This window comes from Lutra lutra, chromosome 4 (genome assembly GCF_902655055.1).
Source record: "Lutra lutra chromosome 4, mLutLut1.2, whole genome shotgun sequence".
NCBI lineage: Eukaryota > Metazoa > Chordata > Mammalia > Carnivora > Mustelidae > Lutra > Lutra lutra.
The window spans coordinates 70,950,193-72,103,625 of record NC_062281.1 but is presented as its reverse complement, the minus strand read 5'-3'; the positions used below and the strand labels follow the sequence as shown (position 1 = coordinate 72,103,625).

At 38.6% G+C, this 1,153,433-nt stretch overlaps 5 protein-coding genes, 1 long non-coding RNA gene, 1 other non-coding gene and 2 pseudogenes across 7 annotated transcripts; 3 read left to right on the top strand and 6 right to left on the bottom strand.

The window, feature by feature from the left end:
* Nucleotides 1-45,095: 45,095 nt before the first annotated feature.
* LOC125097278 (glycoprotein-N-acetylgalactosamine 3-beta-galactosyltransferase 1-like) lies at nt 45,096-45,933 on the bottom strand (annotated as a pseudogene).
* A 143,753-nt stretch (nt 45,934-189,686) lies between these two features.
* LOC125099188 (40S ribosomal protein S24-like) lies at nt 189,687-190,231 on the top strand. The gene has a single exon (XM_047728575.1). It carries the CDS (start codon nt 189,724-189,726, stop codon nt 190,114-190,116), a length of 393 nt encoding a protein of 130 aa, XP_047584531.1. The 5' UTR covers nt 189,687-189,723; the 3' UTR covers nt 190,117-190,231.
* A 209,000-nt stretch (nt 190,232-399,231) lies between these two features.
* NKAIN3 (sodium/potassium transporting ATPase interacting 3) lies at nt 399,232-1,052,571 on the top strand. Its single transcript, XM_047724881.1, has 8 exons — nt 399,232-399,281; nt 399,494-400,766; nt 755,835-755,972; nt 765,155-765,235; nt 894,321-894,518; nt 1,011,816-1,011,876; nt 1,038,868-1,038,937; nt 1,048,239-1,052,571. The coding sequence occupies exons 1-8, from the start codon at nt 399,232-399,234 to the stop codon at nt 1,048,246-1,048,248; spliced, it is 1,881 nt and encodes a 626-aa protein (XP_047580837.1). The 3' UTR covers nt 1,048,249-1,052,571.
* LOC125098648 (60S ribosomal protein L23a-like) lies at nt 433,073-433,534 on the bottom strand (annotated as a pseudogene).
* Nucleotides 516,560-516,663, top strand: LOC125099509 (U6 spliceosomal RNA). The gene has a single exon (XR_007127230.1). It is a non-coding gene; the product is annotated as a U6 spliceosomal RNA (small nuclear RNA).
* Nucleotides 713,065-714,601, bottom strand: LOC125098647 (splicing factor 3B subunit 4-like). Its single transcript, XM_047727662.1, is given in 2 exon segments — nt 713,065-713,840; nt 713,843-714,601. Coding segments are annotated over 2 exon segments (1,272 nt in total). The 5' UTR covers nt 714,573-714,601; the 3' UTR covers nt 713,065-713,298.
* A 15,624-nt stretch (nt 1,052,572-1,068,195) lies between the features above and the next one.
* On the bottom strand, nt 1,068,196-1,078,771 carry LOC125099233 (uncharacterized). Its single transcript, XR_007127061.1, has 3 exons — nt 1,078,268-1,078,771; nt 1,070,564-1,070,632; nt 1,068,196-1,068,416 (listed from the first exon to the last, which is right to left on the bottom strand). It is a non-coding gene; the product is annotated as an uncharacterized LOC125099233 (long non-coding RNA).
* Nucleotides 1,078,772-1,084,209: 5,438 nt separating this feature from the next.
* On the bottom strand, nt 1,084,210-1,105,377 carry GGH (gamma-glutamyl hydrolase). The gene is made up of 9 exons (XM_047726524.1): nt 1,105,189-1,105,377; nt 1,101,578-1,101,692; nt 1,096,905-1,096,955; nt 1,093,834-1,093,918; nt 1,091,892-1,092,033; nt 1,089,572-1,089,678; nt 1,089,398-1,089,488; nt 1,086,309-1,086,446; nt 1,084,210-1,084,644 (listed from the first exon to the last, which is right to left on the bottom strand). The coding sequence occupies exons 1-9, from the start codon at nt 1,105,289-1,105,291 to the stop codon at nt 1,084,523-1,084,525; spliced, it is 954 nt and encodes a 317-aa protein (XP_047582480.1). The 5' UTR covers nt 1,105,292-1,105,377; the 3' UTR covers nt 1,084,210-1,084,522.
* Nucleotides 1,105,378-1,121,621: 16,244 nt separating this feature from the next.
* TTPA (alpha tocopherol transfer protein) lies at nt 1,121,622-1,140,406 on the bottom strand. The gene is made up of 5 exons (XM_047726525.1): nt 1,140,000-1,140,406; nt 1,133,912-1,134,065; nt 1,128,656-1,128,849; nt 1,126,241-1,126,351; nt 1,121,622-1,123,865 (listed from the first exon to the last, which is right to left on the bottom strand). The coding sequence occupies exons 1-5, from the start codon at nt 1,140,201-1,140,203 to the stop codon at nt 1,123,692-1,123,694; spliced, it is 837 nt and encodes a 278-aa protein (XP_047582481.1). The 5' UTR covers nt 1,140,204-1,140,406; the 3' UTR covers nt 1,121,622-1,123,691.
* Nucleotides 1,140,407-1,153,433: the final 13,027 nt, after the last annotated feature.

The window sequence follows — 1,153,433 nt, the reverse complement described above, 5'->3', positions numbered from 1 at the left end:
TGTTTGTGAGGGAGTAGGGGCTACATGGTAACTCTCTGTACTTTCTGCTTAATTTTATTTATTTATTTATTTTTGCTGAATTTTCTTATGAACCTAAAAATCCTCTAAAAATAATTTTTAAAAAAATGACCCAATTACATGTCTTGTACAAAAATTTCATAATAATGTAGGAATATAGGTAGTCTGAAAGTAAAAAGAAGGAAAATGATGTATTATGGAAAAATTAATAAAAGATAATGAGGAGTAGCTATATTAGTATCATATAAACTAGACTCCAGAGCAAAGAAAATTATCAGATAGGGGCATTCTTTAATAAAAGGGTCAATCCAGCAAGAAAACACAGTAATTCTAAATGTGCATGCAACAAACAAAACAAGTGAAGAATATAAATGAAAAAAGGGCTGATTCTTTGAAAACACCAATAAAATTGAATATACTCTAGCAAATTGAAGTAGAAAAAAAGAGAAGACACAATTTACCAATATCAGAAATGAAACATGAAATACCACTATACATCTTGTAGACATCAAAAGGGTAATAAGAGAATACTGCAAACAAGTCTACACACATAAATTTGATAACTTAGACAAAATGTACCCATTCGTTGAAAAACAAAAGCTGTCCAAATTCACTTATTATGAAATAGATATAGCTCAGAAATAATTGAGGAAATTGAATTCTTAATTTAAAAAGTTTCCAAGAAGAGACCTTCAGGCTCAGATGACTTCACTAGAGAATTCCAATAATGCTTAAGGAATTTAGTGCATTGTTATACAGTCTTTCCCAGTAAATAGAAGAGGGAACACTTGGCACTTCATTATATAAAGCTAATAATACTTTGACACTAAAACCAGACTGAGACAGTATTTTTTTTTAAAGGTTGTATTTATTTATTTGACAGACAGAGATTACAAGTAAGCAGAGAGGCAGGCAGAGAGAGAGAGAGAAGGAAGCAGGCTCCCCGCTGAGCAGAGAGCCCGATGTGGGGCTCAATCCCAGGACCCTGGGATCATGACCTGAGCCGAAGGCAGAGGCTTTAACCCACTGAGCCACCCAGGTGCCCCCAGACTGAGACAGTATTAAAAAAAAAAAAACCCTACAGATTAATATCACCAAGTATATATGCAAAAATCCTTAAGAAAACATTAGCAAAATGAACTCAAGTAATAGATAGAAAAACTATACACCATGAACAAGTGGGGATCATTCCAAAGATGTAATCCTTGTCTAATTTTCAAAATCATTTAACATAATCCACCATATTTATAGACTAAGAAGAAAAATAACATGACCTATTCATCAATACAGAAAAAATATCTGAAAAAAAATTCAACACCTATTCATGATTTAAAAAAGTACTGTCAGGGGTGCCTGGGTGGCTCAGTGGGTTAAAGCCTCTGCCTTCGGCTCAGGTCATGATCCCAGGGTCCTGGGATCGAGCCCAACATCGGGCTCTCTGCTCGGCGTGGAGCCTGCATTCCCGCTCTCTCTATCTGCCTTTCTGCCTACTTATGATCTCTGTCAAATAAATAAATAAAATATTTAAGAAAAAAACTGTCAGAAAAAAGAGGAATAAAGGAAAACATTCTCATCTTGGTAGAGAGCAACTACAAAATACCTACAGCTAACATAATATATAACAGTGAAAACCTCTGTGGTTTCTTTCTAAGATCAAGGATTAATACATGATGGCTACTCTTAACCACTCTTATTTAACAAAGTTCTGGAAGATCCAGACAGTACAAGATGAGAAAAGATCAGAGATGAAGAAATAAAACCATCCATATCTGCAGATGGTATGAAGGTCTATGTAAAAAAAAAAAAATCACCAGGCAACTACATAAAAATTCTCAGAAATTACAGGCAACTTTAGTAAGATCAAGGAGACAAAACAAACATTCAAAAATTAATTGTATTGTACATACTAGCAATAAACACATAGATATTGAAATTAAATATAGACTTCATTTATAACTACTCCCAAAAATTAAAGACTCAAGTGAAATCTAAGGACTCATGTAAAGGACATTAAAAAACACAGATGAAGGAAATCAGAGAAGACTTAAATATATAGTGTGTCTCTCCAAATTGATACAGATGTTCATTGCAATTCCTACCACAATCTCAGCAAGAATTTTTTTTTTATATACAGGCAAAATCATTTTAAAATTTATATGGAAATACATGGGTCTTAAAACAGCTAAAACAATCTTGAGAAAGAATATAGTAGGAGGAATCATTCTACCCAATTTCAAGTTACATAGCTACAATAACCACGAGTGTGGTTTTGGCAGAAGGATAGACCCACAGATCAGTGGAACCAAGTAAATCACATGGACACATAGATCAATAGAACAAAGTAAAGAATCCAGAAATAGACACATACTAATATACCCAACAGATTTGTGACTACTGTGCAAAAGCAATTACATTCAGACAGGAGAGTTTTTCAACAAATTGTTCTGGAATATTTGGATTTTCATGGGCAAAAACAAAAACAAGAAGAGCAATAAATTTCAAATTATATTTCAGATCAATGGAAAAATTAACTTAAATAAATCACAGATATTAATACATAAATACATTGTTTCAAACTATAAAACTTTTAGACAAAAACCTTAAGAGAAAAATTTTAGGATCTAGGCAAAGAGTTCTTGGACTTGACATGAGAAGCATAATACATAAAATAAAAAATTAGTAAGATAGAATTCATGAAAAGTAAGAAGTTTTGATCTAAAAATACCCTTTCAGAGGATGGAAAGACAAGCTACATCCTGGGAGAAAACATTTGCAAACCATATATCTCACAAAGGGTTAATATCTAGGTTATAGAGAGAACTCTAAAAATTCAAAAGTAAAATCAAAACAAACAATCCTACTAGAAAAGAGGCAGAATGACTTAAGAAACATTTCACAAAATAGATGTAAAAATGGCAGATATGCATGGAAAGACATTCAATGTCCTTAATCATTAAGGAAGTATAAACTAAAACCACAATGAGATGTTAATAAACATCTATCAGAATAATTAAAATGAGAGTGACAATGCCATATGTTACTGAGGATGCAGAGAAACTGATTAGTTATGTAGTGTTGGCAACAAGGTAAAATAGTATGGTTACTCTAATAAAGCTTTTGACTATTTCTTAAAAAACCAAACATGGAGCTACCACCATATTGACTCAGCTATTTATCCCAGCATTTATATATCCTGAGCCTTTATCCTAGAGAAGGAAAAACTTATGAATACAAAAAAGCCCATACACAAATGTTTTTAGGAGCTTTATTTGGAATATCCCAAACTGGACACAACCCAGGAGTCCTTCATCTGGTGAATGGTTCAACAAACTGATTCGTATGGAATATTACTCAGCAATAAAAAGGAATGAACTACCAGTACCTGAATAACCTACACCTAGATGAATCTCCAGAGAATTATGCTGAGTGAAAAAGCATTCCTGAGTGGTTCTATAATGTAGGTTCCATTTATATAACATTCCTTTTTATTAATATTTTTAATAACCATAAAAATTTACCTATTTAGAGTGTACTATTCAATGGTTGTAGTATATTCACAGACTTGTGCAAATATCACCAAAATATGAGTTCAGAATATGTTCATGACTCCAAAAAGAAATCCCGGACCCATTAAGCAGTTATTCTAATTCTCGTCCTGGAACCATGAAACTGCTTTCTGCCTTTATGGATTTACTTCTCCCAGACATGTCATATCAACTGAATCATGTAATAGATGGTCTTTTGTGAATAGCTTCTGGTTTCAAGGTTCATCCATATTGTAACATGTATCAACACTCTATTTTTGTTGAATACTATTATATCATAGGAATATTCTCCCTTTTGTTTATCCCTGTATCAACTGATGGAAATTTGGTTTATTTCCACTTTTGGGCTACTATGAATAAGTGCTATGAACATTTGTGTGTAAGTTTTTGTGTGGTTGTATGTTTTTGTTTCTCTTCGGTATCTGACAAGGACTGGAATTGCTTGTTCATATGGTAACTATATATTTCACTTTTTGAGGAAGTGCCCAACAGTTTTTCAAAGTGGCTGCATTGTTTCATAGTATCACCAATGATGAGTTAGGGTTCTAATGTCTTTATGCTCTCACTAAAACTTGTTATCTTTTTATTATAGCCACCCTAGTGGATGTGAAATGGTATCCCATTGTGACTTTAATATGGATTTAAGTAATGGCTAATGATGTTGAGTATTGTTTCATGTGCTTAGTGGCCATTTGTAAATCTTACTTAGAGAAATGTCCATCAGAAACTTTGCCATTTTAATTGGGTTTCTTTTTATTATTGAGTTTTTACATTATGGATACAAGCATCATATCAGATATATGATTTGTAAATATATTTTCCCTATTTTGTGGATTGTTTTTTCACTTTCTTTATGGTACAATTTGGAGTGCAAAGTTTTTTAATTTTGACGAAATTCAACTCATCAATTTTTTCCTTTGTTGATTGTGCTTTTGATCTCATAGCCAACCAATCAGGTCAGCTAAGTGTAAGAGAAGGGTTCAACTTTATCATTTACTTATTATTTATCCATTGTATGTGGATATCTAGTTTTTTAGGGTCTTTTGTTGAAAATGCTGTTTTTTCTCCATTAATTATCTCAGCACTCTTGTCAAAAATGATATATCATATGTGAAATGACAGAATTATTGAGATGGAGAAGAGATTAGTGGTTGCTAGGGGTTTAGGAGATGGTGGAGACGGGGGGGGGAAATTTGAGATATTTTTATAAGATTATAAAGCATGTAACTGAATATGAACATAATGTAAGATACAGGCCAAAAGAGAAAAAATAATAAAGGAAGAATATGCTGAAGTTAGGCTTATTTTTTTTCTGTTAGGAAGAGAAATTACAGAGGAAAAATTGTAATCTAAAGTATTCTTTATTCAATAATTACACTGTGCTTTCCAAAGAGAAAATGGTCAACAAGTTTTAGGAAGAGAAAAATATTGCATGATATGTCTAGGGAGATTGGCCTGGAATCAGTATCGGAGCAGGGGAATATCTGTTCTGCCCTAGAGTGACACAAACTTGACATAGTGAGCTAATGATGGGGAAGAAAATTTATGATCAGGATCTTAAAGTCTCAGCAGTAGCAAACAGCAAATGACCAGAAGGGAGAAGGGCATGTTGGTGGCCGCTAGTCCATAGATGACAAAAGACATCAACAAATTCCATCCTATTCCTTCCACTTCCAACCTGAGGTCTTGGCATCAAGGAAATCCATATAACACAGTCACCATTCTGGAGAAGTTGATGGGGGAAAGACCTTAATTTAAGATTAAGCTTTAAACAGCCCACAGAATGAGTTCTCTAAAATGCAAATTATGTTGCTGTAGAAATGTCAGAAAAAATGCTTTTGTAGTATACATGAGTTTGTAGACTGAGATTTTATCTGCATTAAAATTTTAATATAACACTAAGAATCAGAATTATAATTTAAGAGCACATGGTTCTTCTTTTAATTCAAAGGATATTCACAGGTGCCTGGAAAGCTCAGTCAATTCAGCATCTGACTCTTGATTTTTCACTCAGGTCATGACCTCAAGGTCATGAGATGGAGCCCTATATCAGGCTCTGTGCTGGGCATGGAGCCTGCTTGGGATTCTCTCTCCCTCTCTCTGCCCCTCCACCCTCCCTGCTCATGCTCTCTCTTTCTCTCTCCCAATCTCTCTCTCTCAAAAAAAAAAAAAAAAAAGACTATTCAAAAGAATATCTGAAAATCTTTCTCTAATGTATATTTGATCTTCAGACATCTTATTTTTTTTAACCCCTACAGACAGATTGGCATGATTATGATTAAAACACAAAGGAGTTATAAAACTTCTCTAAACTTTTCCAGACCTTCACATTTAGTTTGAGACAAAATCATTTCTAGTTGTTTTACTGGACCTCAAGTTTTGGTAAACATAGTTACTGTCACATTTTACATACTTAAAAAACACTTTAAGTGAAGAAAATTTATTTAGAATTTATAAGCATTTTTTCTCACTAAAATTTAGTTCATCGAACTGATAATTACTCTCCTGTAAGCTTATAATATGAAAATATTATTAAGTTTTTAGACACAGAGGCAATAAGAGATACAAATATAATCATTACATATATATAGTTTTTATATTTATATTATATATATTTATATTACATATATAATTGGGGTTTGTGGTTTTTTTTTTGGTATGGAAGCTTTGAATCACTGTATTATACACCAAAACCAATATTACACCATATGTTAATAAACTGGAATTTCAATAAAAACTAAAAAAAATTATATTTTCATTCAAATTATCATTATGTTTAACTTCATCAACTTTCAGTATTGAGGAAATGGATACTCCTATCATAAAAGTTTACACGATGAGAGTATATTCACAATGGGAAGTCATTTTTGCCTCTCTCCTAGTTTTGGATATGAGACATTTTTTAGAATCTTAAAACATTCCCTTTTTTCCTAAAAAGAGGAAAGAAAAGAAGGGCAACAGCCAACTCCTTCCACAAGTGACCTAGGTAAGGTCTTGACAACTCTATGGAGTCAGTTTCTGTTCAGGGCAGGTACTTTCTTTGAAGTGTTGATCTTCTCCCTATCCTCTTACGTCTTGTCACTGCCAAATTTGCCCCTTACGTTCACGGATGACTGAAAAACACTTCTCAGAAATGGCCTCATATTCAACATCTCTTCATCCTGGCCCCTCAATTCCACTCTTCTGGCTGCTTCACGGCATCCCTCCAGCTCTGGCAGATCTATCTGTTTTCAGCTATCTGGTTGGACACTGCAGTATCTGATATTTCTCCCTACCCAGTCCCGGGGGTCAGCGTGGCTTCAGAGCCCATGGTCCTCATCCTGGGACTTCCAGCGTGTCTTCCTCTCCCTGTTTCCTCAAGCCACACTTTAGTTTCTCTGGTCCTAGCTCCAGTCTTGCATCCCTTGCCAGTACTGAGATGGAATTTTGACACTTTTATTAAATATGTTTTAATTAAATATAAACTTATATTTTAAACATGTTTTAATTAAATATAAACTTATATTTTGTTAAATATAAGTTTAAGCAAGTATTCCTATCCTATGATGATATGATAATCTCAATTATTTTCTAAATTTCTCATCTCTGAATGAATAGAAAAAAAAAAAACCCAAAGCATATACCATTTGGGCCAACTAATTGTAAGATACTTTTTGAATAAATAGTTGAATTACTTTGCAGTTACACTAATAATTCTTGTTAACATGTCAGAAATGAGTGGACTATAAAGTACTTAGTCCAGTTATGTAGATGATTTAATAAACAAACTAGATCACCAGTGTACTAATCCAACCAGCTATTTGGTGATCAGTTATTATGGGGCCAATGGATAGAGCTCAGGAGATACTGCTAAAAATTTTCTTAAAAGATGATGTCAAGTGTTACGTGACTTTACTCAACTTATACTATTCATCATGTTCCCATTGTATAAAACACTGCACTGTAAGTGAGCGGACATGGATTCTACCCTCACTGGTTTATAGTCCATTTAGAGCTGGCAGGCCAGCTGCCAGTTCTTATCAATAAAGTTTTACTGGAACGTAGCTACTGCTATTAAATTACATACTGTCTATGATTGCTCTCATGCTCCAATGACAGAGTTGAATAGTTGTGACACAGACTACATGACCTACACAGTCAGAAATATTTACAGAGATACCTCACCTTTAGTAAAAGTTTGCTGACTTCTGGTCTACAATAATGTCACAGATATAATAACAATATCACATGTAAATCATTAAAGGAATTGAGAAGAATGTAAGAGGCATTCAGGCATTAAGAAAGATGCCTATTCTAGGGGCGCCTGGGTGGCTCAATGGGTTAAGCCTCTGCCTTTGGCTCAGGACACGATCTCAGGGTCCTGGGATCGGGCCCCGCATCAGGCTTTCTGCTCTCTCTCTGCCTGCCACTCTGCCTACTTGTGATCTCTCTCTCTATCAAATAAACAAACAAAATCTTAAAAAAAAAAGAAATGCCTATTCTAGATTAGACACTTAACAAATATATGTATATATTTATTTATATATATATATTATTTACATATATGTTATTTACATATATGTTCAATATATAAAATATATTGAAGCTGTCATTTTATTTGAACCTTGCAATATTTGAATTTGGGAAAGAGATTTATACTGGACATCCAGTCAAGTGGAACAATGCAAATGAAATTTCAAAATGTCTTCCTCTGTGGTCCCTCTACATCCTACTTACCTGTAGTTAGTTACTCCCTGTATTCCATCCAGTAAGACTTCTTGCTCTTCTCCTTAACACTTCTACTCTGTTGCCTGGCTCACATGCATTGATTCTATCATATGCCTCTTCTCATTCTTTTTCTCATTGTTCATCCGTGGAATCCTACCCATCCTTCAAGACTCACATAATGTATTATCCCGTTCCTATAAAGCCTCCTTTCTTTGTCCTCATTTTTGGAAGCATGTCCTCTGACATTTGTCTTCTCTAAACTTTATCCACACTTTTCTTGTGACATTCACACCCATATGCTATTCTTAGATACATACAATAGACTGCGTCACTGTTAAGTTTTTAGGGGGCAAAATTTATGGTTTACTTGTTTTAGTTCTTCTCAATAGTAACAGCTTATCAGTAAGAATGTAATAAATGATAACTGCTACCTGGCCTCCTCCCTGTTTAAACCCTCTGCAGAACATTTATTATTATCTAGTATTTTCTTATTGATTGTTTTGGTAAAGGGCTGTGTCTCACCATCAAAATGTGGACTTGATTTGAGTAGGGACATTGTCTTCTTCCTTGTCATGTCCCACTGGCTAATACATCCTAAATGCTCGATCAAAATGTTAAGTGAATTGATGATTGAGTGAATAAATGAAATCCTAAGTAGATTCAGGAAGTATTGATAGTGACTTCATACACTAAAGAATTTTGTTTGGAGTCTATTTATTTATTTTTGATATTTAATGTTTAGTAATAACTTTAATAAATAAGATTCCCACATTATCTGAGCTAGCATTCTTTTATAGTTACAGTTTTCTGAATAATTATATGGGAAATAATATGCAAATCTGAAGCCATTAATTCTTCAAATATAAATGTCAATTTATCTGTAGAAAGGTATAGCATTCTTCAAGATTAATTATTATAAAATATGGGCATTTTTAAAAAGATTTTATTTATTTATTTGACAGAGAGAGATCACAAGTAGACGGAGAGGCAGGCAGAGAGAGAGAGAGAGAGAGAGGGAAGCAGGCTCCCTGCTGAGCAGAGAGCCCAATGCGGGACTCGATCCCAGGACCCTGAGATCATGACCTGAGCCGAAGGCAGCGGCTTAACCCACTGAGCCACCCAGGCGCCCCTAAAATATGGGCATTTTTAAAGGTTTTGTACTGATGCTGAAGTTCAGGAGATTGGAAAACTCAGTAATTATCTACTAATGCTTCCTACTGCCTTATAAATTCTAACAGGGTAATTACTAATATGCTCTATTACTATTCTCAAGGATACATGATGGACAAGAAATTTCTAGGCAATTATTCTTCTCTGGTCTGGTTTGAAGGTACTAGGCAGATAAAGGGACCATTTAATCATTCAAGAAAAGCACCCATTTACTGAAAAGCCCTGATAGACTTTTATCATGAGCCTGGAAATTTAAAAAAGGCACTCTAGGTGGAGAAAAGCAACTATTGTACACTATTGACATAGCTGCAGAGATGATAAAGGGAAGAGATTTCTGGTAAGTCATTTATTATAAAAGCTCAGGAAAAACAGAAGTTTCTACTTAAAATATTCTCTTTATTGCTTGCTCATTTTCTTTGACTTGCTAAACTCACATTTAAATCATACCCATATGTTCTCAGTTTAAACTACAACCATATTTCTAATCTCACCCATTTCCCAGCTCGGAAAATGACTCCACATCACTTTCAGTGCCTCCTTTTATGTTCATGTGTGATAGAGAGTACGCACACTTAGTGTGTGTGTTGAGCAGAAAAAGCTTAAAATAGCAAGGCACAGTTCACACTTTCCATTGGCAAGTGGAATGATGGAGCGCTCAGACTCTGATCTCAGACAGACTCGGGCTTGAATCCTGGCTCAGACAACACTAAATTGCTTGAACAATTTATTCCAATCCTAGTCATCTGTAATTGGGGGCAACAATAGTAGCAATTTCATTTTTTTAAAAAATTTATTTATTTATTTATTTAACAGAGAGAGAGAGTGAGAGAGAGAGAGGGAGAGCAAGCAGAGGGAGCAGCAGAGAGAGAGGGAGAAACGGGTCCCCCGCTGAGCAGAGAGCCTGATGCAGGACTCCATCCAAGGACCCTGAGATCATGACCTGAGCTGAAGGCAGATGCTTAGCTGACTGAGCCAGCCAGGTGCCCCAATAGCACCAATTTTAAAGGGCTGTGGAGGGATGGAATAAGGTAATGCACTGAGGTGCCAAAAACAACTCGTGTACCTTGCAGTATGCTGAGCATTTTTAATGTACTGTCTCACTTAATTCTCAGAACAGCCTTAGAAAATCAGTAGTATACCCCACTGTCAGATAAGGAAATGGAGGCACAGATTATTGACTGAGACGTAGTAAGATCTCAATAAATATAATTTTTGTTGGTATATATGAAGGACTTTTATGTATTACTTGATTAAAAATATGCTAACATGGAGTCAACCAATATCACATTAACTGTTGAACTAGGCTGAACATTGTACATGAATTTCTTGTACATGAATTTCTTCTTTTTTTAATATTTTATTTATTTATTTGACAGAAAGACATAGTGAGAGAAGAAACACAGCAAGGGGAGTGGGAGAGGGAGAAGGAGGCTTCCCACTAAGCAGGGAGCCGGATGTGGGGCTCGATCCTGGGACTCTGGAATCATGACGTGAGCCGAAGGCAGACATTTAATGACTGAGCCACCCAGGCGCTCCTGTACATGAATTTCTAAATGAATCCTCCCATCTTCTGTCTGCAATACTGAATTATGCCCATTCCACCAATGAGAAAATTAAGGTTTAGAGAGGTTAAGTTATATGTCTGAGGTACTAGAGTTAGAAGGAAAAAAGGCTAAGATACAAACGCAGCAGCCTGATTTCAAAGACTGCAGAAGTAATCTGTGTTACTGGTGTTACTCCACCAGCTCCAACCCTTCACCCGCTATCCAGGTCATTAAAGAAGTAAAGTGCAATGGCTTTGACAAAGAGGTAGGTTGTGGAATAATAAGAAGAAGAGCATCTAGAGCAACTTTAATGCAATTTAGCACACATATTAATCTAATTACACTAGGCCAAGTACTTGGGGAATACAAAGTGATATGATATTTAATTGACTCTAAGATGCCACCACTTGTAATATGGATCATTACTTTATTTTCAGTTATGGAACAAGTGCCCGGGGTGGGGGATGAGTAATAGGAGACCCTACCTTAAGTTGAGACAAAGGCTATACACTCGGTATAAGAGTTAACAAGAAATAAACGTACCTGAGTGGCTCAGTCAGTCAAGTGTCAGGCTCTTGATTTTAGCTCAGGTCATGATCTCAGGGTGGTGAGATCAAGCCCTCCATCAGACTCTGCACTCAGCAGGGAGTCGGCTTGAGGATTCTCTCCCTCCTTTTCCCACTGCCCCTCCCTGCAACACGCTGCATGCACTCTCTCTCAAATAAATAAATCTTTTTTAAAAAAAGAAACTGCCTTACTTACCTTTAGAGGTAGAGAGAGAGAATGAGAGAGTGTGTGTGAGTCGGGGGAGAGTCAGAGGGAGACAGAGCAGGAGAGAATTCCTGCTGAGCGTGGAGCCCAGTGTGGAGCTTGATCTCATGACCTGACCTGAAATGGAGAGTCAGAGGCTTAACCGATTGAGCCACCAAGTCTTCCCTAAATAAATAAATAGTTTTGTTTTTTTTTTTTTTTAAAGGTTTAAACAAGAAATAAACCTGACAGGAAGAAAAGCGCAAGGGAAATTGCATGTTTCAATCTTGCCATCGCGTGAGGGAAGGAAAAAAATCTCCCCTGAAAAATGTGAAGCTGGTCGTCACTCATCTTTGTGGTCTAAATATACAACCCAAATTTAATCTGAAGTGGTTTCAGATCGGTAGTTTCTGGCAGAAGCAAATTCAAATACTCTCCATGAGAACACGGGCCATTCAAACCTATGATGATCCAAATTGCCATTGATTGTAAAATGCATTCTGATTTCAGAGGTGCTAAAATGTGCAAATGCATCTTGGAAGAGATGAGAGAGGATGTGAACTGCACTTCCTGCTTTAAAAGCATTTAGAGACATCTAATCTCATTATGATTAACAAGATAAAACACAAGCAACAATACAAGTTAGTATATTAAAGTGCAAAATGAGTGTTGCAGATGTGTAGGAAAATGAGAACTCAAACTTGACAAACTTCTGGGAAGAACAGTAAGGTGGGAAGTTTTCATGGGAAGGTGGGATTCAATCTGGACCTTAATACCTGGGTTGGGTTTTGCCGGTGGGGGGGGGGAGGAGGAGAGACATAAGAAATACGGTGTGCGTCATATTAAATTAGACTATCCTTCGACTGTAGGAAATGAGGAGTGGAGTCTGGTGGAGTGGAGAGCCTGTATTGAGCAGGGAAGTTTAGAAAGATATTATAGAAGATGTTACAGAAGACTGTTAAGAGAAGGCCAAGACAAAGAATTAGGAATGGAAATGACATTCATTTATTCTGTTAGCCACCTAATCAAACAGTGGCCCAACCAACAAGCATTAAGTGGCTGCTACATGCCAGGCACTGTGTTGGGGATTAAGTATAAAATGATAAATAATAGAGTGTCCCATCTTGTAAGTTATAATTATTTAGCAGAATAGTCAAGTAGACAATTGGGATTATACCACAGTATGTCCTATCATATTAGCTGCAATTTATTGAGCAAATATTATTCCCCAAGTACCATCTAGGGAATGTATATGTTACATACCCTAAATTAAAAGCAAACATATACTTATTTTAGAGATAAGAAAACTGAGGCTCGGAGAGATGGAGATTTCTGTATACCCCTTCCTCATACCTAATTAAAAATGGATTCTATTACTTATGATATACTCTCAATTACACAAATTATGTAAAGCCACAATCATAAAATATGAAAACTTTGGAGAATAATTTTGCAATTTCTTTATTATATCTCAGTATTAAGAAAAATACACTGAGTGATGATGTTCTAATTCCATTAATATACCTCAACTCTATATAAACTCTGGGGTTTACATGCATTGTTCCAATTCAGCACAACTCTGAGGGGTCATCTTCTCTGTAGGATAAATGAATTTATTTCAGCTTCTCCCTGTAGGCAGAGTAATGCTTCCCTCCCTCCCCCAAAGATATCCACAACCTAATCTCCTGAACCTGTGAATATATGAGTTTCAATAGAAGAGAGGAATTAAGGTTGCACATAGAATTAAGGTTGCTAATCAGCTGACTTCAAGATAGGGAGATGACCCTGCAAGATCTGTGTGAAACTAACGCAATTTCAAGGACCCTAGATGTAGAAGAGGAAAACAGGAGGCCAGAGTGATGCAGTGTGAGAAAGATTCTATAGGCTACGCCTGGATTCGAAGATGGACGAAGAAGACAGGAACCAAGGAATGCAAGTGGTTTCCAGAGGCTGGGAAAAGGCAAAAAAATGGATTCTCCCCTAGAGCTTCTAGAGGAATGCTCAGCCTATCCTGGAAGCCATTTTTATTTTAGCCCAGTGAGACATGTGTCAGACTTCTGTGGAACTGTGAGATAATAAATTTGTGTTGTTTAAAGCTACACAGTTTGTGGTTATTTGTTACATTCTCCTGATCAATTCTGCTCCCTTTCCTCCCTCAGGGGTATTGATTCTGAAAGCATTTTCTAATCAACTTCTTGCAGCCAATCCTTTCTCTAAGTCTTGTTCCCATGGGACCTCTGACACTAACAAGTAAAATTTTTTCCCCATTTTTTCTACTTGAAGTATAGATTCATGTTCATCTAATCACTGTTGGCGTTGCTGAGACTATTACCTCAACTCAAAGGCACAAAAAAGAACTGTTTTATTTTCAGTTTTGCAACTTGGATAGACTCGGTCAGTCTAGGAGGGACCATGGTCAATGGTGTGGCCAAATTCTGTGAGTTTGGTGAACCAAAGACTTCTTCAGTGATGTCAGGCAAGCTGCATAGTCTTGGGGTCACATGTGGGAAAATCCCTAAAGAAGAGTCTAGGAACCCAGTGCAGAAAACTGGTAAGCGGAAGACTAAGAACCAAAGAGCCTAGTCAGTAAATTTCCTGTGTGAAAGGACTGAGGCAACTAATAAATGTTAGGTCCCTATTTCTATCCCCATGTGGATTTCTGAGAAATTCCCCTACTGCTTGGGAATTTTCTTTAGAGTGTATTTTCCAGAGAGCAACAGGAAAAAGTATCTTTTGTTTGTGGGTACTTTAAAGCAAATAAAGCTATTATAGAAGGCAAAAGGAAAAAGTGTCAAATTGCCTACTTTCTAACTTAAAAACAAAACTGAAATAACAAGACCCTAAAGGGAAAACAAAATGTGCTCGGCATTACCACCTGTCAGCGCAACGTATGGTGTACAGTGGAAGTGGGGATAAAAGCTACCATTAGTGTCATTGAGTCTGCACTGGGACCTGTGAGACATAGGAAATGCATTAGCATATAATGTGCTCATCTGAGCGCTTTTCTGAAGATGGCATGAGGCTTTTCACATTAGTCTGCATTTGAGGCTCACAGCCTTCTGAACAGAATTCACCAGATACCAAATGGACTATGGTGCAGACCTAACTTCATCCATGTTGTGAATTCAACTCAAGGCTGGAATTATCCCATCCCCTGAAGGAGGGATAGTGGCTATGACACTTGTACAAAGAGATCCAGAAAAGGCAACTTCTTCATTTCTTTCTTTAATGCTGTCAATTTCTTTTAAGCATGCTTTACCTGCTTTTCACAAATTTTGATATGCTGTGTTTTAATTGTCACCCACTTAAAAATGTTTCCCAATGTGCCTTCTGATTTCTTCTTTGACCCATGGATTATTCGAGAGGATATTGTTTGATCTTCAAATATTTGGGATTTTTCTGAAATCCTATTATTACTAATTCCTAGTTTATTTCTGTTTCCTTCAGAAAACCTACTTTGTATGATTTCTTTCTTCTTAAACTTACTGAGACCACTTTGAGTGTCCAGAACGGTCTCTAAGTGAATATTCCCTATTGAAGAGAATGTGTGTGGGTGGAGAGTTTTTCTATAAAGTCAATTAGCCGTAGGTTGGGTTTGTAATCATATTATTCAGCTATTCTTTATCCTTCCTGATTTCCTCTTGACTTGCTCTATTAATTGTAGAGAAAGTGATATTGAAACTTCCAAGTATAACTGTGTATAGGTCTATTTAATTTCCGAGTTTTTATTTCACGTGTTTTAAAGCACTATTATTGGTGGCATACATATTTAAGAATGTTACATGCTCCTGATGAGTTCATCTCTTTGATATTAGGAAATATACCATCTTTTAACCTAGTAATATTCCTTGTTCTGTAATCAGCTTTGTGTTATATTAATTAATGGCACTCCAGCCATTAAACCATTACTGTTAGTGCATATTGTTATGGTTGGTTTTATACCATCTTGCTATTTTTTCTTTCTTTTTTTTGTTGTTCTTTTGTCCTCTGTTCCTGCCATCTTATAATTTAATTGAATATTTTTATGATTTTTTTTATCTTTACAGTTGGCCTCTTTGTTTTGTTTTTAGTGATTGTTCTAAGATTGACAAAATACATTTTTAATTGTCATAGTCTATCTTCAAACAATAATAAACTACTTTATTATACTACTCCACAGTCTACTTCCATTTACCTTTCTCAACCTTTGTACTATTGTTGTCAATTACCTTACTTCTACATTTCACTCATAAATCCTACAAAAAAACACAATTTTTGCTTTAAACAGTTTTCTATCTTATAAAGAAATTCTATAAGTAAGAAAGATAAGGTGAAATATGTCTTTTATATTTATCCAAATAATTTCTATTCCTGTTGTGTCTCATGACTTTCTGTAGACACCTGTATGACATTTTCTTTCTTCCTGCCACACATTTCTTAACAGTTCTGGTGGTAAAAGTCCAATGTGATGAATTTTCTAAGCTTTTGCATATCTTAAAAGTCTTACTGGCTTTTATTATTTTTAAAGATATTTTCATTCTTTGTGTCTTTGTAGGTAATCTTTTTTTCCCCCAATATTTTTTAAAGATATGCTATGTTATCTTTTTGGCTTGCATAGTTCCTGATTAAAAACCTGTAGAAAAGAAAAGAAAAAAAGAAACCTGTACTCATCCTTATGTCTTTATACATATCATGTTTTTCCTATGGCTGGTCTAGAATTATTTTCTCTTTATCACTGATTTCAGCAATTTGATTATAACTTGGTTTGGTTTTCTTTATTTTTATTCTACTTGTTTTTCTTTCATTGTTTTATTTTGGTTATTAATGCATTTCTTGGGTCGGTAGGTTTATAGTCTTCATCAAAATTGTTTACATTTTCAGCTCTTATCACTTCAAATATTTTTCTGAACATACTCCTACCCTCAACTTTTTCTCTCCTTCTTGAACAATCTAATTACATACATATCTGATTATTTGATATTGTACCACAGGCCTTTTTTTTTTTTCAGTATTTACTCTCTATTTGCTTCATTTTAGATAATTCCTATTGCTATGTCTTTATGTTCACTGATCCTTTCTTCAGCTGTGTCTAATATGCTGAAAAAATATTATATTTTCATCTGTAGAGGTTTTATTTTAGTCTTTTAATAAAAGTTTTAAAAAAGATTTCTTTTCTCATATTGTTCATGTTTCCTTCTCTTTTCTAAAACATATGTGGAACATATTTTTAATAGCTATTTTAACGTCCTTGTTTAATTCCATCACCTTGGTCACTCCTGGGTCTATTTGTATTGATTGCTTTTACTGGTTATGGATCATATTTCTCTGCTTCTTTGTAGGTCAGGAAACTTTTAATTGAATGCTGTACATTGTGAACTTGCTATATTGTTGCATGCTGGATTTTGTTGTGTTCCCTTAAAAAGCATTGGATCTTGTTCTCGCAGGCAGTTATTTGTAATAGGTTTGGTCCTTTGAAGGGTGCTTTTAGGCTTTGCTAAGGCAGATCCAGAGTTGTCTTTAGTTTAGAGCTAATTTAGCCCCACTGCTAGTATACTTCTCATCTGAGGATGCTGTGAAAAATACCTCACTTTAGTTAGTAGGAAAACAACTATTTACAGTCTTGCATGAGCTCTGACAATTGTTCACACTATTGCTTTGTGTTGGTTCTTTGCTCAGGCTCATATGCAAACCAAAGCCTCTATGGGACCTCTCTCTACAGATCTCTGGATCTCTCTCTCTGTCTGGGTTTGTGTCTCTCTCTTTCTTTCCATAGCTCCCTCTTTTCTCATACACAGCCCTGAAACTTCTATTTGCCTTAGGCTTTCTGATATGTGATCTCTGTCTCTTAAGTCATTGAGAATGCTGGCCTCTGCCTGGTTACATAGCTCTGCTCTGCAGCCTGGGACCTGTTTCTAGGAAGTAAATTTGGGGGAAATCTTTAATGTTTATCTCATTTTTTCACTTATCTCAGGGATCACAGTCCTGTACTTCTACACCATAACCATTAATTCATATGCAGTTAAGTATCATAGATATTTGAACCCTTTTAAAATTACCCTATTTTAAGATCATAGTGTATCTTGTTTTTTTTATTATATACTATGCAACACACAGACTTGCTCATTACAGGCATGGAAGAAATACTTACTATAACAAATGAACACTTTTCCATAAAAATGATACAGTAAATTAAGAATTTTAATTTTCTTCAGCTATCAAGACTTTGACACATTAATAGTTTTAGAAGTGGTGGGAGAACACAAAGCTCATCTTAATATGTCCTCCCAGGTAATACTCGTTGAAAGGGCACTGATGTTAGAATCACAACACATAATCATGATAGGCTAGTTGAAGTCTATATCTATCAACTAATTAGATATTGACCTTGAGCAATTTGCACTGACTTCTTTGAGTTTAAGTGTCCTTTACTTTAAAATGAGAATCATGCTACTTGCTTCGTTTATGCTTAAAAATAATCACATAGGTCAAATGCCTAGCACTGAACCAACAGTGGACACTCAATTAATTACTTCTCCCTTAATGAATTAAAAAGAAAGTGAAAGTTACATGGTACATAAAAGAGAAAATAAGATTCTGCTAGTTTGATTGACTTTGATACATAATAGGCCAAGATATACAAACTTATTTCATGTAGATGAGTTCTTCATTGGAAAGGTTTGATTGAAGATAGTTGTCTAAAGAAAGAATGAGGCATTCAGAAAAAAGGATGTTGATCAGTCACAAAGTGGAGAGTCACTGGCATACATGAGTAGTGCCCACCAGAGCCTTGTTCTAAAGAGAAGGTGTTCTGGAAAGAAGGGCCACATGGTGGCCCTAAGTCTATGTTGAGGAGATGCAGGCATCTGACTTTAATAGTCTGATGGTACTAAACATCTAAATTATAAAACTAATCACCTTGTTCTAGTTCCCCGTATATGAGATAATATTTTAATAATAATTTGGCTCTTCCATGTAGCTTACTTATAGGGGGAGACTGTATTGCTCAGAGTATGCAAGTGTTTGGCCCTTATGGTTAGTAATCTATTTTTTGCTTAAATAAATTGTATTTTTCAGGAATACATCAATGTTGTATGAGCTCAGTCAGCGAGGATCAGTGGATCAGTATCTATTGTTACAATTGCTCTGTGGCACACACAAGGTCAAAATTCTGAGACTGTAAGGGAAAATGGCTAGAACAAATTCAATGCCAGACAATCTCTCCAGATAATGTCCAATTTTGAGAATTTAATTTGTTCTACTTAATATTTTATGTCTATGAGTAGAGAAAAATAGATATTTACCTATTAATCAAGTTCCATAAAGTGAAGTAGAGTTGAGGAGATAGTTTGGAAGTATTATGGTACTACTGAGAGGAAGTGAGAAGTAAAGAGAGGAGAGAATTTGCTAAAATTCAATCTGTACCCTGAGGTAACTTTATCAGTTACCTTTATCAGTCGATAAAACACTAAGTCCATTTGTTTTGTATTTCACACTGTACAAAATAAGATATTCACATTCCATGAAGGACATCCCTAAAAGTGTTGCTTAGCAAGGATGACAAAAGGGAAGAGAAAGGTTTCGGCGGAGCAATTCATGGCTCTGAATATGATGCTTTTGATACTGACTAAAATTAAAATGCCTGGGATATATTAAAAACAGATCTTTGTCAGATTTAATCTCTGCAAATATCCTCTATATAAAGCACACTCTTGTTGATGTACATCACAAGCCCTGGTGCAAAATGGTGAAGATATACATTACATGAAACATCCAGACATCACTCATATTCCCTTACAATAGCAACATAAAGGAGGATGACTGGACACTTGTTGGCCAGCTGCCTGTGAAGTTTCCTTTTCTTCCTGACCCTTTTCAACAGCTCCCAGTTTTCTTTTGGGGGGGGGGATTCATGTGCTTCTGGGGAAGCTATATCTACCCACCACCATTGCTATAGGGGTGGAACAAATGATGGAGAATTAATGAAGCAGTACATTTATCTCATTACTCCCACTACAGTGATTAATTCAGGGGTGGATGTGTGATTGAATTCAATTAAATTGAAGTGAATGTACAAAGTTTTGTTTAGAACTGTGAGACATGGGCACATGACTGTCATCCAAATGATGCAGGGTACCTAGGAGATGTGAGGCCTAGGAGCAAAGCAGCCAATTTTAACACCACCAACAAAGAGAAAGGAAGAACCAAGAGAATTAGGAAGACAGACACAAAGTCCCTATGACATCATAGTCCTAAAGATGAATCTGTGTCTAATGATGGATTTATATTTGTACATCTCAGTTATATAAGCTAATACATTCTCATTTATTGATTAGGTCAGGTGAACTGAATTTGTTTGTTTGCAACATAAAGTTTCCATGTGAATACAGGAACATATTGTACTTTTTTTTTTTAAAGATTTTATTTATTTATTTGATAGAGATCACAAGTAGTCAGAGAGGCAGGCAGAGAGAGAGAGGAGGAAGCAGGTTCCCTGCTGAGCAGAGAGCCCGATGTGGGGCTCAATCCCAGTACCCTGAGACCATGACCTGAGCCAAAAGGAGAGGCTTTAATCCACTGAGCCACCCAGGCACCCCAACATATTGTACTTAATAGGACATTATTATGACTGGATACTTATTTTCTCTAATTTTTAAATAAAAAACAGAGTTATATACAAATTTATAAACCCACATCAATTTTATCTTTTTAGGAAAGATTCTAACAGTGTGAACAATCTTCTAATAACCCAAGTGCTTACTTATCTGTGCCATCAAATCGATTTAATCTTGGCACTAAAATTTCAGTTTCACAGTTTAATCTTAAACCACTGTGAAGAGCACCTGAAAGTAATAACAGAATGTTCTTGGGCACAAATAGATTTCTTAAACGTACAAAGTTGAGAGATAAGCTCTCAAAAAAAAAAATTGAAAGAAAGAAAGAAAGAAAGAAAAAAAGAAAGAAAGAAAAAGGGAAACTCAAAAACTCAATTCATCAAGGAAAATAGGATGAGAGAAAGCCTAACAGCATTTCGTCTCACAATCAAATTGGTTGTGCCCTCTCACTTCCCACATAGATCTAACATTTCAAATCTTTAAGAATGAAGGTAGCACACTGAAACATTTCATGTAAGGATGGAAGTGTTCATGAAAACATGATTGCATCCTAAGATGCTACGTGAACTTTCTTATTCTATCACACCACTTATGCCACACTTTCATTTTTCATAAATTTAATTATGAATGTTCAACTTTGGAGGACTGGGTCAAATACACACCCTTAGAATTTTGGTTATTTCCTGTTCTGTAAGATTTAGAATCATGGTATCAGTATTAGGGATTTATTTATTTATTTGTTTATTTTTGTCACAACAGAAACTCATTCTAACCTGAGCAAAAGGTATTTGTAAAAAAGGATATTACAGTCAGTGTGTGTGTGTGTGGGTGTGTGTGTGTGTGTGTGTGAATAATCCCAGGTGTGAAATCTCACAGAACTGATGCAAGGCTAAGCCTGGAAGCAGGAAACAGCAAAGAGAATAACAAAGGGACACATATATGCATACAACTGGAAACAGGCAGCACCGTAACCATCTCTAAACATCTCTAAACAGCTCTTAACAGCTTGGGCAGGAATCCTGTCCCCCTACAAGAGGGATGAAATACCGTCAACCTTCCCTCTTTTTTGGTCAAGATGCAAGTTCCCAGGAGACATGGATCATATGGTCAAATGGAAGCAACGTGCAAGGAAAAAGAGGTTCTGGTCTCTTTGGCTTGTGCTTCTGCAATGAGAAGTGAACCCCTGGAGTTCCTCTCCCCAGAAGAAATTGGGGTACTACTAGGAAGAGGCCTGGGCTCTATTCAGATAAACTGTTGCAACTGGCAACGGCAGGATCCCCAGAACAGGGATCCAAAGGGATTCTTAGCTCCTCAGATAGCCAGGATACTAAAGGAGTAAACCGCATGATTGCTGGCATTTTGTTTTGTCACTTTAAGCTGGTCAGAAAATTGACATATTTCTAGAAATATACATCTTAAAGGTAAAATGCTACTTCTCTGGTAGGACAATTTTGAGGAGGGAATTACATAGAGATCATGCTGTGTGACTTTTTGAAATGTAGTATGAGGAAAAGCTTGAGATTGTAAGCCTACAAGCTATGCTCTGCCTCCTATGCTCTGCCTCCTAAGGAGACTGGTCCCTTTTAAGTCCCATGCCAGCCATAAAGAGCACTCTACTGAAGAGAAAGGGCTGGTTTCTCAAATCCACCTTTAAGGAGAAAAGAGCAGATGAAGTCAGTTAATTCATGAAAATGTCTTTACAAGTATCACTCTTTTCTGAAAGACCTGCACTAGGTGGTGTGACTTTGTAAAGGCAAAAATCCTATTATTTCTCTTGGTTAGAGAAAACAGGTACTAATGTAGGACTTTCAGAAAAGCAGAGCAGCCCAACATGAACCTTCAAACTTTCAGAAAGTGGAGGACAGGGGTCACTTTACAGAAGGTTTCATGGGAATGCTCTAACTTTCATAGGATGGCAAGGGTGGGCAGTGAGGGAAGGGGGCTGTCATGGAAATGGTACACTGTGAAAGAAAATAAAGTGGTGTATTTATTCCAAGTCTTTGTCCTCTAAGTTTCTAGTAAGCAATGTGCTTTATTTTTCTTGTCTATAGAATCTGCCATGATGAACCTGATTTCCAAGTGCCTTGCCTTTGCTGTATTGGATTGTATAAAGCTAGTGGAAGGCGTGTTCATCCTTAGACTAAAGCCTGTGAACAAAAGCTTTGCAGTTTGCTTCAATCGTAGCTAAGCAACACGGAAGAGGTGGTAGGATGAGGAAAGGGAAAAATGCATCATTGTTCTTTAACTCCCAGGCTCTGTCCTTAACGCTCAGAAGAATAGTCACAGAAGAGTAATCCCACTTTCCTATGACACAGCCCTTTGTAAATGTAATACACTAGTGCAATATCTAAATACTCAGTGTGTCTGACGGTTCCATCCATCACAATACCATCCTCATCACGTCACTGCCGCAGAGGAATGGATGCAAGATGACAGTTATTCAACCAGGCAAATAGAATGCACCAGAGAAAATATATAATGTTAAATCACTTAAGCCCTTTAGCTTTGCAATATGTATCTCTTCCCCCATTCTTTTGTTGCCTGTGTGTAAAAGCCAGCATGATTACACACTTGGCACAAATTCATAAACAAAACTCATTTCCCTAAAATAGAAAAACATAAACTCAGAAAAGGCCATAGCTACATTAAAATTTATTCCAATTCTGTTATGACCTATGCAAGATTAGTCAAAGATTAAGGTTAAAAAAAAAAGTGTCACCTCTTTACTTTGTCCTTTTTTAATATTGCTGTTGAGAAATACAGTCTAAAATTTATAGTCAAGTAGAGTATAAAAGTAAAAATTATAGCATTTACTCTATTTTTTTCTTTTATGCAATAATTCCAGAAAAAATTGACTATGTTTTTATGTACATTTAAATGTTTATAGAGTCACTTCAAAATAAGTATAAACAATATGGATATATAGAGCTATATATCTATAATTAATAAATAAAATAAACTGAAAGACCCAGTTTTCTCCTCTTCTTTTCCTATGTTTGTTTTTAAATACATTGCCATGCATATATCAATATTTAAGATTATCAGGTATTGACTCAGCAATAAATCTAATTTTTCATCCAGATAGCTTAGTGCAGACTATTATACAAATATATGTAATCTCAAACCAATACATTTTTATTTAGCATACCATCAGGGAAGACAGCTTGAGTGGTGTAATGGAAATAATACCAGGCATAAAGTGAGAAGACAGCTCTGGTCTCAAAGTCTTCTCTTATGGCTCATGAAACTAGTCCATATCTAAGTTTCAAAATAAAATTTATTCTGTTGCACATTTTGATATGCACTTTTATTTTAATAACATTAAAGTGTACACTATCAAAAATCATTAAGGCTGCTATTTCATCTGAGGTACTGGGGATATTCCAGTGAACAAGACAAAGACCATGGCCTCTGGGAGCTTAAGTTCTAACGGGGGAGTGAACGTCAACAAGAAAACAAGTGATATTATTTGTGATAGATAAGTGCAATCAAGAAAAATAAAGCAACATAAGGGGAGAGAGAATGCCATTTTATTCATGGTCATTCGTGATCAGAGGAGGCCTCCTCAGACAAGAGGGAGTTTGAAGGAAAACGACAGTAAGATGTGGGGGAAGAACATTTCAAGCCCAAGCAGGGAAATACTAGAAGTTATTTCTGTCCTGGAACAACACAGTAATTTAACAAGACTCGTGTGTGTCTGTGAACTACACAAACCAAAACCATTGAACTCGAACTATGTGCATTCCCAACTCAATTTCTAACAGACTAGCATTTCTTCTTACGTTACCTGACACAGGAAGACTGACGGAGGGGAAGTACGAAGGCAGACAGACAGGACTGCGGAGCCTCAGTGGGTCTCATTTTGGCATGAGCTAAGTGACCCCGAATCTAAGGGCTGATGGACGGACCCCTCAGGACTCACAAATGACCCTGGCAGGTGAACTTTCCTGGTTGGAGCCAGAAAGAGGCCTGCTCAGCAGTGGGGTGCTGGGCCCCCCAAGAGCATGCCCTGACTGAGTGAATACAGCGGAAGATACATCAAGTAGGCTGAGGAGGGACACAGGCCGACTCTACAGTTAAGACTGGATCTATTTTGTCTCCACAGAGATCAGCCAGAAGATAACCAGAACCAAAGAGCCGGTGCAGGGGGACCAGCCCAAGACCTCATGTTGGGGCCAGGACCCCTTTCCCCATCCCGACATCAGGAGGATAGGAAGCTGTCACTCCCGGGAGGCCAGCCACCATGTGGGGAAGGTGCAAGGGAGAGTGGGGAGGAGCAGGTGTGTTCGGAGTGAACCACATCCACAGGCTTTTTACCCAATAGATGTGATCTAGACTGAAACTAAATGGGGACTCATCACCTACATCTCCCCGACCTTCTTGGCCCAGCCCTGGGAAGCAGAGGTTGGTAAGCAGGCGTAGGTCAGCCAGAGAAAATAAAAAGGTGCTATTTTGTTTGTTTTTATGAATTCAGTGTGTTAAACTGTGACCTGTCAACTTGGAGGTCCAGGGCTGTGAGAAGGGCAGCGTCATCCAGAAACCAAGGGGTGCCCTGTGGCTCAGACAGAAAAGGGCATCCCGGTCCTCAGCTTTCATGGTTGCCCAAGGAGAGTGGAGCCTGATTGGGAAGGGTGGGGAGACAGAAAACAGTCAAAGGTCCAGGCGTAGCATGAGCTTGTTGACCCAGGGAGTACAGCTGACGGGCCTGGAGGAGGGTATCTGTGCTTTGAATCTGCTTTCAATGCACTGAATAAAGCAAGCGTGCTTGTGTTAGGATTCTACATTGGGGAGCACCAACTCTCCCAAACTGCCTGGGCTGAGTATTTTGAAATCCCTAAAAAGGCAGTGAGATTCAATTATGTACTTGACACCATGCCCTACAGTACTGTTTGTAGAGGTTATTCCATTGGAGGAACGGAAGGGGAAAAGGTAACAAAAGGAAAGTCTCTTGATGCCCAGAGGGTTAGAACATAAAAATTTCCCAAGACAGCAATGATTAAATGGGCTCCTGGTTGTTGTTGGGAAGCCTTCCTTGTTCCCACAGCATTCCATTCTTGGCCGGATTGAGGAACGTGGATCTGAAGGATGTGAGGGAAGATGTAAGGAAAGGGGGTTCTCCATTGTTTGCCAAAGGCTCTACCATTTAACCTTCCCTCATAAAATCCCCATAGCCAGAACTGGGTTAAGACTCCAACTCTTTCATCCTTAAATGCCCTCCATACTTTTCCTTTGTGAGTTACTGAGTTAAATGTTTAGTCTAGAAGATCTGATAGGTTATTCTCCATTATCAGCTTTGTTATCTCAGTGGAGAGTACAAAACGAAGGCTGCATTAAGGTCACGATCTCTGTATTTTTCCAATTCATCATCTTTCTGGATGCGATCAAGTAACTGTCTTCATTTTCTTTAGAAAGATTTTTTAAAATGTGAACTCTCATTTTTAAATGTATAATTCAGGTGTGGCTCTCTCCTCACTATTTATAGACTTAATTATGGATTGTAAAACTAATTATAATCTCTGTGGTGTTTCCTTGTGAAATTGCTCCAGATATCCTACATTAATCTTCACTACATCTTTGTGAGGCGTGGTCATAAAAATCTATTAAAATTCCTCTAATAGAAAGAAGAGAAGGGAAGTGGTTTGCCCAAGGTCACTTGCCAAATCAGTGCTGGGACCCGGCATAAAGCCCAGGTCCCATGATTCCTGCCCTCGTGTTGGGGCATAAAGCGCAGGAAACCTTGTTGTCCCCAAACCATGACACTGACTCAGGCCTGGCTCTAGTTCAGCTAAGACGTTCCCCCAAGGTGTCTGGCTGGCCAGAGAGGGTGCAAGGCCGAATCTTTTTGGACCCTTACACCAGAAAGCAGCACAGACTAGCGGGATTACGGAATGACAAAGAAGCAGTCTGCCATCTCTATCCAGTGCGACAAACCATGCTGGGGGCACATCAGTCTCATAAACCCTTCACCATCACAGTGACAGCAAAAACAGAAGTGCAATGTTCCAGGCAGACACATTAATCTATTAAAAAATTGAGAGTTTAATACATGCAGGACTCTGAGGTATTTCTCATGTCGCATTCCGTTTAATCCTTCCAAAGCATCACAGGATACATGTAATTATCCTGACACCAGGCCCGTGTCCTCTGTTCAGGATCTGAGCCCAAGTCTCAGGGCGTCCTCCACTGTCAGAGCAGAAGGCGGGTCCTTACGGAGTGGGTCGGTGATGCTCCTGGGGACGGGAGAGACAAACTGGGGTAGGTCTCTCAGAAGCCGGCTCACTAGGGACCAGGAGAAGGAGGGGAATGTGTGTTCCTCATGTTACCTCCTGGCGTGGTGCTAATTTAACTTTGTGACCCTAGCAAATTTTGGGACCAGTGTGAAAGTGAGATTGCACAGAGATATAAACGATATTTAAACAAAATAGATGCCGGAGGAATGAAATAATGATAACTATCTTTATGGGGGAGGGATACATGGAGAAATGTCTCTATGATAGGTATCTTATCTTTTATCTTTATCTTATCTTTCAGGGTATCACTGCTCTTTTTCCAAGACAATGAACAGTCCCTGCTTTGCAGACAGATTGCTGCCTATACATGCAGTATATTCGGACATTTAAAAATATGCCCATCCAAGCTGGGACTGGTTGGAATGAAAGTGTGGTCAGTAGGGATAAGGAACAGAAATGAGTGGGTGATATGTCACTTTCTGAAGTCTAGAAGGAACATTTCACCTGCCAATGGTTGCACAGTGAGTGTATCAGCCATTTCTATACAACAAGCTACCCTCAAACAAATTTTTAATTATTTATTTAGCTTATAATCTGTGAGGCAGCAAATGGGTCTGGGATCAGCTGAGTGGGTCTTCTGCTGGTCGATGAGCCAGGATCTCTCACACATGTGTCTTCGGTAGCTGTCAGAGAGGTGGTTCAGACTCCAAGTATTTATGGGATTATTTAGCTGGTACAAAGGTGGTGATTGGATCACATCTTTCGGATCACCCTCAGCCAGCCAGCCTGGACTTCTTCACATGGTTCCAAAAGCAGCAAGTGAGGAATTCCTAATGCCCTTGCACTTTTCAATTTTCTGTTTATATCATGTTTACTTCTAATTAATTAGCCAAAGCAAGTCACAAGGCCAGTCTAGACTCATGGAGGTGGAAGTAGATTTAAACTTTGGCAGGAGCTACAAAGCATCAGGGATGGTTCTGCAGTTACCTGTGGCTGCAGTAACTCATGCTGTTCTCACCTGCAACATATGTTCTTCATCTCAGATCCCTAAGAAGTCTTATCTGGTTAGGGCATCAGATTTGATGTCCAAGGTCTCAGCATCTTTTCTAATATGTGTCCCTTATATCCAGAAACAAAAGGAGATAAGATATATGCTCCTGCCACACACACTCCCTACACCCATGCCATATAGACAGACCGTACCATATCATACCGTGTCATGCCAGATAAATATGACATACCATAACAGAGTCTACCAATAAAAAAAAGTGACCGTTTCATAAGAATTCTGAAATGCTGTAGGACAAACGCACCAGAAGCAGAGGGCGCTCCTTAATTAGAGCTTGGTTATGCTCCCTCTGAATACTTTGCAGCCCAGCTCCTTGACCGTGACCTGGCAATGACTGCCTGACCCATTGTTCTTTTTTGGGCTTTCGGTTCCTTCTCTGAAAAGTCTTTTCCTTTTCATGAAAAAAGTGGCCCATTTTGCAGGTGAGCAGCTATTTCAACCTGCTTTCTGCTGATGCAGCTTTGGGAGTCTAGAAGCATTTTTGCAATTTGAACAATCTCAGTCTCTGTAAATTAAAGCTAGTGCTCGTTTGCTTGAATAAAACCCTTAAAACATGTTTTTCAGTTTTCTTAGAAGCTTTTTTATGTAGTTGAAAGGTGTTTCTAGGTATTATCCTAAATCTTTTATATAGATCTTAACAATTTTTCTTAGAGCCACACTCTTGATTTGATCTTGACCATTAAGATCGAATTTTTTACTGTATAGTAAAGCAGAATGTAAGTTACTGTCTCACTCAACAGGTCCTGAGCCTTGGAAATTCCCTCTAAATTCTGCTTTAAAACTAAATAATTTTAAAAAGATTATATCTATTTATTTGGCACAGAGAGAAAGAGTACTCACACCCACAAGCAGGGGGAGAACCAGAGGTAGAGAGAGAAGCAAGCTCTCTGTCCAGCAGGGGCCTGATATTGGGCTCGATCCCAGGACCCTGGGATCATGACCTGATCCAAAGGCAGATGCTGAACTGACTGAGCCACCCAGGTGCCCTGAAACTAAATAATTCTATTAGAAATCCTCTAAAAACTACATCTTTAACTCCTCTCCCTCTTTCCACACTTGATCACAAAAGAAATTTCTGACACTTCTGAGATTCTTTCTGGTGATCTCCTTAGCAAATATAAAAGTTCATTGGGTACCTCCTCTTTCCCAGGTCGTGACAGGTGTTACTTTTGTCAAATGTACTCGTCTATATAATGCAGGTCACTGTCTTTCCAAATTTGCAAACAATGTTTGTGCCTGCTGCCTCGTCTCAAAGCCAGGGTCACATCTTCTAACTTTTACTTTCGGCAGCTCCCCTCATCTAGCTCCCAATTCCATCATCAGTTATGTTGTACAGTATGAAACCCTCCCCCACCCAAACTCAGTTGCTTAACACAATCACCATTTATTTGACTTGTAGTCTTGTGGATTGGCACTGTGGATTCACTCTGGGTCTGAATGAAACTGAGCCAGGGACCTCTGTGTTACCTGGCCGGGCAGGAGAAATGGGAGTATGGAGGGGCCATGTGGTTTTCATCATACAGTGGGCAAGCTCAGGCTTTCCTGCACAGTGGAGATGGTCGGGGTCCCCAGCACAGTCTTGAGAAAGCTCTAAGACAAAAAAATGAAGGTTTTGCTTTTGTCACTTTTGCTACTGTTTTACTGTCCTATGAAAGTCACAGGCCAGTCTAGATTTAAGGGGTCATGGAGGAAGCTCTTCTCTATCATTTGTCATTTCTTCCCTTTACCCATGAGTTGCTCTTTTTCTTTTCTCTTTCCACTTCACTCTTTTGTTAGTCATATTCTCCTAAGAAATGGTGTTCTTTTTTGTTTTGTTTGAAAACTTTCTTATTTGAATACATCCTTATTTTGCTCTGGCTTGATTCATAGTTTGGCTTGGTGTATAGTTTAAATAAGAAATATTTTTCCTGCTAATGTTTGAAGTGTCCCTTCATTGTCCTCTATCTTTCAGGGTGACTGTTGAGAAATGTGATGAGACTTCCTTCTATATAAAAAGTATAGTAATCTGGGGTGCCTGGGTGGCTCAGTGGGTTAAGCCTCTGCCATTGGCTCAGGTCATGATCCCGGGGTCCTGGGATTGAGCCTCTCACCGGGCTCTCAGCTCAGCGGGGAGCCTCCTTCCCTTCCTCTCTCTCTGCCTGCCTTTCTGCATACTTGTGATATCTCTCAGTCTGTAAAATAAGTAAATTCTTAAAAAAAGAGTACAATAATCCTATCTTTTTCAATGTGTTATGTGGAACCACATAAGAAGGTAACATGTATAAAGTGGTTGGCAGAGGTCCGGCAGATAGGAACAGTGCAATACTCTAACTTCACCCTCGTTTACCGGCATAATTAAAAACAAGGAATAAGGACCTGGCATGTCTAAGGCCACTTCTCATTATGCCCCATAACTACCTTCTTCAAAATGTCCTCAGAAATATTTTGCAAATTAACTGACAGAGAAGGAAGAAAGATGGTTTTGGAGCTTTCTATTTGTTCTGTCATTTTTGGAAGGGTTTTTTTTTTTTTTTTCCTTGCCCTTCTAAGAAGGCTTTATCAGTTATTAGCATTACACGGCTTTGGCATCTGTCTGGCAGTGCCGCAGACTAAGCTGCTCGATCAAAAGTGAGAGGAGATCTTTGGATCATATGCCAACTAAGCTATGCTGACTTCTGGTAAGGAACAACTTAGATGATTATTGTTATCACTGAAAGCCCAAACTTCCATCCCAGAGGTGATCCCATTCGAAAAGAGGGGCGGTGGGGGAGCTGCCATTATTGAACTGCCATGAATCTGAACACAGTGATGAAATATTCATTCCAAACCTTCCAGAAGGAAGATGGTTGTCTGTCACTGCTAATTAGTGCTGAATTCTGGAGGATTAGGGAAGCTGATCCAATATGAGATTTTAAAAATCCTTACCCGTTTTCATCCCTTACTTCTTTTCCCTCGGTTACTCAGATGATAAAAAGGTGTTTAAAAATGACATAGCATGTTTTTATCATGCTAATGTGAATATGAAATGCGAATAAAAATTAAATCATGAGTTATAAATTAAAGAAAAATAAAAACACTAAAATTGTTCTGAAAACTCCACTTTTCCCTGAGGAAATGAAGCTTGCAAATGTGTTCCTTTTTCTTTTAAGAAAATACTTTTTACCAATGCAGATGGGAAATCAGAAAATATATTCAAATGCATTTTGATTTTCAGCATATACATCTTATTGTTTACTGCAGGTAGTGCAGATATAGCTTACTGCAGGTAAGAGTTTGAAGAAGAATGTAAAGTCTCAGTTAAGATCTTGCAGAAATAAAAAGCAGAAGGAGATAGGGCAAAGAATGATTCATCTAAAGTTTTAGTCAGTCATCACTGTTACTCATGCTCCACCAGTTTTTCATGATCTAAATCCACTATGACTCAATTTGTTAAAACTGTAGGACCAGGACTGACAATGGATTCCCTCTTGACCTGGTCCATGTAACAAAATGATAAGCACTCAGATCATACTTCCAAGAGCTAAATTAAAACTTGATATTGGGGGGTGCCTGGGTGGCTCAGTGGGTTAAGCCTCTGCCTTTGGCTCAGGTCGTGATCTCAGGATCCTGGGATCGAGCCCCGCATCAGGCTCTCTGCTCAGCAGGGAGCCTGCTTCCCTTCCTCTCTCTCTCTCTGCCTGCCTCTCTGCCTGCTTGTGATCTCTGTCTGTCAATTAAATAAATAAAAATCTTAAAAAAAAAACTCGATATTGGGGCGCCTGGGTGGCTCAGTCAGTTAAGCATTTGCCTCTGGCTCAGGTCATGATCCCGGGGTCCTGGGATCAAGTCCCGCATTGGGCTCCTTGCTGAGCCCGCTTCTCACTCACCCTCTGCTTGATGCTCCCTTATTCTCTCTCTTGCTCTCTCTCTCTCAGGTACATCAATAAATAAGGTCTTAAAAAAAAAGAAGGATACTCAATATCTACTTGCCACATGCCAGTATTTCAGAACATTTCTTTCCATTTAATTGCCTTGTAGCCTTATTAATGAATTGAAGTCCACAGAATCATTCTCCAACTTCAAAAAATTTACAATGCTTTACGGAAGACTGACAGATAAACTGAAACACACAAATGCCTACGGCTACTTTCAATAAAAGGCTGGCTACTACACATGCTATAACAGAAGTATAAATATACTGTAGTTGTAGGGTTATCTAATACCTCTGCATACTAAGGCTCAGACGTTTGGCGAATTACGAAATTATTAAGCTGTATAAGGGCGCAGCAACTCAGGCAGTGGCTGGAGGCACAAAGACCAATTAGGACGCTGTTCCTTTATTCTAGGCCAGAGGTCACGAGCACCTGAATCTGGGAATGCAACTTGAATGAGAAAGGAGCAGATATGAGAATTATTATGACAGAAAACTGGGGTTCCAGTAACTGATTTGTTACCATTGTAAGAAAAAAAATGAAGGAAAGAATCATAAAGTGGATCTAAACATTTCTACATCTAGTCTTGAGAGTGATCAGACTTTGGAAATTTGACCAAAATAGAATCTTTTCAGCCCTGAGAGGGACACCATATTCTGTGAAAACCGCAGACTGAGTGATCCTGTAGGCCAAGCATCTCAAGTGAACCCATATTCCACAGAAGTCCAGTCCTAATCCCACAATGGGATTAGGTACTTTGGAGAATACACCTTAAAATCAAATCTATTCATTATCGTGGATTGCCTGCAATCTTTTAGAACTGAGGGGTCTTCTCTGTTCTGGCAGCACTCCTGACCCCAGGGGAGGTCCAGAGCCATAGGTTCGAGGATGCCAAACAGCTGCATTTGTCAATTTCACTTTCTTTCAAGTTGTCATTTTCGCTTTATTTGTCAATTTATTTATTATTTGTCAATTTCGCTTTATTTCAATTTCTGCCTAGGATTGTCCTTCTTAGTCCTTTGGCAAGTATTGAAACAGCTTTCTAAGGCTTGTGGAAAGCGGATGAAGAAGTGGTCAGAATCATCCTGACTTCTCCAGTGCTGCTGCACTGAAATCATCCTCACCAAGACCAGTGGTTTCTATCATGAAATCCAATGGACGCTTCTCGGTCTCTGTAGCAGTCAGGAGTGACAAAAAGGATGAAAACAGAGTTCTAACTGACCTCAGCAAAGAAAGGAAATTCACTGGTTCATAAAACTTGAAAGTCCCAGGCCTCCAGCTCTTTACCAGTTGTTCCAATGAAATTCCTGGCATGGAGTCCAATTGGCCTGGTGGGCTCAGGGAGGTCACCTGATTGGTTGGATCTGGGAACCAGTTGGGTGGGGCTCACTCTATCCAAACTATATGAACCAAGAGTGGGGGGGCGGGCGTGGTTTTCACAGGAAAACTAAAGCGTATCACCAGAAGCAGAAGGAAGGCGTGCCTCTCCAGGTCAGTGATTATTGTGTATGACTAGACAGAAAGAAACCTTAGACACACTCTTCTTTTGCTCTCTGATATTCCTTTTTCCACTCCAACTTCCCAGTTTTCCTCACAGGATGTATCAGACCCACTTTCACTTTGTCCTTTCAAAACTTAATTCTGTACTTCAGAAAGTTTTTCTTCCTCTCAGTGATTTGCCTGGATTCCTAGCTATAGAGGCTCCACTGAGACTCACATCATTTCAACATTTGCAAAAGCCCAGCCCCTGCCAACAGGGCCACAACACCTGACTGTCATCTGTCTGGGACCCCCTGAGGGCTGGGCTTTGGCAAAGCCCCATTGTGCCCATTTGGAGAAGGAACTAGAAGTTCCAGCACTGAGACTTGAGAAAAACAGACCCACAAAGACTTTTGTTTCCTCAGTGGCTGCCTGGAAAGGCTGGTTCTAGTACAACTAAGAAGTGCCAGGAAGTTAATGCACAGGGAGGGTAAGTGATTTGTAAGAGGCAAGAAATGAGAAGGAAGGAGAAGTCTGCCTGACAGAATATTTCAAAGGCAACGTTTACACAGGGTCTCTCTCTTGAGACTGCGTGACCGAATGCCAGGCTGTGTTTTCTTGTGAGGCTGTGACCACCTAGGTAATGCACCCTGTGTATTTGCTTTCCTGCCTTTCCAACCTCATTCCTATTTTTGTCTTATTCTTACTGCCCTGCCATAGTGCCCCCACACCCCTCCAGTGAAGTGTTAGTGAGTCCCTTGCTTTGGCTTTGCTTCTTATCGAACCTGGGCTAAGACACGGGACTGTCTTTCTCCTCAGGTTTCCTCCTAGACCACTTGTCTTCTTACAACACACATTCTTCTGGAGAGACACTGCCCACTTCCGAGGTTTCTGTGATATATATTTTTTAATTAAATATTTGTTTAATTATTTATCAATTAAATAATTTAATTACCTAATTAAATTAAATAATTATTTATTGAGATGCTCATAAATTAAATTAAATATATAATATTTTCAAATATATTTATATATTTATATTATGTATATTTAGGTATATTTATTTCTGTGATATATCTGGGTATATATCTATGATATATATAATATATATCCTATATAACATTATACATATATACATACACATATGTTATATGTATAAAATGATACACTATAATCTGCAATCTGATGACCCCCAGACCTCCACCTCTATCCTGGACTCCTCTCCTGAGCTCCAGTCTCACGGACCCAGCTTCTACTGGGAAGAGAAGAAGGTCTCTCCTGGGAGGCCTCACAGGAATCTCCGACTAACATGCCTTAAACTTACCCATGTGCCAAATCCACACTGCTCTTCCCTTGACATTTCCTCTTTTTGTTTTTGACATGTCTTTTCCTAGTAAATGGCACCACCATGCTTGCCTAAATCAGACACCTGGAACCACCTTGACCCCTCACTATCTCTCATTCCTCCTGTCCACATCGTCTCTCACCAGGTCTTGATAATTCTATCTTCTCATCAACATTATCCCACCTTCCCTGCTGTAACCTCTCTAAGCCATCATCCAGTCTCTAACTGCGGTCCTCCAGCGCATTCTTTAGAGAACGGTCCCTGTGAAACACAAATCTCAAAGGCTCTTTGTTGTCCTTTTGCAAATATTCTTTGATGTTATGAAGTCTGATTTTTATGCCCTACCTTCTACCTATATGTTCAGGTTCATTTCTTGCCTCTCAACAATCCAGGTGATCTAGGCTCCAAGCCTACTGAACTTTTATTTCTTTGGGGGCGCATGATTTTTCTCACCTCTGAGTCTTCTCATAAGCTATATTCTCTGCTTGTCTCTCTTTACCTTGCTAATTTCTACTCATCCTTTGGGTTCCAACCTAGTTATCCCTTCCTCCAGGGAGTCCTCCTGGAGGACTCTCTACTCCTTCCCGAACTTCGGGCTGGGGTTCCTGCTATGGCTGTCGTTGTACCTGTACCTGTGTTTCCACTGTACTTAGCCAGAGAGGGTTGTTTAGATATCTTCCTTTCTGTATAGAGGGAGGGCCTCTGCCTACCTTAGCCATAACTGCTTTACCACAAACCTGGCACAGTGATAGGCTTAAAAATATGTCTGATGTTTAAGCACATTTGTGAATGTTTTTGTCTTCTGATTTTGTCAACTCTAGACTATCCAGTTTCCTTTCCCAAGAATTTCAGAAAACTAGCATGAATCATCGTGCTTTTGCAGATTCTTTTAACAGCTTTCATTACAGAATTACATGAGGTAGAATTATAATGACTTTTAAGACATCAAGCTTTTAGCTAGATTATAACATCAATATTAAAAGATATCACCAGATTGTTACTCCATGTTTCAAAGTTCATTTGCTTTCTGTTTTACCATTCTGGTTTTGTTGAAACATAGATCTTAAAATCTGTAGTCTTTAAAAATTGATTTCAGTGCAAGTGATTCATTCACCTTTATTGTCTACCAGAACCTGTCCCTTGTGCTCAGAGAGCCCAGGACACAAGTCACATTATTATACACTTATTTTATAGTGCAGATATTTTACTCGTGTTTTTTTTTTTTTTCTTGGACTTTTTATTTTGTGATTGGCTTAGCCTAATAAACCCTTAAAAGTTTTTTTTTTTCCCCTTGTAGTGCTTGTTTATTTTAGCATGGTAATTATTTTATGCAGTGGTTTAAACCTGTTACTTAGAAGTGGCCAAAAGGCACATAAAAACATTTCCAAAAAATACTTTTTCACTTAAAATAAGCAAGTCACCAGACTCTTTTTAAAACATTTATGACACTATTTATGATGCTGTTAACATACGTGTTTTAAAAATTCCAATGCATAAATATTCTCTGTGCCATATAACACAATGTTTAGCATTAAGACTAATTTTTTTTTTAATTTTTTTTATTAACATCTAATGTATTATTAGCCCCAGGGGTACAGATCTGTGAATCGCCAGGTTTACACACTTCACAGCACTCACCATAGAACATACCTTCCCCAATGTCCATAACCCAACCACCCTCCCCCCCCCCCCCCCCCCCCCGGCAACCCTCAGTTTGTTTTGTGAGATTAAGAGTCTCTTAATGGTTTGTCTCCCTCCCAATCCCATCTTGTTTCATTTATTCTTTTTCTACCCCACAGACCGCCCACATTGCCTCTCAACCTTCTCAAATCAGGGAGATCATATGATAATTGTCTTTCCCTGATTGACTTATTTCACTCAGCATAATACCCTCTAGTTCCATCCATGTCATTGAAAATGGCAAGATTTCATTTCTTTTGATGGCTGCATGGTATTCCGTTGTGTGTGTGTGTGTGTGTGTGTATATATATATATATATATATATATATATATATATATATATATCACATCTTCTTTATCCATTCATCTGTTGATGGCATCTAGGTTCTTTCCATAGTTTGGCTATTGTGGACATTGCTGCTATAAACATTTGGTTCACATGCCCCTTTGGATCACTACATTTGTATCTTTAGGCTAAATACTCAGTAGTGCAATTGCTGGGTCGTAGGGTAGCTATTTTCAACTTTTTGAGGAACCTCCATGCTGTTTTCCAGAGTGGTTGCATCAGCTTGCATTCCCACCAACAGTGCAGGAGGGTTCCCCTTTCTCTGCATCCTCACCAGCATCTGTCATTTCCTGACTTGTTAATTTTAGCCATTCTGACTGGTGTGAGGTGGTATCTCATTGTGGTTTTGATTTGTATTTCCCTGATGCCGAGTGATGTTGAGCACTTTTTCATGTGTCTGTTGGCCATCTGGATGTCTTCTTTGCAGAAATGTCTGTTCATGTCCTCTGCCCATTGATTGGATTACTTTGTGTTCTTTGGGTGTTGAGTTTGACAAGTTCTTTATAGATTTTGGATACTAGCCCTTTATTCGATATGTCACTTGTGAATATCTTCTCCCATTCTGTCAGTTGTCTTTTGCTTTTGTTGACTGTTTCCTCTGCTGTGCAAAAGCTTTTGATCTTGATGAAATCCCAATAGTTCATTTTTGCCCTTGTTTCCCTTGCCTTTGGTGATGTTTCTAGGAAGAAGTTACTGCGGCTGAGGTTGAAGAGGTTGCTGCCTGTGCTCTCCTCAAGGATTTTGCTGGATTCCTTTCTCACATTGAGGTCTTTCATCCATTTTGAGTCTATTTTTGTGTGTGGTATAAGGAAATGGTCTGGTTTCATTCTTCTGCATGTGGTTGTCCAATTTTTCCAACACCATTGTTGAAGAGACTTTTTTCCATTGGACATTCTTTCCTGCTTTGTCGAAGATTAGTTGACCATAAAGTTGAGGGTCTATTTCTGGGCTCTCTATTCTGTTCCATTGATCTATGTGTCTGTTTTTGTGCCAGTCCCATACTGTCTTGATGATGACAGCTTTGTAATAGAGCTTGAAGTCTGGAATGGTGATACCACCAACTTTGGCTTTCTTTTCCAACATTCCTCTGGCTATTCAAGGTCTTTTCTGGTTCCATATAAATTTTAGGATTATTTGTTCCATTTCTTTGAAAAAAAAAATGGATGGAATTTTGATAGGGATTGCATTAAGTGTGTAGATTGCTTTCGGTAGCAGAGACATTTTCACAATATCTGTTCTTCCAATTCATGAGCTTGGAATGTTTTTCCAATTCTTTATGTCTTCCTGAATTTCTTTCATGAGTACTTTATAGTTTTCTGAGTACAGATTCTTTGCCTTTTTGGTTAGATTTATTCCTAGGTATCTTGGTTTTGGGAGCAATTATAAATGGGATCCACTCTTTAAAACTTCTCTTTCTTCTGTCTTGTTGTTGGTGTATAGAAATGCAACTGATTTCTGTGCATTGATTGTATATCCTGACACTTTACTGAATTCCTGTACGAGTTCTAGCAGTTTTGAGTCTTTTGGATTTTCCACATAAAGTATCATATCATCTGCAAAAAGTGAGAGTTTGACTTCTTCTTTGCCGATTTGGATGCATTTAATTTCTTTTTGTTGTCTGAAAGCTGAGGCTAGGACTTCTAGTACTATGTTGAATAGTAGTGATGATAGTGGACATCCCTGCCGTGTTCCTGACCTTAGTGGAAAAGTTCTCAGTTTTTCTCCATTGAGAATGATATTTGCTGTGGGTTTTTCATAGATGGCTTTGATGATATAAGACTAATTTCTAATAACATATTCAGTTCATATAAATTATTAATTTTCGGGGTCCTAAAATGTTCTTTAAACTTATCTAACATAAAATGAAGTAGAAGTAGTGATAAGGGAGTCAAAACAGAGAACAATTCAGCTCTCTAACTGGTTTTGGATTGGAATTCCCTAAAGAGAAGTTGTAAAATTTCTTATACATCTGTGCTGAAGTTTCTAATTCAATTTTGTATGTAAACATGACTCATTTTTTTAGTTTTAATTTTTTAAAGATTTTATTTATTTATTTCAGAAATAGAAAGAGTACGCGCACAAGAGGGGAGGGGCACAGAGAGAGGGAGAAGCAGGCTTCTAGCCTAGAAGTAAGCTGGACATGGGGCTTGATTTCAGGACCCTAGAATCAGGGCCTGAGCCAAAGGCCGATGTTTAATCGACTGAGCCACCCAGGCGCCCCGGAACTCCATTTTTTTTTTTTAATTAGTCTAAGCTACATTTGGCGAAAACTAAGCTGTAGCTTCCTCCCACCCCCCAACAACACTAGGTTCCTCAAGTCTATTTCTAAAGGCCTACTCAAAAATAAAGTGGGAAACAAGGCAGGAGGAAACAACCTAAATAGCTTTTACCTTTATTTTTTAATGAGTGTATATGTCAAATTGGTTTATAATGCTAGTTTTAGGGGTTAGCAGGAATTACTCTTAAGACATCTTCCCCCTCTCCTTTCTATCTCTTGAGAAACCTACAGTTTGTCATTAAAAAGTTACAAGTGAGGGACGCAAACTCTAATCTCACTAGCAACAGCACCCAGATTAACCTTGTGTATCACAGCCACATTAAGAATAGTAAAAAACAGAAGTTAATTACGAAGGAAATAAAGGTCTGTGAACAAAGAAATTTAAATTGTCAAAGAAGGAAATAGTCTAACGAACCAGAAACTTAAATGAAGAAGAAAAGCTAGCCATGAAAAAAAATCTAATAAATCAAATTAGGGATTCTACCATTTATAATAGTGCCTACGCTTGGCACGAATAAATTTTGGTCAGCTCAAGGAAAATAAAAAAATAATACTCAAATGATCATGAAATAACCACTTTGGAAAGTTAATGCTGACCTAATTACCATATTTAAAAAATATTAAATATTGGTTACTTATTTTTTAACATTATTGTAGCTACCAAATCTTCTTTGGAATTTAGGGTACTTGATAGTAAATTATTTGAAGTCTGGGATGAAAACTACTTCTTTTTTTTTTTTAAAGATTTTATTTATTTATTTGACAGACAGATATCACAAGTAGGCAGAGAGGCAGGCAGAGAGAGAGAGAGAGAGGGAGACAGGCTCCCTGCTGAGCAGACAGCCCGACGCGGGGCTTGACGTGGGGCTCAAATCTAGGACCCCGAGACCATGACCTGAGCCGAATGCAGAGGCTTTAACCCACTGAGCCACCCAGGCACCCCTGAAAACTACTTTTTAATCCATGTTCTTCCCACTAGAACCTACAAGCCTATTGTTATTAAGAACATAAGACAGCAAAAGCCTTTTTTTGTTGAGACCACACTAAAATCATTTATCCTTATGAGAAAGATTTTCTGTTTCTAAAAGATGATGAATAAAACATCATTACGAGGAAATCTGGTTTTATACGCTCCATTGGTCTTAGATATGTTTTTGCTTTATCAGGTTGTATACGAAGTCAACTGATTCTTGAAAGTGATGAAAGTTTCAACTGGTAATACGAATTAGCAGGGAAAAAAATTCTACATTTCTAAAACAGGATTTTGCTATTTTGGGGAAATAGAATTAAGAACAAAAACTTCTCCCAATCCAAAAACTGTTCTCCATTAAAGTAGCAGGGACAGAAAACAGTTGTTATTGAATAAGCATTAAGCCAGAATGTGATGATTAAAGGCAATTTACGAAGGGACTGTAGAGAAAGAAAGAAATCTCATCCTTTTGTAAAGCCAAGCAGATATAATCCCTCATGTTCTCAAGAGAAACCATAAGTCGTCCTCAAGTTAGAGGAGTTGGTATCACCGCTTATTAGATATAGTTCATCCTAAAATCACCTGATAATTCCAGTGACCGTATCTGTCTATTGATTGGTTTTAGACAAAGGAAAATAAACTTCTTCTATCTTTACTACAAGAAGTTGTTTTGTAACTGGGAGCCAGGAGCTCATCCAAATTAGACTCCTATCCTCACAGAAACTGGGAGAGAGGGGTATAAGCTTTCTTGATGATTACATTTCAAAAGAGATGGCTTGCAGGTCCTAGAGAAAGACACTCCTGGGTCACAGTGCTTGCAACAGGCTTATTCAGCTTCTAAAAAGATTTATACGTATTTCAAAGGCACAGAGAAAGAACTTTTAATTACAAGTTTTCTAAGATAAGTGCTCTAATAAAAAAGAGGGGAGAGAAATCTCTTCCATTATTTTCAACAGGGAAAATTAAGCACCCCCGCCTTTTTTAGACATTATAGCTACCTCAATTTAGTTGTTTTTTTTTTTTTTAACTAACTGTGGACATTTTTAGATGAAAGTCATTTATATATTATTTCAATGAATATGTACTTAGTACTTAAGGGGAAAAAAACCCTTCTTGTCTCAAATATAGAATTACCTCATATCAAGAAATACAGATTTTACTGAGGGCTTTAGTGCTAGTAACTCTGGTGTTAGTATCAACATACTGACTGACAGTGCGAGGAAAATTGAGGAGCTAAAGAATTTTGCTAAAATGAGTGTTCTCTCTTTTTAAAGATTTTATTTATTTATTTATCAGAGAGAAAGAGAACGCACATGAGAATAAACAGGGGGAGTGGCAGGCAGAAGGAGAAGCAGGTTCCTCATCAAGCAAGGAACCCCATGCAGAACTGGATCACAGAACCCTGGGATCATGACCTGAGCCCAAGGGACCCGCTTAACCAACTGAGCCACCCAAGAGTCCCATTCAATATAGTGTTATCTTGGACTACACTGACTTAAAAACATGACTTGTCTAAATCTTTGAAAAATACCTGACTTATTGGTCAGAAATTCTCAATGTGTTCCAAGGATTGTTTGTTGGAGAATTGCCTAAGGCAGTGGTTCTCAGATGTTAACATGAGTAAGCCCCACCTGAAGGGATTGCTAAAATCCTGGTTGGGATTGCTAAAGGGATTGCTAAAATCCTACCAGTTTTCCTCTGTTAGGTCTGGCATGGAGCCCAAAGATTTCCATTTATAACAAGTGTCCAAGTGCTGCTGCTGCTGCTGCTGCTGGTTGGAACCACACTTTGAGAACTGAAGTAGGGTATGTGGTAAGTATACATACTCCTGGGGCCCATGCTAGCACCAGATCTTCTGGAATTGGGTTCTTGACATCTTCATTTGAACAAGCACCTCAGTAAGAGTTCACAAATCACAGTGTGAGAACCACTGTGACAATTTGTTAGGTTAATTTAACTATCATTGACCAACAAATCAGCCACATGTCATCTGTGAGGCTGCAAATGATACTAAATGACTAACCCCATGCTTGGCATGGTGAAAAGAACACACGAGACTTTGCATATGAACCCTAATCTGCTACCCACCATCTTTGTGACACAGAGAATGTTTCCCAAATTATTATAAGAAATGTAAGAAATAATGTCTTTAGTATTTGATTTGATCAAAGTAGGCTTTTCATTTATTTGAATGACATAGTCATACTTCAATACAACAGAATAATAATTAAAACTTATATTGATTAACCACCTACTCTGGGCTGGGTCGTGTTCTAGGAGCCTTACATATATTAGCTTGTTTACTCCTAATACATATCTTGTGAAGTGTGTGGCATTATCACCTCTGATTTATAGAGGAGGAAACAGGAGCACAGAGAGCCCAAGCAAGTTGCTCAAGGCTATTCATCATGTTAATTTCTTGTGTGTAAATTTTGAGGTTTCTTATTTACCAGAAACGATGTACACCTACAGTATAAAAAAGTACAAATAAATTGATGTCCACATTAATGTAAAGAGTTGTTCACAAAAATGGATCTGAATTCCTTCAAATTCTGGTCGATGCTACCATTGCAAAAATAAACTTAATGGGTAAATAGCAGTGAATGTTTTGATGATAGTACTCTGATTTGTCACTAAAATGAACATCCTTTCTCAATTCCAGCCAAAGTGGTCATGATTTTCATAAGTTTTTGCAAATAAATATAAATCACTCAGTTATTTGAGATTAGCAACAAGATTTTAAACATATAAGAATTTGACATCTATAACTTTGAAGATAATGTTTTAGGAAGTCTAAATTATCCTGTTACAATGTATTTGGATACTATTGGTAAGTCCAAAGAGGATTCAACGTTTAATTTTTTTTCCAGATCGCTTCTCAGCCTTTTGGCTAAGACCAAGTGTAATTTTTTTTCCAGAAACTTTAAACAGAGGATCTCAAATTCAGAATGAAACATTTATGAATGTATTTTGAAAGACGATTTTGAATGAGTATCTCCTTAGTTATTATCCACTGGCAAAAGTTAACATTCAGAAATAGTAAAAATCAGCAAACTTCAGTCTACTGTTCATAAATTATTTGGTCTTTTAATTTCTGACTTTTTTTTTTTTTTTTGAGAAAGAAAGTGCACAAGAAGGGTGCAAGGAAGAGGGAGAGAGAGAATCTTAAGCAGGTTCCACACCTGGTGCAGGGCTCGATCTCATGACCCTGAAACCATGAGCTGGTCCCTTAATTGACTAAGCCACTCAGGCATCCCTAATTTCTGATTTTTAAGAGTTTATTTAAGCACTCAAAATTTTCTAATATTTTAAATTTTTTTTAATCAAAATTCTGCATTCAGACTATTTTGTCAGTATAACTGGTGGCCACAACAGGTACTAAAAAGGAAGGATTTAAAACCGCTTTATGTAAGTCCTGAAAGACACAAATAAGTTTTCAGCTGTCAACACGATAATGATAAAAACAACCACAACTATGTAGTTGGAAAGAATTCTGATTAATCAGTTATAAAGGTGACTTAGGAATCTCTGAGAGTGGTACTAATATAAGTGACACCGATCTAAGAAAAGCATTAAAATGATACCCATATAAGAAATAGCATTTCATCTACTATTTATCAGCTACTCAAAGCTAAAAATGGGTACATTTGTGACAGGAAATTTAAAAGGCATGCTTATAGAGTGCTGTTAATATTTAAGTAAATAAATATTAATAGTGGAGAATGAAACTCAAGAAGTGGTAAACAAATTTATTTTTTTAAAACATTTATTTATTTATTTGAGAGAGAGAGAGAGAGTGAGGGAGATCACAGAGGGAGAGGGAGAAGCAGACCTACTGCTGAGCAGAGAGCCCAAGGCAGGACTTGATTCCAAGACCCTGGGATCATGACCTGAGCCAAAGGCAGATGCTTAACTGACTGAGCCACCCAGGCACCCTAAGAAGTGGCAAATATATTTAGCAAAGAGACCATGAAGACTAAGTGAACATTATTCATTCTAGTAAAAGACTAACTACTAATTAGAGCCAAATATAAAACACAATCAAGACCCATAATTTCAAAATGTGATTTCTTTAGTGTATTTTAGGACAAGCAGAATTCTTACTCTACCTTTTTTTTTTTTTTTTCTGGAAGAAATACCACTAATTATAAATAGTCACAACAAAATTTTTATTAGAAATGATGTGGGTAGGGGTGAGTTCAGTTCATTTATATAATATTGCAATTCAAACACACATCTTGAGTTTAAAAACATGTTGACTGTTGGGGTCTGTTATCGAAGGAACAAGACTGAGACAAAGTGAAAGTTATGCAAAGCCTTATTCTATTCCAAGCATTAGAAGTCAGACTGACTGGCTAGGGCTGCCTGCAAAGAGAGCGACCCCGTCCCGATCTCACAGGCTGGTTTTATAGGGCATAACTGCAGACCTAAGGTACGTGGCTTCTATTGTTAAGGCGTTTACTCCCGGAATCGATACCCGGAACCGATACCAGGATCTACTGGGGCGTTTATTCCTGGAATGAAGTCCGTGGATGTAAACAACAATATGGCTACCTAGTGAATATGGAGTCGCTCTGGCTAAGCAGGCCCTAATAGTTAAACAGATTTTAACATTAAATCGGCCCTAACACTGACCATCAATGCTTCCTTCTAGAGCTTTCATTAAGACAGATCTATTTATTATCATGGATGTTTTACTTAACATGGTGAACTGTAGGTTTAGTAATTTAACTGCTTTCTCCCCCCCCCTTTTAAAAAGATTTTATTTATTTATTTGAGAGCACAAGCAAGGGGAGAGGCAGAGGGAGAGGGAGAAGGAGGCTCCCTATTGAGCAGGAAGCCCGACGCAGGGTTCGATCCCAAGACCCTGGGATCACAGCCTGAGCTGAAGGCAGATGCCCAACCAACTGAGCCAACCAGGCACCCCCTAGCTACTTTATTTTCTTAGTGCCACTAAACATCTGGTCAGAAACAGGCAACAATATCTCTCATCCTGACCACTGTTTTAAAATACAACATATAAGAGTACTGTACCAAAACCATATTTTAAAACACTCTACCGCTCCTGCTAAAGCTTCAGTTTGCAGCCATTTTTATGGAAAAGTTCTAGTATCGAATACTCACTTAGAAAGAATCGCTCACTGGGACCCTAGTGTTGCCTTCAAAGATGCAGAGGTCTTTTTTCAGTATTACATTACACACCTTTGTTCTTTCATGGGTTTCTTTCGAAGGTTTTCCTCAGTTTGCTTCTGCACCTTTATTTTGTTTGTTTTGCTCATTTCCTTTAGTAGATTCTCAGGTAAGGTAAGTTGATAGCCATATAAATAATCATATGGATGAAAATGATCAACCACGTACTTAACACAGGCATAGCTATACCTTTCCATAGTGAGAAGAAATTGCAAAATCAGAACAGCAACTGGAATCCTCTATAGGAGGGACTAAGTTACATTTCCAAAGAGGTCTGCCCAGAGAAGCTTACATTAGATGGTGGGTTTTTTTTTGGGGGGGGGGGGGGTTGGCAAAAAGGGATAAAAAGCTTCTTTTCTAGTGGGATTTCTGGAATTCCCTTCTTCTATGTTTAGTATTTCCATGCATCTCCTCAGGGCTAAGACTTCAGAGGTGGAAATGTGTATTGATGTGCATTTAAACCACATGAACAAATCTCAAGGGGTCTTTGCTCAGCGCATACCTGCCTCCATTCACAGTAGCCCTGCTTCACATCACACTTGCATCTTCTCCCATGTAGATGGTTCTTCAGGATCATAGGTTATAAACAGCCATCTCAAGTCACCCAGTATGACATATATATCATCATCTGCTTTCATGAACCAGTCAGCATATTCTAGACAATGATCATGGACATACTGGAGGGCTTTAATTTTCTTCCGGTGCAATTGGTCTCTGCCTACTTTGATGCTTAATTCTTTAGTAGAAAAGCCTTTATTTTCTTCTGGGTTCACAAATCATGCTTTATTACAACAATGGGTCCTTGTAGCTCTGATATATTTGGCCACTTGTAGGATTTGAGGTCCTGTTGTAACCCAGCAAAGAATTTTCACCTGATATAAGGTTCCAGGTCCAGTGAACTGTGTTTCCATGTTTCTGATAACTAGTATCTGCTGTCAATGTCATCTGTCTTTCTAGATGATTCTGGCTGGTATCATCTGGATTTCTTACATGAGGGTAATTCTTCAGAATGTTAGGCTGGATATCACCCTCTTCTTCCAGCAAAATACTAAATAACTGAGAACCTAAGAAAAATAGGATTGCTGATCCAGAGAGTAAAGTTAAGTAATGCAGCCAAGAATTTGAGGCCATTTTCATTAGCATATTTTTTACTTACTAGGATGGTGAGACCAGTCCAGTTGGCAGAGACAGCCCAATGTGCTCCCATGCATGTGCTTTACTCTCCAGCATTATTTTTAATAAGCTGTTTGTATGTGTACATGTATGTGGGATTCTGTGTTACCTTATGTGAGCATATACATCGTTTCCATTACATTTATTGCTCTGTAACAACTGTGAAAGCTGTCAAATTTATCACTTTGAATCAAAGTTGCTCGTGGCAATTTTCAGGGTTATTAAATTTATTATAGGCTCATATCATAAATGAGAATTTTAGAAATCTCCAAAAATTCTTCCCAAAATCAACTTCAAAACAAAGATAGGTCTGTTAGGAATGGACTTCTAATGACTTTTAACAAACACTAAAATATGTAAATTGAGTTTCTTTTTCAGTTTTATGTTCAGAAAAAGGTATTATAGGCTTAATAAGGATATTTTATTTTGAAGCATTCTCTCTTCTAAATTGATTTGTTTTGTATTATGTCTCTGAAAAATCATTTCTAGATCTTCAGTTATTTAAATGTTGGGGTTGAGTTGATTACAGGGGTAGAAGAAGGGTGATAAATTTAAGGACCTTTCTTGTAAGGAATATTAAACATAGAGTCCCTCTCTGGGTGTTAGTTTAATCCATCTAATGAGACAATGCAAAAAAGGTCACATTTTTCAGAGGTAATAAAAGTAAGCATGGTCTGCCTGCATACACAACCAGAGCACTGACTGCAGACAACCGTATAAACAATTAATTATGCAAAGAAGTGAATCTGCCTGCAGTTATTAATCAACTGTTCTGCACCTAGCAGTGTGCTAGACGGCACATGATGCAGAGTGATGGCCTTCCAGATACATGCTAATTTCTCGGGAATTATTTTGGGAAATAAAATAACAAAAGCTATTCAAGTTAAAGGCAATTGGTATTTAAAAATCAATGTGCAGTCATTATTTGGTTTTCAGTCATAACCCCAAATCACTGCTCTACACTTGTCCTTTCCACTGACTTGAGGAGGTCACTTAAATTTACAAAGGGCCCTAAATCACAAACATAACTGTCTAGTAACTTTGGGATGGGTGGACGAAACTCAGATAGACAGAAAGACAAACTGAGTTATGTTCTTCTGGTTGTCTAAGAATATCACTTTGAAGGATTTGGCTGCTTTAAGTACTTCCTTAAAAACAAAACAAACAACACAACAACACCAACAATAAACCAGCTTTCCTCCTTAAAGAGAATGTTGTGCTTTAGCTTCCTTTTTAAACATTAGGATATAAAAATCTGACATTTGGATCAGCTTCAGGATTCCAAGAGGAAAGAGATGGCATGCTCAAATTAGGTATTTCAAAAAGCCTTTTATTTACAAAGAAAAGAAAAGAATTACCAGGGTAGAGGCAGCATATATGGAACCACAGGGGACAGAGCAGGAACCCAGTAGCAGCTGACGTGTCACCAGTCCCGGATCTGAGAGGCGGAATCACAGATGCTAACAGAAAGGAAGCAATGCAAGCATGTCTTGCAGAGATGAGAAGCAGGATCCATTTGTGGCTGTCATTTCTCCTTCCTCCTGCAGATGCTTTAAACATTTTAAAGTTGTCCTTCTTAGTTTTTTACCAGTAGATGAACTGGCATTTGAGGAGCTGAAAAGAGGATAAAGAAACAATCACTTCTTCCAGGATTTTACCACCGCTACTGTTCTCTCCAAGGCCCCTACTGATCTGACACTCAATCCAATGGACAACTATCTGCTCTTGTAGTTATCATGGAACTCTCAGTTATAAATGATAAAAATCTAGCTAAAATTGGCTTAAGAAAAAGGATAATTTGGATCATGTAATTGAAAAGTCTCAGTTCATAGCTTTTCCCCAATTGTTGTGAAATGACCTGGATGGTTGGCAAGCCATTCCTGTGAGCACAGAGATAACTGTCTGATGGTATGTGCCTGGGTCATGTTCTAACTCTGCGTCTATTAGGGGAATTTACTCCATATAGAGCACAAGAGCCAAAAGTAGAGGAAGCATGGCTCCCCACAGCAAAGCTAGAATGTTGTTGCCTGAAGAAGGGACAATCCATTAAAATCCATTACAGTTTTTACCTTGCTTGTCTTACTTGTGAGAAGTATTTGGCATAGATGGCCCCTCTATGAAATACTTCCTCCCTGCCTTCTTTGAGATTATTTAACTTTTTGACCACCATGGGCCATTTCTACCAGTACTCTCCGTAGTTCATATACTTGTGCCAAGATTTGTTTAGACCCACCTCTCTCCTTAGTCATGGCAGCCTACCCTGATCTCAGCCTAAATAAGCCCAGTGGTGGCTCATATTCCAACATTTCTAAACTCTTGGCTTCCACTGCCATTGCTTTGTCACCTTTTCCACCTTCTGGTCTTTGCTTCCAGTGAGGACAAGGGTCTGACCTCTGCAGATCCTGTATAGTGCCTACCAGGGGGATGCTGCAGCAGCTCCAGCACCAACTTGAACTTTGCCCTTTCTTACCCTGAAACAAAACCCCTTTCATGGGCTTCATATGACTTTTCTGAAGAAGTCTGGCATGAACAGGCATGTGATTATTTTATCTTGTGAGGCTGTGGCTAGGTGGGCAATGCATCACCTTTTACTTGCTTTCCCTCTTTCCTAGACTTACTTGTGTTTTTATCCATACTGTACTTGTCTAGGCATGGTACCCTAAAGAAAGTATCAGCACACAGCTTTGTCTCAACATTTACCTCTCAGAGAAACTGGCATAAGATACAAGACTCTTTCTTTGCCTGTCATGCAAATTTGATATTTACTGGGGGTACTTCCCAGGTCCTCTCCATTCCTCACAACCCACATTCTGCCTGGGGAGACCTCATCTGCTCTCATGATTGGAATCCCCCTGGACTCCTATGTCTCCATCCTAGGCTTTGCTCCTGAGTTCCAGAACCAGATCCAAGCAAACATCACTACTCAGATGCTCTGCGGGTATTCAAACACAATATGCCCATATGTCCAAAAGTTAAGTAATAGAATCTTGCACTTATTACTACAAATTGCTTGTGCTTTGACATTTCATATCTTGCAAATGATATCTTCAAGTAGCCAGGTGCCTAAGTTAGAAATCAGAATCATTGCTGACTCTATTCATCCCATGCTGTACAGCCTGTCTCTCCCCAGGCTTTGGCACTTCCATCACTTAAGGGCACCTTGGTCACATCCATCTTCATTTCATCTTCACTGTCACAGCATGTCCAAGCCATTCCCCCATTTCTCCTACAGCTCTCCAGCCCATTCTTTAGAGAGTGACCCTTGTAAAATACATCTCAAAGGCTTTCTTTTGTTCTTAAATTTTCCTTAGTATTATGTAGTCTGGATCTATTGTATTACTCCTGCATATCTTTCCGGCTACTTTTTCTGTCCTTATGAAATCTAGGCTTCGGCTCTACTGATTTTTTTTCCTCACGGTCCCATGATCTTTCTCACCTCCAAGTCTTTACATATTTATTTTCCTTGCTTGAAATGGCCTTCCCTCTCCTCTTCACTTTGTTGACTTCTACTCATACTTCAGTTATCAGTCTACATATTACTTTCTTCAGGAAGCCCTCCTGGATCTTTTCCATTAGTTCATGAGAACTGTTCTTGCTGTAGATTCCATGGTCCCCTGTGTATCTGCTCTCATTGCACTAGAGAATTTAATCAGAAAGGTTCACTGTCCTTCTCCTTTGTATATAGGGATGGGGCCTATATCTACCTTGTCCATAATTGCTTCCCTCAAAAAGTGTCATGGTGACTAACACACAGTAATTGCTTAAATATATACTGGAAAAAATAAAAAAAGAAAACCAACACAAAAACCTCACTTAAAATCATTTTTCTGATAGCAGGTTTCCAAAATTTCAGAAAACAAATGGGGATAGTCTTGCCTTTTTAGATTATTTTAGAAGTTCTCCTTAAGAAATGAAAGGAGATGGCATTTTAATGACTTTGAAGACACTGAACTCTAAGGTAAAATGGACTATCACTCATTCTAAGAAATAACACCACTAAGATGTGGATGCAATTCCTATTACATAATCCAAAGTTTCTCTGACTTCTGTTTTGAATGTTGGATTTGACAAAATATAGAGTGTAATGCTTATCATTTTAAAAAAGTTTTTAAGAATGGGTTTCACAGCAAGTGATTGTTGAAGGACTTGGGGTGGATTGCCTGCCAGGACATGGACTGTCACCCATACAGATGTTCCCATGACACACACTGCATCCTTACACACTTAGTGTCTCTCACTGTTAACAATCCATTGCTTGTCCACAATAGCCAAACTATGGAAAGAACCTAGATGTCCATTAACAGATGAATAGATAAAGAAGAGGTGGTATGTATATACAATGGAATACTATGCAGCCATCAAAAGAAATGAAATCTTGTCGATGTGGATGGGAACTAGAGGGTATTATGCTAAGCAAAATAAGTCAATCAGAGAAAACAAATTATCATATGATCTCCCTGATATGAAGAATTTGAGAGGTAATGTGGGTGTCTTGGTGGGTAGGGAAGGAAAAAATGAGAAACAAGATGGGATCAGGAGGGAGACAAAACATAAGAGACTCTTAATGTCACAAAACAAACTAAGGGTTACTGGGGGTAGGGGGTTAGGGAGAGGGTGGTTGGGTTATGAACATTGGGGAACGTATGCACTATGATTAGTGCTGTGAAGTGTGTAAACCTGGTGATTCACAGACCTGTACCCCTGGGGCTAATAATACATCATATGTTAATAAAAAATAAAAAAGTTAATTAAAAATGCAAAAAAAACCCCACTATGCCCACGAGGGGTGGGGGGACAATCCATTGCTGTGGTTGATATGGTCCTCTTTGGGTTTTTAATGTCATGATTGAAGTTGAGTAGGTTTGATCTATTATTGTTCTTCTAAAAAAGTTTTTGAGTGTCATTATTTTTGGTTAGCTTGTTTTTGTGCTGTTTTGCTACTTTATGTGGAGTCATGCATTGTTTCCATCTTACGTATTCCTGTATTTACAGTTTATCATCACTCAAATAGAAATTAATGATAGTGATTTGTAGGGTAATGAAATGAACTTTGGGTTCATAAAGAATGAGAACTTAGAAAATGTGGTAAGTTTCCAAAGATATCAAAATTAATAAAATCTACAAATGTTGAACATAATACAGTGCTGCATACATATAATAGTGTAGCTTTAAGCTATAAACACCGGAAATATATAAATTCACCTGCATGATGGGGGACGGGATGACACAGGGAAGGGTCTGCCCAGACAGGGACTTCCACTTTTCAATTCTAGGTCTAGAGCAAGCTCTATAAACTCAGCAAGGACTTCTTAATATCTAAGCATAGTATCTTCTAGAATCGCTTTCTCTTTAGTATTTAAATGCCTCAGTTGGCAATTTTGGAAGCGAATGGAAAAAACAGAGGGCAAGCACCATAAGACAGATACAAAACCTTATCCTGTGCACTGTTTTGCAGTTTTAAATGTAAATAGTTGTCTCATATATTATGAAGAGAATTGGTTTAAGTCTCTGAAAATCATTTCTAAGCTCTATTTTACTTGTACCTCTAAATTAAGCCAGGCTGCAGAAATTAAACTGTCTAGGAGATATATGACCAAAAAAGTCTTGTCAGCCAACAATTTCTACATTTACTTTCCTTACAGGATGAGAAAATAACTTTGAATTTTAGGTCATTTCATCCAGGCTCTGTACAAAGAATTATTCAAAGTAGTATCTTCTTCAATCTCAAGATTAACTCTATCTTCTAGAATGGCTCAAATGTGGCACCTTCCATGAAACTGCCCCATCTTTTCCTCCCCAGGCAGATCTAGCTCCATAGAGCTGCTCGCATGGCCCTTGGAAATGCCTAAGACAGCTCTCTCTCCCATTTGGACTTGGAGTAATTCAAGTGTAGAGGTTAGTATTTTGTTTCACATTGTAGCCCTGGGTCAAGCACAATACCAGTCTTTTTATAGCTAATCAGTAAATATATGCTGAGTGGTAGATGACAACTAAAGAGGCCTCTTGTAGAGACTATTAGAAAACCAGGGGCTGTGATTGTCGGGATGCTATATTAACACATATTTTAAAATATAACCTACTGTTAAGCCATGGTTCCATTATTTTATTCATTTTGTGGGTAGTTTTGATTATCTGAAATATGTCTAAGAGATACAATGATATATCCCAAAAGATCCTTCAATTCATTTCAAAGTAATAATTTTGAAGAGTTAATTATAAAACAAGGCAAAGTTTTGGAGAATAGTAACATCTTGGGGAAGTATATTTTGGGGGAAATAATGTCATTTTTTGTGTATATATAAGTGGATTTTGGATTAGATGGGAAATGTGATTTTTGAAGTGTTTTGGTTCGAAACTGTCGCATGTAAAATCTGAGTTAAAGATCATTCACATCACAAAATTAGTCCAAAGTCTCCAAAATGGAAATATAGAGTGAGAATCCCAGCAGATCCCTAGCTGTCCAAACTAAAGCAGACACTACACCAGTAATGCACTTCACATAAACCCCAGAGTGGATCTACTTAAGAAGACCTTTGAGTTTCCAGAGAATCAGACTCTTACTATAACTTGCATATTTAGCAAATACTTAAAATCAGTATATTCTTTTATCTTCAATTTGGGAAGGTATTTGAAAAATTGGGATCTAAAAGTATCTGCGTGTGTATGTGTGCACATTCGTGTATATGTGTGGACAATACTGTCGCCTCTTTATTACTTTAAGCATAGTCATGCTCTTTCATATGTAAATAAGATCCCATTCAGAAAAACGAGTTTTCATTTTACTACCACATTCTACTCAAAAATTAGTATGATTTTGTTATATTTATTAAATGTAGGTGAATAAACTGTATCATTTACATATTACTGAATAGATTTAGGCTTTATTTCCCTCTCCCTAAAAAATGTACAAAAAGTGAAGTAATAATTTTGAGAAAATGCAGGATTTGGGTTGAGTTCTTGCTAAGTATGAAGTAAAAATCATCCTCAAAAAATAGCTGCTTTTCTGTTGAGTTATCCTGGATCTTATGATTCCTAACTTTGAGATAAAAAATGAAGAGGGGGTGAAGAGGTATTTGTAGTAGTTACCCAATCTCTATTTTTATACTGATAAGCTTCCCCTTGTCCAATTAGCATTGAGAATGGTCAAGATTCTGCTGTGATTTGACTTAGGAGGGTATATCATTATCGAAGTAATGTGGATCCTTTCTATCAGTAGTATTGGTCACACAATCCCTCTCTGGATGTTAATTTAATCTATTTAGGGAGAAATTCTTTAAAAATCAGATTTTTAAGATAGTAACGCTGTGAATAGCAAGCTGCACATATAACTACACAGCTGTATGCAGATGACTGTGTGTATAATTAGGGAAACAAGTCATCTGCCTGATGTCTAACACTGTGCTAGGTGTTCTAAACAGTGCAGAACAAAGACCTTTAAAATTTATATTGATTTCTGGGAAATGATTTTAAATAAACATTATAAAATCATTCAGAAAAAAGGCAGGATCAATATTTAAAATCGATGCGTAGCCATTACTTTGTTTTCAGTAATTACTAACATGGCTACTTCATACTTGTTCTTTTTAATGCCCTGACAATTAGGTAAATGTCTGATTGACTTAATCTTTCAAAGGCTCTCAGAGCCATAAACCCAAATGTTTAGTAACTGGGATAGTGTCAGATAGACAGATGCCTGTCTGGGAATGTCATTTGGAAGGATTTGACTGTTGAATGGCCCACTTTCCAAACAGAGAAACACAAATCATTTTTAAGTCCTACCTGAAGAGTGTTACTGATCAGTGTTCCCTAATAAAGGTAATGATATAAAACTTTGCCATTTGTATCAGTCAAGTTCATAAGAGGAAATAGCACACTGAAATTAGAGTATGTTAAAGAAGTGTCACTGACAAAGGAAATAATTAAAAAGATAGGGGGAAAGTGAGGGAACCACATAGGTTAGTGCAGAGTATGGAATAGTAGTGAAAATGTTGCTGTTGCTGTGTCTGAAAGAATGAGGGATTATTGACATGTGGAAGGAGAAAGTTCTTTCATAAATGTCAGACTGAGCATAGTAGTGACCTTTGGGGAATACTCAGTTAGCCTGACATGAACTCATAGGATCTAGGCAGAATAATCCTTGTCCTCACTCTTTCTCCTCTTTATCAACTGTTGACTCCCCATTGGCCAAATAAGACTAAGAACAAGTGAGATCTTTTGTGTCTTTTAAATTTGGGCTAGACATGAATGGATGGACCAGGCATGGATAAGGGAGTGGAAGGGCAAATGGAGGATAGTCAGCACAATGTTAAAACAAATTGTTCTTTTATGTCACTAGGATTAGTCCTTTAGAACAAAAACACACCTAGTGACTTCACAGCTTTTATGACAGGAAGAGTTCTTTCTTAATAGAGGGGAGGCTATGTTATGAATGTTTGAAGCCCTGAATGGGAAAATTCCCATAGGTGGGTGTTAAACTATAAAGGCAAGTGACCTAACAAGGAAGACAATGGGTCTTATTGGTGGAGCAGGTTTATAGGATCCCTTTCATCCACTGTTCTCTGGACAGCCCATGGGAAGCTAATAAGGCCCAACATCAGACTCTACGAGGGAGACCCAGCCCTCCAGCAATGTGGCTCTTAAGCTCTATGACTGTGGCAGCACCATTGTGACCCCAGCACAGTTAGGAACTGGGTCTAAGCCTTGCTGCTGAGTTAGTATGATTTGGTCTTGTGGTGTAACATGCTGCCTCAGTATTCTACAAAGCTTAATTGCAGTGAGGGTTAGGATATGACACAACTTCCTAGGAGACCAGCCGCAGACAATTGGCCTTAGCTCTGTGGGTAAGGTTTTGTGTAGTAACTTCCCAGCTGATCAGGACACTCTTCTGCTTCTACCAGATTGAGGGTTCTTTAAGCAGTGCTGGAGTTCTGTGGAGGTTTTAAGTACGAGGACTCAGACAACGCTGAGTCACAGGTTCTGATCTCAGGACTGATTCTAATGAGATGAGCTTGGCCAAGTTCTTTCCTCTTTCTGGATTTAACTTTTCTCAAAATAGTAGTTGGGAATGATCAGGTGGGTGCTGGATCAGGTTATTGACAATGATTCCTTCTGATCTAATATCCTGCAGTTGTACCCTCTGTAATTGTTATCAGTGTCTATTCCTCATCTCTAGAACATAAAAGAAAGTTCTTAAAATTATGACCTGAAAAAATTTTTGAAGATAACCTGTCTCTGTTTGATACTTTGTGAATGTTAGATAGTGAGTACTGGGAGAATTTTGAATGTACCCATAACATTATAGGAAATGTATGCCGCCTTTTGGGTTTACCAGCAAAGATTTGTGTTTAGGATTGGCTTCCCTATGAATTACTTTAAAAAACACCAGGACATTGAAAATCAGCTCCAAAGATCAGCTAAGGTAAATAGGAGGGATATACATGTTTAGAAAAGGCTCAATTCTAGTTGACCTGCACTTAGCAGGTGATGAAGTGATTTGCTTAACACCTCTGTGTTTAAAGAGAATAAGACAGAAAGAAACCAAAAGACAAAATGGAATAAAAAAATAATAATAAAAAATTTAAAAAAAATTTAAAAAAAATTTTAAAAAATTCTTTAAATATTTTTGAAGTTGTAAATCTCATAGTAAATATATTTTGATTCTTCTAAATAATAATAACTAGTTTCTATATCAAGAGATGAAATATTCTTGTCCCTGAGGGATTGTCTTTTGCATGAACACTCTTTATAATTTTCTGAATTTCTGGAATTTTAATAATGAACTTGAATTATTTTTATTTTAAAAAGTTCCCATTTTCCTCAGTGATGCATGGTTGCATGCTAGTGTGGCTTAAGGTCCCATACCTATCCTTACCCATAAACACTGGACCTCTTCTGACCACTAACTATAAGGACCTGCTCTGTGGCAGCTGGCCATTTTCTCATATGGGTTTAAAAGCATAGAGGGGATTTATGTGTCATAAAATTAAGTGGAATTAAGTGGAGAATAACTCCTTCAAAAGAAGGCTCTGAAAAAAATTTGTGAGATTTGTGGCACAGGGGAAGGTTATACCTAAAGGTTTTTTTGTTTCTCTGTTTTTTTTTTTTTTTTTAAATTATTAGTCCTTCTAAGTACTTCCGTGAAGGTAATTCTGTGACTTTCTTATTTTGAAGTGATCTCTTCCTGGATTTGCACTATATTCTATCCTGGAAACATTTCCCTGTGCTTGGGAACTTAGTGCCAAGATTAGCCTTTAATTGACACTGATGCAATTTTCCTGAATGCCTGCTGTCCTCGGACTGGCTTACCTATGACAAGCCTAAAAGAACAAACATGGTATAAAGCATCTGCGGGCTTCTGAGAGCATTGTTGTCATTGCAACTAGTATTTCATGGTTCATTTCTTAGCCTCAAAGACCCATCCATGGGAAGAAGGCAGCTTCTTCTAAGCAAAGTTCCGCCGGCCTGACAATTACTTCGATCACCTTCCTGTTTTGTAGGTCAGTATTTACCCAGCAGAAATGTAGCAGACTGCGTAACTTTATGAACACTAGTCAAAAAAAATCCATTAAGTATTTCAAGTATTCTCTAAAACCATTAGCATAATTGCATAATCATATTTGGAGATTTCTTTCATCTAGAAAATAAAGCTGTTTTCAATTCCTACGGAAAAGTCTATGACTTTTTCTACCATGTTCTTGGGAGCTAGAAAAATTTGGAGGACCGTGTTGTAACATTCAAAAGAAGTAAATGGTTTAGACCAAGACTGATGGACAGAAAACATATATAAGTTGGACCTGCCTCAGGGATCTTCAGAAGGGACCCACTGGATTCCTTTGTTGGCACAAGTCAGCATACAAAAGAATACAAAAGCAGCCAGAAGAAAATCACAGCATCTTGCCTTAACCAAATCTAATTCCCTACTTCCCTTGCACCCATAGTTCCTTCCTTCTCTCTTTTGAATACATCTCTGTGCCTGAGTCCAATCCCTCAACTTGTTCGTTAGACTTCATCATCTCTAGTTCACTCAAGATCATCTCTGTAATTATCGCCTTCTAAAAATCATATTTTTTTCCGAAATGGATCATTCTCATTGACACTCTTTCTATATCTATATTTCAATAAACAAAACCAAAAATCCAGTGCTCCCTTGAATGTTTCCCTTTCCTCAGTTACTACTTCATTTTTCTACTTACCTGGGTAACGAAACCGGGAATATGGTCTCCAAATCCTTCTCTTCCATTCCTCCTTCTATACAGTGTTAGGGAGCACCACTCCTCACCTGACCATGACAGGGTTCTTGTTGAAGACAACAGAGATTTCTGTTCTGTCAAAACCAGCAGTCAATCCTCCCTCCTTATGTTATTACAGTTCTCAGTAGCATTTGGCCTGGTTCACTATACCTCTCATTCTTAGAACACTCTTCTCTCTCTATAACATCACTCTCCCGGCTTTTCTCATGCTTCACTGTCTCACATTCTTTCACATCTTTTGGTGGCTTCCCTCTCTCTGATCAGCCTTTGCTGATCAGGGCCAGCCATGTTCTCTTTCTCTTTTCTCTCTATCCTCAGGTCATAGGTGATCTCATTCAGTCCCCCGGCTTTAAATACTATCTTAAGTGGGTAAAGAAGATGTGGTATATATACACAATGGAATACTATGCAGCCATCCAAAGAAAGGAAACCTTGCCATTTGCGATGACGTGGATGGAACTAGAGGGTATCATGCTTAGCGAAATAAGTCAATCAGAGAAAGACTATCATATGATCTATGATCTCCCTGATATGATCTATCATATGATATCCCTGATATGAGGGAGAGGAGATGCAACATGGGGAGTTATGGGGGTAGGAGAAGAGTAAGAAGAGTAAATGAAACAAGATGGAATTGGGAGGGAGACAAACCATAAGTGACTCTTAATCTCACAAAACAAACTAAGGGTTGCTGGGAGGAGGGGTTTGGGAGAAGGGGGGTGGGGTTATGGACATTGGGGAGGGTATGTGCTATGGTGAGTGCTGTGAAGTGTGTAAACCTGGCGATTCACAGACCTGTACCCCTGGGGATAAAAATATATTATATGTTTATAAAAAATAAAAAATAAAAAAAAATAGGAAGTGTGGAAGTCTGAGTGTTTTTCCTGTCTCTGAAGGTGACAGAATAGTGCAGAGGTTTTAGCTGACAGCACACGGATGCAAACAAAGTATAACATCTCCAGGGCCAGTTCTAAGGATGGCTAGCTATAGTATGGGACTCTTCCATGCTACAGGGACAAGAGGGTTAGAATCACCTAAGTGTGTGGCCCCTGAATGGCTCAGTCAGTTAAACAGCCAACTCTTGATTTTGGTTCAGTTCATGACCTCAGGGTCAAGAGTTTGAGCCTGCTCTGAGGCCAGTGCCTAACCCTGTGTGGGCTCTGTGCTCAGCAGGGAGTCTGCTTGAGATTCTTTCTCTCCCCTTTGTCCCTCCCCATGCTCATGTTCTCTCTTCCTCTCTCTCAAATAAATGAATAATTTTTTTTTAAACCCACTTAAGCATCAAGAGATTTCCAAGGAGAAGGAAAAGTGAGGAAGAAAGAAGTGGTCTTTGAGAGGAATGTGGGGATAAGAGGACATCCAAGATCCTTCATATAAATTTATGGCAATCTGAATCATTGGTGATTGATTGTCTCTATTGGGAAAGTGGTTTTACTTTAGGTAAACTGTCCAGACAGCATTTGATTGTGGAGTGAGGTAGAATCAATAGCATTTGATAAGCAGCCTGCTATTGAACAATTAGAAGTGGGACACCTCTTTTCTTTTTTTCCCAAAGATTGGTCCATCGATCGATTGACTATTTATTTTATTTGAGAGAGAGAGAGAGAAAGAGCATGTGTGTGAGCATGAGTGAGGGGTAGGGCAGATGGGGAGGGTAGGGGAGAGGGAGAGAGAGAGAATCTCAAGCAGACTCCATGCTGAGTGGAGAGCCCAATGCGGGGCTCAATGTCATGATCCTGAGATCATGAGCTGAAACAAAGAGTTGGTCACTCAACAGACTGAGCCACCCAGGCACCCTGGGCCACCTTTCGTAATAATTATTTACCTGGGGATTGGCTTGAGGAAAAAAAAAAATGTATCAGAAACATTAGTAAGTGTTGCTGCATTCGGCAATCAGAGCCTGGTCCTACACCAGTCTAGAGCCCTGCTTTATCTATTAAATCTGCAACCATAAGGGTTAGCCATGTGCATTCACCTGTAGATCAGAAGATCCTCTCAGGCAACTTAGAGGATATGATATCCCCTTTGCACCCAAGACAAAATGGACACATGGATGATACATTTCACAGCCTATCTCATCTCTGTCTGACTCTGTGTCTCATTTCAACTTACCTTTCCCTTACCTCTGGCGCCAGGAATGCAGGTGTGGAAGACCTATATAACCATGGATTCATAGGGAGAATGAAGGGCAAAAGTGCTTTTCAAAATCACTTATTTTAAAAAGCACTTTTATGGGCGCCTGGGTGGCTCAGTGGGTTAAGCCGCTGCCTTTGGCTCAGGTCATGATCTCAGGGTCCTGGGATCGAGTCTTGCATCGGGCTCTCTGCTCAGCAGGGAGCCTGCTTCCCTCTCTCTCTCTCTCTCTCTCTCTCTGCCTGCCTCTCCATCTACTTGTGATCTCTCTGTCAAATAAATAAATAAAATCTTTAAAAAAAAAAAAGATTTCCTTGGTTTAAAAAAAAAAAGCACTTTTATGGGGCACCTGGGTGGCTCAGTGGGTTAAAGCCTCTGCCTTTGGCCCGGGTTGTGATCCCAGGGTCCTGGGATCGAGCCCCACCTCGGGCTCTCTGCTCAGCGGGGAGCCTGCTTCCCTTCCTCTCTCTCTGCCTGCCTCTTTGCCTACTTGTGATCTCTGTCTGTCAAATAAATAAATAAAATCTAAAAAAAACCCCCCACTTTTATGTTTATATATATTTTAAAATATGCATATTTCACCCTGTAGAAAACTGACCCTTTCACTATGCATTCTTGCTCTTTACCTCTTCTTTTTGTTTATTACTATCATGTTTGAGACATTAAGACCTTGATCCCAGGCCCCAGAGTGACTGCCCCAACCCCTGAATTTTCACCTTTGGAACATCTCTTTCTGTCCTATTATGTGCAATGTCATGCACCTTGATCCTCTAGAATGCATTCATCATGGACTCTCAGGAATTACAGATTTCTCTCCTTTGTAGAAACAGAAAGACCTAGAAGTCCATCTAGGATCAAACACAAGAATCCAAAGAACAAGAAGAGTGGACACAGAGGATTCCTTTTGATGGACCACTAAATGCAATTCTGAAGAGCACTTTCTGTGAGGCCTGCTACTTGTCCATGTCTTTATTTCCTTTCTAGGCAGTGAACTCTGGCTTTCATGTCCATCGCTCATTCCACGGCGACCTTAACAGTATCTTCCTACTGGAGTTTTCCTGTGGGGTAGGATATAAGTAGAAGCCACCTCATCCAGCAGGGTTGGCTGAGATAAGAAGCTCATTGCATGCATATCCTACTGCCAGAGATACCCCACATCTCTCTCTAAAGCTTGCTTGTCATATGTAGCAAAGAGGTGACAATTACAAGGAAACTTCGAGCAGTCTCAGAGGTGCTCTTCAAAGACTCCTACTCATGAAAGAGGAAATATACTTGTTTTATGTCTAGTTTTGTCTTCATTAAAATAGTCTTCATTAGAATAAGAGACTTTAAACAATACTTTCCCAACAAAGTACTGAAATTCATTTAATTAAAAAAAAACTTGATTTCTGTTGATGTGTATATGAAATAGAAAATTCTGAATTTTAAAATAAAAATAGAAAGAATACAGTTCATTACAAATAATCACATTTTCTTTAAAAAGTGTAAAAGCATAGTTTTATGTTTCTCTAATGCAGCAACGAGATTTGGTAACAGTTGTGCCATTTACCAACAATAGATACCATCATCATCCTCTACGAATTTAAAATTTACATCCTACGTTCTCTCTTGCCATCCTTTGCAGCAGAATTTATATGATGGCATAGTTTCCTCTCATTTAGGAAATCAATGCACTGAATGACGTACAAATAACTTATTTCTCTAGCTCTTGTCAGCCACACTTCTACAAGTGCAATCCAGTGTATGAGGAAGGCCCTGGAGAAAGGAGATAAAGCATTCAATCAGTGTCAATGAAGTCACAGAAGGACACTGACCAAAATGTGGTCACATGGGCAATTATGATTTACATAGACTCAAATTAGCCTTAAATTTGCATATCCTCCATTTGTATTGAGTATTTACATATATTCAATTTACATATACTTAAATTTAGTCCTAAAGAGAGGGTTTTATATTCAAGCTAAGACTTTTCTTGGAACTGCTAAGGACATGACTTTTCAAGATTTCTGAGAGATTTATACTTTAAAAGTTGGTGTTTACTAGCATATTTCATCTTTTTTTACAAAAAAAAGATTTTATTTATTTATTTGAGAGAGAGGGAGAGGGAGAAGCAGAGGTAGAGGGAGAAGGAGATGCACTGCTGCGCAGACAGCCCAATGTGGAGCTCAATCCCAGGTTCCTGAGATTATAACCTGAGTAGAAGGCAGAGGCTTACCCAACTTGGCCGCCCAGGTACCCCTACATATTTTATCTTTTGAGGGCAGAAAGGTATTTCCTCTAGAACTACTTGGCAGGGAAGGAGAGAATGATAGGATGAGTATGTGGTTGCATATGTGTGTTTGTGTGTCAGTGTGTGCATGTGAATTCTTGTGTGGCTTTAGATGTAAAGTTATTTGACTCTGGAGTCCGTAATAGAAACACAGAACATACACACATACACACACATAAAACCCAAAAAGTAATTAATGACATAGAGAATCAGAAGAAGAGGAAAGTGTATCTTTAGAAATCGTTTCATTTTTAATTTCTAAAATATTATCTAATAAGAGCAATGTTCAGTGTGTAATAAACTTCCTCCTTCAAATAATGCCCATGGCAACCATGTGAGATTTGAGCTCATTTTTACAGAAGCAGAGACTGAAGCAGAGTGAGGTTAGGTGGCTTGCTTAGGCGGCCAGCTGTTCGGGCCCAGAGTGACGGTCTGCTGCATTGTAGCTCTGCACATATCATCTGAGAATCCTGTGGGATTAAATCCTATACGGCTCTATCCCTGTAGCAGCTGTACGGTTCTATCCCTGTAGCAGACGGGCATTCAACCTCCAGTCCTTGGCCTCTCCCAGCAGAATGAGCTAGAGATGGAACACTTCCCCTCAGGTAGGAAAAACCTGACAGGGGTGTGTTTTAATTAAGTTTCAGTAAAATTTCCATTCCAATAAAAGTGTGAATTTATTCTCTTTCATAATCCTTCAGGGCCATTTATATCCTATCTTCTAATTAAAGATGTTGTACCAAAATTGTATTAGTGGATACTTTGCTCTTCAAACTCCATTTCAATCTAAGAATATATTTTCAAACCTACAGAACTTAAAAGAGTAAAGCACCTTAAAATTCATGTTGATATACTCAAAAGGAAGCTTGGTATTTTCACTTAAGACCTTGGCTCAGTGTTTCACAATGTATTATGGAGGGAACACTAGTGTTTCCTGAGTCCATTTCTAATAGGAATTCCTAATTAGGAAAAAAATAGGCTAACACTATATTATACTATACACACATACATATGTACAAACATATGCATATATAAAATGCAAAAACTATAAAATTTTATATTTTAAATAATTTACATAAATAATTTTTTTCAGAAAAAGGGTATTGTGTCTGTGAAAGAAACATTACCTGAAAGATGTTCTGATAAAGAAAGATCAATTTCCTGGGCATGAACTATAAGCAGCCTTTCTAGCATGTTCTATGAGTGATGCTGTGCTCATCCTTTCAGTGTTCTATGCTTCCATATCCATGATTATATAACCATGTTAGACATATGACATATAATTTAAGGTGTGACTGAGACTTTATTTGATGTCTTCTCTGTGACAGCCATTTGCTTTGTCCCAGGATTATAAAGACAAATAGGATATTTAATCTGTCTGTAGAGGCTTGGCAACTGGTCAGAGACAGGAGCTAATCTATGCTAGACCATAGCATCCCCCGAGTTGACATACAGACACAGGAAAAGCGATGCTTGAATGGAATTTGGAAGGTTGAGACATTAAGCATGGAAGATGGAAGACGTGCAGGCTGGTGCCAAAGAGGCTACCATTCTCCTCTGAAAAGACTTTCAGACTTCTATTTCGGGACTTACATTATGCTTACTCCATATCTTTAAGGAAAAAACATATGATAAAGCTATATGATTTCACGGATTAGTCTCAACTGTCAAATGTTTAAAAAGAATTTAAGAATACTTTTCTGCTTGCAATACATTTTAATAGATTCATATATTTCTTATTTTTATGGACCAAAATGGTCTAAATGGTTGCCAATTGCCATTCCAAAACCACGCTGGGCTTTTACCTAATATAACATGAGTATGCTAGCAATGCATAACCTGAAATCTGTAATGGAGAGCCCTGCACGGCAGAATAAAAATGACAGCTGAGACATTGTAGAGCTGAATCTGTCATTCTTCAAAATAGTGTTTTGAGAGTAGACCAAAAGCCCCCAGCCAATTTATTTTCATGTTGTATTTCTGTCTCATCTGTCCCCTTATCTGGGTGCATAAACCATCTTGTACAGTACAAGGTCAATTCTGATGATTTGTTTTAAAGAAACACTTGTGTCTTTTTGCAGTAGTGAAAAAAAAAATCCCAAGCAGAATCAGGGTAATGGTCTAATATCAATTTTTACTCACAAGACACTTCACTGTTTGACTTCTATCATCAAATCTACCATTTTATATTTTACCCTTGAAAATTGCGATCAAAGATAAGTCAGCAATTTATTAAACAGTCTTCATTCTTTTTCTTTTTGAGGAAAAAATAGTGGAAAAGAATTATTGAAACAAATCATCAGAGTTGACAGTAAACTCTAAGACAGAAGAAGCTATACGTGTCACTTTTTAGATATCTTTTTTTTTTAAAGATTTTATTTATTTATCTGACAGACAGAGATCACAAGCAGGCAGAGAGGCAGGCAGAGAGAGAGGAGGAAGCAGGCTCCCCGCTGAGCAGAGAGCCCGATGCGGGACTCGATCCCAGGACCCTGGGATCATGACCTGAGCCGAAGGCAGCGGCTTAACCCACTGAGCCACCCAGGCGCCCCAATATCTTTTATTGTTAAATAAAAAGGATGTATTGCCTTGTTTTCCTATGAAAAGCAAAATTTCAGCTTTTATTTTAATGATAACTATTGGCACATGCGATTTCAGTGTAAGAACTACACTTCAGAACCTTGGCAGACACGCTTTAAACTGCCTGCAAAACATCGAAGAATTTAATAAATTAATATGAACACATACACAGAAAATTTATTTTCTTACCAATCACAGAGAAATGACCAAACATAGCCTGTACCCACAAGTGCATTTGAATTATGGTATCTCTGTCCCATAAATGCCCTTTGAGGAGCCACCATCCTTTAGGACATCTGAGGCTAATAATTTTTACTTTTTTTAACTTTTTTAAAATTCAAGAAAAAATAATTTTTGTTCTAGCTCTAACACCAGTCAAAAAGAAATTAAGGGGCACCTGGGTGGTTCAGTGGGTTAAAGCCTCTGCCTTCAGCTCAGGTCATGATCTCAGGGTTTTGGGATTGAGCCTCGCATTGGGCTCTCTGCTTGGCAGGAAGCCTGCTTCCTCCTCTCTCTCTGCTTGCCTCTCTGCCTAATTGTGATCTCTGTCTGTCAAGTAAATAAATAAAATCTTTAAAAAAAAAAGAAATTAAAAGAGCACATACTAAAAAAAAAAAAAGCATGGAGAGAAACTTACTCTATTTCTCAATTGTACCAGTTTCCTAATGTAGCAAAATGCAACAAACTGGATGGTTTAAAACAGAGAACAGTCTCACAGTTCTGGAGGCTGGAAAGTCTCTGCTCAAGATGTCTGCAGAATTACACTCCCCTGAAACCCATAGGGAAAAAAACTTTTTTGCTTCTTTCTGGCTTCTGGAGAAGACCAGCAAGCTTTGGTGTTCCTTAGCTCATAACTGCAGCACTCCCAACTCTGCCTCTGTCTTTTCAGGGTTCTCTTCGCTGTGTGTCAGTGTGTCTTCTCAAGAGGACACTAGTCATGGGCCAACTGTGTGGCTCAGTCAGTTAAGCATCTACCTTTGGTTCAGGTCGTGATCTCAGGATTCTGGGATGGAGCCCCTCATCAGGCTTCCTGCTCAGCGGGGAGTCTACTTCTCCCTTTGTGCTCTTCCTGCCTGTCTCTCTCTCTCTCTCTCTCTCAAATAAATAGGTGAAATCTTAAAAAAAAAAAAAGTACACCAGTCATATTAGATTAAGGGCCCACCTTACTTCAGTTTAACATCATCTTAACTAATTATGTCTGCAAGGATCCTATTTTCACATCAAGTCACATTTGCGTACTTGGGGTTAGGACTTCAATATATCTTTTGAGGAAGACGATGCAACCCATAACATCCACTGACCTTTTTCTTCTTTAAAATGTTTTCCTAAAATTTTTGTATCAAAATAGTTTTAGATAATCACAAACTTTCAACAATAGTACAGACATTTCTCACATACCCCCACCTAGCTCCTACTAATGTAAACATCTTTCATAACCCTGATATAGCTATCAAAACTAAAACTAAAAACTTAACGTTGGTAAAACTCTATTAACTAAGCTAGGGATATTTATTTGTATTTCACTGCTTTTCCCACTGATACCTGATTTAAATATTTTTAAAAATATTTTTGTTGTTCCAGGATCCAGTCTAGGATATCAAGTTTCATTTATTAAACTTAGTTGCAGCTCCAATCTATGAAAATGTTTTGGTCTTTACTTGATTTTTATGAACTTGGCATAGAGACTTTTGAGGAATACTGGCTATTTTTTAGAATGTCCTTCATTTGGGCTTTTCTGATGTTTCTTCATAATTACACTAGGATTATGAATTTTGAGGAATGATATCAGAGTGGCAAAGTGCCCTGCTCATCACATCATATCAGGGGGACATATGATACCAACATGGGCTTATTCTTAGTGATACCACCTTGGATGATTTGGTTAAGGTGCTATATGACAGATTTCTTCACAGTAATGTTGTCATTTCCCCCTTTCTGTGCTCTATTTTTGGGAAGCAAATCCTATGTTTAGTCCACACTGAAAGGGAGGAAAACAAAGGTTTATCTCCCAGAGGGAAGAGGAATGTCAAGAATTTGTGGACATAGGTTAAAGCCAACACAGTAATTAGAGAATAGTTAGGGGTAGATACTTTGAGGTTGTGTAGATAACTTACTTCTCCTCAAATTTTTGTCCATTAATTTTATCCAACCTCAGTGAAGCTTGCCCACAGCAATTATGACTGTGCCATCCAAAGGTGATTTTCTACTTTGTGCATACCATATTCTTTTGAAAAGCAACTTAAAAAAAAATTCTGGCACAGGATTAAAGTAATTACACTTATTGGGATGGTTTAGGACTAAATAAGATGTATTCATAGTGTTTCTTTGAAAGAGCATCGGTTCTAAGAAATAACGGCCCATCACCATGCTTTCTCCGGGAAAAGCCAGTGCATTAACGCACTGAGTCATGCAAAGGTGCTTAATGGCTCCAAGAGGAGGCACATCACCTCGCGGACAGGGCTCATTTGCATACACATGTTTAATCCCAGCAGGGGTGTGCTTTCAGGGGTCTCCCAGAGCAGAAATATAGACATTCTCAGGTAAAAGCAGTTCCTCATAAACTTTATAACCTCATTCCAAACTCCGGTTGTCAGTTAACAGCTTTCAGGATGACATCTTAAATCAGGAAAATGTCACACGTGTACAGTAACTGGCCTAATCTTTTCTGTAAATTGTTGCCTGTGGTTTTCAAAAACATAGTAAATTGCTGGCAACTGACAGTGTGTCTCCTTGCATGGCTAACTTCACTCCTGCACAGCTAATAAATCAGTTTTAAATTATTCATCAGATCACCTAGTGTCTAGGCTTTGATTGACAGCCATTGATTTGAGGGACCTGTAATTCTGTTATGCTGAGGCAAAATTTGCCACCTGATTGTTTCCATTCTCTTCAAATGCAAAATTAAAACTATAAGCAGAAAGATGGCAATGTAGGAAGATCCTGAACTAACTTCCTCCCAAGGACACGCCAAATCTACAGTGACATATAGATTATTTCTTCCTGAAAAGGTTCTGAAATCTAGAGTGACTGTTCTGCACAACAAATAAAAGTACCACATCAAGTCTGGTGTAGTAACACACAATAGGGTGGAAGCTCACCAGATAGTTGTTTCTGCCAGAGGAGTGAGGAATGGTGCCCCACAATGGGCACCCTGGTTCCTGAAAACTGCACTAGAGAGGTGAACCCCCAGAACATCTGGCTTGGAAAACCAATGGGGCTGACATCAGGGGTCCCAAAGTGCTCCAGGAAACCAGGAGTCCCTTCTTGGAGGGCTTGTGTGCAATCACACTCACCACTAGACCCGGTGAAAAAAACCAGCAGTTTGGAAAATGTTTAGACTATATGTGAGGGAAGACTCAATTGCTGATCTGGAGATATTGGCTGGAGGTGGGGGGCATTAAGGTGCTCCCCAGAGGGAGAGGGGTTGGCAGATGTCATTGTTGCACACTCACATAGCTTGCTAGCACAGGTGGGTAAGCTTGGTCCTGGCACCCTCCATCCCCTTGCTGGAATGAGTGCGGGGAAAGTGCTCAGGGCACTTGTTGAGGCAGAAGAATGTCAGTGGTTGTGGTGCTCGTCTGGCTGATGAGCCAAATAGCTGTGGCATTCTTCCACTCCCAGCCCGAAGGCAGTGCATGTGAACAGACAAGGCACTCTCATACTACACTGCAGAAGCCATGGGTACATGTAGTCAAGACATTTTCCTACTGCCCTCCTGAGGACAGTGAGTAGCCCACCCCCTATACTCTCCAGTAGTCTTGCTAAAGCCAGAAGGTAAATACACATAAAGAGTACTCCTTCATTGCCTGGCTGTGGTGGACAAGAGAGATGGTCTTCTAGAGTTTTGTGGGGCTTTAACAACTGGAAAGATAGTACCTGGCAGGCCACCACTGCCAGGGCACTGCAAAGATATAAATTTACTTAGCCTGGAGCTTCAGCCTAAGGGGACATGCTTCAGGTTTCCCACACATGTAGAGGCTCAGGAGGTGCTCCCAGGAAACATAAGCAGGGAGACCCCATCCCTGACTTCACTATAGCTCAATGAAACTTCCCATAAAGGACCTTGTGCATTTATCTGGAGCCCTGATTTTTGCAACTGTCAAAAGTTGGGGACTTTTGGGGACACCTTCAGGCCTCCTGGTCTGGAGGTCAGCAGGGTTTACAACTGGAAGCCCATGACACTGTATATATTTGAATCCTTTCAAAGCTGCTGCTTGAGGGTCTGGCTTCCAATCAGCCTGAAATCAGGTGCTAATGAGATTCCTCCCTTAGGATCACTGACAGGTCTTGGCGCACCCTCCACAAACCAACATATAAAAAAATAGATCCTGTAGTTTGGACAATCAATAAAAGTTCATTAGACAACCAAGAGCCAGGGCAAGGTTGAATTAATCACCTACACACTGATACTCTTTCAAGACTAAGAGAGGAAGCTCTTTTGCCTCACACATAGAAAAAACACAGAGTCAAGCCAAATGAAGAAAGAGAGAAATACATTTGAAAAAAAAAAGAACAAGACAAAACCTCAGAAAAACAACTTAATGATATGGACAGAAGTAATTTACATGATAAAGAATTCAAAGTAATAGTCATAAAGATGCTAACTGAATGTGGTAGAATGGATTAACACAGAGAGATACCTAACAAGGAGATAGACCACATAAGAAAGTACTAAACAGAAGCTACAGAACTAAAGAATACAATAACTGACCTAAAAAATATGTAGAGGGGTTCAACTAAAGACCAGATGATAGCAGAGTGGATCAGGCACTGGGAGACAGGGCACTGGAACTCATCCAGACAGAACACTGAAAGGTGGCTGGGTTATGGACATTGGGGAGTGTATGTGCTATGGTGAGTGCTGTGAATTGTGGAAGACAGATGATTCACAAACCTGTACCCCTGAAGCAAGTAATACATTATATGTTAATTAAATGTTTTTAAATGATAAAAAATGAAGATAACCAAGGGACCTCTAGAACAACATCAACTATAACAATGTTGGCGTGATAGGGGTCCCAGAAGGAGAAGAGAGAGAAAAGGGGGGGAGGAGGGGAGAGCAATTATTTGAAGAAATAATTGCTGAAAACTTCCCTAATTTAGGGAAGGAAACAGACACCTAGGCCTGGGAAGCCCAGAGAGTTTCAAATAAGATGAAACCAAATAAAAGAACCACATCAAGACACATATAATGTCAAAAGTTAAAGAGAGAATCTTAAAAGCAGCAAGAGAAAAGCAAGTAATTACATACAAAGAAAATTCATATGGCTATCAGTAGATTTCTCAGCAGAAACTTTGCAAGCTAGGTGGGAATGGCATGACATAATCAAAAAGCTGAAAGGAAAAAAATCTTGCCTTAAGAATATTCTTCCCAGGGCGCCTGGGTGGCTCAGTGGGTTAAAGCCTCTGCCTTCCGCTCAGGTCATGATCCCAGGGTCCTGGGATCGAGCCCCACATTGGGCTCTCTGCTCAGCAGGGAGCCTGCTTCCCTTCCTCTCTCTCTGCTTATTTCTCTGCCTACTTGTGATCTCTGTCAAATGAATAAATAAAATATATAAAAAAAAAGAGAATATTCTTCCCAGCAAGTTTGTCATTCAGATTTGAAGAAGATAAGCAAAAGAGTTACCCAGACAGGCAAAAACTAACACTTTCGCATTTTGTTATTGTTACTGCTGCTGTTGCTGCTGTTGTTGCTGTTGCTATTTATTGTCTACATTTCCTATTATATAGAAAATTTCATGCGGATAGAAGCTGACCATCTAGACCATCTAGTATATTCTTATGTCCCTGTTGCCATGTTTATAATCTCTAAATTAAAATTTGTGTGTATTTGTTTTGTTAGATTGGGTTGTATACTACAGAAAAGCTCTTAAAACAATGGCTTAAGAGATATTTTCTCATATAAAAGAAATCCAATATTAGAGATGATATAATAGCTTCACAAAGATATAAGATCCTAGGCTGTCCTTCTATCTTTCCATTCTATTATCCTAATCAATAACTTATCTTCTCAAGGTTATCTTATGGTCCAAGCTGTTCAGGCTCCAGCCAATCTCTTTCCCCATCTTTCCCTGTATAATTGGTTTGATTTCCTCATCATTCTGCGTGACCAGCATTCTCAGCCTTGCTCTTTTGGAGTAAAGGATCTGGGCATCCAGTGACTGCCATACCAGAAAATCACACATCAAATGCACAGCTACTCTACTGCTTCTCTTGTTCAAGGCCACTCCAAAGCCTTTACTCAAAATTTCATGTATCAATAATAAACCTTCTCTGCGTGAAGAGAAATTTTTTAGACCTGCTTAAAAGAAAAATGTGATTTATGTCAAGTGAGTTGCAGAGGCAAATTTGTATAGCTAATTCAATGACTTTTTTTCCTTTATAATTTCCCAGAAGGTAGGGCTGCATAATCATACTGTAAGCTCTATGCCTGCTAAGCTCTTTGACTAAATGTTTATCAGTTATATAATCTGTGGTAGTACTCTTTGTTATTGTACAAAACTACTTGAAGGCATAAATTGCTATTCTGTTAAGGAAAACAAGAAGAGACATGCAAATAAACATGCTTATCAGGCTCTCTTCTATAATCTTTGGAACCACTGTGAATGTCACCCAAAGTTCTTCATTTGAATTTTCCTCTTAATTGGAGTTTCTCAACCATGAGATTGTATCCATTAAAACACGAATTAACATCACAGCAAGAGAATCGACTATCTTAATGTCATTTACTAGTGTTCTGTTTGTTCTACACACTGTTACTGTAGAATGACCTTATGTTCAATTTGCTCCATCATGACTTCCACCCATACTGCTTGAATTTCCTTTAAAAAAGCAGAGCAACATGTTGTATTAGACTGTTATTAAAGCTGCTTTTTCTGGAGCACAATATTGTTTTCATTAACCCCTCTCAGCCACAGTCCATTCTCAGTGGTGTATTTTTGACAAACTGTCGCCTAGTTCTCATATATTGAAACAACTAAAGATTTATTGAGAAAGAAATGTTGCTTTCACTGATGAAGTAACTGATGTGGACATATCTGGAGATCATCACAAGAGCAGAGCCCCAGTAATATCAGGAAAGCTGAGTGAAAGCAGGATCCCTTCCCAACCTCCCTCCAGTTTTAGTCTGGCTGAGTAAGATGAGCACCACTGCTCTATTCTGTCCCCTGCCCAGGTGGCAGAGTCTGGGGAAGGAAGTGTGGGGAGGGGAGGAAACCTCAAGCCACAAGCCACGCATGTGGTTTTTTTGGTCAGGGGAGGAGACATGAGAGCTTGTTTTAACAATGAAAGTTTTAACAGGTAAAGTTGATGCAGAATCTATGCCTGGAGCATTAAGGAACTGGAAAGGGGGATTTGACACAGAAGCATTAGGGAGGGAGTTAGTGAGGATAATATAACCATTTCATGCTTATATAGTCCTGAACTGACACTATAAAACAGTTACACAAATAAAACATTTACTTCTTTTTTAAGATTTGTTTTATTTATTTGAGAGAGAGAGAGAGAGTGCACACACTGGTATGAGAGGCAGAGGGAGAGAGAATCTCAAGCAGAATCCACAAAGAGTGCAGAGTCCAATATGGGGCTTGATCTCACAACCCTAAGATCCTGACCTGAGCTGAAAACAAGTCAGCTGCTCAACCAATTGTGGATTCAAGTGCCCCCAACCCTTTATTTCTATTTAAAATTTGTTCATTCTCAGATCTTAATTTGGAGAGAGACTAGTATAAACTAAAAATGGCAGAGACAATATACTGTGGTGTATTCAATTGTATTTGCACAGACCTGTTCAATACAGTGATGCTAACATACAGCAATAAATGCTGCTACTATGTATAGAAAATTAACCCAACTGCTTGAAAAGGGAAAACAGCAACCTGCTTGCAACCACTAAAGGGGGTCATATTATTCATTGACAGCAATTCATGCAACCTAGGCTACAGTGATTACTTGGAAGTTTGGACTGATTCTACTTGCCATTAGACTGTATATCCTGGCAGTAAATTTCTTGGTTGTCTCCTGAGAAAACATTCCTCAAGATCTTTGTATTTGCATTTAATATAATGCTAAGATACAATACAGATTTCAACTTGCATATATCTTTTCTTTATATGTTACAAAGGAAAAAATAGATCACCACATCAGGGAATGTTAGAACTTTATTTTTCAGAAATTATATTCACTTAGAACAATAAGGTCTTTGGAATAAGGAGTTTAACTATGTACGTTTAAGCTGATTTCTCCTATTTTCTTTAACGTAATTGCATCCCTTGATTTTGCTTGCATGTTATCCCCATCACCACCCTTCTGTCACTCCTCTCTCCCATCTATGTTTGAGAATAAAAACAGAAAAGCACGATATATACAATAGTTTATCAGACTTACAAAAAAGCTCTGGTAACCAAGAAGTGTTTATGTATTAAAAAATGCCCACTTGATACTAATTAGAATATTAAGGAAGACATGATTCTTGTAGATCCAGAGAAGGCATAGATTTTGCTTCATTTACAGAATTGTTTTGATAAATGCTTCTGGATCACTTTCTAGAGTAATTATTCTTGAATGCAGGTGTTAATAGTTTCTAGACTTTCACAAATATCATATTTCAAGATTTCTTTTCACAGTTCCTAGGTAGAAAGAAATCACTCAAAGGGAAAGCCAAGACTAAGTAGTAGTAAAGTATATCTATTTTATTAATTTAAAATAAATTAATTGTAATAAATTGATTAAATAAATTTTAATTGAATAAAAATAAAATATGCCAAGCACAGTTGCCTAAGTTTAGTCAACTGAAAATAAATAAGACTTGATGAGGCATAAACATATTTAGAAATTTTATTAAATATAATAGATGAATTGGAGGATGCCAGAATTTGGGTTCCCTATGTTTATAGAACTCTTACTTGGTTCTTTAAAAATATTTCCAGTTTAAAATATCATGCCCTCTGAATCGGCAAAGAAGAAGTCAAACTCTCACTTTTTGCAGGTGATATGATACTTTATGTGGAAAACCCAAAAGACTCCTCTCCAAAACTGCTAGAACTCATACAGGAATTCAGTAAAGTGTCAGGATATAAAATCAATGCACAGAAATCAGTTGCATTTCTATACACCAACAGGTTTCCCTAGTTTAGAAACTAGGTTTCCCTAGTTTAAAGACAGAAGAAAGAGAAGTTTTAAAGAGCGAATCCCATTTATAATTGCTCCCCAAACCATAAGATACTTAGGAACAAATCTAGACCAAATCTAGACCTTAGAACAAATCTAACCAAAAAGGCAAAGAATCTGTACTCAGAAAACTATAAAGTACTCATGAAAGAAATGAGGAAGATAAAAAGAAATGGAAAACCCTTCCATGCTCATGAAATATTGTGAAAATGTCTATGCTACCTAAAGCAATCTACACATTTAATCCAATCCCTATCAAAATACCATCCATTTTTTTCAAAGAGATGGAACAAATAATCCTAAAATTTATATGGAATCAGAAAAGACCCTGAATAGCCAGAGGAACATTGAAAAAGAAAGCCAAAGTCGGTGGCATCACAATTCCGGACTTCAAGCTCTATTACAAAGCTGTCATCATCAAGACAGTATGGGACTGGCACAAAAACAGACACATAGATCAATGGAACAGAATAGAGAGCCCAGAAATAGACCCTCAACTCTATGGTCAAATAATCTTCAACAAAGCAGGAAAGAATGTCCAATGGAAAAAAGACCCAACAAATGGTGTTGGGAAAATTGGACAGCCACATGCAGAAAAATGAAACGGGACCATTTCCTTACACCACCGCACACAAATAGACTCCAAATGGATGAAATGCCTCAGTGTGAGACAGGAATCCATCAAAATCCTTGAGGAGAACACAGGAAGTAATCTCTTTGACCCCAGCTGCAGTAACCTTCTAGAAACATCGCCAAAGGCAAGGGAAGCAAGGGCAAAAATGAACTATTGGGACTTCATCAAGATCAAAAGCTTTTGGATAGCAAGGGAAACAGTTAACAAAACCAAAAGACAACTGACAGAATGGTAGAAGATATTCACAAATGACATATCAGATAAAGGGCTAGTATCCAAAATCTATAAAGAACTTGTCAAACTCAACACCCAAAGAACAAATAATCCAATCAAGAAATGGGCAGAGGACATGTGCAGACATTTCTGCAAAGAGGACATCCAGATGACCAACAGACACATGAAAAAGTGCTCCACATCACTCGGCATCAGGGAAGTACAAATCAAAACCACAATGAGATACCACCTCACACCAGTCAGAATGGCTAAAATTAACAAGTCAGGAAATGACAGATGCTAGTGAGGATGTGGAGAAAGGGGAACCCTCTTACACCATTGGTGGGAATGCAAGCTGGTGCAGCCACTCTGGAAGACAGCATGGAGGTTCCTCAAAAAGTTGAAAATAGAGCTACCCTATGACCCAGCAATGGCACTACTGGGTATTTACCTTAAAAATACAAATGTAGTGATCCAAAGGGGCATGTGCACCCAAATGTTTATAGCAGCAATGTCCACAATAGCCAAACTATGGAAAGAACCTAGATGTCAATCAACAGATGAATGGATAAAGAAGATGTGTATACATACACATATATACAATGGAATACTATGCAGCCATCAAAAGAAATGGAATTTTGCCATTTGCAATGACGTGGATGGAACTAGAGGGTATTACACTAAGTGAAGTAAGTCAATCAGAGAAAGACAATTATCTTATGATCTCTCTGATATGAGGAATTTGAGAGGCAGGGCAGGGGGTTTGGGGGACAGGAAAAGGAAAAAAAAAGAAACAAGATGGGATCAGGAGGGGGTCAAACCATAAAAGACTTAATCTCACAAAACAAACTGAGGGTTACTGGGGGGTGGGGAGTGATAGGGAGAGAGTGGTGGGGTTATGGACATTGGGGAGGGTATGTGCTACAGTGAGTGCTGTGAAATGTGTAAACCTGATGATTCACAGACCTGTACTCCTGGGGCTAATAATAACTTATATGTTAATAAAAATAATTTTTAAAAAATAAAAATAAATATCATGCCCAACAGAAAAATGAACCAAACCCTGAAATTTAGAAAGAAATTGAATCTTAAATTGGTATATTGAAACCAATCACATTTAAAGTAATTATTGATACAAATAAACTAATACTATCCTGTTTGTAACTGCTTTCTATTCATTGCATTTGTTATTTGTTCCTTTTTCTCTCATTTCTGCCTTTCATGGTTTTTATATATATTTTTTTTATTTTAAAAGATTTTATTTATTTATTTATTTATTTGGGGTGGGGGAGAGAACAAGCAGGGGAAGGGGCAAAAGGAGAGGGAGAAACAGACTTCCTGCTGAGCAGGGAGCTGGATGGGGGGCTTGATCCTAGGACCCTGGAATCATGACCTGAGACTGAAGGCAGATGCTTAGCTGACTGGGCCTTCCAGGCACCCCTGCCTTTCATGGTTTTAATGGAGTATTTTTTATGATTCCATTTTATCTTCTCTAAGCGTATCAATTAGACTTACCTTTAAATTGTTATTGGTTTCCCTAGTTTAAAAATATACATTTTTTTTTTAAATTGTATTTATTTTTTAAGAGAGAGATGGAGAAAGAGACAGAGTACAAGAGCAGGGAAGGGTTGGGGGAGAAGGAAAGAGAAGCAGACTTCCCTTTGAGCAATGAGCTTGACACCAGTCTCCATTCCAGGACCCTGAGATCATGACCTGAGTTGAAATCAAGAGTCAGACGCTTAACTGACTGAGTCACCCAGGTGCACCTAAAATATACATTTTTAACTAAGTCCATCTTCAAATACCACTATACCTTAACATGTGGCACAGCTACTATATAACAGAATATTCCCAATTTCTCCCTCCTATCCCTTGTGGAAATGTTGATATTTATTTTACTTTTCCATATACCAATTACGTTGTTACTGCTTTAAATAGTTATATATCTTGGGATGCCTGGGTGGCTCAGTTGGTTAAGCCGCTGCCTTCGGCTCAGGTCATGATCCCGGGGTCCTGGGATCGAGTCCTGCTTCGGGCTCCTTGCCAGTGGGGAGCCTGCTTTTCTCTCTGCCTCTGCCTGCCGCTCTGCCTGCTTGTGTTCTCCTGAGCTCGCGCTCTCTCTCTCTCTCTCCCTCTCTCTCTCTGACAAATAAATAAATAAATAAAATCTAAAAAAAAAATAAAGTTATATATCAATTAAGAAGAAGAAAAATAAGAGGTTTTTTTTTTAAACCTTCATTTATTCTTTCTCTTTATGTAATCCCTTCTTTTCTTTATGTAAATCCAAGTTTCTGATCTATGTAATTTCCTCCCACCTGGAGAACTTTTAACATTTCTTGGAGGGTGGGTCTATTATCAATGCTTTCTCTGATTTTTTTCTTTATATGAGAAAGTATTTGTCTATTATTTTCCAAAGCAATTTTTCTGCATATAGTATGCAAGGTTGAAAAAAAGGGGGGGGGAATTCAAAGTTGGTGCTTTCTCCTTTAACACTTTATATATTTCACTCCATTCTCTTTTGCTTGCATGCTTTCTGATGAGAAATCTTTATTTTCTACAGATAACACTTTTTTTTTCTCCTTTTCCTGGCTTTTATCAAGGTCAACTTTAATTTTCTGCAGTCTGAATAGTAATATGACTAAATATTTGTGTGCAGTCTTTTTGTTTTTTCTTTTAAAATTTATCCCATTGGTATCATCTGAGTTCCCTGGGTCTGTGGTTTGGTGTCTATCTTTAATTTGGGAACTTTTTGGCCATTACTACTTCAAATATTTCTTCGGTTCCATTTTCTCCTCCACTTCTGATCTCCCAATTACATGTATGTATGTATGCCTTGGGATATTGTCTCACAGTTCTTGGATGTTCGATTTTTTAAAAAAATATTATTTCCTTTTCTCTTTGCATTTCAGTGTAGGAAGTTTCTATTGACCTATCTCCATATTCCTGGATCCATTTCTCAGCTATTTCAAGTTTCCTGATAAACTCTTTAAAGGCATTCTTCATTTCTGCTACAGAATTTCTTTAGCATTTCCTTTTCATTCTTTCTTTGAGTTTCTATCTTTCCATCTACTTTACCCATCTGTTCTTGTATGCGTTTACTATTATAGCCCTTAACATATTAACCATGGATTTTTAATTTTATTTTTTACAAGATTTATTTATTTATTTATTTGAGAGAGAGAGAGAGTGGAGGAGGGAAGGGGAAGTGGGAGAGAGAGAGAATCTCAAGTAGGATCCCTGCTGAGCTCAGGGCCTGATTTGGAGTTGGATCCCAGGACCCCGAGATCATGACCTGAGCCGAAATCAAGAGTCAGCTGCTCAACTGACTGAGCTACACAGGCATCCCAGACCATGGTGATTTTAAATTCTCTGTTTGATGGTCCCCACATGTATGTTACACCTGAATCCGCTTCTGATGATTGCCGTGTCTCTTCAGAGAGAAACAAGAAAAGAAAAACTTTTCTTGTCTGTTGCATGCCTTGTACCTTTTTTTTTTCTTAAGCTAGACACCTCATTATCAGATAAATAGGAATTGAGGTAAACAGAACTTTCATTGGAGAATTCCTATCAGTCTGGTAGGATTAAGGCATGTTAAACATTTGTTGAAGTTATAGTATCCAGAGGCTTTGAATTCCTTTACTGTCTTGTCTCCTCTCTTGACTTTGACCCCCTCTTTGTAATCCATCTCTGAGAGTTTGTGTCTTGCAGTTTTTTTTTTTTTAAAGATTTTATTTATTTATTTGACAGAGAGAAATCACAAGTAAGCAGAGAGGCAGGCAGAGAGAGAGGAGGAAGCAGGCTCCCTGCTGAGCAGAAAGCCCGATGTGGGGCTCGAACCCAGGACCTGGGATCATGACCTGAGCCGAAGGCAGCGGCTTAACCCACTGAGCCACCCAGGCGCCCCTCTTTTTTTTTTTTTTAAAGATTTTATTTATTTATTTAAGAGAGAGAGAGAGAGAGAGAGAGGTCACAGGTAGGCAGAGAGGCAGGCAGAGAGAGAGGGGGAAGCAGGCTCCCCACTGAGCAGAGAGCCCAAAGCGGGCCTCAATTCCAGGACCCTGAGATCATCACCCGAGCCAAAGGCAAAGGCTTAACCCACTGAGCCACCCAGGCGCCCTGTGGTCTTGCAGTTCTTTGAGCTGTAATCCTATTATTATACTAGAAAGCTACTGATTGGTGGTAAGGTGTTGGGGAGGGGAAGTGTTTATAATATTTCAATTAAACCTAAGTTGTTCAGTGAGACTGTCCCAGGACTGTGAGCTCACAGTATCTCTTCTATTTTGTTGCTACACCTCCTCCCCCAAACGTCCTTCTATTGCCTCCCCCCTTCCCTGGTTCCCAATGTCTTGCCTCGAAGCCCTGACCTCTTCTGAGTGTTTTCTTCCTTCTTTGCTAAGACTAGAAGTCTGGAGGGGGTAGAGTCAGGAGGAATCCTCTTCCCCAAGCTGGAATAAGGCACTGACGAAGTCCTTTCTTCCAGGGTGGACTTCCTTATTGAAAGCGCTCTGGGGGGCGCCTGGGTGGCTCAGTGGGTTAAAGCCTCTGCCTTCGGCTCAGGTCATGATCCCAGAGTCCTGGGATCGAGCCCCTAATCAGGCACTCTGCTCGGCAGGGGGCCTTCTTCCTCCTCTCTCTGCCTGCCTCTCTGCCTACTTGTGATCTCTGTCTGTCAAATAAATAAATAAAATCTTAAAAAAAAAAAAAAAAGAAAGAAAGAAAGAAAGAAAGAAAGAAAGAAAGAAAGAAAGACAGCACTCTGGGCCCGTTCCACAGTGGCTCTTCTTCCTCACTCTTACCCTCCAAGGAAGCCCTAGGAGGCCATTCTCAAATCTTCACATGAGAATCCAGTGGGTTTCCCAGACGAAAAGGCCTTGGAAGTGTGGGAGTCCCCTAAAACTGTGGCTCCACCATGTAAGTGTTCCTATGAGTTTATGATGCCAGAAGTTTCTGCTCCAAGAAGGCAGATCTTAGTTCTCTCCCTGAATGTGCCTGAAACCTCTGTTTTCTGATAAGTCCAATAAAAATCTTGATTTACAGTTTGTCCAGCTTTTCTTGTACATTTGGAAGTGAACTGCAAGGACTTCCCAACCTATTCTTAACTATTTAGATGACCCAATTTTTTTCAAACCTCCAGAGTCAGGAGCCTGTGTCGTTTTTACAGCGTATGGTCTTTTAAAATAAGTTGAACAGGGAAAACCTTCCCTTTGAAGGCAAAATGAGAGATACAATACCTAACTTAATCAAATTGGGAACTACACATTAAAAAAAAAACTAAGTGACAAAAAGCACAGGGAATATAAATTAAATTTTGTGACTATGATGAGCCTCTGAGAATAATGACTGTAATTATGGACAGGCACTGCCTACAATTCACAATCCTAATAATGGGTAGAGTACAAAATAACTTAAAGAAATAAATATAATAAAACAAATATAATATTCTTTTTTATTTTTAAATTTTTAAACAAATATAATATTCTTTATAATTTTACATCACTTAAAATTCATTTGTCATCATGATGGCTAGGGAACAATTATAGAATCCATGTGCCTACATAATGAAATTAAAGAAAAGCAAGAATTCGTGAACTTTTCTGATAAAGTAAAATAAATGAGCGACTATTGTATTTAATGCAGTGATAGTTTTCCAAGGAAATTATCATTTTTAGTCATCCAAGCTATAATTAAGTTCTCAGGGGCACAGTTTCTTTATCTGAATCTAAAAGTGGTTGGTGAACCTCAAGATTTCTATCTATGGGTAACCAGTTAAGCTAAAGATAACCAATGCTCTCTAGTAATTAAGGTATTTTCTTACACGAAGAGTCATCAATAAAAACTAATTTGTGATATCAACAGATTTGCAGCTTGCTGGGTTTGATTTCTTACATTATAGAAATTTGTATTAATTTATTCATCCTAATCCTATTCATCAAAATTCCATGGCCTCTTTTAGTTAATATTTTTCACCATATAATCCACAGAAAGCATATTTTCCACTTTTATAAAATTGACCAAAAAAAAAACCCCACAAAAAACAAACCAACCCCCAAAACCCAGCTTTACTTACTTAAGTCCAAATATCTGTTTTTATTTTATTTATTTTTTAAAATATTTTATTTATTTGACAGAGACACAGCAAGAGAGGGAACACAAGCAGGGGGGCTGGGAGAGGGAGAAGCAGGCATCCCGCCGAGCAATCCCAGGACCCTGGATCATGATCTGAGCCGAAGGCAGCCACTTAATAACTGAGCCAACCAGGTGCCCCCAAATATCTGTTTTTAGAACTTGCTTTCTATCTGGACTATGGTAATGCTGTCATTGACTATCTCCAGTCCTGATAGTTTATTAATATAATGTATTTTGATATCATGGGTGGCTTCATAAAATTTGCATAATGGTATAACAGGAGAATCCTCAGGAAACAGTAATCAAGGGAGCATTCAGGATAAAGTCATAGTTTCAGGACAGCAAAGGACTTTAAAAATTAATGTAATTTTACTGGCAAGTACTGAAAAGAGAACTTTGAAGTTGAAAGGTCTTAGTGGACCTTATAAACAGCATACTTTGCTGAGGGCTCCCTGTTTCTTTCTTTCCAGAAGATTCAAACTTAGTGATATTTTGACTATTGATGTTTTGTATATATACCCTTCATCCCTACATTTTTCTTATTTCTTTTTTTATTTTTAGTCTTGTGTACAGTGTGAACTTTTCTTTGAGGCACTTGGAATGGTTTTGTCTTTGTTTATTATTTTTTAAAAAATATTTTATTTATTTGACAGAGATTGAGAATGAGAGAGAGAGAGAGTGTGTGTGAGGAGGGGAGGGTCAGAGAGAGAAGCAGACTCCCTACTGAGCAGGGAGCCTGATATGGGGCTCAATTCCAGGACTCCAGGTTCATGACCTGAGCAGAAGGCAGTTGCCTTAACTGAGCCACCCAGGCACCCATAGAATGTTTTTATTATCTATTTTGATTTGGACATAGGTAGTCTTTCTAAAGTAAGTTTTTCATGCTGTTTATTGGAATTTATCATCTATTAGCTTGAAAAAACACACTTAAAATTACAGCACACAATATTGTTAATGTAGCAATTGATATAATATGATAAAGAAATGCTGATTTAAACAATAAATAATGATGTTGTAAATATGTAAATATAATAAAACTTCAAAACAGCAGTCCATGTTTTGTTTTTTTTCATGCTGAAGTAGGAATTGCCTCCCAGATATCCTCATGCACCTTTTTTTTTTTTTTAAAGATCTTATTTATTTGAGAGAGAGACAGTGCAAGCACAAGGGGAATGGGGGTGAGGAGGGGCAGAGGGAGAGGGAGAAGCAGACTCCTCACTGAGCAGAGAGCCCAACATGCGACTCCATCCCAGGACCTGAGATCATGACCTGAGCTGAAGGCAGAGGCTTCACCGACTGAGCCACTTAGGTGCCCCTGTTCATACACATTTTTCAGTGAATTCCTACCAGCATGACCATGGCTCCAAATAGGTAAGTGATACATTGTTTTACACCTTCTTGTTATTAAAGCAGGAAAAGGAATTGAATAAGAATGTCAATACCACAATATGCATGGCAAATTGCTGTCACAGTTTGTATAAATTATGAAAAGTATGCATATTACATAAGATGACATCTTTGCATCTTTAGGTAGAACATTTACTTAGGAACAACTGGATATTTCACTGTGGCGATTCATATTTCTAATTCTTGATCAGATAGCAGAGAGTAGCCCAGATACACCCCCTTATGTCAGTCTATCTAGCACAAACGTCAGTAGAGCACAGGATTTTCATGATGCCTGTAGAAGCAGTAATGGATTCTCATGCAAATATGAGAGCAGCTTGTGTTGAATTTTTATTTAAGTGATTTAAATATTTTCTTGTATACAACATAATTTGTCACTGTAAATAAGAACCTAAATGGTATAATTAAATGAAACACCGTATCTATTTTCCAAATTCCCCATTTCCAATTATAGTTGTTAAATGTCTGCTTTTGTTCTAAGTCACTCCCGAAGCTTTCTAGGTACCATGAAGTGCCTCTGCTGGGCCACGTGGTGTACAGTTTAGCGAATCTGCCTCAACCAGCACAGATTCTTACAGAACTGTCTAACAAAGACTCCAGCGGGAACTTTTTCCAGTAAAGAGCATTTGATTCAGTGAAGCAGCAAGAAACCCCCAGAGGAGTTCCTCTAGAACCCCTGAGAGAGGTGGTTTCTGTTAATCCTACATTATAATCACTGTACAGTTAGAACCTGTCACTACTTCTCATATCAATGAATGTATTAGTGAACCATACAGTGATTTCCCACCCTAAGTTCAATATCTCTAAGCTACTATTTCCCTTTAATAATGTGTTATTATGTAATAATTGCCTAGTTGTCTTCTATTACATGCAGATTAGAAAATAATTTCAGAATTTATGAATAAAATGATTATGTCTATTAAGTTTTGTTTTGTATTTCAACACATTTTGCATCTTGTAATTTGAATTTATGTACTTCTATGCAACATAGATTTGGGATTGATCATCAAATTAGACTAGAGAAGGTGTGTTCTACAGAAGTGGTAACATATAACCTATTTCTCTACTGTTGCTAAATTCTTCAGTATCACCCCATTTCCTGAGATGTTTTCCTTCTTCCACCCATTTCTGTTCTGTCAGAACTACACACATAGGACTGCTGTGCATAGCAGACACTTACTGGAGACTTGTGATAAAAAAGTAAATGAGGGGCACCTGGATGGCTCAGTGGTTGAGTGTCTGCCTTTGGCTTAGGTCTTGGTCCTGGGGTCCTGGGATCGAGCCCCGCATTGGGTCCCCTGCTCCGCGGGAAGCCTGCTTCTCCCTCTCCCACTCCCCCTGCTTTTGTTCCCTTTCTTCCTTTGTCTTTCTGTCAAATAAACAAATAAAATCTTTAAAATAAAAAAAAAAACCTTTTAAAAAAAAAGTAAATGGAAGGACACATTGTGAGTAAGAATTTGACTTAAGCAATAGATTCAGTGAGCCTTGACCATCTCCTTCACAGGAAGTTTATCACTGGTCATTTTTTCCTTCAAGAGCTCCCACGTGTCACCATTGTATTTGCTCCCTCCTCCCGACCCCTCCCTGCGCCATTTGGTTCTCTCCCTACCATCCTACAACTCCCCTCTGTTTTCTCAGGTACCGCCACACAGATTTCCAACATTTCAACAACCCAAATATCTGATCTTGCTCCATTCTGCAGAACCACGGGTCCACAGTGGGAAAGTGTCTCCAGTTGGAAAGCCAGGTGGATCTATCTTATGTATCACATTGTGTATTTTTCTTCTTTTGAAATTCAAATTCCTGAGGGGCCTGATGTTCAATGTCTGAAAACAGTTATTTTGTATTTTTTTCCCCAGTTGTGCTGTTATTTTCATCAAAAGGACAATTCCAGAACCGTTAACATCTCATAGCCAGAAGTGTCCAATTATACTTTAAGTTTTTCAATTATGGTGATCATATTGTAGGTAAAATTTATATACTTTCTTCTATTTGACATAATGCAAACATTATTATAAACTCCAAATGTTTTTAAACATTTTGTAATAACCAAGTAGATAAATAATTTTTTTAACTATTTCACTATTTTTCACCAGTTACGTTGCTTCCAAATTTACTACTATAATGATTTCTTACCTCTGCTACTTTGGTAGTAACAAAACAGGATTTTTTAAAATTTCAATTCTTTGAAATTTATTCAAAAAAATTTAGTACACTTATCTTGATATAGATATCAGGTATACAATATAGTGTATACCTGAAACTAACTATATTGGAATTAAATTTTTAAATAAAGAAAATATTTTTGCCATCTGGGTGGCTCAGTGGGTTAAGCCGCTGCCTTCGGCTCAGGTCATGATCTCAGGGTCCTGGGATCGAGTTCCGCATCGGGCTCTCTGCTTGACAGGGAGCCTGCTTCCCTCTCTCTCTCTCTCTCTCCGCCTGCCTGCCTCTCTGTCTACTTGTGATCTCTCTCTGTCAAATAAATAATAAATAAAATCTTTAAAAAAAAAAAAAGAAAATATTTTTATGGGCCAGGATATAGTTTATCTTGGTATATATGCTATGCACACTTGCAAAAAATATGTATTCTTCAACTGTTGCATGCATTGCTTTATAAGTATCAATGAGGATAGTTGGATAATATCACTCAGATCATCTGTGTCTTTAGTGATTTGTGTGTGTGTGTGTGTCTAATTCTATCAATTGCTGAAAGACATGTGTTATAATTTTTTAAAAAGATTTTATTTATTTATTTAACAAGACAGAGATCACAAGTAGGCAGAGAGACTGGCAGAGAGAGGGGGAAGCAGGCTCCCTGCTGAGCAGAGAGCCTGATGTGGGGCTCTATCCCAGGACCCTGGGATAGTGACCTGAGCCGAAGGCAGAGGCTTTAACCCACTGAGCCACCCAGGCGCCCCTGAAAGATATGTGTTATAATTTTTAACAATATTTGTAGAATTGTCTCTCCTGTCAATCTTTGCTACATGATTTTAAAGCTCTGTTATCAGGTGAAAATAGATTCCTGAATGTTTTGTGTTCCTGACTGTTATCAGTATTCAGTTTCCATGTTAAAGCCAGTAATTCTTTTGCCCTAAGTCTATGTTGTCTGATACTGACATAACTGATATCAATATAATTGATTTGCTTTCTAATACATACCGTCGGTAATGCAGGGCTGGGAGTTTTGTTGCTTATGTATATGGCTGAACATCTTCTATATACTAAACAAACAGTTCATTTTTTAATATCTGCTAATTGTGTATTTTTAACATTTTACCTTTAGGTAATACAAGGTTTTGTTTGGTTTTGCTTAACTCCTCTGGAGTTTAATTTTGCAAACAATTGTATGAACAATATTTACTTAGCAGTCTTCCCATTGGTTTGTCATACTTTTTCAATGATATAATAACTGTTTTAGGGCCTTTTCCTAAGATGTATATTTGGTTTCGTTGATTTGTTATATATTATGCCATCAGTACTATGTTAATTTAGTTTTGTAAGAACTTTAATATATCATAGGTTTTACCAGTGTATCTCTTCTACCAAACTCTCTGTTTTCTATTTTCTTACCCAAATAATCTTTACAATAATGTTACCAATAATATTCTAAAAATACATAGAAATTTATGTGCTCTAATAGGTCTCATTCCACATGTTCTTTGTGGGATGTGATGTTGACACTCCTTACAAGAGCTGAATTCTGTGTTCCTTCCTCCTACGTGTGGAGATGCTGGGCCTACGTGGAAGTGACACTATATGACACCTGAGGCCAAGTTTAGAAGCCAATAGAACTTCTTCCTAGTTCTCTGTTTCTGTCTCTCAGCAGACGTACCTTGGAATCTCTAAGCCCACAATTTCAGAGATCACATGGTGAGACAATATAGAGAATGGAGGAGATGCCCAAGGTACCTCAGCTGTTGGTCTTCTCAGCCCACGTGGCACATGTAGAAGTCACAAGTGATCCTAGGCCCAGTGCTCCAAGCCCTGCTAGCCGCACCCCATAGAACAAAGACAAACTATTCCTACTAAGCCTTGTTAAGGATGCAGATTGAAAGGGAAATAAGTATTTTTATTTTAAGCAACTAAGCCTTGTTGTTTTTTTAATGTACCCATAATACCTCAAACAATATGTGGATATTTTATGTTCATCATATCTAACTTCTACAGTAATTAAGAAATGAATGACAGAAAGTTGTTTCATAGAACTCCAGGAAAGGATTTGAGCGACTTTGTCAAATACCCATGAGGGATCGCACAACATGAGAACTAAGCCAAAGTCACAAACACTTGATGTTAACTCAATAGCCACCCCCCTTTTCCTTTCTTACAAGAGTACTTTGATTTTTCAGATATCAGCCCTCTGCTATGTGCCCTTATCCAACATAAAATGCATCCCCCTGATGAACCTCTGCGGATTCAGGGCACGAGCCTGTTTTTTGTCTTGTTTTGTTTTGTTTTTATATTAATCGTGTTTATTTTATTCCTCTTGTCTGGCTTAGGAATGTGCATATGATCCAAATCTAGCCAATGAAACATAATAAATTTGTGTAGGGAGTATTTTAGGGAAGTCTCCTTAGCTCTTAAAGAGTGAAGGGTAATTGACCAAGAAGGCAACAGAAGAGACTCCTCAGCTCCCCTCTTTTCATGGACACATGGAACGCACAGCTACACATGGAGCCATTCCCTAGAAGCAGCCTAATTGTCAGCTGATAGATGAATGGATAAATAAAGTATAATACACACACACACACACACACACACACACACACACTGGACTATTATTCACCACTAAAAACAAGGAAACTCTGTCACTTCTGACAGAAGATGATGAAAGAGATGAAACTGGAAGGTGTTATGCTAAGTGAAGTAAACCAGACAAATACTGCATAGTATCACTTATATGTAGAATCTTTAAAAAGAAGCGGGGGGGGGGAGAAAAAAAGGAAGAAAAGAAGAGAAAAAAGAAAAGAGGATGAGAGGGAGGTAGGAAGGAAGAAAGAAGTTGAAGTCATAGAAAACAGTGGAAGAGTGGTTGCCAGGCTAGGAGTGGGGGAAATCAGGAGAGGTTGACCTAGAAAGTACAAACTTTCAGTTATATGATGAATAAGGTCTGGGGCACTTGGGTAGCTCAGTCTGTTGAGTGACTGACTCTTGGTTTCAGCTCTTATCATGGTCTTCAGGTTGTGGGACTGAGCCCCACGACAGGCTCTGTGCTCAGTGGGGAGTCTGCTTGAATTTCCCTCTCCCTCTCCTTCCTCTCTACCCCTCCCCACACTCACACTCTGTCTCTCCAATAAATAAATAAATAAATAAATAAATAAATAAAGTCTAAGGATCTAAAGTATAATATGGTGACTATAGTCGATAATATATGCTGTATAACTGAAATTTTCTGAGATAAATGTTCTCACCAAAAGAAATAAATAAAAGCAAGTGAGGTGATAGAATCCTTTCACAATGTATATGTATATTTATATCAGAGTATCATGTTGCATAATTTAAATATTTTACAGTTTCATCTGTCAATGTTACCTCAGTGAAGCTGGGAAAACTAGAGAAAGGAAAGTTCATCATTTTTTTCTGCTACTTGACACCAATATGGGGGAAGATATGATGGCTGGAGCTACTCAGCCACTTTGAGATAATGAGGAAAAGGGCCAGTTAAGAGTGACAGAGCAGGAAGACAGAAAGAATCTGTGACCTTAATAACATTTATTGTATCTCTGAATTGAACAATCTTAAAACCACCAGCTTCCAGACTCCTTATTAAACAAAATGATAAATTACACAGTTTGAGCAAATAAATTCATTTGGGATTTTCTGTTATTCACTGTTAAAAGCATCTTAACTGATAGTAGTAGGTTACATCATGTTTACCCCAAGTCCATAGTATACCAACCTGTTTAGTCTTAGGATGAAGAGCAAGTTCAAAGTACCCTTGAAGGGGGCTCCTGGTTGGCTCAGTGGGTTAAGCTTCTGCCTTTGGCTCAGGTCATCATCCCAGGGTCCAGGGATCGAGCCCCATATCAGGCTTTCTGCTCAGCAGGGGACCTGCTTCTCTCTTTCCCTCTTCCTTCCACTCTTCCTGCTTGTGCTCTCTCTCTCTTTCAAATAAATAAATAAAATCTCTTTAAAAAACCCAAAACCAAAAACAAAGTACCCTTGAATTTCTAGTGTCCATTCCAATGCCCAACACACAGTAGGTCAATAGTTGGCAGGATGATTACTTCACTCTACCTCCTTCTCCACTTCAAGGTGATCTCCTAGCATCTATTAATGTGCCTACAATGCAGTATAGCACGTTGGTAAAAAATATGGTCTTGAGTATCAGGCAGACATGCATTTGAATCTTATTTTTTATCTTTTCTAGCAGGAACACTTGATATGTGGATTACTTTTTGATTTTTTTTTTTTTTTTTTTTTTTTTACTCTCAGTAAAGGTGTACCCAGACTCAAACAATTCTGATTTCAAGGGAACGTACTATTCACAAAACAGGAAGTCTAGCAGTAAGATAATTGGTTAGTTCAGTAGCTCAGTGAACCTGTTCTTTTCTGTTGTTTCCACTCTTGTCTTCAGCAGAGCTTTCCTTGTGGTCGGCATTAGGTACTCAGGATACATTAGTGAAACAGACATAAAACCCTTGCTCTTGGGGGAACTGGGTAGCTCAGATATTAAGTGTTTGCCTTTGGTCCGGATCATGATTCCAGAGTCAAGCCCCATGTTGGGCTCCCTGCTCAGCATAGAGTCTGCTTCTCCCTCTCCCTCTGCCTCTCCCCCTGCTTGTGCTCTCCCTCTCTCTCTCTCAAATGAGTAAATAAAATCTCAAAAAAAGAGAACATCAACAACAACAAAAACCCCCAAAGACCCCTGCTCTTGTGGAACTTGCACTGTTGCCAAGGGAGTGGAGCTATAAATAATAATATATTGCTAACATATATAAACAAGGATTATAATAATACATAAATATATAAAACATTGAATATAATAACAAGAAATTGTATAGTACGCTAAAAAATTAGGATTTCTATAGAAAAAAACAGAGCAGGGTAAGAGGAACTGGTATTGAGGTATTGGGTGGGGGTTGGCTTGAGGCCTTGACTTCATTCATCCTGTAGTATCAAGATGCTGATAGATCTGGGTCTTACAACCTCCTAACACCCAAATCCCAGAAGTTAGAACATTTGCTTTCATTTGTTTGTTTGCGTTAAAAAATGAGAAATTTTTCCCACAAGTGATACAGCAAAAGTAACCTTAATAGTTCTTTTGGAGATACGTGTTCAAGCTCACTTCTCAGTCAGTCCCAAGGGGAATGGACGGAACGTGCTGGAATGAGACTGCTCAGTTTTTAGTCCCTGGAGACAGAGAAAAGACATCTTTAGGTGTTTTCATTCTTGAAAAAACAAAACAAAACAAAACAAAAAACTGATGTTCTTTGGCAAGGAATAAGTTTGTGGGCACAATGAAGAGTGTCGTTTGGGTATTTAACCAAATGTGCCCTCCTCAGAAAATTACTCTTTACACTAAAGGCTTCATATCCTTTTCTTCAAGACAGAGATAATGACAGCATCAATTTAACTGGGTTGCTGAAAGAATCAAAGGAGATGATGTATAGAAAGTGCTTAGTAAAGACCCAACATATTTTGATCATTTAATAAATGGTAATCGTGCTCATCCTTACTGTTATTATTAACAGCCATCACACTCATGCAGTACTTTCAGATGTACATTCATTACCATGCATCACTATGAAAGGGGAAACTGTGGAACAAAGTGGCATGTTAAGTACATATAATGGTCCTTTGTGATAGAATCTCAGATCTGCACATTAACCTCACAGTTGTAACGCTATTAATTAAATTCTGTTCCTTAATATGTAAATAGCTTTTTGGAATACATTCACAGCTAGATTCTCCTGGTGTCTCTATTGCTCCCTTTAGGAGTGCTTTGGGCATCTTTGGAAGTCTCCAAGGCTGTTTTTCATGCTACACTTTAAGATCAACAAGGGCACAATTAAGTTATTGCTGCTTCCTTGGAAATTACATGATGTGGATCATTTTCCTTCCAAGTAATAGCTACAGCATGTAAATATGAAATCACATTTCCTCTGGCACATTTAAGATACAAAGAAATATAGTGAAAATTCTGTATTTTCCAAGGAAATTAGCTTGACTTTGTAGTGACATCTTGATGATTACTAAAATTACCGGCTAATTTTCCTATTATTTGTTTTTTCTCAGAGGTGTGGAATTTTTACCTTAGTGATTCTAGACAGTTTTCAATGTGTCAGATTCTTAAAGCATTCAGCATATGTACAATTATGCCTAAAAAAGTTATACACAGAAATAGACCAATATGAAGACATTCTAAGATTTAGCTTATGTTAATCATGAACTTTGATCAAAAACCTTCTAATAAGCAATGATAAGAGGGATGGGGGACATTTACTGATTGTCTACTCTGTACACATTATTTTACATTTATGTTTTTTATTTTAGTCTTACAGCAACCCTTCAAGGTAAATATTATACTCTTTATTCTATGAGGGACTTCAACCCAAGAATCTAAGTAAGATGCCAACTTACATATAGTAAATCGGGCAGACGGGCTTTATCTCCAGGTCTCGACAACCAGATTTGGGTCTACTACAACACACTACCATCCACACAGTTTTATTCCAAATATGATACATTTTAGCAAATACAGGTTTCTGACTAGGTACTTGCTTTCTTTTTGTTATGTACAATGTTTGTGATCTTTTTATATAGTGGCTTGTTGGTCAGTATTTTGACTCTTTAAGAGAGAATCTTTCAAAGTGGCAACAATAGAACCTATCTTTGTTTTGTGACTTGACACCATTACCCGTAACAGCTTTCTTTTCCATGAAATGCTTCACCTGTACATTCACCTACAAATCCAGTGAGGGTCAATGACATAAGTTTTCCTTTTCAAGTAATTCCAATTACATAATTTACACGATTGCTCTGAACGTGGCTGGAAAAGCATTTTGTCAAGAACTGTTAAAAGCTAAACGGAGGCACATTAAAATTTTCAACAGTTTAGTCGAGCATACATTGATTAGAGTCAGGCAGTGACAAACAGAAAGAAACATTTAGGAATGATTCACTGACAAGAACTAGGGAAGAGGGGCGCCTGGGTGGCTCAGTGGGCTAAAGCCTCTGCCTTCGGCTCAGGTCATGATCCCAGAGTCCTGGGATCGAGCCCCACATTGGGCAGAGAGCCTGCTTCCTCCTCTCTCTCTGCCTGCCTGTGATCTCTGTCTGTCAAATAAATAAATAAAATCTTTAAAAAAAAAAAAGAACTAGGGAAGAGACTTTTATAGAACCAACAAGGGAGAAGAACAAGAAAATTATTTGATTGGCTATAGCTTAAGCAGTTGCTTTACTCGGGAAAGTCCAGTTGGCTATGTATGATTGGTTGTTCTTAAGTTTTATTTTCTCAGATTCAAGTGCATTGACTCTGGCTTAGGTTCTGGTTTACTCAGGCATTAGAGCCTGAGGCATTACCAAGGCATTAGAGCCGCCTCAGTCTAATGGCCTTCCCGTTGCATTACGTTAACCCAACACACTTCTAAATGACACACAGGTCAAGCAATCTGAAGAAAAATTAAAAGATATTTTGAACAAAATTAAAAATAAAACATGGAAATTTGTGGGATATAGCATAAGCAGTAGTGCTTACGACATTTATAGCACTGGATGCATACATGGGAAAAGAGGAAAGATCTAAAACCAGTAATCAAATCTTCTCCACCTGAGGAGGCCAGAGAAAGAAGAGCAAACAAAACTCAAAGCAAGGGACGCCTGGGTGGCTCAGTTGGTTAAGCAGCTGCCTTCGGCTCAGGTCATGATTCCAGTGTCCTGGGATCGAGTCCCGCATCGGGCTCCTTGCTCAGCAGGAGCCTGCTTCTCCCTCTGCCTCTGCCTGCCATTCTGTCTGCCTGTGCTTGCTCTCTCTCCCTCTCTCTCTGACAAGTAAATAAAATCTTTAAAAAAAAAAAAAATTTAAAAAAACTCAAAGCAAGTAGAAGAAAGGAAGTAAGAATTTTAAGAATACAACATGAATCAACAAAATTGAAAATAAGGAAACAATAGAGAAAAATCAATGAAACCAAAAGCTGGTACATTGAAAAGATCCATACAATTGATCAATCTCTTGTCAGTTTTAAAAAGAAAAAAGAGAGAGGACACAAATTATCTGCTATTATCTTGTCATCCTTGTTAGGCTTTCAGACTTCCTCATCTGTCACTACCACCTCCTCCAAGTGAGCCCACAATCCAGCTTCTGCCTCCCTAATTTGGATAATTAACTACTAAATAGAGAGTAGAGGCTCTATATTTTGTATTCTTTTTTACTACCCCAGCACTAGCACAGTATAGTAGGTCCCTAATTGAATAAATGAAAACCACCTAGTTATTGATTCCATGTGGCAGAAGAAAGCCTGTAAAATCTTCCTGCCCTGACCCCTTCTGCCTAGGGAAGGAGGAGGAAGGAGAGGGGGGGAGAAGAAGGAACAGCGAAAGAATATTTGGTCATGTAGGAGGGCAAGGAAAGAGGATGGTGGGTTACATTTTACACTTTATCCCACTGACAAATCTTGCCAGCTATCTTTTCTGACCACAATATTGGGCAAATAATAAATTATTGGTAAGGAACAATATAGTTTAGGAAATAATGTGAAAGATGGACGGTGGTGGAGGGGAGATAAGAGCTGAGGCCAAACAGCAAATCATAGCTGATGAAAGAAATGACAGAAGGAAAAATCAGACCAGGAGTTGTGTAACAATTGTGAAGGGCTGGTGTTTAGAGGGCGAAAGCAAAAGGACTTGAAAACAATACTATCATGTGCATTCTCTAATAGAAGCAACTGGCCATCTGGCATTTAGTGACAGAGCAGAGTACCTGTATCATAAAATAAGAAGCCACTGAAAAATAAAGTACTCTATGTTCCTAGTAACAGACTACAAGGGTCATAATTCAATAATAGTTAGATATTCTGAAAGGCATCATCACACTGGCAACCCCAACACCAAGGGACACATCTTCAGGAGACTGTGCAGAAGACTGCAAAGGATAGCTTTGGCAGAATTAAAAATAATGCAGAATTTTCTCGCCCCAGGAAATAAAACAGCTGATATCAAAGTCCCCAGTGTGTCCCATGGCAGGAATTTTATGCACAGAGACTATTCTGTAGTCCCAGTTATCTTCACCAATGTGATTTAATATAAAATAAGGTCTATTTTGAGTTTTAGAGCTGAAAACTGTTACTTTTGGAGAATGATTTGTGGTTTTATTTTTTAGAAAGATGAGGATAAATTTAAATCAGAACTGAACACAGGCATGCTTTGGGGAGAAAAAATATTCTATAAAACTATGACCTGCAGAGCAAAATACTCAGTAATTCTGAGTATTATATGTTTAAATAATTACATTGAGAATTTTATTCACATTTACCTATAGCACTAGCTTTTTTGCACATTTCTTTTTTTCTTGCACAAGTAATCTTAAATATCATCTTTAGAGAATGTGAAATGAAGTGTAGTAATACTTGATTAGACTGTGGCTCATAGTATATAGTCTTTATCTGGCTCTAGGGTATGTACCATTCATGTTTGAAAGAATATGGAGTTTTTGTGTTTTCTTTTTTTTCCCCAAAAGTCAATGATTTGCAGAAATGTTCTATAATATACAGGATGCCATTTATTATTGATGTGTCAGAAATAAATTCACTATATGTACTTATAATTTACTAAATCAATTATAATTTGAATTACCTTACTGTTTTCAATCTTCAAACAAAAATGATATTAAATGAGTTTCAGGGTTTTTCCATTTATTATTTATATTCTGATCAACACTGTGTTCTTTTCCTTATTACAAGGCCAAAAATCCAACCCCTGATTCTGATCAGATTCCATTCTAGCCTTTGAGACTTCTAGCTCAACCGCAGACACCATGGAACAAAGGCAAATTTTGACTTTAGATATGTTGTCAGACAAAGTATCAATTTATGCTTGGTGATCTATTGTTTTGTTCTCACTGCAGAATATTCAACATGGGAAAGCCATTGCTATCCTCCTTGCAGACAATCTTTTCTTAACATAATTTAATATTTGAGTTCTAGATTAATAATTCTACAGTAACATGTCAAAGCAAATGAGCAATTATTTCATTCACCCTCTCGTAACAATTTGGTAGTGTTTCAATGAAAAGATATGATAAAAATAAGACATTTCCAACCATTATGTGTTAAGAATTATACTGACTGTTTCTAAGCTAACCCATACAGCAACCGATGTGGGAAACAAAGGCAGAAGAAAAATTATTAAATTTCCTTACAACCTACAGCCATCAGTAAGTCCTTGAAACAGGCAGAATGACATTCCTCTAGGGACTCAACTGCCTCAATGTTAGGTATTAATACGTTGCTAAGGGCAAAAGGCAATCCTAGTCTGAACTGTCCCCCTTCACGATCCTGTAAGTCTACTTTAACATATAAAAATTCCTTTGGAAAATTCCTTTATCTCTAAACGCCCCAAGATACATGTTGGCAATCATCCGCCAAGCATATGGCCCACTGATAGACATCTGAAGGGTCTCATGACTAAGGTTTTATTAGACAGTAATAAATGACCTTTTTCCAACAATAGCTAGCCCTTTCAAGGACCTGGAAACCTTGCTTCCAAATTCCTTAAAGACTTACGCTATCCCTAACCCCTTCCCAACTTGAAAGTATATAATGGGCCACTCCTCATGACCCAGGTGCAGCTCTTCCTGCACACAGGTCTTGTCCTCGTGCCTTAATAAAACCACCTTTTTGCACCAAAGATGGCTCAAGAATTCTTTTTCAGCCACTGGCTTCAAAACTTAATGTCTTTCCTACATCAGCAACTACTATATGTAGAAAATTACCAATGATAGAAACCAGTGGGGGAAAAAAAAAAAGTCAGGAAAGCAAAGCTATCCCCCAGGGTCTTCCAGAGACTTGCTATTCACCTGCCAACCTTCCTTCCCACCCCCACCCTTGAAAGTAGGCAGGCGATGGTTGCCTTGACAAGGAGAATGGGACAGATTTGGTGTTTTGGGAACTCTGGGCTAGTTCATCTGTTGCATGACTTTCACCGAGCTCCTCAATCTTTAGATGTTCTTCCTTAGACTAATCCACAGTGCTGTGAACAAGTCCAGGACACTCAGTGAAGCTTCTTATAGGAATTCTGATTGACAGCAACACCAGCTAAGGTCTCAGCCAGTAGCCTGCTAACTGCCAGACCTGTGTGTGAGGGAGCCATCAGGTGCCCTGTTTTCTAGCCTTTGAGACTTCTAGCTGAGAGCGCAGACATCATGGAGCAGAGGCAAGCCATCCCCACAGGCCCTGACTGAATGTCTTACAGCCAAATTTGTGAGCATAATAAATGGTTGCTTAAGACACTAAAATCCACAATCATAATAAATGGAACAGCTAGTGAGATCTGCCTTTTAAATTTCATATAATAATAGATATTTATTACTAATTTCATATACTATTTTATGCAATTTTCCTCAGAATATGCCAAGGATCATGTGAAAATTATGATTTCAAGTATAAAATAGATATTGAAGCTATATGGAGAAATACATGCTTAGGTTTTTGTCCATATTAGCAAAATTGGGAAAGACTTATGGTTTAAATTTACTACTGTGCTTGATAAAATAATGGGCTTATTATACCTTCTGAACAATAACTGCAGGCTTACAACAGCAGAGGTAATGCTATGCGGAGGAAATTATTTTACATTATTGTCTCCCTATGTGCAAATACACACTTTTTTTTTTCCTCAAAAGAATGGTAATTTTGATGAGAACTAACCACTTATTAAAAACAAACCTTGCAGGTGCCTAGGTGGCTCAGTGGGTTAAGCCTCTGCCTTTGGCTCAGGTCATGACCTCAGGGTCCTGGGATCGAGTCTTGCATTGGGCTCTCTGCTTGGCAGGGAGCATGTTTCCTCCTCTCTCTGTCTGCCTTCTTCTCTGCCTACTTGTGATCTCTGTCTGTCAAATAAATAAATAAAATCTTAAAAAAAAAAAGAAAATTTCTCTTAAATAAAGCTCTTTAGAAATAATCAAATTAAAATTACATAACCATGAGAGTGTTCAGGAATGTATTAGTCCATTTTCATTACCTATGTAATATTGTTAAGCAGTTATGAAATATGCTAAAATGCATTCATCTAACTTATGATGATGTGACTGAATTGTATCAAGTTCAAAAATTATCAACATCATTATTATGTATAAATGAGTTTTACATTCTATGTCTATAATTTTTATAATCCCATCTGCCATATTAGGATACTATCTGACATACTTCAGTCCTTTTCCTTTGAGATTTACAGTGATGATATAATAATTCCAAAAAGTGAACCAATGATTCGCTATGCTAATGGCACTAGAAGCAACAGATTAGCAGGGAAAATGGAAGTATATTGATAGGTATGCACAGCAGGTGTTTGGACTGAATAGCTTTAATCTCCTTTGACATAAAGAAATGTCCTTCACCCAGTAAGCTGAATTTATCCTGGTTAAGATTCACCTTCAGCAAGCTGTGGAGAAGATAAAAGAGCAAATGCCTAAAGACAACCACACCAGAACCACATGCATTTCACGGGTATCTCCCGATTAGTAAGTGACTTGTCACCATCTCCTGTATCCACATATTGAAAGATGTACAAAAATGACCAAAAAGCAAATGATCAGTGTAATGTAAATAAAAGGAGAGCCTTTTGATTTTCTATTTGTCTCTGCTTGTGACTCTAATTAGTTGCCAAGAACAGTCTCTGAAAAAGCAGCCAATTGCTTCTCGATCCATGTGTGCAATGAAGGTACAAAAATGAGTGCTGTGCTCAGAGAGAGAGGGAGAGAGACAGAGAGAGAAAGATCCCCGAAGAGCAGCTGCAGGCAATATAGTCTGAAAAGCAACGTTATTTTAAAGCTGTCATGTAGGACAAAATATTCAAGGTAAAATTTTCAAACAGATAAAAACACAATTTCCTATTCTGTCAGAAAATGCATGGGTAACATTCCATTCTGTGATACCAGACAATCAGTACATAATGAAAGAGACTAAATAATGACACCTATTGGGGACCTATATTCTTTACTGAGGAAGACTATTATCCATCATCTATCTATCTATTATCCATCGATCTATTCCATGAGTACCTCAAAAATAAACTTGAGGTGGCTTGAAATAAATGCACAAATGAAAGGTCACCTAAAATAATTCATGCACAATAAGAGATAAAACAATAGGAAATGAAATGAGCAAATCATACCAAGAAGCAGACCAGTTGAAGAAAACTTATAATACATGCTATCAAACCTATTAAAAGTAGATTTGGGTGCCATACTAGTGGAAGAAAACTACTACTAACAAAAAGAAAGCAAGCAAACAACTTTTTAAATCATTTGGCCATTTAGTCATGTAATTTTCCAGCAAAGGTATGTCTACATTTCTTGTCTAAAGGCATCATTTTATTACATTATATATATATATATATAATAAAATTATATATATATAATGTAACCATTTTATTACATATATAAAATTTTATTATATATATAACGTAATAAAATGATATATATGTATCTATGTTATAAAATGATATAGATACATATACATATATATATCCATCCCTACTGCTCTGTTAGCTCTGAAAAAGTTTCCAATATATATTGAAAATATTTTTGTCAATTGGTTTCAATAAAAAATGGGGCTAATCAGTAACCTTACTATCAAAACTAACAATTTTTATCAATTAATTACACAGTATTAGTGAATAACGATTTCTTGTTCTATAAATTTCATAGCAAGAAATATTTACAATAAACATATATTTCCAAACTGACACAATATCACCAGAAAAATAGAGTATAATAAGATCATAGACTTAAATAAAATTTTGCAAATTTAAAACACTTACATGTATATATAATATTTATACCTATCTATTTATGTGTAAATCATAATCACCACTGAAAGGAAGAAGAATTTCTAAACCCTCCAAAGGGTCTGAGATACAAACATTCTTCTAACTTTGAAATAGACTTATTTTCTGGGTCTTGCATTTTCTTGTGCTACAGACTAAGGTGAATAGTTGAAACTCAGGAAAAAAGCCAAAGTTTGAAAAAAAGAAGTTGAAGCTTATGATATAAATTTTGTGGTTATAAATGCTAGAAGAAAAGTAAAACATTTATGTTATTGTAAACCCATTTTCCAAAATCATGCGTATATTTACTCCATGTGTAGACAGAAAAATCACTTTTCCTGAAATCCAACTTAGTGAAACTTGGAAGCTAACACAGAAATACCAAGGCTGTTGTAATTGTATTGCTACTTGCTTAGGAAAAAAAATAATATCTAGATTACATCATATAAATTAAAACTACTAACTAGTAACTTCAGGTGTTTTATTTCTTGATTCCTTGATATGCAGTTTTATTTGGGTCCACAGAAGAGAAATAAAGGTCAGAGTTCAGCATTTGAAATATGCTGGTTCTGTCCCTTGGACTCTGCAATATATATTCATGCTTGATTAGATTACAGAACCAGTTCAGAATAAGTTTGATGGAGTTTTATAGTTTTGAAATGAACTTAAAATCATCTGGATGCATTTGGAGGACAAAACAGATTTCATGATTTATAGGTTATTAATAAGATACCATTATTTTAACCATTATATTGGCTGATGATTTTCAAAGATACCTCCTAAATTAGAAGGTGTGGGAAACAGGCACTTTTTCTTTATACGCAGATTATGAGAAAATGAACAGTGAAGACCTTTCTCAATCTTAAAAATGCTAATCGGGCTGTCCAGGTCAAATGGAAAGTATTCGTACCTATCCTTCCATGACAGTTCCTAAAATTTAGAGAAGGAATGGAAATGATATACTTGATAGCAATGAAGAGAATGATAGGGGTGTTCATTTGCAGATGAGAAACTTCACCACGTAACTGGAAAACAGAGAGCAGGCAGAAGTGGGCTCTCAGATGACAACTGACCAGAAAAAATGTGAAGAGTCCCAGATTCAAAACACCAAGCAATACAGAGAGTGGTCATGAAAAGCCTGGCTGAAAACTGGAGAAATTCTCAGTTGTGAATAAGACGTTTCCCCACACCTCACCTTGCATGCAGAATCTAGCAGCCAGTCTACCTTTATCTACTTCCGCTATTTATCTATGTCTCTGCCTCTGTCTCTCTTTTAAATACACACACACACACACACACACACACACACACGCACGCACTCACTCACGGATGCACATGGGCACACATGTACTGTTCTCTGAAGAAACTGAATGAACTGCGTGGTAAGAACTATAGTGGATACTGTGGGTGGTGAAAACTAGAAAACTCTCCATGTTCAAATGTTTCAGTTCCCCCCACACACACACTAGGTACCAAATTCTTGCACACTCAGCTCCAAGCCAAGTGTGCCAAGTGACACAGTCTGCCCATATGAACTATGTTCCCAGTCTGTTTCTTAGGCGCCACATTATGTAGTGATGAACAAATAATGAAGGCTCACTTATAAATAGAGAAAAGCCTGGAACTCAGCAGAATAAGACCAAGTGCATGAGAGAAAGCTAGATCCAGAGAAAGCAAAGAAGTCATGGAAAATCTCTTTTAATAGGGTGTCTGTACCTTCACAGAAAGCTAGAAAGCTTTCAGGCTCATAAGAATAACAGAGTGGTAAGAAAAATAGAGAATTAGAGAAGATAAAGGACTCGGGCACTAGAAATATGATGAAATAAACATTTTAGACATTTGGGAGTTAATACTGTGGGAATTTTCCTGAACACAAATGGACAAGAATTAAAATTTTAAGATAACTGATGAAAAACATAAAACAAAAAATCTATTTTCTGCTAATAAAATGATTGGTTTAGGACATTTAGAATCAAGCTACAGAAAAAGCATGAAAAACTTCATTAGAGTTGTGATTGGAATGTAAGCATAAGCATATCCAATAATATCTAAGTGTATTACTAAGTGTATTACACAAAAGCCATGAGTTGCGGAAAGTTCTGTCATGTACCATGTGTGGCAAAAGGAGAGTGTTTTTTTAACCTCTTTTTACAATGTCAGGCATTTTTTTCATTTGGCATGACAGCAAAAATCACTATCCTAACTGGACACCAGTTTATTTGCCATAACACCAATCATTAAACATATCTCTATCCATTTTCAATTTTTTGTTCTTAATAATAAGAGATTCAATTTAGTAAGAGCTTATCATGTGGGGCGCCTGGGTGGCTCAGTGGGTTAGGCCACTGCCTTCGGCTCAGGTCATGATCTCAGGGTTCTGGGATCGAGTCCCGCGTCGGGCTCTCTGCTCAGCAGGGAGCCTGCTTCCCTCTCTCTCTCTCTCTCTCTGCTTGCTTCTCTGTCTACTTGTGATCTCTCTCTGTCAAATAAATAAATAAAATATTTTTAAAAAGAGCTTATTATGTTCCAGACACTGTACAAAAGGTTTTACACTGTTATATTAGTTTCAGGTATGCAATATAGTAATTCACCGATTCAGTACATTACTCAGAACTCATAAGTGTGCTTTTAATCCCCTTCACCTATTTCACCCCCGCACCCTGCACCCCCCACTGATCTCCCCTCTGGTAACCATCAGTTTGTTCTCTATGTTTAAGAGTTAGTTGTTTGTTTTTCACTTTTCTTTGTTTTGTTTCTTAAGTTCTGCATAAGAGTGAAATCATATGTTATTTGTCTTTCTCTGACTCATTTCACTTAGCATTATACCTTCTAGATCCATTGTGTTGTTGCAAATGGCAAGATGCCATTCTTTTTATGGCTGAGTAATATTCCATTGTATAAATATGTCACTTGTTTATCCATTCAGCTACTGATGGGACACTTGGGTTGCTTCTATATCTGGCTATTGTAAATAATGCTGCAATAAATATAAGTATGCATATACTTTTTCCAGTTATTGTTTTTGTATTCTTTGAGCAAATATCCACTAGTGGAATTATTGAATCAATGGTAATTCCTTACCAATTTGGATGTCATTTATGTATTTTTCTTGTCTGATTGCTGTGGCTAAGACCTCCAGCAATGCTGAATAAGAGTAGTGAGTGGACACTCTTGTCTTATTTCTGATCTTATTTCTGATCTTATATCTCTGCTTTTCTCCATTGAGTATGATGTTTGCTGTGGGTTTTTCATGTATGGCCTTTATTATACTGAGGTGTTCCTCTAAACCTAATTTGTTGAGTTGTTTTTTTTTTTAAATCATGAATGGAAGTTGTGCTTTGTCAAATCTTTTTTTCTATATATACTGAAATGATCATATGGCTTTTGTCCTTTCTTTCATTAATGTGATGTGTCATAGCAACTGACTTGTGAATATTGGACCACCCTTGCATCCCAGGTATAAATCTCACTTGATTGTGGTGAATAATTTTTTTAGTGCATTGTTGGATCTGGTATGTTAATATTTCATTGAGGATTTTTGCATCTATGTACAGCAGAGCTTTTGGCCTGTAGTTCTGTATCTTTGTAGTGTGTTTATCTGGTTTTGGTACCAGGGTAATGCTGGCCTAAAAGAGTGAATTTGGAAGCTCTCCTTCTATTTTTTGGAACTTTTTGAGAAGAATAGATATTAATTCTTTAAGTGTTTGGTAGAATTCACCTGTGAAGCAATCTGATCCTGGACTTTTGTTTGTTGGGAGTTTTTTTTATTTTTGATCCACTTTTATTGCTGATAATCAGTCTGTTCAAATTTTTTTCTTCCTTCCTGATTTAATTTTGGGAACTTACAGGTTTCTATTAATTGAACCATTTCTTCTAGGTTGTCTAATTTGTTTGCCTAACTTTTTACATTATTCTCTTATAATCCCTTGTTTCTGTGGTATTGGATCTATTCTGGAGAATGTGTCATGTTTACTTGAAAAGAAAATGCATTGTGCTGTTTTAGGATGGAATGTTCTGAACGTATCTGTCCTATCCATTTGGTTCAATGTATCTTTCACAGCCACTCTTGTTGATTTTCGGTTTGGTGATACAGCCATTGATGTAAGTGGGGTTTTAAAATCCCCTATTATTGTTGTATTACTGTCAGTTATCTTCTTTCTGTTTATTATTAGCTGCTTCATGTATTTGGCTATTCCCAGGTTGGGTGCGTAAATATTTATAATTGTTTTATCTTCTTGTTGGATGGTTACCTTTATGATTATCTGGTATCCTCCTTTTCTCTTGTTGTAGTCTTTGTTTTAAAGTCTATTTTGTTCAATGTAAGGATTATCATCTTGGCTTTCTTTTCATTTCCATTTTCATAAATGTTTTTCCATTCCTTCAATTTCAATGTGCATGTATCATCTGAAATGAATCTCTTATAGGCAGCATATAGATGGGTCTTGATTTTTTTATCCATTCTATTACCTTATGTCCTTTGATTGGAGTGTTTAGTCCACTTACATTCAAAATAATTATTGATAGGTATATGGTTATTGCCATTTTGTTGTTTGTTTTATAGTTGTTTATGTAGTTCTTTTCTTTCCTTTCTCTTCTTGCTTTCCTCCCTCATGGTTTGCTGGCCCTCTTTAGTGATATACTTGGATTCCTTTCTCTTTATTTTTTGCATATCTATTACCAGTTTTTGATTTGTGATTACCATTAGGTTTATATACGACATCTTATGTGTATAGCAGTTTACATTAAGTTGATGGTCACTTAAGTTTGAACCCATTCTAAAAGCACTAAATTTTTACTCCTTTCACACTCACATTTTAGGTATATGGCACCATACTTTACATCTTTTTATTTTGTGAATCCCTTGATTGATTTTTATAAATATACTTGATTTTACTCTTTTGTGCTTCCTACTTTTCCTACCCTCACTATGATCTTTCCTTTCCACTAAGTCAGTCCCCTTTAACAATTTTTGTGAGGCTGATTTAGTGATGAATTCCTTTAAACTTTTTTTCTTTTCTTTTCTTTTTTTTTTTTTTTTTGATCTGGGAAACTCTTTATCTCTCCTTGTCTTCTGAATGATAGCTTTGCTAGATAGAGTATTCTTGATTGAACATTTTTTTTTCCCTTTCAGCACATTGAATATATCAAGCCACTCCCTTCTGGTCTGCAAAGTTTCTCTGGAAAAATCAGCTGACAGTGTCATTAAGTTTCCCTTTTATGGAACTGTTTTCTTTTCTCTTGCTGCTTTAAAAGTTCTCTCTTTATCACTACTTTTTGCCATTTAAGTATAGTATGTCTTGATATGAACCTCCTTGGGTTAATTTTGTTGGGCACTCTCTGTGCCTCCTGAATGGATCTGGATATCTGTTTCCTTTCCCAGATTCGGGAATTTTTCAGTTACTATTTCTTTAAATATATCTTCTGTCCCCTTTGCCTGCTCCTTCTGTGATCCCTATAATGCAAATGTTATTACATTTTTTGGTCACTGAGTTCCCTTAATCTATTCTCATTTCTTACTATTCTTTTTCCTTTCTGCTGTTCAGCTTGGTTGCTTTCCATTACTCTGTCTTCTAGGTTACTTTGCTCCTCGATTCTACTATTTATTCCTTCTAGTGTATTTTTAGTTTCAGTTATTGAGTTCTTTATCTCTGATTGCTTCTTTTTTATGTTTTCTGTCCCATTGTTGAGGGTCTCACTGAGGTCCTCCACTTTTTCTCAAGTCCTGTGAATATCTTTATTACCACTACTTTAAATTCTCTATGGGGCATATTACTTACCTCTGTTTCATTGAGCTCTCTTGCTGTGATTTTGTCTTATTCTTTCACTGGAACATCTTCCTCTGTTTCCACATTTTCTAACTCTCTGTTTCTATGTGTTAGGAAAGTCAACTATGTCCTCTTGCTTTTGAAAGTAGTTGCTTTATGAAGAAGTCCTGTAGTGGCCTGCAGTGCACTGTCCCCTCTTCATCAGATCCTGGTGCTTCAGCAGTGTCTCTTATGCATGTTGCACGTACCCTACTATTGTGACTGAGTCATGTTTGCCTTCAGTCCAGTCATCTGTCATGGTTTTCTTTGCCTATTGTGGGAAGGGTTTGGTCCCAGCATTAGTGGGCCTGTCTGGGCCTGCCTTGGTCAGTCTAGGCATTTGCCAGAGATGTAGTAGCACTGAACTGCAGGGGCACCCTCCCTGTATTATTCCTTGAAAAGCTTTTGTTTTGGTGGAATGGGCCTGAAGTCAAGCCAGAAATCTACCCCCAGCCTACTACTGGGGCCACAGTTGAACAGTGGTTTTCTTCCACTCTCCCTTGGGCTGGATCCACTTTAAGGTAGTGCTGATCCCTGCTGTGGCTGCTTTCATACTCCCATGCTTGCAGTGCCACTTTGGATCCTGCTCCTGCTAAGACTGGGATAAAGAGAATGTGTCCACAGAAGAATGTCATGGTAGAGTTCACAGTTAACAAGCTAGGTGGAGTGTTCATGCTCTGCTGGTGTTCACAGGTGTCCATGTATCTAGAAAGCAGGGTAGAGGAGGGAAATGCCACCTGCCACTCTTTAATTCTTGGAAAAGTCTCCCGAAGATCCCTGGCCCTCCAGCACAAGTTATCTGAGGTTAGTAAACAAATCTCCCTCCCATATACCCCAGGTGTTTTGTTTTGTTTTTTAAACTGCTGCTTCTGTGTTGTATCTCAACGGGGCTATTTGTTGTGCTATCTCTTTAAAGGGAAAGGACTCTGTTTCCTATCACCCTCTGGCTCTCCCAGAAGCTAGGGTCTGATTTTTAAAGTTCCAGAGGTTAAAAAAATAAGTAAAAAAAGTTCCAGGTGTTAAGCCTCACTAGTTGTAAGAACTCAAGAATTTAAGTCTCTCTGTTTTTCAAAGCTCAGTGTTATAGAGATTTGTCTTCCTAATGTGGTGGGGTGCCTAATGTGGGGTCTGCTCCTCTCCTCTCTCCAGACCTGTGACATCCTTCCTGCCCATGGACAGTTCCAGAGATCAGTTTGGCTCCCAACTATGTCTCTGCCTTTGTACGTACTTTGATGTGTCCTCTTTCTACATTTAGCTGTGGAGAGTTTGTTTTGCCAGTCTTTGGGTCTTCTTCTATATTATTTACTCTGATGTGGGTGTTATCTTGGTGTATCCATGGAATGAGGTGAGCCTAGAATCCTTCTATTCTGCTATCTTCTCTGGAAGTCCCTACCTATCCATTTTCAATACCTCCAGAGATGGACCTACTTTGGTATGTAATGCCCAAGGTACACACACACACACACACACGCACATGCACACTCCTAAAAGTAATCTTTTTATTGGTCTCTGTATTGCCTAAAATGCCTAATATACTTTGCACATCTATGCGTAACAAACATCTGTTAAATTCAGTTTTATTTAGATAGATACTGAAAAAAATTCCAGATAACAGAGCATGTTCCTGGACACTAACCTATGATGAATCTATGGAATGCTCTTTGTCCAAAACAAAACTGGGTAAGAGTATTCTTTTTAAAGAACTGTGTATCTTACTTTTGGAAATTCAACTTTATTGTAAATAAAGTAAACAGTCTTTTATTCCTATCCTTCCTGTTGGCTAGAGGCAGAAACAATAAAATCACTGTAACATGAGGATCAATATAGGCCCACCCACAGCTGTACTGGCAGTCATGAATCAAACAGAAATTTAAGCATATTGTGTAAACTGATGCTGTTTTCTCAATAACTCTACTTAATAGGTTAGGAAATCAGGTACAAAATTACTTTATAATCACTGTACTATGAAGCATATATTCTTTCTTTAAAATGGAATTTAAAAGCTTTAATGGGAATTCACATTAGTTAAATTGATAATTTCCCAGAGAATTTCAAATAATAGTCCTGGGTTATTAATATAGCACATCTTTCAACCTGGTTCATCCTTACAGCCCACAGATCTACCACCACCGCCACTGCCACCACTACTGCTTGCTGTTTCTTTATGTGCTCTAAAATTTCCTAATACTCCATCATTCCCCCAAAGATTTTCTTTGTTTGGAGTTGATTCCTAACTTCTGTGCATAGTCAGGGTATGGAACAATTTATCATCTCTTATATTTCAAGTTATGCTTCTCTGAATATTGGTTATGATCTGAAAATTAATAGATACAATGGCCCTTATATCACAGATTTCATAGAGCTTTGCTACCAGTAGTGCTAGTGACTTGGAGAATCTGAGGTGGGTCCAACTCTGGAGAACATTCTATGTCAAGGGTCTACATGGATTTCTTTAGGTATAGAGATATGATGGGTTGTTTAGAATTCTTTTCATATACTAAAGTGGTAGTATTAAGTTTTTCACAGTTTTTATGACTTTATCTTTTTTTTTTGCTTTAATTATGAAAGTTATATCTCTAAAATAGGAACCCAATATTGAGTGGAACCAAATGAAGTAGATAAAGGGCAAAATAATTTAAAATATTACTTATTTTTCCTATTCTTTTATTACAGTTCTAGTGGCCTAAATGACCTTTAATTAGTACCTATGTAGTGCTTATGAATGAGAAGGGACTATGAATATATGGATAGGGCAATTTTTAAAAAAATATTAAATATAATTGTACAAATTGTTCTTCAAAATAGCATTACTGGGTGAGTAATTATCTTGGAATATTTGAGAGAGTTTCCTGTAAATTTGCTTTACAATTTAAGTCCATATACATTAAGGGAGTTTAATGAGCACAACCTGTTCTTGGAATTTAGTCATTGACTCATAATAGATGTGTGAATTACATGATCCTGACAATTTTGGAACCTGGAAAAAAGTTACATAAAGTGCTGCAATTTTTCTCTCTATGGAAATAGGGATTGGAAATAATATATTAAAGCACTTTTCACGTGATATTATAAACTTCATTGTGAATGGACAAATTCATGGAAGCTGAAGTGCTGAAAGAGTACCCCTGAATGGCATCTGTGCACTACAAACACCCTCAGAAAGCTTCTTCACTGCGATGCCATGCACTGACTCAGCATTCAACTGGCACAGTGACAATGAAATCATAGGAAACCAGTAACAACTACTTCACCAACTTCTCACTGTATATAGGAGGAAGACGAAGTATTCAAGAAATGCTCTAATACCTGAAATAATAGCAATACTATGGGTAAGAAATCATTTAACATGTAAAATTTTCCACATCTGCTAATCTCAAATAATGATGCTAATAAACGTATGGTTATTTCTACTGAATATATGAGAACAGAAACAATTGCCAATTAGCAACAGAGCTAAGAATATTAATTTCATTTTTAATATATTTTATTTCTATCATACCACCCTGAAATCAGGCAGCAAAAAGCTCTTTGTTTAATGAGAGTGATTTCCAAAGTAAGTTTTACTACCAGAGATGGAAATAACACAGGCAGCACAATGGAGCTTTTCCCATTCTATCCTCTCCTCTTCCTAGTCTTAACCTTTAGCAGTTAGTAGGGGCAGTACAAATCTCCCTACCCTTTAGAAGAGTAATATGGCACTTAAAAAAAAAAAAACCACCAAAAAAAAAAAAAAATAGAAAACCAACTTATTATCTGTAAGGCTGGACAACTAACAACTCTGAGTTTCAGTTTCATTGTCTAGAATATGTAATGTTAACTGTTTCCTTACAGGTAGTTATTAGCACTTGAATGCTTGTAAAACTTAGATGCTAGTCAGTAAGTGAAAGATGTTATTTGCTGCCTGCTCAACCTAGAGATCCCTCTTGGATGGCACTGGTGAGCCATCATATGACCATAATCCTCATATGACCATAATTCAAGGGGAAAACTCAGAAAACACCTTTCCTCAGTAGGCACACACCAGCCCCTGCAAAATTTATACACCCCCCCTTCCTCACTGAACCCCAAAAATCTATTTCTGAGTTAACATTATTATCTTTTCCAGCTGCAACTGCCATCAATCCTGTACTGAGCCAACCAGTACTTCTTCAGCAAACCTACCTGCACCTAAGTTACTTTTACTGACAGGAGACATTGTTTCCTGAAAATTGCATTTGATATAAAACTATTCCGTAAAACTTACAATGTATCAATATTAGCATTTGACATAAATAAATATAGAACTGACTCCATAAAATATAAAATTCTAACAATAGGATTTAGATGAAAGGAAAGATAAGTGTTTTTAGCATGTCATGTCTCCTAGTATTACACTTTTTAAAATGTCAATATTGTAAGTCCTTACCCTTTGCCTAGAGAAAATTGCTTTCATGCCAGCAATGAAGAGAAGCACTTCTGATATGTCAAGTGATTTTTAATGATCAATAACAATACTTAGCACTTATGTAGAAGTTTTCATCTTCAAACCACTTTACTGGCATTAAACAAATTCAAGACATTATTTTACTCACAAGAAAATCCATGGAATAGATTTCAGATTCAAAAATAAGAATGGTATAGGCATATATTTCACACAAATCACATGATGATAGATCATTTTAGGAAGTTAATGAATATTATGTCAGTTGTAAACTTTATTATTTGTAAAAGTAACATTTTTTTTAATGTCGAGCATGTGAGAATACAAGGAAGTGTCAGGAAGAAAATAAAATCACATGAATTATTCCCAATATCATGATACATAAATAGATATTAATGTTAATACAGTTTTTTCTCATTTCTAAATGTAAATGTATTGCATGTTTATGACATGTAGACTTATTTTCATAGTGTGCATATGCTTTGTAAATGTGATCAGAATGAGTATCTAGTTTGTTGCCCTCATTTTTCACTAATTTGTATGAATATTTTTTAAAAACTCAAAAATGAGTCTTCATTCTCATATACATTAAAATTGTATGAATGCACCAAAATTTACTTTGTTATTTTCTCTTAGACATCTAGGTAGCTTTCCTTTCATTTTTGCTTAATAGTAATAGATATCTTTTCACACATTTTCCTGCCTTATTTATTGATGATTTAGGATTATAAATATATCTGTTAAGATGTCATCTCTCCTGCTCCCTTTCCAGCCCTCCCCACCCATATTTAGGTTAAGTTTTAGGAACTGCTGGGTCATAGCTGCAGTACATTAGTACAGGCGCATAATTCTGAAAAGATGGTTTGGTGGCCAACATTAAAGAGTACTGTGGATGTAGTAGAGAGTTTGGGAGTTATAGATCCAGGGAAAAAATGGCTAAGGTCTTTAAATAAGGCAGTGTCACGATCAGACTTGTGCTTTAGGAAAAAAAAATCACTCTTCACAGCAGTTTTGAAGAGTTTTGTTTTTGTTTTGTTCTGATGGAAGGGATTTTGCACTGGAAATAGAACATGCTGGCAACTACTGTAATCATCCATGAAAGAAGAGGGAATGGCTATACACAGTATCAAATAAAGAAGCAATTGATAGACATCCTCTTCCTTTAAGGACGCTTGAAGCCACATGTGAATCATCAACTTTGATAATGCCTCAAAGCTAGTAGTTTTGAGCTTCTTCATCTTGCTCAGTAATCGTCCTGCTCTTCCCCTGCTTTCAATATGCATGTAAAGAAGGTAAATCCATTTTAGTCTTTTAGTAAGTCAAATATAGAGATTAAATATTTGCAAATGGACATGAAATATCATATCAAAAAACGTAATTTGTAGAGTTAGGATTTAGGATTTTGGATTATTCATAGTTCAAGATTTTTTTTTTAAAGATTTTATTTATTTATTTGACAGAGAGAGATCACAAGTAGACGGAGAGGAAGGCAGAGAGAGAGAGAGAGGGAAGCAGGCTTCTTGCTGAGCAGAGAGCCCGATGTGGGACTCGATCCCAGGACCCTGAGATCATGACCTGAGCCGAAGGCAGCGAGCGGCTTAACCCACTGAGCCACCCAGGCGCCCCCATGGTTCAAGATTTTTTAAACCAATTCTCCTCCAATGTTACAATTCCCTTAATTCAATATACAGAAGTTTAAACTCAGGTGATTGAATTATAGGAAATCAGTTTCCCTAAGTCAGTAAACTCTTAAAATAATTTAGTTGAGACCATTCTTACTTTAAGTCACATTTTAAAAAGTCATGCATTTTACCAATAGCTACTTTGGAAAAGGAAGGGCTCAGTGTTAGTTTTCTTTTTTTTTTTTAATTTAATTTAATTTAATTTTTTCAGTGTTCCAAGATTCATTGTTTATGCACCACATCCAGTGCTCCATGCAATACATGCCCTCCTTAATACCCACCTACCAGGCTCACCTAACCTCTCAACTCCCTCCCCTCCAAAACCTTCTGTTTCTCAGAGTCCACACTCTCTCATGGTTTGTCTTCCTCTCTGACTTCCCTCAATTCACTTTTCCCTTCCTTCTCCTAATGTTCTCCATGTTATTCCTTATGCTCCACATGTGAATCCACATGATAATTGACTCTCTCTGATTGACTGATTTCACTCAGCATAATCTCCTCCAGTCCCGTACAGGTTGATACAAAAGTTGAGCATTCATCCTTTCTGATGGAGGCATAATATTCCATTGTAAATATGGACCATAATCTCCTTTATCTATTCATCTGTTGAAGGGCATCTTGGCTCTTTCCACAGTTTGGTGATTGTGGCCATTGCTGCTATGAACATTGGGGTACAGATGGCCCTTCTTTTCACTACATCTGTATCTTTGGGGTAAATGCCCAGTAGTGCAATTGCAGGGTCATAGCGAAGCTCTATTTTTAATTTCTTAAGGAATCTCCACACTGTTTTCCAAAGTGGCTGCACCAACTTGCATTCCCACCAACAGGGTAAGAGGGTTCCCCTTTCTCCACATCCTCTCCAACACTTGTTGTTTACTGTCTTGTTAATTTTGGCCATTCTAATCTCAATGTGGTTTTGATTTGAATCTCCCTGATGGCTAATGATGATGAACATTTTTTCTTGTGTCTGTTAGCCATTTATATATCTTCTTTGGAGAAGTATCTATTCATGTTTCCTACCCATTTTTTGACATGATTATCTGTTTTTTGAGTGTTGAGTTTGAGGAGTTCTTTAGAGATCTCGAATATCATCCCTTTGTCTGTAATGTCATTTGCGAATATCTTCTCCCATTTCGTGGGTTGCCTCTTTCCAGAAGCTTTTGATCTTGATGAAATCCCAAAAGTTCATCTTCACTTTTGTTTCCTTTGCCTTTGGAGACATATCTTGAAAGAAGTTGCTTTGGCCAATGTCTAAGAGTTTACTGCCTATGTTCACCTCTAGGATTTTGATAGATTCCTGCCTCATGTTGAGGTCTTTTTCCATTTTGAGTTTATCTTTGTGTATGGTTTAAGAGAATGGTCGAGTTTCATTCTTCTATACATAGCTGTCCAATTTTCCCAGCACCATTTATTGAAGAGACTCTCTTTTTTCCACTGTATATTTTTTCCTGCTTTGTCAAAGATTATTTGACCACAGATTTGAGGGTCCATATCTGGGCTCTCTACTCTGTTCCACTGGTCTACGTGTCTGTTTTTGTGTCTGTACCATGCTGTCTTGGTGATCACAGCTTTGTAGTAAAGCTTGAAATCAGGCAACATGATGCCCCCAGTTTTGTTTTTCTTTTTCAACATTTCCTTAGCAATTCGGGGTCTCTTCTGGTTCCATACAAATTTTAGGATTGTTTTTTCCAGCAATTAGAAAATTGCTGGTGGGGGCACCTGGGTGGCTCAGTGGGTTAAGCCTCTGCCTTCAGCTCAGATCATGATCTCAGGGTCCTGGGATCGAGTCCTGCATCAGGCTCTCTGCTCAGCAGGGAGCCTGCTTTCCCCTCTCTCTGCCTGCCTCTCTGCCTACTTGTGATCTCCCTCTCTGTGTCAAATAAATAAATAAAATCTTTAAAAAAAAGAAAAAAGAAAAAGGAAAGAGAACTGCTGGTGGAATTTTGATCAGGATGGCATTAAAAGTACTAGAAGTCCTAGCAACAGCAATCAGACAACAAAAAGAAATAAAAGGTATTCAAATTGGAAAAGAAGTCAGACTCTCTCTTTGCACATGACATGATACTTTATGTGGAAAACCCAAAAGACTCCACCCCCAAACTACTAGAACTCATACAGCAATTCAATAATGTGGCTGGATACAAAATCAATGCACAGAAATCAGTTGCTTTTTTTTTTTCCCAAAGATTTTATTTATTTATTTGGCAGAGAGAGAGGGAGAGAGAGCACAAGGAAGCAGAGCAGCAGGCAGAGGGAGAGAGGGAAGCAGGCTCTCCACTGACCAGAGAGCCCGATGCAGGACTCAATCCCAGGACCCTGAGATCATGACCTGAGCCGAAGGCAGAGGCTTAACCCACTGAGCCACCCAAGCATCCCAATCAGTTGCTTTTTTATACACTAAAAGTGAAATAACTATAGAAAGGGAAATTAGAGAATCAATTCCATTTACTATAGCACCAAGAACCATGAGATACCTGAGAATAAACCTAACTAAAGAGGTAAAGGATCTGTAATCCAGGAACTACTGAATGATCATGAAAGAAATTGAAGAAGACACAAAAAGATGGAAAAGCATTCCATGCTCATGGATTGGAAGAATAAACATTGTTGATGTTAGTTTCCTAAAGTATTTAAAGAATTAAAATTATTAATATAAATATGAAACACATTATGCCATATTTGAATAAGGCATATTGGCCTTAATTGGCAATAATTGGTGTGTCTTCATACATAACAAGGTGTTAATATTCCAGGCAAGAATCTCACAAGACATGTTCCAAAGGAAATAAGTTACTTGCTTGGAGATGCCTTTAACACAATGATGACTGGTAAGATGCTTCTATTAGTTTGTTTCTGCAATTGTATGATTAATATGGTAACCTAAGCTTCATAAGTATGTATGATACTTTTCCATATATTCTAAAATTCTACATAACATTTATACTGAAAGACATCATTCATCCTTTGTCTTTACTCAATCATCACCATTGGTATTTTACAATCTGTAGCTCCAAAGTGACGCTCATTGACTAAGAAGCACAGTTGCAATTGTGTCAAATTTTATCTAACCCTACACCTGTCAACCAGGAATCCACTTTTCTTTCTGTTTTCAGAGTCCCTTTCAACAGCTGTGTTGCTGCATTTTAGAGCACTTGACAGAGGGCTGGGGTGGGATTATAAGGGGAAAATACTGTCATCCTGAAAGCAATTTTATGGCCAGAACTATTGCATCAGTTTTGCTCTTGTTTTGCTGTTGTTTTTGTTAAGAGTAAAGATCTAGCTAGCAACTGAAGTGCACATGGTATAAACAGCAACAGCTGAGATCCAGCATAGTAGCAATATGTTGGAGAGGAAGGGGAGCTGGCATGAAGGTTAGACTGGATATAATGTAGTGAGAATGGACTCACCACTTAGTCATAGAATGGCAACCACTACAACAAAAATGGGTATAACTTTCACATTGAACTTAGACTTACTTTCAGCTGTGTAGCTCAACTAAGAGGAATCCCAAAAAGTAAGATGAGTTTCAAAGTTTCTCATTATGGCAGATACCCAAGAAACAAAGTTTTAAGCTGTTCAGAAAGATATCATATCTGTGTTGTCAACAGCTAAAAATATAATGACTAGTTCTTTGACAATGATGACCTAGATACACATGTACTATAATAATTATTTTTATTTGAGATAAACTTCACATAACATAAAACCTCATCATGTTAATAATTTTAAAGCATATAATACAGTGGTTTTTAGTATCTTCTCAATGCCATGCAATCATTACACTATCCAGTTTGAAACTTTTTCATCACCCCGAAAGGAATCCTCATACCATTAAGTAGTCATTCTCTACTCCTCCCTTCCCCAGCCCCTGGAAACCACTAACTGGTTTGCCTCTTCTAGAGGCAAATCTTGTAAACAAAATCATATAAAATGTAGCCTTTTGCACCTGGTTTCTTTCACTTAGCATGATTTCAAGCTTCATCCATGTTACATAGCAGGTATCAGTACTTCATTCCTTTGTACAGCCAAATGATATTCCATTGTATGGATACACTTTATTTTCTTTATTCATCAATTAGTTGATGAGCAGTTTGGTTTGTCTCCACTTCTCCCCTATTACAAATAACACTGATAGGAACATTCTTGCACAGGTTTTTGTGTGGACATATCATTTCACTTCTCTTGGATACATATATAGCAGTGGAATTGCTGGACCTGTGGTAACTCCATCTTTAACTGTTTGAGGAACAGCCAAATTGCTTTTTACAGACACAACCATTTTATAAGCCAATTAACACCACATAAAGGTCTAATATTCTCAAATCTTGTCAAAACTTGTATTTAAACCTCCCCCCCTTTATTAGAGCCATGCTAGTGGATATAAAGTAGGTTCTCTTTGTGGCTTTGATTTACCTTTCCCTAATGACTAATGATGTTTAGTCATCATTGCATTTCCCTAATGACTAGTGATGTTTAGTCTTTCAAAGTGCTTTTCAGGCATTTGTTTATCTTCTTTTGAGAAATGTCTATTCAAATCCTTTGCCCATTTTTATTGGAATTGTTTGTTTCTTCTTGAGATTTTTTTTTAAACTGTGGTAAAATATATATAACAATTTACTCTTTTGACCATTTTAAAGTGGTTAAAATTCAATTCAATGGCATTAAGTATATTCAGAATGTTGTGTCATCACTACCATCTAGTTCCAGAACTTTTTCATGATCTCAAATGGAAATCCATACTCCTTATTCTACCCTTTCCCTATTTCTGGAATCACAAATCTACTTCTTTGTTTCTTGGATTTGCCTATTCTGGACATTACATATAAATGGAATAATAAAATATGTGGTATTTAATGTGTGGCTTCTTTTACTTAGCATAATGTTTTCAAGGTTCATCCGTGTCATAGCATGTATTAGTATTTCATTCGTTATTATGACTGTATAGTATTTCATTTATAGATATACCATATTTGGCTTATCCATTCATCCCTTGATAAACATGTACATTATTTCTACCCTTTGGCTGTTGTGAACAGTACTACCATGAACATTTGTGTACAGTTGTTTGTTTGAATACCTGTTTTCAATTCTTTTGGGTATATACTTAGGAGTGACATTAGTGGGTCATATGGTCATACTATCTTTAAATTGATGAGGAACTGTTTTCCACAGTAACTGCATCTTTTTGTTAAGTTTTAAGACTTATTTATATGTTCTGAATACTAGAACCTTGTTAAACACATAATTTGCAAGTATTTTCTCCCATTCTGTGGGTTGTATCTTTACTTCCTTGATAGTATGCTGTGATGTGCAAAATAATTTTGATGAAGTCTAATATATCTATTTTGTTGTGGTGGTGACAGTGTTGTGGTTGTAGTTGCTTCTGCTTTTGGTAACATATGCAAAAAATCATTTCCTTTTCCAACGTTATGAAGATTTATATCTACATTTCCTTCTAAGAGTTTCATATTTTTAGTTCTTAAAATTGGTCATTGTTCAATATTTAATTAATATTTTTGCATAGTGAGGTAGGCGTCTTTTTTTTTTTTTTTTTTTTTTTTTTTTTGCAGGTGGCTATCCATTAATCCCAGAATCCTTTGTTGAAAAGACTATCTTTCCCCATTAATGGTCTTGGCATCTTAGTCAAATACTATTTGGCTGTAGATGTCTGGCTTTCTCAATTCTCAATTGCATTCTATTGGTTTATTTATATGTCTATCCTTAAGCCAGTACTTTTGGTTTGGTTTGGTTTTTGAAATAAAAAAGTACAATAAAAAATTTTGTTCTTTTTCAAGATTGTTTTTTGCTATTTGGAATCCCATCCAATTCAATGTGATTTTGAGGATTGGCTTTTCAATTTCCTCCTCAAAACTGGCTGTTGGGTATTTATAGGGATTTCACTAAATTGTAGATTAGTTTGAGGAGTATTGCCATTTAACAACATTAAATCTTCTGATTCATGACTATAAGATCTTTCTAATTATCTGACTTTTTAAATTATTTCAATAATGTTTTTTAGTTTTCAGTGTATAAGTCATACACTTCTTCAGTTAAATTTATTCCTAAGTATTTTCTTCTTTTTGACATTATTGTAGATGGAACCAGTTTCTTCATTTTTTGTTGCTTGTATACAACAATGGAACTAATTTTCATATATTAATTTATATCTTGCAATTTTGCTGAACATGCTCATTAGCATGCTATTAGCTTCAAGAGTGTGTTTGTGAGTACTTCAGGGTTTTTTTTTTTTTTAATTTTTTTTAATTTTAATTTTCAGGGTTTTTTGTATATAAAATCAAGCCATCCATAAATAGGAAATATTTCACTTCTTCCTTCCCAATTTTGATGCCTTTTAACTATTTTTCATATCTAATTACCCTAGTTACAATTTCTAGTTCAGCGTTGGATAGGTACGATGAAAGTTGACACTTATTTTTTTTCCTGACTTCAGGGGGAAAACTTTCATTCAGTCTTTCATTATTGATTTTTCATAGATATCCTTTATTGGGTTGAAGAAGTCCCCTTCCATTCCTGGTTTATTGGGTATATATATATATATATATATATATATATATATATATATATTTTTTTTTTAATCATAAAAGGCTATTGAATTTTATCAAATGTTTTCTCTGCATGTGTTGAGACGATCATTTTTTTTTTTTTCTCTTCACTCTATTCACATTGAGTGATGTTGGAAAAAACCTTGTATTGCTGGTATAATTTCTCTTGATCATTGTGTAACATTTTTTTTTTCAATATATGGATAGACTCAGTTTGTAAGTATATGCTGAAGAATTTTACATCCATCTTTGTAGGGGATACTGTAATTTTCATTTCATTTCATTTCATCTGTAATTTTCATTTATTGTGCTGTTTGGATTTGATTTGCTCAATGTAAGGCTGGCCTCAGAAAGAATGAAAAAGTGTTCTTTCTATTTTGTGGAAGTGTTTGAAAATGATTAACATTAATTAATCTTTAAATTTTTGCTAGGAGATTTCTGGAAAGATAGCAGAGTAGGATGATGCTAAACTCACTTCATCCCATGGACACAGCTAGGTAACAGCCACTTGAGTGTAATTAACCCAGAAAACAGCCTGAAGACTGGAAGAACAGACTTTCCACAGTTAACCCTAGAGAGGAAGCCACACTGAAATGGGTAGGAGGTTAGAGATATGAGTCAGGAACCAAACTCCAGCTGAGACTAACCATAAATGGAAAGGGCAACATAAGCATAGAGAAGGGAGAGGAGCATACCTCACATTAGTTAACCCAGACACAGGGGACCTCTGCTGGGAAGATGGGTCCCTGCAACATTTAGATTTGAAAACTAGTGGGGCTTAACTTCAAAGTGCTCAAAGGAAAAAAAAAAATCCGCAATCAAGAATACTCTATCCAGGGGTGCCTGGGTGGCTCAGTGGTTAAGCCTCTGCCTTCACCTCAGGTCATAATCTCAGAGTTCTGGGATAGGGCCCCACATTGGACTCTCTGCTCATCAGGGAACCTGCTTTCCCCTCTCTCTCTGCCTGCTTCTATCTACTTGTGATCTTTCTCTCTCTGTCAAATAAATAAATAAAATCTATAAAAAAAAAAAAAAAAGAATACTCTAACCAGCAAGGCTATCATTCAGAATACTAAGAGAGATAAAGAGTTTCCCAGACAAACAAAAGTTAAAGAATGTATCACCACTGAACCAACCATACAAGAAATGACAAAGGGGTTCTTTTGAGTGGAAAAAAGGGTCATAACCAGGAATAAGAAAATTATGAAAGGAAAAAGTTTCACAGGTGACTACAAATATAATAACAGATTAATCGCTTATAAAACCAGTGTGGGGGTTAAAGCACAAAAGCAGTAAAATCAGTTATATCTACACATTATCAATCAAGGGATTCACAAAATAAAAAGATGTAAAGTATGACATCATATACACAAACCATGGGGGGCAGAGTAAAAATTTTGTACTTTTAGAATGGATTCAAACTTAAGGGACCATCAACTTAATACAATATGTTTTATATGAGCCTAATGGTCATCACAAATCAAAAACCTGTAATAAATACAAAAAGAAATAAAAAGAAAGGAATCCAAGCATATTACTAAAGAAGTCATCGAACCATAAGGAAAAAGAAAGAGAAGAAAAAACAGAGAAGAACCACAATAACAACTGTAAAACACTTAATAAAATGGCAGTAAGTAACTATCAATAATTACCTTGAGGGGCACCTGTGTGGTTCAGTCAGTTAAGTGCCTGCCTTTGGCTCAGTTCATGATTCCAGGGTCTTGGGATCAAGCCCTGCTTCAGGAAAGGATAAAAACCATATGACCAACTCAACAGATTCAAGAAAACATATGACAAAGAGAAACTTCTGTTCATGATAAAAACTCAACAAAGTAGATATAGAGAGAACATACCTCAACATAATAAAGGCCATATATGAAATACCTACAACTACCATCTTAATTCAAAGGTTAAAAACTGAGAGCTTTTCCTCTAACATCAGGAACAAGACAAGGATGTCCACTCTTACCACTTTTATTTAATCTGGTACTGGAAGTCCTAGCCACAGCAATAAGACAAGGAAAAAAAAAAAGGCATCCTAATTGGTAAGGAAGACATAAAACTCACCATTTGCAGTTACTGTATATAGAAAACCCTAAAGACTACACCAAAAAAGTACTAGAACTGATATATGAAATCAGAAAGTCATAGGATATAAAATTAATATACAGAAATCTTTTGCATTTCTATACATTGATAATTAAGTAGTAGAAAGAGAAATTTTTAAAAAATTCCATTTACAATTACACCAAAAAGAATAAAGCACTTAGGAAGAAACTTCACCAAGGAGGTGAAAGATCTGTAGTCTCAAAACTATAAAACATTGATTAAATAAACTGAAGATGACACAAACAAATGGAAAGATATTCCATGCTTGTGGACTGGAACAATACCAATATTGTTGAAGTGTCCATACTACCAAAAGCAGTCTATAGATTTAAAACAATCCCTGTGTAAACACCAACAACAGTTTTTACAGACCTAACTGAAATAATCCTAAAATTTGTATGGAACCACAAAATACTTTGAATAGCCAAACCAGTCTTAAAAGGAAAAGAACAAAACTGGAGGTACCACACCCAAGATTTCAAGATATACTATAAAGCTGTAGTAATCAAAACATGGTGCTGGCACAAAAACGGAAACATAGATCTGTACAGAATAGAGAGCTCAGGAATGAATCCACACTTGTATGGTTAATTAATCTTCCACAAAGGAAGCAAGAATATACAATGGGAAAAGGTGTCTTCAACAAATAGTTCAGGGAACACTGGACAGCTACATGCAAAGGAATGAAAATGGACTGCTTTCTTACATCATACACAAAAATAAACTCAAAGTGGATTAAGCACCTGAAATCACAAACCCTAGAAGAAAAAAGTCGGTAGTTTCTTAACATAGGCCACTGAAACCATTTTAAAGGGGGACCTGGGTGGCTCAGTTGGTTAAGCGTCTGACTTTCCATCTCAGTTCAGGTCTTCATCTCCAGGGTTGTGAGTTCAAGCCCCACAGAAAGAAAGAAATATTCTTCTAGGTATGTCTGCTGAGGCAAGGGAAACAAAAGCAAAATTGAACTACTGTGACTAAAAAATTAATATCCAAAATATGTACAGAATTTATAGAACTCAAAATCAAAAAAACTCCAAATAATGCAATTTAAAAATGGGCAGAGTACATGAATAGACATTTTTCCAGAGAAGGCATGGAGAGGGACAAGAGACAAATGAAAAGGGGCTCAACATCACTAATCATCAGAAAAATGCAAATTAAAACTATGAGACATCATCTTATACCTGAAAGAATGGCTAAAATCAAAAACCCAAGAAATAGCAAGTGTTGATGACAATGTGGAGGAAAAGGAACCCTCATGCCCTGCTGGTGGGAATGCAAATTGGTGCAACTACTGTGGAAAATAGTATGGACGTTCTTCAGAAAATTAAAAATAGAATTATCATAGGAATAATTAATTCTATTACTGGGTATGTATGTAAAGAAAATGAAAAAAACTGATTCAAAAGGATATATTCACCACTATGTTTATTGCAGCAGTATTTATAATATCCAAAATAGGGAAGCAATCCAAGTGTCCCTCCATAGATGAATGAATGAAGAAAGTGTGGCATATATACTCTGTAATATTACTCTGCTATAAAAAAGAATGAAGTCTTGCCATTCACAGCAACAGGCTCTAATGCTAAGTGAAATATATCAGACAGAGGAAGCCAAGTACCATATGATTTCACTCGTATGTGGAATTTAAGAAACAAAACGAACAAAGAGAAAAAGAGACAAACAAAATATACAGACTCTTAAATGCAGAGAATCAACTAGTAGTTGCCAGGGAGGTGAATGGAGAGATTGGGAAAACAGATACAGGGGATTAAGAGTGTATTTATCTTGATAAGCAATGAGAAATAGATAGAACAGTTCAATCATTATATTGCACGCTGAAGCTAATATAACACTGTAGGTTAATTTTACCCAAATAAAAATATAAGAAAAAGAGAAAAAGAAAAGTGCTAAAAATAAAACATAATGCTAGAAATACCATTTGGCCCTGGGATTTTCTTTGTGGGAAGATTTTAAATTACTTGTTACAGTGTATTCAGATTTATTAACTCTTTTTTGAGACTGTTTTGGTAGTTGGTGGTTTTTTTAAAGCTATTTGTCTATTTCAACTATGTTATCTAAGTTGTACAGTTGTTTATAGCTTCTTTTATACTTCCCTTATACTCTTCATGTGTTGTTATTACCACAAATTATATCTTTATACAAAGTATGGTCATGAACATAAGTTAACAAGTAATGCTTTTTGCAATTGTCATTTAAATTAGATAGGAAAATAAAACTGTTACAAACAAAAACACAATACTGCCTTTTATATTTATCTGTGTAGTTATCTTTACTGGAGTTCATTACGACCTTTCATTTCAGCCTGACGGACTCCATTTATCATTTCTTGAAGAGTGAGTCTGCTTTCACTCTTCTCTCCATATTTTTATATGGAAATATCTTAATTTCTCTCACTTTTGAAGGACATTTTAGCAACATAGAGGATTCCTGGTTTATAATTTTATAATTTTTTAATAATTTTTTTTCTAGCACTCTGAATATATCATCCCACTATCTTTTGGCTTCTATAATTGCTGATGAAAAACCAACTGTTAATCTTATTGAACATCCTTTGCATGTGATGAGATGTTTCTCTTTTGCTGGTTTCAACATTCTTTGATCTTGGCTTTTGATAGTTGATGATGTGTCATGGTCTCTACCTCTTTGAGCTTATCTTGCTTGGAGTTCATTGAAATTATTTCATTGAAATATAAACTTTTTTTCATCAAAATTGGTAAATTTTCAGACATTATTTCCTCAAATAGTCCTTCCTCTGTCTTTTCTGGGACTCTTATTGTGCTTATGTTGGCATAGCTGGTGGTGTCTCACAGGTTTCTTAGGCTTGGTTAATTTTTCTTTATTTTTTTTTTCTTTATGCTCTTCAAGTTGAATAAGTTCAATTAACCTATTTTCAAGTTCACTATTTTTTCTGCCAGTTCAAATCTGTTGTTGTGCAACCCAGTGAATTTCTCATTTCAGTTTCTGCATTTTTTAACTTCAGAATTTCTCTGGTTAATTTTTATCATTTCAATCTCTGTTAATATTCTCTATTTGCTGAAACATTGTTTTCTTATTTTGCTTTAGTCCTTTAAATCTAAAATGATCTTTTGCTCTTCAAACATATTTAAAAGCGCTATCTAGGGCCTTTGTTGAGTAAATCCAATATCTGTGCTTCCTCAGTAATAATTTCTATTGTTTGTGATTCTTCCAGTGCATGGACCATAATATCTTATTTCTTCATGTGCTGGTGAGTTTGTAGAAATATGGACATTTTTACATTGTAATATGGCAACTCTGCAAGTCAGAAATCTCCTCTGCCCCTGTTCCTCAGGGTTTGTTGTTGCTCGTTGTAGTTACTATTTGTTTGGTGCCTTTTCTTAATTAATTCCATAAAATCTGCTGTTTTTATTGTGTGTGACCACTGATATCTCCATTCCATTACCTTAGTGGTAAGCTAATGGTAGGATAGGGATTTTCTTAAATGCTTGGAACCAGGAAGAATTCCTAGTCTTTGTCAATGGGTTCTGCTTTTGTTAGGGTATGCTACTAACACTCAGTCAAGAAGTTTACACTCTCTCCTTCACTTCCTGCTTGCCCAGTGTTGCAGGGTCAGCTAGAGGTGAAAACTTAGGGACTTCTCAGGTCTTTCATGATCATATGCACAATGCTGGGTATGCTGTGGATTTTAGATTCTCTTAATATATAAGGGCTTTTCAAAGAACCAATTCCTCAAGGTATCTCATTTCTTAGCCTTCCCACTCAGGATTTTGGTTGGTCTATTGTTTGCACAGCAATTACCCACTGTTTCAGAGAGCAGCTATAAACCTTTTCCCTGTAAATGTTTTTAAGAAATGCCCCTGGACAGCAGCAGAGCAAAGGAAAGTTTCAGTCAGATAAGATAAAGACAAGCCTTCTCACTGTGTCTTATACGGAGCCTCTAGGAAGATGAAGTAACAATAATTTGCAAATCAGATTTGTTCTTTTCTTTATGGTACTAGTACAATAAATTCAGGTTTTTAATTTCAAGGCTTCAACTGAACTGGGGAGTAAGAGATGGGTTTATAGTAACTTAAAGTACTCACTATTCTTACCAGGCTAACTGGGTTGTTGCAAGCTTCTCATTATTTTCCATAGTTCTGAAAGTTGATTCTGATAGTTCTTGCTGGTTTTTTCATGGTTTTCATGGAGGGAAGGGTTTAGAAGTTCTTTACTCAATCATTTTTGCTGATGCATTCTTGCGTTATTATTTTTAACTGTGACTAAGATAATTAAAATAAACATTCATGTAAATAAATGAGAAATAGGAAGTAGAAAAAATGAAACATCACAACTGATCATAAATTGTAAATGTTGCCCAAGTTTACATCTGGGCAACATCTGATACTAACAAGGTTCTTGTTCTGTGTTTTCCAAACTGTATGTGTTTTGCAGTACAATGTATGACATGACATGTGCATAAGTTAAAATTGCACCTTAAGTAAATATGTTGTATCCTAATCAAAGCATAACAAATCTGGTGTAAAGTCCTCAACTATGTTTATATTACCAACATACTTATTGGCACATATTAAGGATTCTCAGAATATGCAGCTCTAGGGAAATTTGACCTAAAAATTATTTTTTTTCTACCTAATTAAATCAAAGTGATAATTAAGTATTTCCAGAGAGGGTTTATCAAACTCAATAAGAAAAATAATAAAAATGTTCTTGGTGAGATATATCTCTGATAGCAAGATAATTTTTCAAACTTTTGAGGATAACTTTTTTTTTCTGTCTGACTTCAAAACCCAAAATATTTTCTTAAAATTACAAGGTAGTTTTAAGGTAGTGTTCATTGTTTTTTTGTGTGTGTGTGATGATTGAATGCTGTTTCCTGTGAATCAAGTTATAAATACATTTCAAAAGCTTAAAAAACAATTCTTCAAGGGAAAAAACCAGCTTTTGGTCCTTTCTGACATATGTGGACAGGATCAAAATTTTATAAGAAATAGTCTACCATATTCTAATAACAAATTTTGAAACCAATTCTTTTATTGATTTTCTTAAAGATTTTTATTATTTATTTATTTGAGAGTGTGTGTGTGTGTGTGTGTGTGTGTGTGTGTGTGTGTATGCATGGAAAGAGGGGCAGTATTCGAAGGAGAGGGACAAGCAGAATCCTTGCTAAGCACAAAACCTCCATCCTAAGACCTGAGTTCACAACCTGAGCCAAAACCAAGATCTGTTGCTCCACTGATTGAGCCACCCAGGTGGCCGCCTTTTACTGATTTTTAAAAATGTTTAAGACATCTTTATTTTTCTTTTTAGTAGTAATTACCAAGGCACAGATTATCGTATGTGCAAAATTATTCAATTGTATTAAATAGTTCAAAGTAAATATTTTCAAACCTGCAGGGCTGTCACCAATAATTTTACCTTTTCATAAACCTTCTCACCTTACTTCAAATATATTGCCAGAGATCTAATTTGGTTTCTTAATCCCCTGTTGCTTAGCATCCTCAGACATTTGAGATATATATAAATGCACCCTTTATGACCTAGTAACTGAAATGTATCTCAGATTCAGTACATTCAGTTGCTTAAAAAAATGTAACCATAAAACTTTGGCATAAAGTAGATCTTAAACAAATGTGATGTAAATTAAACACATATGAACTGAACTAAAGCAAAGTTAGAAACCAAGCCTAGAGTCTTCCACACTTGTTGTTTCTTCCCCATGCCAATCCCTTGCACTCATATTTCCCAGAGAGCTATGAAGAACATCAGTTAGCTACATTTGAGGTCGATTAAATAGACTTCTTTTCATAACTCTGTTCATTTATAAACCTTCTGTACACTAACAATTCACTACTCATTACCTCCACTCTACTTGGGTCAGAGTTCACCTAGAACTCACAGTAAAGTTAAGGATAAACTTAACAGCATTGTGCTGCAGAGAGAGGTGGAGGGCAGTAGGCTATCATCAGGACCACCCTGGGAGGTGAACAATTCCCTAAAGATGTTCTAGATCATCAGAGACAGTGAGTTGAGCTTCATTATTTTCAGATTCTGTATTTGTGTATTTTCCTACTTGCTAAATTTTATTTATAACTCCAAAATCAATACTTGATTTGATTTTGTCATATATGGACAGAGTGGGAAGAAAATTGAGTTACCTACCATGCACATATAGTAAACAAGTGTCCTTTCAGCAGTCTATGTACTGAGACATTTTTCACATTTTTGTGATTTTTATGGGTGATTTTCTGTTTAAAATAGCCCTCAAGGGGCACCTGGGTGGCTCAGTGGGTTAAGCCTCTGTCTTCGGCTCAGGTCATGATCTCAGGGTCCTGGGATGGAGCCTCACATCGGGCTCTCTGCTCAGCAGGGAGCCTGCTTCCTCCCCTCTCTCTCTCTACCTGCTTCTCTGCCTACTTGTGGTCTCTTGTCTGTCAAATAAATAAATAAAATCTTAAAAAAAAAAAAGCCCTCAGGGGCACCTGGGTGGCTCAGTAGGTTAAGCCTCTGCCTTCGGCCAGGGTTATGATCTCAGGGTCCTGGGATCGAGCCCCACATCGGGCTCTCTGCTCGGCAGGAAGCCTGCTTCCCCCCTCTCTCTGCCTGCCTTTCTGCCTACTTGTGATCTCTCTCTCTGTCAAATAAATAAAATATTTTTTTTTAAAAAGCCCTCAAACACAGTTCTATTGACTATACTTAACAATATGAAAGAAATGTACATTATTTTCTTTGTTCTTATTAAATTTTTAAAATATCTTTCTCATCCATATTTTCTCTTTTCCCCATCTTTCCTACAAAGCAGATCTTGCTCTAAGATTCTCTAAAATATCTTAGAGTATACACATTTTTTTAATTTATAAAAGCTGATCCAATGTGTCAAGTCTTTTTATTTGTATTAAACATATAATACTTTAATTGTCTCCAAAATTTAGATAAATAGACCCTTTTCCAGAGAAATGGAGTGTATGAAAATAATTTTTACTCCCTATCTGTTAAAATACTTTAAAGTAAATTGAAATATTTTAGAGACTCATTATCTCATTGTAACTAGAGAAAACTCCATTTTCAGTAATGTTCTAGGGACTAATCTAGTCACTCCCAGAGGTTTAAGGACTGAGAAACATCATTATTTTCCTAATGGCTTAGAAAAACAATGGGCTTAGAAATCTTCATAGTAGTGAAGAGTTAAGTCTTTCAATAATTAATACAAATTAAAGAGACAAAAGATGTTAGAATAATATAAATCAAGTGTTTTCGTGGATGAAAGAAGAAGTTGAAATTAAAATTTATCCATTTTTTCTACATTTTGCAAATGAAAGGAGGGAAGTGGAGAGGAAAATATAAGAGCTCCTCTAAAAGACCAAGTTCTGATAAGAAGCAGCAAAACAGAGCAAAAAGAGAAATACATACCAGCAAAGAACTAGGGGATGAAGACATCAGCCAAGGGGCAATCAACATGGACATCAAATATTGTTGTAAGATTTTAAAATATTTATTGCTTTCATTTATTATTTCACTCATTTATTCAGTAAATAATTTCAGAGTACCTATTTAATTTCCAGGGTTATTCAAGGGATTAGAGGAAGAGTGATGAGCAAAAGGAGACTTGCCCTTTGCTCTTATGAAGTGTGCATCTTTAAAATTAACAGAAAGGGGCACAACACAGGGGTGCAAATATATGTATATGTATATATAATTCCTCAAATATTTGAATAAAATAAATAAAATAAAAATAAAAATAAATTCTAGCATATTTGCTTATAAGTACAGATTACATAAGATAGGTGAGAGAAAGACAGATGGACATTAGGAGATGAAGATTCTAGAATCTGAGAAAGGAATATAAAGTCTAAGAGTAAGAGTTGATCCTCTGCCAGCACAGTGTTTATAGTCAAACTATTTCAATAAATACCCATGATGTCAAGTACCCAAGGAGAACTTGTTTAATGAAACTATAAAACATCAATAATTGCTAATATCTGAAAACAACAGTATTCTTTTTATTAAAGATTTATTGATTTATTTGAGAGAGTGAGAGCACAGGTGTTGGGGAAGGGGCAGAGCAAGAGAATCTCAAGCAGACTCCCCGATGAGTGCAGGGCCTACTGGAGGCTCTATCCCACAACCCATGAACCCGTGAGACATGACCTGAGCTGAAATCATGAGTTGGATGCTCAACTGAGTGACCCAGGTGCCCAAAACAATAATATTCCTAATAAATGTTACCAAATATTTGGTAAATAGGGATGCCTGGGTGGCTCATCTCTTGAGCATTGGGCTCCCTTCTCAGCAGGGAGTCTGCTTTTCCCTCTGCCTGCTCAGGCTCTCTCTCTCTCTCTTCCTTTCTCTGACAAATAAATAAATAAAATAAAAAAAAATAAATGTTACCAAATATTTAAATTTCAGAAAAATATAAAATATGCTATACATATTAAAATACTGAGTATAATTTCCAGATTACACATTATGGCTTAATTTAAACTACCTGCTTCCTTTGTGAAGTCTTGAGTAGTAAGTCACCTTTTGGTCTGTGCAGAAATGGAATTTTGTTCCACTTGATCCAGGTTGTAGAAACTTGCTTCTTGCTAAGAAGACAGGAGGTTGTAGGAAATGGACTAGTTCTACTCTAATGAACACTAGTCATGATTTAAAAAAAAAATAAGTTTTCTTACATATTTAAACAAATTAAATATTCAAAAATACATCTTTTAAAAGTGTTTTAAAAAACACTTTTACTACTTGAGCTGAGGTTTGCTAGTATTTTCTTTTTTTTTAATTTTTATTTTTTATTAACATATAATGTATTATTAGCCCCAGGGGTACAGGTCTGTGAATCTCTAGGTTTACACACTTCACAGCACTCACCATAGCACATACCCTCCCCAATGTCCATAACCCCACCACCCTCTCCCTACCCCCCTCTCCCTGGCAACCCTCAGTTTGTTTTGTGAGATTAAGAGTCTCTTATGATTTGTCTCCCCCCAAGGTCACATCTTGTTTCATTTACTCTTCTCCTACCCCCCAAACCCCCCATGTTGCTTCTCAACTTCCTCATATCAGGGAAATCATTTGATATGTCGTCTTTCTCCACCTGACTTATTTAACTAAGCATAATATCCTCTAGTTCCATCCACGTCGTCGCAAATGGCAAGATTTCATTTCCTTTGGTGGCTGCATATATTCCATTGTATATATATACCACTTCTTCTTTATCCATTCATCTGTTGATGGACATCTAGGTTTTTTCCATAGTTTGGCTATTGTGGACATTGCTGCTATAAACATTTGGGTGCACGTGCCCCTTCGGATCACTACATTTATATCTTTAGGGTAAATACCCAGTAGTGCCGTTGCTAGGTCATAGGGTAGCTCTATTTTCAACTTTTTGAGGAACCTCCATACTGTTTTCCAGAGTGGTTGCACCAGCTTGCATTCTTACCTTTCTCCACATCCTTGCCAGCATCTGTCATTTCCTGACTTGTTAATTTTAGCCATTCTGACTGGTGTGAAGTGGTATCTCATTGTGGTTTTGATTTGTATTTCCCTGATGCCAAGTGATGTGAAGCACTTTTTCATGTGTTTGTTGGCCATCTGGATGTCTTCTTTGCAGAAATGTCTGTTCATGTCTTCTGCCCATTTCTTGATTGGATTATTTGTTCTTTGGGTGTTGAGTTTGCTAAGTTCTTTATAGATTTTGGATGCTAGCCCTTTATCTGAGATGTCATTTGCAAATATCTTCTCCCATTCTGTGAGTTGTCTTTTGGTTTTGTTAACTATTTCCTTTGCTGTGCAAAAGCTTTTGATCTTGATGAAATCCCAATAGTTCATTTTTCCCTTTCTTCCCTTGCCTTTGGCGATGTTTCTAGGAAGACGTTGCTGCAGCTGAGGTCGAAGAGGTTGCTGCCTGTGTTCTCCTCAAGGATTTTGATGGATTCCTTTCTCACATTGAGGTCCTTCATCCATTTTGAGTCTATTTTCATGTGTGGTGTAAGGAAATGGTCCAGTTTCATTTTTCTGCATGTGGCTGTCCAATTTTCCCAACACCATTTGTTGAAGAGACTGTCTTTTTTCCATTGGACATTCTTTGTCCATTTATTTCCATTGGACATTCTTTGTTTATTTGTTCCATTTCTTTGAAAAAACTGGATGGTATTTTGATAGGGATTGGATTAAATGAGTAGATTGCTTTAGGTAGTATAGACATTTTCACAATATTTGTTCTTCCAATCCATGAGCATGGAACATTTTTCCATTTCTTTGTGTCTTCCTCAATTTCTTTCATGAGTACTTTATAGTTTTCTGAGTACAGATTCTTTGCCTCTTTGGTTAGGTTTATTCCTAGGTATCTTATGGTTTTGGGTGCAATTTTAAATGGGATTGACTCCTTAATTTCTCTTTTCTGTCTTGTTGTTGCTGCATAGAAATGCAACTGATTTCTGTGCATGGATTTTGTATCCTGACACTTTACTGAATTCCTGTACAAGTTCTAGCAGATGTGGAGTGGAGTCTTTTGGGTTTTCCACATATAGTATCATATCATTTGCAAAGAGTGAGAGTTTGACTTCTTTCCTGATTTGGATGCCTTTAATTTCTTTTTGTTGTCTGATTGCTGAGGCTAGGACTTCTAGTACTATCTTGAATAGAGTGGTGATAATGGATATCCCTGCCGTGCTCCTGACCTTAGCAGAAAAGCTCTCAGTTTTTCTCCATTGAGAATGATATTTGCGGTGGGTTTTTCATAGATGGCTTTGATGATATTGAGGTATGGACCCTCTGTCCCTACACTTTGCTGAGTTTTTATCAGAAAGGGATGCTGTACTTTGTCAAATGCTTTTTCAGCATCTATTGAGAGTATCATACGGTTCTTGTTCTTTCTTTTATTAATGTATCATATCACATTGATTGATTTGTGGATGTTGAACCAACCTTGCAGCCCTGGAATAAATCTCACTTGGTCGTGGTGAATAATCCTTTTTTTTTCTTTTTTTTTTTTAAAAAGATTTTATTTATTTATTTGACAGACAGAGATCACAAGTAGGCTGAGAGGCAGGCAGAGAGAGAGAGGAGGAAGCAGGCTCCCCACTGAGCAGAGAGCCCAATGCGGGGCTCGATCCCAGGACCCTGGGATTATGACCTGAGCTGAAGGCAGAGGCTTTAACCCACTGAGCCACCCAGGCGCCCCGTGAATAATCCTTTTAATGTAGTGTTGGATCCTATTGGCTAATATTTGGGTGAGAATTTTTGCATCTGTGTTCATCAAGGATATTGGTCTATAATTCTCTTTTTTGTTGAGATCCTTGTCTGGTTTTAGGATCAAGGTAATGCTGGCCTCATAAAATGATTTTGGAAGTTTTCCTTCCATTTCTATTTTTTGGAACAGGAGAATAGGAATTAATTTTCTTTAAATGCTTGGTAGAATTACTCTGGGAAGCCATCTGGCCCTGGGCTCTTGTTTGTTGGGAGATTTTTGATGACTGCTTTAATTTACTTACTGGTTATGGATCTGTTCGGGTTTTCTATTTCTTGCTGGTTCAGTTGTGGTAGTTTATATGTCCTTAGGAATGCATCCATTTCTTCCAGATTGTCAAATTTGCTGGCATATAGTTGCTCATAATATGTTATTATAATTGTTTGTATTTCTTTGGTGTTGGTTGTGATCTCTCCTCTTTCATTCATGATTTTATTTATTTGGGTATTTTCTCTTTTCTTTTTGGTAAGTATGGCCAGGGGTTTATCAATCTTATTATTTCTTTCAAAGAACCAGCTCCTAGTTTTGTTGATTTGCTCTATTGTTTTTTGTTTTTTGGTTTTTGGCTTTTTTTTTTAAAGATTTTATTTATTTATTTGACACAGAGAGATCACAAGTAGACAGAGAGGCAGGCAGGCAGAGAGAGAGAGAGGGAAGCAGGCTCCCTGCCAAGCAGAGAGCCCGATGCGGGACTCGATCCCAGGACCCTGGGATCATGACCTGAGCTGAAGGCAGTGGCTTAACCCACTGAGTCACCCAGGCGCCCCTGTTTTTTGGCTTCTGTTTCATTGATTTCTGCTCTGATCTTTATTATTTACTTCTTCTGCTGAGTTTAGGCTTTCTTTGTTGTTCTTTCTCCAGTTCCTTTAAGTGTAGGGTTTTAAGTTGTGTATTTGAGACCTTTCTTGTTTCTTGAGAAAGGCTTGTACCCCTATATATTTTCCTCTCAGGACTGCCTTTGCTGTGTCCCACAAATTTTGAACGTTGTGTTTTCATTATCATTTGTTTCCATGATTTTTTTTTCAATTCTTCTTTAACTTCCTGGTTGACCCATTCATTCTTTAGAAGGATGCTCTTTAGTTTCCATGTATTTGGATTCTTTCCAAATTTCCTCTTGTGATTGAGTTCTAGCTTCAGAGCATTGTGGTCTGAAATTATGCAGGGAATGAACCCAATCTTTTGATACTGGCTGAGACCTGATTTGTGACCCAGGATATGATCTATTCTGAAGAATGTTCCATGTGCACTAGAGAAGAATGTGTATTCTATTGCTTTGGGATGGAATGTTCTGTATATATCTGTGATGTCCATCTGGTCCAGTGTGTCATTGTTGATCTTTTGCTTGGATGATCTGCCCATTACAGTGAGGGTAGTGTTAAAGTCCCCTACTATTATTGTATGATTGTCGGTGTGTTTCTTTGATTTTGTTATTAATTGGTTTATGTAGTTAGCTGCTCCCATGTTAGGGGCATAGATATTTAAAATTGTTAGATATTCTTGTTGGACAGACCCTTGGAGTATGATATAGTGCCCTTCCTCATCTCTTATTATAGTCTTTAGCTTAAAATCTAATTGATCGATATAAGAATTGCCACCCCAGCTTTCTTTTGATGTCCATTAGCATGGTAAATAGTTTTCCACTACCTCACTTTAAATCTGGAGGTGTCTTTGGGTCTAAAATGAGTTTCTTGTAGACAGCATATTGATGGGTTTTGTTTTTTTTATCCATTCTGATATCCTGTGTCTTTTGATTGGGGCATTTAGCCCATTTACATTCAGGGTAACTATTGAGAGATATGAATTTAGTGCCATTGTATTGCCTGTAAGGTGACTGTTACTGTATATTGTCTCTGTTCCTTTCTGATCTACTAATTTTAGGCTCTCTCTTTGCTTAGAGGACCGCTTTCAATATTTCCTGTAGAGCTGGTTTGGTATTTGCAAATTCTTTCAGTTTTTGTTTGTCCTGGAAGCTTTTTATCTCTCTTTCTATTTTCAATGATAGCCTAGCTGGATATAGTATCCTTGGCTGCATGTTTTTCTTGTTTAGTGCTCTGAATATATCATGCCAGCTCTTTCTGGCCTGCCAGGTCTCTGTGGATAAGTCTGCTGCTGATCTAATATTTTTACCATTGTATCTTACAGACTTCTTTTCCCGGGCTGCTTTCAGGATTTTCTCTTTGTTGCTAAGACTTGTAAATTTTACTATTAGATGATGGGGTGTGGACCTATTCTTATTGATTTTGAGGGGAGTTCTCTGTGCCTCCTGGATTTTGATGCTTGTTCCCTTTGCCATATTAGGGAAATTCTCTACAATAATTCCCTCCAATATACCTTCTGCTCCTCTCTCTCTTTCTTCTTCTTCTGGAATCCCAATTATTCTAATGTTGTTTCATCTTATGGTATCATTTATCTCTTGAATTCTCTCCTCATGGTCCAGTAGTTGTTTATCTCTTTGCTCAGCTTCTTTATTCTCTGTCATTTGGTCTTCTATATCACTAATTCTCTCTTCTGCCTCATTTATCCTAGAGTAAGAGCCTCCATTTTTGACTGCGCTTCATTAATAGCTTTTTTGATTTCAACTTAGTTAGATTTTAGGTCTTTTATTTCTCCAGAAAGGGCTTTTATTTCTCCAGACAGAATTTCTCTAATATCTTCCATGCCTTTTTCGAGCCCAGCTAGCACCTTGAGAATCATTCTGAGCTCTAGATCTGACATATGACCAATGTCCATATTGATTAGGTCCCCTGGCCTTCGGTACTGCCTCTTGTTCTTTTTTTTGTGGTGAGTTTTTCTGCCGTGTCATTTTATCCAGATAATACATAAAGGAGTGAATAAAATACTAAAAGGGTGGCAAAGACCCCAGTAAAATGTACTTTAACTAAATCACAGAGACCCCAAATCGTGAGGGGAAGAAAGTGGGGAAAAAGAAGTTCAGGAAAAAAAAAAAAAGAAAAAGAGAAAAAAAAATAAAGAAAAATATAAGAAAGAAAAAATATATATATTAGACTGGTGAATAAAACAGATTCACCCACTTAATTTTGGGAGAATTTTGGTCTCTTGAAGAAACTACCTCCCAAAATTTTAAAGAATGAAAAACACATATAAGGTTAAACACGATGAAGGGATGGAATATGACTATAAAGATGAAAAAATTTTTTTTAATTTCTAAAAAAGAATTGATAAGATAAGTTGGTTGGGAGTATAAAGAAAAAGAAAGTGGAGAGAATTTGCTCAGGCTGGAGACTAGAACAAAGCCCTGTGCTAGATTTAGGGTATATTTTGATCTATTAGAAGAAGTTGTATCCCAAATTTTTTTAGAAGAAAAAACCCTATGTGTATACAAAAAATAAAGTTAGGTATGATGAAGGATAAAATGTGACTATAATAATGAAAGTTCAAAAAGTTTTTTTTTTAAAGGTATTGTTAAGATAAACTAGTTAAAAAATGTTAAAAGAGGAAAAGGTAAAAGTTTAAAAAAATTTAGCAGAAGAAAAACATAAAATAAATTAATTAACTTTGCAAGACTAAAGAATCATGGGGAGAAAGCCATGAATTCCATTCTTTGCTTTCTCCTCCTCCGGAATTCCGCTGTTCTCCTTGGTAAGTGAACTTGGTCATGGCTGGATTTCTTGCTGATCTTCTTGGGGAAGGGCCTGTTGTAATGATTCTCAAATGTCTTTGCCCGAGGCGGAATTGCACTGCTCTTACCAGGGGCCAGGCTAAGTAATGTGCTTGGGTTCACTTTCGGGAGCTTTTGTGTCCTGAACGCTTTCCTTAGAGTTCCGGAGGATGGGAATGAAAATTGTGGCCTCCCAATCTCTGGCCCTGAGAGCTCAGGGTCCCACTCCTCAGAGTGCCCTCAGAGAAAAGTGCTCAATCACTCCCATCTCCCTGGCCTCCGGCTGCGCTCCGACCCCACCCAGTCTGTGACCAAGAACTCTGTCTCTGGCACACAGCCCTGCCTGGAGTCTCCGAATCCTGCAGATCCCTGAGTTCTTCCAGGGGAGTCTCCCCGGGTCTTGTGGGGTCCCCACATACAGATCAATGCCCTGTGCCACGGATCACAATAAGGTAACCCTGAGTTGAGAGTTCACTCCTCGGCTCCGTCTCTGTAGTTGGCTTCCCTGCTCTAATACCTGTGAGCTCTGTGACACTCAGACACTCCCGATCCTTCTGTGACCCCGTGGGACCTGAGGACATGCTGTCCCCACGTGGGCTTCACCCCTATTTAGCCTCTGGAGCGATGTCCCTCAGTGGAGCAGACTTTCAAAAGTTCTGATTTTCTGCTCTGTTGCTCTGCCACTTGCTGGGAGCTGGCCCCTCCCTCTGTGGTCTATCTTCCCTTTGCTTTGGATTCACTTCTCCCGCTGGTCCTACCTTTCAGAAAGTGGTCAATTTTCTGTTTCTAGAATTGCTGCTCTTCTTCTCTTCAATCTCCTGTTGGATTTGTAGGTGTTCGGAATGGTTTGATAAGCTATCTAGCTGATCTCCTGCTACCTGATGTTGTCTCAGCCTGCAACTTCTCTGCCATTTTGACTCTTTGCCAATATTTTCTATATAATAATAGCAATTCTGTAAAAATGAATGTCTGTTGAATTTACTTCATATTTTTTATTAAAAAATGTGAATGTGTAAGAAATAATTGTGCATTTTCTTTCTTTCTTTCTTTTTTTTTTTTTTTTAAGATTTTGTTTATCCATTTGCCAGAAAGAGAGAGAGAGGGAAAGGGAGTGAGTACAAGCAGGGGGAGCAGCAGGCAGAGGGAGGAGCAGGTTCCCCACTGAGCAAGGATCCTCATATGGGACTTGATTCCAGGACCCTAGAATCATGACCTGACCTGACAGCAGACACTTAACTGACTGAGTCACCCAGGGATCCCCTACATTTAATTTTCATTCTTATTTTCTAGTCACCAGTCCAACTTACTGAATGATTAGTTATTCAATCCCCACCAAAAAATCTGTAGAAATTCTTATTTACTGGGCTTCTTCATATTTAAGTGTGTTCTAGCTTATTCACCAAGTTCTACTGATTCCATCTCTCAGGTTTATCTTGAGTCTACCCACTTCTTTCCATCACTATAGCCACCATCCTGAAAGAATCACTTGCATTTCTCCTGTGGACTGTTGCAAAGCCTTTAAACTGGTTTTCTCACATTCTACCCTCTCTTTGCTTACATTCTCCACAAAGCAAGATGAGAAATAACATTAATATTCTACTTCATTACATCACTTCTATACTTAAAAATTTTAAATGTCCACTTACTTGTTTTAGTGTAAAGTTTAAAATCCTTAACATGAGTTTTAGACCACATTGAACTCTCTCTAGTCTCCTGATTCCTGGGTATTCACACATACTGTCCTCCTCTTGAATGCTCTTCTTTCCTTTTTCCCATTGTTACATTATTCTGTGGTCTCAAATCAAAAAGAGTATTTATGACACACCTTACTGATTCTTTCTTGAAAGCTAAATTATTTTGTGCATCGTCTGTTTAGAGTGTGCAAAGCCACAACAGAACATCACTTCCATCCTAACAACCAGGAAAAAGCTATAATTTACAAAATCATAAATTTTCTTGAGTCCATCAGAGAGCTGAGGTAGCAATGTTGTCAAGTGAAATGAATGCCAAATAGAAACAATCAATCTAAGGGGAGACAGAAAACAAACTGTTTCACCTTTGGCTGAATACGAAAAGGAGGTAGTTCCAAAAAAAAAAATAATAATAATAATAAGAAGAAGAAATTAGCTAAAATTTGTATTAACTTAAAAAAATCTTTTCCATAGGTCTCCACTGAGTGCTTATGTAAAAAATTGAGGGCTGGGCAAAAGACCAGTGGGTTAAGCATGCAAGCTGTGATTCGTTATCTCCGGAATGACAGACTTCCTGCACAACTGTCTAATAAAAAGCAAAAGACTTGCCTTGAGGTAAGTCTTCCTCAGATTGGGAGGGAACCAAAGACTAGGCTGGGAGAACAGAAGCAAAAGTTTTCCTCTTTGGGGAGGTGGATGAGGAATATTCTTGTATCCGGGTTCCTGCACAGCTATAAAGCAGAGGTCTGATGCCACTGAAGGAGGCTCAGGAAATGCTTAAGATCCATCATAAAGTTAGCTACTTTGGTGAAGGAGGTAAAGGGATGCTTAGAAAACCACACTCCAAAGTCCACAGGGCCTGCTTGAGTCTGAGATAGAGCCACAGGACCAAAGACCTATCCCATCTTACCCCTACTATGATCCTGGCACCAGATAATGAGCCGCAGCAGAGTACTTCCAGGGAAGGAGCAAAAGCACAGAGAAGCCCCCAGTATAGCACAGTTACTCAAGGCCAGCTGAAAACTGAGGTAAGAATAGGGACAATAAAAAATACCTTCAAGCACTCCAAGCCCTACACTAAGCCCAGAATGATAATAATCCATCACTGGAAGAACTTCAAGCTTGTGATGCACTGGAGATAAGCAACAACAAGGGAACTAAAACACCACTCAACTTTGAGTTAGATTGTCTCAACTGCTCACACTAATGGCACAGAAGAGGAATGCCCAGTTTCAGGTGTAAGCATTATCTACCTAATTCTCGGGTTTTTACTCATGATGTCTATATTTCAATAAACATTATAAGACATACAAAGAAGCAAAGAAAATAATCTATTGTTAGGAAATAATGCAATCAAAAGACTCAGACTCAGAAATATATGAGGTATCATAATTATCTGACAGGGACTTTAGAATAAACGTAGTTTATATATTGAAAGACTCAGTGGATCTAATTTATGAACAGATTAGGAATTTTACAGAGAGGTGGAAATACTAGAAACAGCCATGTTAGTTCCTCCAAGTATGTGTTACCATAGTGTTGTACTTCCCTGATATGATACTTATCACAATGTGCTATTTTTACAAAACAGTTCAATTGCCTGTAATTGGCAAGAAAAGGAAATTTAACTATTTTACTAATCCTTGTATTCCCATGTACATCCTTGTAGTTCCTACTATGAAGCTTGGCCCATACAGTAAGTGATTTATAGATATTTGTGAGAATGAATGATTGACTATGAAAGTGATACACTTAATAACTTTCATACTGTATTTTGTCAATTTAGTTTAGATTCAAATATATCCTCCACAAAATCTGACTTATCCCTATAATACATTTAACTTCAAAAATGTATGTGAAGGCAAAAGATAACTGTTTCAATATTTTTAAAGAATTATTTTGGGTATAAATAAAGAAAAAATAAAACAAAAGATACATTACAAGATTATGAGATTAGAGGGCGCCTGGGTGGCTCAGTGAGTTAAAGCCACTGCCTTTGGCTCATGTCATGATCTCAGAGTCCTGGGATCGAGCCCCGCATCAGGCTCTTTGCTCAGCGGGGAGCCTGCTTCCCGTCTTCTCTCTCTCTGCCTGCCTCTCTGCCTGCTTGTGATCTCTGTCAAATAAATAAAATCTTTAAAAAAAAAAAAGATTATGAGATCAGAAAACAAAGTTATAGAATACATAAGACTTGATAGTTTTACCTAGACTATAACATTTCCATGCCCGCCCCCCATCCCCATCCAGGATTTATAGCATCTAAAAACTATAATGACCTCTGAGGGACAGTGGTGCAAATACCTATATGTCTGCAAGACCTGCTTCAGATAGACATATACACCAAAGACATAGATATATACGTAAAAGCTAGATGGCAGCCACACCAAAATGCCTAGGTTGACATATCTAGCCTGCTTTTTTGCTAAAAAGTTGGTCTTTAAAACCCAGAAGTGATTCTCAGGTTAATGGGTTCCAGGGGAGATCGCTCAGTAATTGACAAGGAAGGGGAAAGCATTATGCCCCTGGATCACTGGTTCCAAATACTTTGCTCTTCTCATTGTGGGTTGTAGCCTAGCAACAGAAGTGTCACTTGGGAGCTTGTTAGAATTGCAAAAGTCTGGACGCCACCTCAGATCTACTGAATGGGAATCTCTGCATTTTAACCCTCAGTAACCTTCTGAGGGTTACAGAAGGGAAGGGGGAGGGGATGGCGGGATAGAGTAACCAGGTGATGTGTATTAAGGGAGGGACCTGTGGTGATGAGTACTGTGTGTTATATGCAACTAACGAATCACCGAACACTACATCAAAAACTAATGATGTACTATATGTTGACTAATTGAACATAGTAACAAAAAATTAAAAAAAGAAAAAGAAAATAATCTTCCCGTGAGAAAATAGAGTGAATATTAGTGTTAGGGTGAGAGAAATTGATGGGGAGGGGAATATAGAAATACCCCTTAGCTACTAGAAATATTTAACTTTTTTTTTTTTTTTTAGTTCTGAATAACTACCCTATACTTAGAGTAGCATAGATCAAAAGTGAAAATAATACCTACAGGTTGCTCTCCTTTGAATTAATCAACTACAAATGGGCATGTTCAGTAAGCATTTAGGATAAGCAGGATGAAAGACTTAAAGACTAAGGGAAGCACAGTCTTGACAAACTAAATTTATCATAACTGAATTGCTTTAATTTAGTACATCAATTACATAAGCATTTCCATGTCTTTCAGATACTCTAGTTATAATGCTAAAAGTAATTAATAAGTATATTTTTCATTATGTTTACTCTCCCCTAATTGTCCACTATAATAATAGTTTTATATAATATGATTATAGTTACAGTTCATATAAGATCATACAGACCTTCAGTATTAATTTCATTTTCTGATAAGCCAGAATATTTGAAAAATAATGAAATGTAAAAATATGAATTTAAACATCACCCCAAATAATAATTATTAACAAAAAAAGAAAATCTGTGTTTTAACAGGATGTCAGGTGCTTTGTGTATATATATATTAAAATTGGAAAAGCAACCTCTCATTTCCATTTCATGACACCCTGCGTGCCAATTAATGAAGCGATTCATGACTTACTCTGCAGCCTGAAGCCCAAGAGAGCTGATGCCACATCAGGATTTTGTTCGCTGGTAATTGGTGTAGCAATTTATTCCATTTTTTGTCATCATAGAGCTTGTGCTCAGGGACAATTTCAAGAATCACTCATGGATGTGGGACACCTGGGTGGCTCAGTTGGTTAAGCGTCTACCTTCAGCTCAGGTTCATGATCCCAGAGTCCTGGGAACAAGTCCCACATCTGGCTCCTTCCTCAGCAGAAGCCTGCTTCTCCCTCTGCCCGCCGCTCCCCCTCCTTGTACTATCACTCTCTCTCTCTCTATCTCTCAATCTCTCTCTCTGGTAATAAATAAATAAAATCTTTTTTAAAAAAAAAATCACTCATGGGAATTCTTCAAATATTTTAAAACAAAGTCAAACATCAGAACATTTCTAGTCACTAACATCAAGAAATACAGATTTGTATGACCAGACACCAGTGTCTGAGTTCTTCTTGACCACATACAGTCTACAGGCTTGACCAGCAATAACTTAGGAGGTAAGAAAAGAAGGCACTAACAGTCCACTGAAGCTATCGCAAGTTGAAATGTCATTTTCACTAAATGTGAATGATATTTTTCTTTGAACAAATACTCTTAGTTTAATTGGAATTTTGATTTTGGGAAACTCATGAAGGAGAAGTGTGTGTGTGTAAATATTTACATATACACACATACATAAAACATTATATATATATTATATATATTATATGCTAGAAAGATGGGAATAGCTAAATCCTTTAATAACTAATCAAAAGGTAGAAATGAAGGTCTTAAAATGGAGACCCCTCTAGAGACAGAAATGAAAATACCATGCTACTAATGTTTGAAAATCCAGGCATCCTGGCAGCTCAGATAAAGCGCAGATCACAAGGGACACCAGCAAGTCATTCAAAATGTATTTGACTGTAGCAACTGCCAGGGCCATTTTTGGGCACAGCTGTAACTCATGAACAACCTCCCCTTTGTCTGCCTCCCTCCAGGGAGTCCTTCAATCCATCATGAGATCTTATATACCAGTGATGAAAAAAGGGGAGTCTGTAACATAGGCTCAGCTGCCCCAGGCCTCTACAAACCCACTTTCTCCCTGGCATCACACACCAGATAATAGAATATTCATTGTTCACATAAAACCATATGCTGCACTGGCACAAACCCCGTCGTTCAATATTTACAGCTGTGCCAGCCCCGTGATACTCTTCTGTCAGAATCCTGGGGATAGAATGCAAGCATACAGAAAGCTCTAAACATCTGAAATGCTATTTTCCTCTTCCTCTTTCCCAACATGCTTAAAATTTACACTCAAATGAAAGGAAAATGACAAATAGTTCAACTCACAACTCGGAGAATTCTGGTGTTCAGTGGTGACTGACTTGGAATTATGTAAGCAGATGAAAAACACAATGGGTGGCCACATGGGTTCGCTGATCAGAAACAAACCAAGCACAAAAGTAATTGACAGAGAACCCAGCCCAACACTGCTTTGGTTGCTGCTCCTGAGTTCAGACGTTGAGTTCAATTGTAAAACTGACTTTGGTTTTTGGAGGCAGCCAGTGTTCTGTGTGAGACTTTTCTAGCCCACCTGCTCAGACAGTGATGGCCAGGAAAACCCAGGGTTGTTAGTAGACTTAAAACAAATAAACAAACGAACAAACAAACCCTCTTGAATTTTTATTTCTGAGTTATAAAGTCTCACAACGAAGCTATTAACAACGGGGGTTTGGCCAACAAAGGTCCTGGAAGCAATGCATACGGGGGAATGTATTTTTCATACGTTGTTTACATTCTTAGACAACTAGTGGGTTTATGTTAGGGGCTTAATAAAATATGGATCCTGGATTAAATCCAATTCACTGGCTATTTTTGCAAATACTGGTTTCATTGAGCACATGTACACCCATTCATTTATACATCATTATAGCTGATTTGAGCTGTAATGCAGAGTTGAGTACTTGCAACATATTGATGTGTTTGCAAATTAAACTCTACGAAAGTTTTAAACTTTAGTTAAAGATAGCAATTGAAAGCAAGGATTTGTCTGAATTCCTACTTGAAACCCCACTAAGCAGAAACCGATGTAACACGTGCAAGAAAACTGATCAAAGCAGGGAGTGGAAAAACACATGTAACCTGATTTGCACTGCAGAACCTCAGAAGTAGTAGTGCTCTCTGGAATCTCTGGGGGGTGTGGTGAAGCACCAAGGTAGATGTAAAGAATGTTGGAAAAACTTCTGATAAGCACTGTCAAAGGATCTGAAGCAAAGGAGTAAAGGAACATTTGCACATTGCTAATGGGAGGGTACATCAATACAACTACTTTGCAAAACAATTAGTCAACAGCTAGTAGGGGTGAAGACATATATTTTATGATTCAGAAATTCCATTCCTAAGTATATAACCACGAGGAATTGTAAAATAGGCACACCTAAAGACATGAACAGATGCTGTTTGTACAGAAAAATATGAATACAACTGAAATGCCTATCAAGAGTGAAATGGATAAATACACGGGATATTATTCAGAATTCACTAGTTATACATATAGGTTATGAAAATAATGTTGATTAGAGTTCCATGTTGTTGTTGCATGTTTTAAAAGATTTTATTTATTTATTTGAAAGAGAGCGAAAGTGAGAGAGATCACAGAGGGAGAGGGAGAAGCAGACTCTCAGCTGAGCAGAGAGCCTGATGTGGCGATCCATCCCAGGGCCACCAGATCATGACCTGAGACAAAGGCAGACGCTTAACTGACCGAGCCACCCAGGAGCCCTTAAAGAGTTCCATGTTTAAAAAACAAGCGGATATTTAATGTGGCCTGGATATGTACATAGTAAAAACATGATGTGGAAACATATGAAACTGCCAGTTGGTAGGTAAAAATGGTTAATTATCAGAAATTTCATAATTGTTTCTTCTGGAGAGGAACAATTAGGACTAAATGTGGGCAAAGGACTGCTATTTGTCATTAGCATTGTTAAAGTGGTTAATTTCGAAGATACAAAAGTGTCCTTTTTTGATAAAAATTCTAGGAATCAATTAACTACAATAAACTCTTGGAGTATATTATTGCTCCTCACAGGGTAAACCTGATTCAATATTCACAAATTGAGTCAGGATAGTTCAAACCACTGTGAGAACGATTTGCCAAAGACTTGATGGCAAAGACAGTGGAATTAGTGTGTAGAGTATTTCAGATTTTAAAATAAGGAGAATTGGAACATCTATTAAATGCCTCCTCTGTCACTGGCACTGCTAGGGAAGGGGGGCAAAAATCCCCATTCTAATGGTGGTTATAGTGTGTAATATTTCAGATAGAATAAAGTATAATATGGGAGGAAGTGATGCTATCTTATATTTCATTGACCTCTTAAATGCATTTGAACAAGTTCTTTTTCTTCTCCTTCCTGTCCTCCTTCTTCTTTTCCTTTTTATTCTTGGAATAAATTCTAAAAACTGGAAAACTTAGAATTTCACCATATAAAAAAGTTAGTATAGAAGAATATTAATGACATAGGATAGAGAAATCATCATTAACTTTATTTTTATTTATTTTTATTTTTTATTTTCTTTTTTTAAGATTTTATTTTTAAGTAATCATTCATTAACTTTAAATAAATGCCCAGGGTTGAAATCACATTCATTGCTATAAATTATTTGAAATTAGTTCGTAGCAGAGAAACCTACTTATCACACCATAAGGCAGAAATCCAACAAGAATCACTTTTATGGCTGAAGTTAATGTGAATTTTATGACAATAACATTCATTCTGAAACTGCTTCTTTGTTGAACATCCATTCTATTTTGGAGAAAAAATAATAAGGGAAAGAGAAAAATATGCAACCTATCCCACAGCAAGGACAATTGTTGCAAAGTATGTGTTTACAGGTTGGTCAGAACTATTGTTTTCTGAAGCTCCTCAAGGCTGATTTCATTCCCCTCTTCCCAGTGCTCAGACATCTGCTTTCTGTCACGGGTAGCAGCTCCTGGCAGACTTGGTCTGGGGAGGTTGGGCTGTAATCAGAGCTGCTATTACTACAAGGCGTGGCACAGAGATGACACAGATTTGCCCTTGAACTCAGACTCTCTGAGGTTATGTCAAGAAGTGAAGAACATACACTGTTCTGCATAAGGTTCTGAAAAGTCCATTGTTGACCAGAATCTGATCAATATGGCTTAGAAAATCTAAGTCGATTTTAAAAGTCACTTGCTTAAAAAAAAAAAAAAAAAAAGTCACTTGCTGCATTTGTACTTGAAGAAGCTCTTGTATCTTCTGTTAGAACTTAACTTCTCAGATTCCTGAAGAACTCATAACAGCCTCTGTGGAACTGCGCATGAAGTTCAAAGGAATTTCTGACTGAAGGCTGTTATAGCAAAGATATAAATATAAAAAGGCACGAGGCAATTAGGGCATTACTAAACATAATGAGATTCAATTAGGTAGAAGTTGTGGGGAGTAAGAAAGTAAAATTAAGAATCTTTCTGAGAAGGTTGGAGAATTTGTTTCTGATTAGATTCATTCTTTGATTTGTGGCACGGCACAAGTTCTGGACAAAATACTAAGCTAAGGCTCAATTTGTATTCTCTTACTCGTAATAGTGACAGCAAAGAGGGGTTTAGAATATCTTTATACCCCTAATATTCTCCAACAATAATCCCAGCTGCCTCACATATAGAAAAAAAATACAATAGCTATGTAGATATATAAATATAATTTATATTATTTCAAACAGTTCCATATTTATTTATATATATACATACTTGTATGTAAATAATATTCCATAAGGTATAAGTAAATTATCTTTGGAAAACTTTGCTAGTATACCGTAAATAAAAACAGTACATTTATTTAAAAAGTCACTCAGCATCTCCTTCCAAACATATTCTTCCTAAGCTTCACCCACACAGAAACTGCACAGGGGCCCCTTCTTAAATGTCAACTAAGTTACAAAGGTACTTCTTCCTAAGTACTAGGATGTATTAGTATTTTTCCATCATTGGAAATGTGCCTTTACCCAGAATTCATACTAAAGAAAAGTCAGTGGTCGAAGCCTTTCTCTCTTCTGCATTACTATTGTATTTACCATAAAAATCCAACACTACATAATGCAGTGCCATGTCTGTCAGTAATTTTATGTCTCACTTTTGGTTCTTTCCCTCTGAATGTAGCATAGGGGAAATAGAGGTGCTTGGTGATGCCGAGTGTAATGAAGAGATCAATTCATTTTGGTATGAGAGCATGGGTGGTATCAGAAGTTAGGCTGAGAGGATCTTGGTTTGCATTTTAGGTAATAAAGGCTGCTGAACTGAGGCCCAGTGCCACTGTGGCTAACATCAATTTGAAGAGAACTCAAGCAAGTTGCTTGACTGAATGAAATTCAGCCATCTCCTTTGCCAATTCAGGTGACAAAAAGAAGTGAGAAGTGCCTCAAGAGAGGTTGATATGTTGTTCTGGAGTGAGCCTTACAGTCACAGAAGCCTTTTCTGGATACATGTTTTTCCAGTCCTTCTTAGGACTGTGTCTGGAGCTCCTTAGAAGCCAGAACACTAGGGAGAAAATCCAGGGAAAATGTGTCTTACTACTCTTATATCCAAAAAATATAGCTAAAGTGAATAATGTAAGTTTTCTTTTACTAGGTTCTCTATCATTGCAACATGGAGATAGCTATTTGAAAGAAGGGATTGTGTATTATCCATCAATTTTAAGTCAGTGCATAGCAGGTATCTTGCATATAGTATTTAATAAATGTTATTGGATGTTATACATACTTTTCCAAAATCAGGAGAGAAAGCATTGAGGGCTATACTTCCCTACTTGGGCTAATGGCCTATCATTATAAGAGCCCTTGAGACCTAATTTTTGAAAGGAATAAAACCAAATTTTGTAATTTTTTCCCAAATTTTAATTTTAAATGAGTCTTATCTTCAGAAATTACTACAAAATTACTTAAGATCAGTGAGTTTTTTCTTTTGTTATTGAAGTGTAGTTGATCTAACAATATTATATTAGTATTATATTACGTATACAACATAGTGATTCAACACTTACATTATGAAGTGATCACCATAATAAACCTAGCTACTATTTGTCCCCATATACAGTTGTTATATATTATTAGCTGTATTCCCTCTGCTGTACATAGCATCCCTGTGTCTTATTTATTTTATACGTGGAAGTTTGTACCTTTTAATCCCCTTCCCCTAAGTCACCCAACCCTACCTCAACCCTCTTCTCTTGGGAAAACAACTGGTTGTTCTTTGTATCTATGTCTATTTTTTTCATTTGTTTTGTTTTTTAGATTTGACATAGAAAAATCATACAGCATCTGTCTTTCTCAATCTGACTTATCTCAATTAGCATGAAACCCTCTGACACAGATGGCCAGATTTCATTCTTTTTCATGGCTGAATATTATTCCATTGTCTCTATACACACATCTTCTTTATCCATTTATTCATCCATGGACACTTAGGTTGCTTCCCTATCTTGGCCATTACAAATACTGCTGTAATGATCATAGGGGTACATACAACTTTTCAAATTAGTGTGTTCACTAAAACACTTGGTTTTTAAATTCTAGACAATAGTTCCCATTAACTTTAATCTTTAACTTAGAAAGTTTAAGTGTTAAGAAGAAAAAGGTAAATACACCACATGTACTTCAAAGTTTTTGTGGCTTTCATTCAGTGCTTACCTCTCAGTTCTATCAATTCTTGATGCAACAGAGAAATTACTGAGTAATTATTTAAATGTCAAGAATGACTCCATGAGGGGGGTCTCCTTCACTATTTTATGCATAATCCTACTTAAAAGCAAAGTGTTCAAGCAAAAGAATTTGAAATCCAATGAGCAGGTACATATGCAGTGCATGTGGCTGTTCTACCTAACTCTGTTTCACAAGTGGCTGTTTACAAACACTTCCTTTGGAACTGTCCATGTTACTTTTAGATAATTAGAAAATGCACGAAGAGAGAAAAACAACTGGGGTGTTATTAAAAATTAATAGCTATTAAAACCTATATTAAAAGAAAAGAAGTATGTCAAATAATAACTTAACCTTCCACCTTAGGAACTGGAAACAGAAGAGCAAACTTATCCGAGAAGATGCAGATGAAGGAAATAATAAAGATTAGAGTATAAACAGACCTAAAAAGAATAGAAAATTAATATCATTAACAAAACCAAAAGTAGTTCTTTGAAAAATAAGGGGCCACCAGAATGTGAGGAGTATTCCCTTTCTTATTCCTGACTTCAAAATTTGAGTCTTTTCTCTTTTTTCTTTGCCAGTTTTGCTAATGGTTTGTCAATTTTGTTTTCACATTGAAACACAGATGTTTTTGATATTTTAGAAAATCATTATATTCCCAAATAAGTGAACCTGACCTAGGAGATCTGATGATGTTGCCTAGAACAATGATCTCAAACCATCTATGGTTTTTAAATTTTTTTCTCCAATTTGTTGTGGATCAGCACATCTGTAAAATACAATAAAAATAAATTACAGTAAATCCAATGCCTAGACTTCTTCAAGGATGGTTTCTGCCAAATTGTTTTTTTTTTTTTTTTTTCTTGTGAATTGACCATACTTTCCTGTGTCTTGTATGCCTTTGTGAGTTTTTGGTGAAAACCTGACATTTTGAATATATAATGTGGTAACTCTGTAAATAAGAGTCTCTCCACTCCCCAAGGTTTTTTGATTGTTGAGAGCTAAAGTTAAGTTGTTTAGTAACTTTCTCAAACTATTTTTTGCAAAGACTGTATTCCTAGTCATATGTGTCACCAAAGTCTCTGTTCTGTTATCTCAGTCATCAGCAACCACCCAGAGAGCTGGCAGAGAGATTTCCTTAATGCCTGGAGCCAAGACGGTTTGGTGCTGGGACACTTCTTCAACACTAAACCAGGCTACTTACAACTCTGCCTATGCTTTATACCTCTCGCTCACATAGAGCCCACAGATTAGCAGAAGGTGCAAGCCTATCACCCTCTCATGCATTTTCTGAGCATACCTATGGTCCTGGGAATGTACACTGCATTCTGGCTTCATCGGTACACATAGTAACTCTTCAAAGCCCTTTTTCCTCCAAGAATCCTCCTCCCAAGACCCCTTCTCAGGCTTTGGAGTCTGTCTGCAGCTTGCCCCATCTGCTATTGCTTGCTCCAGGTAGAAGCAGACAGTATATGTCTTTAGATGCTTTTGACAAATGGCACCACTGCCAGAAAGCTGTTCCAGCCCTGAAGGAGTCAAAAGAAAGTTGAGCCTCTGTGCCAATCCCTCAGGTAAATATCAGACATATCAAAATTCACAATTGCAGTTTTTTGAGAACAAGGTTTATATTGCCCCCTTAGCACCACCAAGTCTCCCTAGTAATGTGGGCCACTGTCCAGATAGGCACTACTGAGCTGGAGAATGAAGCATGGTAGTTAAGCAAAAAACTACAATGCTTTCACATTGAAATTTATTTTTCCCTCATTAAGCACTTGCTTCATTGCAGTAGCTTTTGTTTAGATTGTTTAGATTGCAGGGTTCCAAAAAAGTTGATTATTATCAGTTTTTGCCAGCTTAAGGGTTGTTCCAATTGAAGTACTAATTATTTTAGCTTCCAGCTTTTTCATTTTCCATGATATCACAGTATCACAGGTCAATTCAATGGATGGAGAATAGATATTTCAATAAGTGATGTGAAAAATGGGTTTTCTACATGAAAAAGAATGGAGCTGGACCCTTATCTCATACCATATAGCTCAAAATTAAAGACCTAATGTAATGGCTAAAACTGTAAAATCTGAGAAGAAAATATAGGAATACATTTTTGTGACCTTGGATTTGGCAATGGATTCTTAGATAGGACATGAAAAGCACAAGCAACAAGAGAAAGTAGATAAATGTGGCTTCATAAAAATGAAACACATTGTGTTTAAATAGATACTATCACAAAAGAGAAAGACAACTCACATAATGGGAGAAGATATTTGCAAATAATATATCTGATGAGGGAGTGCAGAATATGCAAAGAACTCTTACAACTTAGTAATAAAAAAGACAAATAACATAATTAAAAAAAAATAAGGAATCTGAATAAACAGTTCTCCAAAGGAAAACCATAAATGGCCAACAAGCACATAAAAGATGCTCAACATTATGAGTCATTAGGGGAATGCAAATCAAAACTATAATGAGATACCATGTCACACCTACTAAGATGACTAAAGTCAAACAAAAAATTGCAAATGTTGGCAGGAATGTGGGGAAACTGGAACCTTCATAGACTGCTGGTGGAATGTATAATGACAGAGCCACTTTGGAAAACAGTCTGGAAGTTCCTCGAAAAGCTAAACATACAGTTACTATTTCCCCCACCAATTCTACTCTTAGGTAGCTACCCAAGAGAACTGAAAGCATATGTCCACAAAGAAATTTGTACACAAATGATTTTAGTGTCCTTTTACAACAGCAGCCAAAAAAATGAAAACATTCTAAATTTCTATCAATGATGAATGGATAAACAAAATGTGGTGTTTTACACAATGGAATATTATTTGACTATAAAGAAGAATGATATACTGATACATAGTGAAACACGGAGAACTTGAAAATATTATGTTAGGTAAAACAAGCCAGTCACAAAGACTACATATTACATTTTTCCATTTATATGAAATACCTAGAACAGGCAAATCTATAGAGACAGAAAACAGATAAGTTGTTGCCAAGCCCGGGTGAGATGAGGAGTCTGGGGGATAAAAGAGAAAGTGTATAGGTCTTCATTTTGGGGTGAGAAAGGTATTCAAAAATTAATTGTGGTGATGGTTGCCCAATCCTCTGCATACAGTAAAAATCATTGAATTCTATACTTAAAAAGTGCAAATTATATACAATGTGAATTATATTTCAATAGTTACTACAAAACATAGATTATAAACCACTGAATAAATTAAGAAATCATGAGTCCATATTGATGTAAATGAGAGATGGATAAATTGACATTTTGATGAAGAATGGGACATTTCATAATCTCAAAGTACCTCCAAAGCATCAATTCAGAAATCTCATCCTTAAGATTCTGTTCCTTTTAAACCACTCCCAAATACCAAAACCCCTATCAGTCAGATCAGTCAAGGTTTTTTAGAGAAATAGAACCAAAAGGATTAGATATATATATGAGACAAAATATATATTTCACTTAATAATGAAGCAGTAATTTTTACTATGTTATATTAAAAGATTTATTACAAAGAGTAGGCCCATATAATTTTGCGGGCTTGCAAGTCCAAATTATATAGGGCAGACAAACAGGCTGGAAACTCAGGTAGAAGTGTGCCTTTGAGGCAGGTATTTTTCCTCAGTTTCTGCTCTTAAGGCCTTTCTACTGACTGAATGGATCTCAACTTCATTATCTTGGGCAATCTCCTTTAACTGAAATCAACTGATGACAGATGTTAACTATACCTTCACAGCAACACCTAAATTAGTATTTTATTAAATAATTGGGTATTATAGCCTAGCCAAGTTGACACAGAAAACTCTCTTTACAAAAGGCTTATTATTAAATACAGATAAAGAAAAAAATACATGTAGATAAAGGGAGTAACCTCACAGTGGATTCTGGCAGATATCACCTCAACAAAGTAATCAAGATGAACATCATCAGTAGTGGTACACATAGAAAATGTGTGCCAACTGATGGAATACAAAGAGAAAAATGCTTCATGTCAATTTTGTGATATTCCTGTTAAAGAAGAATAAACTGTAAGTAATCAGGAAAAAATCAGTAAAACTCCAATTGAGGGAGATTCCACAAACTAAGTGTCCTTTATCTTCTTAAGCATCAACATCATGAAAGTAAAGTAATGTGTCTGACTCTCCAGTGTGACTTGACAAGTCTATGTCTACATCTCTGGCAAATAGAGGAAACACTGGTAGACTAGGTAGACTGTAAGGAATCTTACTCTTTCAGGACAACAATTCAGATTTCTATGTGGAAAGGAGACATAGGTGATTGGATTGGCAGTTATTTCTTTATTTGAGTTATTTCTTTATTTCTTTATTTGAGTTATTGGCAGTTATTTCTCCTGCAAGTGTTAGGGTTGGAGCAGGGGCAGAAGAAGATGGAGAGAGAGAATCTTAAGCAGGCTCCACCTCCATACAGGAGCCTCTGTGGGGCTGAGAGTGGGATGCTGAACTGACTGAACCACCCAGGTGCCCTGGTGGCTGGCAGTTAGAATTTGACTCTTAAAAGGTGGGGAATTCCTTCAGTCAAAAGTCATTATGTAGTGACTTCTCTGGGCCATCAACAATACTCGTTGAAGTTAAGGTTTTCCATTCCCATGTAGCACAAATGTTACTCATTGATGGTTCTATAATTCTTAATTTCATATCCTGTTCTGTTGATTGTGACATACTCATCAGCTATAAGATGTACTTTACTTCTTTATTAAAGCTTTAATCTTGAAATCTTGAAACTCTAGTAGACCAAGTCAAGATTATATCTTAATAACATCATTATCATTTATGTTTCCATGTACTCTTTTCCCAAGTCTCAAAGGAAATGGTGTAGAATTACATTTGACGTGCAATGGGTTGATTACTCTGTGTATATCCCATAGTAGAAGTGTACTGCATATAAATGTCATCTTCCATGTATATTGCTATAGAGAAAATGTAGGGAACTGACTTTACAAAAGATCAATTTACCTAAAGGATCTTGAAACCAGCTATTCATTCAGGTTAAGTTGAATGATAAACAAGATTAAATTATTAATAGAAAAGATAGGAGCCAAACAAACATTAAGACAAAAGCTTTTGCAATGATTTATATGCCAAGTGGCTATGGGAAAACTATCCCATTTTAAAAGCTTCTGATATAAATAACTCACACTAATTCCAGTGCCTTTTGCACTCTCAAGTAGACCAAGAAACTGGTATATAAAACAAGAGAAAGAGATGTTTGCCCATGGAATGCCTTCACAAGTTTATCAGAAGGAGGGACTCCTTCTGAGGATACCCTTTCTTCTAGTTATGAAACTGCCTCTCCCCTGAATCCTCTTCTACCTCCTCTTATTCAATTATTTTGTAATTTCAATTTCTGAAAGGTTGCAATTCACCATTAAGTATGCCTCTCTGAGTAAGCATTTGAAAAAAACTGTAATCATCTCTAATTAGGAGGTTCTGTGTCAGGATTCTTGGTACACAACTCCCCATTAAAGCTAATCTGAGGACAGTTGATGGCTTCAAGCAGGAATAATAAAATTGTTGGTGACTTTTAAAAAATGCATTTGGGTTTATTTACCCTTCATTGGTTGCTCTCCCTTCCAAAATCCTGAAAGGAGCCTTTACAAAGAATAAGGAGAGCAATAAATAATTGTGTGTGGGTTCTTTTTCATAGACCCTTCAGTCAGAGTTAATCCTGAAGTGCAATTAGTACATCTTTAATATGATAATATATATCACTAAATAAGAGCAGGTGTGAAACCTGAATAAATTGCACTTTCTGTTGAGGCTTATACTTATTCTCAAATGTCAAGATGCATTCAGTGTGAGCCGAGTAACTACACTTCAAATGAATTGGACAGAGAGCTCTTAAAAATAGTTTGAATATAAGAGAGTTTAAATATCACACTTGTTCTGATTAAAACCTTTGAAAAGAAAAGAAAACAAACTTGAAGAGTTCTGGATAACTACATAAAGTATGGAAACATGATTAATTAAGGAATGCCATTAAAAATTGTTAATGTCGGGACGCTTGAGTGGCTCAGTTGGTTAAGCAGCTGCCTTTGGCTCAGGTCATGATCCCAGCGTGCTGGGATCGAGTCCCGCATCGGGCTCCTTGCTCGGCGGGGAGCCTGCTTCTCCCTCTGCCTCTGCGTGACATTCTGTCTGCCTGTGCTTGCTCTCTCTCCCTCTCTCTCTCTGACAAATAAATAAATAAAATCTTAAAAAAAAAAATTGTTAATGTCAGGGGCTCCTGGGTGGCTCAGTGGGTTAAAGCCTCTGCCTTCTGCTCAGGTCATGATCCCAGGATCCTGGGATAGAGCTCTGCATTGGGCTCTCTGCTCAGCAGGGAGCCTGCTTCCTCCTCTCTCTCTGCCTGCCTCTCTGCCTACTTGTGATCTCTGTCTGTCAAATAAATAAATAAAATCTTTTTAAAAAATTGTTAATATCAGGGTGTCTGGATGGTTCATTCGGTCAAGTATCTGCCTTCAGCTCAGGTCATGATTCTGGAGTCCTGGGATCAACTCCTGCACCGGGCTCCTTGCTTGGTGTGGAGTTGACTTCTCCCTTTCCCCCTGCCCTTCCCCCTGCTTGCGCTCTCTCTGTCTTTCTCTCTCTGTTTCAATTAATTAAAAGCAAACTTTAAAAAGTTTTTATATCAGTGGGATAAAGTTAATGGTCAACTAAAGGCAAACGATATTTTTCTTATATTCCTGTTTTATGATCATCAGTATGGAGTCAATTATCACTGACAATTTCTCTTCATGAATGAATGTTCATTTGTCAAACTGATCTCAAAATGAATCTAATTAGTAATTCATAATTAGACCAGTGGCAGCATAAATCATAAGAGAAAACCTTGGAGATGCCACTGGGAATATTTATAAATCAGGAAAATAGCCTGTTGTCTTTTTAAAATAAATATATCCTTAATCTAACATCATCCCCCACCCTTTTTTTTTTTTTTACTATAACATCAATTCTTAATTACCCGAAATCATTCAGTGGTAAACCGACTAGAATTTTATTTGGATGGATGCACTCTTATAAATTCTAGTTATTTTTTCCAACTATTTCTATTTTGCATATATATGCAAAGGCACTGTTAAAGATTAGTGAGTTTTCAATATTGCTAATATAAAATGTTTTGTCTTTATATGGGTATGTAATACAAAGCTTACCCCCCCCCAAAAAAAAATCCATGAACTTAAAAGATTGAAATAGACCTTTAAGACTCTATCATCAATCTTGATTATCAAAGCTACATATGAAAAATTTGTTAAAGTTACTATAACACTTCATGAACCATAAAAAGCCAGCCAGATTTCTATTTAATCTTCCAGTCTAAAGGGTTTGATACAGTTTCAGCTTTTAACTTAGTACTATTGGTATCCAATTCAAGATCTCTACATTGGTTTTGTGTCATTCCACCTATGACAATACAGCTAAACATACACAAAGCGTTAAACAGACAGACCGCTTATTGGTACTTAATGCCTTCCCCTTTTCCAACATTTAGAGTCCCAATGTCCTTGAGACTATATAATGTTCTGGCAGAGTTAGGATCTGTCACCCTCAAAATTTGTTTGGATGTCAAAATTAATGATGTCTCTCTCTCTCTCTCTCATGCACACACACATGCACACACAATGGTATGAAAAGGTTTATTAGCTACATAAGGGGGAGAGCAAGGCAGGCTTCCCAAACTGATCCAAAAATGGCTTGAGAGAACAGGAGTTGTTATTTTGGTTAGTGAGGGGGGCTGTGTGAAGATTTTTGTATGTGGGAAAGCAGGGACTTAGGTTGTATGATTGTCCCATATGTGCTTAAGGAGGGAACGTTTGAGCTTTCTTAACTTTCCCAGATGTGGTGCACAAAATAAAAGGGGAGGGGTGAAGTTTAAAAGCAGTTATCAGTGGAACAAAGTAGAGAGCCCAGATATGGACCCTCAACTCTATGGTCAAATAATCTTCAACAAAGCAGGAAAAAAATATACAGTGGAAAAAAGACAGTCTCTTCAGTAAATGGTGCTGGCAAAATTGGACAGCTATATGTAGAAGAATGAAACTCGACCATTCTCTTAAACCATATGCAAAGATAAACTTGAAATGGATAAAAGACCTCAACGTGAAGCAGGAATCTATTAAAATCCTAGAGGAGAACATAGGTACTGTAACCTCTTCGACACTGGCCACAGCAACTTCTTTTAAGAAATGTCTCCAAAGGCAAAGGAAACAAAAGTGAAGATGAACTTTTGGAATTTCATCAAGATCGAAAGCTTCTACACAGAAAGGAAACAGTCAACAAAACAAAAAGGCAACCCACAGAATGGGAGAAGATATTTGCAAATGACACTACAGACAAAGGGCTGATATCCAAGATCTATAAAGAACTCCTCAAACTCACACACATGTCAGAAAGTGGGCAGAAGACATGAACAGACACTTCTCCAAAGAAGACATACAAATGGCTAACAGACACATGAAAAAATGTTCAACATCATTAGCCACCGGGGAAATTCAAATCAAAACCTCATTGAGATACCACCTTATACAAGTTAGAATGGCCAAAATTAGCAAGACAGGAAACAACAAGTATTGAAAAGGATGTGGAGGAAGGTGAACCCTTTTACACAGTTGGTAGGAATGCAATTTGGTGCAGCCACTTTGGAAAACAGTGTGGAGATTCCTTAAGAAATTAAAGCAAGAGCTACCCTATGACCCTGCAATTGCACTACTGGGCATCTATCCCAAAGATACAGATGTAGTGGAAAGAAGGGCCATCTGTACCCCAATGTTTATAGCAGCAATGGCCACAGTCACCAAACTGTGGAAAGAACCAAGATGCCCTTCAATGGATGAATGGATAAAGAAGATATGGTCCATATTTACAATGGAATATTATGCCTCCATCAGAAAGGATGAATACCCAACTTTTGCATCAACATGGATGGGACTGGAAGAGATTATGCTGAGTGAAATAAGTCAAGCAGAGAGTCAATCATCCTGTGGTTTCACTTACTTGTGGAACATAAGGAATAACACAGAGGACATTGGGAGATGGAGAGAAGAAATGAGTTGGGGAAATCGGAGGGGAAGACAAACCATGAGAGACTATGGACTCTGAGAAACAAACTGAGGGTTTTGGAAGGGGTGGGGTGTTCTGTGAGCCTGGGAGGCTCCTGTCGCATGGAGCACTGGGTGTGGTGCATAAACAACAAATTTGGAACACTGAAAAAAAAAGTTAAATTAGATTTTAAAAAACCCCACCAAGCTAATAAAATCAAAGTCCAAATTTCTTTAATTAATTAATTAAAAAAATAAAAGCAGTTATCAATCAAACAAAAAACTTAGGAATTGGTCCTTTATTACCTGTAGAAACTGTAGCATTTCCTCTATGATATCTTGGCAACTCTAGTGGGTCCCACTTTGGGCACTCCTATGGTGTGGTCATTTCTATTCTTTCTCTGCATGAACAAGTCTTTCCCCATGCAGATCTCTGCTGGATAACAAAAGATAGTAGTTAGTTATTTAACTATTCTATATTAGGGAGTTAACTGTTCCTTTTCCTCTGAACCACTTTACTATGTTTTATGGATGAGTTGAATTAATAAGAACTACTGTGAAAGACAAGATATTGAGGCAGTGTGTCAGGTAAGCAAAAAACAAACAAACAAACAAACAATTTGGGGAGGCTCCTGGCTGATTCAGTCAGTAGAGCATTCAACTCTTGATCTCAGGGTCATGAGTTCAAGCCCCACATTGGGCATGGAGCCTACTTAAAAAAAAATTTAAAAAGAAAGAATTTTGGTTCAAGCAGTAGCAGTTGCCCTATCTCCTACCAATATTTAAATAAATACTTATTTCATATATGCATATGATGAGGCATCTTAGCTCCTTGGGACCATGATATGCCTTGTAAATTATTTATCCTACTCAATTTCACCTCTATGCTGTCTTTCTGTAAATCTTGATTCCCTATGGACAACACAATGACTCCTCTAATTTCTATCTTGAGTTAATTAGTTTTGCCTGTTCTTGAATTTCACATAAATAGAATCACATAGTGTAAATTCTATGTTGGGATTTTTTCATCCAACATATTATTTTGGAAATTTATCCTTGTTTCAGCATGTACCCTGTTTGGGCTTCTCAACTATTACTAATTTCTTGCCCCTTCAGGTTCCCAATGCAGGCTACTTGGAAGCCCAATCTTCAGGTAACAGCTAGAAATGACAGGACATTAAATACACAGTCTAGCCCTATCAGGGATAAATACAGAACTTGGTATTTTTATGTTCTTCCTCTGTGCTGAGCCAAAGGGTACAACTGCTGGGACTATTTTTGTACCCAAGTAAAATTGCCTCTTTGTTTTGTATGGTCCTGTGGGACATATGCACCCAGAGCTAGATGATTTAGGTGCCAGTTGCTCAGATGGCTCAGGTGGTGGGAATGCTAGAAGTGTGGACAAATTCCTTCCAGGGAGAAGCCAGAGACTTCACTTATTTTTAAAGTGAGCCAGAGGGAGAAGGTGTGGAAAGTGCCCACTGGCTCTTTTGGGCTCCAGACAGGATCATAGGTAGATCTACAATGCAGGCCAGTTATGAGCTAGCTGTACCCTCAGACTGGGAAAGTATGCAGTCACCAGCTTTATTGAGATATAATTTACCTATCATCCATTTAAAACATATAGGTCAGAGGTTTTTAGTATATTCTCAGAGTTGTATAACCATCATCACAATTTTACAACATTTTTAACACCTCAGAAAGAAACCTTGTATCTTTTAGCTATTACCTCCATCCTCCCAACCTCCCCACTAATCTACCTTTTGTCTCTGTAGATTTGCCTAGTCTGAACATTTCACGTAAGTAAATCACAAAATGTGTATTGACTGGTTTCTTTTACCAGGCATAATGTTTTCAGGGTTCATCCATATAAGCAAATAATGCTCCACTGTATGAATATACTACATTTTATCTGTTAATCAGTTGATAGACATTTGGATTGTTCTACTTTTTGGCTATCATGAATGATGCTGCTATAAATATTCATGGGTAAGTTTTTATGTGGGTATTTGTTTAATTGCTCCTAAGTATATTCCTAGGAGTGGAATTTCTGGTTCCTATTTAAGTCTATTTTTGCAATCTGAAAAATGTCAGACTGTTTTTCAAAGTAGCTGCACCATTTTATATTCTGACCAACAGTTTATGATAGTTCTAATTTCTCCATGTTCTCAACAAAATGTGTAAGTATTTTTAATAGATATTCTAATGGTTGTGATGTTGTATCTCATTGTAATTTTCATTTGCATTTGTAAGAGTTCTTTATATACTCAGGATACAAACCCCTCATCAGAGATGTGATTTGAGGTATTTTCTCCTATATTGTTCATTGGCTTTTCACTTTCTTGTTAGTATCCTTTGAAGCACAAATGTCTTAAATTTTGATGAAATATGTTATCTATTTTTTCTTTTGTTGTTCTTTCTTTGATATTATATCTCAGGCTGTATTGCCAAATCTGAGGTCACACAGATTTAATCCTACCTTTTCTCCTCAGAGTTTTAGAGTTTTATCTATTATATTTAGGCATTTAACCCATTTTAAGTTAATTTTTTTGTATATGTTTTGAGATAAAGGTCAAAATTTATTATTTTGTGTGTGTATATACACTTGTCTCAGCACCATTTGTTGAAAAATTCATTAATTATTATCACATATAATGATAAAGAGACATGATCACTAACATTTTATGGAATTTTGCATCTATGTTCTTGAAAAATACAGTAAATAGTTTTCTTGTCATGTCACAATGCTTTGATATCAGAAATGCTACCATCCTAAAACGAGGAGGAGTTTTTCTATTTTTTTTTTTTTTGAAAGGTTTTAATGTAATGAGTATTACTTCTTCTTTCTTGGGAATATTCACCAAGAAAAAATCCAGTTGGGGCTCCTGGGTGGTTCAGTCAGTTGAGCATCAAACTCTTGATTTTAGCTCAGGTCATGATCTTGGGTTCATGAGAACAAGCCCCACATTGGGCTCAGCACTCAGTGCTGAGTCTACTTTAGATTCTCTTGCTCTCCCTCTTCTAGCTGGAGGGAGAGCAAGCACTCACTCTCTCTCCAAATAAATAAAATCTTAAAAAAAATATAAGAAACTTCTCAAGTTTATAAATCTATGTGAAGATATTTATAATTATGAATTCATTATTTAATAGATACTTGACCATTCATGTGTTTCTATTTCTAATCATTGAGCTTTAATATTTTATATCTTTCTAAAATTTGTTTATTTCATTTAAGTCACTGAATTCAATGGAATAAAATTTGGTTCATAATATTTCTTATCTTTTTGATATTTAGGTTCTGTGGTGGGGGCCTATCTTTTTTTCCTGGTGTTAATAATTTTTTTGAAAGATTTTATTTATTTATTTGACAGAGGGAGAGAGATCACAAGTAGGCAGAGAGGCAGGCAGAGAGAGAGGGGGAAGCAGGCTCCCTGCTGAGCAGAGAGCCTGATTTGGGGGCTCGATCCCAGGACCCTGAGATCATGACCTGAGCTGAAGGCAGAGGCTTTAACCCACTGAGCCGCCCAGGCGCCCCTGGTGTTAATAATTTTTATCTTCTTTCTGGGTGACCTACAGGTAGGTGGATGGGGAGGATGCATGAAATAGGTGAAGGGGATTAAAAGTACACTGATCTTGATAAGCACTGAGTAATATATGGAATTATTGAATCACTATATTGCCCACCTAAAGCTAATATAATACAGTATGTTAACTATACTGGAAAAAAAATAAAACAAACTGTGAAATAATAAATTTGTGTTGATTTAAGATGCAAAAAAAAAAAAAAGGACTAATATGAGAAGCAATGACTTCATGGCCAATGCATGTTTAAAGGATTTTTGTTTTACTTCCTTTTCTATGACACGTGGAGGTTTTGAGACCAGATTAAGGTAAACAGCTAGGGTAGTCATCTACTTAAGCTCCTACTGAGGTCCAAAATTGAAATCTCTCTTTTCTGACAGAACTTTATTAAGCACACAATTGTAGCAATCTCATTTACATGGTTGGTTTTGTACATAGCACAGTTTCAGAGCTCTTTAAAGTACCTCCAACAGGACAATGCTTCTCACATCCAAACATTCATCTCTAAAATTAGACGTGTTACCATCTGTTAAATTACAAAAGTCTGGGGAGGGAAGATCTGTAATGAATTAGACCACTGGTTGCATACACCCGTACCAGGACTGAATGCAGAGATCTTTCCTGAGAGCAGGTTTGTGCAGGATAATGAAGCAATAAGGAAGTGGATGGGTGAAAGGCCTACATGGGGCAAAAGCAAGTCTGGATAAAGGGAAATAAAAGATCTTAGATAAGAGTAGGTTTAGAAACCTCATCTACAGTACAGTTTTCCTAGACCTGTCTGTGTCAGAAAAACTCAAGGTATTTCTGCTTAGAATGAAAGATGAATATATTATCTGTGGTGGGCAGAGTAACGGCTACCTGAAGATGTTCAAGTGCTCATCCCCACAACCTAAGAGTATGCTATGTTATATGACAAAGCGGAACTAAGGTTGGCAATCAGCCAACTTCAAGATGGGAGTACTATCTTTGATTACACATTTGGGCCCACACAAGGCTCCTCTGGAGCGGAAGACAAAAATGAAAAGAGAAGGTCAGAGTGATGTGATGCGATAAGGACTCAAACCCTTATGGCTGGCTTTGAAAATGATGGGAAGCCATAAACCGAGGAATGTGGATGCCCTTTAGAAGATGGAAAAGGCAAAAGAAAAGATTATCCTTAGAGCCTCCAGAAGGAGCACACCCCTACTGGTTTATTGGTTTTAGTGCAATGAGACACCTATTGGACTTCTAATGTCCAGATCTATTAGATAGTTAATCTGTGTGTTTCAGCTACTAATTTTGTGATAATGTGTTATAGCAGTAATAGAAAGTGAATACACTACCCAAAGTAGTTTAAAGTACAGTTGAACTGCTATTTCTCTACATTTAAATTGTTGGTTATTATTGAAATGACTGTAAACTCATGTTTGCTCTTATTTTAATAATGAACTCTTTAAAATACACAAAATGAAATAATCTGTTTTTGAGACTATTTTAATCCAGTAACTTGTTGAACTTCACTATTGTCTCTAGGATCTGCTGTTGAATACCTGCATTGTATGTGTGTGTAAAATTTAAATATAATTCTATCTGTTAAAGTATTTAATGTTTTTATTTTACTTATCTTGTTCATTTTATCCTAATCATGTATTTCAATTCCAAGTCTTCTCTCATGTGGAAGCTGACCACAATGCATACTTAAGGGATGATTTTATTCAGGCTGTTGAAGTAGGAAAAATATTCATTAATGCAGAATGTCTCAAAGAAGGAGAAAACTTGGGGTCTTGTGAAGGCAACTAAAGAAGGCCATCAGAAAGTGAGTCATATGGGGGTCACAATCTGGGGTGGAGGTGGGTTTTATCACTGAATAAGAAAAGGTGGTTCTTTGTGGTTTAGTTATTTTCAGGAACATAAAGGGATAGAGAGATTTCTTAACCATTTCTGTTTTCTGGGGATAGAGGGCTCAGAAATGTTCAGTATTTCACACTAAAAATAGAATATCTCAGAGAACAGGGTTTGGTAGCATTGTCCATAAATAATTAGCAGAGAGAAGCGAACAAAACAATTAATTAATGTGTTAGAGTAAGAGAAGCACAAATAATAATCACTAATGCTACCAGACCTATTTAATTTTACCTTCATTTATTCAATAAAAATATTTGTGTACAAATAAAAAATCACCCTTATTTTCACAATGAATTAAAACTTACCAGTGTATCAATACTAAGCATTAATTAAATTAATTAAAAATTTGTTACATCTCTACTTAGTGCGTAGGCATGTAAGATACACAGACATTTGCTCTCCAAGAGCTCATACATTAATGCATGTACAATGCAAAACAATTTAATCCGTGAATACAGGCCCACCTATGAGACAAAATGGAATGTAAGTTATTTCCGTAATTGAATAAACCTGGCTCTACCCTTCCTCACTGTGCAAATAAATTGTTTGAGAAATCTGTGGAGCAAAATATGTGCACCTTTAGCTATGTTCTAATAGAGAAAAGACAGTATCTTAAAAAACACAAAACAGAGAAATTCAGATGAATGTATACCATGTCTTCTGGCCACAAGTGCACAAAAGATAATTCACTTTAAATGTAAACGTTCTTGTTTCCTCTCTCTGTTTAAGTTTGATGCTATGCTGGCTGATATGATAGAATGTAATTTTGTACAAGTGTGAAAGAAATCTATGTTACAGTTGGTTGCAATAAATTAGTTTTTTTTTTCTCTTAGAGAGGTATGATGCATCTATTTATCATAATGCCTTATAAGTATTTATAGCAGGTTAAATAGCAGTGCTTTTGTCCATGTGTACCAATGCTTTGACAAGGAAGTTATTTTCCCCCATTAATTGCCTTGGAAAGGAGATATACCATCCAAATCAGTTTCCCTTAAGAATCTGTATTTTTCCATAATGGTTTTCACGATGTCAGTTGGAACCAATGCTGTGATGAAGTCATTTTCATAATGATATTTTACACACCTTGCTGCCACAACTTTTTAAACATTTACTTACGTCTGAAAAATTGTTGGTAATGTACTCTGTGTTCAGAGAACGTGAAAATGAAAATGATAGTAAAGAGAAGTTTTTTCTGATAAGAAAGATAGAATAAAGATACAACCAAGAATTCACCTAAACTTAAACATGTTACAAAAACAGACTCCACACATGAGAGCCACATTTGAAATTGATGCAGCAGCTCAAATATAAAAATTATGATTGAACTAATATAATATATAATTAGAACAATAATTAAGACTGGCTGTTCACTGCAAAGTAAAGCAGGTTTTCTTGTAGAAACTACCTTGGCATACTCTTGAAGTTTAGCATCTTAGGTCCACAGTATGGCTGAAAGTGCTTTCCAGACACAACATCTTAACAAGTGTAATAGTGGAATTTCAGATTAGTGGAGGAGACTGAGAAGATTAAAAAGTACAATTAAGTAATAAATAGTATTTTTACAAGCTATTTTTTGTTTTTTAAATTCTAATTCCAAGTATAGTTAACATACAGTGTTATATTAGTTTCAGGTGTACAACAGAGCAATTCAACAATTCTGTGTATCACCCAGTACTCATCATGACAAGTGCACTGTGTAATGCCCATCACCTATTTCACCCCTCCCCAACTCCTCTCCCTCTGGCAACCATCAATTTGTTCTCTATAGCTAAGAATCTGATTCTTGGTTTGTCCCTCTCTATTTTTTTTCCTTTGCTCATTTGTTTCCTTTCTTAAATTCCACATGTGAATGAAATCATATGGCATTTGTTTTTCTCTGACCGACTTGTTTTACTTAGCCTTCTACTCTACAGCTCCATCCATATTGTTGTAAATGGCAAAATTTCATTTTTCTTTATAGCTGAATAATATTCCATTGTATAGATGTAGATACAGATACAGATACAGGTATAGATATAGAGAGATATACACCACATCTTCTTTTCCACCCATCTACTGATGGACACTTGGGCTGTTTCCACAGTTTGGCCATTGTAAATAATGCAGCTATAAACATTGGGATTAATGTATCCCCTCAAATCAGTGTTTTTATATTTTTGGGGTAAATACCCAGTGGTGGAATTACTAGATAAACTGTTCTCTTTTTAACTTTTTGAAGAAACTCCACACTCTTTTCTAGAATCATTTGTTCCAGAATGGCTACACCAGTTTGCATTCCCACCAGCAGTGCAAGAGGGTTCCTTTCTCTCCACATGCACACCAACACCTGCTGTTTCTTATGTTTTTGATTTTAGCCATTCTGACAGCTGTGAGGGGGTATCTCATTGTAGTTTTGATTTGCATTTCCCCGATGTTGAGTGATGTTGAGTATTCTTCATGTGTCTGTTGGCCCTCTGGATGTCTTCTTTGGAGAAATATCTGTTCATGTCTTCTGCTCATTTTTAATTGAATCAGATGTTTTGGGGGGGGTTGAGTTGTATAAGTTCGTTATATACTTTGGATATCAACCCTTTATCAGATACATCATTTGCAAATATCTTCTCCCATTCAGAAGGTTGCCTTTTAGTTTTGTTGATTATTTCTTTCACTGTGCAGATTTTTATTTTGATGTAGTCCCAATAGTTAATTTTTGCTTCTATTTCTCTTGCCTCATGAGACACATCTAGAAAAATGTTGCCATGGCCAATGTTAAAAATATTACTGTCTGTACTATCTTTTAGGATTTTATGGTTTTGGGTCTCACATTTAGGTCTTCAATCCATTTTGAGTTCATTTTTGTGTATGGTGTAAGAAAATGGTCTGGTTTCATTCTTTTGTATGTAGCTTACCAAAGTTCCCAACACCATTTGTTCAAGAGATTAATTGTCCATATAACTGTAGGTTTATTTCTGGGTTTTCTATTTTGTTCTATTGATCTGTGTCTGTTTTTGTGCTGGTACCATAATGTTTTCATTACTACAGCTTTGTGATAGAGCTTGAAATCTGGAACTGTGATACCTCAACTTTGTTTTGCTTTTCCAAAATTGCTTTGCTGTTCAAGGTCTTTCAAGGTTCCATATAAATTTTAGGATTATTCTAGTTCTGTGAAAAATGGTACTTTGATAGGGATCCCATTCAATCTGTAGATTGCTTTGGATAGTATGGCCTTTTTTTAGCAATATTCATTTTTCTAACCCCCGAGCATAGTATGTCTTTCTATTTCTTTCTGTCATCTCCAATCCCTTTCATTAATGTTTTCAGTGTATCGGTCTTTCATCTTTGGTTAGGTTTATTCCTAGGTATCTTATTATTTTTGGTGCAATTATAAATGGGATTGTTTTCCTAATTTCCCCTTCTCTCCTTCATTATTGGTGTATGGAAACAACAGATTTCTGCACATTGATTTTGTATCCTGTGGCTTTTCTGAATTCATTTATCAGTTCTATTAGTTTTTTGGTGGAGTCTTTTGGGTTTTCTCTATATAGTATCATGTCTTCTTCAAATAGTGAAAGTTTTAATTCTTCCTTACCAATTTGGATGCCTTTTATTTCTTTTTGTCATCTGATTGCTGTGGCTAGGAACTCTAGTACTATGCTGAATAACAGTGGTTGAGAATTGATATCCTTGTCTTACTCCTGACCTTAAGGGGAAAGCTCTCAGTTTTTCCCCACTGAGAGTGGGGGAATGTTCACTGTGAGTTTTTCATATATACTTTTACTATGTTGAGGTATGTTCCCTTGAAAACTACTTTGTTGAGGGCTTTATTCATGAATGGATGTTGAACTTTGTCAAATGCTTTTACTGTGTCTACTGAAATGACCATATGGTTTTTACCCTTTTCTTTATTGATGTGATATATCATGTTGATTGATTTGTGAATACTGAACTACCCTTGCATCCCAGGAATAAGTTCTACTTCGTTGTGGTGAATGATTTTTTAAAAAAAATGTATTGTTGAATTCAGTTTGCTAGTGTTTTGTTGAGGACTTTTGCATCTATGTTTATCAGAGATACTGGTCTATAGTTTTCTTTTCTTTCTTTCTTTCTTTCTTTCTTTCTTTCTTTCTTTCTTTCTTTCTTCTTTTTTTTTGTGGTGCCTTTATCTGGTTTTGATATCAGGGTGATTCTGGCCACATACAATGAATTTGGAAGTTTTCCTTCTGTTTTTTGGAACAATTTGAGAAGAATAAGTGTAAATTCTTCTTTAAAGTTTTGGTAGTATTCACCTGTGAAGTCATCTGTTCCTGTACTTCTGTTTGTTGGGAGTTTTTTGATTACTGATTTGAGCTTCTTGCTGATAATCAGTCTATTCCAATTTTCTATTTTTCCTTCCTTCGGTTTGGTAGGTTGTGTTTCTAGGAATTTACCCATTTTTTTCTAGGTTGTCTAATTATTGACATACAGTTTTTCAAAATATTCTCTTACAATTGTTCATATTAATGTGGTATTGGTATTTTTCCTCTTTCAGTTGTGATTTTGTTTATTTGAGTCTTTTTTTTTTTAATGACTCTGGCTAGAAGTATATCAATTTTGTTGATCTTTTGAATTAAAATCTCCTGATTTCATTGATCTGTTTTATCATTTTTTTAAAGTTTCTATATCATTTATTTCTGTTCTAATCTTTATTATTTCCTTACTTCTGCTGGCTTTAGGTTTTGGTTACTGTTCTTTTCCTAGCTTATTTAGGTGTAAGTTACATTGTTTGAGATTTTTCTTGCTTCTTAAGATAGGCCTATATTGCTATAAACTTCCCTCTTAGAACAGCTTTTGCTGCACCCAAATGGTTCTGGACCATTGTTTTAGGCCATTTGTTTCCATATATATATATATGGAAACATATCTATATATCTATATATCTCACATGATTTGTTGGTTGACCTATTCCTTGTTTAGTAGCATGTTATTCAACCTCCATGTATTTGTGGTCTTTCTACATTTTTGTTCTTGTGGTTGATTTCTGGTTTCATAGCATTATGGTCAGAAATTATGCCTGGTATGAATTCTGTCTTCTTGAATTTGCTGAGGCTTATTTTGTGGTCTAATATGTGATCTATTCTGGAGAATGTTCCATGTGCACTTGAAAAGAATCTGTATTCTACTGCTTTAGGATGGAATGTTCTGAATCCATCTGGTCCAGTGAGTCATTTAAAGTTACTATTTGTTGATTTTCTGTTTGGATGATCTGTCAAAGGATGTAAGTGAGGTGTAAAAGTCCCCTACTATTATTGTATTACTATCAGTTAGTTCTTTATGTTTGTTAACTGTTTTATGTATTTGGGTGCTCCCATGTTGGGTGCATAAACATTTATAATTGTTTATTCTTCTTGTTGGATTGTCCCCTTTATTATTGTCATACACTGTCTTTCTTTGTCTCTTTTCACAGTCTCTGTTTTAAAGATTTGTTTCTACTTTATTTGAGAAGGAGAGAGAGAGAGTGGGGAGGGGGTGTAGAGGGAGAGGAAGAGAATCCTCAAGCATACTCGCCACTGAGCACAGAGACCAACTCAGGGCTCAATCCCAGGACCCCAAGATCATGACCTGAGCCGAAGTTAAGAGTCTGATGCTCCAATGACTGAACCCCCAAGACACCCCTACAGTCTCGTTTTTAAAGTCTATTTTGTCTGAGTGTTGCTACTCCAGGTTTCCCTTGACATCAATTTGCACCATAAATGTCTTCCATTTCCTTTCAGTCTGAGGAATCTTTAAGTCTGAAATGAGTCTCCAGTAGGCAGCATAGAGATGGGTCTTGTTTTTGTTGTTGTTGTTGTTTTTTTATTTTTTTATCCACTCTGTCACTCTATGTCTTTTAATTGGAACACTTAGCTCATTTACATTCAAAGTAATTATTTTTAGATATGTATTTATTGTCATTTTGCTCTTTGTTTTGTGGTTGTTTTTGTAGCTTTTCTCTAACCCTTTCTTATCTTTCTTTCCTGGTTTGCTGGTTTTCTTTAGTGATATACTTGGATTCCTTTTTCTTTGTTATTTGCATATCTATTACTGATTTTTTATTTGTAGTGACCATTAAGCTTATATATAACATTTTCTGCATATAGCAGTCTATATTAAATTGGTCACTTAAGTTCAAATCCATCCTTTACCCCTATCCCCCCACATTTTAGGTATATGGTGTCATACTTAGTATACTTTATTATGTAAATTCCTTTATTTTTTTACAGGAATAAACTTATTTTTACTGCTTTCGTGTTTCCTACTTTACATACTCTCTCTTATGGTTTTTACATTCCACTCATAGAGTTCCCTTTAATATTCCTTGCAGGACTGATTTAGTGGTCATGAACTCCTTTAGTTTTTATTTGTCTGAGCAACTCTTTATCTCTCCTATTCTGAATGAAAGCCTTGCTGGATAGAGTATTCTTGGTTGTAGATTCTTCCCTTTCAGCACTTTGAATATATCATGCCATTCACTTCTGGCTTGCAAGTTTTCTGCTGATAGCCTTATGGGGTTTCCCTTGTATGTAACTGTCTTCTTTTCTGTTGTTGCTCTTCATATTTTTTTTCTTTATCACTACTTTTTCACATTCTGATTAGTATGTGTCTTGGTGCAGACCTCCTTTGGTTAAGTTTGGTGGGTGCTCTCTGTGTCTCCTGGATCTAGATATCTGTTTCTTTATCCAGATTAGGAAAGTTTTCAGCTATTCTTCAAATACATTTTCTGCCCTTCTTTCTCAAAGGTGGTGATATTTAAATGTGGGGATGGTAAAGGAACCTAAGTGGAAGTTAGGTTTCCACATTCCACTTTAAGTGGCAGAATACTGATATTAGTAGAATGTAACAAGTCACATATGTGTATCATAATATCCAATGCAAACAATAAAAAATTATGCAAAGAGACACTCAAAATATAAATAAGCCAAGATGGAATTCTAAAAATATTTCAAATAATCTTTAGGACAAGAAGAAAAAATAAATAGAGCAATAAGAACCAAAGGAACATAACAGAACATATAATGAAATGACAGACTAAGCTCAAACATATCAGTAATTATTTTAAATAAGAATGACCTATATATATATAAAAAGAATGATCTATACATACATCTATATACACAGACTTAGACTGACAGATGGATTAAAAAAAAACACAACCTGACTACATGTTTACAAGAAACTCATTTCAAATTCTGCAGGCTAAGTAAGTTGAAAGTAAAGGATAGAAAATGACATGCCATGCAAATATTATGTACTAAAATATAATGCATGTTAATTATACATGCATTATATATTATATATGACATTCATTATGATATATATATGATTTCCATATATTATGGTACATATGGTATATATGTATATGTATATATAAGCTATTAAAAGACTGAATGAGAAAGAGAGTGAAGGAGCCATATTAGTGTGCATCCCTGAATCAGGGTCAAAAGTTCACTTTTGTATAATGCTACAGAATTCAGCAAGCATATCCAAAAAAACTCTCACTGGGTCCTCCAAATATATCTAACTGGGCCTCTTAAGTTTACAGGCATGTCTAACTGGTCCTTTCCCAAACAAGATACCTAGGGAATGTCACTGGCTGGTATTTCAGGTGCCATGGACACTTTAGGAGCTTGGTCAGAGTTTGACATGTGCAGCAAAAGGAAACTCCACAGGGCTGGGGGTGAGATTGGGCAAGAAAGAAAATGGTACCCAAAGCAAGCTGGTAACATAGGAAGAAGCTAAAACGAGCAAATATGATTCTGAAAACTTGACCTGGAAAGACTGAGACCAAGGGTGGATTTCTTCTATGAGATGTTGGTAGAGAAACCCAAAGGCAGATGAAAAGCTATTAAGAGTTCAGTTGGAAGGGCCAAGAGGATTCCCATTTTGCCAAAAAATGAAATAAAGTGACTTTCCTAAAATCAAATCATAGTTGGTGGAGTCAGAATTGGAATTTAGGGCTTCTGACTCAAGTGCATGTTCTTTAATATCATATGACTTCTCTGAAGAGAGGCTTCTTAGGGAATAGGACATTTGAGGAATTATTCCCTGGAAGTAATGACATATCATTTTCCTTTAGTAAGCCTGATTAACAAAATTGTAATTTAGCTATGTTTCTCAACAGATCCTGTCTTGCATATGTGAAGATGTCTTTTTAGTACTTTTTTGCCATGGAGGTGAACCTTGGCATTTTACAGGCAGCGATACATGAGCTGGAAGAATCCCTTCACTTTACTAACACTCCACCTCCCACCTCTTTCATGGATCCTCCTGCAAGTTATACCCTTTGTGATATTTGCAATGGGCAGTCTAATACAGGCATCATGACTTTTTAAAATTCTATCAAGCTTTTAATATGCAGACTAATTTGTTTTAACTGTGGCTGTAACATGTAAACAAGAGATAGTTGAAGAAAGAAAGAATAGTATTAATATTGTGTCCTTCATCTAATTAGTGGGCAATTCCCCTTCTACTAAAAAGCAAACAAAAAAGAAATCTATTGTTAAGCTTACTATTCCCACCTAGTGGAGTATAATTTTAATATTACTATTAATTATTTTATAACTTAATTTAATTATTTAAAACATTAATAGTTATTATAAATATTATAATATTTATATTACTATTATTAGATCAGAAAAAGATCTAGTATGCTGTATTCTTTAGAACAATAAAGGATGTCTTAGTATGGGCATTAGCTCCAAAGATGGCATGTATGACTATACTAGTGTTATCGGATCACCAGTGTCAATTATTTCTACCTGATTTCAGATTCCATGTGACTGATTTCAGATTCCATGTGACTTCCATTGGCAAGAATATAAAGGTGACAAGGGAAAAAAAGAATAGAAAATACTTCTTTTATTTATGTATTCAGCATTTATTGAATTCTTGCTGTGTGCACAGAACTAAACAGTTGCTGAGGCAGTGCCTGTGTGGGTTTTAAATAAGTCCCAGTGAGTAACTCTTAATCTAGAAGAAGCATGTTATGTTTTGTTCACATTCAAGACTCAAATCAAGAATCTTCACGCATCTGGATTTTTTATCTACAGCATCCAAGATTCTTAAAATTTTGTAAAATGAAGCAAGTAGACTCAGAAGCAATATGTCTTCTACTCAGATGCTTTGGCAAACAATGGAAAATCATTCACACAGTGCAAAATTATCATTATTCAGGAAATCACATAAGGAGCTTATTCACAACTAAACACATCTTACTGTAAGAATGAAAATCAGTTGTTATAAGAACTAACCACTGTTTGTAGATGTTATTATTATTGTTCCACTTTGCTTCAATCAAAGAAATAGACTAGTTTCAATCCATAATCTATTACACATTAGGTGAGGAGATGTAGAAAACTAGAAAGAAAGTGGGGGGAAGGTAATGAAGATAATCTCTAAGAAGGACATTCAGACATTCAGGGGAGAAACCTACCAAAACACACCAGCTTACTCTTTTCTGATTCCAAAGACCAACACTGAAAGTCAGAGAAAAATGCACATGTTCTAAATTAAAGATACACACACAATTACAAATTTAAGGCAAAGTAAGACATATTTGTTCCAAGAGGTGGGTGCAGACTTATTTTATCGAGTTTACATATTTGAATAGTTAATTAGTAGTCATAGTCACTAATACATACAATACTTTGAGAAATGCCTATAATAAAAGCTGTCAGTTAAGGATTACTTAGTGCTTAAACATAAGCTAAATGGATAGACCCAATTTGACTAATGTGCAAAGACACTGTTGTCAATAGTTTGGCTATACACTTAATGAAAACAGTGATGAACTAAGATGCTAATGCTTCTGAATATTACATAAAATATAGTGATGCAAACAGCTTTTTTAACAGTGATATGGATCTTTGCTTCCATATTTTTGTGCAGAGAATTGCTGAGGCTCCTATTCATTTTTTTTTTCAATGACCCCGTTATAAGGTTCAAAATAATCTCTCTCAAACATTAGTATTGAGAGAAATTTTACTTCTTATGAAGAATAGTGTTTTTTTTTTTTCTCAGAAAATTTGGGGTATCTAAGTTGCTGCTTTAAATTCTCTATGAACTATGCATTTGTATCCCCAGGATCTAGCATGGTGCAAGACTTAAGGAAGACTTTCAAAATGTATTTATGAAATGAATAATTGCATTTTATTGAGCTAGAAGTTTAGAGCTTTTAATTTTGTTATAGTCCCAAAAGTTTATTTTTTATTTATTTGGTTTCCCTTGCCTGAAGAGACCTATCTAGAAAAATTTGCAAAGGCCCATGTCAAAGAGATTACTTTATGTTTTGTTATGTTTATGTTTTCTTTGAGGATTTTTAATGGTTTCATGTCTCACATTTAGGTCTTTAACCATTTCTGAGTTTATTTTTATACACGGTGTTAAGAAAGTAATCTAGTTTCATTCTTTTGCATATAGCTGTCTAGTTTTCCCAGCAACATTTGTGAGGAGACTGCCTTTTGCCCATTGTATGTTCTTGCCTAATTTGTCATAGATTAATTGACCATATAAACATGCATTCATTTCTGGGCTCTCTAATCTGTTTCATTGACCAATGTGCTTATTTTCCTGCCAGTCCCATACTGTTTTGATTACTACAGCATTGTAGTTTATCTTGAAATCTAGAATTGTGATACCTCCAGCTTTGTTCTTCTTTCTCAAGATTGCTTTGGCTATTTGGGGTGTTTTGTGAGTCCATATAAATTTTAGAATTCTTGTTTCTTGAGGTAGTCCTGTATTGCTATAAACTTCCCTCTTAGAACTGCTTTTGTTGCAGACAGAGAAAGAAAAAGACATATTATTTTACTTACAGTGGAATCTAAAAAATAAAACAAAGCAAACAAACATTCTTAAATACAGAGAACATACTGGCAGTTGACAAAGGGGGGATGGGTGAAATAGATAAAGAGGATTAAGAGGTACAAAATTCCAGTTATAAAATAAGTAATTCATGAAGATGAAAAGTACATCATAAGGAATATTGTCAATAATACTGTAATAATGTTATATGGTGAATATAGTTATCATGGTGAGCACTGGGTAATACACAGAATTGTTGAATCAATATGTTGTACACCTGAAATTAATATAGCATTATATATTAATTATAGTTCAATAAAAAAAAAGAAGTTCAGAGCATGTTTGGCAATAATCACAGCAATTATACTGGGCCATAGTGTTGGCGTAGTTCTTTTTCTTAGTCCTGAGTTTCTACTTTTCTTTGTTTTACTATTATTGTATTACTATTATTTTTACTATTTATTGCATTGCCATTTTTGCTTCCAATGGACTCAGACTGTAGTAAATATACTCAAGCCTAACAATATAAGAGAAAAAGGAAAAAATAAAGCATTTAACAGAGATATAAGCAACATGTTAAATGAATCCTGAGGAGGGAGCAGTTGTGTCTAATTTATTACAGTTATGTCACAATTATTACACAAGTGTTACAGTTATGACACAATTATTAGTTGTGTCTAATTCCACACAAGCAGTTGTGTGGAATTTATTGAGGGAAGAGAGACCTTGCAAGGGAGGAAATGCACTGAGCATGCTTTATTGAGCTTTTTTGGAGGTCAGTTAGTTAACCTATCTGGCTAGAGGGGAAAGTTTATGAAGAATGACAGTAGGAAATGAAACAAGAAAGATAACTAAAAATCAGACTAAGAAGGACGATGAATAGTAATATAAGATTTTTGGTCATTATACTTCAGACAATTAGGAGCCATTGAAGCAATCTGAGGGAAAAATGTAAAGGCATTATTGCTGTTCCTTAGGAAAAAAATGTCAATGACAGTATGAAGGAAGGAAAATAATGTCAATGACAGTATGAAGGAAGGAAAATAATGTCAATGACAGTATGAAGGATGATTGGGAGCAATGAGAGACTAAATGCAAAAGAAACAATTGGTAACTTTTGCAATAACCTGAGTTGTGGATAATAAGAACCAAGGCAGAGAAAGACAAGTATACATATATAAGACAAAATGAAAAAAATACAGTCAACATAACTTGACTACCAATAGAATACGAAGATAGAATAAGAAGAAACTGCTATAGTGTTACAATGATGCTACTAAGGGATACAGGGTTCCAGTGAGAGAAAGAGGCATTGAAGAGGGGATAGTAACAGAATACTCCTACATACTGAGTGCCACCTTATTTCAGGCAGTGAGTTACATATCCTCACAGTAATGCAGAGTAGAGTGCTTTCCCCCCAAATTATAGCTGTATTTACCATTTAAGTGTCTTATCCATAGGCACACAGAAGATAAGCGATCAGGGCAAAATTTTAAGCCAGATTTGTCTCAGTCTGAAGGCAATGTTCCTTATTGCCCAATTTCATTCTGAACATGTTGAGTGTAGGGATAAATTAACAAAAATCCCTGTCTAGAAAGGGGTTGCAAATATGAAGTGCCGTGTCTAAGAGAAGAAACAGGCTGGAAATACAGAGATAGAATCATTTGAAGGGAGGTGAAAATTGCAACTCTGGTGGCCCCAGTTTCAGCTGGGAGAGCATGTAAGAGATCAAGATATAACCTTGAAAAAGTTACACCGAAAAGATAGATGAAGGGAGAGAGATCATAGAGAAGGCTGATAACTCATAGAACAAGAATGAGGAGATTACAAAGAAGCCAAGAAGTAGCAATGTGCAGAAGGAAGGAAGGAGTGGTCAGCAATGTCAACTACTGCAGAAAGTTACCTTAGTGTCAGATCTGGGAAGAGGAACTTGGATTTTGCAAGTAGGGATTTATTGGAGACTCCAAAAGAGCAGCATCATTCAGGTACCAGAGACTGTTAAGCTCAAAAACAAGTCTTCAAGAGTACTGGGTGATGAAGATGTAGTAAAGACTGAAGACTTTTTATTTGTGATTTTTGTCAGTGATCAAAGAACAGATAGAAAAGAAACACATCATGGAATTTTTTCATTGTGGATTGTTTGGGTTTTTGTTTTCCTTTTTTAGTCAGTATGATGAAGACTTATTGAAATGTCAGAAGGCAGTGGTGAGAAAGATATAAAAAACAAAAAGAGGAAGTGAGGGAAGATATATTACCCTGTGTACTGACTATATGACCCCTGACATGGCAGCCTTCGGGTAGACCTGCATGGCCACCAAACAATGAACTCTACAAGTTGGAACATTAACTCTCTTCAACTTAGATGTCATATTTAATTAAGTTTTTCTAGCATGTAAAATGCATCCACTGTGAAAAATGGTGTATGTCAGACGTGACTTACCATTCAGCATATTTATACCATGAAGAAATAGTAAAGATATTTCCTGAAGCAGATGACTATATTATACACACATGTAACAGCACTTACTTTAGCCAACAAAGAGTTGAAACCAGCAGCTTCTGTTTGCCAGAGAAATCTTGGTATTTCACCTTCTAAGTAAGCAATCATAAAATATATCTCCAGCATTCAAAAAAGAATTAAGGACCATGACAATAAGACTATTTGTAAGGACCACAGGCTTTTGGTCTAGTTGATGGCACACAGTACACACAGTACCATTAACACACATTTTTGCATAACAGGCAGATTTAACAGAGAGTAGAATATAGTTTGACTCTAAAAGAAGAGCTACAATGATAACTTTGCAATCAGCAGCTTTGAAATCATGAGAAATGAGAACAGAAAAATACATGAATAAACAAAGTTAGTAATTGGGGGAGGGATTGAAAAACAAATAAAAGATAGCAAAACAAACAAGGCATCTCTAAGGAGAAGCCCCAAAGGAACAAACCTTTTTTTTTTTCTTTATAATTCACTTATTTATGAGGAGTGCAGGGAGAAGGAGGAGAAGAGGGAGAGAAAGCAAATCTCCAAGCAGACTCCCTATTGAACACAGAGCCTGACATGGGGCTCTATCCCAGGACCCTGAGATCATGACCTGAGCTGAATCCAAAAGTCAGATGTTCAACCAACTGAGCCACCCAGGTGTCCCAGAACAAAACCATTTTTGCATCCTAGATAAAAGCAAACGATTCTTAGGAATGGCAATGCTATTTCTTATGGTATATATTTCACTTCATAAGAAAATGGAAACCATTTCCCAAAGTGACTGAACTATTTTGTGATCCCACTGGCAATAAAAGAGATCCCATCGACAATATGATTCATTCTGAACACTCACTAGACCTAATATATTTAGGATTTAAAAATGTAGCCATTCTAGTATGCATTAAGTGTATTCAATATTTTGTTCTGGTTTGAGAACTGACATACATCACTGTATAAGTTTTAGGTATAGGTCATGATGGTTTGATTTACATTTATTGTGAAATTATTAGCACAAAAGGTCTAGCTAACTTCTATCTTCTGAAATAGATACAATAAAAAAAAAAAGAAAAAAATCCCCTTGTGACGAGAACTCTTAGGATTTACTCTCCTAACAACATTTTTATATATCAAATAACACTGTTAGCTATATTGAACACGCTGTACATTACATCTTAAGTACTGTTTATCTTATAGCTAGGTGCTTGCACCTTTTGACCGACTTTCTTCAATTCTTCCTGCTCCTACACTGCACCTCTGGTAACCATACATTTGATCCCCTTTTCTGTGAATTCTTGTTTTTTGATTCCACATATAAGTGAGATCATACAGTATTTGTCTTTCTGACTTATTTAATTTAGCATAATGCCTTCAAGTTCCATCCATGTTGTCACAAATAGGATTTTCTCATTTTTTATGGGGGAGTAATATTTCATTATATATACCAAAACACACACACACACACACACACACACACACACACCTACCTCACATCTTTATCCATTCATCCATCAGTGGACACTTAGAATGTCTCCATGTTTTGACGATTGTAAATAATACTGCTATGAACATGGGGGTGATGGGGTGCAGATGTATTTTCTATTTGGTGTTTTTCTTTGGATATATTTACAGAAATGGCATTGCTGGATCATTCGGTAGTTCTAGTTTTAATTTTTTGAGGATCCTCCATACTGTTTTTCAGAATGGCTGTGTCAACTTACAAGCCACCAAAAGTGTATAAGGGTTCCCTTTTCTTCACATCCCAGCACTTATCTCTTGTCTTTTTAATGATAGCCATTCTAATAGGCATGAATGATATTCATTGTAGTTTCAATTTGCAGTTCCCTAATATTAAAACTGACCTTTCATTTGGTCTGTTGGCCTTTTAAATATAATCTTCGGAGAAATGTCTAATCAGGTCCTTTGCCCATTTTTTAGTTGGGTTATTTGGTGTTCTGTGGTAAAAAATAAAGAGTTGTAAGAGTTCTTTATATTAACTTGGATATTAACCCCTTATTATATATAGTTTGCAAATATTTTTTCTGTAGGATGTCTTTTCACTTAATGTTTTCTATTGCTCTTTAGATGCTTTTTAGTTTGATGTAGTTCCACTTGTTTATTTTTATTCCATTGCTTGCCCTTTATATGTCATATACAACAGATCATTATCAAGACCCATGTCAAGAAGCTTTATTCTTGTTTTCTTCTAGGAGTTTTATGGTTTTAGACCTTACATATAAGTCTTTAGTCCATTCTGTGTTAATCTGTGTGAATGGTGTATGGTATGGGTCCAGTTTTATTCTTCTACATGTGAATATCCCATTATCACAGCACAATTTTCTTGAAGAAACTGTCTTTCCTCCATTTGGTATTCTTGGATCCCTTGTCAAGTTTATTTGACTGTATGTGTTTGGGTTTATTTCTGGGCTATCAATTCTGTTCCACTGTTGTTTTTATGCCAGTACCATGCCATTTTGATGATTATAGCTTTAGAGTATAGCTAGAAATCAGGAAGTGGGGCACCTCTTGCTTTATTCTTCTCTTTCTCAAGATATCTTTGGGTATTCATGGTCTTTTGTGGTTTCATAAAAATTTGAGGAGTATTTTTTCTACTTCTGTAAAAATGCCATTGGAATTTTGATAGGAATTGCAATGTATCTATAGATGGTCTTTAGTAGTACTGACATATTAACAGTTTATGAAGATGAACGCATGAACACAGGATAGCTTCCCACTTATTTATGTCTTAGATGATTTCTTTAATCAGTGTTTTGTAGTTTTCAGCAAAGAGATCTTTCACTTCCTTAAATTTACTACTATTTGTTTTGATGCTATTCTAAATGGGATAAATTTTTTTTTCACAAATTTTGCTGTCAGTATATAGAAATGCTATTGATTTTTTAATGTAAATTTTGTATTGCAAAAACTGTAGCTTCACTGAATTCACTGATTAGAAATAGAGATGATTTTACTTCTTCCCTTCCCATTTTGATCTTTTATTTCTTTTTCTTGCCTCATTGCTCTAGCCAGAACTTCCAGTACCATAATGAATAGGAGTGGTGAGAGTGGGCAGCTTTTCTTGTTCCTGATCTGAAAGCAAAAGCTTCTTTCACTGTCGAGTATGATGTTAGCAGTGGGCTTGTCTTATGTGGACTTTATTATGTTAAGGGACATTCCTTCTTTGCCTAATTTGTTAAAAGTTTTTATTACGGATATATGTTAAGTTTTGTCAAATGCTTTTTCTGTATCTACTGAGATGATTGTATGCTTCTTGTTTCCATTTTCTTAATGAGATCACATTGATTGATTTGTATATGTTGAAACATCCTTGCAGCCCAGGTACAAATCCCATTTCATCATAGTGAATGATACTTTTGATATATTGCTGAATTTGGTTTGTCAGTATTTTACTGAGAATTTTACATTTATATTCATCAGGGATATTTGCCTGTAATTTTATTTTCTAACAGTGTTCTTTTCTGATTTTGGTATCAGGATATGCTAGTCTCATAAAACAAGGGCCCTCCTCTTCAATTTTTTGAAGCAGTTTGAAAAGAATTGGTATTAATTCTTTAAATGTTTGGTAAAACTCACTAGTAAGATCATCTGCTTCTGAGCTGTTCTTTATTGGAGGATATTTTTTTTTATTACTGATTCAATCTCATTACTAGTAATTGGTCTGTTCAGACTTCCTATTTCTCCTTTATCAGTCTTGCTAAGTTATGTTTCTAAGAATTTTCCCATTTTTCTAGGTTGTTTAATTTGTTGGCTATATGCCAGCAGTTGCTTACAGTGGTCTCTTAGGATCCTTTGAATTTCTATGTAATCAATTGTAATGTCTCTTTTTACATTTATAATTTTTTTTATATGGGTCCTTTCTCTTTTCTCCTTGGTTAGCCTAGCTAAGAGTTTGATAATTTTTTCAAAGAACTAAGTCTTAGTTTGGTTAATCTTTTCTATTATTTTCCTGTTCTTTATTTCATTTATTTCTGCTCTAATCTTTATTATTTCCTTTCTTCTGCTAACTTTAGACTCAGTTGACATTTTTTCTAGTTCCTAAAGGTGTAGAATTATATTGTTTATTTGGGATCCTTCTTGATTCTTAATGTAGATGCTTATTGCTACGAACTTCTCCCTTAGAACTGCTTTTGCTGGGGCCCCTGGGTGGCTCAGTGGGTTAAAGCCTCCACCTTCGGTTCAGGTTATGATCCCAGGGTTCTGGGATCAAGCCCCACATCGGGCTCTCTGCTCAGCAGGGAGCCTGCTTCCTCCTCTCTCTCTGCCTGCCTCTCTACCTACTTGTGATCTCTGCCTATCAAATAAATAAAATCTTTAAAAAAAAAAAAAAAGAACTGCTTTTGCTGGATTGCATTATTTCTGGAAACTTGCGTTTTCATTTCCATTTGTCTCAAGAAACCATCTTTATTTCTTTTTAAATTTCTTCTTTGATCCACTGTTTGTTCAGAAGAGTGTTGCTTAATTTTCAGGTGTTTATGAATTTTCCAGTTTTCCTCTTGTCATTCATTTCTAGTTTCTTGCCATTGTGGTCAGAGAAGATTCTTGGTATGATTTCAATCTTCTCGAATTTGCCAAGGCTTGTTTCATAGTCCAACTTTTCGTTTATCCTAGAAAATGTTCCAAGTGTGCTTGAGAAGAATGTATATTCTGCTGTTGATGGATAGAATGCTCTGTGTATGACTGATAGGTCCATTTGTCTACAGTGTTGTTCAAACCCACTGTCTCTCTCTTTTTTTAAAAGATTTTATTTATTTATTTATTTATTTATTTATTTATTTATTTATTTATTTGAGAGAGACAGAGAGAGTATGAGTAGGCAGTCGGGGCAGAAGCGGACTTCCCACTGAGCAGGGAGCCCAATGCAGGGCTCCGTCTCAGGACCCCAGTATCATAACCTGAGTTGAAGGCTGGTGCTTCACCAACTGAGCCACCCAGGCATCCCCGACCCCCACCCCGCCGTCCCTTTATTGATTCTCTATCTGGATGATCTATTTATTGTTGAAAGTATGGTATTAAAGTTCCCAAATATTATTGTATTATAGTTTACTTCTCTTTTTCAATCTGTTAGCTTTTGCTATATTTAGGTGTTCTAATGCTGGATGCATAAATATTTTTTTTTAAGATTTTATTTATTTCTTTGACAGACAGAGATCACAAGTAGGCAGAGAGGCAGGCAGAGAGAGAGGAAGGGAAGCAGGCTCCCTGCTGAGCAGAGAGCCCGATGCGGGACTCGATCCCAGGACCCTGAGATCATGACCTGAGCCGAAGGCAGCGGCTTAACCCACTGAGCCACCCAGGCACCCCTGGATGCATAAATATTTATAATTGTTATATCTTCTTGATGTATATACTCTTTTATCATTATATAATGACCTTCTTTGTCTCCTTTTTGCCATTTTTAGATTTTTAAAAATATCTTATTTATTTATTTTGAGAGAGACAGCATGTGAGCATGAGTGACGGGGAAGTGTAGAGAGAGAAAGAGAAGCAGTCTCTCCACTGACCAGGGAGCCTGATTGATGTAGGCTTGATCCCAGGACCCTGGGATTGTGACCTAAGCTGAAGACAGACACTTAACCAACTGAGCCACCAAGGCACCCTACCACTTTTAGCTTAAAGACTATTTAGTGTGATAAAAGTATAGCTATCCTTTTTTGTTGTTACCGTTTGTTTGAAATGTCTTTTTCCATCCCTTCCCTCTCAGTCTACATGTCTTTAGGTCTAACGTGAGTCTCTTATAGGAAGCATATTGTTGGATTTTGTTTTGTTTGTTTGTTTTTAGAGGGGAGGGACAAGGAGAGAGAAACTTAAACAGGTTCCATGCCCAGTACAGAGACTGATGTGGGGCTCAATCTCACAACCCTGAGATTATGACCTGAGCTGAAATCAAGAGTCATATGCTTAACTGACTGAGCCACCAGGCACCACTATTTGTTTTAATCGCTTAGCCATTCTATGTCTTATAATTGGAGAATTTAATCCACTCACATTTAAAGCAATTACTGATAGGCAAGGATTTACTCTTGCATTTTGTTATTGTTTTCTGGTTGTTTTGTAGATCTACTGTTCCTTGTTTCTTATCCTGTTGCCTTTCTCATGTGTTTTCATGTCTTTTGGTATTACTAAGCTTTGAAAGGGAACCTAACCAGGCAATGTACTGATTTCCAACTGTCAGAAACGCAGAGGCTTGAAATTACCTTACACAGTAGGGCTTATTTTCTTGTATTTTTGCCATTTTATGAGAAAAATATGCCAGCTAGCCTGATAATCCCAGGGCCAGCGTGAGAGACGTGAAAATGATCCATTGCAGTGATTGCAGCCTGAAGTTCAGTTCCTGCTGACTCACTAACTTAGGAGGTGAAAACCAATGCTTATTGTTCTAAGCCACTGAAGTTTTTTTTTTTTTTTTTTTTTGGTCAGAGAGAGAGAGAGAGAGAGCACAGGCAGACAGAGTGGCAGGCAGAGGCAGAGGGAGAAGCAGGCTCCCCACAGAACAAGGAGCCCAATGTGAGACTCGATCCCAGGATGCTGGGATCATGACCTGAGCCGAAGGCAGCTGCTTAACCAACTGAGCCACCCAGGCGTCCCAACCACTGAAGTTTTGAGGTTATTTTTTATGTAGCAGTAACTGACAGATTTCATACTTGTACATGACAAAGAATAGATTGATTAAGATAACTAAACAAGGCATTTAGGGGAAGGAATATAAACAATTCAAAGAGTGTTGATGCCCTGTGTGTGTGGGGGGGGGGCGGTGTTGGAGAGTCTGTAATGAGACAAGGGCAGAGCAACTGAATATACTAATTTGAAAAGTTTATATTTCGTTGGAGGAATTGTTGGGGTCGATTCCACGTTAAAACCTGTTAAACCCCTAGGGCCTGCCTGGGCCTACTTAGCCAAAGTGACTCCATGTTGCCTAGGTAGACATTTTGTTGTTTAATAAATGCCTCAGCAGTTACTGATACCAGTTCCGGGTAACCATTGCTAAAACACATACCTAAAACAAGGCCATTTTGTTGTTTAATAAACACCTCAGCAGTTATTAGTATCGGTTCCGGGTGACCCTTACTAAAACACACAGGTAGAAGACATCCAATCAGCCAAAGCCACATACGTAGAGGTCTGCGGTTGTGCCCTATAAAACTAGCCTGTAAGACCAAAGGGGGGTCGCTCTCTTCGGAGGAGGCCATGGCCGGTCAGTCTAACTTCTAATGCTTGGCATAGAATAAGGCTTTGCATAACTTTCACTTTGTCTCAGACTCATTCCTTTGCTAACAGACCCGACAGAATCTGTAGGGGAAAAGAATGAAATAATAGAAACATTGTTATGAAATAACTGAAACATTGTGTTTAAAGTGAAGTTGAGTAAGATAAGGACAGAAACTACAGGATGCATAAATAAAAAAAAATTAAGGAACATTATAATACTCAAGAAGAAAGACTATAACTCACTATCTTTCTTTGGCAAAGCCCAGAGATCCTACATTATGGCATGTATTTCATCCATTATTCTAAAAATGATCCTGTCTAAATGTTACTCTCATTCCATACATACATTTTAATAGCACAGTAAATTTCTGGCACCATTCTAAAAACCAAATAAAAGTAACCAAGCAACAATATATTAAAAAGTATTAGCCATTTATAATGTTAACAACCAAATGCTTCAAGCAGTGTATGCCAAAGTGTTACCAAGGTTAATGCTAAGCCTTTTGTAGATAATAAGGCCAAGCTGGCTGAGAACCTAAAGAGAAGAGAAGTCCAAAACAGTAAAGTTAAGTCCTGAGTCCACTGTGGAAGACAGCTAGACATTAGCTCAAATTTGAATTTATCTCTTGGGTATTTTGATAGGAATGGTATTTGTCCTGGGTGAGGTATTTAGGATCCTCTACAAATTAGAATAAGCCTCTTATAATAGGAAGACAATTCCTGGAGACAAGACTTTCCACTGAAAATTCTTACCTTCAAGATCCTGTGTAGATCCAGACTAGCAGGATTAGCAGAAAGGATTTTTTTTTTCCCTGATAGCAAGAGTCTAGTATTCTAGTTAGGCTTCTTGAAGGACTGGAGACACATCTTTGCAATCTCTGTGAGTTTCCTGAATAGAAAATTACGAGGAGTATACTCATGGTAACTGCCTAAGTACCGTGCATTCCATTGGGCATAATTTTAAAAGGATTGTTTCAGTTCGCTTTATTTCTCAAACAGAAAATAAATATAATCAGCCTTTTCACTATTACTAGTCTACACTGAAAACAGAATTCCTATGTGTGTTGATTCACTCTTTAAAAATAGTGACTTTTTCTTCTCAAATTATCATATTAATAATTAAAAATAATTGTGTACATTAATATATATCTATTCTACTACTGTATATATTATATATCATAATAGATGTACATATAAATGCTATACTATGTATATAGTATAGTAGATATATATAAATATCTTATATTGACATAATTCAATATGTGAAATGGCTATTAGACACCTATCACACAAACCAGTATATATGTATAAATAGTATAAATAGATATACTATTTATACATATATACTGGTTTGTTACATATAGATACAGATACAGTTTAAATACAGATACACTTTACTATATTTAGATACAGATATAGTTTATCTGTATCATATATGCTATACTAATTTAGCATTTTATAGAAATATATACACAACCATGAACACACACACATATAGTAGTTTTCTGTGATGGCAGTCAAACAGATTTTCATATTTTGAATCATTTCAAGGTCAGGAAGAAATAGGAGTACATTCATGTCTTTGAGCTGTAAATTAGAAGAAAAAGACTACTTGGATTACTAACAACTTAGATGGCTACGTTATGATTAGGAAAATGTCTTTTTTTTTTGGTAAGACTTTGAACTTCAATGCCTTCTTAATTGTGAATCTCATTAAGTGTTCAGAAGTGACATTATTTTTTAAAGCTCATGTCCATTAAGCAGGGTATAGCCATTCCATTATAGTTAGGAAGATACTAGGAAATGCTGTCTTAGAAGAGAGGCTGGTAAATTAGAGGCCAATGAACAAAAATAAAACACTTCTGGCTAGGAAACTAATTACATAAAACAATGTGGAAAAATGAAGCTTTTATTTCTAGAAAGAGGAGGAACTAAAGTTAGTCTAATCTACTCTAATTATATTCCAACATATTCTGACTCTGTTTCTGGTAGTCTTTCAGAACATTTGCCATATTTCTTTCACATAGTTGCAACTTATCCATCCTATGAGCTCAATCATAGTAACAAATTGAATAAATACATGCACAAATGAATTAATGAATAATCCTAGCTTTGACCATAGAATCCTGGAGAGGCTTTCTGCCGAATTTATTGCAGACATTTTATGTATTAACCAGAATCAGTGGATAAGATGACAGTGAATGGCACTCTTTCCCATGCAGTTCTGGCTCTTTTTGTAGGAGCACTGTCAGTCTCTTGTGACCTCTTAGGTACACCGTGGCCATACCTTTATACTCTGTGCTCTCACCTGTATTTAGAGAGAGACAGAAAAGGACTTCATTGTAGCTATTAATCCTGGTATTCCTTATCCCCCACCAACCTGCTTATGCTACATTAGGCATGTCAGCTATTTTTCATCCTGATTAGAACACAATTGCTGGTCTAGCTTAAAATAACTTATCTCATCAGGTATAGTTTCATGATTTTTCTCCCTTGCCATTTACGTTTACATTTATAAACACTAAGCATATTATTAAAAGCTGTTAAATTAATAGGACATGATAATCTTAACAAAAGCATATAAGTATATGTTATAACCTACACATAGAGGCCACCCAAACCTTTCTACCCAATTGCTGGGCTCCAGATTCCCATGTAGGCTGTTTCCGAGGTCCAGGTCCTGGCTGTCAGTGCTGTGGAGTGAGTACTAGGCTGGAAGTCAACAGAGCTGGGTCCGATCGCTGATGAGAAGCATAGCAGTGACCTTGGACAAGTTACCTAACCTTGCTGAATTTCAGTTACCTGATACATAAACTGGGACTCATGTCATAGAATTGCTGAGAGCATTAAATAAGATAACATGTGCAAATGATTTAAGACAATACAGAATACATCATTAGTAGATGCAATTAAAATAGTATGGGTGAGTTGAACCTTTCCCTACTTTCATCTTTTCATTTAAAATGGACAAATTAGACTGAAAGATAAATTTAGGTCCTTGTATTACTACAAGCCTACAAATTCAATATACTTCCTAGTGGGCTGCTCCAAGCGTAGAAACAGTTTCTACTTTTATGTTCTTACCAAGGACAGTGTTGCCTGAATGAATTTCCTACCGTACAAAAAAATACAACAAAAAATGTTGATTGTTCACTATCAAGATATGTGCCTGTGAGATCCTCATAACCCTTGGAGCCAAATCTTATGAATCAGCAGTATGTCTTATGAAGACAGCAGTATTTTTAATAGGCAGCTCATATCCTGCTATCCCTCATTTTTCTTAATCTCAACTATACATTTCCTCTCTTTTTTGCAGGAATCATGCCCATGTCAGTGTTGTTTAAAATAACCACTCTCTACTGCTTATATCATAGCAATTGCCTTCTGTCATTTAATCTATTTTTAATTATTAATTCAACAAACATTTAATGAAGACACCCTTATCTTAGACATAAGTGGGCACAAGAGAGTGAAAAAGCAAAATCCCAGGGCAGTATCAAGCAAACAATTTTAGCTACAGCTGTAATAGCTGGAGGGGATTCTGTATGAAGAGAAACATAAAGTAAGATACAATAAGGGATTTCTGAGTGATAGAAAAAAGATGTTTTTCTTTTCCCTCCAAAATTGCTACCAAAAAATTCACTGGAAGTATGCTCTGATACTAAAGTGCCACTTCAAAAGGGATGACTACAAATTAGTAGAGGGTTGTATTTGGGATATTTCCCAAGATTTATGAAATACCCAATCAGAATATTTGCAAATTTACAGCAGTATAATCATAGTTGGTATGTGTTTATGTACTCGCCACGTGACCAAGCTCAGCTGGTGCCACGGCAGCAGAGGTGAGCTGTCGAGCTGAGCCCTGATCTAACTGCCAGTCTACAGAATTGTATTATGTTGCAAAACCGGGAGCTAAGCACCCATCCTGCGACCACAGGAGGAGGCCCCTGAACAAGATGAGTCTACACCCTATGAATATGGAAATAAAATAGAGACTTTGGTCCTTAGTGACATAACGAAGTAAGTGGAATTACCTAATTGTCAGGGTACTGACAGTTAGATAAATTGGCTCCCATTGTCCCCCCTACATTGGCATTATTTTATTCATCTTTCAAAATCACAGGAGACTGAATCCAATCAGTTTGCCTTAGGCCACATGTTCTTGCCTTGGCTCAGGGAAGGCAGGCCATCTCAACTGACACTACCACCACATTGCATTATTGTCTTTTTTGTCTTTCCTCAAAAAGAACATGGCAATGGGACTGCTTTAACAGAAGATAGGAGAATAGATGCTTAAGAGTCACAAAACCAAGTGTTTACTACATGAAAAGTCTGTTTTTCCCCCCAAACATATACCTTTATATAAACTAAGCATTCTGCATAACTTTATTAATTGAATTTGAATTAAATCAAAATAACATTTTTTAAAAGATTTATTTTTAGTGGGGGAGGGGCAAAGGGAGAAAAAATCCTCCCCTAGTGGGGAAGTCCAACACGGGACTCCATCCCAGGAGCCTGACATCATGACCTGAGCTGAAATTAAGTCAACCGCTCAACCAAGTGAGCCACTCAGGGACCCTCAAAATTACATTTTTTTAATCTTTTTTTTTTTTAAGATATTGTTTATTTATTTGACAGAGAGAGAATGTCAGTGAGGGAGGGAATACAAGCAGGGGGAGTGGGATAGGGAGAAACAGACTTCCGCTGAGCAAGGAGCCTGATGTGGGGCTCAATCCCAGAGCCCTGGGATCATGACCTGAGCCTTAGGCAGATGCTTAATGACTGAGCCATCCAGATGCCTCTCGAAATTACATTTTTATAGAAGGATTTTAGGTATGCCAAATAGTATACCCTGAAAATTACTTAAGTTCTATCTAGATTTTTTTTTAACATACATGATTATCCTTATATACATCTCATAAAATTCCACCATCCAAGTTAGAGGGTCTTTTTTTCTTAAGATTTTATTTGTTTGACAGAGAAAGACACAGCAAGAGAGGGAACAGAAGCAGTGGGAGTGAGAGAGGGAGAAGCAGGCTTCCCACTAGGCAGAGAGCCCAATGCAGGGTTCGATCCCAGGGCCCTGGGATCATGACCTGAGCCAAAGGCAGATGCTTAGCAACCAAGCCACCCAGGTGCCCCCAGAGGGTGTTTTTGAATGACATCTGTAATACTGTCACAAATACATTCCATTTAAAGTAAGTCCACAATATATCCTGTTAAAAACATATAAAAGCAAAACTTTCATTTTTAAAGTAGATCGTGTAAGAATAAAAGGGAGGTGAGGTTTCCTTCCTTCCATTATTTCCAATACACTTTCCTAATAGTAGATAGTAACTGAAAAGTAATGAGAGATACAAACAATGATGAAGTCAACATGGTCAGGGATTAGGTCAATAGATTTATAATAAGTTTTTCTACCAACTTGAAGAACTTAATCCAAAATATTATTCCTTGGACATTTAATGTATCTCCTTTCCTTGTAGCAAAATAGACAGGGAATGTTGACTGATGGTAATAGGAAATGATAAACTCTGCTACAGAAACTTAGTGATCTGTTTCCAAGTTTCCTTGGAACCCTGCATCAAAGACAAATGATGTATTTTATGGTGACTAACATAACAATAAAAATTTAAAAAGAAAAAAAAAAGACTAAGTACAATCAATGAGGAGAGGGACAGGGCACTGGGAACATCCAGTCCCAAGGGATTAACAATCAGCTGTATTTACAGACTGCTTACTGTAGGTTAAGCACTGTATGGGCATTATTCCTTTTGATTCTCACAGCCTCCCATGAGTTGAATGTTACGATCCCCAGTTTACTTAAAAAGATGTTGAGACCCAGCAAGCACAGACAGCTCCCAGTAATTCACCAAAGCAGGATTCCTATGCAGGTCCATCTTACTTCGAACCCTTCTTCTTTCCACAACAACGTGCCACCCCTACCACTATGACTTGATGGGAAGACTGAGACTTCCGTTAGCTTCTCAGATCTCCTCATAAATACTTACGAATTTCTATTATCTGTTGATTAAGCTCAGCATCATGTAACTTAACTGCTGATTGCTGCTTATTTGTATCCTTTTCCACTGCAGTCCCCCTCGTGGCAGCTCCTCAAAGAGGTTTCCATCAGGTAATCTTAACCCTTTATCTCACTCTGTTTCCATCACGGCTTTCTCTACAAAGAAGACAGATGTTTACAATTTTACTATAATTACCATTATTATTATATCAAGTCTTAAAACAATTCTGAGGTAACCTGGAAAAGGTTGATTATTCCTAATTTACTGAAGATAAGACAATCTGATGGTGTAGATATCCAGCATCCCTGAGTTAGAAAACAATGTCGTTGCTACTTGACCCTGTATCTGCTCTTGCTGCCACCCCCTGATCGAGGTCACTGCATTAATCATTCAGTCAAGGCACTGGGCAATATTCACAAAGGAGCAATGCTAAAGCTTCAATTTGCAGTTTGCCTCAAACCAAACTCTGGCCAAGTTTACATTATGTGAATTATGTCCCTAAGTTTATCGATTGCTTTTTGCTATTTATTTTGTGAAAAGAACATGATTAAAATATGATACCACCTTACAACACTTCAAAGAAAACTAAGTGCTTCATTTTTATTTTTCCTTCTTGCTATTCCTTACAATCTATCTGTACTGAGGTTTCAATTTTTTGTCTCTATTTTCCAGACAGTAAAAACAGGGCAAAGTGTGCCTACAGTTACAAAAACCATTATAGACGATGAGAGTTTTCATCTAGCTCATTGCTCCTGCTCTTATCTCTCCTAATGCAATATATAAGAGATGACGTTGACATGTTGCCAAAATCTAAAGACTTTTAATATCCAAAATATTTGAAAATATATTTTTAAGTGAGTAGTTACACATGGATACCCATATTAACTCTAGCCTCAGATATGTATGTTTGAAAACCCAAAAGAGCAGAAATACGATGGAAGGTAAAATCCTACAAAAAGAGAATAATAGCTAAATTTCACCACTGAGCATGTGCCAGGCATTTTGATAAGTACTTCATATGATATTTATCTTATTAATCATCCCTTGCTATGGCCTGTATGTTTATGTCTCCTACCCCCCAAATTTACATGTTAGAATTCTAACACCCAATGTGAAAGTGTTAGAAGGTGGGGCCTTTGAGACCCAGAGTGGTTGGTCATGAGGGTAGAGTCCTCATGTATGGAGTGAATGCTCTTATAAAAGAGATCTGATGAAGCTCCCTAAGCCTTTCTACTACTTAAGTGTAGAATGAGGAGTTTATAACTGGAAGAGGGCCCTCACTCAAGCATTCTGGCACTCTGATGGCAGACATCCAGTCTCCAGTACCATGAGAAATAAATCTGTGTATAAGCCACTCAAGCTGTGGTATTTTGTTATAGCAGTCCAAATGGACTAAGACATTACCCAAACTTTAGAAGGTTGCTTTATAGAAAAAGGATCTGAGACTGTAAGAGGTTAAAATAGCTTTGCTGATAAGTGGCAAAGCCACAGTTTAAACAAAGGACTTAAATGGACTCTAGGGCCAATGTTCTTGGTCTACTAGCCCTACCACCTCTTTGATAAATGCTGCCTTACATCTACTTCTATAAAAGCTCAAGTTCCAGGGACACCTGGGTGGCTTAGTCAGTTAAGTGTCTGCTTTCGGCTCAGATCATGATCCCAGAGTCCTGGGATTGAGTTCCTGCATCAGGCTCCTTGCTCAGCAAGGAGCCCACTTCTCCCACTGCCTGCTACCCTCCCTACTTGTTTACTCTCTCTCTCTCTCTCTGACAAATAAATAAAATCTTAAAAAAAAAAAAAAGCTCAAGTTCGACAAAGATTCTATATTGTTTGGTACCTATTGTTTTTGCATCGCTACTAATAATAGTCCTTCTAGATATTCTTGTGTTTTTTTTAATCTATTCAATTTCTTCCATGTCAAGATAGCTCTATATTCAAAGAACTTCTCCTAAAATCTTCCCATGAAATTTCGAAAAACAGAACTCCCAGCAGATAGCATTCTTAAATCATTAACACACATATTCCTTCACTTGTAACCAACTACTGACTTACTGTGCCACACTCAGATAAACACTAGGGATATAAAGATGAGCAAGAAGGAATCTCTACTCTTAAATAACTTGATATCTGGTAAGAATGTGCCGGAGAGTAGACAATTACATAAAATGAGAAACAAGTGTTATAATGTAAACATACAAACAGGCTACAAGAGATTGGAAGGCAAGTGTTAGAGAAAAATAATGCTTGAGGGAATCTAAAAAGGCTTCTTTGCTAGGTGTCATTTGAGCTTATCCTTGAAGGATGAAGAAAAATTAAGCAGAATAATGAAGGAATAACTCAAGGCATCTACAAAAGTATGTGTTCTGAACTGTAGATGCTCTCTGTATATTACTAAGATGAAGAAAACATACATGATGAAGAAAAGACACATTTGGATTAGAGATGATATCTTTGGACTCTGGACCAGATGGTGAACTTACACAAGGATAGGTTATTTTCAAATAATGACATCATTTTATGACTTCCAGGTAAAATGTTTTACATTCTATAAAGTTCCAATTTAAAGATGCAATGTTTATTTATAGAAATGAAAATAATCAAAAAACACTGCATACAATAAAATGGACAAATAAATCCTACAGTGATCCAGTTGTGCTCCTCAAAATGTTATGTTACAAAAGTGAATTTCTCACATTTATTAATATTACTAAGACCCCCTCAAGAGATGTACTGTTATTGATATTTTTTTAAATGGTCATTTTCTAGGTTTATTCCCCAATTCTATCCTTATGGGTAGTCTGTAGCTGGTGATCAAGAACTATATATGAGGTAAGTGTAACTTTCACAGAGAGTGATGTGCTACATGTATCAAGAGAGTGTGACTGGCTTACAAAACATATGGTAATATAAGTTTAAGAAAGGTACACACAGTAATGGCTTTAGAATATGCCACATTTCCCAAGCTCTTTGTAAATTAGTGAGTTCTAAATGTATTTGTTTGTCATCACATCTGAAAATGCAGATATTCCATCGTCTTGAGAAAAAGTCAACTTTAATGAGGCTAGCAGCAAAACCTTAAAGTAATAGTGTAGCCATTAAAGCCATGTGGAAATTTTTACCATGATTTTCCATATCTGCACATTATATTTAATTGCAACAGAAAATATTGTAGCCTCTAAAAGTACGGACTTTAAAAAAAAAAGATTTTATTTATTTACTTGAGAGATAGAGAGAGAGCGAGAGAGCACAAGTGAGGTGAGGGACAGAGAGAGAAGCAGACTCCCTGCTGAGCAGGGACCCTGGCACAGGACTCCATCACCAGAACTCTGGGATCGTGACCTGAGCTGAAGGCAGACACTTAACTAATTGAGCCACCCAGGTGCTCCAAGTACATACCTTTTTTAAAAGATGAATTTACCGTCTCTTTTTCTCTCCGGTGCTTGAAGCTCGGGAGCCATCATGAACGACACAGTAACTATCCGGACCAGGAAGTTCATGACCAACCGACTACTTCAGCGCAAACAAATGGTTATTGATGTCCTTCATCCTGGAAAGGCAACAGTACCTAAGACAGAAATTCGGGAAAAACTAGCCAAAATGTACAAGACCACACCAGATGTCATATTTGTATTTGGATTCAGAACCCATTTTGGTGGTGGCAAGACAACTGGCTTTGGCATGATTTATGATTCCTTGGATTATGCAAAGAAAAATGAACCCAAACATAGACTTGCAAGACATGGTCTGTATGAGAAGAAAAAGACCTCAAGAAAACAGCGAAAAGAACGCAAGAACAGAATGAAGAAAATCAGGGGGACTGCGAAAGCCAGTGTTGGTGCTGGCAAAAAGTGAGCTGGAGATTGGACAACAGAAGGAGTAAAGATGCTGCAGTGGCTTTATCTGCGGTGATTGTGCAGATTTTTCATGAGAGGATTAATAAACTAAGAATGTTAAAAAAAAAAAAAAAGATGAATTTACCTTACAGAAATGCTTCTTTTTTTTTTTTTTAAAGATTTTATTTATTTATTTGACAGAGAGAGATCACAAGCAGGCAGAGAGGCAGGCAGAGAGACAGGAGGAAGCAGGCTCCTTGCTGAGCAGAGAGCCCGATGCGGGACTCGATCCCAGGACTCCGAGATCATGACCTGAGCCGAAGGCAGCGGCTTAACCCACTGAGCCACCCAGGCGCCCCAACAGAAATGCTTCTTAAAGAAATTAACAGGACCACTGTACATCAGATGTTGCCTCCGTGTGTGACACTTCATGAGGCCTTTTTCCAACTTGCCTTCCCTAAGTGGCCCGTTGCTGTCCCCTCATACCCTGAACTGGCCACCATAGTTCTGAGTTTGTGCTGTTTAAAAAATGAAGCACAGGTCCTTTCAATTCCTTAGCACATTCTGTGTCACCTTGGAAACTAAATGTGTGTATCAGAAATCCCACTCTCCAATCTCAGGCTCATCAAATGCTATAGCCCTGCCCCAATTACAGCATCCACTGCCAAGTGCTTGTCTGAAATGTAGTTGAGTCCTCAGTGTAATGAGGATAATTATTACCTTTTAAGATATTTTAAATGGTTAAGCTCTTACTGTAATTAATTACAAAGAATTTTCTTATCGGGCAGGGCCAGGGAATGGGGTATCCTGGTTAATGGCTCAACTGAAAAAAAAGAGAAAATACAAGATCTTAGTGCTCCGGAGATTCAGTCTGGGCCTGTATGAGATGATTGGATTTTGCCAGAGTGCTCTCCCTCAGCCTGAAGACCATGACATTTCACCATCAGATATCTAAATAGCAGCAAAAGAATTTTTAGAATTGTTACCAACCCCAGTTTAAATGATCTCCCACATTCTTTCCCTCTTCTAATTTATAGGTTTTCCTTGGAGAAAAGATGTGGGATTGAATTTGTTGCCAGTCACCATTTACTGAGCTTAAGACAATGTGAAGGAGTAACAGGAACAGCAGCAGAACTACCATGGGGAGATTAACGACGTCTTTTTCACTTTTCCATTCAAGTGGCATAGGAAGGTTTCTGTCTGTGTATTTGTCAAGCTGTACTAAAGTATATTGCTTTTTCTCATTGGTTTAGGTCAAGGATTCCATGTCAAAAATCAAACCAAAGTGATCAAAATGCCCCATTCTGGTTAGCAGTGCAAGAGGTCAATCTTGTTTCTGAATTTCATTTGCACAATATTTCAAGTTTCCTTGCTACCCTGTTCCAAATATATAATATATTGTTTGAGCACCATTGTTTTTAAAGTATTATGAAAGTTTTTTAAAATGTAGTTGAAAAAACACTGTGACCCTAGCAAAGATTACAATGAACTGCCCTCCTTACCTGACTGTGTCACTGAGCATAGTGCCCACTTGGGGGGGCCTGCTTTCTTCTGGAAGCTGTTGTATGTCCATTTCTTGAAACTTTTCCCATAACCTCCACTACAGCATTCACTCTCACCTACTTGTCTGCTGCCTGGCTTTTTCAATCTCCTTTGCTCATTTTCTTCATCTTGCCTCTTAAATATCGTTGTCCCTAGGATGTTGTCCTTAGCTCTTTTTTTGTCTCTGTTCTGCTCTCTCCTTATGTGACATACCCCTTTCATATAGCTTAAATTATGCACCAAAACGTTTTCAAATCTAATTTGATCTCCATTTCTGGCGTCTCCCCTTAGCACTGTCCCAAATGCAATCATGCACTTTAGCTAAATAGCATGGAACGCGGAGTTCTTGTCACACTCCTCAACCCTGCCGCTCCACTTATATACCATAAAGCAATTAATGCATTGTAAGTACCCGGTCATTTAAGTTGAAAACATCCCCATATACTTCAAAACTGATTTGTGACCATGTCTTCTCAGATATTGTCCAGAATGATTTTGAACCCATTCCCTCTCTAACTTTCCCATGATCATGAGGCTTTGGTTTCTCCACCCTGAGTTCATGCTAAAAGCTAAAAGCTAAAGCATAAACTAATCTCCCTGACTCCTATATGTTCTCTTTCCTATGCATCCTGAATACTGATACCAGGATAATTTTTATGATATAAGGTATTATTTTGTCTGTCCTCTGAGATATTGCTTCTCCACTTTCACTGAACAATGACCAATATGAAAAGTCCTAAAAAATCTGAGCCTAAAATACACATCTAATCTTTATTTCTCCTACAGTAAAAACAAATTATAAGAACCTAACCCACTGATATTAAATCTTTTCTATAGAATCCATGCAGCTTCCCAAAGCCTCCTAAAAAATAAACTTTAAAATATTATGGTTTAGGGGAGCCTGGGTGGCTCAGTTGGTTAAGCTTCTGCCTTTAGCTGAGGTCATGATCCAGGGTCCTGGGATAGAGCCCTGCGTCGGGCTCTCTGCTCAACAGAGAGTCTGCTTCTCCCTCTCCCACTGCCTGCCCCTCTGCCTACTTGTGCTCTCTCTCACTCTGTCAAATAAATAAATAAAATCTTAAAAAAAAATAAAATTTATGGTTTGGAGTTAACTCTTGAGTCCTATCACCATTACTAATACCCTTCTCTAGAATCTTTGTCACCAAACTTTGTGATGACAAAACAAGCAATAAGGAGATCTGGGCTGTATACACTCCATCAACAAAGGATCCAAGCCAGAAATGGTCAGGACCTTGCTCACCTCCTCTTGGAATTTTATATCCAATGAAAATATTCTTCAGAGTTGGTGAAATAAAGACATTTTCAGATGAACAAAACCTGAGATAACTGAAAGCCCACACATCTGCCATGCAAAAAATGCTTAAAGAATACCTTTAGGCTGAAGAGAAATGTCTACGGAGATCTATATCTAAAGGAAAGAATGAGGGCCAGCAAAAAGGGGGAGAAAAAAAAAGTTTGCTAAATATGAAAGACCTGTTTTTAAGGTCCTAATTTTCCTTATTTTTTTAAATAATTTATTTAAAAGATTACTGGAAAGCAATATCAGCAAGATGGCAGAATAGGAAGTCCCAACCTTCATTCACTGTCCCTACCCCCCAACCATGGAATTGCCAATTTAACAACCATTCCTGGATGAAAACAGCTTTATCAGGGATCAGGAAGCCAGGTGAGAGATTACAGCACCCTGGTGGAACAAAGAAAGGAGAAGAGCTAAATTGGAAAGGGTGAAAGTCTGGCACAGTGCAAGAGAGAGAGCGCCCCCTGCCCCAGCCAGAGAATTCTCCCCTGCCTTACATGCAGGGACAACAGCTCCTTTTCACTGCAGAGTAGAATTCCTTGGTTTCAATGTGTGATTGTTTAACTATTCACCCTTCGAAGGATATCAGGGCTTCTTCCTGTTTTGGCCTATTATCAATAAGCTGCTATGAACACTGACACATGGATTTTCGTGTGGACATTTTTTTTTTTTGTTTTCATTCCTATGAAATAAATGCCCAAGTGCATATTCTAGGTCATATAACAATTGCATGTTAATTTTATAAGAAAGAGCCAAGCATTTTCCAGGTGGCTATACTATTTTACATTCCTACCAGCAATGTATGACTGATGGAGTTTCTCTGCATCCTTGTAAGCGGTGTTGTCACTATTTTTTATTTTAGCCATTCTGATAGGTGTACAGAGATACTTCATTGTGGTTTTAATTTTCTTTTTCCTAATGGCTAATTATATTGAGCAACTTTTCATGTGCTTAGTCTCAATATAGGTGTATGTTTCAGTGAAGAGTCTGTTCATGTCACTTGCCCATTTCATAACTGGATTGCTTGGGATTTTTTACCGTCAGGTTTGAGAAGTTCTTATGTATTCTGGATATCAGTCCTTTATCAGATAGATAGCTTTCAAATATTTTCCCTGAGTCTGTAGCTTGTCTTCTCATCCTTCTCAGAGGGTATTTTGCAAAGCAAAAGATTTTAAATTGGATGAGGCCCAGGCTATTAATTTTTCCCATTAGGATCATACTTTTTGTGTCAAATCTCAGAGCTCCTTGCTTCTCATAGATTAGTAAGACTTTCTATGTTCCTCCTCCTAAAAATTGTTTAGTTTTATGTTTTACATTTAAGTCCATTATCTATTTCAAGTCATTTTTGTTTAAGGTGAGACATTTAGATTGAGTTTCCTTCCCCCCCCCCACTAGATTTTATAATTGTTCTAGCTTTTGAACCCTTCTGACAAACCAATTGTGTGGGTCTGTTTCAGGGTTCTCTATCAAGCACTATCTTAGCATATTTATTGAGCAATTGCTCTCTTAAGCAATATGTTTGTACTCCACCAATACATACTGTCTAGATTACTGTAATATCTGTTAAAACTTAATGTAAGATAGAATGATTCCTTCTATTTTATTCCTCTTAGTCAAGACTGTTTTAACTATTCTAAGGCCTGTGACTTTCCATAACAATTGTAGAATAAGCTTGCCTATGTCCCCAAAGAACGTACTATCTGATAGAAATTGCACTAAATCTATCCATCAGTTTAGAGAGGCCTGACATGCTTACTCTGTGAGTCTTCCAATACATGAACACAATATGCATCTCCATCTATTTCATCACGCTTTCGTAATTGTCCACATATGGATCCTGCACAAGTTTTATTAGATTTATACCCAAACATTTGATTTTGGGGATAGCAACTGTAAATGATGATATGTTTTGAACTTTAACATGTTTGTTTTAAATATATAAAAATGTATTTAATTTGGTGTATTGCTATTATATACCGTGACCTGGTTAAAATTACTTGTTAATTCTATAATTGTTTTATTTCTTTAATCTTTGAGATGTTCCATACAGAAAACCACGTCTGAATCAAATCTGAAAAGAGAGGGAGTTTTATTTCTTCCTTTCTAATCTCTATGCCTTTTCTTTTTCTTGTCTTATTTGCAATGGCCTGAATTTCCACTACTATGTGGGGTAAGAATGATGAGAGTGGGGTCCTTGCCTTGTTCCACTATGCACTGAATTGTTTCCTTCCCCCAGTTCATATGTTGAAGCCTTTACCCCCAATGGGATTGTATCTGGAGATAGGGTCTTCGGGAGTAATTAAGGTTAAAGGACATCATAAGGATGGGGCTCTGATCTGACAGGATTGTGGCCTTATAAGAGAAAGATCGCTGTTCACCTTCTGTCTCTCTCTGCCATGAAAAATGAGAAAGTGCCCAACTGCAAGCCATGAAGGAAGCTCTTGCCAGAAGCCAAACATGCTGGAATTCCAATCTCAGACTTACAAGCTCCAGAACAACAAGAAAACAAATTTCTGTTGTTTAAGCCACCCAGTTTATGGTATTTTGTTATGGCAACATGTGTTAAGACAGGTTATCAATCTTAGGAGGAAATATTCATTCTTCCACCATTGAGTATGAATTTAACTGTTTGTTTTTGGTAGATGATCTTTATCAAGGTGTGGAGATTCCAATCTATTTCTAGTTTGTGAGAGGTTTGTTTTGTTTTTCATCATGAATGCGTCTTAGATTTTGTGAAAGGCTTCTGTGTCAACTGGTATGATTACAAAAGTTTTTTTCTTCATTCTGTTCATATGATTGATTTTCAAATATCGAACTAGCCTGGTACACCTGGAGTAAGTTCCATTTGGTCATGCTGTATAATTCTTTCCATACACTGTCAGAATCAGCTTACTGATACTTTGGTGAAATTTTTTGTGCTTTATTTCATGAAATATATTGGTCTCTAGTTTCTGTTTTCTTATATCTTTTTCTTATTTGATATCAGGTTAATACTGGCCTTGTAAATGAATTGGAAATTATTCTCTCTCCCTTCTTTTTAAGATCACGAAAAATTGGTGTTCTCTTTTAAATGTTTGGAAAAATTATCTACTGCAGTCATCCAGGCCTGGACATTTTTAGGTGTTACATTTTCCTTTCAATTCTGTCTGTTCTGATAGATTATGCGCAAATACCATCATGCAGATACCTACCCCTTTAATTATATTATTCGTTGAAAAGAAATAGGAAAATATTAGCTTATTTTTTCCAAGCATCTTAATGTCCTCTCTTTATAATTTTTCTATTTATTTATTTACTTATTTACAGTTTGACTGAGATATTATCACATACTATACAATTTACCCATTTAAAAGTGTCCAAGTCAATGATTTTTAGTATTCCTAGAGCTGTGTAACCATTTTGACCATCAATTTTAGAACATTTTCATCACCTCAGAGAAAGTCCCATACTCTTTAGTTATCACTGTCCTAGTCGCCACTTCCTCTCTTAGCTTTAAGTACGTGCTATTTTGCACCTAAAATATTTTATTCTGGGGCGCCTGGGTGGCTCAGTGGGTTGAGGCCTCTGCCTTCGGCTCAGGTCATTGTCCCAGGGTCTTGGGATCAAGCCCTGAATCGGGCTGTCTGCTCAGTGGGGAGCCTGCTCCTCCCCGCCATACCCCGCCTGCCTCTCTGCCTACTTGTAATCTCTGTCTGTCAAATAAATAAGTAAAATCTTTAAAAAAAATTTTATTCTGCATGAAATCATGTAGTATGTCTTTGAACTAGCTTTTTTTCACTTAGCATGTTTTTAGGGTTCATCTGTGTTGCAGTGTGTATCAGGTCTTCATTCTTTTTTATGGTCAAATAGGATACCATTGTATGGATATACTGTAATTTTTTATCCAGTTGTCTATTGATGGACATTTGGATTGTTTCCATATTTTGGCTAAAATGAGTAACGCAGATAGAAATATTTCTATACAAGGTTTTGTGTGCACATGTTCTAATTTCTCTTGGGTATATACTTAGTGGAATCATTTGATCAAATGGTAACTCTATGTTTAATCTTTTGAGAAATAGTAAAAGTATTTTCTTAAGTGGCTGCACCACTTTCTATTTCCACCAGCAATGAATGAGGGTTCAAATTCCTCCACAGCCTTGTCGACATTTGTTATTATTTGAATATTTGAATATATGATTCTAGCTATCCAGGTAAGTGTGAAGCAGTATCTCAATGTGGCTTATATTTCCCTGAAGACTAATGATGTTGACAGTCTTTTTGTTGCTTGTTGGCCATTTTTATATCTCTCTTGGAGAAAAGTCTATTCTGCGGTCTCCCCGCCACCCCCCCCCCCCCCCCGCTTAGTGTCATTTATTACCCTGGTTTTAAATGGTCTTGATTTCACTTATTACCTCTAATGTAATTTCATTTTTGCATAGCTTCTCCCCTCCCCTGCCAAAACTCATAAAATGTACACATATTTTGTGAGCTATTCCTTCCCTAATCTTGTTTCCTGTATGGAAATTTCCCTTGAAGGTCATAGGAGAATCTCAGATAAAATAAGATGTTATGTCCACAAAATCCAGATTATTCTCTATCTTTTGTCATACTATATTATACATAAACCACAGTGAAACATAGACTCTCTCTCACTCTTTTAGGATTTTATTTATTTATTTGTCAGAGAGAAAGAGAAAGAACAAGCATGGGGAGCCGCAGGCAGAGGGAGAAGCAGGCTCCCCACTGAGTGAGCCTGATCCAGGACTCGATCCCAGGACCCTGGGATCATGACCTGAGCTGAAGGCAGATGCTTAACCAACTGAGCCACCCAGGCACCCCTGGACTCTCTTTACCATTTCTTCTTGTCTGTGTTCATATTCTTTCAGTGTGGTGTAGTACATAATGCTGTTATTTTATAGTTTTTCTTTTTAGGCCTCTTTATTAAAATTTTTAAAAAATCATCTTTTTCTTTTTACCTCATGAATGCTAGTTCATTCCCCTAGAATGAATTCATATTAGGCAAACAAAACTTTGGTAGTTGTTGAATTTCTGATTTACTAAAGAGGTATTCTCCTTTCCCTGTTCCCATATGCCATTTCTCTTATTCTCCAATTTCTGGGCTACCTTCAATATGTTTTATAATTTCCCTCCTCTATGTACATTATATCAGCGTCACAACTATTCTCCATGCTTCCTGCACTGCATTCATTCATTTTTAATTCCCCTATTTTTTTTTTTCTGCTTCTCTGTGGTGATTCCTGGAATCTGCAAGAAACAACTTCAAGCACCCTCCTGCAGGGCTACATATGAAGCCTACATCCTTGTATATACATAATGCTGCTTCTAAAAACCAAAATACAAGAGTGCTGAGGGTGAAAATAAAAGGCTTAAAGTATTGACAACGGAGAGAATAAAATGGAACAACCACTACTAAGAGAGTTATTTAACATGGAACCAGGAAGACTTTAAGGATGTGGGGCTTGTGCATACCTGTCTCAAATTCTCAGAGATTTTTGCTGAGCTCAGCTAAAAACCAAGCCATCTACTTATGTTATAATGAACATAAATGAACTTTCTGCTGAACATAAGCCCTAGCAACCAGTCACACTTAGATTAATGTAAATGTGGATAAGGCAGCACCAATCACCCTTTCTTTAAAACAGCTTATGTAAATCACCCCTTTTCTCTTTAAAACTAACTTCTTTTGTCTCTCCAGAACCCATTTTTTATTTCAGTCAAGTCTGTATCCCCCGGATTGCAATCCCTAAGACCCCAAGTAAACACACATATATTATTTTGCAGCTTGCAGTTTTGCCTTTAATTGTTTGATAGTACCATCCATGTGGAAATTGTTTCCTTGGCTCATGGGCAGTATGTGAGCAACAGAGCCCTCGGAGAGCAAGAAATCAGTCCGAGTGCTAGTAGAAGGACCTGACCTGCAGTTCCTCACCTTCAGAAGCCATGAACAGAAAAGCAGTACATGATGGAGTGGGGCAAAATGGAGAGCTCAGGGACTATCAATCAGGGCCTAACTTATGGGAATTGTGAACATGCCAGCCTGTGCCGCCTGTGCTGTATTGCCTCTGCAGGGGCCAACATAAAGAAAGCCCACAGCTCTCCACTCATACCATTCACCAGATCAGCATTTCTCACTGCCAGGAGTGCATGGTTATGCTGTTGATGCTGTCCTAGTCAGAGCACGCTTGTTATGCCCGAGTTTTTGCATCCAAGAGACCACCAAGGAGCCAAGCACCGATGCAATCACACGAGAGTTTATTTGACAAGCTTAAGCTTGGGCCAAGTATACCCGGCACAGCAGAGTAGGGCCTTGGACCCCGAACCAGATTACAGTCAGAGTTTTTAAAGGCAGAGCAAGGGTGGACTTGGCGGTGGGTGAGGACAAAGGGGATTAGGGATGATGTAAGTCTCCAAGAATTTTTGGAAGCAAGGTCTCCAGGACCTTGACAGGGCTAGCTATTGTTGGGAGAAAGGTTATTTATTACCAATAATAAAAATCTTCTCATGAGACCCTTCAGATGTATATCAGTGGGCCATATACTTGGGAATGATTCTCAAAACTATCTTGGGGGTTTAGAGATAAAGGAGTTGTTAAAGTAGACTCACAGGATCCTGATCGGACCTGTTGGGGTAGGGGATTGGTCAGGCTAGGATTGTCCTTAGCAAAACCTCAAGGTGAGGGCAGTTGAGTCCCCAAGGGAGAGCCACTCTGTTTCAAGGGCTTGTCAGTAGGTAAGGAATTTTAATGATTTTCTTCTGCCTCTGTTTCCCACATCAGCTAAACTTGAGGTGGGATGGCCTTAATTTTCTCGGCCTCCACACCCTGAAGATATGTTTGTGATGGTGCGTGTATGTGAATGCATGTGTATATGGGTGTGGGGGCGCATGTAGCTCTCCTCCCATCCTTGCCCTCATTCCAGGCCTGGCAAGGAGTTTATGCTCTTACCTGACTCAACTCCTGTGTACTTCCCCACATGATTGATACTCTAACATTTTACCTAGCTGTTCCTTCCCCACCTCTATGCAGGAACATTTCGGCCACTGAGTTTTCCCTCTGCCCAGGAGATCTGTAACAGTTTCCTCTGATCATTCCTGGACCTTTTCTATGTTGTCCTCAATCAAGGCTGCCTCTGAATTTGCAGTCAAACCACATATCTTTCCATCCTAAAGTTACATTATATTCCCTTGTCTCTCCTTTCCACCTTGATAGCTGTATCAATTTAGTTTAAAGTCCCCATGACCCCTTTAGAATGACAGAGAAGAGCTATATATTATTTATGAAAGAGGTGAAAGGAGACAGGGACAAAGAGGAAAGTAACACATAAATTACCAAAAAGAAAAAAATGGGTGATGTGAAGGATATACCTTTTTTTTTTTTTTTTAGAGCTACTGGATACATACACCTACTATACAAATGTGCACACTCATACCAATGTTTAAACAATAAAAACACAGGAGTCATTCACTTCGTCCACCCCATAAGTCTTCAAATGTGCAGACTTCTCTGTTTTAAGTCCTATCTAAAAGAAAAAGTTACTCTCTTGATACTTCCCTATGTTTTTATAAATCGATTTCTGGTGGTCCAATAGTCCCATAAAATAAGTATCATTGTACTGGTTCTAAAAATTTAAGCCTTTTCATTTGATCCTGGTACAGAGTAGCAAAATGCTTTAGACTGGTGCTAGTGCAAGTCTAACTAACAATTTTATAACTAAACTATACCAATAATGATAACAAATGTTTATGGAGTGCTTATCACCTGCCAGGAACACTTCTGAGCACTTTACTTATTTTGTTTTATTTAAATCTCATCTCAGCCTTGTAAGGATGTAGTCTTCAGTTGAGTATATTAAGGCACAGAGAGTTTGAGCAATTTGTCCAAGCTTTTCAGTAAGACACAGGCAGAACATGATTTGTCTACAGGGAATCAAGCCATAGAGCTATTAGTCTCTATCACACCTTTCTGCAACTCCTTAATAAGATGTACTACTCTGTAGCATACCATTTTGTATTCAAATTGACCTGAGTTTACCTAGACAAACATACAACATTAGGGGGCACCACACACATAAATACAATGTAAATTGTGTGCCTTGGAGAGAAGGGCAGCAATAAGGCCTTCAGCAACATGAAATTTCCATGGGATTGTTCTCATCTTCATAATACTTCTGAACTTCTTTAAAAAAAAAAAAAAAGACTTTATTTATTTATTTGACAGAGAGAGAGAGAGATCACAAGTAGGCAGAGAGGCAGGCAGAGGGAGAGGAGGAAACAGGCTCCCTGCTGAGCAGAGAGCCCTATGCCAGGTTCGATCCCAGGACCCTGAGATCATGACCTGAGCCAAAGGCAGAGGCTTAACCCACTGAGCCACCCAGGTGCCCCGACTTCTGAACTTCTAAAGTCGAGTTAACAGGTCAAAAGAAAACGAAGTTTGATTAGAAGAGAAGTACTAGGGGTACCTGGGTGGCTCAGTTAGTTAAGCAACTGCCTTTGGCTCTGGTCATGATCCCAGGGTCCTGGGATCGAGCCCCGCAATCTAGCTTTCTTCTCATCAGGGAGTCTGCTTCTCCCCCTCCCTCTCTCCCTGTTCCTGCTTGCGCTCTCTCTCTCTCTCTCTCTAATAAATAAGTAAAATCTTAAAAATTCTTAAAAAAGAAAAAAAGAAGAGAAGTATTGGTGTAATGTTTCTCCAACTCCAGTCAAACATGCAGATTTCTGGGTCCACCTTCCAGTGTTTAGTGTCAGTGGGAAGGCTAACTAGGATTTACAGTAGTACTGACACAGGCAATGCGCTGAAGATACAGGAAATGCTATGGTTTGACAGGGAGGTGACAGGAAAGGAGTGCCGTAAGCAGCAGTTGTATTGTTATCTCTGGCATTATTTCCCCCTTGCCTATTCCATCATTATAAAGCTTAAGCATGTGTTCCATTTTCAACCCTTGCTCTCCCATATTCACTTCATCCCTATCAACTTGGCTGTCAACCAGCCTTCATAATTTTATGCTTGGGTGGGTTCCATGGTATATTGTTACCGTGACCCTTATGGGTTGGCCCACATCACAGAACTGGGCCGTGGTATTAGTCCCTGCTCTTAGGCGGCATGCATTCAGACTGTTCATCAACTACTACTTTGCGGCCATGACTTGAATTCCATCCTGCGTGGTAGCCTGTCTAGTAGCTTACATGGCTGTTTACCACTCCCCTCCTTCCTATCTATTGCAGGAGACCTCTTTGACCAAGACAGTTCCTGCTGATTCTCTTGCTTTTATGCTTTGCCCATTATATCAGGCTCACTATCCCTTCTGGACACCAATTTTCCCCCTGATTGCTGTGCCTTGATGTCATTTTTCTAGAAGATGGCTGTCCTCTAGAGCTAGTAACTCAACCACCCAATGTGCCTAGAAAACACTCAAATAACATGGAGAAAGTAAAATATGATTTTATTTTAGATCCCAATTTGTCTTATTTTTTTCTAAGGAAAACTGAGCCAAACTACCTTTCGATAGATGCAGAATCCAAGGAAGTATTATTAAAGGACTTGGGGGGAATTAGGTTTTAAAGACACTGCCTTTTAGAAAAGGTTTTCTGACTCCAGAGAGAAAGACAGCTTTTAGAACAATAGGATTGTTTTCTTACTTTTCTATGAAAAATAAAAGCATATTCCAAAGAGAAGATAAGATGACATGATTTTTATTCTTAATAAGCTGATAAGGCTGACTGAGGATATAACACTGAACTTGTTTGAAAATAAGAGGTGACAAGTGACAAGTACAGATGCTACATATCACAGGATTTCAAAGGAGTTGGGAAAAAAAAACAACCCACAACAATAGAGGCAAGTCCTGAAAGGGCTCAGAAAAGAAAGAAAAGTTGAGTTAAGCTGTGAAGGATGAAAATAATTGGAAAAAAGAATCCCAAGATGTCCTATTTAAATGTCATTTGACGTACATATAGGAAACTCGGGAGGGAAATGATGAGAGAAATTTACTTGCAAAGTTAAAAAACCACTGAGATTCTTGAGTGCCGGTATAAATATAAAAATAATAAACTTTATTTTACTGTCAAAGGGCAATAAGAAAGTTTTTTCAATACATTCTTCAAATCTGACCTCTTTGAAGATAGGCAGTAACAATAAGAATAAATGTTGTGCCACAGACCTTCCTTAGAGAAGTCCTCTTCAGGTTTTATAAAGCTGTTTCCTTCAGTGAAAAATCCAGTTTTTTGTGTTCCTTTTATTCAGCTAAAAGAATGATGATGATGCCACCATCAGGAATGTGGAACATATGGTTTTCCATTTTCTATCAGAAAACTCAAAATCTAAATGGTATAGAAATTGTAAATGCTGAGCAGAAGACATTTAAGCAACTTGCTGTACTTCAATATGTAATTACAAATCCTCCCTGCGGTCTTCTCAGATATTCAGACCTGCCAGGAACTAATTAGCTGCTGTGGCTATGGGAAGATATGGCAACACCATTCCATATCTGAATGGCTGCAAGGTACTTAATTTGAACAACAGAAGAATTAGAGGGTAGCAGTTAGCAAGTGTATCAGCAGACGGAGCATGCTGCCCAAATGGCTCTTTATTCAATTTCAAAAATGAATTGCCTGAAGATTTATTTTGGGATTTTTTTTTTCCACCCTTAAGAAAGACTTACACTGCAAATACCAACAAGGGAAGCCATCACTCTGTGGTGTTGCCCTGGAGAAGCCAGTATGAGTTTCTAGTCAGCAGCAACATGTGAATGAGGATTAATGGTTGAGGACACCAGGGTCTCAACAGCCAGCCTTCCACGAAGCCTGTGTAACTGAGGCAAATGACAATACCAGCCCACCTGGAAAAAACTATCCTTGAATATTTGGGAAATATATTCTCAATCTATTACCGATTAAGTACCCACACCACTAGTTATTGGTTTTGAACACCACCCTGGCTGGTCTCAGAAGAAGCAATTCACTTTTTAAGTTTTTCTTGAATCCCTTTGCTATTATCAAGAGTTCTCCAGAGAAGCGGAGCCAACAAAGAAGATTTATATCTACATCCCTATCCATATCAAGAGAGACAGACACAGGAGAGAGAGACAGACAGACACACACACATACACATACACAGAAACATAGAAAGAGACAGATAAAAAGAGATTTATTTTAAGGAACTGGATCATGCAATTGCAGGGCCTAATAAGTCCAAAATCTGTAAGACTAGCAGGCTGGAGACTCAGGGAAGAGCTGATGTTGCAGCTTGAGTCTGAAAGCCATCTGGAGGCAGAATTCCCTTTTCCAGCCTTTTTCTATTCAGGCTGTCAACTGATTGGATGAGGTCCACTTATAATATGAAGAGTATTATTAATATTATTATTATTTATAGCTAAGTTCTTTCAAGTGAGGCAATTAGATGTGTACATGTAATACATCCCTTCATCTGACTCTAAAGCACTGTGGTTACATTTGGATTTTCTTTTTTAAAGAGTATCCTAAAATTATTCATTAGAATGTAAGATTATTTTCTAAATTATGAAAAATTTCAAGAAAACAATAAAACAAGGGAAACAATAAAATAAACAGACACCTGTATAACCATCACTAAGACTAGACAGATGTTTTCAATTTTTTGTTTGTTATTGGTTAGTTTTATTTTATTTTTTTTAAAGATTTTATTTATTTACTTGACAGAGAGAGATCACAAGTAGGCAGAGGCAGGCAGAGAGAGAGAGAGGGAAGCAGGCTCCCTGCTGAGCAGAAAGCTCGATGCGGGACTCTATCCCAGGACCCTGAGATCATGACCTGAGCCGAAGGCAGTGGCCTAACCCACTAAGCCACCCAGGTGCCCCTGTTATTGGTTAGTTTTAAAGAAGAAATGGTAAAGACACTGCTAAGCCTTACCTCTGCCCCCCTCAATCTCCTTCCACTCCCCAAAGTAACTACCATCCTGAAGCTAGAATAAGTCATTTGCATGTACTTTTGTGCCTCTCTCCAATAAAACTTGTATCCATTAAGAGTGCAGTGTTACAAAAATTTATATCAATTTTATCCTACCATGCCCATTCTTTTGCAACTTTTTTTTCTTTTTTTTTTTCTTGGTGTCCACTCTAGAGAAACTTGTGTACAGTATATGCATAAGAATTTTAAAAATTAAATGGAATAATACTATGGGGGTGCCTGGGTGGCTCCATTAGTTAAGCAACCAACTCTTGATTTCAGCTCAGGTCATGATCTTGGGATTGTAAGATTGGGCCCCATGTCAGACATAGCACTGAGCACAAGTCTGCTTGTCCCTCTCTCCCTCAGCTCCTCCTCACACTGCTTCTCTCTCTAAAATGAATAAATAAATTTTTAAAAATCTTTTAAAAAATGAACACTATCTACCAGCTAAAGTAATTGTATAAGATACAGAATTTAGAATTTTTTTTAGAAAAATTTAAAACAATAGAACAATGTAAACTGATTTCTTTAAAACTTCTATTTTTAAAAAGATTACTTCTTTGATAATATAAAATACGGAATAACTTCATTTAAAAAAACTTGGTGCTATCACTACTTTATCACACAATACTTCTCTATATATGTAAATCCTTTAGTTCATGTGTTGAATTCTGTATTAAAGTCAGCTGAAGGATGCAGGATTTCAATATTGTGATAAAACAACATGTAAGCAAAACCTCATCCAGCAAAAACAGGAGAATAACTTTTCAATTTCCAAAAACAGTCCCCCATAGGCTATAGTTGTCAACAATAGATCAGTGATGCTTTTAAGAAACTCAGTCTCGGGGCGCCTGGGTGGCTCAGTTGGTTAAGCGGCTGCCTTCAGCTCAGATCATGATCCCAGGGTCCTGGGATCAAGCCCTGCATTGGGCTCTCTGCTCAGTGGGGAGCCTGCTTCTCCCTCTCCCTCTGCCTGCTGCTCTGCCAACTTGTGCTCTCTCTCCATCTCTCTAATAAATAAAAAAAGAAGAAAAAAAAAAGAAAGTCTCTCTCAGCATCTTGATTGATATGCCAACTTAGTTCTGCAAAAGCTTTAGATAACTCACTGTGTACATTTCCAAATTGGCAGCTCCAACTGTTACAACATCTAAACTGCCGTAAGTAGACAACAGTACATTATTTTTACTATTACTTTCAGACTTTTAAAGCTATAGTGGTATGAGAATAATGTATGTGCACAAATTGCTGTTGTCAGAAGGTATGAAATCAATAAAATAGTATTGTACAGTATTTCAATAGAGCGGATGTCTGGTAAAATAATGGTAGCTTGAAATCTGTTAGTAAATAAATGTTCTGTAAAACCATGCAAGAGAAAGCAAGTGTGTAGGAGTGTAAGTAGTACGCCCTCCAGTTCAGGGGATGAGGCTTAGCAGACATTCTCAGACTTGCCAGCAGGGTCCAGGTAGGTCTCACTGAGTATAATGCTCTTCCATAATAGAACTCCTCTCAACAGCAATTACAGTGTTATTTGTATAATTATACGATTAAGGCTTTTCTCGCCTATCAGACACAGGTGAATGAGGTCAGGAACTATGTTCAAACTTTCCAAGACATCATAAAAAGGAATCAAGGTGAATAAATTTACCAAAATAATTCAAACCAATGATGTCAATGAATATGCATAACAGATCAGATGATTTTTCTTTATTTGCAAAGAGTCTATTGCTGCATAATAAGAAATTCTGCAAATGGTGAGATAACTTAAAAGGGTTACTGACAACCATAATCTTGTCCAGAAATGGCCCATGCATAGCACACCTCCTGTGACATCCCAGTACTGAAACTTTGGCAGACTTCACCCAGAAATCTGGGGATTCTGCCCAGGTGAGCCCATAGATGGCTTTAAGACATCTCATCCCAGTGCAGTGGCCTCATCCAACCACTCAGGTTTGGCACATGAGAGAGGACCTACTTGTCATCTAAATCAACCACTCTGTTTAAACAAGAAAAGCTAGGCCTTAAGCAAAACCTCTTTCCCCCTAAATCTGAGCCAGCTCTCTAACCTCTTCCAGTTAGTATATGACATTTTTAAAAAATGATCTTCATTTTGATTTCTATGTTTATTCTATTAATTTCATTCTAAGAAGCTATCTCAAATAGTAAGCAAAATGTCAGTGTATAATAACGTACAAATATAAGAATTTTTCTGAAGTCACATAACTAGGTCTAAGCCAATACTCTAGTCAAATAGTAGTTGTACTTGTGAAAAACACATCTCAATGGGAGAAACATAACATTTGAGGATCTTCACTGTCTTTTATTGATGCCAAGTACAGATACTGAAAATGAACACCTAAGTACATGCTACTTTCTATAGAGATCTGGACATTTCCAAATCACTTTTGCCAAACTCTTGTTAATTTAAAGCAATAAAAATAGGTAATTAATATATAAAGGCTGATTTTACCTTCCTGGTTGAATTCAGATCAAATCTGTTACAGAAAAATTATACTTTTATATCAGGTACTTAATTCATATACTGGTTCAATAGGAGTTGCAACTTTGTAGTATTTCAGCATTTTAAAAATGCCTAAGGCATTTATAGTGGATATATCTGTTTTGCCATAACATTTTTCACATGACTATGATTTGTTGTGAAATTCTTGGTTATAACTGCTTCAAATTATATTCCCATGAGAAAATATGATCTATTTGTGATATATATATATATATATATATATATATATATATATATATGGTGTGTGTGTGTGTGTGTGTGTGTTAGTATACAGGACTGCTGCTCCAATCTTTGACCTGTGTGGGGCTTGGTGATAGGGAAGTAAGAACAAGCCCTCTGGGTACAGGGAAGAAAGCAAGGGCAAATGTCCCAGCAAAGGGGAGTTTGGCATCTTTGGGAATAAATAATTTTGCAGTGGCTTCAGTGGATTTAGAAAAGGTGGTACAGTCAAAGAACTATGGAAGATTGTCTAGGCCAAGGTTACAAATTTAGATTTTAATTCAAATCCATTACAAAGCCATGGTTGAGTTTTAAGTAGTGAAGTGACATGACCTAACTTACCTTTTAAAATGATTTTATTCCTTTTAACTTTGAATTATTGTTATTTTGGTAAATGACTTCTTTGCAAACTGGCCAGTAAGTATCTCAAGGTCAGGAACAGGTTTCAGGTAATCTCTTACTCTTCCACTCATAACTGCTTATGGTGGTTGATTTTAGATGTCAACTTGACTGGGCCAAGAGGGCCCAGATATTTGGCTGAACAGTATTTCTGGGTATGCCTCTGAGGGTGTTCTGGATGAGATTTTCATTTGATTCTGTGAACTGAGTAAAACAGATTGCTCCCCAGTGTGTTTGGACCTCATCCAATCCATGTGTAGCCTGAATAGACTAAAAGAATAAGTAAGGAAGAATTCTTTCTCTTTGTGTTTGACCTGCAACATTGGTTTGCTCTTGCTTTTGGACTTAAACTAGGACTGGAGCTCATACCATCCATTCTGCTGAGTATGGATTTCTCATTCTCCGTAACTGCATGAGCCAATTCTTTATAATGAACTTATATATTATATACACATAAAATATATAATTATGTAATCTATAATTACATACATATTTCATACATTTAAAATATATAACATCACATATTATATATTATAAATTATAAAATAAATATATATTAATATTGGTTTGTATTGATCCATTAATTATATTATCTTTTGTATAACATATTACACATTATAATTAAGAACTCTATATATGAATTATTGTACAATATTATATATTATTGCATTATATAATTACATATTATTATATCATACATAATATATTGATAATTATAATATATTATGTATGATATTATAATATGTAATTATATAATGCAATAATATATAATATTGTACAATAATTCATATATAGAGTTCTTAATTATAATATATTATAAATCCCCTATTGTTTTTGCTTCTCTGGAGAACCCTAAAACACTATTCAGAATTATGACCAAGAGTAAACAATTATAGAATGTACGAAAGAACAAAGAATGAGTGGATTACTGGATAAATAACTGAATATAAGAACAAAATTTTAATATGAATAGGATTAAAAATGCATATTGGACCAATTCTGATCACCTCTAAAAACTGAATGGAAATGAATAGATGTTTACATTAGTGGGCACTTAAGATTTATTGTTGGAGATGTAATTAGTCCCTGAAATTATCCTTCTCCAGAGGTTTATTTTCTATTCCTTGCATTAATTTTCTTGTTTTACTTAAGTAATCTCTAGCTGATTAGCATGCATTTAAATAGCTAGGATAATTTGTTAAATTACATCTTTATAGAGTTTAAATTATTATAATTATATATTATAACAAACAATTATAAAATAAATATGATATTATAAGAGTAACAATAGGTAGGATAGTGGCAATTCAATAAAATATTATAAACTTGGAATATTAATGTTATTGACTTGAACTCAAATATTATCAAAAATAAAAGCTGCAGAATAATAACTTCTTACTTTAGTCTGAATCTACTGTATTTTGTCTACCTAAATGCTTTCCAAATGGGTACAATTTAATTAAAAAGGTTTTTTAAAAGCCAAAATTCTCTTTAGATGATGAAATCAGTGTATTAAAATATTCTCATGCTTTTCAAAAAATATGAATGACAGCCTCAGATATTTTTCCAAAGTCTGATTTTCACTGTGCTATAGTCAGAATAGATAACTCAAAATATATCTCTGTTACCAGGTGGCAAGAATTAATCTGTACATTTAGGCATGTAAACTGTTGTCAAATGCATTTTCCAATGGTTGCCACATCTCATGTGCTCTTCTGCATGTGGCCTGGCCACCCCCCATCAAGAGGGGGAATCTATTCCTCTCTCCTCTTGAATCTGGTTGGGTCTGTGACTGCTTGGACCAAAAGAAAATGGAGAAAGTTCTGCTGTGCATCAGACAAGCACTGACCTTTCCTTGTTTGGCAACTTCTGCCTTCTATCTTCTGGAATGTTCAACCTTAGAATTTATTCTCTTATTTAGAGTTATTTCCTCCATAGTATACTTACGATTGCCTTACAGACGACATATTTAATCAAATACATATTTATTTAATATTTGGCTGCCTCCAAAAGAATGCAAGCTGCTTTTCACTGTCAAATCTCTGGTACATGACAAGTTTTCAATAAATATTTGTTGAATCAATAAAATAATGCCTGGAAGGAAAAAAAAAAAAAAAAACCCACCTGGCCTGAAATCATGCCTAGTCTGAAGGACCAGAATCAGTGGAAGCTTCAGGCCCAGACAGAATGCCTGATTTCCTGTAGTTGAGACCAATGAAGATAGATGAGAATAAGACTCTAAGAAACCAACGACATTTTCAAGACTAGAGTCACTAGAGCCCAATTTCCTTTCCGTTTACATTTAATAGTGAGAAGGAGTTAAGCCCAAGAAGAAGGGAATTTTTTTTTTTCTGTTCAGCCTGATATGCATGAAATCCTGACAGACATAGGCAGTGGTATGTTAATTAGGGGAAGGAATTGGTGAGTTTCAACAAAAATGCAAACTTAAATATGCTTCTAACTTAGTAAGTTCACCAACATTAAGGTAATAAGCTCTACTTTTTAACAAGGATACAACATAAAAATATTTCGTATATACAAGAGAAAAACAAGCTTCCATTTTGGGTGACAGAGTAATCAGGATCAGAACCACCTTTCCTACCGTAAACAACTATCAAACTCTGCTAAATAGATGAAGCAGCTATTTTTAGCATTGGACAACAGGAAGCACAGGACTATGATTCATAAAGAAGAAAACATGAGATAAGCATTACATAGACTCTACTCTCTGCCTGGGAGTGCTGTGTAGATCCCAGTGTAAGAAGATGGAGAATGGAGAAAAATGACCCAAACAACATGGTAAGACAGAGATGTGAGTTTATGAAATGTAGGTGAGGAGGAAGGAGTTCTATCTTTTTGATGACCTATCCTGGGAGTCACTGGTATCATTTCTACCACAGTCAGAGGCCCACTCAGATTCTAGGGAAGGGAACCTAGGACCCATCTCTTGATGGGAGAAATGTTAATGGCACGTTAGTGCAAGAGCTTGTAAAATGGAGAAGCTAATTGTAGCCATTCAATTTGCCCTAATAGTAGTAATTGCCAAGAAATGGACTAAGCATTTTGTCTCAGATCTGATTCTCCAGGAAATTTTACATAAAAATCAAGGAACACTTAGGAAGTATTTGCTGTATCTGGGACACTGATTTCCCCTTTAGAATTCATGGACTTCACTGACAGAGGCAGAAAATAAGAGAAGGGATAGAACTTCTCTTCCATAGTCCAGGGTGCCCTATGTGAGTAGGGCCAACAGTGCACACTCCACTGTGGGAGAGGCTGCAGGTCTTCATCCACATTGACAAGTGTTAGTCTTCACTCTCCTCTCATTCTAACAGCTACAAAAATTAGACTCATATGTTTCAAGATGGAACTGAATGTAGCCAATGTTGCTGCTAACCCCAGTAACCACTTTAGCTGGTCTTTCCTTATTTTATACTCATTCATTACTGTGATCTTCTTCTTCCTTCCCCCCCCCTCAGTCATGAAGTTAGCTTTACTTTATTCAACAGGATTAAACTTCCTTCTGTGTATCTTTGCCTTTGGACATAATCAAGATTCTTTGCTTGCACTGGGATTGTCATTTGTTCTCTTTAATCATTATACTTAACCTTCAATGGCAGTTTCCTTTAAAAATTACACATGAGGGACGCCTGGGTGGCTCAGTTGGTTAAGCAGCTGCCTTTGGCTCAGGTCATGATCCCAGCGTCCTGGGATCGAGTCCCACATCGGGCTCCTTGCTTGGCAGGGAGCCTGCTTCTCCCTCTGCCTCTGCCTGCCACTCTGTCTGCCTGTGCTCACTCTCGCTTCTCTCTATGACAAATAAATAAATAAAATCTTTAAAAAAAAAAAAGAAAAATTACACATGAAAAAGTGCTTCACATCACTCGGCATCAGGGAAATACAAATCAAAACCACAATGAGATATCACCTCACACCAGTCAGAATGGCTAAAATTAACAAGTCACGAAATGACAGATGCTGGCGTGGATGCGGAGAAAGGGGAACCCTCCTACACTGTTGGTGGGAATGCAGGCTGGTGCAACCACTCTGGAAAACAGCATGGAGGTTCCTCAAAATGTTGAAAATAGAGCTACTTTATGACCCAGCAATTGCACTACTGGGTATTTACCCTAAAGATACAAACGTAGTGATCCGAAGGGGCACATGTACCTGAATGTTTATAGCAGCAATGTCCACAATAGCCAAACTATGGAAAGAACCTAGATGTCCATCAACAGATGAATAGATAAAGAAGAAGTGGTATATATATACAATGGAATACTATGCAGCCATCAAAAGAAATGAAATCTTGCCATTTGCGACGACATGGATGGAACTAGAGGGTATCATGCTTAGCGAAATAAGTCAATTGGAGAAAGACAACTATCATATGATCTCCCTGATATGAGGAAGTGGAGATGCAACATGGGGGGTTTGGGGGGTAGGAAAAGAATAAGTGAAACAAGATGGGATCAGGAGGGAGACAAACCATAAGAGACTCTCAATGTCACAAAACAAACTGAGGGACCGGGGGGGGGTTCAGGAGAGGGTGGTGGGGTAATGGACATTGGGGAGGGTATGTGCTATAATGAGTGCTGTGAAGTGTGTAAACCTAGTGATTCATAGACCTGTACCCCTGGGGCTAATAATACATTAATACATTAGTACAAACAATAATACATGTTTATGAAATAAATGGGGCGAATGATGAAATAGAGAATGAAAAGAAATTAAACTACCAGCATATAGTTTTACATTCTAAAAAAAAATTATACTTAATCTTCAAAAAGTTGTATTTCTCATGTCCTTGGAGAAAAGATGTGTGAAAGAGAAAGTGCCAACATTACTTAAGTCACAACAGTGCTTTATTAATTCATTTGTGCACACCTTCCAATATAATTTACATTTTCCTAGATATAGGCTAGAAATATTTACATGTCATATACATATGTCATATTACATGTAATATACATATGTCAGCCCATATCACTCCTAATGTGTGCATTTCTAATGCTAAACTTGAGAATACCTTAATTGTTTTAGTAATATCATCAGTCTGTCTGAATGTTATGTGTGTGTGTGTATATATATATATATATATATATATATATATACATATATATATTTTTTAGCAAATAGATTTTTTTCAGCAAACAGACTTCTTCAATTTGTATTATATTCCATGAGTTTCCAGAAAAATACAACTTTTGCTGTGATTGGCACAAATTTTGATTTAGCTGTACTTTATAAGGAATGTATTAATACTCGAAGTAGTGATCTATGGACTAAATCCAGCCCACTTCCTGTTTTCTGTCAATAAAGCTTTATTAGAGAAACCACAAGCATTTGTTTATGTATTGTCTATGGTTGCTTTTGTCCTACAAATGGCAGAGATAAGTGGTGGAGTCAGAAACCATAGTGCCACAAAACCTAAAACATTTACTCTTTCTGGCCCTTTACCAAAAACATTTACAAGTCCTTACTTTAGGACAAAGAAAATCAAACTCAAAAATCAAAGTCAAAATATTCATAAATTCTCATCCTCAATAGCAATACCTCTGGTGAAATGTAGGTACGTCAAGAGGGTTCCCAAACCCTTAAGAAGTTCTCAAACAAAAAGTACTTTAAATTTAAGCCAGCACACATTTTTCAGGTATGTCGTAGTAATGGAAATGAGTATGGGGTCTTGGAATGCAGAATAAGTTTGTCCCTAACTAAAATAGCACTTTCTGGTGATTTAATGAGGTTATCCAGGCAATTTATCTTTATCATATCATTTTTCCTACGCCCCTGCTAATCTGCATATTAGTCTTTTATAAGTAGCAAAAGCAATCTAGGGCTTTCAATGCCCATCAATACCATCACTGGCTCAAATTAATCATAATCACAGTGACAAAAACAAAGAAACAAAAGAACTTTCTTCAAATTGAGGACACTGATACTTTATTACTTTGATTACTCTGATTCATTAAGAAAGTGACTTTATAGACTGAATGAAATTTTTAGAGTACAAATTACTACATTATCCTAATTTCATTTCATAACTTCAGTTTTTGATTTGAAAGACCATGACATTCTATAAGAGCTACCAGATTATACTGGAGGACCAAGAAGGGTGAGACAAACTCTATGTGAAGTACCAAAAAATATAGATCACCAAAGAAGGATATAATTGCTACATGAAAATCATATGTAGCCACAAAACTCACCAGAAATCCAAATGTAAGGAATATTGAAATTAATATTATTTTTGTGTCTTAGAGATCCTGTTTTAAGAGACTCTGATATTCATTCATTTCCTTTTTAAGATGCACTCAGCCAAATCATGTCAGTGCATTATTGACATGTGGCAGTCCCAGCATGGAAGGACTGCATAAACAGTGATGATAACTTTATTTGTGGTCCATGTAGAAAATGAATAACCATGGGCTGCCTGGGTGGCTCAGTGGGTTAAGCCTCTGCCTTCAGCTCAGGTCATGATCTCAGGGTCCTGGGATTGAGCCCCACATCAGGCTCTCTGCTCAGCAGGGAGCCTGTTTCCCCCTCTCTCTCTGCCTGCATCTCTGCCTACTTGTGATGTCTCTCTCTGTTAAGTAAAGAAATAAAAAAATCTTAAAAAAAAATAAAGAAAATGTATAACCTTAATATGGCTCATTGGACATTTGTATAAACACAAGTTTAGTTCTTTCTGACAACACAGTAAGACACAACATTGGCAAGAATTGAATGGGCTTAGAGGTGGGGGGTAACATGAAGGTAATTTTCTTCCTTAAACTATAAATGTATTTTCTAGGTGTTTTTAATACTTAAAAATTACTCCTGCAGAGAACATAATAGGCTACTGCAAATCATTTACACGCGACCTGAGGGATGCAAAATAAAAGGAACTTTAATAGGTATCAAAGTTTATTGTTACTTTTACGATATAACTAAATGTACATAAGAAAGCAGCACTGTAAGCTATAGCTAACATAAATGGGCAATTCTGACCTAAAAGCCATAGCATAGGGCTGTATGCGCAAAATAGATCATTCTGACGGTCTTAAGTGCTCCATGGGCTTTAAATATTTTATACCTTTCCTATTTGTTAATGTTTCCAGTCAAACACAGTTATAAATTGGAATACAGCAGGTTGACTGGGGCAGTGATTCAGGAAATCAGGCATGTATTTAATGGATGATAGATAAAGTTAAGTTTAATTTCTAAACTTTGTTTTCATGCACCTATTTCTCAAACATTACTTCTTAAAAATTTGAATACTTTTATTATTTCATTCAAAAGAAACCTATCCTCATTGTAGAAATTCAAAGATGACAGAAAAATATGAAATATATAAAGTAGAAAATGCACCATCCCTGTGACTATCTACCTCCTCTTTCAGCCAGACAACCAATTGTTAATTGTTTTTACATGCATATACTAATATAAACATAAATATATATACTATGTGAGGAAATGCATACATACATAACTGTTTTTTTTTAATAACAAACATTTTTTGGAGCAGGCTTAGGTTCACAGCAAAACTGAGCAGAAAGTAGAAAGACTTCCCATATATGAATAGCTTCTCCCATTATCAATAATCCCCACCACAGTGATACATTTGTGGCAATTAATGGATCTACACTGACACATAAACCAGAAGTCCATATTTTACATTAGGCTTCATTTTTGGTGTTACATATTCTATGGATTTGGACAAACATATAATGACATTTATCCACTAAAGTAGTGTCATACAGAATGGTTACACTGCCTAAAACACTCTCTCTGTTCTGCCTGTGCCTCCCTCCCTCCTAGCCCCTGGTAACCACAATTTTTTTTCACTGTCGCCACAGTTTTGCCTTTCCAGAATGTAATATAGTTGGATATACAGTATGTAGCTTTTCCAGATTGGCTTCTTTCCCTTTGTAATGCACATTTAAATTTCCTTCCTGTCTTTTCACCCAGTTTCTTCTGATGCTATCCACTTATATAACCATAGTTGAATTATCAGAACTAAGAAATTAACATTGATATGATACTATTAACTAAACCATAGGCATTATTCACATTTAATCAATTTTCCTCCAATGTTCTTCTTTTCTGCTCCTGAATCCAATCCAGGATCCTAGAATACATTAAACTGTTCTGTTTTCTTAGTCTCTCCCAATTGTCTAAGTTCCTCATTCTTTCCTTCTTTCATGACCCTGACACTTCTTATGGGAATGGTCACATGTTTTATAGAATTTCTCTCAATTTAGATTTCTCTAATATTTTCTCATAATTAGACTGAGGGTTTTATATTTTGGCAAGAATACCATAGAAATAATGTTTGCCCTTCTTGGTACAGATGTTGCCATACTTACTACTAGTTGTCTTAACCTCAGTCACTTGAATAAAGAGGTGTATGCTAAGTTTCTCCACTATAAAATGACTATTTTTCCCTTTACAACAAACATCTTGGGAATTTATTTTAAGGCAATGCTAATATCCTATCTTTTAAATTCATTTTATTTCTTTTCAGTGTTCCAGAATTCATTGTTTATGCACCACACCCAGTGCTCCATGCAGTATGTGCCCTCCATAATACCCACCACCAGGCTCACCCAACCCCCTCCCCTCCAAAACCCTCAGTTCGTTTCTCAGAGTCCACAGTCTTTCATAGTTTGTCTGCCCCTCCTAATTCCCCCAATTCACTTCTCCTCTCCATCTTCCAATGTCCTCCACGTTATTTCTTATGCTCCACAAGTAAGTGAAACAATATGATAACTGACTCTCTGCTTGACTCATTTCACTCAGCATAATCTCTTCCAGTCCTATCCATGTTGACACAAAAGTTGAATATTCATCCTTTCTGAAGGAGGCATAATACTCCATTGCATATATGAACCATATCTTCTTTATCCATTCATCCCCTGAAGGACATCTTGGTTCTTTCCACAGTTTGGCAACTGTGGCCATTGCTGCTATGAACATTGGGGTACAGATGGCCCGTCTATTCACTACATCTGTATCTCTGGGGTAAATATCCAGTAGTGCAATTGCAGGGTAATAGGGAAGCTCTATTTTTATTTCTTAAGGAATCTCCACACTGTTTTCCAAAGTGGCTGCACCAACTTGCATTCCCACCAACAGTGGAAGAGGCTTCCCCTTTCTCCACATCCTCTCCAACACACGTTGTTTCCTGCCTTGTTAATCTTTGCCATTCTAACTGGTATAAGGTGGTATCTCAATGTGGTTTTGATTTGAATTTCCCTGATGGCCAATGATGTTGAACATTTTTTCATGTGTCTGTTAGCCATTTGTATGTCTTCTTTGGAGAAGTGTCTGTTCATGTCTTCTGCCCATTTTTTGACCTGATTATCTGTTTTGTGTGTGTTGAGTTTGAGGAGTTCTTTATAGATCCTGGATATCGGCCCTTTGTCTGTAGTGTCATTTGTGAATATCTTCTCCCATTCCATGGGTTGCCTCTTTGTTTTGTTTAATGTTTCCTTTGCTGTGCAGAAGCATTTGATCTTGAAGTCCCAAAAGTTTCCTTCGTCTTTGGAGATACATCTTGAAAGAAGTTGCTGTGGCTGATGTCAAGAGGTTGCTGCCTTTGTTCTCTAGGATTTTGATAGATTCCTGTCTCACATTTATTTTTTTTTAAGTTTTTTTTTAAGATTTTATTTATTTATTTGTCAGAGAGAGAGGAGCGAGAGTGAGCACAGGCAGATAGAGTGGCAGGCAGAGGCAGAGGGAGAAGCAAGCTCCCTGCCAAGCAAGGAGCCCGATGTGGGACTCAATCCCAGGATACCAGGATCATGACCCGAGCTGAAGGCAGCTGCCCAACCAACTGAGCCACCCAGGCGTCCCCCTGTCTCACATTTAGATCTTTTATCTATTTCAAGTTTATCTTTGTGTATGGTGTAAGAGAATGGTCGAGTTTCATTCTTCTGTATATAGTTATCCAATTATCCCAGCACCTTTTATTGAAGAGACTTTTTTTTCCACTGTATATTTTTCCCTGCTGTGTTGAAAATTATTTGACCATAGAGTTGAGGGTGCATATCTGGGCTCTCTACTCTGTTCAACTGGTCTATGTGTCTGTTTTTGTGCCAGTACCATGTTGTCTTGATGATCACAGCTTTGTAGTAAAGCTTGAAATCAGGCAACGTGATCCCCCCAGTTTTGTTTTTCTTTTTCAACATTTCCTTAGCAATTCAGGGTCTCTTCTGGTTCCATACAAATTTTAGGATTGTTTGTTCCAGCTCTTTGAAAAATGCTGGTGGAATTTTTATTGGGATGGCATTGAAAGTATAGACGGCTCTAGGCAGTGTAGACATTTTAACAATGTTTATTCTTCCTATCCATGAGCATGGAATGGTCTTCCATCTTATTGTGTCTTCTTCAATTTCTTTCATGAGTGTTCTGTAGTTCTTCGAGTACAGATCCTTTACCTCTTTGGTTAGGTTTATTCTCAGGTGTCTTATGGTTCTTGGTGCTATAGTAAATTGAATTGATTCTCTAATTTCCCTTTCTACTTTTTCATTGTTAGTGTATAAGAAAGCAACTGATTTCTGTACATTGATTTTGTATCCTGCCACATTACCGAATTGCTGTATGAGTTCTAGTAGTTAGGGGATGAAGTCTTTTGGGTTTTCCATATAAAGTATCATGTCATCTGTGAAAAGAGAGTTTGACTTCTTCATTGCCAATTTGAATACCTTTTATTTCTTTTTGTTGTCTGATTACTATTGCTAGGACTTCTGGTACTATGTTGAACAAGAGTGGCAAGAGTGGGCATCCTTTTTTCCTGTAAAATTTTCACCCAAGAATTTCAGCATCCATTTGTGGAGCTTGCCTGTAAACATTATTTCTGTAGTGTTTCCTTCATTTTGTATCTTGTATTTTGTAATTTTATATTTTGCTCATTTCTTCCAAAATTATTATTAATTAGAATTCTTAAGTAAAAAACAAAACAAAACAAAAAAACCTGTCCCTTCTCTGCCCTTCATCCACCCACCCATCCGTGTGTGTGTGTGTGTGTGTATACATATATATGGACTCATGGATATTTATTTGATTCTATGGGTTATAATCCATTACTATGGTTACTTATTTTATTGATCAGTTTCTCCAGCTTTGGTCAATGCTGGGTCCTTCTAGTAGGCTTCTATGTACTTTTGGCTTGTCTCTGTGCTATAAGTACTTTTTTATTCTTTGGCATCTTAAGATGTTCTAGGCCCGTCTTTTATTTTTCCCTGCCCCAGTCCTGGAATCAACCAGGTCTCTAAGGAGCCCATGTTTCTTTGATTGGAAAACAGTATTTAGAAATCAAGATCTAGACAATAATATACTCATTCAACAGGCATTGCTTATAGGTCCTCTCAGTGAACAAAGCAAGGAAACATATGCGGGTATAGTAATCTTCATGTGCATGTGCAAACACACAGGCATATATGCATGTATGTGTGCATGTACATATATACACACTTATACACATATGCATACAGAAATATGTGTATGTGTATATATTTGAATCAGAGGTATCAATATTACCTCACAATTATGTGTGTGTGTGTATAGCCATGAGTTAATATTGATACCTCTGATTTAAATCAAATATTGCAAAGTTCTTTCTAGATTCCTTTTCTTTACCTTAATTCGAACTACTTTGTTAGTAAGAAATCTGGCTCTTCTTATCTGCTATATATATTCACTTATCTGTTTCATGCTAGTAAACACATTAAGTACTTACAGAGCTAACACATACACTTGCAAGAAACAGATATGCTAATTAGAATACAGTATTTCTGTACAGATTTTGTTGCTGTGGTTGTTGTTATTGTTGCTTTTTTTTTTTTTTTTGCTTTAGCCTTACAGAGGTCCATTAAAATACTGTCTTCCAAAGTTCAGTAGGTTAGTTCTCTTCTTTTCCATACTGTTCAATGTAATTGCAATATTTGTAATATATGTGAATTAAATTGTTACCATTTGTGTTTCATTTTGGACTCCTTCATATGCTACTTGATTTAATTAATTAATCTATTTATTTAGTTACATATTGATGTTTGGAGGTATGTGAAACATTACTATGTTTCTAATTTTTTAATTTTTTTTATTTTTTTCAGCATAACAGTATTCATTATTTTTGCACCACACCCAGTGCTCCATGCAATCCGTGCCCTCTACAATACCCACCACCTGGTGCCCCCAACCTCCCACCCCCCACCCCTTCAAAATTCTCAGATCGTTTTTCAGAGTCCATAGTCTCTCATGGTTCACCTCCCCTTCCAATTTCCCTCAACTCCCTTCTCCTCTCCATCTCCCCTTGTCCTCCATGCTATTTGTTATGCTCCACAAATAAGTGAAACCATATGATAATTGACTCTCTCTGCTTGACTTATTTCACTCAGCATAATCTCTTCCAGTCTCGTCCATGTTGCTACAAAACTTGGGGATTCATCCTTTCTTTTTTTTTTTTTTTTTTACAGCTTTATAAACATATATTTTTATCCCCAGGGGTACAGGTCTGCGAATCGCCAGGTTTACACACTTCACAACACTCACCATAGCACATACCCTCCCCGATATCCATAACCCCACCCCCTCTCCCAACCCCCTCCCCCCATCACATTACTATGTTTCTAATGGTCAAACTATTAAAAAACAAAACTCGTTCTGAAAAGGATCACTCCCTTTTCATTTCTACCTATCCATTTTTATTCTCCTTTTCTTTCCCATCCAACCCCTTAGGCAACCAAATTCTCTTTAGTTTCTGCTTTATCCAGCATTTCCTTGAACAAATGACCAGATATATGAATATTTTCTTATATATCCCTTTCTCTTACATGAAGGGTAATATACCCTGTTTTAGTCAGCTACTTTCTCTCCACAACCCTGATTTTATACCCATAATTCTGCCTTTTCCACAATGTTATGTTCCATATAAATGGAAGCATATAACATGTAGCCTTTTAGGGCTGACTTTTTTCACTTAGCAAAAATCATTTGAGACTAATCAATATTGTTGCATGAATCAACAGTTTACCTTTTTTATTGCTAAAGTGTTCCAATGAATAAGTATACTACATTTATCCATTCATCTGTTGAAAAACATAGGGTTGTTTCCATTTTTTACTGACTACAAATAAAGATGCTATATAAATATTGGGGTAAAGGCTTTTGCGTGAACTGAAATTTTCACATCACTTGGGTAAGTAACTAGGAATAGGTATGCTGGATTATAATGTAAATTGTATGTTGAATTTTTTTTTCAAAAATTGCCAAAGGATCTTCCAAAATGGCTGTACTCTTTTGTATTTCTACCAGCAATGACTGAGAAAACTGACATCTAACTGAGTCTTCCAATCCATGAAAGTGGACTATCTTTCCATTCATTTAGATATTTAAATGTTTTCATCAATGTTTTACAGTTTTGAGCTTAGAGATCCTGCATTATTTTGTCATAATTATATGCAAGTACTTCTTACTTACATATATCTTGGTACTAGTTTAAAAAGTATTTAAAGTATTTAAAGTATTTTTAAAGTATTTAAAGCATTAAAAATTAGTTTAAAAAGTAAATTGTATTAAGTAAAATTTATTAAGTAAAATTCCATTTTTTATAGTTGAATACAGGAACAAGATTGACTTGTTTTTTTTTCTTGACATAGAAAACACTGAAGGTATTTAACGTATACAACTTGATGCATTTGGAGGTAAGTATACCCATTATACTATCACCATAATCAAAATCATAAATTTACCTATTAATTCTAAGTTTCCATCTGCTTCCCTTTATGGACTATTATTTAGTTCAATTTATTTAAACAAAACAAAACAAAAACAGTTCTCCCATTTCCCCCACCCCCATTCCCTTACTTTGGCAACCACTACTGATCTGTTCTCTGTATGTATATGCATATATATATATATATATATATACACACACATATAATGTATATTCATAATATATATCTATTAGATTCCACATGGAAGAGAGATCATACAGTAGTTGTATTTCTCTGATTCCTCTATTTGACTTATTTCACCTAGGATAATGCCCTCAAGGTCCTATGGCTGAATATATATATCTCAACTTCCTTATTCATTCATCCATCAGTGGATACTTGGGTTATTTCCATACCTAGGCTGTTGTAAATAACACTGCAGTGAACTTAAGGGCACATATAACTTTTCAAATTAGTGTTTTTCTTTTTGTCTGATACATACCCAGAAGTGGATTTGCTGGATCATAGGGTAATTCTATTTAATTTTTTTAGAAACCTCCATACTGTTGTCCATTGTGGTTACACCAATTTACATTCCCACCAACATCACACAAGGGTTCCCTTTTCTCTATATCCTCACCAACATGTGTTACTTCTAGTGTTTCTGATCATGGTCATTCTAACAGATATGACGTGATTACCTCATTGTGGTTTGGATTTGCAGTTCCCTGATTACTATTGTTGAGCATCTTTTCATGTACCTTATTTAGAAAAATGTCTATTCAGATATTCTGTGCATTTTATTTAGTCAAAATGTTCATTCAGATATTCTGCCCATTTTTTAGTCAAAGTGTTTGAGGTTCTTATGCTATTAACAGTTGTTCTTAATTTTGTATTTGAGTTCCTAATGATATATATGACTTGCAAAAATGTTCTCCCATTCAGTAGACTGCGATTTCATTTTATTGATAGTTTTCTTTTCTGTGCAAAAGCTTTTTAGTTTGATGTAGTCCAACTTACTTATTTTTCTTTTATTGCCCTTACTTTTGGTGTCAGAGTAAAAAAATCACCACCAAGACTTAGGTCAAAGAACTTACCACTTACGTTTTCTAGGAGTTTTATGGTTAAAGGTCTAATGTTCAAGTCTTTAATCCACTTTGAGTTAATTTTTGAGTATGGTATAAGACACTGTGCTTCTTGGATGTATATATTGTTTCTTCTTCAAATGGAGAAAATTTTCAGCTATTATTTCCTAGACAGTTTTCCTGTTCCTTTCTCTCTCTTCTCTTTTTGGGACACATATTGTGTCCCACTCACATGCTTAATGGTTTCCAACAAGTCTCCAAAGCTCTGTTTATTTTCATGAACATTTCCCTTTCTGTTCTTCAGATTGGATAGTCTCTATTCATCTGTCTTCAAGTTTAGTGTTTATGCTCACTCATATCTGCTACTGAGCTATTCTACTATATTTTTTGTTTCAATCATTTTACAATTTTATAGCTGCAATGTTGGAAGAGAATTTTCCAAGTTTTTCATTCTGATATTTCAGAAATACTGCTTCTGTGAATTCTTTAAAAATTTCTCAGTAGCACTGTCTTTCAACAGTTTGGTTTGTCAAGGCATGATTTTCTTTATATTTATTTTGCTTAGGTTTTCCTGAGTAGGCATGTTAATGTCCTTCATCAATTTTGTAAAATTCTTGGCCATTATATTTTTAGATAATTCTTCTGTCCTATTTTCTAGATCCTCTTCTTCTGGGACTTAAATTTCAAGTGTGATAGATCACATGATATTGTATCATGTATCTCTATCATTCTGCTATTATTTTTTGCAATCATTTGGTTTTATATTTCTTTGGTTTTTGCTTTTGTTTTGGGGTTTTTTTCCCAAAGATTTTATTTATTTGAGAGAGAGTGAGAGCTTAAGTAGGGAGGAGGGGCTGAGAGAGAGGGAGATACAGACTCCTCTCTGAGTCTGGATCCTGACACAGGGCTCTATCCCAGGATCCTGAGATAATTACCTAAGTCAAAGACAGATGCTTAACCAACTGAGCCACTCAGGACCCTCCTGCTTTTGCTTTTATAACATCTTTCAATAATTTCCCTTCAAGTGTACTGTGTTTTTTTTGTTTTTTCTTTTTGCTGTTCAATGTACTGGTCAATGTACTATTAAGTCACTGAATAAATTTTCTACCTCAAATACTGTCTTATTCTGTAAATTTTCTGCTGAAAATTTCATTAATTTTATACTGTTAGTACAATATTTTTAAGTTTCTTAACATACTTTAAAGTGGTTATTTCACTTTTTTTTTCTGTTAAAACAAATCCTTGGTTGTGCTATGGTTCTATTCTTTATAACAATTTTTTCTTTCATTTTTGGTCATACTTTCCTGAATTTGTGTTTTTTGTTTGTTTTTGCACGTCATGCTGTCTTATCACATGTTGAACCTTCTGCATTTAAAAAAAATAGTAGGTAGGAAAACAATGATATCTAATTTCAAAACAGAGGACATTGAAGTTCCTATGGAACTGGATCTGATATGGATTGAGGCTTTTTTCATTTAGTTCACTCCTGGTTTCAAATGCTTTGAGGGTAAGATCAAGAATCCACATTTCAGAAGGAATTGGGGTCTATGGACTATGAACTCTCAAGGTCTTTTTATGCTTTACATGCATCTTTTGGGGATGCTGGTGTGTTCAACAATACCCTCTCCAGCATCATACACTTCAGGAAACTGTTACCTGACTTTTTGTTTTGGCCTCAGCATGTAGCATATTTCCATATATTTGGAGCCCTTTGGGGAAAGAATTATGGACAGCTGAAGAAATATTTTGCTTCTGGGGATTTTTGAAATAGAACTCATCTTGTCATCCTGCATGCTTCTTTAGAAGTTTGGGTAGTTTCTTCTTACATATGGATTGCCCCTTGTCTATAGAAGATTTTATCTCTTGTTCACTCTGCCCTAGGCATAAAAGTAAGCAGTTTCTCTTTTTCTAGGAAGTTTTTATTTTTCTCAAGTTTAGTTATTTTAAGATTCTTTGTATCATCACATTTAAAAAAAAACCCTGAAAATCTTTAAAAAAATGACTTTTAAAAAATCATCCAAATTCTTTGGTTGTTATAGTGAAAGCTATAGCTTCCTGGAGTCTTTAAATACTAACCAGAAGTAGAAGTTTAACCCCAGTTCCTTTGCTAGGAATAAACAAAGAAAAAAGGAAATATGCCATTTAGAGGAAAATGGGGGAGGGCAGCAATGGGGGAAATACACATGTTCTATTCAATCTGATAAACTGAAATCCATATACAGTTAACCCCTGAACAATATAGTCAAAAATCCATGTATAACTTCTGACTGCCCCAAAACTTAACTACCAATAGCCTACTATTGATGGGAAACCCTACCAAAAACATACACAGTTGATTAACACATATTTTGTATATTACATATCATGTACTGTATTCTTATAATAATGTAAGCTAAAGGAAAGTTATTAAGAAAACCATAAGAAAGAGAAAATATATTTACAGTATTGTACTGTATTTACTTTAAAAATTCACTTTTAAGTGGACCTGCCCAGCTCAAACCCATGTTGCTTAAGTGTCAACTATACATACACACACACACACCAGATTATATTATATATCAGATCACATATATGATATATATATCAGTCAACTAAATATATATCAAATAAAATACATACTATATATATGTATTTCTACATAGATATATATATGTTTCAGATTAAATACAAAGATATTATTGGAACAGAAGTATTTTCAGTATAGTAAAGGAAAAAATCTTTCCTCAATACAGGTAGGTATATTACCAAATACCAACAATAAATACAAATTGTTTTTTCATTGATTGCACCTCATTTTCAGTGGCAATGGTTGTTCTATGCAAATACACTGAGGAAACTATGCCAAGAAAATATCTGATAACATCTGTCTGAAAATGTTCAGAGCACTCAACACTTGAATCTATGTGGGAAAGAACAAGTGTAAATGTTTTTAAATTATACTGAATGTGTATGGAGACTGCGAAATCTGACTCAGCAGGTATAACGTGAGGGAGATACAGTCTGAGTATGGAATAGTCTTCTCTGAAGGGTGAATGCTGCATGCAAAGACCTTTGAGGGAAGTATATTTGTTTGCCCTACACTGGTGGTTGTTTTTTGGTTTGGACTTTTTATTTTGCACTCAAATGCTGCTAAGTTTGGTCTTTCTATGAACTGAAGAAATGGACTGAAAGGAGTCAGAATAATATTAAAAGAGAAGTTGGAGCTGCACAGTAATTATCCTAACAGGCCTCTAACATGTACCATCTCTGTTATTACCAGGTTTATGAATAGTATACTGCACATAAATGAGCCTTCCTTATGGAAAGAGAATATATTTTGAAAAACAGTCGAACCTGGATATATATCCAAGTATATTCTTCGCCAACTGGGTGACTTTTGACCAGATGCACATTAAAGGAGATCACCCTTTTAAAACTTAAAACCTTTCCAGAGCTTCTTAATGAGATTACTTAACATATTCTACAAGACTGTACCATCCTCTAGTCTAAGTTAGGCTACACGACAGTTTAACTTTTATAGCATAACCACATTGGTCTTCTTTCACTTTCACCCATAGCTCAGCACTCCTCTAGCTTATAAGTTATATATTATATATGTTACACACATATATATACATATAATATAAATAAATTTAACTGTATGTTGTCTACAAGGACCTCACTTAACTATAAATATTCAATTAGTTTCAAAGCAAAGGGATGGAAAAAGATATACTGGGATAACATGAATCTAAAGGAAGACTAAATAGTTACATTAATTTCAGACAAGTAAGACTTTGAAAGCAAGAATTTTCAGAGATAAAGAGTGGTATTATATAATGTTACTATATCAGTTCTCCAGGAAGGTATAATCATCTTAAATGTATATGTACCCAACAGCAGACTGTCAAAATACAAGAGGCAAAAATTGACAGAACTGCAGGCGGATAGACAATTCCACTATTCCACTTGGAGATTTCAGTACCACATTTTCAGCATTGATAGATACGACAGACAGGAAAGACTTAAGGATATAATTGACTTGAACAACACTATCAATCAATGGTATCTAACTGACATTTATACACTACTGCCTCGAAGAGCAGAATAAACATTTTTCTCAAGCTTGCATGAAACATTTATCAACATAGACCTCATTCTAGACCATAAAAAATACTTTACACGTATTAAAAAATAGAAGTCATACAAAATGTGTTTCAGACCACAATGGAATTAAACCAGAAATCAGTAACAGAAAGATAGCTAGAATAGCTCCAAATATCTAGAAATTAAGCAACATAGCTAGACACAAGTCAAAGAAGTTTCAAGAGAAATTTAAAAATATTTTGAGCTAATGAAAATACAACTTGTTAAAATTTGTGTAATACATTGAAAGCAGTGTTTTGAGGGAATTTTATAGCATTGAATGAATTTGTTAGAAAAGAAGGAAGTGCTTAAGTCAATAATTTATATTTCTGTCTTAGGAAACTGGAGAGATTAATTTATGTCTAAAGCAAACAGAAGAAAAGACATATTAAAAATCAGACCAGAAATCAATGAAAATGAAAATAGGAAAACAAGAGAAAAATCATAAACCTCAAAGCTGGTTCTCTGAAAATAGACACATACAATTATTAAGTCTCTATCTAGATTACCAAGAAAAAAAAAGAATACACAAATAACCAATACCAAAAGTTTTATAAAAGGGTTTATCACTCTGAATCCCATGGATATGGAAAGAAAAAAGAAATACCATAAGGAATTCTATGTCCACAAACTTGATAACTTAGATGAAATGGACCAATTGCTTAGAAAACACAAACTGCCAACACTTACACAAGGAGAAATGGATGATCTGAACAGATTTATCTATGGTAAAGAAATGGAAGCATTAGTTTAACATCTTCAAAAAAAGAAAGCACCAAACCCACATAGTTTTAATAGTGAATTCTACTAAATATTTAAGGAAAAATTAATACCAATTCTTCACACTCTCAACCAGAAAACAGAAACAAAGTGGACACATCCTAATTCAAGCTTTCCAGCATTACTTTAATGTTAACCAAGATATTATGAGAAAGAAAAACTGCATCAAGAATACAGATGTATCAGATGTATCTTGATACAGAATACAAACTGTATCAAGAATACAGATGTAAAGGGGCGCCTGGGTGGCTCAGTGGGTTAAGCCGCTGCCTTCGGCTCAGGTCATGATCCCAGGTCCTGGGTTCAAGCCCCACATCGGGCTTTCTGCTCAGCAGGGAGCCTGCTTCCTCCTCTCTCTCTGCCTGCCTCTCTGCCTACTTGTGATTTCTCTCTGTCAAATAAATAAATAAAATCTTTAAAAAAAAAAAGAATACAGATGTAAAGATGTAAAAATCTTCAAGAAAATATTATCAAATTATATCCAACAGTGTATGAAAAAACTACGTATTATAACCAATTGGAATTTATTCCAGTTATGTGAGAGTGATTCAACATTTAAAAATTAATCAATGGAATCTCCCTATCAATAGTCTCAAGATGAAAAATGATATGACTATATCATTTGACACAGAAAAAAGATATGACAAAATTGAACACCCTTTTATGATAAAAGGTCTCAGAAGACTAGCATTAGAGGGGAACTTCCTTAGTTTGATAAACAGTATCTCAAAAAGCTACAGATAACATCACACTTAGTGGTGAGGAATTGAACATTTTCCCCTGTGTTCATAGACAAAACAAACATGTTCTCTCATCACTTCTAGTCAATGTTTTACTGGAATTCCAAACTACTGCAATAATTCAAGACAGGAAAAGAAGAAAGTATTTGGACTGGGAAAGAAGGAATAAAACTGTCTTTGCCCATTGATGACATGACCCTTCATGTATAAAATCCCAAATAATCAACAAAATAAAATTTCTAGCTCTAATAACAGGTATAGCAATATTATTCCTTCAAAAATGTTTGGCTTTTCTCCATTTTGGGAACTCAAATTAAACATGTTAGACTGCTTTACATTTTCCCACAAGTTATAGAGGTGTTACTTGATTTTTATAGTTGTTTTTCTCTCTGTGCTTACCTATCATCTAATTTTTGCTATGTCTTAAAGTTTATTGAATAAAGTTTTCAAAAATATCTGATAACATGTCAAACCTATAAAAAATTTTTAATCTTCCACATTGTATTCTTCTTGTCTAGAAATAATATTTGGCTCATTTTTATGAATTCTTCTCTCTTGACTTTAGGTTTACATTTTCTTTAAATTCTTATTTATTTATTTTAGAGAGAGAGAATGAATGCGTGTGTGCATGAGTAGGGGCAGGGCAGAGGGAGAGAATCTTCAAGCTGACTCCCAGATGAGCACAGAGCCCAATATGGTGCTTGATCCCATGACCCATGAGATCATAACCTGAGTCAAAAACAAGAGTCAGAACCTCAACCAACTGAACCACCTAGGTGCCCCTACATTTTTTAAAAATTCTTAATTATGTTTGTAATTGCTCCATTAGAGTCCCTGACTGATTCCATCATGTCCATCATATTTGCTTCTTTCTATAGTCTAATTTTTCTTCTGGTTGTGGCTAAGACTGTCCTGATTTTTCATATTCTAGTAAATTTTAATTGGGTGCCAGCCATTTTGTTTGTTGTATTTTTGTCTAGAGTGTTTTAGTGTAGTGTCTGCTCTTAAGAGTTTAAAAAATGGTGAAGTTTGTCTTGATAAGTAAGTTATTTGTGGAGCAGCTTGATCCTTTTGAGGCTTATTTTAAAAACTTTTTAGGGTGGGCCCACACTAAGTTTACTATAAGTATAAATCTGCCTTATTTCTGAGAGGTGATTACCCAGATTTCTCTACTGAATACCCTGATTGTTCAGTGAGGCATCTCCACTATGGCAGGTTGTAACTTGAACATTTTAAAGCGCTGGGTGAGGGACGCCTGGGTGGCTCAGTTGGTTGGACGACTGCCTTCGGCTCAGGTCATGATTCCGGAGTTCCGGAATCGAGTCCCGCATCGGGCTCCCAGCTCCACAGGGAGTCTGCTTCTCTCTCTGACCTTCTCCTCGCTCATGGTCTCTCTCACTGTCTCTCTTCCAAATAAATAAATAAAATCTTTAAATAAATAAATAAATAAATAAAGCGCTGGGTGATCTCTGGGAATTGTTTATCTTATAACAAAGAGTATATCTTTGCTTGACTTCAGGGTATTTATCCTATACATGAACAAATTATGTTCAGCAATAAACTCAAGTGGCACTCTCTGCAGATTTCTGGTGCTCTTTTTCTGCACACATCTCTTCACTTCCTTACTCTGTTTTTAAATTTTTGGCTACTACAGCCTCATTAAAATGCAATATCTGTCTCCTAAATTCAGCAAATTCTACAAGTTCTGCTCTTATATTGTGATTCTGAAAGTACCTCCATGAAAAACCTCAGGATGACTTATAAGCTTCTTTGTTTAATTTTCTCAGGATCATAATCCTGTAGTAGCTGTTGTCCAATGTGTAAAATCACCTGTTTCATAGATTGTGTCCAATTGTTTTTCTAGTTGTTTACGCCAGGAGGCAAAATTTAACACTGGTTACTCCAACATGGTTTACTGTGATATTGGAGCTTTGTAGGCTTATTCTCCTTGTTACAATCAGAAAAGCCATCTCCTGAGTCTTTTTGCCTTCTGGCTAGATATTAAACTCGTGCAAATATAAAAAGGTTCCATGAAATTATAAACTGTTATTCTACTTGGGGTTGTACCATTCTGCTATGAGTTGTGAGTGGTCTCTTGCACATCTCTGAGTGAGGGAGATTTAATTTCCCAGTTCAATATGTACTAAGTCATCAGACAAGACTTAGGGCATAGAGTAATGCTTAGTACTGACCCTTGATCAGGTATAAAGACAATGTGGAGATGAGTGCTGAGCAACTCTACAAATCATTGTAGTTTTCTAGATAGCAATATTAAGGAACACAAATACTCATTTCTTGGATTCATTGCTGCATGCTCATGTTGACACATAATTACTCTTTGGTGACATAAAATCCATATTCAAATCACGTGGTCCAGGATAAGTGGTAATTTTTAAAGTGCAATACCTTTCACTTAGGCTATTCCCCATGAAAAGATCAGAGACAACATGACAAAGTATAATGTATAATATTACAAGGCATAGAAAAGCATGTTAATGTACCATGTTTTCTCAGGTAACTGAAGCATATACCCTTGATTTATACCAATGTCACAAAGACCCTTTCTTCTTACACAGTAGTTTACTAAAATAATTCTGTAACAACAAGTAATTAAAAAATACTCCCAAATTTCTTGTTTAAGAACCTCAAAATGATTGAAGAGGGCTAGGCTGAGTTATTCCTCTACTAGGAAGGGAAGGCTGAGTGGAAATTCAATAGTATGTACAGAGGGACAGTTATCCCTCTAGAATTTGTGATGATTTCAGACTGGCAAAAAAAAAAATTATAATGACTCTGTTTCCCCTGAGAATCTTTGAAAGGTCAGAGACCTGTAGTGTGCATTCCCATGGATTACTTTGATGATCTGGCCATTTCCCAGGAGAAATAATATAATAATATAAGGGTTAAATAAAGAGAAATGACTAAACTAGAGAACATTATTTTTTTGATACCTTCCATTTGTTTTTTTCTTAAAATTTTTTTCAGTGTTCCAAGATTCATTGTTTATGCACCACACCCAATGCTCCAAGCAATACGTGCCCTCCTTAACACCCACCACCAGGCTCACCCAACCCTCCTCCCCTCCAAAACCCTCAGTTTGTTTCTCAGAGTCCACAGGTTTGTCTTCCCCTCAATTTCCCCCAACTCATTTCTCCTCTCCATCTCCCCATGTCCTCCATGCTATTTGTTATGCTCCACAAGTAAGTGAAACCATATGATAATTGACTCTCTCTGCTTGACTTATTTCACTCAGCATAATCTCTTCCAGTCCCATCCATGTTGATACAAAAGTTGGGTATTCATCCTTTCTGATGGAGGCATAATACTCTATAGTGTACATGGATCACATCTTCCTTATCCATTCGTGTATTGAAGGGCATCATGGTTCTTTCCACAGTTTGGCGACCGTGGCCATTGCTGCTATGAACATTGGGGTACAGATGGTCCTTCTTTTCACTATATCTGCATCATTGGGGTAAATACCCAATAGTGCAATTGCAGGGTCATAGAGTAGCTCTATTTTAAATTTCTTAAGGAATCTCCATACTGTTTTCCAAAGTGGCTGCACCAACTTGCATTCCCACCAACAGTGGAAGAGGCTTCCCCTTTCTCCACATCCTCTCCAACACATGTTGTTTCCTGTCTTGCTAATTTTGGCCATTCTAACTGGTGTAAGGTGGTATCTCAATGTGGTTTTAATTTGAATCTCCCTGATGGCTCGTGATGTTGAACATTTTTTCATGTGTTTGATAGCCATTTGTATGTCTTCATTGGAGAAGTGTCTGCTCATGTTTTCTGCCCATTTTTGGACATGATTTTGTATGTGTTGAGTTTGAGAAGTTCTTTATGGATCCTGGACATCAGCCTTTTGTCTGTACTATCATTTATGAATATCTTCTCCCATTCTGTGGGTTTCTTCTTTGTTTTGTTGACTATTTCCTTTGCTGTGCAGAAGCTTTGATCTTGATGAAGTCCCTAAGTTCATTTTTGCTTTTGTTTCCTTTGCCTTTGGAGACATATCTTGAAAGCAGTTGCTGTGGCTGATATCAAAGAGGTTACTGCCTATGTTCTCCTCTAGGATTCTGATGGATTCCTGTCTCACATTGAGGTCTTTTATCCATTTCGAGTTTATCTTTGTGTACAGTGTAAGAGAATGGTCGAGTTTCATTCTTCCACATAGCTGTCCAATTTGCCCAGCACCATTTATTGAAGAGACAGTCTTTTTTCCACTGTATATTTTTTCCTGCTTTGTCAAAGATTATTTGACGATAGAGTTAAGGGTCCATATCTGGACTCTCTGTTCCACTGGTCTATGTGTCTGTTTTTATTCCAGTACCATGCTGTCTTGGTGATCACAGCTTTGTAGTAAAGCTTGAAATCAGACAACGTGATGCCACCAGTTTTGTTTTTCTTTTTCAACATTTCCTTAGCAATTTGGGGTCTCTTCTGCTTCCATACAAATTTTAGGATTATTTGATCCAGGTTTTTGAAAAATACCGGTGGAATTTTGATCAGAATGGCATTAAAAGTATAGATGGCTCTAGGCAGTATGGACAAATTAACAATGTTTATTCTTCCGATCCAAGAGCATGGAATGGTCTTCCATCTTTTCGTGTCTTCTTCGATTTCTTTCATGAGTGTTCTGTAGTTCCTTGAGTACAGATCCTTTACCTCTTTGGTTAGATTTATTCCCAGGTGTCTTATGGCTCTTGGTGCTATAGTAAATGGAATCATTTCTCTAATTTCCCTTTGTGTGTTTTGTTAGTGTATAAGAAAGCCACTGATTTCTGTACATCAACTTTGTATCCTGCCACATTACTGAATTGCTGTATGAGTTCTAGTAGTTTGGGGGTGGAGTCTTTTGGGTTTTCCATATAAAGTATCATGTCATCTGAGAGAGAGTTTGACTTCTTCATTGCCAATTTGGATACCTTTTATTTCCCTTTGTTGTCTGATTGCTGTTGCTAGGACTTCTAATACTATGTTGAACAAGAGTGGTGAGAGTGGGCATCCTTGTTGTGTTCCTGATCTCAACAGGAAGGCTGTGAGCTTTTTCCTATTGAGCATGATATTTGCTCTGGGTTTTTCATAGATAGATTTTATAAAGTTCAGGAATGTTCCTTCCAGCCCTATACTTTGAAGCATCTTAATCAGGAACAGATGCTGGATTTTGTCAAATGCTTTTTCTGCATCAATTGAGAGGACCATGTGTTTTTTTTCTCTCTTCTCTTATTGATTTGTTCTATCACATTGATTGATTTGCAAATGTTGAACCATCCTTGTAACCCAGGGATGAATCCCACCTGGTCATGGAGGATAATCTTTTTAATGTGCTGTTGGATCCTATTTGCTAGGATCTTGTTGAGAATCTTAGCATCCATATTCATCAGTGATATTGGTCTGAAATTCTCCTTTCTGGTGGGGTCTTTGCCTGGTTTGGGGATCAGGGTAATGCTGGCTTCATAAAAAGAGTGTGGAAGTTTTCCTTCTGCTTCAATTTTTTGACACAGCTTCAGGAGAATAGGTGTTATTTCTTCTTTGAAAATTTGTTAGAATTCCCCAGGTAATCCATCAAGTCCTGGGCTCTTGTTTTTTGGGAGGTTTTTGATCACTGCTTCAATCTTGTTACTAGATATCGGTCTATTCAGGTTGTCAATTTCTTCCTGGTTCAATTTTGGAAGTTTATAGTTTTCCAGGAATGTATCCATTTCATCTAGGTTGCTTAACTTATTGGCATGTAACTGGTGATAATAATTTTTGATTATTGTTTCTATTTTCTTGGTGTTAGTTGTGATCTCTCCCTTTTCATTCTTAATTTTATTAATTTGGGCCTCCTCTCTTTTCTTTTGGATTAGTTTGGCCAATGATTTATTGATCTTATTGATTCTTTCAAAAACCAGCTTCTAGTTTCATTGATGCGTTCTATTGTATCTCTAGTTTCTATCTCATTGATCTCTGCTCTAATATTGATTATTTCCCTTCTTGTGTGTGGAGTTGGCTTAATTTGTTGTTGATTCTCCAGTTCTTTAAGGTGTAGAGACAGCTGGTATATTCTGGATTTTTCAATTTTTTTTTGAGGGAGGCTTGGATGGCTATATATTTCCTTCTTAGGATCGCCTTTGCTGTATCCCATAGGTTTTGGGCTGAAGTGTCTTCATTCTCATTGGTTTCCATGAATTGTTTAAGTTCTTCTTTGATCTCCTGGTTGATCCAAGCATTCTTAAGCAAGGTGGTCTTTATTATTATTATTATTATTTTAATCATTTTTTTAAATTTTCAACATAACACTATTCATTGTTTTTTGCACCACACCCAGTGCTCCATGCAATCTCTGCCCTCTCTAATACCCACCACCTAGTTCCCCCAACCTCCCACCCCCCCACCTCTTCAAACCCTTCAGATTGGTGGTCTTTAGCTTCCAGGTGTTTGAGTTTGAATTACTTCCAAACTTTTCCTTGTGGTTGAGCTCCAGTTTCAAAGCACTGTGATCTGAGAATATGCAGGGAATAATCTCAATCTTTTGGTATTGGTTGAGCCCTGATTTGTGACCCAGTTATGTGGTCTATTCTGGAGAAGGTTCCATGTGCACTCGAGAAGAATGAGTATTCTGTTGTTTTAGGGTGGAATATTCTATATATATCTATAAGGTCCATTTGGTCCAATGTGTCATTCAATGCTCTTGTTTATTGGTTTTCTGCTTGGATGATCTGTCTATTACTGAGAGTGGCATGTTAAGATCTCCTACTATTAATGTATTCATATCAATACGACTCTTTATCTTGATTAATAGTTTTCTTATGTAATTGGCTGCTCCCATATTGGGGGCATAAATATTTACAATTGTTAGGTCTTCTTGGTGGATAGTCCCTTTAAGAATTATGTAGTGTCCTTTTGTATCTCTGACTATAGTCTTTAGTTTAAAATCTAATTTATATGATATGAGAATCTCTACCCCAGCCTTCTTTTGAGGCCCACTGGCATGAAAGATGCTTCTCCATCCCTTCACTTTCACTCTGGGTGTATCCTTAGGTTCAAAATGGGTCTCTTGTAGACAACATATGGATGGGTCCTGTCGTTTTATCCAATCTGCAACCCTGTGTTGTTTTATGGGCGCATTTAGGCCATTCATATTGAGAGTGATTATTGAGAGATACGTTTTTATTGACATCGTGTTACCATGAAGTATTTGTTTTTATAAATTGTCTCCATATATTTCTGTTCAATGATATTCTTGGGATTTTTCCTCTTTTATAGAACCCCCCTTAATATTTCCTGCAGTGTTGGCTTCATGGTCACATACTCTTTTTTTTTTTTTTTTTTTTGTCTTCATGGAAAGGATGATGTTTTTTTTTTTTTGTTTTGTTTTTTTGTTTTTTTTTTAATTTTTTATTTTTTCAGCATAACAGTATTCATTATTTTTGCACCACACCCAGTGCTCCATGCAATCCGTGCCCTCTACAATACCCACCACCTGGTGCCCCCAACCTCCCACCCCCCACCCCTTAACAAAATTCTCAGATCGTTTTTCAGAGTCCATAGTCTCTCATGGTTCACCTCCCCTTCCAATTTCCCTCAAATAAGTGAAACCATATGATAATTGACTCTTTCTGCTTGACTTATTTCACTCAGCATAATCTCTTCCAGTCCCGTCCATGTTGCTACAAAACTTGGGTATTCATCCTTTCTTTCTTCTTCTTCTTTTTTTTTTTTTTTTTTTTACAGCTTTATAAACATATATTTTTATCCCCAGGGGTACAGGTCTGCGAATCGCCAGGTTTACACACTTCACAGCACTCACCATAGCACATACCCTCCCCAATATCCATAACCCCACCCCCTCTCCCAACCCCCTCCCCCCATCAACCCTCAGTTTGTTTTGTGAGATTAAGAGTCACTTATGGTTTGTCTCCCTCCCAATCCCATCTTGTTTCATTTACTCTTCTCCTACCCCCTCGACCCCCCATGTTGCATCTCCTCTCCCTCATATCAGGGAGATCATATGATAGTTGTCTTTCTCCGATTGACTTATTTCGCTAAGCATGATACCCTCTAGTTCCATCCACGTCGTCGCAAATGGCAAGATTTCATTTCTTTTGATGGCTGCATAGTATTCCATTGTGTATATATAACACATCTTCTTTATCCATTCGTCTGTAGATGGACATCTAGGTTCTTTCCATAGTTTGGCTATTGTAGACATTGCTGCTATAAACATTCGGGTGCATGTGCCCCTTCGGATCACTATGTTTGTATCTTTAGGGTAAATACCCAGCAGTGCAATTGCAGGGTCATAGGGTAGTTCTATTTTCAACCTTTTGAGGAACCTCCATGCTGTTTTCCAAAGTGGTTGCACCAGCTTGCATTCCCACCAACAGTGTAGGAGGGTTCCCCTTTCTCCGCATCCTCGCCAGCATCTGTCATTTCCTGACTTGTTAATTTTAGCCATTCTGACTGGTGTGAGGTGATATCTCATGGTGGTTTTGATTTGTATTTCCCTGATGCCGAGTGATATGGAGCACTTTTTCATGTGTCTGTTGGCCATCTGGATGTCTTCTTTGCAGAAATGTCTGTTCATGTCCTCTGCCCATTTCTTGATTGGATTATTTGTTCTTTGGGTGTTGAGTTTGCTAAGTTCTTTATAGATTTTGGACACTAGCCCTTTATCCGATATGTCATTTGCAAATATCTTCTCCCATTCTGTCAGTTGTCTTTTGGTTTTGTTCACTGTTTCCTTTGCTGTGCAAAAGCTTTTGATCTTGATAAAATCCCAAAAGTTCATTTTTGCCCTTGCTTCCCTTGCCTTTGGTGATGTTCCTAGGAAGATGTTGCTGCGGCTGACGTCGAAGAGGTTGCTGCCTGTGTTCTCCTCGAGGATTTTGATGGATTCCTTTCTCACATTGAGATCCTTCATCCATTTTGAGTCTATTTTCGTGTGTGGTGTAAGGAAATGATCCAATTTCATTTTTCTGCATGTGGCTGTCCAATTTTCCCAACACCATTTATTGAAGAGGCTGTCTTTGTTCCATTGGACATTCTTTCCTGCTTTGTCGAAGATGAGTTGACCATAGAGTTGAGGGTCCATTTCTGGGCTCTCTATTCTGTTCCATTGATCTATGTGTCTGTTTTTGTGCCAGTACCATGCTGTCTTGATGATGACAGCTTTGTAATAGAGCTTGAAGTCCGGAATTGTGATGCCACCAACTTTGGCTTTCTTTTTCAATATTCCTTTGGCTATTCGAGGCCTTTTCTGGTTCCATATAAATTTTAGGATTATTTGTTCCATTTCTTTGAAAAAAAATGGATGGTACTTTGATAGGAATTGCATTAAATGTGTAGATTGCTTTAGGTAGCATAGACATTTTCACAATATTTATTCTTCCAATCCAGGAGCATGGAACATTTTTCCATTTCTTTGTGTCTTCCTCAATTTCTTTCATGAGTACTTTATAGTTTTCTGAGTATAGATTCTTAGTCTCTTTGGTTAGGTTTATTCCTAGGTATCTTATAGTTTTGGGTGCAATTGTAAATGGGATGGACTCCTTAATTTCTCTTTCTTCTGTCTTGTTGTTGGTGTAGAGAAATGCAACTGATTTCTGAGCATTGATTTTATATCCTGACACTTTACTGAATTCCTGTACAAGTTCTAGCAGTTTTGGAGTGGAGTCTTTTGGGTTTTCCACATAGAGTATCATATCATCTGCGAAGAGTGATAGTTTGACTTCTTCTTTGCCGATTTGGATGCCTTTAATTTCCTTTTGTTGTCTGATTGCTGAGGCTAGGACTTCTAGTACTATGTTGAATAGCAGTGGTGATAACGGACATCCCTGCCGTGTTCCTGACCTTAGCGGAAAAGCTTTCAGTTTTTCTCCATTGAGAATGATATTTGCGGTGGGTTTTTCATAGATGGCTTTGATAATATTGAGGTATGTGCCGTCTATCCCTACACTTTGAAGAGTTTTGATCAGGAAGGGATGCTGTACTTTGTCAAATGCTTTTTCAGCATCTATGGAGAGTATCATATGGTTCTTGTTCTTTCTTTTATTAATGTGTTGTATCACATTGATTGATTTGCGGATGTTGAACCAGCCTTGCAGCCCTGGAATAAATCCCACTTGGTCGTGGTGAATAATCCTTTTAATGTACTGTTGAATCCTATTGGCTAGTATTTTGGCGAGAATTTTTGCATCTGTGTTCATCAAGGATATTGGTCTGTAGTTCTCTTTTTTGTTGGGATCCTTGTCTGGTTTTGGGATCAAGGTGATGCTGGCCTCATAAAATGAGTTTGGAAGTTTTCCTTCTATTGCTATTTTTTGGAACAGTTTCAGGAGAATAGGAATTAGTTCTTCTTTAAATGTTTGGTAGAATTCCCCCGGGAAGCCGTCTGGCCCTGGGCTTTTGTTTGTTTGGAGATTTTTGATGACTGTTTCAATCTCCTTACTGGTTATGGGTCTGTTGAGGCTTTCTATTTCTTCCTGGTTCAGTTGTGGTAGTTTATATGTCTCTAGGAATGCATCCATTTCTTCCAGATTGTCAAATTTGTTGGCGTAGAGTTGCTCATAGTATGTTCTTATAATTGTCTGTATTTCTTTGGTGTTCGTTGTGATCTCTCCTCTTTCATTCATGATTTTATTTATTTGGGTCCTTTCTCTTTTCTTTTTGATAAGTCTGGCCAGGGGTTTATCAATCTTATTAATTCTTTCAAAGAACAAGCTCCTACTTTCGTTGATTTGTTCTATTGTTTTTTTAGTTTCTATTTCATTGATTTCTGCTCTGATCTTTATGATTTCTCTTCTCCTGCTGGGTTAGGGTTTCTTTCTTGTTCTTTCTCCAGCTCCTTTAGGTGTAGGGTTAGGTTGTGTACCTGAGACCTTTCTTGTTTCTTGAGAAAGGCTTGTACCGCTATATATTTTCCTCTCAGGACTGCCTTTGTTGTGTCCCACAGATTCTGAACTGTTGTGTTTTCATTATCATTTGTTTCCATAAATTTTTTCAATTCTTCTTTGATTTCCTGGTTGACCCATTCATTCTTTAGAAGGATGCTGTTTAGTCTCCATGTATTTGGGTTCTTTCCAAATTTCCTCTTGTTATTGAGTTCTAGCTTTAAAGCATTGTGGTCTGAAAATATGCAGGGAACGATCCCAATCTTTTGATACCGGTTGAGACTTGATTTAGGACCAAGAATGTGATCTATTCTGGAGAATGTTCCATGTGCACTAGAGAAGAATGTGTATTCTGTTGCTTTGGGATGAAATGTTCTGAATATATCTGTGATGTCCATCTGGTCCAGTGTGTCATTTAAGGCCTTGATTTCCTTGTTGATCTTTTGCTTGGATGATCTGTCCATTTCAGTGAGGGGAGTGTTAAAATCCCCTACTATTATTGTATTCTTGTCGATGTGTTTCTTTGATTTTGTTATTAATTGGTTATATAGTTGGCTGCTCCCACGTTAGGGGCATAGATATTTAAAATTGTTAGATCTTCTTGTTGGACAGTTCCTTTGAGTATGATATAGTGTCCTTCCTCATCTCTTATTATAGTCTTTGGCTTCAAATCTAATTGATCTGATATAAGGATTGCCACTCCTGCTTTCTTCTGATGTCCATTAGCATGGTAAATTCTTTTCCACCCCCTCACTTTAAACCCGGAGGTGTCTTCGGGTTTAAGATGAGTTTCTTGTAGGCAACATATAGATGGTTTTTGTTTTTTGATCCATTCTGATACCCTGTGTCTTTTGATTGGGGCATTTAGCCCGTTAACATTCAGGGTAAGTATTGAGAGATATGAATTTAGTGCCATTGTATTGCCTGTAAGGTGACTGTTATTGTATATTGTCTCTGTTTCTTTCTGATCTACTACTTTTAGGGTCTCTCTTTGCTTAGAGGACCCCTTTCAATATTTCCTGTAGAGCTGGTTTGGTATTTGCAAATTCTTTCAGTTTTTGTTTGTCCTGGAAGCTTTTAATCTCTCCGTCTATTTTCAATGATAGCCTAGCTGGATATAGTATTCTTGGCTGCATGTTTTTCTCATTTAGTACTCTGAATATATCATGCCAGCTCTTTCTGTCCTGCCAGGTCTCTGTGGATAAGTCTGCTGCCAATCTAATATTTTTACCATTGTACGTTACAGACTTCTTTTCCCTGGCTGCTTTCAGGATCTTTTCTTTGTCACTAAGACTTGTCAATTTTACTATTAGGTGACGGGGTGTGGACCTATTCTTATTGATTTTGAGGGGGGTTCTCTGAACCTCCTGGATTTTGATGCTTGTTCCCTTTGCCATATTGGGGAAATTCTCTCCAATAATTCTCTCCAATATACCTTCTGCTCCCCTCTCTGTTTCCTCTTCTTCTGGAATCCCAATTATTCTAATGTTGTTTCGTCTTATGGTGTCACTTATCTCTCGAATTCTCCCCTCGTGGTCCAGTAGCTGTTTGTCCCTCTTTTGCTCAGCTTCTTTATTCTCAGTGATTTGGTCTTCTATATCGCTCATTCTTTCTTCTGCCTCATTTATCCTAGCAGTGAGAGCCTCCATTTTTGATTGCACCTCATTAATAGCTTTTTTGATTTCAACTTGGTTAGATTTTAGTTCTTTTATTTCTCCAGAAAGGGCTTTTATATCTCCTGAGCGGGTTGCTTTAATATCTTCCATGCCTTTTTCAAGCCCGGCTAGAACCTTGAGAATCATCATTCTGAACTCTATATCTGACATATTACCAATGTCTGTATTGATTAGGTCCCTAGCCTTTGGTATTGCCTCTTGTTCTTTTTTTTGTTGTGAATTTTTCCACCTTGTCATTTTGTCCAGATAAGAGTTTATGAAGGAGCAAGTAAAATACTAAAAGGGTGGCAACAACCCCAGGAAAATATGCTTTAGCCAAATCAGAAGAGATCCCGAATTGTGAGGGGGGAGAAAGGGGATAAAAAGGGGTTCAGAAAGAAAGAAAAAAAAAAACTATTAAACTATTAAACTATTAAAACTATTAAAGACTATTAAACTATTAGAAAAACTATTAAAAAACTATTAAAAACTATTAAAAAACTATTAAAACTATTAAACTATTAAACTATTAATCTATTAAAAAAAAGAAAGCCGATAAAGAAAAAATATAAAAAGAGGAAAAATAAAATATATATTAGATAAACTATTTAAAAAACGTTAAAAAAAGAAAACGGTAAAAGTTAAAAAAATTTAGCAGAAGAAGAGAAAAAGAAAAAAAAATTGAAAAAGAAAAAAAAATTAAATTAACTGCAAGGCTAAAAAATCATGGGGAGAAAGCCATTAGTTCCGTGCTTTGCTTTCTTCTCCTCTGGAATTCCGCCGCTCTCCTTGGTAGGTGAACTTGGTCCTGGCTGGGTTTCCCGTTGATCTTCTGGGGGAGGGGCCTGTTGTAGTGATTCTCAAGCGTCTTTGCCCCAGGCGGAGTTGCACCGCCCTTACCCGGGGCCGGGCTGAGTAATCTGCTCGGGTTTGCTGGGTTTGCTTTCGGGAGCTTTTGTTCCCTGAGCGCTTTCCGTAGAGTCCAGAGGACGGGAATAAAGATGGCGGCCTCCCGGTCTCTGGCCCGGAGGAGCCGAGAGCCCGGGGCCCCACTCCTCAGTGCGCCCTCAGAGAACACGCCCAATGACTCCCGCCACCCTGGCCTCCGGCCGCGCTCCGAGCTGACCGAGCCTGCGACCGGTCCAAGGCAACCCCAAGCTGAGAGTCACTCCTCGGCTCTGTCTCTGCAGCCGGCTTCCCCGTTCTAATACAGGTAAGTTCTGCGACACTCAGACACCCCCGATCCTTCTGAGACCCTGCGGGAGCTGAGGCCGCGCTGACCCCGCCTGGGCTTCACCCCAGTTAAGCCTCTGGAGCGATGTCCCTCAGCGGAACAGACTTTTAAAAGTCCCGATTTTGTGCTCCGTTGCTCCGCCGCTCGCCGGGAGCCGGCCCCTCCCCCCGCGGTCTATCTTCCCGTCGCTTTGGATTCACTTCTCCGCCAGTCCTACCTTGCAGAAAGTGGTTGATTTTCTGTTTCTGGAATTGCTGTTCTTCTTCTCTTCAATCTCCCGTTGGATTTGTAGGTGTTTGCAATCTTTAGATAAGCTATTTAGCTGATCTCCCGCTACCCGAAGTAGTCTCAGCCTGCTACTTCTCCGCCATCTTGACTCCTCCTCCCACATACTCTTTTTTAAACCTTGCCAGTCTTGGAAGCTCTTTATCTCTCCATCCATTTTGAATGTCAGTCTTGCTGGATAAAGTATTCTTGGCTGCATGTCCTTTTCATTTAGTGAACTGAATACATCTTCCCAGTCCTTTCTGGCTTGCCAGGTTTCTATGGACAGGTCTGACATTATTCTGATGGGCTTTCCTCTGTACGTAAGGAATTTCTTTGTCCTAGCTGCTTTCAAGAGCTCCTGTCTACAATTATGATTCATCATTTTCACTATCAGGTGTCTTCAGGTCTTTCTAGATTCTGTGATCTTGGGGGCAAACCCGTCTGCCTCTAGTACACGAACACTGGTTCCTTTCGCCAGATTGGGAAAATTTTCATGGAGAATTTGTTCAACTATATCTTCTAGTCTTTAATTCTCCTCCCCTTCAGGTATTCCAATAATTCTAATGTTGGAATGTTTCATGGCGTCATTTCCCTAATTCTGTTTTTGTGGCTTCTAAGCTGTTCGTTCATGCTTCCTCCTGATCCTTTCTATCTGTTTGTCCTCTAGATCACTAATTCTACCTTCTGCCTCAGTTACCCTAGCTTTTAGAGAATTTAGATTAGATTGGAACTCACTGAGAACATTGTGAACATCATCGCTGGTGGCTTTCACTTCTGTCCTAATCAATTCCATTTTGTCATCCATGGCATTCTCCAACCTAGCTATTGCCTGGATAATTGTTAGCCTGAATTCCCTTTCTGACATATTGTCTATGTCCATATCCAATAGCTCTGATGCAGAAGGCCCCGTCTCTGAATTTTTCTTCTGTTGGGCATTCCTCCTCTTAGTCGTTTTGGTGAGAGATAGCTGAATGGATGTGTAGCTGAATGTATCGACTGTGGTGCAGGCAAGGTGCACCCTGGAATGCTTCTGAGCAATCAAGAGTCCCCACCCAAAAGAAAGAAAAAAGAAAAAAAAAAAAAAAAAGAAGAGAGAGAGACAGGAAAAAAAAAAAAGAAAAAAAGAAAGATAAAAGAGAAGGCACAGCCCAAATGGGCCCCAAGGTAAGATTTATGAAATATACAAACAAAAACAGACAAACAAAAAGACCAACAAAAGTAGATGATAAGAGAAAAATAAATAAATAAAAACAAATGAAAAGAACCTCGTCAAAAAGAACCCCAAGTATAAGATTTAGATACTACCAGGACAAAAACAAATACACAGAAACACTGGCAGAAGAAAAAGATAGGAGAGTGTTTATTAATTCTCAGTGTGGCAAAGGAAGATTATTTTGATTCTTCCTGGATGTATCTTGATATCTTTGTTAAAGGACTCAACTTTCCTAAGATAAAGGGGTATTAAAAACTAGTTTACCTGTAGGGGTAGCATTGACTGGGAAAGGGGATTACCTTGAAGCTTAACTCTATATGAATATTTAAAAAAAGGATAAACTAAACTAAAATTAAATTAAATTAAAAAAATTAAAAATAGAAAAGCAAAAGAAAAACACAGGTATATGTATCAAAATGTTCAGGTAAAAAGTTATTATGGAATTTGATGTATTGGACATCTGACTGTGATGGTAAATAGGTTAAAAAATTATATATATATATATATATATATATATATATATATATATATACAAAATGAACCAGAATAGTGGGAATGAATTAAAAATAAAAGTTGTATCTATGAAGTACTGGTGGTTGTCCTCTTATCTTTGTTGTTGTTGTTGTTGTTTTGGTTGGTTTCCCAGGGGAGGGGACTGCTGCATTTGTTTTCAGGCAATATTCCTAGAGTTAAGTCCTCCTGCCCCCATCAAGGGGGTGGGCTCTGAGGAAACCAGTTTTTCAGGCTTTTGTTCTCTGGAGGTTTTTTTGTTTGTTCATTTGTTTTCTCTCCCCTTGGCGGCTTTTGATGTTTTTTGGCGGTTTAGAGGAAAGAAACTGCTTCCAGACCTCCCTCTCAGAGAGAAGCCTCAGTCTGTTCCCCTCTGGGTGCTCCAGAGCACATAAATTCCCCCTCGGCCGTTGGCAGAGCTCGTTCCCAGTCACAGTCTCTGGGGTCACAGGAACTCCCGCTTGTACCCAAAACCACGATAGCCGCGGCTGTCTGGGCAGCTCCAGATCACCAGAGAGGTCCCACACAGGGATAGCACCCTGAGATTTTCCCGCTCGCCCGGGCTGGGAGTGCTCAGACTCTCTGGGTCCGAGAGAGTGCCCGCTGGCGCTTGCACGCACCTCTCTGGGGGGTGGGGGGGGCATGTCTCAGATTCTGGTAGCGCAGCGCGTGTGGAGAGTGCAAAAGGCTGTGGTTCTGCCGGCTGGCGGCTGGCTAGGCTCCCTCACCCTCACAGGAGCCGCCACCCAGACGCTCTCAGGTGGGCCGGAGACTCAGGGACCAAAACCTGGCTTCTTCGCCACACTCCTTCTGGCTCAGCACCAGCAGTGACTGTCCTGGGTCAGGGGACTTAAGCCCCTGTCCCTAACCGCCCCGATTCCCACAATTCCCCCCCCCCCCCACGATCCTTTGCTCTTTTTGAGTAGTTGAGCTTTCAACCAGACTCCAAGTTAATGCTGGTCCCCAGTTGCGGGGCACTCTCGTACTGGGGTATTACTTTCCAATGGGTTGCTTCTGGTGGCTCCCTCCCCCTTTTGTTTATCTTCCGATTCAGTCTGATATTCCCACTCTGCTGTACCTGCCCACTGGCATCTTCTGCCCCCGTAGAGATCCAGAAGTGTAATTCTAATCTCAGGCAGATTTCATGGGTGATCAGAGTTCTTAGGTAGGTAATCAGCTCACTTTAGGGTACAGGTTGAAACGGCACCTCCTCCTACTTCCCTGCCATCTTGTCTACCCTCATCTACACAACCCTAAGTTTACAGCAGCATTATTTATAATAGGCAAATTATGGAAGCAGCCCAAGTATCCATCAAGAGGTGAATGGATAAAAATATGGTATATACTTATATATACTTATATATACTCAGCCATAAAAAATACTGAAATCTTGCCAACTGCAATGACATGGATGGGACTAGACAGTATAATGCTAAGCAAAATAAGTCAGTCAGAGGTAGACAAATAACCATATGATTTCACTCATATGCTGAATTTAAGGAACAAAAAAAAAAAGAGAGAGAGAGAGAGAGAAACCAGGAAACAGACTTTTAACTATAGAGAAAGAACTGATGGTTACAAGAAGGGATGTGGGTTGGTGGATGGATGAAATAGGTGAGGGGATTAAGGAGTGCACTTGTCATGATGAACACTGGATAATGTATGGAAGTGCTGAATCATTACATTGTATACCTGAAACTAGTATAACACTGTATGTTAACTATACTGGAATTAAAATTAAAAATATAAAAAATGTTTTTATTGCTTTTTTTCATCTTGCATAGATTATCTATCATACATCAAATTACTATATTAACAACATTTTATTTATATTTCATTAGATACATATAGTCCTTAGCACAAGTTAATTAACTTTCCTTTTTTATAAACCTCTATCAATTGTTCTCAGAGGATTTCAAAAGAAAATTAAGCTTTCTCTAAGGCATTTTCACAGTCTTATTACTACTGATTGCTAATAAGAGAGTAGAAAGTAATTCACTTTTTTCAGGTAATTAGAATACTTTTGAGAAGTCTTTGTTATTTTTTAGTATGATAAGATCAATTACTATAGCAACTGTGCTTTTCAGACACAAGCTGGCATTAGAACAAACACAGGATGTCATTTGTTTCATTTTGTTATATTTAGATCTGTCAATAGGCTTATGTACATAGAATTAGGAGTGTTTCCTCACCATCCACATTTCAGAATTCACAAATTCAAATTCAATAGTGGTTAATATAAGTTTTATACCTCAATAAATTCAGCACAAATCAGTTAAGCCTGAGCTCCAGGCATGTAAAAGAATATAGCTTCCAGAGAAAAAGAAGTGTTACAAATATTTTTATTCTGAATTACAAACAAGTTGCACTTAGCTGTAGGAGAGAACTTTGTAATACATTTATATTAATTCATGATCCTGTCTCTAATGAGCATTCTAAATGACTGAATAAAAATTCAGCACATTTAGAAGAAATTTTTATAATAAAGAACCACAAGAACATTTAAAGAAAGTCAAATGCCCCTGTAGCTGTTTCCAAACCAAATAAAGAACAGACTTTTTAATTCCCCATTTTTCTTTTTTTTAACCTGGCAGTCCCCATAGTTAATTGCAACCATTCATTCATTCATTCATTCATTTAACAGACTCTAAATAGACAACAAAGTAGTCTGCCTCACCATGGGAATTTTTTTTCTTTTTTTAAAGTGTTTTATTTATTTGATAAAGAGAGATGTAGCGAGAGAGGGAACACAAGTAGGGGGAGTGGGAGAGGGAGAAGCAGGCTTCCTGCTGAGCAGGGAGCCCAATGTGGGTCTCAATGCCAGGACCCTGGGATCATGACCTGAGTTGAAAGCAGACACTTAATGACTGAGCCAACCAGGAGCTCCCTTTTCTTCCTTTTTAAATTTTTTATTTTATTTGTCTTATTTATTTCAATTTAAATTCAATGAGCCAATATATAAAGTACATCATTAGTTTTTGACGTAGTGCTCAATTATTCATTAATTGCATACAACACCAAGTGCTCATCACATCATGTGTCCTTCTTAATGCCCATCCACCCAACTCTCTTTCCATAATCCTCAGTTTGTTTCCTGAAGTCACGAGCCTCTCATGGTTTGTCTCCCTCTCCGATTTCTTCCCATTCAGTCTTCTCCCCTTTCCCCTATGATCCTCAGCTCTATTTCTTATATTCCACATATGAATGAAACCATATGATAATTGTCTTTCTCTGATTGACTTATTTCACTTAGCATAATACCCTCCAGTTTCATCCATGTCAATGTAAATGGTAGGTATTCATCCTTTCTGATGTCTGAGAATATCCCATTGTATGTATGAACCACATCTTTATCCTTCCATTTGTTGAAGGACTCTCAGGCTCCTTCCATAGTTTGGCTATCGTGGACATTGCTGCTATGAACATTGGGATGCAGGTTCCCCTTCTTTCCAGTACATCTGTATGTTTGGGATAAAAAAACAGTTGTGCCATTGCTGGGTCTTAGGGTAGCTCTATTTTTAACTTCTTGAGGAACCTTCAATACTGTTTCCAGAGTGGTTGTACTAGCTTGCATTCCCACCAACAGTGTAAGAGCGTTCCCCTTTCTCCACATCCTTGCCAACATTTGTTGTTCCCTGTCTGGTAAATTTTAGCCATTCTAACAGGTGTAAGGTGGTATCTCATTGTGATTTTGATTTGTATTTCTCTGATGGCAAGTGATGTGGAGCATTTTTTCATGTGTCTGTTAGCCACTTGTAGGTCTTCTTTGGAGAAGTGTCTGTTCATGTCTTCTGCCCATTTTCTGACTGGATTATTTGGTTTTGGGGCATTGAGTTTGAGAAGTTCTTTACAGATCTTGGATACCAGTCCTCTATCTGTTATTCATTTGCAAATATCTTCTCCAATTCCATAGGTTGCCTTTTAGTTTTGGTAACTGTTTTGTTTGCCATGCAAAAGCTTTTTATTCTGATGAAGTCCCAATAGTCCATCTTGCTTTTATTTCCCTTGCTTTTAGAGACCTGTCCTGAAAGAAGTTGCTGTGGCTGAGGTCAAAGGGGTTACTGCCTGTGTTCTCTAGGATTTTGATGGATTCCTGTCTCACATTTCGGTCTTTCACCCATTTTGAGTTTATCTTTGTGTATGGTGTAGGAGAATGGTCCAGTCTCATTCTTCTGGATGCAGCTGTCCAATTTTCCCAGCAGGATTTATTGAAGAGACTCTCTTTTGATTAAGAAAGTAACACATGTTGGAGGGAACCTCTACCCCAGACTTTAAAATCTAGGCATAGGAAGCATATGTGTGTTTTTCAATCTGAAGAAAAGTGTTGCAAACTGCTAGAGAACTACTCTTCACAAAGTCAATATTCTGGCATATGCTGTTACAATGGGTACATCATGCTACTTCACACCTTCATGCTTTTTTGCCCAACTGCTCCTTCACTTGGCAGGCCTTTGTCAATCTCTGCATCACATCATATATGCCTGGTAAGCACACTCATTGCTCAAGATTGAGTTCAAGCTTACCTCATTTACTAAGTTCTCGCTGAACATTCCCTAATCTCTGTCAAATTGGCAATTCTATCGTTTAAGGGTTTTTTGGTTGGCATAGTAAGGGCATGGCATATGTCTCTGATTAGTCAAATAAATTCATATACTTTTTATTTACATAAATACACACATCAGAAATGTAAATTCCCATTCATCAGCACTCTTTTCTGTAGCTACTTTACATAATGGTGAAGAGTGGATGTTCTGGGTTGGATCAGATTTGTTCAAATTTCAGCTTCATTATTTACTAGTTGCAGAACACACAAGTTAAAATTTATTTAACTTTGCTGTGCCTGTGTTCCCATTTAGAAGCTGGGGATAACAGCAGCTATGTTCAAGGCAACTGTAAACATTAAATTAAATATGTATAAAGCAATGTAAGTATTTATGCATTAGGCTATCCAGTAAAGAAATTCTGCATATCCATATCCACAGGAAAATTCAGAAAAGACAAGACACCAATGGAGTGTCCTTTGAGTGAGAACTCTCCCAGTTGCTCCAGAAAATGAACTCAGCTTAAGAACAGGGGGCAATGTTACCCAAATAGGCTACTTTTCTAAAGAACAAAGCCATGGAGCATCAGATTCTTTCCTGGCACCAATGCAGCACAACACAATCATGTTTAATTAAGTAAGTGGTGTTTGGGAGGGCACCAGGAAACAGACCCTTTCATACACACATTGGTGCATGAGTTTAAGTTAGTACAAAAAGTTTAAATGATGGTTTGTTTACAGTATTTGTCAACATCCTTGAAGATTTGCATATACTTTAGCAAGTAATTGCACTTTCAGAAATATATCCTGATAAAATCATCAGTCATGCATGCAAATACATATGAAAGAATACTAGAGCTTCATATGTATTAAAAAGTAAATAAAACTATACAGTGTCCAGTAATAAAGTTAATATTTAAATTTTCCAACAACAGGGTTATTTTATTTCCATAAAATAAAATATTATGCAATCAATAAAATTACATTGTGGGATATGTACCATAAAGAATGTTCATAAAATATCATACTGTAGTCATAGTTTGTACTTATCTTATACACATGAGGCAGAAAAGAATGAAAGATTTGTCTATATGTCTAATCATAAATTTATACACACCCATACAAATATATACACACACATGTGCAGCATGTGCGCATACAACTCAAAGGGGTCTGAACAGATCTGTACCAAAAAACACTACCGACAATGATTATCAGTAGGTAGTGTCGTTATGCTTACCTGTATTTTCTAAATTTTCTACCATCAATTTTTATGATTTTGTGGAAAAAAAAAATTAATGTTCGGAATTCGACCTGTGCTTCCTTTCTCTTTGGTAATGCTATTTAAGTCAGGATCCTAATACTTTTTAAAAGGTTCTCACCATTTATTCCTCAATTTTTATTAGCAGTGTGATCCTGGCAGTGCCAGGGAAGGAACTGAAACTTCCAGAGGAACTTCCTTTGTAGAAGGAACTTCCTTTGTGAACAGGAGTAAGAATTCTGAGTTAATCTTATAAGAATAGTTACCTCTTCTCTTGGAAATATTAACTAGCTAGCTGGGTGCCAGGTGAGTCTCCATAGGCACAAACAAATTAATAATGGCTTGCCTGGGACCAAGAGAGCTGGGAGAAAAGGTCCAGTTTGGAAGAAAGTTGATGTTGGCTGCCTGGTTGCTTTGGATTATAACCTCTAACTCTGTAGTAAGTTTGTTGGCCTATAAACAGTGAGGATGCCTAAGCAAGCTAAATGTTTTAGCTTGTTTTAATGCTTTTGTTCACAGTCAAAAGTGAATCATTGAAAAGAATATTTAACGCTGAGTAAAAATTAAAGAGAATAACAGCATTTTTTCTAGTAGGAACAAGAGGGCAACTCTCTACTCTAAAAAGTCTTACATCTACAAAACTCTTCAGGTAAATAAGAGCCAACATAGTCATCTGATGAAGTGATAAAATCTGCCCTTTGATTTTTATGCGATAATGTCTAATCTCTACAGGACAAAAAAAGGTCACTGCACAAAATAATGCCACAGCAAATTTTTATTAAAGACTACACAGTAAATCATAGCAATTATATAATACAAATGATGAATATAGTATTAACTATCATTTATTGCTTATCTACTTGTGTCAGATGTTTTATATGATATCCATTCATCCATCCTACAGTATATATTGAACATTTACTGAGGGGATGTCATTAACAATACAGAAATGACTTCTGCTCTCATAAACAGACTAATGAAGGGTAGAGGCATTAAACAATCATCACCATTAGTCAATTTCCATTGTGGTCAAAACCATAAAGGATAAGTCAAATGATAGGGGAAGACTTTGCTGAAGAAGTGATATTAAAACCGTGAGCTATAAGATGGGGACAGAGAGACATTCTAGGTAAAGAATGTAGTATGTGGTATACTGAAAGTCAGGTATTATCTCCATTTTACAGAGAATAACAGAGAAACTTGGGGATTTAAGTAACCACCATAATGTGGTTTAATTTAAGTCCCATAATGGGCAAACAAAAGAGCCAAAATTTGGACCCAGATCTACCTGACATCAAAATCCATCTTCTTTTTTTTTTTTTTAAAGATTTTATTTATTTATTTATTTGACAGACAGAGATCACAAGTAGGCAGAGAGGCAGGCAGAGAGAGAGGGGGAAGGAAGCAGGCTCCCTGCTGAGCAGAGAGCCTGATGCGGGCCTGGATCCCAGGACCCTGGAATCATGACCTGAGCTGAAGGCAGAGGCTTTAACCCACTGAGCCACCCAGGCGCCCCCAAAATCCATCTTCTGAAATTTTTTATAATAATTGGCTTGATTTCATCTGAAAAAGATTCCCAAAATTCTAATTTTCAGTTTGTTTACGCAGTTTCTGCTCAAGTACTTTTTTTTTTTTTTTAATGTATGGGGTTTTGCTTTTCTTTCTCTACTTTTGATTATGTGAAAATCTGGATGATTGTAATGCTTATTAATATTTAGTGGATTAATCAAAAATACACCTTGGAGTACCAGTCTAGGGTAATCATATCATCAGATACAATGAGCATTTCAAAGGATTTAAAGAGACTCTAAAGTTTAGAGCCTATTTTCAATACCTAGGCACATATATCTCCTATATTATTAAGATATATAAGCCAGGGGTGCCTGGGTGGCTCAGTGGTTAAGCCTCTGCCTTCAGCTCAGGTCATGTTCTCAGGGCCCTGGGATCGAGCCCCACACTGGGTTCTTTGCTCAGCAGGGAGCCTGCATCCCCCTCTTTTTCTGCCTGCCTCTCTGCCTACTTGTGATCTCTCCGTCAAATAAACAAATAAAATCTTTAAAAAAAAAATAAAGAGGGCGCCTGGGTGGCTCAGTGGATTAAGCTGCTGCCTTCGGCTCCGGTCATGATCTCAGGGTGCTGGGATCGAGTCCCGCATCGGGCTCTCTGCTCAGCGGAGTGCCTGCTTCCCTCTCTCTCTCTCTCTCTGCCTGCCTCTCCATCTACTTGTGATCTCTCTCTGTCAAATAAATAAATAAAATCTTTAAAAAAATAAAATAAAAAAATAAAGATATGTAAGGCAAATAATCTTATGTGGACAATGTGAAAGTTTTATTCAGATACCATTTTTTAGTAAAAAGTTTCATCACATTGGTTATTGATAAAACATTAAAATGTGACTAAAAAATTCATTTCAATATATTTTGCATCAAAGAAAGACTCCATAAGCCATAAACAAGGCTTATTAATAAACATAGCATCAGATCATATGTTTTTGGTTGTAATTTCACTGTGGTCTATTCATCTTCACAAGTATTACTACAACTATCTAATACTAATAAGATGGCATTATAACTCATCATCTGAAAATTTCTCTCAAAATACAAAAGAGGCACATTACTTTTTGGAAAATTGGCAGATCATGTATGAGATTTTCATGAGAACTCACTTTCATCACCCCAGTACATGACTCTTGTTTAGTACAATATTAGACTGAAGGCTGTCATTCGATACCTCTGGCCACCTTCTGTTGTGTAGAGTATATATTAGAAAATACAAATTTTGACAAAAATAAATAAAGCCCTGGGACTTGACTACTAACATTATACTTTTATAGAAAAATACTCATTAGGTAGTAGAAGTTCTAGCTTTGGGCCCAATTCTATACTGGGAGTTGACATTTTTAGAATCATCCACTGAGAATTGAATCTGCAAAGAAAAATATTAAACTCTACTTGTACACAAAGCCTGTTCTTTGATTACAGTGTTCAATTTTTTTTTAAATTTTTTTTTTTTTTAGATTTTATTTATTTATTTGACAGGGAGAGATCACAAGCAGGCAGAGGGGCAGGCAGAGAGAGAGGAGGAAGCAGGCTCCCCGCCAAGCAGAGAGCCCGATGCGGGGCTCGATTCCAGGACCCCGAGATCATGACCTGAGCCGAAGGCAGGGGCTCAACCCACTGAGCCACGGGCGCCCCCAGTGTTCAGTTTTTTAAGCACTCGGAGAAACAGCATTCTTGTTTCTACTATTCCTATTGTCCATTCCTTTGCATTCCTTCCTCTCCATTGTGCTAGCGAAGTCTTTACATCTCAACATTTTTAAAGGCAGACCATGTCTGAGTCCAGGTTTTAGTCATACAATCATGTAAACTTTCAAATGCACTCACTAATACTCACCAATTTACTAATTCCTGGTAAGTGCACTCACATCAATCATTTTGGCCTGATCCTCTGTTATATTCTCTTTTGTCTAATACCCTGAAATCAACTCCAGGATATCTTTCTCTATGTTTTTGCAATGCTTCTGTTGTATTATCTGTTTTTTCCTGATTTAGATTTTGTACATGTCTCCTGGCATGCTGACACAGAGACAAACACCAGCCCAGTATGACCTTCTCATTAGTCATCAGGTCCAGAATATAGGTACACTCCAAGAGCTTGAACTAGCCAAAAAGAATCAACTCTCATCTCTGAGGTCTGAATTTTGGCTTGGTGTGGCTCATTTTCCATGATTCTAAATTTTAATAGTTCCAACTTCCCCCCAAATTACCTTTCCCTGTGAGAATATACACTTCCTATATATAGGTATAAGTATATAATATACCTAACAGGAGATGTACTACCATGATATCTTAATGTATTCTTTTCATATTGTTATCTAGTTTACAGTTCTGTGTGCTAAGCTAACAACCCTCTATATTAAAGTCTCTGTTAAAATAACTGCTGCAGGGGCGCCTGGGTGGCTCAGTGGGTTAAAGCCTCTGCCTTCGGCTCAGGTCATGATCCCAGGGTCCTGGGATCGAGCCCCACATCGGGCTGTCTGCTCAGCGGGGAGCCTGCTTCCCCCTCTCTCTCTGCCTGCCTTTCTGCCTACTTGTGATTTCTGACTGTCAAATAAATAAATAAAATCTTTAAGAAAAAAAAAAACTGCTGCAATCTCTATCTTCTGAGCAGACAGACCGATATAGAAATTTTTTTCAGGAATGGCCCCAGGAAATGTCCCTCAAAATGGGATTTAAGAATTGGCTTGCTCATTTCTCAGAACTTGAATACAATCCCATGTTCCTGGGATGGGATAAGATGCTACAGAAGTACGACTAATCACATGTGGTTAATGTTAATGAAGTGCCTTCTCAAGCAAGTATCTTGAGGTTTCTGCACTGAATCTTATCACAGTAATGCTGACTAAAAAAAAGGTAACATGGGATTCATGTCAGGCTGGTTAATGTCTTAACAACTGATTCTCAAAAAAAAAAAAAAAAAGGCCAACTTCTTTGGTGAAAATATTCCCACCTGGCCAGTATCAAGTTGTAAATGTGATGCTACTGAACATGGAGTTGGAAAGAGAGGCACACATCATCTTCTGCCAGCTGGTATAAGCCAGCTCTGATCTGCGGCTGCATGGGATTGTTTTTTTCTGACTGCAGTGGAATTCTTAAAAAAACAATTACAGACTCAAGTCTGTAAATTCTTGGGTCAAGTTACGATCAGAGAATTAAAGAACTTCTATAGCAGTCTTTAAAGAATCTAATTTATGAAGCCACAGGGAAATTTTTTTCTGAAAAACTAAGACTTTTGTTGTGAAGGCTGCAGACCTATAAGATAAGCTGGATTCACAGTTTTTTCAAAATTTTTACGTGAAAGTGAGGACTATCACTGGGAAAATGTGGGATACCCTGAGGCTTAAAACAGGGATATCTGTGTAGGCTAGTTGAAGCTGAGGCCCCCAGGTCACATTAACACTTCCTTGCAAGTAAGAACAACCTGTCCTCCTATTTCTGAGAAAATCAGTCTCCCCTTGTTAGAATATCTTGCCTTAAATAAAATAATCATGAATATTATCACCATGGGCCCTTTGCCTTCCTCTATCATGGTTCTTGGAACATGGCGGTGCTTTAACTGAAGTAGTTGATTTTTTTCCTTAGGAGAAAGAACACTTTATACACTGATTCTTAAAGCATGTTTTTAGGGACAGTAGCATCTGCATCACCAGAAAACTTAGAAGAAATGCAAATTATTGGGTCCCACCCTGGGCCTACTGAATCAGTTTCCTACAGAAATTCAGGATGTACTCAGCAATTTGTTTAAGAAGCTCTCTAGGAAATTCTGATTCATGCTTAATTTTCAAAATCACTGTTTAAATTCTGCGTTGAGCAATTTACAACTTCATTTCCTAGATTGGGGGGAGAAAAACTTTAGCATCAATTAAATTATGTTTTTAAAAAGTTATACAAGCTCTTCTAAGATTTCACATACACATTTCACATATTATAGGCAAATGCAATCTTTAGTGAAGGGTATTATTCTCCCTTTTATTTTATAAAAATATATGTATATGAAATTTATATATTTGACATATTAAGTCAGTAAGTACTTATGGGATACCTTATATGTACCCACTCAAGTGCTAGGCACTAAGGGACAGAAGAAGAATAAATATATTTTCCTGAAAAAGACATCAAAATGACATTCCATTTATCATTTGTGGTGATTAAGATAAATATTCTTTAATTTTACTCTAGCAAGCTCCATTGATTAAAGATCTCACAATCTTATTAAGGAAATGAGGCTTATAAAGTAGAAACAGTTAGTAATTAGTACAAAATAGTTTCTAGTCAAGTGACATCTTGTATAGTATAAATCATGAATGCTTCATCTGTTAGAGTAGAGGAATTATTGTGAGTTAAAAGACTGGGAAGTCTTCATTGGAAACACTTGAAATGAGGCTTAAATATAAGCAAAATTTCTAGAAAGAATAGGATGGAGGGTTTAAGCTACAGAAGAGCACATTAAGTATAATGGCAAGAAGGGGGAAATGAGCATATGTGCAAGGCAACAAGATGAATGTTTAGAGTAGTTGAAAATATAATTTAATCAAATGAGAGCTTAGTTATATTGGATATTAATACAATGTAGACATAGTTATATTAGTAATTTAACCTCTTTTAACACTACGTAACCCATGACTTATGGAGGATTTGAAAATGTGACCTGAAATGAATGGATGTAAGCTAATTTGCCTGAGGTTGGTGAAGGGCAATAAAGACTAGGCAGGAAAATGGAACAAGACAAGAGAAAATACTGGAATCATAGTGGAGAAATGTACCATTTGATCTTTGATTTGACCAACAAGAGATAAATCTAAAACATGAGACTAGCTTTAGGAAAGGAAACGTGTGACTGCTGAGACCACACAAAATGTATCAATGCATTATCATCTCATACATTTTTGTCATTCCATCAATGAGTAGGCCAAACTTCTTTGCTCAGTTTTCCCCCTTATTCACCCTTCTGAATTTTATACTGCAAACTGAAATGAGAAGGGGATCACAGAAGAAAAGACATGAGTAGAATTGAACTAGGAAAGGAATTTTGGGGATGGTGGAAATAAGCCATAAGGCATAAGGGATTTAAATGAAAAAGGAAAGCAAGAAAACTAAGTACTGCCATGGCCTATGTATACCATCCACTGCATGTGCAAAATACAAAGAATACTTGAGTTATTTTGCAGTTGCTTACACTTACTGTAAGTGGTCTGTGTGTTCTTTGCTCTGAGATTGGACCACATGACTCATGTCAGGTTAGTTATAGCGAGCATCAAGTTTATATAGTATATATGGTACAAAAAAATGGATCTTTTAAGTACAACATGAGTTAAAAGACTAATCGGTGTTACCCTTCAGCTTGTTCATACCTCTAATGTCTGAAGGAGATCTACACTCTTCATGACTTCCAATGAGCCACCTACTGCTTCCCAATCACTGCCCTAGAACTGTCTCAATGCTGGGAAGGGAGAGGGAATGGAGATAGGCACAAATGTCCTTGAACCATGTGAAACAAGCCTAGAATAGCCTTTAGATAAACCCCCTATTGTGAGTCATGTCATCCTGACAGGGACCCTGAAATAATCACTGTAACTTCAATCATGACTTATGTTACTATTATTTTTAGGAAGTACATTTGTGGTTCTCTGAGAAGAGAAAAATATTTTTCTTTTTGGAATCATCCACACGTTACCAGTAGTTTTCTGAGTAGATAATTATAACAATAACAACACTAACAATGTTTATTGAGTACTTACTATGTGGCAGGAGCTATTCTAAGTGCTTTACAGGTTTTATATGTAAACCAATCCTCATGAGACGGGTTCTACTATTCTCACCACTAATCCCAGCTAGTGAATGGTAACAGTAGGATTTACCATCAGGCCATCTACCACAGATTCTTTGTTGTAAATGTTGAAATAAATTTTAATTTGTCAGTGATACATCTAAAAAGATTCTTCACAAAATAGCTGCAAATAAGCCATCCTGAAAAGATGTTCTTAATCTTTTCCTGGAAAGTTTTAAGAATAGAAATATTATTACTTCCCATGATTAAGTATAGCCTAATAGTTGCACAATTATTATAAATGAAATTTCATTTTATGTATCAAATCCAGTGTTTCTCAACCAGGAAAGATTTCATTCCCTGGGAACATGAGGCAATGTCTGGAGACAACGTTTGTTGTCAAAATCAAGGGTTGCTGCTAGCATCTAGTGGGTTGAGACCAGGGACAATATCCACAAAAAAGAATTATCTAGATCAAAATGTCAATAGTGCTGAGGTTTAGAAATCATGAATGTAATCTAAAACTGTTCTCTTTGCATTATTGTTAAAATAAGGGAATTAATTTCAGTAAGTACTTACTAATCTCTTTCACCTTCTACATTTAGATTACATGCTTTCAGGACTCCATTTGCCAAGTTACAACCAGAATCATGACCTTTATCACTAAATTGTGGGTCAAGCCATCATTTCTGCTTCCATTCTTTTTGTTCCTACGTTTCATTAGCAGCAGTATAACTTCTCTAAAGCCTATAAGACAATGACTCTCTGCTCCATATCTACCAGTAATTTCCTTTATGGTATAAAATCAAACCCGGTGTGCCTGGGTGACTCAGTTGGTTGAGTGTCTGCCTTCAGCTCAGGTCATGATCTCAGTGTCAAGGGACTGAGCCCTGTATCAGGCTCCCTGCTAGGTGGGAAGTGTGCTTGTCCCTCTCCCTCTGCCCTTATCTTTGCTTGTGCTCACTCTTTCTCTCAAATAAATAAATAAAATCTTAAAAAAAAATCAAACCCAAACTGAAAACTATGACATGCGATATGCCACAGGATTTGGCTGTTACCTAAGCTAAGCTCTTATTACCTATCCAAGATGCCTAATTGTCACTATTTTCCAGGCACTGGTCTTTTCACTGTCCCATGAATACACCAAGTTCAACCCCATTTCAGGGCTCTGTACTTGGATTTCCTCTGCTATTTATCATTTTCTGAAATGATCTTCTGTCTTTATGTCTCAGTGCTCCATATTAATTATAAAAGTGTAAGCTTCATGAGGAAAGCACTTTGTCTTACAAAGTCTATTACATTCCTCATGTCTAGAACAATGTCTGACATGTAATAGTCCATTAACAAATATTTGTTGAATAATGAATGGATTACTGAAAGAATGAATAAAATCTAAAGGCTAGAGATTGCTTAATACTACGGATTCAACAAGGTAAACACTATCTATCCCCCAGTCTTCAAAAATGGTCACTTTCTACTCAAGGATGTAAAATATAAAATGACACTCAAAGAACAGGAATGAATTATCCAGGTGGAGAGCAAGGAAAAGAGCTTTTGGTGTGAATGGACTATAAAACACTGAGTCTCAGTGTTAAGAGGTAGTTGAGCCGATGGTAGGGGCAATATGGTTGTGCTGGACAGGTACAGAAGAACCAGAACTGAGGCTAGATGGTAGAAAGGCACATCACAAAGACCTTATAGATATTAAGAATACGGACTTTATCCTGAGTGACTGGAGGCCAATGGAAGGGTTTTAAATCAGGAGGCAATGCTATCATTTTACATAGTGATCAAAGCCTGGAACCTGAATTAATCAAGGCTGCAACTAAACCACATCTGCATAAGGGGTAGAGAGTTGATGATGAATGGAGGGTTCCTGCTAACGTTTATAACCCAACATTCAGGATTGAATTTAATTTCGTCATTCACCAAGTGAATGACAAAATAAATGGCTTGGTGCCAGTTAAATCCTGAATCAAATGACACTTTTCTACCATATATTAAACATTTCACAAACTGCAGAAGACTTATTTTTGACTAGTGAAATCACTTCAGTTGTGAACCCTTCCAGAATTTTCCATTTTTAATAAATTGATTTAATTTTTCTCTTCTATTCATGTGCAGATCTGCTAAATTATGTTTTGCAAAAAGTAAAGTGGTCAGATTCAATCAGACCATTCATTCATACCAGCCAGGGCTCTCAGTAATTACTTTTTATCTGAGATAATTTTAATTTGCCTTCCATTTACATAATATAATCATTTTGTATCACTCTACCTAGAGCTCAGAAGGAATATTTTAGAATATCAATACTGTGTTTATTTCATTCTTTCATTTGTTTAACAATATTTATGTATATCCTTACTATGTGCAGGGTGAACTTACTGTAGTCATATCATGATTATTTGTGAAGCACAAATATAAACAGTAATTCGGATGTCTATGAAAAAATAATCCAGATAATTTAGGACCAGTGTGATTTTTGGGGGAGTATATATAAATTAGATTGGATTACCTTCACAAAAATATTAATAAATAATTTTATTTCAGTTTGTAATTTGTAAACCAAAATTAATGAAAAATAATTTATGTGTGAGTATGTTTTAAAAAATAGCTTAGTGTGGTGCATAAACAATAAATTCTGTTATGCTGAAAAGAAATTTTAAAAAAAATGGCTTAGATTGAGTCCAGGAGTTTCTGTAGGTGTAATTGTTTTAATTAGAAAACAAATCTTACTTACTATTGTATTCTCTTTATCTAGCAGTGTTTGACACAGTGTAAATGCAAAATATATTTTTGTTTAATGGAACAGAGTAGAAATAACTATCTTTTTTCCCTCCTACAAATCATTTGGTTGTTAAATTTGACTGATGGGCAATTTATTTAAATGTCTATGAAATCTCATATTGAAAACTGACTCCACATTAATTATGTTCTCACTCTAGTTAGCAACATTTGATACTTACAAAATCAAGGTTATTATCATTTTCCCCCTTTCATGTGTATGCTATTCAATCGCTTTTATCACATGGACACCTGTGATTCCCTAAAGATGAGCTTTTGTTTGTACATAAATAATTTATATTCACATTTTCTCCAACTATCAATTTTAACTGATGTTGAAATATGGACAATTTAAGGCATATCATTATTAATATTGAAGTAACATGAAACTAAGACAGGAGTTTGTTTTGCATTAATGAAGCCCTTATGCAAACTATTTTCTTATTGTCAATTAGCAGGGTAGAAATGTAAATACCAATCTCCAAGGATTCATGAACTTGAATACATGGCAACATCAGGCTTTTAATAGCTGATTTTAAAAAAAAAACCTTTGCTGAAACTATATACTTAATGAAGTTTTAAACCCTGAAGTAAAATTTAAATTTTAGATTAAGCAGATGTGAGAAATAAATCAGTCAAATGAAAAGAGAACAAAATAAATACATCCAGTCAATGTATTTCAGTGGCTTCCTTATCTATTGTAGAATAAATCACAAATCTTAGACTTATACTACCTAACCCCTGTCCTCTCTGACTGCATCTCTTTGTTTTCCCTTTACTAAGGGCACTTCAACCACAATGGCCTTCATCTTTTTTTTTTCAGTTGTATTAAGTTATAATTGACAAATAGTAAGCATATACACTTAGAACATTCAACTTGATATTTCAGTATATGTGTACTGAATATGTGAAATAATCACCATATCAAACTAATGAACATATCCATCAATACACTGTTAGCATTTTCCCTTCCTTCCCTCCTTTCTCCCTACCTCCCTTTCATTCATTTGTTAGTTCCTTCCTTCCTTCCTTCCTTCCTTCCTTCCTTCCTTCCTGTGGCAAGAACACTTACCTCTTTCTGTTCTTCTAACATATGAAGCTCATTTAGCCATAGGCTTCTCTTGCTTGGTGAGTAACTCCTTCAGATCAGCCCCTGATATCCCACTAGTAATTAGAACAGTTAAATCAATACTATATTTTAATTTAAAAACCCAAACCAAACCAAATAATCTGATTTAAGAAAAAACATGGAATATCTGGATTTAGACAAATGAAGGTTTAAGTCTATACAGACACTTTTGGACTAAAACGATCCTTAAGCCTTCTTAGTTTCAACTTCCTCATTGTACAATCTAGTAATAATAATCTTGGCTTCACAGGCATATTATATTAAAGGCATATTATTGAGGTTTTAACATGTAGTAAGCACTCAATTAGTGGCAGCTAGTAATAAAGAGGAACAAAAAGACAAGTGTGGTTTTACACACACACACACACACACACACACACACACACACACACACTTTCAATATAAGCATTCCTTAGCTCCCTTTACATTATTCTCTGTCCACTTATAATTTTAGTCTGTCATTTTCCTATACTAGTCAAAATGGAGGCTGCAGGAAATTTAGCTTGTTTCTACTAAGTTTGTACATCTCATTTTTAATAAATCTGTACAACTGCTGCACATTATTTGTGTAAATATATATGCTAATTAACATGACAGTCCATGTTTGACTAACAATGCTTGCATTCTAAACGCACAGGGTGCAGCCAAACTGGGTTCAGGGTAATTTTGTTCAGCTGAAACTGCCACCAGCATCTGGCTTCCTCGGGCTCTTCATTCAGGGGCCACAGTGAGAGGATTTTGGAGGCAAAATGAAGAGAATCTGCATATGAGCCTTTTGTTCAGGTAGGACAGGTCTGAGTATTTCAGTGATCTCACCCAGAGGGGGTATCATGACACCTCCAAGATACTTGTAATCAAATCTCCTAAATATAGCTCTTCAAATGATAAAGTAAATTCTAACAATGGCTCATGCAGGTACTTTTTTTTTCTTACAATGGGCATCAGTAATGTTTTCACCAACAGCACAAAGATTGCAAGTATGTCATTCATCAAGAAAATTAATCAAATATATTTAAGCTGGGTAACATTTTGAAATTTAACTGATTTTTACTGCTATTTTGAGTAATTCCTCTTCCCTTATGGACTTGCCACAATCAAAATTAAATCTTAAATTGAGACTTACTATCTAAGAGGAGCAGAAAGTATAAAATAAAACATGAAAATTTGATTTTCGACCTATAAAATAGGCCTTAGAAGCCACATTAGATCATATTTAAAACTCAACTTTAAAAGCTTAAAATTAGGCTTTTCTTGGGAGAAACATTTCTGAAACCCCGAAATGGTGACGGCATAAAGAAATAAGAACACACATTTAAGAAGAATGCATGGTGATATAAGAACAAATGCTTCTGCAGCAAAGATGAAGCCTCAGGGAAGGATAAATTGGATTAATAAAAGCAAGGATTAGTGCTTCTTTCCCCCTTCTGTGGGTAAATCTCCAAGGGGGTAGATGTGAGAAAGAAAGAGCCCTTAGATATGTTTCTATATATAGCCCTTAAATATATATAGAGAGAGAGATAGGCCTTCGATGCTTCGATGTACAAGGGCAGTCTAAAAATAGGAAGTCTGAAGACTTAGTGGAATGGTGAAGGAGCAGAGAAAAATGGTGGCCAGGCAGAAGGAGCATATGCCACTCTCCTCAATCCTCTGGATCCACAGAACATGAAGGAAGAGTCTAGGAATGTCTTCCATGACTCTACAGAGATTTAGGTATGGCACTGACCTAGTAAATGGTCTTCAGAAGTAGATCCAACAGAGAAAAGATCAGCACACGCAAAGTGTTCCTTTGTGCAGTGGTTCTCAAAGTGGGGTCCCTAGATCAACAGAATCAGCTCATTCTACCCTCAGACATAATGAATCAGAAACTCTGCGAGCAACGGTGGAAGTCTGTATTCTAACAAGCCCTCCAAGAGATTAGCAACAGTGGAAGTCTGTATTCTAACAAGCCCTCTAAGAGATTTTGGAGTGGTTTGACAACCACTGCTAGTGGATGCCTCCAGAAAATAGAGGATTGCCAGGAACTGTGCGGCAGGAACCAAGTCAGGAGGCAGGGTGGATGGGCAGAACTTTAGATTTGGTTGAGTTTAAAAGTGAATTATCTGTGAAATTACTAAATTTGAAAAAGATCAATCTGTGATTGATTGGATTCAGTTTTCTGCATCAGGAAAAACAGGGACTTAGATCTCTTAATAAAAAGACTTAAAATTTTGTATTTCTTGTATACCTTATGGGTGACATTGGAAATCCATGCATGCTACACATACAATGTCTTTATCCCAAGATTTTAAATTCTTTATTACTGTCTGTACGGAAAGTATATAAGTAAGATATCCATGTATGTGTGTGTGTATATATATATATATATGTATATACATATATATATATATCATAGATATTATATAAACTGTGTATAATATATACATAATATATATGAGTTCTATACATTACAAATATATTTGAATTTTTTACCATTGTCTATATAAATACCTATATACAGGTAATATCTCTCTATATATGTTACATATGTGTGTAATATCTCTCTAGGTAGTATCTATTAATCCTTCCCTCCTTCCCTCTCTTCCTTTCTTCCTTTCCATTCCCAAGTCTCTAAACATCTTTAAAAGTTACATAAGCCTGTTATGGGAATAATAAATAGTAACTGACTTGTCTAATTCATTGTCACTTGTGTGTGTGTATGGTTATGTCTATGGGTATGTGAGTATGTTCATGCATGTGCTTTCTTGAATACACAAAGATTTTGTATCTAGCACTTTGTCTAATTACTGTGGCATACTTTAGTTCGGGAGAGCACAGCCACAGGTCATTTACAATGTTCTGTAATCATTAATTTTTGTACACACTTTTGAAGAGTAGCAGAATATGCCACCCCAAATATGCCCTTGGGGCATAAAAATATATTGAGGTGTTTGAAAGATAGCAAACAAAAAACAAACAAACAACAACAAAAAAGATAGCAAACAGAGAAGCAGCTCTGAAAACAAAGAAGTTACACTTCTGTAACATTAGAAAGGGGAGCCTGAACCAGGAAGAAATCTACTACCAGAGATATATTTTTTACTTGAGAAAATCATGTACATAGCAGAGCAGCCACCTACCCCAACTTCAGAAACCCCAAACTCCTATCCCTTTTCTTAGCTCAGGATGGTATATATCCTCAAAAGTCTCAATTCTCTGGGTACCTTTTGAGTTTCATATCTTTGTGGGACTCTCATATAAACAAACATGCATAATTAATTTTTTTTCCTCCTGTCAATTTGTCTTTTATAACAGGTGTTGGGGGGGCACTCAGCCAAGAACCTAGAAATATAGAGACAAGGGTTTTTTTTCCTCTCCTACACTTTCTTTACAAAATCCCATGATGCACACAAGAACTGGAAAACATTAATTCCATGACTATTATTAAAATAGTAAAATGGCATTAGGAAGGAAATTTTTTCATAGCCAAAAATAATACACACACACACAGAGGGAAGGAGGGAGAGTGAGCAAGCTACTGATAAGGGAGGGAGGGAGGAAGGGAGCAAGGAAGGAGATCCCAAATTCAAATACCTCACATTGAGGTAAACAATTTTCTTTATATTTCATCTGTGGAATATTGAATTGTATTTCAGATATTTTGGTCCCTCAAAAAACAGTGACAGCACATTACTGGGTTGTCCTTTATTTGCCAATACTGTTTATCCTACACTTTCCCTAAGCACAACCTCTGTGAAAAGGCATATAGGATTGCATTTCTATCCTGTCTGTTCACTGAGTCTTTCATGCTGATAGATCAGTGCCTCTGCACTTACTGTCAGGGCGAAGATGTGTGCACCGTGTATCCTCTGGTATTGCATTTCAAGAAACCATGGTGCTGAATAGAAAATCAATTTTCATGTTTCAAGTCCTGTTATTTATTAGTGTTACTGTTGAAGAAGGTGGTTATAAAATTTTTATTTAATTCTAATCAGCATCCTTTAAAGAATACAACCACACATAAATTATAATGGTTGAAAAAGGAAAGACAATAAAAAAAAAATTCTGTTTCTTCATTCACCCTGACAAACAGAGGTAGAACTTGGTGGCTAATCTCCTTAGGGTTTTTTATTTGTTTGTTTGTTTTCCACTCCTTTATGACCAATTAATTCTTTTGCATACTGGACTCTCATTTAATGGTTCAATAAATATAATATATTTGTGTTTTTTGTTGCATTAATGTAGGTAAAATAACTTTTTGAAGTTAATATACTCACAAGCTCCCAGAACAACTCAAAAATCTCACATTTTCACTAATACTATTAATAAAATTACATTGTAAACTCCCTCTGTAAACTTGTAGTCTAACCCCAAAATGAGGTTTAACCCACTGAATGAATCTCCTGATAACAGATACAGTTTTCTTTTCTTTTTTTTTTTTTTTTTTTTTTTAAAGATTTTATTTATTTATTTGTCAGGGACAGAGGGAGTGAGAGCGAGCGAGCACAGGCAGACAGAGAGGCAGGCAGAGGCAGAGGGAGAAGCAGGTTCCTTGCCCAGCAAGGAGCCCGATGTGGGACTCGATCCCAGGACGCTGGGATCATGACCTGAGCCGAAGGCAGCCGCTTAACCAACTGAGCCACCCAGGCGTCCCCAGTTTTATTTTCTTTACAAGAGTACAAACTTTCCATTATAAGATGAATAGGTCTGAGGATTAAAAGTATAAGATGATGGGGCGCCTGGGTGGCTCAGTGGGTTAAAGCCTCTGCCTTCGGCTCAGGTCGTGATCCCGGAGTCCTAGGATCGAGCCCCGCGTCGGGCTCTCTGCTCGGCAGGGAGCCTGCTTCCTCCTCTCTCTCTGCCTGCCTCTGCCTACTTGTGATCTCTCTCTCTGTCAAATAAATAAAATGTTTAAAAAAAATTTTAAAAAAAAGTATAAGATGATGATTATAATTAGTAACAATTATCATATAACTGATAAGTAGAGATGCTATTGCTAAGAAAGTAGAATTTAAAATGACACATAGGCTCATGTTCAATGTCACTTAACTCTGGATTAGAGAGTATGTCGTATTTTATACCCTCCATTCTAAAGCAGGGAAGATATATCAAAGTTAGTATTTTTCTCTTTTTAAGAAATTATTTTTCTACTTCTATTTAGAAATACTATTTTCACATGTATTTTTATTTCTTGTCCATAGGATTTTATAATTTTTCCTTTTATTCCATGCTCAAACTTTTCTCATTATATTCAAATAAATTTTCTTCACACTTAAAGTCCTTCTTCCTATGATTATTTCTATGTTCTCATTTTCACCTATTCCCAATTCCAGGTATCTTTTTAATTTTATCTTGTCTCTGGAATTCCTACCTTATTTCACAGCCTGGATTATATCCTTAGTTCCATCATCAAGTTAGTGATTTCATTTAACTCCTTTTTTTAAGGATGGTATAAATGAACCATCCCTTTGTCTACTAGTATCTTCAACACTCAGAAGGTACAGAACATCCAACTTGGCTTCCCCCCAAAAAACCCAGGGAAGTCATCAAGATGCCATCAGTGGCATTCTGAGAGGCGGGAACTATTATTCTCCTCATCTACCCCCCCCCCCCCAAAGTGAAAAGGTATATGAAACCAGGCAGATAACTATTGCTCTCAGAATGTTTATCCTTACATGGGATAAAAAAGCAAATACTCTTCTCAGACTAAACTGAATATCCAATTTATTCATAGAAAAAGCATTTGAAAAAGAACAGTAGTGGTGGGTATAATGGAGGGCACGTATTGCATGGAGCACTGGTTGTGGTGCATAAACAATGAATTCTGGAACACTAAAAAGAAATACAATATTTTTAAAAAAGAACACGAATTCTCTAAGATAGTGCATTACATTGTTTTAAATAATCCCCAAGGGGGTCTGAAAATTTAACTGGATTCCTTTCAGTTATGAAATTATATCAGGAAGCAACTTAATAAACAAGATATTTTGCTCTTTGGAAGAGCAAAGACATTGAATAATTTTCCTTTGTAACTCACATGCCTCTATCTATTTAAGGAATGCCAATACAGAACAGCATTTGTAATTTCCCTGTTTACAGAATTGTCTATTCATTAAATTTTAAGCAAAGGAATGGGTTAACTATTCAGCAATATTGAGACCTTCCTGAATCCTAAAATGAATAATGCCTTAAAGCATGATTTCTTTATTTCGTATGGCAGATTATCCAAATTAAGATGTGTTTGAGAGTAACTTGGAAAGGTTATGGGAAACCATTGCCATGCTTTTCTCGTATTCTATTTCAACTTATAAAGTAAATTAGTCCCAGATAGAGGACACTTTCATCTCTTCCAGAGAAACATCTCTTTCCCTAGCTGGGACCCTCTCAGAGAACAGGTCAGCCACTCTGCAGCTTCTCCAGCCATACGGAAGGGCGTAAATTCAATTTAGGAATGTCTTCAGAGGCCTACTGAAGCCTTTTTCCTGGCTTTATCAAGGAGCCCTGTACTTTGTGGTTTTGGGATATTACTATGGCCCATTAATAAAACTGGGAAGCTGACTTATCATTTGGCCACAAAATTCTTTGCTTGTAAGTGACTAGACCATGTAAAGGTCAGGGTGATATGGCAGATAAAAGCTCCTGTAATTTAGGTACAAACAGAGCAGGGTTGAATTCTCAGTTCAGAGACTACCTGTGAGAAACTGAGAAGTTTAAGTCCACTGAGGCCTCGTTTCTAAGTTAGGATAATTTTACCGTAATGCTCGTTTGAAAATTACAGATAAATGTAAAGTGCCTAGAATAATGTCTTATAAACAATATATACAGAATTTGATAAGAGCAGATTAGGTGTGAATAAAAATTAGTCTTCTTAATGGCTTGTGATAATTTACCACATTCATGATTTACCATATTCATTAGGACTTAAAAGGGAAGAGGCATTATAAGCAAAAATTTACTTGGAAAAAGAAAATAAAATTTCGAAATCATGAAATAAATCCTGGCTCCAAATGAAATCTCCAATTATTAAAGACGGAAATAATCTAAATGTCTAAAAATCAAAATTACAGGTTTTGTACGTCAAAGCTAAAAAGATAAAAAGTAATGTGAAAAGGCACTTGCAATGTTTCAATGTAACTCAGAGGCAAAAGCTTTTGCATTCAGTTTCAAAAAGTATAGCAAACAGACATGACATTTTTTTCTAGTACCAAACCACTACAAAAAGTCTATACAGCTCTGGGCAACCTGGGTGGCTCAGTTAAGTTGAATTCTTGATTTCCGCGGGTCATGAGCTCAGAGTCCTGGAATGGAGCCAGGCGTTAGGCTCTGGGCTCAGCTAGGAGTCTCCTCCAGATTCTACCTCCAACTTCCTCTGCCCCTCCCCCATGCCCCACACCATCCCCCACCCTGCTTGTGCTCTTTCTCTCTCTCTCTAAAATAACTAAATAAATCTTTTTAAAAAGTCTATATAACTTGGGGCACTTGGATGGCTCAGTGGGTTAAAGCCTCTGCCTTCCCCTCAGGTCATGATCCCAGGGTCCTGGGATGAAGCCCCACATGTGGCTCTCCGCTCACGGGGGGGGGGGGGGGGGGGGGGCTGCTTCCTCCTCTCTGCCTTCCTCTCTGCCTACTTGTGATCTCTGTCAAATAAATAAATAAAATCTTTAAAAAAAGAGTACATTTTTAAAAAGTCTATATAACTTATAGAAGATACACAGGAATAATGAATTAATTTTTCAGAATTCCGTGCTCACAGGTTATAATTTCTTCTATTAAATAATAGGGTACAAGAGTTAAATATACCAATGACGAACAGTGTAGCCTTTAAGAGGTTGTTTTTTTTTTTTTTTAAGAGGGTTTTTGAAAAGTGATTTTCGTTTCTATAAAGGAAATCATTAATTTCACCAGCTATTTCCCTAGGCAACGGAAAGCTTAAGTTGCGCAATTATTTAACTCATGCAAACTATTAAAAGTACTCCCAACTGGCTCAGGCTCACCTGGAATTCCAGGCGACCTCGGTAAGCCAGCAAGTGCACTTGCCGAGGACCCCGGGGCCTAGACAGCCAGTCTCCCCCTCCGAAACCCTCTCAGCACGACGAGTGTACCCAACATGGACCCACGTGAGCCGACCCATGTGAACCCACCCCCGGCTAAGTTCTTCTCGCGATGTTGGAGACGGTCCTCGAGAAGATGTGACTGCCACGTGACCACTGGTTGCCAGTAGAGCAAGCACAGTTTCCTCCCCCTCATCCCTCGCCCTGAAACCACCCAACATCAGGACCCGCTCTGGGAGGCAACGTTGAGTGAGCAAAGTGTTGTTAAGACAGGCTGGACTGTACATGCTTGTTATATGATAAGCCTGTGGAAACCTCTAAAAACAAGACTTAGGCCAGCAGGCAGGCATGGAGATCTGGACCTGTTGCCGTGCAAGACAAGTCTTGTAAATTCCTTTGCTTGTGAAACCTGGCACGTACCAATCTGAAGTGACCTGCCTCTTTCTTGAGGCTCTCCTTGCCCTCCGTGTACTGAGTTTGAATGTCACCTTGGGAATCTCCAAGGCTGCAAATCAGCATGTTTTGTTGTATTTGATGTTGTATACACATTTGGATATTTGTTACATTGTTGTCCCATTTCAAGCAGAGAGACTTGGAGCTTGAAGAGGTTAACTCACCTGCCAGAAGTGAAGGATTGATGTATCAGGGCTAGAATACAGATCCAGATCAGTCTGTCCCCTGAGCACCCACTCTTGGTCCCTGGAACAGGTGCTCTTTCCATCCCTGAGGACCTTGGGTACCTTGAACACTGCCTTCCACTCCAACAGAATGACTGGCCTCAACTTCTTGATGAAAGATTGCACAGCAGGTTTGGATGAAGATATTTGAAGAGAAAGTTCACATTGCTGATTTGGTGAGTTTACTTTTTGGAAAATAGCCTTTACTGATATTTTTCTCTGTAAGTGCTTGTTTAGTTGCATCCTACAAATTTTGAAATGTTGTATTTTCATTTTCAATTAAAAATATTTTACAGTTTTCTTGGGACACCTGGGTGGCTCAGTTGGTTGGACGACTGCCTTCAGCTCAGGTCATGATTCCGGAGTTCCGGGATCAAGTCCCGCATCGGGCTCCCAGCTCCATGGGGAGTCTGCTTCTCCCTCTGACCTTCTCGCTCATGCTCTCTCTCACTGTCTCTCTCTCTCAAATAAATAAATAAAATCTTAAAAAAAAAATTTACAGTTTTCTCTTCTGAGCGCACATTCAATTGCTCAAGAGGTCTGTTCTGAAAATCCTTAACTTCATTAGATTGTCTTGTGAAAATGGGTGAGCTGTGTAAGTGTGGCTCTGTTTCTGGAAACTATAATGTTTCATTGACCTATTCTTTATCTTTATGCTGGTGCCACATATTCTTGTTTATTTTATGTTTATAGTACACTTGAAGTCTGATAATGTAGTCGTCTACCATTTTTGTTTCTAAAGAAAAAAGTTATTTAGAATATTCTAGGTTGTTTGCATCTCCTTATAAATTTTAAACTCAGTTAATCAGCTCTTAGCAGAAGGAGGATGTGTAGGAGGAGAAAGTAAAAGAAAAGAAGCCAAAGACTTCCTAGGATTTTATTGAATTTATATAGCAATTTGGAGAAAACTGACATAGTAATGCTGTCTTTTAATCCACAAATATGATCTCTTTCACTATATTTAGGTCTTCTTTAATTTCCCATAGCAGTATTTTGTATTTTCCAATATATAGACTTATATGATTTCTGTTAAATTTTTATTTTTGTGCTGTGCTGATGTTTTTGTGAATCATTTTTCTTAAATTTCGTTTTCTAAAACTTTGCTACTAACAAAGATTCTTTCCTTGACCAAATGCTACTCAGCCTCCCCTGAACTTTTCAACTAGGCCTTCACATTCAGACTTCTGTGTTCATGTCTACATTGTCCAGTTTTAGTAGAAATCCTGCTAAGATAGTTTAGCTACAATTACCCATCTTTCCTTTCTGATCTCCCTGGATACCTGCTCAAGTTCCTCATCCTCTGCCATACCCCAGGTGACTTCTGGTCTCCTGGCTTGCCTTCTGCAACAACCCGTGAAGTCACTATAGCCAAAATACCCCCTAACCCATGTGCTTCTTAGTAATTTTCCATCTGCTGACCCCCAACTCTCCTTGGCTATAAATTCCCACTAGCTTATGCTGTACATAGAGTTAAGTCCATTCTCTGTTCCCCTGTAAGGCCCTATTGCAATGGTCCCTGCACCTGTCACATGGCCTCCCTTGAATAAAGTCTTTTACAGTGCTTTAACAAGTGTTGCTGAATAACTTTTTCTTTAACAGTTAGAATGAATATTTTTAACTTAATACTGCTAGTATTTAAAAATATAGTTAATTTACATATATATATGGAATTTATTTCTGATATTCTGTTAAAGGTCCATGTGCCCATGTTCATGAGGGATATTTATCTGTAATTTTCTTACTTTGAAATTTCTTTCTCAGGTTTGGTTATTAGGGATAAGCTAGCCTCATTAAATGACTAGAGGAGGGTTCCCTCCTTTTTTCCTTCTGAAGGAGTTTGTCTGCAGTTTGTGTCATTTCTTTTTTAAGTGTTTGATAGAAATTACTGGCAAAAGCCTCTAAGCCTGGAGTTTTCATAGTGAGTATGGTTTGATCATGATTTCATTTTATCATGTATGTGAATATATTCATATTATTTTTATCTCATCATGTGTCTTATTTGGTTTTATTTTTAAATGAATTTGTCCATTTCATCAAACTTATTGTATTTGCTGGGATAAAATTTATATATAGCATATATGCAGCCTATAATTCATAGTCACTATTTTGTGTAGGATTAGCCTGATGGGAGCAAATACTGGAAACCATTATTGATTTGATTTGATTATGGTAATCATACATGAGTGCCTACATTTTAAGGAATTAAAAATGTAAATAATAACTGTCAAAAATGCTAAAAATATATCTTTTTTGATTACCTGAGAAGGAAATCATTGTATTCATTCTCTTTGGAATTCTAAATCCTTTAAAAACTAGTTACCTACCAGAACAAGAACCATATGATACTCTCCATAGATGCTGAAAAAGCATTTGACAAAGTACAGCATCCCTTCCTGATCAAAACTCTTCAAAGTGTAGGGATAGAGGGCACATACCTCAATATTATCAAAGCCATCTATGAAAAACCCACCGCAAATATCATTCTCAATGGAGAAAAACTGAAAGCTTTTCCGCTAAGGTCAAGAACAGGGCAGGGATGTCCGTTATCACCACTGCTATTCAACATAGTACTAGAAGTCCTAACCTCAGCAATCAGACAACAAAAGGAAATTAAAGGCATCCAAATTGGCAAAGAAGAAGTCAAACTATCACTCTTTGCAGTTGATATGATACTATATGTGGAAAACCCAAAAGACTCCACTCCAAAACTGCTAGGACTTGTACAGGAATTCAGTAAAGTGTCAGGATATAAAATCAATGCACAGAAATCAGTTGCATTTCTCTACACCAACAACAAGACAGAAGAAAGAGAAATTAAGGAGTCCATCCCATTTACAATTGCACCCAAAACTATAAGATACCTAGGAATAAACCTAACCAAAGAGACTAAGAATCTATACTCAGGAAAACTATAAAGTACTCATGAAAGAAATTGAGGAAGACACAAAGAAATGGAAAAATGTTCCATGCTCCTGGATTGGAAGAATAAATATTGTGAAAATGTCTATGCTACCTAAAGCAATCTACACATTTAATGCAATTCCTATCAAAGTACCATCCATTTTTTTTCAAAGAAATGGAACAAATAATCCTAAAATTTATATGGAACCAGAAAAGGCCTCGAATAGCCAAAGGAATATTGAAAAAGAAAGCCAAAGTTGGTGGCATCACAATTCCGGACTTCAAGCTCTATTACAAAGCTGTCATCATCAAGACAGCATGGTACTGGCACAAAAACAGACACATAGATCAATGGAACAGAATAGAGAGCCCAGAAATAGACCCTCAACTCTATGGTCAACTCATCTTCGACAAAGCAGGAAAGAATGTCCAATGGAAAAAAGACAGCGTCTTCAACAAATGGTGTTGGGAAAATTGGACAGCCACATGCAGAAAAATGAAATTGGATCATTTCCTTACACCACACACGAAAATAGACTCAAAATGGATGAAGGATCTCAATGTGAGAAAGGAATCCATCAAATCCTTGAGGAGAACACAGGCAGCAACCTCTTCGACCTCAGCCGCAGCAACATCTTCCTAGGAACATCGCCAAAGGCAAGGGAAGCAAGGGCAAAAATGAACTATTGGGATTTTATCAAGATCAAAAGCTTTTGCACAGCAAAGGAAACAGTGAACAAAACCAAAAGACAACTGACAGAATGGGAGAAGATATTTGCAAATGACATATCAGATAAAGGGCTAGTGTCCAAAATCTATAAAGAACTTAGCAAACTCAACACCCAAAGAACAAATAATCCAATCAAGAAATGGGCAGAGGACATGAACAGACATTTCTGCAAAGAAGACATCCAGATGGCCAACAGACACATGAAAAAGTGCTCCACATCAGTCGGCATCAGGGAAATACAAATCAAAACCACCATGAGATAATACCTCACACCAGTCAGAATGGCTAAAATTAACAAGTCAGGAAATGACAGATGCTGGCGAGGATGCGGAAAAAGGGGAACCCTCCTACACTGTTGCTGGGAATGCAAGCTGGTGCAACCACTCTGGAAAACAGCATGGAGGTTCCTCAAAATGTTGAAAATAGAACTACCCTATGACCCAGCAATTGCACTGCTGAGTATTTACCTTAAAGATACAAACGTAGTGATCCGAAGGGGCACGTGCACCCGAATGTTTTTAGCAGCAATGTCTACAGTAGCCAAACTATGGAAAGAACCTAGATGTCCATCAACAGATGAATGGATAAAGAAGATGTGGTATATATACACAATGGAATACTATGCAGCCATCAAAAGAAATGAAATCTTGCCATTTGCAACGACGTGGATGGAACTAGAGGGTACCATGCTTAGTGAAATAAGTCAATCAGAGAAAGACAACTATCATATGATCTCCCTGATATGAGGGAGAGGAGATGCAACATGGGGGGTTAAGGGGGTAGGAGAAGAGTAAATGAAACAAGATGGGATTGGGAGGGAGACAAACCATAAGTGACTCTTAATCTCACAAAACAAACTGAGGGTTGATGGGGGGAGGGGGGTTGGGAGAGGCGGGGTGGGATTATGGACATTGGGGAGGGTATGTGCTATGGTGAGTGTTGTGAAGTGTGTAAACCTGGCGATTCACAGCCGTGTACCCCTGGGGATAAAAATATATTATATGTTTATAAAAAATAAAATAAAAAAAAAGGATTCATTGTAAAAAAGAATACACACACACACACACACGTATGTATGTATGTATGTACGTATAAAGGAATAAAATCAACATAATTCCACACTTAAAAAAAAAACTAGTTACCTGATGGAATATAAATTAACATGTAATGTTTTTGCTCTCATAATTAGTTATATAAAAGTTTAGATATCCTATTGTGTACTGCAAATAGATATTTTCAAAGTTCTATTCCTTTTTCATTTTCAAACAACAAAAACAGGTCCATACAGTAAATGTTTAATTTTAGCTATAGTGCTTCTCTTTATATTTACTTTTTTTCCACAAATGTGTTTTATTATTATCTACATTGTTTCTATCTTTGTTGCTTTGCTTATGCTGGTGCTTATGTTTACAATTTCATGTCCCCATTTTCATCCTTCTTTGCATGTGTGAATCCTGCTTGTCAGAAGTCCTAATCAAAGATATTTTTTTCCATGCAGACTTGTCTGATAATCTTCAGTCACAGTGATTTCTCACTTCTCAACCTCTGCAGACTTATTTATTACCCACCCTGTGGCCAAATCACTTTCCATCCTGTCTTTAAATTTTACCTGTATATGCCTCAGTTCCTCACACTAGAAAGATTTGTATCTATGATATTGTAATTTATAATAAAAAAAATACTTATTTGGTGTTTGCCCCTGTTTCTGGCACAGAGCTCATAGCGATATCCTAGGTAATGAGAGGGTCTAAGTGATATGTCTTTTGTTATATTAATGAGAAGAGTTTTGGAAAATCCCAGGCAGCCGAAGGATGGAGGCTGTTTGTCCATGAAGCCAATCCTGTCACTAAAGAGTTGGAACTTTCAGTCCCATCCTATACCTCCAGGGTAGGGAGATGGTCTGGAGATTGAGTTAAATCATTAGTGGCCAGTGATTTAATTAAGTATGCCTATTAGTGAAACTTGCCCAAAAACCCAAAAAGGGAGTGTCCAGAGAGTTTCCATGTTGGTAAACTCATTCAGAATTGGGGAAAGTGGGTTGCTTAGAAAGGTCACAGAAGCTCCACATGCTTTTTCCATCTATAGCCCTATGCATCTCTTCCACTGACTCTTTTTTTTTTAACATTTTTAAATTTATTTTCAGCATAACAGTATTCATTGTTTTTGTACCACACCCAGTGCTCCATGCAATCCGTGCCCTCTCTAATACCCACCACCTGGTTCCCCCAACCTCCCACCCCCCCACCTCTTCAAACCCTTCAGATTGTTTTTCAGAGTCCATAGTCTCTCATTGTTCACCTCCCCTTCCAATTTCCCCCAACTCCCTTCTCCTAACTCCCCATGTCCTCCATGCTATTTGTTATGCTCCACAAATAAGTGAAACCATATGATAATTGACTCTCTCTGCTTGACTTATTTCACTCAGCATAATCTCTTCCAGTCCCGTCCATGTTGCTACAAAAGTTGGGTATTCATCATTTCTGATGGAGGCATAATACTCCATAGTGTATATGGACCACATCTTCCTTATCCATTCGTCCTTTGAAGGGCATCTTGGTTCTTTCCACAGTTTGGTGACCGTGGCCATTGCTGCTATAAACATTGGGGTACAGATGGCCCTTCTTTTCACCACATCTGTATCTTTGGGGTAAATACCCAGTAGTGCAATTGCAGGGTCATAGAGAAGCTCTATTTTTAATTTCTTGAGGAATCTCCACACTGTTCTCCAAAGAGGCTGCACCAACTTGCATTCCCACCAACAGTGTAAGAGGGTTCCCCTTTCTCCACATCCCCTCCAACACATGTTGTTTCCTGTCTTGCTAATTTTGGCCATTCTAACTGGTGTAAGGTGATATCTCAATGTGGTTTTAATTTGAATCTCCCTGATGGCTAGTGATGATGAACATTTTTTCATGTGTCTGATAGCCATTTGTATGTCTTCATTGGAGAAGTGTCTGTTCATATCTTCTGCCCATTTTTTGATATGATTATCTGTTTTGTGTGTGTTGAGTTTGAGGAGTTCTTTATAGATCCTGGATATCAATCTTTCGACAACCTAAATAGACCGATACCTAGTAACGAGATTGAAGCAGTGATCAAAAACCTCCCAAAAAACAAGAGCCCAGGACCTGACGGATTCCCTGGAGAATTCTACCAAACTTTCAAAGAAGAAATAACACCTATTCTCCTGAAGCTGTGTCAAAAAAATTGAAGCAGAAAGAAAACTTCCAGACTCTTTCTATGAAGCCAGCATTACCCTGATCCCCAAACCAGGCAAAGACGCTACCAAAAAGGAGGATTTCAGACCAATATCACTGATGAATATGGATGCTAAGATTCTCAACAAGATCCTAGCAAACAGGATCCAACAGCACATTAAAAAGATTATCCACCATGACCAGGTGGGATTCATTCCTGGGCTACAAGGATGGTTCAACATTCGCAAATCAATCAATGTGATAGAAAAAATTAATAAGAAAAGAGAGAAGAACCACATGGTCCTCTCAACTGATGCAGAAAAAGCATTTGACAAAATCCAGCATCCATTCCTGATTAAAATGCTTCAAACTATAGGGATAGAGGGAACATTCCTGAACTTCATAAAATCTATCTGTGAAAAACCCAGAGCAAATATCATCCTCAATGGGAAAAAGCTTGCAGTCTTCCCGTTGAGATCAGGAACATGACAAGGATGCCCACACTCACCACTCTTGTTCAACATAGTATTAGAAGTCCTAGCAACAGCAATCAGACAACAAAGAGAAATAAAAGGTATCCAAATTGGCAATGAAGAAGTCAAACTCTCTCTCTTTGCAGATGACATGATTCTTTATATGGAAAACCCAAAAGACTCCACCCCCAAACTACTAGAACTCATACAGCAATTCAGTAACATGGCAGGATACAAAGTCAATGTACAGAAATCAGTGGCTTTCTTATACACTAACAATGGAAATACGGAAAGGGAAATTAGAGAAATGATTCCATTTACTATAGCACCAAGAACCATAAGATACCTGGGAATAAACCTAACCAAAGAGGTAAAGGATCTGTACTCAAGGAACTACAGAACGCTCATGAAAGAAATTGAAGAAGACACAAAAAGATGGAAGACCATTCCATGCTCTTGGATCGGAAGAATAAACATTGTTAAAATGTCTATACTGCCTAGAGCAATCTATACTTTTAATGCCATTCCAATCAAAATTCCACCGGTATTCTTCAAAGAGCTGGAGCAAATAATCCAAAAATTTGTATGGAACCAGAAGAGACCCCGAATTGCTAAGGAAATGTTGAAAAACAAAAATAAAACTGGGGGCATCACGTTACCTGATTTCAAGCTTTACTACAAAGCTGTGATCACCAAGACAGCATGGTACTGGCATAAAAACAGACACATAGACCAGTGGAACAGAGTAGAGAGCCCAGATATGGACCCTCAACTCTATGGTCAGTTAATCTTCAACAAAACAGGAAAAAATATACAGTGGAAAAAAGACAGTCTCTTCAATAAATGGTGCTGGGAAAACTAGGCAGCTATATGTAGAAGAATGAAACTCGACCATTCTCTTACACCGTACACAAAGATAAACTCAAAATGGATAAAAGACCTCAGCATGAGACAGGAATCCATCAGAATCCTAGAGGAGAACATAGGCAGTAATCTCTTCGATATCAGCCACAGCAACTTCTTTCAATATATGTCTCCAAAGGCAAAGGAAACAAAAGTCAAAATAAGCTTTTGGGACTTCATCAAAATCAAAAGCTTCTGCACAGCAAAGGAAACAGTCAAGAAAACAAAGAGGCAACCCATGGAATGGGAGAAGATATTTGCAAATGACAGTACAGACAAAAGATTGATATCCAGGATCTTCCACTGACTCTTCCTGAGTTATATCCTTTTATAATAAACTGGCAATCTAGCAAATAAAATATTTCTCTGAGTTCTGTGAGCCCCTCTAGCAAATTAATCAAATCCAAGGAGGTGGTTGTTGAAACCTCCAAGATCTATAGCCCATTGGTGAGGAATACAGATGACAGCCTGGACTTGTCACTGGTATCTGAAGAAGGAATGAGTTTAGAAGGGCACTGTTGTGGCATGGAACCCTTGAGCCTGTGAAGTCTGATATTGTCTCCAGGTCAATAGTGTCAGCATTGAGTTGAATTATAGGACACCAAGCTTGTGCCCAGAGCATCTCTTGATGGTGTGGGAAGACCCCTCCTCCCACCTACACATAGATCAGATTTGGTGACCAGAACTTTTAGTATCCTGTTTAATTTCAACTGTATTCCAGCCCATTTGTGCAAATTCTGAAGTTAGTGTGTAAGAGTTGAAAGAAATGACTACTTTTACTTTTAGGTATATTTGGATTTGGGATTGGGATGTTTTGATGGTTGCTTTGGGTTTATTTAATCACACTTTTTTTTAAAGGCCTGGGTTCATTTGTAGTTTATTAATTCAAAATTTATTATATAAACAAATATCATAGTATTCCACTGTCTTACATGAGGACAATGATTTATTGACAAATACAATATTTAAAATAATAATGCTTTGTACTTAGAAAAGATAATTCACATTTCTTGTATTGAGTAGTTGTATTTCCCCCTCTGTCTCTCTTTTACACATACACACACACACACACACACACACACACACAAATACAGTATGGTTTTTAATGTTCCATGTTTCATAAGACTCTATTCTATTTTGATTCTTCACTCCAGTAAAGGATTTCAGTGAATTCCATATGAAATAAATGCCACTCCTTTTGATCCTATTGTTCCATCTTCATTATAACCAATCATGATGTCAGGGATGTTTTCTATTACCCCCTCCTTCATACCCCCCTCCCAAAAACAAACCTAAAATAATTACAAATCATTTACCAGGAAATATCCCCTGATCACTTTAAATTTTATTTCTAAAGAAGTAATAAGTAGATTATAATAGCAGAAAGAGGAAAGATACAGTAAATTGCTGAAGATCACTAGGAGAAAATTGTAAATATTACAAAATAATACTATTTTTATGTTATTTCTGAAGACATTGCTTAGGTGCTAAAATGAATTCTAAAATCCCCTGAATTTAATTTTTAATAATGTTCCATCACACTATTCCTGTGTAAAAAAAAATGTACTAATAAATGCAAACAACTCTCTTTTGTGTGATAAAGGGAAAAGAAAAGAAATACAAAATCATACAACTTTTTATTTTTATTTTTTCAAAATCATACAATTTTTTAAAGATTTTATTTATTTATTTCAGAGTGAGAGAACAACAGAAAGAGCAGAAGCAGAGGAGGGACAGAAGGAGAGGGCGAATCAGTCTCCCCAGGAGCAGGGAGCCCAGTCAGGGGCTGGACCCCCCAGTCAGGGGCTGACCCGTAAGCAGACATTTAACTGACTGAACCACCCAGGTACCCCCTAAAATTACACAGAATTTTTTGTTAAAGAAATTCTTTTGTTTTTAAATTAGTGCCACAAAGTATATTCAAAGTATCTATATAACTCAGGATGTTTTCTCCTTTCCTCTATGGGGAGGGAAATCAGCTCCATACTTGCCTGAGTAGATGACTCTCAATTCACTTAACACTTTTTCAGTGCAACCTGTTATACACCAAGATATACTACCTTTTTCTCAAAGTTAAGCATTCCATGGCAAAAAAAAAAAAAAAAAAAAAAAAAAAAAAAAAAATTGTCAAAAAAAGAATGTTTAGAGTTTTAATAAAGCTAGAGTACTTCTTTGGACAACTGTCAGTTTAAGATATTGTTTCTCAAATTTCATTCCTTATATACTCTCTTCCTGAATTTATCCATACGCCCAACCACAGTGGGGGGTATGTGTGATTTTAGCTGTCTCTGTCTCTGTTGGTTGGATGAACACAGCACAGCTTCCTTTAGCCATCCTCTAATTAATAATAACAATAAAATTGGGTATTAGATACTAGTTATAAATACGTGAAGTATAAAATAAATAAGTTTTAAAAGTCTCTTTCTGATATGATTTAAAATTAGCTGAGGTCTCCACAATGGTCTGTTTACCACATTCGAAGAAACATTGACCACAGTGACAATATGGCTAGTTCCTCCCTCCCCTCCCACATCCTGAATGGAACTGACCGTTTGTGCCAAGTACCTTCTTTGGCTTCACGACTCCAGGTTTAACACAGGACTCACATCTCTTTCTGGTCTTAATTATTTCCGCCTACGTACCTTACCCAGCCATTCCCTGAAATTGCTACCGAAGTCAGACACATATTATATTTTATTTATTTTTCAAACCTTTTTAAAAATGCCATTTCCCTTCTTCTCTCTCCCTTCTATAGTGAAGTCCCTGATCCTTATTTCATACGCCTTTTGGGAGAGACCGCCCATTGTCTGAGATAGACACTTCTCTGACATTTGGAAACACTGTGCTTCCCTTATCCTATTCTAACCTTTTAGTAGTTAATCTGTTGCTGCCCTTTCCCCTTCGATTACTAAACTTTATTCACACATTACACCAACATGCTGAGAAAGCCCGCTGCCTATAAAAAAGTTTAGATTGTTTGGAAAATACCAGGTGGCTATTAGTGCTTCACACAGTCTGGAAAAATCTGATTTCCTCACCTACTATTTGAATAGATCCTGCCTTGCATAAATTTGACAGTTTTGTATAAATAATGCCAACATTTTCTTCTATTAAACATTGAATTACAGTCTTTTTTTTTTTTAAAGATTTTATTTATTTATTTGACAGAGAGAGATCACAAGTAGGCAGAGAAGCAGGCAGAGAGAGCGAGAGAGGGAAGCAGGCTTCCTGCTGAGCAGAGAGCCCGATGCGGGACTCGATCCCAGGACCCTGAGATCATGACCTGAGCCGAAGGCAGCGGCTTAACCCACTGAGCCACCCAGGCGCCCTGAATTACAGTCTTGATGCTGTTACATTATTCAACTATTTCAGGGGTAAAAAATATAGTTTAAAAAATTGGTGTCAGGGACGCCTGGGTGGCTCAGTTGGTTAAGCCGCTGCCTTGGGCTCAGGTCATGATCCCAGTGTCCTGGGATCGAGTCCCACATCAGGCCCCTTGTTCTGTGGGGAGCCTGCTTCTCCCTCTGCCTCTGCCTGCCACTCTGTCTGCCTGTGCTCGCTCTCTGTCTCTCTCTCTCTGACAAATAAATAAATAAAATCTTTAAAAAAAAAAAAAATTGGTGTCAGAGCTCAGGGTAAAAGCTCCATTATATTTGAAGCAGCCAAGAAGGTCTTCTCAGAAGAATGGGAGTGGAGTTGAGATGACTGACAGACAAAGGCGGAGGAAAATGCAAGAGGTCAGGGAGGACAAGATGCTCAAGAGGAGTAGTAAGGAATCCTTTGTGTTGCAAGCTTCAGATACTGGAGATAAATCTGCACATTAGACCAAAGATGTTTTATAGAGATTCTTTCACTCCATACTAGGAATCTGAAGGAGTGGGCGTGATGCAGGATATAACCATCTTAGTAGTAAATTATACAACTATTGGGAAAGCTGGGCCTTATTCAGATGAAAAAGAGTGCAAAGAGAAGATAAATTGAACTCCCAGTTTAAAGGTATTCTGTCATGAGTCATCATATATTTATTGAGCATTTATACACAGAAAGCATTGGCTGGTTTCAAGGGCAAACAGAAAACTAAGGTGACCCAGACACAGATTCAATCTTTTTTCAGGTTTACTGCTTTTAAGTGAATTAAGCCATATACACAAATAAATATAATTCATGAGAGAAAGTATTAAATGCCATGAAAGAAATAGAGTGAAAGTATTTTCGGAGTGCAAAGGATGACAACATTCCTTCCTGATAAGGAAAGTAAGGAAGGCATGAAAGAAAAGAATGACATTTCATCTAAAGACTTAAATTTAGGAAAGCATAACCACACTCAGTCAAGGAGAGTGAATTTCAGCTGTGGCAAAAGGAACATGAGTAAATGCAAAGATTTTGGAAAGCTTAGTGTCTGTTTGAAGAAGAACAGATAATTCAGTTTGAAAACTATGTCAGTTCCGCAAAGGATGCTCGCTTCAAGGGCACATTGACCGGTTGGATGCTATTTATTCAAGTAATTGTTAATGAGTAAACAGTTCTTTTTTTAAAGCTCTAGTCATCCTTTTATTCATATTTCACTGAGGTCAATTTTACAAGTGAGGTAAAAAGTGGAGGTCAAAGGAATAAAGAGTCAAAGTCAGCTAGTATCATCGTTGAATTTAGTGTCTCTCTCTCTGTCTCACACACACAGTCCTTACAATCCCCTCCTTATATTTCCAGCCTCTGTCAGAGTTGACAGTCGTGCTGAGATGGGAAAACTTGAGCTTTCGTTGCATGTTTAATTGAAAGGACGCTGCCTTCTGTCCCTTGCTGCTCTTGGCTTTCAATCCATCTCAGGCAACTCTGAATGGGAGTCCCCCTCAGCCACCTGCTCTTGCAGCTCTCTGTCCATAAGTATGACTACATGTGCTATCAGGCAGTGGTTCTCTATTGCTTTTACTGTATTTCTCAGGAAGATACTATAAAGAAAGCATTTTCTCGGTATGCCTGAGTGGCTCAGTTGGTTAAGCGGCTGCCTTTGGCTCAGGTCATGATCCCAGCGTCCTGGGATCAAGTCCTACATCGGGCTCCTTGCTTGGTGGGGAGCCTGCTTCTCCCTCTGCCTCTGCCTGCCACTCTGTCTGCCTGTGCTCGCTCGCTCGCTCTCTCTCTCTGATAAATAAAATAAATAAATAAATAAATAAATAATAAAATTTTAAAAAGAAAGCATTTTTTCCTTCTCCTGCTCTCTTCATAGGTATATAACTAGTACTAAAATTTAATGAGGGTGTTAAAATTCTTAGAATCAATGTTTATGTAATTCCTTGTTGCAAATCATACTTATTAGCACATCACTTGGAAGTTGGGCTAAAATAAATTCCTGGGTCCCAAACCCCTCCAGTCTATAATACTTTCTACTTAGTTATCAAGAATAAAAAGGAAATACACGCAAATACCTTGGGGGTTAGCATTCTAAGGTGTGTATTAAGAGAGTGTGTTGTCAGCAAGATGGCCAAATAAGAGGTCCATCGCTCTTATTTCCCCCTCAACAGCAATACTTTGGTATCCATCCATGGACAAAAGTGCTTTGTAGGAGTTTTTGGATCCAAGTAGGGGATTGTGAAACCCTGGTGCAGTCCAAGACTTAGGAGAGCCATTTTGAGAAGGCATGCCCATACCCAGGTAGCTGACTCACTAATCGTGGTCCAACGATAGACACAGAAACAGTGTTATCCCCTTGAGGACTTGGCCACACCCCATCTGGCTTTATTTCTTATCACCAGCACCATAGCCATGGGACTCAGGAAGAGTTTCACCCATCTCTGCATGGGGTAATAGGCATACAGACCTTAATCCCAGCTGTGGCCCCTGAATGGCCTATCAATGGCCCCAGCCCTCTCAGTAATAGTTGAGGAGCCCCAGAAGAACACAGATTTAGTCAGTCACACAAAGAGCCTTTAGGAAGTCCAGGAGACTGGCAGAGAAGTTCCAGCACAGCATTAGAGGAAAAATATCTGAGATTGGATGCTTCAGAGAGGGTAAGAGGAACAGTGTGACTTTCCTTGCACCACCTCTCCCTCAAGGCAGCACAGCTCCCATGCAGAGAGAGCCCTTCTCAAATCTTTTGTTTTGCAGGGAAAAGTGTGAGCATGTGAGTGCCCACCTTCCCCGGCCATGCAGGGTGATGCCAAACAGGCCATTCTTGTCGAGGCACAGAATGGAATGTATCAAAGGGACTTGTCTTCCACTAATTAGTTTTTGGCCTCCACTGGGAGGCCTACCCATGAACTTCTGGGGATGCCTCACGTGTGAATTCTCCCAGCTGGCCCAGGGGCATCCCCGGCCTTCTGTGTGCCTCCCCACACAGACCCCTGTCACATGACAAACTCCCTGTGCATGTTCCCAGTGATAGCAAGAGCTTTTGCAGATGGTTAGTGAGCATGTGCAAAATCCTGGCCTGAATCTGCAGGCCTGGGGGAGAAAGAAAACAAAGCAAAACTTGAGCACACAACACTGCCCTACAGAAAGCAAAAAGAAGGTTGTCAGCACCTGGTCTGGCTTTGCAGGGTAGAGAAAAGGCATGAATGTTTAAGAATTCTGCCACTAGAGGAAGTGAAAAGTATGGGGCAAACATATGCACAGAAGATCTGAGAAAGTCTCAGGATCTCTAGTAGGGCTGTTGGAATTTCTCTCCAACAGTCAGATGGTAAAGACTAGAGAAGGTGACTTCTCTGTTTTCCATAGTGTGAAGAATTTAAGGAACACACAAAATCAAAGAAGTATGAAGGAACACAATAATTTACTAGTAATTGAATCCAAACACGTAGTGATGTGCAATTACAAAATGAAAAGGCATTCTGTGGAATGGGAGAAAATATTTGCACACCTTCTATCTGATAAGAGGTTAATATCCAAAATATATGAGAAACTTATACAACTCAAAAGCAAAAAAGCAAATAATCTGATTTAAAATATGGGCAGATGGGGCGCCTGGGTGGCTCAGTGGGTTAAGCCGCTGCCTTCAGCTCAGGTCATGATCCCAGGTCCTGGGTTCGAGCCCCACATCGGGCTTTCTGCTCAGCAGGGAGCCTGCTTCCTCCTCTCTCTCTGTCTGCCTCTCTGCCTACTTGTGATTTCTCTCCGTCAAATAAATAAATAAAATCTTTAAAAAAAAATAAAATGAAAGATGGGCAGAGGGGCGCCTGGGTGCCTCAGTGAGTTAAGTGTCTACCTTCGGCTCAGGTCATGATCTCGGGGTCCTGGGATCCAGCCTTGCATTAGGCTCCCTGCTCATCAGGGAGCCTGCTTCCCCCACTCCGCCTGCAGCTTTGCCTACTTGTGATCTCGTTCTCTGTCAAATAAATAAAAAGAATCTTTAAAAAAAAATAAAAGATGGGCAGAAGACTGAAGAGACATTTTCTCCAAAGAAGACCTACAAATAACCAATAAATACATGAAAAGATGCCCAACATCACTAATAATCAGGAAAGTGCATATCAAAACCATAATAAGATATCACCTTACACCTTTTAGAATGGCTGTCATCAAAAGGACAAGAGATTACAAGTGTTGGCATGGATGTGGAGAGAAGCAAACCCTTGCATACTGTTGGTGGGAATGTAAATTGGTGTAGTCACTATGGAAAACAGTATAGAGGCTCCTCCAAAAATTAAAGATAGAACTACCATATGGTCCAGCATTTCCATTGCTGGATATTCATCCAAAGAAAATGAAAACAGTCTCTCAAGGAGAGACCTACATCCCCATGTTCATTGCAGCATGATTTATAATAATCAAGAGTTGGAAACAAGCTAAATGTCTGTTTATGGCTGAATGGATAAGGGAGATGTGTTATATACATGAAGTGAATCTGCACACATCATTTGACCTGCTCTTTGCCAAATATTGACATTTGGGATGAAGGTGGTTCAGCAGTTTTGCTAAACTAAGGACTGTGAGTTCCAATACAACTCTAGAAGTAATTACCAAAACAGCTATAATCATCGGATAGTCAAGAAGGACCTCTTCATGTAATCACCAAAGAAACTGGAGATCCTCTTGGGCCTCATGGAGAACCAGAGGACTGAATGCATTGGGCATAGCTGCTGTCAGTAAGCTGACAGTTCTCAGAGGATAATCAGTAAATTCCAACTTCTAAAAAAAAAAAAAAAAAAAAAAAGGTCATTTCATCATCAAATGTTAGCAATGTTGCAGTTGAATAAAAGCAGTGAAAATGAAAACAAAGGTGGAAACAGAGTCCTTAGAAACAATACAATGAGTAAAAGCTGTACAAAAAAGTTGGAAATGTCCAAATTGGTCACTCTGGGTAACATCAATCTGTAGTCCTTGCTACACTGGGTACATTAGCATAGACTCCTGGAAATTTGTATTGAGTTGATACTGGATGGGGAGTTCCCAATGGGCAGTGGCAGTATTGCCCCCAAATTATGTGTGGAATTCTCAATACATGCAATTTACACAACCGTCTAACATTGTTTTCTTAATGCTCTGAAAATTCTTCCTCTGAGTTCTGCTTTTTCCAGTTCTCCCAGTTGGAGAACGAGTGATCCATGTTCACTTTCTTGATGGAAGACCAGTGGTTAGGGCTTCTGCTGCCACTCAAGTGACACCATGAGCTTGTCTCAACTGAAGGAACAGAGGAGTGGCAAAAGCACGCAACCTGACAGGGCAGCACTGCTCTCCCCATTACGTTAAATATCACATGACGGTGTATAGCCTGTTTATACTTCTCAAGTAGTTCCTGGGAAGCAGCTTCTACTGAAGTGAATGCTTTCATTTTGTTCTGCAGGCCCTGGAGTTCTGAGCTGACTTTGCACCAGCTGGATTTTTTTGTTTTGTTTATTAGGGATCTGAAGGATATGATGAAAGATGGGATTGTGAAATATTTTGATAAAAGGAGCCTGGATGATATTTTGATGAAAAAGGATGTGCTGGCTAAAAATACATTTTAGAAAGACTAAGATAGTTGTTAAAAGGCTGACTTGGCATTAGAGCGAACTGGATTAGGGTCCCGGCTCTACCGTAGCTTGCTATGGGAGTGTGCTAGAACAACCTTAAACAGGCTTCCAATTAATCATCCCAAAAGAGGGTTAATGATATTCCACAGGCTCACTGTGAGAACTGAAAAGGGTGATGGACTTAAAATTCACTATAATGCCTGACGCACAGTCTGCACCCAGTGGCAGTTGTTATGGTCATTGTTCTTTTGTAGAATAAGGCTGAGAGGGCTTTCAGTTTTCTTAGGTTAATCATGACCTTTGTATGTGATGTTAGCACAGAATCCACCCTAGGGTAAATCCCTGGACACAAAACCAGATCCCACCTGTAGAGAGGCCCAGGCAACTTGTAGATAATACTGTGAAATGGATTATCAGTAATTATGGGGGCTGGGAGGTATTTTAGAGAATGTTCCAGGCAAGCTGAGAAAATTGTTTCAACAAAGCAATCGATCGATGTTAATTGATGCATTTGGTTTTGTGACTTATACATACTCTGAACTCTTGATGGTTACTATGATAGCAATTATTGAATAATTTGTATCCACTTCTCCAAATCTTATAACTATATTGTAAGGCAGATATTATTAACCACATTTCAAACATTAAGACACAGAAGACCAAAATGATTAGGGAACATACTCAAGATCAGGAGCCAAATTGGCAGAGCCCAGATCTAACTCTAACGTGCAGCTCATTTTGTTCTCCCTCAGCCTTGGATTCCTAGCAGATCCTAAATACCATACTTGGATGGGAGCTTCAGTGTTTGGCAGGCACTCTCATGGCTATTTGCTGCATTTGGTGGGGGGATGCACTGCCATTCAGTGCTGCCTCCCTGAGATCGGTTCTCAACGGCTGTATCAGTGATTACAGACTGCAACAGCACTTACTCTGGCTTGGCTCTGGGAGTGGGGCTTAGGGACAAATGCCCCAAAGTGGGTCAGTTTTAGCAGAAGAAATTGTTTGTCTCACACTTCTGGAGGCTAGAAGGCTGACCTCTTTGTCAGTAGGACCATATTCCCTCTGAAACCTACTGGGGAACCCTTCCTTGCATCTTCTAGCTCCTAGTGGTTTGCTGGCAACTTTGGCTTTCCTTGGCTGTCAGGTACAGCATTCCAATCACTCACTGCCTTTATTGTCACAAAGCATCCTCATGTGTGTCTGTCTTTACATGTTCATCTTTTTATAAGAACATCAGTCATATTGGATTAGAACCTATGCTGCTCAAGTATGACCTCATTTTAACTTACTTTAATTACATCTGCAATGATCCTGTTTCTAAATAAAGTCACATTCTGTAGTACAGAGGGTTAGGGATGTTAACACTTTTTTTAGGGGACACAATTCAGCTCAACAGAGAGATACTCGCTTCTCTTATTTCTCTTTTCCATACTTCCTAAAGCATGGCTTTATCTACAGTCATGACCACCCTGGCTTAGAACTTGATTAGAAATGCTGTCTTCATAGAATAAAATAGAATTCCAAGAGTCAGGAAAATATGCTGTTGATCCTTATGGGATATCCCTGTTGGCTTCTTTCTAAGCATCATTACATATATTAATAATAGGATGGGAAATAAATAAAAATTAAGTGTGCCTGATACACTTAGGCAGAGTGGAATTTAAGCCACACCCCTTCTGTGTCTTTCCTTCAGCATTGCCATGAAGATGTGGTTTCTTTATAGTTAGATCGTTGCCACATTCATTTTTACTAGGAAAGTTCCCAGCCTTTATGATTCCTCAGTAGAGCCAGTCTTTGAGACTGCATGGAAATGTTAGGAGTTGGGTTAGAACCTGCATCAAAATGTCACTTTATGATCAAACATTTAGGAGAGAGCCCACAGCCTAGAGGGAATGCAGATGGGCAGAGAAGAGCAGATGGAATGAACGAGTGGCCGCAGTGGCCACCTGCAAAGCCACGCTGCCACAGGCATAGCAGCCTGCTGTGCAGCCGTAGACACTGTAACAGGGACAGGCATCAAGCCGGAATTAACCTGGACCACAGCTGCTGTGAGAGCAGTTCACTGGGATGATTCTGGGACTCAGACCCCAAGCAGAAAACAATCATTCCCACTAAAAAGAGCTTGGGATAATTGATAATGCCACACTGTCTTGAAAATTAGTGGAAGTAGAAAGATACTATCCAGAAATTTTTTTTAAAGGAGCTCTCTGATTGCATCTTTTAAAGATGGCAAACAGAATCAAGCCAACAGAGGAGGTCGTTCATAGGATACTAAGTTAAGATGATAAAAATCAACATGCAGGGTTTCCCTTAATGTCATTTCTGAGTACTCGCAGATGGAAAGGAAAAAGAATGAATTCTGCACATTTTTGGAAAAGCCCTAAGGGGGATTAGAGAAGAGGATGAACTTTATGTTCAAAGTAATGCTGTACAATGTTAGTCCAATTATTATTAATAACTAACTTCTTGCAAAAGTCCCACATTAAAATATTCTCACATATAGGTATTATCTGAACCCCCTTCCTGAAAATGTGGGAATCCTGGACACTATTTATTGCAGAAATTTAGTCAGGTTCAAGGAGAAGTGGGCACATGTGAAGAAGGGGTTCAGTCTTGCCCGGACCAAACTCTGAAGAACCCTGGGTGTTGTTGGTTCACAACCCTCGGAGCCTCCCTGGTATAATCTGGAATTGGCCCCTATACTCAGAGGGCAGGGAGAGACCAAAGAAAGAGGCAGGCCACCCCAGGTTGGGAGGTGGCGATTTTAATAAGCAGAGAGAACTTAACAAGTGGAGCCTGTCTTGGGCAGTAGCAAGATAAATGGATCCCCACACCTGCCATTCAAATCTTTTAAAAGTTTATGAAGATGCCCTGAATTTAGCTACATATATCATGTAGGTGTTTTCAGCACCACACATCACCTTCTCAAGGCCGTGTTCTTGAAGCACTCTGGGAGCAGGAGAGGCAAGCAGAATCACATGGGTCAGTTGGCAGTCATGCCTTTTTAATGACATCTTCCAACAGGTGTCAGGCTCCTGGGGAAGAATTTCAAATGAACATCAGGCAGACCATCCAACCAATTTATTTATCAAAGGGAGCAAGGTAGAGAGGGAGGTCCAAGTATGAGACAAAAAGTACAGCATCAGGAAAGTGGGTGAGAGCAAGTATATTCTGAAACCAGGATGTTCAAAGATGCTGTAGGAATGTCCCAAACCAGGGAAAGGATCTTTTATAGAAGATTCTTGGGTGGATCTCTGGCAGAGGAGCAGGAGAAGACACAGAGTAAATCTGGACTGGGAGCTCATTTCTTTGTCATTTGTTATGTTACTTAGATGGTCCCAATTCTACCTTCTTTGGTTTTTCTGACCTACAATTAACCCTACAAGCATGGCATCATAAGTGAAATAGAGGAAACAGAGACAGCAGCACTCCTTTTTGAGTGGCAGTGACTGGCTGGTGTCATCTACTCAACTATGAACCACAAGGGCTTATCACAGTAAAATGTCATAGCATTACGAACATCATGTCTTTGTGCAGGTAGAAACAGCTTGAGGAAATGTGTGGTCATTTGACACCAAAGTAACCTATGTGGATTTTATTTTCCAATGTATATATACAGTAACTTTTTGTTTCTACAACACTGAATTTTAAAAAACTTAAAGACTTTTGGGCTTGTTTTGTGAATCCTTGCAATATTTTCCTGAGGCAGATGGAGAACAAACACTTTCAACACAGGTGTTTAGATGATCCATTGTACTAAATTATATAATTACAATTATAATTATATTGAGAAGCACCCAGTATGTCTTTTTTTGTTGTTGTTGTTCCACGCATGCACTCCCATATCTTGCTCTGCTATCAGGATTGTCCTACGTGGGTGCCCATCTTCTATGAAACAGTGACTGCATTTTCCACAGCCTTTCAGGACATCTGCCAGTGCTACCCAAACAAATCCAGTATAATTAGTGAGTTCTAATGTAAATGTTTAATGGAGGCATGGGATTCTTGTCTGATTACTTTGCTGCTGCAGAGAAACAGGACCTAATTTAACATTAAGCCTGTAATTAGCAAATAGAGCTCTTTTGCTAGGGTAAACTAAATCCCCTGCATTTTGACAATAACTTGCATTCAAAATTTAAATTTAAATAACCTAGATAATCATAGCCCTAATTTGAGCAAACTAACCTGGTCAATTTCATTTTAGTTGCTTTCAAAAGGTAAATCCAAATCCCTAATTTCTTGAGTGGATTTTACTAGGAGCTATTACTTTGTTTGCTTTTAAATTTTTTTAGTCCCATGGAAATCTTCTACTCCTTCCATAACTCTTCTTTTTCTTTTTCTTTTTTTTTTTTCCCCAGTGCTACAGGTACATGTCTGTGTATTCAAAGCTTATGGATTTTATAGTTCATATTAAAACAGCTCAGATATAAATGGTATAAAAAGTCTTAATACACATCTTTGGTTCCCTTTACCAAGAGAAAAAGGTGTCCAGTGGTTCCATGTTTTATGTTCCAAAAGGGGCAGTAGTTTGAGCCATTCTGAATTCTCAGTGTCTCAGGGCACTTGGCCGTGGCTGTTGCTGAACATCAGTGTCTGTTTAGGACCAGGGCAGCTGATTTTCCTGTATATTTAGTGACATAGATTAGGATGTGAAGAGAGGATGTCATTTTTTTCTGCAGTTATTGGTAATGGCAAGATCCTAGGTGTGGTTGTGAAAATGTCTGAGGAGAATGGGTGGATGAGACCATGTTGGAGAAGTGATCTAGTGACTGAGAGGCTAGAGTATGAGGAGAATTAGCTACATGTATGCTGACATTGTCAAGAATAAAAACAGTAGAAAGTCTCTTTCATAAAAGGAGCTAAGAACAAAAATCAATAGAAATGAATAGAAATAATAAAGAAAAAAGGTTATAAAGAGAATTATCTGATACATGAGACTGAAAGCCTGAGGGGTCTTTAGAAGGAAGTGAAAATAGTTTGAAAATAGCAAGGAAGAACAAGTTAGTCACCTGCCCCACCTTCCAGCACAACACACAAGGTAAGAGAGGGCGAAGAGGAAGTAAAGTCCTTGGGGGAGAGCCAGGTTTTATAACATCAAGAACATGGAAAGGAGGATTTAAAGAAGGGGCTAAGCATGTGGAGAGATTTGCTGATAATGGAAGGTGAGGTCTAGAGGGCATGGTGGAAAGGATTCAGAAGTTAGAAGTGGGAAAAAGGTTCAGATAAAGGGATCTGATACAGGTGTAGAAGCTCTAGGGGCATCACCGTGTTTAGACCCAGCATGCTCGTGATGCCTGCTGAGGGATAAGGAAATGCTCTTGGAGCATGTGTGCTTTGATCGCACCCTCAGTGATGAAACAGATTTTGGAGAAGACTGCTGTTACAGCAAATGAGTAGGCCAAATTTTTCTTCTGATGTTGAAGACATAACTAGGTGTGACTCAGTTCCAGTGCCCTGGTCTATTCCATATACTCTCCATATAGCATTGCCTTCCTTCGTTCTCCAAAATATGGGACTTCCTCGAATTCTGCAATGGTCTCTATCTCAAATATATTATTGGGAGTACAAAGGAGCTAAGAAATATTCAAGTTTAATCTTCATTTTACAAATGAGAAAATTGAGACCGAAAAGGATTAAGTACTTGGAGAATATTTTGCTGAAAGTTAATAGGTCAGAATTATAATTCATATATCTGAATTCTTAAACTTTCAGTTAGTTTTTTTTTATTGGATTTTGGGGGTTTGTGTGTTTTTTTTTCTTACTTTTAGTAAGTTTTGAAGTGCCATCTGTTGGCTTCTAAATTATAATTGCTTTAATCACTTTTAAAAAAACAGTTTTGAGTCAGAAAATACACAGATTATTTAATTCACAAACTGAAAATTTCAATGTGGTAGTGTTTTGATAATAACATAGAATGTATCCATATTTCAAACATTTTTTTTACAAAATACCTAATACAGTTGAATGAACAATATTAACTTGTGACCAAGGTGATGTTTTGGGCGACCTAAAGGCTGAATAAAGAGTGTAAAATTGGAGTTAATCTAGGAACTGTATGTGACAATAGTCTTCTGAGTTCTCTCCTTCAGTCTCCCTGACAATAAGGAACAAGAAAAAACCAGCATTTCTGCATTGGAGACTGTATCTCTTCAGTCAGTAGGTTTTGAGCTTCCTTTATGAAGGGTTTTTCTCGGGGTGACATTGGACACTAATCTATATTTTTTAAGTGACAAACATAAAGCCCTTGACTGGTATGTTATTACACACCTGAGACATCAGGGTGATTGCATTGCTTAAATTCACCATTTGTTGTGGTTTCCTTGTTGCAAAAATTCCATTTCTTTTTGATAGGATATAATGCCTGAAATATTATTTTATACTCGTCTTTCTGTTTTGTTTTATTTTTTTTAAGTGGACAGAATTCTAACATAGAAAGCAAAGAGTATAATTTAGAAAAGGATAAAAGGAATGTAAAGAATTAGGTGGAATAACATGTATATTACATTGTTACTCTGTGATTTTCCTTATTCTATAATGAAAGACAAAGGATTATTTAGGTTGAATTTTATCCCCCCATACACAACTTTCAAGGTAGAGCAGTATACACATTCAGTCCAACTTAACTTTATAGATGATTGAAGGTCTGAATATACTGGTTTCCTACATTACCACATCCCCTGGACCTCCTAGGTGATATTAAGCAGGTTAATGTCAAGATATGAGTTAAAAAATAAAAGATATCTAATTCATCAGATTATGGCACATTAAACCTTCAGCATTAAAATATAATTTTTCTGGGGCACCTGGGTGGCTCAGTGGGTTAGAGCCTCTGCCTTCGGCTCAGGTTATGATCCCGGGGTCCTGGGATCGAGCCCCACATCGGGCCCTCTGCTCGGCGGAGAGGCTGGTTCCCTTTCTCTCTCTCTCTCTCTCCCTCTGACTGCCTCTCTGCCTACTTGTGGTCTCTGTCTGTCAAATAAATAAATAAATAAATAAATAATCTTTTAAAAATATATATATAATTTTTCTGTAAGTGTTGATTTTCTGTAAAAGATTTCAGTTTCTAGAGAAGCAGCTTTCAGGCTGTCTTTGGTATTCTAAATCAGTTGCTTGATAACTTCATATTGTAGTTGAAAAATGCAGGGCGCCTGGGTGGCTCAGTGGGTTAAGCCGCTGCCTTCAGCTCAGGTCATGATCTCAGGGTCCTGGGATCGAGTCCCGCATCGGGCTCTCTGCTCAGCAGGGAGCTTGCTTCCCCCTCTCTCTCTCTGCCTGCCTCTCCATCTACTTGTGATCTCTCTCTGTCAAATAAATAAATAAAATCTTTAAAAAAAAAAAAAAAGAAAAATGCGGTACGATAGAAAATCTCCATTTCTGTGTTCTGCTTCTCCTGCCTTTATATTTCCTATTCTCTGTACGTTTAATGGGGGGAAAAGAAAAATTAAATGTAAACAACTTATGTATTAACTGCCAGCATTTGCTTTGCATTCTTTTTTTTTTTTTTAAGATTTTATTTATTTATTTGTCAGAGAGACAGGCACAGTGAGAGAGGGAACACAAGCAGGGGGAGTGGGAGAAGGAGAAGCAGGCTTCCTGTGGACAAGCAGCCTGATGTGGGGCTCGATCCCAGGACGCTGGGACCATGACCTGAGCTGAAGGCAGACGCCTGACGACTGAGCCACCCAGGTGCCCCTGCCTTGCATTCTGATACAGTATTTTTTCACCCTATGGAGATATCCTTGTTACTATTACAAATACTGGCGAAAATACTGTTCCATTGGGAACAATCATCCAAACTATTTTACCCTTGTTTCAAAAGAAGGTGTAATGTGACATATCAAACATTGTGTTTTTGACAGCTCAGGAGAGCACTACTTGCTCCATGGAAATCACTGTCACTTAGATACTGAGTTTCTTGGCTCAAGCTGAACATATTTTCAGAGGCATCAGAGTAATTCAAGAAAAGAAGGCAGGGGAAAGGCTCTGACACTTAATCTATGCTTAAAAGACGTAAATAACAGGGTCATTACACAGAAAGTTAAAAACTACATAAATTAATCAGAACTTTGGAAGCATATTATGAATCCTAGATGAGAGAAAAATATTAGTAGCTAAACCATTTCAAATTTCGGAGACATGAGATTCCAGTGTCACTTCATATTTTTCCTACATGTTCCTTACAGCAATATTTGCTGTTTCATTCTCCTGCAGATGAATTGGTCATGTGTCTCCAAGGGACTGGGCAATCTGCTTATCTGGGGTTTTCTTCACATGACCTGCATTAAAATTATTTAATTATAACACGGACTGTATTTCCTTTCTGAATTGCAGCCAGTTTGTATGTAGAAGTATAATTGATCTTGTAACATTGGGATAAAACAGAATTTTAAGGAAAAGTTTAAACTTACTATATTTGCTTAAAAATTTAGCATGAAATTAAGGATGAGAAACATTAAATTAAAGTTAAGAAAGGACTCTCCATATAACTCTAATTTCCTTGAATATTTCTCTTTATAGTTTCATTGCCTCATATCTTTTATGTTTGATAAACAAAATTGAGAAAAATAAACCACCCATCTCTCCCCTTTCTCAAAACTCTTTATATTTTTCATTCCAACATAGAAGTTTTTTGTTTTGAGTTAAGGCAAAAATGCATCAGACATTCAGACAATAAAATGCCTAAGAAGAACTAGAGAAGATGTACAAGATTTTTTTTTTAATAATCTTGGGTGATATCAAAGAGTTATCAAGTTTATGGAGAATTAAGGGACTAATATCTAGGGAAACAAAAAATACCCAAGAGGTGATCTGGCTATTAAGAGGGACCAACTTTCTCCTAGATCCTGGATGTCTTAAGAAGGTGAAGAAATCTTGAATTGATTCACAGACTCATAGAGCAAAAATTGGAGTTCAAGGTCTGTAAAGGTGCTTGTTAAGTGCCTAGAGCTCTGAAAATCACCCTACAAGAAAAGCTAAACTGGAAACAGATCAACCTCCTTAAAGATTTAAACTAGATGAATATCATCTTACTTCCTGATTGGATTGAGATTACATGACATCTCTTTTGTTTTTAGGCTCCTGTCAGAAGTCAGTGCAAATTTTCTCTAGAGAGAGATAATGTCATTATAGGTGCCAGTGACCTTTACAACTATTCATATTTAATATCCACCGATAAGAAAAAAAAAATACATAAGTAGTAAATAGCATGGCAAAGAGGTGCCTGGGTGGCTCAGTTGGTTAAGTGTCTGCCTTCAGCTCCGGTAATGATCTAAGGGTCCTGAGATTGAGCTTTGTGTTGGGCTTCCTGCTCAGTGGAGAATCTGTTTCTCCCTCTCCCTCTGCCTGCTGTTACCCCACTCCCTCTACTTGTGCTCTCTCTCTCTCTCTCCAGTGTCAAGTAAATAAATAAAATCTTAAAAAAAAGAGAGAGAAAAGAAAAGAAAACATGACCAAAAACCAAGAGAAATGATAAAAACTGAAGCTATCAAGAAATTCCTATAATAGAGTTACTGAGTAAGTATTATTTCTGTTTATGTTGAAATACCTGTGATTGGCATGCACAGGGAAATGAAACAGCAGATTGAGAATTTAGCTGAATAACTATAAAAAGTACAAAACAAATTCTACAATGATAACATACAGTAACTGAAAATAGAAACTTAATCAATGAATGTAAAGCAAATTAGACATGGCCATAAAGAGAATTAGTAAACTGAATATTACAATCAGAATAACATCTGATAACATAGCCAGTAAATGCGTGAAGCAAGAATTCATATTAAAAAATAAACTAGGGGCACCTGGGTGGCTCAGTGGGTTAAAGCCTCTGCCTTCGGCTCAGTTCATGATCTCAGGGTCCTGGGATGGAGCCCCGCATCGGGCTCTCTGCTCAGCAGGGAGCCTGCTTCTCCTCTGTCTCTGCCTGCTGCTCTGCCTACTTATGATCTCTCTCTCTGTGTGTCAAATAAATAAATAAAATCTTTTAAAAAAATAAAAATAAACTAGGCATGGGGTGCCTGGGTGGCTCAGTGGGTTAAGCCTCTACCTTCGGCTTGGGTCATGATCTCAGGGTCCTGGGATCGAGCCCCACATCAGGCTCTCTGCTCAGCAGGGAGCCTGCTTCCCCCTGCCTCGCTGCCTACTTGTGATCTCTCTCTCTCTCTCTCTGTCAGATAAATAAATAGAAAAATCTTAATAGTCCTATAGCTATTTTTTCCACAAGGAAAATTCCATAGCCAAAATACAACAATGAAAAAATTCTACCAATTTTGAGGCAAGAAATAACACTTTTTTCACATAAACTCTTCTACATATAAAAAAAGGGGAACATGTTGGGGCGCCTGGGTGGCTCAGTGGGTTAAGCCTCTGCCTTCGGCTCAGGTCATGATCTCAGGGTCCTGGGATCGAACCCTGCATCCGGCTCTCTGCTCAGCAGGGAGCCTGCTTCCTCCTCTCTCTCTGCCTGCCTCTCTGCCTACTTGTGATCTCTCTCTGTCAGATAAATAAATAAAATCTTTAAAAAAAAAAAGGGGGAACATGTTAAAACAAATTTTCTAAGTCCAAATTCTTTGAAACCAAAATTTGTCAAGGGCATTACTAAAGATTATAAGCCTATATATCTTGTGATTTAAATGTAAATATTCTAAGTAAAAATCTAGGAAACAGCATCCAGCAATATTTATGAAACTTAATGAATCTTAAATAAGTTGGACTTATTTCAGGAATTTAAAGTTAGTTTAACATTAGAAATCCCATGCCATGTTTTTATAGAATATAAAGAATATAACAATAATTATGAGCAATCCAGTACTTACAGAAAAACACTTTTTTACATCATAGATTTCATTTTGTTTTATTTTATTTTTATTATGTTATATTAGTCACCATATAATGCATCATTAGTTTTTGATATAGTATTCCATGATTCATTGGTTGTGTATAACACCCAGTGCTCCATGTAATCCGTACCCTTCTTAATACCCATCACCAGGCTAACCCATCCCCTCACCCACCCCCAGCTCCCCCTGAAACTCTCAGTTTGTTTCCCAGAGTCCATAGTCTCTCATGGTTAATCTCTCCCTCTGATTCCCCCCTTCATTTTTCACTTCCTTCTTCTAATGCCCTCCATTCTTTCCTTAAGTTCCACAAATTAGTGAAACCATATGATAATCGTCTTTCTCTGCTTGACTTGCTTCACTTAGCATAATCTCTTCCAGTTCCATCCATGTTGAGGCAAATGGTAGGTATTCATCCTTTCTGATGGCTGAGTAATATTCCATTGTATATATGGACCACATCTTCTTTATCCATTCATCTGTTGAAGGGCATCTTGGCTCCTTCCGCAGTTTGGCTATTGTGGACATTGCTGTTATGAACATTGGGCATGCATGTGGCTGTTCTTTTCACTACATCTGTATCTTTGTGGCAAATACCCAGTAGTGCAATTCCTGGGTCATAGGGTAGACTTATTTTTAACTTTTTCTTTTTTTAAGATTTTATTTATTTATTTGACAGAGAGGAAGAGCACAAGCAAGGGGAACAGCAGGCAGAGGAGAGGGAGAAGCAGGCGCCCCACTGAGCAGGGAGCACAATGTGGGGCTCAATCCCAGGACCCTGGGATCATGACCTGAGCCGAAGGCAAATGCTTAACCATCTGAGTCACCCAGGCGCCCCTATTTTTAACTTTTTGATGAGCCTCCACAGTTTTCCAAAGTGGCTGTACCAATTTGCATTCCTACCAACAGCGTAAGAGGGTTCCACTTTCTCCACAACCTCTTCAACATTTGTTGTTTCCTGCCTTGTCAATTTTTACCATTCTAACTGGTGTAAGATGTAAATGTGGTTTTGATTTGAATTTTCCCGATGGCTAATGATGTTGAATATTTTTTCATGTGTCTATTAGTCATTTGTATGTCTTCTTTGGAGAAATGTCTGTTCATGCCTTCTGCCCGTTTTTTGGCTTATTTGTTTTTTGGGTGTTGAGTTTGAGAAGTTTTTTATAGATCTTGGATACCAGCCCTTTATCTGTAGTGTCATTTGCGAACATCTTCTCACTTCCCTGGGTTGCCTCTGTTTTGTTGACTGTTTCCTTTGCTGTGCAGAGGATTTCTTTCTTGATGAAGTCCAAAAGTTCATTTTTGCTTTTTTTCCCCTTGCCTTTGGAGACATGTCTTGAAAGAAGTTGCTATAGCTGATGTCAGAGAGGTTACTACCTATTTTCTTTTTGATGGATTCCTGTCTCACATTGAGGTCATTTATCCATTTAGAGTTTATCTTTGTGTACAGTGGAAGTGAATGGTCGAGTTTCATTCTTCTGTATATAGCTGTCCAATTTTCCCAGCACAATTTACTGAAGAGACTGTCTTTTTTCCATTGAATACTTTTCCCTGCTTTGTCAAAGATAGACATCTTTGTCAAAGATAGAGTTGAGGGTCCATATCTGGACTCTTAATTCTGTTCCATTTATCCACGTGTCTGTTTTTGTGTCAGTACCATGCTATTTTGGTGATCACAGCTTTGTAATATAGCTTGAAATCAGGCAACATGATGCCCCAAGCTTTGTTTTTCTTTTTCAACAGTTCCTTGGTGATTTAGGGTCTATTCTGGTTCCATACAAATTTTAGGATTGTTTGTTCCAGCACTTTGAAAAATGCCATTGGTATTTTGATTGGGATGGCATTGAAAGTATAGATTGCTTTGGGCAGCATAGACATTTTAACAATATTAATTCTTCTGATCCATGAGCATGGAATGCTTTTCCACCTTTTTGTGCCTTCTTCAATTTCTTTCATAAGTGTTCTGTAGTTGTTAGAGTATGGATCCTTTGCCTCTTTAGTTAGGTTTATTCCAAGGTATCTTACAGCTTTTGGTGCTATTGTAAATAGCACTTCTAGTTTTGTTGCTCTGCTCTACTCTATTTCTGGTTTCTAATTTATTGATCTCTTCTCTAATCTTAATTATTTCTCTTCTTGTGCATGGCTTAGGCTTTATTTTTTCTTTCTCTGTTTCTCTGGGGTATAAAGTTAGTTTGTGTATTCAGGATTTTTCCATTTTTTTTTGAGTGAGGCTTGATTGGCTATGAATTTCCGCCTTAGGACTGCCCTTTAGTATCCCATAGGGTTTGGACATATGTGTTTTCATTCTCCTTGATTTCCATGAATTGTTTAAGTTCTTTGATTTCCTGGTTGACCCAAACATTCTTAAGCAGGATGGTCTTTAGCTTCTAATTATTTGAATTTCTTCCAAATTTTTTCTTGTGACTGAGTTCCAGTTTCAAAGAATTATGGTATGAGAATATTCAGGGAATAATCTCAATCTTTTGATATCAGTGAGCCCTGATTTGTGACCCAGTATGTGGTCTATCTGGAGAAAGTTCCATGTGCATTTAAGAAGAATGAGTATTCTGTTGTTTTAGGTTGGAATGTTCTTATATATCTGTGAGGTCTATCTGGTCCAGTGTGTCTTTCAAAATTCTTGTTTCTTTCTTGGTTTTCTGCTTAGATGATCTGCCTATTGCTGAGAGTGAAGTGTTGAGATCTCCTACTATTAACGTATTATTACCAATATGTCTCTTTATTTTGGTTAACAGTTGGCTTATGTAATTGGCTGCTCCCATGGTAAGGGCATAGATATTTAAAATTGTTACATCCTCTTGTTGGGTAGACCCTTTAAGAATGATATAATGTCCTTCTGTATCTCTAACTACAGTCTTTAGCTTAAAATCTAATTAGTCTGATATGAGAATTGCTACCCCAGCTCTTTTTTAAGGTCCATTCGCATATAAAATGGTTCTCCACCCCTTCACTTTCAGTCTGGATCTATCTTTAGTTTCAATGAGACCCTTGTAGACAGCATATAGATGGGTCATGTCTTTTTATCTAATCTACAATCCTGTGCTGTTTCATGGGAGCATTTAGGCCATTCATGTTAAGAGTGATTATTAAAAGATATGATTTTGTCATCGTGTTGCCTGTGAAGGCCTTGTTTCTGTAGATTGTATCTATAAATTTCTGGTCTATATCACTCTTAGCATCTTTCTTCTTTTACATTTCTTGCAGGGCTGGCTTAGTGGTCATGTATTCCTTCAGTTTCTGCTGGTATTGGAAGCTCCTTTTCTCTCCATCCATTCTGAATGACAGCCTTGCTGGATAAATTATTCTTGGCTGCATGTTCTTCTCATTTACTACCCTGAATATGTCTTGCCAGCCCGTTCTGGCTTGCCAGGTCTCTGTGGACAGGTCTACATTGTTCTGATGTTCCTCCCTCTGTACATAAAAAATCTCTTCCCCCTCGCCACTTTCAAGATTGTTTCCTTGGATCTAAGATTTGCAGATTGTACAATTATATGTCATGATGTCAGTCTGTTCTCATTGATCTTGGGAGGGGTGCTCTCTGCCTCTTGGATGTAAATGCTTGTTTCCTTCCCCAGATAGGGAAGTTCTCAGCTACAGTTTGCTCAAATATATCTTCTAGACCTCTCTTTCTCTCCACCCCCTCAGGGATTCCAATAATTCCAATATTGGAACGTTTCATTGAGTCACTAATCTCTCTCAGTTTGATCCCTTGGGCTTTAATTTGTTTTTCCCTTGCCATCTCGATGTCCTTCTTTTCTCTCATTTTATCCACTATCTCACTAATTTGTTCTTTGCCTCATTTACCCTAGTAGTCAGAGTATCCAGTTTAGACTGCATTTCATTCATAGCATTTTTAAGTTTGGCCTTATTAGAACTCATCTCTGCCCTTAGGGATTCTATATTGTTGCTAATATTTTTCTCAAGCCTAGATATCATCTTCATAATAATAATAATTGTTGCTCTGAAGTCTGTCTTGGACATCTTGGTTATATCCATATCCATATCCATATCCATATCCATTAGTTCTGTGGCAGAGGCCACAGTCTCTGAATCTTTCCTTTGTTAAAGGTCCCTCCTCTTAGTCATTCTGTTGAGGGGTAGTTGAGGGAATGTACAGAGTCCAAAGTATTGACCACAACCAAACGAGATGCACCTGTTTTATAGGGACCTTAAGGTTGTCAGCCTCTTGTTCTTCCAGCCTGTCTTCTGGGAGAGGGGCCTGCTACACTGTTACTCAGGCAACCCTGTTTGGGCAGAGTTGCCCTGCCCCTTGTTTGGGGGGTGGTGATGGGCTCAGTAAAAACCAGTGTTTTGCAGCTTTTGATCTCTGCAGGCTTTCCCTGGCAGCTTTCCGTGTCTCTTCCTAGAGTCAGAGTGGAAATGACCATATCCAAACATTTGTCTCAGAACAGAGAGATCACAGTGTGCTCTTCATTGAGCTCTCCAGGCCACAGTGTCTCTCTTTCTGTCTGTGCTGCTAAGAACTGCAGCATTCTCGGTTGTGTGCCCCAAGGCAGCACTCCCAGCCCTCGCTCCCAAGGTCAGACACATCTCTGCCCTTTGTGCCTCTAAAACTGCAAACCACTGCTGGTTTGCATGCGTACCCCCATAGCTCCAGGTTTCAGTCTGGGAGCTGCCCTAAAGTCCTTTCCCCACAGCTACCAGTCTGCAAGTCTATGCCTGGTCACCCATATGGGAGGCTTTGCCTTCCTGGTGCAAGATCACAGAGGCTCCCTTCCCCTTCCATTATCTTCTGATATCTGCCCACAAAATCACAGCTCCCCACTTCATACCTTGAGACCAGCTGCTGAAGATATTCTGTCTGTATAGATCCAGTTATATCTTCTTACATCTCAGGCTGACTTTGTGGGTGTTTGGAATGGTCTGGTAGATATCCAGCTCAATTCAGGGGACCGGTTGAAATAGGGTCCCCTAATCCTCTGCCATCGTTTTTCCTCTCCCTGGAAAAACACTTTTGATAAAATTCATCATTGATTTATAATAATTTAAAAAAAGGCTTTATCCCTGTAGGAATAGAAGGAAACTGCCTTAATCTAATAAGAACAAGTACCTAATCTGAGAATAATCTGTTAATTAGTTGCTGTGAGTATTGTAAATAATGATATGCATAATTATTTTAGATGCCAGCCAAGAACATATTTATTAATGAAATATTGAACACTCTACTAAGATTAGGAATGAGATAAGGATGTCTACTATTACCATTTCTGTTCCACAGAGTACAAATTGTCATAATCAATGCACGAATGCAAGAAAAACATATAAAATACATGAAAATTGGAAAAGTAGAAATATCACTCACAGTATTTAAAGATGGATTTAATTATATATTAAATTATTAACAATAAATTATAAATTATATATTAAGATAATTTACACAATCACACCAAAAAGAGTAAAATACTGAGGAATAAACTTGACAAAGGATATGAAAGACCTGTACTCTGAAAACTATAAAATATGATGAAAGAATTTGAAGATGACCCAAACAAATGGAGAGATAGTCCATGTCCATGGACTGAAAGAATTAACATTGTTAATATGTCCATAATAATTACCCAAATTGCATTACAAGTTCAATGCAATCCCTATCAAAATACGATAACATTTTTCACCAAACTAGAATACATAATCCTAAAATTTGTATGGAACCACAGGAGGCACTGAATAACCAAGCCAATCCTGAGAAAGAACAAAGCTAGAGGTATTACAATTTCAGGTTTCAAGATATATTACAATGCTATCATGAACAAAATAGTATGGTACCAGCACAAAAACATACATATAGATTGAAGGAAATTGATAGAAGCCAAGAAATAAACCCACATCTGTATGTTAAATTAGACAATGACAAAGAAGACAAGGATATACAATGGGAAAAAGATAGTCTCTTTAATAAATGGTGCTGGGAAAACTGGACAGGTGCATGCAAAAGAATGAAATTGGGCCACTGTCTTGTACCATACACAAAAATAAAACTCAGGGGGTGCTTGTGTTGTTCACTTGGTTAAGGGTCCAACTCTTAATTTCAGCTCAAAGTCATGATCTCAGAGTGGTGAGATTGAGCTCTGTGTTGAGCTCCATGTTGGGCATGGATCCTGCTTAATATTCTATCTCTCTCCCTCTGCCGCCCACTGCTCACATTCTCTCTCTCTAAAAAAAACGAAACAAAACAAACCTTCAAAATGGACAAAAGACCTAAATGTGAGACCTGAAACCATAAAACTACTGGAAGAAAACATATGCAGTAATCTCCTTGACATCAGCCTTAGCAACATATTTATGGATATATCTCCTCAGGCAAGAGAAACAAAAGCAAAAATAATCTGTTGAGACTACACGAAAATAAAAAGCTTTTGCACAGTGAAGGAAACTATCAACAAAATGAAAAGATAACCTACTAAATGGGAGAAGATATTTACAAATGATATATTTGATATGGGGTTAGTGACCAAAATATGTAAAAACTTACACAGCCTGACACCCAAAATCCCAAATAATCCATTAAAATAGGCAGTGAACCCAAATAGAGATTCTCCAAAGAAGACATCCCGGTGGCCAACAGATAAATGAAAAGATGCTCAACATCACTAGTTATTAGGGAAATGCAAATCAAAACTACCATGAAACATCACTGCACACCAATCAGAATGGCTATACATCACATAGAAAAGAAAAATAACAAGTGTTGGCCAGGATGTGGAGGAAAGGGAATGCTCATGCACTTTTGTTGGGAATGTAAATTGGTGCAGCCACTGTGGAAAACAGTATGGAGTTTCTCAAAAATTAAAAATAGAAATATCATACGATCCAGTAATTCCACTGCTGGGTCTTTTACCCAAAGAAAATAAAAACACAATTCAAAAAGGTATATGCATGCCTATGTTTATTGCAGCATTATTTACAATAGTCAAGATGTTGAAACAACAGAGAGTCCATCGATAGAAGAATAGATAAAGAAGATGTCTACATACATACAATGGCCTATTATTCCACCATTAAAAAAAAAAAATGAAACCTTGCCACTTGCAGCAACATGGATGGACCTAGAGGGCATAATACTCAGTGAAATAAGTCAGAGAAAGACAAATACTATATGGTTGCATTTAATTTGTGGAATCTAAAAAAAATAACCAACCGTACAAACAAACAAAAAAAGCAGAAACAGACATGTAAATACAGAGAACAAACTAATGATTGCCAGAAAGGAGGAGTGTGATGGGATGTGCAAAATGGGTAAAGGGGACTGGGTGGGAGGTACAAGCTTACAGTTCTGGATGAAAGGTATAGCATAGGGAATATAGGCAATGGTGTTATAACAGAGTTACATGCTTACAGATGGTAACTACACTGTGTTGAGCATAGCATAATATATAAAGTTGTAGAATCACTATGTTGTGCACCTAAAACTCATGCAATATTGTATGTTAACTATACCTCGATAAAAAAGAGAGATATAATTTATATATCTCTACAGATAACTTGTATGAATTAATTTCTAAGTTAGGTAATATTGCCAAATAAAATATCAATGTACAAAAATTATTTGCATTTCAACATGTTATCAATAAAGTGTTTAAAAATGAAATAAATTTATCATTTATAATTGCAAAACCATCAAATATTCTATCTAAAAATTCATGTGAAAAAAACAGGATCCATATACACTTCTGCATATAGAAATGAATTTGGGGTGGGTACAGCTGTGAAACATGAAATAAACAAAAACTTTTTCAAAGATAATAGCATGAGGAACAACAGGAATGCTCATTCATTACTAGTGGGACTACAAAGTGGTATGTTTACTTAGGAAGACAGTTTGACAGTCTTTTACAAAGTTAACACAGTCTTACCATATGATCCAGCAAACATGCTCCTTGGTATTTGCCCAATTGATTTGAAAAGCCAACCCCATACAAAAACCTTCATGTAAATGTTTACTGCAGCTTTATTGGTAATCTCTCCAAAATGGAAGCAACCAAGATGTCCTTTAAAAGCTGAATGGATAAAATGTGATTCATCACAATATTATTCAGAGATATAGAGAAATGAGCTAAAAGGTCACAAAGACAGATGGCAAAATATCAAAGGCATATTACTAAGTGAAAGAAACCAGTTATGTAACATTCTAGAGAAGATAAAACTATAAAGACATAGATCAAACATAGTGGATTTTTAGGGGAATAACGTGATTCTTTGTGATAATATAATTGTGAATGCAGTATATTATGCATTTGTCAAAACTCTTAGAACTGTGTAGCACAAAAAATAACCTTAATGGATGCAAAATTTTAATTATCATTTAGGAGTTTGGGATATTCCAGAAAGAAATGCAGCCTGTGACAAGGAGGTCTAACTGTATTACAAACAGAACAACTGGAAGAATCTCCCCGAAGGGATTGGGGGGGAGGTGATAAGCTGAGTATTGTTAGAAATGAGCAGCATCTATGAGACTAAATATATAAGGAACTACACAGAAGTACTGTATTCTAATCGGTAAAGTTGTTTCCCATGGGATCATGTGTTACCAATTCTGACAGTGCTATACATGTATACCAGAATGGAACAATTAAGTAAATGTGTGACAGATAGTGGGAGCCAGATTCCTCACTGTTGGAGTGGGAGATTATAATAAAGTGAAAAGAAGGGCCTAAAAATACCCATGGTGGCATCAAATGAATTCATGTTTAGCTTAATGTAGGTACAGATGGTTGTATATAGAAATATTTATAGATCTGTTTAAATACACAGGTTATAGATCATGTATATTTTCTGCTTTTTGGATAAAAGGGCCTAAAAGAAATGACATCCCTATTACAACTTGCATACATAGCATCCACATTTTGGTTTCTAATGCTATTCTCTAAAAAAAGAACCAAGGCTCCTTGAAGAAATGGCTGATTCTAAGACTGGGACAGAGAATACACAAGATGAGCCTGGAGCATTTGTAGTGCCAGAAAATAAGAAGTAGCTTAAAAAACAAACCAAAAAACCCAAACCATATTGATAGAAATATCAAAGGAACACAAGGGGAACACTGACAGAGCTCCCAGTGACCAAAGCTGAAACAGTTTGAGCAACAAAATGAATGAATAATACTGGATTATTCAGAAATATAATAAGATAAATATCACATGTTTATACATATATAAATAAAAGATTGAATAAATTAATAAATGCAGAAGAGATAAATCTCTCATGCAGAAGAATTCCAAATAATTTAAATAAATACTCTCTACTTCAGGAGGGGAAGCATAACTCTCACTCTGTAGGTATGTGTTGCACGTAGTGATTTTCTTCCAAAATGTATGGTAACGGGGCTAAAACCTTATGGCGGAGAAACCTGGCAAACACTAACTTCAGCCAGGTGATTAAAACCAGTGTCGACAAGTCATTAATCATATTGGTAGTGTGTGTGCTTATTATGATGTAATGATAACAGCTCTTAACCTCTGTGATCCTCCTCCAAGTACCTATAGTCCCAGCTTAATCATGAGAGAAAACATCAGACAAATTCCAGTAAAAAGGTATTCTACAAAATACCTGGCCTATACTCAGCAGAACTGCCAAGGCCATTAAAAACAAGGAAAGTCAAGGGGTGCCTGGGTGGCTCTAGTTGGTTGAATGTCTGCCTTTATTTCAGGTCATGATCCCAGGGTCCTGGGGAGCCTGCTTCTCCCTCTGCCTGTTACTTCATTTGCTTTGTGTGCTCTCTGTCTCTTTCTTTGTCAAATAAATAAAATCTTTAAAAACAAAAACAAAACCAAGGAAAGTCAGGAAACTGTCACAGCCAAAGAGAGAGGACAGCTAAATTTAATGTGGAATCCTAGATGAGATCCTGGAACAGAAAAAGGACATTAGGGGAAAATCTAAGGAAATCTAAATAAACTATGATCTTTAAGTTAATAATAATGCATCAACACTAGTTCATTAATTATAACACATTTATTGGGGTGCCTGGGTGGCTCAGTGGGTTAAAGCCTCTGCCTTCAGCTCAGGTCATGATTCCAGGGTCCTCGATCGAGCCCCATATCGGGCTCTCTGCTCAGCAGGGAGCCTGCTTCCTCCTCTCTCTCTGCTTGCTTCTCTGCCTACTTGTGATCTCCCTCTGTCAAATAAATAAATAAAATCTTTAAAAAAATTCAAACCATAAGTGACTCTTAATCTCACAAAACAAACTGAGGGTTGATGGGGGGAGGGGGTTGGGAGAGGGCGTGGGGTTATGGATATTGGGGAGGGTATGTGCTATGGTTGTGAAGTGTGTAAACCTGGCGATTCGCAGACCTGTACCCCTGGGGATAAAAATATATGTTTATAAAGCTGTAAAAAAAAAAAAGAAAGAAAGAAAGAAAGAAAGGATGAATACCCAAGTTTTGTAGCAACATGGACGGGACTGGAAGAGATTATGCTGAGTGAAATAAGTCAAGCAGAGAGAGTCAATTATCATATGGTTTCACTTATTTGTGGAGCATAACAAATAGCATGGAGGACAAGGGGAGATGGAGAGGGGAGTTGAGGGAAATTGGAAGGGGAGGTGAACCATGAGAGACTATGGACTCTGAAAAACGATCTGGGAATTTTGAAGGGGTGGGGGGTGGGAGGTTGGGGGCACCAGGTGGTGGGTATTGTGGAGGGCACAGATTGCATGGAGCACTGGGTGTGGTGCAAAAATAATGAATACTGTTATGCTGAAAAAATAAAAAAATTTAATAATAAAAAAAAATCTTTAAAAAAATTATAACACATTTATTATAATAATGTAAAATGTTAATAATAGCAGAAACTGAGGGTGGGTATATGGAAACTCTGTACTAGCTTCTTCATTTTTCTGTAAATCTAAAACTTGAAAAAAAATAAGTTCTCTTAATAACTAAAGTTAAATTAAAAATGTGATGAACATTTAATAACAAATTAGATATAAATGAATAGAAAATCAAAAGAGATCAGAAAATATCATCCAGAATAAGAGAAAGGAGACAAAAAAGAGATAAAATAGAAAAGAGGTTAAGAAGCTAACAGAAGAGAGTGAGTTCCAGACATGAGTTCCTAAAGGAGAGAAAAGAAGGAATGGTGCAGGGCAATATTTCAAAAGGTAATAGCTTACCATGTTCCAGAACTGATGAAAGATCTCAGTCTTCACATTCAAAATCCCAATGAACCCAAGCAGGTTAAATAAGAAGAAACACATACCAAGAATCATCACAGTGAAACTGTAGAAAAATCAAAGAAAAAAAAATCACAGTAGCAGCCTTTCGGTTGACAAGTGACTTCTCTAAAGCAAAAATGACAGCTAGATGAATGTCTCTGGTGTCCTAAAAGAGAATGACTAGTAACCTTGAATTAATGTCCAGAGAAGTTATCTTTCAAGAATCAAAGTAAAATGAGCACTTTTTTTCAGATAATCAAAACCCCCAGGTGCCTGCTACTTTAAGCCTGTTCATTTTTGCATCAAACTGTATAATTAAATGAGGATGTGAAATTACCACCCTTAAATCTTTTAAGTTTGTGATGATTCCCCTAGTCCCTGCTATTTTCCCTAACAAGGTAGAGTACTGAGATTTATGATGTGCTGCTCAATAGGAAGAACGGTGTCCAGGGATTTGGCCCTATATAATCATTGGTTTTAGTCGATGGCATCAATGTAGGGATGTTGCCAGCTTCTAAAGCTGTCTACTCAAGATATTACACTCAGGAAATGTTAAAAATAACCATGAAATGGGATTGGAGTTTAGTTTTTCCAGGAGGCTAATGTGAAAACGTCACTGTTTTTCTATAGCTCATAAACCCCAAATAAGACTCGGGGTTTGAAACAGTGTTTGGGGTTCCCAGCAGTTGGCTCAGAGACAGTGCCTGAAAGCATTTGAAAGATCTGGTATTTTCATTACACTAAGGAAGTACCCTGGTAAGTGGCTTTCGGACCCTCTGATTATGGTTAGGAAAAATCTCACTAGGGCATACATAATGGATATATTTCAGGGTTCATTTTGAAGTCCACCTTGCTTTCCTTTATTAAAGAAGCTCTTGCCTGTGAACTATTTCAGGATTGAGGAATGAGGGAAGATTGAACCCATTTGTTGCAATGGCTCATGACAACCTTTTGTTCCCCAGACCTGAATTTTTATTTTCATTTTTTATTTTCTTCCAGGACACTATGTTCAATTGACCATGACAATACTGTGAATCAAAATGTGTTTACTGTGCCTGTCCTACTGCTTCTTATGATAACCATGCTTGCCTCATACAGTCCTGTGGCTTTTTTGTCACCCTGGGGTCTGGAACATCTCTTATTCTCCATAGCAGAACAGTGCAATCTCCCCAAGTCTTGCTATAAATAGGAATTCGATTTTGGATAAGCACAGGTGGTGATTTAATTAATTAATCTAGCCATTTTATTCCGTGGAGTGTTACATTCCTTTCTGGGTTTATGGATAGGAATTGTCACCGCCACCTGCCTTATTTTGCCTGGAACCAATTCCAGCCTTTGCTTGTTACTTGTAATGTTGCTACCCTGGGTTAATTAGGGTTTTTGGATGCAAGCAACAGAAACCCATATTAAAAAACGAAGGAGTTGATTGGAGAAGCTCACTGAATGGTTAGGTTGCTAGGCGCCATATTGGGAAAGCAGACAGGAATCAAGGATCTCTGAAGTGGGGGGACAGGTGGAGGTGAAAGGGATAGCCGTTAAGGGGGGCGGTGGGAATCTGAGTCACCATAGTTCATGATCTGTAAATTAGTAGTCCCTCAAAAATTATTATCTTTATCATGTTTTTTGCTTCTTTAATCCTGGCAAACTTCTAAACACAGCAGAAATTCAAATGTATGTAGCATATTCCATTGTAATTGCTCTATCAAAAATTCACAAAAGTGTTATTGCAAGTCTATTTTGACATTTCTGAAATCACTTTTTTATTCAGCTATTTCCATCAATACACTAAGAGACAAGAGAACGAATAGTTAAGACAATGAGAATTGTGTTATATCAAAACCAGTAACAACTATGCTACCTCTAAGCATGCCCTTCTTTAATCAGCTTATAAATATCTACCCTCCCCCCCAAAAAATAGTCTTAAGGTAAGAAATTGAGTAGTAATTAGAACAGTAGCTACTCAGATTTCTGGTGAAAAATCAACTTGGTAAGTTTTATCAAAAGTATCCAAGAACATGCTGTGGCAATTTCCAGGTTTAAGAAGTAAATGTGCTTATTAGATTGGTAATAGGATGCAAAGTTGAATTATCCAGGATCTAAAACCAAGTAATTCCCATTAGGAAGGCTTTTATAAACTGAATTCAAGAACAAAAGAAGTAGAAAAATTCACAAATAAGACCAAAAAATGCAGATTTAGGATATTGAAACAAGTATAACAGGAGCACTTGGGTGGCTCAGTCATTAATCGTCTGCCTTCTGCTGAGGTCCTGGTCCCCGAATCCTGGAATCAAGCCCTGCATTGGGCTCCCTGCTCAGTGGGAAAGCTGCTTCCCCTCTCCACTCCCCCTGCTTGTGTTCCTGCTCTCGCTATCTCTGTCAAATAAATAAATGAAATCTTAAAAAAAAAAAAAAAGAAACAAGTATAGCATATAAGAGCTAAGGAGACCAAAAGAACTGGATGTTCCAGATCTTCAGAAAAATAAGAAACAATTCACATTTCTCCTTTTCTTTATTTGCTAAGAATATATTACTTGGATAAATTAAAGTTAATCCCTGGCTGCTAATGTCATTTGGGGAGACACCCCGTTCAAAGCTTCTGGGGGCTTCTGCTATAACAAGAGAGTTCCCTCTACCAGGGAACAGAGAGAAACATTTGGATTGGTTGAACTATTTGGAGCTGTATCTAGAAATATCTTGTAAATGGAAGGATAATTACCAAAATTGTCTCTGTTGTTTAGAGAAACATCAGACAATTCTAAACTCAGACTAGATTAGTGAAGAATAAATTCTTTCTCTGGCCCTTTCTGCTGTGGCTTTTGAGTAACTTGAACTTGCTTGCCAACTTCAGGGCAGGCAAGGAGTGAACGCATGTCTTAGCCATAGTTGTGCTCAGGGACTGGTGACCACAGGGATTAAAAGTCAGAGATTGTCTTCCCGAAGTGGTAAAATAGATTCATGGTCAATGGAGTGGGTGCAAAGACTGAAGTGCAGCTCCATGAACTAATTCAGACTAATTCTTTCATCCTCAAAACAATCAGACTCAGGTTTCCCTTTTATCAAATGAAGATGTTCATCTCTGAGCTCATTCTGGATTGATGTTCCCGTGCTCTGTATTTACTCATTAAGGAAGAATTATTTTATAATGAAAAAAATTACTGTTATGTACTTCTTTTAAACAATTTTGTCTTGGTCCAGTACTGTCAGACTGCATGCTTATTTGCTGCTAACACTAGGGGTCAGGCTAAGAATAGTCGTTTTTTATGCTATTATGATCTCTGTCAGATAGTATAAGTACCTTGGATATTTCGATTTTTTTAGTTATGTATTCTGAATTTCTATTATATATTGCCAGATTACTCATGCATGTTTTTAAGAATAAAAATAAAGTTTTCCCTAAAAACTAAAAAAGTAAGGAAATAAAAATACACTTTCAGAGTTTTTAATGCCAGTATTACAAACGAAAGTCTAACAGGCATTTTGAAAGTAAATCTTACAACCGTATGCAGAGTTAGCAATCTCCATTACCTCTACCGAAATACACCACTGTTATGTGCATTTTCCTAACCTTCCCTACTTCTTCCTCCTTTTCTTTTCTCTCCCCTGTGGAATTATACATACTATGACAAAAGCAAGAGTTTGCCACAAACTCAAAATAATCTTGAAAGTCAAATAAATGCAGTCATAAAGATGGGATATTAATAGGATCCACTTTAAAGTTATTTTCCAATGGATTTTTACCATCATTTTAACATCTTTACAAATCTAGTTATTTATGTTTGTTAACTGATTAAGAGTATAGGGGTTCCATATACACAAGCGGTCTCTCACACAAATGCACACAGAAATACACACAGTATGATTTTGCATAGAATTGGTAAGTTATTCCCCCTTCCATCAGTAATTCACAGCAGAGCAGGGAAAGATATAAAGGTGTGCGTACAGCTCAAAAGAATTCAGAAAACATTTACGGCTTCATGGGCTATAAAAGTAGAACTTTTCTCAAAGACAATATAAACTGCATTCCTTGATCGAACCTACAGGGGAAATGAAAAAAAAACATCTTCTGTGTGCATCCCCCTCATTCATTTATCACTTATGTGCCAAGGTAGTAGCAACTGTCTTTCTTTTTAACCAGTATGAGATAGTGCTAGTGGATCTTTAAGACGTTTGTACCCACTGGAAGAAGAGATTCTTCAAGAAATTATTCTTTTTCTTTCTCCGATTGACTTATTTCGCTAAGCATGATACCCTCTAGTTCCATCCACATCGTTGCAAATGGCAAGATTTCATTTCTTTTGATGGCTGCATAGTATTCCATTGTGTATATATACCACATCTTCTTTATCCATTCGTCTGTTGATGGACATCTAGGTTCTTTCCATAGTTTGGCTATTGTAGACATTGCTGCTATAAACATTCGGGTGCACGTGCCCCTTCGGATCACTACGTTTGTATCTTTAGGGTAAATACCCAGCAGTGCAATTGCAGGGTCATAGGGTAGTTCTATTTTCAACATTTTGAGGAACCTCCATGCTGTTTTCCAGAGTGGTTGCACCAGCTTGCATTCCCACCAACAGTGTAGGAGGGTTCCCCTTTCTCCGCATCCTCGCCAGCATCTGTCATTTCCTGACTTGTTCATTTTAGCCATTCTGACTGGTGTGAGGTGATATCTCATGGTGGTTTTGATTTGTATTTCCCTGATGCCGAGTGATGTGGAGCACTTTTTCATGTGTCTGTTGGCCATCTGGATGTCTTCTTTGCAGAAATGTCTGTTCATGTCCTCTGCCCATTTCTTGATTGGATTATTTGTTCTTTGGGTGTTGAGTTTGCTAAGTTCTTTATAGATTTTGGACACTAGCCCTTTATCTGATATGTCATTTGCAAATATCTTCTCCCATTCTGTCAGTTGTCTTTTGGTTTTTTTAACTGTTTCCTTTGCTGTGCAAAAGCTTTTGATCTTGATAAAATCCCAAAAGTTCATTTTTGCCCTTGCTTCCCTTGCCTTTGGTGATGTTCCTAGGAAGATGTTGCTGCGGCTGAGGTCGAAGAGGTTGCTGCCTGTGTTCTCCTCGAGGATTTTGATGGATTCCTTTCTCACATTGAGATCCTTCATCCATTTTGAGTCTATTTTCGTGTGTGGTGTAAGGAAATGATCCAATTTCATTTTTCTGCATGTGGTCTCCCTGATATGAGGGAGAGGAGATGCAACATGGGGGGTTGAGGGGGTAGGAGAAGAGTAAATGAAACAAGATGGGATTGGGAGGGAGACAAACCATAAGTGACTCTTAATCTCACAAAACAAACTGAGGGTTGATGGGGGGAGGGGGTTGGGAGAGGGGGGTGGGGTTATGGATATTGGGGAGGGTATGTGCTATGGTGAGTGTTGTGAAGTGTGTAAACCTGGCGATTTGCAGACCTGTACCCCTGGGGATAAAAATATATGTTTATAAAGCTGTAAAAAAAAAAAAAAAAGAAAAAAAAAAAAAAGAAAAGAAAGGATGAATACCCAAGTTTTGTAGCAACATGGACGGGACTGGAAGAGATTATGCTGAGTGAAATAAGTCAAGCAGAGAGAGTCAATTATCATATGGTTTCACTTATTTGTGGAGCATAACAAATAGCATGGAGGACAAGGGGAGATGGAGAGGAGAAGGGAGTTGAGGGAAATTGGAAGGGGAGGTGAACCATGAGAGACTATGGACTCTGAAAAACGATCTGAGAATTTTGAAGGGGTGGGGGGTGGGAGGTTGGGGGCACCAGGTGGTGGGTATTGTAGAGGGCACGGATTGCATGGAGCACTGGGTGTGGTGCAAAAATAATGAATACTGTTATGCTGAAAAAATAAAAAAAATTTAATAAATAAATAAATAAATAAAATAAAAAATTAAAAAAAAAAAAAAAGAAATTATTCTTTTTTCAAAGAACCAATGTAATCAGCCATCTCCATGTGACAGTTTTTGCCCGAAGAACAGTTTGTTAAGAAGTTAAGACACTGTGCAGCAGACAGGGAAGATCTTCCTAAGCGAGGTCCTTGCACTTGAGGCAAATACACGGAGCTCAAGGAAGAGGAGCCGTTTCCCCTGTCAGTCACTTCAAGCGTGCCCTGACCCAGGGTGCTTCCTTAACTGCTTTTTGTGCTCTCGGAAAGCTGAGGGCCGGGCAAGCTTTGGCAGCCAGAATGTTTGGATCAATTGACCTTTTATGTCTTTTATTGTTTCCGCTGCCCTTTAAATTCCCCATCAATGCTCTGTTTTCTCCAGAGCATCTTTTCAGACCTAGAGAGGTAGGGTATCTCTCTGTGGACAGAAAATGCTGACACCTCACAGATGAAGCTTGGCAGGTGAAGGGCTAAGAACAGAGCAGACGTTCCCTCCCTCTTTCTAATGTTGCTGGTGAAATAGAGAACACCTCTTCATTCACCTGAAGTTTTTGGCAGAAGTCCTCTGCCTTCTCTCCCAGTGGTGAGGTTAGAATAGGAATGGATTTTTTTTTTTTTTAAGTTGAGTGCATTTCTTAGAACTGTTGCCACCTTTATTCACTGACCACACAGTAGCTGGGTGAGACGCTTTTCTGTTGTTCTGGTCCTCTTGACCCTGCGAAGCTACTCTCCTGGGCTTTCTACACCGTCCATGCTTATGCTCTCTCTAAACCTGAACAGTGTGGACCATTGAACCCTGAGGATGGAGAACTTCTTTGTACCCTGACACAGTCAGCCAGAGGGAAAAGCAGATACCAGACAAAACAGTGGATATTTTTCTGTATATTTCACACTTGAATAACAGCATTAGTTTGGTGAAACATTGGAAAATACCAGATCAGCCTGTTGACATTAACATTTTTTAGTTTACACAAATGCAAGGCAAAGAAATTTCAATTTAGCCTTTGTCTGTCCTCCAGCTGATTATGACCTAGAATGTCCCCACTGATACAGATAAGAAAATATTCAAATGCTTTAGCATTACTAAGGATGTCTGGAATTATGTGAATGTGATGTGCATATTCTTTACATGTATAGATCTTAATTGCTTGGTTCTCTTTATATATACATTATGTGTTCATTAAACATCTTGGGAATTATTCATAATAAGTAAATGTACTAGAGTGACTTCTAATTTAAGAAGGTCTTGCTGTGGATCTGTTTGGTAAAGTAAATAATCCTTGCCTAATTATTTATCCCATATATTTATATTAGTATTTGGGGTTTGATACATTTAAATAACATGAGTTACATAAATACATGGAGTATTTTGTGTTCATAAGAGATGAGTAAAAATGTAAAGGCACAATTGGTATCATGAAGATATATTACTGATGTACAGCATTGCAGCATGGCATTACTTTATTAATAAAATCAAAAGCTTTCTTTTAATAGCTGAATTAAAGCCCGCCTATGTTTACTGATATACTGTAAGACAACTCGTATTTTATAATTTTTCTTATAATTTTATAATTTTTTATAATTTTATAATTTTTATACATTTATACAATTATGTATTTAATTATACAATTGTTCTATGTGTCATGTCATTTCTTGCTGCATTGATTGTGTTTACATCACATTTTTATATTTCATTTGCTATTTAGACTAGTTGATATTTTTTCTAGTAATTACCTTGTACTTAAGCCTTTCTAATGCTCTTAGTACCCTGATTTCTTTTATAAACATTATTATTTGTTGATTTTTAGTAGTATCTTTTGGCTTTGCCTATTGCCTATACAAAAATCACTGAGCTTATTACATGTTCCTCTTTTGCTCTCCTTTCTTCCATTATTTTAGTTACATTATTTTTACTTTGTGAGAGCACAAATACTTATTTGCCATTCTTTCAATTTCCTGCATACCTTAGCCTCAATTTTAGTTCTACACTACAGTAGAATAAATGCTTATCACAATTCCTTTTGCTGAAGATTTTGCATTATCTCTTGGTTGGCTCATTCTCTGGAAGATTCTTCAAGAGCTTGAGATTAAAGTATAACCTGGGTTTCTGGACATGTAAAGCCATTTTTCTATAGCCTTGATAATTAAATGACAGGTTTTCTGAGTATAAAATCTTTGATTCACTTTCTTTTCATGGAAAAATGCTATTCTTTTTTTTTTTTTTGCTTTTTATGTTGCTTTTAAGAAATCCATTGTCAGTCTAATTCTCTTGTCCTTTTAAATTATTGATCATTTTGCCTGTACGTCAAAAGGATTTGCCTGTAAGTCCTAAAGATTTTTTTAAATCATTAAAGTCTTATGGATTTTTTAACATATATCTTGGAGTTGACCATTGTTAAGGTCCAATCTGGCCAGCTCTCTCGCCTTTAAAAGTATCGTATGTCAAAACATACCTTACCACAGCGAATGAGTGCAAATAATTCAAAGGATGATTACTCAGGCAAATGCAAAGTGAGGGGAGTCCCTGGGCTAGGACCTTTTGATGTCTAGGCCTAGAGAGAGACAAAAGGTCTTGGTTCTATGTGTATATGACAGGAACCCACCAGGGAATTTTGAATAATTTTGAATAATGCACACAGAAATACATACAATATGCCAAGGGTGGACTGACTTCTAGCAGTAGCCCTAGTGTGGGGGTAGGCAGATGAGGAGGTAGAGCAGCTGTGATTCTGGATGAGGTATCTGCAGGGGTTGAGGTATCAACCCCAGTGTCACTTTGCTGTGAGTGACTTACCGCCTCCAGCTTTATTTCTCCAGAGGCATTTCAAGAAAGGGTCTCAGGTACCTACTGGGTGTTTTCCATAGTTAGAAAGAGTTTTCATTTTATTTCCAGGAATTTTTATATTAAGGAATTAAATATGTGTTCTGTTTTATTATTTTGTTTTTCAATGTCAGAGACTCCATATTATATGATTTTTTAATATTTGTCTATTTTGCATTTTGCATTTTAACCATTTTGCTTCTCACCCTTTTGACTTCTTAGTTTTACTCATTTTTATTCCTCTGATTATTTTCCTACCTTTCTCCAAAGTCCCTTATTAAATATTTGTTAAAGTCTTTTCTCCCTGGGGTACCTCATATAATTTAGACATCAATGCTATTATAATTTTCTTTTCCTCCCCCACTCCCTCCTCCCCTTCTTCACCTTCTCTTCTCCCATCCCTTTTTCTCCCCCCACCTCTTCCTTCTTTTCCTCCACTTCTTCTCTGAGTCCAATCAGCTTTTATTTTATTTCTTTCTTAATATATACTTTTCTTATTTTGGCTATAGGTTCACAAATGCTTGTCTGAGGTTATATAATTCAGTTTGCAATATTATGTAAGAGTTTTCTTCTGCTTTGTGATTGGTTTCCTAAGAAAGAACTTTCATTGGGTGAAACATTTGATTCCCTCTGTTTTCCTCCTGCAGTAGCAGTATATAGGTATGACAGTTGAAGTCTGTGCCCTTAGCGGACAGGATGCCAGTGGAATGGGTTGCAAAATTCCTGTTTCACGAGTGGGAAATTCTTGGGTTTTTTAGTGTATTTGGTTCGTGTGAGAAGAGCTTGTATGCCCTTGATTTTGTTTTTTTGTTCTTTTTTCTAGCAGGATCCCAATATTCCCCCTTTGCTTCTTTTTTTCTTCCTCCGCCTTTCAGTACACAAAGGAGGCCACTCCCTTTCTGGTACCCTCATCCCTCAAAAACAGTGTTTCTCAGTCTCCTCACTTTGAGCCCCACACACTATTATGTCCCTTCTCTGCTGTCAGTGCTCTGATTTATCAGAAATATTTTCCAGGGGACTCCTGGGTGGCTCAGTTAGTTAAGCATCTGCCTTCAGCTCAAGTCATGATCCCAGGGTCCTGGATCAAGCCTAGTGTAGGGCTCCCCACCCAGCAGGGAGCCTGCTTCTCCCTCTCCCTCTGCTGCTCCCCCTGCTTCTGCTCGCACTCTCTCTCCCTCTCTCAAATAAATAAATAATCTTAAAAAAAGAAATATTTAAATTTTTTTCAGTTATTTCACACTGATAAAGTGGACTTTATCTTTCGGAGGGGATCTTAGATCAATCACAGACGTTTCTCCTCCAATTTTCTCCTCCTCAGCAGCTTTCACAGGCCTTCCTCCCAGCACCCTCCTTGTCTCTGCCTGCAAAGCTTGAACGATGGCTCTGCTGAAAATTGGCATTTACTTACAGGTCACTGGAAGTTTGTGGTGTTCTCTGAATTCAAGTTATGCCATTTTCCTGGTTTTATTTGTAATATTGAGTGAGAGATAATACAAAGGAGTAGCCAGTGGGGAGAATGTAGTGTCACAAAGGCAAGGGATACAAATTTCTCAAGAACAGTGGAGTAGTCTATGTGGCAAGTGCTACAACAAGGTTGATTAAGCTGAAGATTAAAAACAAAACATTGGTTTAGGGTCATCGGTGGCCTTAAAAAGAGTCTCACTATTGAGCAGTGGGTACAAAAGACAGAGAAAACAACAGGAGAAAATGGATACAGTCCATACAGCAAGTACAGAACACTTAGTTGAGAAGATTAATTATAAAAGGTCATGTAATGTGTGGTAACTGAAAGCACTGGAGGGTCAAAGTTTTTGCTTGTTTGTTTCGACTTTTAATTTAAGCATATACTTCCAAAAGCTACATGTATCTTAAATATACTTGATGAATTTTCAGTAACTCAGCAGCCTGTAGACCAAAGAATAGAATGTTACCACCTTCCTACATGCCCCAGCATTCCAAGCTGTCATTAATTACCCTCAAGAGATCAATCTCTATACTAATGTCTGACACTAGTGTTGGCAACTCTTTCGTGTCTTTCTTTGCAGTGCACTGTATTTGTGAGAATTACTTACTTTGTTGTAGGTTTTTCATTCTCATTCATTGATGTTTAATGTTCTACTTTATTGAATATACCACAATTTATTTATTTATTAATATGTTGAAGGGAATCTGGGCATTTACATGTGTTGAACTATTATGAATAAAGCTGCTAGTACTAGTCATAATTTTCTAGACTATAGCGATGTATTTTCTAGTATATGACTTTTGGTGAACACATGATGAATTTATCTAGAAATGGAATTGCTGGGTCATAGAAGACATACATATTATTATAGCCAAACAATTCTACAAATTGCTTTTTCTTAAAGCATTGTATAAGAGTTCCAGATGTTGAATAATTTTGCCAACATGTAGTTGCCATTTTAAAATTTCATTTTATCAATTGTGCTATGGTTTTAATTTGCATTTCACTGAACACCAGTGAAGTCATATGTTTATTGGCCCATTGCACATTGTCTTTGAGAAGTGTCATTTCTAGCCTTTCGCTCATTTTTCTCTTTAACTCTCTTTTCCTCACTGATTTGTAGATATCCTTTTTACATTCTGAGTATGAGGGATTCACTGATGTATACAAATCTATTTAGGATATGGGAAATTTTAAGTATATTTGTGTATTGATGGCAATAATTTAGCACCTCAAAATACAGAAGTAAAATTGCAGGAGAGAAACCCTTGCGTAGGCAGTAGGTGATAGGACCGTCTAGTAGGAGGGATTGGCCATTGTGCCTATCTTGTATTTAACTTACACCTTTGTTTAGAGTTAAATGTTTCTATTATACTATTGTAGATGTGATATTTTAATTCGATAAAATTGTATCCATGTATTGGAATACCTTTACCTTCTAAATAAGGAGAATCTTTATTTAAAAAAATAATAAAGGAAAGGCTTTTGCATGTATATAGAAAGGTCAAGTATTTTCTGCTGTGCTCACTGGCTTTCTCTTATGAGAACATATGCCACTGTGCCATGGCATTAAGTCTTAGAATATTATCATTGAATCATTTAACATTTTCTTTTTTGCTGTTCTTCTTTAAGCTAGTCCTTCAAAAAATATTCATTGTATCTGATTATATTGTTGTCTTCTTTTAAAATTTCAGTGGTTTTATGGAATATTCTGAAGGATATTTTCAATTACTCACTTGAAATTTTCTTTTTTTCTTACATTTTATTTTTGTCTTTATTTTAGCAAGTTTTTAATTCTTTGGAATTTTAAATATCTCTCTTTTACCTCATTTATTTATATTAGTCTCTATGATTTCTTTCATATTTTTACTTTTGCTAATTTTTAAGCTTTTTAAATTTAACTATATATAGAAATATTGTAAGAGCAGGTATTTAAGTAATTCATGCCCTAGCTTGAACAGTTTTGTTCCTTCATTTGGTTTTCAATGGATCTTTAGCCCTTTCCAACACTTTTTGTAACAAAATGTGTAATCTAAAATCCATAGTCTCTGCTTGCACAGTTATGGGTCATAAGACAAGTTTTATAATAGGTGGCCATTGAAAAGAAGAAAGAAGTTGGCTGATAATTAATTCTATTCAAGGAAGGTGCCTCCATTCTCGATTAATTTAATCAAATCATAAGCCTTTGTGAGGTTTAGGTGATTTCTTTTACACTTCTGTATACTAAGGAGAGGTTGATTAGGGCCAAGGTTCTTCATTATATCATCTCAGAATAAAGACAGTTTCTTCTCTGTGGGATCACCTAACAAACAAAAACCAATCTCCAGAAAAAGCAGCATGACCTTGTTTGATATTTCAGAGCAAAAAGAGACTTCCTCTCTTACTTTAGCTCTAGCTGTCCGGACTAACTTTTAGTACTTACGCTTATGATTTTAGAAAGCATCGTTTTTTAACAAGACATCTGTCTCTGAAAAGTTAGCTGGAAAGCATGCAAGAGATAGGTCTCAGTGGCCTTTCGTTGATAACCAAACACATTATCATCTCATTCTGAGTCCTTCTCTGAGGAAAATAGCTTTCCCTCAGTCGGTTCTGCCCCACTTCCTCCCTCACTCTGGGATATTTTCCATCTGCCTTGTGCTATAATCATCCCTCCAAATGTCCTCTGTCCTATAGGATTATAGACCCGTAGTTATCTTCATTGTTCATTATCAGTTACCCAAATGTGAAAGTTTATATGGTAATTCTCCTTAGCTGACTTCTCAGTTTGCCATGCACCTCCGCATAAAATGTACTCTAGAAGCTAGAGGACTTTTCTACCAATAGAATTGGTGAAACTTGAGGTGTCTTAACCTGCATTAGTCCTGCCATATCCAGTGAGCAAATATGTCTTTTGAGCCATGGTTGCATACCTTTCTAAATTTCTGTAAAGCAAGTGATAGCCTATTTTTATACTGGAAAAACTCCCAGACAATACTTCCCAGTGGCTAACATTACAATTATAATAATTCAGGTCTTTTATTTTTCCTCTTTGACTCCAATATTTTTCTTCTTCTTCTAGATGCTTAGATTTAAAAATACAAATTCTCTTTCTCCAAAACTTTTGGCTCTTTCCTCTCTGGCTATAAAGGAAAAAAAAAATACAGTAGAGATGAGAGACCTGGCCATCTTAATTCTAATTAATGAAAGTGGAAGGAAGGTGGCAGATTATCATTGCCCTCACAGGCAAACATTTTATTTTTTTCCCATTTTGTTGTTGATACTTCATAGCTAAAGATAGCATGCCTTATCATTTATAGCTCTCCTACCAAAATTATCTAGTGTCTTGCTTTTACAAAGAATGCTTCTGTCGGTGGTATCATCTATATCCTGACAACTGGCATAATTATTTCCCATGATCAGAATACCATACTTGGTAATGACATTATTAAAAAATTATGATTGGTCAATCGAGACTTGGAAGGTTGATTTCCCGTGGGCTGCTGATTCCCTGATACCTTGTGACTCCAAGGGAAATACACCTGACCAAATAGACCAATGAGTCAAAGAAAGAAGTCATCACTCGAAATCTAAAACAGTAAGGTGAATTTGTTGCTTATTGGACAAAAAAAAATTGCACTTGCAGGATACGATCTCTCTGAATAAAGCAAATGCTGATCTCATATATGTTTGAAGAAGCATGAGTTTCAGGATCAGTGATGTACAAAAGCAAGACCTATTAGGGATTCACTGATCTTTAGCTGTGGACAGTTGGTTATTAGACTGTGGCTGCTGCTGCTACTTTCAGAATATGGGGCTGTCACAAAATGTCTGGCATCCAGATGTATGATTACTGATTTACAGTTTTCATTGATCAATTGAGATTGTTTAATGCCAGATCTGGGAGTTACTTGTTACTATGACCAAAAAACAATCAATCTTTTCCTAGGGAAATGAAAATGTTTTATTTTTCATGAGATATTTTTACACACTGATTTGTACTAGAGTTATAGGTGCCCTGTTTCATCTACTTGACTATATTTTAGCTCCTTGAGGGACCTTGTCTTATAAAATGATATCCCCAAAGCACCCTGCATAGCACCTTACAAAAGCAAGTCCTCTGTGTTGAGAGATGCTACATGACCAGCCTCTGTAGGAACTTAGCCATAGTACTATCAGACAAGAAGCAGAGAATCCTTTTCATGGCTTCAAAGAAACATGAATGTGTAAATAAACAAAAAACTCAGGCAGAGGTTGCTATAGTCACATCAGACATCAAATCCCCTAGGATACAGAAAAGAGAAGGAAAGCTGGGATAGAAACCAAAGCAAAACTAGAAGGCACAGTTCTATAGGACCTTCTTTGCCTTTCTGGCTCCTCAAACCTGTATTCCTCTATGAACTCACCTGCAAGTCCAAGTCTGGCCTAGCTTCTCAGCCAATAAGATCCTCCTCATTTTTCCCTGCTCCACCTTTCCCCAGCTCAACAGCAACTCAACATAATTAAGCCCAGTTTTAATAATAGATCAAAAAGCTAATAGAGATGTGATCTTTTGCAGAACATAGGGCTCTCTTTTTGTCTCCACAAGCCGTGCAGTGTTGAGCACTGTGTCCTCGTGCTGGTAGCCCTGAGTCTCGCACACTTGGCCCACCCACTGATGCTAATTTAAAAGATTAGGCATCGTTCAGGGCTCCAGACCCACCTGTGTGTCCAGAGACTCATCTTAAAAGTTTCTGTACTCTAGTTTACTCTAGCTTACTTTGACTTCCAAAAACAGGGCTGGAATTGTTGAGGCCCCTTGAATATCTGAGAATGCCTGGTTGTCTGCTCTGAGACAAGCCTCTAAGAGCAACTCAGCAACTGCCGGATCCTCAACTCAAGGAAGACCGACCCTAGGGAGTCCTATGTCTCCTCTCATCATGCTGCGTATTTGTCAGCATTCTTTTCATCCTGAACTCAAACACTCACAAGATGTAACTGACATTTAAATATTTAAAAGGTTGGCTGATGAGAAGAGGATACAAAAGCAGTTTTGGGTATTAAGAGGCATTGCTATAACAACACAGTTTATAGTGCTGTGCAACCGTGTGAACTCCGCTATTAGAAACATCTGCTATAAATTGAATAGCAAGTAAGATAAGAGGCAAAGTAACACAATCCATGCCTAATATCAGATTGAAAACCAATGGAAAAAAGGTTTGGTAGATGTTAAGTATTTATACTCAATATGAAATATATAAAGATGATGATATTATTATGTGGTTTTAGAATATGGTATAAGATGGGGGTATAAACTGTCCCTGTGGCTCACTCACACTTTGTGGCAGGTAATGAGTAATGAAAAAAAAAAAAAAAGTGAATTGGAGCAATAAAACATCACCAGTGATATACTGTTGCCCCCTGGGATCCCTCAGGAATTCTAAGCAGTAGGAGCACACCAGAAAGGCAGGAGTCTAGCATCTTTCTAGGGCTTACCCTGATGAATATCTCTTAGATAAACAAAAGAATGAATGAATGGATGAGATCCCAAGACTTGCTTCTTTGGGGCCTGAAAGAAGAAGACATGGCAAACTGTGAGCATAATGCAGAAGAGTTTAGTATGAAGGAAGTTGTGCAAGTGGAAAAGAAATTAATAGGGAAAGGTTACTTTGAGTAGATTAATAAAGCTAAGATCAGTAAAAAGTAGAGAGAGATAGAGTCACTTCAGTTCCATAGTTTATAAATGAAATACAGATGTTTGGGAAAGATGGATGTGGGTCTTTGGCCTAAAGGTGGGGAGTTTTACAGAGCAAAGGAAGAATGTGGTCAAACAATGATTTGTGCATATAAACACATTACTAAGACTCAGAATTTTCTGGTTTGCTCTGTAGTGGCTCTTTTTAACCCATAGCTTTATGCAGGGACAAAGCCCAAAGGAAAGCCATCATGCTTGAGATGGAAGACAAGCACAGAAATGATAAAGATTTGGCTGTAGAATTGAAGAGCGAGAAATGAGTGCGTGCAAAAAAAGCTACAGTGATAGTCGTGAGAGGGCATGATGAGACAGGCTGTCTGATTCATTAATGGTAGGAGAAGAAATTTTTAATATTGTTCTGCAAAATTAATTTGTAGACGGAACCACATATTAATTTGGCCTTGTAATTCCATTTCTCAGTATCAACTCTAAACATTTAGAAGAGAATTGAAGTAGAAGTAATAAGACATGCGGTGTAAAAATAATTATCCTAATTAATACTAAGTTTAAAAATAAAGGTAAATTAAAGATGTTAGATCTATTGGACAGACTGTTCTACTTCTACAGTTATGTTTTTGAAATAATTTTACTGATGTCGTTCAATGGCTATGAAATGAAGCCAAGAGAAAATATGAGTGTACTATATTGTTTATGTATATAATATATAAGCATATTCACAGAAATATATACATCTAAAAAATAAAACCAAGGAGGGACGCCTGCGTGTCTCAGTTGGTTAAGCGCCTGCCTTCAACTCAGGTCATGATCCCAGGGTCCTTGCTTGGCAGGGAGCCTGCTTCTCCCCTCTGCCTGTTGCTCTCTCTGTGTGTGCTCTCCCTCTCTGACAAATAAATAAATAAAATCTTAAAAAACTAGATAATATACAAAAATGTTAGTATTGCTTATTTCTGTAGGGATAAACTTTATTTTCTTCCTTTTCCTTATTATTTCCTGAATTGTCTACAATAAGTTTAACCTATGTATTATAACTTAAGGAGATGAAGCAATAGGATTGAGTGATGGCCTGAAGGAAGAAGGGAATAAACAGATATATCCTATGATTGGTCCTTCCAAAACTGGACTGACTAAATTTCTCTCTCTAATGATGAAACTGTTTCTAGGCTCTGACATGACTGTTCATTATTAGAGACCACAATAAAAAGTTAAAAATTTCAGTATATCCCCCAAGCCCCTAGGCAATTTTTTAGCAACCCTAGAAATTGCATAACTAACCCAGATGGGAAGATGACTAACATAAGATCATCACTTAAAATAATAGAATAACTTATTATACAAAAGCAATAGCTGATGATAGTACTTTTAAATATGATTTGAGTAGGACAGACAAGAGGAAAGGAGTAACATGCATGCAGTTTCTGATTCAGGCCAAGTACTTTACATGATTCATAAGTCCATTTCTTTGGTAACAGACAAACGTCTCTTACCCAAACCAGAATGTGGACTCTGAAAATTAGTAGAAACGGGGGCGCCTGTGTGGCTCAGTCGTTAAGCATCTGCCTTCAGCTCAGGTCATGATCCCATGGGATTGATCCCCACATGGGCTCCCTGATTAGCGGGAAGCCTGCTTCTCCCTCTCCCATTCCCCCATTTGTGTTCCCTCTCTCGCTATGTCTCTCTTTGTCAAATAAATAAAATCTTTTTTTAAAAAAATGAAAATTAGTAGAAACAGTTAGGCCATGGAGTCCCCCAGTTATCTTTACTCTGCATAGCTAAAAGACACTTAATTTGATAACCATTTGTATCCCCTAATTTGCACAAGAAATAAAAATGAGTCTTACTTACAATTGGGGTTCAGATACACAGTGACAACGTACAGCTATGTCTGGTAAGGAGGCTGAGCTTTCAAGGTCATCTGGGTGAGAAAGCAGATGGGCAGTAAGAGGTTGTGGAGTAAACCTCCAAGGGCTTATAGAAACCTTCATTCATTGAAGATTGGCCGGACCTATGAAAGTGAGCATAAAGTGTGGAAATGTTTGTGTCACAGGTTAGTACTCCAGAGAGCCCCCACTGCAGAAGAGGCATTAAACATTGAAATGGATAGGATAATTCATCTGGTACATGTCAGGCAGCCTATGTTATCAGCCATCCCAGTACCTAAACAGTGAACTCCAGAATGGAGTAGCCATTTCAGCAGAAGATGGAGAACATAAATGTGGCAAGATACAGTGTTCTTCTTACCAAGGCAGATCTAGCTGCTGCCATTACTGAAACATAACTCAGTAGGAGTATAATAGTCCAGTCTATGAATCTAACACCATTTATTTAACTTACCTCTATTTTTGAATCAATTAAAATATTTTTGTACCATGTGTTTCTTATCTTTAGAATTGTAATTACAAAGTTAAATGGTATTAATATTTGGCTGATTCTGCAAGGTAATTTTGCTGAGAAGATTTTTTTTTAAGATTTTATGTATTTATTTGACAGATTGAGATCACAAGTAGGCAGAGTCAGGCAGAAAGAGAAGAGGAAGCAGGCTCCCCACTGTGCAGAGAGCCCGATGCAGGGCTCGATCCCAGGATCCTGAGATCATGACCTGAACCGAAGGCAGAGGCTTTAACCCACTGAGCCACCCAGAACCCCCTGAAAATATTTTTTTAAAAGATTTTGTTTATATATTTACTTGGAGAGCACATGTGCGCATGAACAGAAGGGGGCGCAGAGGGAGAGGGAGAGAGAGAATCTCAAGCAGACTCCACAGTGAGCACAGAGCCCTACTGGGGGCCTGATCTCACAACCCCAAGATCATGACCAGAGCTGAAATCAAAAGTCGGCTGTTTAACCTACAGAGCCAACCAGGTGTCCCAGTTTTGCTGAAAATTTTAAATAATTTTCTCTACCAGTGTTAATGGATGGGAGAGCCCCTATCTCGCGGTACCTTCTCCTGACCTTTATCACTATAGTTTTTAATCAACATACATTCACTTTCTTGTTCCCCAACTCTTTAGCCAAATCCTTATAATTTCCATGCTTATTTTCCATTTTAAGCATTACAACTTCTCTTCTAGATACCAGTACCAGGTTAAAGTATACTCTGTAAAGAAAGAAAACCAGCAACTTGCTAGCAGGTTGATTATACCTGACATCCTCTACATTTTAAAGGACAATTTTTCATTGTGATCAGATTGATCCCTATTCTAGGCCTGGTTTTGTCTTTCTTGCCTGCAGTATGTCAGTCAGGACCATTATCAGAAGGATTCCTAGAGTATCTGATTGCAAACATGGCACTTCATGTAACACTGCCGTAGCAAAGGATACATAGCAGTAGGCACGTGATTACGGTATCCTCTGGTTCCATATATACTGCACCATGAAGTGTTTGTTTGAGGTAGTGTAATGTTCCCTTGACGTTGCTAGCTTGGGAATGACATCCTGTGCTATGCTCTTTGCCAGTGTGTGTGAACCCTGCACATGGTGTATTATCCACATGTAAAATACATGGGTTCAAAAATCAAAATGGAGGGGCGCCTGGGGTGGCTCAGTGGGTTAAGCCTCTGCCTTCGGCTCAGGTTGTGATCTCAGGGTCATGGGATTGAGCTCTCATTGGGCTCTCTGCTCGGTGGGGAGCCGCTTCCCCCTCTCTCTCTGCCTACTTGTGATCTCTCTCTCTGTCAAATAAATAAATAAAATCTTTTTAAAAAATTATAAAAACCAAAGTGGAATGGTAGGAGTGGCTCAGTCACCATCCATTTCTGTGACTGACTTGGTGAATTTTTGGTACAGTTCTAGGGTCTGCAGCTCTGGAGATCTCAGGTAGCAGAAGACGGCACGATGAAGGTCCCAGTGAAGGTCTTGCTAAACATTAAAGCTATGGCAGCGGACAATCATGGTGTACTTCAGTAAGTCACTTCATCCAATCTTTGCCTCTGAGAAATCTGAGGTAAGAAAAGATGAAACTTTCATTCATGGAGTGGGTCTTTCAGGTAGTTGCTGGTGGAAAGATAGTAGTTCTGACATAGTTCTCATTCCTTGCACAAAATGTATGTGTATCAGAAATACCAGCAAGTAAAAGCTTTCAGAATGAGTGACAGTGGCATGGAAGAAAATTCTAGGGACAATAGTTCCACACTCTCAACTCCTAGAACTTAGTACTATGGAGAGAGCGTCCTAGAAATTGTTAATCGTATATGTCCAAGGATAGTCTTGAAGTGGAAACCCAAAAATTGATTTGCTCTACATACATGCAAAGCAGGCTCAAGAGCCCAAACACTGGAATTCATTGTTTTATGAACTCGTTAAAGAAATACTGCATTATCCACACTGTTGATGACAAAGAATGATATTATATGGGAAAAAAACATGGAAATAGAAGACTACGAGTAACAAAATTACTTAGTACAACTGTGCATTGAATGTGAAGATGTTTTAGTGCACTATAAAATTTTGCTCCACTTACTTTCTTTAATGTATTCACAGATGGACTCAATGATAAAAATCCATATGTTTTTAAATAGAAAAGAGGTTTTTTTCAGAAGTATAAAATAAAAATTACAAGTGATAAGAAACATTTTATTTTGTGCACCTTGTGGCTTATTTCCTTTCTCAGTAGTATATCAAATAATGATAAAATTAAATAATGATATAACTTACAATCAGTTGCATTATGTATTTAATGAAATAAAAAATAACTGCCTCAGTTAGCATTTTATTCCTCTATAAGTATCAGAAAGCCTGTCCAACAGTGGAGTAAATAAGAATGTTTATTATGTCCTTAACAAGAGATCTCACAGCTGATTTGGAAACTCAACAATGTCATCAGTAACCCAGATCTTTCTTTCCTTTTTCTGTCATCCTGAGTGTGTTGGGTTTTCATTTTCATGCCAGTTGCTTCATTGTTGCAAGATGTCTTCTGTGTTTTTAGACATCGCATCTATTTTCAAGGTAGCAAGAAGAGAAAAGAGGCAATTTAGGAAACCTCTTCTTAAAGGAAACAAATGATCTTACCTATCTAACTAGTGGAGATTTTCTTATGTCTCCTTGAAGAAAACTGTTTGATAAACCAGTTTATCTAAACCACAGTGGTAAGAGAGTCTGGGAAAGTGAGTATGGAGAGGAACTATCATTTAAGAAAGCAAGATTTTTTTTAAAAAGTGTGTATATTATTGAACAATGCAAATAACCATACTTGGTTGGAAAGCAGGGCAAGGTTGGATTGCAAACATGGGGGAAGAGTCCTTTGGATTGAGTGATACAGGACACAAGCAATTTATAGAAAGAGGAGGATTGGGTGAAAACAAGAGAGCAGGAGTGAGAATAAGGAGAGTTCTGGCTCTGGGATTCAATCAGCAGCATCCATCATAAAGTCATGGACAAACTGTGTCCAACTTGTTCAGTATCCCACCCTTTCAACAGGAATTATATTGGAACTTCAGGCAGCAACATTTTCATGGAGTTACTGACGTCTCATCTACTATTACTGGTTCTAATCTCAAGTGGGTCTCTGATTTTCTTAGTTGGAGTGACTTGACACTTACTTGCAATTCCTCTAAGAGGTAGACTCTAGTATGTTTTGGGTTCTAAAAGCTCGGCCAAGAAGCTAGGGATCAGGATATAATCATTCTGTCTTCAAATTGCATGGAGATCTTGGTAAAATGGTTTCTAGCAACTGGCTTTTTGCTTTATTCTTTTGTCCTTGTATGGTACTTAAGTCTATTCAGGAACTAAGTTCTTACCTCTTAAACTTAGGAAGCTCCTTGACTAGGTTCCAAAATATAGTCAGTCGACCCTCTCCAAATGCTGGAAATCATTATTTTCTTTCCTGCATTAGAATTATTTCAGTTCCTTGTCTGATCCTTTCCGCCGTGCAGTAAATCCCTTGAATGCAAGGACAGCATCTCCTTTCTATCCTTAACAGAACTTCTCACTGAATGTACATAGGCAGGGGATAAATCTTGTTAAATGAATGGATATAATGAATTAAGTAGAATTTTCATCAAGTATCAGAAAACCTCTGAGAGAAGTCAAAGTCTCAGGAGAAAGGCCAATTGCTCTGTAGGATCTGAACTCTCAAAGACCTACCTAATTCATTCCTCAAATTCATCTAGAACCATGGCCTCTTCAAAGTTCTTACAATGATAGACACAATCATACATTATACACACCAACATTAATTACTCATATGGCCTGCCAGAGATCTATCAGTCATCAGCTATTTGCTTATGTGGATTATAAACCTATAAATAATCCTCTTTGTCTTGCGGTCATTGTGCCCTCTCACTAAGGGTCTATCCTCCTTTTCAATCCTCAAAGCTTCTTTCTTTCCTTCAATTAATGCTTCCACTGATACAAATGCAAGCTTTGCACAGTTAAGGCTTCCACTGAGACAAATACAATCTTTCCATTCAGATATCCTCAGTTCCTCCCAAGTCAGTTTCTTAAGGGGCTGCACCAGCTATCTCCTGCTGCAAAACTAAATTACCTCAGAATATAGTAGCTTGAAACAAAGCATTTCATTTTGTCTCATGATTTTGTACATCAGAATTTGGGCAGTGTTAGCTGGTTGGTTCTTTTCTGTATAACTTTGACCATCATCTTTCAGTGGAATTCAGCTGGACTGTTCTAGAAAGTCCACTGGCTTTACTCACATGCCTGCCAATTGAAGGGGCATATCCGGAGAGCTGACCTCAGCTGGGCTCTTCACCTTCCCCATGTAGTCTTAGATCTTCCTGTGGTATCTCCAACTGGGAATCAGATTTTATAATGATAGCTCAGAGATTTAAGATAGCAAGACAGAAACGTACAGTCCCTAAAGTCTAGGCCTGCAACTGGCATAGTATCATTCCAACCCATCACACTGTAATGCTCCAAGGATCTTGTCCAGTATAGATTCAATGGAGGGGAAATAGATCCAACCTCTCAAAAGGGAAATTTTAAGTAACACAGACATGGTTTCTTTGCTATCATCTTTCCTACAGCCACAAGTTATTTACATTTCTTCTCCTTGCAGAATTCATTCACCTCCAGCAAGATGCCCAAAGTTTTGTCCCATTATGGTATCATCTCAAAGTCCATAACCTAGTTATCTAAAATCAGGAGCAGGTTTGGATGAAGTTCCTTGAGAATGGTTCCTGGAATATGGTTCCTCTTGCTCTGAAGGCTATGAGCTAAAGAGACAAGTAATCTGTTTCCTACACACTCAGTATACAACGTGAGACAGTTACAGCAACCACAACAGACACCTGCCTTCGAAATGGGGAAAAATAAGAGGCACAGAGCTGATTCGTAGTGACTCTGAATCTGGCTAGGTGCACGTTTCCAGTTCCGGATGCCTGGGAAATATCCTCAATGATATTTGGATCCACCCTTTGTGAATTTGAGTCATCCTTCCTTTCCCATAAGAAATGCACCAGGTGCACTCTATGTACTCTTCTCAGGCTGCTTCCTTTCCATAGACTGTTAGGAGACCAAGAACAGAATTTTTCTTTTTCATTTCATACTGTTTTAATTCAGTCTTTCAGCTAATACAAATCTCTTAACATTCTGTAGGTGTCTGATCTATCAGATTATTTTTCCCTCTGTTAGGTAAAAGCCATACTTACATTACTTCCCAAGATGGCCACTTACCTGTCTTGGGCAACTGGTGAGGATCTTGGAAACAACAACAACAACAACAACAACAATAACAAAATCACTTAACATTCTTAAAAATACTATTGCCCAACAAAACAATCTGTGAAGAATACCCTTATATCTAAACGAAGGGTCGTACAACCTTGTCCTGACTTCAACCTTGCCCAGAAACTGAGTCTTACTGACTTTGGTTTGAATTTTGCTTTAAGAGCAATTCCTACTTTGAGAGTCTTTTGCTGGCTAGAAAAACTTTCCTGGGAACTCTATATCTTCTCTAAATTCTTCTCAAAAGCAGAATAATGCCCACTTCTTTTTTTATGTTTTGTAATAGACTATTTTATCATAGCTGGCATAGTCAACGTTTCAGCATTCTGTCTAGAAATCCACTTAGCTAGATCAATGAGTTCAATAGGTACATTTTTTTTTATTTCATTTCTGCAGGTCATAGGTGTTGCCAAATGTCCTGGCATAACCAAAGTTTCCTTTTCCTCAGTTCCAATAATGTGCTCCTCAGTCTCTCTCAAGTATTCATGAACCTCCCAAGGCTCTTCCAACTTTCACTTCTAGCCTCCTTGAGGCCATTCTAGGTTCTTTCTGCCAGGTCCCAAAGTCACCGGTTTTAGATGTCTGTATGGCAGCACCTCACTCCTGGCAACAAATATGGTTCCAGTTACCTATTTCTCTGGAATAAAGTACCCAAACTTAGTGGTTTTAAACGGCAATCATTGACTGATACCCCCCAACTTTCTGAATCAGCAGTTTAGGCAAGGCTCACCTGAGTGATTCTTTTCCTCTGGGGAGCATCCGTTGGGATCAACCAGTGATATTCAGCTAGTAGGGAGGCTTATCTGAAGAGTCCAAGTCACCTCACTCACTTGTCTGGCACCTTGGAGGGGATGTTGGGAACTTTGGGCTTCCTTGAGCTTCTCTTCCTCTTCATGTAGTCTCAGAGCCTCTCCACATGGTTTTTATAGCAGAGTAGTCAGATTTCTTAATGTGATGGCTTAGGAATCTAAGGTAAAGACATAAATGGCCAGTCTTCCTAAGGGATTGACTCCGAACTGGCATAGCATTACTCTCACTGTATTCTATTGGTCAAACGGTTACAGACAAGCCCAGATTCAAAAGAAGAGGAAATAGAGCCTACTTTTTGATGGAAGGAATGTTATTTACAGCCCTGGTCTTACTCTTCCCTCAATGTTTATTTTCATAACCTAATGTCATGCTATGAGTCAGACATATGAAAGCCTTTGGAAAACAACCTGGTACCCCAAGGTTCCGGCAGCATCAGCACCAACTTCAGAAGTTTGCACATCCAGTGGACAAGCATTTTTATTTATAAAAACAGTTTCGGGGGGAGGAGTCAAGATGGCAGAGAAGTAGCAGGCTGAGACTACTTCAGGTAGCGGGAGATAAGCTAGATAGCTTATCTAAAGATTACAAACACCTACAAATCCAACGGGAGATCGAAGAGAAGAAGAACAGCAACTCTAGAAACAGAAAATCAACCACTTTCTGCAAGGTAGGACTGGCGGAGAAGTGAATCCAAAGCGACGGGAAGATAGACCGCAAGGGGAGGGGCCGGCTCCCGGCGAGTGGCGGAGCAACGGAGCACAAAATCGGGACTTTTTAAAAGTCTGTTCCGCTGAGGGACATCGCTCCAGAGGCTTAACCGGGGTGAAGCCCACGCGGGGTCAGCGTGGCCTCAGGTCCCGCAGGGTCACAGAAGGATCGGGGGTGTCTGAGTGTCGCAGAGCTCACAGGTATTAGAACGGGGAAGCCGGCTACAGAGAGCCGAGGAGTGACTCTCAGCTCGGGGTTACCTTGAACCAGTCGCAGGCTCGGTCAGCTCTGAGCGCGGCTGGAGGCCAGGGTGGTGGGAGTCATTGGGCGCTGTTCTCTGGGGGCGCACTGAGGAGTGGAGCCCCGGGCTCTCGGCTCCTCCAGGCCGGAGACCGGGAGGCCGCCATCTTCATTCCCGCCTTCTGGAACTCTATGGAAAGCGCTCAGGGAACAAAAGCTCCCGAAAGCAAACGCAAGCGGATTACTCAGCCCGGCCCCGGGTAAGGGCGGTGCAACTCTGCCTGGGGCAAAGACGCTTGAGAATCACTACAACAGGCCCCTCCCCCAGAAGATCAGCAAGAAACCCAGCCAGAACCAAGTTCACCTACCAAGGAGTGTAGTTTCAATACCAAGGAGAGCGGCAGAATTCCAGAGGAGGAGAAAGCAAAGCAGGGAACTCATGGCTTTCTCCCCATGATTCTTTAGCCTTGCAGTTAAATTAATTTTTTTTTCTTTTCTTTTTCAATTTTTTTTTCTTCTTCTGCTAAATTTTTTTAACTTTTACCCTTTTCTTTTTTAACATTTTTTAACTAGTTTAACTAATATATATATTTTTTTTCCTTTTTATACTTTTTCTTTATTGGTTTTCTTTTTTTAATTTTTTTTTCTTTCTTTCTGAACCTCTTTTTATCCCCTTTCTCCCCCCCCCCACACGATTTGGGATCTCTTCTGATTTGGCTAAAGCATATTTTCCTGGGGTTGTTGCCACCCTTTTAGTATTTTACTTGCTCCTTCATATACTCTTATCTGGACAAAATGACAAGGCGGAAAAATTCACTACAAAAAAAAGAACAAGAGGCAGTACCAAAGGCTAGGGACCTAATCAATACAGACATTAGTAATATGTCTGATCCAGAGTTCAGAATGACGATTCTCAAGGTTCTAGCCGGGCTCGAAAAAGGCATGGAAGATATTAGAGAAACCCTCTCGGGAGATATAAAAGCCCTTTCTGGAGAAATAAAAGAACTAAAATTTAACCAAGTTGAAATAAAAAAAGCTATTAATGAGGTGCAAACAAAAATGGAGGCTCTGACGGCTAGGATAAATGAGGCAGAAGAAAGAATTAGCGATATAGAAGACCAAATGACAGAGAATAAAGAAGCTGAGCAAAAGAGGGACAAACAGCTACTGGATCACGAGGGGAGAATTCGAGAGATAAGTGACACCATAAGACGAAACAACATTAGAATAATTGGGATTCCAGAAGAAGAGGAAACGGAGAGGGGAGCAGAAGGTATATTGGAGAGAATTATTGGAGAGAATTTCCCCAATATGGCAAAGGGAACAAGAATCAAAATCCAGGAGGTTCAGAAAACCCCCCTCAAGATCAATAAGAATAGGTCCACACCCCGTCACCTAATAGTAAAATTGACAAGTCTTAGTGACAAAGAGAAGATCCTGAAAGCAGCCAGGGAAAAGAAGTCTGTAATGTACAATGGTAAAAATATTAGATTGGCAGCAGACTTATCCACAGAGACCTGGCAGGCCAGAAAGAGCTGGCATGATATATTCAGAGTACTAAACGAGAAAAACATGCAGCCAAGAATACTATATCCAGCTAGGCTATCATTGAAAATAGAAGGAGAGATTAAAAGCTTCCAGGACAAACAAAAACTGAAAGAATTTGCAAATACCAAACCAGCTCTACAGGAAATATTGAAAGGGGTCCTCTAAGCAAAGAGGGACCCTAAAAGAAGTAGATCAGAAAGAAACAGAGACAATATACAATAACAGTCACCTTACAGGCAATACAATGGCACTAAATTCATATCTCTCAGTAGTTACCCTGAATGTTAATGGGCTAAATGCCCCAATCAAAAGACACAGGGTATCAGAATGGATAAAAAAACAAAACCCATCTATATGTTGCCTACAAGAAACTCATCTTAAACCCGAAGACACCTCTAGATTTAAAGTGAGGGGGTGGAAAAGAATCTACCATGCTAATGGACATCAGAAGAAAGCACGAGTGGCGATCCTTATATCAGATCAATTAGATTTTAAGCCAAAGACTACAATAAGAGATGAGGAAGGACACTAGATCATACTCAAAGGAACTATCCAACAAGAAGATCTAACAATTTTAAATATCTATGCCCCTAACGTGGGAGCAGCCAACTATATAAACCAATTAATAACAAAATCAAAGAAACATATCGACAATAATACAATAATAGTAGGGGACTTTAACACTCCCCTCACTGAAATGGACAGATCATCCAAGCAAAAGATCAACAAGGAAATAAAGGCCTTAAATGACACACTGGACCAGATGGACATCACAGATATATTCAGAACTTTTCATCCCAAAGCAACAGAATACACATTCTTCTCTAGTGCACATGGAACATTCTTCAGAATAGATCATATCCTGGGTCACAAATCAGGTCTCAGCCAGTATCAAAAGATTGGGTTCATTCCCTGCATATTTTCAGACCACAATGCTCTGAAGCTAGAACTCAATCACAAGAGGAAATTTGGAAAGAACCCAAATACATGGAGACTAAACAGCATCCTTCTAAAGAATGAATGGGTCAACCAGGAAATTAAAGAAGAATTGAAAAAATTCATGGAAAAAAATGAAAATGAAAACACAACGGTTCAAAATCTGTGGGACACAACAAAGGCAGTCCTGAGAGGAAAATATATAGCGGTACAAGCCTTTCTCAAGAAACAAGAAAGGTCTCAGTTACACAACCTAACCCTACACCTAAAGGAGCTGGAGAAAGAACAAGAAAGAAACCCTAAACCCAGCAGGAGAAGAGAAATCATAAAGATCAGAGCAGAAATCAATGAAATAGAAACCAAAAAAACAATAGAACAAATCAACGAAACTAGGAGCTGGTTCTTTGAAAGAATTAATAAGATTGATAAACCCCTGGCCAGACTTATCAAAAAAAAAAAAAAAAAGAGAGAGGACCCAAATAAATAAAATCATGAATGAAAGAGGAGAGATCACAACGAACACCAAAGAAATACAGACAATTATAAGAACATACTATGAGCAACTCTATGCCAACAAATTTGACAATCTGGAAGAAATGGATGCATTCCTAGAGGCATATAAACTACCACAACTGAACCAGGAAGAAATAGAAAGCCTCAACAGACCCATAAGCAGTAAGGAGATTGAAACAGTCATCAAAAATCTCCAAACAAACAAAAGCCCAGGGCCAGATGGCTTCCCGGGGGAATTCTACCAAACATTTAAAGAAGAACTAATTCCTATTCTCCTGAAACTGTTCCAAAAAATAGAAATGGAAGGAAAACTTCCAAACTCATTTTATGAGGCCAGCATCACCTTGATCCCAAAACCAGACAAGGATCCCATCAAAAAAGAGAACTACAGACCAATATCCTTGATGAACACAGATGCAAAAATTCTTGCCAAAATACTAGCCAATAGGATTCAACAGTATATTAAAAGGATTATTCACCACGACCAAGTGGGATTTAGTCCGGGGTTGCAAGGCTGGTTCAACATCCGCAAATCAATCAATGTGATACAACACATTAATAAAAGAAAGAACAAGAACCATATGATACTCTCCATAGATGCTGAAAAAGCATTTGACAAAGTACAGCATCCCTTCCTGATCAAAACTCTTCAAAGTGTAGGGATAGACGGCACATACCTCAATATTATCAAAGCCATCTATGAAAAACCCACCACAAATATCATTCTCAATGGAGAAAAACTGAAAGCTTTTCCGCTAAGGTCAGGAACACGACAGGGATGTCCGTTATCACCACTGCTATTCAACGTAGTACTAGAAGTCCTAGCCTCAGCAATCAGACAACAAAAGGAAATTAAAGGCATCCAAATTGGCAAAGAAGAAGTCAAACTATCACTCTTTGCAGATGCTATGATACTATATGTGGAAAACCCAAAAGACTCCACTCCAAAACTGCTAGGACTTTTACAGGAATTCAGTAAAGTGTCAGGATATAAAATCAATGCACAGAAATCAGTTGCATTTCTCTATACCAACAACAAGACAGAAGAAAGAGAAATTAAGGAGTCCATCCCATTTACAATTGCACCCAAAACTATAAGATACCTAGGAATAAACCTAACCAAAGAGACTAAGAATCTATACACAGAAAACTATAAAGTACTCATGAAAGAAATTGAGGAAGACACAAAGAAATGGAAAAATGTTCCATGCTCCTGGATTGGAAGAATAAATATTGTGAAAATGTCTATGCTACCTAAAGCAATCTACACATATAATGCAATTCCTATCAAAGTACCATCCATTTTTTTCAAAGAAATGGAACAAATAATCCTCAAATTTATATGGAACCAGAAAAGGCCTTGAATAGCCAAAGGAATATTGAAAAAGATAGCCAAAGTTGGTGGCATCACAATTCCGGACTTCAAGATCTATTACAAAGCTGTCATCATCAAGACAGCATGGTACTGGCACAAAAACAGACACATAGATCAATGGAACAGAATAGAGAGCCCAGAAATAGACCCTCAACTCTATGGTCAACTCATCTTCGACAAAACAGGAAAGAATGTCCAATGGAAAAAAGACAGCCTCTTCAATAAATGGTGTTGGGAAAATTGGACAGCCACATGCAGAAAAATGAAATTGGATCATTTCCTTACACCACACACGAAAATAGACTCAAAATGGATGAAGGATCTCAATGTGAGAAAGGAATCCATCAAAATCCTTGAGGAGAACACAGGCAGCAACCTCTTCGACCTCAGCCGCAGCAACTTCTTCCTAGGAACATCACCAAAGGCAAGGGAAGCAAGGGCAAAAATGAACTTTTGGGATTTTATCAAGATCAAAAGCTTTTGCACAGCAAAGGAAACAGTGAACAAAACCAAAAGACAACTGACAGAATGGGAGAAGATATTTGCAAATGACATATCAGATAAAGGGCTAGTGTCCAAAATCTATAAAGAACTTAGCAAACTCAACACCCAAAGAACAAATAATCCAATCAAGAAATGGGCAGAGGACATGAACAGACATTTCTGCAAAGAAGACATCCAGATGGCCAACAGACACATGAAAAAGTGCTCCACATCACTCGGCATCAGGGAAATACAAATCAAAACCACCATGAGATATCACCTCACACCAGTCAGAATGGCTAAAATGAACAAGTCAGGAAATGACAGATGCTGGCGAGGATGCGGAGAAAGGGGAACCCTCCTACACTGTTGGTGGGAATGCAAGCTGGTGCAACCACTCTGGAAAACAGCATGGAGGTTCCTCAAAATGTTGAAAATAGAACTACCCTATGACCCAGCAATTGCACTGCTGGGTATTTACCCTAAAGATACAAACGTAGTGATCCGAAGGGGCACGTGCACCCGAATGTTTTTAGCAGCAATGTCTACAATAGCCAAACTATGGAAAGAACCTAGATGTCCATCAACAGACGAATGGATAAAGAAGATGTGGTATATATACACAATGGAATACTATGCAGCCATCAAAAGAAATGAAATCTTGCCGTTTGCGACGAAGTGGATGGAACTAGAGGGTATCATCCTTAGCGAAATAAGTCAATCGGAGAAAGACAACTATCATATGATCTCCCTGATATGAGGGAGAGGAGATGCAACATGGGGGGTTAAGGGGGTAGGAGAAGAGTGAATGAAACAAGATGGAATTGGGAGGGAGACAAACCATAAGTGACTCTTAATCTCACAAAACAAACTGAGGGTTGATGGGGGGAGGGGGGTTGGGAGGGGGGTGGGGTTATGGATATTGGGGAGGGTATGTGCTATGGTGAGTGCTATGAAGTGTGTAAACCTGGTGATTCACAGACCTGTACCCCTGTGGATAAAAATATATGTTTATAAAAAATAAAATTAATTAAAAAAAATAAATAAACCACAATTGTTTAAGTTAAAAAAAAAACAAACCAGTTTCATACTGACTCACCTTCCTCTGTCTTCCTCTAGGATCACTCTCCTTCATTTCTTATACATAACATCCATTTCCTTCTTTGCCACTTCCATTTTCTCCCAGGTAACTGAAGAAAGTCTCTCCAACTGTTTCTCCCTCTTTCCTCTCTGTTGTGTCCTTTCTCTTTTATCTATATGCTAAACAAAATATTTTGCTTAGTTCTCTTCAAGGTGTCCTCATTTCTTTTAACCTGTCCTCCATCCTCATCCCGTCTCAGGACCTTTCCCTTTTCTCTCTCAAATTCCCTCTGAATTTGTACTTGGCCAGCCCTCCCTGCCTAAAACACATGGCACATTTGAAACAGTGTTCTATTATGATTCTCCTGTCGGTGTGTGTCTTCTAGTGTATTGTAAGGTGTACAAAGACAAGGGCCTCATCTTTTTTATCACTACTCTATGCCAGCAGCCAGAACAGTGCCTGGAACACATTTGGTGCTCAGAAATTATTTGTTCAGTAAATAAATAAAAATGATACCATCAAAATTAAATGAAAATTATCAATAATGTTATACCCATCCACAGGGGAAAAAAAAGTAGAAAGTGTTAAAATGAAATGACAAAGTTACTCACTGTCAAACCAAGGAGCAAAGCCAATGAAAATGCAGTACATTCTTTGCAGCGTTTCTACATAAATGCCTTCTACCTCTTGCAATTCCACTGTTCAAGATGAAAAAACGCAACACAAAAAACCTACTTCCAATCCATTCATTCATTTATTGTTAAGGTTAAAGCAGCGTTATATTCATTTTTTAGGCTAAATAACTTCTTGGAGGCTCAGCAGGCAAGTAAATCAACATTGTTCAACAATAAAATTCATTCTCATTTCCCAAAGCCTCAGATTTTGGAGTACAGCCATGCTACATGGAATACTGCCTAAACAATCTATGAGAATGAAAGAATAAAAAGGCTAGATGCCATTTAAAAATAGCATGGTACAACCTCATTTACATCTTCAGGTTCATGTATAATATGAATGGAGGGACATTTTAGAAGGTTCCTAACCCTTCTCTTGTTTACTGAATATAGGCAGTAAATGAAGGTCGCATGTTTTGGAAGACTATCTCCATTCTCACTGCATGAGTTTTATTTTATTTTTTTATTTAAATTCAATTAGCCAACATATCGTACATCATTAGTTTCAGATGTAGAGTTCAATAATTCATCAGTTGGATATAACACCCAGTGCTCATCACATCACAACTGCATGAGTTTTAAATGCTACATTAAAAACTGGTATATTTCCCCCTCCAGAGTGTAGTATCAGTGCCACATTTGCAATCAGTGAAACTTGGTAAATATCTTCTAAGGCAGGCGGATTGGTTTAGTACACCATAAATGCTCATCACTGCCTCTAGAATATTTTATGTTTGCTTTCTTCACATACTGATAAGATATAATTTTTTTCAACACAGATCATTGATTTTAAAGCAAATGAATCATAGAATGCCAGCCCTGTAAAGGACCTTGAGAAGTCATCTCTCCCATATTCTTGCCTTCATATGAGTTCACCCTAGCCCACTGTGGGTAATGTTCATTGATTCCAGTTTTGAACACCTTTGTAGGAAGAGGGTCCTTCAATTTTCTATAGCACATTTCAGTGTTTAATAACCCATAAGGCTCTCAGGAAATTCCTCCTTATATCCATCCTAAATTACCAACAGCATGTGGATTCAGAGTTCAGTCTTAAGTAACTGGAATAAATTACCTATGCTATGGAAACAGACAACCACTCTGAATTTGAGAAAGTGTTGTCTGTGTGAAATAAACTGAAAATATTACTTCTCAGGGATGGAGTAAGTGATTTTCAATCAAGAGCCTTCAACTCCACAAAGTGCTTGTGCTGCGGCAGCCTGGATGATTGTCATCAAATGGTCTTGGCGAAGCCCTTCAGGGCACTTGTGAGCAGCCTGAGCACCAGGGCCAACACGGAAAGCAAAATATGAGCCATGACAAGGAGTCAGACAAATTGTGGTCAAGCTGTACGGGTGATGAGTTATGCATACAGGCAGGCATTCCATGCTGATCTCAGCAAACACACTATGTCTGAGTGGACAAGGACAGGCTGAGCCAAGGCTCCAAAGGGGGGGACATCACCAACAGAGACTCTCTTCTTAGGAATTTTTTTTCTCATAAGGCTGCATTACTGTGATTACACAACTTAAGTATTCTCAGGTGAAGTTCTTCCTTTTTGCTTTCCCTCTAAATTCTTTTTTTCTTCATGTTTGACCTTGGCATTTTTGATAAATTCATTTTGATAAATTCTGATGGTGAAAAGTCAAGAGTTTACGTTAACAGTATATGCTATGGATTGAAGAAGATGCTGGTTAAAAAAATAAGCTACTAGAGTTGGCAGGTCATGGAGCAGAGCCCTTATTAGTGGTGTAGCTTTGAGTAAACTATTTAACCTTTTTAAAGCTAAGTTTCTTCAACAGTAAAATAGAGATAACTATATCTAGATCATGAGTTTGCACAAGGATTAAGTGATATATTTCATGAGAAAAGCTTAGTCCTTTTAGCTGTTATCTTGCTAGTTAATGTGTGCAAGCATGAACAGTTTACTGTTGAACACAGTTTAGTGTTGACTAAAGTAACCTCATTTATTTTTAATTCACTAAGCAAACTTGCCTATTATGTACATAAGTATAAAATTCTGGTTCAGACCCTTTGGTGGAATCAAGAATAAATTAGAGAAGGTTCTCAATATCAATCATAAGAAGAGATATGAGACTACCTAGCACAATGTGGGTACTCAATAAATATCTGTCAATTAATATTTATCTCAAAAAATGAAAAAAAAATCACTATAATGCAATATAGAGAGAGATTGGTACCAAAAAATGTAGAGATAAATGTCATGTAGTTGGGGGGGAGGAGGGAGTAGAAAATTCCAGATGTTTATATCAGAAAAGTGTTATGAAGAGGAATATTTAAGGTTTATGTGGTCTTTTGGACTAAGGTATTATTTGTCCCATTTGTCTTCTGAACATCACACATTATTAGCACTTCTCAATATCTTGTTTTTCTGGTTTAGCTGTGCACTTAAAAGGAGATTGACACGAAGTCTTCCTATGTTTAAACATCTCTACAGATCAGTAATGGAATCAGCAATCTCTAGTAAGGAATGTTTCACTCCTCAATTCAAGAATACTTTTTTCATCCATGCTCAAGACTGTGTTCCCCCCCTTCTGGTTCTCCATCTGGTTCCCCCTCTTCTCTGTCTGAAGCCTCTCCCATCTCTTGATTTATTTAGTGCAGCTCAAGTCTCAAGCACTGAATGACTAAAATTCCTTAACCTTCATCTTCATTACATTCTTTCACACATCAGCTCTACTGCTTAAAAACTAGTTCGTGAGATTTCTGTTTTCAGTCATTGTGCAAGGAGCTTAGATGTTGCTGCTCCATTCTAAAAACAAGAAAAACCCTGAAGAACTCTTCTTAGAATAAGAAAAGATGTGAGGCCACAGGGCAAATACTAGACAAAATGGACAAGTTTTTTGAAAGATGCAATCTGCCAAAACTCACACAAGAAGAAACAATCTGGAAGGACTATATCTAGTAAAGAAATTGAGTCAATAATCAGTAATCTTCCAAAACAGAAAGCATCAGTTTCAGATGGATCCACTGATGAATTGTACCAAACAGCTAAGATAAAAATTATCCAGTTGCCATCCCAAAGGGAAGAAAATGGAAGGAATAAAGAAGTCACTATTTCCAAGCAATTTTGAGATTCAATTTTGAGATGAAAACTTCCATAAGTTTCTAGGCCTGAGAATAATCCTCTACACCTCCTGGCTCCATCTACTTAGCCCATGGCTCCACCCTCTAGGAATGAGTTTCTACTCTATGGTCCTCCTTATGCCCTCTGAGTCATTCCTCCTTTTTCCCCCCGCTAAGATTTTATTTATTTGTCAGAGAGAGAGAGAGAGAGAGAACACAAGCAGAGAGAGCAGCAGGCAGAGGGAGAAGCAGGCTTCCCACTGAGCAAGGAGCCTTATGTAGGACTTGATCCCAGGACCCTGGGATCATGCCCTGAGCCAAAGACAGATGCTTAAGTGACTGAGCCACCCAGGCATCCCTCATTCTTCCTTTTTAATGAAGAGGAGCGTATTTATAGCTGAGTAAGTTATACCAGCCTGGTTCCTATTTATGGAATCCAAAAGCATTTTTTAATTTCATCCTCTCTGTCCCTTTCAATCCAATCTGGCAATGTTTCTGCTGATATAACAGTTGCACAAACCTTGTGGGTTTCCCACATATGTCACAGGTATTCACTCCACTAGACAAAGGCTCATTCAAAGGTCTTTTCTGAATAATTTCATCTCTATTCCTGGCTTCTGCTGATATGACTGAGAGGATCCATGATTCATATGCATTATCTCTTAAAATAATTTTTCATGTGACTGAATGCTTTGACCTTTTGATTCTTCCCAGGTACTGGCAAAAGGTTGTCTAGCACATCCCAGGCTTTCTCTCCAGAGCTTTGTTTTCTGACAGTGAATCTCCTAATGTTAGCATCTTTAACAATCTGGTTAAGTGAGAATTTCCCAAATTACCAAATCCAGACTCCTTTTTGCTTACTAGTTCTTCCCTCAGTTTACCTCTTTCCTCCCTAACTTGACTACAATCAACATGAAAAAACGAGGCCCTATCTTCAAAACTTTGCTCAGATAAATATCCACATTTATCACCTAGAAGTTCTGCTTTGCTCATAAGTGTATGAAACAATTAAGCTAAGATTTCTGCTACTGTATTAGAAGGATCTCCTTTCCTCCAGTTTCCAGTAACATGTTCCTCATGGCCTCTGAGTTCTCACCATCAGCCCCTTTAATTTCCATATTTCTACCAAAATTCTGTTTCTGATGATTTAGGTATTATAGCAGCACCCCACTGCTGTTACCAAAATATGTACTAGTTCCTTTTTGCTGTTGTAACAAATTACTATGAACACAGTGTCTTAAAACAAATCACATTTGTCTTATATTTTTGAAGGTCAGAGGAATAAAATTAGTTTTACTGGGCTAACATGTTATCTGTCAGAGCTAATTCCTTCTGGAGGCTTTGGGGAAAATCAGTTCCTTGCTTTCTCCAGTTTCTAGAGGCTGGGGTATTCCTAGACTCTCAGTGACTTATTCCACTTTCTGGTTCCTTAATCACATTGCCTTATGATTGCTAAATCAGTCAAATATTAACACATATGCTTTTTTTTATTAATCATTTTTTAATTTATTTTCAACATAACCGTATTCATTGTTTTTGTACCACACCCAGTGCTCCATGCAATCCGTGCCCTCTCTAATACCCACCACCTGGTTTCCCCTACCTCCCACCCACCCACACTTCTTAAAACCCTTCAGATTGTTTTTCAGAGTCCATAGTCTCTCATTGTTCACCTCCCCTTCCAATTTCCCCCAACTCCCTTCTCCTAACTCCCCGTGTCCTCCATGCTATTTGTTATGCTCCACAAATAAGTGAAACCATATGATAATTGACTCTCTCTGCTTGACTTATTTCACTCAGCATAATCTCTTCCAGTCCCGTCCATGTTGCTACAAAAGTTGGGTATTCATCATTTCTGATGGAGGCATTATACTCCATAGTGTATATGGACCACATCTTCCTTATCCATTCGTCCTTTGAAGGGCATCTTGGTTCTTTCCACAGTTTGGTGATCGTGGCCATTGCTGCTATAAACATTGGGGTACAGATGGCCCTTCTTTTCACTACATCTGTATCTTTGGGGTAAATACCCAGTAGTGCAATTGCAGGGTCATAGAGAAGCTCTATTTTTAATTTCTTGAGGAATCTCCACACTATTCTCCAAAGAGGCTGCACCAACTTGCATTCCCACCAACAGTGTAAGAGGGTTCCCCTTTTTCCACATCCCCTCCAACACATGTTGTTTCCTGTCTTGCTAATTTTGGCCATTCTAACTGGTGTAAGGTGATATCTCAATGTGGTTTTAATTTGAATCTCCCTGATGGCTAGTGATGATGAACATTTTTTCATGTGTCTGATAGCCATTTGTATGTCTTCATTGGAGAAGTGTCTGTTCATATCTTCTGCCCATTTTTTGATATGATTATCTGTTTTGTGTGTGTATGCTTTTTTCTTGATTTCTCTTTGCTGGGGAACCTGATCAAAAGCAACCATTGTTACTGAAAAAGCCAGTGAAGAAATCAAAAGAGAAGAAAAATAATTTAATTACTCTTTCTTGTATGCCTCATGGTTATTCTTTTCTGAAAGTTCAGGTGGTTAAAAAAGTGATGTTAAGAAGACCCACACTCCTAACAAAGTCAGGTTAACAAAGATAATAAATTTTGCTACTGACTTTGCATGTTATCCTGAAATGCATTTGGTTATCTGAGATTTTGGCTTAAAATGTAGATATGGAAAAACCTCTGTAAGGAATGTTCCATGACCTTAATCCTTTTTAACATAAAAAAAAAATTACTGTATCAGAATCTTTATTCCATGAACTTGGATCGTTCTTGCTTGTCATTTAAATACCATGACCTTGACAATATTTCTTTCAAATGGTATATTAGGAATAGGCATTAGGAAATTGGAGAGAAAATTGAAGACTGTTTGTCAGCAAATTGTGACATAAGCTAATAAACACTGCTAAACTTGTGGCTGGTGGAGAAGCCAGGGGAAGGGCTACGTACTGATTTGGTGGAGTGTACACCATTTGGGGTTCTGATAAAGATTATAATAGTTTGTATAATGGTCACAGTGTTGGATGTGTGAAGGAATAAGACTAGAAATGTCCAAAGAGGAGAAGTCAAAATCTGAAGAAGTGATAATAATAAATGGAGCTCTTTTTTTTTTGTGCATGAGATGAACTATTTCAGTATTTTCAAGGTGCGGTGGGAGAATTTAGGCATGGGAAGTTTAGAGATGGAAGAGCAAAAACGAGTAACAGGTTACACACATTTCTGTACTGTCAGGGAGCAAGAATTCTTGTCCTCTTCAAGGATCCTTCTAGCTGAATGAAGAATCAAATTAACGTGAGACAGATTAACAGGAGAAAAATTTATTAGAGTATATATGGGGCATCTGAACAGGCATGGAAATTGCAAAGACAGGCAAAATGAGGTATATATGTCATATGGAAATAAAGAGAAGGAATTAGGGGCCTGGGACTTCAGATGAAAGGAATGCAATTCACGGGGCAGTAAGAAGTAGAGCGGATGTTTGGTAATTAGATGTTCGCCCTGCCATATATATAGGTCACTCAGATAAAATTTATCTCTGCTAATAATCCTTCTTCTGGGAAGGTCCTCAATTTTCGTTCTTCTGTGTAGTTATGGAAGGGGCAAAAGTTTCTCTTGAGCTGGTAGGGTCTCGATGACCTTCAGCTCAGAATCATCTTTATGCAGCAGTAGTCCATCTTGGGGTTGTCTGCCTTTGGCCCCTACTGTACTAACAGACATGCATTATAGATGAATTTTAGAAGGAAGAAGTGGAGAAGGAGCGTAGGACAATGAGGAGGAGGATAAAGGAAAGGTGAAGAAGGAAGAGAAGGACACCAGCAGTAATAGCAATGACAAGAAAGGTCTCCTAACCCGTCGAGTTGCTTTGATCGCATGGCTCTGGAGAAACTGAACCGGGAGCAGACTCTTAAAGCTGCACCGGGGCTTGCACATGGAACAACTCCACAGAACCTGTGACAAGGGCTCCTCCTGGAAGCAGGTGTCCTTCTAGTCATGGTCAGCACTCAAATCTTAATCTCTGCTCAGCACTGTACTAGGCGGTTTATATCTATTAAATCGTTTAATAGTTATAGCAATATTATGAGATAGGAGCAATTATTATCCTTATTTAACCAATGAGGAAAATGAAGAACCAAGAGATTAAGGAATTTGCTTAAACTAGTCAGTTCCAGAGCTGGGATTTGAACTAAGGCCATCATGTTCCAGTCATATTCACATGCTCTTAACTACTCTGTTGCACTGCCTCTCACACTAAATTAGAAGAGGGAGCATATTGTAATGGAAGTTTTAATTAGTATCCACTCAACCCCTTGACCTCTGGCCACCTGGGCAGGGTGAGGACAGATCAATGCATCTCATTTAGAAGCATGATCAACAGTGCTGATCAAATTCAGTGAGAACAACCACAGGAATCTAAGAGCCACAGTCTGATAAAAAAAAATGGTAATGGCTTGTATTTGCTTAGCAATATGTATCATCTCATTTAATTTCCACAAACATGCTGGCATCAGATGGGAACTATTATACTTATTTTACAGATGAAAAATAAAAATAAGCTTCAGTGAGGGTGGAATTTGCTCAGAGACATTATTTCCAAAAAAGCAAAGAACAATAGGTTTTCATCAAATCATGTTCTCTTTCAATTGTGTCATGCTGAAAAATTATTATCTGTTGAAAAAAATTATCAGTGAGCATATATGGAATTTTCTATATCAGAGGTAGGTATAAAGAATATAATTATGAAAGCCACTGATGAGAGGTCATAGAAGACATTCTTTCCCAGGGTCACCCCTTCCTGCATGCCCTCTCGGGGACTGGCTGTCCTTGTTGGAACAGTAGAAACTTAGGATTGCAAGTGATTTTATTGGCTTTCTGCTCTCCTAAACCTCTGACCAATAAAAGTTAAAAGTAGAAAATGTCTATGCTACCTAAAGCAATCTACACATTTAATGCAATCCCTACCAAAATCCTATCCATTTTTTTCAAAGAAATGGAACAAGTAATCCTAAAATTTATATGGAACCAGAAAAGACCTTGAATAGCCAAAGGAATATTGAAGAAGAAAGCCAAAATTGGTGGCATCACAATTGTGGACTTCAAGCTCTATTACAAAGCTGTCATCATCAAGACAGTATGGGACTGGCACAAAAACAGACACATAGATCAATGGAACAGAATAGAGAGCCCAGAAATAGACCCTCAACTCTATGGTCAACTCATCTTCGACAAAACAGGAAAGAATGTCCAATGGAAAAAAGACAGCCTCTTCAACAAATGGTGTTGGGAAAATTGGACAGCCACATGCAGAAAAATGAAATTGGATCATTTCCTTACACCACACACGAAAATAGACTCAAAATGGATGAAGGACCTCAATGTGAGACAGGAATCCATCAAAATCCTCGAGGAGAACACAGGCAGCAACCTCTTCGACCTCAGCCGCAGCAACTTCTTCCTAGGAACATCACCAAAGGCAAGGGAAGCAAGGGCAAAAATGAACTATTGGGATTTCATCAAGATCAAAAGTTTTTGCACAGCAAAGGAAATAATTAACAAAACCAAAAGACAACTGACAGAATGGGAGAAGATATTTGCAATCGACATATCAGATAAAGGGCTAGTATCCAAAATCTATAAAGAGCTTAGGAAACTCAACACCCAAAGAACAAATAATCCAACCAAGAAATGGGCAGAAGACATGAACAGACATTTCTGCAAAGAAGACATCCAGATGGCCAACAGACACATGAAAAAGTGCTCCACATCACTTGGCATCAGGGAAATACAAATCAAAACCATAATGAGATATCACCTCACACCAGTCAGAATGGCTAAAATTAACAAGTCAGGAAATGACAGATGCTGGCGAGGATGTGGAGAAAGGGGAACCCTCCTACACTGTTGGTGGGAATGCAAGCTGGTGCAACCACTCTGGAAAACAGCCTGGAGGTTCCTCAAAAAAGTTGAAAATAGAGCTACCCTATGACCCAGCAATTGCACTACTGGGTATTTACCCTAAAGATACAAATGTAGGGATCCAAAGGGGCACATGCACCCGAATGTTTATAGCAGCAGTGTCCACAATAGCCAAACTATGGAAAGAACCTAGATGTCCATCAACAGATGAATGGATAAAGAAGATGTGGTATATATATATACACTGGATTACTATGCAGCCATCAAAAAAAAAAAAATGAAACCTTGCCATTTGCAACAACGTGGATGGAACCAGAGGGTATTATGCTTAGTGAAATAAGTCAATTGGAGAAAGACAACTTTCATATGATCTCCCTGATATGAGGAAGTGGAGATGCAATGTGGGGCATTTGGGGAGTAGGAAAAGAATAAATGGAACAAGATGGGATTGGGAGGGAGACAAACCATAAGAAACTCTTAATCTCACAAAACAAACTGAGGGTTGCTGGGGGGAGCGGTGTCGGGAGAGGGTGGTGGGGTTATGGACATTGGGGAGGGTATGTAGTATGGTGAGTGCTGTGAAGTGTGTAAACCTGGCAATTACAGACCTGTACCCCTGGGGCTAAAAATACATTATATGTTTATTAAAAAATTTAAAAATTAAAAAAAAAAAGTAAAAAGTAGAGGGAAGTGGGACTCAGTTCCCTCGATCTCTCCTCATTCTGTCAAAATCCTCTGGCTCTACTGAAAGAAATTCACTATCACTATTCATTTTAGGACTGATATTCAAAATTTTGTAACAGTTGGTATGGTTCAGGCCTCCACCAACCATGCAGAGGTTGGCTGTGGGGTCAAAGTTACTCCTTCAGCTGGGCCACAGTAGGTGCAGAGAAAGCTCCAGGGATCCAAAAGATGGGTAGGTCATTGAATGGCTTAGGATAATGGTCACTTACTCACTAGAAAAAAATATTTCAATATTTTAACACCAGTATCGGCCTACCAGTATGAACTAGCTAAATATTAACACTTGTTGCATTCCTTGAGAGCAGAATCTATGTTCTGTTTTTCATTAAACACCACAGGTCCAAAAGCCTTGATCTACAATTGTGAAAAAAAAAAAAAGTAAATTGTCCCTATTCCTCATTTGGCTATAAAACCTTGTCTATCTTGTAAGAGACCATTTATAAACTTCATGATTCCCAAATGAATAGTCCTGATTCCCACTGCTGACACATTCATGTGTGTGATTATAGGATACAGCTCAGGGTTACCCTGTGAGTATTTTTTTTTTTAATGGAAGATGCATGCACTGTTTCACTTTCTTAAAATATGCAAAATTCTGCATTCAGAAGCACATCTGGTCCCAAGGGTTTGGTTTGAATCAAGGGCTATGTGCAAATATCATCTAACATAGTATATGTTCTGGGATAGAGAGGCTTTGAACGCCAAATTCTACACTGTTGAATGTACATGGCTTTTATTTTTATTTTTTTTTCTTAAAGATTTTATTTATTTGAGAGAGAGAGAGAGCATAAAAGGGGCGAGGGGCAGAGGGAGAAGCCAGCTCCCTGATGAGCAGAGAGCCTGATGTGAGACTTGATCCTGGGACTCCAGGATCATGACCTGAGCCGAAGGCAGTTGCTTAACCAACTGAGCCACCCAGGTGCCCTGTACATGGCTTTTAAAATCTTGCTTTTATGAGAAAAAAAGTGGTAAAGAGAGTGAGAAAAACCAGTTTCTGCTCAGACGTAGTTTACCTAAAGTCAGAGTCAATATTAATGGGATTTACATCACTTCATTGTTTTCTCCATCAAGGACAGGATTAATCATTCACATATGGACCATTTTCAAACACAGATCCTAGTTAAGAGGCCCAGTGACTAATTCTGCACGTACATAATTTCTTGTGGTCATATGTAGAACCCCACATACAGAGAATATTCACGACCCTTTAAATTAGTTATAATGTTAAAAAGCAAGATCAATGTCAATTCAGGGAACAGGGCACTTCACTTTGCCCAGAAATGTTTCCAGTGTTCAAAAATACTCTTAGAATACATTGTGAATCGTCAAATTGCCTTTTATATGCTTAAAGTGATTTAAGATGTATAAGGTCTTAGCCTTTAAAGCTACCAGAAATTGTCTCACTGGAATAATGTGAAAGAAGTATCATTGAAGATTAAAAAGAGAAAGGTAAGAAATCCTAGTGTTTTAAAACAGAGTCACGTGAAATTTCTGCAAGGTGAATTATCCTGAACCCACTGGAAATCAAGTTTTATCAATGAAGCATTCTTATGGAATCACATTCACTATAACTTGGACAGAAAATGAAAGGAATCCCAGAATAACATGATGATGGAAGGTGACGGAGGTTTTGAAATCTAAAGAGATTGATGGCAGAATGGGGGTGGGGGGGTGGATATTCACCATGGTCAGAAAGGGAAGGTGGGAGTGGGGTAGAGAGAGTCAACAGCCTAAAAGGCTTGGAAATTCTGGGCAGTGAGAGAGTAGAGCTGAAGTGCTGTCTTGAAACATGTGAAGAATGAATTCACAGGCAAGACACAGGAAGCAAGCAAATCCACTGCAAGACCATTGCAATACAATAGGGCTAAAGAAACTGAACCAGAGGAGTGATAGTGAGGGTTCAAAGGCAGAGGAAATAAAGATATATTTCATTTCTCATGTTGCCCTTCTATTTCAGATGTCAGAATCACGCTAATGGGTTGGTGACTTGGGGCTGATGGGCTGGAGGCTGATCGACTTTGCCTCTTTTAGCATATTTCTACATACATAGAGAGGGGAAACCCTGAAGATTAATAAATATCTACAAGGCAGTGGTTAGAAATGTTTTGTGCATGCTTCATGAGCAACTGAAGACACACAGCAGTCCTTGCACAATTGCCATAATCTGATGTATTTCTCCATTGTTCTCTGTCATGGTTGTAGAGAAAAGAGCGAAGAATGATGTGCAGGCCTGCCCTTGGTGAGGTCCGACTGCAGAAGCACTGATGTTCCTTTTTTAATCAAAGCATCATTATTCTTCTTGATAAACTCCGAGAGTAATGGAAACTACATGGAAGAAAGGAGACTACAATTATATGAGATCCCTTTTTGCTGGGCTGAAAACAAGTGGAAGATAACATTTCATAGAAATCACTTGCATTATACCATAATCCATCAGGTTATTAAACATTTCTTTGAGGATAAAATTCTAAGGTTATTAATCTATATAAAACCAAGTTCTTTAGCCTTGAGGAAAGCTGAGAAAATTTCCCTTGGGAACTTCTACTCTTCTCTAAGCCTGAAGAAAAGAACCAATTCAGATTTTTATTAATAAACGTTTAAATAATATAATGCATATTGTTTTTTAAATGAAACGCCTCTTCAATTAGATTTCTTTATGTATTTGATCTGCTGGGAAGCATTTGTTAGAGCTTTTGAGATATGGATAATTTAATGAAATATCAAGAACTGGATAAATACATGTTTACCTGTCATCTTATAATTCCCTTACTGTCTGCTACGATATATTGATATTGGGAGATGTTGCTCCATTGCATTTTGTAACGAATCTTATAGACACCTTAATATAGCTAAGTTGTTTACTATTATTGATGATATAAAAATAAAAACTATTTCTTGATGTATATTTTATGAAAAATGAGGTTGCGTATTTGAGTGTTGAGTGAGTTTTGCTCCGAGTAGTGTGGGAATTAGCTTGTTCTGTCACTTTGGGCACCTCACAGCTAGGCCTCAGGTTTTCTATCAGTAAAATTAAGAACAAATAAGAGTGATTCTGCCCTCAAGGTATACAGTATATATTCTGGGCACGTTTTTTCATCATAATTAAAATATCAGTAATAACACCTATTGTGAGGAATACTTAGAAGCCCATTTGTGATATATTATAGGTAATTAATAAATACGTTTTAATGAATATTCTTTCATTCATTTTTTCTGGGGCTTACTCCCAGTACAACTGCTTGTGTACTATTTTTTCAATCCCCCTGGGCAGACACAATTAAAAAAACCTAAAAACAGAGATATCTTTTCCAATTGAAAAATTTAGCATCACAAATATGAATACTTTCTAATATACTAACAAGTGATTCTGGAAATGCCAGTATATTTTTTTGGTTAGGTTCCTTTCAGAGTCTCCATTAGCATTTCTTTAGAGCGTTCTGATTTAATGATAAAAATGTAAACTTGGAGCACCTGGCTGGCTCAGTTAACATTTTCTTTAGGCTCAGGTCATGATCTCGGGATCCTGGGACCCAGCCCCCCTGCATCAGGCTCCCTGCTCACAGGGAGTCTGCTTCTCCCTTTCCCTCTGCCCCCACCTCCCACTCATGATCTTTCCCTCTCCCTCTCTCTAAAATAAATAAATAAAAATATAAACTCAAGATTTTACTCTCAACATTGAATCATGAACTTCTGAGCACTGGGAAACACGGTCAGAGAAGCTTATCCAGGGAAGAAATAATTCAGCGATGTACTTCAGAAGATGATATTTACACGTACTTTTTGTTACAGTGCCTTTACTCATTTGGAAGTGATGGCGTATAAATCAGTTATTGAAATGTCTCTTTAATAGCTACTCTTAATCTTTTGAGATGAAAGAAATTCATCAGGTAGGTATTTGTGAACAGATCTGCGCTATCCTTATTTCAGTTTCAAGTTAGAGGAAATCACCGATTTGTTGAACCTTTTCCTGATACGCCTTCTTAACTCAAATCTTTATCCCCACTGGGATTTCTTTGAAAAATACAGAGAGTAACTTCAGCCTGCCTACCCATTCTTATTCCTTCAGTGTTTCTTGAGCTATATCGGTTGTCTTATATCAGCTGTCCGTATCTAAAAGACATTCACTTACCCTTACGTATTTGAGAATTCCACTCCATGATTCTAGAAGCAAATTGGATTTTTCAGAACTTAAACATCTTTGTTGGGTCCCTGAATCTTACAGGTCTTTGGCTTTTTCAAGCAATGCTATACTACTTTGTATATAAGACTGCCTTTAGTTTGGGTGAGTACTAATTCTACTCAACATGTATATAATGAACATCTTCTGTAAATCCAGTATTGTGTTAGACTCTGTATAAGACTGCAAAAAGAAGAAAAAACCATCTCCTCACAACTCTGAGTCCGGGGTGTATTCCCTCTGCAGTTTTCTTTCACTTTACCTGAGTTCAAAGATGTCCTGTATCTGCATCTTCTTCCATGCCCCAGTTCTCAAGCCAAATTTCACATTCTGCAGCTAGAGTATCAACAACTACGCAAAAAACCTAAGCATATCATTAAACAGTGTTCCTCAAATGTCCGATTCAGTAATCTGATCTGCATGGCTGGGTGCCCACACAGTGCACCAAATATAGATGACTACAAATCAGAGCAAGAACTGGGGCAGAGTGGGTGGCTCAGTGGGTTAAGCGTCTGCCTTGGGCTCAGGTCATGATCCCAGGGTCCTGGGATTGAGTCCCGCTCTGCGCTCCCTGCTCAGCAGAATGCCTCCTTCGCTCTCTCCCTCTGCTGCTCCCCCTGCTTGTGTGCTCACTTGATCTGTCAAATAAATAAAGAAAATCTTAAAAAAAAAAAAAAAAAACTGGAGCAGAAGTGACTTCTTTCCAGGCTAACTAATTTCAGTTGGGTAATTAGCCTTGGTCTGCCTGGTAAATTACTAAGTAAATAAATTATCTAGTATCATGATTCCCCTCACTTTTACCCTTGTACACACCATTGTATCTCCTTGATAAGCTCTCATTCTCCATCTTCCTTTCAGTTTGGACTGTTTGTTTGTTTTGTTTTGTTTTTTCCATTGTCCCAATCGAATGCAAGTAACTTTTGCCTGAGTGCAACCATCAGTCTGTCTGACCTGTTTCGTTGAGTTGAGTCACAGAAATTATTATTTTATCTTGTTCCTGGGATTGGAGCTTCTCTTCCCAATGGTCCCTGGAATCAGTGTCTATGAATACTGCACACTGAGCCATGTGCTGGGTCTCAGTGGCTTTGGAGTTTCCTTTAACATGGGGAGGAAAAAAATTCAAAGCTGAAATCAAATCTACCAACCAGAGCCAACTCCTGCAACGGTGGTGTGAGGTTGTGAGTTTCTTACCTTTCAAGCACCTTCCTTTACAAATCAGTCTGCACTCCCAACAAATGTCACCTTTTAATAACATCATTATTCTTCCAGTCACCCAAACTTCAAACTGCAAAGTCATCTTTGGCTCCTCTTATTCTTTCTTGTCCTGTATCCACTTATTTTCCCAAGATCTAATTTGCTATGCTTGTCATTTCCACTGCATAATGACTGTGTCGCTTCCTTCACCTTACATGTCATATATCATTCTCTTCATTGTTCATCTAAACTCCACGTTTTCTGCTCCAACCCGTCGTGCATACAGCCAATCTTTATTAGTATTACGTTAATAATATTAATTTACTGTTCAAAAGTTTCCAGTCATTTCTTTTATCCGCACAGAAGAGTGACCTGGTTTCAGAAATTGTGACCTTGCTGAGTATGTCCTCACTCTACCTTATTTCTCACTTACTCACATTGTAGCTTCTTATCCCAGTCAAGCTGGCCTGCTTACTGTCCCCAGAACATAACATCCTCATGAGTCTTCACTCACTGTTTTATTAGGATCTCTGCATGAAATGGATGGAAGATTTAACTTGGATGATTTGAAAGATTTTAATAGAATAGTACTTACAACAGAAGTATGAACAGAGGTAAGGAACTCTCTTACCTCTGTAAGGTAATTCCCTCGGGCTAGTATCAGTGGGAATTGTGACCAGGGCTAGATCAAAAAGGATCAGAGGCAGAAGTATTGCTGTAAATTGCAAAGGGAGATTCATGTTGCTAGGATGACCAGAAGAGTTTTTGTGATGGGTGGAAGATCACAGGCAGCCTGAGGCAGTCCCACAGGGAAGGAGCCAGGAGAATCAGTACCCTAACGTTGCCTTCCTTCCTCCTTTGGTCTCCTGATGGGAGCTTCCCGTAGCTATGCCCACCAAAAGACTGATGGAAAAGGAACATGTTGATGTCTCCTAAAAAGGTCAGCCTGCTGGCACACAGAGAGGAGTGAAGGCATAAGAAGAATTTTGTAGCAAAAAACAGGAGATATCCAGCATATTTATTTTATTTTCCTTGAATGTGTTTTAACCTTTACTCTATACCTTCCTGCTCCCTATCCACTTAATTTTTTTTTTTAATTTCTATACAATGAATATACTCTTACTGGTGCACAGTTTTATGAGTCTTCACGAGTGCATAGAATTGTGCGGCACTATGGCAATCAGGATACAGAACATTCTGTTATCCCCTTGACCTGCTCATGTAGTCACCCCTTCTTCCATTCCCCCAGGCTGGTCACCAATGACATACTCTCTTCTTCTGTAATTGTATCTATCCCAGACCATAAATACATATATAGATTTTTAAGTCTGGCTTCTTTTACCTATCAGATCATATTGGAGATTCATCCCTATGATGTATGTCAATTGTTCATTTGTTTTGAATCACTGAAAAGTATTTCATTGTATTATATTATAATTCATTATATAATTTCATTATATTTCATTATATTAATGTGCCACATTTAAAATAAGCCATCCACCAGTTGAAGGACATGAGAGGTGTTTCCACTTTGGGATGATTATAAATAAGTGGTTATAAACTTTCATACAGGTGTGAATCTCACCTGGGAGTGCTATTGCTGGGTCATATGTCAGTGATGTTTTACTAAACAAAGTAACTGTGGCCTTTTGTGGTTGCACCGAGTAATGTTTGGTTTTTGCTTGCTTCATTCTCACTATAGTGCTTGCTGTTGGCATTTTGTTTGTTTTGTTTTGTTTTTTTGGTCATTCTAGCATCTGTAGAGTAGTATCTCATGATTTAGATTTCCAATTCGTGATGACTAATAATATCGAGACTCTTTTCAAGTGTTAGTTGATATTCACATCTATCTTTTTTGGCTCTGTCCAAAATTTTTGTTCATTTTATTTTATTGGACTGCCTGTTTTCTTTTTATATTGATAGTCATTCATATCTTATTATTTTGAAAGTCATTTATATATTTGATAGTCATTTATATATTTGATAGTCATTTATTTTGATAATCATTTATATATTTGATAGTCATTTATATATCATATATTATTTTTATAGTCATATATTTCTTATTATTTTGATAGTCATTTATATATTTCTTTTAGAAATAATTAAAACTATACAAAAGAGAATCTGTAAAATCAACTAAAACAGTATTCAGAGACAAATTCATGACTCTTAGTACAAACAATAAAAATGTGAAGGGGTTGCTGGCGAGGATGCGGAGAAAGGGGAACCCTCCTACACTGTTGGTGGGAATGCAAGCTGTTGCAACCACTCTGGAAAACAGCATGGAGGTTCCTCAAAATGTTGAAAATAGAACTACCCTATGACCCTGCAATTGCACTGCTGGGTATTTACCCTAAAGATACAAACGTAGTGATCCGAAGGGGCACGTGCACCCGAATGTTTATAGCAGCAATGTCTACAATAGCCAAACTATGGAAAGAACCTAGATGTCCATCTACAGACGAATGGATAAAGAAGATGTGGTATATATACACAATGGAATACTATGCAGCCATCAAAAGAAGTGAAATCTTGCCATTTGCGACGACGTGGATGGAATTAGAGGGTATCATGCTTAGCGAAATAAGTCAATCAGAGAAAGACAACTATCATATGATCTCCCTGATATGAGGGAGAGGAGATGCAACTGGGGGGTTGAGGGGGTAGGAGAAGAGTAAATGAAACAAGATGGGATTGGGAGGGAGACAAACCATAAGTGACTCTTAATCTCACAAAACAAACTGAGGGTTGATGGGGGAGGGGGTTGGGAGAGGGGGGTGGGGTTATGGATATTGGGGAGGGTATGTACTATGGTGAGTAGTGTAGTAGTAGTAGTAGTAGTAGTATGCTGTGAAGTGTGTAAACCTGGTGATTCGCAGACCTGTACCCCTGGGGATAAAAATATATGTTTATAAAGCTGTAAAAAAAAAAAAAAAAAAAAAAAGAAAAAGAAAAAAGAAAAAAGAAAAAAGAAAGGATGAATACCCAAGTTTTGTAGCAACATGGACGGGACTGGAAGAGATTATGCTGAGTGAAATAAGTCAAGCAGAGAGAGTAAATTATCATATGGTTTCACTTATTTGTGGAGCATAACAAATAGCATGGAAGACAAGGGGAGATGGAGAGGAGAAGGGAGTTGAGGGAAATTGGAAGGGGAGGTGAACCATGAGAGACTATGGACTCTGAAAAACGATCTGAGAATTTTGAAGGGGTGGGGGGTGGGAGGTTGGGGGCACCAGGTGGTGGGTATTGTAGAGGGCACGGATTGCATGGAGCACTGGGTGTGGTGCAAAAATAATGAATACTGTTATGCTGAAAAAATAAAAAATTAAAAAAAAAAATGTGAAGGGTTGGAGCATACATCACATATAGTGCTTCCAAATGTTTCTTCTAGTCTGAAGCTTATCTTTTCGTTGTCTTAAAAGTGGCTTGGAAGGGGCGCCTGGGTGGCTCAGTGGGTTAAGCCGCTGCCTTCGGCTCAGGTCATGATCCCAGGTCCTGGGTTCAAGCCCCACATCGGGCTTTCTGCTCAGCAGGGAGCCTGCTTCCTCCTCTCTCTCTGCCTGCCTCTCTGCCTACTTGTGATTTCTCTCTGTCAAATAAATAAATAAAATCTTAAAAAAAAAAAAAAGTGGCTTGGAAGGAGCAGGAGAGCAAAAGTTTATAATACTGAAATAAAAAAGGGAATTAACCATAAAATAGAGGATTTTTTAAATCATAAGACACATGTTTTATAATACTATTTGTATATGTTTGAAAAACAAAATGAAACACTTGGTCTTATTGAAAAAATACAATTCACCAAATTTGACCTCAGAACAGTCACCAAAGAAGAAGTAGAAGAGGTAGCCAATAATTGCAGAAAAAACACTGGACCCAGATGGTTTTGAGAGGGAATTCTGACAAACTTTTAAAGATGAGATAATAAGATGCATTTTATAAGATGCTACTTAAGCTATTTGAAAGTATAGAAAAAGAAGAAAATATTCCAGTTTTATTTTATGATTTCCTACAACATAATGCAGGGGAAACAGGTGGAGGGCTGGTGGGAGGATACAGATGGAACAATACCTATCTTGAGTGGACAACCATGCAGGTTAGGTGGTGAGTACATGAAGGGCAGTTGTGCTCTTCTCTGTAAATTTGAATTGCCTGAAATGCTGCATAAGTGTGGTTTTTAGTAAATGCATAATTTTGCGGTGACTATATAAAACATTTCTGAATTAAAAGTAAAAAAAAATCACAGCGATAAATAATAATAATAATAATAAATAACAGGGCAAAAAATCAGAATCCCATCAATAATAAGAGATTTGAGCAAAATATTGGCAAGCTGAGACAAGTAAGTAATTGGAACAAAACTTAATAAATAAGGATACATAAGTTCTAATATATAAAGATAGGCCAAATCTAAATGTTTCTTTGAAAAAGAATATTGCAGGGGCACTTGGGTGGCTCAGTTGGTTAAGCATCTGCCTTCAGCTCAGGTCATGGTCCCAGAATCCTAGGATCCAGCCTCACATTGGGCTCCCTGATCACCAGGGAGTCTGCTTGTCCCTCTGCCTCTCCCCTCCTGGCTTATGGTGTCTCTCCCTCTCTCTCTCACTGTCTTTGTCTCAAATAAATAAATAAAATCTTTAAAAAAAAAAGTAATACAAATAATATTCTCTGACCATGATACATTAAACTAGAAGTTTTTAATTTTTAAAGAGGGTGGGAATTCTTTATAACCAGAATTCTAAAACTTCCTTATAAATATCTCTTGAGTCAAAAGAAAAAGCAAATTAAAATGGAAGAATTTCTTTTAGAAATAATTAAAACTGTACAAAAGAGAATCTGTAAAATCAACTAAAACAGTGTTAAGAGACAAATTCATGGTACTTGGTACGAATAATAAAAATCTGAAGGGTTGGGGCATCTGGGTGGCTCAGTTGTTTAAGTTTCCAACTCTTGATTTCAGCTCAGGTCATGATCTCAGGTCGTAGAACTGAGCCCCACATTGAGCTTCCCACTCAACACAGAGTCTTGTTCAGATTCTCTCTCTCCCTTTCCCTTGGCCCCTCCCCCTGGTAGTGTGGCTTGCTCTCTCTTTCTCTCTCTCTCTCCCTCTCTCTCAAATAAATAGATAAATCTTTTTTTAAAAAGCGTAGAAGAGGGGCCTGGTTGCTCAGTCAATTAGGCATCTGCCTTTGGCTCAGGTCATGATCCCAGAGTCCTGGAATTAAGGCCCACATCTGACTCCCTGCTCAGCAAGGGTCTGCTTGTGTCCCTCCCTCGACCCCTCCCCCTATACCTTCTCTCTTTCTCTCCTTCCTCTCTCAAATAAATAAAATCTTTAAAAAAAAAAATGAAGGGGAATTCACTTCATAAAGCAAGAAATAACAAAATAAATACAAAGAAAGCAGCAAGAATATAGTAAGAAAGATAAAGGGGAAATTAATAAATTGGAAAACAAGAACATGTAATATACATAAATACACAAGCTGGTGTTTTGAACTAATCACCCTAATAGACAAATCACTAGCTAAGTGTAATCAAGAAAAAAAATGAAAGAAACATGAAAACACAAAATAAAATTGGCAAGAAAGGTACCTTTTGAAATTATAGGCATGTTAAATTCATAAGAGAAGACTACACAATTCATTATAAATCTGTTTGAAAACATAGATTAAAAAGCTAAATTTCTGGGAAAACAAAATTGACAAAACCAAACCCAGGAAGAACAGAAATTTTGAATTTCAGCGTCCTTAGAAGAAGTGAAGAACTATATCCAAGTTTGCACCCCCAAAAGGACCTCACTCATGTTTTCACAGGGACTTCTTGCAAACCTTCAAAAAACAAATAATGCTATTGCTGTTAAGCTATTCCAGGGTTTATGAAATAACAAAAACTTCCAAATTGATTTCATGAAGGGAATGCATAGTGATCCCCAAATCTGACAATGATTGCAACAACAATTGCACAAACAACCAAATCACAGATCAATCACATAGATATTGATGAAATTTATAAAAAATCATTAGCAAATAGAATCCAACAGTACCATAAAAAAGATGCATCATGACTAAGTGGGGTTTATTCCAGGAAAATGAAGACAAATCAACATCAGCATCTTTTTTTTAGACAAGATTTTATTTATTTAGTGAGAGAGAGCAAGAGCGTGTAAGTGGGGAAGAGGGGCAGAGGGAGAGGGAGAGAATCTCCAGCAGATTCCATGCAGAACATAGAGCCAGGTGTGGGACTAGTCTCACCACCCTGAGGTCATGATCTGAGCCAAAATCAAGAGTCAGTCACTTAACCACCTGAGCTACCCAGGAGACCCTCAATGTTAGCATCTTAGTTATGAAAATATCTTTCATAAAGGGACGCCTGGGTGGCTCAGTTGGTTAAGCGGCTGCCTTCGGCTCAGGTCATGATCCCAGCGTCCTGGGATCGAGTCCCACATTGGGCTCCTTGCTCAGCGGGGAGCCTGCTTCTCCCTCTGCCTCTGCCTGCCACTCTGTCTGCCTGTGCTCATGCTCGCTCCCTCTCTCTCTCTCTCTTAAAAAAAAAAAAAAAAAAAAAAGAAAAGAAAAGAAAATATCTTTCATAAAAAAAAAAAGAAAAGAAAATATCTTTCATGTTCTCACTAAAATCATGAACAAGGCAGGAGTCACTAAAATACCCATTACTGTTAATTATTATTTTGGAAGAATAAGCCAATCCTTCAGACAAGATAAAAAATTTTGGCATAACAATTAAAAGAGAGGAAAAAATTATTTTGATATGTAGATTTTATCATAATATAGCTTGGAAATCAAAGGCAATCAATGAAAAAATTAGTACAAACAACAGGAGAATCAGTAATTCTCAGGTTATAAACTTAAAGTACACAAAAAAAAAAATCAATGGCCCTTTTATAGATCAAACTAAAACAGGAAGTATGTTAGAAAAGAAAATTACCAGTTACTGTATTCAAAATTATAGAAGGTCTGCCCATTTGATTGAACCCATTTTTTTCTGCTTTTTAGTGGCATTTTAGATTTTTCCTCATTTAGTCTTTGCATGTATATTGTCAAAAATATTTTTGAATATTTGGTGTTGCTGTTACAATAATAATTCAATCAAAAGATGTCAGTATTTCCCAAGTTAATGTATAAATTTCATGTGATAACACATTCCAACAAGTTTAATTTTATTTTCTTGGTCTGGATCCATACAAACTAATTCTAAAATTCGTAATATTTTAAAATAAATAAAGGAGAACCTTCTGGAAAACCCTGAAAAATTAGAATAATTGAGCTGCAAGAGACCAACCACTTAAAAACATGAAACCTCTATAATTATATAGTATACCTATATGTTATATAGGTATACTATATATTATATAGTATACCTCATAAACAGATTGATATAACAATAAAACAGAATGGAATCTAAAAACAACTAAAATGTGGAAAATATGTGCAATCTCAGGTACTGAGAAAAAGATGGAATTTTTAATTATTAGTTTGGAGCCATTTACAGCAAGGTAATTTAAAAAGCATACCTTACACAACTCACTTCAATGAACTAAAAATGACTGAAATTTAAATGTATAAATTAAATCACGAAAGTATAAGGGGTAAGTGAGTGAATTATTTTATAATAAGGGAGTGAAGAATTTTCCTTTCCAACTAAGATTCAAATAAGGGGAAATGATTAAATAAGATGTGTACAATTTCATTTTAAACTTTCATGCTAGAATGATAAACCACAACTTTATAAGAAGACACATGAGAAAATACTTGCAACTAATACCATAGATAGAGATGCAAATTCTGTAATGTGTTCATAGGTCTAAAGAGTCAGAAAAAGAGATGACTTCTAAAATGGCAGGGTGAGTACCTCCACAGATCCTTGCCCCTGCAATACAACCATAACTCGTGAATATTAGTTTAAATGATGCTCCCAACATGCATATAAAGTCCCTGGAAACTGTGTTAAAGGTGTATAAAAAATGAAGAAATATATTTTTTAAAAATCTAATAAATCTGGTTTAGAACAGTCTTTGTCACTTGACAATGACCTACTTCCTTCTTTCCTACCCAGCTCTGCAAGAAGGACACTCCACTCCTCAGGCAAACGTGGTTAAGAAAATAGGGCTCCCAGGAAACAGTCAACAAAACCAAAAGTCAACCCACAGAATGGGAGGAGATATTTGCAAATGACATATCAGATAAAGGGCTAGTATCCACAATCAATTAAGAACTTACCAAAGTCAACACCTAAAGAACAAATAATTCAATCAAGAAATGGGTTGGGGTGCCTGGGTGGCTCAGTGGGTTAAAGCCTCTGCCTTCAGCTCAGGTCATGATCTCAGGGTCCTGGGATCGAGCCCCACATCGGGCTCTCTGCTCAGCAGGGAGTCTGCTTCCCTCTCTCTCTCTCTGCCTGCCTCTCTGCCTACTTGTGATCTCTCTCTCTCTGTCAAATAAATAAAATCTTAAAAAAAAAAAAGAAAAGAAATGGGCAGAAGACATGAACAGGCATGTCTGCAAAGAAGACAAGCAAAAGGCCAACAGACACATGAGAAAGTGCTCAACATCACTCAGCATCAAGGAAACAAAAATCAAAACCACAATGAGATACCACCTCACATCAGTCACAATAGCTAAAATTAACAAGTCAGGGAAGACAGATTTTGGCATGGATTCAGAGAAAGGGGAACCCTCCTACACTGTTGGTGGGAATGCAAGCTGGTGCAGCCACTCTGGAAAACAGCATGAAGGTTTCTCAAAAAGTTGAAAATAGAGCTATCCTATGACCCAGCAATTGCACTACTGGGTATTTACCCTAAAGATACAAACGTAGTGATCCGAATGGGCACATGCACCCAAATGTTTATAGCAGCAATGTCCACAATAGCCAAACTATGGAAAGAACTTAGATGTCCATCAACAGAACAGATGAATGGATAAAGAAGATGTGGTATAGACACACACACACACACACACACACACACACACACACACACACACACACAGGAATACTATGCAGACATCCAAAAAGGAAATCTTGCCATTTGCAAAGATGTAGATGGAACTAGAGGGTATTATGCTAAGTGGAAATAAGCCAATCAGAGAAAGACAATTATATAATCTCTCTGATATGAGGGATTTGAGAGGCAGGGCGCTGGGTGTGGGGAGAAGGGAGGGAAAAAATGAAACAAGATGGGACCAAGGAGGGAGACAAAGCATAAGAGACTCTTAATCTCAGGAAACAAACTGAGGGTTGCTGGGGCAGAGTGGGGGGTGAGAGGGATGGGGTAGCTGGATTATGGACATTGGGGAGGGTATGTGCTATGGTAAGTGCTGTGAATTGAGTAAGACTGATGATTCACAGGCCTGTACTCCTGAAGCAAATAATATATTATATGTTCATAAAATTTAAAAAAAAGAGAGAGGAAAAAAAGAAAATAGGGCTCCCTTTCCTCCCAGTTCCTAGTCAAGGGCAGTGGTATCTTCTGGGGGAGGAACAGGCTGCTAGGATTTCTTACTATCTTCTCAGCTCCATGTTGCCTAGGCTAAATTCCAAGTATGCTTTGGGGGTTGGGGCTTTCCTTGACCTGGACCCACTGAGAGAGCAAAGTCTCTGCTCTAGGCCTGGCAGGTCCTAATCCCCTTCCCCCTAGATCTCTCATATGTGGAGGTTCAAAGCTGAAAAAGGCCAGCTGAGATGACCTAAGTCTGCTACCTCTACCTGACATCCTGCTCATGAATCAGGAGTGTCCCAGCTCAAGAGGGGCTCAGAGATTTGGCTCAGAGACAGAGAGAGAGTCATGTCAGGGCTCCATGGCTTTCCCAAAAGAAACAGATTTTATCTGGAGCTGAGTGTTGGGGTGTTTGAGTCTATTTAGGGCTGAGTGTGGGGTGTTAGAGCCCAAGGTTCTTTCAAAAACAATGCAGCCATTTCTGGAAAGCTAGTAAGAAGACGCTGGTAGCTGCACTACAACAGCAAGCTAAATTGAAGGCCAGCTACCTCACCCGAGACAACCAGAGAAAGAGACAGAAGGGAAAAAAAATGTCCTCTGGGGATGAGAACAGAATTCAAATACTGGCCTCAAGAAAGAAAGAAAGAAAGAAAGAAAGAAAGAAAGAAAGAAAGAAAGAAAGAAAGAAAGAACGAACGGAAGGAAAAGAGAAAAAGAAAAAGAGAAGAGAAGGAAAAAAAAAATCCCTCGCAGAGGCTAGCAGACCTTAGAGAAATGTATGCCTCAAGGCATTACTGAAAACAAAAGAGCAATTGATCAGCTATTAGTGCATCCAACAGCCACAGGCGATACAATCAGAGGTGCACAGCTTAACAGAGAGATCAGAGAAAGAGACAAAGAGAACCCTGCTCAGATGGCGCCCTGGAGGGACTGCCCCTGTCCTTGGGCTGCACCCTCTGAGAGGGGATGCCAGGTGCTTTCCTTGTCCGCTGGCCAGTATTTCCTGGCAGCAGGTGACAATCCTGAAGAAGAGACCGAGAGGTCCTGCCTTCCCTGGCCTCGGCATCACAGCACTGCTGGAGCACAGCCAATAAGCACCTTCTGATAGGGTCTGTGATCAAAGGAAGGAGACTGATACAAAGCGAAGGTCAAGCAAAGCTTTATTTCCAAGCATCAAGAATCAAACCAATTGGTCGGGCCGCCTCTTACAGAGAGAGCGACCCCTCCCAGCCTCACAGACTATCTTTTATAGAGCAAAGGCCAGGTGGTTGAGCCTGGCCACACACAGGTGTTAAACAAGACTGCAACACACAGAGAAAGCTACACAGTCATGCTTGGTCACACACGGGTGGCCAAATTGAATTACAATTCACCCTATAGTAGCTATTTGAACTAACCTATCACCTTGGTCAGAATTGGCGCCCAAAAGGTGCCTAAAAGGCGGGGCCCACATTCTTTAGGGAGATAGTGATTGGATGTCTCCACCTGGCCTGACTCATCCTTGCATTCGGGCTCTGTTATCTTCGCCTGACCTGACCCGCCCTTGTATTTGGGCTCTGTTATCAGGGACTGGTCGACCATACTTTACTGGTTTCCCGGACTTGCTTTTAAGTAAGTTCCTTGGGGTGGGGGGGGCAGGGTCAGTTTAAGTTTTACTGCATAAACAACAAAATCACTGTTTAACCGAGATGGAATCCCTCTGGCCAAATAGGCCCTTACAGTACTGGCAGCCTTTTTTGATATGGGAGAAAATAAATCCCAGCTGGACTGTAAACCAGACCTCACGCCTGCAACTTGCTGCTGTCCGTACATGGGGAGGAAGGATACAAGGCTCAGGGTTTTGTTTCTCCAGACCTCCTAGGACTCCGTTGGTAAGTCGTATGCGGGTAGAGGGGAGGGGTAGGAGTGTAGTTTGCTTAAGAGTCTGGGTACCTGGGGGTGCCTGGGTGGCTCAGTGGGTTAAAGCCTCTGTCTTGGACTCGGGTCATGATCTCGGGGTCCTGGGATCGAGTCCTGCATTGCGCTCTCTGCTCAGTGGGGAGCCTGCTCCCCTGCCCCTCTCTCTGCCTGCCTCTCTGCCTGCTTGTGATCTCTGTCTGTCAAATAATAAATAAAACCTAAAAAAAAATAATTAAAGACAAGGACATTTAGGTCTCAGTGCTTTACTTTAAACTTACTTTATATTAGTGTAATTTACTTTATGTTAGTGTAATTCTCTTCTATACTTTTTAATTTTCCTTAGGTTTATATATGTTGAGAAAATTGTTAGTCTTTTGGGAATGTAACTATGACCAGAATTTCAGGAATTACGTCTATGTGAAAAGGTAACTTAAGATCATTTAATTAATGGATTCATTTTAGCCACATTTCAAAGGAAACTTGGTAATATATAAAAAAAGAAAGTTCTTGTACACACCTTCTGCATTAAGCACTCTAAATGAGAAGTTATTCAACTCAGTAGCTTCATAAAGGAATACCTTAATTTCAGATTACTGTGGGCACACAATAAGATGTCGGTTCTCCTCCCTGCTCCTGTCAGTCTACTCCTAGTCTGTACCTCCTCTTTTGTCTATTCAAAATTAGTAAGGAATAGTAAATATTCTTTTCTTGTCTTCAGCAGTGATTTTCGAGTTCTCCATGACCTCCGTTGGCCTGTGGAGTGCAACAAAAACATTCCTCACTCTCAAAAGCTTGAAGCCATTGAAAGAACTCATTGATGGCATGTGCTTCTAGAAAATTGCAAGAAATAGCATATAGGGAGAAAAAAAAAAAAAAAAGAACTTCTTGGATGGCACATCAGTCCAGCTTGAATTCTAAACAGCCGCAGGAAAAATGTCCCTGAACTCAGGACCCATTAAACTCCACTGTAAAAAATTTTTGTCCACCCTAACAATGAAATGTCACTTTTCATCCCTTTTCCTCTATTTAGAAAAATAAGAGCCATATCCCATATCTCAAAGGCATGGCTGTGGAATATACAAGATTTCAGTAAATAATTCGGGACTGGAAACTGCTAAGTGCTAAGTGTTATTTTAACTGCAGCGCTGGAGAGCATCTGTCAAGCATTCCTCCGTGTTGTGCTTAGGTCTGGGAGATCGGTGAAGGCTAGTCGTCCCATTTAGCTTCTTCATGACTCATTGATCTAAGCTTTTAGACACTGCTTGAACTTCATGTTTCTTAGAAAGTGGTTAGAGCTAGTCGCAGACGGCTCACTGGGGACACCTTGGAGTGCCCCAAAGCAATGTTAATGATAGCTCGAACTGGATATGTAAGGGAATCGGAAAGGTAAAAAATTATAGGCCTATAGGGTATATTTCCTTCCAACGTTTCCAATTTTGCTCTCGGGTAGACTTTTTCTAAAAATATGTTATCTGAGTGACTTAAAAATTCCAGTAGCAATAACTCGTCTGGCTGTGACTGTGGGTTTTCAGCATCTCCACCAAGTTTTATGGTGAAGATTCTGCAGAGCAGTAGAAATCTGAAATCTGGCACCTACCCCAGACTCATACTGCTCCTGGGCTCTAAATAATAAATATTCCTTATCCAATATTCCATCCAGCTACCCTTCCAGCAGGCATGAGCACATTTGTTATCAGTAGAAAACCTGAAGATTCTAGAGCCATTTTGTGTGTTTTCGTTTGGTTTCCTCTGAAAGCAGAGCTTGAGAAGGGGTTATAGGCCAGGTAATTTGTCCGAGAGGTGATCTCAGGAAGCATGAGTGAGGAAGGGAGAGAGACAGAAAGACACAGAAGGAGGAAAACGATGTAAGTGTGCATTATTGTTTCCACTGCCAACGGCAACCTGGCAGTTTGTTCAGAACCTCTGTGAAATGAGCAGACTACTTTCTAGAAATGTCCTCCTGAAAGTCAAGAGGCTGAAGCCGTTATTCACTGGCACTCATCTCCCATTGGTTGAAGGTCGCTTCCAAGGGTATTTGCTTCAGGCTATGCCTACAAGCAGACCAAGCAAGTTCCATTGGCATCTCAGAGAGCCCTGGAGGGTTGATGCAGGCCATGCTCCTATGAGGTACAGCAAGGTGAGTCAGAGTCCTCACGCCTCTGTCCACTGCAGGTGCAGCTGGAGATGAAATGCGCCAGTGGCATCTGCTACAGTCCGACCTCCTGCACTGTTCACACTGTAGCATGTCCCTTACTACGTCCACTTGGCCAGTACATTTTCAAGGTGGAGACTGGTTACAGTTTCTAACAGAAAGCTTGATGTGGGCAGATATACTAGAAGAAGCTACTGCCCTCACTACTGCAGCTGGTGTCAAGTCCAAGGTTGGAACTTATCATCTCTCTCTGCAGCCACGCCTTCTGGATTTCCCGCCCCCTCAGCCAACACTGCTGCAGAGCTCAGTTGCTCACCTGGTAGGGAGATACAGACCTTCATCCCAGAGGAATCCACATTTTTGATGGCTTTGCCCCCCCCCCTTTTTTGGCAATGGTTGTTACAATTATCCAGTAATCATCAAACATAGAAGGGCCCCAGGCGATCCCCAAGTTGGAGCCATACTCCCCCTTGAGCTTCTGATAGTAACCAGAAACAATTACACTAAAAACAGAATACCTTTTTTCCTGCTGAAGTAAGGAGTCTAAAATTATGAATCAGAGCTCCAGTTTCAGGGGAAATCGGCCCTCACTGTTCGTTGGTGGAATATTTGTTGTTGCTTCTCCCCACCTCCCTCCGCTCCGGACCTCTAATCCAGGGGGTTCTTAGATCTGGAGAGCACCTGTCCTGCAGCTGTGTTGCTGCACATGATGGGGAGTGAGGACATCTACTTGTACCTTTGCTTGATGCAGATGTCTGAGAGTCCCCACCCCAGGCTTCAGGGTGCCATTATTTCCTATGAGGGCCCCATGAAGTACCTCTTGAGATTATACATTCAGCCTCCATTGAGCTCTGAGCCCTAAAAATGAATTCTGGGATGCATTTTTGGTACATTTTGCTCTATGGCTGCAGGAGATAGTTCAAAATGTTGCCATGAGCCCTAGCTGTCACAGCCCCAGGCTGAGAGCTGACTAACCTGCTTCTAGATTCTCTCTTCTGTTCAAGCCTTCTAACCTAAGGCAATTAGCAAAAGTGAGGCAAATCCATAGTCTTCATATTTCTCATTGTCTCATATGGTTCAGGTGCTGGAGCCATGGTGTCACGTGATGCTTGCCTGTGCCCACCCCTCATCCCGGTCACCTCACATATGCTTTAATAATCATGATGCGGTCACTCCAGGGATGACGGTCCCCATCTCATCAGAAATGGGGTGATGATCTGTCGTTGACAAGATCCCGTCCTCAGTATGTTCAAGAATCACTTCCTGTACCTGTCTTAGCTTAAGTTACGTTACCCTAATAGGAGAGCCTGTGACAAGGATTAGAGCCCAGCTGTGTGGGTTTTTTGTTTTGTTTTGTTTTTTTGTTTCTTTTTTCAGAGGTGATCGCAGGGGAATGAGGAAGCAGGGAAACTGAAACAAGAAAAGATGAAAAGCCAATACAAGAACACATTATGGAGAAGGCTACTGTGATCAGCAGTAGCTCAGTGTTGCCGTGACTGCTAGAAAGCAGAGAGAATGCCTCTAGAACTGTCCAGGGTCTCCCTTCACCTGATGGAGCCGATATGTTTTCTGTCCTTCTAGGCTGCAAGTATGCACAGACTGAAACGTGATCCTGCTGAGCCGGATGAGAACGAAGGAGAGAATGGCAAAAGGTGCAGGGTGCTCGGTCTGTTGAGCTGGCAGCACAGAAGCAGGCTGAGCTTCCCAGGAACTGGCCACCACCGTCAAAACCGAATGAAGCTGCTGTGAAGGGAGCCCCCGTCGCTTCACTCCCTGAGGTATTCCGGGGAGGAGTAATCCCATCACCCAACCTAATACCCTCCCAATGGTGAACCTCATCCTGGGGACCGCTCTGCCCATACCACGCCAGCATGGGGGGGGGGGGGGCTGCGTTATTCTTGTGTGGAGAGCAGCCCAATATTCCCAGCGTGTTATGCACTCCTGCGGACTGCCCTGCAGAGGACACAAGCTGCATGTACAAAGGGCTCACAGGTCTTCTTGCAAATTGTGCAAAAAGCATCCTAGGGAGCAGAGCCTCATTTCCCACCACTCCTCACATCGCATGTCAGGGTCTGACGACACTGACCTTGAAATCCCTCCCCAAAGACAGGAGGCTGGGGGGTGGTGGTTAGCACACTTGAGGGTGATAGACCGACTGGTTTTAGATCCTGCCCCTAAGCCATGGTACATTCTTTGTCAAGTTAAATGAACTGCCTGTGCTTTTGCTTCCTCAACCTGAACCAGGGGAAATTACCTCTTCCAGAGGCTTATCTGAAGGATTACATTTTGGTTTTATGTGTTTATGTACACACGGTACGTGATGTGTTTTGTACATGGCCTGGTGCATAGTAAATGGCCTGAAAACATTCCCTGTGGACAGCAGCTTTGGCCTGCTGGGTCTGCCCGGTCTTCCTCATCTTCCCCCTATGCACCTCTCCCATGCATCCTTCACAGCCTTCCCTCTGATGTGTCCTATGATGGCCTTAGTCAGGGTTAGTCACTACACGGCGCTAACAACATTCACAGACACCTGTCATCATACATGAGACGTTGCCAGATGCCTTGTGAAACACAAATGTCTTCTGCATCCCCCCCACCCACCTGTATCATGCTAGTAACCCTATTATAAAAGAAAATCATTTAAATCTTATTGACAACACCTTACCATTAGAAGACCCAGGCTATACTTGTCCATCTCTCAGCAAACATTCTAGTAAACCAGTCTGGTCGCTTCCATAGGTAGAATCTGCAGTTTGTAGAATCAAAGTCTGATGGCCCCCTCTGGTTTGTAGATGGCATGCTTGTGCTGGCTTGGGTCCTCAAAGAACCAGTTTCCCCGGGGCAGGATTAGACATGCATGTGACTTACCCAGGAAATGTCAGGAAGGAGGGTGGGGGGAGGGAATAGGTGCAGGAGAAAAGAGCCTTTAGGGGTGGTGCCTTGTGAAAAAAGAAGGGACTGGAAGGGCTGGTTGGGTGGGAAGGGCCTCAGACCATCACGCAGTTCTGAGATATCTCACCACATTGATAGGAGGTCCCCAAGCAAATATGGCCTGTCAGAGGACTCCCACATGAGGCAAGGTGGCCTGCTGTCATGGCCCTGCCCTTCTCCAGCACTGATGGGAGCAGGAGGGGTAAACAGGGCCTCAGCATCCATACTGAGCCCTCAGCAGTGTAGCAGCTGGAGGTTCTCAGGAGGCTTTCTAGAAGGGACCTTTTCCACGGTTGTCACAAGCCTCTCTCTTTCCAAAGCAGTACTCTCCCATTTTGCATCTTTGAGCACACATTATTCCTGGCTCGAAGTCTCTCAACAGCTTAGAGTAACATTTGTCGAGCCCAGCAGACTGGGACTCATTCCGAGCAAAGTGTTGTAGGCCTACACATCTAGACCCCATGCGAAGTCCCAGATGATCTGAGCAGAGCGTAATCTGCAAGGACGTTTTGAGTCAGGCAGGAAGAGATGATCGCTCTGATACTCAGCACTCATTATTTCTCCCATGAATGACATTTGGCCCAACTTGTCGTTCAGGCTTGCCGGGCCCCAGATGTGTAGAATTTTAAATGAATAGTTAGCTAAGTTTGGGGTGTACTGAATGTTGATCTCTTCTGAGCAGTTGATTGCAGATGTTTTTGCTGCATCACTGGGCTTTGGCTTCTAACCAAGTCCAGGCATCTCAGGCAATGCCTTTGACAGATCTGGAGCTTTCTTTCTCATTCAGTGAATCATTCCTTCATTTTTCCACCCCCCGCACATTTCTTGTTAAGAGATGTTCACGTTAGCCGCGGTTGGCAGGTTGAGTGGAGAGCCTCAGATGCTCTTTTAATGGAGAGCTTTGTCTCTGTCCTGTGCTTTATCAAACAGCTTCACTAGCACTATAATGAGTTTGCCAAGCTCATCTTTTGTCTCTATTGATGAGCATTTGGCTGCATTTTTTTTTTTTCCAGGAGGGAATCTTTCTCTATCTACGGATCAATTTGGACTTGACGTTGAAAGCTAAGACTTCCTTCTATTTCTGAGCAGTTTTGTGGATAACCACCTTCTACAGTCTGTCAGTTCCAATGCTATTTAGTATCTTTCCTAATTTAGTGTTAAGAGCATTGCGGAAAATATAAACAACCTGGCACTTCTGAGACTTGACACTTCAGTATTAGTCAGTTGCAATTCATCTGTTTGTTTGTTTGTTTCTTTTTGATAACCAGGGACACAGAGAGGCTTTATCTTGTCAACACCCTCTACCATAGCAAATTGAACGCCATGAGTTTTCTCTTTTAGGTGGAGTGACATAGTTAACTAATTTTCTGTTTGGGGGTTGAGGATGCACGAGAGACTCTTGATTTTATCTCCCCAAAGAGATCTGTGAGTGGCAGCTTCGATCTGTTGAGGAGATCATGCTCTCAGGGTCTGAGAATCTCTGTGGGTAACTCTACTGCTTCCTAAGTGATGAGGTCCAGGTAGAAGAATGTCCTCTGGAGGAGGCAGCTGGAGACTCTGAGATGAAGTCACTGGTTAAAACCCGTTCAACGCTGAAAAGAATACTTCCTCCTCTGACCACCATCTCCCTTCTTACTACAATCATTATTTAAGGATGTAAGTGCTTCACAAACAGCAGCTCATTGTTTTTCAAATCAATTTGTGAGGTAGGAAAGGAAATGGAAGCTTAAAGGCATAATCTTTATCAGGTCTGAGATGGTGATTTAAAGCGAAGCCCTTCTACTTGCATGAAAGTAGTTTGATCATTCTACATAATGTTTAGTGTCACCTTTCTTTTTCTACATCTTCTTATTTTTAATTAGGTTCCAACTGTGGCGTCCCAAGTCAAGGAATAGTGTATCACTGACAAAAATACATGGATAATAAGTCAAGCGTTACAGACGGTCTTCATTGTGTGTACACTTTTCTTCTGCTGGCTCTTTCATTCTCTTTATTTACGGCAAGAGAAAAGAGCTTTTTGTCTTTTTCCTTCGGATACATTTTATACGCGTTGTATTGCATGTTCTGCCTTGTTCTCCTAGGGACAATGCCTGCTGCTTTGGCTCTTTGTTTCTTGCCTTCCATCAGCGTGGCCACTTAGCACACTGTTTCAGGATGGGAAACACAAAGGCAGTGTTCTCCTCTCCTTGACCTTGAGGTCTGATATTTAAGGGGTCTTCTTGCACTGTGTCCCCACATGACAATGAGAACACTATGACTGCCTGGGACCCACTCGCTGTCCAATTCCATTAAGTGAAAATTTATAGAGAATAGTTCATGGAGTTATAGGGACACACGCTTTATGATTATTATTATTGATTGAATAGGTTTCAGTCCCTTTCTAAACCTGGTATCCAGGGTGCACGGTGAGGATGGAGAAGGTACCTGTGACCTTGGACACAGCTGTTTGCTTTCCTATCATTTGTCCCTGAAGTCTAAGTGGTAGGAAGTCTGTTCTAACTCTTTTATAGACACTGAAGTGGATTTTAATTTTTCATGGTGGTTTTACTTCCTTAAAAGTTACAGTTTTTAGGACTAATCCTCTTTAGATTATGCTCTCCAGGCCCTAGAATTTAAACTGGAGTCAAGTTCGAATGGTATACACCAAATTCAGGTACGGGCCCAGGCAAACAGCTTCAGGGAAAGCATTTTCAGGCTGGAGGTTTTTATAAAAACATTCCAGAAGAAGAGAAGAAATTATCAGAATTTATTTCTGGCCCTTTATTGTTTTACTCTCCTTTCCAGTTTGATATAGAGTGACTTTTTTTTTTTTCTTTAGATCAAAAACGAAGATTGCAGTACTTTGGGGAAGATAATCGTTCTATGATATAATCCCTTTCAATAGTTGAATACACTGAATTGTAACAATCCAGAAATAATAACTGACGTCCCACAGTATCCCCAAAGAGGAAACTTAGTGTGATTGGGTTCCCCTACCGGACACATTTCATGTCAGATAAGGAGAATATCTGTGTGCCAGAGGCCACGTCTGGTCTGTCAGCAGGGGTTTCAGGGAGGGTTGGAAGTGCCTGCCCATGGAATGGTCATCCTGGACAGTGACTGCTTTGGAAGCCATTGACCTAGCTAACGGTTGTGGGGAGGAGGAGGTCCCGGCACTGGGTGACCTGTGTTAGAGAAAAAAAAAGTTCTGGGGGATAGAAAAGAGCCTCAGGGATGGACTGGTGAAAAGCTCACCGAGAACCCAAAATGGCGAAAACCTCTATGGGCTCCATTGTCTTTGCTGCGGGCGGTCTGATACCTGACACCCCACTGCGATTTTAGGATGAAGTCAACCCAATTCACAGGGTTCCATATGTTAGCACTTTTGCCAGTGGTCCTAGGGGGAGAAAAAAAGGAGCTGTGAATCCCACAAGATGAAGAGAGAGCCTCACCTCTCTAATGCCCCATCTCTCTACCGTATAATGCACCGGAATCTCAGCACAGCTGATAAATCATCTTCCCTACCTCACGACCTTGCACCCCTCTACCCCTGCTATTGTCATTACATGGAGATGGAGAATAAGTTAAAGAACACCAGGAGGTTTCACCCTGGGCAAGAAAGGAAAGATGGGCAGTAGTGCAGAGAAGTTGGCTGTGACCTTGAAAGTAAAGAGAGCCCATGACTTCTCCTGCTTCCAGCCTTACAGAAGCCTTTCCAGCAGGATGTGTATACTGAATATTTTATTTTGGGTGCTTCTGGATATTCTGTATATATTTTTTTAAATTTTTTTATTTTTTCAGCATAACAGTATTCATTATTTTTGCACCACACCCAGTGCTCCATGCAATCCGTGCCCTCTACAATACCCACCACCTTGGATATTCTGTATATTTTAAGATGTTGCAGCATCTTAAAAACCTTTTTTGGCTGGGGAGAAACCACACCTCCTAAAGCCAGGAGCATCTAGACCAAGCATGCCTTTTATATGCAAACTAACCAACCCAGAGCCCCACCTCCTCTCTCTGGTTGGTGCCCCCGAGAGGCAACAGGCCTCTGCCCAGTTCACACCAGGACCAGGTCGTGGGAAATTAGTGACCACCCCTTAAACCTAAGGAACCTACCAGAAATCATTCAAACAGCTAATCCTAACAGTCAATCCTAAAGCGTTTACCCACTCCCTGCTTGCCTTTCCCCTGGAACTCCCAATAAAGGGCCTAACCTTAGCTTCCGCTGGTCCTGCACTCAGCCTCCTCACCACCCTGCATCTTCCCCACATGGTCCGCATCCCATGTCTACACCCGTGAGTATAAAACCTTAGTTTTCCCAAATCTTTCCTGTGTCTCCCATGTCCGGCCACACCTGGATGGGTGATCATCACATGTTTTAAGTGTGCTCTGAACTGTTGAGAAATATCCGTAGACCTCAATGACAAGGGTTACAAAAGTGGCTTTTCTTTTAATAAGAGAATTTCTCAACTATCCTTTTCACTTTATTGGACTCAGAAACCAGGCACTGTGCTTGGCCTGGGGGGATACAAGGATAGAGATGTTATGGATGGATCCCCAGAAGATCACAGAGTCTATGGGAAAAGATACATAGAAACAAATAGTTGGATATTTAGTGCTGAATGAGAGGTAGACAGCTTGGGGGACAAGGCCAGAAGGGAGGAGTTGCCTCCCTCTGCGTATAGGAGAAGATTGTCTGGGAAGAAGGATCCTTGTTTAGATCCTTGTTTATATACATAGTCAAGTCACCATATATATATATATTTGACTTTTTAAAAAACATTTTATTTATGTATTTGTCAGAGAGAGAGAGAGAGGAGCAGAAGCAGAGAAAGCTACTGGCAGAACAGGCAGAGCAGGCAGAGGGAGAAGCAGGCGTCCCACGGAGCAGGAAGCCAGATGTGGGATTGGATTCCAGGACGCTGGGATCCTGACCTAACCCAAGGCAGACGTTTAATCCACTGAGCCACCCAGGTGTCCCTGTACTCGACTTTTTTAAGCAGTTGTATTGACAGATGTCCAAGTTAAGAGGCTGTATGTATGAATTTCCAGGAAAAGTCAAGCATTGTGAGGAAGTTCCTTGAAGAAACAAGTTCTCAGGCTAAAGGTTTCAGGACTGATGGTGCTTGGCTAGTAAAACTAGATGCAGAATAAAGCACTTTTAAAATGCTGTATTCTCACTGGACATAAGCTTAAGAAATGTCCGATTTTTTGTTACAGAATAATTTCTTTTGATTTTACTCTACTCCTGTAGAAAATACTCAACTTAATAAAGAAAAAAAAATAATTATTATCCTCATCTCTACACAATAATTTTTTTCACTTTGTATTATATATTCTGACTAATGTTTGTATAGTTAAAAAGAGAGAAGAAGAAGAAGAAGAAGAAGAAGAAGAAGAAGAAGAAGAAGAAGAAGAAGAAGAAGAAGAAGAAGAAAGAAAGGAAGGAAGGAATTGCCAGTTCTATTACACGGCAAACTGTGAGCAAAGACCCCCTCAATCATTGAGTCCCTAGTAGTGTCGAAGGCATCTATTCTTAATCTTGCAATTTTTAGAACATGTAATACATACAGAGTAGGAGACTGTTTTCTTATTACGTAACTCATAAAAGCGACTCTTACTGCTTTTTGGTCCCCTTACACACACAAAGAGTAAGGAAATAAGGCTTTTCTCACGCTGTCTCCTAAGAAAGTGCTTTGTGAGCTGTGAGGGCTGGGGTGGGGAGCCCATGGCTGCTTTAGCCAAACTCATGTTGCAAAGAACACAGGATGTGTGTGCCATCTGGATGGGGAGATGGTGCACAGCCTGGCTAAACAACTCCTTCATTTAATTCTTTCCTTTTCATCTGTCGGTAACACAATAAGGGAAATTAAAATCAGTGATCGATTGTGTTGGAGTACATTATCATCAGGACTGAATCCGCAAACAGTGCACCCAAATGAGAAGCTGTTTAATCACATTCTTTTTTTCCATGTATCTAACTCGGTGTACCAGTTATTTATTTAACAGTTGTTTTATTCAAAAGAGGAAAAGAAATTCATTTATTCCATTTGAGTGTTTCTCCTGTGTTAATATGTTCTATTTTCCTTGATGAATTTATTCTTAGGAAAATATACAAAAATTTTTATTTATTGAAGGGAAATCATTAGCATTTAACCCCTTTGATACTACTATTTCAGTTTTCCCCTTTAATTATTTGTTATTACTTTATTTATTTTAGTTCATAGAGATTGTGGGTATGAATTCTGACATTTCAATAGGAAAATTAATTTTCTTCATTAGAAATGGCATAGGGGCGCTAGTCCTTTTACTGAATCAGACTATCTTAGTACATTAGCTTTCATTGGGGAATTAGTTTGATACCCCAAAAATAGAGGGGGGAAAACAATCCAAAACCCTTTAATGATCAGATTTCCTCCCAAGATAATGCCCTAGAAAAATTGGCTGATCTGTTGCCTAATATTTGGTTAATTACTCATGTGCTCACAAAGACATTTCATATTTCTAAATGGGTTATGGTACCGAGAGTGACTAAAAGAAGCTGGTGTTATACAGTGGTTAACTTAAAAAATGCAAGACGAATCTGGACAAAAGTTTGAGATTGTTTTAAAAGAATGTTCTTCTCTCCCCCCTTTTAAAGTATTCTACTTGATAATTGGAACAGTATTCATGTACTTAACTAACAAATATATAGAGAGATCAATTTTAGAGAAGGGAGCACCCAACTTCAGTGTTTGTAGTCTCTTAAAAGTGGATTGCGGTTGTCCATGGTAGGTATTTTTGATGATGATGATGATGCAGCATTTCTCAGAATTCACACAACTGTCATGTTTCCAACCATCTGCCTAACCCCTTTGTTCAAAAAGAAGGTCCTGGGATAAGAAGCAGCATTGTGGCTTTGGGTTAGGACTCAAGTATCTTACACTATCCTGAGTCATAGAAGAGACTTATAAATGTTACATTTGTAAAATAATGTTTTCTAATTGGGTACTGTTGTTTTATAACAACTTCATTGTTTTTGTTTTTTTGTTTTACTTCAATTTTATGTATAAAAAATCTGTTGAGGGACGCCTAGGTGGCTCTGTCATCTGGGCATCTGTCTTCTGCTCAGGACATGCTCCTGGGGTCCTGGGATGGAATCCCACATAGGATTCCCAGCTTAGTAGGGAGCCTGCTTCTCCCTATTCCTACTGCTCCCCCTGCTTGTGCTCTCTAGAAAATACTGATTATGTTTCAACCTTCAACATGATAGCATTGATTGTTTTGTTATAGATAAACATATCAGGATAAAAAAGTTTTCTTCTATTCCTACTTTTGTGCGGAGCTTTTACTATACATGGATATTGGATTTCTCATGTATTTTTTCTTGCATCTTCTGAGATGATCCTATGGTTTCTCTCCTTCAATCTGTTAATGTGGTAAGTAACATTAAAAGACTTTCTGTTGTTAAAGTATTCCTGCATCACTGGATATAAGCAATGCCATTATTCTGTATTACTGAGATAGATAGATATCCATCCATCCATTCATTCCTCCACACATGTGCCCGAGCATACACACCAGTCAACTAGTTTTGTCACAGCTTCAGGAGAATTTTGCATCTATATTCTTAAGGAAGTTGGCATAGCATTTCTGTGTCATCTGCCTAGGGGAAAACAGACTGAAAACCACACGCTAGAGGGACTTGACTCTCTTTCTGCTCCCGGTGTCTGAAGCTATCTCCACTGGTGGCTCCAGGCATAATAAGGCTGCAGTGGCAACCGTTCCGGAAGTACTAACAGCATTGCTTTCAGCAGCAGCGCTGCAGGGTCCCCCACAGAGGAGGCTACAGGGGCAGCAATGGGAATAATTTAGGAAGTAATAACAGTATTCGCTGCAGCTGGAGCCCCTGATGTGCGAGTCCTCATGATGGCAGCGCCGACGACAGCAGTAATGGCCACTCCCAGAAGTGTAACTTTCCTAGGCTTTTGCTTAAGGAGCTGGACTTGGACTTCCGAAGCCTTGAGGCACCTGCTACTGACCTCGGGACGACATTATCACTCTTCCAAATGAGAAGAATTAGAAATTTCTTGTCGTTACAAATTTTTGAACAACCTGACCTTTTCATCCGTTGCCCCAGATAGCCTTGTATCTGGATTTCTCGATGAAATGTGATAAATAGGACTCATTTGTTAGCCTGCACAGTGTTTAAATTCTTATTTAATTGTTACCGTTGAAAAATTGGGAGAGATCACATAAAAATACAGTTTTCAGCCTTCTTTTGACAGTTCTCAAGAGAGGGCAGTGCTGATCCAGCTCCCTGCAACGCAGCAATTGGGTGATGCTGAGCAATGGCTGCCCTTTAAATATGGCTGCCCTCCCCAGTTCACCAGTTTCCCCACCCAGACTGCTTCCACATCACACCTCCCTCCAGTCCTGTGCACATTTTTATTTGCCACACCACTGTAAATGGTTAACAGGCATAGCAGAACTCCAGGAATATTATTTATTTTCTTCGCTTACAAAGCAAGATGTATTTTATACGTGACGTAAATTGACTTAAACTTGAGTTATAACATTGAGAGCCACCTGTAGCTGTTAAATAACAAGTAATTAGATTAATCACATCAATGTCATTTTAAAATTAATCCGTAAAGCAGGGTTTTTGTTGTAGTCGTTGGTGTTTTCTGTTTTGTTTTGTTTGCTCTTTGTCTTAAGCCTAAGTAAAAAAAAAAAAATGACATTATTTGTGCCAGATTCCTAACTCTTTTTGGCTTTGGATTTTTTTTTTCTTCCATGTGTATGAACCCTTTGAAGTCAACCAGGGCTGACTGCGAGAGGACTCTTTGTGCTATCCAATCAGGCTAATTTCAATTTTAAGTGCAGGAGACAGGCATGCTTTTCATCGTCTCCTTTGTGTAGCTATGATGGATTGGCTAGTGTTGAGTTAGTAAGATTTCCAGGAAAGGACAGTACAAATGCTGTCCTAAGCAGCCTGTTAATAAATAGACCTCAAGTCTTAAAATCTCCCACTTGCTATTTTATTTTAAGAGTAGAGTAAAGGGGCACCTGGGTGGCTCAGTGGGTTAAAGCCTCTGCCTTCGGCTCAGGTCATAATCCCAGGGTCCTGGGATTGAGCCCCACATCGGGCTCTCTGCTCTGCAGGGAGCCTGCTTCCTCCTCTCTCTCTCTGCCTGCCTCTCTGCCTACTTGTGATCTCTGTCTGTCAAATAAATAAATAAAATCTTTGAAAAAAAAAAAAGTAGAGTAAAGGTTCACTAAAGCACAGACTACATTTCACTTTGCAGTTTCATCTCAAAAGCTACCAGTATTTACATTCCCACATGATTCTAATAAGAAGTGCAAGTGAGGAATCCCTGTCTAAAAAAATTTACAGATTTGTAAGAGTAAGAACTGGTAAGAGAAAGGAGAGTTTCATGTTAATTTAAATATACTCACTAAACATATTCCTGTTTTTCCTTAATTATTTAAAAATACTTTTCTAGAAATCTCTTTTCCAGGGATTGTTGGTAGAATACAATGAGATAAGCTTTTTGATACCTAATTAAAATTATATTTAAATTATTATTCTGCATGTGTTTGTTTTTTGTTGTTAAGTGTAAAAAAAATCAAATCATAATATGACAAGAAGCATGAGCTATGTGAAACTTAGGGAATAATTAAAGTGTTTCCTGATGAGTTTCTTTACTTTTTGTTGCTGGAATTTTTCCAAAAGAAAGAGAAAAACAGAAGTATAAAATAATGAACAACAAAAAAAGAAAACCAAAATCAATTATGTAACCAAATTCAATATCAATTTTCAATTAAAATCAAGAGAATTAAAAAAAACTGTACTAATCAAAATAATACCAACCTCTTACTGCACATTCACCATAGGTGTGAGGCAGTTCCAATGGCTTTATGTTAATTTACTCCTATAATCTTCATAACACTTCTGTGTTAAAGACCTTTATCATGATTCTTACTTTACAGAAAAGGAAACAGAAGTAATCTGTTTCTCAACTCCATGGAGCTAATCCCTGATAGTGGAATTTGAGCCTAGGCAATAGGAGTTTGGAGGTTTTACCACAACACATTGCTGGCTCTCTTTTGCCATGCATACATGTTTACATGTTTATTCACAATCACACTTTGCTAATGCTTTCTCCATTAGAAATGCACATTAAAAACATCTTTAGGGATCTCAGGGTACAGTAATTCTATCTAAATCTGTCCCATACCCTCTTCCCCAGGTCAACTTCAGTTTGATTGAAGTTCGAGATCTTTGATGTCAGAAGTAGGAGTCTGGTGAAGCTTGGAGAAGGGAGGAACAGTTAGATAAGACTTCACAGAGCAGTGGACATTTAGTAAATTCATGGGATATAAAATCAGTGTACAGAAATCTTTTGTATTCTATACATTCATATTGACACAACACAAAAAGGAATTAAGAAAACACAGGGCACCTGGATGGCTCAGTGGGTTAAGCCTCTGCCTTCAGCTCGGGTCATGATCTCAGGGTCCTGGGATCAGCCCCCTCATCGGGCTCTCTGCTCAGCAGGGAGCCTGCTCCCCGCACCCTGCCTGCCTCTCTGCTGATCTGCCTCTGTCTGTCAAATAAATAAATAAAATCTAAAAAAAAAGAAAGAAAAAAATCCCATTTACTGTGCAAAAAAATAACAAAATACCTAGGAATAAATTTTCCCAAAGTAAAAGACCTGTACTCTAAAAACTGTAAAACACTGATGGAAGAAATTGAAGGCAACACAAAGAAATGGAAAGACATTCCATGCTCACGGGTTGGAAGAACAAATATGGTTAAAATGTCCATACTATCCAAAGGAATCTGTAGATTTAACACAATCCCTATGAAAACACCAACAGCATTTTTCACAGAACTAGAACAAACAATCCTAACATTTGTATGGAATCACAAAACATCCTAATAGCCAAAGCAATCTTGAAAAAGAAGAAACAAAATGGGGTATCATAATTCAGACTTAGAGTTATATTACAAAGCTATAGTCATCAAGGCAGTATGGTACTGGTACAAAACAGACACATAGGTCAATGAAACAAAATAGAGAACCCAGAAATAATCCCACAATTATATGGTCAATTAATTTTCAACAAAGGAGGAAAGAATATATAGTGGGAAAAAGTCAGTCTCTAACAAATGGTGTTGGGAAAACTGGACAGCTGCAAGCAAAAGAATGAAACAGGTCCACTTTCTTATACCATACACAAAAATAAACCCAAAATGAATTAAAGATCCAGCTGTGAAGCCTGAAACCATGAAAATCCTAGAAGAGAGCATAAGCAATGATGTCTATGACATTAGCCATAGTACCATTTTTTTTAAGTATATCTACTGAGGCAAGGGAAATAAAAGAAAAATAAAGGATTGAGACTACTTCAAAATAAAATACTCCTGCACAGAGAAGGAAATGATCAACATAACTAAAGGACAACCTACTGAATGGGAGAAGAAATGTGCAACTGACATCATTGATAAAGGGTTGTATCCAAAATATATAAAAAGCTGATATAACTTAACACCCCAAAACAATTGAATTAAAATTGGGCAAAAGACATGAATTGACATTTTTCCAAAGAAGACATCCAGATGGCCGACAGACACATGAGAAGATGCTCAGCGTCACTCATTATCAGGGAATGCAAATCAAAACCACAATGAGCGATCACCTCACACCAGTCAGAAAGGCAAGATCAAAAACACTAGAACAACAAATGTTGGTGAGGATGTGGAGAAAAGGAACCTTTTTGAACTGTTTGTGGGAATGCAAACTGATGCAGCCACTGAGGAAAACAGTATGGAGTTTCTTTTTCTTTTCTTTTTTTTTTTTTTAAGATTTTGTCTATTTATTTTATTGACAGAGATCACAAGTAGGCAGAGAGGCAGGCAGTGGTTGTGGGGAGCAGGGTCCCTGCTGAGTGGAGAGCCTGATGTGGGGTTCGATCCCAGGACCTTGAGATCATGACCTGAACTGAAGGCAGAGGCTTAACCCACTGAGCCATCCAAGTGCTCCAGTATGGAGATCCTTAAAAAGTTAAAAACAGAACTACCTTGAGATCCAAGAATTGCACTACTGGGTATTTACCCAAAATACAAAACACTAATTCAAGGAGATGCATGTACCCCTGTATTTGTTGCAGCAGTATATACAATAGCCAAATTATGGAAGCACCCCAAGTGTCCCTTGAAAGATGAATGGATAAAGATGTCATACAGACACACACACACACACACACACACACACACACACACACACAGGAATATTATGCAGCTATAAAAAGGAATGAAACTTGCTATTTGCAACAGCATGGATGAATATAGGTAGTATAATGCTGACTGAAGCTTTTCAGTCAAACTTTTCTGTCAGTCAGAGAAAGATAAATACCACATGATTTCACTCATATGTGGAATTTAAGAATCAAATGAATAAAGGAAAAAAAGAACGAGAGAGACAAATCAAGAAACAGACTTTTAGCTATCAAGAACGACTGATGGTTACCGGATGTGAGGAGGGTGGGAGGAAGCGTTAAATAGGCCATGGGGGTGAAGGAGTGCGTGTGTCGTAAGGAGCACTGAGTGATGTATGGAAGTGTTGAATCACTCTATTGTACACCTGAAATTAATAGAACACTGTATTTTAAGTATACAGGAATTAAAATTTAAAAACTTAATAAAAAAATCAATAGGTTAGAAAAATAAAAAAGATTTCCTAGAAGATGGGAGCTGTTCCTGGCCCTACATTACTCCCAATTTCTCAACCTAGAGCAATCTACCCAAAGTCCGTTCAAACAATTACTGTTCTATTCTTAAAAAATTAAAAAAAAAAAAAAAAAGGAATTGAAGTCCATGGAACCAGGATGTAATACCACCTTTCCTTCCATCTCTCTATGATCTCTGGGTCACACTTCTACATTTAGGAAGAAGTTTAGTGCCTGGTTCATGGACTTTGTTGTTGTTGTTGCTGTTCCAATTCTTGTCATTTTCAGGAAGGCAGAGTTCTTTGACCACTTGATATCTAACTATTTCCATTTCTAATCAACGTTTTTCTCTCTCCCTACTGTGATTGTGATCTGGACCTTTATATCAGCCAGCATTCCTTCATCTTTGGAAAGACCTAGACCACTTTCTGTATCTAGCACTCAGTAGAAATCGATCCTGCCAAGGATGCTCTCTAGTCTTCTTCCGACTGAAATATTGGCCTTCCTTTCTCACTTTATGCTGCCATGTCCCTCCTTCTGAAAGTCTCCTCCTTGGTCTCTCTGCCTTCTATTTGTTGAGGATAGTGGAGTCCTCTTTCCTATATAGACTCCAGCAGACAGTGCCAGGGTTTCATAATGTTAGTCACTAATGGAAATTGCACAACAGAGGATAAATACCTAATAAAATTGCCGATAGGAAATGGCTTAGGATGGTGACTTTCTGAAGCACGTATTATTAATGGAAGTAACAACTGGTGAAATTTCAGGGTCCCACTGTGGTTAGACTACACCAAAAAATTTTATTCAAAGACATGTTTATTTTGGCTTAATAGTCAACTGAACATGAAAAAATAATTGAATTATCTACATCAAATCATTAAAATCTGTCCTTATGCACCCACCTGAAACAATTCTACAAATAAAACAAGTTTTTAATGTGTGCTTCTTTTGGAAGACACTTTATGTAACATAAATTGTTGAATCATTAACTTTCAATTCAGCCAACAGCACTATAACTTACACCCGAACCGAGCTTGTCTAACACATGCATTTTCTCCATAGGGCGGGTAACAGCCTTCTAGTGCTTGGGAGTACTAGATGGCACTTCTGTACTATGCTTGGAGGTCATTTCAAACAGCAAAAGCCCCAGCAAGAAGCACAAATGAGTAACAAACATGGCATTAAAATAAGCTATGAAAGGACCCTTGTTTACAGCACGAGAACTGACATGAGAAGGGGAAGCATCACGTTGCTTGCTTTCAGATGGGTACCTGTGCCGCAGGCATTGAAATTTTCCCCCTGCCCCGCACATGTCCCGAAAGGACTGCAATAGTGCTGGGTGTTGACTTTGGGGATTACAAATAGATTTTAGCTAGCTGGTGAATTTGCAAATATCAATTGTGTGAATAATGAAGATTACATATGTTGTGTGTGTGTAGTCATTAGTGTATTCTCAGGGTTTTTGTTTTTTTAAGATTTTATTTATTTGAGAGACAGAGAGAGAGAGAGCTCATGAGCAGGGGTGGGGGTGTAGGAGGAGAAGCAGACTTCCCACCATGCAGGGAATCCAATGAGGGACTCCATCCCAGGACCCTGGGATCATGTCCTGAGCCAAAGGCAGACGCTTAACTGCTGGAGCATACCCAGATGCACATGTTCTCAGGTGTCTTTTACTGATAATGGTACATGATAAAGCATGTTTAAGAACTGACCTGTAGATTCAGGCTCACGTTACTCATTCAGGCATTCCAGAAGCTTAATAATCATCGCTTCTCGGCCTTTTGGCTAAGATCAAGTGCAGAAGCTTAATAATCTAGTCACTAATTATCTCTTCCCACTAGTCTTTTGCTACTACTGCTACTGCTGCTATTATTACTACTACCACTTAAATGTTCCGAGGTTCGCAGTCATTTCTTTGTAATCTTCCTCCTCCTTTCAGACCGTGAGCTCTTAAAGGACAAGGGCAAAGGCAAGTTTGTGTCCCCCAACACTTGTTACAGTGCCTGATTCATTGCACAGTCTCAGGAACCATTAGACCTAGCACTGTTGTCATGACATTATTTTTGGGAACACTGTATTGGATCATACTAGAAAAGAATGCTCTTCCATGTAGAAGAAACCAGGAAAAGAAACCAGTTAGAAGTGTCCAGTGTCAAAGAGAGATTCTGAGGAAACAGAAACTCAGGGCAAACAATGCGATTTGTAGGCCATGATGGCTCTCATTGAAAGGGCACCTCTGACAGCCAGGCAGTGGAAGAAAGGAGGCAAATTCAGAGGTGTCCATTTTCAAAGCTCCTGTTCTTTCTCTCAGGTCATGGTGTCTCTGTTTCAGATAGAGGCATGGAAGGAGAGGAAACCAGATTTGTAGTTTGCAGTAGCTTTTGGTGTCGTGTATTAAGAAGGGGTGATAGTTAGGTTTGGCTAAGTGCCCCGGATTTAGCCTATTCAAGTCCTTGGATTCCCAAAGGAAATCCCAAAGACAACGGAGTTCCTAATTTCCTGTTGGGAAAGCACAGTTCAGACTGGTCTTCCTTGGTGAAACTTGCATCCCTGAACTGAGAACTTTGTGACAACTTTCGACTAGGGAGAAGAATGTCTTAGAAATAGACTGTTTTCTGGGCAGACCTGCCGGGCATCAGGAGTTAGGCTTTTGCTCCAGGCATTAAAAGATAAGCAACATTAAGATTGAAGCCAAACTTGTAGTTAGAATCTGAATTGGAGTGCCCAAAGTTTTCCTTTCTCATTCAGTATCACAAATTAGTATTGTCATGTACTTTGTAATATGAGGACTAAGCCATCTACCTCCCCACCCTTTTTTTTTTTTTTTGATTGACCAATGAAGTCTATGCTTAAAATGATGGTGATGCACTCAGAATATTTGCTATATTTACCTTCACCCTTATCCTATGACTTAGATTCAATAGTGGTGAGAGGAAGTTTTGCCTGAATTCTTGTGCCTTTGCCCAAGTAATCACATGAGAAAAAAACTGCCTGTTTTCTTTACGTTAAGTTCAGAGGACCCACTCCTCTCTTACGCAGAATAAGTTAAATATACACAGACTCATAGCGACTCCCTATGTCGGTTATGATAGAAGACTGCTTTTTTCCTCCACTATCCCTTTGCAAAGCATTTTGATAAAACTTCCTCTCCGTTTGCTTACAACTACTTAGAAACTTCATCATTTTACATAAACTGTTAATTTCAATGAAAAATGTTCTTTCCCAGCATAAGATAGAAGCATGTGTGAATTTAAAATTAAGTTATTTTTCTGTCTTTGGGAGGCTCTACTGAAAATAGGATTTGCCAAAAACACCAATGATACCATAAAATATTTAGCGCTATCCATACCAAAGATAACAGCAGACAAAAATCTTCCAAAGCCCTTGTATCCGGCATGGGGCCAGCCAGTGTTTGAGGGAGTGACAGGGTGGTCTAGAAGACTTACCTGCTGGGGCATCTCAAATACTCCAGACAGTGGGTATGAACATGACCCCTTCCTTGCACAGGGACAAAGGGCAAAAGCACCTGACAGCAAATGTTTGTTTAACCACTGACTTAGCTTTTTGGATTCGCATCCTCACTGATTCCCATTGTTGCTCCACAGAAATCTCCCCTCCCCACCACTGTCCATTTGCCCATGCACTCATTCAAGAAATGTTTATAGAATGGGAACTATAAGGAGGAAGGCAGTACAAAGAATGAGCCAGGATGCTGCCTGCGACACTCCGAAGGAGCTCTGGAGGACTTGGGCATGATAAGCCTGTCCTTTGGGATTATAGCTCTCTGTTCATAACATGATCGTTACTGTCAACTATTTTTAAAGAAGTATTTTAATCTCCTGACCTAATGGGATTCATGGATGTGACAAAGTTCTCAGTGTTTTTATGACTGCCTCCTTTACCTTTTCTACCATGATATAAGGAAATAAGACATAGTATTTACAGAGTTAAATATGTTTCTCCCTGCATACCTTCCCTACTCTGTCAAGGAAATAGCAAAAGTCAAATTCTTATCACTACTGAATCACAGTACATAAGAACAGCTATCATGGGCGCAGGGTCTTTTGTGCCTAATGCAAATACTCAATTCATGGACAGAGAACATAAAACTGGAGAATTGGAATGTGGTGAATTAAGAGGGCAAAAAAAAAGCATAAAAAATCATCTAAGCATCTTTTTAAAAAATTTTTAAAAGATTTTATTTTATTTTATTTTGACAGACAGAGATCACAAGTAGGTGGAGAGGCAGGCAGAGAGAGAGAGAGGAGGAAGCAGGCTCCCGCTGAGCAGAGATCCCAATGCGGAGCTCAATTCCAGGACCCTGGGATCATGACCTGAGCTGAAGGCAGAGGCTTTAACCCACTGAGCCACCCAGGCACCCCTAAGCATCTTTCTAAAAAATGTCCAATGATAGCATCCCACATGCCAGACTTATAAGGGAAAAAAAAATTAAACAACAACAACAAAAAACTTGTAGACATGAAATAGTAATGATGTTAGTCATAGCTAACCGTATCTTTCATTGCAAGACTATATGTGGGACATAATTATTTTGCCTCTAAATTATATTACCTAGTGATTAGAGAGAATAAACTGATCATATGAAATTTGATAATCTGGCCTACGTTACTACTGTGACAGAACAGTGAATTTAGGCTGACGGAAAAACACACCAGCCTACATCCTACCCAGGCTTATACAGCACCATTGCCCACACTGGGGTTGGTGGATACAGCTGTATACACTTCCCGTTCCTTTCGTCTCCCCAGCCCCCCACTGCAGCAGGCTTCATGTTCAGCTGCTACTCGAGAACTTCTGGAATTCCATCTGGAGTCATGTTCTCTAGCATGGGATTGGGAAAATGGGTGACAGTAAAGTCTGTAAGGATGACCTCTCACATGGACTTAAATATTGGGTGTTTCTCTTGTTGAGGAGGAGACTAGTGTGCACAGTAGTTTCTGCATGTGGCTGGCTGAGCGTCTAAAAAAAAGGCAGATTTCTAGATCCCACCCTGACTCATTATAAAAGAATTGGGTTGGGAGAGTTTATTAGTTATCTTTTGCTTGAATAACACTGTAACAAACACTGCTAAAAGGCTAGGTGACATACAAATTCTATCTTCTTGCTCAAAAGGTGTGCAAGTTAGTTGGTGCCAAGTTGGGCTGGGCTGGCCTTGGGTTCAGCCTTGCTCCACATGTCTCTCATTCTAGAACACACCCTAAGAAACAGTAGCCATATGGGGCTGCCGTTTTCATGGCAGAAGGCAGAAGCAAGGGGAATGAAAACATGTGATGGTCCTGAAAGCCCAGTTTTGGACTGACCCATCCTCACTTCTGCCTGCATTCCATTGGTCAAAGCAAGTCACATGATGAAACCCAAGGCCAAGAGCTTGGAAGGTATACTCTGCCCCAAAGGCGAGAGGGAGGAGCAATGATCACTTGGGGTGGGGTGGGAAGTGGGGAGGGCTGAGGGACTAGATGTAACAGTTCTACAGGTTACTTTCATGAAGTCAATCCTATTACGTGTTAGAGGATTGCCATTTGGTGTCACTAGAGAATGTGTCATAGCAAGAGAAACGATGGGCTCCATTCCTTCAGGAGCTCAGCAAATATTTATCATCATTAACATGCACTATCCAAAGATAGAAAATGTTAATAGGCCAAATATAAGTCAATAACAGAGGACAATTAAGAGTAGAAAGGGAACAAGAAAATAGACATCTTATACTCATTGAGAATGGAAATGCGTGTATCAAGGAAGGCTTCTCAGAGGAGGCAACACCTGACCTCAGCTACATGATGGGTGAATGTTGTCTAGAGAAGGAAAGTGCAAGAAGGGAGGAAGAGAATATTCTAGGTAGAGGAGATTACGGGGTAAAATTGGGAATTTAGAAGCAGCATATTATATTTGGCAAAGAATACTGTGTGTTCTCCAAATCCTGCTTCTTTTCTTCTGGGTCCCAGAGTTAGGTTACCTTCCCACCCTCCCTTAAACTTGACTGTGGCTGAGTACTAACCAAAGAATGAGCCCCAAAATGGTGCATTCTTTTCCAGGTCTGGCCCTTACAAACCTCCCACATGCAAATCCCCATTTTCTCAGGCTTTTCCCCGCCATCAGCTAAATGGGAGGTGAGTGGCGCCTATGATGGAAGGACCTGAGTCATGTACTTGCTGGTGGTAGGCAAGGACTAGGAGGGAGTACAAGAGCCGTCATTGACTAGCTGTGTCCGTCCCTTATTCTAGGTACTTCTGGTTATTTTGAGAACCAAGTGAATGAAAAGATATAATAGCGCATTAGAATTATAAATCTGGGCAAAACATTAACATGGGATCACGCCCAGCTTAAGAGGCGGTTCACACTGCAGAGACTGTCAGTCTCTGTCAGTCAAGCAAAATCATTGACTGTATGCATTTATGGCAGCAGAACCGTGACAACATTGTTCTTCTGGAAGCCTTTTTATTTCTAATGTGCATTGACGTGTGTCCCCAAAGGTTCAAGTTTAACTGCAGCTGAGCTAGGCCTCTCTCTCTCCATCTTTCAACCTGGGGAGTGTCTGTTATCCATAAGACATAAGGAAGAAAACCCAGCTCATTAATCAGTATGTCATCACATGACTGGAATTAAATACTAAAGCGGTAAAGCCTCTGAGTTGATATGATAGCAAGTATCACAGGTGTATGTTTCTGCTTCCGTTTCAAAGGAAGACACCATCTGGAAGTTATCCTTCCTGCCAAAAGGAGTAGAAACATAAAGGTTCCCGTCCTTTTCCCAATTAGAACTCACAGACAGAACGAACTCTGCCAAATAGAGAAGCCCTTGTTGGAGGTCTAAAGGACTGATGAGAGGCAAGCAGGAGAAAACTCTTCTCAGAAGCAACTCTTTCTGCATACAAATGATAATAACTTTGTATTGGAAGTAGAATTTGAGGGGCACCTGGGTGGCTCAGTCGGTTAAAGCCTCTGCCTTCAGCTCTGGTCATGATCCCAGGGTCCTGGGATGGAGCCCCACATCAGGCTCTCTGCTCAGTAGGGAGCCTGTTTTCCCCTCTCTCTCTGCCTGCCTCTCTGCCTACTTGTGATCTCTCTCTCTGTCAAATAAATAAATAAGATCTTAAAAAAAAAAAAAGAAAGAAAATGGAATCTGAACTTCACACAAACAGAGACTGAGATTGTTTGGCACTAGGGCAAGATTACTCACTGGAGATCATTGTGATACAGAGTATCTAGAAGTAGGCTTGGCATAACCTATCAATGCTGGAAGAGAAATACAGACACAACCGATACAGAGTTTTTATAGCCACCTCTCACTAAGAGAGTTCCTAATCCTTAGTGAGGAGGAAATAAGAAATTCATGTCAGCACTCCCACTGTAAAATCTCTCTATGTGGTATATTGTGATGCTTGGTTTAATGAGCATGAATTAGATGCAGTTCTGAGCCTGTGTTGTGGGTGAAATCATTATCTGCCTGTCTTAGTTTGAGCTTTTACAGAAGCAGACCCTTGGATGAGACTTCAAGTACGAGTGCGAGCAGGTTGCTTGGGAGAGAATTCCTGGAAACCACAGCAGGGGAGTTTGGGTGTGAAACCAAAGGGAAGGGCCAGTGAAAGGTGGGCGATGAAACCCATTACTCCCATGGGCCGGGAAGCTGGGTAACTCTGGAAATGGTACAGAATATGCACCTCAGAGTCATCTTCTCCAAGGGCCTGGACAGCTAAGGTATTTACATATCAACTCCTACCAGTCGGGGCTCAGAGTTGCTCTTGGGAGGTGATGTTTCCAGAACTGCAGCCTGCTTCGTATGCGAAGTATTGGAGCTGCCAGGAGGAAGTGGAGCCATGTGCCCTGAATGGGATGGGCAAAAGTTTGGGAGTGAGACAGCCAGGGGCGGTTCGTATCCCCTGTTGGATGCCATCTTAACAAGGCTTTCTCTATGCTGCACGTACTGCTTGGGAAAGTTACTTTTGTGCATTTCCCAGAACCTGTCCCAGAACCAGTGATGTGGCCACAAACCTGAGGACCTCCTCAGGGTTGTTGATAACCCCAAACTTGATTTCTACTTTTTACTTTAATCAGTTTATTTTTATACATATGACTTACATTAAAAACTGAGCTGTGCCATATTTACAACTGTACTCAAAATCTGTCAGTTCTTTACCTCAGTATAGCTCAGTATACACGCACTGTGGAAAACATACTAGGCGAACCTAAGGGGAAAAGACACTGTATAATAAAATGTACTCTTCTGTGGTCACATATATATATATATATGATTGTTTTCTTCTTTTTCTTCTGTGGTGATGTGCATCTCTTTCAGGTGAGACCATGGCCTTACTGAGGGCACATTTGGGATCTAGTGAACACAAAGGGAATCTATGCTAACTGGCCTTGAATGCCATTCCTAATTTTTAAGACTGCCTCAGAAAATCACAGTGATCTTACTAATGACTATTCATTTTTGCTCATTACCAATTATATTTCCTTATTTTGCCATTCAAAAAGTAAAGGAAATTATATGATTGTACTATCTTTATTGTTTAAAAATGTCTAGATTTCTTAAATAAAAATACAAGGGAAAGGGGCACCTGCGTGGCTCAGTTGGTTGAACATCTGCCCTTGGCTCAGGTCATGATCTCAGGGTCCTGAGATTGAGCCCTGCATCAGGCTCCCTGCTTGGTGGGGAGCCTGCTTCTCCCTCTGCCTGCCACCCCCCCTGCTTGTGTGCTTGCTGTCTCTCTCTTTCTATCAAATACATAAAGTCTTTAAAAAAATGCATGGGAGAAAGCAAAAGCTGGTTCAGTGTGAATTGTAAGCTTATATCACTGATTTTTAAAATAACACAAATGTGTATTTATGTGCACTGGTATAATTTTGAGGGATTGTGGATGCATATTAAATTACCATGGACAAATAAAAAATTCATCATTCATATATTACTAAAAAAGAATTTGCCCCACATTAGCATGAACTAATGTACTTTATGTTAGGCTTTACATTTCTGATGGACAACCTCTTCAGGACTGTATATGCCTACTCTACATGTGTAACACATTTTATGTGATTGTTTCTTATTTTTAATGATTTATTTTGGAATAAAATCTTAGACTTACAAAAAAGGTGCCAAAGTAAATCAGAGAGATCTCATATGTTTTCCTTAATGTTACCATCGTGTGTAAGCATTCTGCAATAATATGGGACTGATCCTTAAAACAGACAGATGTGAGGAAACTGTAAGGGTTCATTATCTTTAGAGACAAATTCTCTCCATATATGGTACTGCAGTGGAGAAGAGTGTCTTTTTGTTGTTGTTGACTTCCTTTGTTGGCCCATGGAAATGATCCATTTCATAGTCTGCCTTTTACTGGCCCTCCTAAAAATGGGAGAAAAAAGGGAAAAAAAGGTCTTCTCTTTACTTTGGAATACTTAATGTAATCCAATACATGTATAGGCAGATAGAAGAACGCATACATACATATCAAAATGGGTTGGTGGCATTGGGATTTGCTAAGACTTTGTATTAATATTTTCTTTTTACTTTGAGTTATGCTACCTTTTCTCTTCCTTTGTTACTGCCAATTATTAGGGGTCTAGCTAAGCCACCATGCAGACAAATCGGATCTGATCTTCTGGAACCTTGAGAATAACAGAGGGCAGGAGAGCAAATGTTAATGGTAGGAAGGAAGTGTTTGTCTCCAGTTTGAGGACTCTGACATAACAGGCATGCAGTAATGTTTGTTGATAGGAATCAACAGTAGTTGCCAATATTCGGCAGTAAATTAAATGGTGAGAAAAGCTTGAACTTGTTGGTGTCAGTCAGGGCTGCTCAGTGCATGACATTAGAAAAAACTCTAAATGCATATCATTGCAATACTCATTATGATAATAGCAACAACATGAACAGTGTTGTTAGACCGCTGAAGAGTTATGATAGATAAATATTAATGGAGGCTTATTTTTTTAATCCAAACAGAAATGACAAATGGTGTTTGGTTGTCTCTTTCACATTTTAAAACAAGTTATTACCAACATTTCCTGAAGCAAGATATACCAAAGGAACTTCCTCACTCTTTCTCTTTCATAATTCTTGCCTCCTCCAGGCTTTCTAGCGACCTTCAAAACTCCCATACCACTTATCCACTCCCCCTTCTTCCTCACCTCACCTCCCAATAAAACAGCCCTTGGGGATCACTTTTAAGTAGTGTGATATAGAGTGCTTTCGATAGCAAGATATATCTCTCTCCTCAGGGAGAAAAGGAATATTGAAATGATAACTGCCCCCTCTACCCTTACCCTCAACATTCCGGAACATTCACTGCTATGCATTCCTCGAATCACACCTAACTCTACAGGCATTGGGCCACACAAGTGTACTGAAGCCTTCACAACCAGGCTTCAAACCCTGCACACGTGTGTCTCCAAATTTTGCTCCAGTGTAAACTTGATCTCTGCTCAAACTGAACAGTCACACCATTAGTACAGTGTCTGTCAATTAGGACAGTGTCTATTCTAATCATGAACTGGAGCCAGTTGTAGGAAGAGGTGTAGACAATTATAATTTGCTGGCTCCAAGAAGGTGCCAAAGAAGGGGCCCACCATCAAGCAGGTGCTAAAGAAAAAGCACATATTTCGCGTCACGTTTAACAACTTTTCTCAGTGAAGATAGAAAAATGCTTGAGCGGACTGTACATTATCTTAGTCGAACAAAAATGCAGAACTAGAAGACTTTAAAAAAAAGTGAAATAATTAAGGTGGCACTTTAATTCCTTCAAGCTCATGAATCCAATCCCTGTACAGTTGACCCTTGAACAACACGAGTTTCAACTCTGGGGATCTGCTTACACATGGATTCTTTACAGAACAGTACTGTCGATGTACTTTCTCCTCCTATGCTTTTCTTAATGACATTTTCTTTTCTCAAGCTTACTTAATTGTAAGAATACAGTATATAACACATATTACATACAAAATATGTGTTAACCAACTATGTAATCACTAAGGCTTCTTAGTGGGCTATTAAGAGTCAAAAGTTGGGGCCCCTGGGTAGCTCAGTTGCTTAAACATCCAACTCTTGGTTTTGGCTCAAGTCATGAACTCAGGGTCATGAGATCAAGCCCTGAGGGGCTCTGAGCTCAGCATGGAATCTGCTCAAAGATTTCCTCCCTCTGCCCCTCCCCTACTCATGCACTTGATTTCTCTCTCTCTCTTTCTCTCAAATAAATAAATAAATCTTTTAAAAAGTTATACTTGGATTTTTGACTGTGGGGGAGAGTCAGCGCCCCAACCCTTGAGTTCTTCAAGGGTTGACTGTGTTTGAAAGTCCTATGAAATTTAGAAATTTACATTTTATGTGTGGTCTCTAGATGTGCTCCCTCCCACCCAGTCCTCTTACTCTTGATATAGACAATTTGATTCTCTCTGGACTTTAAGGGAGATGGGAGTAGTGTCTCTCAAAAGAAATTTTATTAGGTGTACCTGCTGGGCAGGCTCAGTCAGAAGAGCATGCAACTCCTGATCTTGGGTTGTGGGTTTGAGCCCCACGTTGGGTGTAGAGTACTTATTCACTTAAGTAAGTAAAACAACAACAACAACAAACTAAAAAAAAGGATTTTACTAAGAAATTGAGAAAAAGAAGAAAGAAAAAGACAGACTAGAATGTCCTGTATGCATATATATATATACACACATAAGTTTAGTACTTACATCAGCTACATTTATGTGTGTATAAATATATCTGTATACATGATGTGGGAGCTCTGATACTAAAAGTGTCCATTATTATAAATTAACATTATTTCTGAGTGGAGGAGACAGGAAATTATAAAGTAAACAAAAACCTGTTTTGAATGAAAATGCAGCAGAGTGACTGGAGTGTGATTTCAGACAGTGTGGTCAGTGAAGCCTTGCCGGGACATGACATGACGCTGAGACCTACGTGACGTGAAGGGGTAAGGCACATGCGGTTGGAAGATAAAGAACAATGCAAGCCTTAGTCCTCTGGGGCAAGTCATACGGTCATGCCCACTTTACAGAGGCAAGCTAGACTGAGGGAAACAAGGTGACTTCTCTGAAATTGATAGCTAGGAGGTGGCATAACCACCCACACATCAGGATCAGCTGCTCTACTTAGATTATCATTTCCTCCTCAGCTTACCCACAGTCCTCTCCAGACCTCACCCTTTCCATTGTTCTGTCATTTGCTACTGTCTTCTCCACCCATGTCCCCAAAAGACAGGTAATTCTTCTTTTAAATCTTCCCTACCCTCACAGAAAGAAAACTCAGTGATAGCACCCAGTGCTAACTTTCCTCACACTGGACTCTACTCCATTCACTCCGTGGCTCTCCCTTCCCACCACCAAGCGCTTGACGGGAAGCGAGGGAATATATCATTTACCTTTGCAAACCTGGCAACCAGCATGACCCTTGACATATTAAGCAATGTAGAAATGAAGCAAGTAAGACATGTTTGAGGGTGGGATTGAGGAAGGAAGGAAATGAAGGGAGGGAGGAAGATTTTTAGTTCGTGAAGCAGTTCAATTTAGCAAATGAGAGTAAGAGACTGCAGTGAAAAATAAAGGTAACTTTACACAATTTTTAGACTTGTTATAGCATCCTCTTATCTTTGCTTCTTCCCTCTTCCCCTCTTCGAAAGCCAAATGCATTTTCAGCTGTCTTCAATGATTCCAGGAAGAAACTCCAGTCCTGGTCTATCAGTAGAGGGGGCAGTGGGAAAGGGAAAGATACTGGAAGACTGAATTGGTCCCCTAAAAGGACACTGCCTGGGTGGTACTGACTCTGGAGGTGGAGTCAATGCAAATTATTGTACCTACTTCCTGGAGAACGGTTGGCTCCAGTGCGGGTGCTTCTTGGGTCCTAAGCTTGAGAGGCAATGGTGAATGTGGTGAATGCGGTGAATGCGTAAATCAAGGAGCTCTTGAGTCAGATTACCTGGCTTTGCATTCCTTTTCATCTGTTCAGTAGCCTGAGACTCCCTGTTCCCATTTCCATATCCTTTTACTGGGGATGCTCAAGGTGGTGCACTGATCTCCTAGCTCTTGTGAGGATTAAGTAAGTGAATATACATAAAGCATTTACACTGGTGCCTGGTGCCTGGCAAGGACCCAGGGTGTGCTGGCTGCAAATTTCATACTTTCTAAACAAGTAAATAAAATGATGATAAAAAAAAACAACGTATTTTGAGGAGAGCATATATAATGTGGAGAGAAAGCAGGGACACTATGTTTATTATCATCATCCATCACAATCGTTGGAGACGAAGAGACTATGATAATTTCTGGAAGTTGTAGATAGACTTGTTCATGTCCTCTGCTTCTTCAGCTGCCTCCTACAGCTTTCAGAGGGGCTGATGCCTGAAACTTTCTGTCCTGCCCTTTAAGATACGCTAAATCATTTATTTGTCAGGGTCCATTTTTCCTTATTGTTTTCATTCATCATAAATCGTGATGGTTACATTTATTGTTGATAAAAGAAATGTTGATCCTTCATCCCTTGATGCCTTAAAGACTGGGTCAACAACAGTAACGACAACAAAGGCTTCTGACTCCATTTTCTTCTCCTCTGTGATAATGGACAGAAGTGGAACCTAAACAATGAATGTTTTTGGCCCTTTTATGGTCCCAAATCCTGAGGTTATTTCTGTGTCCCTATTAAATTTCAAAGTTACCATGCAAAGATTTTTCTGGGAGCTATAACTGTTTTCAGTTACAAATGTAGGTCCTGGAGGAACAGTCCAGAAAAAGGCAGTAAATTGCAAAACAAAACAAAACAAAACAAAACAAAACAAAACAAAACAGCCTATAACTCCCTTTCATGCCTGCAGGAATGACCTGAGCATCGTTTCCATGTATAGAGTGAATGTTTTAAAAATGCAAAGATCTCTCCTTTTCCTGCTAACCTACCACGAAGGACCCAGGAGGGCAGCAGTAGGTTAGAAACCGGGTTTCAGTGCCAAGTCCTGAAGAAAGCCTCTTCTGTGACAAATGGCCCGGAGGCTTGCTCCCTGCTCTTCCAGCGTGCTGGAGCCACTAGCGTAGTTCCACCAGGTACGTACAGCAAAGGTGCCCATGAAATTTGACATTGGGCCCCAAGACATTTGATCCGCTGCAGACCTTCTCTGCTCTCTTCTATTACGCGAGCCAGAGCCAGAGAGTCTCCTTGGGATTCATGGAGAGTTAGTCTGGGATTTTAACTCTCACTGGGACGAGGTCTTATTTCCAAACCCTTTCTCAATTTTTTTCGGAGGAGAAATCACATCCTCATCGCGGAAATAGTCTCCATTCCTCGAAAACAGACACGCATCCTCTTCTCTCTCGCTTTGTCTCCTCTCCTGCCTGGCGACAATTTCAAAGAGCCCTTAGTTGGGAAACCCAAAACAGAGCTCCTCGTGGCGTCCCGGCTCACCCCGCACTCCAGCCGGCGCTGCTCTTCACTGCCGCCTCCTCGCCTCCGGCCACGCCAACTCGCTCCAACTTTGGCTCCCAGGCTCCAGCAGGGGCGCCCTCTGAGCAACCGACTGCGGCGGGCAGGAGCGTCCCCGGCCCCGGGAACCCCGAGCCGCGCTCCCAGAGTCGGGCGTTGTAGACGCGCCAGCGCAGCGTCCGCCAGCCGGCTCCTCTCCGGCCGCCCGAACTCGCAGCCTTGGGTCCCGGAGCTCCGCCCGGCGCTGCGCGACGCTCGCCCCACCGCCCCTGGCTGCTCGCCTCTGGGACCCGCTTCTCCCGACACCAAGCCCTCTCGACTCCCACCCTCTCCAGCTCTCGGGCAGCTCAGCAAAACCCAGTCCCCTCCTCTACACACGCCTCTGAGGGCCCTCCCCAGGCCCAGCGCAAGCCCCAGAGAGAAAGCCCAGGCCGGGTCTCCCCAGCTAGACCCGCCGCCAAGGGTCTCTACCACCACCGCCAGCCGCCCCAATTCACGCTCATTCATATTCATCATTCTCATTCTCTCTCTCCCTCGGCCCCTCTCTCTCCAAAGACTCCTAACAAGACTGGCTGAGCCTCCTCAGCGGCACTCCCTTTCATTCATCGCCTCCCACCACACACACACACACACACACACACGCACACACACACACACAACACACCCCAACCCAGACAGCCCACTCCACTTTTCAGACGCCCACCTCCTCATACTCCCCTCCCCTAAACAGACTTCCACCCACTCACCATCTGTAGCCTCCCTTCCGCCCCCCGCCCCGCCCGCCCGGCTCCCCCTCCCCAAGAAGCAGACCTGCACAGTGGGAGGCAGGGACCCCGCCAGACGCTCGGGTCGAGCGCGCCGGACTGACCTCTGCCCGCCCGGGAAACTAACAAAGGCGGTGCGCCAGCCCAGACCCCAAGAGCCGCGAGCGGCGGCCGCGGGCCGGGCAAGCGCCGGGCGGGGGCTGCTCCGGAGTCGGGAGCCGCGGCGCCGGAGGACGCAGATCTCTCCCCGCGCGCGCCGCTCGGACGCCGCCGGCACCATGGGCTGCTGCACCGGGCGCTGCTCGCTCATCTGCCTCTGCGCGCTGCAGCTGGTGAGTGCCCCGCGCGCCCCCGTCCCGGGACCGCCGCCTGCCTTGGGACCGGCCTCCCCGGCCCCTCTCAGCGGACCCTCGGACCCGCACCTCCCGGCGCCGGGTGGGCGTGTGAGCTCGGAGCTCCTGGCGGCTCCCGCCTCCTCGCCGCCCGGACTCTCACAGCCCTCCCGCCCCCGGCGCTCAGCCGGTCGCCCTTGCCTGCGGGAGGGCGCGGTCTCTCCCTCTTGGCCCCGCGCTCGGGGGGTCACCGCGCACCCTACTGGCGTCGCCTTGGAGGTCCCGGGGCCGCTGCGGCGGCGCGGGAGAGTGAGCGATTTCCCCGCACCGTCCCCCGCACCCCACCCCTGGTTGGACCGCTGGCTTTAGCACCCTCGGCTTTCCTGCTGAAGTTTCCCCGGGGCTTGTGGGCTCTTTCTTCTCGGGATGATTTCCAGTAACGTAGTTTAATTAGAAGGTGCTTGCGAGTGCTCAGGTTCTGAGCAGACAGAAACCGCTTTAACTCTTATAGTTAAGACTAGGGTGATTCTTACCTTCAGCACTTTGAAAGGTGGTGCTTGAGGAGTCTTGGATCTCCAGGCAGGAGGTCTGGCTCTGTGGTTTTAAACTAGAGTATTTCAGCCCCTGCGCTATCAATTTCCTTTTAGATTTTGTTGAAATGTTGCAGGTTCAGACAGCGACAGACTGACAGTTGTCATCAGGGAGAGAACAGAGTGGAAGGCTCCATTGGCAGGGTGGCTTGCCGAGGGAGAGCACGTACTGGGAGGTGAGAGATCCAGAGTGAAGGGGGAAAAAGCTTTCATTTCAGTGTGTGTGTGTGTGTGGGGGGTGCTTTTCTAACATATGTCCTATAGGGACCTAGACTGGATCTGTGGTCTGTTCCGTTGTCACTTGAGGTCAAGGCTACAGACCCATCGTGTCAGACTTGTGTGTGTGAACGATTCATAGACATCTTCTCCTTTTACACTTAAATTCTGTACATGCTTGGCCAAGCTTTCTTCAAAATGTTGTTTTTTAAAGTCACAAACATTAACTAGCATATTTTGACTAGCAAGGGGAAAATCTTTTCAGTGAACTTTACTGAGTAATGTCAACCCTTGCAGGACTCATTAACTGAGAGATGAAATAATGCTCTTTCTTTGATAGTTAGCCCTTGTTCCCATGAATGTATTAAAAGGTTTCACTTTTCTCTTGCCTCAGTGTTCCACTCTCCCATTAAAACCTCACTTTAGACCTGTTCTTCATTGTTTACATAACAGGTGCATGATTTATGTATTTATAGAATTGCAATCAGGGGCAAGTTTTCTTTATGTCTATAGGCTAGTCCCTTCTGTCCTGTTGAGGACATATTATACAGAGGAGTTTCCTGAAAAATAACTTAAAAAATCACCTGTACATGAATGTTTTCTTTCACTAAGGAAAGAAGGTCTTAGGATAATTTACACTTCGGTTCTTAAAAATGAACATGGCTTATAAATTGGAAAAAACTGAATAAATATTTAGTCAAGTCTTGACTATGCAAGATTATCATTAGGCACACTGGATTGCATAATGTATAATGGCATAATTCTTTCTGTTGTACATGGAAATAACAAGTAAGGGTTTTTGATGCAGTGGATTTATCAATACAATTATGATTTCCTTAGTTGGTATTATAATACATGTGATGATGATGATATGTTTGGTGTTTCATCTATCAGCCTGGAATGCCTCCCCTTTCCACATACACCATCTCAACTGGTACAAATGCAAATGACTCTTCAAAACTTACCTCATAATTCTACCTTTTCAGTGAAGTGCTCCCTGGTGCTCCAGGTAAAAGCATTCACTTCTTTTCCTCGAGTTGCATAGCACTTTGCTTTTTTCTCTGTTGGATCACATTTCATCTTCTTATATCATTTTATTTGCCTCTCTCATCTTTAGACTGTAAGCAACCTGAGGAGAAGGATTAAACATTATTCATCTTTGCAAAACTTGAGAATTCTTAAGAGAGCTCATATTAGGAGCTGAAATGTATTTGCTGAATGTTTGATAATAATTAACATTTGTAATCCACACAGGGTTTTAGCATAAACTGTTTTATTTTACTCCTAAAATTATCCTCTGAGGAAGGCACTCATATCACTAGTTGGCAGATAAGGAAGATGATACTCAGAGTTAAACAACTTTTCCAAATCAATAGTTTTCTCATGGTAGACAGGGGTGATGGTAAACCTTTAATAATTGGATCTCAAACAAAACACTATGTATATATTACATACATTACTACATTATGATACTGTATAATACACTATTAGAGTGTATTTAAAGAATGTGTAGCATTCACTTGACTAATACTACAATGGCTACTAATATATGTAATGTTCTTTATCATAAATTTTATATAGCCAGTTTAATGCTGCAGATCTTTTTGTTGAATTTGGTTAACACTTGGTTCTGTAGTTCTGATATGAATGCTGGATGATGTCTTTATTTACTTTGAGGGGTAATAGGAAAGTGAAACAAGGAAGCCAGTATTGGAATTTCACTCCATCAGTGATGTGATGTTGGTTCACAACCTCAGAAACCTCTGGGGTGAAATTCAGAACTGGCCCTATATAGGGAAAGGAGGAGAGACTGAAGGAAGAGGCAGGCCACTCCAGATTGGTAAGTGGTAGATTTCATAAGCAAGGTAACTTACACATGAAGTTGCTACAAGATAAGTAGGTCATTGTTCCACCTTCTAGAAACTTAACAGAGTCCTTCACTGGGTTCACTCAGGTATATCACCTGGATGGTCTGAATAGCACACTGCTTTCTCAAGGCTGTGTCCTTGAAATGACACCAACAGTAGGCAAGATGTATATTCCAAGGACAGGGGATGGAGTAAGGAGGCTTGTATAGTCCTGGTCCAGCTCAAGGGTCAACTGGCAGTCACGTCCTCTCAATGACCTCCTCTTTCAGCAGATTTCTTTGCTGAGTTGGGTAATCATTTTCACATGCTGGAAAATTTCCTCAGTTTTTTTGTGTGCTATTGACAGGATAATGACATGACACATTTTAGGTTTAATGTATGTTACTAGAAAACATTCTCCATGGCTTTCTGAAGCCTAGATCATCAACAGAACAGAGTTACACCCTGATTTTTAGCATTTGCCAATTTCTTTGGTGTAAATATTCCCACGTTGGCCAGTTTTAGGTACACCATTACATAGTATTTCTAGCATACAGATAAAATAGGCATAAATAACCTCAAAAGCATGGTGAAACTAAGATAGTAAAATAGGAAGGGATATGTTTTAAATATTTAGTACCTCTGTTTTAATATTATTTACTTAAATTTAAGTTTATATTATTTAATTTTAGTAATTGCTCTCATTTAACAACTGTCTCACAAAATCGTAAAAATGTAACTGACTCTGAGCGGGTATAAGCCAACTCCAACATGCCGCTGGGTAAAACCGGTAAAAACCGGGTAAGAAAATCTAGTGTTCTTTCCACTGAAACCAGCTGTCATTTTTTTTCCCTTTCATGTTTTTTTTTCCTGCTCCCACCAACTGTTGGAAGTTGGAGGTTATGAAGCAGTAAATAAGAGTGGGTGTTGAGAGGGGAATGGCATGTGGAGAACACATTTGCTGAAAAGAATCTACATGCTAATGACTAAGGGTAACTATGCAGGTCATTAAAAGATGGCACATTAACTCTTTCTAAAAGTTAAAGACACAAGGGAAGGTTTTTATGATCTCATTCACATTTCCTCCAAACCCTGCTCTGGAGTGAAACATCAGGTTGGGAATAGGAATTGGAGAGAACTCATTTTTAGGCTAGTGTATTTGGGTGAGCTTTGCTTTGCAAAAATCTCGATCTTTCTACTTTCTTTCTCATGGTCATCTCCCATCCTTACTTTTTCTCCATGCTTCTACCCCTAAGCAAATTTGTGTATTTGCCCCAGATTTTACATTCCTGTTCTTAATTCTACTAAATGAATTTACAGAGGAATTGAGAAGCCTGAATGCGCATCCATAGAAAACTGTGCCAAGTAATCCTTTCTGAAAAAGCCATTCACCACTGTGTAATGGATTCATCGGGTCACCTAAGGACTTTTAAATATATATTTTTGTAAGGATACTTTTCATTTTGCTTGTTTTCAAATAATGTGTATTCTATGATCATGTATGTGTAATCTAGAAATAAAAAGGAACACCTGATCATTGGCTTTTAGTAAATCTTTTTTAGTCGCCACATTTAAAGAAGTCTTAATTGCATTTTTTTAAAGTCTAAAATTGACTCCACATGCCACAGAGCCATCTTCTTTTTTTTTTTTTTTTTTTTAGATTTTATTTATTTATTTGACAGACAGAGATCATAGGTAGACAGAGAGGCAGGCAGAGAGAGAGAGGGAAGCAGGCTCCCTGCTGAGCAGAGAGCCCGACGCGGGACTCGATCCCAGGACCCTGAGATCATGACCCGAGCCGAAGGCAGCGGCTTAACCCACTGAGCCACCCAGGCGCCCACAGAGCCATCTTCTTATAGGGGCCCCACTGACGTGTTGAACTTACTAGGTTGGCAGAGATTGTTTCCACAGAGCTTAAGACATTTTCTTCATATCACAGAGGAGACTTGAAGACACATTCGACAGAACTTTTGTCCCTGGTTGTTGTATTATTAGAGGAGATTTATTGCGTCACTTTATGGAAAGGTGACAGCCATATGCCTTTTACGCCTAATAATCAGTGGAACAAAATTTGAAACTTTTGCTTTACAGACCTATAGTAACAGAAACCTTTAGAAGATTTATAGAAAACACACAGCTTTGAACACATTCATAGTCTGTATGTTTTTATTTTAGAGACCATCCTTTCAAATTAAAGAAAACTAGTGTTGTTTTTTTCCCTCACAGTGAAAACCAAGTTAACTTTCTCTCCGTACCACATTCAAGCTATCTTGTCACCACCTGTGACCCAGTCATGCTGAGGTAAAAATGTGTTGAGAGGTGTCTGAATGATGATGGTGTCCTTGTGGTAACATGTTTTAAACTTAGTTTTATGAAATATAGCACTCATCTGGACTACATATTTGGCAGTGGATGCAGAGATACATTTATTTTGCTACGTAGATATACTGATACTTTTGCTTTAACATGTTTTTCATTTTATCAGCTCTTTCTTTTCTCCTATGAAATATAATCCTTAATCATTTAGTTTCCATTCCTCCTCTTTATTGAAAAACTCTGGCTCATTTTATGAAACTGAGGAACAGTTAAGGAAATGAAATTATGCTTAATAACGAGACTGGTGTTATAACATGGTTGCCGTTGAAGTCCTTAAAATATTCTGCGTAAGCAATTTTTTTTTTTAACAAATCCAGATCCATTTATAGCTCTCTTATTATCTTGTTATTTAAGTATACATTCGAAGTATTGGATTTGCTTGGGAAATAGTGTATTCTTATGGTCTTGTTATAGGTTGGTTTGTGTGTTGTACCTCCCCACGCCCCTGCCTCCCAATTTTTATTTTGAAGTCTTCATCTCTGGTAATTTAGAATCTGATCTTATTTGGAAAAAAGATGATTGCTGATGTACTTAGTTAGATGAGGTCATATTGGAATATGACTGGTGTCCTTATAAAGAGGAAACTTGGACACGGGTATGCCCGCAGGAAGAATGCCATATAATGAGGAAGGCAGAGGTTAATGTGATGTTTCTACAAGCCAAAGTTTGCCAGAGAAGCACCAGGAGCTAGGACAGAAGCATGGAACCGATTCTCTCTCCTGATCCTCAGAAGGAAACAATCCTGCCAAAACCCTATTAGTCTAGCCTGCAGATATCCAGCCTCCAGAACTGTGAGACCACATAATTTCTGGGGTTTAAGCCACTCAGTGCTATTGTATTATGATAGCCCTAGCCAACGAATACTAATCTTTTATTTTTATTCTTCTATTTTCTTAGGACACTAATCTTATATTTCTTTGTGTTTATCTCTTTGTGTATGTGCTAATTCTTTTACTGGACTTTAAATGCACAAAAGGCAAAGACTTTGATTTACTCACGGGATCCTCCACTCTACCCTACAAAGGGTAAGCACTCAGTATATATTTGGAGAATAAATGAATGCATAGATGAATACTAAACTTTATTGAATTTTTTAATGTGCCAGACATTATTCTAGGTACTTTATGTCTATGAAATCATATCGCTATCACCACCACTCGTTTTAGAGATTGAGAAATTAAGGCAAAGAGAGTTTGAGTAACATGCCCAGAACCATACAGCTGGAACCAGGGTTCAGATTCGAGTCTGCACTGTCTTTACTTTGTTCTATGCTTCTTGGATCTGAAATAATCAATAACATTGAACAAATATTCAGAGTCCCTAAGCAGGGGGCGTACTGGTGTGAATTATATCTGAGGGCTGAAGGGCTGTCAATAAATAAGTAAACAAAGATTAAGTACTCACAGATGTTGTTCCGAGTCATTAAGGAGATGAAAAGTGTTCTTCTTAGATGGGGTGGTCAGGACGACTTCCCAGAATCTGGAAGCTGAGTCTGAAAGAATGACCAGGAGTTGGTCATGCCTCTCTTCGCATGACCAACTCTTGGTCATTCTCAGCAGAGGAAACCAAATGGTCAGAGTCGCCAGTTTTAAAAGAGCATAGTGTGTTCCTAGGTGCACAGGAGTCCGGTGTGGCTAGGGTGCAGTGGGAGAGACTGCGTGCTATGAGCTGGTATTGGCCATGTGCTATGACACCTGACTTTGTTGGCAGTCAGGTGTCCAATGGCAATATGGAGCCATTGGAGCACTGTATTTTTTTTTTGTTTTTAAGGAATTTTTATTTATTTGTCAGAGAGAGAGAGAGAGAGAGAGAGAGAGCGTTCAAGCAGGGGCAGCAGCAGGCAGAGGGAGAAGCAGGCTTCCCACCAAGAAAAGAGCCCTACACCGGACTTGATCCAAGGACCCCGGGATTATGACCGGAGCTGAAAGCAGCCACTTAACCCACTGAGCCACGCAGGTGTCCCCATTGGAGCATTTTAAACAAAGTCGTGCCATCATCTGACTTACATTTCAAAATACCCTCACTGCTGAGTAGAGAACAGATTAGAGGGAAACCAGAGGAAATGGGAGACAGGATGCTCTTCGTTATTCTGAGCAAGAGATAATGCAAGTCAGGCACATGTCATAACAGCACAGATGGGGAGAGGATGGACTTGAGACATGATTTAGGAGGTGGGACGCCTAGGACTTGCTGATCTACACATCTTGTATAACAGAATGTAACTGGTGCTTTTCACTGAGAATGCGAGAATTGGGTGTTGTGGGGGTGAAGGTGGAGCAGGAGTGTTTGCCTGGAGGCATAAAGGTTCTGTTGGAGACACTTTGGGATTCTGATACCTAAGGCCAAGTACCTGTAAGGTTTATGAGCTTGGAACTCAGAGGGTAAGACTGGACTAAATATTCAGAATTGAGGCTCATGAGCAACACTGGTCTTTAAAGCCCTGGATGAAATCACTCAGAGAGAGAGAGAGAGAGTGTAAGTGCTCCAACATGGAAATGTTTGTCTATACTTGTCTTACTTTATTCTTCATAAAATGTCAAGTGCTATTGATTTTTTTTTTTTAGAATTTTCCCCAATTTTAATCAAATTATTTTCGTTTTGGTCACTTCCATGTTGGTTTTTCTTTTGCCTAGTTTGTTTGTTTGTTTTGTTTTGTTTTCCCCTAAAAAGGTAATCCATATCATAAGATTTTGGGAAATAAATTACTTTCTTTCCCCAGAACTTCATTAGTACTTTCTACTTAAAAAAAAAAAATTACTTTGTTCATCTTTTCCACCATTCTGTTACAAATTTTACAATGTATGTTTTGGGATTCTAGGAAAAATTTGGACAATTATCTTGATTACATAAGGAAGACTTTCAAATACTTTCAATATAAGAAATTCTGACTTAATATTACTTGAGCTTTGGGTATTAGAGACAAAATGCACATTAATATAAACTTTGCAGAATTTCTTTGCAAGAGTTTACATGCATGACCAGAAAAAAGAACAGATCTATATATGTATATTTGGACTGTTTTCTTAAGCATTTGTTTTTATCAGGTGAAGTATGTCTTGCCTAATATAGCAGGATTCAATTGTTACTTAGTAACAATGACTTATTAAAGATAAAAACAAAAGCCAGAACAGAAAACACAGAATTTGAGGGCTTTTAAAGCAAGATGATAAACAAGTAGAAGAATGTCCCTTCCTTTCTCCCAAGGTCCCAGTGTCCAAACGAAACAATAATAGTGCTAGGCAGGAAAAAAAAAAAAAAATGGAGCCAACAGATGACCAGCACAATGGAAGAGTCCAGGAAGAAAGGAAACAGAATGTATTTGAGAGAGCGGAGCCTTAATCTAAGGTTGTGTGCTTTGTGCGCTGTGTTGAGCTGTGTTCTCCTTGCTTCAAGGGGAGCCCTGACATGGGGCTGCAGAATTGGCTGCCTTTTAGTTTGGCATATTTTACAGTTAGCTGCCTAATGTCATTGTGGAGGTGATATGGAATAGGAGAATAAATATATTAATTGTTTCGAAAGGAAAGCTCATTAATGGGTAGCTTTTTAGGACTTTTTGGTAGTTTAGACAACAAGGAGAAGATGAAAAAGACAACGAAAATAATTATTTTCTAATTGCTCATTTTGATTTTCTTGTAATACTTCTCATGTCACACTTGGAGGTGATTTTAATATTAAAAAGTGAGATTTTTCAAACATCATTTTGGAGGTGTTCTGAATGTCAATTTTAGGGAGACTATTTAGCAAAAACTTGATAATGTTTGAGTGGACCTTCTTTCTTAGGTGCATCAAATATTCATGCTTTCTAATTCCCATTAACACTAATTGGTATTAATGTGTGTGAATCTTCATGCATTTACAACAGAATATAACATTAGACTAAAAGATAACACTTTATCGATGATTAGTATTCACAATGCCAGTTAAAATGTAGTACAAGCAAATGACACATCACACAAACTCATTTACATTTTTAATTTGGTACATTTTGCAAACATACTAAAATAAAATAGGACACAGGCCCTAAATCCCTTTGATAGAACATTTTTATCTTACGGTCTAGGTCGAGAATTGGAGAACAGATATTTTAAGATGGGCATAAATAATTCTTGTGAAAGTGTTGCATCTTACTCAATGTCATGGGAAAGGTGAAACTTTTGAACAAGTAGATTGTTGTTGTGTTTGCTGCTGGTGAGAGAATCCCCAGTTCCTTGATTTGGAGGAAAAGCGTCTGTTTATTGAGAAAGAGATATAAGGGTGAAGGCCAGTGGGCAACAGGGGTTGGGAAGCAGGGCAAGATCATGGCAGTGTTAATGATACTGTTCTTTTCTTTCTGTTTTTTTGTTTTGTTTTGTTTTGTTTTTTCTTTTCTGCATAGAGGAGTATTCTTTGGAATGGTTTTCCTGATTAATTGTATTTCAGAATTATAAAGTAGAATTAAGTGTTTGAGTTTCTTCTCTCCACTCCCTTCATGGGTATGTGCATTATGAATGCTTTCCTACAGATACCCAGTTCCTTTATTAACAAGAGGTATTGGAATAGGATTTTAGCTATCAGATTCTCGTAAGAGATATGAGGTCAATGGATGTGATGATAAGTCGTAAATCTATTTCTGACGGTTTCTCTCGATTCCAGTAATTAGAGACATGGCTCTACTTTGCTATTGATTAATATGTAGTATAATAAGTGCTTGCATGTGGGAAGCCCTAGGCGATAGAGGTTGATTGGTTAAATCGGTTAATTAAGGTACAAAGAAGAATGCTCTACACTCATATGTTTCCTGTACTGATAACTAGCTGTAAATGAGCACAATTAAGATAACGGGAAATAGAAAATCCTCGTTAGTGGCAACTCTTTATCAGTTTGTATTTAAAATATAAATTCTTGATGAGGGAGCTCTTGTAAGTGATAGTTTAAGAAAGGCAGTGCATCTTAGATTTGCGGGGTGCTTAAGAAATTAATCTAGAACTGTCTTTAGCACTGTGGTAGGACTATGCATGATTCTTCAACACTGAAGACTCTCTTGTTGATTCTAAAATATCTCTGAGAATGGAAATTTTTACTATTAGCAAAGTCATCCTTATGTTTTTTCTTTTTTTTTTTTTTCCTCAAAGATTTTATTTATTTATTTGACAGGGAGTGAGCAGGAGAAGAGGGAAGGGGCAGAGAGGGAGAAGCAGGCTCCCCGCTGAGCAGGGAGTCCCAAGTGGGACTTGATCCCAGGACCCTGAGATCACATTCCGGGAGCCTCAGGTCACAACCTGAGCCGAAGGCAGACGCTTAACTGACTGAGCCACTGAGGCACCCCTGTGTTTAAATTGAATTTCTCCAGCTTTGATTTCTAATTTCTCTTCTATACACATCCCTTTTATGTGGATGAGGAAGAGCGGGTGGAGGGAGTGAGGTCCTGGAGCTGGCTTGTACCAGCTGGGGAGAGTTCGTGGTTACATTTCTAGAAATTCTGCGAGTCGGTTGTTAAACCCAGACTTTATTAAAAGTTAATTGTATACATTTTAAATTAAATTAAAAACTAAACCCTTCCTGATTATTTTACTGCATTGTACCGTGAATTGTGCTATCCGTTGTGTCCATATGATAGAACATTCTATAGAGCAGGGTGCTGTTGACCTTCTCTTTCCAACTCCGCATCTAGTGAGATCATATTGGTAGCTAAAAATCTATTATGGTGGAAGTATTTACATCAAGAAAATACACAAACAAAACAACTCAGGCCCTCCCACCACCCCTCAGAGGCAGATATTAAACATTTACCAGCATGCTACGGGGCCGGGGCTTTCCTCAGAAGAAAGCCAGTTTTCTTGTCCAAGGAGGGTCTGATTTATAAGCCCTTAATGTAACTAATTAATGCATGAATAGAAAGTATATTTCCTAGCCTAAATGTTTTATTTATTGCTTTGAGTGCATCTGTAAAATTGTTTAAACATAATGGAGGAGTTTTTATTTTCAGAAGTTCCAATATTAACTGCTTTCATGTAATAGCTCTCCGACCTCTCTGTACATTGTAGTTGGTAACTGATTTGTGACTACAGGATCCAGAATTGATAATAATTCCTGAATTTCATTTCTGGGTGACCGACTGTGCTCTAGAATCCCTCACTACAAGGGAAAGCCATTTCTCCCTCGTGCGTGTTAATCGACTCCCATGAGTGCTGGAGGACTTACTCCAGTGCCCAGCTTGGCCACCTGGCTGTGTTATTGGTTCTAATTAGCTCCTTCCACAGGGATGCCAACTAATCAATGGCAAAAAGATCAAAATACCTCCTTGCATCACATCTGGTTCTTCTAGGCTTCGGATGGGCTTCAGTTTTCTGTTCTACCCACACTGAAAATCCTCAATGTCATTCCTGAAGGAGGCTCTCGGAAGGAGATTCATTTGAAAACACATTAAAAGATATTTATTTTATTTTCTTATTAAAAGCTATTTTTTGAAAAGTAAGCATTGTCACAAATTGGAACAAAATCTTATGGCACCTCAGTTGCCTTGTTTCATTCTTTGAACATCTCTGTAGGCAGATAATTAATATAGTCCCATTTCCAGATGAGCAAACTGAAATACAGAGAAATGAAGGAGTATATGAAATTGTTAAGATACGGCTTAAGCCATCAGAAATGAAGGAATGTGGGTAGCAAAATTCTATGTGTGTTACCTTATGACTGGATTAAAAGATTCATTTTTTCTGGGCTCAGGCCAAACCTGCTGGAAAGACTAATTATTTAAGCAAGCAATTTCTTTACATGAAAGATAATTTTAAAAATGTGATCCAGGTGATTTAAGTAATAAGAAGAGACACTGTGACTCTTTGAAACGGCTTTTATATACCTTCTGCTTTTGTTAGTAGAAGGTAGCTTCCTTATGATTGATAACTATATTTGGAGTCCCTCGGGAGGCACCCCATTTTATCCTAAAACAAAAGAATGAAATGCAGGTGTTCTGCCGACCAGATACTCCACAATTTTTGCGTGCTCTATTTTCTTCAACAGATAAACCACTTCTGAAATGCTTTCACTGTCCAGATATAACTTTCTTATACCATCGAGACTTCTACTCCCAAATATCCTTTCTCTCTGTGAGAGTTTAAGACATATTTTTTTTTTTTTTTCTCCTTGATGGGAAACAACTTCTTGGCCTTGGAGTGTATGACTGTCAAAGATGGGAATGTTATAGTCACACCACTGTCTGAGAGTCCTAAATACAGAGCCAATTAGAGAATCATTAGGTGAAGCCTCTGAACAATTAGGAAGCCTGCAAAGATCCTCTCATAGTCTTTTCATCTGAACAGAGAGCTGTGGTTGGAAATACAGATGGAGTCGTCCCCGGGGATCTGTCCTTCATACACATGGTTCTGTTGACGCATTTTACAAGTAGGAGACTTAACGTTTTGTAACATTTCACGGACTACATCACGCAGAGGAGCATTGGTCATCTATTATTAATATGTTTGTTTGACTAGTCCTGAAGTATTTGTATACATACTTTTTAACTCCTTCTCCACTGATTATATTTTTATTGGAGGACAGAGGTTTGGGGGAGTTTTTTAAAGATAGAAGTGGTAGCTTGATTTTCTTTTAAGACAATACAAAGTTCAGGATGCCGATTTTCTTCATATACTTTTCAATGACAAACTCACTTGATAGTTGAAAAAAATATGAATGGGGTCAAATTCAAGATGCTTTGTTTTTGTCCTATTATATTGAGGAAATAATATGATTCTCCTATTTTAGAGGATCATATCAAAACTGATGAGATAATTACTTTTAAACATATTCAGACATCTGAACTTTATATTTAATATTTATTTATTTATTTAAAGATTTTTAAAATTTATTTGACAGAGAGAAAGAGAGAGAGAGAGAGAGACCGTGAGAGAAAGAACACAAGCACAGGGAGTGGGAGAGGGAGAAGAAGGCTTTCTGCTGAGCAGGGAGCCCCATGTGGGGCTCGATTCCAGGACCCTGAGATCATGACCTGAGCCGAAGGCAGATGCTTAACGACCGAGCCACACCGGCGCCCCTGTATTTATTATATTTTTAGTCATTATAAAATTTGATTCAATTCAAAAATTTGAAATGTTGATTAATGGCCGTTCTACCAAGGAAAGGTTTGAAATGCCCGTAGGGAATGGTAGTTAAAGCTCTTTTCTAAAAAGAAATACACTTCTTTGGTCACTCTGTATTTTGCATTATATTTAATTAGGATGTTATCTGAAATTTAGATTTGAGTCAAGCAACACCTGCCATGCCTATGTGCTTTCTGTGACTCAAAGCGAAAGGAAAAGCAGTGGAGAAGCCTTATCCCGCAGGCATCAGATTTGTGGTAATGGATGGTTAGCTGCGGTGTAGCCATGATTTTCTCCAGGGTAGTCTGGAGCCCGGGAGGTTGACCTCATAGGGGCAATCACAACTAGGTGGTAGGATTAACGCTGTAAGAACAACATTTAATGTGATATAATTTACCCCAAGATAGCAGCAGAGTCAGATGACATTAGAAGGATGTTGTCCAGATTGAACTAAATGTGAGTTAAACGATAGTGCAGTAAGTCATGGCAAATTTTATCAGCTTTACCTATGTAAGCCTAAGGACTAAAATCATTGAACATTTCTGGGAGTTTCTGATAATCAGACTTATTTTTTTCTATTACGTTCATGCACAGGGGAAGTGGTGCTTTTGGTGGGACTAAACTACATATTCATGTATAAAGTCCGTTCTATGCAACAAGAACAATCTGCAAGAAGGTTCTGGAGATAACAGTCTTAACAGTAATAAGCTACAAACAAAAGAGGAATGACCATCGAATATTGGAATGCGTAAATACAGACCTGATATGTAGCCATCCACTCCTGTTGGCATTTATCAGATATGTTTAAAGAAAAGAATGTGATAGTTTCATGTTTTCGTAGTGAAGTACTTTGGGAAATGTACAGTCAATTTTAAAGGGAATGCTAATTTGGAAACAGTTCAGAAGGAAAAATGAAGGAATTCAGATTACTTAGCTTAATGGTAGATTGTTGGTATAACAAGATGCTATTTCAGAACGTTGAAAGGAAAATAACCCCACCTCCCACCCCCGTTTTCTGCATCCCTGGAATCATAGTCCTACTGTGCATATTCTGACCCACCCTAGTTACTGAGCCAGTGTTCACAGAGTCAGTTCACAGTACATATGTCATCTTCAGCTTTTCATTGGTTGCCAGTAAGACTTTAACTCATAGACTTCAATATCTTTTTTTCTTAGAAACAGAAAGAATGAAAGACAATGGTATAGCAAGATTGCTTATCAAAGATGACCTTTCCAAAGGTGCCCCATGTTGCTCCTTACCCATGTGGTTCCTGAGCTTTCTTGGTGGTTCCTAAGTCGGACAACTGATCCCACCCATATTATTGGCTTGGGCCTATCCATGTAATAAGATGCAATAACTTATTATTTAGTTACATCCTTGGCCTGTGCTTTCTGCATCAGTCTTTGACCACCATGAGAAATGCAGACATGGAAGTTTATACACCAAGTGTCATCACAGACCCACCTCACTCTGCAAATCACAGCTGCAGCTTGATCTGTTCAGCTATACATTGTGATGATAAAATTACAACATAACTGTGCCTATGCTACTGCTCCTGTGACCACCGTCTGCTGCTGTCACCCCATGAATTCTCTCCTCTGTTGTATTTTTGTGGATGTGACACTCTTACGGAGACTTTCAGAGGCCACCTGGAACAATGTTTTATGATCTGGCCTTTTCCATCCATATGGCTGAGAGAGGAGCCATGTGACATTATCCAGCATGGTCACTTCCTTGACAAAAGAGAAAAGTGACATCAGAAACTCGTACCTTATGGCAGCACATGGCAGATAAAAACAGGTGCATAAATGGTACCATTACAGAAAACAAGTTTGATGTTAATTTAGGTGTGTAAGTGATCAGTTCTTAACTGTCTACTTCTCGAATCATTGTTTAAAATTATTACCTGGACTTGGAGAGTAAATGCACGTTTCTTTCTACTACTCCATTTGCTATAGATGTGTGTGTGTGTGTGTGTGTGTGTGTGTGTGTGTGTGTGTGTGTGTGTGAGTGTGTGTATAAAGCCACAGCAGTGGCTCTATAATTACTCTCTTAGGCCAAATGGCAGGCATGATCAAATTCTATAAACACTTTGTCTGAACAATGTGTGTTGTGAAGCTATGAAAGGAGGTTTTGGAAAATATCTCTATGAAGATTTGAAGAATAGAGTAGATCAGGGCTACTTATTTCTAAAAAGATAGATGCAGCTTATATTAGTCATTTCCCTTAATTGTGATAGATAGGTGTATATATTAAGTACACACACATGATTTATTATACAAATTGGTTTATGTGGTAATGGAGGCTGAGAAGTCCCACCATCTGCCATCTGCAAGCTGGAAGACCAGGAAACCTGGTGATATAATTCAGTCTGAGTCTGAAGTCTTCAGAACCACAAGGGCTGATATCCAAAGGCAGGAGAAGATGGATGTCACAATGCTAAGGGAGCAAGTTCTTCCTCCTGCCCATTTACTTTACTTGGCCCTCAACAGACTTGCTCAATACCCACCAGCATTCCTGAAGGTGATTTACTTTTTTTTTTTTAATTTAATTTCTTTTCAGTGTAACAGAATTCATTGTTTATGCACCACACCCAGTGCTCCATGCAATACGCGCCCTCCATTATACCCAACACCAGGCTCCCCCAACCTCCCAACCCCTGCCCCTTCAATACCCTCCGATTGTTTTTCAGAGTCCATAGACTCTCATGGATCATCTCCCCCTCCAATTGCCCTCAACTCCCTTCTCCTCTCCATCTCCCCATGTCCTCCATGTTATTTCTTAGGCTGCACAAATAAGTGAAGTCATATGATAACTGACTCTCTCTGCTTGACTTATTTCACTCAGCATAATCTCTTCCAGTCCCGTCCATGTTGATACAAAAATTGGGTATTCATCCTTTCTGATGGAGGCATAATACTCCATAGTGTATATAGACCACATCTTCCTTATCCATTTGTCTGTTGAAGGGCATCTTGGTTCTTTCCACAGTTTGGTGACCGTGGCCATTGCTGCTATGAACATTGGGGTACAGATGGCCTTTCTTTTCACTGCATCTGTATCTTTGGGGTAAATACCCAGTAGTGCAACTGCAGGGTCATAGGGAAGCTCTATTTTTAATTTCTTGAGGAATCTCCACACTGTTTTCCAAAGTGGCTGCACCAACTTGCATTCCTACCAACAGTGGAAGAGGCTTCCCCTTTCTCCACATCCTCTCCATCACATGTTGTTTCCTATCTTGCTAATTTTGGCCATTCTAACTGGTGTAAGGTGATAGCTCAATGTGGTTTTAATTTGAATCTCCCTGATGGCTAGTGACGATGAACATTTTTTCATGTGTCTGATAGCCATTTGTATGTCTTCATTGGGGAAGTGTCTGTTCGTGTCTTCTGCCCATTTTTGGACATGATTATCTGTTTTGTGTGTGTTGAATTTGAGAAGTTCTTTCTAGATCCTGGATATCAGCCTTTTGTCTGTACTGTCATTTGCAAATAGCTTCTCCCATCCCGTGGGTTGCCTCTTTGTTTTTTTTTTTTTTTTTAATTTTATTATTTTTTTCAGCATAACAGTATTCATTATTTTTGCACCACACCCAGTGCTCCATGCAATCCGTGCCCTCTACAATACCCACCACCTGGTGCCCCCAACCTCCCACCCCCCACCCCTTCAAAATTCTCAGATCGTTTTTCAGAGTCCATAGTCTCTCATGGTTCACCTCCCCTTCCAATTTCCATCAACTCCCTTCTCCTCTCCATCTCCCCTTGTCCTCCATGCTATTTGTTATGCTCCACAAATAAGTGAAACCATATGATAATTGACTCTCTCTGCTTGACTTATTTCACTCAGCATAATCTCTTCCAGTCCCGTCCATGTTGCTACAAAACTTGGGGATTCATCCTTTCTTTCTTTTTTTTTTTTTTTTTACAGCTTTATAAACATATATTTTTATCCCCAGGGGTACAGGTCTGCGAATCGCCAGGTTTACACACTTCACAGCACTCACCATAGCACATACCCTCCCCGATATCCATAACCCCACCCCCTCTCCCAACCCCTCCCCCCATCAACCCTCAGTTTGTTTTGTGAGATTAAGAGTCACTTATGGTTTGTCTCCCTCCCAATCCCATCTTGTTTCATTTACTCTTCTCCTACCCCCTCGACCCCCATGTTGCATCTCCTCTCCCTCATATCAGGGAGATCATATGATAGTTGTCTTTCTCCGATTGACTTATTTCGCTAAGCATGATACCCTCTAGTTCCATCCACGTCGTCGCAAATGGCAAGATTTCATTTCTTTTGATGGCTGCATAGTATTCCATTGTGTATATATACCACATCTTCTTTATCCATTCGTCTGTAGATGGACATCTAGGTTCTTTCCATAGTTTGGCTATTGTAGACATTGCTGCTATAAACATTCGGGTGCATGTGCCCCTTCGGATCACTATGTTTGTATCTTTAGGGTAAATACCCAGCAGTGCAATTGCAGGGTCATAGGGTAGTTCTATTTTCAACCTTTTGAGGAACCTCCATGCTGTTTTCCAGAGTGGTTGCACCAGCTTGCATTCCCACCAACAGTGTAGGAGGGTTCCCCTTTCTCCGCATCCTCGCCAGCATCTGTCATTTCCTGACTTGTTCATTTTAGCCATTCTGACTGGTGTGAGGTGATATCTCATGCTGGTTTTGATTTGTATTTCCCTGATGCCGAGTGATATGGAGCACTTTTTCATGTGTCTGTTGGCCATCTGGATGTCTTCTTTGCAGAAATGTCTGTTCATGTCCTCTGCCCATTTCTTGATTGGATTATTTGTTCTTTGGGTGTTGAGTTTGCTAAGTTCTTTATAGATTTTGGACACTAGCCCTTTATCTGATATGTCATTTGCAAATATCTTCTCCCATTCTGTCAGTTGTCTTTTGGTTTTTTTAACTGTTTCCTTTGCTGTGCAAAAGCTTTTGATCTTGATAAAATCCCAAAAGTTCGTTTTTGCCCTTGCTTCCCTTGCCTTTGGTGATGTTCCTAGGAAGATGTTGCTGCGGCTGACGTCGAAGAGGTTGCTGCCTGTGTTCTCCTCGAGGATTTTGATGGATTCCTTTCTCACATTGAGATCCTTCATCCATTTTGAGTCTATTTTCGTGTGTGGTGTAAGGAAATGATCCATTTTCATTTTTGTGCATGTGGCTGTCCAATTTTCCCAACACCATTTATTGAAGAGGCTGTCTTTGTTCCATTGGACATTCTTTCCTGCTTTGTCGAAGATGAGTTGACCATAGAGTTGAGGGTCCATTTCTGGGCTCTCTATTCTGTTCCATTGATCTATGTGTCTGTTTTTGTGCCAGTACCATGCTGTCTTGATGATGACAGCTTTGTAATAGATCTTGAAGTCCGGAATTGTGATGCCACCAACTTTGGCTTTCTTTTTCAATATTCCTTTGGCTATTCGAGGTCTTTTCTGGTTCCATATAAATTTTAGGATTATTTGTTCCATTTCTTTGAAAAAAATGGATGGTACTTTGATAGGAATTGCATTAAATGTGTAGATTGCTTTAGGTAGCATAGACATTTTCACAATATTTATTCTTCCAGTCCAGGAGCATGGAACATTTTTCCATTTCTTTGTGTCTTCCTCAATTTCTTTCATGAGTACTTTATAGTTTTCTGAGTATAGATTCTTAGTCTCTTTGGTTAGGTTTATTCCTAGGTATCTTATAGTTTTGGGTGCAATTGTAAATGGGATGGACTCCTTAATTTCTCTTTCTTCTGTCTTGTTGTTGGTGTAGAGAAATGCAACTGATTTCTGTGCATTGATTTTATATCCTGACACTTTACTGAATTCCTGTACAAGTTCTAGCAGTTTTGGAGTGGAGTCTTTTGCGTTTTCCACATATAGTATCATATCATCTGCGAAGAGTGATAGTTTGACTTCTTCTTTGCCGATTTGGATGCCTTTAATTTCCTTTTGTTGTCTGATTGCTGAGGCTAGGACTTCTAGTACTATGTGAATAGCAGTGGTGATAACGGACAATCCCTGCCGTGTTCCTGACCTTAGCGGAAAGCTTTCAGTTTTTCTCCATTGAGAATGATATTTGCGGTGGGTTTTTCATAGATGGCTTTGATAATATTGAGGTATGTGCCGTCTATCCCTACACTTTGAAGAGTTTTGGTCAGGAAGGGATGCTGTACTTTGTCAAATGCTTTTTCAGCATCTATGGAGAGTATCATATGGTTCTTGTTCTTTCTTTTATTAATGTGTTGTATCACATTGATTGATTTGCGGATGTTGAACCAGCCTTGCAGCCCTGGAATAAATCCCACTTGGTCGTGGTGAATAATCCTTTTAACGATACTGTTGAATCCTATTGGCTAGTATTTTGGCGAGAATTTTTGCATCTGTGTTCATCAAGGATATTGGTCTGTAGTTCTCTTTTTTGTTGGGATCCTTGTCTGGTTTTGGGATCAAGGTGATGCTGGCCTCATAAAATGAGTTTGGAAGTTTTCCTTCTATTTCTATTTTTTGGAACAGTTTCAGGAGAATAGGAATTAGTTCTTCTTTAAATGTTTGGTAGAATTCCCCCGGGAAGCCGTCTGGCCCTGGGCTTTTGTTTGTTTGGAGATTTTTGATGACTGTTTCAATCTCCTTACTGGTTATGGGTCTGTTCAGGCTTTCTATTTCTTCCTGGTTCAGTTGTGGTAGTTTATATGTCTCTAGGAATGCATCCATTTCTTCCAGATTGTCAAATTTGTTGGCCTAGAGTTGCTCATAGTATGTTCTTATAATTGTCTGTATTTCTTTGGTGTTCGTTGTGATCTCTCCTCTTTCATTCATGATTTTATTTATTTGGGTCCTCTCTCTTTTCTTTTTGATAAGTCTGGCCAGGGGTTTATCAATCTTATTAATTCTTTCAAAGAACCAGCTCCTAGTTTCGTTGATTTGTTCTATTGTTTTTTTGGTTTCTATTTCATTGATTTCTGCTCTGATCTTTATGATTTCTCTTCTCCTGCTGGGTTTAGGGTTTCTTTCTTGTTCTTTCTCCAGCTCCTTTAGGTGTAGGGTTAGGTTGTGTACCTGAGACCTTTCTTGTTTCTTGAGAAAGGCTTGTACCACTATATATTTTCCTCTCAGGACTGCCTTTGTTGTGTCCCACAGATTTTGAACCGTTGTGTTTTCATTTTCATTTTTTTCCATGAATTTTTTCAATTCTTCTTTAATTTCCTGGTTGACCCATTCATTCTTTAGAAGGATGCTGTTTAGTCTCCATGTATTTGGGTTCTTTCCAAATTTCCTCTTGTTATTGAGTTCTAGCTTTAGAGCATTGTGGTCTGAAAATATGCAGGGAATGATCCCAATCTTTTGATACCGGTTGAGACTTGATTTAGGACCAAGAATGTGATCTATTCTGGAGAATGTTCCATGTGCACTAGAGAAGAATGTGTATTCTGTTGCTTCGGGATGAAATGTTCTGAATATATCTGTGATGTCCATCTGGTCCAGTGTGTCATTTAAGGCCTTGATTTCCTTGTTGATCTTTTGCTTGGATGATCTGTCCATTTCAGTGAGGGGAGTGTTAAAATCCCCTACTATTATTGTATTCTTGTCGATGTGTTTCTTTGATTTTGTTATTAATTGGTTTATATAGTTGGCTGCTCCCACGTTAGGGGCACAGATATTTAAAATTGTTAGATCTTCTTGTTGGACAGTTCCTTTGAGTATGATATAGTGTCCTTCCTCATCTCTTATTATAATCTTCGGCTTAAAATCTAATTGATCTGATATAAGGATTGCCACTCCTGCTTTCTTCTGATGTCCATTAGCATGGTAAATTTTTTTCCACCCCCTCACTTTAAACCTGGAGGTGTCTTCGGGTGTAAGATGAGTTTCTTGTAGGCAACATATAGATGGGTTTTGTTTTTTTATCCATTCTGATACCCTGTGTCTTTTGATTGGGGCATTTAGCCCATTAACATTCAGGGTAAGTATTGAGAGATATGAATTTAGTGCCATTGTATTGCCTGTAAGGTGACTGTTATTGTATATTGTCTCTGTTTCTTTCTGATCTACTACTTTGAGGGTCTCTCTTTGCTTAGAGGACCCCTTTCAATATTTCCTGTAGAGCTGGTTTGGTAATTGCAAATTCTTTCAGTTTTTGTTTGTCCTGGAAGCTTTTAATCGCTCCGTCTATTTTCAATGATAGCCTAGCTGGATATAGTATTCTTGGCTGCATGTTTTTCTCATTTAGTACTCTGAATATATCATGCCAGCTCTTTCTGGCCTGCCAGGTCTCTGTGGATAAGTCTGCTGCCAATCTAATATTTTTACCATTGTACGTTACAGACTTCTTTTCCCGGGCTGCTTTCAGGATCTTTTCTTTGTCACTAAGACTTGTCAATTTTACTATTAGGTGACGGGTGTAGACCTATTCTTATTGATTTTGAGGGGGGTTCTCTGAACCTCCTGGATTTTGATGCTTGTTCCCTTTGCCATATTGGGGAAATTCTCTCCAATAATTCTCTCCAATATCCCTTCTGCTCCCCTCTCTGTTTCCTCTTCTTCTGGAATCCCAATTATTCTAATGTTGTTTCATCTTATGGTGTCACTTATCTCTCGAATTCTCCCCTCGTGGTCCAGTAGCTGTTTGTCCCTCTTTGCTCAGCTTCTTTATTCTCTGTCATTTGGTCTTCTATATCGCTAATTCTTTCTTCTGCCTCATTTATCCTAGCAGTGAGAGCCTCCATTTTTGATTGCACCTCATTAATAGCTTTTTTTATTTCAACTTGGTTAGATTTTAGTTCTTTTATTTCTCCAGAAAGGGCTTTTATATCTCCCGAGAGGGTTGCTTTAATATCTTCCATGCCTTTTTTCAAGCCCGGCTAGAACCTTGAGAATCATCATTCTGAACTCTATATCTGACATATTACCAATGTCTGTATTGATTAGGTCCCTAGCCTTTGGTATTGCTCTTGTTCTTTTTTTTTGTTGTGAATTTTTCCGCCTTGTCATTTGTTCAGATAAGAGTTTATGAAGGAGCAAGTAAAATACTAAAAGGGTGGCAACAACCCCAGGAAAATATGCTTTAGCCAAATCAGAAGAGATCCTGAATTGTGAGGGGGGAGAAAGGGGATGAAAAGGGGTTCAGAAAGAAAGAAAAAAAAAACTATTAAAAAAAAGAAAGCCGATAAAGAAAAAATATAAAAAGAGGAATAAATATATATATATATTAGATAAACTATTTAAAAAACGTTAAAAAAAGAAAACGGTAAAAGTTTAAAAAAAATTTAGCAGAAGAAGAGAAAAAGAAAAAAAAATTGAAAAAGAAAAAAAAATTAAATTAACTGCAAGGCTAAAAAATCATGGGGAGAAAGCCATGAGTTCCGTGCTTTGCTTTCTTCTCCTCTGGAATTCCGCCGTTCTCCTTGGTAGGTGAACTTGGTCCTGGCTGGGTTTTCCCGTAGATCTTGCAGAAAGTGGTTGATTTTCTGTTTCTGGAATTGCTGTTCTTCTTCTCTTCAATCTCCCGTTGGATTTGTAGGTGTTTGCAATCTTTAGATAAGCTATTTAGCTAATCTCCCGCTACCCGAAGTAGTCTCAGCCTGCTACTTCTCCGCCATCTTTGTTCAGCGTATTCTTAGGTCAGTCGCCTCTTTGTTTTCTTGACTGTTTCCTTTGCTGTGCAGAAGCTTTTGATCTTGATGAAGTCCCAAAAGTTCATTTTCACTTTTGTTTCTTTTGCCTTTGGAGATATATCTTGAAAGAAGTTTCTGTGGCTGATATCGAAGAGGTTACTGCCTATGTACTCCTCTATGATTCTGATGAATTCCTGTCTCACGTTGAGGTCTTTTATCCATTTCTAGTTTATCTTTGTGTACGGTGTAAGAGAATGGTCGAGTTTCATTCTTCTACATATAGCTGTCCAATTTTTCCAGCCACTTCCATCCAAAATCTATGGGATACAGCAAAGGTGGTCCTAAGGGGAAATACATAGCCATCCAAGCCTCCCTCAAAAAAATTGAAAAATCCAGAATACACTAGCTGTCTCTACACCTTAAAGAACTGGATAACCAACAACAAATTAGGCCAATTCCACACACAAGAAGGTAAATAATCAAGATTAGAGCAGAGATTGAGATAGAAACTAGAGATACAATAGAATGCATCAATGAAACTAGAAGCTGTTTTTTTGAAAGAATCAATAAGATCGATAAACCATTGGCCAAACTAATCCAAAAGAAGAGAGGAGGCCCAAAATAATAAAATTATGAATGAAAAGTGAGAGATCACAACTAACACCAAGGAAATAGAAACAATCATCAGAAGTTATTATCAACAGTTACATGCCAATAAGCTAAGCAACCTAGATGAAATGGATGTGTTCCTGGAAAACTATAAACTTTCAAAATTGAACCAGGAAGAAATTGACAACCTGAATAGACCAATATCTAGTAACGAGATTGAAGCAGTGATCAAAAACCTCCCAAAAAACAAGGGCCCAGGACCTGATGGATTCCCTGGGGAATTCTACCAAACTTTCAAAGAAGAAATAACACCTATTCTCCTGAAGCTGTGTCAAAAAATTGAAGCAGAAGGAAAACTTCCACACTCTTTTTATGAAGCCAGCATTACTCTGATCCCCAAACCAGGCAAAAACCCCACCAGAAAGGAGAATTTCAGACCAATATCACTGATGAATATGGATGCTAAGATTCTCAACAAGATCCTAGCAAATAGGATCCAACAGCACATTAAAAAGATTATCCTCCATGACCAGGTGGGATTCATCCCTGTGCTGCCAGGATGGTTCAACATTCACAAATCAATCAATGTGATAGAACAAATCAATAAGAGAAGAGAGAAGAAGCACATGGTCCTCTCAATGGATGCAGAAAAAGCATTTGACAAAATCCAGCATCCGTTCCTGATTAAAACACTTCAAAGTATAGGGCTAGAGGGAACATTCCTGAACTTCATAAAATCTATCTATGAAAAACCCAGAGCAAATATCATCCTCAATGTGAAAAAGCTCACAGCCTTCCTGTTGAGATCAGGAACACAACAAGGATGCCCACTCTCACCACTCTTGTTCAACATAGTATTAGAAGTCATAGCAACAGCAATCAGACAACAAAGAGAAATAAAAGGTCCCCAAATTGTCAAAGAAGAAGTCAAACTCTCTCTCTTCGCAGATGACATGATTCTTTATATGGAAAACCCAAAAGACTCCACCCCCAAACTACTAGAACTCATAAAGCAATTCAGTAAGGTGGCAGGATACAAAGTCAATGTACAGAAATTGGTTGCTTTCTTATACACTAACAATGAAAACACACAAAGGGAAATTAGAGAAACGATTCCATTTACTATAGCACCAAGAACCATAAGATACCTGGAATAAACCTAACCAAAGAGGTAAAGGATCTGTTCTTGAGGAACTACAGAACACTCATGAAAGAAATCGAAGAAGATACAAAAAAAATGGAAGACCATTCCATGCTCTTGGTTTGGAAGAATAAACATTATTAAAATGTCTATACTGCCTAGAGCCAATCTATACTTTAATGCCATTCCGATCAAAATTCCACCAATATTTTTCAAAGAGCTGGATCAATAATCCTAAAATTTGTATGGAAGCAGAAGAGACCCCGAATTGCTAAGGAAATGTTGAAAAGAAAAACAAAACTGGCGGCATCATGTTATCTGATTTTCAAGCTTTACTATAAAGCTGTGATCATCAAGACAGCATGGTACTGGCATAAAAATAGACACATAGATCAGTGGAACAGAGTAGAGAGCTCAGATATGGACCCTCAACTCTATGGTCAAATAATCTTTGACAAAGCAGGAAAAAATATACAGTGGAAAAAAGACAGTCTCTTCAATAAATGGTGAGGGTGATTTACTTTTCTGATTCAAATGCTAATCTTTTCCCAAAGACACCCCCACAGGCACTACTAGGAATAATGTGGATGTTCCCCCTAGTTTTGTTGAGAAATAATTGATACACATCGCTTGTATAAGTTTACGGTATACAACACGATGGGTTTGATTCACATATGTGGGAAATGGTTATCACAGTAGGTTCAACTAACATCCATCATGTCATATAGATACAATGAAAAGAGAAAAAAGAAAAGAGAAAAAAGAAAAAAAAATTCTTGTGATTAGAACTCTTAGGATATACTCTCATAACAACTTCCTTAGATATCATAGCAGGATTAGCTGAAGTCTTCATGTTGTACCTTGAATCTCTAGTACTTACGTATAACTGGAAGTCTGTACCCTTTTGGCCCACTTCCTCCAGTCCTTACTCAGGCCACCATGCCTGACCCCCACCTTCAGTAACTGATTTCTTTCTCCAGGAGATTTTTTCTTTTTAAAGATTCCACACATAAGTGAGATCATATGATATTTTATGTCTGACTTATACTTAGCATAATGCCTTCAAGGTCTATCCATGTTTTTACAACATGTAGAATTTCCTTATTTTTTATGGAATAATAGTCATATATTTATCACAACTTCTTTATCCATTCATCCACCAGTGAACATTTAGGTTGTTTCCATGCCTTAGTTATTGTGAATATGCTGCTATGAACATGGGGGTACAGATATCTTTTCCAGTTAGTGTTTTCATTTCCTTTGCCTATATTCCCAGAAGTGGAATTGCTGGATCACATGATAGTCTTTTTTTTTTTTTTTTTTTAACTTTCTGAGGATCCTCCATATTGTTTTCTATTGTGGCTGTACCAATTTACAATCCTTCAAACAGTGCATAGGTGTTCCCTCTTCTCCACATCTATGCCAGCTTTGTTATTTCTTGTATTTTTGCTGATGGGCTTTCTAACAGGTGTGAGATGATATTTCATTGTGATTTTAATTTGCATTTCCCAAATGACTAGTGATGTTGAGCATCTTTTCATGTACTTTGGCCTCTTTCTTACATCATCTTTGGAGAAATATGTATTCAAGTCCTTTGTCTATTTTTAGTCGGATTATTTGAGTTTTTGTTTGTTTGTTTTTGTGGTTTCTTTTTGCTGTTGAGTTGTACATATACAACCTTATATATTTTGGATATTTGTCCCTTATCAGCTATATGATTTGTAAATATTTTTTTCACCTTCTATTGGTTGTCTTTTCACTTTGCTAATAACTTTTTTGGAGGGGGGTGTATGGAAGCTTTTTAGTTTGATCGCTCCCATTTATTTATTTTTTATTTTGTTGCATGTGTTTTAGGTGTCCTATTTCCAAAATCATTACCAAAACTCATATCAAGGAACTTTATTTCTGTGTTTTCTTCTAGGAGTTTCATGGTTTCGGGTCTTATATTTAGGTCTTTAATCCATTTCTAGTTAATTTTTGTGAATGGCATAAGATGGGGTCTAGTTTAATTTTTTTATAAGTGAATATCCATTTATTGAAGAAGCTCTCTTTTCTCCATTTAGTATTTTTGCTCCCTTGTCAAACCTAGTTGACCATATATACTTGGGTTTATTTCTGTGCTCTTGATTCTGTTCCATTGATCTGGTTGTTTTTCATGCCAGTACCATACTGTTTTGATAACTGTACCTTTATAGTATAGCACGAAATCAGAAAGTGATGTCTCCAGCTTTGTTTCTCTTTCTTAGGATTTCTTTGGGTATTCAGGGTCTTTTGTGGTTCCACATAAATTTTAGGAGTGTTTTTTTCTACTTCTATAAAAAATGTTTTTGGAATCTTGATAGGGGTTGCATTGAAACTATGGATGACTTTTGGTAGTATTAATATTGTAACAATATCAATTCTTTCAGTCCATGAACACAGGATGCCTTTCCATTTTTTCGTGTCTTTTTCAATTTCTTTCATCAATTTTTTTTCAGAATACAGGTTTTTAACCTCCTTCATTGCATTTATTTTCAAGTATTTTATTGTATTTGATGCTACTGTAAATGAGATTGATTTCTTTATTTGTTTTTCAGAGAATTTATTAGTGTATAAAAATACTACTGATTTTTATATGTTAATTTTGTATCTTGCAACTTTACTGAATTCCTTGATTAGATCTAATAGTTTTTTCATTGACTCTTTGGGATTTTCTCTATATAAAATCATATCAATTGCAAATAGAGATAAATTTACTTCTCTCTTTTCAATTCTGATATCTTATTTCTTTTTCTTGCCTGAATGTTCTAGTTAGAACTTCCAGTATTATGTTGAATAGGATTGGTGAGAATGGGCAGCCTTTTCTTGTTCCTGGTACAAAATGGAAAGCTTTCAACTTTTTACCATTTAGAATGATGTTAGTTGTGGGCTTGTCATGTATGGGCTTTATGATGTTAAGATCTATTCCTTCTTTGACTAATTTGTTAAGAGTTTTTTTTATCATAAATGAATATTGAATTTTGTCAAATGCTTTTTCTGCATCTATTGAAATGATCACTGGATTCTTTTCCTTCATTCTACTAATGTGGTTTAACACGTTGATTGATTTGCATGTTTTGAAACATCCTTGCATCTCAGGGATAAATCCTATTTGATCATGGTGAATGATCCTTTTAATGTGCTGCTGAATTTGTTTGCTAGTATTTTATTGAGAACTTTTGCATCTGTATTCATCAGGGATTTTAGCCTTTAGAGAAATAATGTTTTATCAACTATCCAGGGATCTCTTAGCCCCATCAAATTGACACATAAAAATTACTATCATACAGCCATTATTGAGGAAGAAAGATAAAACAAGAATCTTTCAGTAAATGTTTATAAGCATTTAATAGGTACATTCCGCTTGCAAAAGCAAACATTTTTGATATTTGTTTATTTTTAAAATTGTAAGTTTTAATTATGTGATTTCACTTAAATGTGATACAAAACATATTTTATATTTTAATGATGTCATTGAGTCAGTTCCCTTCTTTTTTTATTGACACTTAAATTTTACACTCTTCTGGGAAGCTCTGCATTGCTAAAACTTCTTTAGTTGCATTTTCAGGACACATTTCAGTATGTGGCATCAAAACTGTAATTAGGTGTCTTTAGATTTGGAGGTACAAGGAAATTTGAAACAATTCCAAACTTTTAATATCGCTTACTGCCTTCCCAATCAGTTTGGCTTAAGATTTCAAGTATCTGGAAGTCTGTGGATTCATATATGCAGTGTAATTCCTGCATTATCATATATAACCACAGTTAAAATTAACAGGACCCTGGGACATATTTCTCAGGATATTATATGCCCCACAAAACTGATCTAAATCGAGTTCTTCTTTACTTCAAAAGGAGCTCACTTTCTTTCTCTCTCTCCTCCTTCTCTTCTTTCTTCAACTGTTCTGCTTTCTCTTTGTCCTTTTTTCTGCCTTTCCTATCTTACATTTGTTTTCTACCGTCTATTAACTTCGTGTAGAAAAAAGGGAGTTTGAAAGGTTCATAATATATTTTATAATGTTATGTATTATTCCAAAGTGCCAGTTTACTTTTGTATATTATTATTCCCATTTGACATACTTGTAGCATTTAAAATTAACTCATTTCTACCAACAAGATTATTTGTGAGGCTTTTTAGAGCCTCATCTATGAAATCACAATAGCAAGTGCGATTAGGTAGATCTGAACCAAATTTCAGAAGCCATTCCATTCATTCATTCTCCCAATCATCTATTGATTTATTCATGACTTTATTCAGGTATAATTACTGAGGGCTACCCATGTGCTCTGCACCGTGTCAGACGGCTGAATAGGGCAGACATAACTCCCCCCTCAAGGATTGGGGTTGTGTAATGATAAAACATAATTTAGTTAAAACATAGACCAGTGGAACAGAGTAGAGAGCCCAGATATGGACCCTCAACTCTATGGTCAAATAAACTTTGACAAAGCAGGAAAAAATATACAGTGGAAAAAAGACAGTCTCTTCAATAAATGGTTGCTGGGAAAATTGGGCAGCTATGTGTAGAAGAATGAAACTTGACCATTATCTTACACCATACACAAAGATAAACTCAAAATGGATAAAAGACCTCAACGTGAGGCAGGAATCTATCAAAATCCTAGAGGAGAACATAGGCAGTAATCTCTTCGACTTCAGTCACAACAGCTTCTTTCAAGACATGTCCCCAGAAGCAAAGGAAATAAAAGCAAAAATGAACTTTTGGGACTTCTTCAAGATCAAAAGCTTCTGCACAGCAAAGGAAACAGTCAACAAAACAAAAAAGCAACCCATGGAATGGGGGAAGATATTCACAAATGACACTACAGACAAAGGGATGATATCCAAGATCTATAAAGAACTCCTCAAACTCAACACACACAAACTGGATAATCACGTCAAAAAATGGGCAGAAGACATGAACAGACACTTCTCCAAATAAGACATACAAATGGCTTACAGACACATGAAAAAATGTTCATCATCGTTAGCCATCCGGGAGATTCAAATCAAAAACACATTGAGATACCACCTTACACCAGTTAGAATGGCCAAAATCAACAAGACAGTAAACAACAACAAGTATTGGAGAGGACGTGGAGAAAGGGGAACCCTCTTACACTGTTGGTGGGAATGCAAGTTGGTGCCGCCACTTTGGAGAACAGTGTGGAGATTGCTTAAGAAATTAAAAATAGAACTTCCCTATGACCCTGCAATTGCACTACTGGGTATTTACCCCAAAGATACAGATGTAGTGAAAAAAAGGGCCATCCGTACCCCAATGTTCATAGCAGCAATGGCCATAGTCGCCAAACTGTGGAAAGAACCAAGATGCCCTTCAACAGATGAATGGATAAAGAAGATATGGTCCATATACAATGGAGTATTATGCCTCCATCAGAAAGGATGAATACCCAACTTTTGTATCAACATGGATGGGACTGGAAGTGATTATGCTGAGTGAAATAAGTCAAGCAGAGAGAGTTAATTATCATGTGGTTTCACTTGTGGAGCATAAGGAATAACATAGAGGACATTGGGTGGTGGGGAGGAGAAGTGAGTTGGGGGAAATTGGAGGAGGAGATGAACCATGAGAGACTGTGGACTCTGAGAAACAAACTGAGGGTTTTGGAAGGGAGGGGTGGAGGGTTTGGGTAAGCCTGGTGGTGGGTATTAAGGAGGGCACATATTGCATGGAGCACTGGGTTAGGTGCATAAACAATGAATTTTGGAGCACTGAAAAAATTTTAAAAAATTAAATTAAATTAAAAAAAAGCATAGTTTAGTTATAGTAAATGTCTGAAGTACAGAGGATTATAACATGAGTAATTGTTTTATGTCTGGGTGTTTTTGGCTAGTGTTTATAGTAAGATTGTGGTTACTATTAACATGACCTAAGAAAATATTTGAAATAATTTTTGTTTACTATTTTCTATACTTAATGTATGACTGTCTGTGAGAAGAATTAAAAATTAGAGCCTGGCTGGCTCAGTCAGAAGATATGCAGCTCTTGATCTCAGCTTTGTGAGTTTGAGCCCCATGTTGGGTGCAGAGATTACTTAAATAAATAAAACTTTATATAAAAAAAAATCATCCTGGGGTGCCTGGGTGGCTCAGTGGGTTAAAGCCTCTGCCTTCGGCTCAGGTCATGATCCCAGGGTCCTGAGATTGAGCCTCCCATCAGCCTCTCTGCTCAGCAGGGAGCCTGCTTCCCCTCCTTTTCTCTCTGCCTGCCTCTCTGCCTACTTGTGATCTCTCTCTGTCAAATAAATAAATAAAAATCTTTAAAAAAAAATCATCCTTATCCCAAGGAGTTTATATTCTTGTGACTGGAGACAATTAAGTAAATAGATAATGTCAATGTAATGTTCTCTAATGCAGAACTTAACTCTGTGGCTGTGAGTAGGCATCCAACACAGGTTAAGAGCAAGACACTCAGGGAGGCTTCCAGAAGAAAGTTGTACTGGTACAAGGTGTACAGGATGGTGGCTCAGTGTCAACCAATTTGGATAAGATGACTGATTAATATGGTCATGCATAAATAATTCATGCACAATATTATTGTGAACAAAGTAGAAGGTCAAGCCACATGGAACGCAATAATAACTGAAAGAAAGAATTATCAATAAGCAACGGAGTTTTTTAGTACAAAAACAATCTACAATATCTCCTCCACTAGAGGGAATAATAGGTGTGAACATTAAAAAAAAAATGCTATTGCACCAATATGTTCCTTCACACATATGCTAAAATGTCTTGATGGGAGTCTTAGTGCCTCTTGGCCCCTCAGAGGGGCGTGATAAGGGAATCCCAATCAAGGAGTCCTGGACTCCACTCTTGATTTTATTCTGTAAGACAAAGAGGCTATGAACATTTTCAGCAGAGCAGTTAAGATTCTATGTTTTATAAAATACTGACGTCTAACTAAGACTTTATTTGGGAAAGTGTTTCTAACACTGAGAAGACTCTTAAACCCACTAGTTTAGAAAGTATTAAGTGGTTAACTTATTGAAATCTAGATTATTTATTTTTATTTACTAAAATTAAAAAAAATCCTTATTAAAATTCTTACTAGGAAGTTTCCAGATTTAAACAATTAAGATTTTTCTCTTCACATGCATACCTTCTCAATAAATGATGGCAAGTTCATTTAGAAATATACACACATATGAAATAAAAATGATTATTTTAAATACATATCATCCAAACTTCAGACATGTTCAAAGGGGAACATAGCACAAAACAGTTACTCTACACAGTATGGCTTTTAGGGAACTCTTGAGAATTGTGACACATATTCCATTGACGAAGTGAAGTAACCTGCATCCATCACTGCCATCATACAATAATTGTATTTAAAGCAGAATTTTTTTAAGATTTTATTTTTATTTATTTGACGGACGGAGATCACAAGTAGGCAGATGGGCAGGCAGAGAGAGAGAGAGAGAGAGAGGAGGAAGCAGGCTCCCTGCTGGGCAGAGAGCCCGATGCGGGGCTCCATCCCAGGACCCTGGGATCATGACCTGAGCCGAAGGCAGAGGCTTTAACCCACTGAGCCACTCAGGTACCCCTAAAGCATACTTTTTACTATACTGTATTATTTTCACAAAAGTGTAGTAACTCTGTTTTCTGAGTTATAACAGATAACAAATAGAACTTGCTTTTTGTGTTCCACAGTTGAAATTTTGGCTTGTGTAGATTATTCAGAATTGTAGCAATAGAGCAAATGAATCAATTCAATTTTCTTTCTTTCTTTCTTTCTTTTTTTTTATCATGAAAAAACTGTATTTAGATTTAGCCAGCTGGACTCCGTTTAGATGATCCCAATTATGTTGGCAACATCCAAAGCATCATAGTCAGGGGCCTGTCCAATGTATGCCTTCTTCTCTCCATCAGGCCTGATTAAGGTGTTGACCTTGGCTACATCAAAGTCATAGAGCTTCCTCACAGCCTGTTTGATATTGTGCTTGTTGGCCTTGACATCCACAATGAACACAAGTGTGTTGTTGTCTTCTGTTTTCTTCATGGCTGATTCAGTAGTCAGGGGGAACTTGATGATGGCATAGTGATCAAACTTGTTTCTCCTGGGGGTGCTCTTTTGAGGGTATTTGGGCTGCCTTCGGAGACGCAGAGTCTTGGGTTGTCAGAACGTAGGTGATGTGCGGATCTTCTTTTTTTTGTGACTGTGAACGCCTTTCAGCACCACTTTCTTGGCCTTCAAAGCCTTTGCTTTGGGGCAAGGGGCAGGTGCTTCCTTCTTAGCTTTTGGCGCCATCTTCGTAAAGGGGCTCAATTCGATTTTCTTGCACATATTGTTTCCTTACAAGGAACCCATTTGTTTACTTTTTAATAGATTACTAAATCAGTGAGCTCTGGTGAAATTCCACTGGGATTTCAGTGTTTTTGGGTCAAATATTGGCAGATTCTTCTGTTTTCCCCCATCTGTCACATTGCTATTGGCAGATAATAGGCTACCTGAACATGACTCTATTTTATATTTGAAAATGGTTATCTTCTCTAAATTATTAGTCTGTGCTGACGTTCCAGATGATCACTTTTTAGTTTATTTTTTAATTATTTGTATGTATTTCCCCCTATTGTAAGGGTGGAAGTTTTCTGTTCCACTTGGTTTTATATTCCTCACAGGTTTTGCACCTGATTTACACGTAGGAGCTACTCAATCGATGTCTGTTGAATTCTGGATAAATAAGTTATTGTTTCCTGTGACATCAGGATGCTTTCAGTTATACAAGGCAAAACACATAGATAAAAGTTACTTAAAACAGTGCTATGCAAAATGTGATCCACAGATGGGTATCAGCACACACACTTCATTTCTGATCTGTAAGGAGCTAAGTAATTAAGTGTTTAAAAACATTCATAGCAATTTGAATTTATTGTGACATTCAAGTGTCTGACTGTTATCCTAAGAATTTGTTTTTATTTTACAACAGTTTTTGTTTTCAACTGATCAAAAAAAAAAAAAAAAAAGCAAACAGTTTCTGTATTACAGAGTGTTTGAGAAGCCCACATTTTGACACTGTTCCTTATTAGATCTCACATAACAAGAAATCAAGAGGGAAATAGGTGCTGGGGTTGGCTTCCTGTTCAGCAATGTTAGGACTGAAGGTTGATGTTTCTGGGAATCCCTTTCTTCTACCCTTGAGATATGCCTTCAGTAGTTCCAACTCTCATGTTTTCCCACCAAATACTCATCTCAGATAAGAAAGAGGTAGATGAAAAAGAGCCTTCCTCTCTCATAGCTCTCTTTTCATCTAGACAGGGAATCTTTTCCAGATTTCTCCCTGTGCTTATTTGACTGGATTTGGGTCACCCACCCTCCCTCAGTCAATCCCTACAGAACTCTCAAGGGCCAGTCGAGCATTACCCATCCTCTAGGAAGGCTACCTCCCTGCACGAGCAGAGCCGGGGTTCCAACAGCAAGAAGGACTAGGGAATGGCTGTTCTGCATATTTTTCTAAAGACCTAACATTATCAGAAATTGACACAACCACTGAGGATATTTTAGTAAGTGGGGAGGTATAATAATAGCTCCAGTTGATAGAATGCCTGTCATCCTAAGTATTTTATGTGATTCTTCGTATTTTGTACAACTATCCTATACATAGCCAGTGTTACTCTATTTTACAGATAGAGAAAAGGAAAGAGAGAGAGGTTAACCATCTTGCCCAAGGTCACACACATCCCTGGGAGGTAAAGCAGAGCTAGGAATTGAGCCCTGTCTCACGAATGTGTCCACCCAAGTTCTTTCTACTGTGCCACAAAGGCCAGTTTTGTTTGATGCCATTGGGTGATCAGGCAGTGCATGTGATATCAGAAACCTGGGAAGGGCTGACCCAAGAAAGTGACTTGAGTAGATGCCCTTATTTATTTATTTATTTATTTATAAGATTTTATTTAGTTATTTGAGAGAGTGAACAAGAGAGAGCAGGCACAAGCAGGGGTAGGGGCAGAGGGAGAGGGAGAAACAGACTCCCCCCTCAGCAGGGAGCTCAACGCATGATTTGATCCCAGGACCCTGGGATCATGACCTGAGCCACAGGCAGACGCTTAGCAGACTGAGCCACCCAGATGCCCCAAGAGATGCTGTCTTTTAAATAGGTAGTCTGAACTAACTTAACCTTTCCAAGTGCTCTCTTGCACATGGGTCTATACTTTCTTACCTTCAGGGAGATGTCACTCTGCTGCTGTCTGAAGATCACCCTGCCCCATACAACGGCTGTCACTGTCAGTTGCTGACCCAAGTGTCAAAGGCCCCCCTCTCTTGTCACAGGGTTGGACCTAATATGTGGATAGATGTATTCTCTGTAATTCTGCAATCTAGAAGACCATTGCTCAATAAAACTCTTATGCATGGTGGATAAGTAGAGCTTGAAACTTTACTAATATGTCAGTACTGTGTATCAGCCGCACTGAAGTTTACCTAGGCTTTCATGGACTTTCAGAAACCATTTTGCACCCAAAAGCATGCCAGACACCCAACTTTGAAACACTTCTTTACAACAAAGCTCTTTGGTAAGCTGAAAATTGCTCAGTTTATGGGGTTTTGTCCCAGTCCTATAGTTTTTCATATTCCAATTCCCTGGAAAATTGCTTTTGAGATGAGTTAGATGATATATCTCTGGAGCAGTCCATTTTTTTTTTTTTCCATTCTACTGCAGATCTGGGCATGTGATCCTAATTATCTTTGACCATGTTCCTTTCTGCAGGTGATACTCTGTTCTGGTTAATGCATGCCACATAGCAAAGTTTATAGGGCTGTGAAAATAAGATTTGGAACATTTATGTTTAATGCCCAAATATGTGGATTTTATTACCACTGAAGATTTTAGCATTTATCAAGCTATGTGTGTCCACCTTGAGGTATGTTTTTCCTATCACAGCCATTTATTGTCAATTATACTCAGTTGTGAGATAGTTCAAGTCAACAATTTTGACATACATGACATTTGATGATTCTCATTAATGTTGCCGACACTGCCTTTGGATGGAATACTCTAGCATGTATGTAATGTATAATTAAATATCTTCCTCAGATTCACCATTTCATAAGTTATAAAAATAACAGTTGGGGTAAAATAAGCCCATCCATTGTCTAAAAATTTCCATGTACTTTAGGTTACATAAAATAAAAGTAATAATTTATGTTGAAGCACAACTAATGAAAAAAAGTTTAATGAATTAATTTCCTTTTAGCTCATCTGGAGGTCTTCATGCTTTTTCCATTGTTTGGTAACTCAAATATCAAATGTTTATCTTGAAAACATGTTGTAATATTGGTATTGCAATAATGAGGATGGCTATGTTGAAATTTGGGGTGTCTTGTGAAATAATTTATTATTCTTCTGAAGAGATTAAAAATTGGTATTAAAAACACAACTGATATTTTTAGATTTCATAACATATATATTTCTCATATATTCCTAGTGTTGAACATGAAGCATATTTATTCTGTCTCCAAAAAAAATCTCAAAGTACTTATAAGGCTGCTTTAATTTTACTTAAAAACAATACAGAGAGTCAAAGATTGAAATTATAAATCAGAGTGGATCTATTTCTACCTGGATTGGAATAAATAAGATTTACTATGACCTAAAGTTGCAACAGAATAGTTCATGACAGCAAGATAGAGCCACAAATGAGTTTTTTTTTTTTTTATTGCAATAAGCTCTATGACTTGTCTGTTCTTACTATTGTCTTTATGCCTGAGATTTGTGGCAAGCCCAGAAATTGGGAATTTTAGAAAGAAGGCTCTATGTGGGACTGACTCAGGGAGAGAATTGAGGATAGCTTGGTTTTGTTGTCTGTGATGAAATGTCAGGGTGTGCCTAAGAGCCAAAGTATAAATAAACCCCAGCTCTCGACTTGTAGCTTTAGGAGGTTTGCAGGGTAATATGAGCTAAGAATTTCAATTACCCTTTATCAAGCCAATAACATAATGCTTTCTTAGTGTTATATTTTCCATGTAGTGCAGAGTATCAAGAACTGTATTTTAATTCTTTTAGGATACCAAGGGTTCCCTTGGTGTGATAGCAGAGGAAACGATTTAGATATTTTACCTTTTCTTTTTTTTTTTTTTTTTTTTAATCATGCTTTAGAAGTCATCTACCACAATCCCTTTCTTCTGAGAATACGGAACTGATTTCTGCCGTCATGTTTCTTCAGTGGGCTGAAATCCTGTGGTTCTTCAGCTTTATTCTCCATAACACTTAGCGAAAGTCCACAAGGATCTGTGGTGAGCCAGGGGCAGTTTGCCTCCCTGCTGTGGTTTGAGGGAGGATTTGAGGGGTGCAAGTGTTGCTCTGCTTGCATAGCTCAGCCAAGCAATTCATAAGAAGATGTGGCTAATGATGGAGGCAGTAACGGGTGGTTAAGCAATGAGAAAAGTCTGCCCTCCAGTCAGCCTCAGGTGAAGTGGTGGGATCATAGTGTCTTGCGTGTAAGAGGCGCTCAGTAAGTATTTGTTGTACAAGTGATTGAAAGAGGAAATAGATTGATTGACTTTGGGAGTGGAAGTGGATCCTAGATTCAGATCAGTCAATATTTTTCTTTGGAATTCCAGCAACATTATCATCACAGCTGGGTTCTTAACCTAGGACAGTGGTGCACCCTTCTGCATAGGTAGGGCATTTAGACTTGTGTGAGGACATTGTGGTTATCATGGTTTTTGGAGTGGTGGGGTGTGAGGGGGCTACTGGCACTTAGGGGCTATCAAAGGGCTGAGATGTGAATGCCCTTCCATGAACTGGGAGTCCGGCACAATGAGGAATTCTTGCATCAAATATTAAACAGCATCCCACTGAGAACTGAGTCTCCATCTGAGTTCTCGGAGAGGAAGCTTAGAAACACAAAAGTCATCTCTTTATTAGTATCCAAATACCTTGTTGGACAGATAGCATTCAGAAGATGGTCCCTTCAGTCTTGGTAGGCCATTTAGTCTCTGTTGGAACAGCTCAAAGCCATTGTAGCTTAAAAGCAGCCATAGGCAATACATAAATGAATGGATGTGGTTTTGTGTCAATTAGATTTTATTTACAAAAACAGGTGGGGGGATAGATTTGGCTCTTGGGGATAATTTGCCAACCCTTGTTCCATACTGAAAGAATTATTTGGTTAAAATCCAAGTGCAGTATTTTCCTATATCTGTATTATTGTATTGGTTTCAGCCAGTCATTCGAACCAGCTGAGAACCTCTTGAATTTTAATTATCCCAGTTCTCTTTATCCAATAAAAAATTAAGCTCTTTTGGGGCGCCTGGGTGGCTCAGTGGGTTAAAGCCTCTGCCTTCGGCTCAGGTCATGATCCCAGGGTCCTGGGATCGAGCCCCGCATCGGGCTCTCTGCTCTGCAGGGAGCCTGCTTCCTCCTCTCTCTCTCTCTGCCTGCCTCTCTGCCTACTTGTGATCTCTCTCTGTCAAATAAATAAATAAAATCTTTAAAAAAAAAATTAAGCTCTTTTTCACTTTGTGTCACCTAATACATACATCTATACTTCTGTCTAGTTATTCTCCAAACCAAAACAGAGACACCTTAAACAGAATAAAGCCTACAAGTGACTCTGTACCATATAACTAGTTTTTTAGTTTAAAATGATTAGCGGCAGGGGTAATAACTATGTTTGATTACCATCGTTTAACCGTCAGTTAATTCATGAAACTACACTACAGTTATATTACATGGTATACTTGCTGCTTTTTCTCCCAAGAATCAAAAGGGGATTGTCTGTACTGTATTTTCTCCCTGAAATCAAGATGTGTGTCTCTGACATGTTCTTGCTTGCCACTCTATTAATGCCAACAAAATTAATCTTGCTCATATAAAACTAACTTTTGGTAATTCATCTGTTCACTCGTATATCTTGCAGTTTGCCAAGAAGAGATGTAAATCTGATCAGTCTGGCTCCTGTACCTGCTCCTTTTAAGATATTTGCCCAAATGTGTAAGATGACGACATAAATGTCTGACTGTGGTCCTGAGATCATAGTTATGGATCCAGTAGGGCCCTGGGTGGGGAGGAAGGAGTTAACATAGTCCCAGCTCCTTCCTGCCCTTCTCAAGGACATTAGGGCCAAGGGCTGACCTCCACTACACATCCTGTAAACATTTCAAGGAGATGTAGTCACAGATTATCTAAGAAGTTCATGTCTAAGAATGTTTTTTATAGGTTTTCTAGTTCAACTGCCTATTATAAATAAACCAGGAATTTATATGATATAGGGGCCTGGAGAGTGATAGTCGTAGGTGTTCTTTATCTCCATGAGGAATAAAATATAAAAACTAAGAAACCCTAAACTTTTTTTCCTGAGACAACTTGCGCAGGTGCGCGTGCACGTGTACACACACACACACACACACACACACGCAGCACTCATCTGTTACTCTGAGACCAAATTGTGTCCCATTCCAAAAAAGGAATTTTTTGGAAATTGTGATAGATCAGGGCTCTTGAGATTACAAGTGTGCCTGTAGTTACTTTTACTGTCAAAGAGGAACAATGCCTGACATTAAAGTGATATGAGAACAGATCTTAATTGGTACTAACTGTTGTTACTAGTTACTAATGGAACTCAAATTCAATTTATACAGAGGTTATGGGCATTTTATGATTATTATTTTTTAAAGATCTTGTTTATTTACTTGAGAGAGAGAGAGCATAGGGAGCCCAATGTGGGGCTCCATCCCAGGACCCTGAGATCAGGACCTGAGCCGAAGGCAGATGCTTAACCAAACTAAGCCACCCTGGCATCCTGAGATGGGACATTTTAAAGGGAGAGGGAGGGAGTGGGAGTGAGCAGAGGTTTTGTAAAGTCAAGGAAGTGAAAAATTATAAAAAAGCAGGAACTGGGAGTTGGTCCCTGTGAATCCCTTCTGGGTTAGCCAACTGGCACGTATGGAAGTCCATCTCCACTCTTCCCACAGAGACTGGGAGACACATATGTTCGGGTGTTGCCTGGAACAAACAGTAAATTTTTTTGTCAACCTTGAGTTTTCTTAGGCAGGCACTTTGAGGAGGATGAGGGTCATCCTAGGGATGTGACCTAGACCTGTTAGAAACTATGTTAGTTTAGGTCCTTTTAGGTCAAACAAACTATGTCTGTTTAGGTCCTTTTAAGTCACAGTGGATGGGCCTATTCAAGAAGCAGGCTCAGAGGAACCTGACTAGAGTTTTCAGACAGACCCTTTGTCACTACCCTTCACTCATCCTTTGTGAAGTTGGATGATATTTAGGATCTATGATTCCCTGAAGTCAGCGGTGATGATATAATTCTGGGACTCAGCCCTGGGAAAATTCAGTTGGGCCTGAGACTTCTTTGAGTTTTTTCTGTCATTTTCCCCAAGCTGTAAGCCTACTACTTCAGTTGTCACATAGTTACTTCAGTTTTTTTTTTTTTCTTTTTTAAACCATATACTCTTGTCTTTTCCAGTTTAAAGGCCAGTTTCATGAAGAACTAGTAGAGTAAATCTAGGTGCTATGAAACATGGTCAAATATTATTTATGTTAAAGGAGTAGAATGTTTAGTAACTTATATTTAAAGTATTATTTAGTATAATTTAGTGAATCACAGTATACATTTTTTGTCATATATAACTTCTCTAATATTAATATTAGTATAAAATGATTTACCATAATGTGCGCCTTATAAATTATTTTAATGTTGAAATCAAGAAAATATATTGAACAATATTCACTCTTCTGAATTTTGAATCTTACCATTTATTTTGTTGGAATTTTCTATGACTTTTTAGATGCTGAAGAAGAATAACTATTCAAAGACATAAGTTAGCTGTGTAGAAACTCAGGATATCTTTTCCCTGGGTTTAAATAGGACCCAATCAGTTGGAAATGTAGGAAAAAAATTTCAGATTGAAGAGCATGGAAGGTTACGAGTATAGGTCTATTATGTCAGTTCTGATTTTTATTTCGTAAGTTAGTAATTGAGGAGAAGTATTTTAGAGTGGTGACAAAGCTCTACATTGCTTAGCAACATCACTGGGCTTAACTAGAGAAAACTAGAAATAAAGCAATTATTGTACTTCAGATGACCTCAAGCTTTATCCTAATGACCATTTATAAAAATTAGAGATGATGTGCTGTGCACTATGCATATGCTTCATATTAATTTTGCATTTACCTACATATTCAGCTTTGTCTATTAAAATTACGTGGTTTTTTTTGGTGTGTGTATTAGGTTGACATATTTCCCAATTTATTAGTTCATCTATTCATTTCAGGCACTATTCCATAGAGTGGCTAAGGAAAGTTAAAATTAAAAGGCTAGGAATTTATAAATACTAGCAGTCATGCTTAAATTAATGGGAATGGCAATTTTCAAAGCTTTCTTCAGTAGGAATAGGTTTGAGTTGTTTAAGTCAATCATCACAATAAAATAATTATTTTGACTGTGTTTATTTTTTTTTTAAACATTTTCTTTATTTGAGAGAGAGAGAGGGAGAGAGAGAGCACAAGCTTGAATGAGGGTAGGGAGACACAGAGAGGGAGAAGGGAAGCAGACTCCCTGCTGAGTTCAGAGCCCAAAGTTCGGGGCTCGATCCCATGATCCTGAGATCATGACCTGAGCCAAAGTCAGACAGTTCACCAAGTGAGCCACCCAGGCGCCCCTTGATTCTTTTAGAATTCAGCTAGTATTTCTATAGTTTATTTTCAATGGTTAATAAATGCATATTTTCTATTTTTCTGAATTTTATCTTTCCTAGTATTCCATACTTTTACCACACAAGAAGGTACTGTTCTTTTGATCATTGACTTGCATATTTTTCTTTTGATTTGCATAATTTAATTAATTGTTAATGGTAGTTAAATTTTATTGATCACTGAATTTCAATTTTAATAATGATGTATAGAATACACTTTTCAAGAAAAAATGCCCCCAAACTAACTACTTTTGAAAATCAAGGATAAATACTATTGAGTTTGTCATTAAAGAACAAGTGTATTTCAGCTAAGTTTTTAACGAACCTGCAAACAGTATTGGGTAGAATATTCTATACATAAGATAACTCTTTCCTAGGGTATTTTCTGAACTGTGTAATTACTAGTTTATAATTGAATAGGAAGAGATTTGTATTTTTGAGCATCTGGTTTTCTCCATTATTAAATTTAGACCTGGGCAGGTTTGTGGAGATGTATAGAAGTGTAAGTGGATGAGTGTTATTGATGATGGTTGTATCAGCCACGCAGACTTCTGACCCTTCTGGGCAGTCGAGTGTTGCAAACTCTCCCTCTGTGGGCTGTGGGTTGTGGGTGATGACTGACCTCTTTCACTGGAAAGGAAGATAAGTCATTATCCTTCATGTGACATAGCTTGTGTGGTATTAAAATTTATCATCTTCTCTGAAACCATCACCTATATGGTCATCTTTAAAGTTGAGATGAAATTTATTTGTATAAAGCTATTTCCCCAATTAGAAATCCAAAACAAGGGGATTTAAATCTTCTTTTGATTTATGGAAAGGATTAAGTTAAGTTAACATGGGCTTAGGATATGGCCTTGAATAAAATTTACTTTATTTATTTATTTATTTATTTAATTTTATTTTTTATAAACATATAATATATTTTTATCCCCAGGGGTACAGGTCTGTGAATCACCAGGTTTACACACTTCACAGCACTCACCATAGCACATACCCTCCCCAGTGTCCATAATCCCACCCCCCTCCCAACCCCCCTCCCCCCATCAACCCTCAGTTTGTTTTGTGAGATTAAGAGTCACTTATGGTTTGTCTCCCTCCCAATCCCATCTTGTTTCATTTACTCTTCTCCTACCCCCTTAAACCCCATGTTGCATCTCCTATTCCTCATATCAGGGAGATCATATGATAGTTGTCTTTCTCCGATTGACTTATTTCGCTAAGCATGATACCCTATAGTTCCATCCACGTCGTCGCAAATGGCAAGATTTCATTTCTTTTGATGGCTGCGTAGTATTCCATTGTGTATATATACCACATCTTCTTTATCCATTCGTCTGTTGATGGACATCTAGGTTCTTTCCATAGTTTGGCTATTGTAGACATTGCTGCTATAAACATTCGGGTGCACGTGCCCCTTCGGATCACTACGTTTGTATCTTTAGGGTAAATACCCAGCAGTGCAATTGCTGGGTCATAGGGTAGTTCTATTTTCAACATTTTGAGGAACCTCCATGCTGTTTTCCAGAGTGGTTGCACCAGCTTGCATTCTCACCAACAGTGTAGGAGGGTTCCCCTTTCTCTGCATCCTCGCCAGCATCTGTCATTTCCGGACTTGTTAATTTTAGCCATTCTGACTGGTGTGAGGTGATATCTCATGGTGGTTTTGATTTGTATTTCCCTGATGCCGAGTGATGTGGAGGACTTTTTCATGTGTCTGTTGGCCATCTGGATGTCTTCTTTGCAGAAATGTCTGTTCATGTCCTCTGCCCATTTCTTGATTGGATTATTTGTTCTTTGGGGGTTGAGTTTGCTAAGTTCTTTATAGATTTTGGACACTAGCCCTTTATCTGATATGTCATTTGCAAATATCTTCTCCCATTCTGTCAGTTGTCTTTTGTTTTTGTTCACTGTTTCCTTTGCTGTGCAAAAGCTTTTGATCTTGATAAAATCCCAATAGTTCATTTTTGCCCTTGCTTCCCTTGCCTTTGGCGATGTTCCTAGGAAGATGTTGCTGCGGCTGAGGTCGAAGAGGTTGTTGCCTGTGTTCTCCTCAAGGATTTTGATGGATTCCTTTCTCACATTGAAATCCTTCATCCATTTTGAGTCTATTTTCGTGTGTGGTGTAAGGAAATGATCCAATTTCATTTTTCTGCATGTGGCTGTCCAATTTTCCCAACACCATTTATTGAAGAGGCTGTCTTTGTTCCATTGGACATTCTTTCCTGCTTTGTCGAAGATGAGTTGACCATAGAGTTGAGGGTCCATTTCTGGGCTCTCTATTCTGTTCCATTGATCTATGTGTCTGTTTTTGTGCCAGTACCATGCTGTCTTGATGATGACAGCTTTGTAATAGAGCTTGAAGTCCGGAATTGTGATGCCACCAACTTTGGCTTTCTTTTTCAATATTCCTTTGGCTATTCGAGGTCTTTTCTGGTTCCATATAAATTTTAGGATTATTTGTTCCATTTCTTTGAAAAAAAATGGATGGTACTTTGATAGGAATTGCATTAAATGTGTAGATTGCTTTAGGTAGCATAGACATTTTCACAATATTTATTCTTCCAGTCCAGGAGCATGGAACATTTTTCCATTTCTTTGTGTCTTCCTCAATTTCTTTCATGAGTACTTTATAGTTTTCTGTGTATAGATTCTTAGTCTCTTTGGTTAGGTTTATTTCTAGGTATCTTATAGTTTTGAGTGCAATTGTAAATGGGATGGACTCCTTAATTTCTCTTTCTTCTGTCTTGTTGTTGCTGTAGAGAAATGCAACTGATTTCTGTGCATTGATTTTATATCCTGACACTTTACTGAATTCCTGTACAAGTTCTAGCAGTTTTGGAGTGGAGTCTTTTGGGTTTTTTCCACATAGAGTATCATATCATCTGCGAAGAGTGATAGTTTGACTTCTTCTTTGCTGATTTGGATGCCTTTAATTTCCTTTTGTTGTCTGATTGCTGAGGCTAGGACTTCTAGTATTATGTTGAATAGCAGTGGTGATAACGGACATCCCTGTCATGTTCCTGACCTTAGCGGAAAAGCTTTCAGTTTTTCTCCATTGAGAATGATATTTGCGGTGGGTTTTTCATAGATGGCTTTGATAATATTGAGGTATGTGCCGTCTATCCCTACACTTTGAAGAGTTTTGATCAGGAAGGGATGCTGTACTTTGTCAAATGCTTTTTCAGCATCTATGGAGAGTATCATATGGTTCTTGTTCTTTCTTTTATTAATGTGTTGTATCACATTGATTTGCGGATGTTGAACCAGCCTTGCAGCCCTGGAATAAATCCCACTTGGTCATGGTGAATAATCCTTTTAATGTACTGTTGAATCCTATTGGCTAGTATTTTGGCGAGAATTTTTGCATCTGTGTTCATCAAGGATATTGGTCTGTAGTTCTCTTTTTTGATGGGATCCTTGTCTGGTTTTGGGATCTACTTTATTTATTTTTTAAATCCTGCTTTAATTACCTGTAGACTTCTGCTTCTGGAAGATGAAGTGACTGATATTAAATTACTCTTTTGACATAAACAAGTATAACGCTGGGCAAAATAGATGAGGCAATGGTTTTCAGGTGTCAGACACCACTTAGTATGGGACTTGACCTTGAGAGAAGAGACACTGTAGGCTGCTTCCTGAAGGTGAAACAGGGGCCTCCCCAGACAGCAGTCGAGACAGGTACTGGGGGCTCAGGAGTGAAATTTGTGGAGCAGAATGTAGAGAGAGACCGTGGAACTAAGGAGTTGGTGTGGTTATGTCTCAAGACACTGGCTGTGGACTGGGCCACACATACTTGTAGTAAGGCTCGGTGTAGCTCAGCACAGAGAGGCTGCTGCAGGACCAAGAGATGAACGTAGAGATGATGTCCTACCATCCTAGGAGCCACTGTATTTCCTGTGGAGCACCATTCAGGCAATTGGTACCACCAAAAGCCATGTTCAGGAGTAAGAGTCATTACTCTAAATAAAATAAAACAAATAGTGAATAAAACAAAATAGACCTGCTATATAAAGCATAAAACCATTTGTGGCAGGATACAGATATCCCACCACTAGTGTAACAAATACCAATGTCCTTTAGAGGAGGACAGTATAATTCAGACCCCACATGACTTGACTCCATGATGGCCAGAATTAAAAAATATATATATTAGATATTCAAAGAACCAGCACAATAAATAAAAACATGATCCAGAATTTAGAGGAAGCGTAGACAACAGAAACAGACTTCTGGTTGATTAAAGTATTGGAATTAACAGACAAAGACTTTAAAAACTCTATTATAACTATGTTCAAGACTATTTAAAGGAAAACATGTCAATGACGCATGAATAGAATTCAGCAGAGAAATTGAAAGTAAAAAAGAACCAAACAAATTCTGAAACTTAAAAGTAATACATCAGAAATGAAAAATTCCTGTAATGGGCTTATCAACAGATTACTCATTAAGAGAAAAGAACTTAAAGAAAAACCAATAAAAAATGTAAAACCTTAAGGAAAGGGATGAAGTATTGTAAGAAAAAATGAATAGAACCTCAGTGACATGTGGAACAATATAAAATAGAAGAGGATGAAAAAAGAAATAATATTTGAAGAAGCAGTGACAGAAGTTTCCCAATGTTATAAAGAAAAATCAACTTACAGATTCAGGAAATTAGTAAAGCCCAAGAAAAATAAATACAAAGAGAACCACATGTTATAAGCAAACTGTTGATTACCTAAGATAAAGTCTTCAAAGATGCCAAAAAAAAAAACCAAAAAGACACATGATATATAGGGAATATATAGGGAATGAATATATATATATATATATACACACATATATATATATACATATATATATACACACATATATATACATATACACACACACACACATATATACATACATATATATATATACATATATATATTCATATACATATATATACACACATACATACATACATACAAATTATGGCTAATATTTCGTCAACAACAGTGAAGGCCAGAATGACGATGGATGTCACCTTTAAAGTTTTGGAAGAAGAAAAGGTCATGTGATAACTTAGTGTACTACACCAAGTTAAAAACGTCCTTCAAAAGTCATAATAAAATAAAGACAATTTTCAGATAAACTAAATCTAAAGCAGTCTATTGCCATCAGAACTGTACTGTAAGAAATGCTAAAGGAAACTCTTGAAGCTTGAGAGAAATGGTAACAGAAAATGAGATCCACAAACAGCAAAGAATAGCATAAGAAATTGTAAATATCTAGATAAATATTTTTAATTTATTTCCTTAAAAGACAAAAATAAAAATAATGGCATGGCATTATGAGTATTATATCATAGAGATGTAAAAGATATGAAATAGAAATGGTATGAATAAATGGAATTATATTGCAATAAGATTCTTATATTTTACATGAAGAATATTAATTTTTAAGTAGACTGTGATAAGTAAAAGATGCATTTATAATCCCTACAAAAAATATGAAAGATAGGGGCGCCTGGGTGGCTCAGTGGGTTAAAGCCTCTGCCTTCGGCTCAGGTCATGCATGTCCCAGGGTCCTGGGATCGAGCCCCGCATCGGGCTCTCTGCTCAGCGGGGAGCCTCCTTCCCTCTCTCTCTCTCTGTCTGCCTCTCTGCCTACCTGTGATCTCTGTCTGTCAAATAAATAAATAAAATCTTTTTTTTTTTTTAAAGATTTTATTTATTTATTTGACAGAGAGAGATCACAAGTAGACGGAGAGGAAGGCAGAGAGAGAGAGAGAGGGAAGCAGACTTCTTGCTGAGCAGAGAGCCCGATGTGGGACTCGATCCCAGGACCCTGAGATCATGACCCAAGCTGAAGGCAGCGGCTTAACCCACTGAGCCACCCAGGCACCCCGAAATAAATAAAATCTTAAAAAAAAATATGAAAGATAGTTCAAAGAGGTATAACTTTGAACCAACAAAGAAAATAAAAAAATGACTATGAAGAAAGCCTAAAGAGGACTTGACAAATTAGCAAATAAGTTATGATGCTATAGAAAATTTCAACACAAAATAATTGCATCAAATAAATTGATTAAACACTCCAATTAAAAGCTGTATATTGTCAGACTGGATACAAACTCAAAACCTTGATATATGCAATTAAAAATCAGAGGTGGGAGTAGTGCCTGACTGGCTCAGTTCATAAAGCATACAACTGTTGATCGGGGCTGATGAGTTCAAGTCCCATGTTGGTGTAGAGCTTACTTAAAAAAAAAAAATCAAAGATGGGAAATTAATGAATGAATAAAGACACACACACACACACAAGGAACATTGTGCAGCCATTTTAAAAGATGAGATCTTGTTCTTTGTGACAACATGGATGGATCCAGAGAGTATATGCTAAGCGAAATAAGTTAGACCGAGAACAATAAGACAAATACCATAGGATTTCACTCATATATGGAATCTAAAAAACAAAACAAATGATGAAACAAACAATCAAGAAGCAGAATCAGACTTATAAATACAGAGAACAAATTGATGTTTGCCAGAGGGAAGAGGGAGAAAGGGTAGGGCGAAATAGATAAAGAGGGCTAGGAGGTATAGGCTTCCAGTTATGGAATGAGTAAGTCATAGGAGTAAAAGACACAGCATAAAGAATATAGTCAATGATATTGTAATAATGTTGTATGGTGACAGATGGTAGCTACACTTTTGGTGAGCATAACAATATGTAAAGTTGTTGAATCACCATGTTGTGCACTTGAAACTAATGTAACATTGTGTGCCAACTATATTCAAATAAAAAAAATTTAAGTGTATGGATAGATACATCATACTGCTTTGTTATATTTGAAAGCCACTAAGAGAGTAAATATCAAAAGTTCTCATCACAAGAAAAAGAAACATTTGTGTATGTGTGTTTATCTACATGAGAGGATGGATGTCAACTAAACTTATTGTGATAATCATTTCACAATGTATCACTGTATACATTATTATGCTGTATAACTTAAACATTTACAGTGTGGTATGTCAACTGTATCACAGTACAATGAAAAAATTAAAAATTAAAAAATCAAAGATAAAGATAGATATACTATGCCAACAACGAACATCAAGAAGCTAGTATCCTTTATGAACATTAGATGAAATGGAAATCAGAAAAAAAGTATTGCCAGTTACAAAGGGGTATTTATAATGATGAAAGGGTCAATTCAAAACAATCTTAAGGTGCATTCAAATTTTATTTACTTATTTATTTCACAGAGAGAGAGAGCATAAGTAATCAAAGTGGTAGGCAGAGGGAGAGGGAGAAGCAGACTCCCTGCCAAGCAGAGAGCCCCATATGGTGCTCTATCTCAGGACCCTAGAATCATGACCTGAGCTGAAGGCAGATGCTTAACAGACCGAGCAACCATCTGCCCCCTTAGTGTGCATTCAATTATTAACATAGTTTCAAGACATATTAAGCAAAACCACCAGCACCAGAGGGAAAATTAGATAAAGTCACAGTCAACAATTTTAACAACTCTTAATAAACAGTAAGAAAATCAGACAAAAAGATAGTCAATAAGGATGAAAAAGAGTTAAACTACACTTTAAGCCAGATCAACATGACTGTTATTTATAAAATAATATACTCAAAAACTGCAAAATACAGATTCAACACAATCCCAATAAAATAATCTTAATGTTTTTAAACAAATTGATAAGCTGATTCTAAAACATATATGGAAAGAAAAGGACCCATATATACAAAGTAATCATGATAAAGAACAAAGTTAGAGGACTCATATTACCTGGATTTAAGATTTGCTATAAGCCTACAATAATCAAGGCAGTGTGGCTCGGCAGAAAAACAGACACACAGATTAAAGGAACATAAAAATATACAATAGATTCGCGTAGCTGGTCTATTCATTTTTGACAAAGGCCCTGAGGCAACTGAATGGAGTAAGGAAAATCTTTCCCACAGATAGTGCTGGAACACTGGATAGACATATGGGAAAATATAACGTTTAGCCCCTATTTCATTCCATTCATGAAAATTAATTTGAAATGGATCATAGACATAAACATAAAAGTTGAACTTGTAATTTTCTAGAAGAAAACATGGGAGAATAGCATTGTGACCTTGGAACAGGCAAAGACAATATACAAAAACATTAACCTTAAAAGAAAAAAAAAATGATAAATGGTAGTTCATCAGATGAAAAAAATGTTCATCAAAAGACAAATTTTGCAAATGAAAAGACAAGCCTCTCACTGCAGAAAATATTTGCATTATACCTTCCTGACAAGGGACTTGTGTTTAGAATATTTTAAGAACTAATGAAACTGGTAATTAAAAGACAAATAGCCCAATTTAAAGATGAGCAAAAGGCTTGAAGAGATATTCACACAAGAACATATGCAAATGACAAATAAGCATACAAAAAATACTCTCAGTTATTGTTCATCAGGAAAATGGGAGTTAAAATCACAACAAAATCCCATTTTGTATCCTCTAGAATTGCTAATGCTAGGGCCCCTGGGTGGCTCAGTTGGTTAAGCGTCTTCCTTAGGCTCAGGTCATGATTCTGGCATTCTGGGATCAAGTCCCACATGGAGTCTCCCATTGGGCTCCCTGCTCAGTAGGGAGTCTGCTTCTTCTGCCTCTTTCCTTTCCTCTCCCATTCCCATATTCTCCCTTGTTCTGTCTCTCAAATAAATAAATAAAATGGAAAAAAAAAAAAAAGAATAGCTAATGCTAAAAGACAGAGAAATGGTGGTGAGGATGTAGAAAAACTGAAACCCTCACACATCAGGATATAAAATGGTACAGATGCTTTGAAAAACTGGCAGTTTTGTGGAAATGCAAGCATACACTTACTCCACCCCAGAGTTCCACACCTTAATATTTACACAAGAAAAACGAGAGCATATATCTCAAAACAAAAACTTGTTCACGGTTTTTATAGTTATTTTATTCATATTATTCCCAAACAGGAAAGTCCTTCGATGGAAGAATGAATAAATAAGTTGTGGTATTACACACCAAAGAGAGACTATGGATACACACAATAATGCAAGTTTCAGAAATATTATATTGAGAGAAAGAAGCCAGACAGAAACTTCTAGAAGGAAACATAGAAGTTCTTACTTTATCATACGTGTATTTGAAGTTCAAGAACTTTTATTGTGATAGAAATCAGAATGGCAGTTCCTTATGGCTCCGGAAGGAGGAAGAGAAGTTGAGTGGAAGGTGGCAAGTGAGAACTTTCTGGAATGGTGAAGTTTCTGGATCTCCACTGAGTTGTTAGCTAAAGCAGTGTATACATTTGTCAAAGCTCATTGAATTGTATAAGTAAGATTTTTGCATTTCACTGTGTGTAAATATTTCTTCAAACAAAGAGATGTTTAAGTATTCAATTGTAGATTCCCTTTTATGCAGTACAAGTCTGAATGTTTTTGGTGTTCCCAATTGTAGAAAAATTGTTTTTGTGTGTTGCACAGTTACCTGCTAATTAACTTTCCTAGTGCCTCATTTTCATGGCTACAGACATTATATTGTCAGCACTCTTTAACTTAGTTCTGCATTTTGTCCTTTCATTAAAAGTCGTGTTAGTGCAGAGACCATTTCTTCCATCTTGTTAACCATTATGTCCATTCTCTGTAATTGCCAATTGATTGTTAATAAATTTCCCATGGACTCCTGAAAACAGGCAATTAGACTATTTTACTTTCAAGGTCTGACTTTCCTTGTTTTTTGATCCGAGGCTCCTATTCTGGATATAGGGAACATACTCTTACTAGAGTTGCAGATACTTTGTTTACTAGGCGGATGGTTTGACAGAGTGGGCATGGGTGCAGACCTGTGTGAGGAGGATACCCGGGCTGACTTAGTGGCTCTGAGGGTGTCAGGAATGGGAGGAGAGCCCATGACGGAGCACTCACCAGACCTGCTGAAACCGCCCCAAACAGAAGCTGCACTCATTACATAACTTCCAAAAACCAGTTATCTGGAATGCTTTTGCTTACTGAGTTTCCAAGTAAACTGACAATATTTATCCTTAAAGCTTGCAAGTGTGGTGGGGTTGCTGGGCTGCTCAGTCGGTTAAGCATCTGCCTTCAGCTCAGGTCATGATCTCATGGTTCTGGATCGAGCCCCCTATCCGGCTCCCTGCTCAGCAGGGAGTCTGCTTCTCTCTCTTCCTCCGCTGCTCCCCCAGCTTGTGCTCTCTCTTTACTCTCTTTCTTCTCTCTCTCTCTCAAATAAATAAATTAAATCTTAAAAACAAAAAAACTTGCCAATGTGGTTATAGATTGGACAGTTCTTAATTTCAAGCCATGACTTCTAATAGTCTACATTTTAGGTGATCCGTGGGCAAACACTTTATTTAAAACATTTTATGTTTTACATATTTTAGAAATAAATGTAACAGGCCTGTGAAACTCTATGATTCCTTTAGGGATACATTTCCATATTTTTTACAATGAATTGATTTAAAGGAAAATCATACAACAGGCAGCAAAAAAGTGGCAGGGATTATGAAGGTGATATGTGAAAATGAAAGTCTGAAAATACATTCATATGGTTTCACTTATGTGTGGAACATAAGGAATAGCATGGAGGACATTAGGAGAAGGAAGGGAAAAATGAGTGGGGGGAAATCAGAGCAGGGACAAACCATTGGAGACTATGGACTCCACAAAACAAACTGAGGGTTTTAGAGGGGAGGGGCAGTGGGGGGATGGGTTAGCCCAGTGATGGGTATCAAGGAGGGCACGTATTGCATGGAGACTGGGTGTTATATGCAAACAATGAATCATGAAACACTACATCAAAAACTAATGTATTGTATGGTGACTAACATAACATACACACACACACAAATACACACATAAATTAAAAAAGAGAGATTACCATACCAATGTTCATTGTACCAGCATTCACAGCAGCCAAGATGTGGAAACAACTTAAATGTCCATTGGCAGAGGAATAAATAAGGAAAATGTGGTATATACATACAACGGAATACTATACAGCCTCAGAAAAGAAGAAAATTTCACTATATGCCACAACATAGATAAATCTTGAGAATGTTATACCAAGTGAAATAAGCCAGTCAAAGAAAGACAAATACTGCATCACTCCACTTATGTGAGCCATTAAAATAGTTAAATTAAAAAAGAAAGAAAGAAAGAAAATACTATTCTTATCCATGGAAAAGCTGAAATGCCTTCCTGGCCTGCCTTGCTAGGAACTATGAACACCTTCTTCAACTTTTTCTCTCTTACACCTTGAGATGTCTCATCCCAGAATGCCACCTGCCTCCTGTATGTCTGAATATGTTCCCCAGAGGAGAGGCAGCCCTGAATGTGTTTGAGAGGTGGGGTCGCTATTGGGGGGGGGGGGTTGGTCACGTGACACTGGTGCTGGCTGGCTTGGGAAACTGTGGAACTCTGAGATATTGTCTGTTTTTTGGTCATCATCACCCCTGTGACTAGGATTTGGGGGGACACAGTGGTGGCCCTTTCTCTTTTTCTGCTTCCCGTGGTGCTGTCACCCTCGCTGTTCTGGTTAAAATGGCGGACCCTTGTGGTACTTCGTTTCCGAGTGCATGGCTCATTCAAGATCCAGCAGTAATGAAGCACAGTGCAGGGAATTTCAATAGGAAGAAGGGGGTAAAACATGGTGTAAGTGAGAATGCAAAAATAACTCTGAAACTGGAAAATCTTGCATGTAATTAGCTAAAGAGAAGCCACCCGGAATTCCTAGACAAGTGTAGTACAGATGGCCCCAGTGACATCCCAGTTCAGCCATGTGGATATACATGCACCTATGAGCAAGCTCTTGGGGGAACACTGACCTTTTAGTCTTCAGATTCTTTTTAGTGAAAAACGGCAAAACAGTATTTTAAAGCATTGGTCCAGGAATACTCTGGAATGACTGCATCATTTCAAGTAGATGACTATCTGGAAGATAAAAAGGCACTCTTCTAGGATCCTTCAATACTCATTATAAAACCTGTTCTTTAATCTTTCCCCTGGTATATCCCAGGCTTCACCAATTTGAAGGCCCGCAAATACAGGTATTCAGTGGAGAAGAAAAAGTCACTGTAAAATTGAGAATGTATGCCTTCTAAGCCATTGATCTGAAGTTGCCAGCTATAAAATCTTGACAAAATATTGCTTCTGCTACGTTATATATTTTATGACAGAGAAGAGACGAGAGAATACACAAATACATATTGTGCACCTCACCTAAAAAGATCCTGTCAGCTCCTTTTTGGAAATTCTGGCTTTTGTGTATCTCATTATCAGGAGCTCTGATGTCATTTTAAGGTGTCCCTGGAATGAATATTACAGTTTAAGAGGCTGAACCTATGACCAACCAAGGCCAAGAGCAGATTGTTATATGGAATAGAATCATCAGAGGTCCCTGAGCCCCATCCTGGGCTCTGTCCTGTGCTCTGGTCTATCCTCTCCCGTCCCTTGCTGGGCTCTGCATTAGGATTTTAGGTTCCCCTCCATGTGGGTCTCAGAGCACTCTGTGGCAACACAACAGTTATTGCTCCCACTGCCCCTTCTTGAGTCATTTTCTGAATTTTGGATGAAACTCGACCCCCAAGGCCTTTCGGTTCCATCCCTGTCCAGTCCTTTCTCTGGAGTCGATAGACCAGCTTAACACACATCCCTGCAGACATACCTGAGCCAGGAAGCCTGAAAGCAGTAAACTTTTTTTCTTTATTTAGAGCTTTACATGATTTATCAACTCAATTTTCTATACTTGTATGTTGGGGGGAAAAAAAGGAAAAGAAAGGCTAAATTAGACACAACTTTTCTTCTAGAAAATGGAATGTGTATTATGCATGAGGGCATATTTATTTATGATGTACAGTCTTCCATTTACTGGACTTGCAGTAGCTTACATATCTTTTTAAAGTGCAAGATAAGATACTTATTTATGTCTGCATCCCAAATGTCTAGCCTAGTGCTTCGTATATTATAGATACTCAGTAAATGTTTGTTAAATCAAATTGAATTTTAAAATAGAGCAGAGATGGTTTATAGGAAGGAAGTGATCATACCAGATGTCTGAATGCAACAGAATCTTATCACTGGGCCATTAATTTGACTCTGAGCTTCCTAAATTCAGCACAGTATTCCCTTTGTAATAAATTGTTCAGGATTTAGTTTCTGACAGAACAGCATATAAGCCTTATTTTGAAAGTAAAAGAATATAAAATTTATCTTAGCAGGCCAAATATTAAAAAGTGGTAAAACACAGTGGTCAGTATCTTTGACTATGGCTTTTTTTTTTGGGTCCTATTTATATAAAAGAAGAATTATTTTTAAAGTGCATAGTTCTTATTTCTGTACTCTGAAAGGTAGAAGGCACAATACTATACCGTATTTCAGTGCGGAGATCCTCTGTGGGCCAGAGATAATGCTGTCTAGGAATCTTCTACTTATATTCCACTTAAATATAATAGGACTTGTATAATTTAAATGAATGGATTCCTGGTAAACTATCACTTTCAAATATTAGTATTCTTGGCAGGTTCCCAGTGCCTATCAGTTTGCCATTCCCTAGCAAGTACCAGCAGCCCAGCTAGTCTCGGTTTCTGATTTACAGAAACAATCCCAACATGAGGAGGCCCTGTTGACATTCAGTGGTGGGCAGATTAGGAGCTTGATTTGTGTTCTTACTGGAGAGAAGCCAGTTCATTTCAGTACAAGATTGAGATGCAAGCGAGTTTTCACGGGGGAGCTAATGGAAAACATGTCAGTGGACTTTGTACTTAGAATATAGATACTTGGACAAATGTTTTCTACTATTCTTTGTTTTTAGAAAATTTATTATGATATATTTCTAAATTCCTTGCAGATCTCTTTCCAGAAAACATAGGAAAGAATGAAAGTACAGTCTCAATGTATTTCAAGTGTGACAGAGAAATTACTGGATTATTCCCTCACAACCTATTAAAAAATTTTTGGTGGGTCCCCATAGCCTAAAGAGAAGTACAGATTCTTGGCATACTCCTTTCACAATCCAATTCTATTCTTGCTTTCTCTGTCCCCTTTTATCCACACTCCCCATGCTATCTCCCTGCCCACCTCCCCTGTGAAGCACACGCATCTCATCCCAGCTGTTCATGCTCCAAGCATGTTGGCTTGCTCAGCCTTGGCATAACCTGTACTTTCTAGTCTCCCTCCGTGTGTTTTCTCAACTAATGACTTCTTTCTCTTCTTCCCATCCTCACCTGTCAAGAGCCTATCAAAGACTTCCAGTCCCACAACTCTATGTTTATAGCAGCATTATTTACAATAGTCTATGGAAGCAGCCCAAACATCCCTCCATAGAAGAATGGATAAAGAAGATGTAGTATGACAATGGAATATTATTTAACCGTCAAAAAGAACGAAATCTTTTGCAATGATGTGAATGGAGCTAGGTAGAGTATAATGCCAATAAAATAAGTCAGTCAGAGAAAGAGGGACATCATATGATTTCACTCATATATGGAATTTAAGAAAAACAAGTGAGCAAAGGCAAAAAAAGAGGGTGAGATTGGGGTCAGCCAAGAAACAGGCTCTTTATCATTGAGAACAAATAGAGGGGAGTGGGGTGGGAGGGATGGGTTAAATAGTTGATGGGGATTAAGGAGTGCACTTGTCATGGGGGGGCACTGTGTGATGTATGGAATTGTTGAGTTAGTATACTGTATACCTGAAACTAATATAACACTAAATGCTAACTCTAATGGGATTAAAACAAATCAAATATATTAAAAAAAAAAAAAAAGGAAGACTTCCATTCCCAGTTTCTATAGTTCTTCCTTGAATCTTCTTAGTAAAATAAATCTTTTCACGTGATTTGTGCTTCTGTTGTGTCTTTGGTACCATCCCATTATTTCCTGAGGTGTATATTCTTCATCTACACATGAGATTGTAAATTCCCTGAGAACAGTGTTTTAATCAGCTTTTATTACACGTAGTCCAGTTCCTCCCTCATAATGGATACTCAGACAGTATTTATTGAGTTTATTTGAAGAGCTTTGACAAAAAGTATCTTTCCTCATTCAACATTTCTAATTGAACTGCACAAAATAATCATAATAAAAATTGTAACATTCAGCACTTTGCTCAGTAGGGGTTCATTAACAGATATGTTTTTCTAGTCTGAAGTTTTCCTATAGAATTGAGTCAAAGTAATCTATTAAATGCATAGTTCGGATTCTTAGGAGGACCCAAGGCTTCTACCCTTCCCCAAACACACAAACATATACCTTTTCCCATTTGGGGTCATGTTCTGATATTTGTATCAGTTTCTTGGGAGTGAAATTTTAAATGGATCCTTAGATAACTTTTCTCTCCTGGAAATCCAGGTGCCCTCTGTGTCTTCCTCAGACTTTAGGAGTTCTAGCCATACCAGGGTTGGTTTGCAGGGAAAAGATGCAAAGACTTCAATAGAATGGTTTCTTCCCTTGAATTTCTTTTTGTCATCTCAGTATCACACTAGTAGGCCCTTGCAGACCCAGTCAGGACATGGATATAGAGGAATATGTCCTTGCCTAAGACAGGGGAAGTAGAGTAGATGCCTGGCTTATATGAGTAAATAAACTTTATTTATTGTAATTTATTATATATAATTACATAGTAAATAATAAAACTGAATTAATAGTAAATAATTAGTAAATTAAATGAGTAAATTTTAAAAAGGGTAAGCTTATTTGTTTCTGACTCTTATTTTTATATCCAACAAAATTGTTTAATAAAATGGTTTAATACCCAACAAAAATGCATTAGTGCAGCTGATAGGTGTGTCAGGCAGTCATCCTAATAATTATAGACTCAGTGTGACTCCATGACAATAATCTGTGCTTTGGAGTTAGGCTGATTTGAATTTGAGTCCTGGTTCACTGACTAGCAATGTAACCCTGGACAGCGTAATAACTTCTGAGCTTCTGTGTTGTGATCTCCCAAAATAAGAATATTAACACATTTCTTTGGGGATAATTCATATGTGTCTGTTTCATAGCTTTTAAAAAGGCATTATTGAATGCTTTCATATAAAATTTAAGATCACTTTTGTAAAAAGTCCTGGCTGCTCGATTTTAATAAAAACTAGATTATATTTGTGTATTAGCGGACGTGGTGTGGGTGTGAGTGTGTGCATGTGGTATTAAATCTTTTCCTCCAAGAAAAAAAATTGTATCTTTCCACTGGTTCCCATCAATAAGACTTTCATTTTTTTTTTCATAGAATTCCTGTCTTTCTTGCTATAAGTGTATTCCTTAATATTTTATAGTGTTTTTCTGTTTTTTTGTTTGTTTGTTTGTTTTTGTTTTTTTAACCAGCTGAGGATGAACTACATTCTGATTTACATTTCCAAGTGTATCTTGTGAATAAAGAAAACCTACTGATTTGGGTACATTTATCTTGTATCGGAGCACCTTCCCCAAATTATGTATTAATTCTACTAGTTAGTTTATAGTAGAACATCTTGTACTTTCTGATCCTATCAGAAAAAGAGGCATTTTATATTTTCTTTTTTCTAAAGGTTTGTATAGATTATTTAATTTTCATGATTTACTGCATTCAGTAGAACCTCCGAGACTATGAAGTAAAAATGGAATAGCGACCATTGCTTTTAGCTCTCTGATTTCAAATGAGTTGATTTAAAAAAGTTGAGGATAATATATACTCTTGGTTTTTGTAAAATCTTCTCTTCTGGTTTTACACAGTGGTTTCCTTGGGATTAAATGCTAATTTGAGTTGGTTTTTTTTTTTTTTTTTCCAAATGCTTCCTTAGCATTTGAAAAATGTGAAATGACACATGAATTTCCTTCCTTGAATTTGTGGATATGGTGGATTTTGGTAGCAGACTTTTTGGTTGCTTACTTCATTGCCATTCCTCCTTCTCCCTTTTTATCTTGCTAATAGAACTCCAATTTATACCTTGATCTGGAAAAGGGTGGCCTCTAACAGCCCATTCCTAGGGATGGTTAGTGTTACCCCTAAGGTAATTGGTGTAATTGACATCCCATTTCCTTTTATCAGAGCTCAGTCTAAATCCAGGCCTGTGGCATAGTCTAATCAATGAGACCTAAGACGAATCCTTCTCTGGTTAACAAAAGAAGAAGAAAACCCCACAGATCATCAGGAGAGAAAGCTTTTACATTTCTGCCTTCATTCCTGCGTGACCTCTAGTGTGAGGACGTGATTCCAGGAGCTGCAGCAGCCCTATCTGCTGCGAGGTAAGGGAGAATGAAGACAATGAAGAGTCCATGTTCTGAGGGACATGAGCAAGAGAAAGGTTAGAAAACAGCTTGGCAGAGATTCTGGGCAACTGAAGCAATGTAGCTGCCCAATGCATGATTTCTTGAGCTCAAAATCCAAAATCCTGCATGACCTGGTCCCTGGCTTCCCTCTCGTCTTGTTGCCTTTCCCCATTGTCACGGTGCTCCAGCCTCATAGGCTTCTTGCTGTTATAAAACACAGCAAGCAGGGCACCTGGATGGCTCAGTGGATGAAGTGTCTGCCTTTGGCTCAGGTCATGGTCCCAAGGTCCTGGGATCGAGTCCCGCATCGGGCTCCCTGCTCAGCGGGGAGTCTGCCTCTCTCTGCTCCTCTCCAGGCTCATGCTCTCTCTCTCTTTCTTAAATAAGTAAATAATATATTAAAAAATAAAACACAGGAATAGTCTTAATTCAGGAATGTTTCAGGGACTCCCACTTTTCCTTCTGCCTTGCTAAACTGCCCCAGGTATGTGTGCTGCTTCCTGACTCTCTTCAGGTCTCTGCTGGATTGTCGCTTCGACAGAGTATTTACAAGAGCATCTCCCATCAGGTTCTGTTTCCTTATCCAGTTTTATTTTTCTTCAGACATCTTTACCATATGAAAACGCATTATGCATATATTTTATTTACTGTCTTTCCCTAATTTAATAAAAACTCCACGAGGGCAAAAACTGTATGGCTTCATTTATTGTTGGATCTGGAGTACTTGGAAAAATAACTTGTATACAGTAAGGCAATCAATACATAGTTGTTGAATAAATGAAAATACATTTGTTATAAAGTTACCCTTTTCCTCTGCCTGCCCTCCTCATGAGATCATTTTCATTGCTTTTACTTTTCCAATTTTCTCTACCTAGAGGTACACCAGTCTTCACCGCAATTCTAGGTTTACTGAAATAATTTGGAGCTCTTAATTCTACCCTGTATTAGTCTTTTCTTGTAGTGTATATCTTCAATTTCAAGGTTCTTTATTAAGGTTTTTTTTTTTTTTTAACAAATCCCCAGTCAGCTTATCTTTACCCATTTTTGTAAAAGGGAGCATTCCCTGCTCACCACTGTTTCTTCTTTTTATCCTCTTTTTCCCCTTCTCTCTATCCTCTTCACCACTTTATCTTCTATCTCTTTGTCCTCTCTATGTAGTGTCAATGTCCTTTAGCTGAAGACTACCAGGAACACACCTGTAGTAGAACATGTTGAATCTGTTTGTGACAGTGAGGCAGCTGATACCATAAGAAACCCATGGGGAGCCTTAGAGGATGGTAGAAAGGATTTACAGAATTGGGGTTTATGTTTAGGGATTGGGGGATGGTTTAAGGAATTAGGTTGGATACTGCAAGGAGCAGGTGTAGTTATATGATTATGCATCTTAATAGCTCTTATCTTCAAAGAGGGTAGGTGTGAGTGAAGCTACAGTTAAAATTGGTAGAGTAGCAGACACCATTGGTAGTAGCTGGGAAAGGAAGATGTCTGCTATTTTCTGGTTTGGACAGTGTTCGGATTTTGGTCCGAGTTTGGACATGATTATAGAGTAGTCTTGTTTTTGACATGACCGTCGAGGACAGAAGCGTTTTGTCTGATGCTCATGTGCTGTGAAATTCTTGATGTTCAATGGGAGAATGCCAAGACCTGGCTGTGAGCTACCGGAAATCAGGGCTTTCCTCTGTTACCCTATCTTTACATCTCTATTCTCTTTCACTTATCTCCTTAAGTTGATTTAAGTATTTTTTCTCCTGTAAAGAACGCGGATGATGTACTATCTGAATTTTGCTGTTCCCCAATATCTTCCTTTCACTCTGACACATAGATGGTATAAGATTTTGAGTTTCATTCTCTCATTTCAGAAGATAGTAAAGGGCATTCCAGTGGCTTGAGACTGTACAGCTGAAAACATAGATGACACTCCTATATTATCTCCTTCATAGGTGGCTTATTCTTTCTGCCTGGAACATTGGAAGATATTCCCTATTTTTGAAGCTTAAGAAATTTTCACCAGAATTTGTCTGATCTCTTTTTTCTTATTTTCATTCTTAGATTGTGTTTCCATTATTTGTTTAATTACTATGACTCTCCCAACTGTTTCTTTTTCTCCTTCTGAAAATTTTTTTTTTTTAGGTTAAATCTTCTTCTTCTTTTTTTTTTTTTCATATTTTTTATTTATTTATTTGACAGAGAGATCACAAGCAGGCAGAGAGGCAGGCAGAGAGAGAGGAGGAAGCAGGCTCTCCGCCAAGCAGAGAGCCTGATGCGGGGCTCGATCCCAGGACCCTGAGATCATGACCTGAGCCGAAGGCAGCGGCTTAACCCGCTGAGCCACCCAGGTGCCCCAGGTTAAATCTTCTGTATCTAGCCTCTAGTCTGTGTGTGTGTGTGTGTGTGTGTGTGTGTGTGTGTGTGTGTGTGATTGTGTTCATATCCTTTGGTCATTGTTCAGAAATCCCAAGTATTGGTTTTCTGTAAATGAAGGAAAGGAAATGTTGAAGGACCTTGGGCATTCTCCTTCCTGGAAGCAGTCTTCCTGTCCCCTGCATCCCTGGTCCCCTTGAAATCTCACTGCTTCAGGAGTTGGGGGCACTCAGCCCACTGTTTCAGCTACTTGTTGCTCTTCAGAAGGATAGGATGAGGTGGTCCTTTGGTGGGGAGCTAATGTCACTCTTCCCCTAGGGGTCTATAGGTCTCTGTGGTCCAAACTCATGTTTCTTAATGCTGATCTCTGTCTGAGAATGGGGATAAAATTTTCTACCAACCATTTTCATAGACCTAACAATAGCCTGAGTCTTCCCTCACTGACCATAAACCTAGAAACCAGAGGCTCTGGAGAAGCTGCCATACTGGAGGGGAGGATAAGGGAGCTGCACTTTAATTTCCGTGTTCCCATAAGATTTTTAGAGCACAATTCTTTCTTGCTACACTCTTTGGTTGGCAAGTCTATTGGGCATGACTTTTCCTTTAATTTTATTTACTTATGTATTTCACAATGTTTATTAAGTAATTACTTTGGGCCATCAAACCTCTATGTACTGAAGCTATAGCAGTGAACAACACAGGCAAATCTGTGCTTCCATGAAGTTACACTCCAGTAACCTCACACCTAACGTAAATGTTCTGCCTTAGCCAATACCAACTTGCACATTGGGGGATTAAGCTAGTACATGTTTGTGGTTGATCTGCAAGACTACATCAAATCATTTTTCAGAAAGCACCCCAGTTTTGACTAGAGCAACATTGCCTTGTCTTAATGTTTGCTGTGATTTGTAAAATTCCATTTGGGACTAAAGATATTTTTACGTTTGGAGAAGAGAATCCATATGAGGACTCCTTCAGGGAGAAATGGAAGAAATGGAGGCTGAGAAACTTGCTGTTATTTCCTGCTGGGATACAATTAAAGGAGGAAAAAGGAGAAATAGGGAGAGTCTGAATAACTTCCAGGAGGCAGCCATGTGAACACAAATGCTGGAAAAGCGTTTGACTAACTAAATTAAACGTATCAGTGTGAACTATCTACAACCTATTTCATCACGAACCATCACTAATTTGTAAGGGAATTGAGCATGATGGGAACTTTGAAAGTGCTATCCCAAATAAGCATTTAAAAGAAATTCCATGTGGTTGTGTTTGGAAATCTTTGAGTTCATCGTCTCATATTCAGGGATGGATATAGCTTATTTACTGGAGTAAAAAATTAGAGATAGTCTACAGTTATTGCAATTAACATCTTCAAAAAAATCAAGAAAGGACAAGAGTTCTTTCAAGTGATTGAAAACTTGAATTTTCACAGTTGAATGTTAGAGAAACTGTGTTAGACTTGTAAATTTGCAAATCCGCATCCAGAGGAGAGAAAAGAAATATGTTCCTTTGGTGTCCAATTGCTATAGAAAGGCCATCTGTCCACAGATGTTCATCAATTAGGGGAACTAGAAATATCTAAATATTTGTGAGTTGTTACAATAGGATCATATGTTGAAAAATAAAATCCCTTTCGTCTACCTTTTTAAAAGTCTTTCTAGATTGAATTTGTACTTCAATCACATCTAGATTCCTTTTGAAGTAAAATGACTGTAATGAATTTTCTCCTATTTGGTCACAAGACTTCTCCCACCAGATTCCATTACAATAAGATGGTTAATCTCCCCACCCACTAATCTGTTTCTTATCTCAAACAGTATTTGATGTAACAAAATTAAACACTATTTATCACTGTAAAACAGTGGAACAAAATAATTACAAAATTCTTTGGTGTTTACTAAAATAGCTTTGTAAAGATATTTTTGAATTTAAAAAACAAGCTAATAATCTTCAACTTGCATTTTCAGCCTGCCCATCTTTAATTTTCATGAGAATAACCCCAACCAGAGTGTATTATAAGTTTAAATAGGATTTTTGGGAAAAAATATTTTTTCAGCATTAATAAGTATCCCTTATAGTGAGAAATACTTAATTTCTTATCTCTTTTGTTGGAAATTTGAAAGTGTTTAAAATGTAACATGGCAAATGATATTCTTTTCCTTATTTTGGCTCCCTAAATATTTATAAATATTAATCTTTATAGACTTTCCTCAGAATGAAAAATAAATCCTAAAAACCATGTATGTCGTAAGAGCACTTTCTGCTAAAAGACGTCTGATGTTGCCTGTCAGTACTGTTATAGAGATATATTTTCCTGAATCAAATACTGCAGATGGAAAAGTTATTATTTTATTAGAGCCAGGCAGTTTTATTTTTAAAAGTGTTTGGTTTGTATTTGTTTTTTTTGAGGGTGTGGGAATAAACCAAAATTGGAAGATAAGAAATAGTTTTAAGTTTTTAAGATTTGTTTATATTGTTATTACTGTAGTCAGAATTTCACGAATGGCTATTCTTTATTTTATAGGGGAGTAAACTGATATTGGGGAGAGAAATTTATTAGGAAAATTGAAGACACTTTTGAAGGTTGAAAACCTTTTTCCGAATTTTCTTTTAATTAAATCTAGCTCTATGTAAAGTAGAATAGAACATTATGAAATTAACCCAGAGAGCTAGTATGTGTAGGCCAAGAAAACAGAAATTGGTTCAGTTATTGAGCACAAGATAACCTAGCTGGCTAGCCGAGATCATGCATCACATATGAAATAGATCTCATCAGTATGTCGAGTGAGGTTTCCAAATAGTTTCTCTATGATTTTTTTTAAAAGATTTTATTTATTTATTTGACAGAGAGAGATCACAAGTGGGCAGAGAGGCAGGCAGAGAGAGAAGGGGAAACAGGCTCCCCGCTGAGCAGAGAGCCCGATGAGGGGCTCATTCCCAGGACCCTGAGATCATGACCTGAGCTGAAGGCATTGGCTCAACCCACTAAGCCACCCAGGTGCGCCCTCTATGATTATTAATTAATGCATCCTTAGTGGATACAGGAAAAATATGAACTAACAGGTGTCTGGTACAATGTACTTTGCAGTCCTTTTCTCAATTTTTAAACTAGTTTCAAGAGGAAAGTACAGATATTTACCACCTGCAACAGCTAAGGCTTCTGGTTAATATGCAGCTTGGTAGGACAAGGAGTGGCCATTTGGTTTCCAGAGCCTAAGCCCTTAACCCAGGCACCGTACTGGCTTCTGTGCTTTTAACCACAGAATCGCATTGTTCTTTTCGTTATTGGTTAAGTGGATACAGAGGGTCCAATCACTCATATTTCAGTACAAGGCCTGGGGAGGGAAACCATGTCTGTTCAGATGTGCAGAAATGCAGATTACAAATTTCTTGAGTTCAGGACATGTAATGTTTTTTGTCTTTGCATTTGCAAGGCCTGACACCCTGTGAAGCTCATCATGATAAGCATTCAGAAAACCAGAATACTGCCCAACATAAGTCGTGCTTATATTTTCTCTTCTGTCTACCTAAGCCTCACTGTTTTGTTTGTATTGTTTTAACTGAAGTATATTGACACACTATATTGTTTCAGTGATTTGACAACTTTATATGTTATGCTATGCTCCCAAGCATAGCTACCATCTGTCACAATGCAGTGCTATTACAATACTGCTGACAACATTCCTATACTGTACCTTTCATCCTCATGACTTCATCATTCGATAACCAGCAGCCGGTACCCCTTTTTCCTGTTTACTCATTTTGCCCATCTCCTCACCCTCTTTCCCTCTAGCAACCATCAGTTTGTTCTCTGTATTTATGGCTTTGTTTCTGCTTTTTGTTTATTTATTTACTTATTGTTTTTATTTATTTATTTTTGTTTCTTATTTTTGTTTTGTTTATTCATTTTTTTTTTTTTTTTTTTTTTTACTTCACATATCAGTGAAATCATATCGTATTTGTCTTTCTCTGTCTGACTTGTTTCTTCTAGCATAATACCCTCCAGGTCAATCCATGTTGTTGCAAATGTCAAGATCTCGTTCTTTTTTTATGGTGGGTAATATTCCATTGTGTATCTCTACCACATCTTCTTTATCCATTCACCCAGCCATGGATACTTAGTTCCTTCCATATTGTGGCTACTGTAAATAATGCTGCAGTAAACAAAAGGGTGCATATGTCTTTAAGAATATGTGTTTTTGTTTTGTTTTCTTTGGGCAAATAATTAGTAGTAGAATTACTGGATCGTATGGTAGTTCTATTTTTAATTTTTGAAGAAACTCCATAGTGTTTTCCACAGTGTCTGCACAAATTTGCATCCCCACCAACAGTGTAAGAGGGTTCCTTTTCCTCCATATCCTCACCAACACTTGTTATTTCTTGTCTTTTTTTTTTTAAGATTTTTTTTTTTTATTTATTTGACAGACAGATCACAAGTAGGCAGAGAGGCAGGCAGAGAGAGACAGGAGGAGGAGGCAGGCTCCCCGCTGAGCAGAGAGCCAGATGCGGGACTCGATCCCAGGACCCTGAGATCGCGACCTGAGCGGAAGGCAGAGGCTTTAACCACTGAGCCACCCAGGCGCCCTTTCTTGTCTTTTTTGACTCCAGTCTTTCTGACAGGTGTAAAATGATATGTCATTATATTTTTAAATTTATGATTATTGTTTTTTCATAATTTTGGTTTACATTTCTTTGATGATGAGTAATATTGGGTATGTTTTCATGTATCTTTGGCCATCTATATGTCTTCTTTGAAAAATGTCTATTCAGGTCCTCTGCCCATTTTTAATCACATTATTTATTTTTTTGGTGTTGAGTTGTCTAAGTTCTTTATGTATTTTGGATTTAACACCTTATCAGATATATCATTTAAAATATCTTCTCACATTGAGTATGTTGCCTTTTGTTTTGTTGACGGTTTCCTTCACTGTGAAAAAGCTTTTCATTTTGGTGTGGTCCCAGTAGTTTATTTTTGCTTTTGTTTCCCCTGCTGGAGGAGATATATCTAGAAAAGGCTGATGTCAAAGCGATTACTGTGTATACTTTTTTATGGGAGTTTTATGGTTTCAGATCTCACATTTAAGTTGAATCTATTTTGAGTTTATTTTTGTGTATGGTAGAAGATAGAGGTCCAGTTTCATTCTTTTGCATGCAGCTGTCCAGTTTCCCCAGCATCATTTATTGAAGAGTCTGTCTTTTCTCTGTTGAATATTCCTACCTCCCTTGTCATACATTAATTGACTACATACGTTTGGATTTAGTTCTGGTCAAGCCTCATTTTTTGAAACTTCTTGTTTAATTATAAATTCATAACTTAATATTCATTTAAAATTCTCATTGCTGTTTTTCGAAGGGGGCCCTTAGAGCTCCTAGCAGATACTGAATTTATAAATAAAGAGCATCACCTGGGTGTTCTGAAATTCACTCATATCTTCCTCTTCTTGTTTTTCTCCTCTTTCTTCTCCTTTTCCTCCTCCTCCTTCTTCTTTCTCTTTGCTAGCAGGAGAGCTTATCAAATGGGTTGAGACCTGAGCACATTTATGGATTCTAGAATTTTAAAAGTATGGGTGAGAAGCTGTCTAATGCAATCTTCTCATTTAGAGATTGGGAAAGTCAAGATCAAAAATGTTATCTAAGATCAGACAGCCAGTTTGTATCACATATCAAATCTAGGGCTCTGTGTATCATAATACTGCCTTACCAAATGAGGGATTATATCTAAATGCATTTAGCTCTCATTAAGTTCTGTATTTATGTATCAGTGATTCCTTGAACATGCTATCCTTCAGGCACTTGGCTTGTAGGGCTGGCTTCATGCCTCTGTGATTTGTGTGGCTGTCCAGACCCTGTGCTTACTTTAATTGCCATTTTGAGATTCTTAATAATTTTTTAACAAGGGGCCCTCATTTTCATTTTGCACTGGGTGCTACAAATTTCATAGCTGGTCCTGAATGCTGGACATTGGTGACACAGAGGTGAACATTCGATCTTTTTTTTGAGGAACACACAGTCTGATGAGGAGCTGGACACTAGGACCGGAAATGAGGCAGTAAATTAACTTTGCTCAGAAGGAGAAGGGGAATTCCAGGAGAAAAGGATAACAAAGAGATATAGAAATCAGCCAGTGTTGAAGTGAACTGTTCCAGTGGCTGTGGTGAATAAAGCAGTGGGGTTGGTTAAGATGTCAAGGGAGAAGAGAGCCTGGAGGATGGGAAGCTGAAAGTTATTGCCCTTGTCTCTGCTAGCAATATTGAGGGCCTGAACAAGTTCAGCAGCCATGGGACTGGGAGGTTTGGAGTTTGAATGCATAGGGTTGATGAGAAGTTCACATAGAGAGTGGGCCAAGATGACCTCAAGCCTTCATGTCCAATGCCTGGGTGGGTGATAAATGCTATTAATTCAGACAGCAAATGGGGGTGGGGGGCAGCAGCGAACTGAGCATATTGGTGCTGGTATGAATTTCATCTCACCCATTTCACCAGTGAATCTTTCTGTGAATTCTCAAACTGCAATGACTTCCACACATTGACCACCTTCTGCAAACCTTCTTGATTTTTCTGTCTCATCCTTCTGCCTCACCCTTCACCCTCACATATTTTATACATTTACCAAGTGAGAAATGGAAGCCACCATATTCCCCTGCTCCCTACCATTTATCATCATATTTCCCTTCTTTTTACCATTGAACCCACCTTTCCAAGGGTGGCTTATCTATTCCTGATCCCATAGCTTCTGGTTTCTCAGGTGGATGTGTTTTCTCTCCATTTTCTTCCTTTTCTACTTTTTCATTCCTCTTAATGTATAAAGATGCCTTTTATCTCCCATTTAAAAAAACCCACAATTTCCCCTGTTCTACATCATAAGAATAGTTCTAGGATATTCTCCTAAAAATCTATCTCTACTTAATTTGACACTTATCTTCACCCTCTTCCAATTTACTCATCAACCCACATAATATGGTTTCCACTCCTGATAGTCTATTGAAATGGCTCTTGCATGTGGCTTTCTTTTTCTTTTTCTTTTTTTATTTTTTTAAGATTTTATTTATTTATTTATTTGTCAGAGAGAGAGAGAGAGAGCAAGCGAGCTCACAGGCAGGCAGAGTGGCAGCAGAGGTAGAGGGAGAAGCAGGCTCCCTGCTGAGCAAGGAGACCGATGCGGGACTTGATCCCAGGACGCTGGGATCATGACCTAAGCCGAAGGCAGCGGCTTAACCAACTGAGCCACCCAGGCATCTCGCATGTGGCTTTCTTATTGCAGAGTCTGATATTCACCTTTCATTCTTCATTTTGCTGCTCTTGACCATTTTCCTTGAACTCTCTTTTTGATGAACTTCTGTAGTGCTTTTTTACTTTCTCTCCTTGCAAGATCTCTGCATATGATGTCTGCATGTTATCACAAGGCAAGAATCAGTCCTGGAGGTAACCTTCTTTCTTACTTCATCTCTTGTCACCTGCTGTCCTCTCTTCATGTGTCCTCTACCTCCTAAATTCACCTCCCTGGACCAGCCCTTCCTTCCTGATCCCTGCAGCCTGTTAGCTGTCTACTTCCTCACTGGTCTCTCAGTGTAAGAATTCCAAAGTGCAACCCTTGGTCCCCTCTCTGTCACCCATGTCAACATCTTTGGCCAATTTGTCCATCTCTGACACCTGTTCCAGCCAATTGCTCATGACAGAAACCTGAGAGTCTCATGCTCCCCCTCATTTCTCATACCTGGGCCATCAGCAAATCTTTTAGGGTTCATCTCCCAACAGCTCTTGAATGTATTTGCTTTACTCCATTGCCATGACCATTAGCTTGTGATAAGCCACCACCCCTTGCTGGACCACTACTAGCATCTGCTAGATAGACTGCTCTACCTCCTCTTATTCTCCATATGGCAGCCAGGATGCCCTTTCAAAGAATAGCCCAGATCAGATTCTGCCAACAACATCCTACCCCAATTAAGATGCTAAACCCCAGTCTATAACCAAGAATGTATAATCCCTGCCTTTCCCTATAACCTGACCTCCTGCTGGCCTGACCTCCCTCTGTCTGCTTGGCCACAGCCACACAGGCCTTTTTTTCTGTCTTGCAAAATCCCATGCTCTTTCTACCCAGAGCCTTCCCACAAGCCACACCTCCAAAGAGTCACTTCCCCTACTCTTTGTTATTAGGGGTCAGTGTAATGTCACTTTTTCTAGAGAAGCCTTCTGTTACTTTCTAACCTCATTTTTGTCTTTCATGGCATTTCCCCAAATTTAGCTGCATATTTATTCAGCGGACTGCATGGACCCCCAAGACCATGAGCAGTCCACGTGCGCCCCTAGCTAGATCCTGATCACTCACAGAGTCCCAGCGACAGAGTGGGTCCTCTGTAAGTCCTTGTCAGATGGCTGAATGAATCTGGAGAAGTTTAGGGATGAGAAGAGAATGTTTTCCCTGTACTTTTAAGACATAGCTTCTCTGAGTTGAGGAACCCATGCCCATCTCTTACAGCTAAGCAGTTGGTGTTTTGGGTACTAACATTAAATTGCTACCAAAGTCAAATAAGTGTTTGATTTGGTGATTTCTCCCTTGTTCATAAAATGTTTGGGGATCTGTGGCAGGTATTGTACGCTTCTATCATTTTTCGCTGGTTTTTTTTTTTTTTTTTTTTTTTTGGTATTCTTTTAATTTGGTTCAGTTTGGTTTGGTTTTTGGAAACAATGCTGAACACTTGGTGAAGAGAAGAACCTCCTTTCTCGTCCGTAGCCACTTGCATTGCCTCAGTGCTCTGTGGGGCAGGGTGTCGGGGTGACAGGTGCCGGATGAAGCCCTGTCATGGCTTCTGTGTTACAGGAAATGGAGCCACACGCAGTGGTTCTGTGGCCCACCACAAGGACAACTCCTGACCACAGGTTACAAAGTGCTCTACCCCGTTTACGCAGGTCTGTCTCCCAGGGCAACTGAGTGTCCGGTCATCTTGCTGGAGTCAAGGCTCCTCAGATGGATAACTTGGGGTTACAAGTGCAGAAGGGTTTTTTCTGCCTTCACAGAAAGGTTTGGCTTCAATCAATTTGTTGATTGTTCCTGCTTAGATAAGATCTATATTAAAGATCATTTTAGGGAAACATTTTTGTGAATTTAAGAGTTAATTGTAATTCAAAACAAAATCTTTGAAATACTCTAGGTTGTGGTGTGTTCTTTATGTAACACACCTGTATGAAGATGTTCATAGATGGTATATTCAAGGGTTTTTTAGTTCCTCTTAGAAATGGGACACTAATGGAACAATATGGGGATGTAGAAAGGCTGTATTTTATTACTTTTGCCACATTTTTCTTCATTAAAAAAAACCAAAACACTACTTTGTTATCAATCTGGGAGTATATTGTAAACTGAAAAATGTGCTACTTTGTGAGTGTGGGTCAGGAAATTGTAAAGTAGAGATTTGAGGAATGATGGTGCTGTCAGTGTTGAAACCCATAATCAGAAAAAGAGTCACTTCCCTTTTACTGGGAGGAGCTGAGTGCCTAAATTATGTTCACCTCCTGTAGTAGTTTTAACAGGTTGCTGTTGTTGACTGGAAGCAACATTCGCATCATCCATTTGGACCCTAGTTTGTATGTGTGGTTGTGGCTGTGGTGTCCATGTGTATGTGGGTTGGGAGGGATGGGGGGAAGCCCTCCTGAGAAGTGGCTATGCAATAAAGATGAAAAAAAAAAGCTATAATAATCTGAAACATAATTATATTATTTTAATTCAAAATAGACGAGAAGAACCCTTTTGGAACAGATGTATAAACAAAATTAAATTAAAGGAGAAGCAACAAATAAAATTATAATCCTACTGATATATCTCTTATCTCTATCTGGGGAGCATAATTAAATAAAGTTAGGTATGGATCGTAATGAGATTATCCACTCAAATGGAAAAGCAAAGACAGACTTCAGTAAAAAGTTTTATTTCTAATTATAAAAAAAATAAAAATCATGGTCAATTTTAACCTATTATTACCAGTTTTGAAATATATAGTTCTAGTAATTAAAATTAAATGAAGTCATGAAATAAAAATGTAGTTGGGATAAATAAAAGTTAAGAAAATCCTATTTAATTAAAATAAATCTTTGTATTATAATTTCTAGAATTTATCCTAATTTTAGTGCTTGATATCAGATGGGAAAAATCGCAAAATACCTTTTTCATATAAATAATTTAAAACGTTTAAAGAATTCAGCTAGCAAGGAACACTTCTGGTGGGGCAGAGAGTGTGAGATGGTGTCAGAAGGTGCTCTGAGCATTTTTGGTCCATTGAATCATTAATATGATCCTTAAAATTGTTTACTTTCTTTTCTTCTCAGCCAGATTTTGTAGCTCCCTTAATACAGGAATCATTATGAAATATAAATTACAGTGGAAAAGAGAGTGTATAGAAGAAAATAATGTGTATATTATAATAGTAGTAAACTTCATAGAAATGGTAAAGGTCTACAAATAGAAAACTACCAAACTTTATAAAGAATAAAGATTTTAGTACACAAGGAGACTGGTCATTGCTCTATTTTGCAAATATTAAATATATAAAAAGTATGAATTCTCTGTAATCTACTTCATATATTTAAGGAAATTAAATCACAATCTCAAAGGGGAAATTAATTTTTTTTAAAGATTTTATTTATTTATTTGACAGAGAGATAGAGAGAGAAAGACCGAGCACAAGCAGGGGGAGTGGCAGAGGAGGAGACAGAGAGAAGGAGAAGGGTCCCACTGAGCAGAGACCCCCAATGCAGGGCTCCATCCCAGGACTCTGGTATCATGACCTGAACAACTGAGCCATGCAGGCACCCCACAGAGAAATTATTCTGAAATTCACTTGAAGTAAACAGTAGTAAAATAAAAATTTTTAAAAATTTAAGCTAGTATAGATATATTTAAAAAATTAATTTAAACACAGACTTTTCTTGTTTGGACGAAAAAAATAGAGCTCTAAAACAGGACAGGTTTCCTAGAAATATTTCTTTCTATTTTGGAATTTAGTAAATACTGAAAGAAGCATTACAAAACAATGAAGATGGAGGAGGAATACTTAGTGGAATTGTGAGACTGATTAGAAATTTAGGGAAAGATCCATATAAAACTTACCCTAAGCAGTCAGTTTCTGCAGAAAGATAGTTCTCTCTTTTTTTAAGATTGGGAAATCACAAAAGAAAGTATCTATGATTACCTGAAGAGTAAAAATTGTGTGGTGAAAATTAAAAAGTCAAGCAAAAGATTAATATTTGCAACAGTATAATGAAGATTTTTTTATACTGAGTTCAAAAGAATAATAAGAATTATTAAAACTTAATAAATGAATGCCAATTGACATTTCTTAAAAAATGAAGATGAGACAATTTTCCAAGAATAAAAGGGATACTCAAATAAATTATAGAATATCTTCTTCATGGAAAAATAGGCAGCATCTTAAAATAATGGTAAAAAACACAGGTAGCAAAAAAAAAAAAAAAACAAAATAAAACAAAAAAACATAGGTAGCTACAAACAAAAATTCTTGGTGCAAAGCAATAAATAAGACTGCAAGACACAGGGGCACCAGGGTGGCTCAGTGGGTTAAAGCCTCTGCTTTCAGCTCAGGTCATGATCCTAGGGTCCTGGGATCGAGCCCCACATCGGGCTCTCTGCTCCACGGGGAGCCTGCTTCCTCCTCTCTCTTTCTCTGCCTGCCTCTCTGCCTACTTGTGATCTCTGTCTGTCAAATAAATAAATAAAATCTTTAAAAAAAAAAAACCTTTTAAAAAAAAGAATGCAAGACACAAATTTGGTTGCAATCTTATTATGAGGTATAAAAATGTCTTAAAACACAAGAAGGGAATACACACATTATTAAATTTGCATTAAAAAGTTGTATAAAGGCTACAGGGTGTTTTATTTTTTCTCTATTAGAAAAGCTTTCATTGTCATCATTTTATAGTTTCTAAATTAAGAATAAACTTAGAAAGTTTTCTAATAAGAAACTGGGAGGGAGACAAACCATAAGTGACTCATAATCTCACAAAACAAACTGAGGGTTGCTGGGGGGAGGGGGCTTCGGAGAGGGGGGTGGGGTTATGGACATTGGGGAGGGTATGTGTTGGGGTGAGTGCTGTGAAGTGTGTAAACCTGTCGATTCACAGACCTGTACCCCTGGGGATAAAAATATATTATATGTTTATAAAAAATTAAAAAAATAAATTAAATTAAAAAAAGAAACTGAACAAGTTCATGTACTTGAAAAATAAAAAGCAGAAAAAATTACAGATTTTTATTACTTTTATTCTCAAAAGTTATACTGTATCCATAAATATAACATTTTCCATTCGATTATCATGCTAAATATTAATTTGAAATAGATATTTTATTACACAAGAGAATACAAGTGATATCTTTAGGAGTGGATGATATAAACTGTTAAGTATATTTTTAGCGCTAATAGGGTAATTATTTTATTTTTCATTTGAACTACTGTTTCTTGTAGAGTGCCATTGGTGGAAAATCTGATAATTGTGGGTGTCCTTATTTGTCTTTCTTTTTACACATCTAGCATGCTTCTCTCAGCCAGCTTCCAGTATAGACCCATTTAATCACCTGTGTGAGAACCATCCCCATAATCTTCCTTTTGCTTTATTGTCCACTGTCCTATATCCTTAGTGTCATTTAGCTCTATACCTCTTTCCTCTTCATGTCTCTTTTGTGTTACAGGATCCCTCTGGGTGCGTGGCCAGAGGCACTGGGTGTTGTCTGTAGGGCCAAGGAGTTGGGTTGAACTTTATGGGAATACATATTAATCCGGAAACTACGGAAGGGAGACCTAAATTCCAGAGTGGCGAGTCAGGGAGAAGCTAAGTCCAGGAGGGAGTCTGATAGGTAGAGAGGATGAATGAATTCAGAGTAGGAAGCCAGGAGATAAGATTTTACAAAAACCAAGTTCTAATTAAATAGAAGGAGGACCGTGCTAGAAGGCTCCAGAAGCAAAACAAAGAATAAAGAAAATGCACATATTTTCATTCATGACACAGGTATTTACTGATTGCCTGCTCTGGGCACACCCTGGACAGGACTGTGACAATGTGATCATTCTAGAGTGATGGAGTGTGAGAGCCTGAAAAGGATTTGTGTAGTGAGAGGACAAGCAGTGAAATGATCTACTTGAGATCCGACATGAGCATGTGTTCAGTGAGCCTAGCCCGGTCTTACATGTTGTGATTGGCTCTCCCTTTCAGGGAAAGTTAAGACAGCACTAAGAATACATATCATGCCTTCAGGAACAGGGAAAATTTTTCTTTACATAAACAACTATCTGAATCTTGTAGCGCTTCAAGCAGTGCATATTGGGAATCTATATATGTTAATGATATAGTTGTCATTATATTCTGATAATGTTCGATGTACCAGAGTGGGCACATTTGTATATACATTACTGCAAATAGATCTTTTCAATTGCTAACCTTCCCAGACTTCTGTTTCCGTCTTTCTCAATAGACATTTCTTAGCAAAGAAGGGGTGTGTGTCAAAAGTATGCTCCTTTAGCATATTTTGCGATAAAACATGCCAGCCAAATAGGGAGAAGAGTGGTGACTCATGATTCTTGCCCTCGATTACATCTATGTCCAGTGACAGATTATACAAAACCATACAGATTGAAAGGGAAAACTTGAAAACACAAGCTCACACTGAAATACTAGTTTAAAGAGATGAACTAGATATTGAGAGGGATAAAAGCTTTGATGTTCCATTCGTTAAACTTTAGAGTCCCAAGGAATATGAAATTAGGCTACTACTTCTCAATTTGTTTACTCAGCCATTTAAAATACTCATTGGTGCACTTGGGGAATTGTTAAGAATTATAGCTTCTTAAAGTGCTGCCCACTGTGGTCCTGTTCTCCTTGTCCCACTTCAGGTCCCAGGGAGTTAGTCTGAGCACTTTTTTTCTATCTGACTATGGTCAAGATTTATGGTTTGTCTTTTAAATGTGTTAGCTATAACTCTAGGCTCTTAACAGTGATGACGATGATGGTGACCATAGCTACGGCCACATTTCTGGAGGACTTATTTCTCCAATAGGAGCATTTCGACTTGAGCCCTCCTGTCTCTTTCCCACTGGGAGCTGGGGAAGATGACTGGCCTGAGGCTTGCAGTTTGGGAATGGTGTGCAAATTGCAGAAAAAATGAGTTTTTATCTCTTGATATGTGCTAGGTAAAATTAGAGCTTAAACTACCATGTCTTCCAGGAAGTGAAAGTCAAGATCACAATTTAAAGTAAAGATTATACTTTATGAAAATATTTTAGTGAGATGTAATATAAATTAGGAGTAACATAGCATCTATACGATAATAAAAGCTTCTATACTTTTGAACTCGTGAAGTTGATTCTTGCAAGTCCTGTGAAGTAGACTTGAAAGGCTCAATTCTGTCATTATATTTTAAAGTGAGGGAACCAAGGTGTACAGACCCTAACTGACTTGCTTGGAGCAGGGAACTAGACAGGGAAAAATCTTCATGTAGGGAAACTGCAGACTGCATGCATAAATCATTCAAAAACAAAACAAAACAACAAAAGGAAAAAGAATATCTGGTTTTCATGTTACTCTGTCAATTTCCCTTTGTCTCACTGAGTCTTTAATAAAGTCCTAATATTTTACAACTGGTCCAGCAGAGCCAAATATAATTAAATTATGCAACTTCACTTGGCCCAGAGTTGTGAAGGGGAGAAGCTTGGGTCAAGGCCTGTGGCAGCAGGAGTCTTTGAGAAATCCCTATGGGGAACAAGTATCAGAACCACTGGGGCTAGCTGTTCCAGTTCTCACCGCACTTCTCCCTGGAATCCCTGGGAGGCTCAAATTCTTGTTCTATGAAGGAAGACAAAGATACCCTTCTCCAGGGAGTACATCTACTCTTGATGGTCATCCTGGCTGTCAACCACATCGTGAGTGTCACTGGGAACTGCCCGACCTCTACAGTCTTAAACTCTGTTCCCTGGATCCCAGCTCCCACCACCCCTGCTTCTCAACCACACTGAGTTATCCATGTCACATCCCTTGTCAATTCCTCCCTTCCAGTTTTCTCACTCATCTCGGGAGGTTTACCTCTTCGACCTTAATCATGAATCTCCAGTTTAGCTGTGCTTCTGTTAGCCATTTCAATGCCATTTACCGATCTGCTGTAGCTACCCTACAGATTATCAGCCTTGTGTCAGTCCAGCCGACCACCTGCACTCGGGTTTTTGAACAATGTGGAGAAAACGAGACACTGTTGTATAGATTGTTGCTGATACACATTTAGAGTCTATAATTTAGCTAGACCTGTAGAACTTTTATGGGAATTACACTCTTATTCCAAAGATCATGTGTTCGCATTCCTCAGAATGATTATTCCAGATCTTAATGCATCACTTTAAGCACTTATGTCACTAACAGCCTTTCTCATACTGAATAAAAGACAGGCCTGAGCTGCCTTAAATGCTCATTTTCAGACCTCCAGATACAACTATATTCATAGTCTTTCTCCCCATCTTCTGGTAGGATTGTAGTGGTGTCTCATTATTTTAACATGCCTTTCCCTGATGTCAGCATGGTTAAGCACCCTTTTCATATACCTGTTGGCCATTTGAATCCCCTCCTGTATGATGCCTGTTCAAGCCCTTTGCCAATTTTTCAGTTTTTTAAAATTAATTGCTATGATGGCTGTTTAATGGATCCTGGATATAAATCTATTAGTATTTACCTATGTCACAAATATTTCTTCCCTTGTGTGGCTTTCATTTTTACTTCCTTTTTCTTTTTTTCTTTAAGAATTTATTTATTTATTTATTTGACAGAGACAGAGAGCACAAGTCAGCGGAGAGGTAAGCAGAGAAAGCGGAGGGGAAGCAGTCTCCCTGCTGAGCAGACAGCCTGATGTGGGGCTTATCCCAGGACGCTGGGATCATGACCTGAGCTGAAGACAGAGGCTTTAACCCACTGAGCCACCCAGGCATACTGTGAAGGCATTTTGTTGCTCTCTCTGTCATCCTGGTCCTCCTATCACTGTTGTGTTCTAGTGTTTGTGCACGTGCCGCCAACCAGCGCCTCATTTTTACTTCTTAATGGTTTCTCTCTTGTATGTTTTCAGCCTCTTCCTTTTTCTGCTGCCTCCTTCACCTGATTCCTTCTAGTTGTTAATATATGTATTCTTAAAATCCGTCTCCACATGCCCTCTCTTTTTCCTCCACTTTTATTTACTTCTCAAATAAATGCAGTCTTTTACCTGTCATTCTTTGAAAGCTGGCTATAACAAATGCTTCTTTACCAACAAAGGCCATAGATACTTTTAGTTTTCTTTTTCCTTCTGGTCTGATTTGAACTCCCTGGAGCATTTTACTGACGTCTCCGTCCTACTCGATGTTCCTCTGCATCCCTTGACTTTCTTGTCCTGACTGTCATCTCATATTTATTCAACATTTATTGAGCAGCTGTTGTAGTCCAGGTGCATAGAACTTAACCTCATGGAATCTCCAGTTAAGTGGCAAAGATTGAGCCTGGAAAAGCAGATCATGGTTCAGGATGCAAAGGAGAAATATCAAGGCTTTGTGGGTATAAGAAGGACCCAGACTCCTTTGGCGGATTGTAGGGAATGAGGAAGGCTTCCTGGAGGAAGTGATGTTTCTACTAAGACCTGAAGGAAAAACAGCATGGCTGCCATCAATCCACCACATTTTATAAGACTACAGAGTTTGAAATTATAAACCTGTTTTTTTTTTTTCTTTCTCATTGAAGATAGATGTCTTATTCTTTCTTGTACTGCTCACACCAAGTGCTAAGGTACACCAGTAGTGTAGGAGTAATAACTCATTGAGTAGTCAAATCAGTGCATATATGATGGTGATTTTGAATCGTACCAGATATATATAATGCTTGGATCTTTAACCCGGAGTTATATGAAATTTGGGATGACCTTAGTGTTTGCAAAATACATTTGAAGGATCACAGGCTGAGAAGGCTGCAAATACAGATGCTCTCCGTTAATTCTTGTAGTGAGGCCCACTGCAGTTTTTTCTACACAGCACTTGGCTTTAATCTTCCCCATATAAAAGTGATTTAGTGGGTTACTCCAGAGCCTGGCCATTTGGTCTAAGTCAGTAATGGTCCCTAACGAATAACCTTGTGCCACTGGACTCAAGACTCAGACACAAAACACGTTTCCCCTGATGTATTTCTCCTCCATTGTCCTTAAGTATCTTGTAAATAATAGCCTTTACATGTTATGAGCCTTCTCTGGGCCAGATTTTGTACAAGGTGTTCGGTTAATATTATCTAAGACCTCAACTAGTTCTGTAAGATAGGTATTTTATAGATTAGTAAAATGAGGCACAGAGACATGATGTACCTAGTACTGGATCCCATTGCTAGCGGTGGTGGGTGATTTGAGCTCATGCGTCTCTGACTCTACATCCTTATCACTTAACACATCTCTTTTCAAACTGGGCACTGATCTTTTCCTCTGGTTCTTTAAGGTGTCATTTACTGTTTGGAGACTGAAGTGTTCAAGAGGAGGGAAATCTGATTTAATCTTCAATCATCCATTCATTCCACAAAAGGTTTTGTGCCTCATGCATGGCTGTGTATGCCACGCGTCATGCCGTGTGCTGAGGTTATATGAAGAGGAATAGCACGCAGTCCCCATTTCAGTGAACGCACAGGTGGTAGGGAAGAGAAACCAGTAAACGAGTTGTTCCATTCAGGGAGATAAGGGCTACCAGAGAGGCCCATACAAGGGTTGGAGTACACAACAGTGTACTCAAACAGTGAGCGGGGATCTTTCTTAGCATGGCCGGCATTAGGTAGGCTCCTTGAACTTAGTATCTCCGGTCCAGGGACCTCTAATTATCACCCCAACATGCTGAAGTATATGGCTAGACTTGTTCAACTAAAAGACAACTGGCTTAAGTGCCAAGGTGATCTAGCTTGGCCCGCAGGGGTTGTAACTCTTTGAGCTTCTCAGTACAGGTCTATATTCCAGCTTCCCACACTGGTGGGATGAGCAGAGAGGCCAAACTTTGGCTCAAAAGGACTCTTCTGGCATACTGTGAAGGCGTTTTGTTGCTCTCTCTGTCACCCTGGTCCTCCTATCACTGTTGTGTTCCAGTGTTTGTGCACGTGCTGCCAACCAGCGTCAAGCTGCAAGTGGCATGAAGGCTGCTGTCGTGAAGAGCACACACCCCCATCGCCTGACAGCTCTTTGATTACCTTTCCCTGGAGATCTAGGGCTTCTTGCAACTTACAGCCTCTCGGTCCTGGGGAAAGAGCAGAATCAGGATTTAGTCACCTTAGGGCTCCTGAGTGGCTCAGTCGGTTCAGCGGCTGCCTTTGGCTCAGGTTGTGATCCTGGGGTCCTGGGATCAAGCCCCACATTGGGCTCCCTGCTCAGTGGAGAGCCTGCTTCTCCCTCTCTTTCTGTGCAAACTCCCGCCCCCGGCTTGTGCTCTTTCTCGCTCTCTCAAATAAATAAATAAAATCTTAAAAATAAAAAAAAGGATTTAGTTACCTCATTAGACCTTCCCATGCCTCAAGCTACACATGAGATGAACTAAAGCTACTCAACTTGGGGAGGTAAATGAGAGCATCCTCAGATTTTTCTGTTTTGGACTCTGCCTTCTGTCTGACCCCTCCCTCTCTCTTGCTGTGTCTCATCAGTACACACACACACACACACACACACACACACTCTCACACATTCTGTGGTTCCTGTGGGTCTTAATATGGCAAAAACAACACTCCAAAGTCAGTCCTTCCTTCCTTTTTTAAATTTTATTTTATTTTATTTATTTATTTATTTGACAGAGAGATAGAGAAAGAGAACACAAGAAGGCAGAGGGAGAGGGAGAAGCAGGCTCTCCACCAAGCAGGAAGCCCGATGTGGGGGTTGACCCCAGGATCCTGGGATCATGACCACCTGAGCCAAAGGCAGCCACCTCACTGACCGAGCCACCCAGGAACCCCCAAAGTCAGTCCTTCCAATTTGAGCCAGTCCTTTAAAAGAACAATGGCATATAAAGGAGTGGCATATAATGGAAGTAAATATGAGGGTTACCTGGCGCAAAACCAAAGTCGAAATTAAACCAGGGATGTCAACAGGGCCTTCAGCTCTGGTTTTCATCTACAAAAGCCCTACTGAGTGTTACCCTATGCCTGTACCCTTTAGAAAATTCTTGGTTTTCAGCAGCTGCCACCACAGGCTGTCCCAAAAATAGCCTGAATGCCACTCCTTACTCAATCTGAGTGTTCCCACTTCCCTAATTACCCTATAAGGCTTCCAAGATGAATAAAAACATGCCCATCTAGCACTGCCCCCTTGACATGTTCAGAATTCTCAAATGCAGCTATTCATTGAAGCATGACTTGGCAGTGTTTTCTGTTTCAGGTTCGCCAAATGGGTAAACCAAGGGCATTCATGTGGGTTACCTATTCATTAGAAAGAAAGCACTTCTCTCTTCTTGCTCATTAGACTCTTCTCCTTCCCTAAACCACATGAATAAAAGGCACCCTTTCTTCTTTTACCTCAGCTGGGTTCCCAACTTCTTTTGCAGCCCTCTTTTATCAAAGGGAAATTTACAGGTCAGGATTTCAAAGAGGAAGCATTATTTCTTGGTGCTATACAGAAAAAATAATTAAAGTTCATTACACAAAAGCTGTTTCTCTTTAGCTTTTTTGAAAGAAGTTGTATCAATAACAAGGAAACTGTAAACATTAATTTAAAAAATATAATTAAAAAAAATATTTTTAAAAAAGATTTTATTAATTTATTTGCCAGACAGAGATCACAAATAGGCAGAGAGGCAGGCGGGGGGTGGGGGAAGCAGACTCCCCTCTGAGCAGAGAGCCTGATGCGGGGCTCCATCCCAGGACCCTGAGATCATGACCTGAGCGGAAGGCAGAGGCTTAAACCACTGAGCCAGCCAGGTGCCCCTTAAAATATCATTTTAACTAACCTTATGCTTTGTTATAGTCACAGACTAGCCCAGGTTAGTTGATCATCAGGCATGTGAATATGTCCATTGGAGGCGCGGGGAGTGATTTCTGGCTTTTGTCCATAGAAGCTACTTCATGAATATTTGCTGCATCACGATGTAACCCTTATCCTCTCCATTGTCAGAGGTGAGAAAAACTAACAGCAGGTCACCAAAGAAAGTGCTGCAGCGGCTCATTTCCTTCTCAGTAACCAAAGCATGTTCTTCTTAATAAACAAATGCATAAGGGAAAAACAATGAGGATAGGACTTAATGTGGTGATAATATACTATTATTTAAGGCGTCTTTGTCGAAAGATTCGTGTCCTGGGGTTTCTCTTAACAACAATGATCTCCAGAGGTTTGGGCTGTTAACTCCTCCCACTCGTGCCTCCGGAGAACACAAGCGGCGTCTTGACAAGTTCACGTAGCAAGTCTCTTGAGCTGCACCCTGAACTCTAATGGGTGGAGTGGGTGTACAGTGTCACAATTTTGTTCCCTGGTCATGATTCTGGACTTCTGCAGACGTTTAAAAACAAGGCCTAGAATTCAAATAGAGCAGGGACGAGTGGGAAAATGTGTTCTTCAGTGGCTGATTTACTGTTTCTTTTGAAAAGAGCTGAGCTCTTGGGTCACTAATTCTGTAACAATTAAAATGAAATGTGTGAAGCTGTTGAATGATGCCTGGGTGAGCCTAGTAACCCTGGGAGGGCTCCAGAGTGTGAGCTCCAGTGTGTTCTCATTTACTGAAGTCATCACAGGACTCTTAAAATATAGCCAATGACTGAGGATCTAATTTTTAGCCCACTCATTTCCTACCTCAGACATTTTTGATACAATTTTCCTCCCCAAGACGTGTTTGCTAACACCTAACTGTTCTTCAGGGTGCCCCGTGAATTTTATCCAGACCAGCTAATGCTAATATTGCAGAAGAGATTGCCTTAAAATGAGGACCCTTTTGGAAATGGTAGCTTAATGGGGTGAAGGGATTTGCATACATAATTCCGAAACCATGAGAAAATATGGTTGACTTACCAAACAATAGTATTCACAAGGCACTCTGTTACTTTTCTCTTAAATTGGAGATAATACATCTAAGGTAGGAATCAACTTATTTTTCAAAAACTTCAGTGTGAAAAAGAAGATAATTTCAAAAGTTAAGTGGCTAAGATTGCAGAATCTTTCAAAATAGATATTGAAAATATTGCCTGGTTCATAAAAGAAATACAGCACCTAAAACTCAAGGCCTAATGTCTTAATTTTAATGTTATAGGATTCTAGGTGCATAGAATAAAAATAACCCACGTAGGCTGCAAAAGTTGTTACAATTTCAGGACACATAGACACTTAACACATATTTGATGAAATGTAAGGATGCAAATAGGATAAAGAAAGAACAAAGAAATTGAGAGCCAACAGGTATGAGAGACTAGTCTCACTGTTGCCATGTACTGGGTCGATGACTTCAACGCTCCAGGACTAATATTCTGATTTAGTCGTTTCACCTATCAGGAGTTTAAGCACCATAGAATGCCACAGAAAAGTATCTGCCTCTGTTCAACTTGACGAGAGGGACAGACAGCATCCTGCTGTGATCTGTGATCATGTCCTTGACATACGGATGTTCAGGGTGAAGTTCCTAGGTTGGCAGAAGCTACTCCAAAGTCACAGGAAAATTTGTTTTTGGGTGGACTAAACCTTGCTTTGGAAGGTCAGGAAAGACAAAACGTCGGGGAATAGCACATTGCCTGTCATCGAATAGCTTCTCCATGAGCAGTGACTATTATTAGCAGTATATTTACTGTAACACGTCTTACCCTTGATTATACAAATCATAAAGAAGTATTTTCTTGCCTTTTAACTCTCAGAGTGGCACATCCATTTTATTGCTGCTTTAATTATTGGTAACTGTTTTGAGAAGCGATATTTCTATTAAGTATGACTTGAAAGCTTTGATGGTTATAGATCATTCAGCAGAAATTGGGTTTTAGGAGAAAATAGAATTTGGGCTAAGAAATTTCATAATTTATACAGATGGTAACGTTGACAAGAGGATATTGCAAAAACTGCAACAACCTTAAAAACTCACGTTAATGCAGAATATGGTTGTTTATTCAATAGGATAGACATGTACTAGTAAATTTCACAAAGTGCCCACTGGCTTTGTTGTTTCTCATTGACAAATATACTCCCAGAGTTTTTATGTACTCCCACTAGTTTTTATTTATTTATATACCTATCTTTATTTTCATTCTATTTGTTTTCTTTTGTTCGTTTAAAATTTGTTAGTTAACATCCAGTGAGGCCACTTTTTTTTTTTTTTTTAAGATAAATAACTTGTGATTTCCTTTCCAAAGACAATGGACGCCATTCTTCTTCCTCTGAATGTTCCTTTAAAATACCTGTCCACTGTTCTGTAAATCTCCCCAAGGTCTAAGCATGACAGTGTCCCCAGACCCACCTTCTTTGTTTTTGGGTGCTAGTGTGTGGTAATGGATGAAAAAGAATAAAAGGCCGTTTTCTCCTTAGAACCCCTTCTGGGTTCTAAGAACTTGTGGTTCTTGGGTATATTACTAGGTTTGAGGACCTCGATTCATTGTCATGTGTCACTTTGACAAATGGGTAGCTTGGCCTGAGCCTTGAACCCTCTCTACTCCCCTCTCTAATGATTCAGCCATTACCCAGAGTTCTGGTCAATCAGTTTGGCCACAACATAAGAAGTAGGGGATGGTGACTCATCCTAGCCTAGCACTTCAATCTAGTCAGCTTTCTTGAACTATTCACATCGCTCTTGGAATTTTGTTCTGTAATCAAATACTGTGATTGAGCTTCCTTTCCATTCATAAGTTTTAAACTGTTTCAGCATTGAAAGATTCAGTGTGTACCTGTCATTAATTTGCCTCTACGTGTACTTTTTCCTTTTATTTGTTACATTTCTTACTGTTCTGAGTGCTTGATAATTTTTTCTTACTCTTTACATTACTGAATTTTAGTATAGTGAGAATTAAATTTTATAATTTTTTGCCAAGGAGTTATTTTTATTGAGATATAATCAACATATGATTTGATGTTCAGGTGCCTGACATAACAATTTGATATTTGTATGTACTGCAAACTGATCACCACAGTAGGTCTGGTTACTGTCCACCACCACACACAATGACACACTTCTTCCATTGTGATGAGAACTTGTAAGATCTACTCTCTTAGCAACTTTCCAAAATACAACACAGTAATGTTAACCACAGTCACCGTGGTGTGCATTACATCCCCAGGCCTTATTTCTGGCATAACTGGAAGCCTGTATTTTTTGGCCACCTTGAAAGTTCTTGAAGGAGTTCTTGAAAGGACTTGTTTGCCTTGTACCATACATGGCAGGTGGGTAATGCTGAGGCATTGCCCATGAATTCAGAATTAAGAACAATAAAACAGCTAAGAAAGGTAAACTGTTAAAGCAGAATATAGGAGGTAAGAGCTGAGCTGTGAAAACCTTAATGAGAGTTTTTCCCCGTCAGAGAAATATCTGACTGAATATATTCATTACCTCAAGAAAGGATGTGTCAATCATAAGAAGGTCGCGGGGAGAAGGAGGAGGGGCAGAGGCGGTATGGCTTGGCAAGAGAACACAGAAGAGGGAATCAGAGTGTCACATTTGGACACTGATCATTCAGTAACTGATAGTTTTGGTGAAGTGATAGGCTTGGCCAAAGAGCCAGGTAATAGAATTTTGTGTTCAGGATGAATGACTCACCACTGCGCAGATAGATACCTCGAACCATCCTAGCCCCAAGGCTATTACCTTTTCAAATCATAGAACTTGCCTGGTTCTGATCCCAATACTCACCAAGAAATATGAACAGGGAGAGCGGATGTGGGTCATGACCTCATCAGTTCTGCTACAGTCTTATTCCTCCCTGTACTTTACAAGAGTTAAGTTGCATTCTAATCTACCACTTTGGTTTTTGTGAGCTTGGTAATTTGAATACCCTCTGGAGAAATGATTCACTGCTGTAGCGTGTGCTCACATTTCTGAGCCTCTGGAGCCGAGGGGCCTGTCCTTGTCCTTCTGCTGCCACTCCAGAGACCTTGGGTAGCTAAGCAGCTGGCTTCTGGGGACGAACTAACCACCCCGCAGGTGATTCCATTTTTAATGCCCTCTTACCTAATCGCTTTAAAAGAAACAAACAGCTCTTTTTCTCCTTATGGTCTAACTCACTCTTTTCTGTTAAAAATGTTGCACAAAGAGTTTTATTGTTCTGAAATTCAGTGGAGATTAACAAGTCAAAATTTTACTTATGAACATGTTCTCTCTCCTTTTCCTCCCCATTTTTTTTCTCTTGTCTTTTTCTTCCTCCCTCCCTATTTTTTCTCTCTTTTTCTTTCCTTTCTTTTTTATTTTTCTTTTTGACTTCATTTCATATGCATTTTTTTGAGCACAACTGTGTGCCAACCACTAAGTTTTGTATTCTAGATATACAAAAACCGTATAATCTTGTAAGAAGAAAGAGACGCATGATCAAATATGAGGTAAAAGGTTAAACATATTTTTCATTGTGGCATGAATTCAATTTAACTCCACAAGTATGGATTACACTTCTCTTGTGTGCAAGCACTCTTTTGGGTTTTGTGGGAGATGCAAAAAAACCAGAAGGCTTGGTTTTAGGTTGTTGTGATATTAAACATGTAGGAAATATAAGAAAAAACAACTCTAGGCAGAATGTGAGAAATCTTATGTGAATTGTACAAAATATTTTTTGTAAGCAAAAAGAGATAGTGCTTCTAGCTGAGGCATTCTGGGATAAGGTGACTGGTGTTAGGTTGTGCGGCAAGACTGTTAACTGAATTTCAATGGAATGGCGTGAAATCAGGGCAGAGGGATTAAGGTGGGGGGGGGACAAGATAGGGTAAGGCAAATAGAGCGGGTCAGAAGTGACTGAGGTGCTTAGGCTTAGAGATGACATTCCCTCAGCATAGGACCGTCCACATGTAGCTGGTCAGGAAAGCAGAGCACTTAGTTGGGAGCTGTGGTCCAGGGTGAACAGATAGGGCAGGCTTGGCTGGATGGCTAGGTTGAAGCCAGAGCCAAAAGCGGTTTCCTCAAATAACTGTGGGAGAAGCCAGTTATTCTGAAAATTATTTAAAGAAAATTTTACATTTTTCACTTTTTTTTTTTTTTTTCCCTGGTTATAGGCTGGAGTGGTCTAGTCAGCTACAGCCCTGACAGACTCCTCAGACAGCCAGCTTTCCTCACACTCCGTGTCTGAGGATGATGTGGTAGCTTGAGGACTTGGTGTTTGTGGGGAATGATACGTATTTCCTTCAAGCTCGTGCAAACGTGGATGTTGAGACAGCTGAGTCAGGGACTCGGGAGAGCCTTAACTAAAGGTAAGGAATTGGAAGTCAATTTGTATGGCGATGTTTGTCAGAGAGGGTTTGTCAGAGAAGGCAATGATGAAGAGCTATAGTTGAGGAAGATTATTCTTCCAAAAGCAAGTCTGGATACAGGAGGACTTTTATGGGTATATTGCCACCTCTTTGGAAGAGGTATGAGAATGGTCAACTAGGATAATTGTATTCTATATGAAAGGTCATCTTCATGGGACATGATAGAAATGGAATCAATAGAGCTTGGTGATCAGTTGACTATGGGCAACAAATGAAAAGCAAGAATCATGTCATGCAGAGAACTTGAGTCCAGGTGATAAGCCAACTTCTTTAAAAAGGAAGGTACCATTAGCAGAAGTGGGGAAGCCAACAAGTGCATAAAGAGATTTGGAAACAGAACTTTTAGATCTGCTGAGAAATCTTGTGTTTCACAGCTGAAAGGCTACCTGTACAGCCCGCTGACAAATGGGTGGAGGTACTTTGCTTACCATCAAAATAAAATACATATTCTCTTTTGCGTCACTCTTGGAAAAATGAAGCATCTATGTAAGTTTATGTTGCAGTTTGAAAAGGCATGTTGTTAGCCTGAAGTTACCTCGAAAATTAGTGAGATCTAGACCGGTTAGGAAATATCCTGTTTTATCCAAAGAAAGACGATTGTATAATTCTGTAACTCAAAATATCCATCCATTATGAAACTGTGCTCAAGTTATATACCAAAAGTTGCTTTGCTTTATAAAAGTGGTATTTATTTTACTTTGGATTTTGAATTTAAAAAATAGTAGTGTTTGCACGTGCCTTGTATATGAAAATTGAAACAAATTTGTTTAATCATGATTTAAGAAGTTGCAAGTGTAACATTAAAAATGTTATAAACTGCTGAAAAAATTTCATTTGAATTGCTAAATTATATGTGCTTATAAGAAGCATCTTATGTTTATTGTGACAGAAAGCTACTCTGTCTAAATATTTCCTATTTTGAAAATGTGCATACAAGTCACATTTAGGGCTTGAAAAGCAAGGAGCTGCACATCTTCTAAATTACTACCTATAACCTCCCAAAGCCTTGAGTTTTTTACCTCCAAAGAACCAACCATGAGACTTCAGAACTTTCTAGTTGTGTATTTGTATGATTTTTGGTTGAATGTAGATAAGCATTGATCATTGAGATTTTTGGTATTGTTGAAAATAGAGATATGTTCTGTATCATGACTTAGCAGGAGGCAAGGATTTTTAGTTTTTTTGAAGCCATCTTGGTTGTTTATATGAAATTTTTGACATATCAGTAGATCTCTAAAAATACCAAGCAAAGTTTAAGCTATGTTCCATAAATTAGACAAAATGGAAAAAATTCCTGAAATTTTTCTGTTTCCCACAATTCTGCTTGGAACTATATATCTTGCGTTATTCCTCAATTATACATTAATTTCCTAAAGCCTAATAGACTAAGAAAAATTATTTTTTAAAAAAGATTTATTTATGCATTTTAGAGGGAGGGGAGGAGCAGAGAGAGAAAATTTTAGGCCGACTCTCTGCTTAGTTCAGAGCCCAATGCAGGATTTAGTCTCAGGACCCTGAGATCTTGACCTGAGCCGAAACCAAGAGTCAGACGCTTAATCAACTGAACCACTCAGGGGCTCCATGAAGAAAAAATTCTAAAAGTAATTTTTATAAAACAGAAAATTATTATTGATACAATGTGAGGCTGGTGATCTAGTAGTTTAACTTGTTCATTGTATTCATAAAATAGCTTTTGCTTTTTTTAGATTGCCTTCTTTATACTGAATCCTGTAAAATACCTTAGTGTGAGAGATAATTATAGGCTAAAAGGAAAGGGAAGATTTAAGTTAAACTAAAAAAAGGAGAGGTACTTAAAGACTTACAGAGGAGAGTAGATGAGGCTGGTGAAAGCAAGCATTTGGTTCCTTTTTTAAGTATTAAAACTTGGTCATTTAAAACCATTTGATTAGGAAAAGAGCTAAAGGACAGGGAAGACCCCTATGTTTAAAACATTACAAAGCAGGCTGTAGGTATGAGTCCTTAAATTGTGGAAAAGAACAGTTTTATATTAGAAAATATTTAGGAAATATTCTCATTATATAAATATTACCACATTATGGTAGATGCTAGAGTACATGGGACTTCCTCTTTTTATTTATTTATTTTTTTAAAGATTTACTTTTTAATTTTAGAGACAGGTGGGTGGGAAGGGTGGAGGTAGAGGGAGAATTCCGAGCAGAATCTCCACTGGGTGAGGAGTCCAACTCCAGGCTTAGTCTCAGGGTCGTGAGATCATGATCTGAGCAGAAATCGAGTCAGATGCTTAACTGACTGAGCCACCCAGTGCCCTGGGTCTTCTTCCTTTCAAAAAAAAAAAAAAAAAAATCATTAGCTTGTCAGCTGGTTAGTCTGTAAGATTCTCAGGGACAAATAAAATAAAAGTGGGTATTGCCTTCACTTGGGTATCTGATGAATCACTGATTAAGCAAAGAAGCTGGTTCTGTTGGCCTATCCTTAGGGGTTGTGTAATAAGATCTGCACAGACCCAGAGTCTGCTTTCATCTGAAATGCAACGAAGCTGTATGCATGAGACCCAGCACCAACCAGGGAGTGACCCCCCCTTCCACAGACTTCGCCATGAAGTTGGGAGTGTGGGGGGCAATGGTAGTGACTCCAGGATCACTCTGAAGGTGGGACTGTTTCTCTCCAGGTCTGGAGGATTTCAACAGCCAATCTAGAGTCAGAATCAAGACCACCCAATACCCACAGTCAGGAAAAAAACCAACACAGCACAACTTCTGGTCAAAAGGGAGGCTCCTTTGTCCCTCAAATTCATCTCATGACTGAGTTATTCCTGAAATCTCAGCCCTTGAAGAATCACTGCTTAGATGCAGGCTTTGATAACTTACTTGAAAAACCTGTTCAAACCCAATCAAACCAGCGAACCAACCAACAAAAAAACTCAACCAACACAAACTGTAAACATGTGGAAAATGTAACATTTAAGTTGTTTCCTGCCATTTTACATCTTAACTTTATGGCAGAACTGACCAAAATCTGTATGTTTTGGTGAGGAGATTAGCAGAGAGGGATGCTGGGTAAATGGTGGAGGAGGGGAGAAAGGGGAATAAATGGGCTGTGTGTTCTGTGCCAGGTACTGTCTCATTTATTCCTTAGGAGAGTCAGTATTATGAGCTTTATTTTTAGGATGAGGAAACTGGAACCTAGAGATGAGTAGTTTGAAGTTCACTCTGATAATAGGTGGCAGATATACCCTTCCAAATCATGTCTGTCTGACTCCCAACTCCATGATCATTTCAGTGCCTGAGACTGCTTTCCCATGGGAAGCCAAGAATTAGGAGAGGAGCCCACAACTCTGTGAGGCCATCTTGATGACATATACGCTGATGGAGCAAGAAGGGATACATGTGAGGGCTGCTCCTTAGAAGCTATACTAGTTCTGGGTCACCCTTTATCCATTTTCCAGACTGGCTCAAGTCCATCTGAGATCCTTGGTGCCAGTGAGCATTTATCTTAGTGATTTTCACGTGGGGATGTGCATGACACAAGGACACATGAAGACTACTTGAGCCGTGCCTTCTCATGGAGACTTTTAGGAGGGGCAGTTTCCAAATTCTCACCTTCCATGTCATCTTTCATAAAATTGTTCTACCTGAAATATGCCTGTGGCTGAAATGGGCTACCTCTCCCACATTCCCATTCTCAACTTTCATTCTCCCATTCTGCAAATTAAAGGCTCAACTCTTTCCTATCCTTATTTTTTTTTTTAAATTTTATTTATTTAAGAGAGAGAGAGAGAGAGAGTGTGCACAGAGGGAGCTTGAGAGGGAGAAGCAGACTCCTCGCTGAGCAGGAAGACCAATGTGGGACTGGATCCCAGGACCCTGAGGTCATGACCTGAGCTGAAGGCAGATGCTTAACCCACTGAGTCACCCAGGCACCCCATCTATTCCGAATTTTATTGTAGTGTATGGTTCCAAAGGGTAAAAATCACTGGAGGGCCAAAGAAAGGAACATTCAAAATAGTGATGTTAGTATTGAGAGAAAGGATAATATACAGTGACAGAAAATGAAAATCTTAACTATGGACAGATTTTTGGAGAGAAGTAGAATAGATTGAACAAACGTTTACAGAAAAAAAATACGCATGGAAATCAAATTTTTAGGGGCATGTGAAATGTCACTATGAGTTCAAGCAGAGAAGGGAGCTATATAAAATTTCTGATCCTTAAAGATCATTCATGTCTTTTGAAACAGATGATGTTGGGTTCACTATAACATTTAGATTCAATGGATATATTTAGAAGAGTAAAATAGCAATTTTATTTCATTTAAATTCAATTAATTAACATATAATGTATTATTAGTTTCAAAGGTAGAGTTCACTGATGGGTCAGTTGTATATAATACCCAATCTTCATTACATCATGTGCCCTCCTTAATGACCATCACCTTGTTACCCCATCCACCCCACCTCCCTTCCAGCAACCCTCAGTTTGTTTCTTATAGTTAAGAGTCTCAGCAATTTTATTTTAAAGTACTTTAAAGTATTTAATTATAGTACAATAACAGTTATATCTTTTGCAACTTCCTAATCTTTTTATTTTTTTATTTTTTTTAAGATTTTATTCATTTATATGACAGAGATCACAAGTAGGCAGAGAGGCAGGCAGAGAGAGAGAAGGAAGCAGGCCCCCCGCTGAGCAGAGAGCCCATGCAGGGCTCGATCCCAAGACCCTGAGATCATGACCCGAGCTGAAGGCAGAGGCCCAACCCTCTGAGCCACCCAGGCGCCCCTTCTTAATCTTTTAGATGTCCGATCCATAGAAATAAGTTAGTTTGGAGGAAAAAACATTGAGATGATGTAAACAAATAATGTTGGGGGCACCTGAGTGGCTCAGTTGGTTGAGTGTCTGTGATTGCAGGGTCATGAGACAGCCCTGCGTTGAGCTCTGTACTCAGCGTGGAGTCTGCTTGAGATTCTCTCTCCCTTTCCTTCTGCCCCCACGTTACCTTTGATTTTGCACTTTAAAAGTCTTGCTAGGTTATGGGAGATGTTCTGAGTTTATAATCACAAAGACTATCATTCCCAAGAAACTACTGGTAGAAATCTGCAGATTGGAAGCTGAATATTCACGTCTTCTTCCTAATGAATTACCATACGTGTTTCTGTCTCCAGTTTTCAGTAGAAAGAAAACTGATAAGAAGGGCTGTATGAAAATAAATGTCAGATGAGCAGTGAACTGACATGGGAACAAAGGGAGTTTAAATTAGCTACTTCTAGCCACCACCACCCCCATCCTGTTATCAACTACTGTTTCCAGCAAAGAAACAAATGCTTTTTCTCTGTGTCTCTTACAGGCTAATTATGGATGTGTGGTTTTAGATCCTTGAAATTGTTGCAAAATGCAAATTTGTGAAAACTCTCTTCAAGCCCTCCCTACTATTGATTTAATAGATAATCGGGACTTTTCCTTCAGGAAATCAGTTCTACAGGTTGAGCAGAGTTTTCTTGTTGTTAAAGGTCATTTAAACAATGAAAGTTGTGTCTTTGAAAAAAAATTTTTTTTGGCAGAATTTTATTTAGTATCCCAATTTTCTTTCCCTTTATTCTGAAAGCTGGAAAAATGATAGCACAGGTATTGATACACAACTGGCATATAAACTTCCCCATGATGTAAGTCAGAATATTTCTTTGGAAGAGCAAGTGCTCAAGGCATAAATGTCAGCAATTTTCTAAAAAGCTTGTATTAATTTTAAGGAGCTGAAGGGGAAAGAGTAGATATTACTGATGGGAATAATAGACACAAAGGGCTGAATGTATAAGGAGGGTTTTTTTTGGGGGGGGGGATTTCTACATATTTCACTACAGGCTCCAAAAAGCATGAAAGTCTGTCCTTTCAGAAATGGGATGGATAAGAATTCCAGCACCTTTTGTAAAAGGAAGCAGACATTAGCACACCTGTTCACAGTGTACGAAAGCCCACATTCAGACCAACTACCAAGCTGCTTATGGTTCTGAGTTTCTGTGCTGTGGTGTTTATTTATTTATTTATTTATTCATTCACAACATATTTCGGGGGGCTACTGTGTATCTAGCATTGGAGATCTTGCTGTCAATAAGAGAAACCCTATCTGTGGCATGAGAGAGAGACACAGTAATATTTTCAGTTAAAAAGAACTGCAATAAAATGTGTGTGTGCACTGTTATCAGAATCGTTTATGTTACTTGTCTCTCTCTGTTAGACTGATTATAAGCATCCTTTCTTTAGCGGGTGAATCCATCTGAGAAATTACCTCTCTCAAGTTCCCATGAAGGCACTTGGAATAAGTTTATAAATTAAGGAAGGATTTAAAATACTCTGAGTTTAATACAATTTTGAAGAAAGTGTAGGAAGCATAACTGGATAAAAAATTTAATTTCCTAAATTACTGGGCACATTTTAGCTCTTTCAATTTTTCATAGCACACCAGAAAATTCTCCTGCTGTATTAAACTGTCATTCTGCTGACATGTTCCCGACTTGCAGTCTAGCTGTAATGGCGGTCAGTGTCACTTGGGTGTGCCATTATCCAAGCCTTCAGTCAGGTCTTATGGTTCCCATTGCAGTGAGCAAGTGAAAAGGCCTGGACTTGCTCTAATGACAGCCCCAAGATATATGAAGAAACCGGACCCCTGTCCTTGACTTTAGATTACTGTTCCCTGTTAGGCAGCCTCAACCGTATTGATAGGAAGCTGATCTTTCCTTGCAAAAGTGGGTCTCCCTTCTGTAATCATTACCTGGCTTCCATTGGGATGATAGCCTGTATGACATACATCTTCCTCCTCAGCAGTAGTAGTATCTAATGATCAGCTCCCCCGACCCTCACTTGTGTTACATTTGGTTTCAGAATTTTCTTTGATAGGCAGTCTTATTCTTAAGTCGAAGAGAATTCTGTCCATTTGAGGTACCCCTATGATGACTGTATCTTGCCAAATAATATATTTGCCAATAATCAAAACATTGCATCCTTTACAACAGATATTTTTTTTTTAAGATTTTATTTATTTATTTATTTGACAGACAGAGATCACAAGCAGGCAGAGAGGCAGGCAGAGAGAGAGGAGGAAGCAGGCTCCCTGCTGAGCAGAGAGCCCGATGCGGGGCTCGATCCCAGGACCCTGAGATCATGACCTGAGCCGAAGGCAGCAGCTTAACCCACTGAGCCACCCAGGCGCCCCTACAACAGATATTTTAATATGCAATTTACACTGTATTTCATGGTAGCAAACACTTATGTGACAAAGCTCTGTAATCATGAACACTAAACCCAAAATTCTCCAGTGAAGGGAAATTCTTTGTTACAGGAGATTAAATCTTGAGAGCTCGACCTCGTGAAATTTGAGGGTGAGATGATTTGCCGGGCTTTCTTGCCTTCACTAACTGTGCTCAGCTTGGAGGACTTTCCTGGGGATAGAATGGCCTGGTATTTGGTGTCACTCGATCATAAAGGAAGACTTAATAGATTTTTTAAGACACAGTCATCATAAGACACATTTTCTTTTTCCGACAAGGATAGCAAATCTGTTTTGGCACTTGTTAGGGAAGTAACAACCCACTGCTTAGCTGACTATTACAGTAGTTTAAAAAAGAAACTAGAAAGGGGAATATTGATGAAAATGGAATTCAGAGAAAGCTCTTGCGTAGTCCATTTCCAGAGTTCTACAAATACAAATTGTAATGTGAACATAATATCACACGTATTATTATTTTATAGATTTCTGTTACATATATTCAGAGCAATTTCAGCCCAGGACCCACCCATCTATTGAATGTCTTGACCTCAATTTCCAGGGGAGCCTTAGGGATCCTTTAGGATTTGTTGCAAATGCTAAGGATGGATGATCTTTAATGCTGTTGGAGTCACCCAATTGTCCATAATACTTCCCGGGAGTTGATTTAGCAAGGGAGCTAGTTTTTGAAGGTTGTTTGTCTTGGGCAATTAGAATAAGAGGGTATCCCTGCTTCCAATTTCTAAAATATAAAATGTATCTGAAAGTAAAATATAAATATATCCGAAAGAAGCATATTAACTTGGGGGAATGGCCGAGGTCAAAGATGTGGCCACCTTGGTCTAGTGCAGCAATGTAATAGTGTAAATCACTGCACTGGCAGTGATGACCTATTATAAAAAGAGGAGTTTTCTTAACTGAAGTGCCAGTAATACTGTGAAATAAATGAGTGGCAGTCTTAAGAGCAGATTGATGTATTTTCATCAAGCTTCCCTCTGTTACAAGCAAACTCAAATTTTGTTTTTGAAGAGTGGATGGAAATATATTAGTATTTGTTCTCACTGGTTACTGCAGAATATTTGAATATTTCAAAACAAGTTTTTTTTTTTCCTGCGAAGCCATATTATAGGGGGAAAGCACTGTTTAATAGGCATCTGCAAACACTTGCTGAATAAATACTGTATGATGAACCTACTGTAAGTTTTTGAAGATCTTATAAAGGTGAATGAGAAAATTAGTTAAGGTAATAAAATTGGGTCAGTGTGCTTGGGTGGCTCAGTCAGTTGAGTGTCTGACTCTTGATTTCTGCTCGGGTCATGATCTCAGGGTTGTGGGATTGAGCCCTGTGTTGGACTCCGCTCTCGGAGGGGAGTCTGCTGGAGAGTTTCTCTCTTCCCTCTTCCTTCACCCCTCCCCCATTCTATCAATACACTCTCTCAAATAAATAAAATAAATCTTAAAAAAAAAAAAGGATCATGTCATAGATGGGGAGAAAATATTTATAAAATATATATATTATGAAGGATTGTTATCTAAAATATACAAAGAACTCTTAAAACTCAGCAATAAGAAAATAAATGATCTAATTAAAACGAGGGCAAAAGATCTGAACAGACACTTCACCAAAGATAGGATCAGCATCATATGTCATCAAGAAATTTCACATTAAAACTACATGCCTATAGTTTTATAGCGTTGCTTCCATATCTAATCTTTTATAATCTAAAAAATAAACTTGTTTGTAAAAAATTACATTAAAAATCTGATTGCATACTCTCTTTCTCTCCCAAATTCAAACTGACCTTTCTACCAGTAATTAAAAACTAAGATTGATTTGATAACAATGTGTTGAATTAATAACATGCATGTTGGAGATGAGTTATTTTATCAATTGTTATATAATGCATTAATTTTTTTGAGTATAAGTTGACACATAGTGTTGCATTCTAATGCTTTTTTTTTTTTTTTTTGGGAAACATTACACAAGAGAACTAAAACTTTAAGTGCCAGTCTCTTTTAAATGGCCTATGTTAAGCCGAAAAAAAAAGTGCCAGAAAAAGCAGAAAGAAAGCACTAAATTCCCAACCAGTCAACAGAACAACAAGGCACATTTAAACCATTTTGATTGCTCCCTGGTAAAGGAATGGGATCTTTGAAGATTAACAGTTTGATAAGTCACAGCATCCCACCCGTGAAAATGAAATGTAGCTTTCCATTTTGCTGATAGTCCCAAGTAGCAAATTGGTTATTCTCTTTCTTGGCTGCAAGCTTGGGCATCTTGGACATTTATGTCCTTTACTGGTCTAGGAGAAAAGATAGTTTATAAAAAGAAATGTCATCTTGCAGTGTTTTACTGTCCCCTAATCCCCTAGTTATTAAAGTATACAAATATAATGGATATTTTAACTTTCCCATGAAAATGAATTCAGATGGAATTAGTTCAAAAAGAGTAAATGTATGTACTTTTAATCTTGGAAAAGATTGCTGACACATTACTCATTCTATATAGTGCAGCCTTTTAATAATTTATCCTCTATTACATAACCCATTTTCTGAACACAAAATATCATTTATTAAATATAGTATCACTGTGTTATCTGTGCCCTTACTTGTAGGGAAGTCAGGGGAATTCAATTTATGATAACTATAATTGGTTTAAATAAAAACATAAGATCCATAGGATCAGCACATTATAGGTGCTGAATAAATACTTGTTGAATGAAAGAGTGAAAATTAAATCAGATTTGTGTATATTAACACCCAATAACATTAACTACTAATTTTAAGGATTCTCTTTGTGTATTAACTAAAATTTTTTATTTGGAGATCATTGTAGATTCACGTACAATTGTAAGAAGTAATACAAAGCATCCCATCCATAGTTTACCCAGTTTCCTCCAACGGTAACATCCTGCAAAACTATAGTACAATATCACAATCAGGTAACTGACATTGATGGAATCAAGATACAGACATTTCTGTCACTACACAGATCCCACCTGTTGCCTTTTTTTCTTTCTTTCTGAGTGTTTTTTTCAATTCTTTTTAAGGTGGCAAAATACACATAACATAAAATTTACCATTGTAATCATTTTTCAGTGTGTAGTTTGGTGGTGTTAAATACATTTTTTTTAATTGTGTAACCGTAATCATCATCCATCTTCAGAACTCCTTCCGTCTTCCAAAACTGAAACTCTACTTATTACACATTAACTCTCCACCCCTCCATTCCCTTGGCAACCACCATCTCACTTTTTGTCCCTATGATTTTGACTATTCTAGGTATCTCTTATAGGTGGAATGATACAGTATTTGTCTTTTTGTGACTGGCTTATTACATTTAGAATAATGTCTTCAAGATTTGCCCATGTAGTAGCATATGTTACAACTTCCTTACTTTTTAAAGGAATGTGTTCATTCCTTATTCATTCACTCAGTTACTCATTCATCTATCAATTGACACTTGGGTTGCTTCTTTATTTTACCTATTGTGAATAATCCTGCAATGAACACTTGTACAAATACTTCTTTGAGACCTGGCTTTCAGTTGTTTTCAGTATATACCTATAAGTGGAATTGCTGGGTCATATGGCAAATTTATTTTTAATTTATTGAGAAGTTGTCAGCTTGTTTTCCAAGTAGTCACACCATTTTACATTCCTACCAACTGTCCATAGTGGTTCCAGTTCCTTGACATTTTGGCCAACACTTGTTCTCTCTCCTCTCTTTACCTCTACCCTTCCTCTCCTCTCCCTTCTCCCCTCCTCTCCTCTCCTCTCCCTTCTCCCCTCCTCTCCTCTCCTCTCCCCTTCTGTTCCCTTCCTTTCTCTTCCTTTCCCTTCTGTTCCCTTCCCTCCCCTTGCCTCCCCCCCTTCCTCTTCCCTCCTCTTTCCTTCTCCCCTCCCTTCATTTCCCTTCCCTCCCCTTCCCTCTCCTTCCTTTCTTTCATTCTCTTTTTTTCTTCTTTCTTTCTTTTATAGCAGTCATCCTAATAGATGTGAAGTGATATTGTGGTTTTGATTTGCATTTCCCTGATGATGAGTGATGTTGAGCATCTTTCCAAGTGCTCATTGGCCTTTCTATACCTTCTTTGGAGAAATGTCTATTCAAATTCTTTGCTCATTTTTGTGTTGGGTTTTTTCTTTTTTTGTTGTTGACTTTTAGGTATTCTCTATATATTCTGGGTATCAACCCATTATCAGATATTTGATTTGCAAATATTATCTCCCATTCTGTGATTTGCCTTTTCTCTCTGTTGATCATGTCCTTTGATGCACAAAAGTTTTAAGTTTTCATGAAGCCAACTTACCTTTTTTTTTTCAGTTGCCTTTGCCTTTTGTGTCATATCTAAGCAATCATTGCTAAGTCCAATATCATAAAGCCTTTTGCCCCATGTTTTCTTCTAAGGGTTTTGTATTTCTAACATTTAGGTCTTTGATACTGTTTTTTTTTTTAAGTTTTTTTTTTTTTAAACGTAATCTCTATATGCACCACAGGGCTCTAACTTACAACCCCGAGATAGAGAGTCACATGTTCTACTGACTGAGTCAGACAGGAGCCCTAGTCTTTGATCTATTTGAGTTAATTTTTGTATATGTTGTTATGTGAGGGTTCAATTTCATTCTTTTGCATGTGGATATCCAGTTTACCCAGCACCATTGTTGAAAAGACTGTTTCTCTCCCCCATTATATGGGGACTTTATTGAAAATCATTTGACTATAAATGTAAGGGTTTACTTCTGGACTCTATTTTATTCTATTGGTCTATATGTCTGTCTTTATGCCAGTGCCAAACTATTTTGATTACTGTAGGTTTCTAGTAAGGTTTAAAATATGGAAGTGTGAGTCTTCCAATTTTGTTCTTTTTTAAGGTTGTTTTGGCTATTCAAGGTCTCCTCAGATTCCAAATGAATTTTAGTATGGATTTTTCTATTTCTGCAGAAAAAGTTATTGGGATTTTGATAAAGATTACATTGAATCTATAGTTCACTTTGGGAAATAGTGACATTTTAACAATATTATGTCTTCCAATTCATGGACATGGGATAGCTTCCCATTTATTTATGTCTCTTTTTGTTTCAGCAATTTTTTTATGGTTTTCCTTGCATAAATTTCTTTTTTTGAATGTTTGTTATTTTAAAGCAATTACTTTAATAATGATTTTCTTTTCTTATTGGCTCAGTTCTTAGTACATTACCATCATATCACAATGTTGCATTGTATATTGATCTATCCAGCTTATTTTATTTATAGGCAGATAGAGAAGAGCTCATCAATTGTGCCTGTGGGCTAAAAATGTGTTAGAACAGTTAAATGACATTTAATGCAGAATAGATAGAAAATAGTGTCAATGAAGGGGCACCTGGGTGGCCCAGTTGGTTAAGCATCTGCCTTTGGCTCGGGTTATGATCTCAGGGTCCTGGGATCGAGTTCTGTATTGGGGGTCCTTGCTCAGCAGAGAGTCTGCTTCTCCCTCTCCCTCTGCCACTCTGCCTGCTTGTGCTCTCTCTCCCTCTCTCTATCTCAAATAAATAAATACATAAATAAATAAAATCTTTTAAAAAAACAGAAAATAGTGTCAGTAGACAAACCTATGATTATAATAATTCAGCTTTTGAATTGCATCTCGCTAAGCTCAGCATTACCTTCTATAGAACTCACAAGTCCAATGAAAGGTAAAATAGTTTAATATCCTTTGCATTGTTTATGGTTCTCATTTTCTTGCTTAATGGACCTGCTATTTCAGACATTGTTTTCCTTTGCTTTTTAATCAGCTTAAATGTATCAAAATACCCATAATGAGACAAGGACTGTTACAAGTAAAGCATCAGAATCTATGGGTAGCAATATATATTTTTTCTTTTCAAAATGTAAAGAGATGATGTAGATATTATCTCACGGAGCTTTCCTGCCTGCTTAGCCTTCTGGGAATAAATCACCATATGCTGTTAAGCCAGTCCTCATTGCTCCAGATAGCTTATGCAAAAGAAGACCTTAACAATCCAGAGTTTGTTGTATCCTTTTTTTTCTAGTCGAAAAATATATCTAAAAGATAATAAATCAATCTTTTACATCTTTAAATTCTCCAGAGTAATTAACCCCAAACTTTGCATAAATGTGTTTGCTTTTTATTCATTTGCTGATTTATTAATTAATTCTCAAATATCCATTAGGACTTCTAGGGCAAATTGCACCGCTGTGCACTGGAGACTGTGAGCTCCCCAGTGATTCCCGCCTCCTGCTCCTCTTGCCCTTGAGTCAGTCCCCTCCCACACTGCACCACATTTGGCCTGTGTGACTAACAGAATATTGCAGAAATCATGAGATGGCACTTCTGAGCTGTAGCTTCCGTCTTGGGCTTTCTTATCTCTTGGATCACTCTGCCTGGCAAACAATGATGGGAAATGACATCATCCGCAGCCCTGAGGAGTATGGCCCATGTGGTGAGAGACCTGAGTGTCTACCACCCGTCATGTGAGTGACCTGCCAGGTGGAGACTCAGACCCAGTCAAATTGCACATTGGTTGCAGCCTCACAAGGAGCCATGTCCCAGCACCATCTGGAAAAATCTGCTCTAGAATTCCTGGCTTGTAGAGCCTATGAGATAAATAAATGTTTGTTCTTTTACTCTGCTATGAGAGGATCATTTTTCACACAGCACTAACTAAATGAATACAGAGGCACATAGACGAACAGGACAGTGTCCCTGCCTTCAGGAAGCTTCTACTTCAACAAAACTAGGGTTGTGCTGATTTACTGCTCAACTAAAGGTAGGTGCAATGAGGGCACACAGAAGTAGCCCCTCTCAGTCTTGGAGGCCAGGAGCAGCTGAAGAAATGGTGCCTAATCTGAGGCTGGAAAGATGAGGACAAGGAAGAAACCAGAGGGAAGCTTGGAGAAGGAGAGGCACAGTGATCCAGACAGAACGGAGAGGGTAAGCGAAGGCCTGGGGCAGAGAGAAGCAAGTAAAGTATTTCCCAGGGATGGGGTTCATTGAGGGGTAGGGCAATGGAGAGTGTTGAAAACTGAGGATGGAGAGGTGAGAAGGTAGCCATTGAGGAGAAGTATGGAAGCTATAGGAAGGAGTTTGACTTCTGTCCTAAAGTTCTAGGACAGCTACTGAAGATCTTTAGGTATGAACTTGGCTATGGCTGAGGGACAAGGCAGGGTAAGTCCAGAGACAAGGATGTGCTGGCAGTAATAGGAAGTAGTGGTGGGAGGCTTTGCTCGATGGAGGCTAGTGCCGGTGGACAAGAGAAGGTTGGTTTTGAGGCATATTATTGGGTTACAACTGGCAGAATTTAGCACTGACATATATAATTAGGCATATTTGTCTTTCACTTTCTATACTAAGAACCCAGGAAACCTAAGTCACACCTGCCCCTCCCCTAGACCAGCTCTCTCAGTGATACACACCAGTGAGGACCCAGTTGCCCAAATGGAAACCTGGGAACCATGGGAAACAGCTCCCTTTTCCTGGAAACTGTATCCAGTTAGCAACCAGATTTTATTTCTTTCTAATGTCTGAAATACTCCTTTTTCTTTCTTTGCCTATTAAGTAGTGTTCAGTAAACACTTTTATCTTTTCCCTTAGTTATTGTGATACCTTCCTCACAGTTTTGCCCCTAGCTATACCTTCTTTAATTCTCTGTGCTCTTGCTAGAGCCATTAAAACACACACATGCATGTATGTACAATCACACACACACACACACATGCATGCTAATGTGAGCACCCTCCTACTTGCTCAGACTTGTTTCAGATATAGGTTCCCTATATCACTGAAGTCACAGTCCAGGCTCTGGTTGTTCACTTCTCTAGCCTCCTCTTGTCCCACTCTTTCTCCCACTTCCAAAGCCCTATGCATAGCCCTATAAATACCGGGGTCCTATCTCTCCTTCCAACCTGTGCTCACCTCCCGACTGGATCCCCTCCTCTTCTTTCCCTAGCTAACTCCACATATCTGTGAAGACTCAGCTCACATGTTATCTCTCCTTGGATTCCTAAGCTGAAGATCTGATTCCCATTTACACTGGCTCTCATCCTGGTATATGGTAATTTGTGGTTCACAGAAGTCTCCCCTACTGATTGGTGAACTCCTTGAAGGCAGGAACCATCATCGCTCATGCTCTCGGTACTATGAGCACAATGTCTAGCATAAAATAGACAATAAATGTCTATGAAATGGCTGAACGGCCAGAAGGAACATTGCATTCCAACATCCTGCTTGTTTTTTTCTGAAGGCTAGAATCCAGAGAAGCCAGTCCTAAGCGTCAGGAGTCTTTGTTCATCTTTAAGAGTTGGGAGAACTTGAGTAAGTCTTTCTTATCAGTGGGAGGAAGGAGTTTGATTTTTATCCTAAGTGAACTGGAAAGTGAATTAATACACTGTAGGGGCAAACATCTCCCAACTCAACTAATTCATGTAGGTCCTGGACTGATGGGTTATTGTGTATCTTGGTCTTTGTTTGTGAAAGACCAAAGAAGCAGTGTTATAGAGGAGTACTTTTAGAATGATCATGTGTGACTTTATTTCAGGTGTGATTCACCTGTTGTCTTTCCGGAGTGTTCTCTGAAGTCAGGGAGATCTCCCCAGCTAGATGACCTGGGAAGAAACATGCTCTGACTGGTCATGATATGAATTTGAAGGGAACAATTAAGGAGTTATTTCCATTTTGGTACTAATAGCAAGCCTTTTTATTTCTACACCCTTCAACCTGTCTGCATTTCAGCTGCAACTTCAATGGAGGCTTCTGTCAGGGCTGTTAAAAAGACTTTGAAAAGGGAACATGTGAAATCATAAGTGCTTCAGAAATAAGAACATGCCTTTCAGTCCATTACATTCTTAACCCCTTGTTTCTGCTCAAAAGACTTTGTTAAAGGTCAATAAGAATGTTTAAACAGCTTATGATTTTAGAATTCCAGGAAAGCGTATTGTTCTTATTCTAAATATCCATTGTTCATAAGTAACTTGGTTTGGTGTATTCTGAGTTTATATTGTGAGTATAAATAGTAACTCAGCATCACAAAGAATTAAGCATAAACCAGACTGAAACCTAAATTTCAAAGCCTCAAGCTAGAGAGAATGTATGTGAGGATTTGTAATTTGGAGTTACTTTCCCAATTAGATAAATGAATAACATAACATCTGCATAATGCTTTGAAGTTTACAAGGAAAATTTCCATACGCTTTTAAAAAATATCATTATAATGATTCAGTGATATCGGTAATAATATCATCTCATTCTACATGTAAGGAGACTGAAGTCCGAGAAGGTTATGTGGCGGGCAGTCCTACTAACCTATGAATGAGTTGCCATGGGAACCTAGGTCTCCTATCACTCCTTCTACTTTGTATGACATCTGCTTTCTGTTTCTGTTTTTGTTTATTAGTTTCTTTACAAAAATTTTTTTTCTAGCACGATTTACAAGATGGTGTATGAAAATGCATAAGCTAATACTGAAAAATATTTTCGGGTTTCCCATTACACTAGCATAGAAATACATCATTTTACCATCAGCTTTTCCCATAAGAAATAATTTTTTTTACTGCATCAAAAAGCTAGAGCTACTGGTCTCTAAAGAGTATTTCCTTCAAGTACTCATTGGCATTTTTGAACTTGCGGTTCATTTCACCTTTTTATGACTCCAGAAATTAAATGATTCTTGGCTGTATATCAAAAGATTATCATGTAGTTATTATTTATTTTTATAGCTCAGGTGAATCTGGTACTAGCTTATTATAGTGTATGTCCCATTGGCCAAATGAAAGCAATCTGGAAATATGACATGCATTTTTAATAATAAAAAGGCAATAATTCTGCATTCTGCAGAGGTGTACCAGCAGCTACTTAAGTGAGGTTTAATGTCAAATAAGAAATACTGTGATGTCCTTACTGAAATCTTGTGATAGTCACATTTATCTGGTCTTTTCCTGAAGTCAGGTGTAAACAACCACTTTGGAAGAGGATTTACTAAGCATCAACTTCATGTATCATTTTTCTTAACTTGTATACCTGTTATGATAAAGTAAAAATAAGCAGTAAAAACTTCCCTTCTGTTTTTAGAGTGGTAGGTATTCTGAAACATTGATAGAGACACAAATGTATATCATTAAATGTTTTACCTATGGCTTTGGGCCCAAGTATCATTATCTGAAAGTATTAAGAAAGAGTAACTAAAAGCCATAGAAAACTTATAAATCTCATTTTAGAGAATAATTACAGTTATCCATCACCAAACTGCTGGCAAGTAATGGCATTGCCTCATTGGATTTTTTTTTTTTATCCTTTTTTATGGGTCTGGCCTTTCTTCAGGTGTTAAGTCTATAAGCCATTAAGTGGATTTGAAGGGCTAGGAGGAGCAGAAACCTGGAACACTCTAGTCCTGTGACTTTAAGAATCTGCATTAAAAAAAAAGCATTGACACAATATGGAGAATTATCCTAAATAAATGGAAGTTAGAAGTGCAGGGCCATGTGGAGATTACCCAGTATTGGTAATATTCCAAAAGATATGTTGTATGTTATCAGCAGTGTTTGTAATAGACATAGAAGTTCTACTCTTACGCTACCTCCTGTAAGAGACTGTTACTCACTCAGTGATGTAGACACCAATCAAGTGTCTTAAAATAACAGAAATTTATTCTTTCATAGTTCTGGAGGCTAAAGTCCCAAATCAAGATTTTGGCAGGGCTTATTCACTCTTAAGCCTCTAGGGGAGGATTCATTCTTTACTTCTGGGGCCTTACAGATGCATTTCAGTCACCGCCTCTGTCTTCTTCTTATAAGGATGCCAATCATTGGATTAAGGTACACCCTACTCTGTTGTGATGTAACCAAAATCTGATTGCATCTGGAAAGACCTTGTTTCTAAATAAGGTCACATTCACAAGTTCGGGGAGTTCGGACTTCAAGATCTCTTTTTGGGAGACCTTAATTCAATCTGTAAGAGATTATACTTTTCCCAACTCAATGATTTAGGAGATTGGATATATTGAAAATGTGTATTTTTAGTACCAGTATGAAATGTGTGTTTATTACCCATGGCTGTATAAGAAATTACCCCAAAACTTTAGTGCCGTAAAACTACAACCAATTTATTATATCTCAAGATTTTGTGGGTGAAACATAAGCAGAATTTGGTAGGTAATTCTTCTCTGTGTGGTATTAATGGTGGTATCCAGCTAGTGGCTCTCCCAGAGGGTCAAAGATGGCTTTTATTCACAGCCAGGATGCTGTGGATTCAGGACTTTTCCACATACTCTCTGAGAAGGTTTTATGTGGCAGTTTAGGGCTCCAAGAGTAAGTAACCCAAGAGAGAGGAACTAGAAACTTTTAGTCTTTTAAGGGCCAGGTCCAAAAATTGGGTGAGTAAAGCTTTCACCCTATTCTTTCAGTCAGTATAGTCTCAGAGCACCCTCAGGTTTAAGGGGGAGAGGGATGACTCTTTGCAGAACGAGTGTTGTCTACCTTCTGGTCACAGATTACTTATATTCCTCCCACATTAAAGAATTTCACCTCATTTCAACATTGCCTTTAATTTAAAGAAGTTGATGATTAAATCAAAGCCATGTGTGGGTGAAGGTCTCTTGAGTATGGTTCCTCTCAGGCTGAGGACATGTGAACTAATGGGAGAATTGGTTTCCCTCCTTCCAATATATAATGCTCAGATAGGGATAGGATAACCCTAGGTTCTCCTCCTCAAAGAAGGAGAAAGTGGGAGGCACATAAAAGTTACTGTTTTATACTGATTTAGAAATCCAACCAGATGCAGGTCACTGGTTCCCTGATTAGGGTCTAGACTTCTTCCCCTAGAAGTGATTGCTGTGGCTCCTGGTTCTGACCTCTGCGTCAAACCTCCTTTTCTGCAAAAAGTTTATAGGGCTCTTGTGTATCAGATAATCCAATTCACCAATCAAAAACCACATGCACATCATTTTGAATATAGAGCTTGAAATGTAGCAAATTATACAAAGAAGCCATTTTGTCTACTTGAAAGGGTTTACTGAGCATATGTTAAGATTCACAAAGACCTTCTTTTCTGGCAGAGAGGGTCTAAGATGTATAACTCTTAAAGTCCTGGGAAGCCCTCTAGATCATTTACCCCATGGCCAGGTGGTAGTCCAGGTTTAGCCTTTGTCTTGAGGTCACTTCTGACTTTGCACATCCATTGCTGTGGAGCCTGGGATGAGAGACGGTTTCCTTTTTCACATCCAGTCTGCCTCAGCTCCTTGGTATTTCCTCTCAATCTGCTCCCAAACTCAGTCGTTCCTCTGTTCGCTCATCGCTCTTCTCGTATTTCGCGTTTGGCCCTTCCTCCATTCTGCCAGTTAGTCTTCTCTGCCGAGTCCACACATTCATTAGGTCCCTTTTTCCATCTTCTTCATGATCACATGCAACACTCGTGCCAAATTTTCAACCAATTCTGAGAAAGTATCCCATATTCTCCAGCTTCCAATGACATATTCTCAGTGACCCTCAATGCATCACCAACATTCTTTTCAAGGCCCTTGCAGCGTTTACTAACAATTTCTTTAAAGTCCTTTCCACTAACAGTCTCCTTGAGCCCCTTCCTGCTTCTCTTTGCTGCCTGCTTCCAAAACCACTGACACATGTCACAGGGTTTATACAACATGACACTACCAGGTAATGAATTCTGTTCCAGTTTTCTACTGTTGCATAAAAATCTACCCTGAAACGAGTGGCTTAAAACAATAACCATTTTATTAGACATTGTGATTTTTGTGGATTAGAACTACAGGCAGAGCTTGGGTGAGAGGTTGTTCTGCTCTAGCTAGAATCATCTGTAGTCCTTTGGAGGGGCCTAGAACCCAGATCAGCAGACTTTGTGTGAAGGGCCGTGTAGAAAACAGCGAGATGTACTGCCTATGAGGTTGTAATGTGCAAGTCACTACAGACAATATGTAAATAAGTGACTATGGCCATGTTCTAATAAAGCTTTATTTACAAAATTAAGCAGCTGCCCGACAGATCACAGTTTGCCAGTGCTTGATCTGTAAGACCCAAGAAAGGCTTTGCACATGCGCCTATTACAGTCGTGAAGATGGCTAGAAGGATAGCCTTCTTTCCCTCTTAGGTAGACACAAGACCTCTCTCCATGGTTTCTCTAGGATGGTAGTCTAAATTCTTACACGGAAGCTGAGGCTCCGCAAGTGAGTACTCCAAGAGACAGGAAGTGGAAGGTGACAGGTTTGTGAGGTTTAAGCTTAGAAACGTGCATTGTTTCTAATTTATGCCATTTTCATTGGTCAGTGCAATCACAGACTACCCCTCTCAGATTGAAAAGGAAAAGACATGACCCTTAATGGACTCTCTTAATGGAAATAGTGTCAGATAACCTGTGACTATATTTAATCCAACATAACGGGTGACTTTAATTTAACTCACTTATATATGAGATATCTTTCTACCCTCACCTTCCTACCCCTACCCTTCCTACCCTGTTGTAACTGGACACAGATATGAAAACAATAATCTAAGATGCAAAGCAGAATGAAACGTATCAAGGACAGGAACAAAGTCTGTGAATAAGGAAAAAGTTTTCCTCTACTCTCTCAGAATCCCTGTCTGCAAATTAAACTGCCAAGGGAAGATAATAGGAAAAATACATGCAGATTTATTCAATATAAGTTTTATGTGACATGGGAGCCTTCATAAGGAAATGAAGACCTAAAGGAACAGACCTGAGTGTTTTATTCTATGTTTAATGAAGGGCAGGTGGTCATGTAGAAATGAGGTTACTATAGTAAACTGGGAGAAATTCAGCAAGGCTTCTTTTTAGGAAAGGATGTTCCTTTCCTGGACTAGAAGGAGAGTACCTTTAATATAAGAGTTTTAGAATCTGACTCAGGGGACAAAGGTTGGGGGAAGGTCACATTGACCTGCTCTTGCTGGTTTTACAAACTCCTTCAGCTTGATATGCTAAGATGCCATATTTTAGGGTAGAATGTTCCAAACCACATTAGTTCCCTAATATAATAAATCTGGATATAGGCATGTGTTTTATAAGTAGTCAGTAACTCTTGTTTTATCTCTGTTACTGACCAGTGTAGTGGTTTTCAACTTGTTTTTAACTGGAACCTGTGATTTACATTGTGACCCAGAATAAAGATGCACAACATATACACACACACGCATATACATTCACATACAAAACAAGTGTCTTCAAATGACAGTCATTCTAATTCTGTGCAGTGTACTTTGATATTTTCCGTTTTCTATTTTTTCTATTGTATTTAATTTTTAGAACTTCTCACCATTGTCCCCTCAATTGATTTTGCAACTGCAGATTTAAAAAAAATTTTTTAAAAGATTCTATTTATTTACTTGACAGAGAAAGAGAGAGAACGTGCGTGGGATTGGGATACAGAGAGAGAGGGGCAAGCAGGCTCCCTGCTGAGTGGGGAGCCCAATGCAAGGCTTGATTCCAGGATCCAGAGATCACAACCTGTGCCGAAGTCAGATTCTTAACTAACTGAACCAGCCAGACGCCCCCCACAACTGCAGTTTGTTTACATAATCTGTAGTTTGAAAAATAACTGTCTAGAAGAGGCAGAGGACAAAGAGTCTTATGGGTCATAGTTGCACAATAACTTATTGTTAAAATTTATTCCTACAAGAAGATCTGGGAATTGATCTTGTAGGGGAATATGAAAGAACTTTTCACACCAATTCTTTGTCCAGTGGCTTCGCTGAGTATCTTTTGATGTATGTTATTTGATTCTCTGCCAATGATGTGTCTGCTAATTCTGAGCTGCTCTGATAAGACAGTAGTTTGAAGGAGCCATAAAACCTTAACTTTGGTGGGTTGTGAAAATAACATTATACCCTTGAGAAGTCATCACATTTTGTGAAAAAAAGTTTGAAATTTTTCTGGTTTGTGTAGAAACTGTATATTTGTATCATGTTAAGGCATTGAACTAGGAAAAAATAGGGGAAAAATGACAATGAAAATAATTTGATTATAGGATTCCTTATGACAAGTATACAATGTAGCCGTTCTTTAGTTTTACACTAAACAAGAGTGTACTCAGAGCTTGGAATGCAGCACTAAACAGGATCTCACAAATTTGCCGTCATGGGACTTCCATTCAGATAGAAGAAAACAAGTAAACAGACAAAGTATCTGTGAAATGGGATGGATTATATGAAAGGAGCAAACATGAGCAGAAACTGAGAATGTTGGAATCAGCTCTTGACAAAGAGTGGTCAGGGAGGGTCTCTCTGAGCAGGTGACAATTAAGGGAAGAAGCATGAAAAGGAGCTGCCTGTGATTAGATCATGGGGAAGAGCCTTCCGGGGACTAGGTAGAGTCCGGGATTAGGATGTGGTTGCTGTGCATGGGAACTGAAACCCCAGAGTGAGTGAAGCCTAGTGAGTCAGGCTAGGGAGTTGTAGGAGCCGGGAATGTGAGGGAGGTGGCCAGGAACCCATCCAGCAGGGTCTCATAGACCACAGTAAGGACTATGGAATTTTTTTTCCCCTTTAGCCCAAGAGGAAGTTACTCATGTGCTTCTGCAGGAGAGGGTGAGTTTCAGTTTATGTTTTAAGAAGCTAAAGTTTTACTGCTTTACTGTAGCAATTGAATCAGAGAGAACCTTTTCCTCTTAAACTGTAGGGGAGGAGAAATAGTTTTTCCTCTGCCTGCCATTCTTGGTTCTTGGCTGTAACACCCCTGTAATAAAAGACAGACTAACAGGAGAAAAGCCAACAGAAGTTTAAAACCAGTATACCTTGGGAAAATTGAGCTAACTCTCCAAAATGGCCCAAAACTTCTCCACCTAAAGACAAAACAAAGTGGAGGGTGGGGAGTCAGTCCTGGTAGGTTATCAGAAAAAACGCTGTGAAAAAGGATAAGGTTGTTATGCAGATTTAAGTCTAAGCCTTCTCCACTGATAAGAGTTTCTAGAGATTTAGAGTCATTCTTCTCCTTCTGATACAGAGAACGAGACATCCTGGGGTGCCTGGGTGGCTCGGTGGGTTAAAGGTCATGGTCTCAGGATCCTGGGATCCAGCCCCACATCGGGCTCTCCACTCAGCAGGGATCCTGCTTCCTCCTCTCTCTCTGCCTGCTTCTCTGCCTACTTGTGATCTCTGCCTGTCAAATAAATAAATCTTTAAAAAAAAAGAAATGAGAGGGAGACATCCTTACAAATGCAGATTTCCCTTATAAACATAAATGCCTCTTACAAAAGGATAACTTGAATTTCATTTTAGGTGCTTTTCCTGTTTGCCTGTTTTTTAAAAAGTAACCAGCTCAAAATAATCAATGTGTCAAAGAGGTGTATTGTGAGGGTGGCATATTCTGCTCCCCTTCACTATCCATTAAAATAATGACATTTTTATGCATCTAGAAATTGCTGCATGTACTTTGGTGCTATTAGATTACTCTTTGAACTGTTGGCTACAGCATGATTTCTGTGTTGCTTATTTTAGAATTCATAGGACATACAGACGACTCACTTGTTAGCCATTAATAAATCTGAGACCTTTAAAGGTGTAAGAGCCTATTTAGCCAGAAGGGTAGAACAGCCATTTTGTTGTTTATGCAGTAAAACTTAAACTGACCCTGCCCCTCCGAGGGGAACTTATTTAAAAGCAAGTCCGGGAAACCAGTCCCAGGTAACAAAGCCCAAATACAAGGGTGGGTCAGGTCAGGTAGAGATAACAGCCTGAATGCAGGGACAGGTGGGGTCAGGTGGCAACTTCCAATCAGTAAAGCGCGTATACTGTCTCCCTAGCTACGAAGGAGTGTGGGCCCCACCTTTTGGGTGCCAATTCTGACCAAGGTAATAGGCTACTTCAAATGTCTACTATAGGGTAAATTGTAATTCAATTGGCCTCCTGCGTGTGACCTAGCATGACTGTACAGTTTTCTCTGTATATTGCAATCTCATTGGCCACCTATGTGTGGCCAGGCTCAACCACATGGTCTTTGCTCTATAAAAGTTAGTCTGGGAGGCAGGGAGGGGTGGCCTCTTTGCAAGAGACGTACCTGGCTGGTCAGTTTGATTCTAGATGCTTGGCGCGAAATAAAGCTTTGCTTGACCTTTGCTTTGTATCAGTCTCGCTCCTTTGACCATGGACCCATTATTGGGGGACCCAAAATGGGGTACCCAACAAAGGCAAGGTAAAAAAGCAACAGTGGGAATTTAGAAATATTTGTATTTACTTATAAATTCAACAGGGATTGTTTTTCAGGTAACTATAGTATACCCTGTCTCTTACTTTACAGTGCATAATTTGGTTCCAAATATATTTATAAAGTTACTTTTAGGACAAAAAGAAGGGGATGGAAATCCTTACATTTTGGGCATCTGGGCTTGAATAGCATGTTAACAATAATAGAAAGTCTAACTGAAATTAATCCTAGAAGTTACTGAACTTGTGAGTTAGAAGAAACCTTAGAGTTCATCTAATCAAAATCCCTATTTTAGGGGCGCCTGGGTGGCTTAGTGGGTTAAGCCTCTGCCTTTGGCTCAGGTCATGATCCCGGGATTCTGGGATTGAGCCCCGCATCCGGCTCTCTGCTCATCGGGGAGCCTGCTTCCCTCTCTCTCTCTCTCTCTGCTTGCGTCTCTGCCTACTTGTGATCTCTGTCTGTCAAATAAATAAATAAAATCTTTAAAAAAAAAATCCCTATCTTACTAAGAGGCAGAAGAGGTCACAGAGTTAGTTGGTGATTCCTTCAGTCAAGGTAGAGTATCAAAAGCAATTGACTTAAACTACGTGCATTAACTCTCTAAAGAAACTACTTCACAACAATGTAATTCAATAAAATACCTTCAGCCTTTCTCTATAGTTTTTGCGTTTTCCAAAGAAGAATCCAAATTCTCGCCCTTTTGTATGATCCAACAGAAAAAATTATTTCTAAAATTTAGAGCCAGGAGGCAAATAAAAGCAGAAATTACTTCTTTTGTCAGCAATGATATCCATGAGGTTCATCATGTTTCCCTTTTTCACTTTGTGTCCAGGAGCCTCAGAGTTAGATCAACCAGATTATAGAAATTTTCTCCCTTTTCATTCTGTTGTTTCTGATTTCCTGTTCAATTCTCTTTATTTTTTTTTTTTGTATGCACATTTTTGTTGTAAGTCACTCCAAAATGCCTTTTGAAAGCTATTGAACTATAAATCATTCAGAAAAAACAATAATTAGGGACAACGTCAAGACTGTAATTTAGGTCCTCCAACTCTCAATCCAAATTTCAATCCATTGCTTCATTGTTGAGAAACATTCATATCTCTATTTTTTCCCATTAGAGAAAAATAAAAATTAGCTGTTTCTGGTATTTTTGTAAAAGAAGGATATGAAGCAAAAGAGATGTCTGTCTACATGTGTCTCTATAACTTTGGCTAAAATTTCAAAAACTTCACCACACCCTTAACTCTAAAGCAAAAAAGAAAAAAAGAAAAATTGTTTTATTTGTTTAGAAATATGGAAGTATTTTATTGACACTCAAAACTGTCCAGTCTTGTATGAATGCCTATATATTTACAATCAAAATCTGGGACAAATTTGTGTTTTCTTTTGTACACAGACTGTATCCACAAAGACCAATGCAATAGAAACCTTTTACATGAAGCTTTTCCTCTGTCACAAATGTGTTTGGGTTCTTGCTTTCTGAATCCATTAATGTATTTGAATATCACCCAGTCACAAACTGTGGGACATCAGGTTGTCGGGCCCCCACCACAGCCCCCCACCCCTGCCCAGTGGAGAAGGCTGAGACTTCCGCACAAAGGCATACTCAGAGTTCTTGATGTTTTTCATCTGGTGACACCATGTTACAGGGCTGCTCTATCCCTGGTGCGCTGAAGGGACTAAGGGTTACTACTGCCACTGCAGCCTCAGCCAGCATGGCACGGCTGCCTAATGTTCTCTGAAAAGAATATATTAATAATGTCAAAAGTTAGGTGAAGCCATCAGTCATGACAAGAGCTGCCCTTGAGAGGTTAAGATTTGCTGTCTCAGAATCCACTGGGAGCCATGGTAGATGTTAGAAAGTTGGAATGGGGCATACTTTCATATAACTGCCAATATTCCAATAATAGCCATTGGGAGGAGAAACTGAGAATATACTTCTAGAGGGGGCACATCTGATGAGAAGAACTCAGTGTGGAAAATACAAGCAGAGGATGTTATTTCCAGCTGGTATACATCATATTTCCTTTATTATCATTATTATTGCAGAGGACTAAGAAATGACATTATTATTAATCCTTTAGAAAATCACTTTGGAGCCCACGTTATGGTACATAGCCCATAGTCCCAACTGATTACATTGCATTCAAATCCTGATTTTGTGACATGACACCTGGACTACTCTGGGCAACAGACTTAACTTCACTTTGCCTCCCCTCTTCATCTGCAAAAGGGGGATAATAGTAGTACCTACCGTGTAGGATTGTAGTAAGGATTAATGAAGCTAATATTTGTAAATTGCGTTGAACCCTGCCTGACATAAAGTTAGCATTATTTGAATAGTTACTATTTTCATATAAATTTTCCTATTTACTCAGTTGGAAAGTTATTTTCCTAATAAAACATGATTCTCTCATTCATATATATAAAACTACCATCAAAAAACTCCTTACTTTTTCTCTTGGGACTCAAGTCCTTCCAGCTCCCTTTTCCAGGCATCCCTGAGGACCATTCAGGAATGGACTGCAACAGTAATGGGTGGTCTTAAGTCCAACTCTTGAGTCCCAGCACCTCCAAGAGGATCCTTTCATTGTTCTCCTTGACCAAAATCTCTTCTCCTAGGCTCAGAGGGTAAGAGTTGCTCCAGTTTTCTGTCCCTCCCACACAATGTAACCCAGAGTTTGTAACTTTTTTTGTCCAAGGACTGCTTTGGCTATCTTTTGAAGCCAATGAATTGCTTCTCAGAGTAGTATTTTTAAATGTATAAAATAAAACACAATTGATGACAAAGGAAATCAAAGATATTGAAATAACACTTATCAAAGTGTTTTTAAAATGTTGCAGGAATGTATATGGTTGCTTATTACTACATTAAACAGCAAGCTTTATCAGAGGACCTAATAACTTCCATCATTCCAAAGTGGTGAGGAGCATGACCAATGTTTGAAAAGAAGTATAATAAGTATCATGTGAAATAAAATTAAAATATTGTCATTTTTATTGGCAACAAAGTCACAGGTAGTGCTAATAGTACTATAGTTTGTTGCCTACATTCAGTAATTGAAGATGTAAATTTCAAATCGATATTAGTGAAAATAAAAATATATTATTTTCTCATTTAAGTTGACAGAATCCCAGAATTCTGTCCCTTAGTGGGCCAAGGTCCCTTAGTGGATACCATGTCAAGGATCCCTGTTCTAATCCCAGATTGAACGAATACTCATTCCTTTCTGGTCTTGGAGAAGGAAGGAAAGAAGAGCATTAGAATGGGTCAGCATCCCTGACCCAGACTGCTGTGCACCTCTATCAACAGCATCCTTGGGCCTCATCTTCCCAGCCTACCCCCACTGTCACTCTAGGCTATTTTCTAGACTCTTGGCTTCCTACTACCATTAGCTAGTTAGTTTCCTTCTTTCTTTTGATATAATTGACATATAATTTTTGTAAGTTTAAGGTATACAATGTGTTGTTTTGATACACTTATATATTTTAATAACATTACCACCGTAGCATTACCTAACACCTCCAACAGATCACAAAATTTCCACCTTTTTTTTGTGGAGAGAACATTCAAGATCAAATCTTTCAAGAACTTTCAAGTCTATAATACAGAATAGTTAACTATAATCACATTGTTGTGCATTGGATCCCCAGAACTTACTCATCTTCTTGCAAGTTTGTACCTTTTGAACAATGTCTCTCCAGATTCCCGCCCTCCCCACCCCCTGCCTCCTGCCCCTGGTAACCACCACTCTACTCTGTTTTTGAGATTTCAGGGATTTTTTTAAATCCCACATATAGATGATATCATAGAGTATTGGTTTCTTTGTCTGATTTATCTGATTTAGCATAATGCCCTCAAGGTCCATCCATGTTTTTGCAAATGACAGGATTTTCTTTTTTTCTCATGATTGAATAATAATCCACTTAAGGCTATTTCTATGTCTTGGCTATATGGAAATACAGCAACTATATGGAAATACAACAAATACGGGAGGGCAGATACCTTTTCAATATCCTGTTTTCATTCCTTTAGATATATATACCCAGAAGCTGGATTGTTGGATAATATGGTGGTTTTATTTTTTATTTTTTTGAGTACCACCATATGGGTTTTTTTTTATAGTGGCTGCACCAATTTACATTCCCACCAACAATGCCATTTCTCCACATCTTTCCCAATACTTATCTTTTATGTTCTTTTTAAAAAGATTTTATTTATTTGAGAGAGAGAGAGTAAGCAAGAGAGAGTGAGCACAAGCAAGGGGATCAGCAGGCAGAGGGAGAGGGAGAAGCAGACTCCTGGTTGAGCAGGCAGAGGGAGAGGGAGAAGCAGACTTCCGGTTGAGCAGGGAGCCTGATGCAGGGCTGGGATCATGACCTGAGCCAAAGGCAGGCTCCTAAATGACTGAGCCACCCAGGGGCTCCTCTTTTGTGTTCTTGATCAGAGCCATTCTAATAGATGAAGTGCTATCTCACTGTGGTTTTGGTTTGCATTTCCCTGGTGATTAGTGATGTTGAACATCTTTTCATGTACTTATTGTCATTTGGATGTCTTCTTTGGAAAAAAGGGTATTCAGCTTCTCTGCCCATTTTTAATTGGATTGCTTTTGTTGTTGTTGTTATTAAGTTGTGTGAGCTCTTTATATATTTTGGATATTTGCCTTCTATCAGATATATGGTTTACAAGTATATCATTTCCAAAAATTTTCTTTCATTCTATATTTTTTTATTTTGTTGATTGTTTCTTTTGCTTGAGAAAGGTTTTTAGTTTGTTGTAGTCTCACATGTTGATTTTTGCTTTTGTTGTGTGTGCTTTTGGTGTCATATCCAAAAAAAATACTGCCAAGACCAATGTCAAGCCGACATTGACCCCTTATGTTTACTTCCAGGAGTTTTATGGTTTCAGGTTTCATGCTTAGTCTTTAATCTCTTTTGTGTTAATTTTTGTAATTGGTATAAGCTTAGGGTCTAATTTCATTCCTTTGCATAAAATTATCCAGTTTTCCCAACACCATTTATTGAAGAGACTAGCCTTCCCCTACTGAGTATTCTTGGTTTCCCTGTCAAATATTACTTGACTATGTGTGTGAGAGTTTATTTCTGAGCTCTTGATTCTGTTCCACTTATCTCTGCCTGATCTTATGCTAAGACCACACTGGTTGTGATTACTATAGCTTTGTAATACAGTTTGAAATCTAGAAGTGTAGTGTTTGCTTTGGCAACACATATACTAAAATTGGGACAATACAGAAGTTAGCATGACCCATGCAGAAAGATGACCTGCAAATCCATGTAGCTTTCCATATTATTTTTAAAAAAGAAAATCAGGTATCGCAATGACCCCAGCTTTGTCCAATGCTTTCTTTCTTGCTTTTCTGTCAGAGTGATTATATCTAATGCTGAAAGTCAGGTATTGAAATTCCCTACTATTATCATGTTGTTGTCTGTTTCTCCCATTTTTTTTTCAAGATTTTTTATTATTATTATTATTATTATTATTATTATTATTTTGAGAGAGAGAGAGAGAGAGAACCTGAATGCACACGAGTTGGGGAAAGGGAAGAGGAAGAGAATCCTCAAGGAAACTTCCCACTGAGCACAGAGCATGACTCAGGGCTCAATCTCATGATCCATGAGATCACAACCTCAGCCAAAATCAAGAGAGGGAATGCTCAATCAACTGAGCCACCCAGGTGCCCCTCTCCTGTATCTCTTAGTATTTGTATAACATATTTAGGCGCTCCATCATTGGGTGTGTATATGTACAGTTATTATATCATCTGGACGGACTTGATCTAAGTGACTTTGTCATTACATAAAGACCTTCTTTTTTTGTAGGTTACCATTGCTGGTTTAGTTTATTTTGTCTGATATATGTATAGGTGCCCCTATTTTATTTTGGTTTCCACTTGCATGGGATATCTTTTTCCATTCATCAGTTTGGGCCTAGATGTGTCCTTAAAGTCAGTCTCTTTTAGGCAACATATAGTTGTTGGGTCTTGTTTTTGTTGTTGTTGTTGGTGTTATTTGCTTGTTTTGAAATCTATCCAGTCACTCTGTCTTTTGATTGGGTAATTCATTCCATTTACATTTAGAGTAATTACTGATATTTAAGGACTTACTAATGTCATTTTCTTAACTGCTTTCTGGCTGTTTCATAGTTGTTGTTGTTGTTTTTAATTTATAGATTTTATTTATTTATTTGACAGAGAGAGCACAAGTAGGCAGAGAGGCAGGCAGAGGGAGAGGGGGAAACAGGCTCCCTGCTGAGCAGAGAGGCTGATGTGGGGTCAATTCCAGAACCCTGAGACCATGACCTAAGCCAAAGACAGAGGCTTAACCCACTGAGCCACCCAGGTGCCCCCTGTTTCATAGTTTTATTGTTACTTTTCCCCTCTCTTATTATGTACCTTTGTGGGTTGGTGATTTTCCATGAATTCTCTTTTTTAAAATCTTTTCACTAAACTCCTGTTATTATTCTGTTATCACATTAAAAATTCCCTGGTTTAGCAAAAGTACTAAAAACTGTACTTAGTATGTTGTTTATAGGAACTAGCCTTTTGAAATGAATGCAAAATTGCTGTGGTATGGAGACCACATTTTGATTTCTCATAAATGAAACGGGAGCCATTATGGGCAATGTATAATGACTACTCAAGTGTTGCTTATTATTTTTGAAGTTAATACTGCTAATATGAGGGAATATGTCAACAAGTTTAGGATAAAAGAAAAAAGCCACTTGAAAAGGCCTTTCATTTTGACATGGAAGTGTGGATTGATTGTTGAGATTCAGAAATACATTTGACAACCAAGTGGGTGGGTAGAGGGTGTTATAATGGCTTCTGGGTCATCATAGTCCTTGAGCTGGATCTTGATGGACTTCTCTGAAAACTGAATAAATAAAGCACTTTTTGAGGTCATTGTGAAGTGAGGAACAGTAAACATCAAATAGTCCATTCTCTGTGACTCCCATTTAGAACAGTTGATGTCAATGGCAAATATACTGTATATAAGCACATAATGTACTAATGTTCATCGTGTATATGTATTATACATAAGTACGTAAATACATACCATGTTTCTAGATATCTATATTTTGAATTACTGTTATCACAATAATACTCATGCTTGTGGTATTTCAAAGTTCTATACACTAAGGGGAAGAACCTTTAAATGGCATTTTAGAATGAGAACATTAAATTGCCTTCTGCTTTGAGTTTTGCTTTTTTTTTTCCATCTAGGGAGTTCAATATTTATACATAGGCTTTTAGTAGAGAGTAGTGCATTGTGTTTTCTCCACTCTATATTTTGCTTTTCTTTATGAAATGGCAATGCGAAAGGGTGAACTGCATGATCTACTAGCTACTTTATAGTTTCTAATTGCTATATTTTTTTTTTTTTTTTTTTTTTATTAATTTTTTTTATTTTTTCAGCATAACAGTATTCATTATTTTTGCACCACACCCAGTGCTCCATGCAATCTGTGCCCTCCACAATACCCACCACCTGGTGCCCCAACCTCCCACCCCCCACCCCTTCAAAATTCCCAGATCGTTTTTCAGAGTCCATAGTCTCTCATGGTTCACCTCCCCTTCCAATTTCCCTCAACTCCCCTCTCCATCTCCCCTTGTCCTCCATGCTATTTGTTATGCTCCACAAATAAGTGAAACCATATGATAATTGACTCTCTCTGCTTGACTTATTTCACTCAGCATAATCTCTTCCAGTCCCGTCCATGTTGCTACAAAACTTGGGTATTCATCCTTTCTTTCTTTCTTTCTTTCTTTTTTTTTTTTTTTTTTTTTTACAGCTTTATAAACATATATTTTTATCCCCAGGGGTACAGGCATGCGAATCGCCAGGTTTACACACCCCACAACCACAGCACATACCCTCCCCAATATCCACAACCCCACGCCCTCTCCCAACCCCCTCCCCCCATCAACCCTCAGTTTGTTTTGTGAGATTAAGAGTCACTTATGGTTTGTCTCCCTCCCAATCCCATCTTGTTTCATTTACTCTTCTCCTACCCCCTCAACCCCCCATGTTTCATCTCCTCTCCCTCATATCAGGGAGATCATATGATAGTTGTCTTTCTCCGATTGACTTATTTCGCTAAGCATGATACCCTCTAGTTCCATCCACGTCGTCGCAAATGGCAAGATTTCATTTCTTTTGATGGCTGCATAGTATTCCATTGTGTATATATACCACATCTTCTTTATCCATTCGTCTGTAGATGGACATCTAGGTTCTTTCCATAGTTTGGCTATTGTAGACATTGCTGCTATAAACATTCGGGTGCATGTGCCCCTTCGGATCACTACGTTTGTATCTTTAGGGTAAATACCCAGCAGTGCAATTGCAGGGTCATAGGGTAGTTCTATTTTCAACATTTTGAGGAACCTCCATGCTGTTTTCCAGAGTGGTTGCACCAGCTTGCATTCCCACCAACAGTGTAGGAGGGTTCCCCTTTCTCCGCATCCTCGCCAGCATCTGTCATTTCCTGACTTGTTCATTTTAGCCATTCTGACTGGTGTGAGGTGATATCTCATGGTGGTTTTGATTTGTATTTCCCTGATGCCGAGTGATATGGAGCACTTTTTCATGTGTCTGTTGGCCATCTGGATGTCTTCTTTGCAGAAATGTCTGTTCATGTCCTCTGCCCATTTCTTGATTGGATTATTTGTTCTTTGGGTGTTGAGTTTGCTAAGTTCTTTATAGATTTTGGACACTAGCCCTTTATCTGATATGTCATTTGCAAATATCTTCTCCCATTCTGTCAGTTGTCTTTTGGTTTTGTTCACTGTTTCCTTTGCTGTGCAAAAGCTTTTGATCTTGATAAAATCCCAATAGTTCATTTTTGCCCTTGCTTCCCTTGCCTTTGGTGATGTTCCTAGGAAGATGTTGCTGCGGCTGACGTCGAAGAGGTTGCTGCCTGTGTTCTCCTCGAGGATTTTGATGGATTCCTTTCTCACATTGAGATCCTTCATCCATTTTGAGTCTATTTTCGTGTGTGGTGTAAGGAAATGATCCAATTTCATTTTTCTGCATGTGGCTGTCCAATTTTCCCAACACCATTTATTGAAGAGGCTGTCTTTGTTCCATTGGACATTCTTTCCTGCTTTGTCGAAGATGAGTTGACCATAGAGTTGAGGGTCCATTTCTGGGCTCTCTATTCTGTTCCATTGATCTATGTGTCTGTTTTTGTGCCAGTACCATGCTGTCTTGATGATGACAGCTTTGTAATAGAGCTTGAAGTCCGGAATTGTGATGCCACCAACTTTGGCTTTCTTTTTCAATATTCCTTTGGCTATTCGAGGTCTTTTCTGGTTCCATATAAATTTTAGGATTATTTGTTCCATTTCTTTGAAAAAAATGGATGTTACTTTGATAGGAATTGCATTAAATGTGTAGATTGCTTTAGGTAGCATAGACATTTTCACAATATTTATTCTTCCAATCCAGGAGCATGGAACATTTTTCCATTTCTTTGTGTCTTCCTCAATTTCTTTCATGAGTACTTTATAGTTTTCTGAGTATAGATTCTTAGTCTCTTTGGTTAGGTTTATTCCTAGGTATCTTATAGTTTTGGGTGCAATTGTAAATGGGATGGACTCCTTAATTTCTCTTTCTTCTGTCTTGTTGTTGGTGTAGAGAAATGCAACTGATTTCTGTGCATTGATTTTATATCCTGACACTTTACTGAATTCCTGAACAAGTTCTAGCAGTTTTGGAGTGGAGTCTTTTGGGTTTTCCACATAGAGTATCATATCATCTGCGAAGAGTGATAGTTTGACTTCTTCTTTGCCGATTTGGGTGCCTTTAATTTCCTTTTGTTGTCTGATTGCTGAGGCTAGGACTTCTAGTACTATGTTGAATAGCAGTGGTGATAACGGACATCCCTGCCGTGTTCCTGACCTTAGCGGAAAAGCTTTCAGTTTTTCTCCATTGAGAATGATATTTGCGGTGGGTTTTTCATAGATGGCTTTGATAATATTGAGGTATGTGCCGTCTATCCCTACACTTTGAAGAGTTTTGATCAGGAAGGGATGCTGTACTTTGTCAAATGCTTTTTCAGCATCTATGGAGAGTATCATATGGTTCTTGTTCTTTCTTTTATTAATGTGTTGTATCACATTGATTGATTTGCGGATGTTGAACCAGCCTTGCAGCCCTGGAATAAATCCCACTTGGTCGTGGTGAATAATCCTTTTAATGTACTGTTGAATCCTATTGGCTAGTATTTTGGCGAGAATTTTTGCATCTGTGTTCATCAAGGATATTGGTCTGTAGTTCTCTTTTTTGTTGGGATCCTTGTCTGGTTTTGGGATCAAGGTGATGCTGGCCTCATAAAATGAGTTTGGAAGTTTTCCTTCTATTTCTATTTTGTGGAACAGTTTCAGGAGAATAGGAATTAGTTCTTCTTTAAATGTTTGGTAGAATTCCCCCGGGAAGCCGTCTGGCCCTGGGCTTTTGTTTGTTTGGAGATTTTTGATGACTGTTTCAATCTCCTTACTGCTTATGGGTCTGTTCAGGCTTTCTATTTCTTCCTGGTTCAGTTGTGGTAGTTTATATGTCTCTAGGAATGCATCCATTTCTTCCAGATTGTCAAATTTGTTGGCGTAGAGTTGCTCATAGTATGTTCTTATAATTGTCTGTATTTCTTTGGTGTTCGTTGTGATCTCTCCTCTTTCATTCATGATTTTATTTATTTGGGTCCTTTCTCTTTTCTTTTTGATAAGTCTGGCCAGGGGTTTATCAATCTTATTAATTCTTTCAAAGAACCAGCTCCTCGTTTCGTTGATTTGTTCTATTGTTTTTTTGGTTTCTATTTCATTGATTTCTGCTCTGATCTTTATGATTTCTCTTCTCCTGCTGGGTTTAGGGTTTCTTTCTTGTTCTTTCTCCAACTCCTTTAGGTGTAGGGTTAGGTTGTGTACCTGAGATCTTTCTTGTTTCTTGAGAAAGGCTTGTACCGCTATATATTTTCCTCTCAGGACTGCCTTTGTTGTGTCCCACAGATTTTGAACCGTTGTGTTTTCATTATCATTTGTTTCCATAAATTTTTTCAATTCTTCTTTAATTTCCTGGTTGACCCATTCATTCTTTAGAAGGATGCTGTTTAGTCTCCATGTATTTGGGTTCTTTCCAAATTTCCTCTTGTGATTGAGTTCTAGCTTTAGAGCATTGTGGTCTGAAAATATGCAGGGAATGATCCCAATCTTTTGATACCGGTTGAGACTTGATTTAGGACCAAGAATGTGATCTATTCTGGAGAATGTTCCATGTGCACTAGAGAAGAATGTGTATTCTGTTGCTTTGGGATGAAATGTTCTGAATATATCTGTGATGTCCATCTGGTCCAGTGTGTCATTTAAGGCCTTGATTTCCTTGTTGATCTTTTGCTTGGATGATCTGTCCATTTCAGTGAGGGGAGTGTTAAAATCCCCTACTATTATTGTATTCTTGTCGATGTGTTTCTTTGATTTTGTTATTAATTGGTTTATATAGTTGGCTGCTCCCACGTTAGGGGCATAGATATTTAAAATTGTTAGATCTTCTTGTTGGACAGTTCCTTTGAGTATGATATAGTGTCCTTCCTCATCTCTTATTATAGTCTTTGGCTTAAAATCTAATTGATCTGCTATAAGGATTGCCACTCCTGCTTTCTTCTGATGTCCATTAGCATGGTAAATTCTTTTCCACCCCCTCACTTTAAACCTGGAGGTGTCTTCGGGTTTAAGATGAGTTTCTTGTAGGCAACATATAGATGGGTTTTGTTTTTTTATCCATTCTGATACCCTGTGTCTTTTGATTGGGGCATTTAGCCCATTAACATTCAGGGTAAGTATTGAGAGATATGAATTTAGTGCCATTGTATTGCCTGTAAGGTGACTGTTATTGTATATTGTCTCTGTTTCTTTCTGATCTACTACTTTGAGGGTCTCTCTTTGCTTAGAGGACCCCTTTCAATATTTCCTGTAGAGCTGGTTTGGTATTTGCAAATTCTTTCAGTTTTTGTTTGTCCTGGAAGCTTTTAATCTCTCCGTCTATTTTCAATGATAGCCTAGCTGGATATAGTATTCTTGGCTGCATGTTTTTCTCATTTAGTACTCTGAATATATCATGCCAGCTCTTTCTGGCCTGCCAGGTCTCTGTAGATAAGTCTGCTGCCAATCTAATATTTTTACCATTGTACGTTACAGACTTCTTTTCCCGGGCTGCTTTCAGGATCTTTTCTTTGTCACTAAGACTTGTCAATTTTACTATTAGGTGACGGGGTGTGGACCTATTCGTATTGATTTTGAGGGGGGTTCTCTGAACCTCCTGAATTTTGATGCTTGTTCCCTTTGCCATATTGGGGAAATTCTCTCTAATAATTCTCTCCAATATACCTTCTGCTCCCCTCTCTGTTTCCTCTTCTTCTGGAATCCCAATTATTCTAATGTTGTTTCGTCTTATGGTGTCACTTATCTCTCGAATTCTCCCCTCGTGGTCCAGTAGCTGTTTGTCCCTCTTTTGCTCAGCTTCTTTATTCTCTGTCATTTGGTCTTCTATATCGCTAATTCTTTCTTCTGCCTCATTTATCCTAGCAGTGAGAGCCTCCATTTTTGATTGCACCTCATTAATAGCTTTTTTGATTTCAACTTGGTTAGATTTTAGTTCTTTTATTTCTCCAGAAAGGGCTTTTATCTCTCCCGAGAGGGTTGCTTTAATATCTTCCATGCCTTTTTCAAGCCCGGCTAGAACCTTGAGAATCGTCATTCTGAACTCTATATCTGACATATTACCAATGTCTGTATTGATTAGGTCCCTAGCCTTTGGTACTGCCTCTTGTTCTTTTTTTTGTTGTGAATTTTTCCGCCTTGTCATTTTGTCCAGATAAGAGTTTATGAAGGAGCAAGTAAAATACTAAAAGGGTGGCAACAACCCCAGGAAAATATGCTTTAGCGAAATCAGAAGAGATCCCGAATTGTGAGGGGGGAGAAAGGGGAAAAAAGGGGTTCAGAAAGAAAGAAAAAAAAAAAAAAAAAAAAAAGAAACTATTAAAAAAAAGAAAGCCGATAAAGAAAAAATATAAAATAGGAAAAAATATATATATATTAGATAAATTATTTAAAAAACGTTAAAAAAAGAAAACGGTAAAAGTTAAAAAAAAATTCAGCAGAAGAAGAGAAAAAGAAAAAAAAATTGAAAAAGAAAAAAAAATTAAATTAACTGCAAGGCTAAAAAATCATGGGGAGAAAGCCATGAGTTCCGTGCTTTGCTTTCTTCTCCTCTGGAATTCCGCCGCTCTCCTTGGTAGGTGAACTTGGTCCTGGCTGGGTTTCCCGTTGATCTTCTGGGGGAGGGGCCCGTTGTAGTGATTCTCAAGCGTCTTTGCCCCAGGCGGAGTTGCACCGCCCTTACCCGGGGCCGCGCTGAGTCATCCGCTCGGGTTCGCTTTCGGGAGCTTTTGTTCCGTGAGCGCTTTCCGTAGAGTCCGGAGGACGGGAATAAAGATGGCGGCCTCCCGGTCTCCGGCCCGGAGGAGCCGAGAGCCCGGGGCCCCACTCCTCAGTGCGCCCTCAGAGAACAGCGCCCAAAGACTCCCGCCACCCTGGCCTCCGGCTGCGCTCCGAGCTGACCGAGCCTGCGACCGGTTCAAGTCAACCCCGAGCTGAGAGTCACTCCTCGGCTCTGTCTCTGCAGCCGGCTTCCCCGTTCTAATACCGGTAAGCTCTGCGACACTCAGACACCCCCGATCCTTCTGCGACCCTGCGGGACCTGAGGCCGCGCTGACCCTGCCTGGGCTTCCAGTTAAGCCTCTGGAGCGATGTCCCTCAGCGGAACAGACTTTTAAAAGTCCTGATTTTGCTCCGTTGCTCCGCCGCTCGCCGGGAGCCGGCCCCTCCCCCCGCGGTCTATCTTCCCGTCGCTTTGGATTCACTTCTCCGCCAGTCCTACCTTGCAGAAAGTGGTTGATTTTCTGTTTCTGGAATTGCTGTTCTTCTTCTCTTCAATTTCCCGTTGGATTTGTAGGTGTTTACAATCTTTAGATAAGCTATTTAGCTGATCTCCCGCTACCCGAAGTAGTCTCAGCCTGCTACTTCTCCGCCATCTTGACTCCTCCCCCTAATTGCTATATTTTTAATCCTGCAACTCAGTTGCCTGTATGTGTTGACTGAAGTCGGTTTTCCAGCATGCTAAATAGGGAATGTTAAAAAACTAAGAAATTTGAAATTGTGTCATGTACTGTATAGGCTATAAAATATGAAATTTCAATAATTTTTAAAATTTTTTTTTACCTATTAATGAGTTTCATTTTCTTGTGTTAAAATGATCTTGGAAATAATCACATATACATTTCAAAGGCTTTAAAATCATCCACACACACAATAAGTGTGTATGAAGGGGATGATTAGATCTCCAATTTTGCTTCAGAAGGTATGTAAATGGTAAGACTTGGCTATTGCTGGGTCTGCCAGGTGCTTCTGCTTTGATGTTATGGGGGCTGGGCTCCACATGCCACCAGAAAGATGGATCTGAGTCCTGTTATCCTACATTAGCAGTTCACTCAGGAATCATCAAGGCCACTGCAGACCATAAGACTTAAGCCGGGTTCTCCATGATTCAGAGAAACCACAGGGTACTATAATTCAGTGACCATCATACAACAATTCAGATTGTGATTCGAAATGGGCACAGTAACTTCTCAGCAGTTTTATTCTACAAGCAAATGAATGCTGAGACATCCCAGTTTATCTTTCATTTATTATGGTCAAACTAAAAATTCTAGTAATGAATGATAGTATACAATAAGGGAACTGCGGACATTTAGAGAAGTGACAATGGCATACATTCTTGAAGAACCAGTTCAAACACCTGCTTTGGATAGATACAGTTACAAGTGATGCTTTCCATTATAAACTGTAAATTGGTTCTGGATGATAGAGTAGTAATTGAAGGCTTTAATGTGAAGACATCTACTATAAGTTCAGTTCATTAAAATAAGAGTGCTTGGATTGTCTATGTCTTCTATAACTTAAAATGACATTTCTATGAAGGGAAATAGGAGCTTTTGTTGAATTAATTTTATCCAAAGAGGAGAATATATTGGTGCTTTAGACTGTGGGAACTTCAGGAGCCCATGAAGCTATTAATGTAGAAATCACAGTGGAGATAAAAGAAAATGTTGCATATCTCCAGATATGAATCTTGCCTTTTCTAAAGAAGATATCAGAAAAATTTAGAAGAAAGATTCATCTCCGTGTTCAAAGATTCTGAAAAGAGAGATCATCTAAGAATGGATAAGAGACATTCAAAAAGCAAATCCTGACTATACAATTACAAATGATCCTAATGCAGATGAAAAAGTAAACATTTCTATGGAAATATAAGTAGACACATAATAAATCAACCTTTGAAAGGAGATGCACATAAAAAGAGCACAGAAAAGGTGCATAACTAAGTAAGGATTTTGAAAAAAGAGGAAGAAAACTTTAAAAAATGCCAGAAAGTCTAAGACCTAAAATGGGATGTTGTTTTGAAAAATGTTAAAAATTTTAAGAAATAATTTTGCAAAAATAATTGGTGCAAGGATAACAAGAAGGATGTGATGGGCTCACTCCTGGGATTAATAAGCACAAGTTACAAAATTATAATGAGAAAGCAAGAACTACCTATTCTTCATTGCTTCCATTTTGTCTAAGTACAAGAATGAACTTTAAATCAAAAGGAAGAGACTCTTCATCATTCATATAAGAGATCAGACAATGAGAAAGTACTTAGTTATTTAAATAAGTCAACTCTCAGAAGAATGGTTAGGTCTTAACAAGAGTTTGAAGATACAATCTTAGATTCACTGTCAGTGTATATATATATTTTTTTTCTCACAGTCATTTTGTCTATGAATATACTAGGTTGTCAAAGGTAAGCAATCTATAGATTATTATACTATTTATCTCTAGTGAGGGCTAATAAACAGAGCATAAGGTGAGTATTTTGAAAAGAATGTAGTGATCACTAGGACATCTCCTGGGTTCACTAAAAGCAAGTCATCCAACTTAAATGATGTTCTCCTTTTTGTAGGGTTACTAATCCCAGAAAGTCTGCTTGTCAGGTTTGTGGATAATGTGGTTTTTTTAGGCATTGTAGATATATTTAGTGACATTACCAAAACTGAAAAGGTTTCTGTTGGTTTGCATGAAAGAAAGAAACAGACAAGATGATTTCTATCATCTGTCTATCAATCAATCTGACACCAGAGGGGGCAATATATATTTAACAACATTAATGTACAAATGGTCAGTGGTTTCAGTTTCTCACAATTTTTATGGGAGCCCCTTGTGTCTTTGCCTCCTAAAAATAGCTAACACAATCTTAGCTTGCTCGACAGCCATGCAATGCTGAAATTAACAGAACTCTTCACCAAGCAGTCCTCATCTGGAGCATCCAGGCTTGCTTTTGAGCTGTGAGCTTTAAGACAGACCCTAATAAATACGAATTTCCTCACCTGAGGAGATTGAAAACCATGTCATATGAGAAACTGTTGAAATGGCTGGTGGATATTAGTGTGGAAATGATTAAGCATGATGATTATATTCCAGTATGAGAAAAATCATCTGCTCTACTTGTTGCTCACCCAAGAAGTAGAACTGACTAATGAATATGAGCCAAAGCCTATCTGTCCCATTCAAAAGGGACCAAGAATGTCCCTGTTTTCAGATCCCTGGTTTCAGGTAAGTCCTCTCCATTTTCAGATTTTCAGTTTAAGTTTAGCAGAAGTGTTAACTGGCTGCTTAATCCTTGAACTTGACCAGGTTATTATTCAAACACACCTGACCTAGAGTATCTAATTCTAATAGTAATCATTTGATAAATAACTCCGTATGGACAAAGAGTGAGTCTAAGTATTTCCTGAGCCTTAAGCTATTTCTCAGTATTTTTCATTTTTATTTCTCAAAATACATCATTGTATTTCTTCTGTCATAGTTAATTGTGCAATCAAGCTGTGTGCACAAGGTGGTAGTTAGTTTCCCCAGATACCTGGAAGGCCATGTGTCTTCATGTGGAAGTATAGCAATGGGATTTAGAAAAAGATTTATTTATTTACTTGAGAGAAAGAGAGAGGGCAAGAGTAGGGGGAGGGGCAGAGGGGGAGAGAGAGAGAAAATACTCGAGCAGACTCCCCACTGAGCATAGAGCCTGACGTGGGGCTCAATCCCAGGACCCTGAGATCATGACCTGAGCTGAAACCAGTAGTTGACACTTAACCAACTAAGCCACCCAGGTGCCCCACAATGGGATTTTTAAAAATACTTTATCCCAGTAGGGAGTGTTGCAGTAAGCTTCTCTCCTCTAGAAAGGTAGGAAGATGAGATAGCTGAAATTGGAGAAGGGAATGGATTTTAGGAAAGCTAAAACCTAGGTTTGGGCAAAAACCTAACCAGACAGATAAAGACTGGAACTGCACATGGGTGGTAGAGAAGACAGACTGCAGTTTGTCCAGTTGGTAGATATCTGGATACATTAGTGGATAAAGGTGGTTCTAAACATAAAATCTCGGTAAAGTTGAGGAAAAGAGAAAACTTTAAGAAAGATGTGATTGGAGAAGCACAGGTTGAAATTTGCTGTCTGCACAAACACAAAAGCTAAATATGTGATTGGCATAGCCCTGGGTCCTACCAGAATCAAATACACAGAAGAACTAGTTGGGGTCTTTCTAGAAAGAAGAAGCACGTCAGGCTTATGACCAGACTGTTGAAGTCTCTGCAGTTCATGGGAGCCTGAAAAGAATGTGGTCTCTCAGGCCATTTCCATCTAGAAGATAACTAACTGTTCAACCTGTCCCAGGATCAGAGCATGAACCGAATTGTATCAGGACCCTCTCCAGGTGAATCTCTGTCCCACACCTACCTCGCATTTCTCCCAGAGTCTGAAGACACACTTGCTGTCAGCCTCCTTACAACTTTGAGGGTTGAAGTTGTGTTCTGGCAGGGGCTCTATTCTCTTGACAAATTAGTATTTACATTTAGCTCAGTGTGGTCCAAAATATGTTGGAACCCTTTTTGGAGTTTAGAACTCTCATGGGGATATAAAATGAGGCAGCTGCTTTGGAAAACAATATGGCAGTTCCTCAAAAAACAAAAAACAAAAAACAAAAAAACATAAACTTAGAATTGGCATCTAGTGGTTGCACTTCTGGGAGTATACCAGAAGAAGTGGAGAGTGAGATCTTGAGGTTTGTATGTTCGTAGCCGCATTCTTCACAAGCCCAAAGCTGGGAACAATCCAAATGTCCACTGACAGACGGACAGCTAAAAACAAATGTGGCAAATCTGTACAATAGAATACTGTGAAATAGTCCTTTAAAAAAATGAAGTCTTGACCCATGCTACAACAAGGATGAACCTTGAAAACATTGTGTTAAATGAAATAACCCAGACACAAAAGCACAATACTTTAGGACTTGACTGACGTGAGGCACCTAGAGTAGTTCGATTCATAGAGACAAAGTAGAATGGGGGTGACCATAGGCTGCTAAGAGAGAAAAGAATGTGAAGTTATTATTTGATGGGTCCAGAGTTTCTGTTTGGGAAGATGAAAAAGTTCTGGAGATAGTGATGATACAGCAATGTGAAACATTTAATGCCATTGAACTGCATGCTTAAAAATGGTTCAAGTGATACCTTTTATGTATTTGATTTTTAAAAATATTTTAATTTTCTTAGTGTTTGGATCAGTTTTAGATTTACAACAAAATTTAGAGGGAAGTATAGAGATTTTCCATATAACCCCTGCCCTCCCCCAGTATAATATTATCTTCCTACTTTTTTTTTTTTTTTTTTTTTTTTTTTTTTTTACTAAGGATAAATCTACATTGACACATCATAATCCCCCAAAGTCAGTAGGTTACCCTAGGGTCCACTCTTGGTGTAACACATTCTATGGGTTTGGATAAATGTACAATGACACACATTCATTTTTATAAGGTCATATAGAATATTTATACCCAGAGTCCTCTGTGCTCTGCCTCTTCCTCTCTTCCTCCCTACTACAGGAACCACTGATCTTTTTGTTGTCTCCATAGTTTTGCCTTTTTCTGGCAGTCATAGAGTTGGAATCATACAGTAGGTTGCCTTACCAGATTGCATTCTTTCATTTTGCAATATGCATTTAAGGTTCCTTCATGTCTTTTCATGGCTTGATAGCTCATTTCTTTTTATCAATGAATATGGAGTATGTCATGTATATTTTAATCATCATAAAAATATCAAAATATGTTGCCTTAGAGAATAATGAGCTCTTTGTCACTAACAGTGATCAAGCAAAGGCAGGATCTATAGAGATAGAGACAGATTTAAAGATTTTTTTTTTTTTTTTTTGACAGAGAGAGATCACAAGTGGGCAGAGAGGCAAGCAGAGAGAGAGAGAGGAGGAAGCAGGCTCCCTGTGGAGCAGAGAGCCCGATGTGGGACTCGATCCCAGGACCCTGAGATCATGACCTGAGCTGAAGGCAGAGGCTTAACCCACTGAGCCACCCAGGCGCCCCTAGAGACAGATTTAGATACAGAGATAAAGTTGGGTCTTTTTGTTGTTGTTGTTTGTTTTGTTTTGTTTTGATTTTGTTTTTGTTTTGAAAAGTGTCTTACAGCTACAGAGACTGGAGGTACAATCCTGGCCCAGTCACTTACTAGCTCGGTGACTTTGGACAAATTACAATTTCTCCCTCCTCAGGCATCTGATTTATAAAATATATAGTTCCTAAATTGAAGAGATGTTAGATCAACCAAGTAATATGATAAATACAAAATTGCCCCAAACAATCCATTTTGTGGTTTACCAAATGCCCATTAAATTTTAATTTCTGCTAGGCTAATGTACTGAAACGTTCCTTACAACGCTTCAGAATTTATGATTCTAGGAGGAAGTAGCTTTAACAAAAAGTGATGATATTTTTATTTTGAGATACTGTGTGGGTAATCTGAATCCATGGAAGACAGGGTCGTAGAAGTCATGTTCCAAGATGGAGACCAAGATTTTCCTCCTGGGCTGGGTCAGTAAAAGTTATGGTTGAAAAGAGGGATGAAGCTGGTGGTTTGCTCAAAGACCAGGGAGATGTCAGCCAAGAATTGGAGAGAGGACATATTAGAAGAGAGAATTATGCTCCTGGAACAAGTCAGACTTCTTTTTGGAGCAGGGATGTTTAGGGAAGTCAGGTAAGGGTGGGGCTGGATGCCAGGTTGCTTCTGCTGTGAGCAACCTTGCTGTTGAACTTCAGCCTGTGTTTCTTATCTCTTTGCCTGTGCCCTGAGCACCCACTCCTTTCAGTGCTCTGATCAAAGCCTTTCTAACAACCCCTGAGAGAAATGGCAATTCCCTTCTGCATCCTACACACATTTCTCTCATAACACATGTATCATTTTATTCACTTATGTTGATTCCAACCTATTTATTAAACTTTTAGTGCTTTGTAGGGAGAGGCAATGTCTTCTCTGTCTCCCCAGAAGTTACAGAGTAAGTGAATTAAATAACTAAGACGTGCGGACAAGGAGGCTAAAAAATGGAGGAGCCAGGTAGATGCTCTGGAGGATTCTTTGAGGGAAAAGAAGTAAGCTAAACATCATCTTCTTAAATGGCCTTACCTCTCCCAGCTTGGAAGATAACTGACAGTTTAATCTAGATCTTGAAGAATGAGATAGAAAGCGGTTGCTTTGCTCACTTGATAGGACTTTATCTCACATAGTCTGAATATTATCTGAACTCCCAGTCACCACGAGGACATTGCATGTTACCATTCCAGTTCCTGGTAGGCCCACATTCTCCCAACTGCACTGCAGATTCTGCAGGACCACCAAGACACCTTGGGGCACTACCACTGCTTTCCCTCCTAGCCAATGGCTCCCATGGCATAGGCAACACATTCATGATTGTGGGGTGAATGAGTTAATGATAATAATCTCAAAAAAAAAAAAATCTCAAGGATTTAACCCCTTACATGGGCCCACTGCCTCATAATTATTCTAGCTTCAGGGTCCCCAATTTCCCATTCTCGGTCCAGTCAGATAGACTGATGGCTTGGGAGTCTCTACCAGTCAGAAGAACAAGAGTCCATCTGCTTTCTTATTAACTGATCAGCAATTAAATCAAATCAACAGCCCAATCCCAGAATGTAGTGCAGCTTGTGACTTTAAGATCAAAACCTACAAAGCCTTAGGTTGCAGCCCAGGACCAGACAGACCTGTGGCATCAGTATAAATGAGACCTGTGACAAGATCCTTAGGTGAATGTCTGCCTCCTTTACACAAGGAGAAAAAAAAGTCAACCCTGGGACAGGGTTAGTTTAAGTATAGTCTAATAGTTTCTATGTGCATTCTTAGTAAGAAGTATTAGTCCAGGGATTTTAACACAATTAGAATTTAAATTCCAGTTGCTTGCAAGAAATTACTTTTCATTAGTACTGTGATCTGAAATGGTTTCAGAAATCCCCTGGCTGCCAAAGCACATATTTGATGCATAGCCTGGTTCCCCTTAGCATACTTGTATTCATTCATTCAGTGATTATCCAAAAAAATTTTGAAGTATGAATGGGATATTATCTGTTTTCTAATGAAATTAAGGCTATAAGACATATCACTAGATAACAGACTCCTCTATTTTGTTAGACACTTTATGAAGGCAGTAATTATAGTTTATTAATTTTTATATCACAATACCTTTTATAGTTCCTGGCACATAGTAGGCAATCAATAAATACATTTTTATGACTGAGTAAATTTCCTACTTTTATAGAGAAGTTTTATCTAACATGAGTGAATACTTTTTCTTACCAAACGTGAAGAGTGACAATTTCTCATGGTTAATATCACTGGAATTGAAATAACCACAAAGGCAAAATTTAAATATAAAATAGACCAACTGGTTTAAGATTTCAAAGGTATGATGTTCATAGACATTTTCAGGTTCTGGGAGAACCTTCAAAGCTAAAGCTCTAATTGAATGGCTTCTTAAGGAAGTGAGTGTGCATGAAGGCTTTGAGAGGACATTGATTACAGTTCAGTAAGAGATGTTTAAGAGCTGAGGTTTTAACTGAATAGAGCAGGTTTTGTTTTGAAAAGTAAATGCAAAGCATTCGGGTCATTGTTTTGTTTGTTTGTTTGTTTGTTTGTTTAGGAAAGAGGAAACATGTATAACTCAAAGCATTAGGCACATGGAATTTCTTGGAAAAGCACTTTTAAGAATTATTAAACAATAAAAACACAAAACCCAAGAGCCATTTTGCCAAGGATATTTCTCTTCTTAATATCAATTATATGTACTCATCGACCTGCAAAGAGAACCTAAAGATCATCTAGCCTAGGCTGGTTTCTTCTGAGACAAGTCAAGGAGGGAATGTAGAGAATTGTATGAAATGTGAAGGATCTGAGATTTTGGAGTATTTGAAAATTAGCAAATTAACTGGTCCACAGTTCCATGGATGTCGGTAGAAGACCCAAGACTCCTGGGTCAGAGGTGGAAGTTTATGACCCATAGGAGTGACAGTAGCCAATCTGTTGGTTATCTGTGGTCCCAGTCCTTGACCCCCAGGACCCACATGGGAGCATAGAGAAGGCTGTCTGACACATGCACACATGGGTTGCATTACAGAAGAGCCCTGAGCTTGAGGGCTCGGAATCTTTTCCAGAGGGTAGAAAGCAAGTCTTCCCTTCCCTCCATAAGAGGATTTATCTTTATTACCCTGAGGAGTAAATATGCCTGCCCTTTTCTCGGGAAGGAGACACTGTCTTTATCTTCCAAGGCTATTTTCTATCCAAACATCCTTGAAAACAGTCCAGAATAAAGGGCAGTCAATGCCTCACTCCCAAGAATTGCACAAATGTGAGCAATCCATGAAGAACTGTCTCTCGACAGAGGTGAACCACTTACGAAAGGCTGCGCAGCTGTCTTCAAGCCTAGGCCTCTTTTCACGCCACCATACTATCTCCCCATAAACACCCAAGTCACAACAGCATTTTTAGAACATACAGCTTCTCATTTTCTGAAAGGCTTGCTGCTCCCAATTTCAGAGGCAGACTTTGAAATCTTCATGACAAGATTTAGAGCATCGGTCCTGGATATTGTCAATTCCTGAGTCCACGTTGTTTAGTGCCCCTGTGCTTGAAGGTCAATATTGGCTTCCCAGTTTCAGTTTTGATAGGATTTGGTCAGGTGTCTCTTGAGTCAATGGAAACAGTGGTGGTAGTAAAGAATGGGACAGCACCCAAATGTCCAATAAGCCTGAATAGAAGGCAGCTCATCGTAGAAGATGATTCTCCTACTTTCTGTGTAGGAACTCATATTTTTGTCCAGTCTGAATGTATAACTCTTGGAGATGCAGGTGAAAATCTACGGCTTACTTACAACACTTAAATTAAAATTTTAATTACTTGTACACACTTCAAATCACATACGCAATTATATGGTATATTAGTTAAAGGCTTTTTCTCACATATCCTGAAACAATGTCATTCACATTCTTTGCACACATCTTCAACATTTAGAGCTGCTTTGGGATTACCTACTGTAATTTTTTAGGACTGTCATTTCCACATTCATTGAAGTCCTTTAAAATTCAGTAGGTTTTTTTTTTTTTTTATGATGTTGTCACTCTAAGATTTATCTTAAACCATGAATTCATTAGGTAAGTTGTAGGTATGTCATGATCTTGAACATGGAGGAAAGCAATCTACCCCTTCTCAAGGCAATATTTTGAAACTTTTGAGTACAGCATTGGCAAATATGAGGATGTAACCCTGAGCATTAATCCTAAATCCAGGTTCTATTTCCTGCTTCCCCCAACTTCTGTCAGTTCATCCACCTGAGCTCCAGAAACAACTCAAATAGAATTAGCCGAGAACATTTTAGACTAATGCAGTTTCTTCAAAAGACAGTTAGTTATGAAGTGCCCTGAACCAGCAGAGATTTTCTAAGAACTTGAATATAGGAAAAACTCCACTTTACTGAGAGTTGATTTGAGGGATGGAGGGGAATCCTCGCCTTATTATACATGAGGTAAATTAGGTTATTTTGGCTGAGTAATTTACATTTCTGAACCTATGTTTCTTATCACTAAAATAAGAAAAACTGTGTATACTGCTATGGCTTAGCATTGTTGAGAGTGTTGGGGAAAATAATGTGAAAGAACTTTACAAACCATAATTTCCATTTGTTTGTGTCTTGGTTTATGACGTCACATCTCTGCCATTCTCATCTTGATTGTTGCCATCCATGGTCACCTAGCCACTTCACTTCAAATTTGGGAGTCACTTTGGATCTACTCCCTTATCAAACTAATCGCCAACTCCTGCTAAAATTTTTCTCATGGATATATGCTAGTCTTTCTACTTCTCTTTTCATAACCATTCCTAGCTTTGTTCTGACCTTGCTCGTTTTGTTTGACAGGCCCCATGATCACTTGGAATTCTTTTCCTCCCAGACATCAGAGTCACCTGTCTTAAATGTGAATCAAACCATGTCAGTCGTAAGACTAAAATCTCTAAATGTCTCCCATTTGCCTAAACATACCTATAGTGCATTTTTTATTACCAAGTTCTATAAAAAAAATATTCTCTTAAAAAAAACACTTTAGGGACACCTGGGTGGCTCAGTTAGTTAAACGTCTGCTTTCGGCTTGGGTCATGATCTCAGGGTCCTGGGATCGAGCTCCGCTTTGGGCTTCTTGCTCAGAGGGGAGTCTGCTTCTCCCTCTATCTGGCACCCTCCCTGCTTGTGTGCTTCCACTCTCTCTCTTTCAAATAAATAAATAAATAAATAAATAAATAAATAAAATCTTCCTGAAGAAACCATTTTATAGTGATAAAGAAAATTAGAGGGGCACCTGGGTGGCTCAGTGGATTAAAGCCTCTGCCTTCGGCTCAGGTCATGATCCCGGGGTCCTGGGATGGAGCCCCACATCCGGCTCTGCTCAGCAGGGAGCCTGCTTCCTCCCTCTCTCTGTCTCTGCCTGCCTCTCTGCCTACTTGTAATCTCTGTCAAATAAATAAATAAAATCTTAAAAAAAAAAGAAAATTAGAAATTCTGTAGAGTATATTCAAAACTCTTATTGTTGACAAATGTTCATTTGCATATTAAAGGCTCTTCAAAGTGCTGGAATAAAGATATTTCTTTCTTTTCCCAAATAATGTTATATTCTCAAATTATTCAATGATCAGATTCTTTTGTTTGGCAACCAACGTCAGTTATTGCTCTAAGAAAGACACATAGGACAATGCAAGCCTACAACTAAAGCTGACACAACTACTGAACATCGTCTAGGGCCTCTCCTGCTCTCTCCATCCTCCCTTCTCAACTGACCTGTCCTGTTTCCCTTGACCTTAAAACTCTAGTCACTGTCAGCAGAGTTTACAAGAAAAAGGAGGTTTGATTTTCTCAGAGATTGAGATATAATCTACTATCTTCAAGTGCAAATAAGTTGGACTATTTTAGCTCTATATATTTATAATTGTTCTTAGGTGATAATATACCACCTAGTTTTTTTCCTTGAAACAGAATCATCAGGCTGTCTGTTCTTTGTAGATAATACATATATTTCAAAGGACTCATTGAACACTAGATTTCTTCTTTGGATTGACATTTTAAGAGCAAACCTATTGGAATACATTACTGATTCACAGTGTGGAAATAATGGATGGAAAACCAGCATACAGTATATCAACTTCTCAAGCCTCTGTGTTGTTAGTATCTCAGGTACGGATATAGAAGAAAGGCTGGGATTAGGTAACTGATGATTTCACCATGAAGTACATAAGTTTTTAAGATTCAGAGTTAAAGCTAATTAATGTTCTTTGACTTTTTTTTTTTAACACTCAAAAGGACCTGAAGTTAGTAGTTTGATAATTAGGCTGTTCTTCATTTTCAGACAGAAATTAGACATGATTAGGAATGCTGAAGTACTGGGCAGGTCAATGGCGCATCATTATTAGAGCCATTTAATGCATTTTAATGGTGGTTGATAAGGTACAAAATGCTACGTAAGCCAAAAGAAGAAGTTTTATTCCATTATATGTGAACTGTAGATATAAATGAGCTCACATTTGCATTTTGTATGCATCAGTTCAAAAAATTAAACATTTCCTCTTAGATGTGAATCATGGAATATGTAATTTGTAAGAGATGAGCACAGCTGAAGCCAGCACCCGTCCACCCAGGTGTACCTCCAGACCTGCTCATACAAATTGTCCCTCACAGGGAGTTAAGGAAGAGATGTCTTCAGCACTTGGGTTGCTGAAGAGCCATGCTTTAAGTTGTAAGGTCGATCGGTTGAGTAAATAGTTCATTCCATTTATATTCTCATATTGTTAATAAATATAAAACAGCAACTTACATGTTATTGTCTTATTTACATCAAGCTTACAGATTTCACTGATTTATATAGGGAAGAAAACAAACAAAGCCAAGCAAAAACTATAGTGCAAATATATCTTATGCTAAGAACGATTCCCATTTCCGGGCATTTCTGTTAAGCGTCTGCCTTCCGCTCAGGTCATGATCCCGGGGTCATGGGATCAAGCCCTGTGCAGGGCACCCGGCCCAGCGAGGAGTCTGCTCCTCCCTCTCCCTTTGCCTCTCCCCCCTGCTCATACTCTCAGTCTCTTGCTGTCTCTCAAACAAATAAATAAAATATCTTAAAAAAAAAAAAAGATTCCAGTTTGTTAGCCATGTTTTTAAAGCTTTTTACTGATTCCCATGTATGTTAGATAATATTCTTATATTTAAGAATTAGTTTTCTTAAAGAACTAAGTGCTGGAATTTGAAGTAATCAATAAATAATATCCTCTCTGTTGGTCTAGTTTGGAAATGAGACCAAGGCACAAGCAGCTGGAGATAAAAATACCACTTTCTGTTTTTAACCGATAAAGAGCTACTGGAGCTTATAGCCTATATCTGTTGGTAAGTTAAGTGGATGTACTAACATTTCATGATCGCCAAGCTAGACCATGGACCACTGCATCAGAGGGGGTTTCAAGTCTGCAGAGCAGGGACACGTATCCAAGATGGCTGCCTTTCTTTGGTCCAAGGAAGGAGGACAGAGACCAAATTCCCTGTGCTACACCCCCTGAGAGGACCAGTTGCTGTCACCTACCAAATGACTGTTCCACAACCCCACAACTGAGGGGAATAATAAAGATGAGACAAGAGCCAGAACAAGTCTTCTCTCAGAAACCAGAAGAGTGGCAGCCAGCATCTTGCCCTCTTAGAAACTCTCACTAATACTCTGGATGTGGGTAACACGCTGTGATTTTTGGTAGGCACACACATACTTTTACTCTTTTCTCTCAAGAGACCACTGCCCTATTGTCTTGCCGGAAGCCATGGGGAATCCAAGTATGCCTTCATTCTGCTTCCCTGTGTGAAACATCAATGAAGCTTGTTGATAAAATTCCTGCTTGACAGGATAGAGCTGGAGTCCAGAGCTATCACAATATAAAAGGCAAAGGATAAACAGTCCTGCTGTCAAGCTCTGTAAGGCCCAGCAGCCTCAGCTGTGACATCTCTCTGTGACCCATGTCGCTACTCGACTTGCCACATCAGAAAACTCACCTGAGCATAATGCAGCCTCATCGCGCTTGGCCTGGAGTTCTTTCCAGATTCCACACTGTGCAGCGCCCTCCCGGGAGGGCTTCCCGGGAGAGGCAGAGGTGTCTGTCTGGATTATGGAGCTGCAGGGTAGCTATCACGCTGGTAGCTGTGGCTCATCGTGGGAACGTCTGCGCGTCCACATGGGGATCTCCACACGGATGGACCGCTTACTGATGGACCTTCCCAAGCAGCTTGTGCTTAACCCCCTGATTATTTAGGATTAAAGAACATTTCAATCAGGACATAATCAGGCAGGGTTGCTTGAAAGAAAACCAGCTTTTTATCCTTTGGGAACAGTGAATCGTTCTTTCACGGTAGCTATTGAGGGCATAGCAAGACAGAAATACGTATTTCCTAAACCTCATGGTGGTTCTGGACAGCGAGAGTCTTTACTCTTCTCCTAATGAATTATAATCCAGGTCGCTAACATGTTAAGAATGGACTAGGCACTGTTCTAAGAGCTTAACATTATTTAACTCATCTAATGTGAATTAACTTATGAAGCCTCAAAACAACCCAACAAGTTTATACTAATTTTATTTTAATTCATACTTTTTCTTTTTAGAGATTTTGTTTAGGGGCACCTGGGTGGCTCAGTGAGTTAAAACCTCTGCCTTCGGCTCAGGTCATGATCCTAGGGTCCTGGGATCGAGTCCCACATCAGGCTCTCTGCTCAGCAGGGAGCCTGCTTCCTCCTCTTTCTCTGCCTACCTCTCTGCCTACTTGTGATCTTTGTCTGCTAAATAAATAAACAAAATCTTTAAATAAAATAAAAGATTTTGTTTATTTATTTGACACACACACACAGAGACAGTGAGAGAGGGAATACAAGCAAGGAGAGTGGGACAGGGAGAAGCAGTCTTCCTGAGCAGGGAGCCCTATGTGGGGTTTGATCCCAGGACCCTGGGATCCTGACCTGAACCAAAGGCAGATACTTAACAACTTGAGTCACCTAGGCACCCCTATAATTTATATTTTCATATCATAAAAAAAGTATGGGGTTCTTAGGTTAAATAACCTGTTGAAATTCATCCACTTAGAAAATTTCAGAACAAGGGCTGGAGTTGGTCTCTTAGCCAGAGCACGTAACCCTTATGAGAAGGCTCTTCTCAGCCATATAATGTAATTGTTTGTTATCCCTAATAAACTAAGTGCAATTCTAGAAAGTGAAGTCTATGACTTGTGGTTATTTTGTAAGTTGTAAAGGAAATTATAACTAATGCTATTTACTAGAAAGGATTTTTAGTTTTGGGTTTGATTTCAATGGCATTTTTAGTAAATGAATTTCTTTTTATGGGACTTGGTCTTAAGCTTGTGGATCATTGCTTTTCTCTGCCTTTCATGTTCATATCTAAAGTAGTACAGGATTTATTTGGTTGTTTACTTTTTTACTATTGGTCTTTTCTTCCCTCCACTAGCATCATAAGCATCATGGATTAAGTACTTGGCAATAGTAGGAACTCCTTAAATATTTGTGCAATGACTAAATGAATGAATGAATGAAGTTAAGAAGTTATTTATCTAGCCTCCAGTGGCCCCATTTTCTTTCTCGCTGTAGCTTCAAGCAGAGGATAACTGCTAATAAATCAAATTTTTTAGGGAGTTGAGACAAGTGAATTAGTGAAAATCCTTGCAGGTCCATGATTTTGTTAAATGTTGTACTTAATGACTCATATTCTTAATACAAGTATGTGCTTAATGATTCATATTCTTAATATAAGTATGTACTTACTTATTTTTAATTGATGTAAAGTGAAGTGAGCAGAAGAATTAAGTGTTTAAAAATAAAATGTCCTCTGCCATTCACAGCAGTTGCAATAATGAACAATCTTGTGTCTGTTTCTGCCTCTAGACTTTGTACATGTGGTTTCCTCTTCCCATAGAGCTCACTTCCTTCCCATTCCCCGTGTTAAGTCCCATTCTTTCTTTAGATCTTAGCTTCCATGTCTCTCCCTCTAAGAGGCATTGCTAGGCCCTCCAAGATGGACTGTACTACCTGCTTTGGTCACCTTATATAATGCACTGTTACTTATTCTTTTGGTCTGTTTCCCCCAGCTAGACTCTATACAGTTGACCTTGGCAGCGCAAGGATTAGGGGCACCAATCCCTCCCCCTGCCACGGTCTAAAATCCACATATAAATTTTGACTCTCCCAAAACTTAACTACTAATAGACTACTGTTTACAGAAGCCTTACCAAAAACATAACTAGTTGACTAACATGTATTTTATGTTATAGGTATTATGTACTGTATTCTTACAATAAAGTAAGCTAGAGAGAAGAAATGTTAAGAAAATCATAAGAGAAATACATTTACAGTAGTGTACTATAAAAAAATCCACATGTAAGTGGACCCATGTGTCTCAAACCTGTGTTGTTCAAGGATCCCCTGGAGTTCTTGATGGTTGAGATTCTCTCTAGCACTGAGGTTAGCATCTGATAGAGCAAAGAATTTCAGTCAGTATTGAGTGAGTGAGTGAATGAATGACCACCAATAGCTAAGCAAGTAGAAATGCTATTAAAATTACTTTCAGATAGGGGCGCCTGGGTGGCTCCATCGGCTAAGCATCTTCCTTTGGCTCAGGTCATGATCCCATGGTCCTGGGATCGAGCCCCGGGTCAAGATCCCTGTTCAGTGGGGAGTCTCCTTCTCCCTCTCCTTCTGCCCCTCCTACTTGTGTGCTCTCTCTCTCTCTCTCAAATAAATAAATAAAATCTTAAAAAAAAAAAAAAAGAATTACTCTTAGGAAATGAATTTGGAAAACAGAATAGAAGCAGGGTGCTAGAATCAGAAGGACAAGCTTAGACTGTACATCAGAACGCAAGTGATCACAGTGGTTTCTGGCTTTTAAAGAGCTGGATATGGATCTATCAGCTCCCGCCAGGTAATTTCTAGTCTTCTGTGTCAATTCCAGAAGCAAGGAGAATGTACTGTAGCACCAAGAAAAAGAAGCACAGATAACACTTGGTGAGGAAACAGCAGCTGCTGTCCCTGTGAGTCACACGCAGGGACAGTTTCCCAGTTGGGTACACCAACCCATGAAACAGGAGAAACTGCAGAACAGAAATCATAAAGTCCAAAAAATAAATTAAGGACATCATAAGGTAGAGGGACATAAAGGAATAGTGTGGGAGGACAGGAAAGAAGGAGTGTAAGTGAAAATATGTAGAGAAGGTGGGAAATCTCTGAAAGAAATAGTAATAACTGAGCTCTGTTCTACAGGCAGAAGTGCTCTCTAGCTCATGCTTACTGATCTTGTTCCTGTTCTTCACGTGTGACTCCCTCTGTGCACACGGAAGGCATCTTCTGGGGCTTCCAATTCTCTTGGCAGTGAATCAGCATGATGATGGCCAGGGTCTTATCCCTGGAGATCCTTTTCTGGAATATCCTCTAGCTTTGTATCCACAGCTCAGATTTTACCTTGCCCGAACCCTTCAACTGGGGACAATGGGTGGCTACCTAACTGTCTGGAGCCCTGAGCATTCAGTCTTTCTGGACCTTGATGTTGTCCTTGTAGCTGTTCTTCTTCTTGAAGAGTTGGGTGAAGCCACAGTACTGTCCCATGGAATGAACTTGCCATCAGCCATGAGACCGTATCTTCTAAAATGCTACTCAAATCTTAATGGTTATTATTGGCATAGATAAAATATATTATTCAAAAGATGACAATACAAAGCTGTAAATTTCAAGTGTCTTAAATTATCAGAGGAAAGAGATATTTCTACCTGGAATGATCACACCAAAATGCCAGGGATTAGAGGAAAATAATTTTGTGTCTCTCCCACAAGCTAACCCCTGAGCAAGCCAACATTTATCATAAATTCTATTGGTGAGTCTACTATCTCAATAAGATAGTTTCTTTTTCTAGCAGAAGAAATGAATTGCTAGTCTGAAATGGGGAAAGTGTTTAATCAGTTCTTAATGTCTTTCTATTTTTCAATACAGATTAGAAATAGTGAAAAAACCTATGTAGAATGATGCAGTGTAACATAATAATGGGGAATGGTTACCCAGAGGATAGTTCTCATTTGATTTTCCTTCTCTGTCTAGAGGTTTATGTGACTTTAAAATTTTTCATGTAGCCTTTTCTTTAAAACCCATTGGGGTATAAGGAAAAGGGAATGTTTATTAGGCGTGTTAATGAGTGAATGAATAGTTTTCTATACGTGCTCCGTGCTCCGTGCTCCGTTGTAGTTCCATTAAAAGAAAGCACTAAAACAAATTAGGGCATTACTTCAAGTGTATATTAATAGATTCAAACCTATTAACACACCAAAAGTCAATTAGCAAATTGAGACTTATAGCAATGCCTTAAAGGTGATTGTAAAACCTTTTTAATTTTTTTTCCTCCCAAATCCTTCAACTTCTCTAACTTGGAAAGTTTATGAAACTATAGAATGTGATCGTGAAGAATTTAGCCAAGCCAGTGCTCTTTTTTACTAAAATTGTTGGCCTACATCTAGCTCCTACATCTAGTAATTTTTGACATTGACTGGAATCCGGAGTTTAGATTTTATTTTTAAGGGTAGCAGCTTATATGATAGGCTTTACCATTTTCATACAGTCATTTCTCTCCTGCATGGAATTTCAAAATCATTACAGGTAATTTTACTCTTCTATTCTTCCCATTTTAATTGATTTTATTACCAACAGGATATTTCAATTCCGTAGTTCACTTAAGCTTTTCTTGCTTTGATCAATTAAAATATACATGTGTTAAACATCTTTATTTGCAGAGACATTGACCAAGCTGTTCTTTAGGACAAATCAGTAGAGCTTAAAGAGGGCTTGTTAAAAGATCAGCTCCAACGGGGACAGATTTATAATTTTTAAAAGATACCAGAGGATGAAGAATCAAAAGAGACAGAATTAAAAATTGGAGGGGCACCTGGGTGGCTCAGTGGGTTAAGCCTCTGCCTTCGGCTCGGGTCATGATCTCAGGGTCCTGGGATCGAGCCCCGCATCGGGCTCTCTGCTCAGCAGGGAGCCTGCTTCCTCCTCTCTCTGCCTGCCTCTCTGCCTACTTGTGATCTCTCTCTCTCTCTCTCTCTGTCAAATAAATAAATAAAATTAAAAAAAAATTGGAATCTAGGTACCTTGGTTTTCAAACCACTTTGCTCTTTTTATAATTGAGAGGTTTGTTTAAATTAAGAAGATTTGATATTTTATAGGGTATTATTATTATTTTGATCTACTTCAAGCATGCAGAAAAAATATATACAAAAAACAAACAAACAAACAAAAAAACCCCGTACACCTGTGTATCTCTTTCCAATCCAGTTCTCTCTTGTCCTCCGCATTGCAACATTTGGTGTTTATTTTTCCCCATAAACTTTTTATACTTTATATTTATGGACCTATAAACAGTATGGTATTGTTTTGCATATTTAAGCTTTCTTTAAATATTAGTACATAAAATTTAAATATGTATGGTATCACACTATTATTGCTTTTTCTGCTGAACCTAATGTTTTTGAGACTTATCCGTATTGACACATGAAGTTCTAGTTCACTTATTTTCTTTTCTTTACAGTATGTTATGCAGAAGAATGGACATTTATGTTATTTCTAGTTTTTATTATTACAGGCTCTGGCACAATGAGCCTATCTATCTGTCTATATCTATATATTGATATATACATATATGTATATATAGAGAGAAAGTCTGTATGTATATTTATATGTACACAGATACGTAAATATATATATGTATATATATATAATGAGCCCGTATATGTATCTCCTATACACATGCTACAAGAGTTTCTCAAAACTTATAAGAGTGAAATGGATAAAGCATGGCCTAAACACAAATCTTCAGCTTAACCAGGTCCTAACGTTGCAATTTTCATTCCTCCCTGCAGGATACCAGAGTGCCTATTGCTCTGCTATCTCAGTGCTTTCTGACCCTAAGTTTTTGCTTATCTTTTGAGTGAGAAGTGATATCTCAGTGATTTGATTTGCATTTATCTCAGTAGTGTGAGCTTGGGCATTTGCAAATTTGCTTTATATGTTTTTCAAAAATATTCAATGAAAGTGCACTCATTAAAAAATCGGAAAAAGAAAATTCAGGAAGAAAAAGATTGCCTAACATTCCATTATTTATAGATAACTACTACTTGCATTTTCTATTTCAATACAGTTCCTCATATCTCATTTCTTTTTGAATAATGTTTTTTGTAGTTACGACTGTATATCATAAATTGATTTTAAACAGAATTAACTCATGTTCTAGATGGAAGATAAGTTAGAAATATCTGTTTCTGGATGAATTATTAGTCTGCACCATAAAAGAAAAAATGACATATGCTATTCAATAGGTTTCAGATGTGCCAAAAAAAAAAATGTTCCTCAAGAACTGTGACAGTGTTGATTACTGTAACAACGTGGCTTTTATGAAAGGAAGAAAAGAATGTTTTGATTAATAATTCTAGCTCCATGTTCGGTATTGTTATTTAAGGAATATTACCAAGAATGGAATAATGAACACCATCTATTGTATGAAATAATCATTAAAATTGCAAAACATTCTGTTTGAACTGTGGGCATGAATGCAGCTTCAGAAACTCATTTCCTGTGAGTGGGAGCAGGACAGATGCAGAAGAAAAGCTGCAGGAATGGTGCAAAGTCCAGCAGCCCCTGCACAAAACAGGATGGACTGCTTGGCTTTGAGATTGAAACCCGGTAAAGGTGGATTCACCAGCCCAGTCTTCTCTGAGCCTTGAGCTGTAAATGTGTTTCTGTTCAAGACTGACTGTAGTAGATCAGAAAGAACATTTATAAACATGAGTACATAAATGTGATATGTCCTGAGCCTTAACATACCGTGGTTTTAGCCCTTCTGTTGCTTTAATACACCAATAATAACAAGGGGGTTGACAACTCACTAAGTTATTCACAAAGTTCTGTCAACATTAAGCTTCTGTCCTTTTTAATTTAATGTCCCAGGAAGCTAAGCCCAGGCAACATATTTCATTGTTGTTGTGATTTGGGGGATAGCCTATTTTCTTACTTCTCTCTCTTTTTTTTATCTGTCTCTTGTTCTCCCACCCTTCCTCTTCCCTTTGCTTTTATTATTATTATTATTATTATTACTATTACTTTCTTTGTCCTTTCAAGATACATATATATCATGACGTATGTTTCACTTTCTGGTTTTTCTGGCTGTAATGAAATTTGTGATTATATGCATAGTAAGAACTTCAAGGGGATTTCTTGAATTAAAAACTTAGTTCCATTTTCTTTTATTAGGACTTCTGTTTCAGTTATTGCTTCTTCCTCAGGGACAGCTACAACCTGTGGGTTAGAGAACTATTTTCTGCTCTCCATATTTCTGGTGGTTTTCTTGTTTTAGTATCTTTAGTTTTTCTTCTGAATTTTGGGAGAACTTTTCCATGTGCTCCAGTTTTTTTATTGTGTTTTCTGAAATGTAAATTTCTGCCCTCCAATGTGGATTTTAATTCTGGTTTTGCATTTTGTAGTAATTTTAATACGCTTGAATTCATTTCTCATTTCATATGTCTCCCTTTTATTGCATGCTGTTGTTTTTAATTTTAGCCTATTCTGCTTTCTGTGCACTCGTGGAAATGTTAAAGAAGTTTCTAGAATTTACTCCTGATAACTATGGTAAATTATTTTCAGTGATTTACCTCTCTTTCATTTCTTGTAAACCAGGCTATATTTCCCTTCTTTGACAAGGACTTATCAAAATGTCATTGCTTTTCTGCTTTGCTTTTTTCCCCTATATCTAACATTTAATGATAGAAACATGTGTCAGAATATAACTTAGTCCTGCTTTAATCAATCAACATAAAATGCCTTTCACTCTGATTAGATTTTCTGGGATTGAGCAAAACAGTATTGATTAACTGAAGATTATAACAAGGAATTTACGAATATGTAGATATGCATATGAGTCTTTTGCCTCTCTGTGTATGAGTGTTTGCTTTAAAAAAGGGGAAAAAGTGTATTTTAGGTTATACGCAGTTATATACTTTAAATAATATTTAGTCATATACCGAAGACATTAGCTTTTACTATCATTTCTCTAAAAAGATACAAAATGCCATAAGTAAATGCATCTTGATTTCTCTTAGTGATGTTCTTCTTTTTAAGAGGGTGAGTTCATTATTTTCTCTGAACTCTCTACTAATATATTTCCCATTTATGTTTCTAACAAATACCTGATTTTCTGCTTGAAGGAGAAAGCTGTCAGCTGAACAAATACCTTTAGGCATTTTTGTGCTTGCGAATATTCACATCACATGTTTTGTGTTAAAATTAAGGAGCTGGAGCAATAGATGTTATTTAACTAGGGGTATGCTTTCTTAATAGTTTTGATATAATTTGAGTTTTATATGCTTGTTTCTATTCTGGCTTCATCCTGAGATAGTGTTTTTGATTTTTTTTTTTTTAATATTTCCAGGTTGTTTTGCAAAGATGGCAACCAATTAAAATCTAATAAAACCACAACTTTATGAAGTATTTACAAAAGAGCAGAACACACATTAAGGCAGATAGATCACCTTGGGTAACACTCTGTTAAGTAAGAGCTATAGTTAATATTTTATTAAAACCAATTTGCATGAAGACATTGATTTTTAAAACAATAGCTAGCTTTTACATTCATTATGGCACAATGGAAAACTTCCAATAGTAAGGGAAGGCTGAAGGAATTCTTGTCCTATCTCCTTTTTGTCAAAGAAATAAGTCTCAGATGTTTGCTTAGATATGAAGGTAAAATCAAACATCTTTCCATTTACCAAAGTCTGATTTTTCTCTTTTTTTTTTTTTAAGATTATTTATTTATTTGACAGACAGATCACAAGTAGGCAGAGAGGCAGGCAGAGAGAGAGAGAGAAAGGGAAGCAGGCTCCCTGCCAAGCAGAGAGCCCGACGCGGGGCTCGATCCCAGGACCCCGGGATCATGACCTGAGCCGAAGGCAGAGGCTTTAACCCACTGAGCCACCCAGGCACCCCCAAAGTCTGATTTTTAAAGGATGCAGTAATAAGCTCAAACAGGCTCTGTTATTAGGAACTCAAATGTACTCTGTTATGAGTGTGCCTTTATTTGAAGAAAAATAGGCTTTAAATGTGGATGTGAGGTAACCATTGAAGGAAGAGATGCTACCTTAAAGTAAGATAATGAAATCTGGGCTGTATCAGAAGAATAAAAATAATTCAGAGGAGAAGCATAATCTCAAAACCAGAGGCTCTAAATGGGAGCATAGTTTAAAAGGGATTCAAAGATCTAAAAATGGAAAACTTGACCATACAGCCTTAAATCTTCTTAATGACAAAAAGGAGATCTATAAAATTAAAAAGTACCCTTCAGTTTTGGAATGGAGAAATGGTGGTATGTCCACAAAATGAAATTCTGTTCAGCAATATAAAAGAATGAACTACTGATATGCACAAAATGGGCGAATCTAAAATATACCAAGCTAAGTAAAATAAACTGGACTACATATTATATCATTCGATTTATAAAATATTCTGGAGAAAGTAAAGCTAAGGACAGGTGATTGTCAGGGGCAAGAGTGACTTTATTACAAAGGAGCAAAAGGGAATTTTGTGGAGGTAATGAAAATATTCTATAACTGGTTTATAGTAGCAACGAGCTCATTCTCTGCATTGAACACTATTTGTGGAACTGTCCATTAAAATGGTTGCATTTTACTGTTATGGTAATTATGCCTTAAATTTTAAAAATGGAAAATATGTGCCTTCAAAAGGTATTCAAATTAACAAAATGATCAATAAAGATGAAAAAATTTATCAATTTGTATTTGTAGTCTGGGTATAAAAATAAATATTGAGTCAAGAGCATGCGCACGTGTGTGTATGTGTGTAATCATTTCAAAGTCATTCAAAGTCGTTCAAAAGTCATTCCTAAGAACACTGAGTGTGTTCTAAGACTTAAATTTCCTTTTACTTTAGTCTATTGAAACCCTGGAAGGACAGATCTACAGAATCTACTCAGTGATTTTAAGAAAGAGATGACCTCGTATTAGAAACTAAAGTAGACTTTACTGGCATGAGGCTTCCAAGAACAATTGACTGGGCATTGATAGAATTTAATTTTGACGTGAACCAGTTGGGAAATTCTGGTGGAAGTTGGGCATACATGAAAAGAAAGGCTATAAATCTGAGAAAGCATGAATGCTGCATTTCCCGCTCTGCTGTGTTGCTTGTGACTTGTGTCTCCAAAGCTTCTTGCCTTTCCATAGTGGTTTAGTCGTAGTTTGATTTGAGTATAAATAAGGCTTTTCGGATGATGTAAACAATTTTGACTAATGTGGTAAAAATATAGGAAAGCCATGGTCCTATGCTATATGATGTTGCCATTTATTTACTCCTAGTGGACTGTTGGTACCTTTTAGACCTAAGAAATCACTGCTGCTGTCCTCACCATCTGAAAACAGCAGTGCTGCTTCTAAACATGCTGAAAGTAAGCAAAGGCAGAATTTTTTTTTTTTTATTAACATATAATGTATTATTAGCTCCAGGGGTACAGGTCTGTGAATCACCAGGTTTACACACTTCACAGCACTCACCACAGAGGAAGAATTTAATAATATATATTATATTCTCTTCTCCCCCCTGCCATATTAGTGCATATAATATTTTGTCCTCACAAAACTTTCAATAAGCAAGCATAATTCATCTATTGCTTGAAAAGTTGTCTTTCATGTAAATTTCAGCTGACTTTTGGGTTTCTGAGTAAGTACTTAAATATTTTTGTTAGTGATGTCTGACCTGAAAGTCCCATTGGACTTGCCGGTGAGACCACTGAGTAATCCTGAAGACTAGCTAAAATGGGGTAGAGTATTTTATTGCATTTTTATCTTTATTTGGATGACTTCCCTACACTTTCCTCACAATTAAAAGTCAAAATAGCCAAAATTCTGATGCAGAAGGATAAAATGATAAAAGACCTCTTGTTCTTTCTCTGCCTTTTATTGTCCTTCACCTTTTGATCTTAAAGTATACCTTTTAGCAATTCCCTTTCCCATTTTTGAAGGGATTTTTAAAAATTAGAGTTTCTATTACTGATTTTGGTTAGGAAAATAAGCATTCTTATACATGCTCTTAGGGAGAGTGAATTCTGGAAAACAATTTAGCAATTTTTTTTTAAATTGTAGAATTCATACATTTCCTTTGACTCAAAAATTCAGCTTCTGGAAAATTAGGTTAAGAAAGTAATCCTGGGTTATTCTAAAATAGCACAAGAAAGAAAGTCAGTATGGAGCTATTTGTAATAATTAAATGTCAGTTGTGTGAGGTGCTATGTTTTATCTCAAATATTATCCTTTTTTGCTCCAGATAAATAGAGGTTACTCCAAAAACCTATAGAATTGTAGATGAATTTTGAAAAACAAGAAAGTCTTCTGTTGAATGTTCTGTCATTAAATAGATAAAATATGATTAGAAAATTCTTCTGGCCAGATTTAGTTTTATGGACTCTGGGGAAAAAAAGCCTGATGGTTGAGGGAAGGGGGTGGGGGGATGGGTTAGCCCAGTGATGGGTATCAAGGGGGACAGGTATTGCGTGGAGCACCGGGCGTTATATGCAAACGATGACTCATGGAACACTACGTCAAAAACTAATGAAGTACTATATGGTGACTAACATAATAGAATAAATAAATAAATAAATACATGAAGAAGATTTCTATGTTGAAATTCTTTATTTTAAAAATCAGTATAACTTCATAAGAGTTAACTAGAGTTCTTAGAGTAACTATCAGAAATCTCATCTACCTAGCAATATTTTTTGGACCCCTTATTCTCCTTGAGAGGGCGGAGATTATACCAATCTTTTTTGCTCCCATGTCTTATTGCATTCTGCCAGTTTGGAAATTTAGAACCCTTCTAAACCAAGACTTTTGGATAAGTTATTTCAGACATTCAGTTTAGTTCCCAGGAAGAACCTTTCCAGTGGAAATAATGGATCATTTGATGTAAAATTGCAAGGCAAGCAAAGCAAACCAAAAACTTACTTAAATGAAGATGTAAGTTACACTTTATTGCATCGAGGAAATGAGTGGTCATTATTTGCAGCAGTCCATAGACAAAGACACTTTCTTATCACAAATAGGTTCATTGTCACTTCAGTAAGTTGTAGACTTGACTCCCCATGCCCTCTGTAGAAATTATACTTGTTGACCTCAGAAAGCCACCCAGCTTACAATACAATATGTACGCACAATGAGAATGGTATCAGTGGCCTTCTTTGGAAGAAAACCACTTTGGCTAGTGCAATTCACTAAAAATTCCATAGAATATTTTCAGTACTGGGCCGCAGATTTCTACAGAGTCTGAGTCTTAATTCATTAGTATTAACAATCGCAGTCTAACTCTGGTAGGCCTAAATTGTTAAAATTATGCCTTGGTTTCCCCAGGAGTGAAGGAATCCCTCAGGTGCCTGAGAATTCAGAAGTCCAGGCCAAGAAGAATTATTTGGCAGCTTTAGCAAAATGAGTGTTTTCCCCCAGGCAGGTTGCTGCTAGTTTTGAGCTATCAGTTCGATCCATGAAATGAGGGCTTCTTAGTGGCAAACTGCGCATCGATGCAATGGTGTGACTTTATAGCTTCCCAGATTCTGCTAGCAAAGGAAGTCCTGGCAAATGACGCAGTCCTAGAGGCAGGGGTAGGGAGTGGATTTGGATCTTTGAAAGGCATCTGGCAAAGTCCCAATCAGTGGAACCTCAAGCAAATGTGTTGTTAAAATTCGAAGTTTTTAACCTAACTCTAGTCAGCAATGTTACAGCGTGTTACGTGCGACAGCCCGTGTGTCATGGCGTGGATGGCAGTGCTAAAGCTTCTCCCTGTCCCATTTATTTGAGTGAAGGGGATCATTTGCATATCGAACTTCTGGCAAAAATAATCACAGCTAAAATCCACGTGCACAAAGAGAGGGTTATCCAGTCTTGGGACAACATTTACACAGTGGGCTTGTTAATTTGTTTTGTTTTGTTTTTTAGATTTTATTTATTTATTTGTCAGAGTCAGAGAGACTGAGAGAAAGAGAGAGAGAGAGCACACAAGCAGGGGGAGGAGCAGAGGGAGACACAGACTCCCTGCTGAGCAAGGAGCCCGATGCAGGACTCTACCCCAGGACCTTGGGATCATGACCTGAGCCAGAGCGAGATGCTTAACGGACTGAGCCACCCAGGCATCCCTACACAATGTTTGTTTCCCTTATTTGCGGGTTTGTTAATCCTTTGATTATTTCCTATGTGTAAATGCTCTGTTCCCCCCACCCCAAATTAAATAATCCCTGCTCCTTTAATTGAGATGCATCATTTGAAACAAAGTGATGATTCTCAACGTTGAAATCAAAATCATCTTGTGCATTTTGAATAAACCAGACAGGCTTTTTCACCCACCAGCTGCTTGATCTTCAGCCAGGATTTTTCAGCTCAGACATTTGAATCTGTCACTTATAAAATGGGAGCAATATGATCTGGCCTCTGTTCCTCACACAATGTGAAGATCAGTTATGTCAGTTCTACGAACACTACGAAGGATAGCGCAAAGGCTATGTGTTAACATTGAACAAGCACTGCAGACTTTTCCTTGGAAAACACATTTGAGACCCATAGCTAGCATGCCCTGGCAAGGAGCTAAGTGAACCCCACGCCACGACATGATTCCAGGGGTGTGTCATGGCAAGAGCTCAGATTGGAGAGTGAGAGCTGGTTGTCCGAGCTACTCAGTAGGTGTGAGCCCACGAGTCATTTATTCAGGCAATGAATTTCCGCTGGTTATTGATTCATAAGAACACGATCGTGATATATTTAGGACTGTCAAGTGTCAATCCCACCTACCCAATTTACTGATTAAAGAGACTGGGATTTCATAAACAGAGTATATTCAGAACATATCCTACCACCCAGAGAGTCTGCTTGGGATAAAGGCCAACCAGTTCCAGAAAGAGTCTTTGACAATGTTAAGATGGGTAACTTACGTGCACTCTTAAAACTCCAATTAGGAAAAAAAATCTATTGGACAACAGTAACTTCTCAGGATTTTTTTTGGACAGATCTTCCGTCCATGTGTGTGGTTGCTGCTGTTGTGTGGCATTTTTGTCTGTAGCAACTTCGGCTGATTCTTTCTGCCACCTCGTGTTTGCTTAAGTCCATGCGCAAAGTTCTTACTTGATATTGGGCCCAACGTTAGGTGCTGGGAACACAGCCAAGGAGAGGGCAGACATGATCCCTGGTGCTAATGAAAATCATTCAGATAAAATACAAAATGCAGAATCGCCACTGTTGAGAGCTATGAAGGCACAGCGTATCAGGCCATGAGGACTTCCCCATGGAAGAGAAAGTCACTACAAGAGCCCGCAACTTCTCTCACTTTACTCTGGGAACTAAGTGTTCTATATTCATGGACACTCCGCACATGACATACTGTGAGGTATTAACAACTAACAGACTCTGACTTGGAATTCAGAAAATGTGCATCGCTGGAGAAAGGCCTTCCCTCAGGTCCTAAGCTCTTTATCCTCTTTTATTGCCTTTGCCCTGAATATATCCTCTTCCTGGTGACTCCGGAAGGTCTAGGCCCAAATTGCATCTCCATCAGCTCACACCTTGTTCTCATCTCTAGTCCACTAGCACCCCCGGGGAACCGAAATCCCCTCCATTTGAAAATCAGGTTTTCTAGAGACTCCCGAGTGATACATTGCTCTCCTCAGGGGCCTGCCATTGTCTGAGTCACCCTGTAGCTTGGCCCTTCCGTTAGGCTCCAATGACGTTTTCCCTGTGGACAATCTAGGTTCAGACTCATGTTTTCACATGTAAAGCTGTGATAACTGCCTCTAAGTCTTGCTTCTGGACTCAGATGTCCAACTTCCAGACGTATTGGAAAGGTCCTGCCATCCCCTACACTGCCATGTGGTGCTATGACTCCAGACCTGGTTGTGACAGTTACTTCCTGAAGGAAGCGTGAGTGCAGCCAGTGGGTTGTCAGAAGCAGTTCGGATGGCCACCTTCAAGAGGGAGGTGATACTCGCATTCATCCTTCACAACAGATTGAACTGACATGGGCAGAGAGAAAGGAAAAAGGATGAAGGCCTTTCCTGGTTGAAAAAAATCACAGGAGCTAAATGTCAATGGGAAAATGCCCAAGTTGTACTGGAAAACAGTGGATGAACTTGTGGGACATGTTTGGTTCTCAGCACATGTCCTGTGTGCCAACCACGTGCTAAGTTCCCCCAAGATGTTGCAAATTAGAAGGTGACTAAGATTCTGTTCTTCAGACTCTGACGGGGAAGTCAGACGTTGGATCTGAAAGGAGAAAGGGGACCATGTTATGGTGCTTTCAAAGGTTGAAATATGTTCAGACCCCATTCTTTCTGTAAAAATACATTTTGGATGTGGCTCTGGATGATTTAAATGAATGATATAAAACATTTTTCCCTCTAGATGGTGGTGGATATATATCTAATCTTACTGTCTTATCTAGAATGGGGTCTGTGGAAGATACTCTCTTGAGTCACAATAGCTACTTTTATGCTTAATTACTTTATGTATATATATTTTTTCTCTATAGAGCATGAAATAACCTAGTAGGAAGACCTACGTTTTATGCAGATGAAGCATTCTAAACTTTTTTCATGAAGTTCTGTCATTAGAAAACTTTAGTATATAAGCATAAGTTTTGATGAGGAGGTTAATGTAATGGAAAATTAACAATAGAATAAAACATTTTACTATCTAATTAGCATTTAATTAGGACTGAATTTTCATTTCTTCTATTAAACAATGTTGTTTGCTGGGAACCTGTATGTTCTTCTTTCTAAAAAATTCTCCTCTTTTTCTCTCTGCTTTCATACCCCCATATACCAATAAATAATTTTATGTATATGAACACATTTTTCTCTTTATTCTTTCTTCGGAATAAACCTCCCAAATTCCCTTATTTGGGCATGTAAAAAATTATTGCAGACTTTATTTTTCTTATACATGCTTCATTTCCTAGAACCATTTTTGGTATAAGAGCAATCTCTTTTAAAATTTTTGCTTGATTGTTAAGCACATTGTAGTTATAATTTTTGACCCACTGTACATTTAAGGGATCAGAAAGGAGAAGACTGAAAATGGTGCTTATTTTCAAGTCCATGACAGGTGTTAATGTGCTTCCTCTATTATTGCCTTTACAGATTAGAAAAGATCAAGTGCTAGATTCTGTAACATCCGTAGATAGGACCTTTACTTCCTTTGGCACAGATTCTCCGCTAAGAGCTCTTAACACAGGTTATCTCTTCAAGCTGGCGTTTTCACTGTACAGGTGGGGATAATGAGACTCCAGCAGCTTATCAGCATAGAGCTGGGACTTGAATCTGAGTAGACCTCCCTGCCATTCTGTCTTATTGTCTGAAGGAATTAACTGTACTTAGGAAAAATTTTCCTGGAAACTAAGGTTGTTAAGTAGTAACATGGATCTGTAAAGGAGTTTGGCAACTAGTTTATTAACACGTTTAAAGCCACAATAAAATGTTTTTGTTTGAAATGGCTGAAGAATGAGAAAGAGACAACAGCCTTTGATAGGACCTAGGATGTCACGAGAGGATTTTTATTTTTTTTAAGATTTTATTTATTTATTTGACAGAGAAAGACAGTGAGAGAGGGAACACAAGCAGGGGTTGGGGGGGCGGTGGGAGAGAGAAGCAGGCTTCCCGCTGAGCAGAGAGCCCGATTCTGGGCTTGATCCCAGGACCCTGAGATCATGACCTGAGCTGAAGGCAGATGCTTAATGACTGAGCTATCCAGGTGCCGCACGGGAGGATTTTTAAGTGAATACATATTTTGCACTTTCAAAGGTTAAAGAACTCACTCATGCCTCCGTGGGATAACCTCACTATCACTTGTCTCCAGGCTTTCTCTTTTCCCCTAAGTCTAGTTGTTTCTCTTTCTCCCAGTTACCACTTTCATATAATGAGCTTTCCATCTCTTTATCCTATGAGATAACAACGGGAGTAGAGGCTGGAGCATTCCAGGGATATCTTCAGGCTTATTAAGACAATTTAAAAAAAAAAAAAAGAAAGAAAGAAAAAGACAATTCAATGTGGATGCCCCAGTTGCCAGCACTGGTCATCAGCACCCAAGGAAGGCCCTTTGCAGAGCATGTGTCTGTCTCAGGGCCCTGAGGGAGGGGACAACGAGCAGGGCTAAGTAGCCCCATGCTGGTCTCAGAGAAGCCTTGTCATAAGAAACAGATAGAAGAGGCGGTCTAAAATCTGTGAGATAAGCAAGCTTCCATTTTCAACCCCGGAGTTTCCAAACTTGAGTAATTTCTGTTTAACATTCAAGTGAGAGAAAATGAGAGCAAAACAAAGGAAAAGCTCCCTCAATTATTTTAAAACATTATAAAAGCCTAGGTTTTCACAATCTACGGCTGCTACTAAAAATGTGGGCACTTAAAGCAGATCACAATAGGTGAGCTCAATCAAACGTTCATGTGTGAAATATAAGCTCGGTTGTAAGCCATTTTGAAGAACTATAATGCCAATAAAGAGCAAATGGTAATGGATTTTTTTTTTCCCCCTGTGAGGCACAGATGGGGACTTTATAATTTACTTCTGATGGGGCCTATTGAAAAAATCCCATTGTGATCTACTTTCGAGTATCCCTGTTTTTAAAAATATCAATTACTTGGTTTTGCAATTAAAAACATAAATTAACTACGCTTTATTCCATATTATTTTTTCTAGAATCATAAAGGTGAATAAAGTACTATTTCCATACTTATCCAAGACCCTTTATTACTTCTCAATGCTTGAAACTTTAATTAGTTTTCTTTTTCTTCCCCTTGGCATTGATAATTTTTCCTGTGGTCAAAATTTTTACCTACTTCTTTATGGGAGGACCTTTAAGAATACCGAGAATCAGTTTTCTTCCCCATTCACCAAGAAATTTTTATGTCGCCCATCAAGTTGAAGCTAAAAGTTTACTTTTTGCCTAAAGCTTCAAGCATGAAACCACTTTGATAACGAGGATGCCTTTTAAGTGTTTCCTTCAGTACCCACAGGAGTCATCTGATCCTTTGGCTTAAAAAGTGCTGTTTCATTAGGATGTTGCTTTCTTTAAATTAAGGGGGACGAATTTTACTAATTAAAAATGAGGTTTTGTTTAGCGATGTGAAGGTTTGCTGGACCCAAAGTAGGCAAAATGGCTAGTTATGTAAATAGTTGAATTAAACAGATTTACTCTGGTCTAGGACTCTGATAGATGGGATGGGAGATTTTGGTATGCAGCCAGGTCTAGAGCCCAGTTCTTCTGACTGCTAACTTCGTGTTCTTTCCGTAGATGATAGCTGGTTTCATATTAATCTCAATATATACATATTTTTGAGTTCTTTCCTATATGCGAACATAGAATTTTTACCCAGTCGCATGTGCAGGTTGACGTTTCTCTCTTCTTCCTTCTGGTTCACTCCATCAGTCCTAAGATAAGAAGTTGTTTGTTAGGAAGGACAAGGGAGCCCGTGACCCCTTTTTGCCCCCAACAGTGAAGAATTGCTCTCTATCTTTTGGGACTGCACTGTATTCAGATGTGAGCTAGCACCATGTCTAATATTTTGAGCATGAATCATCCAAAGATTCAGTGATTTTATTTTATTTTATTTTATTTTAAAGATTTTTATTTATTTATTTGACAGAGAGAGATCACAAGCAGGCAGAGAGGCAGGCAGAGAGAGAGGAGGAAGCAGGCTCCCTGCTGAGCAGAGAGCCCGATGTGGGGCTTGATCCCAGGACCCTGAGACCACGACCCGAGCCGAAGGCAGTGGCTTAACCCACTGAGCCACCCAGGCGCCCCAGTGATTTTATTTTTTTAAAAAAATTTATTTATTTGACAGAAAGAGAGAGATTGTAAGTAGGCAGAGAGGCAGGCAGAGAGAGAGGGAAGCAGGCTCCCTGCTGAGCAGAGAGCTTGATGTGGGTTCGATCCCAGGACCCTGAGATCAGGACCTGAGCTGAAGGCAGAGGCTTAACCCACTGAGCCACCCAGGAGCCCAGATTCAGTGATTTTAGATGATTCCTTTGATTCTAAGGCTTGATATAGACAAGGAAACCAAAATAATATAAATAGCTTTCATTAAAAAAGTCATAGTCATAAATACAGAGATTTCAGAATACTACGAGGTTTTAAGGCATAGAACCTACAGATTCCCAAGGATAACCAAGTCAGAGGTAACAAGTAGGATTACAGGGGGATATCCTAAATTAAGAAATAAATCAAAGATCTATAACATATCATTGTAGTTTGTTGTAAGAGATCTTTTCGGTATTATAAGTGCAAGTATTACATGGAACATCTGTTTGGCAGTGTTTTGTATAAAGGAGGTACCCTATACATATATATGCTGAATTCATTCATCTTGGAAGCCTCCATTTGTTGAAACTCTCATTACCCATGGGGTGCAAGGATCTTTCAGGAAGTATACATGACACAACATAAATTTAGAATCAGAACCCAGAGAACCTTATCTGTTTCTTAGAGGCATAAATTTTCCCCAAATAGTTCTCCCCAATGTAGATTATCATTTTCATTATCATCATCATTTTTATGAGCATCTAGAACATCATCCTATTCTTTCATTAAGCACTTTATGCCAAACTTTCTACCGACATTATCTCATTTAAATTTCAGCCATAACCTTCAAGAGTATTATTTGCCTCATTTCACAGATGAGGACACCGAAGTGTCAGGTGGGTTTTCTTATTTCCATTCTACATATTATAAACTGAGGCTCAGAGGCATTACGGTATTTACTTAAGTCACTCAGGTAGGAAAGAACAGAGCCACAATCCAAATAACCCAGGTCCTACTTCAGTTCAACTCCTGTCAATTCTGCATGATTTCACAGTTAACATGGAGAAAGAGAATTGTTCAATTTTTGTTTTGGTTTGCATGCATAAAATTCATTTGTTTTTGGTATAGGTCTATGAATTTTGACAGATGCATAGTGTCATAAACCTACCACCACAATCAATACACAGAATAGTTCCATTATCCCTCCAGATTCCCTGTGCTATTCCTTTGTAGTCAAACCCTCTCCTACTCCTAACCTCTGGAAACTACCGATATGTTCTCTGTCTTTATTCCTTTCCCTTTTTCAGAAGGACACGTAAATGGACTCTCCAGTATATGGCCTTTTTGCTTTGTCTTCTTTCACTTAGCGTAATGCATTTGAGATTCACGCAGCTTGCTGCGTATATCAACATGGATGAAATAGATGTGTACAACTACCATCATTTATTTTTCCATTCAGCAGTTTGGGATGGCTTCGTCCCAGGACTGGTGATCACCAGCCTATTGGCCAGTGAGCCTCAATTCTCATCGGCATGATCTCGGCTGCATTAGCTTGGGTTCATTCATATGGAGGCCTCTGTGTTCCAGATCTGTGGATGGAATAGAGCCCGTGCTCTGGTCCTTCCTTTCTCTTGCTTGTCTAAGCATTTTCCCATCCTCTGCAGACATCTAATAGGCTACTATTCTGTGGACCAAAGAAAGTCACTTGGCTAAGCCCCAGGGTTATGGTGTGGAGAAAATGACTCCACTTCTTAAAAGGTTACATGACAGTCACATTTCAAGTTGCATAAAATCAGGGAACTTACTTATTACTCACTTCAAATTTCAGTTTACTTATCTTTAAAGTAGTTATAATAATACCCATTTATAGGATTGTTTCAAAAATTAAAATTAAGTTTTTTATTTTTAAATGGAAAGCTCCTAATAAAGCCTCACCATTGATGATCAGTAGACGTGATTATCCCTGGATTATCTGGCAAGGTTACTGTTAAGCAAAAAACACTAGGATATAAAGGACGTGATTGATCTCTCCCAGCAAGGAATGCTAGTCTCTGATTGTTCTGTCGCCTCAGTATTATTTTACATTAGTTATTTAAATTAGGTCAATTTTTTAAAATAAGTGGTAAATGTGAATAATAAAAATAATAAATGAATGAATTTATAATATGATAGCTCTTCCTTTCTGACTTAATGTGGCTACTGAGGAACAAGTTAAAAGTAAAGCTTATCTTGTGTTTTAAGATATACAGTATAATTCCAACAGCTGATATTGTAAGGCAACACGATATAGTTGAAAGCCTGTTGGATGGTGTTGGAAGACCAGAGTTCGAACACGAACTCTACCATTTACTGAGTTGCCTCATGAGAGTTACTTAAACTTGGTTTCATTTCTTTCATCTGTAAAATGAGACTTTTAAAACTCATTTCGTTCACTCCGCATGTCATTGCGAGCATCAAGTAAAATAGTGCACTTGGAAACTCCAAATCGATACATGAGAGAGAGGAACAGAGGTAGTAAGCCATGCATCCCATGCACATGATAACAGATTACACTTGTCAGTATTTGGGGTGCACATGAAAGGTCATAGTTCTTATAGTAAAATTTTCTGTTAATTCATATGATCATCTTTACAGATGGTCGTGAGTCCCCTCCTAGGCCAGGCCAGGCAGGTAGCATAATTGAACTGAGTAGAAAACAACAGAAGTGGTAGATCCTGTAGTAAACAGAGGAGCTCTTGTCCCATGGAACAGGCAATCAACGACCACTATTTACTTCTACATGAATGTTGCCGCCTGGACCCCTGGGCTGCATGGTAGAGGGGCCCATGTGATTTTTCAATAAAGCTGGTATACGACATTTATTTAATTGTTTGCCGAGGTAAATATACCAAACACAGAGCTGATCAAGTTAAAGTATGCTTATGGTGGAGTCACCATGCAGGCTGCCATTTACAACCTCTGATGGAGCATGTCACCGTCAGCTTAGTGCTGCAGTCTTTACGAAACCTACCATGTAAAGCGATTCATCTTACCTTCAACAACTTGTGCTTACATTCAGAAAGAACCCTTTGTTTTATGGAAGGCACATGTGAATAAATAGATTCTCACCTTTGTTCCTCTTAAGGACAATCTTACTCCAGCTAGGAGGACGAAAATGCAAAAGCCTGTGTGTTGTGGCCATACTCCCCACTATTCGGCACATGTCTTGGTGCCGTGATAACACTTCGGGAAAGTCACTTAACCACCATCTTTATTTATATAATGAAGGCATTGAGCTAGATTAAATCTGCATTAATTCTCACCTCTAATATCCTATGTATCTACAGTGAGACTGATAGTAATTATAATTTTAAACATACTGTTCAATGTGCTTTTCTGTCTTATCTTGGGAAAGGAGAAACAGTTTAACTCTGCTAATGGCATTTTGTTGCATACAAAAAGATTTCTTTTTTATATAAATAAAGTAAATATTTTCCCAAAAGTCCTCCCATAGGCCATGGTGTTTTTAGCCTGGGTAAATTTAACTCATATGCCTTGTTATTTAATGGTATTGTGGGGTATCAGAGTAAATTATTATCTATTACCATAGAAAACTGGCTTTTAAAAATATTTAATACTTTCTCCAAATGTTTGTTCAATAGTAGACTTTAATTGACTAATTTGGCACCATAACAATATATGATACTAGCTTCCTGTGAATCAATATTTATATTACAAATGTTCTTGTGAAGGATGAAATGTCTCAGTTTTTATAAATGTGTATTTTAAGACCCCCAAAAGTGTTTTCTTTTTCAGATTAATAATTTATATTGATTATCTCTAACATACAAAGCCTGTTAGATTGCCTTGTCTTTGTTCATTTATAAATATAGCCACTTTCAATTTAATGTTGAACATTATATGTGGGGCATGAATTTATATCATGATTTTGGAAAAAAAATCTAAGAAAAAATTTGTCATACTTGGCCATTGCTTATTCAGATCCAACAAAATCATATATGGTTGCAAATGAACTTAGACTTAGGGTAGTTGGAGAAAAATCTTCAAGCATTAAGTGGACTAAATGCAGTTCATATCTAATTAGCTACTTTTATCAAAGCTTGGCCATTAGATTGCACACCAAGTTCTACCTTAGGCACTTTACGGTCATTACCTGAATTAATTTTTAAAATAACCATCAAGGTTGCATTATCTTAATTAAAAAAAAAGACACCAGAGCTTAGTGAGATTGTCCAACTTTCCCAATTACTTGGTCTCCAAATTGGAATTTAAGCCAGCTCTGCCTGCTGGTAGATCTCTGAGCTGTCAGAGACAGCCACTGAGTGCTGTTGGGTGTAAGGTGTGTGCCATCCATTTCAGGACAGTAGTCCTTTCTGTTGTAACAGAAGCTGTAGCTCACCAAACACTGTGGTCAAGCAAGAAAGTGCGCTATCAGCTTGCTTTCTTTCTTATTTTTTTTATTATGTTATATTAGTCACCATACAGTACATTATTACTTTTTCATGTAGAGTTCCATGATTCATTGTTTCTGTGTAACACCCAGTCCTCCATGCAATCCTTGCCCTCCTTGATACCCATCACCAAGCTAATCCATCCTTCTTCCTATCTCCCCTCTAAAAGCCTCAGGTTGTTTCCTGGAATCCATAGTCTATCATGGTTTGTCTCCCACTCTGATTCCCTCCCCCTTCATTTTTCCCTTCTTTCTCCTAATGTCCTCCATGCTATTCCTTATGCCCCACAAGTAAGTGAAACCATATGATAATTGACTTTCTCTGCTTGACTTATTTCACTCAGCATAATCTCCTCCAGTACCATCTATGTTGATGCAAAAATTGGGTATTCATCCTTTCTGATGGCTGAGTAATATTCCATTGTATATATGGACCACATCTTCTTTATCCATTCATCTGTTGAAGGGCATATTGGCTCTTTCCACAGTTGGGCTCTCAGCTTTCTTAATGGGCCAGACTCCTAACACCCAAAATACAGACCTCTCTGGTGAAACTGCACAGAAAACAAGAGCAGGCCCTCCAAGTATCAGCTTATATTGGCCTCATCTGCTTACTCACAGGTAGAGACACTGGGAAGGACAGTTATCCTAACTGAAAGTATTTCAGGCAGGGGGTGGGTTGGGGGTGCGGCAGGAGGCAGGGAGCATTGCTCCCTAGAAACTGGAAACAGCCCCTCTGCCCCCCACTGGCACACATTTCAACCACAGAAGAATGAGATCCAGATTATCACCACATACAAGATTCCTGTCCTTTAACACCTTGATTCCACCAGATAGAGAAACATGGCCCAAAGATTCTAGGCCCCCAACCCACATGGGTTCCTTTTCCTGTGGACAAGAGAAAGAGAGAGAAATAAAGGTAGAAATGGTCTCCCTCAGCACTTCCATATTAAGACCAAGGTGGAAATGAGAAGTCCGGGTAATCGTGTCCCTCCCCGGCCAGCCCAGGGCAGGCCTCAGGCACGTGTGCGTGGGAATTCTCTTGGCTACCCTCTCTTTAGGGTACAGAAAGTATTTGATGTTGCAGAATAATTCTCTTTTTTCTTCCCAATAAGTTATATTAAATAAATTTGCAGAAAATGAAAACTCAGAGTATATTTGTGTAGCATACCTGGATGTAGAAATAGGTACAGGTGGGTATCCAGGAGAGCTGATGCAAAGGAGAGTAACTCTCTATTGGGAGGCTTCCTAATGCAGTTTCATAATTGAGGGTAATGCAATTAAGTCTGTGCCATTTTAGTATCATTTATTGTACAGTAATAGTAATGATTTATCTTAGATAATGTTACTTTTTAAAAAAAATATTTTATTTATTTATTTGACACAGAGAGAGAGAGAGATCACAAGCAGGCAGAGCAGCAGGCAGAGAGAGAGGGGGAAGCAGGCTCCCTGCGGAGCAGAGAACCCATGCGGGGCTCGATCCCAGGACCCTGAGACCATGACCTGAGCCGAAGGCAGCGGCTTAACCCACTGAGCCACCCAGGCGCCCCGATAATGTTACTTTTTTTTTTTTTTTTAAGATTTATTTATTTATTTATTTGACAGAGAAATCACAAGTAAGCAGAGAGGCAGGCAGGGAGAGAGGTAGAAGCAGGCTGCCCGCTGAACAGAGAGCCGGATGCGGGGCTGGATCCTAGGACCCTGAGATCATGACCTAAGCTGAAGGCAGAGGCTTAACCCACTGAGCCACCCAGGCGCCCCGATAATGTTATTTTTTTAAATATTTTATTTACTTATTTGACACAGAGAGAGCCTGCACGTGAGAGAGAGCATAAGCAGGGGGAGCAGCAGACAGAGGCTGAGGGAGAAGCAGGTTCCCCGCTGAGCAGGGAGTGCAAAGCGGGATTTGATCCCAGGACCCTGAGAGCAGACGCTTAACAAACTGAGCTACCCAGGTGCCCCTAGATAATGTTATTTTGCCTAATTTTTGTTACTGTTTTTGTTTGAGAATAATGAAATTCAGTTCAGTCTAAAGAGTCTGATTTGTCTTTCCTGCCTCTGCGGGGATCAACTTCCTGTCAGTACTGGAAGCAACAGTTGCCTGCGCAGATGTGTATGCCTTTTTCGCTTGGCACCCTGGGAACTTTCCTGGGTGGTTCTGTGGAGTCCACACCTCTGTCGCGACCTCACTGGTCAGAGGGATGGCTTTTATTAACACAGTCCTTTAGAGTGGTCTTAAATGAAATGGCAGTAATTTGGTTGATGGAAATAAAGATCAAATTCCGGGTGTAAAATAAAGTCAAAACCATGAAATAACATTACATAAAAAGAGCATGTGTTGGGATTATACCTGGTGTTAGGTAAGAGATGGGAGAATGAAGACAAGGATAAACAATAATTAATATGTAGACAAGTAATTTGGACAGTGAATGAAGAAGAGAAAAGATACCTTGAAATGAAATAAAACAATGTTAGGAAATCCTGTGGATAAGAAGTGAAATGCATAGAAGTATGACTTCCAAATAGATTTTAGTGAAAACAAAGCAATAGGAAAATAGTGCCAATCTTTGAAATATACTCTGCAGATTACAATAGGAAATATTAAATACTAGGTTAGATTTTTAAAACTTACATTATTCAACGTAATATGAAGACGAGTGTGTGTGTGTGTGTGTGTGTGTGTGTGAGAGAGAGAGAGAGAGAGAGAGAGAGAATATTAGATTCATTTGGGAAGAACATTTAGTATCAAAAACATCACAAACATTTTCTCATGTTTTATAGAGTGAAACTGTTATATGGCTTATTCTATCCCAATTGATATAATTTTGGTTTGGCTCATTAATCTCTGACCCTTTCCTAGTAACAACAACCACAACAAAACATCCACTAGACAACTTGATAAAGTTCTACTTAAAGCCCTACAAATTTACTTAGTAGAAAAAAAAATTAAGATTGATAAAATATCAGAGCTGCCAAGTATTTAAACATTCTAATAAAATAAGCTTATGAGAAAATTTTCAGAACGGGTCCATACTTTTGAAAATTGTTATTACTGAATATTTCCACTCTGTGAAGTAGATAAGTTTATTGGCAATTACATGATTCCTGAGCAATTCAGAACTCAATAAACATGTAACATGGAGAAATGTTTATTGCAGACTTGTAAAGAGCATTTTGCTAAGTATAACTTTTTAAAAATATGTCAAATTGGTTGGACATTTTTGTAGTGGAGTGAAGCTCACTTTTAGAGTTATTTTGCAAGTCTAAGGATAGAAGTTAGATAAGCTTTACTATTAATTATAATGGGAACTTAAAACATTTGAATTGTTTGGGGGAAATTCTAGCTACATAAACTTCAAAAGTTATCTTGGTTTCTTGGCCACTTCATTATGCAAAGAAAAGCACAAATGTATTATATCCATTGAACCATTAAATGGCAGTCCAGCGAGCCATTAAAATTAATAGGTCATCCAGGAACAGGATAGACATAGCAGGAGGGGGAAAAAAAGCAAAAACCAACAACAACCATGTTGATTAGCTGTCAAAATATTGCATCTGTTTGGTAAGATGAACAGAGAAGCGACTATTTTTGGTAATTGTCTTTCCATTTCCATCACCATATTTTGTAGGTGTTATTGTCTTTAAAAGCAGCAGGTTAGATTTAAATAAAAATATTCTAACTTCTCTCTTCAGAAATACTAAAAATGAAATGTATGAGTTGGAGATAAGAAAACTTGATTTCATATTCTTCACATTCAGTCTCCTGAACTAAATAGCAGCACAAATCTTCACGTTGACAATGTGAGAAGAAGTGTTGGTTTATTGACATAAAGGATTAAGTAGAAGGTTAAGAAAGGTAATTGCAGTGCAGGCCCCTATATTCTGTTTAAGTAGAATCTGTGTTCATGGTTCGTAGAAAATGTAAATGAAATATTATTAGCTAGGAAGTGATGCCAGGGTGAAACACACAATTTTCTTGAAGAAACCAACATGTTTGTATTTGTAGTATCACTTGATATTAAGCAATTTATATTGATATAAATTGATATCACTTTATATTAATGTTTAATCACTTCATATTCCATCAGTGTTTGAGGAAATTCTTTGCTTCATCGGAAATTCTTTCTTTATGGCATCATTTGGTCTTATAAATAGTTTTTGGATAAGAAAAGCATCTTATAAATTAGATGTTACCATTTTTGGTAATTGTCTTTCCATTTTTAAAAAAATGATTAGGAACTTAAGGATTCAAACTTTACTAGTTACCATAGAGGCTTATAAAAAAATGTTATGAAACTTGCTCATTATGGAAGGTCATAAAACATTAACACTTATCTAAATGATGCACATATGCCACTGTCACAACTAGACAGACAAAATAAGGCTTCAGTTTGTAGGAAAGCACAAATGTGCAAACACATACACACAAATGCACACGTAACACATCTGAACAACAGAATGGACCACAACAATCTTTAATTTCCTATATTTTTATAATATAATGTAAAAACCATTGAAGTATATAGAAGTTAAGGACTATTACTCCAGAAGGCTGAAAATTACCAATAAAATACATTGGTGATATTCTACTGCCAAAATTTACTTCTTGTTTACTATGGATAAAAAGATGTTATGTTTCAGATCTTGTGAAAATTATAGACTAATCCATAATCTAGGAGCTGTGCTAAAGAATTCATAAAATAGTGATAAAGACAATATATATGTTGTAGTCACAGATTCAACTGGCCAAGAATGCAACAGTATTTTTTGCAAATGTTAAACTTCAAAATCCAGGTTCCTATTCCCTCTAATGTGGACAGTTTGATCTACTTGGATAACACTGGAAAATTCAGTATTTTTTGGTTAATTCAAAGTTTAAACTCAACCAGTTCTGACTTCTCACCCCCCCCCTCCTCCATCTGATGGCATCTAAATTCCAGTGTGGGGGCTTGGGACTGTGGCTCGTGGTCCTCAGGAGAAGGACACCTGGTCTATGGTCATCCACCATCCTCTGTTGACATTCAGAACGGTATTTTGGTGCTGCTAGTCTTTGCTAACTGACCCTGTCTTTACTGCATCCACTGCTGGAGACAGCTCACATTGTTCCTATGAGAATGATGTTTCACTCCTCTGTTTCTGGAGTCTTTCCTAAGAACACTTACTGTTTTAATCTTCACCCAGAAATCAGAGGTCTCATCCCCAATCAGATACCTCTTCTCCAAAAGGAAGATCTACAAAGACTTCTTTAATTCTCCTTCCCACTCCACACTTGGACTTTTCCCGGAGGACTGGTAAGATACGAGAGCCCTTCTCAGAAACCTGTCATTAACTGAACCTCTTGCCTGCCTATGCACACTGCCTGCTTGTATCAGTTACCTACTGCTGTGTAACAAGCCACTCTAAATTAGTCGCTTAAGACAACCCATTTATTTGCCCATGAATAAGCAAGCTGAGTGTGTTTTCTGTTCGTCTTCTGTGAGGTCATTTAAGTGGCTGAGGTCATATGGAGTCTCAAGTCAGCTGATGGACCCAAGGTAAATCTACCCCCATATCTGGTGCCTCAGTTAGGATGGCTGGAACAGCTGAGAGGACCAGGGGGACCTCTCTTTACACAGATTCTCCAGCCAGTAGCTCAACTGCTTTCCATGGCCAGTCAGAGTCCAAATGCATAAAAGCTGCAGCTGCCAGAATATTTACACACAACTTGTAGCCATCTTCATCAAAGCAAACCTAAAACTAGCTCAGATTCAGAAGAAGGGGAAAATAGCATCTACCACTTCATGTGAGGATAGGAAAAATTAATACAGACTCTCCACACCACTGCTGACAGAAGTTTCTCTGTCTGAGCGGGAAAGGAGGTTCTTTGGTTAACGTGAATTCTCACCTCCTCTTAAGTCCTTTCTGTTCTTGATACTTTGGAGATTCGGACCTGAACATTTATTTGCTAAAGGTTTTGAGGTTTATTTTAGGTCACAAATTAAAATTTGGTTGCATTTGCATTCTCTCTTTCTCTGAGGAAATACAGCTCAGTTTCAGGGTCTCATTTGAATAGTGAGTGGGCCATGGGAATGGGCGGGGACAATTTTAATAAACAATTGTATATAACTCATTGGTTAATATTTCACCTTCTCCTACACATACCTATTTTTGGTTCATTTGTTTAAGATGGGGCACATCTTTCATCTTCCTGTTTTTGTAAAATGCTTACTTTTAAAAAAAGGTGCATTATAGAAAGATTTTGAAAATTTCACTCATCGCTATAAGAATCACTTTTGAAACCTCACATTCTAAGAGAAGTTGAAATGTACGCAAGTGCCCCCTTTGGAGAAGATTATTCTGTTATTCCAAGGGTAGATCTCTGGTCTGAGAAGGCCCACTCAGATTTGCTCAGGCCCTCTGTCATTGTGGTACTCACTGAGGGCTTTGTTGGAGTGAAGGCCCTGTAGAGGCCTGAGCCAAGAGGTGATGTAGCCCAATAAGATCACAGGACCCCTCATTTCATTCCTCTTCATATTGAGAGTACAAACATTTTGAACTGAGCAGCTAACACATACACTGAAACATATCATCTGAACGATCACTACAGATTAAGCGAATTTATCTGCTGTCTCCTTTCTGACTCGTGGGGGAGAATGAATGGAACTAACCATGTAGTATGTAGTAGAGAGCTAAAAGTGTGTGGTGTGTTAAGGAGAGAAAATACACTTCTATTGAAAAAGATAAGACTCTGTAGAGTAAGTCTCTACTGTCCAAAATAGTAGTCACTAGCTTTGTGTGGCTATTGAATACTTAAAATTTGACTAGTGAGAATGAGGGAGTGAATTTTAATTTTAGTAGATCTTAATTATCTTAAATTTCAATTTTAAAACAATCAGATAAAATTCTTCCATCAGTCATAACTTTACTGTTTTTAGTAGAGTTATATTCTCTAAGGACCAAAATTTACTATCCAAATTGAGATAAAGCACATATCAGATTTCAAAGACTTAATATGAAAAAAGAATGGAAACCTCATTAACAATTTCTATATTGATTACATGTTGAAATGATAATATATTGAACTAAGTAAAATATATTATCAAAATTAATTTTACCTCTTTCTTTTTATTTTTTTAATGTCCTACGAGGAAATTTAAAATTACTATGTGGCTCACATTGTATTTCTTTTGAACTCCCCTGGAGCAGACTCTTCAAGTTAAAACTCCCAATGTCATTTAAGTATCCTGAATATAAACTATTATTTAAAAATAGAAATTTTACTTTTTTTTTATTGTCCTAAGAATATAAATTATATTTTCATTTATGGCATTAACAACAATTTACTGAGAACCTACTTTGTATTAAGTCCTTTGTGATGCATCTGGAATGTGTTATACCTATGACATAAGATTTATGATCCCAATTTTACATATGAGGAAGCTGAAAGTCATAAACATCAAGAAATATTGCATTGCAATCAGAGGTAGAATGCAGATTTTGGGTCTAACTCCAGAATTTGCCAGATAGGCTTTTCTTGGTTAAAATTCTTGTATTAACCCATAGTTTATGTACTTAATTCAGTATTCATTAGATACTCCAGAAGGTACAGATACTGCAAAGGTGCTGAGGCACAATGGGTGTACTGAATTGGAGAAAGAGAAAGAATACAAGTGACTGAAGAGTTTTGTGCAAAGAGAAATGAGGTTGGCAGGGGCTCAATTGCATAAGGTCAAGGTTGTATTTGATTCTAAATGACCCAAGCCCTTGAGATTCATTGACCAGAGGAGTGACATAATCTAATACCCATTTTAAAGGACTACCCTGGTCTGTTTGTAAAGAATCCATGTAAAGGGTCAATATAGGAGTAAGGCCACCAAAGAGGTGTTTTTGCCATTGTCAGGAGTGAACTGAGGACTTGAGGACTACTACAGGATAGTTGAAGTATATGTTCTCGAAGTAAAATGAACAGAATCTCCTAATGAGAGGTATTAAATGAATTTACAGTGTTTCTTCCTAAGTGTCTTGCTGAAAATTTAACTCATGGATTTATTGGAGTGGGCATTTCAACACCTATTTTTAAAGGCTAGATGGTACATAGTACATGGAATTCATGAGAAATACAGGAATGTGTCAGGTGCTTTGGTAATGAATCTCAACAAAATGGAAAAACTAATAGGAATCTGGGCTGGATTTGGGATAAAGACTCGGAGTCCAAGGTTGTACCCTCAGTCATTCACCTAATATTATTATTACTGTTGTTGTTGTTGTTGTTATTTAGCACTGTGCAAAGAATGAAAATGCAACAAACAAGAAAATGAAAAGAGTTCTTTACTCTTGTGGCACATTTAGTATGCATCTTGGAGTTACATTAGTGAATTCCGTATGTGGTGCACATAAGACTATGATGAGGCTTTGTTGGATTTTGTATTTTCTTATCTACTTATTAAGATGACGCAGTGAGAGATGGTGCGTAGGAATCCTCTAGTGTCCTCATGCAGGTCAGTATTGTCTTCTGGTTTAAGAGTTCTTCAGTTAGTTCTCTGCTTGCTGAGAGCAATGAAAATGATTCTGGACGAATGTAACGTTACCCGTCCACCCAGTGAATTCTCTCACTTACTCAGTCAATAAATGAATTAACATTTTTTATTTAAGGGTGTTATTCCATTGTCTGGCTATACCATTTTGTTTCTCTGCTCACCACTTGATGGACATTTGCATTTCCTATTTGAAGCTCTTCGAGATATTCTTTGGAGTGTTCTAGAAGAATCGTCCTAAAACTCCCAGCTCATGAATAGCATTTCTACTATAAGTGGCATTCTTTACCATGTTCAGGATTTTAGAATTTCATGGGGATGCCATTGGCCTTGCTACTCTGAAGATACTGATCCTTACTACCATCTTGACATGTAATTAGAGTAGGAAACAAATTTTATCATCCCCCCTGTGCTTTTAATTACCTATTTCCTCAAAAAAAAAAAAAACAGAGCTTCTAAATTCACACTTTGTTGTTTTGTAGAGCGAGGATTTGATGGTATCAGACTTATTTTGTTTAAATTAAAGCATTTCTATCATGAAGTATGTAGTTCTTTTTCCTTAGGAGCACAAATTACTCTATGGGCAATAACTCATTTAGATCTTCAAATTCTGTGGAGGGTTGTAGGTGATAAGTAGTATATCCAATTTACAGGGAGGACAATTGAAATAGAGTGATGTGGAAAATTGCTCTGAGTCACTGAGCACAGCTCTAATGGAACTCAGAATGGGATCGGGGTCTCTCGACTCCCAATTAGTTCTCCATACACTAGATCACACTACCTGCGCCCTCAGTCCTTGGCAAATAGATGATAAATTTTATATAAAGCTAACTCTCAGTTACCTACAGTTATCTACAGATTCTGTTTTACAGTCATATAATTGATCTCTAGCTGGTTATGAGGTTTCTGCTGGCATCCTTCTGGTTAGCTGTCTCATTGCTACTGTGCAGAGGCAGGAAGAAAGGCAAATAGAAAGGCACTAATGGAAGCAGAAGGGTCTTGCATGTGGGAAACCCATAACCTAGAAAGTTTGGGGAAACAGAATAACAGTTGGAGAGCTGGATGGTGAAGCTTATACTGCCCTCAATTTCGTGCAGATAGATGCAAATTGAAATGATATCTTAACCTTATATGTCATTTCCTGCATATCCATGGAAATAAAGTAAACATAAAGACAAATCTAGCCCACCACCTGAATGAGGAGCCTTTGAAACTAGAGATTTCAAGGTTCCTCATGGTTCCTGCCCATTCCAATGCACAGGCAGATTTCTTCTGAACTATCGAATCTCTGATATCAAGGAAATGACGAACCTGTAGGTATATGATAGTCATGTAAAGATTTCCAGACAGGAGTGGGGACAATTAAAACAAATATGTCACAAAATTCAAAAGGAAGATTATTTCAAATTCTTAAATTTCACCTAAGTAGTAATTTAGTCATGGTGCCTTGGAGAAGTAAACTGAACTATGGTCAAGATTAGCCTAAAGAATGATTACTATGCTGTTTTATTTATTATTATGTTTATTTTGATTTCCCCATGATTTCTAATGTGTCTTCTTGAAGATCAGAGTTGGCTGTGCAGTTTAATATTAGAAATCATAGCCATAGTTTATATGGGATAAAGCCATTCAACTTTATTTTTTTTCTTTGGATTGCCTGGAGATATTTAAATTATTTTTTTCAGAACATGAACTTAGGAAACATATATTCATTTTTGAAATTTATTTAAAGAAGTGATGATCATATAAAAAGAGAAAATGGAAAATATGGTAAGTCTTCAAGATAATATAAATGGCATATGTGATCTCTGAAAGGGGCTTCCTCTAAGATTCTGCTTGACTGGGAAGGCATGTGTCTTGTGAATTGTATTCCAGCATCTAGGACAGTGCTTTGTCTATAGGCAGCTGTCAATCAATATCTGTTGATGGTCTAAATGAACAATGTAGAAAATCCAATTTCAGGGACTTGTAGAATGCAAAGGACATGAAGAACTGGAGAAAGTAAGCGTCAGTTTATCATTTAAGGTATTTCAGCTACAGAGGAAATAAGAAATGTCTTACAGATATAAGAGCTTTTTTATAGCTCTTATAAGCTGAGAAAAAGGTTCTAATGTAGCAGAGCCAGCGGATGGTATAGGAGAGAGAGGAGTGATATATAGGATAAGATTCCTGGACACACAGGAGGGGATGGGACCCCAAGCAGAAGTAGCAGGTTAGTCTCAGATGAGAGAAGAGAGATTCCTTCTGTTCATTCAGAAGTGAGGGGGAAAGGGAGCTCATAATTAAGGCTGTGCAGTTGGGACAGGTCCTCTATGGTGGATGCTATCTTTTCTACAAATTAGCCCTTGCGTGGAGAATGACTAGAAGTATTAACCGTGGAGATGTGGAGAAAGCATGGATAAGAAGAGTATGAGTTCCTGGTGGCACAGTCACTAAGATGTGGGACTCTCTTGTGGCCATTGCAGCAGGAGGGCCCAGGGATGGAAAAGGAGATCATGGTCCACAGAACCACCTTGTCAAGTGAGTCATTCCACAGTCCCTGAATTCACCTAGATGGTGGCAGGACTTGGGTGGAGATGAAGTCTAAGCACCAGTAGTAGAGTCTTCAGTAAATGTGGAAAATGACAGGGAAGTAGACAACAAAGACAAGGAGAGTGGCATTAGCCATGTGGCCTAAACTGAATGCATACTCAAGCAAGTTGAATATTCAGACAAGATCAGATAATGAGCCAACAAAACTCTACCAACTGTGATAAACCTGGCTTTCTGTTTTCTTGATAATAAATACTTATCTTTTTATTCAGTTTCTCCTTGCATAAGGGCAACTACATGAGAAAAAAATCCCACAGGAATATTTCTAATTGTGCAATAGTTTGTTCTCAAATTAGAAAGGGAATCTAAGCTAGAATTATTTGCACAAATGTAAAATAAGGATTTTCAAAAGTGTAGATTGATTAATGTAAGCACCAACTGCATTCCTGTTTATGTGCCTTTGATAGTAAAATAAATTATTGTACACACATACCCTGAATGTTGTATCAGAATCCACTTTTCATTATTTATCTAAACCTTTTTGGGAAATGCAATTGCAAATATTAATATTAAAAGTTATTTTGGTTACTCTCTCTTTAATAACCCCATGATATTACCTTTATAAATATAGCTTTAGGTTGGCTCTTTCTTTTTCAATTATTTAAGGAGGTAAATGAAGAAAAAAATTACAGATAATTTCTGTATTTTCAAGTGTGACTTAATTAATCTTCACAGTTGCTATACCAGTAATAGAATGATTACTTCCAAGTTTACAAATGTGCTAGGTCAGTACATTCAACAAAACTCTTATAGGAGTCCCAGAAATACCTGCGTTCCAGTAAACTCAAGTTCTTCAATCCTTGAAGAACCATATTTGCATTTTTGCATTGCTAATTTTGGTAATGTGAAAATATTTTGCATTGATAAGGACTTTTATTAATGCAAAACAGACTTCTGCCCTAGTTTTACATGGTTTTAATATTAATAACAATATGCCTGAGATTATGCCACATTTCAATGTCAGTAAATCGGTGGGTGGAACAAAACGTGAATAAATTATTCACATACAAAGACGAGCAGTCTTGTTTTTCAAAAGTTGGGCATTGGGGAATAACAGTATAGGTGAAAGAAAAACAAACTGAATAGGATGCCGCCGCAAATGGAAAAGGGCACACAAATACATTTTCCAAGAAGTGCGCATTGCTAACTTGTAATGTGGGCATCATTAATACGGAGTCAGTTTCAATGTTAAATCTCACAGATGTTTAAATAAAATAAATACAGGGGCGCCTGGGTGGCTCAGTTGGTTAAACGTCTGCCTTCGGCTCAGGTCATGATCCCAGGGTCCTGGGATTGAGCCCCACATTGGGCTCTCTGCTCAGCAGGGAGCCTGCTTCTCCCTCGCTCTCTGCCTGAGCTCTGCCTACTTGTGCTCTCTCTCTCTCTCTCTGTCAAATAAATAAATAAAATCTTTAAAAAATAAATAAGTAAATCACAAAGTGTAAAGTCTAACAGCCAAAGATCAATTTTATCCCACTTTATTCTATTCAATAAATATTCAGTGACAACTATGTGCCAGAAACTGTGCAAAGTGCAGATAGACAGCATGATTATAAAAACTTTCCCCCAAAATGTGAGTTATCTAGATCTATTTTACAGATTCTCACATCTTAGTTTTGATTTTATTTTGAAATAATTATGATCTCCATACTTGATAGGCCTATGCTCACAGAACTTATACATAGTAGGAGTTCCGTAAGTATTTTTATAAGGAACAGGAAAATCGAGGGATGAATGGATAAACGTTATATATTTATATTCTGAAAATATTCATTTCAGAGAAATAATGTGTTTTGTGCGAAGAGAATTCAAAGTAAAAAATACCTAAAAGTAAAAATACTCAAGAATAAAGTGTAACTCCTGAAAATTCTGAAGAAATGAATGGTCTGACAGAACCATGCCAATATTCTCTTCCGAAATGTGGTTTTGCATGTCTGAATTACATTCCCCCTGAACAGAAGAGGAAAAAATACTACTGAGCCCTTTCTATAAAGGCGAAATATAAAAATTGGGACTAATTTATAACTGAAATAGTCTGACCGGCCAAAATAATAAAATAAAATTTGCTTCTGGGCTTTGTGAGAAGACTTTAAAGAAAAAAATATGTGTAAGGAAAGATTTACATTTGGCTCTCCACTTCTGTCTCCAATTAGCATTGCGTGATTGTATCATTCATTCAGGGAGTGACATACTGTGAGTTTGACCCCGTACAATTCTGCACATTCGTGGGCACTCCCATTCAGCACTAAGCCTCCCTACCTTAACCCACGGCATCATCCCGTGACATTACATTTTTTTATTTCTATTAAAATGCAGTTAAAAATGTAGTTTAGGTGCAACTGGCTAAATTCAGGTTCCAAGGTTTTGTCCCTAATATGATAACAGTTCTCAAATTAAAACCCATTTGGACCTCTACATTTCCTCATGATAAAGCCCACACTCTTAACAAGACTAATGCAGCCCTGGGTGATTGACCCTCTAGCCTCAAATCTGGTCTCTCTGTCCCCAAGGTGGGCATGTTGCTGCTCTTCTGACAGTGTTTCCAGCAGCTCAGCTTCCTCTTAACTCTGGGCCTTGGTAGCTTTTTTGCCCATGTTCCTGGAAAACTTTTTCCTATGCTCTCCCCTTGGCTGTGTCCTCCCTTCTCACATTTCTTTCTTCCTTTCTTTCTTTCTTTCTTTCTTTCTTTCTTTCTTTCTTTCTTTCTTTCTTTTTTTTAAAGATTTTATTTATTTATTTGACACAGAGAGATCACAAGTAGGCGGAGAGGCAGGCAGAGAGAGAGGAAGAAGCAGGCTCCCCACTGAGCAGAGAGCCCGATGTGGGGCTTGATCCCAGGACCCTGAGATCATGACCTGAGCCGAAGGCAGGGGCTTAACCTGCTGAGCCACCCAGGCGCCCCTTCTCCTCACATTTCATTTTACTCTTCACTTCCTTAGGGAGAAAATAAGTAGATCCTGAGATTTGGGCCAGATATTATGTCTTTTTACTTACTTCTGAATTCCCAACTGCTAACACTCTTACAGGCCTGTATTGGTTATTCATTCATTCATTTACTTAACATTCAACAGTTATACACTGAGCATCTTCTAAAAGCTAGTCATTGCTGTAGGCATAGGGAATACAATAGTAAATTAAAATCCCTTCCTTCTGGATCTAGTAATGAATAGCCAAGACAAAATAATTTCAGAGAGTGGTAAAGGCTATCAAGAAATAAATCAAGAAGAGGGTAAGATGCTCACAGGTTTAAATTTGAGCTGCTACATAAAGTAAAAGAGATAGCCATGTGATGCACTGAAGATAGGGCATTCTAGTAAGCAGTAGTAGCATGTGCAAAGGCCCTGAGGTACATGAGCTAAGCAAACTCAAAGGACAAAAGCCAGCCAGCGTCACTGGAGCAGAGCGACAAAACTGTGGAATGACAGATCACGAGGTCAGAGAGTGGGCAGGAGGTACTTCAAGTGGGATGTTACAAATCATGGTACAGTGTTTTGATTTCATGTGAATTGCTTTTGGAAATCCTTGGAGAATTTTGGGCATGATGTGATTTTTGCTTTAATAAAATCACTCATTGTTACTTAGAGAATAAAACAGGGAGATGAAAGCAGAGACAGAGAAGCTGGGAAAAGGGCTGTTACAGCAGTCTAGGCAAGATGGATGATGTGGCTTTGACTAGGGTCAGCAATGAGAAATGACTGGATTCAGGATTTCTGGGGAGATTAGAGTTGGCAAGATTTTCCAACAGACTGAAGGTGAAAGGTGATAGAAAGGTGATAGAAATTTGATTCAATTTTGTTTAAATTAAAGAATCATTCATAAGGAAAAACTTGGATTTTAGAAGCCTGCAAAGATGTTTCACTTGTCATAATTATGTTCGCAGTAATTATAAAGGAAATGTTAATAACTGAAACTTCTTTTTTTTTTTTAAAGATTTTATTTATTTCACAGAGAGAGAGATCACAAGCAGGCAGAGAAGCAGGCAGAGAGAGGGGGAAGCAGGCTCCCTGCTGAGCAGAGAGCCAGACATGGGGCTCGATCCCAGGACCCTGAGATCATGACCTGAGCTGAAGGCAGAGGCTTAAACCACTGAGCCACCCAGGCGCCCCAATAACTGAAACTTCTAAATGCACATCATGTAAGTTTCTTCTAAAACTTACTGGTGTAAGGCTCTGCCTGTGGGACTGTTTCCACAATTATCATTGGCCAATCAGTATTTATTAGTGTTTATTAAGAACAAAGACTCAAATTTACTGCCTAAGTTTTAACCTGTTAGTGGTTTTGTAAGCTGATGCTTATAGCATCTCGTTGCCTCCTTCTTGATCTATAACATGGAGGTAATAGAAGTAATAGTAGAAACTTTCTTCATATATTAAGGTGAGAAACACAGGAGTTCATATATGTAAATCACTTAGAAACCTGGCATAATAATTCATACTCAGCAGTGTTTGTTATTATTCTCTAACTTGGACAGAACTCTGGTATCCTGCAGTGATAGCACTATTTTTTTATACTTGAGGATTAATATCTGTACTGCTTATAAAATGTTGTTACCATAGGCGCCTGGGTGGCTCAGTGAGTTAAAGCCTCTGCCTTTGGCTCGGGTCATGATCCCAGAGTCCTGGGATCGAGCCCCACATCGGGCTCTCTGCCTGGCAGGGAGCCTGCTTCCTCCTCTCTCTCTGCCTGCCTCTCTGCCTACTTGTGATATCTGTCTGTCAAATGGATATATAAAATCTTTTTTTAAATGTGCTTTAAAAAAAAAATTTGGGGTACCATAAGAGCCAGTTGCATTACCATTCTTTTATATCAAAGGCTGGTCTCCTATTTCTCTGGGAACTTTCCTGCATAGCTTCATTCCTTCCCCTCCTTAACATGGAAACATGTTAAAAAATGGAGGATGGAGTGGGTTGAATGGAGTCCTTGAATGGAGTGGGTTGAAAGAGTAGCATCAGGGTGAATCACATACATGCCTTTGGGAAGACAGAAGCTCTGTGGGACCCCTTGAGGATTAGGGTCATGAAGGAACCAAACAGTGACATGGACCAGCCTTCACTTCACTTGCAGTAAATACCGCAGTGAAAAGTAGAGGATGGATTCTTTAACCCGTTGATGTCACAAGCCATGCGGTCCAGCGTCCAAGTGCCCATGATGAAAATTACACAACCCACCACCAAGACAGAATGATAAATAACTAGTATTTCTTTTATGTTTTCCTTTTTTTTTTTCTCATCTGAGTTCCTCTTACCTGATAACTCACATCTCTCCTCTTAACCCCTTACTCCCCCCAAATACCTACTTCCCTTACTCAGTTCTCCATTTTTTTTTCTTGTTCTTTATTACCTCACTTTCTTCTTGCTTCTGAGCACAACTTCAAAAGAATAATTCCAACAGTGGTTGGACTTTTCTCAGAAGTTGGGAAAGGAGAAGAAACTAAAACCACGTTTGTCTTTAGTGGACTAGAAGAGGGAATGGCAAGGAAAAAAATATATACATTTATTCGTTATTTACTATTTCCATAACCTGTATCCCTCTCAAACACACCACATTTATTATCTCAGGACTGGATCAGCAATATTTCACAAGATGCCGCCCTGGGCTAAGGTCCTATCTGAAGGCTTACAGAGGACCTGTTTCCACGCTTGTGAGGTTGTTGGCAGAGTTTCAGTTTCTTGGAGGCTGTTGGGAGCAGACACTCAGTTCCTATTTGGCCTTTGCCTTGAGGCTACCCTCAGATTCTCACCGTGTGAGCCTCCCAAACATGGATGGCACTTGCTTCATCAAGGCAAGCAAGGAAAACTGTCTACTAAGAAGACAGGAGTCAAAATCTTATGTACGGGAATCACAGAAGTAATTTCCCATCTCTTTTGCGTGACCCACTTGGTTAGGAGTAAGTTACTAGGCTAGAAGGTAGTCGAGGGCAAGGGCTTACACGAAGGTGTGACTATAGGAGACTGGGATTGGGGGAGCCATTTGAGAGTTGGCCTGCCACAATTAATAATTTTTATTTGGTCACAAAAGTAGAAGAATTTTACAGCCTTTTTTTTTTCTTTCCTAAAATTACTCTCTAACATTAGTTTTGGCTTTTTTGTTTGTTTGTTTAGTGTATGTGGTATATGTGTCTGTCATGACCTCAGTTTTGTTTCTCTGGCCCAATTGTCTACTGATTTTTCCCACCTTTAGGTTAATTATAATTAGCTCATGGCTGCTTCCGACCTGCATCTGAATATTCCCTCCTGGTTGAGGTAATCACATAGATCAGATTATACATGTGTGCCTGGGTGTGTGTACATATATATTTAGACATATATATATATATATATATATATATATATATATATATATATGTCAAAAACATGCAAATACAATAATATATTTCACTCTTATTACTTCTCTTTTGCTCTTTCATCTGTTCCTCTAAATCATGGAGCACTTAACTTTACCTTCCATGTATTCTGGACACCCCATTTCTATGCCATTTCTCTTGTTTCTTTTTTTTTTTTCCCCCCCAGCTATGCTCTCCTCCCTTTTCTCTCTGCCTTAATCTTGCTCATGTTTTAAGTCTAAATTCACGTGTTCTTGATGGGTCTTTGTCTCTTTATAAGCTCACTAATTTCTCCCTTATCTTAACTAACAAAGTATTAATAATTTATACCATATAAAGTTATCACTTGACTGTAAATTATTTTGAACCAGTATCCAATCGTTTGAAATTTATGAGTCTCCTTTCTCTAATAAGTTCTTTGATCAATATTGCTCACTGCACTATAACCAAGGATGATTTATATTAGTCACCACTAAAGTTTAATGAAATATTGTTCCAGTGTCTTTCTTAGGGAAGTCATGCCTTATACTTAATCTCTAACCTCAATGCCTAACATTTGGCTGAACACATACAAGGTGTTTAGTAAATGCTTATTGACCTGGTATGGGGAACTATTAAATATTTAAGGCATGTAAATAATTTCATTGAATATGTTTTCAACATCATAAAATGTAGAAGGTTATACCTTTCTAGAATTAGTATCTGCTTCAACATATAAACCATATGCAAATCCTTAAGAGGGACCCTGCATAAATTTAGGAAACACATAGAATTTATATGGCACCCAAGAGTTTTTCTTCAAACACAGGAAAATAAAATTGTAAGTTGTTCATGATAAAAGCTAAATATTTCCTTAAAACAAAAGGAAAAATAGGATACTTAAGTCATTCTCACTTTAAAATAATAGTAATTTATATTCTAAGACTATTGTTCCCCAGTTTCTGGGCTCTAAACTTTGCTCAAACACTGGCCCTGTGATAGAATTTGGGTACTTATAATGTTAAAATATTATATTTTAAAATATCATATTTGTATACATTTTTTTAGATTTAAAAGCATTTTTAATGAATTTCCACTGATTTAGACAAAGATCTTTAAGTATAATAAATATTTGAGAATTTTCTTCATCTAGTATGTATTCTTTAACTCTACATCTGAAAAGGGGAATTGTATTTTTCTTAAATTTGTATGTGATTATGCAAATAAAATAGACCACTTCATTGTTCCATGCATATTTTTCTGGGAAAAGGTCAATGAAAAACATTCATTTAGAATAAGCCTCAAGTGGTGTTGCAATTATTTTTAGTTGTCAGTAAAATACAAACAATTTCCTTTATCATAATTTAATTAACCACATTGCTGAAGCTGTAATCACAAACTATCTTAGTACATCCAGGCTATTATAGCAAAAGTATCATGAGCTAAGTAGCTTATTAAAAAACAGAAATTTATTTCTCCAGTTCTGGTGACTGGAAGTCCAAGACCAAGGTGCTGGCAGATTTGGTGTCTGGTGAGAGCCCATTTCCTGTTTCACAAATGACACCTTTCCTTTATGTCTAGATGCTGGGAGGGTTAGGGAACTCTGTGGGGTCTCTTTCATAAGCACACTAATCCCAATCATGAGGACTCCACCTTCAATACTGAAGCACCTCCTAAGTCCCACCTTCTAACACTATCATTTTGGGGGTTGGATTTCAACATCTGAGTTTTGGGAGAAATAAATATTCAGACCACACCATCGACCAAGTTCAAGTGTTTGTAATAAAGTAGATATATAAAGGCAAGACATTTACATAGAGTTTTTCTATGCAGAATTCAATTGGAATGATTTTTAAATATTGCTTTTTACTGATTTTCAAAACAGTACATTGTTATTATAGAAAAAAGGAAATCATAGGAGATGTTAATAGAGAAGAAATAAAAGGCACAGGTAATATCACCACTCAGAGATAACTAATTAATATATTTATGTAGTACTCCCTTTTTCTATGTGTGTATATATATGTATGACTTTTTCTTACTTCCAAAAAACATGGGATCATAGAAATAGGTTTTTTTTTTTTAACTTAACATTGCATTGAATTTATTGTCTGACAACAGACAGTTTTCAAAAATATTATGTGTAGTGGCTATATTATAGTCTATCATATATTTATCTACCATAAATTTTTATGTATCATAGTTTATGTACCAGGTTTTATGGTACATAATTTATGTACCATATTTACCATACTATTTATGATACCATATATGTATCATATGTACCATAGTTTATTATCTTTTTTAGATATTTTGATTGTCCCCCCCCCTTTTTTTTAAGATAATGAAACTTTGAACATAGCTCTAGGTATTCATTACATTATTCATCACAATAGATTTCCCCAGTGGAACCACAATCTCCTAAGACTCTTGATAAACACTTTCAAAAAATCTTTTTAAAGACTGTACGAGTGTATTTGTGTGTCTAGGACCAATAAGTATATTTGTGCATTTATGTTAATAGCAGCTCCTGGAGTTGTGACGTGCAGAACTCCCACAATTAAACTTTGGTTACTCCTACCTCCAAAGTACGAGTGTACACATCTCACTTAGTCTCACTAATATAAATGTAATCACTTTTAAAAACAATGACATTACAGGGGCGCCTGGGTGGCTCATTTGGTTGGGCAACTGTCTTCAGCTCGGGTCACAGTCCCGGAGTCCCGGGATCGAGTCCCACATCGGGCTCCCAGCTCCATGGGAAGTCTGCTTCTCCCTCTGACCTTCTTGCCTCTCATGCTCTCTCTCACTGTCTCTCTCTCAAATAAATAAAATCTTTAAAAAAAAAAAAAAACAACAATGACATTACAAAAGATGCAAAAGCACTGAGCATCAGTTAAGGTTCAGTTGCATTTAGCAGAGACTTAAAAAAAAATGTAGTGTAAAGAAGGTAGAAGTAGAAGTAAAGAAGGTAGAAGGTAGAAGTAAGAGGTTTTTCCTCTTACTCAGAGGTCTAGAGGTAGGCAGAGGGGGGACCATATCTGGGAGTTGGGTTCTTTGTCACAATGTTTTCCATAGATGCTTGCTGTTGTAATTATGTTTCTCCACCACAGCATTTTGCTGCCATCCACTTGGTCTAAGATAATACATCACCACAACCACTGTGTTCCAAAAAGGTGATGGAGGAGGGGGTATAGCTCAGTGGTAGAGCATTTGATTGCAAAAAGGTGATGGAGGAAAGTGAAAAGAAGAAAGGGGAGCCAGAACATTCCTTCCTTTCAAGGATACAATGCAATTTGCTTATAAAACTTCTGTACACAGCTTATTAATCAGCACTGAGTCACCTGGCCGAAGCTGCTAGAGAAATTGGAAAACAAACTGTTTATTTTGGCCTGTTATAGACCCAGCTAGAAACAAGGACTAATTGAGAGAAAAGAGAAGAGCAGTTTTGAAGGATGGTCTTACCTTGCCATACAAAGATTCTTAAATTTACCATGTGTTTGATTACTATGGAGGTTGACATTTTTTTATACACTCACATACTTTTGTGAATTACAGAATAGTTGCCTCTACTAATTTTTTTAAATTATAATTTTTTATGTTTTAAATTTCTTCTCAGTGTTCCAGGATTCATTGTTTATGCACCACACCCAGTGCTCCATGCAATCCGTGCCCTCTCCAATACCAACCACCAGGCTTACCCAACCTCCCACCCGCCCCCTTCAAAACTCTCAGGTGGTTTTTCAGAGTCCATAGTCTCTCATGGTTCATCTCCCCCTCCAATTTCCCTCAACTCCCTTCTCTTCTCCATCTCCCCATGTCCTCCGCATCATTTCTTATGCTCCACAAATGAGTGAAACCATATGATAATTGACTATTTCTGCTTGACTTATTTCACTCAGCATAATCTCTTCCAGTCCCATCCATGTTGATACAAAAATTGGGTATTCATCCTTTCTGATGGAGGCATAATACTCCATAGTGTATATGGACCACATCTTCCTTATCCATTCGTCTGTTGAAGGGCATCTTGGTTCTTTCCACAGTTTGGCAACCGTGGCCCTTTCTGCTATGAACATTGGGGTACAGATGGCCCTTCTTTTCACTACATCTGTATCTTTGGGGTAAATACCCAGTAGTGTAATTGCAGGGTCATAAGGAAGCTCTGTTTTTAATTTCTTAAGGAATCTCCACACTGTTCTCCAAATTGGTGGCACCAACTTGCATTCCCACCAACAGTGTAAGAGGGTTCCCCTTTTTCCACATCCTCTCCAACACACGTTGTTTCCTGTCTTGCTAATTTTGGCCATTCTAACTGGTATAAGGTGGTATCTCAGTGTGGTTTTGATTTGAATCTCCCTGATGACTAGTGATGATGAACATTTTTTCCATGTGTCTGATAGCCATTTGCATGTCTTCATTGGAGAAATGTCTGTTCATATCTTGTGCCCATTTTTGACATGATTATCTGTTTTGTGTGTGTTGAGTTTGAGGAGTTCTTTATAGATCTTGGATATCAGCCTTTTGTCTGTACTGTCATTTGCAAATATCTTCTCCCATTCCGTGGGTTTCCTCTTTGTTTTATTGACTGTTTCTTTTGCTGTGCAGAAGGTTTTGATCTTGATGAAGTCCCAAAAGTTCATTTTCACTTTTGTTTCCTTTGCCTTTGGAGACATATCTTGAAAGCAGTTGGTGTGGCTGATAGGTTACTGCCTATGTTCTCCTCTATGATTCTCATGGATTCCTGCCTCACGTTGAGGTTTTTTATCCATTTCGAGTTTATCTTTGTATATGGTGTAAAAGAATGGTCGAGTTTCATTCTTCTACATATAGCTGTCCAATTTTCCCAACACCATTTATTGAAGAGACTGTCTTTTATCCACTATATATTTTTTCCTGCTTTGTCGAAGATTATTTGACCATAGAGTTGAGGATCCACATCTGGGCTCTCTACTCTGTTCCACTGGTCTATGTGTCTGTTTTTATGCCAGTGCTAGTTTTTACCATTGGATTTGGTTTTTGGCAAGATTTTTGTTAAATTATTATTGTTTATCACATTCATTTCTTCAGGTATTTTTATAATGTTTTTGGTTTCTCGGAGTCTTATGGGTGATGTGGTCAAAATCTACAATGAAAATTTTATTTCTCTTATACTTAGAAAGTTATCCCATTCCTCAGGATTATATTCATCAATATTTTACTCTAGAATTTCAAAAATCAACTTTCACTTGTAATTCTCTTTTTATCTGCAGAAGTTTTTGTTTGTTGGCTTTCTTGTTTGGGTTTTTGAAAATGCTAAGAAAATAAATATCCAACCTGATGCTTGTTTTTTTATAAATAATTAATGGATTTTCTTTACTAACTTAAAAAATAATTTATTTGACATTATATTGAAAATTTCATAAAATGTGTTGTGTTCTTCAGTCTAGTACCTCTTTAAGGATTGTCAGTTCTATTTTGTTGCCCTCTCCTAGACCGATTTTGATCTAGGTTGTGTGAGTATGGTATATTCTAGCATGATCCATTCAGAATGTTTGGTGTGACTATACATCACTATCAGATACTTTGCCTATCACTCTTGTTCTTTAGTTTTTGCTTGAGTCTCACACTCTAGTTTTTCTACCTTAATGGAATAGTAAATATTTATTTGGAAATTGACACTTCAAACATTTTCTTGGCTTTTCTTACTTATTTGTTCTCTTAGATTTGTTTGGTCAGTTGTTTTTTTTTTTTTTTAAGATTGTATTTATTTATTTGACAGACAGAGATCACAGGTAGGCAGAGAGGCAGCCAGATAGAGAGGAAGGGAAGCAGGCTCCCTGCTGAGCAGAGAGCCCGATGCAGGTCTCGATCCCAGGATGCTGGGATCATGACCTGAGCCAAAGGCAGAGGTCTTAACCCACTGAGCCACCCAGGCGCCCCTGTTTGGTCAAATTTTTAAACAGCTAATTTGCTTTTGTTTGGAATTATATTAAAATGTTAAACTGGAGGTGTTAGTTGATTTTATAATGTTCTACCCTTTTATTTATAAACAGGGGTCTATATTCAAATATACTTTGATGTCTTATTGAACTCTTGTAGTTTTTTAAATATACATAACAGATTTCTTTTACGTAATTTTTAATATTTTACATTTTTTATTGCTATGGGGAATCAAATATTTTTCTAATATAACTCTAGCAAGAAATGCTACTAGTTATTAGGCATCCATCTTTTACATGGCACTTTACTGAATCATCATATTAATTGAAATAGTTTCTCAATTTCTTTTTTTTTTAAATTTATTATTTGACAGAGAGAGAGAGAGCACAAGTAGGCAGAGAGGCAGGCAGAGAGAGAGAGGGAAGCAGGCTCCCTGCAGAATAGAGAGCCTGATGTGGGGCTCAATCCCAGGACCCTGAGACCATGACCCAAGCCAAAGGCAGAGACTTAACCCACTGAGCCACCTAGGCTCCCTTCTCAATTTCTTGATTACACATTCATCTTTTCCTTTAATGAAACTTGATCTGTTATTTCTGTTATATGCCTTCAAACATTGGCCAGAAATTCCCAAAAAAGTGACTAATATCTATCTTCCAAACTATTCATAATTTGAATTGTAATCCCTCTAATATTTCACAGATTCCCGGGTATGGAGGGGAATATATTCTTAAAGTTATGATTCGGTAGATCTGGTATGTATACAAAGGTGGTGAAAATGAAGTAGATTATGTAAACATAAAAAAATCCATTGGATGGATCACAACCAAAATTAATAAACCTTGAAAGTTTTCAAGAGAATTAGATTTTGACAATACAAAGGCAAGAAAAATGAGAAGTTCTGATAAACTGTATTATGGATTAATGATGTATTTAACACTAGGAATTAAAGTTTACTAGGTGCCTATGTTCCAGTAATATATATATATATGTATATATGTGTGTATATATACGTATATATATAACACACACACATATATATATATAACTTTGACTTTATATATACTTTTGCTTTTATATATACACATATACACATATATATACTTGAAAACTAGGAAAAATGGTATAGAAAAAAGCTTTTTATGTTTAAATTAGTATATGTTACAATAAAGTGGATTTGAAGGATCATTTTGTTATTACTTTTAAAAATTATTCATGCAAAGATTTAAAATACAAAATAAAAATAAAAATGCCTAGCAGTATCTTTCCTGGCTATACTGAGCATTAAATGAGCTCTGGACTATTTCCATCATTTGCCATTTAAACTGAATAAATGGGGAGGGTGGGAGAGAATGGGGAGAAAAATTATTCAGTGATACTCTTCTTATGATGCTTTATTCCAAGGTGTAATCACTTCTTAACAAAATGCATGGTGTGGCTATTAGCAACGATTCCACTGCTCATGGCAGGAACTCTGAAGATTTCATAAGAGCAGTCAAGGAAAAATGAACAATGATTCTACTCTTCTAGTGATTTTCAGCAAACTGGATTCAATTAAGCACAATAAATATCTCTTCAACTGGTCTTAAAAAGCCTTCAGAGAATGTGAACATGCCTAAAAAGAACAGTATTTCATGAAACTGCTGATTGTTCCTTTTGGCAGAGGACCTTAGCCAGCAGTCCATATTAGCTACAAGGTATGAAATGTTTCTTGCTTTCAGTTAAAGATAACATGAAATACCAAAGAACGTTAGGAAACAACTTACATACAGGTATTATTTTAGCATTAATGACTCCTGTTAAGTGCTATCAGAGTGGAAATTCTGACACTGAGAAGGGCATTTACCCAGATTACTTCCAGGTCAATGATGCAGCCCATAGTGTTTCTATGTAGTGTTGTTAGCATCCAGTGTTTGGAATCTCACAGATTTGGGGTTGGATCTTAGGCAAATATCCCACCTGTCTAAATCCCAGTTACTCATCTGTGAATTAGGAATTATTTAGAAATATTATCTATTTCTGCTTCTTTGGCTTGTGAAGCTTGAGATGATAGGTTGTGTGTGTGTGTGTGAGAGAGAGAGAGAGAGAGAGGAGGCAGAGAGATATCAGAAAAGTCAGAATCATAATAACACTAAATATATGATGTTTCTTCATCATTATCATCAATATCATCATGATCAACTTTGTACAGAGTCATGAAGTTGCTGAACATCTTAGCCAGGCATATTTTTGTGTGTGTGTGTGTGATATAGTGATTAATGTTACATAAAAAGCTAATATGACATTCTAATATTAACTCTATCTAGAATCTACTCTTCCAAAACCTTTCAGTTTTTATTGTAAGCTATAGCACAGATGATTTCAGAGCCTCAGTTTTGCAGTGAGGCATTTGTGGGTGTTTATGTATATTCTTCAAGGACATTTTGATGATAGTCTATAAATTATGGAAATTCCCTTCATCCTTTCACTGCTACAAATGGCTCAGTATAATAATGTCATTAAGAATTCATACCCAAGAGGAGGTGAGACTCCTTCCCTCCATCCCCTCACTGCCACACCTCAGGCCTCAATCTTGGGACAGGGCTTGAGCTTTTCTAGGAGCATTCTGGGGCCCACAAGGACTCATGCTTGTTCCTCACCCTCCAGAAAGCTGCAGTTCTGCCCATCAAGGATTCATTAGTAATACTGAGCCTGTTATCTCCTCTATTATCCAAAAAGTCAAGGATTGCTTCTCTCTAGTTTTATGACTGTGAGGGATCCTTCAATGCTTTCTCATGTGTCACTGTCTGCTTCTGTTGCCTTTCTCCTCAAAGGGCATTTTACTCATTATCTATAGATGGTCCTCCATTAGACCTCCCTTTGGACATATTCCTTTTATAAGAATTGCAATTTTGTCTTTCTAGAAAGCAGAGCCTGACAAAGAGGGCTGATGGCTGATATTGTATGAGGCAATACAATCCACAAAGAATGAATGAAGAAGAGGGAGAATTAAGAAAGGAAGGAGGGAAAGGAGTAGGGGATCTGTCTTTATTTAAAATTCTTATATTTGGCTCATCATTGATTCTTCAACTTAACTTTGAGTTTCTTTTAAAACTTACTTAAAAATATTCTGGGGTGCCTGGGTGGCTCAGTGGGTTAGGGCCTCTGCCTTCGGCTCAGGTCATGATCTCAGGGTCCTAGGATCAAGGCCCGCATCGGGATCTCTGCTCAGCAGGGAGCCTGCATCCTTTTCTCTCTCTCTGCCTGCCTCTCTGCCTACTTGTGGTCTCTGTCTGTCAAATAAGTGAATAAAATCTAAAAAAAAAAATATTCTGTATGTTCGATACTGAGATGTTGAGGTTCTCTTAATTTTTCATCCAAAGCAAGTGCTTACTCACCTTGCCCCAGTTCCAACCCTGTCTGTGTCATGAGTTATCAAGCGGGCTGCCAACAAGTGAAACTGACTGTCTGATCCAGGAACTTTGTTCCTCAAGGTGTATTGGCAGAATTTGGGGGCTATCCAGCAGTGGGGAGGAAGTGGGAAGAATGTATGAGTCATCTTCCATTTCTGTTGCTTTAGATTTTATTCAATGGGTATTATCTCCTTTGCACTCCAAGGGTATGCATTGAGAGCACGAGGAGTGAGAGGCACATACATGGGCAGAAGATGAGGCACTGTGTGGTTATGCCTGGATGAAGGTGGTCAGAGGTCATCCAAGTTGAAAGACGGAGCAGATGAGATAGAGAAGATGTGAAAAGGCGACTAAGAGGAGTCTAATAGAATCTATCCCTGGCACTATTCAGCCACTTCAGTGCCCTCCATTGGGTGTGGCTGCCATAATAAAATGAGAAAAAGCAAATGGCCCTCACTTCTTCCCAGAGAGAGAAAGAATGTGTTCAGTCAGTTCACAGGATATGCTTTAAGATGGTAGCCAGTGGCACTCTCTGAAAAGCTTAATGCAAGTAGGCTAGTGGAATCAGCTAGAGTCTCTGTTTCTGTAGTTAGGCTCAAAGGTATGATTGGTATTTATTGCCTTCTTCCTCCACTACGCATTCTAGATTTCCTTCACTTTTGCACAATTCTTGGGCTGACCCATGTGACTTGCCTGGTAGGGTGACTTAAATCTTCCTTTCAGGGCTGTCTAAATCTCCTTTCTTTTTCTGTTACTTTTTCTTTGGTATTTTGGGATAATGGTCATTGCATTTTCTAATTTACTCTCAAAACTGATCACAGAAGTACTAAGAGATGTCCTATGGGATCGCTTGGGTCTCAGACTTACTCCTCCCTGGCCCCACTTTTCATGATAATCACAAACCTTTACCTCCAGCAGTACAGCAGCTCCTTTATTTGCTTGTGGATCTGCTGGGATGAGGAGCTCAGCAGGAATCCAGAAGGCTGTGACTCCAAGTCCCATGGTACCTTAATATGTCCTTTAGCAGAAGCATTCCCCTTTGGGATTTAGGATCTCTAACCCTGCATAGCCTAAAGCTGCAGGGCTGGGCAGCATGTGTTCTACCAGTGGGTCTCTGGGAGTAATTGTAAAGAAGGGCCAATTCTATTCTATCCCATGGCTTCAGGACCCAAATAGTCTAGCTCATGGGGACACGGGAGTATATATTGGCAATCAATTCAGTGAATGGCCTGTGTCCTGGATGTCAGCGCTGCAGTCCCACAAGGTTTTGGTTTTAAGCTTGTATTTTAATTGAGATTTCATTGGGCCATCTCAGTAGTCATGTTTATAAACTGACTACTTCTGAGTGAGTGTGTACATGAAGCCAATGTGCATGTCATGATTGGTACACTTCTTTTATTCTTAAAATAAGTTCCTTTAAGTGAAGAAATGCTATGGGTAATACCATTCAGGTACCTATTTGGAAAGTCATGCTTCCAAAGGCTCTGTAGCCAGGGAAGAAATATGGAAGAGTTGTTACCTTGGGGGAGGATAAATCATTATTCTCCAGGGTGGAAAACATCCGGTGTAACTAACTTGCTGATAAAGGCCAGATCGTATTCCCAAGTCATAGTGTCACAGAGAGGGCTCAGGGTGAGTTTTTGCTGCTCTTCAGCTTGGGTGTTCAGCAGTGTCAGTCTAGATCAGTCTTCTAGAAAGGGAGTCTGTGCGATTATATCTATTCATGCCCTTTATCTCTGTCATCAGTACCATTCTGCTCATGGTATCATTATACGTTGTATAACCCTGAGATAATCAAGAAGTTCTGGCTGCCATTTATAGGATGAGTCCTCCTGCTTGTTTAGAGCTTTCACATTGGTAGACGCTTTCCAAAGGGCATTAACATGTGATGCAAAATTTGATCATTCCCATGGACCCAACTACAGATTACCTCCTTGGGTGTCCATCCCAGGGTTTCTAGTCTTGCTCCTTTGAGGCTCATGACCAACCAACCAGGACATTTGCTACCTTCCCAAGGAGTACATGCACATCTATAACTAAAGATACTTCTAGTTGCATGTAAAGTAGGTGGCTAGTTCTGTAACCTACGAACCTATCACCTGAAAGCATTTCCCTTTCTTACTACATTTTTAGGGCAACACTTGAGTTGAGCTATAATGTATCAACAGTCAGCTTTTAGCCAACACCAACATATCAAATACGAGCCAGGCCAGCATTCTTTCCTCCTCCATCTTTTGGTGGTAGGGAATCTCACATGAGGCCAGAAGTGTGAGTGGAGAGAGAGATCTTGTTAGGTGGGTAGGTAGGTAGGTAGGTAACATGACGTTCTGGTTACCTTATTCCTATTTACTCATGCTCTCTGGACCTGCTGAGGCCCAGATATGTGCCTTCCATCAAGCGATGGGCTACTGCGATGTCCACCTGAACCCATGCCTTAGCGGATACGATTACATCCAGCTTCACGGGGTAGTTCCAATTACATAGGTGATTTGTATTCTAAAGCCAGACATTTATTTTAAAAATGTAATTGGTATTTCCATGTTACACATTTTAATGTTTAGGTATTAGAGTACTAAAGCCTAGGTTTGAAAATAATTTTTTGTAAAAATTTCCTATTTCCTTTTGAAGCTATTGGCCTTAAGTGTATCAATAATAAAGGAGATATAGAAGTTGTATGAAATTTGAAGATTATTTAGCCTTTAAAAAATAAGTGTGTTGAGTGTTACAAATTTTGGGCTTCATGAAGTTTGGGCACCATTCAGATAGGTATCTTCTGGATTAGTAAGTTTGAAGATTTACATTAATGGAGATTACATTAACAGTAAACCAAATTTTAAGAAGAAAAACATTCTCTGCACAGTTCATAAAAACAGGCTCAAATAGGAATTAGGTCACCTTTCAGATGTCTTTAAATACTTAACCAGAAATTAGTTTTTAAAAACATTGCAGTGGATTTTATTACACTGTGATCCTTAAAATTTTACTAAGATAGGATTTTGTTAATGTCTGCTTTTTATTCAACTGAAGTTCAGAGATTAAACAGCCATGCTCCTTAGGAATAACATAAACATTGAAAGACTTTCTTTAACACTTCATCAGGCGACTATGTCGGATCTTAAACACAGCCAACAGCACTTTCAACATGGTCAGGCATCCATCTTGGCCTCCATGGCTGAAAAAGCACAGCACATGGGTTTAGGGATTGCAAACCAGAACAGCCGAGTGCCTAGGACAGTCCCCACCAGGAGATGGATCTTTCTCCTGTCCTCAGTTCCACTCCTCCAGCTGCCTGGTCCTACGCAGAGAGTGTCAACTTTCTTGAGCCTTTGGGTACCAAACTCTGGCTGTAGCCCAGCCAGGCAGGTGTTGCAAGTTGAAGAGAGGTACAACACGGCTGTGAGATACATCCTCCACGATCCCCTCAACTCCCCTTCCGTTGGGGAGTTAGGGAGCAACAGGTCTTTTAGAAAGTTTATACCAAGTTCAGCTCCTGTTGACAGTTCCTGAGCACTCCTCCCCCCCACCCCACCCCGCCTTCAGTGACTTAGCATTCCTGAATTGAAGTCAATTGTGTATGCCCTGGGTGGTGCAGAAGACTCGGCCCCCCCCCATGGCTTTGCTTTTTGGGGAAGTAGCCTTTATTTGCCTGGGGTGGAGTTTATTTTTCTATCTCCACTGAAAACGCTACAGGAGAATTTGGCTTTCAGTGGGAGTCCATCTTTCTCTCTCTCTCTTTCTCTCTCGCTCTCTCTCTCTGCACCTGCCTAAAAATGAGAATCTGCTCTCCATAGCAAACCAGTCTGCAGTTCCTCACCATTTGGGACCAAAGTGTATTGAATGCTTACAATATGCTTTATGTTTATATAATGTAATATATAAGAACCCCCAGGCAGAGGTCCTACTGTCCCATTTTTAAATATGGGAAAAACTGAGATACAGATTAATTGAATAAAGTGTAGCTATGAAGTCTTCCCAGTTAGACTATGGGGAAGCTGGGAGACAAACTGAAACCTGCAGAACTCTGAGTAGTGCAAACAGGGCCTGAATTTAGGTCTGTCATTGATGAGCTGTTTATCTCAGTGTTACAGATAACACTCAGATAACAAACCTACTGAAGAACTAGAGAAAACTAAGATACTTGGCGTTATTTTGTTTGGGGGTAAAATGGCAGGCAGTAAATTACAGATTGTGTTTACAATGATTGTTGAATGAAATACATCATTAAATACCTAAAGCAGCAAGATTTCTTAAACGCTCTGTCATGATAAGGATTGTTTCTCATCTGTGTTGTCTTTCTTGGCAAAATTACGTGGTTTGAATGACCAATACTTTAATTGATTTTTAAGATTACAAGTCTTTCCCTTTGTAATGACCACTGCATACTGCGGCAAAATTGGAATGCGAAAAGTATTCTGAATGTCTGGTCAACCAAATGAGATCCCTAGTGACTGTGAGAAGAATTCAAGAACAAAATTTCAGCTTTCCAGATTTGCTTAACACTTTGCTGAAGGCTTACCTTTTTAACCCAACACTGGGGTGACTTAGAAAATCACAAATAGCAAACACATGCACGTGTCCCATCACTCCTATTTTGCAATCATGGAAGACTTTACTAATCAATTACTAATCACATGTTCTTTCCCATTGAAACTGAATGTTGTCTCAGACATTTTTCAACATGGGGACTTGAGGCAGCACTAAACATTTGACTTGAGTTAGTACAGGTGTTAATTTTATTTTCCATCTCTGACATAGACATCTCTACCTACACATAAGGCTAAAAAGGAAATATTGATTTCTTACTTGTTATGTTTTTTATGTATTGTGCTAGACAATGGAAATAGAACAGTTAAAAATTAAGATCATTTTTTCTTCAGAGTAGGCAAACTTGTCGTAAGAGACCGATCACTACATTTATCTGTTGATGGATAAAGAAGATGTGGCATATACATATATATGTATACAAACACACACACACACACAATGGAATATTATGGAATATATATGGAATACATATATGTATGTTCCATAATACATGGATATGGATATATAAATATATATATGTATATATTCCATTATGTATAATGGAATATATATACAAAATGGAATACACACACACACACACACACACACACACACACACACACACACACAGGAATATTATGCAGCCATCAAAAATGAAATCTTGGGGGCACCTGGGTGGCTCAGTGGGTTGAGCCTCTGCCTTCGGCTCAGATCATGATCTCGGGGTCCTGGGATTGAGTCCCGCATGGGGCCCTCTGCTCTGCAGGGAGTCTGCTTCCTCCTCTCTCTCTCTGCTTGCCTCTCTGCCCACTTGTGATCTCTCTCTGTCAAATAAATAAAAATCTTTAAAAAAAAAAATGAAATCTTGGGGCGCCTGGGTGGCTCAGTGGGTTAAAGCGTCTGCCCTCAGCTCAGGTCATGATCTCAGGGTCCTGGGATCGGGCCCTGCATCGGGCTCTCTGCTCAGTGGCGACCCTGCTTCCCCCTCTCTCTCTGCCTGTCTCTCTGCCTCTTGTGATCTCTATCTGATGAATAAATAAAATCTTTAAAAAAAATGAAATCTTGCCATTTGCAATGGCGTGGATGGAACTAGAGGGTATTTAGCTAAGCTAAATAAGTCAGTCAGAAAAAGACAATTATCATATGATCTCACTGACGTGTGGAATTTAAGAAACAAAACAGAGGATCATAGGGGAAGAGGGGAAAAAATAAAATAAGACGATACCAGAGAGGGAGAAAAACCTTAAGAGACTCTTAATCATAGGAAACAAACTGAGGGTTGCTGGAGGGGAGGGGGTTGGTGAGGGGGGTGGGAGGATGGGGTAACTGGTGGTGGACGTTAAGGAGGGCACATGATGTAATGAGCACTCTGTATTATTAAGACTGATGAATGACAGGCTTGTGCCTCTGAAACCAATAATACATTATCTGTTAATTAATTGAATTTAAATAAAAATGTAAAAAAAAAGAAACCAATTATTAAATCTCAATTACTTCATCAAATAAAAATTTGTCACTTGTGCAAAACCCATTGGAGGTATTACTGATTGGGTGGCTCCATGGGGGAGCTGTCACCCAAGGAGTGTTGCCAGACACCCTGCTCCTAACCTGTGGCTCTGCCATCTCCTAGCTTGCTGAGAAGAGAATGCGAGAGGATGTGAGCTATTTAACCCCGGCAGCCCAGAAGTGACACCAATTATGTATATTCACATCCATTAGCCAAGGAAGGTCACATGGCCTCAACTAAATGCAAAGAGACTAGAAAATTTATTACTGACTAGACTTCTTCTTCCTAAGAGAAAGTGTGGAAGGACAACCTGAATGTTTTAGTGGTCAGCTAGTCAACTTGGGGAAAAATAGGCATGGTACTTTACTCATGGAATTTTCTAGTTAATATAAGCTTTAGTTCCCATCTGTTTGTCTCAAGTTCTTCATTTCTTTTTTTTTTTTTAAGATTTTATTTATTTATTTGAGAGAGAGAGCGAGTAAGAGAGAGCATGAGAGGGTAGAAGGTCAGAGGGAGAAGCAGACTCCTCACGGAGCTGGGACCCTGATGAGGGACTCCATCCCAGGACTCTGGGATCATGACCCCAGCCGAAGGCAGTCGCCTAAACCACTGAGCCACCCAGGCACCCCAAATTCTTCATTTCTAGCAGCATATATGTCCTTTTAAAAATCTAAGATCTAAACTTCTAAATGTGCCTAAATTTCAAGCTATCCATTTTTCTTGAATTAACATGAACTTGTGTGCCTCTCTATTATCGGTATTCTTTTTTTAAAATATTTTATTTATTTATTTGACAGACAGAGATCACAAGTAGGCAGAGAGGCAGGCAGAGAGAGAGAGGGAAGCAGGTTCCCTGTTGAGCAGAGAGCCCCATGCGGGGCTAGATCCCAGGACCCTGAGATCGTGACCTGGCAGAGGCTTTAACCCACAGAGCCACCCAGGCGCCCTGTCACTGGTATTCTTATTCTTCATAGCTTTACCATCACAGAGCTGTCTTCAGCACTTTCTACTCTCCCTTAGTTAACCAGATCTATCCAGTTTAGAAATAATGTTGAGATTATTTTTCAGCAGGGTGTTTGTTTTTTTTTTTTAAATACTTTTCCTCAATTCCCCCAATCCTATATCAACTTGAAATTAGCATTGCCTTTCTCAAGAGGTATTCCTATTTCCATCCAAATCACATACTTTTCACAGCTGGCAAATTTATCTCCCCATGACTTTTTCTAACGTGTGATTTTTTATCCTGAAATTTCCATACTTATACTAAAGTTTCCTTTTTCAGTACATACTGACACCTCATTTTGTTCCGACATGCCGGGGCATGAAGCATTCCCTATCATTGTATCTAGGTGAACACTGGCTTTGTGGGAGTAGTTCTCTAGCTGTTGTTTCTTATCTTCTCTGGTTTTGAATGGAAACCACACCCTCTGCTTCCTCCCTGTGAATTTTGAAGACTAAAGTGGAGGGTTCCCTACATATTCTTTAACTCATTATCCCAGGAAGGGAAGAATTACTCTAGACTGCACTGTTTAATATGGTAAGTATGAGTCACATGTGGCTATTGAACACTTTAAGTGTGGCTGGTCTGAATTAAGAGGAGCTCTAAGTTTCAAATTCAGTTGAGATTTCAAAGGCTGAGAACAAAAAGGTAACGAAATATTTCCTTTAAAATTTGTGTCTATTTTTGGTATTGAATTAATATTTTGGATACAATGGATTAAGTATATGATTAAAATTAATTCCACCTAGGGGCACCTGGGAGGCTCAGTGGGTTAAAGCCTCTGCCTTCCGCTCAGATCATGATTCCAGGGTCCCAGGATTGAGCCCCACATGGGCTCTCTGCTCAGCAGGAAGCCTGCCTTCCACCCTCTGTCTGCCTGCCTCTCTGCCTACTTGTGATCTCTGCCTGTCAAATAAATGAAATCTTTAAAAAAAAATTCCATCAATTTAAAAATTTTTTTTAGTATATCTTAAAGGAAAATTAAATTTCACATGCAACTTACACATGTCCTTTGGACAACCCCATGCTAGACAGGCTATTTTGAAAATATGAGTGAATGAATTTGGTTACATAGCCTTTGTGGTTAAGTAATGGTCATGCTATATGCAGTTTGAAAAGACTAATGCTGTGAGTCTGCTGTTGATTTGGTTTGGAGTCCATGGATAAGATACATTCTATTTCTTCTACTTTATATTGTTTTTTTCTGGTAAGTTTAATCATGAAAACAAACCTTTAAATATTCTGAGAGTGTAATTTGACTTGAAAAGTCATTTGAAAAAGAATGATTAATGAATGCACCAGTTGGTCTTAGAAGGTGTGCTGGCTTTCTTCAAAATAGAAGTCCCCTTGGCATTCTCTGTGACCCTGAGTGTCAAAGACATGCTTCCTTGATTAGATTGTTTTGTTCTGGTGTCACAGCCTCAACAATACATCCCTGTTTTACCTACCCCATATTACTTGAAAATCTACTGTTATATTATATGGTGACATAGACTTTAGGTACTCAAATGTTTTACTTTTATGAAAAATTAGGATATCTGTCAGAATAGAAAATAGCAATTAACATTCCTTCTTCTTTCGTTGATTGATTGATTGATTCTTACAGTCACAAGTCTTTCACATTTTCCCCAAATTTACTTCATCAAGTAATCATCAAGACCATTCAGTCATTAGGTTGAGAATGTCAGGTCAATATCTGTTTAAGTCTCTCAGGTCTAAAATGAAAGTCTTGTCCATTTTGAGAGGATAATGATGAGAACAGTGAATCTGCAGTGACTTCATTACCCAATTTCCATTTTCATGAGGATAAAAGGCATTTATGGAAAATTTGATCATGAATATTTGTTAAGAAGTCCTTGTTAACTTCTTAAACGTTCCTAAAGAAGAACTCCACCAATCAGTGAGCTGAGCTGTAATTTTTTAAAAGCTAATTATTTCAGAATATGAATTTAGAGTGAGAATCCACTTCTTTGATGGTCAGACAATGCAATCTTAAAGTGAAGGGGTGTGTATAAAAAATCAGTAGTGGCTAGTAGTCATCGCCATGGTGACAGACACCTTGAACTGTAAGGTGGCCTTTTGCATATGACAATATTACCTTTTAAAAACACATTTCCTTGGCAATCCAGCACTTATCATTGGGTAGTTCCTCGTAAGAGAGTTTGTGTACTGTGGTACTTTTCCCAGACTTGCTCTATCTTCTTGATTCTTTGTTTTTGGTTGATGAATTAAGAGCTTTAGTAAAATAACCTTGAGTGAATATTTCATAGAGACGTTCCATAGAAGAAATACTGAAGAAATTTCTGATTTTAGTTTTCCAGTTTGCTTTCCAGTTTGTTTGTTTGCTGTTTTTTTTCTGCTCTTTATTAACTGTACCCTTGTTGAGATGTTATTTCAGAAACTGGTGACTTGGGTAAGAAAAAATTGTAATCTGCCCATGTCAGTTAGCTTGACCATCATGTAGATAAGGTGGGAGCATGAGTAATAAAGACCATACGGGAATCTCAGAAAGCACTTGTAGATGATAAAGATGTTCCCGAGCTTGAGACCTTTGTATAAGGTAGTGTGTGATTTATATAAGGTAGAGGTGATTTGCTCTTGGGCTTGATGGAACCTACTGGTAGTGTTGCTATCAATCAACAAAGGGAGGTCAAGATGGTCATTTAGCCCAGTTATTTATTAATCCAGAGAAGCTGTAAATATACACCCTTGATATTATCTGCAAATGAGCTTATTTTTTATGACAAAATTATTAATATAATAAATGTAAGTTCAAGCATTTTATAATTTTTGGAAATGTAGTGGGTTGGTGTTTTGCTTTGTTTTGTTTTGGCATTGAAATAAAATATTCCCAAATCCTCAAAAACTGGAAATATCCTAGATCTCTCCAGATTTCTACAAGGTTCTGCTCTCATCTACTGAAAGAGTAGCTAAAAGACACTGTGATGGATTGGAAAAAGCCTCCGAGGCTATCATGTGCTCTCATATCCTTGCTCTAGTAGCTGCTGGCTGAGACAGCTTCAGTTTCCTTACTAAGGTATAGATAATACCTTAAAGAATTTTTTGAAGAAGAATTGAGGTAATGTGTATTGTGATACTGATAATTGACAGTTACAAAATAATCATTAGCCAAGAATGTCATTAATAAAAGAGATGAATAATCAGCATTTTTTTTTTCTATGCACAGAGAATGTCTCTGTGTGCAAAGCTTGACACCTTTTATTCTAACTCCTGGAATCAGGTTTTCTAGGTCTTCTCTCAGAAAAACCTATTTATCGCTAACATTGGACCCATTGATAGGTACATTGAAAGTGTATCTTCTGCCATCTTTGTTTATGAACACACTGCTGTAGAGCAGAAGTCTTTGATGCTCCGTGGGAGCGTGGCTGTCACTTCTAGTAGACTCCGTTCTTTATGCTACTGCTGCACTGGTAAATGCATCTACTAAATGCATCTACTCTTTTTTTTTTTAATTAAAAAAAATTATTTATTTGAGAAAGAGAGAGAGCAGGGAGTGAGGTAGAGGGGGAGGGAGAAGGACAAGAGCCTGACATGGGGCTCCATCTCAAGACCTGAGATCATGACCCGAGCCAAAACCAAGGCTCAGAAGCTTCGCTGAATGATCCGCCTCAGTGCTGTGCATCTCTTCTTAGCATGTCCTTAAAAGAAGCCAATATAGAGACTTCGCATTTCAAAGTAAGTATTTTTCTGCAGTAAGAGGGTAGTTTAAAAAACTGTCTTAAATTAGAAATACGATAGGGCTGTAAATGAATTATGAAAATCAACTCCTGGCAGTGAAAGCATATACAATAGAGTTATGAGTAAGTTCCTTCTTCTGTGGTACAACCAGTCAGAATGCAGGACGATGGAGGGCTCGGCATAGTGGGTGACTTCTGCTAGGAAAGGAGCAGCCAGGAAAGAAACGTGGAAGAAATGGAAGTCCATGGGGCTACTGAGTAATTGGTAGGGTCTCTGTAGACTCTGAAGAGGGAAGCAAGCACCACAGACATATGGCACAAAATGAGTTCCAGTGGAAAGAATCTGCTTCCTGAGGAATGGCATAGCAGCATGATACAGGATAAAATTTGTATAAGAAAGATAGGGAGATAATGTATTCTTCACATTCTACAAATAGGAATGACTTTGCATTTTATATTAATGTTACTTGGAAATCATTCTTCCTTTCATTAGGCGCGTTTTCTTGGGTCACATCCAAAGACAGTTGGAATCAGAGAGAGATTCCTGTGGTTCCTGGTTGGGTTACTTTAATTCTGACCATTAATCAGGCTGAAAGTGGGTGTTCTGAAAACTTGAAAACTAATTCTTTAAATGTATTTGACAAAGATTGTACAGAACTAACATCTACCTGACGGGTTTTTCACTTGTATGTCCACTTTTTAAGTTAACTATAGCTTGTGTTCAAAATAAACATATTAATAGCATTTAATTTATCAACCTTATTCTTTTATTTGCCCAGAGCTCTGGTTGAGCTGATTTATGTTAAACTGACTAAGATAGATGACCCACAATAAGCCAATATTGTATTTGTAATTGTGAATTCAGAGAGGTGAATGTGGGAAACAATAATAATTTCAGGTATCTTTTAACAACTAGATTAAACTATCACAAAATGAAACAAATAATATCTTTGTCTTTGTTCTTACCCAAGGCTTATATCTGAAAAGTGTTATTGCTGCAGTAATTGATTTTCTTGTATTCTAAAATAACAAAGGATTTTTAAAATGTTTTCAGGTAACCTTAAAAAAAAAAAAAGGTGATTTATTTTCTGCTAAGTCTTGTTAGCAATCGATGGTAACAAGGACTGTAAAAGTGCCTTAGAGAATGCTTAATTATCTGCTTGAGATGCTCTAAGAACAACCAAAAGAAAGGCATATAAAAAGTTAATTAACTTTCTCTAAGAACTATATCCACCCAATTAAACCATAACTGACATACAGTTATCCCACGTCATAACCTTTTTGATGTTAAAATATAAGAGAGAAAATCATTTTTAGCAAAAGAAATAAAATAAGTAATAGGAATTGAGAACCAAACAGTTGACTCCATGGGTTAACCTCCAAAAGCTTTTCATTTGATCATTTCACTTTTATAGTCTCCTCAATTTGCTTGTCCTTAAAAGATGGCCAAAACACTCAAAATAATCCATAGAAATGCACAAAGAAGGTCTCTGATGTTGTAAAAATACTAAGGGAAAATGGGCTCATTATGATGGCTCTTCACAAGTCTGAAATCATCGGAGATGAAAAATCCCTGCAGAAGCGCTTTTATTTAATTTCCTAGATGAGTACTGCCTTTCCAGTCAAGGAAAAACATAGCCTAAGCGCTCTTTTATCACTTGGAGGAACTTCAAGAGATAGGGAAATTATTTCCTTACAAAAAGAGACAATCATTTTAATGAACTACTTCTATGTTAGGAGACAGGACTGTAGAATGGTCTAGATTTGTGACCCAGAAAAACCCTCTACGATATTGATGTGACTTAAGGGCTTATGCATCAAATTAATCTGTGACAGAATTTGCAAGATATTTGACGTCTGTCACAGTATTGCACATTATCTTTTTCCAGGCCATCTTTGATCTTCCTTGAGAGCCCTGTCAAGGGAAATTGCCCATCTAACAGAGAATGCATCCCAGTTTAAGACCTTCAGCCTGTACCATGTGTATTGAATTTTGAATATAGATTTAATATTTGCTCCAAACATTTGCTTATCTCTCAACCTGAGCATGCAGTAATGAGTCTAAGAACCAGAAGTTGTTTTGTCCCTTGGAATCTGACTTGTCATTTAGAAGATGGCCATGAATTTTACACTACCTCAGTCCTCTTGACCCCAAAGCAATTCTTTTTTTTTTTTTAAGGTTTTATTTATTTATTTATTTGACAGAGATCACAGGTAGGCAGAGAAGCAGGCAGAGAGAGAGGAGGAAGCAGGCTTCCCACTGAGCAGAGAGCCTGATGCAGGACTCGATCCCAGGACCCTGGGATCATGACCTGAGCCAAAGGCAGAGGCTTTAACTCACTGAGCCACCCAGGCGCCCCCCCAAAGCAATTCTTAATATTTGATTAGCACTCTGCATTGTCCATTACACCTGAGCACTTGGTCCATTCCAGCGACGTGGTCCATTCAGAACTAGGGAAATGAATCTGTCTTATTCCGAGCATATGACAGCTCACTAATCACTCAGAGTAGCTTGTTGACCTCTCAGTGCCAAATGGAATCCTCTTTAATTAATTACTCTGACAAAGCATTTTATGTTTGTGAAAGTTTAATAAATGGTGTGGCCCTTTAAAAGTAATTTAATGATCTTGGCATTTCTTTATTTTTTTTAATTCCCCTGTTGCCTTCCTTTCTCCCTCCCTTCTTCACTTCCTTCCTTCCTTCCTTTTTAAGTAAGCTGTAGTCCCAATGTGGGGCTTGAACTCACAACCTTAAGATCAAAAGTTGCATGCTCTACCAACGGAGCCAGCCAGGCACCCCTTAGACATTTGTTTAGTCAAATAAAATGTTAATGGTTTCAGTTCAATACAGCTGAAAATGTAGTGTCATTAAAGGGCATTTCCTGCTAACTTTCAAATCACAAATGTGTGGGCCATCTCTAAGCAGAAGCATCAGTGTCTTCTAAAATATTCAGTTTATTAGTTCAGGTTATCAATAGTCTCTTGGTAGGAAGTGAGGAACCAAAATGGTCAACTCATAGAATTTGGTTAAGAAAGAGGAAAAAAAAAACAAAAACCAAAAACAGGGGGCCTGGTGGCTCTGTCAGTTAAGTGCCTGCCCTTGGCTCAGGTCATGATTTCCAGGTCCTTGGATCAAGCCCTACATCATGCTTCCTGCTCATCAGGGAGTCTGCTTCCTGCTCTCTCTCTCTCCCCCCAGCTCTGTCCGTCCCCACTGCTCATTCTTTCCCTCTCTGTCTCAAATAAATAAATAAAATCTTAAAAAATATAGAAAGAAAAAGACAATAGGTTCACCAGTTATAAAAAATGTACTACTCTGGGGGCACCTGGGTGGCTCAGTGGGTTAAAGCCTCTGCCTTTGGCTCAGGTCATGATCCCAGAGTCCTGGGATCTCTGCTCAGTAGGGAACCTGCTTCCGCCTCTTTCTGCCTGCCTCTCTGCCTACTTGTGATCTCTGTTTGTCAAATAAATAAAATCTTAAAAAAAAATGTACTACTCTTGTAGGGTATATTGCTAATGGAGGAGGTTATGCCTGTGTGGGGACAAGGGGTATATGAAAGATATCTGTACCTTCCTCTCAATTTTGCTGCTTTAAAAATAATGGCTTAAAATGCAAAAGACAGAGTATTTACAGATATTAGTAAAGTAAAAATATAGTCTTTCATATTCATCTCTTAGATTACTAGAAAAAATATAGGCAAAGTTAGAGCAAATACAGTCTTCACAGATTTGGTAACATTATTTGCATTTCATAGTGATTTCTTAAGCCCTATGTCCAATGAATCCATTTGTAAAAGCTCTTTCAGAGATGGGAATTTAGGTATCTTTTTCTTTATAAGATAATGGGGATTTTTCTTTAACCAAGTCCCAAATTTGAGGGTTATTATTTTAGATTTCATTGACATTCAGTTTAATTAATTGAATTAAGTGGACTAAAAGGAGTTGGACATTTCCTTGGCTGAAATATCTATAGCTTCTCCCTTGTGTGGTTTTGAAACTAAGTCTTTAATGACTATGAAAGTCAGACAAAAGCATAGAATCAGACCTTTCAAATCTTGTCAGACTTTTGTGTGTTTGATTTCCAGCCTACAGTCCATTTGTCCAGCATATTTTTATTGAGCACTGACCAAGGGGGAGAGTCTTTGCTGCGTCCTGGTGATGCAGGTACAAGCAAGACGGGCGCACTCTCTGTCCTTGTGGAGCCTATAGTCAGTCAGTGTGAGCTTCCTGCTGAGCACACCAAGGCAAATAGGACGAGCTGCTGAAGCAAATAAACATGAAATACACAATCACAGCCTGAGATAAATGCTCCGATGGAGATCTGTGTTGACATAATGAAGAAGAGCTCTACTCTTCTTAAGAAAGTCAGAGAAATTGTTCTTCATCCAGGGACATTTGTTCTGTGATGTGAAAGACATTTTGCAGGACGGGAATGCTACCAAGGTGGGTCCGAAGGACTCTGCTCTCAAATTTCACAAGGTGGGAGAGTGGGAGAGGGAGAGAGAGAGGGCGCACAGTGAAACAAGGAAGAGAGTGATGGGCAAAATATGGGATGAGACTTCAAATGATGGGGGCTTTACTCCCATTGGGACCAATCAGGGAACAATTCCTGGGCGCAGTGACATGGGAAGTAGCTAGGACTATTGCCACATGCTTTTCAGTCCTGAGTAGGTCCTGTTGGGTACTGGGGTGTTCTGCTTTTCCACAGCCAGGGCTATGTTAAGATAAAGACCCAGCCATGTCTAATTTGAGGAAAATTCTAAGGAAGGGCCACTTCTTTTCCCCCAACTCTCTACTCCTACACCTGATACAAGTAACGAAAGAAATTACATCATAAGCAAGCCATTTCTTTCTATAAAGACTTCAAACTATATCTGAAAGGACATGCCACTGGATTTAGGCAAAGATTTTTTAAAAATGTCTTTTGAAAAGCGTGAGTCCTGGATATGTTTTGTGATGAAAAGGGCTTCATGATGATTAAACTTGGAAAGCATTCATTCTGTAGACCTCTCTTGAAAACCAACTATACCCATGTGTGTTAAGGAGCTTAGAAATCCTGTGGTTAAAAAAAATAAACAAGCTGACCTTGAACACCTCTCTCTTCCGTGATTTTTCACAGAACCTCTGTTCACTGAAGGAGCTCTGAGATACATCCATCATTCTTTTGTATCATGATATGCTCCCTTTCCCAAGAGCAGATTTTAGCCAGGAGAGTGCTTGAAGACTCTGAGCTCTCAGTAAGGGATGGAAAGATGAAGGGTGGGGACAGGGAGGAAGAGGGGAGGAGAGGAAAAGAGAATGAAAGTAAAACGAGGATTTTTGATAAACTGACAAATTTCTAGTCATCACTAATACCTCTAGCTGCTGAGATAAGACAGTTCAGGCTCTGAAATTCTACCCTAGGGTTTGCTGAGGGGTTTTTGGTGCCCTACCTTTGGCTACTGGAAGTGTGAAAACTTTCTTGGACCTAAGGGCTAGGCTCTTTGATGGTTAAAGGCAATTCCTCCTGGGGGCCTAATAACCAGTTTGTGATTCACAGCGACATCAGATTCCGACAACTGAAGGTTGTAGACACAATAAAATCTCTCCCAACACAGCTTCCTTTACATGTACCCTTACCAAATCAACGTGCTGACAGAGTTACAATGTGAGGGGTATGCAAATTGGCTTGCTGGGCAAATGGATCATAGGTAGAATAAAAATAACCAACTTAAGATGTATGAAGTAAATGAAATAATTTTAATCCTTACAAACTCCCATTGATAAGGAGTTGTGGCTAAAAGTAATTATGCTAGTTTTTAATTAGCTGTGTCCCTATATATAAGTATATATAAGTGGCCCATAGATAATATTCACACCTCTTTTCACCCCCTTAAACTGATAAGAAATTAACACGTATTGTTATTAAAGATTACAAAGTAATATATATTCATTAGAAATGTGGAAAATATTAAAAATATATTTAAAATATAAAAATCACCTCTCTGATGATTAATAATGATATTTGGATATATGTCATTTTAGGAATTTTTTTTCCTAAAATGTACATCTAAGCAAGAATAAGTTTTTAAAACTTCATATCATACTACAAAAACTGTTTTTTAGTCCTTTTTCATCAAACCGTGATGACAAGGGGTGCCTGAGTAGCTCAGTCAGTTAAGTTAATTAAGTTAGTTAATTAAGTCAGTTAATCATGACCTTGATTTCCATTCAGGTCATAATCTCAGGGTTGTGAGATCCAGCCTCGAGCCTGGCTCTGCACTGGGTGGGAGCCTGCTTGAGATTCTCTCTCTCCCTCTCCCCTTCCCCACTTGCACTCAGTTTCTTGCTATATAAATAAATAAATAAATAAATAAATAAATAAATAAAATATATTTTTAAAATGTTGTAAGAGTACTTTCCTTACTCATTAAATATTGTACACAGTATGCCTTTATATGAACATACTGTATTTTTTAAACATATATAATCTCTTTTATTCTCAGTGTTTTAATCTCATAAAAATAGGTTGAAGTAAATTGTCTTAGGTATAAATCTTTTTACTTGCCTTCGATTTTTTGTTTTCCTTCGATTTTTTGTTTTTCTTCAAAATAAATTCCCAAAGGGGAGTTGTTGGGCTTGTGTATATGAACGTATAAAAACTATAACATAAGAGATTGTCAAATTGCCCTTTGGATATTACATATCCACAGTCCACCGGAGGGTTTGTGGAAGAGTCTGTCCTCTCCCCATCCTCACTAATGAATGAAGGTTTTAAAGTGTCAAGAAGAGTTCCGTTAAAGTCTCTTCTCATATTTTACTCGAGTCTTATGAGCTGAATTCTAATTAAGGCAGTCAGGTGAAGGTTTTCTGGTTCCTGAGTGAACCTGAATTCAGAGCTAAGAATTGTACATTAAAGGTATTTCCTGAGAAGAGTCTAAACTGGGCAGACATCTTTTACTTATTTAATTAGTATTTAATATGGATATTTTGAATGAGGCAGAATAAAGCCGTTACATTCTTTCTTGTCAGATTAAGTGGTTATAAAGCAGCTGTGAACACCAGCTTAATGAATGTAGAAATTCTTCTTAACTATTGATAGATTCCAATCCTCATCGTTTCTGTTATTAGTTGTTAAATACACAACAAAGCAATTATATTAACACATGGAAATTGGAGACAGCCTCCTTTTACAGATATTTCAGTTTTGTTCACTTAATTAGAAGTTATCACATGTTGATCAATATCCTAAAGTAACAATGATACAAATGTCCAGTGGTTTTCCACAGAAATACTACAGAATCAGAAATCTACCTTGCAGAGTGAATGGTGATGGCTCAGGCGACGGAACAGATGCCATTTGCCCAGCAGTTTGCATTTAATCATGCTTCTCAAATGTGGCAGGCTTTGCACAGACAGAATTAAGGAATTAAGATCCCTGCAAAGTGAAAAAAAAAAAAAGTGATTTTGATGTGTGAGATACACCCAAGGGGGGGTGCATATTAAAATGAATTAGTAATTACATTTCAATCTGAATAGCATGTGCCAAAGTAAATGAAAGATTGTTTTAGATTCTTCCATATATTGTTTTCCTAATCATTTCAATTTTCATTTCATGAGGTTAAAATAGAGGTAAATGAGTTAGAAAGGAGAGATGTATGATTGCAGATTGCTATTATGGGATGTGAAATTTGCAGTATTATTAGCTTGGGCAGAAGTAGAAGAGCTTTCTTCTGGCATCGAGGGGCTGAAAGCATATGAAAAACTGTGAGGCCATTAATGACCTACAATATCAATCAGAATAACCACTGAGACAGAAAATAAGTACAGTCCCCTTAAAGAATCATTATAAAACATCTCCTGAGTAGAAACAAAACTCTAACCCTCTTAGTTAAAGAAAGAAAAATTAAATTCGCTTTGCAAAATAAACTTTCCTGGGCTTAAAGATATACACAGATAGCAAAATATTGAGATGTTTTATTTATACACAGTTTCCATTTTACGTGTGAATGTGGGCATCCTGAAGCATTGACTGATGACTGGGCAGTGTTTTTCTGTCACTTCTAGCAATGACTTAAAATGACTTATAGATGCTACAGGGTAAGAACTCCTGTCAAACTCTTAAGTTACGGAAGCCACTGAGCGTAGTGAAGACAACATTTTGGAAGTCCTCAGTTCATGCTTAGAAACTGTGAACTTAGGGGCGCCTGGGTGGCTCAGTGGGTTAAGCCTCTGCCTTTGGCTCAGGTCATGATCTCAGGGTCCTGGGATCGAGCCCCAAATGGGGCTCTCTGTTCAACAGGGAGCCTGCTTCCCCCTCTCTCTCTGCCTGCCTCTCTGCCTACTTGTGATCTCTCTCTGTCAAATAAATTTAAAAAAAAATCTTAAAAAAAAAAAAACAAAACTGTGAACTTAGAAATGTCTCATGGCAAAAGTAATCACCACCGTGAATATTTATGTACGAGCAAAACTGGAAGGGTCTTTGATATCCAAGTAGGAAGCTTAGATAAAATTATGATGGTCCATCTTCTTGATGGCTTCAATAAAGGTATTTAAATTTAAGATTAGGAAGAATTTATGATGGCTTTGGAAAGTGAGGCAAAAGGGGTAAGTTATCAACTATGTAAAAACCTAAACATAACTGGAAAAACTACAGATGTCAACAAAGACTGGAAGAAAATACAGCAGAGGTTTAACATTATTTGGTCTTCTGTGCATGGGTCTTGGGTGATACTTTTTTATCTTCCTATGTTCCCAATTTTCCAAATTTTCTGTAATGAACATAATTGTTTTTATAATTTCATAATGCTCCCTCCTTTGCAGGGTCCTGTGGCTCCCATGAGCAGGGATGTGGTGGAGGGAGCATAGGATCACTGCTTGCCGCCCCCCACCCTTCCTTCCAGCCCCTTGTTTTGTGCTTCTTTTGACAAGTTTCACATTTTTCTTGTTTTTCTTTCCATGGGTCATGGTCCCTGTCCCTTCCTTATCTGGAGGAAGAGAATAAAATTAATTTTTGTTCCTTCCTTCTTTAGCTGTCCTTTGTATGGGGAATCGTGTGCTCAAATCAAACGCCGTGTTCCCAAATAGAGTGACATTTACATTGACGCCCAATTGCAGTTGCCGGGAGCCCCGCCTCCCTCTTTCTGTGGCTTCTGGGTACACCGGTGATTCTCTTAGCTCACAGACCAGTCTGTCGCCCAGAATCACCTTGGGCCACCCACCATATTGTCTCTCCTCAAGTTCCACTTCTCAAAGATACCCTTGAGGCCAGTGGCAGGAGAAGCCACCATGAAAATGCCACTCTCTGTGCCAATATCCCCAAAGTTGCTGTTCCTCGGGTGGCAGAGCGGTGCTGGTGCTGAGGAGTGGAAAAGGCCAGGGTATCCGAAGTGTGGAAGCAACCAGTGGGTGTGGCACACAAGTAGGGTAAGGAGGTAGGCAGACCAGTCATTCAGGACCTTTCCAGACAAATTAATTAAGGATGTTATGCTTTATTCAAGGGTCGCTAGGTAGCTCTTGCAAGATTTTAAGCAGGGCAGAGTGATCTATCTGTTGTAAAAAGTAAATGATGACTCCGGCTATGGTCCACATTTGGGCAGCGGGGGTGGGGAGGGGATGCACCAGAATTAGCATCCACGTCCTCTGGGTTATGCAATGTGGTCGCTTCCCACGACTTCTAAGAAGGCTCTGCGAAGGACAACTTGCAAATCACAAATTGAAAAGGAGGCGTCACATTTTAGGAAGCTGGTAGGACAATTACCATGCAGCTCCAGCTTCTCCGTTATTATAATTTTGATCCGGGCTAACCCAGGCTTTCACTTCTTAAAAAGATCAAACTTAGCAGGTATTTGGGCCTGGAAGCAAGAAAGCAAATTAAAAATACCAGCATCATTTTGGCTAATGAATAGATTTCCTTCGAGTGTCTCCGCACTTCAGCATTCATCCTGAATTTAAAAAAAAAAAAAAAGTATCCAGCACACAGATTGTTCCCCCTTGAGTTACTCTGGGTGTCAGACTTGGCAGTCTTCGTACTCCATCCAATCTAATGCGGACTCATTAACATTTGTACTTAGCCACATGGACTCAAATGCTGAGTGTTTGGAACATTTGCAGGCAGATGTTATCAAAGATGTTCTCTTTTCACAGTTTCCTCTGTTCATTTGCATTGAACAGTCATTGCCACCAAAATGAGGTGCAGGCTAAGGAGAAGCGTTTTTCTTTGTTTGTTTGCTGCTAAGTTACGAGCATGTGCTTGTGTTGGGGAAGCATTTTACTTTACTGCTTTGAATTAACTATTGTTCCAATTCTGGTTTAGTGATGTTTTTGTTGTTTGGCTTACTCTGTTGGGAGGGAGACACTATTAATGTGGGGGGAAAGGCTTTTTTGCATGCATTTGGATGACGATTTTAATGGGAAGATATTCTGGACCCACTTTTTCAGCAAATTCTCCTTTCTTCTTTGTAACTGGGATTGGATGCCCTGCTTTTCCGAAAGCGTGCATTTTGTTTACTCCCTTCTGCCATTCCAAGGTCAGGGCAGTTCTTGAATTAGGAAAACATCATTATCTGTAATATTGATTTGTCAGTCTTCTTAGTTACCTTCCCTGCTGGACACTGAAAAGGACTGGGAAGATAAATACCAAGGACAGAATTCAACCCAAACCAAAGGTGCCCTTCAGGTGTGAATTTTATGACTTCTTTGGTCTTGTTCAGAAATTAATGTCAATCAAAGTTCAACCTCCACTGGGGATGAAAAGCTGGTCAAGACTCAGAGAAAATTTGCAGCTGACAAGACAGCATTTGTCAGCGGACGCAGTAGGAATCCGTTTAGCCAATATATCGACAAGTGTGTCACTTTTGCCAAGTCTTAGAAAATAAGGTTCCCTCCTGTTTTCCTAAGCCACAGTCTAACTCTGCTTTTCCTTCAGTCCTTTCCCATCTCCTTTCATTGCCCTTAGGTCTCCTTCATCTTCATACTGGCTGGTTTCATTTTTCTGCCAGCTGGTTACCCACCTGCAAACACGTTCATGCTGTCTCCCTTGCTCTTAGGTCAATTTCTCATGGCTGCACCTTCTCTCCTTTCTTTTTTTCATCAAGAGAGCGCTAAGGACTGTGCAATAAAGATGGCAATGACATAGCTTCACCCTCAGACATTTTTTACTCTCTTGACACCCAGTGTTCCAGAAAGATTAATCTGGCCGTGGGGTGCCACAGGCAGGCGTATCAGTTTTGTGGCTATTGCAAGAGTGTATTAAGTGTGAGGCAATAACGGTTTGCACCAAACTCCGGTTTCAAATACCCTGACTTATTTCAGAACTTCCATGACTTGCGTATGTTCTGCTCCCAGCGTCATCCTCGGGGCTGATGAATATCCTTTCCTGCAACCATATGTCCTCTTCCATTCTGAAGGCTTCATCTGGGGGTAATTAGTTAATGCCCTAACTTGGTTTATCTGGTTTTTGTTCTGTTTCTATTTTGTTTTTACATTTTGTCACTGTGTCTATAGTTTTAAATACGGGTAATCTATAGGTCTCATTGGTTGAAGCAAAGGGCTATGCTTTTTATTCTTTTTCTTTTTTTTTTAAGTAGCCCAGGATCTAACAGATAATACGAAAGAAAGAATTAAGTTCCCTACTATTTTTACTCACTATAGCCGTAGTATTTTGTTTTGTGTTTATTTTGCTTCTTCTTGGTATGTGTTTCTACCTGATTAGATAAGTCACTCCCCAACCCCCCCCCCCCCAGCCCACCAAGTCCTCATTATAAATGTGTTTAGTAAGAGTTAATATAATTACGGGGCACCTGGGTGGTTGAGTCGGTTAAGCGTCTGCTTTCCGCTTGGGTCATCGTCCCGCAGTCCCAGGATCCGGCCCCACATCGGGCTCCTGCTCAGCAGCGGGGAGTCAGCTTCTCCGTCTCCCTGTGCCTACTCTTCCCTTGCTCGTGCTTTCTCTCTCTCTCAAGTAGATAAAATCTTAAAAAAAAAAAAAAAACAGTTTAGGTTTACAGTGTTGTCTCTTAGTGAACAGAGATAACTCTTTATTTGGGTCTTTTATATCTATTAGTAGGGTTAATAATTAAAGTTTTAAAATAAAAAACTTTCTCTATAATGTTTTATTCATTTATTATAATTGCAGGAATTCCTAGATATTTTGTCTTTTTGCTAGTTTGAGTATTATCTTACTTTCTATTTTATTTTCTATACGGTTGTCCCTGATGTAGAATAATTTTTTTAAGTTGATCTTGTATCCGACAATTTTCCAGAACTGTTTAATTATTTTTGAGAATTTATCTGTTAATTCTATTAGATTTTCCATGTAGATGAATATATATTGGTCAATAATGATATCTTATCTCTTTTCCAGTCCTTATACCTCTTTTTATTTTATCTTATTTCACTTTTTAGGAACTTCAGTACTATGTAGAAACAAATAACATAACATAGCATAAGGTAAAAGAAAATAAAATTCATAAGGAACCTCTTTGCTTCATTTCCTCCTTTAAAAAATATGCACCACTCCTGTATATTTATGAAAATTGTTAGGAGAGTGAATCTGAAGAGTTTCTATCATAAGAAAACAATTTTCTTAATTTCTTTTTGTTTTTTTTGTATGTGAGATAATGGATGGTAACTAAGCTCGTGGTAATTGTTTCATGATATATGTAAGTCAAGTCATTATGCTGTACTTTATATCAATGTTGTGTCAATAAAACTGGGGAAAAATGGGGGGAGGCGCCTGGGTGGCTCAGTGGGTTAAAGCCTCTGCCTTCGGGTCAGGTCATGATTCCAGGGTGCTGGGATCAAGCCCTGCATGGGGCTCTCAGCTCAGCAGGGAGCCTGCTTCCTCCTCTCTCTCTCTGCCTGCCTCTCTGCCTACTTGTGATCTCTCTCTGTCAAATAAATAAATAAAACCTTTAAAAAAAAAAAAACTGGGGAAAAATGTACCAAAGTTAGTCCATTGGTATATTGCCTTTATCAAGTTAAGGAATTCTCCTTTAATTTTACTTTTCTCAGAATTTTTATTTTGATACTGAATTTCATCAAATACCTTTTATTTAAGAAAATCTTATATTTTTCCCATTAATTCATTAGTTTGATCAGTTGGATTGATAGGTATTCTGATAGTAAAACATGCTTGTATCCCTAAATTAAATCTTACTTGTATGTAATGTATTCTATTTGTTAAACTGATGTAGAGGAACTAATTTATTTAATTTGGATTTTCTTTCACACTTGAGAAATGTCCATACAAATTCTTTTTTTCTTCATCATCCAGTTTGTATTATTTGTCACTTAAAAGTTTAGTAGAATTCTTTGTAAAATTTTCTAAGCCTTGGATTTCTTTTGGTGGAAAGAAAATGTTTAGTTCACATTTTAATTTTTCAATAGTAATTGTCAGATTCATTAGACCAATATTACCAGTTTTGGCATTTTGTATTTTCTTAGAAATGTCTCTTTTTAAAAAAAAAAAATTATAGTTATTGGCATATGGATGAAGGTCATATTATTTTAAGCTCTTATATCTGGAAGTATTTCTTTTCTTAATTTGTTTACTTAGATCTTTTCACCTCCCATCTATATTTGAGAAAAAGTCAGAACAGAAATTTGTCTAACTTATAGTATTTTCAAAAAATCAGTTTTGTTTGTTCATCTCTTTGAATTGTTAGTATTTCTTGGTTATATTACTGGTTGCTGACTTTTAATTTTATTTTCTTTTTATTTCTTTGGCTTTATTGTCTTTTCCTCTTCTTGTTTCTTATCTCCTGTGTTTTCATTTCCTTTTGTTTTCCAATAAATCCATTTAAAGCTGCAGTTTTTCTGTGCCCTTTGTTAGCTGTTGTGCCCTTTGTTAGCTGTGTCCCACATCTGTTGATGTGTAGTTTTTTTGTCATTTAACTTTAAACTGTTTCTCATTTCCCATACTATTAGCATTTTACCTCATTTACTTAGTCATAAGTCTTAGTAACAGATATATAAAGTTTTTAGTTATTTTTTATTGATTTCTAATTGCTCTAAATAGTGAATATAGTATGTATGATATCAGTTCTTTGACTTCACTGAGGTTTCCTTTGAGATTAATTTTCACCATTGACTTTTGTGTGTGTTCCATACATACTTAAAATGTTTATTCTGGTTAGTATGAAATTATGTATGTATCTGTTAATTTAAGCTATAAGTCATCTTATTCAGGAGTTCTAGACATTTCTTTATTCTCTTATCTTTACCTATCAGTTTCTGAAAGAGTTGTCTTCAAATTCTCAGTCACCATTTTTCATAATTTTTCCTATAGATGTGATAATTGACTCATTTTTATGTCAATATAGACAAATACATACATAGATATGATATTAGGGCCTTTTCACTTATTATTTTTTCTAGTGGTGTATATTGTCCTTCAGTGTTGCTTTTAATTTACTTTTGTCTTAAATTCCATTTTGTCAGTTACTTTAATTACCACTGCAATTGTCAATTAGTTCATATTATTTTCTTATTTCATCATTTTCCTTCTCTCCTCACTTTATTTTTAATTTTTCTGCATCTTTTTGTCATTAATGTATAGCTCTTACAGGTAATATAATATTGTTAAATCAATTTTTTAAGCATCCTATCAAAGAATCACTATTTTTTTTTAAAGATTTTATTTATTTATTTGATGGCGAGAGGGAGAGAACAAGCAGGGAGGCAGGTTAGAGGAAGAAGGAGGAGCAGGCTCCCCACTGAGTAGGGAGCCTGATGAGGGGCTTGATCCCAGAACCCTGGGATCATGACCTGAGTGGAAGGCAGAGGCTTAACTTACTGAACCACCCAGGTGCCCCCAGAGAGCCACTATTAAACAGTTTTATCTATTTATATTTATTGCAATTTTCGTTATATTATAATTTATTTCTGTTATATCAGATTTTTCTCTTACAAAATTATTTTTCTTTCTTTGAAGGGGTAGAATTTCTTAGTTGTAGAAATTATATATTTGCTTTTTAACTTTTTGTTAATTAGAACTAATATAATATATTTATAATTTATAATTTATAATTATAGATATATTATAAATATAAATATATTTATAATATATTTATAATTCTTTTACCATATCAGTATCTTGCATATATCATTATGTACATCTTCTCCCTGAAGGAGATATATATCCCGAGATACACTTTTTCTTCTATTGTTTCTTCTTGACCCTCTTTTCCCAACTCTTACCCTTAATCACCATGTGGCATATCACCTACAAGAGCACGCTAGAACAGAACTTTCTGTGACGTAGGAAACATTCTCTAACGGTAGCCACTAGCCACATGTCTGTTGAGCACTCAAAGTAGGGCTACTATGACTGAGTGAGGAACTGAATTTTTAATTTAATTAAATTTAGATTAAATATTCAAATGTGGCCTGTGGCTACTGTATTGGATAATGTAGTTTAAATAAGTTATTTTTGGATATTTATGGATATAATTTTCTTCCTTGGTAGATGGAGCAAATTTTTATTTAGACAATAGTAAACTTTATTTTCCATATTTTTAGTACCTTTTTGAATTTATTTCTTTTCTTGTTGGTTTACCTTCTTCAAGAATGCTTTAAAGAGTATCTTGTGGAAGAAATTCTAAGATGTGGTATACTTGAGAATGCCTAATTTTAACCGTGTAAATTTTAGGTTTAAGCTTTCTTCAATGCTTTAAATGTAATTTCCATATTTCTTATCTACATTATTGCTGTTTTGTAGTACAGTGTCAATTTGAATTATTTTTCTCTTTTTGTTGGTAGTGTTCTCCCTGGAAGCTTTTAGAATTTTCTCTCTGCCTGTGGTACTATTTAAATTTACTATAATATGGCATGTTTGGATTATTTTCTTATCTAATCTGTTATTCTGTGAGCCATTTTGAGAAGGGCTTATATCTTTCTTTAATTCTGGAAAATTACTGATTATTAATTAATATGTTTAAATATATCATCTCCCCTCCATTATTTTTTTCTTATTTTCTGACTATTTTTATGGTGTAGACCTGTCTTTTCTCCTTCATAGTCCTTCTTTTTTTTTTTTTTTCAAAGATTTTATTTATTTATTTGAGAGAGAGACAGTGAGAGACAGCATGAGCAAGGGGAAGGTCAGAGGAGAAGCAGACTCCCCATGGAGCTGGGAGCCCGATGTGGGACTCGATCCCGGGACCCCGGGATCATGACCTAAGCCGAAGGCAGTCGTCCAACCAACTGAGCCACCCAGGCGTCCCTCCTTCATAGTCCTTCTTTCCTTTCCATCTTTTTGACCTCCCAGTGCTTTCTCCTGTAATTCCATCACCTGACCATTTTTGGCTGTATTCCTTTGCCATCCAACTTATCAAATTAGGTCTTTTTTTATTATATTTTCACAACTGTTATCTCCAGTTAGTTCCTCCTTTAAACTCTTTATTTATACCTCTTGTTTTTATTATCCTCCCTTATATCTTTGAGGATGCTCATTAAAAATTATTTCACCTCTCCTTTATTATTTCTGTTTCCTTTTATGAAGGTTTTCTTACTTAGTCATGTTTGGAGTTTACAGAGATATTTTTTCATCAGGCACTATTTGATAGGTATTGGGATAATTGTTTTAATGCACACAACAAACCTGCAAGATAAATTTTTTTTAAAGATTTTATTTATTTATTTGACAGATATAGACCACAAGTAAGCAGAGAAGCAGGCAGAGAGAGAGAGGAAGGGAAGCAGGCTCCCTGCTGAGCAGAGAGCCCAATGCGGGGCTCGATCCCAGGACCCTGAGATCAAGACTCGAGCCGAAGGCAGAGGCTTAACCCACTGAGCCACACAGGCGCCCTCCTACAAGATAAATATTAAAAGTATTCCCATTACACCCATTAGGAAACTCTGCATCAAAAGATTAAGTAGCTTGTTCACATTCATGCAACAAAATGAGTAATGGAACAAGATTAGAACACTCACATTCTGACTCTACCAACACCCCTTATACTATACTATTAATCACTGTAATATATTCAGAGGGTTAAAATAGATATATTCCTCTCAATAACCATAAAAATACAATAAAGGGAATAAGAAAGAGTGGTCACTCTGGGCTTATACCAAATGATTGCGTTATCTGGAGGATTTGGAACTTGAGTTGTTATTTTTCATGAAGACGGGGTATGGGATTATCAAGGGGTAAGAGAAATAGATTTAGTAATTTTTGATTTCTAACAATATGCCAAGCATTACTTTAAGCATTTTACATATACCCTCAGAAGTAAGTGATGTTATTATATCCACTTTTTTTTTTTTTTTTTTCCTTTGGAATATTTATATAATTTTTTTTTTTTATAATTTTTTTATTTTTTTCAGCATAACAGTATTCATTATTTTTGCACCACACCCAGTGCTCCATGCAATCCGTGCCCTCTACAATACCCACCACCTGGTGCCCCCAACCTCCCACCCCCCACCCCTTCAAAATTCTCAGATCGTTTTTCAGAGTCCATATATCCACTTTTTTATAAATAAAAACATCTCTGAGCCCCAGAGATATTAAAGAAGTTGTCCAAGGTTACATAGTAAATGCTAGCACTGAGATTTGAATCTGGAGCGGCTGGTTCCTGAGTGCGTTCTCCTATTTTTGCTTTACTTGTCTTATTACACAATTACACAGAGCTGAGAAGAGGCAGAAGAAGTTGGGACTAGGGAATCAAGGAGGCAGATTAAGAATAGTGGCTAGGGATAGTGGCAGCCTCATTTTTTACTGGCCCCCTCAATGGCCTCTGCAGTCCTTTCTCTTGTCTTCCATATGGTTTCCCCTCACCCAGTAAAAATCTACCCTCAAAATGGGAACTGCAGTATTTCTTCTGAGTCTAATGGTAAGAGACTACAATAGAGGAAAACTAGAGACTCCAGAGCATTTCAGACCTATAGATATTTGTGCTTGATAAGCAAGAAACTGAAAACCATAGAGTACAATACACCTTTAAAGAGATGAGTGAGGGACACCTGGGTGGTTCAATGGATTAAGCCTCTGCCTTCAGCCATGATGAGCAGGTCAAGCCTCTGCTCAGGTCATGATCTCAGGGTCCTGGGATCGAGCCCCACATTGGGCTCTCTGCTCAGCGAGGAGTCTACTTCTCCCTCTCTCTCTGCCTGCCTTATTCCCTACTTGTGATCTCTCTCTTTCTCTGTTGAGTACATAAATAAAATCTTAAAAAAAAGAAATAAAGAGATGAATGAAGGAGATGTGGTGACAACAATTCAGAGTGGTAAGAAGATGATGAAGTGTTAAAATAGCAATTGGTAACTTACAGGCAGTAACAACTAAATATCCTGAAAATTTTTCTGTTCTGGTCTGAGTTAAAATGCTCGTATGTGTTTATTATGATTGCTGATTTTAAGATTTGACCTTAAGTCAAAGAAGTTTAGGTGAAACTATCAAAATGCTTTTGATAGTTGCTGAGTTAGCTGACAGAAGTTTAAGTAAAGTGGTCATAGAGTCTTTCTTAGTAATAGCCTAGAGGAGAGATCTTAGGCATATGAGTATGGCACTTGAGATAGTTAGTATTGTCAAAATTCCTTGTGTGGCATCAAGATCTTGACCCATGGCTAGCTTTTACTGGTTTTCAATAAAAACCATAAATTATTAAAACATATGGGGAAATTGGAGGGGGAGACAAACCATGAGAGACTGGACTCTGAGAAACAAACTGAGGGTTTTGGAAAGGAGGGGGTTGGGAGGTTGGGGGACCCTGGTAGTGGGTATTAAGGAGGGCAGGTATTGCATGGAGCACCAGGTGTGGTGCATAAACAATGAATGCTGGAACACTGAAAAGAAAAGAAAATGGAAAAAACAAAAAACAAAAAAAAATATGGGTATTAAGGAGGGCACGTATTGCTGCAATAATGAATCTTGGAACACTGAGAAAAATTAAATAAAAAATATCAAAATTAATAGTACATGTTGTTTTATTTATTTTTCTTTTTTTCTTAAATTGAAGTATAATTGGCATACAATATTCTCTTGGTTTCAGGTGTACATGATAATAGTTTGCTATTTTTAGACATTACAAATGATCCCTATGACAAATCTAGTTACCGTCTGTCATCATAAAAAACTATTACTGTATTACCGACTGTATTCCCCATGCTTTACATTAGGTCCCCATGTCTTACTTATTTTATAACTGGAAGTTTAGACCTTTTTTTTTTTAATATTTTATTTATTTATTTGACAGAGAGAGATCACAAGTAGATGGAGAGGCAGGCAGAGAGAGAGAGGGAAGCAGGATCTCTGCCGAGCAGAGAACCCTATGCGGGACTCGATCCCAGGACCCTGAGATCATGACCTGAGCCGAAGGCAGCAGCTTAACCCACTGAGCCACCCAGGTGCCCTGGAAGTTTAGACCTTTTAATCCCTTTCACCTACATTTAATACATGACTTTTTTTTTTAATTGTGGGAAAATGTACCCAATATAAAATTGACCATTTTAGGCATTTTTTAAATGTACACTTCAGTGGCATTAAATACATTCACATTATTGTTTAACTACTACCAACTTCCAGAAATTTTTTGTCATCCCAAATTGAAGCTCTGTACCCTATAAACAGTAACTCTGTATTCCCCTCTTTCCCTAACCCCTGGTAACCTCTGCTCTACTTTCCACATTTGTGAATTTGATTAAGTAATCTGGATTATTCACTTTGCTTAATGTCTTTAAGGTTCATCCCTGTTGTCACATGTGTCAGAATTTTCTTCCGTTGTAAGGCCAAATAATATTCTAGTGTGTGTGTGTGTGTGTGTGTGTGTGTATATGTATGTATATATGTGTATATATGTGTGTGTGTGTGCACACATATACATACATACACACACATACATACTGCATTTTGTTTATCCATTCATCTGTTGATGAACATTTGGGTTGTTTCTACCTTTTGGCTATTGTTAATAATGCCAATATAAATATTAGTGTGAAAGGCTTTCTTTTTATGCATGTTATTTAGGTATCTAAAAAAATGTATCTTTTGGAATTAGTGCAGTTTGACAAGACATGAGAAATCCTACACTTTGTGTTATCAAGGTGCCATTCCTGGTGAGATTTTTGAAGCATTTTGTGAGTATCAATTGTAGTTAAGAAGACCATATAATTTATCATTCAAACCAGGGTGAAAACAGAAAATAGTATGATTAATATTACCCAGAGAAAATAAGCATTAATCAGGCCTGTCTCAAGCAAACCAGGCCATATAGTCCTCTCATCTTTTAAGAGGTAATCGAATAGAATCTTTAGTTTCTATTACCAGTGACTGGTAAATGTGAAATGGAATTATTTTACTTAATCTCATTGGAAAGTGAGGTCTAATAGGAAGTATGGTTAGTAATGTTAAACCATGAAGGTTCTATATAGTGAAATAAAGTCAAATCCATTTATTTCCTTTGAGTTAACCACTTATAAATTCTTTTTTATTTGAGGAAGTGCGATTATTAATAGAGTTAACATCAAATAGATATCTAGGTGCCTGTTGTTTTCCATTGCTAACACTTCTGTCAATAGTCAACCCAAATACTCCATGAGAAAAGAATAATTGGACACAATATAGAAGAATCTTGTACTTTTTTTTTTTAAATTCTCTGACATGGACATAGCCAAATGATCCACATAATAAAGGTCGAATAATTATTTCTAAAAGTAATGGATAATGTCTGGCTCTCATGACTTCTTCCTCATTTACCAGAAGCAGAAATTCGAATACTCCAGTGATCCATCATCCTCGTAGCCAATTTGGTTCCCCACTTTAAATGTCCAGATATAGGGAAGGAATCCTGACTATATCTATATGATGAGTCTTCCAAGTCAAATGGAAATAAGATAATCAAACCCAGACATCTTTAATTCTTTTGTAGAATTACTCGAGGTTAATAGTGTTTGTTAAAGGAATGGAAACTATTAGGTGTTATTATTCCTAATGAAAGGAAATAATCTTGATAAGTTAACATAAGGGAAAAAGTCAACCTAGATTTCTCAAAATTTTGAATTTCAGAATCTAATTAAGACATGGAGTTTTATGAATTTTATTTCAAATATCCATTATTGGATAAAGATAGGAAAAAGTTGTGAATTGCTTTTTTGAATCCGTTAATAAGTAGCTAAACTTATAATTGATAAATTGACATGATAGTTATTATATATGAGATAACATAATTATCTTTTCTCTCTGGCATGCCACATTTACATCTAGGGTGAGTTTTTTTAATGAAATATTTTTCACAAAAACAAAAGACACCCTATAGTTAAGTTCTGCTAAGTCTCTCATATTAGAAGATGATCTTTAAATAACATTATTTTTAGCAGACTACTTTAAGCAGCTTTCCAAGTATTAGTCAAGTAAATATCTGTGTATCATGGTCACTTTATATTGAGATATACACAATAATATTATCTTTCTTAGAAATTTTTATTTCATAAATATTTCCAATTATTGTTTGACCTAATGTCCAAATTATTCCTTTTTTATGAAAATTAAGAGATGTTTAATAGACAGTGCAAACCATGATTTTATCTCAATATAAATGAATGCACATGTTTCCAATGAGTTAGCTATCAGTTATCAGGAATAGCAACAAGGACCTTAGAGCTATGTTAGAAAACTGTATAGCTGGAATTCAACTCTGCTATCTCACTTGCTCTCAAGAGAACATCATCCATTCCAAATCAGTGTCACAAACTCCAAAAGACCAGGGGAGTAGGAGAGAGGGGTGTGCAGAGTGGTAAATACAGGGGCCAGTACACAGGTGATGGACAGAAATACAGCTCTCAAGGAAAGCCAAATTAGATGCGTGTTTTTTTTTTGTTGTTGTTTCTTTTTGTTATTGTTGTTGTTTGTTTGTTTTTTAACAGCTAAGGACAAAGAAAAGCCCATGGCTTTCACAAAATGACTTTTCTGCCAGCCCCAAACAAGTCTTACAAAGAGATTTGTAATAAGTCTATTGACTTAAAAGGACATTTTCAGGACATCTACATTTTCAGATCATTTCAACTACAAAACAGTAAACCCTTTCCTTCGACGTTCAGCCGTGGAGTTAGCGTAGTCCAGAAACTCAGTGTTGGATTTGCAAATACAGTTCATTTTACAGAAATGCCACCTTATAAACAGCAAGCATCTCCCATCCCCCCCGCGCCCTTCTCCCTTCTCCTCCCACCTCCCCATCCCAGTCTGGCTGGGTGTAGAGAGGGAGCAGTGATGCTCTGCTGCTTTGGAGGAAGATTCTAGAACCCACCAAGAAGGAGGAAGAGGACGAGGGTGACATGAAGGAATTGGAGAACGGGGCTGGATCCACTGAATTGGTCCAGGGCAGGCTGGGACCAGCCAGATGCCGGTGGCCTGGGCAGCTGGCAGAGGGGTGCACACCGGGGGCTGGCAGGACGTGGTGCAGGCAGGTTAGAGAGGGAACATTTGGGAAAAGGACTGTTTCGGGCCTGCTAATTTGCAGCACATTCTTGTCTAGTTCCTCCTGTTCTTAGTGCTAATTCTGCCAGGAGCTCATCTTAATCCAGCTCTTCTCCAGATCTTCCAGGTTTTGAAATCGCTGCTTAAACCTCCTCTGCAAGTTCCTACCAGTCAGCAATGCCCCGCATTAACTCCCCAACGTTATCGATGTTTGTGGTGTTGTAGGCAGCCTTCGTGGCCTTGGCCGAATAGTCCATGTTCTTGAGCCCGTCAGTGTCACTACTGATGATCTCCAGGGCCTCTCGCTGAAATTTCGATGGTCTCAGTATGCGCTTGTCTGGCACCAATGGCTTTTTATGCCTCTTCTTGGGCTTTAGTGACCAAAGAGTTGTGTACTTGTTTTTGGTGCTGTGTTTTTTGGTGGCGATCATCTCCTCCTAGTCTTTGTCTCCAGGAGTTCCTGCTTACTTAAGCCAAATTATCCCTTTTTAAATAAGTTGTCCTATGTATCCATGAGGCTTTATTTTTTTTTTTTTTAGATTTTTTTTTTTTTATTTATTTGACAGAGAGAGAGGTCACAAGTAGTCAGAGAGGCAGGCAGAGAGAGAGGAGGAAGCAGGCTCCCTGCTGAGAGGAGAGCCCGATGCGGGGCTCGATCCCAGAACCCTGGGATCATGACCTGAGCCGAAGGCAGAGGCTTTAACCCACTGAGCCACCCAGGTGCCCCTCCATGAGGCTTTATTGATTAAGAAAAAATACACATGTAAATGCTTTCCTTGCTTGTTTATACACTCAAAGCATTTAAGGAAATTATGTATGAACTCACTCTGTGTGTGTGTCTCTCTCTCTGTCTCTTTCTATTTCTCCATATTTTATATATACATATGTATATTTTATATTGCCTACTATTAATACAGTATATAATACTATGTATTATATATAATTCAACATGTACATACATAAAAGTTTCTCAATTTCTAAGTCAAACTTAAGGCTACAAAAATCCATTTATGTAACAGATAGGATGACAATTTGACTATTGAGAAAGGCAGCTGAAGAGAATAGAACAGTTTTTAGGACTCAACGTGAGATAAGTGACTGAGTTGTGCAATGATCTAGCCATTCATACATACACTAAAATGAGATTATTTTTCTCAAAACTGGTGATAGTCTTTGAAGTTCAATTTAATAAATATAAAATTATCAAAGATGAACCAGCCCTAAAATTCGATGCGTAAAAACAAACAAACAAGACCAGATTGTCATCTAAAATAAAATATCATTAAGCTTTCTTTGCCTGAGTTACCAGATACTATTTTGGAAAATCAAAGCTAGTAGGGATCATGTATTCACTGACAGCCAAATACTAGAATTTTGTAAAGTTTACCTATAATGATTTCCATTTTGGAGGTGAGAAGCTGGTTCAGAGAGGTTCAATAACTTATTCAAGGTCAGGGTCTCCTAAGTGGGGGAGGCAGAACTCAGTCATTGTTGATTTGACCTCAGCAGTCAAGGTGTTTTCTCTACCCCATAATGTCTACTTAGAAGGTTGGGAAAAGTTCTTTAAAAAACCCAAACTTTAAAAAAATAAGTTTCTGGGGCACCTGGGTGGCTCAGTGGGTTAAGCCTCTGCCTTCGGCTCAGGTCATGATCTCAGGGTCCTGGGATCGAGCCCTGCATCGGGCTCTCTACTCAGCGGGGTACGTGCTTCCTCCTCTCTCTCTCTGCCTGCCTCTCTGCTTACTGTGATCTCTCTGTCAAATAAATAAATAAAGTCTTTTTAAAAAATTTAAAAACACTTTCGGCCCAAGATTTTTTTTTAATTTAATTAAATTTTATCTTTTTTCAGTGTTCCAAAATTCATTGTTTATGCACCACACCCAGTGCTCCATGCAATACGTGCCCTCCAAAATACCCATCACCAGGCTCACCCTCTGTCCAAGATTTTAAGGCAGCATGGTATGCTGGGGGAAAAAATAATAAAACACATGATCATAGGAATCAGAAGAGGCTAACAAGTTTTGCTGATTATTAGTGGGATGGATGACAACTTTTCTGAACACTAGCACTTAAGAATGGTACTGTTTGTCCAGCCTCCCCAGGTGAATCTCGTATAAGAAAGCAGCAGATAAGAAAATGACCAATTATAGCATTTTCAAAATCATGAGGACTTCCAAAGGTAAGGAGCTAGTGGATCTTATGGCAAATAGAACCTACTGCAGCGCTCTAAAAAATGAATGGTTATCAGTATCTTCTTTACTATGATCTAGTTCATCTAGGAACAAATTATCTAGTAGGTCATATCTGAATTCTCAGTGGCATTGGATCACGACCATCTCAATACATAGTATTTAGGCTTCATGAAAGATCTTATTATTATTATTTTTATTTATTTATTTATTTATTTATTTATTTATTTATTTATTTATTTTACTTTACTAAAGGTCCACAGCTCCTTAGGGTACGATGTGTTTCGGAATTCAGAACTTTTCCGGTTTTAGAAATGTGACACATAGACTATAAATTTTGTAAAAACCCAGTGGAGTCTGAGACAGAAGTCAATAATCAAACACATTAGTATTTCTACAGAATAATATACTAAAATTCTCGCAAGGGGTATAAAGCCTATAAATAGTTTCTTGCTAGGTTCAGGTCGGGTTGTGCTGCCAAAGGAAGAGTGCTAAAACCATGAAAAACTTCATTTTCAGATTTCAGATATGTGTATGATGGATTAAAGCCTATTCGAATGTTTAGTTTCAGAATTATAAAAACAATACCAATATATTTTAGAAGTTTTAGAAAGTGCTCAGTCTGTAGAGCATGTGGCTCTTGATCTCTGGGTTGTGAGTTTGAGCCCCACGTTGGGTGTAGAGATTACTTAAAATTTTTTTAAGAAATCTTAAAAAAAAAAGAAAATGCAGGAAAATTAAAGAAAAAGCCATTCATAATTGAGAAGAGTATTCTATCTGCCAGTCTCTCTCCTTTTATATGACTAAGATATTCTTTAATATCATGAATATTTTAAGGTATTTTTTAAATGAACATAAAAAACAAAGGAAAAGGACAGCAGAGATAGAAGAGGTGTCTTTGTAAGTCAGTGACAGAAGATGTAGAGGGCGATTGTTATAAAAATCTCAGAATTTTTGTAATTTTTGTGAAGAACAGCCATTGAACTGGAGTCTAGATTTTTTTTAATTAATTAATTAATTTGACAGAGAGAGAGATCACAAATAGGCAGAGCAGCAGGCAGAGCGAGATGGGGAAGCAGGCTCCCTGCTGAGCAGAGAGCGGATGCCAGGCTGGATCCCAGGACCCTGGGATCATGACCTTGAGCCGAAGGCAGAGGCTTAACCCACTGAGCCACCCAGGCGCCCCTGGTTTGTTTGTTTTAAAGATTTTATTTTGGGGGGGTGCCTCCGTGGTTCAGTTGTTAAGCGTCTGCCTTCGGCTCAGGTCATGATCTCAGGGTCCTGGAATCAAGCCCTGCATTGGGCTGCCTGCTCAGGAGGACTGCTTCTCCCTCTCCCACTCCCCATGCTTGTGTTTCCTCTCTTGCTGTGTGTGTGTCCCTCTCTCTATCAAATAAATGAATAAAATCATTAAAAAAATTTATTTATTTATTTGACAGAGATCACAAGTAGGCAGAGAGGCAGGCAGAGAGATAGGAGAAAGCAGGCTCCCCATTGAGCAGAGAGCCTGATGCGGGGCTTGATCCCAGGACCTTGAGATCATGACCTGAGCTGAAGGCAGAGGTTTAACCCACTGAGCCACCCAGGTGCCCCTAGATCTTTGATATTATAAGGGATATGATACAGTATGGATTTTTAAAAAATGCTCAGACTCCATATAAGGTATCTTTCCAGCTTTCTTTCTGTCTTTGGCCCTGTTGTCCAGGAGAACACAGTTCCTACTTGGAGTATTCATCTTATCAATGTCTTTTGAAGAAGCAAATGTTATCTTAGGATTTTCAAACTGTGTGGTCTTTTTTTTTTCTTTTTTAGGGTTTATATTTGCTAACTCAAATGTTTACCATGAGAAAATGTCTACAATGTGATCTTTGGAAGGAACTCTGAATATTTAAAGCACCCCAGAAATCTCGAATGCTTTTCTTATCTGAGGTTGGACAGCTTCATTTAAGTGAAAAAACAACTGACCTTTAGAAGCCGGACTCAGAAAGTCCTGGGATCCACTAGTCTGCACACTTTTCCAGGATTGCACAGTATTGTGTTTACAAATACTTTATTTTTGAGATTCTGAGTGAATGAAATAAGCCTAAGTTGAGAAACCAGGCTTAGTCTATCTATAGTCTATTAAATGCGTTTGACTTCTAGAACGTCAACCTGCTGTATTTCTCTCTATATCTGTATTTGACTGGAAGCATTAACAAATGGGGAAGGCATCAAATATTTAGAACCCATGAAGCACTCAGGACTGTCAGAGTGATCTATTTCACATACATGGCTGTACGCTAGGGCTTTTAGGTAAGATTTGTCCGTTTATTTCAAATATAGCTACAGTTGCCATTTTCTTTGATTTCTTTCAGTTCTAACAATAAACTTTGAAATACCCTTAAGTTCTGTATTTTTTTTCCCTTTCTTTTCCAGCCTTTGGGTCATGTGTACATGATTGAGAGGAGTACAATTCTGTCTTCAGCATGAGTGAGTTTTAAGTACTAAAATACTGAGAGGTAGGTTTATGGTCTAGAAGGAGAACAATCCCCAAGTGCCCTGCATCTACTCCCTTTACTTCTTGACGAGTTTATGCCTTATTGACTTGTCAGAAAAAACTTGTCTTTACTGAAATTTAATAAGCCATATTAAAACAGTACATGACGTAGACCACAAGGAAAGCCACCACATGTGGTCCTTCCTTACTGGATTTGTGATCTGTCAGTACTGGATACAAATGGCTTTGACCCAAGTGAGTCTTAGCAAGAAGATAAATGTGTATCCACAGTATCTCAAACCAGAGCCTCAGGGAAAAGCAAAATGATACATTTTTAATTTCAACATTCTTTGTACTGAGGTTCTTATTGAGTTTTAATGGCTATTTATTGTTCCCTGTACCTTGGAGGGGGTGGTAGTTATAATGTGCTTTTGGTGGCTGATTTACTGTTCTCAATCTTTATTTCAGTCATTTCTTGCCCTCCACCTTGCTGTCTTTTGTTAATTCATGCAGAATATTGTAACCTTATAAATCAAAAACTGAGGCTAAAAACTTACTCTAATGTATCAATTTGTATTTTAAGAATTCCAGTAAATCTGCAAAGTCACTGTCTTTATCAATCAGATAACCAAGTTTTAGTGTTATTATAGAACCTCAGTACAAAGAACACTGAAATTAAAAATGTATCATTTTGCTGTTCCCTGAGGCTCTGGTTTGAGATACTGTGGATACACATTTATCTTCTTGCTAACGCTCACTTGGGTCAAAGCCATTTGTATCCAGTACTGACAGATCACAAATCCAGTAAGGAAGGACCACATGTGGTGGCTTTCCTTGTGGTCTACGTCATGTACTGTTTTAATATAGCTTATTAAATTTCAAAAAAGACAAGTTTTTTTTTGTTTTTGTTTTTGTTTTTTTTTTGCAATTTTTAGTTTGAACAAAGATCTTTTTGCTGTGCTTATGGTTGAGTGAGCTAATAAAGGTTCTAGTGTGCCTTCACTCTTTGCTAGAACCTTATTTAAGGACTGGTAAGAACACATCAAAAAAAGTCATCTAGATTTGTTAAAATCGTCTGAATGAAGTTTGAAGGGAATGGTGTTTGAATTAACCTGAATCTTAATCTCCAAGATTCAAAGCAAATAAATGGCTACTGATTTTTAATATGGTCTTAACATCTGTATTGTTTTAGACGTATTCAGTAATGTGAACCATGGGTGATACTTGATGTCAGAGGACAGGTAAGGTGGGAAAGTAGGACAAGGACAAAAAATATGACTTTCCCAGACGCAGAAAAGTTACAGGAACAAGTGCTGGGATCCTGCCCCAATTACATCTCAAACATCTTAAATACTCTATAACAGGCCAATAGTTACCTTAGGTCTGCACCCCCAAAGCGAATGCTGATTAATCAATGTAATGATAGTAATTATAACACACACACACACACACACACGTACATGTGTGTGTGTACAGGCTTGCTATGCATGGGCATTGCATTACGCACTTTAAATAATGATTAATTTCACCTTTAAAACAACCCAATGAGGGGATGCTGTTATTATCCCACTTTACCACTGAAGAACTGAGGCTCAGAAAGGTTGAGTTGGCCTGTCTAGGTCACACAGCAAGTGAACCGCAGAGCTAGAAGATGGAACCCAGGCTGTTGTGGCAGAATCTTGGCTATTAATCATTGCCATGTTCTCTTTCATATGTCTGCAACATAGCTCAGGATCAGAAACTAGAACCTTGAATCCTACAGAAGAAATTTTGATCCAATTCTTAAATAAGTTATTTGGAAGAATGTCATATTATTTTGGTGTGATATACTTTGAAAGCATTACACTACAACCTTGTATAAGAGTAAAGTGGAGATGATTAATTAATTTATCGATTTAAAGATGATTAATTAATTTATTGATTTAATTTCTTTCAATTAGTTTGGATTACATTTATTTGGAGAAGAGGCAGCTGTCGTCTACAGCTCTGGTTATTGTAATTTTAAAGCAGCATATACCTATCATAAAAGACAATTAACTAAAAATCAAGTGCTCTCCATTGGATGTGCGCACTCTCACTTCTCCTTTGAAAACAATCCCAGATGCTGAAAAAATCCAATGGCCATTCCAACATGAATATCAAAGAGAGCATTGTGATGAGCCTCAAAGGATTCCCCAAATCAATCTGTAACTCCTTAGATGGTCACCCAAATCATGCATAATATATGATTATAGATTTATAGATTAGATAGACGACTTATGTAGAAATTGGGCTCCAGTTCTCAGAAGAACATGCTTTCTTATGAGATTTTTTAGAAGACAAGTGAACTGAAATTTGTCATATATTTTCTAAGTAACATGTACATTGCTACTATCTAAAGGAAATAAATATTTCTACACAGTATTTGAAAAAGACGTTGAATTCTACATATTTTCCTCACCAGTCTCATCCTGAGCATGTTATTTAAACACACACACACACACACACACACTCTCACATTCCCATATACATTTCAAGACCGAGAATAACATTAGCAATTCCCTTCTTCTCCAAAGGGATAGGTGTTAGATATTTGAACTGACCTTTGGCCAGCAAGGTCACCACCTGTATCTGATAATTCACAAAGAAAGGTTAAAAACACTTAACGGTAGGCAAGAAGTTACGTGGAAGGTATTGAGTTCACAAAACAAAAATTGGGTTCAAACAAATGTCAAAGCGATGTGTGATAAAATCCCAGCGTCCTTGTCATCCGCCATTTTTCTGCATTGATTATTACTCTCAGAATATTCCAAATAGCAGTTGACTTAGCTAGCTAGACAGCTCACCCAGAATATGTGGAGGGGTAATAAACACCATGTGAGTCATCTGTTTCTAGACTCACGCTGTTTTTAGATATTTGGAAGATCTATGCTAAAATATGCCATAAAAACTTTTGTGTAGAGTTGCAAGAACTGATCGTTTCAAACTGTGGATATAGATTACTGAACATCATTTGTAGTCAGGTTTCTTGAGACTTTTAAGAATTTGTTATTTTTGGGGGCACTTGGGTGGCTCAGTGGGTTAAAGCCTCTGCCTTAGGCTCAGGTCATGATCCCAGGGTCCTGGGATCGAGCCCCACATCGGTCTCTCTGCTCGGCAGGGAGCCTGCTTCCTCCTCTCTCTCTCTCTCTCTCTGCCTGCCTCTCTGCCTACTTGTGATCTCTGTCTGTCAAATAAATAAATAAAATATTAAAAAAAAAAGAATTTGTTATTTTTTAATCCTTTCATTAGTCTCCTAATTACCAAAGGGTTTCTTTTTTTTTTTTTTTGAACATTTTTTAAAATTTTTTATTTTTTATAAACATATTATATATTTTTATCCCCAGGGGTACAGGTCTGTGAATAGCCAGGTTTACACACTTCACAGCACTCACCATAGCACATACCCTCCGCAATGTCCATAACCCCACCCCCCTCTCCCAATCCCCTCCCCCAGCAACCCTCAGTTTGTTTTGTGAGATTAAGAGTCACTTATGGTTTGTCTCCCTCCCAATCCCATCTTGTTTCATTTACTCTTCTCCTACCCCCTTAACCCCCACCATGTTGCATCTCCACTTCCTCATATCAGGGAGATCATATGATAGTTGTCTTTCTCCGATTGACTTATTTCGCTAAGCATGATACCCTCTAGTTCCATCGGACATTAAAGCTAGAAGCAACTTACAAAGCTTCAGAATTGACATCTCACTTGCTAGGCAAAATATCTGAGACCAGAAGAGCTAACGCAGCTTAAAGATTACATACTTAGTTTAGCAGAACACTACCTGTTAATCAGCAAACTACTTTTTGCTAACCTATTTATTTTCTAGGATACCTTGATTAGCAGTTAAGAAATCTGAAGACCACAACATGATCTACTCATTATTATAATGCAACTCACTCACCATACTCAGGAAAAAACAGCACAAACACACAAAATGGGACATCTATGTCTCAGGAGGATGGAGTTGGAGGAAATTATGGGCGATGTCCACAGGGAATATGATTACACATTTAGTAATTTTTATATGGATTTGAAATTGCTAGCTTGTTAACAGAAAATAGTTTAACTTGAGGACTTCCTTTCACTGTTCTTCATTGTTTTTAATGTAGGGAGAATCTTAAGAAATGGAAGGGGAGCCGACTTTTCCACCAAGTGAGAACACTGTTCCTGCTGTGCACACTGGTCATCTGGATAGGGCACCTAACTAGTTGAATCAGGTGGCTTCCTTTGGAAGTTTTCCTCGGGATAGTTTATACTTTTTCCTGGAGAAGCATGGTGTAATTATGGAAGTCAGCACTTGCTTTGAACTGCGTGCCAAAATTTTGATTTACCTCAGCTTTAGTATGACTGTTTTCCTTTCGGCTGTGTGATTTCTGAGTTACTTCAATTCTTGGCCAAATTAAAAGAATCGTAAATTGGATCAAGGTAATAAATCATCCTAATGTACCTTGCCTTCATTAAAACAATTCTTGGAGTTCTACATACAGATCAAGGCACTCCCTTTTTAAAAAGATTTTATTTATTTGAGAAAAAGAGAGAGAGAGAGAGAATGAAAGTGGGAGGGGCAGAGGGAGAGGGAGAAGGAGACTCCCCACTGAGTGAGACGCTGATGTGGTGGGGCTTGGTCTCAGGACTCCAAGATCATGACCTGAGCCAAAGGCAGATGCTCAACCGACTATAGAGTTGAGAGTCCATATCTGGGCTCTCTACTCTGTTCCACTGGTCTATGTTCTGTTTTTATGCCAGTACCATGCTGTCTTGGTGATCACAGCTTTGTATAAAGCTTGAAATCAGGTAACGTGGTGCCCCCAGTTTTATTTTTGTTTTTCAACATTTCCTTAGCAATTCGGGGTCTCTTCTGATTCCATACAAATTTTTGGATTATTTGCTCCAGCTCTTTGAAAAATACCGGTGGAATTTTGATCGGAATAGCATTAAAAATATAGATTGCTCTAGGCAGTATAGACATTTTAACAATGTTTATTCTTCCAATCCAAGAGCATGGAATGGTCTTCCATCTTTTTGTGTCTTCTTTAATTTCTTTCATGAGTGTTCTGTAGTTCCTAGAGTACAGTTCCTTTACCTCTTTGGTTAGGTTTATTCCCAGGTATCTTATGGTTCTTGGTGCTATAGTAAATGGAATCGATTCTCTAGTTTCCCTTTCTGTATTTTCATTGTTAGTGTATAAGAAAGCCACTGATTTCTGTACATTGACTTCGACTGAGCCCCACAAGCCACTACTTTTAAAGAATTGAATAGTACACATGACCTTCTGTTTTGTTATACATATCACATTTTTAATTAACTGGTTTAAAGCATTTGCCTTTCTTAGTAGACTTTAAGTTCCATGAGTGCAGGTACTATGTTGTTCTATACATCAGCATATCCTCAATACCTGGCATGTGGTGGGTACTCAATTCATATATATTAAATGAACTGAAATTGCAACCCAGATCATGAAAGTTGAGGAAACAATGCACATGGGAAGTGTTTAAATTGGGATTGTTCTTTGTTTGTTTATTTAAATTCATTTGATGAACACATAGTATGTTATTAGTTTCAGAGGTAGGTTATGTGATTCATCAGTTGCATATAACACCCAGTGCTCAGCACATCTCGTGCCTTCCTTAAGGCCCATCACCCAGTTACCCCATCCCCCCACCCATCTCCCCTCCAGCAACCCTCAGTTTGTTTTATCGCCCTCTCTAATTTTATCTTATTTTATTTTCCCTCCCTTCCTCTATGATCCTTTGTTTCATTTCTTAATTTCACATATAAGTGAAGTCATATGATACTTGTCTTTCTCTGATTAACTTATTTTGCTTAGCACGATACTTCCTAGTTCCATCCATGTCAGTGCAAATGGTAAGATTTCATTTTTTTATGGCTGAGTACTACACACACACACACACACATATATGTGTATACACACACACACACACATATATATATACACACATACACACACACACATACATACATACATACCACATCTTTATCCATTCATCTGTTGATAGACATCTAGGCTCTTTCCATAGTTGGGCTGTTGTTGAACATTGTTGCTATAAATATTGGGGTACCAGGTGCCCCTTTGAATCATTCTATTTGTATCCTTCGGGTAAATATCTACTAGTGGAATTGCAGGGTCATAGGGTAGCTCTACTTTTAACTTTTTTTCTTTAAAGATTTTATTTATTTGACAGAGGGATCACAAGTAGGCAGAGAGGCAAGCAGAGGGAGAGGGGGAAGGAGGCTCCCTGCTGAGCAGAGAGCCAATGCTGAGCAGGGAGCCCCAAAGCAGGCTCCATCCCAGGACCCTGAGATCATGACCTGAGCCGAAGGCAGAGGCTTAACCCACTGAGCCACCCAGGTGCCACTATTTTTAACTTTCTGAGGGACCCCCATACTTCTTTCCAGAATGGCTATACTAGAGTGCATTCCCACAAAACAGTGTAAGAGGGTTCCCCTTTCTCTGCATCCTTGCCAATATTTGCTGTTTCTTGACTTGTTAATTTTTGCCATTCTGATTGGTGTGAGATGGTATCTTGCTGTGGTTTTGATTTATATTTCCCTAATGTCAGGTAATGTTGAATATTTTTCCATGTGTCTGTTGGCCATTTGTATGTCTTCTTTGGAGAAATGTCTATTCATGTCTTCTGACCATTTCTTTCTTTTTTTTTTTTTTAAGATTTTATTTATTTATTTGACAGAGAGAGAGAGAGATCACGAGTAGGCAGAGAGTCAGGCAGAGAGAGAGGGGGAAGCAGGCTCTCTGCTCAGCAGGGATGCTGAGGCAGATGCAGGGCTCGATCCCAGGAACCTGAGATCATGATCTGAGCCGAAGGCAGTGGCTTAATCCACTGAGCCACCCAGGCGCCCCACTTCTGACCATTTCTTGATGGATTTTTTATTTTCTGAGTGTTGAGTTTGATAACTTCTTCATACATCTTGGATACTAGCCCTTTGTCTGATAAGACAAATATCGTCTCCCATTCTGGAGGTTGTCTTTTGACTTTGCCAACTGTTTTCTTTGCTGTGCAAAAGACTTTTATCTTGATGAAATCCCAGTAGTTCATTTTTGCTTTTTTTCCCTGGTCTTTGGAGACATGTCTATCAAGAAGTTGCTGTGGCCAAGGTCAAAGAGTTTCCTGCCTGTGGTCTCCTCTAGGATTTTGATGGATTCCCATCTCACATTTGGGTTGTTCATCAATTTTGTGATCATCAATTTTTGTTCATCAATTTTATTTTTGTGTATGGTATAAGAAAATGGTGCAGTTTCACTTTTCTACATGTGGCTTTCCTATTTTCCCAGCACCATTTGGTTTGACAGTTGAAGAAACTGTCTTTTTTCCATTGGATATTCTTTCCTGCTTTGTTGAAGATCAGGATTGTTTATAGAGACAGGACCATGTTAGGGAGAGATAAAAAAGTCATCTTCAGATATTTGGAAAAGTCCTTAAACAGAACAGATTTTTAAAAAAAAAATTTTGTTTACTCAGGGATAACATGGAGTTCTGGTGCTACTAATACATGTTTTGGTTAAGGAGGACTTAAAATTAAAGTAGAATCTTCACACATGAACAGAGGGAGCTATCTTGCAAAATGTCAGGTTCTCTGCCACTAATTTTTTTCTGAGATGAGATAATCCACTTACAGTGATGGGTGATAGAGCAGATTCTTTCAATCTGGTCAGGGGATAAACATGCTGACTTCTAAATCCTCTCCGTCCATGATCCTGTGGATTTTTTGGGGAGAATAGGATGGTTTGTGTGATTCTTTTTTGTTTGATTTCTGCTTTATTGAGATCCATCATTGTATGACATTAATATGACTGAGCACACAATGATTTCCACTTGTGATTTGTAACTCTTATTTTTCCTCTTTTCAAGACACTTCGTAATTTCATTTGAAAATCTATCTTCCTGTTTTTCTAGCTGTGAGTTCTTTTTTCCAGGTTGATAATGACTGATAAAAAATATTGAGTAAGTCATGATTTATGCACAGTTTACCCATTGATTCAAATTTATACCAATAGTTCTTACCATGTTAAATTAGGCATATGTGGATATAATCAAAAAGCATTTGAGTCTGTCATATATCATAAATTACTTTTTCCTGTCATGGCCATTAGCACCTGCTTATACTATTCAATTTTTTTTTTTTTCCAGGGAGGATTTAGTCAAGTCTTTTTCAAGTGGATAAAATAGGCATGTAGCCAAATTAGCTAAGCTACACTGTAATAGGCTCACTATTGATCACCGACAGATTTTCTGTCTCTTTTGTTTGGATTGTGTCTATAGGTAGGTCCCAGAGGGGAATAGTTGGTGTATTAGTCTAGCTTTATCTGGTCTTCAAATGCTCTAGTTTTACATGAAACAAAAATAACAACACTACAATAGACAACTCAAAGCATATCATCATCTTCCTGTCTGAGTATCTGCAAGTCTGACTCTGTCAAGATTAATCTCTCTGTGTTATTCAGCTGCTTAGTTGAGGCTGCTGTTTCTGAAAGAGCCTGTGTCTTAAATTCAGCTATCTACTGGATTGTTTACTCCTCATGCTATCTCTACAAAGACTTACTTGCCAAACCTAGAGAGTAAGAAGAATTATAGAGAGGGTGTGTGTGTGTAAATGTTTGTGTTAAATGGATTAATGTTTATAAAAAAGGAGTGAGGTGTTTTAAAAATACAAACATGTCAAAACATACCTGCCCGTGGAGAGGAGACTGGAGAGTGATGTGTGGTTGGGTTTGGAAGTTATCGACCCAACCCTTTGATGATGTGAATGACTATTGATAATTTAGCTCTAGATTCTAAATCAGCTGTCACTCTGAAGGACAGGCAGAGACCATGTCCTGCTGGTCATCTTGGTTTGGAAAAGCAGCTGAGACAGATGGTTTTCCAAGTCTTTACCTTGTAGAACAATATGCCTTTGTCAGATGGAAGGTCTTCTAATGCATTGACCATCCGCTTGACAACTAGCTTCTTCCCAGAGCATATGTACTCCATATGCCAGCTTTGCCAACCTCAGTTCATTACATTTTCTTTTCATAGAATGACCCTTTTTTTTCATATTACAGGGTACTCAAAACATTCTGTCATCCCCACATTCTAAAGGCTGCTTCTTCCTGGTACCTGTGTTCTCAAAGTTCCCACTGCATTCTATAGGCTCAACTCGTGCAGCATTTCTCATAGTTGGTCTTTTATGAAATCTTATTTGCTCTTCCTTTCTGTCTCCTTTTACATTTCAAGCTCCTTAAAGGGAGGATTGACATTTCTATTCAGTTTGTTATTTGTTCTCAGAACTAATGAACGTTTCTTTCTCTTTTTTTAATTATTATTTTTATTAACATATAAGGTATTATTTGCCCCAGGGGTACAGGTTTGTGAACTGTCAGGCTTACACACTTCACAGCACTCATTATAGCACATACCCTCCCCAATGTCCGTAACCCAACCACCCTCTCCCTACCCCCTCTTCCCCCAGCAACCCTCAGTTTGCTTTGTGAGATTAAGAGTCTCTTATGGTTTGTCTCCCTCCCGATCTCATCTTGTTTCATTTTTTTCCTTCCCTACCCACCAAACCCCCCACTCTGCCTCTCAAATTCCTCATATCAGGGAGATCATATGATAATTGTCTTTCTTTGGCTGACTTATTTCACTCAACGTAATACCCTCTAGTTCTATCCATGTCATTGCAAATGCCAAGATTTCATTTCTTTTGATGGCTGCATAATATTCCATTGTATATATATACCACATCTTCTTTATCCATTCATCTGTTGATGGACATCTAGGTTATTTCCATAGTTTGGCTATTGTGGACATTGCTGCTATAAACATTTACATGCACGTGACCCTTCGGATCACTACATTTGTATCTTTAGGGTAAATACCCAGTAGTGCGATTGCTGGGTCGTAGGGTAGCTCTGTTTTCAACTTTTTAAGGAACCTCCATGCTGTTTTCCAGAGTGGCTGCACCAGTTTGTATTCCTAATGAATGTTTCTATAGGAAGAAACAACAAAATGTGCAATGAAAGTAAGTTTGGTCCATTAAACCTGGGTTTAATAGAACCCAGCAAATCCTGGATCTCTTTTAGGCACAGTACAAGGCTTATTCGCAACTAGCATTGATTTTACCTTGGTAAATGTTAAAAAAAAAAACAATGTAATTCATCTTGCAACACAACGCTACTTAGCAGAAATACAAAAATCCCTAGTGTGTTCTACATTATAATATTGTATATCTTCTGCCATAGACGCTAGCAGACATATCCTAAAATGCACCAAGGGTCTGTTGAATGCAGGTTTGATATTAAAACTCAATCCCTTGGACTGAATTTTGTGGTATTTAAGAACTGTGTCACAACATGGAAAACTATATTAACTCTTGGCAGTTTGCTCATTTTCATTGCCCCCAAAGCTGAATCTTTTTCACTAACTGTTTTCATTTTGTATATAACGTTTCCTGTGGCTTGTGTGTATTTGTAGATATAGATCTCCATATTCTGGGACTAAAAGTAAGATGTTAATAATGGGAAACTGAGTGAGGGATTTACAGGAACTCTCTATACTATCTTCACAACCCTCCTGTATATCTTCAGTTATTCCAAAATTAAGTTTATTAAAAAATAAGTAAGTGAAATGTGCAGAGTTTAGAAAGCATTCTCAGATTAAAACTCAGAAAACTGGTGCATCCCTCGATTTCTTTTAGATCACGAAGTCTGTAGACATACTCTTGAAAAATCAAACAATTATTAATCTATCATCTCTCTAAGTATAAATATACATTTATATGTGTGTGTTTGGATTCACGTAGAAGCAAGTTAAAAAGAGAACAATTAATATTATTTGATTCATAAAATAACATTTAAAAATCAATTAATATGTGGGCCTTTGTTTTATTTTTGTTCAACAACATTTTAATGCTTGTTAGAAGTTAGAAGCTAAAGATTATATCTCAAATGCTAGTTAGAGTATTCCATTCTAAGATGTTCACGGATATATCTGACCAATATCATTCTAAATCTTCTAATATAAGAAAAGTTCCCCATGAAGGGTCAGGAGGACCTTCCGGTATAACTATTTTTGGAAAACAAAATTGTTATTATCAACTAAACTTTCCAGTTATTCCTTGCTGACACTGGAAAGCATCAGAGGAGGAATCTTTCTTGATATCAATGACATTTGACATTCTTAAGTATATGATTTAGTTATTTATACCTTGAAACAGAGATATACTATAAATGATCTATCAATAACTATTTTATAGTACAACTTAAAATTTGTTCACAAAAATATCTGGCACTATAATTCATACGTGAACATGGAATGGATATTTCAACATACAGGAGGAATTTCTGTTTTCTTTTCTTTTTTTTTTTTTTAAGATTTTATTTATTTATTTGTCAGAGAGAGAGAGAGAGAGCAAGCACAGGCAGACAGAATGGCAGGCAGAGGCAGAGGGAGAAGCAGGCTCCCTGATGAGCAAGGAGCCCGATGTGGGACTCGATCCCAGGACGCTGGGATCATGACCTGAGCCGAAGGCAGCTGCTTAACCAATTGAGCCACCCAGGCGTCCCGAATTTCTGTTTTCTAATGCAGTTTCCTAAGTGGCTTTCTGCCTATTTGGAAAACATTTTAAAGACTGATACACTATAGTGTTTTCAACTATAAAATGGGAAAGTATCTATTTACAGCTTTTTTTCTTTAGAATATTCAACTCAAACATTTTTATAGACTAAATGGATTCCTTAAGTCAATAATATCCAGAATCCTAAGTTTACGTCTTTCTTAAACTGCCATTATCATATGCATTGCAAGTAATATACCATCATCAGATTTATACTCTAATTGTAAGTTGCAAATGTATAATTACTAGAATTTAACCTCTCCAAATTGATGTAATTCAACCTAATTATCCTGGCTACATAAATGCATGCTAATCAGCAAGAAAATACTTAAATAAAACAAGAATGCTAACACAACAACAACTACAGAATAAACAAACTTTAAAAGAAGGAAAAAAATCAGGAACTAATTACATCTCCAACAATAAATCATAAATGCATACTATTTTAAAGTATTTTTCCTAAAAATAAAATAAAATGAAGTCTTTTTCCTGTTCACTTGGATGTGGCCAGAATTGTTTCAAGTATGTGTTTTGAACTCTATCCACATTGACTGTTATTCCTGTATTCTGTCCCCATCCAGTAAGCCATCTGATTTTATTTATTTAGTAAACATTTATTCTAAGCTTGTTATGAACTGGAGTGTCAGAGAAACAGAAACAGTCCCTGTCCTGAATCTAGTTAAGTTGCTTGCTTAAATAACACTAACTCAAAGGAAAAAAGACACCATCATTTTAAAGTTTAATAAAATCCTGCATTTGTTTGTTTTACTCCCTGACTCCCATGGGGCTTAAATTCAAATCCAACTTTTAACCGTAGCCTTTAAAACCCTATGTGACCTAGCTCTGACCTCTCTCTTCTGTTATCTCCTCGCTCTCCAGCTCTCCTGTGCAGCAGCCACAGGAGATGCATTTTGATTTCTTTTTTTTTTTTTTTTTAGATTTTATTTACTTATTTGACAGAGAGAGATCACATGTAGGCAGAGAGGCCGGCAGAGAGAGGAGGAAGCAGGCTCCCTGCCGAGCAGAGAGCCCGATGCAGGGCTTGATCCCAGGACCCCGAGATCATGACCTGAGCTGAAGGCAGAGGCTTAGCCCACTGAGCCACCCAGGTGCCCCTGCATTTTGATTTCTAAAAGGAACCTCACACATTCCTGCCTCAGGGCCTTTGCACTTGACTTGCTCTTGTTACTTCCGTCTGGAAAGCCAGCTCTTGCTTCTTCACCTCCCTAGCCCCCATAAGACAGAAATTCTAGGAATTGCTTTATTCACATCACTTTCAGGGTTTCTTAGAAACTGTATCAAAACAAAGAGATCATATATGTCCCTAGAAAAGAAAAGAAAATATTCCTAACCAAGGATTTTATAGCAAAGAAATCACAGGCATGATTAGCAACCTTGTGAGAACAAAGATAACACACACTCTAAACTCCTGTAACCAGTTTAATAATCTTGAAACACCTTGTAAATCAGTGCTTCTTTTTGATCAGTGTATATAATTAGTGCTTATAAGTACGCGACACAAAAATACAATCGTTTCTGTCATCAATTTACCTGAAGTTAATATGGAAGCACATAAAGTAATAAAGCATGAGCCATTTCATTAAGTAGTATTTTTGCTGTTGAGAATTTACAAGACTGAGGGAAGCTGATCCGGATGGTCCAGATCTCTCTTAAAAACTACTAAAGTAGGTTGTGGTCATGTCTTCTTTATCTCTCTGTGACTTTCTTTACACCCAGGAGAGTCACTGTGATGCTCATATATTATGTCTCTTCCATTGAAAAAAGTTTTTATTTCTGAGCTTACTCAACATCCCCCCCGCCTTTTTTTAAACATGGCCTGTGGATTTGCCACAAGTATATAGTATTTGCCCAAAGTCTTAAGTCTATGAACAACTAGTCATGTGACTTTAAGAAAGACCATTTGAAAAATGAATATATTTTATATTTGATATTTTGTGTAAATGTATTTTATGTAACAATGTTCACTGAATAGAAATAAGAATCATGAAAAGAGTAGGGGAGTACATTAACCAGAAGAGGTACCAGAGCTGGCTCGAAGATTTTAAGAGAAAGGAGGTTTGGCCTCATTTGGGCCTGTTTTCTTGTTTAAATACCAAAGGAGTATTCTAGATTGGGGAAGGTAAGTAGGTCCTCTTTTTGTGCCAAATGGTATTGATTAGAAGAGGATGTTGTACTGTATAAAAAAGTGTCTTGAGGCCATATATGGGCTCACTGGGGAAGAATACAGATTACTTCTTCAAGTCGGCCAGGGACACAGAATTCAGAAATGGTGCAGCTGTGCCATGTATTGGCAATTCCTGGCCAGGAGGAGAGTTTCCGGTGTTTCTTTTTAAGTTTCTTCACTGTGTTTTGCACAGTTTTTCACTATGTGGAAAACCATTTGCCAAAATTCAAAAATAATCTAAATCCACTGTTTATCCACATTGATTTCTATTTTGTTCTGCTTCGATTTGAAGAAATTTATAACAAATATATGGCCACTACTCCCCTTTCCTTATGGCCTTAAAAGTCCTTAGTTCTGCTTAATGTCTTTTCCTGTGCCTCTGGGTAAGCCTTCCTATAATAATTTCCACCACCAAAATGAATTGTCAACTCCTGACTTCTTTCCTCTGTCTTTGCCAGCTTCTCAAGATTGGATCAACTAGTTTTAAGTTAGGCAGCCCTAATTCTAACATGTAGTGGAGATCTGTTAGATTTCTACCTTACTCCTAACAATCAAACTTACTCTCATCCAACCCAGAGTTCTGTTACTTTTCCTCAAGTCCTGAAGGCCTAGAACTTCATTCCTTCCCTAACCTCTGTGTTGACCTGGATCATAAATCTAGGTTGTTTTCTAAAATATGCTAGTAATCCTACCTGAGCTTCATGTCCCTGAGACTGGAATCCCATTCTCAACCAGTACCAATGGCTGGAGCTTGCATTATGCACTCTTATTTTTTTATTAACCTTCGTTTCTCAGGGATGGATTCTAATGTCAAATAATAATCGTCATAATAGAAATCATGTTTTTAGCGAGTCATACAGAAGCAATGCCTGGATTGTCTCACCCTTCAAAACAATGTATTTATTTTACAAATGGGAAGTCAGGGGCCTAGGGAAGTTAAGTAACTTGCTTTAAGTCACAAAGGAGGTGAATCATGGAGTTGAATAGGAGTCCAATGTTCTGGATCCAGACCTATGCTCTGAGTGAGCTCCTGCTTTTTCTCCTCTGGTAATTACAGGTGGGGTCTGAAATTCTAGAATTCCAGATGGTCACAGATGGGGTGGGTACATTGAGAAGACTTGCCTTCTGAGGACTGGTGCCCAATAAGACCTCTCCATTGGGATGCTTCCCCTCATACCCCCTTAACTATTTTTATGACTCTATTATTAAATAAATGCATTCACGGGGTTTTGCTTGGTACTGGGGTTATGTAACAAACAAATTAGGCACTGTCTCTTCCATCCATCTAAGCATCTGGCAGAGGAAAGAAACCTTAATTACATAATTTTACAAAGAATGGCTTCCTTGAGGTTGTGGTAAGCTTGCTAAGGAAGACTGCGATGCACCAAAAAAAAAAAAAAAAAAATTAAGAAGAAGAAGAAGAAAAGAAAGAAAGAAAGAAAAAATGCCTACAGCAGGACCCCCAGACTTATTCTGGAGGGTCATCAGAGAATCGCTTCTTGGCATCACCAGCTCAGGTAGACAGCTCAGTGCTTACTGTCTGACTCACATGTGACTTCCCTTCCTGGCTCAATCACAGCAAAGTTCCTTTAGCAGAATTCCAGCTGTGAGCAGCCTGGGTCCCAGCATGCTTTGCGGCTCTCTCAGTTCACAGCAGCCTCATATCCACTAATAGAGGTTTTACTAAATATATTAACATATTTCAAGCTACCATTACCTTATCAGACCTCTGCTCTGCTGAAATACTGAGCAATATTGTTTTATTGATTGGGTACCTACTGACGGTAGCAATATGCACACGTGCATTATTCTCATACCACTATAGCTCTAATAGTCTGGAGGTAATAGTGAAAGTAATTTACTGTCATCTATATATGGCGGTTCGAATGCTGTGGGAGTTAGAGCTGCCAATTTGGAAATTCTGGCCTGCATACAAATGAGTTATCTAAAGTCTTTTCAGAACTAACTTGATAAAATCAAATAGCAGGAAAGACCAAGTCTCTGAAAAGCCTCACTGATCTCATTGCCATACACAAACAGAATGGATGAGAACAGTTTTTTTTTTTTTTAAGAATGAAACACAGACGAATCTGCCTGTATCCTGAGTTTTCAGTGGAGTCAATGACAGGGCCTGAATGGGAGTTTGCTAACATGACAGCTTAATTTAGTGCCAAAATTCTACATCTTTCCACTACCCGCATTGCAGGGTTTGGCGCATGAGCTGAAGACAGACCAGAGGTTTAAGTGAAGAAAATACTGAAACATTTGTTTCTGTTTTTGTTTTTTTCCGCGCCAGTGATAACAATAAGACTCTTTATGTACTCAATCATTCAATATTTTATATTACCGAGGGTTAAATCTGAAAAAGAAGCAAACAGAAACCTGCTATTATAAAAAACTCACTTTATAGTCATTGCTTTCTTTGGCCTAAATGCATTTTTTTAGAAAAAGGAACTTAAGTTCTATAAATATGTGTAGATCTTGTTGATCCATTTTAACTGCTGGATAACATTTTTTGGATTCCGTTACACAAATCACATGTCTGTAAACATTGCACAAGAGGGGAACAATTAGGTTGTTTCCATTTTTTGTTTTACTGGCATCCAATGATACAGTGAAAATTCTTAGACATAGCTCCTTGAGCAATCTCATCTAGTTTCTCTAGGATAGACACCCATAAAAAGTAGGAGAAAAACAAATTGTAAAAAGTTATGTGCAGCTGGATTCCAATTATATAAATCTTTAACACTTACAAACATATTGCTTATGGGTGAATTTATTCATATTACAGAAGTTCAGAAACATGCATGGAAATGATCCACACCAACTTCAGGAGAAAAGGCTTCTAGGGAGGAAGGGGTAAGGGACAGAAGCGACATTTTAGCAATATCTGTAACATTATATTTCTTTAAGAAAATGATCTGGAAGAAATTGCAATAGGTTAACATCTGTTCAATCTTGGTGACATAATTATGGAAATATTGTATTTTTCTTATGCTTTTAAATATGATTGCAGGGGCGCCTGGGTGGCTCAGTGGGTTAAGCCTCTGCCTTCGGCTCAGGTCATGATCTCAGGGTCCTGGGATCGAGCCCCGCATAGGGCTCTCTGCTCAGCGTGAGCCTGCTTCCCCCTCTCTCTGCCTACTTGTGATCTCTCTCTCTCTCTCTCTGTCAAATAAATAAATAAAATCTTAAAAAAAAAATAAATATGATTGCAACATTTTGTAAGTTCTACAAAACATTGCAGGCTATTATTTAGAAGAGGAAAATCGTGTATGTACCATAAAAGCATTAGAGCTATTGGTAAAAAATCCTATATGCACACACTCCCCTGCCTCCCGTGGGAGGAGGTATATAGGAGTTGGAAAACTGATTATGAAAAATGATCAAATCCCTCATAGCAGAAGGATTCATGTGGCTATTAACCTAAATGGCACTTTGTACTTTAACTCACTCAGGGTGAGGGCTGGAACCAGGAGAAGCGCCTGGAAATCTGGGGTGTTCAGGGAGCTGACTCACATGTGACCTGATAAGGACCATTCAGCCTCCTTCCTGGGATGAGGGGGACTCAGTTATAGGCAGGACTCAGCCTCTGAGTGGGAAGGAAGTTACAAGGCCCTTTAATTGCACATGGCATCAGAACCGGGTCAGGGATTCATTATAAAGAACACTGGAGTTGAATCCATAAGACACATGCGTCTGTGTGGTTCAGACTGTGTGGCAAGGTGGGAAGCCATTGTGGCTGGAGTCAGCCCACCCGACTTTGAATGATGGACGAGATATGAAAGCTTTCTGAGACTCAGTTTCTTTACCTCGAAAGTAGGAGTTAACCCTACCCTGAATGATATTCTTTTCAGAGCCAAATGAGATAACACGTGAAAGTTCTTGGCACCTTAAAAAAAGATCTTTTCCTCTCTGCAAATAGAGGGAAAGTCACTGGGGGTAAAAGAGGAAGGAGACAAAGAGAAGCTTCCACAACACTTCTGCCTACCCTTTCTGAGGTGCCCATGCAGAAGGATCTAAGAAAAAAAATCCCATCTCTGCTGCCCCTTTCTCAGACCAGAGAGTAGGGCTGGGGTGAAGTGCTAGATTGTACATTGACTGGAAACAGTTGGAAATTAGTGACAAGGGTATTTATTAGATTATGTGTGTATTCCTCAAATGGGTTGGGACACAGCAGTCCCTCGATTCAGTTACATGTTAGGGGAAGCTTGCCTGTTCTGACCATGGTGCTTAGCACTGAGCATCCTTGTTCGCATTCTGACCGCTGGTCAGAGGAGAAGAAAGGTATTCCAGGAGGACCGTCCATCTCTTCTAGGAGAGCTGCAGCAACCCAGACTCACAGTCACTGCTTGTGTCCCTGATCTCTGCTCTGTAAGGCAGTCTGACACTTTAAAACATGCATCCCAATGTCAGTTTCCAGTAGATGATTTCAAAATCAAGTAAGAATCTTTAATACAAGCATTCTCTGTCTGCTACCACTCCTGCTCACTGCTGCTTTTTAATTCTCCCTTTATTCAAATTAAATACCTTACAGTCATTCAGAAACTATGCCTTATGTTGTCACATCTTCCCACTGTCAGAGCAGTTAATTAGCTCTTGGCAGGTCTGAGATTCTGAAGAGCTCGAAAGATGATTTGTAATTGTGCACTGAAGTACAGCAAATTGCTGCAAATAAACATGGTTAAAAGTCTATTGTTTGGCATTTGTCAATTTCTGCATGATCTAGATTTTCATTTATTTGGCAGAAATAGAAAGTCTTATTTGTTTCACATTCCTGGAGGTAGAGCCATCATCATTTCTTATACCCGAACAAAGGAAGACTGTAAAACCGAAGGAAAAAAACATAAAAAGGAAAATGGGATCTTATTGAAGCAAAAAGCCCTATAAAATCTGAAAAGGGCTTTGCTATGGAAGACCTATACCATAAAATTGATTCTTATTGCTACTGTTACCTTTAAAGAGGTCAAAAATGAGAGACTTACAGCCAGTCTTTCTTATTCCTCTTTGCCAGCAAAATAGAGTCCATTCTTCTTAGATTGGCATTCAGAATCCTCAGGGGTTTTGAACTTGACATATTTCTCTGATCATTAATCCCATAACTTATCTGCATACGCATTATGTGATCATTTTTGAACATCTCAGTCCTGCTTTAAGAGCCTGACTTAATTTTCACCTGCTTCTAGAAACTTCTTTCCCTACTAGTGGCCCCTCCCTCTTCGTGACAAATTTAGGAAAAATATAGGATGTCCAGTGAAATTTGAATTTCAGATAAACAAGGACTATTTTTCCAAGATAACTGCATGCAAGTAATATTGGGAATATACTTTAACTAAAAATGTATCCCTTGCATATCTGAAATTGAAGTTGAGCTGGATGTGGTATATTGTATCTGGCAACCCTAATTCTTACTCTGGACTCTTGGGAGATTGTCTTTATCATTCACTTATCAGCGACATTTCCAGCTAGTTTTGTTGTATGTCTTCAGTCAGGTCTTAAGCCCCTTAGAAACAGAGAGGAGGGATGCCTGAGTGGCTCAGTCAGTTAAGCAACAGCCTTCAGCTCAGGTCATGATCTTAGGGTCCTGGGAAGTGCCTGCTTCTTCCTCTGCTCTCTCTCTCTCAAATAAATAAAATTAAAAAAAAAAAAAAAGGCAGCAGAGAGGAATTCCACTTCCAGTTTGGATACAGAAAGATGTGCAAGATCTCCATTCATGTGATAAAAATCAGAAATTTCAGGGCACCTGAGTGGCTCAGTTGGTTAGGTGACTACCTTCAGCTCAGGTCATGGTCCTGAAGTTCCGGGATCAAGTCCCGCATCAGGCTCCCTGCTCAGCAGGAAGTCTGCCTCTCCCTCTGACTTTCCCCCTCTTGTGCTCTCTCTCTCTCTCTCTCTTTCTCTCCCTGTCAAATAAATAAATTTAAAAAAAATTCAGAAATTTCCAGGCAACATACAAACAAAAACAATCCTAGTTTTTCTTAAATATCTTGAAGAGTGGAGGGTACAAATACATTTTAAAGAAAACACTAGAGGGGGAAGTGGATGGAGGTGAGGCCAGTTTCTAGGCTGTGGTAACAGAGCTTGGAGAGACCACAAGCTAAGGAAGGACTGTCTTTGCTCTGACCAGCAGAAACCAGCACATGCTGGGCAAATCTGTATTTGAATCTCACGCCACCACAAACACAGAGGTGATCCTCTTTGTCTAGTAATTCCCTCTTTGGGAATTGTACTGAGTAAGCAGAAGCTGGAAGCTCAGATAGAAAATGGAAAAAGACCTCATGGTCTTACAGCCAGAAAAAAAGACCAATACCAACAGAGGCTTAATAATAAATATGACAGGTTAAGAAACAACAGAGACAAAAAGAAAATAGAACAAAGGATGAGAGAAATGGTTGCCCACAGATTCACACTATCAAAAATGCTAAAGAGAGTTTTTCAGGCTGAAGGGAGATGGTGCCAGGAAGAAATTCAGATCTATAGTAACAAATAAAGAACTTTGATAAAGATTTTTTTATAGAAGGGTGACTATAAAAGATTATTTTCCATCTTAAATTTTGTAAAGGTCAATTAAAATGTCTTACACTGTATGTGAAAACATGTACTATTAATTCAGAGTTGATCATGGTAAATTAAGAACGCATATTAAAATTCCTAGAGCAACTATTGTGAAAACAATAAAAAGAGGAATAGCTAAAAAGCCATTGTAGAAGATACGAAAACATACATGTTTATATCACTCCTTTTCAGGAAAAAAAAAAAAAAGTGGAAAGAGGGAACAAAGAATAAGAAAGGACCAAAAAGAGAAGAGAGACCTTGTGTCCCTCTGGAGATCTCTCTGTCTTGAAGTACTTTAATTATTCAGAGCGAATGACAAAGCCATGACATTTCCAGCTCAGAAAAAGGATCCATTTCAACCCTGTTCTTTGTGAACCCTGTGTGAGTCTGCAGTCACTTGTGCTCATGACTTTTTTTCAACAGTTAATTGAGATCCAACTTTATGCCCAAAGTTCACCCATTTAAAGAATACAAGTCAATATTTTTAGTATATTTACAGAGCTGTGCAACTGTTACCATAACCTAATTTTAAAATAATTCATCATCCCCAAAGTAAGCTTGTCTGCATCAGCCCTTTTCTTCTATCTGTTCTATTTGTTAAATTTGGAATGGTGGGATACTCTGCATTCACTGAAACTGAATGTCTACTGGTAGCCTCGATGGTCTGCAGTCACCCACGGGTGGTTTTAGACAACACCAAAGTTTGACAACCACCTCCGTGATGCTGCTCTTTTCTCCCCCAGATTCATGGCATTTTGCCTCTTTGTGAAATCTAGGGAGTTCACAAAGATCTCGATCTTCCATGGTGAGAATGGTCTCATTGAAATGAATGGTCCATCCGGGGTTCTGGCAAAACCCAGCTCCCAAGGCACAACCCAGATTGCCTTGTTTGTGATGTGCTCCCCAGGGTGGTGCAGTCTAAGGGCCCCTGAAAACTCACATGGATTTAAAATTTAAGATTGTCGCTAAAGGATACGGACAATTAAACTAATTAGTATAAAGCATAGGTAGTTAACAAGAGCGGTGGGGTTCGATGTGGTCAAGCGTGGCTCACTGTCTTTCTGAACTTGAATTAGTTTCTCAAACTCAGGAACCTCAAGTCCTTTCTCTAGAACAACACGTTTTTCATGAGGCTGTGATGTGAAGGAAATGAAACAAAAGAAGTCGGTGACTTGGGGGAAAAACACCTGGCGTGTGCTGAATACTCACTAGATGTTAATTATTATCATCATTAGAGTTTATGGCTCACAGTTCACCTTAGGATTATACTGGGACCAGTTTGAAGCGTTTCACTGCTCTCTTCCACCAACAATTAAGAGGCTTAGATTTTACAGCCGTGGCACTTTTTTATAAGATTCCTGTCACCAAGGAATACATATTTGAAACAGAGAGCCAAATGCAAGGTAATAAATGGTTCATCTTATTCAGATGGAATTTAGAAAAGTGGAGCGTACGCATTTTTAAAACTATTATTGTAGAAGCATAGACTACAATCATGTTTTCTTTGCTATTAAAAGGCTATTAGAAGCCTGTGTGTGTTGTATAGTTAGTATCTGTTTGTTTCTATGGTAATTCAAAAGACTTTGTACCCTCCTCCACATACACCTTTTTGGGATTATTTATTGACTTCTATCTGTTTGTCCCTGTCTTTCTTTTCATAAGTAAGATCCTGCTTTTCTCTGATGTTCTGAAGTGGTCACAGGAATTTTAAAATGAATTGCTATGTCAAGACAAGGGGGAACAGGAAGAGAGGGAGTACGCTGTGCCTTTAGTATGGAAAGAAGTGCAGTTTGCTGCAAACATAGAGGCAGCTTTGATTGGGGAAAACATAGAAAAAGGACAAGAGCAATCAGGAAACTATTACAGATCTCCCAGGCAGAGAGGAAAGTCAGTGAGGGAAATGTTCATGCAGGGAGGAAACTGCTGGTTAAAACTGTACAGAGTATCAATCATGTGGGGAAATATACATGGACCTGAGCAGCATGAGAGTCAGGCTCCTTGCCAGGACTGGAATGAGGGCAGAGATGGGCTCAGATTCACACACACACACGCACATGCACATACACACACACACACACGCGCACACACACACACACACACACACACACGCACACACACGGAGGCATCTTTTGGAGTCCTTTGCCAAAGACAGTGACAACAGCTCATTCTGTTTCCAGGGGCGGTAGGAAACGTTCCCGTGGCGCTGGGATGAATGGAGAACTGTGGGCTGTCTCTGGGCAGGCCACTGCAGAGGCACCTGGGGAAAAGAGCTGTACAGGTTATGATTTTCATTGATTTCATGGCTCTCAAAGGGCACTGCTGCTCTCTTATCCTGGCCACAGAGCCCAGGAAACAATTCTCCCAATGGGATGGTTTCTCACGGCTTTCTCTTTTATACTTGCATATATTGAGCTTCCTTGGGTGAGACAAATAGTTTTTCCAGGAGACAAGGGTACTTGCTTTATTGTGAGAAGGGGACTTTTAGGAGATGTATATCTTAGGATGGAGAAAATCCCACAGAGAAAGAAAATGGAAAAGAGGGATGCAGCAGTAAAACAAAGACAATTGTTGTGACTCCCGTTGAAATATAATCAACAAGAAAAGGACTCATGCAGGTGCAGGCCAGAAGTGGAGAAAAAGAGGAATGACAATCTGAGAACTAGGGCAGAGAGAAAGAGGCCCACCTATAAAACAGAGGAGATTAAAGAAGTAATAGAAAAAATATATTAAGTAGTTTTCAGAACCTACTTTGTATCTAGGAAACAAGCTAACTTCTATAAGTTCAAATGAAAAAAATATGTATATGTAAGATTATTTTTATAATAGAAGCATTTAGATTATTTTTATAACAGAAGCATCTAAAATGGAGAGTTCCTTAAGTTTGATTTTTTTTTTAAGATTTTATTTATTTATTTGACAGAGAGAGAGAGAGAGAGAGGGAACACAAGCAGAGGGAGTCTGAGAGGGAGAAGCTGGCTTCCCGGTGAGCAGGGAGCCTGATGGGGAGCTCAACCCCAGAACCCCAGGATCATGACCTGAGCCAAAGGCAGATGCTTAATGGCTGAGCCACCCAGGTGCCCCTGAAATGGAAAGCTCTTTAAAAAACCCTCAACATCATACTTTGAATTGGACTGACATAACCTGGAAATTGATAAGCAGAGAAAGTAAACAGAGAAATGTTCTGTTTTATTGTACTTTGTAGGTAATATAGTAAGGAAAAGGTTTGGAAATAACCAGGTTTTTGTGATCATTCTGTCTTCTACCCAAGATGCTTCTGAGACCTGAAACAAAAATTGTTCTATAGAAAAAAGATTGGCAAAAAAAAAAAAAAAAGAAGAAGAAGAAGAAAAGAAAAGATAGTTTATAAAATGAATCCATATACTGTGTGCTTTGGGGAAAGCAAAAAATGGCTACATAAAAAGTCAAGCACAAGAGGGACAGTAGGTGAAGCTGTAGTAAACATTAGAATAGTTAAGTTACTTCCAGGGGAAGAAAACGCACTTCAAATAAAACATAAAAAAATCCTGAGATGTTCAAAAAGAGAGTTCTAGGTTTCATTGCAAAAGTAATTCAATTACAGGTGCAAACATGTCAAAATGGTAATATTTTACAAAGTATCACATACGGAAAAATATAACCACTGAAGAAAACAATGCAAATGAAAGACATCAAAATTATAGAAATGTGGGGTTTTAGCTGGACTTTTATATTATCTTTAGCACTATATATTTTATATTATCTTTAGCACTAATAGCACTATATAGTTAAAAAGGATGAAATCTATGCAGATTGTTTTATACTGGCCCTGAGGGAGGGTGATAAACAGCCAATATATAGCCTATAAATAATAATTTAGAAATGAAAGCAGGCTATAACTAGGAAAATGTTTAAATTGTGCAAGATTCACGGGATGGACCCTCTCTTAATCAAATAATGTCTTCTCTAAAGAAAAGTTGAATTTGAAATTGAGAAATAAAGTACTCACAGATGTATCCACCTACCCTAAATTAACTGTCATTACTATGTAAATTATGAAATCAAGAAGGATCACCTAATTCTCTAAAGAGTCATAAGCTCTAAAAGCTCTCATATATGCAAAGATAAAGGAAAAGTGCATTCAATAATTAAAAGGACAAGTCAAAATACAAAATTTGAACCTAAAACTTCAAGAAACAACCTTTTTTTTAAAGGAGGAGGCTGTTATCTTCATTCTTGTGTTCTTTGCCTAAGAATGCCTATTTTTAACACAAGTTTCATCCTCACCACTGTGGTTAGAAAGTCATTATATGCTTATCAATTTTTCATATTATGGATGTTCTACAATGTTTAGACTCTTAAAAGAAAAAAAAATCATACATAGTCCTATTACTCTAATACTTGCTTGTAAGAGTAACACTTATTTTTACTTTTTCTTATCTATGCTTTGTTCATAAGCTTACCTATTCTGATACAGTAATTATAACATAACTTTTTAAGGAATGTATCCTACCTACAGCCTGGGCCTCTGAATTTCCAGACTAACCATTGTTGTGTTGCAGTCTTTATTATACTCTTGCCCTGAAGCACCCCCCTGCTAGCAAATCTAGATTTCCATGGGCTGCCACTTCCGCCCCCCAAATATTCTACCTTTCATTTCCTTTCCAAAGTTAAAGGAATATTAAAATTGTTCATGTGTCTCTGACTTTCTGATTAAAGTCTTGTGTATGCACATTGGTCTGAGCTGTATATTGCCTCCTAAATGTTCATCAAGGGGACGTTACTGCGTTTTGAAGTGGCATAGTTCTCCATTGAGGGGAACATGAACCACCTTGGTTTTCACCCACTATGTAGAAGTAAGGCTCCACCTTTCCTGTGACAAATAAAAATGCTTCCACATGTGGTACGCCTGGTTGGTACGGTCAGTGAGGATATGACTCTTGGTTTTGGCTCAGGTCATGGTCTCGGGGTTATGAGATCAGGCCTGCATCGGGACCCTGTGCTCAGTGTAGACTCTGGTTGAGTTTCTTTCTCCTCCCTCTGCCCCTCCCCCCATGCTCTTTCTCTCTCTCTTCCAAATAAATAAATAAACCTTAAAAAATGGTCCCACACATTCCAAAATTTTGTTTTGAAAGTAGTACCACTCCCACTGAGAATCACTAATGTGTGTAATTCACTGTGTGTGCTAAAGATTCAGAACTGAATAGCCACAAATGTAACATGATCCTAGAAACATGACAAAGAGTTAAGCATTCCAAAGTGTCTCCTTGGACAGGCTTCCTGAAATTCCTAAAATTCTCACCACTGGTCATTGCCTCAATTATGTATACAATGATAAAAACTAAACCAAAAAAAGTATGTCACTTTTACCATATGCCAGACTCTATTAAAAATACTATGTATGTAATTTAATCCTCTACAGTGAACTCTCTGTAAGGTCCCATTATTATTTTAATTATTATTTTCACTTTACTGATGGGAAAACTGAGAGAGAGGTAAAGGAAGTGTAACTAACAGAGCCAAGTGTTCAGCTGACTAGTAGAAGGGTAAGTATTTGAACCAACACTATCCAGGTCCAGAGTCTATGCATGCTGTTAATTACCATGTTTGGATGCCTTTATAAAAGTCAAGACAGGCTCCGGCTGCCACTGCTAACATAGACTGCACATTCCCTTGGAAGAAAATAAAGTCATGCAGTATGCTGATATTCAGCTATACTATATAGATGGCTCATCAAATATAAGATTTATATAAGACATATATATGGTACCAGGTAAAATATAGTCGTTCAGAACCAGCTTCCTGTCATGAATCTATCACCAAGTTGTATAACCATGCACTTAGCAAACATTCAATGCATATCAATATTAGTATTATCATCACTATTATTAATGATCTTTATTATGAATATAAGTAAAGTAGCTCTTTGCCACAGTGCTTCTCAACCCCATAGTTCTTTAAAATCAACTGGAAAGGTTTTTTTAAAAATCCTTCTTTCCTGAGCCATATAGCATACCAAATGAGCCAGAATATTAGGGGTGGAGGGGTGAGGATGGGGCCTGTTTATTCTATTTATGTAAAGCTCCCCCAGATAATTCTGAAGTGCAGCCAGGACTGGGTGGTTCAGCTGGTTGAGGGACTACCTTTAGCTCAGGTCATGATCCTGGAGTCCCGGAATCGAGTCCCACATTGGGTTCCCTGCTAGTCAGGGGGTCTGCTTTTCTTCTGACCTTCCCTCTCTCATGCTTGCTCTCTCTCATTCTCTTCCATCTCTCAAATAAATAAATAAAATCTTAAAAAAAAAAAAAAGATGACATTAGTCAATTAAAATTCATATGCCCTGCAAGGCAGCATTGTGGATGTAGTAGTTTTCTGGGCACTGCGCTAGGCACGGAGGAGGTTCTCATGGAACTCAGCATTCTGACATAGAGAGCACACAGTGGGGAGATTTACTACACAGACCCTGGGATCAGGCAAATCTGGCCTCAGACAGGGTCTCCACCACTTCATCTGTTAATTTGCTGGGTCTGTTTCCTTACTGTGTACCTAGTGTGATCAGCAGGGTCTAGCCTATGGGGGCATAAGTGACCAGGACATGCAGTATTGGACTTGATGTGCTACTTAAGTGAGCTGATTGCTCACTGAGTATGAGGTGTCTCATAATTCCAGGATATAAGTGTTTTAGCGGGAAGTGACTTAAATCTTGATAGATTAATTATGTTGTTATTATCACCATTTTTAGAACTATAATTTATTAAGCATCTGTTCCATCCCAGGTTCTACATAGCTTGTCTCATTTAATCCTCAGAACAATCTTGAGAGATAGATGCTATTCTCCAGATTCTTCAGCTGAGGCAAGTGATACAGAGAGAAATCATGTTGCCCAGACTCACATAGCTTCTAAGTGGTAGAATTCGAATTCACAACCTTGCTCAAAAGCCCCCGCTCTCTCCACGATATTCAGATTGTCTTGGGTAAGATGGCTTGAGTTACCATTGGACTGCCAGCAGCAACTTGTCAGGTCCGGACTCACCCCAAATTGTCCTTAATCTTGAGAATAAGCGATCAGTTTTGGTTCCTGAGGGGAGGGGTGTGCCCACAGAGACTAAGATGCTTCTAGAAACAGTGGGTGCTCTCAACATTAAAAGGTGAGGGAGAAGACAAAATATGTGTATTATTTCTCAGATCCTGACAGCTATTGCTCTTAGAAGAAGAGATAAGAGATAAACTTACAGGCCCAGAATTCACCTCCAGAAGTAAATCAACTTTATTAACAAAGTTCATTCGGTGCAAGTTCAAGTTCGGTCAGCATATTTGTGTCTCCCTTCCTGGCAGTGGTATTCTAAATAACAATAAAGCAAGGGAGCAAGGTGAAGGGATGGGAATGAAGAAAGACAATGAGAACGATCCTAGCTGCTTCCCAGAATATTCTAGAGTTTAACTTAATTTAAATTTTTTTGAACCAAAGATTTTTGTTTAAAGCAACATTTGGCTTTTATATAACCTCTCTCTTCACAGGAACTTAAATGGGAATAAAATCACTGATAGTGTGCCATGTTATAGTGTTCTCAGGATACAGTTGGAGAAGAAGGAATTAAATTATCATTCCTGTTTGGATATAAACACTAGAGGACAGAGGATTGGGAATTCCTAAAGTCCCCCAAAGAGAGAAAAAGTCAGCTTAAGCACTTTCAAAATGTTCCTAGAGGAGGAATGCCTCAGGGCTTGTTGAGAAAAGCCCTGTGTTTCTATTGAAGTAAAGGGCAGTTCTGAACTGTACTCAGGAAAAAAAAAAAAAAATTCTTGAATAACTTTTGAAGAAGCTTTCTTTGAAGCTAGACCCCAAAGTCATGGACTTGTGGAGCCCACTGAGTAGTAGGCTCTGAGGAGATGGGGGGAGGAATCAGAGCTGGGGTGTTTTATCTCAGTGTCCATACAGTGCAGAATTTCTGGAGACAAAATTGACAAGGTGATCAGAATAGAGTCATTCCCCAGGGATCCGCCAAGAGGCACAAGAAAGGATGTTGACGGGCAAGTCGCTCATCCCAGGAAAACTTGAACAGCCCCACCTTCCTGGACCAACAGTGACTATAATGTCTGAATGGCTGGCCGGAGACATTTAAAAACCCAATATCTCTCATGCTTTTCATATTTATAATCATGATATCTTTGTCATTTCATGTATTTGATTGATTTTATGACAGGTAATGCTAAACTGTCCCTTGATTTAGGCATTCACGATGATGTTAATAATTGTTCAAATTATCCTTTAGTGCCATTCTTCCTCTTATACTTACTGCTCCAGCAACACTTAATTGCCATAATTCCTTGCATATAGCACACCACTTCTGACATTCATGCCCTCTCCCTTTTATTCCTCCCACCGTTTAGCCAACTCTTACTCATCTGTTAAGACACCTGCCAGGTGACACTTTCTCTAAGAAGACTCCAGGTTGGGTGATGTATCCATCCCTTGTAGACATAAAAATTTCTGTGCATGACTCTGTCATTGGACTTAACCCATTATATATTAACTATTTATTTCTTTTACCTCAGTTAGAACCGTGAGCTGCTTCAGAGCCATGACTAACTTCTTGGCCATCTTTAAATCCCCACTAACTAGCACAGAGCAGTTATGTTAATAACTAATGGAATGAAAATGTCTAGGTCATCTAGAAATCTGCAGAAATAACTAAAGCTGAAAACTCACTGTACTGTCTCCTTATGATTTGTCAGAATACATGACAATGGGTCCACTAACCAAAGAAATCAGCCTGTGTTTTGAGATACAATTAAATATTGAATGTGATACAATCCTGTATTATGCAGAGCATTCCTCACTTGAGAATAGGTTAGATTCCACTCAACTGAACATCTCATTTCTCTGAATCTCAGAGTGTATTGCTGAATGAGTCTGTGCTGTGAGTGGTGGTCGGGTGCCCATACCAGCCCACTAGCCCATAAAATCCTAGGTAATCCACACTGTAGCTGACTTTTCTCCCCTGAGAATACTTGCATTGTTTCTCTTCACTCAAATGCGTTATGGACTCTGGAGACCTTCAGTATTCTCCTATTGCCCCATTATCATTTTCAGAATGATAATTTCCATTCCTACCCCAAATCCTTCTCCTCCCTTGCAGTTTCCTGACTTCTTCTTTTGCACTCCCTTTCACTCATTTTTATCTTAGTGTCTTAGACGGCCCAGGCCCCTGTACCAAAATACCATAGACTGAGCCGCTTAACACAGGCCTGTATTTCTCATAATTCTGGAGGCTGGGAAGTCCAAGATCAAGGTGCTGGTAGGTTCTACGTCTGGTGAGGGCCCTCTTCCTGATTTGCACACTGCTATCTTCTCATTATGGTTTTTCTTTGGTATGTGCATGTGGAGAGACCTCAAATCTTTACCTCTTTTTATAAAAGTGTTAGTACCATTAGGAGGGCCCAACTCTCATGATCGAATCTAACCTTAATCACCTCTAACCTTAATTACCTCTACCTTAATTACCTCTAAGAGGCGCCACCTCTAAATGCCATCACATTGGGTTTCAACAAATGAATTTGGAGGGGACACAAAAATTCAGTCCATACCACTTAGATTCTGACTTTCCAGCACTTACAAGTGTCCCCTCTTCTCCATCCCTATACCTACTACCTATGTCAGGAGCAAGCATTCTTATGGTAATGTACTAATTGGTCCCTCCATTTCAATTCAGCCTCTCCTCAAATCTATCTTCCACCTTGCAGACACAGTTACTGGCAAACAAACCTGTTAATAGACACATGAAGTAAAGGGTTGATATAGAAACTTAGCGACTTATCTCTAGCAGATGGTCCAATCGGCAAGTACTGCCCTCTTATGGAGGATCCTTTGCTGGCTTCCCATGCACTGGGCTAAAGTCTACCATTTCTCATGGCGCTCTCTGATGGTCTCCTGTTTTCCTCACTGGTCTGATATCTTATCACATCTCCTCTCCCACAGCATACTCTTGTCAGACTCTCAGCTTTTGCCTGTCTCCATGAGTCTCCCTCTTCCCAGGATACCTCATGCCCAGCCTTCTTCCTACTCTAGCTCCCAACCCCCCCAATTCATCCACTTAAAGAATGTCTACTCATTTTTCACAATTATTCAGCTTAAAGGTCTTTTCAATAAAGTCTTCCTGACCCATTGCTCATTCCCCACTAGTTGAACTGATCCTATTTTCTGCTGTGTGGGGCCTGTGTCTCATGCAGATCTCTGTCATAGCTAAGCTAGCTCTTTGTTATGATTTTTAATGGGGAGACAGCACAGCATTTACTCTGAGCTGGATCTGATTTCAAATCTCACATTTCCACTCACAGGCTTGCAATGCACGACAATTTGCTTAACCAAAACTAAGTGCTGTTTTAATAGAGAGAGAGAGGGAAAACAAAACAAAAACAAACAAACAAACAAATCAGGGGTGGAGTGGGGAGAATGGAAAAATGTCCTCCAATTTATCCTCCAAGGTAAATAAGAATCTATTTCCTTCCTTCTCACTTTGTAAGGTATTTCCTGTCCTCTCAGATGTAGATAAGGGACCCAGAGTGTGGGAACCTTAGTCTTCAGCCTCACTTCCTCATGCAGCTGTGAGTACAGCACAGAGGAACTCAATGTGGAAACTCCAGTCATCGCCAGCCAGGCACAGACTTTGCTAGGGCTGCATCGGCAATGAGGTTCGCAGGGATTCCCATTCAGGTGTGGACAGTATTCACTAGGCTGTGGACTCAGCCCTTCATCCAGCCATAACAAAGAAATCCTGTGTATAAACCTATCATTGAACTTACAACATTATATATTAATTATCTACTTATTTTGGTTCACCCAACAGGAACTAAATAGTCCTGGTTGGGCAGTGCCCTTGAGCCAGAAGGAGACATGATTGTCCATGATTGTCCCAGGGTCGAGTCCTTTTTCATAGCTTATGCATAGCAGGGGCAACTCATACTTGGCTCGTTCTGTCCTTACAGCATCAGAACAGGGACAAAAGTCCTAGAGAGAGGATTGGTAATGGTGGTCCTGAGAAACCATGTGTTATTAACTCAAATGTATTTTCTTAAGAGCCATTCCTAAGGGGTTTGGAAAGCTACATGGGGTCTGTATGTATAATTTCAAGTCAGATGTGTTACATGATTTTTATTTGTTTCCACTACATTGAGAGGAAACTAACATTTTTATAGCACAAATATGCTATATCCTGTTTAAACAAATCATTTGTTCATGTAGTCATTCAGTAGATGTTCGTTGTGTACTATGTTCATCGTCTAAGCTGTATGTATTGTATTGGGATCCGTTTTTTGAGGACCTTTTTATTCCACGCCTAAGGAGTCTGGGCTTTATTCTCTAAGGGTGTAGAGCCAAGAGGGCAGTGGACTGATGGGAACATAACCCTGTTTCATGAAGAGCAGTTTTGAGGATAAGATGAAGCAATGAAATTAGGGAGATCCGTTAAGAAGCGATAGTATTTATTAGGGGGAAGAGAATAAAATCTAAATAGGGTGATGACCCTGGCAAAAGAGAAGAGAAAATGGGTTTGAGAATGATTATGTAGGTTGACTGGTAAAATTTAATGACAGATCAGATCGGAAGCCTGAAAAGAAGTGTTTTAGCCTGAGTGAGCAAGGGATTGATGATGCATTAGCTGATTGGGAACTATGGGTTTGGGGCAGGGCTGAGGGATGACAGTTAATTAACAGTTCCATGTTAATTAGGAAATAGTTGCAAATGAGAGTGTCTGCTTAAGAGTAAGATCAGGGTTGGAGGTGAAAGAAAATTGGGGAAATAAAGCTGTAAGAGAGGATTAAATCGCACAAGGCATGCAAAGCAGAAACCAAAACTGCTGAGGACAGAGTCCTGGGGGGTGAGGGGAGTGGGGGCACCAACACTGGAGAGACAAATTAAATGAGCCGGCAAAGAGACTGAGAAAGATGAGAGGAGAATCAGACAAATGGGTGGAATGATGATGTAAGAGAGTTTCAAGAGGGAGAGGTAGACATTGAAGTCAAGAAAAAGAGGGTTCCAAAAAGTGGGTAATTATTTATCTCAAAGATGGAAAGTCATATAAGGAGTTCGCTCACTGTCTGCTTCACTTAGGGTCATAGGGTTTCTTTCCTTTTCTTCTTCTCTTCCTCTTCTTCCTCCTCCTCCCACCCTGCTTCCTCCTTCTTCTCCTTCTTATTCTTCTTTTAAATATTCTTTGTGTAAATTCTTTCATCTATATATTTGATGCTCCAATAGCTAACTTTTTAGATATTTGGAACATCTCCTCACGGTAATCTGAAATATTGCTCAAATTAAGCTTGAAAGCAAGTTTCATCTCTGGGACAGCTAAGTAGGCTGACTTTCTTACTTGCATTTGATTTTTGACGTGGTATCTTTGACCTAAGGCTATCTGAGAAAGTAATATCCTTTATTACAGTTTCACAAACACACATAGAGAAAACTTCTGACACACACCATGGAGTGGAAAAATAAGAAAGACATTATTAATCTTCCCAGGGCAGTTTTCCTGTTATTCTTATTACTGCTTGGGATTTTCTTAAGGCTCTATAAATGGTGAGTGACAACAACTTCATTTCACATCCTTTTTCTCGGGAAAGGCTGCAAAGGGGAAGAAGAAAGGAATGGGGAGGAGGGTCATTTAAAATAGGGGAGATGACAGTTCGGGGAGTTCCCTTGCTACTGTGAAGATATCTGACGGTGTAACAGGATGGAGGCAAGCAGGCTAATGGAATCAGTCATCTCACGCAGAACCAGCCTGAATCCACAAGCACTAACACCCTTCACACCTTTATTGTCTCTTTCTTTCCATTAGACTCTCAACCAGAACTCCCGAGTTCCACACCATGCCAGGTCAGAGAGTTCACATGATCAAGATAAAGGCCTAAACATTGAAAATATATAAAATGAATGAATTAGCCTCCCTGCACTTGCTGCACAGCTCAGGCAGTCACTGGTCATGCTGCACTGACCAACTTGAGAAGGCGGAGCAGGTGCTCTGGTTTGGTTTCCAAAATGGCACAGGTAGTGCTAAGGAGCTGAAAGAATCTGTACTTCCTTTGTATTCATAAAAAAACTCTGAATTATTGGGTTTGCTCAATGGGAAAAGGGCAGCATGGATGACAGAGTTTGGAAAAGCTTTGAGGAAATATGACTGGGAACCAGAGATGAGTGGGCTTTGGACATGGACAAATTGAGGGGCCTGCTTTGTAACATGAAGATTCATTCCTCCTTTTTTTAGATAGGAATCTGAAAGAAATGGTACATTTTATATTTTTGGAGGTGAAGACACATACCATGTTTTAATTCAGATAGTAATGTTATGCTATAAAAAGAATTAAATTTCCATGTTGGCTCTGTTGGCGACTTTACTGTCTTATTGTTTCAGTGATATTCTCCTTTGAAATTTTATTTTTTTCAAGAGTTTTGAATACCTACATTGTCAAATATGATCACAAAATACATGTGACAATTCAATGAATGATGACTTGGTAGAAGGGGATTATTCTTAAGCTATTAATAGTGGTGTCATTCAATTCCAATATGACCACGTATCTTGTAAACCGATCACACTCTCTTGAAATGTGCCCATTGTTATTCTTTATAACAGCTGCATTTAGGCCAGTTCTATTGCCTGCTACAAATTACATGTGGGAATAGCATTTGGGGAATATACCAGAAAAATGAAAAATACCTGTCCATCCTTGAGGAATCTTGATGTGATCAATAAATGTGAGAACTTCACTCTGTAACTTGTTAGATTTCTAGGAAGGCAACTGGACCACTGGGGAGATTTATTGGTCAATTTCACTGTTGGCATTGTTTTATTTTAAAACCTAATTTGTATTTTTATAAGCTCAAGCATTGCATCTTTAAACTGAAATTTATAAAGTTAGATCACTTTGGCTGAATGGAATCCAGTGCCGCAATAAATTTAGCAATAACCCAACCAAGTTTTAGCTCAACCTCCTCAGAGCCCAAAGACACTACCTCATTACCTGCTTTTGCTTGCTTACCCACAGAGAATGTCTCAGTGTTCTGGATGCGTTTCAGACTCTACCTTACCTTGGTGCCACTAAACAAAATGTTCTATGTGCTTTAAAGTCTTTCCTTCTTTCCTCTTCCTAATTCTGACCTATCTCTCAGGGATGAGCTAAGTGTCAACTTCCTTGGGATTTCATAGCACCCGTATGCCCCTTTATCATAACACTTCCCGCTTTATATAATTGTTCCATTCCCCCATCCCAATAGATGAGTTCTTTGAAAGCAGAAATTCTTTCTTACTTGTCTATACTATTACCCACCTGAATGGGTAGCACATCATCTTGATAAATACTTATTATGAATGAGTGAATAAGTGAGGTAATGTCTAATACATTATTTTCTGGGAGCCCTGTTCTCCTTTTATTTCATGCAAGGCTTTTGGTAAACATGAGTGTGTAGGCTCTTATCATCCCGGGATAATGGGATCAGTAGAGGCAGCTAAGGATATCTGATGGAGCTGCTGCTAATGGAAGATAAAGAATAATCAACTGTTTTGAGCAAGACAAAATCTTTATAAAACTTAAGATGCTGAGGAATATGTGTAGGGCTGCATTCATCTGAGAGGTAGTTCGCTGGTGGGGCCTGGAGTTAGTTAGACCTTGATCCATACTGTGGCTCCTCCACTTAGCAGCTGTGTATCCATGACTTCCCTTGTAACTGAAGGGGCCACCTAACTTTGCTGGCCAGAGTAAATGACATTGCATATACAAGTATCCTGACAGGTTATGCTAAGAAATGGCAGACATGCTAAGAGCTCAATTAATGCTAGTTATGACTATTACTATTAAACATATGACTTAATTATCAATTTATTTATTTTACAAGTTAAACATACATTTGTTTTGGTCTTAAATTGAATGATACATTAATAGCATTACATTAAAAACTATATCCTGAAATATTTAAAATCAGGTAAACCTTAAATTATAAAAACATATTAACCTCATCAATGAACTGTAACATGTTTTCTAGGAAGATATCTGAGTATATGAAAACTTGAAGGTTCTTGAAGGTCTTTGTAGGCTCCCCTATGCCTTGCTTTTGATATCTGAATACTGGAGAAATTTTAAAAACCAAACTCCACCGTAGGTAGGTTCTAAGAAACAGCAAGTTTGGAAAATGAAGACAGAACATTTAGCATATTCAAAAGAGCTGTGAGTTTGCATTTTGTTTTAATTATGTTGTTTGCTCATAAGAAATATCAATAAGGCAATCAATAAACCAAGTACATGATACACTGAATTTAAAATAACTTGTAAGTGCTATCTGAGACTGAATTTCCTACCTTGCAAAATGAAATTCTAACATCATCCCTTCCTTAATGTTGCCTGCTGCGTTCCGTGAATAGTCAGATCATGACCTGTATCAGGGTGTACTGCCAAGAGTAGCCAATGGTAGGGGTGCCTGAGTGGCTCGGTGGGTTAAAGCCTCTAACTTTGGCTCAGGTCATGATCCCAGGGTCCTGGGATCAAGCCCCGCATCAGGCGCCCTGCTCAGTGGGGAGTCTGCTTCCCTTCCTCTCTGCCTACTTGTGATCTCTGTCTGTCAAATAAATAAATAAAATCTTAAAAAAAAAAAAAAGAGTAGCCCATGGTACCAGAGGTGTGGCTTCAGGTCCATCTCCATTGTTTTGTGATACCTGATCCTAGATAAATTTGTCATCTGAACCTAGGTTTTCTATTTTATAAATTGGGGACCGTAAGCCTTAATCCAATTTTCTCAAGAGTTGTTTTGGGAGTCAGATGTTAAATAATTTGGAGACATGTAAAGTAATATAATCAAACTAGTAATAGGAGCTGTGGTTGTCTTTCTGATAGGTCAGTTTGGCTAGGTACAGTCCCTAGTTATTCAAACACTAATCTTGGTGTTACTCTGATGGTGTTTTATGGGTGTGTTTAAAGTCCATAATAATTGACTTTAAGTAAGAGAGTTTATTCTAGATAATCTGGGTGCCCTGATTCAGTCAGTTGAAAAGGTTAAAAGCAGAGCAAGGCTTCCCCAAGAGAAGAAATTCCACATGCGCCCTTGCCTGTGGGTTCTAACCTGCCCTTTGGGAAGGTCTGTGATGAATTGCAGATTTGCTTAGCTGGGCCTCACAACTGTAAAAGCCAAGTATAGGAATGTGGGAATATATTAACTCACTGAAAAACAGAAATCCATGAATGTTTATATGTGATTAATAAAGTATAAAGTTAGGGGCACCTGGGTGGCTCAGTCTGTTAAGCGTCTGCCTTCAGCTCAGGTCATGATCCCAGGGTCCTGAGATTGAGCCCCACATCGGGCTCCCTGCTCAGCAGGGAGTCTGCTTCTCCCTCTCTCTCTCCCTCTGCCCCTCCCCCCACTTGTGTGCTCTTAATCAAATCACAATGCTGATATCATGTGGGAGAAGCAGGGTATCAAGTCATAGTGGAAAGAGCAAGGGCTTTGGAGTCAAAGAGACTTGCACTATAATCATATCTTGGTGAACCATATCTAGTTGCCTGACCTTGGATAAGTTATTTTTAACTTCTCTGAAGCTCTTTGATACTACTTCTTAATGTAAATGTGGAAAAAGAATACCTTTCCCTCAAGGGATGTTGTAAGAATCAAGAGATAATACATATGTAGGGCCAGTATAAAACACTATACTCTTTTGCATTCTCTGAACTTCTTACTGAGAATCAGCAAGCATCTCTTGTGGGTAATTGTTTACTATTTTTTTTAAAAGATTTTATTTATTTATTTGACAGAGAGACACAGCAAGAGAGGGAACACAAGCAGGGGGAGTGGGAGAGGGAGAAGCAGGCTTCCCGCTGAGCATGAGCCTGATGGGGGATTCAATCCCAGGACCCTGGGATCATGACCTGAGCCAAAGGCAGATGCTTAGTGACTGAGCCACCCAGGCATCCCAATTGTTTACTATTTAAGAGCACTTAAATATCCCCCACTTACTGTGCCACCGGGAAGAAGAAATAATAAATGTCCAACAAAAGTCATCAGATCATGCTTCTCAAATTGTATAGAAAGATTTATTAGTAATCTCACCATACTTTCTTCTAAGAGAGGGACCCCCTTACCATGTCCACTAACAGTATTTAAGTTTCCTTTACATCATACCAGACAATTGAAATTCAGGCAGCCCACAGATAGATCCCACAGGCCAATAGCCAACTGTTGTTCTAACTTCTGTCCGTGTGTTCTCCTTTGTTGTAATGCCTAGATCCCTTTAGTATTCCTACCTATTTATACATTAAATGTTTCAGAAGTAACTGAGTGTAGGGGCTTCCCTTGGCTCTCCCAAACTAACTACTGCGTCTGAATTATCTTTTGAAAGACTTACTCTAGACTTTTCTCCTTTTTTTTTTTTAAAGATTTTATTTATTTATTTGACAGAGAGATCACAAGCAGGCAGAGAGGCAGGCAGAGAGAGGAGGAAGCAGGCTCCCTGCTGAGCAGAGAGCCCGATGCGGGGCTCGATCCCAGGATCCCGGGATCATGACCCGAGCCAAAGACAGAGGCTTAACCCACTGAGCCACCCAGGCGCCCCGACTTTTCTCCTTTTGCTTGGCAGAGGCAAACACAAATAATGGCCTCTAGGAATTTAATGACACAGACAGATACTAGCAGTTTACTGCAGCCTCTATAAAATTTTAAAAGCATTGAAAATCATATAAAGGGAAGAGAAAGAGGAAGTGTCATATGTGGGAGGGCAAGGACGGTGGAGATAATTCTGTCTTGGACATTGAGTTCTATTTGAGTAACTGTAGGAAATAACAAGGTTATTGAGAATTATCTGAGCATTATCACCATATTCCTGATTAGTTGGGAAAGCATCTAGAGTGGGGAGAGAGGGTGACTGAGAGTAGAACGGTGGAGAATACAAAATGTTAAGCTGCAGGAAGAGAAAGAGAAGCCCATGGAGGAGGCCAAAAGAAGAGATGAAATAATGTGACTGTTTTAAAAAGGGGGTAGTCTGTAATGTCAGTTCCTTCTGAGGGAAGAATCCAAGAAAATTGGGACAAAAAGCACTCATTAGATGTTTCATTCAGGAGGTCACTAATGACCCTAATGAGAACAGTTTAATTGGAGCTGTGCATATAGCCAATGGGTTATAATAGTTTGAATCAAGAAGGGTAAGCGAAGGGAGACATAGAGGGTTGTAGAAAGTTTCCCAAGAAATTCAGCTAAGAAGGAAAGACTGAAGAGAGGGCCATGCCAGGTATTTCAGTAGATCTAATGGTCCATGAGGGTGTTCAACAAAAAATGTGATGCAGTTGCTTCTCTCTAGAAGTGAAGAGTGCAGTGTTTATCTAGTGAGTGTAATGATGGGATTTGATACCATTTGGTCTTGAGTTCTATCTGGATTACCTGTGAAACTTTGTAAATAATAGATGCCCAAGGCCTATATAAAATCTAAGAAACCGGTATCTCAGGAATGGAGACCGTCTTCTTTGGTCCTGGTTTTCTTCTTATCTCACTAGATATATATGTATATGTATATGTATATGCATCTGTATGTATGGCCCATGACCCACCATATTGGGTTGTTTTCTTCTTTGTATCTGAGCCAACATACTAATTTCAAGATGTTACCCGACTCTATTTGCAATCACTCAAATTTTACTCCAAGCACATACCTTCCAACTACTGTTCTATTGTCATAGCTAGTTCAAATGCTCTGACTTGTTACTTCACAAATCTATGAAAATGTCGGAAGTACAAATTTCCACCAGTTTTGCAAGTATGCTTTTTGCAACTGCATGCGAATAACAGAAAATGCTATCAGTAATTTAATTAGTAGCAATTTTGGAGGGTAAGAGCAACGTCTGGTCTAAGGGCTGGTTGGAAATCTGTCCCTCCATTATCAGAAACTCTTTATTTTATGGTTACCTCTTATCTCTCACTATCCATTATCATATTTTGCTACAGCAGCTGTAGTTAAAATTGTTTGCTTGCTGCACTGCAGTTTTGTTGTAACTGTTTCATGCCCAATTACTTGTAAGTTATGTAAATTCTTATTAAATATTTTGGAATCAAAAAGGAAGAAAGGGTTTCAGGGTGCCTGGGTAGCTCAGTCAGTTAAGCTGCTGCCTGCCTTTGGCTCAGATCTTGGTCCCAGGGTCCTGGGGTGGACACCCACAGTGGGATCCCTGCTCAGTGAGGTGTTTGCTTCTCCTTCTCCCTCTGCAACCCCCCCAACTCATGCTGTCTCTCTTGCTCTCTCTCTCTGTCAAATAAATAAAATCTTTTCTAAAAATAAGTAAGTATAGATTTAAATCAGATTGAAGTAAATAGAATAAAAGCATGATTATATAGTCAAAAAAATTCACAATCCCACCCAGCAAAAAGATAACAAATCTATAGCTGAGAATTAGAAATATATAAATGTGTGCAGAATATAATGAAATGTTAAAAATCAGCACTGTGTTTGAGAATTACACAGCCTCCTGTTTTTTGTGCTAATTTTTTTTTCAGCAGATTCATTTAATCAATGGGTCCAGTGTTAAGGGGGACACAAAAGTAGAACCGCTGTCTGTTCTTGGGGAGTAATTAATCAAAAATATGCAAAAATATATTAAAATATACTTTCATGGGATAGGAAGTGTCTTGTTTTTTTTTTTTTAAATAGGTAAAAAACAAAACAAGAAAGAAAACTGACTACAGGGAGTTAATTGGAGCCACCCAAAGTATAGATATCTTTATCATTTATTGACTCATACATTCTGTGCTAAGCCATTTATCCACATTTCCTAATGTAGCATCTCAATATTTCAATGAGTTCCGAATCCTGCTTTATGAATAAGAGAACTGAGATTCATAAGGGCAAGATAACTTGCCCAAGGTCACACAGCTAATAAGTGAGCCCAAGGGCTGACTTCTAAACCTGCTTCTTCCCAGGAGAAAGCTCCTTGGCGAGGAGCCCCACCCGTGCTGACACCAGCCCAGAGTCCACAGTCGGTTAAGGTCAAAGTTTGAATTGGTCTAAGCAGGGAGTTTTGAGTCTAGTAACCAGATATGGAGTGTGGATACCTTTTGTATGTAAGGATAATCTGTGGTATATGCTTTTATTAAAATCATCATGCCTTATTAACAGCTTTTAACGACATGCTTCCAGCTTATAATGTGTAAACATAAAAGGAAAGGCAGAAAACTGTAAATACATACAAGAAGAAATAAGCTATTCTAAACTAGACTACTAATGATATCTTCTTTTATTGCCTTCTACTGGGCCTCAACAGTTGACAGAGCCAGTGTTTCATCAGAGATTTATCTTCTGGGGAAAAGTGACATATTTCAATCACTCTAATGAGTTTCTAGTCTTTACCTTGGTCCTATCTGAATAGTGTTGAAAGTGCTGGCTATCAAGCCTTGTGCAGTCTGGCCTTGCTGGGTGATCAGGGTTGTACAGACCCCCCCCCCCCGCCCCGGTCAAAGAAACAGCACTATAGAGAAAGGAATTCCGCAGACCACCATCTTGCCACCTGACCTGCTCGACACATACAACTACTGAAAGTGTGGTAGGAGGTCATGCTAGTATTGACTGTTCGAAGCCCATACTCATTCATTCATTGATTTGGATTCGCACATGCATTTATGCTGCAGACCTCAAAACAGATAATGTGAAGGGTAAATTGCAGTGATATTGGGGAATATGGGGAGAGTTCTGAAAGACCACTGCAGACCCTCTTTCAAAGAAGCAGAGCTAAAATGGGTTGTGTGATGTGATTAGAGTAGATTGGACTGACTTTAGCTCCTCTTTTTGGGAGCAGAAGTTTCATTTGCTCTGTATTGCTTATGCAATTAGTTTCTTAGTGGGAATGTTTTAATTATGGTCTGTGGCCTTCTATTTTCTTGCCTCCTTATCGATGTAGTGGTTCCCTAGTATCTTAATAACTACAATGGGTGTGCTGTGCTTAATGGGTATGAGCTTTAGAGAATAATGCCATTTCTGAACATTTAATGAGTTTCACAATTAAGAAGGCATTGGAGTTCAAGGTCTTAAAAAAAAAGAAGAAGACATTTCCCTAATGATACAGCTGCTAACTGAAGAGTTGATAATCTGGGAAAGAAGTTTAAGGCTAAAATAAATTCTTTATTTCTTACCTTGACCAAATTTAAGGCTTTCTGCCTGCTATTTCAAAAAGGAAAAAAAAAATCAAAATATATAACTCAATAGTTTTTAGTTATAAAAATACAGAATTTGAAGGAAAGAGCATGACAAATTATAGAAAAATGAACTACTAAACATAGACTATCTGTCTCAGTTGTAGACTTGAAACTAAATAGTAGTGGAAGATAGGCTATATATTCTGTTTCAGCCATAAAAACAAATAATGATAATTGAAGCAATGTTCTCTGAAATACAAGATATGTGGGCAGTGACTTTGGGATACACCCTGAAATTTCTTATCAAGCTCCTGGCTATAGTTGTAAAGGTGTCTACTGCCTTGCAGGCAGTTTAATTTAGAATAAATTCTTGCTGTGGGAGTAGAAAATCCTCTGCTAATCCTACAGTTCACTTCCATCGTGTAAGTCTCTGCTTGGTTCCAGACAATTTCAATGGAGACATACCAGAGACTTTCATTCTGTTTTAAAGAAGGCAGTTCCAACTGGGACTGTCAGGAGGCCAATTCTAAATATCTAGTAGAAGCCTACAACATCCCTGTTAACATACACTGACAACCAAATTTAAATTTGATCTAGAAGTCCAGGAGTCCTGGATTATGCTGTTGGGGTTTTGATTCCAGTACCCTTGGCCATTGATGGCTCTGTGGGTTCCCAGTCTTAGAGAATTTAGTTCATTAATTTCTGCAGGCTGAATTTCTGGTGTTGTCACCTTGGGCTTATTAGCTATAACATACAAAAATCTCACGGTTAACATCAGTAAACCTGTTGGCGTCTATCATTGAAGTGCCTGAGTAGTTAAGGAGAAAGTGACTAAGTTACTTGACATTCATGAATTCAAATCCTCTTTGCTTGCTTAATTTTTTGGGGGGCAGGGGGGCTTTTAGGACATTGATGATATGTGTGTGTAACAGATGTATGTGGATTATGAGTGTAGTCTGTCATCATAAGTAAGGAGGGTTGGTAATCATCAAACCTTTGGGTTGGAAGGAGGATGATATTTAACCAGGCCTGTTCTATAACACTTTGTAAAACAAGATCCGTGTTTGCTTTGTCAAAAAAGTGACATAAAGATAACAGATTGCAACCCTTGTCATTGAGGAGTGCAAACAGAATTCATCTGAAGAAGGCTTTATTTTCATAGTCTCTGGTTTCTGCTTTCTCTCACCCAATGCCATTGTAAACATTCTATAATGGAATGGCTTTTCTCCTCAGACTCCCTATCGAAATGTAAATTTTTTAATTTGATGATGAAGACTCTCCCTTAATTGCTTTCCCCATACCTCATTCCTACCTACAACTACACTCTCTAACACATGGAGTGTCGTACTGCTTCAACTTTGTTTTATTAGCCCAAATGCCTCAGCTCTCACGCTGTACCATTGTACACTGTCTGCGGCATGTGCCTTGCAGTGTTGGCAGAAGCACAAGGGATAGGGCAAGTGATTTTCAAGTCTCTGCTTGGATCACAGAAGATAATCTTTTTGGCCACTGCAAATCGCATGGCCAAGTCCAAAGTCATGGTCAGCTTGGACTGCCATAGCAAAATACCATTGACTGGGTGGCTTCACCAACAGACATTCATTTCTTATTTCTGGAGGCTGGGAAGTCCAAGATCAAGGGATAAGCAGATTTAGTTCCTGGCCAGAGCCCTCTTTCTGGCTTGTAGATAGCTTCCTTCTTACTATGTGCTCACATGGCCTTTCTTCCATGCCTGTACCTGGAGAGAGAGAGAGATCTCACTCCTTATAAGGTCACTAATCTCACTCAGGAGGGTCCCACGCTCATTACCTAATCTAAATCTAATTATCTCCCAAATACTCCACCTCTAGTTATCACCACATTGGGGGTTAGGATGTTAACATGTGAGTTTTGGGTGGACACAAGCATTCAGTCCATCACGGGGTGGTAAAATTCATTCTACTGTTTTAGGGAGGAACTAAGAAGTTACACTCACACACCTAGACACCTGACGAATAGAGAATTGAATTAAATCTACTAAGCAATACATGTATTTTCCTTCATTCAACTCATATCGCTATATCCTAGGATTTGGGATTGTAACTACAAGAAAGACCAAGAGTGTCAGATTTGATGGATCTTACAGTGCAATGGCGATGACTGACATGGAACGAAGGACAGGTGTGATAATTATTATGATAAGACTTGCCTCGCCACACACTATTTTTTTCTGCAGCGTCCTTTTCCCTTAATACCATTTATTTATATCTAATAACAGTTTGAAGACTGATTCAAATGTCACCTTCTGGAGTGAGTTGATTTTCAACTGTAATCCTTTTTATTCTATGTTCTCCCACTTTTACCAATTCAGATTCCCTAGAGGCATGAAGGGATTCCTTTTTGATACACAGCTCTGTAGTACTGGTCAGACTGTGCTTTGTGATTATCCTAAACATAACTAAGGTGCAGATAATAGCAGCATCCACATGGAGGACTACTGTAAGTGTGGATAGGTATTCTCTGTCCCATGGCAAGACCTTGGTAATAGTCATCAAGTATCATACTTTTGAAGGCAGAAACTAATTTCTGATCTTTTTGCTACCTGTCTAGGACAGAATGCCACTGAATGATTCCCAAATCCAACCTTGCAATGCTCATGGTCTCTCAAATTAATTTAAGAGGTGTTTCATTGGATTAACATCTCCAGAAAAAATTAAATTTTATTTATGGCAATTTAGGGGGGGAAATGATGCTTTGTGTACCATTGTGGAGGGGAAATAAAACAGCAAGGCATACAACATCGTATCTCCTAAGCGAATGAAAGCCACTAAATAGGTGCTTTAATCAAGGTTAACTAATAACAAGATTAAGACTATTTCCCCTTATTAATAATTTAGGCAGTGTACCTTTAAGGATGTAAGCCGGTCATCCTACAAATTAAACCTTGAAACCTAAAATAAACAAGGATGGCAAAAAAAAAAAAAAAAAGCTGTAGCTCTGTTCCACCCCCCTTTCTTTTCTTTTTGTGTCCTTGTCACTGCAAGGATTTTTCAGCTCACCAATTAATCTTCCCTTTTATTATGTCTTGTCATGGTTGAAGCATCTTTTAAGAACTGGTAACAGGAGGGAAGAATTGTTGATTTATTTCAAGAAGAAGATCAGACCTAACACTTTCAGGTTGAAACCAACTTCAGTGAGCACTTGGAGTAAGTGTGTTTGGATGGGTCTGAACGTGTGACCTGACGGACACTGACTGAACAAGGTCACGGGGCCTTGGCATTGCAGAGTGACCGAGAACTCTATCAACCTCAGACCTGGTATTTTGCATATGAGCAACCCAAGGCCCAGTGAAGTTAATGTGCTGTGTTAGAGTATACAGTGAGTTGGTGTCAGAGTCTGAATTTGAATCCAAATATTCTATCTCTGATCTTCTGCTCTTTGAATCTTGTCAGCTCTTCTTGGAGATTTATGTCGGCAGTTGAAAGCTTTAGATAATGACATTTATCATGTCTTTCTTAACCAGGGAAAAATGCTACAAGGACTTAAATCCCAGGAGAAAAATGTCAGACTTTATCCTAAAAGATAAAAAATGATCAGAAAACAATTAGATGTTACTTCTGTGGCATCGCATACCAGTAGAAAGAACTAAATGGAGGGGAGCGGCCACTGAGGAGGTCTTGGTCAAGGAAATGACAGTGAAGTTGGACCTTGAAGAACAGGCCGTATTTAATGTCAGTGTGGAGGGAGATGGGTTTTGACAGGGAAGGAGTAGAATATTGTTAGGAAGGAGATGGACATCATCAAGCGAGAACCGGAGAAGGCAGAAGACCGAAAGGCACCAGGAAGGGAATGTGATCATATCCGGGTCTACCCAGGCAGCAGCGAGCCATGGCTCACAGGACCAACTGGGGTTTGCTACGCTGAATGGGATTGCCACCCAAAGCAAAGCATTTCATTGTTTCAAAAAATTTGAGAATATTTAGCAATTATTCTTTTGCTATGCTAATATACACATATGCACATATCCTTACACATGTTTCTTGTTTTCTAGTGATTCCATTTATGTTATTTCTTTACTTTTTCTTACTAGATTGAGCTGAGAATTTCAGGAAGACAAAGAGCATTTATTCTATTTTATTTTTTAGTATTCAATTTATTTATTTGAGAGAGGGCTAAAGTAAGAGAGATCACAGGGGGAAGAGGGAGAAGCAGACTGTCTGCTGAGCTGGGAGCCCAACGACTCGGGGCTTGATCCCAGGACTCGGAGATCATGACCTGTGTCTAAGGCAGATTCTTTTTTTTTTTTTTAATAATTTTTTTTTTATTTTTTATAAACATATATTTTTATCCCCAGGGGTACAGGTCTGCGAATCGCCAGGTTTACACACTTCACAGCACTCACCATAGCACATACCCTCCCCAATATCCATAACCCCACCCCCCTCTCCCAACCCCCTCCCCCCATCAACCCTCAGTTTGTTTTGTGAGATTAAGAGTCACTTATGGTTTGTCTCCCTCCCAATCCCATCTTGTTTCATTTACTCTTCTCCTACCCCCTCAACCCCCCATGTTGCATCTCCTCTCCCTCATATCATGGAGATCATATGATAGTTGTCTTTCTCCGATTGACTTATTTCGCTAAGCATGATACCCTCTAGTTCCATCCACGTCGTCGCAAATGGCAAGATTTCATTTCTTTTGATGGCTGCATAGTATTCCATTGTGTATATATACCACATCTTCTTTATCCATTCGTCTGTTGATGGACATCTAGGTTCTTTCCATAGTTTGGCTATTGTAGACATTGCTGCTATAAACATTCGGGTGCACGTGCCCCTTCGGATCACTACGTTTGTATCTTTAGGGTAAATACCCAGCAGTGCAATTGCTGGGTCATAGGGTAGTTCTATTTTCAACATTTTGAGGAACCTCCATGCTGTTTTCCAGAGTGGTTGCACCAGCTTGCATTCCCAGCAACAGTGTAGGAGGGTTCCCCTTTCTCCGCATCCTCGCCAGCATCTGTCATTTCCTGACTTGTTAATTTTAGCCATTCTGACTGGTGTGAGGTGATATCTCATGGTGGTTTTGATTTGTATTTCCCTGATGCTGAGTGATGTGGAGCACTTTTTCATGTGTCTGTTGGCCATCTGGATGTCTTCTTTGCAGAAATGTCTGTTCATGTCCTCTGCCCATTTCTTGATTGGATTATTTGTTCTTTGGGTATTGAGTTTGCTAAGTTCTTTATAGATTTTGGACACTAGCCCTTTATCTGATATGTCATTTGGAAATATCTTCTCCCATTCTGTCAGTTGTCTTTTGGTTTTGTTCACTGTTTCCTTTGCTGTGCAAAAGCTTTTGATCTTGATAAAATCCCAATAGTTCATTTTTGCCCTTGCTTCCCTTGCTTTTGGCAATGTTCCTAGGAAGATGTTGCTGTGGCTGAGGTGGAAGAGGTTGTTGCCTGTGTTCTCCTCAAGGATTTTGATGGATTCCGTTCTCACATTGAGATCCTTCATCCACTTTGAGTCTATTTTCGTGTGTGGTGTAAGGAAATGATCCAATTTCATTTTTCTGCATGTGGCTGTCCAATTTTCCCAACACCATTTGTTGAAGGGGCTGTCTTTGTCCATTGGACATTCTTTCCTGCTTTGTCGAAGATGAGTTGACCATAGAGTTGAGGGTCTATTTCTGGGCTCTCTATTCTGTTCCATTGATCTATGTGTCTGTTTTTGTGCCAGTACCATGCTGTCTTGATGATGACAGCTTTGTAATAGAGCTTGAAGTCCGGAATTGTGATGCCACCAACTTTGGCTTTCTTTTTCAATATTCCTTTGGCTATTCGAGGTCTTTTCTGGTTCCATATAAATTTTAGGATTATTTGTTCCATTTCTTTGAAAAAAATGGATGGTACTTTGATAGGAATTGCATTATATGTGTAGATTGCTTTAGGTAGCATAGACATTTTCACAATATTTATTCTTCCAATCCAGGAGCATGGAACATTTTTCCATTTCTTTGTGTCTTCCTCAATTTCTTTCATGAGTACTTTATAGTTTCCTGTGTATAGATACTTAGTCTCTTTGGTTAGGTTCATTCCTAGGTATCGTATAGTTTTGGGTGCAATTGTAAATGGGATTGACTCCTTAATTTCTCTTTCTTCTGTCTTGTTGTTGGTGTAGAGAAATGCAACTGATTTCTGTGCATTGATTTTATATCCTGACACTTTACTGAATTCCTGTACAAGTCCTAGCAGTTTTGGAGTGGAGTCTTTTGGGTTTTCCACATATAGTATCATATCAACTGCAAAGAGTGATAGTTTGACTTCTTCTTTGCCAATTTGGATGCCTTTAATTTCCTTTTGTTGTCTGATTGCTGAGGCTAGGACTTCTAGTACTATGTTGAATAGCAGTGGTGATAACGGACATCCCTGCCCTGTTCCTGACCTTAGCGGAAAAGCTTTCAGTTTTTCTCCATTGAGAATTATATTTGCGGTGGGTTTTTCATAGATGGCTTTGATAATATTGAGGTATGTGCCCTCTATCCCTACACTTTGAAGAGTTTTGATCAGGAAGGGATGATGTACTTTGTCAAATGCTTTTTCAGCATCTATGGAGAGTATCATATGGTTCTTGTTCTTTCTTTTATTAATGTGTTGTATCACATTGATTGATTTGCGGATGTTGAACCAACCTTGCAGCCCTGGAATAAATCCCACTTGGTCATGGTGAATAATCCTTTTAATGTACTGTTGAATCCTATTGGCTAGTATTTTGGTGAGAATTTTTGCATCTGTGTTCATCAAGGATATTGGCCTGTAGTTCTCTTTTTTGTTGGGATCCTTGTCTGGTTTTGGGATCAAGGTGATGCTGGCCTCATAAAATGAGTTTGGAAGTTTTCCTTCCATTTCTATTTTTTGGAACAGTTTCAGGAGAATAGGAATTAGTTCTTCTTTAAATGTTTGGTAGAATTCCCCCGGGAAGCCGTCTGGCCCTGGGCTTTTGTTTGTTTGGAGATTTTTGATGACTGTTTCAATCTCCTTACTGCTTATGGATCTGTTGAGGTTTTCTATTTCTTCCTGGTTCAGTTGTGGTAGTTTATATGTCTCTAGGAATGCATCCATTTCTTCCAGATTGTCAAATTTGTTGGCGTAGAGTTGCTCATAGTATGTTCTTATAATTGTCTGTATTTCTTTGCTGTTCGTTGTGATCTCTCCTCTTTCATTCATGATTTTATTTATTTGGGTCCTTTCTCTTTTCTTTTTGATAAGTCTGGCCAGGGGTTTACCAATCTTATTAATTCTTTCAAAGAACCAGCTCCTAGTTTCGTTGATTTGTTCTATTGTTTTTTTGGTTTCTATTTCATTGATTTCTGCTCTGATCTTTATGATTTCTCTTCTCCTGCTGGGTTTAGGGTTTCTTTCTTGTTCTTTCTCCAGCTCCTTTAGGTGTAGGGTTAGGTTGTGTACCTGAGACCTTTCTTGTATCTTGATAAAGGCTTGTACCGCTATATATTTTCCTCTCAGGACTGCCTTTGTTGTGTCCCACAGATTCTGAACCGTTGTGTTTTCATTATCATTTGTTTCCATGAATTTTTTCAATTCTTCTTTAATTTCCTGGTTGACCCATTCATTCTTTAGAAGGATGCTGTTTAGTCTCCATGTATTTGGGTTCTTTCCAAATTTCCTCTTGTTATTGAGTTCTAGCTTCAGAGCATTGTGGTCTGAAAATATGCAGGGAATGATCCCAATCTTTTGATACTGGTTGAGACTTGTTTTAGGACCAAGAATGTGATCTATTCTGGAGAATGTTCCATGTGCACTAGAGAAGAATGTGTATTCTGTTGCTTTGGGATGAAATGTTCTGAATATATCTGTGATGTCCATCTGGTCCAGTGTGTCATTTAAGGCCTTTATTTCCTTGTTGATCTTTTGCTTGGATGATCTGTCCATTTCAGTGAGGGGAGTGTTAAAATCCCCTACTATTATTGTATTCTTGTCGATGTGTTTCTTTGATTTTGTTATTAATTGGTTTATATAGTTGGCTACTCCCACATTAGGGGCATAGATATTTAAAATTGTTAGATCTTCTTGTTGGACAGATCCTTTGAGTATGATATAGTGTCCTTCCTCATCTCTTATTATAGTCTTTGGCTTAAAATCTAATTGATCTGATATAAGGATTGCCACTCCTGCTTTCTTCTGATGTCCATTAGCATGGTAAATTCTTTTCCACCCCCTCACTTTAAACCTGGAGGTGTCTTCGGGTTTAAGATGAGTTTCTTGTAGGCAACATATAGATGGTTTTTGGTTTTTTATCCATTCTGATACCCTGTGTCTTTTGATTGGGGCATTTAGCCCATTAACATTCAGGGTAAGTATTGAGAGATATGAATTTAGTGCCATTGTATTGCCTGTAAGGTGACTGTTATTGTATATTGTCTCTGTTTCTTTCTGATCTACTACTTTGAGGGTCTCTCTTTGCTTAGAGGATCCCTTTCAATATTTCCTGTAGAGCTGGTTTGGTATTTGCAAATTCTTTCAGTTTTTGTTTGTCCTGGAAGCTTTTAATCTCTCCTTCTATTTTCAATGATAGCCTAGCTGGATATAGTATTCTTGGCTGCATGTTTTTCTCATTTAGTACTCTGAATATATCATGCCAGCTCTTTCTGGCCTGCCAGGTCTCTGTGGATAAGTCTGCTGCCAATCTAATATTTTTACCATTGTACGTTACAGACTTCTTTTCCCGGGCTGCTTTAAGGATCTTTTCTTTGTCACTAAGACTTGTAAATTTTACTATTAGGTGACGGGGTGTGGACCTATTCTTATTGATTTTGAGGGGGGTTCTTTGAACCTCCTGAATTTTGATGCTTGTTCCCTTTGCCATATTGGGGAAATTCTCTCCAATAATTCTCTCCAATATACTTTCTGCTCCCCTCTCTGTTTCCTCTTCTTCTGGAATCCCAATTATTCTAATGTTGTTTCGTCTTATGGTGTCACTTATCTCTCGAATTCTCCCCTCGTGGTCCAGTAGCTGTTTGTCCCTCTTTTGCTCAGCTTCTTTATTCTCTCTCATTTGGTCTTCTATATCGCTAATTCTTTCTTCTGCCTCATTTATCCTAGCTGTCAGAGCGTCCATTTTTGATTGCACCTCATTAATAGCTTTTTTGATTTCAACTTGGTTAGATTTTAGTTCTTTTATTTCTCCAGAAAGGGCTTTTATATCTCCCGAGAGGGTTGCTTTAATATCTTCCATGCCTTTTTCGAGCCCGGCTAGAACCTTGAGAATCGTCATTCTGAACTCTATATCTGACATATTACCAATGTCTGTATTGATTAGGTCCCTAGCCTTTGGTACTGCCTCTTGTTCTTTTTTTTTGTTGTGAATTTTTCTGCCTTGTCATTTTGTCCAGATAAGAGTTTATGAAGGAGCAAGTAAAATATTAAAAGGGTGGCAACAACCCCAGGAAAATATGCTTTAGCCAAATCAGAAGAGATCCCAAATTGTGAGGGGGGAGAAAGGGGATAAAAAGGGGTTCAGAAAGAAAAAAAAAAAAAGAAACTATTAAAAAAAGAAAGCCGATAAAGAAAAAATATAAAAAGAGGAAAACAATATATGTCTTAGATAAACTATTTAGAAAACGTTAAAAAAGAAAATGGTAAAAGTTAAAAAAATTTAGCAGAAGAAGAGAAAAAGAAAAAAAATTGAAAAAGAAAAAAAATTAAATTAACTGTAAGGCTAAAAAATCATTGGGAGAAAGCCATGAGTTCCGTACTTTGCTTTCTTCTCCTTGGAATTCCGCCGCTCTCCTTGGTATTGAAAGTGCACTCCTTGGTAGGTGAACTTGGTCCTGGCTGGGTTTCCCGTTTATCTTCTGGGGGAGGGGCCTGTTGTAGTGATTCTCAAGTGTCTTTGCCCCAGGCGGAGTTGCACTGCCCTTACCCGGGGCCGGGCTGAGTAATCCGCTTGGGTTTGCTGGGTTTGCTTTCGGGAGCTTTTGTTCCCTGAGCGCTTTCCATAGAGTTCCGGAGGACGGGAATGAAGATGGCGGCCTCCCGGTCTCCGGCCCGGAGGAGCCGAGAGCCCGGGGCCCCACTCCTCAGTGCACCCTCAGAGAACAGCGCCCAATGACTCCCGTCACCCTGGCCTCTGGCCACGCTCCGAGCTGACCGAGCCTGCGACCGGTTCAAGGCAACCCCGAGCTGAGAGTCACTCCTCGGCTCTGTCTCTGTAGCCAGCTTCCCCGTTCTAATACCTGTAAGCTCTGCGACACTCAGACACCCCCGATCCTTCTGCGACCCTGTGGGACCTGAGGCCGCGCTGACCCCGCCTGGGCTTCACCCCAGTTAAGCCTCTGGAGCGATGTCCCACAGCGGAACAGACTTTTAAAAGTCCTGATTTTGCTCCGTTGCTCCGCCGGTCGCCAGGAGCCGGCCCCTCCCCCCACGGTCTATCTTCCCGTCGCTTTGGATTCACTTCTCCGCCAGTCCTACCTTTCAGATAGTGGTTGATTTTCTGTTTCTAGAGTTGCTGTTCTTCTTCTCTTCAATCTCCCCTTGGATTTGTAGGTGTTTGCAATCTTTAGATAAGCTATTTAGCTGATCTCCTGCTACCCGAAGTAGTCTCAGCCTGCTACTTCTCTGCCATCTTGACTCCTCCCTCCTCTAAGTCAGATTCTTAACCGACTGAGCCACCCAGATGCCCGGGCAAAGAAAGATTGTATTCTTTCTAAATCCCCTGGTATTGTTTTATGCAAACAGTATGAAAAATATTAGATGAATGAAAGAATAGGGTGAGTGCCTTCGGAAGTCCCATCCCCATAACCCTCCCAAATCCTCCTCAACCTGCCTCTTCTTTCTCTTTTTTAAAATCCCTCTTCTAGGGACAGAGTAACCTAGGATACTCCATTGACTTTGTCTCTTTTGGGCTTTCTCCTTAGGGCTGGCATGAGTCTTTTGCTATCTTTCATTTGCTTTCTCCATTCCCCTCTGAGTTATAGAGCTTCTCTTTACTCCTGTCCTTTCAGGTCTCTTCATTTCTCATGTTTATTGTTGGGTCCAAAGCTTTTGCTGCTCTTGGAGTCGAGCTCTAGTCTACTCTCACCACCCTTTGTGTCTAGCCATTATGCAAAATTGGCATTATTACTCTTGTGTATTCTGTATAGCATGGGTCTAGCCCTTTCCAGAGATTCTCCCTATGGTACTCTGAATATTTGTTTTGTGGTTGCCCACTTCAAAGCCAAACTCAATTTTTGTAACAAACATAAGGTGCTGGTCTTCATGTACTGTGTGTAAGTAGTCAAATCACTGCTACTATATGTATGCAAAAAAAAAAAAAATCATGAACTTGAGAGACTATCCTTGGTATTTACTAACAATGTAACTATGCTAAGTAATGAGTCATGTCTGAAATATAGCATTTTTCCTCAGTGAATGCATTTTAAATACCGATATAACCTAGTTGGATATTATGCTTAAGTTACAGTGAGTGTAAAGTGGTCCCAGTTTTCTCCATGTGCCATAGAGCTTCCCAGAGCTCTGTCTGCCATCCATCCTGCAACAGCCCATGTGGTCACAGCAGATGGCCATCAACAGGTTGTGGCCCAGCGATAATGCATCCCCCACACAGCCTCTAGATGATCTTTCAAGGTAGTGAGGAAAATCTCTCTTTCTCATTTATTTATATTCTTCCCTCTCCACTCTGGTGTTATACCCAATAAGCCTCCCTATAGATATTTAAATATACAGAAAAAAATACTTTGTCTTTTCTTCTCCTTATTCCTTCATTCTCTGTCCCATCTCTAGTCTTCTTGTCATTGGTAAATGCCATAAAGAACAGGCTCCATTTCTTCACTGCTCCTTAACACTCAGCCCACCTACAGTCCTGCTTCTGGGGTCAGTCAATACCTGATGACTGACCTCATGATGCCCTTTCAGAGTCTATAATGAATTTACTTTTGCAAAATTTATCAGCCCTTTCCCATTTCTCACCATCCTGTGATTTTTCTAGTTTATTTCAGCCAACCACCCATTTCTTCTTGACATCCCCCCTCTTAACTTATGTAACACTGTACTCATCCCTTTCTTGTCTCCCTTCTCATTCTACTTCTTCTCGGTTTCCCTTTAAGACTTCTCCTTCTCTACCTGACCTTTAAGTGTAAAATTCTTGGTCTTCTCTGCCCACCTGTGTCCTCCCCAAATTATCTCAGACACTTTCCAGCCATCACCTACCCTCAAATGACTTAAATCTGTGTGCATCAGTTATTCTCCGAGCCACCACATGCACATTTGCATCAGCTTGCATGGAGGTTCTTCTGGCTTCCCAAATTCAACAGGTTCAAAGTAGGAAATTGAACTGTGAAAAACAGCATAGAGAGAGAATGACCTGTGTACTCACCTCATGGCCATTTACTCTTCCCCTCTGTCCCTGTTCTTGCATTCAGTCACTGGTCATGTCATGTTGCTCCCACTTCTTTAGGTTCCCTTGAACCCATCCCCAACTACCTATGTCTTGGTTCTTATTATTTGTTACCTGGAGTCTTTTAGGAACTTCAAATTGATTTCTCTGTTTTCAGTTTCTCATTTCTCCAAAGCATCCTTCATCTTGCCATCTTGTTTTGTGTTGTGTTGTTTTCCTGAAACACAAAGAACAAGTTAATCGTCTCAAAATCCTTCCATAGCTCCTGTTGCCTTAGCTTACCTGTCATTGTCCTTTACAGTGTTATTCCTACCATCTTTTCCAGATTCTTCTCCCACTAGTTTCTGCTCTAGAAACACTAGATGATTCAATATCCCCCGAATAATTATCTAGGTTAATGGCATTCTTTTGCTTTGGAATGCCCTCCTTCCTCAAACAAAATGCTAGTTACTTTTAGCCACTTCTTTCTTTTGGTTCCCTAATACTTGAATATCTATTTAGTGCTTTTTTATTGTATTGTAATTAGTATGCAAGTGTTCTTTTTCTCCACAAGTGAATTCCTTGGAGAGCAAACAAGACAAATGTAATAAAGCTAGAAAAAAGAAATAAAAATGGTAAAAGAAGAACCTAGAAAAGTAATTGTGCCAATAATAATGTCCGTACAGCAGTAAAGGCATTTACTACAGCAGTGCACAAAACCTAGCTGTGAACCACTTATTAGCCAAGATTTAGTCATTAATTCATTCACTTCACAAATAATTTTGGGGTGAATCCCTTGTGCATACCACTAGGTATTGGAAGGCAACTAAGAGCAGGACAGCTCTGGCTCCTACACCCCAGAGTTTACAGGAATAGGTCATATACTTGAACTAGTCACAGAGGAATATATACAGCAGTTCATCTTGAAGGGCACAATTTCTCCTGGTTCTAAACTTTGAGAGAAATTTCCCATTTGGGCTGTTCCATTGGGCTTATTGAGTGAGACAAAAGATAAGGACTTCAACAATACTTCCATCATAAAAATAGGAACATACCTTTATATGCCTGTTAATTAAGGCATAATATTGAAAAGCAATGACTATCCCCCACTGTATTGTAGGGACCTGTTAAATGGTTGTTGAAATCAAGCTCTGTTGTCTGAGTTTGTCAGTCTTTTTACCAAATATAGGCAGAGCCACATCCAATAGTATCATTAACGTCACAGTCAAAATGATTTTGTGCATTTGTTTGAGATATTGGTGCTAAGAAACCTACATCTGCCAGTCCAGAGTATAGTTTCCTATTGCTACGATAACAAATTACTGCAAAACAGTGGCTTTAAAAAACCACATTTATTTTTTATAGTTCTGTAGGTTAGAAGTCTCATAGAGTTCTCACTGGGCTAACAGTTGAGGTGCTGGTGGTACTGGGTTCCTTTATGGAAACTCTTGGGCAGAATCTGTTTCATTGCCCTTTCCAACTTAAGAGGGCACCCACACTCCTTGGCTTGTGTTCCGCATCTTTAAAGCCATCATTAAAGCCAGTGACATTGCATCTGTCTGGCCATTATTGCAAAGTGAATATGCCAGAACAGATCCTCTGCTTTTAAGGACCATGTGACTACATGGGACCCAACTAAGATAATCGAGGATAATCTTCTCATTTTAACCTCCTTAATTTAATCACATTTATGAAGTCCCTTTTGTCATACAAGATAATATATTCAATAATTTGAAGATTAGTGTGAGGACATTTTGGGAACCGTGATTCTTGGGGCCACACCATTTTATTGGCATGTTCTAATTTACAGTGGAGATTGTGACTTCCCAACTATCTGTTCTGGGGAGAAAGCCCATGATGTAATTCTGGACCCTTTCCTTAAAACAACAACAAAAGTTATATTTCCTTATAATCTGTGGCTACTTAGGTTAGGCATACATGTGCGTGTGTGACTAGTCACATACATTTTTTTTCCCCCTGTTTTGCAAGGTTAGAAATCAGAAGAGAATGTCTTGGGTGATCGTCTAAATCTACTTCCTTACAGGGAACATTAGAGGTCCCTCCTGTCTTCCCCCATCTCTTTCTAATGCTTTGCACTTCCTTACTCTACACCTGATGTAGGATGGATAATGGGTTAAAAGCAACCACTCTACTTCTTTGATAGAAGCAAAATGAAACAATGAAAATACCTACCAACACTGGGAAACTCTTGCAGAAATGACTGGTTTTCATTGCTAATGTAAGATGTTTTTGATTGTAAGCATGCAGCTTATAGGACCTTCTGAATAAAGATAATTTTGCACTGGGTGAATAATGTCCCGTTGTTTTTCAAAATGTATGAGCGGTTAGAAACACATATTTCTTTTATGTGTTTGTCAGTTTCACTTTATAAAATTGAAACGATCTTGGATACTGTGGAAACAACCAGATAGATGAAGATTTCTGATTTGAGTCTGGAATGTGAACAAAGCATGCAATGCTCCTTGTGCATTATGAGTTCCTCGCTGGGATTCATCTAAAACCAGTATAATTAGCACCTCAGCATCCATCTAGTTCTGCACACAGCAGAGATTCCATATTCTTATTTGAATAAGAGAATAATGTTTCAGTTTTTCTCTCTTGTCCACAGTTGTTTGATGGTACTCTTTCTGGTCAACCCAATTTGAATCAGGTAGAAATGATTGGCATGCCTATCAGATCAGTGTTTCCTACTACAGCTGTCCGTGGCATAGCTCAGGTTGATGCCCTCTCCCAGTTCCTTACAAGGCTTTCTGCTGAATACTATCATCTTCTTCCACATTTAAAAATTATACAATACTGGATGGAGCCACAAAGCTGTCATCTGTCTCTTTTTCTTCTTCTTTCTTTCTTCCTTTCTTTCTTTCTTTCTTTTTTTTAGTATTCCGGGATGGATATAGGAGACATCATTAATATGGCCATCTCTTCCTTTCTGGTATAAACCTGCTTCTACATCCCACAGTTGGAACAAATTATTCAGCAGATTTAAAGCTTTTCCATGTGGGATCTGTAAAAGTAACCATCCTTTTACCAGGCTGCCCATGGAGGGACTGTGATAGAGTAAGGGCTTGCAGAAAGGACATATAAAGAGATGGACTGAGATGGCATCAGGTGACCTTCAGAAAGGTCCTTTGAACTCACGCTTTGGTGCCTGAAGGTGCTGTGTTGTAGTTCCACAGTATAAAAAGTGATGAAAAACATCTTGGCGTGTTGCTTCTCAAGCTCAGCTAAAACAGACATCTGTCATAACTCAGTGATTGGGCTTCCATAGGAAAGGGGATACATTATTATTTCTAGGAAATCATTCCTTGTATGCCTCCTCCTTAGACAGTCCTTGAAAGCTGTGTGTTGGGCTGGGAAGGAAGTAGGTCTGTGAAAACCTGGAGACTGGTTAAAGGGCGGTGAGGTCTCTCGACAAATACAGAGGAGGCACAACCAAGAGGAAGGCAGTACTTTCAGATAGGAAACCTGAATTGTTCCACGTAAAGCCTTCACAACTGAAGAATGGGGTTGGGTTAGTTATAGCGCATTCCCTGTTTTCAACACTTTGCTTTAGACCCTTTTCATTCCTCCATCCTCTACCTCAGACATCACTTTTTGGATCCTCTTTTACTTTCTAGCTCGCTCAAGCCAGGGAAAGCTTTGTCAAAGGCTGAGAATGACATTTATAGACACATTTCTTTGCATCTCTCACCTCACTTCATAGTTTGTACCACAGACCTTGCTTTCCTGTCTCAGAATCAGGTTGGCCACCCGCTGAGCCAACTGTCCAGGTGAAGGGTCCCACCCAGTGATTTTGGGGGTCCTTGTTCTTCACATCCTTTATCTGTCACTTCCACTTATGTCTGTGCTCCATAGGCTAAACCTTCCTTTATTGCTAATGTTGCATGTCCCTGGCTTAACAGAAACAGCCGTGGGTGTGGGATAACTGATCTATGGGCCATTAATGAAATCAGCAGTGGTTGCATTCTTATCTCGAAACACCATAAGCATCCAAGTACCAGAAGTGTACTGTGATCACTAAATTGCCCTGAGATACGGGTCCATATTTCCAGTAATATGCCATTTGCCAAGACACTCAGTCTGAAATTGCTGCTAACTCTTTCCTCTGACTTTGATTATTCTACTAGGAGCTTTTTTTCTTATCATAACTCTCCTAAGTGTTACATTTTCCATATATCTCTATTACTAGCTTCATGTATATCAAAACTTTTAGACATTTTATTAAGTAGCTCAATTTATTAGGGCCCCTTATGAACAAAACATTGTATTAAGCACTGGGAAATTAAAATGATTTGGACACGGATCTCGCCCTTTGAGCAAATTAAGATCCAGCAAGGGCTATAGGACATGTGCATAAATACTTATGTTTAAATCGTCAAAGAGATTTAGAAGGGGAAATAGATGGTTGAGAGATCAGAAATAGGAAGAAGTGGGAAAAAAGCACATAATGAAAGTGATATTTGAAAGTTGGGTTGAGTTGGGACATATGAAGGTTTGATAGAGGAACTCCTGGCAGAGGAATCGGAATGAATAAAGGGAAAAGTGAACACACAATGGAGTTTGTATAAGGGAGAGTGAGTAATTAAGTAATGTATCTGTTAGAAAGGTTTCTGATGGAACAATAACAAACAGGGCTAAACTAGCTTACCCTGAAAGGACCTTCAGGGTTTATTCCCTGAGGAGCCTGCAGGTAGTCGGTCCTGGGATCTGCTGTGTCATCAACCTTCTCCTGTTTTACTCCATCATCCTGAGCATGTTGGCTCTTTGCCAGTTTGCCCTGACAACTCATGTCAGGACAGAGTCTCAAGTCCATCTCCAGGCTAAGCACAGAGAAAGCAATGGATTTGCTGTGATTACGTTAGACCAACTGTGATCGAGTCCCCTACAGGAAGAAGGTTTGTTAACAAGAAGGAGGAAGAAGAAGAGGGAGGAGGATGAAGAAAGGGAAGACAGGAAGAATAAGAAGAAAAAGTAGAAGAAAAATGAGGAAGAGGAAGAGAGAAGAAAAGGTCTTAAAAGTTGAACTTTTCATAGCATAGTGAAGATTGCTATGGGTAACATTTGGGGGCCATATTATGGATAAACACCATGTTGCTAAAATCCAGTTTTTTGTCTGTCTTGCCTTTTTCTTGGCGTTTGACTCTTGACACACCTTCCTTCTCTGTATTAGCCCTTCTCCTGTATTCTCCTCCTGCAGAACCAGCTGCTCCTTCTCAGTGCAGTTTTCCTGGGGCCCACTCTCTGATTTCCACCTAAATGGTGGTGCTCCAAGGTTTCTCGCCAGTTTCTGTCTTTGATTCACCCTTTCTAAAAGCACCAACACCAACTTACCAGGTCTACACTTAACACTCATAAGCTTACAGCACAGACTGTTGACTGTGCTTTCCTCCCTGGTCCAGCTCTACATCCCACCTACCCCCCACCCCCACCCCGCCCATGCTTCCCACAGGTGGTGGAATACCACCTCCTTTCCTTGGTTTCATTCAACAAATAATTCCTTATTCAAGACTTCAATTAAGAGGAATTTATTTCTGGGTACTTTCTTGCAGTTTGATTTCTGTGACTTCCCTTGGGGTCCCTGTTCCTTCAACCTACTTTTGTAGTTATTTATCTCACTATATTGGGTCACTGACTCAGTCATCAGTGACTCTCTGTGTCTCACCAAGGCCGCTGTAACCTGCCTACCCCAGGCCACTATAAGCTTCCATCCACATCACTGGAGAAATCTTCTTATTTATTTCTTGCATTCTTTTGGCTGTTCTCCAAACTTGGCTTTAGGCTGCAGCAAAAAGATCTTTTCCAAACACAAATAGTATGATGACTGTTCTCTGCTTAAAACCTTTCAAAGGTTCTTATTGTTTTCAGGAGACAAAGATCCTTACCTTTCACACAAAGCCTGACAAGGGGTCTCTCTCTTCTACCTTAATGTACATTTATCTCCCTCTTGCTCTCTCCACCAAAACCCCACTGACCTTCTGTCATTTACTCAAAAATGCCATGCCATCTCCTTCCTTCACAGAACCTTTACACATTTTTTTTCCTTTGCTTGGAATATTATCTTCCCCCCCTCCACCAAACTAAGTCCTCCTCTTCTATCAGATCTCAGCTCAAGAACTATTTCCCTGAGGCAGCCTTTCTTAGCATTTTGGTCCACATCTTCAGGGAGCCGTGTCACCCTCATTCATTGTGTTTATCTTTATTTGTGACCATGGAATTATTTTTATAATTATTTAAATCATAAATCTAAAAAGTAATTTCTATGAAAGTATCAGTTGGGTCTATTTTACTCAGGTTTATAGTCCCAGTGTCTTGCATGGAGCCTAGCATGGAGTAGATGTTCAATAAATATACTTTTTCTTAGCAAAAATGAATGAGTGAGTTGACTTTCTAATTTTTTACCATGAAATTCTAGAGAACAGAGATAATCTTTATTTAACATGACATCCTCAGGACAATGGAGAGTTCTTTTCCTTGAAAATTACTAAAGTTATCAATGGATGATTGATTTAGTAAATGAATGATTGTGAATATCAAGGTAAGGAGTTTAAGACTATTAATGGGAGATTGAGGCTTTGTAAGGAGTTTATTACCCTGGTCAGCTAATCCCTGATACAGTCACCCAGTATAGTATATCTCTTATCTTTCTAACCTGTTTCTTTTACCTCAGTCTTCTCTTTTCAATAATTATTGGAGACCTGGAAACATGTTCTCATTTCTGCCTCCTGTGATGAGACCAAGGAAATAGGACTTCTCCAATATGTGACCACAATTTCCCTGGTTTTAAAGGATCTGGTGTTTTAGATCCCTTTTACTTCTTTTTCAACTTTATAGTCAGCTCTATTTGAGGTTGATACTTATTTTGGGTTTTAGTCCTCTGCAATACCTCCTTTGATCTCAATTTCCACTTTTATGCTTGCTCATCCTTTCATCTAGAAGCTGCACTGGGGAAACAGGCACTTCACAGGATTCCCACAAACCCAAGTCCTAACGGGCAGTGTCCACACCACAGTTACTGCTCCTGGGAAGCCTTCATTTGTAATGAACAAACGGTATGTTGGGCTGTTGGTATCCGAGCTGCTGCTGCAAATGAGACCATGCCTCTCACGTGGAGAGTCTGTGTATGTAACCACAGGTGTAAGCTCAGGTAAATCCTCAGTTTCAGCCTCACTTTGGCTCTCCTTTCTAATCAGGAAAACTTTTATGTGTCGTGTTTTCATTTCCCCGAACAGATAGCACATTAACAGCATGTGACTATCTTCCTAAGAAGTATTTAGACAAAAATAAAAGTAACCACAAAAAGAAATATGACAGCAGGGTGTATGGGAAACTCACTAAGTAAATGAGTTTATCACACTATTTGCTTTCCTACTGGCATGGTAAGATCCATTTCTGAAGAAAAAAAATGTATATACAGAATGTCAAAAGAAACTGAATTGGACAGCTCAGTAAACATCATGTGCATTTCCTTTGGAACACAATTATTGGCGAAAAATAAATCTTTTGTCGGGGCACCTGGGCGACACTGTCAGTTGAGCCAAAACCTGACCCTTGGTTTTGGCTCAGGTCATGATCTCATGGTCATGAGATCGAGCCCTGTGTCCAGCTCAGCATAGAGTCCACTTGGGATTCTCTCTCTCTCCCTCTCCCTCTGTCCCACCCACTTGTGTGCTCTTGCTGTCTCTAAAATAAATAAACAAATCTTTTATAAATCAATCAATCTCTTGGCAAAGAATTTGCATTCTTAGAAGCCAGAGGTCCTGTTTAGCCTCATCTATGTAAATAGTGGTGATGCATCATAATAACTAGATGCCTCACACTTTGCTAGGAAAAGAATACTTGAAGTCCATTTACTGCAATGGAACTTAGACCAGGACTCAGGCTACACATCTGCAAAGTTGCATTCGGTTACTTCAGCTCATGCTTACCAATAGACTCTTTACTCAGCTTTTTCTCAAGGTAAGGCATGAGAATAGTTGCGGCCAGAATACAACAGTGCATGTCCATTTGTATTTTCTGTATTCTAAACTTTTAAGTACTGCTTTTCTAAACCAAGTTTCCCAATTGGAATGTAGTTAACCTTACATGTAAGTTTCTCTTGCGTATCATCAGAAATTGTGTAGTGAAGATTATTCTCTATTGGGTTGAGTATAACTTAAATTATAAGCCGTATTATAGATTGACTAATAACAGCAGCTCGGTTTATTTATATATGTAATATCCTTGAATTGTACCATTAAATAGGGATATATCACTGCAATATTGTTCTTGTGCATATTTTCAAGAAAGCAAAATTCTGCTAAATCTAAAGAAAACAAAATTGTGCCAAAGGGTCATTTTGACTTAAACATTTGTTTATATTCATCACTTTAAGAATCTATTTGAGTTATTATATGTACCTGTAACATATTTCTGAGTTCCATAGCATTAACCCTCCATGTTTTTCTTCCTCTCTCCTAAACCATCTCTACCTCTTCTGTGGCATAAACAACACTCTTGTATTTTTATGCATATTCTCTTTTGTCATGAGGGCTGTGTGTGTGTGTGTGTGTGTGTGTGTGTGTGTGTGTTCATATCCTTCTGGGCTGTTCTAAGAAAATCAATTTCACTAAGTCCTGCCAGATTGTTTTCCAGAAAGGTTTTATTAATTTCTACTTTCACCATAACTCTGCATAGCTTTTGTTTCCACACGTCTTCACCAGCACTTGATATTATTTGGGTTTTCTCATTTTTGTCACTCTGATGGAAGTGAAGACATATCTTGTTCTAATTTGTGTTTATTAAATTGCTAGTGAGGCTGAACAGTTCTTCATGTATGTGTTAGCCATTTGGATTTCACTATGAATTGCCTATTTATATTCCTTGCTTGCTTTTCTGTGGAGTTTCCTATCTTCTTGCTTTGTAGGAGTTTTCTTACGTTTTGAAGATATCACCCCTTGCTTATTTTAGATGTTGTAATTCTTTTCCAGTCTATGATCTGTCAACTCTGCCTGCTCAACAAAAAGCTAAAATTTGGGGGTGCCTGGGTGGCTCAGTCGGTTAAGTATATGCCTTTGGCTCAGGTCTTGATTTTGGCATTCTGGGATGAGCCCCATGTCAGGCTCCCTGCTCAGTGGGGGGACTGCTTCTCTCTCTCCCTTTGCCCCACCCTGCCACTGGTTCTCTTTCTCTTTCTCTCAAATAAATAAATAAATAATTAAAAATCTTTTTTAAAAAAGTCAAAGTTTAGATATACTCAAGTCCTTCAATTTTGTGGGGGACAAAAATCTGTATATTTAGGAGTTTCAAAATGTTCTTCTATTATTCTTTAATTAACCTTATAGTCTCGCCACTCATAATCCATATCTAGCCATGATTACCTTTCTTACCCATCTTGACCTGTTCCCTGCCCTCATGTGGTTTAAAGTTAGGATTCAGAGGGTTTTTTTTTTTTTTAATTGGTAAGCAAGTTTTCTCGCAGTACTTTCCACTAAACAATCTACCATTTCCTTGTTGATCAATGGTGCCAGCATGATCATATATCAAGTTAATATTTATGCAATATTTTTGCATATATGCAGATATAGTTATCTTATACCAATACAACCACACCTCTGCTTATTACTACAACTTTGAAATGTGTCCTCATATATCATAAAGGAAGATCCTTGTATTTGCTCTTCTTTGGGTCCAAGTAATCTAGTTTTCACATTACTTTGAAGTTAATTGTCCAGTATCTTCAAAAAGCTTTCTCTGCAAATTTATTTTGGCAATGCTTAAATTTACAGATAAACTTGAGAAAAAATGAATATCTTTAAAGTATGAAACCATCCATTAACAAAGTATATTTCTTTTTTTAAAAAGATTTTATTTATTTATTTGACAGAGATCACAAGTAGGCAGAGAGGCAGGCAGAGAGAGAGGGGGAAGCGGCTCCTTGCTGAGCAGAGAGCCCGATGCAGGGCTCGATCCCAGGACCCTGGGATCATGACCTGAGTCGAAGGCAGAGGCTTTAACCCATTGAGCCACCCAGGCGCCCCAACAAAGTATATTTCTCCTTTTTGTGTAAATATAGTTGACACTGGGGAAAATCGGAGAGGGAGACAAACCATAGGAGACTGTGGACTCTGAGAGACAAACTGAGGGTTTTGGGGGGGGTAAGGGGTAAGGTGACCCTGGTGATGGGTATTATGGAGGGCACGTAGTGCATGGTGCATAAACAATGAATTTTGGAACACTGAAAAAAATTAAAATAAAAAATTAAATTAAAAACTATATATATACACATATATAGATTTATATATATACTCTATGCAAAGCTTATGGGTTCTTCCTTCAGTTAATTCGTAGATACTTAACTAATTTTACAATATTATTAAGTAATATTAAGTTTACAGTTATTATTAATCTGATATAGGTCAAGTCTTTCTTTTGAGAATCAGCCATGTATATGTACCCAACTTCCACACTGACTCTTCCATGCTGGAAATCTCTTTTTAAACTTCTCAGGTACCCAACTGAGAATTTGATCTTTACCTCACACTCAAAATGCCTCCCCCTTCAGTTCTCTACATTTTAATAGTTGGTACCACGTTTAGCTCCTTTCAGACATGTGGCCATAAATCCTTTACTGATTTTTCAACCTATTCTATCATTTTCTTTACCATCCTATTTAATCCATCATTAAGTTCTATTTTATTGCCAAGATTAATTATATAAGAGTATTTTTAAAAACAAAATTGGTATATAAATATTGATTGAACAAATGAGTGATTTGTTGTAGTCATTTCTTTCCTCTGATTACACAGGTTGGTTATGACTTTTAGATGGTGGCAATAATATTGTTCTTGCTTAAGCATAAAATAAGTTAATGCTTTGTCACAAGGACAGTGGTTTCTACTAAGCTTACTCTCAAAACTTCTGTGGATATTAAGAAGAGTCTAAATTTGTCACTGTAGTAATAAATATCTCTGACTTCTGAAGATTTATTTCTTATTAAGCAAAGTCTGCTACAGGTTTAGGTAATTCTCTAAGACTGTTGCTCTCCACACAGTTTTGTGGTGAACCAGGTGAATGAAGTCTTCACCGTCCTGGAGCCACATAATCTGGAGACTCAAAAGCGTTTCATTAACATCGAAGAGAAAAAGAATATTATGTGGCCTTTCATCGGTAATTAGAAGCTTTGGAGGAAAGTGACACATTTAATTTCTACTCATTGACCAATGTCCAGAACTGGCAGCTAACTACAAAGAAGCAGGGAAGCTTAATCTCCCATGAAGAATGGGATGTGGGCGAACACTAATAGTTTCTACCACACAGTGTGCATGACCAGGAAAGTGAAAGCAAATAAATATCCTCATCCACAACCAGATGCCCTTCGTGTTTCCTTTCAGTACTAGCGTCTTATGATGCAGACTCTTTCTGTCAGAATCATGGATTTAAGTTCTCCTGAGATCTGTGGTGAATAGTTTGTTTAAAATGGATCTGTTATTTTTTGAAGTATAATTACCTACAGAGCTATATTAGTTTCAGGTGTATAATATAATGATTCAACAATTCTATACATTTCTCAGTGCCCATCATGACAAGTGTAGTACTCTTAATCCCTTTGATCTGTTTCACCCATCCCGCACCTACATCTCCTCTGTCAATTACCTGTTTGTTCTTTGCATTTAAGAATCCGTTTTTCTGGGGTGCCTGGGTAGCTCAGTCGTTAAGTGCCTGCCTTTGGCTCAAGGTCCTGGGATGGAGCTCCTCATCTGGCTTCCTGCTCGATGGGAAGCTTCTCCCTCTCCTACTCTCCCTGCTTGTGTTCCCTCTCTTGCTGTGTCTCTCTCTGTCATATAAATAAATAAAACCTTTTTTTTTAAAGAATCTGTTTTTCTATTTTTATCTTTTTTCTTTGTCTATTTGGTTTTGCTTCTTAACTTCCACAGATGAGTAAAATCCTATGATATTTATCTTACTCTGTCTAGTTTCATTTAGCACTATACCCTCTAGATCCACCCATGTTATTGCAAATGACAAGATTTCATTTTTTATGGCTGAGTAATATTCTATATTATATGTACGTACCACATCTTCTTTATCTGTTCATCTATGGATGAATGCCTTGGCTGCTTCCGTATCTTGACTATTGTAAACACTGCTGCAATAAACATAGAGATGCATATATCTTTTCAAATTATTGTCTTCATTTTCTTTAGGTAGACACTCAGTGATAGAATTACTGAATCATATGGTAATTCTGTTTTTAATTTTTTGAGATACCGCCACACTGTTTTCCACAGTGGGGCACCAGTTTGCATTCCCACCAATAGTGCACGAGGGTTCTTTTTCTCTACACCTTTACCAATATTTGTTATATCTTTTCTTTTTGTTTCTAGCCATTCTGACAGGTGTGAGGTGACAGCTCATTGTCGTTTTGATTTGCTTTTCCCTGATGATGAGTGATGTTGAACATCTTTTTGTGTGTCTACTGGTAATTTGTATGTCTTCTTTGGAAAAACATCTGTTCAAGTATTCTGCCCATTTTTAATCAGAATATTTGTTGGGGTTTTGTGTGTGTGTGTGTGTGTGTGTTGAGCCGTACAAGTTCTTTATATATTTTAGATATTAATCCCTTATCAGATATATCATTTGCAAATAACTTCTCTCATTTGGTAGTTTGTCTTGTCATTTTATGAATGGTTTTCTTTTGCTGTGCAAAGGCTTTTTATTTTGTTGTAGTCCCAATAGTTTAATTTTGCTTTTGTTTTCCTTGCCTAAGGAGACATAAGTAGAAAATGTTTCTATGACTGATGTCTAAGAAATCACTGCCTATCTTTTCTTCTAGAATTTTATGGTTTCAGGTCTCAAACTTAAGTCTGTAATCCTTTTTGAGTTTATCTTTGTGTATGGTGTAAGAAAGTAGTCCAGTTTCACTCTTTTGCATGTAACTGTCTGGTTTTCCCAGCACCATTTGTTGAAGAAACTGTCTTTTCCCTAATATATATTCTTGCCTCCTTTGTTATAGGTTATTGACCATACAAATATGGGTTTATTTCTGGGTCCTCTATTCTGCTCCATTGATCTATATGTCTGTTTTTGTGCCAGTGTCATACTGTTTTGCTAGCTACAGCTTTGTAGTATCCCTTGAAATCTGGGATTGTGATACCTCTAGCTTTGTTCTTCTTTCTCAAGATTGCTTTGGCTATTTGGGACCTTTCGTGGTTCCATACAAGTTTTAGGATTATTTGCTCTAATTCTGTAAAAAATGTTGTTGGTGTTTTGATAAGGATTGCATTAAATCTGTAATTGCTTTGGGTAGTATGAACATTTAACAATATTTGTCCTTCCAATCCATGAGCAGGGACTCTCTTTCCATTTGTTTGTGTTGTGTTCAGTTTCTTTCATCAGTGTTTTATAGTTTTTGGAATACAGGTCTGTCACCTTCTTGGTTAAGTTTGTTCCTCAGTATTTTATTCTTTTTGATTGCAATTGTAAGAAAGACTTTTTGTTAATTTCTCTTTCTGTTACTTCATTATTAGTGTACAGAAAGATTTCTGTATATTATTTTTGTATTCTGTGATGTTGCTGAATTCATTTATTAGTTCTAGTAGTTTTTGGTGGAGTCTTTAGAGTTTTCTATGTATTTATCATGTCATCTGCAAATAGTAAGTTTTACTTCTTCCTTATCAATTTGGATGTCTTTAGTTTTTTGCTTGTCTGTTGTGGCCGGGACTTCTAGTACCTTGTTGAAAAAAGTGGTGAGAAGGGACATCCTTGTCTTGTTTCTGATCTTAGAGCTCTCGGTTTTTCTCCACTAAGTATGATGTTGGCTGTGAATTTTTCATATATGGTTCCAATTATGTTGCAGTATGTTCCCTTGAAACCTACTTGGTTGACAATTTTTATCCTCGATTGCTGTACTTCCTACATCTATTGAGAGGATCATATGGTTTTTATCCTTTCTCTTGTTAATGTGATCTAGCACATTGATTGATTTGTGAATATTGAATCACCCTTGTATCCCTGGAATATATCCCACTTGATTGTGGTGACTAAAGATGAAGGAAGGCTTCCAAGTTCATTCTACAAGCCAGAATTCCCCTCAAAACAAATTTGGAGAAAGACACTACAAAAAAGAAAACTAGGCCAATATCTCTGGTAAACATAGTTGCAAAAATCATCAACAAAATATTGGCAAACCAAATCCAACAATACATTAAAACAAAGGGTCTGTCTTTAATGTGTTTTTTTTTAATTAAAGACTTTATTTATTTATTTGAGAGAGAGAGAGGCTGAATGGTGAGGGGAGGGCTGCAGAAGCAAACTCCTTGCTGAGCTAAGAGCCCATTGTGGGGCTGGATCCCAGGACCCGGAGATCCTGACCTGAGCTGAAGGCAGATGCTTAACTGACTGAACCACCCAGGCACCCTGGGTCTGTCTTTAATGTTTGCTTTTCAGAATTTCAGTAGAAATGAAAACTATCCAGGTGAATATATCTTTGTCTATGTGATGTGTGTGTAACTATATCTATATTCATATCCATCTATGCCTATTTCTCCCACTTCAAATGGCATGGGAATCACAGCATACGCACACCTGCCTGGTCACCTGCCTGGTCATTTTCAAACAAATATGAATTGATTGTGAGAGCAGATGTTGAAGGGTCAAGTGTATTTCAGCACCTACAGATGCCCAATTGACTCCATCATTGAAATAGATTGATGTTTGACTTTGGGCTATTAGATAACCATCCTGCGTATCAGTTCTTTCATTGCAAAGTACTAATAGTACTAGAGCCTAACTCGTTGGGATTTTAGAAGATCAAATGAGACAATGGATGTGAAGAGCTTGGCACGGTTTCTGGCACACAGGAAATGCTCCTTAAGTGATGCTGGATATTAAGGATATGTGATTTCATCATGTTATACATATTTTGTTTTAACTTTTGGCATCGAGAACTTTGGACATTAGAAGATTAAAAATTGTTTTCTGAGTACACAGTAAAAATTACTTTTTTATGACTCTTTTTTAAAAAAGATTTTATTTATTTATTTGACAGAGAGAGAGAGCACAAATAGGCAGAGTAGCAGGCAGAGAGAGAGGGAGAAGCACGTGCCCCCCTGAGCAGAGAACCTGATGCAGGACTTGATCCCAGGGCCCTGGGATTATGACCCTAGCCAGAGGCAGATTCTTAACTGACTGAACCACCCAGGCACGTGTACCATGACTCTTTTAAAGTTAAAATGAGGGAACAAAAGATGCACTCTGAAATATGTTGTCTGTGAATTAGAGTTGTTCATAAATGTCCACCTAAAATAATCTCAGCTATTGCTAAGACATCGGAAAGAAACAAATCTTTCCATGACCTGGATTATAGCTGCAGTTTTCTGCTAACTAGCTACAGGATTTAGAAGTGACATTAATGCCTGGGTCCCAGCTTTGTGAGTTCTCCCATGAAGGGATTTACTAGGCAATCTCTCAAAGTCATTTTAGCATTCAAATTCTCATCTCTGGGGCACCTGGGTGGTTCAGTCTGTCAAGCCTTCGGCTTAGGTCATGATCCCATGGTCCTGGGATCAAGCTCCGCTTTGGGCTTTCAGCTCAGTGAAGAGCCTGCTTCTGCCTCTCCCTCTGCCTGATGCTCTGCCTACTTGTGCTCTCCTTCTATCTCTCTAATAAATAAATAAAATCTTAAAAAAAAATTCTAATATTTAATAGCTTTAACAATGCACAAGGTGGATATACTTTTCATATTCATAAGGACTAAAAAATACATTCCACAATATTTCATGTAGACTTTTGTACCAGGTCATGTACACAGCAGGACTTAGGACACCTAGAAATTGGAGACACAGTCCATACCCTCAGGGAGCTTCTGATAGCAGGCTGGCTACATTCCTGTTGGTGTTTGCATATTAAAAAAATGAAATAACAAGAGGCTGGTATTTCAAAATGTCGAGGAAACGTTGGAGGGGAGAGTTAACTTGCTAAAATTCTCATGATGATTCATTAAAAGATCTGGAAAGAAGGCATCTCACATCTTCTGTGTTCATCCTCCTAGGTGCTCCTCTGTCAGAACAGGCCAGGTTCACTTTCCTGACCCTTAACAGTGGTGCTGTCGTGAATACAGCTCCCATCAAAGAAAGGCTGCTGGTCATTACATGTTACTTTCTCAGAAGATCAGAATGCATGAGAATATATAAAATATTAACGCTTATGATCACAGGGAGTACAAACATAAAATGTTCTTTTAGTATAGTTAAAAGACACCTGAAGAGGGTTCCAAAGGGAAATAAAAACCAGCTTTTAACTTAAGGCGATAAAGTGAACACTGATCCGCGACTCCCCAAAAATCAACTTTCTGTGGGCATCGCTGCATGATCGTCTCTCCTCATGGACAGAGTTGGTTCTGACAATGGGCTCTTTTTTTAGCTCTAATCTATGAGGTAACATTTTAATAAATTATTTCCACCTTATAATGATGTTAATATTTTTATACCTAGTTGCAAACAAAATAGCTTCCTAAATTTTCAATTTGCCAAGACCTCTTATCTCTTTGAATTTGGCCTTGGGATACTAGTCTCAAGTCACAAACTTCCGCACACACATCACACCATATGTAGCCTAGCATAACCCTGTGCAGATGGGCACACCACTCAGACATCCTGAGGACTTGTAAAATTCCTTTTGCAGCATTTTTCCCTTTGTTTGCAGACTCCCATTTCCCATCAATCATATGCATAATCCTATGCAAGATCTGAAACAAACAATACAAGACAAAAGAAGAAAAAAAAACCTTAAAGTTGACATGCTTGTATACATTAGACACTTAATTTTGTAACAAGCTGGGGTAATAAAACCACATAGAAGACCTTAAATTCTTTCCCCAGGGTTGCTTCTCATCATGACCTTGTGGTGCAACATTTAAAATCCTGCTGTTCCAGCTTCCTTCCTTTCCTCTCTCAACCTTTTAGTCCTAGGTCAGATTTATGTTGCTTATGAGGGCTGGTATAATAAGGGATAGGATGCCCATTAAGGTATTCTTTTCAGGATTGTGGTAGTTATATGAATAGTTTTTTTTTTTAAAGGTAAGATTAGCTTTGATAACATATTTTATTTAACCCAGTGCTTTAGTTCACGCTGCCATATCAAAATACTATAAACTGTGTGGCTTCAACAACGAATATCCCTCACATTTTTGGAGGCTGGGAAGTCCAAGGTCAAGGTGTCAGCATGATTGGGTCCTGGTGAGGGCTCCACCCTCATGACCCAATTACCTCTTACCAGTTCTACCTTCAAATACCATCATGTGGGGGATTAGGGCTTCAATATAAATTTTTCTGAGGAAAGAACAGAAACATTCGGTCTATAGCACCCCAGTATATCCAAAATATTATAATTTCAACATGTAATCCATATGAAAATATTAATGAGATACTTAAATTTTTCTTTTTATATTAAGTCTTCAAAATCCTCTGTGCATTATACACTAAAAGACATCTCAAAGTGGGTGCTAAGTTTTCATCAGCAATACTTGAATATTATTTATGTCATAAAATTTACATTTGAAAAAGTAGATGTGCCAACCCATGATTTCCCAAACATACTTAATATCTTCCAAACACTGTAAAAAATACCAACCTTTAGACCTAAACTTAAATTTCGTACAATCAAATAAAGTTTAAATTTCAGTTTCTCAGTCACACTAGCCGTATTTCAAGCACACATATGACTGGTGGCTACCACAGTGGACAGCATGGAGACTTTTATTTTACTCAGATCTGGTTAGACTTTGCTGGAAACTAATATTGAACTCTAGAGTTAAGAGCTAAGGAGAAATAGAGACGATTTTGAGAAACAAATAAATGTCACCAAAAAAAAAAAAAAAAACCCACTAATATTTTAAAAGTTTTGTGAGAGCATGGTCCACAAGGCAGGAAGCAGCTTCCTTTCCTGTGGAGAATGTGTGGTATAGGAATTGTTAGAGAAGACCTTCTCCATCTCAAACCACAGCCAGATGTAATGAATAGACTTCAGCTCTAAAGGGAGAGATTATTTAGCTGTGAGAAAAGATTTTTTCCTACTCCGAATAGCAAGTCATGAGAGCGCTTGTCCCCAGAGCTCATTAAAATTCGGGCAAATGTACCTCTGTCTGGGATGATTTAGTTGCAGGCTTCCAGAAGGACCAAGGGATTGCATCAATGTTCTCTCAAGGTCTCTCTTCCTGCTCTGATTCTCTAATTCTGGGATAACCCGTGGGTAGAGAGGCCACATGCCAGCTGTTTTAAATGTTACTATTGGAAGAACAATTAATCTGTATGATTACATGACTGGCTCAATAGAGTTTTCTAACTTCTTTTTTTTCTTGTGTAGAAATGTGTTAATAATGGAGCAAGTACTCAGCTATGAAATTAGGACATTTCTGGAGTAGTGGAGGAGTCTTTTCCAGGGCCAGAAGTGTTCTCCTGGTCCATTGACAGTAAATCCCATGTGTGTCTCTGAGAGGCATATGCACACATCTCATTTAAATGGTCTTTAGAAGACTGTTGAGACCAAGGACACATCCATGTTGAATTAAATGCAGAGTTGACCCATTGATCCCACTTGGAAATGATCTTGGGTAGCTTTAATTTTTGGAAGTGTAGTTGAATCATGGACAAAAAGAGCATCTTGGATCTAGACCTAGACTCAAGTTCCATTTCTCCACAACATCAGTTCTAGTTTACCTCAGAGGATTCATTAATCCAGAGCACTTAGGACTTGCCAGTTCAAAAAAAAAAAAAAAAATGATTCTAGAAACTGGAAAACATCTTTGGCTGATGTCATCAAAATCTTTATTCCTGGATAAGATTTAGTTAAGGTTTTCCCTAAGTTGTTTTACTTCTTAGTGCAGGGAAGTCTGAGTTCTTAAATGTTATCATTGCTTTAAAATATTTTGCATATGAAACTGAAAGTTCTCAATATCTTGGCTGAGATTAGGCATGAGTTTTCTGGATGAGACAGTTGTTAGGAAGCAGTGGTGGCAAGGACATTCAAGTTGCCTGATGACTCTAGTCCTCTCCTGGAGCTGAGAGTAGATTAAAAAGTAAAGAGTCCAAAAAGACAACAGTCTAGGATTTGCTCTGAGGTTAGACCGATCATATTCATACATGAAACATGTATTCATTTAAATACTGTGTTTGATGATGTAAGAAAGACATTAGTGATCGAAGCAGACAGACAAGAAAGAATACTTGAGACATCTTTGGTGCAAAAAGGTGATTATATTAAAGCACGGGGACAAGGCCTATGGCCAGAAAGAGCTGCAGTGGGGTCGTGAGGGGTGGTGGTTATACCTACAAGTTGGAAGGGGGGTTTAGAGATAACCTAAGTCTCTAAGGAGTTTTGGAAAACAAGGTCTTCAGAACCTTGGGGCGACTTAGCTATTGTTGGGAAAAGGTCATTTATTACCATCTAATAAAACCTTAGTCATGAGACCCTTCAGATGTGTACCAGTGGGCCATATGCTTGGGGAATGATTGCCAACATTTATCTTCAGTGGGCTGGGGGGGGTTGTTTAGAGATAAAGGAAATTTCTAAAGGAATTTTTATGTGCTAGAGTAGACTTATAGGATCCTGGGGCAGGGGGGCTCAGGCTAGGATTGCCTTTTGCCCTTAGTAAAGTATTAACATCGAAGCAGTTGAGTCCCTGGAGGAATGTCACTCTGCCTATTTCAAGGACTTGTCAGTGGGCCCTATGTAGTAAGGAAATTTAATAATTTTTTTCTTCTGCCTTTGTTTCTTACATCAGGGAATGCTGGCCCTTGGACTGTAACACAATGAGCAAATTTCCCAATATCGAACATGTTCCCCAATATTTGACTATCTAAGCAGATGCAAAATGTTAAGGCAGTTTGGTGAGAAGAGAACAGCTAGGCAAACTTGAAGGAGAGAGTAATTAAATAGCCCACTGGTATTTGCTGCTGCATACCAGAAATCAAGACGTTTACAACTGGGAAGTATTTCCCTGGGGTAGGAAAAGGAAAAAGCGAAGGTCCACACTGTAGGCATGCTCAGCATTCCCATGAGCTATCGCAGTGAAGGATTTCTGGGTTTTATGATGACCTCAAAGATACCAGGGCTCTGAATGTTGGAAGAAGGTAGGGAGGGAATGCATCAAGAGCAAGTATGGTTCATACTTCAATGTACGTCCCGCTGTACTTAGGAGCACGGAGCAGAGCAACGTTAAGAACTCACTGAGTTCTGGCTATGAGACCAACAGCACTACATGCAGCCAACACTTTCCCAAGCCTCGCAGAGAGAAGGATAAATTAGAAAATCCAGCTGGCTTATACAGCCTTATTATTTTATAGCCCATTGTTTTCTAGAGTGTTAGCAGAGCCTCAAGGGATTCCTCCTGTGTGGCTCTTTGATCCTCAAGGATGATGAGCTGGCCTTAAAGTAGCAATAGTTACTTTCATGTCATATTCCCCATAACAGTGAGCTGATGACAAGACCTCTTATATCAGTGGCATTCATACATCTAATACTCTAGAATAGTGGCTGTGTATGTATATGAAAAACAAAACAAAACAAAAAAAAGATGAACAAAAAAAGTATTAAGTTCATCACACTAAACCCAGCCACAAAAAAATTCTAACTAATATGTCTTGACCTAGATTTTCAGTCAAGGCTTCAGTGGTTTTAAGAATAACAAACATACTGTATCTCTGAATTATCTAAAGATTCACGTTGTCATCTCCAAAGTTTTCCACTGCAGAGATTTATGCTGTCATTAGACCTAATTATGAATTAGTGATTGATTCATTTAGGGAATAACTCAACCAAATGGCAGTGAATTGAAAAATGAGCAGGCCCTGAAGGGACACATTGGCAGAGATAACTAATTCTATCTGCTGATGGGAATCAGCATAGGTCATTCAGAAAATAGCCCTGGATGGAACAAATTATTCACCTTCAGTCCACAGTGAGTGGTTTCCTCAGCCTTGCACTACTGACATCAATTAACCCTCATGGCATTCTTCAATTATTTGAAATCTCCAGGCATACCCCATCCTTCTAAGGTAGCTATCCAGAATCTTCAAATTTGTTGTGCTTTCTTTGCAAAGGCTTTAAACTGAACAGTTGTACTATTTTCACTCTTTAGTCTTTTTTTTCCCTTTTTTAAAGATTTATTTATTTATTTAAGAGGGGAGGGTGAGAGAGAGAGGGGGAGGAAGAGGTGGAGGGAAAGAATCCCAAGCAGACTCCCCATTGAGCCTGGAGCCCAACAATGGGCTTGATTCCATGACCCATGAGATCATGACCAGAGCTGAAACCAAGTGTCAGATGCTTAACTAACTGTTAAGTGAGGTGTCCCTCACTCTATTCTTAAGAGCACTCTGTCCATCTCATGTTAGGGACTTGTTTGCTCTCACTACTGAGTATAACTTGAGATCTTGTAAAATGAATACAGGCCTTCAAAGAATTCTTGAGATACTCTGGTTTAATAGCTGTGTTAGTTTGGTTATATATATGGTTGTATTAAAGAGGTATTAGTTGCACTTAAGGATTGATTTTGCTCAAGTGTCCATAGCAAAGAGCCCACACAGAACCATCTATTGCTCTGTCACCTCACCCTTTGCAGAGGCTACTGTGGTGGGGAGTGGTGCGGAGAGACCCTCAAAAAGTAAATGATTCCATATAAATTTCTTCAATTACTAACAGCTTTATAATTCCTGCTGCGAGCCATCAACTACACTCAGATTAGATTTAATGGGGAGCTGTGTACCAAGAATTCTGCCACAGAACCCCCTAAGGAGAGCTGATTACATTTTTTTTTCAAATGCTTACTATGGTATACACACTTAAGAGTGAATTATAACCTTTTCAAAATTGACATTTCAAAAGAAAAAAATCAAATACTGAGTAGTGGGAGGAGGAGGAGGCAGTTGCGAAAGTCAGGAAAAGGATCACATCAGAAGGACTCCTTATTCCTGGTAAACCTGACAGAGCATTCCACAGAGTGAGTAATTACCTTTTTCTCTTCTTTTTTCCATACCAGCTTCTTGCTCTTCTTTGGAATGGGATAGGATTTGGTGCTGTTTAGAGGAGTTTCTATCAAAACTTTCATTGGAAGAGTTCCTGCTGTCTTTCACCATATACATAATTGAAAATTTATTTAATTTATTTTTCCAGCCCATATTTTCTCCATTAAAAATTTAATTACATTATTTTACTATTAGACTTGACCCAAGTGAGTGGTTTCAAGACTCATTAAGTAAATCTCTGTATTTAAATTAGGTCAATTCTTGATGTTTTCTCCATAAATTACACATGGAAGATGGTTTTCTATGGTAAACATGCCCCTTCCATGGGTGTAACCACACTATAATTACCAAGCTTCTCTATTTCTTTCTCAAATAGGAATCTAGCACTGTTGTTTCTTCTGTTTGTTAGAACTGCAAACATAGACTTTTCCAAAACACATATTATCTATACTGACTTAAGAGTTAACAGGAATAAATAAGTACAATTTCCTCAGAGTTGAGAGGAAGGAAATGAAAGAAGAGGACATGTTGCACATGGTGGAGTGTGAGGGTGGGGGGGAATCACAGGAACTTCAAACTTCACTCTCTCTGAAGCAGGAGCAGTGTCCTGCCTTAGAATGGGAGCAATGGGACATGGAAGGATTACTGTAGAAACAGGAGAGGTAGATGGTGAAATGGTGCTTGTGGGAAGTTGCCAGATAGGCATAGGGATAAGAAGGGAAAGTAGAGCTACCTGAAGCAGGAAGGAGATGGCCAAGAGATATTTGGAGAATATTAATCTGACAGAAGAGGACAGCAAGAAAGATGGCAGGACTGGGGGCCTAGGATTGGAGAAATTAATGAGGAAGGGAATACAGTGGTCTAAGAATGAGGTGAAAGAACCACAAGCAATATGGGTTGTACATGAATAGAACAGAGATTCCACAAAATAAGACAAAAGAAGAATCAGTTACATTTGGTGTCTAAATATGTCAGGTGAAGAATAGTCAGAGATGATGCTGAGATTTCCTTCTTTAGGGACAGGGACTGTGTCCACCTCACTTTGTATTCCTGGTGTTGAGCATAGGGTACCCATCACCCTTAACACTTAGAACACATGCTAAACAAGCTATTATTCACACTTGAAATGAGACCAAAGAAATTCCAAATTTCTATATTAAGTAATAATATTTTATAGGTGAGGTTGTGGAAGGACTAACAAATTATAGAGGTGGAATACTCCTTTTCCACTATCCTACCATTCATAATAATATGCATAATTAAACTTTTATTATGAAAAGTCATCAATAGAACATTTTTGATGAGATATCAGAAAGAGGAGACTATTTTGTGAGGAAGAGGATGGACTTTGCTTTAGAGTTTGTGTCAGTTGTAGACCATTTAACTGGAAATGTCCAGAAGATAATTTTTTTTTATTTTTAAGATTTTATTTATTTGACAGAGAGAGATCACAAGTGAGTGAAGAGGCAGGCAGAGAGAGAGAGAGAGAGGAGGAAGCAGGCTCCCCGCAGAGCAGAGAGCCCGATGCGGGGCTCGATCCCAGGACCCTGAGATCATGACCCGAGCTGAAGGCAGAGGCTTAACCACTGTGCCACCCAGGTGCCCCCCAGAAGATAATTTAAAAAGCAAGACTGGAAATTCAGATTGAGATTGTAGTCAAAACTGATGATGGAGATTTGTTTTTCTCATTCACTTTTTCTTCATTTTATTTATTAATTTATTCTTATCTACCTCACTTCACTCTGAAAGGGAGTTGAGGCAGCTTATAAACACACTAATATTATCACTACATGAAATAAATTCATTGGAAAATTTGCTTAGAGAGAGGGTATGAGTAGAAGAAAAGTGTACCAAGCACGAGTTGATTCTGTCGCCCTGTTTTGCACTATTTTCAATGGTGGTCACACACTTGGTTGTGTGGTGAAAGCTTCCAGTGGTCAAAGCAAAGAGGAAAATAACAATACTTATAAAATTTACAGGGTATAAAGAATCAAATAAAACCAGATGTTAAGGGGCGCCTGGGTGGCTCAGTGGGTTAAGCCGCTGCCTTTGGCTCAGGTCATGATCCCAGGTCCTGGGTTCGAGCCCCACATCGGGCTCTCTGCTCAGCAGGGAGCCTGCTTCCTCCTCTCTCTCTGCCTGCCTCTCTGCCTACTTGTGATTTCTCTCTGTCAAATAAATAAATAAAATCTAAAAAAAAAAACAAAACAGATGTTAAAAAGTACAATTTTTTTTACAGTCCCCACAAAGACATGTTTGGCTTTTTTTTTTTTTTAAGATTTTATTTATTTATTTGAGAGAGAGACAGAGAGAGCAGAAGTAGGAGGAACAGCAGAGGCAGAAGAACAAGCAGACTCTCCACTGAGCAGGGAGCCCAATGTGGGGCTCAATCCCAGTAATGAAGTTTTAGTATATAAGTGAGGTTCAGTGAGGTAAGTCAATGACCAAGAAAGAATTCTTTAGACATCTTGAAATGGTGGTTTATTAAAGCACGGGGACAGGACCCGTGGGCAGAAAGGGCTGCTGCCCTGGGGTTGTGATGGGTGGTAGGTTATGTGGTTATGTGGTTGGGGGAGGTAAGGAAAAGGGGAGTTTCAATAGAACTTTCATATGCTAAAGAAGACCATAAAATGCTGGATGCCTTGAGGCCTTGCCATTGTCAAGGTTTTTCCCTCTAGCAAGGTATTAACATTAAGATAGCTGGGAGATTCCCAAAGAATGTCACATATGTCCCACCCAGGAGTGGGGGTGGGGGAAGGTTGGAGGGTGTCAGCTTTCACTTTGTCCTCAGTCAGCCTTCTGTTGAGATCATGACCTGAGCTGAAGGCAGACACTTAACTGACTGAGCCACCGAGGCACCCAAAAGACATCTTTCCCATTGTATTTACAAAGGAGCCATTATATAGTACAATGGACAAGAGTTAGAAGAGCATTTTTCCTGTATTAGCTATAGTGGAGAATTTCATAAAAACTTTTCTTATATAATGTTCCTTGGTACATACATTTGACTACATTATGCTGATGAGAGAGCAGAAGGCAAGCTGAGAACAAAGCACAAGCTGTCACCCCCTACCCTCCCCACCCCACTCCCGGGTGGGATATGGGTGACATTCCTCAGGCATTCTTGACTGCCCTAAAGATAAGGGAAACAAAAACAAATGGTTGACTTAGAGAGATTATAGTTCTACAAGACATGACTCTTCCTCAGATTGTAAATGTGTTGGTGGTTTACATGAAAAAAGCATTCTTATCAATAACCTAGCCATTGACAAATACTTGAGGCAGGTGGAATATAAACTTCTTCCTGGAACCTCCTGTCTTAATGTTAGTTCCTTAGTAGAGGGAAAAACAACCTTAACTTGACAATGGGAAAGCCTCCAGTATCTTATAGGTCGTCTTTAGCATATGAAAATTCTTTTGAAAACCTTCCTTTTTCTTACCTCCCCCAAATCCCAAGTATATAATCATCCACCCCTCATAACCCAGGGATAGCAGCTCTTTCTGCCCATGGGTCCTATCCCTGTGCTTTAATAAAACCACCATTTGCACCAAAGATATCTCAAGATTCTTTCTTGGTCGTCAGCTCTGGACCTAACCCCACCAAACTTCAGCTACATTCCAAAAACTATATCAGTGTCATAGGTTTGAACTTACCTTTTAAAATTATTATTGTCTCCTTAAACTAAGCTTTAGGCTTATCGAACACTGTAGGAGTTGAGGAGGAAAAATTTTCCTCTTACCCCTCAGGATTCTTCTGGCTGGTTTAAGAATTAGATTGACAGGAGACAAATTAACAGAAGAAAGTCAAAGGCTAATTACTTACATAAGAATCCATATAAACATAAGAGATTCCAAATAAGGTCAGGTAAAATGAGGCTTAATGACATCCTGAGCTAAGGAGAGGGATAGGAGTCTGGGGGCATGAAGTGAGGGAAGGCATTTAACAGAATACTGAGAGGAAATGGTTAGAAGACAATGACTGCCCTATTCCAAAGGTAAATTTCTTAGCTAAAAAGGAATCTTTGTTAATAGTTCCCTACCCTCCCAGTATAACCCCTCCCTTTCCAATGTAAATTTAGACAATTAAGGGAGAAGTGTAGAGCTTGCCATGAATCTGCTGGGTAAGATCGCATTTAACTCAAAATAATCCTCATGCCAAAGTGGCATATTTCCAGGAGATTTTGTCCAGAATCCCTTCACAAACATTTTACTCTCTGTTCAACAAAGGGAAAATTTTGTCTTATCTTCATATAGAACAAAATCTTTTCTTTTTGAACATGAATATAACCATTTGAAGAGCAATTTGGAAATACCTAGAGAGTTGAATACATGTACATGGTCTGACTTCACAATTCCAACTTTGAAGGAAAGACCTTATGAAAATTCTCACACATATACCAAAGAGTATATTGGCTATAATGGGGAGAAATTGTATGTAATCAGTTGACCTTCCCATGAGAGGTTTGCTAATTAAAGTGGCTTCTTATTTAGAGATTTACTGTAGATATGTCAACAGGAAGGATCTAGAAATACATATATCAACATGAATAAAACTGGAAATGTAATATTTAAAAAAGGAAAGTTGCAAAAAGATACATACAGCATGACACCACTCATATAATTGTTTAAAACAAAAAATATTAGGTATGGTTTACATTTATACATGAATATATAGTAAATATATAAAATATACATAGGAATGATAGACACCAACTTCATGTAGTATTTACCTCTAGAAAAGACAAATAGGGAAGGGTTGTGAATGGGACATAAACTGTAATGCTTTCTGCCTCTAAAAAAGAAAAGGAATTCAGCTATGAATATAGTGATGAGTACATTGTATGTATTTGAAATAATTCATAGGTAAAATAAAAATAGAGAAAATGAGATCATTTAGATATTAATAACTTTCTCCAAATATTCCTGTTAAGTTATTAACAGATGGTCTCATGAGGGTAAAATCAACCATATAAAGCTTGTAAAGCAATGAAAGTCTATGTTAAAACTTTTTTAGATGTTTATAAGATTATTGCTATTGGTATTCTTATTGAAATTCCCAAAATCTGAGTTAATTGTTGAGAGAAACACAATTATATTTTCTTATCTATGAATTCAAAGATATTCAGGGAATGTAACTCTGCTCTGACATGGGGTGAATGTGTGACAATCTTGTGTAATTAGTGAAATGAATGTGTTTCATATTAAACTTTTGGATGGGAGCAAACAGCAATTCACATTAAATAACTGGTAATTTTAACAGGCACAAGTTATAGTGTGGCTTTTACAACACCCTCCTTTTGTACTCGGTTTATAGGTCATACTCAAGTGTGCACAGCCATACCCCATCTGAAGATTGTGACTTGCACATTGTATGAGAGGCGTTGATTCTAAGAGTGGGTCAGAGGGGGCAACTTGCAGGATAGATGCGCTGGGACCTATGGAATGAGAGAAGGCTGAAAGAATGAGAACTTGGGTGAATAAGCACAGGAAGTGGGAGAGAGGCATAAGTATAACAATATTCAGTGTGCAGGACAAATATAAGAAGGATGGCTACAGAAGGCAGGATGAGAGGGGAAAATATCTTTACAGAGAACCAGAGTTCAGCGCAAATACATAAGCACTTTCTAACTTACAGCATTCCAGAAGTGGAATGGGCCCCTCCAATAAATTTTCCATCTCACCAAGAAGCTGACTATTGCTTAATCAGGAGCATTTTGGAGTAGAATTCTGCTTTGGAGTAGAGGTTGAACTGGATTACCTCTGATTATTATATATCTGTTCACGTGCAAGGCAACATTTTAAGTAATGGATTGTTTGATTTCTTTGTCATACTTGACACAAGCTTCCCAGAATCCAGATCGGTTTCTAAGATATTCACAAAGGAGTATTTAGTGTTATTTAGCATTATTGATCTCCAGACGTTACTTGATGAGGAAAACAAAAATGCCATGATCTTGAGTAAAATATAGAACCATGGAATATTAGGTCTAAAATGGACTTCATGTTACAAGTGCGAAGTAAAAGCCCAAAGTCTTCAGCAACTTCCCAAGGCTTTAAAGATAGTAATGCGCAGAGCACCGTCCCTTGATAAAAGCTCCACAGTTCTTTCTACCCACTTGGTTAAGGCTTGGCCCATGGTAATCTGCAGTTCAACAACAGCAGGAATACAGGTCCCTGAAGCCACCATCCTGCATCCCCTAGCCACACACTTCTTGACATGTGCTCCACCAGATGAAACAATGTTGGGGCTCTTTCTTCTGTATCAACCATTAATCTTATTGCCCCCTCCCCCCACATCACAGCATCTGGCATTTCCATGTATGATCACATCAGTATCCCTAAGAGGTAAACCTCAGTCTTTCTGATCCCCAGACTGGAATTCATTTATGGACTCCCCCAACCACAGATAGAGGAGCTCATGACTGGATACGTGACAGTCCCATCCAGTCAACCTCCCTGCCTGGGCTGAGGTGAAGACCAGAATCTCCCATCTCAGTTTCAGCCAAATGACTCCTCAGTCAAAGGACCGTACCTTTCATTAAAGCTAAGCAAATGGAGTGGTCAGATCCACATTGTTAAACATCACCATGAGGTTTACTGTTTCTTCATTTTCTTGTTTTTTGAGGGTTTTTTTTTTTTTTTTCTTTGCATTCTGGTCTTATGGTCTTCAAAGAACAAAATACAACACAGTATGGTAATATATGTGACTGTATCTTTATTCCTCTCTCATGATTTCAACATATGAAGTTTGTTATTTTCATAAATCCATAACACATTCAGTTATTTTGAGAATAAACATAAAATTTCATGAAAAATTTTGTACATCTTAGTCCATCGCACTGTGTATGCCTAACCACTAGAGGAAATACATTCATCTTTTACTCCTTTGCCACTCCCCAATACCAAGGAAACTGGGGGCAGGATAATGCTTAGTGTATCAAACAGAAAAATATATCAAGGGACGCCTGGGTGGCTCAGTTAAGCATCTGCCTTCAGCTCAGGTCACGATCCCAGGGTCCTGGGATCGAGCTCTGCATTGAACTCCCTGCTCAGTGGGGAGCCTGCTTCTCCCTCTCTCTCTGCCACTCCCCCCCTGCTTGTACTCTCTTTCTTTCTCTCAGATAAATAAATAAATAAATAAAATCTTAAAAAAATAAAAATGCATCAATTATTCAAAGTGCTCTACTTTAAGTATTGCACTTTATCAAATGGAATATCTACACAGTATAAATAGAGTATGATGTATTCTGAAAGTCTATCAAATCTAACAAATACTCTTGATTTTCTAATGCTGATGTTTCTGCTCTTGCATTCAGATCCTTGGGCTTTTCTATAGGAGATCAACATACATTAGGCTTTTAATATTTTCAAAAGCAGGAAACAATGGTAGACACTCCTGATTAATCTGAAATTTGGGCATATTTACATAGCAATTGGAGAAGAAATAGTAACTCTAACAACTTGAGTTAGCACTTTTTGTTAAGGAGGTGACTGCTATTGAGAATGATATAAAAGGAGAAAATGTCCATATTACACTTCCTGTTTCTTCAGATAGGTTGTACCTCATATTTCAGGTCTATCTTCTATCCTTCCTCTGAAGATTAGAACTTAAAACCTTTAAAATTGAAAAAAGTCAACATGCACAGAAATAAAAATGAATGAGTCTCATGTCATATAAACAGAAAATGTGTATTGGGAGATTGGACCCTTAAATTCATATGCCTTAAATATTGGGGATTTACTATTAAATTTAAATCATTTTATAATTGAATTTTTTTTCTTAATTTGGGAAATATATCTGCCATGTCTTGATAAGCATGTTCTTCAGAATGCTAGACCCCAGAGATGCTGCTGCTTTTTTGAGTGTGTTAGAATTCTAAGTGTCTTCCAAAATCAGATACAAGACAGTCAGAAGAATGAAAACAAAGGGAAAAGGAAATTTATCTTATTTTGTTTTGTTCAGTGTATCTCCATCCCAGTGAAGCTTTCTAGATGAACTTAGTTTTAAGACATTACCTTTAAACAGTATGTAGACAACTTTGTAACTTTTGCATATTATTATATTTATTTTTAAAAATATATTGATTAGGAAACTGCATATTCTATTTTATTCTCAGAGCATTTTGAACTTTTATTTTTCTGTCACAGTGAAGCACTCATAAAATCTAGTGGCCATTATGACAGGAACTGTCTCTGTAGTGTCTTCCACAAGGCCTGGCATATAAATAAGAACTAGTAACCTAAAGCTTTACTAAATAACAACCCCTTCTGCTCCCCAAAAGCAACCACCTTCAACTTTTTTTTAAAGATTTTATTTATTTATTTGACAGACAGAGATCACAAATAGGCAGAGAGGCAGGCAGAGAGAGAGGAAGGGAAGCAGGCTCCCTGCTGAGCAGAGAGCCTGATGAAGGGCTTGATCCCAGAACCCTGAGATCATGGCCTGACCCCAAGGCAGAGGCTTTAACCACTGAGCCACCCAGGCACCCCCACCTTCAACTTTTCAAGCTGATTTTTTAAAAATATACTAGGTAACTCTAAACAGTATATTTATACTGCTATTTGAATTCTCAACAGAGTTTAACCAGTCCCTATTTTATTCTCTTATTTTAATTTTTTAAAAAATTTATACCCCTTTCACCCATTTCTCCCATTCTCCTGTCCCCTGCCTTTGATAACCACCAATCTGTTCTCCAATTTATGAGATTTATTTTGGATTCCACATAATAAGAGAGATCATATGGCATTAGTCTTTCTCTGACTTCTTTCACTTAGCATAATACATTTGAGATCCATCCATGTTGTCACAAAGAGAAAGATTTCATTATTTTTTATGGCTGAATTTTATCCCATCATATATATTCCATGATTTCTTTATTCATTCATCCATTGATAAATACTTAGGTTGTTTCCATATCTTAGCCATTGTAAATAGTGTCACAATGAACAAGGGAGTACAGATAATCTCTTTGGGACAGTGATTTTGTTTCATTTAGATAAATACTCAACAGTAGAATTGTTGGATCAAATGGTAGTTCTGTTTGTAATTTTTTGAGCAACTTCCATGCTGTTTTCCATAGCGGGTGCAGTAATTTACATTCTCACCAGCGGTGTACAAGGGTCCTCTTCTCTACCCCCTCACCAACACTGGTTATTTCTAGTCTTTTTGATAATAGGCATTCTAACAAGTATGAGGTGATATGTCATTATGGTTTTGATTTTCATTTTCCTGATGATTAATGATGTTGAGCATCTTTCCATGAAGTTGTTTGCCATCTGTATGCTTTCTCTGGAAAAATGTCTATTCAGATATTCTGCCCATTTTTTAATCAGATTGTGTTTTTTTGGGTTTTCTTTTTTTTGTTGTTGTTGTTTTTGTTTTTGCTGTGGAGTTGTTTGAGTTCTTTATATATTTAGGGTATTAGCCCTTATTCGGTATGTTATTTGTAAATATTTTCTCTATTTGGTAAGTTGCCTTTTCATTTTGTTAATGATTTTCTTCACTATGTAGATGCTTTATGGTACAATGTTGTGCATTTATTCATTTTTCCTTTTATTGCTTTTGCTTTTGATGTCAGATTTTTAAAAAATCATCACCAAGATCTATTTCAAAGAGATATGCTTATATTTTTCTTCTAAGAGTTTTCTGACTCCAGGTCTTACATTCAAGTCTTTAATCTATTTTGTGTTAATTTTTGTGTATGATGTAAGATAGTGGTCAAGTTTCATTATTTTGCATGTAGCTGTACAGTTTTCCCAATACCATTTATTAAAGAGACTGCCCTTTTTCCATTATATATTATTGGCACCTGTGTTGTAATTAATTGATCATATGCGTATGGGTTCATTTCTGGGCTCTCTATTCTGTTCCGCTGATTATTCTATGTGTTTTTATGCCTCACCATACTGTTCTGATTTCTATAGCTTTGTGATATAGTTTGAAATCAGGGAGAGTGTGCTCGCTTCGGCAGCACATATACTAAAATTGAAATCAGGGAGAGTGATGTCTCTGGCTCTGTTCTTCTTTCTCTAGGTTGCTTTGGGTATTTAGAGGGTTTTAGTTTTTTATTTTCTATGGTTTTTTTTTTTTTTTTGGTCATTGCATACACATTTTAGAATTATTTGTTCTATTTCTTTGAAAAAATGCCATTGGAATTTCGATAGAAATTGCTTGAATCTGTAGATTGCTTTGGATAGTATGGACATTTTAACAATATTGGTTCTTCCTATTCATGAACATGGAATATCTTTCCATTTATTTGTGTCTTCTTCAGTTTGTTTCATTAATTGTAGTTTTCAGTCTTTTGTTTTCAATATAGAGGTCTTTCATTTCCTTGGTTAAATTTATTTCTAGGTATTTTATTTTATTTATTTATTTATTTATTTATTTATTTATTTTTGAAAATAGCACGAAGCATAAACAAGGAGTTTATTTTCTCTGTGCATTTGCAAAACACTTAGGACCAACATAGAAAAAAAAATAAAACCTCCTGTTTAAAAAAAAAAAATTACACCTAAGGAAAAAAAAAGGCCTGAGAGGGATTAGTGCCTTAGCCCTAGGGAGCTACAGCAACTCTGATTGGTCCAAGGAATTGAGAAGATATTGGGAAGATAGAACAGGAGGCAAGACAATGAAAAATTATTGCGGAAGAGGGCCTCGAAGTGGGCCACGAGGGGGAACTGGAGGACGGGGGGTGGGCCGGGTTAGAGGGAGGGGCCCCCGCTGGTAGCCGTAGGGTGGGGGTCGTGGAGGCCCAGTGTATCCATGAGGAGGCATCAGCGGAGGAGGTCCACGCATCCCATGTGGAGGCATAGGACCTGGGTGACCCATGGGAGATCCGAACGGAGGCCCTCGAGGGGGCATGCCCATTGGAGGAGGTCCGGGATGAGGCATTCCAGGTGGTGGTCGAGGTGGTGGCTGCCCCCCAGAGCCTGGAGGCCCAGCATGGGGGTGTCCTAAGCCATGAGGGCCATGGTGGGCCAGCTGCATCTGAGACATCCCTGGATGGGGCATCCCACCCGGTGGGAATGGGTGAGGATGTGAGTGTCCATGTCCAGGATGTCCAGCCCCTGGAGTTCCTGCTGATGGTGGGCCATGCCCTCCAGCCCCAGGAGGCATAGGTGGTGGCGGCATGGCTGGGGGTATCCCAGGTGGAAGGGCTCCAGGAGGCGGCACTGGGGTGGGAAGGACCCAGGAGGAGGCATGCCTGGAGGAGGAAGCCCAGACCCCAATGATGATACCACAGGATTGGGGGCTGAGGGTGGAGGGGGTGCATCTGCAAACAGCTGATGAGGACGGTCAGCCTGGGAGAGTGGGTTCTGGGCTGCCAGAAGTCGTTCAGCTGCTGAGCCATGGCGCTCACCCTTGGAGTCCTTCTTGAAGGCATAGGACACAGTGATAGGGCGGTTACAGAGATACTGCCCATTCATAGCCTCAATAGCTGCATCCGAAGCATCAAATGAGGCAAAATTAATAAAGGCATAACCTTTGGAGTTGCCTGTGTCAGGGTCCCGCATAATCTTCGGGGTTTGTAAGATGACCCCAAAGGCGCTGAAAGTATCATAAAGCAACTTCTCATCAATCTCCGGGTCCAGATTGCCAATGAAAATGTTGGCCCCCACGTCCAGGTTCTTGTTGTGAGCTGATGCCTTGTTCACCCGTATTGGTTTCCCATAGAGTTTGATCATGTTCATGATCTTAATGGCATAGTCAGCATCTTCCTCACTCAAGAATTCCACAAAGCCATAACCTTGGTGCTGACCTGTGACTCTATCCTTTGGCATGTGGGTGTTGACTACCGGCCCTGCCTGGAGAAATAGCTCCCACAGCAGCGGTTCGCTAACCTTCTCGTCCAGGCCCCCGACATAGACAGTGGCATCCTGGTTTCGCTCGGAGATGGGCCTGGCCGCCATGGCGAAAGAGCTCCCGCCGTCTCCAGGCAGCGATCCCACCCCCTCATTTTATTTTATTTTTTAAAGATTTTATTTATTTATTTGACAGAGAGGGAGACAATGAGAGAGGGAACACAAGCGGGGGGAGTGGGAAAGGGAGAAGCCGACCTCCCACTGAGCAGGGAACTGGATGCGGGACTTCGTCCCAGGACCCTGGGATCATGACCTGAGCCGAAGGCAGATGCTTAACGACTGAGCCACCCAGGTGCCCCAACTAGGTATTTTATTTTTGATGTAAATCTAAGTGAGATTATTTCTTTTTCTAATAGTTTATTATTAGTGTATAGAAACAGATTTTGGGGTATTAATATGTATCCTACAATTATACTGAATTTGTTTATTGGTTCTAACTGTTTTTTGATGGAGTCTTAAGGTTTCCTGTTTACAATATCTGTCATCTGTAATTAGTGACAGTTCTACTTCTTCTTTTCCAATTTGGATGCCTTGTATTTCTTTTCTTGCCTAATCTCTCTGGGTAGGATTTCCAATGCTATGTGGAATAGAAGTGACAAGAGCATTATCCTTGTCTTGTTCCTGATCTGAGAGGAAAGACTTTAAGGCTTTTCACCATTCGGTGTGATATTAGCTCTAGGCTCGTCATATGGCTTTTATTATGTTGAGGCACATACTGTCTATCCCCATTCTATTGAAAGATTTTATCATAAAAGGATGTTGAATTTTGTCAAATTTTTTTGAATCTAATTTTACTTGTGTATCCTTTAATTATTATAGTTATTTTTACTGCATTTGTTCTTGAACTACCATAAGTTTGTAGTTTTATAAGGGATGAACCCATACCTTTTTTACATATTTACCCTCCAGTGAGATTTATTTTTTCATGTTTTCTTATTACCAATCATCTTTCTTTCCAACTTTAAAGAAGTCTCTCTAACATTTCACGTACAGTCAGCTTAGTGGTGATGAACTCCTTTTGCTTCTGCTTTTTCATAAAACTCTTCAATTCTGAATGATAACTTTGTGGAGTAGAGTATTTGTGATTGGGAGTTTTTTTCTTTCAGCATTTTTAATATATCATGCCACTGACTTTTGGCAAAGATTCTGCTGAAAAGTCTGCTGATAATTTATGGGGTTCCATTGTATATAACAAGTTATTTTTCCTCTTGCTGCTTTTAGTATTCTCTCCCATTTTTAATTTTTAACACTTTAATTAAAGTATGTCTTGCTGTAGGTGACTTTGGATTCATCTTCTTTGGAACTCTCAGGGCTTCCTGGATCCGTCTGTCTTGTTTCTTTCTCCAGGTTAGGAAAGTTTTCATCCATTATTTCCCAAACCAGATTTTTACCCCTTTCTTTCTTCTCCTTCTGGGACTCCTACAATGTGAATGTTAATCTGTTTGGTGTTATCCAAAAAGTCCCCTACATCACCTTTGCTTTTTTTTTCCCCCCTCTATTTGCTTCTCTGATAACATAAGTTCCATTGCCTTGCCTTGAATCCTTTCTTCTGCTTCATCCAATCTGCTGTTGAACCGTACTAGTGTATTTTTCAGTTTAGCTATTGTATTCTTCAGCTCTTTGACTTCTGTTTGGTTCTTTCTTGTATTTCCCATCTTTTTATTGAAGCTTTCACTGTGTGCGTGCATCCATTCTTCTCTCCAGTTTGATCAGCATCTTTATAACCATTATTTTGAGCTCTTTATCAGGTAAATTACTTTCCTCCATTACATTAAAGTTTTTTCTGAGGTTTCATCTTGTTCTTTCATTTGAACATATTCATTTATTTCCTCATTTTGCTCATACTCCCATTTTCTCTGTATTGGTTCCATATAGTAGATAAAACAGCCATCTCTCCCAGCCTTAGAGGGATGGTTTTATACAGGAGCCTTGTCATTCAATGCTGCCCCAGCTATTTGCTGTCTCTCAAACTTTTGTGCTTACCCAAGCAGCCTGTTATATTGTAATAGCTCCCAGAAGTTGGGGGTGTGCCAAGACTTGTCAGTGTCCCTAAAGGAAGGATCTTGGTCAGCACCTAGATTCGGGCTGTTTGGAAGACAGACCGTTAGACAGCAGCTTTTAAAAGCATACAAATATACACAGTTCTGGGAGATCATAAGCGTAAGCCCTGCTGGCCAGGTCATCTGATGGTGTTCCTTGGGTGGCAGTCACAAAACTTGGGGCTCCTGTTAGTGGATAAGCTTTTTCCTGGGAGATACTGGTGAGCTGAAGCAGGCAGAAGAAGAGCACCGAGATGGTGTTCACAGTCTATATTCCTTGAGAGCACTTTTGTAGTTCACTAGATATGTACCAAACCTGAAAGCGCCAGGACAGGCTAAGAGACCTTCTTCACAGAAAGACTGAGGGGTGTGCCTCAGTCTGCTGTCTGCAGAGGTCTCTGCTGGTGGCAGCCTACCAAGAACCATCTCTCTAATCACCACAGTCCTGTGGGACTCGGGAATGTAAGCCTTGCTGCCACCAGAGCTAGTCGAGCAAGGGGTGTCCCCTGGGTAGAGCTGCAAAAACTGGAGTGCCAGACATAAAGACTAGGGCACAGCCATGTGTAACACTCCCCTCCAGGAGACACTGGTGTTCTGGAATGTGGCAGAGGGAGAGTATGAAGGTCCAAGCTCTCTGTAAAGGATTACAACCAGCTCCTAGGTATGTGTTTAATTAGAGGCCTGCAACCATGATACTTAACTAAAAGTCTTCCTTCATAGAAAGACTGAGGGGCTGGATCTTTACTTCTTGCTGTGCCCTGGGTGGGGTAGGCTTTAAGAGCTTTTTCTCACAACATAAGCAGCCCTGGCTGCCAGGACTAGATAATGGAGAGGCATCCTCTGGCCACTGCTGCAAATATCAGGGAACCATACAAGGGTATGATCTCCTTTCTAGATGACACCAGTTACTCTGGCCCCATGAGTACACACCTGGTGTACACAAGCTTTTCTGGCTTGCAGAGTCAGGCAGTCAAGAGGCATCGCTGGGGGCAGCCCTCCATATCAGGGACCAGATGTGTAAAAGCTTCCTTCCGGGAAATACTGATACTCTGGACCACAACAAAGGGAAAGCAGAAAAATGACATCCACCATTCTCTGTCCCCAGAGAATGTTCCAGCAGGTTCCTAGACGTGTGTGTTAAATTAGATGCTGCACTTCAGGAGTTCTGGTCTTCGTCCTATCCCTAAGTTCCATCTCTCTGCCACATCAGCATTCCTCACTGATCATGTAGTTGTGAGGATCAGACTCAGGGAGCCAGAGACCAAAAGTTCTGGAGCCTATACACGTGTGTGTCTCTGTGGGACATGGTAGCAAAATTCCCTGGCCACGTCCCCAGCTGACCAGAATCCTGAGAGTAACTTAAATCTTTTTAGTAAGTCGTAAAGATTAAATGATCGTGAGCAGTAGGTACCTTTGGTTCTCTGTCCCCTTCTCCTGGTGTTCAGCACACCACACTCTGCTACATATACCTAACGTGTCCCATGGGTTGGTACTAACTTACTGATAACTTTAAAACAACATAAGAAGTCTGCCTGTCCTTCCTAAGTTATTTCCTGCTATGCTTAGATTGGATTAGTTGCTCCTTCCGTGTACTCCCAGTCCACTGGGACTTTTTGTTTTTTAATCACAGTGACACTATGCTCACTGTTGAGGTTTTCCCAAGACTGGGTACTTGAAGGACAGGGATCATGATCTCTTTTCTCTTTCTTCTGTATCCCCAGCCCACTGTCTGATGCAGAGTGGGTGGCTGATATATACACATACACACACACATACAAACATATATGTATATATATGTGTGTGTGTGTATATATATATGTATTTATATCTATATATATGCATATATATAAATATATATATTTCTGGGTAAAAGAATGAATAAATCAACACAAAAAATAGTTTAAGATGCATTGACATAGAGACGATCTGAACTAAAAAACCAGCTAGTGGGGTTTTCTCCCTACACCTTGTTCAGGTGGTGTCTGGTTTGATTGGAGATGAGCAGGCAGAATGAAGGGAAATAACCTGACTCTACTGCCGAGCAACAACTTTACGGCCTGCCTTCCTGGTGTGAATGTAGCTGTCAGCCGTACAAAAGCATGCTCCCTCTTAGGGAAGGGGAAGTCTGGATCATCCCCATGTGTCCAGCTGCCTGCCAAGTGTTATCATGACTGCCCAGTTCCCTCTGATGACAGGAATGAAGTGGGGATTCAATAGACCCACCTTAAAACCTCCGTGTGTCTGGGAAAACACCTTGTTACTTAGAACTGCCTTGTGAGCCCCAACGGACACGTTCTTTTGACTAACCTTGGCATCTGTTCTCAGTCTGATGCTTTCTTTCTTGAGCACAGCTCAGTCTGGCCAGGGCTCTATTAAACTATTGTTTGTCAGTAATATCCGTGAGAAATGAGATGATCATCTAGCATGTACCATGTCATCACATTGGTTGTGACTATTAACTGAAGGTTAAGGTAGCCTCATGGTGCCAGGAGACACCATCAAGGTCTGGCAAAGAGACAAAGACTTACTGATGCCAAGGCTGTGATCTGGTTCCACCAAGCATACCCTACTGGATTCCCCCTACTGAGGCTTCGTGCCTTCCTGAGCCAGTCCAAAATATAACATCTATATTTGCAGCATAGTCCCAGCAGGGAGAGGAAAACTGCATTATAATGAACGTGTGCATTGCTAGCTACAGCATAATAAACATGATGCTATAATTATCCACGTATTCATAGAGCTGGAAAGCTAATCTCTTTAAGAATTAGTGTCCCTGGAAGACAGGTTCAGCATTTTGCATTTGTTTTGTGATGATGCGTGGCTTTGTCCTGTGTGTGTTTGTGTCAGCATTTCAGCAGTCTCTGGAAGAACACCATATTGGAAATATTTTTGAGGTAAGTTTGATTAGAAGTCAGTATGATTTCAGTTGCTTTGTGATTTGGCTCTGCCTTTCAATTCCCCCCCTTTATTAATGTAGCCTAAGACTACATTAATGGTAGCTCTTCCCAGAACCTTCTGGAGACTTCTCCTCATTCTACATAGAGTTTACAAATAGATTGAGGTAGTGAGATTTGAGGGTATGCGTGAAAAATTCTGCTCCACGTCCTCTATCAGTGTTGGCTTTGATGCTTACATTCCAGCATTGGTGAGTCAATGTTTTGGATCTGGAAGATGTTATCTCCTGGAATATTCATGTATTCATTATTCAGCAGATCCTTCAGTGTCTTCCTTATGTCACTCACTTTTCTAGACACTTGAATTCACATTTAGCCAAGCAAAAATCCCCGACATTCTAGTGGGGACAAACAGAAAATAAATCAAATAAACACAGAAAATATAAATTTTGGAGTGATGATATGTGCCATAGAGGAAAAGAAAATAGGAAAATGGAAAAAAAAATAAGGAAGAGAGTTGTAATTTATAGTCTGATTAGGCGAGGCCTCACTGAAAATATGACTTAAAGAAGTACTTCATTAACATTTTATTGTCTCAAGGGAAAAAATACAAAAGAATGGAATTTTAGCTTGTAGTAACAAAAGCTGTTAACACTTGATAACTTCTAAGAGATTATTTTGTAGTATAACCCAACTGCAATGGAAAAATGTGGAGAAATTAGATTGGAAATCTACATGGTGACATCAAAAAGAATTCTCCTATTCTAAATGTGGCTTGGAATCACCTAGTCCCGTGGCTGGAGGGTCCTTATGTGGTCATCATCCAATGCTACCTCAGAAATCAGCATTTCAGGATGCCTGGGCTGGGAGAAACATTCTTTGCGGAACATGAATTACATTTGGGAGACAGTTCTCTTCACTATGAAACCCCAGTAAAGGTCTCTCCCTCACTTCTGATGCTTCTTTCCTTTGTAGATGGTTTTTAGAAGCTTCTTAAACTTTTCAAATTGTTCTCCCTTTTCCTTGAGAGCTTGACCATTAGTTCTATAGAGAGGAAAAGTCAGTATGTATAAATTGGTAGTTCATATATTCATAGGAATGGTAACTACGCTTGGATTTTTGAAGACTTTTCTCTCCAGACTGAGTAAATAGAAGTCCTCCACCATGGGTTTATGGAAAATGAAGTTGCAATAATAGTTATTTTGTAGTATCATCCAAACTTGCAACCTGGCAGACATGAAAGAGAGGCAGCAGACTGAAATTGAGAACTGGAATTCACTGGAGAATGTGGGGTCCACAGAGGGCCCCGAGAGTCGCAGGTAGTGATTGTCCCAGGCTTCAGGTGCATCATCATCACCATGGCAACTTCATGGAAATGGGAAGGATGAGCTGAGCTTTTGCTCAGCCACTGAGGTTTCTGAGGTGCTCTGTACTCTCTGATGATTTTCTTGCCTTAGATCTTTATTAAGTGCTATGATCATGAAATGAAAGCTCTTTGCCTCAGTAGGTTGGTTCCAATGCATGTGTCCTCACCAGTGTTCACAAGAAGGCTAGCTCTGAGTTAGATGACAGCCATGTTTTTGGGAAGAGTTGAGTTGCTTCCTTTGAAGATTTCTGAGAAGCAAGTGGGGTGACATAGGACATCTAAACCTCCCTGAAGGAAGTACATACCAGCCAAAAGAGATGTTAATAAGCAGAACAGCTACCCCTCTGTGGGGACTCTGTCATATAATTTCTCTTTGGCTGAATTATGAAATCACACCCACCCACACTTCATTGTAGTGGGAAATTATGTAACTTTGTTATGTATTATGTATTATGTATTTGATCATAATTATATATATCTCCCCCCCACAAAAAAAACCCAACATAGGATAAGTCTCATATGTGAACTTTAAAAGTCTTTGGCTCTCTCTTATCATTGATAACCTAACAGTGGTTTTTATACTGTAGCATGTGTCAGAATTACACTCCAGGGCTCCCAAAAACAGAATGTGGGGGCCCCACCCCAGGATTCTCTTTTGTAGATCTGGGGTGGGACCCAGGCATTTTCATTTATAACAATTTAGAAGAATTTCTAGTTGTTGATGCTGCTGCTTCTGGACCACACTTTGAGAACCACTGTCTAACAGCAGTCTCCACCTTTCCACATGGCTGCCACTTCCTGCCAGAGAAAAACTTCTTTCTGCAAGGCAAAAATAGGATAACGTTCCATTTATTGTTTTTTTTTTTCCTTGTGTATTTTCTGATTTTCTGAGAGTACCACACAATGGTCCCAAAGGAAGCGTTCCTAAGCAGCTTCTTGTGAACCAGAGCTAGACAAATAACACTCTGCCCACTGCAGATGGATATTGGAATTCAAACTGATTTGTGTACATGCTTTGTTTATGAGTAGCATTATTTATAAAACTTGGAATTGGACTGTCTTTATGGAGTCATTACCACTATTCGGTTCAACACTAAGTGATTCCTTTTCATATCCAAATTGATAGAGCTAACAGATGAGCCCTGAGTTGCATCCGTATATTATTCATCTTATACTGTTCATCTTACTAACAGCATATGCCACGGTGCATGCCTTGTCTCAGTCATATGCAAATACATGTCATATAACCTATGTCCTATAATATGTGTATACATGTGTAAATAGACACATGCATATACGTGAATCATATGTGTCTATGTGTATATATGTGCATATATATATATATATATATATATATATATATATATACACAAAATCTTTAATTCCCTTTGGATGTGCATTAAAATGTTTTAAATTTCAATGAAATGACCCTAAGTATTTTTTGAACATCTGAACATTAGTATAAGTGGAGCCATTTGGGACATGGATAAAGAAAGTTTATAATATTTTCAAGAGTGAAATTCACTTAAAAACCCATTTATTAAGGGGGGCATGTATTGTATGGAGCACTGGGTGTGGTGCATAAAGAATCTTGAAACACTGAAAAAGTAAAATTAAATTAAAATAAATAAATAAATAAATATATATCCTGCTAATGCCTTCAGAAAGCAAGGCTATAAACTCCCACAATGCCAGGCCTCTAGCTGAAGAAGAGAAGGGTGGCATGATCCCCTTGCCTTCTCTATTACATCTGGAAAAATAATATGTTTAAGGAGTAAGCATATAGAACAGTTATTAAACACCTATTAAGTGCATGTCGGGCATTAATTTAACAATGATATTTATATACGTCCTTTCGTGCCATGTGAGATAGCACTTAATCAATTGGATTTGCTGCTGAATTGCATTTGCTTTTAGTATATTCTCTGCAGAAATTGGATAAGGGGACCAGTAAAACAGCAGTGCATGTTTCCTGGATGTTCCACGTGGTGGATCCATGGACACGTTTAAGAAGGCCTGAAAATGCAGGACAGGAATAGGTTTTATGGCCTTGAATCTCTCTCTGGAAGAACCTATAAAACCTTCTCAAAACAGTAGCTGTTTCTTTCTTGTTGTCTGAATTAAATTCTTTCAACAACTGAAAGAGTTTAAAGAGGTTGCTTGCTTCGATTCTCTTAAATTATAGTGGAACACTGGCACTGAACCTCCATTCATTTTTTCCCAAACTTAAATGCATTTTATATATGGTACAAACCCTCCTCAGCCTACATTCCCATGGTATTCCTGACCCTCGTGGAGGGAGCATTGTGATTTGTAAGCTCGGTATTACTGTTAAGAGAGAGAAGATTCTGAAGACAGTGGTAGTCAGCAGAACCGAGGCCCATGTCCTTAGGGAGCAAGGACATGCAAACATGGACATACACTCAAAGGGTGGTTTCTGTGAGAGGCACTGTGGAGCATTGCAGGAAAGAGAAAGAAAAGACAAAGAGTCACCTCGTGCCTTTCCTTGGGAATAAGTTCTGGTGTCACAAGTGATAAAATAGCTTTCATTAGAAATAAACTCTTCTCTGGCCTCCGTTCCCAGGAAGATTCTCCTTTTCTTCATTTGCCTTCATTACCCCTAATTGCATCTTGTTGTATCTAGCAATACCTCTTCTGTCTTCATGTTTTTCATCCACCAGTTCTCAATCAGCAATTCCTTTGAGAATTAGTGTGTAGTTTTAGAGAGACTAGTTGTGACTTTTTTTTTTTTTTTTTTTTTAAGGAATCTCAGAAAATAAACCTTGTTCGAAAACATGCAAGAGCCTGATCACGTACAAAGCAGAGCTGGTGACTTGAAAAGTTGATTTCTGCCTTCTTGGCCACTTTGATCAGGTTGCCTTTGAAAGGTACTCCTGCTCAACACGGCATTTGCAGAAACTTGGGCAGGATAATTTTTACTTTTTGACTCAACCTCAGAGAAGCTGAGTTCAAGGACGAGCTTTGTCATCTTTGTGCTGTTCCTCTGTAGTGATGGCAACTGTGATTACAGCCCAGTCTACCCAAGTCCTGTCTCTGCTAGGAGCTGCTTCCCCTGACAGAAAGCAGTCCAAGCACAGGGAGAAAGGGAAAAAAAACAGGGCCCTGGGGAGCTGTGAAAAATCGTAGGTCTGGCCTATTCTCCAAACATGCCATTTGGAAAGGTAGTTCTTATTAGGAAGTAGCTTTAGAGTTGTCCTCTCTCTCTCTCTTTTTTTTTTTTTAATCACAAAATACATCTTAGAACATGGTTCCAAAAGAAAATGGTTTCAGAGTGCTGACCACCATAAAATTCACACTAGTTAATTTCAGCCACGAAACTGATTCTCTTTGGAATTATAAAGATTTTTCTGCTCATGACAGATTTCAGTATCCCATAGCGGTAAATCTGATTTCAGCCTTGACGGTCTAAGTTGAATTTACTGTTGACCGTTGTATTGTTGTGCCATCAGTATGTTCTTCTGCATTATGCAGTACTTGTTCTAGTTTTTCCTATTATCTTGAACTCCAGTGGATCTATTTATACTAATTTTGAGAAATGAAATGGATGCAATTTCATTTAAGCGGGTGATGAAATGAACACTAGCATCTCCCTTAGGTCTTTATCCCCTTACCCTCTTTCATTTTCTTTTATATCATATATACATTTTAAGTGTTTGTTTATTTGTTTACCTACTCCCAAGAACAGTGAGGGGCTCACATGAGACATTCAGTGGATGTTTGGCAAATGAATAAACGATGTTAGTAGGGCCCCACTTCCCCTAGGTACAAGCTTGATACTCTCTACCCGTGATTCCTGTGTCCATGCCCTGAAATGTATGTGTCATTCTTACATTGCCTCTGGAACTACCTCAATCAATCATGAATTCCTTTTGAACTTGAGCACAAAACAAGCAATATCACTCTACAGACATGGCGCCATGAAGAATTAATTCCTGGAACGATAACTCAGCGGGGTAATAGAGTTCCAAAACACTGAAGGGAAGCGAAAGGCTTTCCCTGGAACATCTGAAAAATCAGTTGTAAAAGTGGCAGAAAACAAGTGTAGGAACTTATTTCAACTTTACTGCAGTAGGAAATTGGCCAATTGCCATAGACTATCCCTGCAAATCACCAAAATTAGAGATGCATTCTATACAGGTCTTAAAAAGATTCAAAGGGGGCGCCTGGGTGGCTCAGTGGGTTAAGCCTCTGTGTTCAGCTCAGGTCATGATCTCAGGGTCCTGGGATCGAGCCCCGCGTCGGGCTCTCTGCTCAATGGGGAGCCTGCTTTCTCCCTCTCTCTTTCTGCCTGTCTCTCTGCCTACTTGTGATCTCTCTCTGTCAAATAAATAAATAAAATCTTTAAAAAAAAAAGAGATTCAAAGGGCTTCTTTCCCTCAGTCACACAAAGACATCAAACAACTTGGGTGCATTTTTTCTACTTCTCTTTAGAGTAAACATTCTAAAGTGTGTTGTATATTTCAGCCAAACATATGCACAACAAAAGGCAACAAATGGCCTGTGCGTTGCTTTATTTTATGTCACTAAAAGTGTCAGCTTTCAGTCAAGAATGTAACATTCTTGACCAATATGATGATATTTTATTATTCTAAATTTTTATTGAATTTATATTCATACAATTTAATAATCAACTACTTCAACTATGGTGAAAAGTATCCACCTCTTGCCTGCCCCACCCCTCCTAATTCCTGCTCCCAAAAGGAAACATTTTAAACTTTTCTAGTTATTTCTTTGGTAATTACCTCAAAATCACTCAATAACACGCTTAAGCTGCTACTTCTTGACTTTTTAGCTTTCTGCAATTAGCAATTAAGTGTTCATGGTGAAAGAAGGGGATTTCACATTTTTCCTTTATTCCCCCACCACTCTCAACCCCCTTCCATCCCCATAATTTTCTCCTCCCACTTAGTCAGTATAAATAAATCATTATTTTTGGATAGGTCAATATTCAGTATTAACATGATTATATAAGCACTATTCATAACCGAGTCATGTCATTTACAGTTAGATTTCTATTCTTATAATCTTATCTTTTTGTTACTAATTTTCTATATTTTTGTTTCTTACTGGCTTCCCAACTCTCATCCATAGTGTAAGTCTGTCAATATGTTCAAACACATTGGTTATTCCGTCAATTTCATCTTCTCAAAGACATCTCCCTCATAACCTCCAGCTGGGGTCCTTTCTGGCCCTGCTCCTCAGCTGTCATCTGAAAAGCCCCCTCAACCATCATTTTGGGTCTTTGGGATCTTTTTTCTTTCTTCTACATGGAATCTCCTATTGTGTAAACATGTGTTACGTTTTTTGTTTACTCTTTATTATGTTAGAGCACTCTCTCTGGTAGATACCTGAGAAACAAAGTGAAAGAAGTAATTTTTTAAAGACTTTATAAGGATATTTTATTCCATGCCAACATTCAATTAAGAGTTTGAATAGGGGGCACCTGGCTGGCTCAGTCAGTAGAGCATACAACTTTTGACCTCCAGGTCATGAGTTCAAGCCCCACTTTGGGTGTGGAAGCCTGCTTAAAAAGTTAAAAAGCCAAAGAACTCCTGCCTAAGAAAGAGTTTCAAAAGGTATAGAATTCTGGTTTCAAAATTATTTTCCTCCCAAATTTTGAAGGCATTAGTCCACTGTTCTCTAGCTTCCTGTGTTAAATCAAGAAGGGCAATGCTGTTCTTTTTTTTTCTTTAACTTTATTGAAGCATAATTGACATAAAAATTGTATGCATTTAAGGCATACAACTTAATATATTTGTATATAATATATTGTATATATTGTATAATAATCACAACTAAGCTAATCAACACATTCATCTCCATAGTTACCGTGTGTGTGTGTGTGTGTGTGTGTGTGTGTGTGTTAAGAACACTTAAGGTCTACCCGCTCAGCAAATTTCAAGTGTACAGTACAGAAATTGGTACAGCCATTATAGAGTTTCTTCAAAAAATTTCAGTACACAACTATCTTATGATCCGACAATCCCAGTTCTGTGTATATATCTAATAAAAATGAAAATCAGAATCAGAGCAATACTGCATTCCCATGTATATAACAGCATTATTCACAATATCCAAGGTTGGAAACTACCAAAAGGTCTGTCAATGGATGAATGGATGGAGAGAAAGTGATTTATGTATGATGTAGCACTATCCAGCCTTTAAAAAGAAGGAATCTTGCCATCTGCACCAACATGAATGAAGCTGAGCCAATGCCATTGTGATTCTAAATCCTTTGTGTTTATTATCCGCCCCCCCAAAAAAGGAAAAGAAAAGAAAATGAAAAATAAAACCTTTTTTTTTTTTTTTTTTTTTTTTTTTTGTAGCCAATGTTGTGAAATGTCATGATGACATAGCTTGTTAGGGTGTTTCCTATCCATTTTGCTGGGCCCTTGGTTGAGGAGGAAGATGGTTTATCTGGAGAGTTAATTTTCAGCTCTGAGAAATTGCATTAAATTATTTTGTTTTTTCTGTTTTTTCTTTGGGAACTCTTATTATTTAGATATTGTACCTCTCATTCTTTTTCTTCTATTTTCCTATATTTAATTCTATTTTCTGAGATATTTTTCAAATTCATCTTCCTTAACAAGTTTTCTATTACTGCCCTAAATTTCCAAAAGCTCTTTTTTTGTTGTTGTTAAGAGTATTTCTTCTTTATAGCATCCTATTCTTCTTTTATGAATGTGAGCTTCTGTATGTCTAAGAATATAAATGATAGGTTTGGGATTATTTCAAATTGTGGTTGTAGAAATTTGTCCCCTCTGCGTAGTCTTTTCTCAGTTGCTTTTTGAGTTTTTTTGATGTCTTTTGTGTTAAAGATATGTTTTGTTGTGTGTTATGTGTTATGTTGTGCATACTCACACACCCACTACCAAATTTTAGAAGAAACCCTCAATGCACAGTTCAATGTTCCTTGTGTGTCCTCCTCTCTCCTTGGCTTTTGTTTTTATTTTCACTACCTGTATACACCTCAACATTTTATATACTATTTCGTGTGTTGTTAAACATGCAAGTTATTTTTCTCAAAATTCACAGTCTTTCTGGAAGCTGACTTCTATTTGAAGGGGTGATCTTTTCAGCAAAGACACCCATTAGAGAATAAGCTGTTTCTGCGTGGCTGTCAACTTCCTTCCTTCTATAGGCAAACCACCCTGTGGCTTGAGACTGCTGGCGACACTGCCAGTTCCACTCATCTCATTTTTCTGAACCAGTTTGTTACCTGGTGGCTTTTCCCAGCATTCCAGGCTCCTAGCCTTCCTTTGGGTCACCCTGCTCTTAGATGCCCCAGTTAGTGTCTGGAGAGAATTTAGAGATCATTCATTTTCCTTCTATGCCCCTTGCAGAAGGCACATGTAAACAACTTCATAAAAACTTTGCTCTACAGGCTCATGCCTTCAGTTTCTAAGTAAATAGTGGTTCAGTGATGGCCCTATGTGGCTTACTAGCTTTGATGTGACCCCTGTGAGGACCCCATAGGAGACACGGTCCATCACATGGTAGAACCCCATTGGAATTAGTGGAATCTCAGAAGGGATTTGAGCATGGGTGCCTGCAAATGCCTCAGAATGTCTACCACATTGGTCTAGAAGGTGGTAATTCATGGACACCATACTTTTAGCACCCAGAGAAAATTTAATCCTTATCTGCTTTCTTTAAGCTTATCAATTGGATAGTTTGGCTAAATCTTCGCCACTGTGTCACATATTTGGTGCCTAGAAAACTGGAAACCTCAAACTGGTTTCCTGAATTTAATTCCTTTCCCGTTTTGACATACCTTCTTTTAAGTGTTTTGCAGTATCTAACTGTTTTGGCCTATAATTCCCAAGATTTGGAAGTTTCTCATTTTTTTTTTGTTTTTATTTTTTTATTGGTGTATAGGTATTACATATAGACAATTTTTAAAGTGCAATGAAATTTAAAAATACATTTGTATCTGGGATGTCACTAACCAAAGGAAATTATTGTAAATATTTTTGGCTTTTTCTCAAGTATTTTTGTAAATATTGTAAATATTTTTGGCTTTTTCTCAAGTATTATTTCTCAAATAAAATCTTAAAAGATAAATAAAAGATAATAATCTTTATGATTTCAGTAATAGTATGTGTTCAGTGTAAAATATTTAGAAAATACAGAAACACGTGAGAAATTTAAATCCAGAATCTATTCAGATAAAACCACATTAAGACTTTATACTTAGGGGCACGTGGGTGGCTCAGTGGGTTAAGCCTTTGCCTTCAGCTCAGGTCATGATCTCAGGGTCCTGGGATCTAGCCCCGCATCTGACTCTCTCAGCAGGGAGCCTTCTTCCCCTTCTCTCTCTCTGCCTGCCTCTCTGCCGACTTGTGATCTCTGTCTGTCAAATAAATAAATAAAATCTTAAAAAAAAAGACTTTATTCTTCAAGGCCTCATTAAGAAAATAAATGTAATCACAAAAGTAATAAATGCTCATTTAAAAATATGGAAGAGAGGGGGTGACTGAGTGGCTCAATGTTGAAAATAGTTTAAAGCATAGAAAGATCTGAGAAAATACACAACAAACTTTAAAGAAGGAAAACCTTGAAGAATTTAAGAGAAAAATAGGGCTAAAAAGGGAATTCTAAATATTTGTTCCATAACTGTCTGTTATCTATATTTTTTTAAAGATTTATTTATTTATTTTAGAGAGAGAGCGAGAACAAGAGCGCAAATAAGCGGGGGTGGGGCAGAGGGAGAGAGAGAATCCTGAAGCTGACTCTCCTGTGAAGCCCGCCTTGGGGCTCTATCCCAGGACCCCGAGCTAAAATCAAGAGTCAGAGGCTAAGCGACTGAGCCACCCAGGTGCCCCAATAGTTTCTAACTATTCTATACAACACTGTTGTATGTATCTGCACACAAACCACTTTTCATATGTATGCATAACAGTCTTCTTGGTCAGGTAGAGTCCTAAAAGTAGGATTATTCTAGCAGAGGATATATAAATATTTAATATTCATGGAAGGTCCAATTGCTTTCCAAAAAGGCAGTATGAGTTACTCCAGAAATCTGTAAATATGCCTAACTATTCACCCCACCACCAATACTGCATATTGTTGATCTCTAAAGGTTTTGACAATTTGAGCAATACAAAACATGACTTTTTACTTGACTACGTGTTTCTTGGAGTTGCAGCATCCATGCAGACTGAATTCTTTGCAGGCAGACAGGCTGTTTCCAGCTGACTATCGGCCATCTATGTAGAAAAGCTGCGTTCCCCAGCATGTACTGCTTCTAGGGCTTGTCCTTCTGTCAACAGTGTTCTCCTTCTGTCTATAGCAAATTAATGCATTTCGTGCATGCACATAACCCATCTCAGAATCGGAGCAAAAGACCTTCATCAGACCTCTCATACTGCAATCCCGTTCATTTTCTGGGTGTCACAGTGGGAATGGATGTAGGAAAACTTACTTATGAGAGCAAAGCTGATGTGATACGTTGATGCCTAAAAGAGCAGAGTTGCTATGAATCTTACATTCCTGGTCACAGCAGCACATAATGAGATACTGAAATGATGGGGAGAGGTGGCATCTAGGTACCTGTGAACAGAATTGCAGCTTTGCTTGATTTCCAAATGGCAAAGCACAAATGGATACTTATTGTACCTTTTGTTATATCAGGTATGATTTCTTCCAGATCCTGCAATCAAATCAGCCCTTTGCTTATGTTGCACTTCTCTGAATTTTCTTTCTTTCTTTCTTTCTTTCTTTCTTTCTTCTTTCCTTTCTTTCTTCCCTTCTTTTTAAGATTTTTGTTTATTTATTTGACACAGAGAGAGCGACAGCGAGAGACGGAACACAAACAGGGGAATAGGAGAGGAAGAAGCAGGCTTCCAGCTGAGCAGGGAGCTGGATGTGGGACTCCGTCCCAGGACACTGGGATCATGACCCAAGCCAAAGGCAGACGCTTAATGACTGAGCCACCCAGGCGCCCCACTTCTCTGAATTTTCACTTTCTTAGTGTCTTCATCATTATCATTGTATGAATTTCGAAAGGTCGTGTCGTAAGTATGAACCAGACACGATTTTAAATCAGAAGTCTCTGGATTGCCTCTGTGTGAAATATTTTATATAATTTCACTTCCATGGAAACACAAGACTTAAAAAATATTGGAAAGAGTAGTAAAAGAACTAGTAGATGTTTAAGTCTTGCCATTTACACTTAGCATGCCATCCCCAGTGTTCTGAGAGAGGGTGTCAGGGGACCCACGGCAGCTTTAAATATTGAATGATGGGATTTGACAATGTAGCATATGGTTTTGTGTGAACAATAAATATCTGCTGCCAGGGAGGAAGTGGGTTTTTGAAGCCCAGGCAGCCGAGCCTTCATCAGAGAATGCTTTCCATGACTGCTGTCCAAGGTCTAAAAGATGGATTGAGGGACTCACTTGAAGAAATCAGATGAAGATGAGGCCATTAACGGGTTACAACTGTGCCCAAGAAAGACACCAGCAGTGGCTACACCACATAAATTTTGAATGACTTGACGGTGTCCCTAGTGATCTGTGCTTGATCTGAGCTGCCTAAATTTTCTTACATTAGAGGCATGGTGATTTCATCCCTGTCCTTAGAGAGATCTCCACTGGTGCATCTCCCTCTTGCAATTCCTGACCAGTTAACACTGTCCCATATACCATATCTCCTTCTCTCCAGCCCTCCAGATTCAATTTTCTCCTATATGGGTTTGTCAAAAGTGAAGGTAACTAGGGGCGCCTGGGTGGTTCCGTTGGTTAAGTGCCTGCCTTCGGCTCAGGTCATGATCCCAGGGTCCTGGGATCGAGTACCGCAGGATTGAGTACCGCATTGGGCTCCCTGCTTGGCAGGGAGGCCTGCTTCTCCCTCTCCCTTTGCCTGCTGCTCTCCCTGCTTTGTGTTCTCTCTCTGTCAAATAAATAAATGAAATCTTTAAAAAAAAAAAAAAAGTGAAGGAAGCGAAAGGAACATTGTGTAAGGAGGAATAGCACTAACAATTAGGCACTATAAGGTCCTGGCTTACAGGCAGCTTTAGTTGACTATCAGGGGCTTCTCCCTGCTTCTTCATTTCTGATAAAATGGGAGAACTCAGAGGCCAGTAGGCTGGTGGTGAGGAGAAATAGTAATCTTTACTCCAAGGTGTTAGAGATTACATTTCCATCATTTGAATCTGCTTGAAAATGCTGGTAAAATGGCCATTACTTAAAATGGCGCCTGGCCACAAGTTCAGTGACGGTACACAGTTTACGAAATTGCCCTTCCTGTGGGGAGCAAGCAAATAACAGTGTGAGAGATGGGCCATTCCTGACCTGTAGGCTGCGAGGAGAATCCTGGGTGGTTCCATGGTTTCATGGATTGGCAGGCACCATGGCATGCAATGCACGTAAAGTTAAAAACTGGATGTGCACACAAGTCCCTGGGGGGACCAGGTACAAATGCAGGTTCTGGGTTCAGATTCTGCCGGGCTTAGTGAGGCCCGGGATTCTACAGAACTCACAGCTCCCAGGTGCGGCCGATGCTGCTGGTCCCCAGCCCACACTTGGAGTGTATGAAGCCTTACCTTCTGAATCTTTTCATTATAGCTGAAGATACAAACACAACCTCTGTTTGTTTGTGATCCCTTGGGTTGTTCATCTTGAAGGTCCTTCTACTTCCATGCCCTCATGGGGACATAAGTGAACAGAAATCCCATTGTTTTGCTCAATAATAAAAATGACAAATATAGTTTTTCTGACAATTCCTTCTTTCCTTATGATGTAAATCATAGAAAACTAGCTAGAGTTAACGTTGAGCTTTAATGAACTGAATATAGTCAATATTTTACTGCTTGAAACATTTCACAATTTGCTGAACTATAAATACATTCGGTGGGAATGTTTGTTAAGAATGCTGTGGCACCTGGGTGGCTCAGCCATTAAGCATCTGGCTTTGGCTCTGGTCATGATCCCTGCATTCTGGGATCGAGCCCCGCGTCGGGGTCCCTTCTTGGTGGGAAGCCTGCTTCTCCGTCTCCCACTCCCCTTACATGTGTTCCCTTTCTCCCTGGGTCTCTCTGTCATAAATAAATAAAGTCTTTAAAAGAAAAAAAAAAGAATGGTAATGCTAGGGCACATGGGTGGCTCAGTCGTCAGTTAAGCATCTGCCTTTGGCTCAGGTCATGATCCCAGGGTCCTGGGATTTTAGCCCCATGTCCCAGTCCCTGCTCATCCCCTTCCTCTTCCTCATTCTCTCTCTCTCACTCTTTTTCTGAAATAAATGAATAAATAAATAAAACTTTTAAAAGGGAAAGAATGGTAGTGTTGAAGAAATAGTGTTTTACAGCTTTAAATCTGTGGCTCACTTGTCAGGACTCGGAAGCCCAGGGTTACTGCCTTCATAGCATAAGGCTTCCCCTCTGTGTGTTGTTCTCACATTGCTCCAAAGCCAAGGAACAGCTCTGCACCCCTTCATCCCTGTGTCCACCTGCCACACACAGGACGAGGTACCTGCAAGGGTTCAATGAATGCTAGTGAAAACAAATCCTTCTTGGAGTAAATACATAAAGTAAATGATGGCCTATCAATCCAGGGCAATAAAGTGTATCTCAGGAAACAATAATTGCAACAACCTTAACAACATGAAATTTTTATAATATTATGTTAAGTGAAAAAAAAAAAACCCCCTGGATGCAACAATGCATTTTTTTGTGTATTTACAATGTTTAAAATATAAATATTGAATAGATAACAAAAAAGAACTTGGGATAATGGAAGCAGTAGGCTAATTATGGATGAGTTAATTTCCTCATTAAAGTATTCCTTTTTTTATATTACAGTTTTCAATAAATTATATATAATAAGAAACCACAATGAGTTATATTTTACTATCATTAGACATCATTCTTGCTTCCCTCCACGTACCTAATTGTAAAATCCCACTCTACCTAAGACTCCCTTTAGAGAAATTAAAGACAGATTTTGAAAACATTTAACTGTAAAAGTGAATAAATTTTTATAGATTATGTTAATGCTTTCATTTTACTTGTAAACTCTGTAACATTCCCTAAAATTTGATGAAACTCACAGGGCCCTTAAGGAAGAGCTCCTGTCCTATCCATTTTATTCTTTTCTCATCCAGACACTCAGCAAAACGAATAATAGGCTGTCCGGAATTCCCCTTATCAAATGGAGTGAGCCGAACTACCGCATGCTTAAGTCGATTGACTAGTGTTTTCCCCACTGCGCTTCTTCCAGCCCCTGTACTACATACGTTATTTTTTCCAATTTCATTTAATCATGCCTTTGAGACGCCTGGGTGGTTCAGTCAGTTAAGCGTCTGCCTTCAGCTCAGGTCGTGATCCCAGGGTCCTGGGATGGAGTCCTGCATCGGGCTCAGCGGGGAGCCTGCTTCTCCCTCTGCCTCTGCCACTCCCCCTGCTTGTGCGTGCTCTCTGTGTCTCTCCTTTTCTCTCTCTCTGACAAATAAATAAATAAATCATTAAAAAGCAGACAAAATCATGCCTTTGTTTTCATCTTATGTAAAATCTAGCCTCAGTAACAGGTATGTTCCTTCATCTTTCTGCTGACAACTGTTATATTTGAAAGTGATGTTATGGGGTAAAACCAGCGAGCACCTGAGAAGGTCATGTTAGCTTGTTGCATTTTTACAAAGAAGTAAAATTTTTGCTTAGAAATTGATGGCATGAGTCCTTATTGAAAGAGTTTGACTAATGGCAGAGGACAAATCCTTTTTCTTAGGCTACCGGAAGAGAAAGATCCCTTTCTCTTCTGCGGGTGGACATACTTCTTGCCTCTCTCCCAGCCTTCTCCCTCTAACAATTTCTCTCTCTTTACTCATCCCTCTTTTTTCTCTCTTAAATGACCTACACTTCTGGATGAATGTCTTCAAATTAATTTTTATTCAGATATTTGAGTTCATATTTACACATCCAAATGCACACATACACTCACATCTGTGCACATATATTATGGTACCCTCATGTTTTGAGAGGCATAAACAACTCCTTTCGCTCACCTCTTACCTCTAGAGCCGAGCAGACCCCTCCATATACGTTCATTGAAAGAATGAATATGTGAATTAAAGAATAAACAAATGCTATTACTAGCAAGGTAAGAAATAGTGTTGAAGACCAACAAATGATTAGAAACTCGTAATTATAGTTTGCATGTCCACATTGACTACCTTTTGCTAGACTCTTCAGTCATGTCACTTTGGTTAGTAAATATTTCTCTTCCTCCTTTGCTTCACTATTTGCCTCCAAACCGTGGCCTTTTTTTTTTTTTTATTTTATTTTTTATAAACATATAATATATTTCATGTACCCAGGGGTACAGGTCTGTGAATCTCCAGGTTTACACACTTCACAGCACTCACCATAGCACATACCCTCCCCAATGTCCATAACTCCACCCTCCCTCTCCCAACACCCCTCCCCCCATCAACCCTCAGTTTGTTTTGTGAGATTAAGAGTCACTTATGGTTTGTCTCCCCAAACCATGGCCTTTAAAACTTGTTTACCTTTGGGGCGCCTGGGTGGCTTAGTGGGTTAAAGCCTCTGCCTTCAGCTCAGGTCATGACCCCAGGGTCCTGGGATCGAGCCCCACATCGGGCTCCCTGCTCAGCGGGGATCCTGCTTCCTCCTTGCTTTCTGCCTGCCTCTCTGCCTACTTGTGATCTCTGCCTGTCAAATAAATAAATAAAATCTTAAAAAAAAACCCAAAAACTTGTTTACCTTTTTATTTTCATACCATCTCCTCTTTTCCTTTTGAAAAATATGGACAACACCCAAGAATCTATAATTCCATCTTCTCCTTTGAACCTGGACATCATTTATTTTATCCCTCTCTTCTGTCATTTATCTCATCCTGCTTTGTCATTTGGGGACTTGACTTTTCATTCCTACTAAGTTTTCAATCCTTTTAGGAAAATAATGATTTCTCAACTTTAAAATAAAAATCTCGGTATTGCCTAGGATAGTTCCTAAAACATCATTGACAATGGCAGAATTGAAGTTAGAATATGAAATATTCTCTACAATGAAACACAGTTAAAAATGTTCAAACAATATTTATCCAAAGATGGAGAGTAAAAATGATTTCAAAAAAGTAAGATGCTCAAGGAGTGCCTGGGTGGCTCAGTCGGTTAGGCATCTGCCTTTGGCTCGGGTCATGATTCTGGGATCCTGGGATCGAGCCCCACTCAGGCTCCCTGTTCAGCAAGGAGTCTGCTTCTCCCTCTCTCTCTGTTGCTTGCCCTGCTTATGCTCTCTGTCAAATAAATAATTAAAAAAAAAAAAAAAAACAAGAACAGAGTAAGATGCTCAAGGAAAAGTCATATTTATTAAACTTCTCTGAGCCAAATGAGTCTTGAATTTTATACAGATAAAAAGACTTTGGTGTTCCTAGAAAATTAGGTGTGCCATACATTGTAAAAGATTGTACATATTCTTAGAACAGGATTGCCGTTCTATCGGAAGTGGGGAGGGGAGAGAATATACAAGATCAAATGAAACATGTCTTTGGTTGGGGCAGGGAGAACAATGTAAAGTCCTTATTATGTTTATAAATCTTGACCCTCGAGTCTCAAAAGCACTTTGGAGATCGATCTGCTGGGGTCCTGATGTCATCTTGCTGCTTTTTCCTCCCCTCCACTGTTCGACTGTATTTGTATGGGTGATTTATTTGCCCATTTCCTCAATTTAACTGTAAGCCTTGAATGGACTCTTCCACATACTTAGTCCTACACAGAGAGTAGAGAAGAAAACATTTTTATATTGAATTGTTGATGCAGAGTCCCATAGTGAATAATGATTTGAAGAAGAGAAAAGTTGTATTGGCTACTCTGGAATGTATGAATAAAATTTTATCATCTACTTTAGTATTTTTCAAGTGCTGCTCTTCCCTGGTGGGTAGGGAGTAATGGGATGAATTGACAGAAGGCAAGGGCAAAAGTTGAGTCTCTAGGCTCCCCAACTTCACTTGAGTTCAGTGTCCTTTTTGTTAAGACTTCTGTAATTTGAACAGAAAGTTTTACGACCAGAGAGTTTTCGATATTTGTTGTTCTTGTTGCTTAGCCACAAACTAGCTTCGTTTGAAATATCAGTGCAACTGATGAAGAGGAAAAAAAAGGAGCTGTGAAAATAGGGCTTATCTGTGCCTTAGCAATTATTATAAAAGAGAAAAAATAAGGAAGGCTCCTTAAAAATGAGAGAAATTAGTATCATATTGTTTGAGTGTGTGGCGATGGAAAAGGGTCAGCTTCTGACTTGCAGACTTTTCACTCAGCCTTCAAAGGTCAGAGAGGACAAAAAGCTATTATGTTCGAACAGGTGTTTTGAGACCTTTAGAAATGAGTTTGTAATTTGAGTTGCATTCAGAGACAACAGGGCTATATCACTGTAAAAACCAACCAGTCACTGTTGTAGGACTTTCTGCAAGAAGACTTTTGCATGGAGAAGTCAGATGGGAAATGTGTCAAACATGCTTACTCTTGAAAAATTGGTAGCTAAACCTTACATCAGAGATCCTGCTGGCCATGTATATTTTATTTGATCCTACGTCTTTGGCTTGAGTCACCACTCTCTTGAAACATTCGCTCTACCTTTACTCCGTTTGGGTGGAAAAAAGAAGTTTTGATCGAATTTCTTTGCCAATGTGTTTAATCAAGTCTTACCACGTTCAAAATACCAAAGCAGCTCAGGATGTGGGTCTTTCCACTGTGTTTCTTATGCCTTGACCCAGGACATAATTCACATACTCAACATGTAACTATTGAATTCAACATGTTCTAAATATTGTGGTGCAACAGATATACAATCATTGAGGAAATAAAGAGTAAGGACTTTGTTGAACACTGTTTAAGCTACATTCACATATCATCATCAGTTCTAATATGCCCTTTCTAAGGATGCCTTTCTTTTCTCATTCATTTAAAGAACACTTATTTTGATTAAGCTAGTAGCTATTAGAATAAAATAGTATGCTGACTCCAGAGAGTTTAATGATTTCTTTGCATTGGTGATCTGTCGTTGTGCAACACCTGCATTCTCTTCTTAGTTGAACCATAAAGATGAATGAGAGTCCAGTCTTGATAAGAGGTTCATTTGCATTTTCCGTTATTATGGATGTTAATATTCAGTGATTAAAGAAGCATCTAGTTCTCATTCAACTGTATCCTGAATGGCACTATGTGGAACAAAGGAAAAGGAAACATGCTATTTCTGAACTTGATGCCAGCCACCCTGTTCTCTTTTGTCTGGCTTGATTATGTTAAAATCTCAGTTAATGCTGTTGACAAGTATGTACACTTAGAGTTGCCAGTCAGGCTTCAACTTCCACAAAAGAACCGCTGGAGAAGTTCTGGCCGCGAGATGGCTGCTGGGATAAAAGGCACCTTTGACTAAAAAACACCACCTCTCCCCTCTGTTTGGTGTGACCTAAAATGCAGCCACGCAGCCACCAGAAGGTGACTCTGAATGCAAAGATAGAAGGAGAAAATTGCAGGGTTCATGGTTGCCAGGACAAGGTTACATAAAGTTGGCCATACAATTGCGATCATGCTGGTAAATCAATATGTGTTACCATGGAGAGATGGCTAGAAGAGGAAAAACAGATGGTGGTGGTTGTGGTGGAGACAAAGACATAAGATCCCCAAATCTCTTCCCACGTAAAGGTTATATAGAATTCGACAATTCAGGGAAGAATGTCATGTGTATAGCTTGAAGACTTCCATTACCATTTTATCACATTTTATCACCATTTTATAATGCAGAATTATGCCATTAAAGTCCTCATATTATTTGTCTCTTTATTTCCCTTACAGCCCAAGCCAAAAAAAATAAACTCCACCACTTGACCTGTCAAACCATTGTCCTTATTTCATTCAACTCATGTAAATACTCATTTTATTTACTACATCTATCATGATTTAAAGCAAGATTGCCCAATGAATATTTTCACTGAAAAAAAAAGGTTCTTTTCTTTCTCTGAAGAGAATATTATTTGACAGATATTTATCATAAGCCACGAGTGCAAACACTGCTATATTCCTTGTATGTATGCTACCTGATAAAAACATAAGCTGACCGAGGCCCTGGATTATTAAAGCCTTATATCTCATGCTACAATTTTGCCCTCGAATGTTTACATAATGAGAATGAATCTGCAGTATTTTTTTCCTGCTTAACACACAGTTTGATCCATGAGTTTCTAAAAACCCATAACTTAATAATGAAAAATCAGATCTTAATCACTATTAGAAAAGAAGAATTCTACTTTTATTTGTTCTAATGTATAGTATGAAACAGTAACATCTCTTGCTGGAGAACTAGATGAATGCAATTTTCCACTTCGTCTCAAAACATAAAGATGACCTATGTCAGTAATGTCCTAATAAAATATATCAGTGGAATTTTGTTCCCTTGAAATAAGACATTTTTCTCTATAATTCCATAAGAGGAACATGTAATAGAGGCAGTTTAATACTTGAGATCAGAAACATCTTTGAAGACATATTTCTGGCAATAGGGTAGAATAATTTTACTGAATACCACTGATATTAGAAACAACTGTAAATGTCAGATTTTTTTAAAAGAGTTTATTTGTTTATTTGTCAGAGAGAGAGAAAGAGAGTGCACAAGCAGGCAGAGTGCTAGGCAGAGGCATAGAGAGAAGCAGGTTCCCTGCCAAGCAAGGAGCCTGATGAGGGACTCAATCCCAGGACCCCGAGATCACGACCTGAGCCGAAGGCAGTGGCTTAACCAACTGAGCCACCCAGGCGTCCCTAAATGTCAGATCTAAAAAATGTTTTAATTCCATCAATGAACTAACAAGAAACTAAGTTTTTCTAAACCTGAGCTTCAGTTTCCAAGACTCAAAGAAAGAACAGTGAAAAAGAGATAAATCTCAAAGAACCACTGAGGCTAGGAGTTTAATGGAAGAACCATTTCATAGAGCTGAACCCCAAACAGCTAAAGCTTCAAAGTGAAGGTGAGTACTAGACCCAAGCCCCTCCAACCCACCTACCCAAAAATAAATAAAATTGTCTGCCTCCAATCCTGGTATAACATGGAAAAAAATAAAATTTTCTCCTGAATGTTCATAAAATAGATTAGTCTCCACATGGATTTGTAAGCTAAATTCACACCACTTTGGTGATCCAGAAAATCTATAAGCAAAGAATTTAAATTCAAGTAGTAGTAGGCTATTAGTGTCTCAAGTCACCTGGCGAATACAAGTGAAAATCCAAAAGCAAATAAAAATCCTTTTGGAGATTATCTACTTTCAGAACAAATAACAAAATTTCCCCCAGGTAAAGTTCCAAGGAAGTAGACTCAAAGTCAACAATTCAGAATATACAGAGAACCAAGGCACCATACCTGTAAAGCAACAGAAAAAGCAAAGTGAATTAAATAAGCTGAATTAAGCCCACAAAGATATCAGAGGTAGAATATGAAATAAGTACAAATAAATATACTCAAAAGAAGTAAAAGAGGTTTTATGTACGGAAAGAGCAAAAAGAACATATACAATTAACAGAAATTAAAAAATGTAATATTAATTTTTTAAAACTCAATGGATAAGTTTAGAAAATTCAAAATAATGGGGGAAATGATGAATGGGAAAATATTTTTGAGGATATTATACAGAATGCAGTAGGAAAGAAAAAGTGTTAGGAAATGTAGAAGATGAAGAGAGAGTAAGATGTAATGAGTTCTATGTGCCTGTATGGAGTTCTGGTAGGAAAAAAAGAGAAACAGAAAAAGACAAATGTTAAATATTTGAAGAGAACTTTAGTTGAGAAGTTTTCAGAACTGATGAAAAACACCTTTCTTCAGATGCTGGAAAACCAAAAATTACCAAGAAAGAAAAATTAAAAGACATCAAAACAAAGATACATTATAATCAATCACCAAACTTCAAGAACATAGATTTTGAAATTTGTTGGTGGAGCAGGAAGGAGATATTGTGTTCAGAGGAAAAATAATTAGCTCACTTCTTACTACCACGACTATGATCAGCACATTTTTTTAATGGACAGAAAGTGAAATATACTTAATTGACATTGTTTTTAAGTATTTGAATGAAATAAATACACTTTCAAGTAAAGAATGGAAGGAGTTTACCACCAAGATATCCTCATTTAACAAATCTGAAAATATATTTTTCAGAAAAAAAATTTTCCCAGAGAGAAAGTCTTAGAGACAAGAATAATTGATGAAGAGGAAGATGCTATATATGTGTAAAAATCGGATACAAACACTGACTGAATAAAATAAAAAGAATACTGTCAAAAGAGAAAACTATACATAAAAGTTGTTATTTGGAGAATTATATTGTTCTAAGGTCAGTCTATTGTTTAGGAAGAAGAGAAAGATAATGGTTAACTATAGACATTGATAACTATGTATGTATATGCTAAGAAGTCTAGTGTAATTGTTTAAAGAAGTAAAGTCCATGCACTTGAAACTAATAAGAGAAGAAAATAGAAAGGGGGAAAAATGATCATTCCAAAATAAAGGTAGAAAAAGAAGCCTAGAAATGGCAAGAAAAATAAATACAAAACCAGGATAATAAAAGGGATACAAACATAGCATTAATCACACTAAATATAATTGGACAAAATGCTTGACTTAAAAGACAAGGATTCTTAGGTTGAATTGAAATTAAAAGTCCAGTTTTATATTTATGTCATTTATTTTATGTGAGTTCTTTATTGATAACATACAGATGAGTCATGTTTCTTAATCCACTTTGTCAATTTCTATCTTTTGATTGATATATTTAGACCATTTAAATTTAATGTGATTCTTGATATATTAAGGATTGAATTCTAACATTTTATTTTGTATTTTGTTTCTCACTTTTTTTCATTTCTCTATTTTCTTTCCCTGACTTCATGTGCATTAGTTGGACATTTCTCAGAATTCAATTTTGATTTATCTATAGTGTCTTTTAACATATCTCTATGTAGAGCTTTTTTAGTCGATTCTCTTGGAGTGACATAATTTACCTCAGTCTATTGGTGTCATCATTTTACCAGTTCAGGTAAAGTATAAAACCTTGGGACTTTTTTTTTTTTTTCTCTTTACCCTACCCCTTTAATAATATAATTATTTTAGATATTTCTTCCACATATATTTGGAACCACAACCATATTATAAATTTTGCTTCAGTCATCAAATATACTTCAGAAAGTTCAAGAGAAGAAGGAAAGCCTACTGTATTTGCTGGTATTTCTGCTTATTGTGTTCTTTCTTCTTTCCTGACATTTCATGATTCTTTCTTTGATTGTTTTCTTTCTGTTTAGAGAGATTCTTTTAGCCAATTTTTTAGGGTAAGTCTGCTGATGACAGATTTTCTTGATTCTTCTAAATCTGAGAATGTCTTGATTTCCATAAATTCCTGAAGGATATTGTTGCTGGGTATGAAATTTTCAGTTTACAGTTACTTTCAGTATTTGAAAAATATTGTGCTCCTTTGTTCTGGTTTCCATAGTTTCTGGTGTTCAATGAGTTAAAATTATTTTCCCCTGTAATTTAAGTGTTGTTTTACTCTGGGTGCTGTCAGGATAGTTTACCTACCTGTCTTTAGTTTTCAGAAGTTTAATTATGATGCATCTTGTCATGTATTTCTTTGGATTTTTTCTGAAAGAGGTTCACTAAATTTGTTCAATCTCTAGGTTTATTTCTCTTGCTAGTTTTGGGAAGTTTTCATCCATTACTTCGTCAGATGTTTTTTTAGTATCACCCTTTTTGTCTTCTCCATTTGGAAGTCCAGTGAGAGAAATGTTAAATATTTTGTTATAGTTTCATAGGCCCTTGCCTCTCTGGTCATTTCTTTTTTCAATTTGTTTTCTCTCTGGTTTTCAAGTTGAATAATTTTTATTGTTCTAGCTTCCATTCTATTGCTTCTTTCCTCTGTCCCCTCCTTTCTGTTGTTGACCCCATCCACTGAGCTTTTTGTTTTACTTATTACATTTTGAGTCCTGAAATTTCCATTTTGTTCTTTAGATCTCTTTGGTTGAGGATTTCTATTTTTTGCTGAGACTTTCTAATTTTTTATTTGTTTCAAATATGCTTATAATTCCTTATTGAATCATTTTTGTCATGGCTGCTTTAAAATCTTTGTCAGATAATTTTCATATCTGTCTGTTATTGGTGTTGGCATCTATTATCTGTCTTTTTCTAGTAAGGTTGGGATCTTCTTAATTCTTGGTACAGTGACTTTAAAACCTGGACAACTTTATGTTATGTTATGAGACTCTGGATCTTATTTAAACCATCCATTTTAACTGTCTTTTTGTGACACTGCTCTAGCAAGAGAAGAGGGTGTAGTAGGCTTCAAGTAGAGTGGAAATACAGATTTCCTTTTCAGACTCCTCTAATACCTCTTTACTGCTAGGTGTGAATGGAAATTTCATCTCCGCTGGCACCATTGTGGGAAGAGCCTCATTAACTCTGGGCATGGTTGAAAACATGAACTCTCCACTAGTTTTCAAAGGGAGAGATGCCTCATCACTGCCAGGTAGGAGTGGAAGTTCTAGCTCCCCATATGGTCACCATAGTCACTCCAGGGTAAGGAGCACCCATTATTGGCTGGCAGGGATGAAAATCTCAACTCTCTATTTGGACTTATCTGACACCATCCTTGCCTTATTATATTTTCACTAGGGCAGAATTATAGGCTCCTCACTCAGGCTTCTTGGCATCACTGTGGGAGTGGCTGCACTTTTTTTTTGGTGGTGTTTGACTGAAGTAGAGTGGTTATTGCCTAAAAGTTTTCTCTCTTGCTGAGCTAGCACGGCCCTTTTCCTAATCCCAGGGCTAGAGAGAACAAGTTTTGAAGGACTTTTTTGTCTGCACCCACTGACATTTCTGAGTTACCAGTTTTATAATACCAAGTCTGGAGTATAGGGAGCAAAAAGAAAACCCAGGGAAATCACCATCTACCTCATCATTCCTCAGGTTGTTAACTGCTCTACCTTCTTTTCTCTACCTTTCGGAGTCCTATATTTGTTTAAAATGTGATGTGTGAGGTTTGTAGATGTACTTAGCAGAATGATAGAGAAAAGTAAGCCTCCTCCATCTTCCTGCAGGAGAAAATCTTACCTGTTTTTTTTTAAATTACTTCCTAGAAATTATTGAATTTATTTTTACAACCTTGTTACCACAGATCAGAAAATAAATTCATGAAGCAGGCACGAATGAGAAGATGTCTGTAAACTTTACAAACTGTATATATATTTTTTTCTAAAATATTTAAGCCATACAGGAATTAATGTAAACCTTCAGGGAAAGGCAATACTCTGGTGTAAAAATTCTGGACTCTGGTGCCTGACTGAGCTTGGCTCTCATGTTGATTCTTGAGCGTATTATTTGCCCTTTAAATCTGTGTAAAATGAAATCAAAAATGCCCTCTTCATAGGCTATACTATAGGTGTATGATACAAAATGTAATATCTTATCACACAATAGGTGATAGGCAAATATTAGCTCCCTCTTCTTCCCCTAACTTTATCAGAAATAGAAGTAGATTTGTAAAAACAATAGTCCTTCTTTTATATTAAAATGTAAAGCTCTTTGAGACATAGGTCAAAGGATCACAAATATGTTCTGTACTATTAACATGTGAAGGCTAAGCATGGAACAATCATTATATTAACTGTATATAAATTGTGGGGAAAAGCATTATCCCTACACAGAACTTTACAAATATGGATCCTCAGTAGAAGCAAGGGAATGAGTGGGACTGAGATAAAAGCTCAAGATGTTGAAAGTCTATCTCTGTATGATCGGCATAACTGCACCAGAGCTCATAAGATTAACACTAACTCAACCTCTGTCACTAACAGGGGGTCCAGAAGGCAGATCATAGGATAGGTTCTGTTGTATTTCATCTTTTTGTACACTCAGTCTAAAACACTGGGCGCTAAGAGACCAATCAAGCTTCACTGATCCTTTGAGAAACACTTTAATGTCCAAAAAGTATGAGTGTGGTTAAATCAGTTTGTCCCCTTGAAACCTTGAAGATGAAAGACACCTGTATCAAGTTAATGAAGACCATCTCAGCAAATTAGGTCACAGCTATTGGGTAGTGATAGCTGTGAAGAAGAAAATACAGTGCAGGTTTACTTCAGAAATACCTCAAACATTGTCTGAGGTTTCCACTAGTTCTACCAGCAAGACCATGTTCCACCGTCAATGGTTTGCACCCCCTACCAGCCCCCTTCCCAGAATATGGACAGCAACAAGATACTCAAGCAGCTGCTACCTAGTGCATTTAGGACAGCAAGAGAAAGACTAAGAGAACCATAGTAAGAAAAAGAAGCAGTTGATGACATCAACCTACTTTCACACCATCAACACTTTATTGCTTAAATGTTAACTGTGCACTCTAATTTTCAAATGAGAATAGCTTCTCTATAACATTGATGCTTTGACATGTTCAGGTTTTTTTTTTTCTCCTGTATCATTTTCTAAAGAAGAAACATTTAATTTCACTCCTAAATGAAAAAATCTGCTTCTTGCTGAAAATGTATACTTTAAAGGAATTCTTTAAAGGCATTCTTGCAGGTGGTCTCTGCTGCAAATAAAAATGTGAAAAGGCCCTTAAAGAAACTTTTGGCCCATAACCCTCTCTTCTGTCTTCTCATGCTGGGTTGCCATTTAAGTAAAACCTCCATGGGAGTCTTAAATGCCACGGCAGGCATGTTCCCACCAGCTGTTTGTGGGATTGTATAGGTCACCCAGCCTAGGGGGTTCAACTTTAGTGTTCTTGGATCCATTATGGCTCCACTGGAGGGTTGAAATTCAATCTTCAATCACTGTTCTGTAACAAATTGACACTTTGGGCTTTTGCTAAAATAGTTGCCTTATTCCTGGCTTGAGCTATTCATGGACCGGAACTGCATTTCTTAAGGTCAGCTTCTGCCTGGCTAAGAAGGAGTTAGGCTGTGGGATAATTTCTGGCAGGGGAAGGATACTTAGAAGCTGAATCAAATGATGAAATCACACTGTCTGGAGGTCAAGGGACATCCTTGAACAAACACTAACAGATTATTCCCTTCTGCCTAATTTTTGTGGAATCCTTACACAGAGTATTATTGATTTCCTGTGAAAGAAGGAGAGAGAGTATCCTCCCCCTAGTTTCTTCACAACATGGGTTTGTCTTGCATCTGTATCAGTGTCTGCAGTGCTAGAAAACAAGTGTGAAAATCACTGTCTGGATAAAAACCTATTGGTAAAGGGGCACCTGGGTGGCCAGTTAAGCATCTGCCTTTGGCTCAGTTCATGATCTCAGAGTCCTGGGATCGAGCACCGCATCGGTCTCCCTGCTAAGTGGGGAGTCTGCTTCTTCCTCTTCCTCTCCCTCTGTGATCTCTCTTGCTCTCACTCTTCCTCAGATAAATAAATTTTTTTTTTTTTTTTTAAAGAACCTATTGGGGCATCTGGGTGGCTCAGTGGGTTAAAGCCTCTGCGTTAGGCTCGGGTCATGATTCCAGGGTCCTGGGATCGAGCCCCATGTTGGGCTCTCTCTCAGCGGGGAGTCTACTTCCTCCTCTCCCTCTGCCTGCTTCTTTGCCTACTTGTGATCGCTGTCTGTCAAATAAATAAATAAATTTTTTTAAAAAAGGAACCTATTGGTAAATGTAAGAATTCTTTTAAAATGTTTGCTGCCAAAGCATTTTAAAAGTTTACTTAATTATAAGAAGCTCGTTTCTTATATTTAAACCATGGAGCTTGAAATTTTATATATTTAGCAAAGCTAACTGAGTTGATGTAAGACGAGTGGTGTTTAAAATAGTCCCTAACAGTAGGTAACCCAGAAGTTATTTTTAGTAGGCTTTAGGTTTTCTTAGAGCATGTTTTTTGCCCAGGTCTTACTATTATTTCAGTTATTCAAACAATTTTTGGCTTAACCTAAATTGACTTTTTATGCACATATTGACAGAGAAGAAGGGTCTCCCTACCTGTATTGAGTTCAGTGGCAAAGTTCCTTGCCTTGACATATTATCGAGGTGAGCCATCTACCAATGGACCACCCACACTAGTTTGTAATCCATCTTTGGAAAAAAAAAAAAAAAAGGATAGGGAAAGCCCACAGATGAAATATGTAACTAACGCTGTGTAAGATTTGAAAGGAATTCAAGCACATCAGCTTCAAAACTGTAATTTTTCTCTTTATTTTCAATGATTTTAACAGCATCCACCCAGCAAGTTTTCTTTGGTCAGAACAAAGATGTAAGCCAAGTTGACCTGAGTTATCCTTCCCCTCTCACATATGAGTGGCCTTTAAATTCTCATTCTTGAATATTTCCACACTGTCTCTGTTCTGATTTCCCTTGTGTTACTCAGTTCAGGGTTCCATTTTCTCTCATGTGGAAATTGTAATACCTTCCATCATGTGCCCTACCTTCAATACAAGTCTTTCCCCATTACCTCCTTATTCCCCTTACAAAATGGGATTAAAACACTCCCAAACCTCTGACAGAGGGATTTTCTAAGGTATAATACTATTTATGAAACTCTTATGCATGAGATAAAACCTTTAATGGCTTCTGAACAAGGTAAATCACAAACTCTTTAGCTAGGCACACCTTGCTTGTCATTTTCCCCGATGAGGCATGTGTTCTATACCAGTGTTTAGCAGACTACAGCTCTTGACCGACTGGTAGGTTGGAAATCAATTTAGTTGGTCTAGACTTGCAATGCTAATGAGATACAATAGAATAGAACAGACTATGGCATGCATAAGATTAAACATTGCTTCTTGATTGTTTTGTTTCAGTATGTATGCTGTCTATGTAAAATGTATTTCATAGTGTGGATTAAGGTGAAAGGCACACACACATACAGTATGAGAGGGGAAGAGAGAGAGAGTTGGAGAGAGAGAGAGAGAGAGATGGTGGGAGAAATCTTTCTCTCAAGTAATCCATGTTTGTTGAATAAAATTTTTAGAAAAACTTGAATAGCAATAATGTTTAAACGACCAAGATCCTACCATTCGGTTACAGTTTAGGCAAGTAGATTTAATGTTGTATGCTTCTATACACAGATTTACCTGGATAGCAACACAAGGATTTAATACACTTAGTAGGGTCTCAAAATATGTTGATTGAATGTCTAGATATGTTTCTCATTATCAAGTAGAATGTCATTATATGTACACATGATTTTGTCCTACATAATATATTATGATTAGTTTTTTAAAAAAATCAATACATATTGATATACATTATTTTGTATGGATATGTAGTGGTTCACTTTATCTATAATCACTTTTAATATCTCATAATATTGGACAGTTAGTTTTCTAACCCCTTCATTATGAACACCACTTTTGTGAATATCCTTACATGAGCAAATATGTATGTGTGTATACACACACACACACACACATACATATATATTACATACACATATGTGTGTATACATGTGCACCAGGCACAGATTTAAGTGTCTCATATATATATATATATATATATATATATATATACACATATACATATACATATATATAGAATCTATATATATATATAATAGAATCTATTTTATCATGTGTTTTTGTAGACTGAATGAGTTTATATATATATATATAAACTCATTTTACAGATAAGGAGCCATGACACAGAGAATTTAAATGTATTGCCCAAGATCACATGTTAATAAGTGACAGTCAGGATTTAAAACCAGCCAGTCTGTTTCAAGAGTCCATGTACCTAACACTGTGCAATGATCTTTCGACTTGTCTAATTAAGATAAATTCCTGAAAGTAGGCTTAAATTTAGTGGAAATAAAATTGACATTTTATGGCACTTTGTAATGTTCTGCTGTACCTTTTGCTTTACTTGTTCTGTAATTAATTTAATAAATTGTTTAATTATTTAATTGATTGTTTTAATTAATTGCTCTTTAATTGTATTTCATTGTTATTTGCTGATTTTTTTTAAAGATTTTATTTATTTATTTGACAGACAGAGATCACAAGCAGGCAGAGAGGCAGGCAGAGAGAGAGGGAGGAAGCAGGCTCCCTGCCGAGCAGAGAGCCCGATGTGGGGCTCGATCCCAGGACCCTGGGATCATGACCTGAGCCTAAGGCAGAGGCTTAACCCACTGAGCCACCCAGGTGCCCCTGTTATTTGCTGATTTAATTGCCCCCACTCTTCTTTGCATGAAAAATTTTGACCATTCTTTGGGAACCATGCTCAATAGCCACCTCTTCTGTAAGGGTGTCTTAAACATTCTGGTCATGCCAGGCAGAGGTTAAAACACTTTTCTCCGTGTTCCTATAGCTCTTTGAACACTGCTGTACCACAGTGTATGTATTTTGTTATAATTATTTGATCTATATCTTTCTTTTTTTTTTTTCTTTTTTTTTTTTAAAGATTTTATTTATTTATTTGACAGAGAGAAATCACAAGTAAACAGAGAGGCAGACAGAGAGGAGGAAGCAGGCTCCCTGCCGAGCAGAAAGCCCAATGTGGGGCTCGAACCCAGGACCTGGGATCATGACCTGAGCCGAAGGCAGCGGCTTAACCCACTGAGCCACCCAGGCGCCCCGATCTATGTCTTTCTTTGCCACCAGAGTATGAACTAGCTTCTCCAGTCCAAGAATTCTGCCATTCATCCTTATACCCTGCCTATGTCCTAGCTATTGTGAAATGGTACACGCTGAACAAATGAATGAATTACACAAAAGAAAAAATAATTGGTTAGGATCAAAAAACTGAATCTAAAAAGAAATCATGGATGACATTCTAATGATTGGGTGAAAAGTACTTTGAAACTATTTTATGCTTGTCTCTGCAATCTTTCCATATAACCTTAATTAATCATTTCATATATGATCTGGTATCATGTGGTTTTTGTAATGCCTGCCATTCAAAGCGTACTCTGGACTCTAGAAAAAACAACTACTACAAGGGCTCTCTCAATTAATTCTTCTTGAAAAAGTCAGAGTATCTTGAATCTGGTTAGTAGAGTGACTTGAAAATACAAACTGCTACATAAGTGCTGAGTGTTGTTATTGATCATTAAGTATCCCATAGCCCAAGTAATTTTCCTTATTGACATGAAAGTGTTTTTATCTAGGCAAAGATTAAGGCTTATTCATAATATTTTTATTTCAAATGGGATAGTACTGAGATATGATATGGATCCTAGTATATGTACTGGAAATATTTATCCCTTCCTTTCCATTATCCCTTGTTGGTAGAGCTTTATAGCTACTTCTGTGGACTTAAAACTCTATTTATTTACATCAAAATCCTAATACCTACATTGCAAGTCTTGAATTTTAATACTACTTCAATGAGTTTTTCTGAAAAGAAGCTTTCCTCTGGGTGCAAGAAGGTTTGCAAGAAGTCTAGTAAAGTAAGTTTGAGGAACAACTTAGACAGTGACACCTGGCATTAAGGAACATACATCCCCTAGCATTCATGGTTCCACTGCATCAAGCTACGTAAACACTAATGGTTATTCAGCCATCGGAGAGGGCAGTAAAAATCAAGCAACAGGAAAAGGAGGTGATAAATTAAACATGATTTGACTTTATTCATTTCCCTAAATGGTTTCTGGATTCAATGGAATAATCTTTGCCATTTATCCCTACCAAAGATAAAACAAAACCATGCAGAAATTGTGAAGCCTTTAACATTATTCCTGTCTTTACTGGATAAACCAAATCACAAGCAGGCCAGGCCATATCTAGAATTCTTGGAACACTGAAATTTGGGTACCTCCTAAGGCTTGGTTAGTCTACAAATACATCGAAACTTCTCTGGAATCGCACCTGCTTTAGCGTATTGGTAAATCTCTAAATTGTTAGAACTCTTTGTGACATGGGTCTATGAAACCGACTCATGCTATAAATGCTATTGATCCTTTTTTTAATTTATTTTTTTTTTTTTAAGATTTTATTTATTTATTTGACAGACAGAGATCACAGGTAGGCAGAGAGGCAGGCCAAGAGAGAGGAAGGGAAGCAAGCTCCCTGCTGAGAAGAGAGCCTGATGCGGGGCTTGATCCCAGGACCCTGGGATCATGGCCTGAGCCGAAGGCAGAGGCTTTAACCCACTGAGACACCTAGGCGCCCCTGATCCTTTTTTTAGAGCCATGAAGAAATATTCACAAAGTATAGCTTGAAATATAAGACCATAATTTGGCCTTGGACAGGTCTGTGAGCATTCGAGTTGCACACTATCATCTCCAAGCTTGAAAAGTCCTCTGGGAGTTGAGTAGCCACGAGATTTTTGAGCAAAGGAAACAAGGATGATGGTGGTGGAGCGAAGGGCTACATCGATTTCCTGGACAAAAAGAAACCTACTCTAGTAACTCAAAACTTACCTGAAATGGCCTGATACCAATTTAGCTAATAGGAAAGTTAATTAGAGCTTTTAAATTCCCACTTTAAGGAAAGATCCTTCATGGCTATAAAGTACTGACTGCATGAATCCCTAGGCAAGAGGTTAAACAGATGAGTATATCAGTCATATAATATGCTTTAATTTCACAGTCTTTTATGAAAGTATGGTTTGATCAAATGCTTTCTTATGATTCTGCCCACATGAAAAACCCTGTTTTGATCTTTTTTATTGAGTCTGCTCCAGTGAGCAGGGTAAAAGGCCAAGGGGTATGGGAGCAAATGCCAGCTCACATTTCTTACTGGGAGGTAGACTCTCCAAGGGTACTCACTCCTTAAGAATGAGCATTCTAACCCAGCTTTTGTTTGGGCAGAAGCTTACTGTGTAGACCCAGCCTAAGCAAATGCCCAGGGAAATGTTTGGTCACCTAAAGTTTTTACAGCTTTTTAATTAAGTATAAATTAATTTTCACAATTATTCATAATTATGAGCACTTAAGCAACCCACATTAACCACACATACCAATATCAATTGGTGAAAGGAAATGCCTAACCCTACAAAAAGAATTTTAGAGCACAACTCCATTCCCATTGCCATACATACAGAATATTAAGCCTTTCCCAACTTTTGTTGAATATACTTTATATAGTCAAATCACACATTCATTTTGTTCCATAACCATAATGAAAACTTCCAAACTTCTTACAATTTGATTCTGAAAGCTGTAATCCACTAAGCAACATTTACATTATAATGAGCATGGACTATTTTTCATGCAGCCACAAGTATGAGCTAGGGTTACATTTCTCTCCTATAGTTCCAATGGTCCTATCCCTCTACCACTCAAGGAGAATGTTTGAATGGCTTCTTCATATTTACATTCAAAATAACTCCCCATTCTAATTTGCTTTGTATCTTTAACCATGCTTTCCTTACATCACTGATTTGGTCCTCTTTCTTCCCTCCCTCCCTCCCTCTCTCTCTTCCTTCTTTCCCTCCATCCTGCCTCTCCTTCCTTTGATTAAGATTCTGATTGTATTTACTTTTTATCTTATTAGGAAACATACCCTATTACATCATATTCTTATAGCTTCTAGAGTTTTACCTTCTTTACAGTTCACTTAGAAAGGATTTAATTGTTCTTTAGCTCACTGCTTCATGTTTTACACTGGTGACTGGTTGGTTTTTTGCTTTCTCTGGAGTGTCCTTTAAATTTTCCTGATTTCTCTACTTTATTGATATCTCAAAATCGTCAAACGTCTCAGTCATTCTCTTCTTTGCTGTGCCATCTCTGCTAGTACTGTCTTTGAGCCCATCCATGCTTCTGTGCTCATCGGGGCTGGGTACCTTCTGTTCATGCTGCGTTGTATATTTGATCATTTCCTTTCATTACCTTTCTGGATCAGAACCACTGTTTTCTAGGCGCTATATTCAGTGGTGTACAGGTAACATTTAACATTCTTATAACAAACAAAACCCTGCTTTTTAGCATTTACCGATGTCCATATTGTACATATTCCCATAATGGTTGATGTCAGGTTCCCAACTTGAGGTCACTGACCATGGATTTGGGAAGAGATGCATCCAGTGTGCACTCCCGGGCATGCTCTGTTGATGAGAACCATTCTGACAGAGATATTTCTAAAATAAATTCATCCTTTCTGAGTTAACAAAGCAACCTGGATCTCATTTAACATCATTTAGTGGCTCTGGGTCATTATTATTAATGTCAAGCTCTAAGGCAAGAAGTGGTGTCTCTAGAGATTATGACATTTAGAGAGAAGATCTTTGCCTATAAACTAAATGACAAAATAACTTAACATGGAAATTAGATCAAATAATCAAGTAAAAAAAATACAATGGTGGTTTGTTTACTTTGGATGGACTTTTTGTTGTTAATTGACTTTTTAAAATACAACAGAGTTGACCCTTGAACAACAGGAGGGTTAGGAACACCAACCCCTCTCACAGTTGAAAATCCAAATATAACTCTCGACTCCCCCACAATTTAACTACCAATAGCCTACTGTTGACTGGAAGGCTTACAATAATGAAAACAGTCTATTAACATATATTTTGTATATTTTGCATATTATATATTGTATTCTTATAATAATGTAAGCTAGAGAAAAGAAAATGTTACTAAGAAAATCATAAGAGAAAATACACTTACGGTGCCATCCTGTACTTATAAAAAAATTCTCATCTAAGAACCCGTGCAGTTCAAACCCGTGTTGTTCAGGGTCAACTACTGAAACCTACTTTTCTTGGCTCTAATAGTCGTTAAAGCTCCCTTTCTTTTAATTCTCGATATGATCCCCTCCCTGTTTAGATTTTTTCTGACCTTTCATTTGTGCTCTTATTTTAAGCCACCTGAGTCCATTTTTAAGTAAGTTATCAGAGAACAAACTTAATAGATATAGTGTCTTCAAGAAAGAAAGCAGATTTTCTAATAAGTGGTGTTAATTCAGCTTCTCTTTCATTACGTGTGTTTTCTTTAATATCATAAAAGAGAATGCTGTCCATGCATCTTCTGACAGAAAAGAAAATGGATTTTTCTCTGTTTGAAAAGTTCACTTTAAAGGTTTTTCTGATGCGCAACAGCTTTAAAATAGGGTTGCTTTTCAGAATAAATTGCCTGCAGCTGCTCTTCAGGCTTTCTTTTTTATCTGAGCACATCCATCCTGTTTGGACATAAAAAAAAAAACTGCATATTTACATCACTGATGGGCCAATAAATAAAATGCTGCATTTTTAGGGGAGGGTTCCAGGGAACTAATTAGAGTCACGAACAACAAACAGGGGATTGAAAACATGGTGCTGCTTCTTACCTTCCTCTGATTATTTCGCGTTTTAGCCATTTCTGTGCTTCCTCTCACTTGTGCGAGCAAGGGATGGTGACAGATCACTTGATGATCAGGAAATGCCCATGAAATGAATGTGGTTCTGGTGTGGTTGTCTTTAGGCATTTGCTCATTTCTCTTCTCCTCCACAGCTTGCTGAAGGTGAATTTTAACCAAGGTAAATTCAGCTTTCTGGATGGAGGACATTTCTTTATGTCCATGGAAATTAAAGCTATTCAGGCATACACCTGCCACATAACTAGAAAAATACCTAGGGTACCATTTTCATTTCAAATCTGCAGTTTCTAGTGCCATCAACATAGCTATTTGTGGGATCATTTTATTAGAATTACTATTTTATCAAAGTAAATTTAGAAAAATGCCCGAAAGGTATAAAATTAGTGTCCAAATACAGCAGGTGGAACTATAAAATTTTTAGATATCCAATACAATAAATATCATTTTAATAGGATAATGATATTTTTGGCATTCACTGAACTCTATGAAATTCTTCTGTTTCATCATTCATACACAGATTATTTAAGTGTATGTTTTAATACAGTGTATAATTGATTAAAATGTAATTGTATATAATGCAAATGTAATAAACTGTGGCATGTCTACAATTGTAATGGTCCCGTAATTTTTAATTCTCTATTCAAAATGGATTTTGCCTAATCTAGGATGAATTCTCATATAAGTATATGATCTCAATAAAATATGATCCAAAAGAATTATTTAATTTAGTTTTACATGGGAGCTATGAGTCCAGAGCTAAATAAATCACTAAGCTTCATTATGAAAAAGTGGTTAGTCATTATCATCCATGATGGACTAATGAAAGCAAAGAAACCAAATACAGTTGGTAATCTATATTTCTTACAAGAAGACAGGGATGAGTGGGAGATTTGGGTTTTATTTTGCTTGTTTGTTTGTTTGCTTGTTTTCCAAAATCATACCACTTCTAGCATTCAAGCCTGTAGTTATTTTTCCAAGTGTGTTATACTGAGCCAATCATTTTATTTAAAAAAAAAAAATGATGAACTAGGTGGGCGCCTGCGTGGCTCAGTCAATTAACATCTGCCTTCACCAGGACCCTGGGATCAAGTCACATCAGGCTCCTCGCTCAGTAGGAAGTCTGTTGTCTCTCCCCCACTGCCCTCCCCGCTTCTTCTGGGTGCCCGCATTCTCTCTCTCAAATAAATAAATAAATAAAATCTTTTAAAAAATGATGTACTTAGGGTGTTTTGGTGTTTCAGTTAGTTAAGTGGCTGCCTTTGGCTCAGGTCATGATCTAAGAGCCTGGGATTGAGTCCCACATCTGGATCCCTCAAGATCCCTCTTGAGGGAGAGAAGCAGAAGAAGAAGAGTCTGCTTCTCCCTCCGCCCACCCCCTCCCTCATGAGCGTGCATGCGCTCTCTCTCTCTCTCTCTCTCTCTCTCTTTCAAATTAAAAAAAAAATCTTTTAAAAAAATGGATGAACTCATATCATAGAATATGATACTCTAAAATATCTTCCTGGATTTTCTACTGTGAAAATGATTTAAGGAGCATATGTCAAGCTCTCCAGATAGGTTTAAAATCTCTTTGTACTTTATAACCTCGAAGTTATCTTAGCATATTTTCTGAGAGGAGTTGCATAAAATAGTACATGAAACGGGTGTCACAACTCTAGTGATGATGATGTCCATGAGTGTGATTGAAATTGACTGTGCAGCCTTCTCTAGGCATGAAATAAATATTAAAATGGTGTGATGATGCTTGGATTAGATGCTAATGGACTCTCTTTGCTTTATTTCAGCTCTCAGCCTTGGAGAGGCAAATCTTTGACTTCCTTGGCTTCCAGTGGGCACCAATTCTTGGAAATTTTCTACATATAATAGTCGTCATATTGGGTTTGTTTGGAACTATTCAGTACAGACCTCGATATATTGTGGTGGTAAGTTTTATTTTTATCCTGTATCTTGCAATAAGTGCTACAAAATTATTAAATGGAGGTTAATGAAATATCGTTAAGTTATTCCCTTGGATATGATGTGGCATTGTTGTTCAAGCCTTTAGGTATTGAATTCTGTTTGGAGATGCTAATCTGTGGGAAAATGACTCAGTGAATGCTTACAGTGAGATCAAAGCAACATGAGTGTGAACATGAGACACATAGATCAAGACACCATGTAACGGTGAATTCAAGTTTCATAAGGAAAATCAAAACAAGGTTTGGATAGAGTAGGAGGTCTGGCTGTGGTCCGGATGTCATGATGAGACATAACTGCCATTTCCGTGATGTATGTCACTAAAAAGCAAACCTTCATAACCATAACTATTTACTGATAACAATAATAGAACTTAATTTTAAATGATTTAGGGCATTACAAATGCTTGCACTGAAGGTTATTTAGTACTCATCCCTAATGTATTTCATACTTTATATCATTGAACTTGTCCCATTTTGTTAAGATAAATTTGAAATGTTAATTCCATACTCCAACTACACCAAACATGGTCAGCACACTCTCCATTGCAGGACAGTTTAATGACGTGTATACTGTGTTCCACAATTAAATGGGAGTTATTCACAGTAATTAGTTTTCTAAAAAGAAGGCAGTGTTTTAGGCTACATGTGTAAAGTTGTGAGAATTAAGCCTATATAAGTGATTGTAACTAAGAATAACATACCTAAAATACTTATTAAGCCTAAATATATATACCATGTTCAGAAGAATTAGTATTTTCTTGCAATGCGGTGACATAGCCTCACTAGAAGAAAACCCTAGACTTAAACATATGCCCTCTTTCAATTTTGATTTAATCCAGGCACAACTATGGAAAGAATAAAGCTATGCATTTTTCTGTGAATATGTTAATTCTCTATTTTGAATCTCCAACCGGTTTTTTGTATCTTTCCCCACATCACCAAAGTGACCCACAGCCGACTCTGAACTCAAAATGGCTGCCCGGGTGTTAAGAGAGTTTGGTATCACACAGCCAGCTGCGGGGACTGAACAATTTCTGCCTTACTCTTCTTCTCTGAAAGCCAGCCTCTGCTAAGGCATGTATAATCTGCTAGAAGGGTGTCTCATGCAGTTGGATTTGTAGCATAAAACACTTCAATATGCGTAATAGCAAACTATCATATTGGATTCTATTTTCTAGTTTGTTACTGTAAACACAGCACTTTTACTCACCGCAGACTTTATATTTTATGATTTTGGTGTTCCACGGAAGCCCCAAATGCCAGGGAGCTGGAAAGCCAGTGACCTCTCTGGAATGAAGCTGTTGGCACACATTAGGACAATTACCTGGTCCTGTTGGTTGTACCCTCCACAATACTAGCTCTACACACTCTCACACAGCTATGGTTGAGGCTTCTCACTTTTCTTTCCGGGAAATGGACTTCCTGCCTGCTTTCAGCCTTCCTACCTTCCAGTATGTCCTTTGCATTTTCCCTAAATCACGGGCTTAAAACACTTCACTAGCTCTTAGCAAGATAAATCTAAGAATATCCTTGGCTGACCACCTGACCGAGCATGGATCTCACAGTCAGTCTGTCCTCTCTCCCTCCTTTCCTTCCTTCTCCCCTTCCTACTCTCCCTTTAAAAAAAAAAATATTTACTTAAGTAAACTTTACATCCTATATGGGGCTCAAACTCATGACCCTGGGATCAAGTTGCACACTCTTCCATCTGAACCAGCCAGGTGCATCTACCTCCCTTCTTTCTTAACTTTCTTCCTCCTTTTCTTCATTAACGTATTCATTCAAATACTATTTATCAAGTTTCTGCCATGTGTTTGGCATCGTGTTAAGTGTGGGCTATGTTGGTGATCAAATACAGACCCGGGGTCTCAGGAGGTGATGAAAAGATTGTGAAAGGGCCATGAGAAGGGTGACAGGGCTGAGAGTTTGTACACTTCCACGTCCTGCGTCCTGCTTCTACCCGCTTCTCCAGCCTCTCACCCGTATAGCCCTGCAGTCCTCCAGGGACTGGAGCACACTTCTTTCATTCTACGCAAGGATTGTTTGAGTTGATCAGTAGTTAATCACTCCTGTTCTATGTCTTGAGCATGTTTTATAATTGGTTCACACTTATGTCTTCCCACTAGGCAGCGTTCTTTGAGAACATGGAATGTACTAGATGCTCAGTAAATACTTATTTATTGTTTTCCCCATGTAGTTGTTTATCCATTCAGAGTTCACTCATGATAGAACTGATGTCACTTCTTTCTCTGGTGTCTTTTCTTTTCTTCCCCCTCTCCCTTTTTCCTCTTGGGCATAAGAGGAGGAGGATTTAGATCTTTAAGTGTCTTCAAGAAAAATCTATTAGAAAAACAATCCATGGTTTTACTCATGTTGAATTTCTCTTTTAATGTGGATGCCAATCAGATTTCTACCTTTTGTTTGTTTGTTTGTTTGTTTGCTATCTCACTTAAGAACATATCCCAGGACAGAACATATCCCAGAAAGCAATGAGTTGGTGGGAAAGCCCTCCTCACCAAAGATGCCATTGGATTTAATTTTCACAAATACCTATGGGTATGTGTCAGCATCCCTAATTTTACAGACATGGAAAGGTTAAGTGACCAACCCCAGGAGGCCAGGTAGTTAAGTGGCAGAACTGGATGTGTATTGTCAGGTTCTTGAAGTTGATTTATCATGATTATTTTATATTACATTTAACCACCAGATTCCAGATGATAAGGTAGCATTGCGGTATAAATTTTGATATTGAAAAGGATCCTGCCCTGCCACCTCAGCGATCACAGAATATTGTCACCTGTATGGGATTCCAGATTACCTCTTATTCTAACATGGGTATAAATTGTCCATTTGGGAGAAATGGTTGAAGAATCCTTAATCCACAAGCATGGGAAATCTATTCACAAAGTGTACCTTTAATGGGAAGATCAAGTTGTTATTGGGAGGATGGCTAGGCCATGTTACTTTCTTCACACCACAGGTAGTTCATCCCTGAGTTGTTTCCATGAATGCTTTGGTTTGAATCTACCACTAGCGGCCAGGGATTAACTCTAGTATGAAAAAATCAGAAAACAAATATGGCATATGCCACGTTAATCAAGAGGTGCCTCAGGAGGCACCAACTTTTCAGTGGCAATGAGAGGAGTCCTGGATCAGAAATTCATACTGAAGTTTCACTGAGCAGGGAAAAAGCTTTTTGATTGCAGGAGATTTTCTCTCTAATTCACCTGCAGTATTCTTAGTATTAGCGTCCTTTGTTGGCTGAAACAATCACCCATAATGCCAGTTAAACGTAATCCATTTCCAAGTAACTGTCATTTTGGAGCACTGAAATTCAGATGGTAAGTTACTGCCATTTCTGACAACAAACAGGGTTTATCACAGCTGAATTTAAAGAATTAATCACCCTTATGAAAATGGTTATGGTAAAGGACCACTCAGAACAACCTCTACAGTGTCTATTGGCAAACTTCTGACTTCCTAGCATGGAAAATCAAAGCTCATAAAGACTGCTCCTTTGCTTACCTCTTCTGCCCACCCCACTTCCCTACCTCATAGCAGCTGTGTGCAGCTATTGTGTTTTCTAAAGACCACATGCTGTTTCTTGCCTCCTCTGTTTGCATACACTCTACCTTCTGCCTGGAATGCCCTATTCTCCTTGCCCTCTTGGAAAACTCTTATTGCTTCCACTGAATGGTCACCTCTTCAGAGCCTTGCCCAGCACCCTGCTCCAGGGTAAGTGCCTCCTCTTCTCTGCTCCCGTGGATCCTGGTGACATCTTCCACACTAGCTCTCTGCACAGCAAGAACCCTCGCTTCTCTCCTGTCTCGCTCCATTCACTCATGTCCTGCTGGCAGGCTCATTGCTCCTACCCCTTGCTGTATTCTAGGTTCCTCCTGGTATGCATGAGGCTTTAAAGATACTTATACTTGAAAGAACAAGGAATAAATGAATTAAAGTCTATTGGATGAGATTACTTCATAGGATGGACTGGACAGTGATTTCTTATCTCAGAACATACCTACAATAGTTCAATAAGAGAAACTGGCCTTACTGTCTTTTTGATCTCAATTTGAGCTCAACTGAGGATTTACATGATATGTGATATGTGCTGCTCTGCTTTCACCTACCATTAGCTGACTTACTACTCTTTTTTTTTTTTTAAAGCAATAGAGTGTTGTGGACTCCTGCCACTGTATTTGAGGAGGTCCTATAGCAAAGACTATTAGAAAAATGCAGCCAATCACAAAACAAAAGAATAATAATTCCACTCTGGATAGTATCACTACAGATAAGGTGCAGTTTGTTATTGTTATATTTACTTTTAGAACACCAAAACAACTTTGTCATATGGTACTTTTTACTGATTGAAATTTATTTTAGCATAGGTGCAAGGTGTGAGATATCTATCTATCCATCTACCTATCTACAGAGATGTCTATTTAGTGAATACCAAGGTCAGTTGTAGGCTTTGAATACACCTTTTGTGTTTCTTTCACTATAGACAAAATGAAGCAGAAAGCATAAAGTACTGTTCTAGAATCAACTGTTCCTTCCTGTCTGTTTATTCCTATATCAAATATTTTACATCTTACATAGACATCCCAAAATGAGATTCTACCTTAGGATTATTTAAACCTGTTATTTCATGGGCAGTAATTGAATTAGGCAGTTTTAAATTAATTTAAATGCAAAAACATTAGCTAATTAAAAATTTTGTTGTATAAATACCAACTTTGGAAATTAATTCAAAACTGCTTTTAAAAAATTAGAAAGAAAGCCAAATTAATTTTCTAGGTCCACAGTTTAGTTATTGGCACTTTTATGCACAAAGCTCCTGTGCAAACAAGAACTTGTGTAATTTGAATTGTTATGGGGAAAATTCCCTGCTATGTCATCATAAACCTCCTTCCTGAGCTACTACTCTGCATGACAGTTAAGGAGAGACGAACCATGAGAGACTGTGGACTCTGAGAAACAAACTGAGGGTTTTACAGGGGAGGGAGGCGAAGGGATGGGTGAGCCTGGTGATGGGTATTAAGGAGGGCATGTATTGCATGGAGCACTGGGGGTGGTACATAAACAATGAACCTTGGAACACTGAAAAAGTAAAATTAAAAAAGTGTCCATTTTCCATTTAATTAGTCCTATATTATATCCCCTCCACCAATTATTGGGTGTGAAGTCTTGGGGCATTAATTTACTTTATTTGTCCCATAGTTAACCTCATACGTAAAAACCTGACTCAGACTGTCTTTAAGAATTATATTAGGTAATGTATGTGACTTGCTTAACATAACTGAACACAGAGTAAGTGCTTGGTAAATGACTGAACTGTTCAATATATCTTTTTTTGCTTTCACTCTGCTTTTGGAGCAATTAAAATGAAGGGGACAGCACATTACTCTCAAGTTCTTCTGGAAATGAATACTAAACTCCAGAAACTGTTAGAACAATGAGTGAGCAAGAAACCTACTTTTTAAAATCCTAAGTCTAATATATCGTGCATAATACTGTATCTGATTGATGCACATGTGAATAAATGAAAAAATGGCCTTTCTGGTAATTGGAAAACAAGCTCAGGAAGTAAAAATAATTCATGTTATAGACTAATTGCTCAATGAGGAAGAAATAGACTGCAAGACTTCCAAAATTCATTTCCCTTAAAAAACACTGAACTATCTTTGTAAAACCATGAAATATTCAGGAAGCTACTTAGAACACACGGGCATTTTTTGTTTCATCTTATAGGCTTTATTTATGTAAATTAGGACTTAAAATATGTGTACTGAACATAGGCAAAGTACAACAAATAAATAGGTAGCTAGATAATTATACAGAGTAATTTTTTATCTATATTGGGAAGTTGTTTTCTATACTGCAAGTATATGTATCTGGATATATGAGCATATAGGCACGCTCCATGATAACCAGAAGGTATTTCTTAAAAATGGAGTCATTTCCTTTTTATTTCTTATTTCAGTTGAATTGTAAATAAAATAACCCATGTCAAAAAGAATACATATATTGGGGTGCCTGCATGGCTCAGTGGGTTGAATGTCCGACTCTTGGATGCAGCTCAGGTCATGATCTCATGGGTCATTGGATAGAGCCCCAGGTCTGGCTCTGCATTCACTGAGGAGTCTACTTGAAGAGTCTCTCCATCTGCCCCTCCCCCTACTTGCTCATGTTCTCTCTCTCTCTCTCATAAATAAATAAATCTTTAAGAAAAAGAATACATATGTTGTCCTAATACTTCCTGTGTAGGTAAATGCCTATGGATGTGTTTCGCTTTCCCTATATCTCTATGTAGAGACTTGTGTCTCCAGTGCAGGCTGACATATATCGTTTTCATGTCATAACTATCCAAAACTCAGTCATACAACTACTTTTTGTTTTCAACAAACCAATATCAGAAGAAAAAAGCTTAGAGTATGGCTTTTAAAAAACCATAATGTTTATATCACGCAAAACACATTAGTTGCCAAGTGCAAAATAGTTATTCAAATACATTGCCAGCTGCAGAATTATATAAATGAAACTAATTTTTGAAAAACTGATAATTTGGTGAATTGGTCACTTGATAAGTTGCAAAATTTGGTGAAGTAGTAACTTCTAAATTATTCCATGGTCCTGTCCCTAAGATCTTTTAAAATGAAACCTGTCATGTAATACTTAAGGATCTTAGCTCTGAAGTCAGAATGTTAGAGTTCCTCTGCCAGCTATGACACTAAGTAGGGGTCAAATGATTTCTCTCTTGCTTGGTTTAGAGTGATGGCTGAATAACCTGATCAATATCAAGTACTTAGCACAGTACCAGGAACATAGAAAGTGCTTAACACAGTACCAAGAACATAGAAAGCAGCAGAATAATAGCTCATGTTATTGTTAGGAATTAGCAGCTGACCTTTGGAATCTACTCAGCCTGATAATTTTATCTTTGAAAGTTCACAAGTGGCATGAATCACTTCAGTCACTGAGTCAGTGCAGTGATTTTTAAACAGATTTATTTTATTATGCATTTGTTATAATCATGAGTGGATTATCTTTTCTAAAAGAATACTTAAACGTCTAAGTTCTCTGTCCTAATAATTAAGAATCATATAGCTTTGCAATTACTTTTGTTTATTTCCTTATGTTAGTCTTACTTTCTTTTATGTCCTTACCTTAACCTTTATCATTGGCTTTTTTTTCTCATGACTTATCAGTCTGCACTGTTCTCTCATTCTGATAGACTCATAATGAGATTAATTTAGAAGGAAAAATATCAGATACCGATTAACAACAGCTTTAAAATTTGTTGTGGTTATTGTGACTTGATCAGTTTGCAAAAAGTTGAGGATGAAGGTTAGCTATTTTGACTATTCATAGGAACATTTTGTGACTTATAAAAGTGTATTTCAAGGCACTTGGCACATTTTAAAAACTGTCTAACTCCATTCATATCAGAAGACTTTACTAACAGAAAATACTGGAAGCATCGACAATATCTACAAATACCAAAAACCTCACTGTATAATTTAATTTGTGTTAATGATTTAACTTATTTGCCAGCTTCTCTAAATTTCCAGTGATTTTGGAACCTTAACTCATAATAATAATAATAATAATAATAATTATTATTATTATTATTATTACTTATAACAAAACAAAGGTAAAACCCCCCTCACAAAAGATGATGTGACATCAAAGGTCACCATTTATAAAACTTTGCACCTACATAAGATTATTTTGAAAGCCTTTTAAAAATCATAAATGACAGAAAGATAGAAAATGTAAATTAAATTTTATGAATAATTAAAAGCTTCTGATAAGGATTCTGATAGGAACGTGGCTATTTTATACAATGTTTAAAACTCATAATTTTATTATTTGAGACAGCACAGAGTAAGCTAATGAAATGATTTCAATAATTATTTTAATTTGACAATAGCATGTGATGATTAAAATCACCACTAAAAGCAGCGATTTAATTAGTATGTCTATTTAAAGAATTAAGGATTTATAGATTTTTGTAGTACAGTAAAATGAATGAGAAAACCATTGTATTACATTTCCAGAGTGAATTCCGTCCTCAGTCATCCAAGCTAGTCCGTATGTCAGTTGTACATCTCAGTTTCTCCTTCAGTGACTGGGTGTGTTGTGCCCTAAGACCTTCTCCACAGATGAGTTTTGATCTAAGGCTACCTTAATTCAGACTGACCAATATTCTCAGGGAAGGCATTTTCTAATACATATTATGCTAATAAAACCAATTAGTCAGTAAGACAATTATGTTTAGAGTCTGTTGGATGTGATTGGAAGGTATATTCCCATTATGGAAATTTGTCATTTGTTTGGTCATTCTTCATCCTATTTCTTAATTTTTGTGTTTTTTGAAAAATTATTTTACATGATCGCTTTGGAGGTATACCCACTCCACTCATACTAAAATATTTCAATAGGAAAGTTTGTTAATTTTACTCCAAACATCTATTTTCTTGTTTTGGTTTTTTTTTTAGATATTATTTATTTATTTGACAGACAGAGATCTCAAGTAGGTGGAGAGGCAGGCAGAGAGAGAGAGAGAGAGGAGGAAGCAGGCTCCCCAATGAGCAGAAAGCCCGATGTGGGGCTCGATCCCATGACCCTGAGATCATGACCTGAGCTGAAGGCAGAGGTTTAACCCACTGCGCCACCCAGGCACCCCCAAACATCTATTTTCAAACATGGTCTCTGTTCAGAGGTATGAAGTGCCAAGTTTTGACTAACATTCCTAAAAACTTGACAGGTTAATATTATAACTAAAAGATAGATAGATAACTCACAAAAATGTGCATAATTGTATTCCCTGGAAAAGCTAAATCAGAATCTCAGAAAACAGAAATCAAGTCAGCATTTGGATTTAACTTTATCTACAAGCCAACAAAGCACTTTAAAAATAAATCTAGCTTTATTGGCATCTACTGAAAGCCGAAGAAACTATTGGATTTTTAATTTCTAGATCTTAGGGGACCTCATAAGGAGCACTCTTTTTTGAATGCACCCTGCTTCTTCCCAGAAGACTTAGACTTATTGACATTTTTATTATTGATTTATTTAGTATACATGACTTCCATCTCTACATTTTTTCAACTCTTTCTCCCCCTTGCCCCCTTTCTTTCTAGTACACAGTATGGACTGCCCTCTGGGTCACCTGGAATGTGTTCATTATCTGCTTTTATTTGGAAGTAGGTGGACTCTCTAAGGTAAGTTTATCATGCTTTTAAAGTACACTTTAAAAAGAGGACACTAATAAATAATTATTATGACTATATGTATGTGTGTGCATAGAGTGCATGTGTGTGTGTGTGTGTGTGTGTAGAGAGAGAGAGAGAGTAATCTAAGTAACTCTAGAAATGTAATACTAATCAAAAATAAGTTTGGATACTGATCAGAAAAGAATGATCTTGGGAGAGTGTTAATTTAATGGGATTTCAAAACTGGCATTATGGTGGTTTGTTAAGCTGTACTGAAACTCAGCTTCTAGTGTATCCTCGTGTCCCTCTTAAAAAGGCTTCATGTTACAATGACAACACCCCCAAATATTAAGTGAAAAATGGTTTTGAGCATTCCTATAATTTAAAGTGGAAATGGGGATTAATGAAAATGTTAATATAATCAATATGAATAGCAAGTCGCTATCTTTGCTTCAATATGAATTCTGAAAAAAAAAAAAGTGTGACAAAGGATGAAAGCCTTATATGTGTAGTTGGAGGGTCACTTGACTAACAACTAAGTGCACCTTGAAATTCTGCTCAGACAAGAGAGCTGTCTTGATGCAACATGTTACCAGCCTCATTTCTGTCTGTCTATGACTAGTGTCAGCAGAGCACAGAATGTTCACGGTGACTCCTGCAAAACCAGCTTTTGATGGCCATCCCAATGTAAAAGCATCTTGGGTAAAGTTTCTAGCTGGGTGTCTCATACATTTTCCTCTTAAACCAGCACAATTTTTATTTGTAGATATCATAGAGAAGAAATGGAACAGTATAGTTACAAGAAGAATAAGAAAGCTGTAGTTTTGTTGTTGTGTTTTGTTTTGTTTTTTTCTTTTTTTAGATTTCTCGTTATCGACTCTGTGGCTGCTCACTTATTCTATTGTATGATCATCTGAAAATGTTTGTGTAACATAATGGTCTTCTACGAGCATTTGCAGCTTTAGATCTTAGAAATTTGCATTGGCCAGCACAGACTCAGAATTGTTAGGCTCCATTGAAGTCCAATAGAGTAACAAAGAGTTTTTGATTCCTCTAAGCAGCAAAACTCCCTGAAGGATTTTCTCCAGAACCTCCTGAGTTGGTTACTCTTGATTCTACACTATAACTTTATAATTAGAACTTGTCATCATTTTCTCACATTGGCAAATGTGTTTGGGAACCAAAAATGACATTGCTAATACTGACTTTTTTTTACAAATGCACAGGTACCTGCCTTTAATATTTGTGCTATTAATCACATTTTATCTCTAATTTTTAAGACAGAAAAAAGTACTTAAATCAGTGCCTTGGTATCTTCTGTAACATGCAGATTATAAAGTAATTTTAAAATGCAAATTTTGTGAATATAATAAATGTGAATAATAAGTTAAGCATAGCATTTTTCAAACCATGGCATTTTATATCTTGTAATTTGAATGGTCATTTTAAAACATTACTGTACTGTATTTTCTTCCATATAAACCGATATTTTTTGGAAAAATATTAGACCAGAAGAAACTGGTCCTGTGGAATTGGTAACATGGTGCACTAAAAGGAAACTGAACTTCAAATCCTAAGTCTTTCTCTTAAATCTTGTCTTTAGGACTTATTAACCACAGGCCCTTAGGCAAATCATTTAACCTCATTAAGTCTTGGTGAGATATAAACGGGACCAGTTTGCCGATAAATGGTAGTGGTAATCAACACTTGTGGGGTATGAAGCATTGTTCTAAGCACATCATTTATGGTAACTCAGGTGACCTTCAAAACAACCCTAGCAAGTGATAAGAAGATAATAGTAGTCTTTGTCCCATACCAGTCTGTTTTCCCTCCGCTGCTCAAGGTAACTTCAGCAAACTGCTTTTTGTAACTGCTTTTCTAATATCAATATGCCTGTTAAGGGTTTTTTTTTTTTTTAAAGATTTTTTATTTATTTATCAGAGAGAGAGGGGGAGAGAGCAAGCACAGGCAGACAGAATGGCAGGCAGAGGCAGAGGGAGAAGCAGGCTCCCTGATGAGCAAGGAGCCCGATGTGGGACTCGATCCCAGGACGCTGGGATCATGACCTGAGCTGAATGCAGCTGCTTAACCAACTGAGCCACCCAGGCGTCCCAAGGGGTTTTTTTTCTTTCTCATTTCTTTGGGTGCAAGGTTAAAAACGACAGATATACTAGGCCCAGTCACTCATTTTATCACGCATTCAAATGCCATCAGGCAATCAACCAACTATTCTAGGTCATTAAAAGGATAGATGACTCCAAAGATTTTCTGTTGTTCTCCTTCTATTAACTGCCTCAAAAGCTGGGAACATTTCCCTGGTTAGCCACAGTTTAGCCTCAGTTTCAGTCTAGGAAATCTATTCTGAAAACTTGAATCGAGTTAAGGACATTTGACAAACCCAAGCCCCTCTGCAACCTTTCCAGACTGGACTGCAGTTTTTATAAGAAATTCCTTCTCCATATATGCTGGGATGTACTTTTTTAGAGCTATTTCTTACTAGTTCGTGAAGGCATTTCTTGGCATTACCCACTTGGATAGACTAAAAGCAGTCTCCTTTGGCCTGGATGTTTGCCTAAAATATCCATTCTAAAATAACAGATCTTTTCCCAAAAACTGGATTCAGATTGATTTCTACCCTATCTCTATTCAGTGTTATTCCGGGGACAGGAGCCACGTAATCATCCTTATTAACTATTAGTGCACATTATTGTGGGCATGAACAATTCTACATTTGGGCTCCTATAGGGATTCTTTTTTCTCTTTTTAAGACTTTATTTTTTTATTCAACAGAGAGAGAGGCAGTGAGAGAGGGAACACAAGCAGGGGGATGGGAGAAGGAGAAGCAGGTTTCCCACTGAGCTGGGAGCCCAATGCGGGGCTCGATCCCAGAATCCTGGGATCATTTCCTGAGCTTAAGGCAGATGCTTAATGCCTGAGCCACCCAGGCGCCCCCCCCACCTCCCTGGGGATTCTTGATCCCAACATCCAAATATTCTTCTCCGTTTTAGCTCGTCTGCCAATCAGCTGTGCATTATGTGGTTGTCACTGGTCTTGAGGGTCCTGATTCTCCTCAGATCTTCCAGAACTTGAAGGAAATTGCTGGATTGTTTTTAAGGAAGGTGTACAAGTGTGGTGGGATCAGCGATAATTATGGGTCTGCATTTACATAATCTCCTGGAGTCTCTGTTTCCTTTGAGGAAAACCGCAGCAATAATTTTACTGAAGTGTTGAAAGTATTAAGTAAGATAATGCATATAAAGGACTTAGAAAGGATCTTGGCAAAGAGTGAGGTTTCGGTAAATAGCATTTCTCATAATTGCCATCAACATCATCATCTTTATTATTATTGAAGAAATTAACAGACATCATGATTCTCATCCCAAAGCCTTCGGGATGTATATTTATTACTATGCAAATGCTGTAACGGGAAAAAATGTAGGACTGAGTGACTTGTTTAAAAAATATGTAACAGTCCCTTGTGATAGGACCTCCGATCTGCATATTAACTTCACAGCTGTAACACTATTAATTAAATCCTTTCCTTCAACATGTAAATGGCTTTTTTTGAAATACTTCTGCAGCTAGATTCTCCCGGTGTTCCTACTGTTCCCCCTAGGAGAACTTTATGCATCTTTGGAAGTCTCTAAGGCTGTTTTTCTGCCACAGTTTAAGATCACCCAGGGCACAATTAATAAGTTATTGCTACTTCTTCAGAGGTTGCAAGACTTGAAATCATTTTTTCCTCCCTAGGAATACATTCAGAATGTAAATATGAAAACTCAACTCATTTGCTACATTTAAAGAGACTGAAAAATAAGTTATGTTAAGAACCCCGGTTGTACTTTCTTTTTAATTCCAAAGAAACTGAAGCTAATGTCTTATACCATGCTCCTGCTTACTCTAACATGTACCAACTTTCAGCTAATATTTCTTCTAACCGCTTTTTCTCGAAAGGTGAGTGGAACTTACATGTTGCTATCCTAGAGAATTTTGAATGTGTCCCATTTTCTAGAATTCCGAATGTGCACGAGCATAATTTAGACAGAAAAATAAATGTAAACAGATACTATAAAGGTCTTATTAATCATCTGCTTTGACCAGGGGCCTTTCAAAAGTTATAAACAAGGGTGGGGAAGAGAGATAGGTGCTTTGCATTGTCTTCACTCAAAAGGAAACCTACCTTCATTTTTTTCCCCTCTATATCATGTTTTAACAACTGGACTTTTTCCATTGGGACCTGATTTGTAGGTGTTTTGATTCTTAAGGAAATTTGAGCCATTTCCCTAATAGCAATAATAGCACTCTGTCTGGTTTTTGGTTTGTTTTTTTAATTTTTTTTTGTTTTTTTTTTTGACATAAATTATCACCATTTCATACAGAAGCATCCTCTTCTCTTGTGAGATTCTTCAGTTGAATATTTTCCCTGAGCAGCCAGGCAAGATCAATGAGATAATTCTTCTTTTCAAGGCTCAGTCTTATTACCTACCATGAATTGTTCCTCGGTACTTACTGAAAAAATCCTCTCTCTTACTCAAGATTCATTTTTCTTCAAGGTTGGCTTCTTCCACTAACTGTGGCTTTGGACAGGCACTTTCAAGTAGAAAACTTTCAAAGTCAATTCAGTTATGTACAGGAGCAATTGGTTAGGAAATAGAACTTCAATTTCCTTCCACTGTTTACAGTCCATCAATTATTTCTTACAAACGGACTAAATATTTTTGTCTCAAAGAATTCTTTTTCTGATGACAGTTTCAAACTAAATCAATGATGTACAGTATATTTCTTTTTTATTTAAATAAATGCAACTTACTGAATCTAGCAATGAATGTTAAACTTAGAGTTATCTTTTCCTTTTCGTGATTTCTTCCTACGTGGCCATTTTTCAAAAGGAATCTTGAAATATGATGTTTACAGAGGGGTGAAGCTAAGGGCACAAAATATCTTTATTTGAGAGTCATGTAGCAGCAAATGATACAGGAGCATCCTAGAAACCCAGCAAAACTATGCCTACATTTGGAACCTCAAGAATGGTATCCTATTAACTCTATCGTGAAGTAAATGTCATATCTGTATCAATGAGACACTGGGAAAATGCATAAATTCTTTCAGCTCCCTAGAATAACAAAATATTTCAGGAACTGAATTAATATATTGTTATATACTTATCCTGCTATCCAGACAGAATGTTTTTGTCTGTGCTATTGACTGGGGTAGGGGAAGATGGAAGCGGTGGCGGATATCTACCCAGTTATTAAGGATTCATAAAGGAAGAGCCATCACAATCTGCTTCCAGGCATTAAATTGATATAAGACCCAAAGACTTGCAAATGTTTATCTTTATGTTTGGTTCCTTGTGTACCATTCGCCTTTTATATCTAAACCCTTTTTTCTCCCCAAAAATAATACAATTATTTAAAAAAAATATAGGAAAGCAACATAAACACAGTTATGCATTTCTTATTCCAAAAGACTTAAACTATACTTTTTCTTTTGGCATGGATCTAAGTGAACACAACTTCTTAAAACAGAATCTTCAGGGTCCCTCTTTGTGAAGGAAGATCACTGTTTTCCCCTGTAGCTTCTTTTCTATATAAAGAAAATCATAACCTAGTTTAAACTTAGTACTTTATTTTTCATAAATTTCATCAAATGCAAAGGTTTTGAAAACATTTGCTCTACAAATATCATTAGCCCCTACGTTATAGTCCAATGACCTATAGAAACTGAAGCATGCTGCTTAATAAAGGTTGCGGGGTGGGTGGTATCAGGAGTTTTTAATTAGAATTTTGTGTGATAATCTTAGGCCTTCTGTAGAGGCTCAAAGAGGTTTTTTTGTTTGTTTTTTTTTTCCCCCAAAAAAGCAGATGGATGTATTATTCTATTAACAGTAGTTTTGTTGGTTATATGACTAGAAAACTGTATTGAATAAGGATACAGGCAAATAGAATTGGAAAACTACACAGAAGTGCTTTTTTAAAAAAATTTTGTAGTTTATTCATATTTTTATAATGAAAATATGCCTGAGGTCAACTTTGAAAGAAAGGTAAACATGGTAGCTGTATAGCGTTTATTGTCTCAACTCATTGGATTATAATTATAAAATAGTTTTATTTCTTTTAGAGTGAAGGGGATCTCAACTATTTTGGCTCAAAACCTATTTCCAATCCCTATTACCTTGTGTATAGATTCTGTGGTAGATTTGGTCATTAAACACTAGTCTCCTCTCCGATTCAAATCTGTGGTGGCCTCACTAGAGCTGTCCATCCTTAAGGCCTTCACATACCCCTCTCTTCTCCCTTCCTGTGACTCCGCTCCTCTGGGAGAGGAGACAGGAAGTAGTCAACTTCTTACTTCACCATCTTATAGCTGCTGTGGATTCTGGTGGATTCTGACATCATGCCGGCCTTAGTCTTTCCAGCTTTTACTAGTGGCTTCTGCCAATGTAACAGTCTTCGAATATGTCGAATTCTCCTTAAAATTAAATAAATTAAATTCTCCTTGAATGACATTCATTTTTAAATTATTTTATTTATTCATTTGAGAGATAGGGAGAGAGAGAGCATGATGGGGGTGTGCAGAGGGAGAAGTAGATTCCCAGCTGAGCAGGGAGCCTAAAGCAGGCTCTAGCCCAGGACCCCAGAATCATGACCTGAGCCACCCAGGTGCCCCTAAATGATCTTTATTTTTATTTTTTTTTAAGATTTTATTTATTTATTTGACAGACGGAGATCACAAGTAGGCAGAGAGGCAGGCAGGGGTGGGCGGGGGGAGGCAGGCTCCCTGCTGAGCAGAGAGCCCGATGTGGGGCTCCATCGAGGGACCCCGGGATCATGCCCTGAGCCAAAGGCAGAGGCTTTAACCCACTGAGCCACCCAGGTGCCCCGATGATCTTTATTTTTAATAAACCTTTAATTATTCTAATATATGTAATTTGTTAAGCCACGGGTTATATAAGTTAAGCCATTCTGAGTTGCCATGCCTGCTGAATTTCCATGTAAGCATGATCTTTAAGAAAACTTTGTTGCTACAGAGACTACATTTTTATAGCTTATATTCAAATGCTTTGCTGTGTTTTTAAAGACAATTTAAAGTAGCTACTGCAGAATTTTTGATGCAGTCAGTTGAACATAAGACCATTTTAGAACAATGTGTAGAATGAATAGAACATGAGTAAATGCCATTAAGGTTTTGGGATTTCTTGCTGTGATGTTAATTAGTTTGTTTTGAAGACACAATCTCTTTGTTATGAAACGTCAATTAAGAGTACAATCCTGGTGATGAAGAATTTCAGGTGACATTTCCAGTGTTCACAAGATTAAAAAGAGAGCTTGATTAGTTGCATTTATTTACTTTTTAAAACCAGAATAGCAGCCTATACCGTGATGTAGTTTTATAAAATAAAACACCACAGGGCCAGATTATGACTAACGAACATTAAGCTCAAGGACCCCGTACAAACAAAGGAGCCTGTGGTAACAATTACTCAACACTACTCTCAGATGAAGGCAATCACAAATCATTTACATGCTTTGTATCAAATTCTCCTATGTAAGCTGTGGCGTGGGGTCGGGGGGCGTCACAGGTAACAGTGATAATATCTAAGAAGTTCTCTTTGCACAGAGTTTCTCTTGTGCTGTGATGGTATGAGGAAGTGTGGGCCTGATGCCTCAGACTGATTGGGAACTTGAACACAAATGGCCCTAAAATTATTTGTACACAGATCTGTCATGGCAGCCACCGAGAAGCCCAGTGTTGTCCCACCAGCTGCTGTGGCATACAAGTTCTGGATCCCTGGCTCAGAAAGGATGAGCTTGAGAATGCAGGATGAAGAGAACAATAAGGAAATCAAACCAGATATATAGGAGAATATGTGAAAAAAATGATTGGTCAGGAGATTACTGGCAAAGATGACAGGTAGGAAGGGAGGTATGTTTTGCTTTCTCTTGGTGCAGGGAGCGCTGACAGAATAATTCAGAAATCCTTGTAATGACCTGGCCTTTAGTACGAAGGTCCTTGTAAGTCATGTCTGCCCAGCAGCAGAGCTGGCTGGGATCCCGGCTGCAGCACGCACCCACCGGGGAACGAGAGTCGGGAGGCAGGAGCAATTTCAGCACTCCATGCCCTCTCTGAGGACGGACAGTGAGGACAACAGAGAAAAAGTGCCCAGAGCAGGGAACAGAGGCACGGGAAGACAGGATGAAAGGGGAACCAGAAAAAGCCCGATGTGTCTGGTAATCAGGGATAAGGCTGATATCTCTTCCACCTTTTGGAAGTTCTCGGCTTTAGTCTCCTTCCGCCTGTTTCTTGACTCAGGAATAACAGAAGTAAAGCAGCAATACCCATCCAGCTGGGTTGACAGGAATCATTTGTGCTACAATAAGCACGCTCAAGCATCTCGCACTCTGGGCTCCCTCAGAGGGTGGGCTTTTGGGGGGGTCTTCAAGTTTACTACAAAAACCAGATGGTATATTTCACATTCAGATGAAAGATGAAGTTGAAGAAAAAAATTAGGGTATTAAACAAGTAATTCTAGTCTGTTCTTGTGGAAGCTGGTTTGACTCAAGCTCTCTTAGTTGTGGAATCTGAATATTAGTAGTTCTTAATTTACTAAAAGTATAGAAATTTTAAAAGCACACGTTTCTCAGATTAAAATTAAATGGAAGAGGCAAAAATTGAATGAAATTTAGAGAACTGAAAATTTAAAGGAAGGATATCCATTTGTTGAATTAATTTCCAAATGGGAGGTCAACTTCTATGAAGATTATGTCATTTTCCTAGTTTTCTACTATATTCAGCTAATTATGTTTTTGTTAAACAAACGGTGGCTGAAATTTCCGGTTACTTTCTATTATCATCTATTCCCCCTTCTTTTGATGAAGAGTCGGGGAAAACCTGCTTTCCTGTGAGACAGAAGTGCTAAAAAACATGAATCTCTTTCCCCCTGTAAGAGTCTAAGTTCTGGCCACTGAGATAGAAGCAGAGGAATTATGAAGAACTTCTGGAAAGGCCACTAAGGAACCCATACAGTTTAGAAACAGGCCCAACTTTAGTAACTTAAAGCATACAAATCTTACACTTAATATAAATCTTACAGTTCTTCTGTGGGTCAGAAATCCTACGAGTCTCAATGGGCTAAAAATCAAGATGTCAAATAGCTTCTATGCAAAACAGTATGGGAGTTCCTCAAAAAATTCAAAATAGATCTACCATAAGATCTGGCAACTTCACATCTGGGAATATATCCGAATGAAATGAAATCACTGTCCCACAGAAATATCTGCACCCCCATGTTCATTGCAGTATTATTTATATTAGTCAAGACATGGAAACAACCTACATATCTATGTGTCCATTGACAGATGAACAGATCAAGAAAATGTGATCAATGTCTGTATGTATTTGATATGTATACACACACACACACACACACACACACACACACACACACAAACATAGGAATATTATTCAGTCATAAAAAGGAAGGAAATCTTGCCATTTGTGACAACACGGATGGACCTTAATGACATAAATGATGCTAAGGGAAATAAGTCAGGCAGAGAAAGACAGATACCGTATGATCTCACTTGTATGTGGGGTCTAAGAAAACAGAGTTCATAGGTACAGAGATGGTGGTTGCCTGAAGTGGAGCTTAAAGAGTTGGAGAAATAGGTGAAGGTGGTCAATAGTTATAGACTTCCAGTTATAAAGTAAGTCAGTTCTGGGATATTAAGTACAATATGATGACTGCAATTGACAGTACTGTATATTGTATAGTTGAATTTGCTAAGAGAACAGATCTTAAACATTCTCATCGCAAGAAAATAATTTTTGTAGCTATATGAAGGGATAAATGTCAACTAAATTTATTGTGGCAATCATTTTGGAATATATACTTATATCAAATTATCATGTTGCACACTGTAAATACAGACAGTGTTATATGTCAATTATATCTCACCAAAATGAAGAAAAATAAAATAAAATCAAGGTGTCAGCAGGGCTGTATTCCTTTCTGAAAATCTAGGGAAGAATCTTTTCCTTCTCTTTTCTAAACTCTAGAGGCCTCCAATATCCCATCCGCCATCATCAATGCCAGCAATGGCAGCTTGAATCCTTCTCATTCTGGCACCTCTCTGATTTCTGGCTGCCAGGAAAACTTCTCAAATTTTAAGCACTCAGGTGATTAGATTGGGCTCACCTGGATAACACAGGTTAATCTCAGCATATCAAGGTCCTTCATTTCAATCACTTCTGCAAAGCCCTTTAGTCATGGAAGGTACCAGATTCATAGGCAGTGAGGATTAGGACACGGACATATTTGGGGGCCAGTATTCTATGACCACAGTGGTGAGAGCCATCTTGGACTAGGAGGTGACCCTGAGGACATTAACCATGAATGAGAAAAAATGCAAGAAAAAGTAAAAAGGAGTCTTGGGAACCTAGTAACTGGATTTTCATACTACCCTGAGCTGCCTATGACCAGAATTCTCTTATAGTAGAAAATGTGTTTTGGGGCTTGATATGTACAGCCAAAACAATGTCTAACTAATCACATATAATTCTATACATAATTTTACTTTGTATTTACTTAACTTGAAGCACTGTGCCAGGCACTGGAGCTATATTCATTTCTTGCCCTCATAAAATGTTCTATATCCTAGGAACGACACACATTAAATGAGCAATAACAAGAAAATAACAATAACAGTGTTATAATAATGAAGGGAGAAGAGCACGGAATCACAGAGCAGGAAATAAATAAATAAATAAAGTCTTCACCAGGATCAGAAGAGGTGTTCTAAGGAAGAAGGGATGGGGATTGGACACACTCAGTGAAAAACAGCATTACAAGTACTACTGAGCTGACCTTTCACAAACACAGACGCTGTTACTGACATACCATAGGTGAGAAACATGCTTTGAGTCTTAAAAATCTCCTGAAATGAATTTGCATCTATCCACCCACCTCCATCCTATACTCTTTTCTCAGACTCTCTTCTGGCCAGCGGATACTGGTGACACAATTCCATGGAATTATATGCATCAGAGCCAAGGTCACTACCTTCCGGAGGTGTTCTTGTAGGGGCATGCTCTAAACAAGGGAGTTATCAAGTTACAGATCATGACTACTGGTGTTCTGGAAATATCTGTCCGGGCAGGCACAGTCAGGAGAAAATGCCAGGACGTTGGAAATCCTTTGGAGATGATCTAAAGTTAATTTCCCTGTGCATAAGTGAACAAACATGTTCCTCAAATGCAAGAATTTTGTACTGCACAACCATACTATTTAGCTTGGAGCCAGTACTGATTCAAAAAGTATTTCAAGGGGATGCCTGGCTGGTTCAGTGGGTTGAGCCTCTGCCTTTGACTCTGGTCCTGATCCCAGGGTACTGGGATCGAGCCCCGCATCAGGCTGTCTGCTCAGCGGGGAGCCTGCTTCCCCCCTCTCTCTCTGCCTGCCTCTCTGCCTACTTGTGATCTCTGTCTGTCCAATAAATAAATAAAATCTAAAAAAGAAAAAAAAAGTATTTCAAGGAAGGGTAAATATGCTTTTTGAAAAATCCCATGTCTGCTCCTGAAAGAAAAATGATATTAGGACACCCTTTCAGAACAAGCATTCTCCCCCCACATTTATTTTAGCAACAAAAATTCAATTTGGTTAAGCTGTCTGGGGAGTTGATTTGACCCTGTTTCCATAACAATGAACAATGGTTTGATGGCATCATTTCTAAACCATCCATCTGATATTTTAGTTTGTACATATAACTCATCATTTTTCCCCTGCCCTGTAATTATGGAATTAATAGAGAAAACACTTCCTCAGTATACTGGAAGTATAAAGGGGTATTAAGGCTATTTTAAGTATTAGTGTGAGAAAATACTCTGCCCTGCTTCAGGACAGCATAGGAAGCAGAAATGCCAGTTGTGCAGTGAGTTGTGCTCACCATTAACTGAGATACTGAGACAAAGAGCGTTATCATTTCCTGTGTACAATTAATCTTAGATGCCGGGAGCATGAATTTCTCTGCAGTATAAAAGGCAGGCAGGCTACAGTCCCTAATCAATGACAGTCAGAAGAGCCTAGACATTGGGTGATCTGATGAATAATTTAAGCCTGATTTGTTAATTGTACAAAAGTGAAGTTAACTGTGCAGGGGAGACACATTGTCAATTGCCAGCAATTTACTATGTTTTTGAAAACCACAGGCAACAATTTACAGAAAAGATTAGGCCAGTTACTGTACACGTGTGACATTTTCCTGATTTAAGATGTCATCCTGAAAGCTGTTAACTGACAACTGGAGTTTGGAATGAGGTTATAAAGTTTAGTAAAGAACTACTTTTATCTAAGAATCTCTAGGTTTCTGCTCTGGGAGACCCCTGAATCCACGCCTCCTGCTGGGATTAACGGGGGGGGGGGGGGGGGGGTATGCAAATGAGCCCTGTCAGCGAGGTGTGATGCACCTTCTCTCAGAGCCATTAAGCACCTTTGCATGACTCAGTGCGCTAATGCACTGGCTCGTCCTGGAGAAAGCATGGTGATGGGCCGTTATTTCTTGGAGAAGAAATCGTTGTCCGTATATTTCTCTGGTCCTGTGCCGTCTGAGAGGTGTGATCACCTTCATCCTGTACCGGGAGCTTGCTTTACAGTTCTTCATAAGAAGCTGATTAAAGGAAAATCTCCTTTTTATTACTGTAATTTCTTTCCCCATTCTTTTCCCTTTGGGGATTAAGTCAGTAACAATAATTCCTTCATATCTGAACTTGTAAAAAAGTGAAATGAAGATAGTCTTCGCTTCCAGAGGAATTTGAAACTCTCAAGTGTACTGAGGGATGACTTCTATTGGAAGAATGCCATGAAATAGTGTCTTATGGTTTAAACGTGATTAAGCATAGCCCGTGACTGGTCATTTGGGGAGCTGAACAACAACAACAACTAAATGGACTTTGGGTGTATTTTGAAATTTATTCCTAGTGTTTACATTAATTTGTTAAATTCTCTAAGGGTTTCTAGCAAGCTTAAGCCTTGCAAATCAGAATTGTAATTGGAATTCCTATTCTAGAATCACATAGCGCAACAGTAACTTCCTTTTTTTTTTTTTAAAGAATTTAGTTTTTCATATGAGAAACAAGTCAAGACTTCCTATGTGTGTGATTATCAGCAATAACATCAATCTGAAAACTGAAAAAATTCCTTTTTTCTTCTTTCCGTGTTCTCTATTTGCCCGTCTTACTGGGTCTATAAACTCCTTTACAACCTGATTGCAGTTCCTGTGTGTTGCTTTAATAATTTTTTTTCCCCACATTATCTTTTTCCCAAAAGGAGTGAAAAAGTGATAAGTTTATTTCTCTTTTTCATGTCCAATAGCAAAGGCAAAATATGAAATGCCAGAACATTACCATAACAGCTAAACATTCAACTACTTAATAGAGATTCATATTAAACTATAACTCTGACTTTCCCCGGAATTTTTTTTTAATATTAAAAAAAATCAGTACAATGAAAGTCCACATGAATGGATTACTTTTAAAACATTACGTCGAAGACTGACAACTCTAAAGTGGCTCAGGAAGTTTATTGTTTTGCCATCAAAGGCAGTAGGAAAGCACGTTAGGCAAACACGTGTTCTCTCTGTGATAGTTTTAGAAACGTAGATTTGGAACAGCATGAGACAGTCACATTCAACTTTTCCAAAATATTCTTCTTTATGTATTACGAGCATCTATAATTAAGTCATATAAACTCAGAATCTAATTTCCTTAAACTTATCATAAAAGTAAAATCATATTCAAAAATATTACGAAAAAAAGTTTTAAATGACTTCTATAATCTTGGCTTTGGGTGGGTCTAACCAATTAAATCATAGGTTTTATTATTCATTCTTTGTCTATAGTGTTTTTAATGTAAGAAAAGATGTGCTCCAGAAGGGAAAAAATGTTGACTTATTTAGAGGTAGCTGTGTTGTAGACAACAAAATCAGAATTGTATCTGTTTGACTGAAAGATTAGTGGCGTTCTAACAGAATGCCTTGAAGGTAGGAAGCTTTCATCTTTGTTCAGATCATCAGGAAGTGAGTTTCCTACGTCTAATTCGTGATGAGTTTACATACTAAGGTCCCTTGCTGCTTGGATGGGACTATAATGATTTTGATTTGACCTATTTCTTTACATTTAGAAACTCTCTACTTTATTTTTCAGTAAATCATCAAAAGCCTTGTGTACTTTATTATGAGTACCAAACAGAGAGGTGGTTTATTATTAGTTTGCATTTATATTGTATTCGCCTTCCAATAGCTCAAGGGGCTTTACAAAACACAACAACAGTCATCAAAACACTGTCACATATGTAAAGCAAGAAGTAATGCCAGGGTAAATGTGCCAAAGGCATACAGCTCACTGGCAACTGCTCATTTTCCACATATTTTTCAGAAATAATCTTTTTAGGGATTTTCTTTAAAATGAGGTCCAACTCTCTTAAACATTTTCTTTTCTCAGCCTTGGAATCTGACATTTTCGGTCAACAAATTCATTGAGCATCTGCTCTGTGCCAGATATTATTGTAGTTGCTGAGGATGTGTCTGGAAGATGAACATAGTTCACATAGTTTATATCTTAGTTTCAGAGCCAGGCTATATAAGCAAACAAATACATGACACAATAGCTTGTTGTGCTAAGTGTTATTAAGGGGGTGGGGGGGACGGGTAGGATAAGAGGATAGAGAGTAACTTCCTGGAAATGGACGGTGGGAGAAGCTGTAGAAGCATATGGGGCAATGCCAGGTCCCCAAGAGAGAAGCATGCTTGGCGTGTACAAGAAGGAGCAGGATTCTGTGTTGTGTGTCCAGCGTGCCATGAACAAGGTGAGGAGGTCAGGTCATGTGTCTGGAGAGCAGGGCAGTGACAAGATCCCTTGGGAATCTCATCTGCCATGATAAGGATTTAATATTTAGTCCAAAGGTAATGGGAACCCAGTGGAAGGTTGAGCACCGTAGAATCACAGAGTCAAAAATCACTGCGACTACTGTGCAAGGAACAAGAGTGGAAGCAAGAGGACCCATGGAGAGGTAACTGTGGTGGACCAGGTCAGACATGAAGGGGCTTGGCCTAGGGTCATAACAGTGGCCAAGGGGAGAGTAATCAGATTTGAAGTGCAATGAGAAAGCACAGCTCACAGAATTTGCTAATGGATCAGAGGCCAGTTGTATGAGAGACCCTTAAATTCTGTCTCTGCTCCATGTGAAGTCTGGGAGTCGTAGTTTCTCAGCTGTAAGTTGGCAACACTGAGTAAATCAGAGTGTAGCTGAGGACTCTTATAACACAGAGCTCACCTTCCAAGCAAAGACTCCATCTCTCAGTGCAAAGGGCTTGAAGCCAGTCAGAAGAAACAAAGAGGCTAGGGTGAGAAGGTCTACTACATACTAGGCAAGTTCACAGAGGTGGCTCTTTTTCCCCTGACATCAATCTCCCAAACAAAGTGGCCTTTCCCCTGACATATATAAGAAAGTGGAAGGATTATAGGCAATAAATAATTTACCCCTGGTCAGACAACTGAAATCTGGAAAATGTATTTTTTAATCCTGGGATGCTGGCTCCAAGACTAAGATCATATCCATTATTGACAGTGACCTCTGTTAGGTAAGAGAAACACAACATGGAAGGGAAAAACAAACAAAAACAGAGCAAGCTTATTACTATTCTCATACTTTCTTTTCCTTCCCCACCACTAAGGAGTGGTCCGTCTTCTTGAAGCAGCCTGAAAGGCAGAGACAAGTGAGATTTGTGAATAAACAAAACCCGGTCCCAATGGCTGTCAGCAAGGCTACCCAACACAGAATGATGAGAAGCCTTAGCATTGTCATCTTGTGAATTCAGTCATCAAAGACTATAAATCAACATTCATGTTTTCAGATTTCAGAAAGGCTTTGACTCTGAATTATCTGAAATTTCTATTTTCACAACCCTGTAATCAGGATTCGAAACGTCCACTGCCCCACTTGCTGTCTTCCTTGGTTATCCTCCTTGTAACATCTGCATGGAACTTCGTGATCTATGGCAGCTCCCCCCATGTGGCCCCACGAGTCCTGCCCTGTGCCTCGCATTCCATTGGGCAAATGAGGAAATCGTATCTCTGAGAAGTTAAAATTGCTAGTGAGCACTACAAAACGAGTGGCTAGAGAGAGAGTCAAACTAAATGTATCACACACCAGTTCATGGATGATTTCAGGGAAGTGACGTAGACTTGGGGTTGGTGCCATCTAATTGACTTATCAGAATCTAGGAACTGCCTTGGCTGTCAGCCCAACCATAACAAGGACAGGAGGGGTATTTTAATGCTGAGCCAGTTCAAAACTACTGTCCCATCCACATCCATCTAGCTGTGTCTGAAAGCAGGTGTAGTCTTACGATGACCTCCCTTGCAATGAACAATTCGTTGTGGTGGCTTTTCGTTTTTCTTTTTCCCATTTATTTATTTAATTTACATTGCTTTCCCCTTCATTTAAAAAAAAAAAAGGTAAGAAATAAAATAAATATCCTTACACCTTTTTCTACCATGTTGCTGTTCAGCTAATAAGCATTCTGATATAGTGCTTATGTTTTTGTTAGACCTCAGGTCCAAAATGGAGAAATCCTATACTAATTTAAGCCATAAAATGTAAGACATAAGATGTGAAGACGATGCTGTCATGGACAGATAATTCAGACTCATCCTTACCTCTTCATTGTAGCTCAGTCATGTGACGCAAGTACTTATTGACCTTAGCTGAATTCAACTTGGCAGTTCCCATCCTGGGTCACTTACGTTATCCAGGGAATGGAAGCATTCAAGCCTGAAACAACCAATGGGTATTACAAGATTAAAGAAAGAACATGCCAGTGGTTTTAAGGGTCTCCCTAACTATTGGCAAACTAGCAAAATGCTTGTTAAGATATGCATAAGAACACAGTCAACAACATCCTTGAGAAAGAAGAGTGAATTAATTGAAGGCTAACTATGAAAAGAAAAGTGGCTAGCTTCATAGCTAGAAGGCTAGCTATGAAAAGTAACAGGGCTGTGTTATACAATAAGTATGTATTAGAAAGTTCCTTTCTGGACAATTTAGGGATTCCAGGAATAATATGCAAGACATTAGACTTGATTTTCACCTCTATGCTGCCTCTATACCCGGATCTCTCCAAAAGAGGCAACTGTATTCGCTTATAAGTGTCCATTTGAAAACCTGCTAGGCACATTCATGTGAGAAAAAAGATTATGAGGAAAGAACTCCTCTTTCCTCCTAGGGGAAAAAAAAAAAGTTTTATTCATCCCCTTCCACCTACAACCTCTTACCATTTTCTTTATATATCAGGTCCTTTTCTCAGCAAAAGATGTTAATGATCTTATTAACATATTAAACAATGGCATAGAAAAGGCTGACATTTCCCAAAGCTTTTGGTCCATGATTAAAGTCATGAAAGTTGCCAGTTATTCAGGCCAAGCCTATAAAGTCCTTAAATTCACTCACTGCCTGAAAGGTCAGGTAAATTAAAGGGAAATATAGGGTTGGCCTTGAACAGTCCGCATGAGGTGATCCTGAGTGCTCTTAAAAGTGGCTGAAACGAAGAAGCCACGCATTAATTCCAGCCAGCTTCCTGGTATTGATTAAGAAGTAATGGCAAGTGCTCATTTGTGGGCAAATTAAGAGATAAGTCCTTTTCAGAAGGTCATTTACATGTCTCCTTTTTAATTAATATTACTAACTGGAAGATTTGCAGTTAAATTAGCCCATTAATTATAAAAGTCATCAGTTTGGAGAATAGGAAAGGATAATTTATTTAATATCAGATCCAGGTTTGCAATAATTTACCATTTCTTCTGGCACCCTACTAGGAAAGGTCTGAAGTTGTGAAGTATGCGTGGGCTGCGTGGCCGTGACCTAAACTGTTTTGTTGTGTAGTTGTTGATTATAAAGGTAACGCAGGAATGTTTTTTAAAAACTGAAAAGTACGTTGAAGGGAAAAATCTATCTTCTATTCTTCCCCCATCACTCATAGTATTTTAGTATTCCCATTTGTTGAGCTCAGCAATGTATATAGATTTTGTGTGTGCGTATGTATCTGTATATAGACTATACACATGGGTCAGCATATAGGTAAATATATACACCCTTTAAATTTGTCATTACTTAAAATATAGGTTCATATTTTGCTTTTTCACAGTTTATAAATGAGAGCATTTCCCTACATAATCAATCTCCTTTGAAAACCAAGTCTGAATTCAACTTTATTTGGAGACTGTTGCAGATTCCCACAGGGTTGCAAGAAACAATGCAGAGAGTCAGTACACCTTTGGCCCAACTGCCACAATGGGCAATTTTGGCAAATATGCATATGCAAAACTATATAGTACAATATCACAACCAGAATATTTACATCGATATACTTCTACGTTTCATCACGACAGGATCCCTTGTGTTACATTTCTATAGACACATACTCGCCTCTAGACCTTAACCTCTGGAAACCACTAATCTGTTCTCTATTTCTATAATTTTGTCATTTCAGAATGTTATATAAATGGAATCATACCGTCCATAACCTGTAGGGATGAGCTTTTTTCACTCAGGATAGCTCTCTAGAGATTCATCAAAGTTATTACATGTATCAATAGTTCATTCCTTTTTATTGCTGAGTATTTATTCTGCAGTATGGATATACCACAGTTTGTTTAACCGGCCACCCTTTGAAGAACATCTGGGTTTTTTCCAACTCTTGGCTATTATGAAGCTGCTGTGAACATTTGTGTACAGATTTTGTATAAATAGAAGTTTTCATTTTTCTGAGATAAATGATCAAGTATGTAATTGCTGGATCATTTGGTTGTTGTGTGCTCAGTTTCACAGAAAAGTGCCAAACTGATTTCTACAGAGACTGTACCACCACCAACGTATGAATGATCCAGTTTCTCTGCATCCTTGTCAGCATTTGGTATTATCAGTTATTGACTTTAGCCATTCTGATAAGTACATAGTAATATCTCATTGTGATTTTAATTTGTATTTCCTTAATGGTGCAATGATGTTGAATATCTTTTCCTGTGATTATTTGACATTGGTAAAATATTTCTTCACATCTTTGCCCATGTTCTAATGGGATTTATTGATTTTTTTTTAATATTAAGTTTTTTCATGTAAGTTTTTTATATAAGTTGTATATATACTTCTTTGTATAGTCTTGATACGAGTCCTTTGTCAGATGTGGTTTGAGGGCATTTTCTCCCCATCTGCAGCTTGTCTTTCCTTCCCTCTTAGCAGACTCTGTAGCAGAGCAAACATTTTTAATTTGGTAATATCCAATTTGTTAGTAAATACTTTTGGAGTCAAAACATTTTTAATTTGGTAATATCCAATTTGTCAGTAATACTTTTGGAGTCAAGTCTAAGAACTCTTTGCCTAGCCCTAGATTCTGAAAATTTTCTTACTTTTTAAATCAGTTTTAAGTTTTATATTTAAGTCTGCAATCCATTTTGAATTAATTAATTTAGCTGTAATTTTATTCCTTATGTAGGATTGAATTAATATGTTCATAGTAGAACTTTTTTCTTTTTCTTTTTCTTTTCCTTTTTTCTGTTAAACCAAGAAATTCATGGGTGATGTGAGGCTATAAAAATATGTATATATAATATATAAATAATAATATTTTATATAAAACATGAAGACAAATATTATCTAATAATTAGTTATTAACTAAGGGTAAACAATGTCCATTGGAACCAGCTTGAGACAAGGGAACTCAAACTGACCTCCCTTCCTGGCAGGCTGCTTTTTCCTGTTTTCCAAAGGTCTAGTCCAGAGTGACATGCATCTCTTCACTCCTCACCCCGTAAAGTCTTTAATACACTAAATCCTCTCATCATCCTCTTCTTTCTTTACACTAATTATTCTTTCTTGTTGCAAAGGGTATCAACCTATTGCTACTGTTGGCAAGTGCATTCAGTTACTATCAAACAACCTAAAATTAGGAAACTCTTCCCTGGAAATGAAATTTGTATATATAACCACTAAGGCATTTTCCTCCTTAATTAAATATATAATAGCCTTGAATAAAACAGTATTCATATATCTGTTTATAATCCAGATACATCTAATGTAGATGTCTAGTTTAGGAGGCAGATCATAATCCCTAAAAATGCCATTTAGATTAGCAAGCTATGAGGCATAATTAAAAGACTCAAGAGAGGACAGAAGGATATCAAACAGAACACATCCTGGTGAAGAAAATGGGGAAAATTCATGGATCTAGGAATTTATAAATACACTTTCTTTTTTTTAACCTGTCTCCCCTTATTGACCTCATAATTGTAATGATCAGTATGTTTGGGAGCCAATGGAAATGTCTCAGGGTCAATATTTATTTTTTAAGTAGAGCATGTATGACAGAATGATGACATCGAGGAAACATATTATTGGCTACAAGCTCTTCAAGGGGCCTGAAGGCTCCAGAGGAGAGGGAGGAAAAACCCTAAAAAGATGTCTCTCTGAAGACACAGAGATAGATAGGAAAAGAAAGTCTGTTACAAAGCCTATTACATACAAAGTCTATTACATAGCGTTAGGGAAAGAAAAATCGCCGTATTTCTGTTTGGGTAATAGCAATAGAATGTTTCTCAAAACCGCCAGCAATGAGGGAAACTTCTGGACAGGAGCCAGGTCATAAAGTGCCCCTTTTGTCACAGGCCTGGAAGATGATTTCGGATGTTCTTTTTCCCCTCTAAGATGAGTGATACCAGAAAAAAATTTCTCACCACTTTAAATTTATATGAACCAATCAACATATGCCAAGTAACAAGTAACAGAATACTTATTTAAGAAACAGTAGCCATAATAAAAATGTTATGGAGTATCAATGGTTGATAGTGCGATTTTTCAGTAACATAATAAATAGGTGTTTCTAGGCAATGTAATGTGAGTACAAATGGGATATTCTGATTAGAAAAAAAATCATGCATTTGTACACTGTTTAAGTATCTAGAAATGTTAATCGATATAGCCATTTATAAAAATTATGACTATGTCTAACTTTTATATTTGTTTGATTTCTCCTACTTTCATTACTTTATGCATAAAATGTTCAGTAAGGAATATATTTGCATTAAATAACATTTGTATTAAAATAACTGATATACAATATTGCTTTGATGTGGTATTTCAGAGCATAATTTTCTCAGTTCAACTTAATCCTTCATATTTCATCCATCCATCTATCCATCCATCCATCCATCCATCCATACATCCATCCATGCATCTATCCATACCTGTGACATGCTGAACACTGTGCTGGCAATATAAAGCTGGGATTAAGGTCTGGTGATGGTAGATAATTCTAGTAAAGGCTTCAGTTAATTAAGTCCCTTCTCGTTCTCCATAAATGCCATCTCACTTAATCCCCACTTGTCCCAAGAGGTAAACACCACTATTCACATTGAACAGGTCGAGAAACTAGAGTTGCCCAAGGTCATATAGATAATAAATGCTGAAACCTGGACTCCCGCTCAGATTTTTCTGACTCAAAAGCCAATTAAGCAGTGGGCTACCCTGAGTTATCTAAATCCAATGATTATATTTTGGCTCCTTTTGAGTCTTATCTCCATGGCTTAGCAGCTCTGTGAGAGAAACAGATTGCTGAACATCAGACCTCAGGTTCCTCATCTGGAAATGGGGACAATATTAGTTCCTGCCTCATCAGAGTGTGATGAATGTGAGAATTGATCCGACAGAGCAATAAATAAAGCATTGGGACCTACAGGTGGAGGACCGGTTTGCCTGAGGAATTGAGAGGGGCTCCAAAGAAGAGGTAGCATGCGAAAAAGGAGTTGAAGAGCAAGAAGGAACTGGAAATCGTCATATCCTCCCTCATTCTCCTTTTATGGGTCTCTTTTGAGATAAAAATCACTGTTATCCTCCTTTTCCTATTATCTACTCAGAAGAGTCAGCAGCAAAGAGAAATCACAGTTAGGGAACACTCACTAAACGAATGTCCAACACCCTTACAAACATTTTACACAAGTTAACACCGCATAACCCAAACAGCAACCCTATGATGGGGAATTAGAGGTGCTGAGAGTTTAAATAATTTATAGAAGGACGACAGTTCATGACAGTTCATGAGTCCTTTACTTTGTGTTGCTTAATTTTTGAGAAGGCCAACATTCCAGCTCACTAAGCCCTTGAGATATCTCTGTGTTTATTAGCTCTCGGCCCTACCCTGTCTACTGGGATGTAGGCACCACCTGAAGGTTCATTCCTTCCACAATAAGTAGGAGGGGGCCCACAGTGATTCTGCTCTTAGCACATCTCAGGAAAGCTCTTTAGAGCCGCTCAACTTACATTGATTTCCATGGAGAAAAGCCTCATTTGGATGGGAATGCAGAGATGGATCTATTTGCTCCTGACATGAACTCGTGTTTTATGCTGGGTTCAATAATTCCCAAGAGTCGGGAGGTTGAGTTCAGATCAATGAAGATTCCAGAGATTGTTCTTACTGAGCAAACACATCAAGTCGCCTTTTGGGCACAGATGCTGGGAAAGCATCAGAAATACGAGATCATGGCTGTCTTGAGGCTATCTGGACATAGCTGTCCATGCCCTCACCAACATCGACCTCTGCAGCATTCCGCAGCGGGAAAGAGGAAGATCCGTGGGAGGCAGTGGGGCCTCAGGGCAGAGGCAGGGACTCTGGGAACACACTCTTGGTCTTTGCACCCCAGCTTCATCTGCTAGCTCTCAGGCAGGTTACCTAGCTGTGCTGGCCTCGGTCTTCCCATCTATAACATGCCCATGGTAATAGCACTGTTCGTCCTGGGATGCCCATACATATCAAATGAGACAATGCATGCAAGGTGCCAAAATAGTACTCACCAAGCATGAAATGAAACAAGGAAAAAATAATGCACTTTTGTTGAAAACACAAGTTTCAGACAGTGCGTCATCCTCTCTTGCCTCTCTGTTGCCAAACTGGGCAATGAACTCTGTTCAACAGGTCAGTGAAGGACAAGAGGGTATTTAGCAAGTTTTTGAATGCATTTGCCAAATCACTAACTGCATGGCTTGGACATGCCATGGCTCAAAGGAAGGTTGTGGTTGGTGGGCTGGTGGCCAGGACGAGGAAAGGGGCAAGGAAAGAGTTAATCCTCTTCCTCCTCCAGAAAAAAATTTAAAAAGCCAGCGCCCATGAACAGCTGTAAGAGATGATGGACAGAAGGTGAAATCATGAGTGAGAAGTTCTGCATCTAAACTATGGCTCCGTTGCTTAACAGCGGAATGATTCTTGAGCTAATGATTCTCTCTCAAACTTAGGTTCCTTATTTGAAAAACATGGATCACACCTCACCAAATTAAATATGCTTATATTGCTTTGTGAGCAATAGTGCTCCATGCAATGCGAGCTATTAATTCTCCATTGTGTGTGTCCTAGGAGAGTTGGATTGCTCTAAGAGTCATCTGTGGGCTACTGTGAATTCCTTCAAGAGGCAGTGAGGCTGCTTTCCTCTTAGACATGGCTGGGACTAGGGAGGCTGGACTGTGGGAGCACATCCTGGGTTGTGGATAGGATGATGGGGCAAGAAGTATTGCCCAGTGACTCAGTTGGTTAAGTGTCTGCCTTCGGCTCATGTCCTGATCCAAAGGTCCTGGGATCGAGCCCTGCCTCGGGCTCCCTGCTCAGCAGGGAGTGTGCTTCTCCCTCTCCTACTCCTCCTGCTTATGTTCCCTCTCTTGCTATCTCTCTCTCTGTCAAATAGATGAATTAAAAAAAATATATATTAAAAAAAAAAAAAAGGAAGAAGGATTTCTTAGAGCATAGAGTACTCAGGAGCTGGACGGGAAGGAGTCCGGAGAGAGAGATGGTAGGATCGGCTTGCCTCACATGCTGTTGATGCCAGCCCTGGTGTAACCGCTCATCAATAGCAAGACATGGTACTGATTGCAGCAATTCTAGAAACTTCCTTTTCCACAACTTTTCTGAAGTTTAAAAAAACCCTTTTCGTGTGAAATATGAACTATTTCTGAGGTAAAATAGAGCACTGGGGAGGGTGCCTCTTTGGTGGTCTTCAGGTTGCTCGTTTCGTGGAGGTTTGAAGTTAGATCTTGTAGGCAGGAACAGGGCTCAGAGGACAGAAGGTGGCTGCTGGAGTCAGAAAGGTCATTCCCGGTTCTGCCCCTGACTAACAACACACACATATACATGGGCTCCTGGATCCCATAAAGATGGAGTCTACTATTACCAGAGCAGCCTGTATCTATAAGAGCATCTTGCTCTCAGAAACACTGTGGGATCTCTATAAATGCTAGTTACTGTTTTCTTCACCGTGAGTTAAATCATTACCCTGCTTCACCTCTGAGGTCACTGGAGCCCACAGACGTCAAAGGGCATGATCAAGACTATCAAGCTATCTTGCGCATCAGCTTTGGGAAATGTCTCACGAGTCCCGGGGCCTGGAGATGTGACTGGGCCTCTATCCAGGCTTATGTCAGTGAGATGCTGAAGTGTCATTATCTCAATACAGAATTAAGTGCTTATATATGTTGCTGCACAACAAAATACATTATTAATGTGCTAATGTTTCCCCTGCTAGGTTTATACGTGGTTTGCAAATTTTATACGTTTTGTCATCACCTGTATTTGAAAATAGGATGTTTCTTGACAAATTATCCCATTATCTAACCAATTTTATCATTACCAGTTTTTTTTCCCATTTCCAATCTAAATGTTTCATTTTTAGATTGTATAATGTTGTTTCTTATTATGCAACGCTCAATCACTTTAATTCTTCTAGCCAGTTCTGTTTTTTTGTTCCAGATATTACTAAATAGTTACCCTTTTCCTCTCAGTATTATGTATCTCCAATCTATACCTTTGCTCTGTTCTTAATGTTTTTGCATAGATCATGCCTTTAATCACTGCTACCACTTTAGTTTATGTTCTAGTTTATCAAGAAGTTTTTATAGATTTCACATGCATAAGTCATGGTTTGGAGCATTTCCTATTCAAGACTATAAAAAAAGAAAGCATATATTGGTATCTCTCCCAAGACTGCAACTTCCGTGAGGGCCTGGTCTGTCTTTTCTGTTTTTGTCAACATTTTATTCCTTTTTTTCTTTTTCTTTAAGATTTTATTCATTCATATTAGAGAGAGAGAGAGCATGAGCAGGGGGGAGGGGTAGAGGAAGAGGGAGAAGCAGACTCCCTCCTGAGCAGAAAGCCCTATGTGAGACTCAATCCCAGGACTCTGGGATCATGACCTGAGCCAAAGGCAGATGCTTAACCAACTGAGCCACCCAGGCGCCCCCAATATTTTATTCCTAACACCCAGCAGAACACCTGGAATATGGTAATCCCTCATACATGTTTGCTGAATGAATATTGAATAGATGACTTAAATTCATTTTACTTTTATTAAAACAATTGATTAAGCTCTCAGAAATATCTATTTGAAAACATTTTTTCACATATTTGTGAACTACCTAATGTATCTAACACACTGGCCCCAGGGGTAGAAAAATAAATAAGGCTTTTCCCCGATCATGAGAGAAAGACGCAAAAGTAAATAGATATATCTGGTAATGCTGGCAGATTCCCTGGCCAGTGTTTAGTATGCTCCAGGCCCTATTCTATCAACACAAATATGAACGTATTTCATCCTCACCACTTCCCTATTTGAAGTACTTATCTTATAGTTGCTCATTTAATTTGCACTATAAAACCTTAGGGGGAAAAATAAACCTTAGGGAGTAAGACCACTTATTTAGCATCTTTGTGGCTCAGTTTTCTCATCTGTCAAATGGAGTTTTATTTATTGATTAAGTATGTTTTACATGCCTATTCTTCACCAGATTCTGTTGTAGGCAGCAAACACAATGGAAAATTATCCTCATCCTCATGATCTTACATTAATAATAATACCTACTTCGTAAAATTGCTAGGAACATTAAAATAGTAAAGTCACCTAAAAGAATGCTGGCACATAACACAATAAATGTTAGGCATTATTATTACACAACAATGTATTTAGACTCAGTAGATTAATGGGTGTTTCTCATTGATTAAAAGGGAATTGACAGAATAAATTGTTCAATAGTGATAAATTCATTATCATTCAGTAAAAAAAATTTCTAAGTGTTGGACTGTGATGGATCCAGAAATTTGGGGGCAACAGATGCTCCTTTCAACTAGAAAAAAAACTAATTAAAGCATTTTAAATTCACTTCTATTCATTATATACATGGGTTTGAGTTAATGAAAATTATGTATGGATCTATATCCAAGAATTTGATTCATTTTGGAGTCCTTTTTTTTTTTAAAGGTTTTTTAGTTATTAATTTGAAAGAGAGAGCAAGAGAGAAAACATGAGCAGGGGGAGGGGCAGAGGGAGAAGCAGACTCCCCGTTGAGTAGGGAACCCGATGCCCCTCATTTTGGAATCTTAGGAAGGTACACACTAGGGACACCTGGGTGGCTCCATTGGTTAAGTGTCTGCCTTGGGCTTAGGACCCTGGGAGCATAGGGCTTCTTACTTGGTAGGGAACCTGCTTCTCCCTCTGCCTGCTGCTCCCCATGCTTGTGTACTCTCTCTCTCTCTGACAAATAAACAAAATCTTAAAAAAAAAAAAAAAAGATATGCATACTAGTAATCTAATGTAATTACATCAAGTAATTGTTTAAGCAAGAGGTAGAGTCTGAGAGTAAAAACATACTATCGGTTGGAACCTTTCTTCCAGTTGAATATAAATGATGTTCTGCAGTGAAATGAGTTGTAAACTGTACAGCAGATAGTTATAATGGGATTTAACCTAATTAGTGTTGGAGAGCTGAAACTCTTCATTAAAAGTAGCACTTCATAATCATGTAATAATGAAGCTTCAGCTCTTAAAGGCTGATGGAAGATCTGACCCCAAAACAAAATAAAGTAAAAATAAAAGGATTTCTCAGTTTTCCAAGTATATCCAGCAAGTCACCAAAACTGTGGCAAGATGTATCTAGAACACCGTACATACGCCCCACCACAGCTCCATCTCCCTTACTCGGTTCCAGTCGCTGACCTGACCCTCCCGGTCCCCCAGCTGACACTGCTTATTATTTTGGAATTGTTTCCTGTTTGGAAATAGGAGCAAGCCGTTGTGACTTGCCTCAGCTTGCCTTCCTTCTGACTCAGAGGAAGAGATGCACAGCCGCCCAAAACCTTCTATTGCCTCTAGAGATTGCTTCTTTCTTTCCTGTGTTTTTATTCCCACCCCCCATGACACACTGCTGGGTGTTTCTTTTTATCACATAACAGGCCTCAAACCTCCTCTCCAATATTAAGAGCAAGGCACCTTGCCTCTAGAGCCTACTCTGTATCTCTCTTTTGTCAGCCAAGTTTCTAGAAGGACAAATCTATTGTTAGTCTCCACTTCCAAACCCCCTTCACTCCCCAGAAGGTGGGTCCTTACCATTCCGAAGGAACGACTCTCTGAAGAGCTGCAAATGACCTCTGTGCCAGTTCAAACCAGTACCTGTCAGTCCGTCTCTACTAGATTTTTCTGTAGCATTGGAAACTTCTGACCATACTCTTTTCCACTTCCTTTAGAACCCATGACCATCTTCTCCGACCTCTGCACAGATGTCTCTAGCTGTGACTGGACATTTCCTCCTCCATGGCTGCTCCATGATGCCTCCCATGTCAGAGGCTGACTGGCACCCTGTTCCTTCTCTGATATTCTGTACCTTAGTGGGGGATGCCATCCTTCACCCAAGACTTCACCCAGAAATATGGAAAATTGCTTGATACCCTCCCCTTAATCAATTGAGAACTTAATCAATTGTTTTAATAAAAGTAAAATGAATTTAAGTCATCTATTCAATATTCATTCAACAAACATGTATGAAGGATTACCATATTCCAGGTGTTCTGCTGGGTGTTAGGAATAAAATATTGGGGGCGCCTGGGTGGCTCAGTTGGTTAAGCATCTGCCTTTGGCTCAGGTCATGATCCCAGGGTCCTGGGATTGAGTCCCACATAGGGCTTTCTGCTCAGGAGGGAGTCTGCTTCTCCCTCTTCCTCTACCCCTCCCCCCTGCTCATGCTTGCACGCTCTCTCTCTCTCTCTCTCAAATGAATGAATAAAATCTTAAAGAAAAAGAAAAAAGGAATAAAATGTTGACAAAAAAACAGAAAAGATGCCTACATTATCCATGCCTACAACATCCTGATGCTAGAATAATTTTCCAGAAGTAAAAATCTAATTATGTCACTCCTATATTTGTAACCTTTCAGTGGGTTTTTCACAGCTTTTAGAAGAAAGCCAAAACAAACAAGATACTCCAAATCCCTCACAAACTGATCTTGGCTGTATTTTCTACTTTCTTCTCTTGACCTTCCCTCACAGGTATTTTTCACTCCATCTGTTCCAAACTAATTTTAGTTTCCAGAGATTTCTCTGTACTCTCACCTGTCTGGAACACTCCTCCTCCCTCTGATGCCTAGCTAACCCCTTAGTTTCACAATCTGGGTCCAGCACCAGCTCCTCTGCCATCCTTTTTGCTGAAGATTAGTCTCTCGTGAGCTCCCTGGGCCCCTCTCCTTTCTGCTATCTTCACATCAGTGCAGCAAGTGTGCACACACTGTTGGTTTGAGAGTCTGTCTGCCTGGGTTTTAAGCCGCAGAAAGGTGGGTACAATGTCTTATTGACATCTTAACCATGGCGCCTATCTCAATGTCTGGCACAGATTCAACATCAGAAACTATCGGATGTTTTTACGTTGTGTTGACATAACACAACATCAGTGGCTGAGTGAACCTGAAAAGATAAGCCCAGTGCCACTTGTAGATGCTGAAATGTTGCTGATGTCACACCCACGGGGACTCTCATGCTTGCCTTCATGGTACGGTCTCTCGGTGGCTACCTTCTTTTTTCAGCTATGACATTCATTTTCTTTCTCTCTCTCTTTCTTTCTTTCTTTCTCTCTCCCTTTCTTCCTTTTTAAGGATTTGTTTATTTATTTTGAGAGGGGGAGAGAGAGAGAATGAACACAAGCAGGAGGGGCAGAGAGAGAAGGAGAGAGACTCTCATCTCATAACCAACTTCACACTGAGTGCGGAGCCTGATGTGGGGTCAATCTTGCAACCCTGAGATCAGGACCTGAGCTGAAACCAAAAGCTGGACACTTAACCGACTATGCCACCCAGGCGCCCCTGACATTCCTTTACTTACACGTACATTAACGCTGAAGTAAGAGCCACCATTTGTACTGGTTTAGTAGTTTCATACATCTATTTTCCAATATAACATTTCTATATTTCTTTTTTTAAGATTTCTAAAGGTATTATTTATTTATTTGTGAGAGAGTGAGAGTGCACAGAGGGAGAGAGGGAGAGAGAGAAGCAGGCTCCCCCTGAGCAAGATGCCCAGTACGGGGCTTAATCCCAGGATCCCAAGATCGTGACCTGAAGGCAGATGCTTAACTGACTGAGCCACCCAGGCACCCCATAACATTTCTATATTTCTTTTTTTTTAAGATTTTATTTATTTATTTGACAGACAGAGATCACAAGTAAGCAGAGAGGCAAGTAGAGAGAGGGGAGAAGCAGGCCTCCCGTCAAGCAGAGAGCCCGATGTGGGGTTCGATCCCAGGACCCTGGGATCATGACCTGAGCTGAAGGCAGAGCTTTAACCCACTGAGCCTCCCAGGTGCCCCAACATTTCTATATTTCTAATATAATCTTTTAACATGTTATTTTTTTAAATTTGAGACCCCTATTAACCCCTCAAGGACCACAACTGAAAACTGCTGGGCCAGGATATAAAACGAAAAAACCAAGGAAACTTTTACAAATGTTGACATAAACTTTACATTGTTTTCTCCTCTCAGCTCTGGGCAGGAAACTGAAGTGTTCTGTGGGGTTGAAGTAGAAAACGAGTAAGCCTTTAAGACAGTTGATTTATAAATATGTTTAATTAGGAGTTAGGTTTTAATGGTCCTGAAGGATTGTGCATTTCACAAAATGAGAGACTAAATTCATACCCAGATTTCAAGGAAAATTAATAAAAATATGCCAGATTTTCCTACCATGGGGACAATGCTCTATCCACATCTGATTCTGCAGTGTGTGCTCTAGGAACGGAGCCAGAATGGTCCTTGGCTGCAGGAGCGAGCAAGGCGACTCTGTGGTTCTTTGGGTTGTGTGGGAGATTCAAAAGGTAGGGTAAGAGCAAAGACCCACAAACCTAATACTCCAGACTCCAAATCGTTTCTCAGCCTCCTAATAACTACGTGACTGAGCTAGCTCCCTAACCTCTCCTGAGCCTCAGTTTCTGCATCTTATAAAATGGGAAAAAGGCTGTTCAAACCTCACAGGTTCTTAAGGGCATTATAATTTCAGAATATTTTGTAAGCATGAAAGTAAAAGTATTTCTCTTCCTCTGATTTTCCGTATGACTGTTTCCTCTGTGTGGCCTACTGCCCAATCCATCTCCTACCATGGCAGAGGCCTCAACTTCCAAATCCATGCAACCACTTAGTGTGTCCGTAGTCCTGTGAGCACAGATGACGGTTTCATGTGTGCATCTGCCACCTGTCTCGTGTCTTATGACCCATGTTTCTTGTAGTGGGAAAGACCCATTGGGCGATAAGACAATAATAATAATAACAGTGACCACTAACCAAATGTCAGGTCTTTGCATATGTTCTCTCTAATCTGCACAATAGCCTGACAAACAGAGAGAGTGACCCAAGGCGTATGACTGAAGTCAGATGTGTCTGGCCCAGAATGGCAGGGGTGCCAGCAGGAACCCCATCTGGTAGAACCCTGTCAGACCTGTGCTTGCTTGTTCTGAATGTGAGAGGATACACAGAGGGCGTGAGTCTCCTTACAGGGGGTGCCTGTCATTCATGGTTACTTTTCCACTTCTTTCTCTCAACATCTTCAAGAGGGCAACTAATGCAGGCAATAAGGGGCAGGAGTACTGAGAATTTACTTACAGAGATGAGACTTTCCCCCACCTCTCCACTAAAAAGAAGAAGAAGGAGAAGAAGGTGGTGGATTTATGAAAGTATGTTCAACTTAACTGAAATGAAGGAATTAGAAATGTAATTACATAGGGAAGTGTTCTTCTTCTCTACAAATAATGTCCAAAGAAAGTAGGGACTGTACCTCTGAGAAATGAGGAGATGGGAAGAGGCGGTCCCTGGTGGGAATACGCCAGTTATGGTTGGGAGGGAAGGAATGAGTGTTGTGAAAGAACAAGGATGTGTCAGCATAAACTCATGGTAAAAAAGTCTCTACAAGTGTCTTTAAAGAAAGAGCTTCCAAAAATTATAGAGACGGTTTAGCCTGTGAAGACACACACACATGCACACACACACGCACTCACACACGCATACATGCACACGTGTCATTTACAGCAAGAGCTCCTATTAGTATTTTCCTAGGACTCTTTATTAACAATTGTTTGAAATGGACACTAATGTAAGTCTCTTTTTATACCCTTATGCCCTCATAAGGTAAAATTTACCATGGTAAATAGCATATTTTTTAATAGTTTATTTTTTAAAATTTTAAAAGATTTTATTTATTTGTCAGAGAGAAAGAGAACACAAGAGAAGCAGGCTCCCCACTGAGCAAGGAGCCCAATGTGGTTTTCAGTCTCGGGACCCTGGATCACGACTTGAGCCAAAGGCAGACGCTTAACCAACAAAGACACCTAGGCGTCCCTAAATAACACATTTTAAAATACAAATTTCCAGGGCATCTGGGTGGCTCAAGTGGTTAATTATCTGACTCTTGATTTCAGGTCAGGTTATGATCTCAGGGTTGTGGGATCGAGCTCTGTGTCAGGCTCCTTTCTGAGCATGGAGCCTGCTTAAGATTCTCTCCCTTCCTCTCCCTATGGCCCTCCCCCAACAATTTTTTTTCCTTTTTTTTTACATTTTAAATACAAATTCCCAAACACCGTGGAACTTGAAAATTCATGTCCATTACAAGTCCCAACAACAACAACAACAAAAAGATCTCAATTTGAAGTTGAAGTTCTCTACTTTGAGACTAATCATTAATTTGTGAAATGCAGGGGGCATACTTTCATTGGTGAAACTTTTATCTCTATTTAGGACTTTCCTCATAATTAGGGAGCCAAACTAATTATACTGATATCCTAAACAAAAGGAAATCATGTCACTGGTATAAATTTTGCTACAAAGGACCTCATTAGAGAATTCAGAAATCCCCATTAATCTTATGTTCATACTCTGTAATGATAGTAATTAGTGATGATAAATTGATAGTTGAAAATACACAATAGTTAGCAATTCTCATTTCATCATGATAAACTCTATTCTCCCCAGCTTATAATTGTTTAAAAATTGAATTTTTTGTTCTTTATATTAAATGAAGTTCTTCATTTTACATAAAAATATAGATTTTTAAATTTTGTATGCATATCAACAGCTATCCGTATTCTCTAAGAAATATGAAGTTAGTATTTTGGGGGAAAGTATGGTTTTAAGCTTACGACTACAGTACAAAAACATTTTAAATAACAAAAGTTATTGACATAAGACATAACCAGGCATGAAACAAACGCTTTCCTCTAATTAATGAAGTTCAGTAGTTAACCAAAAGACCCTTTCTTCCTTTCCATTGCCTGGAGTCTTTGAAGAGCACCCCTGAGGCTGCTCAGAATTCATAGCGATATTCCTTTGTGATATGGACCAAGCAATCTGTGGAAGAAACACAGCACCTGTGTGCATGCAAATGAGCTTCCCATCTTGGCAAATCCTGACGGACCAGGTGATTTCTGCTCTTTTCCTGCCGCACAGGAAAACTTCAGGAGAAGACACTAATCACATTACTGCTGAGAAATGAGACGCTCTCTCAGCTTAGAGTTTCCTGTGCAGAAACAAAATAATGAAACCAAGCAATTAGCGGGCTTCTTAGGGGAATATTCTTATCTGCATTTAGTGTTTCATCACAACGAATGTTCAGTCTTTTAGAGCCAATATTAGAAGACCCTAAATGAACTTCTAGGCCAACTTTGTCTTGCAAGGGGGAAATACCATAATGCCTGGGCATTTAGCATTAATTCATTGGGTAGAATCAAGATGCATAATGATGGTATAAATAGTACAGCAGAAAGAGGCCTCCCACCCATTGTCTGAACACCTCCAGTGCCAGTGATCTGAGGGCAGGGTCCTCTGTCTTGCATAAGAGAGTGAGGCCAACAAGGGAAGAAGAATACACAAGAAGATGGAAGGGCCAGTTTTCCATGAAATATGCCATCCGTCTTAGGTTGACCCCTTCTGTCTATCACATGTTATAAACACCATCCTGGCAAAACATAGAAAAATAACGATGGTAGTTCTTTACCCAGTCCGAAAGGAATAGCTAGTAGATTCACTAATTTGGGGAGGGGGGAGGGCTTCAGTTAGTATCCTCAATCCAGGAGCATTCTAATAATGCATTCTACTTTATGGAACTCTGTTAAAATCTTGGAAATAGGGCTTTGTCAAAATATGTATGCTTTTAGAGTGTTTGATTCCTAGTCAAAAACCTTACAAAAAAAAAAAAATATATATATATATATTGACCCATCCTAATAAGGCTGTAACCTCCTAATAAAATTTTTATAAAACCATAATAGTAGAAGGAAGATTGATTTTGAGTAAAAACCCAGCTCCAGTATTTTCTCACCATTATTATTAAAGAAAACAAAAACAAAACAAAACCTGCTTTTCTCCATTCTTCCTACTAATCCTTGGCCATCGACCAGGTTTTCCAAATATGAAAGGGATATACTACAAATCAGGGGCTGGTGGTAGGAAGCAGTAATGGGAAATGAGAGACACAGAGAGTTAAACAAAGCTAGAGATAAAATAGGATATATGTCATCAACTTACATCTACTTTTCAAAATCTTCTGTAGCCATATTGCCCATCGTCCAAGTTGTCAAGATGGCCTTATCACCTGTAGGTCTGTGTGCCCCTTGGAGGAGATTTAATGAGCAAACAAACTATTACACGGGTACAGAACTATAAAGTTCATTTGGGTTCTCCCACCCAAATACACCCAAATGCCAAAAATGGCAGCACTTATTAATATTGCCTATCCTGCTTCTTTTTTTTTTTTTTAAGGTTTTATTTATTTATTTGACAGACAGAGATCACAGGTAGGTAGAGAGGCAGGCAGAAAGAGAGAGAAAGGGAAGCAGGCTCCTTGCTGAGCAGAGAGCCGGATGCGGGGCTCAATCCCAAGACCCTGGGATCATGACCTGAGCCAAAGGCAGAGGCTTTAACCCACTGAGCCACCCAGGTGCCACCCGATCTTGCTTCTTTTTCTCAAGGCTTAATTTGATAGTCTTGCCCAGACTCAGAACAAAAGCCCATCCATTCCTAATGCTATTGGTTCAACCCTGATCTCATATGTCAACTTTTCCTTCCCTGAACCTTAATGCAGCTTCCCTGAACAACTACCAGCATTCCGTAAGCGCAGGATAGTTCATGGAGTTCCAAAAGAGTGTGAAGGAGGTTGTGTGGTCCACAAACTTTGAGCTGCTCCCAAAGGAAACTTTTGCCTCATTCCTTGCTCTTACCAGTTAGCTCTTAATTCTAAAGACTAAGAAACCAGCTGAGGCTACCTTACCTCTGGGCTTCCCTGGAAGATGGCCCCAGAGAAGTGTGCAAGTTTGTTCTCTACATTGTACTATTTTGTCACATCTCAGAGTTACAGAAAAACATCTCAAAGCCTGACACTATGCCCTGTAAATTGACTTAAAATCATAGAACTCAGTGAGACTTATTGCAGATAGAGAAAAGGAAAGAAGGTTTGAGCCCTGAGAAATCTCTAAAATCTGAAGTTTGCACCAGAGAGAAGCTTCCAGTAAGACACAGGGGAAACCAAGAAAATGTTGATATGGAGGTCAAGAGAAGAAGATGCTTCTAGAAGAAGAGAGATGATCAACCATGTCAGATGTTACCAGGAAGTCCAATGAGATAAGGACAGAAATTCAGCTACCAGATCTGGCAAAAGAAAACGCATGTGGATGGGCAGAGAAGAAACGAAGCTCACTTAGAATGCTTGAAAGAAGGAATCCCAATCATAGGATAAAGTGTAAAGGTGAGGAGAAAGTGAAGAAGGAAAAACTCTCTTTGAAAAATAGTACTGAAAATGAGCTGAAAAATAAGGCAGTGACCAGAAGAAGATATAGAATCAATGGACCTTTTTTTTTTCTCTTAAGTCTAGGCAATATTAAGGCTTATTTGCAAGTCAATGGTAATGGTTCTAGCTGAAAATTCACTTGCAAAAGAAAGAGGGGAAATTGCAAAAGCAAGATTGTTGAGTAGACTAGAGGCAATAAAAGTAGAGAGACTGGGCATAGGCAGGAGCATTGCAAAAAGAGGAAAGAAGAACATGGGCAGAGAGTATAAGTTTCCACTAATTTGGTGCTAGGAATGTAAATTGGTTCCTTTCAGATTAATTATCTTTTTTATCAATAAAGAATGGGGAAGGTCATAGTTGAGAATAAGGAAACGGGCTTTGGACATGGAGAGAAAACAAAGTCAATGATCATCTTAGAAAACAAGAACATGGATGTACTAGGAAAGCACGGTAGGCATCACCTACTTTTCGTTTGAAATTTGTAGTCCCTAACTTTAGTCCTTATCTCTAATTTGGCATTTAGGCTATAATGCTTCGAGTTATTGATAACCAAAAAACTGTTTTGTATGTGCAAATCATATTTTCCCAAATCATTTGCAAGTTTCTCAGAAGTAGAATCCCAAGGTTATATTACTTGCTATCTCCTCCAGGGAATACATTAGAGTCCTGGCAAGTAGGTATCTCATAAGCATTTGTAGAATTTAAGACTGAATAATCGGAATGAAACACTTCAGTAAATATTTCTAATACTTCTTTCCTTTGCCCTGTGCCTAATTAACATAGATGTTTATATAAATGATTGTGCACACTCATCCTGGCAAACACGGGGTCTGGTTTAGCCCACATATCACTAAGGGGTTCCAGTGGCACTCCTGTGAGCACCCCAGGGTGAGTCTTAAATTTCAAAGCCCATTAAATATGCCCTCTGTTCTTCCATCTGGTCTGGAGCCAGAATGAGCACCAGTGTGAGATGTCTGTTTCTAGTTTCTTTCTTTGCAGCTGGAAATGAGGGTCAGTCCTTCTCAATCACATTTTGGTGCTCAAATTCTTTAATCTCAGTAATTTCTCATGCTCACCATTATGGTAGCAAAAGTCACAGACTGTGCCCTAGAAATAGAAAAGAGATACTTCATTCACTTTATTTTTTTTTTCTTAGATCTTTGCTTTTCAACGAGTGGTCCTTGTGCCAGCTCCCAGCATTACCAGAGAGCCTATTAGAAATGCAGATCTTGGGCCCACCTATGGAAGACCTATTGAAACAGAATCTGCACTTTAACAAGGTGCTCAGATGATTCCTAAGCCACCAAAGTTTGCCAAGTGCTTGTCTATGTGATAAGAGATGCTTCCAAATAACGTTATGTAGTTGTGATGGAAAACTTTGCAAAACATAAAATCTTCAATTAATTGCTTTGATTTTAATAAAAGCACTCTCTACTACTATATTTCTGGAGGGTAAATACAGACCTACGTAGCAGAAAGGTTTTGTGATAATCGTCAGCAAACCTGAACTCTGTTTTATATAGGCTGACTTCCATGTAAATTGCACTTAAGAAATTAAACAGGAAATCCCTACTCACAATAACAAAAGTGCTCTCAGTAATGCAGTAATACTTTGTAGCACATTCGGTCTTTGTAGATTTTTGGTAAGTGGAGTGCAGGACCCCTGGCTTTCAGGAAAACTGCAACAGTGTTATGCAAAAGCCTTGCAATTTTATTTCAAGTTGGATCAATGTGGGTAATGAACTCAGAGTTCCAGGTTTTCTAAGGACAAACTCGTCTTCATGATTTGATTTCCTCTTTCTTGGTCTATTGCTACAATGCTAAACAATATAATGCACGATGTAAACAAAGTAAATAGTGAATTTACATTCTCTCTCTATCTCTCTCCCCACCCCCCGTGAAGCAAATATATCTTACTGAATTCACACCTAGTAATTATCTTTTAAAAAAAAAAAAAGTTAATCTCTTTTCTTCAGTGCCTTTACCCTTAATCCCTTTTCCTGCGAAGAAAGTAGGCAGTTTACTTTATTGAAAGTCATGTTAAATGTAAATCAAATAGTGATGAGCTTCTTGTAAGCCCATCCCTCCCTCCTTTTTTATACTATCCCTACCTGAAGCTGACTTAGAATGTCTCCATCATCCGTTTTCCTCAATTAATGCATAAGCTGATATATTGTAAACACAAAGATCTGTTAGTGAATACAAAAAGAGGCTGATGGTCTATAATAAAGAGAATAAAATAAAAAATACCCTGGTAGTATCTGAAATGTATACATTAGTAAGCACAGAATGGACACCTTCAGGTTTTAAGAGTATTCTTCTAGGTTCCAGAGGTCAATGGAAATGACAGAAGAATGCTAGTCATCAAAGAATTCTTTGAAATCATCTTATTCAGCCCTTCTTCTTGATTTAAGGTAACTTAACACCAGGAAAATGAAATAACCAAGTTCATCCAATTAAAGTCAATAATGTGATTTAAATGCACCTTAAGATTTTTAAATCCTGGTATATCCAATATAGTTCTAAAAAGCTAAAATACTACTTTAAAACTTTGATATGGGGTTGCCTGGGTGGCTCAGTCGTTAAGTGTCTGCCTTCATTCCTTAGGCTCAGGTCATGATCCCAGGGTTCTGGGATCAAGCCCCGAATCAGGCTCCCTGCTCAGCGGGAGGCCTGCTTCTCCCTCTTCCACTCCCCCTGCTTGTATTCCCTCTCTCCGCTGTCTCTGTTGTCTCTCTCTCTCTGTCAAATAAATAAAATCTTAAAAAAAAAAAAAAGGATTAAAAGATCTAACAGTGTATGTATAAAGGATACCTAAAGGATGAGCTCTTTCTTTCTTAGCAGACTGAAAGGCATGCTTATCAATATTTGGAATGGTGATGAAAAAAAATCCCGTGGGTGGATGTTGAGCAACAAGGCAAATAATAACCCAACAGCACATGCAATGGACTTTCAGAAGCAGCGTGGGGTGGGAGGGGCGGCAAGGGGGCATTGTGCAGATGCCGTTTGTTCACTGGATATGCCATCAGATTTGGGGAGGAGACCCTAGCCTTGGGTTTGGGTTTGGTTATGTAAAAGCACAACTGGGAAGTGTTTTGTGCCAGTTTCAGGCTATCCATAGCAATGCTGTTGACTAGAAATGCCGGGGGAGGGGGGCACATGGACCCCCTCGAGCTTCCCACAAATATAGCCCTTTCCAAACCAGTGTTTGGATTGGACAGACCCTTGTGGTCTTACTGTGGTTGCAGGATGCCCTTCAGCAACAGCCATCAGGACACTTTGAAAAAAATAAAGGTTTACTACTTACAGGACCTGGAAATTACACAGCATGCATGCCTGGGGTCTCTAGAAGACACCATGCCTGGGCTGGGGCTTCTCCTTTTATTGGGGCCCAGACTGGGGGCCTAGGGTTTCATGGGCCACTCTTTATTGGTGAATTTAAAAACACAGGAGAGAAAACTGAGAGTACAGGAGGAGAAATGACTCATTGTCCAAAGGGTCTGGAGATCACTGAGATCTCCAAAACAATGGTACCCCAGTAAGGGAGGTGGCTGGGCTCTTTACCTAGTTTGTGGCTGGCAATGAGTTCATCTTTGAACTGGATGCCTCACAATCAAAGCTTAAGGCAGACACTCACGTTACAAAAAAGGAAAACAAAACCCAACTCTTTGGGCTTTATGCTACAGAAGTCAGCTGCTGCTTTCCTAGTATGGTGAGGCAAGACTCTTGCAGCTCACGTGTTATAAGGGGGTCCTTGATCCAATTCCCCAAGTCACCATCCCACCAGGATTGCAGACACTTAACGACTGAGCCACCCAGGTGCCCCCTCTTATTCCTTTAATGAATGAGTCACGGAGGTACAAAATTTCCTCCCACGTCACGCCTGATATCTTCCCAGTTTCACGTTTTACTCTTCCCCTTCTTGTAAGTGTCAAGACTACATTTCATACGGACTCTGAGGGTTCTGATTGTTTTTGGCAAATGAGGTCCTGTAGACACGGGAGGCAGGGATTTTCATCTCCTGGGCTCCTCTCTGGGAGGCCCTCTCAGGCTGGGGGCATCACTTTGCTTCACACAGGGCCCTTTCCCTCTGGCTGACATCTGGCTCCCATAGCATCTTCTGGGTTTGGGGGGGCAACACCTAGTCTTTTCTGGGCAGGGGCCCTGCTGCAGGTTCTTGCACTATTGCCTTTTGCAGTTCTCCTAGACCTCGTCACTGTCTCTGCAATTATTCCCTTGCAAATGGAGACCTTCTCAAAATACCCTGATGTAAGTGTGCCAACTCTTTCCTTTTGGGACCCTCATTGATACAAATGTCAGACGTTTCTATGCTTATCTCTAATAAGGAATCTTACTGCACATGAGGCACAATTTTCTGCTTAAGGAGCCTAGCTACATGTGTTTTTGTTTGTTTTGTTTTTGTTTTTGTTTTTTTAGTATAGCCACATTACATTTTTCCTTTTCTAGAAAACTGAAAAATCCTTCAAAGTGACATTTTTAGAACACCAGAAGAATAAATCCCCAGCAAATATGTCTGTTTATCCTTTTATCTTTATATACCTAGATCCCAAATTTCCTAGAAATTCAGAATTAGGACTTTTAGGAAGCTTTTTAAATTCAGTGAATCAGATGTCCATATCATGAAGTCTATGGAAAGGACAACTACGCCTCAGTTATTTTGGGTTATGCCTGAAAGCTAAGTAGTGGTTGCGTATTGATCATCAGTATTGATTTTGGCATTTTATTTCTGAATGTTTTGGCTTTTTAAATGGTTCCTCAGCAATTAATGTGCATTTGGAAGGTCTTCCTTCTTTGTTGTCCACAGCGCCAAGCACAAAATGGATGAGTAATAACTGATCGCTGATTAATTTGTTTGCATAAGTAATTGTTCACGCAGTTACCCACAGCCAACCCCGGAGTTTTGTATAGAGACAGATCATCATGGCTCTATGGTTTATAAAAAATGTGAATTTTGTTGCATTTTCTCCTTAGGTAGATTAAAGGAACACCCAGAAGGGAATCATAACAAATGTAACTTGCAGGAAAAAGGTCTTCAGCTTTGGTTGATTAGGTTATCATTTCCCTAAGCCAAATCACAGTAGACTCTTGATGGCTGATTTCAATGCTAATTATCAGCCTTGGGAAAGAGAAGCCAAGGGGTGTGAGAATGAAGGTTGGGTGACAGCTGAGCAGTGAGACACTCCTCAGTGGTTTCAGGTCACAGAAAATGTTCAGAGCATAAAAATAGGGACAATTCTGGGGTGAAGGGGAATCTGTGATTTTTTTGAATATATTGCATGTTCCCACTTTTGACAGATTTCACCCCAAACTTTCTGTTTACCTCCAATTTTTGCTCAAAAATTGTTTGTTTGTTTCTTTTTAAGAAAATCCTACCAGCAAATATATGAATGAATGACAGTGTTTATTCATCCTCTTGTGATAAATGTAATGAAGTCGTGGTGCTTTGGGAAAGGGCTAACAGTAGGGAGATACTTGGTTTTTCTGAGATTTTATTTAAATGTGAATGAGGCTAAGTATCCTTAAAATAATCACGAAGTAAAGTGATTGCACAACAGCAGAAGCTGGGTACTTTTTTTTTTTTTTAAAGATTTTATTTATTTATTTGACAGAGAGAGATCACAAGTAGACAGAGAGGCAGGCAGAGAGAGAGAGAGAGAGGGAAGCAGGCTCCCTGCTGAGCAGAGAGCCCGATGCAGGCCTCGATCCCAGGACCCTGAGATCATGACCTGAGCCGAAGGCAGCAGCTTAACCCACTGAGCCACCCAGGCGCCCAGAAGCTGGGTACTTTTAAAACCCACCCTCTTTGGGGTGCCTGGGTGGCTCAGTGGGTTAAGCCTCTGCCTTTGGCCCAGGTCCTGATCCCAGGATCCTGGGATCAAGCCCCGAATCAGGCTCTCTGCTCGGCAGGGAGCCTGCTTCCCTCTCTCTCTCCGCCTGCCTCTCTGCCTACTTGTGATCTCTCTCTCTGTCAAATAAATAAATAAAATCTTAAAAGAAAGAAAGAAAGAAAGAAAGAAAGAAAGAAAGAAAGAAAGAAAGACCCACCCCCACTTTTCAATAAAAAGATTACATTGGATTGAAGATAAAAGAATTAACTGAATTTATATGAAGGGATGGCTTTCTGACAGCCCAAAGCCTGGCCTTCCTAAAGTAGAATTTTTCTGGGGTATTAGATGCAAAGGGCAGCATTACTGCTGAGCACTAGCTTTGGTTTAGACAATTAAGGGCTTTCTGGGGTTTACAGTCTCAGCCTTGGTTGTGGTCATTAAGGCCGTTTTGTGATGCAAATCCCTGAGGCTCCGTTTCTCAATTGTTTAGCCCCAAAACAAATTTGAAAAACAACTTCCAAAAGTATTTCCTGGTTAATCTGAAGACTCATTTACATGAAATTAATATTCTAGTTTCCAAAAATAGTTCTGTCCTAAATAGCTGTTTTCCATCTTACAATTAAATCTTGAAACTTACTACTTTGAAATACATACCAAATTCATCTGGGCTCGAGCATCTGAGAAGAAACACATAAACGGCAGTTGCAGTGGCGGAAAGATCAAAGGTATGTTTCCCTCATCTCATTAGGAAAGTGACGCACAGGTATTGACTGACAGACTAGATCTTGTTAGTCAAACACCTACTAGACAGCTTTATCCTCACTAACCCCGTACTGCACTCAATTCATGGTTTAAATAAAATAAGGCTTAGAAGGTGATTTTTTTAGGGACCTAATCCACTCCTAGTAATAACGTTTGATTATTGTAAACACTTCTGCGTGTAATTCCGCGCAGCGGTGCACAGGGTTAGATTTTGAATCTGGACTTGTGGAACCTTTTATTCATCCACCCAACTCAAAATAAGTCATTTAAGACACTAAAAAAACTAGTGCACAAGATAGTATGCTTAGACATAAATGTCTTCGTTGAGCCAGTAATAGCTTGTTCTGAACATAAAGCCGAAATGCGGAGGTTAATTTATATGTTCCTAATGTTTATAATAAGCCATTGTATTTATCCATTTTCAACAGGCATAGCTTTTACATAAAGTTGATTTCTTTGGAAATCCATTCCATTTAAAAAGTCCCATTTATGATATGAGCCCATATTACATTTTATAACCCTAAAAATTGCCATCAGCAACTTCTATTCAACAGATAATAAGCCGTAAACAGAGCAAAAATATATAATGGAAATAGTGCACGTGATCATGTAAAGTAGCAGAGAAGAAAATAAAAATACACACAGGCAAAAATTATGATAATCAAAAAAATATTTCTAAGGGTACAATAGGTTAGGACAATCACTAAAGAAAAACTCCCACATAGCCACTGGGGAAAAACAGCAAAGCAGAAGCATAAATGAATAAAAAGAGGCTGAGCTCAAAAAGACAGAGATGAACAAAAAGGTGACTCGGAGCCCCAGCTCCCTGTACTTGGTCCCTGGCAAGTGATGCGGTGCGTGTGTAATTTACTCATTTGCCATGAAATCAGTTCTTAAAGACTGGGTTGTGTTTGTTGTTGTTGTTTTAACTCTGTAAACCAGAGAGGAGACAAACTTGGAAAAACATAGTAACAATTGCATTCACATCTATGTGAAGTTTTATTCTTAGAACTAGTCAGTGATAAGTTCTACCTTAGAACGTATGTGCTGGAATCTAGTCTTTCTGTCCCATCACTTGTGATTCTGCAAGGAAGGCTGTTCAGAGAGTCTGCCAAGGCAGGACTGCACACAACAGTGGTCTAAAACTCTGAGGAGAAAACTCTGGGTGTGCTGGCCCTTGACACAAAGCAAAAAGCTAGGTGGCAAAACTACTTGCAAAGGTGTTTAGACATTAGGAGAATTTTTAAACCAGTCACGGTGCCAGCTTCCGAGGAGAGCAATTATGAGTAGAGCAGACAGAAGACCTGACCCCATACAGAAAGCAGAACTAAGTGGTAAGTGCTGTGAGAGCGAATGAGCAGGTGCCGGGGGAGCTTGGGCAGTAAGCGCCGAACTGGACTGTGGCAAAGGGTGGAGACAAAGAAGGGCTTCCTGGAAAAAGTGCTAGGTAGGCTGAGATCTGAAGAATGAGGAGAGGTTAGCCGGATGAACAGGAGAGGGAAGGCAGTTTGGAAGCAGTTTTGAAGACTCAGAGGTGAGATAGAACCTAGAGCCATGAGAAAATAAAAATTCAAAAGGGCTAAAGCCTAAGTCCCCTAGATTGCTGAGAGGCAAGAAATGGACCTGGAGGAAAAGCTAGAGCATAGGGCATCAAGATCGCAGGAAACCTTATTAAAGAAGTTTTACCTGAAATAACAGAAAGCCTTTGAGATCGTTTTGTTCTTTTTTTAAAGATTTTATTTATTTATTTGACAGAGACACCACGAGAGAGGGAACACAAGCAGGGGGAGTGGGAGAGGGAGAAGTAGGCTTCCCATCGAGCAGGGCGCAGGATGCAGGGCTTGATGCTGGGCTCAAAGCAGGGCTGGATCCCAGGACTCTGGGATCATGACCCGAGCCAAAGGCAGAGGCTGAACGACTGAGCCACCCAGACGCCCCTGAGATTAATGTTTTAAAGGATCTCAAAGACTGCTCTTACTCATAAATGGATTGTTTGCACTCTTGGATAACACCTCCCCGTTCTCCCACCCTACTCCCCCAACTCCTGGTAACCATTTTGCAGTACATAAATATATAGGATCAACATATTGTACACCTTAAACTCACACAGTGTTACATGCCAATTATATCTCAAGAAACCTGGAAAAGATAAAAATAAATAAAGGGACTGCTTTATAGATGATGGACTGGAGGAATGTAGGCAAGTAGGAAGATGACTTGGAGAAGTTGTGGAGAGAAGATGGAATGAAGCTGATGTGGCTGAAACGATTTAGAAGATAGAATCGTCAGAGTGCTTGGGTAGCTTAGTTGGTTATGTCTGAATCTTGATATCAACTCAGGTCTTAATCTCAGGGTTGTGAGTTTGGACCCCACATTGGGCTCTACGCTGGGCATGGAGCCCACTTTTAAAAAGTATTAGAAAAAAAGAAGATAGAATTGTCAAAGCTTGGTGAGAGACTGGATGTGACTAGTGAGGCAGAGAGGAGAATGCAAGATCAAGGATGCCAGGTGTCTGATTTAGACAACTGGGTGCCTGATGGTGCCATTCACTGAGTGAGGAAGCATCAAGGGAAGAGCAGGTTGGGTTTGGCACGTACATAAGTTTGGGGCGTGTTGAGCTGGGATTCCTGTGAGCCTTCCAGGGAGAGATATCCAGAAAAAAACTGTTTGTGGAGCTGGAGCTCAGAAGAGAAGCCCTGGATATAGCTGGAGGTCTGGGAGTCAGATTGCAATTGGTGATTAAAATCATGGGAGTGGGTGATATCCTCCCAGAAAAATGTGTGCTTTGAGAAGAGAAGTGACCTAGGAAGAAACCTAAGGAGGACCATAAATATGTGTTGATCAGAGAAAGATAGCCCTGTGTCTTAGCCCAGGTTTTTTCCTAAGAACCAAAGCCCAAAGTAAAGCCACAGGCTACCATTTATTGGGTGAGAGTGTGCCATAGTGGGGCAGTTAGAATAAGAGAAGAAAGTTAGCAAGGTAGGAAAGGCAGGAAAGCAAACAGGTGGTGGCACATTACTTACTTGGCTTCACATGAAAACAGTTTGATGCTTAGTCAGGGGAGACATCCCCAGGGAGACCCTATAGACTAGTCCCCTTGCTACCAGTCTGTAAGGCTGCGAAACACCATGCAGTTTATTTTCCAGTTCCTTCCATTTCTTGCTTCTCATTGATCAAAATGTGCCTTTTAGGATGTTAACTCCCTCAACCCTTCTAGACAGTCCCTGGGGAAGTTACAGCCTCCACAGTTTCAGTCCATTCAAGCGGTAGTGCTAGAGCTTCTGGTATCCTTACTAACAGGCAGGATGGAGGTTTGGCAACAGCTGAGTCAGTACCTCTAGGAAACACTGAGACAGGAAGTGGTACCAAGAGACGAAGCCCTGTCATTAGTAGGTGGAATTTTGTAAATGATAGAATGATGTGCCTCTCAATGGATTTTCTTCAACGAGGAATCAGAGAAAGCAACTGATGGTCTGAAATAATTTGGGATACCACGTAAACTGCTCCAGGGGTATCCTGTGGAGAAACCTGAGAAGGAGTAATAGGAGAAATGAGAGAAAAACAAATAATCCCAAAGATGACAAGAAAATGCCATATTTAAAGAATGAGTCATCAGTGTCAAGCTTCTGTCAAGTCGAATAAAATAAATGCGGAAGTGGAAATACATGGATTCCCTGGGCTTCTGATAACATACTTCAGAGTTCCCATGGAAACCATGTCTTTGCTACCTCTGATTTACTTGGTGTGGCTGAGTGAACCCCACGCCATGGTTCTCAGATGTAAACAAACAGTGTATGAACTCCCTGAACACAGGGATGATTTGTGAGGAAAAAGGCCAGTGGGACTCCATGTCAGGAATTTCACTGGAATTACTGAGAAAGAGCTGGAAGCCTGGAGTTTGAAATGTTGTGAAAAATAAAATCTTTTTTCCCCCCTTAATTCAGTTTGAGTTGCTTTTCTGCAATCCGTAACCAAAATATACCCGATTACTACAGAAACAGGAAAATATTCATTAGATTTAATGACAAAGGTCGTGGATACCTTCAGTGAACACGGTTTCAGTGTAGAGGCCTGGATAGAATTCAGGGGCATTCTTATTACATCTTCATTCATTCTCTTTATGCTTAAGACACAGTTTCAGGGATGCCTGGGTGGCAAGCAGTTAAGAGTTCGACTCCTGATTTCAGCTCAGGTCATGATCTCAGGGTCATGAGATCAAGCCCCACCTTGGGCTTCGTACTCAGCGTGGGGTCTGCTTGAGATTTTCTCTCCCTCTCCCTCTGCCCCTCCACCTGTGCTAGCTCACTCTCTTTCTAAAATAAATAAATAAAATCTTTTAAAATAAATAGTTTCACCTCCTTGTGAAAGGATGGAGAATGTCAAACTAAGTGTTTATAGACCCATGGCAGAAAGCGGAAATGACGTCTGCAACCAATCTTGGCATCTCGGCACCATGTTTTTCTGGATATCATCTAAGAAACAGGTGCGCTGCATCACCCAGGGTTGGGGGTGGGGGAATCCTCAGTGTTGCTAGAGCCCCATCTGTTTTAAACAATTATAAAGTCTCCATGATAATACATAGATTTGACTTTAGTTTTTTTATTTTCCCCAAGTACTTAACATTGTTGCCAAGTGCATAGTGGGTTTTCATTAAACATGGTGCCTTCAAGATGCCCGATCTACCTGAGCAAGGAGCAGCCCACGGGAGTTGCTCAGTCTAGAGTCTGACAGAAAATAGTGTCCCTCTCTCCTTCTGACGGCCCAGTAAAATTACATTTTGATTCCAACTTCTGGTCATCCTAGTGACTGTGGAAGTAGAAATGTTTATATAAATTCTGTGTAGTTCTTCACTACATCACAACTCTCATATTTCTGTGGACTCATAACAGATCTATCTCTGCAGCCTCAATTTTCCTTCACAGCATTTCTCCCATCCACTCTTTCTTCCTGTTCAAAATAAATTACAAAATTTAGATGCTCACTGCCTCTGGCTTGGAATAGAGTAACACCCCTGTAATTGATCACTGGGCCTCCAGACATGGTTTACTCCATCCATCATCTTATATCCTACTACCAGGTGAATAATCCCCAAATTACGTAAATACCCCAGTATCAGTTAAATTCTGCAATGTTAGATCAGATTCCTAAATATCTATCGGAGAGTTTCACTTATATGTCTGTTTGCTTTTTTTTTTTTTTTGCCTTTATTACTGTTAATTGAATATATTTCTGTCTCTTTATTTCTTATCTTTGTGACCTGGTTATGATTCGTTTGAGGTTGGGATATGTTTCAGTGGGTCTTATCTCATGGGTAAGGCAAATTAAATGAAGAAATATTTTCTGTAACTAATTTCACATCAATGTACGCATGTTGGCATTGAATTTCGTGCTTCTAATTATCACTAATAAAGGACCAGAGTATGGTGTGGGCATTGATCATAGGCATGTTCAAGTGACTGCCACTGCTTTGTTTATTCTCCTCATTATTCCATGGAAGCCAGGGTCAGTCCCATTGCAACGTGTTTTTAATACATTTTTAGACATATAGTAAATATAAGATTGGTATAAGCACCACTGAGGATGTTATAGGAACATAATGCATCGTGATTTTATACTGGCTGAAGCAACATTTTTTTGTATGAAAAACCTTCATTGCCTTTCAAATGCCACAAGATTTTCCAAGAGGAATGCTTTTTTTTTATTCCTTTTAACATCTTTGATATAGGTTCTCTTTTTTAGTTGAGGTTTAATTGGCATATAATGTTATATTAGTTTCAGATATCCAGCATAATGATTTGATATTTGTATACACTGCAAACTGATTACTACAATGTAAGTCTAGTTACTGTCCATCACCATACATAGTCACAATTTTTTCTTAGAATAAGAACTTTTAGGATTTACTCTCTTAGCAACTTTCAAATATGCAATACAGTATTATCAACTAGAGTCACCATGCTGTACATGACACAACCATGACTTACTTATTTTATACCTGGAAGTTTGTAGTTTCTGGTCACCTTCACCCATTTCACCCACCCATCACCCCTTTCCTCTGGCAACCGCTAATCCGTCCTCTATATCTACGAGCTTAGCTTTTTTATTGGATTTTGTTTTTGTGTTGGGGGTTTTAGTTCCTGGTGTGTGGGTCTTTTTTTTTTTTAGATTTCACATACAAGTGAAATCATACAGTATTTACATTTCACTTATAATGCTCTCAGGGTCCATCCACGTTGTCACAAATGGCAAGATTCCACTCTTTTTTTTATGGTTGAGTGATTATTCCGTTACACATCTGCTTTATCCATTCATACATCAACGGGCACTTCAGTTGTTTCCGTATCTTGGCCATTGTAAATAATGCTGCAGTGAACATGGAGGTTCATGTATCTGTTTGAATTACTGTTTTCGTTCTCTTCAGATAGATGCCCTAAAGTGGAATTGCTGGATCATATGGTCGTTCTGTTTTAATTTTTTGCGAATCTCCGTAATGTTTTCCATAGAGCTATGCGGATTCGTGTTCTTATCAACAATATACAAAGTTTCCCCTTTTTCCACATTCTCATCAACACTTGTCATTTCTTGTGATTTTGATGATACTCATTCTAATAGATGTGAGGTGATATCTCATGGGGTTTTGATTTGCATTTCCTTGATTACTATCAGTGATGTGGAGCATCTTTTCATGTATTTGTTGGCTATCTGTATGTCTCCTTTGGAAAAATGTTTATTCAGGTCCTCTGCTCATTTTTTAAATTGGATTGGGTGTTTTGTTTTTGGTTTTGTTTTTTAGGGTTTCATTTTGTTTTGTTTTCGTTTTTGGTTTTGTTTGTTTTGCTCTTGAATTGTATAACTTCTTAATATATTTTGTATATTAACCCCTTATTGAATATATGATTTACAAATATTTTTTTCCCACTGAGTAGTTTGCCGTTTCATTTTTGTTGCTGGTTTCCCTTATTGTGTGTTTGATGTTATTCCACTTGTTGATTTTTGCTTTTGTTGCCTTTGTTTTCGGAGTCAGATCTAACAAAAATTATTAATGATGTCAAGGAGCTAACACCTTACGTTTTCTTCTAGGAGTTTTATGGGTTCATATCTTATATTCAAAGCTTTAATCTACTTTGAGTTAATTTTTGTCTATGGTATAAAAATAACAATCTAGATGCATTCTTTTGCATGTGGCTGTCTAGTTTTACCAGTACCATTTATTAATGAGCCTGGTCTTTCCCCAATATAAATTCTTGCCTCTTTTGTCAGATTAATTGCCCATATACGTGTGGGTTTATCTCTGGGCTCTCTGTTATGTTCCATTGATCTGTGGGTCTGTTTTTATCCCAACGCCATATTGTTTTGATTACTGTAGCTTTCTGTCATAATTTGAAATCAGGGAGAATGATGCCTCAGCTTTGTTCTTCTTTCTCAAGATTGTTTTGGCTATCTGGAGTCTTTTGTGGTTCCATACAAGTTTTAGAATTGTTTGTTCTATTTCTGTGAAAAATGCCATTGGAATTTTCGTAGAGATCACATTGAATCTGTAGATTGCTTTGAGTAGTATATACATTTTAACAATATTAATTATTTCAACCCATTAGCATGGAATATCTTCATTTATTTTTGTCTTCTTCAATTTCTTTCAACAATGTCTTATAGTTTTCAATGTACAAGTTAAATGTTTTCCTTTGTTAAATGTATTCCTGGGTATTTTATATATTTTGATGCAATTGTAAATGGGATTGTTTTGTTAATTTCTCTTTCTGATAGCTTGTTGTATGTAGAAACACAATAGGTTTTTGTATTGATTTTGTATCCTGCAACTTTACTGAATTCCTTTATTACCTCTGACAATTTTTTGGTGAAGTCTTTAGGGTTTTCTATATATAAAATCATGTTGCCCTCAAAGTAATGAGAGTTTCACTTCTTCCTTTTCAATTTGAATGACTTACTTCTTTTTCTTGCTTTAATGCTCTGGCTAGGTCTTCCAATACTATAAAGAAAAGTAGTAAAAATAGGCATCCTTGTCCTGCTCCTGACCTTAAAGGAAAAGTTTATAGCTTTTAATATTGAGTATGATAATAGCTGTGAGCTTGTCACATATGGCCTCTATCACATTGAGTTACATTCCAACTATACTAACTTTCTTGAGGGTTTTTATCAAAAACGGATGTTAAATTTTATCAAATACTTTCTGCATCTACTGAGATGACCATATGGTTTTGACCCTTCATTTTGTTAATGTGATGTATCACATTGATTGATTTGCAGATGTTGAACCCTCTCTGGGCTAGATCCCACCTGTTCCCAGTGTATGATCCTTTTAAGGTGTTGTTGAATTTGGTTTGCTAAGATTTTTAAAGGATTTTTGCATCCATATTAATTAGGAATATTGACCTGTAATTTTCTTTTCCTGTGTCTCTGTCTGGTTTTGGCATGGGTAATGCTGGCTTTGTAAAATGAGTTTGGGAGCATTCCCTCCTCTTAACTTTTTTGGAAGAGTTTCAGAAGGATAGTATTAATTCTTTTTTGAATGTTTGTAGAATTTACCAGTGAAGCCATCTGGTCCTAACAGGAATGCTTTGTTTTAATCTTTCACAGGCTCTTAATTAAACCTTTCAAACTGTTTTAAGGATTCAGAGAATGCCTAAAAGATGTGTATTTTTAAATGAACTTTCATTGAATATAATTCTCATTTCCTACCAGTACCTGCAAAAAACAAAACATCTTTTTTGAAAGGGGAAGAGAATGCATTGCAAGATTCTTCCCTATTGGGAAAAGTGGATTTTTTTTTTTTTTTTAAGAATTACACTGATGTATCTTTTTGTCTCCAACCTAAAATTTATAATTTAATTTTTACACATTTTGTGTTCATATTTGCATGATAAAAAAGGTGCCACATCTTTTTAAAAATCACCTCTTTATGGTTGAATTGCTAGAGAGAGATACCCAAGGAATCAAAGAGGAATAACAATTTTCAAGTCTCATATTGGAGCAATTTGCATAACTCTCTAATATTCACCTCATTAAGCCTCATTAGCAAATGATTGTCTCCCTTGTGGAAGCTTTAGAAGAAATCTTAGTTGGCAATTTTCATGGAAGCTCAGTAATGTCACTCAATACTTTACATGGAATTATCTCCATCTAGAACTTTTGGCCTTCAATATTAAATAAATGACCCAAACTATCTTTTAAGTGAACTTAGAATTTAGACCAGTTAATTTAGTACCCAAAGGCTGTCCTTATACTAGTGAGCCATCCTGCAGCTTGGTGGAAGCACCGCCAGACTGGTGGAACCAATCATTTGTTCTCAGAGAACCATTTTCTAGAAAGGCAAGAAAAATTTCACATTCTCAAAACATTAGAACAAAAACAAAGCATGAGAAATATCTACTGTCCTTTTCACAGAGACACTTAACAAAAATGTTTCTGAGGAGGTCTTAAAGAGGCAGATTATTTGGAGTAAATCTGAGATATGCCAATTCAATGATTTCACTACTTAGAAACCCCGTAGCATAATGGCGTTGGTGGTTGAGTATCACAACTAGCATTTTTTTGAGAAAATACTTTCTGCCAGACCCCTTCTAAGCACTATATGTTTAATCATTGAAACAACTCTTTCAAGTAGACAAGCTTATTTTTTTTCCCTTTCACAGAGAAGGAAGCAGTCATAAATAACTAATGAGTATGCTCATTGTCCTACACAAGTAAGTGTCAGAGGCAGGTCAAAACTTGGGGCTGATATTGGAACCATGCTCTGAACCCCTATGCATTTATAAAGAGATGCTAAAAGGAACAGAACCCATGAAAGCGGGAATGTGATATTCTTTTTGGCACATTAAACTACATTCCCTATTGCCATTATGAATTTGTATCCAGGGCAATAGTCCCATTTTGGCCTATTCGGGATTGTTATGGGATTCTTTTATGTGTTAGGGGCTGTAATAGTTAGCTCAGGCTGCCATAACTAAATCCCATATACTGGGTATGTTAAAGAACAGAAATTGATTTTCTCACAATTCTGGAGGCTGGAAGTCCAAGATCAGGGTGCCAGCATGGTTGGGTTCTGAAGGGAGCCCTCTTCATGGCTCCCTCATGGACAGCCTCCGTGCTGTGTCCTCACATGACAAAGAGACAGCCTATTCTTATAAGAACACTAATCCCATCATGAGACCTCAATCTCATGACCTCCTCTAATTGTCTAATTCTCTCCCAAATTCCTAATTCTCTCCCAAAGGCCCCATCTCAGAACACTCTCACATTGAGGGTTATGGCTTTAGCATTTGAATTTGGGGAAGGCAACAGTTCACTTCATAGTAAGTATTAATCCAGGTTTGGGGGATTAAAAGTTGAAAAAGACCTGGTTATTTACTGCAAGGAAATAAAAATTAAGGGGATATATAAGCAAGTTATGGCAACATAATATGTTCTAAAATAAAGAAATAGGCAAGGTATCCTGAAAGCACCAAGGAGTATGCAATTAATTTTGTCTAGGACTTAGGGACAGGATAGCTGGAAGCAGGTTTTACCAAAGAAGAAGCTGAACTGAATCTGGAAGTGTGCTTGGTTGGCTAGCAACTACAGAGGGCTCCACCAGTCCTACTCTTCCAGTAGAGTAGGATAGAGTTTGATCTGTTGCCTATATAATCAAGATACACAATTCAGTCTTCTTTTATGAGAATTGTTACAATGCCCAGGTTGGGAACACATACAAACCAAATCACCCTTCAGAGAAGCTTGAAACTGACAAGCCTTCCCTATGACTTCAACCGTTTTAATCACTGTTTTGATCTCTCACTCTTAATCGTGATCAGACATCCAAGGGATTACAGATACTTAAAGAAAGTCTTTAAAATGAAGGATAGTGACCAAAACAAAGCAGAAATAAAATAAACTTAGCAAACCATAGACTGTGCCCCCCTCAAAAATAAAAACAAACAAACAAAAAAAAACAAAAGGGAGAAAGCCCTATTTTTTAAAAAAGATTTTATTTTTCTATTTGAGAAAGAGAGTGAGTAAGAGCACAGGGAAAAAGAGAAGCAGGCTGCCTGCTGAGCAGGAAGCAGGATGCAGAACTTGATCCCAGGACCCCTGGGATCATGCCCTGAGCCAAAGGCAGACACTAAACTGACTAAGTCACCCAGGCACCCTGAGAAAAACCCTACTGTTAAAATTCTAAGAGAAATAAGAAAAGATTTTGCAACACCAAAATAAAAACAGAATGTTTAAAATATTGCAAAAAGCAAAACTGAGCTTTTAGAAATTAAAAAGTTCATAGTAGAAATAGAGAACCCAGTAAGAATGGACAAAATTTCTTCCCTAGAAGGAAGAAGGGAGAGCAAAGAAAAGACCATAGAAAAGATACAATTAGAAGAAAAGTTAAAGCCCAACTCCAACATCCAAATAATGGGGGCTTAGGAAGAGAGAAGGAGGGAGATCAATGAAACAATTCAAGAAAAAATCCTAGGGCAGTAGCACATTAGTCATCAGAATAGAAATCTGCATGGCCAAAATGAATCCACAGGAAGGCACACCACTGAAATTTCAGAGCAGCTGGGTACAATTAGTAGATGCCATAAGCTTTGAAAGAGGAAAAAAAGCACACACCAAATATAAAAGATCAAAAATCTGGATGACTTTATATTTTTGTAGGCACAGTGAAAGCTAGAGCACAAGGGAGAAAAAATGAAATGGTAGATTAGAGGGAAAATTCTTTCCTATTTAAAATACAGATCAAGTCAAATTACCAATCAAGCAAGAGTATAATGAAGACATTTTCAGACAAAAATTGATCTCACACACACACACACACACACTTTTCCTCATAAAATACTGGAGACTTTGTTCCACCCAACAAGAAAACAACAAAGGACAACCAAAGACAAAAATGCGAAAGAGTAACTCATAAGAAATAAGAAAATAGGATCTTTCCAACTAGAGGGAGGAATGGGGATGCCCTGAGTTATTAAGAGAAATGCTAGGATGATTGCTGCCCTCAGGCTTAGCTCACACCAAAGACAGGAGGAGAGCACATGGCCATGGACAGCTACGTTTTATCCTATACTCACAGTCACTCTTTTCTTCGAAGTTCAGATGTGACACAAATAAACTTGGAGATGCAGGTGCTGGTGGTAGGGAGAGTTGGCAAGAATCAGTATGAGGAGGTAAAAAGAGGGATGGAAGGTTATGATGACAAGTCAGCGGTGATTGGAGAGGGAGGGGTAGGAGTCCGAGCCATAAAGGGCCTGGGGACTCACCTCCTTTGCTTTGACCAGAATAAGTCCACTTCCACCTCTTGGATATGCTTTAAATATGGAAGAAGGAACTTTCTTTTCCTGTCAAAAATATTGACAATCACTACTCCACGTTATAGGTTGTCCTTGGAATATTTTAGGCAGGAGGGTGAGTTTGAATTTTAGAAATAAAGTTTTGGCTTCAGGGTACAGAATACATTAGAGGGAAGAAACCCCAGAAGGAGACCTTTTAGGAGGTGGCAGTATACAAGCAAGATATTTAAAAGAGTTACAATAGGGGCTCCTGTGTGGCTCAGTCGTTAAGCATCTACCTTCAGCTCAGGTCATGATCCCAGGATCCTGGGATCAAGCCCCACATTGGGCCTGCTTCTCCTTCTTCTTCTCCCACTCTCCCTGCCTGTGCACTCTCTCTCTCTGTCAAATAAATAAAATAAAATAAAATAAAATAAAATAAAATAAAATAGTTACAATAAGGATGTACAAAGAGGAAAGGACAGAATATATCCTCATTTAAAAAAAAAACAACAGGCAGAATCAATATAGAACTTGGTGAGACAAGTTGTGAGAGAATGACACTCAGATTTCTAGTTTGGATGACTGTGTTGATGGTAATCTGTCTGCCAAAATATAAAAACAAAACAAAACATACAGGAGCAAAAGTAGCTCATAGAGGAAGAGACGATGTCCATTTTGGATGGGAAATATCCAGACAGAGATACCTAATAGGCAAAAAGATTTAGTGTTTAAGACAGAAATAAGCATGTAGGGGCACCTACGTGGCTCAGTGGGTTAAGCCTCTGCCTTCGGCTCAGGTCATGATCTCAGGGTCCTGGGATCGAGCCCCACATCGGGCTCTCTGCTCAGCGGGAAGCCTGCTTCCCCCCACTACCTGCCTGCCTCTCTGCCTACTTGTGATCTCTCTCTCTCCCTATCAAATAAATAAAAATTAAAAAAAAAAAGAAATAGGCATGTATATCTTGGCATCCTAAACAATGGGATTATAACATGGACATGAAAGTGATTCCCTGTGAAGAGTATATAGAGTGAGAAGAATGGAGAGGCATAAACTCATGGCAGATCTTGAGCAAATACTGGGCATAGGAAGTTAGGAACATTAAAATTGTTGCTCTCTTGGAAAAAAATGTGTCGGACGTAAAATCAGCCCCTTTTCCTTTGAACTTGCAAATAAAATGAAACAAGAATCATCTGCTCTGGTCAACTCTCATGGACCCATCTCCCAGAGAGCCCAGAGGGATGGCTCCAGGAGGCAGCCCTCAGAGAGCACGTGGCAGCCGAGAGAAGAGGTGACAGGCTGCCATCCCAGCACAGTGGCCTCGCTGTCTGGAAAAGCAGCAGCTCCTGTCTGGAGCTGAGTTTGCTACCATTCTGAACCACGGCTACCATTGATTCCCCATTAGGCTCCCCATTTTCCAATTTAGAAAATCTGATTCAGCAACTTGTTTAGATCGCAGACTTTTTTTTTTTTTTTTTTTTTTTTTTTTGACAGAGAGAGTGAGAGAGCACAAGCAGGGGAACAATAGAAGGAGAGGGAGAAGCAGGCTCCCTGCTGAGCCAGGAGCCCGATGCGATACGGGGCTCCATCCCAGAACCCTGGGATCATAACCTGAGCGGAAGGCAGCCACTTAACCATCTGAGCCACCAGGCGCCCCTAGATTGCAGACTTTCCAAACTGGCACAGATTTTTAAGCTTGAGAATACTTTTGTGGCTTGCAGATTTTCAGCAGCTATTACTTTATGGGTCAGGAAACATTTAGCAAACTAATGAAACGAAGTAAGTGAGGTGAGTAGAATTATAGAATCCTAGGTTGGGGGTTCTTGTGTGGCTTAGGGCAACTAGCCTCATAACTCAGAACTCATAAATTAGATTACAAAACACTTTGTAACCTGTATTCATATTTAAAAATCGTGCTTCCCCAGGCCATAAGTTATTTTAGGCTTTGAATCTTTGAATTGGGATAACTGATATTCACTTTTCATGGTTACTCTAAAATGTCTAATTCCAACCACGCTCCTTAATGCCCCGGCTAAATAAAGTTCTCATTATTCCTATCAGCTCTTTTGTAACCCTGGCCCTTACCAAGGTTTTCCTTATTTTAAGGAGAAGCTTGTAATAGTGTCTGTTTTTCTGAGGTTGCTTCTGGCTGAGAGTCTTAAGGGCAGATCAAGAAACGTACAAATAAGAAAGACAAGGAAAGTGACTAGTAAATGAACATATGACCATTACCAAAAACTGAAGGTTTTGTTAAAAATCCATTTGTGTAAATGAATCCTATTTAAATAAGAGGGTATTTGTGTTTTCTAAACTCAAGCATTAGAAAAGTCCATTTTCAGTATATGAAGCTATGGCTTTCATTGTTTTGGTATTTTGTTCAGGCTAAAAACTGTATCTATGACATTTTAGCTTTCATACTGCTTAAAAGCGCTGCTTATATATGGAATGCTATCTTTCGAAATAGCCATCTAAGCATGTCTGAAGTTACCGTTATTTATCAGCTGCTCAGAACAGTTTTGTAAATATTTCATAGGTGTACAATGAAACCTCTTAAGATGTCAGAATCCATTTTAGAAACTGAAATAATATAGTATTACATGTACTGAATGACACTCACTTTAACAGACTGGTTGGTCAATATCCTACATTTAATTATATTCATTTGGGTCCATTTTACATATGCATTATACAAGAAGCAAAGCATATCCCACGGTGTGCCCACAGCCAATTCTCAATAACGGGAAAACAGGACTCTTCCACCTAAGCAAGTAATCCTTTCTTTCTCGTCGTTTGTGTTCCAAGCCCATCCCCTAATTGTTCATTGCTCCTCTTAGAAAGCTGAGAGAAGAAAAAGAACAAACCTTCGTGGTTTCCATGTTGCAGGGATCTTTCTGTTGCTGATCACTCTAGCCGCAGTGCCTAAAATAGTACCCGCCACCCCCGCACAATGAGCTCTCAGCATGTCCTTGCGGAATGAATGAACGTGCCAGCGGCACGTGTCTTCTATACCATAGTCCACGGAGATGCTACAGTAGGAAGAGGTCTGCATGAACATACACGAGAGCCAAAATCGATTCTGTTTTCTGCCCATTCTAGGGTGACCTTGGCCAAGTCTGTATCTCAGAGTTTGGGATTCCTCATTTTAGGAATGGGGATAAAGCAATCTTACCCTTTCCTTCAGTGGGCATTCAGTGGAACAAATGGAGAAGGTTCTGTAAACATCCAAAAAACCAAAAGGACAAAAGAGATCAAAATGACTGACGCTAATGCAGATCTCTTGGTTTATCTCACCAGCCCATGTGCCTCTGTGTTTACAATCCTCTTTTAATTATTTGCATTAATGAAGGGCAGCCAAAGCATGAGTAATCCCAAGCACTTCTGTTTGGCTTTGGAATTATATTTGAATGTGCTCTGTGTACCTTTCAAGTGTCTTCTTATGAAATCATGAAATCACACTGTAAAGATCTTGTTTTGTGGCATTGGCTTGGGGGTCAACTTGTGACAATCTATCTGTGTCCTGGTGTGAAAAGACACTTTGCGGATCCCCAGCCCTGTGACAGCCATGAGATGAGCGTCATAAATATAATGCACCATGCTTTGGGAAAACTGAACTTGGTCGTGGGGATGTTGTACAAGCTTCTTCAGTAAACTTTGGAAACAGTTGTTTGTTTATTTGTTTGTTTACCTGGGAAGAAATTAGTTGAGTTTCTCATTGGGGAACTGAGGCAATAGATGTTCAGAGTTCTAATTTATCACTGCTTGGCATATTATATGTAAACGAGGCTTACCCATTCAGATAATTTGATGGTGCACTTTGGAATAAATGAATATATCACACCATGAAGATACTGAGTCTTTAAAATAAGTACAGTATTCATAACTTCCCTTCCACTCGGTGATTTATCATTGATAAAACATGGGTTTTTGAAAGAGCTTTGAAATAATTTATTTGTTTTCTAGTCTATGCATTTGTTGATCTGGATAGTAATTTTATCCTCCCTTTGCAGCAATTGGCCGGTAAACTATTCCTTCCAACCTCAGGAAGTGAAGTATTACCTACTCATTTCTCTCCCTTATGCCTACAGGCTACACTGTAATTCTAACCTGTCCTACTTTGCAATGGACATATTTTTAAGTGTCAGAATGCTCTGCATATTTATACTGGAGTGTATATCTGGAATGCAGGGGTTATTCAAGGCTCTTAAAATGGAGCAGTGATAAGAAGAAAACAGTGATTAAAAACTGAGGTGCCCAACCCACTTGGAAGCCCCTTCTCCACATGGAATTCTTCATTTTCCACCCTCCAAGTGTCCATCCAGACAGAAATCATGTATATCTCCATGGAATCACTTTGACACTGGGCTTGACTATGCCAAGGTCACAAAGTTAAATTAGCACCACAGCCAAGAGGTAACACAAGGGACACACATTCCGCTCCCTCTCCTGGTCCCTAGTGAGCCAGCTTCTGAGAGATCTACTCCGGTTTGTCTCTCCTGTCCCCAGGAGCAGCACTGACCCACTCCGTAAGGACCTGCTTTCATGCTGTGTCTGCTCTAACAGTGGAAGATGCCCTGAGACTTGGGTTCAGATCCTGAATAGAGGACACGGGCTGGGTGTCAGGATAATTACATGTATCTTGTGATGCTGTGGAAGGATTAAACGGGCTTCGACATGAGAAATACCTCAGAGTCCTGCATGTATTAAACTCTCAATTTTTTAATAGATTAATGTGTCTGTCTGGAACATTGCCCCTCTGTTTTTGCTGTCACCGTGACGATGAAGGGTTTATGAGACTGATGTGGCCCAGCACAGTCTGTCGCACTGGATGGAGATGGCAGACTGCTTCTTTGTCATTCTGTAATCCCTCTAGTCTGTGCTGCTTTCTGATGTAAGAGTTAGAAGAGGTACAGCCTGGCACCCTCTCTGGCCAACCAGACACCTCACGGGAACATCTTAGCTGAACTGTAGTCAGGCCTGAGTCAGTGTCATGGTTTGGGGGCAACAAGGTTTCGTGGATGGAACACGAGGGCAGGAATCATGGGACCTGGGCTTTGTGCCGGGTCGCAGCACTGATTTGGCAAGTGACCTTGGGCAAACCACTTCCCTTGTCTTCTTTCTATTAAAGGAAGATAATTGATCTATGGCCACACCTCACAAAGATGTAGTGAAGATTAATGTAGGATATTGGGATCCGATTTGGAAGAAAACACCACAGAACACATAATTAGTTTTATAATCTATAATTAAGTGTACGGATAGTGAGGAAGTAGCCACATGTGAATTATACATTATAAAATTAAACCTTGTTTTGTTTTGTTTTTATTTCTATGAAAACTGAAGACCCCAGTTATGCTTGGTCTGACATTAGTAGATACACTGACCTGGAAGACTCCACTGGATGACGTAATAGCTGTTTTAATGCATCAAGCAAATATGATATGAAAGCTGCTAGTGAAATGATCAAAGGTAGACCAAATAGTCCAGAACAAAGGGCAAAATGAGATTGGCTGTCTTTGATTCACAAAGAAAAGAAATGTGTCACAGATAGTTAGAAACTAAAGGGTCAGTGTCTTAACCCAATTCTGGGTAGGGGTCTACCATGGACAGTAGTAAATAGTCATTCCAACACTATGCAGAACCATCTCCTGAAGTCCTCCTCCACATCCTCTGTGTCCATGTCACTTGCCAAAGGAAGAAGAAGGATGACTGACAGAGTGAGGCTCAGCCAGCTTGAGTGGGCTGAGGGCACTGGGCGCCTGTGGGCATCAGGACACTGGGCCCCTGTGGGCATCAGGACACTGTCCTCTCCCTGGTGTGTGATGTCCACCAAAGGGACATCCTCACTGAGCACGTCAGAACAGCATGGTTGCCATGCATGAAGTATTTCCAACACCCTCCTAGCCCATCTCCAGTTACTCAGCCCAGGCAGTTTGGGAGAGTTGGTGCTCCACAATGTAGAATCCTAACACAAACACTCTTGCATTATTCAGTGTGTTGAAAGCAGATTCAAAGCACAGATACCCTCCTCCAAGCCCGTCAGCTGTACTCCCTGGGTCAACAAGCTCATGCTACGGTCTGGACCTTTGGCTGTTTTCTGCTGTTTTCTGTCTCCCCAGCCCTTCCCAGTCAAACTCCACTCTCCTTGGGCAACCATGAATGCTGAGGATCGGGATGCCCTTTTCTGTCTGAGCCACAGGGTATCCCTTGGTTTCTGGATGAAGTTGCCCTTCTCACAGCCCCTGGACCTCCAAGTTGACAGGTCACAGTTTAACACACTAGATTCATAAAAACAAAGGATTAAACAAAGGATTAAAAGAGCACCTTTTTATTTTTTCTGGCTGACCTACTCCTGCTTACCAACCTCTGCTTTCCAGGCTAGGCCAAGAAGGTCAGGGAGATGTAGATGATCAGTCCCCAGTTAGTTTCAGTCTAGATCACATCTGTTGGGTAAAAAGCCTGTGAATGTGGTTCACTCCAAACAAACCTGCTCCTCCCCACTCTCCCCTGCACCTTCCCCACATGGTGGCTGACATCCCAGGAGTGACAGCTTCCTGTCCTCCTGATGTCGGGATGAGGAAAGAGGTCCTGGCCCCACATGAGGTCTTGGGCTGGTCCCCCTGCACCAGCTCTTTGGTTCTGGCTATCTTCTGGCTGATCTCTGTCAAGACAAAATAGATCCAGTCTTAACTGTAGAGTCTGCCTGTGTCTCTCCTCAGCCTACTTGATGTATCTCAGTGTATTCATTCAGTCAGGGCATGCTCCTAGGGAGCGCAGCACCCTGCTGGGGAACTCTAGCCAAGGTCATTTCTGTGTCCTGTATCCTGAGATTCAGGGTCACTTAGCAGTGCCAAAATGAATCCCTCTCAGGCTCCCAGATCTCATGGCCATCCCTTACCGCACAGGAAACAGTCATTTCTGGTCTCTTATCTTCTACACAAGACCCCAAGCTGGCTGAGGAGAACTAACCCAGCCCCCTTCCTGCCCAGGTGCACTGAGCTATCACACTTACTTCCTGTGGTTACTACAAATCATAGCCTTGCCCAGCAGTCTCTCCAGACAGTCTGAAACTAGGAACAAAAACATCACAACTCAGATTTGCTGTCAACATTCTCATTGTGCCTGTAACCCCCTACTGGCCAGGAATGATGGCCACAGGATCTTCCTCAGCTTTTTATGAAAGCGTATTTCTCTTGCACATCCCAATCATTGCTGATTCAGCTGTGACTGACTCCACAGTTCTACTGTTTCCCCCCTTTTGTTTAGAAGTTGTTTTTGTTTTAATACGTCCCCCATGGGAGTCATCCTTTGCCCTTGACCATCAGATGGGCCTGCTATACAGTGATCCTTAGAACCTTTTGAATTATCCATATGACCAATTTTCATTGAGTTGAGTTTTGTTCTTTGTGCTGGGAATAAAAAAGATAATAAAAGTCTCTGCCCTTGTAGCACTTACAATCTGGTGAATGACCCAATGTTTTGTTTTTGTTTTTGTTTGGTTTTTAATTTCACTTTTTATGAGATACTTTATAGATTAATTGGTTGATATATTCATGCACAATTCTTTGAACACCTACTATGTGCATAGCATTTTGAGAGATGTGCGAATGTGGTTGGGAGACGATTCAGTGATGAGTGAATCCGGTCCCTCTCTGCAAGGAATTGATCATCAAGCATGGGAAAGATGAGAAAGAAACATGAAAGAGCATGTATCTCCCACACAACACATGAGTAAGTATTGTAGCGGCCGTATAAAACAGCTTACAGGGAGATGTAGAATAAAGAGGAATGCGTTATGACTTGAAATATTTCAGAAGGCTTTGCCATGAATGTAGAATTAGTGATGAGTCCTTGCAATAATTTGAAGACCAAGATAAGTGTTCTATTTCAGATTTAAAAACCAGAATAAAAGATGTGAAGAGGGCATGAGAAAGGACATAAAGGCCAACCAGCCCTGTGTGGTTCAAGCAGAGGGTGATTCAATAAATGGAAGAAGGAATGAAGTTGAAAATGGCAGATGCAGAGGCTCCAAATGTCCCATTCCATTTAGGCTTTCTTTTAAACGACAATTTCTGAGAAGGGTAGGTCGGCCTGTGATTTAGAAGACAGAATAAGGAGTTGTTTGAAGCAGCAGAGAGAGGACCAATTAGCTGGCTATCACAGGAGTTCAGGCAGTAAATTCTCAGAGGTCCAGATGCAGAGGTCGGTGTAGAAATGAAAATGAGGGGTCCAATACGAGAGACATTGGTAAACCTCAGCTGACAGTACTGGGATGTACTGGGAGGAATGGGAGGATATCATTTAGTAAGCAGCTGAAGGAGGAGTCAAGGGGTCCATGACTTTCCTTTTTTTTTTTTAAACATTTTATTTAATTATGAGAGAGAGAGAGAGAAAGCAGAGGGAGGGGCTGAAGGAGAGGAAGAAGCAGGCTCCCCACCGAGCAGAGAGCAGGATGTGGGGCTCAGTCCCAAGATCCTGGGATCAGGACCTGAGCAGAAGGCAGACGCTCAACCTACTGAGCTAACCCCAGGTGCCCTGTCCAAGACTTTCCCAACCAGAGTGTCCAGAAGTGAGAAGGTGCTGGGGCAGGGGGAGATTATGACCTATATAACTACTTCCAAATATCCCAATTACAAAGTGTCATACACTCCTGACAGTTCTAGGCTGATCCACGTAGGCAGGGAAGGGTTCACCACATGATACCAGAACTTGGGCTCCTGCATCTTAAGCGTCTTGTGTTTTTTTATTTATTTTTTTTTATTAACATATAATGTATTATTAGCCCTAGGGGTACTGGAGCATCTTGTGTTTTCTAGGTAATATTATCTACCTACTCTTTTCCAACCAACTCACAAAATGGGCTCAGTGAGTGTGGTGAGATATTAATAGAGGAGAGGGGAAACAAGACTCTGCGGAAAAATCCCGCCAACCATAGGAAAAAACAGTGACACACAGATAGTCCTCCATGGGCATTTGCTGAATGAATCAGTTGGAACAGTGCCATCTTTGTGGTGGTCTGGAGCTGTGTACGTGGCCCTACTGAGTAGCGCCGAGTGGAACATTTAGGTCTTGGGGAAGATATCCGTCCTCTGCCGATATTTTCCCTACATCTCTTCAGATATCTGGGCCCTCAACTTGAGCCCGTACATTCTGCCCCCATCCTGTTCCAAGTTCTGTGCTCTTCTATAAGGCCAATTCCTCCTTCTCCTGGTAGATTCTATTTCCTTTATCCTAGTAGAAGCTTTTACCACTAAAATGGCCACTTTTCACTTCAGAATCCTCATTTTTTTTCCTGTCTATGAAAACATTTTGATAGTGTACCAAAAAGTCTATAATAGCTCTCATCTCTTAACAAAAACAATAAAATTACCCACCTCCTCTGGTTTGAAGTCCAGCGAAGGCCCATTTCTCCACACTATAAAGAACACTGCTTATATCCACCATTTAACTTTCCTATATTTCTGTTCTTTCCCAAACCCACTGAAGACAAACCTTCTATCTCCCTCTCTCTGAATCTGTTCTTGTCAAAGTCAACACAACCTGTCTTGTGGGAGGAGAGGATGATACTCTATAATCTATCCTCATTTTATTTGACCTTTTGGTAACTCTCCATATTGTGGCTCACTCCCTCATTTTCCATACAGTTTTCTTACTGATGGGATGAAGCCCTAAGCTCCTGCTAGTCTGCAACTTCCTTGCCCCTCTCAGTCTACCATGATGAATCATTTCTTCTTTTCCTTTATTCTAATTCAGCCTTTCTCAGCCAGGGCTCCCAGAGACAAATCCCTGATGGCCAACAGCATCCACTGACCTTACCTCTCCCTTATACATCTAGAATGGCTTAGTCAGATGCCACCTTTGGGATGAAGCAAACATTTCCTGTGTTCTGTAGTTGAAGTAAGGAGCTCCAGTTAAGAGAGGTTACTCCAACCATCCCTGTGCCCTAAAGTTTGGTCCCAGGCTTTTTTCTTGTCTCTAACTACCTTTATTACTTAGGAGATCACATGCTGATGACACCCAGAATCTCCCTCTAAACCCCAAGTCTCCTTTTTGATTTTGCAGACCTGAAATCACCACTTGAACTACGGCTAAGATTTGTGACTCAAACGTGATCCTACATCCAGCACTACGAACACTGAGGAACTCGGTAGAGATGCAGAATGTTAGACACTGACCCAGAAAGGTTCAGTCAAGGTCTGCATTCTAACAAGATCCCCAGAATTCACATGCATATGTCAGTTTGAGAGACACTGGAGTAAAACATTTACACCAAACATGCCGTTAAAACAGATTGTTTATTTCCCCTTGCTCCTCTTCAATGTGCTTTTTTTTTTTTTTTAAAGATTTTATTTATTTACTTGAGAGAGAGAAACAGGCAGAGCACAAGTGGGGTGGGGGCGAGGGGCAGACGGAGAGGGAAAAGCAGACTCCCTGCTGAGCAGGGACCCTGATGCAGGGCTCCATCCCAGGACCCTTGAGATCATGACCTGAGCCAAAGGCAACTGCTTAGCCCACTGAACCACCCAGGCACCCATAAATGTGCTCAAGAGATTTTTTTTTTTTTTATATTTTATTTGTTTATTTGACAGAGAGCTAGAGAGAGAGCACAAGTAAGCAGAGCGGCAGGGAGAGGGGGAGAGAGAGAAGCAGGCTCTCTGCTGAGGAGGGAGCCCGATGCGGGGCTCGATCCCAGGACCCTGGAATCATGACCCAAGCCGAAGGCAGCCGCTTAACCAACTGAGCCACCCGGGCGCCCCTGCTCAAGAGATTTTTGAACAAATTCCTCTTCTATAAATCTGAAACTCCTTTCCAAATTACCCCTTACTTAGTTACAATTTTTTTCTCTCATTAAATTACCATGAAGGATACACCAAATTGTGACTCTGGACCAAAAGAGGATTTGCCGGAGACAAAATGAAGCTCAAGTTCCAGGGTCCCTCACTGTACGACCCCTTCCAAGGTGCTACAGGGGGTCCTGGCATTGTGTTCACATAATGTTTTAACAAAAGTTGTCAAAGTAATTTGTTCAAACTGTTTAAGACAACTCTCTCTTGGGGCGCCTGGGCAGCTCAGTGAGTTAAATCCTCTGCCTTCGGCTCAAGTCATGATCCCAGGGTCCTGGGATTGAGTCCCGCATCAGGCTCTCTGCTCAGCAGGGAGCCTGCTTCCTCCCCTCTCTCTGCCTGCCTCTCTGCCTACTTGTGATCTCAAATAAATAAATAAATAAATTCTTTTAAAAATAAATAAATTCTTTAAAAAAAAAAAAAAAAGACAACTCTCTCTTGGGATGCCTGGGTGGCTCAGTTGATTAAGCATCTGCCTTCACCTCTGGTTATGATCTCAGGGTCCTGGGATCAAGTGCCACATCCTGCTGCTCCCTGCTCAGCGGGGAACCTGCTTTTCCCTCTTCCTCTGCCCCTCCCCCTGCTCCCGAGCTCTCTCTTTCTCTCTGTTAAATAAATAAATAAATAAATAAATAAATAAATATATCTTTTTTAAGAAAGACAATTCTCTCTTTTCCAATATTGTCACATTGCTGGTGATAGGATGGCATTGGAGTGGACATGGGCATTTTGATCATTTGGTTACACAGAAGTTTAATTGAGAATATATTCAGTTTTAGTTTAGTGGAGTACATTTATAAGTTTCATAAATAATTCTCAGTGTAGTGTGGGGATGGCTTCCAAGAAAACTGACAGCCCACTGAGCCTTGTTCCCCAGCATCCTAATGTAAAGGGGCAGGGGCAAGGCTGTGCTGCGATGCAGAGTTATCTATGCCTGACCCTGAATGTCCATGGGGAGAAGAGAAGAATCACGTTTGAACTATACCAGGTCCAAAGCTGGTCTTTCAAAATGGTTTCAATCATGAAAACGTAGGATTTTTTAAATAAAAATGATATACAATAGAATTAATCAGAATTCTGTCTTTTTAAAAAGTACTTCTCCAATCAGTGGATATGTCTGTGTGAGAAGACCTATTTTTATGGCATTTCCAACCATAAATTTTTTTTTAAAGTTTAACAACCATGCCAGAGTGAAACAGAATTTCTTTACTCTGTCTTTAAAAATGATATAATTTTTGTTTTGTGCTAATGCAGTTTAAATACATGCAACCAAAAGTAGGGAAAATTATCACAGAGTGGTGTCAGGCAGTAATTTATTAAAAATATTGTGTTATTTGTGTATATTATGTAATGTCTATGATTTTATCAGCTTTATTTTTTTTTAAAGATTTTATTTATCTATTTGACAGGCAGAGATCACAAGTAGTCAGAGAGGCAGACAGATAGAGAGAGAGGTGGAAGCAGGCTCCCTGCTGAGCAGAGAGCCTGATTGGGGGCTCGATCCCTGGACCTTGGGATCATGACCCGAGCTGAAAGCAGAGGCTTTAACCCACTGAGCCACCCAGGTGCCCCAATTTTATCAGCTTTAAATAGTTTTCTTTTTGAGATTCTTTCCTCATATATATAATTTCTTATTCAGATCTTCATATCTATAATTATTTGTTTCTTACCTTAAAGATCTAAGTTCTTCAAGCTTCAGTCCAGAAAAAAACTGATTGTCTCCCTGTCTAGGTTATGGTTCTAAAGGAAGTCCTGCTACCATTTCTGTCTGACTTTACATTATGTCAAATAGACGTAATAATGCTCCCAAATTCCCTACGAGAAAACCCTTATCTAAAAATTGTGCCAGCTTTTGCTTTCTTATTATACCAAAAAGCAGGAAAAGGATTTACTTCATTAAACCCACACAATGAAGTGTTGGATTTGATTGGGTATCATCACTGCTAATCATTTCTATCGTAAACAGGGTTGCGGGGAGGATTAGAAAGCCCCTCCTCTGATGCAGATGCCCAATTATGGTCTAAAGATCCCCCCTCCCTTTCACCTCCCTAAAAGAGGACCAATCAAGATATACAAAAATATCAATTCATGTAAGAGTCAACTCTTGTGTTGGTAGTGAGTAGAGAATAAAGTAGGGAGTGAAAAATGAAGGGCAGCATGACCTTTTCCACGACTTGAAATCCCCACTCATCGCTTATGTTAACAGAACCAACAATTAGGCTGAGCCCGTAGAAGGCAATCCCTCCTGATTTTTACCAAATGGTTGATAACAGATTTGAGCTCCAATTTAGGCAGTGGAAGTCATTCTTGATCCCTCTCTTACCCTCACACCGTACATCTAACCCATCTGCAATTCCAGACAATGCTACCTTCAAAACACATTGGGAAGCAGACCAATGGCCACCTTTACTGTCTAAATCACCTTCATTGCTCACCCAGATTAACACCTGGCTTCTGGTTTTCCTTCCTGCCACCCTGCTGGTGTTTTCCCCACAGCAATCAGTCATCTTTCTAAAAGATAGCTCCTATCAGATCATCCTGCCTAAAAACCTCAGGAACTTCCCTTCAGACCTCGAATGAACCTCAGACTCTTGGCCTGGACTTGACTTCCTGCAAGATCTGCCCTTTCTTACCCACCTCACTTCTGCAAACAGCCTCTTTTACAGTAATCCATCCACACATACCTTTATAGGGTTCCTCCAAAAATCTCAGCTTGTCCTTACTCTAGAGTTTTACCCTTGCTGTTCTGTCTGGCTTTCCCTTACATGTAATCTAGATTTCTGCCCCAGTGTCTTCTCCATGAGAGGATGACCTGGACCACTGATGTCCAAGCCTCCATCCTCACACACACATACACCATCATATGGGCATTCTCTTTCTATTGGTGTGCCTTATCTCTCTTCTAGCACTTATGTCTATGACAAATTGTAGTTGCGTTTTTTTCTCCCTCTAGAGCACAAAATCCAAGAGAACATGGATTTCACTTTACATCTCGGATGCCTGGGACTGTGCCTTGCCTGGGTTCTGCACTCAGTGAATACTTATTGAATGAATGGAAGGATATCTCTAAAGACTTTTGAAAGCTTTTGGTGTTGTCTTCTATAACACTGATAAGATAAAATCCACAGTGGAATCATCAGTAGGAAAAAGTGTTTTTTTTTTTTTGAAATATAGAGCATAGATATCAAATGTCAGAGGAGAATTCAAGATCAGAACTGTCTTCTCACTTCCTCCCAGTGTTATTTCCATTGCACTATGCATGGTGTCTTTCTAGATGATATGTTAGGTAATAATATGTTTATCCAAGATTCCCCCCCACTAGTCTACTAACTTTTAATAACACATCTGGAACAGAAATGACTAAGTTCATACTAGACAATGCTGACTGTAGATATACTTAAGCAATTTACTTAAAAATAGACCAGTGAAAGGAGGGGGGAGGAAAGGAGAGATTGTGAGTTGACAGCTTTAAATTTTTCTGTTTATCTGTAATTTCTTGATTTTCAAGATATTTTTGTTGTGGGCTAAATGTGTTGTCCCCACAATTCATATGTTGAAGCCTAAATCCCCAGTGTAATGGTATTTTGAGATGAGGCCTTTGGGAGGTGAGTAGGTCATGATGTGTGGAGCAATCTTGATGGGAATAGTGTCCTTATAAGAAGAGACTGGAGATAGAGAGATGATCCCTTTCTGCCCTTGCCCATGGGAGGATATAACAAGAAGTGGACCAACTACAAACCAGGGAGTGCCCTCACCACACATAGGATCTCCTGGCATCTTGATCTTGTATTTCCCAGCCCCTAAAATCTTGAGAAATAGATGTTTGTTGCTTAAGGCTCCCAGTCTCTAATATTCCATAGTATAGAAGCCTAAACAAAGACAATGTTTTTGTAATTTTTAATTGGTTTATAGTAAATCATAAATGCTTTCCTTTAGTACAATGGTTGTTATAATTAATGGCTTACATTTTCACTCCCTCTGCCTACAAAATTCAGATTGTGCTCCTCGATAGCAATCATGAAAATAACAAAGTCAGCATGTGACACTTACTCTGGAACTAAACTAGTATCTAATTCTAGAGGAACCATTTCCGGTTCTATGACAATTCAGAAGGCCTACCATTCCAAATTCCCTTCAAGAAAGCACTTGTTTTTTGTTTGTAATGAATGCTCTAAGTTAGCAGTGTTCTGGAGGTTGGCTTATCTGTAGAGTGAAGGTCTCACTCACTCAGCAACCCCCGTAATGACTGAGCATGATTGGGATACAACTTTGGTCCTTTCTGCACAATGTGGAACTCCAGTGGGTAATTCTTGCTTTAGATCTCCCTTGTTCGATTGGCTCAAATTTTATGAGGTCTGCATTTCAGTCTGAAGACTTACCCTGCTCAGTCCTGCTTCCTCCCTCTCTTCTATTTAGACATTAACCTTTAACAAACTTCTTCCATTCTGCGCTTTGTCTGAGGATCCGATTCCAAGAGGACCAAAATGATCCATTTTCCAAATTCTTTTTTTCTTCCACTTTAGGGAAGTGCAACTCATCAGATGAAGTTTTACATAGTAGATAATCATGCTACCATGTACAATCATGACTACACAACAAAAGAAAACAGAGAGCAAAAGGCATACATTGCAAAGTTATGGACCAACAACACAAGTAGCTTAACGATCTATTCACCTTTCCTTTCCTTTGGCTCATGAGAATGGCGGTACTTTGGTGACCTGGTGTAAGTTGTATTGTGATGGATGGGACTGTCAGAAACTCACTTGAGTATTTATTTTTTTTTAATTTATTTTATTTTTTTTTTCACTTGAGTATTTAGATATTGCATTAGTGCATCACATTTACAAGTAGGTGCACTCAAGGAAAATGTGATTGCCTCTCCTTCTGTAATGTTTTCTTGCATGTTAAGGAAATCAGCTACTGGGGAGTCACTTGCTAAAAAAACAATGATATTCTTTCCTTTCCTCTTCTTACCACTAGTTTTGTGCTACTCAACTCTAATGGAAGCAAGCTCTCAATGCTTTTTGTCCAGTCTATGAATGAAATCTGTGGGGGTTTTGGCTAGCCTTAAATAATTTAAACCAGCAAAACAACACACTATATACTAAAAAGTAAGCTATCTTTGCTGAAGGGAAACACAGAGAGTGAAAACTTGCAAAATTAATTCTACCCTATTTCTTGCTCAAGGATTAAAGAAGTCAGCTCTTTCCTTTCAGGAGAGCCTTTCTGTATTATGTGTGTGTGATTTTAGGGGTTCAATCTCTTTAAATGACAGAACAACAGGTATTTTCCTCCATCTGCAGTAGAAAGAACATCTAACCAATAGACATTTCCACTAAAGAATTGCTTCTGTTCAATTTTTGTGCCTTGAAGAATGTTGGCATTTTATCCTTGAGATATATATTACTAGACCCAGTGCCTTAGACTTCTGACACAAAGCACAGAGCAATTACCATCCTGTTAACTCCTTTGGCGCTGTGTCTATTTGAAGAGGCAGGAATTTGCCTCAGGATTCCTGAATCTATAGGTACGATGATGAAAATGTGTGCTGCTTTGACTGGCCACGACTTAGTCCTCGATTTTTTTGGAAATGGACCTTCTGCCCTTTTATATGGTCCTGCTAAGAAGGCGATTCAATACCCACTAGACAAGCTAAATAAACCAGATCCTCTCTTTCCTGAGCAAGCACATGACCAAAGGAATTCTCTTCTGGAACTTTAAAACAAACAAGTGAAACCCTCACAGAAGGAATGATTGCAGATGTTTTCATCCCAGGGGTGGGGGCCTGGACAGGTTAAAATAGGAGAACTATGGTTCCTACTCTCTGGGTTTTGTCCTTCTGTAGCTTCCTTAATTTCCACCTGTTTCTAAGAATAGTCTCTGTTCTCCCACCGTTTCTGTGAAGTCCCACATCTGTTTAAGCACATACACTAATGCTCTTCCAAGTAAATCTGCTTTACTCAAGGAGCTAGAATTGCTTTCTCTTGCTTATAACAAGGAAGCTTAATGACATCGGTGCCATGATTCTGACTACATTTTTAAAAAGCAGATAAACAAAACCCTGGTGGGGTATGTATTTATCGCAGTCCTCAAACACTGAGCATTAACAATTATTTGTGTGAAGAAAGAGAGGAGTGATAGATGCTGTCATGTAGAAAGGGAGTTGTATCTAGTCACTTTCAATGAATTCCTGCTGTTTTCTTCTACATCCTCCTCTTTTTTAGAATGTTTGAGTACGCGGCCTTCATTCTCATATACTTGAAACTTCTCAGTTTCTGTGGTAGAAGGGTCACCCAGGATGAGAACGGATGTGAACACATGCTACATATCTTGATGAGCTGAGCTTTCTGAGAATCTGCCTGACAAAAAATACTTAAAAAAAAAATACTCATATCGAAGAACACTCTGTTTTATCCTTCAAGTGCTCTTGACAGCAACTTAATATTTAGCTGCTTAATACTGAAAATTTAGTGGCCAGAATTTTATTGACTTGAGAATACAGGTAAGGAGGCACCATAACCATCTTTTCCTAATGACATCAGAAAGGTGGTTATGTATGGGAGAATCATTTTGAAAGAATGAAAGTATGAATTTATCTGTAAAATATTCATACCAGGAAGCTCTTTGCCTTAGAGTTTTATGTATTCTTTTCAGGATTATTATTTTAAAAATTGAGAAAATAAAAATTATTTAGGATGATGTACTAGTTAGTGTACTTTTCTGTATTAGGGCCCTTTGTTTTACAAGTAATGTTAAGACTCAACTCAACTGACCTAAAGAATAAGAAAGACTTCCTTGGCTTATGTAACTGAGATGTCACACATGGTTCAGGCTTTAGGTACAGTTTGATTCTTGGGATTATGATAATACTGCTGGAGTTCTGACTGGGCTTCTTTCAATTTTTCTTAATTTTTCCCTCCTCCTATGGTGTTTTCTTCTGGACAGCTACCTTCCTTGTAGAAAAAGAATGGGTGTCACAGCCCCTGCTTGACAACCATACCCTCTAGATGAGAAAAAGGTCAAATACCTTTGTCTCACAATTCCAAGAAGACCTGAGATTCAGTCTGACTAAACTAGATTAGTTCACATGCCCACCACAAACCAATCATTGTAGCCAGAGGCATGTTTGGATTGACCTATCTGAGTCATGCACTCAGAATAATGATGGGCTCAACTTCTCCGAAACTGCATGAATAACCTATTGGAAAGGGGAAAGGGGGAAAAAGTCACAGTATAGGCAAACAGCAAGTGTCCAGGCATCCTCCCTTATATTGCCATTATAAATTAGGAACAGGAACTACATGTAGATACATGGCACAGGCTGATACACACCATTTTTCACTGTGTACTGAGGCTCTGAGATGTGAAGTGACACAAAGATGTTTCATAATCGGGTGGTCTCCTCAATGTGGCATGGGCCTGAATGTCTTCAAATGTTGACCTTGTGAGTGTCTTAGAGATACTGGACTAAGAAACAGTGATCAACAGTGAAAGGACTCATAAGATTACAAACTCAGAAAGCCAATTAATCCAATAAGATGAAAAAAATCATTTTTTCAAAGTGACCAGATACTTGTCTAAAGTAAGCTATAGGAAAAGCTAAATTATTATCAGGAGAATATCTGATGGAGACAGAAGCATGGTTAGTTTTATAATTCAGGTAGCTACGTCAGCACCTACTGTTCAGATGCCTATATCTCCTAGACCAGGTCAGAGTAGGCAAATCCTTGACCATGTACTAGGGCTTAGACAGACACTAACCAGGTTTGTCTCATGGTCTTCCCCTTGTCTGTGCTTTCTGGCTATCAATACCTTTTCTGAATGACTCATTATTTCTTTAGATGAACATGAATCTTTAATTAAGTCTTTTTTTTTTTTAAATCCAGAAACCACTCTGTTTCTTTAAAATATATTCATGTATCTTGGATCATTACGTATCAGTTTTAAAGTTTAATTCTATAAGGGTATCTTATTAGAAAAAATCTGATTTTTGCTCCTATATACCAAGTAAATGACTCTTTACTTGTCTTTGGCAGAATTTATTAATTTAATAGATAATATAGATGGAGAGAATACTTGAGTATCTACTGCACACTGGTTATCACACATGCCCTATGTTATACTATTTATACATTGTATACTTATGTGATCCAGGTGCCACAAGTCTAATTGTATAGGAAAAGACACTAAATTTAAAAAGATCTTACAACGTTCTTAAGGTCTAACAACTAGTGAATAATGAGGTGGAATTCAACTTCGTATTTGCCTGATTCCAATATCTGTGGTCTCTCCATGTGTAACTGGTATGAGAGAATACTAAGATGAGTCTTGCATTTTCCCCAGATCATTTTTAACTTTATTATTTGAACCATTAAAAAGCAAAATTCTTATACCTAGAAACAATGAAAATTCTTAATTCATTATTTCAAGTTTTATGACTATTTATTTATAAATGATTTATAAGTTGTTAATTTATTTTATTTATTCTGTGCCTGGAGTGGACAAATCCTTATAGAGAAGAATATATAGTCATGTACACTGGTGACCAGGACACCACCTTTATTTACAGTGAAGCAAATTATATACCAGCATTAATAACTGTTTGATCTGAGAGCGTGTTAGATGTTAGATGTTAGATGATAGTTACAGAGAAGATGTTAGAAGGTTATATACTTTTGTTGAAAGTATACATAGTATACTATGAAATTTGCAAGGAGGTTCAGCAATCAAGAGAGACTTCAAAGAAGCGGTATTCTATGAGCCAAACTTAGAAGATATATGAGAGAAATTTTTGTAAACAGAGATTAGGGAAATGTCTTCTATTAAGAAAAGAAAGTAGTATGAGCAAAGCAAAAAGGTAAAGAGTATATTAAAGGAATAGAAAACAATACCATTGAGCTGAGGTGAAGATTTCCACTGTCAGACCGAGAAGTTTATAAAATGCAGTCAGCAATAGGGATCCATTGAAGGTTTCCGCACAGAGAAATGGTATGTTCAAATTTCCAAGTTTAGGAAGATCAATGTGGGTGTCTAAGAGAGATTTGACTTGACTAAAGAGAAAATACAGGGATTCACCTGCTAAGTATACTGAAATATATCAAGTAAAAAATCATGAAGTGCTGAACCAGGGCACAATCATGAAAACAGAAAATAAATAGAGATTTGGCTCAAGAAAGCCAGAAGCTCATTCTTAATGATTTGCCAAGTGTAAAAGAGGAGGGGGCCCCCAAATTGGAAGAGCCAAAGTGAATCTCAGAACGCTTACCTAGGGTCTTGCCCTCCTGGAACAACCTCCACGGCAGCAAGGGAGCCAGTTATCGGAGTGTGTCATTCTCTTGCTTAAAATCTGGGAACCATCTGTGAATCACCTCTGGCACTACAAAGATAATTAACGCCAAGGCTTCAGTGGCGGGATTACATCAATCTCTTGTGTGAGGGTGTGAAAGGATTTGGGCAGGGAACATTTGTTTTTGAAAAGCCTTCCGTGTGATTCTGTTGTGCAGCCTGCACTGGTCTGCAGGACTTCATCCATCCTACTTAGCAAGCGTATGCAGACTCCTACATGTCTCTCTGGCCTCGTCCAGACTTACCAAAGAACTCAAAACTCCCTAAAGGCGCTAGGCTCTTTGAGGCCTGTGCCTCGGTTCATGTTCTCTCCTCACCCAGAATTCCCTCCTCCACCTAGTGAACACAGAGGCAAGAACCCACTGAGCGGTCCCTCCCTTGGGAAGCCATTGGTTGTTTCATCAGAAGCAGAGGTACTTGCTACCTTGTTTACAGTGTCACTACTTTCTTATAGACATCTACCTCGCTCTTAATTTTGTCCATGTGTCGTCTCCCTCTATTAGGGAAACTCCTTGTGCCTAGCACTGTCTCAGTTTAAATTCATTATATGAATGTCTCCAAGTAATTATGGTTGGGTTAGAGGAAACAACAGTGGTGTCACTGCCATCAAAAACAGAAAAGGTAAGGGCGCCTGGATGGCTCAGTCTGTTGAGCATATGACTCTTGGTTGGGCTCTGCGCTCAGTACAGAATCTGCTTCAGATTCTTTCTCCTTCTCCCTCTGTCCCTCCCCACTCATGCCTGTTCTCTCACTCTGTCACAGTCAAATTAAAAAAAAAAAAAAGGAAACACAAAAGGTAACAGATGAAAAAGAAGCAACGAATTAACTATTTTAATTGCAATTAGTCTCATGCCTTGCTATTAATTTGTTTAACGTGTAGAAGGGTAGAGTTTGATGAGGATGATAACAAATTCCATTTGGATGTGATTATCTTTAAGCACCAGTCAGACATGCAGATGGAGGTGCCCAGCGGGCAGCTGGAAGTGGGAAGTGAGTACAGCTATGGAAGATAACCCAATGAGAGAAGACGTGAGGGGAAGAGACAGTGGGATTGTTAGCATCCTTTAGCACTGTTACTTCAGAGAGGAGATCAAAGGTTCTTGCTGTACCTTTCATGAGAGTGTGACCAATTACAAAATGAGGGTGATGGGGCAGGGGGGCTGGCACCCAGTTCTCTGCTCCATACCCTCCTTCCCAAATCTTACTTCAGAATATGCAGGCTTGCACACACAGCTTCTATACAGGCTTCCTGGAAGTGCCAAGCAGTAATGTGGTCTTTGCCCAGCTTTTGTCTGGGAGTGAGGAAGTTAATCTTTATTTCATGTTAATGTTTCTGAATTTCAATTTGTTCATCTATGCAATGAGGTTAAGAATACATAGCCTACCCATCTTAAACAATTATCATGAACATTAATATATGCAAAAATCTTTGTAACCTGTGTGGCACTGTAAAAATGAGAATTGATTCTTTTTCTGTGTGTACCAAGATCTTTTTCTTGTGTCGATTCTATTAAATTTTCGGATGCCCTGTGCACTGCCAAATATCATTAAATTAGACTCTCTTTTTCATGATCAATATACCCATATTTCCAAATCACCTTGATACCTATTTACAAAAATATTTGATTAGTTATTACAAATCAAATTTAATATTTTTTTCTCACAACCTTTCTATGTAGAGTATATACATTTTTCTTTTCACTAAGCCCTGAGAAATGCATCCAAAATTCATGACGGGCCAGTTTATGCAGGCAATAGGAGAGATCCAGAGTGGGGTAGACTTTCCTTCCTGGGAGAGCAGCCAGTTTAAACCACCCTCCCCAGTGGTGTGCTAGGCACCTGTGGAAGGACTGTGTGGACCTGAAGGTCAGGGATTCTTCAATTCCAACATGGGCTAGAAAGGAAGTGAACTTAGGCCATTGGCTATTGTCCCCTCTGTCACTCATCAAAAGCTGCTGGGTGTACCTCAGGACCACCAGGCAAAGGCATGCCAGGAATGAAGGTAGGAAACCCTGGTGGGAAGTTCCCATGGAAGTGGAGAGTCATGTCATCTCGGCCTCATCGGATCCCCCTGGTATCATACATAGACCACAGTGAGGTCAACCATTGCCTTCTAGTAATAGTATATGGATCCTGTGATTCTGAGTTTGTTTTTAAATTAGGAAAGGGAGGATGCATTTGGCATTGTTTTTCCTATTACTCTGTATATTAGCTTTATTTATTTAAAGTATCCACCCACAAAGGATGCATATCCTGCTATTTTATTGCAATTATTCTCTCGAGAAGACTATAAGCATGAGAGGTTTTCAGATACCCTCACGGGAGCTGGAAGAGGAACTAACATTCATAAATTGCCTCTTCCATTCCAGGTAGAGTGCTGGTGTTATGCAGGGAGGATAGGAAACTTAATGTTCACGATAGTCTTCTGAAGTAGCCAGGTGACATTGATCCCCACTTTACAGAACCTCAGAGAGACTAAGTCATTTGTGCAAGGATGTATAGTTAGTAAGTGGAAGGATAGGAATTTGTAGCCGTATCTCCAAAGAACATGTTTGTTAGATTAGAACAGAATAGATATTTAAAAGTGCACACTCTTGTGGATCCAGCTAAATTTAAATTAAGTTAATTTAAGTAATTAATAAATTCATTTAAATAAAATTTAAATAAATTTAAAACCAAAATGCTTTAAAAACTAGAAGTAACTTTAACTTTGCAGCTGAGTTGGCCATGGTTTATGTATCTGTAACCCAATTTTGGGGTTCCTTGTAAAACAGCCCTTAAATGGGGTGCACATCTGGACAAATCCTGGATTTTTGTATTTTTGCTTGTTTGTTTTTCAAATATCTGGTAAGTAGGATTCTGCAGGAAACAGACCCTGAGATGGACATTACCTGCAGCAGGACCACTGAGGTGTGCTCTTGAAAAAGGGCACGGAAGAAAGAAAGGTCCCGTAAGAAAGGGACGGAAGCAGGATTAGCAGATACACTTCCGGTAGAGACCTCGCACCATTCTGGGGTGAGCTCTGAAGCTGGGGTAAACCCTCCCAGGAGTCCATCCAGGCAAGAAGGCTTGGCCTTTGTACTCCTGCATGGAGCACTGGATATGAAAAGGACCATAACCCTGGTCTATGCTACTTCTTTCTAGAGAAGGTAATTCCTGGGAAAGGCCTGAACTGAGAGCCATCTGGTCTAGGGGAGACAACAAGGGTACACTGGTCATTAGGGGCAGAATTGCTACATGCATTACGGTCTCCTTCTGTGTCTTTTTTTTTTTTTTTTTTGTATGATTTATTTATTTATTTTAGAGAGGGAAAGAGAGAGAGCTTGTGTGAATGGGAGGAAGGGCAGAAGGAAAGGAGAGAGAGAATCCTCAAACAGACCAGCTGACCCAGTGCTTGACGCAGGGCTCAATCCCAGAACCCTGAGATCATGACCTGAGCTGAGTCAGATGCTGGCTGCTCAGCTGACTGAGCCACCCAGGCGCTCCTCCCCTCCTTTGTCTTTAGGGGGCTTTGATTCTTTTAAGTTTACCTGATATAAGGCCAAGTCCTCCAGGATTCTGAATGTTCTCTTTTCCTGGGATAAGCTACCCACCCCCCACCATGGCTCTGGTCTTAAGGGCAGAAGAGATGCTAATTACTTTCCATTATAAATCACTCACACTTCTCTAGGGCTTATCTGTTAGAGTGCTCAGAAGTGGCCAAGCTTGAGGCAAGCAGGATGCCCTTCTCTTTCTGTGTGGTGGATTTTTTCTGAATTGTATCTACACTGAAGATATAGTCCTTGTCTGCATTTTACGTTAGAGGGTCTCCTAGTGGACTGCCTATGTTGGGTAGGCAACATAGAATAATAGAGTGTAACAACCAATGGATTAATGTATTCGGTAAATAGTCCCCACATTAGAGGGTTGCCCCACCGATGCCAGGGGTAATCCCTAGAATTTTTTTTAAAGATTTTTATTTATTTATTTGACAGAGAGCAAGAGAGAGAGAGAGAGAGAGAGAGGGAGGGAGGAAGAGAATCAATAGGGGGAGCGGCAGGCAGGGGGAGAGGGGGAAGCAGACTCCCCAGCGAGCAGGGAGCCTGATGCTTGATCCTAGAACCTGGGATCATGACCTGACTCAAAGGCAGATGCTTAACCAACTGAACCACCCAGGAGCCCTAATCGCTGGAATTTTTTAGTGTTACCTGATATGGTAAGGTCTTTGCCAGTGTGATTAAGGGTTTGGAGTTGAGACATTGTCCTGGATTACCCAAGCCCTAAATGCCATCACACGTATCTTTAAGAGAGTCAGAGGGTGATTAGACATACATAGAGAAGAAAGTAGGGTGAAGACAGAGCAGAAAGAACTTTAAAGACATTGGTCCTGAAGATTGTAGTGAAGCAGCCACAAGCCTTGGAATGTCAATAGCCACTAGAAACCACAATAGACAAGGAATGGATCATCATCCCGGCCTCTGGAGCGAGGGCAAACTTGCCAGCACCTTGATCTCAGACATCTGCCTCCTGGAACTGTGAAGGAAGTAATTCCAGTTGTTTCAAGCCACCTATGCCCTGGTGATTTGTTACAGCCGTAGGAAACTAACATACCCACACTACTCTTCTCAAGACCCTGCTCTCTCCTTTCATGTTTTTATATGAAACTTCCAGAGATGTGAGGAGCTAGGCTGGAGGCTATGTGATCAGGGTAGGCTTCTCACACCAGCTCTGGAATCGGAGAAGCCTGGGTTTATATATTGATTCTACCGATTTCCAGCTTTGTGACCTCGGACATATGGCTTAACCTTCTTAAACCTCAGTTTCTCTACCTGCAGAGCGGGGAGGAATATCGCATCACGTAGGCAGACTGTGAGGATTAAATTAGTTGGCCACTGAGGTATTGACAAAGCATCGGGTACAATGTAACACTCATTAAGCCTTCATTATTACATGTCCCGTACATTTTAATCAAATGATATGTACCAAAAATACATCATTTGATTAAAATAGTTTGATTAAATATATGCTGATAGTATGTGTCAATCAATGCAAATAAACATATTAGCTATATATTTATGAAGGATTTACTATGTTATTATTTAGTATTTACTACTCTTCATGCCTCAGTTTATCGATCTGGAAAATAAGGATAATAGTAGTACTGATTCTAATGGGCTAGTGTGAGGATTGAGTGCGGGCAATTTACATTGAGGACTTAGCACACTTCAGGGCATGTAAGAAATGCACGTTTCCATTAGGACCTCTACATAGCGCTTAATCCCCACCACAGCCCTCTAAAATTGGTACCAATGTTAACCCATTGTATAGACAAGAGTTGGAATAAATTGTTCAAGTTCCCACGGCTAGTATTGTCTGAACCAGAAATCAAGCCCAAGTCTGTCTGAGATTAGAGTCTAAGAACTGTACTACACCTACCAATGGAAAGTAACTTTTGCCACTTTTTAGAATTTATCATTTCAGGAAGGATTTTAAGTGTACTCTATAGCATGTAGGAGGGCTCTGAGTAATCTCTCTACCATAGAGGAATGTTTTATTGTTGAGAATAATAAAGAGGCATATTAGCAATTAAGCTCTTAGGATTTTTCAGGCAGTAGGAAACATTAGCAGATAATTACTGAGTTCTCCTAGCTCCCAAATTCAGCATCACTGAGAAACCTTAAAATGTTTGTGTTCCATATCGCTGTAAAGAATTCTATACTTCCTATATGTCAATGATAAGTATGACAAGATTCCTGGAAATATAAGAATACTAGGCCCACAAATACTTGGAAAGTGTCTTTCTGATATATCAAAGTGATTATGAGTCACTAAATAAAGCTGTTTTGTGTATGAAGACACCAACACTCTTTCTTAAGTTTTTAGTTTTATTCATTCATTTATTTATTCAACACTTATTAAATGAGTGCCTAAGACATGCTGGACATTATCCTAGGCAATAAGGTTTCAGTGATGATAAAGATTTAACGTTTCTCAAATAAAACCTTCTTTTTAAAATAATTTTTTATTTTGGGGCACCTGGGTGGCTCAATGGGTTAAAGCCTCTGCCTTCAGCTCAGATCATGATCCCAGGGTCCTCGGATCGAGCCCCGCATCGGGCTGTCTGCTCAGCGGGGAGCCTGCTTCCTCCTCTCTCTCTGCCTGCCTCTCTGCCTACTTGTGATCTCTGTCTGTTAAATAAATAAATAAAAATCTAAAAAAAATTTTTTTTTATTTTTATTAACACATAATGTATTATTAGCCTCAGGGGTACAGATCTGTGAATCGTCATGTTTACACACTTCACAGCACTCACCATAGCACATACGCTCCCCAATGTCCATAACCCAAGCACCCTATCCATACCCCCTCCCCCAGCAACCCTCAGTTTGCTTTGTGAGATTAAGAGTCTCTTATGGTTTGCCTCCCTCCCGATCCCATCTTGTTTCATTTTTTCCTTCTTTACCTCCCAAACCCTCCACATTACCTCTCAAATTCCTTATATCAGGGAGATCATATGATAATTGGCTTTCTCTGATTGACTTATTTCATTTAGCATAATACTCTGTAGTTCCATCCACGTCTAAAACCTACTTTTTGATGTCCAGAAATTCATCTAATGAACCATCCCACTAGGAAATATCAAACTACAAGTAAATGTTCTGCAGAGAGGTAAAGCAGGAAGGGACCCCGTGACAACAATCCATTCATTAGACCTTACCAATCTTTTGTTAAGTAACCATTGTGAGGATATAAAAGGAAAAAAATTACATGTTCTTCCCCCAAGGAGTTGGAAGGCCAGTTTTAACTACTGTGAGACGGTATGAACTAGGATATAGGAAAAGTACAGAAGAAGTTAGGATGGATCCAAACCAGTGGACAAAAATTATTTCCAGAGAGGAGAGCAAGGTAAGGAGCTTTATAGTGGCTAAAAGGGTGAGTCTTTAAGGATGTGTGAGGTTCCACATATAGGAATGTGGTAATGTCAGTGAGAAAAGGCATCCTCAAAATAGGGAGGCATGTGAGCAGGACAAGAAGGCAATGAGTAGCAAGTAGTCTAGGAAGGCTGAAGGAGAAGGAGTGCGTGGGCAGCTGGGGTGGAAGACAAGAGGACCATGGATTTAATCAAGTCACAGAGCCCTTGACAGCCAGAGTAAGGATCAGACAATATTTAGGGAATAGGAGTTTTAATGCAGCGAAGGACATGTTCAGATTTGTACTGTGAGGAGTTTAAATGCCAGTGAGGAGTCTGGAAGGGACAAAACACTAACCAGACGCACACCATTTGGGAGGTTACTGCGATAGACCAGGTGTAAGGAATGGGTGCTTACGTGGGATGACGATGATGGAAATGGAAAGAAGAGAGTGGCCCACGATTTATTTTCTGCTGTGGAATAAATAAGATTTTACGGGTGCACATGTGCTGGTCAGGGAGGGTGAGAAGGCCGGTGAAACTGGGTAATGGAAATCAGGAGAGAAGAATGTGGAGGAGAATGACCCAGTTGACAGAGATCTAAATGAGGGGTAAATGCAGTAACGTGAGAATTACCACTCTTTCTGCTCTTTGGTTTGCATTTGCTCATTGGATAGACTTTCTGAGTCTAAATATATCAAGATTCAAATCAAATGAGAGGCTCGAGACATTCAATATTTACTAAATGTCTAACCTGGATTAGGTACTAGATATGTTTCCTCTCTTCTTGGTTTCTTTTTTTTCTTTTTTTTTTTAATTATTATTATGTTCAGTTAGCCTCTGTTTAGTATATCATTAGTTTTTGATATAGTGTTCACGATTCATTAGTTGCATATAACACCCAGCGCTTATCACAACACGTGACTTCCTTAATACCCATCACCCTGTCACCCCCTCCCCCGACCCTTCCCCTCTGATACTTTCAGTTTGTTTCCCAGGGTAGATAGTCTCTCATGTTCATCTCCCTCTCTGATTTCTCCCCCTTCAGATTTCCCTCCCTTCCCCTGTGGTCCTCCGTGCTATTGCGTATGTTCTCTTATGTGCCTTTGGTAGGACACTCATTACTTTTTACCTTGAATTCCAGATACTGAGTACCTGCTAAACTCTTCTAATGGGCTGTGAGTGTCTTAGGGAAAGAATTTGCACTGCAGTGCATTGCACGCAATAGACAGAAAATAAATATCTGTAATTTGAGCTTATGCAGTCACGTAATATTTGAAATAGCCCACTCAGAATTTTTATAGTAACTGCTCAATTCCATTCAATACCCATGGTTAGCTTCTGGTTGCCTAATAACCAATTACCAAGTAGCTTATTAGTTTACTACAATATTAATACAGTTCATTTATTAAAATGACACAGACTACCAAGATGAATATTTTACAGCTCATTCATTTCAGGCACTAACAATAGTATCTGTGTAATTATATCATAATTCAATAATTTATCATAAATTCCAGCAAATAGTTGATCTAGGCAGTAAAAATGTTTTTTTCTATTAACCTAGTCATATAGGTTTTGAAAGATAACTTTGAGTTTTTGAAAGATAATTTTGATTTATCATATAAGACATAGATACTAGCTTAAGCCAGAGCTAATAAACATATTTCTAGTGAATAAATGCTGGAACACAGAGAGGACATTTTAGTAACATTCCAGACCTCGTGATAGCTTTTAATACATACTAAAAATAAGAGCAACAATTCCTTATGGCCCTAATGCGCCAGAACCAGAGAAACCATGGAAAGACTTGAGATCTTCCAAAAAGACATGGAGATCCCAGGTTGGGATTGACAAGTTTAGAAACAATGCTGATAAACCAGGACAGGACAGAAGACAGAGAAAATAAGATATTCCAACATCCAGGCAGGTGATAGGGAAAAGCTCATCTGTCGGAATTGAAGGGGCAGCATAAAACTGACAGAGGAATTGAATTGAAAATTCACCAAGAATAGAGGCCTTGGAAACATGCTATTTCTGGAAAGAGTCATTGTAGGCTTCCCAGACAGAAATAAGCAAAAGCTAGGGGACACATCCAGAGTCTGCAGGTGGAGGTTAGAAGACACATCTGGTCGGGGTAAGACCTAATAGGACAGAAATATGACCAACTCTGAACAGCATAGGAAGCAGAATAGTCCCAAAGATGGACATGGTCTGATCCCCAGAACCTGTGAATATACTACCTTCCACGACAAAAGGGACTTCACAAAGTATATAGTATATTCACAGTATATTCAAAGTTAGGGACTTTGAAATAGGCATATTATATGATGGTGGGCCCTGGTTAATGACATGAACCTTTAAAAACAGGGAACTGGAGTGCGTGGGTGGTTCAGCTGGTTAAGTGTCTGCCTTTGGCTCAGGTCGTGATCACAGGGTCCTGGCACTGAGCCCTGCTTTGGGCTCCAACAACCAACAAGGGAATCTATCTGGGCTTTAGTCCTACAGCAGTGTGGAACTGAATTCTGCCACCAAGCTGAATGAGTTTGGAAGTGGATTTTTTTCTGAGCCTCCCATAAGGAGCACAACCCTGCTGATAGCTTGATTTTGAGTCTTGTGAGTCTCTCAGCAGTTTGCTGCCCAGCCCCTCTGGTCTTTTTGGACTACAGAACTGTATGATGATAAATTCTATTGTTTTAAGGCACTCGAATTGTGGTCATGTGTTATGGCAGGCATAGCAAACTGATATAGATATTAAAAGACACCTTGTAATTGTCAAGAGGCATGAATGACTTAGGAAGAAATTTGGCTATTGCCCATTCTTTCACTTTTCTTTCCTTCCCTACTTAGCCCCCGCCCCTCCCCAAAAAAAAAGAAAAAGAAAAAAAATGCTGGTGGAATTCAGCATACCGATACCAGATGTGGGACTAAAGTGAATTCATTATTTCGTTGGGCAAATTCTGTAGAACTCTGATGTTTTGTGGTAAGATATTTCAATCTCTTAAACCCAGAAATTCAGTAAAGTAACATGTAATGTGTGATTAGAACTAAATCTTTTGATGGTTGACTTTTTTATATGTCTTACTGTCCTTTTATAAAAATGCTTCACCATATATTTATATTCAGTCATTCCAGGTAGATAATTATCCATTTAATTATATAAATTTTCCTTGCTGATTTTATTCAATTATAATGAATCTTGTCTCAGATTATAGTAATTGGGACTTTTAAAAAGATTTTATTTATTTATTTGACAGAGAGAGACACAGCGAGAGAGGGAATACAAGCAGTGGGAATGGGAGAGGGAGAAGCAGGCTCCCCACTGAGCAGGGAGCCTGACGTGGGACTCGATCCCAGGACCCCGGGGACCATGACCTGACCTTAGCCAAAGGTGCCCTAGTAATTGGGACTTTAAAGTAAAGTTAGAAATACAAGTAAATATTTTTAATAAGTTAAATAACATCATATATATTGTAGAGAAGTCCCAAACTGTTTTGAGACAGTAGCAACTGAATACAGACTTATCAAATATGAGCTTAGAATTAGAATGATTTCAGCAAAGGAGAAAAGCTTTTTTTGGTGATCAAGTCTCTTGATCTTGAAGCATGACATATCATATCATATCTAAATCATCATACTTGGTAAAAACAACCAGTTAAGATACTCAATGTGGACCTTTTCCCAATAAGCCATACACTGCCCACTTTAGAAGTGATAAAATGCTGCTACTTTCAAAATTGCATAGGTAATTGCAGGATTATTACATGATGCCTCAATTAGATCAGCTTTGTTTTAGGAAGAACTTTGAGATTATCTGAATGAGATTTCAGCCCATAAAACTTACACATTCCCCTTCCCTTCTTAAGGAAAAGGTTTCAATGTCATGCAATTGATCTTCCATCAGGGTTTACAGTCTCCTCTAGAACATTTTAGGTGCAGAGTTGATACTCAGTTAATTTATCTGTTATTGTCATAACCATAGACTTTCTATTTTAATTTCTTTTACCTTTCACATTGTAGCTTATCATTAAAACTATTTTGTAATACAGTAATAAAATCACATCATATGGACATTTTTTTTCTTTTCCACTAGAAGTGATAAGGGGATTTGAAGTTGGGGGGGATGGACTCTCAAATAATATGAGAACATGTATCTTTATGTATTTGTTCTACAAATAAGTTTACTTATATAAGCTACTTAAAGAAAAGTTAAAGATTCTTCTGTATCATTGGAATATGACTTTAAATCACCTCCCAGATGTCATGCTTAAATTATAAATTTAAGCTATCCAGTTTAATAATTGGGTGATCTTGAAAGGTTACTTAAACCTATCTTCATCTTCATATGGGGATTATCAAACCATCTTTGTTGTGAGGATTAAGTGAAATGAAATGATGCTGGTAAAGTGCTTAAGAAGAATATCTGGAATGTAGTCAGCTCCCCAAATATTAGCAATTCTTATTAAAAATGGCAATTAACAGGGAAGGAAAAATAAAATAAAATAAAGGCTAGGCAGCCACATAAGAAAATGTGGATGTGTAGAGAGGAGGTTGGAGAGAAGAAGGGAGAATTCCTGCCCCATTGGGAATGATGGACCAGTACGCAGTCATTTGATTCTTCAAGGATACTCTAAAGACATAAATAGTGGTGCTTACAGATATTCTCCCAGTCATTTTTTCACGGCTGCCATTTTTTTCCAAGTACTTTTATACATAAGTAACATCCGTGGAGAGTCTTATTGGGCTCAACTAAACACTGAGACTCCAGACCATTATAGACCGCACTGGGCACCAGCACTCAGAAGGATACAGGCAGGAACCACAGATTGCCATTGGGGAATGTCAGATATTCCTGTCCCTTGAGTCTCCTTAAAACATCAAACATCTAGGACCCACACTAGTTTTCAAAGTCTCATCCATCAGGAGACCCCACATCTTTTGTAGCACCCCCATACTTATAGCTCCTAGAGTCTCCATTAGGGACATGGCCCTGATTTGGGAAAGCCAAAAATTATGGCTTTTCACCAGCATTCATAACTGATAATCCCAGTCCAGATGTAATTTGTCAATCATGGGTCACTTTTTATCACACGTTATATGGCTTCCTAACGTAGTTGGCATGTACTGTCCTTACCAAGAACAGAGTAGAGACTTGCCAAAGGTCAAATTCTTACACAGCAAGAGAATAGGTATTATTAACCCCATAAAGGGTAAATAATAATCATGAGCAACTGGTTTATTGAGAAATGATATGTTAGGGTATAAAAATAAAATTCTGCTCTCTGTCAATAATTCACTCCACCAGGGTGCTCCTTGTCAACCTCTGTCAGAGCCTCTGTCTGCAGTCCAAAGTTCTTCCCCTCCAACCCTCCTCTTTTCCTCTCTCCCTTCCAAGGTGTCACACTGGTATTGTGGACTGAAATTCCCCTGCTGATTTCTCTCTGGGCCTTACCCTTCACAGGCATTTCCCCTCATTAAATCTCTCAAAACTTCTGGTGTCTATTTCACAAAGGACCCTGACCGACATGACAAACTCTGCACAACCTGCAGGAAAAGCATGTTATTGGAGAAAGGAAGAGAAAGATGGTTATCGACCACTTCTCCCACTTCACCAAACCATTTCCTCTGGGGGAAACAGAAGCATATAATGTTATATAAGGCTCTAAACTCAAGGAAGTTTTTTTTTTTTTTTCCTTGCTGTCTTTCTTTTTTAAGACTAGGAGAATTAATGCAAAATGGATAAAGACAGGCTCTCAAAAGACAGAAGTCAACCCCATTAAACTGTGAATTTCATCACAAGATCACATTTGGATTATTCAGAATACACTCATTAAACTATCCTCATTGGAGGAGTGTGTGTGTTTTCAACTCTCTAAAAGCAGCAGGAAAACAAAGGAATGATAAGTAAGGGATTAAAAATACATCTTCAATCTTTGGTTTCATTAGTCTTCAGAACAAATCCTCAAGGCCCCTTTTCTACCTCCCTTGTTCTTTACCCTCCCCAGACTGGTGTCTGAGCTCGGAGAGGTTCCTGAATGCCCAGGCTCTGGGTCAGAGTGTGTTCCTTTAATCGTGGGGTCACCTGGTACTCTCTTCCGCTCTGTATGCCTAGATTCTCCTTCCAGACAACATTTTGCTGGATCCATAGGGTTTACGTGAAAATAGGCATGGTCCCTTGTATTCTCAAGCCCCTCCAACCCTTTCTGGGTTAGTTCTACAACCACATGGCTCTACCCAGGAAGGACGCTAAAGAGTAGCTCTTTCAGGGCGCTTGGTTGCTCAGTTGGTTAAGTGTCTGCCTTCGGCTAGGGTCATGATCCCAGAGTCCTGGGATCAAGCCCCACATCAGGTTCCCTGCTCAGGAGGGAGCCTACTTCTCCCTCTCTCCCTTTGCCTGTTGCTCCCCCTATTTGTGCTCTCTCTCTCTCTGTCAAATAAATAAAAAAATCTTTAAAAAAAAAAAACCCAAAAAGAGCCATCTCTTCCTATGAAGCACCTGGATTACCATTAACTCCTCTGTCCTTCATTCATCTAATTCTTATTCACAGGTCCAGATTATCTTTTTCAAACTGGTGGGGAAGCCCTGCTTTCTGTTTTGATCTTTCCCTTTAAAATTTTATCTGTGCCCCTGACCCTCCAGCTTCCCCTGAAGGCATAGACTTCTGTAACAGAGAAGCCAAAAGACAGCAGACCTTCTGACTGTTGTTCTGTATATGCTCCTCCTGGGGCAAAAAGCACAATAGCAACCATCTGCTTTAAAAGGAAGAGCAAAAGGGGGAAATACCGAGAGAGGGGAAGAACCATATTATTCTGCCACTTCAGCATATGGCCACACAGTAAATTAAAGTTTGAGCACTGAGAGGAACACTAAAGGTTTCTAATTCTATCTCCTTTTGCATCTTGTCTATTATGTGCTCCTGACAGATGGTCACACAGACCCCATAATTCCACTGACGGATAATTCAGCTCCTCATAAGAGAGCATTCCAGAATTGTCAGACTTCTTAGCGAATCCATCCTTATATTGAGTTGGCATCTGTTTCATTATGTCCATCATGGTCCAAGGAACATTGGTCTTGGACCTAAACAGTGAGAGAGAGAGTTCAATAGTCTCTGTAAGCTTCCGTTTCTTCATCTGCAAAATAGAGTTGATAATACCTAACTTTGGAATCCTAGGGAAGATTAAATGATATAAATAAGTATAAACACCTGGTATAGCATTTGTTTTGTCATTGTAAATGTTTGCTAAATATTATTCCTGTCCAGTAATTGTCCAGAATCATTCATTCATTCACTCATAAAATACTGACTTAGCATTTTCCTTTTTGCTGACCCTAGAATAGATCCTGATAATAGAGCAGAGAATAAAACACATATATACTTTGTCTAAAGGAAAAATAGTATATTCAAAGTAATTACAAATTTCAAATGTTTAGAAGTGCTTTGAAAGGGGCGCCTGGGTGGCTCAGTCCATTAAGTATCTGCCTTCAACTCAGGTCAGGATCCCAGGGTCCTGAGATTGAGCCCCACATGGGGCTCCCTGCTTGCAGAGTGCCTGCTTCTCCCTCTCCCACTGCCCACTCCCCTGCTTGTGATCTCTCTCTCTCTCTCTCAAGTAAATAAATAAAATCTTAACAAAAATAGAAGTGCTATGAAGGAAGATACCCGGGTACTAAGAGGGCACATACAAAGGAAACATAAAGAATAGGTTTGCCTTCTGTTACACACCCGTTTGTATACATGTGCACGCATGCACACACAACATACCACATACACACACACACACAAACACACACATAAATAAGCATAATGTATCATCTCTCCCTACAAGGTCTTTTTATCTTAAGAATAAACATTCCAATGTTTTCACCCACTCCAGATAGTGTGGTTACAGACTGGCTTATATTTTCCATCAAAATATGGAGCATTGAATGATCATCTCTTAAATTAACCTTGGGCCAAATAATAAAGTTTTTAAGTCTCTTTTGACATGTAAAACAATGATGGAAAACATAGGCATTCCTTTTATAGCTTGCACATTCTAAGACCAATTTTCATTTGTTCTTATATTTGCTTCTATAATGTTGAGGGAGAGACAAGTTTTAACAGAAACTATGAACTGTTTCCTTTGGGTAACTTATTTTAAAGTTATAAGTTATCTAGCTAGAGTTCCTAAATTTCTCATCACCGGACCCACTGCTGTTGTAAAGTGGCTAAACATGCTTGTGTATCATACCTTCTAAGTAGATGCCTGAAACCTATGTCTCTAGTCTCATGCATTTTTTGGTTCATCTGCCTAGATACATGCTTTCATAGATCACAGCACCCACAGACCATGTCCCTTCCCTGCCTCCTCCTGCACATTCCAGCATGGAAATCATCAATTTGACTCCATCTCACATGGTTCATTTCCTTTTGGTTTTAAGAACTTATGCTTGCCCACTGCCTGTGTATTTTGCCTTTTAGGCAGACATGGATTTAACCCCATCAGAATTTCCCAAACAATTCATCTAGACCCTTTAGCCCATTAATGTACCTTCCACAACCACTGTCATTCTGGTAAACCTGCTTTTAAAATCTTTTGTGTTTTATTATGTGTTATTCTTATAACATGATATGTTATTCTTAAAGGATTCTCTTCTTTATAAAACAGACCTCGTTGGAACTCCCTACACCTTTCCGTCAGAATACATTTTAAAGAGTGTTCAGATATTCTTACTAATCCTACCCAGGTGCCCAGAATTCCTCGGCCCTCATCAGAATTTCCTCTTCCGTATCTTTGTCTCTCAGACCCTGAAATTATGTAAGTTTGCATATGAATATGAGATTTCATCTTGGAGTAGGATGATTATTCCGGTGAAGAGATTTACGAAGTACCAGTTTGGACCTGTGGGCTCGCTAAGGAAAATTATGGAACTCTGAACCTCTGTTTCCTCAGGTGTTATCAAAAGAGGCTCATTGGCCTCTGGCCACGTGACTAACATGGTGCAAAACAAACAAACAGAAACAAAAAGAAAAAATAGGTAACTACAAGTTGGTGAGAAGGATCAGAGTACCAAAGGATCTCGGGCCTTGTTGCATGCACACTTCCACGTCCTTCTTGGTGTGCCCCACCCACCCTAAGTGGCTTCCTTTGCATGAGCCGGCTGGGTTGGGCACCAATCGCAGGGCTCACCCCAGTGGGGCCGGTGTGCCAAGTGGGCACTTCCTGACTACACACATTCACCAGCAGCTACAACAAAGGGGGGGCAGAACGTAACAAGGCAGGCACTTGTCCCTGAAAGAAGGAAGGAATGTCTCCCTCCCCCTGTGAATGGATGTGGTTGTTCTCACTGTCTCCCTTGAAAGCCTCATTCTCTGAAGTACAAGATATTATGCCAAGGCAGATGTACAATCTGGGAAGTTTTCCAAATTCATCACTGAAAAGCCCAAGGTATTCAGCATCGACGTCTCCGTGGAAGTTTCTGTCTCTGTGTCAGTCTGCCTGGCTGGCAGGGCCAACAAGTAGACAGTTGTCCAGAAGCTGGGTAAGTAGCAGCCCAAGCACTGTGACAGAGATACTCCCAGCCAATGTCTCAGTTCGCAGAGCCTATCAGGTTTTCCCTGACAGCTGCACACATTTCACACAAGCAAAATGTTCCACGGACAAGGCAGCAGCTTGAGCTGGTCTGAATAATTTACACTGTGGGAAAGGGCAGAGTCACAAGCTTCACCACGCAGGGTCTCCAAGGGGAGGTGGAGGGCAACACTATGGTTGTTAACCACTTTCCCAGTTTCTGCGGTGTCCCCTAATACTCGGGATCCTAACTAGAAGCTGGGGACTAAATTACGAAGGTAACGGTTTGTTCCCTCGCTGTAATGCATGAGGGTATCAGGCTCATAGTCCTTGCCACCTAGAATACAGGCTCAAGTTGTCCAACTTTCGGAGACCTTTAAAAACCTTCACGGGTCTTAGAGATCCACAGTTTCAAGTACGTAGTTCAATGTTTTTATAAGTGCTTGAAGCTGAGTAGCAACCTGTGCTGCTTTATTAGGCGTTACCCATTATCTCCTCCGTGGAAATGCTTTCAGCACTGAAGCAGGTGTTCTGGGAGCGAGGCTGACTCAAATGAACCTTGGAGGATCTTAAGTGCCTCCGCTCTGGAATATAACGTGAGAAAGGGGGTGAGATGTGCTTATTCCATTGTCTCTGATTCTAAGTGCTATTGCAGATGTATAGCTTAGGCAGTAAGCAGGGGGCAGAGGGAGGAGGTGGGAGTCGAGGCTCAGCCTCCATGGTGGGGGCTCTCACTGCACGCTGGCCCAAGTTCAAGGAAACAGAGGGCTCTTGCATGTTTTCACATAGATTGCCCATCGTCCCCAGATTTCCAAAATTTTTAACTTTAAACATAATTTTAAGATTTTTGTTACTGGTGGTGGCTTTTCAGTTTTTAATCCAAGGGAGAAGGAAAAAAAAATTCTGTATATTTGATAGCATTAAATTCTTAACACGGCCCATCCAATGCTGTATATGCTGGGTTCTGTCTTCCTCTGTTGCCTTGTCTCAGGTCACTTGCCTCTGTGAAAGGAAAGAGGCTGCTCTGCTTTTGTTTTTTATCTTGTTTCGCTGACATGCTTTATCAAGGCATGGTTCATGGAGTTGATGAGATACAAACCAGACCGTTCTGTCAGTTAGCTAGTGCTGCATAACAAACCATATTAAAACACAGTGGCTTACAATAATAAAAATTTGTTACTGCTCATGAGGCTTAAGGTCAGGTTTTCTGGCACAGTTAGAACTATGCACGTACCTGGGCACCTGGGTGGCTCAGTCGGTTAAATGAATGACTCTTGATTTCAGCTCAAGTCATGATCTCAGGATGAACCCCTCCATCAGGCTTTGCACTCATCACAGAGTCTGCTTATTCCCCTCCCTCTGCTCCCCCCTGACTTGCATGTGCACTCTCTCACACATAAATAATTTAAAAAGAGAGAGAGGAAGGAAAAGAAATGCTCATGCATCTGTGATCAGCTCTGAGTCAGGCAGGCAGCTCCGCTCATCTTAGCTGAGTCCCTTCTACGTTCCAGCACTGTACTGCTGATGGCCGGCCTGTCATAAATTTGACTCTTCTCCACGTGATCTGACATTGTGAGGAGGACCATCCTGGGCTACTTCTCAAGTCCATAGCAGGATTTTAAGAGAGAGAGAATGAAGGTTCTCAAGACCACTTAAAACCTAGGTTTAGCACTGACATGCTTTATGTGCTCATCGATTGGCCAGAGCAAGTCTAGAAGCTAGCCCAGATTGACAGCTGCAGAAATAAACTCCACCTACTTTTTAAAAAAATGATATACTTTTTTTATTTTTGAGAGAGAGGGGTGGGAGCAGGAAGAGAGGGAGAGAGAGAATCTCAAGCAGACTCTGTACTGAATATACACCTAGACATGGGGCTCAATCTCACAACTCTGAAATCTTTTTTTTTTTAAGATTTTATTTATTTATTTGACAGAAAGAGATCACAAGTAGGCAGAGAGAGAGGGAAGCAGACTCCCCGCAGAGCAGAGAGCCCGATGCGGGGCTCCATCCCAGGACCCTGAGATCATGACCTGAGCTGAAGGCAGAGGCTTTAACCCACTGAGCCACCCAGGTGCCCCACAACTCTGAAATCTTGACCTGAGATCTCACAACCCTGAGATCTTGAAACCAAGAGTCAGGAGCTCAACCTAGGGAGCCACCCAGGTACTCCACCTCCACCTCTTGAAAGAAGGATCTGCAAAGTCATGTTACAAAGGGCATAGAGACAGTGGCCATTTTTGCAATCAAGCCACCACAAACTTCAAGGATAAGTTGGATAAGTGGCACAGGGAACAGGTAAGAATGCTTCCAAGTGTAAGGAGCAGTAGGAGAAAAGCATGAAACATATTACAGAAAGTGCAGAGAACTGCCATTAGAACAAAGATTTTGTATTTGCAAGCACTGAAAACCCCTGGGGTTTTGTGGGAAAGAAGACTAGAAATGAGGTTTGGGAGGGATTTCCATTCCACACCAAGAAGTACAACTTTGTATTATGATCAGTTGAAGGCGCAAAGAATTAATTATGGCAGAGTATTGCTTGTTTGCAGTTTAACACTGATCACCATTCCCTTATTCTTAAAACTCTCTCCCTCTGTAAATTTAATGAGAGCTACTCTTTCCTGGCTTACTGACTCATCTAATGTTCATTCCTCCACTTTATTTATTAGCTCTCTTTCCCTGTCATCCCCTAATTTTGGGCCACCTAACATTCCATCCTTGGCCTTGTCTTCTCTTTCAAAAATTGCCCCTCAGCAAGTTCACCCCTTCATTAAGTTTTAGAAATGCCATATTGATGATTCTCAGATCTATACCCCTTCCAGACTCTCTCCTGAGCTCTGGAGTCATTTATCCAACTACATCCTGGATACTCCTCATGCATTTCCAGTTCATCTTTTTTCAGAGTGAATCTTACTGTCTCCCCTTTTATGCTTCATATTCTTTTGTGTATTCTTTTACTAAGGGCCACTATTATCCATTCATGAGCCGCAAGCTCAGGAAAGACCAGAATATCCTCTCTCTGTCTCTCGCTCTTTCTCTCTCTCTCTCTCTGTCTCTCTCTCTCTTTTCACATTTAGTCGTAGGACCTGTCAGTTACATTTCCTACTATGTTGTTAGTACTAAAACACTCCATTTATTAGCAGTGGCTGTGTTTCCTTGGGTTCTCCAAGTTATGTAAAAAAGACATAGATAATTCAGCTCACCTCATTTTAGTGGGAAGATGATTTCAGTGACATCGTGACGTATCTTGACCAAGTGATATTTAAGTTAAACATCTTATCTCCCTGAGACGTTCCATAATTGTCTCCCTACAATGTGAGAATTTGCTCCATTACAAGAAGCAAGTGTGTTATCTAGAAATTTTGAAAAGAACAAGCTTTCCAATGTGACTTTTGACCTTCATGTACACTTGGCCCCAGAAATGTCATCTTCATGTGACTTATAGTCCTGTGGTATATGGCACTTCTCCATAGTTTCAGCAAAAGTTCAGGATAAGCTTTGTGTATATTGCAGCACAAAATGGACTGGGCTATTCCTCCAAGTCTTATGTCATTACTAAGTGAATACTAAAATCACTACCTTGAGGTAAAGTTGTTTAAACAGCTTGCTTCAAACAAAATCTTAGGGAGAAACACACACCTAAAATAAATACGAGAAGATCTGTCTGGCTTTGTTGAAGTGAGAGGTAGAAGCATGAGAACTATGGCCCTCAGTCTCCTACCCAGCCCTTCTAAGCACCCCTGCAGGACTTGGGAAGCAACTCTAACTCATCCTAAGGCCCCGAAGAACCCAATTTAAAAATCATGGGCCTAGGGGAAACAGGAGATCAGTATACTCTAGGAAAAGAGAAAATGTCATTTATATGGAAAAGCACAATGACTTGGGCAATATCTGACCAATGCTAGGAAACAAAAAGAAAAAAGTTGTATTAATTGGAAGAGATTGAATTAGGAATCTTGACCAGACAAATTAAGAAACAGAATGGCTCCATTGAAAACCTTCCCTTTTACAGACTCTAGAATGGGGCCTTTTCTTTTCAAACCCCTGCCATTGCTTCCTTTACCTGAACCCTAAACCTCTTTTCCCTGGACTCATGCAAAAAAATGAACAGATCTCCTTGCTGCCAGTTCCTGATCCTCCCAGTAAATTAGTAGAATACTTTCCAGAGCCATCTTTCTAAAACCAAATATTACCTCCTTACTTCCATTATCTATATACCATGAAATAAAGTCTAAATTGCATACCTACCACATAAAACCCGCCCCAGAGAGGTTTCCATCCCAATTCTGCTGTCAATTATTCTGCCTTTCTTAACACACATACTATGCTCTCTCCAGACTGAAAGACAGAGATTTTCAAACTTGCCGTATTTTGTATCATCCCTGTCCCTGCAAATATTGTTCTCTCTGCCTCCAATTAGCTTTTCCCTAGTGTCTGCCTCATGTAAGTCCACCTACCCCTCAACACATAGATTTCATATGACCGTCTCCTATCTGAAGACTTTCCTAATCCCTCTCGCTTCAGGCAGCCTTGCTCCCTTTCTCTTATTTCCATAGCACTTTGTACATGCTCACAATGTTTCATTCATCATACTGTATTCAGATTACTTAATTGCACGTCTCTCTGCCAAACTTAATTGCAGTTTCCACAAGTGAAAGGACCAGGTCTTACCTTCACATCACTAGCACTTAATACAATAAATGGCTCTGGCAATAGTTCAGTGATACCGGATGAACAGGTAGTAAGAGGAAAGCTTTAGGAAAGTAAGTACAGGAGGGAACAGCATGGAGAATGAATTAGAGAGAAAGCCATGTGCAGGGGACCAGTTAGGAGATATTGAGATAATCCAGGCTGGTGATAACAATAATGAGGTGAAACCGGAAATCACCAATGAACATAGAGCAAAGAAGAATATCGGACATCTCTGAAAACGAAATCCACAGTGATCAATGAGGCTTGAAGGGGAAGAAGGAATAATTGGCAATAAATACAAAATTGAGCCTGGAGCTAAGAAGGAATATTTTAATAAGAAGCCTTGGGAAAGAAGGAGGGAAGCTAAAGAACTCCATTCCAGATGTGGTCCGCCTAGACTCTATGCTTTGCAGAATAATGGCTCATGCTTCTGTATTCTTGCCTTAGACTTGAAAGCAGAACTCAGAGGACAGTGGGGGCTCAGAATTGCTGACTGCATGACCCTGTCCAAAAACCACAAAGGAATCACAGTCAATGTTGCAGTTTTTGCCATTGCTCTTCTCCAATGGAGAGCACATGGAGACCACATGATACTCAAGTTTTTAAAATCAAGTGTTTTGTTTTTTAGCACCTTAAAAGAATGGTTCCAAGTAAAAGGAATACTGAATATTATATATGTAAATATATATATATTTTGATGTACATATTTGTATGAAATATGTGTGTGTACAAATATATACAAACACATATGCACATATAAAGGGTTTAAATGGAAAACCTAAGTTATTGATTTTTAGTGTTTATCTAATTTATTTTTTAATTTTTTTGTTTTGACACTGTTGTTTTTAATTATTTTGTTTGAGTCTAGTTAACACACTAGTTACATTAGTTTCAGGTGTACAACATGACTCTTAATTTTTGATAGTCTTCTGGTGAATTTTCACTCAGTCACATATCTAATCCAGTGCTTTAACACCTATGTTTTTCATGGGAATCTATGTTCGTTATTTTGAACTATTCTGTTACACTTTTAAATTACTGTCAGAATTTTTTCCTTAAAGGTCACTCATTGTAATAGAGTAAGAATGGATCTAAATCTGGATTAAAAGCTTTTGGTGAATCCAGAGCACCTCCTCCCCCAACTCAGGATTAATGACTTAAGGCTCCCTGAAGATTTCATATCTATAGTCAACATACACCATCTTGCCGAGTTAAAATCCTAGTAAGGGACTGGATTAATTCTTCATTTCTGATGAGAAGAGAATAATACCAACAATGATTCTAATTATATCGTGGATTTATAGAGCTCATTTCTTCCTAGGAGCTAAAGGAAGGTCTATATCTGTTAATTTATATATAGAGACAAAGTGATCTGACAAAGGTTATACTGTATGCCAGTGTGATTAGAATCCTATGTGATTAGAAATCTGGATTTTTTTATTTGACATTTAGTACTCTTTGTTCAAAGTTCCATTTAGGAAGGAAGGAAGGAAAGAAGGAAGGAAGGAAAGAAGGAAGGAAGGAAGGAAAGAAGGAAGGAAGGAAGGAAGGAAGGAAGGAAGGAAGAATTTATAAAACAGAATTCTATTTGACATAGGGAAGAAATTTTCGAAAGAGACATCTGTGAAGCTTTGGAGTGTGGATTATATGGAGCTGTGAAATTTCTTTTACTAGAAGTGTTTTAACATAAAACAGATTCATATATGTCTGAAGTCATTTATAGGAATACTATCTGATTGAGGCAAGGTCTAACAGATTATTCTTCAAGGTTTCTTCCAGTCATATAATTCAATGATTTTTCTGTGATATGCTCTATTACATTTTTTCCTAGTAAAACTAAAAAAAAGTATATAATAAATGCAAAATGACATTTCTAAATTGCTTCCTTTTTTACTCTACTAGGAAATAAATGGAAGAGACTTGGCCTGAATCTCTTCATGCTGGCCCCTCTACAGTCTATTTTCAAAACTATAGGCAGAAGGATCGTTTTAAAACATAGGTCAGATCATGGCAACCCACTGCTCAGTACTCTGCATGGCTCCTTATTCTACTTAGAATAAGAGCCAAGACCTTAGAGAAACCTATACATCCTGGGTGATCTATAGAAACACCCCCCACCTCCAGCCTCCCCATTGTCTCTATATCCCATCCTCTGGCCTACTTCTTGCCCAGTCTCCTCCAGCTACGCTAACCACCTGCTGGAAAGATGTCTGCCTCGGGGCCTTTGCCCCTGCTATTTCCTCTGCCTGGTATCTCTTTCATTAATTGTTCTCATGGCTCTCTGCCTCCCCTTAAATTCTTTCTCAGGTGTCACTTTCCCAATGAGATACCCTCATCACTCCTTATTTAAAATTGCAAACATCCTCCACCCCCAGTGAACTATCTTTTCACCACTTTCCAACATACTTAGTGCTTTTCTTGCATATTTTATTTTTTTGTTGTTGTTTGTCTTTCTCTTCCTCCTAACCTCTAGCATCTACCCGACGCTAGAATATACGGTCCTGAAGGGCAGGGTTCTTTGTCTATTCTGTTCATTGTTTACCTCAAACACCCAAAATAATGTAATAATATAGTTAGATCTAAAATTACACATTAAATCAATGTAAACTGGGAAATGGAAAGAAAGTAGAAAGGATGAATTAAAACTGAAAAAAAAAAGTTTCCATTTTTCACAAACGGAGTCTATAGAATATGTATTGTGCGATCACGACCATTAGAAGGAAAAAAGTTTAAGCACTTCTCTTTAAACTTTGCTTCTAAGTAACAGGCCTTCAAATATTTGAAGAGAATTTTCATGTTCCACCAAGTGCTTAGTCTATTCTGAAGCAGGGTAATTATTGAACTATTCCACGACTGACTTAAGTTCAAGTTTGTCCAATATCTGAGTCTGTTCTTCCATTTTCCCTTGAAGACAGACGCCCAGAATTAAGTGCTCCCAGCACACAGGGCAGAGAACAATATGCTCTTGCTCTTAGATGTTTCTGCTGTTATTAATTCAGCCTCCGAACATGTTTGCTTTTTCTGAGGCTATGTTAATGACTCCTATGGAGTGCCTATTAAATTTAATCCCTAAAACTCTTAGGCTGCATATTTCCCACTGTGTACAACCAAGTGCAGAATCTTATACTTTTCCAATTAAATCACAATTTGGTAGATTTCAGTCCATGACTATATCATGTCAAGACAATTTTGGCTCAGTATATTTACTAACCATAAAGTGAACTTCAACTACTAGTTAGGGATCTTATGCCCTCTATTTCTTTACTTAAGAAATGTAAGTAATTGGAAAAATACTGAAGGGAACAGAGGAAGAAGTGGAACCCTGCAGCGGTCCCCTGGAAACCTCCCTTGTGATTGACATCAATTTATTAACAAGCACTGTTGAGGTACTATGATGTAAGTGGTTTGTAAGCCACTTCACTGCTGTTCAAATTTCTCTCTACCTTAAAAAACAATATGGGTGCTTAAGATTTTGCCAACTTAAGAACAAGTTTTACACAACTGCCTCTTGGCCCGTGCCCTCTACTACCCCTATCAAAGAAAGAAATCCTGATGTTATTGTCTTTACACGTGTGCTGGATTACTATGGCCTGCCTCATGATATTTACACATCATTTCTTAATAATGTATCCTAAAATATTTTTCAAGATACACATCAGTAATTTGCATAATTTCACTTCCTGCTTTTTGAAAATTAGAAAATTAATTTGATATAGCCCCACAAAACTTGTTCAAAAAAGGTCAAACAAGTTCAAGAAAATTAGTATGATATGCTGCATTATTATAAAGGGCTTTGCCAGATTTCTCTATAATTATACTTTTCATCCAAATCAATTACATTGAGAATCTATATTAAACCATGAATGATGATCAATTAAAAACATCTTTAATTGGCAGTGCCCTTCAAAATGGAATTAATGCTAATGAAATAAACTGCTTTTGATACAATAGAAACTCTGATTAAATGATCATTGCTGTAACTAATTGGAAAACCCTGCATATCAAATGATTCTAAATATCTGCTTCTCTTCCACTTACTTTTCTACCTTTTGTGAGGGGGTGGTGTCTCTTTTTTGAACTTAAGATCTTCAAAAACCTTAACCTTTTTCATCCATCGCTTATCCATCCTGTCCCGTCATTTTGTATTGTTAAAGGAAGATCTTTACCATTGTTTGGCTGTTATGGACATTCCTGAAATTGTGAGTACTTAGTGAGGAACTGTGGTTTTTGTGGTAGAATACCACAAAAAGGTAAATTCACAGTATGTTATGCTACTCGAAGCTATCCACTATGCAGAGTGGAAAAACAGGTAGCCTATGAATTATGACTTAGAATCCTGATATTTTTAGAGCAATATATTTTTTTAACTTGGTTATTTAATTGCTTAGTGGTGACTTTGAAATTCAGAACACTAAATAGTTTAGGCTGCTTCTCCTCTGTGCTAATGCAGTCAGCTGATGGGAGTGCTTGTGAGGGGAAGAAATCTTCGGGGGCGGTTTTTTGGGTTGGAATTGGCTTGATAATTCAGAGAAACCACACAGAATAAAAGGAAGAGCTCTAGACAAGGAACCCGAAAACCAAGCTGATCCCAGGTCTGCGGTGCTTTGGGGCTGGTTGTTACAACTCTGCATCATAGTTAACTTAGTTAAAAAATGGAGAAACAGTATGTTCCAGAACTGCCTCAGGATAATTTCACTCAAATGTGTAAGTGTTTTATGAACTATGAAATACTGTGCAGACTCCCAGAAATATAATCTCTTTTGCCATTCATCCCCTAATTCAATCAGAATGGTCAATTTGGTAGACATGTATTATTTAAACCTTGAATCGCGTATTAATCATCACCTTTGGCAAAGAAAATGGAGATGCAAAAATAACAGGTCTGTGTGAAAAAGCTCCAGCACAGGGGTACCTGGGTGGCTCAGTCGGTTAAGCATCTGACTCTTGATTTCCGCTCAGGTCATGATATCAGTGTTGTAGGATCAAGCCCCACTTTGGGCTTCATACTGGGTGTGGAGCCTGCTTGGGATCTCTCTCGCTTCTCAAAAAGGAAGAAAGGAAGGGAGGGAAGGAAAGAAGGGAAGGAAAGAAAGAAGGAAGAAAAGAAAAGAAGCTCCAAAACAGGATCTGAATTACATGTTGTGTTTACCCAGTTTTTTTTTTAAAGAGTTTTATCTTAGTACCTTTTTTTTTTTTTAATATTTTATTTATTTATTTATTTGACAGACAGAGATCACAAGCAGGCAGAGAGGCAGGCAGAGAGAGAGGAGGAAGCAGGCTCCCTGCCAAGCAGAGAGCCCGATGCGGGGCTCGATCCCAGGACCCTGAGATCATGACCTGAGCCGAAGGCAGCGGCTTAACCCACTGAGCCACCCAGGCACCCCAATCTTAGTACCTTTTTTTAACAATAATCAATTAACTCTTTCGTTGTTTTCTGTGGTGTTGTTCGAGTCTGCCACAGACATAGTTTGAAGACACTAGACTTTCTCTGTTCCAGGCAAAATAAAATAAACCATCATCCGACCATATTTTCCAAACTGAAAAATATTATATTTTTATACAATTGTCTTCCATCTGTTTACTTTATGGACCCTAACTGCTCCACGGTGCTCTTGGCCAGAAACAAATTATTTCTAAATATTATGTTTGCATTTTGATCCTTTATCTTCGCTGTAAAATTATACATAACTAGTCTTTTCTCCTATAAACCCATCTGTGGTTGCTAAAAAGTAAATTATTTTGTTGAAGGTCAGCATTAAATCCAGCCAGATTTACCTTTTATTAATCCCTGTGTGTTGCTTAGGTTGTAAGCTTTTTATCACTGTGCTATAACCACTTTTTGGCCCCAGAATCTTCTCTCTCATTTTGATTCATAATCCTGCTCTAATGCAATAGATGTTAGGATTTGGCCATCTGGGCATTTCAAAACATGGCATCAGACCAATGGCGTCTCCGTTTGGTGCAGTGTCTGATGTTCACCTCTTTACTACACATAACTAACCATTTGCCAAAAACGCACAGCCTGTATCCAACAGTTTACTCCCGCTACATATCCTTTAGTCATGCTTTCTAACTCTCAATTAGAAAAACCTCAGATTTAGTCATTACATGTTTTATAGGTTGTGGGAACACAGGGGGTCCCTCAAACAGATGGACAGCTGAAAAATTTGGCGCCCAGCTAAACGCGAATCAAGTGAGACTCCCCCCAGATCAGATCGGTGATTTACTAGCACTCCTATGTTCAGACTGCGTTGAAATAAAAATCCAATCCTGTTTTGAGCATTGAGCAAACCAGGGCCACTACGCTTGCAGGGGAATATGCAGCAGGGTCCTAAGTGGGAAACTCATGTGAAGGGTATAATCATCTCAGCTATTCAAATTAGCTTTCTTCAAAATGAGTCTCTGGTACCCTGTTGGCATCATTTGAAGACGGGCCAGAGTGAGAAACAGACTGTGCTTTCTAGGCTTCTCCGCTAATTGAGATGGGGCTCATCTTTCCAAATCCAAATGCCGCCTCTTCCTGGAAGTCTCTCCATGTGTGTCCATTTGGAATTGATGTTTCTGTTGCTGTTTCCAAAGCGGTGAATGCAGCGGTCTCTGCCCAGAGCTGCCTCCGTCCACAGGTGCATGTTTTTCTTCAAATTCCACTCATCGCCCAGTGGGCTGACAGCTGCCACTTAACGCCTACTTGACCTACAGAGCTTTTTCTGTTCTTCTTGGAGGATTTAATCCTCTGCCTGCTTGTCTTCATGTCTACATTACAAACATCTTTAGGTCAGTGGCCATAACTTGTTCCTCTGTATAATCCACACAAGTCTTTGCACTTGAAGGCCAAAGAAGGGTAGAGCTTGAGTCAATGTAGAATATCAAATAAAATTATGCAGTTTTCAGTTCTGCCGTGGCTGTGTATGCTCATTTTCTAATTCGAATGTATCAGCTGTCTGTTATATTTGCCATAAAAATACAGTTTCTAAACCAATATTATTAGCATCATTCCACTCAGAAATCATGCAGTTTAAGACAGGAGAGCATATAGCTTCAATGTTTATAAAAGGGTGGGTGTCAAATGCATTAGGAAAATATTTTAAATTGGAAATTGGAGACATTTTAGAAGCAAATGTTTGGTTATTATGACCTTGAAAGCTAGATTCTTAGGGAGATAGTATGTATACAAAGACAAAATCCCTGTGGAAAAATCATTTTCTGATCAAAGTGATAATTATTTTATTTGTAATATCAAGGATGAACACTGATGACTGAGCTAAACACAGTTTTTAGAGTTTTCTAGATGGTTTACATTTTGCAGTTTAGAGGTTAGGGACCAGCACTTTATTTTAAAGGCCCGTGTCTTATCGTTACTCACAGATCCATTTTTGAAAATTCTAGATGGTTTGATTTTCTATTTGTCTTGTAAATAGTTCTGTCATTGTAGAACCCACTTAACAATATTTAAAGTTTTGTGTCTGGAATTTTGTTCTGGGAAATTTGGGCTGATTGTTTCATTTTTTATTTCTGAGTCAAGTTTAACAGCTATTAAGACACCACAACATATCAGTGTAAACTTCAATGAAGCCACATAATAACAGAAGAATTAAAAATAAAACCACAGGGAATTACGCTGCACTGAATCAAATTGTCAGCATTGATTGCCTCCATTTGCACCAATATTTCATTCCTTTCATTCTGTAACATCATGAGAATGAGTACCATTAGGATAATATATTCCAAAGGAGCTCATTATTTTGGGAGCTTGGGGGACAGGGGTATTGTTCCATGACAGAGCTACTAAATTTAATTGCTTCTACCTTGCAAGCGGTACGTTCATTCATTACTTTAATTTATTAAAAATATATTACCTAAAACCACAGTTAACTAAGTCCTACAGTTTCTTAATTTCCCAATATCCACCATTTTGGTCATCTTGTGCACATGTTATGCTCTGAAGCAAATTCCCACTTTTGTTTTAATAATATCATTCTCTAATTTGGATTTTTAAGATCTACAGACCATTTCAGCAAGATAATCACTAATTAAATACAGGTTTCCACATCTACTCTTAATAAATTCACAAAGTGAATTTTGTTACATCTTGTTTTATCTTATTTTATTGTTTCTATTATTCAATGTTTATTTTATTATGACTCTAAAAATGGTATTCAGAGAAGAGACATGTGGTAAAGTACAGATACTTTTAAACTTTCCAGTTTCTGAAGAACTTTGATTTTATTTTTGAGCATTTCTAAATGAACTTTTTGTTTACACTATAGTATTTTATTGTATTTTTTATTTTTTGTTTTTTTACACCATAGTTTTTTAAGTCCCCAAAAGATCATTTCCCCCAAAATTCTCCCTTTCCTACAAAATCTTAATTTTATTTCATAGTTTCACTATTTCCTCTCTGCTTTCTGTGGATATAAATGATAGTCTTTTCTGGAGAAAGAGAGCTGTCTTTGCCATGGGTGTTTGTTTCTTCCAACTACTTCATTTTTCCCTTGTTTACTATAGTCTCTGTCTCGTATCTTAGGGGCTTTATTCAACCATCTAATAATCCTTATTTTTAAAAGTTGGCAGAGGGATTGCTTCAAAACTTTCAACGCATGCTGTGAGTCTTCTTGGCTGTCTCCTTCATTTAGCGCAATAGATTTCATCTGACTCTCCAGCTGATCAGATATCCCAGAAGAGTCTTCTAGGCTACCTGGAAGTTGGAGCCTAACTTCATTCTTGTACGCCTATCCACTTTTCTTAAAACAATTACAGATATTTTAATGAGGTTTGAAGAGGGAACTAAAGAATATATATGTGTTCAAACCACCGTCTTGACCAAGAATTGTCATTGATTTCTGTGTCGTGTCATCAACTAGAGCATAACTTGCAAACATAGGGATGAAGTAAGTAATTGTTGATTGAATAGATGATGAATAGAAGAAATCTAAGAAGTTGAACAGTGATTATTCTTGCTACTCTTGTTTTAGTGCCTTGTTTAGGAAAAGTTTCATTTTGAACTCAAACTGAAAAGGTCTGAAAGTTCTAGAGAACATATTGTACGGATTATTTGTTGCTGAGAACAATGATCTGGTCAGCTGGAATGAAAGACTGTAAGAATCATCCATTTTTCATTGACACCAATTGGCACAATTCAGAGCCATGAAATACCTTTTTTACGGAAGTTAATAGCCCAGAAGTTACATCACAGTTTTACATGGATAATGAATGTGCTAAAAAGTTGTGTAAATATGATATTATGGAGAAATGGCTCCCCCCATTTATTTTTAACATGCTTATTTAACATATGATACCGTCCAGGGATTTTTCTTATAGTGCTTTATTATTTTTTAATAATTCAGGGTTCCAGCATTTAGTGTTTCGTAATTCAGGGCACTGAGAGAGTTAAATCATGGTCTGGCTTGTGGGATTCTGAAAGCCCTTTAGGGCTTCACCAGAACTAGTCATGGTTGAATTCTGGGAAAGGAGAAGCTCTTCACAAACGAGGCATCTCATGCTGAACACTTAGCAGATCCTCTCTTTCTGGAAATGACCTACATTTTATGGAAATATTCTCAAATCATTTGTTGATAATTTTCTCCCCTCCATGTTTTGTGTCCTAATTTCTCATGGTTGTTTGCGTCACTCAGATGTTGGCTATTCTGGGTTCGTCTGCCAACTTTCTTGATTTTTTCTATTTTCCATCTCTTCATCCTTTCACGCTACTTTGAGGGAGAATCCTTAAAATGTTATCTTCTAGTCCTTCCATTGAATTTTCATGGCACTGTTATGTTTCTTGCTTCAAATGCTCTTCTTAAATTTGCATGTTCTGCCTTAACAGCATCTTAATTTTGGCTTGTACATGTTCCTAATAGTTTGGGGTTTTTTTGTTTGTTTGTTGTTTGTTTGTTTTAAGTATTTTTTTTCTACCACATAATCTGTTTCTTCAACTTTTTTCTTATTTTTTCAGGTTGGTTCCCCCACCCCTCACCCCCACCCCATTTGTTAGTTTGAGTTTTTATCTTTGAAAGTTTTTCCTCAGGTTTTGCTTATCCTTGGCTTTCTGGGCATGATTGAAGGAGGGCTTTAACGCCTAACTGGCCACCCGAAGCCTATCATGGGGGTCCTCAATTCTGAGCCACTCTGTAAATTTGACCTGTGTGGGCTATTGGTTGGGGGATTCCAGGTATCGGTATTTTTGTATTTCTGCTTTGGAATAGATAAATTCGTCAGGGAGGAATTTTCCAGTTTGTATCTAGAGGGGAGGGATCTGGGAGCCAGAATCTTGGTAGCCAATCAGGACAGGGGCCAGGGGTCTTTGCATTCATTTTGTAGGCCTCTGGTCCTTAATCTCACGTGGTGCACATGGCATGGCATGGTGCAAATGCCCTCAACTGTGTGTAGCATTTGCTTGCTCTGTGTTCCCTCTCTAGGGAATACATCTCCCGACTTTGGGGGAGGGAGGACACATAGCAGTGAGGAACAGAAGACATAAGAGGTCTAACTAGTTCTCAGACAGATTGCGCCCAGCTTGCCTGACTTCAGAATCATCCCCCTTTGCCGCCTTTCCTGGAATAATGGGTGCTTGTTATGGTTCTGCGAGTGTAACTTGAGTCTGTCCCTATCTTTCCTACAGCTTTTGGTTCCCACTCATCCACTGACTTCCTTCCACCTTTCAAAACTGTGTGCCCTTGCCTCCTCTCATGTTTCCCCATCCTTGTGGAGTGTGTCTTTAAAATATATCTCTTTACTATTTTTTTTCAAGATTTTATTTTAAATATTTGAGGTCGTGAAGGGGAAGAGGAAAGAGAATCTTCAAGCAGACTCCCTGCTGAGTGTGGAGCCCAACACAGGATTTGATCCCAGGACACTGAGATCATGACCTGAACTGAAGTTAGCCCCTTAAGTGACTGAGCCACCCAGGCACCCTTTTACTATTGTTTTTGTAGGTGTGTTTTTAGTCCCCTATCTTAAAAAGAGACGAAGATCGTATCTTTTTATTTTTAGTATACTTTTATTTATAATAAAAGTATAATATAAATATAAACATAAAAGTATAATAAAAGTATACTTTTATTTTTAGTTTCTCATAGCATATACCAATGTCTTGCACACAGTAGACACTAAACTGTTATTTGTATACTTCGAACATATCCAAAACATAATAGTACAGCACTTTCACATACTAGAGATTGATATATTTGACAAATTAATAAAACTAAGTATCTGTGTTCCCCTACGGTAATGCAACATATAGATAGCTCATAAGTTTTTTAAAAATCTGTGTTGGAAAAAGTTAACAACATTGTGAATGGGCACTTTATCTACACCTGTGTTCTTATCTGTTCAACAAATATTTATTGAGAAAGCACAATGTCACTAATAATCACTGAGATTAATGTTTGCATTTTGTTACACAGCGTGTCTATTATAAATTGGATATCATTCAATTACTAGGAGTGTCCCCCAAATGAATTTTATAGGTTAAGATTTGTTAGCTCCAAAATCAAGAACAGATTGAAGTGAACAGTTCTATGATTTGTATGTGTCACTAAATATGACTTTGATATATAGAATCCCTTATTCTGTTACTAAATTTAATAATGCAAATGGAGTTTTAGTTTATTGCCTCTGTATAAAGCTTCATCAGTTTCTGAGAGGGCTAGAAAGTTAATTGTAATGTATCTGGAATCTTTTTAGAATCAGGTTGCTATTATTAATATGTCTTGCAACCCAAATTAAGCCACTAGATTTTGATAGATCGGGATTTCAGTTTATCCAGATAGTATAATATTTCCTTAGGGGTACAGTGTTGGATATTTAATTTCTGTACTTGGTTATTTGATCTATACAACTTTATGGATCAGCAAGCAATATAATTTTCCAGACATGTCTCCATTTTTCATTTTAGAAAGAGACCAATTGCTTATATAATAGCATGGCATTTCTTATGTAACAGCTTGCACAGGCTGTAATTGGTTTTCATTTATAAAATAAAAAGTCTGAAGTTTGTATATTCAGACTGGTTTATTGAAGGAGTAAATCTTTACACAAACGATGACAGTATTATTTTTTAATGTACATGATTTTGTTAGGAAAATTAACATGTTTTGATAGATTTAACTCCTAAAATATAAAGGATGACTTTTTTCCATTATAAGACATTAGCATTTAATGTTTTATCTTTTACATCATATGTACACTATTTTGATTAAAATAAAAAAAATTAGTTGGAGAGAAAAATACCAAAAATCTGTTGGACATCTTCCATGTGTCAGAAATATTCTGCTGAACACTGTATATGAGTTTTTCATTGTATCTCCTAACAGCTCTATAAATTTATTATTACTCGTGTTTTATAGATTAGAAAAATGTCAAGGCTTAATAACAAAATGTAATAAAATAATAATCATATAATAACATTTAAAATCACTAATATTCACTACATGTTAGTGAATACAAACTCCACTTGGGGCACTGTTTAAAGTGCTTTATATATATTATATCTCTTGAGCCTTACCACACAGATGAAATAATGCTGTTATCATTCTCCCCCTTTTTTTTAAGATTTTATTTATTTGAGAGAGAGAATGAGAGGGAGCACCAGAATGAGAGGGAGCACCTCACCCCTCTGGTGAGGGGCAGAGGAAGAAGCAGACTCCCCTCTGAGCAGGGAGCCCAGACTGGATCCCAGGATCCCGGGATCATGGCCTGAGCCAAAGGCAGACACTTAACTGACCCAACCACCCAGGCGTCCCTATCATTTCCTATTTACAAATGAAAAAAAGAAAGGATGCTTTCCCTCAAAGGAAAAAAAAATAACTGACCCCAAATCCCAAGGTCAAAACTCAGACACAAGTAACAGCATCTGTAAATGGTGCTAAGGTAGGACTCTTGGATCATTTGGGAAAGTTTATGCCGGAAGTAACAGAAGCTCTGACTCAAGCACTATAGACGTGAAAGGCACATCTAGCATCTCTCACGCTGGTGCCTAGAAGTAGAAGACGCTTTAAGGCTGGTTGACGCGGTGACATCATCAAAGACCCAGGTTATTACCATATCTCGGTTTTGCCACGTCAGTCCACCTTCCAAAATCAGGTCTACCCCTTAATGGTTATCAATTAAAGCAAGTTATTTGCTCATCTAAAATATACACAAGTATATTCAAATGTATCTGAGAATGACAAGGTTGCAGTGTTGGTTGAAGACTAGAAGCTGTCCAGGCTTCATAACCCTGTGCCTGTTTGCTCATCTACAAGGTCAGCAGCATGACAGCACCTACTCCCGGGTTATTGCAAGGATTAAGGCGGTTACAATATGTAAAGTGCTGAGAACCGTGGCTGGCACCTTGTTAAGTGCAACCTATGTGTTGTTTGCTGATATTGCCGTAGCTGGTTTTTGTTCTTGTTATTGTTGTTATGCTTTATGACAATGTCCAGAAAAAGAAATGGTGTGCTCTCTTACATATGCAGAAAATTCTCAGTCCTCCTGATTTTCTCCCACATCTTGCCAGTGGAAGTTGGTTTCAAACCCTTTCCTGAAAGAGTCACTAGAAACGGTAAAATATTCACCCTTAGCCCAACAGCCAGGGCACCTCGGAGTGGAGGGTAGAGTCAGCAACCTCGAGGCACGGACGAGGGAAGGGCTCTCAGCAACCTTTCTTGTCTCCTGTGAATATGATACAGAAGCTGTTAGCCTTGGTGCACTGAACGACTTGACCTAAGGTGTAAGAGAATGAGCAAGGAGTAGGTCAGCACCTGAGTATGCCTTTCTCCTCTGTCGTGTGACTGCTGTTTGGTTGGAACACTGACTCCTAATTCAACAATCAGGAGTAGGTCACGGAAGGTCGACTGGCCTCTGACGTTCTCGTCCTCCCTCGCTGTGACCCTCTGGAAGCTGCAGGCAGCCAGCCAGTGACCTTATGAGTAAGAGATCCCTCCCACAGTCCTCTCTTGGTCAAAGGCACTCAGGAGGCTGAGCTTCCCTGCCAGGTTCTTCAAACAAATGAGAGGAATAATGCACTAACCTTCTGACTTCAGGGAACGGTTTTAAGAACCAAATGCGATAGGATGTGAAAATGCTCTGTAAATCTGTCAGACGCAGCGGTAAAGGATGGGGGTTAATTTACCCCTACAGGACTTCTGATCCATCTGCTAGGGCGATAGATCAGTCCTTTTCTGATAATGGATTAATGGCAGATGGACAACATTAGAAGCTTTGTGGCTCATTAACCCATGACACTAGAATCTTAGTTATAAAAGTGAGCAACTTTATAGAACACGTATTAGTGAGGACATTAACAAAATGATCACGATTTAATGTTTCCTAATGGGCCATTATATCCTTTTCGTTCTTGAAGCAGATTAAAAAATACATGAATCTGTGGCATAGAGATTAATATCATTCTAAAGACCTAGCATCAGAACACTGATAGACACATGCAGAGCTGCTCCTTTTGGCCTGGAGACTGGAATTCTCTGGGAAGAAAACAAAAAACAAAACCCAGAGAATAGGAACTATTAGGAATCATTTCTAGAAGCCCATCCAAACTTACCTAGAAATTAACCTGTGCTGATGGTGTATCTGATACCCAAAATTAGTAAGGAGACTATAGCCACATTTAAATGATCAGAGCTCCAATTCTACTTGAAGAATTGGTATAGCAAAAGAATATTTCAGGAGGTAGTACCGAATTTTACTACAAATGGTGGTTTGACTTTGGCTAAAAATAATTCCACACCCAGAATATGAAAGGTGAAGAGACCACAATTCAGTAGGTTATAGGATTATGACCATTGCCAAGTAGTCATACTTATCTATAGAAAGAATATTCATTTCCTATCTAAAGTACTTTATTATATTTTTAACCTACCCCACTGAGTAATTTTCCTGGAAACATTGGAATATTCCCTATAACACATTAACTTCCCAAATTTGAGAAGTGATTATTTTTGGCATGCTGCCTAATAGGATTGATATCAAATATAAGTCTTTAAGAAAAGTTGTGTGCTTTATTGTATGTTAAATGCTGTATTATAATTAAAGTTGTATCTTTATGATACCAAATAATGATAATTGTTATCTAGCTGATTTGATCAAATGTTAATTTTGAATTCTAAATTAGTCAAGTCAACTTTGAAAGTGTCCAATATTTATATTCACAGATTAAAAGCCTTATTAAATATTTTGTTTTGTAATATTCTCATAAACATGTTTCTGTATGAATACAGAAATAGGCTTTGTAAATAAAAGTTCAGAACTTCTGATTTTACAGACAAACAATAATTTACCCCCCAAAATCATTGTGATGGTGAATCAGGTGGCAAAAAATTAAAGATATAATACCGAAGTTTGTAACTTATTCAGAGCATGACTTTTTCTCAATTATTACTTAGGATCCTTAACATATAATTGTGGATTTTCTTGGTTGGTATCACACACCACTTGTAAAACAGTCTGAGCCAAAAAGGCCATGGTAAATGGATCATTTCTTGTTACATCCTTGTGGACCTGTAAAACTGTACATATCTTCTAATTAAGTAATTCCCTAGTACTTTAATCCTGGGGCCACACCTAAGGGACCCCAGGTTAATGGACTAAACTCTGAAAAAATACAGTCAAACCAATTATTTGTTGGTAAGTTTTTAAAAGATGTTTTAATGCATCTTGTTTAATTCATGTAGCACTTTTCCTTAATGCATTAAGCCAATTTATCTATGTAAACATAGTGTTGTTTACAGGAATATTATTCCTTTTAAACAATGCGGTTGAAAAGACTCAATTGTGGTAAAACCATTTTTCAAAGAAGCTTAGCAAAACACAGGTGGGAGTAGTCAGCTCTCAATTCCGGGCCCAATTCTTCTCATGAGCTGGCATCGAAGGCAAATTTTTCCTATCTCTGCTTCATCATTTTCTTTCTTTGCTATTTTTGTTTGTATATAGTCATTCCTCACCCTAAGATAAATATTAATGTTTGTTTTCTCTAAGGCCTTTATAGTTTCTATTTTATGTTTAACTCTTTAATACATAAGAAATTGACCACTTGATTTTAAAGTATGTCTCTTTTTTATTTTAAGAACCAATAATTCATCAATGAGCATTTATTTTATACCCACTGTATGTTTAGCCCTGTGTTAGGTACTGTGTATAAAAATGAATCCATGCCAGCTATTGAGAAACATAAAATCAGTGGGCAAGACAAGCATAAAAAGATAAACATACTACAGGGTACAAAGGACCAAAGGGCAAGATGGAGGCACTTGGGGCAGTTTTTCCACTGACAAGGGACCTGCTTCTTGGTGCAGCTAGGATGCTGAGTTGATAGGGTACTCTCATTACATTACAAAGCCAGACTCACGTTAGCAGAAAAGAGTAAGTGTACTCTTGGCTGTAGACTGGCTATGTCCAAGACTGGACAAAAACAATAGAAAACGTCATTGGGTAGTCACTGCTGTGCTACTCCCAATCTCAGAAGACCAGAAAGACCACAACAGTATGATTGCTTTTCAAGTAAATGTCCTCAGAATTTCTGCAGTGCTGTGGTTAACCTGTATGTGCTATGGAAACAGATTACAGAAGACTTGTTTGGAATTTCTCTTTCCTTTTTCTCTCCTGTTTAACTTGAGCTCCCTAGAGTCTTCTCCATGCCGTTCTGCTTTTCCTACTTGTGAGGGAAGAGGTGTGTGTAGAAGGGTGGGGAACTGGGAGCAGAGGTAAAGAAGAAAGCCAGGGAGCATCTGCCATCACTTCATTAAAAATCTGAGAACTATCAGAAGCAACTAGCCTACAAAAATGTTCTCCGATTCTGTTCACCAGCGATTCTGTGTTGATTAGGAGCCAGGGTAGATTTTCTTGAGCCGTTGAGACTCTAGTCTACAGCAAGAAACCTTGTAGAGTTCTGGGATGAGCTAGTCTTAGGAATCAATCAATGTCCTAATCAGCCTAATCAAAATTGTTTGTTTGTTCGTTTGTTTTTTACTCTGAGCATCTGACTTTGTTCTCAATCTTAGCAAAATATTCACAGATAATCCATTTATCTTATGCTTTGCCTGACGGATAAGTTTTGACCCTCACCAAACACTAATGCTGTGCATTGTCGACATCTTTAATCCCCTGCATACATTTTTATTAAGTGCCACAATTGACCCAGCAAAAACTTACTATAATTCACACACAAAAACTAAGCCAAAACCTTCATGTTATGTGTAGTTATGACCAAATTAAGTATTTATCAAACTAAGAAACTGTAATTTATATATCCTCAAAGTAGAACCTTCTTTATTCAATACTGAGAATCATTATATAAATGGTTCCTGTCACATTAAATGACAGGAACGTCATTATTTCTAAATGTTAATAAATAAATATGCATTGTACAGTGTATTCTATTATAAGCTATCTGAATTTGAGAGTAGTATTCGTGGCCATGAGTAAAACAAATAACCAAAGAATACTATGAATCGTTAAATAGCTACACAGATTCTCAATGGAATTGTTTATTATCTTGTAATTTAAATTCTGTCTTTCACTAATTTTATCTAATGCATGGCTCTGACCTGTTGATTCCAGATTTATGGAAGATCCGCATAAAATTCTCTTTTCTCCTGGGCCCAACCAGTTGGTCTTTTTCTGACAATGGCGGCATTTCTTCCCTCTCCCTTTTTCGTTCTAGTTGTTTTTCCACACACTATTCCCCAAAGCCAACATTGCCAACACCATCAACATATGTGGCTTCCTGCAGCAAATGGGTCCCATCTGGTGAATGGCTAGAAGAATGGCTACTGTTTAGATTCTGGATAAAATGGAGAAGAGGAAAGAAGTTGTTCTTCCCCATGTTACCATGACCACCAGGAAATGTGGCTGCTGGAGTGCCTGGGTGGTTCAGTTGGTTAAGCATCCAGCTCTTGATTTTGGCTCAGGTCATGACTTCAGGCTTATGAGAGTGAGCCCCACATCAGGCTCTAAGGGGGGAGGTCTTCTTCAGGATTCTCTTTCTCTCCCTCTTTCCCTCCCACCCTTCTGTCTTAAATAAATAATTTAAAAAAAAAAAAAGAAAGAAAGAAAGAAAGAAAAGAAAAGATGGCTGCTATCTTTCCAGCAAACTTTTATTTAAGTGCACTTCCTCTCAGTTATGTGATATGGGTCCATCCTTACCTAAAATGCCTCTGCATCTGCCCTTTCCCTTCGTGGATCTTTACCAAGGGCCACATGATAGCTCGTACTGGTCTCTGATATGACGTGACGTCATGGAGAGAGGACTGTTGGGAAGATTTTTGTCCTTTCAGCCCTTATGTCACACTTGCTCACCAATTCCAGTGCCCTCCTTCAGGGGTTGTTCTGCACTGGGATAATAGATACCTTAACAAAGTCACATCTGGAAGCCAGAAATTTAAGCGTAAACATTCCCCAAACAGAGGCAGATGTACCAGCTAGCATAATTCTTTGCTGAAGTCTGCCTCGATTTTAAAACAAAAGGGAACTACCCGGGCTTTTAAGTTGAAATTGAAGTTCTATATAACTTGCCTGAAGTGTTACAGGCTACTCAGCACATGGCCTGAAATTAGAGAACATCAAACATATCAATGAAAATTAAACTCCAGAAGGATAGAGAGAGAATGCAAGTCATCCTTCTATTTCAATTCTCTGATTAAAGGTTTAAAAAAAAAAATAGTCAGTTGATCACCTGCTACCCAAACGGAGATTTTGTTTTCTTTTCTTATGGGCGAGGCTGATGAGAACACCAGGAGAACTGTGCCATTCCAGCATCCCTGACGGGTCCGTGGTGCAAATGCTGCTTCCAACAGTGCAGATTCTCCTTCCTCCCCCAAACACGGGCCTTAGAAACAGTGCCCTTCACCAAGGAAACAGACTTTTAAAGGAATGACAGCTGTGACAGTTTGAAAGATCTGTTTGATCTGTTTTTAGAAAGCCTCCAAACTAACTTTTAAAGGGCTAGACTCCCTCAAAAAAGCGTATATCTTATTCCCAGACTCTGAGAAAGAGTTGGACCCTTGGTGGATGATTGTTTTCATTTTTTGTTTTTTCCCCAGCCTCAGGGATAGTGCAGGCATGTTCCAATTACTGACTGAATCAGCCTCCACTTCTCCAAACCTTGGCCTTTCCGTGCACACAGAGCTCCTGAGACACAGTCCTTATCCTCAGATAACAAAGAAGATGCCATGAGGCCTTACCATTGGTTGACAAGATACTCGAGGCATTGTTCTTATAGGAAAAATATAGCAGACTGTGTGAGTCACATAATGGCTGCATAAAGGACTCTGAATTAAGATAGTTCTCAATAACTTTGTGGTGCAATATAATACAATTAATATAGACGAGAGATTTTAGATTATAAAGTGTTCATTAAGAAAGTATGAAGTTTTTTGCCATATGATGTGTAGAGAACAATGATTGTAAACAGACTTTCTGTTTACAGAAAGAGCTGAGCAAGAAAAAATTTACGCACTCATTCTCAGAGAAAATCTCATGACCTAATAAGATTTTTAAATTCTAATGATCCCTAAGTATATTGAAATTACTGTGTTTGTAGGAGAAAACCTACGCTGTTTGACAGCTCTTTGCGTTTAGACAAAAAGAAAATCGGGCAAGCATAGACACTCGCGGCCTCATACTGCTACACCTTCAGTCATTGCAAAAGATGGAACCACAGGGACTACCCAGCATTCCTGAAGATTCTAACTGACAAGACACCATCCCCCCGCCCCCCACAACCCAACCTCCAGAAGTAATCCCAGCTCATAGGAGGAGGATGGTTTGGTGGGAGTAGGCGGAATTGTGAAGAAGAGGAGGTTTCCTACTTTGGATAATAGTACATGTATTCATCTAGGTGCACAGAGAAAATGTAGCTAAGTATGCTTTCGGAGCAATTAGATGTTTTGATTTAAAAGTAGCGGCTATCTGTAAAGAAAAACAAAAATGTATATAAAACGCTGATTAACAGTATAAATGGTATAAACAGTTTCAAACGTATATAAAATGTATACAAAACGTATATAAAACGTATACAAAAACACTGATTAACAAATTGAAAACAATGAAATATTTTTTGGAAACCTTCAAATCCAACTTTAAGGAGAGCTAAAAGTGCTTTTTACTTCATTTAGGGTAATTAAAATTATTGGGCTTAATCACTGTAAGTAAGAATTCACTTTCTAATATGAATTAATTAATGTTTTAGAAGCACCCTGAGCTCCTTAGAGCCTTAAGACAGAGACTTCCATGACTCAGCCATGGGGTTAAAAAAAAAAAAAAATTAAGATGATCTTAAGTAGCATTATTCCCAAAAGAATTAAACAGTGATAAAATGCAACAATGTCCATTATTTAGGTAACTTCTTTGTGGTTACTGGACTTTATACCCAGTGGAATATCTGGCTGGTGATGACTTCATCCTGTTTAGATGAAGGGCATAGAACTGTTGTTGACATGAGGCATGTCCGAACTTGTTAAACATGTAGTCATATCAAAGGATCTAGGGAGACATGAAGGGAAACAATATTTCAAAACGAAACGGCAGCAAGGGGGCAGAGGTGGGTTTTTGTTCTCAGTTCAGGCCCTCCCCACAGTATGGTGCCTAATACTCCCCCACACATAGACACACCAGAATCTGTATAGAACTCCGAAGACCCTAATGAAGTCAAGCAATAAGAATGGGTTAACAAACATCCCTCTGCGGCAGTGAATATCCACCAAGAGTCTGATTTAAGTCACTGTCTCCGAAACTTCCATATCCCCATGTGTAGCCTCTTACAAGGCATCCTAGATGGTTACTGAGCAACTTGAGATTGATGGTGATAGATAAGAACCTGCCAGAGAGGTTTTACCACATCCAACTTTGCCAATTAATCAGACCTCTTTCCAGCCTTCACAATTATTTCAGCAAAGGAAGCAATTAAGGAAAATTGTCTTCTTTTGTAAAGGGGTTTAAACCACACCAGCAGCCACATTCATGGGTCAGAAATACCAATATTGTTCTCTTTATCCAGATACCTTTCAGAAAGGGAACAACTAAAAGGACTACATGACTTTTCCTTCTATTTTTTTCAAAAAGAATTCTATCACATTAAAACAAATATCTATTTTTTTCTCAAATGAGGAACTTTTCCTACCACAATTGAAAAATGCATGAGTATTCTTTTCAGTTGGTAAACTTTGCAGGAAAAAAAGAGAGAAAGAAAGAGAGAGAGAGACAAAGAAAGAAAAAACAGATTGAAAAGAAAATTTTCTATTACGCAAATGAAGTAAAATGTGTGCATACACGCATATGAGTGCATGAATTATGAATACACCACACTATAAATAAAACACATTAGTGCCAGCACGAAGCACAAAGGTAGCACATTTTTATGGTCTCAAAATCCTGATTAGCATAAAAGGCATAACATTGTGATCAAATAATTATTGATTAACACAAAGACAGAGAAGCCAGATGTGTTGAATGAGCTTAGTAATTAACTAAGTAAACTACAGGTGTTTAAAATTCATGGATACAAATGCAAGGTATACTGATTTTTTAAAAATCATCTGTTAGCAAATCTTAGTGTGTAGTCAGGTGCAGCAATTACATACCAGAAATGTCAGTATCTGTGAATGTACATTACACCTTCACAAATGATTAATGTTTGAAATGTTTTCAGTGTTGAAGTCCTTTGAAACTTTTGGGGGGGCTGTTTTACAGGGACATCCCTGGTTCTACCCAATGGACCTGATGTACATTGAAAGCAGACAAACCAATATACAGGAATATACAGCTAATAAACAGACAACTAAAAATCAAATACAAATAATGTTAGGGGAGCTTGACATTCAAATGAAAAATGAAAAATGAAGGTCTCTTGCGAATTGCAGATTTTTTGTCAACTTCTCACCATATTTCCCCCACTCCCAGTCAGGGTGGCCTGTGGTAAAAAGTGGCTTCATTTACATAATAATCTCTTCTAATGGGAATAATGATTTCTTCAGTCCATTATTAGGAAACTGCAAGTTTTTGTTTGATTCCTTCTAATAGCATCAAAGGGCACCCACAGACTAATTTCAGGAAGGAAATTAAGTCTTTGGCTTTTTTTTTTTTTTTGAGATTTTATTTATTTTAGGGAGAGAGCCTGAGAGAGAGAGGTGAGCAGAGAGCACAAGTGAGGAGTGGGGAGGAGGGACAGAAGGATAGGGAGAAGCAGATTCCCCTCTGAGCAGGGAGCCCGATGCCAGTCTCTATCCAAGGACCCCGAGATCATGACCTGAGCAGAAGACAGATGCTTAACTGACAGAGCCATCCCAGGAGCCCCGGGCCATGATTCTTTTCCTCCTACTTTTGCAGAGTGTCTCAATTGTTTTAATTACACATGAGAAAGACTGCTGTTCCTTTGCACACTTACCTTTCTTCAGAAATGCATCTGGGGGAGTTCCTGGGTGTTCGACTCTTGATTTCGGCTCAGGTCATGATCACAGGGTCTTGGGATCAAATCCCACACTGTGCTCTGTGCTCAGCAGGGAGTCTGCTTGACATTCTTTCCCTCTGCCTCTCCCTCCACTTTATGGGCACAATCTCGCTCTTTTTCTCTCTCTTTCAAGTAAATAAGTCTTTAAAAAAGAAAAAAAAATGCATTTGCTAAGATGTCAACTCCAAAATGAATGAAACAGGGAACTATATATTTGAAAACCCCTGCAACTTCAATGTTCGTATATAGAAAACAAAAGGTCGTGAAGCTTTTGAAGAAATTGTAGGGTTTTCGAACACCACGTAATTTCCAGCTTTAGAGACAGCCCTCCTTCCTGTCATCATACCCATGCTCACTATTCCAACCTCCATCACCACAGTTCAGTCCCACCTTTCTTAGGATCTCATAGAAATGGAATTGTGTGGTATACACCCTATCGAGCCTGATCTCCTTCAATCAATGTCATGTCCGTGAAATTTAACCATGTTCATTCTTTTTTCTTGTGTAGCTTCCAGCATACAACCATACCATATTTATTTATATATTCTACTGTTGATGGACATTTGGGGCACTTTCAGACTTTGGCTATAAAAAGATGCTAAGATTCTTGTACAGGTCTCTGGTGGGTGCATCCATTCATCTCTCCTGGCTACATGCTTGGGAGTGGGAACACTGGATCATAAGGCATACACATACCTGGTTTCAGTGGGAATATGAAACTATCCAAAGTGGCTGCACAAATTCACACTCCCACAAGCAACATAAGAGGAACTTCAATGGATGTGTAGTTGCTTTCTGGGTGTTTTTTATTTTTGTTTTTGTTTTTTATTCTCAACTGAAATTGTGACTCAAAAACCTAGTAACTAAGTTTGTTCATTCTTTTGATTAAATATATATATATATATATATATATATATATATATATATATATATACTGTGTGTGTGTGTGTGTGTGTATAGCCATTATTGGAAGCTTGGCATGGGAAAACAGTGCTGATAATAGTTGGCTTATAATCTTGTAGGTGAGTGAGAAAACTGATTATAAAAAAGGAATGAGTCTTCGCTACCCAAAGATATAAAAGTAGGTGGCAGAACTGGGCACTTGGGAGCACAGAGAAGAGTTATATCGCCCAGACTTTTCAGGGCTCAGGGATGACTTTCCAGAGGATGTGAGGTTGCTGCTAAAACATAAAAATAAATGGGAGTTGGTCAGGTACCCAGGTTGGGGAATGGCTGATTATAAGGACAAGAAAGCAGATGGAAGGTGAAAGTGAAAAATGATATTCTATGAAAAAGGAACAGGGTGTTCCTTCCTGTTAGTGAAGACTAACAGGTTAGACAGAACGGTTCAGCTGGGGAATGGGAAGCAGGTCAATGTGGCTAGAGCAGGATGGTGAAGGGAAGGACAAAAGTCTGTAGAAGTGATAAGAGGCGGGGGAGGTAGGACCTCTCGAGCTGTCCCATGGAGTTAATCTTTTATCTTTGGGCAGTGGGAAAGCCTTGAAGTGTTTTTTGTTTTTTTGGTTTTTTTTTTAGATTTTATTTATTTATTTGACAGACAGAGATCACCAGTAGGCAGAGAAGCAGGCAGAGAGAGAGGAAGGGAAGCAGGCTCCCTGCTGAGCAGAGAGCCCAATGCGGGGCTTGATCCCAGGACCCTGAGACCATGACCTGAGCCGAAGGCAGAGGCTTAACCCACTGAGCCACCCAGGTGCCCCGCCTTGAAGTGTTTTAAAGCAACTAGTGACGTCAATGTGTTTGGGTTTAAAAAAATATCATTCTGGCTGTAATAAAGAAAACATATCTGAGGAAAACAAGAGATGCCAGGAGTTGTATGTAAAAGTCATCGCAGGGGTGCCTGGGTGCCTAGTGGGTTAAGCCTCTGCCTTTGGCTCAGGGTCCTGGGATTGAGCCCAGGATCAATGATCTCAGGGTCCTGGGATTGAGCCCAGCATCAGGCTGTCTTCTAAGCAGAGAGCCTGCTTCCCCCTCTCTCTCTCTCTGCCTGACTCTCTGCCTACTTGTGATCTCTCTCTGTCAAATAAATAAATAAAATCTTTAAAAAAAAAAGTCATTGCAGATGTCCTGGAGAAACAGTGGCTGACCAGTCTAGGATAGTGGCAACTGGAATGGAGAGAAATGGAAAGACATTTTTAAAATTTTTATCTGCAAGCAGTATGTAATACTTAATAAAGAGTAATGAAATAGTCAACAAATACTCATGTTATCACCAATGAAATAAAGACAAATCTTTCCCAACACAGCTAAACCCTTCTTGTTTACTGCTTCCTAATCTCCTTTTATCACTCTATGTTCTGCATTTATTTGTTATATTTGCATATTTATTTCAAGTGTTACTATATATAGTGCATTCCTAAAAAATCAGTATTAGTACAACTTTTTAAACTTTATATTACTGAGGTCATACAATATTCTGTTCACAACTTGATTCTTTTTGTCAACATTATGTTCAAGAGATCCATCATTTTTAATATACATAAGCTTACTTAATTTATTTCCACTTCACATAGCCTGTGATTGCATGAATACCAATTTATTAATTTCTGACAGACTAGGTGGTTCTCAGCTTTCAGCTATTGCAAACAATGCTGCTAAGAACACCCATATAGAGAGTGGTAGATACGTGAGCTACAATAAAGGCAGAGGGGTAAATTGCAGAATCAAGAGGCATTACCATTTTAAACTTCTCAGTGTTGCCACATAATTCTGTTAAAGACTGGCGGTTATCCTGCTCGTGAGTGGCCACCAAGCCACATCTGGACAAGGGGGAGCCATATCAAGCTTGATCATTCTTCCCAGGATGCTGTTAATTTTACTACAGATTTTTAAAGAATCTAATTTGTGCTTTGTTGCTCCTTTCTATTGGATCTTTGATTTCTTTTTAATTACCTTCTACTATTAGATATTTCTATGTGCTTATTCTACTCTTTTTAAATATCAGTCATCTTCAAACATGAAATGTACTTTATTTTTTGTTACATTTATGGTCTGTCTTCCCATACATGAATGTTAGTTAGCTCCAATGGAGCAGGAATTTTTGTCTGTTTTTTTCATGGATTAATCCAGATCCCAGAATATCATGGGCACATAACAAATGTTTGTTAATTAAATCTATATTTGTTCATCTTTTCTTCTAACATTTTAACCTGTTATTCTTTTAAAACTATTAATCTGGATGCTTAGTTCATGTATTTTCAACCTCTCTTCTCTTCTATCATAAACATTTAATGCTATAAATTTTTCCCTAAATATCATTTTATGTACATTTCGTAAGTTCTGAAATGTGATGTATTTATTGTTATTATTGTTCTGTAAGTGTTGCTTGACACTAAAAAGAAACCTGTATTATGTTCTTAGGCACTACATGGATTAACTATGTTCTTAATTTTTTAAATAACCCTTTGCTAATCCTTATAAGAATCACTTCCGTTAAAATTGGCAAAAAAAGTCTTTAAACTACTTTATTTCTCCTATATTTATTGCCTCACAGTCATCAGTAATGTAAAGCTTTATTTCACCAACTTGGTTAACTTGATATAGAATTCCTACTGCAAAAAGGCAAAATAAATGCTTAATTCTTTCTCTTTAATTACTCATTTTTCAAGTATGATTGTTTTTTATAATTAACAAAACATTTTTTCACAGCAGTTAACAGCAAAAGTGAGCAGAAAGCACAAGAGGTCTTGTTTAAGTAGCCGCTTTAAATATTAACAATGAGTTTTTCTGCCTTTCCTTTTTGATCATTATGGAGTCATAGATTTTCATTGATTCGTTGTGTTTGGTGGGCCTCTGTCTTGGTTCTTTCTAGTGCTCAAATTATTACAACTTCAGCCAGACAGACTCGTTATATTGGTTCCTACATCCTTTTAACATGACTTATCAATTTTTGAAAATTGTCTTGCTTTCTTAGCACAAAATACATTTCACACTCTCCTTGTTCCTTGTACCAACACTGGATTTAGCATTTCTCCAGAGGACAAGCTTGGTTCTTATTACAGGGGAGTGTGAAACCAGAGTTTGTTGCTACTGGAGTGACACTGTGTCTAGGCCATTTCAGTGGATAGAGATCACACACACACACACACACACACACACACACAAAACATACTACTTTTATCCTCATCTCAGCTTCCCTCTAGCTGTAGGATCCTTCAGTCAGCACCTGGAGTTCTGAAACCATTTTGCCATCACATGATCTTTGCAAGACTCATCTAATAGGTCTGAACCCAAATATCCTCTATCAGAGAAGCTTTCTCTGACCATCCTGTTTTTGTTTTTTGTTTTTTGTTTTTGTTTTTATTGTGTTATGTTAGTCACATACAATACATCATTAGTTTTTGATACAGTGTTCCAGGATTCATTGTTTATGTATAACACCTAGTGCTCAATGCAATACGTGCCCTCCTTAATACCCATCACCAGGCTCACCCATCCCCCCACCTCCATCCCCTCCGAAACCCTCAGTTTGTTTCTCAGAGTCCACAGTCTCTCATAATCCATCTCCCCCTCCAGTTTCCCCCCTTCACTTTTCTTTTCCTTCTCCTAATGTCCTACATGTTATTCCTTATGCTTCATAAGTAAGTGAAACCATATGATAATTGACTTTCTCTGCTTGACTTATTTCACTCAGCATAATCTCATCCAGTTCCATCCATGTTGATGCAAAAGTTGGGTATTCATCCCTTCTGATGGAGGCATAATACTCCATTGTATATATGGGCCACATCTTCTTTATCCATTTGTCTGTTGAAGAGCATCTTGGTTCTTTCCACAGTTTGGCAACTGTGGCCATTGCTGTTATGAACATTGGAGTACAGAGGGCCCTTTTTGCTGCATCTGTATCTTTGGGGTAAATACCCAGTAGTGCAATTGCAGGGTCAGAGGGTAGCTCTATTTTTAATTTTTTGAGAAATCTCCACACTATTTTCCAAAGTGGCTGCACTAGCTTGCATTCCTACCAAGAGTGCAAAAGGGTTCCCTTTTCTCCACATCCTCTCTAACATTTGTTGTTTCCTGTGTTGTGAATTTTGGCCATTCTAACTGGTGTAAGGTGGTATCTCAGTGTGGTTTTGATTTGAATTTCCCTGATGGCTAATGGTGATGAACATTTTTCCATGAGTCTGTTAGCCATTTGTATGTCTTCACTGAAGAAGTGTCTGTTCATGTCTTCTGTCTCTGGCCATCTGGTATTAAGTAACTCCATTCCACACCCCAGCCACTCCCCAGCACATCATCTCCTTCATACTGGCTTTTAAAATGTATACTTATTTTTGCCTACTTATTTGTTTACTTTATTATCTATCTTCTCCACTAGCATGTATGTTCCGTGAGGGCAGGATAAGATCTCCTTTCTTCAGTCTTACATCCTAATGCGTAACTCATCGTAGCAACTCCGGAAATATCTGTTGACTGGATAGAGGAGACTTCATTGCTTCCTCTAATGGTTCAATCCAGAGAATTAAGCCCCAGAATGAAGACAAAAGGCTTAATTACTTTTTGTTCAGCCTTTGGCCTGTGACCAATGATACAGAATTGAAAAATCCCAGCAATACCTACTTATAGAGATGGGAAACAGGAAGGCAAAGTGATCAACAGCCACTTACTTGGCAGACTGCTTTTTTCTTTTAGTTTTTAAAATTTGAGTGTAGTTGCTACATTGCTACCTTATTTCAGGTTCACAACATAGTGATTAGACAAATTCATACATTATGCTATGCTCACCACAAGTGTAGCTACCAGTTGTCACCATACAACACTATTACAATATCATTGACTATATTCTTTATGTCTTTTATTCCTGTGGTTTAATTCATTTCATAACTGGAAGCCTGTACCTCCCACCTCCCTTCACCCATTTTTCCCACCCCTCACCCCACCCTCTGGCAGCCACCACTTTGTTCTCTGCATTTATAGCTGCAGACTACTCTTTATCTCCAGAACCAGTGGCATAAACCTAAGTGATTATGACTTGCTCATGGATTATACAAGGATTCTCTAAGAAAGCAGCAGCAAATGACAAATGCTTCCCAATGGAAGCTTGAATACCTTTTAAACCTTTCTCTAAAGAAAATAACATATAATTGTTGATATGTTTGAACTGGTTCCAAATCTTTGTATGATGTGCTCTAAACACTTATACCTCACTACCAAGCACTGTGTTTATTGTGGATCTACAGTATCCTCTGAAATGTTTAGTGCTTTGGTGAAAAAAAAAATTAAAAGTATGAGAAAGTTTTTTTCACTTGTCTAATTCATATTCTAAGACGAACAAGTATTTCAAAAGAAGTTTCAACTGACATGAATTCTGTTATATAAATATAAACCCATGCTAACTCTTTAAAATTGAGCAAGATCTATTTCATTAAATATGTGTTCACTTTCAGAGGGGCTGGCTTAGGATAAGAGAGAATAAAAAGACAAAGAAAGTAGAATACTGCATAAACGTGGATTCGATGACTCTTTGAGCCACAACTAAGGAAACAGAAAAAAAAAAAAAGAATATTAGCAGTCAAGAATCCATTTCTAGAAGTAGAAAGGATTAGCTAAAGTTGAATTAGACACATATCCCCCCCAAAGCAGATGATTGAAAGTACATAGAAGAAAAGACAAAGACTAGCTCCTTGATTAGTAAGAAATTATATAGCGGTATGCTATAAAAGAAGTGACTATTGAGCTGATTGTGGTACGGTGGGTACACTTCCTGTGAATGGGATGCAAGCAAGTATGTCTACCTACACAGTTCATGAACAACATTTCAAAGAATTCTAGAAATTCCTTCTTGTTTAATTCAAGAAGAAAATGGAAACAAGTTCGGAATTCACACTAGAGACAGGGAAGAACTTTTAAACTTTTAATATTTGCTTAAATAGATATTAGGGGAAAGCAGCTATTCTGGAATAATTATCTTCTAAGTCACAACTTTGTGAGTGTGAGCAGATAGAGCTAACAAGTGGTTCTCCATGCATTGACTCACGTTCTCCTTGTTTACCCTTGAAGGTACCGTCCTATGTTCTCACTACTACCTTTACTTGCACACTTCAGGAAAAAATACACCAAATTCTCTCTTCTCAGTCCCCTCTATTTCTTGTAACCCAGTTTTACACTCCCAATACTCTCCTGGTATTGCATTTTATTAAAAGCTACCCCCCAACCCCTGCCCAACCAGTCATCGATTCAATGGTCCTTTTTTTACTTTGAGTTTATGGCCTTACCACCTTCCCTGATTCTCCCTTCTGTTGGCTTGACATGCTGTCTCTCTCCAGGCTGCCCTCATGCCCCGCAAGCCCTTTTGCTTTGATTTCATGTTTTCTTCCCCCTCCTTGCTTTCTTCTTCTTTGTTCCGCAACCAGTCCTTTGGTAATCTCTTACACTTGCATAAAAACAAATATAATTGTTTATATCTTTTAAATTCTAAAGAAAATGACAAAGATACCAGTTGCCAATTTTCTTAACCACGATGTGCTCAAATTATCACATAATATTCTAACTCCAAGAACTGAAAGAGAAATGATATTTGAGCTACTTGGAATTATTTTAAAGATCCCTTTGTTGATCTGCCATTTAGCATTAACCCATGTATTTCAAAACTACAGGTTTGGTGTGGTAACAAAAAGCTTCAACAAACTAAGTGATCTTCTGTATTTATTTATTTTTCTTTATAAAGAACACTATTATAGTTTTCTGTGCTGCATTTCCTCTGATGTGCCTCATATAGGAAATTGACTAATCATGTGTTAAGGGTTTTTTTCAAATGTTTGAAATCTAGCCACTGAAGGGGCTTGAAATCAGACACAAACTTGCAATACAATTTTATACCAAATCAAAGTTAGAAGTTTGAACTTTCAGTATACTTTGATACTACTGATGTTCTCATTCTAGTTTTAATACAGCCATTGCAAAAAACAGTACAGTTTATAAATATTTATAGTGCCAACAAATTAAGTGAGAACCACACAGAGAGATTTTATGAGTGTAACAAATATGTATCATGAGTTCATAAATTCACTTTTGTTTTATTTGTGTAATATAAATTTTAGTCTAAGTCATATTGAAAGGAATTTAGAGTCCAGCAATAGAAAAGGCCACTGGTTAAGAATGCTTAAAGAGTAGAAATTGCTATGACTTTTGAGATCACGCCAGTTCATCCTGAACCTAATGAATTCTATTAAAACGGAAATAATAGTTTTTCGGTTGTGATCAGGACTAACTGTAAGAGATTAAACCTGATGGTCAGGAAAGGGAGCAGTCAGGGTGCAGTTTTGCTGCAGGTAAATTGCCTTGTATTAAACCGAATTCACTAGCTAAAGCAATTATTTTTCTATAATATTTTCCCTTCGGAGGGCACTGCAAATGATACATGTAGCAAACCGAGAACCAAGGGGGAAAAGAAAAAGATGTAAAATGTTTTATTATCAATAAAGTGCTGTAACTGTGAAGGTAACTGAATGATAGGTGTAACAAACCAACAACCCAAAAAAGAAAAAAAAAGATGTAAAATGTTTTAATAGCGATCTAATCAGAGGCATACTTACAATAGTAGTTTTGTGTTTTCTTTTTTTAACCCACCAGGGTCCTAGGGCTCTCCAAGCAATAGAAATTGACTGAAGCCATGCAGAAGTTCCAGAAAAGGCTTTTTATTGGGCCTTATGCCCCAGCACAAGGGAGGCAGCAGAAAGGAAAGGGTCTTTCAGACTGAATTTCAGAACAAAGGCCCACAAACTTTGTAAAGGAGCTGAGACAGGAAAGGACTGATGTTCAAGCATGTAGAGATGGGAATTTCTTGGCACCTGTGCACTTGCATGTCATGCTTCTTCATGTGTCATGTGTCTAATTAGCATGTTTATAGCATTGTAAGGGGGGGAGGGAGAGGAAAGTAGGTGAAAAGTCAGCACTGGGGTCTGCCTTGGCACAGACTGGTTTGGTTTGGTCTTCACCAGTCTTCACAGTGGAGTCCCTCTTTCGGTGAGCATCTTGCTTCCTCATTCCTGCAAGATACACTACTCAAGAGGTATAGAGGGGCACCTGGGTGGCTCAGTCCTTAAGGGTTTGCCTTTGGCTCAGGTCATGATCCCAGGGTCCTGGGATTCAGCCCCACAATGGGCTCCCTGCTCAGCGGGAAGCCTGCTTCTCCCTCTCCCACTCCCCTTGCTTGTGTTCCCTCTCTCACTGTTTGTCTGTCAGTCAAATAAATAAATTAAAGAAAATAAAAGAGGTATAGAGTTTCTGCTACCAAGGAATGCTGGATTTTGCGGTCAGGGTTCAGGGGACCTGAGTTGGGTCCCCTGCCTTGTCTCCATTTGAATTAAGGGAAATCTAAAACTGCAGAATAACTTTGCCTACCTCATGATTCCTGTTCACAGACAGCGGGGAATAACAGGGAGTCCTTCCTCGGGGAGGTCTCACACTGTTTGCTTCCAGCCCTCACCACGTATAAGTTCAAGGGCTTTCCATTTCACACTAGTTCCAAAACCAATTTCTGGCCCTTAGAATTGTCCTATGCCATTGAGGTCAGGACTGTCTTTATCCCACTGAGGTAGGGATGAGCATCGTTTGTGTTGTACAGTCATCGGGCAGCCCCTGGGCTTCTGAGCAAAGACCATCATGTCCCCGCGGCACTAGTGGGTTCAGAGCTTGCTCGTGGTGGTGGCTGGGAGATCAACAAAAGCTGACACCCTCCTGTTCCTGGGGCTTCCCTGCAGGTGCAGTGTCCTGGTCCTGGGTGTTGGGGGGGTGGGTTGCTCCCCATCATTACGCTTGCTCCTTCTGGCTCCACCGTGCAGCTGTAATTTTTAGGTTATTTGAAAGTCGAGATCCTGGCTCCTCCTGTATTTTTTCTAAGCTATTGTTATGGCAAAAACTGTATGCTCTTAGTTGTGCAAGGCTGACATTCCCCCAAAATACTAAAAGGCATCCTTTGAGGATTAAACACCTGGGCTGTTGTCTCTGCTAAAAGCTTAGAAAGCTTATTTTGATATGTAAATGTCAAAGATTGCCTTCTTTGTTCTTTCACTCTGGCTGTCCGTGGTATTTTCTGGAAAAAATGGAAGAGGAAGCACCCAGCTCTCTTTAGGGTTTGAAGAATTGTAGGGATTTGGGAGGGATAACAGAGTAGGTAAAGGGATAGCACAAACGTTATAGCTGAAAGTACAGACTGCATAGGATCAGGTTTGGGGGGTCTCTCATTAAATAAGCAATTTATTTAATTTATTCATTAAATTGGGCAATCTATTTTACCTCTCTGCGACTTACTTTCCTTACCTGTCTTAGTTTCTCATGGCTGGTCTATAACAAGATACTACAAACAGAAACTTACTCGCACAGTTCTGAAGGCCAGAATTCTGAAATCAGTTTTGCTGGTCTGAATTCAAGGTGCTGACAGGGCTGTGTTCCTTCTGAAGCTCTAGAAGAGAATCCTTCCTTATCTCTTCCATGTTTCCTGGGCTTGTGCCCACGTTACTCCACCTTCTGCCTGCGTGCTCGCACTGCCTTCTCCTTTTCTTCCTCCTCTCTGATCTCCCTCAGAGTCCTTCTTACAAGGATACAAGTGATTACATTTAGGCCCACTCAGATCATCCAAAAGAAGGTAAAAGTCACAGGTTCCAGGGAGTAGGATGTGAATGTCTTTTGGGAGGACTGTTATTCAGCTTATTATAAACTGGGTTGGTAATAGTACCTGCATGAATATTAAAGGAGATACAAGTATGAAAAATGCTTAGAACAATGCCTAGCATGCAAAAAAGCACTCATTAAATGTTAGCCCACGATGGTGATACTGATGATGATGAACAAAAAAATGCAGAAAAGTTTCAAACTGAACAAAATAATTTTTAAAATGAACGAATGTATGGGTCTTGTCTCTGGATTTTTGATGTGTGCTAACCTTAAAATGTTACTCTTCAAAAGACTGTATCTCTATATTAAACAATTGTAATCCAATAGTTTGGGCATATGGCATACACAGCCGTTTGTGGTTCTGTCTTTTGTTATTTTTCACTTGAAATTTAAATCATTTCAACAATTTTGTTCATCTGGAATTCTTCTTTTTTGTTTTTACTTTTTTTTTTACTTTTTCTTCTTTTATTTAAATTCAATTAGCTGACATACAGAACATCATTAGTTTCAGATGTCGTGTTCAATAATTCATCAGTTGCATACAACACCCAGTGTTCATGTGCCCTCCTTCATGCCCATCACCCAGTTATCCCTGATTTCTTCCTAAGGTTGAAAATCAAAGATGTGATATAATGGCATTGTCTCCTTTTGCTCTCCTGTCTTTTGCCCACCCAGGATACAGATCTGATGACATTCAACATTTCTGTGCACCGGTCATGGTGGCGGGAACATGGGCCCGGCTGTGTCCGAAGAGTGCTGCCTCCATCGGCCCACGGCATGATGGACGACTACACGTACGTCTCCGTCACAGGCTGCATTGTTGATTTCCAGTACCTAGAGGTCATCCACAGTGCTGTCCAGATACTCCTCTCAGTAAGTAACATATTTGTATCATCTGATCTAGACTCTCCTTTATTGGCATTTTTTTTTAAAGATTTTATTCATTTATTTGTCAGAGAGAGAGAGAGAGAGGGAGAGATCACAAGTAGGCAGAGAGGCAGGCAGAGACAGAGGGAGAAGCAGGCTCCCTGCCGAGCAAGGAGCCCGATATGGGACTCGATCCCAGGACGCTGGGATCATGACCTGAGCTGAAGGCAGCTGCTTAACCAACTGAGCCACCCAGGCGTCCCTTTATTGGCATTTTGTAGGTAAACCTCTGCCCACAACCATCTGGTAGATAAAGCCTTAAATAAGCACATGGAGAGCATCCTTTAAACAATGGAAGTAACAGTGACTATGCTAACATCAGCTCTACTTAATGAGGCTACATCTTCTCCTCCAGGTATCCACTTTGTTTTAGAACTAGTTAGTTGCTATAGTTCTAACAATACACACCATTTAAGACAATAGCATTGCTGTCCCCGAGAAGTAGCCTCCTACATTCTCTACTTACACTTCTGCTACTACTTCTACTTTGAAAGCATTCTTTAACTAATAGTTCCAGAGGAAGAAGGATGCAAACACACTCAATGGCTTGCTCAATCTGATAAGCCTCATATTTCAAATAATAAATCCTTAAGAAAACAAATCCCTCCAAAGAGTTTTCTACATTGTAGTGCCTAACATTTGGTGTAAAGATATAATTCCATAGAAAGGAGCAGAGAGAAGAAATGGCTTAAATGGACCACACAAGGTTTATGTGCTGGGAATCTGTTCATTCTTCTACCAGATTGTCCCACCTACAGTTTGATTCCATGTGGACTGACATTAACTTAAGATATATACCATCATCAAGAATGGTGTTCCTTTGAGATCCAGCAAGGACTTGGCATGTTGTTTGAGTCGATGTGTAATAAAGCCATTCTCAGTCACACTTTTTATACCAACCAACTATCCATCTCAGTCCTTCTGTCTAACTGGTTAGAGGTAGAGTCAGAAAAAAAAGATACAGGCTCAATAGTGAATAAATAGACAACAGAAATAGAAGAGGTGTATGCCAGTGAAGAACGTATTTTGGAATTATTTCTAGAAAGAAGCTTGAAAAATCTTTACTATCCCTTATCTACTGCTGCATAACAGACTACTTTAGAATGGAATGACTTTGAGCAGTATAGATGTATTGCTTAGAGTTCTGTGGGTCTGGAGCTGGGGCAGGGTTTAGCTGAGGAGTTCTTCTGGTCCACATCATATCCTATAGGTTCACTCCTAGGATCCTTTCAACCAGGAACTCTGCTGGGGCTAGAATATCCAAGAAAGCCTCATGCATATGTCTGGTGCTGGCTATCAGACCACAGTCTCCTCCACAGCCTCTTCCTCCTCTTCCATCTTGTCTTTTTGCAGAAACTTCACAGGCTTTCTTATAGCAAGGCACCGAGGTTCCAAGAGAAACCCAACATGTAGGCATTTATCAGGCATCTACTTGAGTAATGCTGACTATAGCAAGTCATATGACCAAACCCAAGCTGAGGGAAGGGGGGTGGCTATAAAAAAGTGACAATACCAGGAACCATGGCTCATTTGGGGCCACCAGTGTAGTGGTCTCACCTCACTTGTACAATGTATGAATTATGGTTCTTTGATCTGCATATTTAAATTCTAAAAAAGTGTTCTAGAGCACATTTAAAATACAATTTTCTAGGAAGATGAAGACTAGAATTAAAAAATCAAAGCTTGTTCTAGTTCAATTAAAGGCAAATTCTGTACTGGATAAAAAATAGAAATAGATAAAAATAGAAAAAGGTTGGGCCTCAATATTTAGGGAATCTGATTATTCTTGGTTTCTATATATTGCCAATTGTCAATAGATCCTTATCAGTCTTTTCCTATTTTCTGGTCATTCTTTAATCTCTTAGAGGTTTACATATGAAACTGTGGCAGATATATATGTTTAAATGATTATTTTTTAAAAATATAGAGGCAAATTATCTTAAAAATTTTCAATCTATTTTAAGGTACACAACTACTCTATTATTATACACTAGATTCCTGTTCTTTTTTTTTTTTAATTCTGAAGCACTTTTCTAGAATTTTTCATATCTGGACAGATCTCCCTCCTTTTAAAAATTATTCATAATAAATTGCTAAACCATTTTGTGGAATGATAGCATAATATTCAAACTTTTTATAATGCAGCAGAATACCATGGAATCAAAAAGTCATTTCTCCATATCAAATGAATGGCAAGGTTTCAGTATTTATTCAATAAGGGCCTGAATTGGCACCTAAAAACATACACTAAGGAGAAATATAAATAAAATAGATGTTGCCACCTAAAAGTACTCGTCAGTTATAAATTAATTCCTTGACATATACAAAACTGTCCACCAGCATGTATGGTCCTGATTATAGAAGTCAGCCTTCCAGCAATAAAAGGATTAGTTGCTCATCTCTGACTTTTCTTGGGTAATACACCTGTGAGATAAGATTTCCAGTATTTTATCTTTTTTATATTGAAATGGAATATACCCTGAAATTGTTTCACAGCTGTGAAATTATTTATTATTGTGTGGTTATATGGGCTTTCTATATTTTCCACTTATTTCATATAAATGTGTTTACAATTATTAGAATTGCAATTTTTAATGTGGTGACATGGGAGCAACTGCTGTAAGAGTCGCCTAGCATGTGCTGAGACGTATGTCTTATTCCTGAAAAGGAGGGTGATGGTTGCAGTATTTAACAGCCTGTGTTGTATGAGCAACAACTTGGCAAAGGGATAAAGCGGTTTGAGATGGGACAATGCCCTGGAGGCCAGTTGAACTGAGGGTAGTGGGGGGAAGGGGGAGGACCCCTGTCATCGCGCTGGAAGTGCAGAAAGATCTAGAAGGATGCAGGAGAGGACAATGGAAGTGGGCAGGATTATGGAGGGAGGTCCTGGGATTCAAAGGCAGCAGCTCTCTGGCAAAGGGAGAGGAAAGTATTTGAATGATTTATCCATGGATACAGCTCTGCTTTGCTGATGAATCCTGCCTGTATTATCCCACCTGAGAGTAGAGCTTGGAACTGGAAAACGTGAAATCCCAGTCGTAAACATCTACAGGGACTACATACAAGCCTGACAGAAAGAAACCAACAGCAACAACAAAAATAGCAGAATTTGGCAAGAAGGCAACCACCTGGGATTCCCTGTGGGACCATGTGCCACAACTGTCCCCAGCACCGGAGCTCCGGCTTCCACCCTGGGTCAGTGCTGCTGTCTCTGCACAGCAGCTTCCTGTCTTATGCTTCCCTCACTGGCACCCTGGATGAGCAGGGAAGGGAGTGTGGAAGGCAGAGAGGGAGTTCCTGTGGCCCTGATCTCTCCAAAGCCCCTAGCGGGGCTCTTGCAAATTGTCAGAACATCAACTTAAACTTCAGGGTAGAATCCAAAGAGAAACTGTGGACAGTATGAGGAGAGGAACAAATTGAATCGTGGAGGAGATGATGTGTCAAGAGCGGTAGCCAAGATCAAGCTATGGGATGATGTTAGTCCCTCCTCTCTGTGAGCACTGCCCCTGCCCTCGGTTCATTTGCTCATCATTTCTACCGGAAGGACGGCCAGTGACTTCCTAGAGAGTTGATAGTCTTTCCGCCCCCGGTTCTGCCTCACCCACCATCACATGTGTACTTGCTCCCCTGGGGCGGGGGCGGGGGGAAGATTACCAAGTGCCAGTATGATCACTCACTTGCTTTCTAATCACCAGCCAAAGATTCCCATAGGAATATATTACTATTACTAATGTTCCTACTATAATTGCTCTGTGCCTCTCCCCTCTCCTATCCCAGTTGGTCCTTCAGAGGCCAAGGTCTCTATCCTGGTGGGCTGTTGAACTCTTGGGTCTTTAATCCCATACCTGACATCCATTTCCTGAATGAAAAATGTCATTTCCACCGTCTTCACAAGACAGTCAATCATGAATTTTTATTCTGAGGACTAAATGTTTATTTAATATGTATTTATTTTCCTCATTCTGGTTCCCTAGAATTCGTTCCTAGTCATACCTCTTGAGAGCATTTGGCTGACTGAATAAATTTCATATTTTCATGAAAAATTTCAGAATTATCATAGTGAAACAATGATTGAAGGAGCAAGTGAAAGGCCAGTAGCACGCTCCTGAATGCTGTGGCTTTGACTCCTAATTTACCTCACATCCCTAATGCCTATGGCTCTACCTAACCCAGAGAAGCTATTCATTCAGAGTGGTTGAGTAAACTATATATATTTTCTCAACTTTAGTTTTACAAAACACAAAGTGCATAATTTTTAAACCTTGAATATAATTTACTGAGGCTATGTCTTAATTTTGTTTCATACCATTTGGTAAAGAAAACCTATCTAAACAACATGTTTCCAAGTTATTTCTGATGCAGATGTTATTTGTTTGGAGTTGGGGAGAGTACCCAGGTGCAGGAAAAAGGAAAGTCAGTCCGCTCCAAGACCATAAGTCTCCCTGTGAATTCGTTCTTCTGCATCTATGTGTTATTTGAGAGGGCCTTTACTAGCTTACTTACTTTACTCCCATTAAGGAGAACAGCAAAACAGTTTCTGGTGAAAATGTAAAATTATGTCCAGTTAAATTCCAAACCCTATCCTGTACATATTTCTAAATCAGATTTCCATTCTGGAAATGTAACACCACAGATTTAAAGAAGAAACATATATATGAAATCAAATGCTACAACCCAAAATACAGCACTTCCTTTTTCCACTGGAGAATATAGATAAAATATCTCTGATTGAAAGAATCTCTATAACCAGTTAATCTCATTCTACAGTATTATATTTTATTTATTTATTTATTTATTTATTTATTTTTATTTATTTAATTACCAAACATCTGAACATGAAATCTTACAAAAGTGAAATGAAACAAGTAACTAAAAGTCGTATTTGTGTCACATATGATAAGCAAAGGCTCATTATCAATAACATATGGTGAAGTCATTTAAATAAATAATAAAAACAATGAAATTGAATCATTAAGTTAATGAAGAATACAAACAAATGTAATCACAAAGGAGAAAATCCAAATGGTACACAAAGGTGTAAAATGTGATTATTTTCAATAGTAACTTGATATGTGCAAATTAAACTTACACTAGTTTAACAACTTCAAAAAAATTAACACATAACATTGAAGTAAATTTTTACCAACTTACTGGTAAAGACATTCTTATTGCAAAGCCCATTAAAATGTCTGTACCTTTGGCCCTGTAAGCTCACTCAGTGGAATTTCTCCTGAGAAATAACTCAATAGAAACAAAGAGCTGTCTGCATGATACTCATTTCACTGTTATGTATGATAGCAAAACTCGGTATGTCTACACATATCCTGTTCAAGATAGTATAACAATTTACAGTACATCAACATGATCAGTAGATAGATAGCAATAACTATGATAATTTTTATATAAAGTTTTATATTAAAACATGGAAAGGAATTTGTGATTTAAATAAGCAGTCAAGGATAAGATTAAGAGGCAAAAAACAGATGTGGAATTATGTGTTTTCTCCCAGAATGTTTTTAGGTATTGTGTCACGTTTTTAACATACTGTTAAATCGTCACGTGATTTGCATAGACGACTGGATGAGATGTTATAGATGCTTTTCTTGGATGATTAAACATTCCTCAATCTCATAATATTTACATGACCATTTGGAGGCACTCTTAAATCTATAGTTACTACAAGTTATTTCGTTTTAGTGGATTCCTCAGTTCTGAGGTTAATAATAATGAATGTGCAACTTAAGGTTCTTTTTCAACTTTTGGCATTAGTTATTTGCTGGCAAATAGATCCATATGCTCATGATAACTATTAAATAATAGGTATATATATATATATATATATATATATATATATATATATATATATAATACATACATCCATAGAGATAGATAGATTTTTTTTAAGAGCTTCTTTTTTTAAAACTGGTAAACAAATTCTAATCTCTAAACCTGAAGAGATCTTTAAAATTCACCTTACCTATCTCTCTTTGGAGGATATTTTTACACATATGCTGTCTTTTTTTTTTTTTTAAGATTTTATTTATTGTTTTTGACAGAGAGAACAGAAGGGGGAGTGGCAGGCAGAGGGAGACAGAGAAGCAAGTTCCCGTTGAGCAAGGAGCCCAATGTGGGGCTTGATCTCAGGACCCTGGGATCATGACCAGGACCAAAGGCAGCTGCTTAACCGAATGAGCCACCCAGGCGCCACACACGTATTGTCTTGAATCCTCACTGTCAACATATTCTCCTTCATATCGATAGGTGATGATCTCGTTCTTTAATGTCTTTGGAGGCTGTCCCCATGGTCAGACCTGGGCCCCAGAACACTCCGAGAATGGCTTTTCCATCATCCCCATTCCGTTTGCATTTCAATCTATCTGGTCATGCCAGTGTTCATCACTGTTTTCTGCCTTCATATCAGATACATTCAGCTTAAAGATAAATTAAAACTCAATAGGGTGAAAAATAACATTAGACCACAAGGTATCCTGCAGAATCTTTATCTTCAAAAGGCTGTGTAGATATCTGTTCCATCTGCTTAGAGTACATGCCCCAGTGACAGGAGCAGATAATACTATTGCTAAGTCAGTAACATATGCTCACACAGTGTAAGAATGCAAGTCGAAAGACAAGCTTTGAAATAAGTTCCAATTGCTATCAATTATACGCCTCCAAACATGTAAATAGAGTGAAATGTGGCTTTTTGTTGTTTTATTTCTGTGTTAACATTTACATTTATTTAACAAGCTCCCAATATGTTTGGAGCTCCTCTGAGTGCTTTGCAAATATGAACTCACTTAAACTTTAAAACAACCCAAGAAGAAAGTATTATTTTACTCATTTTTCAAGGGTGAAGCTCAGATGTACAGAGAAAGTAAGTAATTTTCCCAAGGTCACACAGCTTATAATGAGCAAAGCTGACCTCACACCCAGGCAGATGGAATCCAGAGTGCATGGTCTTAACTACTTTGTTGTGCTTCCTTAGGACATTGGAAAGAGCGCCTCCCATTTCCGTATAGCCCTTTGCTGAGGTCAGTGGTAATATCTTTCAGAGCTGTTAAGGCCCTGAATCTCTTCTGTGTTGGTGAGTTTACTGACAGCTCCAGTATTTTAAAGTAAAAGAGAGCAATGAATAATTATCCAATAGTTATATGACTTATAAAATGAATAGTTCAAAATGTTTCCTTTACCCTTGAAAATGTCTTTTTTAAAGATTTAATTTGTTTATTTATTTGAGAGAGAGAGAGAGAGAGTGCACATGTGAGGGGAGGAGGAGAGGGAGAGGGAGAGACTCTCAAGCAGACTCTGGAAGCACAGAGCCCAACCAGAGGCTCGATCTCAGGATCCTGAGATCATGACCTAAGCTGAAACCAAAAGTAGGATGCCTAACCAACCGAGCCACCCAAGTACCTCCCAAATATCTTTTAACCACCTTTTTGTTGTTTAAAAAAAAAAAAGGAAGATTTCAACATTTACTGAATGCTAAGTATATCAGATTCCTTTTTTTTGTTGATGCTTGCTGTGGCTTTCTAGGTGCTACTAACAGGAAAAAAATCATAGTCAATCTTTCCTACCCTAAACTCTTCTGAGAATCACTCTTTCCCAGGAAATCCATTTTTATATGAAATAGATGGTTTCTACCTGTGCCAAAATGTGAGCAATTTCTAACTGCTACCTGAAATTATTAGTATTTAGATTAGTTATTCCCTGTCCAGCATATTTGGTCTCTATGTATTCATTTCCAGCCTCAGAAAACTGAGTCAACAGTCCATTCAGAGTTCCATAAAGGAATCAGTTATTGGACCACCAAAATATTGGGAAGGGTTTATGGTGTGGGGAAGAATTGCCATGTTAACAACACTAAAAGGGTTTTGGCTGAGACATTTGTGTTCAGGAACCAGGAGTATGCCTGGTCAGTAAAACTGCTTGTGTTTGAAAGTGTTTGTCTGAACTATAATTTTAAGTAACATCTTTCTTGTTATTCATGTCTTAGCAGTGTACTCACTCTTTCTTTGAAATGGGCATACATTTTTTAAAGGGTTTATTGAAATATAATTCACATGTCATACAAACGACCCCTTTAAAGCATAGAGTTCAGTCGTTTTCAGTTTATTCACAGATAGGGCAACCAACACCATTGTCAATTTCAGAACATACTCATCACCTTCAAAAGAAACCTTGACCCGTTAGCTATTACCACCTATCCTTTCTTCCTCCCAATCCTAAGCAACAACTACTCTACCTTCTGTCTTTATGGATTTGCCTATTCTCATCATTCCATATAAATGAAATCATTTAATATGTGGTTTTTTGTGTCTGGCTTCTTTCATTCTGAATGTTTTCAAGGTTCACTCATGTAGTATGTAGAAGAACTATATTCCTTTTTATGGCTGAATAATACTCTATCAGATATTTACTTCTAATATTTTTGTCTGTTATAATACAAGTACAATATTAAGCAAAATTTTCAGAAACGCAACTTAAATGTATAAATCCCTTACCTGCTCACTGATGGAATTTGGCTCAATCTACTATATATTTTGTCTACATATATATCCATGTTTTGGAAACCTCCAGATTACAGATAGCAATTCTCAGCTCTTATAGACATTTAGACCAAATGTCTAATATACATAAATCTAATATGTCTAATATACATAAATCTAATAGTAACATCACAGCATCTGGGGTTTTAACGACCTAAAACATGTATGCATTTAAAGTTCATATTCTTCTTATACCATAGCATTCTCCTTAATAGTATGTGTATGATTGGATTTTATTCAGTATGTTAATCAGTTATCACAGACATTTATGTCTCAAACCACAAATTCCATACCATTTCCAAACAACCAGATTAAGACTCACAAAGGCCCAGATATTCATGATTATCCCAGACATGTTTGCAGGTTTTCATAAATTATTACTGCCCTACTTGTTTCAAATAATCTGCTAAACATTGATTATTAAATGCAAAAGTGAGTTATGACATTTCGTAGACTTAAATACAATTTCATCAGAGAAATGCAAAGCTTAATTAGAAATCATATCTAGCACAAAAACCATTATATAGAAAATCTGAGATATGTTTAATAATTAATCAAAGCAAACATTGTGACTTGGGCTTATGGAGATATTAGAAACAAGAAAGCTAATTTTATTGATGCTTTGCTTAGGGTAATTTAATGTCATTCATCTGTTGGCAGACATTTCATCTTTAGCCCTAGGTAGGATTAATTATTAGGTAAAAAGAAAAATAGCTTTCATAATAATAAGGATTATTTCAAAAGGTTTACATTCTCCTTTTAGAAGATCAAATTTTGTACAAATTCCATAAAGAACATCTTTTGTCATTTCTCATGTTCTTTCTAAATGAAAACAAGCAGTATATCATATTCATTCAGCAATACATACTCAGTAAGTCCCCTCTTCTACACAAAGCACTGTGCTAGGAGGCTTGGGGAGGAAAGGATGGAGATAAACCAAATAAGCAGAATTTGACATGGTCCTCCCCATGGTATCATTCAGTCTATTAGGGAAGATTGGTACGCAAGCAAAATGTCAGCCTTCAGATGCCCAAAGGGATAGAGAGCCAGGACTTTGAACTTGCAGGACAAGTTTTGTAACTGGCTTTGTGTTATTTGCTAAGAAATATTATGGCAACATTTATACTGAGACTCGCTTGCTCAGCAAGGATGTGGAGAGAAAACTCTGGCCCTTGACTTCCTCTAAATATCTATCCAAAAAGGACTTAATGATTATAAGTGGTCAAATTGGTTTAGTCAATACTTATCAGAGTAGCCAGAGAAGATGTCTTTTAGGAAGCGGCATTTGAACTGAGATACAAATGAAGTCAATTGGCATGGGGCTAGGAATAATCCAGAGGATATTCTACCAAATAGGTACACAGAATAGGTACACAACAGAAAGGTACACGTGGCCAGAGCCTAGAGAGCAAGCAAGTGAGTGGTGAGAGATGAAATGAGAGAAGAAGGTAGGCATTAGAGAAGGCATGGTACAGAATTCGAGTTAGATTGTAAGACACTGGCAAGGTACTACTGTGTTTCAACCAGGACAGTGGTATGATCTATGTTTAGGAAAGCAGCTTTGGAGCTGTTTGAGGAATGGATTGGAGACTAAGAATGGAAGAAAACAAGTCAGTTTGTCGGCTATTCCAATAGACCACCTGAGAGCGGATGGTGACTTGAACTTGAGTAGGAATGCTTAGACAAGGGTCCTTGCAGGACGAGCGCAAATGACATGTGAGGAAAAGGAAGAAGTAAGGATGGAACTTAGGGTTTGGATTTGAACAATAGGGTAGATGATGCTGCTAGTCCCTGAGCTGAGTCCTGGGAATCTTGCTCCGCCGGTAGCTTTTATCTCTGCTCGACATGTAAAATAATAGCAATCAAACACAGATCATTTTGGAAATAGTTTTAATAATTAAATGAATATTTCCAGATCTACTGTGAAACTTAAACACAGTCTGCCTAAAAGAAGCACCATCTAGAAGTAGAAGGTATACCTTCTCAGGCTGAAAAATCATGCCATTCTAATTGTTAAAAATTATCATTTCATAATGGCTTAAAGCAATTAGTGCAGTACTGTCCTTTCACATTTAACTAAAGTAAAACTGATAGCAAAAAATCTATGAGGAAGGTGGTGCTTTTTATTTAATCTGATCAGTGTAAAAGGCTCTTTCATTTAAAATTGATTCATATAAAATTTGAGCAAATATTTGTAATGCATAATTATTACTTGGTAGCAAAGATAATCAGGAAGCCCTGTAGACAATGAAACATGAGCAATTAAAATCTTTAGGATACACAAAGTTTTCAGTAATAAGCTAATCTAATCCAAATAAATAGAAAAGTGTGTTATAATGCTTGGCTATAAAGGATTCTAAAGCCAGTGTTAGTAATAAAAAGAATCACAAGTATCATGACTGGGTGTGTAACATGTGTCTTGGTATCTTCTTTTGTAGTGTTAACTTGCATAATTGTCTCAAGAATAATGAAAAGTAGGTTTTCTTATCTCTAGTTATATATGAAGAAACTGTGACATAAAATAAATATCTTGTCCAAGGCCCTGTGGTCAGTGACTGGTGAGGGGACATCAAACCTGCTTCTTATAGATCCCAAAATTAATATGCTTATTGAAGATACTTCTTTAATACATAAAACAAAAGGTAACATAGATATAAATATATATTTTCATGTATGCTTTGGAAAGATACTAAAGTTCTGAAGTATCAACTTGCAAATCTTGTTCATGTATTTCACAATTTTGTGTAAGTCCAAATCTTCAAACTGTGGGGTTTTTTTGTCTTACACAAAATGTGCTGGACAGAGGAAACATGTACTGGACAGAGGAAGCAAATTCTATCCAATTATTATTAATATCCAATTATTCTTGTTAAAGGAGTAAATCACCAGATCAAAACCAAAACCACCAGGTAATTCTTTCAGGTGGGGCTTTCGAAGATCTTTCTATGCCTACGTGTGAATAGGAAACCATTCTGAGTTCTGAGACTGCGTGAAAAACAAAGAGGAAAATCAGTGGAGATTCAATTTATAAATGGATTTCAGTTTCTTAACCTAGAACACCTTTTCAACCTGTCAACACTTTCTTCACTTTCAGACTGATGGAATGGCTATGCTTAAGCAAAATTCACCTGCTTCTAATCCAGAAGTGCATTCTCCTTTAACTCCTTCTTTCCTGAAGTAGATACACTATATCCAATTTGATTTTCATTCCTGATCATTGAGTCAATTTATATTTGTATAGGAGCTACACTGTAAGAAAGGAGTTAATAAAAATGTATATGACCAGAGGTTAATTAAATTGTTAATATGCAGAGGCAAGATGGTGGAGAAGTAGCAGGCTGAGACTACTTCAGGTAGCGGGAGGTCAGCTAGATAGCTTATCTAAAGATTGCAAACACCTACAAATCCAACGGGAGATCGAAGAGAAGAAGAACAGCAACTCTAGAAACAGAAAATCAACCACTTTCTGAAAGGTAGGACTGGCGGAGAAGTGAATCCAAAGCGACGGGAAGATACACCGTGGGGGGAGGGGCCGGCTCCCGGCGAGCGGCGGAGCAACGGAGCACAAAATCAGGACATTTAAAAGTCAGTTCCGCTGAGGGACATCGCTCCAGAGGCTTAACCGGGGTGAAGCCCACGCAGGGTCAGTGTGGCCTCAGGTCCCGCAGGGTCACAGAAGGATTGGGGTGTCTGAGTGTCGCAGAGCTTACAGGTATTAGAACGGGGAAGCTGGCTACAGAGACAGAGCCAAGGAGTGAGCTCTAAGCTCGGGGTTACCTTGAACCGGTCGCAGGCTCGGTCAGCTCGGAGCTCGGCCGGAGGCCATGGTGACGGGAGTAATTGGGCGCTGTTCTCTGAGGGCGCACTGAGGAGTGGGGCCCCGGGCTCTCGGCTCCTCCGGGCCAGAGACCGGGAGGCCGCCATCTTTATTCCCGTCCTCCGGACTCTACGGAAAGCGCTCAGGAAACAAAAGCTCCCGAAAGCAAACCCGAGCGGATTACTCAGCCCGGCCCCGGGTAAGGGCGGTGCAACTCCGCCTGGGGCAAAGACGCTTGAGAATCACTACAACAGGCCCCTCCCCCAGAAGATCAACGGGAAACCCAGCCAGGACCAAGTTCACCTACCAAGGAATGCGGTTTCAATACCAAGGAGAGCAGAGGAATTCAAGAGGAGGAGAAAGTAAAGCACGGAACTCATGGCTTTCTCCCCATGATTTTTTAGCCTTGCAGTTAATTTAATTTTTTTTCTTTTTCAATTTTTTTTTCTTCTTCTGCTAAATTTTTTAACTTTTACCCTTTTCTCTTTTAACGTTTTCTAACTTAGTTTATCTAATATATATATATTTTTTTCCTTTGTATATTTTTTCTTTATTGGTTTTCTTTTTTTAATTGTTTCTTCTTTTTCTTTTTTTTTTTTCTTTTTTCTTTCTGAACCTCTTTTTATCCCCTTTCTCCCCCCTCACGATTTGGGATCTCTTCTGATTTGGCTAAAGCATATTTTCCTGGGGTTGTTGCCAACCTTTTAGTATTTTACTTGCTCCTTCATATACTCTTATCTGGACAAATGACAAGGCAGAAAAATTCACCACAAAAAAAAGAACCAGAGGCAATAACCAAAGGCTAGGGACCTAATCATACAGACATTGGTAATATGTCAGATCTAGAGTTCAGAATGATGATTCTCAAGGTTCTAGCCGGGCTCGAAAAAGGCATGGAAGAATTAAAGAAACCCTCTCAGGAGATATAAAAACCCTTTCTGGAGAAATAAAAGAACTAAAATCTAACCAAGTTGAAATAAAAAAAGCTATTAATGAGGTGCAATCAAAAATGGAGGCTCTCACTGCTAGGATAAATGAGGCAGAAGAATTAGTGATATAGAAGACCAAATGACAGAGAATAAAGAAGCTGAGCAAAAGAGGGACAAACAGCTACTGGACCACGAGGGGAGAATTCGAGAAATAAGTGACACCATAAGATGAAACAACATTAGAATAATTGGGATTCCAGAAGAAGAGGAAACAGAGAGGGGAGCAGAAGGTATATTGGAGAGAAATATTGGAGAGAATTTCCCAATATGGCAAAGGGAACAAGGCACCAACATCCAGGAGGTTCAGAGGAAACCCCCTCAAGATCAATAAGAATAGGTCCACACCCCGTCACCTAATAGTAAAATTTACAAGTCTTAGTGACAAAGAAAGATCCTGAAAGCAGCCCGGGAAAAGAAGTCTGTAACGTACAATGGTAAAAATATTAGATTGGCAGCAGACTTATCCACAGAGGACCTGGCAGGCCAGAAAGAGCTGGCATGATATATTCAGAGTACTAAACAAGAAAAAACATGCAGCCAAGAATACTATATCCAGCTAGGCTATCATTGAAAATAGAAGGAGAGATTAAAAGCTTCTAGGACAGGGACGCCTGGGTGGCTCAGTTGGTTAAGCAGCTGCCTTCGGCTCAGGTCATGATCCCAGCGTCCTGGGATCGAGTCCCACATCGGGCTCCTTGCTCATCAGGGAGCCTGCTTCTCCCTCTGCCTCTGCCTGCCATTCTGTCTGCCTGTGCTCGCTCTCTCTCCCTCTCTCTCTCTGACAAATAAATAAAATCTTAAAAAAAAAAAAAAAGCTTCTAGGACAAACAAAAACTGAAAGAATTTGCAAATACCAAACTAGCTCTACAGGAAATATTGAAAGGGGTCCTCTAAGCAAAGAGAGAACCTAAAAGTAGTAGATCAGAACGAAGCAGAAACAATATACAATAACAGTCACCTTACAGGCAATACAATGGCACTAAATTCATATCTCTCAATAGTTACCCTGAATGTTAATGGGCTAAATGCCCCAATCAAAAGACACAGGGTATCAGAATGGATAAAAAAACAAAACCCATCTATATGTTGCCTATAAGAAACTCATCTTAAACCCGAAGACACCTCCAGATTTAAAGTGAGGGGGTGGAAAAGAATCTACCATGCTAATGGACATCAGAAGAAAGCAGGAGTGGCAATCCTTATATCAGATCAATTAGATTTTAAGCCAAAGACTATAATAAGAGATGAGGAAGGACACTATATTGTACTCAAAGGGTCTGTCCAACAAGAAGATCTAAAATTTTTAAATATCCATGCCCCTAATGTGGGAGCAGCCAACTATATAACCAATTATAACAAAATCAAAGAAAACACATCGACAATAATACAATAATAGTGGGGGACTTTAACACTCCCCTCACTGAAATGGACAGATCATCCAAGCAAAAGATCAACAAGGAAATAAAGGCCTTAAATGACACACTGGACCAAATGGACATCACAGATATATTCAGAACATTCCATCCCAAAGCAACAGAATACACATTCTTCTCTAGTGCACATGGAACATTCTCCAGAATAGATCACATTCTTGGTCCTAAATCAGGTCTCAACCGTTATCAAAAGATTGGAATCATTCCCTGCATATTGTCAGACCACAATGCTCTGAGGCTAGAACTCAATCACAAGAGGAAATTTGGAAAGAACCCAAATACATGGAGACTAAACAGCATCCTTCTAAAGAATGAATGGGTCAACCAGGAAATTAAAGAAGAATTGAAAAAATTCATGGAAACAAATGATAATGAAAACACAATGGTTCAAAATCTGTGGGACACAACAAAGGCAGTCCTGAGAGGAAAATATATAGTGGTACAAGCCTTTCTCAAGAAACAACAAAGGTCTCAGTTACACAACCTGACTCTACACCTAAAAGAGCTGGGAAAGAACAAGAAAGAAACCCTAAACCCAGCAGGAGAAGAGAAATCATAAAGATCAGAGCAGAAATCAATGAAATAGAAACCAAAAAAAACAATAGAACAAATCAACGAAACTAGGAGCTGGTTATTTGAAAGAATTAATAAGATCGATAACCCCCTGGCCAGACTTCTCAAAAAGAAAAGAGAAAGGACCCAAATAAATAAAATCATGAATGAAAGAGGAGAGATCACAACTAACACCAAAGAAATACAGACAATTATAAGAACATACTATGAGCAACTCTATGCCAACAAATTTGACAATCTGGAAGAAATGGATGCATTCCTAGAGACATATAAACTACCACAACTGAACCAGGAAGAAATAGAAAGCCTGAACAGACCCATAAGCAGTAAGGAGATTGAAACAGTCATCAAAAATCTCCAAACAAACAAAAGCCCAGGGCCAGACGGCTTCCCGGGGGAATTCTACCAAACATTTAAAGAAGAACTAATTCCTATTCTCCTGAAACTGTTCCAAAAAATAGAAATGGAATGAAAATTTCCAAACTCATTTTATGAGGCCAGCATCACCTTGATCCCAAAACCAGACAAGGATCCCATCAAAAAAGAGAACTACAGACCAATATCCTTGATGAACACAGACGCAAAAATTCTCACCAAAATACTAGCCAATAGGATTCAACAGTACATTAAAAGGATTATTCACCACGACCAAGTGGGATTTATTCCAGGGCTGCAAGGTTGGTTCAACATCCGCAAATCAATCAATGTGATACAACACATTAATAAAAGAAAGAACAAGAACCATATGATACTCTCCATAGATGCTGAAAAAGCATTTGACAAAGTACAGCATCCCTTCCTGATCAAAACTCTTCAAAGTGTAGGGATAGACGGCACATACCTCAATATTATCAAAGCCATCTATGAAAAACCCACCGCAAATATCATTCTCAATGGAGAAAAACTGAAAGCTTTTCCGCTAAGGTCAGGAACACGGCAGGGATGTCCATTATCACCCCTGCTATTCAACATAGTACTAGAAGTCCTAGCCTCAGCAATCAGACAACAAAAGGAAACTAAAGGCATCCAAATCAGCAAAGAAGAAGTCAAACTATCACTCTTCGCAGATGATATGATACTATATGTGGAAAACCCAAAAGACTCCACTCCAAAACTGCTAGAACTTGTACAGGAATTCAGTAAAGTGTCAGGATATAAAATCAATGCACAGAAATCAGTTGCATTTCTCTACAGCAACAACAAGACAGAAGAAAGAGAAATTAAGGAGTCCATCCCATTTACAATTGCACCCAAAACTATAAGATACCTAGGAATAAACCTAACCAAAGAGACTAAGAATCTATACACAGAAAACTATAAAGTACTCATGAAAGAAATTGAGGAAGACACAAAGAAATGGAAAAAATGTTCCATGCTCCTGGATTGGAAGAATAAATATTGTGAACATGTCTATGCTACCTAAAGCAATCTACACATTTAATGCAATTCCTATCAAAGTACCATCCATTTTTTTCAAAGAAATGGAACAAATAATCCTAAAATTTATATGGAACCAGAAAAGACCTCGAATAGCCAAAGCAATATTGAAAAAGAAAGCCAAAGTTGGTGGCATCACAATTCCGGACTTCAAGCTCTATTACAAAGCTGTCATCATCAAGACAGCATGGTACTGGCACAAAACAGACACATAGATCAATGGAACAGAATAGAGAGCCCAGAAATAGACCCTCAACTCTATGGTCAACTCATCTTCGACAAAGCAGGAAAGAATGTCCAATGGAAAAAGACAGCCTCTTCAATAAATGGTGTTGGGAAAATTGGACAGCCACATGCAGAAAAATGAAATTGGATCATTTCCTTACACCACACACGAAAATAGACTCAAAATGGATGAAGGATCTCAATGTGAGAAAGGAATCCATCAAAATCCTTGAGGAGAACACAGGCAGCAACCTCTTCGACCTCAGCCGCAGCAACATCTTCCTAGGAACATCGCCAAAAGCAAGGGAAGCAAGGGCAAAAATGAACTAGTGGGATTTTATCAAGATCAAAAGCTTTTGCACAGCAAAGGAAACAGTTAACAAAACCAAAAGACAACTGACAGAATGGGAGAAGATATTTGCAAATGACATATCAGATAAAGGGCTAGTGTCCAAAATCTATAAAGAGCTTAGCAAACTCAACACCCAAAGAGCAAATAATCCAATCAAGAAATGGGCAGAGGACATGAACAGACATTTCTGCAAAGAAGACATCCAGATGGCCAACAGACACATGAAAAAGTGCTCCACATCACTCAGCATCAGGGAAATACAAATCAAAAGCACCATGAGATATCACCTCACACCAGTCAGAATGGCTAAAATGAACAAGTCAGGAAATGACAGATGCTGGCGAGGATGCGGAGAAAGGGGAACCCTCCTACACTGTTGGTGGGAATGCAAGCTGGTGCAAACCACTCTGGAAAACAGCATGGAGGTTCCTCAAAATGTTGAAAATAGAACTACCCTATGACCCAGCAATTGCACTGCTGGGTATTTACCCTAAAGATACAAACGTAGTGATCCGAAGGGGCACGTGCACCCGAATGTTTATAGCAGCAATGTCTACAATAGCCAAACTATGGAAAGAACCTAGATGTCCATCAACAGACGAATGGATAAAGAAGATGTGGTATATATACACAATGGAATACTATGCAGTCATCAAAAGAAATGAAATCTTGCCATTTGCGACGATGTGGATGGAACTAGAGGGTATCATGCTTAGCGAAATAAGTCAATCGGAGAAAGACAACTATCATATGATCTCCCTGATATGAGGGAGAGGAGATGCAACATGGGGGGTTATGGGGGTAGGAGAAGAGTAAATGAAACAAGATGGGATTGGCAGGGAGACAAACCATAAGTGACTCTTAATCTCACAAAACAAACTAAGGGGTTGATGAGGGGAGGGGGGTTGGGAGACGGGGGGTGGGATTGTGGACATTTGGGTGGGTATGTGCTATGGTGAGTGCTGTGAAGTGTGTAAACCTGGCGATTCGCAGACCTGTACCCCTGGGGATAAAAATATATGTTTATAAAAAATAAAATTTAAATTGTTAATATGCAACTATATATATTTAATTCTAATTAAGTGAAACATTTTCATCTCATATTAAAGTCAGTATTTTATATTTCATTTCAGCACACGATTTATTACTATAAGATTAGTGCTTATATTCAACTAATAATATATCTTATTTTTAGAATACATTTGGGGGCACCTTGGTGGCTCAGTGGGTTCAGCCTCTGCCTTTGGCTCAGGCCGTGATCTCAGGATCCTGGGATCAAGCCCCGCATCAGGCTCTCAGCTCGGCAGGGAGCCTACTTCCCCCTCTCTCTCTGCTTGCCTCTCTGCCAACTTGTGATCTCTCTCTCTCTTTCTCTCTGTCAAATAAATAAATAAAATCTTTAAAAAAAAAAAAGAATATGTTTGGAAATGCAGTTAAAATTCCACTAATGCTATGGTCTGAATGTTTGTGTGTCCCCCACCCCCCAACCAACCACTAATTTTTATGTTGAAATTCTAACCTTCAAAGATGATGGTATCAAGAGTTAGGGCCTTTGGGCGATCCTTAAAGCCATATGAATGGAGCCTACATAAATAGGATTAGTGTGTTATAAAAGGGGCTCCAGAAAGATCTTTAGCCCCTACTACTATGTGAGGACATAGTGAGGTGTTGGGAATGAACCAGGAAGAGGGCCCTCACCCAACAACACTGGCCCCTTGATCTTGAACTTTCCAATCTCTAGAAATGTAAGAAATCAAACCTTTGTTGTTGGCTACTCCATCGGTGGTATTTTATTATAGCAGCTTGATTGGACTAAGACAACTGAGTCAGGCCTCTTTTGGCCTAACTGTTTTCTAGACTGTTCAGTACTACTTTGGAAGTCACTTGAATCTTCATTGTTTGTTTAATTGCCATAGTAATTATCAGCAGCAAATATTAATTGATGATTTACTTTGGGCCTAACACTAAACTAGGTATATTCTCTATCTCAGTATAACAGGTATAAGACATGTTGACACAGTCTTACACTGATGATTGTTGGTGATTAGAAAGAATAACACAGGAAAAAGAGAGTGGATAATTATGTGATAACTATTACGTATAAGCTTTGTTCTACACACTTTATAAATATATAATCTCCTTAGTAATTCTATTATCCCCATTTTTCAAATAAGGAAAGTAAGGGGGGAAATGCTATATGACTTGCCCAGAGTCACCGAGATAATACTCGGTAGAACTGAGATTTGAAACCAGGTACTCTGGCTCCTAAAGATACATGGCTGACAGCCTCTGGTTTTTATTTTGTAACAGAGATTGCCTTTAGAAATGGCTTCCAGTTAGATGTAACAGACATTTCAAATCGTCTTTGAAATTCAGACGTGGGAGATGATCTAAGTTCCCTGAAGTGAAACAAGACCTTCAACGCAGATAGTTGATTTAGGAGGTGATCCCAAGGAAGCACAAGGAGAAGGGAATGCAAAAGGCCCATGAAGAATGGGTTGTTTTTTTTTTTTTTTTTTTTTGTTTTTTTAAAGATTTTATTTATTTATTTGACAGAGAGAGATCACAAGTAGGCAGAGAGGCAGGCAGAGAGAGAGGAAGGGAAGCAGGCTTCCTGCTGAGCAGCGAGCCCGACGTGGGACTCAATCCCAGGACCCTGGGATCATGACCTGAGCCGAAGGCAGCGGCTTAACCCACTGAGCCACCCAGGCGCCCCAAGAATGGGTTGTTGAACAAGTTATTACCATGAGCTCAGGGCTCAGGGTCCTGGGATCCACCTCCTTTGTTCTGTGTGTGTGTGTCTCCATCCTCCCAAGTTGAGTGCCTCCCTAAGAATGTTAAATCCCTGGAATTCTGGGATGCCCAGCCCAGGATGTGAGCAAGCTGTCTTGGGGCCAGAGAAACCTCTCAAGCCAAGAATCATGGAAGTCAGTACGCAGGGGAACTGCCCACTCAAGTTTCAGGGTAACTCACAGGTGGGCCGAGGGACTAGGGAGTAGGGGTAACAGCACACACTATAGGAAGGAAGAGCAGGTATCTATGGTCTTTGTCTGCCAACTTCCAGGTCCCTAACTTTGGATGACAGCACCTCAGTTGCCTTGTAGTTAGACAGCCGCACATGTAGTTAGACAGCTGCACTCTTTCCCTCTGCATGATGATGGTGCACTCTGGAGAGGGTAGGGCTGGCTCCACGGCCCTCCAGCTCAAGGGTAAAATAGGAATCCCAAGAATTTTCAGTCAGCATAGTCCTTGCCCTGGACCCAGTGACTGGTTCACAGATAGTCATGTAAGCTTATTTCTGACATTCAGCTATGTAATTCTCAACTTTTAGGAAACATAAATTTTTCCTTTCTGAGGCTGCTGAATTGGGAGGGCTTGGGTGCACCTCACCATTGTGTGGATAGGGCCTATCTGAGAGAAAAAGAGATCTGTAAAAAAGGAAAGAAATACAGACACAGAGGAGCACAGGCAGACATCTAGTTCTGATTGAGCCCTAATCCAAACCAGCCCTACCAATGGACTTTTCAGTTACATGAATCAATAAATTCTCTTTTTTGCTTAAGTTATTTTCGGAAGAATTTCTCCCGCCTATACCACTTTTTCATAACATTTTTGAATGTCTGAACAGTATCTTAACTTCTGAGGGTTTACTGCCTCCTTATTTAAAACCTCAGAATTTTTCATTGAAAGGGGTCTTTGAAGCCATGTAAGCCAGTCTTCCTCATGGTCTACAGCTCTGCTATGCCATGTGGTAGGCAGTTGTCACAAGGCAGAGGATAGGTGGCAGGTCCGAAATGAGATATGCTATAAGTGTAATTAATATACACACTGGATTTTGAAGACTTTGTACATAAAAAATATAAAATATCCCATTGTTGATTTTTCTGTATTGATTATGCATTGAAATAAAAGTATTTGGGTTTATATTGGGCTAAATAGAATATATAATTAAGATGAACTTGATTCTTATCTTTTTATGTGGCCACTAGACAATTTAAAATCATACATGCAGCTCACATTATATTTCTATTGGACAGTGCTGGTCTGTGGCTTCCCTGACAAATGGTGTTGCAGCCTTCTCTTGAACATGCAGCTCATTACCCCTCTAGGCGGCCCCATCCATTATTGGGCTGTGCTAAGTGTTAAAAATGATTGCCTGTAGATCCAAGATCAATCACCGTGAAACTTCCATCTATCGGCACTAGTTCTGCCCCCTGAGTATGACAGAGTATCTACTCCTCATTCGCATCCAGCTCTTCTGGTTTGTTACTGGAAGATTACCACCCAGTGTATCTTTCACCGTCTTATCTCATAGGACATCACATTTTGACTGGTGCTTTGCTGACAGGATCCTATATTTGCATTAGCAACTGTTGCAGATTTATTAGCTATGATCTTTTTATATCTCATGCAAAACCTGGCTCTGTGCCCTTCTGTGAAACTACAGGCAAGGGATAGATTTCTGTTTGGGACCCAGAAAGCTCTCTCTACCCTGCATAAGTGTGACCTGGAGAGAAGAAGTTGAGGTCATCTAGCAAGGATGTTTTCTCTTGCCCTGAGTTCAGTCTTGGGAACATGGACATGGACTTCGGGCTGAGAAGAGGACAGTTGTCAAAAAGGAATGGCTGTTCTAGTCCACTTCTGGCAAACAACAGAGTCTATTCCAATATTACCTGCTCCAACCCAGGCTTTGCGAAGGCAGACTGGTTGTTTAACAGTAGGTGAAATAGCTTCTTTATTATTAGTATCCTTAAAGAAGTACCAAGAAATTTCATGTCCCCTTTAAATTCAAAAATAAAATAAGTAGAATGCTGCAAATTGCTACAAAAATATGTCCTGAAGATGTCAAGTTTCAAGTGCTTGATGCTTGCTTTTATGATCAAATAGAATTCACATCTTTCCAGATAGAGTCATAGTTTAAAACACTATTACTGTCTGTGGTTCTAACGTATTCATTGCAAAGTTGTGAGCATCCATAATAAGTTAAGTTTTTTTAAATTGGGATTCCTTTCATTTCAGGATATGGACATTCTTGAAAACAAAAACACCTGTGTCTGCCCCAAACTGACTCTTTTTTCATTTCATGTTATTTTAGCGTAGATTTCATCACTGACCCCTCAAATCCACATTTTAGTCTAGTGATCAGATAGATTTTTTTCTTTTTATTGCAAATAAGTTTCCTAAAGAAGTGGTTAAATAAGACAAGTTCATGCCAGGCACTAATTAAACATCCAGGTTCTGTAGACATAATAATATGCCCTGATTATCCAAACAAGTATCTTAAGAAGTAATAAACTGTGGGGTAATGAATCTAATTCAAAGTATTAGGGCTAAAGCATTTCAGTGCCTTTCAACATCCATATTTGTGCGGTTTCAGATTGTATCAACATCCAGATCAAAATGCGTCTCTATAATGTCCAAAACATTCAGTTAATTCAATTCATTCATTTCAGTTAATTCAATATGAAAAAAACATATCCACCAACAAATTGGCAAGCTGATTTTTCTAAAAGAGGTGAGCAAAACAGTCTCAGCCTAAGGTTTTAGAGAGACAATCTTAAAAAGCCAGAGCTTTGATCTTATCTCATTTTCTTCCTTCAATAAGTCATTCTACTGCTTCCTCCTACTTAAAAGATAATCACCTTCAACACTCTCTAGTTTCTCTTTTCCCCTAGTGCAGTGAGCATTCTCTATGCCATCAAATCCAAAATTTCTAAAAGCTCATTGTCAATAGCCTACAGTATTGGAACAGTTAAAGTGGTTCTTTTAAACAGTTTAGAGATTTGGTCGTCCTCTGAAAATCCTCCTAATTTATACCTTTCCAGCATCTCGCCACAGAATGGGTAATCCCTGAGGTCCCCAGTGACTTTCCTCTATGTGATAGGTGGATCCTAAGGTGACTCTCAATAACTTGTTCCTTTTAGTGTTAATGCTCTTGCATGACTGCCTCTCTTTGAGTACTGGCAGGGCCTGGGACTTGTTTCTAACCCACAGAATATGGCAAGATGATGTCCATCCCATGATACATTACATGATATGGCGAAAGTGATGAGATGTTACCCCCTTGATTATTTTGTTATATAAAACTGGGAGGCCATACATGTGCAGGATAGAAGCAAGCAAGCAAGCAAGCACAAAGCTCTCCAAGCATGACTGGCTGACTGGGTGATTGAACACAAATGAAAGAAAGACCAGAAGAGTATGAAAATAAATAAAAGCCAGGGAAGATTTAAAAGTTGCCTAAATTTTGAGTGTACTCTCTAACCTACACATAGATGCATCAGCAGAGGGTAGAAGATTTACTAGTATTAGGCATTGAAGCAAACTTCTCATCAGTCATTGATCAACTAGTAGGCTATTGCAGACATAGCAGTGACCTCTAGGATCCCACAATAAAAAAAATGTAACAGGACTTATTTTTTTTTTAACTAAGTGGAGAAAAACTTAGCAGTTACATACCAAGTCATATACAAACAAGATTAAACCCAGACAAGTTATTTTAATATAAAACAAAATAAACTAACAACCCACAGGGGATAAAAAGCAGTATCCAGAGTTGCTATAATGTATTATATAAAATGTTCAGTTTTCAACAACAACAACAACAAAATGAGATGTGCAGAGAAACAAGAAAATGTGACCCATACCTCATGGGGAAAAAAAATAGTCAATAGAAATTGTCTGTAAATGGGCTCAGATATTGTATTAGGTGACAAATATTTCAAAGCACCAATTATAAAAATGTTTAAAATTAAAGGAAATCATGTTTAAATTATTGAATGAAAATATGATGGCAATGAATCAACAATAAGAAGTCTCAATAAGGAAATAGAAATTATGAAAAGAAACAAATGTATATTCAATAATTGTAAGTTACAGTAGCTGAAATGAGAAATTCACGAAATGGACTCAATCACAAATTTGCAAATGGAAGAGTCATTAAACTTGAAGAAATAGAAATTATCCCATCTGATGAACAACGGGGAAAATTGAAGAAAAGAGTGAACCTCTGAGATCTGGAGACAACAAAACAACATAAATGTAATTGGGATCCTAGAAGGATATGACAGAAATAGTGGCAAAAAATTTTTTGAAGAAATAATAGCACACAGCTTTTCAAATTTAATGAAAAAATAAATCTAGAAATCCAAGAAGCTGAATGAATCCCAAATTAGGACAAACAATAAATATAAGGAATTCCATGCCTAGATGCATCATAACTAGACTGTTGAAAATCAAAGTCTGGAAAGCAATAAAAGAAAAATAACTCATTACATACAGAGAAATCATGATAAAAATCAACAGCTGACTTCTCATCAGAGAAGCAATGAAGGCCAGAAGACCATGAAATGATGCATTTAAATTGCTAAAAGTAAAAAACGGCCAACCAAAAATTCTATTTTCAACAAAATGAAAGTGGCAAGTGAAAATAAAATGTACTCCCAGATAAACAAAAATGCACAAAATTTGTGGCTGAGACTTGTCTTACAAGACATACTAAAGAAAATGTTTCAGGCTGAAAGGAAAAAACACCAGAGTATAAATTGAATTAAAAGGAAGAAATGAAGAGCAGCAGAAATGGTAAATATGTGGATATGTATAAAAAGTGGCCAAAATATAGTTCCTCTCTCTTCTTCCCACAGTATATTTAAAAGACAAAATGTTCTGCAAAACAATAATAGCACTGTATTGTTAGGTCTCTAATATATATACATGTAATATATAACAATAGCAGAAAACAAGAAAAGGAAATAAAAGTATATTGGAGCAAAGTTTCTATAGTTTACCAGATTTCAGCCAATATTATCCTGAAGATTAATTACACTATGATAAACAAAGATGCATATTGTAATAAGAAATTTTTCTTTATGAAAAGAAAAATTACTTTTAAAATGTAGTAAAGAGTCAATAGAGAAATTTAGATGATACAATAAGAAGACATACAAATAAAATATATCTTTAATACAAAAGAAGGTCTTGAGGAAAAAAGAAACAAAGACAACAAACAAACAAAAAACCTATGAAACATATTGAAAAGCAATGGAAAAATTCCAGATGTAAATCCAAGTATGTGGATAATTATAATAAATGTGAATGTCAGAGAAAGGCAGAGATTGTCAGAATAGATTTTTTTTTTTAAAGAGCAACATCCAACTGTATGCTGTCTACAAAGGACACACTTCAGAGTAAGACAAAAATTAGTTGAACGTAATAAGATAGAAAAAGATATTCCATCCAAATAAGAATAGTAATAGGACATAATAAATAACAGAAAAAAATAGACTTTGAGTAAAGAGATATGATTACAGATGAGCGCATTTATAATGATAAAAATATCATACAACGAGAAAACGTATACACACCTAACAACAGGACCCAAAGACATATGTGAAAACCAAAAGAATTGAAAGGATACATAAGAAATTTATAAATATAGTTGGATATTTCAATACCCTACTCAGAAATAATTATTACATAAATAGAGAATCAGCAAGAATTTGGAAGACCTGCACAACACTAGCAACTAATTTGACCTAACTGATATTTATAGAACACTTTGCCTAACAACAGAATACACATTCTTTTTAAGAGCACATGGAACATTCTTCAAGGTAGACCATATGCTAAGCCATAAAACAAGCCTCAATAAATTTAAAAGAATTGAAGTTATTCAAAGTATGTTCTCTGATGATAAGAAAATTGAACTGAAAGGAAACAAAAGCAACATAATAAAATTTATGGAACATAGCCAACAGTTATTAGAGGGAAATTTATACCTATAACTGAGTACATCAGAAATGATGAATATTTTCAAGTAAATAATCTTAGTGATCAACTTAGGCTTGAAAAAGAAGAAGAAAGTACACTAAAACAGACACAAATAAGGCAATAACAAAGAGCAAAGCATAAATAATAAAATAAAAATAGAAAAATAATAGAGCAAATCAAAATAACCAAAGGTTGGCACTTTCAAAAGATCTACAAAACTGATGAACATTTAGCTAGATTGACCAGGAAAAAAATGAAAGAAAACATCAATGACCAAAATGAGAAATGAAAGAAGGGACTCTCCTATTGACCCTACAGAAAGTGGAAGGATTATAAGAGCATACCATGAACAACTTTATGGAAACAATTTAGATAACTTACATAAAATAGACAAAGTACCAAAACTGACTCAAGAAGAATTTATAAAACCGAATAGGCCAACCACAAGGAAATAAAGAAAATGAATTAGTAATTAATTAAAAATTGCCCAGGAGCATCTGGGTGACTCAGTCGGTTAGGCATTCAACTCTTGATTTCAGCTCAGGTCATGATCTCAGGGTTGTGTGATTGAGCCCCAGATCAGGCTCCACAGTGGGCATGGAGTCTGCTTAAGATTCTCTCTCTCCCTCTCCCTCTGCCCATATGCACCCTCTCTCCCTCCCTCTTAAAAGAAAAAAAAAGAGAGAGAGAAAGAAAGAAAAAAGAAAATTTTGCCCAAAAAAGAAAGGTTGAAACCCAAATAGTTTCATTGGTAAATTCTATAAAAATACTTCAAAAATATATAATGGCAATCTTTCACAAAATGTTCAGAAAATAGAACACGAAGGAACACTTCTCAACTCCTTCTCTTAGTCTACTTTTAAGACACCAAAACCACACAAAAACCTCACAAAAAAACTACAAACCAATATCTTACATAGACACATAAATCCTTCATCAGAGACTGGCATGCTGAATCTAGCAAAATATAAAAAATATTATTTTTAAATGGAAACCACAATGAGATCATCATTTGCGCCTACTGATATGGCTATAATAAAAAAAGATGGGCAGTAATGAACATTGGTGAAGATTTAGAGAAATTGGGACCTTTATACAGTGCTGGGAGGGCTACAAAATGTCCACCTGCTTTGGAAAATAGTCTAATAGCTCCTCATAAGATTAAATAGAGAGTTTCCATATAGACCAACAATTTCCCTCCTAGGTACAAACCCAAGAAAAATGAAAACATTCATCTACACAAAAACTTGTACACAAAGGTTCATAGCAGTCCTACTTAATAATAATCAAAAAAATAGAAGCAAACATAATATTCATCCAGGATATGAAGTACTGATACATGCTACAACATGGATTAACCTCAAAAACATTATGCTAAGTGAAGGAAGCCGGTCACAAAAGACCGCCTTATTATATGATTCCATTTACAATAAATGTACATAACAGGCAAATCTGTGGAGACATAAAGTTGATTAGTGGTGACCTGAGGCTGGCAGAGTGGGAGGAGGGGAGGAATGGGAGGTGACTACTAATGGGTATGAGTTTCTTTTTGGAATAATGTGAGTGGTCTAAAATTAGATCATGGTGATAGTTGCACAGCTGTATAAATATAATAAAATTCACTGGATTATACATTTTAAATGGATGAATTCTATGCTATGTGAACTCTATCTCAATAAAGGCATTTTTTCTTTTTTTACAGAAGTATCAGTACTCCAAGGGGGCGTTATCCCAGAAATGCAAAATTAGTTAACCTTTAAATTCTACTCTTTTCTTACTCTTTTTCTGCTAGAAATAATAGTGCAGTGAATAGAGACGTCTGGGTGGCTCAGTCGGTTAAGCGTCTGCCTTCGGCTCAGGTTATGATCTCAGGGTTCTATGATCGAGCCCCTGTGTTGGGCTCCCTGCTCAGTGGGGAGTCTGCTTCTCCTTCTCCCTCTGCCCTTCCACCCTCTTGTGCACTCTCTCTCTCTCTCTCATTCTCTCTCAAATAAATAAATAAAATCTTTATTAAAAAATAATGCAGTGAACAGAGGTATTATCATCTTTTTAGAGAACTTTTAAGAGACAATACATCACTCCTCTCTTTTTGAATTTAAAATCAAGCAGGAAAAAAACAACAAACAAAAACAAAAAATAAAATTAAGCAGGAAAAAGGTTTAGGAAACAGATAAATGAAAATGAGGATATGAGCTTTATTCTTCATGAATCCAATTTAAGAGCATGGCTTTTTTAGATAGGCAACCAATGGGCTTTCTAATCCCTGTTCCCCAAAATAGGCATCCTCACGGCTGGACAACCAGGGGCCAGTATTGAAATAAGTGGCAGAGAAGACACAATGTATTCTTCCTGCAGTCAGGCTGTCTCTCTCAACCCCACCTCCAAACCACCCCCACCAAAAAACAAAATGGCTAAATTCAAATGCTTCAAACTCACTAGAGAAACTTTAGTCTCTCCAAATGTATACATAAGGAATAGAGATAGATGCTATAAAGTCAAGTACTTTTGCAGAGCTGCTTATACAAGACATGAAAATCATAATTAAAACTTCCTGTTATTATAAATAAATGTTTTTGGAATAAATAAGTGAAGAACAATCACATTTAATAGTGTAGTATTGAATTGTTTTTATCCCACCCAGAATAATTATTTTAAATACCGTCCAGTTGTGTATCTTGGGGGAGCAGCAGCTAGGATGTGATTAGAATTTTGCAGTAAAACCCTGGCTCATCCTGATACTCCCAGGAGGTTGCCACCTGCTTCCCAGGACAAGTGGTGTCAAATACAATTACAGAGAAAGGCTGAGTCCTGCTTTACTACTCATGTACTCATATAGAAGAATGCATACTGAGTTACTTATTTCAAGGTACATAGTCTTGGCTTCTGGATCCTATGAGAATCAATTCAATCCTCATTACATCAGTTTTTCATCTGTGGTAGAGAGACACCTACTTGGATTGAAATTCTAGTACTACCATAGTCTGGGTAAACATAGAAGTTCTATTCCTCTACCTGCAAAGTAAAGATAGTAATGGTGTCTTTTTCTTTTTTATTGGGTTATTGCAAGGCTTGGAGGTTATACCTTTGAGGAGCTAAGCACAGTGTTCAGCACATAATATGCATTCAATAAGTTTTAGCTGGTAATGATGTCACAAGTACAGCATGCTCATAAAAATAAATTCGCTCAAGATTCACAGATGTATAGAACTCCTATGAGCAACCTGTCATCAATGGTAAGCATTACATGAAATATCATTGTACATAGATCATCGAAGTTACTGGAAACAAAGACATAATTAGCTGTAGATGATTTTAAGTGAGATTTTCTGTTAGCAAAAGAAAATAAAAATCATTTCTATATCAGGACATTAGCAGAATGTTTATCCCAGTACTTAGAGGGATAGCTGACATATCTAGCCTTGTTAACAGAGAATGCTTGGAAAAGTTACAAAAAATAGCTGCCGAGGGTCTACCATTGGTGATCCAGGGAGCAGTAACAGAGGGCACAAAAAAGAGAATTGGTTGTGTAATTGCATTCTGTCAAACAGCTAGATAAGCAGCCAGGAGCTTTGCATTAGAATGCATTTGGTTATCCCATTTACAATGGGCTGGTAATCCCATAAATATTTATTGCTGAGCTAAAGAAAGCAGCATAAGCTCTTACCCTTTGAAAAGGGTTCGCAACCTGCACAGTGCCAGTGAAGTATGAAACCCTGATGATTTGGTTACTCTTTAATATGTTGGAGGCTAGGCTGAGCATGGCACTTTGGAACACGGCGGTTGCAATTGTCGGAGGCGTGCTCCTGGGGGGCACTTGTGAGCATCTGCTTCAGTGGGGGAGCGATCAAACCCACAGCTGCTCTCTACTCTGACCTGAAGCAGGACAATAACGGAACTCAGGGATTAACAGATTTAACCTTGAATGGTTGGGAATAAGGCTCAATTCTTTCTGAATAGACTAAACACAAGAACAAAAGAAGAAAGAACAGGGGGGAGAAAACAGGCTTTCCTTGAGATGATTCTGTATCTGTGTGTGATATGTACTGTTATTCTTCCACTGTGGCTTGGAAGAAAGAAACTGATTCTTTCTTCAAAAGGTGTGGCATCACTTAAGTAATAAATCTATTCTGTTTCCAGTTCTGTATGCTGTGTGCGTCCAATAACCAAAAAATAAAATATATCGCTTATCATTTTATAGATCTTTTCATATCCTGTCTACTCCCTAAAAGATTTAGTCAGTAAATAATAAAAGCCCCAAAATAAAAAGACCAAAACAGCTATTGGTAAAACAAAGAAAATAACCAAAAAAAAAAAGAGAGGAAAGGAGAGAAAGAGCTCAAAATCTGCTGGCTGAGAAAAATCTACAATAAGTAAGTAGGATGCTTAATTGCGAACTTTCTTTGTGACTAAAACAAAAAGGAAACCTCAATGCATAAATACTACCATCCTCTTCTTTAAAAAAAAAAAAGGTATAAATCTGTAATAACTAAATATGATAATTAATTATGAACTTTGCAGCCAGAAAAAAGAGGGAAACGATGAATAAATACTACCATCTTCTTTTTCGAAAAAGTTACGATACCTTCTCAAAACTGCACATCAATACAACACCTGCTTCTCTTGCTGTGTTGGTGTAATAATGAGCACCAGAAGGGGTGTCTGGGTGGTTCAGTTGGTTAACCTTAAGCGTCTGACTTTGGTTCAGATCATGATCTCAGGATCTTGGGATTAAGCCCCACCTTGAGCCCTGCACTAGGCTATACGCTCAACAGGGAGTTTGCTTCTCCTTCTGGTCCTCCCCCTGCTCATGCTTGCTCTCTCTCTCTCTCTCTCTCTCTGTCTTGCTCTCAAATAAATAAATAAATAAAATCTTTTTTAAAAAATGACTGCTAGTAGGCACTGAGGGGTGGGTTCATTGCCTCTGAGGTGTGTGTGGGGGGTGGGGGGGGTAGTACATTACATTTTTATTGACAGTTGAAGGGGAAACTCAAGCGCTACTTATGAATTTGAAGATTCAGAATTCTAATGAAGGAATTCTAGAAGGGAAATAATATTTTCCCCTCTTAAACACCTGTTGTGTCTGATACCTTTCTGGAGATAGACAGCAAGACAGACATGGTCCTGCTCTCATTATGCTTACAAACTAATAAGAAAGAAATACTTTTGAACAAGTAATTGCAAGTCTGACAATGTTACCCAAAATGATGGGTGCATACTCCTCTTGTCACCAATAGCAGGAAGATTCTACCTGTCCCTGGTTAACCAGACCAGTTATCCCTGCTTCTGTGTGTGGTGGCTAAGAGCGTTAAGTTCTAGAGTCAGAATGCCTGGGTTTGAATCCCATGCAATGATGAGCTTATATTACCAATAATTAATTCTACAATCTCAGCCAAATTACTTAGCCTCTGTATGCTCCCCGTTCCTCAACTTTACAGGGGGGATACACTACTGGGATACACCTACTATTACATAATTACAATTATATTATTATGTTACTTTGAGGGTTAAATGGGACATCTTTTCCAGAAATCACATGACTCCAAGACCATGCTAGCAAAAGCTGAATGGTCTCTTGAGCCCCAGTTCTGGAGTTCCTCAAACCTCACTTCTGCAGGATTCTGTTGGTCAAAGTGAGTCACAAAACCCATTTAGATCCAAGGGATGGTGAAATAGACTTCCACCTCTTAATGAAAGGAGCTGTGAAGTGTGGTAGCTATTTTTATATTCTTCCACACTGCAGTGGGGATGGAAAGACCACATAGAGCGTAGGATGAATAGAACTTAATGTTTGTTTGGATGTAGGAAAGAAAAAAGAAAGGAATCAATCATGATAGCAAATTTTCTATGCTGAGCAAGTAGGTGGGTAATTTTGCAAATCACTTGGTACTGAATTGAGAATCAGTCCACAATTTGAACAAAAATTTAAAATTGTGTCATTATGAGGGTTTCTCAAACATACTAACCAACAACTTAGGATGTTTTGAGAATCATAATCCTCCATGTTACTTAAATATTGTTGAATTTACTTTGACTCTCTACCTCAAGGGCTAGAAGAAAAAATTCTTCAGTGTGTGGACTGATATATTACATGTCCTGGGTCCCTTAGAATGAACTCTACATATACCCTGATTTATTCTAGTTATGTTGTTTATGAGCCAAACATGAATGTCTAGCTTTCTACGAAATAGAGAAAACTTTATCCAAAGGAATAATTCTTTGTACGCTCTGTATATCCCCAGTTCCCTAGAAATTGCAGTGGAAATTATGACATCTTCCTTAATGGAGTACTCCCAACAGTGTAAATTGCCATTCCTCATGTGTGAGAATTAGCTCATTCTACTTAGGTGTTTCACCTTTCATTCATACAATCATGGTCATGAGAAAACTGTTGTCCATATTTAGAACGCGGATCCCAGAAAAATTCATAGCATTATCTTACCGAAAGGCTTTGCAAGTAAGTATCATTGGCTATATTGACATATGTATATGAAAATTTAGTGGCTTTACTATGAATACTCCTAAATATCTCTCCCTCTTTTTCCTTCTTCATCGCTACAGCCGCTACCTTAATTTTGACTCTGAATCATTCCTCGACTGGTCTTCCTGCATATAGTTTCTTTCTCTTTGGGCTATTCTCCATGTTTCTTTTTCTTTTTTTTTTTTCAAGAGAATATTAAATCGTTTATTGATTACACATGATAATGGATGATACACAAGCTTTAATCCCATCTATAATTTTATCTGATACCATAATTCAATTTAGATATATTGCATAGGATGTGCCAACAATCATATTAATAACCAAATAAACTCCAGGACTTTGCTTGGGTGACCTTTTAATGGTGAACTCCAGGTCACAACACATTAACTGTCAGTTCAACTACACCAAGGTTTGTGGAGACAATGGCTTCTGTGCCCAAGCAGGTTGCAAATAAATTTCGAATGGAACCTGGCATCACCCTGAAGGAATTCTAACTTCACACTGTTGGGGTAGTATACCAAGATGGCTTCAGAGTAGACTAACTTTACACAGCACATTTAAAAAAAAGACACATTTATTCAGCGTCATGATCAGACTATTACATTTAGCAATCAACAGCATGGGTGCAAAAAAAAAAATCTACATTAAAACCCTTTGTTGGAATGCTTTACACTTTCCACAGAACAGAAACTAAAATAACCTGTTATACAATTAGTCACAAATACAGTCCTCGAGTTTTTTTTGCCCATACACATGAGTATTGTCTAAAACATGTCTTCTTTGTAGCAGCTAGGCCCTGCCACCACTGTGCTTGGCTGAGTTCACAAATCTGTTGTAACCTGTAGCTTCCCTGTCACTTCTCTGGCTCTCCTCTCCTGCTAAGCTTTGTTTCCTGGCAGTAATTAAAACCTTCTGCCACTGCCGTAGCTGCTGCTGCTGCTGGAACCACCATAGCCACCTTGGTTTCGTGGTTTGGCGAAAGTATTGGCCTCCACCACCATAAGGGCCAGAGCTTCTGCCTCCAAAATTGCCTCCTTTCATGGGTCCAAAATTTGAGGATTGATTGTTGTAATTGCCAAAATCATTATAGCTTCCGCCACCTCCAAAGTTGCTTCCATCATTATCAAATCCGTTATAGCCATCCCCACTGCCACCATATCCACCACCACCTCGACTGCCACCAAAGCCACCTCGACCACTGAAGTTTCCTCCGTGACCAAAGTTGTCATTCCCACCAAAACCACCTCCACGACTACCACCAAAGTTTCCAGAACCACTTCGACCTCTTTGGCTGGATGAAGCACTAGCCATCTCTTGCTTAGAGAGCGCTTTCCTTACTTCACAGTTGTGGCCATTCACAGTATGGTATTTTTGAATGACAGTCTTGTCTACAGAATCATGGTCATCAAATGTTACAAAAGCAAAACCCCTCTTTTTGCCACTGCCTCGGTCAGTCATGATCTCAATCACTTCGATTTTCCCATACTGTTCGAAATAATCTCTTAGATGATGTTCTTCAGTGTCTTCTTCAATGCCATCAACAAAAATCTTTTTCACAGTTAAGTGGGCACCAGGTCTTTGAGAATCTTCTCTTGAGACAGCCCTCTTTGGTTCCACAACTCTTCCATCCACCTTGTGTGGCCTTGCATTCATGGCTGCATCCACCTCCTCCACAGTGGCATATGTGACAAACCCAAAGCCTCTGGAGCGCTTGGTGTTTGGGTCTCTCATTACCACACAGTCTGTAAGTGTTCCCCATTGCTCAAAATGGCTCCTCAGACTCTCATCGGTAGTTTCAAAGCTCAGACCTCCGATGAAGAGCTTCCGCAGCTGTTCAGGCTCTTTGGGAGACTCTGACTTAGACATGACGGCGGTGGGAGGGGAGACTTTAACGATGCTTACTCGGCGGCGTCCACGGGCAGAAAGCTGGGCTATTCTCCATGTTTCTAAATGCAAGACTGATTATTAACTTCTCTACTTAATTAAAAAAAAATTCATGTCTCTGCTTCACCCAAACAATTCATTCCAAACCAATATTTTCAATGGATTTCAGAATAAATTAACAGATTAAATTATTTTCAAACTCCTGATGAAAGAAGGATACATTACAAGGAAATTGAGTTGTTACTCCAAAAGCCAGACAATTTATTTTCTTGCTTATAATTGAAGTAGCATCTTTAACAATTATTTGGGTGGAAATATTGGATGTAAATGTATCTAGAGCCTAAAATATTGGTATTTGGTTCTTTTTTCCAAGCTTATTTCATTCTGCAAATTAGTGGTAGAGTATGATATATGTGAGGTTAGACATGATGAATTCCTTTTGATTTTTGGATTTTTTTAGTTGTTTAGAATCATCTTTCAAAATTCCAGTTGTCTTAGTGTAAAAAATTAAAATCACACATTTAGCAAGTATTGGATTGTGTCAGAGCTGGAAAGAAAAAAAGATGGTCCTTGCTTTAAAGGACCTTATGGCCTTTGATGTAGCCTTTTAGACAGACTTTTAGCAGGTAAGAGGAGCGTAGTTGGTACTTGCTATTATAGAGTTAAAGTACTAGGTATGAAGGAAGAGTGGAATGAAGAAGGGATCTATTGAATCTGGTGAAATCGAGGAAAGTTTCACAGATGAACTAGCATTTAAAATGTCTAAAAGATGAACAGATGTCTGCATCCCTATGTTTATTGCAACATTCTTTATAATAGCTAAGCTATGGAAGCAATCCAACTGCCCATCAAAAGATGAACGGATAAAGAAGATGTGGTGTCTATACACACACACACACACACACGCGCGCGCGCGCGCACACACAATGGAATATTACTCAGCTCATAAAAAGAATGAAATCTTGCCATTTGCAACAACATGAGTGGAGCTAGAGGGCATAATGCTAAGTGAAGTAAGTTAGTCAGAGAAACACAAATACCATATGAGTTCATTCATATGTGGAGTTTAAGGAACAAAACAAACAAACAAAGAAAAAGAGACAAACAAAAAACCAGACTCTTTAAAGAGAACAAAATGGTGGTTGCCACCAGAAAGGAGGTGGGTGGGGGGTAGATGAAAGAGGTGAAGGGGATGAAAAGTACACTTACCTTGATGAGCTCTGAGTAATGTATAGAATTGTTGAATCACTATATTGTACACCTGAAACTAATAGCTCATCTTCTGGTGTTAGGCTGTAGGTCACAGGTGTTATTAGCCAGCTGTCACTTTGTGAATCCACAACCCTCTCCAAGTCAATTATCTGTGACCACAAGAAGTACATGGCTGCTCAGTGGAAGGAGGTATGGGTGGGGATACTTTCCCAGAGGAGGGTACTGACCTCATCCAGGGAGGTCGGGGTGAGAACCCCTGACTCAGCTCCTGAGGTCCAAAAAGACCGACTCTCTGTCACATTTTGCTTTCAACTTCAAGAATATCTAAGAGTGCACCCTCACTAAGATTACCCAGAATACCCATCATCCTCATCATTCTTGAGATTTGGGTGTTAAATAATTACCTGTCATTACTAGAGTTTAGGCCCAAGGGAGGGGAAAAAAGTCACTAATTAAGAAGCAACAGCACGATGCCCTGTTATATTAACAATCCTTTTGAGTGTATAAGCGATGGCTGACAGCCATCCCATTTCTACTTCCCCGTATTAGACATACTTGAATATCTGCTTTCTGGTTTTTAGAATAAAACGCCTTTCCGACAATGCCAGTAGCTACTAGGAAAACAAGTGGACTGCAGTGCTGGAAACCACTTTAGTCCCTTCTCATCATCCCTTATGTCGGTTTTTTTTTTTTTTTTTTTTTTTTTTTTTTGCCACCATTAGTAGCCTTCATGCACATATCACGGTATTTCTCCACAGGAAGTAAGGTGGCTTGACTGGCAATAAATGGCCTCATAATGAGGTGATTATTTTTAACATGTGTAGATTCTAGTCTGGCTCCAATAAATATCAAATAGAGCATGAGACAAATGTCATAGAAAATTCGTTTTTCACTTCCTACGTGGTATATAAGTACAAGAAAAATCCATTCAACTGTCGCTAATAAATGGTCTTAATAAATAAAATGCCATCAGGCAAAAATGGAGCTCAGGAATGGTTCTTAGAACAGAGTCCTCAAGCTACTCTCCGGGAAAATCCATAGCCCTCCTCCCTCACCAAATCTACCTAAAATGCTGTTCTCTCTGTTAAGGTGTTTGTTGAGGTGAGGCATTGGGAAGGGAAATTGAAGGTGGTGAGCGGGACAACTGGAGGGCTGTTTTTTTGTTTGTTTGTTTTGTTTTTAATATTAGCCTTGGCTTCTTTCCCCTTACTTTTTTTTTTTTAATTTATTTGGAGGAGAGTGACCAGTGATAGGAGACTTCTTGATAGTTGCCTACATCTCTAAGGTACTATATATAATTTGTCTCCCAGCACTAAAAAGCAGTCCAGCTGGGTGGAAACACCCTTTGTGGGGCAGGTCCCCAACATAGGAACTGCGGAGGGAGAGATGGAGAAAGCCAGTGTGACCTTGAGGACACGCAGCTGGTGCCAGTAGTATCACTGTCTCTTGGTCCTGCTGCTGCTTTCACTGTTTTTCCTTCTCGTGCATTAATTATGCAGACATCCATCCATCCATTCATCCACACTCTTCAGAGCACAGCTTGTGTACTTTCTGTGTGTATACAGTGCAGATGACCAGAACTTACCTCAAGACCAGCGATGTCAAAATTTTTGGAGAGCAAGGTTGAGGAATTTGTATATTTAGAAATGTTATTTATTTTTTTATTATTTTTATTTTTTTCAAGAACACACACACACACAAGTGGGCAGGGGGTGTAGGGTCAGGGGAAAGAGAAAGAGAGAATCTTAAGCAGGCTCTATGTCCAGTGTGAAGCCCCACATGGGGCTCAATCCCAAAACCTTGAGATCCTAACCTGAGCTGAAATCAAGAGTCAGAAGCTTAACTAACTGAGCCACCCAGGCACCCCCAGGAATTTGTGTATTTGACAGACTCTAAAGTTAATTCTGATTCTCAGAACTGGGTGAGCCCCACTTATTTAGAGTCTACACATATGTATAACCTGGATTCCTATCACCACGGAGGTCACCCTCTTGCTGTTCCCTGTCCGATATTCAAAACTTATTCCCATTCTTTCCCTGCCTCATAAGAGTACAACCAAACAAAAACAAAGACTTCTGAAGTTTGTTGCTGACATTTGTAATTGAAGTAAATTCTAAAATTCAGTTCGAGTTTGGTGAAAAAGAAGATGTAATGTTTCCCTCCCAGTTCACGGGCCCCTGAACTCCATCCACACACCTCTTGGGTATTTGTGAACCTTGTGTTGAAAATCTTATAAACAAAGGTTTTATTTCACTTTTTAAAAAGATTTTATTTATTTACTTAAGAAAGAGAGAGAGCACAAGCAGAGGGAGAGGGAGAAGCAGGCTCCCAATGAACAGGGACCCCGACTAAGAGCTTGACGTGGGGCTGGATCCCAGGAGCCCAGGACCATAACTCCAGTTGAAGGCAGGTGGTCAACCAACTCAGCCACCCAAGCACCCCTAAGCGAGATTTTAAAGCAGTGTTATGTAGTAGAAAAGGCAACTACCCATTTTAGAATTAGGTGGCCTTAAGTTTGGATCTGTGTGCCAGAATTTACTAGTTATAGAACCTTAACTTCTCTAAGGTTTAGGTTTTTTTCAACTCTAAAGTGCAATTAAAAGGAAACTAATAACTTATCAATGCTTCCTTTTCAAAAATTTAATTAGATAATGTAGGTAGTAGCTTGAAACATTGTAAATGTTCAAAAAGATAGGTTCAGCGTATATTAGTCATTCCACCCCATGTAAATATTAGTCACCTAAAATATCCTTAGGCCCAGAAAATCAATATTGTATGAATTCACTTTAACTACATCAGCAAATTCTGCTTCTGGTTGAAATATCTTTTATTAATTGCATTCTTAAATCTATATATGTATAAATTTGTATGTATATATATATTTATGTAAACATATATAATATACACCTGTTGTATGCATGTGTATGTTTAAAAATTAGCTAACCCTGACCCTCATGATTCCTTGTAAGTCCACCAAATACCCAGATCAGAGACAATTTCAAAATGTGTATCGGTTTGGGCAATAGCATGACCGTCTTTAATTCTCCACCTTTAGTTTGGGGCTCAGCACATTAGATGTGACTGGTGATTTTCAAGTTCACGGTGGACAACAGATACTGCCCTTCGTCTCTGCAAAGTGGACACAGCTGCTCGGTTTGACTAGATGATTATGCTGTGCAAATACACACGTGATACTCAGCACTAACCTAAGTGCAGGCAGCAACCTGAATTCCACACATGTAGGCCACTGATGTCTAAATGTGTCCAGAGGTCTGGACTGACAGAGTATTTTCTCTTACTATTTAAATCTCAAGGGGTTAGCCCAGCCAGAGGCCCCAGGCCTAGCCTATCTTGTACCAGGCAGAGGAACAAGGATATCCAAGTTCCTGAGCACTGTGTCATTGAATTTAGTAGAAAGGAAGTATAATTTTTATGGTAAGAGAAAACTGGTTTTTATTTCAAACACACACACACACGCACACATGCTCACACACACACACACCACACACACACACTGAACCTAACAAGAATTGAAAACCATTGTGGTGAAGAGTCTGTCATTCTGGAAGCACGCCATTAACACTTCTGTGGGATTTTACTGTCACACACTGGTCTCCCAGCAAAGGAAGAGTTTCTAAGGTCACATAGGGTTGTTCAAGGAGAGCATGGAGTGCTCTCCAGAGCAATCTTTAGAGACTGAAAGTGCCTCTGTGATGTAGAAGAACTTGGAGGAAAATATCCTCTGCCTGTTGTTTCTTCTGTGTTTTCATTGACTCGCTCTTTAATTGATTCTCTGGAAAAGGCAGAATGTTTTGTTTCAGACAAAGATCCCTCTTCAGGAAGCTGAATGCTCTTTTCTCATGATTTCTTTCTTTTTCTTTCTCTCTTTCTCTCTTTCTTTCTTTCTTTTTCTTTCAAGATTTTATTTATTCACTTGAGAGAGACAAATGGTGAGAGAGGGAACACAAGCTGGGTAGGGGCTGAGGGAGAGGGAGAAGCAGGCTTCCTGCTGAGCAGGGAGTCGATGCAGGGCTCCATCCCAGGACCCTGGGATCAGGACCCGAGCTGAAGGCAGACACTTAATGACTAAGCCACCCAGGCACCCCACACGTTTTTGTTTTTTTTTCTTTATCAAAAATCACTTTCATAGCTAAGTAATAGCACAGTCATGTGATTTGCCAGACCCTGTACTTGTCTACCCAAAGTTCAGGAACATGCAGTTTACAAATAACAAATGTTGAGAATCAAGTAATAGACATCTTGGTCATAGGTAAATTTGGTAACAGGCACTTTAAAGAAATTTGGAGACATGTTAATTAGACCAAGGATTTTATCAAAATCTGGCAGATGATGACCAGTTTAACAAGAAAAAAAAAGTCTTGGGGAAAATGGGTCATCCTTTTTAAACTTTTAATGAAGGATCTCTTCCATTGTACACGGGTGTCTCCTGACTGCGATCTCCTTCACTCTCATTCCTTGTTTCTTCTAATGCCTGACAGAATGTCTATCTCACGTTTGTTGAGCTTTCAAAAAATATCAGTTAAATGAAAAAATGAACAAAGGAATGAACAAAAAAATTTTTAAATGACCAACAGTGTCTCCATAAGTTCTAAAAACCATAGTGTTATGGGTTGAATTGTGTCCTCCAAAACTTCATGCTTTGAAGTCTTAACCAGCAGTACCTTAGAATATGGCCTTATTTGGGAAACAGGGTCATGCAAGTAATTAGTTAAGGAGATCAAACTGAAATGGTGTGGGCCTCTAGTCCATGTCACTGGTGCTATTGTAAAAGGGGAGAACTTGGAGACAGAGCTGTACACAGGAAAACATCATGTGAAAAATGGAGTTAAAAGGCCTCAAGGCAAAGAAACACAGAAGACAGGAGGAGAAAGGCCTGGAACAGAACCTTCCCTAGTGACTTCAAAGGGAATATGGTCCTACAGATGCCTTTTCTTTTTTTCCAAGATTTTATTTATTTATTTGTGTGATTTGCCAGACCCTGTAACTTAAATAGAGAATCCTCTTGTCTACCCAAAGTTCAGGAACATGCAGTTTACAAATAACAAACGGTGAGAATCAATGTAATAGACATCTTGGTCATAGGTAAATTTAGTAACAGGCACTTTGAAGAAATTTGGAGACATGTTAATTAGACCAATGGTTCCATCAAAATCTATTTATTTATATGGAGGATGAAGGGAATGGTGCAGAATGGAGGATAGTTGACAAGCGAATGGCACACTGATTACCTTATCCAAAACCATCACTAGAACTTTCCCCAAATCACATATTATGCTTTCACTGTATTATAAACTAGTATTTTGTTTATTAAACTTTTTTTATAACAAAGGATAGATTTTCTTTGGTTGACTTGTCCACATATGCCCATGTGAACAGATATAATTTATAGATTTTTTATGCCCTATATTTCAAATTAATAGAAAATAATATAATAGATATTCTTGTACCCAAATTGAACAAATATTAACATTTGCCATTTTTGTTTCACATATTTTTTATCAGAGAATAATGGACATACAATATTGTATTCATTTCAGGTACACAACATTTGTATACAGTATGAAGTCATCACGTCAGGAAGTTAGATAACACTTTATGGCTATCACTAAAACAACAGCCTTCTCCATCCTTCCTCAGAGGTAGCAATTACCCTAAAGTTGATGAATATCTTACCCCTCATATTCTTATCTAACTAATGGATATGAAATTACTTAATGTATAGATTATAGATTTTTTTATATTTCTCATTTTGTTTCTTCTGTCTACCATGCTTTGTCCTTGCTTCTTATCTTCTTTCCTTTTTCCGTGAGATTCATCAATATCCTCTATTCTCTTCATTTCTCTTCTGCTAGTTACACATTGATTCTGCTAGTTGTACATCGATTTCTGGTCTTTCCATGGTTACCCTTAAAGTATCACACACCTACTTCATAGAGAAGTTTAAACAACTTATATTAGCATCTTTCTTTTGAAGACACTAAGGACATAAAGTCCTGTACATTTTTATTTCCATCATCTCTCTCTCATTTGGTCTCATGTTTTGGGTCTGCCTTATTTCTAAGGACCACAACTAGTATTACTCTTACATTCTTATAGCAGCCGTTTGATGTTTCCACAGGCTTATCTATTTCTTTGGTCACTGTTGCCCCTCACATATCACTCCCTTTGCTGGCTTCATTCACCCTATTCAGGAAGTGTGGTGAACAGTAAATCTGGCTTTGTTGGTCTGTATGTCTTTATCGGAGCTTCATTCTTCTTCTTCTTTTTTTTTTTTTCAATATTATTTCATTTGTTCTGCTTATCTTCTTTTTTTAAAATTTAATTTTATTTTTTCAGTGTTCCAAGATTCATTGTTTATGCACCACACCCAGTGATCCATGCAATATGTGCCCTTAATACCTACCACCAGGTTCACCCACCCCCCTACCACTCCAAAACTTTGTTTCTCAGAGTCCACAGTCTTTCATGGTTCGTCTCCCCTTCTGATTTCCCCCAACTCACTTTTCCTTTCTTTCTCCAAATCCTCCATGTTATTCCTTATGCTCCACAAGTAAGTGAAACCATATGATAATTAACTTTCTCTGCTTGACTCATTTCACTCAGCATAATCTCCTCCAGACCTGTCCATGTTGATATAAAAGTTGGGTATTCATCCTTTCTGATGGAGGCATAATATTCTATTTTAAATAAGGACCACATCTTCTTTATCCATTCATCTGTTGAAGGGCATCTTGGTTCTTTCCACAGTTTGGCAATTGTGGACTTGCTGCTATGAACATTGGGGTATATATGGCCCTTCTTTTCACAACATCTGTATCTTTGGGGTAAATACCCAGTAGTACAATTGCAGGGTCATCGGGTAGCTCTATTTTTAATTTTTTGAGGAATCTCCACACTGTTTTCCAAAGTGGCTGCACCAGCTTGTATTCCCACCAACAGTGTAAGAGGGTTCCTCTTTCTCCCCATCCTCTCCAACACTTGTTGTTTCCTGTCCTATTCATTTTGGCCATTCTAACTGGTGTAAGGCGGTATCTCAATGTGGTTTTGATTTGAATCTCCCTCATAGCTAATGATGATGAACATTTTTTCATGTGTCTGCTAGCCATTGGTAGGTCTTCTTTGGAGACCTCTCAGCTGCATTCTGTTTAGTGGTTTGGCTGAACACTTACTCTGAATCAGCAGCTATTATCTCAGTACTTTGTCTTCTGGCCTCTACTGTAACTGTCTGATATTAGTAATCACACTATTTGGGGAAGCATTCCCAGAAACATGGATGTGTGAAGAAAATACTTGACTTCAGGTTTTCATGGAAAAACAATTTTAGAGTAAATAAATAGTTCCACCCCTGCTACATTTAAGTCTTTTCAAAATAATTCAAATTCTTTTAAATTCAAATTTAAATCCCCTTTGAAGGCCAGAGGCTTTCTCATCTCACTGAGGCTCATAATCAGGAAATTTTAATAGCTCCACATTTTACAGATGAAGAAACCAAAGTCTACGTGGCCAAATAATTTACTCTTGATTTACACAACTAAGAGATGGCATTGGTGAATGCAAACATCTTTTCATTCAAAACTGGTATAGTTGCCTCTGGAATTAATATTACTTTGTATCCTTGCACTTATTTTTATGATGGTGAAAAGAAATAGAATAATATGAATTAATATACAGAGCCCTTGGTCACTCTCATTTAGCGATCACATAATTTATGATTTTGTCTTCCTCATGAGGCCCAAGGTGGAAGTCAGCCCCCTAAACTCAAGGATCAAAAACCCCCAACCTGGCCCTAAGGGATGGGGAAGCAAATCTGTTTTCGAGAGCTAAAAGGCAGGAACTCAGCTGCTTGCTTGAGTAATCATGCTCACGAGTTTTAGATTCAGGGTAGGTTCCCTGAGCCACATGTTGAGAAATTGAAAAATGGCAAAATTGAAAAATAAATGACCTTTGAAATACAGAAGAGTCTTCACTCTGGAGAAAAATGTAATTCAGTTTTCAGGCACATTTCACTTCTTTTATGATTTGAGGATATCGCAAGGCACACCAGCAAGTCTAATGGGATATATTTGGTGGAGTAGGTCATTTCTGGGGTAAATTTTTTTTTATTTATAGCATGCAAGCATGGGAATTAAGGGGACTGGGTTTCACTCTGGCTCTGGTATCCAATTTGCTCTGAGAACATCCACAAGTCATTTAGGCTCCATGGGCTTCAGTTTTCTCATTTATAAAATGTTAAACCTGTCTGTCTTTTAATGTGTGAGTTCAATACATTCTTATTTATTGGACAAATTTTGATCTTTTTATTTTATATTTTTATTCACCACAGTATGTGTGTATGCACATAGGCATATATGTATGTAAGTAGATAGGTCGATACTTATTTTTGCTTTCTTTTTCTCCTTAACTTCTGTTCAATTGATCATTTCAAATATTCTTGTGTATGTATTCAAAAACATCTTATGTATGTACATATACATATGTATGTATGTAGGTATGTATTTGCTGCTCACTTGGAAATAACACAAATATTTTCTTCCATTAACGATTACCCTTAGGGGTTTTTGTTGTTGTTGTTGTTTTTACTTTTTTAAAAATTAGACTTTTGGGGGCTCAGAGGGTTAAGGCTCTGTCTTCAGCTTAGGTCATGGTCTTAGGGTCCTGGGATCAAGCCCCACATCGGGGTCTCTGCTCAGCGAGGAGCCTGCTTTCCCCTCTCTCTCTGCCTGCCTCTCTACCTACTTGTGATCTCTCTCTCTGTGTCAAATAAATTTTTTTAAAAATTAGACTTTTTATTTTAAATATTTTATTTATTATATAACATATGTAATAAATACAGATACTTATTAAATATTTTAAATATAGATTATGCACAGTTATAAGAATTTTCTCTCTTTATGAGGAAGCCTGTATAACCTTACCTAGTTTCCCCCAACGATAGCCATATCTTGAAAACCTATAATACAATATATCACAACCTGGCTACTGACGTTGTTAAAGTCAAGGTACAGAACAATTCCAGCACAAGGATTCTTTCTATTACAACCCACACTCCTTCCCTCTTCTCCTACCTATCTCCTTCACCTCATCCCTGATCTCTGGCAGTCACTATTCTCTATTGTTATTCTGAAAATGTTATGTAAATGAGTACGTAGAAGTTTGTTATTGGCTCTTTTTCACAGGGGATAATTTCTTCTAAATTCATCCAAGTGGTTGGTTATAACAATCATTCTGATACTGTTCTTCGATAAGGGTATACCACAGTTTATTTAACCACTTGGCTGTGGGAAGACGTCTGAACTGTTTGTGGTTTGGGACTATTACAAATAAAGTGGTTAAGAACATTTGTGTACAGGTTTTTTTAAAAATATTTTATTAATTTGTTTGACAGAGAGAGTGAGATCACAAGTAGGCAGAGAGGCAGGCAGAGAGAGAGGGAGAAGCAGGCTCCGTGCAGAGCAGAGAGCCTGATGCGGGGCTCAATCCCAGGACCCTGAGATCATGACCTGAGCCGAAGGCAAAGGCTTAACCCACTGAGCCACCCAGGCACCCCTCTATGGGTTTTTATATAAACATGTTTTCATTTCTCTGGGATAAATGCTCAAGAGTATAATTGTTAGTTTGCATACATCACTTTAAATGGAACCACCAAACTTTTCCAGAGTGGCTGTATCATTGTACACTCCCATCAACAATGTCTATGGGATCTAGTTTCTCTATATCCTCACCAGCATTTAGAGTTGTCACTATTTTTATGCTAGCCATTCTTACAGATATGTAATGAGATCTCACTGTAATTTTATTTCATTATATATACATATATAATAACTAATGATGTTGACTAATCTTGCATGTGCATATTTGCCATCCATATATCTTGAGTAAAATGTCTGTTCATGTCTTTTGCTCCTTTTTAATCAGATTGTTTGCTTTTTTACTGTTGAAGTTTGGCAGTTCTTTATATATTATAATACTGCTTCTTTGTTGAATATTTTCTTGCAAATATTTTCTCCCAGTCTGGAACATTATCATTTCACAGAGCAGAACTTTTAATGTTTATGAGGTCCAATTTATCAATTTTCCTTTCATGGATTGTACATTTAGTGTCAAGTCTAAGAAGTTCTTGCCTAGCCACAGACCCCAAAGGCTTTTTCCCTGCTTTTTTTCTAAAAGTTATAGTTGTATATTTATATTAGAGTCTATAATCCATGTTGAGTTAATTTTTGGATAAAGTAAATTCTTTTCCTATGTCCAATAGCTCTAGCACCATCTGAACAAAGGCTGTCTTCCTCTGTTGAACTGCTTTAGCATCTTTGTGCAAAATCAGTTGGGCATAGTTGTGTGACTCTTTTTCTGGATTTTCTACCCTGTTCCACTAACTTCTGTATCAATCTCTCCATCAATACTACACTGTCTTAACTATTATAGCTACATAGAAGAACTTAATATAAGGTAGAGTGATTCCTCCCACCTTATTCTTTTCTAGGATTATTTTACCTATTCTGGGGCCTGTGCATTTCTGTATAATTTTTAGAGTAGGTTTGTCTATGTCTGCAGAATCATTGGTAGGATCTTGGTAGGAATAGCATTAAATCTATAGATCAATTTGCAGAGAAATTATATCTTTCTTTGCTGGGTCTTCCAGTGGCATGTCTGTATGAACATAATTTGTCTCATCACTTATTTAGAGCTGCTTTGATTTCTTTTCTCAGCATTTTATAATTTGCAGCATACAGATCCCTATGCACATTTTAAGTTTATACTTAAGTATTAATTTTCTTTTGGAGTAAAGGCATTATATCTTCAAATTTTGATTTCTATATGTTCATTATTAGTACATGCAATTATGTAATATGCAAAAGAGAACAGTCTTAATGTTTTTCCTTTCCAATCTACATGCCTTTTGTTACCCTCAATTTTTAACATATATATCGAATATGTATTTTTTAACAGTCTAAATTTATTCAGTATGTATATTCTCCTCCTTGAATAAGACCATGCCACAACTTTAACCACACTTGTTATTATTTCCAAGAGTTTTTGTTTTACCTGTTTCAGTTATACACACGAGTTTTGGTTGGCCTTTTTTTTTTTTTCAAGAGAGAGCAGGCAAGCAAGTGAGCACTGTGCATGTGTGCACAGTGCAGGGAAAGGGGCAGAGGGAGAGGGTGAGAGAGAATTTTAAGTAGTCTCCATGCCCGATATGGAGTGAGATTCAGGACCCTGAGATCCTGACCTGAGCTGAAATCAAGAGTCTGACGCTTAACTGACTGAGCCACCCAGGTGCCCCTTGGTTGGTCTCTTTTACATTATTAATAGTTGTTTAAAATTATTGACATATCATTTCTGTGTTCATAACCTTTCCTTGAAAGTTACCTCTTCTCTCCAAGTTCATTTTTTTTCTTGCTGAAGCACTGCCTTTAATAGTTGTTTTGTATATGAGGTGAGGGTCTTGGGTGGTGAATTTCCTTGGTCCTTCAATGTTCAAAGATATTTTTCTTCATGCTCATTTTTATATGCCTGTTTAGCTGAATACACAATTTTAGATTGATTCTACTTTGGATATGTTCAAAATATTTAAATATAAAGTTTTAAAGATATGGTCGGCAATTTTTTTTTCTAAATTTTAAGCTATTTTTCACTGGCTCTGCTATCAATATTTGGTAATAAGAGATCTCCTGTAAGTGTAATTACTTGTAGATAATTTTTCACTTTCCTTCTGATAGCTGTTAAGATTCTTTATCTTCAATGTGTGGGAGTCTTTATTTATTATTTACTTTGATCAATACTTAACAGTAGAATTTGATGTGACAAATTTTTCTTCAGTTCTGTAAGTATTCCTTATATCTCTTAAAAATTACTTATTTCTTATTCACTCTAATCTCTTTTTCTAGAACCACAACCAGATGTTTTTTGGAGCCTTTTTTCTATCCTATATGTGTCTAAATTTTCTTTCGCTCTCTTCCTTTCTCTTTTCTTCCTTCCCTTTTTCCCTTCTTCCAACATAGAAATGATCTCATTTATTAATAATTATTTCAATGGCTAGTTTCTTTTAAATTTTTAAAATCTTTTTTTAAATCCCTAATCTAACTATTCTTCCTTTTATCTCTGAATGATTATTTTTTTATAAATTTTTCTTCTTTTTCAATTGATCTTTTATCTTTTTTTAAATATCCATTTGTTTGCAAGAGAGAGCACAGGGGTGGGAGGTGGTGGTGAGGGCTAAAGGGAAAGGGAAAAGCACGTTCTCAGCTGCGTAGGGAGCCCAACACGGGGCTTGATCCCAGGACCCCAGGATCATGATCTAAGCCAAAGGCAGATGCTTAACCAACTGAGCCACCCAGGTGAGCCTCAATGGATGTTTTTTCAATTACCTTTTTGAGTATCTTTAAAGTACATGGTTTGAACCTTTTGTTAGGCTCATAGTTTTTTTTAGAATCTGAAATAAATCATATTCCTATTTATTGTTGTCCATCTTTCTTAGATAAAGTTATCCACATATTCTAGAATTTTCATTGGTGAATTCATTTTGAGTGGGAAGTTTTTGTTTTTCTCTCTTTCTTCTCCTAGATTCTCCCTCTCCAGGTCCTGCCTTTGGTCAGCAACTCTTTGTCCCTACCTCCATCACTTACCCTAGGCTTTCAGTTGAAGATCAGGTCTTAGAGTGAATGTCAGCTCTCTCCCTCTCTGGGGGTGAGGATCCCACAGATCAAGCATCTTGGTTAGTTCCTATTATGAAGATGAGTGTTTTTTCTCTCACCTCCCGAGAGCATCTGGGAGCTTCCTGTGAAGCTACATCTTCAGGCAGCAAGCCCTCAGCCACACATATAAAAAGGGGAAACTTCAGTGAGCCTGTCTTTGGTAGTTTGTGGTAAGTTCTTATCCACATTTATCTACAAGTCAGCCACTGCTTGCTCCCACACCAGAGACTAGCAGGCCTGAGGTTTCATCTTCATCCATCACTGTTGTTTCTTTCTTATTGCTGATTTTGCATATACTTAACTCATTTTTGGAACCCATAACTATCTTTTTTTGATTCTCTCTTTTTATATTTTATTGTTAAATATTTGAAACAAAGGAGGTATACTAGAAGTTGAACTGCACCAATTGCAGCAAAATCTGAACTAGAAATAATACTATTTTTTTCTGTGTGACTTTATGACTCAAATAATTTTAAACTTGGGGGTGAATCTTTTATCAAAACTAGGGTTCTACCAAATTACATAGATATATACACACACACATACACCAATATGATAAGTTCATTAAAAACTGGAGAAAACTGAATATGGTCTATAATAATTAACAGTGTTTCTTATTTTGATATTTACAGCAGTTCCAATGATGTCACAGGGAAGGAACTGGAAGTAGAGCTCCTTGGACTCAATGTGCTATTTTTGCATTTCCTGTATGAATATAATTATTTCAAAATAAAAAGTAAAAAAAACAAAACAAAAAAAAAAAAAACAAAAAAAACCCTCCCAGGATTATAAAGTCTTACAAATGGTAGATTTTTTTTTTATCATTTTTATGCAAGAATTAGGCAGTCTGGTGTAAAAACAAATGATACGTCCTAACAAGGAATGGACAGGATTAACTAAATTTTACCTTTATCTCCTTTTCTTATGCTCATATTTCCATGCCAACTTCTTTCTCCAAGTATGACCTGTCTTCTTTCTTCTTTATTCATTTCCTCATTCACTTAGAAAAAAGTTATGAAGCACCATTTGTGTGTCATGTTTGATTTTAAGCCGTGGAAATACAAAGATGAATAAAATAATGCTTCTGTGCTAGGGCCTTATAGTCTATTGAGAAAGAAAGACACATAAACACCAGTACAACAACCTGCTGATTCCATGCACTTAGTACTACAGGAGCTCAGAGGTTGAAAAATCTGTCTTTCAGAGTCAGTGACAGCATCCCAGAGCAAACATATGAGTTCAGTTTTAAAGAATAAGTAAAGATTTTTCAGAATATGACTAATTTTATGGGCTAAATGGCCTATCACTTCAAGAAATAGGTGATATAAACAAAAAGGGGATTGGGTGAATTGTTATAGATTAAAAGATGCTGAAGAAACATACTAACAGGAGAAGCGGGGGCACCTGGGTGGCTCAGTCAGTTAAGCGGCTGACTTCTGATGTCAGCTCAGGTCTTGATTATTTCAGGATTATGAGTTCAAGCTTCACGTTGGACTCCACACTGGGTGTAGAGCCTACTTTAAAAAAAAAGAAGAAACATGCCAACTAAATACAATATGAAATATGGAAACAGATAAGATGGGATAGTTAGGAATTGTTAAATGTTTAATAGTAAATTGATATGGATAAAATATAATGTCTTAATAATGACAGTAGTTAAGGAATTATTATTCATGTTGTTAGATAATCTAATGATTTGTTACTGAGTTTATAATAGTCTTTTATTTCGGAGTTACAAACTGAAGCATTCACAAACAAAAGGTAATAATGACTGCAATTTACCTGAAAATACTACAGAAAATAAAATTGTGGATGATAGATGACACAAAACTGACAAAGTTACCAACTGTTGAAGCTGGTTGATCGTGAATGGAAATCCATTTGTACTATTCTTCTTATGCTAATTCTATGTTTAGGAATTTCCATAATAAAAATTAAAATATATTCTTTAATCATCAACATTTTTCAAAACAGCTTCAGGACATTTAACACCTGATCTTCATTTTAACTTATTCTGAATCATAGACAGCATTGATTAATATTTCAGTCACGGTGGTAATATTTTTTTCTGGGTCATGGTCTTTTGTATTCCAAATAGGTATTGGCCATGGCATCAGGCAGAATAAGAATTTATTGGACCTATTTGTGTTTCCTCTGTGGATTAGATGAAGATGACATATTTTTTTCAGAGAGAAATACTTGGGGAAAGATCTCTTTGTCTTCATTGCTATTGGACTTATGAATGATTTTTTTTTATCAGCTCTGAAACTGTAAGCTCATACTTTTGACTCTGAGGATAAGCTGATAGGATTTTAAAACTTTCTACCCAAAGGTTTGCAAAAAAATGAAAAACTATTTTAAAAATTGACTTCAAATAGTCTCAGGTACACAAATTTTATTTTTAAAATCTGCTAGATGATGGAACACCTGGGTACTTCAGTCAGTTAAGTGTCTGACTCTTGATTTTGGCTCAGTTTATGATTTCAGGGTTGTGGGATCACCCCTATGTTGGGCTCACTTTAAATTCTCTCTCTCCGAGTCAATTATCATATGGTTTCACTTATTTGTGGAGCATAACAAATAGCATGGAGGACAAGGGGAGATGGAGAGGAGAAGGGAGTTGAGGGAAATTGGAAGGGGAGGTGAACCATGAGAGACTATGGACTCTGAAAAACGATCTGAGAATTTTGAAGGGGTGGGGGGTGGGAGGTTGGGGGCACCAGGTGGTGGGTATTGTAGAGGGCACGGATTGCATGGAGCACTGGGTGTGGTGCAAAAATAATGAATACTGTTATGCTGAAAAAATAAAAAATTAAAAAAAAAATTCTCTCTCTCCATTTCCCTGTCTCCCTCTTTGCCCCCATTTAAAAAAAAAAACTGGGGCGCCTGGGTGGCTCAGTGGGTTATGCCTCTGCCTTTGGCTCAGGTCATGATCTCAGGGTCCTGGGATCGATCCCCGCATCGGGCTCTCTGCTCAATGGGGAGCTTGCTTCCCTCTCACTCTCTGCCTGCCTCTCTGCCTACTTGTGATCTCTGTCTGTCAAATAAATAAAAAAAAACTCTTTAAAAAAAAAAAAACAGCTAGATGAAGGAAAAAAGAAGGGGAAGGTCATTCCAAGTAAGGAAAATAATATTGGGCATTTGCTAACTAACAAATTTTTCCGAACTTACAAATTTGTATTTAATGTATAAACAAAAGAGAATTAATGCAGGTTTGAAATAGGGGAATAACAGAGTTGTGTTTGTTTTTTAAGTATCTCAGATAATGTGGAGTGTGCAATAATGGGAGAATAATCTGGCAACAGATACATCAAAAAGAGGAATTTTCTGAAATGAAATAGTCCCGACAAAAGTTAATGAGAGCCAGAACTATACTATGGCATTAGGAATGGAAGCAAATGCTTTGTCTGAGACAGATTTGATTAAGATTTGGATGCTCAGTGGAAGAAGAGACAGGAGGAAGAATAGCCCAGTAATTACATCACTAGCCGAAACAGGAATATGGATCTTAGAGTAGGTTTGGGGAAGGGACACATGAATACTATGTTAGATATGTTCACCCGAAATGTCTACAGGACATCCAGGCAAAGCTGAGGATGACAGCTTAGGACTAGATGTTAGTTTTCTTTTATTGTGGTAAAAGATATGCCCAGGGAAATAAAGGTAGAACAAGACAAGATCAAAGGCAGAACCCTTGTGAACCCACAAGGAAAACGTGGGAATGAAGGAGTTGCAGGTTAAAAAAGGATTGGGCAGAGGTGAAGAGGAGAACAGTAGGAAAATGTTACCAGTTTCAGTAAAGCTTCGTGGGATGGGTTAGATTTGAGGAAAGGCTTGATTATGGAAGAATACCATGTTAGGGAGCTGTAATAATCCTCGAAGAAGAAATGCTGAGTAAACAAACATGAACATGAATATGCGTATTTAGCTAAATGAATTGAAGCAATTCAAGTCTACAGAGCCTTTATTTTTAGTTATTTTTGCAGTATTTGTTTTATGGTAGTCTTTGTTCTCCTGAACCTAGCAGAGGCATAATTATAAGCAGGAGTATTTTAATTAATGCTGATTGCATTTTACCTTGAAACACCTGCAAAATTCAAAGCCTAAATTATCTTTTGTAATAATGAGCTACAGAATTTGAGCTTTTGGCTTCTATAAAATGACAGTTGAGCTCAGAATTATACCAATTATTGCCCAGTAGAATGTCTTTCCTCTCTTTATTGATAGTAAATGTTTCCTTTTATTTTTTATCTCCAGAGTCCATTCTCAAATATCTAACTGCCAAACAGGTGATAAGCTGTGGCAAATTTTTACACTTCACACAAGAAAGACAGGGAAGTAGTGGATTTCATTTTCTCTTTTATTTTTTTATTTCCTCTTTCACTAGATTGAAGTCTTGTCCCCCTACCCAAGTTCAGCTTTACTGCTCAAACACTTAACGTCTTTCTCATCACTAGAAAAAGTTTCTGTCCAAAAAAACTGCAGTCTTAGAAGGAAGAAAAGGAGTTGATGACTGGTTGATGTTTTCCATCATTGTAAGAATAGAGAGGAATAGAGAGCACTTTTTGAGCCAGAAACAGAATTGAAGGAGATAAGACTGTTTCCTTTGACATTTTGAAACAAGTCATTATTTTTGAAGTTGTGGTGAATTTCTAAATCATATATTAAAGGACACACACCTGTATGTTCTAATCCACATCTTCATCATGTAAATTTAAGTATTAGTTGAGATTATAAATAATATATACACGTACTAAAAATATTCTTCCTGAGGTTCTATATTCATCTCATTTGGAGGACACAGTGGGTGGGAGATTCCGAAGTAATCTGTGATGCCAGGTCTTTGTGTTCATGTCATTCAAAAGGGAAAGTTAGGATAATGATAAATTTCTTATTTACTGCACATTAGAAAAGGAACCCCACCAAGGCTATACTTTTTGATGCATCTATAGCCTGGGTATCGAAAAGCCAGTATACAGAGGCTGATGACCAAAGCTTCAGATTAGGGCTGGGAAAAAATTCCCTCCAGGATACAACTGTGAAAAGCCAGTTTCTCATTACTAGTATATGACCTTGTGTGAAGTTTAAATTGGGTTGAGCAAGGTGGCCAAATCCTTCTTATCAAAATGAAGCATATTGTCAAAAGAAAAAGGTACCAGCTGATCCATAGTGGTTGTTCTATTACTGATTTTATCTTCTTGATGGTAGGGCATAATTTATTTCCTTTCACGGGAATGGGATGGACTATTTGAAGGATTCTGAATAAAAGGCATTAAAAGGAAAATTCTATTGATAAAAATACAAAAAATAGACAGCAGTTGGAAGATTTTTTAGTATGACAAGAACGTTTCAATGAAGTGCTTTCAATGAAAGCATTAATATGAGGTAAATTCTATGCTAATGGATCTTTAAAGCATCCGACTTTAACAATTTGATTTGTCCATAACATACATACTAGCTTTGTGGGGCTTAGCACTATAAGGAAAGTATTATAGAATACCCTTATGCCTAAATTAATAAAACTAGGTGAATTTAAAGAAGACTAATATTGGAACCAAGTTTGGGAAATGTTTCTCAGCTCTCATTTTCTGCACAGACATGGAGGGGAGGGTGCGTTCGGTGCTGGTATCATATTATACTTGCCACTCGTAGGTCAAGTGTTCAACTGTGTCATATTTAGCCTGAGAAGTCTCAGGGATCACATTTGGGAGACCTTTCCTTCTGTTGAAGATGTTCCCCAGTGAACAACTATATGAATACACGAGAAACCATAGATCATTTCCCTCTTGACACTGTAATGCTAAATACAGGTAAATTGCCCATTATACTGAACAGGGAAACTCACCAGGATATATTTCAAGGATGTTATGGAGTTAGAGGCTGAGAGCAAATTCACACATAGCACCTATGAAAAGAATCATTGCTTAAATTTGGTTTAAAAGCTAGGAAGGTCCTGGAATGTCAGCAAAATGAGAAGGTAGTATTGAGAAGATAAAATCCACAGATTGATTAAGAAAGCCATTCATAATTTGATACAAAACTATCTTTCCATTTCAAGGCTGCCAATTTCCATTGTGTTGCTCAATTGTAAAGCATTGATTAACTGTGGGCGTGCCTTCCACCTTTACAATCACTGTAGGATTATATATTTAGGACAACAATTTCTGACAGATGAGTAAGGACAACTCCTAAGTCTCAGAAAGGTGTCATTTGGGGTCAAAGAAGGGTTGTTCCAACCTTATCCTCTATAGTATCCAAAATTAAACTCCCACACCAGCTGTCTTAGATTGAATTCTGTGAGAAACAGACTCTGAGATGGAAATTTGCATGCCAGAAATTTAAGGGAGTGCACCCTTAGGACGAACACCAGAAGGAAGTGAAGGAAGCAGGGCTGAACAGATAGGAGAATTGAGCTGCGGTGCAGACTCAACAAAGACATCAAGCAATCCCACAGGGAGCTCCTGGGCTGTGACAGCCCTTCAAAATTGTTCGCTTTGAGGGAAAGAGACTTGGGTTTTATGGTCCTGCATAGACCAGCCATTGGATATGGACCCTTTGTGGAGAGATAACCTGACCTAGGGTGAGACAGACCTAGAACCTGACTTCAGCTGAGAGCAACTTCCAGAAAGTGATTGAGTGGGCAGCCATCAACACTTCTAACAGTTGGGGGATGAGTACATGGTCCCTCATGGGGAGCCTGAGGAATGTGCCAAGACATTCACCACACCAGCCTTATCTCCCAGTGTTCTTATTGCTTCCCCTGTCCATTAATGTAACAGATATATACCAGGTACTCAATCAATTGACCATAAGTTGTCTGCTGGGTCTTGGCATATAAAGGTGAATGGAAAATGATCCTGCATTCTAAGGGGGAAAAACACAGGAAAAAAAATAGTTATAAAAAGACAAAAATAGGGGTGCCTGGGTGCCTCAGTGGGTTAAAGGGTCCTGGGATCGAGCCCCGCATCAGGCTCTCTGCTTAGCAGGGAGCCTGCTTCCCCCTCTCTCTCTGCCTGCTTCTTTGCCTGCTTGTGATCTCCGTCTGTCAAATAAATAAATAAAATCTTTAAAAAAAAAAAGACAAAAATAGACTATAAATAGACTATCATCATGGTCATTGCACTGAGCTTTGGGAAGGCAGAAAAGGGAATTTTACTTCATGGGGAGGTTCAGTCTGTCTTTCATGGGAGATGGAAAGCTTGAGCTCAGTGCATGTATATTCTAATTTCCATGCTTCTCATGTGACCTGGCATGCCCTCTCCACTCTTTTTTGCCTATTTAAATCCTCTTCTTTCTGGCCCTGAGCCAGTTCTAACTACTACAACAAGCCTTCCTTAATCAGCCCACCGTTTGCCCTTGAAGAGTGCTGCTCAACACAATCCCAGTTACTTCTTATGCTACATGTCACTTATCATTTCATACAGGTGTCGTGTCACCCTGCCTAAATGGTAACCAAGACAATAGTGGTTGAAACCACACCAGCAATGGCTTAATAAATGGTTATCACCACAGAATATAGAGCCCAAAAAGACATTAGAGATGATCCCAAAAAGGGGGAGGGTTGGGATTCAAGAAAGGAGATCATGACTTTCTAAGGTCTGCCAGGTGGCAAAATAAAGATTTAAGTTTAGGGCCAAGTTCATTGATACCCACCCCTGCCTTACAATGTGTCCCCCAATGAATGAAACAATTCATAAGTCTCAGTGTTAGCAAATCTAAGGAAACATTGAAGAACACATTAGGAATTAGATTCCCCCCCCCAAATAATGGATAAATTTTATCAACTCATCAAGTGACTTGGTTTATAACTGCCAAACATTGTTCAGTGTTACTAGATATATGTTAGGTGGATGTTTAGATTTAGATATTTGTTTAGGTAAAGATTACAAGTGCTTCTTATTACAGATTCAACAGAGGTTGGGGGAAATCCATAATACAATGTGTGTTTCCAACTGAGCTGTTATGGAGAAACTGGAATATTTTTGTTATCTCTGTAATCTCTACAGTCTTCCTCCAAAAGTGCCCAGGTACTACCATGAGATAAAACCCACAAGATTAAATGAAGGAGTAGTTTAATTAGTCATGACAATGTGTGTGTGTGTGTCTGTGCTCACGCACACACACGTGTTCCCTTGATACATACGTCTGTTTGGAACCAGTTGCAGTTGAACAAACTGAGTGAAACCAGGGTCCCTCACAGGCTGACAATCAGATTTACCCAGGGATGTTTTAAAAGAGTCCTGTGTCCCGCTACCTGGAGATCTTCCTTGACTGGGTATGAAACGAGGTCCAGCAGGCTACGTATGATGAGTTCCCCAGGTAATCTTCATAGGTAGCCCAGTTGGGAAGTCATATTGCTGTAAAGGGTAAGGTGACAGAGCTTGGTCGCTTCTTAGTATTACCCCAGAGGGTGATGTGGCCATACCACCAATTTACAGCCCCTGCCTGCCAGTCAGTTTCGGGCAGTGCCATCAGTCACAGTGAGATGTGGAGGGAGAGATGAAGGACATAGCCACAGCCATGCCACGAAAAACAATGCAAACTATCTACCTTATGTGCCTTATCAAGAACATCCTTGAGGGTGGTTTATAACAAATGCTTCTCTCAGTATTGAAATGCATGCTCCCGGTTCAGGACTCTCCCTCGAGGGTCCTCACTGTGCTACCGATTCTAACCCCCTGTGTGTTTATCTCTAATCATCATGTTGGAATTCCCAAAGAGATACTGCACTTCAATGATCTGTGGTACTTGAGTCGCCCTTCCTAATTTAAGAGGACAATAGATGATTGGAAAGAACTTGAGAGCTATTCGTGGCGTTAAGGGCATAAATAAAATAGGTCTTTGCAATAAGAGTTTATTTAATCTCCAAGAAGTGTGTGCATGTCGATGCGGGAACTTAAAATGTAGTCCACAAAATAAAGTGAAGAAACTTAGATTCATTTAAATTTGCTTAACAACACTAAGTATTTATAATGATAGCAGACAGAACCATACTAAAAAATATGATCAGATGGGTGCCTGGGTGGCTCAGTGGGTTAAGCGTCTGCCTTTGGCTCAGGTCATGATCTCAGGGTCCTGGGATCGAGCCCCGCATCGGGCTCTCTGCTCAGCAGGGAGCCTGCTTCCCCCCACCCCTGCCTGCCTCTCTGCCTACTTGTGATCTCTCTCTCTGTTTCAAATAAATAAATAAAATCTTAAAAAATATATGATCAGAAGGATTTACTGACTTCTTCTGTTCAGAAGCATTGTTTTTAAGTGCTGTAGGCTATTAGTCCACTCATTTGACTAAATTCTTAAAAAAAAATCTTTTTTGCTAAAGTGTGACTGATATACATTTTAATAGTCTCAGGGCTGTAATACGATTCAATATTTGTATATGCTGCAAATGATCACCACTGTAAGTCTAGATACCATCCACTACCATACAGAGTTACAAAAAAACTCTCTTGTGATGGGAACTTTAAGATATGCTTTCTTGGCATCTTTCAAATTTGTAATAGAATATTACTGACAACAGTCACTATGCTGTACATTACATCCCCATGACTTATTTTGTAGCTCGAAGATTGTACCTCTTGACCCCTTCTTCACCCATTTTGCCTACCTCCCAACCCCCCTCCTTTCTAGCAACTACCAATCTGTTCCCTGTCTTTATGAGTTTCATTTTACTTTATGAGTTTCATTTTTCATTTGTTTGTCTTTGGATTTCACATATAAGTGAAATCATACAGTATTTGTCTTTCTGTCTGACTTATTTCACTTCCCTCAAGGTCCATCCATGTTGTTGCAAATGGCAAGATTTTGTTCTTTTTTGTGGCCGAGTAATACTACACAGTATGTATACCAAAACTTCTTTATCCATTCAGCCAAGAAGTGACCACAATCTGTCACCTCACCCTTTACAACAATATGATTTCCAAACCTGGCTACCTGTGAGAATTACCTGGGGAGCTCTTCATATGACCCTTCTGGACTCAGTTTTTCTGGGTTCATCCATTCAAAATCAACCTTGTAACAATGGAAAGGATAGAATTCTTCTAGATGGGAAGTCTTATTTAGCAAAGTTAGAGAAAAAGGACACTTACCCCAAGGGAATTTTCATATGTACCACTTCAAAGAATGTAATAATTCTGAATTCTCTTGACCCCTGTCCCTGAAGAGAGTCCTAACAGGCCCCTGCCTTCTAGATGCTTTAGGGTTAGCAAATGAATCTTCACATATGGTCAAGGCTCGAGTCCAAGACAAGTGAGTCTGTGTGGGAGTACTTGAAGAGTAGCATTTCCATTCCCTAGCCCTATGGTTCTCCTAGGCCAACGTCCCATTGGCTTTAAAGCCAGACATTTTGGAGGCTCATTGCTATGGCTCAGTTCCCAAGGGTTGAGGTGCCTGATGTGGGGCACAAAACCCTCACTTCTCAGGGAGAAACTCTGGATTTGTGAGATTCTTCCCAATTGTAGGTCATTGCACCAGGGGGCAGGGGAAGGTTGTGAGACCGTGTCTCTGCCTCTTCTCTGCTTGGTGTGGTTCTTTTCTGCTTTATTGTAAGGAGCTGTTCAACTATTTTTGGGGTCCCTTTTAGAGAGAACTATTTCATATGTAGCTGTGGATTTTTGTGTATGGGAGGAAGTGAGTTCAAGATCTTCCTATTCCATCATCTTGAGCAGCCTCTCTAATTCAGAATTATTAAATTCTCTAAGGTGGTACATATTAAAATTTCCTTAGTGCACATGTCCTTTTTTCTCTACCTTTGTTAAATAAGATTTCCCATCTAGAAGAATTCTATCCTTTTCATTGTAACAAAGTTGATTTTAAATGGATGAACCCAGAGAAATTGAGTTTCATTCCCTAAGCACTCCATAATTGCAGAATAACAGGAACTGATTGCTCCAAGACAAAAACCTGATCTCATTAGTACCTGCTGTTTTGGTAGAGGGAAGACAATTATATGTGAGGGGTACTATGCTTTTGTAAATGCTAATTAATTATGCATTATTTATTGGAAATGCAATGCTCTCCATATACTGCAGTTAGGAAAACAGAGGAAGTGAGGACTTGAATAGCTGAGACATTCTGAATCATAGTCACTTGTTTCAAATCTGGGTTTCTAGGCTGGTTTGAAATCAACTTTATATCCCTAGTGTTTCTTTCCCCTTTACATCTGATGGCCCGTCAAGGTCTAGGAGTATGGGATAGAAAGAACTCTGTCATCTGTCAGGTTTTAGCCAAGCTAAGCCAGACTGGGTAATTTAATTTTCTTTTTACAGAGGAAAATAATTGATGCATGCATAACAATGATAGTAAATTAAAAATTTCCCAGCCCAAACCAAAGGGCCAATGACAATTAAGAGGTAGTAGCGAGCACCATGCTGGTTTCTGACAAATTAAGTTTCTTTGTGTCAGTGTTGCAAAATTGTAACCATACTAAAGTTTTTATACATTGTTTTTCTACTGTACTCTGACATTAGTAACAAATGGCTGAGAAGAAATGGGATATCTTTACACACCAGGCAGAGAGAGGGTGAGGACTTTCAGTTCTCACAGCCTAGTAATTTGCTTTCTCTGCAATACACATGTCTAGTGTGCCAGGGGAAAATAAAAGAAGATGAAAAAACAACAGCATTGCTGACCTTGATTTGTTCTCTTAATGTGTTCTTTAAATGTATCCATCAATTCTTCCAAATATGTAGTTACCAAATGCTAGAATATGGGAATATGCATAGTTCACTTAAAATCTTTATGTAATTTGCCATTTCACCTAAATCAGCTTCAGGACACATTGGAAAGAGGCAGAAAGGCTGGGTGTGTCTCTGACATTTGCTCCTATGTCCAGTAACACCCTCAAGACTCAGCTCTACACCTGTTACCATAGTGGGGGGGAGGGCTCAGACAGAAGTCTATAGACCCTTTAAAAATTTATATTATGCAAATTTTAAAACAGATTAAAGTAGAAGCACAGTATAATAAAGCTTATGTGTTTATCACACAGCTTCAATCATCAGCAACAGTTTCCAAACTTTTTGATCACATACTCTTATCACTGAGTTAACGAGAACTCATACACAAGTTCTGTAAAAGTTATGAACATGCATTACTGTATCACCGTATATGAACATGCATTACTGTATCACCGTATCATTCACAACTTAAAACACACTTCACAGGTATCTGTTTTTAAAGTATGAGTTTAAACATAATGAAGTTTTGTATGAGAATGTTCATAGCAGCTTTATTTGTGAGAGCTAAAAGCTGGAACCAATCCAAATGTCCTTCAGCGGGTGAATAGGTAAGCCAACCTGTCTATTCATACAATGCAATGCTACTTGGTAATAAAAAAGAACAAAGTAGTGATAAATGCAACAACATAAATGAATCTCAAAAACATTCTGAGAAGCCAGTCTCAAAAGGTAACATACTCTGTTGTTTCATTTATTTGACATTCTTGAAAGGACAAAACTGTTGTCATAGAAAATTAATCAGTATTTGCCACAGTTATAGGCAGGGTAAGTATGTGATTATACAGAGATAACATAAGAGAGTTTTTTTGAGGTGATGAAACTGTTCTATATCCCGGTTACACTGGTGGCTATCCAAATCTATACAGGTATTAAAATTCATAAAACTATACACCAAAAGCAAAAAAAAAAAAAAAAAAAGAGTCCATTTTATTATAAGATAAATACCAAAATAAGTAAAGAGAAAAATATAATAAAATTCGAATATTTTCTCTTTGTACTCCATTGCCTCATCTTCCATCTTTAACTTGGAAGCCAGTAAACTAAATTACCTCTAAATTCCCTTTTAGTGATCATAATCTGAAATTATGACATTACTATAACACATTTAAAACCAGTCAAAAATCCTTTCACACTTATCCCATTGAGTGGTAGGGTCTATGTCCCCTCTCTTCAAATCTGAGAGAGCTGTCTCACTGCTTGAACAAATGCAATACAGAGGAAATTATTGTGTCCATTTCTGGGGCCAAATCTGAAGAGAATGAAAGCTTCTACTTACTTCCTCTTGGAACACTCAATCTCAAAAACAAATCACAACGCTAGGAGGAAGGAGAAGCAGCACAACAGACAGTTCCATGTAGAAAGAAACAAAGGCTCTTAACTAACAGCCTTCTGGCTGACCTCCCAGCCAACAACCAGCCACAACTTGCCAAACATATGATTGAGCCATGTTGGAAGTGGATACCCAGTCCAAGTAAACCACGTCAGCTGACATCATGTAGACAGATGAAGGTATTACCACCAATCCCTGCCCAACTGGCAGATTCAGGAGCAAAATTAATTACTATGGTTGTTTTAAGCTGCTAAATGTTGGGTTGTTTGTTATATAATAATAGGTAACTGAAAGATTTCCTCAGAAAAAGTAACCCTCAGAGTCAGGAGTATTAGTGTGTCAACCTCAACAACCTGTGTTAAAATTGTCTGAAGTTTTGTGAGAAAACCACCCCCCTCTATCTCTCATCAACCCTACTGAATAAGAATTTCTTGAAATGGGGATTCAGAAACCCACATTTTTAACAAGCTGCCCATGTGATTCTAGTGCATGCTAATGTTTGACCCCCAGCATTTCAGACACCCTGAAAAGATTAATTGGAAATAGCTGAACCAAGGAGGTGATGTCACATGTCACTGCCAGAAAAGATAAAGAAATTCAATAAAGAAAGTAAAATTACTACAAGCAAATCAGATAGAGAGGTTCTTGAGGTAAACTCCTTCTATCAGACAAAACAGAACTCAGCAGAGCATAGATTCTACATGGATATGAAAGTAACAAATAGACCAGGTGTATTGCAAAGAAGGGGTAGGAACACTGATGTTCATTAAGTAGCCACATTATATTCATAGGATGTGTAAGTCCTGTGATTTTTATGACTTTTGACAAGTTAAGTAAGAATGACTTACTATGGAGGCTAACGGGCTAATTTTTTACATCTTTCCTCTGTAGCTTAATGTAGTGCTTTTCATAAATAAATAAATAAATATATATATGTATATATATATATATATACACACATGAAAAACCATTTTACAAATTATAATCATCCATATTTTTAGCTACAAATTTTTTGCTTATTAAAACTATTTGTGCCTAAAGTAGACACCTGGAAGATATGTTTCCCACCTTCCACCACAAAATAAAAGATTTTTTTTTTATTGCAACATCCCCTTCAAGTTTACTTTGAAATGAAGTAGAAAATGAGTAAGCTGCAAGAAATCATCATTGTGTTATAATCAGTAAAAACAAATGCTATCAAAAGAAGGGTCAGGATATATATTTGAACTTCAAGGTGTTCAGAGTAGGCTCCAAAAGACAGAAATGGAAAAGACCTGAGATTCACAACAGAACATAGAAGATTTCTAGATATATACCTTCACAAACCAGTATTTTTCTTGGTTTTGTTTTTGTTTTTGTTTTTGTTTTGCCATGGCTATAAGTCATCTAGAACATAGTCAGATGTTCTTTGAGTAATCTTTTGCTGATTACTTATCAAGTAGTGTCTAAGATTTATACTTAATTATTACTGATTTCTCCCACTAAGAAATATATCCAAAAATTTTTCCTCTGTACTCAAGAAAGTAAAGCAAATGTACTAGAATTAAATCTGAGTTTTAATATTAAAACTCAAGGGTTGATGTAAGCAGTAAATAGCATTAACTCGGGGATTAAATAATCAAATAATAAATGGGAACACACCACATACAGATTCCCACAGGTAACAAGGACTTGGTTAAGTTTATTTACCTTAAATCCTTCTAAAGTTAAATTAATTCCTTTGCTTCTTAGGGTCTCTGTTACAACTTTTTTTTTCTGATTTTTTTTTGAACATATGCTCACTTTCATAGCTTGATACCACTATAAAATTAGCTGTACATATGAGTATAAAAGTAGTTGTATTACTAAAAACATTGTGCTAGGAAATAAAATACAAAATTTCCACTCAATCCCCATGTCTGGAATAAATGTTTTAATATAAAATACCTTTTTGTTTTAGATTTCTAATATAATACATAATGCCCTGTAACAGTACATTATAAGAAAATTCAGCAAGTTTATTAAGTATAATCTTATCTTTTATCCACAAGTTTTAATACCTTGACTTGCATAATGCTAGACTGGTCTTCTCTGACCATCTTCAAGATTCCCTTTTAGATGGAGGGAGGAGGAATTGGAGGAGGGTGGTCAAGAGGTACCAACTTCCAGTGATCAGATAAATGAGTAGTAGGGATATAATGTACGACATGAGGACTATAGCTACACTGCTGTGTAAAATATATGTAAGTTGTTAAGAGAGTAAAACCTAAGAGTTACCACAAGGAGAAAAAATTTTTTTCTTTCTATTTTTATCTATATAGATGATGGACATCAACTGAATGTATTAAGGTAATCATTATGCAATATATGTAAATCACACCATCATACTGTCCATCGTAAACTTCTATGGTGATATATGTCTTTGTTTCTTAATAAAACTAGAAAATAGAATTTCTTAAGAAAGAAACAAGATCCAGGGCACCTGGGTGGCTCAGTCGTTTGAGCCTCCAACTGTTGGTTTGATCTCACAGTCATGATCTCACAGTCTTGTGGGATTGAGTCCCATGTCAGGCTCTGTGCTCAGTGCAAAGTCTGCTTCAGATTCTCTCTCCCTCCAATTGCTCTCTCTCTCCAGTAAATAAATAGATAAAATTCTTAAAAATAATTTTAAAAATTAAAAAAATTTAAAAATTCTCCTTTGGTAAAACCACAAGACAAAGTAGTAGCTACTCTATTTAATATTGTAAGGAATTGGGGCACCTGGGTGGCTCAGTTGGTTAAAGCGTATGCCTTTGGCTCAGGTCATGATCTCAGGGTTGTGGGATCGAACTCTACATTGGGCTCCTTCGTCAGTGGGGAGCCTGCCTCTCCCTCTCTCTTTGCCTCGCTCCCCGGCTTATGCTTTCCATCCCTCTCTTCCTGTCAAATAAATAAATAAATCTTTAAAAAAAATTACAAGGAATTTTCTGAAATTGGAAAAGGAACAAAGTCGCTAGTGTGGAGCAGGGGCTGGGAAATGGGCAGATCCAGCTCACCAGTGAGCTTGGGTGGAGGCTCCTCTCTGGGTCTACCTCATATGCTTTGGCTCCAGGGGCTTCCACATTTCTGTCAGAAGGTCCGTGGTGAGAAGACTCTTGCATGAGGCAGTGTCTAGAGATAAGTAAGAAATAAGACTCAGGAGCCGACATGATCACTTACGCAGCATTTAGTCAATTCAGGGAGCGGAAGACACAAGTATCTGAAGAGTCAAGCAAGGAGTGAAACCAAAACATTTTAATAAACAAAAAACAAGCTTGCCTGGAAAGTTCAAGTGTGATAGGTACATTTATTACTAAAGGGAGTAAATGCATTTTCTACTAAATTCACTCACAGAAAAGACTCGACTCCTAGTCTTGCCTCTGTTTGACATTCCTGTGAGATTCCATTATTTGTTTTCTCAGAAAATATCAGCAAGGAGTAGCCGCTTCCCAGTGTTAGGACCTTGTAAATGACATTGTGTATAATGAACTGGCATTTATTTTTAATGAATGTTACCTTCTTTTTATCCTCACAAACTTGCAATTTATTTAAGATATGTGAATTTGACTGATTCTGTGATGCACATGAAATAGGGAGGGTGATGCCATCTCCATTTCAGGTTAAAACATTACTTTATGATATTTTAAAATCAGTGACTAATGACTTAGTAATGATCACAATCCCTGAACTGAGCTGTGTGTATTTGGTAATACAGATATGTAGGAGAGACTCCCACAATCAGGGTCAGGCAACTGAAAGATTTCCCTCCCCATGTCTGAAAACCACAGTAAAATTTTAAAGTTACATTGAAGAGATTTTTAATTATTCAGTGGAAAATTTTTTATTCTGAATATGAAGACAATGTGTGTAGCATTGCATTATAGTACTCAAACATATGGCATTTTTGTTGACAAGAGAATGGTCTTTCTATTTGAACTCTGTAGCTCAGGATTTATCTTTTCCCTCTGTCTACTGCTTTAGAATAACTTTCACAGTAGCTAGATTTGATGAACTATGATGTACTATCAAATAATACTCATATTATTTTTTTTAAAGATTTCATTTATTTATTTGAGAAAGAGAGTGAGTGAGAGAGAGACCATGAGTGGGAAGAGCAGCAGAGGGAGAGGGAGAATCAGACTCTCCACAGAACAGGAAACCCAATGCGGGGCTCGATCCCGGGACTCCGGAATCATGACCTGAGCCAAAGGCAGATGCCTAACCGATGGAGCCACCCAGGCGCCCCTCACATTACTTTTCTAAATTCAACATGCTTGGGAGTTAATGAAAAACAAAAGACACTGAGCTAATTTACTTTATCTCTTGTGCTGAAAACAATTTGAGTTACAAAAGCAATTTACCTTGAACATGACCCAATATGTCCCCCCATCCAAAGGGAATCCTTTGAACCTAATCTTTAAAGTTCTTTGGCTGTGTAGTTTGTGTTTATCAAAGGTCTACTATACTCAGAGTACATCTGAAGAGCTAATGAGAGCAATAAAAGTAAAGATAAGCCCTCTTCACTCTTGAAAACTTGTTAAGAAAATAAAATGGAGATGGAGGAAGCAGTTGAATCCTAGGACTTAGAAGTGTGTGATGGTATAGAAATGTGTGGGGAAGGCACCGTTTGGAGTGCTTCTCTGAACCTCATTGGAGACAGCCGAGACCTTTAAAAAGAGATTTGTGGATTTGGAGGAAACTTAAGAAATGGAAGATACAAACAAGTAAAATCACATAGCTAGGAGAATTCAAATTATTTCATCATTGTCATCGTCTTAGATGTGTAAATGTCATTCTGCTCTCAAGTATGGACTCCGTAAGTTTTTTAGACAAAGAAGGTACCTTTTTTAGGACTAGTGGAAGGGGGTAGTGATTGTTGGGGGAGCGATTGACTATACATATGGAAGATTTTGCATGTATATGATGCAATGCTTAGGTATAAGAATAGAAAAACTGTCACATGTTTCCATTTGCACAAATGATAAAAATATTACACTGTAATTATATCCAAGGAAATAAACTCCTTAGCATTTGAGACACTAATTTCTAGTCATTCCAGGAAAATATAAATATGTGTCGAAGTCCTTCAGCTTGAACCAGACAATGATGTTTATATTCCTGGGGTCACCAGGATAACTTGGACTCTTCTTAGGGAAAGAAAATGAGTGATTTTTATTAATATTCTTAGCTTTGGAAAACTAAGGGAGACATTTCAGTGTGCACTAGGGGCTTTTCCTTGCTCCTGAGTGCAAAGGTTGTAAAGATTTGGTTCCAACACCTAAACACCACTGAGTATAGGTATTTCTGATATAATCTCATCTGCCTTCTGAAATATATCTGCTCCCATCTCCCTAACAGGCAGAAATACAACAGAGAAGCAATCTATATATCATACTGTTTTTGTCTCTACTTCTTTCCTTCTTCCAAAGGCTTAATAACAAGAATTATTTGTCTTTCATTAATTTTAGCTCCCTTATTCATGCACACTCTCAATTTCTCAATTTCCTTTTTTTTTTTAGCCAACCTAAAATATGCTAAGCCTGACAGACTATCCTATTTAAAGATTTTAGAGTTCTTTGCCTACGTTAACAAAATAGAATTGACACCACCACAGAACATTCTTGATCTTGTGGCTCTATCATATGGATTTGAGTTTCTTAAAAAGGCTCTTGCAAATGAGTGGGAAAAACAAAAGATTTTCGTATCTGAAGTAGTGATGTTTTAGGCCTTTAAAATTATAAATAAAAGGATCTAAATCTTTTTTTGTTGTTGTTGTAGAGACCTCTTTTGGATGAATTGGTAAGAATTAGATAAATGAAATCAGATGTGGGTTTCAAATTGTAGAAAATTAAAAGCATTTATAAAATGTCTCCACTGCACCCAGGAATCACACACAAGTTACAGTATTTTTTCTTTAGATTATAAACTATACAGGGAGGGGCGCCTGGGTGGCTCAGTGGGTTAAAGCCTCTGCCTTCAGCTCAGGTCATGATCCCAGGGTCCTGGGATCAAGACCTGCATCGGGTTCTCTACTCAGTGGGGGAACCTGCTTCCTCCTCTCTCTCTCTCTGCCTACTTGTGATCTTTGCCTGTCAAATAAACAAATAAAATCTTTAAATAAATAAATAAACTATACAGGGACTGGGGCTGGATTTTACTTTCATGCTTTTATAGTCACTTCCACATATATTCCTCCCTCCATAGCATTGCTCTTAGTAAGCATTCAAGAAGTATTTTTGAATGAATGAATGAATGAATGGCTTTTGTAAAAAAAAAAAAAAAAAAAAAAAAAAAAAAACAACCAAGCTTACTGTTAACCACTAGGGGGAACATGTTTCTGCCATACATCTTCCCCAACCCATTATCCTTCAGTTGCTGATTTCACATGAAAAACAAAAACAAAAACAAACACAAACCTCAAAGGGATGTTGACTTATTTAGTGACCTGGTTATATACTGAGAGTCTATAATGCATATACCATTGTTTAACATAATTTGCTTAGTTCTGCCATAGACAGTTCTACCAGGCTTTCTAACAAATTAATTTTTCACTATAAAACATGGTTTTTACCTCTTCTCTAGGGTGTACTTTATTTAAATCTGGATGGTCCGAAAACACAGTGAAAGGGAAAGTAAGACTTTCTTTCTTCTGGCTCCTGTCCTTTTACCCCACTTTCTCCATTTTTTAGTGTTAAAAAATGTTTCTGTGAGGAGACCTCCAGAGGGCCAGATTGCCTAAGAGAGTCAGATTGATGATAGCTGTGCCGTCCCGATGCTGATTGACCTTCCAGGTCTTTCCAGGATGAAAGAGGTTCCACAAATGAATTTTATAATTCCAAGCAAGGCAAATACTACGGGGATAATTTCTCCAACCATTTTAACAGTAGCACACACCATTTTCAGTCCCATTTCCTATGTTAAAAAGTTGGCAACTCAACCCACATAAAAGAAAAAAATACAACGATGACAAAGAAAGGAAAGCCTGTGTTGAATATATGACTTAGTGAAAGCAATCACCTGAGCAGGTGTGAATAGCATCTCATCATTATAGCACCTCAGGGACTGCTGTGCATTTCTTCCTTGTGTTAGTCTCTCACATGTCCCGGGGTGACTTTCCAACTGAAGAGGTAACTAGAGAGTTCTCACGTCTACTGCAGCCAGGCGGTCACAGTCAGCAGCCTAATAGCCCCCCAAAGATGGGCACGTCTGAATCTCCGGAACTTGTTAGAATGTTACCTGATGTGCCAGGAGGGACTTCGCAGATGTGAATAAGATGAAGGACCTTGAGATGCGGACATTGTCCTAGATTCTGCAAACGAGCCCGGTATAATCACGGGGGTGTTTAAAAATGGAAGAGGGGAGCCGGAAAGTGAGTCAGAAACAGGAGACAGGAGAATTCAGCGGCCCTTACTGGCCTTGAAGATGGAAGGGGGCCCGAGGCAAGGAACACAGGCTGCCTCTAGAAGCAGGGAATGGGATTCTCCTGTAGGGTCCCCAGAAGGAAAGGGACGCGGGCACTTTTGACTTCCAGGACTGTAAGATAACACATTTGTGTGGCTTTAGGTGCCTATATTTCTGATGATTTTCTAAAGCAGCAAAAGGAAATGAATAGAGTGTTTTTTCGGGATTTGTTTCTGACCTATGTCTCCTGCAAGGACCTTGCCCGTAAGAGGGGGCACTCAGCGCCTAGCTTCCCCCTCTCCCCTCTGCAGCCGTTTACACTAACGCTGGACCTGTCCTCTCCAAGTCAACGAGAGGCCATTTGAGAAGTGAGAGAGCTCCAGGATGATCTCTTTGGTCGTCAGGGGTCCAAAACTTTATGGGAAAGGTCCTAAAACCTGCAACTACGAAGCAGTTTGAGGCACTTTGCAACTTCACGATAAAAAGCTGTTTGTACGCTAAAGTCAGAGTGTAGTAACAGTAACTGCAGGGCAGGAACCGAAATACAATTTTAAGTGCCCCAAACACACAGATCATTGGCCAGGCTGATATGACTGGGCATTTGGGGCCTGGAAGATTTTTTTTCTGCAGCTCAACTTATTTGCATCTCTGCCTTGAGCTTTTAAAAGAAAGGATTCTATTATTTATAGAAGGCATAATGGGGGAGCTCTCCAGGGTTACTGTATGTTAATCTGTGTAGAAAGGGACTGCGTCCCCAGAATAAACTAACTCTGTAGCAACTGTCTGTTTTTATGTCCAAGGATGATTTATGTCTGGGGACAGTAGGGATTCCAGATCCCTTTCAGAAAACTTCAGATTAACCTCATGCATTCAGGAGACTTACTTAAGCTTTAGGTCAGCATTTACAACAAAATGTGGCATCAGGCTAAAAGAAAATGTTTATTTTTAATCCAAGAAGGGGATGGAGGATGTTTTTGTTTCATAAGAAGATCCTCACTTCATTGTCCTTGCTAGATCCTATTGTAATTTCCTCCGGCCTCAGTATAAGCCAGTGTCCCCAGCCTGGCCTGAATGCAAACACGAACACGTCGTTCTCTTGTTCTGCATTCGTTTCATCACTACTAAATGCTGATGCAGTAGAATTGAATGTGATCTTCTTGAAGGTGGCGGGGGGGGGGGGGGTGTTGGGGCAAAAGATAAGAATGACAGAGAATTACTGGGGAAAGGAGCAAGTTCCTCCTTGGTGACTGACCCCATTTGGCCTTCCTGTAGACATGGGTCACTGCGTGTGTGTCAGGGGACAGGAGTACTGGGCCTGGGCAATTGAGGAATCATGGTGGCCCCAAAAGTCCATGAATTACACTGTCATTACCCAGCAAGAAAACACTATCTCTGCCGTTTTTACAGTCGTCTAAGGCCTCCAGTGCCACTTAACCTTCATGTCCCACATATGAAAGGAAATTTAGATGAAATAAGGCCTGTTTCACCCACCAAGTACATTGTACACAGTCATAAGTCATTGAGGAATAGCTGCTCAGACACAGAACATATTTGGATATGATTCGAAATGAAAGGGAGTATTTTGTCATGTACTTGGTTTTTGTTTTTTGGGTTTTTTTGTTTTTGTTTTATTTTGTTTTTAGTTAATATAAAGGCAGATGTCCAGCATTAGGGATGCCTTCAGAAATGACATATTCTCGATTCTGTCTTTCCCACACTGGTTCTATGTTTTATAAATCTTCTTCATAATATAAATTTTTTACAGACCTGCTGCTGAAGTGATAAAAACAATCCTCTACTTAACAGAGTGGACTCCTTGCCCTGTGTCTGTTCCCCCTGCCCCAACCCCCCGCACACCTTCCCCAAACAAGACATTCCACAAAAGAGATGAGGGGCTTTTGCAGGCAAAATTCTCAGGGGCCTGAGTCTGAGTCCTGTACAGAAGAAGTACTGGAAAGGGATGGAATGAATGATAAAAGAGTATCAGGTCAGGATTGAACACTTCCTAAGTAAATAAGGTAACATTTGTATTTATTACCTTATCATGGTTATCCCAGAAGATGCGACGTAAAACCAGAGAAAGGAAAGTTTTAAGCAGACAGTCACATGATAGGCTACAAAGACACTGAGACGTGTGTTATTCAGGCATAATATTCTAGCAAGCAGTCCTGTGAGTAAGAGTAATGGGCAGTATTTAAGCAGAGATTGTACAGTATTTTTTTTTTAAGATAAAAAAGAGTCACCCAGGGAAAAGGTTCCATTCACCATACACCACAATATGTTACTATATATATATATATTTTTTAAAGATTTTATTTATTTATTTATTTGAGGGAGAATGAGTGAGAGAGAGCATGAGAGAGGAGAAGGTCAGAGGGAGAAGCAGACTCCCCAAGGAGCCGGGAGCCCGATGCGGGACTCGATCCTGGAAGTCCGGGATCATGACCTGAGCCGAAGGCAGCCGCCCAACCAACTGAGCCACCCAGGCGCCCTGTTACTATATATTTGATTTAATTTTCTAACTGTAACATTCACCCTGTTTTCTGTACTCTGTTATTTTATTTAAGTAAAATACATCTGCTTTATGATTCTTATCAACACACAAAGTACCAGAGTCTCCCATCTTTTTAGCAGATATAGGGTGAATTCAGGATGTCAGATTTCCAAGTTTTGATTGTAACCCAGAAGACGGGAAAATCTCACTCAGTACTTGAGTTTTTAAAAATCCATACCTGATCACACAGCTATCAAAGAGGAAGAAAGATCAAAAACACTAAAGTGATGTGTAAAGGGCAAGGAGAGAAAGCCTGTGTGCTTTCAGTCCAGGAAATGATGAATGTGTAACAGGGAGGCTTGAACTAAAAGAGGTTTGACAAATGAATTTTCTTGGAAATCAATGACTAGACAACCAGGGTAAGATTTATCCAGAGCATAAGAAATGTGACAAGTGTTCAGCTTTTCCATTTTTAAAGATGAAGAGTTGGTTTGAGTCACATATTTAAATTCAAAAGTTTTAAAAATTGTTTCAGTCTTTTGCTATGTTTTGAACATAAATTAAATTGTTAATCATTGGCCGGATTTAATTAAGTTTCTGTATGCATCGTTTATGAAATGATGATGCCGATGATGACATGTCAAATTTACACAAGAAAGCATAATTTTCTTGCTGTCTTTTTTCCAAGTTAAAGGGAAGTTTATTTCCTTTTAAATAGCAAGCCTTTCTTACTCCAGGTAAGAAAGTACAATAATACTTAATGGGAGGACTCTTGATATATAAGCAAAATCAAATAAGTGTACATATAAGTTTAAATTCCTTTAAAGATAATGAGCTCCTTTTTTTCCTGTTTCTTCTGTCTTTATAAGTAATAATGTAGGATTTACTAGATCTTTCTTACCACTTACCACTCCCAAACGAGCTATTTGTGGGTCTTATTCCACTTAGAGTCGCATTTGCAGAAACAGTGCTATGTCCCAGGCAGTGGTGCTGGCCATTCCTTCCAAGGATGCTGATTTTAGTAACATAGAGAATGCAGCCCAGTAAACGGAAGGGCAGAGAGAATGAAATTTTTAATAGCTTTGCTCTCTTGGTGCTTTGTCTGAAAGAATCACTGTTACACTTGACATTTGTTGCCATTTTGCTTTTTCATTTTGAATCGTGGAGCCAGACCCGTCTGTGTGTTGAGGGGAGAAAGAGAGATGACCTCAGAAATGTCAAGAGTATTATGAACGGCCGACTGTAAGTTTGGAGAGGTGGACGATGGTGTTTCATCCATCTGTTTAAATGCTGGTTGTGGTGTAGGCACCTGAAACAATAGTAAGAAGCTTTTTAAATTTTGCAAGAAGCACAATAATAGGATATGAGAGATGTGGCTTCTTTCCTGGCATAGACCATTGGTGTGTTTGAAGCAGGTGCCACAAGGAGCAAAGGGGAGCTCTGGGCAGATCTAAAGGTTGTCTCACTTCTGCTGCTTCCTACTTGTGACCTCAGGAGGGTACACAGCCCCCGAGCTTCACTTTCCTTATTGGTAAAATGCAATAAAACTACCTACTTTGTGAGGCTATTGAGATTAATAAGATAGTGTCTGCGAAGTGCCAGACCCCATCAGTGCCATTTTGCCTTTCCTCCCTTGATTCTGTCTTATTGTTGCAGATAATTTATACTCCCAGGTGATCAAGAACTTGGCCTACATTCCTTGTAAGAACCTGGCCCAGCTACACAGGGCAAAGAGATCTAGCAGAGGAAGTTCCTAACTCACTATGGTGGGTTCACCTCCTACTTCTTCCTGCTGGCCAAGTTCCTGGTCAGATCCTAGGGGTGTTTGAGCAAGCACTGGGGACAGTCAGTGGTGTCTGCCCACATTTACTTGCCTGTGGATTTCAGGTCAAGAGTCTACCAGTCAACAACTCAGAACTGTCAGGTGAATTTCTCTGTCTGAGGCAGAGTGATGTGAGGCCAAATGCTTGACTTTGAGTTGCAGGTGGTGACTAGGAGTGGTTGGATGTCCATGACAGATGATTTTTCCTTTGTGCAGACATTGGAGCTGTCCTAGAACTGGGCCACTAGTCTGGCTTCATTTTAGGACCAGCAGTAAGCATTATGCCAAATGCCTACTCAAGGCCTAATATAGGCAAGGCAAATAGGTTTCACCTTGCACAGCAACACATTTCTTGGTAGTGAATGCCTAGAGAGCTGTGTGTAGAAGAATTTCAAGACCTCTTCTGGGCTCAGAACAAATGTGTGCCTTGGCCAGTGATGATGTCTGCTGTGGGTACTGGAGAGGATAATTGGGGCAGACATGACAGGTTGGAAACCTCATTCCCTGGGTATCCACAAAGTGCTGCTTTACTTCAGTGGGGACATAGACCATTATTCAACAGATGTCCATATTCACACACTTAGAGCACTGTGAAATCAGTGAGTTATTCCTTGGGTGGGGGGTGCTGACAACACCACAGACCCAACATCCAAAGATAATCTCAGTCTCTGGTAAGTGCTACAAGAGGTTCTGGGCCCCCTAATAATTTTGAATGTCATCAAAGATATTCATTCCTGGATATTGCCTGGTTTCTTATGACCTCATAATTCCAGGGGTGCAGGGGCTTGTCCAGAATGACTTGAAGTCATCTAAAGCCAAGGCCAAGGCTAGCTTCTGCTGCTTTCATTACGCTTCCAGCGGCAAGCATACATACTAGGGTATAAAATAATACAAAATGTGCCACTTCTAACACAGAAATTCTAGAACTCTAAAATATATTTAGACTCTTTAAACCAAAACCCTGTCTATTTCCTACCCCTCTGCCTGAGCTATTGATCTTCTGCCAGGAACATGTATTCATGATCACTCAAAGATGGCATCCCATGGAGAATTTAATGAAAGAAATCTACAGTAGGGCCCCATCAGCCCATCAGCTGTCTCTCCTCCTTGTCAAGAAGAGAAGCAAGGATGCACATCTGTGCAATGAGTACCAGGTGTTAAATAAAATCATTATCCCAAATCAATATCTTCCCACTGACTCCTGGCTTGCTGTATTAGCACAGGTGAACCACAGTTTATACCAAACAGGGATTCCTGAGAATACATAACTAGTCATAGTCATGAAAAAAAGACAAAAAACCCTATTTTGAACTTCTTATGATCATTGTGAATGTTCGTTAAGGCCATTCAGCCTCCTCTGATCATGATTATATTAGGCTATTGCATAACCTGTTTGAGTCATTTTTATTTTTCTTCTCCTGACATTTCCAAACTATACGATACAATTGGCCCCCACTATGAAAACACCAATTAGATACCCATGTCAGGAAGTATGCCTTTAATGCCTTTCTTCAGTGGAATCTTGGCACTCAGATCTCCTGTCCTTTGAATGGTATGACTGTATTGGAAGTGTCCACAGTTCTCTACTTGGCCCATTTTCTAACTCAGTCTAACTCAGTCATTTTCAAATAATTTTAACCTGAGAACTCTTTGTGTTTTGTTTTTGTTTTTGTTTTTGTTTATTTATTTGTTTTACAAATAAAGTTTCACCAAGAATCCTGTATTAGTTTCCTAAGGCTCCTGTAACATAGTACCATAAAACGGGTAGCTTCTACAACCAAAATTTATTATCTCACAGTTCAGGAGGCTAAATTTTCAAAATCAAGATATCAGCAGGGTTGTTTCCTGCTGAAGGCTGTGAGGGGGAATCTATTATATGTCTCTCTGCTGGCTTCTGGTATTAGCTATCTTTGGCATACCTTGACTTGGAGAAGTACCCTCCTCTACCAGGGAGGATGAGATCCTCCCTGGGTGCATCTCTCTTATATCCAAATTTCCCCTTTTTATAAAAGCACCAGTCAGGGGCACCTGGGTAGCTCAGTCGGTTAAGCGTCTGCCTTAAGCTCAGGTCATGATCCCGGGGTCCTGGGATCGAGCCCCACATTGGGCTCTCTGCTCAAGGGGAGCCTTCTTCTCTCTTGACATGCCTCCAAATCACCCTGAGATATGCAAAACACAGTTTGAGAAATCACTGTTCCAACACAATGGGTGTACAACAACCAGATATTTCAGTATTTCAGTAGCTGTCAGAAGACTAGCAAGAGTTAACCTTTGCCATCATCACAATGTACACCTTAAACCTACACAATATTATATGTTGATTATATCTCCATAAAGCTAGAAAAAAATTCCAAGGTAAAAGATACCAATGTAACATTAAGTCAGTCTTAACTCAGACCTATGACTCGTTTTTGCTATAGAGAATAACTCCTGGGAGGGAGCACGGGAAGGCTATGAAGTCCATAGGGAAGATTGTAATGGAACGGTCTCCTGTCTGAATATCATTTCTGGGAGTCTCACTGCATCGCTTTGGAGAGCAAGGTATTTTCCATCAAACCCTCACTACCAATTCACAAAATGATTGTGTCACTTCCTTATGGGAGCCAAACCTCCCATTAGCCATTAGCACAAACCAGCAGAACCTCAATGACATGCACAAGTCAGCCAAGAACAGATTTATTTACTGGCCCTCTTCTTTCCTCTCGCTGCCAGATCTGGGACCTTCCCAAATCACAGAGCCAGAAAGCCAATTCTAAGCCCTCTGCATTTTAATTTCCAAAGGCCCCCTACTATCCAATTGCCTGCTATACAGGCAGAATTTGTCCATCTTGCAGCCCTGGCCAGAGCATCTCTCGTTCACCTTGGAACAGCAAAAAGTAGATAGGAGCACCTGCTAGCCCTTCAATGGGGGCCCCACACCTCAGATCATCACCTTTCATCCCCTCCATCTTGTGTCTGCATTGTTTTTCAGGCACATTGGTTTCTATCAAGTTCCTTGGGATAGAGCTAGGAAAATACTCTCATTCCATGGCTCCTGAGAAACCGGTATTTATGCCATCAAGAAGAATGATGGCCTGGAAGGAATCATCTACCAGAATCCCAGATGCAATCACAAATATCTCTTCCAAACCTTCATAATCCATCTCCACCATATTAGTGGATAAACCAAACGTCCCATCAGTTCTGCTCTAAACGGACATGTGAGTCCCTTAAAAGTCATGCGAGAAAACCCACAAGGTTTATGGAGAAAATGGGGTCAGGGAACAACTCAGAAACTTTATCAGTGACATAAAAAAAACAGGAAGCTAGTAAAAGGGGTAGCACAGTTTTGCACATACGAAATGGTTAAGAAATGTATACATACTCTAGTAATATGTTGTTTTTCCTTGAAAAAGATGTGCAGTTTACTTGCTGAAGTGGACGTCAGAAAGATTGCCGCTTCTGAGTTCTTATGGAGAGGTGGAAGAAAACTTGTCTGAAATTCGGTAGGAAATTGTAACTCTACCAGGGGATGAGCTTGGCTTATAATGCCTGTGGGAAACCAAGGTACGGGTAGATTTTGAGGCACATTCACATGTGCATTTCGTGTATTCCTGCACAACTCAGTCCAACAGGATGCAGTTTTCAGCATTCACCTGTTATTTCTCACGGACAAAGTCATACATAGACAAAAGCCAGATCTGCCCTCATGTTCAAATTTTTCCCTCATGTAGCAATCACAATGGGACAAATCCACATTTTAGAAGCAAGCATTAGAGATTTCAGAATGCATTGTGCTTGGGGCCACACCTTCCATTTTTACCCTCTGTCAGAGAAAATCAGACGAGCCTCTTCCAATCCACCTATCTTCTGCCCCAGAATATCCCTTGACACATTAATCACCGATTTTATCCTCATTACTTTTCAGCACCCACTGCCCTCTGCCCCAGGCCATTCTAAGGCAAGGGAGAAAACATGTCTGGATGAGGCATTCTGACTAACAAAAATTCCAGGAAAGTCCTAGAGACAGGAAATCAGTTGTCCATTGCATGCCTACATTGGACTGCTGGCTGCAAAGCTGGTAGGAAGCCAACTTCACCAGACTTTTGTCGGAGGTGGGGGGATCCAAAAATTGTCCTGAGAATACAAAATTCAGCTTGCAATAACTGCTTGCGATAACATTGTTATTCATCTTAGGTTTCCCTTCTTTTTTTGTTGTTGTTGTTGTTGTTGTTGAAGATTTTATTTGTCAGAGAGAGAACAAGAAAGCAAGCACAAGCAGGGAGAACAGCAGGCAGAGACAGAAGCAGGCTCCCTGCTGAGCAAGGAGCCTGATCTGTGACTCGATCTCAGGACCCTGGGATCATGACCTGAGCTGAAGGCAGACGCTTAACAACTGAGCCACCCAGGCATCCCTCCCTTCTCTTCTTGTATGATACTGAATCGCATATAGAACTTCCCACTCAATATTCTTTTTTTTTTTAAGATTTTATTTATTTATTTGAGAGAGCATGAGTGAGGAGAAGGTCAGAGGGAGAAGCAGACTCCCCATGGAGCTGGGAGCCCAATGTGGGACTCGATCCCGGGCCTCTGGGATCATGACCTGAGCTGAAGGCAGTCGTCCAACCAACTGATCCACCCAGGCATCCCCCCACTCAATATTCTAATCCACAGAAACATCCCAGAGAAAGCAAGTTATTTAGGGTCCCTGAGGAATGGCAGAGATAGTTATACTATCCAGGATGACACCCCACTCCCAATGTGGGAGGCCTAAATTTGGTCAGACATGACCTGGCCACACATGTAGACACAGAGGTCTCCTGAGCAGATGATAGCATATTCCTGATATGGAGGAACGAGACCAACTTTGACAGATGCTAGAGTACGTTTGATTGGGTCAATCTTTGGGCTGCCTCCAAAGAGAAGAAACTTGCTTCAGACCTTGTTCTGAGCTTCTCTTTTTTTGAAAGCTATCTGGGATGCTTACCTTGGGCTTCAGCCTTCTTGCAACCTGATCCCCCCCCCCCATCATTCTTGCTTGGACCAAAGCTGAAGTCTCAGTTTCTTCCTTGCTGGACTTTTGTATTCTGCAATGACTCCTGATAGGTAGATGGTTCCTTTGCCTCTTGCCTTGCCAGGAACCGTGATGTGCACTCCCCACTCCTCACTATTTCCTGTTGGCCATCAGAGCTCCATTTTCACAATTAATCTGTTGGGATTGCAGTTCCCCTCACCTCCCAACTCAAATCTCTTGCCCTTCTTTTTTCCCTTTTTTAAAGATTTATGTATTTATGTAAGAGAGAGAGAGTGCAAGCGGGGAGAATGGCAGAGGGAGAGGGAGAGAGAAATTCCTCAAGCAGACTCCCCGCTGAGCCCAAGGTGGGGCTTGACCCCAGGACCCTGAGATCATGACCTGAGTTGAAATCAAGAGTTGGCCACTTAACCCACTGAGCCACCCAGGTGCCACAAAAATCCCTTTTCCTTCTAACTCTGTCTCAAATTGCATCTTCCTAGATGAGCCAACAGTAAGGGACATTTTCCCAGGTTATGACCCCACAAGGAGCTCATGGGTGTCTTTACACCAGTATGAGAACAACCTCATACATGTTTTCACTTTGCGTCATTTTCAAAGCATTGTGAGAACTCGTTGTATTATTTAAGGGAATCGATTTAGCGACTACTTTGCAAAAGAAATGCCACATTCATTCTTCCCGTATAGTATAACTTTAAGGCTCTTTTGTAATTTGTGATTATACTAGGATATTTGCATATCTGTTACTAATAAACTGCATTGCTGTTTTGATTAACAGTTTGTCAGTTAATCAATGTTTGATATTGTGAATCATTTTAGGATGAATCCATGGGCAGGTTTGAATCAGCAGCCTTATTTCCATTTTACATGAATCAAAGACTCAAGAAGGTAGATTGATCTCAATGTGAAATGAAGGTGCTGACATGGATGCTTTCTTCACTTACTCTCTGGTGCTGCATATGAAGCAAATGAACTCTCTTGATGTCCACACGATGTGTTTAGGGCCCCCCTTGTTTCCGTGCATTATAAAGTTGTGCTTGTCCTAACTAAATTTCTACAGGCCGTATTGTATTTACTACATACAATCCGTTTGATCTGCGGTTCAGTTTGGTTATCAACACCGATAGCCAGAAACTGAATTTACGAACAGGAATCCAAATACAGAAGCAATATTAATAAAACTAGACAACTGCCCCCTCTGTATTTTGAGGCAATTTTTAAAAATGCTTTGACTTTCTGTTTGTATGAGAAATCCAATGCATCATATAAAATATAGTTAAAAGGAAGAAAAAATGTTCATGAAAGTAACAGAGGGCAGAGACCCCTGGGTGGCTCCGTCCATTGAGGGACCAGCTCTTAATTTCAGCTCAGGTCATGCTCTCAGGGTCCTGGGATCAGGTCCTGCATTGAGCCTTGCGCTCAGCATGGAGTCTGCATGAGATTCTCTCTCTCCCTTTGCCCCTCTCCCTACTCGCGCAAGCATGCTCTCTCTAAATAAGTAAATAAATAAATCTTTTTAAAGAGAAAGTAATAAAGTGCAAAGTAGTTTAGTTTTAAAAAGAAGATGGCAAATAATTTAAATGTACATACATACACACACACTTTGGAAACCAATGGATGAGATCATAACAAAGTCACATAAGAAATAACAATTCCTCGTAGTTAAGACAAAGTAAAAATTAAAATACTTCAAAATTGAGAACCAAAGAGATTCAAGAAAGCTGACTTATTGAAAACATGATTAAATAATTAAAACTTGACATACAGGGTACAATTTAAAAATAACTTAAGATGTTTTCAGAGAAGAAAAAAGAAAGGAGATATTTAGCATTTATTATAATATCTGAGTTTCCTCTTCAGCCAAAAATCATGAAAAATTCCTAATTGTAAATAAAATACACTCAAGATTCTCTGAAATCATCTGAAAATCATTTTGGAATCCCTGAAAATCAGTTTGGAATTGGAAGATATATTGAGTGACATATGATTTTTGCGAGAGATAGGATACAAGTCAGAGACCTGGAGAAATGGAAAGAATAAAGACACAAGAAATAACACAGACACCGAAAAAAATAAGAATATTTTGCAGAGAAGGTACATAATACAAGCAGAGCGTGGGGTCTCAGATGAGGAAGAAGAGCAGTAGGACTGATTCTTTTCATAAACTAAAAAGAGCTTAGAAGTGGTTTACTTGTTCATCCCATAATGCAGGTGTGGTAAGTCCTAGATTTAAGTGTCTGTGCTTGTGCATATGTATGTGTGTATATGTGTGTGCATGTGTTTTGCATCTGTGCATGTTTGTATGTGTACCCACAGGTGTGCATGCCAGTGTCTGCATGTGTATGTGTGTGAAGACCGTGGAGAATCTAGACACTTTAGTCCTTCATCTCACACATCCCTAAAACTGTATTGCTCTTTTGATTAGTAGTTTGGCATTTAATCAATATTTGATACTGTGAATCATTTTAGGATGAATCCATGGACAGGTTTGAATCAGCAGGCTTATCTCCAAATTCCAAAATAAATTTAAGTGAACGAAAGCATAAGAAGGTAGAGTCATCTCAATGTGAAATGAAGGAAGGTGTAAAGCGAAGAAAAGAGTATTTACAGGACTTTTTTTTTTTTTTAATCGGGGGAAGGAAGCAGAATAGTCTAATGGTTAACCCGTGGTTTGTAGTCATACATCTCTGATAATGTCACTTCTAGCCATGTCCCATCGGCAAATTTAATTTAGTTAATCTCCCCGTAGTTCAGTTTCTTAGTCACATAATGAGGATGGCAGTAGTTTCTTCACAAGGCGATTTTAAGAACTGAGTGAGAGGGGTACCTGGGTGGCTCAGTCATTAAGCATCTGCCTTCAGCTCAGGTCATGACCCCAGGGTCCTGAGATCGAGTCCCACATCGGGCTCCCTGCTCAATGGGAAGCCTGCTTCTCCCTCACCCACTCCCCCTATTTGTGTTCCCTCTCTCATTGTGTCTCTCTCTGTCCAATAAGCAAATAAATAAACAAAAAAACTGAGTGAGATAACGTATAAAGACCTCAACATAATGCTTGGCACAAAGTGTGTAATCCATATATGATAGTCATTGTAATCATTATTTACTGATAAACACATCAAGTCCTTAACCAAAATAAGACACACACACCAGAAAGTCCAACAAGAAAAGAGGGAGATAAGAGAGTAGTGAGAATGAGCCTCCCTAGAACCAGTCCTAGCTCCAAGCCTTGCTCACAGGGGAACCTGCAGCCTCAGCTAAGATAGACCCCACATCCCTGACTGTTCTCTGACTGACCACACAGTCACCCTAGGAAGGAAACCCTTACAGAACAGGGATAGTGAGTTGCTGCAATAAATTTCATAGTAAAGTACTCTGCCTTGTAGTAAGAAATATTAGTTAATGATGACAAATCTAATGCCCTGTTGTTTAATTTAGATATTTAAAGTAACATATTTCCTATTTTTAATCGCTATCCTTCACTAATGGTCTAAGAACATAGAATGAAAAGCTTTCCTACAAGCCATTTCCCAGAATGCAATAGGTCACCTGGTTGTACACGTAAATTTATGCTGCAAATATGTACTTACCTTCACAAACACATGCACAGAGAAATGTAGCACACCCAGCTGTGTAAGTAGGAAATGGCTTGAAGACATATCAGCAAATCAGCAACCGACTCATTAAACTGACAGGAAACCTTGTCTCACATTATTCGAAAAGAATATACTGGGTCTGACTAAAATGCATTCAGAGACCAGTTTGAAAAACATCTTTAAAGGAAACAGTAACGAAGTGTGGCTGGTAGAAAAAGGAAACAGATGCTCTCACTAGAATAAAAAGCCAAATTACAAATGCTTGAGCTTTACAACAGTTTTGAACAACCCTGTATGGCGCAGCGTAAGAACTTTCAGCTTTCATGAACGCAAAAGTCATTTTATCCTACCAGTGTTAGAGCATTTTTTTTTTCCTTTTCATGTTTCCTTTTCATTCATTCTTGGTTCATCTCATTTTTTTTTCCTCATGACCTGGCACTTTCTTCCATTACAATCTAGGACTATACTAGCAAAGGGAAATGGACCAAAGAGACATTTATCTCAATAATTCAGGCAGAAATAACTGATACCTGAAGCAGCAAGATGTTTTAGACAAAAGAGAATTTTTGCTTGGATTAACCCCAGACCTGGTTTGGTTTCAGACATAAACGAAGGTTTTGAGATCCCACAGTGCTGGGATTCTGATCCCTCTAGTGCACCACCCAAGCTTTGGGACCCTTTGGTGAAAATGGCACTGTTATCATGTATGTGAATATTTACTTCTGGACACCACTACTCACCTCTCATATTCTGAAAAACCACAGTGATGGAAAACTGCATGCATCCAGCATTTATAAAGCCCCACAGGCTCAGCTTCTGAATACTCGAGCGTTCAGTAGGAGGGCTGTCCTCGGGCGCCCTGCCTTATGAGGGCATCTCACGTAGCATTTCCAGAACCTGCCAATAGACGTCAAGGGGTGGAGCTACGGCTGGAGAAGACATCTCCCGAATCGGTATTCAGATTGTTCCCACCACTGCTCTCAGTGGAGGCTGGGGAGGAAAGTATACAGATTGAAGCAAAAAGTAAAACGATCTAAGGGGTGCTCTCTGAACACGGCTCTGTTGATGGGGATGGAGGGCAAGAGAAATATAAGCCCAATCATGGAAATGATAGGCTGGGAACGTGGTCTGGATGTCCTCTGAAATGGCCTTGGCCAAGAACGTTTGGAAAAAAGATGCCTGTTCTAAAGAGAAGATATTTTTAATGTTTCTGAAAAATATTTTTAAGAAAGGAAATTTAAGTTACTGTGTGTTGGTGGTGTTTTTTCAATGGGCAAATTATTTTAGGAGAAAAATGAGTGATATCTAACGAGGAATAAACTAAATAGAATTCATCCAGGAAACTGAAATCAAGCAGAATTCATCAAATGTAAAAGGGATAAAAGGAAGGATAGAGACTTATGTTAAGATAACAAGGTAAAAAAAATTATCAGAATTTAAAGAGGATCTTTAAAAGAATAGACATTCATTTGAGATTAGAAAGAATGGAAATCACTGAACAAAACCATCTGCTATTCCCGTTCAGCTTTGGGAAAGTGGTTGCAGGGAGAGGTTTCTTTTTCAGTTGGTCTTCTTTAGCCCAACAAAAATTCGTATTGAGAATAGTGCAATCAAAGACTAGCTTTTGTTTTTAACACATTTCCTCAGAGGGCATTTTTCCAGTATGGAAAAATGGTTCTGCTATGGAATGATTCTAGATGTTAAAGGCAACAGAAGACTCGCTTTACCCTAATGCTTAATATTTACACCTTTTTTTTTCTTTCAAGCAGTGGCCAGATAGAGCTCAGCAAATAAGCATAATGAGATGAAGACAATGTTACTTCCCAGACTTCATGGTGAAGGGAAAGCCCGCATCTGGGGCGGCTGCAGCTATGGGCTGTCCTTCCCAGGACCAAGCCCTAGAAAGGACCCCCAGGGAAGAGAAGAGCAGGGGGCTGGGGAAGTGGGTGGGGTACAGGAGCAGCTGGAAGGTGCAGGACAGGAGTCCCTCCCGTAACCTTCCATGTCCTTAGTAAAATGACCATTCTCACTGGTTTTCTGGTGGAAAATCATGAGGAACCAAGGATCTGTACCATATCTAGAGTACCTCAGTTGTGCTTTCTCCAGGGGGCAAATGAATTGAGAAGGGAAATTAATAATATCCAAGCTTACAAACAGAAACAGATCCACTTAGGAGCTTGACATAGAACAAAATTGGTGCCTACAAACCCACAGCAGAGAGCTCTGGCAGTGGGATGGAGGGAAAGGAATTGGCTGGGGTGGCGGGAGGACCTGGGGTTCACCTCAGTTTGGACCCAGGCATCTTCCACATCTGAGAGGCCGGGAGACCCCGGTGGCATCTACGGTATAGGAGGTCCACGTGCAGTGCATGGATCTCCTCACAATGGCGCAGCTATAAAAGCAAACACAGGAACGTCCACGTCGACAGCCATGTCCATGTCCCCTTCCCGCCCAAGCATGAGGGAGCAGAACAGACCGCTATGTTGGGACATGGTGGTACCATTGTGGACATTTGTTTTTTAAACGAGTAAGAAAGGGATCCCCTGCCAATGGCATGGTGGACAGAAGGCGTATTTTTCAGAGGGGGAGGAGTGAAAACCATGAGGTCCTGTATACTCCCAGTCAAGAGTGCTGAACTGGGCTGATACCCCGTTAAGTGGTCAGTTAGAAAGTAACAGTCAAGCTTTCATTCACTTACTGTGATGGTCCAAGCGAGAGGCGGGAAAGAGGATACTAGCTCCCCCAAGGTTCCATTTTTCCCCACGGAATGGGACCAGCATGAAGGTCAGTTGTATTTAGTATAAGTGGGATGTGAGGAATCATCTCACTGCCAAGGGAACCACAAATTGAAGATTCCTGCCATTTAATGGACCTGGGGGCCAGAGGTGGAGGAAGCAGTAGGGAATAGTGAAAAGTACAGAAAAGTACAGATTTTTTTTTAAAGTACTGAATATTGAATGAGAGGAGAGAAAAGTATCTTCAAACCCTCTCTCCCCCATAATGTGGTATCAACAGAAGCTGCTGAGAAAGGCCTTCACTGAGAGCTGCCTAATCATAAGGCCTCCAAAGGGGAAGGTCCCTAAAGTAGGAATACAGATATGCTAGACACTGTGTGTGTGTGTGTGTGTGTGTGTGTGTGTGTGTGATCTCAAGCCTGAGTCCTTGACTACAGCCCCCTTCAGAGAAATGCAAGCACTGGCATGCACAAAGTCTAGTGTGGGAGGGCCGCTTTCCCATGAGACCTGCCAAGTAAGGACTCTGCAGTTGCTTGTGGTCAGGCTTGAAGTAGCACACATTGGATTCAGACCTAGAACCAGCATCCTCACTCTCTAGTTAAAATTTCTAATCTGGGGGGCGCCTGGGTGGCTCAGTGGGTTATGCCTCTGCCTTGGGCTCAGGTCATGACCTCAGGGTCCTGAGATTGAGCCCCGCATGGGGCTCTCTGCTCAGCAGGGAGCCTGCTTCTCCCCTCTCTCTCTGCCTGCCTCTCTGCCTACTTAGGATATCTCTCTCTCTGTCAAATAAATAAATAAAATATTTTAAAAAATTCTAATCTGAAAATACTAAGTTATTTGGTCCTACCAAAATCTGATTCTTTTATATGCACAATACAATATCCTTCATTTTCTCAATAAATAATTAGAAGGAGGCTTCTTTTTCTGATAAATGGCAATATCAACATACAGAGAGATACAAAGAAATCTAATAGAATACTTCGCATTTCAGCCAAGGATCAGATATGTGCAACAACTTGCTTTGTATTCAGCTTCCCTTTTTTTTTTTTTTTTTTTTTCTGATTTTTCCCATGTTCTAGAATGTTCGGAGGATTTTTTAGTAAGGTGATAAACATACCAGACGTTTGAAGAGAAAAATATGCTGCTTTGTTAGTTTCACATTTCTTTCTGTGAAAGAAGTCATCCACAAAATTCCAACTGAGAAAACTGCTTCATTAATCAAATCATCCTTTTCTTATCAGTTATTTTATCCTCTCAGAAAAAAAAAAAATCTCCATGTGTAGTTTGACTGCTCTGACGCGAGTCTTGCTGGTAGCCGTTAGCATATGCATTAACCACGGAAGAAACTCAAGTTACCGGATCCTCAATGAATACTTCTCCGTAAGGGAACTTTATCTCTGCTGTTGCAGTTGTCCTTGAACAGGAGGCATCAAGGAAAGGAATCATCTACAGAGGACAGATAAGAGAGTTCAGTGCTTGGCAGGCCCCCATGAACTGTCCCACCCTGCCTGCTTAGGTTATGGTTCCACCGAAGAGAGTGAATGGTTTCCTGCGGAGGTCTGGCTTCAGGTTCAATCCAGCCCCCAGAGAATCCTACCCACAAGTAGAGGTCACACAGTTTCCTTCCACTCTGGAGACTTCTCATGGGCCTGGACCCCCAGTCCCTACCTTAGCACACATATGTAATGCTTACAGCCTGCCCAACACTACCTAATCACTTTGCTAATGAAAATCCATTTAATCCAAATAGAAATTCCATTCATGGGCTAGATGTTATTTACTCTCATTTTGTAGAAGAGCATCCAGATACAGAGAGAGGGAGACATGGGCCAAAGATAACACATCTAATAAGTGCCAAAGCTGGGTTAGGGCACCCAATGGTCTGGACCTTTTACCACCATGCTAATCCTCTCTGTATGAAACAGAGGGACCACATGGTTCCCACCTTTCCTTGTGATCTTGCAGTGCCTCTAACCAGATTGTCTAGGACCTAGATAGATGGAGGTCCTTTCTCAAAAGCCCCACAATCAGCTCCACAACAAAAATAGTATTTATTTAAAATCCCGCGTCCCATCCTCCAGCCATCTGAGCCCAGAATTTAGCATGGAGTGAAGGGACTAGCTATTTTATAACAGAGTTTTGGGGTAAAAGGAGGTAAAGGAACATGACTAAAGATAAAAAGAGTCCTTCAGTAAGCACACTTAGATTTAAATACACTGATCTATTTCCTTCAACTCGGGAATTTTTAAAGATGTAATTATGGTTTAATCTACCTACGCCCCAGTCCCCAGATTCCTGTGTTTTATGATGAAGACAAAGCAAGTAGCTGGTGTAGGGATCCTTTCTATAGGGCCTTCTGATTGGAGACTCCTGTTTCTAGCTGCCTTGTCCTACTTGTCACCCGACAGAGCCCTAAGTCTACTGAATACTGGAAAGAAGGGGGCATGACTACGGGTACAGGTCCTGGGGCTAGACTGTTCATTTAAATTCAATAGAAGCTTCACATTGAAAGTCATTACTATATTTGGTTTAATCTGTATGTTTAATTTATGTAACATATTGACCTTTTTAAAAATAGGCTTTTTTTTCCTCTTTCGGTTTTATTGAGATATAATTGACTGACACACAGCACTTTGTAGTTTTAATGTGTGTGACAAAATAACTTGATTTTTATATATTGTGAAATGATGGCCACAATAAATAAGAATTAACATCCATTATCTCATAGAAATGAAAAAATTGCTTCTTTCATTGTGATGAGAACTTTTAGGATCTACTCTTTTAGCAACTTTCAGCTCTATTGTACAGCAGTGTTAACTCTAATCACCATGCTGCACATTACATGCCCAGTATGTACTTACCTTATAAGCCAAAGTTTGTACCTTTTGACCACCTTCCTCCAATATTCTCCCCACCCCACCCACATTGCCTCTGGTAATCACAAATCTCATCTCTTTTTCTATGAGTTTTTTTTTTTTTAATAGACCTTTATTTAGAGCTCGTTTATGTTCTCAGGAAAATTGAATGGAAGGTACATATTTTCGGTATAATCTCTGTCCCTCATAGGCAAAGTCTCGCTATCAAAATCCCACTGGTGGGGTACCTGGGGGGCTCAGTCATTAAGTGCCTTCCTTCGGCTCAGGTCATGATCCCAGGGTCCTGGGATCAAGCCCCACATTGGGATCCTTGCTCAGCGGGAAACCTGTTTCTCCTTCTCCCTCTCTCTCTGCTTTTGTTCTGCTTTTGCTGTCTCTGTCAAATAAATAAATAAAATATTTAAAAAAAGAAGTTCCACAATGGCAGTATATGAGAACTCTCTGTCCTTTTTCTCGACATTGCTGTGAACCTAAAAATGCTCTAAAAATTAATTTATTAATTAAAAAAAGAAAACTCACACCAAAGTGGTACATTTGTATCAATCAGTGAGGCTACATTGGCTCATCATGATCACAGACGTTCATCATGTGCATTAAAGCTCATTCTTGGTGCCCGTACATTCTGTGAATTTTAACAAATGTATAATGACATGCGTCCATCTTTAGAGTATCATGCCGAATAGTTTCACTGCCCTAAAACCCTTCTGTGTTCCATCTATTCATCCTTCCTTCCCCCATGAATCCCCAGTAGTAGAATCAGTAGTTACTGATGCTTTAATGTTTCAAAATGTTTTGCATTTTCCAGAATGTCATATTGTTGGAATTATGTGGTGTATAGCCTTTTAGACTGGTTTCCTTCATCCAATAATACACATTTAAGTTTCCTTCATATCTTTTTGTGGATTTCATAACATACATTTTTAGCACTGAATACTATTCCATTGTCTGGATGTACCACAGTTTATTTATCCTTTCATCTACTGAAGGACCTTTTGGTTGCGTCCAGGTTTTGACAAGTATTAATAAAGCTGCTATAAACATCCACATACAGGTTTTTATGTGGACATACGTTATCAGCTCCTTTGAGTAAATGCCAATGAGTATGACTGCTGAATCAAATAGTGAGAGTAACTTTAGGTTTGTCAAAAATTGCCAGACTGTTTCCAAAGTGTATCAATTTGCATTCTCCCTGTCAATGAATGAGAATTCCTGTTGCTCCATATCCGTCCAAGTATTTGGTGTTGTCAGTGTTCAGGACTTTGGCCGTTCTAGTGGGTGTGTAGCGCTATCTCATTGTTACTTTAACTTAAAATTCCCTTATGACAGGCTGTCGACCATCTTTGCATATGCTTATTTGCCATCTGAGTATCTTTTCTTGTGAGATGTCTCTTCAGGTCTTTGGCCCACTTGTTCATTTTCTTTTTTTTATTATTATTATTTTTTAAGATTTTATTTATTTATTTGACAGAGAGAGAAAGAGCACAAGAAATGGGAGTGGCAGGCAGAGGGAGACAGAGAAGCAGGCTCCCGGCAGAGCAGGGAGCCCAGTTTGGGCTCGATCCCAGGACCCTGGGATCATGACCTGAGCCGAAGACAGACACTTAACCGACTGAGCCACCCAGGCACCCCATCACTTGTTCATTTTCTTATTGCTAAGTTTTAAGAGGTTTTTTTAATACTTTGGATAACAGTCCTTATACTTTGGATAACAGTCCTTTATCAGACATGTCTTTTGCAAATATCTTCTCCACTAGTCTGAGGAAATCTGAAGAAATATTTTCTTCACAAGTCAGTGGCTTGTTTACTCACTCTCTTTACAGTGTCTTTGCAGAGCAGAAGTTTTTAATTTTAATGAAGTTCATCTTATCAGTTATTTCTCTAATGGACTGTGCCTTCATATTGTATCGAAAAAGACATCACCATATCCAAGGTCACCGAGACTTTCTCCTCTATTATCTTCTGGGAATTTTATAGCTTTATGTCTTACACTTAGGTCTATGATCTATCTTGAGTCAATTTTGGGGAATGGTTTTTCAATGTTTTTGCATGTGGATGTCTAGTTGTTCCAGCACCATTTGTTAAAAACACTATATTCCATTGTCTTATCTTAGGTCAGTTAATCATACTTACATGGGTCTATTTCTGGCCTCTCTATTCTATACCACTGAAGTGTTTGTTTTATTTTATTCCTTCCCCAACAGGCAAGTTTTGAATGGGCCCTTTTTACCTTTGTTTCCCTTATTTGGGAGGTTCCAAAAACTTTATTTAATATTTAAGCATGAGTTTATTAGACAAATGCTGTGTTCCAGGAATGGACTAGGCCTGAAGAACAATAATACAAAGTGAATGCAAGATAAAAATTTAAAATTCTGTTGAATACCAGAAGCGGTCCTTCTAAACACCGCCAATAAAGCCCTATAGAGCCTTATAGAGATGCCAATAGTAAATCCTGTGGTTCTATCTAGGAGAGAGCCATCACTTCCTACTGGTAAAATCTAACCATTATGGAATTCTGATACTCACCTTTGTTTAAATCTCATCTTTATTAAACTATAATTGATATATAATGTTATGTTAGTTTCACATGTACAGCATATTGGTTCAACAATTCTATATATATTTTTCAGTGCTCACCACAGTATGTGTAATCACCATACAACATTATTACGATATTATTTACTGTATTCCCTATGCTGTACTTTTCATCTCTGTGACTTATATATTTTATAATTCTAACTTGGTACCCCTTAATCTCATTCATCTATTTTGACCATCTTCTTATTTTTTTTTTTTTACAAATTTTATTTATTTATTTGACAGACAGAGACCACAAGTAGGCAGAGAGGCAGGCAGAGAGAGAGAGGAGGAAGCAGGCTCCCCGCAGAGCAGAGAGCCCGATGCGGGGCTCGATCCCAGGACCCCGGGATCATGACCTGCGCCGAAGGCAGAGGCTCAACCCACTGAGCCACCCAGGCGCCCCTATTTTGCCCATCTTCTCATCCAATTCCCCTCCGGCAACTATCAGTTTGTTCTCTGTATAAATATCTTTTTTAACTATTAAAATACACCCAAGGAGAAGGGGAATTTGTTCTGGTTCTTGAAAAGCAAGAAAAAACATGTACAGTAGTATATCATATAGAGATTGCGATACTATGATTTATAATAAGAAAAATAGATTAAGTATATTTAGTCTTTTTCCTGTTTCTGGCATAGAGATCCTAAAAACTCTTGAAATTTCCTAGGTGAGAAGAGACATAAAAGTGTCTTTTATTGTATTAATAAGGTGACTTCAGGACCACACTAGTGGTAAATCCTGGTTGCCAGGACAACCAATCATGTGATTAGAGGGTGGGAATTTTCAGTCCCCTCTCCCTGGCCTCTGGGCTGGGAAGAGGGGCTGGAGGTTGAATCAATGTCAATGATCGATGATTTCGTCAATTATGCCTATGTAGCAAAGCCTCCATAAAACCCCAAAAGGATAAGGTTCACAAAACTCCCAGGTTTTCGCACACATGGACCTGAGGAGAGAATTTTTCACTCAAAGAGGGCCTGGAAGTTCCACAGCCCCTCCCCACCTACCTTGCCCTCGCATCTCTTCCAACTGGCAGTTCCTGAGTTATACCTTTTATAACAAATCATTGATCGAGTACATAAAATGTTTCTCTGTGTTCTGTGACCCACTCTAGCGAATTAATCAAACCTTCCCAATTAAAGCGTGGTGTATTGCAGTGGCTGGAAGCCCAATTTATTTTATCCATGCTCTTCAGTTGAACAGGTCTTCAGCTCCATGGACAGTTCTGGCTGTTGGAATCCACAGTCCCCTTCATGAATCAGTTGATCCGAAGCAGCATTAAAATGGTTTAATAGGCCCCTTGAAAAGATAGCAGGCCAACATTTACTAAACTTTGAAAAACACTGCCCTTCCAAGGGGATTATTGAAACATTTTTATGTTCTAACAGCAAGTAAGAATACTGACCACCAAAGAGATCTTGAGCAAATGAGCATTGATAGGTCTGCCTTGGTTTCTGATTTTCCTTTTGTTAGGTCACTTGAACAATGATGAAATGTTATGTCATGTAGGTAATTTCCTCATTCAAGCCCACCTCCTACATGCAGGATGCAGGTAAATACTTGAGCTATTCAGGCTAGTTTTTCCTTTTAACTGTTTTATGTTCCAGGAGCTGATTTCTGATTTATTGGAAGGTAATTTGTCTGCCCCCAATTAAAGTGCTTGATTTCCCCTGTGTCCTTTAGGCAGTAGTGTAGAAGAAGCAACCGAGCATGACATGTGTTCAAACATAAAGAATTACCACTCCAAACTCGTGAGTTGAGTTTTCTTCTGTTGCTATCACTGGAGCACCCCCGGGTGTCTGTACTCTTGGCACGTGCAAGCTTGCACACTCACCTGGGGCCCCTGGGCCACAAGGGAGGCCGGATTTCAGGGCCCCTCCCCTCAGGGCTGGCCTGTTCACCCGGAAGGGAAGTGGGTGCCCCCTTCTCTGGGTGCCCTGTCTGCCACACACATGGCCTCTCTCACCATTAGAGAAAGCCCTTCTCCACCCACTGGCTAAGGTGCCATTTCACAGCTTTTGTCCCTTTAAGATGGTTCAATGGATCCATCCCTTTAATATTTTATCCTTTGGAAGACTACAAGATGGCTGTGGTTTTCCTTTCAGGTCAGTGCAACGTCTGAGGATATCTGAAAGGGAGCAAGGTGAAGGGTGACACAGGACCCCTCCAGAGGCCAGAGAGTAGAGAAGGGGGTGGAATTCAGAGGCAGATAGAGCCAGCAGGACTTTGCTATTAATTACTGAAATACTATTCTTATTTAACCTTTCAAGCAGCAACAAAATGCTTTCCTTAATTTAGCAATTTACATGGAGACTTCACTATTTCTAAAATGTAGATAAATTCTTGCTAAGAATGAAGACTGGGACTTCCTCTCTCTCTCCTTCCCTCTCTCTTTCTCTGTATCTCACTCGTGCTCCTCGTCCTCCTCCTTCTTCTCCTTCTTCCTCTTCCTTCTCTCCCCATTCTCCCTCCTGCCTTCACACAATAAATATTATAGTCGGATGAGAGGAGCAGAGAAGGGATGTCTGAGAAACCCCTGCTGAAAATTATTTGGGAATCCCTTATAAGTGGAATAAAGCTTAAATTCCTTTTATTCACAGGATTAAAACTGCTAGTAAAAGCAAAAATAGCAAGAGTGGGACTGATGAATATGTGTGAGGTAGAGAGTACAATAGATTCCTGTGTTGCTTTTGTCCATTTTAGCGAGGATTAAACATATTTTAATAGTTCTTTGCTGCACAATTGTTTGATTACTTTTCTGAGCAGTGATATCTGTAAGTATCACATAAAGCAAAATCCCTCAGAATTTAAAAACAAAACAAAAACAAAGGAAAGGATGCAGCATGATACTCAAAATAACATTATTTTCTAGTCAGAGCCTAACGTAGAAAGGTTAGCATTTCACATGACATCTGGAAAATCCTTTCTAAATCTGCTCTCATACTAGTCTTCACTAAACATTAGCACCATGGGGGTAAGAAGGCAGACATTTTAAAAACTATCGTCCTATTAACTGATGTGAGATAACATTTCTTGATCTAGTGAAGTGTGAATAAGATTTATCTTTATACTTTCCAGGCTGTGGTTATTAGCCCCCTAGTGAAATGCTCAAATCATATACTTGAAATTATAGATACAAATATACTACCAAAGGAAAGAAATAAACAAAGTTGGGTTTGTCACTATTTCAAGTGAAATAAAATGTAAAGAAAAGAAAACTTCAAATAGGAAGATTAAGAAGAAAGGTGCTCTTGTGTCAAAACTGCCGTGGTTTGACTTGGTAAAATGTTATTTAGGTACTCACTTAGACATTCTTCTATTTACTTCCAGAAAAAAAAAAAAAAAAAAAAGATGATACTCTTTCCTCCAGGAGCTTGTCAGTAATTTGGAAAAGTCAGACATAGAGGCAAAAAAATACTAAAGAAATGGTAATGAGATATGTCAGGTGGTGTTAACTAGCTCTTTGGGCCACTCTCCTGACCTACAAAATAAAGTCGGGGAGAACCCTAATACTCAGTAGACCCCATTCCATCTTAAAAGTGTACATGAGTGGGACTCGTGAGTGGCTTAGTCAGTTAAGCTTCTGACTCTTGACTTTGGCTCAAGTCATGACCACAGGGTCCTGGGATAGAGCCCTGCGATGGGAGTTGGCTTGAGATTCTCTCCCTCTCCCTCTGCTCCTCCCCTCACTCATACACTTTCTCTCTCTCAAATAAATAAGTAAATCTTTTTTTAAAAGTTTACATTAGTTTAAGTAGTTGACAGAATAAGAGGACAAAAAACTGTGGGATTATTTCACACAACTGTAGACAGTCGGTGTGGGATTCTATATATAAGCAGTTCATTGTTCTCAACATGCTTGAGACAATGGACTCTTTCTCCATTCAAATGCAGAGACTCGCAAATGTTTGCGCAGAATTTGGTCAGGTCAACTTCTTCACCTCACCTCCCCACTCATGCTTCCATGCCCCACGTTATGTATCCCTGTCCCCATAAAATAAGAGGAAAGACTCGAATGGCCAAGAGGCCAGGCATTAGGGTATGAAGACTCCAGAAACCTTGAGACTTCTCTGTTTTTTAAAGAGCAGCAACTGTTCAGTTTGGGCTGACTATTGATATGCAGGACTTCACATCTAGGGTTTTTTTTTTTTTCCCTTCTTCCAGTTTTTTTAAGAGAAACTTAATTTGACATTTTTTGTGACATCTTCTAATGTGATCTCCCAAAATCATGTTTTATTTTTAGCAACAATCTTAACATTTTAAGGAAATGGTATATGAACCAAATGGAGTCTATTTGTGGCCTGGGTATGACAAAGGACACCAGTTTGTGATGTTCATTCTAGTGATTCAGTGTATATTGGAGAAGCCTGTGGCATTTAGTGGCATGATCTGAATTACTCCCTTAATGTGGCTGTAGGCACTCACATATACACACAAATAAACATACAGCTGGAAAGGTAAAAAGGGAGGGGTTCTCGCAGACACTGAAATGATCCATGATCAAAGAGTAGGAATGATGAGGAAGTATGGGATGTTTGGGTGAAAGAAGAAGTATTTTTCCTAGCTAAAGGAAAGAAAAGATTGGCTTCACAGTAAAACAAGTCTTGGAAAGCAAATGGAGATGTTTGTGTGAGCAAAAGATTCTTGAATGATCTTGACTAAATGGATTCTGATCACACAGAAAGATTTGTGTCTCCTGTGATATTTGCCGTAAAATGACACTACCAACGAACATTTCCCACATCATTAAATAGATTAACTCAATTATATGAAGGCCCAGCAAAGACACAAACTCCTAAAACACATTTTCCCCAGCTGTTGATTTGCTTGTTATTAATAATAAATATGAATTCAAAATCTTGGAGATCTCATTTCAGTGGTAAAAATGCTGGAGCTTTCATGATTTGCATAGTGACCCTGATGTAAAATTCTACAGAAAGCAAAAAAGAAAATCTGAATTGAACTGAATGTCAACTTGCATGCCAATTTCCATTCATGTACAAATATCTGATTAAATTCATATAATACAGCTGGGTCCACTTTCATCTTTAATGAAAAGAAAATTTCACCCAAAGGATGTGAAAACAGGCATTGGAAATTCAAAGTGTGTTTTTCTTGAACACGCACAGGAACTCAAGTTTCTCATATTACTCGTTTCACTCTTTTGCTTTCTTGTTTGTGTTTTGTTGTTGTTATTTATTGTTTGTGTTTATCATCTGTGACTGTCTCTTATGGCTATGTTCTTGGAATAAAAACTCCAAAAAGGACAGAGGGAGTGCTTTAAAATTTAAATTTCCCTCCCAGCCCCTAACCCAGGGTATTGTCAGTTTCCCTCCCAAGAGGCAATAGCGGATATCCGTTCTCAGGTAACCTTCTGAGAAATATTATGTGCACACAGTACCAGTGAGTAATTGAACTAAGCTACATATTTTTAAAAAGCCCAAATAACAGTTATTTAGAAGTAGGGATTTGTTTTTCTCTCATCCAAGAGGAATCTGGAGACAGGCACAGCAAGCCTATAATGCTGGCTCCATGGTCATCAGAGACTCAGGCTCTTTATCTTTCTTCCTCATTATTCTTGGGACACAATTTTCATCCTGAAAGGCAGTTCATGATCACAATATGGTGGCTACAGTGAAATCAATCGCAACAACATTCCAGCCAAAAAGAAGGAAGAACAAAAGAAGGGCATGCCTCCCGGCAGCTAGCTCCTTTTAAAGAGATTTAAAAGTCCCATACCACATCTAATTGACTAGCCCTCTGAGGGGATAGATTTTAAGCTGGGCATTTTGCCACTCCCAAACATTGGAATTCTGTTTGTAAAGAATAAAGGGCAAATAAACATGGAAGAGGCAACTAGCAATCTACTACAACATACAAACCAATAAGAATATATATTCTCTCCTCCCACATTTTTTAAACAAATGGTGGCATATTATAAATATCCACAATGTTTTTTATTCTAGCCACTGCATTTATTAAATTTTAGTAGGACCAAAGCCAAAGGACCGAACCTGGAGCTGATTCCTCCGAGAGACAGGTTCTGCCTGACCCCAGCTGCTCATAACAGTTGCTTCTTTCACTGCTTACCGCTCAAACAGCAGTCTGCAAACCACCAGGATCTTGCTAGAAATGCAATATCGGAGGCTCCACCTTAAATCTACCGTAAAATGTGTATGTGCATTTGAGTGAGAGAAGTAGTGAGTACCTTCCCCGCCTCTACCACCCCAGTTTAGAGAGAGCCAAGATTGGTAGCATGTTAAGAGCCCTCTCCCAAATAGCTCTTAGGGTCTGGAAGCAATTCCATGTTCTAAGATGAATAGCTGATAAGAACTCTGTACAAATGACGGCCAGTGTGTCAACTGTATACTTACTAATCTATTCCTAACTATGCTGTCAGTCTCCAGTTCTGGTTCCTTCCTTTAATCCCTACCCCTTCTCTCCTAAACTGGAAGGAAGGTGGCTTTCAATCCTAGTTGCCTCTCTCCCTAGTTTCTAGACTCCCTTTTCTCATGGAGTTGTTCTTGCTTCTAGTTTCCTTAACTCTTCTTAAATCTGTCCCACTGGTTTTTAACCCCTTGAGCCAAGAGCTCTGAGATGGCATCACCACCCCAGAGCCTGAATCCTGGCTTTCATTGCTTTCTTGAATGAGGACAACCTCGGCTAGTGACAATAGTCAGGATCGGAGATGACTTTGATCCTCTCCTGAAGTTTGTTTTGGTTCTTCCTCCCCAGATCCCAGGCAGATTTTTCTCTTCCTAAGTTTGTGCCAAGCCTGGACTGTCCCTGCTTGTTCTCTTTTACCCAAGGAGATAGAACATAACCCCAATAAGGACCATGCTGCTAATGTCAAAGAGTGACTTGTTGCTGAGTCCTACCATTGACCTAGAGTCTTTTGGTCCTCTGCTGCCACAGTAAGAACTGCTTGTGGATGCTGTGGCCAGGCTGAGAAACAGTGGTGGATTAACTGGGCCCAGCAGGGATGGAGATATGGGAGCCTGGCAGAACCTAACACAGTCAAGTTGGAACGTAGTGCCAATACTATGTGAATTTGGATGGATAAAAAGGCCATTAGATTTGACAAAATGTAGGCTGCTAACCTTTAAAAGAGCAGTCTCAGCAGGAAAGTAGGGCCAGAAGCCAAATTGCAGTGAATTAAGGAAGAAATGCAAAGCAAAGGAAAGGCGGCAGCTGATAAAAGCATTCATTTCAGAAATTTGTGGGTGGAAGGAAGAAGCTGTAAGACATAACAGAATCAAGTGACATTTTTGTAAGATAAGGGGAAACTAAACGTTTTTGAAGGCATAAGGGAGAGTCTGTGAAAAGAAGATATCGCAGACAAACTCCAAAGAGCAAAAGAAAGATCTTTGAAAATCAAGATAAGAAAACAACATTAGTGAAGGGGCTTGGTTATCATAAAGAGGAAAGATTCCTTACCCTCAGACACATCAAAAAGGCATAATGGAAAAATGTAGGAAGAAAATACAATGAGTTGTGTCTTTGGATAGATTATTTGGTTTACTTTAACTGTGTTACACTCAACAAAGTAATAGGCAATATTAAGGAATGTGTTGAGTTAAATGCAGAACTTTCATAAAACCAAAGATTTTTATTGTAGGAAAAGCTTACGGAACAATCTATTAATGTACTCTCTTCATCTGAAGAGATGGGAACCCGTGAATGAGTAAGATAAACCTATTTGCCAAAATGGGTTTAAAGGAGTCTAGTGGCTGTCAGGATTTGATGCCATCTAGAAGAATCCCTAAAGATCATGTGCTAGAGATGAAGACAGAATTTGCCAAGTAAATGAAGCCAAAGCTAAGGCTGAAGCCAAGGGTAACTTGAGAATGGAGATGAAAGCCAAAGCTGCAGCTGAAGCAGTTCAATGTAATTTATTTGTAGGACCTGAGCATTATAGTTCTACTTTACTTTGTGACCCAAGAGCATGGGCAAGAAAATGAGAAGCAAAAGTGATACTGGGTTGGGGCTTAGTGTGGTCTGTCACTGAACAAGAAGGAAGGGGGGCCTATGGCTGGAGGAGCACAGTATGAATGACTTGCTCAGTCAGTGGGGAACCTCTAATAAAACGAGCATCTTCATTTCAGATCTTGCCCGGTGAGTGCAGATCTTGCCCAGTTTGAACCGTGTCAAAAGCATAGACCTTTGCAGTCTGAAGATCTGTGGTTGATTCCTGACTCTACTAGTAGCTAGCTATGTAACCAGAAGCAAGTTATTCAGATCCTTGGGCTCCTCATTCACAGAGGAGAGATAATAATACTCACCTCACGAATATGTTGTGAAAATTAAGTTACCAAGAAATTAGCACTAAGTACTAGCCCTGGTAAACGCTCAAAATGTGGCTACAAATTGTTCCATTGGTCTCTTCTTCTAATGAGATGTAAATATGCATGGTATGTAAGTGGATATAATCTGTCTTGAAGTATTAGAATATTACATAAAAATAACAGTATAATATATGCCATCTAGATATTCTCTAGAATTCTCTGTAATGAATGAGATCATTCTTTCAGCTCACCTCACACCATGTAGAAAAGTAGAGAGCTATTTAAACTTAGTAGGGAACATACACTTTCGTAATGATTCTGAAGGAGATAGCCTTGGGGGACCTTGAATGCTATCTTAAGATGCCATGTATTTCTTTAAGTTTCATTTGTTTATTTGACAGAGAGATATCACAAGTAGGCAGAGAGGCAGGCAGGTGGGGGGTGGGGAGTAGGGGGGAGCAGACTCCCTGCTGAGCAGAGAGCCCGATGTGGGGCCCGATGGGGGGCTCAATCCCAGGACCCTGGGATCATGAGCCGAAGGCAGAGACTTAACCTACTGAGCCACCCAGGCACCCCAAGATGCCATATTTTCAAAGCTTATTGAACACCATTCCCTCCCACTGAGTGTATATGGCACCAGAGCTTCCTCCCACACACTTGCTACCTTTCAGGGCAGAGTAGGGAGACCCAGCTCGAACTACCATTGAACCATGTATGGGTTCAATGCATGGGTTGTTCATACAGCAGAACAATTTCAGTCTGATGACTGATGAAGCAGAACTAAAACAGGAATCAGTAGTCCAACATAATGCCAACTATTCTCATCCTTAAATGCCTGAAACAGAAGCAGAAGTGCCATTTCACTTCACTCACAACTACATAAATAGTATATTCTATTTTTTAAGGATATTTATGAGTAAAGTATGTCTACAGAGATTTTTTAATTAAAGTGTAAATTAGATCTTTAAGCATCTGGAAATCTCACTGGCTCCTAAAGTAACATATTTTAAACCAAACAAAAACAAAGATTGAAAAAATTGTTTTTAAACTACCTTCTTTCAGTCTTACCCTCCTTCTCCAGCCCAAATATCTTTTCTGAGTAACACTCCAACCCCCAAATTCCTTCTGGAGTCCCTTTCTGGAATTTGGTTAGGTGGGACCATTTTTCAGTGGAGGTTGGCAATTACACCTGAGATGTCTAACCTGAAAGGACCAACTTGGAAAAATGAAAGTTACTGAGAGCAAGCTCCAGCATTAGGGAAACGCAACTGCTCCCATGAGAACCCAGAACCAGTTTGCACTGCCCCGAACTGGTAGGTCATGGCTCTATTTGAGATATTGAGGTTGTAATACCTTGGGTGTGGCTTGTATAACCCAGAGCTCTCCCTATCTTCCAGAAATCACACGACTGGTTTTCATTAATGATAGAGGAGAACCAAGATTGTTACCAGGTGTTTCTTTATGTTTTTCTTCTTTGACTTACTGTTCCACTTTAACAAAATATGAATGCCACAAATTAAGGAGCAGAAAACTTAATACCATCCCTCCACCACCTTAAAATAGAATATATTACTAAAAATATTATTTAGTTACTGGAAATAATAAAGATGATAGAACCCTTGGAGGTCAACATAGATGCTCTAAGAATAAGTCAGCATGAATTTACCTTCCTTTCTTTTTGGTCATGATTTCTAGGCTGTGCCTGGCCTCAAATACATGATGCATCTGAATTTCAACAGAGCATTTAGTAATCAACTAAAATACAATAATAATGAATTTGCCTGGACACATATATAGGCACTAGTATTTGAAAGAAAATATCACCAACATACAGTTCTGGGATCATTCCAAAGCCATATTAGAAAAGGAACTCTCGGTTTGAGCAATAAGAAAATGGTTGTCATTATTGAAAAACTCCTCCTTTCCATTGATTTTTGACATATGCTTTTGAAAATTGAAACCATCATTTAAAAAGTACATAGTGTATAGTGAATAATGTGTTAAGTAGATAGGTGGATAGTGCTTAATTCTATGTAAGAATTACTATGAAAAACAATACTTTCTTCTTGGGAACTATGCTTATAAAAGAGTTTGTAACTGTTTCGCTAAATAAATGCAGCTTTGAGCTGTAGAAGAACTACAGGAGAGAGGTCAACATCATGGGCTAAAGAGCCAGACTGTCACTTCCCACCTAAGTGATTTGGAGACAAGTTAATTAACCACTATGTCTCAATGTCCTCATCTATAGAATGGGGTTAATAAAGAACTTAGTTCATAGAGATGTAACAATTTAATGAATTAATGAACATATAGTGCCCAGAAGAGTGTCCAGCTAAGCCTTGCACTAAGCAGTGGATATCCATTATCTTAGTAATTCTCACACGTGATAATCAATGAAGTAATATGATCATTAGCCCCACTTTACACATGAGGAAACTAGGCTCAGGGAATTTAAATACCTTGCCCAAGATCACTCAGGTAGAAAGGTCAAAGCCAAAATTGAACTGAGATCTCTCCAACCAGAAGCTGCACTCTTAACACCATAACCATAAGGTAAGGTAAGCACTGGCTCCCAGGAACAAGGCTGGAACCCATCCTAAGACCTGGATGCATCAGAGCAAGGCTACCAGCAAGACTGGCCTCATTGATTCCCCCAAGTTTTAGATGGAACTCCTTGAATCCCTGCTGTTAAGAGCATCATTAGTCCTAGGACCAAGGTGAAGTTGTTCCAGCAGTCAGGAGAGAAGAGATACAGAGGCAGAGAACCAAGGAAGGTCCAGGAACACCACACAGGCAAAGTGGTAGACCTCAGCATTCATTTAAAATAGACCATCGGGGGCACCTGGGTGGCTCAGTTGTTAAGCGGCTGCCTTTGGCTCAGGTCATGATCCCGAGGTCCTGGGATCGAGCCCCACATTAGGCTCCCTGCTGGGCGGGAAACCTGCTTCTCCCTCTCCCACTCCCCACGCTTGTGTTCCCTCTCTCACTGTGTCTCTTTCTGTCAAATATATAAATAAAATCTTTTTTTAAACAAAAAGAGAGAGAGAGACAATTAGTGGAGGTCACGTAGTCTATGACATGGGATACTCTCCCCAACACTTGACCCCAAGTGGAGGGTCAGTGAACTGCCGCAGCCCTTACTCAAATATCAATTAGTTACAAAGGCTGATATTCCTCGGCTCTGTGGCCAGTTTCTCCCATAGAATTCCTGGGACCATCTCAGATCTGGGCCACAGCATCATCAGCCTCATTCTGATGATGCTCAAGGAGGTAGAATTAGTGGGAATTGCCTCTGTCTGCTAACTCAGCCAAGTGGATTTGCTACATTTCACTAGGTGGGGTTGTCAGCTATGTACCTCAAACAAAAACCCTGTTTAATTATAGAGAAGCAGGTTTCCATTTTGCAGAATTTCTCCCCTCAATTCCACAGTCACATATGAGCAGAAAAAGGACTGCCCTAAGATCCATAAACTCTGTATACCCACATGAAACTCCATTTGCAACAGTGGGCTAAGCAGTCTGTTGAGGTTACCTATGGGCTGCTGGATGGCAGAAGCAGTGTCCACAATAGATAGGGATCCAGACATTGCCATCTGTCAATGTACCCTCAATAGCTTCATTGTTGGCTAGCCCAGACCCTCACTGAGAAGCAGATAAGCAGTGGCTAGACATACAGACCTGCATGCCTATTGGGCAGTGCCTGACTGAGCACCATTGCTCTGCCATCTACTGCCTTCTAGTGAGTGCTTTGGGAGTCTCCGTTCTCAACACATATCTCTTTGGAGGCAGACACCCCCCTGTTGCACTATGTGGTCCAGTGGCAAGCTGAATCTGATGGTGCATTTGTAGAAATGTCTCTCCAAAGACACTGAAGGTACCCCAACATGAAAGGGGTACAAAAAGACTCAATATGCTCTAGTAAGCTAGACAGAAGATTCAAAACAAGTCCTAAGGAAAGAGGTTTGAGTTGTCAGAGAGTGAAGTCAATAGCTCAAGATGAGAAAAGAGAACAGAAGGTCAAACAGGCAAGTCTGAGGTCAGTCTGAGTAGATGCAGGAGGAGGGGAAGGCTCCTGCCCAAGTCCAGCTTTTACTCCAATTTCCTGAACCTGACTCCCATTTGAAAGGTCAGGTGAAAGGAAGAGGCAGAGCTCCATGTACCCTGGCTTATTTAGGACTCCGCAGAGCCAGGAAGACGTGTAGGCTCACCTGAGACTTCACCCGTCACATTCTGACCCTGTCACAAAAACAACTCTTTATCACCAAACTCGACTTAGAAGAATCTTTACATATTCAAGAATTCTGAGTTTACATTTAGGATTGTAAAGCAGCTAAAAGCCAGATGAAGTTTTCCTTAATAGAAACATTTTTCTTCAAATTACCTCGTGACACTCGGGTACTATAACCTTACCCAACTATTCACACGATATCATTGAAGAATTACTGAAATTGACAGTGGACACTTGTAAAAGTCCTAGGTAAAATGATCTACCTGAAAAGGTACATTGGTTTATTTGTTTGTTGTTTGTTTGTGGTTTAAATAATGCTCTTATTCTTCAACAACTTGCCACCAGAAATGCACAGTCTGACAACTACGCTCTGCAAATTGAAGTAACATTTGTGTCCTCTATGATATTGCTGAGCTGGCTTGTGCAAAGGGTCTGCATCACAAAAGCATGTCATTAAAAGGCTTATCTTCCTTGGTAGAAGCCAGCAATCCATTTGTTTTCCATTTTGACTGTCTATACAAGTGCTTCCCATACACGTAAGGGCAATAAATCCCCAAAGCCCGAATAAATGAGATGCTGTTGCTGTTGTGCATTTTTATGGTCATCGTGGAGAAAACAACTTATTTCCATATTCATTGATTCATTTGGAGCCCAGCGTGCCAGTGGGACTCTTAGGAGATTGAACCAAATGTCTTCAAATAATTTCAGGCTTCAGTTGGCATAGGGCACTTCCATAAACAGACATAACTCTAATTCTGGATTCCTGAAGGAATCATAGGGACAGTGTGACTAAAAACAAATAACTTAGGACTCACTAGGATTCACAGTCTCCCCAGAGTGATCCACATAAATAAAAAACCAGTTCCTCCTCTGACTTCTTCCCCTGAAGATCCCAAGATCCTAGACTTATAATCTGCTGGGCACACAAGAGAAAGCAGATGGGCGTGGGTGACAGTTGCACAAAAAGGCCCTCCCGGGAGTCATAGAGAAAGAAATGTGTCCACACAACACTGTGAGATGAGATTGTCCACCAGCTGCCTGTTCTTCAGTCCCAGGATTTCTTTGATCACTCCCTAGGAAGGAAGGATATGCCTGCTGTCCAGTCCAAAACTCAGGGTGAGCCATGACACAAAGCTGAACCCCTACCCCTTCTAGAAAAGAAAGTCAGAAGATTCTCTACTACACTAGACTAGGAACCAACCATGTGTGGGTGTCTGGACTCTGACATACCTCCAGGGCACGCTGAAGTCAGGCTTGCTGTGAGAGTTGAAGCATTACCATCCATCATGACAACCATTGTATCACTTCAGTCAGGTGGCTGAAAAATTCTCACTCCATCGTATTATTTCTCCTTTCCTCATTGAAGGAAGTAGTGTGCATTTGGGAACACATTAGCTACTTTCAATACACTTGAACTGTTTGGTTTCATATAAACCCAACCAAGAGTTAACTCATCAGTGAAAAGAGCTTAATATACCATTTCTTTCTACATGTTTATGTTCCATCCATCTTCCCAAGATGGTACAATCATTGGCTTGTTCTTGTGTTTATTACATGACCCAGACATTATCACAGCAAAGCAGAAAAATCTATGTAACCTATCAAATCAGGATAACAGGTGCTGATGCACACAGGCAGAGCTGGTTTTACATCAGCTGAGTGACAGGGTAACCGGTGTGGGAATTTCAGGGCTGCTAATGTGCTAGAATTCTGAAATTCATCTCCTTCATTCTAGCCATACTGGTTTCCTTCCCACACTTTGCTTTGACATCCATGCTTCCCATCATTGCCTTGTTCGAAACCATTTAATAAGTACCTTCTTCGTACGAGGCAAAATATTAAGTTTCAGAACTTAGTCAAGCAAAGTCAAGTTGAGATAAAGTTCTCACATTGAAAGAGCCTGGCAGTTGAGACAAACATGCAAATTGATAAAATGGGCCTCCATCAAAGAACCTGAGGGTGTGCCAAAGAAGTGGAAGGAGTAGATCTTCTCCCTGAAGGAACCAGGGCAGGACTCTGGGGATGTGGACTTGGCATCAGCTACCAGAGGAGTCCTGCCTTCAAAAACCTACTGGGAAGAGAACAAATGGATGCATAGCTCTGACACAAAGTGATATTGGGAACTGCCATTAGAGATACAAGAACAAAGTACTGAGAAGGTTCAGGCTAGAGGTGTATTCACGGGAGAGATCAAAGAAAGTGACATTTACAACAGGGCTTAAAGGATGAGAGTGTCTGTGCAAGCAGAGATATGAGACTGGGTTAGGAGGTTGTGAGCAAGCAAAGAATGGGATATGCCTGGGAGCTGGAGCACAGCTCATGCCAGAGAATAGTGGGGAATAAGCCTTGAAAGCCAAGTTGAGGCAGGATTATAGAGGGCTTGGAAGCAGATAAAAGTGATGTGTGCTTGGATAGACAAATAATCTTTGTTTTCCGTTACCCCAAATTGTGAATCATGATTTAAGGAAAAACGTATTCCTCTTGGAAAACAAAGTGCTGTATTAATGTCCCTCTTTAAAAACAAACAAAAAACAAAACCAAACAAACAAACTAAAAACACTAAACTAAAACTAAGACAAACAAACAAAAAAACTACATTGACCTCACATCTTTTTCCAGCTACTGTTCCTTTCTCTATTCTCCTTTTCCAAAACTCCTTGAAAGAATTGTTGACATCCTATTTTTTCTTGAACCCACTCTGGTCACATTTTTGCCCCATTTTCCACCTCAACAGCTCCCATCAAGGTCATCCATCTACTCCACACTACCCAGTCCAGCGGTCAAGGCTCAGTGTTCATTGTCCTTAACCTTCCAGAGACCTTTGGCATGTTGATTGCCCTTGGTTTTGCGGGGGGGGGGGGGGGGGGGGGGGGGCAGAGGGAGAGGGAAAGAGACAGAATCTTAAGCAGACTTCACATCCAGTGTGGCACCCAATGCAGGGCTCAATCTCCTGACCATGAGATCATGACCTGAGCCAAAATCAGGAATTGGATGCTTCACTGAGTCACCCAGGCACCCCACCCTTGCTTTCTTATGTGATTGTACTGAATTCTTTTTTTTTTTTTTTGTCTTTTAATTGTTTTGTTTATTCATTTTTCCCTTTACACCTTGAAAAGATACTAATTAAGAAATTCTTTTTTTTTTTTTTTAATTTTTTTATTTTTTTCAGCATAACAGTATTCATTATTTTTGCACCACACCCAGTGCTCCATGCAATCCGTGCCCTCTACAATACCCACCACCTGGTGCCCCCAACCTCCCACCCCCCACCCCTTCAAAATTCTCAGATCGTTTTTCAGAGTCCATAGTCTCTCATGGTTCACCTCCCCTTCCAATTTCCCTCAACTCCCTTCTCCTCTCCATCTCCCCTTGTCCTCCATGCTATTTGTTATGATCCACAAATAAGTGAAACCATATGATAATTGACTCTCTCTGCTTGACTTATTTCACTCAGCATAATCTCTTCCAGTCCCGTCCATGTTGCTACAAAACTTGGGGATTCATCCTTTCTTTCTTTCTTTTTTTTTTTTTTACAGCGTTATAAACATATATTTTTATCCCCAGGGGTACAGGTCTGCGAATCGCCAGGTTTACACACTTCACAACACTCACCATAGCACATACCCTCCCCGATATCCATAACCCCACCCCCTCTCCCAACCCCCTCCCCCCATCAACCCTCAGTTTGTTTTGTGAAATTAAGAGTCACTTATGGTTTGTCTCCCTCCCAATCCCATCTTGTTTCATTTACTCTTCTCCTACCCCCTCAACCCCCCATGTTGCATCTCCTCTCCCTCATATCAGGGAGATCATATGATAGTTGTCTTTCTCCGATTGACTTATTTCGCTAAGCATGATACCCTCTAGTTCCATCCACGTCGTCGCAAATGGCAAGATTTCATTTCTTTTGATGGCTGCATAGTATTCCATTGTGTATATATACCACATCTTCTTTATCCATTCGTCTGTTGATGGACATCTAGGTTCTTTCCATAGTTTGGCTATTGTAGACATTGCTGCTATAAACATTCGGGTGCACGTGCCCCTTCGGATCACTACGTTTGTATCTTTAGGGTAAATACCCAGCAGTGCAATTGCAGGGTCATAGGGTAGTTCTATTTTCAACATTTTGAGGAACCTCCATGCTGTTTTCCAGAGTGGTTGCACCAGCTTGCATTCCCACCAACAGTGTAGGAGGGTTCCCCTTTCTCCGCATCCTCGCCAGCATCTGTCATTTCCTGACTTGTTCATTTTAGCCATTCTGACTGGTGTGAGGTGATATCTCATGGTGGTTTTGATTTGTATTTCCCTGATGCCGAGTGATATGGAGCACTTTTTCATGTGTCTGTTGGCCATCTGGATGTCTTCTTTGCAGAAATGTCTGTTCATGTCCTCTGCCCATTTCTTGATTGGATTCTTTGTTCTTTGGGTGTTGAGTTTGCTAAGTTCTTTATAGATTTTGGACACTAGCCCTTTATCTGATATGTCATTTGCAAATATCTTCTCCCATTCTGTCAGTTGTCTTTTGGTTTTGTTAACTGTTTCCTTTGCTGTGCAAAAGCTTTTGATCTTGATGAAGTCCCAAAAGTTCATTTTTGCCCTTGCTTCCCTTGCCTTTGGTGATGTTCCTAGGAAGATGTTGCTGCGGCTGAGGTCGAAGAGGTTGCTGCCTGTGTTCTCCTCAAGGATTTTGATGGATTCCTTTCTCACATTGAGATCCTTCATCCATTTTGAGTCTATTTTCGTGTGTGGTGTAAGGAAATGATCCAATTTCATTTTTCTGCATGTGGCTGTCCAATTTTCCCAACACCATTTATTGAAGAGGCTGTCTTTGTTCCATTGGACATTCTTTCCTGCTTTGTCGAAGATGAGTTGACCATAGAGTTGAGGGTCTATTTCTGGGCTCTCTATTCTGTTCCATTGATCTATGTGTCTGTTTTTGTGCCAGTACCATGCTGTCTTGATGATGACAGCTTTGTAATAGAGCTTGAAGTCCGGAATTGTGATGCCACCAACTTTGGCTTTCTTTTTCAATATTCCTTTGGCTATTCGAGGTCTTTTCTGGTTCCATATAAATTTTAGGATGATTTGTTCCATTTCTTTGAAAAAAATGGATGGTACTTTGATAGGAATTGCATTAAATGTGTAGATTGCTTTAGGTAGCATAGACATTTTCACAATATTTATTCTTCCAATCCAGGAGCATGGAACATTTTTCCATTTCTTTGTGTCTTCCTCAATTTCTTTCATGAGTACTTTATAGTTTTCTGAGTATAGATTCTTAGTCTCTTTGGTTAGGTTTATTCCTAGGTATCTTATAGTTTTGGGTGCAATTGTAAATGGGATGGACTCCTTAATTTCTCTTTCTTCTGTCTTGTTGTTGGTGTAGAGAAATGCAACTGATTTCTGTGCATTGATTTTATATCCTGACACTTTACTGAATTCCTGGACAAGTTCTAGCAGTTTTGGAGTGGAGTCTTTTAGGTTTTCCACATAGAGTATCATATCATCTGCGAAGAGTGATAGTTTGACTTCTTCTTTGCCGATTTGGATGCCTTTAATTTCCTTTTGTTGTCTGATTGCTGAGGCTAGGACTTCTAGTACTATGTTGAATAGCAGGGGTGATAATGGACATCCCTGCCGTGTTCCTGACCTTAGCGGAAAAGCTTTCAGTTTTTCTCCATTGAGAATGATATTTGCGGTGGGTTTTTCATAGATGGCTTTGATAATATTGAGGTATGTGCCGTCTATCCCTACACTTTGAAGAGTTTTGATCAGGAAGGGATGCTGTACTTTGTCAAATGCTTTTTCAGCATCTATGGAGAGTATCATATGGTTCTTGTTCTTTCTTTTATTAATGTGTTGTATCACATTGATTGATTTGCGGATGTTGAACCAGCCTTGCAGCCCTGGAATAAATCCCACTTGGTCGTGGTGAATAATCCTTTTAACGTACTGTTGAATCCTATTGGCTAGTATTTTGGCGAGAATTTTTGCATCTGTGTTCATCAAGGATATTGGTCTGTAGTTCTCTTTTTTGTTGGGATCCTTGTCTGGTTTTGGGATCAAGGTGATGCTGGCCTCATAAAATGAGTTTGGAAGTTTTCCTTCTATTGCTATTTTTTGGAACAGTTTCAGGAGAATAGGAATTAGTTCTTCTTTAAATGTTTGGTAGAATTCCCCCGGGAAGCCATCTGGCCCTGGGCTTTTGTTTGTTTGGAGATTTTTGATGACTGTTTCAATCTCCTTACTGGTTATGGGTCTGTTCAGGCTTTCTATTTCTTCCTGGTTCAGTTGTGGTAGTTTATATGTCTCTAGGAATGCATCCATTTCTTCCAGATTGTCAAATTTGTTGGCGTAGAGTTGCTCATAGTATGTTCTTATAATTGTCTGTATTTCTTTGGTGTTCGTTGTGATCTCTCCTCTTTCATTCATGATTTTATTTATTTGGGTCCTCTCTCTTTTCTTTTGATAAGTCTGGCCAGGGGTTTATCAATCTTATTAATTCTTTCAAAGAACCAGCTCCTAGTTTCGTTGATTTGTTCTATTGTTTTTTTGGTTTCTATTTCATTGATTTCTGCTCTGATCTTTATGATTTCTCTTCTCCTGCTGGGTTTAGGGTTTCTTTCTTGTTCTTTCTCCAGCTCCTTTAGGTGTAGGGTTAGGTTGTGTACCTGAGACCTTTCTTGTTTCTTGAGAAAGGCTTGTACCGCTATATATTTTCCTCTCAGGACTGCCTTTGTTGTGTCCCACAGATTCTGAACCGTTGTGTTTTCATTATCATTTGTTTCCATAAATTTTTTCAATTCTTCTTTGATTTCCTGGTTGACCCATTCATTCTTTAGAAGGATGCTGTTTAGTCTCCATGTATTTGGGTTCTTTCCAAATTTCCTCTTGTTATTGAGTTCTAGCTTTAGAGCATTGTGGTCTGAAAATATGCAGGGAATGATTCCAATCTTTTGATACCGGTTGAGACTTGATTTAGGACCAAGAATGTGATCTATTCTGGAGAATGTTCCATGTGCACTAGAGAAGAATGTGTATTCTGTTGCTTTGGGATGAAATGTTCTGAATATATCTGTGATGTCCATCTGGTCCAGTGTGTCATTTAAGGCCTTGATTTCCTTGTTGATCTTTTGCTTGGATGATCTGTCCATTTCAGTGAGGGGAGTGTTAAAATCCCCTACTATTATTGTATTCTTATCGATGTGTTTCTTTGATTTTGTTATTAATTGGTTTATATAGTTGGCTGCTCCCACGTTAGGGGCATAGATATTTAAAATTGTTAGATCTTCTTGTTGGACAGTTCCTTTGAGTATGATATAGTGTCCTTCCTCATCTCTTATTATAATCTTTGGCTTAAAATCTAATTGATCTGATATAAGGATTGCCACTCCTGCTTTCTTCTGATGTCCATTAGCATGGTAAATTCTTTTCCACCCCCTCACTTTAAACCTGGAGGTGTCTTCGGGTGTAAGATGAGTTTCTTGTAGGCAACATATAGATGGGTTTTGTTTTTTTATCCATTCTGATACCCTTTGTCTTTTGATTGGGGCATTTAGCCCATTAACATTCAGGGTAAGTATTGAGAGATATGAATTTAGTGCCATTGTATTGCCTGTAAGGTGACTGTTATTGTATATTGTCTCTGTTTCTTTCTGATCTACTACTTTGAGGGTCTCTCTTTGCTTAGAGGACCCCTTTCAATATTTCCTGTAGAGCTGGTTTGGTATTTGCAAATTCTTTCAGTTTTTGTTTGTCCTGGAAGCTTTTAATCTCTCCGTCTATTTTCAATGATAGCCTAGCTGGATATAGTATTCTTGGCTGCATGTTTTTCTCATTTAGTACTCTGAATATATCATGCCAGCTCTTTCTGGCCTGCCAGGTCTCTGTGGATAAGTCTGCTGCCAATCTAATATTTTTACCATTGTACGTTACAGACTTCTTTTCCCGGGCTGCTTTCAGGATCTTTTCTTTGTCACTAAGACTTGTCAATTTTACTATTAGGTGACGGGGTGTAGACCTATTCTTATTGATTTTGAGGGGGGTTCTCTGAACCTCCTGGATTTTGATGCTTGTTCCCTTTGCCATATTGGGGAAATTCTCTCCAATAATTCTCTCCAATATACCTTCTGCTCCCCTCTCTGTTTCCTCTTCTTCTGGAATCCCAATTATTCTAATGTTGTTTCGTCTTAGGGTGTCACTTATCTCTCGAATTCTCCCCTCGTGGTCCAGTAGCTGTTTGTCCCTCTTTTGCTCAGCTTCTTTATTCTCTGTCATTTGGTCTTCTATATCGCTAATTCTTTCTTCTGCCTCATTTATCCTAGCAGTGAGAGCCTCCATTTTTGATTGCACCTCATTAATAGCTTTTTTTATTTCAACTTGGTTAGATTTTAGTTCTTTTATTTCTCCAGAGAGGGCTTTTATATCTCCCGAGAGGGTTGCTTTAATATCTTCCATGCCTTTTTCAAGCCCGGCTAGAACCTTGAGAATCATCATTCTGAACTCTATATCTGACATATTACCAATGTCTGTATTGATTAGGTCCCTAGCCTTTGGTATTGCCTCTTGTTCTTTTTTTTGTTGTGAATTTTTCCGCCTTGTCATTTTGTCCAGATAAGAGTTTATGAAGGAGCAAGTAAAATACTAAAAGGGTGGCAACAACCCCAGGAAAATATGCTTTAGCCAAATCAGAAGAGATCCTGAATTGTGAGGGGGGAGAAAGGGGATAAAAAGGGGTTCAGAAAGAAAGAAAAAAAAAACTATTAAAAAAAAGAAAGCCGATAAAGAAAAAATATAAAAAGAGGAAAAAATATATATATATTAGATAAACTATTTAAAAAACGTTAAAAAAAGAAAACGGTAAAAGTTAAAAAAAATTTAGCAGAAGAAGAGAAAAAGAAAAAAAATTGAAAAAGAAAAAAAAAATTAAATTAACTGCAAGGCTAAAAAATCATGGGGAGAAAGCCATGAGTTCCGTGCTTTGCTTTCTTCTCCTCTGGAATTCCGCCGTTCTCCTTGGTAGGTGAACTTGGTCCTGGCTGGGTTTCCCGTAGATCTTCTGCGGGGAGGGGCCCGTTGTAGTGATTCTCAAGCGTCTTTGCCCCAGGCGGAGTTGCACCGCCCTTACCCGGGGTCGCGCTGAGTCATCCGCTCGGGTTCGCTTTGGGGAGCTTTTGTTCCCTGAGCGCTTTCCGTAGAGTCCGGAGGACGGGAATAAAGATGGCGGCCTCCTGGTCTCCGGCCCGGAGGAGCCGAGAGCCCGGGGCCCCACTCCTCAGTGCGCCCTCAGAGAACAGTGCCAAATGACTACCGTCACCCTGGCCTACGGCTGCGCTCCGAGCTGACCGAGCCTGCGACCGGTTCACGGCAACCCGGAGCTGAGAGTCACTCCTCGGCTCTGTCTCTGCAGCCGGCTTCCCCGTTCTAATACCGGTAAGCTCTGCGACACTGAGACACCCCCGATCCTTCTGCGACCCTGCGGGACCTGAGGCCACACTTACCCCGCCTGGGCTTCACCCCAGTTAAGCCTCTGGAGCGATGTCCCTCCGCGGAACAGACTTTTAAAAGTCCTGATTTTGCTCCGTTGCTCCGCCGCTCGCCGGGAGCCGGCCCCTCCCCCCGCGGTCTATCTTCCCGTCGCTTTGGATTCACTTCTCCGCCAGTCCTACCTTGCAGAAAGTGGTTGATTTTCTGTTTCTAGAATTGCTGTTCTTCTTCTCTTCAATCTCCCGTTGGATTTGTAGGTGTTTGCAATCTTTAGATAAGCTATTTAGCTGATCTCCCGCTACCCGAAGTAGTCTCAGCCTGCTACTTCTCCGCCATCTTGACTCCTCCCCCCGATTGTACTGAATTCTTAAGTCACTGGAAAGGTCAAGCCTTTTCAGTCTCTTTATGGCTTCTTGATTTCTCCCCAAACCCTAAATGTCAAAATGTTCCAGAACTTCATCCTTTAACCCCGTTCTCTAACTTCACTCATTTCCTTATTGTCATATAGCTTTAAATACCATCTACAGATACATTGATAACTCCCACATTTATAATCAGCCTACCTGATCAGTTTCTCACGATTGTGTTTTCAGCAAACAACCTTTAGGAATGAGGTAACTGCTCCCCCATCCTACCCCAACAAGGAGTAGGCTTGCTTCCCTTTGCTGTAAAAGTAGCTCAACGCTCCTCTCCTGTAATAGACCCCATTATATGTGCAGGGGTCCATCATGGCCCAAGGGGGATGCCGCAGAGATATAAAGCTGATGCTGGCTGCTGAGCTCTGAGTAATAAAGTCCTTTGTCTCTGACCCAGCATCCACGAAACAGTAACAGGCTAACTTGCTAGCTTATTGAGTAAATCCCAAACGCTGCACAGTTCTTAATATTAAGTACTTACGCTTCCTTTTATAAGCAACTTAACACTTTAACCCAAATAAATTACATATTTGTAACAAAGGGTTTACTCGCAAATGTTCAAGTTTATGACTTTCATAAGGATAAAAGCTCTACACAGAATGAAGTGTTTGACAGAAATTCTTCTCCCTCCTCCTATGGATGGCTTTGGCCAACACCTTTACAGAATTATTTTGGATTTGAGGAAAAATTGACTAACAAAGAACATTTTAGAGCCTGGTACTATGTAGAGAAACTTCTGGCATTCCTTAAGGAATCTCTTAAACTTTAATTCTTTTTTTTTTTAAAGATTTTATTTATTTACTTGACAGACAGAGATCACAGGTAGGCAGAGAGGCAGGTAGAGAGAGGAAGGGAAGCAGGCTCCCTGCTGAGCAGAGAGCCCGACATGGGGCTCGATCCCAGGATCCTGGGATCATGACCTGAGCCGAAGGCAGAGGCTTTAACCCACTGAGCCACCCAGGTGCCCCTTGAACTTTAATTCTTAAATGTTGATATGAATGCTGAGAAATTTAGGAACATAGTTGGGAAGTTATTTTTGATCAAGGATCCTTTTAGCTTCCCTCAAATCCACCAATTCGTTCACCCTAAGCCTGGGCCTGTACAAGCTCTTCTGAGTTCCTTAGATGAGATTTTTCATCCATCTTCTGCTTCTGAAAGTGATCCCTTTAGACAGTCATGCTTCTAGAGACGACTCATTTCTCTGATTCATTCTTAACGAAGATCCACAACTAGCAGGACACACAGCCAGTGGCTGTCGTCCTAATTTCTACATGTGTGAAACCAAATCCTGCCAATCCTTATGTAAGGCCTGCAGGCCAAAACAAATCAATCTCATAGACAAATCCTACTTGGAAAAATGACTCCATCTCTTACACAAGAAGTGGTGTTGGAATCTAGTCTTAATGTCATTTGCATTCATTTACTATGTCAAAAAAGATGGAATCTATGCAGTCAGAGTCTGCAGTACATAGGAGAAAATCATTTAAATGTTCTAACTATAGAGATGGATGGCTTTAGTGGGAGAGAAGTGTCTTTAAAATTACTGACTTCTTCAAAACTGTATTAAAAGTAGACATAATCGGGACTATCCTGGTATTATTTACTTTGTGTGTCTTTGCTGTTGGCAAAAATGCATGTTATTCCATTTCTTGGAGATAAGCAGAAAGCCACAGGGACTATTTCAACTCATATTCTGGGAAACCAAGAACTATACAACAGTCAGCCGTCAACAAATTGGTGATTAACATGATGTCTAGACAGGTTCTCATGAGAATAACATTATTAATTAAGCAGCAGTTTGGTTAATCATGATAGCAAGAGTAATTTTTGGAATAAATATTTTATTAGTGTGCCCATCAATAAAGCAAAAGTAAAAGAATATATGTTAATTAATTCATTTGTTGTAACATTGAGATTAAGGCTGGCAATTTCTGTTTGAAGGCCCAGAGAATGAGCTAATATTTTTAGTATGGCATGTCTTTATCTTACTGCTTCCAGCTAATGGCACTGTGTATTTCAGTTACCTAGCCAAAATTCCTTTCTTGTCATCTATCAAGATATTACTAAGCTCCATTAGTGAATAATTGAGTTTGACAAATTTTCTGTTGCTATACATTTATCTGTTCTTTTAAAACCGGGTGTCTCCCATTTCATCAGTAACAAAAACTTCACCAAATGAGGAAAGATAGTGAGCTTTAACTATAATTAAGACCCCGATCTTACTTTTCATCAGTCAAAAGACTCATTTGGAAAAGAAGTAAATATATTGGCCACTTCTCTTCAGTACACAGACAATAAATCTTTCCAGAAAATACAGTTTACCTGGTATTTTTGGCATAACTCATAGCCCTAAAACTACAAGGAAGAAATATAAGACAATAAAATTAAGTAAAAAAAAATATTTCTTAAAAAATTATCCAGGTGAACTTGCTCTCTTTTATCTCTATAAAAGAACATCTGTGGAAGCTTAGGTTGGTGAACACTTAGGGATTTGTGGTGTACTCAAGAGGGCATGGGAGCTCTGCACTTTTCCCCACACCTTGCCCCATGCATTGCTTTCACCTAGCTATTCCTGAATTATATCCTTTTTATAATAAACCAGTAATTAACAGAAGACCACAAGTTATATAAGGACCTGAAGAACATCCTGAGTGCAGTGAAAGTGGCGCATGAAAGTTCAAAGGGAATTTCAGAAAGCCTGCAGGAGATCAACAGCAGTTAAGTGGGACAGTCATGAGGACCCCAGAACCACTGCAGGGAATAATGACCTCCTTTAGGAAGACTACGAAGAGAAATGAGCTGACCAGGCTTTGAGAATCATGGAAAACTATGTAGTTTCATTCAGCGAGATGAAGAAAAGAATTGCTAAGTGGGTTGGAAACTCATGGACGGTGACAGTGCCCAGCACCACCTCAAGGTGATGCATTATGCCGAGAAGAAAGAGGAGGGCAGTGTGGCCAGGCTGAGGAAGAGCTCATCAGAGCCCAGACTGTGTTTAAAGCTAACTGCGGGGGCGCCTGGGTGGCTCAGTGGGTTAAGCCTCTGCCTTCAGCTCAGGTCCTGATCTCAGGGTCCTGGGATCGAGTTCCGCACTGGGGTCTCTGCTCAGTGGGGAGCCTGCTTCTCTGCCTGCCCCTCTGCCTACCTGTGATCTCTCTCTGTCAAATAAATAAATAAAATCTTAAAAAAAAAAAAAGCTCACTGCAGTTGTTGCAGTCTGAACCAGGAACCACTAAAGGAGCTGCCTATTCTTTATGATAGTGTCATAGCCTGTGACCATCTTCCAAAACATTTCTAAGTTGAGGGACATCTTCTACGGAGAAATGAACAAACTCAACCACAATTTCTATGAGGTGATGAACAAGCTGAAGAAGCAACATTCCAAGAGTCTTGCTGGTGAAGGGACCATCAACCAGCAACAGATGCTCCTTGGTCGTCTCTTCCTCGGTTCGAACACCTACGGTTCTAGGCTTCTAACACCTACAGTTCTAGGCTTCTTAGCTCACCAGTCCCTCTGCATTTTCCTGAAAGAGTGAGAAGAAATCCGCCTCAGCAAGTGAAGAAGAACTAGCACCTGAGCCTGCCCTGTGTAGACAGTCTGGAGGTGAATTCCAGATTCAGGTTCTTCATCTGCAGGCTGGTCACAAACCCTAGATAGATTGTTCTCTGTACTGAGAACTTCAGTCTTTGACACCGGGACTATCGGAAACATTTCCTTTCCGAATGTTATTTTATAAGGGGGAGGAGGGGATAGACTTTAACAAGAGAGAGAAGTAACAACACAGACTGTATGACCACTAATTAGGTATGTATTTTTTATCAAAGTACTCAAGAGTAATGTTAGACTCGACGAGATGCATTCATAATTCTGTCCTCCAGGAACTGCAGTGTCTCCAGCTCCACAAAGTAAGAATTGCCTTCTCAGTATGATAAGTGCAGAAAACAACATGAAAATCTAGGCACCTGCATTTGTTTAACCACTAGTAGCCAAAGTACAAATTATCTCTTCAATGTCATTGTATGATTAATGACCTCAAAGTTAACGCATTTTCTTATGGTATAATTAACAAAACAATTTAGTATTTAAATAGAATTTATAGTCTCAGAGCATTTCAAATAGTTAAGTAGATTATTGGTATTTAATTTACAATTAACATATTTTGATTCCTTTCATAGCCATAAAATTGGCTATTAAATATTAAATAAATAAATAAATAAATGTCTATTAGATATTAAAATAGTTGTAGTAATAATGAGTTCTACTACAAATTGTTCTCTAAATAGTCCAAACTTTAAAATATATGTTCTGAATAATCTGAGGTGATTTTAAAAGTATGAGAACTGTAAATCCCAAGTCAAAAGCTAAGTCAAATATCTAGAAAATATTTCCCATTCCTGTATACTGTTTTAGAAAGTTATTGCAGCTAAACAGTAATAGAAAAGCTCTTTAAAATCACAGCTATTTTGGGGGCGCCTGGGTGGCTCAGTGGGTTAAGCCTCTGCCTTCAGCTCAGGTCATGATCTCAGAGTCCTGGGATGGAGCCCCGCATTGGGCTCTCTGCTCAGTGGGGAGCCTGTTTCCCCCTTTTCTCTTCCTGCCTCTCTGCCTGCTTGTTATCTCTCTCTCTTTCTCTGTCAAATAAATAAAATCTTTTAAAAATAAAATAAAATCAGAGCTATTTTTTAAAAACAAGATTTTTTTCCTATTAAGATTCACAGACATCATTACTATGTACTCTTTGTCTTTATTTTATTGGATTATATAGGCTTTTCAGTTCTGGATATTTGGCATCAATTCTTAAAGTATTTTTTTTCTCTTTTGCAGTTGGTTGGTTTTGTGTATGCCTGTTATGTGATCAGTATTTTCATGGAAGAAGAGGACACCTGTAAGTACTATTATAGCTATTTGTGGGTTTATTTTGGGTGAGCTATAGCTTCCAAAGCTAATCATTAGAGGGCTATGAAAGCTTTCATAGCTGGAATTTAAAATGCCTGAATGAAGCAAGTCACAATCAAATGGCTCACAAAGAAAATGGCACTAAGGTTTGAAACTCTCAGTCCCCAATGTATGTGTGGCTGCCCAGAGTCATGGAGATCAACAGATTGTTGTCATATCATGTCTTAGCAACTTTTCTTCAAAGATCTAAATATAACGTGGAATAGAAAATCGGGGATTATTTTATCCATGATCCATCTTAAGTATGCTACTGAAGAATTTTGACATCTGACTAATAGCAATAACATCAATACAGTATATCATAGCAAGAATTCTAGATATAAAATGCTCCACAAAACTAGAAATGAAAACCTTTAAGGTGAGATGTAAAAAAAAATTTTTTTTAAGAAATGGTATAAAAGAACTAATAGGATGCTAGAAAGCTAAGTATTCGTGTTTCAGCAGAATACTACCAATGAAATAAAAGACAGAGAGGACCTGACATTACCAGGGCAGAGGTTTAGCAACATATGCCAAAAGCCCGCTGATGTATAAGGCACATTTCGGTGCAACTGTTATGAGCCCATGTGATACCAAAGAAAACTTTACTTTATTTTTAAAAAATAAGTCATTATTAGATAAACAAATCCCACCCACCTATCTCAAAGGTTCAGTTATATCATCGCAGTTACTGTCTGGGTTATAAAGTTGACCTTTAAAAAAAAAACAAGGATGAGTGTCCTGCTAGCCATGGTGACCTCTTTCTAGAGCATAACTCCAAAGGGGTCTGATGAATGCTTCCTACCAAATAGGTGCAGTCACAGTACATGAGCTGGAATCCACAGTGAGGATTTATTTAACCAACTGGAAGAAATATGGGACCCTGAGATTAAATTCTCAGGTAGTGAAAATGTGTGAACGAACATACTGCATTCTATCTTTTACACTGGCTTAGGGGTATTTTTTTTTTTAAATACTAGATGAACCAGAAAGTTTTTGACATTTCAGAAGTGCTGTTGTAATGACAGCACTTCCCACTCTGAGGTTAACGTCAGAACGTATATTTTCAGGAGTTCCATTAGTAGCTCCCCAATCTGACAGAGTTAACCCACAGAAAATCAGCAGCAGGTTTCCAACCGACAGCTGAGACAGGTGTATCTCCAAACACATGAGACCTAAAGGAAATTATTAGAATAAACACTTCCAAAAAAAAAAAATACACTGCCTGATAAATCCCAACTGAATCCCTCATAAAGTAAGTTTGAATCAGTACCAAAAGTGCCTGTTTCTTGTTCTCCTCACTGAACTCGGAGGCTCTCATTCTCCAGATTACTGTATTGTGCGAGAAGAGGCAGATTAATCAATAATGTTTTCTCCATTAGAATAAATATATACAGGACTTTTCCTTGAGGCTTGTGATTTTAAGCAAACCTTGGAAATCCAAAATGACATGCAAAAGAAAAGGCTCATCTACACTGGGTAAAGGATTTATTTTGACCTTCTGTCAGCCTTCTTTCAAAGTAATAATGTCCGTGGCTATGAATTGTATTGCTACTGGCAGATATTATAGTGCCGTTGACTTTGATGTCTTTAATTAGCTTACGTTTCTCTGTAGAAATCTCTGAATCAGCTATTTGAGTGTTCCTCAAACTGGCATTCAAGCAGCTGCTGGAAAGCCTATGCTATTAATGGTTTAATTCCAGTGTTTGTTAGGAGGACCATGCATTAAGTTACCAGGAGACATCTGGATATAGTAGTCGTGTTACCATCAATTCAAACAAAACATAGAGCCAGAAAAAGTCGTGGGTGGGTGCTCAAGACAAAATAAATATGCCCTACACTGACTTGACATGATGATCTACTGGAAGAAAGACGACCGGGAGAAAGCAATCACAAACCTTTTAGTCTAATAGTTCTCAAGTGAGTGTAATTTTACATTTTTTATTGAAAGAAGTCGAAATCAAAGTGCAGTTGTAATTAAATTGTCCCAGAGTCTTCAGAAGGCAGATGTGAGCAAAGAGAAATGTCTGGAAACCAATTGCAATGATCTCATAGACCAGTCCAATCTGTGCCAACAATTAGCTTTCAGGTGCAATAATGAACTGCCCTTTGGATATGACATTACCGACCCACAGTCAAAAAGAGGTGTCTTTTGATTGTTTTTTTTCAAAATGTAAACCTACAGTGAGAAAGCAGTACTGGTAGCTTTCCACTTTGTCTAAGTATACTTCTGGAAAGCCAATTCTGAAAGGTAACTGCAAATATATAATGTAATGTCACAGTATTTTGACAGACAATGTATCATTTATCATTTCGATTCCTATTCTAACTAATGAAAATCTCTGCATTATTCAGAATGCAAAGTTAAGCCTTGTTCTTGGACTGAAAGCTGTCTGCCAGCCTTAAAAATTAATAACAGCTACCCGCTCTCTCCTCTGCACCGCCTAAGTGGTTCTATGGGACTAACATTTCAGCTGATGGACATGTCTGAAGGGTAATAAATGCTTGAGGAAACATTTATTTCCAGCCACCCATCTTCTTAGTTACCTCTTGGCCTCTTCTGCTAACTCTATCTCTTCTAAAGACTCGGATTGCAGGTCTTTGAAAGACAATGAAATAAAAAGCTCAAACAGGGAAGAATGCTGTTTGATGGGGTCAGAACTTCCCATCACTCATTCCAACGAAGAAACCTATTTATAGCTCTTGTTTCATTTTTATTTCTTTTTTTAATATCTATCAATCTCTACGAACACTTTTTTTTTTAAGATTTTATTTATTTATCTGACAGACAGAGATCACAAGTAGGCAGAGAGGCAGGCAGAGAGAGAGGAAGGGAAGTAGGTTCCCTGCTGAGCAGAGAGCCCGATGCGGGGCTCGATCCCAGGACCCTGGGATCATGACCTGAGCCGAAAGCAGAGGCTTTAACCCACTGAGCCACCCAGGCGTCCCTCTACGAACACTTTTGTGAGACCAGGGTATTTGGAATCTGTGATCACAAAAACCTGTCGACGTCTTGTTTGTGAATCATCTGCTGCTGAAAATGAACTCGTAGGCTTGTTACTATCTTGTCACACTTACGAAAAAGAATGTTTTTAATTCAGGGAAGTGTGTAGGCAAGGCAAAAGATGCTGAAAAATAGTATTAACGTATATAAATATTATGAGGCTTCTACCGAGGATCTGTTGCGAGTATGACTGCTTCTGATATCAGTTTGTAAATTGCACCTGGGACACGGGTTTGGTCTCACAAAAGCCAGTCTGGGTTGCATACGTTGAATAGTCAGAGAAAAGTATATTGACAATCCTAAGAGTTAGTTTTTGAGAAGGAAATAAATCCCCCCCAGATGCAGGTTCGATAATTTACATTGAAATTCTCGAAATGACTCTTTATGCCACCATTTGACCCTTGCTAATATAGTTTTGGGGAACTTCTCATTGGAAGGAAGCATGACTCTTGGAAAAATATTCCATACTCAGTTGTCTTTGAGGCTCCCTGCAGGCTGGTGTTCATGTATTTTCCTCTCTGCCCATAAATTCCTTTTAAGAGTATAAGATGATATTTTCATAGCAGTGATGTGACTTGGAAATAAATAACCCTGTCTACCTTAAAAATAAAATAGTCATCAGCAAAATTTGTTTCTTTGGTAACAGCAGAGGAATTGTAATTTGGGACAAGCAAACGATGGGGAACCACAGGCAAGTCCCAAGAGACAAAGGGAAAGTCGGCTGTTATTGGGTTGTAGGAGGAAATTAGGGAGGGTTATTTTAAACAAAAGTTGCCTGGAGAAGAACAAGAAAGAGTACAAAGTTCCAGCGTTCCTCATTAGTTTGAGCGTGGTTAATGCGTTGCTGGAACAGGGAGGGATCTTCCTTCTTTTTCTTAAAAGTAGAAGATGAAATTCCTATGTGAAAAATGTCTTCCCTTGTCAAGATAATTCTTACCTTCCTTCTTCCTGCTGATTCCACAGCCTGGTACACGCGCGAGAGGTGCCCCTTCAGTGCTTCCCTGTTCCATTTTAAAGATATATTGATTTCTTCATTTTGAGAGAGGGGTTGGTGGGGTGGCATGGAGGGAGAGAAAGTCTGAAGCAGACTCCCTGCTGAGCATGGAGCCCGATTCCATTTTAACTGAGATTTCCTTCATTTATTATCACAACCCTTATCTCCTCCTAAGAATTTACCAAAGCAGTTAATGGGAGGACAATTGGGTAGTTTGGCTGTTAACTTCCCAGTGTCCCTTCCTGGCTCTGTAATGTTTGCAGAAGCCTTAGGGAAGGAGAGTGACCCAAAAGTGGGGCACCAAGGGAAGGAGAGAAATCAGCAGAGGATGGAAGATCCTCAGAATAGAGAATTGTCTCGTGAGCCTTGCAACACAAAGGCATTTGAAGTGGAGGGACAGGAGAATTTGCTGAGTCAGAAACAAAAATGCAGGTATGATCCTTTAGTCACAGCCAACGTTTCAAAGGAGTCAGAACATTTGTTCAATAAGCCATTGAGAATCTACTGATTCTCAGAGAGGATAAATTTCCTTGGGTAACTACACAGTGGGGTTGCACCCAACTAACCTCACCACAGTTTAGACTTAGAGCCTGAAGCACCTCCCCTAATTTGATGAGAAGACTTTATCAAATAGCTACAGAATTACTAGCTAATCTTCCTACCAGAATAGATGATTGGTGAGGTCAGGATCTTTATTTTGTTCCTGATTTAATCCTAGAGCCTAGAAAATGCCTTGCACATAGCGATAAAGAAATGATTGCTGAATTTATAGGGCAAAATTCTCTTGGCCTAGCAACTCATTTTTAAAAATGGATTTCAAAACCCCAAGATTCTCAAATTTAATGAAATGATACTGCCTTACGTTTAAGCACTGAGTGAGATGCCTGATGCACATACAAATATTTATGTTTGGCGAATGGCATTCCTGCATCTCTTTAACAAAGTTGGATGAGTGAGTTTTAGTAATTTTGAAGGTCAAGATGCAGGGAAATGGATTAAGCTTCTACTATACCACATCAGAGCAAGAGCTTGGGTTTGTCAGTTCCTGGACAAGATACCACAGAGGGAACAGGGACCTGGAAGGTAGATGCACTCACAGAATGAATTCAGTTACAAAATCTGGCTGAGGGAAGAGATTCACTATCCAGAAGTTGGACCCAGCAGGGTGGTGACCTCACCCAGCACCACACATGCAGCACATAATAGGATCCCAGCTACAGTGCTGTGGTTCAGAGACAGAATTCCAGTCCTCGAGTAGGTTATCAAGACAGTCTCTCTCCGTAATGGATGCGTTAATTAACTCAACAGTGAGAATCCTTTCCCAGTGTATGTATACATCAAATCACCATGTATTAAACTTTAAATATATCACAATTTTATTAGTCAGTTATACCTCAATAAAGCTAAAGAAAGAAAGAAAGGAGGAAAGAAAGAAAATTTTCCTCTCACGAAGAATATCATAAATTCCCAAATACCCAAACCAGTCAATCAAGTAGGAACTCTCCACAGGGACCAGAGAGAGAAGCCCTTTTACTAGAACCAGCTCCAAAGTCAGTGCTAAACTCACCATGAAGTAGAGTCTAGACATTTGCTCATTTCACTGAACCAGGACTCTTCTAAGTCAGCCTAACTGGGGACAGTCAACAGCCATCTTCTCTAATCTCCTCATCTCTAGCCACATCTGTTTTCCTCAATCCACCAGACTCTTTCAGAGATGCCTTCTCCCTCTGTTGACTCACTAACCTGCATACATCCTGCCCATCTCCGCTTAACTGTCTCTCCTGAAATTTAGCCACTTCCTCTCACTCTTCCCAGGCTGGCTGAGGGCACCCATGATCTATTGTGAGATGCGTACATTGCACCTCTTCCTTGGAAACATTTAACGTAACTGGAATTTTTCCATCATGATGTCCCCAGGACCAGTCCACTTCCTGACATAACGGACACCCTATACAATAGATAATGAGTGTTGAATGAGTAAGTATGAAAAAATGGACTCAGGATGTTTGGGATTTTCACTGGCAGAGATGAGGGAGAAAGTGTTTCCTTCCCTAATCTCTGTTTCCACGTGTGTGAATGACACTCCTGACACAAGCTAGAAACTTGGGCGAACTCCTTCATGCTTCCCTCACCTCCCACATGCAGTCAGTCACCAAATGAGACATTGTCACCTCTCTTCAAGTAACCAACAGCCCCACATGTTTGTTTGTTTTTAAAGATATATTTGAGCCAGAGAGAGAGTAGGGGGTAGGGGCAGAGGGAGAGAGAAACTCAAGCAGACTGCTCACTCAACACAGAGCCCAATGTGGGGCTCGATCTCACAACCCTGAGATCACGACCTGAGCCGAAACTGAGAGTCAGATGTTCAGCCAGCTGCACCACTCAGGCGCCCCCCTCCACACACACACACACACACACACACACACACACACACACACACGTTTTTTAACATTCTTCCCAGGGATACCTTCTTCCCCATGCCTCAGTACACCCTAAGCCTATCTCTGAATCTGTGCTCAAGTTATGTTTTAATTAACTGCATCTCCTACTTGTAGCTGGGGATCGTGTCTTACTTACCCTAGGATCCCAAGACCTGGTTCAATATCTGGAACGTCATAGGAAACGAGCGTGTGTTTGTCATACATTTATTTTGTTGTACACACCCCCAGGTCTTTATGTTATCTTTCGTATCTCTTTCTTCCCACCTTACAAGAATTTAAATTACCCATTCCCTGCATGACAGGAAAAAAAAAATCTCATTAATTCACAATAAGGTATAAATTGGTTTGAGTACTTATATTCCCTGGAGATTTTCATCGGCTACTTGTCCGAAAGTTGATACCAGTAAGCAAAGAACACCTACTACCCCAGAGTAGGTTTTAATGTGCTGTGTTTCCAACTGAAACGGGATGGTGGAAATTAAATGAAGGTGGTCCTAACTCTGCTAGTATCTAGCTCTTTTCACATCAACAACTCCAATCACCTCCAAGGAGATCCCAAAGGCCCTCTGGGCTCTAACACTGTGGCTCTGAGGAAGATGTTCGAGCTGGGTGATTATCTCAAGGCACAATCAAATGCATCACATTTTTTACATTCGTTTACAAATGGTAAATACCAGCGGCTGTTGAAAACATCCTGATCTCTCGGCCTCAGACTGATAGTCCATGGAGTATGACGCCCCTTAAAGCAAGCCCTCTACACAAATGCCTGTCACGCTCAGGGAGGCACAATCACAACTCTCTACAGGCCTGCTCAGGACAGGCTGGAGCTTCCTGGTGCTCACTGTTACCCAGCGGCCTACCGTGTGTGGCCTGCCCTTAGGTTGAGAAGGAAGAATGTGGGATCTGCCATCCATATGGTACGGGATGGAAGATAAGAGATTTGGGAACCAGATGTGATTATGGAGGAGCAGAGTCAGAAGTTTAAAAAAAAAAAAAAGAAATCCACACCCTCCTGGCACCCTAAGTGCACAGTGGGGGAAAAAAAATGTGATGTAAGAATTATATGTGGATCCTATGCAATGGTTTTATTCTGGATTATTAGTTGGAAAATTTAGGAGCCCAGGGGAAGAGCAACTGAGAGCTTTCGGACAGGACTTCCAGTCTCCATTTTAATTTTAAATTCAGTATTCTTACCCCAGCGCTTCTCAGCGAATACATTGATCCCTCCTTTTTCCATCTGTTCCTAAGCTGTCCTGACCCGGCAGAGAACAACATGGCCACACCCACTGTCCCCGGGGCATCTTCAAGATGTCCCCTGTGAACACACCTCTTGCTCATTCTCAGTCAGTGCCTTCTCAACTTCCCTTAAAACTACAGTCTTTGAGTTCTCTACCCTCACTTCAGAGAGGAGGAAGTGGACCCCAGAGAGGTGATGTGATTCCCAGCACCCTTGTCCTCCTCTGCCCCACACTCTCGGCACCAAGACTCTACCACTAAGCCTGTCATCAAGAAAATGGAAGCCAAGTAGGCAGGAGCCCCTAGAAATTCCTGGAGTCTCTCTCCCATCAGGACTGTCTATATTTACCCACGATTATTTTCTTCCTGACAGAAAAAGAGGGCTTCATTCCCTCCCACATAGTCAGGCCCTCTTTCCATTAATTATTACTTCTCTCTCTCTCTCTCTCTACCTCTCTCACTCTCTCATTCTCCCCACCCCCCTTATCTATAACTCTCTCTTTTTTTCCCCCTCTCCCTGCCCAGTTTCTTCCTCTTAATGGATCTTTTTCCTTAGCTTATGAATAAGGTCACAAAATTAAAAAACAAAAAAGCAGTAATTACCCTGGCACCTCCATCCCCCACGCCTGGACAGCTAGCTTTCCCATCCCTCGTGCTTCTTCCCTCCATGTTCAGAGTTTTCCACAAAGGAGTCCAGACTCACAGTTCTCACTTTCTCACCTCCTACTCACTATCGGGCTGCTGCTGCCAGGCCTTCTGTTCTACATTATTACTGAAAGTGCTCACTCAGAGGCCGGCAATGACCTCTTAATTGTCAAATTCACTTAGATCTCATCCAGCTTCATTATAATTGATGACTTTGGTCACTGCTGACTGCTCCCTCCTTGAAAATTTTCTCTTCTGGCTCTCCCATCTCTGGAGTTTTGCCAGGCAATTCCATCTCTTGAACAGCACTTATGTTACCAATTAAAAATTACTTCTAGGGGCACCTGGGTGGCTCAGTAGGTTGAGCGTCTCTCTTCTGCTCAGATCATGATCCCAGGGTTCTGGGATGGAGCCCTGCTTCTCCCTCTCCCTCTGCTGCTCCCCCTGCTTGTGCTTTCTCTCACTCTCTGTCCTGCTCTCTGTCAAATAAATAAATAAAATCTTTTTAAAAAATTACTTCTAATATCCTTATGCACATTAGGCAGATTTCTGATGCAGGCACAGTTAACAAATTTTGTTTGTTATGCCGGTAAGAAATTTTGAGTTAGTACTTACCCTGCCTAGTTTGGGAGGGATGACTTATCACTAAGTCCTTAAAACGTTAACTTGCCATCCTTAGTAAATAGCTTATATTCCCACTGTTACACTGAAGCATTTTAAGTAAGATCAGACAATACAAAGAAGCATTTTAAAATAAGACCAAACAATAAAACAGATGTTTATCCCTTTTAGATAACAAAATGGCACATAATATTCTCAAGAGCTACATTCTTGCACCAAATATTTAATGGAAATCTGATTTTATAATTCCTTTAAAGAAATGTCATACAAGGAACAACAATAAAGGGTGCGTAAGGAACACTCATCTTCATGTGCTTTTGCTAAGTAGTTTATTGACTAAGAAAAAAGGAATTTAGTGTTCCTTCTGGGAACAATATTTGGGACTGGAAACTAAGTGAATTATTTGGGAGTATTCCTATAACTTGGATGCCAGCATGAAAATAAAGTAGGAGAGCAGTAAGAGAATTTGTTTCTTCTCCTGAGTCGTATGCGGTGCAAAGTAAATTAATTCTAAATTATACCTAACCAGGCTTTTAGTTATGTCCACATTTTTTTTTTCCACAGAAGGAAACAGGAGCACTCTCTCTCTCTTTTTCTCAAACTCTCTATCTCTCTCCTTCTCTGTCTCTCTCTCATTTGCACTTGCTTTCTCTCTCTTTGATTGTAAGAACAGAAACTCTAGATTAGACTTAAGAGTCAAGAGAACCACTTTCTTTGATGCATGTAGTTCAACCAACTGAAAAGCTTGTAATATTTCCCAGCCCTTATTGATTGAGTACCACCTTCACAAATTTTGTTATACCTACGTACACACTTGTGCCAAAGACTGGCCAGCTACTCACTAGACTCATTTGTTTCTTCTCCTGGCACATAGCTGGACTGCATTTTCTATCTTCCTGTAGTCAGAGGTCCCATGAGGTTGAATTCTACATCATGGAAAGTGAGCAGAAGGGATATGCCCCCTTCTAGGTCTGGCCCCTGGGCAACTTCTCTGTGTGGTTCTCAGTACTCCTCCCCTTTCTACCTGTTAGATACAGGCAAGCACAGACCCTTTGGAAGCCACATGTTTAAAATGGTGCAGCTACAGTATTGAAGGGACCTGGGTCAGGGTCATTGCTTGGAGGAGGAGAGTTGACCACACAAATTGAGAAGACGGTGATGAATGCCTTTGAGCCATGAGGCTCTGAGAAGCAGCCCAGAAGGGATGGTCAGGGAAAGGGTCTCCCAGGCGTGGAGACCCTGAAGTAGAAACAGGCAGGAGTTCTACCACCAATGGGGGATTGGAACATTTCAAGTGTTCCACAAAATGCCAGTGCCTCCTGTGTGCCCAGAAAGGTCTCATGGAGGACATGGTTCCAAAGCTGAGACCTAAAGGATAAAAAGGAAGGGGCAGAAGGATTAGCAAATGCAGAGTGACTCCCTTCTTGGAAGAGGCTTCCAACCAAACCAAAGGCTTGACTTCAGGACTAGTTTCGTATTGGCTGCTTTCAAAGGTCAAAAGGCTATTTGGACTCCCCTGGCCAGCCGACTCTGAAAAGACTAGCCAATTAAAAGGCAGATTGCATCAAGGGAACCTAGTTTTAAACCCTTGTTGAGTGGGAAGATTACGGGAAAAATGATGAAAAGCATACCATTTTTTTACATGTGGGGAGACAAAAGAACACACGGCTTGGACTTCAGTTTTGTTTTCTTTTCCTTTGTTCTATATATGCCCCATTTTCTGTTTATTCAGCTACATGTTTATTTGGAAAAGTAAATTAAATCTGGTTTGGTTTTTTTTTTTTTTCTTATTTAAGGAAAACAAAGACTTTTAGTTACTGGTCCTGAAGTTAAAGCCAAGGCATCATAGTGATTATATTTTACTTCTGAGATAGCAAAGATGCAAGAAAACAGGTGAAGTCCAAAGTTTCTTTAGGACTTCGTCACTGTGCATTTTCTGACTGCCACGAGGGAAGATTTTCTGTACAGGAAATTCTATCTATATCGATTCAGGGTTTAAAATCACTGTGCAATTTATTAAAGTGACAACATTTGGGGGATGCCTGGGTTTTGGCTCAGTCAGTTAAGCATCTGTCTTTGACTCAGTTCATGATCCTGGGGTGCTGGGATTGAGTACTGTATGGGGCTCCTGCTCAGCGGGGAGTCTGCTTTGGGGAGTCTACATCTCCCTCTGCCTGCTGCTCCCCCTGCTTGTGCACTGTCTTCCTCTCTCTCTCTGACAAATAAATAAATAAAATCCTTAAAGTAACAACATTTCTAAAAACCTGGTTTTTCCTAAGCTGTAGATGCTACATAGAACATTTACTATTCCATTTATAAATCTAGTAAATTTAATAATGACTTTTTGGGGGATTTTTTTTCCCTCTCTATAGTGGTAGAATATACATAATATAAAATTAACCATTTGAACATATTTATGTGTATAACTAAGTGGCAGTAAATACATTCATAATGTTCTACGACTATCCCCAATATCGATTTCCAGAACTTTTTCATCATATCAAGAGAAGCTCTGTCCCTATAAATAATGACTCCTTATTTCCCTCTCCCCCCAGCCTCTGGTAACCTCTATTCTGTCTCTCTGTGTTTATCTATTTACTTTCTGTCTCTGTGTATTTACCTATTCTAGGTACCTCATATAGATGGAATCTTATAGTATTTGTCTTTTTGTGTCTGATTTATTTCATTTGCCATAATGTTTTCAAGGTTTATCCATATTGTAGGATGTATCAGAATTTCATTCGTGTGTAAGGTTAAATAATCTTCCATTGGACTTTCAATCACTATTTGATCTACTTAAATTCAGTAGTCTAAATTCCTTTAAATAATCTGTTCCATTTACAGTTTAAACTAAAGCCCTTTAAACATTTAACCTGCATTCATGAATTCATTATAATTATCCTTCTTCTGAAGCCCTTCAGAAATTCACCCTGATAAACAAAACACTCACTAGTTTTTAAACTACTCCAACAAATCTAATAAATCTAATAAAATAAGCCTATACATCTATTGAATCTCAAATTTTCTTAATTATTGCACAAATCTAATGAAGTTTTCCCATGTCTTTCAACCTAAAATCACAGGAGTAAAATTAATTACCCAATTCAGAATTTGAATTGATTTTCTAGGGTGAATCTGCCAGAGCTAACATAATCTGTCTGATTCTGTTAAGAATCACAAAGATTGTACATACCAAGTAAACACAGATTATCCCAGTGATTACAAAATCCTAATCTGTACTTCATAAAAGAGTTTTAAAACTGTGGAATTGGCTTCCTTTCTCCCTCTGTAGTCAATTCCTAGTGTTAGAAATGCATTTCTCCCATAAATAAGCATCACAAACATTTGAGTTTGCTAACTGCTGAGGGATTTTCAGCTGGCAAGCAGAACCTAAATTCCACTAATGGATTTATGGGTTGTTGTTGTTTTTTCTAATAGTTGGCAGAACAAGAGGCGATCTCATTCCATACCCTTCAATATGATTAGTTTAGCAGCCCGAATACCAGGACTCAGATGACATTAAATTTCAGTATGCAGAAGACTTTGCTCATATGAAGAGGTTTTTTTTGGTTGGTTTTATACATGCTAATTCTTTAAAACATTTTAACGTCTTTCCATGTGACTTCATAGACATCCATGTACTTCTCCGTGTACTGACATCCACGTACTTCTTCCAACCTATCAGGTGATAACCTGATAGAATTCTGTGTTCATTCTATATTCTAGGTAGGTTATCAATTCTTGTAGATATTTAAATACCTTTAATTGGATTCTGCAATTCTCTCATATCTCTTCTTATTCCATGGTCACTGACCTGTTAAGATCCAGAAGTATTTATAGTCCAGACTCAGCACATTATTGCTTAATTTTAAAGCTTAATCAAGGTTAAATAGCTAACTCTTTATTGATTCATCCCTTCAAGAAACAGTTATTGAAAGACTTCTGTGTGTTAGGCCACAAGAGTACATAGATGAATAAGACTTGGTCCCTTTCCTAAGAGATTTTATGTTCTCTTTTTTTTTTTTTAAAGATTTTTTTTTAATTTATTTGTCAGAGAGAGAGGGAGAGAGAGCGAGCACAGGCAGACAGAATGGCAGGCAGAGGCAGAGGGAGAAGCAGGCTCCCTGCCGAGCAAGGAGCCCGATGCGGGACTCAATCCCAGGATGCTGGGATCATGACCTGAGCCGAAGGCAGCTGCTTAACCAACTGAGCCACCCAGGCGTCCCGAGATTTTATGTTCTAATAAGTGAGCCAAACATATAAATAATTACAGAACAGCCAAATGCACATAATGATCTCTTTAAAGTAAATCACATGTACAGAAAAAGTAAGCAGAAGCTAATTGTGTCTCAAAACACCAAGCATGGCTACACAGAGCACGTGAACATGGTCTTAAATGAAGAATATTGCATCACGAGGAAGTAAACAAAGAAAATACATCTTAAATACTGGTCAAGGTATGTCAAAAAGGCCTGGGAAAACCATAAAATAGTCAAGAAGGCCTAAGGAAAACCTGCATTACACAAAAAGTGATGAGTAATTGGGTATATTCAGTTCACCAGGTGAATGGTTGGGGGTCAGCTTTGAGGGACCTTGAATTCTCTCTTACACCAGTGATTCTGAACCTATTTCATATTTCAGCACTCATAGAGAAAGCTAACACTTATAGGCCACTCTGTGGTAAATAAATCACTTTTCTCCCAGCAAGAAATTACTGGTCCAGAGGGCTAGCTACCCCAGACTATACACACACACACACACACACACACACACATGCGTGCACACGGGGGAATGAGGGAATTGATATCTTATCACATCTGTACCCACTCAGGTCACACTAGTTGGGATGTTCTGCTAGATGATGTAGGGTCAATAAATGGGTTTAATCTTGGGAAGAATAGGATCTGATTCAATTTTCTTTGAACAGTAATTCAAAGAAAGAGGAAAGGACTTGCAAAAAAAGATCTCAGAAGAAATGGCACCTTTTTTTTTTTTTTTTTGGATAGAGATTGCCCTAGGACAAGGAGAACTAAAAGTAATAATAGAGGCCACTAAAAAAATAATAGTATTCAAGGGGAAATGTCCAGAATTGTAGAAGCAGATAATAAAAGGAATTACAGACAGACTTCAAAGTCAACAGGTATTTGTGACTTGATTGGCTGGATTCAAATGAAAATGATAAAAATATATTGGGGAAAAACTGGATAACTAAGAAAAATTAATTAGGGAAAAAATTATAACTGTTTAGACAAATTCTTTTTTTTTTTTAAGATTTTATTCATTCATTTGACAGACAGAGATCACAAGTTGGCAGAGAGAGGCAGGCAGAGAGAGAGGGGAAAGCAGGCTCCCTGCTGAGCAGAGAGCCAGAAGTGGGACCCGATCCCAGACCCGATCCCAAGACCCTGAGATCATGATCTGAGCTAAAGGCAGAGGCTTAACTCACTGAGCCACCCAGACGCCCCTGTTTAGACAAATTCTTAGGACTGTTTTTAACCCTTACCTTTTTGAGCATTAGTTATCCTCTCAGCCATTCCATGCTACTTTATTGACCTCAGAGTGATTTTAGAAATTCATTATTCTATTATTTAGAAACTATATTAAAGTGGGAAGCAACTGTCAGCACTGATTTGGGGAACATCTGATTCCAGAAATCTAGACCCAGGAGGGCAACAGAAGTGAGAAATGCAGCCAAACACAAATGAAAAAGGGATGAGTTTTCAGGATTTTCTTTTTTTATCTTGTTTTCTCTAGAGTAAAACATTCCTCCAAATGAGCCCCCAGTAGGGACATGGAGGCCTTCAGCCACCAATGATTCTGTACAGATAGTGACTGAAAATTACAAAACTTTGAAGGGGCTTTCAGTAGAGCTAAATAGTGGTTGAGAACAGTGAGCAGCCATTCCATCCAACTAAGATTAACTGAAGGGTTAAGAGTGTATCTACTCAGATGCCTGGGTGGGTCAGTCCGTTAAGAGTCTGCCTTCGGGGCGCCTGGGTGGCTCAGTGGGTTAAAGCCTCTGCCTTCGGCTCAGGTCATGATCCCAGTGAACTGGGATCAAGTCCCATATAGGCTCCTTGCTTGGAGAGGAGTCTGCTGCTCCCCCTGTTTGTGCTCTCTCTCCCTCTCACCTATTCAAATGAATAAATAAGATCTTTTTTTTTTTACTTTTTATTCTTTTTTAATTTTTTATTAACATAATGTATTATTAGCCCCAGGGGTACAGGTCTGTGAATCGCCAGATTTACACACTTCACAGCACTCACCATAGCACATACCTCCCCAATGTCCATAACCCAGCCCACCCTCTCCCTAGACCCCCTACCCTCCCAACCCTCAGTATGTTTTGTGAGATTAAATGTCTCTTATGGTTTGTCTCCCTCCCGATCCCATCTTGTTTCATTTATTCCTTTCCTACCCCCCAAACTCCACACGTTGCCTCTCAACTCCTCATATCAGGGAGATCTTTAAAAAAAAAAAAAAAGAGTGTATCTACTCTAGCAAAACCAGATCACAGTTTTTGTGGCTTTTGAAAGAGGTGAGTCACTTAAAGAGAATAGAAATGTACTCTTAAAGATGAAGCCGAAAGGAAGAAAGAAAAAAAAAATTATCTACTGTCTGTCAAAATAGGAGAAAAACAAAACTCAAATGGGTGTGCGGTGTGTTGAGGGGGTAGGAAAGGGGACGCAGATGTCACCAGCATCTTTACAAAGTTGACACGACTCTTGCAACTAAGAGCGAGGCGAGAAGCCGCAGTAACAGATGATTATTATCAGAGCATCCTGCACGGACACTGCTACTAAGTTGCCCTGAAGAAGAATCAAAGATAAAATACTAAAGTCAGGCCACGGGATCGTTACAGAATGACTAGAATAAGCCTATCACTGGATCTAAAGGAGTAACGCCGAACACGTTATGAAGAAGTCGCTTTGAGGACTTCGCACCAAGGGGATATATTATCTACAAAGAATCCCTCGGAGCGATTTGAAATGCTGAGAAAAAAGATCTCCCCTCCGCCTTTGTGCTACGCGATGTGGGCGTGGGGCGGGGCGGGGCGGGGCGAGGCGAGGGGTGGGGGGGTGGGGGGGGAAGGGAGTAGAGAATAAAAGCAATGCCAGTCAAAGGCTAGACATAGGGTGATGGATATGGTCACGTGTGCCCTGGGCGGGTCTGGGGCCTTGGTCCAGACTCGGAGACTTAGCACCAGTCTTGGCGAGAGGGAGGGCTATACCTCCAGATGACGCTCAGCTCCACGAATTCTACTTCCACTGAGCTTTATTTCCTTTTCTTGCACCAGGTCTTTATACAGGGAAGCAGACCTTTCCAGGATAAACCTCAGGCTACAAAGTGTGGCAGGCTAACTGCGTTGCCCTTTTCCCAACTAGCTGCTCTTTCCAAACAGGAGAAAATCAACTAGACACAAATTCAGTGTAAGTTCCTCAAGGATAGATACTCTTTGGGAGACCAGGGGGAAGAGAATGTTGGAATCCTAATGAATCATGGTTATGCTAACCTAAAGGAAACTTCTGGAATTTCAGAAATCAATACTTGGTGGAAATGTGCCATCAGAATAAGATAAATGGGCCAATAATACCAATAACAACCTGTCATTTGCTATATGCTTTCTGAGTGCAGCCCTCCATGGCCACTGCCCCATCTAGGACAACCACACGGTGAGGCGGTCACTGTTCTTATTTTATAGATGAGTACACTGAGGCTTCCCCAACTCACATAACCTGTAGGAAGTGGAACTAATACCTGACCTAGATACTTCAAGTACCAAAGTCCATATGCGATCCAACATCCTATTATGCTTTTCTTTCCAACAAGGATAACAACCAAATTCTTCCTGAACAGGTAAAGAAATAGACATTGGTCACTCACTAGATTAAAACCAGAACATTCATGTTTAAATATTGAGTAAGAATATAAATTAGTTGCACACTGTGGAGAAAAATAATGGGCTAGCCTATTAAAATTTAAGTGGAAACAGAGAGTCATATATAATGTAATACATCCAATGATCTTGCTCCAAATCAATTGTCTTGTTTTATTTAGGTCTGAACACTAAATATGCAAAACTTATCATTAGAATAACAGAATCTGAACATCCGATTCAAATACTACAAAACTGTGAAAACAAACTTCTTCCCTAATGCGCTCTCCCCCCTCAAACGATGTGACAAAAATGTAACTTTCCTTATTTTCACAAAACAGATTTTCTTTTTCATGGTAGGCACATCCCAGAAAACTCAGCCATTTCAGTAATTTTCAGCTACCTCAGAGAGGAGCTCAAGGAGGGCTGTCCTCTCAGCCCTGATTCTGAGGTGAAGGTTGACGTGGTGGCGTCAGGTGTGAGGGGGCAGGGCTGAGCATCCACTGAACTGTGTGCAGTGATCCCACCGTGATCTCAGCTGTCAACCAGGTCTCACTCTTGGCTGTTAGCACTCCACATATAAGCCATGGTGGAGTCTGGGACCCTAGATCAACTTCCTGAGCAGGGTAACTGCTTCTTCTCTTATGTCTTCCATATCTCACACAAAGGGCTCTGTAGCCAACCAAACTCAGAACCATAAATCGAGGGGAATTCAGGAAATTCCATCTTAGATAAATTGACACATTACAAATCACAACATTTAATGATAAAAATGAGGCATTACCTGGGTAGCACAGTTGGTTAAGCACCTGACTCTGAATTTTGGCCCAGCTCATGATCCAGGGTGGTGAGATCACCCCACATTGGGCTCTACAACTGGGCATGGACCCTGCTTAAGGTTCTCTCTCTCCCTTTCCCTCTGCCCCTCCCTCTCTAAAAAAATTTTTTTAAGTTAAAAAAAATTAAATTAAATTAGAAGCACCTGGATGGCCCAGGGGTTTAAAGCCTCTGCCTTTGGCTCAGGTCATGATCCAGGGTCCTGGGATTGAGCCCGCATTGGGCTCTCTGCTTAGCAGGAAGCCTGCTTCCTCCTCCTCTCTCTCTGCCTGTCTCTCTGCCTGTTTGTGATCTCTGTCTGTCAAATAAATAAATACAAAATCTTTAAAATTTTTTAAATTAAATTTAAAATACCTCAATAAGCTTTAATTAAGTTGAAATTTTTTTTTGTTTTATTTATTTATTTGACAGACAGAGATCACAAGTAGGCAGAGAGGCAGGCAGAGAGAGAGGAGGAAGCAGGCTCCCCACTGAGCAGAGAGCCCGATGCGGGGCTCGATCCCAGGATCCTGGAATCATGACCTGAGCCGAAGGCAGAGGCTTTAACCCACTGAGCCACCCAGGCGCCCCTTAAGTTGAAATTTTAAATTGTTCCAGTTCCTTTTGGAACTTGTACCTCCATTCCACTTGATCCATGGAATTGTGTCCTAATATAACGTTTATCCTTAAAATTTTTTCTTATCCCATCATCCATCTCTTCAATGAAAAATTGTTTATAGATTGAAATCTTATTTTCAAGAAATGTTATTTTTTCATGAGTAAAAGTGCTTAATTTGTATAGCCCCATTATCAGTTTTAATTCTTAAATTAGGAAATTTCATGGTTTGTTCTTATTTCAGATTGTTCTTATTTCAGATTGTCTTAACTAATCTTGAGTTGAGTCTTTCCTTTTTCATATATCTTTTAGGATCAGCATTTTGATTAAACTGCTGAAAGTTTTACTGGGATTGCTTTGAATCCATTGATTAACTGAGCCACAAATCAAATTATATCTTTATAGCATTGAGTTTCACAACCCACGAATGTTTTCTATTCTTCCAATTGTTTAAGACACTTTTAATTTCTTTCAATATGTTTTGTTATATTCAGTGTAAAGGACTTGCAGATTTTTTTGGATTTTATTCCTATAAATAAAAATTTAAGGGCACCTGGGTGGCTCCGATGGTTAAAACCTTTGCCTTTGGCTCAGGTCATGATCCCAGGGTCCTGGAATCGAGCCCCGAGCATCAGAGAGCCTGCTTCCCTTCCTCTCTCTCTGCCTGCCTCTCTGCCTACTTGTGATCTCTGTCAATCAAATAAATAAATAAAACCTTTTAAAAAATTTTTAATTTTTTTCCTGTGACCAGGTTTTAAGTGTTAAAGTTTGTCTTTAACTTACAGTTATTGGCTACCAACGTCATTGAACAACATAAAACTATTCATCAATATGTGTAATATGTTTCCATTTCCTCAGTCAAGTCGATAGACAATAATTGCAATTATAACTGTATCCAAAGAAAACTTAAACATAAAAGAAATATTTAGTGGAAGAGTACCTCTTAATGAAATGGAGAGTTTCTTTTTTTTGACTGGTCCGTGTACTCATGGGTGAATATTAGTTATTGCTAGGATGAAAGAGCCTACCTCACATAATTTCAGTATGTGGTGCTAGTGTTGTATATATAGAAACTTTGCACACAGAAAAAATATAGGAATAGACTTTGGTTATAGTGAAGTCATTCAATTATTTTAGTTCCTTGCTTTTGAGGAATTTTGCCAATAGTTTTGAGGTCCTACCTTGTACCAGGCACTGTTCTAGGTACTGAGCAGGGAACAAAATCAGACAAGATCAGACAAAAATACTTTTTTCATTAAGCCTAAATTGTAGTCAGGGAGTCAGAAAACGAATACGATTTTTTTTTAAGATTTTTATTTATTTATTTGACAGAGAGAGAGGGAGAGAGAGAGATCACAAGTAGGCAGAGAGGCAAGCAGAGAGAAAGAAGGGAAGCACGCTCCCTGCCCAGCAGAGAGCCCGATGCATGGCTCGATCCCAGGCTGAGAGCCTGATGCGGGCTCCATCCAGGACCCTGAGATCACGACCCGAGCAAAGGCAGAGGCTTAACCCGCTGAGCACCCAGGCGCCCCACGAATACGATTTTTTAAAGGAAAATAAATAATACAGCATGGCAAATAGCGATAAGCACACAAGAGAAAAGAAAGCAGGGGAGAAGGAAGGACAGGTGGGGAGGAGTGAAATTATAGGTAGAGTGGCTGAAGATATATGTGAAAAAGTACACAGTGATCTAGTATCAAAACATATTTTCAAGGTACTAAAATTTATTATAAAATTTGTTTTGAAAGCAAAAAAAAAAAAGGAGCCACCTACCTGGTCATGAGTAGCTATTATTTATCATGTGAAATTGAAACAGCTGTGTTGTTTAGTGACCTGGAGGGATGATAGTAGGGCACCAACATAAGATTCCAGATGGCTGAGATTAATACCTTTCATGGTAAAGTGGAAAGAAGACAACTGTGGAGGAGGCTGGAGAAACCAAGAACCAGAACAGCATCAGGTACTTTCTGAGGATACATACATTTCGGAATTCGGGCTCTTAGAATGAGCACCTGAAATTGCACCCCATTTGCAAAGTCTGTCCATCTGGGCATGCATTCCCCATCTGAAGACTACTGGTCCCTTAATGCTTCCTCTCCCCTCTCCCTAGGACAAGGAGAGCCTGGATATTCTGGACAGACCTGGGTTCCTCCCAGACTCTCCAGAATCTCCCAGTGACAGCTTCCAGTGTTTTCCAGACCAAACTGCCAGTAATGGCAATGACAGTGATATCAGGTCTCCATGTCTGAGACAGAGGGGGACAAGACAGATATGAGAAGAGCCCATTTCACATGGCTGTTACCAGGCAAAGAAGAGGTAAAAATGTGAAACACTCTGATCTGGACAGCCCAACCTCTAGGACTGAGGACTCTGCTCTCCTGACCCGGAGCTGACTTATCCTTGAACATCACAATGGGTGGAGGTGCTTCCCTTTTTGAGTTACATGCACTTTCTGAAAGGTGGGAGCCATTTTAAACTTCCTGCACCATGAAGAGAACAACAAGCAATAGCCATTAAGGTTGCATTTGGGTGTCATGTGTCTGCTTGAAGGGCTCTTCAGGTTTCTAAAGCCATTGGCAGCAGGAAAGCCCCGGCCACCCTCTCTGGGCACCCACAGTGCTTCAGGGCACTAGCCAGTCACTGTGCCCACCACACACCCATCATGGCACCAGGCACAGCCCGACCACAGCCTGCAATTTGGCCCAGCACAGCATGTCCTCTGAAGACTCCGGTTCTGCAGACAGCAGATGACAGCAGCTCAGTGATGCTGCAAAGTAGCTCATTCCCTAGTAGCGCAGGCAGAGTTTAGTTGCCAGCTACCTCCGAAATCACTGGTCTTTCCTAAAAGCCCTCATTATCTGCAGGGTGCTGCAAAATCCTATCTGTGTGAACTCAGTTGGTGGCAAAGCCTCTACCCCAGCTTTTCTCTTATGAATTCATATCACAGAACAAGTAAATCACAAGGCAACAGTCCCAATATTTGAGTTCTTGATGCCCTGAGCAATGCCTCCTTAAGACTTCCCGGCAACTAGTACAATCAATGTATATTAGAACTGTAGCAGGAACAATGATAGACCAGGAAGCAGTTCGGAATAGATATGTTGATTGGGTCTCATCTTCCTGAGTCTTTTCACTGCTCTGAGCTAAAGGCAATGTTCCAGGGCCTCGGTGTTTCTTAATTCAGTGACATGCAACACGCAGCTTAAGTTGGATCAGAAACAAAACACCTATATTCCAGTAATTATTTGGTGACTATAGTTAAACCTAGGGCATAGATGATAGCTTGTGCTCTCACTGGAAATGGCATTGCTTCAGGTCCATGTTTAAACAAACGTGCTTGCTGAAGCTTGCTGCTTCAGGTGTACACAGTCAATCGGGTTTGCAATGTTTGAGTGAGGAACCGAGTCAGTAGCCCTGAGTTGCGTATTGGAAACTTCATTTATGACAGAAAGTTTCCTGTAGTCAAATAGAAAAGTTGCAATTGGTTGTGTATCTTTTACAAGGGGAAAACAACTCCCAATCTGTACAGTGAGCTGTTGCTTTAAATCTAGAGTAGATTTGTAATTCCTTCAGGTCAGGGAGAATCCTCATCAGGGATATGGAATGCCTAAAGTAACCACAAAGATATTTGGTTACAGGTAATATGATTTCTTCCAAGAAGTTGCTTGGCTGTGCTATTGGAAGTTGGCACAGGAAATACATTTGAAAGGACGGCAAACAATGAGGTTTCCTGGCTGCCGGCTGTCCCTGTGGGATTCTTTTATAGTAACACCTCAGTTTCCGAGAATGGGTAAAGAGAACAAGGCTTTACTTTTCTGGACAGCTGAGGCCAACTATTCAAGACTTTAATACAAAGTATACAGAGTATACAGAATTCAACTTCATTGTCCTTCAGGTCTCCCAGCAAACTATTCCCCTCACACCCACTCCCTTGCCTCCCACCCCACCCGCTTCCTTCTGTCTTTCCCACCTCTTCTGCGGCCTGTCACCCTTCTGCCAAAGATCCCCATATGGCATTCTCACTGTAATAATTAGATTTCTTTGGAGTTTCCTTTCCATTCCTCTTCTTCCAGTACCTCTGAAACTTGTCTATGCCTTTTTTGTTCCTTCTTATGTTTTGTTGAAATGTATCTTAGTTCTACTGAAAAATTCCTTAATTCAGTATCTTCTTACATCTTTCTCATGAAAATGAATTTTAGAATGCATAGTAGCTTTACTTTCTTAATCATATAATATAATTCCCTTATGGAAAACTTAAAGGCAAAAAAGTCTTTCCTATTGATTTGTTTTCAAGTCTTTTGTTAAGTCATCTTTAAAAAAAATCATTTTTTAAAGCATTTGACATCATTAGGAAAAAAAGAAAGCTTTCAGAATCTGCACACTCACCCTCCATTTAGGCTCCAATTTACTGCTTTACTTGAACAATCTTCCCATTCTGGCAATGGCAAGTGTTGGTATACATATAAAAAAACTAATTTTTATACAGGAACCATCATCTCATGGACTTGTAGGTTTCTGTTGCAAAAAAAACCACATTGCCTTCCATCCATAAAGGATTCTTGCTATTTTCAGTTTTTTAAGTATCTAACTTTTTTTTAAATTACGTACTTTTCAGGGGCACGTGGGTGGCTCAGTGGGTTAAGCCTCTGCCTTCCGCTCAGGTCATGATCTCAGGGTCCTGGGATTGGGCCCCGCATCGGGCTCTCTGCTCAGCAGGGAGCCTGCTTCCCTCTCTCTCTCTCTCTCTGCCTGCCCGTCTGCCTACTTGTGATCTCTATCAAATAAATAAATAAATAAAAATAAAATTACCTACTTTTCAATAATTTTTCCTTAATAGTTACCATTTTGGAGATTTTGTCTAGTTCTAGAAGCTTGATATTTTAAGTTTTACCAATATGCGCTATTTAATTTTAAAGATTTGAAAAATTTACCTCACACTGGAATTCTGATATGTGGAGAAAGTGTAGCTCATTTATCGTGCCACCCACTGGGATGACCATGTGTCCTCGTTGGGTTGAGACGGTCCCTGTTTACTCAGGTTGTCCTGGCATCCTGTCTAGTTTAGGTTTTGTCCTAGATTTTTTGGTTTTCAAATGAAATATTACCATTAATAATTGTATTAGGGTAATCTAGGTTGGGTAAACTGATAGAACACCAAGCTCAAATTCTCCTCAAGATGTGTGAGAGGCAAGTGCAATGAGTAGAATTCTCCTTTTAGCACATGGTTAATATGTAAGAAAACCAACACCACCACCCCCCACCCCGTCTTCTCCCCAATCTTTAAGGATACAGTGGAAATAGGACCTTTTCTTTCAAGGAGAGCATGTAGGTCGATCAATGATTAAAGTAGGTGTTGGACAGGAATAGCAGAGACAGCTAACTCCTTTCAGTGCCAGGCAGAGGTGCCCCAGCTCATAGCTGCAAAGTGGGGTTAGTAGAGGGTACTCAGAACTGTAACTGCCTCCCAATGAAGCTGCAATGTTTTACCGACAAAAATAGAAACTCTCGTTTTCAAAATGTATATGTATATATAAATGTATATAATACCTATAAGTATATACCTAATATTATACATTACATATATTATAAGTGTTTACATACACACAGTAGCGTAAATAAACTAGAATTTTTTTTTTCTTCATTCAGATTTTATGAATAATGCTGTTATAAACATCTATGTACAAATTTTTGCAAGGACATAATGTTTCCATTTCTCTTGGGTCTGTACCTAGGAGTGGAACTACTGGGTCATATGGTAACTCTGTTTAACCATTTTAGGAATGATTTCCAAAGTGCCTGCACCATTTTACATTCCCTCCAGCCGTGTATGAGGGTGCTAATTTCTCTACATCCCCTCTAACATTTGTATTATCTGATTTTGATTTGCATTTACCTGAAAACATTGTGGTAATGAGCTTGATGTTGAAAACAAACAAAAAGAACTTGAGGATAGTGGAATACATTTTCTGTCTTTGCTATTTTCATCCATCAGAGTTAAGAACATTTGAGCCTTTAAAAATACTTTGAAAATCAGTCTAATTTTCCTCCAATAGTTGTGAGCATTTTTAGAAATAAGACTTCTAAATTTTAGTTGCATTGCATTCAAGGTCAGTTGAAAAAATTTAAATTGAATCATTCAACAGATGAAGCACCCCAAAATCATCCTTTGCACCTTTTAGTAAATGGCAGTAATTGAGAATTTATAAAAAAGGAGAATATTGAAATTAATGCAGACCTAAGAGAACCAGGCAAATTAAATAATGAGAACTCAAATGTTATGCAAGATTTAATTTTTCAATTTTATAATTTCCTCTTGAAATATCTCAACCTGAGAAAAGACTTTTTTGATAGAGTTCCTGTTTTTAATTGGACAAATTTATATTCTGCACCAAAATGAAAACAAGCTGATTTATAAGAAAGCCTAAAATGTTGCAGCATTTATATTGATTTTTTAAAAACATAAAGAGATAACAATTTATTTTGTTGTCTTATACAAATCTTGGCAAAGATACACTAAATGAAGGTAAAAATAACAGTCCCTGGGAGAGTATTTGGACTAAATAACATTACACATATCCACTCTTTAGCAAACTTGCTTGGAGATTACCAGCGCCCTTATATAGAGAGTATTTCCATAGTTAAAAATATTATGATGTACAGAGTTGATTAAGATATCAACAATTTCAACTTTACTAACCATAAAAAGTTTTGAATAAGATTATAAATTAATCTATACAAATAATAAAAACCATGTTGAAAAAAATATGTATTGTAGGAATATTCTGCTGATCTGGTATATTAGAGATAGCAATGGCAAAGGAGCAGATTCATATAGTCCCATGAATTTACACCAAAAATGATTCTGTTAACGTTACATTTTAATGTTCAAATGATCAATATAAAAAAAGTTTTCTTTTTGTTTGGCTTTAAAGCATACAGATATCAGGGCGCCTGGGTGGTTCAGTCAGTTAAGCATCCGATTCTTGGTTTTCTGCTCAGTCATGATCTCAGGGTCCTGGTCTCAAGCCCTGCACTGGGCTCTGTGCTCAGTAGGGAGTCTGGTTGAGATTCTCTCCCTCTTCTTCTGCTCCTCTCCCCTGCTCCCTCTCTCTCTCAAAAATAAATAAATAAGTCTTTGAAAAAACTATAAAGCATACAGATATATGCTATCTTTATTTTTATAAAAGATTTCACTTTGCATATGATTTTTCAATTGAATGATTTTATTCACAAATGTATATATTTATAATTTTGTTTACTTATAAAACCCTTTTTAACTTTGGAAAGTGCCTTGTAATCACATGCTCATTCAACTTTTAATTGGTGTGATTTTCCTTCTAATTTCCCACCCATTGGTCAGCAAGATGGAGTTGATGTTTGATTAGATATCTAATCTGATAAAAATTTTATCCAATCCAACCACTTAAATGGTCCCTAAGCACTGCTTATTCTCTCTGGGAAGATCTTTTCAGTGTCACAGACTGACTCCTCTTTCACTGTTTCTTTCCCTAACATAGTGTCCGGGTAACTTATGTGACCTGGTAGGAAAAGGATGGGCTTCAGGTTCCTCTAGTCTCCAAGGGGATTGACTGGAAATGGTCCTTGCCACCTGGTTGTTGTGTACCCTACGGGACTCCAAAGCTCATGTCTACACAGTGATCTGGTGAAGCTTTGATTGACCCAGCCTTATCTCAGCTTCTTCAATCGAGGTAAAAGGATACAGCAGGCCAGGAATTGATCGACTACACCCAGATTAAGCCAAGGCTTCAGTAGAACTTCTGGTAACCTCAGACAGGAGCTCCTCGAGGCCAACACAGTCATCCCTCTCTAAATCACAGGTCACTGACATGCCTGTCTTGAGCTAAGGATATGACACAATATTACGTACCTAAACACATGCTCCCTCATCGAGGGTTCAGTGTCCCTCTATGCCTACATATCTGTTCATGTTATAGTGCCATAATATAACAAAAGTTTGATGTAAAGTAACTAATAGTTTTAATGGATTACCAAAAAAAAAAAAAAAAAAAAAACAAAAACAAAAGATGTAAACTAAGATTAGCCATGGACATTGTGATTGGAAAAGAAAGACAGAAGCTGTGATCAAAATGGAAAGAAATTAGAATGAATGTCACCAAAGTAGTGATTCTATACAGACTGTGAGACCAGTACCATGCAACCAGAGAAGAGATGAAAACTCCTTTGCAAAAGATGCCTATTTGTCAAGAACGGCTTGAGGACAAAGGCATGGACATAGATTGTGTGACTTCTCAAAGGTCTTTCTAATGATGTCATAAATATTCTTAAGAAAAAAAATGGATTCTGGCAACAAAATGAGAAGGTATATCTTCTGATATATAGGGGGAAAGGGCATATCCGTATGCCCAAGGACAAACACATTATTTAAAATCTAATGTTATTTAATGTTACTTCATTTTTCACCAAAGTCAATAACAACTTTGATTTTGTAGTCCATAAGAGGCCAAGTTCTTAATGTGTTTCTTAAAAGTTCCCTGTTTTTTTGACCATTGCTAATATTTTTAGCAGGCTTTTATATTGAGTACACATTTCTCCATTTGTGGTAGACAGATTTTTTGTTGATACTATTTTCGTGTGTTCTATTTTAAACACCTAGTATTTTGTGTGTTTTAATTTACACATTTATTCACATGGGGCTATGTTATATTTTCAGTTGATTTCATAGGCGGACTTGATGCACACTCCTACTACCAGGATCATGTTGAGTTAAAGCCTGTTAACCTGTAAGTAAAGGTGTGATGAGATGGAAAATATTAATCCTTCTAACTTGGTCAAAACTAACCAAACCTGAAATAATTTGGACCTGCTACTACTAATCATTGGTTTAATTTTCCACTCATATTTAAACCACACCTTTTACATGTAACCCAACATCATCATTATTATTATTCATTCCAAAAATAATTTGAAATAGGTAACATGGTTTATGTTTCTAAAATGGTATTTTTGTTGACTTTTTTTCTTAGCAGAGGTTGATTGCCAAATTGGAAAAAAGAAATGATAATGTAGTCCGTGAGAAGAGAAACTAAATATGTAACTTGGGGGCCACATTACAGAGGGAAAAAGGGGAGAAAGATTAGGTTAAAACCCAGGCTCTATGCGTGTCATGTCAGGGCCTTCCTGGACATCCCTGAGACTTGGTTCTCCCACCTGTAATATGGTTTCATAGGCAGAAGAGGGAGGATGGATTCAATGGGATGACATAAGTATAGCGTAGGTAAAATTGCCTATGGCTGTGCCTCATTCTCAAATATTTGACTAACTCTTCCCAGAGGACATGAAAGTAAGTCAACGGCTGCAACAAAAAACACCTTAACCTGAACAGATTTCGGTTGAGTTTAAGGAAAGAGCTGTGGTCACCTGATTGGTAAAAATACCAGAAAGCAAGAAAATAGATACAGTGACTCCATTCTTAGAAAACTCTAAGTAACAAATAGACAGCTGCTGAAAATAACATCTATCCTGTGCTACGCATTAGGCATGGATTGTCTCTCTTAACCCTCATGGAAATACTCTATTAATGAATAGTCCCACTGCATTAAAAACAAAACAGAGGTGCATAGAGATTAGACAAATTTCCCAAAGTCCCACTAGTAGTCAGGGGTAGAGCTGGGATCTCTTCTGATTGATAAGCTAAGACCACCCCTGATGCTGTGGACTTGTTCAGATGACCTTCCTGTTCTTTCAGCCCAATGTTCTACAATTCCGTGGTGATAAAGAAAATGATGTAAAACAGGTTCTTCTGTGAGAAACACACACGGAAGTCTTCATCTGCCGCCTCTTTGCCATCGTGATTCCTGCCCGCTTCTGCAGCCTCACTCCCACCCCCCACCCCCAGCCTGGAGAAACCTGCCCTGGCTCCTCTAGCCTCTCCAGGTTGAATTAGTTTTATTCTGGCAGAATGATCTAAAGGAAACATAGCTCACAAGCTACACAAATCAGCACTGTGCCTGTCACATGATAGATGTTTAAATAAATGTTGGTTTCTTAAAGCAAATCCAATTTGGAAAATCATTCACCTAATATAACACTCTGGGACTAAGCAGTCACCACCTCATTACTCATGCTACTGAGTGCTCGTAAATGATGTGCTCCAAAAGTTGATATTTGTGGATCTGGGGAACTTGGCAGAGACTGTGACAATAATAAAGATGATGAGTGCGTTGGAAGTGAGAAAAGAAGGGAAACAACGCCTAGTAGTGGCTAGGAGAGTCTAATGTGCATTCGTTATGTAATAAAGAAGATGATGAATGACTTCTTTCATCTCCACTGTGAAAAAAAATAACCCAGCAGAGGAAATTGCAATATGAAAAATGCAGGTCAGATGTAAGAAACATCTTTCTGTTAAGGAAGGTTATTAAAATTGCAATTGATTAATGTTAATGGAATCTCCTTTTTTGAATGGCGTGTGTATCCATGTACCTGACAGTGTTTTCTGGCATGGTCCAGGGGCAAGTGACTGCCGTCTATGCTCCCTCCAGTCTCTCCTTTCTCTGTGAATCAAGAGTACATGAACTGTACCCATGAGACTACCTGAAAGGCTTTGATCAATTCTGCTGCCTCCTCAAAGGGTTTTCTCAACTACCCTGTTCTCTGACGAACTCTCACACCTTTTCAGCTGAATGCAGAATCAACTACCGGCTGCAGGAAGCAACAGAACAAGTTCCTGCTTTGACAGATTATGCGTATTATTGTCAGGTGAATATGGAAAGCCTTTCAGCCATGAAGAGAGTAGGAATCTGAAAGATCAAACTAAACCTAAATTAAAATCCTTGTGCTTGAAACAGTTGAAGAGGTCAGTATGTGTGCTCCCCGCTGGTATGCAAATAGTGCTGTTTATCCAGTTGGCATCAGTCAGCCAGCTTGCTTTCTTCTAATAAGGCCATTATTTTGGATTCTGTTGTGCCCAGCTCAGTGATGTCATATCACCACCCAGCAACAGGTTGGAGGAAAAGCCAGGCTTCTGTATGACTTGTCAGACAGGGAAGGGAATGTTGGTGTTTTACTTTAAGTCCCTTTAATCTCCATAGAGTGCAAAGCCAGGTTTTATGAGGAAGTCACTTTAGTAAGGGAATCGTGAAAATCCTGAGCACACTCCCAAGTCCACGTATGTGGAAGGGTAGCTTTCGACTCTCGAGAGGTGGTTACAAGCAGACAGTCCATTAACGATTTGTATAGGAAGCCTTCATTCTCATGTTTGATTGTGTCATTGCTCCTAATCATAAATTCCCCTTTTGTGTTCCCACAGTCACATCGTGGGTGAATGTGCGTGTTGGCAGTGATGCGATAGGAGAAGGCATTTTACATATGGAGTTGGTCTTCCGGCAGGGAGAATGGTCACTTCTCACTTGCAGGGGCGAGGGATGGACTAGGGGTTGATACCTGAGCTGATTTAGGAAAGATGATAAGGAGTTAATCGAAAGCAGAAAGAATGGGTGTCCCCTGCATGGAGGCGAATTTGCTTGGCCATTCTACAGAGGGTGAAGCTGAAATTCATGATTATCCAATCTAGTGTTTGTCCGAGGGGTCACAGAACCTGAGCAAGCCTATGAGGAAGCAGATGTTTAAGCAGAGCAGGAACCTTGATGGCTCCTGGCTGGGATACCCCGGATCCTCAGCAGCCATGGCTCCACCATTTAACAACATCACTCTTCATACCTAAAGCTGTGGAAATGCCAGCCATAAAAAAGAGTGAGATCCTGCCATTTGCAACAACATGGATGGACCTAGAGAGTGTAATGCTAAGTGAAATAAGTGAGACAGAGAAAGACGAATACCATATGCTCTGATTCATATGTGGAATTTAAGGAAAAGCAAATGAAAGAAGAAAAAAAGACAAAAAAAAAAAAAAAAGACTCAAATGCAGAGAACAAACTGATGGTTACCAGAGGGGAGGTGGGGGAGGGATGGGTGAAATAGACGAAGGAAAGATGAAGACTTAAGATAAGCACTGAGAAATGTATGGAATTATTGAATCACTATATTGTACACCTGAAACCAATGTAACATTAGATGTTAATTGTACTTGAATTAAAAAAAAAAAATGTGTATAGGTAAACAAGATTCCCACTATCCCTACCTACTACCCAGCGAAACCACAGCCAAGGGACCAGACTTGGCAGAATCAGTGGGAAAGAAGATCCTGTGAGTTTGACTCTAGTCTGGCATGGGGAAGAGACGTGAGAGGTGTAGAATAAGGGGAAGGCCTTGGGTGTCCCCCACACCACTCCCAAACACACACTATGAAGGGATGCGACAGGGTCCATCAGCCTTATACTGGTGAAATACCACACCAAAAAAAAAAATAAAATAAAATAAAATAAAGGGCATCTGGCTGGCTCAGTCAAGTGTCTGCTTTCTGCTCAGGTCATGATCCCGGGGTCCTGGGTTCCAGCCCTACATCACTGTCCCTGTTCAGTGGGGAGCTTGCTCCTCCCTCTCCCTCTGCACCCCCCCACTTGTGCTCTCTCTCAAATACATAAATAGAATCTAAAAAAATATTGAAAATGTAAAGATGCTATAGAGATGATTTCAGTGGATGTTGTCTGGGTCTGGCTTTGGGATATGTGACACACAAGTCAGGGATAGCCTGTGTTGGAGTCCATCTCCTGGCACAGCCATCAGTGAGGGAGTTGTAAGTCTCAAATAAGAAGATCCTGGGTCTCTGCCAGGACCACCTCCATCCCTGCCACCACACGCTGACACCACCTTTCATGAGGGGAAACAGCAAGCGTGGCTCTTGTCATTGGAGCAGTGAAACACGTGGTCAGTGGTGGCTTTGAAGAGGACACCTACCAAGCTGCTGATTATAGAGGCTGCAGTAATACCAAGGGGAGAGGGCTAATAAAAGCAGATTTACTTCTCAGGAAGAAAAATCGCTTTGGCAAAAAAAAAAAAAAACAAAAAAACCCATGCAGCTATGAAAGAGACACGGAATTTCAGTGAACGTCCTAGTGAGCAGCTAGATTAAAGTGTGTCAAAATCAAGATGGTTAGCAACTGGGTAGTGGGAAAATCACACTCTATGTGGCAGTAATTCTTCAGATAGAAATAATTAGACCAAGGTACTTCATCAAAAAAAAAAAAAAAAAAAAGACAGCAGTGGAATTCCAGAACTGGTTCTTTTTTTTTTTTTTTAATATATTTATTTATTTGACAGAGAGAGGAATCACAAGTAGGCAAAGAGGAAGGCAGAGAGAGGGGGAAAGCAGCCTCCCCACTGGGCAGGGAGCCCGATGTGGGGCTCGATCCCAGGACCCAGAGATCATGACCTGAGCTGAAGGCAGAGGCTTAACCCATTGAGGCACCCAGGTGCCCTCAGAACTATGTTCTACAATAGAGATAGAGAGATCGGATGACGTTAGACATTCCTATGAAGAAGATGCCCCATGACTGCCGTTGAGAGAGACTTGATAGAAAAGCTTCTTCCCCCACATTCAGCCAGTCTGTTTCTAAGGTTTCCAAATGAGAACTTGACTTTTCTCTGGCATCTGCACTTGTCTGATTGCCTTGGCTGGAGACTCATTTTTCTTACAAAAATTGTCACCTGCTAGGTGGCTGCTGCTGATTGAGTGTCGGCTCTTGCAACGCAATACAAGGACAGATGAGGCTAATTCCCATTTTAGGTGGGCTCTACCGTCAGCACTCACTTGCACCTTCCTTCACTGCCTGGTCTCTCTCTGCCTCTAATGGTCCAAGGCCAGAGGAAATTGGCCTGTAATGACTGGCTGCTGGACAGAGCGGAGGCAATCACACCCACCTGTTCTTCCCTGAGAAAAACTCCTTCATATCAGTGTCCCTGTAAGTTGGTGCCAAACCACTTTGCATTCACAGCACCTAGATTAAGAACCATCAAAGAGAGCAAAACAGAGGTGCATGTGTGCAGGTATATAGGAGGTGGGGAGGTCAGAACAATGTGCTTTCAAACATTGATTTAAAAACCAGCAACCATCAGGGAAACCTGGGTGGCTCAGCTGGGGTTAAGCCTCCAGCCCTTGATTTCATCTCAGGTCATGATCTCCGGGTCGTGAGATCTAGCTCCGAGTGGAGCCCCATGGAGCCCACTTAAGAATCTCTCTCTCTCTCTCTCCCTCTGCTCCTTTCCCACCCTCCCCAACCCCCCACCCTCCCACCCCCACTGCAAGCAAGATCTCTCTAAATAAATAAATAAGCCAGTGACCACGGAGGAACCTGGAGTCTACAACCTGCATTCCTCTCCATCACCCCTCTTTCTCGATCAAGCCCCTAAAGATTAAGAAAATGATAACTTTCTGTCTTTATCCTGTTTTCATTTGCCCTTGATTGTCTTTCACACTTCCACATTTCTCTATCTATTCTTTCTGTCCTCTGTGGCACACAGCACAAGGTGTCTATAATCTGCTCAAACCGAAGGCTGCTCGCCCTTCCCATTGCTGAGTGTAGTGTCGGCGTTGGTGGTATAGTGGTGAGCATAGCTGCCTTCCATTGCTGAGTGTAATGGAGTTCTGTTGCCTAAGGGCTTCCATCAGTCCCTGGAAATGGTGGGCATTGACAACAGGCATTAACTTTCCCCAGGCAGCCTCAGGAATGGAGAGCACAACAACCTGTAATGCGCCCAGCCCATTCTTGGTTGTACCAGAGGAGAGCCAGGCTTTCCTGTGAGCCTGCCTTACTTAACTCCAAGGGCCATGCTTTGGGCTTCGTGCTCCTCCTCTCTTCTGAGCACTTTCCCTCTGTCACTGATATTAATTAATAACTCTGTGATCCAGCCTAGGAAATGACTAATTCATTTTAGGAGCTATGTAAGGACATACTCTAACGTGTAGCCATCGGACAAGGTAGTGGTGAAACGGCCGTGTTATAGGCTCAGACTTGTCACTAGGCTAGCCCGTTCATGCACCACTGTTCTCACCGGGAAGGACTGATGCCACCAACAGCGCAGCCAGCAACACGAAAAGAGGGTCTGCCATGACCGTGACCAATGGTCAGTCATCCATCCACCCCATGCCTCACTGGGATCACTGAGACCTTCTCATTTGACATGTGGCCCAACTCACTGCCCCCAGAACCTTGTGGAAACTGGTTCTCACATGCCTTGTAAAGCATGTGAAGCCTTTTCCAAAATGAGAAAACTCGAATCTGCTTGGCGCCCTCCAGGGAAACTGTCAATTCCCGTCTTTCTGAGAACTCTCGGGAATCTTCTCAGTACTTGTCATAGATATTAACAGCAAGAAAATAGATTTACTCAGTGATAAGGAGACATGGAGCACCCTCCCCACCCCTCATTAATCGACCTAAGAAAAATAACTTCATTTGCCTGTTTCCAAAAGAAAATATCCTCTGACTTTAAAATTAAATGCAATGAACATAAACCAGATTTTATGTTGGAAACATATTTTGTTTGATTTTATATTCACAGCAAGAAATACTTATAATCCCACATTATGACAGGTTCTGGGAAGAAACAAGACATAGGAAAGAAAATAGAATACACAGATATCTTACACACACGCACACACACACACACACACACCCCAGAAGTAATAAAGAGATACTTAGAAAAGCAATAGAAAAAAGACAATGACAGGCCTCTCAGAAGACACACTTTGAAATAACATCACTAAGTTATTATTTAATTTTATTCTGACTTAAGGGTAGGTACCCTCAGGTAACTACTAACATACCTATGAACGTCTGAAGAAAAAAAATAGAGATATGATTTTATGGTTCCCAAAACTCAAACTGTTCTACCCAGATTCATTAATCAATCATAGCCCCATTAAAAGAGTGACGACTAGATATTATATGTCTCCAGATGTGACACAATGAGAAGACACAACACCACATATGAAGTATCTTGCCACAAAGTCAAGCTTGATCTTGGGCTGAAAGTGTAGAAGAAAGAAGAAGAATAGAACAAGTTCAATCTCACCACAAAAGATCAACGTGATGGGTAAACCTAGAAGTGCCCGCAGACTCCCTTTAGTACTACCACTAATGAAAGAACTTCCCCTACTGTCTTATCCTCATTCTAGAAGAGATTCACTTGTAAGATGGATGGATGAACTTTAGGACCTTGAATCTCCTTCCTAACTAAGACACTGTATAAAACTATAAAAATTCTGCCATTATAATCTCATCTCTTTATCTTTCTGTTTCAGTCCCTGTTAAATTACAATGGGGTAGGGGCACCTAGGTGGCTTAGTCAGTTAAGCATCTGCCTTTGGCTCAGGTCATGATCTCAGGTTCCTGGGATCAAGACCCAAATCGGGCTCCTTGCTCAGTGGGGAGTCTGTTTCTCCCTTTCCCTTTCCCTCTGTCATTCCCCTCCTTGTGCTCTTTGACTCTCTCTATCTCTCTGTCACATAAATAAATAAAATAGAATAAATTACAATGAGGGAAAATGGTAGACATGTGAGCTATAAGTCTTCCAGAACATAGGAAATAGAGGAGCAGAGAAAATGTGATAGGGAGAAGGGGAGAGAACTAAAGGACTCCCAACTCTTTTTTTTTTTTTTTAAGATTTTGTTTATTCGACAGAAATCACAAGTAGGCAGAGATGCAGGCAGAGAGAGAGGGGGAAGCAGGCTCCCCGTTGAGCAGAGAGCCCAATGTGGGGCCAATCCCAGGACACTGGGATCACGACCTGAGCCGAAGGCAAAGGCTTTAACTCCAACTCCAAGGACTCCAACTCTTGAGGCCTACAGGAGGGAACAAAACTTACACGGAAGGAGAGTGGTTACCAAAAAGTAAAACTGGAAAGCTGGAGGTTTTTTTCAGGTATTTCAAATGATGACCCAAAAGGTCTACTCTGGGCTATAGAAAGAGTCACTGAACTGAGTTAACAGAAGAGACTTGCTAGATGGGGCTATAAAATAAATGCGAAACACAGCCTCTACCGGCAGGCAGGATACTTATAATGTTGTTGGAGGGAGGAAACTTACATACCTGAGTGAAACAATCAGAGCCAAATTAAATGTGAAATTGAACACCATTAGCTCCACAGGGGGTACAGCAGACAAGGTAGGAGTTGCTACCAGCAGGGGGAGAAAGCAGTATAGCTGACATGGGAGTACAAGTCTGCTGGGAACAAGAAACATCAACCAAACCCTAAGGATGAATAGGACTTGGAGCACCTAAGACTTTTTTCATGAGAGAAACAGAGAGCAAAAGAATTCAACAAATACTAAGTGCCAGTGATGCGGTGGACAGTGCACTGAGGTTGATATTGTGGGAAGATGCGTAAGCCCGAACCGCCACCTTCCAAAGGCTCACTCCCTAGTCAGAATCGATAGACAAGACTAACTAGAGATGGGATTGTGTATTCCAGAGAAACAGAACCAATAGTGCGTGCGTGCGTGTGTGTGTGTGTGTGTGTGTGTGGAGAGAGAGAGATTTTAGAGATTTTAAGAATATGGCTCATGGGATAATGGGGCCAGACAAATCCAACAAGTGTAGGGGCAGACTGGACACCCAGGGAATGGTTGATGTTACAGTCTTGAGTCCAAAGGCAGTCCAGAGGCAGAATTCCTTCTTCCTGAGGTCACCTCAGTCTCTGTTTTTCCGTCCTTTTAAGAGACTGAATAAGACCTACCCACGACAAGAAGGAACTCAAATTGACGCATAATTAACCATCACAGGATGGGATGTACATAGGGACATAGATCAGCATATGAAAGCCAGATAAAGATGATTCTTGAGCTGTCAACCAAGAGGATGCTGTAGGCTAAGGATGTACCTAGCGGTTTGGAGGCATGCTACTACCCTGTCATCTTTACCCCAAGGCAACCAAAGGCCATACCTTTACATCAGTCCTCCATCACCTCTCTCCCAGGAAGGCAATCCTATATTACAATTTTTATACCTGATTGCACACCCTAATCTGAAGACTAGGTTTTTTGGCTTTCTTATTGCTACAATTATATACATAGACTGCATGAGCAACACCCAGAAACTACTTTGCCTTTTGAGAAGCCTGGATGACTAAAAAGGAAATTCAGTTTTCAATTTTGAAGTTCCTTAAAGCAATCCATATTTTCTGTTTTAGGTCGAAATAAGTAATGACACTGACTCTGAAACACGGCTGCTGAACTTGACTTAGGAAGCCAGGCACCACTGAGAGCACCTCTCCCCATTGACACGTCTCACCTCCTCCCAGAGGATGGACTGCGCCTCCCTTACTTCCCCGCGAGTCACCGAGTTCTTTGGTCACAGCCTATGTGTTATTAGCATTGTGCGCTAGAGTTGTAGGTGATCGGGTGGGTATTTTTTAAGTCATATTCTTCTTACATGAATACTTGTAAATTATTTAAAAATTGTTTTTTTCATTTTTTAACAATATTTAATGTGAGGCATGCAAAATGAAAAAGTTTTCATGAAAGCCTTCTACAGTCTATTCTAAAAGAAATACTGGTTCTTGTATTGAGGTGTCCAGTCAATGTTGCTGATTACCGCAGTTACCCTATGCCCGATGGACTTTGCATTAACAGATATTACGGGGGGCTATTCACCATGAACTTAGAGCTGTGACAGCTGGTACATGGGTGCAAACAGCAGATCTGGGTTTCAGACTGACCATGGGGCATTTTCTCAACACCACACAACAAACCTGAAGTCCTCCTTCGTTCTCAACTTTCCAGAATGCAGAATAACATTACGCCAGTCTAAATTTTCAGATTTGTGCATGTTATCTTGTTCTTCCTGTGTTCTGGAAATTACATCATGGGGGTATGGAAGAATAACATGATTAGCAGACATCTTTCTACTTTTGGAGAGTACATGGGTATCTCTGGCGTTCATATTTTCTCTTCTTTATCCCAGTTCTGACACTGGTGTCTGGCCAAAACATACAGCTTCTGGGCTTGGGAGACAGAAATCACAACCATAAATCTGCAATCAGGAATGTTGCTCTTAAGATAACCAAAAGGAGCTTTAAAATGGTGTGGAATCTCTATAAAGGCTTCTTAAAAAGATATTTATATTTGTTCAACATCAATTTTTCTTTCTCCGACCCCATCCCAATAACCAAGAAAGTAATATGGGAATCATAATTTTCCATAGAAAAATAGAACTGCTTTGAAAGCACATCACAGTTTTTCCTTTTGTATCTTTCAATTATTATTTCCCATATCAAAATAAGTTTTGCTCACTTTGTACAGCAACCAACATAAGGTCACCCATTAGATCATAAAATTGCATACGTGTGCACTCCTTCAGTCCAAAAGTTGTTAACTTAGCCCATACATCTCTAAGAAGGCAGTCTATAAAACATCTAAAATCACGTGCAAATTTTTGTATGTGTATAGAGGTTCTTTTTTCTTTTTGGAGTCTATATATTTTATGAGACTCTGTTAAGAATCAGAACTAATACAAAAGTCTGCACTGGTTCCTCCCAGTTCATGACAACCACTGTGGCATTCTAAAGGCCCATTTTAGCCACTAGTGTTTGGATTGTGCCCCTTCAGTCAGGAGAATCACGCTGAATCCCATCATTTTTCATTCTACTGAATAAACCCAACAAAATGAAGAGGAGTTCATCTGAAGGGACCTTGGAAATGATCAAATCCAAGCCGCCATTGCACGGTTGAGGGATCTGAAGCCTAGGGGATTTGGTGGCCTTGTCCAGAGTCTTGCCTGTATACAGAGGGGCAAGAGCTATGGCCAAAGGAAGGGAAACAGGAAGGCAAACAATAAGGTTTGGGTCCCAGGCCCACCACTCTGGCCTTGGACAGAGCTGGACATCTTGACCTTGAAATTTTCCTCATCTGTAAGATTGAACTATAATTGCTACCCCCCGAGGATGAGGTGAGAATCAGATGAAATGTAAAAAGTATCCTGGAAACTCTGACACCCCATACTTGAAAGAGGCAGTTAGTATTGTGATATCAAAACAAGTTGGGCCCTGTCTGGAGTTCTTCCCATACAACCACATGCAATGAAAGGCCCATGAAAACACCAAACTCTTCGAAGTCTTCTAAAAAGTAGCTTGAAAATATTGCCATATTTGAACAACTGGAAACACTGAAGACTAAAGATTGCATTTCCTAATTAAAAATAACTTCTATATTTCGAGATTAATCCATATGATTTTATGGGTAAAGCTAATAGAATATCAAGAATGTAGAAAGTACGACAGGAGAATAAAAGTAATATGTCAGTATTTTAAACTGTCGTTTTATTGTCCCCCCCCACACATGCACAAATAAAACATAATTAACATTTCACAAATTAGCACCATATTAACTTTTGTTGCTGTTCTAACTTCGTGTAAGTGTGTACATACTGGTAAGGTGCCCTGGAGAGTCCCACACCCTGTGTCACTGCAGGTGACAGATTTGAGGAGGAAATCCGTACACTAGTGATTTTTTTTCTATGGATTTTCAATATAGGTGACTACTTAATATGGTATCCCAGCAATCCGTAATGACAGTTCTAAAGTTCCAGAGAATTCACCTCTCATCAGAGACAAGTTCGATCGATCTCCTCTCCTCCCCGCTTTGCTTCTCCCTACCTCTCCTCTCCTGGCTGCTCCCTCGAGGTTCTGCTTCCCTATGACAAAGGAATAAAAAGAAGTGCTGAGCTTTGCATTAATGCTCAGTGGTCATACTTGATCTGGGTCTTTCCATGCAGGGCTGTCACGGTCGCTGCTCCTTGGGAGGGAATGCCTCCAGTTCTTGTAATTCTTGCCTCCTGCTTTAGGGAATCCATCCAGCACTGAGAATTCTGTGGGGCTTTCAATAGACATGTTCACTATGTCTCTATTTGTGCCAAATCTTGGCTTCTCCATACACAGTGTGTGTGTGAGCAGAGTAAGGGAAAATGGATGTTCTCTGAGCATGTAATCATTTGCCTGAATCTCAGCATTCTGAGAGATGGTGCAGCTCTGGGTTCAAGAGTCCTCCTCAGAGGCGGTCCTGGTAAAGCTGAAGCTACAATGTCCACTGTCCCATGAGCCCCCTGTGCTGACTGGAATGCAGAAGGGGAAAGTTAAAACCAATGTCTTTTTTTTTTTTCATCTTTGCATCACTTTGGCATCGTGTCTTATAAAACCTTGGTGAATCCTGCCCCATCTTCTATCTTGTGTCAACAACGGCTTATCCTTTCTTAAGTGTCTTCTGCTGGCATTGTGTGGAGCCACAGGCAATTGGGATGCTTTCCAGTCTACCTTCTATTTCCTTCCTCTTCCACTCATATTTCATGACTGCCGAAGTTGAGCAGGGTAGTCACAGGGCGTGGAAGGCTGTTCCAGAATTCCCAGGAGACAGAACACATCTTTGGGTGTAGAACAGTCTACATCAGAGAAATCTCAAACATCTCTTCGGAAAAGCTCTAACACCACCACCTCCCCACCCCCAAGTATCTTAAGAGTTTCTCATGCCATATAACATAAGGGTATGTGTCCCTGAGCAAAACATGTTCACACCACTCAAAAACTGAAAGGCTTTTGACTTACTTGTTTTGAAGATAACTTGACATGTTGCCCTAGCAAAATATTGACTTCTTTCTTTTTTTCCTTCAGAAAAATAAGCACCACTCTTTCCTATAGACCTAACTAAGGAAGGTAGTCAGCTTTAAGAGGCTGAGATCTAATAAAATATAGCAAGGCTGCCATTTGTCTCGTTTGATGAATGAGGCACTCATGATTGGGAGGAATTCGTGTTCACTAGAACCAGCTAAAATGTCTGTTGCAAAGCTGAGGAAAACCACCATGATGCTGCTAAATTGAGAAGCAAATAAAAACCAAAATTGCTCTTTTCAGTCCTTGCAAATTAGGAAGGAATCTTGCCAAAAATAAACATCTTCATTTCAGACCTAATTTAAAAATGTATGCTATCCCAAAATGTGAGCTCACTATGGAGTGAATATTCTGGCTTATCATTTCTGAGTGACTTGAGTATGTAACTAGGAAAACTTCTACAGTTGATGAGAATTCAAATCTTCTAACTTGACATTTTAGCGCAAGGTAGTAATTGCTTTCAGGGAATAACTGAATTAAATAGGAAAAAATACAAATAATTGATCTTTGTAAACTTAAAACCTTGAATGTCTGTATTTGTTGCTTCCTTCCCATTTAAGAGTAATCTGTAACCTTTGCGGGATAGGTTTGTGAAAGTGTCTGTGAGCCCTGTTCAAATATTCATGATCAACAGGCCCACAACCCAAGGATTTTATGTCCAAAAGCAGAACTGAAAAAAGAAATCATTGCTCATACAACTGCATAGTGTGCAATGCAGAAAGGGGCAAATATATTTTAATTATGAGAAGATGTATTTACTAATAAAGAATTCTCCAAAAAACAAAATTCTCAAAAATTTTAAAATTTGTAGGTAGTTTCCCTCTTTTCATCCTAAAGAAGCTTAATTTCTTTATTGAGGGCTAAAGGGGAAAAAACATTTCTAGAAAATGGATAAACTTTCTTTCTTTTTTTTTTTTTTGTTTAAATTTATTTGACACAGAGAGATCACAAGTAGGAAGAGAGGCAGGCGGGGGTGGGGGGATGGGGGAGTGGAAGCAAGGTCCCTGCTGAGCAGAGAGCCCAATGCCTGGCTTGATCCCAGGACCCCAAGATCATGACCTGAGCCTAAGGCAGAGGCTTAACCCACTGAGCCAACCAGGCACCCCATGGATAAACTTTCTTAAATATTAATATTTCTAGAGAAAAAAATGGTGTCAGGTGAAAAGTGAATCATCTTCCTTGGACCTGCAAATATATAAAAAGCAAGAATCATGTTAAATGCTAAACATTTTAAAAATATGAAATATTCAAAGAATCTAAAAATAGGCTTTGGTTTGAACTTGAGAGCTAAATTAAGTAAAAAGAAGAAAATGAAATGGGGTGGGAAAAAGAAAATGGAAGGAGGGAAGGGGAAAAGAGAAAGGGAGGGAGAAAGGAAAGAAGGAAGAATCCAAAACTGAAACTCTACCTAATTTGGATTGGGACATGTCAGTCCTTCACACAGAGTTGTTGTGCTTGTTTCTTTGAGTGACTAAAAACAGTGAACTATTTCCATTGAGGGTATGATTTTTGTTTCCTCTTCAGAGTTAGGTTTTTTAAAACATACACACATACACACATAAACACACACACACACACACACACACCCCACACAGAAAACAGTTTGATGAAACCAATGATCTACCTAGTTATTCTCATAGAACTTGCTTTGGCAGATGACCTTGTCAGTTTACAATAGTTAAGATTATATTTACCTACAAGTGAGAAGAGAGAGGGAGGGAGGAAGGTAGGAAAGGGAGAGAGAGGTAGTGAGTGAGAGGGAGGGAGGGAAAGAGGAAGGAAGGAATGAAAGAAGGAAGGATCTACAGATGAAAAGAAAAGAAAGAATGAACAGTGGCTTAAACTAGATAGAGCCTATATCTCTTCATATTTCAAAATTCTGGAAATAGTCAGCAAAGAGCTGCACTTGGATTCCCAACAAACAAGGACTCAGGTTCATTACTGCAGCTTCATTATGTGTCTTGCCATTCTCAAGCTCTAACACAACTCAAGATGGCTGCTAAAGTGCCAGCCATTGCTTCTGTATTCCAGCCAAAAAGGAGGAAAAAGGGGCAGAGAAAGGTGCTTCCTCATTTAAAGACATGTCTCAGAATTTGCACATACTACTTCTGCTTATATCCCATTAACCAAAACTTGGTCCAGCCTAAGTTAACTGCAAGGAAAACTGGGAATTTTTTCTTGGTAGTCTTTTTTCTTGGTAGCCTTGTGCCCAACTAAAAATTAGGGGTTTCTCTCTTAGCAAGGAAGAGAAACATATATTGAAGACTGCTTAGCAGTCTCTGTCACACAATTCAAACTAGTTCTCTTGATTTTTTTGAAATAATGTTTTCATTTACTTTAATTATAATACGTACATACTTCAATACTGTGAGAAAGTAATCACTGATTCTGTGAAATGAGAATTTCTAGCTCATCTTTCTGCCTTTCTTCCTAGAAAAAAAAAAATCCATGAGTCAATATCCTTTTATGTTTCCATAATTCTGCAGAGTATATTTTAGCTTTCCTCTTCTGGAAATTAAATTTAAAATTCAAGAGCCAATCCAATGTTTTGCTTGGTCCTTGCTATTGTACTGCAAAAATAAATTTTTTCTTCTATGGCCATAACTTTTCAGCTCTTTTATGTTAGCAACATCTTTTCCTCTGGATTGATTAATAGTATCATTATTTTCTTTTTATTCAATTCAACAACTATATATGGACTTCGATAACGTAGGAAGTGGGCAGGATATATGAGTGAAAAGTATATAGTCCTTCCTTGTTATTTTTTCTCCATAGAAGTTGGGCCTGTATTTCCCTTCATCGGTTTTCCAAGAGATTATTGGCTAGAGTGGCAGGAGTATTTTAAACTACTTGATAGTCTTTTTCCCTAAGAAAAAAATACAATTGAAGGGAATCATAAAAATTTTGCAATTACATTTTATCATACATCCCTCCTAGGCTGGGTTGTGGGAGGGGCAGAAAAAGAGAGAAAAACAGAGACAGAGGAATCTTCCAGATACTACTTACTCAACCATATCCTATGAAGTGATTTGCATCACTGGAAAGTGTTATAATTGCCTAATACCCAGTGCCTACAAATTTGGCAGCCATCACTAACAATTGAAGGATTAGTTGACTTACTCATTTTGTACACATGTATCTACCCACAAACTCCAACACTTGAGTATATCCGTTTCTAAACAATCACATGGCTAAAATGTGAAGAGCATAGGTTATTTTAAGGAATGAACGTTAAGAGAAATAAGAGGCCTAGAGCCAGAAACAAGATGTCTGGTACAGTATCGAGTTTTAGAGTAGAAAGGCCCCCAGTGATTCAGTTTACAGAAGAAGAGACAGGCTGGTAGCTGCAGCGACTTGTCCAATGTCCTATTGGGTCTGCTCTGCAAGTTCTCAGTCCAGTCTTCTTTACTCGTTCATTCGTGGCCACCTGCTGTCCCAAGTCCTGATGGAACTAGAGTTTGGCTATTGATTGCAGTCTGATGATTTTTTTTCACCTTGTCTTCAAAGCTCAGAAAAGCTGAGGAAGACACCTGCTGTTGGCTCCTCCCACATCACCTTCCCTCTGCTTGGATCTGAGCATCAGAAATGCCCCCGAGGGGCTTTCATCTCACCATTTTGTCTTCTCAGGACAAATAAAAATTCCCAGACCTCAGATCCCTGCTCATTGCTTCCCAAAAGACAGAATAGCTCAGTCCAGCCTGCCTTCTTCTTTCTTTACTTATGGTTTAAACATAGTTCCATCTGATCTTATCAAGACTTCTCACGCTTTATTGTCAACCAACGAAACTACTGGCATCAGCGTCTTCCAAAGACTCTTTGTTCACGAGGAAGTGATTTCACAAAAATCATTGCTTGAAGTTGCTTTTTAACTGCCTCGTGTAGTTTCACTTCTGTTAAGCCTCTTTCTTAAAAGGGAATTACTCTCTACCCCTTCTGGCTTCTTCAATCTATTTCATACCTAAAGTAGCAGTCATTGAATGCAGTTTTACAAAATAGATGGCTTGGGTCACCCATGTAATATGGAACCAACAGCTGAATCATTGTGTTGATTCCTATTGCATCCCGATAACAAAAATCCAAATGGAATATTCTAACTGTGAATGTTAATCAGCGTTCCCATTTCTTCATCAGAACTTGCCTTGTGCTTTGCAGCCTTCTCTTTGCACTCACATTTTTATTATTATAAACTGTCACATTTAACCCATTTATTCAACCAGCACCTAGAAATATTTATTTAGGTTCTTCTATGGCTTTTCACTTTTGCCATCACTCTAGGTAAGAAAAAGAGTTTTCTCTGCAAGACACTTTTAGGCAAAATATAATGTATGGAGCACCACAGTCAATAACTTGAGAGGATGAAATTTGGGACAATTTGTGTGGTATACTTACTTTGTTTTTATAGGCCAGGCAAAACTTATTAATTCCATTCTGTTAATTATTTTTAAACCCCTTGGTTAGTGGGGTGAATTTTTTAAAAAATCATTTGATTGATTTTGGAATTCTTAAGATCACATAGGAAGGGTATTCATTATATAACTCAGATATCTGAAGTTCACCCAGAAATCAAAATCTCATGGCCCTTTGTGAAGTATTCTTGTGCTCCTAGGCTTGCAAAGGATGTGCTCTAAACTCTCTGAGTTTGAGTCACATCGGTCCCATTAATCTTTGTCAAGAAGGAAGTTGCGGGGGAGGGTCGAAAAGGCCAAGTCCAGATCCTGTTTTATTCTTTCCTCATTTGTTTCAGGGCCCATGGCCATCAACCCTCTTTGATTTTAGTCTGCCTGGACTTCCCATTTCCACAGGGATAAATATGGGGCCGCATGATAATTACTACCCCTTAAAAAAAAAAATGGAGAGTTTTCATTAAAGCTTCCCGGCACATCTATGAGGCCATGTGATAAATGCGAGCAGCACAGAGTATCATCAGCACCAGTATCGGCTGGAGGAAGACTATGTCACGTTTTCTTTTAAAGACATAGATATTTCAATTTCATCCTGTCAGACTCAAAGGGAATTTGGGTGTTTACACTTCACAACACTTCTAAGTCCTTTGGGAGAAAATCCAAAGTGAAAAGTATTAATTTCCAATTCAGTTCCTAAAGCAAAATGCCCTGCCTCAGAATAACAAAGTTATTTCTTATCCTGTGACAGAAATGTATAGGTGAGAACTCCCACCGAGACCTTCTGAAACACACTAAGGAATTTCTGCCACTGTAGGTAAAAAGACAGAAAATTTTTAAAAACAACAGGGGCGCCTGGGTGGCTGAGTGGGTTAAGCCTCTGCCTTCAGCTCAGGTCATGATCTCAGGGTCCTGGGATCGAGCCCTGCATCGGGCTCTCTGCTCAGCAGGGAGCCTGCTTCTCCCCCTCTCTCTCTGCCTGCCTCTCTGCCTGCTTGTAATCTCTCTCCCTCTCTCCGTCAAATAAATAAATAAATCTTTAAAAAAAAATTTTTTTTAAAACAACAAAAACAAAAAAAACAAAAAGAACACAAAAAACCTGTCTTCTCACTTGTGCTTACCTTTCAAATTTTTCTGAGAATCCCTTTGTGTGACAAGAACTCTGCCACTTGGCAACCTCATCTATCCTCAACAGAACAGAGAACCAAGAGACAAATGAAACAGCTTTCTGACTATCCCGGTAAATTTTATAAAATCCACACTCTGTAACTCCTGCCTTTCTTCCATAGAAAAGCTCTTCAACCATTTATTTAAATCCTAGTTACTCTTAATTTGTACTATACTTAGTGTATACGATTCTAATTACCTTAATGGCTTAGGTTTCAATCACATATCCTATCACAAGCCAAAAATCAGAAAGGGAGCTCGGTATAAAATAAGCAGAAATACCAAAAGTAAAGTAACATACTCTTTCTGAAAGAACAGACACAGAACACTAATATAAAAATCTGTATAGCACAGTTGTCTGGGGACATCTAAGTTGAGAATGAATATACTTGACAGAGTCTGTGGGCAACATTGCCGTGATTCAGGAAGCCCCTTTTTTATTCATATGATGATCCACATGATATTTTTATTTTTTAGTTTTTTTTAATATTTTTATTTTATCAATAAAAATATTTACTGAGAATTCAGAACAGGAACCCCTTACTTCTTGAGTAATAAAGATAAAAAAAATCTTTATTTCCTTTCATCTGTCCAAAAATTATATTATACACTTTTATTTAAGTATGATATTTTACTCTCATCTCCTGAAAAAATTTTCAGATAATCATATGGATCTATTCAGTTTGAATAGAAGCCCTTTAATGTGGCGCTGCTCTGCCTAACCTCACATTACATGTTGGCCTTGTGGTCAACACAGTCTTTCCTAAAAATTAGGTATGTAAATTTCACTCTGGAAAACTCACGATTCAAATGGTTAAAGTGAAGATGCTTGGGTCTTTGAAAGGTTAAGGTATCTGTAATACCAAAGACAGTCCCTGAATGTCCTATATAGGAGCCACATGCTAGTGAGAAGACATCTCTGGAAACAAATGAATAGATTTTCAAGATGGCAGCCCTTGGTATTACTTCTCTGGAATTTTCCCCTTTGATAAATGTTCCTCCACCTCACTGTCACCAAATTGTCTCTTCTGGTAGAATGCCTTGATTTTTTTCAGTGGCAAAGATATCAAAGTCCTGGGATATTTCACAGAAAAGGGAAGCCTTAGAGGAGAGCATGAACACAGAGCCCTTCTTCCTTTCTCCTGCCCACATTCACCAAAACAAACATGTTTCCTGATGCATTCTTGGCCTATCAGCATTCTAAAATAGGAAATCTCTGCCTTGAGAGTGGCAACACGTATCAAACTGGGGCGTGTACATTCTTTTCCACTCACGGATCATTCCGATTTGCTCCTTGGTGTGTAAAGCCAACTGTACTCAGAGGGTACTATTGGTCTTGAAGTTTCTCTGCAGGTAGTTGCCATACTGGCACTGGGTACAGTAGCCGCATGGGTGAGACGGGGTTAGGTGAGCCCGTTCAGACGATATCCCGTACCAGTATCCACTGAGGGCAACATAAGGTTGCTGGTCCTTTTTTTCAACACCCCCCCCACCCCGGCAGAACGCCTTCAAGATGTGATGTGTGCAGGCACCAAGAAAATCGTAACAGAGTTTTCTGGCAAGAAGCTTACGATCCAGGTGTCAGGAGGAGTATTAACCTCACACTCCTTTTTAGATTTTATTTATTTATTTATTTGTTTGTTTGTTTTTGTGAGAGAGAGCGAGCCTGTGCACATGAGCGGGGGGAGGGGCAGAGGGCGACGTGGACTCCTCGCTGAGCAGGGAGCCCCAAGCCAAGACTCGATGCCAGGACCCTGGGATCATGACCTGAGCTGAAGGCAGACGCTTAAAAGACGGAGCCACCCAAGCCCCCCTAACTTCACATTCCCACTAAAGCAATGCCTGCTAGGATGCTGCTCAGCCAGACCCTCCCGGGAGATGCTGAGGCTTTCCTTCTTCCGAATGGAGAGTCCCCGCCATCTCAGGAGGAAGGAGAGCCTGTTTGCAACCTTCCTCTCTCTCTCTGTGACTCAACAAGCACTTAGCTAGCATCTACTTTGGGCAAGAAGCTGGGAGTGACCAAAACAAATCAAATACACAACTTTGCCTTGAGAAGTTTACAAAAGAATCCGAACCGCTTTCAGGTGATCAGAGAATTGTCTTCTTTGAATTTAAGTTCTGGAAAGGACACCTGTTCACTCTGTGATCTTGAGGTCTCATGAGGCCACACACAGTCCCGTTCGTTTGGGCCAGCATGTGCCACACTTTTTCTTGTGATTTTATGAAAGAGCACATTGGCAAAATGAGCCCCTGATTGCTCAGGGCGTGAACAGCAAATGCCAGAACTGCGGTCACTCATTTCGGACAAACCAAAACAAGTCTGAGGGACCTCTGAATTTGTAGGAAAGGCAACAAGTCGACAGGTCCTAGCAATCAAAAGCAATCATGGCCACCACTTGCCTGAGTGATAGCAATAGACATTCTCCTGCTACATCCGGGGTGATCTGAGAGTGGTGGCCTGGGGCCTTTTTCGATGGGTCAGTGCTCAAATAAAAACCAGACCAAACAGGTACGGGGACTCACTAAAGGAGCAAAAACAATGCTAAATGCAGTCCCCCCCAACTATGGCATAATTACAGAGATTATGCAACACATGATTGTTTCTTTAATATCGTTTCTAACTAACTGGATGTTTTTATTATTTCACAACAACAATTGCTGGTACTACTACTACTACTGAAAGCACGATAGCAGGATTTAATTGGTGAGAAAGCCTCTCTCCATTGCCCTGTACGAAAGTCTGCTCTCACATCTGTAATAGTAGCTCTGCCATCTTGTGGAAAATATTGGAAGTACCGAAAGCATTTCCTTATATTTCAAAGGCAAGGATCTGCTGGTTAAGGAAACAGGAAGACAAGGACATTGCACCTCCTGTCTATTTCTACATATTTTTAACCTTTAACATTTTTACCAGCAGAAGTCATTTAAGAAAAAAAAAGTTTCAGTCTCGAACAATTCTTAGATCGCTTGCCAACCTAGATGTGTCACAATCTTGACACTTGCAACTTAATGTAAAAATCTTGAATGATATTTTGTACCAATATGAATTTCTACCGCTCCCAACACTGTGTAGTGACTTCACTGTAAATTAACATCTTTTCTACAGATTTTTGAGCCGCCAGGTGAATTAATTGAACAAGTCGAATCCTGTTAAGAACCATCATAGATGATGTTGGTAGCCCCTGAAAAATGAATGACTTTTTTCTTATATAAACTGCTAATGAGACTTGTTTTCACAATTCCTTTTTACATTTTTGTGCATATAATACCTGTATATTATACTCATATTCTAAAGTGCCCAGAAAGTGTTATTTAATAGAAACTACATACATTTTTTATGTCTCTATAGACCCTTTGATTCTGGGTACATTTACAATAAGTTAGCAGTAAAACAGACTATTCTTTTCAAGTATGAATAAAAATGTACATTGAAGTAAAACATGACTACTGTTTTTAATAGCTTTTCCCCCATTACAGTCTGTATGTATTCTAGTAAAATCAAGAAAGGAATGCATCTTGAGTGTCCCTTCATTCTGATTTCATGGAAAAGTTGTCGTGAGCCGCATGACCATAGGAAAGAAACCCAGTCTTTGACCCCAAGAATTTCCAGGCAACCCTTCAAGGGTTCAGATGCTCTGCAAATCCAGCAGCATGTAGGCTCACCGCAGACAGCTGCTCTGGGCTCCTCTGCCGATGACTCGAACTTTCTCACAACTGCCCCTTGTCCTGCAGCCTACTCCCGGCAACCCCCTCCCACACAGGAACATGGGCTCTCGTTTTATTTCCCAAGGAAAGCTGACACAAACCTTTACATTTCATTAAACCGAATATATTTATTAAGGTCGATGATCAATAAAAGGGTCAGATCCCAGGAAAGAAAAAGCTGAAAAGTGCATTTCAGCTACCAGTGAGCCTCCAATCATTCTGAGTTCACCCTCACAGGGCTCTCTTCTTAACTTCCTGCCTTTTAGCTCCTCCCTCCCAGGGACACATGAGCACTGTTGATTTCGGCACTGCTTCTGGGTCTGGTTGCCAGAAAAACCCTCCACTAGGTGCCAACCCAGGGAGTGAAATCTCCTTAACATCCATGTCGCCTCCATGGAGATTAAGAGAATACTGCAATTTCTATTAGTTAGCAGAATAGTTAACATCGGACCTGACACGTGCACACTGGATCACTAAAGTGAAAGATTTTGTCTTGAACCCAGTGACTAGCACCCCACAGTGGCTTCATCCCAGAAAAGAGGGAGGGGGATGGTTGCATTATGTAACAACTCTACTTTCAAAATTAATTTTTTTCGTAATTCTAAAACAGAGCTTTTTTTTTTTTTTAAGGCAACTGGGGGAGATGCTGGTTTCCGTAGTAGAGTCTAGATTCTACCCTTAGTGATATAAGCACAACAACATAAAAACTTATAAATGTATCAAAAAGACGGAAACATCGTCTCAGAGCATCCATGTACTTACAAGCAAAATAAAGAAAAATGGAAATTATAACTCTTATTGCCTTTTCCTTCAAATGGGCTTTTGAATGCTTATGTCCAGCTAGGCAAATGGAAATTGTATTAGATATTTCTAATACGTTCCATAAACTAATCATGGCTATGAATTTAAACACCGGACTAGCATATATTCTTTCCTTAGTCTAAGCGTATATCAAATTTTATTTTTTCTTCCATTTTTTCACTTGTGTCAGAAAACCTGAGTATTATCTCTTAGCTCCTCCTCTCCAGTCCCAGTGCCCCTGCCTTAGTCCTGGCCCTCATCATTTCTTTATTAAATAGGATCCTACTGAGGTTGAGAACCTCCACATTTCCCAAAAACTCTGCTTTCAATAGATTTCTAAAATGACAACTCTGAGCTTTGTTTTATCACCCTACTTAAAATCTTGAAACAAGATCAGGCATCAGATTCAAAATCCTTAGCTTGGTATATAAGATCTTCCATTATCTGACCCCATGTACATTGCCAGCCTCGCCTACTGTTCTCTTTTTCACACCCTGTATGTTAAGTCTTTCTCATGCTTTCGTCCAAACATTCCTCCTGCTTTTCCATGCCCTATTATTTGGGAGCCCTTTTTTTTTCTGCATGTAGAATTATCATCTTTAATCTTATCATCTTTAATCTTAGATATATTTTATTCAGTCTTCAAGACATAAGTCAAATGTTGTCCCATTAAAACCCAATCAACATATAATTATGGGGCCCTTAATAGGTGGAAGATTCTGAATCCATCAAGCAGGGCTGACCTCTCTATACACTAAGAACATTGGTCCTGCTTCCATAACTATACATCAAACCCTAACTACAGCTACCATGTTGTGAGTTTTCTAAGTGTTTTATAAATGTGAATCACATTAGCTTTTTGGCAGTCATATTGCCTGTTCATTTCCATTCATTCTTCCATCACCTAGAGCCATAAGATTGGGGTTTCCCCACGTGTGCTACTACTGTTAAGTGAAAACTCCCCACCCAGCATCTGTGCAATGGGTTTATTAGACACAATTTTAGGTACATAGAGTGAATTCTTTCAAAGTTAATTTTGTTAGATTCAGCCAATCATTTCAGTATAATGATATGATTTTGAATTCTGATTTTTTAAACCAAACTATTGGTTATTATTCTCAGATTCATATGACCTATGTATATTCAAACATCTTTTTATTCAGGAACTACAAATTGTTAAGTAAGATGAGTTAGAAAGTGATTATAGCCAAATTGCCGCATTATTCTCATCAGTCAGGCCTCAGGTGCCTCCTTAGACTCTGGGATGAAGCTCTACTTTAGGCAGAGCACCATTCTGAAATCCAGAGTTATCATTTCCCTAATCTGTCTAGTGTAGTCTAATATATTAATTTTATGAAAAAGAAATAGTATGTGTGACCTGAGGTGTTCTTTGAGAATTAGTTCCTAAAGACAACAGGCAGTTTTTGTCAGATATTATAAGTCAAGTCTTATTTGGGATTTCCACTAAACTCACCACTTTACAACTTTTGAAATCTACCTTCTCCCACTTTTTGAAAATTCTCACATTGATTGCCCATTTTCAGCATTCTGGCACTTCTCTCATCCTCTTAGATCCTCCAAGTTTACCAAGAAGAGTGATCTTACCTGCAGTTTTATTTATTCAATTTTTCAACAAGTAGTTATTAAATGTCTGTCATGTGCCAGACACTGTGCTGGACCCTGGGGTTCACCTTGAACTAAACAGATGCAACTTCTCCATTCAAAGCTTTCACATTGTGATTGTTTGTGTCTTGAAAGGTTACAGTTTGGAGAACCAGACAGACCATTATTTTATATGGGATTTCAGTTAATAATTACCAGTGTTTTGTCTAGTAAGTTATAGTTCTTAGCAGAGATGGTAAAGAAATGCTAACCATTAGCATTTGCAATTATAAAATTTCCCAAGGACTAAAGAAAATTCCCAGGAACATGGCCTCTAAGAGCTGTCATGGAGCTAACCTCATCTCAGTGAGCAAAGACAAGTCCAATAATCACATGATGTGTATACTTGAGTAAACCGAAAATCAGATTAAAAATAAATTCAGATTGTGCTTACATACCACGAAAACATAAACAGAATGATGTGATGGAAAGAAATCAATGTGGAATGAGGTCCTACCTTCAATTGAGTGACCAGGTAATACTTCAGATTTCAATGCAAGTGCAAAGGTCATGAGATGGGAAAGCGGTGGACACAATGAAACCTCCATGGTTGGAATACAGCAAGTGTGGATGGGAGGTACAAGAAACGTTTGGGAAGTGGGAGGTAAGAAGTAGTAACCAGATTGAGAGCCTGTACGTCAACGAATGTTGAAATTTTATTCCATGGGAAACCACTAGGGGGCCTTGAGCCCTGATTGACCATCAATAAATCAAATCACCGCCAATGGTACCTCTTTGGGTAACAAATACCAGCAAACTAGGAAAAGCACGCACCTTTGGAAACCAAAATTGTTGGCAAAGAACGTGGATATTGCACTATTCCTCTTACTTAAGCAGAAGCTTAATTTAATTTCATCCCTCCCTGTCTTCGCCATTTTAATCCTTCGAGAAAACACCTATGCCAACTCAGAGCGAAGCATATGCCTATTCAGCTCACTGTGACATGTAATAATCCCGACATTAGTCAATATGTTGGAAATAAAAATTCGATCATAAAAGACATTTCTGTTTCCAGATTATGTAGAAATGACTTCATTAAGTTTGCTTTCAAAAAGTATTTTCCCGGGGCGCCTGGATGGCTCAGTTGGTTAAGCAACTGCCTTCGGCTCAGGTCATGATCCCAGGACCCTGGGATCATGGGAACCCCACATTGTGCTCCCTGCTCGGTGGGGAGCCTGCTTCTCCCTCTCCCTCTGCTGCTCTGCCTGCTTGTGTCTCTCACTCTCTCTGTCAAATAAATAAATAAAATCTAAAAAAAATATTTAAAAAAAAAAGTATTTTCCCCCCAAAGCTGATGTCTTCTTAAATTGTGATGTTTAAGGTCTCTAATGAACACCTGTGTGGACTGAAACATCACAACTAATGGAACCTGGTTCTGTCGTTGTCATTTTGGTGATGAGAAATAAAAAAGACTGGGTAACTTCAGTGAATGCAGTCTTCTCAAAGCTCTTTGATTGAACATGTTCCTTAAGGGCCAAAGTGTCCTGGAGAATAAAAACGGCTGAAGCAATTTTCTTGAGTTGCCGGCCTTGTTCCAGAGCAAACATTTTCAGTGAAGCAAGGTGGGTCCGCAGAGGGGAGGTGCTCCTTCTCTGACTTTCCTTCCTCCCGCCTCTAGCTTTTCTGCATTTCTGATACTTGGGACCCCCCTGCATGTGTTCTTTGGGTCTCCACTTCCACCTATCAATAATTTCATGTCATCTAGTCAGTGAAGTTTTGCAGAGTCTGAGTTTCCTATAAAAGGAGGCTGACACCTACCCCATTTGGTTGTTAAGGTAGAAAATACATTTAATGCAGATAACACAGGTGCAGGTGTATTAACAAGTGCCCTACGAATGTTGGCCTTCCCTAACTCTCCCTTTTCCCCTCTTGCCCTGTCCATGCCAAAGGCCAACAAGTTGTTCTTATAGCCAGGACTCACTTTGGCTGTAACCCTTGGGGCCCCAGGGCTGAAGGCTAAATGGCATAGAGTTTAGTACCCCCAGAAGTACATTCTAGTATGTGGAATAAATTTCTATATATATATTTTTTTTATTTCAAGAGGTTTCACAAAGAATTATCTGACCTCTTCTGCTAATTAAGGGAAGGTTTTTATTTAAAATTGGGGGAAATTATAGAATGAAGTCAAATCCTACACCTGCTTCTGTGCCTTCTTACTTGGAAGCTTATGAAGACCTAGAAGTACCTGGATGGGACAGCAACCTTGCCAGCAGAGACCAATCAAAGGAGAGAACTAATATCTAGTTAATGAGGGCACAAAATTTAGGCTCTCCTGACTTGATCTCATTGAGCAGAATTTAGGACCCCAAGTTCATCCTGTGTTCTAGCTTTACTAAAGGCTGACATGGTCTAAGGCTTTGGAGTCTTTCATTTCCAGTTGTAAAAGGAGGAGGAAAAAGGGGGTGCCTGGATAGTGCAGTTGGTTAAATGTCTGAGTCTTGGTTTCGACTCAGGTCCTGATCTAATGGTCATGATCTCAGGTCATGAGATGAAGCCCCACTCTGGGCTCTGTGCTGAGTGAGGCATCTGCTTGAGATTCTCTCTCCCTCTCCCTCTGCCCCTGCTCCCTGCATTCTCATTCTCTTTCTCTAAGACAAATAAGTAAATCTCTTTTTAAAAAGTGGGGGTGACAAAAAGTGTAGAAGTGATTTCATGGGGTTAGAGTGGAAGGGTGTTAGGCGCCATGCCTGGAAATGGTGCTTCTCACTTGTGCCCATGTTCCTCAGACCAGAACATAGTCATAAGATCCCACTAAGCAGTAAGGAAAGCAGAAAAATGGAATCTAGCTCTGGCCCAGAAAGAAAATGGAATAGAATATGGCGAGGATATAGCAAACTCTGCAACACCAATATTTTATTACAAATAGTATTGTTTAGTATTTTTTTCATTGTAACGGGAATTCTGTTAGAACTTTAGCAACATTTAAGGAAATTAGAAGATTGAGAGCAAAACAAATTGTCCTTGGCCTTTAAGCTCCCATAGAATAATATCACCTGTCCTAATCTGAATCTTTCCACACATCCCACAAAACCATAGAGTCAAGGAGAGCAAAGGCTGCCACCCATAGCATTCTCTAGAAGCACCATATAGCCCCCCACTCCTGGGAGAAGTCTCTCTCCTTTGTCCCTTCTCCCTTTTCTGCCTTCTTGACCCCTTGGTCTTCTCAATCTTTCTGCTACCCACCTGCTCGTCATGCTTAGTCTCCAGCTCAGTTCTAGTTGATTTCCAATTGAGCCAGATGTTGGTACTGGGGAGATGGAGCTTGCTGTTTGCAACCCCCTCAGGAGCTCCCCAGGTGCAATTTAAAACCAGCACCCACACCAGAGGGCAGGGAGAAACTGAAGAAAGAGGCAGACCACTCCAGGTTGGTAGGTGGCAAGTTTAATAAACGAAGGGAACTTACATACGAGGCTTGTCATAGATGCCTGCAAGATGAATGGATCTCCGCACCTGCCTGCCAAATTATAAGTTTCTAAGGAGACCCTAAGTGGGCTCATTCATGAATACCACAAAGGTGTTTTCAACACCACATCACCATCTCAAGGCCATGTCCTTGGAGCAGCCTCTCAGAATGGGAAAGGCAAGTGAACCCACATTCCAAGGACAGGAAAGGGGGTGAGAGAGACTCCAGGTGGTGGGTCCAGCCCAGGAGTCAATTGGCAGTCATGTCCTTTCAATGACCTTGCTCAGTAGAGATAAGAAAAACACCATGTGTTCTATTCCCTGAGTTGCAGTACCTAAAGCTTCTGTGTTCCCTTCTGGCTCAGTGAGATGGGAGGATGTGAGGCAGGTGAGGGAGGAGAAGACAAGTCCCCCATCTCACTGAGAGTTTCTGCTCTGTCCAGCAGGTTGAGAGCTAGGAAGCAAAGCATTCCTTCAATGAATCACAATCTAAAGATGAAAAAGCCGTATCTCATAAACCCTATTATCTAACTTCAGGCCACTAGTTTTATTTCCTTTACATTATTCCCAAGCCTTTTGTAAACTCTTGTTAACTGTATACATTACTTGTGTGTACATGTGGGGGGGCATACATTGGAATACTATTAGTGTAAATTTGACATTACATATTACCATTAAGGCTGGACCTGCTCTTTGACCCAAGAGTTTCTAAAAAGTTATCCTACAGATTTCACCTATGTGCAAAGAAGTTTTTCATTGTTTTTTTATTGAAGCATTTCGGGAGTAAAATAAAGATAAGTAGCAACCCAAATGGCTACCAGTAGGAAAGTGGCTAAATAAATTAAGGTGTAACCATGCAGTGGGTCATTATGGAGCCATCAGAAAAAAATAGGGAATTCTGTGCTGGAGAATTTCCAAGAGAGCAAGGGAGATGGCCACTTGTAGAAGACTATGCAGTGTGTTACCATGTCTAGAGGGGAAAAGGGGGAGTCATGTCAGTATTTGTCTAAGAATATCTCTGAGAGGTTATGAAGAAATCAGTTACCCTGGTCCTCTCAGGGTAACTGAGCTGGGCTGGTAGGTCCCTGGGGACATAGACCAAGGAAAAGATTTTTTTAGACTTCTCTTCTAGAATCTGTTCAGGAAAATTCGAGTTGAAAGTAAAGAAACAACATGTTTTGATCTTACACCAGAAGTGTCACAACTCCTCATCAACTAGAACAGTCAAGGGCAGAAGCATGTCCTTGGATCCAGTGTGAGGAAGACATGGTGAGGGGAGTGCAGAAGTGTAGAAGCTTCCCCCACCCCCACATGCAGAGTCCCTTTCAGGTACCAGTGTACGTAAATCCAGGTTTCCTTTCTACTAAGGAAGGTGGTGTTTTCTTTCATGGACAACGAGATTCTGTTTTCACACAGTTTCTTCGGCTTGGCTGAAGCTCAGGAAAGTAAACAGCAAGAACAGGTGAACCGTAAAATTAAGCCTACATCATCGGGGTGTTAATGAAGGCCATTAAATCTGTCATTTGGGATCCAAATATTGGAGTAGGACTCTGACGATCCTGTAAAGTGGTACCTAAAGTAGAATAATCTGGAATCGTAATACAGCAAACAGCATGATGGAAACATTGGAAAAATGACTCAAGCTTTCCGATTGGTATTTACATTAGCACATCCCCATCCTTAATGACATAAAGGGAAATAGCACTACAGATGCTTCATGGACCAGGGCGCAGGGTATCTGGAGGAAAAGCAGATGGCCTATGTGGATCCGAGAGCATTTTAATATTCAGCAAATAAACCACGATTAAGTGGGCATGGCGGAGGCATCACCTGTGGAAAGTAGACATTTCTGATGCTTGTCCTCTACGCCCCTCAGGAATTCATGCAAGTGGGGCGGACTGCAGGCAGGAGCAGGGGGATGGGACACAGCTAAGAGGCCAGACAGGAGTGCGAGCTCACAGGGTGATGCAGACAGTGTCAGCATGGACCGGGACTGCCCAGCCCACGTCGTGTCCCAGCAGGTAGGGAAGACCCTCGCTCACACTCTCCCCGTCATTCATGGGGCTGGGTGTGGAAGGAGGCTGGGTGCTGGGAAAAACAAAAGCAGAGATGAAAGCTACACTGATCTATGTTAGAAACATCATGGAGACACGTGGAAAAAAGGAGACTGGGGACAAGGCAGAGAGAAGGAGAGGCAAGGTGGGTGAGAGCCTGGCGAGGCAGGAGGAGATGAGGGTGACTCTGTTCCTTTCAGAACCAATGATGTTGACAGGCGATGGCAGGAAATCTTGGCGAATTTGTGGCACAAGGCCCTTGCCCTCCTCCTCCGCAGCCTCATAAAAAAATAAAAAGGAAAACTCCGACTAAAGATATGTATGACTCTGCAGTGCTTTACAGAGTGAGATTTACAGTTTTTTCTCTGTGTGATGCCACGCGGACAAGTATTTTGAGTTGGAAGCAAGAAAGCTTGGTGTTTGGGGGGTTTGGATTATTAAAATCGGGACCATGAGCCCAGCACATCTCTTTGGTATATTTGATGCTTGAGGACAAAGACACCAGTGCCTGCTTACTAATTGTGGTCAGAAGCCTTCGAGACCTTTGGGTTGCTGGGCTTTTGTTACCTATTTTATGAAGGAGGCCACATGGACATCACCTTCCATAGTGGAGTCAAGTCCTACTCAGGGAGTGATGTTGGAAAGTGAGTGCAGAAAGCAAAAGCGAAGAATAGACAAAATTTCCATTAAAAAAAAAAAAACATTTAAAAAAATATACTGTGATTCGGCGCTCAGGAACAGTCCTCCTCCGCTGCCCACTCAGGACCCGCTCGGTTGGGGTTTTTCAGTCCTGAGTGCACAGCACAGGTCCTTGTCAGCCACCAAGTGGTGCCAACCACCCCCAAGCCATGGCGTAGAACAAAATACAGTCTCCGCCTTCAGGAGAATTATGTTCTAGCTGTGGAGGCAGAAAATACTTCAATGAGCGAGCAAATCAAATTGCATCCGGTAGTTCTATATGCTGTGGAGACAAAGCAGGCAAAGGGTAGAGGCAGCACCAAGACAAGAGTTATAATTTTCTGGAGAGCCATTGAGGAAGTCCTCACTGAGAAGGGGGTTGAAAGAAAGACTGGGTAGAAGGCAGGGATAGAAGATGGCAGCTCTCTAGGGAAGGGTATTTCAGACAAAGCAGCTGTGCGTACAAAGGCCAGGTCAGGGAGCATGCTTAGCAGGCTCGAGACACAGGGAGAAGGCCAGCAGTGCTGGTGGCTGGCAGGGGGCAAGGAAGGGCAGGGCTGGTGACTATGAGCTGGGACCCAGATCCCTGAGACCCAGGATGTCAGTGCAAAAGATTGGCTCTTACTCTGAGTGAGTTAGGAGGAGGCTGGAAAGTTCTGAACAGAAGAGTAACATGAGGGGAACCAGATTTCTAAAGATTCACTCCAGTTCCTTTGTGGAATAAGGAGCAGTGGCAGGGGAGGAAAGTGTTGCAATACTCCAGGTGAGAGATGGAGGTGGACTGGACCACAGCAGTGTTGGCCACACTGGTGGCAAGTGGCTGGACTCCGTGGTCACAAGTCAGAGGAGCTAGCTGACAGAGGACTTCACAGTGGAAGGATCAAGTTGTCACCCCTGGACCTACTGATTGGTCTTACGCCATGAGAAGTAGGAAAACCATCACAGGACATTGTGTCCTTCCTGGAGTGATTCAGGAGGCTGTACTTACCAAGTACTAGTACACGTATTTCTGTCAAGAACTTGATCTTGCTTCTGATCAAATGTGCACAGCTAACATCTGGTTTACAGGAAATGTAGGTGACAAAAAGACAAAATCAGAAAGGGGGACAGTCTAGGGGACAACTGACACAATTTCTCCAATGAGATGGTGGAATTTTTTTAATTAAAAATTAAAGGATGGGGACTGGTTCATGAAGGTTTTCTGTGTCCAGCCCTGTGTTTGTAGTCAGCATTGACCCCACCTTCTGGAATCCATTTCCCCTGAGTTCCCCTCCCCTCCCCATACCTCCCCTCTGTTAGCCTTCCTTACTCCTTGCCCCAGGTTCCTACTCTTTCAATTCATTTTCTATTTTTAGTTATTTTCCTTCAAAATCATGCTATGAGTTTATAGAAGAGATTTTTCACTAGACATTTCTAAGAATCTCAATTCTAATTTTCTACCACTCCTGCTATATAACTGTCTATTGCTGGTAGGGGTTTAGACAATAGGTCTGAATTCTGAATTCTGAATATGTCTGAATATATCTAAATTCTATTTAAACATGTCTTTCCTCTGAGAGAAGATTTGTGGAGATTTTCCGTCCTCTAGTTTTCTCAGAGATGGTTTCCATGGGTATTTTTTCCATTCACTACACAGATTGGTCTGTGACTAGTTGGCTTGATCTGCCATAACAAAAATGCCAGAGATTGGACTATTTAAACAGCAGAACCGAAATCTATTTTCTCACAGTTCTGGAGGTTGGAAGTCTGAAATCAGGATATCACCAGGGTCAGATTCTAGCGAGAGCTCTCTTCCTGGCTTACAGACCCTGCTTCTCGCTATGTACTCACAGGGCAGAGAGAAAGAGAACAAACTTTCTGATATCTCTTCTGTAAAGGTATCAGTTCCATCATGAAGGCCTTATCCTCATGATCTCATCTAAATCTAATTACTTCCCAAAGCTCCATCTTCCAAATGCCACTACACTGGGGGCTAGGGCTTCAACAAATGAATTTTGAGTAGACACAATTCAGGATGAGCACTCTCTTTGATTTTCAGTAAAAATTCAAAAGGTGCTTAAGAAACTATCACTGCATCATGATCCCAGCACCTGAAATCTGAGAGAATTTTCTGCTGGGTTGTGTGTGGGTATAAGAAAAAAAAAAAAAAAGTCAAAGATGAATCTACAAGGTTCAGTCTGAGCAAAGAAAGACGGAAGTTTCCATTTACTGAGGTGGAAGGAAAACCGGGACTCCGATTTTTATTTGTTGAGTTTGAGATGCTTATGAGGCATCCATGAACAGATGTAGAATAAGCAGGTAGACAATGAGTCTGAAGGTCAGGAAGATCCAGGCCAGGATATAAATTTTAAGGTAGCCATGCTGTGTTTAGAGCCCTGAGACTAGAGAATACCAAGTAGGTTAACGCAGAGAGAGGAGAGAAGAGGTCCCAACATTGGACTCTGGCCAATCCAATGCTTAACAGTCAGAGTGGTGAGGATTAATCAACTAAGATTAAGAAGCCACAGCTAGTAAGGTCCGGAGGGGATCAAAAGAGCATGTCTTCCTGGTGCCAAGGCAAGTCAGCGTTTCCCTAACGAGAGAAGAATCCAGCTCCAGGGCTCAGGCAGTGGTCACAGTCCTGAATATGGAAAACTTAAGTTGAGTCCACAAGATGCCTTTCTTATTCCTCTTAGACTTTATATGCTCCAATGTCTTCATTCAGGAACTGTTGACATTCTAAGCTTTGAGTTAGGCACAGGACTACAAAGTAAATAACTACAGTGTTTCCCCCTCAGGAGCTGCTCACATTCCAATGGAGGAAAAAGGTAATACAGTAATAATCTCCATGGAAGGCTAGAAGACCCTGCAGAAGTCACGGTCTATATAGAACCAAGTGTGGATGAAGGTCAAGATAGATTAGGTGCCCTGGCAGAAAGAGTGTGGTGAAATGGAGGATTTGGGCTGCAAAATGTCCTACTCCAACTGTGTGGCTTTGGGCAGGTTACAATCTCTGAGCATCTGCTTCCTCATTTGCAAAATGTGCATAATAGCAATAATAATAATTTATACTACAGGATGGATGTGCTAATGAAATGAGATGTTTATCAACTGCCCAGTCCAGGGACTTTGCAGGCTCTCAGCAAATGTCAATTTCCTCCCCATGCTTTTACCCTTGTACGTTTGAGCTCTTTAATCACAGATAGGAAGCAAATGTCTTCAGGTTAGATAGGAAAATGAAGATAACAGAGGCTCAATTGCAAGCTAAAGGTCATACCTTTATAAATTGTTGAAGATTTAGGATTATGGGAAAGCTTCCACAAAATAAGTCGCCTATAGTCTTCGCAAATTCAAGGTCATGAAAGACAGAGACGAAGGAATATACTGAAGGACACTAAGAAAACATAACCACTTAAATACATTATGTGATTCTGGGCAAGACAAATGGAAACATTTTAGTAAGTTGTGTTGATGCTGATAATTATACAATATTATATAAGAGAACATCCTTGTTACTAGGAAATATACATTGAAGAATTTAGGGGTAAAAGACAGCACCTGTAATTTAATCTTTTGTAGTTCAAAAAAAGAATGTGTGCATGTGTGTATAGAGCAGAGAAAGAGAATGATAACGCAAGTGTGGAAAATATTAGCAATTGGGCAATCTCAGTGAAGGATATATGGGGATTCCTTGTATAATAACTGCAATTCTTCTATAAGACTAAAATTATTTCAAAACAAAAAAAGGTTTTAAAAAGAAAGCTTCCGTTATGAAAGGCAAAGTCAATGACTTCTATGTCATAATGATTTGGGAAATCCTATAGAGGAAAAAAAATCAAAATTAGCAGCCAGACTTTGGAGTGGAAATATTAAAATGGCCCCAGCCAGAGACCTGGCAAGGTTCAAAGAATTCTGGAAGCCCTAATTAGAAGTGATGGGAACTGAACTAGTAGTATCTTGACACAGGTTCATTAGTGCAGCAATGGTCCTTTCTTTAACATACAGTTCAACACAAGGGCATCATTGTGTGGTTTCCAAGAGGCCCTGGAGGCACCACAGCTTTTGTCAGAACTTTCTGTTTGAAAGCAAAGAAAAGGTAAAAGCTTAATTGTAGTACCAGAGCAGCAAATCCACACACATTTGATTCTACCTGCAAACGGCTGGTTGGGATAATGCCTTCCAGAAAATTATATACTGTGATTACTCTGCCACTTCTTGGAAGCCTTTTATTCACATAAAGGAGAAGTCTGTAAACCCTACCCATGCTATTTTAATTGCAACATTTCAAAAATCTAAATGATTCAGCCCGCCTTAATTTAACATGTGCATTCAATTCTCTATTTCTGGGAAAGAATCGTGACATAGAACATGGAAAATGTACATATGTGCAAAAAGCAAAAGAGGAAGTAATAATCCTAATATATTATATAAAAATTTAATTATATATATTTATGTATAAATATATTATATAAAATGAATAAGCTATAATAAGGCCTTGGGGATCAATTAGTTACCAGAATTAATAAGAGCAGGTACAAATTCACCTACAAAAATCAGTGGAATGTAGTACTCCAGGCCCCACATCCCCACCAAAAAAAAAAAGAAAACCTGTTAAAATTTTTAAAAGACATGCTATTCTGATAAGTCCAAGGGATGTGTGTTGAAAACTTTCCATTTAAGAAAGTAAATGAATAAATCCCATTGAGAAGTAGTAATAGAAAACAGATTAACTAAGAAAAATCTTCATGAGAAATGTATATGGAACTACTTAACTGAATTAAGAGATATAAAAGATACATTGTATATTGCTATATGGGAAAAGCTAAACCTAAAGATGCCCATTTTCCCCAAATTAATTTATAAGCTTATTGTATTCCAACTAAAACCCATGTTGGATGTGGGAGGGTTTTGAGGACCCAACAAAATACTCCTCTATTTAATCTTAATATATAAATAGGAAAAGATATCACGCACACCTGAAACTAATATTATGCTGTATGTTAACTGGAATTTAAATTAAAACTTAAAAAAAAAAAAAGAGGTCAAAACAAATTCTTTAAAAGCCAGTAACAGAAAATTGGCCTATTTTACAAAGACCTTATAATATAACTAGTATGACTGGCATAAGCAGAAATTAAGGAAACAAAATAATACAAAATGGATAACAGTGTTTATAAAAATGTGGTATATTTGATTATAGACAGCATCGTCCACAAGGGGGAAGAGATACTTACTTGATAATGCTGCCAGAAAAACCATTTGTAAATATGGAACAAAAAATTACCTGGTAAACTCGGGCCACACTCCAAAATGAACTTCCGTGGGTTTACAGAGTCAAAAAGAATCATACCACAGAAAAATCAGGAAAAAAATAGAAAATAGAAATAAGAAGATGGAAGAACTTTCTAGGCTTAAAGAAAAAGATTAATGAACGTCTAAAGAAAAAAAAAAATCTAGGTCTGGACCAAGATGGCAGTGTAAGAGTCTCCTGAATTTCCCTCCTCCCATGGACCCCTTGAATATCACAACTGTACACAGAGCAGTTCTCTCTGAGGGAAATCCTGAGACTCGCAGAGGGATTCGGATACATCAGGGAACTGAGAAAATATCAGCATCAAGGCGAGTAGGAAAGCCCGAGGCAGGCTCTTGCCACAGACCCCCGACGCAGTGTTCTGCAGTTGGGAAGGAATAACCCTTCTCCCAGCATCTCCCTGAGGAGGCAGAGGTTTAGATAACACATCTGATACCCCAACTCCTCAGGATGGCTCCCAAGGATGGGCCCCCAAATCACCTATCTCAGAAAACCACCAGGGCTTATACCAGCGAGTCCGACAAGACTACGGCAAACAAAGAAGCCCATGTTAAAGGGCAGATGTACACTCCCTCAGCTCGGCTGACCCCCAGGGCTCTCCGTGCAGAGGGAGCCGATGAAAATGCAAATTATCCAGTGTTTTCCTGGAAGGAATTTAACTGCCTACTTTATACAAGCTGCTGCCTGAGGCTCCTGCTTCTAATTAACAGCCAAGTGGGCGCTGAAAGCAGTCTGTCCCAGACCCAGAAGAGCCAGGAGGCATGTCCTCCACCTCCCTCTGGCTCACTCCAACAATAAAACCAGGTTGACAGTATCTCCTAGATGGAGTTGGTCCACACATTTAGTGCCCCAACATTGACAGCCGTCCACTGAGGTAAGGGCCCCTAAGTCACCTACCTCTCGTAGCCTACGGGGCTTGAATTCACCAGTCCCAAAAGGCTAAATGAAACAAAGAAGCAGTTTTCAAACAGGGGCAGGAGGATGTCTCAAGTCTCTACACTTGGCCTCAGGACAGAGGGCGGGAAGGAAAATGCCCATCTCCCAGGTTCTGCCTGGAAAGGACTTAGCGACCTACGTTCCCAGTGTAGTCTGACGGTCACGTCGCTAATCAGCCTGCATCTAGTTGGTAACAGCCATTCTCCGCTTTGGTATGCTGACAGTCTTGGCACACCCTCGACTTCTGGGAGCCACTAAGAAAAAGGGACAGAGGCCCGCATGATCATACGGGCTTGAGAGTAGACCAGGAGCTCAGATGATGTCTACTGACTTCCAGAAGCCATCTCAGAAGCCAGGGAAGGGTGTCACTGAACACTGGCGACATTGTATGTCAGACACCACGGTATCTTGGGAAGATGTGGATTTTAAAAATAGGGCCAGTGTCCACTCCCTGAGGTGTCAGGGGCATCCAGGAGGTCCCTCTGGGTGACCTTGGCTGTGCCAGGCACTGACCAACAGCCAGAGTCTCTGTTTTATCAGAGAAAGTGAGGAAGTTGTCAGCATAAAAACCGTAGTCTTTGTGAAAGAGGCACGCCCTTCCATTTCTACCTCCTAGCAATGGTGGCAGGCAAGCCCGTCATACAGTTGATCCAACAGAGATTGCTCTCTGTCCTTATCTGACAAATTCTATTGGGTCTTGGGTCTCTGAATGAGGAGTAGTAAACAGACAGATCTGACTCTCCAACAAGGGTTCCAATATCCAAGCACCAAATGCGGGCTGAGATCAGATGTTGGGGGACTTGGTGGTCTATGGATACTTCAGCTTTCGTGGATAAGCAAGGGGGCAAGGAGTGGGGTATCATGCGCTCTGGGGATAACATCTACCATTTCTCTGAAGATGCCATCTGAATCCCACAACCGTAAGGGAAGGAAATAGGAAAAGAAATCTAAGTAAGAACTTCCTAGGGGCATGTGGAGACTGAATGAGGCACAGAAGGCACAGGTAGCGTATGAACCACATTTTCTAAGTTTCTGTATTGACGCTTTGACATTGGGGCTTTCCTGACAGGGAAAGGGCTGCCCCTATCAGGGCTAGCTAATTCCTAGAGCTCCCAACCTCTCCTTACTTCCCACCTACTTTATCAGGCTCTTACACATCAGGACCCTGCTCTCCATCCTAATCACCAGGGACAGCCGTTATAGAATGAGGGGTGGCCCCTACACCCTGAGTCTGCTGAAATTATGCAAACCAGCCAGTGGTAAACTGGCTTAGCCTTTTTACCCTGATTTGCACAGTGTTCCTTCCCACAAAGGCTGCAATAAATTTTCCTTCCCCTAGGTCCCTTGCTATCTCTGCCTGACCAAGGTGTGTGACCCTGCATGGCATGACATCCCTCTTCCTCTTAAAAACTACAAGAAATAAACCGTCTTTTCAATGCCAATTTTCTTCTGTTGTTCTTGCCATACTAGAACAAAAAATCAAATTTACATTTTAAGACAGTAGCTGATGGGCTGATTGTCAGCCTCGAGGCTAACAAATTTTAAGTTATATTTCAATGCTTTGAAAAGGCCACTGTTTCTAACTGGCCTGACATGAGGACAAAGACAAGTTCACAAATGCAGAATTGAATGGATCCCTGCCCAGTGCTTCCAGTGCCTTGTGGGTTGGCTCTGGAAGGATCTGTGTCTTGGACAGGGCACGTGGGTATAAACCCATTACCTGGCCAGACCAAAGGACTACCAAACACACACGGAATCATAAGTTAAATGCAATGGTTATTTTAAGTCACTGCAATGGGAAAAGCTAACTGAGATACTGCCAGGCACCCCTGAGGTTAGCACTCCCTCCACCTGGAGATGGTGGGTTCCACTCAAACCTGCACACCCTTTCCTGCCCTAGAGACCTGGGTGAACACCATGGAGACCACAGATTTGTGCAAACAGGGCCACTGATGGCTGGGGGTGCATATGAAGGTATACTTGGGTAGGCTCAGGGAAGCAGCCGTGTCCAACCCTAGGAGGATCCTGCCTCACCAGGCCACCACTCTGCACCTCAGACTAGGAAGACTAGTCCTTCAACTTTCCTTCTCCAGGCACACAGGGAAGGACTAAAATACAGTCATCGTGGCACTGCTATTTAAAGCTATTTAAAGATTTATGGGGACGCCTGGGTGGCTTCATCGGTTGGTTATCTGACTCTCATTTTTTTGTTCAGATCGTGATCTCAGGGTTCTGGGATGGAGCCCTGGAGGGCTCCATGTTCAGCTCGGCTGGAAGTTTTTTCAGATTCTCTCTCTCCCTCTCCCTCTGCCCCTCTCCTGGCTTGTGCCTTCCCCCACCCTCCCCCCAAGTAAATAAATAAAATCTAAAAATAAAATAAAATAAAATAAAGCTTTATTGGAGATCATAGCCTATACACAAGACCAAAATGAGGCCTCTTATCATTTCCCCCTAAATTTAACTTACCCAGTGGATGCTGGGGCCTTCACCACACATGGGCACATTCTGCTCAGGTTCATTGACCACAGCTAGCTGACACGCACACAGCTTGAGGCCAAGGCTGGGGCTGGAGCCCGAGCTTATACATCACACCGTGAACCACAAAACGAGGTAGCCCACCCCAACGACCCAGAAACATAAGGGGACTGGGAGAGAAAAGAAAAACACCTAAATATCAAACCCTCTCTGGGGGAGAGACCAGAGGCAGAAGAGACGAAGTAGGAAATGCAGCGTGGCTGGTGGCCCAGAGTAATTGCTACACAGGAGGCCTCTAAAGTGGTCTGCAACCTGGGCATTGAGAAAAAAGTGGTTTAAGTATCAGCCAGTGTGGCTTTATAGTAAAGATCCTCCATGCCCCAGTTGGGCAAATGCCGCTTCTACAGATGGGGTATCTCAGTCAGTAAAGTCTTGGCACTGGATCTCACCAATGAGGCATGCCCCCACCAAAACACCGTCCAGTAAACGATAATCTCCTCCTGGACTTGGGATGCTTATCTGGGACGCTCCTGACTGGTGGAGTTGGCTCACACTTCAGGCTCTCTTCACTGCAGTCCCTCACTCCATGTTCCATCTTCCAATTACCCCATTGCTCTCACCCTTTTTGCTTAGTGCTCTCTGACTCCCTCTGTGTACTCTGGCTTGCATTTGCCCCACTGCCCCACTTTGGACCACATTAAACAGGATTCCTGCCCTGTCTGAACCCTCGACCCACCCCCTACATTGGCCAATCCTAGCCGCCAAGACTAGGTCCCGACTGCGTCATCCAGTCCTCCCAAAGGGCAAGGACCCAGCCAACTAGGATGGCCACATACCCAGCAATAAAAAAACATGTTTTTGACCCAGTTAACAAAAGCAAGACACAACTTATATTTGCAAATACGTGACACTACACTAAGGGGAAGTGACAGTTTCCAAGTCAATGTAATTCTATTATCACGGTTACATTATTATTGTTCTAAAATCTATTCTTAGTTCAAACTTTGCTTTATGTGACTTTTACCCTCAACATTGGGGCCAATCATTGTTGTTAATTATACCAAAATACTTGTATATATTATTTATTAGCTACTTTGTTTCTGGATCAAGACTAGTAAAGAGGAACCAAGTCATTTAGATTCTTCTGACTAGAGAAGAAAAAATGTAATGATCATTTTCACATCAATTTATTTTATAAAAGTGAAAGAGAAAGAAAGGACAGTAATTGCCATTCTAACTGCACAGATTGAAAACTTTTATTGTCTTATTCAACTTTATAAAAATGGATGAAATTAATTTTTTTTTTTTTTAGAGTACCGAAGAATGTAAAAGAAAAAGGAAAGCATCTACTCTGGGCTGAAAAACCTGAAGGGTAATTTTACAGGATAGGAAGTGCTCAGAGAATGAGCAGAAATTTTCATGACTGTATGAAAAGTGTACGATTTGCCCAAGATTACAGGAATGAAAGCAATGGGACTGAGCCCTTGGCCTCTGACGCTGGGACTCTTGCCACCCTCATCCCACTGGGAAACTGGTTGGAAGATATAGATAAGCCAGAGAAGAAGAAATTGTGGCTTTTAATTTACCAATAGTTCAAGGTAGTCCAGGAATAATGTTGCTGAACTAAAAGAAATGCTGTTTAAATGTCATTAATGGAAATATGGCATCTACCCAATGCCTACCAGGATAATGGAAGTACTCTCCCATTCTGAGAGTCTCTAATTCTCTCAAACTTTGAGCCTCTCCCTGAAAAGTTTCCAGGATGAATTAACTTAAATACTGAACTATAGCAAAAGATATTAGGTGGTATTTTAAGTTTCTACAGACTAACTCTTAATTAGGTTTATGAGAAATTATGATAAGTGTCAGAGAATTGGGAGCCTAAAATATGCTAAATTTATGCAATAATGAACAATTTCAATAGAAAAACTAATGATCAGGGATTTTTTCCTTAAATCCAAAAGAGAAATTAAGATAAGATTTAGAGTACATCATGTTGAGAAACTTTCATCTATGGGGGGAAAAATCCAACATCAATGTCTGTTTAAAGTGCTTCTCCTACATGGACCTTGCTCGTAGTACATGTTCAAGGACTACCTCTTGATTGATTTGGTGCCTTCAGCAGTCTCCCCAGAAGCATCTCTATGCGAAGCTCTGGTTCTTTACCCATCGGGGGAGAAAAACAAAACAAACAAACTCCTCTAGCCTTAAAGTTGCTCAGTTTAGGTAGAAAGGGAATAGGGCTTGGGAATTGTGTATATAGACCACAGATTTATGTACATGAAATTACCTGGCCCTTAAAAGATACTTAAAATTGTTCCCTTTCTTTTTATTAGGTCTTTTCAGGACCTTCTCATAGATCAGAAAATAAAATATCTAGTATTAGGTATAAGCTTATGTTTACACAACCGTTAGTTTTTTTAACTGACATATAATTGACAGACACAACATAACAATTCAATAAACCGTTAGTATTTAAATAAATACAATGACTGTGCTATGAAACGTTCTTTCGGTTCCTGGCAACCTCCTAAAATCTACTCTTCTATATGGCTGAATGTAAACCCGGGTGGTTAAACCTCAGGTTAGCTTGTTCTCTTCTGACATCTAGTGTTTCTGATTCATTATTGCAAAATATGTCTGTTCATTTTTAACTACTACTAAAATTAAAATGCTACATGGAATGAAAACTTCATTCATTTTAGAAGGAAATTTGTTAAGTGGGGTAAAACTACAAGATAAACAATGACAAAGCTTCTGTTTCTAAGGAGCAAAAGACTCCTCTCTTAGCTCGTGTTTTCTCGCTAGTCTGACAGGTTAAGACAGAAACCCAGCCTGGTCCCAGGGCTGTCCATGACTGCAGAGAAGGCAGGGGAAAAGAGAGAGGGGCACCGTTTGCCATATACTGGGCTCAAATACTTTAGTGGGAGTTATCATTGTGTTCTGAGAAGCCACAGGACCATGCTAACCTCAGAAATGCACCCTGATGAAGTACAAGCACTTGCGTTCTCTGCAGTGTGAGATGAAGACAGCCCAGCATCCCTTCAGAGAATGTCTTGTGTCAGGCCACGAGTTACAGAAACTTGCGAGCGCTCAAAAAATATCCGGCTGAATAGAAATGAGTGATGGCCTGTTCTTTTGAGGCCAGCATTCCCATTCCATTTGAAATGTTTCACATGGGTCAGAGGATGGGAAATGCCGGAGGTAAAGACTTTGGGAGTTGTTCCCTCAAAACCCTTAGACGCTGACGTCAGCTGTGTCAGGAGAAGGATCCTCATTAGCCATCTCTAATGCACAGAAAGAAAGCCAAATCCTTCCTCCTTTAGTTCTTTCTTCCTCTTTGTTCTCCCCATCCACATGTTCCCTTGCTCACCCTTTGTCTTTCAGCCTCTGCTTCTCTCCTGCCAACAGAGAAGGCTTGATACTCAGTGTGGCCCACAGAACAGTGGCGTCAGCATCACCTGGGAGCTGGTCAGAAGTGCCGATCCTCAGGCCCAACCCCTGACCTGCTGACTCAGAATCTGCATTTTAACGAGATCCCCAGGTGATCCCCCATGCACATAGGCTTGAAAAGCACTGCTCTAAACTAGAAGCAGTAGCAAAGAAGGTCCGGCCAACACACCAGCTCTCACAACAGGGCTAGATGACTGCAGCCACGATCTGGCTCAATGCAAGGGTCCTGGGTCCATGAGAGGGGTCTTCCATGAGCCTGGTATGGAGTGTAGCATCTATACTTCAGATCCTACTGCTTCTTTAGTGTCTCTTTGTGCAGTATCACCACTGGGACTCTTGGGAGCTAGGGCAGTATCACCCTTAGATACAGGCAAGCCAAGCCCCTGCTCCAGACTTTGCCTGGTAGGGCTCCCACTTTGGAGTACCTTCCTCAAAGTTGTCCAAGCCCCTTTTCAGTGCCTGGGACTGACAGGTCAGGGCAAAGTGCTGTCTGGGCTATGGACCCCACACCTGGACCTGGTCTTGTGTAGGTCCTGGTCTTGGGAAGCACATGTCCCAACTTCTCCTAAGTGCCTCCACAGTGGTGATGAGCCAGGCATGGCCAAGTCATGGGGTTAGGGCCCTCTGAGGCTAGACAGACCTGCTTGGGCCCTTACTCCTATTTCTCCCCTTCAAAGTCCTGTCCAACACTACTGCATCTGTGGGTCAACAAGATGTCCTGCCTCTATAGCCTATGTGATTGCACCAGGTCCTGTGGCCAGACTCCAGTTCTAGGAGGGTATTTCTGTAAGCACAGTATTTCTTCCACAGGATTGCAGATTGGGTGACCAGAATGGTGTTGACATACCGATTTTAAGGCACTCTCATGATGGGCACGGGACAAGATCAAGGATGTGGGTTACTGGAGATCCAAGGCCAACCCTTGGGCTAGAGCTGCATGTGCGGGCCTGTGTATTGGCCGTTATGCATCCAACTTCCAACTACAGTGTCACTTCTGGTCTATAGAATGCAAAAGTAGTGAGGTGGCAACACCCATCTTTTAGCCTTCAGGCCTCCAGTCACCAGCACCTGAGGTGGTCACTCCACTCTTACCAGTGGCTGCACATGATGGTCGGCCAGCCCTCCAGGGGCAGCTGGCTATCTCCTCCTATGGCTTCCCTGTAGCTTAGTAACATCAACATGCATCTTTAATCCATCCTCTCTTGCCTCCATTGACGGAGCAACAGCAAGCTGCCCTGGGTCAGCCTGAAGTCAAGATAGACAAGAAAGGGACACTTGTCACCAGGATGGGACTGCTGGTGCCATAGGAAAAGCAGGAGTACTGCCAACTTTGAAAGCAATTCCATTCTTGGAATAACGTGTCTAGTGTAAAGACATAAAAAAAATTATATACATGGTTGGAAAAATGGAAAACATCATTTAAGTATGAAAGAAACCACAGCTTATATTTTCTCTGATTTGTGCTCATCATGATCGAATAAGCACAAGTGAGAAACTTTGGGAGCAATTAGGGGCTGGTCTTCATGGCAGAAGGATGGACACTATGGCATCGTGAGTCATGGTGAAGTCAGGGTTAAGGGTTAACAGGGAACTTCTGCGATCAGGAAATTTATATTTCAACTCAAGTGGGTTGGGAAGAGCCCTGCCAGTGTGTCACATCACTACCTTTTTCTAGAGGTGAGAGCCATGAACTTAGCTAGCAATAACACATTGGACAAGATTTCACAGCATCTTTTTGCTCGTGGATAGAAACTAAACCTGCCACACTTCTCTTCAAGTTCTGTGAGCTGATTAAACATGTTAATACGTTTCAATTTCTATGTTCTGTTTGGATTTGCCCAAAGTTTATGGTTTGCTTTGGTATCTTCAGGTTATTGTTCCCATCTCTATACATAAAATCCTTCCTCATCTCCTACACCACCTTGCCCACTGTTTCCCATGTTTCCACTTCTCCAGCAGCAGCTCTGAAGGACTCATGAAAACAGAGGCATAAACACTGTCTGTCAACAACAACTCAAACTATCCTCTTTTCTGCTTTTTTGTCCTCAAGGAATTCCTAAATTTCGAAGTTGTTGAGGGTACATGGGATGATGAGGGAAGCACAGATTGAGAAATGCATTAAAATGTATGCAAATAAGTGTATGGCAGCTTTTAAATTACTTTCCATGGAAAGAAAGTTTACTCCCCAGTGGTCACAAGTACTTACTGAGAGCTCATTGTGTTAAACATTCTAAGAGACAGAAAGTTCAAGACCCATGCTCTGCATTCAGCAGGTGTGCAGTTTAATTGTGGAGCTGAAAAGGCAGAAAAAGAAATATGTGTGTAGACACACACTCTCTCTCTCATGTATGCATACTCACACATCTTCTCTCTCTCTCTCTCTCTCTCTCTCACACACACACACACACACACACACCCCAATACTCCCAAGACTCAAACGAGGTAGGATTTAAAAAGCATCTTCGGCAAGGACAGGGTGGTAGATTGCTAGGGGAAGGTATTTATTTCCACAATCAATCAATGTGAAAAAAATAACTTGTATTTTCAATACATTTGTTTTGTTCTAATCTTCAGGTATGAGCTTTCCATGAAATACACCACAATTATTAAATTATCAAATTGATTCATTACCAAATGTGATATAAATAGTCCAAGACACTGAATGAAGAATCAGAGCCAGCAACGTCCTAGAAAAGGAATCTCTGTGGCTTTCCATTGTGCCATTAGTAGCAAGTTATTGCAACAGTTTAATCACGGAATGATTCAAAATTTCTGTTAACACATTGCAGGCTTTCAATCAAATATATAACTTTGCTGAAATGAAGAAATATTTCCAGTATAAACCGGACGGAACTGATAAATCAGGGCTTCATTCTCTTCAACCTCAGATTCAAATTGATGACTGTTTTTCCGAGCTGCAAGAAAAAGACAGTGTTAATTTTTTAAAAGATAGGATAAAATTTTCCAAAGGCTACTTTATAACATTTCTTCCTATAGTCAGCAGTATTAAGCAGGGGAAATACCACCAGAAAAGGAGCAATGCCTTATAAGATTTCCCTGGAATAAAGTAGCACTTGATTGATCGCCAGATCCAGTGAAGGGCTCACCCTCCCGCTGATCTAAACACTCATCTGGGGCCTACTGTGCGCAGGACTTGCCACAGGGCCCAGGGATGGAAACTAACCAGGGCAAGGACCTAGCACTCAAGAAGCCTCGCCTAGTAACCATGCAGAATCTTCCACCGTGTGTTGCTTTCACAGTCTGTCCTCAGTGAGTTGCTCCCAGAAAAAGAGAACAGAGACTGGCAAAGGTGAGGCCGATGTGGAAGTGAGAGGTAAGGCAGGAATACGACAAGCAAGGAGGCACAGAGAAGTCGGCTTAAGTGGGAGTGGGAAGCAGGGAAGGCTCGGACTTTATCCTTGAGTGGAAATAAATACACGCTCACTGCACTGTTTTAGAAAGCCGGATGTTGGGAAATAGAGATAAACAGCCCCGTCAAGTGCTAATACTGCAACACACTCCACCTACTGCTGTTCTCCTTTAGTCCCTGACACAGGACACGGGAATGTTCCTTGGGATTCATAGTGCATGCGGGAGAATCTTGTTTTCAGTTTGGGGTTTTTGTCATGAAACGACCCATTCAACTGCCCGTAAGCAGAGTGAATTCAGGAGGAAGTACTTTCCTAAGGAGTGTGAGCAGGAGGGTTGATAAAACTTCGGGCAAGCTGGGAGAGAGGGGGCAAACACAGCGTGCTGGAGTTCACGCCCCGCCAGAGTGATGCCCTGTCCCTAGCAGTGGTGTCTGTAGCTCTCACACCTGTATCAGTCAATGAAAACTTAAGCATTGAGGGGTGCCTGGGTGGCTCAGTCAGTTGAGCCACCAACTCTTGATCTTGGCTCGGATACATGGTCTCGGGGTCCTGGGATCGAGCCCCGCGTTGGGCTCCATGCTCAGTGGGGAGTCTGCTTGAGGAGTCTGTCTCTCTGCCTCTGCTTCTCCCCCCTACTCTCTCTCTTCCACGCTTGAATAAATAATCTTTAAAAACAAAAAACTTAAAGCATCTAAAACCAAATTCTCAATTTTGCCCACAAACAGCACAAAAATGTCTCTAGGAAAGAGCAGGAAAAGCTTATTAATTGTGTCCATTGTGCAGATGCCTGCACACAGGCAGCCTTAAAATCACAGTCTGATGAGCATATATTCAATTTATATCTTCTTGGAAAAATAACATCTACTTCTCAGAGAATGTTAAAATTAAAGCATTATTCCTAAAAAGAAGAGTAATGAAGCAAATTTTTAAAAATGTATTCAAGAAAGAAAGAAAAGTAGAACTCAATCTTTACATTGTTGTTCAGGAATTCAGTGCACTTCAGAATGTCCAATACCGTTAACTGAAATAAATGTCCTGGTTTTATCTGAATGCCTAGTATGTCAATTTCAGGGCTTTCACATGATTTAACTTTTTGTTAAAGTTAAACTTACCAAACATCTATAGAGCAAAAGTGTAAAGAAACTTTAGACAAGGGCAATTTCCTCCAAAACTACGCTAGACAATAAAATTATATACCCACATATTACCTTCAGCAACAAAGAACTCAGCTAAATAAAACGCAGCCCTCACAGCATGAGGTGCATGGGAAATGCCTTCTAAATTCCCCCACTCATAAGGTGCTTTCTCTGGATGCCACTGGACACCGTAGACTGGATACTTGTACCCTGCATGAAGAACACAAATAGGTAAGTATTAAGAATAGTCGAAGGGGCACCTGGGTGGCTCAGTCGGTTAAGTGTCTGATTCTTGATTTTGGCTCAGGTTGTGATCTCAGGATCCTGGGATTGAGCCCTGTGTCAGGTCTGCTTGTCCCTCTCCCTCTCTCTACTCCTCCCCCCATCATGTGTGCTCTCTCTCTCTAATAATTAAATAAAGTATTTTTAAAAAAGCGGTCTAAGATACTACTTACAATGGAGTTATGTTCTATATCCTACGTAAAACATTATTTTATAACTCACAATGTCAGAGTAAAATTATGCTCATTCTCCCAGAGACAAAATAAAGAATTTCAATTCACAGTGTGAACATTCACAGTACATTTCACTGATTTTCAACCTTGTACAGTCCGTAATATGATTTGCTTTCGTGGATAATCAGATGGAAGTAAAATACTTGAGCCTCTGAATACCCCAGTTCAACAGTCAGCTACCCATGTGATCAGTGATACAAGTTTCTTCCACGATGGATCTCTTTCCCTCCCACCATCCTACGTCTTCATCCTTTCCCGTAATGATGTATTCACAGGACAATGAACTATGCCACCATTTTTGGTGTCCTTTTATGTAAGCCAGTTCTTCTCAGCCTAAATGATGTCCCTCTGTCTGTGGAATGGTTCCCACCCTCATGGCTGGTGTTCCACAGGGGTCATCAGAGGCTACCTGGAAAGTGGCTTTGTGGAGAGTTAGGAGGCTACCGAGGAGTCCAGGTGGAAGGTAGTTAACGTAGAAGAACAACAAGGCTAAGCTGGAGGGAGGGGAGGTATCATTTGCAAGCATCTGGGGAGCAGAAAGTGGCACACATTTTTTAGAGGTAGAGAACGAAGGCAGGAAGTCAAGGACAACATCTAAGCTTCTAACTTAGAATGATTTGATGAATGGCAATGCTATTGTTGAAGCAAAACATAGAGGAAGGAAACAGTTAAAGAGAAGATAGTCCGTTCACTTCCCACTGGGCTGAGCAACCTTTCTCAGAATTCCCCCAGGGAATTCTTGTATTTCTCATAAACCACTCAAACTTTGACCTCCCCGCCCCCAAGAGCAAGCCAGTGAGAAGGCCAATTTTGAATAACACAAACTACACCCACCAGTACCCTAGCCTCTCACTAACTCGAAGACTGTCTATTGTTTCTGTAAGTTTTCATTCATAGTACTTCACTTCCTTGCACAGTAGTGATTTTTTGGCCAGGAATTGCTCATCTTCCTTAAAACTTCATAATGTGGAAATCCCTTAAAATCTGGGATAAATGTAGTTTTCTCCACAGACAGTTATTTATACTCACTTCTGCCATAAACGCTGGGACACTCTCAGGCTGAGATGACTTGAAATGACTTGAGATTTACTGACCTTCCCAGTTAGTTTCATGCAGGCCGTGGGTGACCAGGGTGTCACTATGAATGCTCAAGACTTATTTACCACCATTCCCATTCCCTTAGGGTCAAGGTTCAAGGTGGCAATTGTCATAGGTCGGCAGGCAGGATTTGTTGAGGATCCTGCTGCATGGAGGACTTTCACAGGAGGGGGTTCCTGAGCTTCCTCCTAAGTTCTCCTGATTCAACAGTAATGCTGGTTTAAATACTTCACTTAATAATATAATACCATACAATCCATTAATTCTACTACTGGGCATTTTACACAAAGAAAACAGAACACTAATTCAAAAAGATATATGCACCCCTATGCTTATTGTATCATTAATAAGAGTCAAGATATGGAAGCAACCTAAGTGTCCAGTGATCCATGGATAGATAAAGGAGATGTGGCATATACATATAAGGGAATATCACACAGCCATAACACAGAATGAAATCTTACTCTCTGAGAAAACATGGAGTAAGAGGGCATTATGCTAAGTGAAATAAGCCAGACAAAGAGAAATACTATATAATCTCACTTATATGTAGAATCTCAAAAACAATACAAACAAAAGACAGAAACAGATTCATAAATACAGAGAACAAACTGGTAGTTGCCAATGGGAAAGGGAATGGGCAAAATAAGTGAAGGGGGTTAAAAGTTACAACTTCTAGTTATAAAGTAAGTCAGTCACAGGGATGAAAAAACAGCACAGGGAATATAGTCAATAATATTGTAATAACTTTGTATGGTGATTGATAAGTATACTTACTGTGGTGAGCACTGCATAATATATAGAATTGTCAAATCCCAACTTGTACACCTAAAACTACTATAATATTGTATGTCAACTACACTTCAATTTAAAAAAAAGTACTCCACTTAACTCCCAGAGGTTCTGGTCTGAGTATCTTGTCACTTCATGAATGTACAGGTATCCCTCCACTTTCCAAAAGGCTACATTTTGCTACTTCACTGTTATGAAAACTTACATTAGCACAGTATCGGCTTTTCTTTATAAAAGCAAAAATACTCTTCTGCTTTCTTTCAGGGAGCAGAAACAGGGACTCATGCAGGTCTTTCATAAAAACAAAGTGGCTTAATGCAAACTTTTAGAAAGTAGAAGAATACTCTTTGCTTTGTGCCTTTGTGGCTTAGGAGTTTCATGGGAAGGCTCTCCTTTTGGACAGTGGGGTAAACTTTTAAGAAGTTTTCTGGACATGAGTCATGTTTTTTGTTGTTGTTTGGAGGAGACTCTGTCATGGTACTCACTCTATAGCACTGCTAGAAACAGAAGTCATTTTCTCCATTTACTCTACTCTCCCTTTATGCTTTACTCTCCTTCTCCTTCATTCCATCCACCAGATGACCGAGGTAAATCACAACTGACTTGGAACATGGACAAAAATACATCTCCTATCCCCAAAAATGCCTTAGCTTCTCTTTACACCCCAGAGTAACACAATTTTATTCATAAGAGAAGTATAAAATTAATATATATAAACATAAGTGAAATAAAGTATATATGTGCCATGAGATATACCTTCCATGGTTGAAATAAACTCAGTCTTGCCATCTGTATTTGTAGTTAATACATTGAAAAAGTTCTTTAACTCTTCATTCATCGTAAAATTCTAGAGTATAAAAAAACAAAACAAAATAATTACTTCTGTGGTTAATCTAAATGCATTAATTTCACTGTTAATTAATGTAATACCGTCATGGAGAGGCTCCACTTGTGGAAATTTGCAGTCAGGGGTTCTGTTGATAATGACTTCAACAAGTCAACAGGAAAATTCTGGAACATTCTGCTCTGTGATGCACCTGAAATAATTTAAGCACAAGAGAAATAATTTAAACACAGCAAAAATAAAATCCACTGATCTATGGCCAAAAAGGGCCATTATTAAGACATAATCAAGATGACTAAATGATAAACAAAACATATCATTTCCACATATGTATCCTAGTCAAACACAAAGTAAGTTTAACATACAAATTCAAGTATGTTCCATATTCAAGTACTTTTCTTCTAGAATTTGAACAAGAATTACTAAAATCCTTCTAATATGATAATTATCAGGCCACCATTGAGTAAGCAGAAAATTTTAACTTGAGTTCTCTTGAAAACAGCGACAATTTACCACGTGAATATGTCTTTGTTTTCTCAGGAAATGATCCAGAACATTAAACATATTTTCAAAGGTATCTGGAATTTAAAGATCTAAAAATACCAACAATGTAGGAAAGAACATTAAACAAGCCAAGAAATCTCTACTCAGTATATAGATCAAAAAGAGCAATTTATCTTGACACTAGCACTCACTAAGTGAAGCCCCTCATTCAGCAAGCTAATAATGGCTTCCAAGAGAATTCCTGCTTCTCTGATATAAAAATCTTCTTTATATAAACTTGGTTTTTCACCATATACATCCAAAATAGTCTGACCTAATACACGTACTTCCCACAGAGTTCTTGCAATGATTAAGTAAGATAATGCAAGAAAGAGCTTTGAAAAATATAGAGCATTCTATGGGTTCCATGTGTAACAACTACTGCTTTCCATCCACAATCCTTATGAGAACAGGAATAGCTGACAGCACTCAACTGTGAGGATTCAGAGATCAGGTAACCTACAAGAATCATTACCTATTTACACAGAGTGCTATAACAATTTTCCTGGTCTTTGCCCTGAGTTCCTGACAAGGAGCTTCTAACGCTCTCAGAAATTCCTGCAAAATAGGAATTCTTCGTAATGCTCACAAGGGGTCTCACAGGGGGCCCCTAGGTAGCTTCAGGATGAGGCTGATCATCAGAAACATCGACCACATGATTAGAGTAGGTTAGGACTTGAGCCAGCCTGATTTCCAGGGATGAAAAGGGGACTGGAGACTTCAGTCACACAGCCAGTGATTTATCAATCTTGCCTTTGCAATGAAACCCAGTAAAAAATTCTAGACAAAAGAGCTCATGGGAGTTTTCCAGTTGGGGAACACACTGACAGGCCAGTAGGGTGATGTGCTTTGACTCAACATGGAGAGGACGCAGAAGCTCTCCAGTCCCTCTGGGATCTCAACCTACTCGTATCCTTTACAATAAAATTGTTAGTGCAAACACAGCACCTTCCTGAGTTCTGTGAGTCATTCTGGTGAATTACTGAACCTCACAAAGGGTCATGGGAATCCTCACAATTGTGGCTGGTTGGTCAGAAGTGTGGGTGGCCTGGGGATGTGACTTGTGGCTGTATCTGAAAGAAGGGACTCATTGGGAAGATAACTTATAACTATGGAGTCTGCGCTGACTCCTAGTGGCTAGTACCAGAATTGAAGCGCGGTACACCACAGCTAGGGTTCAAACAGAGTACACAGCAGAGGGAAGACGCTGTACTATCATAATTCCTAGCCAGCATGTATAAGAGTTGTCTTCCAAGCACTTAGCACAGTAGCTGGAAAGCAGTATCTTATTTAATAGTCACAAACAACCCTAAGAGGAAAACCCTTTAAAATCAGGAAATCAAGTCAAGGGAGGTTAAACCATTCCCCTAGATGGGGGCGCCTGGGTGGCTCAGTGGGTTAAGCCTCTGCTTTCGGCTCAGGTCATGATCCCGGGGTCCTGGGATCGAGCCCCGCATCGGGCTCTCTGCTCAGCAGGGAGCCTGCTTCCCTTCCTCTCTCTCTCTCTGCCTGCCTCTCTGCCTACTTGTGATCTCTCTCTGTCAAATTAAAAAAAAAAAAAAAAATCTTTAAAAAAAAAAAAAAACATTCCCCTAGGCAACAGGGATGAAGCTAGGACTCAAACTCAGGTCCGATTTTTAGAGGTCTTAATCATGCATGATTCTGATATTACTACACGTAATGAATTATCAAAACTCAAAACTCCTAAGCCATCTTCACAGTTCAATACCTCGTTTACATCGTCAGTTTGTGTGAGTCATCTAAAATTCAGTAAACATTATGAGTGTTTCTGACACAGATCTTTGCCACTTACTCATCCTGCCCAGGTAATATTTTTAAAAGGGTCAAAAAGAGAATTCTCACCTTTAGTGAAGTTCAGTGGCATTGTAATTCCATCAGTATGAGTGAGAGTTAATAAGGACTTTCCACCACTGACCAGGTATGAAAGCTCTTCGAATCCAAGGCAAGTACCCCATACAGGAAAATAGTCTCCGTCATCAAAACTCTTCGCAGAATGAAAGAGAAAACTAAGCTTATTTTAACGTTTCAAAACAAAAATTTGTACGTTTGATTTGTCATTACAAGACAGGCACCTGAGTCATGCATGTGTTTCTAAAGAATTTTCCAGGATCCATAAGGAGCCTATCACTTAATCTTTCCTCAGACCAAGCTCATACATAATCATTCCGTCTTAGTTAATCAAATTATTCAATCTCAGCTGTGCTGGGAACGGGACTGACATCTGCCAGGCAACTACCAAGCAACACAAGTAGCAATTAGGGACTGCAAATATCAAAGATAATGCTAGACAGAAGTCTATTGATATATCTGCTACAGATCTTGCTGCTTTGGATGATTGCTTTGAACACACTCTGAAGTCCTTCCTTCATTATCTTGGAATTTACAGTAATAGCTGCATCATCGCACCTTTAGCCAATTAAATTTAAATCATGGGAAACCCATGATCTGGAAGGAGAGGAACAGTCAGTAAGGAAAAGGCTACGCAAAAGTAAAAAAAAAAAAAATTTGTATAGAGTAAAAGTTGTCAACTCTTTGTACAAAAAAAGTACAAATGTATTGAGCTTTTTCTTTTTTTTTTTTTTTTTTTGTATTGAGCTTTTTCAAAGGGAGTCACAGCAACTAGCACAAATGGGGAAAAAGTCTTCTAGAGAATGAATTTTTGGGTTAAGTAAAGATTAAATCCATATGTACTGTAGTTACAAAACTGAGTAGTGCAACTTTTCTAAAAGCAGTGATTTTCCTGCATAGATTGTAAAATATAGCCTAACAGTCACTAAATGAGGAAATGGTTAGGGTTTTCTTTTTCATTCTGTTCCTTACTGAAAAAAATACAGAATTACCTTAATTCCTATACTTTCTATCATAAGGTAGGATTTTTAACACTTTCTATGCAGGTCTGGGAAATTTTATTTTTAAAAGTTAGAACTGCATATATGAAGTCGAAAGGCCATACAGCATTTACTTATAATAAACCACAAAGGAAGGTTTAACTCCTTTGTTTTTATATGTACCAAATTTCATTTCTCGACTAAATGTTAAGTCCTCGCTTGCTAGCGCCACATCTTTCACTTACTGTGGCTCCTCCATGGAGCCTGGTAGAGCAAAGGACACAGAGTAGGACTGACTAGATCTAACAGACTTCACTTCTCAAAGCTCCTTCAGTGAGAACTTTGTGGACCCCAGTGGCTGTAGCTAAATAAGTTCAAGGTTGCAGAGCTTTTTTCCTTTGCTTTGAAATCTTCAAGTAGCTAATTACATTTCAAAAAGCAAACTTTGGGGTCTTAAGGGTTAGGTGGCTCCTTTTTTTATTTTAAATTGAGCAAGTTGGTTACATGAGTCCCTGTATGCAAAAGGAAAAATGACCACTTTATAATGCTCATATCTATTTCCAAAATGCATTTTAAATCACTCACATTATAAAACTTCCACTTTGTTCACTTTTTCAAAAACAAAACCCATCGAGCATGTACTCAGTACATTAAAAAACAAAAAACAAAAAACAGCTTACTAAGCCAGCATGAAGACCTGGTTCTTATTAATGAGCACTAACAGAGAGGGTCAGTGTGCGGGGCTCTGGTTCCCTTGAAAGCCCACAGGAAACAGGGTGAGCGCCACTACAGGCTGCTACAGAGCAGGAAGCTCAAAAGATAAAGGGTAATTAAGGGAAGGGTAAAAGATAAAGGGTGATTGTGAGGGAAGTATTAACCACATGAGTCAGACAGAATTATTCTCATGGAAAATTACAAAAACCCACCTGGAATAATAGGCAATAACTGATATCTACCTGTTTGGCAAAGTCGTAAAATTTTTTGGCTGTGAGAGCATAACCTGACTTCTTGAGATCAACGCTTCCTCCAGGGAAAAGGATCCTGAAGCAAATCAAATAGGGTGCATTTCAATCCCGCGGCCCACAGGAAATAAACACTTTTTTTTTTACTTTAAAACAATTTTTTTCCTTATCACGCAAGCAACAGATCATTAAAGAAAACTGTGGCAAAAAATATATAAAATATTCACACTCCTACACATTTACACTCCTACACATTCGTAAACTGCCACAGTTAACAATACTTCTAGAATTGTTCTTCCAAAACTTCTTCAATAAACACGTTTATTTTTGAGATAGAGTGTACATAAGTTAAGGATAAACAGGTGGGGGAAGGAAGGAGAGTACACAAAGCTAGAAATCAAGTCAAGATAAAATTCCAGGTACACCTAGGTCTAAATCAAGCAATCAGTGATGCCAAAATCAACTGGAGGCTTGTAGTCAGGAGTCAGTTTTGGCTCATGGAGAATTATTTTCAATCATAAAGAACAAGCTGTTCATGAAAACATATGTAGGCTAGAATTAAGTATCCATGAGAATTTAATTTTTTTATTATCACCTTGAAATTTCTTCCAAAATATTCACACTATTAAAAAACTTTGAAAAAGAACAAAATTACAATTCTAGAAAAAGTTTGGGAAAAAAGAGGGGAAGTTACGTTTGATTTTATTTTACTCTACCCATAAAGGAGAGATACAGAAAAATATTTACTGTGTTTTTATATCGACTTTTTAAATTAACTTCAATTTAAAAATTTATAACAAGTCTTGAAATAAGTAAAGATATTCAAAAAAGATTACAAAAGCTGGATTAAATGTGTTAAAATTTTGAAAATACTTAAATATGAATGTGAGATATGTGAATGCTCACTTCTTTTTAAGAGAGCAAGAGAGAGCACACACGCAAGTGCAGGGGCAGAGGGAAAGGGAGATACAGAATCCCAACCAGGCTCCATGCTCCGTGCACAGCCTGATGCAGGGCTTGACCCCACAAACCTGAGATCATGAACTGGGCCAAAACCAAGAGTTGGATGCTTAACCAATTAAGCCACCCAGGCTCCCCGAAAGTCCACTTTTGAGACTATTGTTCATTCAACAAATATATTCTGCTTCTTGGTATTAACTTGGAGAGATAAGGATGAGGAATTTTTCATAGTCTGGTAGAAAACTTACAAACTATAAGGTAGAACCATGCAGAAAACCCTACAATTAGAAGTGTCTTAATGAAGACTAATTATCAGGTCTCCCTTTTCATTCACTCAGTGTCTAAAAAGATGCCGCTGATCAAATTTAGTGTGTTTAATGCCAAAGTCCTTTCACAAAATAAAATTTGACTGTCTCGCCCAGATTAAGAAATACCTTTAAAAACAAACCGTTTCATCTCTGTGTTCCTCCACAAAGCAGTATGAAGTCTATTGCGTAATCGGGGCTCAATGAAGGAGATTCTGAAGTTGCATGGGAGTGTAGTTCATTTTCTGGTATATATTTTTGTGTGTATTTCTGAGTTTCTACCATATACTCTGACCTTGACTTACTTTTCTATGCCAAAGTACACGCGCATAATGGGCACTATACATGTTTTACTCACACCTTTTTTTCCTTTTTTAAAGTAGTAACAAACACAGTTTTTAAAAGTGGAAAAAACAGAAACTCTTTATAAAAACTTTATCATAAAATAGACTCCCTGCACCCAAAATCCAACAAAAAACAAACCTACCATTAGGGGTGCCTGGGTGGCTCAGTTGTTGAGTGTTCGATACTTGATTTTGCGTCAGGTCATGATGTCAGGGTTATAGGATCAAGCCCCATGCAGGGCTCCACGCTCAGCTCAGTTTGTTGTCTGTTTCTCCCTCTCCCCTCCCCTCCCACCCCTGTCTTTCCCCTGCTGACATGTGTTCTCTCTCTCTGTTCCAAATAAATAAATAGAAATTTTTAAAAACCACCACCTTTAAAATCTGTGTGTTTACCTTATAGATTATACTGTGCTAATCTCCTAATCCCTACCTTAAAAAAAAAAAAAAGCAAATGGGAGTATACTATAAATACCATTATGTGCCTTGCTTTTTTTACATAACAATATCACATCCATCACATGACAACAGTGATCCAAGCCAGCATCTATAGATACCCTCATTTTTTAAATCTGTGCATAATACTCTATTATATGCATGCAGTCTTTTTTTTTTAAACCCAGTTCCCAACTGATAGACTACCCCATGGTTTCTAAACTGTGGGTATTTCAGACAATTCTGCAACGTGCATGTTTGGGCCTAAGTTTCCACATAACAGGGAATATATTTATAAAATAAAATTCCTTCTGACCGATTTCCTGGGTCAAAAGGTATGTGCATTATTAATTTCTGAAATGAAATTTCAACAGATATTACAAAACTACAGCACAGAAAACTGTATAACTTATACAGTCGTAAAGTATGAGAATACTTGTTACCTCACAGCCTCACTATGGAATATTTACAAATTTTCTGATCTTTGTCAGCTTGGTAATTTAAAAAGTTTATAATTGCTATAATTAGGTAACCTTTAGTTATGAGTAATGTTGAACATTTTTCATGTGATTAAAAGCTTTATTCTGTTGAGCTAGTCAATCATATATTTTGTGGCGAAGCCAGAGGACAGAAAACATTTTTCCAAGTTCTATTCAAAATGTCTTCTGAAAGATAACCAATTATTATACTCAGATTTAGGACTTCTAAATCCCCTCTAAGCAAACAGTATGTCATGCCATTCAAAGTGACCTCAGAACATTTAAGACAAGCATTAAAAGAACAAAGATGTCACGTTAAAAAAAACCTAAACATATCTACTATGCAACATTTACTTCTTAAGCTACTTTCCCTCTGCAAGCTTTGTCATCTCTCAACAAAACAATTCCTATAAAAGAACTCATAAAACTAACATTATACCTCTATAAGATAGTTACACAGAAACATGTATGTTTCTAAGTATGTTTTTACAAATGCAGACTACATCCACCTCATTTCCTGTGTCAAATCAATGCTGCCAACTTACCCATTAATAGACTGGAAAAGCTTTTCATACTTTTCAGCTGTAAGATCAGGCCTGAAAACAATAAAAACAGTTATAAAACATCCATTTTCATACCTAAGGAAAAAAGTAAGGCTGTAAGTAAAGTCCCCACATTAATTGAAAAAAAAAAAAAAAGAAAGAAAGAAAGAAAGAAAGAAAAAGAATTCTTAAATACCAGACAGTATTTCTCTCCCTTCCCTTCCTAGAGGTATTTTTTTCAAACTACATACATCACATACTATAATTATATCCTTGTTTTGGTAATCAGACAAGTAAACATGTTTTGCTGTGTTCTCATTTAATATTGTGAAGTACATGTTAATATGGAAAACATTAAAGACCATGAGATTGGGCAATAGTAATTTCTCTGCTCACTGAGAACTATCAAAAACATGTAAGGTGGGCGCCTGGGTGGCTCAGTGGGTTAAAATCTCTGCCTTCGGCCCAGGTCATGATCTTAGGGTCCTGGGATCGAGCCCCACATCGGGCTCTCTGCTCTGCGCGGAGCCTGCTTCTTCCTCTCTCTCTGCCTGCCTCTCTGTCTACTTGTGATCTCTGTCAAATAAATAAATAAATAAAATATTTTTAAAAAATGTAAGGATATTCAGTAGTTTTGTATAAAGATGAAATAAAGAGATTTATTAATATGTTTCCCTTAACTGCAGGCAGTTTAGGCTATAAAAACAATACATACAAATGCCAAATCTCGGGTTCATCCCACTCCCGCCACTAACTGCAAAGATCTGGAGACGACTGTGCATCCAAAAGTCAGAAGAGTTCAGATCTAGGGACAGGCTATATGCACATCACAGTAGACGGGGCAATTATTCTGAAGCTAACTTGCCTGGGTATTCTGCAGCTCCTTTCATCGAACACCACTTAAGAGCTCCTAACATCACCATGCTATTGATGATTTTATCCCCTTCTCCAGAAAAAAGTAATGGGACTCATCTGTGACAATTTAGTTAAATCACAGTAAAATGGGTTTGCTCTTCCAAAAGTTCAAGTAAATGCAGGAACGAGAGAAGAGAGCATCATGGTTATGAAATTCATGTAAGAACTTTCCTACATTAAACACTCTTCTGGTTCTATAAGAGAATAACAAGGAATGATGCCCTCTCAATCAGCCATAAAAGAAGTAGGTTTATGATCAAATGTCAACCACAGTCCACTTCTGCCCCAGGGAATGTTTTAGGGGGAGTCAGAACACATCTCCCATTATTAATACACTTATGATGCCCAGAACTTGGCTGTGCTTTGTTGTGCTAGGTTCTTTTCTAAGTCCAAATGAGCTTTGCAAGTCCGGGTCTATTTAGAAGTTCATATGGGCACCTGGATGGCTCAGTCGGTTAAGCATCTGACTCTCAATTCTGGCTCAGGTCATGATCTCCCTTCCTGTTAGGCTTCACATTCAGCGGGGAGTCTGCTGGAGATTCTCTCCCTCTTCCTCTCCCTGTCCCCATTCTTGCTCTCTCTCTCTCAAATAAATACATAAATCTTAAAAAAAAAAAAAAAAAAAAAAAAAAAAAAGGCGGGGGGCGCCTGGGTGGCTCAGTCAGTTAAGCGTCTGCCTCAGCTCAGGTCATAATCCCAGGGTCCTGGAATGGAGCCCCGAATCAGGCTCCTTGCTCAGCGGGGAGTGTGCTTCTCCCTCTCCCATTCCCCCCGCTTGTGCTCTCTCTTGCTCACTCTCTCTCTCTCTCTCAGATAAATAAAATCTTTAAAATAATTGATTAATTTAATTTTTTAAAAAAAGTTCACAATACTCCTCTTCCCAGCAGCGAACTATAAAGCAATGGGTGATATTGCAGTGGTGCTCATCTTTATCTTCGATGGAGAATAAATGGGCAAGTGGTCCTGCCTCGAGAAGTGACAGGGAGATTCAAATGTGAGTCCATGTTCCCAGTATTCTACCAGTCTCATCTCCCCAGACTGGGTCAATAAAAAGGGAACCAAACAGTCAGGATCCAGAATCTTCCCCATGGACATTTAAACCAGGACAGTCATCACTAGAATGGATTTAGATCACTCAGCTACATTCCAGGGACTTCTACCAGCAAGCCCTGCAGGCTGGTTTTAGTCATTTCATCAATTCTACATAAACAGCTCCCATATTGTCCATGACTGGACTTTTAGACCCTGCCGATCATTCTTAAGGGGCTTAACTGTTGAGGGGAGGAGGGGATGAAGTGTCATGAACTCCCATGCCCCAGAGACTGGACAGGAAAGACAGGCCAGATCCTTTTCTTTGAATACAGATATTATTTGCATGTTGTCAGACTGTTGAGAAACAGGAGACCGTCTCAGTAGGGTATGAAAGAGTTTATTTTCTCTTTAACTAAAAGAAAACTGCTTAAGCCTGGTGATGATGGCAGATGAAACAGTTTCAGCAGTGTGAAAAGGAGTAACAGGCATTGTTGGGCACTTGCTTTATTTAAAGTCAGCCTCAGATGACTCTCTTGGAAAACAAACAAGCAAACAAAAAAGGGTCAGAAATTCAGACTTTTATAAACTCTTCTTATTTGTAAATGTTTAGAACTGGTTTTTTTTTTTTTTTAAGATTTTATTTATTCATTTGACAGAGAGAGACAGCGAGAGAGGGAACACAAGCAGGAGGAGAGGGAGAAGCAGGCTCCTGAAGAGTAGGGAGCCCAACATGGGGCTCAATCCCAGGACAGGGAGAAGCAGGTTCCCCATTGAGCAGGGAGCCCGAGGTGGGGCTCAATTCCAGGACCCCAGAATCATGACCTGAGCCGAAGGTAGATGCTTACTGATTGAACCACGCCGGTGCCCCTAAAACTGTTTTTAAAACAGTGTGTGAACAAAACACATTTTACAACCAGAAGCAGCCCGTGGGCTGTCCCGTGCTACCCCCCAAGAGGATGCTCCATGGGTCCCACTAGTCCCACAGTGGGGATTTATGATAACCTCAGGGTACCAGGCACCTGAGAAGGCAGGAGACCAAAACAAACTTCTTTATCTATTCCAGAATTTTGCCTAGGTCTCCCATCCTCCTCCTGTTCCCTTCTAAACCATGGAAGTTGGCTCCCAGCATCCAAAATCCAGAAATAAAGTCAACATTATCAGTGTGACCATTTCATTCCCATTCTATGTTGGGTCATCCCTTAGAGGTTACTCTGGGAATTTAGCTGCCATGTATTACATTGTTTCTGTAGGATTAAATGATTCTAATTCCAAACAATATACCTTAAAATGAACTTTGGAAACCCGAGCTGGAAATTAACCTTCATGCTGACAGTCATGTTTTCAGTGACTCTGTCATAAATATCAGCATTCTGCTGCTAGTCATTAGGTTTCAAAACTTTCTCAGTTTCAAAACTTCCCCAGTTTCAAAACTTCCCGTTTCAAAACTTGTTCAATTTCAAAACTTGTAATTCTCAGCTATTCCTCCCTATGTCCTTTCATTTTATTAGTCATCAAATCTTGCTAATACTTTTAGAGAACACTTCTCCATCGATCCTACAAGTAAGCCACACCCTTGTCACTTCACGCCTAGCCTACCACAACAGTGTCTGAACTGGACTACCTGCCTGTGTCTCTCCCACTTCCCACCCAGGTTATCAGCACTAATGTCCTAAAAGAACACTAGCAGAAAAAGTTCCCATGATCAAAACTTTGAAATGCTGTTCTGAAGACTGTAAGTTACTTCCTCAGGTCTAAAATTCCGGTGTTATCTGAGTTCCAAATAAAGTTTCATTTGAAAAATTAGATTTGCTATAAAAAAAACAAAAACGAAAAATGAATGTCAAAAGTGAATGGGTAGAGATAGTTAAACGTAAAGATCATGCAAGAAGATGATCCTTATAAGCTAAACATAAAACCATTTTGTGGTCTAATTCTCAGCTGTAATGTTCGCATTTTGATTATTATTGTTTTATTTGAACAGTTCCTTTCCTTTGTTATAGCTTTTTAACATGGAATTAGTTACATAAACAGGTTGCCCAAAGCAACCAGTTGGGCTTTGTATGTGAAATCACTTATAATGAAATAGACAGGAGAGCTGGAAGATTCTAAAATATGTTAGTTTTGGGTGAATAGATATTATAAATACTTACAAGGTTTTGTCTGTTGAAAAATTCAATTCTTTCCAAATCAAAATATGACATGTCATTTTAGTCTTACTAGGGCATTATATCACAAAAAAGTAATTAGCTCCTTTAAGACTACAATTCTTGTAATTTATACTGAAGCAACACTGCTGTGTTAGTCATTTACAAACCTTTTAAGTAGAGTGTGAAGGTATTTTAAAAGTCATCTTCTAAAAATCTCTTTTATTGCATAAGTGTTTCCTTACCCTAATACTATAGAATAAAGCTGGTTAAGTTATCAATTCTTTTACTCCATAATTTTCCAAATGTCTGATGACTATCACCTTCCCTGGGGTATAGGAAACTATCATTTCATTCTTTACCTAACATGTTTGACAGACCTCTAATAGCACTATAAGTACAAACACCTTCCTACTTTAAACAATTTAATGATTCTAAGCATTAGATGTGGCAAAAATCAGGAGCAATGTTACCACATTTAAATGATGCAATCATAGCAAAGGAAACATTAATTTTTGAGCTAAAAATTATTTGAGATAACACAGGAGTTTTTATTTATACAGTGTAAAAAATACTGGATCATACCTTATTGGTACAACTCTTGCACCTGCAGACTCCAGATACTTTACATAGGATGCAGCAATATAGTATTTTCCCAGGCTTCTCATGTCCTTATTACGGGACGTTTGCATTAATACTCCTAAATTACGAAGGAAGGAAGGAAGGAAGGAAGGAAGGAAGGAAGGAAGGAAGGAGGAAGGATGGAAGGAAATGAAAGAGTGAAAGAAAAAAATTAAGAGGGGGTGGAGGGAGGGAAGGGAAGTTAAGATGGGAGGGAGGGAGAAAAGAAAAAAAAAGAAAAGAAAAGAAAAGGGAAAAGAAGGAAGAAAAGAAAAGAAAGGAAAGGAAAAATAGTTTTAATTTCAAGCAATTTCCTTTTTTTCTTACTCAGAAACTGAAACACCTCACAGTAAAAATACCACTATTTTGGGGTGCCCGAGTAGCTCAGTCCGTTATGCATCTGCTTTCAGCTCAGGTCATGATCCCAGAGTCCTGGGATTGAGACTGGCATTGGGCTCCCTGCTCACAAAAGAGCCTGCTTCCCCCTCTGCCTGCAGCTCCCCCTGCTTGTGTGCTCACTCGCGCTCTCTCTCTCTCTCTCTGACAAATAAAATCTTAAAAAAAAAGATACCAATATTTTATTTGTTTAATTCACAGAATTAAATACAAATCTTCTTCTGTAAGTACAGCAATAGACTTTGGGAAAAGATAGTGGAGGCTGATCTAAGTTTTAAGTAATTGCCTCTTTCTCTCACCTCATCAAGGAGACCAAGTAAGCCCAAAGCAGGTTTACAATAGCACCAGCCTCCTTTATATAACCTAGAATCAATCTCACATCCTTAAGTCTAGAAGAAGGCCTCTCCTCTCCCACACACTCAAAGGCACATTGCTTCCTTGACAATAAAGCAAAAGAGTGGAAATATCTTGTCTACATCCCTCCAACATCAGCAATATAATCTAAGCAACCAACATCTTGCCTCCTCCCCTTCAGAATATTACAATAGCTTCTTAAAAGGTCTCTCTGTATCTTTTCTTAAACAATCCTCAACAACTGCCACCAGTGCTCCACCTGGAAAGAAATCTGATCATGTCACCATTCATTCATTAACTTCTTCATTCAGTATATTACTGAATCATAATATATACAAGGTACTGAACGTGCTGGAGACATATGAATGAACAAAATAAAAATCCTTCCCCTGTGGGCTTTGATCCTAGTATGTGGGAGGGAGAGAAGAGTGGACAAATAGTTAACAAGATAAAAAGTTAAAATATAAAGTCTGATGACTGGAGGTAAATGCTAAGGAAAAAAAAGTAAAGCAGAGTAAGAAGGTGTGTTTTGGAGAAGGGGAGGAGTTGGTCCCATCCATCCAGGGGAAGAAAGTCTTACATATGATGCCAGGCCAGGCAATACCTCCCTGAGAAGGTACAACATGACATTTGAGCCAGGACTTCAGAGAGATGAGGAAGTAAGCCATATAAAAGTATCTGGAAGAAAAGGGATCCAGGGTGGGAGAAAAGCAAGTGCAAAAGCCCTAAGTCGGGTGTGTGCCTATCACATCTCAAGGAGTCTATTACTAGAGCTCCAGGAGCAACGGGAGATAACAATAAGAAACAAGATCAGGGATAACAAATCAACAGGGACCATCTCCTTGTTTAAGTACCTCAGTGGGTTCCTAGACGTTCATAAACTCTACACGTCCCACCTACCTCTCAGGCTGCCTCTTACCACTGAAACCTCAGCCCCAGCACAGTACTGGCATCCAATATACATCAAAACATGTCTGTCTGGAGAATACACCTGTGCCAGTATCATTCACTGCTTCACCATTTGGAACACTTCACTGTCTCTGTAGGCCACCTGACATGAAGAGATGTCTATACCAATCACTTCTCTATTTCCAGCTTGTCACAAAAATTGGCATTTGTCAGGCACTCAGTTAACACATGCCAAATGCCAAAATTTGTTAAGACTGTTTTATTGTTGGGGCGCCTGGGTGGCTCAGTGGGTTAAAGCCTCTGCCTTCGGCTCAGGTCATGATCCCAGGGTCCTGGGATCGAGCCCCGCATCGGGCTCTCTGCTCAGCAGGGAGCCTGCTTCCTCCTCTCTCTCTGCCTGCCTCTCTGCCTCCTTGTGATTTCTGTCTGTCAAATAAATAAATAAAATCTTTAAAAAAAAAAAAGACTTTTATTGTTGTAGATAAGTAAGATGGTCCTCAATGAGAAAAATGAAATGTGTTAGGGAAAGAATGAAGGCGTGTCACAGGAAATGAGGAAAGGAGTGGGACAAGGCAGGCAAGGTGAAGTGCCAAAAAAAAAGGTTTAGGGCTTGGGACATGTGAACCTAAGTACCAGAAAGGAGAAAAAGTATAATAGGTAAGTTCCACCAACTTCTTCCCAACCCCACTCCTTTACCCAGCTACTCACTTTTCCCACCTGTGGGGGAAAAAAACTCAAGCTGTAAATCCCTCAAAATGTGACCAAAATTCCACCCATAGTTTAAGGCCACCTCACAACTTTGTGGTTTCCTTTGCACTTCTAATTCAATGCCTTGAACAAAATAGGTGCTTAGTTAACTATTTTGTCTTAAGTGATGTGACTGAAAACACACTCCCTTTTTCTATAATTGACCCTGGACTACCACTGTTTCTAGGAAAGGAAAAAGAATCCCCCCACCTTTTTTTCCTTTTTCCCTCCTCCTATACTCACAATTTCCAACACACTACATAGAATTTTATTTTGAGTTAATTCTCCTTGGAGACTCTAACCACTATTTTAAACAGCTATGAAATAAGGCATTCCAAGTTCCAAATATTGATACAGACCCATTTGAAAATCAGGCACTAGCAATACTTATGGAAAAAAAAATACTCATTTACTTACTATTTATTTACAGAATATGATGCTCCTCTTCTCAGAAGGGAAAAGAGTTTGAATGGCATAATACTATCTCTAAAATAAAGCCAATCTTAATTGTCTAACATAAATTGCTTTTGGTAAATTTTAATTCCAGGCTGATTGATTTCTCCCGGGTAGCCTTCCCCTTCCCTGTCTCGAATGTCTGCTCTGATAACGCAAACTGATTTTACTCTTTAAAACATAAATTTGTTGGACACAAAAAATTACATGCTTCACTTTAACACCATGTAGACCTGATATTAGGATTATACTAGGCACTTCTGCCCTCTGGTGCTGAAGATGACAACATCCAAAGTATACCATAATTTCTTGATTTTGGTCAATTCGGTTTTTATAGGGATAATACAATGTGTCTTAAAATACTCCCTCACTCCATGAAATTTTAATAAACCTAACGTATGTACAGAGCTGGTGAGTTCGTAGAAATTCCTAGCTATGTACAAAGAAGAAAACAATCCGCAGGATTCTCCCCAGCGCACCCTCCTCCCTGCCAACCTGAAGAGCCAAGTGAATTTGAGGAAACCACCAGGCATTAGCTCTATTTCGGCACAAGCGAAATGGTGCTCGGCTCTTACTCTTGCTACAAATGAAGGCACATACGGCAACCCCAGACTCGGGTATTTCCAAGGCCGGACTAGCAGCTGGAGCCCAGCAGCTGGCAGTGCCCAGGACAGACACCCGGCCTCAGGCCCGCGGCCCCCACCCAGACTCCTTACCGATGATGGGATTCTTGGAGGCAAGAGAAGCGCACAGCCCGGGGCTCGCCGCCCCGCACAGAACCAGGCCCAGCACACACAGCAGGCGCTCCAGTCTCGCCATCGTGCTCGCCGCCTCCCGCCGCCTTTCAAAGGCACAGCTGGCAGGACACCCAGGCCTGCTGCAGCGGCGGCGGAGGCGGCGGCGGCAGCGGCGGCGGAGGCGGCGGCGGCGGCGCCGTACGCGGTCTCTGGACCGCGCGGGGGCGGCAGGCTGGGGCGGCGCTCCGCCGCGGGGGCCTATGGGAAATGCAGTTCCGGCGAGGGCGGCTGTTTCGGGACGGGAGCCGGCCGTTCTGGGGACGCAGACGCCCCTCCTGCCCCATCGCTTGGCCCTCAGTCTGCCGCCCGTGACCCCATGGCCGGTGCTTCTGCCCCGCGGCGGGTGCGGAGAAAACCGCAAACTTCTGGGTGGGCGTGGGGTGGGCGGAAGCTTCCCTTTCCACGGTTCTATGGAGGTGACCTCAGTCACTCCTAACGGAGCCCAGGTTCTGGAAGGGGAACCCCTGGGTCCCGGCCTGACCGGATCTTTGTAACCAGGCAGCAAGCGCGGCTCGTGAGAGATTCCAGAAGTCGCCTGAGAACTTGGCGCCAACTGTAGCTCCCGCCTGAAAGGCCAGACCGTGTTATTAGGAATGCTGACAGCCGAGTTGGGCACTCCAGCGTTCCATGGAAGGATAGACAGTGACTTCAGAGGTAATTCCACTTCCTGCTGTTTGTTTTCAGGGTCGAGGCAGCTGGAGGAAACGAAGGGAAGAGGAAACATCCACGGATGTGAACACGTTCTCGGGCGCGTTGCCTCACTTCCAAAGTGGGTCGAGGAGGGGCCAACTCCCGGCATCCCCTACCGGAGGGGACGTCCCCTTTACTGTTAGCCTCAACCACAGACTTACCTGCCCTACACAGGGGAGCAGAAATGAAAACTTTGGTGCCCGGGCGTTAGAAGTATTTTGAGGGTTCTGTTTTAAAATTGTAAAAAAAGCGTTGGAATCACTAGGCATATTTGGGTAGGGAGGTAGGTAAAAGAAACCTTTTACTTTCTGTGTGAAAATCTAGATACATAGATAGATGACGGCTTGTACTAGGTGGAAGTGCCCACCTACAAAGGCCAAATTAAATTAAGAATAAAAATCCTGGACAAGTATTGGAAGTCTGTTCAATCAGTGCCAAATTATTGATTGCATATTATATATGCAGAGGTGAATTGGACAATGTCTTTTGAGAAGAAGTTTATAATTTAGTAAGGAGAAAAGACAGGAAGAGAACGTGACTTGTGGAGAGAGCAAGAATAGAGTTTTGTTATTCAAGAAGAGTGAATGCATTAAGTAGTCTGGTTTGACAAGAAAATAATGCTACTGTAGAAGGGTGTGGTGAGAGATAAGCCCGAAGGATGTGGTTAAAGATATTATGAAAGGCCTTAAGTGCTCAGCTGGTTCTGAGCATAATTGAACAAAGGAAGAGCCTCGGTAAATATGAATTTGTGGTGTTGGAGCAGGTATCTATCTGCAGAGGAAAAATCATTACCTGGCATTTTACACAAAAATAAACTCCATTTAAATAAAGATGTAAAAACAAGATATATTCCAATAAGAAAATATAGTAGTACATGTTCATGACATTGGTGGTTGGAAGGATTTTATAAAGCAATGTATAAAAAGATGTAGATGTTATTGGAGAAATATAATAGATTCGACAGTGCTATAGTTTTGAAACTTCTGTATAACTTTAAGAAAGTTAAAGATATGGCACAAACTTGGAAAATATATTTACAAAATACAGAATTTTAAGTTTATTCCTAGAATATCCAAAGGACTTACTAAGAAAGGACAACATCCCAAAATAAAACTAGGCAAAGACTATGAAAAGACAAACCAGACCTTCAATAGTCCATCAGATTGACAAAAATGTAAACCTTGAAATAATAATTGAAGTGTGTAGAAAATGAGAATTCCTTAACACTGCTAGTAGAATTGTAACTTATTACAACTATTATTGAAAGCAGTTAGAGAATATCTGGTAAAGGTGAAGATGCATGTATTCTTGAGGTGCCTGGGTGGTTCAGTCGTAAAACATCTGCCTTTAGCTCAGGTAATGATCTTGGGGTCCTGGAATTGAGCCCTCTGCTCTGCTCTGCCAGCCTGTGCCTGGCTCCTTGCTCAGGTGGGGGCCTGCTTCTCCCTCTTCCTCTGCTGCCTCCTCTCCACACCCCGCTCTCTCTTTCTTGCTCTCAAATAAATAAATAAAATCTTCTTAAAAATGCACATATTCTCTAAGCCAGCACTTTTCAGACATACACATATACCCTAGGGAAATGCTTGGATGTGTGAACAAAGAAATAGACATAAGTATGTTCTTTGTAGCATTTTTGGGGTAATAGTGAAATCTTAAATGCAATCTAAATGACCTAAATGACCTGTAAGAATTGGTAATAAATTGAAGAATTGATAGACTATTAGAAAGCATGAAAATGAATGAATTCGAGTTGCTTATGAACAAATATAAATCTGTATTGTTAAGAGGGAACAGAGATAAGTTATGCTTGGGTCTAGAGGATAATGTCAACCACCTGAACTAGAAACTCTCCACACATTTTCAAAAAAATATTATGTACAACCAGTGCAAATATAATTATATGTGATTCAAGCCTTTAGCAATATCAGGAGACAGAGGGTACCACAAACATCCAATTATTAGAAAACTGAATTTTAAAAAGCATCCTCCAGGGTGCCTGGGTGGCTCAGTGGGTTAAAGCCTCTGCCTTCGGCTCAGGTCATGATCCCAGGGTCCTGGGATCGAGCCCCACATCGGGCTCTCTGCTCGGCGGGAGCCAGTTTCCCTCCCTCTCTCTCTGCCTGCTTCTCTGCCTACTTGTGATCTCTGTCTGTCAAATAAATAAATATAAGATCTTAAAAAAATAAAATAAAAAGCATCCTCCACTCCTGCAAGACATCTAGACGCTGAGAGTGGAAGAGGCAGGGCTTCAGAGAATGTTTGAAAAATAAAAAAGGGAGTGGATGATTAAGCAAAGCATAGGCAAAATCAAACCTTGAAAGAAGATGTCAAACATTAAGTACCAACATACTGAACACAGCCTGGGTCTTGGTAAGTTATAGCACTGGCTGTCAAGATAGAACTTGAAAATAAGAGACCAGAAGTGGAAGCTTCAGAAAGCATTACTTTTGAGGAAGAATCAGCTACACTGACAAGTGGGTAGTGTCCCTTAAAGACATGGCAATGAAAGTAAAGAAAGAAGGGGGAAAATTAAGGATTCTACAGAAACAGAAGAAATAAGTCATGCCAGCCACCCCACCTCACCCCTACCTACATAAAACTGCCACCACAAAAACATTATTTGTTAAAGGAATTATACTTCACTATACTGATGGAATAAAATACTTTTCATGTAGGAAATCATCCACAAAAGACTTATTTTAAAAAATCAGACCAACACAATGCAAAAGTATTCTAAAATGAAACAAAAAAGGTAAAATGAAATTAAAATTATCCCTCAAAACACACAAAACTGTAAGACCAAGCTCCAAACTAAAATATTCTCAAACAAGCATTAGATATGTGTGTATATGTGTATGTAGAAAGTCTAGTTCACAACCTAAGAACAGCAGTGGGCAAAAACAGGAAGGAAAGCCACAAGAGTTGATCTAATCAGGAAAAATTTGGAGGAAAAGACAAAACTGTCTCACAAGTGAGGAACAAATTACCACTAAGGCAGGAAAGATTCAAGTAGAATTTTAATAAATATCAGTGAAGAAAAGAAGGAAACAACTAAAGGAATGAAAATGACATGAACAGGTCTGAGAAAAAATGCTTAAAATGGAAGGCAAAGAAGATTCAACATATGTATTATTGGAGTCCTGGAAGAAGAAGAAAACAAAGCAATGGAACAAAAGCAGTATTCATCACTATAATCCAAGAGACTTTCTGTAAATAAGAGAAAAATGGTAAAATTGAAATGAACAACTCTGGGACTTATCCTAGTAAAACTATTGGATGTCAAGGAAAAAGAGGAAATCATGAAGGCCCCTGGGCAAAATAACCAGTTTACTAATGTGGATAAGAATATTGGCATGACCTCACACTTTTCAAGAGCAACATAAAAATCAGTGCAATAAATAATGGAGCATCATTTTAAGAAAAATTCACATAAATTCTTAGTCAGATTTCTGTATGCAGCTGAAGTATGAGGGCTATAGAAACACATAACTGTTCTCAAATACCTTTCTCGGAAAACCATTTAGAAGATGAATTTCATCTAAACAAAAGATGACTTGGAAAATATATCAAAATAACTGATGGTGAGCATTTAATATATTTAATTGTAGTGCTAATACTAAAATAAGAGTAGGGGCATGGGTCAAAGAGTAGAATATAAACATATATTCTGCCCAACAGGAAGAATGCAAGTCAAAAAATGAGGGGAAGGGAGAGAAAGGAAAGGAAAACTAAAATAAAATCACCACGTATAGGTATTTGTGGGAGTCAAAAGGTGCCATTTAAATCTCACCAACCAGATAGAAAAAGTTAAGAAATGAACAAAGGGCATGATAAAAGTTGTATAATTAATTATACCTATGCACATAGATACAAGGTAGATAAATCCTAGTTGGAAAAGAGAAAGTAGTGGAATTTTTTTTTTTTTTTTTGGTAGTTATATAGGCTGAAGAAAAAAAATATGGAAAATATAAAATACATGGTTGGATGTCCCCGTGGGACATGTGCTGAATTCTGGGATGGTACCAGAAACTGAGGAAGATTGAGTGGGAAAGGCAGAGTGAAATAATCACTTGTCTTGTAGAGCTTTGGAAACAAACTTCCATCAGAGGGAGGGAGCCTTCAGCAAACCCACAATAGATGCTTCAGGGCATTTACCACATTTTTAACCTGTGAAAGATGGGCACTAAGTTTAAAATCTGCCAAAGGTAGATCTTTCAGGGCTGAGAAAGAAAGAGAATATGCAGGGTATCAATCAAAAGCCCAAGAGAACCAGTGCACCTGGGTGGCTCATTTGGTTGAGGACTGAATTTTGGCTCAGATCCTGTTCTCAAGGTCCTGAGATAGAGCCCTGCATTGGGCTCCATGCTAAGCATGGAGCCTGCTTGGGATTCTCTCTCTCCCTCTCCCTCTACCCCTTCCTCTGCTTTCATGCCCCACCCTCTCTCAAAAATTACTTATACTTACTTACTTACTTACTTAGTAAGCCCAAGAGGAACAATCATGAAGAATGGGGATGAACCAGAGATGGACTAAATGTTATTAAATTGGCAACCCAGCATAAGATCTGATTGGATTGACTAGTTTTTCATTCTATCTGATAAAGAAAAGAGAAAATCATTGCTAATGGAAGATATCAGTAGCCTCTACAGTTAAATGCAATGTCCCACATACAATAAAATGTTTTTTAAAAATATGAAGAAGCAGAAATACATAATAGTAATACAAAAAGAAAAGTAAAATCAAAGACACATAGATGATCCTGATATTGCAATTAGAAAACAAAGCTTTTATTTTATATAAAATATGATTAACTTTAAATAAAATGGGGAAAAATATAGGCAAAATGGGTGAAAAGCTTTCAGCAGAGAATTAGAATCTATAGAAAAGAATTTTTAATTATTTTGCCTAAAGAATAATGTCTTTGTTTCGTTTTGTTTTAAAGATTGTATTTATTTATTTGACAGAAAGAGAAAGAGCACAAGTAGGGGGAGTGGGAGAGGGAAAAGCAAGCTCCCCACTGAGCAGGGAGCCCTACACAGGTCTTAATCCCAGGACCCCAAGATCAAGACCTGAGCCGAAGGCAGACACCCAACCGACCGAGCCACCCAGGTGCCCCTACTTATTTTGTATAACAATTTTAACTGCAAGACATAACATCAACAGTGGATCTTGTTTTATTAGTATATGTGTTCCTAAGACTGTAAGCACTGTAAATTATCTAACAAAAACAGTTAAACAAAAGCCTTCGTAAGTTTAATACATATAATATAAAGCAAATATCAAAAATAGGCACCTAGAGTAAAATTGAATTTTTCTTCAAAATCAGGAAGACAGCACAACAGAAATCACTACTGGACTATCAAAGAATAAAACAGACCACTGGAGCTAACACACTAATAAACAAAACAGAAGTAAAACTTATACCTTGTCCTTCCCACTGTGCTGGTATGTATGTATTTACTTTTTCCCCCACTGTATTTGTATTTAGATGTGATAAGTAAAATCTCCAAAATTATCTTTTTCCCCCTCAGATCTGCTTAGGGACCGTTTGAAATGATAATGCTTATTATTAGTAACATGTTTTTCTTAAACATTTATAATAGCATTATCCCATCTAACTGGGCTGAGGATATATTTTTGTCCACCTCTGAAAGGGACAACCCTTTGTTCACTTCTAAGCTTAGATGTATTAGGTAACTTGATATTCCACCCTAATTTTACATCATTTACTTACAAAATAAAATTCATGTCTGAGTTTCTCAAACCAGTTTTTTCTTAAGAGTCAGAACAGGCTTTGCTACTAGCCACTTTTACATTCTTTATTGCCTCTAGAGAAAATCACCAACAATATTTGACTACACATACCTATGGACCACTTGTTATTACAAGTACCACTGACTGTCACTAAAACAGAGTCCTAGGTGCTGCTCATCTAAATGCTATAACATAGGTCTCCAGTCATCAACTACCTGCAGATCACGTGTGAATTATCTATCAGCAGTAGGGTGTCTGGCTGAACCCTAGAATTTGCCTAGCCTCTTCTGAGCTACCTTGTTTTAACACTCCCCCTCTTCTACTGTTATTCATATACCTTGACATCCAGAAGAGTAGTGGTGGTATAGAAAGAAATACTCCAGCATTAGTCTTTGGTAGGACTGGGAAGTGGCTAACAGCAGTCTCATTATAACTGCACTGGTCTCACTCTTTAGTCCAAAGAGTGTTTGTGGAGATCTCAGATGGCTTATCTCTTCAAAGGAGAGAACAACCCACTTAGTGAGTCCCCACTAAGGAACTCAACAAGCCACTAGAAGAAGAAGGGGAGGGGAAGAAAGACGAAGAGGGAATAACTGGATAAAGTTAGGAGTATTATCAGTGTGACATACATCCAGAAGTTGAATCAAGTCACTCCTTAGGCATCTGTTTACTTTTAGTGAAACCAGTAAGTTCAGTAGAACAGGATATACATCTCTGGGGGTAGGCAATGGTTTATTATTCACAAAAGAAAGGGCTCTTCTCTGGTATCTTCCTAGGTAGGGCTCCACTGGAAACAGGATCCAAAGACTTAGAACCACCAAGCAGAGGAGCAACTATGGCCTTCTTTAGCTAAACCCTGTACTGGATAGTTTTTGGTTTAGAGGAAGGTAGAGGGAAGCTGACAGGAGCAAACCTCAAGAGTTTTCTTTTATGACCCTGCTGGAAAGGAGAAATAAACCATCCTAGAGCTTAGTAAGATGACGGCATCAGAGTGAACAGAATTTAGCTACAGTCTCTATCTCTCTTATGAAAGTGTATAGGAATGTTGGAAACCAAGTGTTTGTTCACTAAAGTAAAGAAGGGGAATTTCTTTGCAAGTCCTTCGAGTCATTGTGATATCCTCTAGATGGCAGGAAATTAATGTAGCTTGCCAAGAACTCAGTGGGAACACATGTATGAGAACAAAAAGTTTAAAAGTGGTTGAAAAGGGAAAAACTGAATTAATTTTAACTTGAAAATGTATGTTTGGACACCTGGGTGGCTCAGTCGGTTAAGCCACTGCCTTCAGTTCAGATCATGATCCCAGGGTCCTGGGATAGAGTCCTGTATCGGGCTCCTTGCTCAGCAGGAAGCCTGCTTCTCTCTCTGCCTCTGCCTGCACTTGCTCTCTCTCTCTCTCTCTCTCTCTGACAAATAAAAACAAACAAAAAAAAGTATGTTTAATACAAAAATTTTTAAAAGATTTTAAATGAGCCAACCTTCCCACACGCAATTTTTTTTTTTTTTTAAAGCATGAGACTAAGGGTGTGTGGTTGGCTCAGTTGGTGGAGTATGCAACTCTCGATTTTTGGGTTGTGAGTTTAAGCCACATTTTGGTGTAGTGATTACTTAAAGTCCTTTTTTAGAAAAGAAAAAAAAAGCATAAGACTAGAATTAAAACTTAAAAAATAAGGTAAAGAGTTGTCCCCAATCCATCCCACCCTATTTCCATGCTTTCTAAGAAAAATGGATTCTGGAAGAGATCTTTTGTTTTGCTAAGGGAGAGGGGTCGTTATGGATTTAGAGAAGCCCCAAAAGAGGCCAGAAATGGGATGAGAGAGAAAAAGAGGAAGGGAAGGGAGGTAAAGAGAAAGGAGGAGGGGAAAGGAGGGGAGTGGAGAGAGGAGAAAGACAACAAACAAAAGAGAAAGACTCTTCAAAGGTGCATTGTAGTTTTGCTGTGTGATTTGCAATTTTTGTCCTTTTTACCACTTCTAAGTGGAATCTTTACTAGAAGTCTACATTATTTATTAATGTTTTATTGTCTGTTTTGTGTGTCTGTGCCAGATGAGAAATTTATCTTAACACAGCAACTGAATGAGAGCTGAGTTAGCTAAAGGTTAAGTTAGCTAAAGAAGTTAGCCCAGTTACATCTCTGAATCTGTATAAAGCATTCATGTAGCAAAGGGCTTAGTAAAGCTGAGGTAAAAATTGTAACTCACGGTATGTAGTATGGTGCACAGACCTGTATCCCTGAAACAAACAATACATTATATGTTAATTTAAAAAAAGGGGGGGGGGATATAAGACTCAACCTAAAAGAGCTCCCAATGGCCAAATCTAGAACAATTTGAAAAACAAAATAAATAAGGTAGCATTGATTTAAAATCCAAAACGTAAAATAAATATCCATGAGACCATGAAAAAAAATTGTAGCTTACAATCTTCCCCAGAAATCCTCCATTGATTCCAAACAGACCACTTCCTGACTATTGGAGAATATTTCGATGGCTTACATCAGAGACAAAAACTGGACAAGCAAAGAGGTTTATTTTATTCTGACTATTGCGATTTGGAGTGTAACCCAGATCTGAATATCCGTGTCTCAGTGGTGGCTTTGTCTTAGATATTTGTGGAAAGGAATGAACACATGGCATTTAGGAGGTTTACAGTAGGTGTTGTTTGCAAGCAGAAACCTCAGATACCTAAACAGGAAATATTTTTCTCGGTAGTTAGCAAGTTTCAGAAGGACCAAGAGTTTTGATCTTAGCGAATCAATCATGACAAATAGTTCTAATCTTAACTAATCAATAATGAGACAAAGAATGGGAAACTGGAGGGTCTGTGCCTGGCTTTGTTAGCAGGTTTGGGCAAAAGAGAAAGGTCTGTGTTTGTTGGGTTTGTGCATTGTGTTTGTCTCAAAACAATCTTAGAGATTAGAGTAATTTGTGTGGAATTTTGGTCAAAGTTTGGTAAATGAACCACAAAGTCAGCATTTTGTGTTGGCACTGTTCTTGGAGAAAGAGCCAAACCACCTGTTGTGCTCTGACAGTAGTCTAGAACTGAGAAGGATTCTGGACAAAAGCACATGATTGAGGTGGGAGGGGTGGAATATATACAAGATTAGAAAAAAATATTAGGGATTGTGTTAAGGAACAAAAACAAGACTAGAGACTATTCAAGTGGATTCCAGAAAATTAGTGTTGGAAAGTCCTTTGACAGTGGGGTCAGGACTGTGGTGGCAATGGGGTACATTTCTTCATTAGCAACTTGAATGTTCTTGTTTATGATGTAAATGTCAGAGAAATTTGGGGGAACACATATGCAGCAGTCACTTCCAAAAAGCACATGTCTCCCCTCTGGGTGCAAAGATCAGACTGAGTGCCAGTCAGTTGTGGAGCACTGTGTGTTGAGTCTTTTGAAGTTCTTGGCCAAGAAGTTCAATGTTCTTTACCACATTGTTTGCAGTGATGGTTATCTCCTATAGCAGGACCTGGAAGATGTGAGAGTTTTTCTTTTTAAGATTTTATTTATTTGAGAGAGAGAGAGAGAGAGAGGGAATGAGCAGGGGAATGGGCAGAGAGAGAGTGAGAAGCATACTCCCTGCTGAACAGGGGGACCAATGCAGTGCTGGATCCCAGGGCCCTGGGATCATGACCTGAGCCCAAGGCAGATGTTTAACCAAGTGACACACCCAGGCACCCCAAGATGTGAGTGTTTTGACTCAATTCTTGAGTAGCCCATAGTGGAGATGCTCCAGACAAAAAGGTGGCTCAAATGTGGTCAGGCGCAGCATCCAAGTCCTCAAGATCTCCTGCCAAGCTCTTGACTTCCATTTCAAGGGTGTTGTCAGGTCCAGGAGAGAGAGGAAGAATATAGTAACATTTTGGGTCAGCCTTTGCATTTTAAGGAAACACAATTACTGATAGACTGTCCAGATCAATGATAGTCCTTGAAGAAGACAAAGAGGAATTTAAATACTTTAAGGAAGTGGTTGGGCCAGATATGGTAAGAACTCACAAGACTGGCCAGGTAATAATGAGCCTGCCCAGTGCTAGGAGATATCAATAGGTCTGCTCCTGCAATGGCCACGGTCGCCAAACTGTGGAAAGAACCAAGATGCCCTCAACGGACGAATGGATAAGGAAGATGTGGTCCATAAACACTATGGAGTATTATGCCTCCATCAGAAAGGATGAATACCCAACTTTTGTAGCAACATGGACGGGACTGGAAGAGATTATGCTGAGTAAAATAAGTCAAGCAGAGAGAGTCAATTATCATATGGTTTCACTTATTTGTGGAGCATAACAAATAGCATGGAGGACAAGGGGAGTTAGAGAGGAGAAGGGAGTTGAGGGAAATTGGAAGGGGAGGTGAACCATGAGGGACTACGGACTCTGAAAAACAATCTGAAGGTTTTGAAGGGGCAGGGGGTGGAGGTTGGGGGAACCAGGTAGTGGGTATTGGAGAGGGCATGGATTGCATGGAGCACTGGATGTGGTGCAAAAACAATGAATACTTTACGCTGAAAATAAATTTAAAAAATTAAAAAAAAAGTCTGCTCCCATAAATGAAATGGGTGTCTTTTGAAATAACCAAAAAAATGGGGCAATTTTATTTTTGTCATAGTGTTGTCTTTTCTACCATATAGAAGCTGAGAAAAGGTGTGGTTATAAGGAGACTATCCTGATTGGGACTTTTCCATACATAAAACTTCAGTGCCTCCAGATGGCAGCACCCATGCTGGAGTTGTTTGATTTAAAGTTGCATTTTCTTGGGGTGCCTGGGTGGCTCAGTTGTTAAGTGTCTGTTCTCAGCCCAGGTGGTAATCTCAGGGTCCTGGGATCAAGCCCCTCATCGGGCTCCCTCCTTGGTGGGGGGACCTGCTTCTCCCTCTCCCACTCCCCCTTGCTTGTGTTCCCTCTCTCACTGTGTCTATCACTGTCAAATAACTAAATAAAATCTTTAAAAAATAAAAAGTAAAATTGCATTTTCTTTGGGAAAATAAAGAATTGCTACAAGTACTATCAGTAGTCAGAGTAAGAGATGTATAGTTGGCCCTTGAGCAGCACAAGGGTATAAGGCATCAGCCCTCTGCATAGCTGAAAATCCTCATGTAATTTAGACTCCCCAAAAACTTAGTTACTAAAGCCTACCATTGACCAGAACAATAACATGAACAGTTGGTTAATACATAGTTTGTGTGTTATATGTATTATAGACTGTGTATTTTTCACAAATTAAACCAGAGAAAAGGAAATGTTATTACAAAAATCATATGGTAGAAAAAATACATTTATAGTATTATACTATAAAAAAATCTGCATATAGGTGGACCCATGCAGTTCAAGCCCATGTTGTTCAAGGCCAACTGTGTAGACATAAACTGGAACCTAGAAAATTCTTGTCTGTGAAATTGCCAGAGAAATAAACATGATAAATAATAAATAAACAAATAAATATATAAATAATAATAAATAATAAATAAATAAATAAATAAACATAACCATCTAAAAGTGGTCCAGACTGGATTTGGTTATTTGTTTAACTGGTACAAAATATAGGAAGAATGCCCTAGCATTGTGTGGAGAAACAGCTAAGCTGTAGTTTTAAGGGTGGGAAGAAGAATTTGAAGAAAAATGAAGGAAAGGGTGGACAAAGGCAACAATTTAAAGAAAGATGTTAAGACTGAGTAATCTCAGTTTTGCAACAGCCATCCAAAGCTCTTAGGGGTCCTGAATATAGGTAAAGTAAGGAATAGAGAAGAAGGAATAGCAGGGCAAAAAAGAAAGACATGGTTTAAGGAAGTTTTGATGCCAGTCAGTAATAGAAAAATTGAAGGAGGATAACAAGAACTATAAAGGGAAAAATATGTATATATTTTTATAACACCTGTGGATGATCTTGTTCTGGTGTGTTGGCTAGAAGCTGACCACTTTATGGTATCACATAGTTCTTGAGAAAGCAGTCTACTCCATGTCCTTATAGGGGAAGAAAATCTCCTTTTTTTCCTTCTACTCTGTCAGTTCCCTGACAAAAGATAGATTAACAAGAGAAAAACAATTCATACAATGTACATTGTGTGAGAGAAACCTCAATGAAGAGTAACTCAAAGGGTTGGTTAGAACTTGGGCTTATATAACATTGGAAAAGGAAGATGGCTTCAAGTTTCTATGAGTGGTAAATTGTGGGAATGCAAATAAAATATATGGAAAATTAGTGGAAGGTAAGGGCTAATAAAGTTTACTATATAGATTCCTTGGGACTGATAAGGATCTATAGTTGTCTCCAGTGATTAACTTTTGTCCTTCCTGATAGAAGAAAGGGGACATTTATGTCCTGTTTTTAGGTAAATGGGGGAGGGTGGAGAGCTTTTCTTTTATTTGCTTCTTCTCAATTGCCTTCAGCTCAAAATAATCCTTATGTCAAAGTGGCATATTTGGGGGGGGGGGGGGTGGCATATTCTGTCACCTACATCATCATGGGCTTCTGCAGGCCTTGCCAAAGACCTTCAATTTAAGGTTTCTTGTTGAGGTAGATTTCTATCTGAAGTAAGGCTTTTATTTATTTATTTTTTTTTTAGTTGTGAAATGCGAACCCAAGGTTGTATTCTTTGTTTTGGAGCAGTTTTGGTGGAAAGGCAGAAAGTGTATTTTGGTTGAGGACCACCCCCCCAAAGTGTGTCTACCTCTTTCATATATAAAAAAGGGGAAAATTATCAGTAACTAGGGACTCTAACAGTGTGAGAAGATGGAGAGGATTTGAGGTTTTGAGTTGCAGGCACAGAACCCAATCAAGGAGGTCAGGGACATCTCTTTAGTCATGAGGTATAAGGGAAAGGCAGTGGCAGAAAAGTTAGGGCATGGATTCTGGTGATAGTCAACTAATTATAGAAATCCTTGGAGTCATCTTTTGGTGTTGGGGAGAGGGAAATTGATAATGGTGTTAATTTTTTTTAGAAATAGAGTCTCTATTTCAGGGAGGATATCATGAGCTAGCACTTACGGGCTGTTGTTTGATGTTTAGAAATGTTGTGTCCCTTTTGGGCAAGAGCTTGAAGCCCAGTTACTTAAAATATTTAAAACAGAGAAATGGACTGAAGTCTGAGACAGAAATAAAGCCCAGCAAGGTAGAACCTTATCGCTGTAACACAGCTAACATTTGGGATGAGAGAGAGAAAAAAAGGAGAGAGAGAAGGTTTAGTCTGAGGGTTTGTAAGGAGGCTACTGAGGACACCTCAACCTCCCAGTAGACAATATTCCATTTAGCCCCAGGCAGACCTTCATCCCGCTTGTGACTGTTCCCCTGATGGCTGTCACCCAGCCTTGCAATGAGAACTATTGCTCAGTAAGGTCTGCATCCTGTGAGTATTGACCCTGTGCTAGTCGCTGGTTAGATGGATTATACAAAGGTGAAAACGACAATCTGCATTTAAGAGCACTTTCCAACGGGGAGACAGGCAGGTAAACAATAAATAAAAGTTATTATTATAAAAAAATAAATTCAGTGACATAAGGATTGTTTAATACTTCCACACAGAGGATCCCCAAGTAGGATCAAGGAATTTTCTGGAGGGTTAGAGTTTTCCCAGATGTGACAAGTGAGCAGGACTCTGCAGACGAGCAGCCGGAGAAAGCAGGAAAGGACATGGAACCAAGAAAACAGTAAGAGAAAGGTTCAGAGGACACAGTACACGCATTTCCCCTCCCTTCCCTCACCCCTCCCTTGCTACTGATTCTGAGATGTCTTGCGTGGAGGGGGGTGAAAATGTTGAGTGCCTAGAATGTAGGTGGGGTTCAGAGTCTTGCAAAGTGAGGATGGAAGAACAGGTTGGGCCTGGTTGTAAAGGGCCTCACATGCCAATTAGCAGTTTACCACACATGCAGTGCTGCTCCCCCAAAGTTCAGGGGATAAAATCTTGCAGAAAGAGAACTCCGGCAGTGGTGGAAGGGGGAGGTAAGGACGAGAATGATGAGATGCTGTATCTAACGTGAAGCCATTATAGCAGGTCTGATAAGAGATGACTAGTCTTAGAAATAGGCTAAGGTCAGACATTTCCAAGTAGGACTGGTGGAATCTGGTGGCCCGTGGAACTCTCTGGGAGGAGCGTGGTGGTGGTGTGGGGGTGTGGATTTTATAGCCAGAAGGGCCAAGTTCAGTCTGATGCTGGCATTCACTAGCTCTGTGACCCTGAGCCAGGAACAGACACATTCAAAGTTCAAGTCTCTTCTGTAAAAATGGGCATAATGCCTTTTACCTTTTTTTTTTCGGCCAAGATTGAACGACACAACGTATGTGAACCTAAGTTCTGGCACAAAATAAGTAGTCCATGGTTCGAGTGCCCTTCAGCAGGTGTTCAGTGCCTCCCACAGTTTGTTTCCTGTGCATCTTTCTAGGGAAAGTCTTACCTCCTGTACCTCTTCCCCCCCCTCCAAAAATGGTAGGACTATTTACTGTTTCTCAGACATGGCCTGTTCTCTCTCGTCCCTGTCTTTGCTTGTGCTATTTCTTTTCTTGGAATATCCTTCCCCTCCTCAGTTCTCATTGTTCTCTAGGGCAGTCCAATCACCTTAAAGGCTCTGCTTCAAATTGTACCTCTTCTCAGAACACATTCTCAGTTATCCCACGTGGAAATTATCTTTCCTTCCAAAGCATTCTATTGGAACCATTCTAATGACCTGTACTCTATATTGCACTTTACCTGGCTATTTTAGGTAAATATTTTCTCTCTTCTAGGCAGCATCTAGTTAATTTTTCCAGTCACTGTAGTATTTAATTCAGTGTATGGTGTTATCAAAAGTAGACATTTGGGTTGCGTAAGTGGCTCAGTTGGTTAAGCGTCTGCCTTCGGCTCAGGTCGTGATCCCAGGATCCTGGAATTGAGTCCCACATCAGGCTCCCTGCTTAGCAAGGGTCCAACTTCACCCTCGGCCTGGCCTGCCACTCCTCTTGCTTATGCTCTCTCTCTGACAAATAAATAAATAAAATCTTTTTTTTTTAAAGTAGACATTTTATAGATTAATATGATTGACTTGGGTAGAAAAGAGAGCAGTCAAGGAAATACTAGCTATGAGGACAGGAGGAAGATGGTATGTGTCCTTGCTAATAAGAAAATCAGTGAGAGGTACTGCTGCCAATCCTAATTTTATTACCCCCATTTCTAGTTCTGCCTTTGTAAATCACAGTTCCTCTACGGCATCTAAGTGTGGCAAAATTCAATGTATAAGGCCAGTAAATAGTGTTTCAGACAACGCGATCCTACTAGTATACTAAGTTTTCGGTTGGTTCGTAGGTTTGACCTGTTTTGTGAGCTATAGACTTAACTTAGATGAGCAGCAAAGACAGTATTTGCTCTAGTTCTTCAGTGTTATTTCTGTAAGAAAAATACATAGTATAAATATTATGTATATTTAAGTATATAAGTATATTATATATTGTATAAAAATACTTAATATTTATAATATATGTTTAATATATTAATATATATTAATGTTAATTACTAATATATTTAACACATAAATATATTAAAATACATAATATAAATATAAAATCACAATCTGGGCTAACCGCAGATTGTTTCAAAATTAAATTATTTGATTAAGTAGCAAACTCTTTTTTCACTTAGAAGTTTTAACTTAGTAAATCTGCATGGCTTAGTTTCATGAAATTAGTTCATGGTCCCTTTAAGCATAGCAAAAAACACTAGAGGAAGATGGTATTGAACTCAGCAGCCTGGAAAACCAGCCTGTAATGAAAACTTACAGAGGAAAAATTAGCATTTGTGTAATGTACCCAAGTCAATCTTATTAGTCAATAAAACTTAACAAATGTGATGTTTTTCTTAAACTTATCTGTAAAGAAAAGCAATTATTGCAAATAAATGCCTAATATTTATATTGTATTTAAAAACGAAAAAGAAACAGGTATTGTTTATGTGAAAGATCTTTATTTTCTTTTGAGAAATATTAAAACAAATTATTGTGCAGTTCACTAACACAATGAGCGCATGTTAGCGTTAACCTTATAAATAAAAGGCACTTCTGGCACAATCACGGTAAACTAATAGAGACAATTTGATAGTTATTTATCTTACAACCTTATAAAATTGCTCATTTCACATTGTTCTTTCAGTTTGCTTCAAAGAATTGTTGCATTTAAAAAAAGTCAAAGTCCCATCATGAAATGATTGACGTATTTTCATTTTTTTTTTGCTGTTAATAACATCGCCAGTGAATCACATCTAAGAGACCTTTTTAAATATTACCATTTATTTGTGTACTTCACAGTGTCATAGAAAGTGTTTTAAGTACCCAAACGTAAATGAAGTGGAACTCAGACATAAACCTCCTTTACAGGGGAATACAAGTTGGGTAAACCAGAGCTTTTTTGTTTTTATTGTTTATTATTTTTCAATGATTTTATTGTGCTATTATTTCTAATTATATAATTTTGTGAATTATATGATTTGTAAAGGAAGGTACAAAATTTTTTATAATTTTTTATTTTTTATAGTTTTTATAGAAAACAAGCATGATGTAATTTTTTTAGAAAATTTTTTAGAAAACAAGCATGATGTAATTTTTTAATAAAAATTTTTTAGAAAACAAGCATGATGTAATTTTTTAATAAAAATTATAATGTAAAGTTAGCTTCCCAATGCCAAGTCAAAATTAAATATGTTCTCTAAAGAACATTCACAAGTGCTCTCAATTTTTTCATAGACAGAGAATCACAAGTATCAGCTCACCTGATTAGAATAATTTTCTTATAAAGAAAAACGCCCTTCATATATCCTTTCACAAAGATGCCATTGTATGATTAATGTTGAAACTCAACTAAGCTAAACAATATTTAACAAATTTTGCACCCTGTGTTTTTTTATTTTAAATCTTAAAATTAAAAAATTATGAAACACTATAAAAAGTCATAAACTGAAAGCTATATTGACATTGTATCTTTCTTAATAAGCAAAATATTCTTTGACATAAACTATAATGGAAACATCACATTTTAACTACTGTTTTTTTAAAGTACACATGAATTATAGAATTTGGCTAGAATATTCTGATATGTAGTAAACGTAGAATTATTTCATATATAATCTGAAAAGTTCCAGGTGTAACTGACAGTGATTTTTTAAATGTAAACATTTCCTTTCCTTTGTGTAGTTGTGTTATTGTTCAATTAAAAAGAGAGTCATGTATGTATGACAATTAAATATTATTCCATTTCTAATTCTCTATATAGTCATGATAAGAATAACCAAAAACTGATGTCAGAATTACATTCTTGATTTATTTGAAAATGCAGGAAAAGTATTTAAAAACTATCAGCTATGCCTGAAATATTTCCTAAATTATTTTTGATTATCAATTGTAGCAACATGAGTAATTTCATGAAGACCTCTAGATGCTACATATAATACTTTATGGTGCACGGACTCTTTAATCAAAAGTTTCTGTTGTGCACATGTGCTGAAATAGAACTTCCCTGAGATGAACTATCTTGCTGGTCCATAGAAAAAACTCTGTAAAACTGTATTCAGATTTTAATCTGAATTATAATCTAATCTGACATTCACCCAAGATGAGTATTAATAGATTTTCATCATCAGTTGATTTGTACTAATACTTCTTTTCTGTGGACTATTTATACATTTATTACTCAACCAATGTAGTCAGATAACTTGTTGAAAATGAAACTTCAGAAACAGCTACTTTAGGAGATAATTTCAAGTATAAAAATCAGGAATCCTTTCTATGCTTTTAAGGTATACAAACATTTAACTACTTGAAAGATAAAGAAAGTGCATTTAAAAAGTCAAGAAGTTTCCCAAATATCCATGTTGCTCATGTCAGAAGAGTTTTACAATTTAAAAGATCAATCAGACAAGTGTTAATTAGCTTAAAGGATTTTTTTCTTTCATTCATATAACCAGGTAGGATCTCACTCACGTATTTGTAATTAGGAAGTCATTCACATTAAATAACTTCTTCTCATTGATTGATCTGTGAGATGCTGCTGAGATAATTTTCAGACTTCATTATAAAATTTGTCCACTCCTGACAAATGTCCTCCATGGAGAATTCTGCACCACCATATTCCAGAGGAAGAATGTCTGGGAAATGCTGAAGTAAGCTTTGTTTATAATTGTTCCCATGCATGTGAATCTGAAATAGCCAAAATGTTTTAGAAGATATGCCCTCAGTCTCTCACTAGATTACATATATTTCAAATGTAAAATCAACACCATAAAATAAGGTATTCTAATGACTTTCAAGATAGGAGAGCATGTATAATTGCTATGCCCTTTATTTCTCTGCTTATGTAAGAATTATACTTAAATTTCTATTGTGCTGCTTAGGAGTCTAACCATCTTGTTTTTTTTATATGTATTTGTATTTGCATATATAAGATTTATTAAAAGATATTCTGTCCTCTTTCAAAAATAGATTTTTAAAACTCTAAATAAAATCATTTTATACATTCTATTCCCTAATGTACAGGTGATTCTTAGCAAAATATCTGTTCTAGAGATGATAAAACTATACTACCTGGTATTAGTTCATATGAATTAGAAGCATTTATCAGCGCACACAGCTATGTATATGGGGAGTATTTTACGTGGTACAGTTGATGGATACTCTTGGCTAGGACAGAATTAAGAGACAATTGTTGATGGTTGAATACCTTAAGTTTTCAAATACTTAAACTATAAAAAGTGACCATATGATGCTATGAAATTAAAATAAAGACTTAAATCCGTCAACTAAAAGCACATCTTGCTAAAAATAAATCCCTTTTTCCACCTGGTAGGGTAAACTGTTCATCTATACAGTCAATGATCATTTAAAAGCAGGATATGCTTTTATACTATATGCTAGGATATGAGAACTGAAAAATGAAAGAAACAAGTTTCCTATACTCGGGAACCTGATTTCTTCTGAAATGTTTAAAAATATCATCAGCTAATGAAAATTCTATGATTTCCTCAGAAGGGGGCAAATAAAACATTCACAGGATAGTGCCAAAAAGTTGAAAGGGAGGAGAATGGCTTGATTGGGTCCCCATCTCTCTTACTTTGGCAAGTCTGTTTCATGTCAATTACCTTTCCCTGAAATACTCCACCTACCTTCTCAATTTTTAAATTTTTCTTTCTTTTTTGCTCATATTATCCTACTCATTAGGTTCAGTTTTTTGGTTTTGTTTTTATTTGTCCAGAATACAACCCAAAATAGAAATACTTATTTTTAGATCTTTCAGAGTTAAACAAAATGTGTCAGCTATTATCAATCTACACTGAGGGAAGACAAAAATGAGCCCCCCAAAATCGACTTTTCTAAAAATACTAACATGAAAAGTGGCCTTCTTCACAGGTGTGGTTCTTCTTGAATACAGATAGAAATTCCTACTGGGTAACTCTACAAATTATCTTTTATAGAGTAATGTAGAAAAGTGGTTGCCATTCTTGGGAATTTATTTATTTATTTATTTATTTATTTATTTATTTATTTCAAAGATTTTATTTATTTATTTGACAGAGAGAAATCACAAGTAAGCAGAGAGGCAGGCAGAGAGAGAGGAGGAAGCAGGCTCCCTGCTGAGCAGAAAGCCCGATGTGGGGCTCGAACCCAGGACCTGGGATCATGACCTGAGCCGAAGGCAGCGGCTTAAACCACTGAGCCACCCAGGCACCCCGCATTCTTGGGAATTTAAATTTTATTTTTAATACTTGAAAAATCCTAAGAGATATTAGATATTCACCTGAAATAAGGCTCCACAAGCTTTGCTTTAATTAATGTGACATTAAGTCACATACCTTGGGTACTGTGGTTTTCAGTTATGCATGTCTAATTTAAATACATTTTTTATTTGCACAGATAATACATTCATATAGCTATAAATCAAAACAAGATAAAAGATAAACAATGAAATGCCTTGGTCCCTACTCAAAACTCATCAACACCTCTACTCTATTACATATAGTTAGGTTGCTTTCTTGGATATCCGTTCAATGCAAATATAACTAGAGATTCTAACTTCTCCCCTTTTTATACATAAGGTAGCATACCATAAAAACTGTTCTTCCTTTTTTTATGTCACTTTACAAGCCATCATGAATATCTTACTGTATTCCATTGTGTTGATTTATCTGTTTATTTAGCAAGTTCCCTAATGACGAACACTTGGTGGTTTCTAGTCTTTCCTGCAATGAATCCTCTTGTATCTGTAATTTTTGTTTACATGCTTATATAGCCCTGGGATAAAATCCAAGAAGTGCAAAAGCTGTAATTTGGTAACTATTAGCACACTGCCCTTCATAGGGAATAGACCGTTTTGCACTTTCACCTCAATGAATGAGAGGTTGTTTCCCCCCACAGCCTAACTTAATTTTTCAAAATTAAAAAGGAATTTTAATTTATAAAAATGGTTTGTTAGATAATACTTAAAACACTGGGGAGGGGAGGTAATAATTCAATTCTTAAATAAGAAGGATTAGAACATTTGGTACAGAAGAACAATGACTTGAATATGTTTTACTTACCCGTTCCTTAATTTTTTCAGTCAGGAATGGTTTAATCATGGAAAAGACAGCATGGAAAATTATTGGCTCATTTATCAAATGGATACCACGAACTTTTAATGGAAAGGAATCCTTTTGAAAATAAAGAAAAAAATTGCTAATAACAAAGCATAAATCAATATATATTCCTATTGACCAGTCCCTTCTCTAAACACTTGCTACACTTAGTGCAGTACCTAAAGTGGGATTTTATTTTCAGAATTATTTATTCCATCAACACAATAGCCTACTTTGCAGTTCACAGTCACAAGATTAAGGAAAGATCTCTAAAAAAAAGTTTCACCTTATAGCTTAGGCAAAGTATTTTAAGAAACACTTGCATCTTTGTAAGTAAAACACAGAAAATATATTCTCCAATCACATATAAATGTTCTTTCAAAGAACCAATGAGTCATTTGGACATTTATATTTAACAAATTTCCCCTAATTTTTATTTTGAGTAAAAAATTAAAATTTCATGGAAGCTGAAGGAATAGTAAACACACACTTTTAAACTTTTGGCACAGGTATAGGTCTGTCACATCAAAGTAATATTGATTTATTTAGAAACTTTAAAAAGTTAAGAGTTTAAATAAAAAGCACATCATCAAAAGTTTTCTTATCCAAAATGTGTTAACATACAGATTTCTCCTGCCAAATTTCTTTCATGCAAAATTCTTTCTTTTCCCCCTATGCATAGCTTTTACAGATGTGTTATCAATTTGGAGATTATCCTTCCAGGATCTTTCTACGAATAATTTTATTTTAAAGATTTATTTATTTATTTATTTATTTGACAGACAGAGATCACAAGTAGGCAGAGAAGCAGGCAGAGAGAGAGAGAGGAGGAAGCAGGCCCCCCGCACAGCAGAGAGCCCGATGTGGGGCTCGATCCCAGGACCCTGGGATCATGACCTGAGCCGAAGGCAGAGGCCTTAACCCACTGAGCCACCCAGGTGCCCCGAATAATTTTATTTTAAACATAACTGCCAATACGCTTTCTAAATAATTTTCATCCTGTTTTGTTTCAGTAACAATACAATTTTGTACATACCATGAGTTTTATTTGTTTAATTGACAGAGAGATAGACAGCACAAGTAAGCACAACTGCAGGCAGAGGGAGAGAGAGAAGCAGGCTCTCTGCTGAGCAGGGAGCCTGATGTGGGGCTCAATCCCAGGACCCTGGAATCATGACCTGAGCTGAAGGCAGCCGTTTAACCAACTGAGCCACCCAGTTGCCTCCATATCATAAGTTTTAATATTATTGTGATAATCTATCAAATGGATATACCATAATTTTCCTATTTCTGGACAAATAAGCTATTTCTAATTTTCATCTATAAAAATTGATGCTATAAGTAACCATATTTATCTGAGCCAATTGTGGTTATAAACACAACTCTTACACTCAGATGACCTGACCTGAATTCTTGATTCACTACAAAATGTGTGTGTTTGGGCATTGCTATGTCATCCCTCTGACATAGTTAATCTGTAAAATGGAAAAAATAATAGCCATAGGCTTGTTTGGCCATTAAATGGTAATGCACTTGAGATACTTAGTGAAGTACCTGGGCCACAGTCAGCTACTATTGTCATTATATATGAAGTCTTTACTGTGTTTCAGATTATTCGCTGGTTAGGTCCCTGAAAGTAGATCTGGATCACTACTGGATCAAAGATGATGGTCATCTTAAAAAAAACCTTTTAATTTCTGAAAGAACTGTATGAATTTATACCTACCAAGAATGTAACATTTTATTGTACCATAGCTATAAATATTGTTTTGAGTCAATCTTTTAATTTAGGAAGAAAATTTGAGTAATAGAAAGAGAAAGTTACCATGTTATTATTTAAATGCATAAATTATTTGGCTACTAATTTTGAACATATTTTCAGTTTCTTGCAACATTCTTTCTTTTATGAATTAATAATACTTTACTTTCTCAACAATTATGATATGATCTCTCTGATAAGAGGCAGGGTGGAGGGGTTGTCGGGGATAGGGAAGGAAAAAATGAAACAAGATGGGATCAGGGAGGGAGACAAACCATGAGAGATTCTTAATCTCACAAAACAGAGGGTTACTGGGGCGAGGGGGTAGGGAGAGGATGGTTGGGTTATGGACATTGGGGAGGGTATGTGCTATAGTGAGTGCTGTGAGTTGTGTAAGACTGATGATTCCCAGACCTGTACCCCTGAAGCAAATAATACATATGTTAATTTAAAAAAAAAAAACACTTTACTTTCTCTTAGCATTACTGAATTCTATGTATCATTTTAAAATTATTTAATTTTCTAATAAATGTATTATTCTCTTGCTTTGTTGAATATATAACTAAATTTAAATCTACTATTTGGAATTAGTATCCCAAAGAGTTAAAATATACACTTACTGTAAGAACAGCAGCAATCTTCTTGGCTACGGATGGGGTAATTTGAAAAGCATGAGAAAACTGCCAGCCTTCTAGATCAAAGATAGCCTTGATACCATTCCGCTGAGTTTCTACCTCCTGTACAATAAGCTCGGATGTGATTAGACTTACACGAAAAACATCATAAGCTGTGAAAACTTTTGGGTCCCATTGTGCTAAAAAGAAAAAATTTTTAAATAACATATCTCAGTATAGTGTAAAGATTCAGGAAGATTTACAATGGGAAACTAACTCTTTTGAGACTTAAAAGATCAGTAGAAATAAAAACATGTACAAAGATCATGGATTAAATAATGGATTAAATTGGTGGTCCAAAAACATGTTCCTGCTTTTCCCTCCAACCTCAGATCCCTAGCGAAAAACAGATTTGTAAGAGCATCAGGGAGAAGAGATTGAATGCAGACTGGATTTGATTGCCAGATGAAGCTATAGCCCAAAACATTCAGGAGAGGGTTGTGGCTAAAGATGAAAATGTCCCCAGGTATGCTCCCAGCTCAGAAGTGTTAGAAATGGGAAAAGCAGGGGCTTTTGGATGATAAAGGATTATAAAGAGTAACTAGGGCCCCACAGTAACCAAAGAGGTTGCTAAGGGAAATGGTTGAAGAACAAATGGGCAGGCTCATGTGTCAGACACCCCTCCGTGACAGTAGCACATAGCTGCCATGTCTGTACAGGCCAGAACTGTAAGTGTGGGCTTTGGAAAAGAGCCAGAGAAGCACTCCCATAGAGGCCCATACCCAGGAGAAACAACAAAAGATTAGTGACATTCCTGTCGTCTCCCCTCCCCCCACCATCCCTGGACAGGCCAGGGCAAGCAGAAATGACAGGAATGGACAGGCAAACAGGTGATCTTAAAAGAAGATACACATGCACTAAGTATTATAACATTTTAAAAATTACTAAGAAGTGGGGAATCACACTCAACAAAGGCGCTAAAACCTAAGAGAACAGTTAATACAGCAAGAGACATTAAAAAGAAGCAAAATAGTTTCAATGAGGGAAGAAAAAGGTAATGTAGGCTATTATTATAAGAACTGGTTATTATTTAAAAGAATCAGTTGAGATTTTGTAAATAAAAAGATGATAATTCAAGCAAATCTCAGTCAATGGGACAAACTCAGAAAAGACATAACCCATGATTGCGTAATGGTTTGGAATACAAGCTGAGGAATTCTCTGAAAAGAGCCAGGAGTTGGTAAGTATGCATCAAAAGACTCATGCAGCTAGAGACATGTAGAAACCAGAGTTTCAACATCCAAATAATTAGAGTTCTGAAAGATAATAATGCAGAGAATAGGGAAGAGGGGAAAGAGGAATAACAGTAGAGAAAAATGGTCCAGAGCTGAAAAAAAAATGCAAGTCTTCATGCTGGAGATTCCAAGGAGTGCCTAAGAAGACAATGTGAAAGGGGGAAAAAAAAAAAGATTCATGATTAAGTAATGGTAGTTTCAAAATACCAAAGTTTCTGGCTTGGACAACTGGGTAGAATGGTGGTACCACTTACTGAGATAGGAAACAGTGGAAGAGAAATGTTTTGGGAGGAAAAGATCGTAAGTAGTTTTGGACATGTAAAAATGGTGACTGAGAGATATCCAGTTGGACACAGTTGGAATAGGGTGCTGCTCGTATGGATCCCTGGGGACAGGAGATGGTGCGGTGAAGACAGAAATCTGAGAGTTGTTTGTGCTTGTACGACAGCCTGCGACTGGGATTATTTTAGGTCTATATAGAAAGTAGCATGAGAAGAGGAAGCTGAGACCAGTGCGGGAAAGAATTTCAGAATTGTAATGGTGGTAGAACAGGTGATGCCGACAAAGGAGACTCTGACCCTTAATAGATTTAAATGTTGGTTGGGGAGTGTCTACCAGTAAGGAAAAAATTGAACATAGAAAAGAATCAGAAGTATTCCCAGAATCAGAAGTATTCCTAGAAAGGCACAATGGGTTTGCCCTTTGCTTTTTAAGAGCGTCAGCTGCCTGGTAAAAATTTGAGTAATCAATTCATGGATAACACAGCTCAAATATACTATACTACTTCAGACCTTGGCAGAAAGCTACAATGGTGAAAAATATGAACAGAACAACTGAAAATCTGCAGTCAAGAAAATAGTTACTGGCCTAAATTCCTGAGCTCACCAACATAGTTGTCTAGACGTGTGCTGTCTGATGGGGTAGCCATTAGCCATGTGTGGCTATTGAAATTTAAACTAATTAACATTAAATAAAATTAAAAATTCAGTTTCTTAGTTGCAAAAGCCACATTTCAAGTGCTCAACAGCCACATATAACTAATGGCTATTGGAGAACAGTTTCATCATCATGGAAAATTCTATTGGATAGCACTGGTCTAGACTCTAAGCTCCTTTAAGGCAAAAGAAAAACATGCCTTAACTTCTTAATTCCTTTTCCAGCATCTATGTAATATTTATTGAGTGCTTATCATACATCAGGTAATGCTCTTATTTCATGTGTATCCCACGATGTAATGCTCACAGCAACCCTATGAGATAGGTTTTTACTATGCCTGTTTGATAGAAGAGAAACTGGGGTTACAGGTACATAGAGCTGCCCATGTATTTAGAACAGAGCAGAGCTGCAGTTCCAACCCGGGTGTAGAACTTGTATTCCTAAGAACTAAGCCAGAGTCAAAGCTTAAGACTCACTGTTAAATGTTATTTTTGCTGCTGCAGTATAATAGTCTCAAAAGGCATAAAATTATATCCTCTGGTTTGTAGGCAAATAATGGCAAAAACTGAGTTTCACCTTGTTTTGTCCTGATGGACCAGAGAAAAAGGCTCTGTGCATTTTCTCTCTGCTTTCACTGCAGAGATGGTACCTAGGGAAAGGTGGTTATGCTAACATTCCACCGGGAACCTCTACCACAGTTTCCTTTTTTTAGTTTTGTCCATTAATTCAATCACATTTAGAAAATTAATGAATCTTTATCCTACCCTTTCCTTTTACTCCTAAACCTCTTCTGAGTTTTCCCTTTTCATCCTAGAATAATATCTTATTCTACATAACACACAGGAAATTTGCTGCATGCCCTTCTGTTCTGGCCATCACTAACCTATGTGTTTTCTTTTTTCTTTTATTTAAGATTTTATTTATTTGACAAAGAGAGAGAAAGCACAAGCAGGTGGAGTGGCAGGCAGAGGGAGAGGGAGGAGCAGGCTCTCTGCCAATCGAGAAGCCTAATGTGGAGCTCGATCTCTGGACCCTGGGATCATGACCAGAGCTGAAGGCAGAAGCGTAACCGACTGAGCCACCCAGGCACCCCAACCTACATGTTTTCTTGATTTTAAAATCTCTTTTAGTTAAAGGGTATACTTAAATGTTAATGTACCACAAGAAACCCTCTCTCTAAGCAATAGAAGACAATTGATGCAGTGTTAAGATATGTATGTATTTATTTACTTATTCATAAAGCTTTTATTTTTTTTTAAAGATTTTATTTTATTTATTTGAGAGAGAGAGATCACAAGTAGACAGAAAGGCAGGCAGAGAGAGAGAGATAGAGAGAGAGAGGGAAGCAGGCTCCCTGCTGAGCAGAGAGCCCGATGCGGGACTCGATCCCAGGACCCTGAGATCATGACCTGAGCCGAAGGTAGCGGCTTAACCCACTGAGCCACCCAGGCGCCCAAGCTTTTATTTTTAAATAATCTCTATACCCAATGTGGGGCTCAAACTCACAACCCTGAGATCAAGAATCACACATTCCACTGTCTGAGCTGGCCAGGTGCCCCCAGTGTTAAGGAATTTATGATCAAAGGAGCACGCTTGCTCTTTCACTGTCCAGGTATCACTTTTACTTGCCCCAGGTAATTTATGAACAAGCTTGAAAAAACTCCAGCCAGCCAGTACAGAGCCAGGACACTTGCAGAAAAAGTCCCCTGATGGTTTTAGTGTTATGTTCCTGGAAACTTCCAGTGGCCCAGATAAAATATAAGATGCCTTGTTACAGCTGAATTTCAGATAAACAACAAATAATTTTTTAGTATGTATAGGGCATACTTACACTGAAAAATTATACCCTGTTTATCTGAAATTCAAATTCAAGCTGGACATACCATATTGTCATACAATCTATGTTTACTCACTATATAAAACATAGATACTATCTTTCCTTGGGCCACTCCTCCTCTAAAGAACTTGAGGAACCTCGTTCATCATCCTGGAAGACTGATAGGGCAACGAAAGGATAGGGCAGACATTGTGTTGTCTGTTTTATGGACAATGACTTCATGACTGATCTAACTGTATTTGACACATAAGCTGAAGCAAACAACAGGAATCATTCTACTTGGTCTTCTGGTACCCTAAAGAAATAAATGCAGAGCCTTCTTGCAAGGTCATAAACAGTTGAGTTAGAGGCATGTATCTTATCTATAATCAGGTAGGAAAAGCAAGTCTATAAATATTCTAAAGCTCCCTAGAATATTTACAGATGTAAATTTACATCTTTGTAAATTTACAAAGATAGTTATCTTTGTCCTTTCTGCTAGGCCACGAGAGGATGCTGGGAGCAGCGTGAGTTCTTCTTCATTACACGCCATTTTTAATCAGACTCAGGCCGAGGGAAGGGGCAGTCACCAACCTATAGGAAACACTAGGAAGGCCTGATGGTGAAAAGAGGAAGCTGTGACAAGAGGGGTATGTGGAATACAGTGTCTTCGGCACTACCCAGGGATGCCGCTTTCCCACTGGACCTTCCCCCATTCCAGAGAATGAGCCCCTGGCTCCTCAGCCCTGGGTCTTATCCAAATAGCCATCACTCACTCCAGAAATATTTACTAAATACCTACCATGTGCTAGGTCCTGGTTTCAGTGTTAGGATACAGTGAACAGAACAGACAAAATCCATGCTCTCGTGGAGCTTGTGTTATTATGGTTCAGAATTCTTATTGGTTTCCTACTAAGCATTTTCTAAACACTTCACCTTGATCTTTTTCACCTCCCCCTCTGCCCATATTTCTCTACTCTGTTTTCTTTCTCTCTTATTTTATACAGCTGACTGTGTGGAAGAATGGAAGCAAGATTTTCACTGGTTTCTAATTTTCTCACAATTGCCATTTTATTTTTTTAAGGGACATTATAATCTAAATTAAATCTAAGTTAAAACCTGAAAAGCCAAATTCTTAAATATTGACTCCTAGACCTTTCAATATGGCATCAAAAAAAAGAAAGAAAAAGGAAAGCAGCGCTGTATATGACTTACCAATTCTGTAAATCAGAACTTTGCTGCCAGTGGGGTCTCTGGCTCGCAAGACTCCAAGATAACCAGCCTTCAGAAGACCAAGAATACTTCGAGGGCACAGATCTGCACTTATTTCTGGACATTCTGCTCTCCACTTATAATAGTTTTTCAGTAACTGGAAAATAAAATAAAAATTGTCTACATAGGGCATACATGGTAAGCACTTATAAAAATGGAAGCAAAGCTCTGGCATTACGAAGGGCCCTTACCATCCGTTATGTCAGGATTTTAATCTGGGGTATTTTTCTTTCTTTCCTTTTTTTTTAGTTGTAAAATCTTAAGTTCCCTTCGGCAAGGATCTCAGGTGCTAAGACTTCATCACAAATTCAAAGCTGAGTAATTTTGATTTGTCCCCTATGGTTGGTAGTCTCCAAAGATAGCTACCAATAATACCTCCCCTCCTGGTAGACACACACCATTTGTCCCGTTACGGATGGGATCCAGTTGATTCCTCCCCTCAGAATCTGGGCCGGCCTTACATTTCGCTTCAGCAGAAGTGACACTTTGCTAGTGTAGGAAGGCTGGGACTTTCTGCGTTTGCTTTTGGGGACCCAGAAACCACCTAAGAATAAGATTACTAATTAGTCTGTGTGGAAAGAGGCACTGGACAACCAGAGCCCATCTTAGTCTGGTCTCTGCCAAGTTCCCTTCTGATGCAATGTGGATCACAGATGAGCCATCCCCAATCAGCCCTGACCAAATGAAAGAATCACAGACAAATAAATAGTTGTGGTTTAAGCCACTAAATTGGGGGTGATTTGTTACTCACTAATAGAAAACGGAAACATCCACCTTTAGTCCGTTCTGAAATAAGGAAAAATAGAAATCAAACGAATTAGCGCTACAAATATTTTTGGAGCATCTACAATGTTCTATACACTGGGTAGGCACTTGGGTTACAGCCATGAGCAGAATAAAATGCCTGCTCTCATTGGGGCTGACCCGCTGGTGACAACTGGGTCACCCAGGCCATGTTACGTAATGAAAAATTAAATCACCAGGCTGCTTCGTCAGAAAAGCCTTGACTCTACTACATATCACCTGTGTGATGTTGGGTAAATATTTAACTCCTTTCTGTCTTATTTCCCCCCTATCTGCCTTGTGGGCTTAAGCATAAAGCATCCCTGGGCATAATGAGTGGTAGTTACCACTGCTATTGCTGTAATAGGAAGGTTATTTGGGTTTATTGCTCATCTGTCTATCTTAGCGCAGGATTATGTTGAGGAGAACTTGAATTTTTTTTTGCTTCATTTTCTTTCCTACAAAAAAGAGCTAAATCAAAGGTGCAAAAGAACATCTCTGTACCATTGTTATACTTTCTACTAATAGGAAAACAACAAAAATCAACTTTGTTAGTTGTGGTATGCATTCTGAGTGGAACAGTATGCCCAGATAGTAGGTCTTGGTAAAGTATGGTCTGAAGGAATCCTGTTGTCTTTTCATTCTAAAAGAACCACCAATAATGGTTACTCTGCATTTACAATTAATACAGATATTGCCAGTATCTTGGAGAATACTAAAATCAAATTATGCATTTAAAGTCTATTATGGTTTAATTTTCCTCTTCAAAATATTTAGCATTCTCAATTTTTGTAACATGACAATATGTTTGAGGGTTTTTTTTGTTTTGTTTTAAAGATTTATTTAATTATTTTGAGAGAGAGAGCATAAGCAAGAGGGGGGGCAGAGGGAGAAGGAAAGAGAATCTCCAGCAAACTCCACACTAAGGGCAGAGCCTGAGGGAGTCCTCCATCTCACAATCCTGAGATAAAGACCTGAGCTGAAACCAGTGTCAGATGCTTAACCAACAATGCCATCCAGGTGCCCCAACAATATGTCTATTTTGAGTTCAAAGAGGTCTACTAGTGGGGTGCCTGGGTGGCTCAGTGGGTTAAGCCTCTGCCTTCGGCTCAGGTCATGATTCCAGGGTCCTGGGATTGAGCCCCGTATCAGGCTCTCTGCTCAGTGGGGAGCCTGCTTCCTCTTCTCTCTCTCTCTCTCTTTCTCTCTACTTGTAATCTCTCCTTGTCAAATAAATAAATAAAATCTTAAAAAAAAAAAGAGGTCTACTAGCAATGGGGAATGGAAGTTTAGATGAAAGGAAGGGACGAATTTCATATTTGAGACTCACTGAAATAAACATGACAGATGTAATCACAAAGTAGTAATGACCCGGAGGAGAAACTACAAATACAAATTTTAAAAGGCAAGCAGAGGGTGAAATTCCAAACGTGGGACACCGGTAATGGCCTGAAGAAAGAGAAAAGCTGACTGGACTGGAGGAGGAGCGACACCATGGTGCACAGAAGGGAGGAAAAAATTATTTGTGCCGCCTGCCCCCTCTCCTCTCTCTCTCTCCCCAATGTTGTCTTTCTAACTTTCTCAATCTCTGTTTTTCTCCCTCTCATTTCTTCATTTAATAAACTTCTCTGAACTCTTTTTAAAAAGAGAATGTTGCCATGGGTTAAATAAAACTGCAAGGTAGGAAAGAAAAAAGTCCCTATATTAGCCAACAAAGAAATAATTGGTGACCTAAATAGCAATTTCCAAAAGGAGAAAGAACAAAAGGCACATTGTAGATTCTGATATATTCATTCTACTCTATGAGTATCTCCTCCTCCTCCTGTCTGAGGGCATCAGAATAAGTGTAAAAAGAATGTTACAGTGCTCATTACTTTGATAGTTCCCTCAGATATGAAAAGTCTTTTTAATTCAAGCAAAACGCTAGAAGCAGCGTATTAGCTCTTATATAAAAGTGACGATTTTAATTTCCCATGGAATCATACAAGTCGGAGCTTCATTAAAAGGGATCTTTTAGGTGACAAGCGGGGTCCTAAGCTTATTCATCTCTGCAGAATGCTGGGCACCCAGGAGATAGGTACAAGTATTGAATGAAAGAATAAACTAACGCATGAGTAAACCAGTCAAATTCACATACTTGAAAAACTGACTTTTTCTTAAAAATGCACAAATCACTCTCCCGCCTTTGACATTTAAGTTTCGCAAATTGAAATACCTAAACCTGGATCTTTGATCGTTACGTTTCTGCAGGCAAATAAACTCAAAATTCGGCTGACATAAATAAGTTATATAAATGACATAAATTGCTACTGAGCAATTCTCAAATCATCAAAAGTCCACAACTACAAAAAAAATTGGCAGCAAGGGAACATTCTTTACTGGAAGGCACCTGTTTTTGCCATAGTTAGGAATAAATAAATGTAAAAAGTTAGGATTTGTTTTAACTATGCTTTGTAATAGAGTCAGTTTCTTCTCACATTTTTCATGTACTTTCAAACAAAATAGCAACTATAGCTGTGCTGCCTTTACAGGGTTTAATGGCGCCATTTCAATTCCTTCTCACAACCAGTCTGAGAGGTAACGATTGTTACTCCATTTTACGGATAAGACTACTAAAGCTCAGGGAAATTACACATTTGTTTAAGGGCAGTAACTCTCAGGAGCAGGGTCACTGGGACTGACAGGTGATATGATCAATTTTACACTGAAACTGACACAGTCACTGAAACTGACATGTGATACGATAAATTTTACAAAAGAAGCTACAGTAAGAGTCAGATTTTTTAAAGCTTCCAAGACTTCAGGGAAACCGTAAAAATAATTAAAGGATTAAAAAACCAAAAATCAAAAAACTCGCCACATGGAGCAAAAACATAGGGAACTGAACTAGTCACTTATAAAAGACAGATATTCACAGGAATCTGTAGGACACATTGAGGTTAACATTGGCAGTTTTATGTTCATTGTTTTGAATGGAAGAAGCAAGTACAGTATACTTGTGAGAACAGGCTTTGCACAGTTCAACCTAAGTTCAAATCCCTCCTTTACCAATTTACCTGATTTTGGACTAGAAACTGCATCTCAGTTTCTTCTAAAACGAGATAATAATTAACTAATCCACACAAACACTATTTACCCAATAATTGGTGCTCTATAAACTTTTAGAATCATAAAAACTTCATTAATTCACTATAACTTCAAATACAAAAACTAGAATAATGAGAAATTGCATTGTAACTGAGGGGCTTATCAAGCTTTCTTCACATACTAAATCTATAGGGCTTTTCTATTATAAATAAGGGAGTTTGAGTTGAATTATCTGCCTTTATGGAGGAAATTGAAAAAAAAAAAAAAGTTTCACACTCTAAGCCTTTCCTTTTCCTTTCCACTTGGCAGGAAAGTAAGGCAAAGAGTTCACAGACAGAAACTTGATCCCTATCCAGGGGATTTAGACAGTCTTGCTAGCCAATTCCTCAAGGACATGGTGAAATGAAAACAATTCAGGAAAACAAAGAATACAGAAAACAATACGTATATAACAGTTTCTGGAGGTAAATTTTATTTCTTCTTGTGTTTAAACATTTCTTTTGAAAAGCAGCTAAAATGAAAGCAGCAAATCACACACTTTTTTATTATTAGTGATCTCTACGCATTAATATGTTTCATTTAAACTGCACTCCTCATAGGACCTAAGATTGTCTTTATATTCAGCAATTGCTGAGTAAATATTAGTTTATTACCCATGATGCTGGGATACCTGAGTAACCATTTGACAAAACAAAAATAAAGCCAGATTCCTATTTCATTCCTAACATCAAAATAAATCTCAGTAGGTTAGCAACTCCAACATTCAAAAGAGAAGTCATAAATTACTAGAGAAAATTTTGGAGAGGAGAAAAGCTTTTAAAACAATCAGAAACCATCAAAGAGCAATCTAATCGATATATGTGATTACATAAAAATGTTTAAATTCTGCACAGAAAAAAAAAACCAGTACAAACAATGTCAAAAGATATCAAACTAGGGCAAAGTCTTATTTAATACATAAAGATACTTTATGAATAAAAATGTATATGTATATTTTTGTGAACAAAATGCAAGAAAATTAACAAATGGTAAAAACAGCTAACTGGAAAATAATTTAAAATATATTTGAAAAATATGGAAGATGATTAACCTCACTTATAATTAAACAATTAAACAAATGCATATTGTAATGAGAACCAATTTCTTGCCAAACGGGTTGACACAGATCATAAGGTTTGATAGTACAGTGTAGGTGATAATATGGAGAAAAAGGCACCATTTTGTAATACAAAAGTGATAAAATTAGTGCAAATACTTTGAAGGAGAGTTATATTCATCACCCCTGAAAATGCATACCTCACTTCATCCAGGAACTTCACAGGTTGAACTTATAAGGATATAATCCTATTTTTGCACAAAGACAAATGTATACATACTACAATATCTAGTCAGTAATAGAAGAAGCCCCACTTGTTTTGTTTACTGTATCTTGCGTACTGCCAGGCAAATTTTAAGAGTTCAAAAAATAATCATTGAACGAAGGAATGAACAGCATATATGGGCATTGCCATTGGTGAGGATAACTCTTCTATCTAATAATGGGGGACTGGTTAATACATTTTGATATAATAAATCCACACACTGGAATAGTACACACACACCCCAAAAAGAATAAGATGTATGCCCACATACTGAACGAAGCTCATCTCTATGATAAATTAGGTAAAAACAAAAAACAGATAAACAAGGCCAAATGTAAAACACATACATATGCTTGTGTGAACACAGACTAATCTAGAAAGATCAACAGGTACAGTAATTGCTTCTGGGTAGATGACCAGCAAAATGAAGGTTTGGGGTGGGGAACTTCTCTCCTTTATTAAGTTCTTTTAGAAATTTACTTTGCACCCTTTACTGTTTATGATTTTTTTAATCACTCACGCTCTAGAGCACAGTTCCAGTGTTTGGGGTCAACTGGGCCGTCACCCCAGAGCGCTCCAGATTTTTCCAGGTTTCGCGTTTCCATGACTCAGAGAAACTGGAAGGACCGGCGCGGGATTTCTCAGAACACTTGCAGCCACCGCCCACCGCCGGGTGCTTTAGGGGCGCGCACCCTCCCCAGGTTCGGCAGGCAACTCGGCATTTCCCAGAGGTCTGGCCATGCCTCTGGTCCCCAGCCCTGCCGGCGCGCGGGGAAAATGCCGCGGGGAAGCGCGCTTACCCGCCAGGCCAGGTCGAGGTCGAAGTCCCGGGCGCGCAGGAACCGCAGCAGGAAGGAGTCGGTGAGTGGCAGAGGCGTCGGCGGAGCGCCCGCCGCCCGGGCCCGGCGCCGCAGCTCCGCCAGGCTGGGCTGCAGCAGCGGGGAGTGGTCGGGCAGCGCGCTAAGCTGCAGCCCCGCCGCTGTTCCCGTCCGCATCTCTGCCATGCCCGTCCCACGCTGTCGGCCGCCCTCATCGGGGCGCCGGGGAAAAGCGGGGACTCCGCGCCACCCTCCGGCCCCTCCTCTGGTGGAGGCTGCCCAGCGCACACCCCCGCTCCCGCCCCGCCGGGCCGCGACCCGCCTCTCACACCCGCGAGTGGGTGGGCGGGCGCCTGAAGCCACGTGGGATCCCCTCGGTGCTACTCCTTCTGGAAACCCTGGGTGGTTAAGCCGAGCCTTTCTCCGGTTGAGGGAAGTCCTGGTGTTCACTGCCAAGGGGAAGATGTCAGAAAGTTTGTTTGCCTACACTGATAGAGATTAGTTGGGGCATTTTTCACGCACACACACACACACACACACTCTCTCTCTCTCTCTCTCTCTCTCTGTGTCTCTCTCTCTGCTAGAAAATTTTTTTCTGTCTTACACACACACACACTCTCTCTCTCTCTCTCTCTCTCTCTGTGTCTCTCTCTCTCTGCTAGAAAAATTTTTTCTGTCTTACACACACACATACACACACACACACACACACACACTCCCTCTCTCTGTCTCTGTCTCTGTCTCTCTCTCTGCTAGAAAAATTGTTTGTCTTTTTCTCCCCAGCCTCCCTTTCCTCTCTCTCTTCCTCCCTTCCTCCATTCCCTCCATTCCTTCCTCCCTCCTTCCCTCCTTCCTTTCCTTCCTTCCTTCCTTCCTTCCTTCCTTCCTTCCTTCTGGTTTTTCATCTTGAAGCTGCCAGGTGTCTTAAGACAACCTTTCAATGGCACTGTGACCCACTCATTACTGAGCACTCCTTACTCTTATTAATGCTCCAAGCTGACTTCCCACCCCAAACTATTGCCACGGTGGCTTCTAAAATACACATTCCATAATGCCACCTTAAAAACTCAATAGTCTCGGCCCATTCCTCCGAATTCAGACAGTCTTCTCAGACATTTTATCCTGTTAGTGACATATACAAATGAATGTTTAGCGAGTGCCCCCCCCAAAAAAAGAAAAAGAAAAGAAAAGAGAGAAAGGTTGTAAACACCATGTACTGCCTCCATTACCATGTACCACTGTGTCTAATCTTTTGACTGACACTCTAAAGATGTATGGCCTCATCTAAGTCATCCCAGGTATTGAGGAATCAGGGAAATGATGTGGAAACCAGAAGGGATGTTAAATTGGGCTTTTCTCTACCCAGTGCAGCTGTCCTAGAATTGACCTGGGTCCCCCTGGGGAATCCATGGGACTAATTCTTACTAACTCTTTTTTTTTTTTTTAAATTCTTACTAACTCTTAAATATGTAACCATGTGCCAGGTAAATGCTAGAATTGCACAAACAATAAAACTAAATCTTTGCCTTTAAGAGAGTGGTGGAGAGACTGGCCCCTTCCCTCCTTAAAAGAATAGTAACTGAGTTGCTACTGTTTCCAGACTTTGTTCAAAGTGCAGAGGGTACACCTGTAAACAAAACAGGTAGAAACACCTGTCTTCAGGGACTGCTCATTCTTGTGGAGGGAGACAGGCAATAAACAAGACAAAAAATTGATGAAATATGACATGAGAGATGGCGATCAGTGCCATGGGGAAACAAAAAGTGATGAAAGGGGATAACGCCAGCAGGGACGCAGTGATGTTTGAATGAACACCCAGAAGAGGAGAGGAAGGGGTAGATCATGCGAGGCTTTACTTAGAGCTCTGAAATAGCAATACAAGGAAAACCAGTCTTCTCTAGTAGTTTCAAGTGTTTAAACGTGAATTAAGAGCATATATACAGGGGCACCTGGGTGGCTCAGTGGGTTAAGCCGCTGCCTTCGGCTCAGGTCATGATCTCGGGGTCCTGGGATCAAGTCCCGCATCGGGCTCTCTGCTCAGCAAGAAGCCTGCTTCCCTCTCTCTCTCTCTCTGCCTGCCTCTCCGTCTACTTGTGATCTCTCTCTGTCAAATAAATAAATAAAATCTTAAAAAAAAAAAACAGCATATATACAGCATGTCCTTTTCCAAAACTTTTTCAACACATTTTTCTACTTGTTCTTAGAAATCAGCATCTGCTTTTCTGAAAGTGGGCAGAAAGTTCAGCTAGAGATAATGGAGACTAACTTCTTTCACAGTGAGGGAGGAAGGCCAATCGAAACTCTGTCAGGTAGGACAGAATTCACATGTTCTTAGACAAGAGTTACCTGTCACTGGTATCACCATGTACACTGTACAAAGTTGGGACACCACTCAGATAAAATCAGAATCTAGTAATCCAGAGGGTGTCGTCTGGAGTCTACGCAGTGCATAATTTTTCACTGGAGCACAGATTGTTCCTACATTGTTTGAGAAACGTTGTTTTAAATTTTTCAATGTAATATTTATCATGGAAAATTTCGCAGATTGAGACGATAGTGGTGAGTATTAACGGACTACCTGCTTCAGGAATCGGTGCCATTTTGCCAGTCTTTTGTCTGCCTCTCTCGCTTTTTTAATGAGCTGAAATTATTTTTTTAAAGATTTTATTTATTTATTTGAGAGAGAGCATGAGCAGGGGGAGAGGCAGAAAGAGAGGGAGAAGCAGACTCTCTGCTGAACGTGGGCTCCATCCCAGGACTCTGGGGTCATGACCAGAGCCAAAGGCCAACACTTAACTGACTGAGCCACCCAGAAGCCCCTAAACTGAAATAGTTTAAAGAATACTTACAGATCATTTTTTTGCTGATAAATACTTTAATGGGCATGTTTTCTTTCTTCCTTTTTTTCTTTTTACATTACTACAATACCTTTTTTGACACTAGAGTTCCACAGTAGCATCTAATACCCAGAGTTGAATATTTTCCATTTCCATCTCAGATGTGCAGTCTCCATTCCTCTCTCCCATTTGTGTGGCATGAGGCTGACTGATTGATTTCCCCAATATGCTCCTTGCCCTCTGGCTCCCAGTTCTGTTTGGCAGGAGGCACCGACCAGAGATGGGGAGAGTTTGAGGTCAAGGTCTTATTCCCTCAGCTCGCTTCCCAAGGGGTTGCAACAAATCAGCTGCACCCTTTATTGAAGGCCACCGTGCCTTTGAGGCAGCCCTTTCTAACCCCACAGCTACTCCCTCTGAGTTTCCAAAACTACCCACTCCTTGTCCATTCAGGTCCATATTTGTTTGCTAGGCCTGCTGAAACAAAGTCCCACAACCAGTTGGATGAAACGATAGAAACTGATTCTCCCAGTTCTGGAGGTAGAAGTCCCAAATCCAAGTGTAGTCAGGATTGGTTGCTTGTTGGGAGGCTCTGAGGGAGAATCTGTGTCATGCTTCTTTCTAGCGTCAGGTCCTTGCAACAGTCTTTGGTATTCCTGCTTTGTAGCTGCATTGCTCCCGTGTCTGCCTCCAGGATTCCGTGGCCATCTCCCTGACCTCTCTGGGTTTGCGTCTCGATGCTTTCTTCTCAGAAGGACGCCAGTCACACTGGGTTAGATTGGACCCTAAGCGAGTATGATCTCATCTTAACTTGACTGTATCTACAAAGACTCTATTTCCAAATCCGTTCACATTCTGAGATTCCAGAAGGACGTGAATTTTGGGCAGAAACCAACCTGGTACAAAATCTAAGGGTGGTAGTGATTTGTGTTCCCCATCATCCCATTGTTATAAACAGCCCCCTTTATTAAGTTTTCCTAAATTGTCAAACAGGAGTATGCCACCTGTTTCTGGTCAGAACCCTATCTACCTAACCAGTCTTGCACATTAAGATGATCAAGATCTCTGGACTGCATTATATAAGAAGCGACGGGAGTTTGCACAACAGTGAAGATCTCAATCCTTTGCAAAGGCAAACTGGGTCTGATTATCTTCACTGATAAAAATTGGAGAGCCTGTTTTAAATGTCAATAGCACAATGTTTTTTTGCTCCAGTTTAGATAGCACATTGAGAACCTTAGCTAAAATTGGCATCACCACCTGACTGAGTTTGCAATAACCCACAGTCATATTTAATACTCATTTGGCTTTTGCTGACTAAAGGAGTTAAGTTAAATAGCCCCAGCATCTGCAGGTGCCCAGAGATGTGGGACTGCTTTTGTTTGACTGTCTAGAGGATACCAGAACAAGGGCAGTGGAGGGGTGGGGGGAAGCAAGGTGGTCAGTTTCAAGGGCCTCTATTTGCTTTTTCTACTATAATAGCACTTACTCCACCGGTTGTAAACAATATGGGGATTCTGCCAGGCACTAAATATGTTTAACTGCATTATATATTCTGCGAAGGAAGGAAATGACCAGAGGCTGAGTCTTCTATTTTATCAGATCCACTGTTAAATGGACCCAGGTGAAGACTTCACCTATCTCCTGATCTCCATAAGCCCCATTCTGACTGGAGACCATGAAGGTGGTATTTGGGAGCTCTGGGCATTACCTTCATAATGTCTGGTAACCCTCAAATACAGTAAGTATTTCTTTTTCCCCTTGCTCTTTTGCTCAGATAAATGACTACAGGTACCTCTGGGCTGGACTTGGGGGAAAGATTCATACACCTTCTGCAGAATAGGAAATATTGTAAAGGACCTGGCTTCTTCCTCAATCAAGGATCCCCGCATCTGTGAAGCAGGCGCTTATATAGATGTGTAAACTGGCACTCATTTCGTCTTTTCTGAATCAGGCATAGCATTCTTTAGCTGTGCATTAAGAATCATGTGGATTAGTAAAGTAAAAGTTGTTCCCCTTGATAGGAATATTATCCTCACTTATTGTTGTCAATCATTTATTTGAAAGTGACATGTGTTAAAGCCTATAGAAAAGTTTGTTGATTTAAACAAGGACTTTTATACTCCTACTATATGCCAGGCAATATTCTAAGCTCTTTACAAGTATTAACTCATTTGGGAAAGAGTATGCAATAGGAAAAAGACAGTCTTTTCAACCAACGGTGTTCAGAAAACTGGACAGCTCCATGCAGAAGTAATGTTTAGAATTGTTGAATCACTATATTATGCACCTGAAACTAATATAACATTTTTGGTAATTGTACTGGAATCAAAATGGAAAAAAAAAAACCCAAATGTTAACTCAACTTATTTTTGCCACAATCCTACAAGGTAGAGTCTATTATTCCCATGTTACTTTTAAGGAAATTCAGTAACAGAGAAGTTAAGTAACTTGCCTAACATCACACAGCTGGTAATTAATCCAGTTAAGATTGTTTATAATTAAGACTTAATCACCATGCTATGTTTCATCCAATGTGCAATTATTTTTCCTATGGATTTAAATTGTGGAAAGCAGATTATAGAATATATAATTATAGAATTGACTGGGTCAATGAAGTCTCATTATGAGTGAAGATAAAACCATCGAGTAAATATTAAGTGTTACTATTAACCTACCTTTTCCCCAGATACTGTGCTAGATATTTTACACACATTATTTCTAATTTCACAACAGTGCCGCAATGTGGGTAATATTATCCTGATTTAGAAAGGAGAAAACTGGGCCTAAGGAGGTTATTGTTATAAAACCTGAGGCCACTTGGCTCTTAAATGCTGAGCAAGATGACTAAAGCCATTTTTTGACATGACATAACTGCCTACCTGAGCCATTGACATATTAGGATCTGTGATCACTTAGATCATTCCTAATGGAACATTGGTCATTGACTTAATTAAATTGAAAATCCAACATCCAAGGATGAATTCTAGATTAGCTCTACTTACTCAAGTGAATATCTTTTGCTCATTTGGACTCAAAGAACAAAATCACACAATGATTCTCATATTTAATGATAACAGAGGATACAGTGTTTCCTGTGGTAAAGCTGAGAAGTCCGAGCATTGGGGGTACATAAGGGTTTGATTCTTCTTTTCACTCACAGGGCTGAGCTGTGAGTCTTAGCTTTCCCCCTCGCTGAATGGGGATGGTTTTTACCATGTGGATTCAAAACAAATGAGATAACGTATGTGAAAGTGTAGTATAAGTAAATAAAAACTTACGATAAGAAATAAGAGCTCTTCTGTTTATTGCCTGTTTATTATGTTTATTATTGATTAATTGATTAATTTATATTTTATTTTATTTATGTTATGATAATAAACAAATTTATTATTTTATGTTTACTACCTGTTTATTGACATATAGATTCAAAATATATATTTTACTAACTCTACCCCTAACCCTAAGAGAACCTAAGTGACCCTAGTCCAAACCCTAACCCTGACCCTCATCCTCACATGCCAAAATGCTTACACACATTCTTTGTTTCATGGCTCTGGCATTGAGCTTTAATTTAGCGGACTACTCATCCACATCAGATAATTTTTCATCTGCTACTTACGTTTCTACACCCCCGGCTAAATGATCTCAGGATCACATGAGTGATCTGCTCAGTGTCTATGCTTACTACTGTCCTTTCTGACCTTAAACAGTGACACCTTACTCTATCCCAAATCCCTGAACCTTGGCTCATTGCTGAGGTATGCATTTTCCTGCATTTTACATCTCTAAACTGGGATGTATCTAAATGGTTTCCTACAATTGCTATTGGTCTGGCCACAGTTGGGATACAGTAGATGTTGCTTGCCTACATCAGAAGGGCCAGGATGAAGATGGGCAGATGGAATGTGAGTGACCCGGAAGCAAATCCAAAGATGAAAAGAGTGATACAAACTTTTTTTGTGGTAAAATATTTATAAGGAAATATTTATCAATTTAATCATTCATTAAGTTTACAATGAAGGGGCATTAAATACATTCACAAATTATTCACCACTATCTATACCTAAACCTTTGTTCATTATCCTTGACCAAATCTCTGTACCCATTAACCAATAACTTCCCTCCCTTCCATTACCTGGCAACACCTAGTCTACTTTCTGTGTCTATCAACTTGCCTCTTCTAGTATTTCATATAAGTGGAATCATATAACATTTGTCCTTCTGTGTCTGATTAATGTGACTTAATATGATGTTTTCTTTTAAAAAAAAAGATTTTATTTATTTATTGAGAGAGAGAGAGAGAACATGTACATGAGAAAGAGAGCAGAGTAGGGGGTCAGAGGGAGAGGTTCGAGAAGCAGGATCCCCACTGAGCAAAGAGCCTAATGTGGGGCTCCATCCCAGGATGCCAGGATCATGACCTGAGCCATACACACACGCTTAGCCAACTGAGCCACCCAGACTTTCTAGCATAAAGTTTTCAAGATCCACTCATGTTGTAGCATATATCAAAATTGCATTACTTTTTATGGATGAATAATATTCCATTGTTTGTATGTTACATTTTCTTTATCCATTCTTCTGTCCATGGGCACTGGGGTTGCATCTATTTTATGGCTATTGTTGCTGTGAGCACATGTGTACAACAGAAACTCCACAGAAGCTGCAATTGGTATAATCTTGGGGCTCTAGGCTGGCTCAGCTGGTAGAACATGCAACTCTAATCTCAAGGTTATGAGGTGAAGCCCCATGTTGGGCATGGAGCCTACCTTAAAAAAAGATTTGTAAAAAAAAAAAAATAATTGGAGTACTCTTTTATCCCCTGTCAACCAAAAGATTGAGAGGATAGACTAAAAGGTCATGAGCAAGAGATGGGGGCATTGGTGAATCAGATGTAATTATCAGCATTTCCAATGTCAAAATAAAGTAGTTCTACTTAATTGTAAACCTAGCATGGAGTGCAGAACCAATGGGACTTAGTTCTTTTATGGATTCTTTTCAACAAATGCTGCATTTTGGTGCTACAAAGGATAATAGTTGTGTTGGAAAACCATGGGCTTATTGACTCTGGATTAAAGAGTCTCTGGACAGGAAGAGTTTAGGAATGCATTAGCCAAAATACATTGCTAATACCACCTTTTGCTGAATCTAAGTTTCTGTACATTCTAAGATAATATTTTATGTATACATATTATAAAAGTAAAGACGCATTAAATTATGATGCATTGCTATGGCGCCACAGATTACAATACATCTCCAGATTTCAGCAATGTAAAAATGTGAAAAAAAATATGTTTTAGACTCAGTGAAATGCAGTATTTCCCATTTTATGTATTCATAGGAGTTATGAGGTTGTATATGATAAAAATATCTAAGCCTAAAAAAGCTCTTCCTATAAACATAAAATACAGTATTTGGGTGAAAAGAAAGCATTGCATCATAACACTTTTCTTTCTAAGAGATGCCTAAAATAGCAGTGCCATTTACAATCAATGACATCTTAGCTTTGATAAAATAATAAATCAGTACCTGTACTTTGATTCTGTTCACTTCCCCGTCTTGGGTTAAAGCATGATTCTATCTCCTGCTTACCAGTGTCCATGTCTGTTGTAGTCTTTTATTTAAGAGGTACAACATCAAGTCCTGACAGTTTGAACCAATTAAATCTTTTTAAGACATCGGTGGTAGGGAGGGGCTCTGGAAGTTCTGTATTCTGTTGCTGAGTTCTAGGCGTGGACTAAGTTTTGCAAGCCCAGATGATTTCTGGCCCAGATAGGAACTACGGCGCAACTTTTCTCCTTAACACATAATAATCAAGATTGTATTTCCCAAGCTGAACCAAACAGTGGAACAATTTACCTGGGGTTTTGTTAAAGACAGAGATTTTCAGGTCCATCCTGACCTATTAATCAGAAACTCCAGAGATGAAGTCTAGAAATCTGGATTATGACAGACATCCGGGGGATTCTTAGGATAAAGCAAGTTTGAGAAGACAGTCTATTTTATCTCCGTCACCTACAGATTTTAAAACTATAAAATTGGCATGATATCAGCCCTGTATCTGTCATACTGGAGTTGTCATACTGATCAAGGAGATATCATGGAGCAGTCTGAACTATTCAAAAGAGATTTGCTCATTAATCTCACCTTTAAAAAACCTAAATTTACCTTGCCTAAATTCCACTTAGCCTACGTGCAGGAATTCACATCCTCAGTGGATAGTTTTAATTCTGTCCTGTTAAAATACACTCTAGTTAAGGAAATGATCATAACAATAGCCTAAGTCCACATTTATTAACATAATATCTGGTGGCCTGAATTCCACTCATTTAGGCACAGAGACCTGTTCTGTAAGGCTTTAGATATATAGTTGGGGGTATTGTGCTATTGAAGTTACCCTAAACTCATTTCATCAAAGAGACCTACAAGAAAATATTTGCATAATACCCTCTAGCTCCATCCACATTGTTGCAAATACAAGATTTCATTTCTTTTGATGGCCGCAACAAAATAAGTCAAACAGAGAAAGGCAATTATCATATGATCTCATTGGTATGTGGAATTTAAGAAACAAGGTGAAGGATTACAAGAGAAGAGAGGAAAAAATGAAACAAGATGAAACCAGAGAGGGAGACAAACTGTAAGAGACTCTTAATCTCAGGAAACAAACTGAGGGCTGCTGGAGTGGAGGAAGGTAGAGGGCTGGATGATGGACATTGGGGAGGGTGTGTGTTGTGGTGAGTGCCATGTGTTGTGTAAGACTGATGAATCACAGATTTGTACCCCTGAAACAAATAAGACGTTATATTCAGATAATAAAAAATAATAAATAACAAAATTAATAAATAATTGATATTATTAATATTATATTATGTATTATAATATATCAACTAATAATCAACTAATAACTAATTATTGTTAATTATTAATTAATAACTATTTGTAATAATTAATAACTAATTATTAATTAATATGTTATCATAATAAATAATAATATAACGATACATAATAAAATAAGTAAATAAAATAATTTTTAAAAGGAAAAAGAAAGAATCTTAAGAAAAATATTAGAACACAAAATTATATATTCACATCTCCTAACAACAGTTTAATCACTGATGCAAGTACATGGATCAGAAGTAAATTTGAAGGGCTTCGTGTTGAGGACATTGTTAATTTTTGCTATAAAGTTCCTGTGGCTCAGGGGTGCCCGGCTGGCTCAGTCAGAGGAGCATGGAACTTTTGATCTTGGGGTTGTGAGTTCGAGCCCCTTGTCAGGTATGGAAATTACTTAAATAAATAAAACTTAAAAAAAAGGAAAAGAAAATACTTCCAAACCACAAAGTATAGGAGGAATCATGACATCTCTTAGGAACACTGACCCATATCCTTAACCCACATAGCTTTTTCTTGGTAAAGTTACCAATTCCAGGTGCACGTTATAACTATGATAAATAACGTAGATCATAAAAGGGTGACTAATGCTGAGATCCTAACTTCAACTCATTGCCTCCTTGAGAAATCATGTTTGCCTCAATTCAGCATCCTTGGAATGCCGAACAGATGACTGCCATGTAGTTTCATGCTCACTGAATGTTGAACTGGGGAATGGGATTTTCTATTACATACATACATGCTAACTATGTGCCAGAGATCATACTAAGCACTTCACATGTTATGTCAATACACACTGGCATTCGGTTTGAGAGAAATCCTGACATCTTCCAGCCCCAGTAATCTCTCTTACTTGTAAAGTGACATCTGTGTTCTAGGCACCGTGCAAAATCATATGAGGATTTATTTTTGACACACTAAACCCAAACAGCTTATTTCAAAACTTAAGTGACAGAGGCTCGTTCAGTCTCTCTTCCTTATCTAAAAAAAGGGAAGAACTGGACTAGATTCTTCATTAAGTATAAACTTTAAAGCTCTGAGTCCATCAACTGCGATTTTGCTCTCTCCTTTAATACCTTAAATGACAACATTTATATCCATTAGAGAATGTAAAAGTCTTTGCATGGAAGAGCTTCTGTATGGGAGAAAAGTAAAATGAACATAAGTAGCTACATCCATATAGTTCATAGTATAAATAATGAACACTCCTTCCCTAAGGGATCAGCCATTCCCAGCAAACAGAATGACAACTGTAGAGTGATGATTGAGAAAGGACTTTTATATGAAGGAAGCCATTTCCTGTTCTGTAGCTATTACCTAACAACAGATTAAGAATACAAATAATGCCAGTTTGTCTCATTTTATACATGAATGTGCATACGTAAGTTTTCTGTTATATGAAAATCATTTATACAGATTATCTTATTTGGGAATAAGATTGTCTTATTAGGAATAAATGACTCTGTAAAGATTCTGAAAGGAATGACGCAATCAGGCATCTACATTCTGTTTATTCAGTGGTGGCCTTTAGTACCCTATCCAGTGTCGTAAATATCCAAAGACCAACTCTGGCATGTGTTTACCTAGCCTTGCCCTTTGAGTTAGCTCTGGAGCACAACCATGCAAATCATCCAGGTTCAAATAGTACTTCAAAATAGAATTTGCTTTTGTTTGTGCTACATAAAAATTTTATATGTATACTTTTTTTATATGTATAAGGGAATATTATCCAACCATTAAAAAAGAAAGAAATCCTGTCATTTGTATGGATAGACCTAGAGGACATTACTAAGTGAGATAAGTAGCACAGAGATAGACAAATTATGCACAGTGTCATTAACCTGTGGAATCTAAAACGAGAAAAAAGAAACAAAAAACTGCTAATTTTGGGCTTAATTTGTTTCTCTTTTCTAGCTCCTTGAGGTGTAAAGTTATGTAGTTTGAGATTTTTCTTGTTTCTTGAGGCAGGCATTTATAGCTATGAATTCTCTTAGAATTGCTTTTGCTGAATCTTAGTTTTGGTATGTTGCATTTCCCTTCATTTGTCTCAAAGTATTGTTTGTTTTTTTTTTTTATTTCTCTTGATTTCTTTTTTGACCCACGGGCTGTTCAGTAGCATGTTATTTAATCTCCACATATTTGTAGAATCTTCCAATTTTCTTCTTGTAATTGATTTCTAGTTTCAGACCGTTGTGGCCAGAAAAGATGTTTGACATGATTTTAGTCTTCTTTAATTTATTAAGACTTCTTTGGTGGCCTAACATATGATTTATCCTTGAGAATGTGCCAGGCACACACTTGAGAAGAATGTGTGTTCTGTTGGTTTTGGATGGAATTCTGAGCTTTTCGTTGTGAGACATTTTTTAAAAATGTGTTTTTTGTTTTGTTTTGGATTTTTTTCTTAATAATCTCTCAAGTGGGGATTGAATGCACGACCTCAAGATCAAGAGTCACTTGGTCTACTGACTGAGCTCACCAAGCACCCCATGAGACATTTTTTGACTACTAATTCAGTCTTTTTACTTACTCTAGGTCTCTTCATATTTTCTATTTCTTTTTGCTTCAGTTTTGATAGCTTATGTCTTTCTAGGAATTTGTCAATTTCATATAGGTTTTCTAATTTGTTAGCATACAATTGTTCTCAGTCTTCACTTACAATCCTTTTTATTTCTGTAATGTCTGTAGTATAATTCCCTTTCATTGCTGCTTTTAGTAATGTGAGTCTTCTCTCTTTTTTTCTTAGTCTAGCTAAACTTTTGTCGATTTTGTTGATATTTTCAAGGAATGAAATTTTTAAAAATGTATTTATGTTTTTAGTAATCTCTATGTCCAATCTGGGGCTCGAACTCCTGACCCCCAAATCAAAAGGCACATGCTCTTCTGACTGACCCAGCCAGGTGCCTGCAAAGAACCAACTTTTTTTTTATGGACTTTCTCTATTGTTTTTCAATTTCCTATTTTATTTATCTTCACTCTAATTTTTTTTTAAGATTTTGTTTATTTATTTGAGAGAGAGGGAGAATACACTAGTAGGGGGAGGGCAGAGACAGAGGGAGAAGCAGACACCCTGCTGAACAGGGAGCCCAACGACTTGGGGCTTGATCCCAGGACTCAGAGATCATGACCTGGACTGAGGGCAGATGCTTAACTGACTGAGACACCCAGGAACCCCTATTCACTCAAATCTTTATAATTTTCTTAAATTACAAAATTTAAGAAATCCGCCACCTTTGAGTTTAGTTTGCGGCTTTTTTGTTTTAGAACAACAGGTCCTTATGGTGGGAAGTTTGGTTATTGATTCGAGATCTTTTTTAAATGTACACATTTACAGCTGTAAATTTCCCTCTGAGCACTGTTTTCAATGCATTCCATGAATTCTGTTTTGATATGTTGTGTTTTAGTTTCATTCATTCTGAAGTTTTTTCTAGTTCTCTTTATGACTTTTCTCTTTGAAACATTTGTGGTTAATTTCTACAGATCTGTGAATTTTCTGGTTTTCCTTCTGTTGCTGATTTCTAATTTCATTGTGGTCAAAGAAGATACTTTGATTCAATCTTAACTTATTGGCGTATTGATTAAATCCTTTTAATTTTTTTATGAACTAACATGTGGTCTATTTAGGAGAATCCTCCATGAGGGCTTTTTTTTAAAGATTTTATTTATTTATTTATTTGACAGACAGAGA

Excerpts from the sequence above, each read along its gene's own strand:
- GGH (XM_047726524.1), bottom strand. The coding sequence starts at position 1,105,291 with ATGGCGAGACTGGAGCGCCTGCTGTGTGTGCTGGGCCTGGTTCTGTGC. Across the intron at positions 1,093,919-1,096,904 it reads CTTTTCCAGTCTATTAATGG|GATCCTTTTCCCTGGAGGAA; the intron begins GTAAGTTGGCAG and ends GATTTGCTTCAG. Across the intron at positions 1,089,679-1,091,891 it reads GCCACTGAACTTCACTAAAG|GTGCATCACAGAGCAGAATG; the intron begins GTGAGAATTCTC and ends AAATTATTTCAG.
- LOC125099188 (XM_047728575.1), top strand. The coding sequence starts at position 189,724 with ATGAACGACACAGTAACTATCCGGACCAGGAAGTTCATGACCAACCGA.
- NKAIN3 (XM_047724881.1), top strand. The coding sequence starts at position 399,232 with ATGGCCCGGAGGCTTGCTCCCTGCTCTTCCAGCGTGCTGGAGCCACTA. Across the intron at positions 400,767-755,834 it reads GCCTCTGCGCGCTGCAGCTG|CTCTCAGCCTTGGAGAGGCA; the intron begins GTGAGTGCCCCG and ends GCTTTATTTCAG. Across the intron at positions 765,236-894,320 it reads AAGTAGGTGGACTCTCTAAG|GATACAGATCTGATGACATT; the intron begins GTAAGTTTATCA and ends TTGCCCACCCAG.
- TTPA (XM_047726525.1), bottom strand. The coding sequence starts at position 1,140,203 with ATGGCAGAGATGCGGACGGGAACAGCGGCGGGGCTGCAGCTTAGCGCG. Across the intron at positions 1,128,850-1,133,911 it reads AGTTCTGATTTACAGAATTG|CACAATGGGACCCAAAAGTT; the intron begins GTAAGTCATATA and ends TTTTCTTTTTAG. Across the intron at positions 1,123,866-1,126,240 it reads CTGAAAAAATTAAGGAACGG|ATTCACATGCATGGGAACAA; the intron begins GTAAGTAAAACA and ends TGGCTATTTCAG.